The sequence below is a fragment of the Gorilla gorilla genome, chromosome 6 (genome assembly GCF_029281585.2).
Source record: "Gorilla gorilla gorilla isolate KB3781 chromosome 6, NHGRI_mGorGor1-v2.1_pri, whole genome shotgun sequence".
Taxonomy (NCBI): Eukaryota; Metazoa; Chordata; class Mammalia; order Primates; family Hominidae; genus Gorilla; species Gorilla gorilla.
Window position 1 is genome coordinate 18,353,512 of NC_073230.2, and position 1,153,433 is coordinate 19,506,944.

At 35.7% G+C, this 1,153,433-nt stretch overlaps 3 protein-coding genes and 1 non-coding gene across 9 annotated transcripts; 1 reads left to right on the top strand and 3 right to left on the bottom strand.

Annotated features, from left to right (window-relative positions):
- Positions 1-3,845: 3,845 nt before the first annotated feature.
- On the bottom strand, positions 3,846-14,966 carry NDUFA4 (NDUFA4 mitochondrial complex associated). The gene is made up of 4 exons (XM_004045108.5): positions 12,657-14,966; positions 11,448-11,536; positions 10,730-10,787; positions 3,846-4,082 (listed from the first exon to the last, which is right to left on the bottom strand). Exons 1-4 carry the CDS (start codon positions 12,696-12,698, stop codon positions 4,026-4,028), a joined length of 246 nt encoding a protein of 81 aa, XP_004045156.1. The 5' UTR covers positions 12,699-14,966; the 3' UTR covers positions 3,846-4,025.
- On the top strand, positions 13,141-245,722 carry PHF14 (PHD finger protein 14). 6 transcript variants are annotated; one of them, XM_055347355.1, is made up of 19 exons: positions 13,141-13,259; positions 31,542-31,609; positions 47,482-47,592; positions 55,021-55,808; positions 63,317-63,461; positions 86,284-86,443; positions 95,521-95,632; positions 101,313-101,450; positions 108,287-108,433; positions 109,065-109,335; positions 109,632-109,738; positions 111,399-111,494; positions 113,311-113,414; positions 115,317-115,448; positions 124,268-124,436; positions 134,466-134,516; positions 134,639-134,760; positions 187,595-187,712; positions 245,526-245,722. In XM_055347355.1, exons 4-19 carry the CDS (start codon positions 55,203-55,205, stop codon positions 245,592-245,594), a joined length of 2,547 nt encoding a protein of 848 aa, XP_055203330.1. In that variant the 5' UTR covers positions 13,141-13,259; positions 31,542-31,609; positions 47,482-47,592; positions 55,021-55,202; the 3' UTR covers positions 245,595-245,722. The 6 variants fall into 6 exon arrangements, with proteins under 6 accessions (XP_055203330.1, XP_018887148.2, XP_055203328.1 ...); XM_055347353.1 differs by lacking the exons at positions 13,141-13,259; positions 31,542-31,609 and adding exons at positions 46,486-46,969; positions 186,770-186,799; XM_055347354.1 differs by lacking the exons at positions 13,141-13,259; positions 31,542-31,609 and adding exons at positions 46,486-46,969; positions 186,773-186,799.
- Positions 245,723-447,710: 201,988 nt separating this feature from the next.
- On the bottom strand, positions 447,711-916,484 carry THSD7A (thrombospondin type 1 domain containing 7A). The gene is made up of 28 exons (XM_004045112.4): positions 915,990-916,484; positions 718,988-719,819; positions 673,630-673,878; positions 670,841-671,022; positions 623,086-623,241; positions 621,546-621,758; positions 562,397-562,591; positions 551,429-551,663; positions 546,983-547,098; positions 539,106-539,238; positions 537,757-537,860; positions 524,323-524,517; positions 523,152-523,415; positions 506,088-506,266; positions 503,804-503,809; positions 501,984-502,117; positions 494,733-494,886; positions 489,955-490,099; positions 488,509-488,624; positions 484,608-484,725; positions 484,212-484,357; positions 483,602-483,776; positions 479,105-479,278; positions 459,793-459,888; positions 456,893-456,975; positions 456,333-456,543; positions 453,835-453,922; positions 447,711-453,148 (listed from the first exon to the last, which is right to left on the bottom strand). The coding sequence occupies exons 1-28, from the start codon at positions 916,171-916,173 to the stop codon at positions 453,064-453,066; spliced, it is 4,968 nt and encodes a 1,655-aa protein (XP_004045160.3). The 5' UTR covers positions 916,174-916,484; the 3' UTR covers positions 447,711-453,063.
- Positions 788,229-788,335, bottom strand: LOC115935547 (U6 spliceosomal RNA). The gene has a single exon (XR_004071155.2). It is a non-coding gene; the product is annotated as a U6 spliceosomal RNA (small nuclear RNA).
- Positions 916,485-1,153,433: the final 236,949 nt, after the last annotated feature.

The window sequence follows — 1,153,433 nt, forward strand, 5'->3', positions numbered from 1 at the left end:
CCTGTAATCCCAGTACTTCAGGAGGGCAAGGCAGGAAGATCACAAGGTGAAGAGATTGAGACCATCCTGGCCATGGTGAAAACTCGTCTCTAACAAAAATACAAAAAATTAGCCCAGTGTGGTGGCATGCGCCTGTAGTCCCAGCTACTCGGGAGGCTGAGGCAGGAGAATTGCTTGAACCCGGGAGACAGAGGTTGCAGTGAGCAGAGATGCTGCCACTGCACTCCAGCCTGGCAACAGCGTGAGACTCCATCTCAAAAAAAAAAAAAAAAAAAAAAAATTCCCATTAAAGTTTCTAAAGGAAAAGAATAAATGAATTCCAATGTTTATAATAACTAAGTAACATGTATTCTGCCATGATATATACTAATCCCCTTACCTTAAAAAGCTCATTTAGCCAGATGTGGTGGCTCACACCTGTAATCCCAACACTTTGGGAGGCCAAGGCAGGAGGATTGCTTGAGGCTGAGAGTTCCAGACCAACTTGGGCAACATAGTGAGATGCTGCCTCTACAAAAAAATTAACAACTAGCTGGGTGTGGTGGCACACACCTGTAGTCCCAGCTACCTGGGAGGCTGAAGTGGGAGGATGACTTGAGCCGGGGAGGTGGAGGCTGCAGTGAGCCATGAATGTGCCACTGCACTGCAGCCCGGGTGAGAGAGAGAGACCCTTTCTAAATAAATAAATGGAACAGAAAACAGCTCAGGAAACAAAGGGGCATGGGCAAGAGACTGACTAGAAAAGCCAGTGATGTAGGTTAACAAAAACAGTATGGTGTTCTAGGGACCCGGGAAGAGTGTTTCAAGGAGCTGTATCAACTGTTAGGTCAAAGTGATACTGATGATCAACTTGAATTTACAAACAGAGGTCACTGATAAAACCTTAACAGAAGCGTTTTTAGTGGAGTGGTAAGGATAAAATCTGACCAGAGTTGGGTAATAAACTTGAAAGAAGTAAAATTTAGTATAATTATTTTTAGCTTTTTTGGGGGGGGAACTGCTCTAGTTTGAATGTATGTCCCCCGCAAACCTCATGAAATTGAATCCCCACTGGGCACAGAGGCATGTGTCTGTAATCCCAGCTACTAGGAAGGCTCAATGGGGAGGATTACTTGAGGCCAGGAGGCTGCAGTGTACTGTTTGTGCCTTTGAATAGCCACTGCATTCCAGCCTGGGCAACATAGCAGGACTCAGTGTCTAAAAGCGGATTAAAATAAAAGGAAAAAGAAATCTGATCCCTAATGTTGGAGGTGGTGCTTAATGGGAGGTGTTTGGGTAATAAAACAGATCCCTCATGAATGGTTTCATGTAGTCCTCTCAGTAATGAGTGAGTTCTCACTCTATTTGCTCCCAGAAGAGCTGGTCATTAAAAAGAACCTACCACTTCCCCGTTCTCTCTTGCTTCTTGTCTATGTGATCTCTGCACACACCAGCTACCCTTCGCCTTCTATCATGAGTGGAAGCAGCCTGAAGCTTTCACCAGATGTCCAATCTTCCAGCCAACAGACTCACGAGCAAAATAACCCTTTTTTTATGTATAAATTACCCAGTTTCAGGTATTCATTTATAGCAACAGAGTAAGACAAGTACCTACTCGGAAGCATATATAAATTCTGAAAACTGCAAATTTTCAAATACATGTAAATACTACCCAAGGATATCTGTATTTAAATGCAGCTTTGCCTGCAGACTTCATTAACATGAGAAACAAACGCAACAGTCTGTTTTCTGAATGAAGCATAGTAGGGCCAGGAGTAGTGACTCTTGCCTGTAATCCCAACACTTGGAGAGGCCAAGGCAGGTGGATCGCCCGTGGTCGGGAGTTTGAGACCGGCCCGGCCAAAGTGGCGAAACTGTCTACCAAAAATACAAAAATTAGCTAGGCATTGTGGTGGGCACCTGTAATTCCAGCTATTCAGGAGGCTGAGGCAGAATAGCTTGAACTCAGGAGGCAGAGGTTGCAGTGAGCAGTGAGCCAAGATCACGCCACTGCACTCCAGCCTGGGTGACAGAACAAGACTCAGTCTCAAAAAAAAAAAAAAAAAAAAAAAAAGCACAAGCACAATTCTAAACATTCAAAGAAAAAAAGTGTGTTATCTTTCGTGGCAGCATTGGTATCTGATGCATTTGTAGATGACAATTTCTTTAGATTGCCATTGAAGTTTCTTAAATAGCAGTAATACAGTTTCTTCATTAAGACATATCCTATTTCATGCCAAACTTCATATGTATTCTCACATTGCAAAGTCCAAGGATAGACACAAAGTAGAAAGATACTACTCAAAGAATTTTTAAGGATGCATAAAATGATCCTCAATTCTAGAAAATGTTATTACTAATTTCTTAATGTAGCATTTATTTGGAGTTGCTTAATGTTTTTCAATTACATGACACACTGTTTGTTTACACAATTTTAAACTTTGAGGTAATTTGTGCCCAAGGATCTAGAGTAATTCTCAACAGAGGTAGCAATGGAGCAATTTTGCCCACCAATGGACATTTGGTAATGTCTCCATTTTTTTCATAGCCTGTGGGAATTGGAAGGAAAGAGTGCTTTCTGTCTGTAGTGGCAGAGCCCAGGTTAGCTACTAAACAGGCTAAAGCCCATGGGATGGTCTGCTAAACCAAACTGTCTTTCAGAAATAGTGAACAGTGGCAAGGTTGAGAAACCCTGTTCTTAGAGGTTCAAATTATGCCTGACACACAGGAGGTAAAAGCATGGAGTCTGGTAACTGAAAACACTCTACATACTCTAAATTCAAAACGACATGGGTTTAAATATCCACCGTTCGACTAACACAATGAATTCAAGTAATTCAACTCGTTTAACAATTTCAAAATTTTTGAGATAATCCACGTAATTCAAATACTTAGTTCAGTTCCTAACATTTAAAATGTGCTTCTACTACCCTGTAAACATTTAATTGTATACTTACATATGAAAATCCAAAATTCATGTCACTGAATTCCTCAAGTTTCTGTGATGTGATGACTTACACACACCTATGTGAAAACTTGCTATATTCCCCATCTTAAAATTATGAATATACTTCCTGGCCTTTGAAAACCTGCACCATGGCTGAGCGCAATGGCTCACGCCTGTAATCCCAGCACCCTGGGAGGCTGAGGAGAATGGATCGCTTGAGCTCAAGAGTTTCAGACCAGCCTGGGCAACATGGCAAAACCCTGTCTCTAAAAAAAATTACAAAAATTAACTGGGCATGGTGGCACATACCTGTAGTCCCGGCTACTTAGGGGCTGAAGCAGGAGGATCACTTAAGCCCGGGAGGTTGAGGCTGCAGTGATCCATGTTTGTACCACTGCACTCCAGCCTGGGTGACAGAGACTATCTCAAAAAAAAAAAGAAGAAGAAAGAAAAGAAAACCTGCACCCTGCACCAAGACTCAGCAGCCAAAATTCTCAAGATCTCTTGACTACTAGCACCATGGTTAGCACTGATAAACTCAGATTTCAACTTCGATCCTAGGACCAAAGCAACTTATAACCTTGAAAATCACAACAAAGAGATGCCAAGTAAAAACCATTGTTAAAAACTGCACACACTTCAACAGCCAGTAAGAGAAACTCAAAGGTTTCCATTTTGCCAATGTCAGATGCTTGAGTATCCTTCCCAATTTACTTTTGTATAATTTCCAGTTCCAGTTGTTATGTATGCTCTAGTGAAGTTACCAACGGTCTATACACAAAATGGAAGTGTTTTATTAAAGCAGCTTAAAGTCGTATTTTCAAACTATAGAAATTCAAGAAATTCTTTAAATTTTAATAGTTAATTTCCTATACTCTAAAGTTCAGAGCATACTTTCAGCATAAAAAAGTGACACATATCAAGTTTCAGTTATTTATTGATTTTATCAGTGTAATCTCCAATAGAGATTACAATAGAGATCTCCAACATGGTTTCATGCATTTAGAGGAGAAACATTTCCTGGTTAAGTGGAAAATTGTGCGGATGTGGCTTCTGGAAGACCTTCATTCTAAAGCAGCGTTATAGTGAAACATTTCATTTAGAAATCTGGACGTTCCTTCTTCAGCTTGCTGTAGTCCACATTCACTGAGTAGAACTTGGAACAGAAAAAAAGATATTTTAAGTAATCTCAAATACACAGAGATGGTACAAAGGTTTTAGAATTCTTTGTATTTCGTTTTCTACAGTAACAATTACAGATATGAATTTTTAAAAGAATATTTAACAACATAAAATCATTCACAGAAAAATACTGTACCTAAAATTCCAGCCTTCAATGATAGTTTTGGCAAGGTAAAAATATTCAATTTATTTCAGAAGAGCAGTGTTATAGTACAGTCTACTACTTGGAACCTATAAACAAAATTCTTCTATTTCAAAGTGAATAATTAAGAATTCCTTCTGACACATACTTCCAATTCGGTTAAGTTTTTGCCTTAACTCTACTAAGTACATGGAAGAATCGCCAACAGAATAGAGGATTAACAAGAATTACCTTCCCTACTTGCTGAATGAACTGCTGTAATTTAGAGGGAGAGATTCTGCAACAAAAAGAGGCTAGTAATATAAGGTACTGCTTTGTTTTGTGGTTTACATAACTTCTAAGATATTTTCTCTCTCTCACTAATTTCCTAATCCAGACTATATTCAATATCAAACTGACACTTCAACTCTGGTAATGGCTTTTAAATAATACGGTATTTTTGCTGTTTACATTTCCAACATTTCTTTATAATCAATTAAAATTAATTTTTAGAAATAAATCTTACTGTGATTGCTTTAAAAAAAAAAAAAACACTCCCTCTCTCAGTAACTTAAAAAAAAACGACATATTTGAAACTGGTCCAGAGTTTCTACTAAGGACATATTAATAATGCTTGTACACAAGCCCAAATAAGGCTAAAATCTTGGGTTTACTCATTCTTGTGCCAAAGAATGCTAAAGAGGTTGTGCTATAATTACTTGAAGACTATGTTATTTATCTCCAAAAGAACCACAATTTCAGAATGATAAACATTTTCTTCAGGGTTTTTAAGCATGAAGTTCACAAATCTATATTCATTCTTTCTTCAAACCCCTTTTATTTCTTAAAATATACCCGAACTTATTTATTTCTGAAAAACTCTTATGTATTTTACTGACAAAAAAAATTCTCAGGTTGTAAAGCTTATTACCAAGTTATCGTTGAGATACAGACAGACACAGACTTTTATGGACAGAAAATTATAAATAATCCATAAAGCAGTATTCTTTGTTCTGACAGTGTTCTGTTAAGAAACAATTAACCTAGACAATAAGGTTAAAAAAAAAAAAAAGAAACTACTTGTGCTATCCTCTAACATATTAACAAAATATCAGAAATAATTTACAGAAGGGTCTGCAGGTATATATTAAGGAAAGGAAAATAAACACTTGTTGGGCTCCTGCCCAGGCACTGGGCTAGATGCTTTATGTATATCTTAGTTAATCATCACAATAACCCTTCTCATTCTTAATTTATAAAAGAGGTAATTGAGATCAAGTTCTACGATTTGCAGGATCAAGGCCCTACACCCACGCAGAGTCAAAAGCACATTCATGGCGTTTTTGCCAATTTTCTTAAAACTAAGCAGGCTTCTGATTTACTTGCTTCATATCCAAAATTCTCTCTAGAATTTTAAAACCTGCTTTCAACTTCCCTACCTCTATTCTTTTTCTCAGTTTAATGCTGGCTACTTTTAGAGTCTCTGAAACAATAGTTGGGAAGGCACAACATATTCTGATCTTAGCTTTGGGGAGCTTCAACTGTTATTCAGTTGAGAAGTATTGCTGGGCCTTTAATGCTCAAATCTTATTTTGGTCCTGTCTCTTGCTGTTTTATTCATAGCTTTTGCTAGATTATAGCATGGCAACAAATAATCCTCTGCTATGGACTGAATGTTTATGTCCTCCCAAAATTCATGTTGTAACCTCAAACGCCAATGGTGATGGTATTTGGAGGCTGGGCCTTTGAGAGGTAATTAGGTCATGAGGGTGGAACACTCTAGCGCCTTTACAGAAGGGCTCACTCCTCTCCTTCCATCTTGTGAGGACACAACTGGATTGGGCCCTCATGAGGAACAGAATTGGTTGGCACCTTGATCTGGACTTCCCAGCCTCCGGACTGAGGAATAAATTTGTTGTTTAAGCCACCTGGTCTACAGTATCTTGTTACGGCAGCCCAAATTAACACACTCAAATCTTAGCGGCTTACAACGATAAAAGTTCACTTTTCACTCACATTATATGCCATCTGTATGTTGATTGCTCTATATTTTTTTCATTCCAATTCTAAGGTGAATAAGTAGCCCTTACTTGTCAATTTTGGCCTCATGAGTGAAGCAAAAGAACGGAGGGACCACATAATGGTTCAAGAGTGGCAGGTATCATTTCCTCCAACTCATAATTTCCCACAGCAAGTCACAAATCAAATCTGATGTCAGTGGGCCAGAAAAACATATTCTCTTAGGTGAGAGATTGTGAATGATGGAGATAATAATCTAGTCTACCTGAATGGGTTTAGAAAAAGTATTAAGTAGGTTTCATTTACTCCAGGTTCTCAAGCTTCAGGATTTGGTTCTTTTTATTTCTGTCATTTCATAACATGACACTCTTCATCTTTCCAGACTCTGCTATCAGTGTCATAGCTATTAACAGCTATGTTGTTGCAGCAACATTTCATTTTCGGTTCCCAAGGCCTCATATTGGCATGTGTTGTGATATTTCAGAACATTAGTAAACTGGCTGCATTATCGGAATCATCTGTTACACTTTTTGAACTACACATACCCATAGATTCCAATACGCTCTTTGGTGGAAGAACCAAAGCCTGCTAGTTTTTGTTTGTTTGTTTGTTTACTTTTTAAAAGTTTCTTGTACGTGGAATTATTTTCTCTGGAATGGATTTAGTTTAAACAAATTCATAAGACATAAAAACAAATCAGGAGCCCTCTCCCTCTCCCCACGGTCTCCCTCTCCCTCCCTTTCCACAGTCTCCCTCTGATGCCGAGCCGAAGCTGGACGGTACTGCTGCCATCTCAGCTCACTGCAACCTCCCTGCCTGATTCTCCTGCCTCAGCCTGCCGAGTGCCTGCGATTGCAGGCGCGCGCCGCCACGCCTGACTGGTTTTCATATTTTTTTGGTGGAGACGGGGTTTCGCTGTGTCGGCCGGGCTGGTCTCCAGCTCCTAACCGCGAGTGATCGGCCAGCCTCGGCCTCCCGAGGTGCCGGGATTGCAGACGGAGTCTCGTTCACTCAGTGCTCAATGGTGCCCAGGCTGGAGTGCAGTGGCGTGATCTCGGCTCGCTACAACCTCCACCTCCCAGCCGCCTGCCTTGGCCTCCCAAAGTGCCGAGATTGCAGCCTCTGCCCGGCTGCCACCCCGTCTGGGAAGTGAGGAGCGTCTCCGCCTGGCCGCCCATCGTCTGGGATGTGAGGAGCCCCTTGCCTGGCTGCCCAGTCTGGAAAGTGAGGAGCGTCTCTGCCCGGCCGCCATCCCATCTAGGAAGCCAGGAGCACCTCCGCCTGGCCGCCCATCGTCTGGGATGTGAGGAGCCCCTCTGCCTGGCTGCCCAGTCTGGAAAGTGAGGAGCGTCTCTGCCTGGCCGCCATCTCATCTAGGAAGCCAGGAGCGCCTCTTCCCGGCTGCCATCACATCTGGGAAGTGAGGAGCGTCTCTGCCCGCCCATCGTCTGAGATGTGGGGAGCACCTCTGCCCTGCCGCCCCGTCCGGGATGTGAGGAGCGTCTCTGCCCGGCCGCCCCGTCTGAGAAGTGAGGAGACCCTCTGCCTGGCAAACGCCCCCTCTGAGAAGTGAGGAGCCCCTCCGCCTGGCAGCCGCCCCGTCCGAGAAGTGAGGAGCCCCTCCGCCCAGCAGCCACCCCGTCTGGGAAGTGAGGAGCGTCTCCGCCCAGCAGCCACCTCGTCCGGGAGGGAGGTGGGGGGGTCAGCCCCACCCCCCCCGGCCAGCCGCCCCGTCCGGGAGGGAGGTGGGGGGGTTAGCGCCCCGCCTGGCCAGCCGCCCTGTCCGGGAGGTGAGGGGCGCCTCTGCCCAGCCGCCCCTACTGAGAAGTGAAGAGCCCCTCTGCCCGGCCAGCCGCCCCGTCCAGGAGGGAGGTGGGGGGGTCAGCCCACCGCCCAGCCAGCCGCCCTGTCCGGGAGGGAGGTGGGGGGTCAGCCCCCCGCCCGGCCAGCTGCCCCGTCGGGGAGGGAGGTGGGGGTGTCAGCCCCCCGCCTGGCCAGCCGCCCCATCCGGGAGGGAGGTGGGGAGGTCAGCCCCCCGCCTGGCCAGCCGCCCCGTCCGGGAGGTGAGGGGCGCCTCTGCCCGGCCGCCCCTACTGGGAAGTGAGGAGCCCCTCAGCCCGGCCAGCCGCCCCGTCTGGGAGGGAGGTGGGGGGGTCAGCCCACCGCCCAGCCTGCCGCCCTGTCCGGGAGGGAGGTGGGGGGTCAGCCCCCCGCCTGGCCAGCCGCCCCGTCCGGGAGGGAGGTGGGGGGGTCAGCCCCCCGCCGGCCAGCCGCCCCGTCCGGGAGGGAGGTGGGGGTTCAGCCCCCCACCTGGCCAGCCGCCCCATCCCGGAGGTGAGGGGCGCCTCTGCCCGGCCGCCCCTACTGGGAAGTGAGGAGCCCCTCTGCCCGGCCACCACCCCGTCTGGGAGGTGTACCCAACAGCTCATTGAGAACGGGCCATGATGACAATGGCGGTTTTGTGGAATAGAAAGGGGGGAAAGGTGGGGAAAAGATTGAGAAATCGGATGGTTGCCGTGTCTGTGTAGAAAGAGGTAGACATGGGAGACTTTTCATTTTGTTCTGTACTAAGAAAAAATTCTTCTGCCTTGGGATCCTGTTGATCTGTGACCTTACCCCCAACCCTGTGCTCTCTGAAACATGTGCTGCATCCACTCAGGGTTGAATGGATTAAGGGCGGTGCAAGATGTGCTTTGTTAAACAGATGCTTGAAGGCAGCATGCTCGTTAAGAGCCATCACCACTCCCTAATCTCAAGTACCCAGGGACACAAACACTGCGGAAGGCCGCAGGGTCCTCTGCCTAGGAAAACCAGAGAACTTTGTTCACTTGTTTATCTGCTGACCTTCCCTCCACTATTGTCCTGTAACCCTAACAAATCCCCCTCTGCGAGAAACACCCAAGAATGATCAATAAAAAATAAAAAATAAAAAAAAAATAAAAAAAAAAAAAAAACAAATCAGGATGCCCGTTTATCTTTTTAGAGGCAAAATATAACACAGATGAGATCGATGTTTCAGCTTAGCCATTGCATTTTTATTTTCTTCTTGTAAGGAGATCTCCTGAAGGATTTAGAAGCCAAATTATAATCAGGTTAAGGGGAAAACGTAAAATCCACAAAGGGTGATGTTAAAAGTTGCTATCAGGCTGCGGGCACAGTGGCTCACGTCTGTAATACCAGCACTGGGGGGTTGAAACAGACGGATCAACTTGAAGCCAGGGGTTCAAGACCAGCCTGGCCAACATGGCAAAACCCCATCTCTACTAAAAATACAAAAAATCAGCTGGGTGTGGTAGTGCGTGCCATAGTCCCAGCTACTCAGGAGAGTGAGGCAAGAGAATCGCTTGAGCCTGGGAAGTGGAGGCTGCAGTGAGCCAAGATAATGCCACTGCACTCCAGCCTGGGCGACAGAGTGAGACTCTGTCTCCAACAACAACAACAAAAAATCGTTGCTATGAGTAATAATCCATCATAGATGTACACCTGTCAAGGAGTGCTGGACACACACTGATCGGGGACCCTGTTCTTCAGAGTGATAAATCAAACAGCCAGTTACTCTCTTTTGATGAAGTGGCTTGATATTATGGAAAGTGCATTGAGTGAGTTATAAACTTTAAACACGTAAACTGTATGGTATGTGAATGGTATGGTATCTTAATGAAGCTGCCCTTGGTTTTTTGGGTTTTTTTTTTTAGACAGAGTCTGGTTCTGTTCCCCAGGTTGGAGTGCAGTGGCGTGATCTTGGCTCACTGCAACCTCCACCTCCCAGGTTCAAGCGATTCTCCTGCCTCAGCCTCCCGAGCAGCTGTGATTACAGGCACCTACTACCATGCCCAGCTAATTTTTTTATTTTTAGTAGAGATGGGGTTTCACCATATTGGCCAGGCTGATTTCCAGCTTCTGATCTCAAGTGATCTGCCCGCCTCAGCCTCCCAAAGTGCTGGGATTACAGGCATAAGCCACCGTGCCTGGCCTGCCCTTGGTTTTGATGCTGTGCAAGGTCTTTGTATGCAAAACTTTTTACACATAAGGAAGGTTATGTTTGGGGAATGAATAAATGGTCTCAGTCCATGAAATCATTCTCTGGAAGAGTAGTTCCATAGACCACTCTAAATTCTCATGCCCCACAAAAGACCAGCTGAATCAGAACCTCTGGGGATAAGGCTGAAGAATCTGTGTTTCAACAAGCTCTATGTATAATGAAGTTTGAGAACACTGTGTTAGACTACCTAAGAACTAAGAAAATGGTAAATGACAGCTATACTATTTTTCCTTCTTTTCTTATACTAGCAATAAAATACGTAGCAAAAAATATTTATTAGAGCAATATACCATTTTCATTTCACAGAACTACCTAACAGCTCTTTAAAGTTCAATATAATGGAATTTTACTCATATATCCAGTTTCAAGAAAACCCACCCCATGACAAAACTTATTACAACACAATTTCTAACAACTTTAAAACAATTTTGTAGTTTACCTTGTATTGATCATTGGGACCCAGTTTGTTCCAGGGCTCTGGTTTACTTTTGTCCCAACTAAAAGAAATAAAACATTACGACTGTTATAATAATAAAGCACTATTTAGTGTTTTGTACTAAGAATACATTTTTGAACAGATCAATCTTATTTTCTATTAGATGAAGTATGGTGTTATTTCATTATGAAGTTGAAACAGGTAGAGGATCTATAATAAGCAATCTCATGTAATCAATTAGAAAAAAGGTAGAACACAGAATCCGTATCACAAGATACTTTTTATCTGGCTTTCACAAAACCTTTCCATTTAATTAATAAAGTGATATACAGAAAAGTGCATAGAATAATGATGAATCAATCTTTTGATTGTCTATTGTTTTTCAACTGCAAATGTGCAAGTGAAGGCAAAAAACATTTACATGTGCCGAGAACCATGATTATTTTATAAAAACAATTATTTTTATGTCAATCCTTAAAACATTACAAGATTTGGTATTAGCAGTTCTACTTTACCAAAGAGAAAACGAGACTCAGAGAAATTAGATAATTTCATGAACCAAAAAAAGTAAATGAAAACAGCAGATTTGAGATGTGAACTTATTGTATGACTGTAAATGTAACATTCTTTCTACTACCCTGATGTTATCGCCCTACAAAGACTGTGGCTCCTAAACTGCCTTGATCAGCTATCAAAGTTTTAAACATTTTTAAGTACTTACCAAACATCTGGATTGAACAATGCCAGACGCAAGAGATACAGTGTTGCTCCAGTAGCTCCAGTTCCAATAAATACAAAGAGGGGGATCAACTAGAACCAAACACAAAAATGAATAACCATCTTCAAATACTTAAAACACTGGCCAACGAGAGATTACAGTAGTTTCTGCACATTGATTTCCAAGTCTTAAACTGTTTTTGGACTGTTTTGTCTTAAAATTTAAATAAAGTAGATCTTACATTGAGGTAACATTTCTTATAACTGTGTTCTAAAGAAAGAAATGGAATTTGGAAAGGATGTTAAGATGACTCTGGTTTAAGTGTCTTACTTTTTAATGTGGAGCAAATTATAGGTACATTTTTAAATTTCCAAGAAAATGTATCGAGTCTTCTTCACCTCTCTAATATTTACATGTCATGCCCATTAAATTTTCTGGCTTCCTTTATCCTGGGGCTTGAAAAACAAATTCTTTGCAAATTATTTAAGGGTGCCTCTATAAAGATGTATGAAAAATAGAGTCTGAATAAGTAAACGTATCTATTACAAATACTGGCTTTAAGCATTATCTCTGAAAACGTAATGCTACCAATGCTTGCTGCGTATTTAGGGAACCGGATTTAAGACAGATTAAAGATTGCATAGACTTTTAGCTCTACAGCACGTTGATGTGCTGAGGAAAAATGAGATGCCAAAGAACTTAACTGCAATTTCCGCACTACGAAATTTTCCCAAAAGCAACGACGTCCAGACAAAGTGAGGATTCCAAGATCACGGACCCCTCTTATTTACCAAAAGGCCTGGTGGTGCAATGCGGCGAATACAAGATCCTCCAGAGATGGTATAACACATAGGGAACCTGACCTATGCTAGTCTCTGACCCACACAGCGCTCATCTATCCCTCCTGGACCGCACAACCTGCAAAAGAGAGCGGCCACCAGACTGTTCCAATATTCACTAACTAGGAAAAACTAGGTTTTTTTTGCTAGCAGAGTCCGTCTCCTTCCTCCTGTCAGACAAAACCCCACAATGCATGGCGTAGAGGGTCACAGAGGCCTGGGACAACTAAAATGACAAACACTAGGAGAGGCAGGGTCTGGTCTGACGGACGGTAAGTGGCTGTAAATGAGGACGTTCCCAGGGAACAGAAAGAGGTGCACCCCGACGCAAGAAGGACAAGGGAAAACATTAGGAGAGAGGTCACGAACTTACGCTCGGATGCTTCTTGGCCTGACCGATGATCTGGCGGAGCATGTTTGCGGCAGAGGTCTCCGATTGGAAAGGAGAGAACCGACCCAGCCACCAGGCCCTAAGCTAAAAATTATCTGCAATGAGACACTGCGGACTTCCAAAGTCACCCAGGACCTCCTACCTGAAGGACCCTTGGCTGGGAGGGCAGCTTGCGGCAGGAGGGCCCGGCTGCGACTGTCTTTAACAGTGCCTGCTTAGATCTAACCCCTCATATGTTCGTCCTGACCTGGTCGGACCATCATCATTCCACTTCGTAGTGAAAATTCCTTCATTGCCGTGCTATGCATATTTCTGAGGGGAATTTTTTTGGTCGAAACGAGGACTCTTCGATTGACCAGACAGGCACTTTCCAAGGGTGCCACGTACTGAGGGACGCGGTCGGCGCGGGGGCGCACGGGCCGCGCGCTCCGTGAGTAGGGGCCTCTCCCGCGGCGCCTGAGAGCCGGGTCCGCGCGCAGAGGCCCTGGGGGCGCGCGTGCCGGGTGCGCGCTGGCCAGCTGTGACTGCCGCTGAGGGAGCTGCGCGGCGCCTCTGGGAGCCGAGCGCCGGGCGCCTGGAGGGCAGGTCGGGTCTCTTGCCGCTAAGGTCAGCGGCTGCGGTTTGAGAAGACTGCAGCTGCTTCCTGTGTTAGGCTGTCGCAGACAAGCAGAAGTTGAAAACGAGTAAATGACTTAAAGGTGATAATAGTCCTGGCAGTGTATTTGTAAACCCTCAGATCCTGGCCCTCGGTTGAAAGTTCGTCGCCACAAAGACCTTTCCAACACGCCACTATCCCCCCTCCCTGGTCCCAAATTGCATCCTTAAAATGTGTTTTCAATGGTCGTGTAGCTACAGATAATCTTTCCCACTACCCCAATCGAATTTTCATTTGTCTTTTGTTTTGTTTTCTTCGATTTTTTTTTTTACCCGAAGGTCTTCCGTAGGACAGGCTTTGCGGGGGGGGGGGGGGGGGGTGGGGGGGAGGGGGGTTGGGATAAAATGTACACTCTGAACCCTCTCCAATCTCATACGTAGCTTAAAGCATTAATCAAATGATCAAGCAAGTATTAATAGTTGGGACTAGAAATCATAGGAGAAGGCTCCACCGGAAGTTACACTAGCTCTGAAGGAGGAGCGGACATTAACCAGGTGAAAACGGAGGATGCAGGTGTACAGGGCGGAGGTAATAACACGTGAAGGTCTGAAGCTAGTGAAAACCCAAGGAGCTGTATGAGGTCTAGTGTGGCTGGAAAGTAAAAGGGAGAGCAAGGTGGGGATCAGATCTGCTGGGCCAATAACCGCTTAAACATCATGGGTTTTATGTTGAGAGCTTGGGAAGGTTGTGTTTTTAAATGATTGCTTTGTGAATAATTGATTAGAAGGGATAAGCGTGAAAGGGGAAGGACCTATCAAGGGGCCATTGCAATAGTCCATGATCTTTGTGACAGATAATGGTAGCTTGAACTAGTGTAGAGAATGTAATGATGAGAAAAAAAGATTCCAGAGATGTTTAGAAGGTGGCACCAACAGGACTTGGTGGTTGGCTATCCAGGAGTGAGGAGAGAGAAGTTAAGAATAATTTCAGAGGTTCAGTTTTGAGCGGCTCTGTGGTTGTTGATGCCAGTTATTGAAATAAGCCGTAGAGAATGATGTATAAGTGCCTATGTAAAATACAAGTGGATCTCTATGGGGCGGAAGAGAACGACACTATAAGTATAAATTTAGGACTCAGTTTATTGATAAGAAATGAACCCATGTGACTGAATGAGATTACTTAGGGAGAGAAAGTTGACTGAGAATTTAGAGAGAGGACACAGAGCCGAGGAATTCCAACATGCAATGCTTAGAAGAGGAGGTATGGCCAGTAGGTAGGAAAAAAAAAATAGATGGTAACTGTTAAGGTGATATGTCATGAAGCTTATCAAGACTGGTGTCTTTTTTCATTCATTCAGCAAATCTTTCTTAAGTACCTACTCTCCACTAGGCACTGTTCTAGCCACTAGAGTTATAGCAGTGAACAAGAAGATTACTCTGCGTTGCTAATAGAGCTTACATACTAATTGAGGAAGACAAACAATAAACAAATGAGATAATTTTTAGATAGTGACAAGCCAATAAAATAGAATAATGAGACAGACAATGACATGGAAAAGGTGGAGGAGAGAAGGTTACTTTAAGTAGACAGGACAGGGAAGGTCCGTCTGAGGATTTCTGAGTTGAAACCTAAATGAAACGAAGGAAGTAACCTGGTAAAGATGTGGGAAGAACACTAAATTGGTAAGAGAAATGGCTTTGAGATTTAAAAAAAGAAGAAGAAGAAGAGTGCTTAAAAAAGTATCAGTGTGGTTGATCCATAACTAAGGAGAAAAAGAGGAAAATGAGAGCAAACAGTGGAGTCTGTAAAGTCTATGGCCAATTCTCTGACATGGACCTTATAGGCTATGGTAAGGAGCATGGCTGTGTTAAAAGATCAGCACAAAAACATGGAAAATACTTAGAAGTGAACAAAGAAACCTTAGTGAGTGTAGATAGGCTTTCAGCAAATAAATTAGAAGAAGGGAGACCTCTTCTTCCAATATTTTATTTTGAATAATAACAGTTGATAATAAGTAGGTATGTAGAAATGCCATTATTAATAAGAAAGTAAAATCCAGTGACTTAACTTTTTTTTTTTTTGAGACGGAGTCTCACTCTGTCGCCCAGGCTGGAATGCAGTGGCGCGAGACTTAACTTTTTTTTGTCATTGACCTAGCTTCTAGAGACAACAATAATATAGATAGCTAAGTGATGCCTTTATTTATTTGTTTTTGTTTGTTTATTTTTTTGAGACGGAGTATCGCTCTGTGGCCCAGCCTGGAGTGTGGTGGCACGATCTCGGCTCACTGCAACCTCTGCCTCCCAGGTTCAAGCGATTCTCCTGCCTCAGCCTCCGCAATAGCTGGGACTACAGGCACATGCCACCACACCTGGTTAATTTTTTGTATTTTTAGTAGAGATGGGGTTTCACCGTGTTAGCCAGGATGGTCTCGATCTCTGGACCTCGTGATCTGCCCACCTCGGCCTCCCAAAGTGCTGGGATTACAGGTGTGAGCCACCGCACCTGGCCTAAGTGATGCCTTTAGAGATGTTAACAAAGCAAGGTTACAAATATAAATTTCATTAAATATTAACCAAAATGTCAAATTGTGAAAGTTTAAATTTTGTACATTGAAGTTAGTGGAAAGAGTATGTCACCTATATTTTAAGTAGGGACAGGTAGAGGTGACAGTCTGGAAAAAGAAGCCATGGTAGAAGAAACAATGCAAAATTCCTGAGCTGCAGAAGTGGAATTGGTATGTGTTGTAGATTAAATTGTATGCAGATAGCTTCAGCCTCTACCTAGAAGGAGATATCACTTGCCTCATTAGGGTCAAGCTTAATAAGAAGACTTGCCTTATTAGCAAATGAGAAGTGAGAAGTAGCACATGCCATGCACAAGCAAAAACTTTAAGAGGGAACATGTGCCATGTTGTCACTTTTCCCTCTGCCACAAGACTAGCAATATTCTAGATACAGCCTGCTTATCAGCTTAGGTGTCAGGGTAAGAACTACTTGGAACAGAGCCACTACTGAACAGCAGTGTACATGTATTAAGAATGAGAAATAGGCTGGGCCTGGTGGCTCATGCCCATAATCCCAGCACTTTGGGAGGCTGAGGCAGGTGGATCACCTGAGGTCAGGAGTTCAAGACCAGCCTGGCCAACATGGTGAAACTCTGTCTCAACTAAAAATACAGAAAAATTAGCTGGGCGTGGTGGCGGGTGTCTGTAATCCTAGCTACTTCGGGAGGCTGAGGCAGGAGGATCGCTTGAACCCGGGAGGCGGAGGTTGCAGTGAGCCGAGATCATGCCATTGCACTCCATCCTGGGCAACAAGAGTGAAACTCTGTCTTAAAAAAAAAAAAAAAATAGAGAAATAAACCTCTATTGTAAGTGACTGAATTTGGGAGTAGTTTGTTAATGTGGCATAACCTAGCCTACCCTGACAAGTAAATAATTTGACACTGAAAGTGTGGTGACATGTTACCATAATAAAAATCCTAAAATATGTGGCATAGGATTTAGGTCCTGGCAGTAGGTGGCAAAGTAACTGTTACCAGGGACTAGAAGGATGGCTATCTATATGTAATGCAGTATTGCAACATTTGGTGAAACACTTATTTCAATTAATTGGAAGGCAGTTAATGTTCCCAGTGAGCTGGTAGCTTTCAGTGAAACAGCAGGCAAAGAGTATATTAGCATGTATCAGTTACTATTGGCTACAGTTGACAAGGTAGTACAATAAAGATATGGACTCAAAATAATTGGTCAGTTTGCAAACTGTAATGACAGGGAGTAAAACATCCAGAAATTTAGAGACATGCAGAGTTGGAAGATCTGATTGATTCTTATATCTAGCTGTCTAAAATAAAGATGGGAAGGCATTTGGGCTACAAAGATGAATTGATAGGAAGATAATGGCCCAATCAAGAATGTGGCCATCATACCTTTGTTAAAACATTTCAGTAAATTAAGATGCCTTCAGTAAATCCTTTCAGCTGAACAATTTTAAAGTCTGGACAAACAGGTAAGGATGTAGCTCTCCAACCAAAGCGTGATAGGATTAAGGTGACTGACATTAAGTCTAAAGAAAGACAGAGGTATGTCTCAAAAAGAATTGTGGCTGTGGCATTGGCACATGGAGTTGACTGAAATCAAATAGAAGTAGAGTAAGTACTGTGAAAAGAATGATCAGTATTGGATTAAAGAAACTTCATGGTTTGAAATGTGAAAAGACACTTGAGCTCCTCCATCTTTTGCAGGTAGGAAGCCGGTAGAGAGACATACTCATTTTCCGAGGAGGGTCTGTTCTCTAATGGCTTTCTTAAACAGCTCTAAGACAAGACTTCCCACAGTGTGAGGCAAGAGCCACAGAGAAAATTCGACTAGAACTAATCCCAAAAAAATCCCAAATTGGCAAAATCAGGGCCTAAACAAGGACTGTTCCCCACTTTAAGTTAGCAGCAACTTCAAGACAGTGAAATTTCAGGACCATTCTTTACTTTCTGAGTAGTATCATTCATTGTAGTTATCCAGTTCCCGTTTCACCATTGTATTTTGGGTGTTGTGGGCAAATAACTTGTCTTTGTTCTTCATAGATCTCCAGATCAAGAGGAGATATATCAAGAACAGACATAAAGACTATAGCATTATTCATAGATTGTCGACTTTGAGCAGGAAATAATGACAGTATAGGGCTTTTAAGTTATCTCCAACTTGGTGAGTGTATTTTGAGGGAGGAAAAAGACCTGAATGATTGTAATCAGAAGGACAGACTATGGTAGATTTTCTTTTGCTTGCAAATATTTAATATTTTTACTGGTAAAAGATTATATTTTCTCTCTCTTTTGACACCAGGCTTAACCAAAGTGATTTGATTTGAGTAACAAAGAATACAAAAGTAAAAATATTGATAATACAGAGGCCGGGTGCTGTGGCTCCTGCCTGTAATCCCAGCACTTAGGGAGGACAAAGTGGGTGGATCACCTGAGGTCAAGGGTTCAAGACCAGCCTGGCCAACATAGTGAAATCCCATCTCTACTAAAAATACAAAAATTAGCCAAGCATGGTGGTGCATGCCTATAGTCCCAGCTACTTGGGAGGCTGAGGCAGAAGAATCACTTGAACCTGGGAGGGGGAGGTTGCAGTGAGCCGAGATCATACCACTGCACTCCAGCCTAGGCAACAGACCAAGACTTTGCCTCAAACAACAACAACAACAACAAAAATTGATAATACAGAAAGAAGTAAGACTGTGGGGCCTGTGAAGAGTTTAATGAAGACTGTGACATTGTACTGGGCTGTGCAGAGTGATCAGGCCAAAAAAGAAGGAGAATTGAATTTCATACAGATGAAACAGTCTGAACAAGGCAGAGAAATGAAAGTTCATAATATAAGTGCATAGTGTGTGGAAGAAATTGAGATGAGTTCAGTGTGATGGGGGTGTGGATTGCATAGGAAGTAGTTGTAAGAAATGAAACTGAAGCCAGGCACAATGGCTCACACCTGTAATCCCAGCACTTTGGGAGGCTGAGGCAGGTGGATCACTTGAGGTCAGGAGTTTGAGGCCAGCCTGGCCAACATAGTGAATCCCTGTCTCTACTAAAAATACAAAAGTTAGCCAGGTGTGGTGGCATGCAACTGTAGTACCAGCTACTCAGGAGGCTGAGGCAGGAGAGTCGCTTGAACTCGGGAGGCAGAGGTTGCGGTGAGCCAAGATCGTGCCACTGCACCCTAGCTCTGAGCAACAGAGCAAGACTCGGTCTCAAAAAAAAATAGATTTGGGGCTTTATCCATTAGGCAGCAAAGACTTATAAAACATTTTGCATCTAAGCACAGAATAAAACAACTGCAGGACATAAATTGGAGATATCTTTGCCCCATCTCCTCTGAGACTTGGACTTGTGCTCTCTGGATTTCTTCTTCTTGTGTTTCATTTAATTTTGTGAATAATTTTAAAATACAAAAAATATATAAATATTAGTTGTCCAAATTAAATGTAAGACATGGCAAATAGCTCTAAAAATCCTATGCAGTATGTCAGTAGCACCCAAGGTAAAGTATTTGTCTTGCATACTTTTCCTTATGTTTCAGGCCTAGAAAATTCTACAAGATATGGTGATTATGTGTTATTATCAGTGTGTGACAGTAAAGAATTAGTTTCTGTAGAGAGAAGTCATTTGATAAGTGAGTCATGGAGTATAATTATATTAATGCAAATTGAAGACAGTATCTTATATTTTTTATTCTGTTTGCATTTAAGCACTTAATTATTTTTCTAGTAGATAAATTGACAACTGGTTGTTTTACTGTTAACACAAATACAAATTATACCTTCATTTGTTAATAAAGATTCTACAGCTATCCTTAATCTAAAAACAAATATGTTCTTCCACTAGTATTGTGGTTATTTAGCATAAACTGTATTTAATTATAAAATTTCTATTAGAAAAATGAAAACATTTTTTGGTCTGTGGAAGTTTACTTCCACCATCATAAATCTCAAAGCTTCACACATTGTCATGAATTTAAATTAAATACCTGAAGCACTTTATGTACAAAATTCAATGAATACTAAAAAGCATAGAGACTCTAGCAATTTTAAGTAGTGGTACTTCTTTTCACTGAAACCTTCTGGTTAAATAGTATTTTAGGAAAACTGTGTCTATGAATTTTGGAATATTATACCAAAGACCTAGGTCTTCAGTTTATAGGCTTTTTAGATTACCTATGTTCTATTCCTCTTCTATGATGCCACTTATTATTTCTCTGCAATTTGTATCTTTTTTAAAAAAATCCATCCATTCATTCAGTCATTTGTTCACTTATCTTATTCACTTATTAAACATATATTGAGTGCCTACTATATACTGTTCATTATGTTGAGTGCTCAGGATAAGGAGATTAACTCACTGGTGTCTTCCTTCAACACTTTTAGTCTAGTGGGGAGGTACATAAATATTACCAAGGTTTAGGATAAGCCCTGCAATAGGCACTTGTATATGACTTAGGTTATGGGTATATAGTGGTGCTACTTACCAAGATCAGGAATATGAAGTCATTTTTGGAAATGTTGAGTCTAGGATAGCTGTGGAATATCCTCAATTAGAGATACTCTGAAGGCAGGCAGAAACATCACTCGAGCTCATGAGAGAAGTTTAGGCTGAGGTTACAATTTAAACATAAATAGCATGTAAATGAGAGTTAATACAATGGAAATTCATGAGCATGTTTGTAAAGAATGTGTAAAATGGAAAGTGTAAGAAGAGAAGAGGCTGAATGCTCAAACCCTAGAGAGAACATGAACAAATGAGGACCAGGCTAGGAAGAGTAAGTAAAGAAAAGTTAGAACAAGTCAGAAATGTAAGCACTTATATTAGTCAGGGCTCAACCAGAGAAGCAGAGCTCCTAGGATGTATACATATATAATAAGAGATTTATTATAAAGAATTGACATTATGCAATTGTGGGAGATATGTTTCCTTTACAGCCTGCAGTCATTAGGGGACACAGTCAAAAAGGGAAGCAGCACATAAAACAGAGGAGCAAAAACACATCAGAACCTGTGGGGATAGTGGAATCCATGAGGACACAAAGACCCCATTGGTGTCTTGTTACTTTCAAACTCCCAACCTCAATGATGTGGGTGTCCTTCAGGAGAAGCTACAGCTCCTTGTTACAGAACTAAATACAAAACAAGTCCAGAAGTATAGAAATTAAAAGAAGAATTTGGCAAGAACAGGAGTCCTAAGAGGTGTCAAAGGATTTCATGCATTCTAGACATACTCTTTTGAAACCCCATTAAGTTTTATACCCCAAATTCTCCTTAATAATCAGGATCAGTCACCCAAGTTAATGGAATAACCTCTTATTTGCCTATTGATTGACTGACTTGAGGACCCCAAAGTGACCAGTCTCAACTTCTACTGTAATGGAATCATTGCCATATCTCCTAATAAAAGGATTTCTTCCTTAAAACTAAGATTTCTAGACCAGCAAAGCCCAAAGTTGCTAGGTTGGGAATTTCACCAGTGAATCACTAGAAGTAATAGTAAGAAGTGCACTGCCATATATACTCCTTGATTCTCCTGCTATTTTCATTGAAAATAGCAGCATATATTGCTCATGAATTTAGAGTATACACCATATACTAGAGGATATTATTGCAGCTCTCCAAGGTGTTGCTCTCAACTGGCCCTGTAACTGAGCCTAATAATTCTATTAGGTCAATTGTTCCAGAGCGATGGAGCATGTAATAAGACCAGTGAATGACTATAAGTCCATCACCATATTACATTTGCTAGAAATTGAGTTTGTTAGAAGCAATACTATGTAGAATATTATTATAGTAAAGCATTTTATAAGTCCATGGATGCATTGCAGGCAAGGAAGGCAAATTCATGCCCACAGTGTCTATGCCAGTGACAACAAAACATTTTCCCTTCCATGATTATTCATATCCTCCTCTACTGCAACAGCTCTTTGATTAGCATCCATTTGGAATACAAATATCTTCACATGCTGTGCCAACTCAGAAACATCTATCCATATATCTCTTTCTGAGATCTTGTTACCAATTTTCCAATTATATTCCTTCCAAATCCCTGGTCATCCAATGGAAATATTAGCCACACCCACAAGTAAATGTAGAGCCATACCTCTGGCCATCCTTCCTTCCAAACAAACTGAATATCAAGGAGAACTGCTGAAAGTTCCACCTTCTGGGATGATTATCTTTTACTACTGTCTTTCAGGGCCAATCCAGAGTGGGACTATAGTGCTACAACTCTCTACTTTGGGGTATTGATAACATTTCATATAAAACCATCTGTAAACCAACTTCACATATTGGTTCTTCAATTAAATGGGAATGGAGAACACTCCATGGAATCATACATGCATGTTGAGAGGGGAGGAGGCACTATTGCCGGAATCTGGACCATAGGCATTTGTGACACTTACTCCTGCAACTTACTTATGCCTTCAGGACCTGCTCAAATCCTAGTTTCTGCTATTTCCAATTGGTGATGTAATGTGGCTGTTCACGTACAATCTTATGGCTTTGTTTGTCAGAAAAGACCCAGTTCATGATGAACTTGCTTCAAGCACCAACAGATATGCTGTGTTATGTATCAGCTGAAGAGCCACTTGCATGGCAGCCTAGACTTGTTGCAGATCTTTGTTTTGTTCTGGGTCCCACCCAAAACTAGCAGCTTTTCAGGTTGCTCAGTAAATGGGTAAGAGTAGCACACTCAATGAAGTAAATGTTGCCTCCCAAATCCAAAGAGGCCTAAATGGTATTATGCCCCTTCATGGTTCAGAGAAGCCAGATGCAGTAACTTGTCCTTCACTTTAAAAAGGACATATTGGGCCAGGCACAGTGGCTCATGCCTGCAATCCCAGCACTTTGGGAGACCAAGGCAGGCAAATCACTTGAGGTCAGGAGTTAAAGACCAGCCTGGCCAACATGGTGAAACCCTGTCTCTACTAAAAACACAAAAATTAGTCGGGCGTGGTGGCACATACCTTTAATCCCAGTTACTCAGGAGGCTGAAACAGGAAAATCACTTGAACCTCGGAGGTGGAGGTTGCAGTGAGCCAAGATCATGCCACTGCACTCCAGCCTGGGTGACAGAGTGAGACTCTGTCTCCAAAATAAATAAATAAAAATAAAAAGGACATACTGACATGTCCCAGTGAAACAGGTCAGCGTCACTGGTCTCGTCTAAGGTGTTATCTGAGCTGGTCATTACATGACCAAGAGAATTAAGGAGCATGGACACAAACGGTGAGGCTGGAGGAAAAGTTTAATAAGCAAAAGAAGAAAGCTCTCCACAGCAGAGAGGGGAGCCCAAGTGGGTTGCTGTTTTTACAGTCAAATTCAAAAGCTTTTAAAAGAAACTCCTCTTCTCTCTGTAGCTGTCTGAGTAACTTCTCTTATCTGAAAAGCTATCTGCACAACTCCTCCTCATCTATATAGTTGTGCATATGACTCTAGGCAAGCACAAAGTGCTGCTTCACTTGTTTGTATAACTGCTGGTTTGTTTTAGGTAAGTGCCCCCGATCCCTGTGCAAGTTCCCATTGGAGCCCATGGTGTATATGCCTGAGAAGGGGAGGAAGATTTTCCTGGGAACCTGCTAATCACACAAGGAACAAAAGGCCTCTGTGTTGGAACTCGTCTGCCTTGCCTGCTTATCTGTGCAGGTGCATTCTGAGTTTTCCTCAGGCTGCTCTATTTTTGCCTGTAGCTGTGATTTTTCAGGCAGGCTGCTTCTCCAAGGACCAGCCTTAACTGATGTTTCCTTTTCTTCTCCCTCATCAGACCAATGGGACCCTGGACATTTCACTGAGATGGCAGAAACCTGATTATTTGTCAGATTTGCTTCCCACCACCTGTCCTACATATATCTTACCAACATGTCTAGAGTAGTTGTTAACTTCCTTCTTACTAGGTCCAATTAACATCGTAAAGGCATACCCAAGAGTGGGCAATTTACAAAACAAAGAGGTTTAGTGGACTTACAGTTCCAGATGGCTGGGGAGGCCTCACAATCATGGTGGAAGGCAAGGAGGAGCAAGTCATGTCTTACATGGATGGCAGCAGGCAAAGAGAGAGAACTTGTGCAGGGAAACTCCCTCGTATAAAACCATCAGATCTCGTAAGACTTATTTACTATCATGAGAACACCATGGGAAAGACCTGCCCCCATGGTTCAATTACCTTCCACCGGGTCCCTTCCACAACACATGGAAATTCAAGATGAGATTTGGGTGGAGACACAGCCAAACCATATCAATGACATCATCCATGTAACCGACCAGCATGATTTTCTGTGGAATAAAGACACAGTGAAGGCTCTGCAAAAGAGCCTGACTGGCATAGTCCTGAGGCTAGACAGTCAAGGTGTGTTACTAACTAACAGAAAGCAAACTACTTTTGATGGTCTGTAATGACAGCTATAGATAAAAGCCTTTGCCAGTGCAATTATTAAACACCAGAAGCCAGGGTATGTGTTGATTTTCTCCAGCAATGAAACCACATCTAGAATTGCAGCTGCAGGGCTGGGTGCAGTGGCTCATGCCTGTAATCCCAACATTTTGGGAGGCCAAGGCGGGTAGATCACCTGAAGTCAGGAGTTTGAGACCAGCCTGACCAAGACGGTGAAACCCCGTCTCTATTAAAAATACAAAAATTAGCTGGGCTTGGTGGCAGGTGCCTGTAATCCCGGTTACTTGGGAAGCTGAGGCAGGAGAATTGTTTGAACCTGGGAGGTGGAGGTTGCAGTGAGCTGAGATTGCACCATTGCACTCCAGTCTGGATGACAGAGCGAGATGTTGTCTCAAAATTAAAAAAAAAAGAATTGCAGCTGCAATGAAAATTGTCACCTGATTAAGTTTACAGTAATTCACCGTCGTTCTCCAAGATCCATGTTTCTTTTTCACAGCCCCAGTAAGAAAGTTAAATGTGGTCGACCTAAGAATTGCTACCCTGTGTCTTTTAAATTCATGATGACAGCATTAATCCTTCCAGTCTTCCAGTCCTAAAACTTTCTGCTTATACATCAAGATTTTAGTAGGTTTACCATCTATTTTGGTTCTAGAAACTCCACAATCAACTAGCCAATGCTGTACATTTTGCAGCTACTATTCTTTTAACTGCTTTGGCTCTGTGGCCTAATACAATAACCATGCCTACCTTGTATTTAATAATTTCTGTGTCACCACATGGTCCCTACCACCATCTGATCTCATCGACAGGAGTGATTCCTCCACTGAATTCAGAGAGCCTAGTCCAGGGCTTCTCTCACAAATCATATTTCTTAAAACTTTGAGTGCCCTCTGGACCCTCACAGGGGAAATATTCAGTGAATGGGCAAGCAAGTCTTACATGTCTTACATGATAAATCCACTTTATCATTCTAATGTTCCTGAGTCTTTTGGTTGCTTTGTTTGTTCTTGAAGATTGAAGGGGTACAAGTGCAGTTTTGTTATGTAATAGCAAAGTTTGGGCTTCTAGTGTACCCATCACCCAAATAGTGAACATTGTACTCAATAGGTAATTTTTTAACCTTCATGCCCCCCCCAACTTTACCTTCCCATCCTTCTGAGTCTCCAGAGTCTATTATTTCACTCTCCATGTCCATGTATACACTTATTTAGCTCCCACTTATAAGTGAAAGCATGTGATATTTGGCTTTCTGTTTCTGAGTTATTTACTTAAGATAGTGGCCTCTAGTTCCATCCATGTTGCTGCAAAATATTAATACCTGTGCTCATTTTGTTTAGGGCTGTGTGGAATTCCATGGAGATATATATATAATCTCACATTTTCTTTATCCAAGTATCTTTTGATGGACACTTAGGTTGATTCTATATCTTTGCTATTATAAATAGTGCTGCAATAAACATGTAAGTGCAGGTATCTTTTTTTTTCCTTTTGAGACAGAGTTTCACTCTCGTCTCCCAGGCTGGAGTGCAATAGCACAATCTCAGCTAACTGCAAGCTCCACCTCTTGGGTTCCAGTGATTCTCCTGCCTCAGCCTCCTGAGGAGCTGGGATTACAGGCACCTGCCACCATGCCTGGCTAATTTTTGTATTTTTAGTACAGAAGGGGTTTCACTATATTGGCCAGGTTGGTCTCAAACTCCTGACCTCAGGTGATTGCCTGCCTTGGCCTCTCATGAGCCACCATGCCCGGCTGCAGGTATCATTTTCATGTAATGATTTCTTTTCCTTTGGATAAATACCCCATAGTGAGACTACTAGATTGAATTGTAATTCTATGTTTAGTTCTTTGAGAAATCTCCATACTGTTTTCCATAGAGGTTATACTGATTTATATTCCCACTAACAGTGTATAAGTGTTCCCTTTTCTCCTCTTTGCCAATGTATGTTATTTTTTTACTTTCTAATAATAGCCATTCTGACTGGTGTAAGATGATATCTCATTGTGGTTTTAATTAACATTTCTTTGATGATCAGTGGTGTTGAGTATTTTTTCCTATGCTTGTTAGCCATTTGTATGTCTTCTTTTGAAAAATGTCTGTTCATGTTTATTGCCCACTTTTTTTTTTTTTTTGAGACAGAATCTCGCTCTGTCGCCCAGGCTGGAATGCAGTAGTGTGATCTCTGCTCACTGCAAGCTCCACCTCCCGGGTCCATGCCATTCTCCTGCCTCCTGAGTAGCCTCCCGAGTAGCTGGGACTACAGGCGCCCGCCACCATGCCTGGCTAATTTTTTTGTATTTTTAGTAGAGACGGGGTTTCACTGTGTTAGCCAGGGTGGTCTCGATCTCCTGACCTTGTGATTCGCCTGCCTCGGCCTCCCAAAGTGCTGGGATTACAGGCATGAGCCACCACACCTGGCCTATTGCCCACTTTTTAATGGGGCTGTTTGTTTCTTTTGTTGTTGAGTTGTTGAGTTCCTTGTAGATTCTAGGTAATATTCCTGAGTCATTTGATACCATCCTTTCTGTGGCACCAGGAAAGTTTTGGCAATTTGACTCCCTTAAGTGTAGGCTACCTTTTAGCCCAGGTTTTAGTTAATCAACAAATAAACTGTTAGAGTCACTCCCAACCCCTCAGACAAGCACACTAAATCTGGAATCTCTGCTAGTGAAGCCATGTTAATAAACTGAGTTTAATGCAAGTTTATATTCCCTCCACCCTGATACCACACTCTTTTTTTTTTTTTTTTTTGAGACAGGTTCTCACTCTGTCACCCAGGCTGGAGTGCAGTGGCACGATCTCGGCTCACTGCGAGCTCCACCTCCCGGGTGCCTCAGCCTCCTGAGTAGCTGGGATTACAGGTGCCCGCCACCTCGCCTGGCTAATTTTTTGTATTTTTAGTAGAGACAGGGTTTCACTATGTTAGCCAGGATGGTCTCGATCTCCTGACCTCGTGATCCACCCCCCTCGGCCTCCCAAAGTGCTGGGATTACAGGCGTGAGCCACTGCGCCCAGCTGATATCACAATCTTAAGATCCATCCCCATACAGTTTCACCAGTATCTGTGAAAATTGACAAAATCAGCCAATTCTTTTGGTGTGTATTGTTCGTCCTAAGTTTGTGTCTCACACATTGGAGTCTACTTTCACCTGAGTCTGATTACAGATTTAGAAGCAATGAGAGGTGGTAAAGGTAGATTGTCAGAAGGAACAGTAGTCCCTTGTAAAGCAACTACCTCAGGGGAGGCTATTACAGTTCTTCAGGCAGGGGTAGACTGACAACTTGCCCAGAATTTCAGGCTCAAAATTATCGCCTCCATCAGAATTTACTTATATGTCCCCATCCCAATTTTCAGGGATGTCTTAATTTTATTAGGTTGGTGCAAAAGTAATGGCAGTTTTTGCCATTAAAAGTAAACTCTAGGCCAGGTGTGGTGGCTTGTGCCTGTAATCCCAGCACTTTGGGAGGCCAAGGCAGGTGGATCACCTGAGGTCGGGAGTTTGAGACCAGCCTGGTGAACAGGGTGAAACCCCGTCTCTACTAAAAATACAAAAAAAATTTGCTGGGCGTAGTGGTGGGTGCCTGTAATCCCAGCTACTCAGGAGGCCAAGTCAGGAGAATCGCTTGAACCTAGGAGGCAGAGGTTGCAGTGAGCTGAGATCATGCCATTGCACTCCAGCCTGGGTGACAAGAGTGAAACTCCGTCTTAAAAAAAAAAAGTAAACTCTACAAGGCTGGAAATTTAATTTGCAATGTTTCAGCCATCCATAGAGGTTAGATTTTGGTTTGGTTAGATTTTGAGTTTGGTTTTCTATAATACAATTTCTATGGCTATAAGATATAAAGATTTCTTTTAGAAAAGTCTAAGAAGATTTCAGGTCACTTATAGGGCCTTTGAGCCCATTCTTTCTTACTTCTGAGTGCTGGAGAACACTTATAAGCAACTCCATTATAGCCTTTTATCCACTAAAATGTTCTGTGACAGCAAATAGTCATTCAATTAAGGCTAAGGAAGACAAGTTACAATAAGGTAAAGGTAATAAAAAATAAAGCTACAGATAAATCTTAATAAAAACTGAGTGTCTGGGCATGGTGGCACATGCCTGTAGCCCAGTTACTGAGGAGGCTGAGGTGGAATGGTTGCCTAAGCCCAGGAATTCGAATCCAGCCTGGGCAACATAGCAAGACCCCATCTTAAAAAAACAAACAAATAAATAAGTAAATGAGTCTAATTAACTCATCTATTAAAAAAAAACTAAGGGTGGTATAATAAAAGGCACAGAAGAAATTTTTAAAAGTTATGATGCATCTAATGACGTTTTTATAAAATAACACTTTTATAAGAAGATACACATAAACATAGTTGGCCCATGGTGAGGTTAAATAAATTAAATCAATAATGGAAGAAATTGAGAACACTCAAATAATGTTTAAGAGTATTTGTCAAAATGGTTTCATAAGCAAAATGCTGTATCTTCAAGATATAGATAATTCCTATGCTATTAAATCTATCTCAAAACATTGAAAAAGTAACTTTCCAAATTCACATTACAAAGGTCATAACAAAACTTGACAAGAATAGACAAACTATGCTTTCTTTAATCTCAACCAGATTAGTTGCAGCAGTTTTATCAAATAAATATCAGATCTCTCAAAATGTGAGGCCCTATGAAATACTGTGAGTTAAAATTACTTGATTTTCCATCTGGGAAGTGGGGAGCGCCTCGGCCCAGCTGCTGGCTGCCATGCAACCCTCTAGGTGTGAAGTGGCAGCTCTGTGTGGGATCTTTCTGCCCTCCCTAAGTTTGCATTTTCGACAGTAAAGTTTACTTTTAAATTAAAAGATTTAATTTGAGGAAGATTTAAAAAAATTACTTGATTTTAAAACTGTGCACGGACTTTCACTTTCAGAATTGACAGGCTAGGTTATTCAAAGGGTTCAGACCATGGTTTTTTGTTCAAAGACATTGGGAAAGTGTAATGAGTTGAATAGTGTCCTTCCAAAATTCATGAACACCTAGAACCTCAGAATGTGAACTTATTTGGAAATAGGGTCTTTGCATACGTAATTAATCTGGTGAGTTCATGCTGGACTGGGGTGGGCCCTGAATCAAATGACTTGGTATCCTTATAAGAAGAGGGAGCGACACACAGACACAGACACACACAGAGAAAGCCAAGTGAAGACAGAGGCCGAGACTGGAGTTATGATACCACAAGCCCAGGAACACCAGAAGCCACTAGGAACTGGAAGATAGAAAGAAGAATTCCCCTCTAGAGCCTTTGGAGGGAGTGTGGTCCTGTTCACGCCTTTGTTTCAGATTTCTGACTTCCAAAACTGTGGGAAAATAAATTCCTGTTGTTTTAAGCTACCCAGTTTGTAATGATTTTTACAGCAGTCCTAGAAAACAAATGTAGATTTCGGTATCAGAAGTGAATTGCTGCTGTTAACAGATACCTAAACATGAGTTGGTAGAAATACAAATGTTAACGTGCATCTGGGAAGGTCTCAGAAATAAATGAACATGTTGTTGGACGCAAATTTGAAAATAGGCTTAGATTCAAGATAATGACTACCTTTAGGTAAGCAAGAGGGGCTCAAGAGAGGCTTCTTGGGTGTTGATGTGGATGGTGTTTATAAGGGTGTTTACTTCATGATGATTATTTGATCTATACATTTACTTATTTTTCATTTTTTTCTGTTATATTTTCCAATAAATTTTTAAAAACTGTTGTATAGATTTAGAACAATGTTAAGGAGTTTGTTTATGATTTGTCACTTAGAGATCTGATTGATTTAAAAGAGCAGAAGGTATCACTGTGCATTTTTGTTTGTTTGAAAGCTTCTCCACCTTTTGAGTTGATGACATGAAACCTCCTGTTCCTAACTAACCTTATTTGTCTGTCTAATATATAATATTGTATGCTTTACGACGTTGCTCTACTGATGCTGTCTTTGCCCATCTGTTTTGCTTTCTTGGGACTTGCCCCTTGTGAAAAACGTCTCCAAAGCCTGCCATTCATATGCACTGAAACATGAGTAAATACCTCAGCTTGTCTAAGAGATCTGTCTAATAAACTGCTATTGTAGCAAAAATTGAAGTACTCACTTCCCACTTTTGTCTTTTCTCCATGCAGAACTAATACTGATGCCATCTCACAGTATTGTGTTTATTTAAAAACAAGTTGTATTACAACATGGATGAGCTATGGAAACATTATGCTAAGTGAAAAAAAACAGACGCATAAGACCACTTATTTTTTATTCCATTAAATGAAATATCTACAATATGAAAATTCCTCAAGACAGAACATAGATTAGTGATTATCAAGGTCTATGTGTAGGGGAAATGAGGAGTAACTGCGAATGGATATGGGGTTTCTTTTGAGGTTGATGTCAGTGTTCTGGAATTAGATAGTGGTGATGGTTGTACATTTTTTATATACTAAAAATCACTGAATTGTAAACCATGAAAGGGTAAATTTTATGGTATGTGAATTATATCTCAATAAAGCTGTTATAAAAACTCAGCCCTGAGCCAATCACTTTAAAAAAAAAAAAGCTCATCTTGTTGCTATGTCTAGAGAGATGACTGACTGGCTAGGGCACAAAGGTAGAATGAAAATTTCGCTTTCATGGTACTCTTTTGTGCATTTAAACATTTTATACCATGTGTACATATTATCTATAAAAATTAATCAAAACAATTTTTAATATTATCCATTTGCTAAATATGGAAAGTTTTTACTCATGTAATACCGAAGTCAATCCATGCTACCTAAATATTGAAGAAAATTCTGTAGTCAGTATTTTAACATAATTTGAAAACAGATTATCAATGAACTCTTTATTAGAAAATATTGAAATGATTTTAGAAGTTGCCAGCCATCCAGAGTTGTAGTTGAGAATTCTGATTCCTTTTCCTTTGTAAATATCCTGACTTTTCTTTCTGGGAGTACTTATGATTTTCCTGAAGTTCAGAAATTTCAGCACAATGTTTTCTTGCTTTATCAATACTGTTTTCTCTTGGATATCTCTGAAAATATGAACTACAGCAAGATAAAAAGAGCCATTCTCCATAACAAAGGATTTATGATCACTTTAAGTGATCATAAATGATAGCTGTTTGGCCAACTGCTTACTTCTGTAGTTTTGTTTAATTTTTAGAGACAGGGTCTCATTTTGTCACCCAGGCTGGAGTACAGTGGTACCATTGCAGCTCACTGTGGCCTCAAACTCCTGGGCTCGAGTGACCTTCTCACCTCAGTCTCCCTAGTAGCTGGGACTTCAGGTGAGCATCACCATGCCCTGCTAACTGATTTTTTTTTCTTTTTTTGTAGAGATGGGGTCTCACTATGTTGCCCAGGGTTACTGCCATACTTGTGGATTGCCAGGTTAGCTCTGCAAGGTAAGAAGGAATTCCTCTGGACAATGTAGGAGTCTTTTTAAAATGCATATCAGTCAAAGTACAGTATAGTAGAAACCAAAACCACTCTTTTTTTGAGCAGAAAAAATTTAGTAGATGGAGTTAGATATAAACTCAATATCTAACCTGGAGAAGAAGTTAGGGAGCTGCTTCCTGAATTTTGGCTCTGAGGCTACACAAGTGTATTTGCAACCCAGATGTCAGAAAGCTGATGCTGTTAATGTTTTTGTGGCTGCCCAAACCATAACCACCTAACAGCCACAACACTCATATCTAGACACTGGAACAAGTCAGCTAGTCATTCCATGTTGGAACTCATGCCTATTGGAGTTTGTTTGTCCACATCTACACCTGCAGAAAGTTTGCTATTACCTCCCTCCTATTTTCTAAATATCACAGGATCCCTTGGGTGTTGCCTCACCAGCTGGAAACCTCTATGGCCAGCGGCGATGCAACTCTGCTTGAGTTTTGTTCATGCCTGCTGGGCTCATTCTGCCCATTCAGCCTGGCAGGCTGCACTCAGCTCATGCTACTGGCTCAGATCCCATGCCCACTGAGGATGAGCCAAGCAGAGTGGTGAGAGGTATGTGAGTGAGTGAGTGTGGGGTCTGGCCACTGCGCATAGCCAGGCGCACCAACTGCTGCATGTGGGGTGGGCAGTTCCAGGTGCCAGCACAGGCACCGGCTCTCTGCGAGGCTGTAGCTGGACCAGGCGTACTGCAAGTGGTTTATGCTGTGGGTACCGGCATCTGGATGAGGGGAATGCGATGGTGCCCCAAAACTTGGAGATGCCAGCAATGGCAGAGCCCCAAGAGTTGGGGAGGGGATGTTATAGATCTCTCGTTCCTGCCATCCATGGCACAGCGAGCCAGCCAGGAAAGTGGTGTTTCAGCCATTTAGTGAGTCTTGAGTTCTTGTCCCACATCCAGGAAGAATGAGGTTATGTGGACAACTGGAAGGTGAGCAAGGCAGAGAAGAGCTTTATTTATTTTTTTTAATTTTTATTTTTTAATATACATAGAAAGTTTATTTGGGCCAAGCTTGCAGATTGCAATGCAGGAGCACAGATTCAAGTTGCCCTGAATATACTCCAACAAGCAGTAGTTACAAGTGGATTTTTAAAAAATTATTATTATACTTAAAGTTCTAGGGTACATGTACACAATGTGAAGGTTTGTTACATAGGTATACATGTGCCATGTTGGTTTGCTGCACCCATCAACTCATCATTTACATTAGGTATTTCTCCCAACGCTATCCCTTCCCCAGCACCCCACCCCCCTACAGGCCTCAGTGTGAGATGTTCCCCATCCTGTGTCCATGTGTTCTCCTTGTTCAACTCCCACTTATGACTGAGAACATGTGGTGTTTGGTTTTCTGTCCTTGTGATAGTTTGCTGAGAATGATGGTTCCAGCTTCATCCATGTCCCTGCAAAGGACATGAACTCATCCTTTTTTATGACTGCATAGTATTCCACGGTATATATGTGCCACATTTTCTTTATCCAGTCTATTATTGATGGACATTTGGGTTGGCTCCAAGTCTTTGCTATTGTGAATAGTGCCGCAATAAACATATATGTGCATGTGTCTTTATAGAATGATTTATAATCCTTTGGGTATATACCCAGTAATGGGATTGCTGTGTCAAATGGTATTTCTAGTTCTAGATCCTTGAGGAATGGCCACACTGTCTTCCACAATGGTTGAACTGGTTTACAGTCTCACCAACAGTATAAAAGCGTTCCTATTTCTCCACATCCTCTCCAGCATCTGTTGTTTCCTGACTTTTTTAATGATTGCCACTGTAACTGGCATGAGGTGGTATCTCCTTGTGGTTTTGATTTTCATTTCTCTGATGACCAGTGATGATGAGCATTTTTTCATGTGTCTGTTGGCTGCATGAATGTCTTCTTTTGAGAAGTGTCTGTTATATCCTTTGCCCACTTTTTGATGGGGTTTTTTTTTTCTTGTAAATTTAAGTTCTTTGTAGATTCTGGATATTTGCCCATTGTCAGATGGAAAGATTGAAAAATTTTCTCCCATTTTGTAGGTTGCCTGTTCACTCTGATGATAGTTTCTTTTTCTGTGCAGAAGTTCTTTAGTTTAATTATATCCCATTTGTCAATTTTGGCTTTTGTTGCCATTGCTTTTGGTGTTTCAGTCATGAAGTCTTTGCCCATGCCTGGGTCCTGAATGGTATTGCCCATGTTTTCTTCTAAGGTTTTTATGGTTTTAGGTGTTACATTTAAGTCTTTAATCCATCTTGAGTTAATTTTTGTGTAAGTGTAAGGACAGGGTCCAGTATCAGCTTTCTACATATGGCTAGCCAGTTTTCCCAACAACATTTATTAAATAGGGAATCCTTTTCCCATTGCTTGTTTTTGTCAGGTTTGTCAAAGATCAGATGGTTGTAGATGTATGGTGTTATTTCTGAGGCTTCTGTTCTGTTCCATTGGTCTATTTATCTGTTTTGGTACCAGTACCAAGCTGTTTTGGTTACTGTAGGCTTGTGGTATAGTCTGAAGTCAGGTATGCCTCCATCTTTGTTCTTTTTGCTTAGGATTATCTTGGCTATGCGGGCTCTTTTTGGTTCCATATGAAATTTAAAGTAGTTTTTTCCAATTCTGTGAAAAAAATCAGTGGTAGCTTTATGGGGATAGCATTGAATCTATAAATTACTTTGGGCAGTATGGCCATTTTCACAATATTGATTCTTCCTATCCATGAGCATGGCATGTTCTTCCATTTGTTTGTGTCCTCTTTTATTTTGTTGAGCAGTGGTTTGTAGTTCTCCATGAAGAGGTCCTTCACATCCCTTGTAAGTTGCATTCCTAGGTATTTTATTCTCTTTGTAGTAATTGTGAGTGAGAGTTCACTTGTGATTTGGATCTCTGTTTTTCTCTTCTTGGTGTATAGGAATGCTTGTGATTTTTGCACCTTGATTTTGTATCCTGAGACTTTGCTGAAGTTGCTTGTCAGCAAACTTCAGCCCAAAAGGAGATTTTGGGCTGAGATGATGGGGTTTTCTAAATATACAATCATGTCATCTGCAAACAGGGACAATTTGACTTCCTCTTTTCCTAATTGAATACCCTTTGTTGCTTTCTCTTGCCTGATTGCCCTGGCCAGAACTTTCAATACTATGCTGAATAGGAGAGGTGAGAGAGGGCATCCTTGTCTTGTGCAGATTTTCAAAGGGAATGCTTCCAGTTTTTGCCTATTCAGTATGATATTGGGTGTGAGTTTGTCATAAATGGCTTTTATTATTTTGAGATATGTTCCATCAATACCTAGTTTACTGAGAATTTTTAGCATGAAAGGCTGTTGAATTTTGTCAGCCTTTTCTGCATCTACTGAGATAATCATGTGGTTTTTGTCATTGGTTCTGTTTATGTGATGGATTATGTTTATTGATTTGTGTATGTTGAACCAGCCTTGCTTCCCAGGGATGAAGCCAACTTGATCATGGTGGATAAGCTTTTCAGTGTGCTGCTGGATTCAGTTTGCCAGTATATTATTGAGGATTTTTGCATCAATGTTCATTGGGGATATTGGCCTGAAATTCTTTTTGTTGTATCTCTGCCAGGCTTTGGTATCAGGATGATGCTGGCCTCATAAAATGAGTTAGGGAGGATTCCCTCTTTTTCTATTGATTGGAATAGTTTCAGAAGGAATGGTACCAGCTCCTCTTTGTACCTCTGGTAGAATTTGGCTGTGAATCTGTCTGGTCCTGGACTTTTTTTTTGGTTGGTAGCTTATTAATTATTGTGTCAATTTCAGAACCTGTTATTGATCTATTCAGAGATTCAACTTCTTCCTGGTTTAGTCTTGGGAGGGGGTATGTGTCCAGGAATTTATCCATTTCTTCTAGATTTTCTAATTTTTTTGCACAGAGGTTTTTGTAGTATTCTCTGATGGTAGTTTATATTTCTGTGGGATCAGTGGTGATATCCCCTTTATAATTTTTTATTGCATCTATTTGATTCTTCCCTCTTTTCTTCTTTATTAATCTTGCTAGCAGTCTATCTATTTTGTTGATCTTTTAGAAAAACCAGCTCCTGGATTCATTGATTTTTTTCTTGAAGAGTTTTTTGTGTCTCTATCTCCTTCATTTCTGCTCTGATCTTAGTTATTTCTTGTCTTCTGCTAGCTTTTGAGTTTGTTTGCTCTTGCTTCTCTAGTTCTTTTAATTGTGATGTTAGGGTGTCGATATTAGATCTTTTCTGCTTTCTCCTGTGGGCATTTAGGGTTACAAATTTCCCTCTACACACTGCTTTGAATGTGTCCCAGAGATTCTGGTACATTGTGTCTTTGTTCTTATTGGTTTCAAAGAACATCTTTATCTCTGCCTTCATTTTGTTATTTACCCAGTGTTCAGTCTCCATGTAGTTGTTTTGAGTGAGTTTCTTAATCCTGAGTTCTAATTTGATTGCAGTGTGGTCTGAGAGACAGTTTGTTGTGATTTCTATTCTTTTACATTTGCTGAGGAGTGTTTTACTTGCAATTATGTGGTCAATTTAGAATAAGTGCAATGTGGTGCTGAGAAGAATGTATATTCTGTTGATTTGGGGTGGAGAGTTCTGTAGATGTGTTTTAGGTTTGCTTGGTCCAGAGCTGAGTCCAAGTCCTGGTTATCCTTGTTAATTTTCTGTCTCCTTGATCTGTTTAATATTGACAGTGGGGTGTTAAAGTCTTCCATTATTATTGTGTAGGACTCTAAGTCTCTTTGTAGGTCTCTAAGGACTTGCTTTATGAATCTGGGTGCTCCTGTATTGTGTGCATATATATTTAGGATAGTTAGCTCTTCTTGTTGAATTGATCCCTTTACCGTTACGTAATGGCCTTCTTTGTCTCTTTTGATCTTTGTTGGTTTAAAGTCTGTCTTATCAGAGACAAGGATTGCAACCCCTGCTTTTTTTTTTTCTTTCCATTTTCTTGGTAGATCTTCCTCCATCCCTTTATTTTGAGCCTATGTGTGTCTTTGCAAATGAGATGGGTCTCCTGAATACAGCACACTGATAGGTCTTGACTCTTTATCCAATTTTCCAGTCTGTGTTTTTTAATTGGGGCATTTAGCCCATTTACATGTTGGCTAATATTGTTATGTGTGAATGTGATCCTGTCATTATGATGCTAGCTGGTTATTTCACCTGTTAGTTGATGCAGTTTCTTCATACTGTCGATGGTGTTTACCATTTGGCATGTTTTTGCAGTGGCTTGGATCAGTTATTCCTTTCCATGTTTAGTGCTTCCTTCAGGAGCTCTGGTAATGCAGGCCTGGTGGTGACAAAATCTCTCAGCATTTGCTTGTCTGTAAATAATTTTATTTCTCATTCACTTATGAAGCTTAGTTTGGCTGGATATGAAATTCTGGGTTGAAAATTCTTTTCTTTAAGAATGTTGACTATTGGCCCCCACTCTCTTTTGGCTTGTAGTGTTTCTGTTGAGAGATCCACTCTTGGTCTGATGGGCTTCCCTTTGTGGGTAACCAGACCTTTCTCTCTGGCTGCCCTTAACATTTTTTTCCTTTATTTCAACCTTGATGAATCTGACAATTATGTGTCTTGGGGTTGCTCTTCTCAAGGAGTATCTTTGTGGTGTTCTCTGTATTTCCTGAATTTGAATGTTGGCCTGCCTTGCTAGGTTGGGGAAGATCTCCTGAATATTCTGAAGAGTGTTTTCTAACTTGGTTCCATTCTCCCCATCACTCTCAAATACACCAATCAAACATAGATTTGGTCTTTTCACATAGTTTTTGGAGGCTTTGTTCATTTCTTTTCACTCTTTTTTCTCTAATCTTGTCTTCTCTCTTTATTTTAACCATTTGATCTACAGTCGCTGATATCCTTCCTTCTGCTTGATCGAATTGGTTATTGAAGCTTGTGTATGCTTCACGCAGTTCTTGTGCTGTGGTTTTCAGCTCTATTAGGTCATTTAAGCTCTTGTCTACACTGGTTATTCTAGTTAGCCATTCGTCTAACCTTTTTTCTAGGTTTTTACCTTCTTTGCGATGGGTTAGAACATGCTCCTTTAGCTTGGAGAAGTTTGTTATTACCGACCTTCTGAAGCCTTTTTCTGTCAGCTCTCAAACTCATTCTCCATCCAGTTTTATACCCTTGCTGGAGAGGAGCTGTGTTCCTTTGGAGGAGAAGAGGTGTTCAGGTTTTTGGAATTTTCAGCCTTTTTGCTGTGGTTTCTCCTCATCTTAGTGGTTTTATCTTCCTTTGTCTTTGATGTTGGTGACCTATGGATGGGGTTTTGGTGTGGATGTCCTTTTTGTTGATGTTGATGCTATTCCTTTCTGTTCTTTAGTTTACCTTCTAACAGACAGGCCCCTCAGCTGCAGGTCTGCTGGAGTTTGCTGGAGGTCCTCTCCAGACCTTGTTTGCCTGGGTATGACCAGCGGTGGCTGCAGAACAGCAAATATTGCTGACTGATCCTTCCTCTAGAAGCTTTGTTCCAGAGGGGCACCCACCTGTATGAGGTGTCTATCGGCCCCTACTGGGAGATGTCTCCCAGTCAGGCTACTGGGGGGTCAGGGACCCACTTGAGGAGGCCGTCTGTCTGTTAATGGATCTCAAACACCATGCTGGGGGAACCACTGCTCTCTTCAGAGCTGTCAGGCAGGATGTTTAAGTCTGTAGAAGTTGTCCGCTGCTGCCTTTTGTTGAGATATGCCCTGCCCTAAGAGGTGGAATCTAGAGAGGTAGTAGGCATTGTTGAGCTGTGGTGGGCTCTGCCTAATTCAAGCTTCCCTGCCTCTTTGTTTACACTGTGAGCATAGAACTGCCTACTCAAGTCTCAGCAATGGTGGATGCCCTTCCCCCCACCATGCTCCAGCGTCCCAGGTTGATCTCAGACTGCTGCACTAGCAACGAGCAAGGCTCCATGTGTGTTGGCCTTGCCGAGCCAGGCATGGGAGGGAATCTCCTGGTCTGCCTGCTGTGAAGACTGTGGGAAAAGCGCAGTATTTGGGCAGGAGTGTACAGTTCCTCCAGATACAGTCATTCACAGATTCCCTTGTTTAGAAAAGGGAAATCCTCTGACCCCTTGAGCTTTCCGGGTGAGGTGACACCCCATCCTGCTTTGGCTTGTCCTCCATGGGCTGCACCCACTGTCCAACCAGTTCCAATGGGATGAACCAGGTACCTCAGTTGGAAATGCAGAAATCACCCATCTTCTGCATCGATCTTGCAGGGAGCTGTAGACCGGAGCTGTTTCTATTGGGCCATCTTGGAAGTGCCCCCCAAAGAGCTTTATTGAGAGACAGTACAGCTCTCAGTGAAGAGGAGACCCAAAATACGTAGCTCCCATCCTTAGGCAGGTAGTCCTGAAATGTGTCTGAGTTTGGCTGAGTCTGAGGTTTTTATGGGCTCAGAATGTAGAAAGTGCATGCTGATTGGTCTATGGGTGGGCCCAGAAAAAGCACCATCTGATTGGCCGAAAGGCATCAAAGAACTTCTCACTCCTGGTCATGGACTCTACCCAGAACTGGTAGCCTGGCCCACAGGCTTCAGGCCATCCCTGGCTTGAAGGTTGGTCCTCACTGGGGACCTACCCTTTCCCACGTAGGAACCTGTCTGCCTCCCACCACCATCAAAACCTTGAAAGCCCATCTGATTGGTGGAATCTAAATCATATCTATAATCCTAGTTTTAAGTGAGTCTGAGAAACGTAGTTTTTATTCTAACATTATCTGTAATACAGAGGAAGAGGTGAGAATGAAAGTCACCTGCCAGTGAACAATATCTAGCCCAATTTTATGCTTTGTCTACTCAGCAGCCAGATACACCCTTCTATCCATAAACCTCCCCACAATAACAATAGCAATAAAACCACTACCACCTAACATAAGGTAACTCTTTCTAATATAGATGAAAACACTGTCTCCTTCAGGGTCAGAATTTGTCCTTGCCCCTTGGAACATACTGGGATCTGATTCCATTTATAGGGATGCAGTGACAGAGATGGGCATGAGGAGAATCAGCATCCCTTTGCAAAGTAATGAACTCAGTTGAGTCCATTCATTACAGTGTCTTCAACAAGGCAGGTAGCTTCACTAAGAAAGAAAGGTCTAATTCTACTAAGAAAATGAGGCTCTGAGATTTTGAGGCTTGGTTTTCAATTCTCAAGGTACCATTCTATCCCAATAAATATCCTAAATTCTTACAAAGTTGCCTAAAACGTGCAACTTGTGTATTCAGATTTATCGATTGTTAATGATATCAGTCCTATGATGACATGGGATAAAATTAATTTAGAATAGTAGTTTTCATTGGAGGGCTGAGTGATGGTGGTGCCACTGTTGTTGGTAGTGATTTGGCTCCCCAGTGGATATTTGGCAATGTATGTCCATTTTGGGTTGTCACAATTTGGGTTAGGGAGAGCTGTTAGTGGCATCTTAGTGGATAGAGTCCAGAGGTACTGAGATATCCTACAATGCATAGGACAGCCTTCCTCAGCCTTTTGCCACAGGGCCAAAGAATTATCTGGCCCATCAATAATGACAAAGATAAGAAATCACAGAAGCTCTCTGTGTGTTGGAACAAGTTTTGAGTCAAGCAGTTAACGTCAGCTGGATGTAGTCACTCACACCTGTACCCCCAGCACTTTGAGAGGCTGAGGCAGGAGGATCAGTTGAGCTCAGGAGTTCAAGCCCAGCCTTGGCAACGTAGCGAGGTCCCATGTCACATTTAGAAATTTTTTTAAAAAGTTAAAACCCTGGGCTTGTCATCATTGTTCTCTAATTTTTCAAAGGCTGTCAGAACTGCCACCTCAGCCCATCCCAGTCCATTTATTTCTTATTTCCATTTTAGTGTTCTATCATAACAAACAATTGCCAACAGATCTTGTGTTCAACAGGCACCTTATTTCAGGTGATGACATATGATAATTTAAGTAAATGTATTACCACTGCATGTCTTGGACTACCAATATCTTATTTTCCACTGGTAATCAAGATATCATTGCCTTTAAATCCAAACTGGGTCAAATAATAAATACCAAATTCCCAGTGCTGAAGTTTTATTTCTTTATTTTTTGAACATCTTTATATACCAACTGTTGTATCAGACAAAATTAGTATAGCAAATAGAAAACACTACATATATTTCATGTAGAAAAATATTTTGGTATGTATAAAATCATTTAAAAGACTGAAGGAGTGAAAGTCAGAGATTCAAGGAAATTTTCAGTTTCAAGATCATATAACTGTAGCTATGATCTAGAGGTCAGAAAACTAGTGCAGCTGTTGCTGCTAACCCTCTCCACAACTGCTCCTCCATCTTGCCCTGATACCTTTGAATGAAGCTAGTGAATATGGATTCTATTCTTATAGATGATTGAGCTTGTTTTCTGCTGTTACAGCTACACGAACATGGCCTCTGCCTCCCTTACATTTTCTACATATCAAGATGCCCGTGGGATACCTAATACATCTGAATTAAGTAATTGTTTAAAGTTTTTAAAAATTTGGTTTCTCCAATGTTGTTAGTTTTATTTAAATATTTAATGATTCTTGGTTGTCTATATATATTTGTGTTCATAGTATATAATATGTAGTGTTGGTGGCCAGAATTGATGTACTTTGTCCAAATAGGAAGCCCTGTTCACCTGGCAGAGAATAAATGCAAGTTTTCATTATAGGTATACTGGTTCTGATGGTTGTGTGTTTGCTTGTAGGGTTGAGGAAGTTGGTGGTATAGGGAGGTTATATGTGAGTAGGCTCTTCTTTATGATTTATGAGTAGTTTCTATGCTGGATCTTCCTATTTCAGCTATTAAGACAACTGAAAGTCAGTGAGGTTACTATCAGTCTCCTTCCTATAAACCTGTTTTCCATTCTGGTAATCTCTGAAGTTAGACTTCCCCTTAGTAGAGCTGTATTTGAAGTTTTATTCAGGAGAGAAATACTATTTTCAGCTCCTCTGACAACAGAATTACTATGTGGCTCTTTTCCTTCTAATGAATTATCCAGTCTACTGTCCAAGTCTCAGCCCTTCTCACAACCCTCATTGTCTCTTACCTAAGCGTTATGCAGAGAATTTATCGGAAAAACTCACTTTAGTGATTCTTCTCTTTGATGATTCATCACCTGAATGAATTTATTAGCTCCTTAGTCTGTTGGATTTTGTTGGCAATGTGGACCTACTTCCAGAACTGTCAAAATTCCTCCATAGCCCTCAAAAGTCTGCTGGTGACATTACTCTCAGGTTTATAGCAATGCTATGATTTTATGGATTTATTTCTATTTGTATATTTCTTCTGTGATTTCTGTGTATTTTGGGGAGGGTAGTGAGGTAATTCACATGTTCAATTAGTTCAATTAGTTTAATTAGTTGTGAACCGGCACTATTATCCTTAGATTTACAGCAAACTAATTTTACTTTCTTGGCTTCTTAAAAAATTAATCAGGATCTGCAGTTTCTCTCTCAACAAAATAAGACAATTCATTTTTTTCTTCATTTATCTTATTTTACTTTCCCTAAGCACTCCATCTCTTTACCCCCTACATCTTGGATTTGGTTACAATAATTCAGAATTATGACCCCTCTAGTTTGCATATCCTTGCTTAATAAAACTTTATTAAATCCCACAATCTCAGTGTTGACAGTTATTCACAATTAATTCTAACTGTTATTTTCTTTTTCTCTTACATCATTTTTTCATTGCATGTCCTCTAATTTCTTGGATTTAAAAGACTTTTTTCTTAGAGTAACTTTGGAAATAGGGTACACTGTTATCTGCTTCTCAAAACTTCAAAAACCAGACAGGTTATTAATATTATTTCCAGATTCTGGGTGATGAATCAGAGGCTCAATGTTGACTTTTTTTAAGGTAACACAAATTCAGTGGCAAAGCCTAGACCCAAATTCGGATCTCCAGACTTTTAAGTTTGCTGTCTTTTGTATACATATTTGTTTCTTTTTCTTATAGTAGGTGTCCACAACAAGCTGTTTATTTTACTATCTTTTGTTGGAGTAGTTTGAAAGACCATTTCTGAATATAGATCTCTGCTTTTCATAATTATTGCTGATGCTTGTGCAGTCATATTCAGTTTGCTTAATTAGAATTGTGGACATTAAGAATATTATTTGGCAAAATCCTACATTGAGGCAGTTTGTGGTTGCTGTTTTTTGGAAATAATAATTATTATATAATTCTTCTTCTTCTTTGTGTAGTCATGCATAAATATCTTGAATTTGAATACCTGGCAACTAGAATAAAATAGAAACATAATGGATTACATAACATAAATATTCTACCAAGAAGATGGCAGAGCATTAGGAGACTCAAAATTTTCTGAGTTAAGGCTGGGTGCGGTGGCTCACGCTTGTAATCCCAGTACTTTGAGAGGCTGAGGTGGGCGATCAGTTGAGGTCAGGAGTTGAAGGCCAGCCTGGCCAACATGGTGAAACCCTGTCTCTACTAAAAATATAAAAATTAGCCAGGGATGGTAGCAGGCATCTGTAATCCCAGTTACCAGGGAGGCTGAGGCAGGAGAATCACTTGAACCTGGGAGGTGGAGGTTGCAGTGAGCTGAGATTGCTGCCACTACACACTCCAGCCGGGGCAACAAAGCAAGACTCCATCCCCCTACAGCACCCCCCAAAAATTCCGAGTTAAGAATGCCAAGAGTAATTTATCACGTATGCCTTAAAGATGTTCAGCAGAATATTATTGGAGATGCTATTATAGCCAGTTTACAACCAATAAAGACAAATTCTTTATATGACATCAAAATGTAATTTCCTGTATAAATATGGGTGCAAAAATCAACAAAATACTAGCAAACTGAATCTAGCATCTATAAAAAGATTTATACAACATGACTAAGTAGAATTTATAACAGAAATGCAAGGTTGATTAAACAAATAAAAATCAAGCAATATAATAATATACCATATTGAAAAAATAAAGTACAAAAATCACATGATCATCTCAATAGACAGAGAAAGAGTATTTAATAAAATTCGAAGCTCTTTCATGATAAAAACAGTTGGCAAACTAGGAACAGGAAAGTTCCTCCACCAGAAAAAGGGCATCTATGAAAAACTATAGATAACATAAGACTAAGTGGAAGACTGAAAGTTTTCTTCCTAAAGTCAGAAACAAGACAAAGAAGTCTTTCCCTCACCACATTTATTCAACAATGTTCTGCAGGTTCTAGGCAGAGCAATTAAGCAAGAAAAAGAAATAACAAGCATTCACGAAAGGGAGGGAAAAGTTCAAGCCCCTTCATTTAATATCATTTCCTGGAAGTTGCACTGTTTCTGCTGACATGCAACTGGCCAGAACTTAACTGCATAACTCCAAGCAACATCAAGAAAGTTGGTATATTATGTCTTTATTCTTTGAAAACTTATGCCCAGTTAAAATTTGGAGCTTCTATTTTTGAAGAAAAAGGAGATAATGGGTATTGGGAAACAACCAGCAGTTCTTTCCATGTTTATTGAATGCAGGTCAAAAAAAGGAATTAGGTAATTTTTTTCTTTTCTTTTTACTTTACTTTTCTTCTTCCTTTTTCCCTCCCTCTCTTCCTTCCCTCCTTTTCTCCTTCTTTCCTTCTCTTACTTTCTTTCAATACATGAATTGCAAAAGATTAGTAACCTAAATGCAATATTGTCTTCTGGCTTGGATCTTGGAACAGAAAAAAGGACATTAGTAGGAAAATTAGTGAAATATAAATAAAGTGTTTAGTCAACAAAACTGTACTCATGTCAGTTTCTTAGTTTTGATAAATGTATTATGGTTATATAAGATACTGATATTAGTGGTAGCTAGGTGAAGGATGTACAAAAACTCAGTATTATTATTGCACTTTTTGGTAAATCTGAAATTACTTCAAAATTAAAAGTTAAAAAGAAATGATTGCTGATATCCAATGGCCACAGGTTTGGAAAACTAGAAAGAATTCTTATCCACTCTTGGTGGTGTATATATTAGTACAGACTTTTTTTTTTTTTTGAGACGGAGTTTCACTCTTGTCACCCAGGCTGGAATGCAGTGGTGTGATCTCTGCTCACTGCAACCTCTGCCTCCCAGGTTCAAGTGATTCTCCTGCCTCAGCCTCCCAAGTAGCTGGAATTACAGGTATGTGCCACCACGCCCAGCTAATTTTTGTATTTTTAGTAGACACGGGGTTTCATCATGTTGGGCAGGCTGGTCTCGAACTCCCAACCTCAAGTGATCCACCCGCCTCAGCCTCCCAAAGTGTTGGGATTACAGGCGTGAGCCACCGCACCCGGCAGTACAGTTTTTCTAGAGCAACTAGGTGTTATTTATTAAAGTATATGAATTAATACATTTTGATTCTGAAAATCTCCTTCTAGAAATTAGTTTTACATGAACACGAATGCCAGATTTTGAATTTCTCTTTTAGATAATTCAGCATAACTGTTCCAAATAAATCTAAAAGGCTATTGTCAAACAGTGGAATATTTGGATTTATAATTTCATAGGTAAAACTATCAGTCCATGATATGGTTGGTGTTTAAAGTAGAATGGAAGTGAAATTCCCAGAGTGGAGTTTTTAAAATAACCAAGTTCCTAGGATTTTAACTGGAAGAATAAATATCTGAAAGGCAATGAGGAGTATTAAGGATGGGATGCCACTTTTGCACCTTGAGAAAATGAAGTATGGAAGGATGAGTGGTTTTCATTTGAGAGGGCTGCAGGGTAACTGTTTCTATTTCAGATGAGGAGGTAAAAAGAATGGTCATTGAAAAGGAAAAATGTTTACTAAGTAGGTTATACATTTTGGAATAGAAGTTTCTATAGCACAATAGAAAAGTTTGAGAGGTCACATGGCAATGATAGTTTGGGTGAGAGTGAGGCAGGAGAATAGGGTGTGGAGGCAGGGAACCTAAGGATGTGTCACTCCGACTTCCTAGAACTAAATTGAAAGGAAACCCCTAACTTTCCATGCCTAAGTAACAAAAGGACCAGAGGCTACTCCCTTTGCAAACCCCCACTTTTTCTGCAGGGCAGATGGGAAATTGGCTGTCGGCAGCAAATCAGACTGATTGCAGGCGAGTCTTCCTTTGCATAGAAGTATCACTTTGTAACTTCACCATCCACAAGAAATCAAACTGATTGCAGGGGAAATCTTCCTTTGCATAGAAGTATATCACTTTGTAACTTCACCCTAGCCTCTGATTGATTGCTTTTTGCACCAATGTTTGCACAGGAGCGTGACCTTTGTAACTTCACTTCAGCCTCTGGTTGGCTGCTTTCTGCAACCAATCAGACTGATTGCGCGTTACTTCATTTACATGAGGTGAGCATTAGGTGGCCAATAGGAAGCTTCTAGAGGGTATTTGGACTCAAGATTTTGTATCCGGGCCTTTGAGCCGCTGCTCAGGTCGCTTCCGTACAGAGCATGCTTTAATTTTCAATAAGTCCCTGCTTTTGTTCTTTTGTTGCTTCATTCTTTCTTTGCTTTGCTGGGCGTTTTGTCCAATTCTTTGTTAAAAACGCCAAGAACCTGGACAACTTGCAGTCACGACCCTCTACCGGTGACAATATCATTTAAATATTGGTAGTGGCTTAAGGTAGCAAACATCCCTTTGTGGAAAGTTTACTCAGTAAATCCTTAAAAAACAGATCAGAAACAAAAACTGGCCTCCCAGAGATTTGGACTCAGGAGGTGAATTAGGCGCGGAGAGGGCGGAGCCTTTGGGGTTTATGGGCGGAATTGCACAGGGTTTGGCGGGGACCTCTGCTCCCGCTTGGCACTACTCGGCTCCGCTCGCCTCCGCGCGGCTCCCTGGGATTTCACTCGGCTCTGTTCGGCTCCTGCTCGGGAAGGGTGCGCGGGGGCGAGTCCTGCGCATGCGCCCTCAATTCCTGCTGCTCTCAGGGCTGCGCTCAGCCTCGTGTTTTCACTTCCTTCTTTTCAGAGCTGTATCCGGGTCGCTGCTTTCCCTATTGTCTGAGGCAGCCGCTCTCGCGCTGTGCAATTTCTGGTCATTCGTTGCTTCTGGTCCAGGCTAATAAAGTTTTTCTTTCTTTAATTTTTTTTCTTCTAGTTTTAACGGGAGAAATTAACTCCCCAGGGCCGCCGGGTTGACTGCGCTGCCTAGGCCGGAGGTCTTCTCCGGCCAGGGAGCGCTGTGGGAAGGGGCTCGAGCGGCCAGGTCCAGGCGAGGCCGGGGGGGCGGGGGGTTAGGGGACCGCGGGGCTACTCTTGGGAGCGCCCCTGTCCGGCTGGCTGCGCGCCGGTTTTAAATAGCATCTTTCGGACTTGTCTTCGCGGCCCCAGTCCCCGACCTCGGCGCTGCCTGGGCTCCTGCAGCCTCTCCCTAAGTCTTCTCCAAACGACCACCTCACGGATTCCTTAGTAAGTGTATCCGAGGCCTCTGCGGCGAGAGGTCCATTTCAGCCATTCTAGAAGTCAGGGCCGGTGGGAGCAGGGCAGGGGTGGGAGAGCCCTGCGGGAAAGCTGGATTGGTGGACCCTCGCCCTCCTCCATGGTCCGCGGGAATGAAGCCCGCTTGTTTTATTCCCTGATTTTTGCCGTTTTTATTGACTGTTACGATGCCTAAGTGGGGGATTACGAGGAAGGTGCAGAAACATCTCGAAAAGATGAGCAAGAGGGTCAGCTTCGATTTTAGCTGGTCTGAGTTGGCGTTGGCAGCATCAGGGGCTGGAGCTGCCTTTGAAACTGCCCGTGGAGCTGTCCAGCCCTCCCCACCCCGCTTCTGCACCCCAACCTTCTCCTGACCCCTTTTGCTGAGAACTCAATTAGACAAAAATACCCCGTGCGAGGTCATCTTTATGTTCTCTTAGCACCACAACTCTCCTGTGTTTGGTGTGATTATGAATGACAATGTAATTTTTTTCTCTTCACAGTGGATCGCAGCTCCAAGAGGAGGCAGGTGAAGCCTTTGGCAGCTTCTCTGCTGGAAGCTCTTGATTATGATAGTTCAGATGACAGTGATTTTAAAGTTGGAGATGCCTCAGGTAAATATTTCCTTCTCTCTTCCCCTTTCCCAGCTTTCTGGAGTTAGGCTTATTTTTAGACTTTTTAAATCGGTTTTGATTAAAATGCCAATTTTAAGTGAAAGCACGTAAACTTCATTTATTTTGTCCATTTGATTTCCCATTTTGCCTTTAGATCCCGTCACTAGACCTATAATTGCTTCTGTTTTCCTCAGAGATAATTAGCAGTCAGGGGAAGGACTTTTTCCAAAGATGCAAAAGGATTTCTCTGTTTTACACCTTAAAATATATTTATGCTTATATTATAGAGGAAAAAACTGGAAGATATCCCGAAGTAGAAAAGTATCCTGAGAGGTGTGTGGACCATTAATAGTCCCTGAGCAGAGTTCTTTTTTCAGATCACTTGACAATCTCTTAGGGGAGTTTTGCTTTTTTTGTGTATTAGCTCTTTTACTAGAATAAAATTGACCAGAGTAAGAGTTGCACTTCAAGTTATAGTAGGTGCTGGACCTTGTGGATTGGGCCTTTCAGATGTCTCTGAAGTATAAGTCATGCATGCTTGCTCACTATATTTAGTAATTTTAAAAACTTTTTTTAAAGGTCGTGTATTCACATTGTACTAAACGGGAAAACAGAAACGTATGATTTTCCTTTGTATTTTCTGTTCAATGTACCTTATGTATATATACAGTTTCAACTGAAGGAATCTGAGAAACAAAAATTATGTTTAATTTAAATGTTTTATGGGAAAAATACTGATAAACATGAACAATAAAAATTATGTGTAATTCCACCTGTTTTGAAAATTTTAATAAAGTGAGATGAAAATTTAAATAAAATGAGAAGTAAAAGCCTTTCCAGTTTCATCTCTTCAACAGTTTTTAAACATCCTTCCAGAGAGTTTGCTGTGGTTAGTCACATCTCTCCTTCTTCTGGTTTTCCCTTGTCTTTTTTCCTGCTAGGGATAGTAGGAAGGGATGAATGAAATTATATTACTGTTGCTACTTTTAGTAGCATCAACAGCAGAATTTGCATTGTGGTTTACTGATAACTTTTTGTTTGCATAATCTCATTTAATTTTCACAGTAACTCAGTGAAGGAGATACTATTTTACAGGTAACAGGGGTATTGAGTTTAAAGAACTGGCATGAGGTCACTCAGGCAGTAACGGATCCAATGGATTTGACTTCAGAATTTAGTCTGTTTATCTGCTTGGATCCCAAGAGTTGATGGACGGAATCTTAAACAGAAACTGACTATTTGGTTACTAATTGAATTCATCCGCAGCAATCAAAAATTGATAAGTTTATCTTGATTAACTGTTTTTTTATCCTTTGCTTCTCAGCTCTTTATCTCCCATTTAGTTGGTTTGCTGATGTTTGGTATTTCCAAAGAAGGGAAGGGGAAGGGAAAGGAGGTAAAATTTAAATCTTAGTTCTCTTGGTAAAGACCTTGGCAGATAAGAATATTCCTGGCTAGGATGTAGTTTTGGTTTGTTATGGTTGTGGTTGTAAACTTTGACAAACATAGTTGGGTCGTGGAAGTTACGAATTCTTTGAATATGGGAACAATTCTAAAACTTACATTAAGTATTACATAATTATGTGACAATAAATCTTGACTTTATGGACAATTTGTTTCCAAGGTTTGTTCATTGAGATGGAATATTCACAGGTATCACTTCTTTTTCAAGTGGTAAAACAATCTGATACAAACATAAAGTACTTTCTCAAAATATTTTATGATATCGAGCTAAGTAGAGATTTCTGACCTTGTTAAATCCTAATTATAGTTGAAGAGAACTGTTATTTGTGAAAAATGATAGGATGAGTTTTGTTAGGTTGATATATCTATATATCGCTTAAACACACTAAAAATATTTACTTTCTGTTCCCTCTTGTAATATAATATCTAGTATGCTGCACTCATAATTTACCTTCCTGGCCCCCTGGGGAGCTTAAATTTGCGACCTATGGTCTCAGGTCACAAATTTATATGTATAGTTCTTGGTATTTATTGTAAAAGGGAATTTAGAAGAAAATGATTGTATTTAAAATGATTAGTAGTCAACAGAAATTGAATCGTATTTTTGACTCTTGTTTTAGGTGCATTGATGCTCTGCATAGCTGAGATATTGGCTTACTCTAGATTACCATTGTTTTCCATTTGAATCTTTTCTGTGCCTGAGATAGCATATATTTAGTTGGAGTCTTGTAGAGAATAAGACATTAGTCCTATCACTGGTTTCCAAACATGTTGAAGTTGTGGATTCCCAGCGCTACTTATGAATAGGAGATTAAATTGGAAGTAGAGAAATGGTAGCTAAACATCTGTCTGATCATATCTTCTTTCAAAACAACTTCTAGAAATGACTCATTGAATGAACTACGGACTTCCTTAGAACTTAATATTAAAGTGGTTAGATTGGTTGGCCTTAATTTTGGCTAACTGGATTCCGTGGATCAATTTCTTCTTACCTTCATCTTGAAATCTGAAATTCTGACTATAAAACTTTTTATATTTGTTTGGTTTTAAGAATAAATATAGAAAACATTTGCAGATAAACATAATTTAACTCTATCATAAAATAGAAACAAATCAACATTGGTAAAGAATGACCCACCCATAAGATTGGCAAGTGATTATGAGCCTGTACCTTTAGAAAATTATGAAACTGAAGATAGTTTATATTTTATTTTTAATGCAAAAGCAAAAGTAAGTTTCTCATTTTTGATTGAAAGCAGTCAATAAAGTTTGAAATGAGTAAGTCCTAAAATAGGATATATATGCATTAGAATTATGGTGATAACCACCAGAAGAACCATATGTAGAAATGTTAGGTTGAACCATATGGAATTACCAGTTTTGTAGGTCCAAAACACACAGTCAAATATTAGCAATTTCATGGTTTTACCTAGTTAAAGTGTTGATATTTGAGACTTGGGCATAGGATTGGGTGTATGATAGGAGACTTATTTACATTTAGTTATCTGCTACATTAATTGAATGTTTTAAAGAATGTTTACATCTTTTTAAAGATGCAGACATGTATTACTTTTATTAACCAGACAGATTAGCCATGCTGTCTACCCCTATCCCCACCAGGCAAAGTAAAATGGGGTTAACTTTAGATCTTGATCAAAAGTTAGTTTAGTTAGGCCATATTGCCAGGAAATAATTTAATGAGAAGTGTCAGCCTGAGACTTTGGTGGTATTTTGTGCTTAATCTGACTTTGAATAAGTGGACCAAGATGTGTTCATTGATTGTCCGTAGTTTAGCCCTTTGCTAGATGTTATGGTGAATTTACAAAACAGTAGTAATAATATTAGAATAAGTAAGTAAAATAACATGTAAGTAAAATAAAAATTAGAATAAATAAAATAATTGATACAAAGGATGGTTGATCACTTGTGTAGTTCAAGTCTTTCATAGGAAATGAGATTACTTTAGATTGATGTAGAACAATTTCATTGAGGAGAGGAGGTAAGAGTGGAACTATGAACAGAAGGATTTAGATAAACAGCAATCTTGGTGAGGAAAAAATTAAAAGTGTTGAGACTTGGAATTTTTTTTATATTTGGGGATCAGTGTTGAGTAAAAGTAGAAGAGATAAGCCTGGAAAAATAGAATAAGGTCAAATTGTGGCTGTATATACGAGTTAACGGTTTTTCAACCTTGGTGCTATTGGCATTTTGTGTTGGATAATTTTTTGTTGTGGAGGCTTGTCCTGTACCCAGTAGGATGTTTAGCAACAACAGCCTTTTCCTCTACTAGATGCCGGTAGCATCTTTCCTACCTGCCCCAGCCTCACCTCCACCCCCACTTCCACTGTTGTGGCAACTGTTGTGGCAACTGTTGTTTCCAGACATTGCCAGTTGTCCTCTGGGGGAAAAAAATGTTCCCATTTGAGTACCACTGGCTCATACAAACCAAGATGACATAGCTGGAGCTAGAATCGGAAGTGGAGGATGAGTTGTGTTGACTGATTGGCTGTCTTCAAGACATACACAGCTTTGGTCAAACATAGCCCTGGGATAGCTGTAAATAACTAGTAGAATAGTGATTGATCTGTTATCTATTGTGTATATTTATAGTACTAACACTGTTGTACCAGATCAATGAACAGAATTAGATTGATGAAATTGATGAACAAATTTATATTGCATATATTGTATATTAACATAAAACTAAATTAAATCATTGATTTTGTTGTGGGGAGAACATTGGATATAATGGTATTGATGGTTGATATTAATTAAATTAATTTTTATTTTATTATTTGATATTGTAAAGGGATTCTTGAAGGTTGGTGTTTTAAATTCTAATTTTAAAATTTATTTTATTTTTTTGTCTGGCCATTACCACTCAGAGGAGTTTTTAAAAATTCTGTAATGGTAAAAAATTTCTTAACTGTCTGTTAGTTGAAATAGCTATTGTTCGGAGAGATTCTGATATATTGTATGTTTGAGAAAGGTTATCTTTTATTTAACCAAATGGGAAGTAGGATTTCAATTTTAAAGATATATTGTTTTCAAACATAAGAAAGGTTTATTGTAGACTTGAAATAACTCTTTCTGCCTAAGATAATTTCTCCAGTATATTTCTTTTTTTCTTTTCCTTTCTCTCTTTTTTTTTTTTTTTTTTTGGAACATAGCACAGAGTCATTCTTTGATGACTAGGAAATTTTGTCTTTGCAGTCTATGGAAAAAATAGACAGCCAAGGACCTTGATTTTTCTCATTGTCATTATTACCCAGCTATGCTTGTAAATAAATATGGTTTATCTCCATTCCTCCAGTGCATATGTACAAAAAAGAAATAGTGACTAATCAGATGAAGAAGTTATTTTTCAGATATCAGAGAAAGATAAGATTTGATATATTGCTGATCCCTATAGAAAGATAAAATTTGATATATTGCTGATCCCTGTAGTTGGAGTCTGACTAATGTACTATATTTGGAAAATGAGGGGTTGTGTAAGCTATTAGGAGTTGGTTTTGTGGAAAAATGTCCATTCTTCTAATAATAGTTAACAAACATAAAACATTGAAAATTTTTTAAAAAATTGCTTTCTATTCAGGCATGGTTATAAATCAAAAACAGAATCAAGGAGTCTCAATTTACCTCTCATTTGAAAAAATAATTAATTAATTGGCATTGGCAACTACCAAAACAAAATCACAAAAATCTCTGACATTTTGTAAAATTTACCAAGTAATAGCAAAGTTGGATTGGTCTCGATTTTGATCAGCTACCCACACTTCTGCCCCAGTTAATCTTACTTTTGCGTCTGTCGTGAAGTTTTGATTGGTAAAATGCCTTCTAGAAGGTTGATCCAGAAGAAAAGTACCTTTTCTTTCATCTTCATCTCCTAGCTCTCTTAATTACGGCATTGCTTCCATTCTAGAGCCTAAGGTGTTTCAGTTTTCTTTAGTCAGTGTGCATAAAAAATCTTTCTGTGTCTTAGAAGTGTGTAGTCAACTCTGGTTATTATTTATTAAATCATAATTTTAAAATGTCAAGAGATTACTATTATTGTTATTTTTACCAGATGTGATTTTTCTTGGTAGGTTGGGTTTAATTGCTGTGAGTGGTTTACAAAATCATAATTTTCTTAATGCTTTAGAGACTGAAAAGAAGTCACTTGTTTGTGAGTAATATTGGGTCCAAACTCTTGAAATCCAAGAAGCTTAAAAATCCAAGTGTTTTGTAAGGTTGACACAAACTTACTTGATGGCAAAGCCTAACGGAACTGGTAGGAGTTTATTTGTAGTATTTATTTCTCATACTCTGTAAATATTTATACTTTTCTCTGCAGAAATAATGTTTGATTATAGGATAATACCATAGACTTCACTGGGGGTATTAGTGTAATATATGGTGCATGTTCCATGTTACCCTTGAAAATCTGAGAAATTATGAATTCTGAAACACATCTGGTTCTTAAAGTTTCAGATAGGGAATTGCTGACCCGTATGATATTGCTCTTGTATCTTATGCAAGGTTGTTTAGGATAAGAGTGTTTTTTTCAGAACAGTCCCAAGGAAGCTATGGATACCGACATGACAGTTGTGAGATTGATAATGATTTCATAGGGTCAGTCAGTATCTGTTAAATGTTAGTGTTTATTTTTTATGCAATTTTGCTTGCACAGGATGTTTTTGTTAGCAGTCATTTGTATGTGACTTGTGGGGTTCACTAGATACCAGATACTAATTACAGACAGCTTCCTTCAATTTTAGTGCTTAGTTAATTACAGAGGTTAAGCCTAGTTGAGTTAATAGAAATTAAAATGATGTGGAAACACTTTACTTTTTCCACCATTTTATCATTACCTTTTTCTTGGCTATAGGTGCAAAAAAATTCATCATCCTATGGATTTTACTGGCTAAGACTTGACTGGTTTCTTCCCCATCTCCTACTGCTCCCTGTCCTCTTTCCCTCCTCCCATTTATTTCTCGCTTCAAATATTTTAGATTGTTATTTACTTAATTGGGTACAAAAAGAATGATTACTGAGTAATTACTGAGTAATGATTACTGAGTTACTAAGTAGTGTTGGGTTGAGAGGGACTGGGCTGCCCTAGGCAGAAGTGGAAGAAACCTGCTAGAAAGCTTATAGTCCTGTGAGCTCTTTAATGTCTTCAGCCTAACTTTTTAGTAACCTCTGTGACTGCTCATTTTCAGGATGGACTGCTTTATTCATCAGTTTCTTCCATTCTAGAGCATATAGTAGTTACTGCATAGAAGTTTTGAAAGTGTAGTGACTCTTCTTTTATTGATATGAACAGTATCCTAATAAACAGGAAGATTGATAATTTCTCTTGCAACTTCATTTTTCTGTGCCATTGCTATTGTCTCTTTTCACCTGTGTTCTTGGTATTCCTAAAATTTGTTTGGTATATTAGAGTTGTAGTATAAGTTGACTGTCATAAATATTTATGCTTATTTTACTGGGTAAAGAGTAAAATAAATGAAGCAGTTTTATGGGTTAGATTTATCTTGTTTTGGTTTTGACTCAATACTTACAAGTCCATATAGTTTATAAAAGATGTTTAAGGGAGGAAGAATTTTGTCTGTATTATCAGTAAAATTAAAATCAAGTGCCCAATCTTAAAAGAAGCACATTTACTTTAAAAAATAATTGCCTTTTCAGTACCAAATATTGCCATATGACACAAAATAGTGCTTCTCTTTTTAAAGCATATTTTAATTTAGGGTTATATATATTCATCTTCATTAGCGCTATACTGAACTAAAACCATTGTATCAACTTCATTGATTTATTATTTGATCAGGTTGGGAATGTCTACCATTCTTTGACAAATTTGTTTATATTGTTTTGCAAATTATTCACAAATTTTGGTGGTTTCATTTGTGTCAGCGTTGTGTGTGTGTGTGTGTATGTATATACATATGTGTGGTTTTTTTTTTCTCATATTTTCAACAGATTCTGAAGGGAGTGGTAATGGAAGTGAAGATGCTTCAAAGGACAGTGGAGAAGGTTCCTGTAGTGATTCTGAAGAAAATATTTTAGAAGAAGAACTGAATGAAGATATTAAAGTAAAAGAAGAACAACTTAAAAATTCTGCAGAGGAAGAAGTACTATCATCAGAAAAACAATTAATTAAAATGGAAAAGAAGGAGGAAGAAGAAAATGGAGAAAGACCTAGAAAGAAAAAGGAGAAAGAGAAGGAAAAAGAAAAGGAAAAGGAGAAAGAGAAGGAAAGAGAGAAGGAAAAAGAAAAAGCAACAGTATCTGAGAATGTGGCTGCTTCTGCTGCTGCCACCACACCAGCCACAAGTCCTCCTGCTGTTAACACATCCCCTTCTGTTCCCACTACGACAACCGCTACAGAGGAACAAGTCAGCGAGCCAAAAAAATGGAACCTTCGACGAAACCGACCACTTCTGGATTTTGTGTCCATGGAAGAGCTGAATGACATGGATGACTATGACAGTGAGGATGACAATGATTGGCGACCTACTGTAGTAAAGAGAAAAGGGAGATCTGCATCTCAGAAAGAGGGAAGTGATGGAGACAATGAGGATGATGAAGATGAGGGAAGCGGGAGTGATGAAGACGAGAATGATGAAGGCAATGATGAAGATCATAGTAGCCCTGCCAGTGAAGGGGGTTGCAAGAAGAAGAAGAGTAAAGTTCTTAGCAGAAACAGTGCTGATGATGAGGAACTGACCAATGATAGCCTGACCCTATCTCAAAGCAAGAGTAATGAGGTAGATCAACCCAATTTTTATATCTGTCTGTCTGGGGAAAAGGGAATTCTTCTCTAAATCACTCTACACATTGTATTAAGTGGCTTCCTTGAAATCCTATTTATAGACGGCTGTGGGATGAATGAGCACCCTAACTGTAACATTTTTTCATTTGGCCAACAGACTTTTATTAAATATCTACTATTTGTCACCGTTCTCAAGGAGCTCACAATCTCTGTCCTCAAGGAGAAATATTTAGAGAAATATTTTTATATCCATAGACTTGGGAAATGACAAAGTTTTCCATTCTCCTTTTTATCCCTTTACTCCTTTGTTCACAGGACTGCTGAATGGTGCTGAGTGGATTATGAAAACGAAGGTCACCTTTCTTTCAACTTAGTTATGTCCATATCCATATTAAAATATAGGCCTTTAGAATGCCTTAGAGCAGGGCAACAGTCTAATGATTTTCTGAAACCTTTAGAGATTCGTTTTAAATATTAATTCCTTTACCAGTTGTAGCACTCATCATCTTTTTAGTCACCAAATCTTTGCTTTATGTGTATGGGACATACACATAAGTATGAACTATTTTTACATATATTTAGTAAATAAATTCTCTCTACAAAGAAATGGAATAAAAACCCAAACATTTCCATCATAAAACAGACATTTTTGTCATAAAACTGCAGTAATGGCTCAGTGCTTCTACTTGAAGTTCTACTACTGAAAGTTAGGTTTATCCATTGATCTCAGAGATGCATCATTCAAGACTCTTCAGTCAAACACATTTGTGTCTCTTTGTCTGTGTGTTTTTGTATATGTTTTTCTTCAAAAGAAAGATTGAGTTGTTGTCTTACATGTAGATGTATCTGTTACATCACATGTAGAACTGTAATAATTCTGTCATTTCTGTTAATGTGTTTATATTCACCAAAATTTATTTCTTTACCAAACACTTATTTTTTTCCATATCACTGAAGTAAGTTAAACTGGTAGAAAGATTTTTCCTCTTATGCTTTATTTGTTCTTTCACATTTTTCTGCCTACAAGTTTTACATAGCAGTGATTATCTATTTTAATTGCTTTGCTTAAAAATTTGGTGATTTCATTACCAAAATAATCTATAGCAGGCTGTGAGGTTATCAGTGGAGATGAGACAGCAGTTTATATTTGGATTATAAACGTTGGTTAACTTCTGAAACCAATATTTTATATGAAAAAATATTGCCTGCCTTCAATGTCATTCTAATTCTTATCTTTAAAGGAAAGTTGTCATTTGGGAAATAGTGTAATATTTTTAATGATATAGCACAGGCAGTTCCATATTATCAATGCTATCTTAAACAGGCATGGAAAAATCTAATTGTTTGTATTTAATTTAGGCATGCATGCAGTTTATGTTATAGCAGTTAATACTCTATATCTAATGAGTAAGTTTACTTTTGACCACATCACTTTCTTCATTTTTATTAGGTTGATATTCTTAGAAGTAGTCTAGCTAATGATAGAGGCAGTGTGGATTAGATTTATGCTAAAATGTGGGGGACACCTGCATGTGTTTAGGAATTTGCCACGTAAAATGTGTGTAGTATCTGTTTATTAAACCTGTACTTCATAAATACTGCCTAAGAGGTTGTAGACTAACATTTATGATGCATTTAAAGTCCATGTGTTGGTTGTTCAGTTTTTTTTCCCCACTAGAAGACACTTTAGTAAATAAAGGGACCTTTTATGTTTAGGTTAATAGTCCCAAACACAAACACATTCCAGGAATGAGATTCCAAAGTGCTTCTTCGAAAAGTGCCCATGTAGAAGAGATTATAAAAAGTTACTTTTTCTCCAGAATAATTCTACTTAAAAGCTTGAGTCATTTTCCCCTCAACTCTATTATTCAAGCTCTACAGTAATTTTTTGATGATTTTAGTTTATTTAAATTATGTCCCTCAAATTAGATAATTACATTTTAATTAAAAAACTAATCAATTGTGATTATTAGTTATATTTCTAGTTTTCTTATTTGTATGATCTTAATTTTGTGAAAAGATGATTAAAGCTAGTCCTTGTTGCCTGTGGCCAATGTTTGGGTCTTAATCTTCCTGGTTATTTTAGCTAGTGATAATTTCTGTGTCCAATACATAGTTAAGTATATATTTGATTATATTTGAAGTTTGATTTTCCCTGCTTTTACTTTGTTTTCAGAAACTACTTTGTAGTAGAGATAGGTGAAAATGTAGCTTTAGAAATACATAATAGAAATATATAATTATACCATATTTAGTTTATAAGCAGGCAGACATTTTTCTTAGCTGCTAAGTTCATTTGTAGCAAAATCATGACCTGAAACTTTCATAATTTTGAAGTTTCTTATGGGAACTTGATATTTATTTTAGCAGGGCCCTTTTATAATTACTGCTCTTAATGGCCTTAACATATGCTTAATGGCCTTAACAACATGCTGCAGATCCTGAAATACTCTCTAGCAGCGATTCTCAAACTGTTTTTTTTTTTTTTTTGAGACAGGGTCTCACTCTGTTGCCCAGGCTGGAGTACAGTGGCATGATCTCGGCTCACTGCAACCTCCGCCTCATGGGTTCAAGCAATTCTTCTGCCTCAGTCTCCTGAGTAGCTGGGACTACAGGTGCATGCCACCATGCCCAGCACATTTTTGTATTTTTAGTAGAGATGGGGTTTCACCATGTTGGCCAGGCTGTTCTCCAACTCCTGACCTCAAGTGATCCACCTGCCTTGGCCTCCCAAAGTGCTGGGATTACAGGCATGAGCCACCACACCTGGTCTCATTTTAAAATTTTTTAAATGTTTATTTTTTTTGAGACAGAGTCTCGCTTTGTTGCCTGGACTGGGGTGCAGTGGTGTGATCATGGCTAACTGCAGCTTTGATCTCCCAGGCTCAGGCAATTCTCCCACCTCAGCCTTTGGAGTAGCTGAGACTACAGGTGTACGACAATGACTGGCTAATGCTTTTATTTTTGATTATTATTTTTTTTTGGTAGAGATGGTATATCACTATGTTGCCCAGGTTGGTGTCAAATTCTTGACCACAAGCAGTCCTCCTGCTTCTGCCTTCCAAAGTGTTGGGATTACAGGTGTGAGCCACCACACATAGCCCCTTTACAGTTTTAAAAATTATTGAGGACAACCATTAATATTTGTGTAGATTATATCTGTTGATATTTACCATTTCAAATTAAAACTGAGGAAGCACACAAGTTATCAGATCCCATTTCATGTAGTGTCTGGAAAACTTCATGGTACTCCCATGAGAGAAAGAGTGAAAAAGACAAATAATGTCTTAGTATCATTATGAAAACTGCCTTTACCTTTTATACCTGCTGAAAGAGAGTTCACTGGACCACACCTTGAGAACTGCTGCTCTAGAACTGGGCGTTAGATAAACTGCATTTTCCGTAAACGGACACCTGTTTTTGTCAATAACCTTATGGCATTTTTTTAATTTAGTGCAGTCTGAAGAATCCCCTTGAAATGTGGTTGTATGTCTTTTTCAGCCGTTAATCTTGCAGCTTTGAGATTCCTTAAGATTATCTTGCCCTTTAGTTTTCTGAGGTAAGTTTTTTGGGGAAGGCAGTGTACTATTTTCAGAAATGGTTTCCATTTTCAAGATTTTGAAACTAAAGTTTTGCATGAGAATTAATCCATGACCGTAAATTATATCAATAGAATTGGCATTTTTGTTTTGTAAAAGAAAGGAGAGCTCTGTTCTCACAGAAAATATTTAAAATTAGAGACAGTTTGGATTTTGGATTACTGCTTTATAAATGTAACTTTATGTTCTTTGCTGAGTAGAATTTTTTTCCATAAAAGGCTCTGTTAAATATATTAGATGTCATGTTGAGAAATGGCAATTGTCACCTGATTTTTGTGGATTAAAATGTAAATATTTTGCCAAAATTTATAAATATCCACTTCTATTTGGGACTTCTAACTTATTAATCAGTTGCCTTTTTACACATTGCAAAATGAAACAAATTGCTCTGAGTCCTAAAAAAAGGTCAGTTCTGTAACATTTATAAATATTGAGATTCATGAGAATTTAACCTTTTCTAAAAACGTAGAGGAAGTATGATTGGTCAAGCTTTTTCTTACAATAATTTTTTCTTATCTTCAGGGCAGTAGGATTCTTTTAATTCTAATTTTACAGGAAATGTGCTGGAATTTCCATGTATTAAACACATGTGATTTAGATAAAATTTAGCCTATTGTATATATCATTTACAATCATATGTGGAATATATATATATCAATGAACAGTAAGTATATTTTAGAGCCTGTGGAGAACATTGATCAGTATTATCATTTTGGGGGTAAGTTTTAAATCCTGATGGAAAGAATGAAATAATTTACTATAAGTAGTGAGTGATTTATTCATATATTGTCATTTATTCTTCCTATAATTACATTGGATTCCGTTAAATTATTCCATGATAATAAAGTTATTTTCTAGGTGGTACTTTTTTGCCATTCAAAACCTATTTTCCTGATGTCTATTTTTATGTAAAACCATATTTTAGAAATTTTATGTTAAAAGCTTCAGCTTAACTACTTTCTCTGAAACCTTGAAAGATGATATACATCTTCAGAAATATACTAACAGTTGATAATAAATCAGGTTTTGTATTGATCTAATCATAAGTGTGCTTAAACTTGTGTTTGATCTGTTAAAACAGATCTAGCTGGGCGTGGTAGTACATACCTGTAATCACAGCTACTCGGGAGGCTGAGGCAGGAGAATCGCTTGAACCCGGGAGGTGGAGGTTGCGGTGAGCCAAGATCCCACCATTGCACTCCAGCCTGGGCAACAAGAGCGAAACTCCTTCTCCAAAAAAAAAAAAAAAGAAAAAGAAGAAAACTGAGATCCTAATTTTTTTTAAGGAGGATGTGTTACTTAGATTTTCCAGTTGAAACATTGTCTGCTAGCCATTTGGTTAGGGAAATATTTTATCTCTAGTTTTCCCTATTTCCCTCTTTGCCTTACATTTCTATTAAGAGCCTCAAGTCATGAGGATCAGAGGGCCAGAAACATTAGTTAATCTTGTTTTCTCTGCCTCTAAATGATAATAGATGTGGAGAGAAATTGGTGTAGAGATATGATTTAGGCATTTATGGTTTTTCTGAGCAAAATGGAAAAATAGGAAAATAGAGGAATTAGAACTGCATTTTGGTACAACTTTTTTTGACCCTTAGAAATTTACTTGTTTCCCATATGGGTAAACCTTTTTTCCAGGGCTGGTTAATTTTAATTCCACCAGAGAAATTACCACACAGTCCATAAAGACATGTAGTATCCTAATTTTCAAACTGTGATTTTTTGCTAAATTAGTTTCTAGTCTGTATTTTTTTTTTTTTTTTTAACCTAGATGTGGTATTCTAAGGAAAGTCTTTTTTGGACTTACCGTGGGGATGATATTTAAAGTAGTAGTGCTCATTGGAACTTGCAACTTTTCTTCTGGGGGTACAAGGAAGATCCTCAGTGTAATAAATTATCAGTTCATGTTCCTCTTTTTGAACCACCTTAACAAGAGATACAACGGAAAGGAAAAGGCATTGACCATTTATTGAGTGTCTAGTTTGTGCCAGGAACATTCTTGCCATAATATTGTTAATTCTTATAACCTCCTGAGGTAGATATTATTTTTATCGCCATTTTCCAGATAAAGAAATTACAGCTTCGAGGTTCAGTAGGGAATAAGCGAGAGGTGAGAAAGAAACTTACGAATGTTTGATTTCAAGTCAACTTTGAAGCATGGCTAGTAGTATGAAAATCTGGGCAGATTTTTGTTTGCTTACTCTGGTACTGTAAAACCAGATGAGTTTTCTTTAGGATGTTTTCAGTTTTATTTGCCAGCCATTTGTCAGCCCCAGACCTATTTTGTTTGGTTTTATAACACAGAGAAGAAGCAAAATACAGAACTTAGAAATACTAGAATTCTTAAGAGAAATGATAGTATATTCTTGATGATGTTTGCATTCTTTTCTGATTGTTTTACAAATCTGCCGCAATTTTAGATGTTATACACAAAGTATATTGGAAGAATTATTAATTGTGACCTTCAAGTGTATTCAAGTGTCACTTACAAATTGCTGTTGAAATGATGACTCCAAATGTTACTTTTGGATATTGGTTGAGTTTAAAAGAATATAAAAATATAAAAAATAATAAAATATATTTATGAAAAATATATATTGTGTATTGTATGAAACTAATGTATTAAATTTATTTCTGAATATTGTTAGGTTCATAAATAAAAATGTATGGACCCAAGTGCCATCTTTTATTATATGTAATGTTAAGCACAATCTATTAAATATGCAAGAATCATTTTCTTATTTAAAGTTTAAATCTATAATGCAGAAGGTTTAAATGAAAACAAGCAGACCCTCTTCTGAAATTTTATCTTTTAAATATTAGTTTATTAATACCTCTTCCTGTACTTTTTCTTTTTGAGACAGGGTCTTGCGCTGCCCCCCAGGCTGAAGTGCAGTGGCGAGATAATAGCTTGCTGCAGCATTGAATTCCTGGGCTCAAGTGATCTTCCCGCCTCAGCCACCTGAGTACCTGGGACTAAGGGCATGCATCACCATGGCCAGCTAATTTTAAAATATTTTGTAGAGACAGGATCTCACTGTGTTGCCCAGGCTGGTCTCAAACTCCTGGCCTCAAGTGATCCTCCTGCTTCAGCCTCCCACTGTATTTGGGATTACCGGCGTGAGCCACTGTGCCCATCCTCTCTTTTTATAGTATCACTAGCTAGATGTCTTTATTACCAGTTTACACTGGATATTTCTTGATAGAGACCTAATTAATAGAGTTCTCTGACCCTTCTAGCAGTTAGTCAGTCTGGATCCTTTTTTAGATTATTTTCTGTATCTCTGTGTATTCATATACCTACGCAGGCTCTCATGGATCTGTCTTACAGTAGTTTGATAATGCTGGAATTTCTGAATTTCCCAGTACTTAAGGAGTATAGAGTCCTTAAGTGTGCCATCACATACATACTTGCTTATATGTTATTTTGAATTGATTTTTTCCTATTTTGTATATGTGCGTCTTGTCTTCTCTAGGTAGGATTATAAGCTCCTAAAGTGTAAGAATCATGTCTTGTGCTTTTAAAACACATGTATAGGATCAATGATTACTTTGATTACTTGTGGATTCATTTTTCGTTTTTCCTAGTTTAAGGGGCAAAGCAGAATAGCAAAGCAGATCAAGAGTTGTTAGTTGCATGCGTGCTTTTTCATATCCTAGAGGAGAGAGAATACGAAGCTTGCAGAGAAGTGAAAAATTAAATAAGAGGGTGCTTATAGGGTTCTTTGATAAAGAGGTCAAGTATATATTTCTCAAATATAATGTACTTTGAAGTTAATGAAAGAATGGAAAATGGGGCATACATTTGGAAATGCGTATAATGTTTAAGTAATAAAGAATTTTAGTGATTTTTTTTTTTACTTTAAACGTGATTTTCTGATATATGTTAATATTTTACTATTAGGACTCGCTGATTCTTGAGAAGAGTCAAAACTGGAGCTCTCAAAAAATGGACCATATTCTGATTTGCTGTGTTTGTCTGGGAGATAATAGTGAGGACGCTGATGAAATAATTCAGTGTGACAATTGTGGCATTACAGTCCATGAAGGTAATGTTGCTTTCTTTTCTCTCTTTTTAGAAATGGCTGACTGTGGCTCTTTTACATTTGTACTAAGGTGGTTCTACAATATTTCATGGTGTTTCGGTTGAAATAATGCTAAATCATCAAAGTATGGATGCTATTTTTCAGGTTATCTTTTCTTTTATTTTGAGATGGAGTCTCACTGTGTCGCCCAGGCTGGAGTGCAGTGGCACAATCTCGGTTCACTGCAACCTCCACCTCCCAGGTTCAAGCGATTCTGCTGCCTCAGCCTCCTGGGTAGCTGGGACTACAGGCACCCACCACCACACCTAACTAATTTTTGTGTTCTTTTTTATTTTATTTTTATTTATTTATTATTTTTGAGATGATGTCTCGCACTGTTGCCCAGGCTGGAGTGCAGTGGTACTATCTCAGCTCACTTCAACCTGCGCCTCCTGGGTTCAAACTATTCTGCCTCAGCCTTTTAAGTAGCTGGGATTACAGGCACGAGCCACCACGCCTAGCTAGTTTTTGTATTTTTAGTAGAGATGGAGTTTCACCATATTGGTCAGTCTGGTCTTGAACTCCTGACTTCGTGATCCACCTGCCTTGGCCACCCAAGGTGTTGGATTACAGGCGTGAACTACCGCGCCCGGCCAATTTTTGTGTTCTTAGTATAGATGGGGTTTCACCATATTGGCCAGGCTGGTCTCAAACTCCTGACTTTAAGTGCTCCGCCTGCCTCAGCGTCCCAAAGTGCTGGGATTACAGGCGTGAGCCACTGCACCTGGTCCCCTGGTCATCTTAATTAAAAAAAAATTTTTAAATAATGAAAATATAAATGCTATATGAAAATCAGTATTTCTTTAAAGGTCAGTATTCTGGTATTGTATTTTATGGTACTATTTCTTGTTTTTTTTTTTAAATTTTTAAATTTTTAAATTTTTTTTTTTTTTTTTTTGGTAGAGACAGGGTTTTGCTATGTTGCCCAGGCTGATCTTGAACTCCTGGCCTCAAGCAATCTGCCTGCCTCGGCCTCTCAAAGTGCTGAGATTACAGGCATGAACCAGTGTGCCAGGCCTTATTTCCAGTTTTTTTTTTTTTTAATTTTAAATTTTTAAAAATTATTTCTAGTTTTTAAATAAAATTCAGAAGTAGGAAAAAGTTGACTATTTTAGTCTGATAGAAAGCATTCTTAAAAAACTTATATTCTATCAATTTTTTGTAGCTTCTTCTTTCATAGTTGTATTTTTATTTTTGAGACAGAGTCTTGCTCTTGTCCAGGCTGGAGTGCAGCGACGCAATCTCAGGTCGCTGCAACCTCTGCCTCCCAGGTTCAAGCAATTCTCCTGCCTCAGCCTCCCAAGTAGCTGGGATTACAGGTGCCTGCCACCATGCCTGGCTAATTTTTGTATTTTTAGTAGAGATGGGGTTTCACCATGTTGGCCAGGCTGGTCTGGAATTCCTGGCCTCAAGTGATCCACCCGACTCAGCTTCCCAAAGTGCTGGGATTACAGGCATGAGCCACCGTGCCTGGCTGACAGTATGTATTAAGAGCAAAGGGCTGAGTGCAGTGGCTCACGCCTGTAATCCCAGCACTTTGGGAGGCCGAGGCGGGCGGATCACCTGAGGTCAGGAGTTTGAGACCAGCCTGGCCAACATGGCGAAACCCCATCTCTACTAAAAATACAAAAATTAGCCAGGCGTGGTGGCTTATACCTGTAATCCCAGTTACTCGAGAGGCTGAGGCAGGAGAATCACTGGAACCCAGGAGGCGGAGGTTGCAGTGAGCCGAGATGGTGCCACTGTACTCCAGCCTGGGCGACAGAGGAAGACTCTGTCTCAAAATTTAAACAAACAAACAAAAAAAGGCATTCTCTTACATAACCACATAATTATCAAAGTCAGGAAGTTAGCACTGATGAAATACTGTTTTATCTAATTTATATAGATTGTATTCAGATGTTGCCAATTGTCCCAACAATGTCATTTCTAACAAAATCAAAGCCAGGATCATGTATTGCATTTAATTGTCATGTCTGTTTAGTCACCTTTAATGTGGAACAGTCCTTGAGTTTCTGTCTCATAGACATTTTTAAATATATAGACCAGTTTTTTTTATTTTGGTTTGTTTTTACAGAATGTTCCTAATATGATTAGATTTGGGTTATATGCTTTTGGCCGGAATACCACGGAAGTTATATAGTGTTCTTAGTGCATCGTATTAGGAAGCATATGATATTTATTTGTGCAGTTACTGGTGATATTACTATTACTTTTTTTCTCAGTTTTATTGCATAAGCCTACCAATTTAGAATACTGGTGATATTTTGATCACTTGGTTGAGAGGGTGTCTTTCTGGTTTATCTGTGGTAAAGTTATTTTTTCTTACCAATTAATTATTATTATTATTATTATTATTATTTAATCAGGGCTGTGACTACCACAAAACGGTATTTCTATGGCCTTTCTCTTACCTGCTTTTCTGGTATTACAGCCCTTGTCCCAAGTAATTCTGGGAGTCTGCTGGACTTGTGGGACTTTGCATGATCTGTGATTCTCTAGCTAATGCTCTTGTCTTCATGTGGAGCTGCCCTTTTTTGCTGCTAACACTCACTGTGGGAATATCTCCAGTTACTGTTATTCATTTATATTTTTAGTAATGTTTGTTGAGTGCCTTCTATGTGCTTGGTATTCTGTAAATTTTAGGCATATGAAATAGAATGTGCACATTGTTGACCTGGTGGAACTTAATGTCTGGAGAGACAGGCAGTAAACAAACCAATAAATATCTCTTAGTTGGTGGCCCAGATTCTGAAGAAAAATGAAGTAGGACAAGGAGTATAGGAATGCTATGTGTGAGGGTGGTTGGGTGAGTTGCAGAAGTTTGTATTTGTAAAAGTTGATAAGGGGCTGGGTACAGTGGCTCACGCCTGTAAATCCCAGCACTTTGGGAGGCCAAGGCAAGCAGATCACCTGAGGTCAGGAGTTTGATATCAGCCTGGCCAACATGGTGAAACCACGTCTCTGCTAAAAATACAAAAATTAATCCGGCATGGTGGCACGTGCCTGTAATCCCAGCTACTCTGGAGGCTAAGGCAGGAGATTTGCTGGAACCTAGGAGGTGGAGGCTGCAGTGATCCAAGATTGCGCCAGTGCACTTTGGCTTGGGTGACAGAGGGAGACTCTGTCTCAAAAAAAAAAAAAAGTTGTTAAGGGAAATCCACTCTGATAAGGGGATATTTGAGCAGTGACCTGAAGGAAGTAAAGGAGCAAGTCATGTAAATATATTAGGAAAGAGCACTGCAAGCGGAGGGAGTAGTGAATGTAAAGATCTCAGCCAAGCACAATGGCCCACGCCTGTAATCCCAGCACTTTGGGAGGCTGAGGCGGTGAATCACTTGAGGTCAGAAGCTCAAGGCCAGCCTGTCCAACATGGTGAAACCCCATCTCTACTAAAAATACAAAAAATTGGCTGAGCATGGTGGCATGTGCCTGTAGTTGTAGTTACTCAGGAGTCTGAGGCAGGAGAATGGCTTGAACCCAGGAGGCAGAGGTTGCAGTGAGCTGAGGTCGAGCCACTGCACTCCAGTCTGGGCAACAGAGTGAGACTCCATCTCAAACAAAAAGATCTTGAAGTGGTAGCATGCTTAAGAGTGTTTGTATAATGGCACAGAAGTTTGTATGGCTAGAACTGGGTGAGCAAGCTGGTTAGTGGTGGGAGTAGAGATGGGAGTAATCCAGCTGGGGTCTTGCAGATTCTGGTACTGATTTTAGATTTTATTATTGTGTCCGGAATTGGTGGGTTCTTGGTCTCACTAACTTCCAGAATGAAGCCGTGGATCCTCGCGGTGAGTGTTAACAGTTCTTAAAGGCGGTGTGTCCAGAGTTTGTTCCTTCTGATGTTCGGATGTGTTCGGAGTTTCTTCTTTCTGGTGGGTTCGTGGTCTCGCTGGCTCAGGAGTGAAGCTGCAGACCTTCGCGGTGAGTGTTACAGCTCATAAAGGCAGCGCGTACCCGAAGAGTGAGCAGCAGCAAGATTTATTGCAAAGAGCGAAAGAACAAGGCTTCCACAGTGTGGAAGGGGACCTGAGCAGGTTGCCACTGCTGGCTGGGGCAGCCTGCTTTTATCCCCTTCTCTGGCCCCACCCACATCCTGCTGATTGGTCCATTTTACAGAGAGCTGATTGGTCCGTTTTGACAGGGTGCTGATTGGTGTGTTTACAATCCCTGAGATAGACACAAAAGTTCTCCAAGTCTGCACAGAGCACTGATTGGTGCATTTACAAACCTTGAGCTGGACACAGGGTGCTGATTGGTGTGTTACAAACCTTGAGCTAGACACAGAGTGCTGATTGGTGTATTTACGATCCCTTAGCTAGACATAAAGGTTCTCCAAGTCCCCAGCAGATTAGCTAGATACAGAGTGCTGATTGGTGCATTTACAAGCCTTGCGTTAGACACAGAGTGCTGATTGGTGTATTTACAAACCTTGAGCTAGACACAGAGTGCTGATTGGTGTATTTACAATCCCTTAGCTAGACATAAACGTTCTCCAAGTCCCCACTAGACTCAGGAGCCTAGCTGGCTTCACCCAGTGGATCCCGCACCAGGGCCACAGGTGGAGCTGCCCGCCAGTCCCATGCCATGCGCCCGCATTCCTCAGCCCTTGGGTGGTCGATGGGACTGCGCCACAGAGCAGGGGGCAGCACTTATCAGGGAGGCTCAGGCCGTGCAGGAGCCCACGGCAGGACGGGTAAGGCTCAGGCATGGTGGGCTGCAGGTCCCGAGCCCTGCCCCGCAGGGAGGCAGCTGAGGCCCGGCGAGAATTTGAGAGCAGCACCGGCGGGCCAGCACTGCTGGGGGACCCGGTGCACCCTCCACAGCTGCTGGCCCAGGTGCTAAGCCCCTCACTGCCCGGGGCTTACAGTGCCCGCCAAGCCCATGCCCACCCGGAACTCGCGCTGGCCCGCAAGTGCCTTGCACAGCCCCGGTTCCCGCCCGTGCCTCTCCCTCCACACCTCCCCGCAAGCTGAGGGAGCTGGCTCCACCCTCGGCCAGCCCAGAGAGGGGCTCCTACAGTGCAGCTGCAGGCTGAAGGGCTCCTCAAGTGCGGCCAGAGTGGGTGCCAAGGCCGAGGAGGTGCCAAGAGTGAGCGAGGGCTGTGAGGGCTGCCAGCACGCTGTCACGTATCATTATGATGGATGTGGGAAGCCATAACATGGCTTTTGAGCAGAGGATTAATATGGTTTGATTCATGTTTTGGAAGGATCACTCAGACTGCTGGGTTGGGAGTAGACTGAAGTGAATCTAAGGTGGGAAACTAGGAAAATATTTAGGAGACCATTGCAATTATCTAAGAGAGGAATTGGTTTTGAGGTAGATAGTAAAAGTTTGGTTTTAAACTCTGTTTATGTAAGATGTTAGGACTAGAAGTTTAAATTTGGGACTTATCAGCCTGAAGATGTTATGCAAAGACGTAAGACTAAATGCTTGTAACAAAGTCATCCTAGTACTTTAGAGGAGATGGGGAACACATGGCCAGTGAGATATGAGAACCATGGGTGATGACCCAGAGAAAACTGTTTCAAAAATAGAGTCAGTAAATGTGTCAAATAATGTTTTTAAGAGTGGGAAATCATCCTAATTCAATGCTGGACTTTAAGTACACCACCAGGCAAGCTATCCCAGAGGTTATTGAAAAAAAAAAAACTAATTGATAAAATGTTTATGTCACATGATTCATTAAATAAATATAAAATACACAGAAGCAAGGGGAAAGATAGAGGATAAGTTAACACATTTAGGCTGGGGTTTAAGTAGGATAGAAGGACCACACTACCTAAATAAATCCTGGGGTACATAGTGTCGATATGTTTTGGCTTATCAACCTTCTTTGCTAATGCTGCGGTTGTGAGAACCAGAGCCCACAAGATAGGTGCCCGGGGCCAAAGATAGGCACACTCTCAGGAAGATACAGGAACAAGTATGCCTGGTCATGGCGTTAGCTCTCCAGTTAATCTACTCAACAGCCATAGGTTTTATTTGTATTTGTTAGTGGACAGAGTAGGTATCACCAATGGGTGGCCAAATTAAGGCCTCAGGAATATTGAGTTCTAAGTGTCGCATATATATTTAATGTATTCTGACTCTTTGGTGCCTTTTGCATATTTGCCTCAAGAATATTAGATACATCTTGGTCCTTCTGTCCCTTTCTGTCTGTATTTAATGCATACGTGCTTTACTTACTTTTTATCTATACATACACATATAAGTTTTATTGATCTCATTTTGTTTCTGTATAGTAGAGTTTAATATCCTCAAGCAGAGCAAAAACACATTATAACTGAGAATATATCACTGAATTTAGTAACATGAGGGTCATTGGCCATCTTGACCTGAGAGAGTTCAAAGTGAGAATAAAAGAAGGGAAAGTGCAAAAAGTGACCAAATGCAATTCCTGTGATGAGTTTTTATATAGAGAAGCCAGGAGATGGGACAAGGGCTGTGAAATTGAGGGAGGGTTTTTTTCTTTCTTATTTTAGATGCTGTATTAATTATCTGCTGCAGTGGAACAAATTATCCCAAAACATAGCAGCTTAAAACAACAAATATTTATTATTTCACATGATTTCTAAGGGGTAAGAATCTGGGAGCAGTTGGTTGGGTTGTTCTGGCTTAGAATCTCTCATGAAGTTGCAGGTCAAAGCCATAGCCTGGGCTGTAGTCATTTTAAGGTTTGGCTGGACCTGGAGGATTTGCTTCTAAGCTAAGTCAGATAGTTGTTGGTAGGCTTCAGTTCTTTGATGGCTGTTGGCCAGAGACCTCAGTTTCCTACTGCATGGACCTCCCTCATAAGCTGCGTGAATGTCTTCATGAAGGGCAGCTGGCTTCAGAGTAAGTGATCAGAGAGAAAGAGACGGAAGCAGTTGTATCAGAGTGCTAGTATATTTTATAATCTAATATTGGTAGTTCATACAACTATTTCTGCCATATTCTGCTGTTCACACAAGCCAACCCTAGTCAGATGTAGGTGGGGGCATTCTAAGAGTGTAAATACCAGGAGGCACTGATTATTAAGGGCTATCTTAGAGGCTGCCTACCACATGTGCAGAGATTATATAGCATGTTGTGTGCTGATGGAAGTGACCCAGTGGAAAGGGAGAATTGGTGATATAAGGAAAATAGTGAGGAAAGAAGGGGAAACAATTGCTGGAACAAAGGTTTTGAGTGCAAGATTAGAGGGGATGAGATCCAGTACCAAGTAGAGAGATTGAGTAGATAAGAGTAACCATAGTAATTAGGGAAAAAAGGATATATGGGTTCAGATGTAGCTAGGTTGTTAGATGTGGTAGTTGGAGCATGTGTAAGTTATTTTTAAAATGTTTCTTGTTTTCTCAGTGAAATAGGAAGCAAAGCCATTAGCAGAGAGTGGGGACAGTGGGGAGTTAGAGATTTGGGGAGGCAGAGTTGTATAAATTTATTTGGGAGAATAAACTGAATAAGGAAATATATACCTAAAATATATATGTATACACACACACACACATATATATATATACACACACATACACAGCAATAAGACCACTTGATATTAGTGGTAATGAATATAAAGGGCTCATTAATATAAATATCATATTTATATGAATATGATATTAGTGGTAATGAATACTGTTACTGAGAAAAGTAAACATGGTTGAATATATGTGTATTTTTCTTCTCCAGGTGTGGTTCAGATTCCTGGGAGTAGGTAAAGAATATGTTAACTCAGGAGTAGCAGCTACTTTGGCAGTGTTTGTTACATTGATCACTGATGATCACAAACATGTTACTGCTGCTTATATCCATGAATGTCATTGCTGATGTGTGATACAGTCATGATGAGTTCTGTCAGTTCTGGTGATTCTCTTATGATGCTGAGGGCACTATCTCTGTTTTTCTCTGCTTGATTATAATGCTGAGTACCATCTCTACTTCTTAAGTCATTCTTAGGTCTACTTCTTAGATTGTGGTCATTGACTATGGATGTATTTTTTTAGGCCAGCACAGTAGTTTTGAGTAATTGAATTGGTTGCTAACATTTAGACATTGGGAAATCTTACACATTTAGGATTTCAAGCTGCTTTTGCAAAGTTCTGGTGGCACTAGGGTTTTTTGCTGTTGTTGTTGTTGTTAAGTGATGGGGTGCCCCAGGCTTGCCTCAAACTCCTGGGCTCAAACAATCTTCTTGTTTCAGCTTCCTGAGTAGCTGTGACTAAAGGCATTAAAGGCATATGCCTGCCCTTGCAGTAGTTTTCACTTTCTTCTAGCACAATCTGCTGGAGCTGAATAAGGCTGCCCCCTGCTAGTAAGGCCTGTGGTCTCCAGTTCACTACAGTCCTCTCTCAAACCACTTACTCATTTTTGTTAGTTGCCTAGTCCCTGGAGATATTTGAATATATAGTTCCTTATCTGCTTTGAGGGTACTGTCTCTTGTTGCTGATATTTGGGCTGCTGATGCCTTGTGGTCTCAGTGTCTCACATCTATAATAGTAAAGCAACTCTTTTACTATAGCTTTTACTTTAGGACACAAGCTTGAGTCCACTGGGGACTAGTTCCATGTACATTTCAAAATGAACCTCGCTCTCTATTTTGTTGTTTTTGAGTCATGTTTTGCTCCTTGGACTCTTAACTTAGGATGAGTTCTTTCCCAGTAGATTCATTGTTCAGATAAACATAGATTTCTGTAAGGGCACAACATTAGTTCCACTGACGTGCTTACAGCTATTAAAAGTTCATAATACGACCCCTGCTTCAGATGAATAGCCTCGGTACTGGAAAATCTACCTTCTTTCCAAAGTAGCTTTGATTTTCAGAAACATTTAAAAAGTCTGAATCAAGGCAGACAAATGAGATGATCAAGCTGAGTGGTAATGCCAATTAAGTCAACAGGATGTTGTGTCTATATAAAGTCATGTAACAACTCTTCTTGTGTAATTGATTTAACTGACTTTGATGGCAGTCCAAGTTATAAATATTTTTGAGACTTTGCTAATGATAACTCATTTAATTCCTAAAACTAATTCATTAGAATTGGAGACCTATTTTTGTTACAGAGAAGGAAGAAAGTAGAGAAGGAGAGGGAAATTGATGCATAAATAGGGAAGCTGAATAGTCTTTGACCACTTTAGGTGAATCTTTATTTTGTATAATTAATTTGTTGATAGTAGTTTGAATTCTGTGAACTTTATATATGTTCCAAGTAAAGATGCAAAAGATGCAAAAAGGTCAAAAATACGTTTTGACTTAAAAAATTACGCTACTACTTTCATCCTCTAGTTTAAATAATTTCCCATTTCCCTTTTTAATTTTGGAGTTTCTGTTGTATGATTGATTTTGTATGTTGTATGATTGGACTTTCTGTTGTATGATGTGGAGTATCTTTTCATATGCTTATTTGCCTTTTTTTTTTTTTTGAGATGGAGTCTTGCTCTGTTGTTCTGGCTGGAGTGCAGTGGTGGGATCTTGGCTCACTGCAACCTCTGTCTCCCAGGTTCCTGCGATTCTCGTGCCTCAGCTTCCTGTGTAGCTGGGATTACAGGCACACACCACTACACCTGACTAATTTTTTATTTTTAGTAGAGATGGGGTTTTGCCATGTTGGCCAGGCTGGTCTCAAACTCCAGACCTCAAGTGATCCACCTGCCTTGGCCTCCCAAAGTGCTGGGATTACAGGCGTGAGCCACTACACCCACCCTTATTTGCCTTTTGTGTATCTTCTTGGATGAGGTGTCTATTCAGATCTTTTGCCCATTTTTAAAAATTGGTTTGTTTTCTTATTGTTAAGTTTTAAGAGTTCCTTGTATATTTTGGATAACAGTTCTTTATCAGATAGGTCTTTTGCAAATACTTTCTCCCAGTCTGTAGCTTGTCTTTTTATTCTCTTGAAGGTATCTCTCACAGAGCAGAAGTTTTACATTTTAATGGAGTCCAACTTATAAATTATTTCTCTTGTTTATTACGCTTTTGGTCTTGTATCTAAAAAGTCGTTACTATGCCTGAGGTTATCTAGATTTTCTCCCCTGTTATTTTCTAGTTTTATAATTTTTTAATTATAAATTTTCTTAATTAAAAATTTAAAGATTTTTATAATTTTGCATTTCACATTTGGGTCTGAATTAATTTTTGTTACGAGTATACGGTCTGTCTTGGAATTCATTATTTTGCGTGTGTGTGTGCAGTTTTTCTATCACCATTTGTTAAAAAAGCTGTCTGTGCTCCCTTATATTGCCTATGCTCCTTTGTCAAAGATCAGTTGACTATATTTCTTTGGGTCTTTTTCTGGGCTTAGTTTGTTCATCAACTGACCTATATATCTATTCTTTGATTAATACCACACTTTCTTGATTACTGCAGCTTCATAGTAAGTCTTGAAGTTGAGTAGTGTTACTCCTTTGACTTGTTTTTTTTCCTTCAATATTATGTTAGCTCTTCTGGGTTTTTTGCCTCTCCATGTAAACTTTAGAGTCAGTTTGCAGTATCTACAAAATTACATCCTGGAATTTTGATTGGGATTTATTGAATCTATAGATCAAGTTGGGAAGAAATGACATCTTGACAATATTGAGCTTTTTTATTCATGAACATAATAAACATTTATTTATTTAGTTCTTTGATTTCTTTCATTAGAGTTTTGTAGCTTTCTTCATAGAGATCTTGGCAATATTTTGTTAGATTTATATCTAAGTATTTTATTTTTTGGGGGGTGCTAATGTAAATGGAATTTTGTTTTTAATTTCAATTCTACTTGTTCATTGCTTTCATAAGAAAGCAACTGGCTTTTGTATATTACGTTTGTATGCTGCAGTCTTGCTATAATTGCTTTTTAGTTCCAGGAAATTTTTGGCTACTCTTCCAGATTTTCTACTTAGACAGTCATGTCATCTGAAATTTTTATTTTCTTTCCAGTGTGTATATTTTTATTTCCCTTTCTTGTCTTATTACCTGATGTTGAAAGCAGTACTGACAGAGAACATCCTTGCCTCATACCTCATCTTTGTGGGCAAGCTTCTAGTTTCTCATCGTTAAGTATGATGTTAGCTATAGGTTTTTTTTGTAGGGTTTCTTTATGCTCTAGTTGAGGAAATTACTCCTTATTTCTGTTTGTGTTTTTTTTTACTTGTTTGTTTTGAGACAGAGTCTCACTCTGTTGCCCAGGCTGGAGTGCAGTGGCTCAATTTCGGCTCACTGCAACCTCTACCTCCTGAGTTCAAGGGATTCTCCTGCCTCAGCCTCCCCTAATGTGTATAATTTTAAAAGGTGCCTCGAGATTCCTCATGCAGGAGATGGGAAGGATCATCCTTTGAGAGACATTGGTTTAGAAGAAAGTAAAAATGGGGGGATAAAAGGAACTCTACAATGTGGACGATGTCATGCTGGAGCTTAGACAGCCACAGGTATAGGTCAAGGGGGGAGCCAGAGCAATGTAGAATGAAGTATGGTTCCTGGTATAAGGCAAGTATCAGGTTGACAGTGAGGTTTCTAAAAATTAAGACTTTTTATTTTATTTATTTATTTTTGAGACAGTTTTGCTCTTGTTGTCCAGGCTGGAGTGCAATGGAGCAATCTTGACTCACTGCAACCTCCACCTCCTGGGTTCAAGCAATTCTCCTGTCTCAGCCTCCCAGAGTAGCTGGGACTACAGGCATGCGCCACCACGCCCAGCTAATTTTTTGTATTTTTATTAGAGACGGGATTTGTCCATGTTGGTCAGGCTGGTCTTGAACTCCCTCGCCTCTGGTGATCCACTCGCCTCTGCCTCCCAAAGTGCTGGGATTACAGGCTTGAGCCACCGCTCCCGGCCAAAAATTAAGACTTTTTAATCCTCTTAATAATGGTTAGGGCAAACACAGGAAAGAAGAGGGAAAAATGAAATGCTGATGACAAAAATTAATGGTGTGAGCACCAATAGAAGGTTGAGGGTCAATGCAGATGGAAGCTTGGGTAGTATCTGCTAAAGAGATGTGCTGCCTCTTGCTCCAGCTCTTCTACTGTCTTCAGGGTGATTTTTCTTTCTTTTTTTTTTGAGACGGAGTGTCGCTCTGTCACCAGGCTGGAGTGCAGTGGCATGATCTCCGCTCACTGTAATCTTCGCCTCCCAGGTTCAAGCGATTCTCCTGCCTCAGCCTCCCAAGTAGCTGGGATTACAGGCGTGTGCCACCACACCCAGCTAATTTCTGTATTTTTAGTAGAGATGGGGTTTCACCATGTTGGCCAGGATGGTCTTGATCTCCTGACCTCGTGATCCGCCCGCCTTGGCCTCCCAAAGTGCTGGTGCATATCTGTTCATATTATTTTCTGCTTAAAATCAGTCCCTTAAAAATAAAGTTCACACTAATAGCAGGACTCTCTGAGATCCCATACCCTGACCATTTGAATGACTTGTGTTTTTCTCCAGTGTTTGGGGGCTTTCATATATGCTTTTCCTTTTACCCAGATTCCTCTTGTTCCACAAATATAACCTAAATACATAGGTGTTAAGCCAGTGTTTACCATTTGTCTTCCTGTTATTTGGAGATTTGAAAAATCTTATTTTTAATTTTATTTTTAAAGATTTTATTGTGTATATTTAAGGTATACAATGTGTTGTTATGGGATACATATAGATAGTAAAAAGGTTACTGTAGTGAAGGAAATGAACATATCCATCATCTCACATAATTACCCAATTTTTAAAAAGTTTACCAAGTCCATCCTTCTGCAGAAATTACCCATTTTTTTGTTTTTGTGACAAGAACAGCTAAAATTTACATTTAGCATGAATCCCATACACAGTACAAGTTTATTACCTTGAAAAATCTTAATTCATTAAAATATTCTTAATTATAAGTGACATATGAGTAGATATGTAAAAATAGTTATGCTGTCTGTCTCAACTCGACTTCTCTTTGCATAGGGAATCACTGTTAACAATTTGGTATGTATCTACCCCATCTGTTGTACCTTGTGTACCAGGGGTTTTTTAACTTTATTTTATTATGTAGATATATGTCCATTGTGGAAAACATCAGTAGAAATAAGCTAAGAAAACATCTCCCAGTTGGGCTTGGTGGCTCACGCTTGTAATCCCAGCACTCTGGGAGGTTGAGGTGGGTGGATCGCTTGACCTCAGGAGTTTGAGACCAGCCTGGGCAATGTGGTGAAACCCTGTCTCTACAAAATACAGAAAAATCAGCCAGGTGTGGTGGCTTGCGCCTGTAGTCCCAACTACTTGAGGGGCTGAGGCAGAGGATCGCTTGAGCCAGGGAGTTCAAGGCTGCAGTGAACCAAGATCGCACCACTGCATTCCAGTATGGGCTACAGAGGAAGACTTTGTCTCAAAAAAAAAAAAAAAAAAAAGAAAAGAAAAAGAAAACATCTCTCATAATCATACCACCTAGAGATAAATATGCTTAAAACTTTAGTGTTTGTTCTTCCAGGCTTTTTTTTTTTTTGGTTGCTTGCTCATACATATACACAAATAGATATTTTTAATTTAATAGCCAATAATATGCACACTCTTCTTATCATCTGTATACCTCTATTGTCACTATGGTTTCTCCACACCCCACGGGATCCATTCAGGTACCATGAGTTGCACTTGTGTTATATCTCTTTAGTCTCCATTAATCTAGAACAATTTTTCTGCCATTTTGTGGTATTCATGATGTTGACATATTGAAGAATCTTAGTTTTTATGATGTCATATTGAATATCTCTCAGTCTGGATATATCTGATTGTTTTCTTGTGATTAGATTCAGTTTAAATTTTTTTTTTTTTTTGTAAGAGTATTTTGCTGGTGTTTAGTTCCCATTATATCACATCAAAAGACGTATAATATGGCTGGGTGCGGTGGCTCATGCCTGTAATCCCAGCACTTTGGGAGGCCGAGGTGGGTGGATCACTTGAAGTCAGGAGTTCGAGACCAGCCTGGTCAACATGGTGAAATCCCGTCTCTACTAAAAATACAAAAATTAGCCTGTAATCCCAGCTGGTTGGGAGGCTGAGGCACAAGAATAGCTTGAACCTGGGAGGCGGAGGTTACAGTAAGCCAAGATTCTGTCACTGCACTCCAGCCTGGGCAATAGAGCGAGATTCTGTCTCAAAAAAAAAAATGTATAATGTCAATTTATTGCATTATTGGTGATAGTTTAGGTGGTATCAACCACAGACCTCTTAATTTTAAAGGTTTTTTTTTTCTATTTGTAGTTAATGATAAATCTGTGGGGTAATAACTTTGAGACTTTGTTAATATGCCATTCTCTAGCAACTTTCCACTTAAGACTTTTAGCATCCTTGTCAAAGTCACTGATTACAATTACACTGATTACATATGTAGGCTGCAAGATGGAAATTTGCTGATTCCAATTCTAATTCCTCCTACATTTATTAGGAAGCATTTACTGTGTAAAGAAATTCTCTTCCCCTTTTTTTCCTTTTCAGTATTACTGTGAGCTCATATGTTATAATCTATTAACTGATTGCTGTTTCTGATACTTATTACATTGTCCAAATTTGACCAGTGAGAGTCCTTTAAGCAAGCCCTTGTGTATACACAAACACTTCTCTCTCTCTCTCACTCTTTCTCTGTTTTGTCCACCACTTTTCTGTCTCTACCTCTAAATAAATTGGATAAATCCCAAGGATATTTTTCTACAACTTGCTTTGTTTCACTCATCTGTTAATTCTGTAATTCTTCTCTCATGTCAGTGTATATGGGATATTTCATTCTTTTTAATGATACATAGAATGGCTCAACCATAATGTACTTATTTTTTTGTTTCAAGTTTTTCACTTATATATAGTGCTGACAAACATGTGCCATGTATATATATGTAATAATTTCTGTGGGATAGATACCTAGAAGTAAAAATTCTTTCTTTTTTTTTTTTTGAGATGGAGTCTCGTTCTGTCGCCAGGCTAGAGTGCAAAGGCGAGATCTCGGCTCACTGCAACCTCTGCCTCCTGGGTTCAAGCGATTCTCCCGCCTCAGCCTCCTGAGTAGCTGGGACTACAGGCATGCGCCACCTCACCCGGCTAATTTTTGTATTTTGAGTAGAGACGGGGTTTCACCATGTTGGCCAGGATGGTCTCGATCTCCAGACCTCGTGATCTGCCCACCTCGGCCTCCCAAAGTGCTGGGATTACAGGGAAGTAAAAATTTCTTAGTCAAAAGATAAGTGTATTTAAACTTCTAAAAACCATTTCCAGATTGACTACCAAAAAGACTGTACTAATTACCAACAATGCACAAACTACTTGATAACATTGCATATTTGTAAATTTTCTTTTATCCTTTTGGATATAATCTCTTTATTACAGTGTGCATTCACCTTATTAAGAATGAAGTTTGGCATCTTGTGGCCATTTGCCACATTTTGTTTTCTGTTACTTGCGTGTCATTTTCTTAGTCATTTCTTTTCTTTTTTTTTCTGGTGAAAACATACACATATATTTAGAATTAGCCAGCTGGACTCAGTTTAGATGATCCCAATTTTGTTGGCAACATTCAAAGCATTGTAATGAGGAGCCAGTCAAACATATGCCTTCTTTGCTCCATCAGGCCGAATTAGGGTGTTGACACCTTGGCCACATCAATGTCACAGAGCTCCTTCACAGCCTGTTTGATCTGGTGCTTGCTGGCTTTAACTTCCTCAGTGAACACAAGCATATTGTCTTTTATCTTCTTCATGGCAGACTCAGTGGTCAGCAGAAACTTGATGATGGTATAGTAGTCAAGCTTGTTTCTCCTGGGGGCGCTCTTCCGAGGATATCTGGGTTGCCTCCAGAGTCTCAGTGTCTTGGGCTGCTGGAAGGTGGGTGACGTGCGGATCTTTTTTTTGGTGCCTGTGGACACCTTTCAACACTGCCTTCTTGGCCTTCAAAGCCTTCGGTTTGGCTTCAGCTTTAGGAGGGACAGGAGCTTCCTTCACTTTCGGCACCGTCTTGTGAAAAGCATAGTCATTTCTTGTCCTGGCGCGGTGGCTCACACCTATAATCCCAGCACGTTGGGAGGCCAAGGCATGTGGATCACCTGAGGTCAGGAGTTTGATACCAGCCTGGTTAATGTGGTGAAACTCCCTTCTCTACTAAAAATACAAAAAATTTGCCAGGTGTGGTAGTGGGCATCTGTAATCCCAGCTACTTGGGAGGCTGAGGCAGGAGAATCGCTTGAACCCAGGAGGGCTTGAACCCAGGAGGCGGAGATTGCAGTGAGCCGAGATCGCGCCATTGCACTCCAGCCCGGGTAACAAGAGCGAAACTCCGTCTCACAAAAAAAAAAAGAAAGAAAAGAAAAGCTTAGTTATTAGGTTCTCTTTTTTTCTCATTGACTTATTGGAATTCTTTTTTTAATGGTCTTTGTCTGTTACATGTGTTGCAAATATTTTCCATCCTTGCAAATGTTTTTTATGTTTTCCATCCTGTTCTGTATCCTTTAACTTTGTGATTTTTTTTATTGTTTACAATTTTCTGTACAGTTAACACCTGTAGATTTTTTTTTTTCCCCTTAACTCTTTTGGGACTAGTTTTTAAGTTTCAAAATGAATTTTTATCTAAAACTCAATCCAAAGAAAGGGACATTTTTAAAAGTGTAATAAGTAGCTAGTGTTGCTAGAGTCTTTTGTTTTTAAATACGGGTGCTTACAGTGACAGACTTCCATATTGTAATTCAGCCATGCAATTTTTAAAAAACATCTCATGGTTAAATATGAACTTCATGAATACTTTATTTAGAGAAAACTATTTGCCTATCATAATACATGAATATTAAATAAAATGTGGAAAATATAGAACAGAGAGAAGAAAAAAACATTTCTAATTGTCCTAATATCCAGACAGCCATAGTATTTTGTTGCATTTCTTTTATCTTCTTTTTTTGAGAAATATGCTTATTCTCAAGTAATTGCATAAAGATTTTTAAGTTGAGATTTTGCTAAAAGATAATATGCCAAATTTCGCTTATTGAATTTATAATTTTTTGCTGTAATTACTTTTCAGAGTGCTCACTTCATCTAAATCTCTTTTCTTTTTGAAATTTGAGGGCTGCAGTGTGTCACTTAGTATAAATATCTTTGTGGGAAGATCTTCTAATATTAGGGTACCTCTGACCGTGATGTCACTTATCCTGATATCCCGATTGTAGTGTGTCTGAAGGAAAATGTCAGGTATATGTTAGTACTTGACAGAAGTTAGGTAGTGTACTTACCAGCAGTTGCCCTCAGGTTTAGTTGCTATTCATTAAATGAGATAAAGCTTACTAAGAGATGTTTCCCTCTGTTTATTTTTCAGTTTACTGTTAGCCTAGCCCAAGGCCATTTTTGTTTTTTAGTGTATGCAAAAAGATATCCTTAGGAGTGTTTACTGGATAGTAGAATATGTTCAAGTTATAACCATTTGGTACTTTACTTCTTTTGTGCTTTAGGACAGGGGTCCCCAACCAGGTGGTACTGGTCCTTGGCCTGTTAGGAACTGGGCCTCACAGCAGGGGGTGAGCGGCTGGTGAGCGAGCATTACTGCCTGAGCTCCACCTCCTGTCGGATCAGTGGCAGCATTGGATTCTCCTGGAAGTGCGAACACTATTGTGAACTGCACATATGAGGGATCTAGGTTTCATACTTCTTATGAGAATGTGATGCCTGATGATCTGACGTGGAACAGTTTCATCCAAAATAATCCCCCTGTGCCATCCATGGAAAAATTGTTTTCCACGAAACCAGCCCCTGGTGCCAAAAAGGTTGGGGACCAATGCTTTAGGATATATTTCTGACAAGTATTATGCATGTTGTAGGTACCGTCTTTCTCGTAAACAATATTACTCATTTTAAAATCTTTTTTGGCCAGGCGCGGTGGCTCACGCCTGTAATCCCAGCACTTTGGGTGGATCACGAGTTCAGGAGATCGAGACCATCCTGACTAACATGGTGAAACCCCGTCTCTACTAAAAATACAAAAAAATTAGCCGGGCATGGTGGTGGGCGCCTGTAGTCCCAGCTACTTGGGAGGCTGAGGCAGGAGAATGGCTTGAACCTGGGAGGTGGAGCTTGCAGTGAGCTGAGATCACGCCACGTACTCCAGCCTGGGCGACAGAGTGAGACTCTGTCTCAAAAAAAAAAAAAAAAAAAATCTTTTTTATTGATGAGTTTCATAGTCAAAAGTCTAATGGTATATTAAGTACAGAAAAAGTGTTTTAAGTTTTTAAATGGCAACTTTTATATACCTGTTTTATATATACTGAAATATAATTAGGATAGATATTCTTAAACACATACTGCAGATGAAATAACTAAGCTTCAGAGATTTGATTTGTTCAAAGTTACACAGCTAGAAGATGGAAGACTGAAAGTCCACTGGCCCCTGTGTGAAAAGCTGAATGGGGAACATTTCCACTGATTTGAATTATCCATACCTTTGTACAACTCAAAACAATTGTAAACACATATTTTTATTTTCTTAAATATGAGTTGTGTACATTGCATATATTAGTCAAAGATTGATCCTAATTAAATGGCCATAAAAACATGTCTTCTGTATTACCCATTGGAAACACATTGAGCACATATGAAATGAGTTTTATGTGTTTATACATTGTTTATTTTGTTTACCCATATGAAAAAGAAAATATTTTTCCCATACTCATGTTTTATATGGAAGAGAGAAAGATTTTAGAACGTATTTAGTCACTAATTAAAATGAATTGGAGCAGATATACAGTGCTAGAACTTTGGTCTAGAGCTCAGTAAACCCAACAGGTATGACAGAGAAATATGGGATAAGTGGCAGGTAAAAGTGGCAAGTAAAGAACTCTATAAAGATAATGACACAGTATGGATCATTTTTCAGGGACAGTGAAGCTGAAGAAAAAATACATACACACTTGCTGGTTGTTCTTTGAGCTTGCACAACACCATTCTTCCAGATTACAAAGGAAGAATTTCCTAGGAATGGATTTCAGAATCATTCCTAAGATTGTTTGTAGGAGGTTTAAAACTCTGTGCAAATGTGCACGTTTGCTATGTGTGTGGAATATTCTTTAAAAATATAATTGAAAATTTTCTTTATTCTGAAAAGGTGAACTGCTGTGATTTACCTTGATTTGGCTGAATGAAGTTAATAAATTGGATAGCTCCTTAAGGGCTTTATTCTCTTGGTAATTGCCTACTTATGTGAATGCAGATTTTATCTAGTTTGAATTTGTTTCAAAGGAACATTATTTTGTAAAGAAAATATATATTTTTTCCCATGTGGTATTGCATAGCACATTGAGAAAATAGATTGATGATATCGTTTCATTTTATGATTTTTCTTTGAATATAATGTTTTGTTCTTTCATTGGAAATAAAACTGATCCCAAGAATAAAATTATATTTCCTTTTAATTTTATGATAGTGCATTTAAAGTAATGTATATCCACACAAGGTGATGAAGATGATGATTGCCAACCACAATTTAATGACATTAAAGAAATTAATGAGTTTTGATTCCTTTGCTTATCTTGTGTGTTATAGTCTAACTCCTTTTAAATCTCTTCTTTGACATTTTATATGACTTTCAGATTGTGTGCTTATATATGATACATATAATTATGTATTAAAGTATATTAGTTAAAAAAATTAAATGAAATTAATTATATAGTTTAATTTATAACTATTAATATTAACTATATTTAGCATAACTATTAACATAGTATATATGAAATCCATATATACATATATATACACACACACATGCATAATCTGAAAAAATATATATACTTTTTTGATACTAGATTTTGCTCTGTTGCCCAGGCTGGTTCACTGGCACCCTCCACATCCCAGGCTCAAGTGATTCTCCCACCTCAGCCTTTCTAGCACCTGAGACTACCGTGTGTGCCACCATGCTTGGCTAAACTCTTTTTTGTATTTTTTGTAGAGACAGGGCCTTACTATGTTGCCCAGGCTGATCTGAAACCCCTGGGCTCAAGCGATCATCCTGCCTCAGCCTCCCAAAGCATTGGGATTGCAGGCATGAACTACACGCCTTGGCTGACTTTCAGATTTTATTAAAATTCACTGTTATAAAACCTTTGAATAGCATAAGGATAACAATTAAACAGTTGCTTGAAGCAGCTTGTGTAAGTCATAGCTGCAAACCAACTTTTTAGTTTTTTGCTTACTATTAGGCTATTTTAATTATGATCTATATTTGGTAAGTAGTGTTTTAATGAAATACTTACATGTAAACACTGACATATAATGACGTCTAGTTAATTAATGTTGGTAATTTAAAATTATTTACTAATTGTATATGGCTCTTTTCCTTTCTCGTGGGTGATTTGTTTAACTCAGTATTCATTCATTTATATACTGTAGTTACTTATTTATTTTAGTTTGAATTTCTTTGATGGTTGTGAGAGGTCACGCTCCAATTTAGGCTCCTGATTGTCTGGTTAGTGTTTACCAGTTCAAATAATCACATGATCTTATATTGGATATATATAAACTTACCCATATGGTGAAGTCTTTTAGGAGACGATCATGTTAAATGTTTCTCGTTGTGGCTTATTTAATGTCATCAGTTTATTGGGGGTTACTTTGGGTGCCCCTTAGAACTTGGCACCAAGACCTACCCTCTTAGAATAAACCTGGTCAAAAGGATGTTGGGATGGTTGCTATTTTATCTTTAGAAATGACCTATTTTGAGACGTAATAAATGTGTCTCAGGAGACTGGAGAAATGCCCAAACCTAAAGGTGATATTTCAGGACAAGAATTAAGTTGCAATGTATTCATTATTATATATGCTTTAAATTGTTTCTTTGAAGGATGTTTTACATTAGGGCAGTGCCTTGCTTTTTAGAGGAAGGGAAATTTGATAATAAGTTAGTGTATGTCCATTACCATTTGGGAAAAAGAAATCTATTTAGGAGTCATGACTGTCCTCAGTAGAGAAGTGTACTTCATTGTTGGTTATCAGTAAGTAGTTCAGCATGGTTTTTTATAGTCCGAATGAAATACTCTCTCAGAACTTTTCAATTTCCATTTATCAGATTCCATGTTTATTATACTTTGGTGGTAGTAATACAAACTTTTAGGCATCTTGATGCTGAGAAAGTTATTTATGATTATGGATGTGACGTTGCTTACTAGCAGATTTTGTTGGTTTCTAAGGTACTGACAGCCTCATCAATACTGACTGAGTTCACAGACAAAATTGAGTTGTAGGAATTTTAATCATCAAAACCTGATTTACCAAGGTATTGTCAATGAAGTCCTGCCTGAATTTCTTATTGCAGCTTTGATAAATAATCTACTCTTTTAAACTCAAAATCAGAGAAAATACTTTGACTTTATAAAAATTTTAGGCAGATCTGGAAGCCTAAATAGTAACTTTAAATATACAGTCACCCCTCAGTATACCTAGGGAATTGGTTCCAGGACCCCTGCAGATACCAAAATTAGCACATATTCAAGTCCCACAGTCGGACCTGGGGAACTTGGGTTTATGAAAAGTTGATGCTTTGTTTATGTGAGTTTTGTATCCCACAAGTGTATTTTCACTCTGTGTTGTGTTGAAAGAAATCTGCATATAAGTGCACCTGACCAGTTCAAACCTGTGTTGTTCCATTGTCAACTGTAACTTGTAATTCCAGAGATGTATCTAAGGAAACTTTGCTTTTGATAATTGGAGGGCAATTGAATTGAAGTATGACATGTCCTACTCTAAAATGTAAAGAGCATTGCCAAGTTATCTTGTTTGTTGGGTGTGTTCATGAGAATCTTTAAGGATTTTTATTACATTAGCTGCCTAAATAATATGATGAACTCCTCTCAGAATGTTGAGTTTTGTGAGTGATAAGAGGAAAAAAGAGAATGACATATTGTTTTCATCCATTTCAGTTATAGACAAATTTTCACAGAAGACAGAATAATTTAAAATTTTTGAACAGATTAAATACATCATAGAGTTAGAGATTGGCTCAGTTGTGCATGGAACTCAGTCTGTCTAATGTTACAACTCTGAACTTTTCAAACTGTTCTGTAGCTTTAGGTGCATAACTTTGCTTTGACAATTGTATTATGCCTGTTTGTATTATAATCTGCCACTTCCAAAATTAGATCAAAGACTTTTTGGTTTGTATCTTTGTTTTGCATGAGTTTGATCTTTTATATATATATTTTAGTACCTGGTACAAAGGGACCTCAATAAGTGTTTGCCAACCAATAATTAATCTAAATTCTTTAATGACAACTTGTATTTTTTATATTTTATATTTTTATTTTTTATGAGATGGAATTTTGCTCTTGGCATCCAGGCTGGAGTGCAGTGGCGCAATCTTGGCTCACTGCAACCTTTGCCTCCAGGGTTCAAGTGATTCTCCTGCCTCAACTTCTCGAGTAGCTGGTATTCTGGGCGCCTGTCACCACGCCTGGATAATTTTGTGTTTTTAGTAGAGATGAGGTTTCACCGTGTTGGCCAGGCTGGTCTCGAACTCCTGACCTCAGGTGATCTGCCCACCTCGGCCTCCCAAAGTGCTGGGAATACAGGCATAAGCCACTGCACCCAGCCTAATTTTTATATCTTTTAAATTAAAAATTTATTGTTTTCCCACCTTTAATGCTTTTACAGTAGGACTAAAACTATTTTTAAAATGTCATTTATTTCATTGTGTATACTACATTAGGTGAAAAAGTATATAAAATGAGTTTATTTCTGTATTTTAATACATTTCTTATAAATCACTGATGTTTCATATCTTTTTCCTCATCTCTTTGCTATTCTTTTTCTTTTGTGATTTTATGTGAATTTAAGAAAATAAACCCTATTTAATCATAGTGTTTTTGTTTTTTTTAGGTTGTTATGGAGTTGATGGAGAGAGTGACTCTATTATGAGTTCGGCTTCTGAAAACTCCACTGAACCTTGGTTTTGTGATGCCTGTAAATGTGGTGTTTCTCCTAGCTGTGAACTGTGTCCTAATCAGGATGGAATTTTCAAGGAGACAGATGCTGGAAGGTTAATGTCCTAATTATGTTGGTTCATATGTTTGCTTTATAATGTGTCTGCCTTTGACTTCCCTGTTCTTCTGTTTATGATTATCCAGGTTACACACTTTCATTTGATTGCTTCTTTGTATCTTCTTGGCATAGAATAAATGACTAGTGGGATACAGATGGAGAAGGGTGAGAGGAAAGACCATTTATTGAGTACCTGCATTTGCCTTTACATCCATAATCTTATTTAATCTTAATAATTGACCCTATGATGAGGCAGGTGGTAAAGTTTCTCATTTTATAGGTGTATAGTACCCAGGGCTCAGATTATTTAAATAACTTATTAGTTCAAGACCACAAACTGGTGAATGGTCAATTTTGAACCTAGATCTGTATAACTTTATATCAGGAGATAGAACTTAATACAGTGATTTAAAAAGAAGTTTAGTATAAAGAATTATTAAGCTGTGATAAAAGAGTCACTATAAGGTATAAAAAAACTCTAAAGGATGCTCTGGGCCTGAGGGAGATTATCCAAGGAATGACAAAATTGGAATGATGACCTCCTACCCTAGGTTGGGGTTCAGGCTTTGTTGGAGAAATTATAGCTAAACCCTACTGGATGGAGAGAAGTATGCTGGTTATAGCCTAGGCCAAATTTTGTCTTCAGTTCGTGGCAAGTAGGTGGCTGGGTACAGTCTGCAGGGAGAACTGGGACACTGGTTTGAAACCTGGAGAGTATGCTATCTGTGTTGAGAGGGCCATGGAAAAATGATCTTCATGTTGGGCCAGGGCTGTGAGGTCACTGAGGGACTGTGTATATAGCTGGGGCAGAGCACAGGAGGAAGTACTCCACCCATACCTGCTGAAAAGCCCCTCCGTTCTACGAGACCTCCTGCCATTGAGTTTATAGCTCCCTCTACCATTGAGCTTAGTGTTATGCTCACTCTGAGAAGAAATGCTGAAGGAATTCTGTCCATTTTTGCAGAGTAGGTATCGAAGCATGCGTGAGAGGCAATTTAAATCAATAAGTGGCACAAAGACCTGTGTTCTTTTTACTACATTCACACTCATGTTTGTTAACACATTGAGCACTTGTCATCCTAACGGTGTTGCCATCTTCCATGTTTTTTTTTTTACAGGAGACTACCATCTAGGGTTGGTGACTAAAATTAAGAGTAATTTTCAACCTTTTGTATTTTGTGGAGATCACACTCTGCCTCTTCCTCTCCGATATAAGGGGGGGGTACTTAAATTTGTATTTTGTCACATAAGGATGTTTTAGTATTTTATTAAACATGCTTTATATTAAAAACAAGATTAACAGCAAAGCAACCTATATAAATTATCACCATCATTTCCCATATTTTAACATAAAAAAACTAGGGTACATTATGTCCTAAAATAAAGGATAGGCTTTTAAATTTAATAAATTTTACTTTAGTAAAGTAAAACAAATTTTCTCTTATTTTTATCATTTTTGCCTCAATTGGTGGACTGATCCTTGAGAAATGTTGCCATACAAGATTGCTGGGATAGCGTAGAATCTACCATTGAATCTTGGAGAATCCCATGTATTGATGTTCAGGACAAATGACTAAAGAATCTTACCTCTCCTTCCTTATTGTCTATCCAAAAATAAAATATATAACAAATGATTTGATGTATTGACATGAATCTGTGGTCTGTATCATAGGCATAGGCATTACTCTTAAGTTGGGCCTGACAGTGGCCTAGTATTAGGGAGTTTAGTAAGCATTGAGTGTGTACCTTCAAGTTGGACTGTCTATTTTTGGATTCTAGTCTTTTTTTTTTTTTAATAGCTATAATTTTAGGCAAGTGATGTAACCTTTTTATGCCTCAGTTTCCTTAGCAGTGTTGAGAAGACTAAATGAGATGATCCATGAGAAACCTAGCAGTTTCTGTAACATAATAAGTGGTCAGTAAATGTCTCCTCTTACTACAGCCATTACTGCTGCTATTAGTGCTTTCTTATTACCATTATTGCTCTACTTATTTTAGATAATCATGGAGTATTAGCTCATGCATAGATTTTTTTTTTTTTTTTGGTAACTCTTCCAGTCCTGAGAATTGAAATTTTTGGTGATAAATTGTGGTGAGTAAGTAAGGCAGTTTTGGAAAGACAGAACTTCCTTCTAGGGAAGAGAATTTATTTTACTGTTTTTCTTGTTGATAATTTAAAAGTTCTGTTAGGACACTGTCAAGTAGTGGTTACTTCATGCTATCATAATAGACAAAACAACTGGCAAAGTTGTTTCTGAATGAAGAAAACTGAGGCCTCTTTACCATTTAGCTTTACTGAGGGATTTTTTTTGGATACTGTGGACGTTACATAAGTAGACACCTCCTGTGATGGTGCAATCTGGCAAAAATTCTTTTATATACTATTTGAACACTTTACTTGTGCTAATGTCTACACTCACCTGTAGGCTGTACGGGAAATTATAGGCCTTCACAATATTTCCAAGGACGTAATACTAGTTTGATTAAAGGTATAAAAAGCCAAGAAAATTCGACAAGCCTTTTAGTATATGAGCTTCAAATGGAAAACAGGGAAAAAGAAAGAATATTGTATATAAAGAATAAAAAAGGTTTTGAAGTTCACTATCACATGAGATTAATTAGACTTTTTCCTTCTATTCTTGATGGGAGCCACAAGTTCTACATAGAAAATGATGTGATTTAATGTAAGAAACCAGTACATTCTTGTCATTAAATTTTTATTTTATATCTTATGGAGAGTAAGACTTATAAACCTGACTGTGGGAAATTTTTTGGCATGCTCTCCTTTTTTATTTTTTATTTATAGTTTTACTATTTGTGGGTACATAGTAGATATGTATATTCATGGGGTACATGAGATGTTTTGATACAGGCATGCAATGTGAAATAAGCACATCATGGAGAATGGGGTATCCATTTCTCAAACACTTGTCTTTTGAGTTACAAACAATCCAGTTACCCTCTTTAAGTTATTTTTAAGTGTACAATTTAGTTTTTCTTGACTGTAGTCACCCTGTTGTGCTATTAAACAGTAGGTCTTAGTCTTTCCACTTTTTCAACTCATTAACAATCTCCCACCCCCCCCCCCCCCCCCCCCCCGCCATTTCACCCTTTCCCTGCACTATCCTTCCCAACGTCTAGTAACCATCCTTCTCCTGTCTGTGTCCATGAGTTCAATTGTTTGGTTTTTAGATCCCACAAATAAGTGAGAACATGTGATGTTTGTCTTGCTGTGCCTGGCTTATTTCACCTAACATAATGATCTCTAGTTCCACCCAAGTCGTTGCAAATGACCGGCTCTCATTCTTTTTTATGGCTTAGTACTCCATTGTGTATTGCGTACCACAATTTCTTTATCGGATTCATCTGTTGGTGGAAACTTCCAAATCTTAGCTATTGTAAACAGTGCTGCGACAAATATAGGAGTGCAGATACCTCTTTAATGTACTGATTTCCTTTCTTTCGGATGTATACCCAACAGTGCAATTGCTGGATTATATGGCAGCTCAATTTTTAGGAACCTCCAAAGTTTTCTTCATCATGGTTGTACTAATTTACATTTCATGCAACAGTGTACAAGGGTTCCCTTTTCTCCACATTCTTGCCAACATTTGTTATTGCCTGTCTTTTGGATATAAGCTATTTTAACTGGGGTGAGATGATATTTCATGATAGTTTTGATTTGCATTTCTCTGACGATCAAGGATTTTGAGTACCTTTTCATATGCCTGTTTTAGCAAATGAGCTTCTTTTTATATGTCTTCTTTTGAGAAATGTCTATTCAAATCTTTTGTCTATTTTTAATCAGATTCTTAGATTTTTTCCTGTGGAGTTATTTGAACTCCTTATATATTCTGGTTATTTATCCCTTGTTAGTTGGGTAATTTGCAAATATTTTCTCCCATTCTGTGGGTTGTCTCTTCAGTTTGATGATGTATCCTTTGCCCAGCTTGTTGTGATCCTGCTTTTTAAAAAACCTGATATGATATCTTTTGTCTATTTTTGCTTTGGTTGCTTGTGCTTGTGGAGTTTCGCTCAAGAAATTTTACCCAGAGCAATGTCCTGGAGTCCCCAATGTTTTCTTATAGTATTTTCATAGTTTGAGGTCTTAGATTTAAGTCTTTAATCCATTTTGGTTTGATTTTTGTATATGGCAAGAGATGGGGTCTAGTTTCCTTCTTCTGCACATGGATATGCAGTTTTTCCAGCACCATTTGTTGAAGAAACTGTCTTTTCCCATATATATGTTCCTGGCACCTTTGTTAGGCACTAAGTTCACTTAGCTGCGTGGATTTGTTTCTGAATTCTGTATTCTGTTCCTTTGTTCTGTGTATTTGTTTTATGACAGTACCATGCTGTTTTGGTTACTGTAGGTTTGTGGTATAATTTGAAGTCAGGTAGTATGATTCTTTTTTGCTTAGGATAGCTTTGGCTCTTCTGGGTCTTTTGTGGTTCCGTATACATTTTAGGATTATTTTTTCTATTTCTGTGAAGAATGTCATTGGTATTTTGATAGGGATTGCATTGAATCTGTAGATTGCTTTGGGTAGTATGGGCATTTTAACAATATTGATTCTTCCAGTTTGTGAACATGGAATATTTTTCCATTTTTTGGTGTCTTCTTCAATTCTTTCATCAGTGTTTTATAGTTGTTATTATAGAAATCTTTTACTTTAAGTTAATTCCTAGGTATTTAATCTTATGTATGGCTATTGTAAATGCCATTACTTTTAAAATTTCTTCTTTAGATTATTCACTGTTGTCACATAGACATGCTCCTGATTTTTGTATGTTGCTTTTGTCTTTTGCAACTTTACTGAATTTATCAGTTCTAATAGTTTTCTTATGGAGTCTTTAGGTTTTTCCAAATACAACATTATATTACCTGCAAACAAGAATAATTTGACTTCTTTCTTTCCAATTTGGATGCCCTTTTTATCTTTCTGTTGTCTGACTGCTGGAAGCTAGGGCTTCCAGTACTATGTTGAATAACAGTGGTGACAGTGGGCATGCTTGTCGTGTTCCAGATCTTAGAGGAAAAGCTTACAGTTTTTCCCATTCAGTATGATACTAGCTGTGGGTCTGTCATATATCGCTTTTATTATGTTGAGGTATGTCTTTCTATCCCGTTTTTGGGGAGTTTTTATGATGAAGGGATGTTGAATTTTATTAAATGCTTTTTCAGCATCAGTTGAAATGATCATATGGTTTTTATCCTTCATCCTGTTGATGTGATGTATCGTGTTGATTGATGTGCTTATGTTGAACCATCCTTGCAACTCAGGGATAAATCCTACTTGGTCATAATGATCTTTCTAATGTATTGTTAAATTCGGTTTGCTGGTATTTTGTTGAGGATCTTTGCGTCAATGTTCATCAGAGATACTGGCCTGTAGTTTTCTTTTTTTGATGTGCCTTTGGCTGGTTTTGGTATCAGAGTAACACTGGCCTCGTAGAATGAGTTTGGAAATATTCCCTCTTCCTCTATTTTTTGGAATAGTTTGAGTAAGATTGGTATTAGTTCTTCTTTAAGTGTTTGGTAAAATTCAGCAGCGAAGCCATCAGGTCAAGCAGTCCCAGGCTTTTCTTTACTGGGAGACTTTATTATGGCTTCAATCTCATTACTTGTTATTGGTCTGTACAGGCTTTGGATTTCTTCATGGTTCAATCTTGGTAGGTTGTATGTGTCTAGAGGTTCATCCATTTCTTTTAGATTTTCTAATTTATTGGCATATAGTTGCTCATAGTAGCTGCTAATGATCCTTTGAATTTCTGCAGTATCAGTTATAATGTCTCCTTTTTTATTTCTAATTTTATTTACTTGTATCTTCTCTCTTTTTTCCTCAGCCTGGCTAAAGGTTTGTCAGTGTTGTTTACCTTTTCAAGATACTAACATTTTGTTTCATTGATCTTTTGTATATGTTTTTTATTTCAATTTTATTTATTTCTGCTCTGATCTTTATTAATCTACTAATTTTGGGTTTGGTTTGCTCTTGCTTTCCTAGTTCTTTAAGATACATCATTGGATTGTTTATTTGAAATTTTTTCTCTTTTGATGTAGGTACTTATAGCTATAAACCTCCCTCTTAGTAGGGCTTTTGCTGTATCCCATAGATTTTGGTATGTTGTGTTTCCATTACTGTTCGTCATACTCTTCTTCTTTATGTCCTTTGTTGGGTGTCCTCCCAGCTGTTCTGAAATGAAATATGGCTTTGAACTAAATTCCTTAATTTTTAAAAATAAGCTTTATGTTGCAATGAAAGGCAGCATTGAAATCTTTATGTCTCAGTTCTTTCTTTTTTTTTTTCCGATCAGACAGGGTCTGGCTCTGTTCCCCAGGCTAAAGTGCAGTGGCACGACATTGGCTCACTGCAACCTCTGCCTCCTGGGCTCAGGTGATCCTCCCACTGAAGCTTCCTGAGTAGTGCAGGTTATAGGTGTGCGCCACCACACCAGGCTAATGTTTGTATTTTTCTGTAGAGATGAGGTTTCAACCTGTTGCCCAGGCTGGTCTTGAACTCCTGGGCTCAAGCAGTCCTCCCACCTCAGCCTTCCAAACTGTTAGGATTACTGTACCTGGCCAATTTTTTCTTTTTTTCTGGAGAGAACGTCTGGCTTTGTCACCCTGACTGGAGTGCAGTGGCATGATCTTGGCTCATTGTAAAACCCCGCCTCCTAGGCTCAAGCAGTCCTCCTACCTCAGCCTCCCAAGTAGCTGGGACTACAGGGGCATGCCACGACACCTGGCTAAATTTTGTATTTTTTGTAGCGATGGGGTTTCACCATGTTGCGCAGGCTGGTCTCAAACTCCTGAGCTTAAGTGATCCTCCTACCTCTGCCTCCCAAAGTGCTGGGATTACAGGCATGAGCCACTGTGCCTGACCACTTCTTTCTTTTTTTTTTCTTTAAAATTCTAGACTTAGTAAGTCTTAGTTTTGTCCCTTGCTAGACTTGTTATATTTGAAAATCAGTTAATCTTTCTGAAACCAATTCTTCATATGTAAATGAACAACCTCCTACTCAACAGAAGCTTTTAGGCTTTTTTTTCCTTGTAGTTAACATTTCTTGAGTGAAGACAGTGAGCCACACTCTGCTGTAAGCAGTTCACATACATCTTTATAACTTCCAAACTACCTTTATGGTGCTCTGTGCCTAGTAGACACTTATAATTGATTACTGAATGAAGGAATGAAAATAACGTACTTGACGTGAATTTGTTTTACATGCTGTAAAGGCATTACTGATACAGAGCGCTTCAAACTCCAATTTTATTGATTAATATAGTTTTCATTCTTAAATGAGTCTTTTGAGAAGTATCACTGTACTTAGTCTGCTTTATTAAAATATATGAATTTACAATAATCTGTTAATAGTTTGTGCTAGGATGACAATTCTTACTCTGTTTTTTGGTGGTTTTATGTGATGCTTATTTCCTGTTCCTTTCCCCAGTCAACATCTGTCATAATAGCTCCAAGCAAAATTAATGGTAAAGTAACAAGGAAGATTTTTTTTAAATTGTAGATTTTTCTTAATTACAAAGTTATAAATAATGTGCATCTAAACAGATGAACAAGAAACTATTTACAGCTGGTATTAAAAGGGACCATAGTTGTCTCGGCCATGATTTTCATTGACTTTGATAGGTATTTTAATGAGGACTCAAGTTGGTATCCTCACATGAGTGGTTGGGAGAATGATATACTTGTATGCCAGTCACATTGAAATGGCAGTTTAAATCTGTAGTACTTGTGTACTACATTTTAAGAAGGTCAGTATGAAGCAAGCAGCCAGCTGTTAGGTTTATCAAAGATAAACTCCTACAGAGTATAGCGACATTTAATACATCAGTGGAGCATGAAAAAACTGAACAAATTAAATTGAGAAAGCAGCTGCTTGTTGAAGATGTGTATCTTTATATTGAACTCCATAGGATGTATTTGGGAGGTTGGATTAAAACATTCTATCAAGAAAATCTCAAAACCTTGGCTTTTTTCCCCAATGAAAAAGATAATTTTTAAAAAAGATTTAGAACTATTTTTCCCAGTGCCTCTAGAGAATAATTTTTGGTCTTAGTCCTTTAAAACTCATAATGCACCACAAAAACCGGAACCATGTAGCATGCATAGCCTCTTAAGTTGTGGTAAAGCAGAATTTGTTGTTAATATATTCACAGGGTTAATAGAGATTTGCTGCTGTGACCCTCTTTCTTACAAAAGTGCTAAGATCTACTGTTTAAATTTCAAAGTCAGTGATCCCACATTTTGTTTTGTTGTAAGCAAGCAGAAAGAGTGCCTAATATATTAAAAAAGGTTCAGAGCAGTTTTTAAAAAATGAAATTAGAAACAACTGCAATTTTTTTCAGTGTACTGAAACTCTGAGCATTCTTTGTTTTAGTCTTATAGCATCATTCAAACTTTAATAAATATTTATATTTGGGGCATATACATTTTAGTATATAGATTGTATGGTAAACAGATAAGATGAATAAAAATGTGAATTGCTTATTCTGTACCTTTTCCCAGCAGTTTTAATCTGGAAAGGAAGTTAAAACTGTATACAAAAATTGTAAAATATGTCCTTAAAGATTATTACCCCAGCAGCTTTTGGAAAAGAGTAATAAGAGAAATTTTACCTAATTACTGCAGAGTAAATTCACAGTTATTAAATTAGTATCCTTAATTCTCAAAGGGCTTGAAATAATGAATGTGACTACCTTTCCTTGCATATGAAAATGATGTTTTGTTTCATTTGAATAGTAGTTTTATGCAAATATTTAAGAATAGATAAGTGCAAAGTGCAGTGAGTGAATTTTAAGTGAAAGGCAATTATAGTTGTTAGCTCTCAGTTTTGGCTAAGCTGCTGGAAAAGTAATTTCAGTCCCCTTTTTTGTAACTAAGTGTTATTCTGTAGGTGTTTCTCATTTTTTAATGATGTGCCTGAGATTGGGAGATTTTAACATTTGATTACAGAATTCTCTTGGTAGTATTTTGAGATGGCAAGTGTTTTATATGTTTGTTTTGTGTGTGGGAATTTTATTAAAAGATTTGATAGCAAAATCATATCTTCTCTTCTTAGATGGGTTCATATTGTTTGTGCCCTGTATGTTCCTGGAGTAGCCTTTGGAGATATTGACAAATTACGACCAGTAACACTAACGGAAATGAACTATTCCAAATATGGTGCCAAGGTGAGACACAAAGCATTTTTGATTGCTTGAAAGAGAAAGGTTTTACTTGTTAGTTTACCTGGCTTTTTATTTGTATTATGTTGACTGCAGAAATGCTTACTAGGAATCATTCTATTTAGCACTAAATCATTTATTATTGATAGTAGTTTTCCTAGAAAGCCAATAATGTATAAATTCTTCTATACATTCTTAATTTAGAATAACATATGAGGTAAAATGATAATTGGCACTGTTCACAATGCCTAATACATAGACCAAAACCTTATTTGCAACTAGTTGGATCAAATATAAGCCTAAATTCTGACTTTACTTTTGAAGTGGAATTTGTGAAAATTATGAAAAAGAATATTAGAAGTGATCTTTGATGCTGTTATTGTAATTGTTTTGGGGCGTGCCGTTAACATACCCTTAATAGATGGTGAACTTAATTGATATATGTTATGTGTGTTCTGACTGCTTCACCAACCTGGTGTTCCCCTATCTTTCTCCCTGGCTTGGTTGGGGCCTCTCTGTTTGCTGAGACACAGTGAAATTGAAATTTGGCCAATTAGGGCTGGGTGCGGTGGCTCACGCCTGTTATCCCAGCACTTCGGGAGGCCAAGGTGGGCAGATCACCTGAGGTTACGAGTTCGAGACCAGCCTGGCCAACATGGCGAAACCTTGTCTCTACTAAAAATACAAAAAATTAGCTGGGCGTGGTGGTGCGTGCCTGTAATCCCAGCCACTCAGGAGGCTGAGGCAGGAGAATCGCTTGAACCCAGGAGGTGGAGGTTGCAGTGAGCTGAGATTGCGCCACGGCACTCCAGCCTGGGCGACAGAGTGAGACTCCATCTCAAAAAAAAAGAAAAAGAAATTTGGCCAATTAATAATTCTACAGTGGCCTCTAAGTGTTCAAGTGAAAGGAAGAGTCATACATCTGTCACTTTAAATTAAAAGCTAGAAATGATTAAGCTTAGTGAGGAAGGCATGTCGAAAGCCTACGTGGGCCAAAAGCTGGGCCTCTTCTGCCAAATAGCCAGTATGTCAGTGCAAAGGAAAAGCTCTTGAAGGAAATTAAAAGTGCTACTCCAGCAAACACATGAATGATAAGAAAGTGAAGCTGCCTTATTGCTGATAATGGAGAAAATTTTAATATTAGGGATAGATCATAGCAGCCACAACATTCCCTTAAGCCAAAACCTCATCCAGAGCATGACCCTAACTGTTCAATATTGTGAAGGCTGAGAGAGGTGAGGAAGCTGCAGAAGAAAGATTGAAAGGTAGCAGAAGTTGGTTCATGAGGTTTAAGGAAAGAAGCCATCTCTGTAATATAAAAGATGAAGATGCAGCAGGTACTGATGGAGAAGCTGCAGCAAGTTATTCAGAAGATTTAGCTAAGACAAATGATGAAGATTCGTACATTCAACAAAGATTTTCAATGTAGGTGAAACAGTCTTCTATTGGAAGAAGATGCCATCTAGGACTTAACCATAGCTAGAGAGGAGAAGTCACTATCTGGCTTCTAAGGGCAGGCTGTCTCTCTTGTTTAGAGGTGAATGCAGCTGGTGACTTTAAGTTGAAGCCAGTGCTCCTTTAGTATTGTGAAAATCCTAGAGCCCTTAAGAATTATGTTAAATCTACTCTGCCTGTGCTCTGTAAATGGAACAACAAAGCCTGTACACAGCACATCTGTGTACAGCATGGTTTACTGGATATTTTAAGCCCCTTGTTGAGACTTACTGCTCAGAAAAAAGATTCCTTTCAAAAGATTACTGCTTATCGACAGTGCACCTCGTCACCCAAGAGCTCTGATGAAGTACAAGGAGATTAATGTGTTTTCCTGCCTGCTGTTACAATAGCCATTCTGAAGCCCATGGATCAAGGAGTCATTTTGACTTTGAAGTCTGATTATTTAAGAAATACATTTCATAAGGCTATAGCTGCCATACATAGTGATTCCTCTGATGGATCTGGGCAAAGTAAATTGAAAACCTTCTAGAAAGGAGTCACTTTTTTAGATGTCATTAAGAATATTTATGATTCATGGGAGGAGGTCAAAATATCCATATTAACAGGAGTTTGGAAGAAGTTGATTGCAGCCTTCATGGATAACTTTGAAGGGGTTGAAGAATTCAGTGGAGGAAGTCACTGCAGATGTGGCAGAAATAACAAGATAACTAGAATTCGAAGTGTAGCCAAAGGTGACTGAACTGCTGCGATCTCATGATAAAAATTTGAACAGATGAGGAGTTACTTCTCATGGATGAGTGAAGAAAGTGGTTTCTCGAGTTGGAATCTACTCCTGGTGAAGATGCTATGAACATTGTTAAAATTACAACAAAAGACTTAGGATATTACATAAACTTGATTGATTAAGCAGCAAGAGGGTTTGAGAGGATTGACTCCAATTTTGAAGGAAGTTCTGCCATGGGTAAAATGCTGTCAAATAGCATCACGTGCCACAGAGAAATCTTTCATAAAAGGAAGGATGAATCTATGCAGCAAACTTCATTGTTTTATTTTAAGAACTTGCCAGCCGGGCACGGTGGCTCACACCTGTAATCCCAGCACTTTGGGAGGCCGAGGTGGGCGGATCACGAGGCCAGGAGATCAAGACCATCCCGGCCAACACGGTGAAACCCCGTCTCTACTAAAAAAATACAAAAAATTAGCCGGGCATGGTAGCAGGTGCCCGTAGTCTCAGCTACTTGGGAGGCTGAGGCAGGAGAATGGCGTGAACCCGGGAGGCAGAGCTTGCAGTGAGCCGAGATTGTGCCATTGCCCTCCAGCCTAGGTGACAGAGCGAGACTCCGTCTCAAAAAAAAAGAAAAAGAAAAAGAAAGAAATTGCCAGACTGGGTGTGGTGGCTCACGCCTGTAATCCCGACACTTTGGGAGGCCGAGTTGGGTGGGTCACCTGAGGTCAGGAGTTCGAGACCAGCCTGGCCAACGTGGCAAAACCCTGTATCTACTAAAAATACAAAAATTAGCTGGGCGTGGTGGCACGTGCCTGTAACCCCAGCTACTCAGGAAGCTGAGGCAGGAGAATCACTTGAACCGAGGAGGTGGAGGTTGCAGTGAGCCGAGATTGCACCACTGCACTCCAGCCTGGGTGACAGTGTGAGACTCCATCAAAAAAAAAAAAAAAAAAAAGAAATTGCCACAGCCACTCCAACTTTCAGCAACCACCACCACCCCCATCCGTCAGTGGCCATCCACATCAAAGCAACATCTTTCACCAGCAAAAAGATTATGACTTGCTGAAGGCTCAAGTGATCATTAACATTTTTTAGCAATAAAGTATTTTTAAATTAATGTACTTAACATTTTAAAAATACATAATGTTATTATACATTTAATAGACTACAGATAGTGTAAACCTAACTTGAAAATACATGGAGAAGCTAAAAAATTCTCGTGATTTGTTTTATTGTGATACTTTATTGAAGTGGTCTGGAGCTGAACTTGGGTTATCTCTGATGTATGCTTGTAAATTTAACAGAGGTTATTTGAGCATTAACAGATGTATTTATTGGGCAGCACTTACAACTAGAAAAGGCTCAGAGATGCCCACTTCAATAGTGTGAGCAGTGGGCTTCTGTTGGCTGAATGTGCAACCAAAGTAAGGAAATTACTTAATTGACTACAGCTGTGTTGTTTTTCTGTATGGGTATGATTTAGTAGAAAGTGTCCAGTTACATTATCTGATGTCTAGTTGGCTGTTGTGGTTAGTTGAAGCTTGTTTTTGTTTTTTTTTTTAAATTTAATTTATTACAAGGAATTTTTCTAAATTAAATTTCACCTTGTGTAAAGTTCCATGTACAGAAACAGGTCCAGGCTAATTTCCTCTTGCTTATTTTGCTTTAAGAAAACATCACTGGGAAACTGAGTTGAAAATTAGGTACTCTGGCTTCTCTGCAAAATCAGATACAATGTTGTAAATCATGACTGGGACAGCCTTCTAGACCACATTGTCTACTCATTTTCCAATCTGAATTATGTTCTCCTGTGTTCTCAGTTGCTTAGTTCACTAGCATTTTAAATGATTCAGGCGATTGAGGAAGATTCTGTTTTCTTTGATAGATTGTTTTATAGTCTAAAAAGGCTGTCAGGAATATTTTGCTTATATTCACTCTGAAATCCCTTGCTCAATTTCAACATATTACATGAAATTATCCAGATAATTATTCTAAACAATATGTCTCTGTTCACAGTGTGGACATCCTTTAAATAATTTAATTTCTCTTTATCTCTCTCGCTCAATCTCATGTTTAGATTGCTATTTGCCAGTATATTATACCATTTATGTTCTACTGTTATTAGAGAAATTATATTAACTAGGCAGTAGGATGTCAGGATTTGACTATTGAAATTTTTAAATTTTCCTTGTATTTGTTTCCTTCTTATGTAGTTCTCTTTGAATACTTATATTAAACAATTCTTTAATTGTCCATTGTCAGTCTTTCATAATTTAACATCTTTTTCTTTTATGAAGATTTCTGTTACCAGAGTAGTTTAAACTTTTAGACTAGCTAATTCCCCCTTTTTCTTTTAAGAGATAGTTAAAGGAATAAAAAAAAAATAAATCTGAGAGGATTTGGGGTAATTTCAACAGTTCGTACCTTGGTTTTATAAATTTTCTCTTTTTATACAGAAAGAATGTACATAATTGACTGTGTTATATATTACTACCAATTTCACCTGATTATTTACCTAAAATTACTTTTAGTTGTCTTAAAGATATTTAAAACATGCATGATTTCTAGGTTGTAATGCCTAGATTTTTTGTTGGATTTTCTCTGGTCTCTTGTTTCCTTTTCCAAGCAATTTTATATTGTTTAAGAATTAGTATAGCTTGATGGTGGGCTTTAAAGTAAGATTGTCCTGGTTTGAAGCCTTACATTTACTTTCTTTGTTATTTTTGGCAGGCAGATTTCTTAACTTGTCTTTACTTTAATTTCCTCATGTGTAAAATGGGAATAGTTATAGTACCTCTTCTTCATGGTAGTTGTGTTTAATGATTACATATATTTATACATATAGTCCTTGACTTATGATGGGTTTACATCCTGATAAATCCATTGTAAGTTTAAAATATTTTAAGTTGAAATTAATTTAATACACCTAACTTACTGAGCACAGCTTAGTGTTGCCTACCTTTAATATGCTTGGAACACTTACATTAGCCTACACTTGAACACAATCATCTGACACAAAACTTTATTTTATAATAAAATGTTAACTATCTCATGTAATTTATTGAATACTCTACTGAAAATGGAAAACAGAATGGTCGTATGGGTACTGAAAGTGTAGATTCTGCTGAGCGTGTATTGTTTTTGCAACATTGTAAAGTTAAAAAATTAGAAGTGGAACTATTGTAAACTGGGGACTGTCTGTATATGTAAAGTGCTTAGAATAGTGACTGGCACATAGTAAGTCCTCAAATAATTTTAATTATGGTTGTATTATTATTTATTATCATTAAATTAGTTGAATTTTGATTTATTTGAACCATATAGGTAATTACGTTTTTTCATGTAAACTCTTGGCTCGCCTATGATTATTGTTTGTATTGGTACATAATTGGTTCATTATTTGTATTTAGCATTTTAAATATTTAGTGGACACTTTGTATGAGAATGCAGTCTTTAGTCTGGAAATAAGTTTGCTTTGAGAATTTTTCTGTTACTTTGTTGTAGGAGTGTAGCTTTTGTGAAGACCCTCGCTTTGCTAGAACTGGGGTTTGCATTAGCTGTGATGCAGGGATGTGCAGAGCCTATTTCCATGTGACCTGTGCTCAAAAGGAAGGTCTGCTTTCAGAGGCAGCAGCGGAAGAGGTAGGTTTATTTAAACCCATAGTTGGTGAACATGTTCACAAGATATCTTTTGACTCTACGTCCTATAATAAGTGTAAATAATAAAAGAAATTTTAACATTTATTCTTAAAGTTCTTGCCAAGATCACTGTTCTAAAACTTTAAGAGTAAATGTCTATGAGTTTTGTCAGTTTTAAAGCTAGTCAGACGTTTGGAAAACATAATTTTTATAGTGAGATCAGACAGATAAAATGAAAGATAATCCAAGTTGTCTTAAAGCATTAAAATGTCGGCATTTCAGCCCCATGAATTATAGTTAAAAAAAATAGCATATTTTATACGAGAATCTGAAACTGTATTTGGGTAACCTTGCTCTATTTTTCTTTAAATAAAATCATTATTGTGTCTTTAGTATCTCTGTTACTATCTCTTTACTGTTACTTTTAATTCCATCATATTCCTTTCAGATTTATTGGCTTTACGTTAAAAAATCAGTTGTTTTCAGTGTTTGGGGACTGGTTAAGATTCGTTCAAGTATTCTGAGTTTAAAACTATTTTATTACACTATAAAAATGTTACTTACTTTTCTGAACTCTGTTCTTTCATGAGTATTAGTGGAGACTTCCAGAGATTACATACAGTATAATAGAACCCACCGAATATAGAAACAATTTTGAGAATCCAGCTACCTTTTTTTATGTCAGTTATCTAGACATTAGTATGTAAAATGTAAAACAGTGCCACTCTCCTCACTCAATTTTTGTGTGTATGTGAATTGTATTTAGTAAAAGTGTATACTTCGGTAATGGACCCATTATTTAAAATAAATTAATGAATATTGCAAAAAATTTTCAGTTTTAATTTTTAATACGGTAACTGTCTGAAATATAACTCACATAAACTCTTTAGAGTCCTCAGTAATTTTTAACAATGTTAACAAATTGTGAGCAGGTTCAGTTCATTCCTTAAGCTTCCATAGTAATGAACGTTTATTTAGTAATTTTTATTGCATGTTCATGATGGCTTTATGGTAATAGTCTAAGCCTCTCCTTGTTATGTTTTTTTCTTTTATTGGGTAAATTTTGTTTATTGTGCTGAGATTTTACCTTAGTACATTTATTTCATTTCCAGAAAGTGAGCAAAGATACTCTGATGAAGAAAATTTGTAGAAAAAAATTTGAAGGATATATTTTATGAATAAACAGATCTTATAGGAATTGTATTTTTGATACATGTAGCTGTTTTTGATACATATAGCTGTTCCAATCTCTTCATTTATATAGCTGTCCAGTCTCTTGATTTTAAGGAGTTGTACTTTGATGAAGGCTACTAGATGAACAGTGAGCATCTTCTCAGCTACTAGGTAGACATAGAGTTATAATTATACGGTAAAGGTAGTCTGGATTCCTCATAGCTACAGCTCAGGATGGTGGACAAAAGTACGAGAGGGCAATACAGGTAAGAGTTAGAGGAGCAGATAAATACTACGTAAATACTTGGATCAGGGAATCTATAGGATAAGGTTAGTTGTCTACTTCTGGAAAACTTTGAGCTTTGCAGTTAGTGGGGTTCTTTTGGAGCCAGTGGAGAGCTTTCTTTTTTACTATGGTAGTTTGGATTCCTTTGCACAGCATCGTATGTCATCATTTTTGGCAAGATGGCAGCTAATTAACAAAAATGTGTGAAGCAGCCATGTTTGGGACAGTGGGGTGTAATGGAGTTATGGGATTTGGAGAGTGCATCTCCTTCTAAAGGCATGCAAATTAAATGAAACTAAACATAATATTAAGCTACATAGTTTACATTCTGTGGTCTGTGTATCTTACCTATAAGCTAATTTGAGGAAATTTACAGGGAAACAGATACATTAGGATGTGAGAATTAGCCCTGAGGCATCTTCCTTGCCTTGCTGTGTCCCTTGATTAATTAGGTGGGAGCCCTGGATGCTGGAATAATAAAATGCAACTTTTCTCCCTATTCACTACCTTACTCAGTGTGCTGTTGTTTTGGGGGGAAATGATTTAAAGCATATTTACATATATATGTTACTGGTTTCTTGTTATAAACAGAGAATTAGAAAATTCTAAATGTTTTCTGAACGATATTTCAAAATCCAGGATAGTGCATGAATCAATATTAATGAAGTTTGCGTTTGACAGTAATCATTCTGTTAAAATGAAGGTCTTGTCTATTTCTAGATGGTTGTACTTATGTACATAAGGATTTATATAATGTAATAGCATTTAAAATTAAGAAACATTTTAAACTAAAATAGATCTATGTTTGTGAGCATATCTTGCCTTCTATTTCCATTTTATACTCTTCAGACATTCTAGGGAACTTTTCAAAAGACTATATCAAGTTGGATTTACTACTTTTTCATGGTGGTTTTATATAGGCTGTTAAAAAAAAAAGGTTGAAAAATAGAATAAACATATCAGTTTCATCTAATGACATTGTATACCTTTCTGTATTTTTTATGACTTTGTATAGCCTTCTGACATACTCCTTTATCTCATTGGTGAGAATCCATATGACATTTCTATTCTTTTTCATCTACTTTGTGAATATTCCAGATTTATTAAGAATAGTCAAAGCATGTTATGACACAACATGCTTTATTAGAAGGATATTTAAAACCATGTTATGACACAACATCTTATTTTTAAAACTGAACTATAGGGCTGGGTGCAGTGGCTCATGCCTGTAATCTCAACACTTTGGGAGGCCAAGGCCAGAGGATTGCTTGAGGCCAGGAGTTTGAGGCCAGTTTGGACAACATAGCAGGACCCCATCTCTACCAAAAAAAAAAAAAAAAAAATTAGCTGGGTGTGATGGTGCCTGTAGTCTGAGCTACTAGAGAGGCCGAGGTGAGAGGATCACATATACCCGGGAGTTTGAGGCTGCATTGAACTATGTTCTCACCACTGCACTCAGCCTGGAGAACAGAGTGAGACCCTACCTCTACAAATTTTAAATAAATAAGTAAAAAAATACTGAGCTATTGTGCAGGCTCAGTTATGCTGACTACAACTTATGTTACTATGTTTTACATTATATAGTCTAAAGTTACTTATAGTCCAAGTAAGCCATATGGTAGTTTCTTCTGTAATTAAAGTATAATTTGGTGCTATTGAACATTGCTGTACTCTGTTCTGTAGAAAACTATATTTGAAACAATATGAAACCGGGTGTGGTGGCACACACCTGTAATCCCAGTACTTTGGGAGGCCAAGCCAAGGAGGATCTCTTGAGGCTGGCCTCAAGAGGATTTTGAGATGAGCCTGGGCAACATAGCAAGACCTAATCTCTACACAAAATGTAAAAATTAGCCAGGTGTGGTGGTGTGTGCCTATAGTCCTAACTGCTCAGGAGGCTGAGGTGGGAGGATTGCTGAGCCCAGAAGTTCAAGATTTCATTCTGTTAGAGCATATGTGGCTGAGGTGGGGTGGACAAGAATATTGATAGTGCATAATTAAGAAGATAAGTTTGATATGCCATTAGGTTATTATTGTATTTAAATGTTTCTGGTTTTAGTAAACACATCAATTTTACTATTAAGATACCAATAAAGCGTATGTACGTTCTTCAAATACACTGTTTTTACAAGTGCCAGGTAAGGTTCTCCATGTACAAGACTGAAGTTGTGTCTTCTTTCAGTTTATATAACTTTGATCTGCTATGTCAGTTTTACCCAGGGAGCTTTGTTTAAAAGAAGAAAAAAAGATTTTAAGATTCTAGACCAAATCATGCCATCTAGAGGACCACAAGCTAAACTTAATCCATAGATGGATTTTGTTTGTTATGAGTAGAGTTAAAAAAGAAAACCTTGAATTTAAATGACTTTAGATGGGGCATTCCAGTTTGCCACAGGCTCTAAGTTCTCACAGGCCCCAGCATTTACTAACTGCCTCTCATCATTCATTTTTGTCTTATATTTTTCTGGCATCTTTTAGGTCTCCTTCACCCATTTATGTTGACTGTTACTGCTTCTCAAGGCATTTGCATTTAAGGCCCTTGCCTCAGCTCTGCTAAGTCAGAATTTGCAGAGATGGGCTCTAGTAACCTCTATTTAGAACTCTCCTTAAATGAATCTGATGACAGGTAATGGTTAAGGAAGATGGATCTTACATACTGGACATAGGTCTTGGTTTAGCAACTTAACCTCTCTGGCTTTCAGTTTTCTATCCATAAAATTGATACTAAAATGGTAGAACCCACTTCATGTGGTAGTGGTGAAGGTTAAAGAGATAGTATATACAAAAGCACATGTGCTTATTTCATGGTAGATATTCAGAAACATGTTTTTCCCTTTCTGTCTTCCACTGGGAGTAGGATCTTGAAAGCTCCATTTCTCTAAGCAGGTTGAAGGGATATTCCATGTCAACCAATGCATTAATTAGGACACTATTTTGACTGGTTTAACAAAACCAAGTAACGAGTTGCTTAAACAAAGAAGTTGAATTCACTCTAATATACAATTCCAGGCTGATTGGATACTGAGGGGAGTTTGGTTCCAGGGATCAGTTCCCTTCTTTCTTCTTGCTTCACCTTCCTTTAGTCTATTGCACTCTCCTACACAGTCAAAGATGGTTTATCACCATCTTGACTGGATTCTTCCTCATTGGAAGTAGCAAAGAGGAGGTTAAGAGTAGGCAGCTTCCTTTCAAGGGCATGGTCTGGGCATTTCATACAACTTACTGGCCAGAACTTAATCACATGGCCACATCTAGCTGTGGGGAGGCTGGATCAGATAGTTTCTAGCAGGGTAGCCGTATGCCCAGTAAAAACTCATAGGGTTCTAGTACTAATGGGAAGAATGGATATTGTAAGACAGTTAGTAGTTTCTGCCATAGTAAGTATTGGTGTTTTTCTTAAGTCAGAGTCTTGGTCCAAATGTTTAACTTACCTATGCAAGCATGAATCCTATCTCTAATGACTCAATTTCAACCTCATTTACTTTGAAACATTAGAATAATTATCTAGATCTGGGTATTTGGGCTGAGGTTCGGTATAATCTTTATTTCCATTTAACATCTCTGTCACCAAGATTTAGAGCATGTCATGAGAAAGCAGCTGTTTGTATGTGTTAATGTAGTCTCCTAACTAAATTTTTGTATTTAATTTTTAAAGCTATATGAAGTAATTGTAAGTAAACCCTTTTTTACTAATGTGGTAACTGAGGCCCAGAGATGTTAAGCAATTTTTTGAAGTCCCATAGCCAGTAAATGATAGAGCCAAGATTTGTATCCAGGTTTTTATGTCTTCAAATTCTGTGATACACATAACTGTACTGTGTACTGTGACATCTATAGATATCACACTACAGAATTGCCTCATATGCTTTTTTTTTTTAATATTAAGGACACATTAGATTTTTTTTTCTTTCTGTTCTTATATGTCTCTCCTCGGCAGTGTTGTCATTTCTCTTTGGGTTGTAAAACTCTACTTAGAGACACTTTTGACATAACTTAGAGAAAAACTAATAGCTTATGTTTACTGTTCCTTTTTGGGACAGACATAAAGAATGAACAGCCTGTTGTTTTGTTAGCAATTACATTGTAAATTACTTTTTTGTACTACATCTTTACAAGTTGTTTTCGATAGAATAAATATTCTTTTTTGTACACTACTTTTTATGAATGAAAATGTACTGTTAGGCTATGAGAGAGCTGTAATTCCACTTGAGTTTTTAGGGAAAGAGTTAAGGGCATAACTTAAATTTTTTTATTGACAGGGCTTAGAATTTCTTAATCATATTTTTTTTTTTTTTTTTTTTTTGAGACAGACTGTCACTCTGTCACCCAGGCTGGAGTGCAGTGGCGCGATCTCGGTTAATTACAACATCTCCCTCCTGTATTCAAGCAATTCTCCTACCTCAGCCTCCTGAGTAGCTGGGATTACAGGCACATGCCACTGTGCCTGGCTAATTTTTGTATTTTTAGTAGAGACAGGGTTTTGCCATGTTGGCCAGGCTAGTCTTGAACTCCCAACCTCAAGTGATCTGCTTGCCTCGGTCTCCCAAAGTGCTGGGATTACAGGCATGTGCCACCGCGCCTGGCCCTTAATTCTATTTTTATCCTCAGTAGAATCTGTCCATTGTTAGCCAGTTAGAAATGCCACACTTATCTTGTTGGCTAGTCGAATATTGTTGTTTTGCAATATTAGTTTATGTATGCATAACTTTAATATTTAATGATTATTTCTACTTAAGATTATTAAAATCCTATTTGTTTTAAACAGTGACTTTTTAAACAAATACAGCCGGCCCTCCGTGTCTGTGGATTACACATTCTTAGATTCAACCAACTGCAGATGGAAAATGTTTGAAAAAAAAAAAGCGTAATAAAAAAGAATACAAATATAAAACCAATACAGTGTAACAACTATTTGCACATTTACATTTGTGTATTAGGTATTATAAGTAATGTAGAGATTGCTTAAAATATGTGGGAGAATGCATGTAAACTAGATGCAAATACCACACCATTTAACATAAGACACTTGAGCATCCACAGGTTTTGGTATCCTTGGGGGGTCCTGGAACCAGTCCCCCATGGATATTAAAGGGCTACTATACAAGTACACCCAGATAATACATTATATTTGATTTCAATATCTTTAAACCCGCAGGCCCTTTAAAGAAAAAAGTTGTTGATAATTTGAAGTTGACATACAAGATCAAGTTTCTAAAGAAGTAATTTTTATCATTATGTACAAAAATTATTTTTGTAATTTATTAGATGTAACTAGCACTAGTAGATTCTTTGAAAAGGAAGTAATATTCTTTTGTGTTAGGTCTTTTATGACTCTTTGGAGTACAAATGTTCACTATTTTTCTGTGCTTTTTTTGTATAGGATATAGCAGATCCATTCTTTGCTTATTGTAAGCAACATGCAGATAGATTAGACAGAAAGTGGAAGAGAAAAAACTACTTGGCTCTACAGTCCTATTGTAAAATGTCTTTGCAAGAGAGAGAGAAGCAACTATCACCAGAAGCACAGGTATGGGATTCATGTCAAAACCCGTATGTTTTTGTTTTAAGGTTATGTAAGGATTTTACGTCTCGTGTGGTTTCCAGTGACATGTGACGTATAATAGGAAGTTTGGTTAGTTACCTAGGAAATGGATTGTGATTAAGGTAAATAGTGAGTATAATTTTTGGCTGAATACAGTACTCCTCATTTAGTCAAACAGAGCAGTCCTTTATAAAGTAAATTTTCACATTGAAAAATGTGACTGTGAGGAAATTACTCTATCAGTGCAATATATTTATTACATCTTGTTTCAGTCTGTTCAAAGGATTTAGTCAGTTTGCCTATATTTAAAATATAATTTTATATACATTAAACCTATGGAGACAATAGCAGTTATTAAGAAGAGAAACTTCAGCTTAATTAGTTTCTCAAAACTCTGATTATAAGTTAGGACAGTTGTTACTAGGGGCAGATATAGTTTATTGTAACTCAAAAATTATACAGTATACCTTAAGGATCATTCATACCTATAATTTGCTTTGGTGTGAGAAGTTCTGATTATCTTTCTGCGAACATGGGAATAAAAATCAATGTAAAAATCTTAAGGAACATGTTTCATTTTATTATCTTTTAAAATTTGAATACATTTCTTTTATAGGCAAGGATCAATGCCCGGCTTCAGCAGTATCGTGCCAAAGCAGAACTAGCTCGATCTACCAGACCCCAGGCCTGGGTTCCAAGGGAAAAATTGCCCAGACCACTCACCAGCAGTGCTTCAGCTATTCGTAAACTTATGCGGAAAGCAGAACTCATGGGGATCAGTACAGATATCTTTCCAGTGGACAATTCAGATACTAGTTCTAGTGTGGATGGAAGGAGAAAACATAAGCAACCAGCTCTCACTGCAGATTTTGTGAATTATTATTTTGGTCAGTATAGGCACTGATACATGCACATTTTCACTGAGAACAATTTGTTAATGAAAATGTTTGATATACTGTTAATTTTTAGAAATTTATTAGCCATGCTGCATATATCATAGAGGGATGTTTATTTTCCTAATATGTTGTGGGTTTTTACAAAATGCTAGGTTCATTTATTTGTAAATATACTTAAAAGTTTTAAACTATGTAGGTTTATCAATGTGATCATCTTTATAGCTAGTTTCTTCCTATGTCAGTTTTTACTTCCTACTAAAGTAAAATTCGATATTTCATTTAAATAGAGAGAAATATGCGCATGATTCAAATTCAGGAAAATATGGCTGAACAAAAGAATATAAAAGATAAATTAGAGAATGAACAAGAAAAGCTTCATGTAGAATATAATAAGGTAAGTTAGCTACAAAATATGCAACATAATGTGATAGATCTTACTGATGATTTCTTTTGTGAATGTATGGCATTTCTTTTATGTTTTGTTTTTAATTTCTTCTGGAGCTCTTTGGCTCTTCCCTATAACTCCTACTCCTCATTAGCTTCATTATCATCACTGTCTCTTACTGAGCACTTTGTGTGCCAGGCATAATTTTGATCTCTTTACATGTGTTATTTAATTCCCAGCTTAACTTTATAGTGTAGGTTATAATCATTGCTTCCATTTTCAGGGAGAAAACTGAATCCTGAAGAAGTTAAATAATTTGCCCAGGTTCACACAAGTGGTCAAGTCACAGACTTGACAAATGAAGTCAGTTGCTGTGAGGCCAACTCATCTTACTCTGTTCTCTATTTCTAACCAATAAACTTTGCTATAGAACTTCACTTTCTAAGTTTGTAGAAAATTTAGAAACTTTTCTTTAAATTATTATTTATCTTGAATTATATTATAATGTTTAGAATAAAAATTTCCAAATTTGAATTTTCATGTACCTCTTCATCCTAATGAGAAGATTCAAAAAGAAATATCTTATAAAAGCAAAATGTGGTTAAAATGTCATACCAAGTATAACTTGACATATAAAACGGGTATTGACTTATTGTTAGAAAACATTTTAAGTCATAAAAAAATAGTAGGAAGTACGTTTCCAATAATCAGCTACACTGTGTAGTAAAAAGAGTACCTGGAATTAGATTCAGAGGACCTGGGGATTCTTGCTAGTTCTGTGATCTTGGCCAACTCACAAAAACTCTATGATCCTTAGTTTTTTTCATTGGGAAAATAGTGGAAATACATCTTGAGAGAGTCACAAGGATTAGTTAGCAGAACATGATGTTATATAAGAAACTGTAAAAGAAGGTATAAACGTAGTTACCATTATTAGTAAAAATGCCAGCAGAAAACAAAATGCTTACAGCAACAAATACTGCTAAATAATTGGATAGCCTTGTCTCTCAGTGGTATTGTGGCTTGAATATATTAAAAATATATGGAGGCCGAGCGCAGTGGCTCATGCCTGTAATCCCAGCACTTTGGGAGGCCAAGGCAGGTGGATCACGAGGTCAAGAGATCGAGACCATCCTAGGAGTTTGAGACCAGCCTGGCCAACGTGGCAAAACCCCGCCTCTACTAAAAATACAAAAGTTACCTGGGCATGGTGGAGGGTGCCTGTAATCCCAGCTACTCGAGAGGCTGAGGCAGAAGAATTGCTTGAACCCAGGAGGTGGTGGTTGCAGTGACACAAGATCATGCTACTGCACTCTAGCCTGGGCGACAGAGTGAGACTCCATCTCAAAAAAAAAAAAAAAAAAGATCGAGACCATCCTGGCCAACATGGTGAAACCCTGTCTCTACTAAAAATACAAAAATTAGCTGGGTGTGGTGGTGCACACCTGTAGTCCCACCTACTCGGGAAACTGCAGCAGGAGAATCGCTTGAACCCCAGAGGTGGAGGTTGTAGTGAGCCGAAATCGTGTCACCGCACTCCAGCCTGGTGACAGAGTGAGACTGTCTCAAAAATAAAAAAATTATATATATATATGTGGAATAGAAATGTAGATATTTCTTAAATTGTCAGATATTTTAATGAAGTTTACTAATTTGACTTACTTTGTAGCTATGTGAATCTTTAGAAGAACTACAAAACCTGAATGGAAAACTTCGAAGTGAAGGACAAGGAATATGGGCTTTACTAGGCAGAATCACAGGGCAGGTTAGTTTCTTTCCAATTGCTGTCTCCTTCAGTTCTTGCTCCCTGTATGATTTTCAAAGAACAGATTTTTGATACAACTGTCATTTGTCTAACTGAAGAATTCTGTTTGATCAGGGCCTAATCCTTTGGAATAATGATTTCTGCTTGAAGTACACCTAGAGCATTGGAAGCTGCCTACTGAGAACCTCTAGTTTAATTTGGTTGTTTCAACAGCTATCTTGTGTGCAAAATTTTTTCATTTGCTCTAACTGATTGACCTGTCATTTGTGATGAAGCTTAAGACTTGAAGCATGAGTTTTTCCTGCTACATTCTTCTTTCCTTTAATTTAGCAGTTTTAGATTCCTTGCCACATTTTTTTCTTTCCTGTCCTTATGCTGTATTTTTTTTTCTATTCTTTGGATGTATAATTTAAAATTAAAAAAGGCAAACTAGAGATATTCATTTTTATGTTAATTTGGTTTTCAGCTGTATAAGAGATGGTTTTTTAAACTTTAATGTTAAAATGTATTTCTTCCCCTTTAACAGTAGCTGTGATTGTAGTTATTAAAAAAACTTTATTCATGAACATCTTTAGTCTGTTAAAGTTTTTGGTGTTGAATAATTATTGTTAGATGGATTTCTTTGAATGCCTTTTTAGTACTGTGTATATAACTGATAAATTACATTTTTCACAAATATTTTTTATTTTTTAAGGATGATGGAGACCCACTGTTTGTGGTCCTTTCACTAAAAAGTAGTTTTATTTGTGAAGGAGCTTTTCGAACAGATATTTTTCATTGTACTTGTTTTAGAGGTTTATGGAGAGTCAAATTCATCACACAGCTTATTTAGATATTTTAAGAAGTGATACATACTGATTTGTACTGTGCTACACCAGCTTTGAAGATGCTTTATGTGAAAAGAATGTGTGTGGCTTGTATCCTAAAGAATGTTTTAAAAGGTGAGAATTAGTAGTTGCCTCTGGGAGGATCAGCCTTTGTTCCTGTTAATAGGTTGGTTGATGGATTTTTGGAAGATTATGTTTTATACTTAATATTTAGAGGAGTTAATGTTGAGTATAAGGCTTTAGTTTATTTGCCAAGCTAGCGTTATCTTTTGCCTTGATTTGCAAGTTTTTCTCATAAGAATCTCCTGTTTAAAATACTATCTACCATAAAAGACATTTTCATTTATTAAAAGACTTTTAACAGAGGTTTGCAAATTTCCTTTTGCAAATGTAAAATACACAGCAGAAGTAGAATTCATTTATACTGCTTGCATGACACTTTTTTTTTTCACTTGGTTGAACAGATGTGGGCCCACCAGGCCACTGAGAAATGACTTTGATAGATGGTTGCTGTCTGAGAAGCCAGCATACTACAGATTAGTAGAAACCCAAAGAGAATCTCACTTGCTTTGTTGGAGAGTTTGGTCCAATAAGATAATTTTTCTAATTAACCTATGGAACACCAATATAGCTGGGGTGCTGAAGAAAATAAACGGCCTCAATATTCTTTTTGTCAAGTGTACTGTGTTTTGTTTTTTTTAAACCTCCTACGTATGTGTCTTTGTCTTTGAAAGCTGAAATAGAAGTTTAATTTTTATGTTTTAGTGTACCACTGAAAATTGATGAAAGTCTGTAATTATAGATTTCAAATGGAAATAACTATTAGAAAAAAGCTCATTTTAATCCTTTTTGCCAATGTAAAATCTGATAAAGCAGATTTCCCCCTAACAATCCTACTATATTTACTTGGCTTGAGTGGCAATTAGAGGAAAATGTTGCTTTTATTTCTTTCTTAAAACAATGTATACTACATTTGTTCAAATCAATAGAAGTTGAATATACCGGCAATTTTGCGAGCACCCAAGGAGAGAAAACCAAGTAAAAAAGAAGGAGGCACACAAAAGACATCTACTCTTCCTGCAGTACTTTATAGGCAAGTAATGAAATTAATAATGATAGAATAATGTTGTGTATTTTTTTAAACTGATACTTATTAGAAAGAAGATCCTGCAAATATTTGAGAATGAATTATGTCCATACCAGAATTTAATTTAAGTGCATTTGAAGTTCATTTTGTCAAAAGACACATTCCAGTTTGAATGATAGAGGAGATTTTTGTTGCTGTTTTAACCTAAACTCTATGGAAATGAGCAGTACTCTTTGGGGAACTGGAAAATTACTTTAGATAACATTATAGTTATTGTCTTAAATAATTAAAACAATATAACAGATGAGCATTTATATTTTATTTTACTTGAATGAATTGTAGAGTTTGTTTTTTAGATAGTGATGGGTATCATATATGTATTTATATAGAATGAATCTATTGCCTTTGTAGACAGTGGATAATGAAGATAAGTTTTAGTTTTGAGTTTCTACACTTTTTTTCTCTTGATGCTCAGTTGCAATCGCTTTGTTCGCATAAGTATTTTTGTTTTTTACTTTCTTTGCTCAATATTTTCAGTGTTCACCATTATAGTAATTTTATTGTAGTCAAGACTTCTTTCCATAAATAAATAGGTTGCGATCTCACTTTTTCCCAAATAATTTATATTAAGTGAGAGAAGTTTAGAAGATGCTGGTGTTTTTGTGTGTGTGTATGTGTATGTATGTGTGTGTATATTTGTCTATGTATATGCATACATATATGTTATGCATGTGTAAATACATAAATATTCTCAAAATTTCTTTCTCAGAAATAGTAGCAATAACAACAATATCAATCTCCATAACTACCTTGTATTTTTTTGTTGGAGGCTCCCTCTACAAGTAATAGCAAATAACTTCCTTGAAGTGTGGGAAAAGCCTACATTGTCTTAGTGTACAATGTGAACATAAGCACATTCTCAGGCCAGCTTTTTCAAACATGGTTGGTTCATTTGGAACCATCAGGCAATATCACTATGCTTCTGACTTTTATGACTACAATTCATTTTTGTTTCAGAATATATTTTAAGTGATTTTTCTGTTTTACTGAGACCAGGTACTGGTTATTTATTTATTTATTTTGGCTTTTTAAGTGTGTGTGTGTGTGTGACTTTTTTCTAGGAGTATTTAAAAAAAAAAACTAACCATCATTGCTTTCTGTACTTTCCAAATATAAATATACTTTAGATTTTCAGGTGATGGTGGTTGTGTACGCAGGTGTAGTTAAATTGCCTTTTTGCATAAGAGAAGTTAGATTTCTGAGAAACCAAAAAATCCTAAAATAATAGTAGCAATCACAAAATTCCACAATCTTTGCAATAAATATCAATTGATGTGTGCGTTTTTAATTTTTTTACTTTTGAATTTAATTAGTATATTTTTAAAACGCAAAATTCAGTATTGAAAAGAGACTCATGTATACTTGTAGTATATCTACATGTTGAAGACTGTTTGAAAGGTTTACAACTAATGGTAGGAAATAAACTACATTCTGTTTGTGAAGTAATTTTTTTATAGTTTTAGAAAATAGGAAAATTACTTTGTTCTATAATTTATGTGTCTAGAGAAAAAGTGAACTAATGTGAAATGGGTTTTAAGTAATAATTAAAATGAATATGATGTTGAGGATAAATACCTTATATATGTAATTCTTTAGAAGGTTCGACTCTAGTAATATTTAAATTTATGCCAGATCCAAGCTATTTTTAACATTCTCAAAAGTATTTAGAACTAACAGTTACTGACATTGTAAAAAGATGTGTTAATGAAAGAAATTGTCTATCTCAACAGAAGAAATAGTAAGTTAAATCAAGATGAAATTTTATAATTTAAAAAATATGCTATAAGTAAACTGTGTTTCACTATGATAATTATTATTGAAATCTTTACTTGCTGCCTTTATTAAAAGTTGTGGGATTTGTAAGAAGAACCATGATCAGCATCTTCTTTTATTGTGTGATACCTGTAAACTACATTACCATCTTGGATGTCTGGATCCTCCTCTTACAAGGATGCCAAGAAAGACCAAAAACAGTTATTGGTGAGTAAAATAGAGGAGATTTAGATGTTTGAATTGATTTACTCTTAGTTTCAGCAGTATACGATGAAATACTGTATTTGTTCATAATAAAGTATTTGGCACATTTTAAAATTGACTGTCATCAGTATTTATTATAGCATTATGTGACTAAATCTATAACAGCTTTTTTGAGAAATGAGCTTTTCATTAATTGTGGCTATTATCTTAGCAATAGATTCTTCTTTAAGGCATGAATTCTGTCCATTGCTTATAATTCTCTTGTTTTATTGTTAAGAATTTCTCAAATGCTTTATTGTTATTTTGAAATTGAATTTATCTAAAATTTGCATCATATTATGCTTTTACTTGCAATTTAATATTTTATTTTTGGATTAGTGTCAAAGGCTTTACTTCTGGTATTTGGTATTTGTGCTAGTCATTTAAATTCAACCATTCTTTGACATCTAGAAACATTTGATAAACATTTCTGAATTTTTTTTATTAACTTAGGCATATCGAATCACTACATTTGATAAAGGTTATAGTATCTATAATGAGTTTTATCCTTTTCTTAATTTTACTCCAGGAAAGGGACAGATGTTCAGATTTTAATAGAATGATTTCTCATAGGAAGGAGAATATAGGAAAAGGAAAACTTTGGAATGAACATGAATATTCTTTTTATACAAGTTACCTTTCCAGTTTTAGAAAAGAGTGAACCCCAAATTTTTAAATGGTAATCTCTACAAGAGGTTGTGTGTGTTCCTCAAATACATTAGGCATATTTTTTGACCTCATTGTTTTATCACTTAAGGCTACCTCTGTTCATTTGATTAGGAAGCTGAAATTTTTTCACTATTTTCACATGATTGCTTTTTTATAGTGTTCTTTGTATCAGTTTGTTTTGAGATATTCATACTGGCCTGTTCTTTTGAAATGCAGTGGAATGTATTTATTATGGTTTTTATGTGCTTCAGAAACTGCTATAGCATATTCAAATCCCAACAATGTTAATAAGCATCCTGGGTGAGTTTTTAAATTGAAAGCTAGTTTGATAGTCTCCAGAGCCAGGATGTTTTGCCATGAACTTATATAGAGATATGCAGTTCTCTCCTTAAATGAAGTTATGGACCGTCCTGATACTGCTCAGCCTGCAGAGCTCTGGTTTCCAGCGTGTGAGAGTTTCTGCAGCTAAAAAAAAACACACACCAAAAAAGGGAAATCATGTTCTTTGTAGCAACAAGGAGGCAGCTGGAGGCCATTATACTCAGTGAATTAACCCAGGAAAAGAAAACCAAATACTGCATGTTCTCACTTATAGGTGGAAGCTAAACACTGGATATTCATGGACATAAAGATGGGGCCTACTAGAATGGGGAGGGAGGGGAGCAAGGCTTGAAAAACTGTTGGGTACTATACTCACTACCTGGGTGATAGGGATCATTCATATTCCAAACCTCAGTATCGTGCAGTATACCCGTGTAACAAACCTGTGCATGTACCCCCTAATCTAAAATAAAAGTTGAAATTTTAAAAAAAAGAAAAGAAAAGAAATAATGTACATAGCCTGAGGTGTTTTAGTGAGAGCACTTCTAAAAGGGCCTAAACAACTTAGAGCCTTTTCATTGGTGTTAGTGGTTTTTAAGTAAAAGTAGAAGTTAATGTTGTAGCACAGTGAAGCCTTTAATTTCTCCTTGTTTCTAGTGATAACATTTCCTTTGGCCTCTAAGATCAACTTAGCTTTGGTTAGCAGTTAACTGGGTGTATTAATTTTGGAGTGTGCAAGATTCAGAGAATTGTTTTTTCTTTAGTGTACCTCAAATGTGGGAGGCAGTTTTTACTTTTTGCTTTTTAACATTTTCAGTTTATTTTTGAAGTTATACTAAAGATAAGAAATACTCAAAACTTAACACTTTCTAAATATTTTGTCACATTTTACTATTATCTATGCTCTAGAGGTTATTTAAGTCTATTGCATCTGGATGGTAGAAAAAAAATGATAAACGCAGGTTGAGTATCCCTTATCCAAAGTGCTGGGGACCAGAAGTGATTTGGATTTTGTTTTTGTTTTTATTTTGGAATATTTGCATTGTACCTACTGGTCGAGTATCCCAAATCTGAAAATCTGAAATCTGCAGTGCTCCAATGAACATTTTCTTTGACTGTAATGTCAGTGCTCAAAAAATATTTGGATTTTGGAGCACTTCAGATTTTGGATTTTTGGATTTGGGATGCTCAACCTATGATAGTTGCTACTACACACCCTTTTCCCCATCCTACTTTCTGTGATGCCATGTTGATAATTTGAAGTTGAAATTGCCATAGTTAGGAGTATTTGTACTGTAGAAATTACTAAATACTACATAACAGGGCTTTCCCCTAGAGGGTCAAGTGTTAGACATTTACTAGCATATCACTGACTGACGTCTGCTTTAGACTCTACCTTGTTCTTACTAGTCCTTTCATTAGGGAAAGGGTCCTTTAATTTCTCCTTGTTTCTAGTGATCAAATTTCCTTTGATCACTAGGGTCCTGTTACTGGACTCTTATTTGATGACTGTGCCTTAGTCTGCAGCTTAAACTTCCACAGGTCCCTCTGGTATAATGTTTCTGAATGGCCGGTTTATTTTTGCTGTCTTTATGTTTTGCAAGCCTGTGGTAACACCCTTACTACTAAATACCCTGTAAGCAAACTGTACCTAGAATTAATTACTATACAATCTGTTGCCTTCTCAGATATCATATTCTACTCTAATAACTATTTTAAGCACTTGCTATCCAGCCTTTTCTTCCAGTACCAGCACTGTTTTCAAGGAGACACTAGTTAGATTTGGATGCTTTCTTCAGTCCATCCCAGAGTTCAGTGGACTGTGCTGGGCAGGTTAAGACATGTGACATCAAAGAAAAGATGGATACAGATACAGAAGTAATTATTGGTGGAAGGTAGGGAAGTTGAGTGAATTCACCTTGGACAGGCTCAGATATTTCAGTGATATAGGAGTCTATTGAGAGGGAAGAGACCTGGGATGATGATGGGCTCTTGAGAAGACAGCAGATGGTTGGTAACAACTTACTGTGGAAAAATCAAACTGACTTGCTGAGGCTGGGTAGCAAGAATGTTTAGTGCATAAGTAAATGTGATTATTTGATTTTTCTTGAATTATGCTCTGCTGCCCAGGAGAAGGAGAGGGGAAAACCTAGGGGCTTCTTAAGTTGTGCCAGGGATGTGAAAAGCTAGTAAAGAATATTATTAATAGGTGGGTGAAGAATTCCACAGAGAGTAGAGAGGCTAGTGATGGTGTGATCTAGGTTCTATTTTGTTTGTACTTCTTTCTAGTATTTAAAATGCATTTTGTCTCATTTTTAGTTTATGTTATTTTGGTTTTTGTTGTTGTTTTTAAAAATGTACAATCTCCACACTGCCTTAAAATCTAAGACACATTTGGTAGGATACAAATGGTAAGGGCTTGATTTATTAGAGTAGTTCAAATAGTTAATCATCTCTTAATTTTAGAAGACTAATGTTATATTTCTGCCTCCACTCATCTGATTGGAACTTGTGTTGCCTTTTCCAATTGTTGGAAGAATATTCTGAAACACATTATTTAACAGAGAATTGAGTAATATTATATCCTTTTATTCCTTGGATATGTCTTTGTTTATTTTATGATTAAAAGAAAACACAAACCCTTCTAGGAATAGTTTACAGAGGGTTTTTTCCTTTGTTTTTCTTGATAATTTGTTCATTTACAATTTTTTATTGCCTCTTCTTCCCATTAACCGCTAGTAGGAATTCCAGCATTAGAATGGGACATTTACTGCATATGAAATAACAGGTGTATATCTGCTATTAAAGTTTTATACAGGTATTATAACTACAAAAAGAATAAAATTTACAAGTTGAGTTAAATGTTGTTTTCTGCCCTGCAAAGAGATACCCATAATGCAGAAGTAGGAGGGACTGAGGTATTACTTGTCTGAGAAGAATGATATTTGAGCCACCTCTTAAAGTTTTGTGTAGGCACCTGTCAAGACTTTCCTCTAAATACAGGAGAAAACATGGCTAACGGCTTAGACATAAGAAAAAAAATAAACTCTGGTGTGGGATCCTGAGTTCTTGATGACTGAAAAAGATAAATTGTGGAGGAGAAAAAAGTAAATCATGAATTATTTGGAATATGGAATGTTACTGGATTTATTTATTGCATTATTGCATGTAAAGATTCATAAAATCCTTTTTTTTTTTAACTTACATGAATAAAATTCTCTAAATTAGTACAATTTCTTTTTTTTTTTCTATTTTTGAGATGGAGTCTCGCTCTGTCACCCAGGCTGGGGTGCAGTGGCACGATCGTGACTCACCGCAACTTCCGCCTCCTGGGTGCAAGCAGTTCTCCTGCCTCAGCCTCCCGAGTAGCTGGGACTACAGGCGCATGCCACCCCGCCCAGCTAATTTTTTGTATTTTTAGTAGAAACGGGGTTTCACCATGTTAGCCAGAATGGTCTCAATCTCCTGACCTCATGATCCGCCTGCCTTGGCCTCCCAAAGTGCTGGATTACAGGCGTGAGCTACTGTGCCTGGCTTAAATTAGTACACTTTCTTGTCTAAGCACTATTAAACATTTTTCTTTAGTAACTAAGATTCTGAAATCCCATTGGGTCATCATTCTGATTATAGGTTGTAGTTGTCTGGTGCTAGAAACATATAGAAGGTATAGAAAAATGAGAAAAGGCCAGACGCAGTGGCTCATGTCTGTAATCCCAGCACTTTGGGAGGCTGAGGCGGGCGGATCACTTGAGGTCAGGAGTTCAAGACCAACATGATGAAACCCTGTCTCTACTAAAAATACAAAAATTAGCTAGGAATGGTGGTGGGGATTCGTAATCCCTGCTACTCAGGAGGCTGAGGTAGAGAATTGCTTAAACCTGGGAGGCTGAGGCTACAATCCACTGAGACTGCGCCAGTGCTCTCCAGTCTGGGTGACAGGGTGAGACTCTGTCTCACAAAAAGACAGAAAAAGAGGAGGGAGGGCAGGAGGGAGGGAAAGAAGGAAGGAAAGAAGGGAGGGAGGGAGGGCGGGAAAAAGAGAGGAAGGAAGGGAGGAAAGAAGGGAGGGAGGAAGGAAGGAAAGGAAGGGAAGGGAGAGGGAGGGGGAGGGAGAGGGAGGGAGGGGGAGGGAGAGGGAGGGAGGGGAAGGGAGGAAGGGAAAAGAGAAAAACCTCTTGGTATTTCAACATGAAAGTTATTCTGTTGCATAAATTCCTGACATGGATTTTTATTATACTTTAAATTTTTAATTGGCTTGGATCAATTAAAAGGTTAAGATTATCTTCAGTATTGTCCATGGGAATTATAAATTTTAGGACTCTATTCTCATACAGTGTGCTAAGTAAAAATATATAGAATTAAGGTGAGTTTAGCTAAATTAATAGATAATAGCAGTTTAGTGGATTATTGAAAGAAGCCAGGTATGTATTTGACTTTAGGAAAGATAATCGTGATTTTCCTTAAAATATTATTTGATTTCAGCTGGGCGTGGTGGCTCACGCCTGAAATCTCAGCACTTTGGGAGGGCGGGGCAGGTGGATCACGAGGTCAGGAGTTCAAGACCAGCCTGGCCAACATGGTGAAACCCCATCTGTACTAAAAATACAAAAATTAGCCGGGCATGGTGGCAGGCACCTGTAATCCCAGCTACTCGGGAGGCTGAGGCAGAGAATTGCTTGAACCCGGGAGATGGAGGTTACAGTGAGCCTTAGATCATGCCACTGCACTCCAGCCTTGGCAACAGAGCAAGACTCTGTCTCAAAACAAAGAAAAAATAATTATTTGATTTCATTGAATTAGACAGGCCATGGCTTTATTCTAGGTTATTATTTCTTAGCATCTTGTGTACCAATTAATGTAGCAGAAACATTTTTTACATATCTTAAAGGATATTTATAAGATGAAGACTATAGTGTTTAATAGATTGTTGAAGAATGGCTAAGAAGTATTATGTCCATAATACTCTTGTAGTCTACTCAGTGTGGACTCTATCTACTGCAACAATCATGTGGCGGTTGTCTTGAAATAGGAATGGATATATTCTGCATTGGCAGTTACATTTGTTTTGATTTTTTGAGTTGTTCTGTGTTTTGTGGTGTTCAGGGTGTAACATTTCTATTTTCTGGGAATTAGAGAGCCAAATTTCTTTGTCACCTAACTATTATTTATAGTGGGGATGGAAGTGAACATAAGAATAAAGAATCTCCTGACAAGGGTAAATGCTACCAAAATAGAAGCAAAGGGGAAATATTTCAGTTTTTTAAAAAAAACAAAACAATGATTTATCTGAAAAGGTACCTGCTTCTATACCTAGGGGATTTAGATAACATTATGTTTGCCTGTTATTTAAATAGACAAACAACATATTTTAAAAGTAAATTAGAGCCTGGCACGGTGGCCCACACCTGTAATCCCAGCACTTTGGAAGGCTGAGGCAGGAGGATCACCTGAGGTCAGGAGTTTGAGACCAGCTTGGCCAACATATAGTGAAACCCTGTCTCTACTAAAAAATCCAAAATTAACTGTGCATGGTGGCACACACCTGTAGTCCCAGCTACTTAGGAAGCTGAGGCAGGAGAATCGCTTGAATGGGGAAGGTGGAGGTTGCAGTGAGCCGAGATCATGCCAGTGGACTCCAGCCTAGGCGACGTAGCAAGACTGTCTCTCAAAAAAAAAAAAAAAAGAATGTAAATTAGAACTGTTTGAGAAACTGACTACATTTCATTCAACTGATAGAAATGATCAGTTAGCATTAAGATTACAATTTAATGCTGAAAAGTGAAGCAGTGTGCCTTTTTGTAATATAATTTGATAATTTCTCTAGTCATCTGTTTTGAAGGCTGTTGCGTTTATTATTAGTTAACTAACAATATCTAACATTTCTGGGGTTTTCACAGTTCTGCTAATAAAGTCAGAATATACTTATCATTTCAATTCTGAGATTCTGTAAGGTGTGTATTTTCTTTTGCCAGTCCTTGGTGTTTTCATATGGGACAAATGCAGGAGCAATTTAGTATATTCGTTTAGTTGTGTCTTTGTTAATGATGGTAATCTGACAATCTAGGGGATAACCTGCTAGCTATATTTACATGAAGTGTAGCAACAGATACATAAAAGTTTTCTGAGTAATGCATGATTATGTACATTTTTGTTTTGCTTTCACTGATCAGTATTTCTAGTGCTAAAAGTTTTGCTAACCTATTCTTAAATAATTGGAAATTTTAAGATATTTAAGTTAATACATTAAGGATTAATTTGTATTTTAGGAATAATATCTTTGCATTAACAAAACAAATGGTACTTGGTATTTAACTCTTGTTGGAGTTCAAAATTTAAAGCTGTCACCTTGACAATTAAATATTAGTTTAATAAGTTCACAGTATTAGTGAAAGGTGAATTTTGATGGAACGAAATCAAATCATAAATCTTTGAAAATACTTGCTATGAGAATTATAAGCTACATTCAAAGATACTGATATAAACATATAAACTAAATATCAAATACAGTTTTACAGATTATAATCATTTTTATTAAGAGAATACTGTCAAACTTTTGGATAATTTGCTTTTGATCATTCTTTTACATTGAAGAAAATATGAGTAAAAATTTACTTTTAACAACTGGTTTTAACTTTTTGAAATGGTCCTTTATGATTGACAATATAAAGATTTCCAGCAGTTGTTGTTTAGATTTCTGCTGTCTAAATGTAAGCCACTAGCCACATATGGCTATTTAAATTTAAATCAATTAATATTAAAATGAGAAATTTTCTCAGTGGTATTTGCCACATTTCAAGTGCTCAGTAACCATCTATGGCTAGTGGCCACTGTTCTGGACAGCACAGATATGTAGATAATCCTAATATTATAAAAAGTTCTGTTGGATACCACTTGTCTAAAGTTTTAGTTTCAATTAATTTTTAATATTACCCATATTAAAATTCTTTATAAATGCTACTTTAACAAATTCCTTTGATAAATAAATGTATATTTCTTCTTTTAGAAGTAGTAGGGGCCACCATATGACCTTTTTTTCCCCCAGCACTTCTTGGAGTCTGTTTCTATAGTTTCTTTAAGTAGTATATTCAGCACAAGTTGTCATTGACTACAATTAAAAGATATGATAACTGTGACAAGGAGTAGTGTTAGGGTCCTTGAAGGACTTCGATTTTCAGGTATCACAGTATATGTCATTTAAAGAAAAGTCATGCTTTCCAAAGGTAAATTATTATTATTATTTAAGACAGGGTCTTGCTCATGTTACCCAGGCTGGAGTGCAGTGTTGCGATCATGGCTCACTGCAGCCTCCACCTCCTGGGCTCAAGTGACTCTTTCACTTCAGCTTCCTGAGTAGCCGGGATTATAGGCGTGTGCCACCAAGCCTAGTTAATTTTCTGTTTTTTTTGTGAAGACAGTCTCTCACTATGTTGTGAGCAATCATCCTGCCTCAGTCTCCTGAAGTGCTGGGATTATGGGTGTGAGCCACTGCAGCTGGCAAAACCACCTTTTTAATCAGTGTTGAATCTCATGTTGGTTCACTTAAACATATAGCATTGTTAAATGTGTTCTTATACTTACAGGATACATTAAATTGCCTTAAATATTATATTCATAGTAGTCACTCTTAGAGGAGTATTTCTGAATGTTTTTTCATTATGTACCCTGTAATCACATTACCTGTGTATATTTTTATATATTATTCTTATATACCTGGATTTTGTATTTATAAAAACTATAGCTAAAGCCAGAAGATAATAATAAATGCATGACTTAAATTTTTCCCCTTTATGTAGGCAGTGCTCGGAATGTGACCAGGCAGGGAGCAGTGACATGGAAGCAGACATGGCCATGGAAACCCTACCAGATGGAACCAAACGATCAAGGAGGCAGATTAAGGAACCAGTGAAATTTGTTCCACAGGATGTGCCACCAGAACCGAAGAAGATTCCGATAAGAAACACGGTAGTTTATTTTTTATTTATCATAAGCATCATACAATTCTGAGGCCAAAATTTAAGAGAGTGAGAAAGACACAGGGCAAACATATACTCAGAAGTCAAAGAAAAAGACATCTATTGGTTATTCTTAACAATTTTTTTCTATATTATGAAATATACCACATGCTTACCTGAGTGTTTGTAGTTTATATTTTGTTGGAGGCATAATATAAGGAACACACCAGAGCATCCATCACCCACCTTAAAAGATAGACCATTCCCAAAGCTTTAGAAGTTTCCTGTAAACCCCTCGACAATCTCATCTTTATCTGTCTAGCCCAGAGGCCACCTCTTTACTCAGCTTTACTTTTCTCATTCACTTCTTTTTCTTTATAGAAGAGATTTACACTCTAAATCTCTGTACTTATAAATAATACATGGTTTATTTTTGTAGGTTTTGAATTTCATATGAATGGAATCAAATGCTTTTCTCTGGTAATTTGATATTTTGACCAAAATTATGTTGATTTGATTCAGACATGCTGATCCATGTAGTTGTAGTTTATTTATTGTCACTAATGTATAGTTTTCTATGGAAAGAATAGATTATTACCTAGTTTTTCTTTTGCTTTGTTGATGGGCAGTTAGGTTTTTTTCATGTTTTTCTATTCTATACAGCTTTGTTTAAAATATTCCTATAAATATCTCCTGCAGCATGGTAACAAGGAGTTTGTGTATGTATTAAGGTGTAGATTTGCTAAGTTACAGACTATCTGCATCTTCAGTTTTGCTAGATAACTGCAATTGTTTTCCAAAGCAGTTCACACTCATACCAGCAATGGATAATGTTTCTGTTGCTTCACAAAGTTTTGTCCAGTGTTTTAATGCTTTCCAGTGTGGTACAGGGAAAATAGTATCTTGACATTTTATGTTGCATTTCTCTCAGTACTAATGATTTTGTTCATCTATTTACATATTTTTGGTAAATTGTATTTCCTTTTCTGGGAAATGTGTATGCAAGCCTTTCACCAGTTTTTCTGTTGGGGTGTTTACCTTTTTCTCATTGCAAATTCTTTGAGGCCAGGTTTTAAAGAGTTTCTTCTGGGGAAATCATTTATGTTCATGTTTACCAGGTACCTTGGAGGGGCCTCTACCAACTTGAGAATATTTTAAATAAAAGTTTGGTGTGTATGTTTTCTTTTACATCAGGAGTGTAAATTTCAAACGTTTAAGTGCTGGCTTACAGTTATGAATTCTTAGGGCATACTTTCCTTGCTTGAGCCGAGGCAGGCACTTTTCAAAAATCTTCCTTTCCACAAGGGAGATACAAAGATATTTTTAGGGTTAGTTGTCATCATTTGTTTTGTTACCTGTTTCATTTTAAAGAGTCTTTAATTTTTTCCTTAAAGTAACAGTTTTTCTTAAAAAATTTTTTTTTAATCTGTATTAACCTCCTATATTATAATCACTTAAAAGATCTTATTTAGGAGAATTCAGCTTGATTTTTTAAATCGGTTTTGTGTTATGGGGTCATATAAAATTGATGAGGCAAATCTGAGAATTGTTATCTCTTAGATAATTGAAACAGTTTATTTTGGGTGCTCTAAGTAGATCAACTTGAAATAGTTTTTATTTGTAGTTTCAACTGTTTATAACTCTTTTTTTAGGCTTCAAAAATATATTTTACTTATAAGGGAACTAGAGAGACTTTTCCTTTGTTAAATAAGCCTGCTAGTTTCTATTTCTAAAATATTTTCTATAATTGTTTGAAAATGGTAACTACAGTTATTCTTAAGATCTTAGAGAAGAGTTATTACTTCATATGTCTGTCTACAAAGATTATCCTCTGAGGAAACATTATTTTTCCAGTTTCTTTATTGTTTCAAGAAAGCCTTTTGACTAGTATTATCATCCTTAACTTTGGAGTTATCATATAGAGGGAAATTATGTATATTACAGTGATATTTTTGTGCCCACAGTTCAGTGTTACTTGAGATAAAAGAGAACTCTTTAACATTAAAGGATCCTTCTATTTTTTTCTCACCTTTACTGGTCTGCTTTTTTTATCCTAGAATTATAAGGAAGCTTTAAAATTTGCTAATATAATCCCATTCCTTTCATCTTGTTCTTTGTCTCTAGTTTTCTTGTTTAAAAGTTTTAGACTTATTACAGATTTTGGTCAGTGAAACACCAGGGAAAGAGTCCATGACCAGTAATTTCAGGAAATGCGTGTGATTATTTTCTTACTTGTAGAAATTCCAATGCATGTTGAAGCTCCAAAAAAAAAAAAAAAAAATCGTAATATTTAGAAACAGGATTACTTTTATCTATTCTTTTTCTTAACTTGTTTTTATCAAAAAAGCATTTTTTAAGACACTTTTCTTTTTTTGGTAGCATGGAGTACTGTGTGGTGCTAAGTTTGGAAATGATGCTCCGGAGACCATGGATTACTTGCATTAGAACCATCTTGGGTATTTGTTGAAATGTAGACTTTGGACCCACCCTAGAGCTAGTACAGACTTTGGACCCATTCTGGAATTAATCAATTAGAATTTATGGGGTTTGACTAAGCAGATTTCTTAGGTGCTACGCTTATACTAAATAAAAGTTGAAAATGACTACTAATGGTGATTACCTTTCCTTTTTCCCTGTCATCTTTTCTGCCTGCCTTCCAACAATCCATTCAGAAAACCAGACAATTGGTGCGAGGTATCATACTAAACTGTTCAAGGAATGTAGGAATGAGAGATACAGAAGAGAGTGATCAGTCATTTTGGTCTTGATCTTACCAATTATGCTGAGTTCCTGTTGTTACCTTAAGTTTTTACTTATTTCTATTTGAGTTGTATTTATCTTTTTTAATCAATAGGTAGTATGATGAAAAATGAGGTGTTCTAGTTGTGTTTCTTAGAACAGTGTTAATTATGAGAGACCAGGCATACAACAGCTTACTAACTTGTATAAATACCTTTTGCAATATATAACTAATTTTTCTCTCCCATTGTTACATTTTTAAACTATTGCTCCCAATATCCTCCTACTTACACTTTTATTTCAGCACATGTATTACAATTGGGAACATTCTGTCTTGAAATACATTATTATAGTATTTTTATTTTTGTCAGTTTTTCATTTTTCCTGCCATAAATTGATCAAAGTATAATTTGTTTTCATGTTAGTCTTATTGTTCTATCATGATTTTGAAGAAAAGTTTACCTTCATGACATACATAGGGCAATCGTGACATACCCCAAGCTCATGGACCTGAACTCCTGGCAGACAGCAACTGCCCTGTTTACCACAGAAGAATGGGTCCCATTCTTCTTATGTTTCATCAGTGAAACTATAGAATTATTGTAAAGACAGCCTAAGATAGTTCTGTTTAAGTACTTTGTTATTTAGACATTTTCTCTGCATTATTTTCTATGTGGAAACTTTTACTTACTTTTAGGCAAGGAAATTAGTTTTGAAGAAAATATAAATTAGCTTACCCATATCCCTTTTGAAGTTACTTTAAAATTGGTGTTTATACTTGTGAACATATTTTCTAATACTCTAATGTAACTTGAAAGCTTTCAGATTTTCTTTTTGCTTTCTTTGCACTCTAAGTCATGTAGTGACTTTTCATCTTTTGTAGAAGTGCCAAAGGACTTGTTGGGACCTCTCTTTCCATTGTTCTTACACACACGCATGCATCATCTACTCTCTTTGAAGTTCTGAGATCTTCCTGACTTACAAATTCTGGTTGTGTTTTATATATTTTCTTTTTTGCAAAATAAATGCAATAAATAGGCAAAATACTTTTTAGCAGCTTTGACTGAAAACCATATTGTTTTTCAGGATGCATTATTTCTTTTAGATCATTATTTTAGAAGGGGATTTAAACACATCTAATCGTTTTTCCATCGCACTTAACAATGTGAGCTACTAGCCAGTTCTAAGTGGCAGTCTTTATTTGAGAGATAATCAAATATCCTAGAGCCTACTTTTATTACATTTATGTTTTAACTAATTTTACGCATATGCAAAGTACCTATTTAATAATGTTTAAGCTTAAGTCTTGAGAATCTGAAAATATGAAATATGTTTCATATAAATATTTTTTAGATGCTAGTTTAGGAAAAATGTTGAAGCATTTGGATTCAGTTCTATTGAAGTGACTAAAGGTTACTGTACATTATGTTCATATTTATTTTACTTATTCTTATACTAACTGTTTGAATTACTACAGTTCTGGGAAAGAAGAGTTATTTGTGGGGGCTTTACATACTGGAGTTTTCTATTATCAGACTCAAGGTGACCTCTGAGGTACGAGTCAGATTATAAAACCTCTATCTGTCATAGATTCTTAGAAGAAACCCTGGCAAACAGTTTTTGTAGTGAACTAGAACTCACTTTGGCTACTTGGAAGAGATCTACTCTGTGGGTGTCCTTAGCTCAAGTAATCTTATTCAGAACCCTGAGACTCCTGTTTTGCTTTTTGCCTCTTGGAAATCCATCACTTTTATTTATTCCCAGGAGTATGAAATAAAGATAAGAATAGGTGGAGCTTTCAAGACTTTCCTTATTTTGTATATACCATTATCTCTGAGAAGGTTTTTATAGCAGCACTTACTTGTCATGTAGAATACATATTTTATTATATATCGTTAGACCCATAGTTATTTCAGTTTATAATAGTTAAGACAAATTGGTCATGATTTTCTTTTTATTCTCCCATATATTTTCATAACCCTGTTAACATAAGCTAAATTAGATAAAAAGAAACTCTACAGTCAATTGACCAAAAGGAAAGCACTCACTTTTGGTGACTGCCATTCCATTGGTTGTTTATTGGTAGCCAACAGAAACAGATGACACCTTGTTCATAATTTGTTTTTTGTATATAGCAATTTTCTTTGAATATTTCATGAACTTTAACTTGTTTTCAATGTAGTTTCATAATTGAAAGACAAATATTTTTAGGAATTATGTATATGTATAATTTTATATTTTTTAGAAATTATATTTTTATTATATATTGCTACATATAATATATGCTATACATATAATTTTATATTCTTAGGAATTAAATATATATTATATTTATATATATTAGAATAAATTTTATATTGAAGCATTTTTGAATAGCTGCCAGAAAGCTACTGGCATTTATTCCCCAGCATAAATCTAATGCTATTTAGCCTAACAGAGGTTTTCAAAGTTTGGCTTAATTGTCCTAATTAATATTGATTTTGGAATTTTGCCCATGAATAAGCATGTTCTATTTTTACATGTAAGTTACAGAGGGAAGCATTTCTTATGATTCATCTAACCATATGTGACTTACTTTAATTATTAATTTGTATAAATATTGATATGTCAACAAAAACACAAGTGTTAAATTTAGTGACCTGGTCACAAGTGAATATGTGAAGCCTAGTTTACTGATATCAAAGATGTTAAGGTACTGACTCTTTTAGTTTTAAGTTTAGTTCATTTGCCAAATGAATCATGCATTTGACTTGATTGCAAATTAAAATAACCTCAGCTGTAAAAAATTAATTAAAATACATTACATGTTTTTTAGTCCAAATGATAGAAAAGTTAGAGAAATGTTTAATTATTTGTTTTAGATGAATAAACTATTTATTTACTTATTTTTATTTTTATTTTTTTGAGATGGAGTCTTGCTCTGTCGCCCAGGCTGGAGTGCAGTGGTGTGATCTTGGCTCACTGCAACCTCCGCCTCCCAGGATCGAGCGATTCTCATGCCTCAGCCTCCTGGGTAGCTGGGATTACAGGTGTGCACCACCACATCCGGCTGAGTTTTGTATTTTAGTAGAGATGAGATTTCGCCATGTTGGCCAGGCTGGTTTTGAACTCGTTACCTCAGGTGATCCACCCGCATTGGCCTCCCAAAGTACTAAGATCAAAGGCCTGAGCCACTGTGCCCGGCCTGAATAAACTATTTAAAAGTTGCCTGCTAGATAAGATAATTTTACACCTTTTCAGTTTAAATTCATTGTCTCTAATACCATGCCAATCTCTTCTATGGATTTTTTAATCACCTCTTTTCAAGTAAGTTGATCACGGACAGATTACGAGCAAGGTGATTTAAGCAGCTCAGGTTGTAATTGTTCCCTAGCTAAATCAAGTTCTTAAAAAAAAACAAAAAACAAAAAATTGGAATGTGTCACGATTTGGAATGAGTTTTAAACTTTCATTTACTTTTAATAGCTTAACTAATTACTGTCAAAATTAATCCGTTTAGAATTGCACCCTTGCTTGATTAATCATGTGGAATTTCCAGGTAACGTATCTGTGTTACATTCTAAAGCACATTCTTGAAAAGTAAAATTCTTCCTTCTTCCACATATTATTTTCATCCTACAGTTTTATTGTTGCTAAAGTAGTTTCAGCCTCAAAATGTATCAGAAAAGGACCACCCAGTTATATATACTTCTATTCATCTGAGATGGGACAAGCTCTTTGGTAACTGAAATTTGTCAGATAGGCCCAACTTATTTTCGTTTTTCTTGCTTTTTTGTACCATTTCTCCCTCTTTTAAATTCTACTTATGTTTTGGGATTCATTCAAGTACACTACTTTCAAGATAACTTGTCTGTTGTGATCTTAAGCAGTTATGAATTTTCATAGTTATAGTTGCTGCCACTTCATTAAAACTAGAAAAAAAAAATCCCATAGCTTTCAACATTTTCTTGGTTGGAGGACTTGGTATTTTGTATAGTTATATTTGGATCAAATTCTCTTTTATTTTTTTCTTTGGAAGTATTAGTAATGTGATAAATGCTAAATAAGAGTGCTGTAATTACTTTGGTAATGAATCAAGTTAGTATGTACTGTGGAGCTACCAAATTATGTAGACTATAGTGCCAGTTTGAATTTACTCTTTATTGGGTATAATTCTCTAACTTCATTTGAAATGTAAGAAATCTTCATTGGGCATCACAATGTTACAGTTTAGTTTAAGTATTTAAGTGCAATAAGAGATTTGCATTCTGAATGATTTAGCTCATTTCTATTTGGGATTAAAGTATTAATCTTGGATTAGCCATGCAAGAAAAGTCACTGAAGTGACAGTTGAGATAACTGAGTTTCAGGTTTACCTCAGAAACTTACCAGCTGTGTGACATCAGCAAGTCATTTCTCTGGATTGCTTTTTCAGAGCTCTAAGATAATATTATTTTATATTTTTATAATAAGTTTATTTTTGTAGATGGAAATTGTTTATGTGTCTTGTGTTATTTTAAATTATTACATGAATATATCAGTGATTACCATTTGGTAATAAATGTACTTAAAGTGACTATTTTAGATAATTACAAATACACCTAATATATGAGAAGAAATTTATAAATATAGAGAGAAATGGAGCTATACCATTGTGTGATTGAATCACTAATTGGCATTATACCATATGATGCTAATTGCAATCTGGTATGAAGAGAGTTTCAATTGATGGAGTCATACCAGATATTTGAAGATTTAAGTTATTATCAAAATGGTAAATAAATATCCTTAAAAGAATTGAAAACATGAACTTGCAGCATTAAAATACATACTTGAAAAATTCAAAACTAGATGATACATTTGCTAGTTCATTACCTAAAAGATGAGTTGGATGAAGAAAAATGTGAAAATGTATGGAAGTCTTTTGCACATTCTGTTTAGAAGTTTGTAGAGCTCAAATGAGTAATTTGAATATTTTCCACTTGATATTTGTTACTAATTTGGAGCATCTTATTGAAATGCCCTGTAGGCCAGGTGCAGTGGTTCACGCCTGTAATCTGAGTACTTTGGGAGGCCAAGGCAGGTGGATCACTTTAGGTCAGGAGTTCGAGACCAGCCTGGCCAACATGGCAGCCCGTTCTCTAGTACAAATGAAAAGATTAGCCAGGTGTGGTGGTGCACACCTGTAAACCCAGCTACTTGCAAGGCCGAGGTGTGAGAATCGCTTGAACCTGGGAGGCGGAAGCTACAGTGAGCTGAGATTGCTGCCACTGCACTCCAGTCTGAGCAACAGAGGGAGAGTCTGTCTAAAAAAAGAAAAAAGGCCTGTAAATATACATTATGCAAATTAGATAATAGAGTACCAAATTAGGGAAAAATAATTTAAACTTTTTGTCAAATTTTTATTTTATTTTATTTTTTTGAGACAAAGTCTCGTCCTGTTGCTCAGGCTTGGAATGCAGTGACTCGATCATGTCTCACTGCAGCCTAGATCTCCTGGGCTCAAGTTATCTTCCCACCACAGCCTCCTGAGTAGCTGGGACTACCAGCACTCACAACCATGCCTAGCTGATTTTTTCATTTTTATTGTTAGTAGAGATAAGGTCTCTCTGTGTTGCCCAGGCTGGTCTTGAACTTTTAAGCTCAAGCAGTCTTCCCCGCTTAGCCTCTCAAAGTGTTGAGATTATGGCCATGAGCCATGGTGCCTGGCCTGTCAGTCAGATCTTTTAGTTTGTGTTATATAGTATCATCATTCATTAGTTTTGATTTAACCACTTATAAATTTATTTTATTAAAACAAGTTAATTGAGTCTTTATGTCATAAGCATTGTGTTAAGTTTAATTGAGTGTAGAAAGATGAATATGATATGGTCCTTACCAATTTGGGAATGAATTTTGTAAGGGGACAGAAAATAAAGCATTAAAGGGCAAGAGTGGCACAGAAGGAAAGGAGATGAATGTAGAAGTTACTAGCCATAAGTTTTCAGTTAGAACTTGAATAAGTGTTGTTAAGGACCTTTCTACGCTGGTGTCCTTAAACTTATGTGTATTTGACCTACTTAGGATTCTTGTTAAAAGATAGCTTCTAATTCAGTGTGTCGGAGTAAGCCTGATATTCTGCATTTCTAATAGATACTCAGGTGATGCCAGTGCTTATGGGTCATGATTGATACCTTGAGAAGCAAGTCTCAGTATTGTTCTTTGGAAGTCAGAATTGTAGATGCAGGGTCTGCATTTAAAGGCCTTTCCTGGATATAGTCTTCATTTTTCTGCCTAATTACTTCCATAATATAATTAAAACAGACTGATTGGCAATATAAATGTAAACAGATTCATAGTTTATAAGTTTACTTTTTTTGAATGACTAATTTAGTTGACTCTTGGTTATCTAGGAACAGATTAAATGGTAAGTAGTTAGCCATGGTATTAAATAACAGTGTACTTGATATCATGAAGAATTGAAATTAATGTAAGAAAATATTAATATATTTATACTATAATGTAATTCTGTTTAGAATTATTTGGTACCTACTCTAGCTTGGGAATGTTCCTTGATCTCAGCTGTCAAGTAATTTTTGGAAGCAGTGCCTGCATTCTCTTCCAGTCTCTAAGGAACAGTGGTCTGCATATGGGGCTGTGCTGTGATTGGTGGAGATTTCTAACATATTGGCTGCAAATACTAATGTAGTTACAGTTCTTTTAAACATTTGTATGCGTTCTTTCAAATGGTAAATGTATTCTGAAATATAGGATGTGAATTTTAGCTAAATTAGTTTAAAATGTCATTTTATGTGGCATTTTAATTAGTTTTATGTTAACTAGGATTTTGGATATGTGAGAACTTTTCCTTCTACTTTTTTTGGCTGCTTAAGAATTATTTCTTTACATAAACATGTATGCACATGCATATATGTAGGCAATGTGTGTAGTATGATCCCAGGTTTAGCATTTCAGCTATATAAGTCATGTGATAAGTTATGAAAATTTAAATGCTCTGAGTAAATCATAATTATGGACAATTATGAAATGTGGAGAAAATCCTTTAAAATAATTTTGGAGAATTCATTTTTTTCTATCAGATACATGTTTATTTAAAAGTAAAGTACTATAAAGTATATTTAATTTGTTACTTTTTATTTCCTATGGCATAAATGGTAACAAAATGCAGTAGTCCAATATAGTATTAATTAGAAATAACTAATTTTGCAAGTGCCTAACCTAAGCAATAACATTTAACAGAGGAAATTTATTTTTATTATTAATTAAACATTAGATATACTGTGGATTTTTGTTTTTTGTGTTTTTTTTTGTTTTTTTCCAGAGAACCAGAGGACGAAAACGAAGCTTCGTTCCTGAGGAAGAAAAACATGAGGTTGGAATAAGTTAAGCACTTTTACACAGTCTTAACTTTGAGAAATTTTCTGGCTTAAAATTGTTTCCCTCATATCCTTATTTTGTTTGTTATGTTTTATTTTATTATCCCTTGTATGGCAGGAAAGAGTTCCTAGAGAGAGAAGACAAAGACAGTCTGTGTTGCAAAAGAAGCCCAAGGCTGAAGATTTAAGAACTGAATGTGCAACTTGCAAGGGAACTGGAGACAATGAAAATCTTGTCAGGTAAGTTGGATGCTAAAACCTTGTCTTTAGGGGATGAAAGTTCTATATTTATTTTCTCATCACAGAAAAAATGAAAAAACAATCGCAGGATAAGACCTTTCTTAAAATATTATATAGTGGAAACAGTACTTTAGAAACAGATTTCATGCGCTTAACCTCTCACACATGGTTATACTCTGGATTTAAATGTAAATAAGAGTGATAATCTGCATTTTTAACACAGGGAATTATTTTTCTCTTGACAAGAGAAATTGACAGTGCTCTCTATTTAGAGGCCATGAAAGTAATTTGATCTAAACACTGTATACTAAGATTATTATGTTTTATGTCAGAAAACAAGTTACTAAGCTCTGTTAGCATATTCTAAATGTTTGAAATTTAGAAGCAATGGTGAGAACACAGATTTTTTATTGACAAGAACTTAATTAGCACTTTCTTATTGCTTATCAAAACAAATGTGTTAAATGCTTCTCCCTTACGAAATAAAGAAAGGTGAAAAGATGGCCTAGGTTGATTTTATTTTTTGTTTTGTCTTTGTTTCTTTGTTTCGTTTTGGTACTTTATTTTTTTTTAATCAGACATAATGCTAATCAGAAATCTTAGCTGATGCTGCACATTGGCTTTTCCCAACGGTCCAGAGGCTGCTAATTTTAGCGGAAATGAAGAAATTGATCAAAGCTCTGGTGAGATGGGGGAGTGAGTGGGTGAACAAAAAGAGAGCTAATTTAAAAGAGACATCAGACTTTCAACGGACAGTGTCACAAAAGTTCTTACAGTTCTTACAGGGACTTTGTAAGGGAATCCATTCTTATTTCTTTAAAAAATTGTCTTCTGGTAAAGCCCTGTTAAATTAACTGAGGACACAGAAATCAAACATTTCAAAAAGAATAAACATATTGATAAAACAAATATATTAGTGTTGTTGTATGTTTTTAAATACTTACTTCCAAATGATTTAATCTATTTTGGTCATTAAAATATGTCTTAATTTCTCAAAGAAAGGCATGAAGTCTTAAATTTTATGAGTTTTTTATGCTATCAATGAGAAAGATAAAGTAAAAATTACAGTAGAAAAAGACAAAGTCCTTCAACAAAGTTAAGAAAGTTTATAATAATTGGCCAATTTTTTTGAGGTAGTTCATGTAGAGTGTGTTGGGAGCTATCCTGAAGGTTAAGTTTATTAAAATTTAGGGTAAAGTAGTAAGTAGTTCCAAGTTCAGGAGATACACCTGAATAATTCTGACCACAGTATAAATTTTGCAATATGTCGAAAATGAAATCCCAAGCATAGGCGTAACATAATGGAGTAAATGAAACAAAAATAAAGAAAAAAAATAACAATCTTATACAATGAACAAAAATTTAATTCAGGAAAATTCCCTTGGGGTTGAGGATGGAGTTGAGGACTATGATTAATTTGAAACAGTAGTTAAAAACTTATAGAGCTGGTGATCCTTTTATTAATTATTTGAACCTGTATGAGTATCTACTGTGTCTTACTAATTTTTTTTTTTTAATATGAGATTGATTGAGGCCTTTTTGCTGTAGGACTTAGAGGTTTTTATTAGATTTTTTGTTTTGCTTTTGTCATATATTGGAAATTAGGAACCTGAGAAATACAATTTTTATTTTAAAAATCAGTTTATGATAGATTTCCAACCCATCATATTTTAGTCGTTTAATAAAAAAAGTGCCATCTTCTAATTTTGATAAGATTTTTGAATAGTATTACTCTATGTTATTTATTTCTTTAGTTTCTGTTATGAAATTTTTATTTCTAATTGTATTATTACAATATGCCAATGTCTGGAATTTTGTGAAAGTCTTCTGGAAGGTAAAGATATTTTTATTACTCTACAATAATGGATATGCAAAGTCCCCTTCCTTCGTTTTGCCTTATTAAGAAGATAATATCGTAAATTGTCTGCAAAGTTTTAAAGAGGTAATGTAGAGGAAATTAAATGTTTTATTGATACTATATTTTAATATTTCTTAGGACAAGATAAGCTGGATATAAAGCAATGCCATAAAATATTTTTGGTTATAATATGATCTTTAAAAAAAAATACATTGTTTATGCACTATTCTTCTTGGGTTAAAGAATTTTTATATAAAATTCCATATGTTTAATAAAAGTAATCTCATAAGCTAATATCTGCCATTTTCCCTGGCATCTCATATTTTGGAATTGGCACTGTTATTGTTTGAAAATCACCCCCCAAAAGTCTACACTTTTTTATTACATTGCATCTTAAATACTATCTTTACATGCTATTTTTTTAACTTTCAAATAAGATATTTTAAATAAGGATTTATTTTCTCTACAGATATATTTCAGCGCTTACTCAGACATATGTGTATGTCTGTTAGGTTCTCTTTTAAAATTAAACTTCATGGGTCACAATTAGTCTTTTATTTAATATACTGTGTTTACTTTCTCAAGTTCTTTTAAACTGATGTTTATATCTCACTAGAATCTGCTCTTCAGCAGTTTTGATTTTTTAAACCACACTTCTCTATGTAATTCAGGCTATATAGAAAATTCCTTCTTAATTGTCCTTTTTTTAGTTATTTGTATGTGTTTACTTGTGAATTTATATGTATAATTTTTTATATCATTGAACAATTGCATGCAATTTGTCAGTACATTGTAATTAGTAAGTTTCAACTGTTATTTTCTGCTTTGCCTGTTTTTCTTGGGACTTGGCAAGTAATTTAGCATTTCTGTGTCTTGGTTTTCCCCCCGTTGTACATGATCACAATCATACTTGCTTCATTAGGTACCTTATGAATAATTGCTGAGTGATAGTAAGGTTCTTTCCATATAAAATGTTAGAACAGTAGTATTATTTAGTAACACAAAGAATACATGTATGTGTGTATTGAAATAAAGGTCACAATTGGTAAATATGTTTCCAGTTATAATAAATACTTATTTGTTATGTCAGAAAATGTACATGTCCTGTTGTATATAATTTTGTCTAGAATCTAGGAGACAAAAGGAAATTTGTCATTACGTGTTTTCTAAAATGATTAGATTGAAGGTTTACAGCATCTCAGGCAATTTTATTTTTTTAAGTGCTAGTTTTTTGCCATCTACTTTTAAAATTTAATTAGAAATTATCTGAGAAGTTCACAACTAAATATATATTTCTTTATGCTATTTAATGCAATCTATATGCTAAAGGTCAAGTTGAAACTATTTCATGGAATTGGGAAGTCTTAAAGGCTTTGTCTGTGATAGGTCATTCTTTGTTGGAAGTAGTTATGGAACTACTTAGTGATACCTTATTTATTTTTGTTTCCACAGTTCATGGCACATTTAATGATCAGAAAATGCTTGGTAAATGAACTCTACATAAGTAATGACTGAGTATTCTTTTGCTGAATTAATAAAAACTGTCACTATTATAATTTAATTCTAGAGCAAATTGAGTCACAAAATATAATGTTTGATGAAGATATTTAAGGGGCTTGATAAAGGACAATTGATTTTTTGTCACTAAAATGTAGTGGATAGTTTTTCCTCCGCTGTATTTTAAGTAAGGAAATAGATTTGAGAATAATTGATTAATCTATGAAAAGTAGAGATGAAGTGATTCCTCTCCTTGAACCTATATGAAAAGGAAGTGGGCCTGTCTTTCAGTCTTTATCGAACTACCAAATTAGGAATAACACCAAACTTCTAAACCTCAAATTTTATCTTAACTTTATAGACTCAATGTGGCACATTTTATTACTTAATCAGAGATAGGAGAGAGAGAAGAAAGGTTTCCTAAAGCTAAGAACCCTGGAATCCGTGAGCCCTCTTAAATAGCATCTTTAATTTTATTTTGTATTGTGGCCATTTTTCAGAAGCATTGAGGGTAGGAAATGATCTATTAAGCTATTTCACTTTTATAGCTGATTCTACACTATTAAATGCTTGCCAGATTCTCCCCTTTATTTGAGTATATGGCAAATTATATAGGTATTGAACCATTTTGATTACAAGGGTAGGGTGTCAATTTGGTCTCTAAACGTTGTTCGCACTTTTATTTATTTTACATTTAAAAATCTGGCTTGTCAGTGCATCCTCCCCACCTAAATTTGTTTGTATCATAAATTATTAGGAAAACCAGCAAGAATTCATATGTATTACATTTTAATTTCAAATATTAGTCTCTCGTTATTCTGATTGTAATTTTTTTGTTGTTTGTTTTCGTTGTCGCTCAGGCTAGAGTGCAGTGGCACTTTCTTGACGCAGTATAGCCTCTGCCTCCCGGGCTCAAGCAATCCTCTCACCTCAGCCTCCCGAGTAGCTGAGACTTGATTTTTTATTTTTAATTAACTTTTCTGTTCTAACTAGTATGGAGGCTTATAGACTTCCTGGGTCATAATTGAAGGGGTTTTTCCCTCTGAGATTTGATTAGACTGAGAGTAAAGCTAAAATTGCTTATAAGTTTAGTTACTATTTTTCATGAAACGTTAGGTCACTAAAAATGGATTATTTTAAATTTAACAAAATGAAAGCAGTCTTGTCCCTCTTAAGATTAGTTAGGATTGCATTTGTTCAATTTCTTTCTTTCTTTCTTTCTTTTTTTGAGATAGAGTCTTGCTTTGTTGCCCAGGCTGGAGTGCAGTGGTACAATCTTTGCTCTCTGCAACCTCCACCTTTTGAGTTCAAATGATTCTCCTGCCTCAGCCTCCCGAGTAGCTGGGATTACAGGCATGCGCCACCATGCCCGGGTAATTTTTTGTATTTTTAATAGAGACAGTGTTTCAACATGTTGGCCGGGCTGGTCTCGAGCTCCTAACTCCAGATGATCTGCCCACCTCGGCCTCTCAAAGTGCTGGGATTACAAGGATGAGCCACCGTGCCAAGCCTGGTCGATTTCTTAAAACAAATTTAGTTATTTTAATTTGATTATAGACTTGCTAAATTAGTGTTTCTTGTGTAGTTTATCATATAGTAATCACTCTTAATAGTGATAAAATGTGCATTTTCATGTAGGAATAGCATGATTTTGAAGTGACGATGCAAATGTATGTTATTTATAATACTTAAAAACTAAAACTAAGAAACAAATATAGGTTCTTAAAATGATTTGTGTCTTCTAATAAATTTTAAATGCATTAAAAACGTATTTCCTGCATAAGGACATTTTTAGATAAACTTCCATTTCTCTTCTTGGAAAAGTTTTTTGTTGTTGTTGTTTTTTATTTCTAAGTCATTGATTAGTATTATGCAATAATTATTTTTAAAGGATTGTTTCCAGAGCTTGGATTTCTAGTATTTTTTTCAATTAAGTATGGCAAAGTGTATTCATTCATGTCACCCTGACAACTTGTGTGATATACCTTTTTCTTCCAATTCGACTACTGTTATTTCTGGGATAGATTGTTTAAGTTGGCTTTCCTCCTTCAAGTATCTTAAAAGAATAATTATTGTTTTACTAATCTTTGTGTAGCTCTATCTTTGCCCCAAGTCACTAAACAAAAAGCACTTCCACAGTCGTTAGTCACATTAAGGAATCTTTGGCAAGATAGTCAATCTTTTTAATTTTCATGTTAGATTTAATATAAAGGGCAGAGATAAAGTAGTATAGCAAGATGTCTCTGAAGACATATGGGCTTTCTAAAATTCTTAGCCTAAAGAATTTGCCACTTAACTCTTTTAACAGGATTTACATGAAAAGGGAAGACAAGCCTGGCATTCTAAGTCCAAATTGATGAAGCATTGGGAATTATTTGAAAATTTTAAACAAAGGAATATAATTATGACCTTTTTAAAACTTTATTTTCGTAGCTTTTTAACTGTCCTTTTGATTTTTACATTTATTTTTAAAATAACTGTTATCGAAGCAGTTGCTTTTCAGGGAAATTCTGATATGATTACCAAATAATAGTGTCATCTAATAGGTAAGTAAAATTGAAACTCAATAAAATTAGTAACATCTATTTCTGCTACATTCTGTAGTGTTTAACATAATTACCTTACTATTCTGAGAAAATATTCACAAATGTCTATTTTGTTCAGTGAACAGTTTTTTTTTTTTCTTTTCTTTTTTTTTTTTTTGAGACGGAGTTTCACTCCTGTCACCCAGGCTGGAGTGCAGTGGTGTGATATCGGCTCACTGCAACCTCCGCCTCTCAGGTTCAAGTGATTCTTCTGCCTCAGCCTCCCAAGTAGCAAGGATTACAGGTGCACGCCACCACGCCTGGCAAATTTTTGTATTTTTAGTAGACACAGGGTTTCACCATATTGGTCAGGCTGGTCTCGAACTCCTGACCTCAGGTGATCTGCCTGCCTTGGCCTCCCAAAGTTCTGGAATTACAGGCATGAGCCACTGTGCTTGTCCCATGAACAGTTATTTTTTAAGCTTTTTTATATCGTTAAAAAAAGAGATTACTTTATTGTGGTATCCTTAAGTTTTGAAAGTTTTATTTTATTATTGTTTTTGAAAACCTTTTTATTTCAATGATATTAGCTTTTAAAAAGCTACACTTTTTAGTTGAATCAGCTTAATAATAGAAGTAGAGCTCTTTAAAAATGTCAATATTTAATATATGAATAGTGCTAGAATGTATAAAGAAAGCAGCCTGAGCAGTGATTAACAAAGATATTTTTCTTTCCTTTTTAAATTAAAGTTAAGTAGACAAAAAGAGCAAATGTTACCACTATTTAAACTTTTATAATACATCATCTTTGCTGATATATATTTTTTTGAATATACATTTCAATGAACCACAGTCTTAGTAATTTAGATGTAGGCAACAAAAAATTAAAAGGCTGAAAAAATGACTGTAAGTATGTAGAAACCTCATTATAAATGCCTTATTTTACAGATCTTAAATCTAGACTATGTAAACTAGATAAACAATAAACTTCCCTAAAGTTGAAAATTTTCTAATGATGAAATGATGAAACAAACATAAACAGAAACACTATTTCTTAGAAATAGTGTTTATAAATTGTTTCATCCAATGGTTTGCTAACTTTTAGGCCTCAGCTTAAAATCAAGCTTAAAATATGCAGAAAGTAGTTTCAGAATTGCCAGCCCAAACCACTGTAAAACAAGGTAAATCTAACCAAGTTTAGCAGTTGTTTGGCCTGTGTGTGTGGGTTGGGGGTGGTAAAAGTTACATACAATGAAATGCATATGTATTATGTGAATAAATTGGTGAATTTTGACAGAAGCATACAATCATGTAATCCCCATTTCTATCAAGATACAGAACATTTTCATTGCTCCAGAAAGGTCAAAGATGACGACTCTTCTATGTTTTTTTCACCATAGATTAGTTTTGTCTCTTCTAGAGTTTTATACAAATGGCATTTTTCTCTTTTATTTGATTTTAGCCATTATAATGAATGTGTAGAGGTATCCCATTGTTGTTTCAGTTCTCATTACTCTGATAAGTAATGATATTGAGCATATTTTCTTTTCTTTTCTTTTTTTTTTTTTGAGACAGGGTCTCACTCTGTTGCACAGGATGGAGTGCAGTGGCACAACATGACACACTACAGCTTCAACCTCCCAGTCTCAAGTGATCTTCCCACCTTAGCCTCCCAGGTAGCTGGGACTACAGGTGCCGCCATCAGACCCAGCTAGTTTTTTATTTTTTTTTTCAGAGACAGGCATTCGCCATGTTGCCCATGCTGGTCTTGAACTCCTGGGCTCAAGCAGTCGTCCCACTTTGGCTTTCCAAAGTGCTGAGATTATAGGTGTGAGCCACCACACCTGGCTTACTGAGCACATTTTTATTTGCTCACTGGTAGTATGTCGTTCTTTGTGAACTAATTCTTTTGCCTATTTTTTAAGAAATTGAGTTGTTTAGTATTGAGTGGTAGGAATTACTAATATAATTGGGATGTAATTTCTTTTTCAAATACATATTTTGCATACATACTCTTTTTTATTTGTGGCTTGCCTATTCATTTTCTTTAATGGTATTATTTAAGGAGTAGAAGTTGCTAATTTTGCAGATATCCAGCATAGCAATGTTTTGTTTTATGGTTATTGTTATTTCCTATCTAATAATTCTTTGCTTAGGTCCAGGTGACAAAAACTTTCTTCTTCATTTTCTTCTAGAAGCTTTGTAGTTTTGGCTTTTATATTTTATATGAGCTATCTGAAATTAATTTTTGTATATGGTTTCAGGTAGAGTTAAGGAAGGTTTATTTATTATCTGCCCCATGTTGATTTCCAGTATCATTTGTTGAAAATACTTGCTTTTCCACATTAAATTACTTTGGTGCCACTTTTAAATGCCAGTTGGCTTTTTCAATGTGGGCTTATTTCTAAACTTTCTATTATATTCCATTGAGTTATGTATTTATTCCTGTGCCAAGACCAACTCTTGATTACTTAGGCTGTGGAGTAAGCTGTTTCGTTTTTCTGGATCCTTTGCATTTTCATGTAAATGTTAGAAACAGCTTGTCCATTTTCATTTTAAAAAGGAAAGCCTGGACATAACACCAAAAGCATAGGTAATAACAGCAACAAAAAATTAGCTAAGTTGGACTAAATTCAAAGTTAAAAACTTTTGTGTGTGAAAGGACACCATCACCAGATGGTGAAAAGGTTAACCCATAGGATAGGGGGAAATATTTGCAAGTCATGTATCTGTTAAGGGATTGAGAATATATAAAGAACTTGGACATCTCAGCAATAAGAAACAACCCCATTAAAAATGGGCATAGGACTTGAAAATATTTCTCCAAAGAAGATATACAATAGCCAACAAGCATATGAAAAGATGCTCAACATCACGAATCACTCAGGAAAAGTAAATCAAAACCACAGTGAGATACCACCTCACACCCATTGGGCTAGTTATCATTAAATAAATAAACAGAAAATAACAGGTGTTGGCAAGGATGTGGAGAAACTGGAGTTCTTGTACAGTTGCCCTTGGGAATGTAAAATTGTGCAGCTACTATGGAAAACAGTATTTTAATTCCTCAAAAAATTAAAGACAGAATTACCATTTGATCTGTTAATACTGCTTCTAGCTGTACACCCAAAGCAGAAACTCAAACAGATAATTGAACACCTGTTTTCATAGCAACATTATTCACAATAGCCAAAAGGTGGAAGCAACCCAAGTTCCACTGATAGATTAAAGGATAAACAAAATGTAGTGTATATATGTATATTCTCTTAGTCCATTTTATGTTGCTAAGAAGAAATACCTGAGGCTGGATAATTGATAAAGAAGGAAATGTTTATTTGGCTCACAATTCTCGTTGTTGGGAAGCTCAAGATTGGGCATCTGCATCTGGTGAGGACCTCAAGGTGCTTTCACTCATGGTGGAAGGTAAAGGAGAACTGGTATGATCAGGGATCACATGACAAGAGAGGAATCGAGAGAGGGAGATGCCAGGCTCTTTTTAATATCCAACTATCAAAGGAACTAAGAGAGTTAGAACACACCCCTGAGGAGGTCATTAATCTCTTCATGAAGGATTCATCTTCATGATGTAAACACCTCCCATTAGGACCCCCCTAAATTGGGATCACATTTCAACATTAGGTTTGTAGGTGACAGGTATCCAAACCATAGCATACATACAGTAGAATATTATCCAGCCTTAAAAAGGAATGAAATTCTGGGCCGGGTGCGGTGGCTCATGCCTGTAATCCCAGCACTTCGGAAGGCCAAGGCAGGTGAATCACGAGGTCAGGAGATCGAGACCATCCTGGCTAACACAGTGAAACCCCGTCTCTACTAAAAAATACAAAAAATTAGTCTGGCGTGGTGGCGGGCACCAGTAGTCCCAGCTACTTGGGAGGCTGAGGCAGGAGAATGGCATGAACCCAGGAGGCGGAGCTTGCAGTGAGCCAAGATCGCGCCACTGCACTCCAGCTTGGGTGACAGAGCGAGACTCTGTCTCAAAAAAAAAAAAAAAAAAAATCTGATACTGCAATGTAGATGAACCTTGAGAACATTATGCTAAGTAAAATAAACCAGTTACAGAAGGGGACAAATACTGTATGATTCCACTTACATGAGATTCCTAGAGTAGTCAGATTTATAGAGACATAAGTAAAAATGGTGGTTTCCAGGGGGAAGGAGGAATGGGCAGTTAGTGTTTAAGGGGTACAGAGTTTCAGCTGGGAAAGATGAAAAAGTTCTGGAGGTGGATGGTGGGGATGGTTGCACAACAGTGTGAATGTGAATGCCACAGAGCTGTACACTTAAAAATGGTTAAGATGGTCAATGCTATGTATATTTTACCACAATTGATTTTTAAAAAGAACCCGAAGAACAAAAGTCTACAGGGATTATAATAGGCTTTGTGTTGAATACATGGGATTTAGTGGCAGGGAAAGGGGCTGGGGCAGGGGGACATTAACATTTTAACCATGTTGCATCTTTCTATTTATGATCATGGTATATCTCTCCATTTATTCAGATACTCAGATAGTCTTTATTTTTTTCTCACTGATGTAGTTTCGAGTTTCGGAATCTTGCATATCTTTTATTACATGCATTTTTAAGAATGTAATGTTTTAGATGCTATTGTATAGGTTATCTTTAAAGTTTTCTGTTTTCTGTTAGAGTTTAGAGCTGCCAGGTGGTCAGTTAGGAAAACAAGCAAAGTTCAAAGTAACAAAACTTTATTTTCTTATTCTGGTAGCATCAGGAAGAAGACAGTCAGGAAAGGTTGCTGGCTCCTGAGTATTACATTGTTTCCCACTGAACAGCAGTGGGCAAGAGTCAGGAAGATAAGTGCAGACACACCCCCCACCCCAACCAGCACCCCTCACCACACATACCCTTGTACTTAGAGGAGAAATTTAGTCTTACTGCTAAAGGATTCCCAAACAAAGGTTCCTGCTGTTTTATGGACCCAGGGGCTTCTGGAAGGGAGATGGGGAAGGGGTAGGAGGTAGAAAAGTACTGAGTCCGCATGGAGAAGTGCCTTCAAGTCTCCTTAATAAGGAGGACGATAAGGCACAGGTATTTGCACCGTGTTTGCTGGGCTCTTCCATCCCCTCTCTCCCAGGGAGGCTTCAAAATCAACCTTGCAAATCTGGGATAAACCCTTCTGGTCTGATGTATTGCCTCTTTTATGTATTTTTTAGATTTTATTTGCTAATATTTTGATAAGGGTTATACATTCTCTATGAACGTATTCCCTCCCTCCCTCCCTTCCTCCCTTCTTTCCTTCCCCTCCCCTCCCCGCCTCTCCCCTCCCTTTCCGTCCCCTAACTTTCCCTTCCTTCCTGCCTTCTTTCTTGTCTTTCCTTTTTTTTTGATTGGTTGGTTGTTGCCCAGGCTTGGTCTCAAACTCCTGGGCTTAAGTGATCCTCCTGAGTAGCTGGAATTACCACCATGGCTTGGTATTACTACCACACCACCATGCCCAGCTGTTCTATTATTTATTTATTTATTTATGTATTTATTTTTCTGGTAGAAGTATCACATTTTATTAGATAATACTGGTCTTCTGAATGGAGTTGGAAAAAGTGTTCCCTTATTCTTTGTTTTTAAAGCATTTGTTTAAGATACTGTTTGTTCATTAAATTTTGATAGAATTCTCCGGTGATACCATCTGAACCTAGAGTTTTCATTGTGGAAATGTTTTTGATAATAAATTCAGTTTTTAGAACAAATACTTCCTTTCATCTTGTGTCATTTTTGGTAAGCTGTGTTTTTCTTTTTGTTTGAGACAAGGTCTCATGATCACAGCTCACTGCAGCCTGAACTCTTAGGCTCAGGTGATCTTCCCACCTCAGCCTCCTTAGTAGCTGTGACTACAAGTGCGCGCCACCATGCCCAGCTAATTTTTTAATCTTTTGTAGAAATGGGGTCTGACTATTTTGCCCAAGCTGGTGTAGAACTTGTGAACTCAAACAATCCTCTATCCTCAGCCTCCCAAAGTGGTGGGATTACAGGCATGAGCCGCTGTACCAGCTAAGCTGTGTTTTTCAAGGAATGTATTGATTTCATCTCATTTGCTAGTTGCTTCTTTCTTATGTGTCAGCACCATGGTATTTTCTTTAGTCATGCTGGCCTTTTCAGTGTTCACTGTAACTATTTGCATAGGACTTTCCTGCTTTCTGTAATGTATTTGGGCATATTTTCTTCTTCCTTCTAAGCCTACATCAGTATTTACTTCTTTCATGTATTCTTCCTAACTTATGTGGCCCCATATTGATCATCTTACATTGATTGTCCTTGGAACCCTCATAAAATCCCATGTCATGCTGTGATCCATTTTGCTTGTAAGTTGTGTCATTATTGTCTGTCAATTAATTTACTTTGTCCACGAGGTGAGTATAGCATCTGGGCCTTCCATTTATTTCTAATGACCGTGATAGTCTAATGCAATATGGCTCAGGCAGTTAATTCAGAATAAATGCTTGTTAATTTATTGATACACTGCCATATCTGTATATTTTTGCAACTCTATACAATTAAATAGTTTATAATTTGTTTTTGGTCAGGGACATTTCTTTACATAGTTCCTGATTTGTTTTATTTTTGAAAATATAAAAACTTTTAAAATTACTGAGTACCAACTTAAAAATCGTGTATGCTTATTGAAGCTAAAATAATAGATGACAAATAGTGGTTTTTGATTAACTGATAATCTTTATTTTTGTGATAGTTGTTTACTGCACTGAGAGTTAGGAGATCTCAACTAGTTTAAGCTTGTCGCTTGCCAGCTTTGTAATTTTAAGCAAGTCACTTAATCTCTTTCAATCTCAGTTTTCTTATTTTAGGAGAATACCTTAGGCTGTAACCTCTCTGAAGCCTAGTACACTAGCTCTGATATTCAAAGATTATATATTCCATGTTCCCAAGTCCATGTTACTTGTTTATTTACATTTGATCACAAGCTCCTGTGTAACATACTCAGTAGCATCTTCTTCCAAGCTACTCTGTGATTATGTAGACTATGATTATTTTTCTTGCTTAAATATCTTAGAATGGAAGCCAGTTTTCCAGTTGCATTTTCTCTCATTTACCTAGAGGAGCAGAAAATAAGTCAGTTTAAAACACCCACTTCCTTTGATAAATAGCAGATATTTCCTTTTTTGAAAACAACTCTAGTGGTATCTAATTTTCGTCCCATTAAATTTTACCCATTATAAGTATAGAGCTTAATGATTTTTAGTACATTTGTCATTGTTCAACGATCATTACAGTCCAGTTTTTAAAGTATTTCCATCACCTCAAAAATTACTATGCCTGTTTATAGTCATTCATAGCCCCCATTTCCAGCGTCAGGCAACCACTGCAAATGTTCTTTTGTCACTGGTTTCTCATAGCCCTGAGACATGTTTCTGATTATGTATAAATTAGATTTTGTTTCCACAACTAATTTAATGCAATAAGAGAACTTCTAATTAAAGAAATGTTAAAGTGACTCTCATATGAAAAAGTTACACCATTTTATTCATTCTTCAACTCAGTACTTTTAATTTTGGATATTAAAAAAGTAAGCCTGCTAAATTTATATTAAGAGCCTAGATTCTATTACATTTCAAAGTGTCTATTATTTTGAGAGGCAGTACTGTAAAATGAATGATTAAGTATGAGGATTTATAACCATTCTGCTGAGTTGTATTAGTCCATTCTTGCATAGCTGTAAAGAAATACCCAAGACTGGTAATTTACTAAGAAAAGATATTTAATTGACTTACGGCTCTGCAGGCTGTAAGGGAAGCATAGCGGTTTCTGCTTCTGGGGAGGCCTCAGGAAACTTCTAATCATGGCAGAAGGCATAGGGGGTAAAGGCATCTTATGTGGCAGGGGCCAGGGGCAAAGAGAGAGATGTGAGAGATGCTGTATACTTTTAAACAGCCAGATCTTTTGAGAACTCACCATCATGAGAACAGCACCAAGAGGATGGTATAAACCATTCATGAGAAATCTACCCCTGTGATCCAGTCACCTCCCATCAGGTCCCATTTCCAACATTGGGGACTATAATTCAACATGAGATTTGAGTGGGACACGTATCCAAACTATATCAAGGTTTTAAACCTTCTTTTGTTATTTGTGAACTCTGCTTTTATCTTGCCTGTGTTTTACCTTCCTTATCTATAAAATAGCAATAAACAATAATACCTACTCCATAGATTGTCTGGATGATTAAGTAATACCGTACAAGTAAAGGGCTTGGCACAGTGGACAAAAAATAGTAAAGGCTATATATATGCAAATAACAGCAACTCTGATATAACATATATAGTGCTTATTGTGTTCGTCAGTCTGTTTACATTGCTATAAAGAAATACCTGAGGCTAGCTAATTTATAAAGAAAGTAAGTTTATTTGGCTCATAGTTCTGCAGGCTGTTCAAGCAGCATGGCACTGACATCTGCTTCTGGTGAGGTCTCAGGAAACTTACAATCATGGTGGAAGGCAAAGGGTGAGCCAGTATATCACATAGAGTGAACAACAGAGAAAAGAGGAGGTGTCAGGCTCCTTTAAACAACCATCTTTCATGTGAACTAACAGCAAGAATTTGCTTATTCCCATGGGTTTAGTGCCAAGCATTCATGAGGGATCTGCCCCTGTGGTCCAAACACCTCCCACCAGGCCCACCTCCAATATTGGAGATCACATTTCAGCATGTTATTTGAATGGGAGACACATCCAAACTATATACTTTCACTCCTTGGCCCCCCTCCCCAGTTTTATGTTCTCCACATTGCAAAATACAATTGTCCTTTATTAATAGTCCTCCAAAGTCTTTACTCCCTCCATCGTTGATTCAAAAGTCCAAAATCCAGTGTCTTACTGGGGACTCAAGGCAAGTTCCTTCCATCTATGAGCCTGTAAAATCAAAAACAAGCTATTTACTTCCAAGATACAATGGTGGTACAGACATTGGGTAAACATTCTCATGTCAAAAATGAGAAATTAACCAAAAGAAACAGGCAGTAGGCCCCCACATATTTCTAAAACCCAGCCAGGCAGACATTAAACCTTAAAAGCTTCAAAACAATGTCCTTCGATACCATATCCTGCATCCTGGGCACACTAGTACAGTGGGTGGGCTCCAAATGCTTTGGGCAGCTCTGCTGCTGTGTCTTTCCAGGGTTCAGCCCCCTTGGCTGCTTTCATGGGTTGGAGTTAAATGCCTGTGGCTTTTCCAGGCTCCGGGTGCAAGCTGCTGGTGGCTCTACCATTCTAAGGTCTGGAAGGCAACAGCGCCCTTCCCACAGCTCCACCAGGTAGTTCCCTGGTAGGGATTCTGTGTGAGGGTTCCAACTCCACATTTCCCTTCCGCACTGCACTAGTAGAGGCTTTCTGTGAAGGCTCTGTCTCTGTGACAGGCTTTTCTGCCTGGACACTTAGGTTCCTCTGAAACCTAGGTGGAGGCTGCCAAGATTTTTTCACTCTCGCATTCTGTGCACCTGGAGGCTTAACAGCATGTGGAAAATACCAAGGCCAGATTGGTGGCCCGAGCTAGCTGTACCTGGTGATGTGAGCTGTACCTGGGGCTCTTTGTGCATCAGCTGGAGCTGGAGCAGCCGGGATTCTGGGAGCAGTGTCCTGAGGCTGAGCAAGGAAGCAGAGCCCCAGGCATGGCCTCTGAAAATGTTATTTTCTCTTTGACCTCTGGGCCTGTGATGGGCTGCACTGCCTGGAAGATCTCCAAAATGCATTCAATGCCTTTCCCCCATGTCTTGGCTATTATCATTTTTCTCTTTTTTAGTCATGCTAATCACTTTAGCAAATGGTTGCTCCACAACCACCTTGAATTCCTCTCCTGAAAATGCCTTTCCTTTTTTTTTTTTTTCTTTTTTCTTTTGAGATAGAGTCTTGCTCTGTTGCCCAGGCTGGAGTGCAGTGGCACGATCTCAGCTCACTGCAAGTTCTGCCTCCCGGGTTCATACCATTCTCCTGCCTCAGCCTCCTGAGTAGCTGGGACTACAGGCGCCTGCCACCACGCCCAGCTAATTTTTTGTATTTTTAGTAGAGGCAGGGTTTTGCCATGTTAGCCAGGATGGTCTCGATCTCCTGACCTCGTGATCCGCCTGCTTCAGCCTCCCAAAGTGCTGGGATTACAGGCATGAGCCACCGTGCCTGGCCCCATTAGTTCCAACTTTAAGTCATTTCCTTGCTCCTGTATCGATTCATAGGCTGTTATAAGCAGCCAGGCCACATCTTAACTGCTTCACTGCTTAGAAATTTCTTCTACCAGAAACCTGTGTTATCACTCTTAAGTTCAAACTTCCATAGATCCCAAGAGCATGGACAAAATATAGCCAAGTTCTTTGCTAGGGCATAATATGGGTGACCTTTACTCCAGTTCCCAATAAGTTCTTCATTTCCATCTGAGGCCTCATCAGTCTGGCCTTTGGTGTCAATTTCTGTCAGCATTCGGCCTCAACTACTTAACAATACTCTAAGGAGTTCCAAATTTTCCCTTGTCTTCCTGTCTTCTTCTCAGCCCTCTAAACTCTTCCAACCTCTGCCCATTACCCAGTTCCCAAGCTGCTTCCATATTTTCAGATATCTTTTTTTTTTTTTTTAGATGGAGTCTTGCTCTGTCACCCATGCTGGAGTGCAGTGGCATGATCTTGGTTTACTGCAACCCCCATCTCCCAGGTTCAAGCAATTGTCCTGCCTCAGCCTCCTGAGTAGCTGGGACTACAGGCACATGCCATCACACCTGGCTAATTTTTTGTATTTTTAGAAGACACGGAGTTTCACCGTGTTGCCCAGGCTGGTCTCAAACTCCTGAGCTCAGGCAATCCTTCTGCCTCAGCCTCCCAAAGTGCTGGGATTACAGGTGTGGGCCACTGCACCTGGCCTTTCAGACATCTTTATAGCAACACTACACTTCTTGGTACCAATTTTCTGTGTTAGTTGATGTTGCCATAAAGAAGTACCAAAGGCTTGCTAATTTATAAAGAAAAGAGGTTTATTTGGCCCACAGATCTGCCAGCTGTACAAGCAGCATGGCACTAGCATCTGCTTCTGGCAAGGCCTCGGTAAACTTACAATCATGGCAGAAGGCAAAGGGGGAGCTGGCATATCACATAGTGAGAGCAAGCAAGAGAAAGAGGAGGAAGCACCAGATTCTTAACTAGCTTTTGTGTGAATTAACAAGAACTCACTCATTCCCATGGGAAGGAAAGAGGTTTTTTTTTTTTTATTATTATGATGCCATTCATGAGGGTTCTGTTCCCATGACCCAAACACCTCCCACCAGGCCCACCTCCAACACTGGAAGTCACATTTCAACCTGAGATTCGGAGGAGACATATATCCAAACTATATCAATATGTATCAGGCATCTTATATACATGCATTAAGTCATTTAGATACCCTGTGAAATAAGTATTAATATCTCCTTTGAATTGATGAGGAAACTGAAGAATAGAGCTTAAGTAACTGCTTAAAAGTTGCATAGCTAGGCCGGGCGCGGTGACTCACGCCTGTAATCCTAGCACTTTGGGAGGCTGAGGCGGGTGGATCACGAGGTCAGGAGATCGAGAGCATCCTGGCTAATATGATGAAACCCCGTCTCTACCAAAAAAAATAAAAAAGTAAAAATTAGCTGGGCATGGTGGCGGGCGCATGTAGTTCCAGCTACTCAGGAGGCTGAGGCAGAAGAATGGTGTGAACCCGGGAGGTGGAGCTTACAGTGAGCCAAGATCGTGCCGCTGCACTCCAGCCTGGGCAACAGAGCGAGAAAGCTGCGTAACTAGAAAGTGTTGGAACTGAGATTCAGAGTTAGGCAGTCTGGCTACGGAGTCCATGGTTTTAACCTCTATAGTCTCAGCATAATTTACATTTGAACAGTGTGGTTGGTAAAACTTTCTTTGATAAATGTAATTTGTTAAAGGCTAAATGGTGGCATCCCTTTCGTGATCATACCTGCTGTTTTATTTTCTTTATTTTATGGTTTTCAATGATATATTTGTTGTTCTTTGAGGCTTCAGTGCTATAACCTCTATTCTTATAAGTATGCTGTTTAGTTGTATTTAATATTATTTTTTTTAAATGTACTGTCTGCTTTTTAACTTTAGATGTCATTGGATTTTTTATATTTTATTTTGAATGAAGACCATCGCACAGATTGGGAACTGAATCTTCTTTAGAGATGCTTATCTTGGATATGTTTTTTCTTTTTTTCTTTTTTCTTTTTTTTTTTTTTTTTTTTTGAGGCAGAGTCTCACTCTGTAGCCCAGGCTGGAGTGCAGTGGCGTGATCTCAGCTCACTGCAACCTCTACCTCCGGGGTTCAAGCAATTCTCCTGCCTCAGCCTCCTGAGTAGCGGAGATTACAGGTGCACACCACCACACCCGACTAATTTTTGTATTTTTGGTATAGATGGGGTTTTGCAATATTGTCCAGGCTCGTCTCTAACTCCTGTTCTCAAGCAATCCACCTGCCTTGGCCTCCCAAAGTGCTGGGATTACAGGCATGAGTCACTGTGCCTAGCCTTCAAATATGGTTTTTTTTTTTTTTGGCAAGATTACACCTTTTTCAGATAATTCTAAGATATGTTAGTTTCTCAATGGTATATTAATATAATACTAATATATATGTTGTACTTATGTTGTATGTGCACATATTAAAATGCCATGTGTCATTTAATTCATATATACTACATTTAATACTATCCATATTTATGAAAGTTGCTTCTTAGGAAATTCATAGTATGTTACCATCTACACTTTTACTATTTTGGTCGTTAGTAATGTTCATTATGGTCGTCTATTTACTTAATGCTTTTGTAGTCCCTTTGTCTTGTCTTAAAGATCAACACATATTATTGCTCTAATTATAAATTGAAGAAACCTCTGAATATATAGGCATAATTATGTAAAAATGTTAGAAACGTAAGCATTTGAATTAACCAGTAGTGCAAAGAAAAAAAAAAAGCCAGATTCAGCCGGGCGCAGTGGGGCTCATGCCTGAATCTCAGCACTTTGGGAGGCTGAGGTGGGCAGATCACAAGGTCAAGAGATGAAGACCATCCTGGCCAACATGGTAAAACCCCGTCTCTACTACAAATACAAAAATTAGCCGGGTGTGGTGGCATGTGCCTGTAGTCCCAGCTACTCAGGAGGCTGAGGCAGGAGAATCACTTGAACCCAGGAGGCAAAGGTTGTAGTGAGCCCAGATCGCGCCACTGCACTCCGGCCTGGCAACAGAGCGAGACTCTGTCTTAAAAAAAAAAAAGACAGATTCAAGCACACTGTATTTGCATTTTGTGAGTATGATTTGGAGAACAGATATACCTCGTACATAGTCTCTTGTTTGTCTGTGAGCTTAGAGGTTGTTTTTACTATCATTATTACTATTACTATATTTTGAGAGGAAGGATCAGTTAAATGAGTGGAGCAATACAAGGTAATAGACAAAGAATTGCAGTCCCTTGAAATTTAGTAAGCTTAGCAAGTAAGAACATTATCTATTTCAGAATCTTCATAAAATAAATGTCAGTTTGTTCCTCAGTTGAGAAGTTTTGCACCATTAAGTTGCTTCTCTCTTCAGCGTGCATGAAACTGAGGCTTAAATTTCAGGAAGATATAACCTCAGAATTACATAACCTTAGAGTGATCTTTTTCAAGTATTGAAATGCCTGAGTATATGTGGCATGTGGGTATTTTAGTTAACATTGTGATATTTGAATAGAAATGCTTTCACCTTTTTGTTTTGTGATGAAAGAGAAGAAAAGCTATCTAACCTCATTTTTTCCCCTTATTTATCCTTATTCACTTATTCTCTAGGTGGCATGTGTGTCATTAGCTTAACCCTTATTTTCCCCTTAATATTGTTGACATACATGGAGAGGTTTGTTAACTAGGAAAACCAGGATGATTATCCTGCCTCTTTTCTGGGCAGTGATAGTGCATTTAATATTTATCTTAGTGAATAACAGAAGATGAACCTCACTTGAAAATTCGGTCAATAACTAACTAGGAAAAATGGTGGGGAGAGGGCATAGAGCTAAAATTAAGAGGTTGAAATTTTGGTTAAGTCTCTGCCAGGGAGAGGCTGTATAACCATGAGAAATGCAAATAACCTCTCTGCGAGCCAGTTATCTCATTCATAGAATGCGCAATGCATTAGATTGATTTAAAAATCCCTTTTAATTTTCAAATTTCATGATTTTGTGGTGCTTCAGAAGTTAAGAAGAGAAAGAAATTCAGAAATGCAAAGTATTATTCAGGTGTAAGGAATCTGAGTCATTTATAGAATAAGCCTCTCACCCAACAGTGCTATTTTTGTTTGTATTATTGACCCATCGTATTTTTAAAGTTTTGATCTTATTTATATATTTTTTAGACTATAGCTATGAAAAACATGGGAATTAATTATAAGGCAGTCACTTTTCATTTATTACTAATTGAGATAAGTTTGTAAGAAACATTCTGTAGTAGAAAATGTTTTAATCTGAAAAATTTGTCTTTTCCTTTCTGTAAAACAAAGTAAATTGAGCTTTTAAATAGACTAAAATATGTAGATTAATATGAATTATATTATCTACGTAAGTATTTTTAGTATTTCTCATATTTATTATCTATGTAGCTACTAATGTATGATATATGGTTGCTTTTTATTTTAATTCTTAAGTGCCTAAATTCCTTCTGTGAAAGTTTCAAGGAGCAATTACATTTATCCTAAACTAAGATGAATTAAGGTTATCAGTTTTTGAATGAGCTCTAACTATTACAATGAACTTAAAAGGATTTAATCTAAACATACCTATATATATAGTATGTGCCCTTTCAAAAGGAGCTTCTTCTAATTCTGCTCTCTGTCTCTAGACTGACCTCATGTATTATTAATAAAATATCAAGAATTAGGTTGTCTTTGTGAGATGGCTCGGTAGCTGGCTTTTGCCATGGCATATAAGCCGAGCGGTTATTCTAAATCACATCATTGCTTTCAGCCAGATAACTGCTAAAATCACCACATTGTGGTTTCCTGAAAATGCCATAATCTTTCAAATGCCACATTAAACCTAGAGGAAAAAGCCATTCCTAGTGCCTGCACAGTTATGTAGAAGAATGAACCATGAACCAAGTGAAAAGATGTTCTGGAAGAATAGTAAGATTTCCCTTGATGTGTGTATTTCCTATTACTTTTTTTGACATAAAATTTTGCAAAATGATTTAATGTTGGCATTTTGTTTTGCTGACTTTCTTTTTCTTCATTAAAAAGAAACCGAAGTTAGGTTAGAAGTGTAGGGGAAGAGTGACCAAGCACTAAATTCTATAATATGACTCTCTGTTTTCAAAATAAATTAATTAAATATGTTGGGAACATGGCTTTTCCCCTTTTACATTGTATGCTAACTGTGATATACAAAATCATTTAGCTGTATTATCAAAAATGATTTTGTTTGTTCTTTACAGTTAATTTTTTTTCTCCATTGTCGTCATCCTGTTTTTTCTTCTTAGTAACCTTTGATCATAAATGACATGTCAATAATCAGGAAAGCTTTATGACATAGAAATTACCAATTGCATGTAACTCAAAAAGTGCCATACTTTTGATTGTCACTTTTGTTGCATATTACTAGAGCTGATTATACAAGAAAACAAAATATGAATAGACTCAGTGGTCTAAAAGATGAATTCTTGTCAACTTTAAGAGGATACATTTTTACTACGAATGAATGTCATAAAGTTATTCCACGTAAAATGAGTTCAAAGTTTATTTGCACCTGTGAGAACATACCAAGTGTAGTTGGATTGAGGAAGTAACTTGCCAAAATAGACTTTGTAAGAATTTTGTAGCATTAGATTTTCAGTTTTAGCTTTGATGTGGAGTCCTAGGTGTACGCCCTGTCACATCGTTATTTAAAAAACAATAAAATTAAAAAAAAACTTGATAACTTATATTACACATGCATACTTGTTAACATCTCACTTTAAAAAATGTATTGGGTAGTGATTGACTAAACACTACTTGGTGTTTTTTTCCACCCTCAGAATTATAGAATTTTTCATAAAAGTTGCAATTTCAATTAAGGGAATGGAAATTGGGTTGAAGTTTCTCAGTCAGTATGGCATCAGTAGTTCCTTTTCACTCAACTAAGTAACTTTTTCAGTAGATTTTATTGCTCTTTATGGAACTCTGCAGGTATAGATTAGATTCAGTTTTTTAATAAACATTAACTCTGCTGGTTTTTCTCCCTGATGTCTCCAAATAGAAGGGTTTACATTTAGTCAGCAATTCTTTGTCTTCATTTTATCTTATGTAATTTTTTGCAAACAACTCTTTTCTAGATCAAAAGTACTATTCAGGACATTCTGCAGTGCGGATATATATCCTAATGGTTTCAACCAAAAATGACTGAAGGACTTTGTTACTGATGTGATTAAAGCATGCCCTCATGAGCAAATGCATTAGAGGGCCATCAAGCACAAAGTCTTGAATTTTGAATATAGCAGAAACAGCTAGTTAATATTGCTAATCCATGTGTTAATTGTGCTACAACAGTAATGAAGATAATGTCTAAGACACTGTTGTCATTCCTAGAGTGTTGCTGGTGATTTGGCCTAAGGTGATAGACTAAAATCAAAGCCTTCACCATTATACAATTCATTTATGTAACCAAAAGCCACTTATACCACAAAAGCTATTGAAATTAAATATATATGTATATATGTGTGTGTGTATTTATATGTATATATGTGAGTGTGTGTATATAAATATATGTATGAAACTATAAAAGAAGTACTTGCAAGAAATGTGTCATTCTAGTTTGGAAAATGAGATAAGCACAGAGAAAGTTAAAATCCCTTTTACCCTGGTAGTAGAAAATCAAAGTAGTAAAACTTTTCTGGGGAATAATTTAGCAATGTGAATCAAAGGCATTAAGCATGACAATACTATTTGTAAAGTAACAGCACTTGGGGGACTCTTTCCAGAGGAATATTCTGAAATTAGCTCAATTTTTATATAAGAATATTCTTTATGGTGCTCATTATAATAGTGAAAAATATTTGGAACCAACACAAATGCCTGGTATTACAAGAATGGTTAAATAAATTAATAATATACCATAAGTTTTTTTCCTCTTATTTGACCCCTTATTCAGCCATTTTTTAAAAAGAGTATTTCCTGTGTGGGAAAACATTTAAGTTTAAGTTAGAATCGTCCCATATTTGTTTAAGATTTATCGTGGTGACCCACAACTGTAATCCCAGCACTTTGGGAGGCCGAGGTGGGCGGATCATGAAGTCAGGAGATCGAGACCATCCCGGCTAACAGGATGAAACCCTGTCTCTAGTAAAAATACAAAAAATTAGCCGGGTGTGGTGGCACGTGCCTGTAGTCCCAGCTACTTGGGAGGCTGAGGCAGGAGAATGACTTGAACCCCGGAGGCAGAGGTTGCAGTGAGCTGAGATTGCGCCACCACACTCCAGCCTGGGTGACAGAGTGAGACTCCGTCTCAGAAAAAAAAAAAAGAAATTTATGATCTTAATTTTTTATAAATATTTTTATTTCATTTTAAAGCTTTTCTCTATCTTCATAGGTTTTTGATAGTGAAAGTATCTTACTTTTATACCAGAAAACTGGCTTTTAAAAGCTAATAGTGTACGTAGAATTCTAATAGAAGACTCTGGATATTGGATATCTCTTGACTGCCTTAGAAAATCAATTTGAGTGCAGTGGCTCATGCTTGTAATCCCAGCACTTTGGGAGGCTGAGGTGGGAGGATTGCTTGAGCTCAAGAGTTAAAGAGTAGCTTAGGCAATGTATCGAGACCTTGTCTCTACTAAAATTTTTAAAAAATCAGCTGGGCATAGTGACACGTGCCTATAGTCCCAGCTACTTAGGAGGCTGAGGTGGGAGGATTGATTGAGCTTGGGACATATTGAGGCTGCAGTGAGCCATGATCACGTCACTGTACTCCAGCCTGGGCAACAGAGCAAGACCCTGTCTCAAAAAACAAAGCAAACAAAAACATCAATTTAATAAAACCATTATGGAAAGGCATGAAACAAAGTGAATTCTCTTTTTGTTTGTCTATCCTAAATTAGCATAACAAATTTATAAATTTTCTTCCCTCACAGTTTCAGTGTTTATTTTGCATTATTTGCAGATAAGCTGAATTTTCCCTTGTTATTCAATCATTTATGCTTTCTGATTTATAAATTCAGCGTTCAGTGCCTTTCTGATTTAATGATAATGAATTGTTGACTTGTACTTCCCAGTCTTCCTTATATCACAATTACTAGAAGATAAAGAGTTGGGGATAACTAAACATACTCAGTTTATCCTGACCAAATAGATATTTCTCCATTTCCTTCTTTATCACAAAATAGTACTTCCACTCAGCTATGTCAGGAGCCTCTCTTTAGTCTCAGCCTTAACACTCAGTAGAATTTTGGTTTCATTTTTTTCTTCCGTGTGGGATATGACAAGATTTCTCTTCAAATAGCCTATTAATCCTTTATTCTTTAATCCACAGTACCCCTCCCCTTCCCTTTTCTTCTCTTTTTCTTTCTTTCTGCCTTTACTACATGCCCAGGCATGCCACAGCACCAATGGCTTATCAGTACCAGCTCACATTCCTTTCCTTATTTGGGAAGAAAACTAGCTCTCTAGCTTATCACAGATGACTTCTACCCCCTCTCCCCTCTCTCCCTTATGTGCCCACCTTATCTAAGAAAAAGTTCAAATGTTCAGAGAATCAGGTCTAGCTTAGATTGTGCGGTCCAACCCCAGCCAATGGGGAAAGGGCACAGGGGCAGGATTTGCGTCAGGGATAAAAACTTTAACTCTCCTTTTGGCGACTGGCCAAAGAGAAGCACCCCTCTGTGCAGAAGTAAATTTGCTTTGCTGAGAAATCCTTTGTCTGAGTGCTTGTTTTCCTTAAGACTCCAAGCTTTATTTCCGACATTCTGGAATTATAGTTTGGAGTCTTATTCCTCACTTATATTCTGCTTTACCTTCTAGGTGTGTGCACACTGTCTCTCTTTCTCCCCGCACTCCCACCGCGTATCATCGTGACTGGAAAGCCACAGGAAGTTGCTACATAGAAATATTCTGCTTTCCCTATTTTTTTTTTTTTTTTTTTTTGATACAGAGCCCTTGCTCTGTCGCCCAGGCTGCAGTGCAGTCTCGGCTCACTGGAACCTCCGCCTCCCAGGTTCAAGCAGTTCTCCTGCCTCAGCCTCCCGAGTAGCAGGGATTACAGGTGCCCGCCACCACGCCCGGCTAACTTCTTTGTATTTTTAGTAGAGACAGGGTTTCACCGTCTTGGCCAGGCTGGTCTCAAACTCCTGACCTGGTGATCCACCCCCTTGGCCTCCCAAAGTGCTAGGATTACAGGTGTGAGTCAACACACCTGGCCTGGTTTCCCTAATTTTACCTAATGAGAATTCTTATTTGGGATAGAATCACTTAGTAAGATAATTGTAAAAATGAGTGGTTGCCAGTAAAACCAGTGGGGCTGTACAAAAACTGGCTAGATTTAAACTAGGAGAAAATAAATAATGGAGGAAGGCATTCTAGAGGAGAAGATGGGATGCCCGTCTGGGGCAATAGGTAGATTCAAGCAAAGTTTATGGAGAACTTTATCTGAAACAGCACAATTTGTGGTTGTTTTTATTGGAGTATAACATTACATAAGGATATGAGAAGATACGTTAAAGACACTATTTTTACAAGCATTACTATCTGTTTAAAATATAGTAAAAATAATTACAGAACTTAAACTTCAAAGTATTTACAACCATTACTATTTGTTTAAAATAGAGTAAAAATAATTACAGAACTTAAACTTCAAAATATGTACACACACACAATCTGAAAAAATGTTAGAAAAGCAAATGTTTCAGCATACACAGATAGCCATTTATTTTGAAGATAATAGCAATTAGAACATAAGTATTAATTTATTGGATTTATTTTTAAAGGAGCAAGTGTTATTTTCTTCTTACATCCTCTAAACCTGTCCCTTTGAGGGCACAGAATTAGTATATCATCATCCATACTTCTTTCCTCTAAGTACAAACAAAATATTCAGGGCCTACTGGTGGCCTCCTCTTTTCATTCCCATTCTAGCTATTATAGGGTTTACTCTTGTGTTTTTTTTTTTTTAACTTCACAATGCATAATGGACTTTTTCTCAGTAAATATAGAACTAAGCCAGTTTTTAAGTAGCTACAAAATATAATTTGGATGTATCATAATTTACTGTGATATTTCCTTATTGAAAATTTATTTTTTCCTGTTTAATTTCTATCCCAAAGTAAGTGTGCTAGGCCAAAATTATATGCATATTTTACATGTTAATGGATAATATTATCTTGTTACCCACTGGACATGAATGTGTAATGATGTCATAGCAGAGATTTTTGTCAATTTGATGGATGAAAATTGGCATTTTGATTGTATTTTGTAACAATCAGTTTCAGTGTTTATTCACTCATATATTGATGAACCATTTGGATTTTCATATCTGTGAATTGCCTTTCCATATCCTTTGCCACTTTATCTTTGGAGATTTTTTTTTCTTTTTTAAAAATGAGTTTATTACATATCTTTGTATAAGTTGCAAATATTTTCTTTAAGGTTGTTGGGTTTTTTGTTTGTTTTTGCTTTATTGCTAATGGTATGTTTTGCTGAATTGAAATTTACATTTTTCTGTGTTGTGATATTTATGTCTGAAAAACTAAAACCTAATTTGATATGTTATGAAATAGACAACAGATACATATTATTTAGGCAGGAAATGCAAATTATCTGTCTTTGCCCTTTAGATGATCTATGTACAGCTTTGCTTGACATGTTTTAAAGATTTACTGAGATACTCTGTCATCTATAAATAATTTTTTAATTACACATTGCGACATTAGCTTAATATAAAAATACTGTTTTGCTTTACCAGAATGTCATATTCTTCTGTTGATTTAAAACAATTTATTAGTTTTCAGAGGCTCTATTTTGTTAATTTTTGAATATCAGGACTGCTGATTTTAAAACATGTTGAAGCTATCATTGATGTAACCTTTTGTGTAATGTATTGGATCTTAATGGTGTTGGATACATGCTTGGTGATTAATTCTAAAGGCAAAAATTATTGTTTCTATTGTAGAGGTCAGTGGTGAACAATGAATTGCTAGATTTAATCGTTTTTTAATTTTCTAAATACTCATCCTATTTGGCCTCATTTCAACATTTAACATTGGTGACCAACCTTCCTCCTTAAAACACTATCTTTTGTTGGTTTTGTTTTTTTCCTTTTTTTTGAGACAGTGTCTCACTGTGTTACCCAGGCTGGAGTGCGGGAACTGCAGGTGTGTGCCTGGCTAATTTTTGTGTTTTTTTAAGAGACAGGGTCTCACTATATTGTCCAGGCTAGTCTTCAACTCCTAGGTTCAGTCCTTCCACCTTGGCCTCCCAAAGTGCTGGGATTTGCTACTGATAAGTACAGTTTTTTTTAACCCTAGTTTTTATCAGTAGCAAAACATAATAGTTTAAAAAAAAAACTGTGGTTAAATGCTTGAATTCTGGAGCCTAGTTATTTGGGTTCAGATTTTCACCCAGCGTTTATTAGTTGTAACTTGTCTAGTTACATAATCTTTGTGCTTTAGTTTCCTCATCTGTAAACTGAGGATAATAATCCTTTTTACCTCTAGAATTGCTGTGAGGATTAAATGAATAAAAATATGTAGTGCTTATTCTCCTTCATCAGCTCTCTCCTGGACCATTGCAATAACCATTACCTTCTCTAGTTTGAGTACCTCTAGTCTGTATCCAGTTGTCTTACTAAAACATGAATTTGTTACTATTGTACTCAAATTTGTCCACAGGCTTCCCATTTCTTGCAAGGTAAATCTAGACTGTATAGCATGGCTTATAAGGCCCTCCAAACCCAGCCTCAGTCTGTCTTTTTGTTTTCATTTCCAGCTGTTCACAGCTCCAGGTGACCTAAATTTAGATCGTCGCAGGTCATTTTTTCTTTCTAAAACTAACCTGTTGCTTTTATGCCATCTTGCTTTTATTATACTTTATGTTATACCTTCTCTCTGAAATAACCTCGTCTTTTCCTCTGGGATGAGGGCTTCTCAATCACTTATACATAGTCCATATGTCTTGGTCAGTCTATGATTCTTAGTGTATAAGCACCATTTTTTAATAATTAAATTAATTTTAATATTCCAGGTCTGAAGCCAATGCTTATCACATAGTATGCCCCCAGTACATAACCAAATTGAAAAAACAATCTGTGGATTTTAATTAGTGGTACTTATTTAATATTTTAAAAGTTATAATTATCAGATATTAATGGGATCTTGGCTTAGTTATGTTATTTTTATATACAAAACATTGAAATTTTGGTTAGATTGGAATGGTAGTTTTTGTCATCCTTCATTTTAATATAATTTGTATAGTAATGTAATTCATTGTTTTCATGGCTTTTATTGTTCTGTGTGTATGATACCTATTAAATTCTTACTTGAGTTTTATTACCCTTAGTCCTCTTGGGTTTCTATGCATAATACCTATTTCACTGAAATCTCTGCGTTATCTTTAATCTAAAAATATGTATGTACTATTAGTTTTTGCTAATTTTTACGTGGGGTAGTATCAAGTCAGTTAAATTAGATCTCACTACATCTTAATCCAGTTTTGGGTAGCATAAAATAAATAAGGGTATACTTTGTTTTGTAAAGTCCCTGGGTTCCCTTTTCATTCTATTCTGAAAGAAATTTGTTAACAAATTGAGAACTCCTAATTTAGCTTCCTGGAGTGATTTTATGGTAATAGAAAGCACTGCCCTTCTTTCTTTTTTTTTTTTTTAAGATGGAGTCTCGCTCTGTCATCCAGGCTGGAGTGCAATGGCACCATCTTGGCTCACTGCAACCTCTGCCTTCTGGGTTCAAGCGATTTTTCTGCCTCAGCCTCCCGAGTAGCTGGGACTAGAGGCGCACACCACCATGCCCAGCTAATTTTTATATTTTTAGTAGAGACGGGGTATCACCATGTTGGCCAGACTGGTCTCGAACTCCTGACCTTGTGATCCACCTGCCTCGGCCTCCCAAAGTGCTGGGGTTACAGGCATGAGCCACTGCGCCTGGCCAGCACTGTTCTTCTTTCTTGACCTGGTTTTTTTGTTGTTGTTTTAGATATAGGTACTATGATATTGGGCCATAATCTTTGGCTTTGCTCCAATGATTGACTTCTAAGGAATCTTTACTCACGCAATTATTCCTTTTACTGACTATTGCTAATTATATTGTGGATTATAACCACAACTATATTTGACTCCCAGTGGTCTTCTCACTTAATAATCTCTGTGTGTTTTCATTTGGCCCATGCTTCATCTGTGTGTGTGGTGTGTGTGTGATACATATGGACACATGTATGAGACTCTGTCACTCTTTTCTGGCATTGGATAAACATTTTGAAATATGCAATAAGAAATAATTTAGGAACATTATGATTATTTTAAGAAGTCGAATGGGGGCAAAAAGATTTTTAAAGTGTATAACTTGAAACTAACATAACAATTACAAGTTACCCAGGGCAATTATTTATAAAACATAATTTTACAAGTTCTAATTTATAGAATAGTCCACTTTGTTTAATTCAGTATAAAATATAACTTTGCAGAGTTATCATTATTACAGTCATCCCTCCATATCCGTGGGGCATTGATTCCAGGACCGCTCTCGGATATCAAAATCTGAAGATGCTCAAGTCCCTTATGTAAAATGCCATCATGTTTGCATATAACCTATGCATATGTTCCTGTATGCTTTCAGTTATCTCTAGATACTTATTATAATACCTAATACAATGTAAATGCTATGTAAATAGTTGTTATACCATACTTTTTTTATTGTTGTATTGCTATTTTTTATTGGGTTTATTTTTCCCAAATATTTTCCATCCATGGTTGGTTGAATCCATTGATGCAGAACCTGCAGATATGGAGGGCAGACTGTATTAACTTCAGAAGGTAATGTGTGTTGTTCACATACACACACACACACACACACACACACACACACACACAGTCCTATTTCCCAACATGAGAAATTGTCAAATTTTTATGCATTAATAACTAATGAAAATAACAGTATTTTTGATTTTCATCCATTTTTAAATGTCTTTTATAAATGTATTTCATTTATAATCCTGCTTTTTCATTTTAATGAAGAATTTCATTTTCTTACTGTTTTGGTTTTGTTAGTCATGAAATTTTTTTTAATCATAATAAGCCTCCTGGGAATTTATCATAAGGAAATAGTCAAAGAAAGAAATGCTAATATAAAAAGACATTTATAGCTATAGTTATAGTAGGAAAATTATTCCCACCGTAAATATATAACTCCCCAAATTAAAACAACTGAAAACATTGTATAGGAGGGGAGTGATAAACTATAACAAATCAGTATTAAAAAATTATGTATCTCCTATAGATTTATAGATTATATTTACATAGGAATGAAGAAACCTGTTTTATGTCATAAGTATATGCTACTAAATTGTTACATATAAGTGGCTAAAGATTAGAAGGGAACAAAAAATGAGCATGGTATCATTTTAGAATGGTAGGAGTCTGAGTAAAATAAAATCTTCAACAACATTTTAAGGACATTAATCTCATGAATGTAACATTTAAGTAGAACCTCATTTTGAGCACAGACAGACACAAAGATTAATTAGATATAAAAAAAAACCCGTAGCCCTGATCAGTTAACCGCAGCAAATAAAAACCTGAGACAAACCTTTTATCAGGAGCAACCATTGAGTAGGGCAGCTCATATTCAAATGAAATAAACATCAAATCTCTTCCTCAAAACAACATTAAAGTTATCAGCTTTTTGCGTATGTAATTTCAGTTAGTTATGCAGTATACTAAATAAGGTGTAAGGATATGTTCATTGAGGCACAAACAATTCATTGACTTTTATATATGTATATCTTTTAAAGCTTGGATCGTATTTGAACACACCATGGTTTCTCTAAAAGGTGGAATTCAGCTGGGCATGGTGGCTCATACCTGTAATCCCAGCACCTAGGGAGGCAGAGGTGGGAGGATGGCTTGAGCCCAGGAGTTCAAGACCTGACTGGGCAATAAAGTGAGACTCCATTCTCCACAAAAAGGAAAAAAAGGACAAAAAAGGTGTAATAAGTAAAATTCAGAACTCTGGAAATATTTTTTAATGAGATACTTAACATATGTCTATATTCTTAAAATACTCAGGCAAGTTTGAGCAAAGTATTATGAGTAGAAGAGGAGAAAGTTAGAGTGGTTGATTATTGCCTCATGAATATACTATTAAAAGTGTGACTTTATGATGTGACTTTAGTGTAGAATTGTTCATGCATTCTTTTTTTTTTTTTTTTTTTTTTTTTTTGAGACTGAGTTTCACCCTTCTTGCCCAGGCTGGAGTGCATTGGCGTGATCTTGGCTCACCACAAACTCCACCTCCTGGGTTCAAGCGATTCTCCTGCCTCAGCCTCCCGAGTAAACTGGGATTACAGGCACGTGCCGTCACGTCCGGCTAATTTTGTATTTTTAGTAAAGACGGGGTTTCTCCATGTTGGTCAGGCTGGTCTCGAACTCCTGACCTCAGGTGATTCGCCCGCCTTAGCCTCCCAAAGTGCTGGGATTACAGGCGTGAGCCACCTCACTTGGCCTGTTCATGCCTTCTTTATGTGTGTACGTGTGTCTTTTTTTATACTTAAGATTATGCATGAAGCCTCAAGTGTGATTTAGTTCATAAATAGGCAACCAGTTGAGCTCTGTGAGAAGTGATTGGTCAAAGTACATGAAAGTAATTCTTTACGTATATTCTCTATGAATTGTAGCAAGAGGAGGAGAAGTTCTGCTTTGAATGAAACTGGTAGGCACTCCCTGTAATTGCCCAGTGAATCAGGTTGACAAAGATAGCTACACAAGGAAGACAGGCCTACAAAGGACTAAATCAATGGGATTCAGTCACAAGCAAGTGAAATTATATCAGTCAATAACTTTCCTTATAAGTGACTGAAATCTTCCAGACCCGTATTTTCCTTTTCAGGTTACTCATTTATGTCAATTGTTAAAGAACTGCAAAATTGCCTGATTATATCAAGGACCTTGTTGTGACATGGTCTGTAAATGTAGATCTTTTTTTAAAAGAAAGTTGAGTTTCATGTAGAGCATTGAGCACGTTGACTGAAGATTTGACTTTTTCCAAAGCTTGTAACTGTAAAGAAATTGTGGAATCTTGTTTTTCCCTTTAAAAATAAGATTCCTGTGTTTGTTTCTTCTCACCAGATTTACTTTTGAATCTGTTTCATATTAAAGATACTGAAAGGCATTCACTTATTTATACATTAGATTTTTATGTAGAGGGTTTATAAGAGACAGAAGAATTCATAGGATAATGGGATCATTCCTAAAAGGATAAAGAAGTCTTCATATAAACCAAGGTGACAGGTGAATTGAATCTTGAAGTATGAGTAGGTTTTAGGAGATTGGGTCAGGAGGTAGCAGTCATTCAAGGGAATAAACAGACATGAATAAAGACAAAATGGGACCATATGAGTCATGTGTGATGTAGGTTTAAGAGAATAGGTAGATTGGGGCCTTGAGTGCAAGCTAATGATGTTAAGGGGTCTAATGGGGATTTATTGAAGATAAGGGATGATACAAAGGAGAGGATTGTAAAAGGATATTGTGGTGACATACCTGATGAACACATGGGCAGCTGGAGGAAGACCAGTTTGAGGGCTGTGAACCTAGTCTGATGGAAGTAGAAATGCAAAGGATTAGAAAGATCTCGGAAACATAACATCACACTAGGGTTGTAGCAGATAATTAATGAAAAATGGAAAGGCAAGGAAGAAAGGGAAGTGTTTAAGGCAAACTGGATGACTTTAGGCTGAATAATGGGAGAGAATGGTGAGAGTAGAAACAGAAAAAAGATGAGTTGGCTATATTTATTTTTTGGAGAAAAATACAATAGGTGAATAGAGGGTTTTTTTTAAAAGGTCTATTGAATTAGACATTTTCAGAAAGCATTTAAAGTTATGGGATTATAAATATAAAGAGGAGCTGCTTGCCGTTGCTCACGCCTGTAACCCCAGCACTTTGGGCGGCCAAGGTAGGCAGATCAGTTGAGCCCAGGAGTTCAAGACCAGCCTGGGCAAAATGGTGAAACCTGTCTCTACTAAAAATACAAGAATTAGCCGAGTGTGGTGGTGGTGCATGCCTGTAGTTCCAGCTACTCCGGAGGCTGAGGTGGAAGAATCACCTGAACCCAGGAGGCAGAGGTTGCAGTGAGCTGAGATCATGCCACTGCACTCCAGCCTGGGTGGCGGAGCGAGACCCTTTCTCGAAAATAAAATAAAAGTGAATATAAAGAGAATTAGAACTCTGGAAATAAATTTGGTAACTGTTAAACACTTATTCTTTACCCCTTAAGTATTCAATTCTAATTTTCCGACCTTTGCTTTAAGTAAATGACTGTGTCTTTCAGTGGATATTGAAGGTACAGCAGGAAATCATGCTCTAAGAATGGAACACCTGAAAGAATTAGGTAGGTGTCCTTGGTTTAGTTGAGTCACAGGCTAACTCCAGAGAAATTTAATTACCATGTAGCAGAGCCTCAAGATGAGATTTTAATACTCTGCCGTTTTTAAGCTTTGTTTTGCTGACTGAAATACCTCTGTGTATAAATAATACTTATCTCTGCTTAGTTGTATGTCAGCTGATTCACTTTAAAGTTGTGGAATATTTATAACTTGTCTTTTACCCGCTTTATCTGTTTTGTATTTGCTTCTATTCCTTTTTCTTTGTGGTTACCTTCATCCCAGCTGAATTTGCTCTATTTTAAGATAGTGGTCCTTAAACATTAGGGTGCATTTGAAGCACCTGAAAGGCTTGTTAAAAGGGTTTCTGTTTTAAAATTCTGAAGTGGTGACCAAGAATTTGTATTTCTAACAGGTTCCCAAGTGATACAGATATTAGTGGTCTGGAGACTATACTGTGGCAATCACTGCTTTATGCATAAAGCCCTTATGCTAAAGTCCTAAGATAGTGGTTCTCAATTGGCTAGAGATACAAAAATATCACCTATAGAAGGAATTACAGAAAAATAAGCAAAAACAGGCCTGGATCTCACTCTTGAAGATTCCAAATCAGTAGGTGAACAATTTAGCAATGGTACCTCAGAGTTTAAGAAGTTTAAGAGTTTAAGGGCATATGCCTTTTTTGCATATGCCCATATATCACTCATCTAAACCCAGTGAATTGCCTTTTTGAAGTCTCTTTTTTTTTTGTTCTAATGTGAAGATGTCATGAGACCAAGAGCTCCATTCTTTACTCGCTGAACCTGATCATTGACTCTTAGGGCTTTTAGGGAGGAGATACAGTTGTCTTGGCCAAAATGGTATTATAAAATGTTGAAGCCAGGTGCTGATAAACTCAGAATTATTAAAAGCTCTTTTTGTAAAGTAACAGACCAGTTAAAGGGTGTTTTTTTCCCCCTAATAGTGACCCTTGAATCAGATTGGCATGGCAACATTCTAGATTGCTCTGAAATAGCACTCTATCTGTTGTCTCCCTGAGACAGTGATCTGTTTTCACTATAGTCAGAAAGTGTGATACAGCCCTGCCAAGCAAAACTAGCTTTCAGGCTTCAGATTCTAAACTTCGAATTTCCCTTAGGACTTTCTCTTTAACTCATGGGTTATTTAGAAGTGTATTTTATTTCCAAATATTCGGAGGATTTTCCATATATATTTCTGCTAATGATTTCTAGTTTAATTGCATCTCTAATATCTCCATCATCCCAGAGTTCGTTCTACTGATTGCTTTGTTTCTTGACAGTGGATTTTCTTTTTCATTTTATGTGCCTCATAACTTTTGATTGAATGTTGGACATCATGAGTTGAACAGTAGAATACTTAATGCCTGAAAAGGGCACACCTGTTCTTTTTCAAGGCTGTTAGTGTGGGGGAGTTGAGTCAGTTTAATCTGGAGTTGAGTTGGGCTTATATTTTCTTGTTGCTCTGCTTACCTCAGTGTACCACAAGGCTTCAGATTTCTTTGGATTTCTTTACTATTTCCTGTGTTTCTGGTTGAGGTTGTAATGCCAGAGTGCTTTTTGTCATTTGTACTCCCCTGTTAAATTTCACCTTTCTCTCTATGCCTGTGCTACTGAAGAAGCCCCATTGCACTGTCTTTCCTCTTACTTAGCAGTAGACTGTTGTCACATATTACTCAGTGCTTGCTGGTCTGGTGGTATTAGCCAAAGGAGTTCTTAATTTTCCTCATTCAAACTCAGCCTTCAGCCTCCAAAGAACCACAAGCTTGGTTCTTGAGTGTAGGCCTTTTTCATTGTTCTCTGCCCTTTTTCCTATGGCAGCCTTATTCTGGCTTGTGTCTTTGGCACATCTTGTGAAGGAGTTTCCTTCTGACTTTCAGGGGTAGGAGACCTTTAAAAGTACAAGGGTAGTATACTGGGCCCAGAAATGTTTCCTGTCACTCCTGTAGGAGTAGAGGATTTTTTTTTCCTCTTATATTTTTTTCTCTTCACAGTGAGATTACTCTGTTCCCTGTGTGGCAGCAGGGTTTACAGCCTTTCTTTTAATGACATTATGGCTTTTATTCCTTAAAGGAGAAGGTTCTGGGTGAGACTTTGGGTCTTTCCCACTGTGGTGGCTGCTCCCCTTCTCCAGGTCTACACTGCCAACCAGTGAATGGTCTTTCTAATGGCCCAAATTGTCTGAATCTTTTTCTTGAGTACCTGGTGGAGGTGTTTGTTAGTTTTCTCTGGCTGTTAGAACAAATTACTACAAATTTGGTAGCTTAAAACAACACAAAATTTTTTCATAATTTTGGAAGACATAAGTCCAAAACCAGTTTCATTTGGTCAAGGTGTTCAGCAAGGCTGGTTTCTTCTAGAGTGTTTGGGGCTAGAACCCATTTTCTTGCCTTTTCTAGCACTAGAGTTGTTCTGCACTCCTTGGTTCATGACCCCCAACTTCTTGCAGCTATAGTCACATCTATTTATCTCTCTGATTCTGACTCCTCCTACTTCTCTCTTATAAGAACTCTTTCCTGTGATTATATCAGGCCCCTCTTCTCAAAATTCTTAATCATATTTGCAAAATCCCTTTTACCATACAAGGTAACATATTCACAGATTCAGGGCATTAGAACATGGACTCTTTTGTATTGTTATTCAGCCTACCACAGGGTTCCTGGAAAAAAGTTTGTGAATGAAGGTAACCGTCCCTGGGGCTGTGGCTCCCAAGGCTTCTGTACTCTGATATTAGCCAACATTTCACCTTTAGCAAACCTTTAAAATTTATAACTGAATTCTTACTCGTGTAGTGTTGAGCAGCTCTTCCTCTCATGCTCTGCCACAGGTGATCCAGAGCTTGGATCCCATGCTTCTTTTATGGGGTCTTTCTTGTATTTCAGGCCACTTGGTTGCCCTCTGACATCAGCTCTCTGATGGCTTGAAAAGTTATAATTTTGTAGTTTATCTTGTTTTTCCTTGCTAGGATAGAAGGAGTGTTATTTCCAGTTGTTGTTGTTGTTATTGTTTTTCCATTCTAGCCAGAGGCAGTTCAAAGAAACTTCAGAAACTTTACTGAGCCTGAGGGAACACAAGTCAACTGCCAGTAATCACTATCTTCAGCTTTATAGTAATAGCAGTAGTAGTAAACTAGAACAAATTGTGATAGTAAGAGTGGTTGAGTTGAACTCATGGTGAAGGTAAGTAAGCACTTACCACAACCATATGCCAAGCATTATTTTAATTATTGTATACACTTATTTAATCCTTAAACTCTATAAGGTGGTTACTGTTTTTATTTACATTTATAAGTGAGAAAACTGAGGCAAGTGGATTAAGTCATTTTGTCAAGGTGTCAGGCTGATACTGACAGAGCTGGGATTTTAGTCCAGGAACTACTTCTCCAGAATCTGTACTTTTAAGCATGAGGCTGTGCTGCTTCTCAAAAAATAATTTGCTCTGAGGATATGATGGGTCTTTATTCTGTAATTAACTCAATTTCCTCTGTGAACTTTTTGCTGAACTCAATTTTTTTGAGAGTCAGGGGCATTTCATTTAATCCTATATCCCTAGAAGTAAATGGAAATAAGATCAGGTTTTCTCAACCTGGGTTTCCTGGGAGAATTAATTCTTAATACTCTCAGGCATCCATTAAATGTAGAGAATAAATGTTTTTTCAGTGGATTTTAAATTGTATTCGTTATCTACTAAATTGGGAGAAGTGAAAAAAAGTCAAATAATTTTCTATTTTCTGTGTTTCAAATGAGAAGCTCCTATAATCACCTACAAAATGATAATCCCTGCATGATGTAAGTATCAAGCATCATCACGGACATCTCAGCTAGAGTATGAGATAAAACCTCAACTGGATTCTGTAGATTTTTTTTTTTTACCCTACTCTCATCACCTTTGAAATTGGAGACTGATCTTTTTTTAGTTGTTCTCTAGTCAGGGGATATATCTCTACCTGTATATAGAAGGTCAGCTTTGGGGCTATACTCTGAATTCATAACTAGTAATTCTATTTCAAGGTGCTGTGAGGTTTAGTCCACTGAGAATCCCAGGAGATTTATATCTTTGTCAGAATGCTAACTTTTAAAGGTTTATTTTAAATAAGGAATAAAGAGGTCTTCCTTAATCACATGGTATTCCCAGTCGTGCAAAGTTCATTTTGGTTCTTTTATTCTTTTTCGGTGTCTGAGTATATGCATGCATGGATATTTGCATGTAAACTTCAACTGGGATTAAAACCATTTAGGGCCATCCATGTATTTTGTAAAGAAGATCATCCTGCATAATTACTCTTTATCAGTAACTATCATCAAAAAAAATTTCACTGTAGGATATTCTTATCCTAAAGTTTTTGAATGCTCATACAGACCTGACAATTTCACTTATAGGAGAAAGGGAATTTTGTAAAGAAGATCATCCTCCACAATTATTCCTCATCAGTAACTAGCATCAAATATATTTTTACTTTAGGATGTTCTTATCCTAAAGTTTTTGAATGCTAATACAGACCTGACAGTTCCACTTACAGGAGAAAGGGAACTGGATGCCATTTTCCAGTTCATTTACAGGTATTTCATATCGTATGTTGCTTTAGCCTGGGACAGAACCCGGCAGCCTTTTAACACTTTATTAAAAGCTCTATTTGGTTGTTGCCAATTATAAAGCAGATGTGAAAAGAAAAAGAAAAAGATAAAGCAGATTTGAAAAGTAGACCTTTAAGAACTGTTTGGATATATCGAGTTTTTATAGCCATTCAAAAAGAACTCAAGATAATCTTCCCACAGGACAGTCATGGTGATTAATAAGGAACTACATAGGAAGTAAAGTTGTTTCTTGAGTTTACCAATTTCTGTTGGTGTTTTTCTGGAGTTTTGACTTATCACTATATACTGGAAAAAAAAACTCATCTTCAAATGATTTCAGCCAATTCAGTACATTTAATATTAGTACCTATTTACTTCATTGATAGTATTTTGCCCCAATGATAGTAGACTAGAACTTTTTTTTTTTTTTTTTTGAGACGGAGTTTTGCTCTTGTTGCACCGGCTGGAGTGCAATGGTGCGATCTCGGCTCACTGCAACCTCCGCCTCCCAGGTTCAGGTGATTCTCGTGCCTCAGCCTCCCGAGTAGCTGGGATTACAGGCATGCACCACCATGCCCGGCTAATTTTATATTTGTAGTAGAGATGGGGTTTCACCATGTTGGTCTGGCTGGTCTCGAACTCCCGATCTCAGGTGATCCGCCTGCCTCAGCCTCCCGAAGTGCTGGGATTACAGGCGCGAGCCACCGTGCCCAGCCAGGACTAGAACTTTTTAACGTATTTTATTCATACTGCCACAATGGAGAATTATTATGACACCTAAAATAGATAATATTTTATCAATAAAAGCCAATGTTGATAGATTTAAGGTGACTAATCTATCATAGGTATTGATATCAGAGTCTCCTCAGTTTTCTAAATTATGACTAGGGATTACCATTAGGCATAGTAGTAGGCCTTTATCATTTGAAATCACAATTTAATTTCTTGGTGAATTAGGATTCAAGGGTAGGAGGAATTTGAGATATTGAGCTCTTCAAAAATTTACCTGACTTTTGAACTTCATGAGCAGTATCCCCACCATGTTGTTATGCAGCTATTGTTTGAATACTTTCCCTTACCACAGTTAATGCTAGAGGCAGAGTTCAGGCTAGTTCATTCCTCATCTGAAAGTTTGCCTTCCCTTCACGTTCTCAAAGTTCATTGTTGATACCCATTTATCTAACTCAGCATCTTGTTTAATATCATTGTACTACATAAGAATCAATAAAGTGCACACTCTTCCAAATCTTGTTTGTCCCTTCCTCTATTCTATCTTCTCCTTCATCTTTTCTCTAGCTCTGAACTGTCAAACAGCCCATGGTGGGAAAATGAAGACTTTAACATTTAAATTTAAAGGAAGGGGTGTGTGTATGTGTGTGTGTAGATAGGAGGGAGTGTATTTGAATCTATATATTACCTGATTTTTCTGTAAATCTATCATATTCCTTTAAAAAAGTCTTTTTTAAAAAGTTAAAGGACTGTGAGTAGAAAAATTAATATTTTTCTTTTAAAAGCTTTTGTTAATTTTAAAAATTTATATACAAAAATATAAAAAGTAATTTTAAATCACCTATAATCTTACACTATCTCAATGTATTTACTTGTATTCAGACATTTTAATGATTCTGTTCAAAACATTTTAAAAACTTTAGCAATGTATATAATTTGAAAGCTGAAAATATCAGAATATTTTGGGAACAGTTTTCTATTAAAACATTTCTTGATCCATTCTTTTCCTTTCCTATTCCTATGGCTTCCTTGAGACCTTTCACAGTGTTTAGCCTCTGTTTTCTGCCATGTTATTCTGTTCACCTTAGCTTCTTTGCTGTTTTCTCTTGCCTTCTTTCTCTGTTCCTCACTTCTGATTATCTCTCCCTTGGATCCCTCTCTGTCTGCCTTGCCTCTCCTCATTTTTATTGCTAGTGTATAATTGGGTTCTGCAGCTCTACTATGTCTCACTTCCCCCAACCTTCTGGCTCATTTCCTCACCTGATAAAATGGCCAGAACTTGAACTCCAGTTCTTGTGGAAAGTGCACCATTGTCCTCACTAATATCCAGAGCAAGGCATATGTTGTCTTCCTTCTTTAATCCCCACTGCACCCTGCTGTTCTTTACTTCTTTCTCTAAATACCATTATTCCAAGGCTGTCTTGGACATTTACTGAACAATTTAGGGTAACAGAGGCCTTACACACAGAACAGTGTAAGATTTAAAATTAAATGCTTTGTATTCTTGTTCATAAAAGTTACTTGGCCATCCTTGCCACTAAGAATGTTTCCTTTTTGCCTTAGACCAGGTTTTATAAAAAGCAGTGATCAGTGACTTAAGATAAATGTCTTTAGACTTAAAATGATGCTTCATTGTATGTCACGAAGAGATTAGATTCTAAGGAAGGAATTAGAAAATTAAGTAAATTTTGTGCTATAATTTTTAAAAGTTCTTTTCAAAAATGCTTTTCTGTTAGTAAAAATCAGGGAAGAGAGGTTTAATTTTAAAAATATTCATATTTGGATAATGATTGTAGCTCAGCTGCCACTGAATTTTTCTTATTAAGGTGGTATTCTGATGAAATTTAAATTAAAAAATGTTTACTTGGTATATTTTTTCTATAATTAAGTTGATTTGCTGATCTTGTTAGACACATGGAATGGCTAACCTGTCTAACACATTTAGTATTTATTGTATCACATTCTTTGACTTAAAATCTGTATTATAACATCAGACCTTTAAGTGTCTTTGTATTATTCATAAATATTTTTTGTTTATGTTATAAATGTTTGGATTTTAAAATTTTTAACAAATTTTTAATAGATGCAGTATAGTCAGGTAATTTGTATTTAAAGAAAACAGAAGCCTGAACATGGTGTATATTACATAGTGAAGTGTGGTATTTCTGGGGTACATAATTTTAGAGTAATAAACATTATAATTTCAAGCACCTACAGCAGTGAAATAGTTCTCATTTTACACATTTATATTTCTGTAAGATTTGTTTTTGCAGTTTTAATTTATCCTCCATTGCAGCGTGTTAATATTGTTAAATTATACAAGGGAAGGATTATATATTATATACTTAATCATTTGGAAAGACTGAGACTCTTACCACAGTTCTGCTGTTGACTAGATGAATGACCTTGAATCAAGTTACCTCTAAGGTCATTGTCTTATCTTTAAAATGAAGACATTAACTTCATTTTTTCTTAAGTTATGTAACTTTTATAACTGAGAGATTTCAAAACAAATATAGTTTCAAAAATATCCTAAAGTCTGTAATCTCACCATTCATCTGACACTTGATTTATCTGCCTAGCATCACTACTAAACAGCAGGGAATGAGCTTTGTCAAGGATAGAGCTGTGAGCCCCTTCCTCCCTCTTGGCAGGAGCTATTGACAATTGACTACTGACAATTTCACTAAGTGAGCTGATGATATGTCTTTACTAAAAATTTAAACACTTGGAGTCATACAAAACAAGTATAATCCAACTTCTAGTTGAAAAGCCAACTATATTGTTTTTGATTTTTCTTTCATTTTTAAATTAAGCATTCTGTTTCATCTGTTACTCCTGTATCAAGGTTTTCATTTGTATTGATTTTATATTTCTTTGGACATATGAAATAGACATTTGAAATAGACATAGTAATGAAACGAGGTGAAATGAATTTGAAAATAGGACTGGACACAAATTTTGAAATTTGATTGATTTCCCCAGCAAAATGTTATTTTAAAGTCATTTTGGCCTGGGAATTATAGTAATGATAATGTTAGATGCTTACTGTATCCCAGACTATGTTTTCTGGTCTTTGACTCTACTATCACATTCAGTTCTTACAACAGTCCTATGAGGTATATATATCTCCATTTTAGAAGAGAGGTAACTGGGGTACATAGACACTAAGCAGTGTGAAATAGAAATTATTCCAGTTATATATTTAAATGATATTATGTAAATTAAGTTATATATTAGAATATAATTTCTTCCCTTCCAGAAAAATACTACCATAGTGTATGATAAAATCTACTGACCTTCACATTAGTTGCCAAGATTTATTGAGGGCTTATATGCCAGTCAGTGTGCTAGTGCCTTCCACATTTGATCTCATTTAATCCTCATAACAACTGCATGAGATAGATACTGATTTCATTACTATTTTATGGGTGAGGAAAATGAGAAGAATTACTTGCCCAAGATTATACAACTGGAAAATGGTGGAATTATAATTTGAGTCTAGGCAGTCTTAACCATACAGTTCATGCACTAATCAGGCATACTGCCTCACCGCACTACACTGCTTTAGCATATTTGACTTTGTTGGGACAAAAAAAGTGGATACTTCCTCTTAACAGGCAATTCTAACTATATAAGATACAGAATATATTGATAGTTACTGGTATGTGCATCAGTGAAGCCCTTTGAAAACAATTTTTTCTATATTAATTTGTTTACTAGTTGCATATGAAATAAATACAAAGCGCAAACTTGATCTTTGATTTAAAATACTGCACAGTTTTTTGTCCTGGGAAGATAGGAGCCAAGAGAAGTCACATTGCTTATTCTAGCTTATTTTAGTGAAATTTAGGATGTAGGGATATTAGCAATAGCTTTTTAGTTTTTATCAAACTTATCAACTTGAATTTAATTGGGGGTTAAAGCAGATTTCCATATCTAATGTGTCTATATTCGGATGCATTTCAAAATGAAATACAAATACATATTTTCAGTTGTCTTCTCATCTCTATTATTTGTGCATGTAATTAAGAGTTAATTGTATTTCTATTATAAATGATTTGGTTGCTTCCTCTTGCATTATACTTTTCCAGTAGTAAACTACAGACAAAGTAGTTCTCAGAGTATCAGATTCAGAATGTGCTCAAAAGCTCTTCACTTAGAGACTGAAGCACTGAAAAAAGGTAGCACGTGTGATCTTACTATTTAACAAGCGAATTGACCTCTATTATTTCTTATATGTTGATAAATACAACATGTCTTTGAAAATTATGTTTCACATTGTATTCTTTTGGGGGGGTGTTTACAATTTTGTTTTTACTTTCTTTGGAGGTTATTCAGTTTGGCATGATAGCTCTCCTCAGTAACTCTTTATTTGTCTGTGTGCCACTTTTCACTTTCTTTTTCTCAATGGAACCTAGAAGCATTAAACACATCTCTTAATTGTTAATATAAAAAAGTGAACTTTTTCTGCGATGTGTGATGACTTGGCATTTTTACCTCATCTTCACAGATCTAAATGTTTGAAGGAAATGGTAACTTTTTATGTTTACCCCAGTCAAAAAATTTTACTTCTAATCACTAAAATTTCTCCACTGAAAATAAAGACAAAAAGGTAACAAATAATTGTAACCAAACATATTTCTAATATAGTCTTTTTAAAAGAAAGTCAGCTTAGGCACAGGATAAGAATCATTTGAAAATTTCTTCCCCGAGTCTCTGTATTTGATCATAACCAGCACTGTAACATACTGATCAGATGTGCTTGTTTTCAGCACAGTTGCATGTTTTCTCAAGCAATGTTAAATTGCCATATTTGATGAAAAAATAGCAAATTGAAATTTTTCAAAATATTTATTGATTAAATATTTCCTTTTATAAATATAAGCCCTTCATCATTTTAATATTATTTTCTTTTTTGCTTTAGAAAGATAGGTTTATTTTGACAACCAAAAGTAATAATAATAATACAAGAGGAGGCAACTCAATGTTTCAAATGATAAAATAGTTCAATTTTAACCATTAAGAACCTACACAAGATCATGGCATTTAGGTTTAGAGTATCTATCTCTTTGGACCAGATCATATGTTATTTGAATCTACTGTGGTTTGTTAGTATGTTTCATAAGACATAGTGCAGAGCTGCTATGATCTTTAAATGTTAATGTTCTTTTCTTATCACTTTACTGTGTAGATACCCTTCATGAGACCCAACTCTGCCACAGCTCATCCTCGGAGGCAATCCCGGAAACCTCTTTTATAAGTGTGATTTAAAAAATGTGGATTAAACTCTCGATAGAGTACATAAAGTAAAGGAGAACAGCTATATTGTCCTTTCTATAAGCTTGTCACTGCAAAAAGTTGCCTTTTGCTTGTCAGGTTTGGATAGAATATAATTGATTGGTTTGTTACTTGGACTAACAAGGCAGTAGATTTGCCTGTGTGGAATTTTTTTTCCTATTTTTCTTCTTTTTGCTTTTTTTGCACTAATCAGAAATATTTGATGTGTGCATTGTTGAAAAATACTGGATACATGTCTTGTCAGAATTGTCGTATTAAGTAATGTCTTTCCCTCTTGCTTCTTTGGCAAATGTTGATACACAGTGTTTGGACTTACTGAAGAGTTACTGAAGCCTGTGGGACTTAATAAATACAATATGCTACTCCCTGTTGTGATTGAACAATACAAATAACAAACAAGAAAGACATTGCATTCCATTAGTCTGCTATTCTGTTTCCTTCAACTTCATACATAGATTCATATATGAAGTACTGCATTGTAAAACAACTATAGACTCTTATATTAAATGTTATTTCTATTTATAATATTCAGCAAAAGTGAAAGACTTGTGAAGCATATGACATTCTATTTTTGACTTATTAGTCCTAGTGTGAAAGCATTAATATTATTAGCATGAAATTTTTACTTCAGATTTTAAGCTCATGAATAAAGATATATCTGTGTTGATCTCTAGATATTTTTAGTAATACCCAAATATATTCAGTCCTTATTGTTTTAATATAAACTTTCTGTGTTCAGTATAATTTTATTTTTCTCAACCTTAAATATGAACTTAGGAAATAAGGAGGGAAGTACAAAGATTATTGACTATACAACCTACCAGCTGAAAGAAAGATCTTCATCAACATCTGTATCTTTCCAGAGGTATACAGAATTAAAATTTGATCTTCAAGCTTTAATGATCCAGTTTTAAGTCAACGGCAGAAATATGTTGAATATTTCATCACTCAATCTTGAACTGATTTAGAAGAGACTCTTTGCTGAAATTGAATTGCACTTATACATGTAAATTGTCAACATGTAATTTGGAATTTTCTGATTAATACATGTGGTTTTGGACATCTTTTCGGGTATAGTGACAATGGAAAATAGTTTAAATTTTAGGAATAGAGTAGGTAATGTTATAGATAATCAAAAGCAATTGTAATTGTAAAGCTGCTGTAATCTAGTGATCTCTAGTTATAGTGAGGAACGCTATGATTGGATGAGATGTTTGATAAAAGTAAAATGTGTATGAAATTACATATAAACAGATTATTAGCTTATTGAAAGATCTCATAACATTGGAGGAAAAATATTCATAATCTTTAGCAAAACTAGTAGACTTTTGTTTAAAAGAATAAGATAGGACTAGTTGTCACTATATTAGCTTAAGGAAATGTTGGTAATTATTACTGTTGCTGAACTCTGGCTGCTTTTAAGCAAAATGACAGATTGCCATTTTCTAAGTGGAATATACTAATCCGTTAGACCATGGTCCTCTTTTAATATTTAGTGAGAAATTACTTGCAGTTGCTTTATTTTAGGTTTTTTGAGAAACTCTTAGGCCTTGTTTTGGTATCACTGTTAATCAAAATCCTTTTCACTTTGATTCCAATTACAATACTATATTATCATCATTTTCCATCTTGCATTTTCAGTGGTGGTGGATATTCTATTCCACATTTGGTGCTAGTCCTAAGAATCTTTGTCACATGTTATACATATAGACTGCAAAATTCATAAGATATAGGTCCTGCAAAAAGTATAGTTGAAGAAAACTTGAAGTAACTAGAATAGAATACTTTCTCCTAATAATCTCTTAAATGCTCTCATATCCACAGTATAAAATTATTCCGTGTCCATAATCGGTCCAACTACTATAAGGAGAAAATTGATGTGTGCTTAAGAAAATATGTACTAAATGATTCATATTTCACAGACCTACATAAGAAAAAAATGGCACATCAGGTAAATGATAGTTGTTTATCACACAATAGGGAAAGGAAGAAACATTAAAATATCAGGAAGGAGATGAAATGTCTCTGAAATACAAGAAGAATGACGTAATAGCAAGTAGTGGTTCTCAAACGTTGTGCATTGGAATCACAGGAAGGATTTGTAAAAACACAGGTGACTACCCTCTTCCTCTCCTCATCTGCCCTCTGCCCGCTTTACTCCCTCCACCTTCACCCTGGAGTTTCTGATTTAGTAGAAAATTTGCATCTCTAACAAGTTCCCAGGTGATGCTGACGCTACTGGCCTGGAACACCACATTAAGAACCATTCATAGGTAGTATTTTTTTTAAAACATCATTGTGTTGTGCTTAACATTGATTGATAAAGGAATGTGCTTTTAACATCTCCTTAAAAGGGCCCTTAGATTTCCTCTAGATAAAAGAATTAGTAATTTCATCTGCAACACATACAATTTTTTTAATTTTATAAAATTTAGTTAAATGTTTGTTTTACACTGACTATGGAAACATCACTATTTTAGATACAGAAAGAAATCAATAAACATAGCCTGTGTTCACAATTCACTCATCCTTTTGTTATAAAAAGACTTGAAATTAGGGTTATGTTTTAACATGAAAACAAAATTTAGCCTTAGCTTTTATCCATCTTAACTTTAGAAATTATATTTATGCATTGTTTATAGATCATTGTCATTCGTTGTTGCTTGAGTGTTCATCTGATTTTATATTTATGATGTTAAAAATAGACTGCTGACCAATAAATAATAAAATATTTACACTCCATTCTATTTCCCTGTATTCACATCCTATTAATGAAAACCACTGGTTTTAAACAAAGTTACTTATTTCATAAAACTCACCACTATTTTACTTGATTCTCAATATGAGAATATTTCATGAATATTTCACCAAAATTTATTCAAGGAATTCAGAAGGACTCTCCAGAGCAGAATATTTACATCATTAAATTTTTTAAAAAATTTAAAAATGGCAATTGAAACTTGTTTAAGAGACTCAACTTGGAGTTTCCTGACATACGAAGGCAGAATCATTTTTTCTACCTGTCTGAATCAGCACTTTGTAAGTTTACAGAAAATTAAGGATTGTGATTTCTAAGATAGGCATGCTTTGCAAATATTTCTCTATAAAAGTGGAAGCCTCTTTCCCATAGTGCTCACTTTAAGGCTTTCTGTAGGCCTGCCGATAAGATTCACTGCTGTTCAGGTACATAAGATGTAATGTAATTGGATGCACATGCTGGGCTTTGTAAATAAAATGAGATTGACACCCAGCAATTATCTCATTTATCTGATTTGCATTGTAAAATCTGGATCTACACTATTGATTAGAGCATAATTAGTTAATTATGAACAGGGAAATACGAAGTTACATGGAGCTTGAGCTCAGCAGGTTATACTGCTGAAAAATTTCCAAGGGCATGAGCAGATGGAAATCAGTTTATTAAAGAACAAAGCAGACATGTTTCAGGTATGGAAATGTCTAATTCTTCTCTCATGCTGTGAAGAGTTGCTTGACCTTATTGTGTATTTTTATATGAATTGTTTTGTCTCATCTTTCATTTTCTTGTTTCACATTTAATCTTGTAATCTGGCTGCCACAGATATAGCTAACTGAATTGATCCCACTCTTTAAGTGACTATTAAATACAGATTTGGATTTGGATATCTTTCTAATTTTTTAAAATTAATTTTTATGTGTAAAAAATTTTTTTGTCTTTCTTACTACCCATTCATTCATTATTGGCTGATACAGAAGTCTGTAGTGGTATTAATGAAATAGGTTCAAGTCCTCCACATTAGTCTTATATTTGTGAAATGATTAAAAAACATTTTCTAATTATTTTGTATAGAAACTGCTCATGTAGGTAATTTGCACTAAAATTGCTGTAAATTACAAGGAGTAAAATATTGTACTTATTGATACTAAATGTTATTCAGTATTGGTAGAATGCAGAATTTTGTGCAAGCTTGTATTATTTGTAAAGTGATTTAACTCATTGACCACAATTTGTGTTTTCTCCATCTGTTAAGATGTTTAATCGAAATAATTGGCCACTATTCAATGAAAGAACTCATCACTACCTGTTAATAGATTTGCATAGATGTTTGAGCTGCTAGTGAGATTTTTATTTAAGTAATGACAGTATTCAAGACTAATTTTTTTGAACATTCTTGTGATGGAATTTTTACACAGAAATGAAAAAGTTGGAAAATCCAACCCATCAGTTCTCTGGATATTTAGTTTTTTTTAAGTGGACAGACATAATAGTCTATATTTTCAGAGTCCAGTTTTTGTTTTGCTTTATATAAACTTATAGGGGCTACAAGTAAAATGTTCCATTGGCATAAAAGATAATGTGATTATCACAATCAACTTGATCATAAAAATGTACATCCTTGTTCAAGTCTATGTTATGGATTTTGCTTCCTTCTAAAGTTTAGCTTACAAATGGCTATAAATTATTTGCATAGGAGGTGCACTTAATTGTTTCAGTTAGGTTTTAAAAAGTAGTTTTAGTTTACTCCTCTAATGAAATTATCCCTTAGAAATTAGAGATGTTAAACCCTTTGGAACACTGACTTTTGGCCTCTTAGGCATTCGATGAAATAAATCAGCTGCTTCTTTTTACTTGTTTGCATATTCTCCGTAGTCAGGTAAACACCTGACTAATTGCTTGTCATATGGATCATAGCACATATGAAGGTAAATCATTTTTTTCCCTCTTCTTTGTTTAGGGTGCTATTCTTAATCATATACTAAGTAAGTATTTTACATACATATAGACTGTGTTTATTTGGTCACTACATTTTGTTAATGGGTAAAAGACCATATATTAAGCTACTTTGTTATTGACATCTATATCTGTTATTAATCTGATAGCTAGGAAGTTGTATTTAGTAAGAATCTAATTAGGTTTGCTTTTATCTTATAATTGGGATTCCTTTATGCTCTATAGTGTTAATGTGTACAGTGTTTATTAGAGGCTTAAATGATACTTCTTTAAGCATCCAGTTTTTATTTTATTAAAAAATCTTAGTGTTTCTTTACAGGTTAGTTTTGTATTCTTTTTTGATATTTTAAGACATTGCCTTCCTATTTAATAATGTGCTATTTGTATAATAATCTGTTTTTATTACATAGACATTTGTGTTATTTAATAAAGTATGTTGTGTTATATCCCTATAGTTTTGTGGGTCAATGACTGCTTTTGAAAAAGTTTTTTAAAACATTTTATTCACTATTTATTTTGGTAAATTTTGTCCTATATTATGTGCTGCACGTGTTTCCAAGTTTATGTAAGAAATAAAGGTAGAAACCATAAACAGGTCAATAACTACTTTAACTCCATTGCAGCTTTTAGGTAGCAGATGATTATAGACCCTTACGAGTTTTTTAAATGGTCTAAATTTGCAACATAGCTCAGGGTTTGTTGGGTGACAGGATTTGATAAAGATTACAAAGTGGTATTTGTGTGTAAAATTAATAAGCCACTATTTTGGCCATCCACATTGTCCTTTGATTTCTTGGGTTCTTAATGGTATCTCTTATATTTGTCCACAGTTTATTAATTCTTGCAAGTTCTGCTAGAGTTCACTTGTGTCCAGTAAGATGTTTCCGTGATTAGCACATAAAGCTATGGATTTTTTCAATTCAATATTCTAAGATAGAAACAACAGATTTTTTTCACATTGAAATAATTTGGGACATCTTTACAAAGATCTTATATTTGTATATTTATTTATCACCAAAACTATTGACTTCAAGATTGGATTCTTTTCTTTTTTTCCCCTTCTGTTTTTTGGATTTTGGCAGTTGCTAAGGGTACTACTACTTTTTGCTACTTAGTCTTGAAGCTGAAGCTTTTATTTACTTTTGAGTGAGCTAGAACTTCAGAGAACTTCCCTATCACCCCTAATTCTGACAAGCAAATTCTTTTTCCTTTGGAATGCATCACAAATACATGAGAGATCTACATGTCGACTAAGTAATTCTGAAAGGTATCACTAATGAAGGAATCAGTTAGCAAGGATTAGGTCATTTTTAGATGGCATGTATTTGTTATCTTCTGATAAGCTAGCATATAAAATCTTTTCCTCTTTTCATTAGTTCTTGAGCTGAAAGATAATTTGATTGTACGAGTAGTTGAAATCAGCAACAGATTGGAACTGTATTAGTGTAGCAAACTTGTTCTTGGTTTATTAGCTGGAATTTCATAGCTATATCAACAAGAATTATTTATGTACATTAAGGTGATAAATAATGAATTATGATACACATGCATCATGATAGTTGCCTCAAGTTATACACTAGAAATCATAATTTGAAAATTATTATGACAGTTATAAAGTAAATATGCAGTAATTAGGTAGTAAATTGATGTGAGCTAGGAAAATGTTAATACTTCATCAAGAACTTTGATTATTAGCAATCTGAACTCTGGCGCACTACCCAAAAACCTAGAGTTAAGGAAAAAAGACTATAGTTAACAAACAAAATTGAGCCCATTTACTTAACTCAGTAGAAATTATCATTTTCATGTATTTTTACTGTCAGTTTACATAGCCTCAGTAAGTTTTAGTGGTCTGGTTTCTGAATCCATAACAGATTGTTGTTGGGGAATTTATGCTTAAGCAAACACACTGACAATATCAGGAAGCAGTGGCTGATAGTTTTCAGGCAAGTGAGGACCCTGAAAATCTACAAAAATTGAATACAAGAATTCAAATAGAACAGCTGACTCCTGGTCCTCATTGCAGGGACAAAAGGCTGACACACTGCTAGACCTGTAGCAGCATATGTTATTCTTACTGATGACCTGAGATGACAAATATAAATTATATTTAATATGTTTATTTGATGAAACAAGCAATGTGATTTTTAAATTTCGCATCAAAGATGATTAAAACTCTAGTTTTCATGTATGAAGGAGTATGCTCTCAGTTATTTAGAAATCTCAGCCTTCTCATAAACTCAGAAGTACTTACACTTTGAAGGTTTCTCTATCCATAGGTTTAATCAAAATTTTGGCTAATGAAAGGTAAATATATTGTATTGAGAAAGAGCATAAAATTATGTGGGCTTGCCAGTTAGTCTCTTTATGTCACATTTGAACTTAGCTTATATTATTTATTATTCTTTCTTAATGCCAGAACAACAGGTATTTGAACATTTTAACTGCTTTTAAATATATTTTTAGATGTGTGGTATTGTCATAGTAAGTAAAGTACTGTTGGTCCTATTGGTCCTGTTTGATTTTATCTGTTCCTGTAGCTAGAACTGTCATAGTAAGCATTTTTTAAAGTCTTGAATCTACAAGGTTTTTGGAAAAGTACATAAGCTTATTTTATTCATAAGGAGAAAGTTGTAGAGGAAGAAATGCATAAACTTAGGACATTCAATTGTGTTTTAAACTTCTTTATATCTGAGTAACTTAATTAAGTTGCTTAACTTTTCTGCAACTCTTGATTCCCCAAATGAGTTTTTGGAAGATTGGATTTTTGTATCATAATATGAAATTTCTACTAAAAATGTAGATTTACAGTCCCTTTTATTATGGTTTCTTAAAGTCAATTGTTTTTCTTTGTGTGTTGTTTATGTAAGAAGAGCTTCTTCCCCCTTTTTTCCTAAAAGGTTACTGAATAGTAGTTTTTAACTTTAATCAAGTAATATATGTTCTATAAATTTTCCCCTTGGTTTCTTAATTGCAGATTTCTTGACATTTGAAGTTTTAAATCAGTGAAAGATAAACAATAAAATCTGACAGATTGGTTGAGAAAGTATTATTGTTTAATTTTTTTTAAACTATGAAATGAGGAATGCAATCCCTTCTATAAGATGTATACTCTGTTATTTGTTGTTAAATTTTGGTCTTGTTATTCCAACTGATGCAACATTCTTTTTACAAAGCACTGAAATAATACAGATTTTTCTTCATTGTCAGCAGGATGAGATTGTCTGAAACGAAGAATAGGTATGATAGTTTTCTTAGATTTTGTACATCATAGGTGGCAAAGACACTATCAAAACATAAGTTTTTAAATGTACTAGGAAGTACTTTGTAAAACCAAATGGTTTGAAGAAAGTGACAGGTAAATTTGAGAGAATAAAACTAAATTATTGGGATAGTGTCTTACCTCTTTGTATATTTAAATATTCTGTTTTTTAACATGTAAAGGTTATTTTTATTTGCTGTAGATTGTGTTAGCATGCTATAAATGTTAGAAAGTTCACTTACAATCTACTTTAACTTGAAGAAAGAAATCGGGTCCAAATTGTATAGCATTGATTGCAACCTAGTGTAGCCTAGTAGAATTTCTGAGTTTTAAAATTTTTAAAATAATCAAAATGTATTTTATTGAATTCATATCCTTGAATTATATATGTATCTTATTAAATACTTTAAAATGATTTAATGGGCAAATGATTAATTCTTTAAGTTCACAATTGAAATTGTTGTGGTTGTTTTGAACACATGATTATACATATACGTTCATTCATATGCTGTTAATATTTCTACTGTCAGTGTTCTAAATATTTGTTTTGTTTGTTGATTTTATTGCTGTTGTATTTTGTTTTTGCTAAAACATTTATTTCAGGTTTAGTTTGCCTTTATCATCATCATTAATTTAATGATCTTGTGAGCCAAGGATAAAATTAACAGTGTTGAAGTTGAAATATACAATAGTTTGTCTTTTTGTCTTTTCATGAAGTAGATGGTTTTTATATTATTTAGATACACCTACGTATAAATCTGTTTACCCTGCAGGTGTGATGAATGCAGACTCTGCTACCATTTTGGCTGTTTGGATCCTCCTTTGAAAAAGTCTCCTAAACAGACAGGCTACGGATGGATATGTCAGGAATGTGATTCTTCATCTTCCAAGGTAAGGGGAGAAGTCTATAAGAAAAGGGATTGGTGTCCTTCCGTTTGATAGCTTTCCCATGTCACACAATTAGCTTCTTTAAAGATAATTGGAATATGAAGAACCAACATTTTAACCAGTACACCTTAAGAATATATTGCTATGGTTATTTTCTTGCTCTTAAATTAAGGAAAAAACAACTCTACTAAATTATGTGCATTTTCTCTATGGAATATTTAGTTGTTTTACGTATTCTCTATTATTGTAACATATTAAATAGTGCTCCAAAAGCCCAAACAGATCACTCTCTGCTAACTTAACACACTTGAGAATGGCAGGAAAATTCCACCCTGAGTCATAATAAATTATGTTAGCTAACAGAATAACCAATTAAATAGAATTTTATAGATGTTTTATTTTAAAATATAATATATTGTAATATCTTATAGAATCTGTTCCTTTAAAAAAAAAACAAAATAGTTTTCATATCCTAAATCTTATTTCTGATATTTATTTTAGCTGAGTAGAATGAAATTTCTAATAAGGTTGTTTAATAGATTATACCCCCAAATCAATTTGAAAATTACATCTTTTTAGTATTAACATTCTAAACTTACATTGTAGTAATCCATAGTTTATTTTGTGGTTCGTTAAAGTGAGTAAGTAAATAGCCAGACTCCTAATGTTTTGACTTATTTGGCAGAAATACTGAATACATTTGAATGAAGACATTCTGGTCAACTGTAGATTAATCCGATTTTTCTTTCTCAAAAAAGATGACGAAAATTAACTGTCTGTTGTATTATGGACATCCAGCCATCTTTCTTCAATGCTACTTAAATGATTTTTTTGGTCCTAGAGTGAATTAAAATTGATCATGTAATCAAAAACATTCTTTTATCATTAACTAAAATGATTTGCTTCAGCTTACCACAGAGGCCTTCTGCAAAAGTTTATTTATTAAAAACTGCAAAAAGACATTTCGTTATAGAAAGAAACTAAACTTTTTTTAAATATCAGAATTTATTTAAAATTATACATATTTTTTGCCGGGTGGCTCACACCTGTAATCCCAGCACTTTGGGAGGTTGAGGGAGGTGGATCATGAGGTCAGGAGTTCGAGACCAGCCTGGCCAACATGGTGAAACCCCATCTCTACTAAAGATACAAAAAATTAGCCAGACATGGTGGCGAGTGCCTGTAATCCCAGCTACTTGGGAGGCTGAGGCAGGAGAATCACTTGAACCCGGGAGGCAGAGGTTGCAGTGAACCGAGATCACGCCATTGCATGCCAACCTGGGCGACAGGGTGAGACTCCATCTCAAAAAAAAAAAAAATTATAAATATTTGTATGAGGATTATTAAGATATAATATTTGCATATATTTTATTTAATAATCAAGCATTTTAACCTAAAATTGTAAACTATATAGTAGCAAGAATTATTTTCCAGGCATTTAATTAAGGCCTAGATTTAAGAGAGAACATATTTAATTTTAAAGATTTTATTGCATAGTTCAAAAATGTATTCCCAAAATTTTATTTAAATGTAAAAATAATGAAACACTATGGAGTTTAAATAGTTGTCTTATGAGTCTCTTTAATAAGTTTTTTTAAGTGCATTTTTTGTTTGGGATTTTCTCCTACTCCCAGCAAACAAGTTAGGAAAGCAATTTTTGAAATAGGATTTCCCACCTTTTTTAAATATACCTTTTTGCATATATTCTTTTGAGGAGGCTCAATAATACTATAAATATGTAGTATTATGTTAAATGTTAAGTTATACAGTAATGTTGTTAATGAACATTGAAAAGGCAAGGGGGCATATTTTAGATTTGTTTGAAACATTGCATACATTTTGTACCTGCCATAGGTGCCAGTAGCCATTGGATAAGGTTTTAGTTTTGTTTTCTTCTCTACCACAGAATGGGTCTTTGGACTCTGAGTGGAAATGCGTTAGGAAGGCACATTGTTAGAAAACTTGCTTTATATTTGCTGTACTCTGTTTGACCTGTGGTTGAATACCAATATAAACAACTAACATTTTCAAAATTTTATAAAATATGGTTTCTAATATTGGAATGTCACAGCAGTTTACTGTAAGGAATGAAACAACAGTGAAATGGATTTGTATTTTCGTTATACTTATGACTATTAATATACTACTATTTTCCAATGAAAAATGAAATTTAATATAATATTTAAGCTGAAACTTACAGAGACTTAATTGATTCCCTTGAATATTTGTGCTGCATCAGTGGTTTTTCTTACTTTGGAAGACTTCCATTCATGACCAGTGGGTAGTAAATTTCTGTTGGCATTTTCTTCTGAAAGATGTTTGCTAGTATTACAGCCTAAGAAGAAAGCATTGATAGATAATGTCATGCTTTATAATTCAGTGAATGCTGCAGAAGCTTTTACATTTGGAAGCTGTATATTATTAACATCCAAGTCAAGAAAATTAGTGACATCTTAGGGCTTAAAAGAAACCCAGAATGAAAGTTCATATGCTTTGCTTTATCCTTTATTCTCCTACATTTGCTTAGGTGGAATATTATTTGCTAGGTAGCACTGGGTATATTTGCCATGTTCATATATTTTAATGAAATGAAAAGCTAAAGGAGAAATACTTATTGCCATTAAGAAAGGAAGTAATCAATTGCAAATAAATTTAGATGGTAAAATGTCTCCAACTTCTTTCTCTGTGGTAGTCATGTTGTTAAGTCCAACAAGTCTTCACTTTTATTTGAAATTTTGACTCCCTATTTGTTTTGCCTAGAAGTTTAGATAATACAAAGCAAGGGTGTATAGTTGAATATTTGCTGGAAAAATGAATTGCACTTTAAGATTTTGTCTAAATTCTGTGGACCAGGGGAAACTAAAATATTGCTATTTATACTGTCAGCAGCTATTTATATATTACTTTGTCTTTCAAGTAGCAAGTTTTTGATATGGGGTTGTATGAGGGCAAAAATTTCTATCTTTACCTCTGTCTATTACTTTTATAGAAATTCCGTAAGTCTAATAAGATTTATCGTATCTGAATTCATAATTTTTTGTTTTAGCACATGAAAGCTGAAATACACCTAAATATTTAGTTTTAATAATATTGATTTAATAACAATTTACCTAAAAGTAGAAGAATGACTATTTATTCTACCCATACTATAGCATGATAAGACTTTCTCTGTCTCATCAGCTCTTCATAAACCTAAGTAGTCATTTTGAGTTTCATAAAAAATAGCCAGTTACATGGACACAAACATATCCACATGTATTTACATACATGGAGGCACAAATATACACACATACAAATACACAGAGACACATACACTCGTACACAAAACATACCTTCTCGCATAGGCTATGCTTCAAAGCCATTGATTAAGACAGCAGCCACCCAGACAGTGCACTATGCTTATATTCAGTGGAGCTAGTTCATTGCTACCTGTCACCCTGCATTAGGGCTTTTTTTTCTTGCTCTTTACTGTGTTGTGAAAATCCTATTGTTAATAAATGCCACATGCCTGGAAAAGAAATGTGTTTTCTTGTTTCTTAACCTCAACTTTTCTCTTATTTTTCCCTCATTTCTTCTTCCATCCATTCACCCAAGTCACATATCTGGAATCATCCTCAAGCCTTCCCCATCCTTATCTCGCATAGCAAATCACTTCCTGAGTCCTATAAAAGTTTTCTTCTTTAAATATTTCTCCAGTCTGCTCTTTGCTCCTTTTTTCCACTACTACTGTCTTGATTTAGTGCCTCACTTCTTCTCATTCTGTTATGGTTCTTCCTGTTTGAGAAGCTGTCTGAATAGATAGGCCAGACTTATCCCCTTTTTAACCATTCTGCTTACTAGAGCCCTCTAAATGAAGTGTTTGCCCCACAGTAGATATACAAAATGACTCATTAAATTAATTCTATATAACATCTTTTTAAATTTTCATGTCTGAGTCTATTTTCATGATTTAAATAAGCTAGTACTATCGAACAGGTACATAAAACGTCACACATACATATTTATGTTGAGGTGCATACTTAAGTTGTTTTTTCTATTGATATGCATCATCAAAAATAGCTTTCTGAAAATGTAGTTATCATACCTCTGCTTGAAATCTGTCAGTGTTTTTTCATTCTTCTTCATATCCAAAATAAAATCAGCCAGATCAGGAAATTAACATTGCTATATTATTACTGTCTGATCCTCAGATTTCATTCAGGTTTGGCTATTAATCCCAGTAAGGTCATTTATGGCAGAAGGATTCGGTATAGAATCACAGGTTACATTTAGTTTTCATATTTCTTTTGTCTTGAATCTGGACAGTTCCTTAGTCTTTCCTTAACTTTCATTAGCTTGTGACTTTTGAAAATTACAGAGCAGTTATTTTGTAGAATGTATTTCACTGTGCATTTTTCAAATATTTTCTTGTGGTTTAGATTCATTATGCATCTTTGATAAGAATACCACAGATGTGATGCTGTATGCATTCTACACAAAATTTTGATTTGAATTATAGATAATGATGTTATATCTTAGAAGTTGTCTGCCAGTTTTCTAATTAATTAGTGATTTCTGGGGAAGAACCTTGAGACTATGTAAAAATATCCTATTCCTCATCAAACCTTGATTTTCTGTTTTATTCAGTGGGGTTATATTGAATGTTATTATGTATTTTTATTTTCAAATTACTACAAATTCAGCTAATGAAAGCCACTTCAAGTTGCCTTCTATATCCTTTTGACATGATTCCACCAATCTTCAGGTACTTTCTTGCCGAAGGTCTTCCAGGCTCAGCTTATACTGTCTCTATCTCCATTCCTGGAATCAGCTGTTTCTCCAAGGAGCCCAGGTTCCTTTTAGTGGAAAATGATATTTAGAAACCAAGATCTGGTGTGGTCATTGTTACTGGGATATTGCTTTTCCTGGTTCTTCTCAGTAGAAAAAGCCAAGGACTGGATGTAGGTATACGTATTCATACACAGCCACACTTATATCTATATTTTTGCTTTCATAGACATTGAAAACTAATTTTCTTCCTTTTCATCTTTGTAAATAACTCTTTTGTAAATAACTCTCTGACAGAAAACTGGCTCCCATTTTCCTTAATGTATACTCTTGTATCATTACTCTCCTGATATGAAACCAATCTGTTATCACCCTCTCTACTCCTGCCCACATGGATACCTACTTTGCTTGTCATCTGATAACTTTTAAACTGAATTGTTCAGGAAGAGGAGAGAAGGGATGAGGACTGACATTTGTATTTTTTACAAGTTCCACAGGTGATTTTATGAGATTTTATGAGCAGTTAGGAATAAGAACTACTGTTATACCTAGTTTTTAAAAACTTCAGTTTTTACAAAGTTTTGAAGCTAAAAATTAACTTTTTGGAATTTTAAAACAAATACACAATGTGTATAACCCAAGTCAAATGTCAACAAATTGACATTTTAATATTATATTGTATATTGCTATATAAGATATAAAGTAGACTTAGTATTGTAATTTAAAAAATAGGACATAGTTCATGCTTCAGTCTTTTCCAGGATATTCTTGATAAAGATCTCAACAACTTGTATCTGCTGAAACACTTAAAATGATGATAACTTGTCTTAATATGGTTAAATGAACATGTATAAATATTTCTTTTAAAAGTGCTTCCTCCAGGTCGTATGTATTCACAGACGCCACTGAGGATTTAAATATCCATCATGTACTTTATCGTGACTATGTCAGTTACTATTGTAGCTTTTCATCTTTGTTTAAAGCTATGTTTTGTGAGAAGCCATGGAGTATACATGACAGGTCATTATCTGACTACTACAAGGTGAGCTGTCTTAGCGTGGAGACTTCTATTTGGTTCAGTCTTATTTGATCTTTCTAGTATGCTACATTTTTTGAGTAGTAATAATTTGTGAATTCATATGCATAGGAATTTCATTCAAGTCCTTATAGGAGATTTTCTAGAACTACAAATGCGTGACAGACTAGCTAAGGCAAGTGATATTTCTCAATAATCATTTGTATTAAAAATCTTTAAGTAGAGGACATACGATATTTTTTTGTTTTTATTTTTTATCTTTTCTGCATTGAAATAAATTCTATAACTATGTCAAAACAATATATATAAATATGTATAAATATGTATTTATATGTATAAATACAAATATGTATTTGTATGTATAAATATGTATTTATATGTATAAATACAAATATGTATTTATGTATAAATATGTATAAATATATATTTTCAAGTAAAACAGTCATTGAGAGTTTTGTCTCTTTAAGAATGGAACAATCTCTTCAGGAGTATCTTGCCACAATACATTAAACAAGCACATTTAATTGAACTTGGTAATATTGGAAATTGAATGTCTGAATTTTATGCATTGAGAAGATTTATGAAAAATATAAAATTAAAATGAATTATCCTTTAAAGTTCTTTAAAATTTTAAGCATATAACTGACGCATAAAAAAGAGACTTTTAAATATTTTAACTATTCATTTGATCTCTGGGATTTTATCTGACATTAGATTGAATTTTAAGTTTCTGGATTTTATATGGCTGACAGAGACATCATTTTTAGGTAAGATGTATACCACTCAGCTGTCTAAATTCAGTACTCTTCTAGTGTTTGTGGGACAGGCTTACAAAAGCTTACAAAAATGTGCTTCATCGAGCTTTACTGAGTTTTGGTTTGCCTTTTTACTAATATAGATATGTAAAAAGCCTGGAAAAAAAAGTTGTTTCTATTGTGTCCTATATTAGAATTAAATAGAACAAATCTGCGGTGTTTTGTAGACTTACTAAAAGTCTGAGAATTAAAACTGTGGTATGTGGTTATCCTCAAAGATGGTTTTAGTTTTGTATTAAACTTTAGATTTCCTCTTTCCTGGTGGGTGGGATAAAGCCCACAGATTTCCAGTTGATCCTCTACTGTAGAACAAGGTCCTCAACTAAGTTCAGGCAGTTGCTAATTGCTTCTAGCATATTCCTTGGCAAGTGAAATTGTTTCTATAAATGTCTTTTAATCCCTTAGTTTCTAATTGAGTGCTGTACTTTGGGACTATTAATAATTATTTGCTTAACAATACCACTAATTATAGTTGGTACTTTGCTTTAAAAAAAAAATTAGAGTGTTTTATTGTTCATACTGAACATTTATGTCCTGAATTGAACTTATTAGTCATCATTATTGCCTGGTCAAGTAGGTGGTTTTATTAATACTTTATTGTCCTAGACGTGTTTTCTGACACCTATTTCTAGACAATGTTTTTATCAAGTAATCATTTTCAGTAAAACATAGATTGTTTATTAGTCATTCTTAATAGTATTAATAGAATTGGAATCAGTATTGATCTGTTTGGTTCTTTAACCTAAGGTAGTTTTCATGGGAATCAGATAATATATATTAAACGTATATACTTCAGTAAATTATTCCTTAAGAATCATTTTGAAAATATGACTTATTAAGATAAGTTTGTCAGTGTTTATGATACACATATTTTGATATATTTAAATATCAAATTCACAGAGAAAGGAAAATGGTTAGAACATCTAAAAATAGACCATCTTTCGCTATATTAATAATTTACAAAATTGAAAAACTAAGCCACTTTCTAAATTACGCTTACTACAAACTTGAAAAACTAAGCCATTTTCTAAGTGGCATGTGGCCTGGTGCATTTACATAGCATGCTGTGGAATACCATATGTGATGAGAAACTAAATCATAACTGAGACAATTAATCAAAGTACGGTAGGTTGCCATACATATAAATGTCTTTTAAAAGTCGCAAACCTCATACTGTCCTTTAGTTTAAAATTTTTTTGTGTGTTTTTATTTTTTGTTATTTTGTTATTTCAGCTACTAAAATGCTGAGAGTTAAGATAAAGGACATTTTATTACGGCTTTACAAAAGTTAATAGAAGTATTTTTACCTTATTAACCCAGCATTTGAAATACTAAAATTAGGTTATATAATCAACCAATATATCATAGATCATACTGTTATAAAATTCAGAAGTGGTGTGGAATATATTATGTAAATTTTTATTCCAGTTTTTATTTGTAGTGTGAGTGTGAGAGACATGTTCATTGTGAAAAGATACTCCTAGTGGAATTAAACTAGTCTATTCTCACAATTGTGAAAATATTGCCTAAATAATAGAAAAGGCTTAAATCCTGGCTTCAAAAAAACAAAGTGAGATTGCATGCATTGTAGATGTAGATATAGTGAGAGTAATTTGGTTCCTCTAATTTATTAAACATTTTAATTAGTTCATAATTTTATAAAATTATCTGTTAAAAAACATTGTTTCCAACCTACATATTGTGGTTTAAGAAGTGCTCTTTTGCTTATGACTAAGAGACTTCTTCAAGAAAACTTTCAAATCTAAGCCAAGAAAATTCGAAAAATGAACTCTGGTAGTTAATGGAATTGAGTTCTTTGAAATCAAATATTGTTAAGCATTCTAATTTTGATTTTCTGATGGAATCTTTCCTAGGTGTGATAAGTTGTAAATTAGAGGTTAGAAACATAAAGTGCATCATGCCATGTTAATTGCCTTTTAATATATTCATTTTTGACATTTCTGAAATTAGATTGTGTATCTATAAGCAGTTTTTATCTTTAAGTGATAATAGTTATTTTTCCCAAAAAATTGCCATTAAATTGGCGGAGTTCTTATAATTGGATGCGTCATATAGTAGGAAGATAGAGTAATTTAAATTATATAGAAAGTTAAGTATGCAATTTGGTGTAGATGAAAGCGTTTTTCTGAGCTTTGAAAAGAAACAAACTGGGCTCAAGTCTTAACTATTTATAGTACTTGTGAACTTCAGCAAGTTGTTTCACCTAACCTTTAGGTTGCTCATTTGTAGAAGGTTGAATGGCAATACTGGGAAGTATAGAGGTGCTCAGTAAGTGACAAGCATTTTAGGCACAGAGAGAAAAGTTCAAAATTAGTGATAATATTCTGATTTTCAAATGTTAAGAAATGTTTTTTAAAAGTAACCTGAAGAGTAATTTTCTGTTTCATTTTCTGCCTTCACACATCAAATGAAAATCTTTCCTGTCTCAGAGTTTCACACTAAACAGGGGAAGGTCATGTCTAACTTTTTCATGCAGAAAAATGTCCATTTGTTATAATTTCTTGGTAGCAATGAAAGCTATCTTTATAATTAATGTATTTTTAAACCATGGCATTCATGGCTCCCTAAATTTTTTAAAGTATATGCTATCCTATCAGATTTTCTAAATGTACTGTAGTTAGTACTTTTAATATTGATGGTAATTCATATTTCACTTTAAATATAGGATTATGGTCCTCTGTGAATCATGCACTAATATATTTATTTTATAAGTAGAGAGAATAATATTTAGAAACAAAAGGTTTGTTTTGTTTAAGCCATATTTAAGCCACTGACTCTGCCTGGTATGAATAATAGGAAAAGATCTAACTCATATGGAAAGTTGTTTTTTACTGAAGACATATTTTAGTAACAAGTGAAGAAATATCCAAGAAATTTTTCTTAGACTATAAAGGCATATTTTTTCTTTGTCAATGTCATTAAAACTGTAAACTTGAAACTGAAATGAAAATACAAAGTAAATAAAATGTAAACGTAACAAACCACTGAAGACAGTTGTAAGACAATTTATAAGTCCACTTTGTCAAGGTGTATGCAGTTTCTGATGACAAAAGTTTCATCAACCCTAAGGAATGACTTTTTAACAGGTAAATATCAGCAACACACCCTTTTTATTATATACATGTGGGATCTTTTAAGGATGGATATGTTGGAAAATCTGGGCTAGCACTTTCACATTCCTTGTTGAGTCTGGAAGTTAAGGTTTTTAACTTTTAGAGCATATTGTATAAACACATTTAGAATTTCAGAGCATGATTATGTGCCATCAATATGCCTTACAGCATTTATGCAAAAGAAAACCTTACACTTAAGTAAGGAAACGTGTACTAATTCTCCGATGCTACTAATTCTTTTCTTTTAGAAAGGTAGACTCTCAGTACAGTAGCCTCCCCCCACTGCCTACTTAATTGCAGGGGATATGTTCCAAGACCCCTAGAAGATGCCTTAAACCAGTTATTTTTTCCTAGACATGTCTTTTCAGTGAAAGGAAATATCTTATGGCTTCTCTTTGGCATATCAAAATTGTTAACATCACTACTCTTGCATTTCGGGGTTGTTACTAAGTAAAATAAGGGTTACTTGGACACAAGCCCTGCAATACTGTGATGGTCGATCTAGTCACTGAGACAGCTAAGTGACTAACGAGCAGGTAGCACATACAGTGTGGACATATTCTGGGCAAAGGGATGATTCATGTCCCAAGTGGGAACAAGTGGGACAACATGAGATTTCATCATGCTCTTCAGAATGGTATGCAATTTAAAACTTCCAAACTGTTTATTTCTGGAATTTTTTTTTTCTGTAAGTTCTGGGGTACATGTCCAGAACGTACAGGTTTGTTCCGTAGGTATACATGTGCCATGGTGGTTTGCTGCACCTGTCAACCCGTCAGGCATTTTAAGCCCTGCATGCATTAGGTATTTGTCCTAATGCACTTCCTCCCCTTGCCCCACCCCGCGACAGGCCTCTGGTGTGTGTTGCTTCTCTCCCTGTGTCCATGTGTTCTCATTATTCCACTCTCACTTATGAGTGAGAACATGGAGTGTTTGCTCTTCTGTTTCTGTGTTAGTTTGCTGAGAATGATGGCTTCCAGCTTCATCCATGTCCCTGCAAAGGACATGAACTCATTCTTTTTTATGGCTGCATAGTGTTCCATGGTATTTCTGGAACTTTTTATTTACTATTTCCAGATCACAGTTTACCATGGGTAACTGAAACCTGGGAAAGCAAAACCACAGTTAAGGGGAGATTACTGTTTGTACTTTATATATATATATATAAAGTACATTCATAAAGTAGTGATTCATACATATAAATTCTTCAGAACCCTATCTTTATGCCCTACAATTATTTCCCTTTCTACCCCCTGCTGTCCTGATTCCCAGTAGAGGTAACCATTAATGATATACTTCCTTAATCATAGCATATGTTTCTTTATTTGTTTCCCTTCATGTTACTTTAAAAATTGAATTATCTTTTTCTGAGAATATCAGATATGCTGTTGTTAACACGTTTCTCGTTGGCAAAATGCCATTAACAAATAAGGCAAATTATAAGAGTATGGTCCACATTGTCCTTCCACTGCCCTATAGTTCCAGCTTAGTCCAGTCCTGCTGTATATTAAATTAGTAGTCGCTTCAGTAGTGTTTTCTTGGTCACCAATAAAACATATTCCGTTTCTCTTTTCCAAGTTCTGAAATTGCCCAGCTGCATGTCCAGGAACTTCTCTGAGCTGTAAATTCAGTTTGTCAAAATCAAGAATCTTCCTCTATTATTCTGTGTCATGTTTCATCCACCTTGTTGGTAATTTCCTCCTTTTAAAATTACTTCTTTCTTGCCTTCAGTGAACTTCTCTCCTGTGTTTGCCTTTTCTTAGCGGACCATTTCTTTGGTTTTTTTGATAGGCTTCTCTAGGTTGGTTTCACAGTCTTTTTTTCTCGCTGCAGTTGATAGCATCTATACCCAAAGCTCAATACCACACCCATTTTGCAACAGGAAATCTTGGGATTTAGGATTTAAGTGATCCATCTGCTTTCTCTGAGTTAATGTCCCTCAAGAGAGACTTTTTTGCCTTTTAAAATATCCTTTTGTCTAGTGATTAAGACAGTATAGCAATAAATTTACATATATGGTTTAATTGGCCGTTTCCTCTTATAGTCTCCTTTTACTAAGTAGTTTAACTGACATTTACTTAAGTAGGCGAATGTATATTAATTTGATCTTCAAATTAAATATTCTGAAGATATGATTAAATATGCTATAATTAAAGTGTTGGACTCTTGAATTTTGATTAACTTTAAAGCTAGAAAGTTGGCTGGGCGCAGTGGCTCACACCTGTATTCCCGGTGCTTTGGGAGGCCGAGACAGGCGGATCACGAGGTCAGGAGTTCGAGACCAGCCTAGTCAATATGGTGAAACCCCATCTCTACTAAAAATACAAAAATTAGCTGGGTGCAGTGGTGCGCACCTTTAGTCCTACCTACTCGGGAGGCTGAGACAGGAGAATCACTTGAACCCAAAGGCAGAGGCTGCAGTGAACCGAGATCACACCACTACACTCCAGCCTGGGTGAATCGCTTGAACCCAGGAGGCGGAAGTTGCAGTGAGCCGAGATCGTGCCGCTACACTCCCCCCTGGGTGACAGAGCGAGACTCCATCTCAAAAAAAAAAAAAAAATCTAGAAAGTAATAATTCAAAATAGGAATTTTGTTTAATATAGTAAAATTGATATCCTTTATTTAAAATATTGCTTTTAAAAAATACATGCCTCTCACTGTTTTTCTCCTTTTTCCTTTTCTTTTTTCTAACTCCACTTTTCTGAAGAAAGTTGGTATCAGGAAAAAAAAATACACTTTGGGGTTTTAAACATATTGTAAAAGTAGTAAATGGTCATTGTTGAATATTGGAAAAAAATTTTAAACATAAAGAAGAGAAGTATTTTAAATTATCTGCAATTTAGCACCTAAAGATACTACATTTCTGCTCATGTTCTGGTAGTATGTCCTACTACAACCTACTTTAAAAAAAATTACAGTTAGATCATACTTTCTGTTATATAATGGTATTTTTAAAAATATAATTGCATGTATGGCAGTTTACCATGTTGTTAAATACTCTTACATAATCTATTTTTAAGTGCTGTACAATTTTTTATACAAATATACTTTTAATGTAATGACTAGATCAAACAATATAAACATTTTTAAAATAAGAAAGTATCATACTAATAATAATAATAGAAGTTAACATTTTATTGAGCACCACTATGTGCCTGGCATTATCTGAGCATTTAAAATGTATAATTCTATTTAATCCTCACCACAACCTTTAAGGTGGTTATTGTTTCTTTTATCTCCTTTCTGCAGATGAAAGAAAGAAATGAGATTCAGAGAAGTTAAGGATTACACAGCTAATAAGTGATATAACAGTAATTCAAGCCCAGATCTCCCTGACTCTAGAGCCTGTGTTTTAGAAACTAGATTTTATATATTAAAATAGGTATTTTCTATTTCTTATTGTAAGAGATTCTCAAATTAGATTTTGTCCTAAAGCCATTTTAGATTTTCATCATGTAAAACTCAGATAATTTTTCTATTATAAATAAACATGACTTCTAATCGGAAAGGGAAAAATATTGTTAAGTGGGATCTGCTTTTGTCTTTCTAATGGATAGGGGAATAAAACACAAAGATATTTTAAAACAAGTTGATTAAAGAAGGTGCTATGGTATGGTGTGGGAAGATGAATGTGGAAGATGAGATAACTCAACTCCTCGGGGCCCTTTCTTCATGAAATTCAATTAAATAAGATCTGTGTTAGGGGAGGTAACATTTGACAATATGGATGATTTATGTAGACACAGCAGAAACTAATCTATTGAACTTGGAGGGAGGTAAAGGAAAGGGATCTAAAGGTGATTTTTTTTATTAGACACTAAGCACTGTATTTTAGCTGAGTCAAATCTTAGTTTTTAATGTTTGTCATGAGTTGTGAAGTTTGAAAACCAGTACTGTGAAAAGTAACTACAGCCAGCCACACTCAATCCCTTTGCAAAGATAGTTTAAGAATATTCTCATTTGTGTAGTGTCAGCTATTATACTTTGTGTACACTGGCAGTTTTTGTATGTTTTTATCCTAGTATCAGCATTCTTTTGCAGTACAAGTTTCTCTTTTTCAAAAGAATACTTGCTTCTAAGTGTTTTAAGTATAAATACAATTCAGTTTACACTCATTTGTGTTAATTCTTTTGCTGACAATTCTTTTGTTAATTCTTTTGATTATTAAACAAGGAGTACAAAATTATTACCTCACCTATAAAAGGTTTAGAAATGGTTCCTGCCTCATTGACAGATAAAGGTCTGTATGTAACTGTTTTTATTCTACTATATTTCCACCTGTGACCTAGCTCTGCCACCTGTTTTTGTGATTTCAGACTTTTACAAGTTGTTTTATGTTTAATATATTGTTCTCTTTTTTTCCTCTGGACTATATTCGTATGTTAAATCTAATCTCTGGTCACCTAAGATACAACCTATTTTAATATTTTCTCTGAAGGTTTCTTAAAGGTTTATGTTGTAGTGTTATACCTTCATTGAAGTTAAGTCGGTTTTTTGTTAAGGGTACCTTCAATAATGGCTGCAAATGATTATGTGCTTCACTGGTTTGAAAACTCTTTAAAGTATGCTTATAGAGGTTAACATTTTAAGAATCACTTTGAAAAGTTGAAGCTGTATCAAAGCACTTGTCAGCAATGTGTTCACTTTCGTGTTCTTGAGGGCTGGGCCATTCTCTCAATTTTTAAAGACCAATAGTATTCTTTATATTCTGTTTCTAAAATCAGAGTTCAAAATTTAGATGATTAGTTATTTGTAAATCATTTTTCCAAAGCACAGATGTATTGGTAGCTTAATGCAGGTAATAAGTATAAGGTATTTCAGCATTATTTCTTTATTTTAATGCAGCAATTTCAACAACCAACAGCAAATCATCTTAATGACTCAATTTAAAATTTACCCTAGTATCCAGTCATTTGCTTAATTATTAATTTTTACCACTTAAAACAATTTTCAGAGTGTGAATGAAGTACATATTTTTAGGATACATTATTTACTCTTTTATAAGCAGGCTAAGTGCTGTAAAGGATAGATATTTCTTTACCTTTCCTTGTGACAATGTTGAAGCTTTAACCTGTTTACAGCATAAAGACTCTGTTAAGTACAATCTTAATCTTTATTTTTTAGTATTCTCAAATCTACTACATATGAATCTAATTTTTGCAGTGAAATAAACTTTCTTTCTTCGTTATTTAGCTGTTTCAAAATCCCTAACTTTTCTCTTCCTGTCTACTCCTTCCTTTCTCCTTCACATTTCCAAGCAGTATTTGGAAACATGATAATATATTTGTCAAGTATGTTTATGTTCCTTTATCAGTAAAAAGCTTCCCTAAGATAGCAATGTCCCTAATAGGGTAAAATACAGTTAGCTGTATTTTTTTAACCTCCTCATAGCAATAGGATGAAAAAAAAAAAACATACAGTCTGAATTTGACATCATTAAACAAAAACTCTTCAAATTAAACAGTATAAAAAGAGACAAAAAAGTGGTTTTATTTGTTCTTCATATTAAATGCCTTAAGGATTCTCAAGTGAGCTATTTTTAACAGACTAATCTTCCGTTTTTATTGTGTTTAAGTAAATTTTGCTCTTAATTCCAAAACAAGGTATAAACAGAAATGAGCTCGATTCCTTCCATCCCAGTGCCTTTAAACATGCTCTGTTGGAGCTTCCTTTTTCCCCCAGTTACTCTCAGACAAATCTTACAGCTTTTCCAGTTACCTTTAGGTATTAATAGTCTTTTTTTAAAATATCAAAGTCCAGTCCAGTTTAATGTCAAAGCTTCAATTCTCAAGCAGCTCAGACCTCCTTTAAACTGGGAAACCTGTAGTTTGGAAGTGGGGCATTCTAGATTTTGATTCTTGCCCCTCCTTTTTTTTTTTTTTTTTTTTTTTTGACTCATTGCTAGAGCTTTTCTATGTAGAGGTGCCTTGATATGAGAGATGCCTTCTGTGGGTTACTTGTGACTTCCTTTTCAGAACTTAGTTCGGTTTATCTCTTTTTTGATTGGCATTATCCCCATCCCACCAACGCTGTCCTCTTTGGCTAGATTCCTTTCTAGAGTCTTGCTCTCTGACGGGCCCACATTTTGTCCTAGGGGAAACACACAACCCCTTGCCTTAACAAGCTCAGAAAGAACAGCCATTCCCACTGCAGCCATGCGTCTTTGCTTTGCTACTACAGACAGACAGGCGTGTATCATCACCTAGTCCTTGTCCTCCAGACTCCCAGGGGACAAACTCTCTGAGTAATTTTTAGAAAATTCCTCTTCTGAGAGGGACTTCCATTAAAGTACCTCTTCTAAAGAAATCCTTACTCTCCAGTTTCACCTTTCCTCATTCTTCAGACTTCTCCTTTAATGAGTTACCATACCAAATTTTGTGTAAGACTTTGAAGAAAATATTTTCTGAAGTATTTTATCAGTGCATATCTTTAAAAATGAATAGCTTAGACCATTTATGAGAGATTGAGAGAAAATTTCACTCACCCATGAGTCCTAAATCAAATATCCTATCACCATGACTTAAATCATGATTTTTTTTTCATGATTATCACTTCTTTCACTTCTTCAAACACTTTATACCAGTTCCTGAACCCCTTTCAAGACCTCCAGGCCACCATTTACTCTCCTCCACCTTTTTAAAGTTGTAACTTGACATTTTAATGTGCACTTTTTAAAACCATTAGAGTCCTCCATTGTAACTGCCCAACTTCTCTAGATCCACTGTATTGGTTTATCTCAACTGTTTCTTTTTTGGCCAGAAATAACATAAAATTTATGTACTTGAGTTCACTACAAATTCATGCCTTCTAATTTAAACCAGACCTCATTGCTATCTTTTGTGATCTCCTTATCAGATTTCTTATAGCAATTATTTCAAATCTTTGACACATACATCAAGTCTTCAGTTTTATTCCCAGCAGACTTACTTTTTCAAGACGATCTTGTCTCTTATTTTCACTGAGGAAAGGGGGGTGATATTTTTATCTTTCTCCTCTCAGCCTTAAAAAAAGTCTTTGTTACTTTCCCTACTTCATTCTATTTCCTGTCTCAGAAAATAAAAGTGCCACTACCTCCTCTGTTCTTTATTCCAAACATCTCCTTTCTCTTCAGTACTTGTTTCTGTTCTCATTAAGCCATTCTACACACTTTTTCCTAGTCACTCTTTTGGAAAGATCACTTTTCAAATTTCCAGGTCAGAAAATCCAAGAAAAAAGTAAGGCGCTTTCCATTGTCTATACTATAGGATAGACATCAGGGTTTTATCCCTGACATTCAAGGCCGTATATAATCTAGACTCATGCTAGTATTTTAGATGTAAATCAGTCTCTCTCTCTCTCCCCCCGCCCCCACTGCTTTCCTCCCGTTCTCCTTCCGTCTCTCCCATTCTCCCTCCTCTCTCCCTCTCTTTTTCTCTCCCCCTCCTTCTTTCTCACTACTCTTTTGCAAAAAGCCTCATATATCATCAGGTTTTTTTTTCTTCTTAATTAAATGTCCAGTTTAAATTCTAGTTTTCTAGTTTCCCTACAATCCTTAGGCCTAGATTCAATTTCTTTTGCACTTTTTTTGCTAGACTGTTCATTTGACATTTGGTAGACGTTTTTTGTCATGCTATTGATCTTTTTATAGTTGGGTTATTTTTACCAGCTAGAATACAAACTCTCTTACAACAGGATATTTCTGTCATACTTTCTTAAAGCAAGGAACCTGGATGTTGCATATTTTTTCTAAGATAGATTTAAGATTGTTCCTGGTAGTTCTCCACTGCTAGCCTATTTTCTATTAGTTGTTACTGAAATTATTTTTAAAACTTTTATTTTGCCAAATGGCAGTAGAGGTGGTACAGGTTCTAGTTTTTGCCTTAGAGGCCCAAGGCTGTTTATTGAAACAACAAATGATGTTTGGAACATAAATTTCTGGCAGCCATGACCCAAATATGCAAAAAAGACCAAGAAGATACCTGTTCAGCAAGTTTAAAATCATATTCTTTCTTAGATTATTTTCTTATCTAGTTCACTCAGCATTTCTGTTAACATTTAATAGTACCTGTTAACAGATTTCTTTGGAATAGACACAGTTTTAAATTAAAAGGAAAGTAAGTTGTCTCCTTCAGAATAAAGAACACTAGCATTGTCTAAGGGTATAAAACTAATCCAAATGAAAATGCCTATTTTGTGTGTGTGTGTTTCTTTTTTTTTGCCGTTACATAAAATTTAAGAGACAGTAAACCTTTTATTTACCAAGATATTTTCTTTCTCTTGATGGACCTACCAATATATTAGCAAAAGGAGTCTCATTTTTATTGGATAAAAATCTGTATAGTATTCAGAAGGTGTGCCACATACTTCACTAGGTGCTTCAGATGTAGTAAGATGAGACATAAATCTTGCCCTTAAAAAACTTAGTTGCTAGTAGGATAGATAAAGCATGTATGCATTTAATTATGATATCAAATTTAAAGTGTTAAATGCCATTAAGAAGTATAGGTAAGGTACAGTGGGAATTTTGAGAGTAGGATGATTGCTTTCAGCACCAAGCAAAAAGAGATTGGCAAAAAATACAACATTTCAATAGAATTATAAAGGCTAGTAGGATTTGACAGAAGTATTAATTAGGATATGCTAAGTTATGCAGCAAAAGAAAGAATCCCAAATTTTTAGTTGATTAATATAAGTTGATTTCTCATTCATGTAACGTATCAGTACAGGTTGACAGAGCAGCTCTGCTCATTATAGTCACTTGGGGACCCGAGCTGATGGAGGTTTTATTTCAACATATGTGGTCCACAGCATAGTAGCAGGAAATACCACAAATGTCACACTGGCTTTTAAAATCATATCTGGAATTTTAAAATCATATCACTCCAGGCCACATTCCTCAGATGATGCAGTCAAACCTAACTTTAAGAAGCCAGTAAGTGTAATACTACCACTATATGCTACCATACTTCCAAGACCTTTCTGGGATTCATTCCAGGATTCAAGGAAATCCTTGGAGAGAGAGAGAACGTATATACAATTTATATGAGGGAAACTGCATAATAGTGTGAAATAATGTGGTAATGGTAGTAGTAATAGCTGCTAATATGTTCTCTTGATTTTTTTTCTTTGCTTCTTTTTAAATAGCCTTTTGGTAGTATTTTTGATTTTTTTGTTTCTTTTTGAGCAGTTTTAGGTTTATAGAAAAATGGAGTTAAAACTACAGATTTCCCATATGCTCCCTCATCCCTTCCTCCTTCCCCTAGTTTCCTCTGTTACCATCTTGCATTCATGTGGTACATTTGTTAAAAATTGATGAGCCAGTATTGATACATTATTATTAACTAAAGTTTGTAGTTTACATTATAACTTATTTTTTGTGTGGTACATTCTGTGGGTTTTGACAGTTGTAATAATGACACACGTCCACCATTACAGTGTCATACAGAATAGTTCACTGCCCTAAAGATCTCCTGTGCTCTGCCTATTCACCACTCCCTCTCTACCATCAAACCACTGGCAACCACAGATCCTTTTGCTGTCTCCATAGTTTTGCCTTTTCTGAATGTCATATAGTATGTAGCCTGTTCAATTTGGCTTCTTTCCGTAAGCAATACGCATTTAGGGGTTTGTCATGTCTTTTCATGGCTTGAGAGCTTTTTTTTTTAATCACTGAGTAGTGTTCTATTGTATGGATATGCTCCTATTAAAGGTAAGAGAGAGTACGTGTAAAATTTGTTTGTTTTATACACAACAGTCTTGTTTGTTTCCAACTTTTGGCAGTTATGAATAAAGCTACTATAAACATTCAGGTACAAGTTTTTAAGTGGGCACCAGTCAACTTAGTCAGGAAATACCAAGGAGTTCCATTATGGGATCATGGTAAGAGTGTGTTTGGCTGCCAAACTGTCTTCCAAAATGGCAGTACCATTTTGCATGTCATCCCACAACAAATGAGAGTTGTTGTTCCATATCTTTGCCAGCATTGATGCTGTCATTGTTTTAGATTTTAGCCATTCTAGCATGTGGGAAGTAGTTTTCATTTGCAGTTTCATCAGGACATGTAGTGTTGAGCATCTTTTCATATGCTTATTTGCCGTATATATATCTTTTATGAGATATCTATTCAGATCTTTGGCCTGTTTTTGAAATTGGGTTGTAAAATTATTGTTTAATTTTAAATAGTTATTTGTATATTTTGAATGCCAGTCCTTTATCAGATATGTGGTTTGCAAATATTTTCTCCAATTTGCAAAATATTATCACTGTTTTTTGCAGAGTAGAAGTTTTTAATGTTAATGAAGTCCAGCTTAATTTTTTTCTCTTATGGATTATATTTTTGGTATTGTATCATCAAATTTGTGGTCACCTAGATTTTCTACTATGTTATCTTCTGGGAGTTTTATAGTTTTGCATTTTACATTTATCTCTGTGATTCATTGTGAGTTAATTTTTGTGAAAGGTGTTAGACCTGTGCCTACGTTCTCTCTCTGTCTCTCTCTCTCATTCTTTCTTTTTGACATTTGGAGGTCCATATGGTCCAGCACTGTTAATATTCAAAAGCCAACTGCTTTCTTATGTTACAGCAGTGGACTACTGGAATAATTTTTCCTTGTTGGGTTTTTTGGGTTCTTTTTTAAAATTTTTTATTGTGTATATTTAAGGTATACAACATGGTGTTCTGGGATACAGATATATGGTAAAAAGTTACTATAGTTCAAGTTAGCATATCCATCATGTCACATAATTACCATTTTTTTAGGAGGGAAGGTTTTGGCAAGAATAGCTAAAATCTACTCATTTTGCATGAATTCCAAATACAGTACAATTGCATACCTGTAGCCCTCATGTTGTATATTTTATCTCTAGACCTTTTTCATCTTATATATCTGCTGCTTTACATCCTCTGACCTCCACTTGCCCATTTTCTTCCCACTGATAACCAGGGTTTTGTTCTCTCTGTATAATTGAGATTTTTTTTTTTAGATTCCACATAAAAGTGAGACCATTTAATATTTTTCTTTTTGTGCCTGGCTTGTTTCACTTAGCCTTGTGTCCTCCAGGTCCATCCATGTTGTGGCAGATGGCAAGATCTCATTCTTTTTTAGGGATAAATAACATCTCATTTATATACCATGATTTCTTTACCCATTTGTCTGTTAATGGGCGGTTAGGTTGTTTTTGTATCTTGGCTGTTGTGAATAATGCTGCAGTGAACATGAGAGTGCAAGTATCTTTATGACGTGGTGATTTCATTTCCTTTGAGTATATTCCTAGAAGAGGGATTCTGGGTCATATGGTCTTTCTATTTTTAATTTATTTAGAAACATTTATAGTGTTTTTTTATAATGGTATAATGGTCATACCAACTTACATTCCTACTAACAGTGTACATGAGTTCCCCTTTTCTCCACCCCCTCACCAACATTTGTTATCTTTTGACTTTTTGATAATTAGCCATCCTAATGAGTATGAGATGGTATCTCATAGTGGTTTGCATTTGCATCTCCCTGATGATTAGTGATGTTGAGCACCTTTTCATATACCTATTGATGATGTTTATCTGTTCTTTGGAGAAATGTCTATTCAAGTCTGAAATTTAAAACATAATACCATTTGATTTAGCACCAGAAAACCCATGAAATTCTTAGGTATGAATCTAACAAAATATACACAAAACCTGTATGAGAGAAACTACAAAATTCTAATAAAAGAAATAAAGAACTAAATAAATAGAAAGCTATTCCATGTTCATTGACAGGAGAAATCAATATTCTCAAGATGTCAGTTCTTTTCAACTTAAACTATAGATTCAGTGCAATCCCAATCAAACTCTCAGCAAGTTATTTTGTGGATTTTGACAAACTGATTCTCAAGTTTATATGGAAAGGTAGAAAACCCAGAATAGCCAACATAATATTAAAGGAGAACAAAGTCAGAGGACTGACACTACCCAACTTTAAAACTTACTATAAAGCTACAGTAATCAAGACAGTGTTGTATTTGTAAAAGACAAATAGGTCAATGAAACAGAATAGAGAGCCCAGAGATAGACCCACATAAGTATAGTTTACTGATGTTTGACAATGCAGCAAAGGCAATTCAGTAAAGAAAATATAGTCTTTTCAGTTAATATATTTTTAATGGAAAATGGTTGGGCATTAGATTGAGACCATATCATAAAGGGTGGTAAATATTATGTCATGAGTTTATAGCCACTGAAGATCTATCTGGAGCCCATTAGAGGAAGTTAGGGATCAGAAGAGGACAGGAAAAGCTAATCTCCAGAGTACTTCCCCTAGCAAGACACTCCTTTTTCAAAATAGAACATGCAATATGGAGTTTAGGGCAGTGTCCTTACTGAACTTTTCATCTGCTCACAGTTCTGCTAATTATACATTTGGATTATCCTCAACCACAAACACATCTTTATATTATATTGCACATATTACATCTTAAAGCGATTCCTCCTGGATGCTTATCTACTAAACACAACAATTGCAGTATGCACTGATAGAAAAGGAAGTTTTAGTTTATAGAAGAGTTTGTGGGAAATAATTTTGGAGTTTGAACTTTTATTAAGGTAAGGACTAACCTGGATCAGGTGACCCAAGTGAGGAATTTAAGGATATTAATCACTTAAGTAGAAAGCTACTAAGTAGTAAGAGGAGTTGACAAATTAGCCTTCCCACTTTAATCGTTTATCAAAGACTATCCAGTGCCTGGGAAATTTTTCTTGTCAGGAGTCAGAATTTGAAATAGGCCTTGTGGTGGGGCTGTAACCCATTTAAAAGGTTTTTTTGTTCAGTGTTCTAAGTTTAAAATGATGAACTTTCCAGTAGGCTTGTAGAATCTAACTTGTTTAGAAACTGAGTACTGCCTGTATTTTCAATTCAAAAAAGACCTTAAAATCTAAAGTTTATGAGTGAACATTTTGCCGCTTTTAGAAGATATATCTTTAAATATATTAGAATTATAGAATTTAATAGCTAATATGGACCTGAAATATCACTTAGAGAGACTTGCAAACTTTTTAAACAAAAGATTCATTTTATATTGTTTGCTATATAATTTAAAGATTTCATGGAGTAAAGCATGCTGATAATTTTTGCTCTTTTATTTTTAGATTTAAAAAGTTAATCAGTATCCACTAAATTGATTTTACTGCCACTTGTATGGTTAAATAATTTGAAAAATATTGATCTCGTCCAAGTGTTTTATTTTACAGATGAGGAAAGTGAGACTTGGAGAGGTAACCTCAGAGTAGCCACAGGGTCACACAACTTTTTGACAGCTAGTTAATGACAGAGCTATGACCAGGTCAGTTCTGGTCAGTGTTCTTTCTGCCATCATTTATTGGTTCAGTCTATCATTAAGCACTTCAGAAATTATCGTAATCTTGTCATTAAATCTGTTCAGTAATTAAACACAAGTTTAGTGCTGAAAAGTAATATGTAAAATAATTTTGCAAAAAAACATGAGTAAACTCAAACTATAGAAGGATACACAATGAATAATTCGGTAGAGCAACATATAGACCACCAAGTAAATTTTTGTCAAAAGACTGAATGCATTCTTATGTGTGTGTAATATGAATACTTGCACATAAACATGCTGATATCTTTGTCCTCTGGCAATGAAACCCACCTTTTTCTTCACTTGACAGACCCTTCTAAGGTCTCTAACTTCCTCTCAGCAATATCCCTCATTGCATCTGTTACAAAATGTTTCCTGAGAAGTTAGTTTCTTAGATGTACTCAATGTCCCTGTACTTTTAGTCAAATAGTCTCCTTCAAGAATGCAGACTTGGAATCAAATTATTTAGGTAACTGTGTAAACTTGGGCAAGTGGCATAATTGCTCTGTGCCTCAGTTTCCTCATGTTAAAATGGAGATAATACCTACTTATCAGGGCTTTTGAGGGGGGGTTCTTTTGTCACTTTCTTAGAATCTAGTGATGATGACAGTGAACCTGACCGATACCTAATTCACTCTTCTGTTTAGTTGCACATGTCCACAGGGAAAAGAAATGGTTTTCATTAAGATAAAGGTGAAAAATATATTTGTAAATAGATTAATACTTCTGAAGCACTGGAAATAGCACATCTATTGTGTTTTTCATTTCTTTATTTGAAGACCATTTAAAATTATTTTGATACTATGTTGGCTGAACTATAATTTTTGGAAATGCTCTTTAAATTTAATTTTAATCAGTGTTAATTTTTGTGTATTTCTTTACAGTAAAGAAATGTTCTTTTTTTCCCACTGAAACTCCATCTTCGTTAAGAAGCAACAATTTCCTGCACTGGCAATGTTAAATGTAACTATAGCTTTCAATTCATTGCCATGGTTATATTTCCACAGCCTGCTGTAAGAGATAAACCCATTGCAAATGAAGACAGCCTTCATTTTCCTTCTACCTCAGGCCACACAGAATTGATTGGGGTAATAAAATGACAGCACCTTGTAATATACGGAAGGCTCTTTAATTTGAAAACCAGTTCTAACCTGATTCAAAGCTTGTTTAAAGCTAATTTATAGCTTACATAATTTTCAGCTGGCTGACCAAGGTAAAGGATGATGTATGAAAACTGATAAAGAATTAATATTCAGACGTTCCTCGTTAAAGTTAACTGGTATTCAAAAAAGAAAGAGAAGAAAATGTAGGAAAAAATTGGTAAGCTTTTGGTATACATAAGTAACATTGTTGAAAATAGTTTGCACTTCTGTCATCTTTCAAACCTAGCTTCTTGTCCTTTCTTCTATTTGCATTTCTTACATGGTAAAATCCTTCATTTCTCATCACATATTAAGGTCAGTGTAAGCCTGTAAGGTCAATGTGGTCACTGTTGTGACTTCCACAGTGCCAAATCTATTGTATGCCATGGTAGGATGCTGTTAAATAGTTCTGGTCTGTCAGAATTTTAATTATAATTTTTTTTCAAGATGCAAACTGAAGGAATTTAGAACTTTTCATTTTTATTTGAGCTGAAAAATCAGTTTAGGCCTTTTGCCTCTGGCTGTTTTTATCTCTTTATTTTAGCATATTTGATCATTTAACCCACAAATAATATAATTACCAGAGTAAAGTATTCTGTACTATGAATGAATCCAGATTTTCAGAAATTTCATTTCAGCATTCACAAGTAAAAACTGAATTACATTTTCCTTTTTTATGTTTAAGTCTTTTGCATAGTTATTACTTTTTATCTTAAAAAAGTGGAGGATGAGCATGTCTTTTGCCATATTCTATTCTAACATCCTAGAAAGTATCAAAATTTTAAGAAATGCATTTATAATTCTTAATCATGTGTAGTTCACTTTGTACACTACAAATGTTTTGAATATGTAGGGTAAAGAAAAAGGTGAATAAACAAATGTATATAAACATAAGGTTAGATATATGAGACCAAGAAATTCTGTAGTTTCAAAAAGACTTGTCTAGATATTTAGTTAGACATTAAGACCAAACATTTGTGATCTAATTATGATGTCTATGGTCAACATGGTCATAATTATTTTAATTACTTAAAAAAAATTATGAACTAGCACATGCTTATTATAGAAAACTTGGAGAACAATTAATATGTAAAGATAAAAAATATTCAAGAAATAACCACTACTAACATTTCGTTAGGACCTTAATATATAAGACATATGCTACGCATTTTCAGTGGGGACAAACATTGGTTCTTAGGGGGGCAAAAATGCAAAATTAAAGTGGTTTGTGACTCCACAGCTAAACCCTTCCCAAGAAAATTTTATTCTTAATATTTAATCTCTCAGGTTTTCTTGGGTATCATGAACAAGCATTACTGACATTGAGTTCATGGAAAATACAGAAAATATATACAAAATTAATGCCACAAAACATGACAAATGGCTGTGAGGGGAGGACTTTTGATCAATTGCTTGATCTTAAACTTACTTTAGAAGAGGTGGCCAGTGCCTGCCAATTGGCTGCCATGTGGATACTTCTTATGCTTGATCTTAAGTGCTTTTGTGTGTGACAACTCTACACATTTCCCTAGTTAAGAGTTGCTTCTCACCAACCAAAGGTTTAAAAAGTTAAAGTTCACCAAGAATGATTTTTAAGACATTTATTTAATTTTTTTCATTTACTTTAGCTGGAACTACAGTTTTAATAGTTTTTAATGGTTTTTTTAAAACTTGATTTAACTTTATTATTAATACAATTCTAAAGTTAAACATTAATCACTTTTACATTTTAACTTAAAAATTCTTTTTTTTTTTTTTTTGAGACGGAGTTTTGCTCTTGTTGCCCAGGCTAGAGTGCAATGGCACAGTCTCGGCTCCCTGTACCCAGGTTCAAGCGATTCTCCTGCCTCAGCCTCCCAAGTAGGTGGGATTACAGGCACCTGCCACCACGCCTGGCTAATCTTTGTATTTTTAGTAGAGACGGGGTTTTGCCATGTTGTCCAGGCTGGTCTCGAACTCCTGACCTCAGGTGATCTGCCCACCTCGGCCTCCCAAAGTGTTGGGATTACAGGCATGAGCCACTGCCCAGCCCTGTTGAGTCATTCTTAATCTTGTATTAAATAAGAAGGTAACCTTTATACCTAGCTCTTTCCTTGTATAAAGTACAGCTATGCATATAAACATAAACAGACCAGCAGTATATCTGTGGCATTAAAATTTCATGAGGAAACAGGGAAAAATACTTTTTTTTTTTTTTTTTTGAGACAGAGTCTTTGCTATGTCACCCTGGCTGGAGTGCAGTGGCACGATCTCGGCTCACTGCAGGCTCTGCCTCCTGGATTCACGCCATTCTCCTGCCTCAGCCTCCCGAGTAGCTGGGACTACAGGCGCTCGCCACCACACCTGGCTAATTTTTTGTATTTTTTAGTAGAGGCAGGGTTTCACCGCGTTAGCCAGGATGGTCTCGATCTCCTGACCTCGTGACACACCCGCCTCGGCCCCCTAAAGTGCTGGGATTACAGGCGTGAGCCACTGCGCCTGGCCGGAAAAATATTTCTAAAGAGACTCCTTAGAAGGTGATAATGAAAAAAAAACACAGTTGAGAAACACTGGCATAATCAACTTTTACCCACTTTATCCCTTATTATTACATAGTAAACATTAAAAATTATTTTTAAGCAAAGCCAGTTTTGTGCCCTGCACACAATTACCATACTACTAAATTAGGAACTAAACAGTAGATTCACTTGTGTTAACAGCATCAATTGTGATAATTAAGCTAAACAAGGAAATATTTGGCAGAATAAAATAAAACAATAACATATAAATCATATACTTAACAAATATTTTAATTTCTGATATTTATCTCACTTGCATATCATTTGTGCAAGTTCTTTAAAGAGAAAAGAGATCGTGAGAGATAAGTGCTCAAAAGTCTTAACATGAGGAGTGGGAATAATGTATTTTTAATTGTATTTTCCTTGTTTTTACAATTTGAAGACTTCTGTTATTTTATACTCAATTTCAGTGTCATTTGCCTCTCTGTCGTTTGCTTCATTGTGTTACTTGGAACTCAAGTAACCTATCTGAATACCAGCAGATGGTTGTTACATTTTTTTCCTATGTTGGTAGCTTGGGGAAGATGATATTTCTAAAACAAATATTTTCTTTTTTCCCCTGAATGAGTTTTAAAATATCTAATACAAGCTAAGGCCGTGGAGATGTTATAAAAATCTAAGGGAGCAAGGAGGTCTGCAAATGGTATTATTGTTGTTTTCATATTCACAATGTTTATATACATATGAAAAATTTTGTTATATTCTGGTTTCACTGAAATTGACAGTAGAAGGCAATTTTGAGTAATTTAACACAAAATTTGCCACTATCATAGAAGTGAATTATTTATAATTTGTTTTAAAATTTACAGATTTATTAAAAAACATTGAGAGAAAATGTTTAAATAGTTTTGTTTGTTGTTTCTAAAAATTAGGCATTCATCTATCTTTCACCATCCAGAATCACTGTATTTATTTTGATTGTATTCTCACCTGTTTCTTCTGCTATTTGGAGAGTGTTTGATACATGACTTAGTGTCTTTTGCATTATATAAGAAGATTAATTTTACAAGTTCTGTTCTCAATTTGAATAACTTTACATATTGACCTATGCAGGAACATAATCAAGTTAGCCTAATGGAGTTAACTAATTGTCACACTTTGATGAATTTTATATTGTGAGAAATTAAAGACAAACAGAAATCATCAGCCTTTGCTTTGAAATCAAATTTAAAGGATTTTACCAAGTTGTATTATATTTAAATGAAGAATGTATCTATTTCACACTAACCCTAAAGTACTGGAGGTTTAAAAGGGAAGTCAAGTGTGTATTGTGTGTCAGTCATTTACCTTGGTTTCTGAAATATGTGAAAAGTAAATTACAAAAACTAGAAAATATAAGACAGATAACTTTTGGTACTCTCTAAGGTACAAAAAGTAAAAAGGTAAATGTTTATAGAATTGATGAAAATTGAGTAAAATTTTCCATAGGGTATGACTTAGTGTACTATTCCTAATAATATACTAATGCATCATTGTGACCAGCAAGTCCATATAATAATGATATTGACTTTGAGATTCTTGTTAGACTAGTGGGAATGACCCAGCCTAACAGGCTGGTTTGTTGGAGCAGTAACTTCCAGAGGTCTTTGACTAGAACTCACAGTAAGAAATACATGTTACCCTGTAACATCTTACACGTTCCTACACACTATTCTGTACACATCCCTACATACACCTCTATACACATTTCTATACATGACTACACATCCTTCTATACATAAACCTTCTCATACCCCTGCACACACCTGTACATACATCTCTACAAACAACTCTACACATACCCATAGACACAGCCCTACATAGCCCATTATACGACCCTACCGTATATACACATGCATACACCCCCACACGGAAATAAAACTTTTTTTATCCTTACTATGTGCGATATACCCTATTTTATTCTACCTATTCAGTTTCATCTTTAAAACAAATGTTGTTCACAGCTCAGTAAATCTACATTTTGTTTAAACTAGTGTGCACTGGCCATTATAGTACGTTAGGGCTGATATGTAGGTCTATATGTTGTTTGCTAGGTATCTAGATATATGAATGCAGTTATAGAAGCAAATATATACAGTATAGGAGAAAGTAATATTTTGCCTATACTGCTAATTTTGTGTAGGGTTTTTTCAGGCTTTTGTGATAAGATCTTTCATTGTTCAGCAATAATGAGCTATGGATTTATAAATTTTTTGTTTTTCTTATACAAAGAAATAATATAATCCATAACTGCAAGAATATACTATACAGAAATATTTAAAGAGACTACCATTTCAAGCAAGGAAGTTGAAATAATAGGATTTTAAACATGGTCAAATAATAGGATTGAAATTTCTATACTATTTATGATAAAATAAAGAGCTTTGTGTCAGTAGAATGGCAGTAGAATGCAAATGCTGGCATTATCTGAAATTGTTCCCAAGTGCTTACTGACACTGAGAAATGTTTAATTCCTGGGAAGCGTCTTTGATATATGATCAGTTTCTTCATGTAAATGTCCAAAAACCAATACTGTTTCCTGTTTATTACATTTATTATGTTTTAGGTAACTTCCTTTTTCATGTCTGCTTCCATAAAATTGAAATTAAGTAAAATATGTTCTGAGGAACATAAGACAGACCTGGATTTGAATATCTACTTCTCCACTTAGCTGTGCCACTCTGGGAAAATTCCTTAACCCTCCTGAGTTTACATTTCCTCATCAGGGAATGAATTGGTTCTCCAAGGTTGTTTTAGGAAAATACCAATCCAGTTACACCTTAAGTTTTACTTGTATTTCTCATTCATTTAGCATAGTTGAGATTGTATAATTTAAATTTAGAGCAACTGGCCAAATTCTTTTAGGTCTTGTTTCTGTCAGGGTTATCTCTGTAATTAAGAAATCCAGAGTTCAGAAGGATTGTTAATGAATTGTCTGAAGATATGTAATAAGTAGGAGCAGGCCCAGATGAGGACTTTGACTTTCTGTCTCCAAGTCTAATGGTCTTTCCCCTGTATAGTATAGAATCTGGTGCTCATTTTGTGATTAAATCTCTTACAGTGCCTACACAATTCCCAAAAAGTATACATATCTCACAGTATGATTATGCTAGTTGGGTTTATTGTTTGTTATATGCAGAAAAAGTAAAAATATTTTCTCATTGTTTTGATATAAATTATTTTAAAATGTTCCTGGCATTGTGTTACATAATAGCCTAAGTTGCATCAAGAGTATAATTTGGTAGCTGTTTCCCACAGGGAAGTTTTATCTTATTTACAGATTTCATTCCTTGAAATTATTAATAGTTTCGTGTTGCCTCAGTGACAGTATGTAAATCTCTACGTGATTATTGGTATTTTTGGGTTTCACTTTTTAAAGCTAGTCTGAACGTGTGTCTAACAGCTGTAAGTTTTTCATACTTATATAACTTTATTATTGATATAGATTTTTTTATTCCTACTTGATACTGCCTTTTTCTTACTGTCTTATCTGTCACAATTGAAAATTAATACTGCTTCTGTGAGAGAAAAATACTAGCATATCTTCCTCAAATTATCAAAATATGAGAAGTATTTACCTAGAAAATTTCAAATGGCCATATTTTGAATATCTAGAAATCAGAACAATAAGCAAATAGCTTCAATGCTTATTTTTAGATTGGGATTTTTTAAATTTCTTAAGGGTTTTTTGTTGTTGTTAGTTTTGCTGCTGCATATGCTTCTCAGTAAAAGCAAATAGTTTTATTGAGCTTTCTCCAAAATGTAGACAACAATGTTAAATTTATTATCAATGAAAAATTATGAACCACAAACACATATTATCCCAACATATAAAATTACAGATTTTTTATTTTCTCAGTAAACTCAGGTATCTTCACGTTTAAAGCTGGTAGAAATACATGATGCCCTTTTCTGTTCTTATAGTGATACACATAGCAATTATTCACTGCACCATAATGTATCATTTTTATCTGCATCATGTGCCTGTTCTGTTTATATAGAATAAATATTTATGTTTTATCATTTTCCTGGACTAGGAAATACAAATAGAATAAGTTTGAAGTATCAGCTATAATTCATTGCTTGAAAAGAAATGCCTTATTCTGATATCATGTAGAAAACGATCTAAATCATTTCAGCGGCAAGCTTATAACCAAGATAACATCAGCATTTTCCTTCTTGAAAATGTGTCTTCCATATATTAAAGTAAAAAAGCAATATTTTATTAAAAATGCTTGTGACAACTTTAACCTATCATCATCATAAACTTTAGTATAAAGAAGATCCTGTTAGGTTTCATAGGGGAAAAAATGATGGTAAGATTTTGCTTTAGTCACTTGTTCACTATCCAAGATTTTCACAAAACTCCTAAGATGCAATAAAATACAAATGAAATAGTTCCTGTGTTACTAGATTACAGTTTTCTACTGTAAGTTTTCAGAAACAAATTGTTATTCTAAGTATACATTGATAAAACTCCGTTAATGACTTAATGGTTAATTGGCTAATATACAACCTCTCAGTTTAAAAAATCTAGAATTTTCTTCCCACACAGAAATTGTAGCCCTATAATTTACTACTGCTTATATCTTGTTGTACAGTGAAATGTTTGCATAGAATAGGAAAAAGTTATCTATTTGATCCACATCACTTAGAAATTAGGAATATAAAGCATTTTAGTTTTGTCAGAAATATTTGCCTTACTTTGGGTATCTATATTTCTTGAATTTGGCTTGATAATTGGCTTTTTCAACAATGGAAAAACAAAATTGTATTGAACTATGGTTTATAGTACTAAAATGTGTACCTAAATAATTTTTTGAAGATAATATGCTATAATAATTTGTAAATAAAATATATAAACTTCATTTAGCATAAATGTTTTCTATCAATAACCATGAAACATTATTTTTATTTTTTGTAGTGACTAGGTCTCATTATGTTGTCCAGGCTGATCTCAAGCCCCTGGGGTCAAGTGATTCTTCTGCCTCTGCCTCCGAAAATGCTAGGATTATAGGCATGAGCCACCAGGCCCAGCCAATTTTTTTTTATATTGTTCCTTATCTATGATTTATTTAATAAGGAATTAAGTGACAGATCACTTCAAGAAATAATACATTTTTGACTGTATTATTTTGTTTTCATTATGGAAATAATACATGTTTATTACAGATTATTTGGAAAATGCAGAAAAATAAAGATAAAGAAAATAAAAGTCGTGACCTACCTTCGAGAGATTACTGCTGCTTGCATATTGGTGTATGTTTTTCTAGCTTTTCTTTGTACCATTATTTAACAAATATCTACTAAGCATCTTGTAAGTGTAACACCCACTAATAGTACAGGGGAATACTCTGGTATTCTTGCAGGTCATAACCTTTATCCTCTTGATGTTTATGGCCTATAAAATGTATCTAGACAAGTGACATGAAAACTGGAAGAAAAACCCAAGGTGCTCTTAAAACAGGTACCAAAACCAAAAATTGACAAATGGAACTATATCAAACTAAAAAGCTTCTGTACAGCAAAGGAAACAATCAACAGAGTAAAGAGACAACCTATAAAATGGGAAAAAAAAGTAATTGCAAAGTATTCACCCAGTAAGTGCTCTGTAGAACATACCTGGAACTCTAACAACTCAACAGCAAAAAAACCCCAAATAGTCCGATTTTAAAAAGGATCTGAGTAGAAATTTCTGAAGAGTCATACAAGCAGTCAATAAGTATATGAAAAAATGCTCAAAATCACTAATCATCAGGGAATTGCAAATCAAACCATGATGAGATTTCTCATCCCAGTTAGAATGGCCATAATCAAAAAGACAAAAAATAGCAAATGGTAGCAAGCATGCAAAGGAAAGGGAAATCTTGTATACTGTTGGTGGTAATGTAAGTTTATGCAGCCATTATGGAAAACAGTATGGATGTTTCTCAAAAAGCTAAAAGTAGAACTAACTTATAACCCAGCAATCACACTACTCGGTATTTATCTAAAGGAAAATAAATTAGTATATTGAAGAGATACCTGCACCCCCATGTTTATTGCAGTACTATAATATGTAATTATAAATTATGTACCTATACCCCATGTTTATTGCAGAGATACCTACACCCCCATGCTTATTGCAGCATTATAATTAATAAACTATGTACCTGCACCCCATGTTTATTGTAGCACTATAATTTATAATATTATATAAAATATAATTAAATGTAGTGTAATATATTTATATAATAATATATAATTATATTTACTAATGTTCCTAATGTTTTTATATCACTGTAGGTTGAATATGGTTAACAGTAATTTAGTGTATATTCTTAAAAAGTTAGAGGAGAGGATTTTGAATGTTCGTAACACAAATGATAAATGTTTGTGGTGATGTGGGGGAAAAAAAGGGAAGGAAAATCTGAGATGTACTACAACATATATGAACCTTAAGAACATTTTGCCGAGTAAAATAGCCAGTCACAAAAAGACAGATACTGTGATTACACTTGTAAGAAGTAGTAAGAGTAGTAAAAAATCATAGAGACAGGGAGTAGAATAATGGTTGCTAGGAGGTAAGGAAAGGAGAGAATGAGGTATTTTGTGTGGTATAAATGGGAACAGAGTTTTAGTTTTATAAGATAGAGTTATGGAGATGAATGATGGTGATGGTTTCACAACAATATAAATATTTAATACCACTGAACTGTATACTTAAAATGGTTAAGATGGTAATTTTTATGTCTATTTTATACCACAATTATAAAAATGACTAAAAAAAAACCCTCAGGGGAGGGGTTCAGGTGGCAGGGGAACTCACCTGGTTTGAAAGGTCCCAGCAAAATATTCCTGATATTTTTAAAATGTGGTAGAAGTTTTTCCTTCATTTCAGTACTATTATAGGTGTATGTCCTCACTTGCTCTCTTTTTCTCTCTTATTTTTTAAAATTCCATTGGCCATTTCAGTGAGGCTCTAGGAGGAAAAACAGTTCTTCCTAGAATGTGCATATATCCTTCATATCTGAAAAATTCACATTTTTTAAAAAAGTCACTGTGCTATAATTATTGTTGCTAAAACTTATATAGACTGAAAATGAGCAAATCTCCAAATTCATTAGGCAGTTACTTCACTATAAGCAGAAAAGAATTGAGCATTTTCAAATTCTTATAATAATATAAAGGTGCTGATTCACTTTTTATAATTATGAAAGCATTTTTCCAGTTTTAACACTACCATTGCCCTAAAGCAGCAATTCAATAGCAACTTTATTTAAAAATTATATTAATATACTTCATCAAACTATTTAAAGAACTACTTTTCTGATCAAATAACTATGCTTTGTTTGTACCACAAGGAAATATACTAATGAGCATAAAAAGTAACATGCATTATAGATACATGGAATATTATTCTTATTTTATTAAAACAGTAAATTAACATCATAGATGCCTAAACCTTTTAACTTTTTGCTCTTTTACTTCTATCGTATACATTATACATTACCATATGTAATACTTTTTGGATTAGCATCAGAAAGTAAACTGAGGAAAATGTAAAAGCATAATTTATATTCTCATTAATTTTTTTAAAGCAATGGCAGATAACTCTTGAATATGTTGAGCCTAAATTTATCACAAACTATTAATTAAATTACATTATTATATTTAAATGTCTTATTGGAAAATCTGTGGTCAAGACATTCTATTTTTTGACAGTTTCTAGTGCTTTACAGTGAAAATGTCAGAATTCCTTCAATAGAATATTTCACATATATTGATATACATTACAAATATATTCACATTACTTACAAATGAAAAAACTGTATTTTGAAATACAATTTTTATATGATTTAAGACTTTACTTTTGAAAATATGCCACAGGAATATCAGATGGGAAATATCTTTGTTCCTTCAAGAGGAATTTCTTTTTCAATATTTTCATTGACAAATGTTTTAACAGCTTCTGTTCTTCAGAGACTCTAACCTTATCCTCATCCCTTCTCCAGCTGTTGCCCCATTTCTGGACTATGGCAAAATTTCTAAATAGTTGTCTAGACTCAGGACCTCCATTTCTTCACCTCCATGTCTCTCTTTTTCACTAGAGTTGGAAATGTTTTAAGAAATAAGTGAAAGACTACAAAATATTATATACCCCCGACTACAATCATGTAGAGATAATTCTCAGGACACTAAATTGAAATTGAGAGATTTGAATTTGAGTATCTGTCTATGGTTGGGGGTATAGGGCAACATATATGTACATTTTTACAAAAGCATTTAGAGAACTCTACTATGTTTGAGATTTTCCTTTCATACATACATTCAGCTCCACATGGTCATTTCCAGCAGAACTAGGACATGTAAATATAAAATAAGATGATGAAACATGTTCTGTTTACAATAAATGCAATTGACTCACTTTTGTGCAAATCAACGATGCAGCTTTTTTGGTTTTTATTTACTTACGTATTTATTTAGAGACAGAGTCTCACTCTGATACCCAGGCTGGAGTCCTGTGGTGCGATCACAGCTCACTGCAGCCTCAACTTCCTGGGCTCAAGCAATTCTCCCTTCTCAGCCTTCTGAGTAGCTGGGAATACAGGTGTGTGCCACGACACCTGGCTAATTTTGTATTTTTTAGTAGAGACTGGGTTTTGCAATGTTGCCCAGGCTGGTCTCGAACTCCTTGAGCTCAAGAGATCTGCCCACCTCGGCTTCCCAAAGTGCTGGGATTACGGGCATAAGCCACCACACCCAGCCTATTTTTTATTCAAACTGAAAGCTGAGAAACTAGGATACAGAGCCATATGTGTTGTTTGATTGTACAGGATATATTTTTATGCTGCAAGAAAGGTTTCATTAAATATAGGACATATAAAATATAACACTTAAGAAGTCCAGAGATAGCAGCTCAAGGCCGTCAGGAGTGATTTTTACTATGATTCTTTTGGTCTTTCCATTATGATTCGAAGATGGCTGCTACAACTCCAGTTATTATCCATGTTCCTGAAATTAAGAGTAAGGGTGAAGTGCAAAATAGCATCTCTCATTCCCTCTTTAAGCTATTTTGAACAGTCTTTGGTCCCCATTACTCCACTACAATGACTCTTGTTAATGTCACTTACAATCTCTTTCTTGTCAGACCCAATAGTTATGCCGCTGTCTGAATCTTACTTGACCTCTCAATGTTATTTAACAATGTCAACCATTCTGTCTTTCTTGAAACATTTTCTTTTCTAGGTTTCATGACTTCTAATTTTCTTTGTTTGTAACTGGCAGACCCTTCTCAGTCTTCTTAACTGAATTCTCCATTTGTGCTCAAGTTGTATTACTAAGGCTTGGTCATTGTGTCCCTTCTCTATTTGTATGTCCCTGAGTGATTGCATGCAGTTTTACCTGTATTTGGGGAACTTTTAAATGTGTAATACCATCCACAAACTCTTCTTCGAAGATCTAAATTCATATATTCGAATGTTTGCCTGACATTCCCACTAGATAACTAAAGATTGGCTCAAACTTAATGTTACCAAAATAGAATTATTGGTTTCTTGATTCTCTATTCCCATTACAATTTACTTCTCCCACAGTCTTTCCTACCTCAGTCTCATCATTTTTGACAACCAGCAGCAGTGTAATCATTCCTAATTACTTTCTTTTGTTTAATTCCAAAGCATGTCATACTTCTTTCCATTCTGACTACATTACAGTACTCCAAGTTACCATCATTCCTGATCTGTTTGCAATAGACTGCTTCCTTATCTCTGTATTTGTGTTCTTTCCTAATTTCTACCCATCTTTCTCTGTACTACAACCAGAATAAGCTTAAAACCCAAAAGCAAATCATGTTATTTAAATTCTTAAACCCTCCAGTGGCTTCTCACTGCAAATCAAATAATGTTATGGGCTATGTAGTCAACTTAACTTTTCATCTTATGCTAGATTTCCTGTCCTTTCTGCTGCTAATACATGCTGTGCTCATTTCTACTTTAGGACCCTTGCCCTTGTTCCCTGTGCCTGTACATTCTCTTCTCACAGATCAGTACATGACTGTTTCCTTCAAATCATTCAGGTCTCTGATCAAATGTCAGCTCTTTTGTAGAGGGGCTTCCTTGACTACCGTGCCTAAGAGAACATGTGCTCCCATACTTTCTGTCCCTTTACCCTGTTTCTTTCACTGTATCAAAATATGAAATTATTTATCTGTTAACAGTTTGTTGCCTGTCTCTGTTGAAATTGAAGGCCATGAGGACGATACGCTGTTGTTCACCACTATTACCCCATCTCCTAGAACAGAACCTGACACATAATAGACACACATTTGTAGGTTAATAGACAAACATTTATATAAGTTTAATTCTTAAAATATAACAACTTTTAGAAAAGGAAGCAAAAATGTTTATTTCAATTCTAGTTAGAAGAAAAAGCGCTTTCACCAACTGTGCATCTGAGCTCAACTTTGAACCACAATTTTTGGAAATATATTTTAAACTTTATAATAACTGTAGCTAACATTGTTTTGAATATCTACTTTCATTGTGTTATAAACATTTTACTAGCATAATTTGCATACATAATCATTTTTGTTTATTTAAACCCAAAGTCATTCCTTGAAATAGGGTTTTTGTTTTGTTTTGTTTTGTTTTGTTTTGTTTTCATTTTACAGGTAAGAAAACTGAGAATGAGGGCTCATATGCCTTTCACAGAGTCAAACCAATAGTAAGTGCCAAAGCAGGATTCAAAATAAGATTTGTCTGACACCAAAGCCTGTGCATTTTCTGCTGTGCTCATGTAGATGTTTTAGGTAAGGCCATCACAATTGTTTTAAAAAGATGTATTCATAGGATGCACACACACAAATTTTTTTAACATGCTTGATTTGCCATCATTTAATCTAAAGTCATATTGACTCATTATGGTCAGTACTGACTCATCATGGCAAACAATTCCTGACTACAAGTTAGGAGACATAAATTCAGATTCTGACTCTACCAATTGGCTATGGGAGTCTGGGGAAGTTCATTATGTATTCTGGGAATGTCTTTTCTATCTACAGACTAAAAAAAATGGATGAAATGATTTTTAAATAAGATACCTTCTAGCTCTCAAATCTTATGGCCCTTTAAAGAAAAATAATCTGGAAATCTGTTGACAATCTATTGCAACTTGCCTTGGCATCTGATTTATCTTTTGAATGCAAATTACTTATTTAATATATCAGTTTGCTCTTCCTAGAACTACACTTGGTGGGCAATATTCCTTTTAATCAGTCTTGAAATTTAGGGAGATAAATAAAAGAATGCTGATACAGAATTTAAAAGTTGTCTTGAATAATCTGTAGTTTTATTTTTTGTTATCTACTGATGATTTTCCTCATGTATGAATAGAGATTCTCACTGAATTATCTTGTTTATAATAGTGTTTCAGTTGATTTTTTTTTTATATTTCTAAGTATACAGCAGGTAAGGATAGTTTCACCTCTTTTACAATTTTTATACTTCATATCTTTCTCTTTTCTGCTTGTGTTGGCTAACATCTCTAAAACAAGATTAAATAATAGTGATATAATTATTTTTACTTTAACTTGAATGTTTCTAGTGTGTGAGGCTAGCTTTTGAGATGAAAAACATATTAAGTATAACATGGATAAATATATACATGTTGAAATGTAATGTTGAAATGAAATGTAATGTTGAAAATACATTGCAAGTCACGGAAGATTTACATAGCATCATACATTCATATGAAATGTTGAGGTATAACAATATGCCAGGGAGTGATTAATATTCAATTCACTGTATTGGTCACATCTGGTAAGAAGGAAGGGAGGAGAATGGGATGGGGAAAGAACATCCAAGAGAGCTACAATAAGCATTAGAATGCTTATGGTTATTGTTACTGGTTATAGTTATGGTTATTGTTGTGCAGGAAACATTTTATAACAAAATAATTTGATATGCTAAAGAAACATGAAGGTTTCTGTGTTTGCTGGTTATAAAGAAGAACAGAGGCATAAATTGAACACAGGTTTGCCTTTCAAGTGTATAATTTTCTTGAGAATGGAAATCACCTCTATTCTCCTCCCTGTCCTGAACATATGGCACATTGTAAGAATTCATGGCGTAACTACTGAATGAGTAAAAGAAGAAGGAAGGAAAGGAAAGAGCGAGGAAGTGGGAATTTTTATTTCTTTCTTCTCTTTCTTTCATTTGCATCATTAAATTTTTAAGTAAAGCTTACTTTAAATAATGCATAGAGATTTATTTGTATATTAGAATCCTCTATTTTTTCCAGAAAGCAGAATGTTACCAAGTTTTCTATACAGCTTTCTAGAAATCAGCATACTATTAGATATTTATTGTGCTGTTTGTGGTGTGTGTGAAATATGTAACAAATTAATTATGGGGTATATCATTTCTGTGACAATGATTCAGGCTACTTAGATTCTAAGAGTTCAAACTGGTATCAAAGTCTCAAATGTCTACTGTGGTTCACTTGTATTCCTGCTTTAATCAGTCTTTTGAAATTCAGTATGTTAATAAGGTTTCAAACAATCCTGAAAGTTTGAAATGTACAAACATTCAAGTACAGTTTATTTTCTACTTTAAAAGAAAACTAAAAGAACTACACTGTCTTAATGAGTTTTCTGTTTACAATAAAATATATATCAATGATTTTAAAAATAAGAAAAGCAAAATAGAATCTTAGACCAAAAAAACCTGTCATAATGCAATGGTGAAATGTAAATTTAAATTTTCTGAGTAATTGTTGAACATGTATATTATGAGAAATAGCACTTTGTAAACATTTAAAATATTTTTATTGAACAATGTGGTTGCCACATAATGTCACTATGAAGTCACTGACTTCTACGTATTTTCTCATTTTTATATATTTAAATTTATAACTTCAGGCCAGGCACAGTGTTTCTCACCTGTAATCCGAACACTTTGGGAAGCCGAGGTGGGAGGGTCGCTTGAGGCCAGGAGTTTGAGACCAGCCTAGGCAACATAGTGAGACCACCATCTCTATAAAAAATAAAAACAAATTAGCTGGTTGTGGTGGTGCACACCTATAGTTCCAACTACTTGGGAGGCTGAGGCCAGAGGATCATTTGAGCCCAGGAGGTTGAGACTGAAGTGAGCCATGATCACACCACTGCCCTCCAGCCTGGGCGACAGCAAGACCCTGTCTCAAAATAAATAAATTTATAACTTCATTTTTTTTGTTGTTGTCCTTAACTGTAGCATTGTGTCAGAGTTTTGTGGTCAGTTTAATAGTATTCTGAGATTTTCCTTTAAGACTCTTGAGTTTGAGCTATCAATGTTCCCAAGAGCCCCAAGAGTCCTGCATGGCCCTGGCTCTGTAGAGGCTTGTGATTCTTCTTTTTACAAATAAAGGCCATTTTTTTCTTGCTTGGAAAATAACTTATTTTGTAAGTAGCTGTTAAAGTATTGAGAAAGCCACTATATGAGTGTATTTTAAGACATAAGAACAGTCATTCCAAGGTAATGACAGAATTTTATGTTCCTCAGAAGCTGATCCTTGTACATTTTTTCAATATACATTTTTCCTCTTCTATTTCTGTATCCTCATGAGATTTAAGAAGTATACCACAATAAATCCTAAATATTTTCAGAATAGTAGAAAAACTAGAAGGTGAGTTAATATGTTTACCAAAATTTTCATAAATAATCTTCAGATAGCAGAACTGTCAGGCTGTTTTGGATTTGAAAATTGCTTTTGATCAGTACTGCAAGATAGACTTAGGACCTTTTAAAATAACTGAATAATAATCTGGTCAGTATCCATTGAGCAAAAATTGGATTGTTTTGGAAAAGTATGTGAAGCTTTTAAAATTTATTGATCATGAGCAATTCTAACTACATATGGTATATTGAAAACGGAATACTTTTTATAGTCAGAGCTGAGTTTGGAATCCTAGCTCCTCTAATATTTTTGGATATGTGACCAAGGGCAGTTCCTGAGTGTCACCAATCTTCAATTTCCTCATTGGAACATAGGAACAATAATATTTATCTTGCCTGGCTTTTGTGAGGATTATAAATAACGAATGTAAATACAAGCCTTTAATAATATACAATAATATATTCGTAATATATTTTGTATATAGGAAGTACTCAAAAAGTCAAAATTATTATTTACTTGATTCCCATGCTTCTATATAGTAAGGAATTCATTCATATATCCAATAACTATTCATAAGAACTATTCATTGAAAGGCTACAATATGATAGGAATAAGACTAACTTATAAGGATATCGTAGTAAGAAAAACAGAAAATCTGCTGTCGTGGAGCATGCACTCTAGTAAGGAAGACACAATCTGTAAATAACCAAGTGGATGATCATTTTATTGTAATAAATGTTATGGAAAACAATCTGAGTGATGGAGGAAGGGCAGATTTTGTGCATAAAGTCAAAGAACTCCTCACTTACTGATACCTGCATGACAAGAAAAATGAGCTATACAAAATAAAAGTCAGAGGAAACACCTACTGCACTTTGTTCGGGAATCAGAGGGAAGAGCAGCATGTTTGGAGCCAGGTGAGGAAACTGAACTTGTGAGCAGATCGGAGAACTCATTGAGGCCAGAAAGGTCAGAAGGGCCTGATGATGTACTTTCTAGGTCATGGCAGTAGTTTGGATTTTACCCTAAATACAAAGCTACTAGAGAGTTCCAAGCATGGGTGGATTGTGATGTGATGTGTGTCTTACAAAGATTACTGTCTCCTATATAAAGAATAGGTATACAATTATAAAACCAAAGCAAGGAGGCTGATTAGGAAGCTGTTGGATTAATCCACAGGCAAGAAACATGATAGCTTGAACTAAGATGGTAACAGTGGAGATAGAAAGCCCTAGACAGATTTTAGATACCCTTGGGTGATAAAGATAACAGGAGTTGGCTATAGAGTATAAGAGAAAGGAAGGAATTAAGGAATGACCCCTAGAGTTTGTGTTTGAACAACTGAGTCTTATAGACCAAGTGAGGTATAAGTCTTTTTTAGTGGGGGTAGGGGAAGTTTAGGGTTGGGAATCAAGAATTTGGCTTTGTACATGGTATGTTTGAGGTCCTTATTAAAAGTTTAGTGGAGACAAGTAGCAGTTGAAATATGAGTTTAAAGCATGGTATAGATGTGAGGGCTGAAGATATAAATGGGAAAGTCATCATAAAGTAGTTGGCATTTGTGGCCATTTAGAGTCATCTCCAGATAACTATTATCAAAGGATAGCAGTGTTCTAAGGACAGCATTAAACAGAGGGAAAAACTCACAGAACTAGAAGAAATTTAAGAGGCCAATATTGTCATTGGTAAGGATTCTTTAACAGAAAACCCACCTACTTTTAATATTTCATACCCTGTATGTTAAAAATTGAGAAAATTGGGTGGTTATAGGATTAATTAAAGAAGACTTTGTTTTCTCACATTATCAGTGTGTTGACTTTCAACCTTAGACTTACTCCCATGGCCACAAGATGGCTACAGAATCTCGAAGTATTGTGTCCTCACATTATAATACATAGAGGCAAGCCTATGGAAGTGGTCCCTGCCTGTGTGTGTGTGTGTGTCAGTGTGTGTGTGTGTCTGTGTGTGTCTGTGTGTGTGTGTGTGTGTGTGTGTGTGTGTGTTTTAAGAATAAGGAATACTTTCCCAGAAGCTCCCCTGTAGGCTTCCATACATGTCTTATCCAGAATCAGTTCATGTCTCCGGTAGGGTCTACCGTGATAATGATAGACAAACACATTTGAAAGAAACTAATGGATTTAACCAGGTTATTTATATGGAATTTACATTGCAGTGAAACTTCATTGCTATGACTTGGACTATTTACTAAATAATTACTATTGTGTTTATATTAAGGAATACTGATATTTACCATTTATGTATACAGAGTTCCTCAATTTAAAATCACATCCACTTGAGTATGTGTGTGTCTGTACATTTGCATGTATAAAAGAAAAACAAAATGTAAACATCATTTCAAGAAGGTGAATTAAATTACTTTTAATTTCTCTTCCCATTCCAATAGTCAGTATTTCTAAAAATCAAAGATACAAATATAAAAATGCTTTGTATTTGTAAGAATATGGCCTGCTTTCGTTTAAGCAACTATATGCCTAAAAAGGTCTTAAGTCAATTTAATAAACTATATTTGTCTAATTTCTGTACCAAATCATTATTTAGTCTTCTAAATAATAGTCCTACCTAGACCTATATTGGTCCTACCTAGATTCCCAATATTGTTTTCATATCAGTTGGACTATTATGCTAACATTATTGCTTTATTCAGAGAGAAAGAGCATTAATTTACATTCTCTACAATGACAACATCATGCAGACTATAGAGTAACTCTGGGAAGAACTTCAGTTAAAAATGCTAATCAAATGCCCGTGGTGTGACTTGGAGGAATTATTTAATTAATAGCCTTTTCCTAATTACTACTTAGGAACAAATGTCTTTAAATGTAATCACTCACCCACTTTATTTATTTATTCTTGCTGTCTATGAATAATACAATTATATTGTAATACAAACAGTTGAAATTGCAAGATCAAGAAATTAGAGTGACATAGGTAGAATTGGCTTCTATTTAATAACATAATGATGGTTATTTAGCTAGAAAAAAAAAGCACTGTTTTTGAAGATCCTTAACTATCTATCTGTAGGTACCTATCTTCACTACAGCAGTATGTCATTAATGATTAAAAACTGTCATAAAGTTAAGCCTAGAAAGAGGAAAGAATAGACTTTATTGTGCTTTCTGTGGGCCAGGATTTGTGCTAGGCTCCTCATATTTTATTTTATTTAATAATTTTAGTCATCAAAAATAGTTACTGCCATTTTGTAGATGAGAAAACGAAGTTCTAAAAGTTTAAGTGATTTCTTCAAAGTATTTTTGGGTAGTGTAGGTATCAAAGTTAGGATTTGAATCTGGGTTTGCCAGTCACTGACAACAAAGCCCAAATTTCCTCCACTACACAATTGCATAGAAGAAACAGAACAAATATGAAGTATGTCAGAAGTAACCAACCATGAGCACTGTGTAATGCTAGAACCAGAAAAGCAGAATTCACAACCTTTCTGTGTTATTTTCCACTACTTTGCTCTTTCTCACTGGGCTTTGGCTGACTTACCCTTCCCACTGTTCCCTTTACTTAGAATATTCTTCCCTCCATTGTTTGCTTGGCCAACTCTTTCTTATCCTTCATGTCTCATTGCATTAGTCATTTTTTGGAGAGTAGGGGACTTTGCTGAAATTTTTAGATCCTTCTACTAAAAGTCACATAGCACTATGTTTTTCTTTCATTGAATGTGTCATAATTGCAATGATACAGTTTCTTGAGTGATCAGTTGTTTTAGTCAGATTGTAAACTCCATAAGGCAGGGACAGTGTCTGTCTTATATACAATGTTTTTTTTTTTGTTTGTTTTTTGTTTTTAAGCAACTAGCACAGTGCCTGACACATAGCTAGCTAGTTGATGTTCAATCAGGGAGGAATGAATAGATGGCTTATATAGCTTGCTGCAGATCTGTTTTCAAGTAAGATATTTTAAAATTTTATTTTATAAAATAATTTCGTCCTTATGTTTTATAGCCTATATTATGAAATATTGGGGAAAACTTTATACTTATATAGTATCTAATAGGTAATAGAAACCATTGGCTAAATGAATGCATTTTCAGACAAGCTTTATAAGTGATTTGATACTTGCCAAGTGGCCTGTTTTGTGAATCATTTAAGTACATACCAGTGGTGGTTTTCATTATGGTAACAGTTCAAAACAGTTTTAAACATTTAATCATTCTTTAATAAAAGCGAAGTAGTAGCTAAGACATAACCAGTAAATCCAAGATGTGGAAATAATGAAAATAGGGACGTTATTTTTGACACTGATAATAAAGTGCCACTACTGAGGAATTTTTTTGTGTGAAATTTTCTAAAATAGTATTTTAAATTTTTCTTGAAGCAAATTCAATTTCTTTTTAATCCATGAAAAATTAATGTGCCATGGGAGAAGTGTTACTTAGATATCTAATGAGCTATTACGTTCCAATAAAACTGAAGATTAATGGGTTCACTCTGGGGAAAATAACATTCCATTTGAAATAAGGATATTTGAGGCAACTTAATCTGTTCACTTGGTAGTAAAGTTTTAGAAATTCACTTTCTGGCCGGGCCTGGTGGCTCATGCCTGTAATCTCAGCACTGTGGGAGGCCGAGGCGGTGGATCACCTAAGGTCGGGAGTTCGAGACCAGCCTGACCAACATGGTGAAACCCTATCTCTACTAAAAAATACAAAAATTAGCCGGGTGTAGTGGCAGGCGCCTGTAATCCCAGCTACTCGGGAGGCTGAGGCAGGAGAATCGCTGAATCCAGGAGGCAGAGGTTGCCGTGAGCAGAAGTCGTGCCATTGCATTCCAGCCTGGGCATAGAGCGAGACTGTCTCAGAAAAAAAAAGAAAAAAGAAAAGAAATTCACTTTCTACACTTAAGTTTATTTCCAAAGCATATAATCCTTGATGTTGAGTTTACGTTAAAAGAGCAGTATAAGTTACATTGAGAAGTATTTGTTTTAAAGATTCACAATACTCACCTTTGGGCATGAGGAAGGGTATATTATTTTGATATCATAACTGAACTCTGTAGCATAGTAATCATAAAAATAGTGTCCTTATATGTTGTCATGGTTCAGTTATCTTTATCACCTCCGTGTATACCTGATGCACTTTATTATATACTTTCTCCATTGCATTGTGATTATTTGCATGCCTCTCTACCACACTGGAGCATGAGATCCTCTAGGCAATAAAACATCTCATTCATATTTTTCTGCAACACCTTGCTTAGTATCTGGCACACAATCATTGTTCAATAAATTTTTGAGGGAGGAAGAAAGGAAGGATTCTAGGAATAGACGTGACTTCAAGAGTTAATATCATCTTAAAAAGACAAAATGTCTAATATGAGTCAAAGGACTAAATGTATTCCAAACTCTTCTAAAATGAGAACATTATTTGATCAATACAATAAAGTCTGTTAATGGGTTACCAAAAAATAAAAAATAGGTGTTGATTGCCAAATATTTTTACTTTGTTTTGACATTTTATTCTTAATTCAGTCTGTCCTAGATCAAACGATGCTTCTATGGAGAAATTTCTTAAGTACCTCTTTTTCCCTATATAGTAGACATTGTTTTGAAACCCTTGATTAAATGTACTGAGATAAAATGTCAGTATTAATAAGGACATCTACCTCCCAAAGAAACTACTGTTGAAGAAATAAAAATGGATCATATTACATTTTTACCATATTACAGTTGAATAATTTTCTAATGGTTCTTAAACTGCAAGCGTTTAAAAACATGACAATGAATTTCATGTGTTAGACATCACTCAGTGTTACTGAATGACTGTATGATTCTACTAGCTGGCAGTAAATACTCATTTATAGTGCGGAGTCTGTAATGAGCTGAAATCATAGAAATACTGAAACCCCGTTTTCCATAACTCTGATTGCCTCTGCACATTATTTTGGCAGGTAACTTTATAGTACTTGAAATCAAGTGTACTTCTAAATCATCTAACAAAAATTAGATGTTTGGTTTTATTTTTTGTTGAGATAACTTTAGATTTAAAAGAGTTGTGAAAATAGGATGGAGTGTTCTGATATACCCTTTACCCAACTTCTCTGTAGGTTAACATCTTATATAAGCATAGAACAATTCTCAAACCTAAGAAATTAATCTTAATACAATACTGTTAAACTGTAGAATTTATTTGTATTTTACCGGTTTTGCCACTAGTGTTCTTTCTCTGGACCAAGATTCAATCCAGGATCTCCTGTTTCATTTTGTCATTATGTCTCCTCAATCTCTTCCAGTCTGTGGCAATTCTTTACTTTTTCCATGCCTTTCATGACCTTGACACTTTTGAAGAGTACTCTTCAGTTATTTTGTAGAATGTCCCACAAGTTGGGTTTGCTTAATATTTTCTCATGATTAGATTGAGTTTGTGCCTTAATGGGAAGGCTACCATAGATCATAGGTGATGTCGCTTCTCTGTGCATCAGAGCAGGGGAACATGATGTCAGTATACATACTATACATTACTAGTGATGTTAGCCTTGGTCCATCAGTCAAGGTAGTATTTGTCAGCTTTCTCCACTATGAAGTTACTTTTTTTATTTTGCTTTAACAAAGTAGTTTTAAATCATTTGAGTTTGGAAGACAGCTTGGGGAGCTGTTTTATTTTTAAGTCACTAAGCAGTTTTAAAATCTGGTGAAGAAATTGATTTCATATTTTTGTCAATCTAGTATTTTCATACAAATAATGGGGATTTAAATAAGATATCTTAGGACTCTTTCGCCTTTAATATTCTATGACTTGATGTCTCTAAGGAGAAATATAAGAGAATAAGAGAGATGTTCCATGTATGTCATAGTTGCTTACAGATTAGCCTGAAGTCCATCTAAGAATTTGACTGGCTTTTGAAATGAATACCTTGACATCATTCTGCTTAACAAGGGTGTTGTACACTGAAGACGTCTTTTACAGTTTCTAAATTTCCTAACTGAAAATCTATTATCTAGATATTTTGTTATTTAGATACTGAGTTGTTTCTTAGTCTCAAAATTGTCAGTTTAAACTATTTACAGTTTATCTGGCCTCAGAAGTAATAATATTAAAAGATTTTAAGTATTGAAATATTTAAATCAGGCTATTTTATGTCAATGCAAATTATAGTTTTCACTCTGAATCTTATAAACTTGAGTCAGTGAAATCAAGTTCTTATGTAGGTAATATTATTTTCCTTAAGAAAATTTGTTACCTTTCATTTTTTGAATATCTGTTATTTATTCTAAAGTGATGTTAAGATTGTTACAATGCCATTTATATAAATTCTATTTGTTTTTGGTTTTTGACATGATGTGATCTATAACTTTTTAAGTTCTGGGGTGCAGAATGTGCAGGTTTGTTACATAGGTAAACGTGTGCCATGGTTTGCCTAGAACATCAAGACTCAGCAAAGGAAATATAAAATTATATTTTTAGTATTTCTGCTACTTTTTATTGTGATGTCAATTAAATGGCCAAAGATGATGATTGTTATTTTTCTGTTTTTTTCTGAGAGAAAAATATATATTTAATACATATGAAATGATTTTCTTAATTTTCAAAGAAAATATTCAAGCCAATCATAATAAAGATGATTACCACAATAGAAAAGTGGGCAAAAATTAGGAAAACTACATTCGTGACTTTATCAATGTGGGTATCTTGGTTATAAGATTACACTACAGCTTTGCAAGATGTTACCATTGAGGGAAACAGAGTAAAAGGTACAAGGGATCTCTGTATTATTTCTTTCAACTGCATGTGAACTACAATGATCTTAAAATTAAAAGTTCGACTTCATTTTTGAAAGTACAGAAAATTTAGGAAAGGCAATTTATAGAAAGAAAAAATTCTAATAATAGATGAAAAGATATTCCTTTTTATTCAAAATGCAAATAAAAAGGGAATGAGAAGCAATTTTCCTCTTCTATCAACTTAATAAAAAGGTTTTCAACTTTTATTTTAGGTTCAAGAGGTACATGGGCAGGTTTGTTACATAGGTATATTGTGTGATGCTGAGTTTTGGGGTGTGATTCATCCCAACACCCAGGTAATGAGCCTAGTACCCAGTAGTTAGTTTTTCAACCCTTATTCCCTCCTTCCCTCCCCATTCTAGTAGTCTCCAGTGTCTATTATTGCCATCTTTATGTCCCTGTGTACCCAATGTGCTCCCACTTATGAGTAAGAACATGTGGCATTTGATTTTCTGTTCCTGAGTTAATACACTTAGGCCTCCAGCTGCATCCATGTTGCTGCAAAGGACATGATTTCATTCTTCTTAAGGGTTGCATAGTATTTCATGGTATATATGTACATTTTCTTTATCCAGTCCACCATTAACGGGCACCTAGGTTGATTCCATGTCTTCGCTATTATGAACAGTGCTGCAGTGAACATACAAATGTGTGTGTCTTTTTGGTAGAATAATTTATTTTCTTCTGGCTATATACCCAGTAATGGGATTGATGGATCTAATAGTAGTTCTGTTCTTAGATAAATCTCCAAACTACTTTTCACAGTGGCTGAAAAAATTTACATTCCCACCAATAGTGTATAAGCATTCCTTTTTCTCTGCAGCCTTCCCAGCATCGTTGTTTTTTGACTTTTTAATAATAGCCATTCTGACTGGTATTGAATGGTATCAATGAGATACCATCACAAAAGAGATAATATCTTTTTGATTTGCATTTCGCTGACAATTAGTGATGTTGAGCATTTTTTCATATGTTTGTTGGCTGTTTGTATGTCTTCTGAGAAGTGTCTGTTCATGTCTTTTGCCCACTTTTTAATTGAGTCATTTGTTTTTTGCTTTTTGAGTTAAGTTTCTTGTAGATTCTGGATGTTAGATCTTTGTCAGATGCATAGTTTGTGAATACCTTCTCCCATTCTGTAGGTTGTCTGTTTACTCTGTTTATAGTTTCTTTTGCTGTACAGATGCTCTTGAGTTTAATTAGGTTCCATTTGTCAATTTTTGGTTTTGTCGCAATTGCTTTTGAGGACATAGTCATAAATTCTTTCCACAGGCAGATGTCCAGAATGGTGTTTCCTAGGTTTTGCTCTAAGATTCTTATAGTTTGAGGTCTTACATTTAAATCTTTAATACAACTTGAGTTAATTTTTGCATATGGTGAAATGTAGGGCTCCAGTTTCGTTCTTCTGCATATGGCTAGCCAATTGCCAGCACCATTTATTGAATAGAGATATTATGACTTTTTTTTAATGGCAGTATAGAAGTTTGGTAAAACTTAATTTTAGGGCCTGAGCAAAAAAAATATTTTTCTCTCAATACAAGTTTTAAGTTTGATACAATGAGCTGAGTGTTGTATTAAAATTTTCGTTGTCCAGTGAGAAGGATAACAAAATGCTGTCATATTCTATTAAAGAAGGCATTGTTTCTACAGTGGCCAATCCTAAACAATTCATGATTCTTGCTTATATTAATGAATAAGTAATATACTTGTTTTTTTGTGTGTGTATGACAAACTTAGTTATTGCTGAGTAATTTTTAGTCATTTATGTCTCTGAAAATTTTAATGGGCCAATCACTGATTTTTATTCAATCTGAAAAATCTGAGTATGGAACTGTAATTTGACTAGTGATCTTGACTATCTTGAACATTTTTAGATATTATTTTTAGATTTTAGATAACATTTTTAGATATTATTTTTGCCTAAATATTTCAAAAGCAGGTAAAAACTTTAAATGAAAATATTATATTTTATTTAAATAAAAATATTATATTTTATTTAAATAAAAATATTTAGATTTTAGATAACATTTTTAGATATTATTTTTGCCTAAATATTTCAAAAGCAGGTAATAACTTTTAAATAAAAATATTATAAATGAAGGAGAGTTACCAATGTAGGAGCCTCTTAATATAGATTTCTAGCATACACTTCATGCGTATTTCCCAGATATTAGTAGTTTACTACCTGAAGGAAAATTTTCTATTGTCAAGACCGTAAGTTCGTCAGGGTTATCAAACATACTCACCATAAAAGAATTCACCTGTCAGAAAAGGCTGTTTACAGTATTCTTAGTCCCTTCAGATTAGCACCATATCTTAAAAATGTCTTTTTTTTTTTTTTTTTTTTTGAGACAGAGCCTTGCTCTGTCTCCCAGGCTGAAGTGCAGTGATGCAATCCTGGCTCACTGCAACCTCCACCTCCCAGGTTCAAGCGATTCTTGTGCCTCAGCCTCCCAAGTAGCTGGGACTACAGGCCCACGCCACCATACCCGGCTAATTTTTTGTATTTTTAGTGGAGACGGGGTTTCTCCTTGCTGGCCAGGCTGGTCTCAAACTCCTGGCCTCAGATGATCCACCCACCTCGGCCTCCCAAAGTGCCGGGATTACAGGTGTGAGCCATGACGCCTGGCCAGATGTCTTAAACACCTACAAATATTCATTATAAAAGTTGTAGCTTTTCAAGTTTATGGAAATATATAAATTTATAGAATTGGGATTGTGCCCATTAAGGGTCTACCCTAACTCATACTTATCATCCATCATTGATTTCCTTTCCTTTCTTTATCCTAGTTTGCCACTGTCACTTGTCACTCACTGATCTTTGTTGCCTTTAGTGTAAATATGCCCTCTTCAGATGGCTGTGCCAATCCTTAGGGCCTTTTTTACCCCAGATCAGAGGGAGTCCCTCTTGATCCCAGGTCATACGTGGGAAATCCAAAGTCTTTTTTTTTTTTTTTTTTTTTTTGAGATGGAGTTTCGGTCTTGTCGCCCAGGCTGGAGTGCATTGGCGCAACCTCCGCTTCCTGGGTTCAAGTGATTCTCCTGCCTCAGCCTCCCGAGTGGCCGGGATTATAGGCACACACCACCACTGCCCTATTTCTTTGCTACGAAAAGCTGCCACAAAGAAGTAAAAAGTTACAGGAGGAGCTAAAAACTTACTCTACTCAATCTGCTCCAGAATCATGAATTGGAGAGAGAAGTGATTGCTCAAGAAAAGAAATATTTATGTATTCCCATACATGAAATTAGAAATTTGTTACTGCCCTTTTTCTATCTTGCTCTTTAAAAAATATTTGCTATTAATAAATAATGAATGAAATGTTGCAGTATTAAATAAAGGGAGATCTCTTTGATTATCTTTTGTTTGCATCACTAAATAGAGAAAAAAGGTAAGGTTTTTAAAAAGAGCTCTATTCTACTTAATGATATATGTGTTTGAGCTGAGTTTACTAAGAACATCCCAAGATACTTTAATTTCGTAATATAGCCTTAGAATTTCTAATTAAATATGCAACTTGTATCATACAAAAAATTCTTGTGCTTTTTACAGTAAATTAAATTAAGCATTTCTTGTAAGTTCATTTCAGTATCTGTCATGGCTCACTAAAGTTGGAATTCAGTTGTAAAATGGTATATTAATTGCCTTTTGTATTAAATGAAATAAGAATCTCAAATATGCAAAGTCAGGAAATTTAATTGTGGTCTTCAATTGCCCATTCAATGCATTGGAAAACTGAATGCAGAAGTATAGAAAAAAAAAGGCCAAAGGTTGTTAAATGTAGCATATCACACACATTTCGCACTTTACTTAATGATCCAAGTGTTTATTACTATGAGGTAAATGCACCATTTAAAGAATTATGGTGGAATTGTAAAACGTTAAAAACTCTATAATTAATTTCAGTCTGAAGCATGCAGTGTGCTCATTTTGCCTAAAACATTTTCATTATCGTCAGTATTTTTCCAGTTATTAAGATAAATTCTTTCTTCATTGTGCAGCACTAGCATATTTTCTGTATTAAAAACACAGTTTTAAATGCTGTTGAGAGTTATATATCTAGCATATGTTTTTAAATGAATAAAACAATATAGTTTTTTGACCACAGATGGAAGCGATGTAGTGTATCTGTTTTTCTACACTTGTTCCGTAGCTACCAACAGTTAGAACAGGTTGAGTGTCTACATGTTTTTTCCCTAAAAGCTATATATGTATTCTTACACTTTTAAAATAAACATTATTAAAGTATAGTGATAATTCTGACTCTTAATTTGGATCCAGTTATAATAACTGTTCCTTCTCTGGTCAGTAAAAGGAATATTTAAAATCTAAAGAAAATATCATAAGAATATAGAAACATTTTAAGTTAGTGCCTGTCTGCACCGTCTCACTTCATTTTACTGTTGTACCGCCATGTATGTTTGCCTGCTATGAAGAACATATTTGGTAAAATAAAAAGAAGTGACATCTTCTCTTTGTATTCATAGAGTCTTGTAACTCTTACTTATTTCTGGAAATAGTTTGTTCATATGGCCAAATTATAAAAGGACTTAGTAAAAGAAAGCTATGTTTTCTGATTACAAAGGAAATCTATGCTCACAGTGGGAAAGCAAGAAAATGTGGCAAAGCACAGATAAGAAAATAAAAATCAATAATATCAACATTATGAACATTTTAGGTACTTAGGAATTTGGGGTAGAATGATGGAAAGCAAACTATTAATTATAGCTGTATATTTCGGTGTAGAGGCTACTACAGGTGCCTTGCATTTGTTTTCTCATAAAATCTATGCCCATACATTTTACTTACTTTATTTGAATTTAGGAAACTTTCATTAGGTAGCCATTTTTATTTTCTGTTTCTTTAATCATTTTACTTTGAAATAATTTTAAATTTACAGAAAATTTGCAAAAATAGTGTAGAAATTTCCCATTTGCCTTTTATCCAGCTTCCTGTAGTGTTGCCATTTTATGTAACCATAGTACAATTATTGAAACCAAGACATTAACTTTGAGAGGCTGCTACTACTCTAAGAACCATTTTTAAATTTTACCAGTTTTCTCACTAATGTCCTTTTTATGTAGTCCAGGATTCCTCACTGCATTCAGTCATCATGTCCCCATAGTCTCCTGTGATAGTTCCAAGTCTTGTCATTCATAACCTTGACATTTTTTTTTTTGAGACGGAGTCTCGCTCAATTGCCCAGGCTGGAGTGCAGTGGCATGATCTCCGCTCACTGCAGCCTGCACCTCCTGGGTTCAAGTGATTCTCCCGCCTCAGCCTCCCGAGTAGCTGGGACTATAGGCGCCCGCCACCACACCCAGCGAATAATTGTATTTTTAGTAGAGACGGGGTTTCACCATGTTGGCCAGGATAGTCTTGGTCTCTTGACCTTGTGATCCGCCTGCCTCGGCCTCCCAAAGTGCTGGGATTACAGGCGTGTGAGCCACTGTAGCCGGCCACCTTGACATTTTGAAGACTACTGTTTAATTATATTGTAGAGGGTTTATCTGATGTTTTCTCAGATTAGAATTAGGTTATACCCTGTTGGGAAGGATACCACAAACCAGAGGTGATGTGCCGTTTTTAATACATCGTGTCAGGGTGTTAATATATATTATTGGTGATATTAACCTTGACCATTTGGTTAAGGTGGTGTTTGCCATGTTTCTCCATTATAAAGGTACTTACATCAACATCTATAAAGATATAAAGAAGTAATAGGGAGAGTTGCCCCTTTGTATAATCCTTTTATATAAAGGATTACAAGAGTTTAAGAAATCTTTTAAACTTGGCAGTCTACAAGGTAAACATAAAGTTATCTGAACTCATAGAGTGTAATTTGTATCCAGGTATTACCTGAGTGATATAAATTCCAGATGCTAAAATAGTTGGCCATTGTTAGGAGTTGGTTACGTCCTAAGAGGAAGGAAAAGAATGGATAGGTTTTATTAATTGGCATCAATTATTTGAACTATCATGAGAACTAAATCACATTTATAAATAAAGAAAAACCGAGGGTCTCCTCTATCACAAATTGATAGTGCAAGCTGACTAACATTTAAACAAAATCTTGCAAGTTTTATTTAGTGATAAGATAAACATGGCAGTGTGTTTACTTAATTTCTCTGTTAGAATAACTCAGTCTCATATTGCCACCTGGAGTATCAGCCCATTATTACATGGTCCATCTGTGCCTAGAAATGACCATTCTCACTACAATTCTGTCAGTGTAAAAAGAGCAAGGCTAAGGAACCAAATTTTGTCATTTGATATTACAGGTGTTACTGTTAATTGAGTGCACATTCTTGAAATTTCACGTATAACTAGCAGATCTGCAAAGTTGTTATAGTCAGTGTATTTTTTTAGAGTATGAATTAACAAGTTTAAACATTAAGAGGTAAGCCTGTCTACTTTCCAGTAGCCTCAAAGGGTACATTTTCTTTACGATTGTTTCAGAACACTTCATGAAACAAATGTTAAACTTGTCAGGGCTGTCACTAAGAAAATGATCCATGTAGCCAGGGTCTTCTTTCATTGGGAAACAAACAGATGTCTTATCTCAGCAGAGAGAAAAAAAAAAACCCTGCTGTATATCAGAAGAAATTTTTGCTTACCTATAATATCCAGTAGTAAAGAAATGCTTTGGTAAAAAGCTTCCTTTGCAATTTTATTTATTATGCAGTCATTTGTCAATTATATTTTATTTGCTGTCTGAGTTACTTTAATGATTTTTATTAATCTGGAACTGCATATAAATTCTTACAAAAATTGACCTGCAATGTGAAAAACATAAATTAGCTCTTCCAAAAAGACTTCCCTAGAGCTTTATTAGATCAAATTTTAATGTTATTTATGATAAAATCTATTACTATTATTTTGATAATGTTATAGCAATTTTAATATTATACTCTAGCAATTAGAGTGGAATGCCTTTTTCACCCCTTCATAATCCTTTTCTGCACCTAGGTTACAGCTCTCCTTCTAAAAGGAAGAAAGAGATTGGCTCTTATTTGTTATATAAGTGACTTAACAGCATAAAAGGCAAGATGTTTTAAGACAAATCCTCAGCACAAAGAAAGGTGTGAAACAGTTATGTACCTGTCCTGAACAGCAGGCAGTGTTAGAAGGCATGCATTTATGAACTGTACTTTATTACTAAGAAAAATTCAACAACAAAAAGACAAACATTATATTAAGAATGTTACTTAACTGGCATATCTATATATATATTATCCATATATTTAAAACATATTCAAATTAATGGAAGTTGCAAATTTTTATTTCATTTAACCATGTTCCAATAGCTTATATCCATAGTTAAATATGAAAGCAAAGTATATAAGTACCTCCTAGTCCTTGGGGTTATTATTAAGTCTTTACATTTGTGTTTTGACTTAGGGCAGCAAGGTTGCTAGAGAAAACTAGATAGCCAAGCATGTTAAACCGGGAAGTCATACGGTGCAGAAACTTAGTAGACTGTCCGTGTGATAAAGGCTCCATCTTTCTTTTATAAATTAAAGGGTATGAGCTTGATAATGGCTGTTTTGGCTCATGTTGCTTCAAACATTTTTGCTTATTTTTATTTTCAGTGTTGTTATATAGTAAGTTAAGATTGCTAGAAGTGTGAGTACTAGCAATCTTAATTTACAATAGTTAAGAACAATATTGTGCTTTTCCAAATTATGTGTTAATTCAGGCATACCTTTTATTCATTCATTATTCCACTGTTTCACATAGTTCAGAAAATATTGATTGGACTACAACTATATACTAAGTATGTCCTGTTAGATGGTAGGAATGTATAAGATACAGAAGATAAAACCTTCCTTTGAGGAACAGATGGACAAATTCAGTGCTACATATCAAAAATTTCTTGCCATCCGTACCTGCTGATTTAACACTTTCTAACAGTGTCTCTCCTGAAGAAAACAGGGGAAAGTGTAGAGGAAGATTTACTTTTTATTATAATGTAGTTAAAATGTAATCTCTAGGCTGGGCGCAGTGGCTCACGCCTGTAATCCCGGCACTTTGGGAGGCTGAGGCGGGGCAGATCACGAGGTCAGGAGATTGAGACCATCCTGTCTAACACGGTGAAACCCCGTCTCTACTAAAAATACAAAAAAATAGCCGGGCGTGGTGGCGGGCGCCTATAGTCCCAGCTACTCGGGAGGCTGAGGCAGGAGAATGGGGTGAACCTGGGAGGCGGAGCTTGCAGTGAGCAGAGATCGCGCCACTGCACTCCAGCCTGGGCGACAGAGTCCGTCTCAAAAAAAAAAAAAAAAAAAAAAAAGAAATGTCACCTGTAGGAACTTTTGTCTAAAACTGGAAACCACATGTTCATTAATAAATTTTCGAGAATCAAACAATGTATCTATTCACTGGAGATAAAATAGGGAAAAAATGAAATGACAAACAGTGGCTATCATACTTGGAAAAATATATCAAAGTTACATTGCCAAAATGATATTCAAAACCCCATTCCTGGTGGTCTACATATCTATAATGATTCAGATCGGTTGATAATATTGATAATTTCTCTACTTTCCCAGTGTTAACAAAGTCTAAATCACAGATTCTGTTGAGTTTAGAGAAACAAAGTATATAAAAAAGCTTTTTTCACCCGCCTTAATCATTACTGGCAAGTGTGTAGTTTGTCACAGAAAACAAATATGCATACCTTGGTTTGCTTTTACTTAATAAAGTCAATTCACAAAGTAGAGTTCAACAATTATTTAATTCAATGATTTAATTTGGTTTCATCAGATACAGAGATAGAGTGGTATGTTTGATGATATTGATGATTATTACTGTTGTCTAGAAATACTTAAATTGATGTTTATGCTTTAATTAACTCAGAAGAGTACCTTTATGTCAGTTAATAAAAATAAATAATCTTAAATGATAAATCAGAAATGTTAGGAAAGCAAGACTGTTTTGTACTTGGGTGTTGTTGAAGGAACATGTATGATGAGATGGGTTACAAATTGTAAGATGAAATATTTTTCCAGACTCTCATTACTTATACTTTGAAGGTTACCATTTAATACTGAACACAAGATGCACTTCATTTCTATGAAAGCAGACATTATGATGTCATTTCATCTATTCACCATGTTCCACAGGAACCTGCTTTGAATTATGAGGCCACCACTTAGAATTGAAACTGTAGAAGATTGTAAGCATTCTAAGCCTGACATGCACATGCTTCCTATTTTAGACCTCACTGATCTTCAGATAACATATGGTGGTACAAGTAATTGGAAAATTGGCACACCTGTCAAGAAAGTATACTAGATGGGACAAAAAAATGCCATGCTGGAGCACATGAAGTGTCTTAGAAATTAAATTTATTGTTTTTTATCAAGCAGTGAAGTAAAAATATCTAGCTCATCCCCTGCAAAGAACACTTTTCAGTGGCAGGTGTTTCCAAAGTGATTTTTAGGGCATTGTTAAAATTGGTTGCTTTTAAAAACATACAGAAAATTTTAATGTGTTCTATAAAACAGCACCTATTGCAAATATTTAAATGTTACATAATTTTACCATTTGTGTTTAGGATTATTAGAATCACAGTAGTTCATAGTTCTACAGGTGCAGTTAAAATGTGTCAAGTATAGCTGATAAATGCCCTAAAGTTTATATTTTAATGTTTTCTAAAATTTATTTCACAGGAAGATGAAGCTGAAAGAAAAAATATATCTCAGGAGCTCAACATGGAACAGAAAAATCCAAAGAAATAAAAGATTTTCTGTAGTGTTTTTGAAAAGTTTGCAGCTTATGTAATAGCAGATAAAATTTCTAATTGTAAAATGTTAAATTGTAAAATCTAATTTGCAAAATGTTCTCAATAAAGTCATTCAAAATGAAATAGGAGCTTGTATTTGGAATTCGTATATTTTAGAGTAATTTCGACTTTTTTATTCAAAAGCTGGACCTTTAAAAGTTTTTAAAAGGAGAAAAATTCTTAACTCAAATTTGAGAACAGAGACAGAATGTTATTTTTTTGTAACCTAACTGTTAACACATTTAAATGACCTAAAAAAAAAACTCTGAAAGTCTTTTTTCTTCTTACTAGACTCTGTGTTCTTCTTTAAGGGCCTTAACATAATTCTGATTATCAATATAAAGAAAAACCAACGTAGTTCAAAAATGAACAGGGAATGCTTGCACATGAAAATGGTTAAAACCAGTCAATGCCACAAGGAGAAATACTGTTTCCTGATTTCATCTATTTATGTATTACACGATACTCTAGAACTGCAGGGAAAGACTAAAAAGAAATGATAATTTGACGGTCTCTGGCAGAAGTAATGCCATGATTTATAATTTATAAAACATTTACTAAGGACCTGCTGTGTGCAAGGTCCCACACACTATTCCTGGACATTTCAAGAATAGTTCTTTTATGTATTTCTTTGGCTTAGAAATTTTTCAAAATTCATCTGTCCTCTATCTTTTATCAGAGTTCTCAGTAACCAGCCTCTTTACTCTCCCCGGTTCTAATTTCCAAGCTGCCATTTGCCAACGACAGGAAGAGCAATGAATCTGCTTGCTATTTGCAGAGCCAAGTGTTTTTGGCAGATGTCTTTGTTTGATTATTTAAGGCAGAGTTTCTTAAAATGAGAGGCAGAGCTTTGGGAGGCTTGCAAGAGAATGTGAGAATGGGATCAGTGTATTTGCCTTGAAGCCATATTATATGCATTCAACAAGCCCAATAAATGTGTGACAGCAGGACACGGTGGCAGCTATGATACATTGGGCTGAGATGGAGGAAACTGCAAGTAGTTAAGACAGAAAAATCAAAAGGATGGTCTCAAATAATCCCAGTACGCATGTCAGGAAAACAGCTAGAGCCCACAGATGGGATCCCTGGACTAATGAATTCCCCGGATGAATTTTGGAACAAAGACTTTAAGCCAAAGAAAAGGTTGAGATGGCAGTTCAGAGTCTGCAGGGAGCCTTTGCAATAAGCAAATATAAAAATTAATTTGACATTTTTCCCACATCAGTTTATTTCAAAATACCCACATTCACATAGATTTGGGTCATATCAGTAGTTTTACTTTTAAAAAGAAGAAATAATACATGATTCACATAAAAGCTAACATGTTGCAGGTACTTTGCTAAATGTTTAACGTGTCATGCCACTTAATTATGAACTTACAGGTTAGGTACTATTGCTTTTACCATTTTACCAAAGATCAATCCAAGGCTTAGACAGGGGAAATAGATTAACAAAGGTTATGTAACTTGTAATTGGCAGAGTAAGAGTTCAGACTCAAGAGTGTTACCACAGAATATGACACTTAATCATTGTGTAATACTAATACCATATGTCATTTGTTCCACTGTCTTTCCTAAAAATGTAGAGTCTTATTAGCACTTCATTCATCACCTGCTTCTTCTTTAGTTATTTCTCTTCTCCAATCTCTTAGTTGCGCTTTAGTTTATTTTGAAGACTTTGATATAAGTAAAATAAGTGAAAGCATTGTAACCACTATTCTGTGTGCTCCGTAACATGCTAATCCTGCTTTATGTTTTTTTTTTTTAACATCAAGTTATGATGGAACAAGGATGGAAGCACCTATTTCTTCTCTAAGATTTTTCAAGAAATTTTTGGCCATATTTTTCAGCAGATTGTTCAGTTATTAGTATGCTGTTATCTCATCATTTCACACTTGCATTTATGAAATGAAACTGTTAGTGTGAGTCACAGTGACACTTAGCCACCTTGCAGGCATTTTAAATATTAAATTTAAATGGTATCTTTGATCATTTAAAACCCAGTTTTCCTTTTCAGAAAGTTTTTCGAAAATATATACCCCTTGGTTTAGGGTGGTCAGTAATAAAGTAAAATCAATTTACATTTCCTTTAGGAAAAATTTCTGTATGAATCACTCAGATTTTTAGGGCTCATACCATTATGTTGTGTATATACACATGTAAGTCTTAGAATGCTACAAGATTATGTGACTGTGATTAAGCCAGTCGCTTTGAGTCAAATGTTGTATATTTTATATAGAATGTTTTACATATTAATCGGCTCAGGCTGCCATAACAAAATGCCTGAGTGGGTGGCTTCAACAACAGATATTTTTTTTCTCACAGTTCTGGAAGGTGGAAGTTCCAGATCAAAATCCAGCAGGGTTCAGTTTCTGTTGAGGACTGTCTTCTGGCTTGCAGATGGCCTGCATCCTACACGGCCTTTCCTTTGTGCACGCACAGAGAGAGGGAGGAAGTGAGTGAGCCTCTGGCATCTTCCTGTAGGGACATTAATCCTATCAGATCAGGATTATGATCTCTTAACCTTAATTCCATCCTTACTGCAAATACAGCTACCCTGGGAGTTAGGGCTTCAACATAGGAATTTCGATGGGGTGGGGGAGGAGGGACACATTCAGTTCATAACAGATTTAAATAAAGTCCAAGTACCTCTGTTATAATAATTCTGAGCTATGTTAAGGAGCACTGGCGCAAAATCCCAGTGAAATGTCTATGGCAATATAGATTAGATGTATTTAGGGAGAGTCCTTATAAACGTTGATAACTGGGATATCTATAAGTCGATTTCTAAAGAAGACAAACCACTAAAAAAAATGTAGCTGTTTTGTTTACCTCTTTATCCCTATTAGCTAGCTCATTTTTTGGCCTATACTAGGTGTAACACTGCGACTGTAAGTCAGCCTGTAACTTGCACTGTAGAATACCCTAAGAACAAGAATTTTATGATACCTGTATGATTTTTACTTACTGAACCGAACTATCTTCTCTTCATGCTAGTTATTTGAGTTGTATTTCTTCATACCTTCCAAGAATTTAAAAATAAAAGAACTTTAAATGAGTATTTGTTTCCATCATATTTAGGAAACGCATGTTTTTTTAAATTGTATCCGGTATCATACTCTTTCCTCCAGTCTAGGGAACAAATAGCAGAAGCGGGAAGGGATATTATGCTACTCTTGAATGGAAATTGCTGGGCACTAAGATGCTCAAGTTTTTTAAATCATTCAACAAAGCTTTAGTAGGACTTACTATAAGATGTACTGTTCTGCTTATCACTGGGGATTCAATGACAGACAAGCTTACTGTGCGGTTATGGTCTTGAAATTCTTAGCTTTTGAAAAAGAGACTCCATGGTTTTATTTTTCACTGACCTCACAGATTACATAGTAGATACCACTAATGTTTATACTCTTTAAGTCAATTTTATTGGAGTATATTTTACATAAAATTCACTCATTTTGTATGTGCAATTGAGTAAGTTTCAACAAATACATATATTCATGTAACCACCTCTCCAAGATATAAAGCATTTCCATCACCCGAAAAAGTTATGTCCTTCAGTTTTGCAATCATTTACACACCCCCACTATAGCCACCGATCTACTTTCTTTATTTGTTTTCCCTTTTCTAAGACTTTATACAAATGGAATTATATCATACACGTCTTTTGTGTCTGGCTTTCTTCACTCAGCATAAAGTTTTGACATTCATCCAAGTTATTGCATGACTTCATTTCTTTTTATTGCTGAGTACTTTTCATTGTGTGAATATACTACAATTATACTGTATGAATACTACTACAATGGAATATATACAAATGGCCAAAAAACACATGAAAATATACTCAACATCATTAGTTATCAGGAAAATGCAAATTAAAACCGCAATGAGTTACCACTGTATACCCGCTGAAATGTCTATAGCTCTGTTATCAAGTATATAAACAGCAGCTATTAAAAATGTGTAGCTATTGAATACTTGAAATATGACTAGTCCCAATTGAGATGTGTTGTAAACATATACATCAGATTTTGGAGCTAGAGTGCAAAAAAAAAAATCCATAATTTTTATTCTGATTACATGTTAAAATGATAATATTTTGAATAGATTTGATTAAAATTTTAAAATAAATTTCAACTATTCTTTTTAAATTGTGGCTACTAGAAAATTTGAATTTATATATTATAGTTTCCATTGTTTTCCCACTGGACGGGCCTCCTGGGCTATAATTTGAAGGCCAATGATGAAATGTTGGTAAGGTTATGAAGCAACTGGAACTCTTATACATTGTTGGTAGAAGTGTAAAATGATACATTATTTTGGCAAAGAGTTTGGAAATTTCTTATGAAGTTAAACATACCCTTAATATACGACCCAGTGATTCCACTAATAGATATTACAAAAAGAAATGAAAGCATGTGCCCTCACAAAGATTTGTACATGAATTTTTTTTAAGATCTTGCTATGTTGCCCAGGCTGGATTTCAACTCCTGATCCTCCTACCTTGGCCTCCCAAAATGCTGAGAGTACAGGCGTGAGCCCCACTGTACTCAGCCTTGTACATGAATATTTTTAACAGCTTTATTTATAGTAGCCCAAAACTGGAGCTAATTTCTTTTTCTTTTCAAGTAAAAGTCACACTTCATACTGGTTATTCTTTTCAGAAACCATTTGTCACACTAAGCTGTGTGGTGTAGTTCACAAAATTAGGGTTTGACCCTTGATATTTTAGGGGGGAAATTTGATGTGTAATATTTATAGCAACAGTGTAAATGTTAGAAAGAATCACTGTCTATAAAACATGTTAATGAAGACCTAAAAAAACTAAACAATATACAAAATTTTTTACAAAGCCAACATTCAAAAACTAGTCAGTTCATATCTAGAGGCAAAAAATAAAAATAGTGTATATCTTATTTGAAAACATTTAATGTAGTTAGAGTCTTTAAATGATTTCACATTGTTTTAGTGGTTTTTGAATGACCCTTCCAGTTAGAAATACATTTAAACTCAATTTTAAAATTATAAAATTATAGCTATATCTTCTGATAAATTGCATCTACTTTCCTGGGGATTAGAAAGCTTGAATGAGGGGAAAAGCAGAGGTGTGTGCCCAGTTGCTCCAATTTTAAGTCTATGAACAATTTTGAGTCTATGAACTGCTTTAGGTTTCATTTTTATACATACCATACCAAATAGGACATACTCTTCTCAGGATATAGTCATTTTTCATTTGTGACTTTCTAATCATCCAGATAGAATGGGGTGAGTCTGAGTAGTTTTGTTCCTCTAATAATTTTTGAGAGGAGATAATAATATTCTTATTGCTCACTTTATATATGTATATTCTTTCTGTAAAATGTTCTTAAGATTTTATACAAATGAAATTATGTTATACATACCTTTTGTGTCTGGCTTTCTTCACTCAGCATAAAGTTTTGAGATTCATCCAAGTTATTGCATGACTGTAATTATTCCTTACACTAATGATTTTCCTCTAAGCTTAAACAGTTGGAGGCATTTGATATGTCTGTACTCTCCTACATTCATTATAAATTTGTCTACTTTTTCCCAGATGCAATAAACTATTCCTCTTTAAATTGAATGTATACCAAACAAAAAAGGGGAATCTTTCCTACAACTGCTTCTTTCACATGGCTACATCAGATTTATTTTGAAGCCCGTTGAGAAAGAAGAAGTAAGTTCATTTCATTGCTTCGGCATTTCCCCAGTGCCTGGAGTCCTTGAGGCCTGCACGTATTTCTACTGGTTGTGTGCTAACACTGCTTGGGACTGAAACAACGTACTTCTGACATTAGGCTCAACAAGATTCACTTTGAATAGTGAAAGTTGATTAGAAAACTACTCCATTTCTCATTACCTCAAGAAAACAATTTTTACATAGCCATGAATGAGCAAATTTCACCCCCATCCAAGACTATCCTGAGCATTTATAGCAGGTAATAAATGTCTTCCCATGGTGAATTCAATGTGAAGTCCAAGGCTTTGTTATCTAGAGAGGAAGTTAAGTGCTAACAGCAACAGCATGAAAACGCATGCAGCTATGGTATAATTCTGATTTGTTTTAGAAAAACTATTAATTTCCTTGTTACAAAGCCAAGTAAGAATAACCCTTTAAAACTCTTGAACCATGAAAGCCATTTTCCTTAAGGGTTTTAAATTTGGGAACAGACTCATGAAATTTATAGCTTTGATGAGATATTCTTTGCCTGCAGTCAAGATGAGAGCTAGATCATTGGTTTCCCAGCATGACACCTATGTGTTCTTGTGTGCACTAGATATCATTAAGCTCATAATAATACAGCCAGCATCACATTTAACGTTTGAAAGGTTCACTTTTGTCTCGTAGTTTACATCTTTCATTTGCACCTATTGCATGCTAAATATCCCACTCTAGAAAATGAGATACACTCTACCTATATTGATACTGTCGATGGAGTAAAAAAAAATTACTATTTTCATATCCATGACTTTCAAGCTGCAAAGAGTCAATAGATAATGACTTCTAGAAACAATAGATAATTGAATCAGATATTACATGTGTAAGTCTGAATATGAAAACCTTCTCTGACATATAAGGAGCAGAAAATGTGAATCTCCATGATGCATGTCAGTTCCAACTGTTATCATTTTTAATATTATGTTTAATTCTAAAGGTAATGCAAGATTATTATTTCTTTTAAAGATAGATGAGCTTTTTCAGGATATTCTGATTTTAAGGCAATGAGAAAGGCAGCTTATTAGGTAGTACCTAATGATCAGAAACAGATAATAAACACTGCAGGAATCCGTCATTGTATGTTACATGATGAAATAACATGAAAAAACTCTGAAGAAAAGAAAACTATTGTTTTCAAAATTCATTATTTTCTGACATTAGGTAATGAAATTGTGATTAAGGAACATATTTCTGCAAGCTGTTTCCTTAAATTTGTGCAAATGTTTGAAGGTATTTTATCTGTAAGTTTACAATTCCTTTACCATTTATTATTATCAACAATATCAAACATATACAAGACTTGAGAGAAGAGTACAGTGAATCCCCAGGTACTCAGGACCCAGATGAACAACTATTAAGATTTTTGCCATGCCTGCCTTCTGTCCCTTCTTTCCCTTTCTACCAAATTGTCTTAAAGCAGATCCCAGATAGCCATGCTTTTTAACATGCATGTTTTTCTCCTCTCAACAATTCTTTTATTATTAAATATGTTTAATATATACATATTTTTCCATGGCAGATGCATATTTTGTTTTTGAATAATGTAAGATGGTCAATAGATTAATATATAATGGAAGATTGGATGACAGTACATTCTGCCTAATGCACTTCAGACTATGTTTTTAGTGAGATTCAAAAGAAGATTTTTGTTTTGATCTTTTTAATGGTGATGATGTAAGAAGCAGAAATTATACAGACTCTTAGTTCACATTGGCATTTTTTGCACCTTAGGCAGAAAAACAGAACTAATCAGAGCTACAAATCATAAAGGAGAACACATTTCAACCTCCAGAGCATTGTGGAACTGAGATATCTTACTGATGATACTAACAAGAGACAAAGCTAGCACATTCAGCAATGCCTTCAAAAATGTTACCTTGTTAGTAAAAATCAAATTAACAAATAGACCATCTGTTCGGGGTTATGATTATTTCTCCTAGGGAATGCTTTTTTTGAGACTATATATTTTTGGCAAGTATTGATTTGGGATTTATGTATTTGATTATATCTAACTCTAGAAGTCAGGAATAGTCTTACAGAAAATGTTTTAGTAGATTTCCTTCATTGTCCCTAGACACATCACATTTGGGAGTTTCTTATTCCCTCATCCTAGTTCTAGTCTACCTTTCCTGGGGAACAATTTCTGCTCAAGACCTTTCCTCCACAGCTGCATCTTTCCTAGACCCCTCTAAAATCAACCTCTTTTTCCTTCTCCCCTCAAAACCCAGAATCTCTTTCCCACGGATTCCACATCCTCCTTTCAGTTATAACACAAGAAAATAGTTGAAAAATATGGTGAGTAAATTCTTCATGAGTATATTAGTCAGGCTAGACTAGGATATGCTATGAAAACAATCCCTGACATCTCGGTGGCTTAAACAAACAAAAGTTCACTTCTCACTCACACCACTACCTGATGTGAATCAGGTGGCTCTTCTTGGAGAACTGCCTCATTGATTCATGTGTTCATATTGCAACTTCACCATTTGAGTGTTCTTCGTGGAGAGCAGTAGGGTGGGGGCTGGGGTGAGATTGAGAGAATGAAGAATCAACTCATACTTCATTCCTTCAGACTCTGCTGCATCACTTCCATCCACATATCTAGTGGCAAGAACTGAGTGCCATGGTTCCAACCTAAGGATAAGGGAAGCTGAGAGAGGTAAGGTGGTCTTGGATGTGTGCCCGATAAGAGGCAACACTGCTAACTAAACACAGAGCATTGAATATATCTCAATTCCTTTTCTTGTCATTTGAAAACTGTCTTAACATATTTCCCCCTCTACCCAGAAGCACTGTAATATATGGCATGACTCTTAAGAGCATTGGGTTTTTATTTTGTTTTATTTTTATTTTTATTTTTATTTTTTGAGACAGAGTCTCACTCTGTTGCCCAGGCTGGAGTGCAATGGCGCGATCTCGGCTCACTGCAAGCCCTGCCTCCCGGGTTCAAGCGATTCTCCCACCTCAGCCTCTCGAGTAGCTGAGATTACAAGCACCCGCCATCACACCCAACTAATTTTTGTATTTTCAGTTCAGACGGGGTTTCACCATGTTGGCCAGGCTGGTCTTGAACTCCTGACCTCAGGTGATCCACCTGCCTTGGCCTCCCAAAGTGCCGGGATTACAGGTGTGAGTCGCTGCGCCCAGCCTAGGGCATAGGTTTTGAATTAGACCAGCCTGATTTCCAATCCCAACTTCAACACTTCTTGTGTTACCCTGTGCAAGTAACTTAACCTGTCTAAGCCTTAGTTTTCTAGGCTGTGAAATAGAGATAATATCCAGGTTTCATGCTTTTCTACTTATATTGTGGTAAAAAACACATAACATTTACCATCTTTACCATTTTTAAGTGTTCAGTACTGTCATGTTAAGTATATGCATATTATTATACAACAGATCTCTATAACTTTTCATCCTGCAAAACTGAAACTCTGTGGCCACTGAACAAAAGTCTTCTTTCTTCTCGCCCGTCAGTCCCTGGCTACCACCATTCTCCTTTCTGTTTCTAAAAAGTTTGACTACTTTAAATACCTCGTATAAATGAAATCGCACAATGTTTGCCTTTTGTGACTGGCTTATTTCACTTAGTGTAATGTCTTCAAGGTTGATCCATGTTATAGCATATGATAATATTCTCTTTTTAAGGCTGAAAAATATTCCATTTTCACACAAACACACACTGTTTTTTTTTATTCGTTCGTCAATGGACATTTAGTTTGCTTCTACATTTTGGCTATTGCAAATTGTGAATAATGCTGCAATGAATATGAATGTATTCAATTATTTCATCTACAGACCCAGAAGTGACATTGCTGGATTATATAGTAATTTTATTTTTAATTTTCTGATGAACCTACATGGTGTTTTTCATAGCAGCTGCACCATTTACATTCCCATCAACAGTGCATAAGGGTTTCAATTTTTCCACATCCTTGTCAACACTTATTATTCTCTGTTTTTTGGGGTAGAGGCCATCCTAACAGGTGTAAGATGATGTCTCATCATGGTTTTGATTTGCGTTTCCCAATGATTAGGGATGCTGAGCACATTTTCATATGTTTTTGGCCATTTCTTCTTTTGAGGAATATCTATGCAAGTCCTTGGCCCATCTTTTAATTAGATTGTTTTTTATTGTTGTTGAGTTGTAGGAGTTCTTTATATACTCAAGATATTAGTCTGTTATCAGATATGTGGTTTGAAAACATATAATATATAATGTCATGTTATATAATATGTATTATATATTATATGTACGTTATATATGTATATTATATATGTCATATTATATATTATATAATATATTATATAAACATAAATATATAAGCATATACACATATATTACATAATATATATTATGTATAATATATTATATATGACATATTATATATTATGTACTATACATAATATATAATATATAATGATATATATTTATATATCATTATATATAATATATATAATGATATATATGATATATATAATGATATATATTTATATATCATTATATATTGTATATTATATTATATATTATATATATTATATATTATATTATATATTATATATATTATATATTATATTATATATTATATATTATATATTATATATTATATTATATATTATATTATATATTATATATTATATTATATATTATATATTATATATTATATTATATATTATATATTATATATTATATTATATATTATATTATATATTATATATTATATTATATATTATATATTATATTATATATTATATATTATATATTATATATTTTATATATTATATTATATATTATATATTTTATATATTATATTATATATTATATATTATATTATATATAATGTATATATTATATATTATATTATATATTATATATATTATATTATATATTATATATTATATTATATATTATATTATATATTATATATAATATATATTATATATATTATATATGTATATGTATATATTATATATTATACATTATAATATATTATATTATATATACATAATATATATTATGTATAATATATTATATATGACATATTATATATTATGTACTATACATAATATAGAATATATAATGATATATATTTATATATCATTATATATGATATATATATAATGATATATATGATATATATAATGATATATATTTATATATCATTATATATTGTATATTATATATTATTATTATATATAATATATATTATATTATATATTATATATAATATATATTATATATAATGTATATTATATATTATATTATATATTATATATTATTTATTATATATATTATATATATGATATATATATGATATATATAATATATATATAATATATATTATATATGTATATGTATATATGTATATATGTATATGTATATATGTATATATTATATATTATACATTATAATATATTATATTATATTATATTATATAATATATAATATAATATAATATAATATAATATATTATATTATATAATATTATATTATATATTATATAATATTATATAATATATTATATATTATATAATATTATATATTATAATATTATATATTATAATATAATATATTATATTATATATATATTATATATATAATATAATATATTATAATGTATAATATATATTATATAATATTATATAATATATAATATAATATATAATATAATGTATAATATAATATATAATATGACATATATTATATAATATATTATATAATATATATGACATATTATATATTATCTTCCATTCTGTAGGTTGCCTTTCACTCTGTTGATTGTTTCCTTTGATGTGAAGAAGTTCCTAAGTTTGATGTAGTCCCGTTTATCTCTTTTTGCTTTTGTTGCCTGTGCTTTTGGTATCATATCCAGAAAATCATAGCCAAATTCAATAGCATAAAGTTTTTCTCCTATGTTACTTCTGGGAGTTTTATAGTTTCAGGTTTTGTGTTTGAATCTTTGGTTCATTTTTACTTGATTTTATATATGTTGTAAGGTAACATTTTTGCATGTAGATATTCAGATTCATAGCACCATTTGTTTAAAGCATGCTTTTCTTCTTTACCCTGTTTTTCTGTCTTGGTTCATGAAACAGGAACTTCTTTAAATTCTTTTAAACTCTCACCCTCTCGGGCAGTAATTGAGGAAAGGACTTCCACCTTTCTCTTTGCCTATTCCTAGCTGCATTCCATTGTAGGAGAGACTTTTTGGATTACTGTTTATGTTTCACATCCCTTGCTTCACTCCTCGGCCATGTGATAGCCTCATATCAGAAACCAGGTGAGTGAGTCAGTACAATTTAGTGGCAAAATTGTATATAGCCTATTTTCAAGTACAATCCAGCTTTACCAAAAATAGGCTGATGTCATATTTTAAATTTCCACTTGGCTTCTTTGTATGCTTCTCAACTGGTTCAGAATCCAGGGAGAATAAGCAGTGACGTAGTAACCAGGCTTGCTCAGAACCTCAAACCTAATTTTTAATAAAGATTAAAAGAGATGATATATATAAAGCACTTAGCACGGCCTGTTCCATCATGCATATTCAGTAAGAGTACTGACTATTTGGGGTCTGTCAACTGCACTTCTTCTTTCACTGACACATTCTCCAGAGACTGGATCACTACTTTAGTTTTATTACTGCTCCCCAAATTATACCATCCATTGTGACCATTCTTCTGCTTTAATATTGATGATTGTTTCTTAACTCATTCATCAAACAGTCTCTATTATAAGACACACACTGTGTGGAGCACTGTCTCCGCCCACAAACAGCTCATGGTCTGGTAGGAGCGACATACAGACATGGAAAGTTGTCATGAGTAAGCGCTCGACAGAGCTTGATAAAGGGTGCCCTAGAACGCAGAGGTGAGGAAGCTACATAAACCTAGGGGTGGGAAAAACTTTCCGTAAAAAGGATACTTGAGTCTACCTTTGAAGGCAAGGGATTTCATCAGATGTAAATAGTGGGAATACTGTTTCAAAGGGACAAAATAGCAACGTGCAATGTTAAAGGGTTTTCAAAGGTTAAAGATGCTTCTGTGTGTCTGGATCCAAGAAAATGCCAGGCAGAAAGTGCTAGGCGCAGAGTCTGGGAATATAGGATGAGACTTTCCTGTGAAAGGCTTTGAGGGTTTGCTTGAAGCACTTGGATTTAGTTCTGCAGAATTGGATACACATTAAAATCACATGGGGCTAAGGAAATAGCTATGATGGCTACATAACTTTGTAAATGTAACTAATGCCACAGAACTGTACACATAAAATGATTAAAATGGCAAGTTTTATGTTGTATATATTTTACTACAACTTTAAAAATTAATAATGGAATATGCCAAAAAACATTGAATTGTATACTTTAAATGGGTGAATTATGTGGTATGTGAATCACATCTCAATAATTCTGTTTGAAAAAAACATTTATAACCTAGGCCATATAGCGACACCTCATCTCTACAAAAAGTAATTTTTAAAAAATTTGCTGGGCGTGGTGGTGCATGCCTGTTGTTCCAACTACTTGAGAGGCTGAGACAAGACGATCCCTTGAGCTCAGGAGTTCGAGGCTTCTGTGAGTTGTGATTGCGCCACTGCACTCCAGCCTAGGTGACAGAAAAGGATTCTGTCTCGGAAAAATAATTAAAAAAGAAAAGATTTAAGCTTTAAAATAATAAAATCACATGAGGAGCTACAAAAACAAACGAACGAACGAACAAACAGAAAAACCTGACCCTTGACCAATTGGAGGTGGGCCGAGCATCTGGCACCTTGAAAAGTACTCCAGGTGATTCTAATGTGCAGTCTTGGTGCAGAATCACTGCTATAGACAATGGAGAACCAGTGACAAATTTTAATCTGGAGAACAAGGTGATCAGGCTTGCATTTTAGGCAATCTGGTCTGTCAATTGTGTGAATCATAGATCCCTGGCCTTTCTGCTCAGATCTTTCAGGAGCCACAGGAATGCTCACAGAGATGTTATGCATAGCAGCCAGAACATGGAAACAACTCGAATGCTCAACTGGCAACTAGACAAATAGACTCTGGTATATTCATATAATGGAAAGCAACTCATCAATAAAAAGCTCCCACTACCTTGGCCATATTAACCCTATGTATTTCTAGTGCCTCAAACTATTTGCCAAGGCAGAATCTGCATTGTTTTTTTGGCTGCCCTGCCAAGCCTATCTCTATTATTATTATTTGAGATGGGAACTTGCTTTGTTGCCTAGGCTGGAGTGCAGTGGTGTGGTCATAGCTCACTGCAGCCTTAAACTCCTGTGCTCAAGCAATCCTCCCACCTCAGCCTCCTGAGTAGCTGGGACTACAGGCACACATCACCAAACCTGGCTGATGTTGTATTCTTTTGTAGAGATGAGGTCTCACTATGTTGTCAGGGATGGTCTCAAACTCCTGGCCTCAAGTGATCCTCCCTGCTTGGCATCCCAAAATGCAAGGGTTAGAGGCATGAGCCACAGCTTCTGGCCCCAAGCTTTTCTATTCACCTTAGCAATATCACTCTCCAATTGTCACCCAAGCCAGAATCCTCATTCCTTTTTCCTTAATTTATAAAAGTTATTATTTACATATAATAAAATTTACACTTCTAATTGCAGTTCTGTTTGTTTTCACAAAATGCACAGTTGTGTAACCATTACCACAATTAAGAGAGAGAAGAATTCCATCACACTCAAAAATTCCCTTGTGCCCCTGTGTAGTCAACTGTCAATGCCTCCTCCGTGCCCCAACCACAGACAACAACTAGTCCATTTTCTGTCTCATACTATTGCCTTTTTCAAAATAGGGTATAAATGAAATCATACAATATGTAGCCTTTTGAGTGGGCTTCTTTCACTTAAACTAAATCATTCATGTTGTTACATCAGACGCTCATTCCTTTTTATTGCTGAGTGATGTTCCGTTGTATGGAGGTACCACAGTTTGTTTACCCATTCACCAGCTGAGAGACATTTGAATGGTTTCCGGTTTTTAGTGATTATGAATAAAATTGCTGTAAATATTTGTGTAAGGATCTTTGTAATGGCATAGTTTTTATTTCTCTTGTAAGAAGTATACATTCAAATTCATAAGATTCTGTAACAGCTTACATTCCCACCAGCAATGAAAATTGTTACAGTTGCTTCATATCTCTACATCTCACTAGCACTTGGGATTGCCAGTTTTTTGTTTTTGATTTGCTTTCCTTTGTCTTGTTTTTATCCATTCAAATGAGTCTGTGGTGGTATTTCATTGTGGTTTTAATTTGTATTTCCCTAATGACTAATGATGTTGAATAGTTTTTATGTGCCTATTTGCCATCTATATATAATCTCTGCTGAAATGTTTGTTCCAATATTTTGTCCCTTTTTCTATTGGGTCGTTTGCTTTCAAAGTCATTTTTTAATGTCCCTGAGTGCTTTTCTCTATGACTGAGGCAGTCAGTTGCTCTTTCATGGTAATAATCTAATTTTCTTTTTCCCTCATGTTTTCTAGAACTAGTAGCATCCTTTTGTTATATTCATTTGCCTTTCTTTCTTTCTTTGAGACTATTCTCTCATAAAGTCAATGTCTTCAAACACCCCTCTTCATCTAATGAAGCTTTGAACTCTGGCCTTTAACTTCTTCCTCTAGATAATTCAGACTTCCTCATTAATACACATGGCTCCAACCCTACATTTAACTGAGGTTATCTTGCAATGTCTTCTCTCCTCTATTCTCCCAAATATACTTTCCTCCCTCTTTCTCTCCCTTTGAAGGGCTTTAGTAGGGAGTAATGGTGTGTTACTCAACTCCAGCTACTTCTCTCTTCCAGTAAGGCTGAGACTTTTTTTCTGCTAACGTGCCTAAAGGTAACCTCATTTCACCACCAAAGGAATTCATGTCTACCACCTTAACCACCTAGGCTAGTCTATGCGACAGGGCCAGACCCACAACCTGGACTATGCTTCCTTGCCTGTAGTTCTCCACCTGTAGTTCTTTTCAATAGCAGAGTCCCCTGGGGCTTTACTCTTTATTAATTTATTTTAAAATACCTATGACTTTCAGGAGTATGTCTATTATGAGAGAGAAATCCCAAACCACTTTATAAACACATAATCCACAAATGCTCATTGAGGCTTTAGTTTTGCTACACTACTTGTGTCGGAATGGAGAGCAAAATGATACCGAAAGCTCTACGTGAGTCAGAGAAACTCTTAAGGTTGCCCCTGTCAAAAAGAAAGAGAGGAAGACATTTGTCAGAGGTGGCAAGATAGATTTTATTTAAGGTAGTACAACAGTGGAGAGAGACTCCACCATGCTAAGACGGAAAGCAGGAGGCCTTTTTAACTCTGGAATGTGCTAAAGAAAACATACTGAAGGACGTTATGAGGCAAGGTCTGTCAATATGATTAAGCCATCCAGTCTGCCAACTGCTGCTATTTAAATTAGGTTCCTACCCTCCTACAGAGACTGGGAGCTAGGGACCCTATCTGTCTTGATGGTTACATTTCAAAGGGATGACTCCTAGGTCCTTGAGAAAGACATTTCTGGTTGTAGAATATTTACATCTCAAAGGAGCTGAGAAAGAATTTACAATTGCAAGTTTTCTGAAGTAAATGCTCTAAGAGAAGGGAGGTCAGGGGCCAGGTTCTAGTTGGAAGAAGCAGTAAATTCTTCTGGCAGTGTTGAGGTTTCTCAGACAAACATTATAGGGGGCCTGATATCATCATCCTACGGACATAGCCTTCAGTGGACAGAAGCCATGCTAGAATTTGTTCAAGTCTCCTACTCTGGGTGATAGCAAAGTCATCTGTGTCAAGAGTTTTACAGTCCTCACCCCCACGTTCCCTACCTCCTGATATTTATATCTTTGTTTAATCTTCTCTCTCTGAGTGCAGCTGAGACTTATGACTTGCTTCCATCTAAGTGATTATGATAAATATGACAGGATGAACATGAATCACATACGTAATTATGTTACATAAAATGGTAATGCCTGGCTAGGCATGGCGGCTCATGCCTATAATTCCAGCACTTTGGGAGGCTGAGGCAGGCAGATCACTTGAGGTCGGGAGTTCAAGACCAGCCTGGCCAACATGGTGAAACCCCATCTCCACTAAAATCACCAAAAAATTAGCCGGGTGTAGTGGTGCATGCCTATAGTCCCAGCTACTTGGGAGGCTGAGGCATGAGAATTATTTGAACCCAGGAGCCAGAGGTTGCAGTGAGCCGAGATCGCGCCACTGCACTCCAGCCTGGGTGACAGAGTAAGACGCTGTCTCAAAACAAAACAAAACAAAACAGATAGTAATGCCTGTCTTGTGAAGACACTTGTTATGGTCTGAATATTTGTGTCCTCCCAAAATTCATAGGTTGAAATCCTAACCCCCAAGGTGATGGTAGGTGGGGACTCTGGGAGATGATTAGGTCATGAGAATGGAGCCCTCGTGAACAGGATTAGTGTCCTTATAAAACAGTCCCAGAAAGCTGCATGATTCCTTCTACCTTGTGAGGACACAGCAAGAAGGCACCATCCATGAACCAGAAAGCAGGCTCTCACCAGACACTGAGTCTGCAGGCACCTTGATCCTCATCTTCCCAGCTTCCAGAACTGTGAGAAAAAATTTACCATTGTTTATAAGACACCAATTTATGGTATTTTGTTATAACAGCTTGAACAAACTAAGCCAAGATTCTCTGCTCATTTGCTGACTTTAATGAAAGGACACACAAGTGGCAAGAACTGAAGGAGGCTTGTAGGAATTGGGGATGGCCTCCAGCCAGCAACCTGCAAGATCATGAGGCTGTCAGTCCTACAACTGTAAGGAAGTAAATCCTGCTGACAACCTGAGTGAGTTTGGAATGCATCCTTTCCCAGTGGAACAGTTGGATGAGATGCATCCTTGGACAACACTTTGATTACAGTCTTGTAGATGACCAAGCTAAGTTGTGCTCAGACTCCTGACCCACAGAAACCATGAGATAATAAATGTGTGTTGTGTTTAGCTAAGTTTGTGGTAATTTGTTATACAGCAACATATAGCTAAAACAGTTGATGTTTCCAAAAGCAGTTTCAGTTGAACATATTCCCACATCACCATGTACCATGAGAGAAAAAAAAAAGTTTTCACATCTTTCCACATCAGTTTGGGAAATGTTGCATTCTGTATCCTCTACCCCCTTAGAAAGGCACAGTGTATTCTGAGAAGTACAAAGAAGAAAACTTGTTACGTTGGAGTTGTTCCAATATTTTTCCATTATGAAGCACTATTCAGTTTTTTTTTTAACTTCTAGTAACATCCTATAAAACTGCTTTTCAAATTATCTCACCACAAAGTGGTGGTTGGAAAAAGCAAGTCTTCAAGCTGGGGAATGCATTTCTCTGAGGTAAATTAAGACCTGCAAAACACACTTGCCCATTGTAGTTTTAAGGTAATCAATTTCCAGATTCTCAACTTCCTTATATTTTCTTTTCCAAACTGACCTGCCAAGAATACTCCAGAGGAGTCTTCAAATCAGTTTTCCATTCCTACTTTACAAAAAATCATCCCTCCCATCCATCCCCAATAAATCTATAAATGACAATCAAAAGGACAATTTGAAACATTGGTTCCATATTGAGAAAGTGAATGACTTGAAGCTTGGGTATTGAATTTTTTCACAAACCAGATTCTCTCTCTCTCTTTTTTTTTTAAATCCATTTTTATTTTAGATCCAGTGGGTACATGTGCAGGTTTGTTACAAGGGTAACAAACTGTAATGCTGAGGTTTGGGCTTGTACTTATCCTGTCACTCAGATAGTGAACGTAGTAACTTTTAGTGTCCCCCGTGTCTACTGTTCCCATCTTTATGTCCGTGTGTACCCAAGATTTAGCTCCCCCTTATAAGACAATGCAATATTTGGTTTTCTGTTCCTGTGTTAATTCACTTTGGATAGTGGCCTCCAGCTGCATCCATATTGCTGCAAAAACATTTTTTCATTCTTTTTCATGGCTTCATAGTATTCCATGGCATATATGTATTACATTTTCTTTATCCAATCCACCACTGATGGGCACCTACTTGATTCTATGTGAATAGTGTTGCAATGAACATGTGAGTGCATGTGTCTTTTTGGAAGGACATTTATTATAATTTCCCTTTAGTATATATCCAGTAATGAGACTGTTGTGTCAAATGGTAGTTTTCTTTTAAGTTCTTTGATGAATCTCCAACTGCTTTCCACAGTGGCTGAATGAATCCCATCAACAGTGTATAAGCATTTATTTCATTTTTTGCAGCCTTGCCAAAATCTGTTATTTTTTGACTTTGTAATAATATCCATTTTGACTGGTGTGAGAGGGTAGCTTATGGTGGTTTAGATTTTCATTTTTCTGACAGTTAGTGATGTTGAGCATTTCTTCATGTTTTTGGGCTGCTTGTATGTCTTCTTTTGAGAAGTGTCTGTTCATGTCCTTTGCCCACTTTTTAATGGGTTTCTTTTTCTTATTTGTTTAAATTCCTTATAAATTCTGTATATTACTTCTTTTTTGGATGCATAGACAAACCAGATTTCCTATTCTTTACTTTCACTTTGCAGAAGAGCTTATAGCATGGGAGGAGTTGATGTGGATCATTGGAAAATACAGTCTGCCACAAATGGACATAAACGAAAGTCTCCTCATAGATAGTTAAGGTAAAATGAACTGTGTCCAAGGATATGTCTAGGCACATCACTCATGACAGAGTAAAACCGAAAGCTCTGAGCTTCTCTTGCTAAAGGCTGCCTGAGTGTGGGCATCAGTCATGAGGAAAGAAAGAAGCTGAGTAAGTGCTGGTGTTCATGTATACCCTGAGTTAACTCTTACTGCAAAGCAGGGAGGGAGCAGGTAATGAGGGAACCTAGCTCCATGCCAAACCTCTTGACATTGAATCCTCACAGCCACTCTAAAGGTTAGGCGGATTATTATACATGTTTTATAAGTGTAGGAAATTACATTTTGATGATTTGCAAAACCAGAACTTGAACCCAGATTTGGGGCTTCATATCCAGTGTACTTTTAATACCGTCACGTGAGCTTTCCCCACTTCAGCAGGAAGGCAGCAAACCAACCCCTTTCCTTTTCCTTTGTAAGGCAACTCCTTAGGTTCCTTTTAGGGAGGTTTTCCTTCTCCAAGGGATCTGGAGGGCACTGGGCTCCCGGCGTGATTTAGGTGCAACTTAAGCCCCTGAGCTGTAAACCTGTTCAATTACATACTTAACTTGTAAGCATAACGGCAGGCCATTTTTTTTTTAACCCCATGAGAAGTTTATAGAAAGACTGATGGGATTCTGGTGATCAGAAAGTACTTTTCTCTTTCTTTCTCTTTCTCCCTGTCTCCTTCATTCCTTCCTTCTTTCTTTCTTTTTCTTTCTTGACAGAGTCTCACTTTCTCACCCAGGCTGGAGTGCAGTGGCGTGATCTTGGCTCACTGAAACCTCTGCCTCCCGGGTTCAAGCGATTCTCCTGCCTCAGCCTCCCGAGTAGCTGGGACTACAGGTGCATGCCACCACATCCAGCTAATTTTTTGTATTTTTTTTTTTTTTTGAGACGGAGTCTTGCTGTGTTGCCCAGGCTGGAGTGCGGTAGCACAATCTCCGCTCACTGCAAGCTCTGCCTCCTGGGGGTTCAAGCAATTCTCCTGCCTCAGCCTCCTGAGTAGCTGGGACTACAGGCACCCGCTGACACCCCTGGCTAATTTTTTTTTTTTTTTTTGTATTTTTTAGTAGAGACGGGGTATCACAGTGTTGTCCAGGCTGGTTTTGAACTCCTGAGCACAGGCAATCCTCCCGCCTCGGCCTCCCAAAGTGCTAGAATTACAAGCGTGAGCCACCGCACCCAGCCTAATTTTTTGTATTTTTAGCAGAGATGGGGTTTCACCATATTGGCCAGGCTGGTCTCGAACCCTGACGTCGTGATTTGCTCGCTTGGCCTCCCAAAGTGCTGGGATTACAGGCATGAGCCACCGCGCCTGGCCAGGAAATACTTTTCTTTTTTTTTTTTTTTTTGAGACGGAGTCTCGCTCTGTCGCCCAGGCTGGAGTGCAGTGGCACGATCTCGGCTCACTGCAAGCTCCGCCTCCCGGGTTCACGCCATTCTCCTGCCTCAGCCTCCCACGTAGCTGGGACTACAGGCGCCCGCCACCACGCCCGGCTAATTTTTTGTATTTTTAGTAGAGACGGGGTTTCACCGTGTTAGCCAGGATGGTCTCGATCTCCTGACCTCGTGATCTGCCCGCCTCGGCCTCCCAAAGTGCTGGGATTACAGGCGTGAGCCGCCGCGCCCGGCCCAGGAAGTACTTTTCTAATAAATGAAGGTATGGCTGAGAAATATTTACAGAAACTGAAAAATACAACATTATTTAAATGATGTAAGTCACTGTAAGAACTGAAACACACCAGCTTAATTTACCATGACTTTGTTTATCCATTCCTAAAGTATATTCAGTAGTTACATAGCACATGAACAAGTTAAATAAGATACCCAAGTGCACGTGCTTCATTGTCTCCGAATGAAATATACCAGGAAAAAACAACGACAAAAGACATTGTGATTTTCTCTGGAATTTCTCATGTAAGATGAAATACAGAGGCATATATGATCTACTTGTATAAATTTATTTCTCTATAGCTGGCCTATTCCCCAAAGAAGGATACATGGCTTATAAAATGCACAAAATACAATAGAAGAAAATAAACATAAGTAAGTAAAATCAGGAACAGGTAAAATATAAATTTGAATCCAAGGTTAAGACTGGAGAAAAGTAGAATGCAGACAGGTATGTCCTACTGAGTTATTAAAGTCAAGTTGCAAATTTGGCTCTGGGCTTCCTGGAGGCTAAACAGCTAGAAATTAATGGATAGACTAACAGATTTTGATATGTTATCAGTGGGAAAAATGTATTTTCCATTAGCCGTCTAATTCTTTAATACTTCACACTAAATATCCTTTGCAGATAAAGTTTAAATATGGAAATTTTGTGCAAAATAAAGGGTTTGCTAATTAGAAGGAAATGTATAAAGAAGCATGTTTACAAAAGTGTTTCTTATTATGAAAACCGATGGCTTCAAAAAACATGTTATGATAAGGAAGAGAGTTTCAAAGTGTTCCCAGGTTAATCTGGGGAAAAGTAACCAAAAGCCTGCTGCTTTGAAGGTTTAATCCAAGATGCTTATCCAACCTCTTTGTTGAACAAATCTTGCAAATAAGTCCTTCTCAGAAGATTCACAGCATATTCTGCGGGAGCTTGAAATGTCATCAGAACAGGCTTTCTGATGATATTATGCAGGCATAACATCCTAACAGTTGGGGTGAGGGTGGAAGAGGAAGATAGCAAGATTGTTTCATTGCCTGGTTCTTCTGCTGTGCTGCATAACAGCTTTTCTGGCAATGACGATAGGCATAACTTAAAGAGAAAACAAAACAAATAAACAAAAGAAAGAAAACAAGAAAGCTTGACAAGAGCCCTCCACACAAATACTTAACAGAAATTCTTGACAATTATGGGTGTTAACAAAGCATTTCAAAAGACGATAGAATTATGACTCTCATACAGATAAAAAACAAATGCATGTTAAAGATTTTATTTAACTCCTTGTTAAGGAAAGAACCAGAGAAATGTTACCATCAGTTCAAAGGAGAATCCAAAGAGCAGATACATTTATAGATCAGTAATACCGAAATGAATTTTAAAATGGACCTCTAAGTGGCTTTTCCGTGGAGGAGGAGGGCTGTTCCTCCACCAGACAATTCAGCTATATGTCCACAGACACTATGATTTGCTTTGTCATCAATTATACAATAGCTCAAAGATAATGAAAGGCTAGAATTAGGTAACCCTGGAAAGGTATCTCTAAATGAGGCACCGTTTTCCATTGGAAATACCTAGTAATCTTATTTGTTTGCTCTGAATTTCCTTATTCTGGTAAGTAAATCTGACCTCCATCCTGGACACCCCACTGGTACTAGAGAGACAGCCAGGTGGGAGGGGGTCCCTGGAGAAACTCCAACTAGCCTGCCCACTGGGGTGGAACCTCGGGAAGTTCCCTGTTTGCAGCAGGGAGGAGCCTGGCCCCTCCTCTTTCTGTGTGGAATTTGGGATTCAAACTGCTGGGCGGGAAGAATTCTAGCAGAGGGACTCTGGCCTTATGAGAGTTCCTGTTTACCCCTTTTTTCCCTTTTCACCCAATAAAATCCTGCTTTACTTGCCCTTTAAACCATCTGCAAGCCTAAATTTTCATGCCCGTGGGACAGACAAGAACCCCGACTTTGGCTGAACTAAGGAAAAGTTCTGCAACATTTTTCTTTTGAACATTTAAAAGCAAGTTTTTATTTGTTTATTTACTTATTTTTAGAGACAGGATCTCACTATGTTGCCAAGGCTGGCCTCAAACTCCTGGGCTCAAGGATCCTCCTCATCCTCTCGAGTACTGAGACTGTAGATGCCCACCACTGTGTTGGGCCTTTTTAAATTGAAAATTTTAAGGGAAGCACAAAGTTTATTAGTTTCAGAGAAAGTCAAATGATGTACATGGGGGATAGTCATGAGTTATCCCATGAACATACAAAAATAAATGCCATTTTACCTCCTTTTTAAACTTAAACAGCTATAGGGACTTGCATTCTTGGTTTTTTTCAAACGTACAGTTAAGTTATTATTGACTGTAGTCACCCTGTTGTGCTATCAAATAGCAAGTCTTATTCATTCTTTCTATGACGGAACGCTTTACTGTCTGCTATCCCACAATGATAGTCGCCCTTTTGTAACTCATCTTTTCCAAACCAGGCTTTCTCAATTTCACCATCCTCACCTCCCCACAGCACATCTGAGGCCCATCTGAAGAATGGTTACCAGAGGCTGGGAAGGGTAGCGGGGGTTGAGGGGAGGTGGGGATGGTTGAACTCTCATGAGTTCAATTGTTTTCATTTTTAGAGCCCACAAATAACTAAGAACATGCAATGTTTGTCTTTCTGTTCCTGGCTTATTTCGCTTAACATAATGATCTTCAGCTTCATCCGTGAAGTCCTGCAACATCTTTGGTGCCCAGTGTGGGGCTCAAAAAGCGGTGAGTGAAATGGGGAATCAAAACTGCCGCTTCTAAGCCTTTTCATCCTGGGACTTCTGAGGGTGGGGAAACCATGCCCTCATACCCCGTCGCTCCCAGGTCTTTTCAAGGCCTTTTCCTTCCTTTTTAAAGGCCTTTTTCCTTCCTTTTTCAGGACCCACTGGTGAGCAGCATCTCCCCACTCCCAGCCGGGGCTGGAACACATAGCGCAAGGGTCCCGCACAGCAGGCTGGCTGGTTTCCAGCCACGCGCGGCTGCGCAGTCTTCCCCTTCCCTCGCCAAGGGGTTTAACTCTATTAGACAGTAATTAAGCTTAAACTTTTCTCCCTGGTGGAGGAACCACTTGCATGAGAATAAGAGGTTGTTCCCCAGGTATGTTTACACCTTTTTTTCCCCCCTCTTCTCCGCCCCATTAGCAGCAAAACCTTTAAAGTTTTTTTCTCCCCTTTACTAGGTTAGGCTCCCCAGCTGTCACCGTTTATATTTTCTGTAAAGCTTTAATTGTGAGAAAGGATTTGTGGGGCTAGTCTTGGGCTGTGGCCAGTCTGGTGTGCTTTGCATCTTTTTGTTTGCACTGCAAGCCTCCAGCATGTTTTACATCCTGGGGTCATGGCCAGTAACCACTTGGCAAGGCTTTGTTTAGCAACCGTGCCTTAGGGAGTGAGCCCTCTCTGGATCAGTAGTATCAGCATGTTTTCCTAGCCCTGTCTCCTAAAGGGCCCCGCACAGCGACTGGGTTTTCTCTTGTCTGTGTGTATGTTGTAATGTCTGTAAAAAGAGCTCTAATTAATTTGGCTTAAAGAAAGACAAGTGCTTGGATCATGTATTTTTTAAGGGAAGTTAAAATCTGTGGTACCTTTCAGTTCACATGACTTTAATCTTTGAGAAATAAAAACAGCCCTAAAGACTACTGGTAAAATGCAGGTCAGATAAAAGGTTTGCTAAGTGTTTTGAGGTTACAAACTGCTGCTCTTTGGGTTTTGGGAGCTATTTGACTTGCTGGCTTCCCAACTGCTAAGGGCTGGGGACACGTGGAACTAAACACGCTCTTAAGAAGGCAAACCTTGGCTGCGGTTAGCACACAGTTAAAGCAATTTACCAAGTTTTACCTCAAAGTTAAAAATTGCAAGGTGTTACCATTATAACATGTAATTGAGACTACTGGAAATAGATTTACAATCAACGTGTGTAAAAACAGCAAAATTTTTACTGTGTTTGTGTGTGTGTGTGTGTGTGTTGGTAAAAGGTTATAAGGAGGCATGGAAATGTAAACTTTGGCCTAGGGTTAAAGGATTGTTTTGGGTTAGATAGGAAAAGCTGAAGGTTCAAAGAAGCGGTGGAAGAATTGTGGAAATTAATCTTGCAGAAGAGGTTCCCTGTGTGAACATATTGACTAAATTCAAACAAGGATATTATTACATTGTTTTTCTGTAAGTTGAGCATTGAAACAAAAGGAGGACAAGGTTTTCCTAAGGCGCTAGTCTGCTCTTTGGCAAAATTTGTAAAGGGTTATAAAAGGTTTTTGCTTCTTTAAAATTTCTGAGTAATCATTTTGGCACAATAAATAACTCATGGTAATCTGGAATTCTATTTCATAATATCAAGTGTTTTGAACCTTGAACATATAACAGCCTTCCCCAAATCAAACTTTAGTTTCAAAATTGTCTTCCTTGGCACCTGGCTTTTTGAATGCTTCAGAGGGCCTCTGAAGTGTCCAGGAAAGAGAGGTAAACAGGATTATTTGACATGTTTAGGTACATGGGAATGCCAAAATGATGCTCAGTCTTCTTTAAGTTATATCTCGGTGAATAATTCTAATATATGTTCCAAAATTGTATGGGATTTCTAAATTTCTAATGTCTGAGTATATGCTGTCAATCGTAATTAAGGTAGTTATGTTAAGTTATTGAAACCATGGAGATAACCAAACTTCTTTGTCAATTGTGTTTCTAACTGTAGCTAAACTGGACATTTTGCATTCACAGACAATTGTCTTGTTTTAATCATTTTCAAAGATGGTCTATAATGAGCTGTAGAACTTTAAAATGTGCTCTCAAATATAGGCTTCTGATAACTTTAGAGATTATAACATTGGAATAAAGGAAAATGTACAGGACTCATAAAGAGCTGAAATGTTTATGAATATCAAGCAAAACAAGAGTTAACTAAATGGACTGAACTCAGGAAGCTGAAGCAATCTTTTTAACCTTTGCTTGGAATATTGCAGATCCTTGTTTTGTTTTTCAGAGTTAAGGAAAGTTATTTGGAGCTATTTATGGCTTTTAATTATTAGGCAAGATATACTCCTATGATCAAAATTTGGAGCATGTTTGTTTCTCTCTGCCTGGTTCCTCTAAGAATTTGGAAACTATCTGTGAGCATTCTTAACTTACGGCAATATAGGTGTTTGCATCAGTGCAGTAAGAATCCATTTTGCTTTTGCAACAGGACATGATTGGAGAAAATGGTTATTTTACCAAGGCTTTGATTGGAAGGGTATGTTTCCTTTTAAGGAGTCAATCTTAACTTGCAGAGCCAATAAAAGCCCCATGGGGAAACTGGCCTCATACCCTTGTCTTTGCAGTCCCTGTACAGGGTTCCTGGCTTGTGGTCAGTAAAGAATGTCACTTTCTAACAGGTCTAGGAGCTCCAAGTTTATCTTGGGACCTTAAGAGGAAAGGATTACCCAACTCACAGGTGCCTGAGAATACAAACTCATGGTTGGGCTTGGCTTTAAAAGGTCTTATCGGAGATTCCTTGTGGAACAAACTTCCATCAAAGCCAATCCAAAAGGCCTATGTAGAAACAATTATTCTTGCTGCACTTTATGCAAATAATCAGGCCAAGAATAAGACTATAAAGCCTGTTTTGCAAACCATTAAGTCCTATGATGATTTTTTTTTTTTTTAACAAAAATGAGGACTGGAGAGAGATCATGTTTTAAAACTTACACATTTGTCATTAAATTCTAAACTCATTAGTTTTTAAGTTTTTGCCTACATTTTAGAGTAACCCTTCTTGTTCCTGTGAACCAACCAGCAATCTTCAGCTGCAGCTCAGAAAGAACAAGAGGGGTGGGTAATGTAGAAATCTGGATCAATATTCTAGTTCCGAGCAATTATCCTGCAAATCCTGCCAGGTGAGGGAATAAATAGGGTGCCCATCACCTGGCAGTTTTCTTTTTGGGAAAGTAAAACCAAGGGAGCTAATTGAAGCCAAGCATCATGCACCCAAATCCTGGCAAGCATAACTATAGCCGCCAGTTATATGGGTATGTCACGAGACATCCTTTCTCTTTCTTGCTGGAGGTGGACTCTGTTCCACAGTTTCACTTAAGCATTCAGCTTATAATAAGGAGTCCATGCAACCCCCTGAGACACACTTTTGTCCCTGACTCAATTCCAAGCTTCAGATCAGAGCCCTAGAAAAGAAAACTGGATCTGAGGGATCCAGAGGCAGACGATAACGGAAGTTAAAAAGCACAGAGCAGGTGAGCATGGCCAATTCCTGCTGATTAAGCCAAGCCCAAGCTTCCTGTTTCATGGGTAAAGGCCACGTTAATATCCATGGCATAAATGGGGTATAGGGAACTCCCAGGCTACTGAAAGTAGGTTGGAAAGAGCCATAGGTGACAGCAGATAATTCCTATTCTCTAGGACCTCCCTGCTTCATGGGTGCAAGTTGCTTTGACACCCATGGCGGCACCTGCCAAGGTCACCGGGACTCAGGGATGCAAGGATGGAAGAGGGAATGAGGATGCTGTTCCTTCTCTCCCTCACATACCCCGAGTATCTGCGAGGAAGAGAAGGGAACCAGGGATGCCTGCTCCCCTCTTTCTAGATGGGTAGCCATTCATCTTCAGTCTGCACTCCTTTTGAATGCATCTTGAACCCTTGGGACTCTTTTAAAAAAAAGTCTTCTATTTTCTTTCTTCTCCTTGGTTCTCTCTTCACTAATAGGTAATTGTGACTCCATACTATGGGACACCCCCCTCAGCTGCATCCTCCAAACTAGAAAGAGTTAATTTCCCAAACTTTAAACTACTTGGCTTGGGATTGGATTCAGAGGAAGGGAGCTCAGAAGCCCAACATGCCTGCAAAAGGGTAAAGTATTTTTGCCAGCCAGGCTTGTCGCCTCCCCTTCCCTGTGCAAACTGGTAAAAGGCCTTATAATTTTTTGAGCTGTCCTTACCCCTCCCCTTATTTTGTTTTGACACATGTTTTCTAATAACCTGGTTTGTCTGTTCTTGTCTTCAGGCCATCAGACTCCAAACAGTCATGCAACTGGAGCCTCTGAGGATGGCCCCTTCTGCCGGGGACCCTTAGATCAGCCTCTAGAGAAGCTTTGACTGCTGTTTCCCCAAAACAGCGCCCCCTGCCATCAGGAAGCAGTTAAGATTGGCCTTCATCCTTATCCTTAATCTACTTCTTTAGAGAGGGGAATGAGACAGCCAGGTGGGAGGGGGTCCCTGGAGAAACCCAACCAGCTGCCCACTGAGGTGGAGCCTTGGGAGTTCATGCTGTTTGCAGCAGGGAGGAGCCTGGCACCTCCTTTTCCTATGTGGAGCTTGGGATTCAAACTGCCAGGTAGGAAGTGCTCCAGCGGAGGGACTGTGACCTAGTAAGAGTCCCTGTTTTGCCCTTTTTTCCCTTTTCACCCCATAAAACTCTGCTTTATTCACCCTTTAAACCATCTGCGAGCCTAAATTTTTGTGGCTGTGGGATAGACAAGAACCCCGTCTTTAGCGGAACTAAGGAAAATCCTGGAACACTAGCAGTGCCGACCTTTGGGGCATTTTGAAGACTATTGTATTCTTGTTTGTTTTTGAAATGGAGTCTTGCTCCATCTCCCAGGCTGGAGTGCAGTGCACTGCTACCTCTACCTCCCAGGTTCAAGCAATTCTCCTGCCTCAGCCTCCCAGGTAGGTGGAATTACAGGCATGTGCTACCATGCCCAGCTAATTTTTGTATTTTTAGTAGAGATGGGGTTTCGCCATGTTGGCCAGGCTGGTCTTGAACTCCTGACCTCAGGTGATCTACTCGCCTTGGCCTCCCAAAGTCCTAGGATTACAGGCGTGAGCTGCCAATTGTGTTCTTTATCATACTTCCTGGGATTCATAAATGAAGCAGTAGTCTTCAATCTTGAAGGAAACAAAATAGGGGGTCCTGGTCAGAGTCCTGATGTCCGTGAAACCTCATGATCTGCCCTAATAACACATCTTTTGATGTGTTTCTGGCTTTAACCTAAGATTTAGGCGTTTGATGAAGGGATGGGATTCGAGAATGTGCAGATCTCATCAACGTCAATAAGTCTGTCTTGTTTTAAGCCCTGTTGTATAAGTGTCAGTTTGCCCCACAAGAACAGTTACTGAATGCCACAGTTTCAAAACAATGCTCTAGTCATAACTTTAAGAACTCAGCAAACATAATTAATCAGACCTTTTTTCTTTCCCTCCCTCCCTCCCTCCCTTCGTTCGTTCGTTCGTTCCTTCCTTCCTTCCTTCCTTCCTTCCTTCCTTCCTTCCTTCCTTCCCTCCTTCTTTCTTTCCTTCCCTCCCTCCTTCCCTCCTTCCCTCCTTCCCTCCTTCCCTCCTTCCCTCTTCCCCTCTTCCCCTTTCCCTGTCTTCTGATGTCAGAGACTGGCTACCTGTCTTCCTGGCTTCCTTTGTAGTGAGGGGTAGCCATGTGGCTGAATTCTGGCCAAAGCCTTCCAGGCCCATTTCTCCTCCCCGCTCCCTGCCAGCTGGATGCAGAGGGCTCCAAGACACATGGGAGGATGGAGACCTATTTTGATAGAGCTTGGGTCCCTGAATGATTATGGGCTTTTGGCCTGAGTGAGAAGTGAACATATATTATATTAAGCCTTTGATTTTTGTGATTTATTTTCAATAGCATCTAGCATTGACTTAATGAATAAACATCCTCAATTTCTGTTGAATTTAAAATTTGAAAAATAGGCAATGTAGTTGCATTGTTCAAAAATCAAAACAGTATAAAAGCCACACATTGACACTCTCACTTCCACTCTATTCTGTCCACCGTGCTCCATGCTCTCGTTTCCCAGCCCTATGGTGAACTACTTTAACAGTTTCTTGGATCTCTTTCCAATGTTTGTTTATGCATATAATACAAAAAGTACATGTCAATGATGTGTATGAATATATTCTTTTCTTCCCTTCATAGCTCAAAGGTAGCATACTCTTCAGACTGTTTTGTACTTTGCTTCTTTTGCATGACAAAATCTCCTGATGACCTTTCCATTGTGGTGTATAAAAGACTTCTCACTCTTTCATAGTTGCATAGTATTTCATTGGGTAAAGCATAGATTATTTACTAGTCATCTATTGATGGACATTTGTCAACCCATCTCCTTGAAAGTAGTTATGTAATTGGAATAAATCAGTTTCAGTTTAGGATTTAAGCCCAGGCCTAGTTGACTGCAGATCCTAGGCACTACCCCACCTTCTTTAGGAAGAGACAGGCACTTGGAAGAGTCTTTTCCTTATTCACAAAAGGCAACAATATAAGGCATGAAGTGGGAGTCAGCTAACCAAAATAAAGTGAGGGTGAGGTTAAGTGGACTTGCCCTTATCACACCAGATGGCAGGAGAAAGACACGGCCACCTCTTTCAGCTGTCTCCACATAGTATCTGTGTCAACAGAGCACTACAATTGTATTTGTACTCCAAGGCCCTGTTTATCCTGTCTCTAGTGAAACACCACTTTTGAGACCATCACTAATTTACATGTCAGAACCAACTCTTTTGGCCTCTATCCCTCACTGGTGAAGAAACAAACAGTATACTGATTTTATTGCCAATTTAAGAATTTACGCTGCACGCAGTGGCTCACACCTGTAATCCCAGCACTTTGGGAGACCGAGGTGGGCGGATCATGAGGTCAGGAGTTCAATACCAGCCTGGCCAACATGGTGAAACTCTGTCTCTACTAAAAATACAAAAAATTAGCTGGGTGTGGTGGCACACACCTGTAGTCCCAGCTCTTCAGGAGGCTGAGGCAGGAGAATCGCTTGAATCCAGGAGATGGAGCTTGCAGTGAGCCGAGATCATGCCACTGCACTCCAGCCTGGGTGACAAAGCAAGACTCTGTCTCAAAAAAAAAAACCAAAAAAAGAATGTATAGCTCAGGGCCTCCACTCTGTCTTCTCTCTCTGCCTCTTCCACATTTTCTCTAGGGTGTCTAAAACTAGACTCTGCATCCTCATCTTCCTATATCTTCCAGAATCAAAGTCAAGGAGCCACTGTTGAGTGTCCTAAACCCTAAAGGCCAGAAACAAGTCTTACAGCTTCTTTCTTCACAATGTTCCTCACATGGCGGAGGAGGAGGCATGATTTGAACATAGCTTTGTGTGATTCCAAGGGCTGAGTGCTGAATGCTCTTTTATGCTGTATAAATTAGTTATTGCAGATGGTTTAGCACATAGACACTGTTCCCACACCAGTGTTCCCACCATTCTCACAAATAACAAAACACACTGAGAACACATTAAGGCATCCATCCTGGAAAAGGTTAGGAATTGTGTAGTCTGGTGGAATCCTAGATCTTTCAACAATAAAAGATCCCTAGAGATGAACTTGTCTCACAGGCTGCTTTCACAAATGAAGAGACAGTATCAAAGAGGCTGGGCCTTGGTCAAGAGTGACACAGATGAGCAATGGGATTTTAGTCTTCTGATGTCCCTTGCATTTTTGATTATGTTTCAAGCCTCACTTTCAAAAGTTTGTATTATTAGCCATGCTTTTAACTGCTCTTAATTTAAAACTTTATTAATAGGCTGTTGTTGACCTTCATCAGTAGTCCTTAGTTTAATTTAGGCTAAAAGAAATCATTCATCATTGTAAAACCATTGACCTTTGCAGCTGTGAGTACTGCAGGTTCCTGTGTTGTTTTGAAAGCAGTGCTGAGCTTCGTGAGTAGGGGTAAGGGAAGGCCGGCTCCCTAGGCTGAGATGTGGAGAATGACTGTGTATTAGGCCATTCTCAAATTGCTACAAAGAAATGCCTAAGACTGGGTAATTTATAAGAAAAGAGGTTTAATTGGCTCACAGTTCTACAGGCTGTACAAGAAGCATAGTGCCAGAATCTACTTCTGGGAAGGCCTCAGGAAGCTTTAACTCATGGAGGAAAGTGAAGCAGGAGCAGGCACTTCACATGGCAAAAGCAGGAGTGAGAGAGTGTGGGCCGGAGGTGCTACACACCTTCAAATGACCAGATCTCATGTGAACTCAGATTGAGAGATCACTTATCACTGAGGGGATGGCCCAAGCCATTCATGAGGGATCTGCCCCCAGGATCCAAACACCTCCCGCCAGGCCCATCTCCAGCTTTGGGAGATTACATTTCAACATGAGATTTGGGTGGGGACAAGTATCTAAACTCTATCAGACTGCATATGCTTTGAGCATGCCAGTCCTCTTCCTACTGTTTCCCCTGAGCGTCTAGAATATTGCTGATCCCAAAGCTTCTTTGTCAATGTTGCAGGGCACATGAGTGCATCCCCAAGAAAACAACGTAGTTTATAAAGACACCCATTTTTTTGTTAACCTTTGATGCTCAGCCAGATTTTTCCACCCCGGTGTAAATTTAATACCCTACTCACAGGGTTGACTATACAGACTTAATCCATGACCTGTCAGAAAGCTTGTTCAACTTGTATTGTCACAAATTATGACTTAAAGAAATTCAGTGCCAGAGTAAAAATTGTTGGGCTGCTCCATCCTTAGGAGAAGAGGGGAGTGGGGAAGGCAGATCCCATGTGTAGTCCCCTACTTTGTAGGTTCAGACTCAGTCTCACCCATTATCCTTGGGACCACTGGGCATTAAGCATAATTGGTTCAAGATAAACAAAGGTGGTGATGCTGATTTTCTCTGTTGAAGGATGTACCCCCATCCTCCCAAACTTTGAAACAGGATTCTTACCCATCTCTGACCACCTGAGCCCACACTAGACTAATCATTGTATTTCATCCCCTTGGCATTTCTCACAAATGAGCATATAATCCAAATCTGAACAATAGGAAGTGTTCTTTAAGATTTCCTTTGTTGGAATGAGCAAAATCACTTTTTTTCCATCTTTCTTGTGAGCTATAAACTATGACCTCAGAGCTGCCAGCATCTTTCCACACATAGAAAAGCCCCAAACAATGACAAGAACAGAATGTGGAGTGCTAGGTTCCCTAGCCTGCAGGCCTCAAAGCAGCCCTGGTTCCTGATATTCCTCCTTTGCAAGCCAAACTGATCATTTTCCAGACAACCTCTTTGCTTAGCGTAGGTTGGGTTCATGTAAAATAAAGAGTGCTGGCTATGCACTGTATTCCCAAGAGTTTGTTTTATAAACTAGGCTGTCAATTTTAAAAATGTATGCTAAGAAATAACTGCCAAGAAGATTGGGGTATTACTGTAGGCTGGGTAGCTCATTCTCTTCCCTAGAGGACAGCCTATGTGGGAAACCAAATAATGATGAAAAGGTTGCTTCGCAAGTGCAATGTCGGGATAAAAGGAGTCGGACAATCTCAAGGGGGCACTTTTGACAATCTGTGGCGCTTTGGGGACATAATGCCTGCTAAGTAGGGCAGAACAATTCTGCCAACTAAACAAGGCCCTGCTCCCTTGCGTAGTTCTTAGAGGCACACTGACAGTTCTTCTTTCCAACTTTCCTCTTTAATATTTCTTATCAATCACCAAATGATGTATACCTCTGGGACTTTGCCCATTGCCATCACCATCCTCCCCCAACCCAAAGCCTCTCACTGCCACCGACCGCTTTTCTCTTCTCTGATTGTAGAAATTCGTCTTCTTGAACCTGACAGCCCACACCAACTCCTCTGCGAGGCATTCCTGTTTCTGCCCAAATCAGACTTTAATCCCATCCTCTCCTGTGCTTCCCTTTCGGAGCAAATTGTGCCCATTTTGCAGTGTTGCAAGCTGTGGATGTGTTATGTCTTCTAGAATATGAGTTCTTTGAGGACAGGGATGATGAGTTCAATCTTACCCATTCTTTGTGACCCCCAGTTTCTAATGTAATTCATTGCAAATAGTAGATGCACAAAATACATGTTGGGTGTTGCATATGGTCACATAAATTAGTGAAGTTTATTATTTGTTTCATTCATTACAGAGAATTGGGTTGCCCAGGACTTTTTGAGTAACAAGGGACAGAAAATCAAACTAACTTGAAAGAGTTTGGGGTGAAGACCTCAGAAGCAGGCTTGAGCAACCCAATGACAGGAAGGGCAGGGACATGGTTGAGGCTGGAGAACAGCTGGTCCCAGGATTGTGGACATGCTGAGACTTTGTCTTTTGTCTCTGTATCGCTCTCCAGTACCAAGGCAGACTGTCTTCCTCCTCACACGGGGGAATGTGGATACTGACAGGCTTAGAGCTTCACATCTCATAATGTTTGCTACCCACAGGAACTGAAAAATTCCTGTAGGATTAGAGGGGATATGAGGTAGATTGTGGCATTGGCCCCAAATCTTTATTTCTCCCTGAATCTTTAGTCTTTGATTTTCACTGTGAAAGTTCTCCCCAGAAGATAGGCTACATTTCCCACCTCTTGACTTCATGTTTGGATGAAGTGGAGATAGCAGAGTGTCCGGCCTCAAAGGCCTCTTCTGCTTCTGCCTTGCTTTTGTTCTTTGGCTATTTCATGAGAAGGACATGCCCAGGCCAGCTCTCAGGTCCCAGGATGGGATAAGAGGCATGTGGAGCAGAGCCACCCAGCTTGGTCCAGGCTGCAGATGCTGACCCCCAGCTCACCCTAATTGCATGAGCAAGCTCAGCCAAGATCATCAGAGCTGCACAGCTGAGCCCAGCTGCCACTCATGTGACACCCAGACCAGGGAAAATAAATGATTGTTGTTTTTAGCCACTGAGTTGTGAACCTAGAATTTTTGAGGCAATAGTTAATTGGTACAAACTAAGTCTCAGGTTTGTGACTTCCTAGCTACCTGACCTTGGGGGAGGTACCTACCCATCTGTATTTCCCTCTCTACCTCTGTAAAATGGGGACAGTAACAGCATAGAATTGTTGTGAGAATAAAAGTTGTTAAATATACAATGTCTGGCACATAAAGACACGAATATATTTTAGTTATGATGGTGATGATGATGATTACTCTTTCACATGCCCACTCACAAACAGTTGTTGCTAGGGAGGTGGGAGGGGTCCTAGGAAGTGACCTTGCTCGGGGAGGTGTTCCTCCCTGGACGAATCCAGTGAGGACAGCGGAGTGGAGGGTCTGTAGAAACATTGCGGCTGGTTGGATGTGGTGGAAGAAATATTCCCCAGAAGACATGAATGCTGATGCTAAATTAAGATGAGAGGAAGTTTGGGCAGACAAAACAAAAAAAGGTACACTTTGAACATTTTAGTTATTTCTAAAATCATAGTTTCATTGGAAACTCTGGATCGCAACAAATGACTTCAGACACATAACATAGAGCAAGGAGCATGAGTGCATCCCATCTCCTCTGTTTACTAGGCATTTAATCTTAGGGAAGCTTGAATGAAAATAATAATTCCCATCTCCCAATGTGGTGTTAGGAATTAAATGAGATAATGTATGTAAAACAAGTGGGCTAGTCCATGACGTATAGCAGGCACTCAGTAAGTGGTAGCTGTTGTTGTGGCTGGTATCCTTGGCCCCTCTTGTGATGGGCTATTTCTCATTAGCTTCCACTGAAGGAGGGGAGCCTTCATGACCTTGCCTCTTGCATTTCTGGAGTTCCCTCCACTGACTGCAGCCTAAAGCACATGCTGTTAAAGTCATGTTTGTGAAGTCTGAACATGAGCAAGGTGCATCAATTCTAGCGCAATTAATGTTGAACATGTCCATGCCTCTAGTTTTTCAAAGGTGACAGCCTCAGAAGAAACCCTGTGATATCTGACCTGGAAATCCTTTTTGGTGCAGAATCTGAATTGCAAAGCTGTTATTAAAACCTGCAAATGATCAGCAATGGTAAATGGGAGACGTTAACTGCCTGTAACTCTCTTTGTCTCTCCTTGGCTGACACTCCTGACTGATGCTGGGAAAATGGCGAGCAGCTCGCTATGCTGGGCTGTAATTAGTGTATGCCTGGAAGTGCAGACCTTTTCTTAAATAGAACTTTGTGGGGAATTGCTCATTATTCCCGTGATTTTAGGAAATAAAGAAAGACCCCAATTAGTTTTCAATCTCAAGAAAGAAAAAGAAGCAACAAGCAGTTTTCCTCTGGCAACAAAGAGAGAGAGAGAGAACCTGGTCATACCCAGGGTTATGTCTACAGGAATCACAATCTGATGGAGTGGATTTTTCCCCTCTCATCCCCATGCATGGCAGCAAATAGACACAATCTCTATCTTGCCCAGAGGAAGATGAAGATGTGTCTTAATAGGCTGGCATTTCTGAGCACTAAAAGCAATCACCCTTTGTCATAACATGTGCTGCCATCAGGAAACTGGGGAGAACAGTTGATAGTGTTTGAATGAAAAGCTTTACCTTGAAGAGGAGATGATCAAAGAAAATGTATGATGTCACTATGTGGAGTTAAACTGCCATTCATAATTGTAAATATATTGTTTGGATGAATTAAAAAGTTTTCATCATGGTAAGTGTATGTTTGAACATGGGGTGTGTAGTAGTACTGGCAGAGAGGTGGGAGGGTTGTTAAGTGGAGCTCAGTGGGCTAGAATGTTCTAATACATTGCTGAATTTCAGGAAAGTGGAATTGTGCACGATGGGTTGTTCTGGTGCTTGGCCACTAGTTCATCAGAGGCGACAGAAAGACATTAGCAGGCTCAGGCATCTCAGCATATCCACAGAAATGTCACTGCACTTGCTGTCCTTCAGAATAATTGGTTAATTCTCAGCCTGGGAAGGGGCTTCAGTGAACTATGGAGATGCTGTGATCACACAGCACCAGTGGTCCCGACACACAGGGGTTTATTCCAGTGGCTTTGCAGGGAGTACATGATCAATGGCTGTTTTTGAAAGATCTTGATTTGGGGTAAATTTACTTTCCCATCATGAATGCCATGCTATCAGAAAGACAAATTAATTTAACATGAGTGACTTAGTGCTCCCTTATGAATTACTTTCCAATTGTTTTTAATAGCATCTCTTTATCTCTAGCACAAGAAAACACAGTTGACCTTTAACAGCCTCTTTTATAAATGAACCCAATTGCAGTTCAGCTTTCCCACTTTCAGATCTTTATCTCCTGGCACCTTGAATCCAAACTCATCTGGATGCAGGTCCAGCTGTCTCTCTAATGGTATCTATCCATTAATTAAACATTCTGTGCTTAACAGCTTGCACACCAGCAGCGTAAAGGATGAGAAGGCAGTTCTCCTTTAATCTACAAATATTTATTTTCTTTTGGGAGGATTGGTTGGGAGAAGATTAAGTGTATAGAAGGATGACCAGCTTATGGAGAATATGTATGTTTTGGTGGAAGTTTCCTGCCGAGTCACATCAGGTGCAGTTCGTAAACAGGAAGGCTGGCTCCTATTCCCTGCAATCATAAATTATGAAATACCAGTTAAAACAAGCATCTGGGCTGAGGAATGTGTCTTTGTCCTCTCAGTATTTTAATGAATGCATGTGAATGAGTTTACAGGGAAGAGTGAATATAACTCAAATGCAATTGGACTCTGATATTTATGGGCTCCTGTCTGCACAGGAGCCGGGTCATGGCTTGTATATTCTTATCTTGCCACAGTGCATTATGGGGGAATCCTTAGTCCATTTACCTTTTTCTGTGTTTCTCAGATTCATTCATCACTGAATTGTATAAAAACTTCCCTGGAATAGCAAAATAACAAGTTGAAAGTTAGGCACAGCGTTAGCTTTTTAAAAATATAATTTTTAAATACAGAAGGGATATACGAGTGTGGTAGAATATTAGAAAACACAGAAAAGTAAAACTAGCAGAATAAATAGACTATATTGCAAATGCCTAAAGACTGAACAGTAGATACATCTTCCCAGATAACTTTTTATATCTTTGGGATATATATATGTATATAATGTTGGGGGTAATCTGCTTCTTTAGTTAATAATGTCTATTTTTCAATTCAGTATTATTTTATCTCATCAAATACCAGAGTATATTCACATTTTTATAATTGTCTCAAAAATGTTCCTTATTGCATTTAATTGTTATACCTCTAAGATCTCTTTCAGTCTGGTGTGGTACACTGTTTCATGCACTAACGTGTCAGAAAGAATGGACCAGTCATCCAGGAGGATGACTAAATTAAACTAAGCTCCATGGCTTAGTTTAGTTTCCCTGGTTAGCAGAGCCTGAGATAAGGACTTGGCACCAAGTAGTTTTGGGAATGTGATCCCATGAAGCAGAAGTTAAGGAGCAGGAAAACAAACAGGAAGAAGGAAATGTTAATGGAGAGATAGACGTGTTATTAAAGTTGCCATTGTAAGCAATGGGGTTCAATTCCGCCAGGATCTCTGAGAAAGATCCAGAATGCCCCTGGAATTGCCCACCTGGAAGACAGGAGTCTGAGGTATTTCGCTATCTCCTTTGGGAAGGAAGACATTAACTCCTGTCTGCTTTGAGCTGTGCTTGTACAGGCCTGGAGCTTATCGGGTATCAGAGAACATCTTGAGCAAGAACATGGAAACACTCACCCAGCATCTCTCTCTCTAGCTGCAATCAGAGGTAGGCCAAGGGCATGTGATGTGGGCACTGGAGCCCGTGTTATAGATTTGTCTGATTTTTTCCCCTCATTTTTCTCGATTTATTGCAGTATTCATCTTATTTCTCTATGGAGGAATTATCTACAAACAAAAAAGTTACCTAAGGCTTGATATAGCTAAATTAACCATTTTTGAAAAAAGAATGAATCGATTACTATTATCTACATATCCCTGCGAAGATGTGCTGATACCTTTGATTTTATTTTCAAGAGACGAATTCATCAAATAAACTTTTACTGAATACCACTGTTACAGTTTGGCTGTGTCCCCACCCAAATCTCATCTTGAATTGTAGCTCCCGTATTTCCCACGTGTTGTGGGAGAGAGCCAGTGGGAGGTAAAAGAAGCATGAGGGCAGTTTCCCCCATACTGTTCTTGTAGTAGTGAATAAGTCTCACAAGAACTGATGGTTTTATAAGGGGAAATCCCTTTTCTTGGTTCTCATTCTTTTCTTACCTGCCACCATGTAAGACGTGTCTGTCATCTTCTGCCATGATTGTGAGGCCTCCCCAACCATGTGGAACTGTGAGTCCATTAAACGTCTTTTTCTTATAAATTACCCAGTCTTGGGTATGTCTTTATCAGCAGAGTGAAAACAGACTAATACAACCATATTTTGAGGTTTGAGGTAGGTGCTGATGAAATAACCCCACCTTTAAGTTTAGCAAGTTTTGTAATATAAACTGTGATGGTGATGTAATAGAAGTACCTGTGGGGTGTGGGGCTGGGTCAGTGGAGGAAGTGACCGATTCTTTCAGGATAGCAAGGGAGCGAGGAAAGTCTGCATTGTTGCAGTGATGCTTGCCTGGGTTTTGAACTGTGGTTAGATAGGGAGAAATGTCTTCTAGGCTGAGTTACATAAAGGCAGGGTTATAAGCATGAAAAACAGAAACATATTCGGGGAACTGAAAGTCATTCATTGTGACTGGCCAGTGAGTAGGAAGAGGTGGAGCTGGAACTGGAAAAAGAGGGAGGGACAGATCATGAAGCTCTTGTACCTCAGACTAGATATTGTCTTCATTGCTGAATTCACAGGGAAGATTCCTGTTAGGAACACAGCATGCTCAACTGTGTTCAAATTTGTGAATTTTAGAATACACAAAACTGCTATTAAAAACAACTCTGTCTAGAAGGCAACTCCAGAAGGTTGTTACTATTTAGTAAAGACTTACTGCATAAGCCTATCTTTCACATGATTTACAGAATGCAGCTATGCATGTAACTTCTTTATGGCGTCATGGAATTGCATTAGACATCAAATGAGTGATATAGAAGCAACTTAGGAGGAGGACTGTTGAGTCAGTAGGGTTGGAGCCCCCTCAGCCTCTGTTTGCAAGAGTTGATGGGCCTGAGTGGAAGTAAACTTCAGGAAAGCCAGAAACAGGGGCGGAGAAGTCCAAGCCAGGTTTGCTGCTTCTGCTTATGTCGAGTTCTGTAAAGAGGGACTAGAGGCTGAGACTGGTGGAGCTGTTTCTGGGAGGGAATGTGGGGCGAGGGGCATGGACAAAGTTGCCCTTGTACCCGGTGCTGCATGGAGAGGAGCATGCTTCTGCTTCCTCAAGGGACACAGGGCCACACTAGCTCCTTAAAAGTTAGGAAAAATCAGGAAATTGATCCTGGAAACAGACCTTCAAGTTCTCATAGACAACATGGCTAGGAGGGCATCATCTGCAAGTGCCTTTGCAGGTAGCAGTTACAAAGGAGCAGACCGAAGAGAACATGGCGGGTGCTGCAGTGTAACTCTGGAGTGATCTGACAACTGGCTACGGGAGCACATTAGGGTGACCCCCTGCAGACTCCCCAAAATAATTGAATCAGACTTTACAGGGTATCGCATAAGTAGATGGAATCAATGCCATTGAAATTAGTGTTCATGTAGATACTGTGAATGTCATTTCTTTCCACGTAAGAGTAAGGCCTAGGAGATATGGGTTACAAATAAATCATGATAGAACCAGAAGCACACCTCATTGGGCCTGGTGGCTCAGGGCCCTTAACCTGTACCGTAAAGCCTCTCTGGCATGTGTTTATAACACTATCACAATAGTGTCTAGCTTGTGATCATATCCTCCTAAAATGTGGAGTATTATTACGGATTACACTGTGGAGGTTAGAAACCCCTCAAATGTGACGCATAATTATGGAAAGAGCCAGTCCTATTGCTCTCACCCACCCTTTGTTGGCTGGCTTATCTCTGTGTGGGTATTGATCACTGCTGGGAGAAAGGTTGTATATTCAACCCCTCTGCCAAAGCAAGGAGATTTATCTGAGTACAAGTAATGGAAGGTGACAAGAAGAGGGAAAATATGGCCAGGAATCAGCTACATTTGATGAGACAGTGATGTCTGGAGGAGTCGGTGACAAAAAAAAGAGGAAAATCAGAGCACTGTCACTCTGCAGAGCACGGCCAGCGGCACCTGCAGGTGATGTATGATGATACAGGCCCCCGTGTGCTACCTTCCTAAACTGGGCTATGTCAGCCTCTCATGAACAAGCAGATTTATTGTATTGTCACTGCTGCATCAACGAGCAAGGAAGTTGTAAGGATTGTGGGTAATAGAGTTTTATTTTTTTCTGGTTAAAGCCAACAGCCTACCTCCTTTGTCTCAGCAAGCAGGGGACTCACAGACAGAACAAATTGGAGTTTATACGTACACTGATTATATTCCTATCCTTCCGTGTTTTGTTATCATATGTTTTTGATTTTTGCTGTTACAAAAATAATGAAAATAACACAAATTATAGTAATATATAATATGTGAAGAATAAGCTTTATCTTCTGTTTCCTGCTGTTCCTATATTTTTACAAATTATCTATGATTATTTATATTTTTAGTTATTGTGAGCTAATAATAAAATACACCTGGGGAGAGAGTTTGTCAAGGTGCAGAGGGGAGTGTTTGTATACTCTTGGTGGCAAAGTCATTTGGTGCATTGTTTTAGGAGACAGTTTGGAAATATGTAGTTGAATTTAAAATGTGAACTCCCTTTGATCATGCAATTTCACTACTAGGAAAACTCTCCTACTGATATGCTTGTTTAAACATGCAAAGGTAGATAGAAGGATGATCACAAAAGTGCCCTTTAGAAATGAGAAATTGAAAACAAACTAAACATTGGTCAGTAAAAGAATTGATTAAATAAATTATAGTGCAACTTCATGATGAAATATTACTCAGTATTAAAACAAGTAGTGTGCATTGGAAAAAGCAAGCCCTAGAACAGTTTGTGGTGTATAATTCCATTTTAAAATATATATACATGTGTCTAGCCCAGTAGTGAGCACCTGCAGTCCCAGCTACTTGGGAGGCTGAGACGAGAGGATCCCTTGAGCCCAGACATTCGAATCCAGCCTTGTCAACATAGTAAGGCCCTGTCTCTAAAGAAGAACAAAACATTACACCCACACACACACACACACACACACACACGTATGTATGTGTATATTATTATATATACCTGTGACATTTCTGGAAAGGAATAAAAAGTTGGAACTATCACTCTGGAAAATGTAACTGAGGGGTGGTTGTAGAGGTGAAAATTAGATACTATTGTACAAGGTGAAAACATAGTACCAGCATCTTTTACTTATGTAAATTTTAAACACTCAAAAATAAAAAGCGAAAGGGACTATAATTATCTTTCAGGATTTGTTTTGAACACAGACTGCCTCAAGATAGGTAGGTGACCCAAATGACTAACTGAGGAACATCCTTTCATGTGATCTTATCCCCACTGAGTAGGTGTTTCCTCTCCTCTTTTTACATTCAGTATAATTTTCAGCAACTGCAAAATATGTCAAGAAGGGGGAGAAGTAAATTGAGTAAAAATGGTTGTATGGAATTAGAAGAAAACACCTATACATGGTAGGGAAAAAAGCCTTGTTGACAGTCATCAACCAAGAGGAGCGTACCATCTACTTTGAAATTTTTTCATTTTATTTTAAATTAAAAAAAATTTTTTGAATGGCTGGAGTTCTAGCAGCCAACTCTCTACTCTTGACTGCCTTTTCTGACTATTTTTGTCTGAAGCTACTGACAATGCTATTTTGACTGAACTCATGGTCATTTCAACCACATTTAATTCTCAAGAAGTAGAAGTTCTTGTTAATATTCTTTCCCATGTATAGCTGTTGCTGATGTTCTTGCAGGTGAGGGGGAGCCAAATTGTTTAGAAAGAGCAGTATCTCCAGTTCTTGGAAGGATTTTGAGCTGAGAGACCACCAGAGATGTCACCACTGTTTGATGTTACTTGCAAAAAAAAAAAAAAAAAAATTCTTTTCAAGAAGCCTATACATAACTGGTTAAAGTGAACTTTTTGATTGAATGAACATTTTATTAAATTGACTACTTCACTGGTATTGTGAAGTATTTTCTATGTGTTAGGTCGTGCTAGACACTGGGGGTATAAAGATAAAAGTACGTATTCTTATGAACTTTACAATATAGTTGGAGAAGTAAAGACATGATCCACAAATTACAATATAACATGTTAATTGCAAGGAAGTGAGTGGGTACAAGCTATAGTCAGCAGGAAACACACAGGCTGATATTTATAACTGAAAAACACATGGTCACTTTAGCTTATTAATTAGGCTGGAAAGAATCTACTATGTAGAAACCATCCTAAGCATTTTCTAAGAGGAGCTATACGTTGTTGTAAAATCAAAACCTAACGGTGGGGATGGTGATCCTGGAGGGGAAAAAAAAAACATAGAATGTCATGACTGTCCATTTATGACACTCATCCTGTTTTCATTCTTGGAAGGTCCTCTTTTTCTCCAGATAATGTTGCTATTAAAAACTCAGTGTCCTTTTGTGTAGTTTTACAACTTAGGTAATTGAGAAATATTTTCCTTCTGAATTTTGTACAAGAAAAAGACAATTAGATTTGCATTGCTTGCAAAAACTTAGGAAATTTTGAGGCAAAAGTAGTAGTTATTAATGAATAAACAAGAGAGCTTTTGACATCATTAAAGACCACTAGATTCCTCCTTCCTATTTTAAAGCCTTCCACACTTCTCAGTTCCATTTACTTTTAATTATATGATTATGAATGAATCACATAAAAAATAATAGATCTGGGTACATTAATTATGTATCGAAAGACAAGTAGATCCAACAGATTAAACAGAATAGAATAAGTGTGTGTATTTACTGATTTCTGTTTGGCTGTCTGCTCTAACAAGCACCACCCAAATTTACTGTTGTGTGCAGAAAAAAGAGAGAAAAAGGAATGTGATAGGTAATTCTAGGACTGTGTTGAACCGAAAAAAATTATATAATTAAATAGCTCCAAGGTGTACTGTATAACAGTTCTTGTTAGTTCTCTAGTTTGATATTTGGGGCCCTTCAGAATGAATGCGTTCTAGCTTTCTAGAAGGCTTTGGAGTTAGCCTTGCGCCATCTGCTGGATCATGTTAGTATTTGCATCTGCACTAGAATGGGGTGTTGGAAAGACATTCAGATTCACATTTTAATGTCTTTTGCTACTAGCCATGGCAGAGGATCCCCCACCATTTTTTTTCCAGCTTATAGCATTTTCCTCTGAATGTGCTTTATCTTCTCTCTGTCTTTGCTGCCAGAAAGATGCACCTAATTAAGCAAATTCCATTTGTTTTTCAGATACGGTGTGTCTAAAATATGGCCTCTGCAAACAAATGAGATGTAGAGGACAGTAGGCGGGTGCACAGATCTGAGCCTCCTCCCATGTACTTGCTTGGATGCTTATGTCTGTAGGCAGGGGACAAAAAGCATAGTCAGATAAGCTGAACTACTAATGTCTTATTTTATTCTTTCTGTTTTTATAAAACATCTTGTACATAAAGGTGTCCTCATTAGGTTTTATTAGGTATATGAACTTTGTCTGATATAAGAAACAGGGAAATGTTCTGGTAAAGAAAAAAGGAATTGCTAAAACAATGAACATTTGAATTATTAGGTTTACAGAAAGATCAACCCTTGAAATTATGACTGATAATTTCTTATTATTCTCTGATAACTAGACTGCTTTTGAAAACAAATCATTGCCTAAACATTTCGTGAAATTCTCTCACGGACTGGGATGAATTCCAAGATGGCTTCATTGTTATATGTAAACAAAGGCAAATAAGCAAAGCTGCAGAAAAATGCCCAAAGGACATTTTCTCGTTGGATAAACACATGAGGTCTTACTGGTCATGGGTTAACTACTTCACATATTTTAGATTTTTAAATTGCTGGAGCACTCATATGGGAAACAAGTATAGCCACTGTTTTTATGATGAAGATTTTGCCATAATTTCTTTCTTTATCCTTTTGTCATTTTGTGTGCGTTGTGGTACTTGTGGATGAGTGTTATTGGTATTTCTAACTGCACTGTAAGCCTAAAAAACTGCAGTATTCCCCATTTGACTCACCAGTCCCCATTTAACAAGTTAGGAAAAGAAATGAATTTGAGACACTGAGTTCCTGTCTTACAAATTGTGGGATCTCATGGAAAATACTAAGTCAGACAGCAAGTTAGCATTTTATGCTTTTAGGATAATAGGTCAGCAGGAATGCAGCACAGGAGAAGGTGCAAAGGTCCAGAGACTAGGGACATAAGGATCTGACAGCTTGCTGCAGTCTTGTTACGCAAGATCAGCTGTTCAAGAGCAAATCTGTTAAATCTCACATTTACTTCTTGTCTGTCACTGGGGTTGGCCACTCAGCAGATGCAGATGACAAGAGGAAGGCAACTGTAACAAAACAGAGCCTTGCATGTCAGGGAAACTTCTGTCATGGCCCGTTTTCATTTAACCTCAGCCCTGAGTCCCATTAGAGGAGCCCACTAAACACCTCTCTGAGCTGCTTTGATCTGAAAAGATTGAGTTTCATGAAACTTGGGGAAGAAAAAGAAAATATGTATATGAATAACTATGGGTGAAAAGTCTTGGATGAGGCCACTTTCAGAAGACATTTGTTTTTCCAAGAGTGTTTGACTTATATAGGAGAGTAATAGAATAGAATAATAGCGACGTAAGTATATAGGAAGTAAACTCCATCATTACTAAGTAAACAGCTGCCATCAGCAACTTTTCTATATAGTCACAGCACCTTTGAGGGCTCTCTTTGCAGCAACAAATGATAGGAATGGAAATTGGTCCCTTCCTTCACCACATATATACAGGTGATCCTTATTATTTGCGGATTCTGTGAATGTTATGTATTTGCGACTGTTGGGGAACATGGAAATCTACAGTTTAAACGAAGTTCCTAGGTGATTCCTACATTATAACATTTGCAAACATAATTGTAGGCTCCAAAAACAGAAGCTTAGTCATTGACAAGCTGTGGTCACATGGGCAGCTCAGTACAGCCTTCTTTGTCTTCCCCTACCCCTCACTCCAATGGTAGATACTTATAATGTCTGGAACTTGGTGGGTTTATGGACCTTTGAGGCAAAAAGCAGACAAAACACTGGTGAGTTCTCTCCTTAGGAGTTGTTATGGATGTCCTAGATCTTGTCTTTGGGAAGGCCTAGAAAGTCAGAGATCTGAAGCAGGCAGAGTAAAGTCACTGAGAGCTCCAGTCCCCTCTACCCGATTTGAGATCACGGTCTTTATGCCTCCACAGCTCTGCTTCATGAAGACAGATGGGGAACAACCCCAGTGCATTCAGTTCAACCATCACCCTGTGCCTGGCCCTTCCAGATGTACCCTCAATCCTTTACCTCTAGCCTTCTCTTCCACCACTCTCCTCTCACTTACTTTGCTCCAGCTGGACAGGCCTGCTAATTGGTCCATGAACACAGCACACTCATTCCTGCCACAGGGCCTTTGCACTTAAACTTCCCTGGGCCTTCACATGCCTGGTGAGACTCTCACTTGGTTTAGCTCTGTGCTCATATGTTACCACTCAAGAGGCCTTTCCTGAATGCTCTGTCACTCTTCCTGTTACACTGTTTTATGCTTTTTTTTCCTATCTCTCACTAATATTACATGGTTATTTTAAAATGTCTTTCTGCCCCACCACCCTTCTCTTCAGAATGTAAACTTCATGAGGAAACTGTCTTGTTCAACTCTTTATTCTTTACCTGCTCCCAAAAATGCTTGGCATATGGTAAATCCTTAATAAAATAACAGACTGACCGAATAAATATTTGTCCATAAAGTGTTCTTTGGAAATCCCTTGGCCCATTATCATTCCTGTTCACCTAGTTAAAGGAATCCGGAATTTAATTAAACAAATCAGTTTATGTTGCACTAACACATGTTCACGTTTAGAACACATTATATTTAAAATTAATAGAAAGATACTAACACAAAATAAGGACAGTGCAGGGCACATCTGTGAATGCCTCCAGGGAAAACATCCTGTTACAGAGCGTCTTGTAGAATGTAGAGTAACTCCATATATACATTTGGGGGTTCTGTAAATGGTCACAGGGCACCAGGAAGCAGGAACAACATGAACAAAAGCAGTATGTTTTAGGAAACTGGGAGTAACTTCAGGTGATGAGAGATAAGGACACATTGGGAGAAGTGACAAGAGATGAAGGTCCAAAGATAGAGGAAAGTCAAGAATAGTTTTGCCTAGTGTGCAAAGTACTCTACTCAATTTAATTTTGAAGAAATGAAAAAAAATCAAAAGTTTTTAAATGCAATCATGACTGTGTTTTAGAATGATAGTGCCGGCAGTGGGTGGTAATGGATCAGAACAATTATGTTAGAATTAGCGAGGAGAGTTAGGAAGCATCACGGAAATACACACAGAGTACGGGGCTGGTAGCAATGAAGGAGGAGAGGGAGAAATCATGCTGAAGCAGAATCAGTAGGATTTGGAGATAGTTTGGATGTGAAAAAGAATGGTCGTAAGCATCCCATTCAGTAGTTGTTCTTTCCTTTGGGTATGAGATGAGTGGAGTGCCCTACCAAACAAGGAAATGCTTCAGAATCACCGAAGAAGGAGGAAACCACAGTTTTTAGTCTTGAAGAGTAAATAGTGGAACTAAAGAAAACCAATTGTTAACATATCAGGGCCAAAGATATAGAAAATATGATTATTCAGGTACCTGATAGTTTCTCTGGAACAGATCCATGATAACATGTGTATTGAGCAGAGATTTATAGGAAAATGTCAGATGATAATTAATTTGAATGCAATAAGAAAGATTTGAAACCAATAACAGCTAACAGGAAAAGCTGATTTAAAATATGCATTTAAAATGAGCTGGGCATGGTGGCGCACACCACTTGCACTCCGGCCTAACGACAGAGTGAGACTCCGTCTCAAAAAAAAAAAAAATGCATTTATGTTATAACAAAAGTACCTTAGAGAAAGAAATATGCATTTATACCAATTAACAATATACTCCCATTCCACTTTCATTAAGTTAATTATTGTTAGGAGTACCTCTGCTGATCTAGCCAGAGTTTTATAGCTTCTTCCTTACGCACTCAGGTGTAGCAATAGAATTGAGCATTCAATTCTAGGCACTTAAAAAATAAAAAAGGAATAGAGACTTATTTGGTAAATAGTGGCAGCCACTGCCTGCCTTCACTCCCTGTCCCATGGCCAGACACTCTGCATTCAAGGCAGTTTCCACTGGAATGAATGAGGCTGGCAAAGGATGCAGGCTTAAAAGTACCTCCTTGACTGAGACTCAACAGCAGTAGGTGCCAAGGATCCTGTTCATGAGGGAAAGGGCGGGGCATAGAGGAGCAGAGCTGGGTTTCTGGACACATGTGTATAGCATGTTAATTGCAATAAATTCAGTCTTCAATCTTCTAAAATGCTTACCTTCTCAGCTTCTGAATATCAGACATGTGGGTTTATCTCTCAACAGTTTATTCATTCTTAAGAGCTACTCAGAGAAAAGAAGATTCAACTGATTTATCTTGTTGAGGAGGACAAAGAGTTAGGTACCTTGTGCTCACCATTTTTTTATGGCTAGGTTGTGCTCATTGTTCCAAACTATCTGAGGTTCACCATACATTTTTAAACAAAAATAAACTCAATATCCAGAACAAAATCCGTTTAATATGACCTTCCCGTGCCTTTTGTATCTTTCATGGTGAGGTAATTGCATCAATTCTTTTAGAAAATTCTTCTCCATAATTAGGCTGATTCCAACTTTCCTTTTCTCACTTTCCCAGTGGAGATCACCAACAATAAAATCTCGAGCACTTCCCTGTACAATTATTAACTATTACTTGCATCTTTGAGAGGCCAAATACAATATTTGGAGTGGTGAACTGGAGCTTTCAACTTCAGTTTTTACACCAAAGTTTTCTCAGAAAACTTGTTTGTTCATATCACCTGACCTTTACAAAGTACATGCATACTCAATTAACTCTTAGGTTCAGTGATTTCCAAGCCAGTCTCATTCATCTTTGGCTTCATAAAAAATATGCTCAAGTTGCCAGATAGCAATCAAATAAATCTTCAGGAATTGCTCTTCTTTATTTGATTGTTTCCGTAATTGGGTTTTAAGCTTCTTCTCTGAAACGTTAGTTTATAAATGTTGAAAAACCTTCTTCCTGCGTGCATATGAGCATATCTGTAGTTCCTCATTTTTATAATGATCTAGTGCATACGTTAGAGTCAGTACAATTACGATTGCTAACAGAATTCCAAATGTATGAACATAAATTTGGCTTCAAATTATATAGGAAGTTTGTTTTGAAGGGCTTGGGGAGCGTTAGATTGCCTGTAGAACTATAACTTAGAAAAATAAAGGATTGAGTTAGGTCAATAGTATGATAGCTTATGTTTGTCTAATTGGAGTCTGATCATATCGGTAAATCAAAATCATTTTATAAATGATTCATTTGCTAGAAGTCTTGAACTATACAGAATTTAGAACAATGAATACCATGTGCAAGAGGCAAAGTGGGATAAGGCCCATTTGCTACCTTGTGAATCTTACTATCCAGAGGGGCAATAGACTTAGACATAGCAGACTCTAGTAAGGATTGGGGGATTATTATTATTCCCAAAGGAGGGATAAACAAAGGGCTATGAAAAGGTAGTAACAATTCTGAGCAGGGTCATTAGGAAAGGCTTTATGGAGAAAGTGGCATTGGAACAAGGCTTTGAAAGACAAGGAAGTAAGAACTAAGGATGATGGCGCAGCACAGCTATCATATTCAAGTCAGAGATAATGAAGGGCTATAAGAGGCCACAAGGAATTGAGAAATCATCAAAAGTGTACTCAGGAAATATTCGTAGTTGTATGGGGTTGGTGTATGTGGTATTTATGACTGGACATTTTATCTTTTTTGAGAGGAAATTAGAAGCCACTTCTGGGTGCCAAGAATGGCAAAGACAGGATAAAAAGCATGACTTTATGTAATTCTATTTAGCTTTATATTTTACAGTTTCGTGTGTCAAGACAGGAAGTTCTGCTTGATGACACTGAATAATTTTCTGGCCCCCAGTGATTCTGTAAGAAAGTATTGTTTCACATAATTGTGTGGCATTCATTATGAATCATTACGAACATTCATTTCCTTCATTTTTTTTAATTGAGTGGCTGTTAATTGCTCTCTTCACACCAAGGTCCCAGGTATAACCATTAAGGCTTGTTCTCAGTCATCAATAATGCTCACTGTGTTGCAGTGAATTAGTCCACGAACATTTTCTGAAGCTCTTTATTAGGTTACTCTTATTGTGTTGGGAAGACCAAAGCCAAGAATAGGTGTTTTGCCTAAAATGCAATCATTAATTTTCTCTTATTGCTGGATTTCTGACTCTTACTTTGTAAATTCCCTACATGTTTCCTTCGATCTAACCATGTCTGAGAAGACATTCAAAAATCAGTATCTACAATTTGGAGGGATCCATACGCTCTCAGCGTTATTCTTTGTAAGAATGATAGACAAGATGGTCATCCCTTACTATCAGAAATCAGGGTCTGTTTAATAAATATGTTGAAATTATTCATGGCAGTGGGAGTAGAAACAGAAAATAAAACTGTTCCTCACCAAAGCCATGTGGCCACTGTGATATAGTGTCAGAGAAAAGAACAAATTTAGGGTATCGCTAAAAAAGACACTCAGGTCAAGACTAAGGGTGAGGCTAAAGACTAAGTCAAAACTGGTTGAAAGGCCTTTAAGCCAAGGCTTTTGAAACAATTAAGGTGCCTACTAGATCCTTTTATGTGCACAAAAGGATTTCTAAAAATATTAAAATCTTGATTTTATAGAACCTGGAAACCTCCAAAGTATCTGTGATTGAGTATCTAGAGACAGACATCTCTAAGTATGAGTATGGCTTTTGGGGCCTACCATGTTTGGAACTTACAATGCTTTGGAAAAAGCTGTATTAGAGGAAGCATTGCCAGGCTGTTCTAAAAGCCTGAAATCATTTGAGATATGAAAAAATCTCAGGACTCCCAGCTTTCCTCAGGCAGGGATCAAGCTGGGAAAACTGCTCAATATCCAAAAATGGTGTATTCTCCAATGCTATCTCCTGAGGTGGCCAAGGAGAATGATAGAAAAGGAAGACAATTCCAGAAGGCAGAGCTGTGGAAACTAACCAAATCACTTCCAGGAGCAGAAGCAGGGCCGCATCAAGAAACATTTCCTACCCTCAGAGGAGGGTGATCTGGCAACATTTGAGCAGCAGGATTTCACCTTATCTACAAGGCAGCCACTGTCGTGTGACTCCCATACTTCCCCTTTTTCTAATGGGAGTATTTATTACTTTTATCCTATTCCTGTTCCACTTTTGTATGTTCAGTTTGTGTTGGGCAGATAACTTGTCCTTTAATTAAGAGGTCTCTGGATTAAGACGAATTACATTCGGACCTGATGTAAATCACAAGATCGTAAAACATGAGGCGATGATTAGATGAGACTTTGGTGGGTCTTTAAGTGGGGATGAATGAGTTTTGCATATGAGGAGGATATGAATAAATAGAAACAAGATTATAGTTTGTAGTAGTTCGCATGATCGTTTAGCAGATCCTCCTTTCCCCCTCCCACTTCTTTGTCCCATTGATGCCGGACTTGGTCATGTGATTTGCTTGAGCCAATAGGGTGGTAGTGGACATAAAAAGAAAATACTTGAAAGGTACTTGTGTGGTGGTGCTTGTGTCATTGCTCTGAGAAGAACACACCCCAGAGACCCTGCTGGTCCCAGGATAAAAAGATATGTGGGTCACCCCGTCTCTACTAAAAATACAAAAAAAAAATAGCTGGGCATGGTGGTGGATGCCTGTAGTCCCAACTACTCGGGAGGCTGAGGCAGGAGAATGGCATGAACCTGGGAGGCGGAGCTTGCAGCGAGCCAAGATCGCGCCACTGCACTCCAGCCTGGGCGACAGAGCGAGACTCCGTCTCAAAAAAAAAAAAAAAAAAAGACGTGTGTCAGAGCCTCCTCAGCTTCCCTACACACCTGCAACTTGATGTTTTCACCCTAGGCAGCTCTAGACCTATAAGTATGAGAATAAAAGCTTATTGCTGTCATGCCAGTGAATTTTGGAGTTGTTTGTTATATACCTCAATAGCTGTCTGATAGAATGCTATATCCTAAGCACTATGCTATGCACTTAATTATTCCATCATTATGCTCTGGATCCTAGTGTCTTAGTCCATTTAGGCTGCTATAACAAAATACCAGAAATGGGTGGCTTATAAACTACAAATACTTATTTCTCACAGTTCTGGAAGCTAGGAAGTCTCACAGCAAGGCACCAGCAAGTTCAATGTCTGTTTCCTCACTGATGGCCATCTCCTCACAGTTTCCTCACGTGGCAGAAAGGGCAAGGAATCTCTCTGGGGTTTCTTTCATAAGGACACTAATCCCATCCGTGAGGGCTCTGTCCCCATGATCTAATCACCCACCAAAGGCCCTAGTTCCAAATACCCTCATAATTGGGGATATGGTTTCAACATGTGAATTTGGGGCACACAAACATTAATACCACAGCATCTAGTTACTTGCATTTTAATCTTCAAATATGGAATTTTGGCCAGGTGCAGTGGCTCAATTACAAGTGCTGCAATCCCAGCACTCTTGGAGGCCAAGGCAGGAGGATTGCTTGAGCCCAGGGGTTTGAAACCAGCCTGGGCAACGTGGTGAAACCCCGTCTCTACAAAAAATATGAAAATTAGCTAGGCATGGTGGTGTGTGCCTGTAGTCCCAGTTACTGGGGAGGCTGAGGTGGGAGGATTGATTGAGCATGGCAGGTTGAGGCTGCAGTGAGCTGAGATCACACCACTGCACTCCAGCCTGGGTGACAGAATGGAAAAAAACCTGTGGAATTTTCGGGTTTGTATTCTTTTAAATACCTTTGAGAATGATGAGAGCAGGTTGGGAAGACTGTAGGACCCCGGAGAGAACCTCTAGATTCCTGAAATACTGTCATAAATAAGTCTAGCTCTAATGGGCAGGAAGGAAAGATAAGAAAGAGGGAAGGTAAATAAAACAAAAGAAAGAACAAAATGTGGATATCAGCTCACACTAAGTGACAGACACTTCACATGTGTTCTGGTGTAGCGTGTAGCCCACCCACACAGAAAACATCCCGCTCAAGGACTTCAAGAGGTGGCACATACCATTTCATCTACTCTGGAAAGTTGAATTTTGGCTGAAATAGACAGGGGTCTCTCTCATGAAACCCCCTCTAAGAGGGGAAAATGGCTTGCAGCCATTCTTGAATAGTCTTTTAATTTGTTACAAAGCAAATTATGCCTTATATTGAATGGGTTTTAAATTTCTGGGTTTTTCTTCATTAAGGAAATGTAAAAATCTTTAACCAAGGAAAAAATTTCACCAAACTTTGTTTGGGACAGAATCTTTTTGTGCAAATATAATCCATGACTCCCTTCTGGGAAGATATTTGCAGAGCTAAAAAATGCTAAGCATTTTTCAAGTAAACTTCATGGAAATTAATGGGACTAAAATTTGTTCTTGGAAAATCTGTTATCCATTCTTTCAGGACTCTAGTTTTTTTTGCATTTTTTTCTTCTTTTTGTATTTGGTTTAACAAGGGTTATTCAACCTTTCTCTGTTTCTAAAAATGTCATTACCAAGACTAAAATTTTCAGTTGGCCTCTAAACGATGAAATAGTGAAATAGTAACCAAACATTTTCTTGTATGTGTCAACAGCAAGATTATAACCAAAAATATACATATAACTAAATTTCTAGTATCAGAAGAAGATTTTAACATTCGTCTGGACCAATTCCTCCTCCCGTTGTGCTGTGGAAGCCTCTTCCCCTCTTTAGCAGTTCACACTCTTTTTGCAGGCTGGCAACTTGGGGTGTGGTGTGCTCAGTTCAGCCTTAATGGACTCAGTGTTACACGATGATATTTGCAAAATGCCTGGCATGAAGAGTTACTCAACTGATGTTTTTCCTTCCTTATTTTCTCTTCCTTTTATTTCTTCCTTTTTCACTCCCACCATTCAGAGCAAACATGTCAAACGGTTTCAGGTCAAGAAACTTTCCCTCCAAACATCAGGCATGTCCTAATTCTCTGCTCGTGACTTTCCATGATTTCTACTTTAATAATTGCCTTTACAAATTATTTCTTAACAGAAATTCACTCTTTCAATATATACATTAATCACAGAATGACTTAGTTTCTCTCTGTCCATGTGGCTGACACTGCAGGTTGTTCTTTATTGAAATGGAGCATGCTTTTTCCCATTCTATGTGTGGAGTGTGTGTCTGTGTGGGGATGAGACAGGTGTGGGTGTTTTGTTCTAATGCCTTCAACTCAAAGAACTTCATGGCTGAGGTCAAAGCTGAGAATAGAGCCCTTCCCACTGGGCAGAGATGTGGGTGCCAGGACACTTCCTGTCCCACATCTTTAAAGCTTATCCCTGACAGCAGAAGCCCAGGGTTGTCCTTTCTGTTCCATGCCTCCTATGGTCTGTGCAGGCTAGAAATCACACTAATAACTACAGGAAATCAGAAGCATGGGGACTAAGATCTCTATTTTGTTGAAAGAAAAGCTGGTTCTCAAAGAGATTAGGTCAGTTTTCCCAAGGTCATCTGGCCAGTGAGTGGTGGAGGAAGACTCCCACATTGTCTGGCTGTGGAGAGCATGTGCCCGTCACTATTCATCTCTGTACCTCCATGCCTAACGTGCTACCTAGGACCTTGATCTGCAAAGGTCTACAGACCAGCAGCATTGGCATTTCTTGGAAACTTGTTAGCAATGTGGAGCTCAGGCCCCACCCCATGATATTGAATCAGAATCTTCATTTTTAATAAGATGGTCAGGTGATTTGTATGCACATTAAAGTTTGAGAAGCACAGAGATAGGACATACACCGTAGTTAATAGATAAAGGCATGGAGAATATAAAAGAAAATTAAAAATATATGTAATACGTCTGGAAGTTCCAATATCAGTCAATTAGGAGATCTAGAAAAGACCGGAGAGAACAGAGGGATGGCAGCATGCAAAGAATAAGAGAACAATTTCTTGGCATTAAATGTCAGATTGAAAGAGCTCATTGAGTACTAAGCAGGGTAAAGGGAACAATAACAGCAACTCATACCTAGATAAATGGCAGACACATTTCAGAATACTTGGAATAAGGAAAAAACCTGTTAAGACTTCTAGAGAGGAGGAATAGATTAACTTTGCAATGAGAAACAGATATACAAGTGCAAGAAGAAAATGGAATAATATGAAAGTCCTGAAGGAAAATGTATCTGAACCTCTTATTTCATACCCAGTGAATCTATTATTCAAAGACAAGGGCAATGTAAACACATTTTCAAACATAAAAGTTGATTCAGTCAGGATTCTTAGTGACAGAGCATAGATAACCTTGTATCTATCAAGGTTAAGCAGAAAGGGATTTATAAAAGGACTTTAGAAAGCTCATAGAACCTCTCGGAGGGCCAGAGAATGAGGTTAACAGGCTGTACAGCAGGAACAACACAGTCAGAGGCAGGGGCACTTACACAAATCACTGCACAGGGCCATGAAGGCCCTACAATTGTATCCCTTGCTGCTTATCACCTATGATGCTAAGAACTACATACACTGAATTCTGCCACAGCCCCCGGAGGAATTTTGTACACCTTTCATTGTGCTTGCCCAAACATCACCTCTTTGCACTTGGCCTTCCCTTGTGATTGCGCATTGCTGTCCTGAGCCTCATGTGGGAGCATCTGCTTGGTAGAGCTAAGGTCCCATGTAAATATCCAGCTTCTGGGAGGTTGGGAACACAGTTTCCAGGGTGACAAACTGTATAGAACAGGAAGGCAAGCTAGAGGAGGGATGGAATCAGAGTTCAGTGAGCCAGACTACAGTATCTAGAGCAATCCAACAAAAGATAGACAATTAAAAAGAATCATGGAAAATTGGATGCACAAAATCAGAGAGGAATAAATCTAAACATATTAGTAATTGCAATACATGATGGTATATTAAGTTTATTAAACAACAGATTTGCAGACTTAAAAATTTAGCCTCAGAAGTTTCCAGAAAAGTAGGTATTTATGTATGAGGCAACTGTTTATAAAAAGAAAGCATGTATAGTAATTGAGATGATAGATACAATAAATTCAAGATGAAAATCACTAAAAGTGCAAAAAAGGACAGCTCATATTGATAACAGAAATAATATATCAAAAGTATCTGAGCCTTTATATTCAATATTGTTAACTAATTACTTAACTAGCTAGTTCTTAAACTAGGAAGACTTTATAGAAAATTATAGCACTGAGGGCTCAAATGAGAAAATGGAACTTACGTCTAGCATTGCAGAATTTTTTTTTCTGTTTAGGGGAATATGTAATTATTGGGTAGACATGCAGAGCATTAAGGCAGGAAGAAAAAGGCATAAAGCAAACAGAACAAGATCATATGTAGAAACTGACTGTGGACTCTTACAAAAAAGTTCAAACTGCAGCTGACCTGACCCAAGCAAACTGAATTTCCCAGAAGAGATCAACATAACTTGAGCAGAAAAAGAAGAAGCAGGATTATTCAGTGAGGAGAACAAGAAGTTTATACAAAAACTTTGTTGTATGGGATTTATGCCATACTATCTCTATTTATGCTTCAAGCTACTGTATAGAAAATATATTTAGTTTATATTCCAGAATGTAACTTTGTTTTTCTCAATCAGTAAATAAAGCTATCCTTAAAATTGAACAGTGTTTTTTTAACCCATCCAAATATTAATTACCAATTACATGATTGAATAAGTTTTTTTTTCTACAAAAAAGGCTGTAGTGTAGTCAGACTTAATTTTCTTTTTATTTGAAACTTCTTGCTTCACAAACGTAGCTAAACACCCTAGGGTCAAGCTGGAATTTACAATCATTTTAGCAGTTTAATATTTTGGTAGGAAAAAATAATATTTCTCCAAAAATTGTCATGTTATACTTAGGAAGTTCAGAGACTGTTTCTGTGCCCCCAGTTCTCAGAGCATCCTTGTCACCTGGTGGAATGCTCTCCTGCTTGCTGTTGATAAACTGCAGGGCGTCAGTTGAGCCTCTTCCCTTTAGGTTACTGTTTGAAGGTCCGCCTTGTAGGGAGTCACTGTGATCAAGGGACACAATTTAGCATCTGATAAAAATCAGAGCATGGTAAAAGTTCAAATTTCCGTTCCCTTCGTTTGAAGGCATCTGTGTTTTACAAGTCCCTTGTCAAATGTGGCAGGTAGCAGTTGAAAGGATGTCTTCCCTTCCCGCTGCCAGTTTTATTAAGGTAGAGTTGACAAATAAATATTGCATATATTTACAGCATACAATGTGATATTTTGATATATGTTTACATTGAGAAACAATTGAATCAAGCTAAAGAACATATCCATCACCTCACATACTTATTTTTGTAAGATCTAGTCTGCTAGCAAATTTCAAGTATACAGTCCATTGCCATTAATGATAGTCACCACGCTAAACAATAGGTCTCCAGAATTTTTCATCAAGAGGATGGGTTTTAAAATAACATATACTAGCATTTTAATCTAGGCTCTGCTACTTTGTGGCTATATAAATTTAAGCAAGTCATTTACTCTCTCTGAGCCTCAGCTCCTAGTCTGTAAAGTAGACATAATAACAACATTCAGTTGTCAGGATCAGATAATGAGATAATGAGTGTAGAGTACTTGATGCAGTAGCTATTAAAACGAAATAGCTATAGAAGTCCTTGAAAATAATTTCTTAAACAGTTAGCTGGGAGACCTCCTAAATATCTTTATAGTTGTTTATCTGTTGATGGTGAGTGGAGCCTCAGGGACCCAATGAGAGAAAAAATAAAATTGAGGATTAGAGAAGTAAATTGGAGCCATTCACCTACAAGGACCTTACCACTGATTTCAGGTCTCATTTTGAGTATTTTGACAATATGAATTTAAGCATTAAAGCTGAGCCTTTAGGGGTAGCAATTCCCCTTCCAAGAACTTTTTCAAATGAGTTAATTCTTTGCTATGAACCAGGTACCCTCTATACTCTTGGGACATACCAATATATAAATTAAGCCAGCTAAATTGCAAAGATGTATTACAGTCATCCTTGTAGTATAATTTTTGTTATGAGTCCAGCCTGAAGTACAAATAAAACACAGCTCTTATTTTTCAAATACAGTCTGATTTGATCACTTCTATGATTAAATTAGCAGCAAATGCAGTGCATCTTTGGTGGGGATGAGGCTGGTGGGAGAGTCCCTCTTTCTTCTAAAATGTTTATGAAAGTTATAGGTTTAGTCAGTCCAAAAGGGCTTTTATAACTTCCAAAAACTTTGTAGAGAAAGAACCAGAAAACACGTTCTGTTTGCAGACATTTTTAAGCTGCTATTGTTACTCTTTGTTTCCTGTGGTTATTCCAAAATCTTCTCCTGAAAGGCATAGTATCAGTCCGCACAGCTGTGATGATGATGATGACATCGGTGGTGTCAGTTCAAATCTCTGTGTATGCCTGATGGATCTTCAAACAGGGCATCAGTTCACACAGCATTATTCACGGTGAATAGCACTCCATGTCAAAGCATTAGTAACGATTTATCTCTAGGCCTTGGGATTATGGATAGTTTCATTTTTTTCTCTTTGCTTATCTGAAATTTCTAATTTTTCTATAACAGCATGGATTACTTTGTATTAATATTTTAAGTCAAGAAAAGCCTATTTTAAAGTGAACTTTATCAGTTACATTTAATGTGAAATTCGTCTTCTAGAGCTGATCAAGGAAAGAAGATTAGGCATGGATATTCAGTTTAAAATGGTGAGATTAAACTTTTCCTTTATGTGCTAGTCTTTTATTCAATAAGTAATTTGGAGCACAGCTTTTGTCATGGGGAAAATAGCTGATGGGGAGACATGGATAGAAAAGGGACATGACCCTATCCTCATAGATTTACAGACTGGTCACTGGATGCTGGTGACACATGGGGATGTTTTCATTTGCTAAAGTAAGGTGGATTGATGACTTTATACTCTGCATGTGGTGGCTCTGCCATTATACAGTAAGTTTCAAATGGCACTAAGTCAGGCATAGAGGAATCCCTCAACATTCATGGGTGTTAGGGAGAGGGGGAGAGTCTTGGTGGATAGATGCAAGATGAGGGTCAGACCTTCCTGGGCTCTGATTCTCTGCTCCTTCTGTCAGTTCATTGACAAGTGGCCTTGGATTAGTTACTTAATTCTCTCTTCATGGCTCTGTTTTCTCATCCCCAGGTAGAGAACCATAATAAAACCTACCTTGAAGTGATGATATAAACTACGTGACACAGAGTACTTGCTTCACACAGTGTTGGAACACACAGAGCTGCCACCTGGAAATCCCTGCTCATCTAAGGGTTGCATCTAGACTCTGGTAGATTTGGGGAGGGTGGCATTTGAGTTATGTCCTTTCCTGAGCTGTCCCATGCCACAGCTTGCTGCTCTGTTATCTCCTGACAATTGGTCTCCTTGCTGCTATTTCCACAAAGCTTCACACAGGATACTTCTCTCACTCCTCAGACCATCTTTCACATAATACTGCTGTGTCTAACAGACACGTATGCATGATGGGAGTAACATACCGGGAACCCAGCAATACAGCAGAATTTCAATACGTGACAACACTTTTCGTAAAAATTCCCAGGTCTCACTGGTAGCAGGGATTTGTCTCTGTCACCTTTTTCTATGGTCTTTTTTGCCTCCATGTTCCTAGGCTTCTTTTCAGCCATTACCTTTTTCCTGTTTCCCCAGCTGCCTTGGAGCAAATTTGGTTTCTTTATTATACAAAACAATTTGGTCTTAATTGAGATTAAACTCCTGGTCTATCTTCACACATCTAAAAAACCCTAATGACTTTTACTCAACAAAGTAGTCAATCCTTAAGTCAATTCTTCATTTCTCCCAGAATGTGAAAGTGGAGGCAGAAATTCTTTTCTTTTTTTAATCTAATTTCTCTCGTCCGTTAAACTAGCTATTGCTGTTGTTAGTTCTGACACACTGAAACTGGATTCTCAGAGCAGGCGACTTGAAAACAAGTCAGTAGACTGGCTGCATTCCTCCTAAGCCATTTCTCTAACTATGCTTACACTTTGAGGTGAAACTGTAAACTGCTTAATTTAATTGAGCTTAAACGTTTGTTTCCCCGTTATTATTTCTCCATTGATTTTTGTCCAATGGCTTGCACTGCTTCCACAAAAGAACTTCATAAATTTGGTTTGATTGATAACTTCTATAGGCCTCATAGGCACCAAGGCTGGAAGACAAATAAACCTCAACGCAGAACGGAAGCTGTGTTTCAAAGGACAGTGGTGGTGGGGAAAACGAGGGAGAGATTACTGTGAATGGTATTGCCAAGTTTATTTCAACAGCTTGAAAACAGCCGATAAACACTGTAAAAAAAAAAAAAAAAAGAAATTGAAGTCCTTCGTTTAGTGAGACCTGCTTGTCCAGATAGGGTTGGGTGGCTGCCAGCTGGTGAATCAAATGTCAATTGGGTTTACACCACAGGAGACAATCTGTTCTAGCAGTGCTTGGACTGGAAAAAGGGAATGAATTGGTAAAGAGCTGTTCTACAGGATGCCAGTCTTTTAAGGAGCTGAGGAAAGCCCGCAGAACACCAAATTATTACAGGGTCAGGACTGTGTCATTTATCTATTTGCAGGCACAAGAGTAATTATTTTCTCAGCATTAGGCATAAGCTTTTCAGAAGAATACTGCCAGGATGAAAAAATGCATGAAACAGATATATGTGTTGAAAACTCAGTGACAAGATTTGTGTAAAATTCATTGCTTCTGGGTTTCTGGTATGAACCTAGGGGAATATTGGAAAATAACCAGTAGATTCCTTAGCTTACTTATTTCAGGTTACCTTTTAAGCCTTAAAGATTCTGATTTCTTTGTGAATGAGACTTTCCAATTGTAATAACTTCAAAAAATAAACATAACTTTATATTTTGTAAATATCCAAATAAATGCTCATATTTGAAAAAAGTTTTCACAAGAAAAAATCTTAAAGTAGAAAAATTACTCATAACCCATCATCCAATAAAATTACTTTCAGTTTTACTTTATAATGTATATCTTTCCAAGTGTGTGTGTGTGTCTGTATAGAGAGGGAGGTGTTTGTGTGTGCATTTTTCTGTACTTACAAAATGAGATCCCATCATACATGTTGCTTTGAAACATGTCTGTTTTTCTCTCACTGTATCATGTCATCTTTTGATGTTAACAAATACACATGCAAGTACTTTTATTTAATGGCTGAATAGCATTCCATGTGCAAATATACAGTAATGCAATTAATTTCCTATTGGCAAATATTTGGGTTATTTCTAATTTTTGCCCATTATAAACAAGGTAAAGACATTTTGTTGTGGAAATATTTATACCTTTGGGTGATGATTTCATAAGGATAAATCCCATAAACATAAGATAAATACACATTAAAACTTTTTTAAAAAAATTGTAGTCAAATACTTATAACATAAAATTTAAAACTTAATAATTTTTAACTGTATAGTTCAGTGGCCCTAAATAAATTTTTGTGCTACCATCACCACCATCCATCCATAGGATTCTTCATCTTGCAATACTGAACCTGTCTCCATTAAACACTAGCTGCCCCTTCCCCGCTCTCCAACCCCCGACAACCATCATTCTACTTTCTGCCTCTATGACTTCGTTGACTATTCTAGGTACCTCATATAAGTGGAATCATACCATTTGTGTCGTTTTGTGACTGGCTTATTTCTCCTAGCATCATGTCCTCAAGGTTCATCCATGTTGCAGCATATGTTAGAATTTCTTGTCTTCTAAAAGCTGAAATAATATTCTGTTTGATGTATATGCTATATTTTGTTTATCTATCAGTGGACAGTTGGGTTGCTTCCACCTTTGGGCTATTGCCAGTTCTGCCACTATAAATGTAGATGGACAACATTGCTTCCAGTCTCTTCTCATAATTCTTTTGGATATATCCAGAAATAAAATCACTGGATCATATGATGATTCTATTTTTGATTTTTTGAAGAACCACCACACTGTTTTCCACAGTGGCTCTGCATTCTCAACAACATTGTACAAGTTTTCTAATTTCTCTACATCCTCACCAATACTTGCTATTTTCTGCTTCTTTTTTTAATGGTAGCCATCCTAATGAATGTGTGGTGGTATCACATTGTGGTTTTGATTAGCATTTTCTTAATTGTTAATGATATTGAGCATCTAATATGCAGATTTTTAAAGTTTGTGATTTACATTGCCAAATTGTTCTCTAGAAATATTCTACCAATGTAATCTCAGTAAATAGTGCTCATTTACCTTCTCTGACATCCACTGGTAATGTTTATCCTGTAACTTTTAAACAACAGTGCTCATAGACATAGAAAATGTTGCTGTAAGCTCTTTGATTTAAGTTAGAAGGTGCTATATTTCTTCAAGGTTACTCACGGCGTTAGCAGGCTAGGCAGTAAAAATACATTTACTGACTTGAAAGCTATATTTTTAAACATATAATTGATCTTTAGGAAGATTACATAAGGTTAAATAACTGTTTTGATTCTTTTATATCTCTATTCTCTCCCACTCCTTAGCAGGACTCCTATGCTAAGTCCTGCCACCTCTAATTGCAGCCTTCCATTTCCCTAAGGATTCCTTGATGATACTGAAGTTTACTTACCTAATCTATGGTTCATTTTACTATCCTTCTGTTATCATAATCAATAAACAGCAGTTATCCTTTTATGAAAAAGAAAAGAAAGGAGAATAGGAAAGTGCATTCTTCTTAATTGAGTAAGCTCACATTTCTTGAACCGTCGCCCAAGAATTAATCGACACAGCACCCTTTCGTCATATTTAACATTTCCCTTTCTCTAGCCATTAACTCTGAGGGTGTCAAATCTGCTTATAAAAGTGTTTCCCTACTAATATACCCTTCAGTTACTGGGGAGATGCAGCTGAGCCTCTTGCTTGTGTATTGCCTCCTCAATGTCAGATTTTAGTGACTGTTTTGCTATTTCTGTGGCTTGTTGATAAACACAATTGATAGAAGAGGAAAACATCCAGATATAGACCTTATCTGAGAAAATGTCTTGGTTTGTGTGGAAAATGCTTGGAAATTTCCTTCTCACTGAACCCTATGTCCCACCCTGACTTTTTGTGCTTTTCTAATCAAAACAAGGAAGACTCATTTAGTTTCTTCCTTTTTCAGGAATATAAAATAAATTAAAAGTACACATGTTCTACTGGGACAAACAGGAGGCCATAAAATTGCTTAGCCTGCAGTCAAACATAAAAACATAAAAAATACAACAGCAAACAAACAAAAGCTAACCTTAGAGAGGGCATTTAGACAATAATCCCTGGCCACTTTCCCACAGGAAAGAAAAGGAAAACTTTCAGAAAGAAGCTTGGAGAGTATTTTTTTTTTTTTTTTGCAAAGAGTATATAGTACCTGTTGATACTACATCTATGTGCTAAATACAATATAATTTCAGTTATTAATATTAATATATTAATATATATTATTACTAGTACAATATATATGCAGCATCAATGAACATATATTGATATTGCAACCGGGGCAAATAAAACACATTTCTTGTCAGTAAAGAACTGATTTAGTAACGGAAACAGGCATATAAAGAGATCAGTTTAATATAATGTCAGAAGTGCAGACAGAAGGCTGTACTGGCTGTTATTAGGAGGGGCTTTGCTGAGAAGTTTATCAAAGGATGGAGGGTGTCAGGCAGAGGCCCAGTAGGAGCAAAAAGCACAGGGGACTACAGCATTGTGTGTGGAGGGGCAACCACAAACGACAGTTGGATGTAGTTTGTTGGTTACATGAAAGCAGACAAGGAGTAAGTTAGCAGAAGCTAGATCACCTTCAGTGTGTGTAGGCACTTCTGAACCACATGATGGAGTTTGGCTTTTGTAATGTAGGGATGGATGCTCCCTAAAGCCATTTAATCTGTGCAGTGCCACAATCATTTCTGGTATCACACGTATCACTTGGTGGGATTTGAGGGAATGGATTTGCAGGGGTGGGGTGGGATGGGAGCTGGAGGTAGATATCCTGCCAGGAGTCCATGGGAATGGTCCAGGGGAGAGAATGTGAGGGCATGAGCAGAGACCATGGAAGAAAGGATGGAGAGAAGATACAGCTGAGAAATTTTTAGGAAAAATTGCATATGAAAGAGAAGGTGGAGGAGGGGAGTCTCCTGGCTTTTGTTTTTGCAACTAATTCCTATATCCTTCTGAAGGACACTGAAAAATGTAGGTGTTTTCTCATGCAACTCTGGGGAAGCTTAGTGGTAGGGCTACTTCTAAGTTCAATCTGCTTCTGAAATCCTAGGCAGTCATCTCTAGACTATACCCATGCCAGGATGACTCACACCTAGAAGACGTCTATCTCCAGGGATCCAGACAAGAAGTACGGCACAGATCTCATTGCTCTTGTATTTAACTTTGTTGTATCATTCTCCCTCTCCCCTACTGAGGAGGCTGGGGTACCTGGCTTCATAACAAGCCACACTACCATAGAGGTCCCAGGAGCCATGGGCAACACTTACGATTGGCAACTTTCAGAGGCACTCTAGCCTGGGCGACAGAGCAAGACTCTGTCTCAAAAAAAAAAAAAAAAAAAAAAGAAAGCAATATGATCACACTTGTAGATTCTCTGAGCCTTCCTTCTCTAGGGTTTCTTCCACAGACTGATGACAAGAGACAGGCCTGGGAGGCACCATGGGACTATTGAAAACTTGGTTCTACCTAAGATTTGATAGATTAAATTTGTGGGAAAGTTGATAGGCAAGTACCAAACAGATACTCTTGAGTTCATGGGCTCAGTGTTTCTTAAAATGTATATAGAATAAACCCTTTCCTTTCCTGTATGATCTCATTGTCCTTTCCAGAAATTACGCCTTAACTACAAGTCCCTTGCTGACCCAAACATTGCTTGCTTTCTGAATCATATTTATCTAGTAATATTTATTCAACATGATAATGCTCAGGACATGCTACCCCACAATGTGGTACCTTGGCATTTGAGAAAAGAGTAGAAGCAACAAAGTCTCTCTGACTCCCCATCCTCTCTCCCCTGGTGTAGACCATAGAAGACTTCTCTGACCTTCCTCTAAAGTAGGTCATTCCAGAGATACTCTCCCTATACATTCTTATCTCTGAAGACACTGGGACACAGAAACGAATCTGAACACACAGGCCTCACTAAGTTCCTCCAAGTTTATTACAATTAGATCTTATTCTGGTTGTCTAATTATACTTCTGCACTACTGTCCACTTCATCAGACTAGCATAAAAATATACAGGTTGTACTGATTCTTTGGGTCTGTATTTTTGAAAGCTCTTGTGTCAAGTTTATTATTGTCGACAAAAAGAGTCAAACTCTGTAAACTATTTGACTGTTCAGTCAAATATTCATTCTGAGCCAAATACGAGTGACCCTGGCCCATGACACAGCCCCAGGGGATCCTGACAACATGTGCCTGAGGTGGTCAGGCTACAATTCGTTTTTATGTATTATTGGGAGACATAAGACATCAATCGAAACATGTAAGATGTACATTGGTTTGGTCAAAAGCTAAAAGCCCCACACGAAGTGGGGGCTTCGAGGTCATAGGTGGATTCAAAGATTTTTCTGATTGGTAATTGGTTGAAAGAGTTTATCTAAAGACCTGGAATCAATAGAAGGCAGTGTCTGGGTGAAGATAAGGAGTTGTGGAGACCAAGATCCTTATTATGCAGATGAAGCCTCCAGTTAGCAGGCTTTAGAGCGAATAGATTGTAAAGGTTTCTTATCAGACTTTAAAAGGCACCAGACTCAGTCAATTCTCTCCTGGATCAGGAAAAGACCTGGAAAGGGAAGGAATTCTCTAAAGAATGTAGATTTTTCCCACAACAGACAGCTTTGCAGGGCCATTTCAAAACATGTAAAAGAAATATATTTTGGGTTAAAATACTTTGATTTCTTTTAGGGCCTGCTATCCATCATGTTGGTATCCTATTGCTACAAAGAGTCTGTTTTGTTAGTCTGAAGGTCTCTGTTTTAATGTTAATGCTAGTCAGCTGTGCTGAATTCTGGAGGGAGGAAGGTATAATGAGGCATGTCTGACCACCCTTCTCCATCATGGCCTGAACTAGGGTTTCCGGTTTACTTTGGAATTCCCTTGCCAGAAAGGAGGGGTTCATTCAGTTGGCTGGGGGGCTTAGAATTCTATTTTTGGTTTATATTCATAAATATCTCAGTCATGAATCCAGCAGTGAGAAAACGAGTTTTTTTCCTTCTGAATTCACCTGCTTTTACCATAGAGCAGAAGTTCCGACAACATATTACTCATTCTGTTAGCAGTGGTGAATCTGTACAGGTCTGCAGCAACCTGAATTCTTGGGCATAAGGCAGAAGGAGAGACTGAGGCAAGTTTTAGAGCAGGAGTAAACATTTATTCAAAAGCTTTAGAGCAGGAACGAAAGGAAGTAAAGTACACTTGGAAGAGGGCCAAGCAGGTGACTTGAGAGATCAAGTGCATAGTTTGACCTTTGACTTGGGGGTTTCATATGTTGGCATGCTTTCAGGGTCTTGCATCCCTTCTCCCCTGATTCTTCCCTTAGGGTGGGCTGTTCGCATGAGCACTGGCCTGCTAGCATGGGGGAGGGAACATGCACAGTGTGTTTACTGGAGTTGTATGCATGCTCACTTGAGGCATTCTTCCCCTACCAGCCAAATAGTTCCTAGAAGGTCATACACCAGTTAAACTACACCATTTTGTCTCTTAATGTGCATACTTGAGTTCACTTGCCCAACTCCTGAGACCTTATCCAGAAGTGCTGATCACCAGTTTCAGGTTTTTTCTATCTGTTGGGAGGCTGACTTTCCTTGGCGCTGGCTGAGACCAATTACTATTTGAGAGAGATAGTTACTAACTGCCTGACCCATCACCTGATGGTTGCCTGACATTCCTGGTGTGTGCGTAAATGAGGTAAATGCGGGCATTGGAGGAGGGGGACTGGGGGGCTGGGGGGAGGGTAATCTCCTGCCTTGCTCATGTCTGGCTAGCTACCATTTCTTCCTTGTATAAAAAATTTTCCTCCTGATAGTACCACCCATCCCCTCCTCAACATGTGTTACATGTGTCTTTTTACAATGTTATCTCACTATACATGGAGCTAACATGTGAATCTTTCTATATCCTTCTCTCCTGACTAGTAGTATTCATGAACACCAACATGCACATACCGTTACCACTGTAAACTCAACTGAAATCCTGACAGTCTATTGCATGGATTGCGAGTTGATAAGATTTGGCTGTGCTCTCCGACCCAAAATCTTCTATTGAATTGTAATCCCCATAATCTCCATAGTCCCCACCTGTCAAGGGAGAGACCAGGTGGAAGTAATTGAATCAAGGGGCAGTTTCCCGCATGCTGTTCTCGTGATAGCGACTGAGCTCTCACTAGGGCTGATGGTTTTACCAGTGTTAGGCAGTTACTCCAGCATTCACTTCTCCTTCCCGCTGCCTTGTGAAGAAAGTGCCTTGCTTCCTCTTCACCTTCTGCCGTAAGTTTCTTGAGGCCTCCCCAGCCATGTTGAACCATTAGTCAATTAAACCTCTTTCCTTTATAAATTACCCTGTCTCAAGAAGTTCTTTATAGCAGTATGAAAACAGACTAATACATAGTTACTCTTCCTTATAGTCAATATCATTGACAGTTTTTACTAAGTTAAAGTTTCCCCGTGAGGTGTCTCTTTGAGAAATTAAGAAGAAAAAAAATGGAAAAAAAAATTGGGGCAGTGAACTGTGGGAGAACAGTAGAAAGGGTCAGAGAGTTTAAACTTGTTTGATACAACAGACCTAACAAACAAAACATCAAATTCAAAAATGGCATGAATGTGTATTAGAGGGTGTTGAGGAGAAGAAAGAGGCCAAGAAAACAAATCTATAGGAAAAAATATGTTTCTGAGGGACTCAGGTGAGTTAGGACAATAAGCAAAGCTTAGTTGCAACATTGGCAGGTGGGTAGATATAAAAGGGCAGTCTATAGATTAAAAAAAAAGATGAATACTTCAGGTACTTTATGCTATTGTGTACAGTTTCTTATAGTACTAATCTATTTTAATGGTCAAATTTTATAAAATATTAACAAAATTAAGATGTTTGAACTAAAAAAATTCTCTATGCAACAGATTTATAGAGTGTCAAGCCATAATTATTTGCAAGGAGATATATTTAGCTGTATTATTGGAAACAATATCATCATTGGATTATTGGTTGCTATATGAGAATGTTCATAATGAGCTGAAGCTGCTGGCAGCATTTAATGAGGTTTCCTATTTTTCTTTCGTTTGTTCAACTTTTAGTAATACCAGTAAGGCTCATTGCTTATTTCAGGGGGCTGGCAACAAACGGTTGTTAGAAAAGAAGAATGCTGCCAGGCTGCTCCAGTCCTAAAGTGCTGCTACAAATTGTCATAAGCATTTTAGGATCATTTGTTTATTCACTCTGATTCTTGTATCATGGTGTGTGCTTGGTCATAAATGATAACATTGAATTTCTTTTTGTTTGCTGACAACTTGCCAGCTAAGCACTGTGGAGTGTTCCAGGGAAAACATGTAGTTTCTTTGAAGTATTTGCTTCACAGTTTTTCAAAGCTTAATCTTGTTGCTGGCTGCCTCTTTTACCTCTCAGCTTTGTATATATAGAGTCTCGGATTAGAGAATTAAAAAAAAAAAACAACGATTACCATCTGGGCACCAATTGAGTTCCATATATCCATCTATCCTGGTAAGACAATAAACTAAGTTTATAACACATTTTCATTATCCTTTAAGATTTCTGAGCCATTTGTGCGTGAGCATGTATAGGTTCTCAGTTATTGACTACATTAAGTATAAGGTAAAGAAAATGGTGTTTATTTTTGAAGTCCAAGAGTTTAATGTTTCATGGAAACTATAAGCTAAGCCTAATGAATTTAAAGCAACATTCTGAGTAAAATGTGTAATTATTGCAAATAAACTCTGAGAACCCTGTGATTGTTTGCTGTGGTTAACACCATAAAGCAAATTACCCTATCTTTTGTTGTACACAGTTTGCATCACAAATTATAAGGTAATTGCATGCTATAGTCTCTCTCTAGAACAATTAATATTACCACTAATAGTAGTAGTTTACATTGCTGTAATTGTCTCCATCTTTTATACAGTTTTTCTTATTAAGTATTTTGATCGTGACTTCACCGATTTTAGGCTTCTGTTGAAGATGAGAGGAAAATTAAGTTGTCTCCTTTGGCATTCCTTAGAGCCTTTGGGGATTTGATTTCTCAGCTATGTTAAAGATAGTTCATTTGTTTTAAATTCCATGATTTGCATGTAAAAGTTTTCCCTCGGCCCCTTTTGAAATTTGCATTAGATTTTCAAGGAGAAAATTGAGGTAAATGCTGTCAGTAGAATGATAGTTTTAAGTACTTTTCTCCCATGCTGTAAATCTGTCTTTTTTGAGATGGACTCCTGCTCTGTTGCCCTGGCTGGAGTGCAGTGGCACAGTCTCGGCTCACTGCAACGTCCGCCTCCTGGGATTCAAGCGATTTTCCTGCCTCAGCCTCCAGAGTAGCTGGGACTACAGGTGCGTGCTGCCACGCCTATCTAATGTAAATCTGTCCTGAAGCCAACTCAGCCTGTCTGTCTTGCCACACTGCATCTGCCAATGCACTAGCAGATGTTTCTTCCAGAGCCGTGACTACAGCCTCCTACCTGGTGTTGCTCCCTAAGTTTCACTTTCAGTTATCTGTTCAAATGTCACCTCTTCATAGAGGAATTCCCTAGTCTCCCAATGGAAAGCAGCACCCCATGACTTTTCCCCATTACCTTGCCTTATTTTCCTTCAAAACATGTATCTGTCAATATTTGAAAATATGTTTATTGACTCTCTCCCCGTTAGAATATAAATTACATTGCTTCATGGGTTTTGTTTTTGCTGTATCTATAGCATCTAGAAAAGTCCCTGGCATATAATAGTTGATTAACAGACATTTGTAGTTAAAAAAAAAAAAAATACTGGTAGGTACCAATGGCTTAACACATTTTTATTTTTAAGTGAAAATTTATATTGTGTATAGTTCTAATAACACACAAAACAAGAAAACTTTTGTTAGATAGTTGATTTATCTGTGTTATCAAATGACAGAGGCCCATATAGTGAAAGGCATATTTACAGTACAGGTAATAATTTTCATTCTAGTAAACATTTTTATTAGTCCAGATAAGAGTGTTTTATGTGTAGGTTTATGCCTGTAGTTCTATATTAATTTTCTTGGTACTGAAATATTGATTGAGCTTGCTAATTCATATAGTGCTCTGCTAAGTATATGGCACAGTCATCTTATGTTGTTTACAAATTTCATTGTCATGAATAAGGGGAGATGTCTTTTCTTTCTTTCTTTTTTTTTTTTTTTTGAGACAGGGTCTTGCTCTGTTGCTCAGGTTGGAGCTCACTGCAGCTTTGAACTGCTGAGCTTGCAGGACCCTCCTTCAGCCTCCCAAAGATCTGTGATTACAGGCACACATCACCATGCCCAGCGAATTTCTGTTTTTTATTCCTAGAATTTAATTTTTTTTTTTTACTGTTTAAGATATTTATTAAAATAATGCTTTAAAGCTATCACAATTTTGCTGAGTCCCTACATATTGTTTCAGTTCACTTCTCTACTAAATTATATGGCCTTTTACCATAACAATAATTTCTTTATCTTTTACATAAATTTTCCCGTCCATAGGCCTCTTTATGTTTTATGATTAGATCTATGAGATTTCTCACAAAGATCATTAGGCATTATGACTTAGTTTTTTGTAGCATCCTTTACTGATAATTCAGACATATTTTGGTGAAAAACTTATGTTTTAAGAAAAATTACTCCTTTTGTTATTCATATAAGTTTACTCTTTATTTTCTAGTTACAATTTATTGCAGTTTTTAACTTCTAGCTGCCCTTAGAATTCCTGACAACTTTTTTTTTAAAAGGATGTCTATCCAAATAAGATGTTTTTGAAAACTGAATCTATCTAACTCAGTGTAAAAGATTACTTAGAACAATATAAATGTAAGCACTTTCCATTAGGAATTTCACCCAAAACTTTTTTCCAATGAATAAAAGCTAGTGAAGAGATACTGTAAGGAAGAAACTGGTAATGCAATACATTCTTCCCATGCATGATGTCATTACTTGTTTAGTCATAAATGTATTTCTCAGTCTTTAAATACTTTATTTGCAGTGTTATCTTGCCAAATGAAAGTTGGTTTTTTTTTTTTTTTTTTTTTTTTTTTTTGAGATGCAGCTTCATTCATTCTTGTTGCTCAGGCTGGAGTGCAATGGCGTGATCCTGGCTCACGGCCACTTCCAGCTCCGGGGTTCAGGCAATTCTTCTGCCTCAGCCTCCCAAGTAGCTGGGATTATAGGTGTCCGCCACCACACCCACCTAATTTTTGTATTTTTAGTAGAGATGGGGTTTCTGCATGTGGGCCAGGCTGGTCTCGAACTCCTGACCTCAGGTGATCTACCCACTTTGGTCTTCTAAAGTGCTGAGATTACAGGTGTGAGCCACCACGCCCAGCTCCAAATTAAAGTTTTAGTGAGGTATGATGTGATTATTTCTGTACTTAGGGCTGTTATTTGCCCTGTCATTCCTGTCCTTCATTTCATTGTGAGTCAAATCATGATTCCCACTTGTATCCAAAGTAATGCAAATTGAGTTACTGGAAAAAATGCCACACTACATGAATATCTTCTAATATTGCAACCGTGGCTGACAGAGAGCTTTCTTGGGCATTTACCCATAATTCTAAATTCAAAGTTAGCATCATAAGAGTTAGGTACTCTGAATTAAATAGTTTTGTGTTAATCAAGTTTTAGCTAGATATTTAACAATAAAATCAAATCCTAAATCATTTTGTGTTTATTCAATAAAGCAAAGGCAGCACTAATGTGAATTCATGGATGCTTATTTTACAGTTCAATTTTCTTCCTAATTTGTCAACTCCTGGCCTGCTTTGTCCCCAGTTATTCTGCTTTGTCCTGCAAAAATCAATGAGAATGTTTTCTGCTTACAATTCAATTGACTTTTGGGATGACAGCAATGCTTTTCTGAGAAAAGTGATCTGATGACAGTTTTACTAGCCTGGTTTTATTTGTGAAACAGAAAAATAGCAAGTTTCCATCCTCCTTTAATTTTTCGTTGGATAGGTGAGAATGCTAAATGATAGCTGTATGGATTAGGTTCAACTTTTCACATTGGGAAAAATGACTGATGGGCCCTCAGATGAGAGTGTTGCTACCATGTCAACATCACAATAGTTTCCCTCCTCCAAAAAGCACCAAAACAAGCATGAGCCACAAAAAACTGGGAACAAAAGGAATCTTTGTTATTTTATTCAACAGGTAAATTAACTTCAAATTTTAAAATATTTAACAACTGAAATAAAAAAGGAAAGTATCAGAATCTAAAAGTTAGACTTGAAAATAGAGTTTATAAACAACTGTAGCTATAATCTAAGGTACTGTTTATATCCTCACAGTCATAATTTTTCTCAATATATCCCGTTATCAATGATGACTAGTAATAATAAATAGTAATAATTCTTAAATAACTACGTCATACCAGGTATACTTCAGAATACTTTTAACATGGTTACATGAAACTTATAACATGCAATAGATATTATCCCTTTTTACTAATGAATGTGCTGGGTCTTGCAGAAGTTAAGAAACTGCTTCTGATCACACAGCTAGTAAAGTGTGGAGCTGATGACTCAACTATAGTCAATCTGAGTTATCTTAACAATTATATATATCAATATAATATTTATCTTGTACTAAAGAGCTGTCTGAAACTTAAAATCTATAAAATCAGGTTGGAATTTTCTTTTATTTGATAATATATTTATTTTTACCTCCATTAAGTTTTGTTGTATCTGTTTCAATGATAATACTTGAAGATTCAAGGGAATGAAATAAAGGAGATGTACAAGTCGAATGTGCAAGTGAAAAATCCTGTTTTTTGTAGAGATCTTGGCAAACATTAAAAAACAAAAAACCTGATATTCTTCATGAGACCAGGCGCGGTGGCTCATGCCTGTAATCCCAGCACTTTGGGAGGCTGAGGTGGGCGGGTCACGAGGTCAGGAGTTTGAGACCAGCCTGGCCAATATGGTGAAACCTCATCTCTACTAAAAATACAAAAATTAGCTGGGCATGGTGGCATGTGCCTGTAGTCCCAGCTACTCGGGAGGCTGAGGCAGGAGAATCACTTCAACCCGGGAGGTGGAGGTTGCAGTGAGCGGAGATCACACCACTTCACTCCAGCCTGGGTGACAGAGCAAGACTCCATCTCAAAAAAACCAAAAACAAAACAAAAAAAACCCCGATATTCTTCATGAAAAACAAAGGCAAGATATATTATTGAGTCCATCGAGTGAAAGTCCATTCCTGTACCTGGGATGTGTGCTAGTGCTGGAGATGGGTGCTCCAGTGGAGCATACAAGGATCCTTTGTCCACTGCTAGAGCCAATCTATGAAGTGGTTAAAAGAGTACTAATCATTCTGTGTCCATCTCCAAAATCTCAATTGTCTTTCTTAGAGATGCCCAATTGCCTTCTAGAACATATATGCCAGTTGTCTCTTTCTAGTAGGGTAGAGGAACAATGCCAAAAACAATCACCAAAATAAATCTAAATATGTTACATTAACCATACTTTTACTGTTTGTTTTAAAGTTGTGATCAAATGACTGTGATTCTAGGACAGTAAACTAAAAAGACTGAGATCCACAGATCTTGCTCTAATCACACGAAAGCTTACAACAGAAGCACTCCAACACATATTTAGGGGTGTACGTGAGTATTTTTCGGCCCATGGTAATTAGGCATAAATGTAAGACGGTTCGCAGAAATAAGTCTTGTGCTTCTTTCATGTAACCAAATCAAAATTTCTCAGTATGTGAGGCCAAACTTTCAGTATATGTATTTAAAGCTTTCAGTGTTGATGCATATCTTTATACTAGTTATCATTATGCATATAGTTTCTTTGCTTATCGTTATACTAGTTAACAATCTCTGACCACCTAGGACACTTGTTCACTTTAGAACGCTAGAGGTCAGCTTCCAAGAGTGAGAATTTCTTTCCCCTAACTTTGAAGTTCTTTGTGGTTTACTGTTGAATATTTCAACTCCACCACTTGTATTTTTCCCTAGCTCGGAGTTCCAAAAGCTCACATTCTGAAGTGATATATCCACAGGTTCTGCATTAGCATCAGTGTCACCTGAGGTATTGTGTATTCACATGTAGGCTTGGGTCCCACTCCTGAACTACAGAATTAAAATCTCTATGTATGGGGGAAATGTTAAACCAGCTCTCAGGTGTTTCTGATGCAGACCAGAGTTTCTGAATCAACTGTGTTGTGTTGGAGGTCTTGAATGCACAGACAAATTAAAACGTGATCCTGAGATTTTGAATATATTATAAGATATTGTAGGAAGAGGGATACCCAGACCAATGAGGAAGACAGTGAAAAACCTCAGAATTTAATGTTCTCTAAATCACACATTCCTAAATTTATAATAAATATGAGGGCTGTTGGGTATGAAGTTAATGGGTATTAAATGTGGTAGTGGACACAAAGCACATAACATGTGGTATTACCAATAGGAAGTGCTCATTAGTTGTTGCCTTGTGTATTCATTTATTCAACTAATTTTAAGTGCCTACAATGGTCAAGCCCTATGTTAAGCACTAGAAATGCCAAGATGAGCAAAAACAGCCATGGCTTTCCTTCAAGGGGAATACAGAGCCATGGTAAAGACAGACATTAATCATATCAATATAAAATTAATATAAAAGAACATCGAAGATAAACACTGCAAGGAAAGGGGAGAGAGGTGGTGTTATGGGAACATACATACAAGGGAAATTGGACCTAAGCAAAGAAAAGGAACAGAAAATGTTTTCCACGGAAATCTGAAGGAAGAGTAGAAGGGTTGGAGAATTGAAGTATTTTAGGCAAAGAGAACACCATGTGCTTTAGAACCCTGTGGTTACTATGAGTGCCTACTGTGTTCGGTGACTTTTACCTCGTAAGTCTGTAGATAAGTATCAATCATCCTTTCATAGAGGAAAAAACTGAAGCTTAGAGAAATTAAGTAATGTGGGCAAAGTCTCACAAGATTCAGGAAGCGATAGGTTTACAATTAGAAATTCTGTTTGTTATATTTGAAGCTTATGATCTTTCTTTTTTATTTGGACATTAATATGTTTCAGAGGGCAAATGATAGAACTCAGGATTTGCTTATAGAAAGGTGTAAGAAATCAGGCATTAAGACTATAAAGTTTGGAGTAAGGCGCAGAAGGGAAAGAAAAAAGAACTATAAGGATATTTTATTGCATCGCAATTTTGCTGTAGGTTGAAGACCACTGGGTGTAAATCCCATTATGGTAGGAATGCTAAAATGGAAGCCTTTGGAATTTCCTTTCTCTTCCATAGAGTAAGTCAAAGTCAGCTCTGTATCCTTGCAGAAACTGTAGATATTAATACTGCCATGAAAGGCTTGAAAGATGAAGATTAATGATTCTTATCACATCCCTAGTTAGATTAATGCAGAAGACAGATGTATTTTGGAGAATGATGGTGGATTATTAGAAGCTTAATCAGGTGGCGAATTCAATTATATTTGATTTTCTTGATAAGGTCTCCTTACTAGAGAAAATCATTACAGCCCTTTGAATCTGTTATGTAGCAATTTAACAGGTGAATATTTCCATCCTTTATTCTGTAAATAAAAAATAGCGAAGGTGGTTTGTTCTTACCTGGAAGGGAAAATAGTACACCCTTACTGTTCTGCCTCAGGATCCAATCAGTTGTCCGACTCTGTGTCATTTTGTCTAAAGGAAATTTGTCCATGTCACTGTTTCACAGAAAGCCATGTTGGTTCACCACATGTATCGCATCCTGATAATGTGAAGTGAAAAAGTAGAGCCTGAAAGCCCTTGTAAGATGACTGTGCCAGAGGAGGAAGATAAATATCTCGATGCTATGGAGGCCTGTCATCTCTTTGAAGTATCTGGGCAATATCAAGATTTCTACTTCAGATGAAAAAACAAATAGTTATTCATTGACCCTGTTGCCACCAAGAAAGAGGTACAATCCTTTGGAATGTTCTTTTTTTTTTTGGTATATGTCTGTTTTAGAGTTGACATATTTCATATCCGTGTGTGTTCCATGACCCAAAAGGTTTCCAGAATGAGAGGAGAGCTCTTTAGCTGGCCAGGCAAGCAGCTGTGCCACTCTGCTTTAATGACCTAACACATCTAGTGATGATGAAAGTATCTGTGGCAGACTGGGAGGCTGACAAAACCTAAATCAAGCTACAAGAGGAGAATCTGCAGCAGAAGGCCCTGAATGTTAGAAAAATAATTCTCCCTTTGGCAAGTAACTGTACCATTTTGAAAAGCAGCTTTTACTTGTAACTGGCTCAGTAGAGACCATAGGACTGTGGGATGAAGTGAGCTGAGTCACCCCTCAAAAACTGTGCTATCTTATCTGTCTAGCAATTCAATTGAGGAAAGTAATGAGGTGATATTTTAGATATTGTTTAGGGAATCTGACAACAATACAGGGTGAATGCATTGCAGACAATTTGGAATAGATGGCAGAAACATGCTTGTTCTGTTCAAGAAGCAGCAGGGAAGGAAATTTGACAGCAATCAGGGGAACAATTGGAAGAGGCAGATGCCCAGTCATATAGGGTCTTATAGACTGTGGTAAAGACTGGATTTCATTCTCAGCGAAATGGGAAGTAAGTTTTGTTGGAAGAGTAACATGATAGAATTTATGTCTTAAAAGGGTCATTTGGAATGCTGTAGGGGAACAGACCATAGGGAGTGAGTGGGAAAGAAGAAAACAGGCTAGGAAACCATTAATCGCTTCAGGAAAAGAAATGATGGATGAGACTGTAGTGGTTGTGGGGAAGGTGGTAAGAAGTGGTTGAATTCTGGATATGCTTTGCAGGTAGAGCTGACAAAATTTGCTAATGGATTGGATATGGATATGAGAAAAAGAATGGTGTCAAGGATAGCTCCAAAGATTTTGGTCTGAGCAGTGGGAAGGATAAAGTGGGTGTTTACCAAGATGAGGAGTACTTTATGAGAAGCAGACTGTGGGATAAGAAGAAATAATTTTTTGGATATATTAGTTTTGAGAGTCCTATTAGATAAATGGAGATATTGAGTAGGTAGTTATATGGGTGTGGAATCTAGGGAGGAGGTCTGGAGTGGTAACATGAAGGTGAGGATCCCTAGCATATAGAGGACATTTAAAGGCAAGAGATTGGATGATATCATCTCTAAAGGGAGTGCAGGTAGGGAAGAAATATCTAAGGACAGAGCCCTAGGGAACTTCAGTGATTAGAAGCTGGAAGAGGAGAAAGATCTAACAAAGGTGACAGGAGGAGTGAAGTAGGGAGAAATTGGAGAAAGGAGGGGTCCCAGAGGCTAAAATAAGAAAAGTTTCAAGGAAGGAGTTGAAGAGGGTTGACCAGGATGTGGATTGATTACTGACCATTGGATTTGGCCAAATGGAGGTTTTTAATCACCTTAAAAAGGGCTCTTTAAGACCAGTGGTGAGTATGAATGCCAGACTGGATCAGAGTAAATTGGAGGCAAAGAAGTGAAAATAACTAATACTGAAAGCTCTTTTGAAAAGACTAAACAGGCTAACGGAGAAAGTGATGATGATGTGAGGGTTGGGGACTAGGCACGAGCCCAACAACGTGTACATTTTCTTACTGTAACTGGGAACCTGACTACCAAAATCATTTAGTGCCCTCCTGTGATTAGAGGGTCCAACACTAAGTCCCTGATTTGATACTGAGCAAGGAGGGACCTGGCATTTACCTTGTAACAGTCTGATTTTATTGGAAGCCTTCCATCTTGGAGAAGGCACCAGTTTGCCCTCATTGGGATAGATATATACCCCGGGTTCAGGTGGGTTTTTCTCCTGCATCAAGCTCTTGCCAGCACCACACCCACGACACCTCCTTCTCCCCACGAACTCTTCTAAGGAATTACCGAATATAGTTTAGAGCATCACATTCTATACAACGTTGTTTCTTCCTAAGGAACTCAGGTTAGAGTGAAAGAAGTAAGGAGCTGGGATGCTGCCATGGGATTTGCTGGTATTATTACATACTCTATCACCCAAAAGCAACTGGAGTACTCAAAACAGTAGGATGCCATGTAGGATAAAATCCTTTCTTACACTGTACAACATACATTCTGAATCAACTACCGACATATGGTGCTGCTTCTTACATAACTGAAATTCATGGATCTAATATCAAAGACATAGCTGCTTTCACATTTTAACTGACTCACAAAATTTTTACTTTTATACTGGTTTCTGAGTTTAGCTTGAAGTGGGGCAATGCTTCTAGAGATACCAATTGATTTATTTAATTAGAAGTAGATGCTGTCACCTGCCCATTTAATGCTACTCGGGTAACGAGGAGAGGGATTACAATATTTGGCTAGGGTGACTGATTCTGACCAGGAAGAGGAAAGAAGGTTGCTCCTACTCAGTGTGGAAATCCTAGGGGGTACTCCTAGTATGAGCAATGTCAGTGGTAAAATTAACATGATGACTAGAACAACCCGATATAGGCGGAATTACAAGCTTCCTCTGGAATAAATATTTAGATTATGACACTGGGTAAATCCCAAAGTGGAAATAATTTTTTTCTCTCAGGCATGTTTTCATTAAAAATCCCAATTCTAAAGATTTTAAAGCATTGCATATTGCCTAAATTTGTTGAAAACAATATATTTTTTACTGCTTAAGAAGGGAGAATATTAATTATTTTTTAAATTATAATTTAGGGAGCAATGATACTTTTTAAAAAGAAAATTGTTTTTCTAATGGAGAATGAAACAGGGTTTTCTGAAGTTGTACTTGTAATATATCAAAAAGCAAGGGGGAAATTATAAAGAAATCTATGATTTATTTTTCTATGTTGGAGTTAGAGAAATGTCTGATTTGTTGAGTTGAAGCAGATGGGCCAGAATTTTAATCCTGATTCAGATTTTTTTTAGATATTGGGACATAGCCTGAATGAGATCTCAAAACTGAAGCATGAACTTTTTTTGTGCTTTCATTTTCCATAATTAAAACAAGGATAAAGCTTTATCTTCCTTATTTATCATGCCCACAATTACATGCATTAGCTTAAATAGTTTATTTAATCCAAATTTCACAATTGAAAGAAAGTTTTAATATTATGACAAGGAATATCTAAAACAAAATCCATCAGCTACAGGTTTTCTTTGAGACAGTGATAAACACATAAGTCAACAAAATTAAACGTTATCTTTTCAAATTTCACATTAAAAGTCTTTTTATAGGCTTTTCTGCAACACTTTCAGTGGTAGAAATGTTGCATCTTTTGTTATGACTGGAAGGATTAGAATAGAGATGACTGGATAAGTATACCCAACCATAGCATGATTGTATCATTGGTTTTCCCTTCTAATTTCACTGCCTCTTAAGAGAGCTTCACTATACCGGTTAGATGGACAATTTAGAAATTGATTTAGAATACAAAGTATGCTTTGGAATATTTTATTTTATTTTTACTAAAATATTTAGAGATATTAGATGGTGAGGTAGAAGGGAGGTGAGGATGAAGTGGTAGAATAAAGGGAAGTAGCATCTGTGGAGTCCTTCCTGTTAATGAGTTGTACTAGTTCTGTATTACAAATGTTCTCATTTAATCTCAGGAGTACTGTGCAAGAGAAATATTACTACTCTCAGTTTGTAGGTAAGGAAATGGGGACTAACAAAGGTTAAATAAGTTGCACAACTTACGAAGTAAGTGGTAACTATAGAAGTTGAATTTAGTTCTCTGTCTCAAATAATCAAAGGGAAAGAGAGATGCTGAAAGACAGCATGAGTTTTAAGCACACTGTGGAATCTTACAGAGCCAATTGTCCAGTTAGTAATTCTTCGTGCATTAATTAGGTAAAAGGTGAACCCCCAACCCATGGAAAGATCCAGCCAAGTAAGGAACTGCAAAATATTGAATGACTAATTCTCCAAACAAGGTAAAGTTTACTGATCTCTGTGTGTGTGTGTGTGTGTGTGTGTGTGTGTGTGTGTACACAGTGTGTTCTTCGGACTGAGTTAAAATGCCATGCTTATTTGACATGTGGGTCCTCAACTATAAGGGCTTTGGGAACATTTAAGTCATCGGCCACGGATTTGAAAGAAAGACTTTACTTGTCAAATATGATTCTACAAAGATACATTTTCTATAGAAGTATAGATGTTCAAAAGCATAGGCTATTTCATCATGGTGGTGCACAAAGATGGGAAAATATAATGAACAGACCTTAGAGGTTTCTATTTATACAATTGTGTGCATTGAAAAGTATCTGAGCAGTCTGAACAAAGAAACTGATGTAATTATCCTGGATCCATTTTTTTTCTAGTCTATTTGATCAAAGAACCCATTTAACATCAAGGATATATAGGCATTTCAGGAAAAGCAAATCAATGGAGTGCAGTTCAAGGAAGACTCTCCTAGGCCTGTGGCTTATTTCAGATGCTTTAAGAACATCCTATTAGTATGTAAAGCAAAGTTCATATAGGAAACTAGGTACTTAATATAACAGCCAGAGAGGCAATCATGAGACGGTCTCTTTTCCAATATGGACTACAGTCTTTAGTATAGTAGTCTATTTTGCAGTCTCTTTTTTTCTCCATTACTATCTCCTTATGTCTCAGTCAGTGATCAATACATCAAAGGAAAAAAGAATTTTCAGTGTAGATTTCTACATAAAATGATGAGTTTTTTGAATCTTATGCTTGGTATCAGATTTCTCTGACCTGTTATCTATTATCTCCAAGTCTGGATTCTGGACAGTGAGGAAGACACGAGGGGTGGTGGGGAATTTGTGTATAATAGGCAACTGAATTTCTTCCTGTGCACTCAGGGCCTTCTGCTCAGGATGCTGTAGGGTGCTCATGCAGGCTACAGGACATAGTACCAAATGGTTAAACAGCATGGGGGAGATCAGAAGAATATTTGTGCAATTGATACCAACAAGCTATTTCTTGGGCAACATACATGGCCAGAATTTTGAGAGTACGTTGACAGAAATTAACAATTGATAATGACTATGTTTGAATTTTGCAGACCAGGAACTCAAAGGTTTTTAAAATATGCATTAACATTAAGAAATTAATAAAAGCACTTTCTAGTTTAGATGTTATGAGTCAGATTGATAAGTCAGAAGAAATGGAAAACTTGAATTTTATTCATTTGCTCCACAAATATTTATTAAGCATTAATTATGTTGCTGTCATGTTGCTGGATGTTAGTGTGATCTCTGCCCCACAGGAACTTACCAAGAATAACAGACAAAACAGAAAAGACCAGATAGGCCAGGAACATTTTCTTCAAGGCACACATTACTGAAAGAACTGGAAATTAAAACTAGACAAGAATTGTGTAATTGTAGATTATTGTGTATATTTATTCATACTGAAATTTAACCAACAAAGTCTTCACATGTATTGCAATGGTTTGGATTGCCAGAGGTTAAGTGTACAGAAGTTGTAGCCAGAATGTCTATTTCCAGTCTCTTGTTTACTACTTAACAGCTGTGTGCCCTTGGGCAATTTATTCAACCTCTTGGTTCCTCAGTTACCTTGTCAGTCAAATGGAGATAGTATTCGTACCTACCTTAAAAGGCTGTCCTGAGGATGAGCCTAGTACCTGTTAAACGTCAGAGTGATACCTTGTACATAGAAAACGTGTGATACGTTTTGCTACCATTGCAATTTTAATATATTGTATTTGCTATTGGACAGTCCAGTTACTTTAATTCTTTGTTGTCATTTTAAGAGCTTTATTTAAAGAACTTCCTAGGTTCCATTATATGCTCAATTTTTTGAGTGATTTTTGAGGTTTGAAGGGATTTTTGAAATGCTGTGTGTCTTTTTTAGGCAGAAGCCTTTGCAAACCAGTGTACTAGTTGTCATTGTCACATCCTTTCTCCTGACTTGGGAATTGTGGAATCAAGGGTTGACATGGTGCTCTGTCAGCCCCAGCTGGCCCCCAATGGCCATATAACATGAGGCAGAAAAAAGTCTTTGCTGTTTGATTGAAGTGTCTGAGATTTCAGGGCTGTATTTGTAGCATTAACTCACATAACCTGACTAATATATGTGGTATAGCCCAGCACAGAAGCAATGTATATAACATGATGATGATAATATATGGTGCATTGTAAATGCCTAAAATTGTATTATTTTATGGTTATTATCATGATTCTGTTATTTGATCTGAAGAATTTCTCATGAAGATAAAATGGCTCAAATTTTCTTGTACAGTTATTGAGTAAGATATTATGTATGGTCTCTTTCTCTCTCTCTCCCCGCAGAATTGTTCAGTCAGTGTCTATCAGGCCCTGTGCCTGTGTTGTAAAAAGTTTGTGAACTACAATATCTTTGCTCTTGATCTGCTGAAAATTGTTATAATTAGTTCAGTCAAAAAGCTATTGATTGAGCACATGTTATGTCCAGGGACTAAGTTAGGTGACAATTAGAAAAACCTTCTGGTATTAACGAAATCCTTCTTAGGAAGCTTGTGATGAGGTACATTTTTTTGGACTCAGAAGAATAATGTGCAAAATGCTTGATGTTTACCCCATACCATGGAATTATTAATCATGGGGTGTGACTACACCCTGGAAGTCTGGGATAGAGGACTGGAGAGGAGGCACAGAGACCTGGAGAATCCACTTGCGGTAAGCTGTGGAGTATCAGCAACAAAAGAGGAGCTTGGGGTTGAGAGTTTGCCTGAGGTTGGGAATGAAGCGAGCAAGATAAAACTTTGCTGATTTTCAGTTGCAGGCCTTGTTGAAGGGAAGAGAAAAAAAATCCCTGTAGAATACATATTTTATAAACCGTTATTTTAATCACCTTTTATATTTCAGTTATAAGTTTTAAGATGAAGGGCTTAAGGATATAGGAAAAGTATCATGATACAATGCTTTTCTTTTCTGCCATTTCTGGTCCCATTTGGAAGTCATGATAGTCCTTTTCTAAAAGCTGATAAGTCCTTTAAAAATGTTTAAATTGCAGTTGATTGCACTGATCTAGGAATCTCCTAATATCTAATTCTTGCATGAAAATATAACTAGCAAGATGACTCCTGCTGGCTTATAATATGCTTATTACAAAAAAGCCCACTTGTCAGACACAGATATTTGAACATTATGAAAATGAATTCATAAGCCAAATCTGTCTGTCTGATGTCTTTAATTTAAATGTTCTGATGGGTGATGAGACTCAGCATGATGACATCCAAAATTGTCGTGTGAAATTTAAAAAAAATGTCGGGGAAGAAGAAGGCTAGAAAAAAAATTTGACATTTAGTTCAAATTAGTTCACTTGACATTTGGAATTTAAAGTTTCTGGTCAAGAACAGTTTTGATTTGTCAAATTTGGACTTTACCACTTATGAATCAAGTGTCATTCCATTGGTGTTTTCTCTTAAATGACTGAGGTTATGTATTTTACCGCAGATCACCTGTGGAATGCTGGCGAGGTTAATTCAGTAACTATAGAAATACTCTTTCCAGAGCTTCTGGGGTGAACAGTGCTACAGATTTCACTTTCTGAATAAAGACAGGTAGTTAGAGGTCATTCTAACTGGGATATTAAACAATTTTTTTTTTCCGGTGAATGTTGAACTTCTTGTGTGGCACAATGCTCTAGTGTGCGACCTTCTACTTGACAGCTGTGCTTTACCCTAGCTCCTGCATAGACTCATTATGCAGGCTTCTTGCTCATGCCCGAGTGGTCCACAGCTGTTTGGAGGCCCATAGCCAGATGACTGTTAACTCTGGCCCACCTGCCTCAGTTCAAGGCTTAGAGAAGCTCTGTGTTGCTGCTTTTCTAATTCCTGAAGTTCAACTGTGCTGTCACCATGACAGTTACATCCTTCTTAAGACCAAGTAGGCACACTAGAGAAGTAAGTAATTTGTTGGAGGTGGTGAGGATGATAATGATGCAGGCTGCTTTCAGATTAGGCAGTATCAGTGTGCAGCACAGATTCAGAAATCAGATCTAGAGATGGGTTCTCAGTGATTGTTTCATTTTGGATCTTTCTCTAGCCCTCTGAGTTTAGCCTTATTCTTAACTTTCAGACATTACCCAATTTCTCAAGAAGCCTTTCCTTGATCATAGGCTTTCATAAACATGAGAGATAACCTCTTTCCTTTTTTTTGTTTTGTTTCTCAAAATATGTTGAAGTATTATTCAATGAGATTTTTATAGAGCTGTCACTCTGCAAAACTAGGCACTGAATGAACTGTAGGATTAATGACGCATAATCTAGTTGGGGCTATTAGATTTACATGTTTGAAACATTGAAGTAGCACGGCAGTGTCAAGAACTGTGAAGGGTTTTATATTTTACCTTATTTGTAAACTTACAAGTAGGCTTGTCACAGTTTCTCATACCCTTGCAGAAGACACAAGACAGCTCAGATTTTCTTACTTACAGAACAGCACGCTAAATGAGTGTTAGCATATTTAAGTCACTTCCCCTTTCCTCTGAGTTCCACAGAAGTGATTCAGGAGGCCAGATAAATGCCAGTTCACTTTCTGGATTTTGCTACAGAAGGGAACACCATGTGTAGGGAACCTGAATTTTTTGTAATAGGCAGTAAGCATGCCTGCCCTTTGGCCTGGAAAGAGACACTATATCTTCCAGGGCTGTTTGCTGTGTAAACATCCTTGAAAAGACAGCCTTGAACAAAGGGCAGTCAATAGTTCTACTCATAAGACATGGAGAAATGCAAAAGACCCATGGAGATTTGTCTTCTAATAGGCAGCATCTTGCAAGGTAAGTTACATAGGCAGTACTAGCTAGAGAAATTCAGTTAAAGGAACTATAAACTTGATCTTCAATTCCAAACACCCTAATTTAGTTATTTAAGAAAGGTTTTTATAGAGAAAATTAAAATTAAGAAGCCTTTGGAAGATGGGAAATATCTGAAGAGATAAAGGAGAGGATAATGGGCATTCCTTTTGTGGAAGGTAGTATGAGTTGGGATGTACTCATAGCTGTAATGTTATGAGGATGCATTGGTTCAGCCTCTCACTTGTTGACCATCTTCATCCACCCTGATTGTTCAGTATCCTTGCTGTACTGATTGTTTAGGATTTTGAATAGTAATTATGGCATTTGTATGGTTTGGAAGTAGTATGGTTTTACTGTGGCAGTTGGTTACTCTTCAATCAAGGTTGCCAGATAAAGTCCTCTGTTTTTATTTGCTAAGTCTGGCAACCCTATCTTTGGTACAGTAGGGCTAAATCTCTACAGCGAAGGAGCTCAAATCTGAACTGGCATCTATTCTTGTAGGTAAGGGAAGCCATTAAAGGCAGTTGACCAAAGGGTTATGTAAAAAGAATTGTGTTTTAGCAGAACAAAAATGATAATGGTGTGCTAGGATAGATGATGAATCAGATCTTCCTGATCATCAGGATAATTCCCATATCTCTGGCTTTGAGAAGCAGTGGAGAAAATTTAGAAGATAAGCTTACATTTAGAAGACAAGCAACTTGGTCGGTGCGGTGGCTCACGCCTGTAATCCCGGCACTTTGGGAGGCTGAGGCGGGTGGATCACAAGGTCAGGAGTTTGAAACCAGCCTGGCCACCATAGTGAAACCTCGTCTCTACTACCAAAAAAAAAACAAAAAACAAAAAACAAAAATTAGCTGGGCATGGGGCGGGCACCTGTAGTCCCAGCTACTCAGGAAGCTGAGGCAGGAGAATTGCTTGAATCTGGGAGGCAGAGGTTGCAGTGAGCCAAGATCATGCCACTGCACTCCAGCCTGGGCGACACTAGACTAGTGACTCGGTCTCAAAAAAAAAAAAAGAAAAAGCAACTTAAGATTGGGCTTCATGAAGACAGAGACTAGGTTCTGTGGATATAGGATAAATAACACATGGGCAGCTGTGACTCAGAGCATGGGTATGACATGAGTGACCTGTAATTGTTCTATGTGGAATGGGTGCACTAGTCACCCAATTAAGCCGTGGAGAAGGACAGATGCTTGTCTCTCACTCACTAGTCTCTGAGTCAAAAGGGGCAGAGGAAGGGAAACTTTATTAGGCCAGTAAGGAATAAATGATGTGAATGCATAGTTTAATGTATGTTACTATGTGAACAAAAAATTGGGGTAGAGAAGAGTTTTCACACATTAGGATGCAGATTAGGATGAGATTTCATTTATAGAAGAGTAGAGGGTTTTGGCACCATGGGATTGATCAGGACAAGTACGATGGATAAAGCAGTGTGTTGGCAGCTCGGCAGGGGGATACATTAACAGAGGGGGTATTAGGGTTGGGAGAGGAGTGTTGAGAAATTAGGATGGGATGTCTGACCTGGTGGGAGTAATTTACAGAGTAGTAGGTCAGGAATACTGAGGGATGAGGAATCAGAAGGCAAGTGGGCAGGTCCTCCTTGGTAATCTAAAAGGAAAGTTGATGGGGCTTCATTGAAACAAAATTGTCTTCCCTGGGTTTCAACGAGGACCCTTCAGATGGAATTTAGGCTCTTTGTTGACACCATTTGGAGAAAGTAGATGATTCTTTGTGGTAAGTAGAAGATAAATACTAAGTCAATGTTGTTTTTCTGATTTGGTTTTTCACTTGACAGAGAGAGCAGGTGCTATAAATTATACTAATGACTAACATTGGGGAATTCTAGTGGACCCTCTGAAGGTTATGGGCATAAGAAGAGGAAGGGAAACATTTGAAAAGGACGTTGTCATGGAAGCTTTAGTTGAAGTGCTGAGAAAATTGATAACATATTTCAAAGTGAGATACAAAATCACGATACAAAAGTTTGAAAGGAGATATCTGTTCTAAATTTAATGCAAGACTGAATTTTGACCATTGCACAGGGCTAAATAATTACTGAGACTGTCATGAGACTTGAATGAATTATGGGTATTTTTATTACCCTAGAAGTACCAGAAACATCAAGGATATCAAGAAAGATCTAGCCTATTAGAGTGGATTTTAAGATATAGAAATAAATTTTATTTATGATTGTATTATGCAAGTCATGATTGTTAAACATAATGTTTACACAAAATAAAAACGGCAGGCTGAGAAGTAGAATCTATGGAAGAGAGTTGGAAGGGTTTTGGAATTTGGCAGATGAAACGTGGGATAGGAATAACATTTGTGGAGACAAGTTCATCTAAAAGCAGATTAAAAGGAAAGCAGCAATTTCCTAGCACTGCAATATTCTCTGCGATGGACTGAATGTTTATGTACCCTCCCCCTCCAAATTTACAGGCTGAAATCTTAACTCCTAATGTGAAGGTATTAGGAGGCAGAAACTTTGGGGGTAATTAGGTAATAAAGAGACTCTAGAGAGCTCTCTCACCCTCTTTCTGCCATACAATTAAAGACAGCAGTCTGCCCCTTGGAAGGTGACCCTCACCAGTACCCAAGCATGCTGGCACCCTGATCCTGGACTGGTAGCCTCCAGAAATATGAGAAATAAATTTGTATTGTTCATAAGCCACCCAGCGTATGATACTTTGGCATAGCAGCCTGAAGTGACTGAGACATTCTCCAAAGGTATCAATAGGTGAAGCTTAATTTTTATAAAGAAAAATAATTTATAAAATTGGCTATTTTGTATGACCTTGGCATTCAGGGTTTAAAATATGTTAGAGTGAACTCAAAAATACGTGTTAAACAAAATGAAAAATATAAAAATATTAGTGGCCATCATTTATTCCAGGCATATAAGGTATAAACTTAAGGTAAAATTGTTCCTTTTTCTCTATGCATAATACATACTGAGGACTTCTACCAAATATAGGGCATGGAGAACTCTTTAGAAAGAATTCATTGAACAGAATGGAAAATGTATTCTGACTATTTTCTTCTTAAAAATGTTCTGTATGTGTAGCTTTTCTAAAATGTATTACTTTTAAAATAAACATGAAAACATTCTAGGTGTCTTCTCTAGCATGAGGAATGAGGAAGTTTATGGGGAGCTAGGAGCATGGATTGACACGATAGCTGGTCACTTTTGAGGCTGTGACTAATCCCACAGAGGCAAAGGACTCTCTGTGCATGGTCAGTGCTTTCTTTGTCTGAAGGATACCTTGTTTGGCTTCTAGAGAAAGGAATGCAGGAAAAATTATCTGGTATGGATCCCCTTTCTCCTGTGTGTCTTGACGGGTGGTGACAAATAAGACTGTGCTTTAGCTACAGGGAAAGAAGGAGAAGACCAGCAGAAGGAACGGCAAGCTGGGGAAATCAGAAAACTAGGCTAAGTCACAGTGGTTTGCCCAAACAGGTGGCAAGCAAGCCACCCACCAAGTAATGAGGCCTCTGCTACGGTGGAATCTTTAGAGTAGAACACCAGCATCATGCCCAGAACACAGAGGCTTTTTCAGTTGGAGTCCAAATGCAGAGCATCTGTCACTGAGTCGCTTATAATTAATTCTGCCTTTAAATTAGCAGCTGTCTTAGGACACTTTGCTGGTGGGTGGGTTGGGGACGAAGATACATTTACAGTGTAATAGATTTGAGCTTGTCAGTTTTAGGGTGGCCACAGCATCCAAGGTTGCTCCCTTCTGAGGGCTGTTCATGTTGATAGCAGTGGTAATGATCCACTTTTGACATCTTTAATATTTCATTGGCAAAGATGAGAGAGATAGCTATTTTATTTCAGAATTTGCCCCATCGAATTCTCCTAATTCCTCCTTCCTTTTCTCCTGCAGCTTGTATTAATGTAATTTGATGGAAATCTGATTTGATTTACAAAAGTTGTTGTCCAATAATTCCACCAATTTTTGAAGTAATAGATGCTTATTTTCTTTTCCACATACACCATTTGATCCACCGTAAAGCAGAGATAGCAGAGCACTATTTAATGCAGGGGTTTGCAGCTGCAGAGTGGAAGAATCTGGTGGTCATGGTGAGAAAGGGCAACTTCTTAGTTTTTATTTATTTATGTTGTTAAAATTCTGAGTTTATTTCACATGTATATTTTTGTCTCCCCATCATTTCCGTGTCTGACCACCGCTGCTACTATGTCCTATCATAACATTCCATATATGCTTAAACCCATGCAAAGGCTGGAGTTCCATCTTTAAAAACCGATATTTTGGACAACACATTTTTGGCAGTGGAAGCTAGACAACATTTATCAACACAGTAGGGAAAGTTCTCACTCTGCATTATGAAAAGGACAGCCAGATATCAACTGTTACAGAAATGAAATAAGATAAAATTTTTAACAAACCGTTTAAACTATCTTCCTTAAAGAGACTTCATCTACTGCCAGAGACCTTGAACAGCTTCCTGGTCGGTCATCCAGAAGCAGTCCTTCACATGATTGATAAATTTGGCTTCCACTTTGGGAAGAGAAGTCCCTTTTTCTACAGTTGCTTGCATTTTTGCTCTAATGTCTTCTTCCACAGAACAAGGTCCTTTTGGTGTTTTAGTTTTTTTTTCCCTGTTTTTTTTTTTTTTGAATGATTCTCGACCTTCTGATGTTGGTGCTGATGGTGTTGAGTCTTTTTCCTTCTGGTTTGATGTTTGAGCATTTTTGGCTGGAGTATCTCATATAGACTTCTTAACTGGAGGTATTTTTTCAGTTTCATCATAATTAAAATCATCATCTTCATCTTCATCATCTCTATTATTATCATCTTCATCAGCAGCATGTTTTCCTTTTTTTCTTGGAACCTCACTACCATTTCTAGGGGCGGATTGCTTTCCAGGTATACTTAAGAGCTTCATATTCTCCTCCTCTTCATCTTCTCACTCTGCCTCTTCCTCCACAGCTACTAAGTGCTGTCCACTAATATGCCCTGGCCCTGAACCACGCTTCAACCATAAGACCACGGGTGGTGGTATTTCAAAGCCCCTAAGGGAAACCACTGGCTGTACAGACATTTTCAAAGTGCCAGTGTCATTTCAATTGGACCACCTTTGTAATTCATTGCCTCTGCTTCAGCAGTGTGCGATTCATCCTATGTATCAGCCCCTAAACTGACTATTCTTAAAGATAACTGTAGTTTTTTCGTCATTATTCACATTAAAGTGAGAAACTTTGTCAGTGTTTAGCTCATAACCAAAAAGATAGTTCTGGGGCTTTAGGGGGTTCATGTCAAATCTTCCACTGGGGTGGTGGCAAGGACTTAGGTGGGAGAAAAGGTGGACAGAGATAATGACTACTGCTCCAGAGAACAGTCATGCAGGATGGAATCACACCAGCACGAGGGGGCCACTTTTGCAAACCTTCCTAGTAAGGAGGTGATGCTAATGGTCTCCATTGCCCTTTGCTTCTGACTGTCCCTCCTTTCCCAATACAAATTATTTCTAATATTGTATGTTTAGATATAATTTGCTGGATTAATATTTGGTGGCTTGAGTTTCATCATTGGGTATTTCTCATTTTATTTATTCTTTAGAACATGATTTGAAACTTTAGCACAGTAATACCTCATTTATTCAGTGACAATAAATAGTTGTTTTGTGAATTTTCCAAATGATAATAGTTATAGGGGCTAGCATATATTGAGCCCTTATGTGCTGGCACTTTGCTACCTACAATTGTAGTCAGCATCCTTTAAGATGGCCCCCACGACCTCCACCTTGTGTAATTCATGCCTTGTGTAGTTCTACCCCTTGGAGTGTTGGCTGGATTTAGTAACTCTGAGATGATAAATGTTTGCTTTTTTCAACCACTAACTTGTGGGGCAATTTGTTACACAGCAATCAACAATGAATACAACTTCAGATACATCATTTAATCCTTACAACAGTCCAATGAAGAAGGTGTTACTGTATTCTCATGGGGTTCCATGGCATTGCCTCAACTCTCAGGTCCTCTGCTTCTCTCTCTGGCCCCTCCCAAGGCTACACACTTATGTGGCCCTTCCTATTTCTGGCTGTCCTTTGGAATACTTAGCCGCCTTCTCTCTGTATCTATCCTGCTGCCGTCTTGTAAATTAGCCCCTTCTTGCTGTTGACTCTCCCTAGCACTCAGAAATTTAGCAGAAATCATTTTCTCCCTCTTGTTGAGTTGTAAAATAACCAACTCATCTTTATGATGATGCCAGCTTAAGATGTTCCCTGGAGGTATCTCTATACTTCAACATATATTTTCCCCACAACACAGGCATTAGACTATTGCTTTTAGAATAGTTTACTGCTTTCATGTGTTTTTAAAAAATTCTCCTTCTTCTTGAACCATTTGTCTTACAACCTGGGATGGATTGCATGATTTGTATGCAAAATGGAAATCGATAGACTCTAAGTAAGGGCTGAGGGCCACTTTCTGTGTCTGTGCATTGTGGCCATTTTTTCCTAGCACAGACTCCCAGCTTTGTTTTGGGTAATTAGGGCTGATAAAAGTTCATTTCTACCTAAATTAGGTATTATTCTATTTTTTTATTTCATTTCTTATTTGTAAAACTGGACATATCCTTATTTTATTCCTGGTTAACTTCAGTAACCTTATAACTTATGCATTCCGCTAACATTCCATTCCTCTCCAGTCTGGCCCCTCCTTGGCTGGCTGACAAGTATTTCTGAAACCCCACTTACATTGGGGTGTGACCTGATGATCGCCTCCTCGCCTCCAGCATATCTGCATTAAACAATCTGGGAACTCTTTCTGGGATTAAATATTGATTGTTTCAAAGGATGAAAATTGAATGTTTAGAGTGAGAAACTGGCTAATTAAAGCTGGACTTTGTCTATTAAAAATTATCAAATAAGTTTATGATGATTAAACCAGTAATCCTGATTTATATTAAATTAAATTCAAGTATGAATATGGGTAGGAAAAAAAGCACGATTTCTAATTGAATGGTAACCTCTAATATAATGAAAGTCATTTAATTGCAACTTAGATACTTCTGATTAATATATTGCTTGAGATATATTAGTAGTGATGGAAGTAACACTGGTAGTGGTGATAGTAGGTAGCATGTTAGGAAAGGTGTTGGAATACCTACAGTGCGACATAGATGCTGACAAGCACCTCATATACGTTGTCTCTTTTAATCCTCCGAAACCCCTGTGCTGTAGGTACTAATATCATCCCACAATTTATAGCCTTATCTTCATTTCCCAAATTAGCTTGCTCCCTTTTTTCCCCCCAAATCCTAACTATCAGTCCTGTTTTTATCAGTCAATAAAATTTCATGTTTCTTGTTCTTCTCTTATAGGCATGTGCAATACAGCAGTTTAGGAAAATGAAATATTTTCTATCATGAAATATTATATTTCTCCAAATCAAAATTTATTATAGCTCTTTGAAGCTTCCACCTGGGGGAATTTTCTGTCATACAAGTCAAATAGGTTCTATTTGTTCTGCCCAGTTTAGTTTTTCTCTCTACTTTGTTGGATAAAATAAAAAGATGTGACAAAAGGAGACATAATATCCACAAATCCATCTCCTTACAAGTTAAAATTGGTAGCTTTTATAATTTCTTTGGCAAGGAAATCCTTTTAGAAGGGGATAGTAATTATAAATAATACTAATAGCTGCTAGCTGTAGTAATAGTAGTCCATTTGTCTTAGAACTCTTTTATGTACTTGTATTTTTCCAAGTGAATCAAGCTAGAATAAAGTTTGTAGCATCTCTATTATACTTGTGGTCTAGAGATGTGTTAGAAAAAAAAAGTAAGTAATTTTCATGTCTATTATAATGTACTATAAGGAGTTATCAAGCATTAATCCAGTTATGATGCTCTTAAAATTCCCAAATCTCTATGTTCAAACTTGTTTAATTTAGAGGAATGACTTTGGTGGGCAGGGTGGCTCATGCCAGCTACTTGGGAGGTTGAGGTGGGAGGATCACTTGAGGCCAGGAGTTCGAGACCAGCCTGGGGAATATAGTGATATTTCATCTCTAAAAAAAATGAAAATAAAAAGAACAATGAACTTAGTAGACAATTTTAGATAGCAAACAGCAAAACAGAAAAAAAAGATAAATATACTTCAATCTGTTATAAGTGATTACTTTTGAGTATGTGGTCAAATAAAAGCCAGTCCTCCCAAATGCATTCTTAAAAATCAAGTCCTTATGTATTTTTTATTGGAGGATTATATGTTTAAAATAATTTGGAGAGAACTCAACAATTGTAGTGTGACAGGTCTCCCACCAGGTTACTTAATGAAGACTGGGCAGTGAGCCAAGGCCATGGTGCCCAGTCAAAGAGTGGATGTCCCTGAGAACCCAAACATCCTGGGGTATAGCTGGGAACATGCCAAGGAAAACAGCCTCATTACACATACGCAGCAGGCAAAGAGCCACAAAATTAGCTTAAAGGTAGCTTAGAGAAAAGATGGATCTCTAGAGCTGTCCTGCTGCCATCAGCAGCCTATACGTTAAGTCCTGATAAACTCATCTGGTCAAGCTGGAATTGTCTGAGTCATTCTTTGGTCTCTTGGCTCTTTCCCAGCTTGTGGGGGTAGGGGGATTTTATAGTCCCAGGTTTTTCTTTTTCTTTTTTCTTTTTTTTTGAGATGTAGTTTCGTTCTTGTTGCCCAGGCTAGAGTACAGTGGTGTGATCTCGGCTCACTGCTACCTCTGCCTCCCCAGTTTAAGCGATTCTCCTGCCTCAGCCTCCTGAGTAGCTGGGATTACAGGTGCCTGCCACCAAGCCGGACAAATTTTTGTGTTTGTATTAGAGACGGGGTTTTGCCATGCTGGCCAGGCTGGTCTCAAACTCCTGATCTCTGGTGATCCACCCGCCTCAACCTCTGAAAGTGCTGGGATTACAGGTGTGAGCCACTGTACCTGGCCCAGGTTTTTCTCATAACAATAATTTTGGTTAAATGTATAAATTATTTTAAAGGAACCAACAAATTCTGCACCAGTCAATGTGCTGTTGGTTCACTCAGTTTCTATGTTTGGGTACACCATATAAAAATAACATGGAATAAGAATGGAGTTTTGGAGAACTGCTGATTACATTTTTAAAAAGTCAAGATCAAGGCGAATCGTACCTATCAAAAGAAATTATGTCTAATCAAAGGATGCATTCCAATAAATGAGAACAAAATAAAACAACTAGTTCAGGTGTTTTATTATAAAAATAAAAATGCATATCTGCTAAGGATAAATGCCTTTAGTAGTAGTTTCTTTGCTTTGGCATATTTTCATTTGCCCAATTACTTGGAATATTTGTGATCACCTCTGAATAATCACTTCATAGTAAGTTATTTAAGCTAAAATCAGGCAGTGATTCAAGGTAATAAATAGTTCCAATAAATAATAAGCAACTTTTCAATGATTTTGACTGTCCATACTGCTCTAATGCCTTAATACGTGTGGTAAAGTTAGCAAATCAGAAAACTCAAACTCCACAACCCTTTACACAGTCTTGATGTCTTGTTAATACTATTATCAACTTAGCAATGGCATTTAGCATTTGATTCTTTCAAATTGGTTTTCTCTTGCAATATCCATATTCATTGTATTTTTGTTCATACTGAAGTCCTTCTAAATTTCCAGGCCTGGTATCTTCATTCCAATTTAGATTCAACCCTCATCCTTAATCCTCAACTAGAGCCACCATTTTGCTAGTGCTTGCTTTATTGTGTATTTTATATCCTCTTTCCTCCCTTTGATTTCATTAGCTCAGAATCTTATCAAACCAGTATAGTCTCATCATTTTGCATAAAATTATTGAATATTACCTCATAGCAGATAGGATAATATCCAGAGTCTTCAGCTTGGCATTCAAGATATTTCACAACATAAACTAAGGCACAGATATTTGATCTGATTTTCCTTTCATTTGTTTTACATTGTACTCCAACCAACTTTAGCTGTCTTGCAAAATGCTATTCTCTTCCTTGCCTCTAATTTTCACTTCTGAGCTTCACTTCTCAATGCCTATCCCTGTCGAAGGCCTCTTAACCTCCTCAGATCATTTCAGTTCATGGTAATCTTTCCTGCACTTCAAGTCAGAGTGTCTCTTATTCTCAACCTCACTGTCTGCACACTTCTTTAGGATATATGTTTCTTATGTCTCTCCTTTGAGCATATTTTAGAGCCCTTTAGATAGCATCTAGTTTATTTTTTAAAGTACTCAAATGAAGCTACTTAGAAGAATTGAATACACTCAATTTTATTATGACAAAAGATGTGCTGTGACACCACTTCTACCTTTCTCAGGCCCTAGTTCTCCCAGCTTCCTGGGATATATGGGTTATGGCAGTCAGGTTGTGAAGATTTTTGTTAAAAGAACATTTCAACAAAGACCTTGATTCTACAGGTCTCTCTCACTATTGCTTCTATAGTCACCACAGAATGAATAACAAGGTTAATACTGTTTGGATAAATATGTATATGGAACAGATTAATCTGAATTTGGCAAAAGTTCAGAGGCTATGAAGAACAAGATTTGGGGAGAAAATCTGTTATGAAAGCTAAATTAACAAACCTATTTTGTTTATTTTGCAACTATAAATAGTAGTATTAATTTTTTTCCTGGACTTTTATGGTTTTATTTGCTCTGGATATTTTATTTACTAAAAAGAAATCTTTCCAGATGGTTTCAGAAATTATCAATATGTTCCAGAAATTTCAACATATCAGAAATTAAAAATATATCTCCTAAGTATAAATTAGTTCAACCATTGTGAAAGACAGTGTGGCAATTCGTTAAAGACCAAGAGGCAGAAATACCATTTGACCCAGCAATCCCATCACTGGGTATATAGTCAAAAGATTATAAATCCTTCTTTTATAAAGATACATACATGCATATGTTCACTGCAGCATTATTTGCAATAGCAAAGACATGGAATCAACCCAAATACCCATCAATGATGGACTGGATAAAGAAAATGTTCCACAGTATGTGTGTATGCATACACACACACACACACACACACACACACACTGTGGAATACTATGCAGCCGTAAAAAGGAATGAGATCATGTCCTTTCCCCGGGCATGCATGAAGCTGGAAGCTGTTATTCTCAGCAAACTAACACAGGAACAGAAAACTAAATACTGTATATTCTCATTTATAAATGGAAGCTGAACAATGAGAACACATGGACACATAGGGATAGCTACGCATATTGTGGCCTGTTGGTGAGGGTTGGGGGAGGGAGAGCATGGGGAAGAATACCTAATTGCTGCTGGGTTGAATACCTAGGTGATGGGATAATCTGTGCAGCAAACCACCATAGCACACATTTAACTATGTAACATACTGCACTTCCTGCACATATACCACTGAACTTAAAAAGTAGAAGAAAAAAATATATATCTCTTACACTACCACTTACATATGGAAAATTATTAGACCACTGGCATATATTCTTGAAATAAAAAATAAAGTCATTGTCTATACTGGTTCAAAGGGTCCCAAATGGACCAGTTAATCGGTTGATTAAAATACAGAGTGAAAAATATCTATGTTTTAAAATAGGTCTAAGTTCACTTGGAGCTGAGGAGCTAGACCTCAAATGAAGACGTAATAGAGAGTTGCTTTCAGTTCAGAAATTGTATTGGCTAAGAATATCTCATTCCAGTAAGTTTAAGTTCCCATTAGTTATGGAATTGGGACAGTCCGAAACAGTAAACCATAAAATAATTTATGGAAAAGGCCATAATTTTCTGAAAGAAAAATAGGGGAATGTGATACACAGATTAAAACAAAGAGTTTTTGTTGCTCCATGGGCTGTCAATTTATTTTGGAAGCTTTCCTCTGAATGGCTAATGGGTTGAGGGCCAGAGCGAAAGAGGTGTCACCACACAGGGTAATGGGAAACGAGTTCTTGGAAGATAAACTAATCTATGTTCCTGGCCTGGTCTTGCCATGTAATAGATATATTACCTTGGGAAAGCTACCTAACTTCTTAGTATATCTCCTCATTTACGTCTCCTCATTTTAATATTTCCTTAAGTGAGATAATGAGGATTAGGTGAATTACCTAGCATGGTGCCTGGCACCTATGCACTTAATAGCCATTAGCTCCTTTCCCTTCCATTGGTAATAAAAAATGATCTAGGTATAAAATTATATTGTGGAAAATAAGAATTTTTTTTTTAAGAACTAGGTATTTGGATTATTAACAGAATAATAATGTAATATAATATATAAATGTATGACCACATGTTCCCTCATGTTTTTCCAATAGAAGTATAATATAAGCCATATGTGTAATTTTTAATTTTCTAGTAGCTGCATTAAAGTAAAAAGAAAAGGGAAATTAATTTTAATTTTTGTTTAACCCATTATTTCCAAAATGTCATTTCAACATGTAATTAATATAAAACATGATTAAGGAGATTTCCACATTCTTTTTTTTTTCCTTACTAAATCTTTGAAATTCAGCATGCATTTCACACTTACAGCACATCTCAATTCAGAATAGCCACATTTCGAATGCTCAATAGCCACTTAGGATTAGTAGCTGTTCTGTTGGACTATGGAGAGCTAGATATATTTTGTGGAAGTAAATAAAGGAGGGCAGAACTATGAACGACTGAGGACTTACCTAAAAAGCCTTGTTTTTCTTTTTTAGTTTTTATTTTAGAATCAGGGTATATATGCAGGTTTGTTTTAAGGATGTATTATGTGATGCCGAGGTTGGGGGTATGAATGGACCTGTCACTCAAGTAGTGAGCATATTATCCAATAGGTAGTTGTTCAGCCCTCTCTCCCACCTCTATTAGTCCATAGTGTCTATCATTTCCATCTTTACATCCATGTTTACCTACCATTTACCTCACACTTATAAGTGAGAACTTGCAGTATTTGGTTTTCTGTTCCTGTGTTGTTTGCTTAGGATAATGGCCTCCAGCTGTGTCCATGTTGCAGCTAAGGACTTGATTTTGTTCTTTTTCATGGCTGTGTAGTATTCTGTGGTGTCTATGAACTACATTTTCTTTAAACCATTGATGGACACCTGGGTTGATTCCATGTCATTGCTATTTTGAATAGTGCTGTGGTGAACATACGAGTGCCTGTATCTTTTTCATAGAATGATTTATTCTCCTTTAAGTATATACCCAGTAATGGAATTGCTGGGTAAATCTCCAAACTGCTCTCCACAGTGGTTGGTCTAATTTACATCCTCACCAGCAGTGTGTAAGTGTCCCTTTTTCTCTGTAGCCTTGCTGACATCTGTTATTTTTTGACATTTTAATAAAAACTGTTCTGACCAGTGTGAGATGGTATCTCACTGTGATTTTGATTTGTATTTCTGTGCATCTTCTTTTGAGAAGTCTCTGTTCATATCCTTTGCCCACATTTTAACAGAGTTATTTGCTTTTTGCTTGCTGATTTGTTTAAATTGCTTATAGATTCTGGATATTAGACCTCTGTCAGATGGATAGTTTGCAAATATTTTCCCCTTTTCTGTAGGTTGTTTATTTATTCTTCAGATAGTTTCTTTTGCTGTGCAGATGCTCTTTAACTTAACCTCTGTTTTTGTTGCAATTGCTTTTGAGGACTTAGTCATAAATTATTTGTTAAGGCGGATATTCAGAAGTCTATTACCTCAGTTTTCTTCTAGAATTTTTATAGTTTGAAGACTTACATTTAAATCTTTAGTCCATCTTGAGTTAATTTTTTGTAGATAGCAATAGGAGTGATAGATAGGGATCCAATTTCATTCTGCTGCATATGGTTAGCCAGTTATCCCAGCATCATTTATTGAATAGGGAGCCTTTTCCCCATTGCTTGTTTTTGTTGAGTTTGTTGAAGATCAGATGGCTGTAGATTTGTGGGCTTTATTAGTGTTGTGTTAAACTGATAGGAGGGTATTCATACTGGCAGAAGCTGAGATAGTGTTATTGAACAAGGTATTCATCAAGATTCTTACCTTCAAGCAATAGAACGTTTGGTTAATTTAAGCAGAAATGAGATTTTAAAAGGGTATTTCATGGTTCACAATCTCTGGGACTGCTGGAAAACTGGACTTGGAGGCTATATAGGCAGAGAAAAAGTACAAATCATTCTGCAGAACTTGTCCATTAAGGCAGCGCTACTGAGAATGTGTATTGCCCTTGGAGGTGCCCCAGAGCTCAACTCTGGACAATAGAGACAATGCTAGAACTCCTTCAGTTGTTGCCACCTTTGAAAAATGGATGCAACCACTGCCCTTATGGCCAATGTTGACAGAGTGGATTCTGCACACCCCCTGCTTCTTTGCATCCCAGCTTCCAAGCCCAGGCTAGTGTGGGTGCATCCTATTAGAAGAATCTAGGTCATGTGATGCAGCTGCAAAAAAAAAAATTTGGAAAAAAATTTTACTTCCCAGAGGGGGAAGTAATGAGAGGCTCTGCCTCTCATCAAGATTCATGGAGTAGGGAATTCCCCACATATGGAATTCCCATATGTGGGGTAGGGTGGTTGTGACAGTCCAAAAAGAAGACAATGTTCAACTAACAAGGCTGGGTTTTCTAACTATCCAGTGGGATGGGATGGGCCTCCTGATGATTTAAAAATCTAAAAAGAATTTAAATTAATTAAAAACTTTAATTTATATATGTAATGTTTCCTTCCCAACATAAGTATAATAATCATGAAATAGTGACTTAGTTTCATGCCAGATATATAACAAGGGAATTTTATAAAAGCTCTGAAAGTATGTTTAGTTGACCTTCATTTTTTCTGGAAAGATAAAGTTCTAAAATAGCATTTAGAAACCAAAGGATATTCCAAGAGCAAATACATAAGTGTGAATGTTCCCATTTTGATATTTAAAATAATTTAAGTACCAGGACAATTACGATGTATAGGAATTTGAGTAGGCTAATAAATAACACCCTTATTCTCTGCTTCAGTATAGAACTATTTGAGAAATAGTTACATAAGTCAAGCAGATGAAGATGAAAATATCATTTCTTTTATTGATGGTTTGAAGAATATGGCTTAAATAAGAGGAACAAATGAGGTTGCTAATGTTTCCCTGCTATCTAGTATCACTGCCTTCCACTTACTGGTTTGGATGGCTAGGGAAGACTAAGTCCTCATTGTTTAAGAGACCTATAAGGAAACTCCGCCTGGTTTGGAAATCTGATCTAATAATTTCCCCCACCAAATAGTGGGTGAGTAGGGGGTGGTGAGCAGTGATGAAGTGGTGATGCAAAAGTGATACGGTTTGGCTCTGTATCCCTACCCAAATCTCATCTCTAACTATAATCCCCACGTGTTGTGGGAGGGAGGTGATTGGATCATGAGGGTGGTTTACCCCATGCTGTTCTTGTGATTGTGAGTGAGTTCTCATGAGATCTGATGATTTTATAAAGCAATTTTCCTGCTCTTGTTAACTCGCTCGCTCTCTCCTGCCGGCATGTAATATGTACCTGCTTCCCCTTCCACCATGATTGTGCATTTCCTGAGGCATCCCCAGCCATGTGAAACTGTGAGTCAATTACACCTCTTTCCTTTATAAATTTCCCAGTCTCAGGTATTTCTTTATAGCAGTGTGAGAATGGACTAATACAAAATGCCTTGCTCTACTTGGAACCTCTCCACAGGGAATCATGCAGAGTTCCTCATCACATACCCAACTTTTTGTGTCTATAAATTGTTTGGCTTAACAACTGGTCTACAGCTCTGCAGGTCTGTAGGTATAGGTCCCACTTATCATGATAGTACTCTTACCCTCATGGCACCATTCTCTGAATTCCAACAAGGCACTACTATGGAGCATTCAGGGTCTGCTGGTGAACTGTGTAGGCTTTGATACAGAAGGCTCTAAAAATGAGTGAGAATGATATGTTATCTAAATTAATTCCAAGATTTTGCTTAGAGGTCACTTTATTTCTCCTCTCACATTATATTGAGACATATGGTCTACTAGAGCTCACCAGAGGATATGCAGTGAGATTAGATAACAACAGAAAGCTATTCCAATAACAAAGTGCCACCAATATAGAGGTGCCCCACATTCGAATATCTGTACCTTAACAAATTGTCAGGGACTGACTAAAGTTCAAAAATTAAAATCACAAAGAAATTAAATTCCAGAAATCTTAAGTTAAACGCCAAGACATTTAAAGTCCCAAATCAAATTATCTTATCCCTGTGAGTTATAAAACTAAATAATTAAATTTTGTGTTTTTTTTTCTCAACCAGTTTGTATACAATAGAATTATTTTAAAAAACATTACCTTACGGCCCACTTGGTGGATATCTGTTTATACCTCTGTTCCAGGTCCAGAAACACTGGCCCAACACAAAGTCATGAACTTCTTTCAGGAGAGAATGTATGGTCAGTGACATGATGAACAGTAAGTGAGATCAAACAACTCAGCTCCTTATGAATAAGTCTTGTAGGTGGCACATTGTTACATTTTTCTGAGGAACTGGGAATCTCTTCCCAGTTGAAGTGAGAAGTCAATCTCTCATCTAAAACAATGGCAATGCCACCTTTCTAGGGTAGAGTCTGCAGCCTCATGCTCCAGAGTTTGCCTCACATATCCAAGGGTGCTTGAATCACTCGCAGTACCCCTGGTGCAGCAAACATCAGCTGCTGGACTGAAATTCCAGCCTGAGCTTTCTTAAGCAATGGTTATGTTACAGGCAATATCACACACAAAAACGGTACAAACCCAGTAAAATTTCCCAGGCTCCGTGTATCTGGAGGGTGTTTGGTAAATTGCTCTCCTCAAATTCTAGGTCTTCTTTTATATATCCTAATATCTACCATTGAATTTAAGGGATTATTCAAATCAACTCTTCCTCAATGCAGTGATCTTGACCCTTTGAATCAAATTCTTACATGGCATTGTTTAAGAGCATCCCATTGCACCTCTGTGCAGGTTCACACACCTAAAGGAAACCAAAAATATTTACCCTAAAATATACCTCTTTGACATCTTTTGAGGCAGCTATTCAAAGGGCCTGCAGACCAGACTAGTGCTGCCAAGCTGCCTTCTGTGGAGGAGATTTGCATCTATAGAGGAAAATCCAAGTTAGGGAAATAAAAAGGCTTTATTTGAGGCCCCTTGCTTGTCCGGATGTAGGAAAGATTAACTCAACCACAGGCTACCATCTATTCCTTCTAAAAGCTACCAACGAGATTTTATCTATATAATAAGACTGCCCTTGCTAGCCATGCCTTTCCTCTTCTCTCCGTCCCATAAACTGTCTTGCCACACTCCAAGCCCCCATTCTTTCTGTAATCTCAAGATGGTATAAAATAGTCAACCATCTGTCCCTTCCTTTGAGTTTTCACATTTTGTATGACTCCTGTGCACACATGTGGATATTAACAAATTTGTATGCCTTTTCTCCTATGAAACTGCCTTTTGTCAGTTGATTTTCGGCAAACCTTCAGAGGGGGAAGGGGAAGGTTTCCATTTCCCTTGGCCTCTACATGCCCCAAGCCACTTGTAAATCTCATGGAGTGCTTTGATGTAAGACACATACTGGATCATTTGAGTGGCTCCCATACTTTGTATAATTGTACATTGTTTTGTAGTCCAATACATTTTCATGGCTGCAGTTCAATATATGATCAAACTGTTTTTGAAAAACACAGTTCATAATATTTAGATATTCCCTTTTTCCTTTTAGTAGTGGTAGAGATCAAATTCTGCAATACTTGAAATATTAATTTGATGATAACCAAACTAATGAACATTACAGAACTCATTCCCCACTGAGTTGTGGTTCTCGTTCTAAAGACAGAAAGAAATGTCAGTTACCATTTCCCCCCATATATTTGATACAAAAACAGCTGATGAGCTCACAGTACACATACTATCAAAAAGTGTACCTATCTCCAGAGGAGACCAAGTTTAAGGCCCTGAAGATTTGAATCTCTTCTCTGAACAGGTGTCAACCAATCTGGGGGTACATTTACAAATGGCATCCTGCTGTCAGCTCATGATGCCTGGTTGTTTTCTCTAATCTTCATGGGAAAGGTTTCATCCATTGGGATAATTGTAGCTTTTTAACACATTTCACTATAATTAGTGAATCTGCATGTCAGTATTTTCTAGCATATTCCCTGATTGAATCGGAGACCGTTTTAGTTCTCCCCATGATCCGTCAAAGATAAAGAATTTGTTTACTGTAAATTGCACACCACTCACTCCTATATGCCATCTGCCACACTTAACTGCACACTGCTACAATTTCCTAATAGCTCTTTGAACTTAAGAAAAATAGTCAGAGGTGTTAATCATACATGCTAGGGGAATATTTACCTCTCTATACCAACCTTTTTCTTCTTGATGGGATTTTCATTTTAGTGTATTAAGATGATATTGTACTGCTATCAAATAATGTACAGCAAAGCAGGGTTTAGAGATTTCCCCTAGTGGCTGTCATCTAACATATTTGTGAGCGGTGCACTTGCAAGAAATGGTAGAAAGTTGTATTATACTTCAGAGGAATTGAGATTTTTAACATGGCTCTTTATGGTCAGGTCACAGGTTATTTCTGTGCAGTTTACCTCTAGAGCCATCTCACCTCCTTGTTTACTGTTTTCTCCTCTTTCCTTCCTCTTTTATAAAAACTTTGGGTAAAGAGAAAGTCTGTATGCCATATTCTTGACTTATTCCTCACACCGTTTGTTATTCCAAATGGTAGTTCCTAGCTGCCATTTTGGAAAGGGTAATAAAGTTACTTTAATGCACTATTAACCAGTAGACCTTGAATGTTAATTGAATGTTCATATAGAACAAGGCCTTCCTTCACAGAAAAGAATTGCTGAAATTTACCCACCAGTGGTGACTCTGGATAAGTGGTAGATGGCCTCATTGGTTAGAAGTGCTCAGTGGCCCTAATACTGTAATAGCTGCCTTCAAATGAGGTATCTGTTCTTGTGGAGTCAGAACGATTCATTTTTTCTTTATAAAATAAAACAATAACAATAAAACCACTACCCTTCAACAAAGTACTGCACTCCATTGCTCCTTGAGAGTTTTGTTTTTTTCATTAGGATAATCTTAGAGGACACTGCATGATGGAGGAAAGCCAGCTGGCTAGACTTGAAGGACAGGTTGAATCTCTTTTTCATCATTGAATATTTATGTTCTCACATATATACCCAAACATTTGAGGATATCAATGTTACAACTTTCGGTTGTTATCTCTGAGTCATTGCACTGCCAGAGCCCTCATTTAACTAACTGTGATGAAAGAGCATCATAGATCGTCTGCCCTGCAGAGGACAAGCTGTAAACTTTTCTTCTGAAATTTATCTTTTGTACTTTGATATTTTTGTTACCAAATGTCCCCTGTGTTTTATAAGCTTGTGGATATAATGGAATTGCATTTGTATTTATGACCAAATTTCAATGACTTTAAAACCTCACCCAGTTTACTTGCAAGGTTCCTTTTCCCAATTTTTTTCTGAGACTCACTGGGACCTGCTTACACATAACCGTGAGTCAGTTATTTTAGAAGAAACAGAAATTCAGACCTTTGGTGTGGATGCTACTGAAGCTGATACCCAGATAACTTTATCTGTCAGGTACATCCAGTCAGGTGCTTACCAGTTCATTGAAGCCCAATCTCCGTAAGTCACTGTGAGCAGCCTCAAGTGCCCCAGGAGATTCACAGAGATAAGGCTTACTTAAAATTTGTTTCTCCCAGTCCTTTTGCTTCCCTTGCTGATTTCATCACTATCACCACTATCTTTTGCACTAGTTTTGTCCACCCATGAGGTTTCATCTCAGTGACAAGGAGAACATGTCTTTCCTCAGTGTAACACTCAGGAGGGAGAGACCTAGGATAAAACTACCTGGGCCCTAATTTTTAATCAGTTACAATAGTTTAACTCTCTGGATACTATTGTAGTCAGTTCAGGATGCTATAACAAAGTACCATAGACTGATGGCTTATAAACAACAGAAATTGATTTCTTACACTCCTGGAGGCTGGAATTTCAAGTTCAGGGTTCCAGCGTGGTTGAGTTCTGTTGAGGGTCCTCTTCAGGTCTGCAAGCTGCAGACTTCCAACTTCTTGATCCATCCTCATGTGGTGGAAAGAGGACTAGAGAGCTCTCTGGGGTCCCTTTTATCACTAATCCTATTCATGAGGGCTCTACCCTCGTAACCAAATTACCTCTCAAAGGCCCCACCTCCTAATACCATCACCTTGGTGGCTAGGACTTCAACATATGAATTTTGGGGGAACACAAACATTTAGTCTATTGCAAATGCAAGTACATAGAGCCATTTCTCCAGACATACAGTGCAAGAGTGATTTAATAAGGATAAGTTTCAAGTCTGACCAAATATGAGATCCGGAAGCAACATGCCTATCTGCAACACAGGTGAAAACTCTTTCTTTATTACGGCACACTTTCGGCTGGAAGCCCTCATTGTCCTTTTTGGTAAAAAGACATATATATATATATATATATATATATATATATTTTTTTTTTTTTTTTGAGACGGAGTCTTGTTCTGTCACCCATGCTGGAGTGCAATGGTGTGATCTTGGTTTACTGCAACCTCTGCCTCCCGGGGTTCAAGTGATTCTCCTGCCTCAGCCTCCTGAGTATCTGGGATTACAGGTGCCTGCCATCACACCTGGCTAATTTTTGCATTTTTAGTAGAGAAGGGGTTTCATCATTTTGGCCAGGCTGGTCTCGAACTCCTGACCTCAAGTGATCCACCCACCTCAGCCTTCCAAAGTGCTGGGATTACAGGCATGAGCCACTGCACCCGGCTGGACATAGTTTTATATTTTGAACTTTAATGTTGTTGGTGGTTTGGTAAGTGGAGAAGAAGAGTCATAGTTCATGTTCTTTATCTTCCACAAGACTCCTGTTTCCCTATGTAAGCATGTGGCATTAAACATATATATGTTGAAAGAGGGTTTTTTTCCCCACTTCCTCTTGAGCCACGCCAAGCCATTGGGGGAAGGAATTGCATCTCATTTCTATCACTGATTACATATAAGCTCAGATTTTTACTCAAGCAAAACCCTGTGTAAATTTTTATGTTATCTGTGATAAAACATTGGAGATATTGAGAATTAATGCATTCATTTTGCTGATGTATGTCAAATGAAATTTCTGATATGAAAATAGAATGACAATATGAAAGTTGGGGTTGAGATAGTACTTGTCATGTGAAGAATATGTATGGACAATGGTTTTTTTCAAACTTGAAACAATAGCATTAATTCACCTTAATGAAAAGGTGCATGAATTTGAGTAATAAAAAGATCTGAAAATTATGCTGTGGTGTTCCCTGGCTCCTTTTCCTCTTCTTTAACTACCTATGTTCTCATATTTTTATTCAGCTAACATCTATTTTAATTAGGTTGGGTATTGAATATACCCGGATGAATTAGATACAATCCTTCCTCTTGAGAAGGTCATGGTCAGAAGAAACCAGATATGTTAAACACACACAGACACCCATGCCCCATACAAACACAACATACTGCACCTTATCAAAACCTCTAAAGTGCCTGAGATTTCACCCTATTTGAATGCTTAAAAAGTGAGCCTGCTATAGTTTCATGGATGCTGGCAGAAGACATGAGATTCCTGGGTCAGAGAAAAGAACTCTATTACTTATGGCACAGCAGACAACATAAGCTTCAATGTTACCATAGGTTTCTTTTCAAACCCCACCAAGTTCCATGGAGGCTATATAAAGAGGACCAGGTGGATATGCACACCATAGGTTTGTATTCCTGTTGAGAGGCCCCAAGCTTAAGAAGTTTCTGGTATTATAAAGGAGGCTGTTAGCAATTTTGCTTAAGGTTCCCCTTGGAGGGAAACATTATCTTTATTAAGATAGGTTAGGAAAAAACTTGCTTTCTCCTTTCTCAGATAGATACAGTATCTCTCTCTTCTAAGGTAGTTTTCCATACAAACATCCTTAAAAAAATTGTTGAAGACAAAGGCTGCCAATGTCCTCATTCAAATAATAAAAAATAAGAGAGACTCATGGAGAATTGTTTCCCAGCATTTATATGATGAAATTAATAACATTAGACTATGATACATTCTGTAGATGAAATATAGGTATGCCACAGAGGAGGACACAACCACATCTGCTTTGGGGAGTCTAGGAATAAAGGAAGATACATTTTAACTTGCTGTGGAGGAAAGCGAAATCCAGACAAGGGAAGCTTCAAATCAGGAGAACACTCCCTGCTGCTCTAGGACTGCCCTCTAGTTGGTGGAAAGCCTTCATATCTTGGGCATTCAACTCCGGCGACTTTTTGCAGAATGGGAGGGTGATCTGTGATCCAAGCTTCCTTGGGCACTGTTGCCTTGGACCCAAATTCCAGGTACAGCATCAGGGGATCTATTTCTCTTGGTAATCCTAAACATTTATACTACTACAAGTTTTCCTCATTTTAAAGCTTCCTTGATGCCTTTATTTGATGGGTTTCAGGGAACACTTTCTCTTGGGGTTGAGGAACAGAAGAATAGCTGTTGGTTTTGACAATTTACACCTCACTCCCTGTAGATTGCGTGTTTATGACATGGAAGCCTGGCCTGAATAAATGGAATCATGGAAACAGAAATTTAGAACTAAAAAGTTCCTAGAGTCAACTAATAGGTTCTGTCTTTTAAAAATTTTCCTATTTGCCTTCTTTCTCAAACATTTGGATTGCTTACTGTGTGTGTTTCAAGCAGGGCATGCAAAAATGTAGAACAGCCTGTTTGCTTCAGTTGTTCACAGAATGGTGGAGATGAAGAGAAATATTCAGTCAATTACAACTTACAAGGATAAGTTCTAAGACAGAATAAACTGCAAAGTGCTGTGGTTAGCAAATCTGATTCAGATAAGGTTATTGTTAGTGAATTTTCAGAGGAGATAATTCTTAAATTGGGTCTTGAAGGGTGAACATGGGGTATTTAGGAAAAGAATTGGTAGGAAGGAGGTGGTGTAAGTCAGACCATTCAAGAGCTTTATATGCATGCTAAAGAGTCTGGATTTTATTCCAGTTGGTAACAGAGAACTTCTGCAGGAAGTTTATCAAGGAATGATATGACTAGATTTGCATTTTGGAATGATTACCTTGGCAGCAACTTGGAGAACAGGTTGAAAGGAGAAAAGCTGGAGACATAGAGGTCACTGAAGACATTGTTACTGTGACCTTAGCAGGAGATTGATGAGGCTCTGCCTTGTATCATTAGCATATGGACAAAAGAAGTGCCTGGAGAACATCAGGGAAATCAGTAGTATTGGTGAAAGATGGGGAAAAGTGGGAGCGAGCATGGATGCAAAAGAGAGTTTCAGATTTGTGGGTGGGCAACTGGGTAGATGTGCTGTCATAAAATCAGATGTGGAGAAAGAAAATTTGGTAACAGAGTTGGGATTAATTCAAGTCTTGACATGCTGTAACTTAATTATCTCTGGATCACCTATGCAGACATGATATCTGGATTTGGACATATAGAGATGGGAACTCTATTTTATTCAGCCTTTTCATTGCTAGATCAGCATTTATTCCAATTTTCCATTTCCTTCTGTGGCTTCTTTTGAAGTCATCATGCTCTAGTGATGGACAGAATACTTCAAAGCATTTTAGGCTCTCTACTTCACTGAGCACATCTTTCTCATCTGAATGCTCATACACCTAATGTTAGTTCTATCATGTAAATCTTTGCTTTATATTGAATGTGGCTTGAAATTATTGTAAGGTTCACATCTTTATTTGAAAATCATTTAATTCAATGGTTCTGTATCATGAAAATGTTTTTCATACATCTGCTTTTCTTTTCTCCTCTCTGTTGGAAGTGGTTTGATTGGCAAATGTGCATAGCATTCTCAGAACTCTATTCAGTTTGCTCAATCTGTTATACCCGGAAATTGTAGATTCATATGATGACAAAAAAATAGTTTCAATCTTTGTTACTACTTGCTGTTTGCAGAATTTGGTTCCACATTATTTTTATTCAGCATGAATTATTTAAGAATAAGACATATCAATGAAAACATTTTACACACTTACAAAAAGGAATGATTTTTGCTTTTCATTTCATATCCACCCTTTGCTCCATGCTGTACAATTCAGCTTTTTAACAATTGTACCTTAATGTTACTGGTAACTTAGGGTCTACTTCATCCCTTGTATTATGCTGATTAGTGAGTACAGATTTATTTATTTACTACTTTCATCTTTTTGCAAACAGAGTGACTCTATATAGACATAGAAAAAGGATTTATTTCCATCAGAGAAATGAAACTTGATGCCTCAGTTTTGATTTTGAATCAAATAAAACGTAAGTCACAATTCATAGAAAGTCAGGCTAACAGGGATTATTAAATCAAATTACCTCCATTTACAGAAGAAAGATTTAGGAAATTTAAGCCTCCTCCTCAAGACCCCAGGATTAACTGTTTTACCTTATTTTATCATCGAATTTGGGTAAAGTATCTCCTTTGTATCCGTTTCTGTGCCTTTTTGCAAATCGCACTAAATATAGATCAAGTGGCCAATACATATGATGCCCAATTCTCACAAAGCACCAGTCATTAATACCTTTTATATTTGCCTTGGGCATAAATCTAGCCACCATCTTCCCTCCTATTTCTCCCAAGTCTTAAAAAGCTTGAAAAGCTCCACTTATTTTCTGAAGGTTGGGAAATACTTGTTCTACACAGTTAAACAAGTCATCTCTAAGATAGAATTTTCTCATCTGGAAACATGAAACATCTCTCCATTTATTTAGTTTTTTATGTTTTAAATTTTTCTTCATCTAGGTCCTACACTTCTTGTTGTGTTTTCCCTAGGTTATTTATAATTATTATTATAAATGGAATAATTTGGGAGTCACATTTCAAATTGGTTTTGCTAATATATGAGAAAACAATTGAGTTTTGTATTTTGATCTACCCCTCTTAAAACCTTATTTTATTACTTATTAAAATTGATACTCTTGAATTTCGGAGGTAGAAAGTAGTGTTGTTTTGACTAGGTGTATTAATTCGTTTTCATGCTGCTAATACAGACATACCCAAGACTGCGTAATTATAAAGAAAAAGAGGTTTAATGGACTCAGTTCCACATGGCTGGCGAGGCCTCACAATCATGGCTGAAGGCAAAGGAGGAGCAAAGGCACGACTTACATGATGGTAGGTGAGAGAGCATGTGCAGGGGAACTGCCCTTTATAAAACCATCGGATCTTGTGAGACTTACTCACTATCACCAGAACAGCAAGGGAAAAACCTGCCCACATGATTCAATTATCTCCTACGAGGTCCCTCCCATGACATGTGGGGATTATTACAATTCAAGGTGAGATTTGGGTGAGGAATAGCACCAAACCATATCACGAGGAAAGTTTGAGTTTTTCTTTACATTTTAAATTTCTAGTCCAATGTTGTAGGGCAGCAATGCTGGTGGGCATATTTGCCTTTTCCCTGATGTTAGTAGAAATGTTTCTGATGTTTCATATATAGTATGTATGATATCTTCTCTGGGATTCTGACTGATACTTATTATCATGTAAAGGAAGATTTTTTTTCTGAGATTACCAGAGAGGAATTTTATTAAAAATTGAAGCAAGTGTTGGATTTCATTGTATCATTTTGAGACAGTTATTGAGTCATAGAATAATTATTCTGATTTTCTTTTTAAACCAATAATTATTTATATAATTTAAAATTTTCTCATGTGTTTAAATTTTTGTGGCTATTTTATTGTTTTGTGTTTATTTTTGCTGCTCTGTACTACAGCATTTAGCCTGTATGATTTCTACTTTTTGATTTTGTTAACATAACTATGTGGTCAATGTTTGTCAGTGTGAGCTTTTTGTTTGAAAGGAATAGGTATCCTCTGTTAGGTAGAGGGTTCTTTATATATATGTTGATTAGATTAAGACAGTTAAATGCATTATTCAAAACTATTCTATCCTTATTTAGTGTCTGCTTAACCTCTTGATTAGTTAGAGGTAGTTTCCCACTGTGTTTGTAGATTTTATATTTTTCTCCATGTTTCTATTAAGTTTTAATTTTATATTTTGAAGCCAATTACCAGGTTTACAAAATGCTTCTTAGTAAAAGCATACGTTTTGTCAGTGTGAAACACTTCTCTTCATTTACATAATCAGTTTTATTTTAAATTATTCTTTGTTTGGTGTTAATATTGCTGTATTTATTTTTATGGGAGAATTGACATTTTGAAATGGTAAAACCTCTTATCTAACAATGAACTATGCCTTTCCCTTTTTTTCAAATTTTGCCTTATGTTATTTAAAATAATTGCATAATTTTAAAATTTATATACGTGCCCATATATTACTTACTGATTTTTATTAAATGTTTGTTAAATATTACTTGATACAAACTTTTGTCATTTAGAAACTACTGTTGCTAAAACTAAGTATTTCTCCACATTTTTATTTCTAGTTTGCTAGACTCAGGAAAGATTGATTTTTGTTTATATATCTAGAATCTAACCAATTTATCAGATTATCTTGATTCTTGAATTATTTTTGTTTTTTAACTAAAATGTCTCTGGATTTCTAGGTATAAAATCATATAATCAAATGCAAGAGATAGCTTTATGTATTCTGTGTTTATGAGTATTAATTTTCATGTCTTATTGATTTTTTTAGAACCTTACAGAAAATGATGAATAATTATAATTTTAAGACATTTTTATCCAGTTCCTAATTTTAGTTGATTTTGTTATTTTATCATTTAGATTTTAGTAAATAGTTTTAATTATATTTCAACTTTTCTATTCCTTTTATTATGAGTGGTTGTTTACTTTTTTAACGTAATGCTGAAATAATTTTATTAACAGACTCACTGATTTTGAAATGTCCCTTGCATTTCTGGAATAACTTAACTTGGTCTTAATGTATTGTTTTTGTGACATGTGGCTAGATTCTTTTTGCTAATATTTTATTTAAAATGTTTATTTCTGTATCATGAGTTTATATTAAAATGTTTATTTCTATATCTAAAAAATTATAAGTATCTTTTAATATCTTTTTTACGTATTAATTCGTTTACTATATTTAACAACTTTTGGTTGTTAAAGTATCCTGAGTTCATAAAATAAATTTAGAAGTTTTTTTTTTTATTATACTTTAAGTTCTGGGATACATGTGCAGAACGTGCAGGTTTGTTTCATAGGTATACACGTGCCATGGTTTGCTGCACCCATCAACCCGTCATCTACATTAGGTATTTCTCCTAATGCTATCCCTCCCCTAGCCCCCCGCCCCACAACAGGTCCTGATGTGTGATGTTCCCCTCCCTGTGTCCATGTGTTCTCATTGTTCAACTCCCACCTATGAGTGAGAACATGCAGTGTTTGGTTTTCTGTTCTTGTGTTAGTTTGCTGCGAATGATGGTTTCCAGCTTCATCCATGTCCCTACAAAGGACATGAACTTGTACTTTTTTATGGCTGCATAGTATTCCATGGTGTTTATGTGCCACATTTTCTTTATCCAGTCTATCATTGATGGGCATTTGGGTTGGTTCCAAGTCTTTGCTATTGTGAATGGTGCCACAGTAAACATACATGTGCATGTGTCTTTATAGTAGAATGATTTATAATCCTTTGGGTACATACCCAGTAATGGGATTGCTGGGTCAAATGGTATTTCTGGTTCTAGATCCTTGAGGAATCGACACACTGTCTTCCACAATGGTTGAACTAATTTACACTCCCACCGACAGTGTAAAAGCATTTCTATTTCTCCACATCCTTTCCAGCATCTGTTGTTTCCTGACTTTTTAATGATCACCATTCTAACTGGTGTGAGATGCTATATCTCTGTGGTTTTGATTTGCATTTCTTTAATGACCAGTGATGCATTTTTTTCATATGTTTGTTGGCTGCATAAATGTCTTCTTTTGAGAAGTGTCTGTTCATATCCTTTGCCCACTTTTTGATGGGGTTGTTTTTTTCTTGTAAATTTGTTTAAGTTCTTTGTAGATTCTGGATATTTTAAAAAATCTTTTTCTATGGTCTAGATCTAGAACAATTTTTTTTAAAGTTTAGTAAAACTAAGAATCAACATATAGCAAAGTTGAAAGATGTTTACTGAGAACTTCATATAACTAAAATTGAATCCTACCATTCACATTTTACCATAATTGCTTTGTCATATATCAATCTATACCTCTCTTCACCCACCAATCTTTATGTTGTCACTTGATGCATTTGAAAATAAATTTCAATTTCTTGTCACTTTCCCTAAATAGTTTGTTATGCCTTTCACTAACTATAGTTCAATTTTGTTTATGGTTTTATCCTTTTGGAATTTATGATGAAATTTATGATGAAATGCATAACTTCTAAGTATACATTCCTTCACTTTTGGATGTATACACTGATATATCTCACACCCCTATGAAGATTAAAATAGATGATCATAACTCAGGAAGTTTCCCTCAGTTTATCCCTGTTTCCAACCTATGCAATTAGCCACTATTCTGATTTTGTCCCCCCACAGATTAATTTGGCAGTTCTAGAACTTAATATAAATGGAATCATCAGCATATACTGTTTATGTAAAGTTTTTTTCAGTGAACACAATTTTTTTTCAGATGCGTCTGTTTTGTTGTATCAGTTTTTATTCATGAGTGGTATACCATTGCGTGAATATACCACAGCTTGCTTATCCATTCTCCTATTAATGAACACCTAGACTGTTTCCAGTCTTTGGCTATTATGAGTAAAATGGCTATGAATTTACTTGTACTAGTCTTTGGATATATGTTTTCATTCCTTTTAGGTCAATATCTAGGAGTGGAATTGCTGAATCATGGGTATGGTTTATGCTTAGTTAGATAAGAAACTGTCATGCTTTTGCCCAGTGTGGTTGTATGGTTTTACATTCAACAACAACAAAAAATAGAATGTTGGTTTTTCCCATTTTTCCATGGCTAACCTTTCTTCATTGGTTTATTTTAAAATGTTTTATCTAAAAAGCAGAGAGATGAAAATCTTTTAATGAGAGAACTCAGTCAATATATAGTTGGTGAAATCACTTCTATACCAGATTTTATTCTTTTTGGATTTATGCCTTATATAATTTTTAAATTCTCAACGATTTTCTCTTTTCCTTATTTTTACTGACATTTGCAAATGGCTTTTTATTTCCTTCTCATTTTAAATCGGAAATTTGATTTTACATTTTAAATTCATTAATAGTTAATTTTCCCCTCCCAGAACTCACTCAAATTTATTTTGATTTATTTGAAAACAAATCAAATTTAACAAATTTTTTTTCCACCATGGTGCTCTATTTCTCCCTGGCTCTATCCCCACAATTAAAATCTTCAAAATGCTTTTATTCTCTCATTTTTAACTCCCATTGCCTCCTCCATCAACTTCCAAATTTTGAGGATTTAATTTAGTAAACAACTGTTTTTTGCTCCTGATAATTATTAGGATTTACCTTGAAATGTATAACTCATGTTTCATAAAACACTTTTCTATTCAGTCTTTATACTTTTAGATCTCTCTCTCTCTGTCTCTTTCTCTCACACACACTTGAAATTTCATTGTTTCTTATGCTTTAATTTTCTTTCCCTTTTTAAAAAAATATTTATTTCTCATTTTGGTCCATGTGTTGTTTGGTAAGAGTTTTTTTCTTGAGTGTTTCTTCAGATGTAGAAGATATAATCTCTGTATTTTTGCATGTTTTCAAATCTTCCTTTTTTTTCTGGCAGGTGAATGATATTCTGGTACAGTGTTAACTTTTTGGATAGGAGTCCTTTTCTCTTAGAGTTTATAGATGTTTTTCTACTCTCTTCTAGCTTTCTGGTGTGAATGAGAAGTTTATTGCAGTCTTGAGATTGTAAGATTTCTCTTTATCCTTTGAAATTAGAAATTTTTGAAATTTACCCAGTTCACATATTTTTTTATTAATCTCACTGGTAATTGTTGCAGTTTATCAATCTGTAGGATTTACCATCATTGGGAAATTTCTTCTATTTGTTTAATTAATGCCTCTCTTCCATCTGTTCCCATGTCCACAGTGCCCAAGGTTTTACTCTACTTCATTCACAGTGGAACTTGCAGATTGGCTATAAAGAGGCCAAGAGGCCAGAGCTTGCTTGCTTGCTTGCTTTCTTTCTTTCTTTCTTTCTTTCTTTCTTTTTCTTTCTTTCTTTCTTTCTTTCTTTCTTTCTTTCTTTCTTTCTTTCTTTCTTTCTTTCTTTCTTTTTATTTTATACTTTAAGTTCTGGGGTACATGTGCAGAACGTGCAGGTTTGTTACATAGGTATACATATACCATGGTGGTTTGCTGCACCCATCAACCCGTCATCTACATTAGGTATTTCTCCCAATGCTATCCCTCCCCTAGCCTCCCACCCCACAAAGGCCCTGATGTGTGATGTTCCCCTCCATGTGTCCATGTGTTCTCATTGTTCAACTCCCATTTATGAGTGAGAACATGCAGTGTTTGGTTGTCTGTTCTTGTGTTAGTTTGCTGCGAATGATGGTTTCCAGCTTCATCCATGTCCCTGCAAAGGGCATGAACTCGTACTTTTTTATGGCTGCATAGTATTCCATGATGTATATGTGCCACATTTTCTTTATCCAGTCTATCATTGATGAGCATTTGGGTTGGTTCCAAGTCTTTGCTATTGTGAAGAGTGCCACAGTAAACATACATGTGCATGTGTCTTTATAGTAGAATGATTTATAATCCTTTGGGTATATACCCAGTAATGGGATTGCTGCATCAAATGGTATTTCTGGTTCTAGATCCTTGAGGAATCACCACACTGTCTTCCACAGTGGTTGAACTAATTTACACCCCCACCAACAATGTAGAAGTGTTCCTATTTCTCCACATCCTCTCCAGCATCTGTTGTTTCCTGACTTTTTAATGATCACCATCACCATTCTAACTGGTGTGAGATGGTATCTCATTGTGGTTTGATTTGATTTGCATTTCTCTAAAGACCAGTAATGATGATCTGTTTTTCATGTTTGTTGGCTTCATAAATGTCTTCTTTTGAGAAGTGTCTGTTCCTATCCTTCACTCATTTTTTGATGGAGTCATTTTTTCTTGTAAATTTAAGTTCTTTGTAAATTCTGGATATTAGTCCTTTGTCAGATGGATAGATTGCAAACATTTTCTCCCATTCTGTAGGTTGCCTTTTCACTCTGATCATAGTTTCTTTTGCTGTGCAGAAGCTCTTTAGTTTAATTAGATCCCATTTGTCAATTTTGGCTTTTGTTGCCATGAGCTTTTGGTGTTTTAGTCATGAAGTCTTTGCCCATGCCTATGTCCTGAATGGTATTGCCTAGGTTTTCTTCAAGAGTTTTTATGGTTTTAGGTCTGACGTTTAAGCCTTTAAACCATCTTGAGTTCATTTTTGTATAAGGTGTAAGGAAGGGGTCCAGTTTTAGGTTTTTGCATATGGCTAGCCAGTTTTCCCAACACCATTTATTAAATAGGGAATTCTTTCCTCATTTCTTGTTTTTGTCAGGTTTGTCAAGGATCAGATGGTTGTAAATGTGTAGTGTTTTTTCTGAGGTCTCTGTTCTGTTCCATTGGTCTATATATCTGTTTTGGTACCAGTACCATGCTGTTTTGGTTACTGTAGCCTTGTAGTGTAGTTTGAAGTCAGGGAGCGTGATGCCTCCAGCTTTCTTCTTTTGGCTTAGGATTGTCTTGGCTATGCAGGCTCTTTTTTGGTTCCATATGAAGTTTAAAGTAGTTTTTCTAATTCTGTGAAGAAAGTCTATGGTAGCTTGATGGGGATAGCACTGAGTCTATAAATTACTTTGGGCAGTATGGACATTTTTATGATATTGATTCTTCCTATCCATGAGCACGGAATGTTTTTCCATTTGTTCATGTCCTCTCTGATTTCCTTGAGCAGTGGTTTGTAGTTCTCCTTGAAGAGGTCCTTCATATGCCTTGTAAGTTGTATTCCTAGGTATTTTATTCTGTTTCTAGCAATTGTGAATGGGAGTTGACTCATGATTTGGCTCTCTGTCTATTATTAGTGAGTAGAGGAGGAACAAGCCACAGTGGAGTTACCATGTTTCCCACATAGCCTGTCTTCCTTCCACCTATATTAATTATATTTCTTTTAAAGTTTTATTTTTAATGTGGTACTATTTATGTTCCCAAGATTTTTCTTTTTCTGTTGAATTGAGCATCTCTTTTTCTTGGTGTTGGTTCTCTCACATGTCGGGTGATGTAGGGTTTTAGGCTCCTTTTTGTATTTGAGATTCCTTGTTCACTTAAGTTTGCTGTAGCCTGTCTTCCAGTGTAGGACAGAGGAGCTATGTGTATCAGGTGGGCTTGTCAGAAAGTTGGTTTCTAAATTTTGGGCTTCTCTATCCTGCATTGGGGTAAGTGACTGTGTGGGGCAATGGCTTGTTTTCTTGGTCATGGAGCACTTCTTTGCTGCAATAGTGGGATAGAGCTGACAGTACTTACTCCCTAGAGCTGATTATTAAAAATTCAGGAATTTTTCAAGCACATCTGTTTGTTGTTTAAAATTGAAATATTAGAAATATTACACCATGGAAATAATCAAACACTACAAATCAAGGCTTTTTTTCCTTCCCTCCCTCTTTCTCTATTCCCTTCCCTTCTCTTCCCTTCCCTTCCCTCCCCTCCCCGTACCCCCCTCCCCTCTCCTCCTTCCCCTTTCCCTTCCCCCTCCCTCCCTCTCTTTCCTCTTTCCTTCCCTCTCTCCTTCCCTTCCTTCTTTCCTTTTTCTGGAGAGTCACTTTACCAGCACACCACTGAAAAAGCTGCTAGAATGTGTTCTGTGGCACACATGAGGTTGGGGGGAGGGATCACTTGGCCCCGCGGCTGGCACTAAAGTCCTCTGATTAGTCTTCTTCACAATGCCCCAAAGCCACTTGCCATTGCTACTTTATTGATTTTGAGAATTATTTTAAGTGGAAGTGCTTGCATCCTGGGGTCACAGTTACTTAAAAATTTTGGATCTCACTCTTCCTTTGCATAAGCTTTTCAGGTATGTCCCCTTACTGCTGATACCTGTCCTGCCTAAGCACAGAATCGCTTTCTTCTACTGTCAGCCCATACTTGAACTGTTCGTTGCTGTCCTGCATCATCAGTTTCTCATTACTGACTAGGCTGTATTGATGAGTATATATACTACTCCAGGGCCTTCCTTTTGATAAATAAGAAGTACAGAACTACTCCTGTCTTGATCCATCATCTCTGGCTACCATCCAATTTCTGCTCCTTGTCTCTATTTTCATACCTCCTACTTATGCTTAATCCCACTCTGTCACTTCAGTGAAACTGTTCTTGTCAGTCACCAATGATCTTCATTTTTCTGAATCCCATGGAGTGCTAAATGTTGGATTGCTTTAGAGCTGGTTCCTAATGTATCTTATTCTATTTCATTCTTCTAGACCTATTTTAAAAATACAACATATATACTAATGATTCTCAAATGAATTTATGTAAATCTGACCTCTTCTCTGGGTATCTCATATAGACAAATATTTAATTGATGCCTTCATTTAGAAGTCTAATAAGCTTTTCAAACTCTGCACATTCAAAATGGAACTCTAGATTTCCTTCCCAAACCTATTCCTTTCTTAGGCTGTCTCAGATTAATCATCTTCCTAGTGGCTCAAATAAAAAATTAAGGAGTTGTTATTATTTCCCTTTTTCTTTTGTTACCCATTTGCAAATCATAAGGAACCAGTCTCCATTCCTGTAAAACATATTTCAAATCCATATACATCTATTCTTTTCACTGCCACCATGTTCTTCACAGCCTCTACTATTTCTTACCTGGAGTGCTGCAATAGTATCCTAATAGGCCCCTCTGTAATTCCTTCTTTACAAACCAGTCTTTACAGAACACTATTAAATCACACCACTTTCATGCCCAGAGCCTTCAGTGGCTTCCCAGTGTACTTAGAATAAGGTCCCATCTCTTGAGTATGGCCTAGCCGTTGGTACCTACTGTTTACTTCTCAAACTTCATTGCGTATTGCCCTCTTCCTTCTCTCTAATCATGTCTTTTTCTGACTCAGGACCTTGGGACTTACTTTTTTTCTTCCTGAAATTTTCTCATATTACTGTCCCTTTTATATCCCTTAGTTCTCAGTTCAAAAGTCATTGAGCATCCTGTCACCCCTTATAAATACTTGTGCTTTAATAAGGAGTGCTTTAAATGCTTTTAGTAACTTACCGCTATCTGAAATAATCTGCCTTGATCATGTATTTACTTAAAAAAATCGTCTTCGGAATTGAATACAATTTCTTCGAAGTCAAGAACTTTGTCTTTTTCACTGCTTTATCTCTAGCTCTAGAATGATAGATAGTATTGGCCTTTAAGGTGAAGTAAAAATAGTCCAAGGGGGACATAAACATTGACAGTTTTAAGAGATATTCACTTCCAGTTCACCTTCCATTATGTACTCTTTTCTAAAATTGATCCGCTTGAGAATCCATCATTCAGATTATTTCCCAATTCCCCTTTAACAATAGTTTCTATACCTTTTTTTTTAAAGCAAACCCTATTTCCTGATTATCTTAATATTATGCATTTCTCTAAGGTATCAAAACTTCTGGTGGACCAAAAAATGGATCAACTGGAAATATTAGTAATGAAATTGAGAAAGTGAAACACTCTGTTGTCTGGGTAACAAGTAGTCTTGTGATTCAGTTGGTTTCCAATTAAAAGCTTTCATTGTAAGGAAAGACTGATTGCAATTTAAAAATTATGAATCCATATACATTTTTTTTTGCCATATAACTCAGACACCGTTCAAAGAATTGAGTGGCTTTGTTATAACAAATTCTTTTTATTCACCTGTACTCTTTGACTTTGGGATTATTCGTTAGTTTTACCATTATTTTAGAAACAAGACTGAATCAATTTTAAAAATCCCTAAAATTGAAAACAAATGGAAACCAGTGGATTTAAAAGTAGATCTTGTTTGTGAGAAGTGTGTATCTAGCTAATTTACTTAGCTAATGACTTTGGGCAATGCCGTTTGCTGGATGCATGTGGCAGCCCAGACATCTAGTTAGATGGGAAGTGGGTCTCAATTTCCGGAGTCTGAGGGTAGCATGTGTCAAAAACACAGGACAAGTAGGAGAGGGAAAGGAAGTTAGTTTAGAAAGCAGAACTGGAGAAGTAAAACAGTTTGTATAAAAGTGAATTTTCACAAACTCAGATATACAAAAATGCCTTACTTAATTGTATCTTAGTATCTGTCTTGAACCCACCATGCCTAAAAACAGGAAATTTTACCTGCCATTCTCAAGTAAACTGAATAAAGCTCAGAGATTTTACATCACTTCTGATAGTAAGGATGTATTTTGAGGTTCAGCCTCCCTTCTCTTGAGTTATAGTCATATTTCAGGGTGCTTAGATTTATTTTACATCTTGGGGTTGGAGTTTGGAGAGGAATACCTGGTTTCCACTGTCCTCTGTCCATTCGGACCTGTTTGTTTTATGGAACCTGGCATCTGTCCCACCACCATCTACTGCTGCTGTTTGCAGTCCCAGCATGGTCCCTGTCACTACCTACATCACCTTTGCTGACAGTACACCTTTGTCGAAACCATGGGACCCCTTTATGTTTTTCTGTCTTCTCTGAGTCATTGTTGTGTTCATCTTGGGTAACCAGGAAATAGTAGATGCTCTCATACCCTCTGTGGCCACAGCTAATTGGGAAGCTGCCTCAGTTATTTTCTTCTGCCATCATTTCTGTTTCTGGCTGCAGCACTATGTTGGGGCAGGAAAGAATTGAGAATACCTTGTGTTCTGTGTTCAGGTCACTCAAAATTTAAATAGAATTTCTATGTATGCTGGGCTTCCAATGCATTGAGATGAGTTCGTGTGTATGCTGATTCTTCCTGATCATTAGAAAATAAAGTTACATTGGTTAAGGGATTGAACAGCAGATGGAGAAGAGAGCGATAAAATAAACTGCCAGTGGGAACCTCAGCACAGGGAACTTACACACACACATGCACCTGCGATTGAAAGCCCTGACTTTAAAATAATTCTATCTGTGGCTTTCAAGATCCAAGAATGTGATTCTTTATTCTTGTCTGTATCATTCCGGAGTGAGAGAGGGTCTCTAGAATTCTGCACCCTGATTGATGGAAAAAGATAAAGAGTCCAAGGAAATTAGTAGAGAGTGTCCATTAATTATCAACAAGAGGGCAGATGACTGGCCAGTCTCTGAGAGGCAAGAGTAGTTTCCAAATGAAATTGCTAGTTTTAGTTACAAGAAATGTAGACCAGGTAGAAAAGGTCAGGTACAAAGAAGAGTGACCTAAGTTTTCAAAAGAAGGCTGACAGGTCTGGGATGCATTTCAGAAGAATAAGGTATAGAATGGAAGCTGTACAGGGCAGAGAGTCCTAGAACAGCACCATTGGGTTTTGAGTGTTGACACCATAGTAGGCATGAATTGTCCTCAGCCCTGCTTTGATCCCTCTTCTCCTCAGGGCAGGTGGGAAGAGGTTTGAAGAAATGGGATGCTTCTCAGAGTAGATCCCATAGGTGCCTATGGCTGGGAATTGCAGTCTAGGCAGAGAACTAGGGTCTAACAAAGTTCTTGTTTTCAATTTCCTTGTTTCAAGAGAATTTGAATTCCCTGAACACATGGAGCAAAATGGGTTCCTAAATGAACTCTCTGCTACAGTTCACTCCTCTTATCTGAGTTGTTATTTTTTGTACTAACTCAGAGCCCTGGCATACCCACTGAGAGTTCAACTACACTAAGGACTTATCACATACATCCTAAAGATTACATGATACGATTTGGGACTGGTAACCAATAGGTAATACACTTCTTTTTACCCTGTTGTTAAGGATATATACGGTTATATGTATAGGATTGTATAGCTGCATATTGGGTGTGTACATTAGCAGGAAAATCCAGATCTATCGTCTTTCCCTACTTTTTGACCTTCTCTTTTATCATCTGACTCCCCAAATATTTTTAAAGATTTATCTTCTGCTTTCATCTCTGTGGCTTGCAAGAGACAAGAAGAATTAAGAGTTGGCACAGCATGTTGGAAAAGCTGTACCCAGCCCCTGGCCCTCTTAATGGTGGGTTATAAGTTTTCGTCTATTGTATCCATATCTCTTGTCTATATCCTTAAATAGTGCCTGGCTTATTTTTCTACACTGAAATTAAGCATTCTGTTGTTCACAGTTACATTCTATAATTTTTTTCATGTGATGTGAGTTGTCTGCTCTTGGATGACTGAAATTTTAAAAAACCAAGAAGGAAAAAATATAGGTGCGTATGTTATATCAAATGTTTTTTTTTTAGTAGTAACTGAAAATAAATATTGGATAATTTTAGTTATTGACAGTCTAAGTAGATGTTTATATCCCCAAAGTAGGGCCATGATTGCTGAATATTTCGTAAATATCTATACACATGCTTAAACCTTTAAGATAAATCATAATCTCTGTGTTGCAGAAGTGGGGACACAGCAGATATACTACTTTTATTCTATCTTACTACGAAGTATTTCCTTCTTCTCTCAGCCCCTATGTTTATGTGACATGACATCCTCTGACTACTTTCCCTACCACCCACAATCAATCTGTTATATTTAATTTTTCTAGGCACCTTAAGCACTATTCATTTTCCCTAATTTCTTCCACTCACCGGGAATTATTCATTGTTCTCCTTCACTCCCTTGTTCAGGCATGTGTCCCATGTCACCCCAGGGCAGGCTGTCATGTCACAAGACGTTGTTACTGATGATCTTGGAATTATTTCCCTGCCCCCAGCCTGGGACTAATGTAATTATTATTTCAATGTGCTTTTTCTTAAGCCATAGCAATGCAATTTATCTTCAACATTATCATTTTTAAACATCTGTTAATTATTAACAATTTACTGCTCCTCTTGCACAAAATGCTATTCAGTAACATTTAGTAATTAGTTATGTACACATACCAAAGATTTTACAGGCTTGTAAAATAGCAGGCCATTTCAAGGATTTCTCTCTTGGTAGAGATATTTGTAGGGAAAAGAGTTATATAATCACTAAATTACATTCATATCAAGAACACTTTTCCTGAGTGAAATTAGTCTAGGTTTGCTTAAGTGTCTCTTTTTTATTTAACTAAGAAAATATCATGCCATGTCTGTCTTATATTGCTATTATCTCTCCCTTCCGAGGACCACATCTTCTGTTACAAGAGGGAGACTGTGCTTCAAGGGAGTAGAAGAGATGGTTTCAGTATATTTAAAAACTGCTCAGTTTTAGTATTCTGAATTTGAGGACTTGGAGAAGAGCAACAATGAAATGGTTTTGGATAAAATCACAGAAGCTCGAGAACAAGAAATAGCCAAAGTATCAGCTATGTTATTAACCAGAATGATAGTATCTTATAACTACTATAGGAATGTTACTTTTATAGAAGTGAGAAATTTCCTATTTTTTTGTTTGCTTGCTATAATTGTTTACAGCTATGAAATAGACAAAAGAAGCTCTAAAGTCAATAAATCTTTTTAACAGTACACATATGCAGCAGTTAGGCAAAACCCTGTGCCATCTGGGTAGACCATGAAGAAAACAAAAATATTTTTGTACAGCCTTAATATTGAAGACAGTCTGTATACTTAATGGCCATTTTTCTTTGTGAACTACCAGTGCTCATTTTTCTATTGTACAGAGTTTCTTTTCAAATTTAATCTTAATACCTTTAAGTATTTTATTTCAAATATACAGACTTATACTACACAATAATAATCTGACATTACTTAGGCTTACACATTAGTATTGAGATGTAATTATTCTTATCAAGCATGTTTTAAGGCAACATTTTACTCTATTAATTTCATCCGTTTAAAATGAACATTAAGAAAAACAAATGTGTTTATAAGTAAACAAGAGTATGTAAAAAAATAATTGTATTGAAACTATTGGTAGTATCCTTGCTTTCCAAGTGTTACATCCTCTGTTGCAAGGACAGGTTTCTATTTAATTACTTAAACATTTCCAAACCTCAGGTCTTAAGGTTAATTAAGTCTGAAGTCTTAAAGTTAATTAAGAGTCTTAAAATACAATTTAAGTTGACACTAAAAAACAATAAATCTACTTGGTATTAAATACTTATCCCCAAAATTTTACTCACATAAAGATAATTATATTGGTTTAGTAATTTGTAGCACTGCTTGAAGTTTACAATAATGTTTAAAGATGTTCATTATTTTAACTCAATATAGTTCTATATTTATATCTCTGCAATCTTAAAATTTCAGTGTAATTAATGATCACTTATCTATAAGACAAATGTAAGTTGTCTCCAATTAGTTAGGCTCCTTGTCAGAACATAAATTAAAGTCATACATGAACTAAAATGTTTTTGTTTTCTCCTACACTGTGAAAATGTTTAATTTGTTCAAGTATTTACTATAATTAGGAGTGTTAAATATTGTAGCTTTATATAAAATATTTATAAATTATTTCCTTATCAATGATTAAAATATTTATATACTAGGGTTAAAAATTTTCTTTTAATAAAATGGTAAAATCTCAGTAAAGAAAGGTTTTTAAAGGATGGCTTGTCATCAATATTTTTAAATCTTTTTTTATGATGCTAATCACCAAGACTCAATCCATTAACCGAAATTCAATTCTTTCCTCTTTGGAGACTTTCCTTTTTTCTGTGAGGAAAACATAATTATTTTTAGAGCCAACTGTGGAAAACTTCCCTGAAATACAATTGATGTAGAAATTATTGTTTATATATAAGCATTTATTTTTTCAGTGATCTATTTCTTTGCAAATATTAAGGTGAATGTAAAGGGTCTGAAATGTATTGGGGATTTTGAAATGAATTTGGATCAATTCAGGCATCTCTGAGATCTCTGTATTTGTATGGGTTATCTTAACTGCTACATTTATCAATCCATTTATTTTTGTAGATTTCTTATTGTCTTTAAGAGGTTATGTTGGCGATGTTCTGATGTAGCCTGAATCCCCTCCAAAATGGCTCCAATTAACTTCAGCTTTTCACTAAGCTTCCGATTTCAGAATTCAGTCCATTAAAAAGTAGCAGATAAATGCGCCTATCATTTTATTAGGATCTCTGAAACCACTATGTTATATAAATAACTGATACAGCCAGACTAGGTAATTTGCTACTGACTCTCCAGAGTTTTGTGTACAATTTTATATTTTGGTTCATGGTAAGATAACTTAGAGTCAGTAACAGTAACAGTGATTTACAGAACAGTAAGTTGTAACAGTAATTTACAAAATTAATCTTTTTATTTTAAAATTATTTCAGACTTACAGAAAAGCTGTAAAAATTATATGAAGGTATAATTTTCATATACCTTTAACACAGATGCTGCAAATGTTAACATTTCAATCACATTTGCATTATTATTCTTTCTATATATAAACATATAACTAAGTATTATTATTTTTTGAAGCATTTGAGAACAAGTTGAGGACTTGTTGCTTGATTGCCCATAAATACTTCAGTGTATATTTCCTATAAATGAGGGCATTCATTTATATAACCAAAGAACGAATATCAAAATCAAGAAATTAACACCAATACAACATTATTAACTAATCTACAGACCTTATTCAAATTTCACTAGTTGTCCTGCTGTCCTTCAGAATGCACAAGAAAATAGCACTTTTGTTTTTTTCTAGTACAGAATCCAATCCAGGAACACACAAGTTGTGTTTAGTTGTCATGTCTTTTTAGTCTCCTTTAATCTGAAAAAGTTCCTCAGTCATTTCTTTTTCTTTTGTGCCCTTGATATTTTTGACGTGATATTCAGTCATGTGGCAGAATCTTCCTCAATTTAGGATTGTCTGAAGTTTCATCTTGGTTAGATTTGGGCTATGCAATTTGTCAAGAATGCCAAGGAAGTGATGTTGTGTTCTCCCAGTGCATCCTGTCAGGAGCCACATGATATTTAGTTTTCCTTTTACTGGTAAAGTTTATTTTGATCACTTGGTTAAACGAGTTTAACCAGGTTTACTTGTAAACATGTTGGCCAGGTTTCTTCCCTGAAAACTTTCAGTTTCCTTTCTGTAGTTAAAAAAGTCTTTGAGGGGGATTTACTCTGAGATGACATAAATATCTTTTTTTTTTCCATCAAGCTTACACTCACTAGTTTTAGGACATATTGATGATTTTTGCCTGAAGGAATTACTAATAGAGCACAGCCAAATGATGATTTTTCTAATTCTAGTGTTTCTTCTATTTTTATTACTTGGCATTCTATTGTAAGGAAGAGCAATCTTCCCCTCACCTGCATTTGTTTATTTATTCATAGCAGTATGAACTCATGTATTCTTATTTAATGGTTCATAATCCATTACTATCATTATTTATTTTGATGCTCAAATTGTCCCTTCTTTGGCCAGTGAGAACTCTTATGCTCTTTTGCTATGTCTCCATTCATCTTTCGGCACTTCCTTATAATACAGTTGAATTAAAGTATTTTAAACAGACTTCACAAGAGACTTGTGCCATCTTTTGAGGAATACCTTATCCCCATCTTATAGAGCAGGCACGATGAGAAATTTTGTCGCTGTTTGAATTAAGGACTTCTCTAAGATGATTTGTTTTGGTCATATTAAAAAAGACTTTCAGTGGCCATTTGTGATGGATTACATATGGCCATAGAGTCTTTGCAGGCCCTTCCATCAAGCTTTGTGACTTACTTTGATTGGCAGAATGTGCAACCTCTACTTTCACCTTCTTGGAATTTGGCCCTGAGATTGTCACGTAAAGAAGCCAGGCTAGCCTTTGAAGGATGAAATTCTACCTGGAGGAATACCAATGTACACAGTGACAACAAGTTCCAACTGTTAGACATGAGAGTAAAGCCATTCTGCATCTTCGAACACAGCTGCCCTCCAACTGAATGGGCTGCATGAGTGAGCTCAGGCAAAATCAGCAGAAGAACCATTTGGTAAACACACTGCACTGTGAAAAAGAATAATTAATCTTTTAAAAAAATCCTTTAAATTTTGGGATCATTTGTTACCCAGCAATAGTTAACTAATGTACCATTGCAAATTCAAATTATTTCTAGTTTAATAGTACCATTTTCTTAAGTTATTGAGAGCTTTTCTCGATAATGCATAAATAGGTAGAATATTCTCTCGAGTCTCCTTATCTGGTCAATCTGTTTGTTTTGAGTTAGATAGCCTTACGGTCACAAAAACGATAAACCCTGAAGTGTTACTCTTGATTTTTGGAGATGTTCTGGGCTAAGTGATTTCAATGTGGGCCGTACACCTCTGGAGTTCTATCTAAAAGGGCAAAACTATTTTTAAAATAATATTAAACTATTTGCCTTTTTCACTGAGTTGGCATGAGGCAAAAGCAATGGAGGATAAAATTGCTCCACCAAACTGTTCCAGTGCTTGTGTTGCTGGATTTTATTCATAGTAAAACAAAAAATGTGTTTTACTTAAGAATATTCTTAATGAGGCAGTACAAATGATTACTATTATTAAATATCGACCTTGAATATTCATCTTTTTAATACTATATGTGACAAAGTGGGAAATATATGTATAGCACTTCTGCTGCATATGAAAATATGATGGCTGTCTTAGCAAAATGCACATTAGAAATAGTTTGAAAGGTAAGCTCAGCTAGTGGTGTTTTTTATGGACCAGTATTTTTACTTGAAATAACAAGATTATTTAGAGTTGGGCAATTGGCCAACACTCTTTGAAAATAATGAAACATATCTTTCACTTCAAGAAAAACATCTGCTGGTATTTGTTGCCAGTAATATATTTGAAGTTTCAAGTAAAAGATTAGAATTTTGGAAAACTTGTATCTGCCAATAGGAGGTTCATAGGTTCATAACACTCATTTGGTGAGATCAGTGATGATATTGGGTAACGTTTTTTTGTTGTTATTATTTTATAAATGAAATTTGTCAGCATTTGGAATGTCTTCATAACTCAATAAATCAGTATTTTCCAAGTGATAAATGCATGATGTTACAAAATCAGGTGTCTAAAAAATCTATTCAAGCAAATTAGAACAATGGATTTTAATGTACATACGGTATTAGATTCCACATGCCAACTAACCTCTTAAAAACTACCACTTGTTGAATTTTGGTGTGAAAAAAGAATATTCACAATGATCTGAAATAATATTTTTAAAATCTCTGTGTTTCAACTATATATCTTTGTGAGGCCAGATTTTCTTCATTTCTTAAACCAAACAACATGTTCAACAGATTGAATGCAGAGGCAGGTATGAGAGTATAGCTATCTACCATTAAGGCATACACTGAAGAGTTTTGTAAAAAAGTAAAACAATGCTATTCTTTTTACTAAATATAATTTTGTTCAGAAAATTTTAGTTCTTTTCTGATGAACTATTTATGTTAATATGACTTTATTAGTTTTAAAATGATACAATTTTTCTTAGTTTTAATTTGCAATATGTTAAATATCAATGGAGATACTCCCATAAAAATGCCATTTGGGGTCCTCAATTATTTTTAAGACTCATAAAGGAATCCTAAGACCAAAAGCTTGAAAACTGCTGCTCTCAGTAAATAGGCAGCTGTGTATATCCGGGGTTCTAATAGACTCTCACTATGTATAAACACAAAGGCCCACAACTAGATTTTTAAACATTTTTTTTCTAAATTTTGTTTTTTGTATTTTTTATAGAGGCGGGAGTCTCTCTATGTTGCCTAGGCTGTTCTTGAACTCCTGGCCTCAAGCAATCCTCCCTCATTTGCCTCCCAAAGTGCTGCATTTACAGGTATGAGCCACTGTGCCTGGCCAGCAACTTCTTAAATTTATACACACACAGAAAATCCTGAATGAAATATTATATTCTAGGCAATGTGACAAATGTGTCCCAAAATAAATGCTTCGGGCAGAAGACAATATATAGTCATGATTCCTCAAACATTCCTAGAATTCCTTAACATCAAGCATTGACCAGATCCATATGGTACCATTTCTAGTTCTGACACCGCCTACATATCAAATCACCGTTGCAGGCGCTTTCTTTGAAGGAGGTCACTGAGGACCCAAACTGCAGACCGGAACTTCCTCTCTAAGCTTTTACCTCGGATGGAGAGATGTCTCAAAAGCAATCATCTTTTAAAATGGCTGATGCACAATCATCTTTTAAAATGGCCAAATAGTAGCCCCTGAAAGATGCCTACTCCGTAATACCTGGAATCTGTGAATATGTAATGTTACATGGCAAAAGGAACTTTGCAGATGTAATTAAGATTATAGCCCTTAAAATGAAGATTATTCTGGCTTTCCTGGATGACAAAATCATATGAACTCTTAAAGGTAGAAAGTTTTCTCTGACTGGAGATGGAAGAGATGTGGCTGAAAGGGAACCCAGAGAGATTAAAGCCTAGGAAGGACTTGATACACTGTTGCTGTTTTCAAGATACAGAGAGCAATAGAATGGAAGAGGTTCAAGCAGAATTAAAGAGCTGAGAGAAGCCTCCAGCTGACAGCTAGCCTAGAAAGCCAGTTCCATAACCACAAAGAACTGAATCTGGCCAACAAACTAAATGAGCTGAGAAGGAGATTCATCCCTAAAGCCTCCCTCCAGGAAAGAATGTGGCCTGGCTGGCACTTTGATTTTGGCCTTGTGAGCTGAGGAACCAGCTGAGCCACACTGTGATACAGGAGGTAAGAAGAAATTACTTAGGCAGATGGAAGGGTATGGGAGTCCTCAGTAAGGGTTTTCTTTTTAATGAGAAGCAGCCCCAAATCATTTTCTAACAAAGAGCGGCCTGTAAAAGTCGAGCTGCAGACATAAACAAGCAAGCTGGGAGCTTGCGCAGGTGAATGCCCGCAGGAACTAAGGACTAGACATGTTCAAGATGGTGGCTCCATCTCCCCTTCTCTTTGTGGGTCACTTGTACAGTAAGAAGCAGATAAGATGGCACCGATCAACTGGAAAGCTCATTTGCATAAGATCAGGGTGGGGCTACCAGCCTTCCCACGCACACTGTAAATGTTATACCTAATTGTACCAATCTGTGAGCCCTATGTAAATCAGACGCGCCTCCTCAAACCTGACTCTAAAATTCGTAGCATCTGCCACCTGCCAGTCTTTTCCACTCAGAGGCCTCTTTCTCTATAGAGACAGCTGTTTCTCTTTCTCTTCTCTTCAGTCTATTAAACCTCAGTTCCTAAACTCCTCATGTGTGTCCGTGTCCTAAATTTAACTGGTGTACGATGACGAGCCCCAGGGTATATACCCCAGACAACGTAGCCGCCTCAGTTGTACCTGGACTTCTGATCTAAAGAATCCTGAAATAATAAGTTTGTGTTGTTTTAAGAGGTGAATTTATGATCATTTGTGACAGTAGCAGTAGAAAACGAATACATTGGCCATTGGCATTTGACATAAGAACACTCTGAGGATGAAACCCATTTTTCACACGTCATTGAAGACTTCCACTAGAAGCTCAGGTACTGGAAGACTGAGGCAACACAAAGGGTCTTAGCGTGTTACTGTGCTGTTCTTTGATCCCCTCCACTCTGGTAGATCCTTGTGAAAAAAACTAATCCTGATGAGTCCTCCAAAACTGCAAGGTAAACTTTCCTGACAATAATTGTGAGTTCATGTCAACATTTTCATGTAATTTTGTTACAATTGAAAAGCCTCTCGCAGGCAATTCAGAGATTTCTCTCAGTAAGTGGTATTTATAGAAAAAAAAACCCAGGTGATTCAATAATCATGGATGGACAACAGGGAAAGAGAAATGAACATCTGGTTAAAGGTCAACTGACAGTCATCTGGCTTACAAGTTTCCCAAAGAACCCTAAAACCAAATAAAATCTATCAGAATATTGGGTGTTTTATCAGGCATGCTATTCCTTCCCAGATATAAATTGTAAATTACATTACACTAAAAGTTCTGTGCAAGCCAATCATGTATGGGACTTTTTATTTTCAATGTTTCCCCCTTTAATGAGTTAACTCCTATTCACACTTTATATCTCATATGATGTACTGCCTCCCTACAGACACCTTACATGACCTTTACAGTAATTCCTTGCCCTCTATTATGTACCTACAATGTACTTAAATCCCCCTTATCTCTCAATAACTCTTATTACACTTGCAGTGTTACATTTGTTTCATTGGTTACTTAAATAATGTGTCTCTAACTTACTAGACTTTAAGCTCCCTATGGACAAGGACCATGACTATTTTTGTTGATTATTAGCTTCTCAGAGTTTAGTAGTCCTGGCAATACAGTAAGTGTTTGGTAAATATTTTTAAATGAATAGATAAGTACTATATCATTTAAATGAGGTAAAATAGATGAATATTCTTAATAGAAAAATTGTAGAGCTTCCTTCTTACACAATGGTTTACAGCCATATAGGAGGACTGGTGAGATGTATAGTGTCAATGTTTGAGAACAATTGCTCTAGTCATAGTATTAAAATGAAATTTTGGCCTGATTTAGAGAAACTTTGTTCTGGTTAGAAACTGGCTCATTTTACAGTTGAAGAAAATTTGGACTTCAGCAAGTTTACTAAAATCAGATAGAAAATCAAAGGTGAGAGAATATTCTTAGGTTTCTTGTCTATTATTTAAATGAATAGAAAAGCATCCCTAGGAAAAGACAGAACTTTTTACAGAAAGTAGCAACTGCACGATGGTAATAGCAATGGGAGTATGTCTGTAAACTGAAAATCTAGTTTCTGTGACCGCAAATAAGGTAACATACATAGCTGTTCTACAAAACTCATATATGCAGGGAGATTTTCTGAAGTTCTTTGTTTCAGTGGGTTTCTATTCAGGATATAAAATATTCATCAAGCCCACCATGGCTTCTTTCTTTCTTCTCCCCACTTCATTCTCCTGGACACCTACTTAGTGTCTTTTAGTGAATAGCTGTAAAATATCATGGCGCTTAGAAAAATCTGTAAATGTTTTTCTTTGCTTCTTTAGCCAGAAGCCAAAAATATCATGTGCTTCTGTTTTCAGAGTGTAACAAAAAGAGCTGAAAATACGGTTGGCATTGCTGAGACAGGATGGCGGTATTTTTTAGAAACACGTTTTTATAGTACCAGATGGTCTAGTATATTCTCAAACAAATATGTCACCTATAATTTGATGAATACCTTCCAAGGTAAAATAATTTTTTTTTCAGTAGATAACAGATGGCATCAGTCAAAAGCATATCAAGACACTTTAAGAAAAAGTTGATAGCTCAGGCGCTTTAACCAGCAAGATTTTCTCCAATGTACCGTGCATGTTTCAGGGTCTAAAATTTGTCATCTGTGAATACTTCAGCCTCATTTTCATACTTCACTCCATAGAGAATTGAATGCAACATGTTTTATATGCTGCCTCTAAAAATAATAAGAATTCCAAAGTTGTTTTCTGGCTCTTTTTTTTTTCAAGTATCTTTTATATTATGCTTGAAGAAAAGTACATTTCTAAATGTCTTAAAACAATAAGCCATTTATGTTAAAATGTAAAAATATTTGGATGGACTTAAACCAAATTTTACCTATGTTGGTGTAAGGTTATATCAATAGTGAACTTTTGTTAGTGCTTTTCTTAAAGCTGTAAACAGATGAACATAATAGAAAAAAAAGAATTCTAAAGCTGCAGTGTGAGTTATTAAGGAATATTTAAAATATGAGTCATTATTTTTGCTCTTGTTTTTGGAAAATGATATTGTAACAGGGCCATGGTTTAGAAACCCCAACATACTGTTATATTGATAGTAAGATCTAATGATATAAACAAGCATGAGTGGTGAGAAGTTATAACGAAAATAAAAAGGTTTTCTTCCTGCATGCATTCATATTCATTTATAAACTGAGGTGGAACCCCATAATTTGCCATTTAACCTGCGATATGTTTGTAAAAGGGGCACTGCTTATAGCTATGGAATAATTGTAGATATAGACTGAGAGTGTCCTGGGAAAATTGGAATAAACGTTCACCCCAGGTATACACAACTAGTGCCATGATAAATGCATATAATGCTTTCTCAATGGCATGTTTTGGAGAGTGGCGACATCTTGGTCACTTTGGACGTGAGTGGGTAGGTAATGCCAATGATTTTGTGTTTTCTAGAGTATCACTATTATTTTCAGACTTTAGTTCCAACATTATAGGCCAAAGACTTGTTTTAAAGATTATTTACAATTCTCCTTCTTAACACAGACCTCAAATAATTAAATATATGTTTGTTTAAATGTAATGGGATTAAAATTCTGCCTGCAAGTATGATGTAATAGATCATGGGAAGGCAACGAGTCCACAACCCCCCTGTAACAAATTAAAAAAACAAGATAAATTGAAAAATTGTTTTAAAAGATGTTGGAGAACTTCGTAAATAAGAAAAGATGAAATAAAATTCCAGAGACCAAGGAGCCTTTCTTGGATGAGTTCATGTTTGCCAGCTATATTCTTCTCAGGCAGCATTTGCCTGCATAGTCTGGAAAAAGATGGGCCTTAGTCTAAAGACAGAATCCTACTGAAAACATGTTGGAGCTTTTGATAATTGTACAGGCCAGTATGATTGATTGATCCAGAGGAAACTCAAAAGTATAGTTCATTTTTCTTATGGGACATAAGGTTGGGGACCGGTCCAAACTTTAAAAGGTAAGGTGAAGTTACTTTGTTTCCTTCTGCCTAGAGATAAGGTCCTGCTACAGGGATGAGGATTGACATGCCCAATTTCCCCACTAAAGTATTTGATACATCAATATATTTGTATTTAAAGCAGGAAACTCAAAATCTTAAAGAACTAAAAGAGCTAAACTCAAACTCTATAAAGATCAGAAATGAATCACCCATAGCTTTTAAGAAACAAAGAGAGATCTTTCAGGGTCTAAAGCAAAAGTCCAAGGTTCCCATGCCCAAGAAACATTTGAACAAATGGTGAGCTACCTTTTACTAAAACTGCTATCTAGAGCTGACTCAGCTAAATCTATGATTGGATTTAAGTAACCATCTTTTCTCTTTAACTGCCTAGGGGGAAAAAGAATAACCTTCATTTGGGGAAAATAACACCACAAGCAGGTGTTAAAATTATTTTTCGCACAATGTCTAACATGTAATACAAATTATGGGAATATGAAATATAGGATAATATGAATAATAGCAAAAACAGCCAATAAAAGCAGACCTCCAAATAATCTAGGTATTGGACATAACAAAGACTTTAAATATTTAAAATATATTAAAACATTTAAAAAAAATGTTAAAAATTTTCACTAGTGTTTTTTTAAATTTTAAAATTAAAAATTTAAATTAAAAAATTTAAAAATACTAGTGAAAAGACTCAGTATTTTGACATAGGAATGGAATCCATTAAAGAGAATAAAATAGACATTTATAAGTAAACATATAAAATCTGACCTTCAGAACACTTTGGGAGGCTTATCAGCAAGCTGGATGAAATGGAAGACAGTATTAGTGAACTTGAAGATGGGCCAACAAAAGCTATTAAGATTGAAGTGAAGAGAGAAAAAAATGGAAAGAACAAATCAGAGCACAAGAAACACAAGACAAAAGAAAACCTCTCACATACATATGCTTGGTGTATCAGAAGCGGGGTATAGAGAAAATTGGGCAGAAGCAACATTTGTAGACATAGTATTTGGGGATTTTCCAAAATTGAAGGGAGATATTCACCCATAGGCACAAGAAACTCAGTGAACTCCAATCAAAATATGTGTAAAGAAAACTAGGCACATGATATTAAAACAGCTCAAAACCACAGTAAAAGAAAAAAAATCTTAAAAATCAATCAGAAGTAGAAAACACACATTATCTTTAAAGGAGCAGCAAGCAATAAGGCTGATGGCTAAATCTGCAGGAGGAACTACGGAATCCTGAAGATAATAGAGTGATATCTTTAAAGGGCTGAAAGGAAAACAATTACCAATAGAGAATTTTATACACAGCAAAAATATCTTTCAAAAATGAAGAAGCTAGATGCAGTGCATTATCTCAGATTGGATCCTGGGACAGAAAAGAAAATCGGTAGAAAATACAGTAAAATATGAGCAAACTCTAGTTCAGACAATCAATAGCAGTGTTCATGTTTTGGTTTTGAAGTTTACCATGGGTATATAAAGGGTTAACATTAGGGGACTCTGGGTGAAGCTGTACAGAAACTCTCAGTACTGTCTTTGTAAGTGTGATATAAATATAAAATTTTTCAAAAAAAGGTTTGTTTAAAAAAGGTGAAGTAAAGAAGTTATATTTGTTACCAGTAGAAGCAGATTATAGAGTATGATAAAGGAAATTCTTCATATGCAAGAAAAATGATCCAGACAAAAGCTTAGAATTACAGAAAGAAATAAAAGGCAATGGAAAGTGTAAATATATGAGTAAATATGAAAGGATATTGGTGTTTTAAACAACAATAGAAATATCTTTGGGGTTTATACACAGGTAGATGTAAAATATGTGACTAAAATGGCACAAATGTCAAGAGATCTGTAAATGGAATTAAATCGTTGTAAGATTTTTGTGCTGTTTGAAAGTGATAAAATAACTTAATTTTAGGAGGATTGTATGATGGCATAAATGCATATGATAATCTTCAGGGTAATCACTAAAATTAATACAAAAATGAAAAACAAGTTAAAATAAGAAATAAAAGGGAGTAAATTTTAAAAATTGATTAATTCTAAAGAAGGCAGGGAAGGATGAAAATAGGAACAGGCCAAATATGGTGGCTCATGCCTGTAATCCCAGCACTTTGGGAGGCCGAGGTGGGTGGATCATCTAAGGCCAGGAGTTCGAGACCAGTCTGATGAACATGGTGAAACCCCGTCTCTACTAAAAATACAAAAATTAGGCATGGTGGTGGCCTCCAGTAATCCCAGCTACTCTGGAGGCTGAGGCAGGAGAATTACCTGAACCCAGAAGACAGAGGTTGCAGCGAGCCGAGGTTGTGCCACTGCACTCCAGCCTGGGAGACACAGTAAGACTGTTGCCAAAAAAAAAAAAAAAAAGACCAGATGGTAAAAAGAGAAACAATTATTGAGAAGTTCTTAAATGCAACTACATTAGCTATTACATAAAAATGGATAAAACATGATTTAAAAGACAAATGGATTTTAGAAAATAAAATATATGCTCTTGAAAGAGACAAACTTTATAGATACAGATTGCAAATAAAAAGATTAAAGAAGACATACTATACAAATACTAACACAAAGAAATTCAGGGAGGGCAGGGTGGCCCAGGCCTGTAATCTCAGCACTTTGGGAGGCTGAGGCAGGTGGATCGCTTGAGTCCAGGAGTTTGAGATCAGTCCTGGCAATGTAGTAAAACCCCATCTCTTAAAAAAAAATACAAAAATTATCCGGGTGTTGTGACACACATCTGTGGGCCCAGCTACTCAGGAGGCTGAGGTGGGAAGATCATCTGAGCCTGAGGAGGTCAAGGCTGCAGTCAGCTGTGGTTGTGGCACTGCACTCCAGCCAGGGCAACAGAATGAAACCCTGTCTAAAAAAAGGAGAGAAATGTGGCTATAAAAATATAAGGCAAAGAAGAATTTACTGCAAGAAATATTGCTAGATATAAAAAAGATATTTTACAATGAAAAAGAGGAGTCCATTTAATAAGAAGCCAAGGCAATCCTAACTTTGCACTTAATAACATCATTTAAAAATATATATATAAATTGACAAGATTAAAATGAGAAATAGACAAATCCATAATCACAGTTAAAGATTTTAACATCATCTAAATAGTTGATGAAACAAGCAGACAAAAATTAGGAAAGATACAAGGGATGTGAACAACATAGAATATCATTAACTTCTGGTTGGGAGCATTGTCCTGAAGGGAAATGAGAGAGACTTCTAGGATGCTGGAAATATTCTAGATCTTGATCTGGGTGGTGATTGCATTTAACACCTGTGTGCATAAATATGTTACACCTCAGTAAAAAAGCATATAAAATCTGCTATTGGCCAAATACTTAGGTAAAAATGTTTAATACAGTATATTTCTTTTATATTTTACCAAATCCTTGAGACTGAGTAATAAATTATCCTATATTCGAGGTTGTTAGCATGTTTAAATGATATTTGATGGAGAGGAAATGTCACAAAACTCATCATAGTTACAAAGACATTGTGACACTCAGTAGAGGTAAAGGTTCCAGTATTTTAAAAATGTGAGAAATATGGGTTAAACTGTGTTATAAGATACGCATCAGGAAATACATTGTCTTTTTAATAAAAATTATGAAAACAGGATATTATTGTAAATATTGCTAGATCTAGGAAGACCAATAAGTAGTCGCTAAACTTTGAGGATCTTTCAAAAGTACATTCTGAAATTACTATTTATTTATTTTCTGGAGCTGTGTTAGACAATGCTACCAGGATAGGATATTCTAGTATACATTATGTTCTTTAAGACCCCTCAATTTCATTCAATTCTCTTACCAACTTTCTAACTTATTAATGATCCATATTTTTCAGGTGAAGCAGACTCACATTTCTGCTAGTTAATAGCAACCGCATGCTTTTTTGTGGTTGTTGCTAGTGATAATAGCTATTATTTAGACAAGAATTTGGAAAACCACTATAGAGAAATGTTTGCAATATGGACTTTGTTCTAAGAGCTCTATATAGTGATTTTAAGCATTAGACACTTCAAAATCAACAGATAATTTTTGTTTAATGTATTTTGCAACAATTATTACATATTCAGGAAGCAACTAAGATACACATTAGTGCTGTCATAGTTGAGGCATTTGCAGGATTAGAGCTGGACTGAAAGGGTAGATAGGCTTTGTAGGAAGAGAATGAGAAAGTTACCTATTACTACAGGGTGTGTTGCTGACAGACAACTCAGCTGTCAGCTGATTTTGGGATTGTTTCATCTCAAGAGAATTGTCAAGCCCAAAGTCATGTCCCCTTCTGGGGTAACCTATATCAAATGAATTGATGAATTTATATAAAGGCTTGGCCTCCTTGTCCGAGATTTGGACTTTGAGAGGTCATCCCAGCTCTAGAACACACTATGGGATGAATGACATCTTCACTGAGACTGCTTTACATCTAAATTTCTCTTTCTGTCTAGTCCTTCTTTCTTTCCTTTTCCCCAAGAATGTTGCTTCCAAGAGCAAAGCTAATGTCAGTCTCGGAAATTTTTCTGCCTGAATATAGAACTAGAAGAAGGCTGTTTATTGCTTGGGACAGAGAAGAAAACTGGAGAATTGTATCTCTACCTGGAGGTGAGAGTAGCTGCTACTGGAGGCCATTGGGGCCATTAAAAGTCACTGGAGGCCATTCACAGCAGGGCAAGGGACACCAAAGCTTAAAAAGAAGGACAGAAAAAAGAGGAACAAGGGAGCTGCTTTGCACATGTACATCTGTAATTCTTAGAAGACATTGGTAGATGCTTTGAGTTCCTGTGGGAGTCTGGGGTGTACTGTAACCTTATGTTCACAGAATAGTGAGGCCTGGGATTCAAGTTCATGGAATTCTTCACAGGGACATAGGTTTAGAAGATAAGAGGAAGTGAAGAATAATAAACATTATGTTAAAAGTTTCATGAAACATATGGAAAAGATCCACAGTGTTAATTTTTTCATTCCTTAAATAGTTGCTTTTTGGCAGTGGACTGAGAAGGGAGATATACAGACAACATCACACACCAGCATCACAAGGGAGGCAAGAGTGAGGAGAAAGAGTGGTCTGGATCTCTGGATGAGGTCCCCTCTCCAACACTGATGGTGGGAGGAGGGATGGGCTAGGAGTGTTGAGGTGCATGAAGGGAATACATTTTTTGAATAATCTTAAAAAAGAATTATAGTAACTAGAGGTAGGAGATGACTTGAGAAAATAAAAGGAGAAGGTTGGGAGCCTCATAATAAAAATGAACCATGCCCCACAGATTAATTGTGGCTTTTTAAACAAAAATTTTGTGATTCAAACATGATATGGAGCATCTTGGGGCTGACCACAAACTTTAATAAGAGTCCAGTTAGTGTTTCTTATAGAGAGGAAGTATAAGCCATAGTCTTTGTCTTTGAGAGTAGACGCAATTTTCTTTTACAGAAAGAGTTATAGAAAAACACAACCGAAGGCAATGCACTTATTGAAAGATAAACAGAATGGTGATGTGTCCTTGTAAGTTCCCAGACACTGAAATTGGAGATTAAATGGTGGCATATCATTGCTCATAAATTTGTATGCTTATTTCTGTCTAGAATTCAGAAGAGCTGTAAGATTGGCATTAGTAGTTTGAGCCCTTTGTCAAAATATCTGAAAATCCAATATCTGGTTGTAATCTTATTTTTCTGCAAGTATGCCATGGGAAATTATTCTTTCTCAAGAAAAATACGGAGATGCAGAGTTGATATCTTCTCATTTTGAAGAGACATGTTAAGGCCATGTGATTCCTGAAGGCCATTTCTTAGGAAGTTTTCCTTGGTCTTTACCAACTTCCCTGGTGCTGCGTCACACTTTGAGATTTGCAAATCAATGGCTTTGGTCTAGCGTCCTACAGAGCTTGGTGTTCCTGTTCTCCATCTTCTCCTCTAAGATGCTGATTCCTACTCTTGAAATCTGTTTCCTTTTTATTGTTTTGTCTTTAAAGGGTTATCCCTCTAGTAGCAGTAGAATTAAACATTTTCTATACATTTATTTTTATAAGAATCTACCGAGCTGTCTTCAATTCTCTAGAGAAACAAGGTTCTATATGTCCCACTGTGTTGTGAACATTGGGCACTGTATCAAAACTCTGGACTACTTTCCATAGCTCCGGATGCCTCTCTAGGGTTTAAAGGCTATGCTATACTATTATTTTCTAGAAGTCTTCCAGGTTTGTATCTTGTTGGCTTGACAGCCATCACCTAATAGTTTTCTGTTGATACTCATTGATTGGAGGAGTACATGTGTATTGGGATCTAGAAATAAGCCTAAGCAACTCATCTCTTTCTAGGTGGAGTGTGCAACCTGAAATACAGGATAAAAAGGAAACCTACCTTACTGATTATAATAAAAATAACTTGGAAACTTAAAACAGCTCAGGGCTGAACGCGGTGGCTTACGCCTGTAATCCCAGCACTTTGCAAGGCCGAAACAGGCAGATCACCTGTGGTCAGGAGTTCGAGACCAGCCTGGCAAACATGGTGAAACCCCATCTCTACTAAAAATACAAAAAATTAGCCAGGCGTGGTAGCACATGCCTGTAGTCGCAGCTACTTGGGAGGCTGAGGCAGGAGAATTGCTTGAACCCGGGAAGGGAAGGTTGCAGTAAGCCTAGATGGTGCCACTGCACTCCAACCTGGGCAGCAGAGCAAGACTGTATCTCAAAAACAAACAAACAAAAAAACCCAGCTCAGGATGGCGTTGTAAGCCTATTTGCTTTTTCCCATTACTTCATATAATATCTTAAATTTTTTGTAGTTTCTTGTCCATGATTCCTAGTGTAGGATCATTCTCCTGGTAGTCAATAATTTCCACATTGCCTTGAGGAGAGTTAAAATTGTTATAATTAGAATGCAAAAAGAATCAATAGCTGTTCAGTTTTTGACTTTCAAAATAGACTCTTGAAATTCACATCAAAATCAGTATTTTAAAAAGCCAAAGATTTTGCTTTTTCAGAACAAATTTGATTGGCGGGGAAGGGGAGAAAAAAACCTGGAAAGAAGCAGGCGCATAATAGAATAGAAAGAGAACAGAAAGATCCAACTATTTTCTTTCTGTCCCCTCCCTCTAGGACATTAGATGAGCCACAGTTGGTATATTAGTTAGGAATTACATTTGCGTGTAATGGAAACTGGCCATACGTTCCTTAACCAAGCACAGGTTAATTTTAAAAGCCTAGGAAAAGTCATTCTAGACTGGCATAGCAGTTCCATGATGGCAATATTCTGGACTTGGTCTTTCTGCTCAGTTATCCAGTTACCTCTCTTTGGTTCTCATTGGCATGGTGATTGCATGATGGCAAGATGGGTGCTCCAGCCCCATGTCTGTGTTCCGACTAGACAGAAAAGAGGAGGCAAGCAATAAGGAGGATGGGGGAAAGTAAAACACACTGAGAAGTATGCTAAGTTTTTATAAGTCAAAGTTGGCTCTGCCACACCTAGTTACAAAGGAGTCTGGGAAATGTTTTATTTTGTTTATTTTATTTTAGTGTAGCTTTCCCAAGGAAAGAAAGAGCAACATCAGCTTGGGGGTGGAGGGACAGAGGGTTAGAGGGATTGCTATTCAGCCTTTTGGCTAAGATCAAGTGTGAAGGTTAGATGGAAAATAAGAGGAGGTTGGTGAGACTTGAGACATGTGGTACCCTCTCCCTGAGGGTATGGAGAGAAGCTCACTGAATATCATTGTGCTAGTGCCATGAGCTTCATGAAGTCTTTGCAAGGAATCCTCATGAATTGCTCTTTTTAGGCCAAGGGAGGGCCTTCCACTGACACCTGCCTGAAGCTTTTATGGAATGTATTTGAATTGTCCCCTCTTTTTTATTTCTTCTACTTTTACTTTAGGTTCTAGGGGTACATGTGCAGGTTTTTTTTACATAGGTAAATTGCATGTCACTGAGGCTTGGTGTATGAATGATCCCATTACCCAGATAGTGAGCATACTACCCAACAGGTAGACTTCCATCCCACGCCTCCCACCCCCTCAAGCAGTCCCCAGAGTCTGTTGTTCCCATCTTTGTGTAAATGTGTATTCAATGTTCAGCTGCCACTTATAAGTGAGAAAATGAAGTATTTGGTTTTCTGTTCCTGTGTTAGTTTGCTTAGAATAATGGCCTCTAGCTCCATCCCTGTTGCTGCAAAGGACATGATTTCATTCTTTTTTATGGAGTGTAGAATTCCGTGGTGTATATGTACCATATTTTCTTTATCCAATCCACTATGGTTAGGCATCTTGGTTGATCACATACATTTGCTGTTATGAATAGTGCTGCTATGAACATATGCATGCGTGTGTCTTTTTGGTAGAATGCTTTATTTTCTTTTGGGTATGTACCCAGTAGTAGGATCGCAGGGTCGAATGGTAATTCTGTTTTAAGTTCTTTGAGAAATCTCCACAATGTTTTTCATAGTGGCTGAACTAATTCGCTTTCCCATTAGCAGTGTGTAAGTGTTCCTTTTTCTCCACAGCATCACCGGCATCTTTTTTTTGTTTGTTTGTTTGTTTGTTTGTTTTTTGAGATGGAGTCTCGCTCTGTCACTCAGGCTGGAGTGCAGTGGCACGATCTCGGCTCACTGCAAGCTCCGCCTCCCGGGTTCACGCCATACTCCTGCCTCAGCCTCCCGTGTAGCTGGGACTACAGGCGCCCACCACCACACCCGGCTATTTTTTTGTATTTTTATTGGAGACGGGGTTTCACCGTGTTAGCCAGGATGGTGTCGATCTCCTGACCGCATGATCCGCCTGCCTCGGCCTCCCAAAGTGTTGGAATTACAGGCGTGAGCCACTGCACCCGGCCCATCTGTTGTTTTTTGACTTTTTAATAATAGCCATTCTGACTGGTGTGAGGTGGTATCTCATTGTGGTTTTGATTTTGAATTGTCCCCTTTGGAATTGGCCTTTCAAGGGTCAAAAACTCATAGTCGGTGGGTTTTATAGCACGTAAAGATGCAGGAAGAGTAGAAAGGAGAACTCTTACCCTTGAGGAAGTGTTACGGGGTAAAAATTTCTCCCATTCACCTCTCTGCTAATAACCTATGCACAAATGTTAAAGGCTATCTCTACTGTGATGAAATATGTTTTCTTAAATTCTTTATATCTTCAATTTCAGTTTTAAGAAATTTCAAAGATGAAACAATTTGGGGAAGAAATGAGGAAGAAAAACACACATTTTTAAATAAAGCTGTGCTTGAGGTAAATACGGCAGTACATTCAAGAGACTTCCACCAACTTCTGTCACTGTAAAAGCACTTAGAAATATTTTTGGACAACTTTCAGGAATGACCTTCATCATTGCTTTTAACCTTTGTGTCTGTGTGTGTGTTTCCCATTACCCTTGTTTGATTTGTATTGTTACCAAAGTTGTTGCACTTTTGTTGTGGGGGCATGCGATAATTGATGTTTATGTGCTCACCATTTCTTTGACTGTTGGGCAAGCAAGATGTTGCCTGTCCCAGACTTTCCTAGGGAGAGCACATTGTAAATGAGTAAGGCCTCTACAAAAAGAAGGGACGAAAAGAAGTGCACATTTGTATAAATAAAACCCCTTTTTATTTTACATGCATAGTTTCAGAAGAGAGAGACTAGATATTCTTTCTCCCCCTAAAATGCATTAGATGGACACTTCCAGAGGTGTGCGCTTTTATTATGCTATTCATTTGATTCATGATTCATAAAGCACCTTTGTAATGAAAGCTTTCCAGTGTCTAAGCCAACACACTGACTTTAAAGATAGGCTTCGGCCATAATTCTTTGTGCTCTGGCTAGAGCAGCAGGGAACACCAACAGAATTTAAACTCATAGTCTTTCAAAGTAAAATTTGATAAAGAGAAACTTACCTAAAATATTGTTGGTAAAAATAAAAGGAAGGCAGTAACTTGGAAAAAAAAGGAAACAGAATTGTTCCCTTTGGAGCTATATTTTCAAAGAAAAACTGTTAGTCTTTTCATTCATGCCATTGAAGTTTTTCCTCCACCTTCAGAAAAAATAGCATTATTACTACAGAAGAAAGGAGTAGTCAGATGTTTTATTTTTAGGTGAAACCAAATAGCGTGACTCTGATTAGTTGTTGCAAGTTTCAAATTCTGATAACCTCATTCGAACCAGGGACTCATGTGGGCTTTTGGTGGATGGGGAATCTGGCTGTTTATATTCTTCTTGACACAATCCACGAGTGCTGGATTCCAACAATCACAGACAATTCTGCTCTCCATTTATTTTGATAAGTAGAGCAGTTTATACAATGCCAATACATTCTATAAATGGTTTTTCTTATATAATAGGCTTTTACTCTTTTTGGTGACATAATCAGATAGGTAAATAATAGCAGTTAGAGCAGAATGAAATGGTGTAGCCAAGGGCAGAACTTACTATTACTCTTAGCATTCTATCCCACTAGAGTTAAAAAGCTTTAAAACAAATGGTTTTTTGTTTTTGTTTTTCTTTTTGCACTTATTTAAAATTCTTCTAGTAACAAAAAAAGTCATCTTAAGGTGCATAAGTTTATGTTTTGCATATATTCAAGAGCCTTAAATATATACTAAGAGGCGAATGAGGGAGGGAATATTTTGTGTTCAGTATAAGCAAAATTCTTAGTGTTCTATATCTGGAGTCTTAGTTGACATTTCTGATGAAGGACAGGAAATTGGAATCTAATAGATCTACTCTACTTTGCTACAACTTGTTAGGAAATGTTGCCTCAGCCTATCTGTCATCTGCTTTTTCTCTCCTTAACTTGGGCATTAGTTATACGTAAATCATAGTCTCAGGCCCTTCTTAATAATGTGGCAATGGCTTTTTTCTTTATTCGTGTTTTTCTTCAAAAATAACAACCACTTTGCTTTTTCTTTTCTTTTTTTTTTTTGAGACAGTCTCACTTTGTCATCCAGGCTGGAGTGTAGCGGCACGATATCAGCTCACTGCAACCTCCACCTCCCAGGTTCAAGTGATTCTCCCACCTCAACCTCCTGAGTAGCTCGCATTACAGGTGTGCACCACCATGCCCAGCTGATTTTTATATTTTTAGTAGAGACGGGGTTTCACTGTGTTGGCCAGGCTGGTCTTGAACTCCTGACCTCAAGTGATCCACTCACCTTGACCTCCCAAAGTGCTGTGATTACAGTCGTGAGCTATGGCGCCTGGCTTGCTTTTCAGTATGTAACACTTTTGTCCTTTAATTGTCACAACAGTAGCTTATGGTGATCATTGTATGTGGTACAGTTGTCCCCCCTTATCCACAGGGGATGTGTTCTGAATCTCCCAGTGGAGTGGATACCTGAAACTGCCAATAATGCCAAACCCTTTTGTCTTCACAATTTCACAGATAGAAGGCTGGTTCTTACCATAAATCTTAGCCACCTCAGCATGCGATTTTTGTCTTTCCTTATTAAGTCGAGAACTTTCACCTTTTACCTTAAAGGAAACACTTTATGGCTTCTCTTTGACAGATCTAAATAGCCAGCATCACTACTCCTGTGCTTTGGGACCATTATGAAGTAAAGCACTGCAGTACTGAGACAGTCGATCTGATCATCAATAGGGCTACTAAGTAACTCACAGCTGGGTAGCATACACAGTGAGGAGACGCTGCACACAGCAATGATTCCCATCCCCAGTGGGATGGGGTGGGATCCAGCATGCTACTCAGAATGGCAGGCAAAGTACAACTTAGACATTATCTCTGAAATTTTCCATTTAGTATTTTCGGGCCAGGAATATTGTCCACAAAAATTAACCATAAGTAACTGAAACCACAGAAAGGGAAACCATAGATAAGGAGAGCCCGCTGTATTATTGCCATTTTTCAGAGGTTTAGGAACTTTTAAGATTTGAAGCCTAGAATGTCCAACACTAGAGTGCCCTAAAATCTGTAAGCTCTTTTTGCTGTTGTTAATATTGCATGGATCTCTGTGCCAGCCAGATTGAATGACCTCCAGAAATTAAGTGAGCCAATGCCCAAGATGCCAGACCAATTGGCTTGGTTTCCAGACTTGGTTGAGCCCAGCTGCTCACCCTCCACCCTGGGGGTGGCGGACAATAACTAAAAGAGAAACATCTGATTCCTGTCTGGAGCTCTCTCCCTCTTTCCTATAGCATTGGCTGTTTAGGAATAGGGATTCTATCTTCTGGTGTAGTTTTATGTCTGGCACAGTGTTCTGGTAACTATTGAATGCAATATTTGTAGAAAAAGAGGAAGAACAATTTACCTATCTGTAGTGCTCAGATCATTCAGCCAAGAGTAAGTAATGCCTAACTGCATGAAGACTGCCACAAGGAAGAACTAAATCACATACACACATGATGCCAAAGAGTAAAGATAGTAGCAACACATAATATTCAATTAAATGCACCATTCAGTGTTTTTGCCAGCCCTGCCCTAAAGTTTATGTGTTGATAAAAATGACTTTCTGATATTGGGAGTTCGTTTCAGAAAATACTCTATATTTTGAGAATATTTTCTATTTGGTTAATGAGGTGCTAATCCATGTAAAAGAAATTAAGAAAACCTCATTAAGGGATCCAAAAGAGTAATATTTTACAAAGAGTAATACCATCAAATAGTATCATCTCAGCGTTGAACATCTCAGATGTTTCAGTGTCCTCCCCTATGTGTGAATTCCCTCTACAACATCCTGAATGCACTATCTCCAGCCTCTACCTTGATCCAAACATGGACAAAAACAATTTTTTTTACAATCACAAATTAAAGTCTTGGACAGCTGTAATTCTTACACCCTTTTCTAATACTGAATTGAAATATGCTTTCTCTAGTTTTCACCATGCTGGTAGTCCTCTTTTTTCTTTTCTCTACTTTTCTCACTCTCGCTCTCTCTCTGTCTCTCTCTCTCTTGTAAAACTGCTCTAAATTTGCTGGGTTGGAATCTAAAGTTGAATTGAAAAATTGATATGTAGTGTAAGACATAGCATTTAAACATACTCTATGAGTGGTCGTTTAAATTGGACCTTTTAAAAAATGCAAAAGGGGTAAAGAATAAAAACACTTACTTTTCTCTCATTTGTTTTATTTTTAAGCATCTCCATCGCACTATTTCACTCATCTACATGAAATCAAGATCTTGGTTCTGGACTAAACTGGAATTCAAATGTGTATGATCATCTTCGTTATTTAGTTGCGTGGGTTCATGAGGAGTTTATTTTGATTTTTAAAAAATTGAGGGGCTCTGGATTTTTTCTGTGTACCTGAAACAAGAATTGAGATGAAGAGAGCAGCGTGTGTCTGCCCACCACACTGTCTCTGCTTGAGGCTATAGACTTGCAGCCAGAAAGCAGAGGAACACTTCACAAAGAACTCCGTGAGATATGAGAAAAGTGAGTCCTCTGGCTTTACTGCAGGTTATAAGCTGTAACCTGAGTCAGGGAGAGAGACATTCTCCCAGGAGTCTCTGTGAGTCTCTAAGGGTTTGTTGTCCCGGGAAGATTTTGGCAGTGAGGCTTTTGATGTGAAAAATTTGCACTGAAGGGAGGGAAACAGGCAAAGAAGACTTCATTTAAGACTCTTGCAATAGGGAAGAGAAATAGAATACAATTCTGCTGAAACAAGAGGTGGGAAGACTTTTAAATGCCAGGCTGGGCTAGTAGAAAAGTTCTTAAAAAGTTATTAGGGGAGAGGCTGGTCATGTGATTAGGCCATCTGTTTTGGCTAATTGCCCCTTATGGAAGTTAGGTTTCTACCCTCCCACAGAGACTGGGAGAAAAGCGTGCTATCTTTCTTGATGATTGCATTTCAAAGAGATGGCTCTCAGGTCCTTGAGACAGACATCACTGGACTGTGAAGCAAGAGACTAGGAGATTGACATCTCAAAGGGAAAGAGTAAAAATTTGCATCTGTAAGCTTTGTAAAGTAAATGTTCTAAAAAAGGGGAGGTCAGGGGCTTATACATTCAGGAAGAAGCCTGTCAAAAGTTTAGTCAAGCTGAAGGGAACCTTAAGAAGGTCTTGATCAAATAAGGGTATTCTCCTGTGGCTGTAGCAGTGGCACTGAGAGGCACAGTCTTCGAGTGTTTTTGAAGCAGTGGGTGTCACTGAAAAGCTAAGACACTGTGAGAAAATAACTCACGAGATACTTCTGGATCTCCTGGAAGCTCTTGGAGAGGTTTGCAAAAGTCTGAAAGTGTGTGCAATATAGGTAGGGGCAAGACCAGTGAAATTTGGGTCATCACCACTAATGTGATCCCACAGCCAGCCAGTGACTGGCAAGACCGAAGAAATACAGAGTACGGAGGTGAAATATTTCAACCTGACTTTGAACATGTTATACCCTTCAGTCCACGGGTGCACGTACTGTGACATTTTGCTGCTTTGTCCTTCATAAAAACAAGTGCTGTGGTAGCATGAAAATAACACTAGACAGACAGCTAAAAGACCTGAGTTTGTTTTTCTTTCTACCGGTTACTAGCTAAACTGACTTGGATGAGGCACCATCCCTCCTGGACTTCCTTATGGGGAACTGGGATAATACATCTACTTCACAGGGTTGTTATCAGGATTAAATCAATATACATGCCATCCTTTGCAAAGCACTATGAATGACAGATTAGAGGCTTTTCTTTTGATTTTTACCCATTACTTAACCAGTAGCCTTAATGTGACCTCAATTGTGTCTCTTTAGGACGGTGGTAACTTTTCATATTCAGATTATTCCTTCTGTGTACTTTTTGGGAAACTTTATTCCAGTTCCCATTCATTTAAATGGTATATAATGTTTTAAATTGAACTTTTATCTCTATTTCATCTGTTTTTTTTTTTTTTTTTTTTTTTTGTCTTGGACTTGGACTTCCTTTCTACAACTCTATCTCTTGGAGAACTTTTGTCATAAAATGGAGGTCAGTAGGAACCTTGACCCCACGCTTCTGTCTGAATACACATGTAACTGCTGCATTTGCTCACCACCACCAAAATGCTTCAGTGTTTGGTCAGTGGTTTTTAAGTTCGAAATGTATGCATCTGTTCAAATCTGTGTAAATTGTACTCTCTAGCCGTAAGTTGCTTGATATCAGTATCTATCTATATATAATAAACCAATTATGTTTGTAGAATATCTAAAGAAGATGCCAGAAAAATTTTGTACTCTTTGATAGAAAGTGTGGGTGTTGATTAAAAAAAGAAGAAGAAATAAATCCACATTTAATGGGATAGTTAAACATCTGTTTACCAGAAAAAAATTAATTTCTAACTATAAAGGAATTGCTTATTTTTCCATTAAATCCTCAGAACAAAAAAATAACAATTTTGAGACGGCAATCTAAAGATGCAGTCGTGGTTACTTTGGTATTTGGCCCTTTTTCTGTAGTAATTTAGTCTGAACAAGACCGAAGTGTGTGCTATTCTTTGGCTTTATAGCCCTCTAACCATAGGCGCTGATGGCATTCACGATTATGGATTAAATAGGGCCAACCCTTGTCAGTAATTTGTTAAAAAATTCCCACAGAGATACCTATGGTGCTGCTGAACAATGATGTTGGTAGTGTGTTATTTTGCTTTTGGAAAAGCGACTGCATTCCAACATGGTTCTATGGCCGGTCCTGGAAACCTCTTCTCTGTTTGATATAAATTAAACCTTGAGTACACTCTGCCTGGTACTGAAATTAACATCTGGGTCCTGACCAAATTCTAACTTGTGAAATTGCAGATTACTTTATGACTGGAGAACTTACTGTATGCAAGACTCCTGGAAAAAAAGATCGAGCTCCAAAATCTTATTAAATGTCAATATAACATGTTCAGTTTTTAGCTAGAAAAAAAAAAAAAAAAAAAAAAAGAAATGTACTCCATCATATCTTAGCTTTGTTATTTAATTTTGCCTGGGGTTGTTAAATCACTGTAGCATTTTGCCACTGTGTGCAACTGGTGGGCTTTTAGAAATTTTAGCATGGAAGGCTCTCAAGAAAACATGAAAATCTTTTAACATAAGGTTATCTCCAGGAGGCTACTTTTTGGTTTAGTTATGTGATTGTATTTGAACAAATACATTTTCTTTAGTTCTACTTAGTGTTCTTTTTTAAACTGATGGACTTTCACAATAGGTTTTCAGGTCTTGGCTTTTCAATTTCATTTTTGGGGGTGTGGAAGTTTCAGAGTGAGATATAAAGTGATTTGTGAGATGAAAAATATTAAAGATATGATCATTTGACAGTAATTTGGTGATCTGATTTTTTTCTGGAAATAACAAAGCTAATATTCTTAAGTGAGAGAAAAAATTTTTGAAGACAGCTACTGGATAGTTGAATATTTTATTTATTAATGAAATCGTTCACATTTTGAAGAGATTATTAACTGTGGTGCAATTGGATTCTTTGTGAAGTGGCAGCAAAAGGCTTCTTGGTTTATACCAGGATCAGCAAACTACACCTTGCAGGCCAAATCAGGTCTACCACTTGTTTTGTAAATAAAGTTTTACCGGGGCATAGTCATGCCCATTTGTTTATGTGTTTTCTGTGTCTGCTTTTGTAAGAGACTATGTGGACTTTAAAGCCTAAAATATTTAGTATCTGTCCCGTTCTAGAAAAAGTTTGCTTACCTCTCCTTTACATCATTAACTTGATCCTGTGGAGTCAGAGCTGGCTGTGCACATCCTCTAAACCAAGGGAGAAACAAACTACCTATTTGAGAAACAATCCTAAGATTTTCCCATCCCTTGGACTCTGGCTAGACATTTGTGGCAACCACAAGCTTCACCTTCTCTTTTCTCCCTTTCTCAAGGTGCTTTTATCTGTGACTGCGGCACCAGCAGTTTGGGTTTGGTAGACTATAATATTGGATTGATGGTGTGTATTTTTACGTAAAGCCTTGGAGTTATTTTATTTTTTGGCAGCGATGGCTTCACATTTTAGACTACAAGTTTATAACTGCCCTTGTGCTATAGTTGCTCTTATGCTGTAAAGCATGACAGCATACTTTTATCTTTTAACATTGGCCAAAACTGGTCACACAACCATTACTAAACCATTATTGTAGATTAATAAGAATCTGTATCTAGATTTAAAAATTTACATTTTTGAGATGGGATGTCTCTGTGTTCCCTGGGCTGCTGTTGAACTCCTGGGCTCCTGCAATCCTCTTGCCTAAGCCTTCCAAGTAGTTGGGATTACAGGTCTTCACCACCATGCCTAGTTTACACCTGAATTTTGGAATGGAGTTATTTACTCTTGCATTGCTTGGGAGAAGGATGGACACCTGGATTGGTTACTTTCTTTTTGCTACTCTAGAGCTACCCATTCTCTGCCTATTTTATCATGGGTCTCCCCAAAAAGAAGAGCCGGAGAAAAGGGATGGATGCAGATAGATAGCTTATTTGAGGGAGTGATCTCAGGGAACAGGAGTCAGAGGATTCAACGGTGATGTTGGTAGTGTGTTATTTTGCTTCGGGGAAAGCTGCGGCATTCTGTCTTGGGGTTCAATGGCCAGTATTGGAAGCCTCTTCTCTATTTGATACAAATTAAACCTTGAGTACTAGGACTAGTGAAATGGAGAAAATATAAAGATAATCCAAGAGTCGAGTTATTAAGACTGAATGTTAGTTATTACTATGGGCAACTGGGGTTCAATTTTGTTGAAAACCCTCTGAAGAATGGTATAGGTCCTTCCTCAGACTTGTTTACTCAAGACATGGAAAAGGGTATATTTATCTACTTGCTTCCAACTCCAGTTGGTCAAGGCTTGCCCTTGGGGCTGCTAACTTCCTTGGATGTACAGTCAGAGTATGATGCAGAATGAGGAAGCAGGCTAGTCTTGTGTAGGTATCTCATGCTGTGGAGACAAAGAATTCCTGAAGCACAAGAAACATTTGTGCAGCTAAGTTAAGGTTCTATTGCTTCAGCTGGTTGCTAAAGCAATAGTCAGAACAAAATGCTGAGCAAAGAGGATGTGAGACAGGGCATTGAAAATGTATGTCTCCCTGTCCTTCTCAACCTGCTTCATACCTCAGGGAGCTGACCTCTGTAGCATAGATCACCTGAACTCCCTTTCCATCTGGCTTCTCATTGAGTCTTGGTACCAGAAGAAATGGTAGGAAATCTGAAAGCAGGAGAATAGAATGGTTGAGAGTATTTGTTTCCCCAATCTTCTGTCCTTCCTGCATTGCCACAGTTTGTTCCTCTTGGCTGCCACTCCTATTGGGTGAACCTGCTTCCATGACTCCACCCCTCTTTGGGTTTGGTAATATCATTCTCTCTCTACCAAAGGCCACAGCTCCTGCTAGGAGGCCTTTTCCTGTAGTTATAGCTCTGCCATAGATTGAATAACTGCTTATCTCTCTTTTCTTTCAGACCTGGAGTAGGTTTTAGTTTTCTGTTGTTGCTGATCTTTGGACCCAGCTCAAATCTTTTGCGGAGCTTTTACCTATGAAATCTTTTGATTGTGGCTTAATTTACTGCCCAAACAAAATTGGGGTTTTGTTAGCAGTGAATAAGGGAGAACTTTTATGGGTTGACATATAAAGGTGTCTGCTATTCCTGTTACGGGGCCAGGACCAAGTGAAAGCTTGCCACCAGTGGAATGGCTTCAACACACTTAGAAAAATGGCATAGAGATGAAGTTCCTCTTTTGAATAACTTTCAACTTTAGTGGCCTACTACTCCCATATTTTGGGTTGTTAAACTGGTAATGCTATATTTTAAATTTCTATTGCATTTTTTTCTTAGACATTAAAACCTTTTCAGTTACAGGATTTAAGCAATATAAAAGGCATCAGCATAAAAGTGAAAATCTCCCTTGATTCAGTTACTCATAGATAAATATTGTTAACATTTTGAATTTCTTCAGACTTTATCGGTTGTCTGTAAAGGCGATCAGCACCTCGGTTTTGTTTGGAAGGAAGACACTAACTGTAAAAATGTGGATGGGATGAGAGGAAACAAGGATAATTAAGTCATTCTATTGTAAGGTCAGCACAACGTCTGGATATATCTCCTGTTATTCAAAGATGATACTCAAACAAGATTAAAAGGAAAAGTAAATGGAAGAAACATAGAAAACAAAAAAGAAATGTCTACAACCCACCCACTCACCCTTAAACATAACTAAAGAATAAAAGAACACCATGCTTTTCAAAAATTCCCAGTGGTTAAGTACTTGTAACAACTTAAGTGTCTATCATGAGGTAGTAGAAAAATGTATTATTGTGAATTCATTTAGCAGAATTCTATGTTGTTAGTAGAATGTATAGAATATTATATGCTACTATAAAATTATCTTCAAGATATTTTTAAAAAATCAAGGCTGCTATGATATGATTTATATTAAAAACAGCACAGATGAATATACATTTACATGCTCAAGTATAAATAAAATGTTTCTGAAAGGAAATAAGTAACTATTAACAATGTTTTATTACCGAAAATGGTTGCATATTTGGGAGTAAAAGGGAGATTTGCTTTCATTACATTTATTTTTGTCATATTTAATTGTTTTTCCATCCACATATTATTCAATCGGAAAAGATTTACTACAGGGAAGGTAATTACATCTTAATTATTCACTCAACTTCAAAACAACATCAGAATCCCTGAAATAGGGGAAGAAAGGTGACATTAAAAAAGTCAAAAGTGGTTTTCTACATAGTTGTAAGTACAAAGTGAATTGGCAAGAAAAATTTACATTGTAAAGGATTTAAAAATGTAATTAGGAAATTAAAGTCTGCGTTGGAAGCAGTTATTGATAAGAATCATCTCTTTAGAGATGTAACCAATAACTTCGAAGATATTTTCAACAATTCTCCCAGAATTCATAGCATAACAAATAGAAGAAATTAACAAAAAGAAGAGGATAGAAACAAAAGGCAAAGAACAGAAGTTCAGCCTACAGAAAATTGGTAAAGAGGAGAGAACAAATTGAACAGAGCAAGCATCATGAACTAATAGTAGAAAACTTTCCTGAGATGAACAATATCCTAAGGCAGCACATGAGACAAACTGGTCAACAGGAAAACAACACCTAAACGTATCCTAGAGAAATTTTTGAATTTCAATAGTAAACAAAGAATCCTCTGAGCATCTAGAAAGACAAGGTAGAGAGATCAGGCTGGTCTCAATCTTTTTCTCCATAATGTTGAACATTAGATGCTAATGGTGGAGCAACATTTATAGAATTTTGAAGTAAGTAAAAATAATTTGAGATTAACCAGAAATTCTCTGTTTAATCATATGTTATCATTCTTATGTAAAGGAATCAGAGAAGCTTTGCATTTACTATCTATTGATAGATTTATATGAGCTATAAAATTTATATACTCCACATATTACTCTTTATAAAAAATTACACTTTAACTTTTTTTTATTTTTGTTTTTAAAGAAACTCAGGAATTCTGCTCTTGGGAAGATGGATTAGATGTACTATTCTTTACTCTTCCCACTAACTACAACTAAAACCTCAGACTTACATATAAAACAAGCATAAGGAGACTCTGAAAGGTGAAGAGAAGAAGGTGGACTTACTGGAGATCTTAAGACCCAAGAAATAATGGAGAAGTAAGTTCCTTGGATTTTCTTTTTTGCCTAATATACCCCAGACTTGGAGCTGAAGAAGTTGGCAGCCCAGAAAAACCAAAAGGCACACATTTTCAGAAGTCTCAATAAAAGCCTCCTTCCTCTAGCCAAAGGACCAAGAAATGGACAGCCCAGAAAGACAAAACAACAACAACAATAAAACCCTAAAAACCCTCTTAGATGAAAAAAACAGCACCGTAGCCAAACACCACAGAAATTTTGTGATCCCAACCCTCATCCACAATAACAAGGATTAAATGTGAATCTAGACTTCTATCCTCACCAGAATGTGACAAGGTGCATTATCTCCGCTCTCAGGGTCATCTTAGGGAAAGGTAAGTAGGGAGCCAAGACTTTCATAACTACCAGGCAGTCATGAGGACCCACCCACTCTATGGTATCAGTGGATACCACATGGGGATCTTGAACTCTCAATCTCACCTGGCAGTAATCAGGCACCTCTTTCTCTCCTGGATGGAGGCCTAGAGGAGTGTTGGGACTTTCCTGACTTCCCTTTTGTGGAAAGACCGCTCACTCTCCCCATATGTTAGCAGAGGCCACAAGAAATGATTTCACACATAAATTTGACACCTTAGATGAATGGGCCAAATCCTCAAAAAAACACAAATTACTACAACTCACCCAATATAAAACAGATAATTCAAATAGCCCTGTAACTATTAAAAAAATTGATCTTATTACTTAAAAACTCCCAAGATAGTAATATCCAAGCCCAGATGGTTTTCCTTGAGAATTCTAGCAAACATGTAAAAAAGAATTAACATCAACTGTACATCAAGTCATCCAGAAATTAGAAGAGAAGAAAATGCTTCTCAATTCATTTTATGCTATTATTCATTTATGCTAAAGTTTGAGGGCCACTGCTGTAGAATTTTGCTAGGCTATGTGTGATTTCAGGATCAGCAGCCTCAGAACACGAGAGCTGTTAGGATTGCAGTAGCTCAGACCCCACCCAGACCCAGGTGCAGCGTCACCTGGAACTTTTTATGAATGCAAATTATTTCTAACTGATTTTATGTAAATCATGAACACTGAGATTTAACAAGCCCTCCAGGTGATGTGAATGCAGCTTAAATTTCAACCATGGCTACTAACTGAAAAAAGCTAACTATAGACCAATATCCCTCATAAACATAGATGTAAAAATCCTCAATAAAACACTATCAAATATAATTCAGCTAAAAAGAATTAGACACCATGAACAAATGGGATTTATTCAGAGAAGGCAAGTCTAGCTCAGTATTTGAAAATAAATTAATGCAACCTACCATTTTAGCATGGTAGAGAAAAAAGTCTTACACTTATAGCAAGCAATGCAGAAAAAAGCACTGGACATTCACCCATTCATCACAAAGACTTTCAGAACAAATAGAAATAAAGGGGAATGTTCTCAATCTGTTAAAGATCATCTACAAAAACTCCACAGTTAATATTTTACTTAGTAGTGAAAGATTAAATATTTTCCCCTAGGACTGGCAACAAGATAAGGGTATCTGCTCTTATTATTCAACATAGTACTAGAAGTTCTAGTCAGTAGAGTAAGACAAGAAAGGGAACTAAAAGGCATATTGGTTGGAAAGGAAGAATAAAACCTGTTCCTACCTTAAGATGGTATAATTGTTCATGTATAAATTCCAAGGAATCTATACAAAAATTCCTGGAATGAATTAAGTAAGTTCAGCAAAGTTGCAAGATTCAAGATAGGCCTACAAAAATCTATTTTATTTCTATACATCAGCAATAAACATGTAGAAAAGCCATAATTAAAAATAAAACACCATTTAAATTTGCTCCAAAAAAGAGAAAGAAATACTGAGGTGTAAATATATCAAAACATAAATAGGACTTGGAGACAGAAACTACAAACACTGATGAAAGAAATCAAAGAAGATCTAAATAACTGGCGAGACATACCATGTTCATAGATTGGAAGAATCAACATAGTAAAGATGTCAATTCTCCAAAAATTGATACGCAGGCTGAGTGCAACTCCTATAGTTCCAGAAATATTTTTTGTGTATATATATGTAAAGATTATTCTAATATTTAAATGGAAAGTCAAAGAAACTAGAGCAGCTAAAACTATTTGAAAAAGAATAAATTGGGAGGAACCAGTCTACCTAATTTCTACAGTAATTGAGACTGTGTTATTGGCGGAGGGATAGACACATAGATCAGCGGACAGGATAGAAAACCCAGAAGCAGGTCCTCAAAATTATGCCTGATAGATTTTTTTTCAAAGATGCAAAAGCAATTTGATGGATGAAAGCTAGCATTTTCAACAAACTATATTGGAGCAAATGGGCATCCATAGACAAACACTGATGCAAGTCTCATACTTCGTATAAAAATTAATTCAAATTGGACCATGGACTTAAATGTAAAACTATAAAATTTTGGAAAAAAAATAGGAGAAAATCTTTGAGATCTAGGGTTAAACTTGACACCAAAAGTATGATCCAGAAAAGGAAAATTGATAAATTGAGCTTTATAAAATTAAAAAAAAAAAAACCCTTTTCTCTGTGAAAAACCCTTTTAAATGGATGACAAGGTAAGATACTGACTAGGAGAAAATATTTGCTAACTACATGTCTGATGAAGGATTAGTGTCTAGAATATGCAAAAAACTCTCAAAACTTAACAGTAAAACAAAAACAAGAAAATGGGCAAATGTCAAGAAGAGATACTTTACTGAATGAGAAAAGCGGATGTGAAAAGATTTCCAACATCGTAAGCATTAGGAAAATCAAATTAAAATATCAGTATACACCTATCAGAATGGCTAAAATAAGAAACAATGGCCAACACCAAAGTAACTGTGAATTTGTATCTCATTACAGCTTGAATAATATGCCATTAATTTTCTTAATATTTTCCTTGCTGTTGTTTTTCTTAATAACTGACTTGAATATCTCTTTTACTTAATAGTTTATGAGAAGCTGGCTTGTGTTGGTATTTAATATAAAATGGTTAGGGATATTTTGCTTCTTCAAAAACAATGAATTAGCTCAAGAAATGATTAAAAGTATAATCAAATAACATGAAGCTAAGCAGATAATTAAATTTATATATGAGAACATAAACCTTGTGTGCTGTTTTCAGAGCTGTGAGCCCAGGGCTGTGTCATTAGGCTAGGACAGGCAATCAGTAAACTTCTGTTAAATGGGTATGTGAAAGATCAAATAAGGGGATGAATAAAAACTGAACTGGTGGAATAAGAAGAATATTAATAGAACTGAAAACTGTAAGACTTCCTAAGGATGCTCAGGGCTAATTTTTTTTTTTTTTTTTTTTTTTTTTTTTTTTTTTAGGCGGAGTTTCATTCTTTGTTGCCCAGGCTGGAGTGCAATGGGGCGATCTTGGCTCACTGCAACCTCTGCCTCCCGGGTTCAAGTGATTTTCCTGTCTCAGCCTCCTGAGTAGCTGGGATTACAGGCACCCGCCACCACACCTGGCTAACTTTTTTGTATTTTTAGTAGAGACGGGGTTTCTCCATGTTGGCCAGGCTAGTCTTGAACTCCTGGCCTCAGGTGATGCGCCCACCTCGGCCTCCCAAAGCGCTGGGATTACAGGTGTGAGCCACTGCGCCTGGCCAGGGCTACATTCTTAAAGAGAATTGTACCCTTTGTCACCCAGAGCTGTGAAAATGGACAGACCAGTGCAAGTACATGTTTCCAGGGAAACCTATGAGCTGAACCAAGTATGGTCTTAGAATGCACTGGTAGAGACAGACGGATCTGCTTAATTGTTCATTTCTGGGACATTGGGCACTTTCTGGGAGCAAAATTCATCATAGGAAGGAAGCTTGCCTCTGTGACAAGTTAGTAGCATTGCAAAAACAGAAACAACAACAAAAAACAACTTACTGTTTATCCTTGAAATCCTTTTAACACGTGCCATAGCCTTCCATTTCAACCCCAAAATAAAACCTTTGCAGTAAAAAGTGATGTAGGTTTATTTCGAGGTGTGTTACAGGTAGCAAAACCTTTCCTGAATGCACAATTTTATATAGGAAAGGATTGCTGTGCTGTTGGGCACTGAGAAACTGAGGAGAGGGAGGGTTTCACTGCTACAGGGAAGAATGTGGGATTGTTAAAGAGTCATTTTGGTGACTTCATACATTTTCCCAATATTAATTTCCTGGAAAAGAAAGAGTAACAAATAGAATCTCAAGCTAGGGACACAGTGTTGGATAGATTGACTGTAGAGAAAGTGACTTTTTGTGAGTCCTTTTTCAGGTGGCTCTGACTGGCTTCCTTCACTTCTATGTGTGCTACAATCTGAATGTTTGTTCCTCTCCAAAATTCATGTGTTGTAACCTAATCAGCAATGAGATGGTATTAGGAGGTGGGGTTTTGGAAGGTGATTAGGTCATTAGAACGGGACTAGTGTCTTTATAATAGAGGCTCCAGGGACCTGTCTTGTCCCTTCGACAATGTGAGGACACAGTGAGAAGGCACCATCTATGAACCAAAAGTGAGCGCTCACTAGACACCAAATCTACTGAGGCCTTGATCTTGGACTTTCCAGCTTCCAGAACTGTGAGAAATGAATTTCTGTTGTTTATAAACCATCCAGTTTCTATTATTTGGTTATAGCAGCCCAAACAGACTAAGACAATGTGCAACATCCCCAAGTCTTCTAAAGCTGAAATGAAATGAAATGATATTTCTTTCTCCATTGTCAGTCTTCAGTCCTCACAATATTCCCATTTTTTTATGACCTGTGAAGAGATTAGCAGAATTGAAATAGAAGCCTTCAAATTTATATATTGAATACAGATAATTAATATTTCCTGTCATGGCTTAGGCTAAAGTCCCACACACTCTGGCCTTCTGTTTAAAACAATCCAACATGCTCCTTTTTAATCAGATAGCAATTCCCAAGATCCTGTTAAGAATCTCAGCCAAACCTCCTAACCATTCAGGTGCCTCACACGAAAGACTGGTTTGCTTTTTTGCTTTTGTTTGGAAGGTCACCTTTGTCAGGGCTGTAATTAATTCTTGCCAGGTTAATAGTGTTCCCTGTCAATCACACAGGTCTTGGGGGGAGAAAATTGATAATGTAATAACCATGGCAAAGTGAGACATCGTCACCTTCCAGACCAGGTATCTGGCTTTTTTTTTTTTTTTCCTTTTTGGCGGACACAGATTGGTCTGTACTTATGTTTGCCGCTAACTATAGAGAAAATTCAAAAATGAAACCCAGTTTCTTTGACTTTCTTTGGGGTAGCTGTATCTTCTGCCCCTGGTTTCAAGTACAAAGGCAGATTCTGAGTCAGCCCATTCCCTCACCTGGAAGCAGACTTTTCATGCAATAAGATACAACAGCTTAGCTTGCATGAGGTTTTGGGAAAAGGCCAAATATTCAAAAAACCATCTGCTTGCACTGCTCATAAATCACAGAAATGATTGCCCTTGATCTGCAGCCATTCTCCATTATAGAGGATATTGGTTTCCAAAAGATGTCACAGCGTATTGAAATGAGATGGTCTCTTCCAAGCAGAAAATTCCTCTTCACCATTACATTATTATAGTTGAGTAGAATTATGTCATGTTAGTCCTCAAAGGCAGATAGGATCTCAGAGAAGATGCAAGTGGAGGGGTGGTTGTAAATTTTGCAACTAGCATAAAGGACAAGCCACTAAAACTTTTTTATGCTTTGCTCCAGTCAAATACCGTGAGAGTTTGACATGATTGGGAGCAAGGAGTTCTATTTCTGAAGATGTCTTTTAACCAGATGTCCATCTTATCACCCATAACACTTTTTCTCACCAAGAGCAGAGACAATGGCAGCTAATAGAATGAATATAAAGAATGACTGTACAGCAAATAGCCCATGAAAGTTAGCCACTGTTATTATTTAGCACTTGTGGAACTATCTGCAGTATACTTGGCATTGTACAAAGTACAGGGCATGACAGGACGTCTGGCCAATGGCTTTGATGATCTAAGTGAGACACAACCTTCTGAGGAGCTAGCCTGGAAAATACAGACTCTGCTCACTTAGCCTCTGTTGTAAGAGCCAGTGAAGTGTCAGGTCTGAAATCCACAAAGCACTGGGAAATTCCCAGAACATTCTTTGACACCCAGGGTTCATTCCAGCTGGGCTGATCTGACAGCACGTTGCCGGCTGACCTACAGGGAGTTGGTTGCAGTTACAGGCTCATATGCGGTGTCTTTGTTCAGAAAATGATTACAGTGAGGGCTCTTTCATTCTGAGTTTACTTTACCATCTGTTTGAAATCACAAAAGGGCAAACTTGGTGAGGGGTGGACAGGAATTGTCTGTACTGTGTTAGCAAATGTTCTACAAATCTAAAACTCTTCTAAAACAAAAACACTTATTAAAAACACATTTACTGACAACCTGCTATCGGCCAGGTTCTGCCGTAGGTGTGTGGGTAAAATTTGCACTTATGAAGTTATATTTTAGCTAACATGTAGCCTAGAAATGTGCATCAAATGATGAAAGTCTTGCACCACTGTTACTAGGTGGATGGATGGTGGGATGATGGCAGGGAGGGTAGGGTATAAAGGAGAATATGGTGATTAAGTAAAAGATTTTGGTGTTTTACAGACCTGGGTTTGTATTCCAGTTCTACTTTCAAAATATATTATTTTGGGCACATTATCTAACTTCATTAAGACTAATTTTCTTTGTTGATAATAATACTACTATCTCATAGAATCTTGTTAGAACTAAAAAAAAATATATATTTCGTATATATGCATACAAACATGTTTGTATACATGTATATATGTGTGTATATTTGTATATATGTGTGTATATATGTATATATGTTTGTATATGTGTATATCTGTATCTACAAATTTTGGATACTTGTTCAGGACAAAGCCTGAAAGAGTGCTCAATAAAAGATAGCTATTATTACTTCTACTCAATAAAGTAACAATTCCAAAACACTTTGGTAGAATAAAGAAGTTAGTGCTGATACAGTATTGAACAACTAAAATGAAGGGCGATCCCATAAGACTGGGCAGGCCATTTCCCTTAGCCTCAGCTGGCTGTGCGTTTCACCAGATCCTGGGAGGGACAGATGGAAAGTACATATTGAACCAATACCAAGCATTGTGTGTATGTGTGTGCCTGCGTGTGTGTGTGTGTGTGTGTGTGTGTGTGTGTGTGTGCATACTTTGGTTTGCAAGAAAAAGAAATAGGCTCAGCTACCTCAGGGATGATGATTTATTTCAAGGAACATAAGAAGTATAGAAATACAAGGAACTCTTTGCAGCTGCATTAGGCTTCAAAGCCTAGAGTGAAGTTCTCAGCTGCTTAGGTTATAGCAGCAGCTCCAGTGACTGCTGCATATAAGAAGACTCAAACGTCTTTTTACCCCTCAGAAAGAGATGCCCATTACTCACTACCATCCCTACTCTAGTGAACACAGTGGTCTCAGCTAAAGTTAGATTTTCCCTGCTTCTCTTAACTTTTGAAATATCTTGTTTTCTGCCTTCTATTGCGTCTCTCCAAAGGCTGCATCTCCAGTGTGTATGGCAAGGTCTTGCCTCCCTGGTATAGCTGGTTGATCCAGGGGTGGATATGTAACCTTAGAGGGAGCAGTATTATTCTTTTTCACAGGAATTATAAAATCAGGACAGATAGCTAGGGAGGAGCAACTGGGCTTTGCTAATGGCCACGCTCTAGAGCAGGGTTTCTCACCCTTGGCACTATTGACATGTTTGGGTGGATAATTCCTTGTTGTGGAAGGCTGTCCAGTGCCTTATAGAAGGTTTAGCTGTATCCCTGGCCTCTACGTGCTAGGTGCCAGTAGCACTCTCCATCTGCCCTCCTCTCTCATTCGCCCCAGTGTGACAATAAAAAATGTATCCAGATCTTTCCAAGTGTCCCCTCAGGGGAAAAATCTTTTCTGGTTTAGATTCAGCGCTCTAGAGCAGTGCTATAAAAAGTCTGGTTTACGGACTGGCAGCATCAGCATCATCTGAGAGCTGCTTGAATCAGAATCTGGTGATGGAGTTCAGGAATCTGTGTTTTCACAAAGTTTGCAATGACTGCTATGCATGCATGCTAAAGTTTGAGGGCCACTGCTGTAGAATTTTGCTAGGCTATGTGTGATTTCAGGATCAGCAGCCTCAGAACATGAGAGCTGTTAGGATTGCAGTAGCTCAGACCCCACCCAGACCCAGGTGCAGCGTCACCTGGAACTTTTTATGAATGCAAATTTTTTCTGATTTTATGTAAATCACGAACACTGAGATTTAACAAGCCCTCCAGGTGATGCGAATGCAGCTTAAATTTCAACCATGGCTACTAACCGAAATCACCTCTGAGATATTAAAGGCTATTGAGGCCTGGGTCCCATTCCAAAACATTTTTATTTTAGATTATCTAGGGTAAGAACTGTGCATTAGCAACAAAACTTTCATAATGCCCATGTGATTCCAATGTGCAGCCAAACTCCAGAAACTGCCAGAGTGTTAGTCTCGAATCTCTGCTGCAAATGTCCCTGGAGGTTTTGTGGTTTCTTCACATTTCAAATCTTCACTGTTCAACTCTTATTTTAATTTGCAAGCCACTCCTATAATCTTACAATAATGTTTTAAATTAGGCTAACTAGAGTTCATTTCTGTTGCTCACAACCCTAATAACCTAAACAAATACAGTCATATTGGGAAGAGATTGCAGACAGCAGACTCTCAGGAAACGTGGGAAGCTAGGTATTTGAAATTGGTCTTTGGGGTGCGTGTTTGTGTGTGTGCAGGTGAGGGGCATCCCTCTATATTAAAGGATGGAAAACTATCAGCCTGTTGGTCCCTAAATTGGCCATTAGGAACCCTGCTCAAAAAGTCTCTTCCTCATGTAGCCCTGAGCAAAAGGCTATAGCTATGAGTCATTAACAAACAACACTTAAAGCTTCTGGAGTCTGGTGCATAGTTTGAGCAAACCCGAGTCTGTATTATACGGGTTTTATTGTACTATTGATGATGTCAAGATGATGGACATGGAAAAACAGGAAATGGGAGTTACCCTAGACATTTTGTTTCGAGGGGTCGCACATAACTTCTAAAATAATTGAGGTTTGATACTATGAAGTTTCCAAGATTTTAATGGTTTAGAGTATGTTGAGATATTATTTCCAAATTAAAAGATAAGTTTCTATATCTGGTGTCCCTTATGAAAAAGGAGACATAACACATGGCAAAGTGGTCCTATTCAGATTGCAAAGACAGTTTATAACACACTGTGAAGAAGCATGTTACGCAATGTCTCTGACCTGTTTACTCTGACATATGTGTGTACTTCCATTAGGTTTTGCTGTAACAACCTCAAGAGTCTCAGTAGCTTACAAAAACAAGCATTTATTTCTCCTTCACTTGCATTGTACATTGCCACTGGAGCTCTAATTCAGGCTGCAGGTAGGGTTCAAGTCTGCTTCAGATGTCTTCTCTTTCTAGAGTCTAAGTTGAAGGAGCGCCACCTACTTGAGATATGAGTTTCTCTCCATGGAAGGCAGGGATGCAAGAGGGCAGCTAGAAACACACATCACCTCTCAAAGTCTCTTTCAGGAAGAGGAATACTGATATATATCCTCCAACACTTCATTGATAAAAGCAAGCCATATGGTGGTGAAGCCCAAAGTCTATGGGACAGGGAAATAGGCTCTATCCACAGTGAACCATGCCAAGAGAGAGGAGGGAAAGAATTATGAACCTATCACCTCTGGGTATCCGAAAATCTACCAGAGCAAGAGAAGCATCTTTAGCTCTTCTGTAAGAAAATTTACATTACTCTTTACTCAGCCATTATGACCAGCAGTTCGAAAGATGCTGTATGGAGAATAGGAAGTACTGTGTAGTTTGTGAGAAGCTCTCATAGGACAATTGAGTGTAAGTCTGAGTTTGAGAGCAGAGCCATCCTCTTTTTCCGTGTAACTCTCCTTCACCTCAGAATGAGTCTCAGCTTTCTAACTGACTCTGTTAAAGACAGAACATCTGGTCTTGGACAGCTACAGGCTTTGAGCTACTCAAAAGCAACTTATGCTATATGTTATTTTTAAAGCTGCATATAACTAGTAATATTCTCTCATCAAACTAGATCATGAACATACAAATTATTTGCATAATCAGGTCACATTCGCTTCCATGGTTTACATTGCAATAAATTCCTCAATTAATACCTAGGATGGCCTCATGGGTAGTTTCCCATGGCCACTTAACTAAAGATAAATTACTCATGCCTGGTTCTCTGTAAAATGCTGACATGAACTGGAAATGGTCTGCGGTGTTACGGTTCCAGTTACGAGTGGCCCTGAAAGACAGTAGAGAAGGTTAAGTCTCTTTGTGACCAGAACACAAAGCATAACAATTTACTGTTTATTTTGCTAAAAGGAAATGTGGCCTGAAATCATGATCTATACTAATTTCTAGGCAACAGTTATTGTCTAGTTCTAGTTGGGGAAGATCAAAATTGGAATATTGGTGACAAGAAGGTTAAGAGATGTGTTGGTGTGGATGGATCTCTCAGAACGCATTTAGAGGATGAAAAGAGTTGTATCTTATGTACGCTTTTCAGAAGACTTTCACTATAGAAGAGGCCCTTAGTGAATCAGGTAGACAAAATGACCCATAGTTGTCAGTCATTTCCCTTTATTAGACAGTAAGGTATTTAATCAGTGGGCTCATGAACAAGGCAGACATGGTACAAAGATAGATGTTAGGCTTGTTGTAGGCTCAACTGCATGAATGTCTCCTCACTGGGCCTGACTTGCCTACTATCATTGCTAAGTGCATGATTTTTCAAGCAAAAGAACCCAATTCTGAACACCAATCTAACATCACACCTCAAGGGTGCTTTTTAGGTACCAGGTAATTAAATTAACTAAATTGGGTAATTCTCGTCAGTGAAAAAATCAGAATTTTTTTTCCATATTAGAATATTTATGCATAGTCTGGATTTGGATTTTCTTTATCTTACATTTATTCCTCTGTATCACCATGTGTGAGTTTACTGAAGGTTGTATACACTGTCGGAATAAACTTATTACCTCCAAATTCACTTCACAGCAAAAGTGGCAAGGCAATGGCATCATACCCAAGGGATTAATGCAAACAATCATATACCCCATCATTCAGAAAATGCTGGCCTTATAGGATGATTCAGGGACCTAATAAAAATCCAGCTGTGACATGAGCTGGCAGTTATCACCTTGCAATTTTAGAGAGTTATTTTATAAAATGTACTGTGTAGTCTGTACCTGTTATTGACAGATTGGTAGAGAAAAAATCCACAATGTCTCTGGAGCAGCCCTACTTTCTTTTCTTTCTGAGAGTAGTTATTCAAACTTTTCTTCATTTTATAAAATTCTTTGGTATATGTCCAAGAATCTCCCCCTTTTCTGTTGGAGTTTGTCAGTTGGTTGAGTTGCTGCAACCAAAAGAATCTGAATTTATGTTCTTTGTCTGCTTTTTAATGTGGTTGTTTGTTTTTTCTTATAAATTTGCTTAAGTTCCTTATAGATATTGAATATTAGACTTCTGTCAGATACATAGTTTGCAAAAATTTTCTCCCATTCTGTAGGTTGTCTCTATACTCTGTCGATAGTTTCTTTTGCTGTGTACAAGCTCTTTAATTAGATTGCATTGGTCAATTTTTCCTTTTATTGCAATTGCTTTTGGCATCTTCCTTATGAAATATTTGCCCGTACCTATGACCTGAGTGCTATTGCATATGTTGTCTTCCAGGTTTTTTATAGTTTTAGGTTTTACATTTAAATATTTAATCCATTTTCAGTTAATTTTTGTATATGGTATAAGGAAGGGGTCCAGTTTCAATATTCTGCTTATGGCTAGTTAGTTATCTCAGCACCATTTATTAAATAGGGTATCCTTTCCCCATTGCTTGTTTTTGTCAGGTTTGTTGAAGATCAGATACTTGTAGTTGTATAGTCATATTTCTGGGTTCTGTATCCTGTTCCATTGGTCTATGTGCCTGTTCTTGTACTAGGTCCATGCTGTTTTGGTTACTGTAGCCCTGTAGTATAGCTTGAAGTCAGGTAGCACGATGTCTCCAGCTTTGTTCTTTTTGCTTAGGATTGCTTTCACAATTTGGGCTCTTTTTTGGTTGTACACGAATTTTTAAAATAGGTTTTTTTTTTTCTAATTCTGTGAAGAATGTCATTGGCAGGTTAATGGGAATAGCATTGAATGTATAAATTGCTTTGGGCAGTATGGCCATTTTAAAGATATTGATTCTTCCTATCCATGAGCAATGAAAGTCTTTCCATTTATTTGTGTCAATTCTGATTTTTTTTTGAGCAGTGTTTTGTAGTTCCTCTTGTAGAGATCTTTTCATTTACCATGTTATCTATATTCCTAGGTATTTTCTTTTTTGGCAATTGTGAAAGGGAGACATGCATGAGGCCAACAAGCATATGAAAAAAAGCTCAACATCATTGATCATTAGAGAAATGCAAATCCAAACGACAATGAAATACCATCTCACACCAGTGAGAATGGCCATTATAAAAAAGTCAAAAAATAACATGCTGGTGAGGTTATGGAGAAAAAGGAACAGTTACACACTGTTGGTAGAAGTGTAAATTAGTTCAACCATTGTGGAAAACAGTGTGATGATTCCTCAAGGCAGAAATAACATTCAACCAAACAATCCTATTACTAGGTGTATACATATATATATATATACCTAAAGGATTACAAATCATTCTGTTATAAAGATACATGCACGCATGTGTTCATTGCAGCACTGTTGACAATAGCAAAGACATGGAATCAATCCAAATGCCCATCAATGATAGACTGGATAAAGAAAATGTGGTACATATACACCATGGAATACTATGCAGCCATAAAAAAGAATGAGGTTATGTGCTTTGCAGGGACATGAATGGAACTGGAGGCCATTATCCTTAGCGAACTAACGCAAAAACAGAAAACCAAATATCACATGTTCTCACTTACAGGTGGGAACTAAACGATGAGAACACATAGACACATAGAGTGGAACAACACACACTGGGGCCTACCAGAGAGTGGAGAGTGGGAGGAGGGAAAGGATCAGGAAAAATAAATAATGGATACCAGGTTTAATACCTTGGTGATGAAATAAGCTGTATAGCAACCCCCCACGACACACATTCATGTATGTAACCTGCGCATCCTGCACATGTCCCCCTGAACTTAAAATAAAAGTTAAATAATCTTAAAGTCTAAAGTTTTCTTTAAAAGTCTTCTTTAAAAAAAGATTATAAGAGAAGCCCTAATGATCACTTCATTGAGTCAAATAAAATGATTGACGATTTTTCAAGAATTTGACAGACATTTTAGTTGTCTACCTAATATTCATTATCCTGTGCTTTGTTTCTAAAACAAATTCTGACATTTTTAAGAAAGCAAGTACTCAACTTTTTTTTTTTTTAGATTACTTTGGCCAGCCTCTTTTGCAACTGGGGGTGTGTAAAGAGGGACATAGTTCTAGCAATGTAATGTGCGTAGATGTTGCTCTGAGGAAAGCTCTTGAAAGGGATTAATAAACCTTTTGCCTTTTGCATTCATCTCTTTTTCCTGCTTGGAATGCAGAGAGAGTTGAAGCTGGAGCAGCTATCTTGTGCTATGGATCAGTAATGTAAAGCAAATCCATTTGTGAGGATGACAGCAGAAGAACAGGAGTTGAGACTTATGTCATTGTGAAATCCTTGGACTAACCCTGGATTGCCTACATTTGGACTTATTTTAATCAAAGAAGAGTTTACCCACTTTCATTAAACAATTACAGCTTGAGTTCTGTTACACTCAGCTGAATGCAGTACTGAACGGACACATAGCTTGTCTTCTTTTTATTATGGTTTCAAGACAGAACAAACATCTTTGCATTTCCATATGATGACAGAACTATGCAAATGATTTGAAGATTTTTAAAACACAATTTATGGCCATACTTATAAGGATTCAAATATCTAGTAACTTTTGTTAGAATTGCTATGATTTTAGCCAACAAAAGGAACACAGATGAGGAATTTAGGGCAAAATAAATTCTGATGTACCAATTGTAGGCACATTTGTTTATCTTTAAATTATTTCCCCAAACGTAAACATTACCTTATTATTTTAAAGTGCTATTTGTTCTATACCAACAAATTCTGTCATCACCAGGGAATGTGTTTTTCCCTCCAGTGGTGCTGATAGATTTGTGTTTTACTTTCAACTCTGCAGAGCTGTCTCCAGATTTCCTTGAGGAATATTCACATATGCTTTCACAAGCCGTTGTTAGTCCACTGTGAAAATTTTTTCCAGAGCTGACTCAAGGGTCTTGCCTTTAGTTTCCCTTGTTCTCCTTCTTATTAAATAATCTCAGAGATTTTGTACATGCCCATCTGGGGGTTTTCCATTCTAGTTGTATTGGATTTTGTGTCAATATATCTACCATGTCAAAACCAGAAATGTAAACTTCAAGAGCCCCCAGGTGCTAACACTGCAAAATCTAGGCCAAAATCTAGACAGTGGTTTAGCATCGTGGAATCTTAAAGCGGCAGGGACTGTTGGGATTATGTCACTTAAACCCTCATGTCAAGGTGCATAGACAAAGGCTAACAAGGTAGAGGGCCTATTCTGCACTATAATCTGAGTCAGGGAGCTGGGAACAGAACCTTAATTTCCAGTTTAGTGCCCTTTCTAGCCTTTATATTTATCTTTCTTTCCTCTATTTAGGTCTTCCCGCCTGATACTTGGTTTTTCTTTGAACTTCCTTCCAAGTGACCATTTATAGTCTTTTGTATTGAGGTCTCAGAGTCTTACTAAGAATTCCCTTCCTGGCATTGCTACCCCTTCTTGTATTTTATTTTATTTTATTTTATTTTATTTATTTTATTATTATTATTTTTGAAATGGACTCTCACTCTGTCGCCCAGGCTGGAGTGCAGTGGAACAATCTCGGCTCACAGCAACCTCCGCCTCCTGGGTTCAAACAATTCTCCTGTCTCAGCCTCCCAAGTAGCTGGGATTACAGGAACCCACCACCACACCCAGCTAATTTTTATATTTTTAGAAGAGACGGGGTTTCACCATGTTGGCCAGGCTGGTCTTGAACTCCTGACCTCAGGCGATCCGCCCACCTTGGCCTACCAAAGCGCTGGGATTACAGGTGTGAGCCACCACTCCTGGCCCCATTCTTGTATTTTAAAGAATTACTAAATTAGGTTCCTATGTCTGCTCTAATAAAATACCACAAACTTGATAGCCTAAAACACACATTTATTCTTTTACAGTAATGGAGAACAGGAGTCAGAAATGGCTTTCACATGAAAAAATCAACAACAAAAAAGCCTCACAAAAAACAAACAAAAAGAAATGGCTTTCGCTAAGCTGAAATCAAGGTATCAGTAGGTCTGTGCACTCTCCAGGAATATATGTTTCCTTGCATGTTTTAGACTCCAGTATTGCTTGGCTTGTTGTTTCTTCCTCCACCTTCAAAGAACGTCCTTCCAATTTCTGCTTTCATCTCTGCTAAAACTGAATCTCACTCTGCCTGTCTCTTATAAGGACACTGTGATTACCTTTAGGGCACAGTGGATAATCCAGGATAATCTTCCCACCTCAAGAGCCTTAACCTAATCACACCTGCAAAGTTACTTTTGCCAAATAAGGTAACAACATTTTTGGTGATTATTATTCAGCTGATCACAAGTACTCATTCCGTTTTTTGACCTTTTTTGGCCACCATGTTCCAGTGTGCACTAACGGGAGTACATCTTTGGAACACAATTTATATCCCCAAATTAAGATATTTGTATAGGCCAAAGCATTTGTCTGCATTTTAAAACTTGTTCTGAGGATGATTCTGTCTTTGTCATGATGACAGACCTATACCGTATAAAATTTAGACCACTTAGTTATTGTATTTTTCTGCCATAAGGAATAGAGAAAACAATGCCAGTTGAGAGAGAAGCAGGGGTGGGGGAGAGGGGTGGGGAGGAGAGAGGGAGAGAGAGAGAATGAGTATGATTGAAGAACATATACAGCAGAGACGGGGGTGGGAGACCTACCATGATCCTAATGCCATTCTTGAGGCCCATCTACCGTCTGAGTTTCTGCCCTTACCTTGGTCTGCTGGTCAAGTGTTCCTTAGTTTCTGCAAGACACTTTCACATCTTAACAAAAATTTTATTTTCTTCTATTAAGCCTGATTTTGTTGCTCTCAATTAAGAGCCTTAGCAAATGTAAGAATATAAATATTGAGAGAGAACATGGCTGTTATCAGGTTAGGAAGGCCAAGACTTGTAGATAAGAATCAAACTTTGCGTCCCTTGACATTGGATATTGGGCAGTCTCCAGGCTGACAACCGGGAGGTGAGACGCAGCTTCCAAGACACTTTGTTAATGTGTCTTGTAAATGGTTTAGAAAAGTCTAGGTGTTATCTAGTAAGAGCAGGTGATTTTGACAACCAAAAAGTTGGGAGGGGAATATTTGTGGCATTAACAGAATGGTTTTTTCTATTTCTTGAAGCACTGTTACTTAATCTCTTAATATTAATATCTTAGTTCAAGGTATTTTAGCAAAAGGACAGGTATTTCATTAGGAAAAGTCTGTTAAAGTAAAGAAAGAGGACAACATGGAGAAGCTCCTAACCTCCTTGAAAGTCCCTAATTACAAACAACATCCTTGAAGTTGTTTTGGAGATTTTATTTAGAACTCAGGTAAGCAGACTTCCAAAGGCAATATGGAAGAACTTTCTTGATTCTCACTTTTCAGTTGCAAACCTGTCTGAAAATGTTTCCAATTTAAAATAATGTTAATAATCCCTTAACTGGCAACAGATAGCCAGCCAGAGGAAGAATGTGGAAGAAAAGGTGCCTCGGGAGAGGGGGCTGACAAAGGTAATTGTGGCGGAGGGGGCGATGACAGGATTCCCATTCCTATGGTTTTGTCTAGGGTTGGCTGCCCCACTCATAACCATTTCATATGTCTAATGCCCAAGGGTGGAAACCTATATTCTTTCAAACTTGATGGATAGCAATCAAGTTTTGTTGTTAATGCATATAGTCTACCACTTTAGTGGGATTTGAGAGACTTTCAAATTGAAGAGGAAAATTTAGCTGGCATACCTAGTATCAAGTCTGGCAGCATGTATGACACCCTTCTTAACCCAAGAACTACCTGATTTATCAATGTCTAACTTTTCAGACTTCTCGGGAGTCAATCAGTAATCCCCACCTAATGCAGAATGAATTATAGCATCTAGGACACTGGAAAAAGAAAAGAAATTCTTATGAAATAAAAGGGATGAAGGAGATTGCCAAAGGGGTTGGGGGCCATGCCCGTGCTTTGGGGATGCTGGTGGGGCAGGGTCAGGGGAGAGACGATGACAAGGAGTTCAAGGCAGCGAGAAGAAGGGGAAATCCTTTGAACAAAATGGCATGACAGCACATTACATTTTCCCCAGGAGGAGGCTAATCCTCCTTGCAGCATAGAGCAATTTAAGAGTTCTGCTTTTTTCCTTGTTTCCTGTGAGGGATGGAGACTCCTCATTGCTGGAGTTTCATTATAAATGTTACCTCAACTGACGTGGCATCTCTTAATAAGGGGCAAGTCCTCCATGTATTTTTGATAGTGCACCAGTGACAAAATCCCTCCCAGTTTAGCAGAAAAATACCGCAAGAGTAAATTGTCAATGACAATATCAGTATACTCACTGGGCTTCAGGGATTAAGTGAATAGCAGCCATGGCCAGACCCTGACATGGCTTCAGGCACTTAAAAAAAAAAAAAAAAAAAAGCGGTCAAATTAAAGCCACATATATGAGGGGAGGGAAGCCTTCCTACCCCAGCAGGGAGATACCTTGATTAAAGCTCAGTCTGACCTTCCTGCTTCATCTCCACAGAAATTGAGACACATTTCCTAAATGGCAGGACTTTACAGAATCATAATGAGCAAGGACCAGGATGCTTTGCGTTAAATTTCCATCTTCATTCCTGGAGCAGGCAAAGGAGAAAATAAGAGAAGATCTCTATTATTTGTTATCAAAAGAACAATGCAGCCCTCCCCTGTTTCTTTTGTGCAGAGACAGAATTATCTATGAAACAAGTAATTCATTCCTGGCCCCTTTAGATAGCTTTTTTTGCACAGCTGATTTCTTAGGTTATTATTACTTAGTGGCTGCCAATAGTTTGATGGGAAATCTCCTTTTTTGAGTGTAATAGGTATTAGTAAATAATTCACCCTGGAAAACAACCCAAGCTTCAGGGAATTTAAAACAAAAACAAAACCCAACAAAACAAATCTGTTTTATAGATAATAAGGGTAAAAAACAGAGGATTTTACTTTTAGGTTCTTTGATGTTTCATTAAATCAAAATTACTTAAATTACAAAATGCTTGAGTAGTCTATGTAGACAGTAAGATTTGAGATTAAAATAACTTTTACCAATTTGGATATATATTTACTGCAAAATTCAATTTTTCTTTTTGTGTGTTAAAATTAAAGACAATAAAAACTGAATTCTTATATTATTAATACCCTCCTAACTTTATTTCCATGTGAACTATAGAATCTGGCACCTTTTTGGTACTCAGTCAAGATGAAAACATTGTAATTTAATTGCCTTGGAAGCAAGGTTCTAAATTGTATAAATATATATATTTTTAAGTTGAAAACAGTACCTCTATCCATCGTATGTTTACATAAGCAGTACATGTTGCTGTGAGTTTTTGGTGAATATATACTCACCCAAGAGAGGAAGATAAATTTTCTGAGGGTAAACAATGCTTAGTAAAGAGAAAAATTCTACCAGCTTGTGCAGAATGAGATTACATAATCTCAAACAGCTCTCCACTGTCCCCATTGTCATTTAACACATTCTTTATGCTGGGTCAGGCCTGTGTTCTTGCAAATGATAAGCATGTGTCCAGTAGAATCTCACCTGTGCCTGCATAGAGGAGGAATGTATTATGTTCACAGCAGTGTTCCCAGATGAAGCCAAACATGTTTGTATTTAGCAGCCGTTGGTATGAAAGGAAAAAAAAATCTAGAGGGGAGAATGGAAGCAAAACACACCAATGTACTTTTCAAAACTGAGGACATGCTGCTCTCTTGTGGAAATCTGTAGTGCCAACTTGTAAAGCCTGGGCTGAGTTGCTTATGATTTTCCTAGACAAGACCTGGTTTAAAGTGGTCCACTTTGTCAGAATTTCAGAACAATATCTGAAATTTGAGTGTCATCCATACACAGGATTTCATTCATCATCTTGATGCAGAATCACATCTACACCTAAAGGCTAGACTTGACCATTGTTCTTTTAAAAATGTTCGTTACATCTTTGTATACAATAGAGTGTCTGTTCTTTTTCTTCAACCACCTCCTCTTCTACCTGGCATTGGTGTCTTTGAGTTATTGTGAATAGAGCTTAAGGCTTTCTTGATACAATAAACTAGGGAAATCTGGACTTTTTTTTTTAAAAAAACATAGTTAATTCATGTACAAAAGTTGAAATAAATGGTAGGCAAGTAAAAGTTTAAAAAAATTGTAGCCAACAGCTGAGGAGATGCAAAGACAATGAAATTATCTTCTTTCTTCCCTCCATTCCCACCTCTGCCTTCAACTGTCCTTTTTTTACTTTAGCCTTTCCCTTGGCTCACAGAAGAGTTGGGATCATATTTATATACTTTGTCCTAACCTGAGATTTGCTGGGTATATTTGCCAATTTGTTTTTGTTGGGTAATTTGTATTCTTTATATATATTCTGGGTTCTAATCCTTTGTCTTGGAGGCACAATGGAAATAACTTCACTCAATCTCTTATATTTTAATTTTGTTATGCCTTTTGCAACAAAGTTTTAAATTTTAATATTGCCAAAATGATTAATATTTTCCTTTATGCCTTTTAAGAAGACCTACCAAGTCCCCAGGAAAAATATATCCATTGTCTTATATTTTCCATATCAAACTTCTTAATTCAATATTTTCATTCATTCCATTCATATTATCCCAATGTGTGCTTGTATGAGCATCTCTGTTCAGGTACGTATTTATTTTATAGATTTACAGTGGATTTATTGTACACTGAATTTCAAAACATAATACATACAGATTCTTGAACAGGAAATTTCCAGGTACACATTTAGTGCAATATAGAAGGACAATTTGGATGATAAAGAAAGTATTTACTTTCCTTTGAAACGAATAAAAATGTTTGATTAGGTAGAAATATATAGTCACTAAGTTTTTGTACTAGCATATGTGATGATGCTTGTATTCTATTCCAGATTATTCCTAATCATGTGCTATTCAATGACTTCTTTTTTCTTTTTTTTTTTTTTTTTTTAGCATTTTGGCATTTGAGGATTATCTAAATTTTTATCATCCTGATTGACCATTTGTTAAAATTAGAAATTCATATCCTAAACTTCAGTCTGACATTCATAATGAGGCAGTCACCTGACACCATTCTCCTACATCTATGGAGTTGCCCTGGTTTACTAATAAGAATTACAGACAAATATTGTGCTAGATGAGTTCTTGAAAGGGGAGACTAAAGAATTCACAGTGTTTTGTAAGAATAAAAGAAACAGCCTTCTTGACCCAGTAAATGAATGCCATTAGGTGATTTCTACTCAGTCTTCGTCCCAGCAATTCAATCTCAAATAGTGATGATTTTAGTGGAAGGATAAGGACCAATTATCAGAGACTCAGCGATAGTTCTTTGTCCTTGGGTTCTCAGGTGGTTTAGTGCTGCTGAGTTCATCTGTGGCATTCCTGAAATAACTGAAGCCTGAATTCCATTTCATAACCAGTACTGAAAAAAGTAAGGGTCCAAAGAGGAAAAGCATAGAAAGCCACATTAAGCAGTTACCTGCAATGCTACAGCCTGATGAGAGGCATGAGGTACTGTTACACGTCCTCTCTATTCTGGGCAAAAAGTGTTTTTCAGTTTCAAGTCTTTGTAAGGCTACACTTCCAGCTTTTACTTCAGTCAGAAAGAATCAGTGATGTGGTCTCAAACTGCTGGGATTCTGAAATGGCCTAATTTTAATTCAAAGTAGTTTTCTTTAGCATAAAAAGATGAATCATTCAGTTAGCATAAAGTGGTATCTTGGGAGGTATAGGAACATGATCCATCTTCCATCTTGCATTGCTAACTGGTGTCTGTTTATCTTCCCTTCCCCTTCCATTTCAGAGGGCAAAGCAGTTCTGTGCATTTTTAGATCCCCACTTTTGCTTGCCATGCATGTGAGCCATAAGCCAGAGAAGATGATCATCACAAGGCCACACTGAATCTGGTCCACTCACTGGTGGGGACTGGCTCCATGAGGACTTGATTAATGAAAGCCAAGCAAGAAAGGGAGTGAGCTATACATCTGAAAATGCATGCTTAATAAAGATAGGAGAGTCTAGTCATTTTTTGTTTCCCCTTATCAGTCTCAGCTGTGATTCCTAAATCTTTCCCCGTTGCTTGTTTATATTTCCTTATTGTAGCATTTTAAACCTCATTTTACCTTCCCATGGCCTTGCTTTTTCCTAGTCTTTTGGTTAATGTTCAGAAATTACACAATTTCGTTAAGTGTAGCATTCCAAGACTGCCATCTAGTGGAATAAATTGGTCAAGACAACTTTTTATACTGATTGTTCCCAAAGTTTAAATTGGGCACGGTGTCTTGAAATAGAAATTCCTCCTTTCATCACAGTTCAAAGCAATGTCTGGGCTCCAACTTATCAAATTCGTGTAGAGAAACTGAAAACTGCACTTAATTGTCTGAAATGACTGCTGGATATATAACTATGTTTGCTGTTTTATTAAGTTCTACAGAGCTTCTGAAGAGTTGTAATATTTGCTGTGAAAAGTGAGATGGTGAAACTAATGGAAGAAATGGTTTTAGAAGAAAGGGTGAAATTAAGTGCAGGTGTCTTTCCTGGGAAGGATTAAAAATCACAAAGGCATTTTGTCCTAGGAAAAAATCTTTTCAAAAATACGTCGTCAACCTTCTCATTAACTGTATCATGTGGAGTATTTTCACTGTGACAGATGCTCTTGCAAAGACTAAAGGAACGCATAGCTATTCCTATGGTATAATATAGTATCAGATGGTTTTATTTATATAATTCACTCATTTATATAATTCACTCATTTATATAATTCACTCATTGTTTGCATAGATGAATATATGTAATTATACAAGGGCATATTATTTGGCTTTCTTTGATCATCAATTAGTGATTTTTCTGGAAGAAATTCGTCCTGATTGAATTCTGTGATTTTAAAATATAATTCTTGATTATAAAAGTAGCGCAAGTTATTACAGATAACTTGGAAAAATTCAGAAATAATTAAAGAATAAACAAGACACCTATAATTTGTTCTCCAGGAAAACCCTCTTTTTTATTAGTTTTATGTATTTTCCTTCTTCAGACTTTAACCTCTTCATAGATGTAATATATTTTACAATTTTTCTTTGACAAAATTTTAATCAGTTTGGTTCTACTTTTTAAAACTGATATTTCAAGATAAACATTTTTTCCACATGATTCAAGAACTAAATTTTTAATGACTATAAAATAGTTTTCATAGTTTTATATGAGATTTATTAACCAATTCTAATTACTAAAAGTAGAGGTTATTTCCAAATGTTTTTCTCTTATAAATAATGCCACCTTGAACTGATGTGTATTTTGTTGAGAATTTGATTATTTTCTAATGCCAAGTTCTCTTGAAATTTAAGGCTGTGGAGACACAATTCACCTCTCCGAAAAAGTGGAGCAGAGAAATACATTACTCTCCTTTGGGATTCATCAGCATTAAGAACAATGGACAGAAACAGAATTCACAACATTATGTGATGAATGTTTTTCTTAACAGTTTATGAAATCTCCTGCTAGCCTTACTTTGCATTTACCTGTTAGACAAGCTTAGCTTTATGTTGTTGGATCACGAATTCCCTAAGAACTGTGCGTAGAACAGGCTCCTTAATTTCTAGATGTACATGATATATCTGTGGCTTCTCAAACATCAACTAACAAAGGCCCCTTGGCAGTTTTATTATGAAAAGCCCAAATGGATCCTCTTGTTTTTTATTTAAGTCAATTGCCCATTTTTCTGTCAGAGCTGCTAGGCAAAACAGGCTTGGCAAGTTTATCCTCAAAACCATTTAGAGTAATTTGTGAGGGAGATTGGAGACACTTCAGTTGCCCATCAGCTGCTTTGGAGTCAATCACCATGGTGGAGGTAAATTAATCTCATGGCTTTCTCTCTGGAGAAACCTTTGTGCAAACAGTCTTGTCAAAGAGAAATGTGATGGCTCTCAGTAATATTAAATAGAAGTTGAAGCAGGTTTTCTTTAAGCTAGACAAAGCTACTGTTGATTCTTACAGTTGATTGCCAGCCTTGCCTTGAGAAGATCTGGAAATACTGAATCATCTAGCTCTTAAAGGCTTGGAATTTGGAATATGTCCACGCAAAATATTTGAGGTGTGGTATTGCCAATTATAATGCTGCGGTTTGCTAAAGAAATTCTTGATGTTTTATGTGCAAAAACATAATTTTTGGAAACTCAGGCAACTAAGAGAAGCTTAAAATTGTTTAAGCCAATTGACTCTATCATATGAATAAGCATATTTTACAATGCAGCGGTTTTATCCCAGGAAACAGGATGGAGCTCAAATTATACAGTTCAGGCCATCCCAACCTGAAATATATATTCTTTTTGGTGGTTTTCCATTGTTCTTTGAAAGCTTGACAGAACTTTTTGAAAGTGGAAGAAATAAAGCTGGAGTAGGCCAATTTTGCTCACAAATTCACTGAGCTATACTCACTAGATAAGTCATCATTAAGTCTGTACATGGCACAGACATCTTTGTTTCTTAAAGAACACTTTTTACTTTTAAAATGATCCTTCTTTTTCCCCTTGGAAGGCTTTATGTGAAGACAAGAAATTTTGGATTCAATGTACCCTGCTCTGTATTCGAGGTAAATAGCTCAGACTGGAAGTGTTTTTCCTTGTGATCTTAATGACAAGTAGGACATGAGCAGTTTAAATGCCTCACCCTGCAGGATGATGATAATAGCCTGAGTTGGTATGTATCTCATTTGATCCTTGCCCCAGCTGGTAAGAAAGGCAAGGCAGAAAGTAATCGGCCCAGTTTTATATAGGAGGATAGATAAGGTGACTTGTTTAGTCATATGACTGATAAGTGACACAAGGAGAACTCTCACTTAGACTTTAGTGTTTTGCTTCTCCTAAACTGCAGTTTGTCTTTTCTTCTCTTTCTTTTCTCATTTCCCTCCTCTCTTCTCTTCTTCACCTCCCCTCCCCTCCTATCCTCTCCGTTCCTTTCCCGCACTACCCATTCCCTTTCCTTCTAGGAAAAGAACAGTTGCAAAGGTTCACTGGAGAGACTATAGAATCTCTGGACTAAGTGTTTCTATAAAGGCATGATTAGGAATGACTACGTTTTCAAAAAGTGATCATAATCATATTTACAACTATTCTTCTATGTCTATACATGAAAAGACTTAGAGGTTAACCAGTTTCTAATCTGAGGTTATTTTTTAAAATAATTCAAGATATAAAATAAAAAAATTGTGTAAGCCTTTAAAATAAACAATTACTGCAGAGTTTTCCAATTTGGAATTTGTAGGTATATTGGCAACATCTGTGTAGCTACTTAGTAAGAGCATAAATATAAATGGATGTGATAGGCTGAGTATGTCCCTCCCCAAAAAAGATCCCTAGAATCACCAAAGATACTATCTTACATGGTAAAAGGGACTTTGCAAGTGTGATTAAGTGAAGGATCTTAAGATGGGGAAGTTGTTCTGAATTTTCAGAGTTGGCCCAAAGAAATCACAAAGGAGGAAGGAAGATCAGAGATAATAGTAGGAAATGTGACAAGGGAAGCAAGAAGCTAAAGTGATGAAATGAAGGGGCCAAGGAGGGAATGCAGGAAGCCTCTAGAAGGTGAAAAAGGCAAAGAAAAAAATTCTTCCCATGAACCTCCAGAAAGAGTCCAGCCCTGATGTTCCCTTAATTTTAGACTTTTGTTCTCCAGTGTTTGTGTTGTTTTAAGCCACTAAATTTGTGGCTTAAATAATTTTAAAAATAAATCATTAAAATTTATTAAAATAAGATAATTTGTTATAGTAGTGTTAGAAAAGTAAAACAGTGAGAATTTATCTTAGTTTTTTTTGAAAATCCAGAGCACCTTAGTCAAGCATATGAGTATCTAGTTTATTAAAGACAACACTCTCCTTCACTACATTGTTTTACATAGATTTATGACATCTTAATTACTTGCTGAGGTTCAGTTTTTGTTTATTTGAAATAATCCTTTTTATTATACTTTAAGATTTAGGGTACATGTGCAGAACGTGCAGGTTTGTTACATAGGTATACTTGTGTCGTGGTGGTTTGCTGCACCCATCGACCGGTTATCTACATTAGGTATTTCTACTAATCCTATCCCTCCTCAGCACCCCCACCCCTGACAGGCCCCAGTGTGTGATGTTTCCCTCCCTGTGTCCATGTGTTCTCATTGTTCAACTCCCACTTATGAGTGAGAACATGTGGCATTTGGTTTTCTGTTTTTGTGTTAGTTTGCTGAGAATGATGATTTCCAGCTTCATCCATGTCCCTGCAAAGGACATGAACTCATCCTTTTTTATGGCTGCATAAAATATAGTATTCCATGGTGTATATGTGCCACATTTTCTTTATCCAGTCTATCACTGATGGACATTTGGGTTGGTTCCAAGTCTTTGCTATTGTGAACAGTGCCACAATAAACATACATGTGCATGTGGCTTTATAGTAGAATGATTTATAATCCTTTGCATATATATCCAGTAATGGGATTCCTGGGTCAGATTTCTGGTTCTAGATCCTTGAGGAATCGCCACACTGTCTTCCACAATGGTTGAACTAATTTATAGTCCCACCAACAATGTAAAAGCATTCCTATTTCTTCACATCCTCTCCAGCATCTGTTGTTTCCTGACTTTTTAATGATGGCCATTCTAACTGGTGTGAGATGGTATCTCACTGTGGTTTTGATTTGCATTTCTCTAATGGCCAGTGATGATGAGCTTTTTTTCATATGTTTGTTGGCTGCATAAATGTCTTCTTGTGAGAAGTGTCTGTTCACATCCTTAGCCCACTTTTGGATGGTTTATTTTTTTTTTTGTAAATTTGTTTAAGTTCTTTATAGATTCTGAATATTAGCTCTTCCTCAGATGCATAGATTGCAAAAATTTTTTCCCATTTTATAGGTTGCCTATTCACTCTGATGATAGTTTCTTTTGCTGTGTAGAAGCTCTTCATTTTAATTAGATCCCATTTGTCAATTTTAGCTTTTGTGGCCATTGCTTTTGCTGTTTTAGTCATGAAGTCTTTGCCCATGCCTATGTCCTGAATGGTATTGCCTAAGTTTTCTTCCAGGGTTTTTATGGTTTTAGGTCCTATGTTTAAGTCTTTAGTCCATCTTGAGTTAATTTTTGTATAAGGCGTAAGGAAGGGGTCCAGTTTCAGCTTTCTGCATACAGCTAGCCAGTTTTCCCAACACCATTTATTAAATAGGGAATCCTTTCACTATTGCTGTTTTTGTCAGGTTTGTCAAAGATCAGATGGTTGTAGATATGTGGTGTTATTTTTGTGGCCTTAGTTCTGTTCCATTGGTATATATATCTGTTTTGGTACCAGTACCATGCTGTTTTGGTTACTGTAGCCTTGTAGTATAGTTTGAAGTCAGGTAGCATGATGCCTCCAGCTTTGTTCTTTTTGCTTAGGATTGTCTTGGCTACGTGGGCTCTTTTTTGGTTCCACACGAAATTTAAAGTAGTTTTTTCTAATTCTGTGAAGAAAGTCAATGGTAGCTTGATGGGTATAGCATTGTATCTATAAATTACTTTGGGCAGTATGGCCATTTTCACAACATTGATTCTTTCTATCCATGAGCATGGAATTTTTTTCTATTTGATTGTGTCCTCTCTTTTTCCTTGAGCAGTGGTTTGTAGTTCTCCTTGAAGAGGTCCTTCACATCCCCTATAAGTTGTATTCCTAGGTATTTCATTCTCTTTGTAGCAATTGTGAATGAGAGTTCACTCATGATTTGGCTCTCTGTTTGTCTATTATTGGTGTATAGCAATGCTTATGATTTTTGCACATTGATTTTGTATGCTGAGACGTTGCTGAAGTTGCTTATCAGCTTAAGGAGATTTGGGGCTGAGACGATGGGGTTTTCTAAATATACAATTCATGTCATCTCCAAACAGTGACAATTTGACTTCCTCTCTTCCTGTTTGAATACCCTTCATTTCTTACTCTTGCCTGATTGCCATGGCCAGAACTTCCAATATTATGTTGAATAGGAGTGGTGAGAGAGGGCATCCTTGTGCCGGTTTTCAAAGGGAATGCTTCCAGTTATTGCCCATTTCGTATGATATTGGCTGTGGGTTTGTCATAAATAGCTCTTAATATTTTGAGATACGTTACATCAATACCTAGTTTATTGAGAGTTTTTAGCATGAAGGGGTGTTGAATTTTGTCAAAGGCCTTTTCTGCATCTATTGAGATAATCGTGTGGTTTTTGTCACTGGTTCTCTTTATGTGATGGATTACATTTATTGATTTACATATGTTGAACCAGCCTTGCATCCTAGGGATGAAGCCGACTCGATCGTGGTGGAGAAGCTTTTTGATGTGTTGCTGGATTCAGTTTGCCAGTGTATTATTGAGGATTTTTGCATTGATGTTCATCAGGGATATTGGCCTGAAATTTTCTTTTTTTGTTGTGTCTTGGTATCAGGATGATGCTGGCCTCATAAAATGAGTTAGGGAGGATTCCCTCTTTTTCTATTGTTTGGAATAGTTTCAGAAGGAATGGTACCAGCTCCTCTTTGTACCTGTGGTAGAACTGGGCTGTGAATCCATCTGGTCCTGGACTTTTTTTGGTTGGTAGGCTATTAATTACTGCCTCAATTTTAGAACTTGCTATTTGTCTATTCAGGGATTTTACTTCTTCCTGGTTTAGACTTGGGAGGGTGTATGTGTCTAGGAATTTATCAATTTCTTCTAGATTTTCTATTTTATTTGCGCAGAGGTGTTTATAGTATTCTCAGATGGTAGTTTGTATTTCTGTGGGATCAGTGGTTACAACTCCTTTATCACTTTTTATTGCATCTATTTGATTTTTCTCTCTTTTCTTCTTTATTCAGTCTGGCTAGCAGTCTATCAATGTTTCAAAAAAACAGCTCCTGATTTCATTGATTTTTTGAAGGGTTTTTCATGTCTCTATCTCCTTCAGTTCTGCTCTGATCTTAGTTATTTCTTGTCTTCTGCTAGCTTTTGAATTTGTTTGCTCTTGCTTCTCTAGTTCTTTTGTGATATTAGGGTGCCGATTTTAGATCTTTCCTGCTTTCTCTTGTGGGCATTTAGTGCTATAAATTTCCCTCTAAACACCACTTTAGCTGTGTCCTAGAGATTCTGGTACATTGTGTCTTTGTTCTCATTCGTTTCAAATAACTTATTTATTTCTGCCTTAATTTTGTTATTTACCTTAATTTCGTTACTTATCCAGTAGTCATTCAGGAGCAAGTTGTTCAATTTCCATGTAGTTGTGTGGTTTTGAGTGAGTTTCTTAATCCTGAGTTCTAATTTGATTGTAGTGTGGTCTGAGAGACTGTTCATTATGATTTCCATCCTTTTGCATTTGCTGAGGAGTGTTTTACTTCCAATTATGTGGTCAATTTTAGGGTAAGTGAGATGAGGTACTGAGAAGAAGGTATATTCTGTTCATTTGGGGTGGAGAGTTCTGTAGATGTCTATTAGGTCCATTTGGTCCAGAGCTGAGTCCAAGTCCTTAACATTCTTGTTAATTTTCTGTCTAAAATTTTCTGTCTGAATCTGGATGCTCCTGTATCAGATGCATGTGTATTTAGGATAGTTGGCTCTTCTTGTTGCACTGATTCCTTTACCATTATGTAACGCCTTTCTTTGTCTCTTTTGATCTTTGTTGGTTTAAAGTCTGCTTTATCAGAGACTAGGATTGCAACCCCTGCTTTTCTTCTATTTTTTTTTATTTTTTATTTTTTTGCTTTCCATTTGCTTGGTAAGTCTTCCTCTATCCATTTATTTTGAGTCTATGTGTGTCTTTGCATGTGAGATGGGTCTCCTGAATACAGCACACTGATGGGTCTTGACTCTTTATCCAATTTGCCTGTCATTTAGTCCATTTACATTTAAGGTTAATATTGTTATGTGTGAATTTGATACTGTCCTTATGATCCTAGCTGGTTATATTGCCTGTTAGTTGATGCAGTTTCTTCGTAGTGTCGATGTTCTTTACAATTTGGAATGTTTTTGCAGTGGCTGGCACCAGTTTTTCCTTTCCATGTTTAGTACTTCCTTCGGGAGCTCTTGTAAAGCAGGCCTGGTGGTGACAAAATCTCTCAGCATTTGCTTGTCCGTAAAGGATTTTATTTCTCCTTTGCTTGTGAAGCTTAGTTTGGCTGAATATGAAATTCTTGGTTGAAAATTCTTTTCTTTAGGAATGTTGAATATTGGCCCCCACTCTCTTCTGGCTTGTAGGGTTTCTTCCGAGAGATCCACTGTTAGTCTGATGGGCTTCCCTTTGTGGGTAACCCGACTTTTCTCTCTGGCTGCCCTTAATATTTTTTCCTTCATTTCAACCTTGGTGAATCTGATGATTATGTGTCTTGGGGTTGCTCTTCTCTAGGAGTATCTTTGTGGTGTTCTTTGTATTTCCTGAATCAGAATGTTGGCCTGTCTTGCTAGGTTGGAGATGTTTTCCTGGATAACATCCTGGAAAGTGTGTTTTCCAACTTGTTTCCATTCTCCCCATCACTTTCAGGTACACCAGTAAAACGTAGGTTTGGTCTTTTCACATAGTTCCATATTTCTTGGAGGCTGTGTTAATTCCTTTTTCTCTAGTCTTGTCTTCAAGCTTTATCTCATTAAGTTGATCTTCAATCTCTGATATCCTTTATTCTGCTTGATTGATTTGGCTATTGATACTTGTGTATGCTTCACGAAATTAATCTTTACAAAGGAAAATTTCATTTTTTTCCAGAAAAGTATCCTCCACCACAACAAACATTACTCAGAAATGAGTTTATTATTTTTTGAATGAAAATGTTAAATTTTGTTATGAAAATAATATTTACCTTCTATATACATTCTAGTAAATAAAAAGGCATAAATAAGAAAGTGAAAGTTGTCTGTAATCCTCTCATAACTGGGAAATGCTGTGATGTCAAACACAATGTGATTATCTTGTTGGGGTATGTACTTCCCCAGCTGCTCAGAGAATGAAGCCTGTGGAAGTAGGCTTTGCACTAGAAGGTGAGCTTGGGGATTCAGGGAAGTAAGACTAACAAATATCAAGGGTCTGGGTGGAATTGCTCTAAACTGTCCTGGTGAGCAATGAACCAGGAAAGGGGACTCTGACAAGGAACCCTGAAGATACAGCTGAGCTTATGCCTGCTATGTGTAGCCATAAATAATGCTGCTTGTAAATATGCTCTTTCCTTCCTTTGTCTCAGATCCTTCTGTAAAGTCTTGGTGAAACCAGTGGACTGGTTTCTGTTGTGCTCTGGATAATTAATTGAAAATCTGCCTCTGGGCTGAAGTCACAGAGGTGAGGGTACTCTCCATCCCCTGGAAGCCTGGGTGTTACTTGCAGCTGAAGGAGGAGACACTTAGTGTTAAGTGGCTCCTCCTAACACTGGGAAATGCTCCTGCTGCTGCCGAAGCACCAAGATGCTCTGCCAATCAGCCATTCAGCACCAGCTCTGAAGCCTCTCTTCTACATAGTCACTTATCTTCCAGGGTGCAGTCTCCAGAGTCCTCGGAGATGGATTGTAGGGACCTCCCAGCACTGGAAAGGCTTCATGCTTGTTGTTATGTAGATAGTACAGAGGTAAATGCAATGGGAGAGCAGCTGGGATGCTATGTGGACCCCAACACCCCAATTAGAGAGTCAAATCGTATTCTTTTTTGAGTTTCCTGTTGTGAGATTACATGACTGTCTTCAGTCCTTTCCAGGAAACAGAGGCAGAAGGAAGCCTGCATGGATATGAGTCCCATGGCATTTACCTTATCTTGTATCTCATCAGTGGAGAAATGAATGGGCAGTAGGCAGTTCAGAGGTACTTGCCGGCCCCAGGTTTCTGTTGTCTAACCCAAACTCACAATGGTGACCAGCTGAGGAGGCAGCAGCAAGGTGGCATGGTGGAGAAGCTGGAGCTAAAGCATGTGAGGCACTTGTGTCTAAACCATCTGTGATAGTGTCCTGGAGATTTAGAAGTAGCTAGTGTTCATGGCAAGGAGGGATTAATTTCCGACAGGCAATGGAAGCTCAACTATGTTCACTTGGGCATCAAATGTAAAGTGATGCCATTTGGAAGTTGGGGGTCTGCCTTTTATACCGGCAAGTTGTCATCCACAAGGGCAGCAGTGGAAAATCCCTATGTCATGTATAGCTGTAAGTTTTGAGGGAGCAAGGAAAAACCTGCGCGGCTGCCTTGTATGGCTGTTTAGGTTTTGCTCTGCACAATTTCTGTGATATACATAATATTCTCTGGAGTTTTACAGTGCAGCTGCCCTGCCACCTCACTTCTCTGTATAAATTTCAGTGTTGTATAATAATTAATTTGCTTAGGCTGACATTATATATCACACACTTCAGTACTGAAACCCTCAGGGGTTTGCCATTGTCTTAAAAGAAATTTGATGTCAATCTGTTTAAAGATGACACATCTATGAAATGTGTGTGTTTATACATGTGTGACTCTCTCTCTCTCTCTCTGTGTGTGTGTGTGTGTGTGTGACATAACCAGCTTTTTTTTTAAGGAGCTTTCCTGGGAATCAAACCAAGATATAATAGTAAACGCATGTATAATCAGTTGGGTTCCCTCCTATTGTTTTTGATAAGGGCCAGGCACAGAAATTAACAATTAGGAGGTGCTAGATATGGCTCTTTTGGAGATGGTTGGGGTGAGATAAGTGGTTATATGGCCCTAGTTTTTCTTTTCAAAATTTAAGGCATTTCATTATGTGTTTTGGGAAATACACATTGAATTTCCATGGCTGTTAAAATTTCTGGATGTAGATAACATCTTGCATTACATATTGTGTACTCAACCATTGACTTAGAAAGGAATGGTAGTAAAATTAATCCAAAACATAAAATAATCCCAAACAGGCTTTATTTAATGATGGAATGTAAAGTAGCAGCTTGGTGTAGTGGCTCTCAGATAGAAAGGTAACTCATTCAGAAGCTGGGCTGTGAAGACCTCTTGCAGGTGTTGGACATGACCAGGTTAGCTTCATCTCTTTCACTGAATGCCTCCTGTAATTTCACTCCAAGTTGAGAATGGGTAATGCTGACTCTGAAGTGGATAGAGAGCATTGTGCAGGTGAGAGAGGCCAGGTTACCAAGGCCTGCTCATGGCTTCAAGAATGCCATTTTTTTTCTTGGCTTATGTGATGTCTCAGGTTCTACCCCAAGCAGTGCAAATAACTAGGTAAGGAAAAAAGAAAGTAGACATAGCTCCCAGTTGCTTCTCTTGTTCTTCAACAAAATCCACCTAAAATTTGGTCAATGCGGTCTATGTGGAACTGAGAATCCTCTGGGTCACAGGAGCTTAGAGCAGGAACACCCTGCTTTTTTATTATTAGGCTGAGTGGACATGTGATAATGTTGGCATTTATGGGCCCACCTACTACCATGTGAAGGATTCCCAGCTGAGCACTAGTCCTGTGTTCTCATTCCCACAACTATGCCTACCGAAAAGGTAAATCTACTATTCAACTTTCTGGGGGATCAAGATTTATCAGAGTCTCAACTGCCTTTGTTTTTGACTCTCCAGTTAACACCAGTGAGCACTATTCCCATATAGCCTGCAAAGCAAATAGAAGCTGAGTTTAGTGTTGCTTGCTATTGCCACAAACTCTTTGTTCCAGACTCTTGTTGTTCCCCTAAATATATTTTTTACTTCATCCAGAGACATGGCTGATCAATCAGAGACTATATTCCTCAGCCTGCCTTGTGGCTGGGTATAGTCACATGAATGAATTCTCACTGATAACATGTGAGCAGTACCAAGAGGTACCAAGAAGCTGGATCCGTGATGATGTAAGTGAGCCAGGGAGCCTGTCAGTCCTGCAGTGGTCTTGGTTTCCCTGCTAGGCACAATAATATATGGCTTCACTGCTTAAGCAATTTGAGTTAGGATTACTTGCAGCTGAAAGCACACAAATGAAAACCGAGGTCAACTAGTTTGTCTGTGAACATTTTGTCAGGATTTCCCCCAGAGCAACTGTGACAGATTTATGCTACCTTCTCGGAACTTACAAGTTTAAGTCTATTGCCAAGTGTGTTTTAAATTTATCCTGTCTCATTCCTGCTGCTATTTAAGCACGAGTTTTATTGTCCTGTCAGAGGAGAAAAACTCTGGGTGATTTAGAGTTATTTGGCAAATCTCAGCCACTTCTATTTCAATGTTAATTAATCTCTAGAACTTTAAGACTTTCTTGACAGATCCCATTTTATAACCCTTTAAATTGGACCCAAAGCAGCTGATTATATTCTAGTGTAATTGATCTCTTTTCCTCTTCCTTAAACTATTTTTACTTAGGGCTTCTATGTTTCAAAAATGTGGGGGTAAATTGTGGTCCTAACATGACTTCCAATGTCCACAATTATCTGAAGTTAGGAAAAGTCCACTTTAGCTTTCATGAGCAAATCTCCCAAGACCCTGCGAGCTTCCACCTGCTGCCTGGTGCCAAAGTTAGTGCCACATGTTTTAGGCATTTGTAAATTCTAGGTACCAAATTTTGTTTTGGTTCTCTATTGCTGAATAGCAAACTGTATAAACCTTTGTGGCTTAAAACAACAATAGTTTATTTGGCTCACAAACCTGTGATATAGGCATAGTTTGGTGGGGTCAGCTCATCTCTGTTTGAAGTGAAGACAGGTAAGGTGTCTCAGCTTTTAAGACAACTCACTCATCTTGTCTGTTCCGTTAGTATTGGCTATTGGCTGGTAGCTCAGCCACTGTCTGTGATTGGAGACTTGGTGCTTTTCCATATGGTGCCTCCATGGAGCTACTTGAGACCTTACAGCATGGTGGCTGGATTCCAAGAATAAATGCTCTCAGAGGGTTAAAGTGGAAGCTATCAGTCTCCTAAACACAGAATCCTTTCTACCATATGCCATTGATCAAGCAGTCACATATTCTGCCCACCTTAAAAGGGTAGGATATAGCAGGAGTAGAAAGACTTTACAAAAGAAAAGATATTAATTTTATCCAGATTTTAAAACCAAGAAAATGGAAACACAAAGATTAATTTCCCCAAGTTTACACAGCTTGTAAGTGGCAGAACTCAACATTTAATCCAGGGAGTGAGGTCACAGACTCCTTGTTCTTAACAAGTACACTTTTATGAGAAGATTTCACAAAGAGAAGCCTTTTACAATTGACTACTATGGTTTAATTTTAAGTCTGCCAATCAAAGCCTCAAGGGAACTGGATCTTAATATGTAAATATAGGAAACACTCCCACTGGTCAGTGAAGACTGGCTTTTATTTCAGTGTGTTGATGTAACCAATTCTAACAGATTTATAAATTTTAAACTGCAACAAATTTTAAATCCTCATTATTTTTATTTTGCTTACAGCTCATCTCACCTCTGAGAAAAATTAACTTTTTATACTATCTGATTTCAAATATAATCTGATCTAATAATTTTAATTGTTCCTTAAGCATTGTTCACTTTTTCTGGGGTAAAAAAATGCAGTCTTTAAGATCATCTATTTTCTTCCTAGTTGTTTCTGTACCATGATGACATCTGAGTATATGGGCATGCTGAATCTATTCTCTTGGAGGTCTCCCCAAGACTACACATGAGCCTTTTTGACATTTTGAGCACCCAGGGAGAGTGGTGCATCAGATAGCTTATGCTTTTCACTGTGGTCTTCCCCTACCCATCCCCGCTATCCATTCCTTTTGGTTTGGCATGCCATAAGCCTTTTAAGGTTGTTTTACAGCTACACAGAACCTAGCAGACACTCTGAAATAACTCCATGAAATTGAAGTGATCTAATTAATGTGTGAAATGTCATAATCTTCTCTTCTATAGACTCTGTTTGGGTGTCTGGAATGGGGTGAGGGGTTGAAGTCTTATTTCCTTATTCTTCTTGCTTTGGGATTGCTGGCATGTGCTGGGGCATCCTTCGGAGCAGTCCTGACTAAAGGTGAGGAGTGGTTGGAGTTCTTGGGAAACAACCCAAGGAAGAGGACTACTTTTATTTTCTCAGGTTGTAGAAACAGGTAACCTGATCGGTACATGGAAGATGTTGTGACATTTTCTTCACTTTGGGAAAATATCAATCAAATATCAATTTTAGTTTATTTAACTTCATAAATTAATGCTTTTTATAAAGTTTATTACTTTTCCCACTATCTTCTTGAACCAAAAACACATTTTAAGTTTATAACTCTTTTGATATTCCCAATTGATTTTACAGAAATGAATATTTCATCAATTTTCTTTATTTTTAACATTAAGTGTCAACATTTAATCAGAGAATGATTCTTTTATTCTGTCTCAAGTGATCATTCTTCTGACAAAGTTCTCAATGGATCTTGGGTCCCATTAAGAGAGGGATCGTGAGTTCCTAAGTCCATTGTATCATTCTTACGCCTTTGCATCTGCATAGCTTAGCTCCCACCTTGGGGACGCAGGTGAAAGGGTGAGAGGAGGGTTAAGGGATAAAAGACTACAAATTGGGTTCAGTGTATCCTGCTCGGGTGATGGGTTCACCAAAATCTCACAAATTGCCAATAAAGAACTTATGTAACCAAATTCCACCTGTTACTCAAAAACCTACAGGAATAAAAATTCTTTTAAAAAAGGGATCATGATTTTTCATTGCTGGTATCTCCAGAGTCTAGCACATGGCCTGGCATATACTTTATACACAATAAATATCTGTTAATGACTCCATGAGTAAAGAAATGTACCCTCTGTGGTTGTAAAGCCAGATTTTTGAATTAACATTTCTGCTAGGAATCAATTTATTTGACTATAACATTTCTTTTTTTAGAAAAGTTTTTTTAAGTATGAGGAAATGTGTGCTTTCAAATTAATCAGTAAGGGAAACAAAAAATAAGCAAATGACAATGTCATTGAAATACTTGTTTACATCAGAATAAGCAAAACTATGTTGCGACATTGCAATCTTAGAGGCAAAAATTTCTGCCATTTGCAGACTAGAAACCACAAGCTGATAAAGGACAAATAAACACTAAAATAAAACTGTAAAAATAAACCTTAAAATTATTCAGGGTTTTCAAATGCCCATCAACGATAGACTGGATAAAGAAAATGTGGCACATATACACCTTGGAATACTATGCAGCCATAAAAAAGGATGAGTTCATGTCCTTTGCAGGGACATGGATGAAGCTGGCAACTATCATTCTCAGCAAACTAACACAAGAACAGAAAAGCAAATACTGTGTGTTCTCTCTCATAAGTGGGAGCTGAACAATGAGAGCACATGGATACAGGGAGGGGAACATCACACACTGGGACCTGTCAGGGGGTGGTGGGCTTGGGGAGGGATAGCAGTAGGAGAAATACCTAATGTAGATGATGGGTGCAGCAAACCATCATGGCATGTGTATACCTATGTAACAAACCTGCATGTTCTGCACATGTACCCCAGAACTTCAAGTATAATTTAAAAAATTATTCAGGGTTTTTTCCTCCAGATGATTATTAGTTGTATCTATACTACTACTTATTAAATAATTACTCTTTTCCTTACTTATTTCAATTAACACCTTTATTATAAACTAAATGTACCTGGATTTTTGAACTCTATTCTGTTCTGTTGCACAAATTATACATATTTAGCTCAATGCATTATCCTAATGTGAACCTCATATTTAAGCACCAGTAATGAAACAGAAAATTACCAATACCCTAGAAGCCTCTTTTTCTTTTCTTTTTTGTAGAAATGAGGTCTCACTATGTTGTCCAGGCTGGTCTCAAACTCCTGGCCTCAAGTGATCCTCCCGCCTCGGCCTCCCAAAGTGCTGGGATTACAGGCATGAGCCACTGTGCCTGGCCTAGAAGGCTTTTCTTAATAAATATTTACTGAATGAATGACAGTCTCTGAGAGGTATTCAGGATCTGTTTTATACTTTCAAATAGTATGGATGTATTGGATGAAGACAGAAAGATGCTCGTTAAATCCACAAAGGGCACAAAGATGGAGACAATACACTGGATTATAGACAGTCTCCAAAATTTCTTAAAAGTCAGAGACTGGAAAATAAAAGTAAAGTCATGTAATAGATAAATGCAAATGATGGTATATCAGTGAAAAATAATGAACTCTGTAATATTGTAGTAATAGAATGTAATATTGAAAATAATTTATAACTTTCCTTCATGAGAATAGGAAAATTTAGGGGTCTTAGTTGTTTGAAAGAAGACTTTGTACCACAAAGTGTGAATATAATCTTAGTGTGCTTTTATTGGTATTTCGTGTCTAGAACAAGGATGATTTGACTTCATCTAGTGTGTCATTTTTAGTTCTGGGCATTTTATCCGAAGAAGAGTGATACAATGGAGAATGTCTGCAGTGGGATGACTGGAATTATAAGAAGTCTGTGAACCTCAAATCTTTGTGTATTAAAAGCAAGCTTAGATAGAAATCAAAGTTATCTGAAGAACTATGATGGAATCAGGGATATTTTGCTTGAAAAGGAGGTGTGGGATATCATGGGAACTTTTCTTTAAACACTTAAAGATGAATAAAGATTGAGTATCCCTTATCTGAAATGTCAGGGACTAGAAATGTTTTGGATTTTGGATTTTTTTAAATTTTGGAATATTGATATTATATAATTACTAGTTGAGCATACCGAATTTGAAATGTTCCAATATGCATTTGCTTTAAGCATCACATAGACACTCAAAAAATCTTGGATTTTTGAACATTCCAAATTTCAGGTTTTCAGATTCGGGATGCTCAACCTGTAATAAGGAAAAAGATATGAATATTCTCTGTAGTTCTAGAAGAGAAACTGAGACTCATTTAACACTTTTAGGCTGCAGGCTTCAGCTCAATAAACTTATAATTGGCACAGTCCAGTGGTTAAGAGGACAGGCCCTGGAGGCTGACAGGCATGCCTGCTTTGTCATCCAAGTCTCAATATTATCATTTTACAATATTATATTGTGTTACCTCATTGAAGCATTGTGAGATAATCTTATATTACCTCATAGAAGCATTGTGAAAATGAGACAATGATGCATGCTAAGCTCTTAGTTCAGTTAATGGAGTAAACTTAAATAATTGTATCTTTAATGACAACTGTCTCTTTTTACCTTCTATATTAAATCACATATATTTTTATTGCTCTCTCATGTTTTTCATTTATTTAGGGAGATGTTCCGTCTGTCCCACTAGCCAACACTCTCAAAAGGACTATTTATAAAGTGTCTTCACTTCCTGACCTACAACTTGCCCTTCCACAGACTTCTGTATCCACCACTCCACTCACCCAGCTCTGGCAAAAGTCAACAACGACCCAAGTGCCAAATATAACAAATTCTAGTCTTCATCTTATTTTGCCTTCTCTACAATATTTTGACAAGTTCTTTTCTTATCCTTGGCCTTTATATCACTCTCTCCTTGTTCTCTTTCATTTCTACATTAATGTTATCCTTTGCAGATTCATCTCTGTATTTTCATCCACTAAATATTGGTGTTTCTCAGGCTTGTCTCTCTACACAGCACTCTGACTGATCTTATTTAGCTGAGAGCTGACGACTTACAAATTCTGAATCTATAATTTTGAACTTCTCTATTAAGTTTATGTTTTTTATTATTTTTTTGAGGCAGGGTCCCACGCTTTCACCCAGGCTGGAGTGCAGTTGTGCAGTCTCGGCTCACTGCAACCTCCGCCTCCCGGGTTCAAGCGATTCTCGTGCCTCAGCCTCCTGAGTAGCTGGGATTACAGGCGGGCACCACCGTGCCTGGCTCATTTTTTTGTATTTTTAGTAGAGACAGGGTTTCACCATGTTGGTCAGGCTGGTCTTGAACTCCTGACCTCAAATTATCTGCCTGCCTTGGCCTCCCAATTGTGTTGGGATTACAGGTGTGAGCCACGGCGCCCGGCCTTCTATTGAGTTTAGACTCCAGTGTATAGTATCCTCCTTGCATGGGTCCACTTGGATGTCCTACAGTCACCTGAAACTTAACAATTGCTCCCAAATGCAATCTTTATTCTACACTCTCAGTCTTAGTAAATGGATAATTAAGCTGGTACCTGGGAATTACCTTTTTATCATTCTCTTCATCCAAAAGGTTATCAAGTGCTACCAATTCAAACTCATTAACATATCTTGCTGAAATCCTACTCTAATATCTATTACTCCTTCCTTTTTCTTCACTCTCATTTTATTTTTTCTGGACCAATGCAGTAGTCTTCTAATTAGTTTCCAACCTTGCCCTGATGGCTGCCAGAGTGATTTCTCTATGTAATTTTCAGCTTAAAATGCCTTAAGTTCAAACTCTATGGTATAATATTAAAACTCTCTAAAAATGTTTAAAGGAAGATTACACCAATCATAATAGCATTTATAAAACATATTAAATGTATTCATATTATTTTGTTTGTATTTATCATTTTATAAGAAAGGCAGAAGTGGTGGTGTTCTCTTCCCTTATACAGAAGAGAAAACCAAAGTGTAGGGAGGCTCAGTGACTTGCTCTCAGACATCAAGCTGATAAGTGATGAGCACGAGCTGGAACCCAGGCCTTCTCTTTCCAAGTTCCCATTTACATTGCATTATGGCACGGGGCCATGCTGAAGTATATTTTTACCATATGCAATGTTTTGTATCCTGCTTATTTTCAGTGAACATTATAAACTTTTTCCATGTCAAAATTCTTCACTAACATAAAACTGAAAATCAGCATAGAATTTAGAATGTTCATTGTTCAATATGAATGTAACATATTTCCTCTAACATCCCCTAAGATTGAACACACACACACATTTCACAGTTCTGTTTTTAATTCAAAGTGAACTATCCAAATAACAGGCAGAAATAGTCACAAAGGATAAAGTACAAGAAATGATAATAATTCATCTGAGACTATACACTAAAGTTTACATATTTATAATTTGATACTAATTCTATTAGGAAAGAATATAGAATAAAATTCTTTGTGACAAAGAAGAATAGTTTGTCTAATAAAAAATGTGGAGCATATATAATGGATGAGGGATAACCAAAACTTGCTATATACACTTAGTAAGAAAATCCCAACAATCAATACTCATTTAATCACATAACAATGAAAAAGTTATATAAAATCCACCTTACCTATATGTTAGAAATTGGTTTCAGTTCACCCATGGATCCAACACCTTTTTAGATAAATGAAAAAAAAATTTTATTAACTGACTTAAGAACAAAAAACTACCTATTAAATGTATGTACTGTTGCTTAAAGAATATGGAATTCTTACCTGTTTCCTTGCAAAAGAAGTAGAAATCTATAGACTAGAGACCCTCTCTAAGAATGAGTCACTGATAAGCACAATATATTTATAACTTACATAACATTTCATCCATGTGCATTTTTTGAGCATTATGCAATATTTAATTTGCATCAGCTTTCCAAATCGCTTACATTTACGAGGTTTCTTTCCAATGCATGTTTCCGTATGACTTTAAAAATAATCATTAAAATTAAAACTTTCCTATGTTTTGCAAACTACTAGGTTTTCAATCAAGAGTACATTCTTGTATTTGACACCCACCTTCAGTGGGCATTATCATGTCTTTTAGTGTATTTGAGAGAAATGGATGCATTACCACATTTTGTACATTTATAGATTTTATTCTCAGAAATATATTCTTTGATGTATTCAACTAGAACTAAAAACACTGAGGCTATTACCCCATTTTTTTACACTCATAGGGTTTTCCCTCCAGTATGAATTCTTTCATATTTTCAGAAAGAACTGGGAAGATTGCATACTTTCCCATATACCTTAAATTCATAGATTTCTCTTAAGTATGATTTTTTTCATGTGTATGATTGAACATATATTTTCAACCAATATCTGTGATGTTGCAATGAAGTGCATAAAAGTTTATCAATATTGAATAATTAGGATTGCTAAAGTGGAATTACATGGTCAAAGGGCATTAACATTTTAAGATCGATATATATTGCTGAATTTCTTGTGAGTATGTCAATATCTTTTCCTTATTAACAAACCTGAATACTATAATTAAAAATATTTCTCGAAGTCTTTATTGCCTATGATTTCTAAGAGGATAGATACCAATTTTTTCTTTTAACATTTACAGCATTTTCCCAAACATACTAAGAACATTTTGATATATTTAGAAGAGATGCAGAGATGTTTCATTATGGTAATAGAAAGTTGGGGTGGTTCTGACTCTGGAATCTCAGTTTTCTCAGTGTAATCTGTCTTTTTTTCCATGAAGTTTCTAACTGAAGCATCAACATATTGCATAATATCTAAGGAGATGATGGAGAATGTTTCCCTGTTGAGCAACCCACTATTATTCTTAGGCAGAATTTTCTCATCCACATAGGATTTGTTGTATAACTCTATAATGAGCAAATCATGATCCCCTTTCAGGGGCTTTGCACACAGGCTAACTGCCTGGGACCCCTGTTTCTCTCAATGGTCACATCCTTTACATTTCCCCCTCTTAATGCGCCCAGATCAGGGGGCTGGCTTCCATGTTCTAGCACTTCTTATCATTTTTACCCTACTTAATTTTTCTCAATGGCATTTTCCCACCAACCAGTATATTGTAGTTCCTTGTTTCTTTATTGTCTCTTTCCCCTCATTAGAATGTATGCTCCATAAACACAAGTTTTGTCATGTTTCTTTTCAACTATGCCTTCAAAGCCTAGGATGGTGTCTGGCACATAATAGATTCTCAATAATTATTATGAAATGAATGAATGGGTAGAGATGCACACCACATGCCACTGCCTGTATTCAGTGAATACTTACACTACATCTTCTCATTTGTTTGAGAGAAGATGGTTTTCTCAGACTCTCAGCTTTGTCTGCAATTCCCTCTATACTATAGGATAAATATAGTTTGCCAGCAGTTATCACATTAGTGAAGCAATTGAGGAATGTTAGAACTGAATCTTTTCATGTGGTAAATAATATTCTCATTACACCTGTCCTTGGATTGACCATTGATATTAAGTTTCCCATATTTTTCAACTTCCTCCAACTATCCCTGGATGAAAGACAAAAGCTTCTGATGTGTTTGTTGTTCTTGTTCTTCATAGCCAGGTTCTAACAGGATGTTTTGGGAGATATATAGCAGTAATCCAATTAGGCAAGCGTTTGTTCCATTTTTTCCCCCAGAGGTCTTTGATGTACATTTTCACTCTACCTACTTATTAGCCTCAAAAATTGAGGCTGGATATCTAATCAGAAAGACAATCAGTTCTCTGAACTTCCCAGTTGATGTTTTATGGTTTTCTAAGTCCACATGAGCTGCAAAAGTTTTGCTCATTATTTGGTAAGCACTGACCACTACAGACAGCAAAGGGCCTTTTTTTTTTTTTAAGCTGTTCTCGCTAATGTTGCAGAAACATTTTTTTCAGTTCATTAAATTTAACTTCAGGCAATTGCTAAAATGTAAGATAATTCCTTTTCGTTATTCCTTTGGCACATCTGAAGTACAGTTTCACAGTAGCAACAGTGAGCCAGAGGGTGAAAAAGATTAAAATTATTTTGGAAGATAGGGACTTAGGCAGAAAAAAAGGTCCATTCCAAAATGACAAATATTTAGCATCATTTTTACTTTTATTTATACAGAAGGACCCTCATTTATGATTGCTTTTTAAATTGGCTTTATAAATGCATGATTAGGAGTAAACATTTTTGAGTTTTATACTAAATCAAAGACCTTGACTCTCAACTTCCAATCAATATTTTGTATCAGGCTGGGTGCGGTTGCTCATGCCTGTGATCCCAGAACTTTGGGGGACCAAGGTGGGTGGATGGCTTGAGCCCAGGAGTTCAACACCAGTCTTGGCAACATAGCAAGACCCTGTCTCTTCCAATAACAACAACAAAAAATTAACCAGGTGTGGTGGCATGTGTTTATAGTTCCAGTTACTTGGGAGGCTGAGGTAGGAGGATTACTTGAACCTAGGAGGTCAAGGCTGTAGTGAGCTTATTTTGCCATTGCACTGGGCACATGTGAGACCCTGTCTCAAAAAAAAAATAGTTTGAGGCATTAAAAATAAACAGCTTGAGGGCCATTTCAAAAAGATAACTAAGAAATATTTTGTGAATATGTATATGTGCTGAGATTTCTTACTAATTTTACCAGTCCCCAATTCTGACAAATTAAAGACAGAAATAAGATCTTATAGACAAGATCTTGTGTTATTTAAACTTTTCATCCATAAAACACAGTGAGCAGTGTTTCTGTCTACTTATGTTGTTTCCATACTTTAGTGAATACCAACATGATACAACACATATCCTTGTATTATATTATTGTGCATGTTTTATATTATATATCTGTCACTTCTCTATTCACACATGAACACATGTATATATAATACACAAATCATTATCTGTCAATCATCTATTTCTAGACATTGGGGTCAGTTTTTAGAAGTGGAATTACTAGGTTAAAGGATATGTTTATTTATAATTAAAAATGGTATTTACATTGCCCTTTATTGACTTGATAATTAATACTACCTCTACTAGAAATAGAAAAGAACGATACTTTTGTTTTTCTTATATACTTGATCGGATAGTGGATTGTCAAATTTCATTTTCCCCATCTATTGCGTCATTGTTTTAAATAACATTTCTTTAATTATAAATGCTCATGAGAATCTTTTTGGTAAGTTCAAAAGCTACTTATTATATTTTCTTCTTTGTTCTTCGGGCCCTCTTCCCATATCCTGACAAAACTTTCAATACAGGTATTTAGTCTTTTCTTGGTTTCCTTTTCTTAAACTTTGTAAAATATGCAGGATCTGACCATTGTCAGTGGTAGGTATTGCTCTTACTTAATACTTCCATACGAATGGACTGTCTCTACACTTGGCATTATCATGTAAGTAAGATAATGTACCAATTTATTGCTACATCTGCTTTCATTATAAACCCATAATTACATTTAAATCTTTCTGGCTAGGAATTGTTGATTTCTGAAAGCCAATATGATGCCTATTCTGAAGAGAATTGTATCAAAGGCCTCTTTAGTTTTTATCACTGAACAAATGTTGCCGTAATGCTTTTGTAACATGCATTTATATCATGATCACTACCAGACATAGCCTCAGTCTATCATTGTAGGAGACATTTTAATTTGATTTTCCTATGGATTATTCCGTATAAAGATTAGAATTCATAAACATACCAACATTAATTTTTAAGGGTCATTTATATAAGTCTCTGATTATAATCCTTTCCACTATACCTCCTTCTACAGCCAGGATACTTTTCTACTCGACTTATTTTATAAAGCATTTTTTTCCCCATAGATATCAAGGTAGTGCCATCAGAAGAAAAGACCTATACCCTTTGGCAAACAAATTGTACAAAGTGATAAACATTAAGAATAACCCCCTGCCAGCAGACAAATATTGTAAACACGCGAACCTTTTATAAAGATAAATTGTGAAAGGGTACAGTTATACTTCAGCTGTCAGCATAGCCGCTGGAGGGTGACTAGGGATGTGGTGTGACAGGATTCTCGCTAAACTCACTGTGTTTATAAAAGACTGGGACACAGGTCCACGCTATCCACTAAGATGCTGGCTTTCCCTCTGTAGTACTTTCTGGCTGATTCTGATTTTGAAATTCTTTTTACTTCTCAAGGAAATCAAGACATTGTTTTTGAAAAGGAATGGATTTTAAATGGTCTATTAAAGTAGTTACATGGTTGCTGAATGTCCTCCTCTATTGTTTCAAAGCAAATTATGGGAATTTGGAAGCACTTTGAATTGTTACTCTATTCTGTTTTTTTCTATTTTATTTCTGCTCTGAAGCAAATAGTATATAATTTGATTATTACTGATATCATAAAGTCAATTTTATTTAAGACTGAAAAGTATAATCAGACTGCTTTTATATCCTGGATCAAAGGCTTTTTAGGAATTTGAAATTGTCCTTTGCTTAATTTTCCAGTATTCCAAGCTCTCTTGCCTACTTCCCCTGGAACAATTTCCTATTAATTTAAGTTAATTCACTTAAATTACAATTGAGTGAAAGCTACAATAGAATTATGTATTTTGCAGACCCTGTTTTCAATATAGTTTTATAAATCCCATAGCCCACATCTTACTGGAGTATCCTTAGCTATTTAATATCACTCCTCTATGATGCCAGTCTCAGTTACTGTTTTTCTTTCTTCAACTGCTCTGTTACTGTTCTGTTCTTGTCAGCATTGTGCATTCTAAGTGTTTAGAGTAACATATATCTGGCAAGTGAAATGAATGTAAGATATATTTATGAGAGTAGAGTACCGACAGCTTTAAGCTATGGATGAGTTAGTTGGTTTTTTAACTCTAGTGGCCTCTTCATAATTAATCTGCTATTTATTATTATCTACTCTTTAGTCATAAAACTTGTACTTCACTAATTCTTTTGTTAATTTATTCACCCAAAAAGAAATCATAATTCTTACTATGTGTTGGGTATTATTCCACGCGAGGAACAAAACAAAGACCTGGCCTCTCTCATTGTGTGGGAGAGAGAAAAAAACAAACGACAGGAAGATATGTAATGTCAGGTGCCATGAAGAAAACAAAAGAAGGGCAGGAGAATAGAGAGTGATGGGATAGTCAAGGAAGGCGTCTCAGAAGGGGGCCATTTGAGCAGACACCTGCATGAAGTGGGGGAGCAGCCATGCCTATATATCAAGGGGAAGTTTCTAGGTAGAGGTAGGAAAAATGTCAAAGCTCTGAAGAGAATGTATAGCTTAATAGAAAGTTGGGCTCCAGCTTCATCACTTCCAGTAACACTGTGCTCAAGGGTGAGCATGAGTGGGAATGAGCATGCATAGGGGCTAGCTAGGATAGAGAGAGAATATCCAGCCTCACAACAGGCAGGGGGACAGTGAGGTGGCCACATGGTGGGGGAACCTCTGCCTGAGATGACAACAAAAAAGATTGTGGGGAAATAGAATCCCCAAATTTATTTTTCCTTCTTTACAAAAACGTTAAAATTTAGGGCCAGGTGCAGTGGGTCATGCCTGGCCAAGGTGGGCAGATCATGAGGTCAGGAGATGGAGAATATCCTGGCTAACACAGTGAAACCTCCTCTCTACTAAAAATACAAAATATTAGCCAGGCGTGGTGGCACACGCCTATAGTCCCAGCTACTTGGGAGGGTGAGGCAGGAGAATCGCTTGGACCCAGGAGGCAGAGTTGCAGTGAGCCGAGATTGCATGACTGTATTCCAGCCTGGGCAACAGAATGAGACTGTCTCAAAAAATAATAAAATAAAAATTAGTTGATGGCCTAAAATTAACAACATATTGGCATCATCAGAATTGCCATTTGAAAATTATATGCAATAGAAGGTCAAGTCCAAATATCCAGACGTATATGAAAAGATGAAAAAGCTGCTCAAATTTGCTACTAGTCAAGGAGATGAAAGCAATGAGAGGGATTGATGTTTTGATTAGCCTGGATTGGAACTTTGATAACTCTGATACTTTGATAACTCTTATTGTTATCAAAAAGCTATGGGATTTACCTTAGGTGTTACCAAAGACAGGATGAAGGACATTTTATAATGTTTGAAAACAGTAATAGGAAAAAAAAAATGAAGCTGTTTCCTAATTGTATCTACTAACTTCACCCATTTCTCTCTTCCTCTCTGTCTCACTCTCTCTCTTCCTTCTCACTCCCCACTATCATATTTATAATGTCATATGATCAGGGAGAAAAATATGACAGGATACATATCAGATTGTTAACTTGAGTTAACTTGGCTGGGAGATGCTATGGAAGAAGATGAAAGGGGGAGGGGAAGTCACATAAAAGTACTGCAATACCAGAAACCCTGACTACATTTATGCATTTTCGTGTATGTACAATATCTTTTCAGAGTAACTGACACTGATGGGAGGTATAAATTGAAGTGTGTTGTGGAATATATACAGACTTTAATGAAAGAATCACTAGGGACACAGAAGTAGCAAAAATAAAATGTAGACCAGAAATATTCATATTTTTGTTTGTAGGGCATAAATTGGAATGGCAAAATAAAAAATGAAGTTAGCTATTTGACTATGAAAGTCCAGATTTCTAGAAAAAAATCTGTGTGATACATGGAAAATTTTTTTCACCTAGTTTCACTTGTAATGAGTAATACAGAAAAGAAAAAGACTGGAAATTCCCATTTTTTCATCAAGCATGTAGGCTAGCTACATGTTCTGAGTGGTTCACAGATTGAGGACTTAAATGGTTCCCTACTTACTTATATTTTAGCAAATAGCTGTTTCAGAAAATGTTTTAACTGCAAACTACCCCGGAAGTAACTTGTCTTAAGTTGTGTGTCCCTTCCTGAATTTGTTAAGGCATGAGTTTCTGCTTTGACTTTTAGGTTTGGTTTTTTGTGGGTAGACACAGGGATAAGAGACAGTGAGGGATGTGCCTTGTGACTGATTGGGTGGGAAAAGCTGTACTCTGTTGTAGAGAGTTTCCCCATCCTCTGCTGCTGCCATTTTTGAATTGACTGGAAACCAGGAGGTCCCTTGTCCATGATTCACCTGGTGGCCTCAGCCAACTTTCAAAGTAAAAGTTTGCATTTCTTGAACTTTCTAAATTGGAGTTGTTATACAACCCAGGAAAGGGCAATACAGTAGGTAAAAGGATTTAGGTATTCACTGGAAAAGAATTTTAATCCATATTTAAGAAGCAATTGGTGCAAATCAAAACACAGATACACATGATTAGAATGAAAATGATTTCCGTATTTATGTTTGTCAGCAATATAGTTATTTACAAATAACCCATATGAAAATGTAAAAAAGCATATTACATCTTCACATGCCATCTGTATTGACTGAATAAAGCTTAGTGACATTATTTGCAAATCTGTAGTTAATTGTACATAGACATTTTGTGCGTTAAAAAGGAAATGTACATAATGTAAAATAAATTACATTACGCAATTTACAAAGTAATATTAACAAAAATTCTTAGACAGCTGCCTCCTTATTTAAACAAAATAAATATTCAGGTAGTTAAATTAACATAAAATACACATTTAGGGAATAATAATTTATAGAAAGACAGATTGCAAATTTTAATAAAGTTATATTTTACAATGATAGATACTGATCTCTTCAAATCTGTGTGATAGAAATGGAGAAAAAAAGTACCAGAAAAGGAATCTAAATGTTTACTTTCTAAAAATAAACACAAACAGATTTCTGAAAAATAGGGAAAAGTTTACTTGAGGGTTAAAAGTAGGTAATCTAGAAACTATGGCTTAAAAACAATAAATCTACAAAACACAACAAGACTGACAATTATATTCTAAATGATATAGAGATTTTTGATCACTGAAAACATGACTCCCACAAACTAAAGCTCTTCATATACTGCCCATTTTTAAGGTCTGACTTGGTAGAAACACAGAAAAATAAAAATGCAAAATTAACTGTTTAGCATTAGTTTCATTCATTTAATAATGTAGACATAACCATTTTTCATTGTCCCTGCTAGATATAAGATTATTATAACACACTGCAAACCATCCTTTTTATAAATGGATAACTATTTGCTTGGCTCACACACCAGTTTCTGATACCTGAAATCCTGTCCTGCAGCCAGGGCCACCTGAGGGCAGGACCTGGGGAGACCCTTATTCCCAGAACAGGCAGATGTAGTTCTCACAACTAAACTAGTCCCAGGAAAGATCGCATTCCGACAAGATTCCTCACAGATTTGCTCAAGGACTACTGTTTTTTCAACAAACACCCTCAATCTTAGAGTGGAAATAGAAGAAGAACCCACACTTGAATTTGGTAATATATTTATAAACAGGAGATCCCAGATCATTTGGGAATTGTGCTTCTCATGTACTATTCAGACCCACGTCAGCTTTAGAACAGGCTCTCCCTTCTGTATGGTACTGAAAAGTACAGTCCTCCCTCACTGTCTTGTGGTGTGGAATGTGAACAAAGACTCGAGATGGAGGCAGGAGGATATGGGGTGGTGTAAAGCAAGTGTAGGCATGGACATTTTTACAGAAAAGGGCTTTTTTTTTTTTCCTGCATGCCTTCCACATTTTTCCTTTTCCCTTTATTCATTTCTTTGACCAGTGGATTTGGTGTAAATCAGGATGTTCACACTCTGAGTGACACTTTGATTCTAATAGGGAAGGAAATATAGGAATTCTTTTTTTTAAATTAAAAAATTGGGCATGTTTAGTGGGAAGTAGGTAAGAATAGCTGTTGAGAGTAGAAAGAGACCAAGCAGAGAAAATCAGAAAGGGCCAAGGATACAGGTTGTTGGGGGAGGTAAATAGTAAGTGTGTGTGAGGTCTATTCAATTTCTGTGAGAAGGAAGACGTGAATTTACCTTGAAATGCCCAGGAACTTAACAGGGATCTGATTAAGCTACAATGACCACTGCCACCTACCTGAGGGTGGGGCAGGGAAAAATCAAACTCCTAATACTATGGCCTAAAGACATGTACATTACGTAGGGGAAAATACTAACCCCATCTAAAAACAAACCTAGAGTAAAAGTCAACATGTTTCAGTGCTATCTTCACTCATTAAGCATTTTTCCCTTCTTTTGGATGTCTGTCTTAAGTACCTATGTATACAAAAGCCACTACTGTTTTTTTACAGCGCCTAGCAGAATGTCTTATATGTCAATAAATATGTGCCTTGTTAGAAGTAATTTGTGCTTTGTTATAAGTAATTAAAAACAAGCTTTTATGCACTCTTTTAAAATTCACTTAAGCTACACCATAGTGTCCTCAAAAAAGGCTTTGAAATTAAGATTACTGTCCACATATTGGATTAGGTATTGATGAATAAGCAAATCAGCCCCTTTCAAAAGAGATCAGTTAGTCCTATTCTACGTGGTTTCTAGTGAAATAGTCCAGCAAAATCATATAATACTGTGTCAAACTTTTTCTGCTCTTCTTTTTTTAAAAACCAAACAGATCTTCATTCTAGGGAACAGCAGTTCTACATCTTTTACCCCCTCGGTAAGGTAAAAGTGTCAATAGAGAAGTTACTACTATATTCCCCTCCCAAATTTTTAGAAGGAACAGGAAAAATAAGGTTTTGATGAAATTCCAATAAAATATTTAACTCATTATTGTCTCATGCCAGAAACAAAAATAAGGCCATTTTCATGTTATAAACATGAATATAATAACCTTCCATTTGTCCAAAATAGCCAGATTGCTACGTTCTCCTCTTTCCACCTTTCTAACAAGGTTATCCAGTATTTATTTATCCTAACAGTGACCTTCCAATATGTTCTCTAATATTAGGTCATGTTGAACCTAATTTCCTCTCTCTCATATATATATATATATATATATATATATATATATATATATATATATATATATATATGCGTGCATATATGCTGTAAAATCTAATCAATTTATGAATAAAATGTATTTTTCATAACATTCTATAATTTTGATTTTCTAATTAATTTAATTCTTATAGGTAGGATGATACTAATCTTTTCTGAATTAATGACATTTTACAATATCTTAAGTATAGCTTTAGTAGGTATTCTATCCCACATTTCAAAATTAATAGGTGTTGCACACATTTCATAAGAGGGTTAGCTGAATTTTTCAAGTAACCACAATAGAGTCTTTCTTAACTATTTTGGACAAATGGAGTTTATTTTATTCAAAGAGATCAACTTTAGGATTATCTGGAAGACCCCTGAGTATATATATTGACAATCACAGTTTTAAAGTAACAATATTATTTTTTCTTCCTCTTTAATAAAACAGATAAAATGGACTTTGTTTTTATGGTTTTCTTTGTTTAAATCCTTGCTTTAAAGTAAAATTTTCATCTTCCTGACTACCTGTTCTCTTTGAAATGATTTACATTTCCTGATATAGTGAATATTGAATGAGGAATTAGTGCTTACTGCATTTAGTTCTTATTGAAATACATACAAATATTTTCATTTTGGGGACAATGACATCCTAACCTGATGTCTTTTGTAATCTTTGCAAATACTCTGATGAACAGCAGGGGGAGTTCATACTCCAGTATGAAGGTAAAATACCTTCTAGTCCAAAACACTTTTACAGGAACACAGCTGTTTAAGATAAAATAGCATGTTATATTATTTTTCAAATATCCTGAAAAGCTAGTGTCCTCTCTCACAAAGGTTGTTGCAATAATGTTGCCTGAAAATGGTATTGCTTTTTAATGGCACCTTTTGAGTTTTCATTTGCAAGAAGTCTGCTGAGTTAGTTAAATATTGTTCCACTGTGCCATTCCCAGGGCCACATCTGTAGAAAATATAGCTACTTCTGATACAGTGGGAAATGTAATGACTGTAAATTCTCACCTTTGAAAAATGAATGAAAACGAAAGATGACACCATGGAGAGTTAGCATTAAAAAACATCCAGTCCAGGGGTCAGCAAAATATGACCTGCAAAGGTGGCCTACTGGCTGTTTTTGTAAGGGAAGTTATATAGGAAAACAGTTATGTTCTTTCTTTTATTTACTAAGATTGCATTAGCAGAATGGCAAAGTTGAGAAGTTGCAACATAGACCTTGTGGAAAATATTTTCTATATAGTCCTTTACAGAAAAAGTTTGCCACTCTTGCTCTAGATATGCAATGAAGTCTTGGATAAGATATTTATTCTTCTCTTTTAAAATTTTAGTTTTGAAATCATACATTGAAGAGATTGCTTCAAATTTTGCCAGTGAGAAAGGCAAAAGACTATGGATTTTGAAATACTGCCTGCAAGACAGACATTCAATCTGAAACTGGGAAATCAGAGAGAAAGAAAAATCAACATATAATTTTGATTTCCTTTAGTTACAAAAGTCATTGATACATTATTTATTTTCTCCATCTGCTCAAAATTAAAAAGACATCCAGTTCCTTTTTTTTCTTTTTTTTCTTAACAAAGATAACAAATATAAAAATCTAGTCATAAACAGCCTTCAAAGAACAATTACAAACCAACTAGAGGAATCCACCTTTTAGAGGGTTAAGGGGTTAGGGACTTCAACACTTAAATTCCCGCCATGTTGTTGTCAATTTCACAATGGCTGCAGTGATGAGGAAGTGTGTGTACAGCAGGTGTAATAGCTGATTTCATCTTGCTGCCATCCAAACTGAACTTTACTCTCTTCAGGATACAAGAACTTGCAAATGTCTTCAAGCCACTCTTGGCACAGATGTCTTCATCCCACATGAAAAGAGGCAGTTTCTATGGCAATACTGGTTAAGCGCCTATCATGCTGCACTAATATAGTGCAAAAATGTGCCTTCCATATAGCAAAAAAGATGCAGGCAACCAGTTTGAAAATCAGGGAAAGTAGAAACGTATTGTATTAACACAAGTAAATTAGTTTTCCAGACAATTACCACTATAAAATACTGAACTTGAGGACTCGTTCTTCTAAGACACTAGTACTTGTCCAGCATTCTTACTTTGGAGAGAGACAAGAAGTCTTAAAAAAGAGGCTTTGTCTCCGAAATGCAGGTCAATCAAATCTACCATCGACCACCAAGATGCTGAATTTATTCAATGGATTTTCTGCTTAGCTTAGAGTTTATTTGTTATGCATTGTTAAAACTGCTTATTAGCAAGTACATAATCTGACATAATGTGTATCATTCAACTGAGTACACATGTTAATTTGACTATAGTATTGTGGAGATCTTGGTAGAAACTCTTCATGCTAGGAAGTTTTATGGATTAACACTGCAGACAGTCTTGTATCAGGCATCCTAACTGGCCAATTCCACCATTATTTTTTAGAGATGAAAGTGGTTTTTCAGTCGGTAGATTTCAGAAAAGATGACATAAAACTTACAGAATGCAGCATGTATTCAGCTAAATCTCCTATAATTCTCACGGTTGATGGTCTGTATATAAGTAAGTGGTACTGTCTTAAATATCTCCAGTGGCAGTATGATTTTCACTCTTGTCTTTATGATGCCATTTTTAAAAATTAAAATATATTTTAATCCACACAGTTTGGATACATTTGTTGTGGCCTCTGGACATCTATGAAGTCAGAAAGCCAAAACTGGTTGTTGCCAGGAAAAGTTATATGTTACATGTCGGCATCTCCATCATAGGCTAAGGTTAAAGGTTTCAGTCGGTTGTTTTGCCTTCTTTGGGGTTTCTTTGGCTTTTTGCTGTAAAAAAATTCGGAATTAGGAGAAAGAAAATCAGTTTCTAATTGTAAATTTGATTGCTTTAAGCGAAAAAAAGTAAAAGCAAATTGATAAACTGAAATTGCCTCATTTCCTGCATTGCCTAAAGTCTACCTTAGAATTTGATTTTCTGATCTTGAATTTCAGTTTTATGCTTTGAATAAACTCTAAGTTAACTTCAAGTGTTTTACTACCCTACAAAAGATAAATTATCCAAGTGGGATTCTTTTAGTATTAACAACAGAAATAAAATCATAGTAGGGTCATTTTCATTTGGCCAGAAACCTTTATAAATAATGCATAATTTATAAATTATACATGTTTTAGAAGATACTTGAATATGATTAGGTATTACTGTAATATCTTCCTCCATTAGTAATTCAATATAAAAATCTACAGTTCACCATATTAAGTACAAAGCAATATTTTCTTGAAAGTATGCAAGAGAACATACTTGAGAAGATGACCTGCAGCAAGTTCTTGCTCATCTTTAGAAAGGAAATGGCTCAGATTTGGTAGCTTTTAGCCCATCTAGGACTAAAGCCATGTTTATTTAGAAATTCATGTGAACACCAGATAAATGTAGACTACTTATTTGAGACATTAGTTCGCTGTTTCTTTGTTACGATTAAGTATCTGTTTGGATTTTTAATTATTTAAACACTCACCAAGCTAGATAAATCATGGAGACAATAAAGATGAGTAACACAAATGCCCCAGCTGCTACACCGTAAACCCAGGTCTTTAGTCTCCCATCTAAGAAGAATGGATATTAGTTATTAATTTACATTAGTCTGGTATACATGAGGCAGTCTTTAACTATGACCAATGATCAGTCATATATGACCAATTTCTTTCAAAACCCGAAAAGAATTATTGCTTCAGCACAGTTAATGATTAATGCAAAGCTGCTATTATGAGTTAGATTCTGCTTCATTAAAGATAAGCTATCAAGGAAAATTGAACTGAAAAATTATAAATGTTTGACTTCAGATTTCAAGTTTCTTTGGCTAAACTTCAGCTGCCTTTCATCTCAATTTTACTTCAAACTCAATACATGTGTAATGCTATATAAACATTTTCTTCTGATTTTCAGTGTATTTTGAGAATTGCAATGATAAGAAAAGATGAAAAATGCAATTTTAAGAAAGTTTCTACAAACTCGAGTTAATGCATATAGGTATTTAAACAAAAACTTTGTCATTTTTGTTCCAGGTAAAATGAAAGTGAATATATTTAACATTTTATGGAATTAATAATCTTTTATCTAGTCTGCACTTACAATGTGTTTTAAAATTGGCTGACAATGTCATTTTCAAAAACAACTGGTTTGGTTAACATATAAAAGGATCTATAAATAATTTTTTTCTACCTTTTCTATTATATGGAATCAGACATAACAGGAACTTTTGTAATTTGGGTTTCTGGTCTCATCTTTGAACTCCTCAGTTTTATGCTCCGAATAAACTTCAAGCACAAGATGTTATTAATGATATTGGCTAATTTAATTTGATTCTCACATCAACATATATTTTCTGTTGCAATTAAATATTTGATCTTAGTGTTAAAATTATAGATTGGGCAAAATTGACCTCACATAGACTCTGGTTTATTCAATATTTGAAAGGCATCAAATGGAAATTGGTACTGTGGAATTTTTTCGCCTGGAGTTAGATCAAGTTAGAGGTTCATTTGCTGGGAATAAACTCAATTAATATTCTAAATATCCTTTCTTTCTAATCCTAAAGATTTTTTTTTTTAATTTGAGCCCAGTTTAGAATCCAAAAGAGCTGTTCCATGATTGAGGTTCTCTGTTGAGGGTTTCTTCAACAAATATTTTTTGGGGTTTTTCAAAATCAAAGAATATCTAAGTTTTCAGAACATGCACCTTTTAAATATATTAAAATTTTAACTTTGGGGAAACTATATATAAAATTTAAAATAATGACAATAATATTCTTTTTTTTTCAAAAGGACTGGTTTTGATCTGAGGAGATCTGCTTCAATTCTTAGTAAACGTCAAAATTGCTACTGGTTGTCTGCTAGTCCATTGTCTTAAACACTGAGGGAAGAGTTTCCCATGCTTACACAGATAAGTCAGTTTTGCAAAATAAATCATACTATCAGCTAAATAAGCCAATTAAAGCAGGAATAATGTGATTAAAAGCAAATCACCCAAACACTTAAAATATCTTAAAAATCCAATATTTATTCTCCAATAAGGGAAAGTATTCAGACTTCATGCATAGAAATGGAGATGTGCTAGCTATGCAGATTCCTTCCATCTTTTCTCATGTTTCTAATGGCATTTTAAAGTAGACTATGCCTGGCTCTGCCTGAAGATTACTTCATGGACTAGTAGTTCCTCCAGGATGTGAGAAAAAGTGGCATATTAGCTGCTTTATAATCCATGTAGCACATTTTCAAGCACCAGGTTAGTTCTAGGGATGAGCATATGATGAAATCCAACTGAGGAGGGAAAGTGTGCAGAGTAGAGAATAGCATATCATGAGGTATTCAAGCATTTGCCTGTATTGGCTTTGCATTTATTACCAGATACATTAAGCGCTGTCTGTGAATGTGAAAACAAATTTGGATCATCCTATCCAGAAGGGAAGGCTCCATTGTCTCCCTGTTTATCTGGCACTAGTACAGATTCCAAGTATTTGAGTATGCTGACTTTTAGGGCTAATACAAACTGGTCTAGCTACCACGTGTGCCCTGGCACAGAACTGCATTACTGATGTTTTTATTTAAGGGTCAAACTATTACTGTTCCTATGATCAAATGAAAAATTCTGGAATGTCTTTATAGTCTCCTTTATCCTAGTTCTGAATGACAACACATTTTTTAAAATTCATGTTTCTAACTTTGTTCAATTTGAAATTAATTATACTTGTAATTTTTGGACTGGAATTGAATTGAATTATATTGATCCAAAATTTTTTCTCAGAAGAATGTAATTTCATTTCTCTGAACTTCAAGCATGAATTATTTTCCATAATGATAGTAAAAAATTGAAGAATAGATGGCACTATCAGAATAAATGCATGTAGATAAAATAATCAATAGCTCATATAAAAATGCTTTGCTCACTTTTTTAATCCTTTGGCATTGCCTAAAATAACTAAAGGTTTCTATTTCAACACTAGTCTAGTCAGTTCACCTGGCCCAAATGGCTGTAGAAACCAGGTCCTTCCCCGTCCTGCTGGGTTACTGGAGGGTTGGGTTGGATGTACAGCCCGACTGGTTTTCACATCTCCTCTTTTGTCCTCCATGGTGGGTAATACCACCACAGGGATAAGTGTGCATTGCTCAAGGGTGCTGTTAGAAGACATGACTTCAGTGTACCCTTCTTCACAATGGCATGTTTTTGTCTGCAGGAGAACAAGAAGATTTACACTAGCCATGCAAGGAATCTTTGAAAGTCTAACAGACCTGACTTGAAGAGAAGGCTTTAAACAAGGTTTGTTTTGGGAATTACTATACATAATTCCTGTACTATTTTTAACTACACAGAAACATACTTTTGGCATTATATGAAAATGTATTCTAAAGGTGAAAGCAAGTGAATTCAGTACTTTTTAGATTGATAAAAGGAGATGTCTAAAATGGGATTTTTATGCCTCAAGACATGCTTTCTTTGGAGGAAGATAAACTGCATAAGAGACAGTGGGGTGACAAATGATGGAGCTGGCTTGTCTGCCCTGATGAATTTACACATACCTCGCTACAGTACGAGTGGGGTTGACTACACGGTGGGTTACAAGACCTGTCGGCATCAGGCTGGCTCATCACCAAGCAGCCCCCTGCAGAACAGAAAATCATGTTTTGACAAATAATATATCTTGCTATGATGAAAATACACTGTTGTTAGTGACTTGTCTTTGAATCTTGAACCACCTTGGGAATCCCAGGAATTTTTCTGTCAGTGGTTGACTGTGAAATATTTGGTTAACCTTGACCACCTTATTTAGTGACTCCAGGCCCTTTTTACCCAGGGGAGTTAGCTCAGTGCCTGGTACTCAGCAGGTATTCAACAAGCATTTGTTGAAAGAATGATTTTATAGCTGCTATTTTGAAAATACTAATTGCACACAAGCTTTTTCTGTCAGGAGCACATGAATCCAAGTCCAGCAATTGAAAAGCTGATTTCATTTCAAGTTAAAATTATTTCTTGGAGATTCAAAACAATAGTTTTCATGTCCTTTGAAATAACTCTTCAGCTCTTTATGATAAATAAATGTTTTCTTTAAATAATGCATATTTCTTTTTTAGAAAAGTCACAATTTCTGCTAATTCATGGTGTTTTTTGGATATAGAGAAGAAAACAAATGTATCTACGAAATCATTTGTTATGCACTATGGTTTTAACTTGATATTACAGCTGTTTATCTCTCGTTTATTTTCAAGTGTAGTACCAACTGTGCCTAATTTGTCTCAAGTGAGGTTTTAAGATGGAAATAGATGTCATAAAAAACATTGGTGACGTGAAGGAAGCTCATATTTTCAAACTATACTTGTTCAGTTTAACAGAATTTTAGCAAAACAAAATTTTTTCTTTATTTATGGAACTGATGATTCTCTGGAATTTAATCACAGGCACCTATTGCTAATTCTTTGTGTTTCTCTCAATATTATAATCACAAAATACTCATAGAAAAATTGTCACAGAAAAGCAGTTAGTCATTGCAAGGCAATCGCAGTTAATTGGCCACACTGAAGTTATTATTAAACACACACACAAAAAGCAGTATTTTGAGTTTCTTACAAGGACAATTCATAAATTAAAGCAATTGATCAAGATAGGTAATATACTTTACATGCTTATCTATTTGTCATAAAGAATCTCATCTCTCCTAAAAGATGAAAGAAGAATGCATATAGAGCTTAACACAAATCATTTACACATTGGCCTTTTGGTACTGAATAGCATTAGAAATAATCCATTGTACACTTTGCTGAATTGAAAAGAAATTAAAAATATGATTTTATAGATAAGTCTTTTAAAATTCCACTTACCTTTGCATTGGGGGAATAGCCCCAATTGCAGTGGAAAAAGAGTTTTTAATATGTAGAAGAAAAGTCAGGTAAATATTATTTGCATCCATTATTGAAAAAAAACTGCAAACTTACAGGATCATCTAGAGAAGCTGTTAAATTTTCTTTGAATAGTTTAAAAAAGAATGGAGACATTCGTTTCCAATCTCTGAGCTCAATGGATGACTTCTGTAACACCTCCTCATTCAGAAAGCCTGTCTATCCCTCTCAGGACTCTTCTCACTCCATACCTCTTAGAGTGGGGTAGATGGAGCAGATTTTTCTCCCAAAAAATAATACAGTGAGAGAGCAAAGGGTTTCTACTAGATGTTTTTTCTTTGTTCCGTATGTGACCACAGGGAGTTGTTATTATTAAGGGTTTCTTGAGAGAGCTTTCTCATGTATAAAATCATATCTTCGCAAGAAAAAAATTGACATCCTGATCCAGCTCCCATATGGAGGAAATAAGTAATTGGGTTTCAATAAATCCAGGTAATTTAAAATTCAATATAAAGATGGATAGTTTTCAAAAACCATATTGATCCTTGCTTCTGTTTCTTACTGTATATATTAAAGTTAAATTTCTAAACAAACATCACTCAGAGGCATCCAAATGCACACTGTTTTTTCCCCCACAGCAGGGTCAAAACAGCAGCAAGTAAGCAGGCCTGCCTGAGCAGTTAACTGTTAAGACTCCTGCTGTTGCTATGCTATAGCAATTCCTATAAGTTAGATTTATAAAAAGAAATTGCTTATGGAAAGGCTTAGATTTCTGGGTCCATGTGCCTGAAATTAAGGTTCTGGTTCTGACTTGCATTTCTTTCTAGGAAATTTCCTTGGTGGTTCACTACCTATCTTGAGCCAAAGTCTCTTCCTCCTTCAAGGGGTCCTTAGGATCCCTCATGCTTACAGGCTTCAGATAGATAGGCTTTTAGTAATTCCACACTAGAGTAGTTCTTTGGAGGTATATGTTGGTCGAAGTACAATCAAATAAAGTTCTTCCTTTGGATTTCTTCTTTGGATATATAATAATTTGGGGATGAGGGCACAGCAGGTGAGCTGCTCAGATGGTCTGGGTTTGAAATTTACCAGTAGGTCTTCCCTATTAATTAATTTAAAAATCTCTAAATCATAGACTTCTGAATTTAAGCAAGGTATTTGGATTTGTATAATCATATTCCCTTGCTGGTATTTTTGGTCTGCATTTATATTGCCTTCAAGGCACAGAAGCAGAAAGACAATAAAATTGATTTTTAAACATATAGTAAGTTATTCATATATAAAATTTCTAGAAAAGATCTGAAAATTATTTATAACAATTATTTATTAAAATTAGATAGTATTTTAATTAAATAAGTTTCAGCAGCAATACCTAAAAAGGCTACGTGAGAAATAATTTGAACCACTATAAAATAAAATAATTTGTCATTGGTCACCAGATGGGTATATACAGCTTAGGCATCCTGAATCCCAAACAGGCTTTGAATACTGAAAGAGTAACTTTGTTTCCTTAATTATTTTCTTCAACCAATCACATGTGTGTTACAGGAAGATTTTCAAAGAACAAAGAGAAACTGGAGGTTTACCTGTTACATTAATACCATCTGACCTTTGACACCACACTGTTCGGGAAGAGCCCTTCCAAGCACTGGCCATCCATTTATATTCATAGCACTGTCCATCTGCAGGGAAATAATAAACATTAGCAGAAGCATTCTGTTACCCAGAAGGACAATCATGGGGATAGAGTATTAATAACATATTACTGAAAAGTAATAAGCTCATCTCTGATGATTCAAATGTCAATTTATTGTCCTGAAGTTGCCATGCATATGTTTAAAATTGCAGCTATATACCTCAATCCCAACTAATTTTCCATGTCTGCTGTCACACTACCTGGTGGGAACCTAGGTTTTTAATTTAATTTTTTAAAAATATTATGAAATAAATATGCAGCCAGGTATAGAGAATAACTGTATATATATATAGTTACATATATATATATCTCCCATCATGCAATTTTAATAAATATTATTTATCCATATTTGCTTCAGTTTTCATTAGCTTGTTGATGAATAAAACATGAGATATATAATTATATTCTTTTCTGTTCTGATCACCCTCTCTGTCTGTCCAGCAATACATACTATTCTGAAGATGTGTGACTTTCTTTGCCATGCTTTTAATTTTTTCACTATACACACACACACACACACACATAATACTATATACAGAAATGATATATGGTATTACTTTCATAGAGTCATAAATTTTAAAAATGTATCCTATTCTGTGTAGCATTCTGAAACTTAGTCAATGTTACAGGTGAAATACTTCTAAGTGATTTTAAAAAACGTAGTACAGTCAGTTTATTTTAATGGCTACATAGAATTCCATTGTACTACATAACACAGTTTATTTAGCTATTTTTCTATTAGATTATTTTTAATTTTGTTACTCAAACAATGACCTGAAGGTCAACCTTGTGCAAATGGCCTGGTGCTTCTTTAAATTACATATCTAGAAGGGAAATTTCTTGGTATCACTGTATGGCTAGCTGAAACTTTATTAAATATTGCTCATTTTTTTCCTGCAAAAGGTGACAATTTACAAATCCATCAGCAGTGCATAAAGACTGCCATTGCTCTAAACACTCATGAAAATTTATAATTGCCAGATTTTAATTTTTTTTGGTTAGTCTTTTGGGTATGGAAAGTTATCTTGTCATTTTAAATTAAAGTTCCTTGATTACTAAAGTTATTGAACAGTAACAAAAATGTTTCAGGACATTTGGATCTCCTGGTATGCAAGCTGCTTATTTAAACATTTGGCCTTCTATGTTTTTTCTCATTGAATTGTAGAAATTCTTCATTCTGGAACAGTGATTCTTAAAGTGCGGTTCAGAGACCCTGGGAGACATTGACATTCTTTCAGAGTGTGAGTGAGGATTTCCTCTTTGCAACTACAATCTGTGTAAGGTTGGATTTTCTTTACATACGTAAACTAAAATAAGATTGCAATAAGATGAATGCAGAAGCAGATAAGAGAGTCCAGCTGTCTTAAGTTAGACTTCACAGAGATTTGCAAAAATCCAAACAAGACCACTCTTGTCATTAAAGTTATTTTCCATTTGTTATGGTGAACTTATTTTGCAGGAAATTTGTTATTTATAGTAACATACAATTTTGTTTTTTGACCATTTTAAATAAATTAATAAATATTATAAGTTTTCTATTTTTAAAATTATACATGTCAGAAAAGAACAGTTCTTTCAGGTCCTCAACAATTTTAAGACTATTAACTTGTTTTGGATCAAAAAGTTCTAGATTTGCTATTCTAGACATGAATCCTTTGAAATTAATTGGCTTCATAAGTATATTTTTCAAGTTTGTGGCTTGTCCTGTAACCTTCTACTGTGTAGAAGTTTTAAATTTTAATTTAAAGAAATTTAAATTTTTTTCCATTTTTGTTTGTGCTTTTGGTGTCATATTTAGGAAATCCTTCTCTACCTTGAGTTCATGAAAATATCCTCTTATATTTAGTATTTACAGTTTGTTCTTCATCTTTAGGTCTATAATTTATCGAAAATATAGTTTTGTATGTGATGTAAGCTAAAGATATTTTTTAAAACTTGATATGGATAACACATTTTGGCAATATTATTCATCCACTCATTCTCCCACTGACTTTCCCTCTGCCACTTACTTACCTATATAAGAATTTGTCCTGGAGATTCTCTTTTCTATTCTTTTAGTCTAATGGCTTAATTGTTGATCAATTACCCTTTTTAACTATTGATGCTTTAGAGTAAGTCTTGATATAAAGCCATGTAAGTCCCTTGCATTATTCTCCCACTTTTCCTTCTTAAAAACATTCTGGGATCTTCTTGGCCTTTAACTCCTCTGACTTAATTTTAGGATCAATTTCTCAGATTACATTAACAACCTGTTCAAATTGCATAGATTTTATAGGTAAATCTGTATAAAATTTACATAATATTGAGGCTTTTTATCCATAAACATTTTCACCAATGTTTTAGTTTTATATCTTCCAATAAGATTTTATAATTTTTCATACCTATCTTAGATGATTTTGGTTGCATTTATTTTTTATAGTTTTAGTTTTATTGTCAATGCAGTTTTTTCCAATTCAATTTTATAACAGTTTTGCTAGTAAAAAAAAAAAGACTATTTATTTTGTGTATTGGTTTTTAAATTGCACAATGTTTCTGAATTTTCTTACTTCCAAACAAACAGTCATCTGTAAATTATCTTGATTGTCTAAAATGTGAAATTCATATACTATGAGAATGATAATTGTATTTTTTCATTTTCAATTCTTAAACTTCTGATTACACTTGGCTGGAACCTCCTTCACTAGGTTGAAAATAAGTGGCAATAGTGGTATCCTTGTTCTGTTATTGATTCCAAGAGCCTGCCTCTAATGTTTCCCCATGTATTATGATGTTTGTGTAAATTTTGATAGGCCTTATTTATTAAGTAAAAAGATTCTCTTCTAGTTCAAGTTTGGTCTACAAGTTTTTATTGTGAAAGTGCACTGAATTTTAGAAATACCTTTTGATGTGTATTAAAAATTATATCTTTATTTCTGTTAATGTGATAAATTATATTAATAGATTTTACTAATATTTGGTTATCTTTGTATTTCAACAATTATTTGGTTATCTTTGTATTTCAATAATTATAGTCATGATATTATTAAATATTAATTTGGTTAGCTAATATTTTATTTTTATGATTTTGACATCTACTTTCATAAGTAACTTTATTTTTAACTGGTTTTACTGCCAAGGTTATACTCTTATAGTAACTGGGGGTTTGTTACATAGGTATACACGTGACATGCTGGTTTGCTGCACCCATCAACCTGTCATCTACATTAGGTATTTCTCCTAGTGCTATCCCTCCCCCTTACCTCCACCCCCTCACAGGAACCGGTGTGTGATGTTCCATTCCCTGTGTCCATATGTTCTCGTTGTTCAACTCCCACTTATGAGAACATGTGTGGTGTTTGGTTTTCTGTTCTTGTGATAGTTTGCTAAGAATGATGGTTTCCAGCTTCATCCATGTCCCTGCAAAGGACATGAACTCATCCTTTTTTATGGCTGCATAATATTCCATGGTGTATATGTGCCACATTTTCTTTACCTAGTCTATCATTGATGGGCATTTGGGTTGGTTCCAAGTCTTTGCTATGGTGAACAGCGCTGCAATAAACATACGTGTGCATGTGTCTTTATAATAAAATGGTTCATAATCCTTTACGTATATACCCAGTAATGGGATTGCTGAGTCCAATGGTATTTCTGGTTCTAGATCCTTGAGGAACCACCACACTGTCTTCCACAATGGTTGAACTAATTTATACTTCCACCAACAGTGTAAAAGCGTTCCTGTTTCTCCACATCCTCTCTAGCATCCATTGTATCCTGACTTAACTGATCACCATTCTAACTGGTGTGAGATGGTATCTCATTGTGGTTTTGATTTGTGTTTCTCTAATGACCAGTGATGATGAGCTTTTCTTCATGTTTGTTGGCTGCATAATGTCTTCTTTTGAGAAGTGCCCATTCATATTCTTTGCTCACTTTTTGATGGCATTGTTTTTTTCTTGCAAATTTGTTTAAGTTCTTTGTAGTTTCTGGATATTAGCCCTTTGTCAGATGGATAGATTGCAAAATTTTTCTCCCAATCAGCAGGTTGCCTGTTCACTCTGATGATAGTTTCTTCTGCTGTGCAGAAGTTCTTTAGTTTAATTAGATCCCATTTGTCAATTTTGGCTTTTGTGCCCATTGCTTTTGGTGTTTTAGTCATGAAGTCTTTGCCCATGCCTATGTCCTGAATAGTATTGCCTAGGTTTTCTTCTATGGTTTTTACGTTTTTAGGTCTGAGGTTTAAGTCTTTAATCCATCTTGAGTGAATTTTTGTATAAGGTTTAAGGAAGGGATCCAGTTTCAGCTTTCTACATATGGCTAGCTGGTTTTCCCAGCACCATTTATTAAATAGGGAATCCTTTCCCCATTTCTTGTTTTTGTCAGGTTTGTCAAAGATCAGATAGTTGTAGATATGCAGCATTATTTCTGAGGGCTCTGTTCTGTTCCATTGATCTATATCTCTGTTTTGGTACCAGTACCATGCTGTTTTGGTTACTGTAGCCTTGTAGTATAGTTTGAAGTCAGGTAGCATGATGCCTCCAGCTTTGTTCTTTTGGCTTAGGATTGACTTGGCTATGTGGGCTCTTTTTTTGTTCCAGATGAAACTAAAAGTAGTTTTTTTCTAATTCTGTGAAGAAAGTCAATGGTAACTTGATGGGGATAGCACTGAATCTGTAAATTACTTTGGGCAGTATGGCCATTTTCACAATATTGATTCTTCCTATCCACGATCATGGGATGTTTTTCCATTTGTTTGTGTCCTCTCTGATTTCCTTGAGCAGTGGTTTGTAGTTCTCCTTGAAGAGGTCCTTCACATCCCTCGTAGGTTGTATTCCTAGGTATTTTATTCTCTTTGTAGCAATTGTGAATGGAAGTACACTCATAATTTGGCTGTTTTTCTGTTATTGGTGTATAGGAATGCTTGTGATTTTTGCACATTGATTTTGTATCCTGAGACTTTGCTGAAGTTGCTTATCAGCTTAAGGAGATTTTGGGCTGAGATGATGGGGTTTTCTAAATATACAATCATGTCATCTGCAAACAGAGACAACTTGACTTCCTCTTTTACTATTTGAATACCCTTTATTTCTTTCTCTTGCCTGAATGCCCTGGCCAGAACTTCCAATACTATGTTGAATAGGAGTGGTAAGAGAGGGCATCCTTGTCTTGTGCCAGTTTTCAAAGGGAATGGTTCCAGTTATTGCCCATTCAGTATGGTATTGGCTGTGGGTTTGTCATAAATAGCTCTTATTATTTTGAGATATGTTTCATCAATACCTAGCTTATTGAGAATTTTTAGCATGAAGGGGTGTTGAATTTTGACAAAGGTCTTTTCTGCATCTATTGAGATAATCATGTGGTTTTTGTCATTGATTCTGTTTATGTGATGGATTATGTTTATTGATTTACGTGTGTTGAACCAGCCTTGCATCCCAGGGATGAAGCTGACTTGATTGTGGTAGATAAGCTTTTTGATGTGCTACTGGATTCAGTTTGCCAGTATTTTGTTGAGGATTTTCACACCAATGTTCATCAGGGATATTGGCCTGAAATTTTCTTTTTTTGTTGTTGTTGTGTCTTGGTATTAGGATGATGATGGCCTCATAAAATGAGTTAGGGAGGATTCCCTTTTTCTATTGTTTGGAATCGTTTCTGAAGGAATGGTACCAGCTTCTCTTTGTACCTCTGGTAGAATTTGACTGTGAATCCATCTGGTCCTGGACTTTTTGTGGTTGGTAGGCTATTAATTAGTGCCTCAATTTTAGAACTTGTTGTCTATTCAGGGATTCGACTTCTTCCTGGTTTAGACTTGGGAGGATGTATGTGTCCAGGAATTTATCCATTTCTTCTAGATTTTCTATTTTATTTGTATAGAGGTGTTTATAGTATTCTCAGATGGTAGTTTGAATTCCTGTGGGATCACTGGTGATATCCCCTTTATCATTTTTTATTGCATCTATTTGATTGTTCTCTCTTTTCTTCTTTCTTCGTCTGGCTAGCAGTGTATCTATTTTGTTGATCTTTTCAAAAAACCAGCTGATGGATTCATTGATTTTTTAAAAGAGTTTTTTGTGTCTCTATTTATTTCCTTCAGTTCTGCTAGCTTTTGAATTTGTTTGCTCTTACTTCTCTAGTACTTTTAATTGTGATGTTAGAGTGTAAATTTTAGATCATTCCTGCTTTCTATTGTGTGCATTTAGTGCTATAAACTTCCCTCTGGTACTTTGAGTCTGTGTTCTCATTGCTTTCAGAGAATATCTTTGTTTACCCAGTAAGTCGTTCAGGAGCAGGTTGTTCAGTTTCCATGTAGTTGTGCAGTTTTGAGTGAGTTTCTTAATCCTGAGTTCTAATTGGATTGCACTGTGATCTCAGAGACTGTTTATGATTTCTGTTCTTTTGCATTTGCTGAGGAGTGTTTTACTTCCAATTATGTGGTCACTATTAGAATAAGTGTGATGTGGTGCTGAGAAGAATGTATATTCTGTTGATTTGGGGTGGAGAGTTCTGTAGAAGTCTATTAGGTCTGCTTGTTCCAGAGCTGAGTTCAAGTCCTGAATATCCTTGTTAATTTTCTGTCATGTTGATCAGTCTATTATTGGCAGTGGTGTGTTAAATTGTGTGGGAGTCTAAGTCTCTTTGTAGGTCTCTAAGAACTTGTTTTATGAATCTGGGTGCTCCTGCATTGGGTGCATCTATATTTAAGACAGTTAGCTCTTCTTGTTACATTGATCCCTTTACCATATTTAATGCCCTTCTTCGTCTCTTTTGATCTTTGTTGGTTTAAAGTCTGTTTTATCAGAGACTAGGATTGCAACTCCTGCTTTTTTTTTTTTTTTGCTATTTGCTTGGTAAATATCCCTCCATCCCTTTATTTGGAGCGTATGTGTGTCTTTGCACGTGAGATGGGTCTCCTGAACACAGCACACTGATAGGTCTTGACTCTTTATCCAATTTGCCAGTCTGTGTCTTTTAACTGGGGGCATTTAGCCCATTTACATTTAACGTTAATATTGTTATGTATGAATTTGATCCTGTTTTACATTTATTGTTATGTATGAATTTGATCCTGTCATTGTGATGCTAGCTGGTTATTTTGCCTGTTAGTTGATGCAGTTTCTTCATAGTGTTGATGGTCTTTACAATTTGTTATGTTTGTGGTACCAGTTGTTCTTTTCCATGTTTAGTGCTTCCTTCAGGAGCTCTGGTAAGGCAGGCCTGGTGGTGACAAAATCTCTCAGCATTTGCTTGTCTGTAAAGAATTTTATTTCTCTTTCACTTACGAAGCTTAGTTTGGCTGGATATGAAATTCTGGCTTGAAAATTCTTTCTTTTAAGAATGTTGAATATGGGCCCCCACTCTCTTCTGGCTTGCAGGGTTTCTGCAGAGAGATCCACTGTTAGTCTGATGGGCTTCCCTTTGTGGGTAACCTGACCTTTCTATCTGGCTGCCCACATTTTTTCCTTCATTTCAACCTTTGTGAATCTGATGATTATGTGTCTTGGGGTTGCTCTTCTCAAGGAGTATCTTTGTGGTGTTCTCTGTAGTTCCTGAATTTGAATGTTGGCCTGTCTTGCTAGGTTGGGGAAGTTCTCCTGGATAATATCCTGAAGAGTGTTTTCCATTCTTCCCATCACTTTCAGGTACACCAATCAAAGGCAGATTTAGTCTTTTCACATAGTCCCATATTTCTTGGAGGCTTTGTTTGTTCCTTTTTATTCTTTTCTCTCTAATCTTGTCTTCTCACTTTATTTCATTAAGTTGATCTTCAATCTCTGATATTGTTTCTTCTGCTTTATTGATTTGGCTATTGATACTTGTGTATGCTTCACGAAATTTTTGAGCTGTGTTTTTCAGCTCCATCAGGTCATTTATGTTGTTATCTAAACTGGTTATTCACGTTAGCAATTCTTCTAACCTTTTTTCAAGGTTCTTAGCTTCCTTGCATTTGGTTAGAACATGCTCTTTTAGCTCAGAGGAGTTCGTTATTACCCACCTTCTGAAGCCACCTTCTGTCAATTCGTCAAACTTATTCTCTGTCCAGTTTTGTTCCCTTGCTGGTGAGGAGTTGTGATCCTTTGGAGGGGAAGAGGCATTCTGGTTTTTGAAATTTTCAGCCCTTTCGAGCTGGTTTCTCCCCATCTTCGTGGATTTATCTACCTTTGGTGTTTGATTTTGGTGACCTTCGGATGGGGTCTCTGAGTGGACGTCCTTTTTTATTGATGTTAATGCTATTCCTTTCTGTTTGTTAATTTTTCTTCTAACAGTCAGGACCCTCTGCTGCAGGTCTGCTGGAGTTTTCTGGAAGTCCACTCCAGACCCTATTTGCCTGGATATCACCAGCAGAGGCTGCAGAACAGCAAAGATTGCTGCCTGTTCCTTCCTCTGAAAACTTCATCCCAGAGGGGCACCTGCCAGATGCCAGCCAGAGCTCTCCTTTATGAAGTGTCTTTTGTCCCCTACTGGGAGGTGTCTCCCAGTCAGGAGACAGTCTGTTCCTTAGCAGAGATCAAATGCTGTGCTGGGAGATCTGCTGCTCTCTTCAGAACCATCAGGCAGGGATGTTTAAGTCTGCCTAAGCTGCACTCACAGTGCCCCTTGCCCCAGGTGCTCTGTCCCAGGAAGATAGATAGGAATTTTATCTATTAGCCCCTGACTGGGGCTCCTGCCTTTTTTTTCACAAATGCCCTGCCCAGAAAGGAGGAATCTAGAAAGGCGGTCTGGCCACAGCAGACTTGCTGAGCTGCAGTGGGCTCTGCCCAGTTTGAACTTCCCGGTGACTTTATTTACACTGTGAAGGTAAAACAGCCTACTCAAGCCTCAGTAATGGCAGACGCCCCTCCCCAGCTCGAGCATCTCAGGTCAACCTCAGACTGCTGTGCTGGCAGCGAGAATTTCAAGCCAGTGGATCTTAGCTTGCTGGGTTCTGTGAGTGTGGCACCTGCCCAGCCTGACCACTTGGCCCCCTGGCCTCAGCCCCCTTTCCAGGGCAGTGAATTGTTCTGTCCTGCTGGCATTCCAGATGCCATTGGGGTATGAAAAAAAGCTCCTGCAGCTAGCTAGGTGTCTTCCCAAATTGCCACCCAGTTTTGTGGTTGAAACCCAGGGCCCTGGTGGCGTAGGCACCAGAGGGAATCTCTTGGTCTGCGGGTTGCAAAGACTGCGATGTATCTGGGCTGGAGTACACCGTTCAGTCTTTCACAGCTTCCCTTGGCTAGGGCAGGGAATCCCTGACCCCTTGCGCTCCCCAGGTGAGGCAATGCCCCACTTTGCTTCAGCTTGCCCTCCGTGGGCTGCACCCACTGTCCAATGAGTCCCAATGAAATGAATTGGGTACCTCAGTTGGAAATGCAAAAATCACCCATCTTCTGCATTGATTTTGCTGGGATCTGCAGACCGGAGCTGTTCCTATTTGGCCATCTTGCCCAGAATCTCAACATTTTTTTTTAAGATTTCACATAGGGAGATCCCACATAGGGAGATCCTGGATCCAAGATGGCCAAATAGGAACAGTGCCAGTCTGCAGCTTCCAGTGAAATTGATGCAGAAGGTGGGTGATTTCTGCATTTCCAACTGAGGTACCTGGCTCATCTCATTGGGACTGGCTGGACAGTAAGTGCAGCTCATGGAGGGTGAGCTGAAGCAGGGTTGGGTGTTGCCTCACCTGGGAAGTGCAAGGGGTTGGGGAACTCTCTCACCTAGCCAAGGGAAGCCATGAGGAATGGTGCATTCCGGCCCAGATACTATGCTTTTCTCATGGTCTTTGCAACCCACAGACCAGGAGATTCCCTCGGGTGCCTACACCACCAGGGCCTTGGGTTTCAAGCACAAAACTGGGTGGCTGTTTGGGCAGGCACTGAGCTAGCTGCAAGAGTTTTTTTTCATACCCAAGTGGGGCCTGGAGCACCAGCAGGACCGAACTGTTCACTGCCCTGGAAAGGGGGCTGAAGCCAGGGAGCTGAGTGGTCTAACTCAGTGGATCCCACCCCCACAGAGCTCAGCAAGCTAAGATCCACTGGCTTGACATTCTCACTGCCAGCACAGCAGTCTGAAGACAACCTGTGACTCTCAAGCTTGGTGGGAGGAGGGGTGTATACCATTATTGAGACTTGAGTAGGCAGTTTTCTCCTCACAGTGTAAACAAAGCTGCTGGGAAGTTTGAACTGGGCAGAGCCCACCACAGCTATGCAAAGCCCTTGTAGCCAGACTGCCTCTCTAGATTCCTTCTCCCTGAGCAGGGCATCTCTGAAAGAAAGGCAGCAGCCCCAGTCAGGGGCTTATAGATCAAACTCCCATCTCCCTGGGATAGAGCACCTGGGGGAAGGGGCAGCTGTGGGTGCAGCTTCAGCAGAATTGATCAGCAGAATTAAACATCCCTGCCTGATGGCTCTGAAGAGAGCAGTAGATCTCACAGCACAGTGTTTGACCTCTGCTAAGGGTCATACTCTCTCCCGAAGTGGGTCCCTGACCCCTGTGTCTTTGACTGGGAGATACCTCTCAGCAGGGGTTGACAGATGCCTCATACAGGAGAGATCTGGCTGGCATCTGGCAGGTGCCCCTCTGGGATGAAGTTTTCAGAGGAAGTAACTGGCAGCAATCTTCGCTGTTGTGCAGCCTCCGTTGGTGATATCCAGGCAAACAGGGTCTGGAGTGGACCTCCAGCAGAGGGTCCTGACTGTTAGAAGAAAAACTATCAAACATAAAGGAATAGCATTAACATCAATAAAAAAGGATGTCCACTCAGAGACCACCAACTGAAGGTAACCAACATCAAAGGTAGATAAATCCATGAAGACGAGGAAAAACCAGCACAAAAAGTCTGAAAATCCAAAAACCCAAATGCTTCCTCTCCTCCAAAGTATCACAACTCTTCGCCAGCAGGGGAACAAAACTGGACAGAGAATAAGTTTGACAAATGGACAGAAGTAGCCTTCAGAAGGTGAGTAATAACAAACTCCTCTGAGCTAAAGGAGCATGTTCTAACAGAATGCAGGGAAGCTAAGAACCTTGAAAAAAGTTAGATGAATTGCTAACAAGAATAACCAGTTTAGATAACAGCATAAATGACCTGATGGAGCTGAAAAACACAGCTCAAAAATTTCGTGAAGCATACACAAGTATCAATAGCCAAATCGATAAAGCAGAAGAAACAATATCAGAGATTGAAGATCAACTTAATGAAATAAAGTGAGAAGACAAGATTAGAGAGAAAGAACAAAAAGGAACAAACAAAGCCTCCAAGAAATATGGGACTATGTGAAAAGACTAAATCTGCCTTTGATTGATGTACCTGAAAGTGATGGGGAGAATGGAACCAAGTTGGAAAACACTCTTCAGGATATTATCCAGGAGAACTTCCCCAACCTAGCAAGACAGGCCAACATTCAAATTCAGGAACTACAGAGAACACCACAAAGATACTCCTTGAGAAGAGCAACCCCAAGACACATAATCATCAGATTCACAAAGGTTGAAATGAAGGAAAAAATGTGGGCAGCCAGATAGAAAGGTCAGGTTACCCACAAAGGGAAGCCCATCAGACTAACAGTGGATCCCTCTGCAGAAATCCTACAAGCCAGAAGAGATTGGGATCCAATATTCAACATTCTTAAAGAATATTCAACATTCTTAAAGAATTTTCAATCCATAATTTCACATCCAGCCAAACTAAGCTTCATAAGCAAAGGAGAAATAAAATTCTTTACAGACAAGCAAATGCTGAGAGATTTTGTCACCAGCAGGCCTGCAAGAGCTCCTAAAGGGCACACTCAATATTGAAAGAAAAAACTGGTACCAGCCACTGCAAACATGTAGATCGGTCAGAGTGGTGGGAGAAACTATAGGGAAAGGAGCAGGCCTTCCGAAAGGTGCGAAGGCTCTGCCTGGCTTTGCGGGAGAATAGCCAAAGGCAGCTGTTCTCTGACCCTGAGGCAGAGGGCAAGGAGTAGGTACAAGGGAGTGTAGGGGAATTTATCTTAAACAGGCTTGTTTACTTGTGTTGACCAAGAACCAATCTTTGATCATCCACACACGTGATGTTCCTTGAAAGGGGAACAAGAAATGTTAGTTACCCACAGATTGTGTTTGCTCCAGGCTTTAGGCTTTTGGAATCACGCCTACACTGAATAAAAGCATGCAGCTCCAGCTTCTCGGGGCTGCGCTTTGGCAACTAGAGCCAGGCAGACCCCTAGCTGCTCTTACACTGCATACCTGTGTCCAAGTACTCACTTCATTCATCGGTCGGCCAGGGTCTGTGGGACAGACCCAGCACAAACACATACCAAATTGTAAAGACTATCAACACTATGAAGAAACTGCATCAACTAATGGTCAAAATAACCAGCTAGGATCACAATGACAGGATCAAATTCACATATAACAATATTAACCTTAAATGTAAATGGGCTAAATGCCCCAATTAAAAGACACAGACTGGCAAATTGAATAACAAGTCAAGACCCATTGGTGGGCTATATTCAGGTGACCCATCTCACATGCAAACATACACATAAGCTTAAAATAAAGGGATGGAGGAATATTTACCAAGCAAATGGAAAGCAAAAAAAAAAGCGGGGGTTACAATCCTAGTCTCTGATAAAACAGACTTTAAACCAACAAAGATCAAAAGAGACAAAGAAGTGCATTACATATGGTAAAGGGATCAATGTAACAAGAAGAGCTAACTATCCCAAATATAGACACACCCAATGCAGGAGCACCCAGATTCATAAAGCAAGTCCTTAGAGACCTACAAAGAGAGTTAGACTCCCATACAATAATAGTGGGAGACTTTAACACCCCATTGTCAATATTAGGCAAATCAATGAGACAGATAATTAATAAGGATATTCAGGACTTGAACTAAGCTGTGGACCAAGGAGACCTAATAGACTTCTACAAAACTCTCCACCCCAAATCAACAGAATATGCATTCTTTTTTTTTTTTTTCTTTTTTGAGACAGACAGAATCTTGCTCTGTCACCCAGGCTGTAGTGCAGTGGAACTATCTCAGCTTACTGCAACCTCCACCTCCCAGGTTAAAGTGATTCTCCTGCCTCAGCCTCCCGAGTAGCTGGGACTACAGGCACCCGCCACCATGTCCAGCTGATTATTGTATTTTTAGTAGAGATGGGGTTTCACCATATTGGCCAGGCTGTTCTCAAACTACTGACCTTGTAATCCGCCCGCCTCGGCCTCCCAAAGTGCTGGGATTACAGGCATGAGCCACCGTGCCCGGCCCAGAATATACACTCTTCTCAGCACCACATTGCATTTTTTCTAAAATTGACCACACAGTTGGAGGTAAAACACTCCTTAGCAAATGCAAAAGAACAGAAATCATAACAAACAGTCTCTCAGACACAGTACAATCAAATTAGAACTCAGGATTAAGAAACCCACTCAAAACCACTCAACTACATGGAAACTGAACAACCTGCTCCTGAATGACTACTGGGTAAATAACAAAACTAAAGCAGAAATAAGTAAGTTATTTGAAACCAATGAGTTCAAAGACACAACATACCAGAATCTCTGGCACACAGCTAAAACCGTGTTTACAGGGAAATTTATAGCACTAAATGCTCACAGGAGAAAGCAGGAAAGATCTAAAATCAACACCTTAACATCAAAATTAAAAGAACTAGAGAAGCAAGAGTAAATTCAAAAGCTAGCAGAACTCAAGAAATAACTAAGAGCAGAGCTGAAGGTGATACAGACATGAAACACCCTTGAAAAAATCAATCAAGGAGCTGCTTTTTTGAAAAGATCAACAATTTAGATAGATGGCTAGCCAGACTAAGAAAGAAGAAAAGAGAGAAGAATCAAATAGATTCAATAAAAAATGATAAAGGGGATATCATCACTGATCCCACAGAAATACAAACCACTGTCAGAGCATACTATAAACACCTCTACACAAATAAGCTAGAAAATTTAGAAGAGAGAAATTCCTGGAAACATACTCCCTCCCATGACTAAACCAGGAGGAAGTTGAATCCCTGAAGAGACCAATAACAAATTCTAAAATTGAGGCAGTAATTAGTAGCCTACCAACCACAAAAAGCCCAGGAACAGACAGATCCACAGCCAAATTCTACCAGAGGTACAAAGAGGAGCTGGTACCATTCTTTCTGAAACTACTCCAAACAATATAAAAAGAGGGACTCCTCCCTAACTCATTTTATGAGGCCACCATCATCCCGATACCAAAAACTGGCAGAGACACAATAAAGAAAAACAAATTTCAGGCCAATATCCCTGATGAACATTGATGTGAAAATCCACAATCACATACTGGCACATCGAATCCAGCAGCACATCAAAAAGCTTATCCACCATGATCAAGTCGGCTTCATCCCTGGGATGCAAGGCGGGTTCAACATATGTGAATCAATAAACGTAATCCATCACATAAATAGAATCAATGACAAAAACCACATGATTATCTCAATAGATGCAGAAAAGGCCTTTGACAAAATTCAACACCCCTTCATGCTAAAAACTCTCAATAAACTAGGTATTGATGGAACATATCTCAAAATAATAAGAGCTATTTATGTCAAACCCACAGCCACAGGGCTACAGTAACCAAAACAGCATGGTACTGGTACCAAAACAGATATATAAACCAATGGAACACAACCGAGGCCTCAGAAATAATAACACACATCTACAACCATCTGATCTTTGACAAGCCTAACAAAAGCAATGGGAAAAGGATTCCCTATTTAATAAATGGTGTCAGGAAAACTGGCTAGCCATATACAGAAAACTGAAACCGGACCCTTCCTTACACCTTATACAGATATTCACTCAAGATGGATTAAAGACGTAAACCCAAGACCTAAAACCGTAAAAACCATAGAAGAAAACCTAGGCAATACTATTCAGGACATAGGCATGGGCAAAGACTTCATGACTAAAACAAACACCAAAAGCAATGGCCACAAAAGCCAAAATTGACAAACGGGATCTAATTAAAGAGCTTCTGCACAGCAAAAGAAACTATCATCAGAGTGAACAGGCAACCTGCTGATTGGGAGAAAAATTTTGCAATCTATCCATCTGACAAAAGGCTAATATCCAGAATCTACAAAGAACTTAAATAAATTTACAAGAAAACAACAACCCCATGAAAAAGTGGGCGAAGAATATGAACAGACACTTCTGAAAAGAAGACATTATGCAGCCAACAAACATGAAAAAAAGCTCATCAACACTGGTCATTAGAGAAATGCAAATCAAAACCACAATGAGATACCATCTCACACCAATTAGAATGGTTATCATTTAAAAGTCAGGAAACAATGGATGCTAGAGAGGATGTGGAGAAACAGGAATGCTTTTACGCTGCTGGTGGGACTGTAAATTAGGTCAACCATTGTGGAACACAGCATGGTGATTCCTCAAGGATCTAGAACCAGAAATATCACTGGACCCAGCAATCCCATTACTGGGTATATACACAAAGGATTATAAATCATTCTATTATAAAGGCACATGCACACTTATATTTATTGCAGCACTGTTCACAATAGCAAAGACTTGGAACCAACCCAAATGCTCATCAATGATAGACTGGATGAAGAAAATGTGGCATGTATACACCATGGAATAGTATGCAGCCATAAAAAAGGATGAGTTCATGTCCTTTGCAGGGACACGGATGAACCTGGAAACTATCATTCTCAGCAAACTAACACAGAAACAGAAAACCAAACACTGCATGTTCTCATTCATAATTGGGAGTTGAACAATGAGAATACATGGACACAGGGAGGGGAACATCACACACTGGGGCCTGTCGAGGGGTAGGGGCTAGGGGAGGGATAGCATTAGGAGAAATACCTAAAGTAGATGAAGTAGATGATGGATTGATGGGTGCAGCAAATCACCATGGCATGTGTATACCTGTGTAACAAACCTGCACGTTCTGCACATGTATCCCAGAACTTAAAGTATAATTAAAAAAAGAAACTAAATGTAATTCAAATTAAAAAAAGAATATGTTCTTATAAAAAAACAGATTTCACATAAGTAGGAGTTGAGGTATTGCTCCTCACAAGAGGGCATTAGCTACGGGGGTCTGCCTGCAGACCCTGACCCCAGCGATGGATGAATAAAACGTACACTGACACACAGATATTATCTTTTGCCAGTCCTGCTGAGTGTCTGACCATCTACACACCAGAGAGGTTTGTCACTGCGGCCAGCCCTGATCAGTGAGGGAGACTCACATTTATTAGTTAACAAAAGCTTGAGTCAGTGCCATTAGAGGGTAACTGACATTGTGGACTTAAAGAGTAAAAAGCATGTATCAAAGGCTCATCTTGAGACCACGTGGGTAAACAAGCTAACTAGATAACTTCCTCACATCCCGTTGTTTACTACTCTAATCTGTTTAACTAAAGGTAATGGGACTAGGCCGCCTTCCACCAGGTCTATTACCAAAGTCATGTAAAAACCCTCAGGACTTCCAAAAGCGTTTTGTGGCTATCATAACTGGTATTTTTCCCACCAGCCTGATCAAATCTCAACAAGGAGTTGTCTGTTTCTTTAAATTTTGGGAAAACTCATAATTAAAGCCATTTAAATTTTAGTTTGTGTGCATATGTGAGTATGTATTTCATAGGTTTGAAAATAGTTATATAATCTATGGTGTAGGTTTTTCATTACTCTTGATAAAATATAACCTAAATTATCTTGACATTTTTACTTTTGTTAGAAAAAGCTATTCACTGAATTATATTCTATTTTTCTAAACTTTATTTTATTTATGGTAATGACAACTTTGCTTTTTTTTCTTCTTCACTGAATTTGCCATGAGCTGGTCTATTTTGTCAGTTTGCTCCAAAAACAATCTAATCTATTGGTTTTGTTGATTATTTATTTTCTATCTCACTGAATTTATACTCATCCATGTTGGTTGCATTCCATTTCCTTTTTACTTTTCTTAAAAATTTATTCAGTTGAGACACATGAAAAAATGCTCGTTATCACTGGCCATCAGAGAAATGCAAATCAAAACCACAATGAGATACCATCTCACACCAGTTAGAATGGCAGTCATTAAAAAGTCAGGAAACAACAGGTGCTGGAGAGGATGTGGAGAAATAGGAACACTTTTACACTGTTGGTGGGACTGTAAACTAGTTCAACTATTGTGGAAGACAGTGTGGCGATTCCTCAAGGATCTGGAACTAGAAATACCATTTGACCCAGCCATCCCATATACTATGGGCATATACCCAAAGGATTATAAATCATGCTGCTATAAAGACACATGCACACATACGTTTATTGCGGCATTATTCACAATAGCAAAGACTTGGAACCAACCCAAATGTCCAACAGTGATAGACTGGATTAAGAAAATGTGGCACATATACACCATGGAATACTATGCAGCCATAAAAAATGATGAGTTCATGTCCTTTGTAGGGACATGGATGAAGCTGGAAACCATCATTCTGAGCAAACTATCGCAAGGACAAAAAACCAAACACCACATGTTCTCACTCATAGGTGGGAATTGAACAATGAAAACACTTGGACACAGGAAGGGGAACATCATACACTGTGGCCTGTTGTGGGGTTGGGGGAGGGGGGAGGGATAGCATTAGGAGATATACCTAATGTAAATGACGAGTTAATGGGTGCAGCACACCAACATGGCACATGTATACATATGTAACAAACCTGCATGTTGTGCACATGTACCTTAGAACTTAAAGTATAATTAAAAAAAATTAAAAAAGAATTTATTCAGTTGAATGCTTAGTTCATTTTTAACTTTTCTCCCTTCTGTAGAAGCGTTTAAAGCTTCAAGATCTCCTCTAGGTACTTCTTTGCTGCATCCCATATAACATTTGCTGGATAATGCTTTAGAAGTATGATTTTACACTCTAAGGTGTGCGTGTGGAGATCTCTTTTGTCATTGTTCTATTGATTCCTAATTTTATTTCCTTGTCATTTTGGAGTGAATACTTTTCTTTCTTGCCTTGGGAATTATTTTATTTATTGTAACTTTTGACCTTTCTTTACTCTTTACTTATCCTGTGCTGGCATATGGAGTGTTTTACCTAGTTGATAAATTTAGGAAGATCAAATTGACAGAGCAGGTAATTCTATCTAATTCTTGGGCTAAGTCATCTAGCCCATTTGGTTTTTACTGCAAGTATTCTTTTCCAACACTTTAAGCTTTTGTCTCCTACTTTTCAGTAAGAAAGGTGATATTTTGTCTCCTACTTGCTACTATGTCATATTACTTATTTCAGAACATAAGCAGCATTAAGGGTTGTTTGTTGAGCCCCACAGCCTCTACCAAATAGCAATTCTTTTGTTTTCGAGTCTTCGGGTGTTGTTTCCCAAACTACGACATTTAATGCTGTGATTCTTGAAGATGTGTTGCTTACATTGAGTGAATGATTCTATGTGTGTATACGTTCACACAGACATATAAACATAGATGTTTATATATATTCTAAGTAAAATTTAGATTAAAATCAATTTTTACCAATAATTTGATTTATCCATTTGAAAAAATATAGTAAAATCTCACACTTTGCTGTGGATTTGTAATTTTTATTTAATTCTGTCATTTGATTTAAATAAATTGAAGATTGTTAGACTCCTACCTGATCATAATTGTTATAAGCGTACAAATAATGTGCTCCTAATTATCTCAGCCTTCTTGAGCTCTTAAAACTGGGAAACATCTTTGCAAAACTCACACCTTATTTATGAAGGGTGGCAGGATGTTCCATCTTTCCAATCTTTAGAATTCAGAATCTTCCCCTTACTTTCGTCCTCAGCCTCAAGTGACATCTGAGTAAATTTTTAAATTATTTATTTATTTATTTTTGAGATGGAATTTCACTCTTGTTGCCCAGGCTGGAGTGCAGTGGTGCAATCTCGGCTCACTGCAGCCTCTGGCCTCCCGGGATCAAGTGATTCTCCTGCCTCAGCCTCCTGAGTAGCTTGGATTACAGGAGCCTGACACCATGCATAATTTTTTTTTTGGTAGAGTTTGGGTTTTGCCATGTTGGCCAGGCTGGTCTCACAACTCCTGGCCTCAGGTGATCCACCCACCTAGGCCTCCCAAAGCGTTGGGATTACAGGTGTGAGCCACCGCACATGGCCAACTTTGTTTATTTTTAACAGACTATTTTTTTTTTAATCTTATGCTTTTGCTTAAGATAGAGTATATGAATGGTAGCACTCACCATAACATGATTTTGTTTCTAACATCTGCTCTGGGCACAGATGCTGATTCTCTAGTTCTTGTATAATCACCGGTCTGGATCTGACCTGTATTCCACCAAAGCCTAGATCCTCACCATTCACACAGGTCAGCTGACACAGGCTCCAGGAAGACCAGTCCTTCAAATAACAGTCACCTGTAAAACAAAGATTTGTAATTTACACCCATATCCACAGAGAAAAGCCAGCCCGATAATCATTTTAATTCCAACCCCAGTGGGCAATGTTTCTGGTATCCCAGTCACACATAATATTTATAAGATTTAAATAAGCATTTAATATTTGTAAATTTGTAATTGTATAACTTTGTATATATATTGTTATTTTCCGTATGGCTATTACTGGTCTATGTGTTGCTTAATGATATCAAAGGTAAACTGTGGCTGACAGGAGCTCATCCACCGTAATTCATCTCTTCTTAGGATACAACAAATATTTGATCAAAACCTACTATCATTCTTGTCATTATCATAGTAAAGTGGTTTATTACACATGAGTTACACTCAAAGAAAGCCTAAATATAAACATAATTAGTCTTCTAGGTATTCACAATTTTGAAAAGTTTGAAGTCCAAGGCTGACAGAGCTGGTTTTATGTTTTCATTCCTATTTCTTCCCAGAAGAGTGGAGGTGAGAGAGACAACTGAGCAGTTGCAGTACTGGAAATAATGCTCACTATTTCCTCTGATCTACATCCTCAATCAACTTTTTACATGTTGATTGAAGGATAACAAACATGTAAAATGATCACATATCATAGATGCACAGATGATAGCTGAATTTCGATAATCTGATTATATAACCATGTGATCAACACCCAAATCAAGGAACAAAACATTCCCAGGATCTCAAAACCCTCCCTTGTGTGATATATGAAATCATACCATATGTACTTTTTTGTGTCTGGCTTCTTTCTCTCATTTATGTTTGTGAAATCCATCATACATTTATGAAGTTCTAATTTCTTCATTCGTACAACTTTCCATTGTATGAATATATCATAATTTAGATATCCATTCTACTATTGATGGGCATGTGGGGAGTTGTAAATTTTTCCCATCATGTTATTGTAAACATTTCAGTACAAGTCTTTTGATGAACTTATATATGCATTTCTGTTGGATATGTACCTAGGAGTGCAATTGCTGGGCCATAGTGCATCCATGCTTCCAAAATCTTTAGCCATTTTAAGAACAGAAAAGATTTTATGAAATACACCCTTTCCATTAACCCATCCATTCTTCAGAGTGACTGCTTAGTGATACTCTTCAGAGTACACAGTCAATTATGATAGACACAAATTCACAAGGGTTTCTTATCACTTATTTATTCTAGCCAGGTCATATGAATAATTCATATTGCCTTATATTATGCTGAAGGTGACTGGTATTAGCAGAAAGTTGCCTGGAGATCTGATTAATGGAAAAACTTCTTGTGTCATTCCTAAGAAGTCCTGGTAAGACATGAATTATTGACTAACATATATATACGTAATAGCAAAATGGAGTGATTTTTGTAGGCCTTTATTAAAGAATGTAATTGGTACTCCTGAAGTACAGAAAGTTCTAGTAAATTTTGGAAATGCAAAGGAAAAAGAAACTAGAAAGAATTTCTAAATAGTCTGAGAAAGTTTTAGAAACACTTTTATTTCCTAGGAAACGTCACTTTGGAGTTACTCAGTTTTTAATTATGTAGGAAAACTGCTAAAGTTAAAAAAACTTCCTGTCAATATGAATGTAATAAAATTTCACCTCAGTGATTGAAAATTACATGGAAAGAAAACATACCTTTTCACCAGTAGGCTTTATCTTTGTGGCAATCCACATTTAGCATCATTTATTTTGCAACAAAACGTAATAAATCTTTTAATGATAGTCTGTGAGTTATGTAATTTTCACCCCTAATTAATACATGTCAGACTTCAAAGATTTAATAACAGCAAATGAGAGTGAGATACTCCCTTGTTCTAAACACACTTTTCTATTTTGATCATGCAAACCATTGTAATAACAATAAAATTACCCTATGCCTGCCAAAGATATGACAATTAAACACATGAAATGTATTTCCTAATTTAGTATTCTACTCTTTAAAGCTTATTAGTTCACATATTGCCAGCTTTCAAAACCCATCATTAGAGAAAACTAGCAAGAGAGGAACTGAAATGAATAGATTGTAATTTAGAAGAGAAGAGCAGCCTCCTAGATTTGCAATTACTTTAATTAAAACAATGTGTTTGCTCTATGTTATCATGGGATCCTGTAATTTTCCTTCACATCATTTACCACAGGTTATAATCTTATATATTATATATTATTGTCACTATTAGATTAGCAATTGTTCTTTCCATTAGAAAGTAAGCTGTACAAGGACAGGGTCTCTTGGTCTGCACTGTATCTCTGGCCTCAAGTCCAGGGCCTGACCTGTAATTACATTTGATAAATAACAGTCAAATGAGTGAGTGAGTGTGCTGCAGGAAGTATAATGAAATCATGTGGGGAGTGTCCATAGTAAGGCATATACCACAGTCTGACAAGGATGCCCGTTCTGCTCAATGGTGTGAATGTCACAACAATCCTATTACTGGTGCTGGAGATTTGGTTTTGGAAAAGTAGGCCTTACAACTTTTAGCCAAGGGTCACTTTTTGTTGCCTCTATGGCCATTCAGTACATCAAGGTCCAAAGGTTCAGTCCTTGGCCCTGCCTGGAGCTGTCACCTGCTGCCACAGCCTTAGGCTGGGTCTGCAGTGAAGCGAAATGATTTTATTGAATTGTGTGTGAGATCTTAAATGATATCAGACTAGTTTCAGCAGCAGGAAATGAAAGGGGAATTGCTGGCTCAGCAAAAGGTTGTTGGCAGCAACACTTTGCCTGGCTTTAGAAAGTCAGATTTTCTTTTCTTTTACTTTATTTTTAAATTTTATTTTATTCTACTTTATTTTTTATTGTGATAAGACCATTTAACATGAGATCTACCCACTTAACACATTTTTAGGTATACAATACAGTATTGTTAACTACAGGCACTATGTCTTACAACGGATCTCTAGAACTTATTCACCTAGCATAGCTGAACCTTTACACTCATTGAGAAGGAGCTGCTATTTAGATTTTTGGTTTTTAAAAACAGTTTAGTTCTTGACCTGAAGTAGATGAAAATATCCATGTGTGCAAAGATCAATACAATAGTTGGATATTTTCAGAGTCTAGGGGGCTTGTCCTCAAAATAACCCCTATCAGGGTTATTTTATTTACTGTTCAATTTCATTCAGTTCATCTTAAACTATACCCTACCATTTTTATCATCTCAAATGATTTTTTTTTTTTTTACGAAGGAATAAGTAACTCGATGAGTGAATAAATAGCTAGCCCATGTCAGTTTTTCCAGGTTTTAGGGACTCAATCCCATTTACAAATTTTTGTTGATATATGTTATCCACTTTTAAAATTTTCTTAAATCACATCCTTTTATATAGAAAATGTGTTTTATGCCCCATTATTTTTGCCAAATCCTTAATTTTTAATATTTTGAGGTCATATTCAAAAGAAAATATTGTGAAAGAGATGCAATTTTTAAATCATAATTACAAGCAAATTGGGAGAATACAAATTTTCCACTTGGGGACAAAATACAGGTAATTCATTTTCAATCTGTTCATTTCCAGTCCACTAATAAATTGTTGCCCCTATCTATATCTTTTCCAAGGATGGGTTTTCTGGCATATTTTGACATTAAATTTCCTCTACAATTCTCTGCATCAAGCCCAAATTCATAAATATTAGCTTATCACTGTCTACCATTTTTTCCATACTATTTGATATACAAAATTTTCTTTCTACTTTTACTGCATGCACTCATTGTGTCTAACATTGAATCTGAATAATATCTTTCAATAGTTTCCTCCATACTGCTATTTTGTCTTCCAGTTGTAGATAATCTGTTTTTTTCTTACTGAAGACTTTACTAATTATTTTTCTATATTTTATGTTTTAACTACATTTATCTAGGTATGAGTTTGTTGTTCATTCTACCCTGGACCCAGGGTAAGCTGTTATTATGAGGACTTAATCTGTTTTTAGCCATTATGTATTTAAACATTGGCCTCTCTTTCTCTCTTCTGAAAATCCCAAATAGGTTATGTTTTGTCCTTATTTTCTCATCTTTTATTTCATACCTTTTCTGTGGAGCATGGGCTTAAGGCCTTAAATACCATCTCCTGCAGATGTTAAAACTCCAGAGGGTGTTGAGAGGCCACATGGGAGATCTGGACTTCACCCCTACCTGGCAGTAATGAGACAGCGTCCCGTTCCCCACAGGCATAGTGTTGAGCTGTTGGCATAGATATTACTGAATAAGAAGACTGTTGACATCCTGTAACTTATACTTTATATGCAACCCCTTCATGGCCCTTGTCCTAGGAAAAAATAATCAGAATATGAATTCTCCTTTGCCATTGTTACCTGGGCAAGGCTGGGTGCAGGTTTCCTCCAGAACCATATTTTTATTACCATCTATAATGAGTTCAATGTCAGCACAGAATTCCTCATCCACCACTTTGCTGAAATCATCAGCTGACCCATCACTTACTACACAAGAAATGTTCCTTGTTCTGGTCCCTTCTCCACACTGGGCCTCCTGGAATGGAGGAAGAAATAACTAATTAGAAAAAGAGAAATACTTCATTAGAGAGCTCATCACTTAGTTATCTCTGCATCACTGACTTTGATTTATGAACATTTAGAGAAGGATTTGAAACCCTAGGGAAGAAGCCCTATAGGGCACTAGCAATAAAGCATACATTGAACAATTTGTTTCCTAGCTAAAGACAGGAAAATAAATTTTCATTAAAATGAATCAGTCTCCAAATGATTTAAAAAATATAGGGCATGGAGTTTTTGTTATCAAAACTAATTAAATGGTTATAAAATGGCAAGTACATACAAATTTTAAGAAGCTTGTCATCTGTGAGCTCTGAAACATATTTCTAACATTATTTTTATCTGTTTTTCTGCAGATGAAGTCTCTGCAGATAGAGTACACACTTCCTGACAACTTCTTGAGATTTGATACCTGCACTTGGCATGGAGACCACTGGCCATATTGCCACCGATAACAAGGCTTCACTGGGCAGGGTTTGGACTGGTCCATCAGGGAAGGGCATGGTCTTCCATCACCTTGAAAGGGCTGGGTCACTGTTCGTCTTCGGATCATTTTTCCTTTAAGAGATACAAAGTGATGCAACTTTAATATATGTTATGGTTTTGCAAGCATATATCTCATTGGGAGAAGGCATCACAGCGATATCTCCTGAGGCAATCCAGGAACAAGTAAGGCTTAGATGTTTTGGAAAGAAAGACAACCAGTCCAACCTTTCTGAAGATTATTTGATATGGGTTAAAGCAAGAGGGATATTTTATTTCATATTCCTTGGCCATTAGCCTAATATAAGTTATGGTACAAACAAACCTGTGAGGCCACATGTTTGAGAACATTCTGACCAAGGAGACCAGTCAGAAAGCTGACAGTTCACAGGGCATTCCACCATGCAGGACGTGTTCATCTGCCAGTTCTTCTCCAAGCCAAGCTGAAAGAACAGAGGTAGATCAGGATGTATATTGTAAATTGGGGGAGGGAGCCAGAGAATGAGGTGACAAGAGAGAAGAGAAGGAGGGAGAAAAAGCAAGCCACATAACAGAATAAAATGTTACCTGGAGGACAAACATCCAAACTATCGAAAGTATAAAGTGGTTTGACCTAGGAGAGTGGAAGTTAGGGGCACAGGATGAAAGAAGGGGCCCATTGAATCTATACTTATGTATTGTTTCAGTGTTTTCAATAAGCAATGTAGAAAAGTAGATTTAACCTCCAAATTGGTTGAATTTCCCTAAATGAGGAACAAGTAAATATAAGCATAAATACTTTCCATTAGGTAAAAACTAGTATCATCAATATTTTGATCTACAACTGTATTTTAGGGATATTATTTATTTTTACATATCTTAAACTGAAAAGCAAAAGGAAAAGGTTCTAAACAGAAATTCATACTCAAAACTAATGATATCATGTATTGAAATAATATAAAATATCAGCTATCTTTTAAAAAAAGAAATATGGGTCGCCAAAGTTTTTTTTTGATTATGAATATTTTATGTGCATTTTTTAAAAGAAAGATTTTCACTTCTAAAACTTAACTGTGGTATAATTCAGTTATGTTGGTGTCAAACCTTCTCATCAGATAATAATGTTGTGCCATTTTATTGGCATTTGGGTTCCATTACTTAAATATTCTGCTTTAAAAATAAAAGATGAGGTTTCAAATTCTTCTACTGTATATTCCAACATTTAAAATCTCTATGGTACAAAGTAGTATTGAAATAGGAAAATGTTGGCCGGGTGTGGTGGCTCATGCCTGTAATTCCAGCACTTTGGGAGACCGAGGTGGGCGGATCACCTGAAAGCATGATGGCCAACATTGCGAAACCTCACCTCTACTAAAAAAAATATAAAAATTAGCTGGGATTGGTGGTGCATGACTGTAGTCCCAGCTACTTGGGAGGCTGAGGCAGGAGAATTGCTTGAACCCAGGACGTGGAGGTTGCAGTGAGCTGAGATGGCACCACTGCACTCCAGGCTGGGCAATAGAGCAAGACTCTGTCTCCAAAATAAAAAAAAAAAAAAAAAGGAAAAGAAAGAAAAAGAAATAGGAAAATGTAAGAGCTTGTTAGGAGAATATAAGTTTTTAAAACTAGTAATTCTTGGAATTTCCAAGACCTTTTTTATTTCTGCATGAAAGAAAAGTTTATATTTTCTAATTTATACAGCAGATAATGGCAAAAATTTATTTTGAAACATGACGTTGTGTTTCAAGTATAGCTCTTAGCTCTAAGTTATCCACTGAGAGAGGATCAGATCAAAACTTTGTGTAATACATCTCTCTGCAGGCACTCCCATTATATTCTACACCAGTAATACTTGACAGAGCTGACTATTTGGTATGAAAACTTTTACCATATCACTCAATTGAAGCCTCATAAAGCCTCTTAAAAGTCATGGGAGGTTGGACATAGGAATCTTGAGGTGATATGATAAAAATAAGTGTTACATTTAAGGTAAATAATAGTTTCATGGGGAGAGTTTGAATCACAGGATTCAATTATTACTGACTTACATATCCACCACTTACACATTTCAGTCCTGTACTACTTTTTTCCTTACATTGATCATATCTCTTAATTCGCTCTCTCATTTACCTAAATGTGTGTGTAAATAAATTAAAAAGAAATCTATTCAAAAATCTAAGAAATAGGAAAGAAAAAACCAATTACTAGGTATCCAGTGAGTAAATGTCTGAAAAACACTGAAGATAAAAATACTACATAAATGCTAGTTAGGTTTAACTCTAATTTTCCTCTTGGTTGGATAATAATGCCATCTTTCTTTGTGGCTGTTAGGGAAGCAGCCAGTGTTACCTACCGATGTGGCACTGAATGCAGGGTTGCACAGTCGAATTTTAAGTCCTTGAAGACAGTGTTTGCTAGAATGTTAAAACTAGGAGTCCCTAATTGCCATGCAACATTCAAATATTGTAATATTTATTTGCATGTAAGCTTAAAGTCATCTAGGCTCCCATATAATTAAAATTAGTTATTTCCCAGGTTTTTACTCATATTCGATGTAAGAAATCAAGAATTCGGTTTCCAGCTTTGTCCTTTAATCATATGAAATGGTTTAAAATTGGTCATGTATGCTTAGGTTTCAGCTTTCCCAAAGCTCTCATTTATTTTATATTTCATTCCAACCAAGGAGTACATTTATGTTTGCAGAAAAAAGGACATACTAATCAACCAGAAGAAGATCACAGCAAGCTCTCCAGCCAGTATATGACCATTATCTTCATTAATACTGATGTTCTTTTTTTTTGAGATGGAGTTTTGCTCTTGTTGCCCAGGCTGGAGTGCAATGGTGTGATCTTGACTCATGGCACCCTCTGCCTCCTGGGTTCAAGCGATTCTCCTGCCTTAGCCTCCTGAGTAGCTGGGATTACAGGCATGTGCCACCACGCCCGGCTAATTTTGTATTTTTAGTAGAGATGGGGTTTCTCTATGTTGGTCAGGCTGGTCCTCAACTCCCAACCGCAGGTGATCCGCCCGACTGAGCCTCCCAAAGTGCTGGGATTAGAGGCTTGAGCCACCCTACCCGGCTCAATACTGACATTATTCTTATAATGGTTATATTGCTTCAATGTTATTGGTTACGAAACTAAAATGATTCAAGTGTGAAATTTCCAATTATTCAAGTTTACGTAATGAATACATTAGGTAACGTTACAAGGTTATTGCAGGAGGCATTTATTAACTAAACAAATTTGTGTTTTCAACACATGTGGGTGCTCTGCTCTCATGAACGGAGATGTAAGAAAGTTAAGTTAGGTCCACATGATAAACATATCAAATGAATTAAAATATTTCTGTTTAGAGTTTTCCCCTAGGTATAGGAACAATTTACTGTGGGCTATAATAACCCCAGGATGTGTAGACAGAAGACACATGGTGACTGTATATACTAAACTCTAATGAGGTTACAAACCACTTCTAGTCTATTCCAGATCTATTGAGGCTCCTACTTATCTTGGTTGGTATTTGACCCAGTGGACCTCAGATGCATGGAGAGTCAACATTTGTCACGTTTTTGGTATGGAAATTAGATAAAATTATTACAACATAAAGTGTAGCTTCTTTAAAACTAAGAAAGGACAAATATGTTTCTTCACATTTCAGAAGCTCACATCTAGGTGTGACATTACTTTAATCAATTAGATAATACCAGTTACAATTCTCTGTACCTAGAAGATAGTAATGGCTGACTTCATTCCTCTGTTTGAATTTGAGGCTTTCTCTTAATCAGACCTGAGTACTTAGATGGTCACAGCGGGGTATTAGATCCTAATATCAAAATCTGCTATGAAACCACATGTGATCAATGTTTAGCAACAAAGAGAATAAATGATGGACCTTGGCAGGTGTCCCAGGCACTACACAAAATTCACATCAAATTACAAAGATGATAAGTAGTCTGATTAAAATTTATTGCTTTTATTCACCTTACGTGTTGTTCCCCAAGCATTTCTTTCAGAATAGGCTAATTAGCATACCTTTGGGCTCCAAGCAGAAGAAAATACAGGAAATTATATGTAGGAATCAGTAGTGTTGGACATTGTGTCTTTTCAAGAACATACTTAGCCTATGAATAGTGCAGAAAAACATCTGCTGGCAATGAGCTGCATGGAGCATGGGTCACTTGGCTCAGCATGAATTGAAATTATTAGGGAAGAATTTACTCGCGAAGATATAACACAGCATCCACCTACCGCTTCACAATATTTCAGGTCAACTGACTTGCCATCACTTCGAACACAATCCAACATCCTTGTTTTTATTCCATTTCCACAAACTGCTTTCTCACTCAGCTGACATGTACTCCAGTCTGAAAAAAAGGGAAGCCCATCAGAACAGAAGGCTAAGTATGAAACAGATTTCAAATGAAACTCTGATGACCTGAATCCCATATTTAATTCACAACTGCTTCCTAAGCCCCATAATCAATCATCCCCCATGCAGAGCATATGGGTCCCAGCTTTGAACGTATCAGGAGTCAAATGGAATTGCTGGGGTTGCACATAGCTACAGGGATTATTCTTAAAGGCAGATGTCTACTCGAAAATCTTGATAGCTAGCCGTTTGGTGACACTGTAAAAATGGCTTTGGCCTACAGATCAATGTCACTTAAAAACTTTCTTTCCCAATAAAAATATAATTTAAAATCTTAGCATTACTTTTAGCCAAATAATCATAATTGTGACAGATGGTATTTTAACTGTGTAGTTATATTCAAATAAAACATACATTTTGTTTCCTATCCATATTTAGAATGCAAGAAAATGCATACGTTTATTAAAGTGATAAAAATCACTTTGGCCATATTTATTAATTCTCTTATGTCTTTCGCAAGAAGACATAAAAGACACCTCTTTCCCTGGGTAACATAGCACATCCCAGATAACTTTGATTTTTTTTATATCATCAAAGGAAACTGAAGAGAAAAACCAAAAGAAACAAAGCCAATATGACTGTTATGTGTCATTGTACAGTTTCTTGAGTTTGTTTCAGAGTGAAAATTACTTGGGAAAAATTCCAAAGTAAGCTTTCGTGTCGTCCCAATTCATATAAACCAATAAAAGATTTTGTCTCCTAGAGTATGCACCTTGATGGTATTAAATGAGTTTTAGGGGAAAAATGCAACTTATAATAAATCTGTTTTTCTGAAAATACTCATCAATTTTTACCTGCACCTTTTATAGCATTGATTTATAATCTTTGGCAAGTTTAAGATTGCTGACTAATCATGTTTATAAACTGCTCACACCTCATGAATTGTTGCCCCAGTATGTTTTAGCAATTAAGCATCTTCTGAAAAAGAAAGACATTTTTGAATAAATCTGATACCTGTGCCGAAAATATTTTAGATTCACCTTCCCAAAGTGAGAGGTTGTCTTATGTAGGAACATTTAGCATATTCACAACCTACTTTAAGGGCTAGTGTCTGTGTGACATTTTTATTTCCTCTATCTTAGTGTTTACTAAAAAAAAAACCCAGATAAGTATTTCTGTCATTTAATATGTAATTATTTCTGGGAAAGTAAGCAGCATATCCAAAAGGCACACAGATAGAGATGAACTATACTGACAGGAATGCTTCAGAGCTGACAGACACAGGATTTGGACTTAACTCTGTGATCAGATGATGATCCATGTACCTGTTACATTATAATCATAGTGGTAGCAGTTTTTGTTCAGGTTACAGGGTTCTTTCTCAACAGCATTAGGGCAAGATCTTCCTTCATCAGCTGGTTGTCTGATGGGATCAGCTGACCTTTGCCGGAAACTGCTTTGATTGCAAGGCTTAAAAAGAAGAGTACAAATTCTCAGAAAGGTGAATACTCAGCTACACAACTGGTATATTAGAGACAGCACTGGAGCAGGAGTTAGAACATTTGGGCCACTGGCTAACTCAGAAAAGTCAGTCAACCTCATTATGCCTCAGTTGTTCAATGTATAAAATGAAGGTGTTGAATGAGATTTTGATGTACCATCTAGCTATGAGATGCCATGTGTCAAATGTTAATACACACATCACCTCACACCTATACACAGCCACACATATGGTGGTCATATTAATTATTATGCTATTATATATATAAAGTTATATGTGTATTATATATATATAATTATATGTTTGTGGATTATGTATAGTCTTTTGGGCCTTAAAAGACATTTTAAGAATAACTTTAAATGACTAGGTGTTAGTGACTTTCCTTTTCCTGATGCACACATATACATGCATATAAACAATTCTAATTCTAAATTCTAATTTTAATTCCTAATTTAGAGTTGAGAAAAAAAAATAAAGTTCTAAGACCTGCAACTGACCAAATGGACCCCTTGTTGGCCATAGGGACCACAGAGAAACCTTGAAAACTGAGTTCTCAGCCTTTAGGCTTTCTTCCCTAAGGGTTATACAGAAACAAGCCCTTTGGAAAAACTCACTCTGCACCTGATCAACCAATTGTCTTGAAACTGCCTTTGCAAAAATTATAACAGAAAATTATGGCAGTAAAAGAGATCTGATCTAACCCACCTTCATCTCGCTTTTCTCTTAGTTATTCCTGGGTTTTCGGGGTGAGCTAACTTCAAGAAACATTTACTTTATAGTTTAAATAACAGGCTTTTCCCCAAACTCAAGTGCCTTTGTAAAGCTAATGAAAGTCCATCAGGCTGGGAGAGGAGAGGAACCTGAATTCTGCTAAGGTGTAGACATAAATGATTGCTAGCTACTCCTGCAGATGACACCACTAAAGTAGATTGGCCTTTTGAGATATCTTTTCCATTTTTTTGCATGTCTAACACCCAGGGCTCTACCTGGACCTGCCAACCCAGTTCCTGTGCGCCCCCCGGAAGAATTCAGCCCGCAGGAGGACAGCTTTGACCCCTGTGATTTCATCTCTGCCCCAACCAATCAGCAGCAAGCACCCATTCCCTGGCAGCCCCACCCCTTCCCCCAAACTGCCTTTGAAAAACCCCTACCTAGGAGCCTTAGACAATATTGATTTGAGTACTAACTCCATCTTCCATGTGGCATGGCTGGCCTTATGTCTATTAAACTCTTTCTTTACTGCAATACCCTGGTCTTTATTTGTGCAGCAGGCAGGAAGAACCCCATGGGTGGTTACAGCCTGACACTGCCTCTCCCTTTTATGGTTGCAACAAAACAACCAACCAGCATTTCTTCCTAATAAGAAACCACTGACCAAGGAGTGGTTCTGGGTAGTCCATGGAGGATGTACAGTAAGGGTTTCTGTGACCTCTGTTTCACCTTTTGACATTAGAGCACTGAAAATCCCACCCTTGGATCATGCTAATGCCACCATTTTTGGTACGTGGGACATGAGGGGGCATAAAGCTCAATTGCACATGCATACTCTTTGCTTTTTATAAATATTCATGACTCCTCATATAGCTTATTAAATATGTATATTTGGTCACCCTGCTCAACACAAATTACTGTTCCCTTTCCATTCCCTAGAAGTGTCTATTTCTGGCTTCTGGCTGGCAGCTATGATTCCCAGCCTGTCAGGATGGCCACCCGCAGGCTGCAACCCTTTATGAGATGTAAAGCTCTCCTTTCTAAATGTATGAACCTTGTCATTCTTCAGTTGACAACATCTAAAAAGACTGGCTTGCCATTCATCTACTGGTACAGTCTTCTGAAACAGTTGGTTTCTAAGAACAGTAAGAAACCAGGAACAAGCCTCCATGGACTTTTTAAGGCCTAAAATAATTGCTTCCTCCTCCCCTGCTTCCGTTGCACTTTGGTCACACTGGAATAACACTATCTATCTGTTTTGACATAATGTGTATTATATAAAGGTCTTGTTCGTTTCTGCAGTGCACTAGGAGAGGACTTATGTTTTAGATAGCTGTATATTCTCCCTACCTAACACCGTTACTGATAGACAATAAAAGCTTAATTGGTATCTGTTTAATGAAGGCCTGAGTGAAGAAACAATGTGAGTTAAAGGTAAAACATGTCAAATTAAATTTAGGCTAACACTGTCTCCTTACATTCAAGTTCATCCTAAAGGTTTCTTCACACATAGTGAACTACACCCTATTTGGATGTGTAAACATACTGTAACCTACTCTTGTGCAATCACTGAGTTTCAAATGTGGCCAATTGTTCAAATCATGTTCAAATATGACAAATGTAAAGGAAAGTTTTTAAAAAATCTCAGGATCTCATACTCCCTATGCAAAAGGGAAGGGTAAGCTTGGAGGCCATCTTGCAACATTCTCTTCCAAATGAATAGCTATTGCTAGCATTATGCCAGATTCCCATGGAAAGATAAACGGCCTCGGGCATCATGAATAACTTGCTCCCATAGATGATTCATAGGTAAATTCTTTCATGGCCTCCCACAAACAAGGACATACCAATTGTAACTTTAGGTCTACAGTCTAAGTCTAACTCCCAAAACTAAAGTCTGATTCCACACTGATGCTATCAATCACAAGCTTATTTTCCCAGGTTCAGAACAAAAACAAGAGGAGATCAGTCATTCTTCCACCTACCCAGAGATGCCTGCATAATTGATTCTTCCTCTATTACCTTTTTCTCTTCGAACATTCACCTTACCTTATGTAAAATGTAGATTACGGGGTACTAACTAAAGCCTCACAGGAATATAACTATTTGCCTTAATGCCTGTCTCTCTTCCTACGTGCCTCGCCCCATTTAAGGGAAAGTATAAACATAAAACCTCCTGAACACCTCTTCAGAAAACCTCCTTGCTTTTTCCCAGATGTGTCCTAAAGCTGGCTTATTAAACTTCGATTGATTGGGACTTTTGCCTTAGTTACTCATTTTGTTTGTCACAAACGTCAAGGTGTAACCAATCTAGCTGTTTCTGAGCCTCGCTTCTGTACATCATTTTCTGTATGTCACTTATCTTCTCCTGCCCAAAAATCTTTTCCAACCACGTGGCAGTGCTGGAGTCTCTCTGAACCTGTTCTGGTTTGGGAGGCTGCTCGATTCTTGAATGGTTCTTTGCTCAATTAAACTGTTAAATTTAATTTTTCTGAGGTTTTTCTTTAAAGAAATATAAAGCCCAGGAAGCACAGTTTATTCACCTCATTGAATTTTATTCCTATCCAAACATTCCTATTGGCAAACTCTCAGAAACACAAAAGATGCTTCACCCACTCTCTTTTATAAATAATAGAGCCTCAATAATTCTTCTAAGATGATTATCCTTGATCATTTAATACAGAAACCTACTGGACAAAGTTCCAGTTTAGTGGTTCCTTTTATTAAAATCCCTATTAATAAGTTTAAGAAGGGGCCTGGGTTCAATATTTCCTATTTTTATAAAAATGGAATCTCTTCATAATATAATATCTGACAAAAAAACTCACTGTTATAAACACAGACAGTGTAGCATGTAGCCCAATTATTTGATGTAACTTCAAATCTGATGCTTTGAAATTAGAACAGAAAATCAATTGTATATCCTTGTGAAACAGCTGATTCTTTATTACAGTGTAACTTGCATTCCAATCAACTGCCATCTTTGTTTTATTCCTGCTATATCAGTTGTCTGCTAATCAGTATGTTTAACACTGAAATGGAATATCAATTTCTCCTTGGAAAATATGCACCATAAAATCCTCTTTGAAATGGTTTTATATTGTATTTCAACAAAATAATTCCATATTAGTTATTTTTCTCATGCTTTTGATGCTGTTTTTGAAATGCACAGTTTTACAAAGGTGCCCATGGGTAAGCCAAATGTCTTACATAAGCAGCCAGTTCTGTTTCAAATGACTCTCTTCCCAGAGTCTCGTGGATGAGCCCCTACTGGCTGTTGAAACACAGAAGCTTTGTGTGATTTGAAACTCTCAGCTGGCTTTCCAGGCCCAAAGAGACACAGAGTCAGTGTGTAAAGAGAGATTCATTGGTGCACAGCTTTCTTCTTCTACTTAGTTTCTTACCCAGTATCTTTTGCTTTTTAATGTTAATACCCCTGCTGCTGTATTCCCACTGTGTGAGAGATTATTCCTACCATTTAAATAAAAGGTACTGGGCAAAAAGCAATGGATGAGAATAACCTGACACCATTAAAGTACCTTTACTTCATTCATTTTCCCTTTTACCTGGAGGGAATCATTATCACCACTGCAGTTTTTAACATGCTGTGTATTTATAAGGCAAACTGAAGGCCTTTTGTGCTAGATTAGGATGATGGGTTAGTAAAGCTTGCAAGAGGTGGAGCTGTTCTAGTGTGAGAGGAAACATTAAAGACTTTAAATAGCACAGTCATAGAATGATGTGGCAGAGAAGACACACCTTGCTTTGCTAAATATGGCAAACAAACAGATTTTACATTGAAGTTATTATATTTAAAAACTAATGTCTTTAAAGCTTCAGTGGCAAATAATTAAATAAACTCTACATTAATAAAAAGGTTAATCATCTCACCAAAACACATCGGGTCCATGGACCCCATTCAGATATCACACAGTCCTCAGGGCATGGTAATTTGCACACTCTAGAGCCCAGGGGCATCTCTTCTGGGTCACAGAGGTAATCCTCTACATGTTCAGAAGGGCCATCTGCTGTATTCTGCATGCATCTAGAAAAGAACATAAACATATTCTAGAAAATATACATACATTCTAGAAGTAAAGAAAACAGGACAATTAGAATGACCAACCCACAGGACAGATGGTTCTCCTGAAGACATCGTTATGGGGGTGGGGAGTAGGAAGCTTTGTTATCTAATAAAATTCTCCACAAATGAAGACTTAAAAGGATCTTTGCCTCCTAAATATCTGTAGTGCTTCTGCATGATCCAAAAATGTGCGTTTGCATTCATGACTCTTTGACTATAAGAGCCACTATGCATATGTAAACTCTGCACGTTATGCAAGCTTCCTCTGAAAGAAGAGGGTCATTTAGACACATATGAGGGAGAAACTAATGAGGAATTGTCCAAAGAGCTTCGTAGAGGGCTTACAATTTGGCATATAATGCATTTATTCTTCTCAAGAAAATGATGGATTTCATAGAGAAGGTAGAGTTAGTTGATTTATATGTGATGAGAGACCAGGCACACTGAAATCTCTAAGTGGGAGATTTCATTGAGTGTTTTTGAAAACAACTAGAGGCATTTATCGATTCATTTTGTCATTTTAAAAGTAATTTTAGCCTCCCTTCTGCTGTGAATCTTAAAAGAAAGTGAGAAGTGAAAAGACAATTATAATTGGTATAGCATAGTTTCTCTAAATATGGTTATTTGGATTTTCCTACTACTTGACTTAAAAAAATTGTTAGTTTGTGTTCCATTTTATTCTCCTGTAAGCAGTCATGAAGGGCTCCTTATTCATCTTTTGGGAGTCTAATTAACATGGCTACTATCAGACTTCACTTTTACCATAGTAAATAATCTCTCTGGGCACTTAAGTATTACAGCAGGAGAGAAAACCTTTATCTCTCATGTATAACTTGGAAAAGGTCAGCCAACTTAATGGATTTAGGAACAGAACTGCATTTCAGGAGTTGAAAAGGAAGGCTTGAACTCTCAAGTCTCTCAAACCTAGTGTCATGTTTTAAAATATCACTTGAATTATATTGCCAGTGATAGCTGGAATCCCAGCTTTTATCAGGGATTTACAATCAGCAGGGACATTCACAAATCTCCTCTGCAGAGTCACCTTGCTATGCAGTGCTGCTGAACTTAGGAATGTCCTTTCCCTGTGGGATACATTCAAACACTGGAAAACTGTGTTGTTGGTCATGTCTTAATGAGCCTGTAGCCTGAAAAAAATACTCAAACAAATACCTACCTATGCATTTTTTTTTTGTATACTGGATACATACATAAAAAGCAATCACAAAAATATGCAAATTAGATATTGATATGATTTCCTTGTTGAAAAAAATAAATCAAATTGTGAATATTTTTGGGAGAATCTGAGTTTCCCAGGAAAAATTTCTACCTTCAATATCATTTAAAAAATATTATGTTGACAGCAGCTTAGAGACATGTTGCAGACAGGACATTTCAGTGCTCAAAAGTTGGATTTGCTCCTAAGAATATATTACATTTGAGTAGGTGCTGTCACTATATGCAAGGATTAACTTGTAGAATTACCTATTGATCCAGAGTTAAGAACAGATATCCAACACTCTATTAAGCAGTTATGTCCATAAATCTTTATTTTCAAAGATTTCTCTTGATATGATTTGGCTGTGTGTCCCCACCCAAATCTCATGTTGAATTGGAATTCTCAGTGTTGCAGGAGGGACCTGGTGGGAGGTCACTGGATCATGGGGGCAGATGTTCCCCTTGCTGTTCATGATAGTGAGTTCTCATGAGATACAACGGTTTAAAAGTGTGCGGCACTCCCCCCTTTGCTTTTTCTCTCTCTTGCCACCATGTGAAAATGTGCTTGCTTCCTGTTCACCCTTATGCCATGATTGTAAGTCTCCTCATGCCTCCCCAGAAACAGAAGCCTATACAATCCACAGAACCATGAGCTGATTAAACCTCTTTCTTTATAAATTACCCCATCTCAGGTAGTTCTTTATAGCAGTGTGAAAACAGACTAATACAGAAAATTGGTACAAGAGAAGTGTAGCATTGCTATAAAGATACCTGAAAAAGTGGAAGCAGCTATGGAACTGGGTAATGGGCAGAGGTTGGAACAGTTTGGAGGGATCAGAAGAAGACAGGAAGATGACAGAACGTTTGGAACTTCCTAAAGACTTGTTGAATTGTTGTGACAAAAATGCTGATAGAAATATGGATGGTGAAATCCAGGCTGAGGTGTTCTCAGATGGAGATGATGAGCTTATTGGGAAGTGGAGTAAAGCCCACTTTTGCTATACTTTAGCAAAGAGATGGGTGGCATTGTGCCCCTGCTCTAGAGATTTGTGAAACTTTGAACTTGAGAGAGATGACTTAGGGTATTTGGTGGGAGAAATTTCTAAGCAGCAAAACATTCAAGATGTGGCCTGGCTGCTTCTAAAAGCCTAGCTTATTTGGATAAACAAGTAAATGACCCCAAACTGGAACGTATATTTAAAAAGTAAGAAGAGCATAAAAGTTTAGAAAATTTGCAGCCCAGCCATGTGGTAGAAAAGAAAAACCCATTTTCTGGGAAGGAATTCAAGCCAGATGCAGGAATTTGCATAAGTAAAGAGGAGCCAAATGTTAGTAGCCAAGACATGGGGAAAATGCCTCCAAGACATTTCAGACAACTTCATGACAGCCACTCCCATCACAGGCCCAGAGGCCTAGGAGGGAAATTTGGTTTTGTGGGCCAGGCTCATGGCTCCACTGCTCTGTGCAGCCTCAGGACATGGCACCTTGCAACCCAGTCTCTCCAGCTCCAGCCATGGCTAAAAGGGGCCAAGGTACAGCTCAGGCTATTGCATTAGAGGGTGCAGGTCCCAAACCTTTGTGGCTTCCACATGGTGTTGGGCCTGCGGGTGCACAAAAGGTAAGAGTTCAGGCTTGGGAGCCTCCACCTGGATTTCAGAGGATGTATGGAAATGCCTGGATGTCCTGGCAGAAGTCTGTTACACGGGTGGAGCTTTCAGTACTAGGGCAGTGTGAAGCAGAAATTGGGGTTGGGCCCCCCCACAGAGAGTCCCCACTGGGGCACTGTCTAGTGGAGCTGTGGAAGTAGGGCCACAGTTCTCCAGACCCCAGGATGACAGATCCACTGACAGCTTGCACTGTGCACCTGGAAAAGCTACAGACACTCAATGCCAGCTCACGAAAGCAGCCTTGGGGGCTGTACCCTGCAGAGCCACAGGGGTCGAGCTGCCCAAGGCCTTGGGAACCCACCCCTGTGTCATTGTGGCCTGGATGTGAGATACAGAGTCAAAGGAGATTATTTTGAAGCTTTAAAATTTAATGACTGAACTGCTGGGTTTTGGACTTGCATGGGGCCTGTAGCCACTTTGTTTTGGCCAATATCTCCCATTTGGAAAGGGAGAATTGTATCTTGTAAGTAACTAACTTGTTTTAGATTTTACAGGTTCACAGGCAGAGGGGACTTGCCTTGTCTCAAATGAGATTTTGGATTTGAACTTTTGAGTTAATGCTAGAATGAGTTAAGGCTTTGGGGGACTGTTGGGAAGGTATGGTTGTGTTTTGAAATATGAGAAGTACATGAGATTTGGGAAGTGCCAGGGTGGAATGATATGGTTTGGCTCTATGTCCCCACCCAAATCTCATGTTGGGGGAGGGACCTGGTAGGAGGTGATTGGATCATAGGGCAGATTTTCCCCTTGCTGTTCTCATGATAGTGAGTGAGTTCTCATGAGATCTGGTTGTTGTAAAGTGTGTGGCACTTCCCCCTTCGCTCTTTCTCTCTCCTGCTGCCATGTGAAGATAAGCTTGCTTCTGCTTCACCCTTTTGTCATGATTGTAAGTTTCCTGAAGGCTCCCTAGCCATGTCTCCTGTACTGCCTGTGGAACTGTGAGTCAAATTAAACCTCTTTTCTTTATAAATTAGTCTCAGGAAGTTCTGTATAGCACTATGAGAACAGATTAATACATCTCTCTTCCTTTTTTTGTTTTACAAGTAATATACTCATTTTAAGAAAATCAGAAGAAATAAAAATTTCCACAATTTCATCGGAGATAACCACTCATAACAGACTATATTTATTAATAGACTATTACTTTAAATATATCTTTTCATTTTACAAAATGGAAGCAAACTTTACCTATTTGTACCATTTTAAAAATCTACAATATATTATGAACATCTTCCTGTCATTAACTATTTTTCTAAGACATATTTTAAGGTCTACATCTGAATTCCATTGCTTAAATGTGCCACAATTGCTAAAATGTCCCTGCTGTGGCATTTATACTTACAGGCTTTATTTTTGTTATTTTATATTAAACATTTTTATAATCACCCTAGAATACAGAATATTTGGATCAAGTCTTAAGCCCAAAGGAAGGCACTTTAAATTCCTTTGTTTTCTCCAAATTCTTGGCCTTTCTCCTTTCTAAGGAGCAAGAATTATACTTTGAGAAAACTGAACTATATTAGAGATACACGGTGTAGAACCAAGTTGTAGGCAAAGGGTTGAGTCAGAAGCCCATCACAGGTGTGGTAATAAGACAGTGTATTTTCTGCATAGATTTAAAAAGCAACAATAACTAAATCTGTCTGTTTTTTATTACTACTGTGTGCTGGCAATTCTAGAAAAAGTCAGTGAAAAAAATATCCTTCCCTACCAAGGTAAACCACTTCTACCACCACTCCTTGATAGGCCATATCATCCTTAAAGAGGAAGAGTGTAATTGAATACATTTAAACCTCCTCTTTTATAGACCCATCTATCCTGAAATGTTACCCAACACTTGCATTCAAGCAGGACATTTTGACCTTCATTAGCAGAGGATAATTTAAGGGAAGTGTACTACTCAATCAGTAACAAACAGAAACATCATTACATGATTAGAGATCGCAATCAATACTGACCTCTCTATTTGCATTGAAGTTGTTTACTGAAAAAATAAATTGATCTGAAAAGTTACTTTGTTTAGAATGTGTTTGGAAATGTTAAGACTATCTATTTACAAAGCAAAAAAAAAAAAAAAAAAAAAAAAAAGTAACATGTACACAGATAGTTGAAGGGACAGCTGAAAAAACAACCCAGTGGTTTGAGATGGAGTCTCGCTATGTGGCCAGGCTGGAGGGCAGTAGCACCGTCTCAGCTCACTGCAACCTCCACCTCCTGGGTTCAAGCGATTCTCCTGCCTCAGCCTCCTGAGTAGCTGGGACTACAGGTGCATGCCACCATGTGCAGCTAATTTTTGTATTTTTAGTAGAGACAGGGTTTCACCATGTTGGCCAGGATGGTCTTGATTTCTTGACCTTGTGATCTGTCTTCCTCGGCCTCCCAAAGTGCTGGGATTACAGGTATGAACCACTGTGCCCGGCCTATAATTTTTTTTACTAATGAAACAACCAACCTGATCAAATTCTTAATGTAATATTTTTTATTTTGACGAAAAAAAATAATTTGAAAGGAGAATAGTGGAAAACAGAATCTCTTTTTCTGTGTCCCTATCTACTTATTACCTCTCTACCTCCTCCCCATTCCCAGTACACCTATATTAAGGTCCTCAGAGAAAAAACAAATTGAGAGTTCAGATGGGCTTTTGAAAAAAGAAATATAAAACATTTTATTAGACATAAAATTATATATAGGTCCATATGCAAAGGTTTTATATGGTAAAACAAATATTAACTTGTTCTGCTTTCCTACTGAAGTAGATTAAAACATCAATCTTAAATGCATGAAAGGTTGGGTTATGGGTAAGAATGAACTTCTTCATAAAATGGGTTGCCGACTGCTGGATTTTTTTTTTTTTTTTTTTTTTTTTTGAGATGGAGTCTGGCTCTGTCCCCCAGGCTGGAGTGCAGTGGCGCCATCTCGGCTCACTGCAAGCTCCGCCTCCCGGGTTCACGCCATTCTCCTGCCTCAGCCTCCTGAGTAGCTGGGACTACAAGTGCCCGCCACCACGCCCAGCTAATTTTTTGTATTTTTTAGTAGAGATGGGGTTTCACCATGTTAGCCAGGATGGTCTCAATCTCCTGACCTCGTGATCCACCCGCCTCGGCCTCCCAAAGTGGTTGGATGTTTTTATATTTGTCTTTCCTGGGTGCCACTGAGAAGGGTGAAAAGAAACCAGTGTATTTAAAAAGAGTGATGGGAGACTTGGGTTTGAATTCCAAGGCTGCCACTTTACTAGATGGGTATTCTTGGTACATTATTTAGCACTTGGGAATCTAATCTACAAAATGGAGGTGATAAAACCTCATGCATTTGTTTCATAGAGTTCTAGAGCCCTTAAGGATCATGTGATAGATGCTGTATGGAAAATTTAACGAGTATAAATCTAGTGTTAGGCAGTAGGGAATTCCTATGAATATGTGGGGTCTCTGTTTTAAGAAATTTTATAAAGTTTTATTAAGGGGATAGACATGAAGAGGGGTCTTTTCAACACAGTGAGGGGTATATGGAGTGTAATAGAACAACCCTGTCCAATGGAACTTTCTACCATTACAAAAAATACTGTATGTCTGTGCTCTCCAACAGATAGCTGCCAGCCACATGTGGCCATGGAGCACTGAAGCATGGCTAGTGTGACTGGGGAGATGCATTTTTAATTTAATTTAACCTTAATTTGTTTAAATTTAAATTGAGTTAGTGTGGCTAGTGGCTATCCTATTGGACAGTGTAGCTACAGAAGAACAAGTGACACGCAGGAACCAGCTGGGGGCTTCAGAGAAAGCTCCCTGGACAACAGGATAGTATTCAGTTAGCCATTTTGATACAAAAGAGCAAGAGTTTAAAACAGATTATTTTAAAAATGAACTTGGAAACATATTTGCCCTTTAAGCAAAAAAGTTATTGGGGTTGAAAATCTGCATTAGTTCAGATTGAATATGCTATTCCTTCTCTTTAAGGGTATTTGAAGTGATGCTTCCTAAATCAGAAGGCCAGAATATAATAAACTGCTGCTTGAAGCAGATTCTCTCATAGTTTTCTATGAGCACAGATTCCCTAAAAGCAAAACTGCAGACAATTTTATCCAGAAGACTGGGGAGGAGTGAACAGTCATGTTGGCACATGTGCAATTGGGAGATAGTTTTGTGTCTTGCTTCTCTGTGTAATTAGGCTTTGTCTTACCTCACTTTTCGGGTTTGCACGCCCTCTCCACAGTTCTCCCGCATATTCACAAAGGTCACCTTGCAGATGCTCCAGGGCTCTGTGACCCATAGGTACTGGTTGCAGTCACTGTGGCATGGGACAACCTCATACACCTGAAACACACATGGTTCTCAGCAATCTCAGGGAATCTGGTAAGAGTGAGGAGGAAGACTTCCACACCATAACAGCAATCATTTCACTGTTAAGCTACTTTCATTCCCCTCCTTTACTGCTTATTATTCTAACATTGCAATAGTGAGAACTCAAGAGTTCTAGCAGTAAAGGATAGGGCTAATCATATTGTACTCTGTTGCTCTGCTATTACATTGCAGGTGTAAATCTGATCCACTGGATCACATTAGATAGGTTACATATTTTCCTATGCTGACCCTTAACACACCGTATTGTAACTTTCTGGACCATCTGTGTCATTTACAGTTTTGTGTGACTTCAGTACTAGCCCAGGGTGCTCACATGTTAGGTACTCAATAGGGATTTGCAGAATGATTGAATGAAGGATGAATTGATGAATCAAATAAGTATAAAACATAGCTGTTTTCCAAATAAATATAATTTGGCCTATTTTCCAGATAACTATAAATAATGACGAGAATCTACATTTTTGGTGTGTATCATATGGGAAACTAAATTAAAAAGATAAACAATATGAAATAAAGCCATCTTAAAACTAATCCTCAATCATTTAAGGCTTGGAAGCAAAGTCTGATATTGGTCTACAAGCCCAAGCAGTGAGGGCCACATGAAACAAAGCAAATTGTCTCTGCTCCAGGGTCCATAAAGCCTTTCAGTCCCACATTTGGGGTGGTATGCTTGGTTTCAGGTTTTTTTTTAGTACAATGAACCAATTATGTTCTTTTTTCAATGAGAAGAATGACTAAATAAAGGAAATAAATGGCACTTAATCCATTGCAACCAAGCTGACTCAAGCAATAAATAAAATTCTTTGAAAGTATTTTTCTAATCTATGATAGTCCAACTCTATCCCTTATTTTACACACACACACACACACACACACACACACTGAGAAACAGAGAGAGAGAGAGAAAGGGAAGAGAGAAACTATAGCTTTTTATGTAATGAATTCTAGAAAAGATAGATTTAAATAGCCCTTTGCAGCCATTCTTTTGTGCCAATTTTAGTGAACTAAAAACCTAAGTAAAATGAATAAAGTGGACCTGTCTCAAAGAGGAATAAAAAAATGCACTGTTGGAGTCAAATTCTGCAATTATTGCCATAAGTGATTATATTCACATTTAGTTGCTATATTAAAAATAGAACTAAATAGCACAGTATAAAACATTACCCTACAACTTGCAGTGAAAAGAAAAACTGAAGGAGAAATGCTCTTCTTCTTAATCCTTTGATGGCTTTTATTTTAAACTCCTGTACTGAAGTGAATACCAATCAGTTCAGAACAATCTCCAACCCACCCATTTTCAGTCCACTTGCACCTTTTCCTTCTCCCTGTGAAAAGCACAAGACCATTAATAATGGGTGTTACTGCCTGTCGAGATTAGCGAAGTGAAACTTGTTCTCCCCAACTCTTGTTCACCTCAGTCCTTGATATTACAATGAGGGATATGAAATGTAGGAACACAGGTAACTATGATAGAAAAGAAAAATAAAAGTTATAGAAAAAATTCTTTAATGGAAAATGTGACATTTTCTCCCTGTAAAACATAAAAGACAAAGCAAGAAGAGAAATGTATTCTCAGAAATCAGGAAATTTAAGAAAAGAAGGATTCTATCAAAAAGCATGAGGTTTAAGAGTTCTTACCTGTGCCTGGAGTGGTGTTCAACAGGAATGATGAAGAGAGAGAGGAATAAGATAGGTGAAAATGTCAGTATGCTGTGAGAAGAACTCGTGGTAAGTTTCAACTATTATTACTTACATGTAAAAACCTACTTTTTTGGTAAAATATTAGAACATTTTTCTTAGGTCTCAGGAGATAATACACAACTACTTATTAATGTTAAAAAGTAAGATACACAAATGGGTATTGTAAATAGCAGAGCCAATGAGAAAATTAGATGGGCAGGATGGAGAAATCTTAGAAAATGGAGTTGACCTCACAATATATAGCATGGGAAATTGATATATGATGCAAATAACTTGTGATCCAACTTGTCAATGGACTGTTGTCTATCAGTATATTTATAGATTGATCTATCCATTGATTTACCTTAATCAGTTCATCTGTTTTGTAGAAAATGAGGATTTGAGTACTTCCTTCCTCAGCTAGAAAAATAGAAACTCAGAGACCGTTTTCAAGCCAATGCTTCTGATTATTTTACTGAGGAACATATAATTGTAGTAAACACCTATGTGATTTACAATTTTCAACATTAACACAAAACTTTACATTTTTATTTTCCCTAAATATCTTAATACACAAATTCATAGAAGTTTCTATTTTTATGCAGAACATTTATGCTCAAATGTTCAAAAATTTATTATTTGTTTTAGCTTTGATTTTTCAGTTGTTAATGTCTCAGTAAGCCTTCAGTCAACCGATACCAAGTCACAATACCCTTATCAAACTGCATCAGAATATATTAGAGTTGGAAAGTGACAAATGGTTTAGGCTAAACACTAGGAATAGCAAAGACAACTTGGCCTGAGGTTTTGAACCTTTGGATATTCACTTAAGGAAAATCTGAGGAAAACACAGATTTTAATTGCATATCTGACTGGGTGTACACATACACGCTAAAGTGAAATAGGTATGAGTATGTGTAGAATTTCTCTTTATTAGGATTGGGAATCATATATAATTTATTTAAATTTGCTACTGAAAATTCAAGGTTTCAAAATTTGTAGAGAAATATTCTTTTGTATCATAAACATTTTAGTTCAGTTTTTCTGTTTTGCAGTTATAAAATTATAGTTGCTGAACTAAATTTTCTTTGGAAATTTCCTTAGCATCTTAGAAATGCAAAATGCTCTGTGACATGGAAGCTAAACTACCAGTAGATGGCAGCAAGGCAGTGTTATTTACCCTCCATTGCACATAAAGATAAAATCAGCAACTTCACTTGGGGAACAATCAAGACTCTTTAGAGTACTTTTTATAGAATTTAATTCTTCACGATCTTCATCTTAATTTACTTAATTCGAAGGTTCTTTCTGTTTTCTCTACAATGTACTTTTATTATGAACAAAGTTATGTTAATCTGGGAAGGAAAGTATGTATACAGGTAAGCAGTGTGTTTAGAGATTAAAATGAGTCTATGTATGTATGAAACAATTCTACATATTTAAGGACTTGATTCATTTGATTGTGATTTAAATTCAAATATACAACTTAACACCCACACATAATATATGAAATTATTCTTTGCTAATTCACTTGTAGGCCAAACATGGTAATAATTGTCTGATTATGTTACATTCCATTTAAATCAGTCACAATTCCTCCATTAGGCTTTTTCTTTTTATCTCTAATAGAACAGAACGACAACTATTAACCGCAGGTAAGAAAGAATGCATCAAAAGTCAGAGTTCCAAATAAAATTGAAAATGGTCAATAACTAAATTGATAGCATACTTATAGTGATTTTGAGGCCATCTTTGTATTTCTTTTTCTCAGTTGGTTTTATATCAAACACATTTAAATAAACAGTATATATTTTTCCTAATTTTAGACCCAAACCAATATTATTTCTTTGATTTTAATTTCAGCATTTGGTAATTGAGATGTCTTTTCTGACAGTTTGGGGAAACTATAAGAATGAGATAATCTCAGCCTACATGTTAGATACAATCTTATGACAGATTAAATACCTTGACATTATTTCAAAGATAGGTGTCATTTTTCTCTCCATTGAATTACATACATATTCATATATACTTGCAAGGTATGGAATCTCCAGAGAATACAGATATAATATGTCTAATTTGAAATTTTAATAACATGTATGTATTTATTCAGGCATTCTAATGGTAAAAATGGGTCAATTTTTTATTCAATAGCTATTATTTACTCTTCTCCATTTTGGAGAAAAAATCAGATCATTGTGAATCTCAACAATATCTTAACACTGTCAATGATAGAAAATACCTGGTTGACATGGTCCAGTTTGGGGCAAGGCCTTCCTCCATTATATGGTTTTTCACGCAGCCATTTAGAACGAACCTTCACACCACTGCCACAGGACTTGCTGCAGCGCGACCAGTTGGACCACTCACTGAGCTTGCAGTCTGAGGGGCAGGGGATGATGCAGGCCTCCTCAATGTAACCTGAGTAGAGGAAAATGAGACAAGAATTGTCTCCTCCACCTGTCACTCTCCCATTACCACCCACTATTCTAGGTCATTTAGAAGGTCCAAGACTGACTTGACAGCAGCATGCAAATGCAGAGGTGTCTCTGTTGTTAGGGACTTGAATTAAATTCTGCAGGGAAATGTCACATACATACAGTGACTCTGTTAAAATAACAGTTGAGCAGCTGCCATGTGATCTGCTTAGGATTCATGCTCACCATATTTCAACATTTCTGACTGACAGCTCGTGTTTAATTGACAATAACCTGTCTGCTGCCATATCATTCTCATGCTGACAGAATGATACATTAAGAAATTATAAGTTTTCTATAAAACCCTATCTGTTAATGTCACACAAGTTCAGGGTTCTGAGTCCATGCAACGTTCTTTCTTAAGAAATCCCAGTCCCTTTCACTCAATACCCAAAAGGAACCATTTAACTTAGCATCTTGCATTTCTCCTTCTTTGAAAATCAAGTCTGGAGAAAAATGCAGGATGTTAAGTAATGTCTCATATTTTACATGCTGTCACTTTCAAAGCATCTTCACATCTTATATCCATTTGATTCTCTTGAAAATCTTATGTATGAATTGTGCAAGTATTGATATTCTAACAGGCCGATAAGAAAACAAATGCAGAGCAATGACTGACTGAGTCCAAGGTTACACAGTAAGAGACAGGGAAAAGTTTTCTGAGGTCTAATCCAGTACTCATTCCATCAAATCATCCAACCAATTCAATTAATAGTGCACAGATTTGTTTTGGGAAATGGGATTATTTTCTTTGAATAGTTCTTAACTACAAACTTGCCATTTCACAATATCAATTAAACACTATTATTCTCAAGGCAAACATGTGAAAACAGCAAAATTCCTCTAGTCAAGAATGAAACGCACGGTTGTCCTCTGTAATAGTCTGAATGTGGAGAGAGGGTGTTCTTGGTACAAGAAAACACTCTGCCTTGCCATTTTATCTCAACAGCAGAGATTCGATTTTGACGATGATTATAATGTAAACAATTGATACTAGGCAACTCTAGGTAGATTTTTAAAAATTTATGGGGATATAATTCATATTCCATAAAAATAACCCCACGTTTTGGTTTTCAGTATGTTTGCTGTGTTGTGCAACCATCGTCACCATCTAATTTTAGAACATTTGTTTTACTCCAAAAATAAACCCTATGGTTACTGGCAGCCACTTCCTACTTTCCCCTTCCTCATCCCCTGACAACCATGAATCTACTTTCTATCTCTATGAATTTGCCTAATCTAGACATTTCATATAAATGAAGTAAAACATTATGTGATCTTATTTCTTTTTTGTTTTAGAGATGATGTCTCACTCTGTCACCCAGGCTGGAGTACAGTGGTGTCATCATAGCTCACTGCAGCCTTGACCTCTTGCACTCAAGAGATCCTCCTACCTCAGCCTCTTAAGTAGCTGAGCTGGGACTAAGGGTGCCCACCACCATGCCAGGCGAATTTTCATATATATATATTTTTTTATAGAGATGAGGTGTTACGGTGTTGCTCAGGTTGGTCTGGAACTTCTGGCCTCAAGTGATCCTTGGCCTCCCAAAATATTGGGATTACAGGTGTGAACCACCATGCCTGGCTTGGCTTCTTTCACTTAGTATAATGTTTTCAAGGTTCATTTATGTTATAGCATGTATCAGTTCTTCAGTCCTTTCTATGATTGAATAATATTTCATTGTATGGACATTTCACATTGTTTATCCACTCATCAGTTAATGGACATTTGAGTTTTCACTTTTTGTCTATCATGAATAATGCTGCTATGAACATTTGTTTACAAGCTTCTGTGTGGGCATACATTTTCAATTCCCTTGAATATATACATTACAGTGAAATTGCTCAGTTATGTGGTAACTCACTTAGCTTTTTCAGCAAGTGTCAAACTGTTTTCCAAAATGACTGCAGCACTTTATACTCCACCAGATATGTACGCATGTTCCAATTTCTATGAATTCTTGTCAAACTTGTTATTGTCTCTTTAAAATTTTGGTGTTGTTTGAAGAACAAAAGTTTTAAATGTCAATGAAGTCCAGTTTATCTTTTTTCCTTGGTTGTTAGTGCTTTGGTATTATATCTAGGAATCCACTACCGAAGTCAAGGTCATCTAGGTTTATAGTTGTTTTCTCAAGAGAATTTTATAGTTTTAGCTCTTATATTTAGGTGTATGTTTCATTTTGAGTTAATTTTTGTTTATGATAAAAGGTAGGGGTCCAACTTCATTCTTTTGCATGTGGTTATTGAGTTATCCTGTCTTCAGTTGTTGAAAAAAACTGTTCTTTCCTAATTGTTTTGGCACCCTTGTTGAAAATCAGTTGACCACAGTGTAACGATTTATTTTTGAACTGTAAATTCTGTTCCATTTATCTCCATGTCTAGTTTCATGATAGTACCACATAGTCTTGACTACTGTAACTTTGTAGCAAGTATTGAAATCCAGAAGTGTGAGTCTTCCTATTTCGTTTTTCCTTTTAAAGATAGGTTTGGCTATTTTGAATCAAACTTCTGTATGCATTTTAGAATTAGATTGTCAATTTCTGCAAAAAAATTGCAGCTAGGATTTTCATAGGAATTGTGTCAAATTTGTTGATCAACTTGGAAGTACTGCCATCTTAATTCAGACGCATGGAATTTATTTCCATTTATATAGATCTTTAATTTCTTTCAATGATGTTTTGTAGTTTTCAGTGTACAGGTCTTGAACTTATTTTGTTATATTTATTCCTAAGTATTTTATTTTTTTATTGTAGGTAGATTTTAAAAAGAACCTACCAACATTAATTTCTTTAATTACAGGAAAGTCAGACCACCTTTAAACCAAAATGGCAAATTTAATCTATAAGATTGTGCCCAAACTGTCCTGTATTGAAAGTGTTAAAATACTAATTTACTATATAGTATTTCCTAGCCTTGCCTAATCATAAATTATCTGAGACACATGTTAAAAACATAAGCTTCTACCACCCTCAAGTTATTGACATTAATACAATCCATAGCACTTACTCAGGTTTCACAAGCTTTACTTTTAATCATTTGTGTGTGTGATTGTGTAGGTCTTAAGTTAGGAAGTGCTACTATAAGATACAGGCAGAACCAAAAAAATGGAAGATAAATAGATTTCTGGCATATCTTTTTATGTAGTATCTCCTATACATTTGTCAAAGATATTTGTTTTAAACTTCGTATTGTAGTCTTCATACGCAAAAGTGCATTTTCCATAGATGTAAATTTCACTGAACACACCCATGAAATCAATAGTCCAGAACTCTCCTCTGTATTCCCTTGCAGCCACTGCCCCTTCTTACAAGAGCAACAACTATCCTGACTACTCACAGTGTAGAATAGTTTTACTTTTTAAAAATTTCATGTAAATCGAATCATATAGTTTATATCCATTTGTGCTAGCCTTTTCACTCTACATTGTGATATGCATTTTATCTACGTTAGTGCATATTGCTGAATATTGTTTATTCTGGTTGATGTGTAGCATTCTATTGTGTGAATATACTATGGCTTATTTGTTCATTCTATTGTTGGTGGGCATTTAGGTAGTTTCCAATATGGGGCCATTATTAACAGTGCTGCTATGAATATTCTAGAATGTGTCTTTTGATGGACATATGTATGTATTTCTGTTTGGTGTACTCCTAGGAGACAAATGGATAAATTGGATGGTATGTATATTATATCATCCATTGTAAATGAAGTATAAAATAAATTTTAAAAAATGGGATCACAAATTTGGCATGAAGATTAGGATACAATGAAAAGTTCTGAAAGTGGGCATTAATCCCAGACAATCTTCTGGAGGGCAGATGTGGCAGAGTTGGGATTTTGTTTGTTGTGAGACATAGAAGAAAGAAAGAAGATGCCAGTGCTAAGTTTCTAATGTACTTCTCATATATTCAAGATGACTTTTGGAGTATCGATAATGATCCAGAGGAAAGTCCAACAAAGAACTAAAGGAATATTTCACAGTAGTGTTACTGAAATTTTAAAATAGATTGCAGTGATCTACTTAAATCTTACATTTTGACTTTAATTGTGCTTTGGGGTGGAGAAATAAGCCCCTTCATGATTCTGAGTTGAAATATACTTCAAATGCCTTTTTTCCTACAGCTGAGGCAGCAAATTAATTGACCTAAAATAGTATGAGATGCGCAAAAAATAACTCCTCTTATTTTAGGGCCAGTAATCACTTATTTTCTTTAAATAAGTTATAGTTTAATAAATACAATCAAACTTTAAAAGTATTTAAAGTCATTTCCAAATCAATGGCATTATGACCAAATCATTTAATGATATTTGTAAGACTACAATGAATTAAGAACCATCCAAATCATTTCCAAATATTATCAATGGCTTTGGCAAAAGAGCACTAGTATTTCAAAGGTAATAAGTTATTGAAATATTTTTAGAAGAACTGCATTTTCCCACCTTGATAAACTGCAAATCTCTCTCAAAAGTAAACCTCTAGGCTTTTTTAGCTCAGTAATTATAAGTGAAAATAGAATCACATGGTGGCCTTACATGTCACTACCCCACAGAGTAATAAATGGAAAATTGTTTTTGATTGAAATATTATGGTTTTAGTAAGATTTAACATGTACGACTTCAGACTGATTCACGTTGTATTATTAAGGAAGGAGATATAAAACTTTTATGTCTGATTTTCCAATAGCATATTCCAGAAAATATCTCTCAAATAAAATGCAGCCTATTAAACTGTTAAAAGATAGATACAAATTAGAAACTGAGATAAAGATAAAACTGCAAAAGCATATATTGCCTAGCATATCAATTTTATTTTCCAATGTCTGACAACATTCAATAATTGCCTGTCATGTTTATCTAGCACCATTAAAATCCTTAATGCTACTAGTGAACTGCTAGAAAAGCATTCCCCTGCCTTCTCTGCTCAGATCATTTTTTAGGGCAATTAACACCAAACAATCATGGGGGATGGAAAGAAAGAAAAACATTTAGAATGTTTTAAGGCTAAACAAACTGCTGGCATCTTATAGCAATGTATGGTTTCTGAGGATGCTAGAATAAATGACTTCACAATTAGGATATTAAAACTTTCAGCAGTTGAACACAGAATTTGACGCTTGGAAAAATTAAACTCCAGACTTCTGATTATATTTTTGACTGCTGCTTTCAGGTTGAAATAAATACAAAAGCCTAGCAGGCTTAAAGTGGCAACTGGAGGACATATTGCCTTTGAGATACACACAATCACTCATTCATTTGAATTATGAATGTGGAGATAAAGTAGATTTCAACAACCTCCACAATTACTAAATTGTGCTGTTGAAAGGAATACTGTTGATGGATCAAAGAATTCATTTTGAAAGCACATAGAAAATACTGGTTGGTTCTGATTTATAGCTGTGTGAATGAGTAACTCTGGCATTCTCTCTGAAACATCTGGATTAATTTCAAAAGCAACCTCAAAAAATCTCTTCTACTTAATTGTGTATTATATTCACTTGATTGCAACTGGGAATGAGAAAATGTAGCTAGACTTTTATCTATTGTGGTCCTCACAGGCTGGAAAAAGTTGAAAAAAAATCATTTTGCAAAAACTTTCCAAATGGACAATATTCTTGAGCAATTATATATTAAAAACTGGTGATCTGATACCTGGGGCAACCAAATTACTATGTATATATCCAAACTCCTATATTCCAATGTTCTACCCATTGTATATTTGATGGATGAAAAGTTATAAATCAATATTAGGCAATTAATTATCATAGTAAAGTACCCAGGCAAATTTATAGAAGTATAATACAATATTATTTTAATTATATTTATTCATTTTATATACATTTGAAAGCATATGTATTCATATCTGCTAAGTATTTATAAATTTTCAAAGAAAATTTCAATATCAGTATGAATGGCTGTGAGGTTTTGTTATTGTTATTTTAATACTGGGCATTTACTCAATGACCATGCTTTTTCAGATTCATTGAGTGATATCTATGTACAAGTTCATTACCAAGGGCGTTTCTTACAGCAAACTCTAAAGGCTTCTCTTGTATAATAAAGAATTTGCCTGGCCCTTGTCCCTGATTCCTGAAAGGCAGGTCTCTCGGCCCTGAAATTTCACTAGTGATAGAACTATCTATGTTATTCATGGTGGGCTCCTCAGACTACTTATGATTTTATGCTGTAAGGATATCTCAGGAAGGGGCTGGTCACACCGGAGAGACCAATCATCTGATTAGAGAGTTGGAGCTTTGAGCTACATGTTATCTGACCACTTCTAGGACGGGAGAGATTGCATTTAATCACATGGCCAATGATTCTTCAGTCATGCCTATATAATGAAACCTGAATAAAAACTCTGGATACCAAAGCTCAGATGAGCTTTCTGTTTGGAAATGCACATCAGTGTGCTAAGAGAAAGATGCCTCCTGCCTCCACTAAAGAGAGATTATGGATGCCTCATGTTTCAGATGCCCCCTCACCTCAGCTACCTGTCTTTTCGAGCTGGTTCTGATTTGTATCCTTTTGCTATTATAAAACTGCAGTGGTAAATATATTGCTTTTCCAAGTTCTGTCAGCTGTTCTAGTGAATTACTGAGCCTGGGGCAGTACTGGGAAGTCAGAAATTTGCAGCCAGCTTGTGAGAAGTAAGGTTGGCTTGGAGACTCCCAAATTTGCAGCTGATATCTGAAGTGAGAGGAGTCTTGTGGAGTACTGGGCCCTTAACCTGTGAAGTTTGGCCTAACTCCAGGTAGTTAGTGTAAGAATTATATTGCACTTTCAAATATATATTTTGTTAAAAAAGAAAATAAACTTATATATGTAAGAACCTGTGTTTATATTTTACTTATTCAACCATAATAACAAACCTTGGGAATCATTACACATACTAAGGCATTTATTGACTTTCTCCTCATATTTAACATTTATAATTTTAACTAACATGATGTTGAAAATCAGATGCAGAGTCTAAAAACCTCACATTAGTAATCGGGCTTTGTCAGGAATACAAACATATTTGATAGAGTGTTCAAATTGTGAAGATGAAGTAATGGAAGATGTATTAATTTTGAAGCTTATTAAAATGATTTATTTTTAACTTGATCCAGTGCAATGCACTGTTCTTTCAATCAATCAATTAAAATCTAATATTGCCATGAAAGTATTTGCAAAGGATGATCTTTAAACACTAGTTTATTGGATTCTAATAAGTATTAAACATAATTTTAACAAAAAGCAGTCTGTGGTAAATTGAAAAACTGCTGCATGAAACTAGGTTATACAGGTCTATTTACCCTGGACTTTTCCCTTTTGGGTAATACAAACTATGACTCGCTGAGAGAATGACTCAGATACTGCATTCCCATAATTACTGACTTTTTCACAAAGCATCTCACTGGACTAGAGAAATAGATCTAAATAGATTATAATTGGAATGCTTTAAAATTGAATTCATGTTTTGAACCATTCAGAATTTAAGATTTTTTAAAGTAGTTTTTTTTTTAAATTTCCATTTCCAGATATAGAAGAAAATGCAAAACCAAGCAACCAAACAAAAATGCCAAAAGCTTAAGATAGTTTCTTCTTCCTACATTATTTTATATTTTACAGGTCAAAAGTCAAACATGGATAAACTAGCAATAAATTAATTTCAACAAAGGGAGGGGAAAGTGTTATTTGGATAAATTTCCTGTTTTTTAAAATGTCTATTTAAAAGATCAAAGGAGAGTCAATTTTGTTTTATATCCAGATTACCTAAATTTCCTATAGTGGCAGAAATTGCTGATAAAGGCAAATTTCTAATTTTTCTTTTTTGGTTGTTGCAAATAATGAATTGTTCTTGGCAGTTAAATTTATTTTAAGCAATGGAACACTTTATTCCTAAAAAACTGAAGGAAAGCCAAATAAGGACACAGGATCTATTGGAGGCTATGTTTGACAGCCTGGCCTGAGGGGCTCTGGGAAACCCAGTTTGAAAACCATGCTATGAAGTAGTAGATGAGGTGTCGGAACATGAACAGACAGAACTAAATGATAATGGCAGATGCTCTTCCATCACACCTGACATGAATGGCAGCTGCAGGAAAATCTCCAGCCCTTCTCTCCCTCATCACCTCCTCTGTGCTCCCTCAGGGAGCCTGTGTGAGCTTAGTGCTGATCTCCACACCTTATTTAAATTCGACCCTAGGCAATTGCTTTCTCTTTGTGCCCAAGTATCCTTAGATGCTCTTTCCTCCTTTCCTTGGCTCTTTAAACTTGCAACTAGTTACCTCAGGAAAAGTCTGTCCCTCACCCCCTGCCTCTCTTTTACATTTGAAAGGAAAAAAAGATTCCAGTTGTGAATGATAACTGCAAAAGCAATACTCGCTCTACCTATGCTATCAAATGAGACACTGAAAATCTGAAATGAATTAAACATTAAATAAATTCTACCAAGTGGAAAAGCTCTTTGGAGAAATTAGGACTCCATTTCAGCTTGTTTACAAGACTCTATTTATTGCTTTTTCTGCCTGGTTTAATTAAACATGTTCTTTCTCAAATACGAGTATCCACTATGATAAGGAACAATTTCTCATTCAATTTTGTTTCTAATTAACCTCTAATAATGAACCTATATAATCTTTGGTGGACTCCTATTACAAAAAGTAATACATTTCAGTTACTTTATGGTTGAGTGGTCAGGTGGGTTATTCTCTACCCATATTCATGATTACATTTATCAGTTTTATCTTGAGTTCCATATTACAACTTAAAAGCACAAACTCTTAAACTAAAGTCTATTTGTAAATTGGGTATTATAATTTTTAAAATTCATCCACGATGTATTCCTTTTCCAAGTTTTTTTTCTGATGATTCTTTCCTGTTCCTACAAATGTTAGTAGAAAAGAATCCCACAGCTGAGACATGTATACTGGAGCCCTGAGTGATACAACAGTGTTTCATATTTACACTTACTTCTTTGCAGTAGCTAGCAATGGTCATTGAAACATGACACCTGCTTTGGAATCATCTGTGTCAGAACTGTGAGAGGCTGGTGGAATAAGCAGTAGACTGCTTAGGCTATTAGGCAATAAGGTTAAATGTTTCCATACAAGGATATAAATACTCCACACACATATTTATAATGTAAAGATATTCTATTAAAAGGTTTTTCCTCATTTGTAGAGCCTTCTTTTTATTTTAATAATTAGTGCTATAGTGCAAGCTGGTATGAAAGCAAATTTTTAAAGAGAAACTTTGGGTGCTAGCAAAGCACACTTTGAATCCTACAGATGCTTGCAAAAAAGCAATTGCTTAAGCTATTCATTAATGTCCAGAAAGTCCTCTGTAATATCATTCACAAGCATACTAGGCAAAGAGAGAAAACATGGAAAAGTCAATACAAATCACTATATTTAAAAATTAATGTTAAAGAGATATTATATTAATAAGGCATTAGACAAACTATTCTGAACTATTTAATTGTTACTACAATTGGAAGACAAATGAACATAATTAAAGTGGCCTACAAAAACTGTATGTTAGCTTTCTGAATGCCAGTATGATGTCCACATGGCAGTACCAAGGCCTGGTAATTTTAGAGCCATTGGATCATGATTCTTAGAGCACAAAGAAAAGTGTGCCCGGCACTTAAACATAATATTGTATTTTGTTTGACAATCTGGTAGTAAATAAACATAGAACCCTCTTATTTCTCTAGATGAACTGAAAAAGACTTTTTTCTTCCTCAATACTTTGACAGATATATTTTAATATTTTGGCTGATATATTATGTTCTCTTTGCAATTTTAATAATTTTTTTCTTCAAGCACAAAAAGTCTTAGAGTAAAATAATACAAACTATTGAGCTGTAAAATGTGGAATCATTTTGTTCATTAAAGTTCAATTAATATGGAATTCCTTCAGCAAAAATATGACTATTTTCAAAGGACAAATCTGAATTGGGCTTTGATTTTTTAATAGTGTTCAGCACCAATTTTCCATTAAGACTTAATACCCAATGCATTACATAGAGTAATAAAACTTGATAAAGAAACAATGTAAGTATATTAGAATGTTTTACAGGTATACCTTATTTTATTGGGCTTTGCTTTATTTTGCTTTGCAGATCGTGCATTTTTTACAAATTGAAGGTTTATGACAATCTTGCATTGAGCAAATCTATCGGTGCCATTTTTTCCAACAGCATGTGTTCACTTTGTGTCTCTGTGTCACATTTTGGTAATTCTTGCAATATTTCAAACTTTTTCATTATTATTATATCTGTTATGATCTGTAATCAGTGATCTTTGCTGTTACTATTGTAATTGTTTGGGGGTGCCAAGTTGTGAATGCAAAGAAAAACTTCTTGAAGGAAATTGAAAGTAGTACTCCAGTGAACACACAAATAATAAGAAAGTACTAGAGTGTTATTGCTGATGTGCAGAAAGTTTTAGCGGTCTAGAAAGAATACCAAACCACTCAGAACATTCCCTTAAACCAAAGCCTAATTGAGCAAGATCCTATCTTCAGCTCTATGCAGGCTGAGCAAGGTGAGGAAGCTACATAAAGAACATTGCAAGCTAGCAGAGGTTGGTTTGGATTTAAGGAAAGAAGCTGTCTATAACATAAAAGTGCAAAGTAAAGCAGCAAGTGCTGATATAGAAGCTGCAGCAGGTTATCTCAAATATCTAGCTAAGGTAATAGATTAAGATGACTACACTAAGCAACAGATTTTTCAATGTAGATGAAACAGCCTTCTGTTGGAAGAAAACAACATCTAGGACTTTCATAGCTAGAGAGGAAAAGTCAATGGCTGGCTTCAAAGTTTCAAGGGACAGATTGACTCTTTTGTTAGGGGTTAATGCAGTTGGTGACTTTAAGTTGAAGCCAATGCCCATTTACCATTCTGAAAATACTAGAGCCCTAAAGAATCAAGCTAAATCTACTCTGCTTGTGCTCAATAATGAAACAACAAAGCCTGGATGATACTGCATCTGTTTATAACATGGTTTACTGAATATTTTAAGCCCACTGCTGAGACCTACTGCTCAGAAAAAAAGATTTATTTCAAAACATTAGTTCTTATTGACAATGCATGTAGTCATCTAAGAGCTCTGATGGAGATGTACAAGGATATGAATGTTGTTTGCATGCCTGCTAACACAATATCTATTCTGCAGCACATGGGCCAAAGAGTAATTTTGACTTACAAGTCTTATTATTTAAGAAATGCATTTTGTAAGACTATACTTGCCACAGTTATTCCTCCAATGGATCCAGGCAAAGTATATTGAAAACCTCTGGAAAGGATTCACCAACCTAGATGCCATTAAGAACATTTATGATTCATGGGAGGAGGTCATAATATCTACCTTAACAGGAGTTTGAATGAAGTTGGTTCTCATGGATGACTTTGAGGGGGTTCAAGACTTCAGTGGAGAAAGTAATTGCAGATGTGGTAGAAACAGCAAGAGAACTAGAATTAGAAGAGGAGTCTGAAGATGTGACTGGATTGCTGCAATCTCATGATAAAACTTGAAGAGATGAGGAATTGCTTCTCATGGGTGAGCAAAGAAAGTGTTTCTTAAGATGGAATCTGCTCCGGGTGAAGATGCTGTGACAATTGTTGAAATGACAACAAAGGATTTAGAATATTACATAAATGTAGTTGATAAAGCAGTAGTAGGGTTTGAGAGGATATACTCCAGTTTTGAAAGAAGTTCCACAGTGGGTAAAATGCTATCAAACAACATTGCATGCAACAGAGAACTCTTTAGTGAATGAAAAAGTCAATGGATGCAGCAAAATTCATTACTGTCTTATTTTAAGAAATTGTCACAGTCACCCCAAAGTATAGAAACCACTGCAACTCCAGTAGGTTGTAACTCTTTATCTGGAAAAAAATCATTCTCTCCAGCTTTTTATTCATCCATTTATTCTACAAATTTTGTGGAGCACCTACTGTTCTGGGTACTTAGGATACATCAGTGAATAAAATAGTCTAAGATATCCTCATCAATCTCTATTCTTGAATGAAAGATAAAGAATAAACAAGAAACATAAAAGTAAGTAAATTATATGGGTATGTTATAAGATGATACACCCTTTAGAAATGTAAAATGTAAAGCCGGATAAAGGGATTTGGGAGCACTGGATCAAGCTGAGGGGTGGCACAATACCATTCTATCCTTTCCATTTAAATAGAAATCTTGTATACATGTACCTTGCATAAGCTGGGCTACCTCTAAGATTGTTTAAAATATGAAGATTAAATGATATAATAAAAAAGTTCCAGATATTCTGCCCTTTGTTTTCTAACATTTTGAAGATGATTAACTTGAGAAGTACCTAGTACTGTGTGGTTAGGCTCTCAATAAATTTCTAATAAATTAATCATCAAGTTGTTGCTACCCTCTCTTATTTCCTTGAGAGGATAGCAACAATTTTAAATCACTCAAAAATCAAATTACACATTTTTTATTCATCACAAGATTCCTCTAAGATGATATTGGTTGATGAAAGCATCATCCTCAGCAAACTAACACAGAAACAGAAAACCAAACACCGCATGTACTCACTCATCAGTGGGAGTTGAACAATGAGAACACATGGACAGAATGGAGAGGATCATCACACGCTGGGGCCTGTTGGCAGGGGTGGGGGGCTACGGGAGGGATAGCATTAGGAGAAATACCTAATGTAGACGATAGGTTGATGGGTGCAGCAAACCACCATGGCATACGTATACCTATGTAACAAACCTGCAGGTTCTGCACATGTTTCCCAGAACTTAAAGTATAATTTAAAAAAAAGCATTAAAAACTGCTAAAAAAATTGTTGCTATAGGGACACCTTCCAAGATTTCATACCAAGAGTAAATATACAAAATTTGTATTATGTTTTTACTGCAGATATGCCATAAATGTGTTTATATATCATCATTTGTGCAGTTACTATATTTAATACCATGCATCAGGATGGATGAACTTTTATGTGGCTCCCAAAGTATACTGTAATATCTGATTTTGGCAATGCAGTTATATCACATTTCAGCACAGAGCCTATTATTACACGCAAGTTCAAAAATAACAGAATTCTGCCTCAAGTTTAAGAAACTTAAAAAAAAGTGACCTAGTGGGAAACAGTCTAAAATAATATAATTAAGCTGGTGAAAGTCAAACTGGTTTATGAATATAATAACTGGTAATATGATCCACAGATAGACAACAATGATTAAACAGAAATACCCCAAGGATACTATTGAATAGGGGATTATTGTCATTGCACTGCACACACATGGGGATCAATTTTGTCTTTAAATTGAAAGCAGGAAGATACTTTTTTCTCCAGAGCCACTTAATAACCATCCATCTAGGAAGCTGATTTGGCTGGAAGAAAGCGGTTGTCATAGAGATTATAATTAGGGGATGACTGGGATAGAGTGGCAAAGTCATAACATTCCACAAACACCAGAATTTGCAGAACATATTTAAGGAAAGCAGGAATTCCCAAAGAAATCAGGCATTGGAGACTCAATTTCTCAAGACTTTACTTTGAGTAATTATGTTAGTAAACACTAAAATATCAATTGGACATTCCATCAGATACCAGATTGAGAAAGGAATGATGCAGGACATGCAGAAGAACCAAACTAGAACCATTCACTTCCTTAAGGATCTTTCTGAGATCCTTTCGGAATCCCCATGAAGTCAATGTCATCATGGATTCATCATTTTTCTATAAGTGCCTTTCTCTAGAATACAGTACTGCATTCTTCATGCTGTGAGTTGACAATACTAAAATAAAAAATGTATACTGCCTTTGGCCAATTTCAATTATTTTTGTTCTTTTACTTTTTTGAAGTGATCAAACATTTCTGTGAGTCACAGAATATTTTAAAAGATTTTTCTAAATATAAGATTGACTGAAGTGGCTTGCTGATGCTCTCATGCATCTAATTAACAAATCAAGGCAAGAGTGAGAAAATATAAATGTTATTCTGGAAGCTCACAGGTAATGTTAAACAATTATTTTAGTGATTCACTATGCATAACAAGCTAAAATGTGAGCAAACACTTATGTGCTGCATTCCAAAATAAACACATTTTTAAAGTGATCTTCAATTTTATATTTTAATGGCTAATTACGGTTTTCTACATTATCACCTCAAAGTAGAAAGGGAATTTATATTTTTCTTGGTATCTAATTTATAACACTTATGTTATTTGATATGAGAATAAAATATTCAATTACTCTTTGAGATGTTTCTCAAAGTACATGGATTATAAACATTAAGTTCCCTTTACTTTTATAGTTATTGTTCTCAAGGCATGTAATAATCTTCAACTCAGCAATGCATGTATATTAACCTGAAACATACTTATATGTAGAGCTTCAATATTGTGGAGTCTTTGGAGTTCACATCATTAGACTTTTTTTTTGTTTTTACCTTAAATATACACAATAAAATTTATTTTTTAATAAAAAGGATCTGGAGATTGATTGCCCAACAACGTGAATGTACTTAACACTACTGAACACACTTGAAGATAGTTAAGATGGTAATATTATACATATTTACGGGGTACCTGTGATATTACAGAGTACATACATACTCCTGTAATGATCAAATCAGGATAACTGAGATGACCCATCACCTCAAACATTTATCATTTCTTTGCATATCACTAGACTTCAATACAATAGAATCTATGTGACAAGGTAACAACAAAAGGACAAGAGTTTTAGAAACTTCTTTGTGGGAAGAACTTAAACAAATTTACAAGAAAAAACCCCATCCAAAAGTGGGCAAAGGATATGAACAGGCAGTTCTCAAAAGACGACATTTATGTGGCTAACAAACATATGAAAAAAAGCTCATCATCACTGGTCATTAGAGAAATGCAAATCAAAACCACAGTGAGATACCACCTCACACCAGTTAGAATGGCGATCATTAAAAAGTCAGGAAACAACAGATGCTGGCGAGGATGTGGAGAAATAGGAACACTTTTACACTGTTGGTGGGAGTGTAAATTAGTTCAACCATTGTGGAAGACAGTGTGGCGATTCCGCAAGGATCTAGAACTAGAAATACCATTGGACCCAGCAATCCCATTACTGGGTATATACCCGAAAGATTATAAATCATTCTACTATAAAGACACATGCACACGTATGTTTACTGTGGCACTGTTCACAATAGCAAAGACTCGGAACCAACCCAAATGCTCATCAATGATATACTGGATAAAGAAAATGTGGCACATATACATCATAAAATGGATGAAGCTGGAAACCATCATGCCCAGCAAACTAACACAAGAACAGAAAACCAAACTCTGCATGTTCTCACTCAAAAGTGAAAGTTGAACAATAAGAACACATGGGCACAGGGAGGGGAACATCACACACCGGGGTCTGTCAGGGGATGGGGGGCAGTGGAGGGATAGCATTAGGAGAAATACCTAATGTAGATGACGGGTTGATGGGTGCAGCAAACCACCATGGTACGTGTATACCTATGTTGCAAACCTGCACATTCTGTACATGTATCCCAGAACTTAAAGTATAACAAAAAAAAAGAGAGGGGGCACAGTTGTCTGCTGTGTGTGTGTGTGTGTGTATGTAAACTATATATATAATTAAACTATATATATAAAACTATCATTATATATAACTATTTTATATATATAAAATGCTGTATATATATAATGAAACTATATATGTATATATAGAATGAAACTATATATATGTATATATATATTAAATGAAACTTCTTTGTAGGGAGATGTTTAAGAGATTTCAATAAATATGTCACCATGACACCTTGATAGTTTATAAATATGAGATGGTTTTTATTAGCGTTGTTTTCTGAACCATATAATAAAACTGGAGCAGCACCATTCCAATAGCAGGATTTATTAATATTTCAGCAAGGTTGGAGGATAACTGCCATGTATCCTGCTCCTAGCAATTTAACTCATCCTTTCTTGGCCACTTCTATCAAGTAAGTAAGAGATCATCATCTGGTGTTGCAAGTATGTGGTATCTGTGTTTCAGGCTGCCCCACTGTAACCTTCTTTCATTCCATTATAAAAAGACAGATGTATTAAAATAAAAGAAGACCAGAGAAAATTGCTTAATACTGCCTATATTAAGATTGAATATATTCTGGTCAAAGATGGCACCATTCACAATCTTTTGGCAACACAATTATAATTGCTGCATTTTTCCTTTCTTTTTTGGTTTAGAAAATAAAAGTGGGCACAGTTTCCTAGGAGTATGCACATTTTTCTTTTTGTTTGTTCGTTTTATGTGTGTGTATGTGTCAATCTAAATTCAATAGAGAATAAACGTTTGAGTTTTCACCAGTTACTAGTTGCCATCTTCTCTGCTGCTTAATGACATTTGGTGCATATTGCAAATCTTGCCAGTTTAGCTGTTAAAAGTCTGTTTAAATCTCAAACTGATTCAAATCTTATTTCCTCCTTACTCCCTTCCTGTGCACAGACTTGTTAGGGATTATTGGGTGTGTTTAATGTACAGGCTCTTGATAAGCTCTGGGGGACCGTTCTGGCACCAGTTTTGCCTACCCTTTGCAAGATTTGGGCCCCATCAGGCTTCCTGTCATTATCTTTGGGACTTAATTTGCCAACTTCTGGACAATGAGGCAATGCCATTGAACGTCCTGTTACATATAAATGATATATGTATAGTGTGGCGCTTCAGAGTTTAATTTAGAATATACTTCTGTAAACCTTCACTTCCATTCCACTATGATGCATGTGCATTCTCCCTCCACACTCCCGAAGATAGCAAATATATAACAATAAAGATTGAATTACCATGGCTGTTACATCTAGATGTTTCCACAAGCCTGCCATTTTGATCGTAGCATGCCATTGCTTGGTAACGATATCCTTGTCCGCATTCCTTGATGTCTCCTTGTACTTTCATTCCCAGCAACACTTCCACTTTTCCCTCTGGTAAAATACAGTCTGACCAGTTCCCCACAGGTTGTGCATTATATTTGTCACAAGGACAATACTGAGTCTCAATCAGGGGATACAAGTGGGAATTTTTACATTTTTCCTTCTTTTTACTTTTTCCTGTGGAAGAGAAACAATCAGGCAATTTAAGTTGGAAAATACCATCATTAATTTCACACATCCCTAAATTTTCTGCTTTCCTAATTTCTTTTTCTTCATTTTTAACCATATTTAACAGTAGCCTATAAATCAATGCTATTTTCTCATTCCATAGTGTTTTCTACATAGGCTCTTGTTGGTATTGGGTGCTTTGCATAGTAAAATTTGTATTATTTTTTCAGAACACTATTTTTCACATACTTTTTAATTATACTACAGATAAGTACATATATTTATCTCTCACCTTCATAGGCTGTGTTATATAGTTTCGACAGTCTTCATTACATAGGTGGTTCATTTTTTAACTTAAATTCTGAGTAGTCTACTAGCACCAATATTTTTAGGTTGCTTTTGCCATTGGCAATATTTCAAATGCACCAAGCTTTAGTTCAGAGTGATGGCTCCTAATCCTGCTCATTATATTCATGCTGTTAGTCATTACTATGGTTTAAAATACAATTTTCAGATACAGAATTAATGCTATATTCCCCCTTCTAGGTGAGAAAGGATAATCTGAGGCTCTGACAGTGAGAATGGGTTAACAAAGTAGCAACTTTTTCTCTTGTTCCCCAAAAACTTTGCTCCAAGCACTTTACAGTCTGCAGGCAGTCCACTAAAAGATAATGTCTACACCAGAAAATAATCCACTGCATATTATATAGGGAGTCAGAGTTCAATTTTCAAGGCTTCCTTTTCTTTTTACTAAAAGTACATAATGCTTTTATCACTGCCAGCTAAATTTAAAATATACATCTAAATCCATTGGCGTATTATTTTTCAAATACATTGTCAGAATTCTCTCAGTCTGACTTCTATTATGTTCCTCTACTTTGACGTGTACTGGCTTTGGCATCCCAATTATTCTTACCAACAAGAGTGCGCTTTCTGGTCCTAACTGCACCACAGTCTCCATTGCATGAAGAAAACTTGGACCAGCTGGTCAATTGACAGTCATCCTGGCAGGGGATCTGGCAGGCCTGGGTAAGGGCTGGCACAGGGCCTGCATACTGTAGGCACTCATGGATTCCAGCCTGTCCTCCATCTTGCTTGCGACAAGTAATGGCTAAAAGAAAAGCATAAAGCTGTTATAACAAATTCAAACGTCTAATTACTCTATAATTTAGAAGCTAACCTAACATTTGGTTAAGCAGTCAGAGAAAGCCTCTTGTAATTCCTTACTTACAGTAGAAATCTTATAGGAGTGTTTCTAATAATCCCAGTAGCCATTAAATTGGTTATTTTTAAAAATAACACACAACCCTGAGTGATTTTTGTGGCACAGAAAAGTGGACACATATGCACACTTAGCATTTACCAGTTTTAATTATATGTATTCAGGGTTTCAATTCATGTCACATGTAGGGTATATTTAGAAATAAATTTGTAAGAATGTAAGACAAACCATACATGGGTTCTGATAATAGCTTATGTTGAGCATAGGGTGTTTGCAGAGGGACTGGAAGATACTAGGTATATCTAATATTGTTTTATATCATTGGACACCCTAGAATTCCTATATAGAACTGTTTTAGTGGCAGAAAGCTGGTTGGTAGGTTGGAGTTTGGGGTCAGGAAGGTGTGCTTATAGAACTTCTCTTGAAACTGCATTGGCATGGGAAGTATGTTCACTGTATTACATTTCAAGTTTATTAGGAAGGGTTGGAATCGTTAATGGATAGGCAATGTCAAAGTCCTCCATTTCCTCTTTCTACAAGTTCTTCACATGCACAAACATCAACCTGGCACTTAAAAATGTTCAATAATATTCACTTATTATGTTAAAATTTGTAGTTCTAAAATTACATATAAATTTAAAAAAATCAAAGTTTAAATTCATAGAAATTATTTCTCCTATGATATTGTTCTGCTGACTTAAAATAAGAAATAATATTTTTACCTATTGAACATATATATATGAGTGCTTTATGGTAACAAGTCTTAAAGAAAAAGAGCAAGCATGTTTAAAGCCCACTTTCTCCCTATGCCATTTCCTTTCCATTGGTTTTAAAAACAACTCACTTATTGAGGAAGCAGATGAAACATTAAACCTTGGTCCTAAAGTTGGCTTCATTGAATTATCTTAAATGGCCTCATTCAGATTGATTTACATGGCTTTTTCAGGTTTATGGTCTAGGCTGAAACTGCCGCTGATCTCTGCCCTGTTCAGGATTCCATCACCATGAAATCAAGGTGAAGGAGCCTGACGTTTTTGACCTTAAGTTACAGTGAGGGCATAGAGGGCCTCAGGTTAGACAACACCGACTGGATCTACGTACTAAAACCTATTGCCTAGGAGTGCAGGGCTTTGTAATAGTGTGTAAATTGACATAACTAGCAATTTTAGCAAGGCAAGATTTTCTCTGTGTAGTTGAACACAACTTAATGCAACTGCTTCAGGCCTAACATAAAAGGCCCTTCTAAATTGTTCAATTGTGGATGTACTTCCCTATTTCTTAGCTTTAGATGTACTTTTCATTTAGTACACATGACTTGACTTTGGAAGGGCCAGTTTGTAAGAAAAGAACAGGGGCCCCTAAATTTTTAAAAATATGAAAATCCTGGTAGGGTGAACAGTGTTGGCCTTGATGAAGGTTAGATGACAGAAACAAATAAAAAACATTAAGTGTCTCAAAGAGAATCTACCTCCTTGAGGGAGGACACATCTGGTACTCTGTTTAATCATAGCAGTCTAAGATGGTGGTTCTCATGTCTGGCTGCAGATTATAATTCCCTGGATAACCTTTGGAAAATACCTATGCCCTTACTAAACTCTAATGCTCTGATTTCCCTGGTTGAGGTTGGGGTCCTGGGATTTAGGACACTTTTTAAGCTTTCTGATGACTTAATTATCCAAGCTATATGAAACTACTGCTCTAGTAGGTAATATATTTTCACTTGCATCAGAAACACCTAGAATGCTATTAAACATGAAGATCCCTGGACCCAAAAAGAGTTCCATAATCTGGACCAATCCAGATAATGAGATATCTGCTATGGGGTCAGGAATATGCATTTTTTTCAAGATGCTCAGTTGATCCTTATGCAGATTCAAGTTTGAGACCCACCAGCTTGAGTATTCAAGGTACAGGAAGGGTTCTGGCAAACACATATGGCTAAGACAGAAAATCCTTTGGTACCTAATCAGCCTGGTACCATGCCAAGCTTTGGGAAACAATGGCTGAACATTGTATGAACCAAAAGAGCTCTAAGCTTGGAGTTCAAAGGAAGGGCATGATAGAAATTTGTACAGGGAATAGATAAAAAAGAACATCCATATAGTTTAGAAGAACATCATCTGTAACACAGTGTAGGAGAAATCCTCGAGATGCAGGATATAAACGAGCTGCTATGATTTTGAAGTACTTTCTACACCTGCCATTTGGAAGCAGGATTGACCCTTTTAGACACTCTAAACTTAGTAAGTGCCGATGGTTCACGGACAAAGTTGTCCCAAGGATGCTAAAAAAAAATTGATAAAGAGAAAGATATTAAACTTTTCACTAATCAGGACATGCAAGAGCCTCAAGAATGATATATTTGGAAAATAAGACATCTGATCATATGAGAATCGTAAGCTGTGAAGAGCGTTTCACTGTTTGTAAATAAAAGAAAATTAAAAATTACCAAACTAAATTTGGGTTCTTTGAAATGAGACGACTTTTACCTACTCATTCCATTTAGCTCTTTGAAACAGACTTCAATATAAATCTTTTGAGAAATTAGATGAAACTGACTTAGGTTCTCTCTTAAGGGTCTTTCTTACAAATTTTGTTTCAGAATTGCTCCAACTATTATCCTGTTATGTGACACCAAAAAGAAAAACAAAATAAAATAACACTACCAGCAATACAATTCCAGAAACAATTTATTTTGTGCAGATCTATACTATTCACATAAACTGGAATCCCTTTTCCCCATATACCTGCACTACATAAAATCTTAAGTACTCTAGCTAGTTGAAAAGAAAAAAAATTGTGTAAAATTCCCATAGCTATTCTCACTCTGCACTTTACACCCCTTATCTGAGGTTTTAGACAGTGTACTTTTGGAATAAATTACTCATACAATGTTATCCAAACAAGCAGCAACAGCACAATCTGTACAATACACTGAAAATTTATCCTACCTCTCAACTTGTTTGTATTCTGACTTAGAGGAAACACAATTCAAACACAGAAATGCAATCTGAAATGAACTTCCTGATACTAGGGCGAGGAAAATATAAATGTTTGGAAAGGAAACCATCTGGTCTCTCAACTTTATAGATCTTACAAATCATTTCTAAAACACTGAAAACAGGGTGATTTGAACAGTAGAAAAGATGGATCATACTAAGAGCACAGTTTCTTAGCACACCAGAAAACTACATATACCCAGACAATTTGTATCTGTATTTACAGGTGAAGCATGTATATGTCATATCTAATGATTACACAAGTTCTCCTTTGAGCTGAAGCATTGTTAGCAAGATGGGAAAAAGTCATGTTACCCTACAGGTAATTCACCATGAAAGCTTCTCAGTGAGATCAGCAAAAATCAAAATGATTATTTTAAAGTAAAATTCCGTATTTAACTCTGTTGATTATATCCATTTACTTCATTTATTTATTGTATTTATATAAAGCACAGCAATTTTTATTTAAGTGATATAGGACAGGCAGACTGAAAGCATGGGAAGAATCAATATGACTGATTTGTGGGTTACATATGAATCAAGTTAAACAAGCTTAGCCCATCAATATTGGGAAAATGCTGTAAAGATAAATAAGAGAAGTTTCTTCAACGAATACATGCTATGAAAAAGGGAGCTATAAATGTTGTCAGATTAAAAGTGACCTAAGAAATACACGAACCAAATGCAGCGTGGAGACCTTTTGGAACCTCAGTTTGAACAAACTATGCATAAACATTTTTGAGACAATGGAGAAAAATTATTAGATAAAAATATTAGATAGTTTGAAAGAATTGCTAATTTTGTTTTATGTAATAATAATGCTGTTGTTATGTTAAAAATGCTCAAGTATTTATGGATGATATATATCTTACTCGGAAGTTGCTTTAAAATACTCCAGCAAAATTCTTTTTAAGTGTGTGGACAGATGACCAAGAATAGCAACATGTTAAAAACTGCTGAAGCTGAGTAAATGATGACTACATTGCTAGTACTCATTATATTAGTCCCTCTACTTTTGTGTATCTTTGAAACTTCGCATAAGTTTAAATTAAAAAGATCAGTAAGTTGAATAAGTAAAGTTAATTCTAGAATGTTTTCATGTAAATTGAGTTTCAAGCTATGTTTTAAAGAGAAAAATAATAAAGGTTCATGGACTAAAAGGGAATAGATAACACTGGCAGAGCTAAGAGGACATGGATATCTGTGTTATGCATACATGAATGCGTAAATGGAAGGCTACTGATGCAGCTCTGAAGCAGATCAAATGGAATTCTGAGTGTAATTGCTCATCTTCATTTTTGAAGAGGAATGAAATTTCCTTATTATTCAGGTTTCACAAGAAGGTGTTCTATTGCTCAGTGAATTACCCTTCAGCGTGTAAGGCCATGCACTCATTTTGTTTGAATAATCAGAATGAAATAAATTGCCTGATCCAAAATGGGCACATAGAAGTTCATTACAGGAAACAGAATAGGATCAGTGCCTTAGTGCAGTGAAAGCTGTTGGATTATATGTAGCAAATGGTCAAAGAGCTCTGTGACCTTATTTATTAAACTGAACAATATTAACATGGTTTATACCACTACACTAGTGTCTGGGTAGCATTAGAGACAGAACATGATCAGCTCATTGAGTAATTAGATGAGTGATTTTTTCCTATGGTTTTATGAAAAAAATGGCAATAGCGAGAATGAATCATGTAGAAATGAAGAAGAAAAAGCTTAATGTGAGTGTGAGCTAGTTACCAAGAGACCTAATTGTGCTTAGAAATAAGATCAAATCTATAAATAATCCAAGAGGGCTCCAGTTGTTTACTAGGTAGATATAATGATCCTGGTCTTTCTCTGTGTAAAAGAGATTTTCATTGACAAGTTTGCCAAATTATAGTTCCTAATTACAATTTGTTGAGTGTAGCCCTGGCACAATGGAAAGAAATGTACCTTCATTTTTGATTGATCCTAAATAGTTACCAATGATCCCCAGTCTCACTGATGCTTATAATATATGTGAGAATACTAGGATGAGAACTTTCTAGGAAATAATAATCAGTTCCCAGTGGAGTAGCTGAGACTGAGGTTGGCTAAGATCCCCAGTTGGGATCTGGGAAGGGTTAACTGCATCAGAACACATGGAGCATCCAAGAACAATCACAGACCCAGCACGGTGCCAAGCTTATTTTATGAGCTACTATTTAAAAAATGGCAAATGTTAATAAGCATTTTATGACAGATCTCCCAGAGAGATACAAAACGAAACCCAAAACCCCAAATTAACGAGGATGCTAATATTCATAGGAAGTTAAACATTTTAAAATATAAATAATTCTAGAAGTTTTAAATAATGGTATATATAAGTGCAGACTATAAAACCTGGGTAATAACTAATAAATATATCAGCCAAAAAAGAGATTAAAAATTATGTCTGTATAAAATTTCCTTAAAGCAAGCTCCTTCTCTTTTTCCTACCTAGTTCTTTTTCCACTTCTTTTTCTTTCTATTGAAGAACTCTCTTTTCATAATTAACAGATAATGTGCCCTGCCGGGATAAATTGGCCCAGATATTATGAGCCTAACCTCAATAATGCCTCTAAAATGTAACCTTTAAAAAAAGAGCAAAGTGCGTCAGAGTTTTCAGCAAAGGGTGAAGCAAGGCCCATCAACATAGATTAAACCATGTAACTTAAGCATATTTGTTCACAAAAAATAAGAGCATAAAATATAGTTAAATTACTGTATTGCACATTCCACATTTAGATTTAAGTTTAATAGGGGAGAATTAGAATTTTTCTTTTACCTTTTTTTTTTTTAAGGACCCTCCTTTTGTAATCTTTTTTTAACCAATAAATGACACAGGGTGAGGACTCCTAGGGCCAGGAGGACCTCTCCTATGCAAGGTATATTATTGAAGTATTTTTCTTTTTTGTGGTCTAGATTCGAGAATGCATCCAAATTATGTTGGCTTCCATCTAAAGAGACGAATGTCAGATTTTAGTGACCAGTGACATTACAACAGATGTTCCTTGGCAGGCAAGAAAACAGAGGGGCTGTTAGATTAGGCTAGACGGGGTAGACCCTAGAAAATATTAACTCTAGTTCCATCTAATCTACAGCAAGTACACTTGGCATGATTATCAACATGAAGATTGAGCAACAGCAAATTTGCTGTCATTTATGTGATATGTCTACCTTGAATCTTTGCAACTTTTAAAAATTCTACTCTTCGTAGAAACATGTCACAAACTAATAAACACTGGAATGATACACATTGAAGAAGTAGTTATTGACATTGCTTCTTAGGGCAGTTGTAAAGAAAAGAATAAACAAAGCATCCAAAATTGACATTATGGTCATATATTTCTAATGCAAATTTAATGGCAATTCTATCCATAGTTATTATGGCTAGGTTTCAATTACATAGCCACTGACCAATAATTTAGCCTTCTAAATACCATCTGAACTGTATAAATATGAACAGAGAGAAAAGACAGTGGAGGTTATAGTTCTATTCAAAGTTTATACACTAGTGACTTGAATAGTATGAAGGAAATATAAGCTGTCTATTCACACTTAAAAGTTAAAATGAAATATGGCCATACTTCATGTTATTTGCATTTCTCTTTTATTGACAATTTTATAGGGAAGATGCCTATTTCAAAGATCCTCTAAAATTTCCATAAGAGATTTAAGAATGATTCAAGATTTAAAGTTGCCAAATCGTGTCAATGTCTTCTTTAAAAATTTCTCTTTTTCCTCTCTCTTTTTAGTTCTTATGCCATTATACAAAATTTCCTGGAATATAACATTCTCAATACCCAAAGCCTTGTAAAAATCCTTCACTACTTCTCATTTTTTTAATGAGAAAAAGAAAAACAAAACTATCCTTGCCCCTTGCCTCTAACTCACTCACAGGAACCCTAGGCAAACTGGTCAATGAGCTGTTCCTAAACATAAAGATTTTACTTCTTGCCTTTTTGCTTGAGTCATCCTATATTTAAATGCTGTTTCTCTTTCACTATGCCCTATCAGTGGTTATCTCTTTTTTTTTCAATTCTTCAGTGATTATTGTGTATATACACTACTAATGTATTATTATGACTTGTAACCCAAGTCATGTATACCTATAGTATATTTTCTACCATACTAAGTTAACTGAATCTATTTGTTGTACATTTTTAATATCTCAAGAGGCTGGGCCTACTACCATGAAGGCAATGTGAAATATGTAGCATGCATTCAATAAATATTTATGAGAGAATGTATTATATTGAATTATATTCAGAAAGTTTGGATAGGTTTTTAGAAATTTGAGTTACTTGTTTTCACAGCTTTCTGAAAGAACATAATATTAACAAACATACAGCTCTGTACACTAAGATGATAGGAATTTTATTTAAAAGTACGGATCCTGCACTATTGCTATATACTGAGTTGTATCTCCCTCAAATCCACATGTTGAAATCACCAATGTGATGGTGGTATTTGAAGGTGAGGTCATGAGTGTGAGGTTCCTATGACGGGATTAATGCCCTTCTCAGATGAGACCTGAGTGCACTTTCTCTCTCCCTCTCCCTCTCCCTCCCTCTCTCTCTCTCTCTCTCTCTCTCTCTCACTCCCCTTGCTTTCTCTCTCTGCCTTGTTTTTTCTCTGTCATGTAACGGCACAGCGAGAAGATGGCTGTCTGCAAGTCAGGAAATAGGCCTTCGTCAAGAACCAAATTGGCTGGCACCTTGACCTGCACATGCACCAGAACTGTGAGAAATAAATTTTTGTTTAAGCTACTTGATCTATAGTGTTTTGTTATAGAAGCCCAAGAATCCTGATAAAACTATCAACACAACATTTTAAGCATTTGTTTTAGAAAAGATTTCTAATGTTTCTACAGAAACACTTGATGAACTTAAAGAAAATACCCATTATGTAGCAGAGTAGCTAATTCAATTTAGAGAAGATTGGGCAAAAATTACTGGTGATTCTGGGGATAATTGATATAAAATTCTGCTTCAGCATTATGCCACTTTTCCTTTTAAATGTAAAGGAATTGGGTCATAAATAAAAAATTCCTATGTGCTTTTCAAACTTTCAGGAATATATAAATTTTCTTTTAAAGTACTTTGTGTTCTAATATAATAGATCAGAAAAACTTTTCATATAGTTTTGACATATATAAAATATAGATTTTATCAAGACTGCATTTACTTGATTAGAAGAGACTCCACCTATATTCTTATTCCTGTGTTGCTTTAACTCATTTCTGAATAAGGATGATTCTCACAAATTTGCTTTAGAGTGAATGTCAGTGCTGAGATCACAAGTAAACAGTTTACAATTTTTAAAGAGGCTCTGGGAACACAATTGCTTCCCAAATCTTTTGAAATATGTCATCACAGATAGTTCCTCCAATCTGAAAAATTATGCTATTAATAGTATTAAGAGTAAAAATGAAAGTATGTCTATAAAGGCCACTTTATTTTATTGTTAACAGGTGGTTAAAAGTAGGTGCAGGCCTAGGAGGCATGGCTAGTAAGGTGATAAGAAGGAATTTCTGTTATATTTTTCTGTCAATATGGAAGGGTCCAGACATTGGAGAAGAACTGAATCATAATAGGTGACCTTTTAAGTGTTGGGCTGAATGGCACATATTATATGAGACACACACATTCTCTCTTTTCTATGTGTACTTAGTAAATTAACTCTGAATGTCCAGCTTTTAAGTATAATTTATCATGTTCTAGACAAGGGAATTTTGAAGGCTGGAATATTTTTCTCTCTTGTCTTCCATAGCCCATGTATTTTCTGGTTTCACCTTTAGCCCCTTTTTGATTTTAATTTTTACTACTAAAGTTCTTAGAGTCAACATTTTATTCCTAACCTCCCCCAAAAAGAATGCTGCAATTTCATCCTTAAAGGCAGATATTTTACTATTGTCCCAGTCTTTAAAATCTACTACTTTCATAACTATAAAATAGTTCTTTTATTGCTGAATTGAATTTGTATACATCTTCCCAAGTGACAAGATAAATTCCAGGGATTTTCTGATCCTATTGGGGTAATGACTATTCAGTATTATTAGAAGTTCTGACTACAACATTGGTTACATGGCTTTTGGGTTTAGATCAAGGGTCAGCAATTTTTTTCTGTAAAAGACTACATGGTAAATATTTTTGGCTTTGTAGGCCATATGGGTCTGTCATAACTACTCAATTGTGCCTTGTATCATGAAAGCAGCCCTAGGCAATATGTAAAAAAATGGCTGTGGCTGTGTTCTGATAAATCTAATTACAAAAAACAGGCTGCGGACTGGATTTAGCTCACAGGCCATATAGTTTACTGACTCCTGGTATGGACAAATAGATTGATAAAAGTCATGAAGTAAACATTTCTATCTCTAGAATCATACAATGGTAAAGTTAGCTATCTCATATCTTAGTTACATGATATTATTCAAGTGGGAGTACAAGGACACAATAATTTAAAGTTAATAACATTTAAGTTAAATTCTTTAAAAGAAATGCTTAAAGAATCTACAAGTGCAAACTTGTTAGAGAAAAAAGAAATCTATTAATGATAAGGTATAATCGCTGTTATTCATATATATAATACAAGTTGCATTTTAGAGTTCTTAGCTTTTTTATAATTTCAGCAATTCACTCTATGGAAATGTTACCCGAATTTCCATCTGCCATCTTATGGTATCCTACAGCTACATTTCTACATTTCAAGTGCATACCTGAATATTTCCACTTGGCTAACCCTGCCATGGCCTCAAATATAAAATGTATAAAATATACTTTCCAAAATTAGCTCTACTGTTAGACCTAGAATTTTCACCAATATAACTATTCTTAAATTAAAAATGTTGGAGTTAAAGAATCATATGATCAACTTTGACTCTTTTATTTTTATCTCTCTTCTATTGTCTGCTACTAAGTCCCAAAAATATTTCCCTCTACCGTATGTCCACAATTTATTTATTTTTGCCTATTTCATATTACTGTTGTTTCTATGACTTCAACCTTGCATTGCTACAGCAGCATACTAGCTGGCATTCAGGCCCATGTATCTTATCTTTCTAATTTATTCTGTACACGCTGACAGATAAAACACTGCTTTCATCAGGTCCTTGCTCATACCACTTATCGAACAAGGTCTAAAATACTGATCTTGACATTTATAGCCTTCCACGAAATCACCCCAGGCTCCAGATCACATCTTCAGAGCTCAATCCACCCACTTTTCTGTGAACACATTTAATGTTTTTGTTTTTCTTACCTCAAACACTTAGCTTATAGAATTGATCTTATCTTGTATTCTTTTAGCCTCTCTACTTCTTCTAATATTATGGTACAAGTCAAGTCCCAACCCATATTTTAAGTCTTTCCTCAGCTCTTCAGCTTCAAATGATTGGCTTTGCAATTGATAAGTTTCAGTCTTTAATTCTTGTTAGCTGACATTAACAGTGATCTAATTTCCCTAAAAAATATAAGCTCTCTGGTTTAAAGATCTTCATTCTTTCCTAACATTTATAGCTTTTTCTACAGTCTTCCAAATGCAAAAACAGTGGAATGAGTAATTGAAATGAGAAATTCTGATGTGCTAGGGGGGACAGAGAGCAGCTTCTCTATAGTCTTTGTTGATTGATTTAATGTTTACTATATAATTATTTTTGTCATAAAAATAGCACAAGTTCATTTTTTTATTTAAGTCTCTGACCACACAAGTAAGGATAAAGACGAAAATAGCAAGAACTTGGCGAATTAATAATGTGGAGTTCTGAAAACAGCCATGACCATCAAAGGAAGAAAATTTTGTCTTCTTGCAATTAGTAAAAGATACTTCTACATTCTTAAGATTCTACACTTCATGTTTCTATAGAAATATAAGCTGTACGAAAAAGCAGTCTTTCATCTACTCAGGAAACAAAGAAAAAGACTGTCTTCACATGGAAGTTAAAGTGATTGTTCTAAATATATTTATGAATATATCACTTGTTATAATGCAACTTTCACTTCCCAGATATCCTGAAAATGGGTAAGTTTGCTGAGGTACAACAAGTTGTTTGACAAATATGCCAAGATTAGGAAGCACTATGTAAGTACAGGCAGAGAAAGAGACACCAGTAATAGGAAATCAAAAATGGAACAATCAGAAAGATAGGAGAAAGTCACACACTGAAGATGCTAAAGACCCTTTTATCACAGGGGGAGTGAGTAACAAGTATTCACTACTACAGGGTGGCCACCCAGGATGAAGAATGAACAGTTTTCCGATTTGGAAATGCAAAGGTTGCTGGTAATCACAGAAAGAATAGTTTTTGTACAGACTGTGTGTCAAAACCCAAAAGGCCCATATACATAAATTCACTTGGGTTATGAACAAACAGGAAGAGGGAAGAAATTAACATTTAATGAAGACAACATGTGCCAACTACTCTAAGGCTTTTGTGTTCTTAGCCTTAAAGGGAGGAAATGAATCATCCAAGGTTGTGCAGCTTATACGTCATTATTTGGAAGTGAGGCTGTTTTCACACTTGTGCTGCTTCTACTGATCTTGTATTTCCTCCAGTGGTGTTTTATAAAGATATGGCTTTCATCTGCTTTACCTAATTTTTTTTCACATTTTGATCTCTGGGTATTGTTTGTGCATCTATTATGAAAATTTGAATAATCCTAAAATATCATTTGGTCCAAACCCCTCTTTTTTTTTAATCTAAATAAATTGAGGTCCAGAAGGTGAAGGGATGAGTAAGACACACTGTATTAGTAAAAGAATGGAGACTAAAACTTATGTTTCCTGATTCCCAAACTCATGCTCATTTTCATTATAACCTCTATATAGAACCCAAAATATATGCAAATCAATGCCTGATTCAAGAAGGAGTTAGCAGGGCATGACAAGAAGATCTCATATCACTCAATTTCTTAAAGAATGATTTGAAATGGAGGAGAACAACTTTCAGTTCTATATACTTAAGTCTCTATAACTGTAAAGGGAGTCACAGTTATGTTTTACCCAAAGTTGATGGTGGGAGATACATAATGAAAATTATGCAAATAAAATAAAATCCTATAAACTACTGCAACTAGGAATTTAAAATTATTTGGAAACTTAAGTTTTATGTTCCAGAAGAAGACTTCTAAAAGGAAGATTATAAAAATAGGGGATTTTTTTTTTTTTACAAAGCAGAAGCATTTTTTTCTTAAAAAGGCAGTTTTTTCCACTGTACAGAAAATGAAGTCCCAGATCAAATCAGCAAAAACTGGAATTCTGCTCTATATCTTCAAATTTTTGTATCAACATGAAATACGTAACTACACATGGGAGAGCAAAATATGTTTTTTATAAATTAAAGTTGCTTGCATATTCAATTATGTATTATGCTACATTTTAAATACACAGCAGGAGCTGTATGCTATAAGTCAATATGAGTAAAAATAATCATGTGCTCTTTAAAGACTGAATTTGCTATGTCTGGAAGAAAGAACATATTCCAAATCTTGAGTTTCTATATTCTCTATAATATCTAGTAAATAATTATGGCAAGGTTGAACATTCTCATTACCCATTTCTGCAAGATTCCATGTTATTTAGTGGTGCAGATTGTAATTAAGTAAATAAGTCTGCCATTTAAAAATCAGTACTAAATATGAACAGAATTGTGGATAGCCATGAAAATGAAAGAGATGTCATTCTGAGAACTTCTGAAGAAGTTAACTAATTCTATTACATTGTATGTATGCACATATATAATGCATATAGGCAAGGAGGTAAGAATCTTATTGCTTATTAAGGTGGCAAGCAAAATGCTGTGGAATACTGTAATCTAAAAACAAACAAACAAACAAACAAAAAAGCTTCAGTGTACCATTTATGTCATAACTGAAAGCTTGGCCTGACTTTCTTTCAGACGTAAATGAGAGAAAAATTCAAGAATTATGAGCTAATGCCAAAGAACAATGGGAACAATTTAAAAAGACATGTTTCTATGTCCTGATGTTTTGTGGAATGGCTCATAGCAGATTTATATCTGCTTTGCTCTGTTTGCTAAGCATGGTGTCCAAGTGGCAAATGCATCAAAACAGTAGTTAAACTAGCGATGCTGGAGAAATGAACTGTGGAATGGGGCCTCCCACCTCTTGCCTGTCGCCCAGGCCCACAGCCTTCCTGTGCTCCAGGGCTGTCTTGTTGCACGCTCCAAGGGACTAATTGGCATCTGCGCCATTTGTGAGTCTTCCACCTACAAGACAGGAACAGAAGCCCAGTGGAGAAGAAGCAAAAATGCCAGCAAATCACAGAGACACAGCAGCATGGAAACACGACTTTGACCACTGCAAACACAGTTATTTAGCAATGCTCAGTTCTATCTAAATTTAATTTAGATCTCCATCTAGGCTTTAGAAGAAGTAACATTAAATATAAAAGTACTTTCTCTGGCAGTGAAGACAAGAGTACATCATTGTCAAGTTCTATAGGACTCTACAGAGAACATTTAGACTTTTTAATGATTAGGACTGCCAACAAATGCACCAGATGGCCCCAGAAGTGATGCATGCCATTTAAATAATGTATATTTATTTTATTCAAGTTATGAAACTGTATTCAAGTCATGAGTCTTTTGTATAGTGCTCTTTTGGTTAGCATTGTAGGAGTATCTCAGCAACTGTAATTATAATATGCTTTACAAAAACAAATTCCAAAAATAAATAAGTTTGAACCAGTAGTTGTCAATGTTCATGGTGTAAGTATACAATGATAGTATTTGTCATCTCAGAATTAAAGACTGATATATTAAGATGCCAAATTTGACAATGTCATCTTAAATATTTATTCTGTGATTACACTTTTCATTAATTGATGCCATAATACTTCATTTGCTGTCAGGACTGCAAATGTATACGTCAGATTTCTATTAGATAATTTCTGTCTTCATCATGAGGAGGTAAAATTTCTCTAACAAATTATCAAGATGATATATAGCTTCGAGAACTATAATTTTATTTGAGGTGATCACAAATGAACAGAACAGCCATCTTACTAGCATCATTGAGATACAGATGTCATTTCCTGAGCCAGAATGCAAGCATTTATGATTACAAACAGGTGCTCTTTGGAGCAGGGGAGTAATGCTTAGGCTAGTCTTCTAAGTGAAAAAGAATTTCTTCCTAAAGTGTACATGTTTCATAATTATTAATCACTTTTCAGCATTTCTTGTACATTATATCAACATAAGACATTTCCCCAAACTACTGGAGCTAACACCACACCTTGGAAATTTATACAAATATTTGCCTCCTTGTACATCATTTCAGTAGCACAGCAGCTCTGCTGAAGAGACAAGAATGGCAGCTACAGCCATAAACATCCCAACTCCATTGAGCCTGTGGAAGGAACAGTGTTGACTTCCTTTCCTTATCCTAGGAAAGGATGTGGAGTTGACGTATTTGTTCAGCTCCTCCCTCACGACGCATTTCTCTAACCCTACCTGTAGCTTTGGCACGCTTGAGGTGCCTCACAGGCCTTCTCTTCATAGAGGGGATCTGTGCAGTCTCGGCCCCCGTTGGCTGGCAGCTGAATGATGACCCGATGCCTAGACTGCTTCCTGATACTGGAGTCCCCTGCAATGAAGCAGTTTTTTTAACCTCTGTACTTTACACTGATGAGATAATCTCTAAATACCAGTCTGTGTGAAGAAATTACATTGCCTCCAGCTACATGTGCTTTGACATCCCTGAGAGGCTTCACCTGGTCTAGACATTCACTAAATTCTCCCAAAGACCATTTATATCAAAAACCCAATCAATTCATATTTAAAAATAGAGAAAATGTGAAGAATGGAGAAAACAGTTCTGTAGCCAATTAGCCTTCCTAAGGTGCAGTTACAAAGTAATTGCTCTTTTGTATAATTCTTTCCCTTAAGGAATGTGACAGATCTAATTAATTTATTTTCCTCTACCTTAAATTTATTGTCATGCTATTTTGCCTAGCCCTGTTTATCACATGGGACTCATATACATGTAATGAATCTTCTTTAGGAGAATATATTCAGTGCTATAATGTGAAATTTTATTTCTTTGTTATTCATTTAATTTGAAATGCATAACTTGTAAATTATTCCGGTCATTTATTATTCATGTTAGACAGTCTAAGATCTTCAATTCAGGTCACATTCTAAACATCAGGGATCTAAGTAGTAAAATGAAAGTGGTTTCTTAGAGGCAGACACAGACTTTTTAGAGAAGCAGTCAAAATAGCAATAATTACTATAAATAAGTAACTCTAAAGTATGTTAAAAATGGAAAAAATTAAGATATACTTTCAATAAAGACATCAACTTGACAGTATGACTGATGTAAGGATTCAAAAATCTTTTAGTATACAGATCATATAGCGTATAAAACTTGCCAACTTTAATAAAATATATTTCAACTAAGATTACATACACTTTAACGATGAATAGCTGCATGGCACAGGGCTTTACTTACAAAATAATTCTCTAAAGAATTATGTTAATAGAATCCTCCTGATGCATTTTCATTATTTTGCAAGATCTTCAAATATTTCATACATAGACTACAGGAACAGAAATATTTTAAAGGATTAGCAGCTCCTAACAATTAATGTTTAATCAGAAATCAAATGAAACCTTTTTAAAAGATACTGTGGTGGTGGAGAAAGTATGATTTGATGATTAGAACATTCCCATAATGGAATATCCTTTCACATTAAGTCAAAGATCTTCTTCAACACGGTCTGGGCAACTGCCTCACTGCCATGTTTAGAGAGGATTTCTGTATTGGATGGGAGAATGGATCAGTACATGGCTGACTTCATAGGAGAATCTCTTTAACAACAACAACAAATTTCTGGGCCTATATCCAGGACTACTAAATCAGAATCTGGAAGCTGTGTTTGGGTATAGGATATTTAAAAATCTTGCCAGGTATTTGGGATGAAGGACCAGGTTTGAAATCTACTGTAATACATGACCTTGTACGACCTATCCCAATGTAAGATTCTGGGCTTACATGTAACTTTTTAGAATTATTATTCCCGTTGTGGGGTGTAATCTGTACTATTAATGATGGCATAACTATTTTAATGAACAAGCGGGATACTACAGGTAATGGAGTAGGGAATTGGGGGCTAGAAGTATTGGGCAGCAGAGAATTAAAGTATTTGAAAATATTGTCATGGACTTTTAATTGTAGCAGTAGTTTGAATGCCAGCTGCAACTTTTACACGTTAAATATAATTTATCTAGGGAAGATCTAAGAAATGTCAACAGGACTTTTAATAAATTGCTAATGCAGTCTCCATCTATTATATTGTGAAAATGACCTGTATTTTAAGGCCCAGGTGATAAATTCCTTTAATAATTCAGAGCTAGGGAAAATTTTGTTTCCCTGGACAATCTGTTAAGAATTCAGTGTACTTCTATTTTTTGTTTTGGTCACCAGAATCTCAGAGCTAATTTTCTTCTCAATTGAAGGAGCTTGCCTCAGCTTTGATTTTCTAGCATAATTTTTCTCTCCCTCTTCCTTTTACCCCCTCCCTACTCACTACCTGGCTTTGCCCTTCTTTCACAATTTCTATTTTTTTCTTTTGTTTTATGTTTATGATCTGTCCATAATCTTTTTTTTTTTTTTTTAAAGTATACAAACTAATTAGACTCATCATTTGTTTAACATTGGGGGAAGCAGGGAGGTTTCTGTTTGTTTTTTAATGGGGAGGTAAGACGTAAAGGGCTCAAATGGGTTTTTGTTTCCCAGTTGGTCAAAAGTCTTGGAGGCAATTACTCTCCAATCTGCAGATAGAGGACAGACACAGGATTAAGACCAGGGGATTTGGGGGCTGGTGGAGACAATGAGTTCTGCATTAGTGGCACCTCATAGACTAAAGCTCCTACTTATTAACTACCTAGATGGCACCTGGTGCATAGCCAGGGCTGTTCTACTTGAGGAAGCAGCTACCAAACATTAATGTTTCAATTCTATTTTGTTTGTTGATTTGAAAGAAAAAATGTCACTTAGAATACATTTCTGAAACATTCTCCTAATGCCTTCTCATCACAAACTCCACAAATTAGTACTAGATATATAAGACTATGATGACTCTCTTCACGTCCTTAATGGATTCCAGAGTGGCAATCCATTTATTCTTATAAAAAGTTCAAATTCCTTAACCTGGTACAGCCTACAGGATAGAGATTGTTACCTGATTAAAGTGGAACTCTTCAAAGATATGACACCCATAGAAGAAGTTTAATGGGGTTACACAGGAAGTGTCATGACATCTATGTTTTTACCCATTGGGAGGTCTGTTTCTTCTCATATTGCAGTTAAGAAATCGCTTGTGTACTCAAAGTTACAGCGCTGTAGAGCTTTGCCGGGTTATAGAGTCCTCAGATCAGAGAGCAGAAAAAAAGGAAGCTATACAGCACACATTAAAAACAAAAAATGAAAGTTTCCTCATCAATAACTTGAGCTGGCAAACTGGGAATTTTATACCTTTCATCATCCCCTGCTTGTATTTATGCTCATTTTATTATATGTGGTTGATATATTTGTAGTGTTTCTATTCATCTGTGTGTTTTATACCTAAGACAAGAATCACATACAGTGAGTGCTTAATAAATATTTGCTGAATGCACAAACACATTTATTTCACATCTTCTCAACTGGATTATTAGTTAGCACCTTCTATTTCTTTCCACTTATTCCTTTATAGTGGTAAGTGCACAGGTACCAATGTTGTGCATTAAGGATTAATAAAAATAAGCTATCACTTTGTTTTCATTGGAAATAACAAGTACAGGAAAAATAAGGGCACCTGCCTGTGACGTTTGTGCTTAAAAATGCCTATCCAGGATAGGAATGGAAAAAACAGATCGTACATCTAGCAAATAATCATGTGATGATGGGGTACACAGATTCAGAAGATATGGAATCTCTCACACAGTTATAGCATTTTTCAGATATCTTAAGACATTCAAAAGAAATTTCACCGAGAAATTACTTGATGAAAAGGATTTAAAAGGCAGGCAAAACTGATTCATTAAACTGGATATGGGATGGATTGCAGGTTGAAGCAGCACAGTAATAGGAAATTGAAAGGGAAATGTTTCATGCAAGAAGCAAAATGTAAAGGTAGTATTCAGATCTTTGGTGGTAATTCTAGTGTTCTAGTGATTTAGGACTAGAGGAAGAAGCCTCTGCAATATTCCTTCTATTTCTCAACACAATAAATGCAGCAAGAAAAAAAAGGAGCAAACAGAATTTGAGCAACCAAATATATTATTTGATCAAAAGTACTGATTTTTTAAAATTAGAGGTACAAATAATTTATGTGCATAAGGTACTTCTATTTTTTTAAATGCCCTCTGTCAAAATTTACAAAAATTTGAAAAACACGTTAGCAAGTGCACTGGTCTCAGGATTAAACTACACTCCACTTAATACTGATCTTTATCAGCATTGATTTTTCAAGGGATATTTTAGAAGAAGGCTGAATAACATTTCAAACAACTCTTTTAGTTCTTCCTGGAATCCTACTATTCTGTTTTATTTTGTGCAATAGTATTGTGTATTTGACTTCTTTAAAGTGATTTTAAAAAGAAGGATACTCCTGCACTTTAATAAGCCCAACATCCTTGTAAAATTTAGACTTTACTCACAGAACTAAGTAAAAAGAACCACCCCAACTTTGAATTAATTTTCTGTTGCTATTACCTCTCTTTGAACATTCAACTTTGCTTAGCATTTTTAAATGGTGTGTGTAAATTGGTGTAATTTCAAAATGATACTTGGATTATTTCCATTTCTTATGAAATAATGAAAAAAACTAACCTCATGCCATTGCTTTATTTTCTTCACAACAAAAGGCTAGCTTTCTATAACACCATTGTCTCCTTATTCTCAGTTACAGCAGTCTACAGGCAAAACAGAAAAAACTGCTTCTAGAGCACAAAGCATCTTGGCACTGTTATCCAACAATGACCCTTCTATCACTCTCCAGTCTTTAAAAAATTTTTATTTCCTCAAATACCCAACTGAGGTGATTTTTTAAAAATCGGAGTGCCTAGGTTTAGGGTTTCTGAAAACCTTTTGTTCTAGGAGAAACAACATGAGCTGCCAAATAAAACAGTCAGCACTCATTCCTTGCTCCGGATGACATGACCCGTGTTCAGGGAAACACTGCTCTGCCTCTTAGAGAGTCTCTTGCTTCCAAGAGAGCCGATTCCCGAGTTGGCATTTTTGCACTCTCTTGCCACCACCATCTCAGGAACACCAGGAGAGAATAGTATCCTAGTGGTACCATGCATTTTTACTTACAGAGGTTTCCTACCTTCCCCCAAGAGACCAACCCAACTAAACCCATTATGCCTCACATGCCTGTCACTCACCACAAGAAATGAGCCCTCCCCAGCTCCAGGTCATTCATCATCACCCGGACCCACAGCACTATCTACCCGCATAACACGATTCAGTTTCTCATTCCTTTACATCCTCTAGCGCTTCTACCGCTGCGCCCACTGGAACACATGATCTCTCATCTTCAGTCTCTTCTGGGAAAGTTTCCTTCACATCTTGGGCTCCAGTGGGCTGGTCGTTCCAAAATCACATCTTTCTCACAGTCATTTAAGGCTTTCCTGATGTCTCTAATCCTCACTTGGAATTCTTTCATGTGGTTCATCTTTCAAGAAGATCTCTTGTACCTCCTTTTCAATATGATTTTTCTTAATATATTTGCTCTGACATGATTATTCCATTCCCTTCCTTAGAGCTCTTTGTGTTTTACCATTACATTTTGTTATTGAACCATGTAAGTCTTACATTATCTGGGCTGTGCAGAAGAGTTCTATATGTTAAATGCAATTAAAAGCTTCCTTGATGTCTGGGACTGTGATTTCTCTATACGACCATTAGTGTGCTAGTTATATACAGAAATCAATAAATAAGTAATTAAATAGGTATTTATACATATATACACAAATAAGTACTGACTCAATTAAGACCTATGTAGCATTCACAATCTATTCATTCTCATCTATTTGCTAAGAAGTTTTTTAAAGTGCTATATGTGAGTTATCACAGTGTTTTAGATTTTTTATTTTATAAATGATCAAACAGCAAAGAGCAAATCAGTTTCTTCATACTGTAAAAATCACAAATTTAAAAATCATGTTATTTTCTTTTCAAGTATGGTTTTTTTACTCCTAAAAAACCTCTATTTTTTCTTTCCTTTCCAGATGTATATAATACATAACAAAATCACAAATGTATTTTCAAGAACTTAAGAAAAAACTTACAGGCTATTAAAATGGTTCCTAATTCCTGGATACATTCCAATATCCAAAATTATTTTCAAATAAAGGTCTAAAGAAATGAGAAAAATTCTGATTCTTCACTTTTATTAGTGACTACTCTGGAATCAATTTAATAAAATATTTTCTGTTCTTTTTTAAACTTTACTTCCTTGAAATACTTTAGATCAAATCAACTTTTTTAAAAGAGTAATTTACACAATACAAGAAAATATCCAAAATAAGGGAAAGGCAAAGTCTTTCCACTTTCAAAATTTTCACTTAAAATTTGTTTTAGACTATTAACAATTTGGTTATAAATGTAACTGCACATGCTTGGAATTATTAGTAAATGAACATATTCCATATAAACAGAAAAGATCAAGTATAAAGGCATCAAGAACAAAATTTGTAAGTGTATTAATTCTATGTAATTAATGCTTTTTAATTGAATTAATTAATAACCAACAATTACCACCTATAAGTGCCATCATAGGTAAAATATTAATCTATAAGAAAGTACAATTCTATTGCCAACTGTGACCAGTGTTATTCAGCTTAAAAAAAAGAAAAGGAATAAGAGAGGAAAATCTGGATTAAAATGTCAGGCAATGACACTGCACAGCAAGTTCATGCCATTAACATGTTTATAAAAGTTAATGCTTATAACTCCTTTTAATTTGCCAAAAGCTATTTAAATGTCTTAAAAGACTCCTAAATAAAAATATTTTGCAGTGGCTCGTGCCTGTAATCTCAGCACTTTGGGAGGCTGCGATGGGTGGATCACTTGAGGCCAGGAGTTCTAGACCAGCCTGGCCAAAATGGCAAAAACCCATCTCTACTAAAAATACAAAAATTAGCCAGGCGTGGTGGCATGTGCCTATAGTCTCAGTGACTTGGGAGGCTGAGGCACGAGAATTGCTTGAACCCAGGAGGCTGAGGTTGCAATGGGCCAAAATTGAGCCACTGTACTCCAGCCTGGATGACAGAGTGAGAGACTCTGTCTTAAAAATAAAATAAAATAAAATGAAGAATAATAATAATTTTCTATCACTTCTAAGTTTGCGGTTTAATTTTATTTGATATTTCAAGGGTATTAAATAGAAAACCATCAAAAGGAAAATCATGTTTCAACTATATAAAAATATAGTAACACAGTAAAAGTATCCATTATTAAATTTATAATACCTAAAGGATTTGATTAAATTTTGACAACTTAAAATAGTTTGTTAAGCTAGAAGTTGACTCTTAATTGAATGTCTCTAGTAAGTGTTAAGAAACATGAAAAAAATAAAAGCATACAGGAAATTTAGAAAAAATTATCTGTATTTGTTACGTAAGATAAGAAATAGGAGACAGCGTCATTTGTAACACTGCAGGAAAATTTGCTCAGTTATTGCATAAGTCACCTGGAGGATGTTGATATCTTTCTCATCAGCAATGAGAAAAGACCCTGTCCTAGAGGGTAAAGAAAGACTTATCAAAGTATTTGGCTTGATACTAACGAGTCTTTGTCTGTAAGTAATAAAAGCAAAACTAAGCCAAACTGGGAATAAATATTCATAAATTCCTCATGACACATTACATGCTGGCAGAGAAACAATTTGGCCATTTTTCTCTTTCTTTTATTCCTATTCTTGGGGCTGCATAATTGAATCTGTAGCAAATCTGGTCCCATGTTATTTTTTGCCATTAAGTAGGATGAAAGCCATGTGTACTGATAAAAGCACTGTATATCATTTTAAAATACATAAACCACGATATATTCCTTCAGAACTAGTGTGAAAGTAAACACTATTAATACAATAAGATTTAGAATCCTTCACTTTAATCTATATCATAAAATTTCAAGCCAGGTTTTGGCATAAACCTCACTTGTCTGGTATTCTAAAGCTATGTTATTTCCTAGAGGGAAACTAACATTTTATGGCATGCATGTCAAATCAGGTTTACATAGCCCTGTGCAAAACTCACAAACATTGCTAGGCCAGAAGACCTCAGAAGTCTACTGAGGAGGTTTTCTAGGTGAACAGCCTTCCTAACTCTGCAGACCATACCTTCTTTACACGAAGAGGGGCATGATGTCCAGTCACTATATGGGGTCACGATACAGTCCTTCTTACAAGGAAGCAGACAAGGCCTTACAGTTTCAGGTCGAAGGCTTTCAGGACATCTAGAAAGGCAAAGGGAAATTATTAGGCTTCAATAGTAAAGCAGAAAATCAGATAATTTAATTTCTCTAGAATTTTCACTGGTAAAATTGCAAAACAAGTCACTCATCTGTATTATTTAACTTCCAGGAGTCTTTCTTTCTGCTACAGGCAAGAACTATACAACTAAATTGATTGTTTCAAACTGGACCTCAATAAAGCTTCTCAAGGAAAGATGTGCAGATTTACTAATAGCAATAATGCTATTTAGAAACAAATATAACACTTATACCTTATCTTCTTATAATCTCTCCATTAATAAGTATTTATATCCTAATATGTTTTAACAAAAATTTTGTGAAAATTTAAATTATGAATTTAAGGATCTAATTCTATGATACATATTGGTATGACTAGGCCTTTTGCCTATTATAAGTTTCCAGGTTATTCCACACTTTATTTTTACAACATATGTATTGTATAAAATAAATTTATAGTGGAGTATGTTCCTTACACAGTACATGCTCAAAACACAATACTGTATTAAGAACTATATATTTAATAATAATTAAGATAATAAAACTGTATAAATCAATCTGATAAGCAGTTGTTGCTTTATTCCTGCTTTTATTTAGTGCATCTATTTGTGTTTTCTTTTCTATTAGTCCCTAGTCTTAAATGATGGGATTTAATCTTTTTTATGTTTTTATAAACTACAATATCTTTTTTGGAAAAAAAACAGTGAAGATAAAGATAGTAAATCAGTAAAGAAAAATAAAATACTGTATTTTTGACATAAATTATAGTAAAATTAACTACTATTTTCAAAATAACAGCAAAAATATATTATTTATTGGGAACACAAGAGAAAGATAAGGATGAAGAACACTGAAATGTCAAACTTCATATAAGCTTTCACTTCTTAAGAGATAATAGGAAGCTGATGTATAGGTTTTAAATATACTGTCTTATTCAAAATATACTTAGCATATAATTTTTTACACTTGAGCTTAGCCAAAAGGCTGAGAAGTAATAATTTTTATATTTCCCAATTCTTCTCTGCATTTTCACAATCTGATGCTACTATTGCTAGAGGTCAAATGCTGATAATGAGCCTTAACACTAGAAAAAGATGTAGCTTAGAAAAGTAAAATATATCATTCATATAATTAAAAGTAACAAATAACTTATTCTGATTCCTAAGCAATTCTCTTTTGAAGTCATATAAATCCCTGCCATGTAAGCTAACAGGCAATGAAAACATAATCTAAACAACTAGTATAGTTCTTGCTAAATAAAATACATTGGCAAATCAGTGGGAAATAGGATTTTAAAATACTCTATATAAGAGAATTCAAATATTTTGTAGCTCAAGTTTGTCTTTTGTCAAGTAAGTTAATCAGGTTTTCAGAAGTGAACTACGAGTGAAAAAAGTCAACATCATTAATCTATTTCCCATAATTTCTTTATAGTATTTTGCTGATACTTCATTTTTGACATATCTTGTATTATAAGTATTTATGTAAATTTTCTTCTTCATACATAAATACTATGCTTTATTCAATTATATAGATCCATGCTCTCCTCTCTTACTTTAAAACCCCAGTGTTTATTTGGAAGTGAATTTTAAAATATTTAAGGATTCAACATTTCAAAAATAATCTTTTTGATTTATCTTGCGCTGGAATTTTCCTAATTTCTATGACTATTCAAAGTCATGGACAACAAATAAATTTAGATTTGAATCATAGAAGCAAATTTATTATTACATGTTAGATTATAAATCAGTAGAACTACAATTTAACCTGCATTCTTAACCAGGAAACATTATATGGCAAAACTCCACATATAATTCAGTTAATTCTTTTGGAACTATGAAATTATTGGTAATTATTATTGTCAGCACTTTTGTTCAATAAGGCAATTTTATAAATTTAACAATGAGAGAGCATTACTCAGTTGCATGCTCCTCAGATATTAGCCCTGAATAAATCAATGAAATTTACAATGTTATCATTGACAACCTCCAAATATTCTGTTTTAGTTGAGAAATAGTCACAGCAAGATACTTGGCTAACTGTGGAGAACAAAATTACAAACAACAAAGTTGTTAAATGAACACACAAAGATAAATTATACAGCCTAAATTACATCCAATAAAATGAATTTGGACTTCCTTTGGCAAGGCAATTGGTTCAGTCAACATGCTTCTTTTATCCTTTGTACTGTTTGTATTTAGTGTTTGTGGTTTAAATCAATAAATTGATTTCCCCCCAAATCTTATTCAAGGTCAAATTAAACAGATGTTATAGGAACTGAAGTTTGTTACCAGGAGGACAGATAAGATCAATAACATTGATTTTACCATTGCAAAGTAATCTGTTTTATTAAGAGAAGTTTAAAACAAATTTTCAATTTGCATTTTTTGGTTCATATACCTAGTATTGGAAACAATTCACTGAATTTAACCTAGCATGTAGGGAGAAAGGCAATAATATTTTCTTTTGAATTCACAGTATTTGCTTGATTTTCTAGAATTTTAGAGGTAAAGTACATCCATTTGATTTAACAAGTCTATAGATGCACATAAGTCATTGAATGAAGGCTGCAAGGGTGAAGCAAATTTTTAACGAATTATTGTGGTAGTATGACATGGGGCTTCAGGATACCCTTCCTACTGATTTAATGCTGTTAATCCAGCAGGCTCTTTCACATATAGGCGTGTACATATGTACATCCATTACTCAGGAAAAATATTTTGTAGCTTACGTAAGTGAGGAAAATGTCAAAACGGCAACATTTGAAAGGTGATTAACCGTGGGACAGGAACAGAATGAGCTCACTGGTAGAAGCTCAGCACAATAACCCTCATCCTGCACCACAACAGGTTGGTCCTGTGCCTGCGTAGTGAATATTTCTACCTTTGTTCTTGATCCAGCAAGAGTGAGAATCCTCCAGGACTTGGGACATCTGCTCTTGCTGTTACCACTTTTGAATTTTAATACACTGTACATTAATTTCCTGAGTTAGATTCATCACAGCTTTAGCAAAATTTCTATTAAAATATTGGTTTGAGGTTACCTATTAAACATGTGAAATAGTCTTTCAATTTATTTAAATCTCACTGGCATGTCTTCTGTGTTTCCTAATTTCAAGCAATATAAAAAAATTAAATGTGGGGCAAAATATCCCTAATGTCTGGAACCCTGGCCAGATACAAACATCTCATAATGGGATTCATATTTGTTTCCCTGGAGTTTTTCATGCATCAGAGACATTATTTTCACTTTCTTGGAACACCAAGGAGTAGCTGAAATTCTTAAGAAAAAGACCAATTTCTAACATTTATTGAGTGCTTAGAGTACTATTATATGTTTCTTTAAATCCTTTCAACAGAGTGCAAAAACTGTTGGCCAGAATAAGTTAGGTAGCACGCTGAAGATTACACACAATATTTAACCACTTGGCTGAGTATTTAGTAAATATGAGGCCACTTTTAAACCCATGCAAAAAATCGACTCATTTATCATTTCATATCTTACATGGCTAAGGCGATTTGAATTTTTAAAAAGTATGTTGAGTTTTGAAAAATAAAGCTTTTTCCTCTCAATTTTTTAGAGTTGATTTATTAATTTTCTCTATGAATTGATTAGCTCAGTTATGCCATTATTTTTGTTTATACTTCTCACAAGGCACATATAATATGTCAACTCTCTGGTTCTTTGTTCTCTCCTCCAGCAAAGTGTTTGCCTTGTTATTATAGTACTCATAAGCACCCTGAGAAACTGATAGTTTTTCTACTTACAATAACACTCATCCTATCCCAAGGCTCTCTCTTGGAAGTAAATGGTTTTTACTCTAACCATTGAAAGACGCAGTAAGTATGCTTCGGTATTTTTGATATAGTGTTTTCTAGGGGAAATGAAAGGCAGATCATACAAGGCTTCTACCCAATTAAACTAGATTGGGCAGCCTCCATAGCCTACGGGTATATAGGAGGTCATGGATGACCTACACTGCCAGGACTTAGTACACTGTCATTATTGATCAGCCAGGCTTACAGCAAGCACTTCTTTCATTGCCTCACTAGCTTAATAAAAGCAGAAAGTGCTACTATAAAACAGAGAGTAGGCACCAGATAGAAAGATTTCTACAGAATTTATGGTTCCCCAGTACAAAACTCAAAGTTGTTATAGCTTTATCAGTGGCTGACTTTCAAAACAAACAAATCTTACTCTTGAGGACAAGTATGACAAGCATCAAAATGTTCCATTTCATGAAGCCAGTGAAGCCTGAGCCAATCCTCTGCACAGGTGGCTACACTATTTACTGTTGTCATTCTAAAGCTCTTACTTTTTGGGTCCCACTTGGCCCACATTGACTCGCACACAGATGACTTTTCTTGTCTGCATGCCGACAGAGCAGGAGGCCTCCCCATTCCAAGTCGTAGTTGTGTTGAAGGACGATACTGAGGTGTCCTCAATGCACTGGCCCCAGGGACCAGTTTGCCAGTGGTACACTGTGCAAGGATGCTCATTACAGCTTCGTACCTCTTGCAAAGCACTGCTATTTGGACAGCGAATTCCACCTAAAAACATGGACAATGATAGCAGATTAGATACGGTGCCAACAGGAACCTTACCATACTCTGTTCTTTGGAATTAACATGGCTGACAACAACAATATCTGCCACTTATTTAGCACACAGCTGCACTGCTAGGGAAGCAAATTACATGTTATTCTTACCTCAGTTGGCATGGTCTGGCTTAAAATATAAACTCTGTAGTTACATGATACTTGCTTCAGGGGTCTATGGAAGACCTTAAAGAAAGAGGCTGTTGCCCTCCAGAGAAAGTGAAAATGACGTACAAACAAGGCCCATGTCATTGCTGACCAGGAGAAACTTGGGTAATGAGACTTTGTGGATGGAGAAAATGAAGTGTATTTTCAAACGTTATTGCCCAAGTTGCAAGTCTTAGTTACAGGTTTTGAAATGCTGCTTTATTTAATGAATTAGGTTTTAGGGTGATTAGAAACAGGGATATTAACATTGAATGATATTTTATGATGCTCCAGAGTATTACTGGGAAGGTCACTGAATAACAATAATATCACATTTCTTCAAGTTGTATTGACTGTGCAATGCACCATCATTTTACATGTCCCAAAGAAAAAGAAATGGCTGCAAATTAAACTATGATATAATGCTTTCTGATCAACTCTAATTTATATTGTATGCTTATTGAAATAGCTTTTTATGAGTTAGTTTTAAATATTGCTCTTTTACATAAAGGGAAAGGTATTTCTAAAACTTATTTACGTTCAGAATCCAAATCTTTCAAGTCAAGTTTTAATTCACACCCATTGAAGCCTGCGTTGTCCTCCTATCGAGTATCAGCTTCTGTGATGTCAAAAGTGCCGATGATGCAGGGTTTCTCAAAAAAGCGTTCTCCCCTTTTGTCTCCAGAATTTTCTTCCAGGATGCTGATACTCATCTCTAAGTTTTGATGTTGTAGCATTTTTAATTGCCCCAGAAGGTGTCAATGAAAGTTTTAAGCAAGCAACTGGGATTTATTTTCTTTCCTCAAATAGTCCTAGCAGTTTTTGTTTGTCTGTTTTTTTGCAGAAGCATCATGGAATTGCTCCACCAGGAATAACAACAAAGTTCACATGTACAAGCAATGACGACTATGCCATAACTGTTGCTTGGCCACAGAGGTTTTAAAATGCATCCAATGTGAGAAGCAATTATTTCAGAGATGTTAAAGGGTAAAACAGATGCATCTTGTAATCAATAGCATATGGTATAAGAGTTATTCTGCACTTTTAAAAAATGTGGTAGCCCCGCTATAAGTACTTTGTAGGTGGCATTTTATTTCACATTCACAACTGTTCTATGGGCTAAAAGTTATTAAATGGATGAACCCAAGCAGCTTAAACGATGTGACCATAGTAACAATGAGGAATTTATGGAGGCCAATTGGTTGACTCTGTGCTATTTCTGATGACAATTATGAAAACAAAAATTCTTATGTTGTTAAAAGCAGGGTATTAGAAGAATTTATTGCTCACTTTACTGACAGTTTGGTCTATTGGAACTTAAGCAGCCTCTGGACTTCATCTTAGAATATAAAAGAACTGGTTGGAAATGCAGAATGGTGGGAACCCAGAGTGCTCATCATAAATATTTGCAATAGAGTAAATAGAGGAAATGTTGAATATAATAAGAGGTGGGCTTTAGATTTTAGAAAAGCAGGGTTCGAAAAGTTAAAAGTGAATAAGAAAAGGCAATTCAGTAGCTAGCGACCCTAACATGGAAGATGGCTCAAGATGTGAGATTTGGATAAAAATCAAACGTAAAGCCACGGGCCGCACCCTGAGCTGATCTTCCAGTATCACTTCCCTTATGATTAAAGACATCCCTTTATTCAGCAAATAAGTCAGTAGAAAGTTTATGTGAGAACTCAACTGCAATTTAGAATCATTTATGCAGTGTTGAACATAGACTCAACATCAGAATAACCTGCATTAAACAGCATTTCATTAATGTTCTCTGCTTCATGATGGTGGAAACTCTGTCACAGTTCATATCCTATCTTCCGTCATACAGCTCTGTGACCCTGGAAGCCTCCACAAAGAAGTTTAGGATTTGAATAGAAATGAATCGGCTGGGCGCGGTGGCTCAAGCCTGTAATCCCAGCACTTTGGGAGGCCGAGGCGGGTAGATCACGAGGTCAGGAGTTCGAGACCATTCTGGCCAACATGGTGAAACCCCGTCTCTACTAAAAATACAAAAAAATTAGCCGGGCATGGTGGCGGGCACCTGTAGTCCCAGCTACTCAGGAGGCTGAGGCAGGAGAATGGCGTGAACCCGGGAGGCGGAGCTTGCAGTGAGCCGAGATCACACCACTGCACTCCAGCCTGGGTGACAGAGCGAGACTCCGTCTCAAAAAAAAAAAAAAAAAAAAAAAAAAAAAAAAAAAGAAATGAATTGTAAAACATACTAATTGGGCTGGGGAGAATAAATAAGCCTCCTATTACCCATTCTTCAAAGTGCTAGATTTATCCAATCTTAACTCTTAGACAAGCTAATTACAGACATAATATATATGTATATTTAAATATAGTTATTTTAATAATTTCTTTATATTTAATAGTAAAAGTACTGATCTTGCACAAAGAATATGCTTCTTGATTTACCTTATTTTCTCTGTGATTATTAAGTATGCTGTTTAAAATGTGATCTTAAAACTTCAAATTGTTTTTGACATTGGAATTGACTGGTTGGCTTTGAAATAAAATGCTAAGAAAAAAACTTCTACAACATCAGCATAAAGTGTTGAGGAACTGCGAGATAGTGGTTAAGCTTACAGACATAAAGGTTATTTATTTTCTTGCCCCAATACACATTAAAGATACATCAGCAGTTTTGGTCTGATGTCAGGATACTTGCACAGATAAGCCCCCAAGGTGGTCTTAATTATAAAAAGAAGATGGCAATTTTGAAAGTATGGTTTGTAGTAATTAGTCATTGCAGCAGCGTCATGTTGTTTGGGGGATAATTTTATAGCAGAAAAATTGATAGGTATAATATTGAATTTATCTATTTGCAGAAAGATGTAATTCCAGACTTCTGGGGATATTTCCATAGTATTGGGGAAATTATAAAATGTGACCTATGACAAAATTAGTCATAATTTAAAAAATCCTCTTACATCAAAAATATGTTTCATACTAATACCACTATTTAGATTTTCTATTATTCCATCAAACGGAATAATGTTATAAGACTTTGATAAAATTCTGCTATATAAATAAACTCCTGTGGTTATATAAAAATACCAGCTATTATGTGAAACTTCTTAGAAATAAAAAGTGACTTTTCTTCCCCACATCAAGTTCATAAAAGCTTTGTTAGGAGGCATTTGAATAGAGCTATGATGTTTCTGGTTCTGGCATTTATGTCCTCACAATTTAGATGATAAATTTTTAAAAAAGAATCTTGTTTAAAAAAATAATTAAATACATGCAATATTTATGTGAGATGCTTCAAGGGATACCTACACGGGTTAAAAATAATTTCTGCTACACTCAAGGATCTCATAATGTAGTGGGGAAAAGTAGTAGGGGAGATAAGGATACAAATGAGTATAATTCTAGATAGAATGAAATAATTATATTGTGCGGTATTTAGTATAACTGGGATTCAAGGAGTATAATTTCACTACTTTTTGGAGTCTGAAGAATGCCTCAGATTGAAAGAGGCACTGAGAAAAATTTTGAAGGAGTAGGATTTCAACAAGCAGAATTCTGGGAAGGGACAGAAGGAAAAGAGAATAGTATCTAAGTAGAAAAATAAATAAACAGAAGCAAAGGCATGCAGGCAGGTGTGACCTTGGCAATTAACAATATTGACATAGTCAACTGGAGTGTAGAGTTCACATCAGAAAGTAATTGGCAACAAGAATAAGAAAGTAGACTGGGCTTATGTTATAAAGAAGCTATTAGTGTGAAGAGTACTATTATCATAATACTATAAATTATACTTTTAAGGTGCTTCTAACTTTTCCTGCTATTGTAGCCTGAATTCTTTGACAGCAGACCACTGCTGGGTGAAAAGTGCATTGGCAAGGATATGCTTTGGGGGTATTGAATTGGAACAGCATTAGCTGTGGGGTACTTCAGGAGATTCTGCGGCAGCACAGCCCCACCTCCCAGTTTTTCTTTGCAGAAACAGGCAGAAGACTGTCCACCGTGAAGCCTGCATAAGTCCTGTGTGGTGGTCAAGTAGTGACAGATTGAAGCAGAACTCTCTTTTCAAGGTCAATAGTGGGAGAATGGGGAAGTGATGGTATTTACTTAGAAATCAGGGTTATAAGTATATATATAACATATATGTATATATACATATATAACATATAAACATATATAACATATATACACATATATAACATGTATATATACACATATAACATATATAACATATATGTATATACACATATAACATATATAACATATATGTATATATAACACATATAACATATATGTATATACACATATAACATATATAACATATATGTATATACAACATATATATGTATATATAACATATATAACATATATGTTATATATACATGTAATGAATCCTGCGTTCTTCAAATTTTTCTAGGGAATATGGGTACTACCTGGTTACTGTAATTAAAATCATTTAGCTGTAAAAATTGAACAAGTTAAATAAAAATATTCTTCTCAATGTTTTGCATTGTAAAATATGACTTCTGAAGATAATTAATTATTTGAGAAAAATGACAATTTATTTCCATCTGCATCTATTCTCTGCTTGTATAAGACAGGTGCAAAGACATTAATATTTGGTTGATGAAGTTCTATCAGGTCACATTGAACATAACAAAAATAAATACTTTCCTTTTTTTTCTTTTTTGCTCTGTAAGAATAATTAACTATATCATGAGAATTAACAAATTGTTATACCCAGTGGGAAACATTTAAAAAATAACCTTTTCCTTTTTAAATGAAGTTTGTTAGGATCTACAATACAGGTTCAAAAAATTGATAAAGCTAAAAGTCTAACATTAATTTTTAACTTTTTGTTCAAATTCAACTATTTATATTAAAAATATGCCAGGCTTAAGTATTAAAAGGTTGCCTCCCTTTAGAATTTCCTAACATAACTTTAAAATATTTTTTGAGACAACTCCTACAGTTTATACAATATTTATATGTTAAGGCAAGAATATTAAAAAGTGAATCACTTTTATTTAACCAGAAGTCAAGCCTCTGGAAGATACACACACACACACACACACACACACACACACACACCATTTTTTTAAGTGTAAAGAACTAATTTTACCTCCTCCAGTACATTAACTATCACCAGTTGCCAGTACTTGTGATTTGGTTTCCAAATGACATTTCAATAATTAGCATTTTATGACAATTTTTGTGTATTGATAATAGGTTATACAATGTTACTCAAGATTGTGTAGAAAGCACCAGGTACAGTGGCTCGTGCCTGTACTTCCAGCACTTTAGGGGGCCAAGGTGGACAGATTGCCTGAGCTCAGGAGTTTGGGACCACTCTGGGCAGCACGGTGAAACCTTGTCTCTACTAAAATACAAAAAATTAGTCAGGCATGGTGGTGCTCCTGTAATCCCAGCTATTCAGGAGGCTGAGGCAGGAGAATCGCTTGAGCCTGGGAGGTGGAGGTTGCAGTGAGCCAAGATCGGGCCACTGCACTCCAGCCTGGTCAACAGAGAAAGACTCCGTCTCAGAGAGAGAGAGAGAGAAAAAAAAGATAGTGTAGAAAGCGATTATATACAAATTCATTTTCATGTTTAATTTTGAACCAATTTCAAAATTACAGTGAAATTAAAAGTATGATATAAATACTTTTCTTTTCCTGGACCACTTGGAAAAAGATGAAACGATGTCCACCACCCTAAGTATGTTAGTGTGTACTTCCTATGATCAAGAGCATTCTCCTATACATAAGCAATTAAATATTCAAAATCCAAAAATCAGAATATAAACAGATAAGTTATTACCATTGAATCCTCAGACCTCATTCAAGTTTGCCAACTGTCCCAAAATGTCCTTTACAGCAAGATGATTTAGTTCAGAATCAAGCATTACATTTAGATGTCACACTTTGTTAGTCTCCTTAAATCTTGAACAGTTTTTCAATTGTTTCTTCATTTTCATGGCTTAGACACTTTGGAAGATTAAAGATTATTTTGTACAATGTCTTCCAATTAGAGTTTATCTGATGTTTCCTCATGACTAGATTCTATATATGCATCTTTGATAGAGTTATTGCAGAAATGATATCGTATTCTCATTATATCATACTGAGGACACAAGATTTTGGTTTGCTTCATTATTGATAATGCTAACTTTGGTCACCAGATTAAGGGGGTGTCTGTCAGACTTCTCTATTAGGGAAATATTTGAGACTATATAACTACAATGCTTTTAATGAGATTGAATTTATTCCTTTATTTGTTTATATAATATGTGGATCCATGGTTTCTTATTTAATGGTCTGTTGGTATTATTATTTTGTAATTAAAATTGTTTGCAAATGTGGTCAGTGGGAGAACATTCAAGTGGCCTTTTGACAATTCTCTTTACTTTCTACCACAAGATCCTCCTGGCCCATCTTGTACTTCTTCTATTGCAGCTGTGGAATCAGCCATTTCTCAAAGTTTCCCTTGTTCCTTTTGTTAGACAATAGTATTAGAAACCAAGATCTGACTGCTGCAGCTACTTACTTCTGTTGAGGTCTTGCTGCTCTCAGGTCTTTTCAGTGAATGAGACTAATATATGTATATATGTATATAATATGTACATATTTATATTTGCACACTTATATTGATGTTTATTCTGTATTTATCTTTACAAATTGAACACCATGAATTCAAATAAATTAATAACATCCAATTCCAATGCTGTACCACAGAGTGTACTAGTTTTCTTTCCTAACATATTTGCAACTCTCTTCTCCAGCAATAAAAAAAACCCAACTCTATGTTAAACACATGTACTTATTTTGTCAATTCCCTCTCACTTCACACTCCGTTACCCATTGTCATCTCCATTGCTATACCCACAAGATATCTTCATTACTCTGCTCATGATCTGACACCCTACATGAGGCCACCCACATGACAGAAACACTCCTCATCTGTGTCTGGCTGTGACACCCCACACTGGGCTGGCCACCTTGATGCTGGAATTCTCTCTTGACCCAGCTATGCTCTGACATCCAGTGTGGAGTCACTCTTCTATCCTCTCATACAGCCCATGTGCCCCCTGTCCTTCACCCTGCTCAGTGGCTCTGAAAATGCATGCCAGGCCACCTCTTTTCCCACTTTGGTTGCTCCTCACCCAGTTGGGCTCTGACAATCCACTCTAGATCACAAACAGACCTCCTATCTGCTAGCACAGACGCCCAGCTGCTTGGCTTTACCAAATGGCTTTTTGGATAGAATTGTTCAGGAAAGGAGAAAAAGAGCCTAGCAAAAAAAGGAAGTGAAGGAAAGGAAAAGGAAAAGGAAAAGCAAAAGGAAAAGAAAGAAGTGCAGTATGAGGAAGAGAAAGTGCCATTCTATCATTCTGTCATTCATTTAAGAGGAACAAAAATAATTAATCCTAACTTTTTCACAATGGAGAGCCCTGTTTTATCTACTGGATTGGGGCCATGTGGAATAGTTATTTATGATCTATCTATCGATAGATATATCTGTCGATAGATATATCGATAGATAGATAGATAGATACATACATACATATATACACACTGATACACAATAAGAACACCAAGTAAATCAGGGCTAAGAGTACTAGTCAATACTCCTCTCATTTTAGCACACAATAGGATTATATTTCCCTCAATCTCCTTGAAGTTAGGCATAGTTGTACAACTTACATTAACAATGAAATGTGAGAAATGACATAAATCACTCTTAGATGGGAGAATTTACTTGCTGATGCTTAAAATCGACAGATAGATTCTCCAAGTATTTTCTTCCTCTGGCACATGAAGATTGTGGAACCAGGTCTTCATATGGTGATGCAATATTGTGACATTTCATGAAGGACAAATTGCCCTGGAGAGTTACCCAAAACTGTAGCTAAATTTCCATGAGGAAGAAGTAAATAAAGCTTTGTTCTTTTAAGCTCCTGAATGTCTGGGCCATCCATTACTGAAGCACAACCTAGTCTATCCTTATTAATTACAAGGAGTTATCTAGCCTTCAGTATTGTTTAATGGTGGCATTCTGATTAAGGTAAATGAAAGTATAGGTTGGAGCATTTATTTCATAAATCCAGATCTACTTTTCACATGGACTTGTCCTATATGTTATTTCCCTAGAAAATCATATAATTTCTTCTCTAAACACTTCATATATCATTTCTCAAATGTGGCACTTTCCTTTAAAGTTATCACAATCAGTGTCTGATCCACAGAAATTTAAGAACATTTATGACACAAAGCGCTAATTCTTGAAGAATAATGGAAAGACCTACTTTTGTGTAGAATTACAAAGGATTATCTAAGTGGCAGAGAAACATATTTTAAAACTTCCTGCAGATGCTGTTCCTAAATCATTAAAAATAGTTCAGAATCAGGAAAGATTTTGAGTAAGAGAAAATGTGTTTCAGCGTCCAACAAATAATAGGTACTAAGTAGGCTTTGAAGTACAAATTTCTCATAAAACATGTTTTAGTGTCCAACAAATAATAGGTACTAAATAAATAGGCTTTGAAGTATAAATTTCATATAATTATACCAGCTTTTATAAATGTTATTAACAGAGGTAAATAGCAGCAGAGACAAATAGCATTGACAGAGTTTCTTTTATGGCTTCCATTTAAAATTATGTTTTACAATAATGTATTATATATTTCAAAATAGCTGGAAGAGAGGATTCTCTATGCCCTTGCTAAAAGAAATGATAAATGTCTGAGGTGATAGATATGCTAATTACCTTGATTTGATTATTACACAATTTATCCATATATTGATACATCACACTGCACCCTATATATACAATTATTACATGTCAATTAAAACAAAACTATATTGTTTTGAATTAATGCCCTTATGATTTACTATATAAACATCTATAACTTTCCAGCATGACTTGCTTATAATGCAACCACTAAACTTAATTAAAAATGATTGAAGCCCTACCCTTTCAAACTCAGTGGATGATACATATCAAAGAGCAATCACAAATTTCTGCCTTTAAAACATTTCATGACCTTTCCGTGTGAAGCATCATGTCTACAGGAATAATGATCTGGTGAGTTCTGCAAGCATGGCAAAATCCTTGCCATGTGACTCGGGGGGGTGAAAAGTCATTCATTAATAGTCACACAGCAAGTGTCTGCAGAGTATAATGAATTTACAGGAAGCAGGGTGACCACAGATCTAATTTTAATGAAGCCCAAGGCATAATCTGAGCTGATAGAGTTTAAAGCCTGCATACAATCTTCACCAGGTTAGAGTCATTGTATGACAACACAAGAAATATAATTTTCTTTGTAAAAGGTTCTATTTTTCAATAGATACACTTTTTTTGGAGCAAAGAGTTAAATATATATTAAGGTGGTAGGAAAAAGTTTTTGAACACTATAAAGAAAATTCTAAAATTTCACACAGGTTGGCTTTTTTGTGTGTAAAATGTTTTACTCATGTAACACTCATGTGCAAAGGCCAAGGTAATTATAGGTGTGCATAGTTGTTACACAAACAGATAGCAAATTTGACTAGGAACACTATGTTTCTATCACTAAAATACTTCATAAACAGAAAAATAGAAAAAGTATAGGCAACACAAAACTCCCCCCAAATCGATAATTTGGGGAAAACATAAAATGTTATGCTTATTACAAATAGAAATAATTATTTATCAGTGCTAAATGTGAACAAAGAGTCATTTAGCTTGATAATGTTTAAATAACATACACTTATATTCTTGAGAAAGAACATGCCTTAATGTGAACAAACTTGATTTACTTTTATGCTTTTCTCACTCTTGTGTTATTTTTCAGAAAGACAAGATTAAGTATGACATTATATTACCCAGTCACACAGAAGCCAAATTAGCATTTGGATATCATCTTGAGAGACAATTACCAAGAGCCTTGTATTTCTTGGCAATAAAGCTTGCAAGTGAGGTCTGAATATGTGACAAACATGCTTTATTCACCCTATAGGGTGAAGAGATTTAGGAGCAACATATTTTAAAAGTGAACAAAATTTACATATGAGATTTCTGGATCTCAGAGCCTATGTTCAAGAAACTCAAAGAAACTGAAAATTGCAATTTTTGGTCGAACAGTAGCTATTCTTGTGATTTTAAATAAACTTTATTATTGGATATATACACTTATTTATGAGAAGGTAGAATATGATTTTCAAAGGATAAAACTGACTTCTGAAATTCAGAAAAAAACAATGAAACATCTGAAATTTTGGGAGCCATTTTCAGACCTTTTTAAAGGCCTAACACTTTGGTTTACAAAGAACTCTAATGACTGGAAGGATGGGAAAAAGCAAAACGAGTTCACTTTTAAAAAGTCTTTCCTCCTTTGTTAGAGATCCATTTTCAAGATTAATTTTGGGGAACAGAATCAAATTGCTCAACACATCAACAGATATTAAATCTTGGATGGCTGAATTTCTGGCTGTTGATTTTCATAGAATATCATCTTTTCCAGGCTACACAAAAAAGATGCACACTAACTTTTGAAACGAACCTAGATGGCGTCTGAAGCTGGCGACTCACCTTCTTCACCCGCATAGGCCAGAATGGATCGTGCTCGTATCTGTTTCCCTTCTGTCGTTTTCCCTGAGCAGGTGTGTGAGCAGGAGGACCAGGTAGACCACGTGCTGAGCACACAGTCTTTGGGGCACGGGGCATCACAGGCCACAGGGATGGGGAAGATGGCATCTCTGCACAGCTGTCTGTCAACTTCTTCTCCTGGGGAAAACATGACCACCAACAGCTATTATTGTTAAATTAATGTAAAATGAGCAATTTAAACCAGATGGGCACCCAGATAAGTTACATTATCTTTCTTTTGATCTTACTTAAAAAAATGTAGCCAAAAGAGGGATTGCCTACTATAGCCAGATGTTAATAGAACACCAGGAACAAGCATATATACACACATACACACTCATGACCCTAAATGAGGCTTCTTTCATTATCAGGGTATATCAAGCACATTGCTGAGACGATTCTTATGCCACAGATACCTGCCCATTAAGTATTAATTTTTATACTTGTACTATTAAGTTGTAATAAGGAGCATCAACAAAGCATGTCCTCTCTTTCTTTTTTGGAGATGAGCTATGATTTACAAATAATGACTCTATCCATAGCATCTATCATATGTTTTCATGAACCAACTAATAGGTGTCTATTTACAAACTCTCTTCTGTCTCTCAGAGTAGTTATTTTCATACAATTGGCAACCTTCTGCTTTCATAAAAAAATGTTTGTTAGTTGGAAATAGACAGGAAATGTAAATGATGGGATAACATTATAAAGTCACTGCTTAAGGTGATCCCAGTTGGAGAGGGAGGGAAACAATACAAAACAAACAAATGGCAGAAGTAATGTGGTGTCACTCCAGTGCTTAATATTTTTCATTAGTTCCCTGTTGCTCTTAAGGCCAGATTTTTCAAGTTTACAAGACCTCGACCTCAAATGACCTCGCTGTGTTTCTCTTCCTAGCCTCATCTCACTCCACTCCCTCACTTTGCCCTTGACGCTCTAGAGATTGGCCCAAAAATTGACACTCATTTAACATTTGCTGAATGCGTGAAATGAGATATATAAAAGGCCAATGAGAAACAAAACATTGTTGCTGTTAATAAATGCCAAAAACAACCAACAGAATAACCAAAACAGGGTAGGAGAAAAAGTCTGAACTCTATGGTTTAGTTGATTAATATAGGTGGTTAACGAGGTCAATGGAACAGAACAGAATGAAATCACACACAATCAAACAAAAATTAACCTGCTATTTTGCCACAGAATATAATCATAATTCTGGGTGAATATATAAAAAGTGTGCCTCGCATTAGGCATTCAGGTGAGAAAGGGTGACTCACCTTGCCATTCCTTACAGAGGCTACTGAACAAAATAGTCCCAGCTGTTTCTCACTTGGGGAGTTAGGAGCATCATTTTAATGTACACTCCTTTATTCATATGTTTTAAAAACAAGACAGAAATCAGAGTAAATTGGAAATGCTCTAATATGTTAATAGCTACTAGCTTGCAGAGCCTTTAATCATGAGACAAAAATCAGAAGTCAATTGGAATGCACCTACGTGTTAATAGCCATTACATTGCAAGGCCTTAAATCATTAGACTTACTCACTAGTAAGTAAAGAAGGCTCATTAAAATTGCAATTGAGTAAACATTTTATTATTCATTCTTATTTAGCTACTCTAATCTGTGGGAGCTCTAAAAATTTGTTTTTATTGGTGTTGGGGTTTGGCATGTATCCCAATTAAAAAAATGTACTAAACAGATAGTAGATATAGAGGTAGGTAGGTAGAGTATGAAAATCATTATTGTATAAGGCATTTAATATTTTACACTTGACATAATAATGATGAGTCTTTTTTCTACTAGGCTTTTTCTTAGTGCAAGGGGTGCTCTCTTATATCTTATTTTCTTCACTGCTGTCTTTTATTGTACCATCTACCTTCTCTCACTTTTGTTTCCAATATTCTGTGGAAAGCAAGAAAAGTTTGGGGCTATAGTCTATAGCTAACAAAAGTTATATTTTTATTTATCCTCTAATAGTTACCTAATCTTTTCTATTCAGAAAAATATTTATTCTGTGGCAATGCAGACGTTGCTACAAGGGTGCCATTAGATTAGCTTGCCTGGCGTAAGTAATGCATTTTTGTTTGTTGTCATGTAAACCAAAGAAATGTGCAATTTTGACCTTTCTTCTAAGTTATGCTTTTTTCCGCACTCCCCCCGCCCCCATCCACCCAGTTTGTGTCCCATATCTTATTTTAGCTCTTTTTCAATCATCTTGTTCTGCTTGGCCAGGTGTACTTTCCTGTAGGATCATTCCTTCTACCACCCTTAATCATCTGTGGAGCTATTAAGACCCATCTAAGATCCAACATCTGAGATTTCCCTGATGGTTTTAAAATGATTTCTGTACCATCCCCAACCCTTCCAGGTATGATCTTGTCCCTTTTTACTGTTCTGATCACTGTCTCACATTTAGGTTGAAGCTTTATGTTCTGGCCATAATGACTTTTTTCCCTTTTCTCCTGCAAATGAAGCCCATTGTTGTCTCAGCAGTTTTGCACTTTCTCTTCACTTTGTATGAAAATTTCAGGTCTTACACAGAATCCTGTTTTTCAACATTCAGGTTTCAGTTCAATTTTCTCCTTCCTAGAGGAGATTTCATTGACCATACACACTCTCCCAGTCCCTTCAGTTTATTTTCATTATGCTTTTAATCACCACTAGAACCTATTTTAATTAATTGGTTAATATGTTTATTGTCTGACTACCACTAGACTAAATGAGGGTGTTATCCGTATCTGTCTTGGTTGCTACTTTATACTTAGAACCTAGAATAGTGCCCGACACGTAGGAAGCACTAAATTATTTTTTGTTAAATAAATACATAAATTTTAAGTTGTGCTAGGAAATAGAATGTTGGTCTAGACAAATAGAGATCTAAGCACAGTATTTCTTGTCACGCATTCAAGTGCTCTAGGTTCTCCCAAAAGTGTATTTAGTGGATAGCAGCACATGCATCCCCTGGAGTTTGCTGGAAATGCAGCCTCTCAGACTCAACCCACTGAATCACAACCTTAATTTTTTTTTTTTTTTTTTTTTTGTGGAGACGGAGTCTCACTCTGTTGCCCAGGCTGCAACGCAGTGGTGAGATCTTGGCTCACTGCAACCTCCACCTCCCAGGGTCAAGCGATTCTCCTGCCTCAGCCTCCCATGTAGCTGGGACTACAGGCATGCACCACCATGCCCGGCTCATTTTTGTATTTTTAGCAGAGAAGGGGTTTCACCATACTGGCCAGGCTGGTCTCGAACTCCTGACCTCATGATCTGCCTGCCTCAGCCTCCCAAAGTGCTGGGATTACAGGCATGAGCCACCACACCCAGACTCAACCTTCATTCTTAAAAGATCCCCAGGTAATTTCTATACATATAAAATCTAAGAAACAATGCTCTAGAATTTTTCTCCATTTATTGTCTTCTGGTTTGATTAGAACCAGATTGTCTCTTGACAGGCAGGTATGTAAGACAAATTCATCTGGACTTCATACCTAATAGCATTTGCTTCTCTGTGGAGATTCTCTTTATACTTCTCTTCATACAGAGTATCCATGGCTGAAAACATTTATTCAATGAATAGTTGCTGAACGCACATCTTCTGTCAGGCACTACGCTAAGAATGTATGAATGTTGTGTACATCACCTCAGCTAATTCTCACAATAACCTTTTGACATCAGTATTACTATCTATTTTTTACTTTAAAAGAAATTGAGACTCAAAAAGGTTATCTTTCTCAAATAGCAGAAGTTTGACTAAAGGAACAGAGAATTGAAATGAGTTGTCACCAATACCCCAATCTGCTTTTGAACTAGATTGGGGTTCTTCTTGGTGGAGAACTGAGGATGCCAAGGCAGTAAATAATAGATAAGCCTTTGCCTCCAAAGAAGTCAAGAAACAGGCACTCTCAAGTTGTTTGTCAACACAGTGACGCATGTTGCCAGCCACACAGTGCTTCAAATACAAAGACATGCATTGTTGATGAGTCCAGTGTGACATGTTTTGGCTCACAGCCATTGAACAAACAGCAATTGATCTATGAGAATATGGAATCATTAAATTTTTGATTTTGCTTTCAATGAATGCTTTAATCAACTCAGCTAATTGGAACCCTTAGGAGCTGCCTTCTTTTTAAGCTAAATCTTCAGCATTCCAGGCATAAGTCATCTGGGAAACCATAGGCAAATAAAATAAAATAAAAAGTTGGGTCAATGGCTATCACAGGCAACTTCATAACTTGTCAATTCCAGCCACTTTTTGAGGCTATTAACTTTATCTTACTTATAAGGTTAATTGAATCTTACTTATAAGAACTTACTCTACTCTTAAGGTCTTACAAGAGTAGCAGAAAATAATTTCATCCCTCTTCCTCACAATAAATTTTGTTTTGGATTGATACACTTTATTTTGATTGGATAAGAACGGTTTTGCATAACATTACTTCAGAGTATATATAGGAGTACATTAAACACGCACATATCTAAATATCAGGTTAATTTATACTCATCTATATGGAGAAATGGAAGTTTTGCTGCCTAGCACTATGGGAATTCCACTTTTTCATATCAGCAGCCCCACAGTTAGGACATCTTCATCCACCAGATGTCCCCACTATAGAACTATTTGAGACTTTGATTATCCAAGTGTGCATCCCATTAAATCTGGACAGACACATCTGATTATCACTACTGTGATTTGTGTAGTTCTATCACTGGTGTAGGTATGAACCAACGCAACTTGTTTTTCTTCTTTAGTCTCTCTGAGGACAATTTCTTAGCTAGATTTTGATTGTGATGTCACAAACATTTAGAATCCTCCTTATGCTTGTCTTTGTGTATTAATATTAAATATACTATCTTTTTTGGCATACATTTACAAACATAAATGGTTTCAAAGGATTGCTTTGCATTTATATAACTTTGTTTTTCTCACCCACAAAGGTCTAGGCATTATAAACAAACCTGCCAAAATACAGAAAATTTATAAAACAGACTAAATGAACCATTGTCTACATTTTACAATTTACACCTTACTTTGAGGCCTTAACTGAAGCATATACTATTTAAACTTATTTGGAATACCCTACGAAAGAGGTTGAGATATAAAATGAAAATGCTTTGGTTTATTTTTGTAAACTCAAAATGAGATTTAAATGTTTATATTTGTATTCCTCCATTTATCTTTCTTCAAAAATGTAATTTTAAGAAAATGTTTTCATAATTCACTATTCTAATAAACTTAAACATGTATTTTGACATTTTAAAGTCACCCCTAAATGTTCCCTTGTTTGGTCTATTTTCATGAATGCCACCACACTCTCATGAGCTCTCCCAAACTATTCCTTTTTATTCGACTGTATCTCTTATTATCAGGATAAGAGACTAAAACATCTGCTCAAGATAATTACTATAAAAATTCATGAAGACTACCATAGAAACACAAAATGAGAATTGAGATCAGTGGATAGTCTTTTTCCTTGGTAAAAGTACATACTGAAAGTTTATTGCATTTATTGTGTTAGAGCCTAAATAAAACATAAAAGATAAACCATGGTTTATCAAGGTTTTTATAGTTTCAATGTTTCTTTGGTTTAGCAATTGAGCAAGAATGCAAAAATTAATACATTAAACATACAATCAATTGTATTTTAATGCAAAATATACGCATATTTGTATTAGTCCATTTTCATGCTGCTAATCAAGATATGCCCAAGACTGGGTAATTTATAAAGAAAAAGAGGTTTAATGGACTTACAGTTCCACATGGCTGGAAAGGCCTCACAATCATGGTAGAAGACAGAGAAGAAGGAAAGGCATGCCTTACATGGTGGCAGGCAAGAGAGCTTGTGCAGGGGAACTCCCATTGAAAAAAACTACCAGATCTCATGAGAATTATTCACTACCATGAGAACATTATAGGGGAGACCGACACCATTATTTAATTATCTCCACCTGGCCCCACCCTTGACACGTGGGGATTATTACAATTCAAGGTGAGATTTGGGTGGGGACACAGCAAAACTATGTCAATGTTCTGCCTATTCTCTAAACGCCTCTTGAATTATCCTGATTTTTTTTAAATCATAGAAATGTGCAACTTTTATGGTTGATTTTAAAAGTCACAATAGTGCTATGTGCAAAGCACCTCCCCTGTAAAATTGCAACTCACAACAAAACGGAATTGTAAGCAGAAAGGAGAAATTGAAGCAGAGAGGGACCAGACACAGAGCCAAGATTAAAAAGCACATTATTTAGAGAGATCCTAGGATTGTAATTTTGAGATTAGATTTCTTTTGCCAGATCTATACAAAATCCGGAGTAACTCCGATAATTATTACTGAGTTTTTGATATGTTTTGTGTTCTTCAGAAATTATCTTAAAAATTCACATTGACTTTTGATAGTGATAGTCTTTTATATTTATTTATTGATAACCAATAAAAGTTTACAAAAGAATTAAAGAGGGAAAAAATGGAGTCTCATATTTGCATGGACCTTTCTAGAAAACATTTTCATATAACCATCTTATCTGAACTCTCTAACAACCATAAGGTATGTAGGTCCAGAACCACCCTCAGCTTACTGAAGAAGACCCATGAACTGAGACTTATGCCTCATTCTTCACTCCCCTTCTCAAAATGAAGCTACATATTGCTTCATTTTAAATAGAAAGTTTCCAAGTCAATTTTAATCCCTGCATTATTTTTGCTACCATATCCAGGTAGTGAGCCTGATTTTACAAATCTCGAATCCATTTTCTCTTCCAAATCTTTGCACACTTTCCCCTGGGATTCTGTTGTATCTCATTTCCCTTGTATCCCAAGGGTCTGTTTCTAAAATCTAAGTCTGAATACTATAGTCTCTCCAATATATATTAGCTGAAAACCAACTTCCTTACTAGAACAAAGAAAATAGAAATCTTCTGTCATTGCCTCACGTTTTCTCTACACTCTATCCACAGAAAGCTTTCATTTTTCCATGAACTGACATGCTGCTTTTTCACTCCTCTGACATTTTGCAAACACTGTTCTTCATGCCTGGTGTCCCCATCTCTCGCTGTCTTCCTTAAGGACTCGGTTTTCTTCCTCTGTGAACATTATTTGACTTTCTCAAATTCCCCAGATGGAGTTGTGCTCTGCCCTGTCTGCTCCCATAGCATTGCAGATATATCACTTTTAAAACTTTTTCTCATTCCCTGTTCACTCACCTTTACTTCCATTAGCCTATGAGAACCTTCTGGCCAGAGAGTTTGTCTTATTCAATATCTTTTAGTCCTTGGTGTAGTCACTGTTATTTTAGAGTTTCACAGTAAATATTTGTTGAATGAGGGGAAAAAGTGAACCTAAAATGCCAGAACCTATATTGCTTTTCTGCAAAAGAAAAAAGCACTGGTGTTTATACATTTCTAATTGTTAGCTTACTAGAACCTAACCAAGAAGGCCTTGAAATTCACTTCAGCTTGATTAAGCATTAGGCAGATTTCTTCCTGGCTATAGGCCCCTGACCTCTTTTTTCTTAAAGGACTTATTTTAGGAAACTTGCAATTGTAATTCTTTCTCTGCCCCTTTGTAATGTATGTAAATCTTCTCCCAGCCTCTTGCCAGTTTTGCAAACCAGGAATTATCTTTCTCAAGGAAATAGGAACTGGGTCTTTGAAATTTTAACATTGAAGGAAATAGTGCTCTGAGCTCCCAATCTCTGTAGGAGGGTAGGCACCTAACTTCTATAGGCATTAATTGGCAAATACAGATGGCCTAATCATAGAGAAAAGCATTTGCAAACTCAGGAATAACCCAATGTGCTTGGCATATCCCACTGTTCACCCCACCCCCTAACGTCCTCTAGCACTTTTTCCACTAGGTCACTCCAGTATTTAAAAATATTCCTGCAAGAGTTGAGTTCAATCTTCTCCTATTTTAATAATCTCAAATACACTTTTCTTTGCTAGTTTAGCTTTGTCTGGTACAACTTTAACTTTGACAAACCCTTGATATTCAATTTATAATGATATATTATCTTTAGGTTTCTCTTTTTTTTCCCACATATATATTTACCTATTGATTTTTAAATATCTTTAAGAAACCTGGGAGTCTTCACAGTATGATACAATTATTTTCAGGGATTTCATTTTCAAAACCCTTTTTATTCACAATAAGTTTGCCTATGTTTCCACTATGCTCTCTTCCCTGTCACTTTTTAAAATCTCAAGTTTCTGTTCATATATTTATGTTCATATTTTTCCTTCATGACCCTAGCAAAATGAATAGGTGATGCTGGGGTAAAAGGCTGTCTTCCTTCTTCTGATAGCATCCACTTTCCAGCCCAGGCTTTGTTGTAATCAATAATATCACATTTGACTTCATTCCGGAGATAGAACCCATTTTAACAAAGTGCAGTAAATAACATGACTTTTAAATACATGATGAAAATTTAGGGCTAAATCCAATCATAACTTTGCATTTTCTTATTTCATTGAATTTAACCCACCCATGATATAAGTTGCCCACTTAGTGAGCAGGGCATTAGGCAAACAAATTTTATTAAAACATCTATGACTTCCCTTCCTAATAACTCTGGTTAAGGATTTCACTTGAGGTTAGACAGAAAAAAAGGATATGTGTGTACTCTGTAAGCTTTGACATGAGACTCATGACTTCTGCTCCTGTTTAATGCCAACTATCATGGTACGTATGCATGTTCTCTGAGTGTACAATATGGGTATAACCAAATGCACATGTATTTTAAATAAAGGTGTGATAAATGTTTTATTCCTTTTTTCCCCAGTTATTCATTTTATATCTTCATTCTTGAATAGTTCCTTCTTGTGATTTCATTCCTCTCAGTTGTTTTTAAGCTTGAAATGACCTAAAATGTTAATTTTCATGTACTCCACATTTAGTTTTTAGTAACTAGTTCAAATTCTGGCTTCCCACTTACCACTAATGTGCCCTTGAGCAGATAATTTAACTATTCTAAAACTTACTTAATCTTAATGGAAGCTAATAATAGTACTTATGGTATTCCCATTCATATTAACTGAGAAAAATTTTATTGGCACATAAAGTTTGTTCAATATGACAGCACCGTGAGGCTATTTTCATCACTCATCTGTGGAGGAGCTGACCATCCCTCCCATACTACTATGGAAATGGATCTGCTCCATTCTAAACCCCACTGTGTTCCAATTCACTTGATTTGATGTACTTAATCATTTTTTCCAAATTTTGCTTATGTGTGGACTTGTGGAAAGTTACAGGTATATACATTGTACTAGACTCAGAGTATGATCTTCATCATTCAGTAATTTTGCATTTTTCCTTTTGTTAAAGTGCTAAGGTTGCGAGGAAATTCAGAAATCCTAGGAAAAGCTAACTTATGTAATTTTTTGATTGTTAAATTTTACAGTCCATATTTTATAAATTATTTAGAGTTGGGTTGTAAGTATCTTTGGGCTTCAATTAAAAATTTGGACTGAAAGTTGTACTACACAATATTTATCTCACAGTGATCAGTAGGAGTACTAAGACACATGGCATTCTATAAAGTTCCTTTAGTCCTCTTTCTCTGGACTACGTAATTAACATGAAATTTTCAAAACTGTAATTTAAACAGCTATACACAGCTAGGTTTGGTCATCAAATCTTCTCAGGCATCTTCTAGCAGGAAGAAAAACAAATGTTTTCTGGAAGTGCTATGATACAGTTACACTGAGCTACATTACAGTACTTAATGAGAGGAATTGTGCTACTAAATAAGATAAATTATATATCATAGTCATTTGAAGAGTTAATCAATACAATCACCTAAATAGTCACATTCATCAGAATTTATTGGCTTAATTAATTTAAGAGCTTACATAAATAGATGGTTCCACATCAAGTGCTTCAACAGAATTCCATTTACTCTGGGATGAAATACAGCTCCTGTGTTGATCTCTCCAGCTTTGCCCTCCATCACACTAAGGCAGCTTATCAGTTCTAATCTCAAGTTAGTCCCTCGTGGAGCCTTGCAACGCTCTTTTTGGGTGAGCCCTTTGAGTGGCTTTTTCTTTCTTTCTTTCTATTCTTAAGTCTTGGTTATCTCACACTTTTTTCTCTGAGGGGTCTTCACACTTCCAATCTGTCCTGCAAATTATCAGCCAAATAGCTTGCCAGCCACACTGCTGTGACTACATTACACCCTCTAATGATTCCCTGTGGTTCTCCTGATCAAGCATGCATTCACGTCTGTTGTGTTTTAGAGACATTCCGCCATCTGCCCCCACTTGACACACCTTGTCTAGCAAGTCCATTTTCTATCCTCTATTTGCAACCAGAAAAGGTGGAAAAGACCCCATGGCCTGGAAGAGGATGACTCTGTGCCTTTATCAACTCTTAAGGACTAGGCTAAAAACCAACTTCAATTTGTAAATGTTCTTGCTTAAAACAATGATTACTGCCTCTCTTTCTGTACTCCTACTGCTTGGGATTTCTTTCAGATTCATAAAAATAAAAAGAAAGTATAGTTATACCATATATTCCACAGACAGTTATTACAAGATCACAGTGTGCAAACAAGTCTACTGGGTAATGGGGAAATTATGAAATAGTTTAAATATAACCATATTTGACTTTGGAATCTTGCCAGGATGAGTAAGACCAAATGACTTAGACATTCTATATTTATCACATGAAAACAAGCACCAGTAAACACAGCGTAAAATTTTGACCCACTGATGGAGATTGTGGATTGATGAAGTGACTAGAGATGGCACAGTTCATAAAGGAAAACATTTCTAAGGCAGTGAAATCTGAACAATATTTGGAGAGAATTGAAGCTAAGTGCTTGGAAATGAGGAAGAGCAATATAAATGTAGGAGACTGGTCTATGTGGGAAGGCTTTGAAGCAGAATCTAATCCAAAGAATTAATCATCACCATTAAACTTTTCCAAGACCTCCCACTCTATCTTCTATGAACCCCATGTAAAAACACAGAAAGTTTGAACCGTAAAGACTAGCCTAAGGCCTACAGCTGAGTAAATCACAGTCTGACCCTTTAATCTTCATAGTTGTCTGCTAGGAGATCACAGGAAAAGAATCCTAGGGAGAATGAAATTTCAGCAATGGAGGAAGTGCTCTATAAGTTGGTCAGAAGTGGTTCTCTTCCACCTTGGGAACCACACATGTATTAGGAACTCCCAGCCCATTGCATCAACAGTTAGCATTTATGAAAAGTTGCTCAGGGCTGTCTCAGCATTATTAACATTTGTAAGAATTTGTAATAAAATGTATACAGCTGATACAGAAAGCATCATTAGCTTGGTGATTGACAAAGAAAGTGTCTATTAATGAAACCAAATCAAATCATGGTTAATGAATATTTGCAGAAAACAAGGCAGAGAGTTCTATAAAATATTCATATCTGACCTGATAAAAAGTTGGTGAGTTTGGGATGGGCCAAGATGGACCTCTGGAACCAGTCAACATATGTTGAAATTAAAGAACAACGAGAACAAAGATCTTGAAAAAGATAGAAGAATTAGTCTAGCTCACACGTTTCAAACCTGATGGGGAGTTTCTAAAAATGCTATCTTCAGTTCCATCAGAAAACTACTCAATTGGATGGACAGGGGAAGATATTAGGGTTATTCATTTTTAAAGGTCCCTAATGCTCTGATGCATTAGTGTGTGGGAACTACTATGTCTGCTCATTCCTGTTTAAACTCCAATATGTAAGAAGAAAGAGTTGATGGTTCAAACCAAATTCTCCTAGTCATATTTGTAACTTGAATTTACACATAGTTATTTAATTGAAGGTAAATAATATTGGCCCATTGTACCATTTTAATTTGTTTCAAAGAGTTCTTTTTTGTTGTTCATCTCATGCTCTGAGTTGAAGCAATTATTTAAGTATTTTAAAGAGCCATAAGTAAACCAGACTGGACTCTTTTTTGTTTCATGGTCATCTATGAACAGAGAAGGTAATGAAGTTTTATGGTAGTAGTTGCCTAATAGAAACCTTTGGGGGTAATATCATCTAGTTTATAAGGTATTTTGACAAGTGTTAGGAGGACCATTTAATTATGATTCAATAAAATACAATTACTGCTCTGAAGAAACACACACACACATACACACAGATTTATACCAATACACCTTAGTATAATTTTACCTAAAATCTAAAAGCAGGTACAGATAAACATTAGTGGGAATTTTGCTCCTATAGAAGGAAGAAAATAGTCTCTAAAATTGAAACACAATTACATTAGGCTACAGATATTATATACAATTTTCTGATGCCAATGTGGCGCAAATAGTCAGTTGATGTGGGCTGGTCTGCATGGATAAAGACATATTGAGTTTTAAAAACAAAACCAATTGGTCATGGCCTCTCTTCTGATTGGTCAGTGCCTGTTCCTTTGTCACTAAATACTTTGTTAAATACTATAAATAAAACCTCTGGGTGTAATCAACCATTTCTTTATAAGTCCTCCACTCTTAATTCGCACTGTTTCTATTATAATTTCAAAACAAAACAAGGACCACAAAAATCCCCAAATGACAGGATTGAACTAAAGAGACTCAGACCTCTCCCCAATCTAAATCAGCCTATGACAGAAGTTCCAGGTAAAATAATCTAACATTCTTTTACAATGTTGCTTTACTGTTTAAAAATCTATTAGTTATACACTGATTATTACATCCAGGGATGAAAGGAAAGAAAATAATACTTACGAATAGCTACTGTGTTCAAGCATGATAATATGGCAATTCAAGTGGGAAGTAAAATCACATTTTATGGCATTTGAAATACAGAATCAAAAAGAATTCTTTTCTCCTTGCCCGAAGTTACCAGCTATTTAGTGACACAGGCAGGATTTCTAGTCCATATTCCCAGACTCCAAAGTCTATGTTCTCTACATCATATGATAGCTTCCAGGCATGAGCATTCTTACGGGCACTTCATAAAAGCTGGTAAAATAAATAAGCTTATGTTTTACCTAAATCTTTATAATACAGCATTTTCTAAAATATACTTTTCTTTTTCTTTCAGAGATAATCTATGCTTAAAATATATTAATTCTATGTAGCATATTAAAATTAGGAAATAATCAAAAAGTATGAGTTTGGGAGATGAAATTGCAGTATGAAGAAGACTTTTCATAAATGGATGTTTAATATCTTTGGGGGTTTATTCTTCTGTGCAGTGTAATTGTTTTTGACATTTCAGTAATGCTTTTATGGGCAACTTGACCTTTGATGCATTTCTTTTTTCAAACTTGTAGCTTGCTAAATTGCCAGAAACATTATATTCACTAGAAAAGTTTAAAAAGTCTAGCTTACAAATCCTTGCTCATTGAGATTAAATTTCATCTGATTTATAATTTAACCTTTATTTAAAAATACGTAACATCCTGTATGTATGTGCTGTTTTATATCATATTTTTATAATATGTGGCTCAGAACAAATGCAGTAAGTAGGTAAACTTTAGAAGACGCTTGGCCGTAGGTGCTTATGAGAAAAATGTTAAAAATATGATGGATAAGCAAATAAAGAAAGAAGAGAAATAAACAGCACTTATACATGAATGCTTTTGCCAAAGATCAGCTAGGATACTAAGGAAATCATTACCACATTCACTTACAAACTGACACCTTTATCTCCCAATTCTGTAGTAGTTGGTGAACAGTTTCAACGAAGATAACATAAAATCAATTTGAAGATTTTCTATTGCAAAACTCTATCTTCTAGCATTGTATGCCAAGATACTGCTCTCTAGAAGCCATTACAAAATCAAAACCACTATTGAACTAGAAAAATCTTAAAAAGGGTTTGGCTTATGTGCACATATTAAAGACGGAATAGAGGCTGCCTATGTGATCAAACAAGGAGAGAAGATGCAGGCAGAATGAGTTTCATAGATAATGTGCTGAGACTTTTGAAGTCTTTACCCTGAGGGTAAGAATAATAAGCTACTTTGCTTGGGTTTGGATGGACTTACAAAGCCGGGGGAAAATGGATGAGATGAAATACACAGAATCGAAATAACAGGGGATTTGGAGAGTTAAGATTTTTAGACAAGTTAAGTTACTGGGAAGTCAATGGAAAGAATACTAATAGAGACCCAAATGGGAGAATCTTGTCAGCTAGTCTTCTAGTATCATGAATTTTTAAAGTGATATATTCTACAGAATCAGAAGTATGCAGAAATGCTATGCTTATACGTGACTATAATGTTCCTGAATTCTAGTCTGAAAGTCATGAACATAAAATTATAACATGGAACTAAAAATTGCTGACTTTTATTGTGCAATGTTATGTGCCAGGCATTAAGTGTTTTAGAGGATTTAGCGGATATAATTTTCCAACAACTCTATGAAGTAGACATGATTATTATACCCATATTACAGAGAAATAAAACCACGGAAGTTGATTAATGTCCCCAACTTTATACTATGCTGTCCCCTCTTAGTGTGAGAGACTAGCTTAATTTATTTGTCTTCTCTTGTGATTTTTCAATAGTACACTATTGTATGTGGCAAGAAAATATGCGAGAGGTGATCTAGTTTAAGGATTAGGAAATGAGGCCCATAGTATGGAAAACACTTGCCCAAGGTTACACAAGTTGATGATGGAGTTGGATATTCAGTGACCATATGACCTGGGGTTTAGGGCTGGGACATTTGTAATTTTTTTCATGTATGAGGCCAAATTATTGTTATAGAGATGACAGATATTCCTCCACAGCACTGTGCTCAACTATCTAATGCACTAAGGAACACAAATAAATTACACTTCTTCCAAGGGCCAGGAGCCTGTGGCTATGTAAGCTGCTTACACTAATTTTTAGAAGCAGGAGATATTATCTCACTTCTACAAGTGAGGAAACTATACAGATAAAATATAAAAGTGGCAAATTTCACTCAAACATGCAAAACATACAATGAAATGTTCCTGAAACAAAATAAACAAATGAAAACATTTAGCCAACCAAGGGTAGAACCAAAGTCAACAATCATTGAATCTAGGTAAATAAAGACACTGAGGCTAAAAAGTTGTGAGACTTTATTAGAGCAGACAATATAGATGTCATGAGTCCAGAAATTAAGCTATCCAACGTAAATCAATATATTAGTCCATTCTCACATTACTATAAGGAGATACCCGAGATGGGGTAATTTATAAAGGAAAGAGGTTTAATTCACTTACAGTTCAGAATGGCTGGAGAGGCCTCAGGAAACTTACAATCATGGTGGAAGGGGAAGCAAACACATCCTTCTTCACATGGTGGCAGGAAGGAGAAGAACGAGAGCTGAGTGAAGGGGGAAGACCTTATAAAACCATCAGATCATATGAGAACTTACTCACTATAATGAGAATAGGATGAGGGAAACTGCCCCCATGATTCAATTACCTCTCACCAGGTCCCTTTCACAATGTGTGGGGATTATGGGAACTACAATTTAAAATGAGATTTGGTTGAGGACACAGCTAAAACATATCAATCAATAAGATAATAGACATATGTTTGTTGAGATACCCCAGATATTTTGGTGCATCTGTCAAATATAAAACTAATGGTATTGATAAAAATGTACCTCATTACATTTCTTTAGGGGACATTAGGAATAAGGTAACTCCTGAGAAAGTAGTTCAAACAAAGCTAATTACCAATCCAATGTTGTTTCAAAGATATGGAAAACACTGGTCATTTTTTTGGTAAATACATTTTTTGGAGTATAATGTACTCTCAATAATCTTTAATACATAATAGAACTTTCCACTTGGAAAATGTTTATCTTAAGAATAACTGTTTACTAGTAGCCAAGATAGCCGACTAGAAGCAGCTAGTATGCTAAGAGCTGTGGCTCTCAGGGAGAGGAACAGAAGGGCAAGTAAATATAACACCTTGCACTGAAACATCCAGGTACTTGCATTGGGATTAATCAAGGAAACAACTTGACCCACAGAGAGGGAAGAAAAACAAGACAAGACAATGGCTCACCTGGGAGCAACATGGAGCCAGGGGACCATCCCCTGCCCAGGGAAGTGATGAGTGAATAAGCGATCCCGGGAAACCATACTTCCCCCACAGATCTTTGCAACCCTTGGGTCAGGAGATCTCTTTGAGAACCCACTCCACCTTCAGTCTTCAGTCTGATATAGCTATGTGGAGTCTTGGCAGAGCAGCCGCTCAGGCATGTGTGAAGACCGTGGAGCCTTAGATACTTGGGCCTTCTGGCAAAAGTAGCTGCAGCTCCATCAAAGTGGGACGTTAGACTCCTGTACATACCCCTAGATAAGAGGCTGAAGCCATGGGGCTGATCCATAACAGCCCACAGACCCCACTTTCATGGCACCTCATATGATAAGACCCACTGGCTTGGAATCCCTAAGAAGGAGCTCTCAGAGAGAGGGGCGGGCTGCCATCTTTGCTGTTTGGGTGCCTTGGCCATTCTAGCCTTTAGGCTTTGGAGATGTGAAAGGGATCCACCAGCACAGTATAGCTGTGCTACCAAAATGTGGCCAGACTGCTGCTTTAAGCAGGAGCTCAATCCTCTTCCTCCTCACTGGGTGGAACCTCCCAACTGGGACCTCCAGCCTCTCCTGCTTGAGCTCTCCAGTTGACAGAGATCTGAATTCCCCCTGGGACTGTACTCCCAGAGGGAAGGGTGGGCCACCATCTTTGCTGTTGGTGACTTAGCTGTTCCAGCCTTTGGCTATCTGAAGTGACTGGGGGCTGAAGTGGACTGGACCCCCAGCACAGCACAGCTGCTTTATCAAAACATGTCCAGACTGCTTTTTAAAGCAGGTCCTCATCCTATTCCTCCTCACTGGACAGGACCTCCCAACTAGGGTCTCCAGCCACTTCACGCAAATGCCTTTGGGTGGCAAAAAGGTCCCTACTTCCCTGGGACAAAGCTCCTAGAGGGAGAGAGAGGATGCCATCTTTGCTGTTTCACAGTCTTCACTGGTGATACCTCCAGGTTCTGGAAAATCCGAGGTGACTAGGGACTGCTGCAGGCCCCAAGCATACAGCAGCAGCCCTATGGAAAAGTGGCCAGACTGTTAAATGGGTTCCCGTTCTCATATCTCCTCACTGGGCAGGTCCTCCAAGCCTGGATCTCCAGCCACCTTGCACTGGAGTTATCAAGCCAGTACCAACTCAGCAACTCCTTTGACAGAGCCTCCAGGGGCAAATGAAAGCCTCTCTGCCACTGCCTCTGTAGTGGAACAGCCCTTGCCATCCTCAGACTAATGAAGGAGCAAAGACCCTAAGGGCCTTATCCACACCTCCAACAAGCTGCAGTTGACCCAAGGAGAGGTGGTCAGTCCAACTCCTGTGGGATCCACACACCCTCCATGGCTTGTCACCAGACAGGGAACTCCTGGCTTGGGCCCTCAGCACAAACCTTCCATCTTGGGCTGACTACACTGGGCATGACCTGCTGACTGCACTGAGTTGACATGCATCTCTCTGACTCTCAGGAGTCAAGCAAATGACTTGACCACAACCACTAATAAGATGTCTTCCTCTGTTGCCCCTAAGCTGAAGAAGAAATATAAACACCAAGATTTCCCTAGAGCTTCAGTGGGCAGCCTAGGAGTGCCAAGTTGTTCTTAACCAGACTCAACTGGCTTGAATGACAGAAATAGAATTCATAATATGGATAGGAACAAAGATACTGAGATTCAGGAGGATGGCAAACCCCAATTCAAGGAAAATGAGAATCACAGTAAAGCAATACAGGAGCTGAAGGACAGCATAGCCAGTACAAAAAAGAACCTAAGGGGTCTGACAGAGCTGAATCACACAAGAATGTCACAATGCAATCACAAGTATTAACAGCAGAATAAAACAAGCTGAGAAAAGAATCTCAGAACTTGAAGACTGGTTCTGTGAAATAAGACAGTCAGACAAAAATAAAGAACAACTAATAAAAAGGGATAATCAAAACATCTGAGGAGTATGGGATTATGTGAAGAGTCCAAATCTATGAATCAGTGGGGGAGGGGGAGAAAACAAACAACTTGGAAAATATATTTCAGGATATTGTCAATGAAAATTTCCCCAACCTTGCTAGAGAGGCCAATAGTCAAATTCAGGAAATTAAGAGAACTCCTGCAAGATTCTTCACAAGAAGATCATCCATCCCCTAGACACATAATCATCAGATTTTCCAAGGTTGAAATGAAAGAATGTTAAAGGCAACTAAAGAGTAAGAGAAGGTCACCTACAAAGGAATCTCAATCAGGCTAAGAATGGACCTCTCAGCTGAAACTCTATAAGCCAGAAGAGATTGGGAGCCTATATTCAACATTCTTAAAGAGAAGAAAAAAAAATCTTCAACTAACACTTTCAAATCTAGCCAAACTAAGCTTCCTAAGTGAAAGAGAAATAAGATGCTTTTCAGATAAGCAAATGTCGAGGGACTTCATTACCACACAAGAGATCTTGAAAGGAGCACTAAATATAGACAGGAAAGACCACTACCAGCTAATACAAAAACATACTTAAACACACAGACCAGGGTTACTATAAAGCAACCACACAAACAAGCCAACATAATAACCAGCTAACAGCACAATGATAGGGTCAAATCCATACATATTAATACTAACCTTGAATGTAAATGGGCTAAATAACCCCACTTACAAGGCACAGAGTGGCAAGTTGGATAAAAAAGCAAGACCCAAAGATATGCTGTCTTCAAGAGGCCCATTTCAGATATAATGACACTTGTAGGCTCAAAATAAAGGGATGGAAAAAAATCTACCAAGCAAATGGAAAAAAGAAAAAAAGAAGGGGCCAGGTGCAGTGGCTCACATCTGTAATCCCAGCACTTTAGGGTGCCAAGGCGGGTGGATCACGAGGTAAGTTCAAGATCAGCCTGGCCAAGATGGTGAAAACCCATCTCTACTAAAAATACAACAAATTAGCCAGGCGTGGTGGTGGGTACCTGTAATCCCAGCTACTTGGGAGGCTGAGGCAGAGAATCGCTTGAATCTGGGAGGCAGAGGTCGCAGTGAGCTGAGATCGCACCACTGCACTCCAGCCTGGGTGACAGAGTGAAACTCTGTCTCAAAAAAGAAAGAAAAAAAAAAAAGGAAAAAAGGAGTTGCAATCCTAATTTCAGACAAAACAGATTCCAAACCAACAAAGATAAAAAAAAAAAAGACAAGGAAGGGCATTATATAATGGTAAAGGTTTCAATTCAATGAGAAGACTTAGCTATCCTAAATATATATGCACTCAACACAGAAACACCCAGATTCATAAAGCAAGTTCCTAGAGACCTACGAAGAGACAGAGACTCCCCACACAATAATAGTGGGAGACTTCAACACTCCACTGACAGTATTAGACAGATCATTGAGGCAGAATATCAACAAAGATATTCAGGACCTAAACTCAGCATTGGACCAAATGGACCTGATAAGACTATACAGAAATCTCCACCCAAAAGCAACAGAATATACATTCTTCTCATTGCCACATGGCACATACTCTAAAATTGACCACATAATTGGACATAAAACAGTCCTCAACAAATGTAAAGGAACCAAAATCACACCAAACACACTCTTGGACCACAGCACAATAAAAATAGAAGTCAACACAATGAAAATTGCTGAAACCCAGACAATTACACAGAAATTAAACAACATGCTCCTGAATGGCCTTTGGGTAAATACTGAAATTAAGGCATAAATCAAGAAGTTATTTGAAAATAATGAGAACAAAGATACAACATGCCAGAATCTCTGGGAAATAGCTAAGGCAGTGTTAAGAGGAAAATTCATAGCACTAAAATGCCCACATCCAAAAGTTAGGAAGAACTTAAATTAGCAATGTAACTTTACAACTGAAAGAATTAGAGAAGCAATAGCAAATAAACCCTAAAGCTAGGAGAAGATGAGAAATAACAAAAAATCAGAGCTGAACTGGAGGAAATTAAGACACAAAAAAAATTCAAAAGGTCAATGAATCCAGGAGTTTGTTTTTTTGAAAAAAGTAATAAAATAGTTTAGCGACTATCTAGACTAATAGAAAGAGAGAAAAGCCAAATAAACCCAATTAGAAATGATGAAGGGAATGTTACCACTGACCCCACAGAAATATAAATATGACCATCAGAAATGACTGCAAACAACTCTATGCACACAAACTCTAAAACCTAGAAGAGATGGATAAATTCCTGGACATATACACCCTCCTAAAACTGAACCAGGAAAAAAATTGATTCCTTGAGAAGATCAATAATGAGCTCTGAAATTAAATCAGTAATAAAGAGCCTACAAAAAACAACAACAAAAAAGCCCAGGAGGACCTAATAGATTCATAGGTGAAATCTACCAGATGTATAAAGAGCTGGTATCATTCCTACAGAAACTCTTCCAAAAGGATTAGGAGGAGGGACTTCTCCCTAACTCATTCTATGAGTCCAGCATCATCTTGACACCCAAACATGGCAGAGACACAACAACAACAAAAACTTCAGGCCAATATCCTTGATGAACATTGATGCAACTAACCTTAGCAAAATACTTGCAAACCAAATCCAGCAGCACATCAAAAACTAAATCACCATTATCAAGTAGGCTTCATCCCCAGGATACAAGACTGGTTCAACATATGCAAATCAATAAATGTGATTCATCATATAAACAGAACTAAAGAAAAAAACCCACGATTATCTCAATAGATTCAGAAAAGTCTTTTGATAAAATTCAACATCTCTTCATCTTAAAAACTCTCAATAATCTAGGTACAAAACCAATGTACAAAAATCACCAACATTCCTATACACCAACAACAAACAAACTAAGAACCAAATCAGAAAGGGAATCCCATTCACAATAGCCACACACAAAAAAAATACCTAGGAATACAGCCAACTAGAATGGCGGAAGATCTCTACAATAATTACAAAACACTGCTCAAAGAAATCAGAGAAGACACAAACAAATGGAAAAACATGCCATGCTGATGGATAGAAAGAATCAGTATCATTAAAATGGCTATACTGCCCAAAGCAATTTACAGATTCAATGTTATTCCTATCAATCCATCAATAACATTGACATTCTTCATTCTTCTAGAAAAAATTATTTTAAAATTTATATGAAACCAAAAGAGAGTCCAAATAGCCAAGGAAATCATAAGCAAAAAGAAGAAAGCTGAGGGCATCACATTCCCCTCTTCAAACTATACTACAAGGCTTCAGTGACCAAAACAGCATGGTACTGATTCCAAAACAGGCACATAGACCAATGGAACAGAATACAGAGCCCAGAAATAAGGTTGCACATCTACAACCATCTGATCTTTGACAAAGCTGACAAAAACAAGCAATGGGGAAAAGACTTCCTGTTCAATAAATGGTGCTGGAATGACTGGCTAGCCATATGCAGAAGATTGAAGCTGGACCCCTTTCTTATGCCATATACAAAAATCAACTCAACATGGATAAAGACTTAAATGTAAAACCCAAAACTATAAAAACCCTGGAAGACAACCTAGGCAATACCATCTTAGACATAGGAATGGGCAAAGATTTCATGACAATGATGTCAATTTTCACAACAAAAGCAAACATTGACAAATGGGATCTAATTAAACTTAAGAGCTTCTGCAAAGAAGAAGAAACTATCAGCAGAGTAAACAAAAAACCTACAGAACAGGAGAAAGTATTTGCAAACTATGCATCTGACAAAGATCTAAAATCCAGCATCTATAACGAACTTAAACAAATTTACAAAAGAAAAACAAACGACTCCATTAAAAAGTGGGCAAAGGACATGAACAGACACTTCTCAAAAGAAGACATACATGTGTCCAACAAGCATATGAAAAAAAGCTCAATATCACTGATCATTAGAGAAATGCAAATCAAAGCCACAGCGAGGTACCATCTTACACCAGTCAGAATGACTATTATTAAAAAGTTAAAAAATAACAGATGCTGGCAAGGTTGCAGAGAAAAGGAAATGCTTATACATTGTTGGTAGAAGTGTAAATTAGTTCAACCATTGTGGAAAAGAGTGTGGCGGTTCCTCAAAGAGCTAAAAGCAAAAGTTCCATTTGGTCCAGCAATCCCATTACTGAGTATAAACACAGAGGGATATAAAGCATTCTGCCACAGAGATACATGCATGCAAATGTTCACTGCAGCACTTTTCACAATAGCAAAGCCATGGAATCAACATAAATTCTCATAAATGACAGACTGGATAAAGAAAATGTGATACATATATACCATGGAATATTATGCAGCCATAAAAAAGAACGAGATCATGTCTCTTGTGGGAACATGGATGGAGCTGGAGGATATCATCCTCAGAAAGCTAATGCAGGAACAGAAAATCAAATACCACATGCTTTCACCTATAAGTGGGAGCTAAATTCTGAGAACTTATGAAAACAAAGAAGGAAACAAGAGACACTGGTGTCCACTTGATGGGGAGGGTGGGAGGAAGGAGAGGAGCAGAAAAGTTAACTATGGGGTACTGAGCTTAATACCTGGGAAATGTAATATTATACTTTTGCACCAACCTAATAATGTGTACAACAAAAGTCTGTGATGTGTTTGTCTATATAACAAATCATCACATGTAGGCCCAAACCTAAAATAAAAAAAATTTAAAAAAGAGTAACTGTCCACTATTATTCCTTTTTTAAAAAATGACACAAACACACCCTAGATATAATCTGGCCTACAAAGTGGGGTTTTCCCTGGAGCTATCTATATGAAGTAGTCCAGGATGTGGCAGGTAAGATAATAATCTACATGTATTGTAACAAAATTGAATATGTTTGAGAGTTAAACATTCATCTTGGGCCAAATTTTTCATAATTGTGATAATCATTTAGCAAAATTTGAGATTCAACTCAGTAAATCAATTCCACCATCCATTTGCCTGATATATTTGCATGAACCATTTTCTTCTGGATGGTTTAAAAAGAAAGGACAACTAACTCCTTTTTTTTGCATTTATTTGTAAATTTTAGTTGTATGTATTATTAAACTGGCAAAATTAAAAGGAGATTTGGAAATATATTTAAGGTAAACAATCCAAAATACTTTAATAAAAATAATAACTGCTAAGGTATGTAATATCTTCGTTGTAGGCATAAGGCAACTAGTTAGAGATGCAGGCATGTTTCAGAACTGATGGTCAAACTTAACTTCAGCCATCATATTCTCATTTGGTTCAGTAGGAAGTTAAGCAGATTTAAATAAAAATATCATTGCTTAGAAAAAGTCTTGAATTCATGAAGCTTTAGAGGATGAAAAAACTAAATTATGTTTTGAAAGGAAAATCTGGATATTCTAAATACTAGAAGACTAAAATTCTTTGATAAAAGAAAATAATAGTTTAAGTTTTGTAGCTAATTTCATTAATCATCCAAATTCTTCTCTCAAAATGTTTTACAAGGGCTACTAACCTCAAATATCCATTTCAAATATTTGATATGAGAGTCTAATTTCCTTTTCCTTTTCAACTTAAAATATTGATGATTTCAGTACTTAAAAGAACCCTCAGCTACAACTTAGGTTTCCGAAAACTAACAGTACCAGTGTAAAGTTTTTTTTTTTTTTTTTTAAATTTAAAAGATTTGAACAGAAGACAAAAGAAAGAAGGCAAGGTAATTCTCATACTTGAATTGGGAATAGAAACCCTGCCAAAGATAGAAACATCTAAATTAAAAGGAGGCATTTTGAATATAACTTAAGGCAAACAATTAAAATACACTAAAGAATTCACATAATAAAAGGCTTGGATGGGTTCAGGAAGAATAATCCTTTCCATTAGAATGAAAAATAAGAATGCATATAACATTGGGTGTTCAGTCAATAGGGTTATGGCAAATTTTACATGCTGAGAAGTGAGGTTAGGATTCAGAATAACTGGGATATGAAGCATGCCAAACGACTGCCATCTGTGCAGTTACCATATTACTAGGACAAGCACTGTGGCTTAAGATTTATATAACTATGGGGCTCATTATCTAGTTTCTTCTTCTTGTAGTGACTTGACATGAGAAGAATCTGGACTTGCGGGATGGGGAATCTAAGAGTGCTTTGCAAAGAGCACCTGTTTTTGAAAGTACTTCTGAAGCAAATTAAATATAATTTTATGAGAACAAGATAGACAAAAAGAGGTAAAGAGATTGTCCAGAGGTGGCACAGTCCCTGAAGCAGGAATGAAGCAGCATCCTCAGTACATGCAGATAATTTAACTTCAAAAGGGGGCCCTCCCCAGTAGCTGGGACCACAGGCATGTGACACCACGCCCGGCTAATTTTTTGTATTTTTAGCAGAGATGGGGTTTCGCTGTGTTAGCCATGATGGTCTCGATCTCCTGACCTTGTAATCCACCTGCCTCGACCTCCCAAAATGCTGGGATTACAGGAGTGAGCCGCGCTGGGCCTGATGTTTTGATTTTTAAAGTTTTTTCTGTTAATTACATATTTTCTTCACCAAAGAGAATGCATTTCACCACTAATTATAAGAACTTAACTTGCTTTCTGTGGCCATTATTAGTATTACATTCATTTACATCCTGATGGTTCCATGACTGATGTGGTCACTTTCTAGATTCTGCCTTCTATTTTTGCTCTCTCACAGTATGTTCTCCACTCAGCAGTCAGAATAAGCCTTTTAAAACATAGTTCAGATCACAACATTCTCTGTGGAAACCTTCCAGTGGCTTTCATTAACATGGAATTATTTCCCAACTTCTAAAAGGCCCTGTATGATCTGCTTCTTGGCTCCCTCTACTCTTCTCATTCTCCCTTATTCCATTTCAGCTTTACTGGCCTTTCAATGTTCCTGGAACACTTTAAGCATTCTACTGTCTCCGTTCTCCCCTCCAGTTCTAACACTTTCCTCTCTGATATTTGCTTATTCTGGGAATTCTGATGTTCAGCCTGCTCCCTGATATCAAGTATCCATTTAACTGCTATCTCCCTAGAGAGTCTTTGCATGACCCACCTGTCACTCTCCATCACCGTACCCCTCTTTGTTTTTTTCCCCAATACTTTTCACAGTTTTGATATGTTGATCATGCACTGTACCTTTTTGTGTGTTTATTTTCTGTCTCTTCTCCCTAAAATGTAAGTTCTACCAGGTCAGGGATACTGTCTGTTCATCTCTCATTGCTGTAGGCCTAGTGATTTTTAAAAGTTCCTGACACATAGAACATTCTTATTAAATGTTTTCTGAGTAAATAAGTGAGCATGATACCTAAAGACATTAAGCAGTCACAGTGAGGTACTACGGGCCTTGAAGCAAGCCAGGATTTCTAAAGAGCAATTTAGAAGAGCTTGAAAGTAATATGAAGAACAAGTCAAAGACTGCATTGTATTAGGGATACTCACTCTACATTTTAATTTTTTAACTTAAATTTTTTTCTGGGGTGAGTTCATGTTAAATTTCTAATATAAAGCCTTATATTATGTAGATATCACTGCAATTCTCACCAATATGAAGATAATTCAAAGAAAGTGCTTTAGTGACTTTATATATTGTTATAACAATATCTAAAATGGCAATTTGGGAAATTTGCATGCACGAATACTATGCTGAATCCATAAGTTCATGATTCTGCTTTATTCTTCAAGTGTTTATACTGACTTGTGTATGAAATAAGTAACAAAAATATTATCCTTATTTAGGATTATTTAATCCAGGTATGATTTTTATTGCTCTACAAGTTCACTGACTCTTCCATGAAATAATGTGTGTGTGTTTTTTTTTAATTTTTAACTGCTGGAGTTGTTACATACAAATAGATAATACCGCTAATAATACTAATTTGGCATATTTATACAATGAGTAAATATTCTGAAAGTATTCATGTTTTCTGTTTATATATACAGCAGAAGAAATATTTGGTTTTTATTGTAAGGCTTTAATGTATTATTCAGACAACTTATGGATGGGAAAAATATTTTAAAACCATACATCTGATAAAAGCTTAACATGTAAAATATAAGGAACTCTTATGTATTAATCTGTGCTCACACTGCTATAAAGGTACTACCTGAGACTGGGTAATTTACAAAGGAAAGAGGTTTAATTGACTCACAGTTCTTCATGGCTGGGGAGGCCTCAGGAAACTTAAAATCATGGCAGAAGGTAAAGTGTAAGCAAGGCATGTGTTACATGGTGGCAGGAGAGAGAGAGAGAGCAGGAAAAACTGCCATTTATAAAACCATCAGATCTTGTGAGGATTCACTCATTGTCATGAGAACTGAATGGGGTAAACCACCCTCATGATCCAGTCACTTCCCACCAGGTCCCTCCCTGGACCCCTGGAGATTACAATTTGGATTACAATTCAAGAGGAGATTTGGGTGGAGACAAAGAGCCAAAAAGAATAACTGCATTACAAAGTAGATTAAGGACTAGATAGACATTTCTTCAAAGAAGAAATACAGTGAGCCAACAAGTATTTGAAAAAATGTTCAATGTCACTAATCATTAGGTAAATGCATATAAAACCACAATGAGATACCACTTCATACCTGTCAGAATAGCTATGATCAAAGGCAAAGGCAAAGCAAAAACAAAAGGTGAAAAAAAGACAACTCTTGGCGAGAATATGAAGAAATTAGAATCCTTGTACATTATTGGTGAGAATATAAAATGGTGTAGCTCCTCTGAGAAATGATATGGTGGCTCACCAGAAAATTAAAAATACAACTACCACATGATGCTGTAACCCCATTTCTGGGTAATTATCCCAAAAAGCAGAAATCAGGATGTCAAAGAGATATTAGCACTACCATGTTCATTGAAGCATTATTCACAATTGTCAACATGTGGTAACAACCTAAGTGTCTATGAATGGACAAAGAAAATGTGGTATATACTTATAGTGGAATAACATTCAGCCTTAAAAAAGAAGGAAATTCTGCAATATGCAATAACATGGATTAATCTTGAAGACATTATGCTAAGTGAAATAAGCCAGTCACAGCAATATGAATACTGCACGATTCCACTTATATGAGATATATAAAATAGTTAAATTCATAGAATCAAAGAGTAGAATGGTAGTTGCCAGGGGCTGTAGGAGAGGGAAATGAAGACTTACCAACAAATTGTTCAGTGAAGCCAGATTAATAAACTCTAGAGGTCTTCTATATAACACTATACCAATAGCCAACAATAATGTATTATATGCTTAAAAATATGAGGGTATATCTCATCATGTTAAGTATTCTTACCACAAAACAAAACTTTAAAAATATACACTTTAGATATAATTTTTAAATCTTTAAATATTAACTTTTAAATTTAACTTTAAAGTTTAATGTTTTTAGCTTTCTATATTCCACTGGCAACCAAACAGTTTTCTTTGGGGCTTTGATATGGACATGTTTTGGTTTATGGCATGCACAGCAATTGGCAAGTACTAGAGCAGTGATGAACTGCAATCATTTCAAGACACAGTAACTGACTTATATAATATAAAGTCAAAAATTAGACATTTCCTTTACACATTCTCATCCAACAAAATTGTTCCAGATTTAGCTACTACACAATCTGATTTCAAAGGTTAGAAATGTATTGAACCCAAATAACTTTTCAATGCTGCTTTTTCTATGTATGTAAATTAATATTTACAATTTACAGATGATCCATGTTAACAGCGCAGTTACAAATTTTAAAATTAAAAGATAACATCTGAAGAATCAAAAATAAGTTAAATGATGTATTTAGAATGTGAACACTGGAAGAAAATCAGCATTACTGTTCTCACCACAAATAAATGAAAAGTGTTTGAGGTAATGGCTATGCTAATTACTCTGACTTGATCTTTACACAATGTATACGTGTACCAAAATATCACACCATACCCATAAATATATACAATCCCACTACTGGGTATCTACCCAGAGGAAAAGAAGTCATTATTTGAAAAAGATACTTGCACATGCATGTTTACAGCAGCACAATTCACAATTGCAAAATAGTGGAACCAACCCAAATGCCGATCAGTCAACGACTGGATAAAGAAACTGTTTTAAATTCCTGGACACAAACACCCTCCCAAGACTAAACCAGGAAGAAGCTGAATCCCTGAATAGACCAACAACAGGCTCTGAAGTTGAGTCAATAATTAATAGCCTACCAACCAAAAAAAGTCCTGGACCAGACGGATTCACAGCCGAATTCTACCAGACGTACAAAGAGGAGCTGGTACTATTCCTTCTGAAACTATTCCAATCAACAGAAAAAGAGGGAATCCTCCCTAACTCATTTTATGAGACCAGCATCATCCTGATACCAAAGCCTGGCAAACAAACAGCAACAAAAGAGAATTTTAGACCAATATCACTGAGGAACATCGATGCAAAAATCCTCAATAAAATACTGGCAAACCGAATCCAGCAGCACATCAAAAAGCTTATCCACCACAATGAAGTTGGCTTCATCCCTGGGATGCAAGGCTGGTTCAACATACACAAATCAATAAATGTAATCCATCATATAAAAAGAACTAAAGACAAAAACCACATGATTATCTCAATAGATGCAAAAAAGGCCTTCGAAAAAATTCAACAGCCCTTCATGCTAAAAACTCTCAATAAACTAGGTATTGATGGAATGTATCTCAAAATCATAAGAGCTATTTATGACAGACCCACAGCCAATATGGGTCTGTCATAAATGAATGGGCAATAACTGGAAGTATTTCCTTTGAAAACTGGCACAAGATAGGGATGCCCTCTCTCACCTCTCCTGTTCAACACAGTGTTGGAAGTTCTGGCCAGGGCAATCAGGCAGGAGAAAGAAATAAAGGGTATTCGATTAGGAAAAGAGGAAGTCAAATTGTCCCTGTTTGCAGATGACATGATTGTATATTTAGAAAACCCCATCGTCTCAGCCCAAAATCTCCTTAAGTTGATAAGCAACTTCAGCAAAGTCTCAGGATACAAAATCAGTGTGCCAAAATCACAGGCATTCCTATATGCCAATAACAGACAAGGAGAGAGCCAAACTGTGAGTGAACTCCCATTCACAATTGCTTCAAAGAGAATAAAATACCTAGGAATCCAACTTACAAGGGATGTGAAGGACCTCTTCAAGGAGAACTACAAACCACTGCTCAACGAAATAAAAGAGGACACAAACAAATGCAAGAACATTCCATGCTCATGGATAGGAAGAATCCATATTGTGAAAATGGCCATATTGCCCCAAGTAATTTATAGATTCAATGCCATCCCCATCAAACTACCAATGACCTTCTTCACAGAATTGGAAAAAACTACTTTAAAGTTCATATGGAACCAAAAAAGAGCCCGCATTGCTAAGTCAATCCTAAGCCAAAAGAACAAAGCTGGAGGCATCACACTACCTGACTTCAAACTGTACTGCAAGGCTACAGTAACCAAAACAGCATGGTACTGGTACCAAAACAGAGATATAGACCAATGCAACAGAACAGAGCCCTCAGAAATAATACCACACATCTACAACTATCTGATCTTTGACAAACCTGAGAAAAACAAGCAATGGGGAAAGGATTCCCTATTTAATAAATGGTGCTGGGAAAACTGGCTAGCCATATGTAGAAAGCTGAAACTGGATCCCTTCCTTACACCTTATACAAAAATTAATTCAAGATGCATTAAAGACTTAAATGTTAGACCTAAAACCATAAAAACCCTAGAAGAAAACCTAGGCAATACCATTCAGGACATAGGCATGGGCAAGGACTTCATGACTAAAACACCAAAAGCAATGGCAACAAAAGCCAAAATTGACAAATGGGATCTAATTAAACTAAAGAGCTTCTGCACAGCAAAAGCAATTATCATCAGACTGAACAGGCAACCTACAGAATGGGAGAACATTTTTACCATCTACCCATCTGACAAAGGGCTAATATCCAGAATCTACAAAGAACTTGAACAAATTTAGAAGAAAAAATCAAACAACCCCATCAAAAAGTGGGCGAGGGATATGAACAGACACTTCCCAAAAGAAGACATTTATGCAGCCAAAAGACACAGGAAAAAATGCTCATCATCACTGGCCATCAGAGAAATGAAAATCAAAACCAAAATGAGATACCATCTCACACCAGTTAGAATGGCGATCATTAAAAAGTCAGGAAGCAACAGGTGCTGGAGAGGATGTGGGGAAATAGGAACAATTTTACCCTGTTGGTGGGAATGTAAACTAGTTCAACCATTGTGGAAGTCAGTGTGGCGATTCCTCAAGGATCTAGAACTAGAAATACAATTTGACTCAGCCATTCCATTACTGAGTATATACCCAAAGGATTATAAATCATGCTGCTATAAAGACACACGCACACATATGTTTATTGTGGCACTATTCACAAGAGCAGACTTGGAACCAACCCAAATGTTCATCAATAATAGACTGGATTAAGAAACTGTGGCACATATACACCACAGAATACTACGCAGCTATAAAAAAAGATGAGTTCACGTCCTTTTTAGGGACATGGATGAAGCTGGAAACCTCTGAGCAATCTATCACAAGGACAGAAAACCAAACACCACATGTTCTCACTCATAGGTGGGAACTGAACAATGAGAACACTTGGTCACAGGGTGGGGAACATCACACACCCAGGCCTGTCATGGGGCGGGGGGAGCGGGGAGGGATAGCATTAGGAGATATACCTAATGTAAATGACGAGTTAAGGGGTGCAACATACCAACATGGCACATGTATACATACGTAACGAACCTGCACATTGTGCACATATACCCTAGAACTTAAAGTATAATAAAAAAGAAACTGTGATATATATACATATATATAATACTACTCAGCCATAAAAAGAATGAATTAACAGCATTTGCCATGACCTGGATGAGATTGGAGACTATTATTCTGAGTGAAGTAACTCAGGCATGGAAAACCAAATGTTGTGTATTCTCACTAATAGGTGGGAGCTAAGCTATGAGGATGCAAAGCCATAAGAATGATACAATGGACTTTGGGGACTTGGGGGGAAGAGTGGGAGGGGTGCCAGGGATAAAAGACAACAAATGTGGTGCAGCGTATACTGCTCGGGTGATGGTTGCAGCAGGATCTCACAAATCTCCACTAAAGAACTTACTCATGTAACCAAACACCACCTGTATCCCAATCACTTATGGAAAAATAGAATAAAATAATAATAAATAAAAAATGGCAAACTTTTCAAGAATTAAATAAAAAAACCCAAAAAACAAATTAGTCAAATGGAAACATCCCAAATGTCCATCAACAAATGAATGAATAAACAAAGTGAGGAACACAAAATATGATTCAACCATAAAAAGGAATGAAGTACTGACTGGCACATGCCATAATATGGATGGACCTTGAAAACGTTATGGTAACTTAAAGAAGCCAGACACAACAGGTCACATATTTTATCATTCTATTTATAGAAATACCCAGAACTGGTAAATCCATAAAAATAGGAAACAGAGCAGTGATTGCCATGGGATGAGAGGACAGGGAAATAGAGAGTGAAATAGAATGTTTTCTCTTGAGGTGATGAAAATATTTTGGAACTAGATCAATGTAGTGGTTGCACAACATTATGGATATACTAAGTGCCACTGTATTGTGCACTTTAAAATGGTTACTTTTATGTTACATAAATTTCACCTTAATTTAAAAAACAATTTGATGTGTTGATTACAGTTTATAAGGCTATTAGGATATGACAACCTGATACATTTTTACTCTCCTTCATCCCCCTCCCCCCTTACACTTTCCCTACACACAAGCACACACGCATAGGTGCACACACACACACACACACACAAATGTACACATACCCTCTTGGCCCCAGACATCCTGCCTCCTGCCATTTCTCAAACATGCTACGTGTGCACCATCTCAGTGTCTTTGCACTTGTTCTTGCCTCCATTTGGCACGCAATCCCCACAGTTGCCTTTAAGAGTTATTCACTCCTTTTCTTCTGTCCCTGCTTAAATATTCCACCTCAGAGAGGCTGTCCTTGATCACTCAGAATAAAATAATACACTCTCATCTCTTTCAGCCTGTGCTATTTTTCTTCATAACACTTATCATTGTTTTGACACATTATATTTTACTTGTTTACTCATTTATTGCCTATTTCTCTTCTAGAATGTAAGGTCCATGAAGACAGATACATTATTTAAATCCTGTTATACCCTCTACATCTAAAACAGTGCCTGGCACAGAGTAGCCAATCAGTTAATATTTGTTGAATAAATGAGTATTTTGTATATAAAGTTCCAAAACAAGTAAACATGATATGTTTAGACACACGTATATATGTGGCAAAGCCATCATGATAAACACAAAATTCATTTAGAGATTCACTCTGGAGAGGGCTTGAGGAGAAAAGAGAAGGAGGAGATCATGAGGGGTCTAGGAGTTTCAATTTTATGAGTAAATTTCTATATATTTTCTATTTATTTAAATGGATAACATTTTAAATAAGTGTTTTTTGTCTTTATCATTTATGATATATAATATTGCATGCAATCTTTAACATGCATCAAATATTTCACAAAATTTTTCAACAGGTTAGCAGTATAATTATTCAGTAATATTAAACAATACTAAATGTGCTTACTTTATTAGTTGCTTAATTAAAAATAAATGACTGTACTTGCTTTCTCCTTTCAAGATTATTACTCTATTCTTTGGAAGAACATAGAAACATTTTACTATGACTGCACGAAAGCTCCAAAACTAAGAATCACTAATATTTGTAGGGGTGCTCCACCTTCAGTGACAGTGCCTTCTGTTACTCCATTTCTAACCTAAGAAGATGGATCTTTCTGTTCAGAAGATCACTTGTTGTTTCAAATTTATACTCATTTGAATCCGTCTTCTTTTGCTTTGAGTGGCATAAGTGATAAATGATTTTATGTAAATATTAACTTTAGAAATAAATTTTACATGTAACTAATGGGAAATCACATCTGAGCCCATCCTATCAAAAACAATTAAAATACATGCTTTCATCTAAAAATGGAAACATTTCACTATGATTTTAGTTTCTGTTCAAACAATAAAATTTATTCATTAGACTCTGTATCAACCTTTATTAGCCTCTCAGAATATTAATGTTACTTGCTAGGTCTGTGATACTTTAACTGAATATTCACAGCTTCAACAAGTTTGCTATGGAACAACTGTAAGAGATGATGATGGTGAATTTATCCCATTTTTCTACTTGTTATTTAACTCTGACTTTTGACAATTTTCAACTTGACTTCAGACAGCAAACCTACCTTTTGGCTGAAAGAAGACTCTGTAAATGCACAAGGCAGATAATTTAATAATCCATAGTGCCATAAATAAGCACAATATCAATAATTAATTATGATCTGTTTATATAATATAAAAATTTAACTCATCATCTACTGATTATGAAAATAACTCATTGCATCTAGCTAGATTTATTACCAAACACACAGCTATTGTCATAGAAAATTAAAGCTACAGAGATATTTTATATATATATTTTTAGAGATAAATAAACCAAGCTTGTGATGGGGAGAAAAGACAGCCCATGTTTTATTGTAAGTGGCAGAACAAGACCTAGACTTCACATTTCATATTTTAGTAGTCTTTTTAGTACATCTATGGCAATGATTTACATATATAATATCTTGGTTGTATCTTACTATCCAGGGATATAAGCTCACAAGTTACTGAGAAGAAACAAAGAGTACTGCTTTGGCTAAGTGAGTTGTGACTTCATAATTGTGACTGCCCAAACTCAGTTAAGAGCCTGTCAAAATATTTCAAGTAGCACTATCAATCATGATTTAAAGTATACTGTGAATAAGTAGTGAATGAAACATGTTTAAACTATATAAATATGAGAACTTTTGGTTGTGATCATTTTTAAAAGTGATTTTTCCATTTTCCTTTCTAAATTTGAGATTTCTAGGAGCTATTATTTGTGTGCATCTTTATTTTAAGTTGTATTCTGGCTGTAATAAATAAAACCTGTAATAAAGTATAATACTTATGTAGTTAATTTACTGAACTTACTGCAAATAGGTTCAAACCCAAAAGCTAAACTGTACTCATAAAATATATACATAAATACTTAAAACGCACTTATAAAATCAGAAATTTTAAACTAATGCATTGACCCATTTTTGAAACAAGAAAAGGCAGAATAAAAGTATGGTTATTGATTAAGCTAATGTCTGTGTACCCAAGGAATGATTTGGTGAGAACTCATTCACGATTCTAGATGACCTACTACTGATCAGCTAGCTCTGCCAGAAGAAAAATTACTGAAGTGTACTTCGTGGCTATATTATAGTGCCTCATCCCCATCTTCCTATAAAAGGAAGCTTCCAAAAGCCCATTGACCTTGCCTGTGTGCAGAGATGACCTTGTTTGTACAGCAGTCAATGCCAACGTCCATCTTCAGTGTGAAATTCTGTCAATAACATTTTGACTTTAAATTCTTATCTGTAAAGCTTTCTCTTTAAGAAAAAATTTGCTATTTGCTAACAATATAAATCTCCATAAAACTATCCTTTACAGAAAAGCTGAATTTAAATTGCATTTTAAAGGATTAAATATAAAATGTTATTTGAAAATAAGGATATATTTAATAATTTCGCAGGAGGCACCAGGTGTATTAAATAATGAGCTTGAATTCAGGGATATGGCACCAATTGTCATGTAATGCTATTAGTATTTTTGGAAAGAAAAGGACATATACATCACTATATTGCCATCGCCTACCAGAATTACAGTCATGGTCATGCAGACAGAGCCTTTACATGATGCAATGAAATAAAAGAGAAAATAATAGTATTTTTCCTATCAAAATAATTGTATATGTAATATGCATTGCCATCTGTCACATTCACAGGTCCAATTGTTTAAGCAAGAGAACATATAAATACTTCCATATCATTATTTTATTTTATTTTAGAGATCAAGTCTCTCACCTTTGCCTGGGCTAGAGTTCAGTGGCACAATCTTGGCTCACTGCATCCTCCACCTCCCGGGTTCATGCCATTCTCCTGCCTCAGCCTCCAGAGTAGTTGGGATTACAGGTGCCCACCACCATGCCCAGCTAAATTTTTGTATTTTTAGTAGAGACGGGGTTTCACTATGTTGGCCAGGCTGGTCTTGAACTCCTGACCTTGTGATCCGCCCGCCTCGGCCTCCCAAAGTGCTGGGATTACAGGCGTGAGCCACCATGCCCGGCCCCCATATCATTATTTTAAAAAAAATCACAAAACTACATTTTTTAAAGAGTTAAAAAAAAAGGTTTGCCCTCCTGAAACAGGGAATGTCATTAAAAATAGATACACCAAGTATAACAAAGTAAGGCTATGAAGTAAAAAATAAGCACAAGAGAATCAGATAAAAGAAGAAAAGCCCAGCATATCATAATATTTCGACATCAGCTTTTGATTGCCATTTTACCTCAAGTCTTTTTTAGTTTCTTCTCTTGATCTGAGCAGTTGGTAGAAAACTACACCATTTTCAACACAACTTAATAGAAGTCTTTATAGAAAGCATATTTTAAAGCTGCATGCAATGAGATACATAGAAGAGAATTTCATAGTAGGTTTATTTTTCTGATCCCTTATGAAAACTGACAGACATATCATCTCTATATGCTAATTTGCATTCTTCCCATCTAGAATCAGGTGCCTTTGAGAAAAATTTAACATTTATAACTGAAGAACCAACAGAGTATTCAAATTTACAAATCTTTCTGGACCGCCCATGTGGAGAACACTGGGCAAGGAGTTGTGAGTGCCACAGATAGGTAAGACAGACATATTGTCTGCTCAGGAGATAGCATGGAGAGATGAAAAGGGAACTGCCTGCAGAGACAGAAGGACCTGGATACAAAGAGAGCTTCACTGCTTGCTGGATGGGTGACCCTGCCCACCTTATTTAACTTCTGAGAGCTGAGACAACCCCCTGCTTAGAGTCTAGGGCATAGTAGGTATTTAAAAAATGTTAGTGCTTGTTTGTTAACCCCTTGCTTTCCCCACATTATGTACTATCTTACAGTTTAAATTGGAGACACAGGCATGTACACAATTAAGTATAACAAGAGGAAAGCACCAGAGATGCTACAATAGGAATACAAAGAAATTGCTTCTGATATGCAAGGGGAAAGCTTTTGATTGGGACTAGGAAGCGTGAGAGACTGTGGAGAAGATTGTTCAATTTGGCTTTAAAGGAATGGGTAGAATTTCAGTAGAGAGAAGGGTAGGAGAGTGTACTCTAAGTTTGTGGAAAAGCAAAACTGGGGCATATATGAATGAATGCTTTGGTAAGTGCCAGGCTTCATTCATTACATGCTGGCATTGTTCTAGGTGCAGTGGATACATGTAGTAAACGAGGTAAGACAAGAATTCTTTTCCTGAAAAAGTACAACAGATCATCCCTGTAGCTGGAAATAAAATAGAAACACACACACACACACGCACGCACACACAGGCACGCACACATAGATTTCTTCTCCCTGAAATTGTATTACCCAAAAAGTATTTGCTATGCATGTGCTATGTGCTTGAACTTGGTGCTCTGGAAAATTAAAAACCAATTAAATATGGCTAGTGGTTTCCAGAAATGTACAATCAAGTCCACTGGACAAAATGAACACATGTGAAATAATAAATTATCAAATGTTATGGCATGGACTATAAATGAAATCAGAGTTAAGAATAGAGGATCATATAGAAACATATTTCATTCATGGACCTTTATTGATACTTTCATTTTCACTATTTATTAATATAGACTACCTGACATATTTGTTTACCAAATTTGAATATGAACCAAGAATTCATTACTTGCATCTGTTCTCCTGAATGAGGATAAATAACTTATGGGCTTTGGAGTTCGGCAGATCTGAATTTGAATCCTTCATTTCCATTTTCTAGATAAATGACTTGTTTCCTGTTTTTAATCTTTTGGTTTATATATAATATCTTTACTGAAGTAAAAGTTATAGACAGTAATGTTCTAAAAACAATGTGCCATTCAGTTATTATCACAAAGCAAACACCTGGGTAATCGCCCTGCAGATCACAAAAGAGAGCACTGCCAGCAGCCCTGAACTGTACCGCGCCATCACAGCCCTTCTATTTCCCCTTCTCTTCTTCCTACAGGCAACCACTATTTTGACTTTTAACTCAGTTGTTTAGTTTTGTCTAGTTTTGAAATTCATGTGAATAAATTTTTAGCTTCCTTTACATGTATTTAATGCACTTACACACACATTTCTCTTTGTATATGTTCAGCGGCAGGATTCCTAAGCCATTGGTCAGGACTATGTTCACTTTGCTAGGTACTGGCCCACTGTCACTTTCACTCTAGCAGGTCTGGAAAGTTCTCTTGCTCCATATGCTTGCTAACTCTTGGAATTGTTTAGCTTTTTACACTTTTAGCCATTTTGGTGTGTAGAGGTGTATCATTTTGGTTTTAACTGGCATTTCTCAGTTAAAATAAGGATGAGAATGCTTAATATATTTATCGACTTAGGATGTCTCTTTGGAAAAATATCGTTCAAACATTCGATTATCCTGCACTTCTGACAGACTAATACCGATATTAATAGTGTTCTTGATATAGTTGTTGATAATATTGTACTTTTCCCCAAAAAGCTTTCAAGTAAATCTAGTCTATTCAAGAGCAGATTCTAAACCATCAGATAGCATGCAAATCCTTCTATACTCTTAAGCTATTGGCTCTTCAAATTTATTTTCAAACTACTTTCAGATGGCACTTCTGCTCTGGACATACCAGTATATTCAATTTTTCAGAATGCATGTGCTCCTCTTCTCTTTGTCTTTACACACCAACTTGTGTCTTTCCTTTCCAAATTAGAACCTTGTCTTCCTTCTCTCAACTTATTAGAACCCTTTGTATCCTGAGAAACCGAATTAATCTGCACCCTCTCTGTCAAAGCTTCCTGATCATCACAGCTGGAAACAATCTCTAACTTTTGAAAATCTGTAACAACTACTGAGATGCAATATGGTGCTTGGAGAAACTGCAGGCATATGAGTCAAATAGAGGTGAGTTCTAAACTGTTTGCAAGCTGCACAATCTAAGTTTCTTAATCTCATGATGCTAGTTCTTTGTCTGCAAAATGGAGTTAATTATAAATCCTTTGGAGGGCTGTTACAAAAATTAGATATGATTGACATCATAGCTGAACATAGCGTAACAAGCCTGACACACAATATTGGCTAAAATAAATAGAAGCTATTACTTCTATAATTTTTGATAGTATGACTTATTTACAATTAATTATATACCTTTTTCTCGACAATTATCTCTTATGCATATACTGTACATATGCCACCAGGATATAAAATCCTTTAGACTAAGAATCATGTATATATCTTTGCATATGCCACAGTATCATGCAAATATCAAGTGGTTGAAAATGTTGATTGATGTCATATTTACTTATGAGTACATAATATTTTTAGAAACAGGCTTGCTGAATATTAAGTTGACAAAAGAGTTTACAATTGTAAAACATCTTCAAGTCTTGGTATAATTTCACTAGAATTTAAATCACTCCAGCTTTCATTTATGAAGGTAGTCACTGTAAGGTCTATAAAATCAGTGAAGACAAGCATATTGATTGTGCTCAACCACAGAAGCCTTCTTCTGTTAGATAATCCAATCAAATGTCATTTTGGCATAAGAGAAAAAGTAAGTTTGATGACAGGCAAAGGTCTCAGAGGTGGTGAAATCAATTTTAGCCATGGCAACAAGAGGGATCAATATGCAGACCACCAGTCTACAAATATACTGAAAGGTCTTATAGGAAATCAGAATGCTGACTGTGCTATTCAAAAAATGCACAAATATTGCTCTTCAAAATGTAATCATTTAAAATGTATGTGCTTTTATTGAAGAATTTTAAAAACATCACCAATCAACCTGATTTAAGGAACATAGTGATCATAAATGTAATACACAGACATTTCATATTTCTGAACATATTCACACACACATATATATATGAATACATACATACTAAGACAAACACAGAAGAGTCCTTAACCTGAGTTGCTCCATTAGAAGTACTTCTTTCTGATTACAAAATGTCATCTAGGTTACCTTTCATTCTCTTAGAACTTTTAAGAGTTAAACATGCCCAACTACATTCATTTAGCTGTATATTTACAAAGAACTTTGTGACCACTAATTTTAAAGAAAAACTGCTAATTGGCCACTGTGATTTCTAATATAGAACTCTCTAGAGACACTGAGGTCACAGGCTTAGGGCACTGAGACAGGGCCACATTCTTAAAAGTACTTTTCCTAACGCGGATGCATTCATTGTATGACGTTTCCTTCAAATGGCGGACTAGGGGCAGGCAGAAAAGAGGACTGCCAAATAGCAGGTATTCACTACCTTTGGAAGTTACCTCAACTTCAATGTACCCTTTCTGATAGTGCCTTCAATACAGGCACCATTCAGTAAAACAATTCAGTGTAAAAACAATTGTATAGAGCATCTTAGAATATGTTTTTCTATGAAAATAAATTATAACTGATCATTATTATCTAAAAGGGTTTTATAAACTGTTCCTGATATAGGATTGAGCTACATTTCTAATATTAAAATTAAGAGTTTCTAAGCTCTTTATGTCCTAAATCCAGGCAAGCTGTGACCAAAATTAGGAAAAGTAGAATTAGGGCCTGATAAAAATTTTGATAGCATCATTTATGACTGTGTGAGGGAAACTGAAAGTGAGTGGTAAAGAGCAGAGCTATTTGCCAGAGTGAGGGCATTCATAATAACATATTCCTTTCTCTTCTTATTCCTTGGACAGAATTCCTACTTAGAAGCCTAAGAATCAGAGCCTGCTTCCCCTATTTCCCTGTAAAAAGTACATGTTTCCCCAAGGCCATGGGCAAACATGCAATTGAAGTAGGTAACTTTCACCTAATTAGGAAATAGTGGAAATCAATATAACTTAAAATGTTCTTTGGGTAAATATTTCATTGCATTGATTTATACAAGTTTTCTTTCACATACTTTCATGTTTATAAATGAGATTCAACATAAACATACTGTTTTTAAGTACTTTGCTTATTTTTCTATGGGTTTTATCTTTTCATTTGACTGCTTTTTATTTTCGGTTGCTACCGTATTAGACAATCTGACATAAAATCTGTGGTTGACAGCTAAAGAGTAATTTTATTCTTATTAGATAATTTTGTATCACTAATTATAAAATAAAAGGTAAAATAAGAATCAGTTTAATGCTAATTATTGAAAATAAGAAGTAGATTATATCAAGGCTGTGGAAATAGTGATATAATAGCTCTTTTAAAATTCCTATCAGCCCATTGCTTTCACTTTTGTTATGGGAAAATATTTATTGTGGCAATGTTTCTTTTGTTTTCACTATAATACGAAAGTACGTGGAAAATAAAAATATCAATTCATAGCACACATTTAATAAAAATCAACAGGTACATATGATATTTTTCTTTCGTTATACTTTTGTAGTCCCTTTCAAAATAATCTGTACCAGGTCTCTTAAGACATTTTATAAGTGTCTGTAGAATTTGAATCCAAAGGAACTAAAATGATTATTATGGTAAACAAACTCAGATGAACTATCTCAGGTATGTCTACACTACAAAGTTACAGAAAATGGTGTTTTATTAGTCACACATATTTCAATATAAAAATACTTTCTGAAGACCTAATGAAACATAACACATAATTTTCAGTTCTATATTGCTTTTGTACTTTGGTGAATAAAGAATTCAAAACGTTCAAAGCATTATATAAAAACGATTCAACAGCAGAGTCATAAAAAAAAATCTGGCTTCCTGATTCTTGATCTCTAAAAATAAAAAGTCTTTATAGTAATATGAAGACTTGTGCTTTTCGAGAAATGATTACTAAATGAGAGACACAGGCACTAGAAATACAAGTAATGGCAAAAACCATACAACCCCATTTCTTTGAGAATTTCTTTGTTCCATCTGACAAAATTTTCATATCACCACTAAGAAAAATTAAGAAAAACTTGACAAATAATGGAGGTGGGGGATACACTGAACTCTGGATGTAGAGATTATGTGTGATTAAAGATGTTAATTTTCCTAAATGTATTTAAAATTTCCATAATCCCTGACAAAAAATTACAAAAAACATGAGTCTGCAGCTAGGAAAAACTATTAATCAATGAATTTTTGAAAGTTAATAATAGAGAAGGAAGAATGGCTTTACTAAATAGTAAAGTAAATGATCAAACAATAGAAAAGTTGTCTGGATCTGGCGAAAGAACAGAAGAATTGACAGGAATAATTGACAGGAATATTAAAGAAACCAGAATATACTGGTCTGTTGTACATAGTAATTACTAGAATAATAGATTTTAACTATACAAAGACATTTTTATTGTTCTCTGCTTGTCATTCTTTCAGGTCTTATTTTTAAGTTACTTCATTCTTCTTCCTTTAGTACATATTGTACACAATTTTTTAAAATAAGAATCCACATTTGGGATATGATTCCTTAGAATAAATTACTAGACATGGTATAGATTATTATATTTGAGGTTTATAACATATGTGGTTAAACAACATTTCATAGTTTCTGCTTTTCTATGTAAAAGTTTCTATTTCAAAACACTGGGTGCTTTTAGGTTCTTTTTATTTATTTTAGTATGCAGATGTGGAAAAAGATATATTGTCCCATCAATTTGTATTTCTTTGTTGCAATGTTCTTATATGTTTAGTAACCACCTGTATTTCTTCTTACATGAATTGTACCCTGGCTCTGTGGTGGTACTCAGAATCCAGCCCTAAATGAAGGCTTGAATGCCAGTGTATTGGACAGGTCTAGGGTGCCCTTAGTATTGGCATACATTCTACATGTATGACAATCTTGGCGCACAACTTCCCAGAATGGCAATGGGCCTCCTGGGCTCTGTCATGTTGTCTATTGCTAGTACAACAGAGCTTGGTATCTTCTTGACTGCTTCAGCTGGAGCAGGTTTAAGACATGTACAGTTTTTAGAAAAAGCATAAACCCCCAATCATTCAGAATAACACTTGGGTGTATTTCAATGAATCTTTAAGTTGAAACTAATTCCCTTCGGATGAATAATATTTTCTGGATGGTTCGACTTTAAAAGACCGATGAACATTTAAGGTAGGTAGAGAGGTCATTTAGCTGTGAAAATGTTTACAGTCTTTATATGTGGCTAGCCAGCCGGAAACAGAGCTCCACAGGGTCTGAGCTTTCCAGGGTGCTTTGAATAGTCCCAGAACTTGATTTTCCTCCTCTTATACACATGGGCAGTCAAACCAGAATAATGGGAACCATTCTACATCAAAAGAATTTCTGCCATTCTCTTCTCTGAGGAAGGGTAAAAGTGGAAAGAAATCAACACACACTTAATTCAGGATATATGGTTAATGTATACTCCAAATCAACATGAAACACTATTTTGTAAAGGAAGAGTTCAAAAAAAGAAAGGCTTTTTGTTCTTTTTCCTGAATTTGGCTATATAATTATGGGATCATTTTCAAAAGAAACAGCAGGGAACCTGCCTTGCCTTTCTTAATTTTAGCAGCAGATAAACACTTTCACTTTCTGTGGATGAAAGGCACATTCTTCATACACATTATCATGTTTTTCACATTTAATATTAACCTTTCTATTGACCAAAGCTACATTTTAAGCCATCAGCAAATCCATTTTAAATGCTTTTATCAAATTAGAATAAGAGGATATTACACTGAGAACAAAGGTGAAGCCTTGCTTTATGACTCAGATGCAACTTCTGTTTGTCATTTTCCCCTAACTGCAATCAATAGATCATGCCTGAGTACAGTTCATCCAAAGAGCACTGAAGTTATTTAATTTAAATTCACCCTGCCAAGAAATATTATAAATGAACATATTAAAAATACCATAAAATATATAAATACCATAATGTTCTTCATGTCAAATTGAAAATAAATGAAGATCAGTTTTTTAAATTAAGAAGGTAAGAACAATTAGGAATTCATCACTGTCAATAAAGCCATAGATCAATTTCCAAAACATGAAGCTTAAACAACTTACTACTTATAAGTAATGGAAGTAATACAACTATACAACTATTTCTGGCACATAAAATATATTTAAAAGTTACAGCTTTTCCAAATACTATTATGATATATCAATTGTTTTTACCTTTCTGTAGTTGTCAGAAGTGTATATGTATAATGCTTGGGTATAAATTTTCCCAATAATTATAAAAGATATTCTTACCTACATGATTCTACATTTCAGAGATGCTATAAAATAAAGACAAAGTGTACAATATGACTTCTATTCTTATTTATTTGCTAGATTATACTCATTTGGAACAGTTATTTTCATTAGTATATAAACCCATAAAAGGTCTTTCACATAAAACAAAGACTCTAAAACATATGGATATACATGTCCACATTCTAAATGTAACGTGTCACTGGAAAGCAAGAGAACATCAGCAGCACTGGGTGAAAACAGATTTCACTGCAATAAAGTTATCTGCAATATTCCTAGACCAAATTTGTTTTATAGCCAGAGTTCATGGTTTAGTCTAAAGAAAGAGAGCAAGAGTGTGTCTCAACTTCCCTTCCTTACAGCTGTGGTTGGAGTTCTATGTTAAAGGATCTGATTATACCATTTCCCTACCAGAATATTTTCAATTTCAATTGTGTGAAACAGTCTCTTGAACCTGGCTTACCAATTCTCTCATGATCTGGTTTTATCCGCAAAGATTCATCTCCTCCAGCTTTTCAAACACCAACTGTTCAGTAACATGCCCAACTATTTGCAGCTTCCCAAATATCCCAAGTTCTTCTATACTTCTGTGCTTTGCATAATCATGCTTTTAACCTAAAATATACTGACCTTCTTAATTTTTATTTATTCCTTGAGTTAACATGAGTCATCTTCTTTTTAAAAACTTCAGTGATCCTATGAGGCAGAGAGTATACTCTATCCACTGTGCCCCTTGGCACACTGAGCATGTCTCTAGTCCTTGCTGCACTATATTAGAATCATTTGATTACGTATTTTCCCATCTCCAACTAAATAGTGCATACTTGATGGGCAGGGGCTGCTATCATTAATGCAGGTGTAATGCCTGCAACATAGCAGGCATAACCATGTGCCTGTGACATACCAAGCACAATAAATGTGCATATAATGCCAGTAACATAGCATGTAATGCCTAGTATACAGCAGTTCTGATGAGAGCTGATGGTTTTAAAAGTGTTTGGCAGTTCCCCCTTTCCCCTCTCTTTCTCCTGCTGCCATGTAAGACATGCCTTGCTTCCCCTTTGCCTTCCACCATGATTGTAAATTTTCTGAGTGAGGCCTCTTCAGGTATGTGGAACTACGAGCCAGTCTCAGATAGTATCTTTACAGCAGTGTGAGGATGGACTACTATAGTAAGCAATAAAATTCTTATCTGTAACCAAATTAAAAAAAAAATGAAATTTCTGTGCTCAGCTAACTTTCTCTCTATTGCACTCACCTTATACAGCAAGCACAATAAATGTGAAATGAAAGAATGAATGAGCCTAGGCAGCAGACTGAGAAGTCTAACCAATGATTAAACCAGTTTGTTTATAATGTTTTAATGTTGTTTCTAAGGTCAGAATTTTTCTCCAGTGTTCTAGCTCTCTAATGGAATGCATACCATAGCCATTTCCTGGGTTGTGTATCCTAGAGAAGCCAAGACTAAATATCCAGAAGGCTCTCCATATAGATTTCTTATTTAAAATTATTGTATATAGTTCTGAATCAAAGTTAACATTTTGGAATCTTAATGAAAATATAAGCCAAATATTTTGTGACAACATGTCATTTCTATCATGATCTCAGCAGCTATGATTTCTAGCAATTCAGTGTTCTGTCCAAAGGGAGATGAGAATCAGGAAAAATAAAAAAAAGGAATCTCGGAACAAAATTGTCCAAAAAAAAAAATATATATATGTTGAGGCACTTTAGCCAATCCCACTCCACTGTCTCTCTGTTGGGCTACCTCTGCTTTTGTAAGGACAGTTGATGTTTTCTTATCTAACATCACATGCTCTACAAAGATGAAACCAGTTCTAGAAGAATCCTCTTCCAACTAGATTTTACTTTGCACTCTTTCTATCAAGAAATCTTCTATAGACAATTAACTTGTTTTGAAAAGCCACGTTAGATCCTTCCTTTAGTATAATCTAGGGGTTTTGCAAATGTTTTCATTGACATATTCTAAAGAAAAATGTAGAATAAATAGTTGGTTAGGGGTAAATTTTGGATACATCTGTGAGTCTAAGCCTAGTAGCCACTTATTCAAAGCAGGAACTTTCCCTCTCCTCTCTTTCTATATCACTTAGACCTCTTTTGGGATAAAAACAATGAAGAGACTTTACTGGTTTAAATAATGGCTTTAGGTAAGAATTAAACATGGCTTCAGGCTCGGCATGGTGGCTCATGCCTCTAATTCCAGCACTGTAGGAGGCCAAGTGGGAGGATTGGTTGATCCCAGGAGTTAGAGACCATCTCGGGCCATAGAGTAAGACTTTGTCCCTACAAAAAAATAAAAACTTAAATTAAAACAACTAGCTGGGCCTAGTGGTGCACACCTGTTGTCCCAGCTACTTGGAAGGCTGAGGCAGGAGGATCATTTGAGCCCAGGAGTTTGAGGGCTGCAGTGAGCTATGGTCATGCCATTGCACTCCAGCCTGGGTGACAGAGTGAGACCCATTCTCTAAAATAAAATAAAATGTAGAAAACAACACGTGGCTTCATGTGAGGATAGCTCTAAAGGCTCAAGTAATACCAATGAATATCTTCTCTGCTCTCTGCCTTTCATATTATCAAATTTATATAGTGACTGCAAAGAGCTCCAATGTCTCTTTTAATTATTTCTGTACAAGCTCTTGGATATATTCTCTCTGTTAGCTTGTACTGGGTCACACGTTCATCCTTAAAGCGATTATTACAGCCAAGTAGATGGGATATACTGCTTGCCTCGACTGGGAGGTAAGATCTATCCCAGCAAGCCTCGATAATTTAGGGGATTTCTTTTCCTCAAAGAAAAATCAGGGCAGTTTATGATAGAAGAGAATGAAAGAATGTTGAGGAGGCAAGCAGCACAATGTATATTAATCTTCTATAATTTTATATCAATTCAGCAATTTCAATATAAGATCAACAATTCTAACATTTTAATGAGCTAATTTACTTAAATTCCTTACCCCTTTTTAGCCTACTAGCAAAACTGGAAGTCAAGAAAGTCAAGAAAATGCACTGTATTAATCTTGTAGCAAGCTATAGCATGTTCCCTGTTTCAACCATAGGTGCTCCTGAGATAAGAAATCTCATATTGAGAATCAAAGGTAAACAGCATCTCTTTTTTTACTTCCTAATGTGGGTTCCTGGTGACTTTTTTTTGAAGATATATTTTCCTCAGCTTCGACTTAACACAAGGCTAAGTACCAGCTGTCTTAAAGTTTAAAGATTACTACAGCTTTCTTTTTTAAATTATATTTAATTGCCTTTCTACAGCAATATTCCCTGATCACACATAAGTCAAGTCCAAGTTCTGCCCATAGTCAGTAGCTTGTTATCTTCTAAAAACAGAAAACTACAATTCTAGTGACACATTCAGTATAGTTCTTACGTTATACAAATAAAAAACGTGCATTTCTAATCTACTCTAAAATTAGTAACATTGCTACAATACTTTTTATAAGTTTGGTCAAACTCACATAATCTTGTTCTATTCAAAAGATATTAGCTCAATGTCAATTCAGAGATATGTTTCTCTGTAAAACAGGTGAAATGATTTTTTTATTATGGAATTTTATTATATATTCATTTTCTGATAGTGAATAAATAGACATTTATTTAAGGCCATATATATGTGCTTTGAAAATGAGGTCACTTATCTGATGAGTGTGTTATGAAAATAAATGAGCTAGGCTGCAAATCATGTAATCAAGTTATTGGTAAGTGATATGGTTTGCGTGTGTCCCCATCCAAATCTCATCTTGAATTGTAATCTGAATTGTAAACCTCACCAGGCAGGGACCAGGTGGGAGGTATTTACATCATGGGGATGGTTTCCCCCATGCTGCTCTTGTGATAGTGAGGGAATTTTGACAAGAGCTGATGGTTTTAAAAGTGTTTGGCAGTTCCCCCTTTGCTCTCCCTCTCTCTCTTGCTGCCATGTAAGACATGCCTTGCTTGCCCTTTGCCTTCCACCATGATTGTAAGTTTTCTGAGTGAGGCCTCTTCAGCCATGTAGAACTGTGTGAGCCAATTAAACCTCTTTCCTTTATAAATTAGCCAGTCTCAGATAGTATCTTTATAACAATGTGAGGATACACTAATACAGTAAGCAATAAAATTCTTATCTGTAACCAAATTAAAAACAAGGAAGTCTCTATGCTCAGCTAACTTTCTCTCTATTGAACCCACCTTAGAGGAATAATAGTAACAACAAACACTTAAATAGAACACACTAGGAACAATTCCTAGCATTTCGCATATATTAACTCATTTGCACTACAGAACAGCATTATAAACAGGTCTCATTTCACAGAAAAGGAAACTTAGTCACTGTGGATTTAAAGAACTTGCCAAATAAAGTGGCAAAGTTAGCATGTGAACCTAGGGTCAGTGCTGCAAGGACCGGTCTCCAGAAAGTTAAAGCTCAATAAAACATGGTTTAATGACAAAATGCTGTGAGAGGAATCCTTCAAATTTCAAGTTTTTCTGTATATTTATTTTTTTCTTCCTATGAAGGCACATGTACCCTAAAACTTAAAGTATAATAAAAAAAAAATACAGGAGCTATTTTGCTCCATTGTACTGGGACTTGAGTGTAATGGAATTTGAAGGCATACTGAGATGTTAATAGGGTGTGCAATTTGGTGTCATGCTTTATTCGACATCTGGTAGGCAAAGTTTGAATTTGCAGTGAGGGCAATAATAAAAGTTTACTTAAGGAGAAATTAAGAGTCATTTCTTGAAAATATGCGATGTTTAGGGATAAAAGAAAGAAATTAGTTATGGTTCAGAGATTTATTGACAATCTGTTAAGTGGAACACAGTGCTAGGAAACAGTCACACAAAAATAATTACGACATGATACCTACCCCCTAGTAAGCAACCATATAGAAGGAACAGTGGGGAATAGTAAACTGTAAATGATTATATTCCAAATTCTATAAAATGTACAATGGTGTAATGAAGGGAGGGGTAGAAAAGCCAACTGGTAAAACGGACAAGACAGATGGTGGAGGGCATTCTGCGATTCCCAAATGGACTTCACGCAGAAGGCAAAAGGAAGCCGGTAAAAAACTTCTGCCCAGGCGCGGTGGCTCATGCCTGTAAATCCCAACTCTTTGGGAGGCCGAGGTGGGCAGATCACTTGAGGTCAGGAGTTTGAGACCAGCCTGGTCAATACAGTGAAGCCCGGTCTCTACTAAAAATACAAAAATTAGCCATGCATGGTCGCGGGAGTCTGTAATCCCAGCTACTTGGGAGGCTGAGGCAGGAGAATTGCTTGAACCTCGGAGGTGGAGGTTGCAGTGAGCTGAGATCGTGCCACTGCACTCCAGCCTGGGTGACAGACCAAGACTCTGTCACAAAAACAAACAAACAAGATTTCAAGCAGCTGAATGATGTGATCAAGAGAGGATTTATGGTGGATAATACCATAATACTAGTATAAAGAAAATAATACCAGTATAAGGAAAACCTGATTCAAGGATTCCAACATCTCCACTTGCTGCTCTAGTTTTCCTCAATTAGCGTAATTCTTTTAAATTAGCACTGTCCCCTCCACTGTTGCAATCCTTATCTAAGCCACACTGTCATCTCTCATTGGAATTATAGCTGAAGCTATAGTCTCCTCACTGCTGCTTCTCTGCTCCCCTGAAGTTCGTTCTCAACAAAGCAACATCAGTGATTCTTTAAAAACATGCCAGTTCTGGTCATTTGTTTCAAACCCTTCAATAGATTCCCATCTTAGTCAGAATAAAAGCCAAAGCCCCTGAATGATCTCAAGCCTCTGCAGCCTCTTTAAATTCATCACCTAATAACCTCTCCCTAACTCATTCTACTCCAACCACACTGGCCACGTTGTTGTTCCTCAAATAGTCCAAGCATTTTCTACCTCTGGGTCTTGCATTTAATGTTCCTTCTGCCCTAAATGTTCTCTTCTCAAATTCGCATAGGGCTTACTTTCTCATCTCCTTTGTGTCTCTTCACAGATGTCACTCCATCAGCAGGACTGGGGATTGAATAAATTGTAGTGTTGTGAACTAGGTTGGAAAAATTGGAAGAGAAACTGACTTTGGAGAAAAGATGATGAATTTGACTTTGGTACAAAGTAAGGTTAAAATGCCACTAGGGTTTGGCTGGCACTTCCGGGTATAGCTCTATAGCAGAGAGTTGAAATGAAATATTAACTTTTAAGAAAGGATCAGAGAAAGAATATAGCATATAGGAAACAGAGGAAGTAGCATGTGCCAGATTCAGTATGTCCACAAATTCTGGCAAGTACCTCTCATCAAAAGGTATAATCAATTCCACTATTCCTTGAGCCTTGTTAGATTTCAGACTTGCTTTGACCCATAGAATGTGGCAGAAGTGGTCTTACAAGAGTTCAGAACCTAGGCAATAAGTGGCCATTCAGCTGTTTTTCTCTCCTAGAACATTATCTTGAGACCACCTAGAAAAGATGCCAGTCTAGTCTACTGGAACATGAGAGGACACCTGGAGATAAAATGAGGCACCTTCATTGACATCAGTGGGGCCAACTTAGGCCATTCCACCCATGCCAGCTCTTCAGCTAAATGCAGCTGCATCAGTGAGACCAGGCAAAACCAACACAGAAACTGCCCACCCAACCAATAGAATTGTGAAAAAATGAAACAAACACAAAAAATTAAGTTTGGGGTAATTTGTTATGAAGTATACATAGCTGGTATAGAATTTAATATGTAGCAATGAGATGCTGCTTTAAGAAATCTAAAACAAGTAGAATTGGCTTTGAGACTTGGGATTGGTAAAGGCTGAAAAGTAGGCAAGAAGACTGTTAGTGAAGGATAGAGACAGATATTAAATAATAAATCATTTGCCATAATTCTCCCATCAAGAGGCAGAGTCTGCCATAATTCTCCCACGAAGAGGCAGAGTCTATTTTCCTACCCATTGAATCTAGATCGGCAAAAGTAGGTAAGAAGATTGTTAGTGAAAAATTAGTTCTATAATGTACATATTATATCATGCAGTGATGAAAAAATTGGCAAAACTGTTTCTTGTGGAAACTTGCAAGATAGAAAATGTAAGTATTTCAAGAAATTCCCAGGAAAAATGTTAAAAATGTCCATTTAATGTTTTCTTTTTCTTCTGAGAATGATATGCTATTGGAAGAGAAATAGAGAAGAAATAAATCAATGTGCAATTGGAATTTAGAAGATGCCACAAGAGCTGTTATAAAATGAAAAAATAAAGCTATTTCTCATCCTTACTTCTCTGGGAAAAAGTAAGAAGTAACCTAAGGTAAAAATTAATCTGGGATCTAGCTAATAATTCTTTGATAACACCAGAGAAAGACTTAGGTGATTCACAGAAGACCCTCTCAGCTAGACAGGGCTTTTAAGAATCTTAGAAGCATTTCCCTCAGCAGACTCACATGTAGCCCAAAATAAAAAGAAGGTTGTGTGAAAAACAGTGATGGATATGGCTTTTGGGGCATAAAGTGATATCCAATGAGATATATATAGAAAACTCAAAACGTTTTAAGGGTGTTGCATTGATAAAACTTTGCCAATTTAGACTTGGAGAAATTCAGACAGTTCAGAGTGAAAAAAATGTCCTCTGGCCTAATTTCTATGGTCCGGAGGCCAACTGAGAAAGTTCCTCGGCTACAAATATAAGCCATTTCTTATGGAAAAGGAAAGATATTTTAGGGGAAAATTCAAGAGCTCAGAATGAAAGAATCAAGAAACCAGCGGACTAGGAAACGATTCCCAGAGAACAAAAGTAGAGCCTAATCAAGGAACTTACTCTGTTCCTGTTTTATGGTGAGCAGCTGGATACATATATTTATTGCAGCACTATTTACAATAGCAAAGACATGGAACCAACCCAAATGTCCATCAAAGATAGACTGGATAAAGAAAATGCGGGACACAAACACCATGGGATACTGCAGCCATAAAAAGGAGTGAGATCATGTTGTTTGCAGGGACATGGATGAAGCTGGAAGCTATCATCCTTGGCAAATAAACACAGGAACAGAAAACCAAATACCACAAGTTCTCACTCATAAGTTGGAGGTGAACAATGAGAACACAGGGACATAGGAAACAATACACACCAGGGCCTGTCGGGTGTGGGGAGGAGGGAGAGCATCAGGACAAATAGCTAATCCATGCAGGACTTAAAACCTAGGTGACAGGTTGACAAGTGCAGCAAACCACCATGGCACATGTATACTTATGTAACAAACCTACAGGTTCTGCACTTGTATCTTGGGACTTAAAGTGATTTAAAAAACTGTTATAGGGCAGAAATGGCTGAATGCTTCCTGTTTTTCTCATTTTTGAATGGGAGAGTGCTTTTCCACTCTCTTTCACAATATTGTATGTTGTATATTTGAAGGGAATTAGTGGAGGATACCTTGTTCTTTTCATTCACAGACCTCTGATTCAAGAGTAGCTACATTCATATTTGAAACAGATGCAAATCATGACATAGTAAACTTTAAGCCTGATAATATAATTGCATGAGAATTTTTGTGGTCTTGGATGGGGAGGGTGTATATTTTGCATGTGAGAGGATTGAAAATAATTGTAACCAGAGAGTAGACCATAGTAAATTATTTGCCATAATTCTTTGCAATATATTCCATCAAAAGGCAAAGTCTATTTTCCTACTCATTAAATCTGGATTGTCACTTGTGACTTGCTTTGACTAGCAGAACGTGGACGAAGTGATACTGTGTGAGTTCAAGAGGACTTTCAGCTTTTGCTTGGTCCTCTTGAAGTTATGCCAAAAGCCACCATATAAAAAGAAGCTGATCTAGCTTATTGGAGGATGAGAGTCCATGTACCAATGGGGTACCAATGTACCCCAGCTGACAGCACCAATGCCAGATACGTGAGGGAGGACACTTGGACCTTTCAGCCACAGTCAAACTTCCACAAGAGAGCTCAGGTGAAACCTGAGCAAGCACTTCTGCATTCTCATGATTGCAGCCACTAAGTTTTGAGGTGGGTTGTTACCTAGCAATAGTTAAATGATATATGGTCTGAGAGGTGGAAAGAGAATAGGGAATACAGAATCAATGAAGTCATGGGAAGACAATATTTTACAGAGAAGGTGGATATAAAGGGAATCAAAGAAGCAAGCAAGAGGTTCACTAATGTAAGGAATGCATCTGTTGGGTTTAATAACTAAACTCCTGCCTAATTTAACTGAAAGTTATGCTTTCTGTCCAATGTCCATACTGGCTTTGGCCAGGCACAGTGTCACGTGACTGTTGCCCCAGCTACTTGGGATGCTAAGGCAGGAGGATTGCTTGCACCCAGGAATTCAAGACCAACTTGGGCAACACAGTGAGACCACATCTCTAAAAGGAAATAAAGAGAAAATTGGTTGCTCTGTGTTGTGTTAAGGTACCCACCACCTATGACAAAGTAAATGGCTATTTTATATCTGCCATTTGAAGTTGTAGCTAACATTCAGTGGGGAATTTGTATCACTAAGTGGTAAATAATTATTTACTCAATTTTTATCTGATGTCTCGCGGAATCTACCCTACTTTAAAAAATAAAATAAATAAAATTATATAGAAAATCCTACTCTTTGCTACAACATTGCCATTCAAAAGAACAAAGAACATTGGTTCAACTCTGATGGTTTTTTCTAAAAAAGTATTTTTTACTAACATATCCAAGTGTATTGTAATACATACACAGACACATATACTAACAGATAGCAGACAAATCAGAGTATCTGATGCCCAAAATAAAATGGTGATGACTACACACCAACACTGAAGGAAAACCTATTGCTTGAAATTTTCTAAAAGGTTATAATGACTTTTATCTTTACAACAAATTGAATAAAGAGTCTCAACCCAATTACGGGAAACAAACTCCTACCAATAGTGTTAGACGATCCTAATTGTAAGTGAGAGACCTTAGATTTAACATAATATCCAACCTAATTATATTTCAAACACATTAGAAGACATAACATTCTACAGGAAGGAAACTTAGTTGACTTATTGCTTAAATTATGGAAAAACGATTCAGTTATAGGATGGATTCTTGCATTTAAAAGAAGTTTTTTCTACATAATGGCCTTGTAATTTGTGTTAAGAAGTAGATTCCAGTTCCAAAGAATGATCATGCATTTGAAGTTGTGCTCTCATCTAGTTCCATAGATATTTGAATTGATCTGAACTCAAGGTTCTCACCAAGGTTTCAGAAGCAAATCTTATTAGGCGAGGTTCCATTCTATAAACATATTTTAACTTTTTGTCTACCACTCTCCCTTGTACATTACAATGTCCTTGTTTATCACTGATAAATGATAAAATACGGCACAAAAGGTACTCCCCTGATAGAAAGGCACAAAAATATTTATAAATGTGCTCTTCCATTTTAAGTTATTGAAAAGATATTCTAACATTTTCCAATATTAAACAATCTTAATGTCTGCTACTTCGGAGTCTTCAGGTTTTCCAGCCTTCTGAAGCTCCTTTTTGCATTAAAATTCAAATAGAATTATTTCAATTTCATTGGGAATCCAGGAACCTCCTAAGTGGCAGTGGACTGGAAAACTGCATATTCTCGTGGGCCCAGAAGACACTGTTTAATCGGGTCTTTGGTTCCTTTTAGTTTATACAACATTTATATTCCTTACCACATAATTGGATTTCCTTTTGTAATGGGCAGTGTTGCTGGCCAGTTTGGATCCCATGTGATCCCTTTCACTGGATCTCTGCACCGATCTTTCAGATTCTGCAGCTTCAGCCTCATTCCTGACTTTAGGCTGATTGCCCTTTGACACTAGGTTTTTCTGGCCAATATGGAGAATTGGAAGTTTCTGGGACTCATCTTCTTTTCTCTGGAATTTGCCTCAAGTACACTTTCCTTTTGCTGATTTTGTTTCGCATACTATTGTTTTAATAAGTCATGGTTATAGGTACAACTGTATGGTGAATCCTCCTAGTGAATCACTAAACCTGGGAATGGTTTTAGGAGCCCAAGACCCTTTTTCTTTTCTGTATTTTGCTTCTTCATTCCCCCTTTCTTACTGGTTTCTTCTGGGAGCACATCCTTAATAAGCTCAATGCATCTTAATCCTTGACCTGGCCTATGCTTCTGGAACAATCTATGAATATTCTGAATCAGTCAAAATATTAGTCTCAACTAATATTTTGAGAATATTAGTCTCAACTAATATAAAGAGAAGTTCTATAACTTCTCTTTTTCTATTCCTGGCATGCTTTGCTCCCAATCTTCTACCGATTGTCCCACTTACCTCTGTCCCCCTTCACACTGTTACTTTTTAATAATATATGTCTGAAAAAAAATTCAGTATTCATACAGTTTACATATTGCATACAAATTGTACTATAAGACTTAAAATAGGGCATTATCTTTCCCTATCTCTTTCCACAATGAGTCCTATTCTCCGGTGGTATAAATTTTCAAAATTCTTACATTTTCTTGAAGATACTGAAATGATATGCCCCCATATTCCTCCTAGTGCTAACTACATGGAAACAAAGAAGTATGACAAGAACTACTTGGGAAAGAAATAGTACTCAAGTTTTCCCCTTCCTCATCTTATAGGCAGAAAGATATGTTATTACAGAAGGAAGAAATTGGTGGTAAAAAATTGAGAAAGATTAAGCAGTCATATGGCAAGCCAGTGCCCTGGATACTAAAGTCAATGATATAGTTTGGATATGTGTCCCCACTAAATCTTATATTGAAATGTAATCCCCACTGTTGGAGGTGGCGTCTGGTGGGACGTGATTGGATCACAGGGGTAGATTCCTTATGAATGCTTTAGCACCATCTCCTTGGTGCTGACCTTATGATAGTGAGTGAGTTCTCATGAGATCTGGTTGTTCAAAAATGTGTGGCATCTCTCTCTTCTCTCCCTCTGTTGCTCCACTCTGTCATGTGAGATGCCTGCTCCCACTTAGCCTTCCACCATCAGTAAAAGCTTCCTGAGGCCTTACCAGAGGCTGAACACCTAACAGTGCCATGCTTCCTGTACAGCCTGCAGGACTGTGAGCCAATTAAACCTTTTTTCCTCTTGCATAAATTACTCAGCCTCAGGTATTTCTTTATAAGCAATGCACAAATAGCCGAACACAGTCAACTTCCCCCAAGTGTTTTCAAAGCCAGTTCTTTTGATACTTTTGATGATATGTAGAAATGTTCCCAAAAGAGGCAGAAAAACTTGCTTTTAGGGCTTACCTCAGTGCTCATCTCCACATGTGCTTAGACATAGGCCTTCTTCAGCATTACTAGAAGCCAGCCGGTTTGACATGGTGCTAAGAGTCTTTGGATAGCAGAGTTACTCCCATTCAAGAATGGCACAATACACAAGGATGGCCCTAGCCGGTGACCTTCATTACTCTTATACTGTATCATTAATAGCTGGGTAATGCTGAGTTGCAATGATTTACTTCCATAAAAGTATGTTTGGGTTTCTTAACAATCTGGGTCAAGGAGGAAAGTGAGTTGCCTATGCCCATGTCATTGGTTAACTTTGCTAATGTGGGGAAAAGAAATGGAAGATAGCACAGAAGTTCAAGCGTTTGAAACCACTGAGGTTTACTGCTTTAAAAAATAATGCAAAAACAAACAAAAAAATAACATAACTGACTTTTTTTTTGAAAGTCACATGGAAAAGTGTCAATATTCGATATCTGAAATAGCACACATGATATGGAAATATAGACAGCATCATTTTTTTTTGGCAGAGGAGAAGGAAATATGGAAACAGTATTTGATTTACACTCTCAAGTAAGGAATAATACTTTTTCCCCTTGCTCCAGTCCAATAGCCTGGTTTGTTCAGCCTCTAACAAGCCAATTTAGGAAACAAAATACACTTGCTTTGCCAGATTTACACCTTTAAATGAAACATATTCAAATATCAGAAAAATTAAAATAGGGCGGGTTTTGGGTTTTTCACAGGTATAACATCCTCTGATTCCCCAGACCACATATCTTTGGAGTAGGTTCCTGCATTTGTGTTCAGAGACCTGGAATTGTGTATCCGATGATCATTAAGTAATGAGCAATATTTGTTCTATTACAGTGAAATGTTTATCTCTTTTTGGAGAGTCTAATAGTCTTTTGTGCTCTCTTTTGTCTTGCGACTCTCTTACATCCCTCTGTCTTCTTCTCTGACAGAGAAGCTATGCAAAATTCCTCCTGGGGTCTCTTACAACCCTCCCCAAGCCTCCTCCTTAGAAGGCAAATGGAAAAATGAACAACAGCAGTAGCAAATCTTAATGATCAATGGGAGTCTGGACAAAGAATATTTCAGAAAACAAATAGATTTTAAGTGTTTTGAGGTCATTAACAAAGCTGTGAAATTTGTGAGGAATGCGGGAGCAAAAAAGTCTTTTTATTATTTCTTCAGTTCACAGGCTCTAATGCTTCATGCCCCTAGTCAAGCTTTAACTTAATTATAAAACAAAGTGTATAGCTGCAGCCCAGGCCTAGAGGTAGAGTCTACAACTAATCAACTTTAATTCCCTGGGCCCAATTTAATTACAAAACAACATTTGGTGCAGCTGCTAAACACTTACCAGGTGACCACATGATAATATCGGAGCAGTATTTACAAGTCTCCAGCTTTTTGTTTCATTCTATCAGCCCAATTATGTCTCAGTTTATATACAAATTTGAGTGAGTTCTAGGATTCATAATAAAAAAATAATTTTCTTGATTTTATACATCCATGTAGATGAAACAGCTAATGTATTAAGTTGTACTACAACTAATTAATGTCAGGAGATAAAATTTAATGGTGGAAAAGATGTCCTGTAAAGGACAATAACAAGTTTAGTAGCAGTTGCATACTTACCTTTTTAAAATTCATTCCGTTTGTGATGTACAGAGAGTAAAACCAGCTCATTTGTATTGTGAGTTATCAATTTGCTTTTTAGGTTATAACATACATTGCCAGTACAACTACACACATCTAACTCATACCTCTGCTTGTTTTTTAGTGTTTTTTCACAAGACAAGCTAGGAGATAATTATTTGTGTTGCAAAATAAGTTTTACTTAACAAAATGAAAATAAGCCACTGATATTTTTTAAATAGCTGGCTCCTTCAGTCTATATAAAATATATTCCATTAGCACAAATACCAGGAAGATCATTGCACCAAGTGGACTAAATCTGATTTTTTCATTGAATAACACCGAGGCGGAAGTGCCATGCAAAATTAACTTTTTAGCTTTTTGTTTCACTCAAAAATACTTTTCACAATACCTGAGACCCTAATTCCTCTATAGGACTATGGAAGGACAAGCAAAATTATTTGAAATGAGAAAAACGATCAAGTACTATTACTGAGGGAATTCAATATGACCCTTACTGTTTTTACAGCAATTCAGAAGGTAACAGTATTGTGTAATCCAAACTAGGATTTAAAGTGTGAGTAAAAGAGAAACAGAACATGCTTCTTTTGCTTTCTTGCCAATCTCTGAGTGTTATTTCCTCCTTTTTTTCTCTCTTTATTACAGAATAAGTAAGAGCTAAAGAGAGGACATATCACAGCAGATTATGCTTATCATAGCAAAAAGCAGAATATATAAAATTCATCTTAAAAGATCTGGAGCAATGATCTCCTTCTTCCCATTTCAAACTCAAGCACTGGTTCAGATTTTACCTAATACTGTCTTGCATGACTGTATTAGACCCTGGACAAAGACAAAAGGCTAATTTATCAGTAATAGCAGTGTCTGTCAGTCTCCCACCCCAGAAAGTGCCTTTCTTTACGACTCAACAGTGACTGAGTCACAGGAGGAAACAATTCTGCTTACTGGAAGAAAATAGGATGGAAAGAATTATGACGGTTACCAGATGTTGCAGTACCCCCAAGGGGGCACCAGGATGTTTCTGCACATGCTGTAAACAGCATAAACTGTCAACCATTGGACCCTGGGGTTTAGCACTCATGCTTCTCTGATATGCAGAGTCATAGGATTCAAGAGATAGAGCAACCTTAGAGATGATATTGTCCAGAGGTTTTAAAGTATGTCTGGGGGAGTCTTGTGGTTTTTAAGTGTGACTCAGGGATGACTTAGAGGTAAAGGGTTCTCCCCAAAACAGTAGCAGTACTCTTTGGAAGGAATGTAAAAATCTTATATCAGAGCTAACATCAAGACAGTATATTTTATCAAACAAATATTAGTTGTAAAAGTCCAAGGTAATTCCTGAGGTTGGGGAAAAGAATCTCGCGGAAAGCCACTATCCAGTGGCTCTAGGACATTCCTAAATAGTGGAGTCCTAGAGAGCAAAAGGTCGGCTGTGGTGGGCCTCGTGGATTGGGAGCCTGGAAATTAAATGATAACACTAAGACACGATATCAGGGAGGTTAAAGGAAAACACTTTTAGAGTCAAATCAAACAATGCTTACAACCCTTTTTTGTTTACATTTCATTTTCTATAACATTGGAGCTATAGACTTTTTTTAAAAAGTCACTTAAAAAAGTTACCTTTCCTTGTTATTGTTAAATTTGGCAATTTAATTATTGCCCTAATGATAATTCAGTTCTTACGTTATATGATCTGTTCTGTTTTCACATTTAACATTATTTTGTTACTATTCGTGGATCCTTCCCACAGCCACCATTTCATTAGAACAAAAGAGAAAGAGACAGGGAAAGAGAGGGAGGGAGAGAGAAGCAGCTATTTCTACGTTTGTAAATAGAACCAGTTATAATGCGAGAAGACACAGGATTTTAACAGAAAGTAAAAACATATATGCAGGGTTGGACATCCATAAAAATTGATAGATACGTCCGTCTTACCATCACTGTTGATGCACACAACCTCTTGAACTTGCGTGCCTGGACCACACTCCTTTCCGTTATCTGGCTCGCAGTCCCCCAGTCTCACTGCTTTCCAGTCATAACAGGCAGGCTCTTCACAGGGAATGGCTTCCAGTAAGTGAGGGCAGTTTCCGGTTACCCCAGAGCCTCCAGTGGGCTCATTGGTAATGTGCCGCTTCCTCAGTTTGAAGCCTGAATTATGGGGGAAGGAAAAATCTACTGTTACTATCAAAGATTTAGTATTTCAGGAAGTTGAATAAAACCTCAGGGTAAAAGTTGGATAAGAGTGGAGGTAGAAGTCATTTCTGTTTTGAATCACTGGTGTATCCCCAAACTGTAGCTAATGTGAGGTCATGAACCATCCATTAAATGAGTGAGTGGATTAACGAATGGAATGAAAAAAAATGAGAACCTTTGGTTTTAGCTTACTACTGCAAAGGTAAGGCTAGAAATGTCATATAGTACCCATCTCCCTTGTAGGGCGTAGAGGAGTAAGGTGGGAACAGAGAGAGAGATAAATTTTGGTCGACTTAGAAAGTCTGTAGCTATAGAATATTCAAAGAAGGAGTGAAATTTCAAGCTATTAAGAAATACTGATGACCAGACAAAAGTGCTATTATTCTTAAATCTTCAGCAATGTCACATGATTAAATTTGGAAAATGAACCTCTAAGAAGTTGGATGGTTCCAGAGAAACAATCTCTTTGAGGTTCAGTTGATTTTAGACCCTCTGGAAATTTGAATTAGGGACATTAGCCATGTGGGCTTCAGTGTGAAATATTCAAAGTCCTGCTTTGTGCTTTAGTAGCACCTAAATGCTGCCCTTCCTGAGAGTGTGTAACAAAATTAAGTCTGTTTATTGCTATGTAAACATACTAGAATCACTAGAAGACTGGTCTTTGAAACAAAATAGAAAAATGTTTTCAATCATGAGATTATGTGAAAATTAGCTCACCAAGTCTACCATAAGAAAACCATTGCATTTATTCTATTCCTCTATCATTTGCATATGAAAGTAATACAGTTTTTACATTTTTTTCTTCAAAGTAATAAGCAGCCTTATTATTGGGCACTAGGTATGGGTCAGGCACTGAACTAAGTGCTTTATGTTTATCTGATTGACTCCTTAGAGACAATCTGGATGGCAGATATTGTTACATCCCTTTTACAGATAAGGGGACAAAGGTTTAGATATGTTAGTTAACTTATCTAAACAGTAAGGGACACAGTAGATTTTCCAATCCAGGCCTGACCCCACAGCTCATCTTAACCATTGCATTAAACTGTCTCAGATCCTCTCCATCATGTTGTCTAAATTAACAAGCATTTATGCCTATGTTCTTCTGTTTTAATCTTCTGGTACTATCACTGGAGAAGGTTAATTCATCTTTTGAAATTAATAGTCTTTAGCCATTCTGGAAAATACCACAAACAAGGAACACAGAAGAGCATTTTAAAAATAATTCATGATTTGACACAATTGGTGGGTATAAAAGGCATGTCATGGTCACGTTACCTACCTTTTTTCCCTTGCTGATCATTACAGTTTTCATAAGTACAAGGTCCCCAAGCTGACCAAGGTGAAACTTCACATTCAGTTGGACAAGGAATGTGGCACAGCTGTGTAGTATTAGGGATAGGTCCAGTGCATAATTTTAAGTCCGTTGGCTTTGAGGCTAGAGAAAAATACAGACACATATTAAAAAATTAACAAAAGGAACATATATGGCCAACAATATGATTTTTCTGTATGTATGGAAAAGGAAAATCCTTAAAGAAGTGCTACCAAGACATTATTCCAATGCTTCTCAGCCACATCCTGAGAATAAAAAGAGAACGAATGGAAATAAAAGAGGCAATAAAGTGTAGTCAAAGGAAACTGGAGATGTCTTGCAAATTGTTTGATTACCAGTTTTACCATTAATTGGTCATGCAATTAATAATGCTGAATATAACTTTCCTAGTCTGCAAAATATTCCTTAAGGTTAGATCTAAAATTCTATAGCAATATTCTAAGAAAGTAAAAGAAAACTTCAGAGGACTGAACAAAAATAGGAGGGGGACTATAGCTTTAACATATATGAAAAAAATGTCCACTGAGTAGTTCCTGGTGGAGAACTCTCCCATCTCTTTTGGTTCACCGGGATTGAGAGGTACCAGGTGAGATGAAGAAGGATCTCAAATGGGGGCTACTCTCTGTACCCCCCAGCTACAGTGCTCAATGAATTATTTCCAAAATGTCTAAATAATAATACATTATCTGCATATGTGACACAAATCTAGTAATCACTAAGGATGCTAATTTATAATTATCTACACTTGTTCATAATTTGACCAATAAACTGTGGATAAATGTTGCTTGTCCTTGCTTTTTTGTTTTTTTATGCCTGCAGTTTGGCTCTTTTGTATATACTTGACAGTTAAGATCAATATATATCCATAGTTCTGGACATAGAACTAACTAAAAATGACTAAGTGATGAAGATATGTAAAACTATATGGACAGAGGAAGAGAATCAAGTTTAGCTGTATAATATCTGTCTATATATCTATATAATATCTGTCTATCTCCTGATGCCCTATTTGCTTTTGTTTTTAAAAAAAATCTAATACATGGCCAGGCACGGTGGCTCATGCCTGTAATCCCAGCATTTTGGGAGGCCGAGGTGGGCAGATCACGAGGTCAAGAGCTAGAGACCATCCAGGCCAGCATGGTGAAACCCCGTCTCTACTAAAAATACAAAAATTAGCTGGGCGTGGTGGTGCACACCTGTAGTCCCAGCTACTTGGGAGGCTGAGGCAAGAGAATCATTTGAACCTGGGAGGCAGAGGTTGCAGGGAGCTGAAATCATGCCACTGCACTCCAGCCTGGCAACAGAGCGAGACACAGTCAGAAAAAAAAAAAAAAGTCATTTTCTTGGTCACACATTTCCTGAATAATAGCTAGCTCCAGTTCCTTTGTCACTCTCATAATTGGGTGAGCCCACACTTGTAGAAAAAATGACTTAAACAATGGATGCTTAGCTATTTCTCATTCTCCTATGTGAAAGGACTATCAAATTCCAATTGCATAGGATTGCATGCAGAAGCTCACAGAGAAATTAAAAAATTTTAAACTACATTTTCCTAACTTTTAAATGAAAGTACTATGTCTGTTTGTAATTTAAACTTGAAGACAAATTGTAAGCACTTTTACATCCTATAAGTTTTCACACGCACGAGCACACAGTCATAAAACTATCTAAAGCCTATGACATTGATTCCTCTTACTACCACAGTTTTTGTTCTGAAAAATATTCTGCCAATTTTATGTCTGCTTTTCTCTACTAGTAGTGCTTATCTCTTTCTCCACATCTCCCCCGCCTCCCCACCCCCACCACTCCCACACTCGCCACTACAGTGAAAATAAATAACTGGGCACTAATTGGCTTAATATGAGCACAGTGAGCATTCTCACTCGAGTTCATCAGGATTGCTGTTTATGTGCATCACAACAGCAGCCGAAGCCAAAAATGATTAATTTCATTGCTTTCCAGTAGCAGAAGTGTTTGGCACACTAATGACATAAAATATAGAAATTGAAAGCTTCACTCTCTGAATATAAAAAACGACACCAATGATACACATTTCATATAAAAATGGATTCTTTTAAAGACATGTATAGGCAGAACAGTCTATCCTATGTAGCAAATTAGCTGCAAATTAACATAAGTAATGATTTTTACTTATGGAAACTTTCAGAGTATCTAATTTAAAATGAGAGGTTTTGGGTAGAAGACCTTAAAATCTCCATTTTTTCCTTCAATTGATGAAAAGTCATTTTAAATCTTGGTGCTACTATATTGTTTTTGAAATAATAATTTATATAAAATAAAATTTACTGGGTATGAAATTGTGAGGAATATTATTACAGTCCGAATTTATTTTATATATAAGGTTGAAAACTTTAGGAAGCAAACATTGTTTTATTAAGAAAACAGGTTAAGCAAGATGGCTGAGAGGAAGAGCTTCTCCCACCAAGTGACCAGACCATTAAGAAGACCTGCAGCCTCCAAGCAGATCTTCAGAAGGATGGCATTGAAGGTGGACAGAGGGAGAACATAGAACCTGGGCTAAAAGAAGGGGAAGCTGGGAACTCTGCACTGGGCTACTGAGCATCAAGATCCATTCCTGGCCCTGAGGGGCTCCTGGGAAAGGGGTGAATTAAACAGGCATGGAATGGCCCACTCTTGCCATGGACCCCAGAATCCTAGCTGCAGGGGAACCCACTCCTCAACAGACATTTGAGTTTGCAGAGACAGCTTATTGGAGAGTTATCAGGGGCAGGTCTCTAATATGTGCAGAATCCAGAGCGTTTGGCATAGAAATAGCTGCAGCAGAGCATGGCCAGAGATGTCCTTCTCCCAAGGCTCACCACACTCTTCAAGATGGCTTTGGCCTTTGTTGACTGTAGGATATGAACAGAGCACAGCTTTCTTCCCCATGGCACAAGCCCAGTCTGATCTCAGCACCCCCTATCTTCCAGCCCGTCCCAGGGTAACTGCCTGGCCTTGTCCACTTGCAGTACAATCTCAGATGCCCAATGGGGGTGCTTTCCAGCAGCTGCTACTGTAGCTCCTTCATTGGTAGGTACCACCATTAGAGAGCTTCTGCAGATGGACCCTCCCCAGCATGCTCCTGCCTGCAGCCTTCTCCAACCATTGTGCCAGGGCCCACCACCCTGTTGCTGCTCTGTTGTTGCTGGTGCGGGCGCGCGCATGCACACACACACACACACAGACACACACACACACACACACACGTGGACCCTGCCACACTGCTGCCCTGTAGTTGATGGCATGCATGCCCAAGTGTGGACCCCATTGTCACCACGCCAATGTAGTGCTTTTGCCAGCACCCTCCATCAGAGTGTTGCTGCTAGCTGACTAGGAACACCTCAGCCCTTGCAGTACAGCAGGTGCTTAACCTTGAGGGGCCAGAGAACAAAGCCATGGGCCTGGTCCCAGGTCCCCAGTGTACTGAGCTGAGCCTGGGCCACCTGAAATCACCCGGAAATGAAGCCAGTTGACTGAACCCAATTTATACCACTGTCAAACCCTCAAGGACATCAAAGAATATAAAAGCAATAAGCCCCATTCAACAGACAGCAGTTTCAAAGATTTAAGGAACATCAGCCCATACAGATGAGAGAAAAACCAGCACAAGAACTCTGAGAACTTAAAAAGCCACAGTGTCCTATTACATTCAAATGACTGCACTAGTTCCCCAGCACTGGTTTTAAACCAGGCTGAAATGGATAAAATGACAGAGATGGAATTCAGAGTCTGGATGGCAATGAAGATCACTGAGATTCAGGAGAAAGTTGAAACCCGATCCAAGAAATCTAAGGAATCCAGTAAAATGGTAGAAGAGCTAAAGATGAAATAGCTATTTTAAGAAAAAAAATACTGATCTAATAGATCTGAAAAACTCACTATAAGAATTTCATAACACAATTGAAAGTATTAACAGCAGAATAGACCAAGCTAATGAAGAAATTTCAGAGCTTGAAGAGTGGTTCTTCAAATCAAATCAGACAGACAAAAATAATGAAAACAAATTAAAAAAATGAAATAAGGAATTATGTGAAATATGGGATTATGTGAAGAGACTAAACCTATGACTCACTGGCATCTCTGAAAGGGAGTAAGGAAATTCATTACTACCAGACCTGCCTTACAAGAGGTCCTTAAGGGAGTGCTAAACATGGAAATGAAAGACTGTTACTGACCACCACAAAAACACACTTAAGTACACAGATTATTGACACTATAAAGCAACTACAAAAACAAATCTAGACAACAACTAGCTAATATAATGACAGAATAAAACCTTCACATATCAATATTAACCTTGAATATAAATAGGCTAAACACTCCATTTAAAAGGCACAGAGTGATAACTTGAATAAAGAAACAAAACCCAACTGTATGCTGTCTTAAGAGACCGTATCACATGCAATGACACTCATAAGCTCAAAGTAAAGGGATGGAGAAAACTAACAGATATCTGGGACCTAAACTTCACGCTTGATCAAATGAAACTAACAGACCTCTACAGAACATTCCATCTAACAACAACAGAATATACATTCTTCTCATCTGTGCACAGCACATACTCTAAAATTGACCATATGCTTGAACATAAAGCAATTCTTAACAAATTCAAAAAAATAAAAATAAAAAACCAAATCATATCAACCACCCTCTCAGACCACAGCACAATAAATACAGAAGTTAATACTAAGATGATCTCTCAAAAGCATACGATTACATGGAAATTAAAGCAACCTTCTTCTGAATGACTTTTGGGTAATCAACGAGATTTAGGCACGAATAAAGAAATTCTTTGAAATTAATGAAAACAAACATACAACATACCAGACTTTCTGGGACACAGCTAAAGCAGTGTTAAGAAAGTTTACAATACTAAATGCTCACATCAAAAAATTAGAAAATTCTCAAATTAACAACATGAAATCACACTCAGAGGAACTAGAAAAACAAGAGGAAAGTGACACCAAAGCCAGCAGTAGACAAGAAATAACCAAAAACAAAGCTGTGCTTTACAAAATAGTGTAATAAAAACCCACACGCAAAACAATGACCAAACTAAAAGCTGGCTTGACAGAATAAATAAGATTGATAGATTGCTAGCTAGACAAAGAAAAAAGAGAGAAGATCCTATTAAACACAGTAAGAAATGACAAAGGTGACATAACCAGTGACCCCACAGAAATACAAAATACCCTCAGAGACTATTATGATACCTCTATGCACACAACCTAGAAAACTTATAAGAAATGGATAAATTCCTAAAAATATACAACCTCCAAAAATTGAACCAGGAAAAAACTGAAACCCTGAACAGACACATAACAAGTACTAAAGTTGAAACAGTAATAAAAAACCCGTACCAACCACAAAAGGGCTTGGAGTAGACAGACTCACAGCTGAATTCTACCATATATATAAAGAAGAGCTAGTACTGATCCTACTAAAACTATTCCAAAAAATTAAGAAAGAAACCCTCCTTAATTCATTCCATGAGGCTAGCATCATTCCGATACCAAAACCTGGCAGAGACACAACAACAAAAAAGAAAACTTTAGGCCAATATCCCTGATGAACATAGATGCAAAAATCCTCAAAAATTACAAGCTAACCAAATCCAGTAACACATCAGAAAGCTGAACCACCACAATCAAGTTGGCTTTATTCCTGGGACAAAAGGTTGGTTCAATATACACAAATAAATATGATTCATCATATAAACAACTAAAAACAAAAATCACATGATTATCTCAATAGACGCAGAAAATTCTTTTGACTCAGCATCACTTCATGTTAAAAACCATCAACAAACTATGTATCAGAGGAAAATACCTAAAAAAAAAAAAGCCATCTATGACAAACACACAACCAATATTATACCAAATGGACAAAAGCTGTAAGTATTCACCTTGAGAACTGGAACAAGACAAGAATACCCACTTGAGTGAACAGACAACCTACACAATAGGAGAAAAGTTTTGCAATCTATCCATCTGACAAAGGTCTAATATCCAGAATCTACAAAGCACGTAAATTTAAAAGAAAAAAAACCCCATTAAAAAGTGGGAAAGGGCATGAAAAGACACTTCTCAAAAGAAGACATTCATGAAGCCAACAAACATAAGAAAAGTTTAACATCACTGATCATTAGAGAAATGCAAATTAAAACCACAATGAGATATCATCTCATGTCAGTCAGAATGGCTATTACTAAAAAGTCAAGAAACAATAGATGCTGGCAAGGTTGTGGAGAAATAGGAATGCTTTTACACTGTTTGTGTAATGTAAATTACACAAATTACATTTCACTGTGAAAAGTAAATTAGTTCAGCCATTGTGGAAGACAGTGTGGTGATTCCTCAAAGATTTAGAACTAGAAATACCATTTGACCCAACAATCCCTTTACTGGGGATATACCCAGATGAATATAAATCATCCTGTTATAAAGATATATGCATGCTTATGTTCATTGCAGCACTATTCACAATAGCAAAGACATGGAATCAACCCAAATGCCCATCAATGATAGACTGGATAAAGAAAATCTCATACATATACATTATGGAATACTATGTAGCCATTAAAAGGAATGAGATGTCTTTGAAGGGACATGGATGGAGCTGGAAGCCATTATCCTCAGCAAACTAACACAGGAAAAGAAAACCAAATACTTCATGTTTTCACTTATAAGTAGAAGCTGAACAATGAGGACACAGGGAGGGGAACAACATACACTAGGGCCTGTTGGGGGAGTGTGGTTGGTGGGGAGCATCAGGAAAAATATCTAACGTATGTTGGGCTTGATACCTAGGTGATGGGTTGACAGGTGCAGCAAATCACCATGGCACACATTTGCCTATGTAATGAACCTGCACATCCTACACATGTACCCCAGAACTTAAAACAAACAAATGAATGCCCACTCTCACCACTCCTATTCAAAATAGTACTGGAAGTTCTAGCCAGTGAAATCAGGCAAGAGAAAGAAATAAAAGGCATCCAAATAGGAAGAGATAAGGTAAAACTATCTCTCTTCACAGATGATATGCTTTTATATCTAGAAAACCCCGTAATCTCTGCCCAAAGGCTCCCAGACCTGATAAGACACTTCAGCAAACTATCAGGATACAAAATCAATGTATGAAATTCAGCAGAATATCCATACACCAATAACATCCAAGATGAAAACCAAATCAGGAATGCAATCCCATTCACAATAGCCACCAAGAGAATAAAATACCTGGGAACACAGCTAACCAGGGAGTGAAAGATCTCTAGAATGAGAGTTACAAAACACTGCTCAAAGAAACCAGAAGTGACACAAATAAATGGAAAAACATTCTATGCTCTTGAATAGTGACATGGTTTGTTTCTGTGTCCCCACCCAAATCTCATCTCAAATTGTAATCCCACATGTCAAGGGAGGGACCTGGCAGGAGGCGACTGGATCATGGGGGCACTTCCCCCATGCTATTCTCATGATAGTGAGTTCTCACAATATCTGGTGGTTTCGAAGTGACACTTTTCCCTTTGCTCTCTCTTTCCTGCCATCTTGTGAAGAAGGTGCTTGCTTCTCCTTTGCCTTCTGCCATGATTGTAAGTTTCTCGAGGCCTTCCCAGCGATGTGGAACTGTGAGTCTATTAAACCTCATTTCTTTAAAAATTACCCAGTCCCAAGTAGTTCTTTATATCAATGTGAAAATGAACTAATTCAGATAGGAAGAAGCAATATTATTGAAGTGGCCATTCTGCCCAAAACAATTTACAGATCCAGTTCTATTCCTATCAAACCACCAATGACATTTTTCACAGAATTAGAATAACTCTTCTAAAATTAATATGGAACTGAAAAGTAGCCTGAATAGCCAAAGCAATCCTAAGCAAAAAGAACAAAGCCAGAGGCATCACACTCCCCACTTCAAACTGTACTACAAGGCTGTAGTAACCAAAACAGCATGGTACTGATTCAAAAACAGACACATAAATCAATGGAACAGATTAGTGATTCCAGAAACAAAGTCACACACTTATAGCCATCTGATCTTCAACAAGGTCAGCAAAAACCAGTACGGAAAGGACTCCTGATTCAATAAGTTATCCTAGAATAACCGGCTAGTCATATGCTGAAAACTGAAACTCTACCCCTTCCTTTCACCATATATGAAAATCAACTGAAGATGGAGTAAAGACTTAAATGTAAAATCCAATACTATAAAACTCTAGAAGAAAACCTAGGAAATACCATTCTGGACATAGGCCCCGGCAAAGATTTCATGATGAAGACCCCAAAATCATTTGCCACAAAAAGAAAAATTGACAAATGAGACCTAATTAAACTAAAGAGCTACTTCCGCACAGCAAAAGAAACTATCCACTGAGTAAACAGATAACTTACAAAATGAGAGAAAATATTGCAAAGTATGCATCTGACAAAGGTCTAATATCCTGAATCTATAAGGAACTTAAACAAATTAACAAAAAGTAAACAACCCCATTACAGAATGGGCAAACTATAATACACGAACAGACATTTTTCAAAAGAAGACATACACATGGCCAACAAACATATGAAAAATTGCTCAACATCACTATTCATCAGAGACAATCAAATCAAAACCATGAGATAACCATCTCACACCAGTCAGAATGGCTACTATTAAAAAGTCAAACAATAACAGAAGCTGGCAAGGTTCCTAAGAAAAGGGAACACTTATACACTGCTAGTGGGAATGTAAATTAGTTCAGCCACTGTGGAAAGCATTCTGGAGATTTCTCAAAGAACTTAAAACAACTACCATTTGACCCAGCCATCCTACTACTGGGTATATACCCAAAGGAAAATACATCAGTTTACCATAAAGACATATGCATGCATATGTTCATCACAGAACTATTCAAAATAGCAAAAACATGGAATCAACCTAGATGCCCATCAACAGTGAACTGGATAAAGAAAATGTGGTACAAAAAAAGAAAGAAATCATGTCCTTTGCAGCAACATGGATGGACCTGGAGGCCATTATCCTTATTCAAATTACTGCAGGAACAGAAAACCAAATACTGCATGTTCTCACTTTCAAGTGGAAGCTGATAAACATGAACACAAAGTAGGGAAAAACAGACATCAGGGCCTACCTGAGGGTGTAAGGTGGGAAGAGGGTGAGGATTGAGGATTGAAAAACGACCTACTGAGTACTATGCTCATTACCTGGGTGATGAAATCTATACACTAACCCCCATGACTCCCCATTTACTCATGTAACAAACCTGTACATATATCCCCGAACTTAAAAGTTAGAAAAAAAATACACACACACTCCCAACCCCTAATTTAAACAAGTAAAAAAAGGAAACAGGTTAAAACATTGTGCTTTTACTTCGTGGCCATTTTTTAAAAAATAAGTTTTATTTTAGCTTTTGGTGTATTTTCAATAAATTAAATAGAATAATCAGCCACAAAATTTTGAGCTACAAAAAGAGAAATGTGATAAATAAAGGCTCAAGGAAGTATTGATACAGGAGTTAAGAAAAAATTACTTAGGCAGATAGTCAGGGTACAGAAGTCCTTGGTAAGGTTTCCATTTTAATGAAAAGCAGCCCCACCTCATTTTCCTTTTTAACAAAGAACAGCCTGTAAAATTGAGCTGCAGCCATAGAAGCTGGTAGTTGTGTCAATCATGTTTAAAATGGCAACCCCACCTTCCCTTGTCTTTATGAGCCACATACGTGTACAGTAAGGAACAGACAAGATGGTACCGATCAACAGGAGAGTTCATTTGCATAATAAGATTAGGGCTGAGCAGCCAGCCTTCCCATAAGCTATGTAAACATCATACCTAATCAAACCAATCTGTGAGTCCTATGTAAATCAGACACCGCCTCCTCAAACCTGACTATAAAATCCAGCACATCCCCCTCCCTCGGGTCTTTTCTGCTCAGACACCCTTCTCTCTCTCTAGAGAGGGAGATGTTTCTCTTTCTCTTCTCTTCTGCCTATTGAATCTCCACTCCAAAACTCTGCATGTGTGTCTGTGTCCTAAATTTTCCTGGCACGAGACAAATCCCAGGGTATATACCCCAGACAACATAGCTGCTTCAGTATTGCTGAAACAAAGCCTTCTTGAGGTTTGCTCAGCTGCTAAGCGCACCAAATCAACACTGGCATAATTGTCAAAGAATGATTTCTACTTAACAGTTGTCCCTATGTATACATAAGCTTTTTTTCATTAATCAAGGAAACATAGGGAAGAATACCTGCTATGTATAATTCTATTCCTTTGGTGATTTTCATTATAGGTTTTCTTGAAATAGAGTACATATTGATTAATTGTAAATCACAGATCCTACCTGAGTTCCTCAAAAACTGTAAGACGATTACATTTCTGCAATTGCCCAAGAATTATTTGGAATCAGTGTAATTCAGTGAATGAAGTAAAGGACAGACCTAGGAAAAATTACTGGATTTCAGTTTATACTGAGATTTCTATTTTCTAGAATGGCCCAGTTCTTACTCTTGTATAATTTACTATTTAAGAAATGGTTCTTCAGCCAATACAAACTCCAGAGAAATACATATTAAACTTTAAGAAGACTTCTTTTTGATTTCTCAAAATAATGGAGAAATTTTATTGTTCTTAATTTAAAGAGGATTCAAATGAATGTATATTCCATGCTTCACAAGGTCACAAAAGAATGTCTAAACTTTCTGAAGTTTCCAAAACAAATTTAAAAAATGAGGCTGATGCATTTCTGTGGTTCTGAAATATTCTTGTTTTGAATGTTTATGGTTCTGAAATATTCTTGTGTTTTGAATGTTTAAGCTCTACAAATGGAAAAAAATAAAAATAATCTTAACACTTTTTTCTATCAAGATGGCCAATGAAGTATTCTGAAGATACACATACTATATAACCTCTAAAGATAGTTTATATATCTTATAAATTATATCTATAATTTTTAAATTAAATGTTTTGAGGTAATTGTAGATTGATATGAAATTGTAATTTGACAGCTTCTACATATACTTTATCCAGTTTCTCCCATAGGCAAGATTGTATAAACATAGTACAATATTACAGCCAGAATATTGACATTATTACAATCAATGTACTTTGGTTGTATAGTGTTCCTGCAAACTTAATGTCTACCAGAATCTCAGAATATATCCTTATTCAGAAATAAGGCCTTTGCAAACGTAATTAGTTGATGAGGTCTTACTGGATCAAGGTGAGCCCTAAATCCAATGGGTGGTGTCCTTATAAGAAGGCCATGTGAAGGCATACAGAGAAGTACCCTGCTTAACGAAGACAGAGTTTGGAATGATGCAGCTACAAGCCAAGGAACACCAAGGATTGCCAGTAGACCATTTGTTCCAGTGTTAGGGAAAAAGCATCCAGTCTTTTACCATTAAGTATAATGTTAGCTATAGGTTTTCCTAGGTGTTATTAAGATGAGGATGTTCTTCTCTATTCCTATTTTTTTCTGAGAGTTTATTATGAATGGATGCTAAATTTTGTTAAATAGCTTTTGCTGTATTGATTATGTTTTTAGTCTGTTAAATTGGTGAATTACATTGACTAACTTTTTAATATTGAAGTAGGCTTGCATCCTTGAATAAACTGCATTTGGTCTTATATTTTAATTATTTTTATATATTGCTGCATTCTATTTGCTAATATCTGTTAGGGATTTTTGTCTACGTATGAGGCATTTTGGTCTGTATTTTTCTTTTTGGTGAACTGTCGGTGCCTTTGTTGCCTCTTTTTTTCTGTGTAGAAATGCTCTATTTCATATTACATGAGTTGTGGTAGGTTGCATTTTATTTTGATTTTTTTATTCTTCCCATTTAGTCTAAGTTGTCAAATTTATGTGTATCAGGTTGTCTGAGGTATTCCATGGCTAACCTTCTGATGTCTGTAAAGTGTGTAGTGACATTCCCTATTTCATTCCTGGTGTTGGTGATTTGTGTTTTTTCTTTTTTCTTTGATCACCCTTGCTAGAGATTTAATGATCTATTGAATGAACCAGCTGTTTGTTTTTATTGGTTTTTCTCTATTTTTTATTTTCAATTTCATTGATTTCTGTTCTTATGTTTATTATTTACTTCTTCTTGCTTTCAACTCATTTCACTCCCATTTTTCTTGGTTCTCTAGATGGGAGCTTAGATTATTGATTTGTGTCTTACCCTCTTTTCCAATGTAAGCATTTGGTGTTACAAATGTCTATCTCAGCACTGCTTTAGCTATGCCTCACAGATTTTGATATATTATATTTTCTTTTCATCCAGTATTTTGATTTGCCTTGAGAATTCCTCTTTCACACATTGATTATTTAGAAGTGTGTTGTTTTCCAAGTGTTTGGAGATTTTACTTTTATCTTTTTTGATTGAATTCTAATTTGATTCCATTGTGCTCAGAGAACACACTCCATAAATTATTTTACATTTGTTGAACTATGTTTTATGGATGATGACATGGTCTATTTTGGTATATGTTTCACTTGAAAGAAGGTGAATTCTGCTGTTGTTGGATGGAGTAATTATAATAATCCCTTTTAGATTTTGTTGGTTGATGGTACTGAGTTCTTTCGTATTTTTGCTGATTTTCTTCCTAATTATTCTATGAAGTGTTGGGAGTAAGGTATTGTCATTTCCAACTACAATTATCTATTTGTCAATTACAGTTTTTGTCTATTTCTCCTTTCAGTTCTATCAGTTTTTGTTCATATATTTTGCAGTCTGTTGTTTGGCACAAACACATAGAATTCCTTCCCCTTCTTGGTGGATTGACTCTTTTGTCATTATATAATTATATAATTATCTTTCTCTGTCTCTGGTAATTTTCTTTGCTTTGATGCCTAATTTATTCAATGTTATCATAGCCACTCCTGCTTCCATTGAATAACATTTTCATGACACACTGTTTCTCATTATTTTACTTTAAACCTGCATATAACATTATATTTGAAGTGAGTTTCTTGTAGAATGTGAATAGTTGGGTCCTGCTTCTTAAATCTGCTCTACCAATCTGTGTTTTAATTAGTATACTTAGACTATTTACATTTAATGTAGTTATTTATATGTTATGGACTAAGTCTTCTATTTATTTTTATTTATTCATTTCTGTTTCATTTTCCCTGTCTTCCTGTCAGTTAACACATTTTAGAATACCATTTTGATTTATCTACAGTGTTTTTGAGTGCATGTCCTTCTATAGCTCTTTTAGTGTTTGCTCTAGATATTACATTACATATATATGTCATATATATGGGTGTGTATGTGTATATGTGTATATATGTACATATATATACAAGATATACATATATACAAGATATACTATATATATATATCTTATCACAGCCTACTGATATTTTCATTTTGCTAGTTCAACTGAAGTATAGAAATCTTACCCTCCCTCATTTGTAATAAATTGTTTTAAATATATCTTCTATGTATTTTTAGAATCATATCAGGTAGCAGTGTTATAATTTTTGTTTCAACTATCAAACATAATTTAAAAAACTCAAGTGAAGAAAAGCCTGCTGTATTTAGCTATACTTTGTTTACCCCCTCTTTCTCCTTTCCTGATATTCCAAGGTTTCTTCCTTTAATCTTTCCTTTTTATTTAGTGAACTTTCTTTAGCTATTCTTTTAGGGTAAGTCTACTGGTAACAACTTCTCTTAGTTTTCCTTCATTAAGAATGTAATTATTTTTCCTTCATTCTTGAAAGATATTTTCTCTGAGTATTGAATTGCAAGTTGACAGTTCTTTTCCTTTAGCACTTGAAAAATATGATAGTACTTTATTCTGACCTATATGGTTTCTGGTTCACTGTGATTCAAATTTCTTTTTCTTGTAGTAAGGGTATCAATTTTCTCTGGGTGCTTTCAAATATTTTTATCTTTTGTTTTCAGATTTTTATTATAATATGTCTTGGAATGTATTTCTTCAGGTTTAACTTATTTGGAATTCATTCAGCTTCTTGAATCTGTAGGTTTATGCTTCTTACAACATATGAGAAGTGTTGAGCCATTATTTCTCCGAATACATTTTTTTTCTTTTAAGCTCTGCCCTCTTTCTCCTCTTCTTCTGGAATTCCAATGACATGAATGTTAGATCTTTTGTTACAGTCCCACAGGTCTCTGAAATACTTTTAGTTTTCTTCCCTCATATTTTTTTTCTGTGTTGTTCGGATTAGGTAATTTTGATTATTCTGTATTTTAGTTCTTTGATTCTTTCCTCTCTCCCCTCCATTATGCTGTTAGACCCATATACAGAGTTTTTATATCTGTTATTGCATTTTTCAGCTCTGCAATTTCTACTTGGTTCTTTTTTACATCTTCAATTAATTTGCTGAAGATTTCTATTTGTTTCAAACATACTCATAACTGTTGAAAGATTTTTCATCATGGCTTCCTTATATCTTGTTGGATAATTCTAACATCTTCATCATCTCAGTGTTGGCTGCTATTTACTTATTTTTTTCATTGAATCTGGTAACTCCCTGGTTCTTGGCATAAGGAGTGACTGATTGAAACCCAGACATTTTTGCCTCATGTCACAAGACTCTAGATCTTTTAAAATCCTTTTTTTCTTTCAAACTGGCTTTTTATGACCCTGCTCCAGAATGGGAAAAGGGTGTGTCTATGCCACATTATTACTGCAAGGTGAAGGCAGAAGTCCAGGTTTCTTATTTAACCTACATTGATAACAAAGAGGAACTTCTAGTTACTTTTATGTGGCTGTGTGTACTGGTTGCCCAATTGTCTTCACTAACATTGTGGGGGTTGGGGGTGCTTTACCAGATAGCAACTAGCAGTGATAGAAGTGTCAGTTCCCTACTTGGCCTTCTCTGACACCACCTAGTGGGAGTGTTGAGCGACTCATTACAGTATCACAAGGGTGAAAACTGAGGTTCCCATCACGACTTTGCTGATATGGGTGAGGGTATGGCCATGTTATTTTTGTGTGTTTTTGGCTGGGTAGAGTGGTTATTGTCTAAAATTTTGTGTCTTGCTAAGTTGGTCTTTTATTTGTCCTTTGGCTAGAAAGAGCAGGAATTTGTTAGGGTTTTTACAAATCTGTGTCCACTGATGTTTCTGTGTTGTTGGCTTCTTTAGCTCCAACCTTGAGATGTTGGAGGCAAAAAGAAAACCAAGGGAACTAATCACCTTGTCATTTTGGGCCTTGACATATCTAGCTTATCTGCCTTCCTCTCTCCAACTTTCAAAGTCTTTTCATGGTTTGTTTTCTATACAACTTTCAGGGAATATTTTTTAATTTAGTGGCAACTGTAGGAAAAAGTACATCTCCTTTATCTTTTTGAAAGTAAAAGTCTGTGTCTTATTTTAAAAATAAAGCCTTTTATTATACAACTGGGATAATAAGAAAAATCCTCAGAGGATCCCCAAAATCTACAACATAAATCTGATCTACTATAGTACCACAGTCCTAAATCTGGCCTCTCTCCTGGTGAACTACTAATCCCGAGTCACAGAACTTTCTGTTTTAATGGGCTACTGGGAAACCTAGAATTGCATATCCAGGGATCTTTAATTATTAGGGGCAAAGGAAACCATTTTCAGACAGAAAATGAAAGTATTACTATACTAGACCATAATTAAAGAAATTTCTAAAGAACTTATTTCTCATAAAAAAGAAAGTGATCACAAAACTAGGGTCTAAAATTTCAGAGAGAATAGCGGTCAGAGAAAATATCAAATAGGAGTAAAATTAAGCATTGATTGTAAAATAATAATTGGAAAAGTGTGAAAGGCAGAATGGTCACTCAAAGATTCTGTGCCTTAATCCTTGGAACCTTGAATGTGTTATCTTACTTAGCAAAAGGGACTCCACAGATGTGATTAAAGGTTTAAAACTTGAGATGGGGAAAGTAACCTAGAATATCCAGGTGGACCCAGTCTAGTTACATTATTACTTAAAAGGAGAGAAGCTTCTGGAGTGCGTTAGAAAGATGAGATGGAAGAAAAAGGAGTGGAGAGATATCCAAGCATAAAAGGTACTTGATATGCCATTGCTGGCTTTGGGGAAAGAGGCCAGGAGCCAAGGAATGTGGGTGATTCCTAGAAACTGGGAACAGTCTCCAGCTCACAATCAGGAAGGAGATGAAGATCTCAGTCTTTGAACTCGAAGGAACTGAATTCTGCCAACACTCTGAATGAGCAAGCACACAGCTCCTCCCCTAGAGCCTCCAGAAAGAAATGGAACCCTGTCAGCTCCTTGATTTTAGCTTGGAGAGATGCATTCCAGACCTCTGACTTACAGAACTGTATGATAAGGTGTGAAGTTAGTGGAAATTTGTTATGGAAGCAGTAGAAAACTAATACACACAGCTATAAATAATTGCAAGATAGAAGACCTAAAATACAAGACTACGTAATATGTAAGTTGGTGGAGGGTTATAAGAGTAAAATATTCTTAGGAAGGTAAATACATTAATTACAAACTATATTCATTTGCAACTCCACCTTAAAATTTTAAGGTAATCCATACATATACATATATATAAATCCACATATATATATAAATCCATATATGTATAGGATAAGGATGTATGACTTGTGAAACATGGGAAATAGTGTAATAACAAAACTGTTGCAATAAATTTTAAGTAAGGCAAGAAAGGAGAAGTGAAGAAAGTAGAAGAAAGAATAAAAGAAGATGGAAGAAATGATTGCAAAAGGCTAAAATTAACCACTAACAGTCACATCATCAACTGAATAGGAAACTAAAAACTAAAATGGCACATCCACTAGTTTGTCAAAACATTTTAAAGTTTGATAATACTAAGTGCTGGAGAAGACATAAAGCAGCTAAAACAGACACTGCTGGTGGGAATTTAAGTTGTTTTGATCAAAATGTAAAATAATTTGGAATGTTCTAGTATGATTGAAAAGATGTGCATACTTCTAGGCATATCCCATGGAAAACTATCAGACATTTATCTGAGAGATATTTATAAGAATTGTTATTGTATAATAGTATTGTTTATAATAGCAAGTATCTAGAAACAACTCATGTCCAATTAAAAGAGAAGAGGTATTGAATAACATTATGTCAAAACTATACAGAGGTGGAAATAAGCTAGAGCATAATCACCAACATAAAATCCACATACATGTCATCAGAAAGTGAAAAAGCAAGCCGAAGAATATATTTTTTAATGATACCATTCATATAAAGCTTTATTTTTTTAAAAATGCAGTATCATAAGGTTTTGGGATAAATGCATAAGTCTGAGAAAGAGGAAAGCAGTCATGAATATCAGGGACCTGGCCTGACACTTTCAGCTAGGCCTGATGCTTTTAGGGGCTGGCCTGGCACTCACACCTATGACATGGTATTCTCCTGTTTAACATGAACAACTTCATAGGGCAGCACATCACATATTCTGTGACTACGATGGAGTGAGACAAAAAATAAGACTATATAATTTGTCTAAGCAAAAACAAGGTCACTGTGAGAGCCCTGAAATATCAAATCTTTCCTTCTACCAGCTAATATAAATGAGTTCTGCTTCTTTACCAATTATAGCTTTAGTCTCCTTCCAGTTTTTTCGCCTTCCAGATAAGGTTTATTTAGATACCCAGTCGTAGAATTATTCTTGCTCCCTTATAGCATTCAATCCATGCAAAGCCCATTTATTGAAACTCCTTAAAAATAATCTAACACATTATTTTTAATGTCCTTTCTGATATCCTTACTGAGATGCCCATTGTTGCATTCTCCCCAGCTCCACTGAGTAAGAAACCCAACTTGCTCAACTACGGGTGTGTTCCTGGTGGTTTGTGGCTGAAAAGCATTGACAAGTCAAATATATAAAGAAAAACAAGGAATTACAAACAAAAGTTTAGAAGAGGGTTTCCACTTGTGAATGGAGATGTAATTTATTTAATAACAAATGGATGATGGTGTTTACTACATGCCAGGAAATGTTACACTGTTCCAAGTACTTAACAGATATTAACTTATTTAATTCTTATAAAACCCATGAGGTAGGTATTCCAGTTATCCCCATATAGGGCAACTGAGTATGAAGTTGCCCTCAATTACATAGCTGAGAAAGTATAGATTTCAGATTCACATCCAAGCAGTCTGGTTCCATAGTCTTCAGTGTGTATGTACCTCTAATTACTACTCCATGTAATCTTGGAAGGGTACATGACAGGGTTTCAATAATATATGTCTAGCTAAATACACAGGCACACACATATGCATATTTATTTAATATAGGTCATAATTAAAAATACATTTAATGAGGGTTGTTAATATAGTGTCATATAGTAACATAATATGATTGACGCTATTAAGATAATCACATATCAAACCTAGTGGTCAATCAATGAAAATTATTCTGACTTTTGTGCCGCAGTGAGAAATGGAAACTAAATTTTCCTTCTGCTAGATACCAATAACTACCTGTCTAATTAAATTATTATTAAAATGAGATATTCTGCACTTATACTGATAACAGTAAGCACTTACATGGCATTTACTAAAGAAATTATTTTAGTCCTCACAGAAATCTCATGAAGTAGGCACAACTGTAATCCACATTTAAGAATTAAGAAACTGAGGCCAGATGTGTTGGCTCAGACCTGTAATCCCAACAACTTGTGAGGCCAAGGCGGGTGGATTACTTGAGGCTAGGAGTTCAAGGCCAGCCTGGCCAAATGGCAAAACCCCATCTCTACTAAAAACACAAAAATTAGCCAGGCGTGGTGGCACACTTGGGAGGCTGAGGCACAAGAATTGCTTGAACCCGGGAGGCAGAGGTTGCAGTGAGGGAGGTCACAGCACTGCATTCCAGCCTGGGCAACAGAGCAACTCTGTGTCAAAAAATAAAATAAAATAAATAAGAAACTGATGCTCAAAAAGATTAAGTAATTTTCCCAGGGTCACACAGTTAATTAGCAACAGTTCAAAGCTGACTTACCCACTATGCTACACTTTAATATGGCAGTTAGTCGAAGACATGTTCTTCCCCCAGTTCCCACCCAACTCCTGGAAGTCTAGTACAGGGAATAGTTTGACTAGAATGATATAAGTTTTCAAAACAGACTATTTGGTTATTTTATGTGGACCAGTGCAGAATCTGGTAGAGATATTCATCTGAAAATCAATCCCCAGTATTTTACTTAAAAAGCAATTTATATTCTCATCCATTTTAAATATCTAATCTTTCAAAGCTAAATCATTTTTGTTCTAAGGCTCTCAAATGTACAAATGTACATTTTTAAAATTTTTCTAAATCATAAAAATATATCTTTGGATTCTCAGACTATTTTGAGTCAGAGATCTCACACAGTCTACTTCAGACTAATTTGAATAATGATATACCTTTTCTGTAGTCATTCAAAAGATATACTGGTGCTCAAAGTTGAGAAAAATGCAATAAATTTAATAATTCATTCATCTATTTAGCAAAACAGCTGAGCATTTCAGGCACTCAAAACCTCCTGATACGTATTTTTTTTTCCATTGTCATCCCTGTAAATCTACCTTTCTCTTAAATTAGCATTTTATTTCCTTAAACGAACTTATTTGATTGCTAATTCACAATTACAAGGAAATTCTCTTGGATTTAAACCTTCATTTCTGTATAGGAACTGACAAAACTTTATTACTAAATATAAGGATGCTTGATAACAAGAGATTCCAAAGGCCGACAAATAAAATTAGTTACAAATGGCTTTCTGTTCCCTTTTTATTTTTTTTTTAATTTTTTTCAGTAAGTTAAAATAAATATTAAGTGCTTACTCTTTGCAAGTCCCTGCCATTATGTTAGGCATTATATGCCAAAGGGTGTTTTGGTGCCAATGGCACTAGTGGTGCGTTTTTGATATTTTGTTTTTACTGTTTTGTCTTTCTTAGTTACTACAAGTGTGTGGTAGTAATTTCAGGTATATTTTACCAAAGCAGTTTTAATTTCAAGAAGGTTCTATGGATGATTTGCTCAAAGCTTACTTAGACCTTAGCTAGAGTCACTAAAAATTCACTCAGTAATTGGTGTCAAGCAAATAAAGAAAGCTTTTATCCTGAAAATTAATCAAATTCAATGTTACCAGTGATTGCTCAAAGCTTTTTGGAGATGTTCCTGTACTAAACTTGAATCATAGAAATTTATTTCCTCTTGTCTTTCTCAGCCTGGTTAATATAATGGTGACATAAACCCCATCATACTTAAAAAAAAATTTATAACACATTGTTTTCAAAGCTCATACATTTATTCCTCAATCAATTTTGAGCCATATTTAAAACAATGCTTGAGAATTATCTTTTGGTATTTGATGTGCTTCAAAGCTCCCTGCCAGTCCTTTTTAGCTACGATAACTCATTATTAAGTTTATTTTATTTTTGAGACGGGGTGTCCCTCTGTCTCCCAGGTTGGAGTGCAGTGGCGTGATCTCAGCTCACTGCAACCTCCGCCTCTTGGGTTCAAGAGATTCTCCTGCCTCATCCTCCTGAGTAGCTGGGATTACAGGTATGCATCACCATGTCTGGCTGATTTTTGTATTTTTTTAGTAGAGACAGGGTTTCACCATGTTGGCCAGGCTGGTTTCAAACTCTTGACCTCAGGTGATCCGCCCTCCTCAGCCTTCCAAAGTGCTGGGACAAGAGGCATGAGCCATGATGCCCAGCCACTGAGTTATGGTTTTTGATTAGTCTTTTGTTCTTTTAAACCAAGACATTACATAATTTAGGAAGCATACATGAATTGTACTTGAGTTCATTTTCTATATCATAATCAATATCTTCAGTATCCAATCAACTACTCTGTGCAGTTCATGAATTGATAGCCATTATTTTCATCCCTGGCCATCCTGCTTGATCATAGATTGCATCCTCTTTGCACGTGTTCATGCTTGCTGCTTGGATAATCTCTTGAATTGTGGTGAGGTCACAAATCATATTTTTAAAAAGTGTTTTTTCTTACACTAGACTATTTCAGAGCTAAGCTGTTCATTGGAGTGGTCACTGTCTTTGGAATTAGAACATTTTTACATAAACCTGTTGACTTTTCTGTTTATTCTTTTGGAGTTAGAGAAGATCTAGGCTTGGTCTATTTTGGTTTACAATCGAGTGAAAGATACACTATATACATTATATAAATTTAGATAAGGTTCTTTCCAAATATTCGAAAAAAGGATGTTTTAGGTCCAGACTGAAACCTGAAGAGCATTCCTTTTTCTTTTCTCCTCAGCTTTATATTCTAGTTTTAACTTCCCAATTATGGGTGTGGAAGACACTGCTGGTGGGGAGGGAGTTATCACGTGGACACTGACAGTGTTGTAACAGATAGGGACAGATCTCCAAGAAAGCCTTCTCCTCTACATAAAGGACTGAGCCCACCTTGCAGCTGGTCTGCTGCCTGAATGCTGCGTGTCAGCAAGTTAGGAGGATATTTGAGCGATGGGTCCTGACTGCCCTTGCCTTCAGCCTTCACTCTGCCAAGCTAGGATACCAGTGAGCCTTGCCAGGGTCCCTTCCTAATTCTCTTACAAATATTACTCAGTCTCACAGGGGTTGCTGCTTTGCCTTGGTGTCTGTTCCTCCAGTCTTATATAAATACTATCTTAGCAGACAGAAACTCCTCCCAGGGTCTAGAGTCTAGATGGGCTGTCTCCTGATTTCAAGGACAGGTATAGGGTTTTCCCTATTTGTATATTCACTGGCCATTTTAGGGAATTATAGAGAAAGGTCCATATGTCTATGCCCACAATGCCATATTTCCTAGAAAATAACTCCTCATGTCATGACTCACATAAAATAGAACTGTGCTATTTTTAAATTATTTATAGAAATAAACATATGTCAGATAATTTCTCTCACTGACCTTGTTTCGTGTAAGATGAGAACACTTAAAAATAGTGGGATTGTTCAAAATGTACATTTTTCTAACAATGCCATCATTGTTAGAATTTAAATTTCACAAATTGTATCAACAGCTTGTTGGGGATATGACTCTTCTACTATGGGGATGTACCATCTGTTGCAACACTGCAAATATGGAGAGTCTGTCTTTCCATTTTTTCTAAATAGGACATGTTGTAGAATAGTGTACATAGAACTCATACTGAACTCTTCCAGCATACCATTATTGACTCAAATTCTCACAATGTCCCTAACAACAAAAACAGCATTAACTGATACTGTAAATTAAAATAAGCAGTTTGGAATATGTATGTTATCCAAAATATAATAACAAAACTGTAGCATTTAGAATTTGTGAAATTATAATCCTTGTTTCAAAGTAAGTACTGAAGAAGAATTTGAGTATCTAATCAAAAAAGTTCTGCAAACAGCTCCACACATTTGCTGAGCAACTCCAAATATAATTATTTATCACAAAAAAATCCACAGACTGTGGCTTAAACAAAAGAGTGACAGCCAGACTTCAGATTTAAAAGGATGCTCTGTTGTCATGTGAAGAATTGATTGTGCAGGGCAAGGAACACAAAGATACCTGTTAGGAGACTATTCCAATAATACAGGCAAGAAACAGTGGCTTGGACTAAAAGATGATAGTGGAAGTGAAGGGGTCAGATAAATATTGAAAGTAGAGTCAGGAAAATTTTCTAACGAAATGGTTGTGGGGGTTAGAGAGAGAAGAATCAAGTATGGCTCCAAAGATTTTGGTCTAAGCAAGCAATATCTGGCTCTTGGTTGTCATCACATCGTTTCCCCTTGTTCTAGAACCCCTAGACCATGACAAGTCTATTTTCTCACACTGCTTTTTAGTTGATCAGAGTCCTTTGCTACATACAAAATTGCAAGTGACAGCAATCACCCCAATTCCTCCTCCTTGTACCTCCATTCCTGCCTTGCTTCACTCCACCTACAACGAATCCACCTATTCCTGCAGTTGCCAACTGAATTGGCAGGTCTGAATTAAACTTCTGGGTTTGACATCTAAAAAATGGAGTTTTCAGTACTTCTGGGTTCTCCTTTTATTAGGCTAAGCATGAAGGCTGCTAATATTCACCCCACTCATCGCAAGACACATGATATCTATGACAAGCCTCCTTAAAAAAATAGCAGTAAGGCTTCTGGGATTACTTAAACTACTGCATGTGTTTCTTAAAAACAAATATGAAAGGTCAAATGTTGCTGAGTGTCAACATTGCCCACTGAAAAAATACCATTATGCAGCTTTTTGGAATGTGGCAAAGTTACTGGTGTCCCAGTCTGTGATGCATAATCATAATTTTCATGACCTATGCTCAACCTTACAACAGTAATTTTTCAGTTTTCAGTACATGTCTCCATTACTGGGGTTTAGGGAGAGAGGTAGGAGAGAGATAAAGGGATGTTTTAACCCTGCTCAGTGCACAGAACACACGGTGCACAGGAGAACACACAGTGCACAGAACACACGGTGCACAGGAGAACACACAGCGCACAGAACACACGGTGCACAGGAGAACACACAGCGCACAGAACACACGATGCACAGGAGAACACACAGCGCACAGAACACACGGTGCACAGGAGAACACACAGTGCACAGAACACACGGTGCACAGGAGAACACACAGGGCACAGAACACACGGCGCACAGGAGAACACACAGTGCACAGAACACACAGTGCACAGTACACAGATTCCTGGGTTCTATTCTCAGAAATTCCGATTCACTACATTTGGGTTGAAATCCAGAAATATAAACTAGGGATATGGATTTTTAACACGTACTTTATGTGAATCTGATGCAGTAATGTTTAGATCACCCTTTGAGGAACACAGCTATGAAGGAGTACAGCAAAAGTTAACCACAAGGTGCTCCAAAGTACCATGGTACTACATGCATACCTATTAGAGATGCCATGTACATTCCAGAACAGAGCTGCATGCACTCTGATAAACAATTGCTTGCTATTATTGTCTTTGACCATAAGAATATGCAGAATAATTTTTTCAATGGTATTTTATTTTCTCTACTCGTGATATATTCCTGGATATTTCAGAAAGTCTATGTCCCCATTTTTACTTATGCCAACATATAAGCTGACTTGGAATACTTTTCTCAAGTTTACACTGTCTATATTCTTTTAAATAAAACTGCTTAGAAGAGTGACACCAGAAATTCAAAAATATCTGTCACTGAAAATCTCAAATCTTGCTAGGAAATCCTTCTAAATGTTTGATATTAGTGATCATCTTAACTCTTTTGTGAGCTGATAAAACTGCATCTCAGGCAAAGTGGATCCAGCTGTGGGAGAGCGGGGCGGGGGGGACTGACCAACAAAGTTTCCTAAAGTTGTTGTTCCTGTTTATCTCTAAGGACCAGCTCTAGGTTTGTTTTTAAGTATCTCCCTCCAGTCCTAACTTACTAAGTAAAAGCTAATAATCCTTTAGGACCCGATATCCCATGTATTATTCCTTTTCCATACTGCTATAAAGTACTGCCCGAGACTGGGTAATTTATAAAGGAAGAGGTTTAACTGACTCACAGTTCAGCATGGCTGTGGAGGCCTCTGGAAACTTAAAAATCATGGTGGAAAGTGAAGAGGAAGCAAGACACCTTCCCTACCAGGCAGCAGAAAAGACAAGTGCAGAGTAAAGGGGGAAGAGCCCCTTATAAAACCATCAAATCTCGTGAGAACTCAGTCACTGTCACGAGAACAGCACAGAAAAAAACCGCCGTCACGATTCAATTACCTCCACCTGGTTGCTTCGTTCATATATGGAGATTAGGGGGATTACAATTCAAGACGACATTTAGGTGGGGACACAAAGCCTAACCATATCATTCCACTTACTCCAGGAATAAATTTTATTGCTTTCTGCATTATTGATGTTCATTCCACATAGAGCAATAATTCTCACCCTTGGCCATAATTGGAATCACCTGGAGAGGGTTTAAAACTACCGATGCCTGGATTTTTCACCCTGACATCTGATTTAGGGTAACTGTTTTCAGGTAAGGCCTGAGCTGCAGGATATTTAAGAGCTCCTTGGGTAATTCCAGCGAACAGATAAGATTGCAAACCACAGCTGTATATGGACCCTGTTACCTCAACTTGGGATTCACCGCAAGTCAGACCAGTTTTGCATATTTTGACCCTAGCTCACTCCACGTCTCCCAGTCTCGTTCTCTTCTTTTCCTTTTCTCTCCCTCAAATCTTTAAGCTCTTCCTTTACTTAAAAAATGTTCTCCTTATAGATTTTAAACTATTTCACCTAATTTTTTTGGTAATTACTATTGAGTCCTTACATTTTATCTCACCGATTTGAACTCTAATCTCAGCACTATGCTTTTTACATTTATGTTTTTGTTGACTTCTAATCTACTATAGTCACTCAAAATCTTGTTATTTTCCTATCGTTATTCTTTTGTGAATGTAAATAGTATTTTAAGTATCATACTAATTACTTAATTACTTTTCGTTAAAACTTTATTTGCAATTCAACAACTTTAGTCCTTATCTGTTGTATTATTATTAAGTTCACTGTTCTCAGACATTTCAGATTGTTTTCTCCTCTGGACAGAAACAATGAGAGAACCCACAGCAACGTATGTGGGATGGGGAGTTCTTCACTCTGCTGACCTTCTGCATATCTCTGTAGTGTCACTGAGTATTTTCAAATATCACTTAAAATGGAATGAGTTTCTTTTCCTTAAAAACTGGAACAAGACTCTGGGAGGCCGAGGCAGGCGGATCACGAGGTCAGGAGATCAAGACCATCCTGGCTAACATGGTGAAACCCCGTCTCTACTAAAAATACAAAAAATTGGCCAGGTGTGGTGGCAGGCGCCTGTAGTCCCAGCTATTTGGGAGGCTGAGGCAGGAGAATGGCGTGAACCTGGGAGGCAGAGCTTGCAGTGAGCCGAGATCACGCCACTGCACTCCAACTTGAGTGACAGAGCGAGACTCCGTCTCAAAAAAAAAAAAAAAACAAAAAAAAAAACAAAAAAACAAAAAACCAAAACCTGGAACAAGATAAAGATGACTACCGTCACCATTCTTATTCCATAGAGTATTGGAAATAGCCAGAGCAATCAGGCAAGAGGAAAAATAAAAGGTATCCATATTGGGAAAGAGGAAGTCAAACTGTCCCTCTTTTCAGATGGCATGATTGTATATATAGAAAAGCCTGAAGTTTCCACCAATAAAACTCTTAGAACTGATAAAAATAAAATTTCAGTAAAGTTGCAAGATACAAAATTAATATACAAAAATTGATGGCTTTTCCATACATCAAAATGTACTTATTGAAAAAGAAATCAAGAAAGCAATCCCGTTTACAATAGCTACAAAAAAAAAAACCCTACACTCCTATCTCTCACCACACACAAAAATCAACACAAAATGAATTAAGAACTTAAACATAAGACCTGAAACTATAAAATGACTAGAAGAAAGCAAGGAAATGCTTCAGGACATTGGTCTAGGCAAAGATTTTATGGTTAAGACTTCAAAAGCAGAGGTGACAGAAACAAAAACTAATGGGACATTAGAATAAAATGTTTCTGCACAGTAAGGGAAATAATCAACAGAGTGAAGAGACAACCTCTGAAATGGGAGAAAATATTTGCAAACTATTCATCCAACAAGGCACTAACATCTAGAATATACAAGGAACTCAACTGCAATAATAATAATAATAATACCACTAAAAAGTGGGCAAAGGGCCTGAATAGACATTTCTTAAAAGAATACATACAAATGGCCAACAGATACATGAAAAAAATGCTTGACATCACTACTCATCAGGGTAACGCAAATCAAAATCACAATGAGAGATCATCTAATCCAGTTAGAATGGCTACTATTAAATTGAGAAAACATAAGAAGTGCTGATAAGAATGAAGAGAAAAGTGAACAAGAGTTCCCTGTTGGTAGGAATGTAAATTAGTGACTTTGGACAACAGTGTTGTGGTTTCTCAAAAAATTACAAACAACTACGATACAATCCAGCAATCCTACTATTGAGCATTTATCTAAAGGAAAGAAAATCAGTATATCAAAGGGATACCTGCATCTCCATGTTTATGGCAGCACTATTCACTATTTATAGCCAAGATTTGGAATTAACCTAGGTGTCCGTCAACAAATGAATGGATAAATAGTATTTGGTACATGTACACAATGGTATACTATTCATCCATACAAAGAAATGAAATTATGTCATTTGCAGCAACATGGATGAAACTACGCTGGGCACAGTGACTCACACTGTAATCCCAGCACTTTGGGAGGCTGAGGTGGGTAGATCACTTGAGCCTAGGAGTTGGAGACCAGCCTGGGAAACATGGCAAAACTCCCTCTCTAAAAAAGTACAAAAATTAGCTAGGCATGGTAGTGTATGCCTGTAGTCCCAGCTACTCAGGAGACTGAGTTGGGAGGATTGCTTCACCCAGGAGGTTGAGGCTACAGTGAGCTGTGACCCTGCCACCACACTCCAGCCTAGGTGGCAGAGCAAGATCTTGAAAAAAGAAAAAAAGAAAGAAAAGAAAAGAAAAAAGAAACTGGAGGTCATTATGTTAAGTGAAATAAGCCAGGCACAGAAGGACAAATAACAGATGTTCTCGCTCATATGGTGGGAGCTAAAAAGAGTTGATCTCATGGAGGTAGAAAGTAGAATGATAGTTACCAGAGACAGAGAAGGGTAGTGGAAAGAGGGGGATGAGAAGAGGATGGTTAATGGGACAAATACACAGGAGTAAGTTCAAGTTTTCAATAGCACAGCTGGGTGACTTTAGTTAATAATTGGTGGTATATTTCAAAATAGCTGGAAGAGAAGATCTGAAATGTTCCCAACACAAAGAAATGATAAATGTCTGAGATGACAAATATCCTAAATACCCTGTTTTGATCATTATACATTGTATGCATGTATCAAAACATCACAGCACCACATAAATACATTCAATTATTATGTGTCAATAATAAAAATGGCCTTGCTTTTTAATATTTTACATCATTCAAAGTTTACATAAAGAACTACCTGTTTTAAAATCCTTTTAATTGGACACAAAGAACCATTGAACATGCAGGAAAAATGTCAGCATTGCTACCCAGCCAGGAGGGACTGTAGGGAGACAGCAGTGGGTCGGGGTGGAGAGGGATTTAAGCCTCTATTTTCCCCTTGATGGGGGACCAGTTGGCATGAAATGTGAAAAGAACTCTTGAGAGGATATTTAGAGGTAGATCCAAAACAAGGTATCTGGTATCATATGTATTCCACTTAATTCTTGTATTCTTATTTTGGGGTTATTTCTGTCTCCATTCTTGATGGAGTCCTCAGAGGACTCCCAGCACTTCTTGGCTGGACCTTCTTGGCTGTGATTTTCTTGCTCCTTTCTCTAGTTAGGAGAATGGTTTTCAGTGGGCTCAGCTGCATTTTAGTTGGGAGGACACATCAGTTGGTCAGGACTGGTATTAGATTAGCTGGCACCAAACAGATATGGGAAGGCACAAATATGAGAAGGGAAGCTGATTTCTCTTCCAGACCATGAGTTTTGGTTCCACTATATGAGGCTCTCTGGAACTGAGGAGATGGTGGAGGTTCCACAGATCCTTGATTTATTTTCTGAAAGGAAATTACGATGGTATTCTGAGGAACACGATGTTCTCATTTACTAACTCATTCCCCAAGTTCTAAGCTGTAATTGTGGGCATGTTTTCCCCTGTTGAGCTACTGCTGAATTTCATCTCATACTTCTTGCTAAATCACTGGCCGTGCCTTATATTTTAGATCAGATTGTTGAGAGCTTAGTATGTGCCTGGCCTGGTTCTAAGTGCAGTATATGGACTATTTTAAATTTTTAAAAATTCTATTATTACCATTTTTCTAAAGAAGTTAAGTAACCTGTCCAAGATCACATGGCTCAGGTAATCTATCTCCATAGTCTATGTTCACAACTGCTCAGTAACCACTTCTCTCAGTTACCATTTCTCTGAAGATGTCCGTTTGTCATGCTCACTTTTGAAGAATATTTTCACCAAATGTAGTCGTTCAGTTTTTCTCAGCAAACACTATTTCATTGTCTTGCAGACTTCATTGTCTGAGATTTCAACCCTCGTTCGTTATCTTTATTCACAAGAATGTATTGTATCTTTTTTTTTTCTCCTCTGGCTGCTTTAACATTTTCTCTTTATCTTTCAGAAATTTGAGAATAGGGTATTTTTGCTGTTGTTCTCTTTGTATTTATTCTGCTGGTGGTCTGCTGAGCTTTGTAGATCTTTAAGTTGATGTTTTTTTAACTGAATTTGAGATTTTTTTTTTGGCCATTATTTCTTCAGATATGTTTTCTGTCGGATCATTCCCTTCTTTCTCTGGAATATCATTAATACATTTATTAGACACCATGACAGTATTCCATTAATCACTGAATCTCTGTTCACTTTTACTTTTAATAGAAATGGCATCTCACTATGTTGCCCAGGCTGGTATCAAACTCCTGGGCTCAAGCAGTGTTCCCACCTCAACCTCCCAAAGTGTTGGGATTACAGGCATGAGTCCCACCTTGTGTTTACGTTGTTTTCCCTCCAATCTTCTCTCTTTAGATCTATTTCTATTGATTTGTCTTCAAGATCAATAATGCTTTATTCTACTCAGATCCAATAATTTCTATTGACTTGTCTTCAATATCACTTAGCCTTCCTTTTGCAATCCTCAATTATTAAGCCCACTCAGTGAGTTTTTACTGCAGAGTTTGTACATTCTTGAATTTCCACATTCTTATAATGTCTGTTTTTCTCTTCATACTCCCATATGTTCACTCCCCAAGACACTCTTTTCCTTTATGTCTTTGAACATATGTTTAGTAGTTTCTTTTTGCAGGGGAGGGGTTTGGGGGGACAGGGTCTCACTTGCTGCCCAGGCTGCAGTGCAGTGGCTCAATCATAGCTCACTGAAGACTCAACCTCCCAGGCTCAGTGATCCTCCCACCTCAGCCTCCTGAATACCTGGGACTACAGGCACCAGCCACCATGCCCAGCAAATTAATTTTTTTTTGGAGGCGGGGTCTCATTATGTTGCTCAGGCTGGTCTCAAATTCCTGGGCTCAAGTGATCCTCCTGCCTCAGCCTCCCAGAGTGTTGGGATTAAAGTCCTTGTCTGCTGATTCTTATATCTAGGCCATCTCATGATACGTTTCTTCTGACTGCCTTTTTCCCTCCGTCAATAATGGGTCTTTTTCTTCTCCTTTTTTCATGTGTAGTAACTTTTTATTATATTTTGAACTTTGTGAACAGTATATTGTAGAGAGCGTCGATTATGTCATCTTCCTTTATAAGGTGTTAAGTTTTGTTCTGTCAAACAGTTTAATTATTGGCAGATCCTACTGATCTTTTCAGGTTTGATTTTATTTGCATTAGAGCTAGTTCTTTTTAAGTTTGAACTGCACTGTGACAGTGTGGACCTTCTGGGACCATAGTCTTTCTGAGACCTGAGGTGCTCAACAAGTATTCTTCACTCTCACAGGGCTGGAGCTCAGCATCTCTCAGCACTGTGCTACCTATACTATCACCTTTCAGTCCTCAAACTCACACCACAGGACCTCTGCTAGACTCCAGGGTATCACCCCACATGTATTCAGCCAAACTCTGGCCAAGGGTTCATGGTGCATCCACACTGAGACTCTTGGACTCTGTCCTTTCCCTCCAATGTAGATTCCCCTTCTCTGTACCTTGTCCTAAAATTTCCAGCCAATTCCTAGCCCAGCACTTAGATTTCTGTCTCCTTTGCTCAGCTACACCTGACACTATGCTTGTCTTCACCTCCCTCTGTGGCAAGAAAGAGCTCCCAGTAGCAGATGGAGGCAATTTTGAAGCTCAGTTCACAACTGTAATCACGGTCTTCTGTGGCTTGTTGTCCAATGCCTAAAAACAGCTGCTTTATATAATTTGTTAAATTTTATAGTTGTTCTTATGGAAGGGTTCCATTTATTCTCTTATGGATAGAAGCAGAAGCCTAACAATATGTTTGCTCTCTGATTATTTTAATTATTTACTTGCTAGGCTTTGTGATATATTCCTAAATATACAAGTTTTAGGTCTTTCATCTCTCTGGCTATCAGAGAAAGGCATTTTGCTAGAGTACAGATTAGTCTGTAATCGTATTTATTGACCCTTGGGTTTATTACTGAGTCAGTTTATTTACTTATTCAATAAACATTTACTGAACACATTATGTGTCACCTCGTCTGTTAATATCTTTCCCCTAAGTAGCTTTAGGAAATTTATATGAACACATCTATTCAATCAATTCGAGATCATGGAGCTCCTGCTATTCAGAGACGTGTACTCTGATGTTATAAAAACATGTATTTTGCCATTTTAAGAGCATATGAAGGAAAAACAAGCATACCTGAGTGTTATGATTAGAGACGTCACGTAGAAAGATCAATGCAAATTTGTTTCTCAGGGGAAAATTTTGGGCTAGATATATAAATCTGTGAATTCAAACAAAACCTGGCCATCTAAATAACATTATTACCCAGTTATTCTCTTTCACATAACCCTGTTTTAATTCTCTGCATAGTGCTTATTGCTATTTGATATTTTCTTATTTATTTTATTTCTTGGTATATAATTTTTCTCCTTCCATTAAAGTGTAAACTTTGTGACAGCAGGAATAGTGTTTGTGCTGTTCATTTCTCTATTTTCAGCATTTAGAATAGTGCCTAAGACATAGAAGACACTCAGTAAACATTGGTTCAATGAATAAATGTATGGATACCTTCCTGTCACAGAAAAGGGAAACAAAAACTTTTTTTTTTTTTTTTTTTTTTTTTTTTGAGACAGAGTTTCGCTCTGTCGCCCAGGCTGGAGTGCAGTGGCACGATCTCGGCTCACTGCAAGCTCCACCTCCCGGGTTCACACCATTCTGCTGCCTCAGCCTCCCGAGTAGTGGGGACTACAGCTGCCCACCACCACGCCCGGCTAATTTTTTTTTTTTTTTTAGTAGAGACGGGATTTCACCATGTTAGCCAGGATGGTCTCGACCTCCTGACCTCGTGATCCGCCCGCCTTGGCCTCCCAAAGTGCTGGGATTACAGGCATGAGACACCGCGCCCGGCCAACAAAAACATTATCATACATGTGAAGTGCAGTTTTATTGTCATTAAATATGAGTAACCTTAATAGACCATTAGCTATAAGACTGAATCACTATTTAAAAGAGAGGCACATTTTCTAAAAGCAATAATCGTTTAGAGGTGAGATAGCTTTTCTCTAGCATAAAACTGGCTTACAAGTAGTCACCCTATACTGTATAGCACAGTGGTTAAGATCACTGGTTCTGGAGCCAGACTGATTCACAATCCTGATTATGACGTTTACTAGCTACATTCCTTAAGAAAATTATTTAAGCTCTTTGTATGTCCATATTATATAATAATAGTGCTTACCTCATAGGATTATAGTGAGGGTCTCATAAGTAAATAAATGTAAAACACTTAGAATAGTGTCTCACATATACTAATCATCTATCATCCTCCTCATCCTCTGCATCATTATTATTACTACTTCAAATTAACGCATTTTGATCTATAGACAGAAACTTGGTAATTATTTTTTTCTTGAAGGAAATACTAGAAAGCAAAATTGCTTTTTTAAAGAGATGGCGTTATTGTTAACACTGGGTCTTTCTTACATCTGTTTCAGATTTTTGCTGTGGGTTACAAGCCAGCAAACAGATTTAAAGACTTTTGATTTTCCTTTATCAGTGCCTAGATAAACTTTTTCTTTGCCCTGCATCTAGTTAGGCCTGGATCCCCTGTAGAAGTGGGATAATATTTTATTCAAGATTATGTCTTGTCAAGCCTTTCAATTTCCGTTTGAGGATGCTTATCCTATCCTCACCGCAATGATGGTTGGAAATTGTGTCTCTGCATTGAACTGCACCTAAGTAGCAAGCAGAAGAGCTGTACTCCAGATACTTGTGTCAGGGGATATAACGGAACTCTCTGCCTCTATCAAAGCTCAGAGGAGGATTGCCTGAGGGAATAGCTGTACCTCCATTCATTTAGTACATCCATTTCGAAGTCTATCCTTGGGTTATCCAGCTTAGCGAGACCTATAAATCTGTGCCATATCATATCAACCCCCACTTATTACCCTTTACTGAATTACACTTTGATATTTCTACCAGTGGCCTACGTATAAGAAAATTGCTTAAAGAAAAAGCTTCCTTATAAAATTCATTATGGTGTTTGTTGTAAAGATGTTAATAAGGTTGTAATTCAACACAGTTACAGTGTCTTTTTTATGAAGTCCCACTGGTGAATTTTCTTTCTGGCTCTAGAACCAGAAATCATGGTGCTTCTCATTTACAACTGGTTTCTGTTGCCTAATGGGCACTGCAAATTTCATAATTAATGCAGTGTTCCTTTCTACATTGGCTATTACAAGCTTAGAGCCCGAAGTTGTGGCCTACTTCAAGAAATTCACAGAATCTTATAATACACATTTTGTGCCTCATCGTTATTATATTCATTATTGGTTTGATATCCTCTTTCTACTAGCATTTTTCATTTGCCCCACACTCCTCATCCATTTATTCTTAAAATTACTTTATCTCCCTTTATTGTTGGTATTTATAGACAATAAAGTGGGACATAATATTAAAAATCACATCATTGAATGCAAGCGATTTCTTTTCTAACTGCGCATAAACAATGCTTGATGAATTCCAGTCACTCTGAAGCCATCAATTTGAGCTATTTTCCCACAAAGAATATCTACTATGGGGAAATCTACATATTTTTACAGAAGACAATCATTGCCCTATCTAGAGGACACTGCATACAGCACGAATGCATATTGTTCACATGGAAAGAGTCACTGCTATTCACAGCTAGCCAGTCTGGGCTAGATTCTGATAATGTCAAGTGTGGGATAGAGAGTAATTCATACCAGGTGACTTGATACAATACATCAAAGGTACCTTTTCAGTTGAACTGTATGAAATTGCCACTAATTGACAGATCTTGACCTACAAAAATAGCAATATCATATGGTTCAACATAATACTGGTTCAAATAACTGTGAGCAAGACTCCACATTGACCTTATAGAATCATGTCACAGAATGAACTTAATTGCGTTGGCTCCTATAAAGGGCTTACATTATGCTTTTCCCTTCAATTTTCTCTTATAAGAAGTAGATCTCTAGGCCATTTTTGTTTATTTTTGCAACAGAAACATTATCAGCTAATACGATGCACTTCTGATGATTTTGAAAAACTTGTAGACAGCTATTATACCCAGGGCATTTATTCTGAAGCAAACGCATAGGGGAAGCGAGTATGCTTGGAATGAGTTTACACTTTAGAGTCAAAAACAAGGCATTGAGTCCATGTTTTGTCACTGACTGTTTCAGTATGTCTGAGAAAATTATTCTCTAATTATCAGGTTAGTTATGTATTAATGGGAAAACACTATCTACCACAATATGTTGGGGACTTTTCTTACCCCCTTGTTATAGATTTGTAGAAGGCTTTGATAAATAAGTCAATAGCTTTCCTAGTTAAAAACATAACTGTATTTTCACAGTAATTCTGGGATTCTCAATGAACTAGAAACTTAATTGATCCCAGACTTTCTAAACAGATCTAGCTGAGCACATATAAAACAATAAAAGTGTTTTCTAAACTCTATTTTATTTACTTTTTATTTTTTTGAGACAGAGTCTGCTCTGTCACCCAGGCTGGAGTGCAGTGGTGTGATCTTGGCTCATTGCAACCTCTGCCTCCCAGGTTCAAGCAATTCTTGTGCCTCAGTGTCCTGAGTATCTGGGACTACAGGTATGTGCCACCATACCCAGCTAATTTTTGTATTTTTAGTAGAGATGGATTTTCGCCATGTTGACCAGACTGATCTTGAACTCCTGGCCTCAAGTGATCTGCCCGCCTCAGCCTCCCAAAGGCCTGGGATTACAGGCGTGAGCCACCATGGCTGGCCTCTAAACCGTATGTTTTTATGTATCTAGTTGCTATAATTATTATTTTAACAACAAGGGCTAAGTTTTCCCAGGCATAAAGCTCCCTATCTGGGCATTTTAGATCCCCAGAAATCCTGTGGGATATAAGGGGCAGATGGATCAGTGTGGCATTCCAAGTTTGAGCAATGGTGAAAGTGCTGTTTTAGAATAACCTAACAATCCGAGGGTTACTACAAGCATCTTCGTCAGAATTCTTCAGCAATGGAGTACTACTTAAAATTCGCAAGGCTTCTGAATCACAAAGGAAAGGAAGCTGTAATTATTCTGACTACCATAACTATAGAAGTAAAATTAACTGTATTTATTCTTATTCTAAAATAATACAATGAAAGCTTTAGAAAAGATCTATTTTTTTCCCAAGAAAGGGACAATTTTGTATATAATGTTAGCCCATGGCAGGATTTTAACACATACTGTAAAGAGACAGTATTATTTGCTCTCCATTATGTTTCTCAACTAGCAAGCTAGTATACAATTAGCCTTTATTGCATGCTAAAGATATGGAGTGAAACTGTTATTTAAAAAATTCCCTTTTCTCAATTCAACCAGAAAAGTAAACACGTAAACAAAAGCAATTAATATTCATTTGGCATATAATAAATGCAAGGCCTTATGCTAGGAAATGATTTACATATGTTACATATGTCATCTCATTAAGCCTTTAAAAAGGAAAGAAAAGCATAAGAGATATAGAATGAATTAGTGCAAAAGATAGGTTAATTCAAAATGAAACCTTATAAATTAAATGTCCAGGAAGTCAACATCCTCTGACTGAAGGCATTTCTCTGTCTTTTTAAAAGATATTTCCAAAGAATACAATTGGTAAATGTACCCAGACCTCTGCTAAGAATGATAGGTTGTACTACAGAAGTTTAGGGAAGGATAAAACACTATGCCCTCTCTCAGAAGCTTAAAATCTTGGGAAGTTGGCATGAATAGAATATAATCATATGAAATCAAATGGCAAATCAAGAAATATAGCAGAAAAGGGCTATACAGGCTTTCGATAAAGGAAGATGATTAAGGTCTTGTAATTTGAAAAAGATTCTTTAAAAGAGGAGATATTTGGACAATTGGGACAATGGTTGAAGGCATTTCAAGGCAGAAAATAGAGGAGTAGCAAAATAAAAGGAACTGAAATAGCACTGGTTTTGCTTCAATGGATAGGTGATGCTTAGCTTAGAGAGAGTTTTTGTGCATCCACAAATACAAAACAGCTTCTGACACCGAGGACATGTAGCTTTGTCAAGTACAGAAAATGTAAAATTGTAAAGAGGTACAACCAGTGCATATAATTACAAGAATATAGATTACTACTTTGAGTTCTTGAATTGCATTCAATGTGCATTCTTTTTCTTAAATTAGTTTCCCCAATAAGAGGCATTTTTAGTGGATTTCAAACTTAGAACATGAGCTGTATCCTTGTATTTTGAGCATATTTTTGTGTGCAATAAATGATGAGACCTTTCCAAGATGAATCTGTTGTTACGGTTTTCTTTTCCCATTGCTATTCTCCTTGGTTTATTTCCCTTTTTATTGCCCATTGCTTTTAGAAGGAATAAATATTAATGAGTTCTACAATGTAGTTTGCACTCCTCTGTTAACACTGGAGAGAGTAGCTACTCCCTATTGAGCAATCATCAGCAAGGCAGGGAACAACCAGCCCTAGCCACAAACCATTTCTTTTACATCTTTAGATAGCAGGAGTGTGCCTCTGAAAAAATGCTACTCATTCACCAGTGCACATCCAGGAGTGCTCATTTCAAAATTCCTTCTGGCGCTATCATTCATCTACAACGAACTCGATGAAATAAGTGCTTAAGGGTTACAAAAAGCACGGATACTAAGTCACTTGATAGTGTCAGGTTAGATGACATTTTATCCACCATCTTTCTTTCATTAATGGAAGGTCTGTATTAACTGCTATGTCTTCTTTCCATCTCAGGTTACAGGTATGAAGTAAGATGAAACAGTATCTATCCTTCCCTAATTTCCCAGCTTAAATACTAGCAAAGTATTGTGAGTTTCTAAAGATTTAGAGCTCAGGGATCTAAAACTGGGGGGGTCAAAGAATGTAGAAAAGACTAATATCATTACTGAAAGGTCCAGTTCACTTTGGAAAATATATAGTGACTTTTTCTAGCCATTCCATTCTTCCCAGTCGTACCTCTAGAACTATGGGGGAAAACAAGGCTTTTCAAGGCACAATGCATGTGTTTCTGTTTCTCATCTTAAAGTAGTCATTCTCACTGGCTGCAATAGAGGACAAAAATCTATGTTAGAATTAGGGGTAGATTTATTGAGAAGCCCATGAAGCTTAAGGTTTGGGCCCTTCTAAGGCCCTGGCAGAGATGTTAGTGAGTGATTTTGAATTTGGAATTTTGAAATCTGGCTGTTTTTTTAAAAATAACATTTAGGGTTCTCTAAATCGCATAAGCTTTGGGTCCCAAAAGACTGTCATTAGCTGCAAGGTAAAATCAACTCTTGATTATAATCAATGACAATCCTTATAAAAAACAGATTCCTGCCTCATTCAGGACCTAGAGAATTACAACCCCAGTGGGTAATATCTAGGAATGTCTGCATTTTCTTAAAGCATCCAGGTGATTCTTAAACTATATTTTGAGGATATATGCTTTAGAGAAAAAAAATTCACCTGAGGAATAAGGGTACAGGTTCGTTATTAAGGACGGACCATGGTGTAGTGCACTCTCAGGGATTAGACAGCCCCAAACTGACAGATCCATACAAGTCACCCTATGTCAGCCCTGTGAAAGGTCAGTCTAAACTCCAAGTACACAAAGCTATAACTTCAAGGCTGTTATCAAAGAATGAAATCATATCCTTTGCAGGGACATGGATGGAGCTGGAGACCATTAGCCTTAGCAAACTAAGACAGGAACAGAAAACCAAATACTGCATGTTCTTACTTATAGGTGGAAGCTAAATGATGAGAACACATGGACACATAGAGAGGAACAACACACACTGGGGTGTTTTGGAAGATGGAAGGTGGAAGGAGGAAGAGGATCAGGAAAAATAACTAACTAATGGATACTAGGCTTAATATCTGGGTGATGAAACAATCTGTACAACAAACCCCCATGACACAAGTTTACCTATGTAAATGAACCTGCACTTGTATCCCTGAACTTAAAATACAAATTAAAATAAAATAAAAACATAAAAAATTATATCTTCAACATCTAAATCAGTGGTGTAACCTAATAATTGTTCAATAAGTATTTGTTGAGTGAATGAAAGAATAATAAGTGAGATACCTAAATTTGCAATCCTTCCTCTACTGTAATTGATGGTCAGAAAAATAACACTTGGGAGAATGAACATAGAATGAGTTTAATATTAAATCCTTGCAAGTGTGTGTTCCTGACATACACATTTAATCTTTGAAGCAACCAAATAATTAATATAATGTCTTAATAAATGTAATTAATATTGTTATCATTATCATCATTGTTATTACTTTTTAATAGTGGGCATTTGGGACTTAACTGGGTATTTATACGTACTCATTATTCTTCATATTGTTAGAGATATTCTATTGTTTGTAGTCTATTAAAATATTTCTGTCACAAGATTATTATCCAATATTTTATTATTAGCTTAATATTACTCATATACTTTATTAGTACATCATCCATGACTTTGTACCAGACACCAATATACACCATGAATTTTATAATCTTGTCTGGGTAATAATTTCTTTGCCAATGTCATTTTTGTCTTTTCCATTAGCAAACTGGGAAAAACTAGAATGATAAAAAGAGAGATAGGTTTGAAATACTCATGAATTTTCAGATGTTTCTATCCTTCAATTTTAGAAGTTGGCAATTGCTTTCATGCTTCATTGAACAATATCAATTTGGTAACATGACTGCTTCTGAATTTTACATTTGTAAAGATCATCCTTCACTCTAAAAATATTGGAGAAAATTCTGAGCATTTTTTTATTATCTAAGAAAATGTTCTATCAAATGCCATTTAATTGATCCAACCTCTTATTCTCCTGAATAGTTTTGACACTGTACACATATATGGCAAATTAATATGGTTATTTCCTTGAAAAAATATGATTTTTACCATGCTTTGTATATAAAGGTGGCATTACTGACTAGAAAATATTAATACACAGTGTGATCTGTTAGTCTGCTTACATATTTTCCAGAGGTGGTGACTGTTTGGACTCAATAGTCCACACTCTTAGTTTGGTCACTGTAAACATTTGTAATACAGCTGATTTGTCTCTCAGATGCAGTTTATAGTTAAAACAAAATAATTTTCTGTAATAATCTTTTACTCCGACATTTTAAAGCTCCAATTCTAGTCTTTATTTGGTATTAGATAATCCGTGTAAAAAAATCGGTATTTTTTTCTTATTTAGTACTTCTATTAAATTGATTAAATTTTATCCAGCCTCTTTCATTTTTTCTATTGGATTGGAACAATATATATGCACATTACTTAATTATTAATACTTGATTATATTAGTGTATAATAAGACATAATTATACAATAATATATTAATAGTTATTAAACCAAAATATGTATTATTACTTAATAATTATGCTTAAATGTTTAACATGCATAATGTTAGTAAAATAGAAGCGTGCTCAATATTTCCACCTTTTTCCTAAACAATACTCTCCTTATCGTTTCCTATCCTATATTATTTTTGTTCATCAACTAAATGCACATTATAATATTAGTATTGCTTCATACATATCTCTGCTTAATTAGACTATCCATGTGTTTACCAAATTCTTTTCTCATCTTTAATCAATCTTTCTTGGTTTGATTTCCTTCTTCTTAAATATCATTTGGCAATCTTTCAGTGAGGGTTTATTGAAGGCAATCCCTTTCACCTTTGTCTAAATTTTGCCCATACTTTTGAAAGTTAGGTAGCTGGGTAAATAATTCTACATTGCCAGTTACTTTCCTCTCAGAACTCTGAATATATAATTAGTGTTGTTTTGCTTCTCTGTAGCTGCTGAAAATTTCAATATTAATTTGCTAATTCCTTTGTAAATAATGTTTTTCTTGTCTCTATTCCTTTTAACATATCTTTGTAGTTGTTGAGCTGAAATTTCACTACATTGTCCCTAGTGCGGGTATTTTATTATCCTGCTTGAAAATTCTTGTTTTTCCTAATTCTGTATATCTGTGTTTTTTTACCACTTCTGGAGCATTTTCTCTCTCTTTCTTTTGATTCTTATATTCTGAACCTCCTTGTCAACTCTGTATGACTATTATCCTCATTTTTATTTTCAACTTCTATTCTCAGTGTTAAATATTCAATTATTTCCTTATTTTTGTCTTCAGTTTGCTAATAACTCTTTAGCTCAATCTGTCCAAACTACCCATTTATTTATTTCCAGTGAATGTGTTTTTCAGTTCTAAAACTACTATTTTAAAAAATTGGTCTTTTTAAATCTGACTCATCATTTTTAATCTTGTAAAGTTTTTCCTTTAAATCTTTAATAAGTTTTTAGCACTTTATGGTCTCTATCTGATTTTTTGTTTGTTTTGAGACAGGGTCTTTCTCTGTCACCGAGGCTGAAGTGCAGTGGCACAATCTTGGCTAACTGCAATCTCCACCTCCTGGGCTCAAGAGATCCTCTTACCTCAGCCTCCCATGTAGATGGGACTACAGGTGCATGCCATCATGCCTGGCAGTTTTTATATTTTTTTGGTAGAGACAAAGTTTCACCATGTTGCACAGTCTGGTCTCGAACTCCCAGACTCAAGTTATCCACCCGCCTCAGCCTCACAAAGTGGTGGGATTACAGGCATGAGTCACCATGCCTGGCCTCTATCTGCTATTTCTAATACAGTATTTTCAATCTTGGGAGTCTAATCTTACTGTTTGTTAGGCATTTGAAATCCTGTTTATGATGGATTATTTTTCCTTGCATAATTCATAATTTTGGATGGTGCAGTTTACAGGGGTAAATCCTCTGCCTTAGGTTAAGGTATTTTCATCTAGAGAGTTTTTGCATTTGTTTATTTCAGGCATTCTAGTAGTACCAGTGGAATGATATAATTTCTTATATTAATTTCTCAGCTTTGCAGTTTTTGGACTCTTGGAAGTAAGCATAAGTTTGAAACTAAAACCAATATGAATACAGGCCCATAATTGGAATTCTTAGTGAGTCTTATTTTTCTCCTAAGTTAAGACTGAGGCTGACCTATTTAATTGTCATCTCCCTCTACAGGTAAGTTGAGTTTCTCTACTTACTTGATTATCCTTTGAGATTAATGAAGTAATGCAGTATTTTTGCCTGTATTCTCTTTCTCTGGCTAAAGTTTCTGTGTCATGCTCCTTATTGGCTTCACTCCTCCTAGGTTTCCAAAATGTGTAACACTTTTCATGTACCATCCCCACCCAAGGGCAACCACAGAAAGCATCAGCAGCTCAGCCTTGCTGGTTTGTTCTGGGGAATCATTTAGTTAGTCAAGACCTCAGTTCTGCCCTTAAGATCATTTAAAACAACATTGGAAAAAATATATATGCAATTATTAATAATTGATTATATTACTGTATAATACATAATTATACAAATATATTAGTAATTATTAAACCAAAATATGTATTTTTACTTCATAATTACTCTTAAATTTTTAACATGCATAATGAGTTAATAAAATATAAGAGTATTTAATGTTTCTACCTTTTTCGCCAAACAATATATTCCAATTGTGTGAATCTTGACTAGGTGTTATATAAAGGCTGTTTTTTCATGTAAGCTAGTCTGTCACATAGCTTGAATAGGAACAGAAGAGTAATTTATAAATAGGTATCTTCAGGCAAATAAAGTTAAGTAATGTGCCTAAGAATACATGCCAAGCAGAAATGAAAACCAGGTTTCCTGATTTCTATCTGGGGTTCTATTGAAAATAGCCTTAAGATGAGAAGTTAAAAGACTTTTACAGTATATACTATAATTAGAAAAGATAAAAGAAATAAAAACTGTTCTCTTAAATTAGTGTCCAAACTGAAAACAAGGTGTGTGAATCTTGACTCATGTCATTTGATTTAAGGACTAGATCATGTGTCCTCTATTCAAATTCAGAGGTGTAAACAGTTCTATATTCAGAGATAAAAGGCAGTGTGAGTGTGAATATAGCCTTTTTGTGAAACAGAATTTAAGGAAGTGGGGGTGGATATTGAAATATTCAAGAGATAATTTTCAGACAAATTAAAAGAGATTGTACCATTTTATAAAGGGAACAGTAAATATATCAAACAGCAAATGTTTACTAAAAACCTACCAAGTCAAAGGTATACAGCACAGTGCTCATGTTTATCTGACTTCTGAGCTGCCTCATGATATGTTTCTCTGCCTTTTGGGTTGAATACTTCCTGAAGTCTCATCAGTAAGCTGTTTCTCCAATAAAAACTCTTACATTACCTCTGGGTAGACAACTAACTACCGTAATCTAATTCCCAGCATGAGTTTTTATTACCTTTTACCCCAATAGCTGAACCTCTTGACATCTCACTTTCCATTTTGTAGTCCACTGATCACAGAGTAATTTCATAGGGTAAAAGCTGTTCTCTCCCACAAGATATACAGAGGACTGGCTAACAAGGAGGCTCTGATTCCTTTGGGGATTCCTATGTTTTAATTATTATATACAGTAAGTCCTCATTTAACGTCACCAATAGGTTCTTGGAAGCCTTGACTAATGATCGTTAGAAGAGAACTCATTTCTCCATAGGCTAATTGATATAAACTAGAGAGTTAAGTTCCCACCGCATATGTCTGGTCACAAAAACATCACTAAACTTCTAAATAAAGACCGAAACACTTTTAATAGTAAACATTGAAATAAATCCAAGCTGTACATACACTTAAGAAAGATTAAAAACCAGTAAGATCATTCATTACCTAATTATTCCAGTTTGGGGTCATGGGTGGCCAGAGCCTATACTGTCAGTTTAGGGAGCAAGGTGGGAACTGTGGCTGGACAACACACCATCCCATCTCAGGGTGCACTCACACACACACCCACACTCACTCAGACAGGGACTCCATAGACATGCCAATTCACCTGATGTGAACATCTCTGAGGCATGTGAGCAAACCAAAATACCTAGAGAAAACCCATGCAGACATGGGAGGAACATGCAGACTCCACATTCCTCAGCTGGGAATCAATTTTTTTTTTCTCGTCAATGTTATGACAAAATGTTCATGGACAAAACAGCATTATTTGAGGACCTGCCGTATTATTTTCCAGTGCTTTTTACATCCCACTGTATTTACAGTGCATTGTGTTTCCAAGCTGTAGCCATCATGGGTTCTAGTCCTTTTTCATTTACCATATTAAGATGAGCAGAAAGTGGTATGCTTAGAAATACAATAAATTATGGAGTGTTTATACTTATATTATTCTCAAAAAGTGTTCATAGCCAAACTTTATATGCCTGTTTGTATAATTATAGTATACTAGTGAAAGTTTTAGAAGTCAGTAAATTTAAAAATCTTGTTTTCCTGTAATTTACATCTACATAATGGTGTTATAGAAAGTCAAAAAACATGAAATCATTTTTCTTCATGGGACAGGTTTGATATATTTTTAGCAAAATAGAAAGTAAAAATAAACCACTCCCTTTCCTAAACGACTTAAGGATTGCATCTGAGAATCTATGGAGACTCTCTTAGGTATCAGCGACACATGGTTCCCTTATACACACTTCAGGTGGAACTATCATGTAAAATGTTCTTACCTACCTTTTATTTCAAAAGTGAGGAACAGGAAAGACAGAGCACAAGACTTCAACACACTCTGATATTTACTTTCTAAAATAACAGGAAAATAGCACCGTAATGCATAGCCTTTCTTTTCTTTTCTCTTTTTCCAAAAAGCTTTTTCTAAAGTGGGTTTATGGGTGGAAACCATAGACAAAATACAGTGATAAATAATTTACTTTCCATTTAGCAATGGTGTGACTATTTTATTTTCTTATTTCTTTGTTGAGCATGAGGAAATGCGAGTTTTTTACTTACCTTTCCATCTATCCATTCACAGTTCAATCATCCATCCCTCCGCCTACCTTCCCATTGATCCTCCAATCCTTTCTGTTGGTATATCTCATTCTATGTCATCATACAGGCTTATTATCTAGGCTGTCTTTCTTAATAACCCTCAATCCCACAGACAATATCCAGATTTTAGTGTGGATTTTTAATATGTTTTCTACAGAGAAATGCTCTTCAGTTTCCTATAAGTCACTGTAAACTTAATGTTGTCTTATAACCAATACTTTCAGCTTCCCTCACTTAAAAACATGTTCAATCTGTACTAAATGGAAGAATTTCTTGAGTTACTGTAGGTAAAATCTACTTTCATTTTACTTTGACCTCTAAAAAAATCAATTTACTTCCATGCATCCAATGATCAGCAACATGTTCATCAACTTTCTAGGACTCATACAGATAACCTCCCCACAGGCAAGGCCTCTTCCTGTCATATTCTGATAAGGGTAGATTTCACGCCAGCATAAGCTGGACATTCTTCACAGATCAGCTGGCTGAACAAAAACTGTCAAGGGTTTTACTACTGACACTGTCAGTAGGGAACTTGTCAAGCCTTTCTTCTACGGAAATGATATAATAGAAATTCTGCTCACCTGAATATTGTGGGGGAACAGTTGTCAGGATTGGGAGGGTTACCTACAGCTAAGAGCAGTGCAATAATAAAATATAGACATTCTCCAATATTGATTAGATATATTTCTTCCTACTGTTTACAGGTGCTATCTCCAACTTAGGATATGTTCTGATGATATAATTCCACTGACACAAATAGCATACTAAATTGTGAATATTTTACTAAAGACCTTGTGAGTACTTAAATAAGATACATTTTATTATTTTGGAAATTAAATGTATTAACTCCAAGGATAAGAATTTTTCTGTCCCTTATGGTGTGTGTCACTTAGTACAGAATATACCAATGAGTAAAAAAGTCATTAATGCTTCCTGCCTTTATGCTAAGGTAGTCAGTACCATTCCCCTGTGTAACACAATGCACCAAGTTAATAAAGGAAGTTTACATAAATTTCATATCACTTGCTTTCAGTATTTTTTTGTACTAATAAATTTTATTTTTGAGTTAAAGTATTTTGTTTTGTGTTAGGGTCTTTTTCACATCTTGGTTATATGTGAAAACAAGTCATCTAGAGAACACATGGTGTGAATCTGCAAAGAGAACAGTGTAGATAGTTCTTTAAGTAAAACTGAGTTGTTCATAGTACAGGTTGTTCACGGTTACACAGTCATGGATTCTTGAAATGAGTGTCTTCTTATTAGCTGGGGGAGTTGTTTTGAGGGATTTCTCTCTTTTATAAGATAAGCTTTACATTCTTTCATATGAACATGACTGAACATCGAGTGTGAATAATCTTCAAACCCACAGCCTAATTGTTCTCCATTCACACATATTTATAGACTTCGCATGTCACCCCTGGGATGCTGGTATACTGAATATGTTTCCTATTGGGAAATGTTAAGTGCTCCCGGGGAGAAACTAACATAGTCTAAATTTGGTGGAATAAATGCTACATTTTTAGGGAGAATCAACTGTTTTTGCAAAGACTTTAAGAAGTTCATTAGTATTCTTGGTATTTGATATGAAAGGACACACACTCCTAAATTATTCATGTTACATATTTACATGATAAATATTAATTTTAGGTGAATTACTTACCTCCATATCTATTGACCTTTGCTTTGGCATTTGCTTTAGTCTAACAACTACACCTTAATAATGATATTCTTTCAATATTCCTTCTTTTTCTGTGACTGTTTTTGGTGTCTGCAGTGATTTAGCAGTGGTTGGGGGGAGCTCTAAAAGAAAATGCTTTAAAAAAAATACCCAGTTGCAATTCAGAATTCTGAAGGATCTTTGGAAAGTAATAACCTATGGGACATAATTGACATTCCAAAACTAAAATCTGATCTACCTCTAGCAATGAAATTATACTACCCTGGAAAGTCTGCTGCAATAAATCTATTTAAAGAGTGTTAAAATGCAGCCATTAAAGTGGCCAAGAAAATATTAATGTACTAACATTACATGTTTTATGTTTCTTCCTTATAACCTCAAGATACATTAGTAGTAAAATGTATCCCTAGGCTAGACTCCTAAATGAGTTGACATGCTGTGTTAAGTTAGTGGATACAGAACAATTAAATTTTGAAAGTTGCAACTGCAAAACTTCAGTTTTTATCTTCCATGAATTACTGGTCACTGGTGTCAGTCCTTTTTGGGAGGGGCAGAGAAGCCATCTCTTCTTTGGTTTTAAAAACATTCATTTCTCTTGGTTCTTTACCTTATTTTCTGATCATTTTTGCTCATATTCCTTCCCAAAATATTCTCCTTTTTTGGTATTTCATTTGGTGGTATCAAATAGGGCCTTTATCCTTGTTCTTTTTCTACCAAGGTATTTTCTAGGAAATCCAATCCTTTCCTCTCATCTCCTTTCCTCCCCTCCCCTCTCTACAACCTGCCAAATACAACACGCTCATCTTTATTGGTGAGATTTGCCCTTGGTTTATGCTTTTCTTTAGCATTGTGCATTCATACATATTGTTCCCTTGCCTGAAATGAACTCCCTCTTGCACTCTTGCTATGCTTCCCTGTAAGTAGTGTCTCTGTCCTCATTCAGCTCAAGTGCCACTCCCTCCATAAAGGGCTCTGTTTCTACTACTCCCTTACGCTCATTCTGAAACTTGGTTGTATGGCATGGCATATTGCATTTTAATTACTGGTTTGTCTACATGCTCTCCTGATGACTTTGAGGACTTCCATGACATGCAATCTGTATTGGTATTTCTATCCTCACTCTCTTAAACAAATTGTATATGTTAATATACGTTCAATGGGTCAGTGAAAGAAGTCCTGCTATTCCTCAGACAGAAGGAGGATAAAGACTGCTTACAGTACTGCTTAAAGATGTTCATATTTGTGTGTGAACTTAAGATGTACTAATTCAATATACACTTAATCAAATAATTATGATAATTTTAGAGTCATATTAATATCTAAAATATATAGTTTTAGCTTGGGCCATTTTGTATTCACTTATTCTTTTGTACACTTACTATATCTGGTCCTGAAACAGATTTAATTAAAAAAAGATTTATCTGCCAAACAATTGAAGAGTTTTAAAAAATGCCTTTGGGTTAAAGGTTTCTTTTACTGTAGTTTCTATTCTGTACTTATTTAAATTGAAATTGACAATTTTATTCAATATCATAATTAACTTATTTTAACCACATTTTATCCAAATAAGATTTTTTTTGACAAGCAGGTTTTACTTCTTATATAATTTTGGAATTTAGGATATATATTTGCATGATATGTGTATATTTACAGATAAATTTTTGTCTAGTTTTTACATTATTCCTGCTAAACTTTGATGAAGAGGTTGAGTCAAGAAGGCCTTTAAGTCAACATTTTAAAGAAACTTGTCAGTAAACCAGAACTGACCAAAGATGGAATTGTATTAAATATTTTCACAACCATAATGTGGATTACTGTTTACCATAGTGAATACCAACCACAATGTGAACAGAAATGCAGCCCTCATAACCTGGATGGCTGTGTATATATCCCTTCAGAGCAATCACATGCTCAGTCAGTCTTCATAAGTGAATCCTTGAGAAGAGAGCAAAGGTTACCTTCTTTGTTCTTGTGGGTACTTAATTGTGAGAGGAGGTTTTCATTGGCCTGCACGCAGTACACCTCTCTGGTCTGGATGCCCCCTCCACAGAGGGCCGTCTGGTTGCCGCGCCTCTTGTCCTGCTGACTGAGCAAAGGGTCCACACGGCACTCAGTCCACTCTGTAGTTCTCCAGCCATACCTAAATAAAGAAAACACCACAAGCGGCAACCATAATTATTGAATGACATGTTTCTCTACTCCTGTCATACTTTGTTTTAACGAAAATTAGTCTCAAAAGCATTTTCCTAGAGAATCCATCATAGACTACATCTATGGTGCATATTTGGTTTCAACTCCTTCTTTATGCTCTGCAGTGCTCCATTTAATGAGAGGTTAAATTTAGGGTGATCCTGTTTCAATTGCAATTACTGGAAGTTACTTATAAATATTTTATGAAAAGGGAGCATAACGCTGAAAACATGAAAATTTATGTTCAATTAAGCTGAACCCAGGCTTGCCCTTTCTTGTTGCCTATAAGCAAAGGTGGATTGAATATGAAAATGGGAAACATTCTGAGTGATGATGAACCAAAACATTTGCTTTGCCTTTTACAAAATAAATGAAAACTGCACAGTGTAGCAAGATTATAATCGTATATTAGGGTTAAAAATTATAAGACAATAAATCAGAGTTTTCTCTTTATTGTCAATAATAAGATTTTTTTTTTTTTTGGTAGCACTGAGCATTCCTAATGAGTGCTGACGCATGATGCAAAAAGCTGGCACTTCTCATCACTGGAGCACAGGAAAGAAGATCTATGATGCTCAATTAAAGCTCCAATCAAGATTATGATGTGAGAAAAATGTCAGGGGATTGTCAGTCCAACACACGATTGAAGGAGATAGCTAGGGAAATATTTCCCGATGCCACCAAAGATAGGAAGTGATGGCATTTCTCCACCTCAAGGAAAATGGATATTCTAAAAGCACAAAGAACATGACTCATGTAGCACTTTGTGTCACTTTAACCAAGATGCTTCCTTAGTAATCAGATGAACAGCCAACATAGGTGCAAATGGATGTGCTAATATTCATCTGAATTAGGCAGAAGGTTAAACGGCCCTCAGATGTCTAATCTAGATGCTTCACTCTGTCAGTGGTAAGGTTTTGTGACAGTAAAGATGAACTTCATGCCTGTTTTTAAATTTTATAAGTGGGGATTTGTTGCTTAACGAATTGTGGGACTGGATCATGAAGAAACAACACCTGACATTAATTTATAAAGGAAGTGCAGCACTCAGGTCAATTACAGAAACACGAATAATTGATGCCTGGTTTGGGGATTGAAGGGGAAGGAAGCGAAACCAAATAGATCATTTGTTAAGGGAGTTGCAATAATTGTTTTAAATAAATGGAAGTTCTGATTTAGGTCACGCCAAAAAGTCCAATGAGAGGAATAGTTTGTCAATAATTTAAACTGGTTACACATTCTATGAAAAATGCTACCCCCAAAAAACGGCATGGAGAAAGATACTCAAGGATATATGTTTATTTTGTTAATTGTGTTCAAATATCTGAGAAGGAAAAGAATAAAGCACCTAGCTTGCAACAAAAATAGAGGAAACTCATAGGAGACAAAATACAGGAAATCCTGGCAACTTCCTTGAGCCTATCATGTGGAGAGGAACCAGAACAATCAGTGGGATAGGCAGAGACATTGGGGAGGAAATTCTCTGTGGAGGTTTCAGTCACTTTTTACATTAGAGCACAATGGATGAGTCCAAAGTGCTGCAGAATTATATATCTGGTATAAAACATTACTATTTTTTTGTTGTTGTTATAAGAATAGTAGTAGTAGTAATTTGCCTCCCCACTGGTTCATAAAGATCTAGCTATATGCATGTTCTTTAAATGTTTGGAATAATCCAGAGATGCTCTCAATGAAGTTCACACATCTCTATTGAAAAACTAATATAAGTTGCTTTATAAATATCCTATATACAGATTAAGCTGAAATATTGCTATTACCAAAATAATTCACAATGATAACTTGGAAATTATATTTTAATACTGTCATACTGCCAGATGTTTCAGAATGAGTCTTATTTAATCTGAATTCAATGAATATTTATTGAACACTTATTTTGTACCAGGTATTGTGATATATGCTAGTAATTAAACAAAAAGCAAACAAACAAAAAACCCAACCATTTTCCCAATATTAGTAAGCACAATCTTTGTCCTCATGGAACTTAAAGTCTCGTTATTTTGATGTAGTATCTTACTCTAGTGAATAGGATTTGTTATACAAAGTACTGAATTTTAATAGTTAACGATAATCTATATTTGGAAAGTTTATTTTACCTTGTGGAATGGAGGTTGACAAACTGTGGCCCAAGATCAAATCAACCTGCCACCTTTTTTTTATATAAATAAAATTTTATTGGAACACAGCCACACTCAGTTGTTTACATATTACCTCTAGCTCCAACAGCTGTGTTGAGTCATTGCAATAGAGACACGTATGGCCTGCAAAGCTTAATGTTTTAACTATCTACCCCTTTACAGAAAAATTTTGGCAACTCCTATTATAGAAAATACATAAACATAGAATTGGTGCTAAAAATTTCATGGAGATTTAGTTTGTCAGGACACTTTTATTCTGTAAAGTTTTTTTTAAGGATACTGTTTGTAAAGATATTTTTTATGTGTAAAAATTACTGTTGCTTAGAATACTGTTCAGTCAAAATCAAATAGCTGAGCAAATGTAGTTTGGGCAGACACTATACCCTTCTTTATTTACTCACGTGGCACAGGGGACAACTCCGTCTCCTTGAGACAAACAGGGTTCTTTTTCTTCAAATTCTGGACACTCCTTTTCACTGCCAATGGGAAACTGCCTGATGGTTCGTGTTCTTACACGAGTGCCTGCAGGGGACACCATGTCATGGCATGTTTTTGAGCAGGGGCTCCACTCTGACCACTCGGAAACCTGGCACTCTTTGGTGATCACACACGACTGGAAGGTCATTGGAAGCTTCTCTTGCTGGCAAAAGCTGTAAAAGAGCATTGATATTCTCATTACAGACTCACAGGCAGTTATGAACTTTGTCTTCTACACTCAAGACTGAATCAGCTTGGGCATTTTTATTTCTACTTGGAGGTGTGATTCCAATTTCATTGAAAATACATCAACATTTATGATGTGGAAAAGCAGTTAGACTCAAAGCTAACATTTGCATATTCTTCTGTTTTCTAAGAGTTGTTAAACCATTCATAGGAAATAGAAAATAAAGAGAATTAAGTAAAATTAGCTAAAGCTAAGTTTACCATACTGTTCATTTTACTCATTCCAGACTTGTTTTAACTTTGAAAATGAGAAACCAAGAACTGTTAACATATGCTAATTTCCATTCTGTTTAGGGAATCAAGTAAATATGGCTGCGTAAGTGTGATGGTTAATACTGAGTGTCAAATTGATTGGATTGAAGCATGCAAAGTATTGGTCCTGGGCATGTCTGTGAGGGTGTTGCCGAAGGAGATTAACATTTGAGTCACTGGCTGGGAAAGGCAGACCCACCCTTAATCTGAGTGGACACCATCTAATCAGCTGCCAATGCGGCTAGAATATAAAGCAATCAGGAAAACATGAAAAGAGTAGACTGGCCTAACCTCTCAACCTGCATCTTTCTCCCGTGCTAGATGCTTCCTGCCCTGGAACATCAGACTCCAAGTTCTTCAGTTGTGGAACTCAGACTGGCTCTCCTTGCTCCTCAGCTTGCAGACGGCCTATTGTGGGACCTTGTGATCATGTGAGATAATACTTAATAACTACACTTTATACATATATCTATCCTATCAGTTCTGTCCCTCTAGAGAACCCTGACTAAGATTTTGGTACCAGGAGTGGCTCTAGAGGAGCAGAATATTAAGGATGGAATTCTTTCATTGGTTTTGGGATTTCTGGAGTTGGCTGCTTAATATTAGACCCCAAAATGCTAAGGACTCTACTTCTAATAGTATGGAAAACACTCATAGTCCTTGGTGTGAACTGTTTAGGGAGTTATGCAAAATAAATGCATTTGACGCTCCTGATTCATTGCTCGTGAAGGCAAGGAGTTTAGTGACTCTACATATAATACCTTTGACCATATATGGAGAACCAAGAAACATAATGAAGCTAGTTCATTGCTCCTAAGTTCAGTGGAAAAGTGATGAAAGAAAATGATAAATTCAGGGATTCTAACTCCTAGCTTCAGAAGCAGATACTGAGCCTCAAATCTGCTAAGATTGTCCTGAGTGAAAGACTTACCTTCTGTTGAGAAGGAGCTGAAATTGTGGCAAAACAGACACAAGCTCTTATCATGTGAGTGGCTGACCTGTAATGAAAGGTGCATGCACAGCCTCACCAGGTGTCTACTGTTAAAGTGAGGGCATTGACTGGAAAAGAATGGGACCCTGCAACTTGGAATGCGGACGTGTGGGGGGACCCTGATGAAGCTGGGGACACTGAGTTTGTAAACTCTGATGAATCTTTTTGCCAGAAGAAAAAGCTTCCCTGTCCCCAGTAGTGACAACATCCACCCCCCAACCCATGCTGCCATCAGCCTTTCCACCTTTGTCTGAGGAGATAAACCCTGCACTGCCTGAGGCAACAGTGATGGCCTCCCCTGAGGCAGGTGCCAGGCAAGATAATGTTGATTCTCCTCAGGAGCCACCCCCAACACCCCTGTTTGCTTCTAGACCTACAACTAGACTAAAGTCCTGGCAGGCCCCTAGAGGTGGGGTTGACAGTGTGACCCATGAGGAGGTGTGCTACACTTGAGAACCGCTTGAATTCTCTAATTAATATAAACAGAAATCTGCAGAACAGGCATGGGAATGGATATTAAGAGTGTGGGGTAATGGTGGAAGGAAGATAGAGTCGGGTCAGGCTGAATTTATTGATTTGGGCCCACTAAGTAGGGACTCTGCATTTAATGTTCCAGCTTGGGGAGTTAAAAAAGGTTCTAATGGTTTATTTGCTTGGTTAGCTAAAATATGGATAAAAGATGGCCCATTGTGAGCGAGCTGGAAATGCCTGATCTCCCCTGGTTTAATGTAGAGGAAGGGATCCAAAGGCTTAGGGAGATTGGGATGGTGAAGTGGATTAGTCGTTTTATACCTACTCATCCCAGCTAGGAGGTCCAGAAGATATACCCTTGACCAATGCCTTGCAAAATAGATTTGTGAGGGCAGCACCTGCATCTTTGAAAAGTCCAGTAATTGCTCTTCTCTGTATGTCAGATCTAACAGTGGAAACCAAAGTCACTCAACTACAAAACTTATATACAATGAGAATAATTGGATCCTGAGGTGGCAAGGGCCAAGTGGCGGCACTCAACCATCAAAGGCAAGGCGGGCATAGCTATCGTAATGGACAGCAGAGGCAAAGCAGCAATCAGAATAGTCTGACTCATGTAGAGCTCTGGCATTGGTTAATTAATCATAGTGTTCCTAGAAGTGAAATTGATAGGAAGCCTACTGTATTCCTACTTAATTTATATAGGCAGAAAACTTCTAGGTCATACGGACAAAAGACATTTGAATTATAAAAACAGAGAATCATGGTCCCTCAATCAATTTCCAGGCTTGAGCCAGTTTACAGACCCAGAACCTCTTGAATGAAAGGGAGGCTGGGTCCCCTTGGGGAAGAACACCACTACATTATGGACAATTTATGCTGTTAATCTTTCTTCCATCCTTCCCCAAGGGAACCTCTGGCCTTTTACCTGGGTAACTGTGCATTGGGAAAGGGAAATGATCAGACATTTTGGGGATTACTGGACACTTGCTCGGAGCTGACATTGATTCCAGGGGACCCAAAACATCATTGTGGTCCTCCAGTTAAAGTAGGGGCATATTGAGGTCAGGTAACTAATGGAGTTTTAGCTGAGGTCCAACTTACAATTACAGTCCAATCCAGTGGTTCCCGGGATTCATCCTGTGGTCGTTTCCCCAGTGCCAGAATGCATAATTGGCATAGACACACTTAGCAGCGGACAGAACCCCCACATTGGCTCCCTGACTGGTAGGGTGAGGGCTATTATGGTGGGAAAGGCCAAATGGAAGCCATTAGAGCTGCCTCTACCTAGAAAAATATTAAATCAAAAACAATATCGCATAGCAGGAGGGATTGAGGAGATTAGTGCCACCATCAAGGACCTGAAAGACGCAGGGTTGGTGATTCCTACCATATCCCTGTTCGACTCTCCCATTTGGCCTGTGCAGAAGACAGATGGATCTTGGAGAATGACAGTGGATTATCATAAGATTAATCAAGTGGCAACTCCCATTGCAGCTGCTATACCAGATGTGGCTTCATTGCTTGAGCAAATTAACACATCTCCTGATACCTGGTATGCAGCCATTGACATGGCAAGTGCCTTTTCTCCATTCCTGTCCATAAGGCCCATCAGAAGCAATTTGCCTTCAGCTGGCAAGGCCAGCAGTATACCTTTACTGTCCTACCTCAGGGGTATATCAACTCTCCAGCTTTGTGTCATCATCTTATTCAGAAAGACCTTGATTGCTTTTCACTTCCACAAAGTATCACACTGGTCCATTACATTGATGACATTATGCTGATTAGATCCAGTGAGATCTAGGTCTAGAAGTAGCAAACACACTAGACTTATTGATGAGACATTTGCATGCTAGAGGATGGGAAATAAATCCGACTAAAATTCAGGGAACTTCTACCTCAGTAAAATTTCTAGGGGTCCAGTGGTGTGGGGCCTGTCAAGATATTCCTTCTAAGGTGAAGGATAAGTTGCTGCATTTGGCTCCTCCTACAACCAAGAAAGAGGCACAATGGCTAGTGGGCTTATTTGGATTTTGGAGGGAACACATTCCTCAACTGGTGTGTTAGTCTGGCCCATATACCGAGTGACCTGAAATACTGCCAGTTTTGAGTGGGGTCCAGAACAGGAGAAGGCTCTGCAACGGGTCCAGGCTGCTGTGCAAGCTGCTCTGCCACTTAGGCCATATAACCCCCCATATCCAATGGTGATTGAGGTGTCAGTGGCAGATACGCATGCTGTTTGGAGCCTTTTGCAGGCCCCCATAGGTGAATCACATCAGAGGCCTCCAGGATTTTGGAGCAAGGCCCTGCCATCTTCTGCAGATAACTACTCTCCTTTTGAGAGACAGCTCTTGGCCTGTTACTGGGCTTTGGTGGAAACTGAACGTTTGATTATACGTCATCAAGTCTCCATGTGACCTGAACTGCCTATCATGTACTGGGTGCTTTCTGACCCATCTAGCCATAAAGTGGATCATGCACAGCAGCATTCCATCATCAAATGGACGTGGCATAAATGTGATCAGGCTAGAGCAGGTCCTGAAGGCACAAGTAAGCTACATGAGGAAGTGGCTCAAATGCCCATGGTCTCCACTCCTGCCACCCTGCCTTCTCTTCCCCAGCCTGTACCGATGGCCTCATGGGGAGTTCCCTATGATCAGTTGACAGAGGAAGAGAAGACTAGGGTCTGCTTCAAAGATGGTTCTGCATGGTATGCAGGCGCCACCTGAAAGTGGACAGCTGCAGCACTAAGCCCCTTTCTAGGACTTCCCTCAAGGACAGCAGTGAAGGGCAATCTTACCAGTGAGCAGAACTTCGAGCAGTGCACCTAGTGGTGCACTTTGCATGGGAGGAGAAATGGCCTGATGTGTGATTATATACTGATTCATTGGCTGTAGCCAATGGTTTGGCTGGATGGTCAGGGACTTGGAAGAAGCATGACTGGAAAATTGGTGACAAAGAAATTTGGGGAAGAGGTGTATGGATGAAACTCTCTGAGTGGTCAACAACTGTGAAGATATTTGTATCCCATGTGAGTGCTCACCAATGGGTGACCTCAGCAGGGGAGGATTTTAATAATCAAGTGGATAGGATGACCTGTTCTGTGGACACCATTCAGCCTCTTTCCCCAGCCACCCCTGTCATCACCCAGTGGGCCCATGAACAAAGTGGCCATAGTGGCACAGATGGAGGTTATGGATGGGCTCAGCAACATGGACTTCCCCTCACCAAGGCTGACCTGGCTATGGCCACTGCTAAGTGCCCAATTTGCCAGCAGCAGAGACCAACACTGAGCCTTTCATATGGTACTATTCCTCAAGGTGATCAGCCAGCTTCCTGGTGGCAGGTTGATTACATTGGACCTCTTCCATCATGGAAAAGGCAGAGGTTTGTCCTCACTGGAATAGACACTTACTCCTGATATGGGTTTGCCTATCCTGCACGCAATGCTTCTGCCAAGACTACCATCAGTGGACTCATGGAATGTCTTATTCACCATCATGGTATTCCACACAGCATTGCCTCTGACCAAGGCACTCACTTCACAGCTAAAGAAGTGTAACAGTGGGCTCATGCTCATGAAATTCACTGGTCTTATCATGTTCCCCATCATCCTGAAGCAGCTGGATTGATAGAATGGGGGAATGGCCTTTTGAAGTCACAATTACAACGTAAACAAGGTAACAATAGTTTGCAGGGCTGGGGCAAAGTTCTCCAGATGGCCGTGAATGCTCTGAATCAGCATGAAATATATGGTACTGTTTCTCCCATAGCCAGAACTCATGGGTCCAGGAATCAAGGGATGGATGTAGAAGTGGCTCCACTCACCATCATCCCTAGTGATCCACTAGCAAAATTTTTCCTTCCCGTTCCTGCAACATTACATTCTGTTGACCTAGAGGTCTTAGTTCCAGAGACAGGAATGCTGCCACCAGGAGACACATCAATGATTCCATTAAACTGGAAGTTAAGGTTGCTACCTGGACACTTTGGGCTCCTTCTACCTTTAACTCAACAGGCTAAGAAGGGAGTTACAGTATTGGCTGGGGTGATTGACCCAGACTAACAAGATGAAATCAGTTTACTACTCCATAACAGAGGTAAGGAAAAGTATGCATGGAATACAGGAGATCCATTAGGGCGTCCCTTAGTATTGTCATGCCCTGTGATTAAGGTCAGTAGGAAGGAAAGTGGATAGGATAAGGAAAAGTATGCATGGAATACAGGAGATCAATTAGGGCGTCTCTTAGTATTACCATGCCCTGTGATTAAGGTCAATGGGAAACTGCAACAGCCAAATCCAGGCAGGACTACAACTGGCCCAGACTCTTCAGAAATGAAAGTTTGGGTCACTCCACCAGGAAAAATACCACAGACTGCTGAGGTGCTTGCTGAAGGCAAAGGGAATACAGAATGAGTAGCAGAAGAAGGTAGTCATCAATACCAGCTACGACCACGTGGCCAGCTGCAGAAAAGAAGACCGTAATTGTCATCAGTATTTCCTCCTTCTTTTGTTAAAAACATGTTTGTTTATGTATACACTTCTACTAAGAAAATGTCTTCATTTTATTTCCTTTTTCCTTTATCATGTGACATAAGATTTACTGACTTCATATCAGTATTTAAGTATGGTTAACTTTATGTAATAGTATTTGGTTTGGGGATTGGTGCATTTCTGGTTGTACGAAGGATAGTTGTATTATGTTAGGCATAATTATGATCTTACTATTGTCTTTATTTTAAGATTATGTATCATCTCCGGAGATGTGTATGGGTTCAAGTTGACAAGGGGTAGATCTGTGATGGTTAATACGGAGTGTCAACTTGATTGGATGGAAGGATGCAAAGTATTCATGCTGGGTGTGTCTGTGAGGGTGTTGCCAAAGGAGATTAACATTTGAGTCAATGGGCTGGGAAAGGCAGAAACACCTTTCATCTGGGTGGGCACCATCTAATCAGCTGCCAGTGAATCTAGAATATAAAGCAGTCAGAAAAACATGAAAAGACTAGAGTGGCCTAACCTCTCAGCCTACATCTTTCTCCTGTGATGGATGCTTCCTACCCTCAAACATTGGACTCCAAGTTTTTCAGTTTTGGGACTCGGACTGGCTCTCCTAGCTCCTCAGCTTGCAGATGGCCTATTCTGGGATCTTGTGATTGTGTGAGTTAATAATAAACTCATATATATGGCCTATTAGTTCTGTCCCTCTAGAGAATCTTGACTAATATAATAACTTAATACCATATTGTTTAGAATAGAAAAAAAATTAGTATGTGCCTTAACATTATTTTTAATATCACTTGAAACTTTAGAGGCAATTATAATTATAATGGATGCTTATTCAAGTACATCCACTTTTCTATTCAAACTTTGACACATAGGATACATGTGGGTTTCCTAATTAAATATAACATAAGTATTAATAATATACATCTATTTACCTAAAAACTGTAGAGATATCCACTAAATATACCTTTAATATTTATTTTATCAGTATTTATGTTCAAACTTTTATCTATCTACTTGTACTTCAATTAAAGGGATGGTGGATTCTAAATTATAATGCCTACATATGAAGATGAAGATGATGGTATGGATGTCATCAATTGGTGGTACATATACTTTGAAGAGTTTTCGTGAAATTGGATGGACTTGTGTTGATTTGTAGTTTAACTCTTGCGCATTCTCAATAATCAATAGTGTATATTTACAAGACACAGGGAGCTCTCGCTATGAAGAGCCATCTTGTCCAATGGGAAAATGCACTGATTCTTCTGCCTCATCATTCAGTTGCTATATTTAACTGTGGTAATCAACCATAGAGATGCTGGTCCATTTTAATGCAACAACTCATGTTCAGTCTTCTTAATCCTACTGGCATATGTATGAAAATTGCATTCCCAGGAGACAATTACAGCTCAAAGCATCACAGTCAATTTGTCTGAGTTGAGAGGACTGGGAAGAAGATCATCTGAGAGTGGTGGTAAAAGGGCTGTGTGAGTCAGCTCTGTTTTCCCTACAACAACGGAGAGGACCAAAATCCCATTGCTACTCAGTGTCATGTATTGATGCTAACCATGAAGCAAGACTTTCTCTTTGATGAGGAAGATTTCACTCTTATACTTATGAGTTTATCAGTGAAAGACTTGCAAAATAATGACTGACATCTTCTGTAATTCCTCTCTTACAAAACTACATATTTCATTTCCTTTAGATACATTTCTTATTCTTCCTAATATTTTTTTCATATTCATATGTATACATCATCCTCTTTTTAATACTTATTAAGCTCATATTGTATGTGCAGAGAAAGGATTAACAATCTCAGCTTTTTGTAGAGACTATGACTATTGGTTAACTGCTTCCAGTTAGTTACTCTGGTAACCTGATAAAAGAAGAATGACAACTTGTTACTAGATTATATTGTTAATGATAAAATATCTCCTGAGATAAATTGCACCTGCACTGGGGACACTGTGAACACCTGGTAAGCAGTCGCAGCTTTGGGCTTCTCTGCATGTGGCAACTCTTAGAACAGAGCTTGTCTCTTGTGGCAACCTTGGAGACTATGACTGTAGGATCACTTCAAGAGATGCAGCTTTTGTGGGAAATAAAGCTTTTAAGCCAGGAGAGCTCCTGGACCTACCTGATATGCAACTCATCTTGCATCTGAACTGTGCTGCATGGACATCTAGGAGAATTCCAACCAGACGAGCAATGTGTGATACTACAATAATGACAAATTCCAGTTCCTGTTCTGTGTCCTTCTAAGCAGACTGATGCCGGTGTGACTTATGGTAGACTTCTGAATCTTAAGAATTTGAATGTTTGGTAGAACCCCAAATGTAAAACTACTCACATTGCCTTGTTTAATACTCTCAATAATCTTCTTATCTGGATATCACTATTAGTCCCATTTCATAGGGTAGCAGCCTTCAAGAGGTTAGAAAACTTGGCAAAGTTCACACAGAGTAAACAGTTGACTGGAATTCAAACTTGGATTTCCTAAAAGCAAGGCCCATTTTCTTAACCTTACTTCTCACAGTTTAAACTGGCTATAAATCTATTTGTTAGAGCAACTGCTTTTTTAGCCAATGCCAAAGTTACTGATATATTGTGATCAACTAGTATCACTGTCTCAAAGACACAGGATTTCTACTATCTATGCACTTTGCAAATGTGCTGCTTGCCCAAAGGAGAACTTAGGAATTATGGAAAAGCCAAACCAGATATATTTTTCTAATAAATGTTAACAATTTTCAACACAGGTATTAAATATGAGAAATTAATTGCATAAAGAAAAATATGATATTATATGATTATGTAGTTTACATATATAATATACATGTATGTGTGTGCATATATGTGTGTGTGTATGTGTATATATGTAGTTTATCTTTTCTATAATTTTTCAATACCCCAAACCTTTCAACAAATATGTATTAAGTAACTCTACTTAATACTGGGCTTCAGAAGCACAAAGACAAGATTACAGCAATTAAGTTGGAAGCATGTAATTTTGCTAGGGGAGGTACAGAAAGTTACATAAAGTAGTAAGTTACTATGGTGAATTTCAAATTACATATTAGAATTTGTCATGTTGAGATGAAGGTAATTAATGGAAATATCAGATAAATAGCCTTTTTTTGTTTGCGTATTTATTGGTGGATGGGAGAAAATGGATTTTTCCTTGGTCTCAACTTAGGACAGTTTTGGGTGAGCAGTGAAAATAAGAATGGAAATTGAAGGCCTCGGTCTGATTCCAGGCTGTTATGTAAGTGTAGAATAAGACCTCCTGTGGGTGATAATGCCATCGAAACATGTGGCACAAAAAGAAGTTGATATTTGTATTTTACGTAGATTCTGGTGGTGGGGTGGGAGAATGAATTATTACAATATGAGATTGAAGATAAGAAGATTCTCAAGATGATGATAACATTAGTATTTACAATAAACATATATTAGTGCTTACTATGTGCCAGACACTGTTCTAATCTTTATGTATATAAAATGTATTGAATTATTAATCTGAGACTTCAGAACAATTTCATGAAGTAGATATTATTATTATTGCAACTTAGTACTGATGAAGAAACTGAGTACAAGGAGGTTAAAGAGTTTTCCCAAGGTCTTGCTTACGAAGCAATCAAGCTGAGTGAGGTATTATGATGAATACAGGCAATCCATCATTGAAGGTCTACAAAGAACCGGGTACCATGTTGAGTTTTACCTAGAATATCTCAGATAACCCTCAAAACTGCTTTGTAAAGCAGAGGTCCACTCTATCTATCCATGTATTTGTTTTTAATAGTTACTGCCAGGAAGTATTCTCTAAATGCATCACTTAAAAAAAAACATATTTTTAATAATTAAAGCTTTCTTTAACATCACAATTTTTAAAAAATATGTTTCTTTTTTCCCAGATTTAATGAGATATGATTTATTTTTACAGACAAGGAAATGAAATTTAAATGTTTTCTCCAAGTCATATAACTAGAAATTAGCAGGCCTGGAATTCAAACTATATTTTTCTGCTTATGAGGGTTTCAACAAAGGCAACAGTAGTAGAAACTAAAAGCAGTTGTAAACTACAAGAGAAGAGGAATTAGGGACTATAAGACCTGGTGTATAGTTGAAGGAATTAAAAGAGAACAAGCAGCCACTGAATAATTCAGATGTTTCTAACTTTGGCAATCTTGTGAATGACAATGCAATTCTCTGAAATGCAGAACACAGAATGAGAAGCAAATTTCTGGCAGTTTATAAATGAGTTTAACATTAATTTCTTGACTTGATGTGGATATATCCAGCATATATCCAGTAGGCAGAAATGTTGAGTAGACAGATGCAGAAGTAAAGGCTGGAATTTATTTGAAAGCTCAGGATGGCACATATGCTTCTTAGAAATCACAAGCATATCAGAGTTCAAAGCCAAGGCCACAGGAGTAGATGAGCGCTCACACACTGGGACTCATGTTACTGCTGCATCATACACACATGGCCTTAAAGTGGACCTCGGTGGGACCATGAGGACTGTAATGTTCATTTCTTTCATTTTGAAAATGGGTAGGTTGTATGTCTTCACTGTAGTGGCAAAACCTGAACTGTCACCTGTAAATCATGTTTGAAAATGCTTTGCTTAGAATTGACATATTTAACCTCTCTCCTTTATCCCTCCTCTCTCTATATGTACATGTATATATGTATATATGTATATATGTATCTATCTATAGATATAGACACAGATATATGAAAAAACATTTTTTAAACTTTTCTTCCTAATATGGAAAAAAAACAAATGATGGTTGCATGTTGGATGTCACCATAGGTCCACTGCTTCTAATGCAGGGAAAGTCATGAAAATGAGCCCAATAATTTCTCATCATTTTGCTGAAGTTTAACATCTGCAGTCTAGGGCACTGGAGTGGAAGTTGTTCCTACTGGCTTAGTCTAATCTAAAGTTTTGCTAATCAGAGCTGGGGCTGTGGACCAACACCATCAGCATTAACTGGGAGCTTGTCAGACCCCCGCTCCACGCTACAAATCAGAATCTGATTTTAACAGCATTCCCAGAAGATCCATATGCACAGTAAAGTTTGAAAAACACTCAAACACTCAAAAATACAAGCCAGCTAACATTTACACTTAATCTTCATCAATGTAGCCCTACTTGTAACAGACAACAGAAATTCAGTATATCACACAGATAGAATTTCTTATCACATATTAGGCAGTTTACCAATAATTGGATAGGCTGGAGGAAAAAAGCCCTAAGCCAAGTTTCCAGAGCAACTTCCAGCCCTCAGAATTGCACTGCTGTTTCTCTAAAGCTTTTTCATAAAGCTCTTTTCTGTGGCTACAGGAAGCTATGTTGCTGCTGGCACACACTGCCCCATGAAATGGGTACTCTGCCTCTCCCTATTGACCTCAGTTCAGAATCTAAGCCCAGCTCCAGAACATGTAATTGTTGGAATCTAAATCACATCCAGGCACCTGGCTGCAAGCAACTTTGGGAAACATCAATTTTAGTTTCCTGCCTTTGTAGTTCAGGAAGTCCCACTAGTGCAGTGCTAGTCAAAATGTGATCCATGAATGAGGGCAACTGTTTGTTGGGGTGTGCAATGAGCTAAGCACAGGAATTCAGAATAAATACTGAGGCAATTTTACAGCAATTTGAAATTTCTGTGACATCCACGTGCATGATCAGTGGACTCAACTCGATGAACAGGGTATAGGCCAGTTTTGTTACTCTTGAATTCTACTTTGAGAGGCATGTGGCATGAGCTACACAATAGACATGCACAGTAAGACCGTGTCACTGGAAGAGTAGGAAATCAAATGAAAACAAGCAACCAAAAATGTGACCCTTTGCCCCAGATAGCTTCAGAAGCTCTGCACTGGTGGAGTTGGATGATTGATGAGCGCAATCTATGAATGGGACCCTCCTAAACCCAGTTCAATTCCTAGCCCCTTTACGAGGCTTATTGTACTGTGATAAGCTTGTATGACTTTTCATAAATATAAAGCATTTTAGCACTTAACAATATATTATCTGTAAACAAAAGCCATAGCAATATTTCATTTTTAGCCTCTGTAGAATTAGTCTCTAATAAGCACTTATAATATTCTTATTGAGTTACAAAAATGTTTTCTTCCTGTAAAGATACAAATAAATTTAATAATACTTTTTTATATTAATGATATTACCTGACATCACTTGACAATATTAACAAATTTCCCCAATATTTGTAATGTGAACAAACAATTTAGTGTTCAGAGTAGAGTAAAATATTCATTTTGTGTAAAGCAAAATATATTTGTAGGCTTGTATACTTTGTAATGACAGCATGGCCACAGATTTATTTAATTAGATAATTTGTCCCAAGAATGAAAATGGCTGTTCAAATACTGGCCTTCAAAATATAAGAGTAATGGGACTTAAACCACATGCAAACTGTTACTGTAACTCTTTTGACATATGTAACAAACCTGCATGTTGTGCACATGTACCCTAGAACTTAAAGTATAATAATAAAAAAATATATATATATAAAAGAAAAAGGAAATGAGAAGCTTTTCAAGGTAGATGCATTTTTCACATATGCTAAGACAGCCATCAGCCGATTGACAGGTCTGTAGTCCCAACTCTTATGCTTTCATGTAAAAAGATTATATTTAAAATTATACTCAGATTTAGTACTGGAATATAACGCTAGTAGGAAATATATATGTTTTCCGACAAATCTATTGTTTGCTTTTTCAATACTAATGAATGGGGTAGGAGGATTTCTCAGTGTTTCTGAGACCGTTACTTATAGCAAGACAGAGGACGATGACTGCTGTGCTCATAGTCAAGAGATTTAAGATATTCCTAAACTGCCGCCCTTGAATTACATGACCCTGAGTAGATAGTGATCATTCTGTCCCACAGTTTTTCCATATGGTGAAATGATATTTTACTAAAAGATCAGTAATGTCCTTTCTTCAATAAAATTGTTCAACATTTTAAGTTTTTATAACTTAACCTAAGTTCTGATTGTCTTGTGTTTTCAGATTGAATCTTTAAAAAAATAGACTTTTCCACCTTTAACTATGTTCAAGTCACACTCCTTTTTTGAACACAAAATTAAATTTCTTATAATTATTTATTTATTTATTTATCAATTCAAAGGAGTGTTTTACAAATTCCCTTAATGAATTTTACTCTCTAAGTGTGCCCATTCCTTCATGGAATTCAGCAAGTTAGAAGCAGTAATTCTTTTGGAGGCAAAATGCACTCATGTTAAAGCCATTTTCCTTGTAAAAACAGAGGTCTTTTCCCTTGCTTTGATATTTGAAAATCTTTTGTTGAGCTGCTGGGGAACATTGCCAAACGGTGTCACCTGCCAGCTGGAGTGATCATATGCTCCCTATGAAAGCTGAGGGCCATGTTGCTGGTCAGCAGCTGAATGTGAGGATATCAGCACGGCGCAGATTTAGTAATGGGATAAACTGCTACGGTAATGAGGCCTCCCTGAAAGAGCCAGTACATTGATTTTCTATCCTTTCACACAGCGAATGCTTGCATGCAGCTGCTTACTTATCACCCATGCGGTTCCAGGCAGTGAACCATGGTGAAAATTCAGGACACAAACCCAAACCCACCTCAAGTGAAAACTCTAGGTGGGTTTATGAGACTGAGTAAATACTACCTACCACACTTCAAAAATGATGCTAAGTGGCATGATTGATTTTCGTAATTTGTTTCATCAAAGCCATTTTTTTAGAATTATGGAATTTTTGCCTGTTAAGAGGCCTGTTTTTAAAACTTAAACAAGAAGATTAGGAAAGGTAACCAAAAGATCTTTTAGATATCAATAATTTAAAAGGAGAATTACCAAGTACCAATTTAAAAATTGATTAACTGTTACATACTCCTATGAAAAATGAGAGGGAGAGAAAAACTAAGTCTAACATATCTGCAATTAAAGGATAGAGGTTAAAGGCAAGAACCTCTTGCCAAGCATTCCTGTTGACTAGAACATTGGGTTACATTAACGTTCACCTGACCTGACCAATTCCCCATTGCTTGGACAACCTGGAGGTCCCAGTGATTACTCTGTAAAAATTCATATAGAACCTAATCATAAAATGTAATTTATAATTCATAAAAATATAAGAAAAAGCAATGCAGTTATCATAAAATAATGCCATTCTTTCCTGCTCCTGTTATTCAAATTCTAGGCTATTTCTCTGGTCTCCTCTTTTTTTCTAAACTTTCATTCCCTTAGATGAACATCCATAACCATGACTTCCACTAAAATAACTACAGAAGTGATTCCTATTTTTATTTTAAATCCAATATAATGGTTCCCAAACAGAATTCGCCATCTTCCCCTCAAAATGTCTTGCTGCACATCTTTCCTATTTCTCCCGATTCTTCACTGTCAATTCTCCTCTATGTAATTTGCAACAAGTTCTTACAAATCCCTATACAGAACATTTTCAAATCATCTGGTGATCTCCATTTCCAATTTTATAGCTCCAAACCAAGTATTCTATGTCTCATCACAGGTTTATGAGGATAAACTGCCGTTGTTCTCCAATTTGCCCTTGAATATCCCGTCTCACATTGCTCTGCCAGAATGAAGTTTCTGACAAATTTATATTAATCCCTGCTCAAGAACCTACACTGTCTGGCTCAGAGTCAACTTCACCCAGTGGGAGCCCTTCCTTCTGAATTTCAGGGTTCTTTACAGCTTCCCCAGCTTCTCACAAAGAATAAAACATGGCATGCTGAGAACATCATTATCTTTACAGCTCCTGGATCCCTCCCTTTCCCTTTCACTATATAAATCTTTAAAAAGCCTGCCCCGGCCCATGAAACCTTCATGGGACACAGTGTAATAAAAGAAAATCTAAAATATTAAATTTGAATTAGCAAATGAGACACCCAGAACTGGGAGGACCCAATGTAACAGTAATCTGTTTGACAAGAGGCAGAGCTCTTCCATGGGAACAGAGGATTACTGAGGCTGACAAAGAGTAGTGAACTGGTTTATTTCAGATAGAACTGGGGGCAATTCTGCTTCACATGAAAGAATTCCTAAATATTATTGTTGCCCGACATAAGAAGAGCTGCCTAAAAAGAAATGAGATACGGAAGAACTGAAGCAGGGTCTAGGTGAATATTCATTAGGATCCTGTATTGCGACCACAGGCAGGGAGGTGGAAGGGACTTTAGTAAGCAGTACTCCTAGATACTCATCATAGGTCATGCAGAGAAGCTTATTCAATCTGTTTAAAAACATATTGGTGTGTGTGGGGTTATTAATGTTCAGTTTTATTGAATCAAATGTTATGCTGCTAAAATCATTTTTTTTAATCATTGGAAGAAAAAGAAATAATTGGCCTGGAGAGAGTAAAAAGACCTGCATATCTGTCCTTTGTTAAATGATCTTGAGAAAATCACTGACCATCTCTACATCTCTAAATTAGGGAGAGAAGCATTTCAATTTTCCATTTTATAACATGGTTGTGAAAATTATGTGACATAAAACAACTAACATAAAAACAACTCGAAAATGGTTAATGCCTACAAATGGTTGATATGAAGATGATAGCAAGATTGAGATAAGAAAATATAAATATTTTAAGATATTAATAACTTTTTTAGTAGTAACTTTCCTCTCTGGAAGCCACCTAAAACTGTGAACCTAAAACTGTTATTTCCCCTGACATAGAAAACGACACTTGATTATATACTGACTCTTGTTCCTCTGTAATTTTTGCATGTGTAATGCTATTTAGTCCCCTATCAGACTTTCACTCCTCCAAATTGGAGCTTTGTCTTACTTATTCACTTGTTTATTTTGCCTCAATACTGGGCAAGAAAGATACAATGTACATTCATTTGATAAGCATGATGTAGATAACCAAACAGGAAGAAAATACCAATGTTGTAGGTAAAGTTAGTAAAGAGTATTTTATGTGTAATAAAACGAGAGAAGCAGCTTACAGTTGATGAGATACAGTTCCTGAGAACTAGTATTTTAAAAGATCCTACCCACTACTCAATAACCCCTTAATAAATGCTTGAATTATGTAGAATGTAGGATGAACACAATTTGCCCAGTTCTTTCTGCACTCAGAGAAATGGGAATGCTAAATCATTTAAAAGAAGATAATTCTATTTACTATTCTATAATGTATTCTCAAGGGCTTCAAAGGCTCAAGGAAGAAACAAAGAAACTCAGAAATAGGTCTTAAAAAATCAACATCTTTAGATAAATTGCAACAAATAGGAAAAATGAAAACTCATTACAACTATATGGAATTTCTGCTAGAATATTTGTTCAACTTAATGGAAAAGTGCCCATTGTTGGCTATATTTTTATCTCATTACACTTTTCACTATGTTCCAAGACGTGTACTTCACAAACTCAAAGCTATTTCTCTTTAATGGTAGAAATCTCTTTTGTTGAATTTACAAGGAAGAGGATGCCGAAGGGATATTAATACAAAGAACAGCCAGATTCTCTATTTAACTGCCTGTTTGACACGCTATAAGACAAGCATGAGTTCAAGTTATAAATTAAAGTATAAATGGGAAATAACCACAGATGTTAAGGGACCTTGCTTCAACCTCTATTTTACATATTTGTCAATACTATGATAATCTGGAAATTTTTTTTTAAGTTAAGATACAGTTTTCTTTTATTGCAAATATATCTCAAGTGTTAGAGAAGATCTAACTTAATATTTAATGTGCAATAAAATAAATGAATCCAATTATTTTAGAAGAGGGAAGCAATGTATTAAGTATATGCAGATGACACTTTTACATATATGGATTTTCATTTTGGGAAGGGAAGATCTGTTACAATGTATTTTTAAATCATTATTAAATCAGCTACATATTTTATGATAACTGCTTAATAAGGCTATTCTTCAGAGTGTACTAATTCTAATATTAATGGATAATTGTGTACTAAGGCAAGAGATCTAGTATATTACTTGTGAAAATAATTATATTAAATGTTTACAAAGTAATAAATATTAATGGTCAATTTTGTTAATATTAATAATACCTATCATCATTGATTTAATGGTTTGTTAGGCATTAAACATCATTATTTGTCCAGAAAAACTACTATGAATACTGTATTTATACTCAGGCATTCATATTTTAAATTTATAAATTTAATAATATTATAATTTACTAGGCTTTAAACTTTTTATAAAACTAAGTAATATATGAAAACACAGGAGTGTTTTGAAGGTTGTAGGTTAATCCAGAATGCATTGCTACAACTGGCCACAAAGTACCATAAAACACACACACACACACTATCATCTGTCTGTCTGCCTATCTATCTATCTATCTATCTATCTATCTATCTATCTATCTATCTATCTTTCCTGCTCCCCTGAAAGATATGGTAACTGAGACCCAGAAATATCAAGTAATAGTCCAAACTCATAGAATTGCTGCTACTGGCCCTCTAGCTTTCTAATTGCTGCCATATGGAGCTCTCTGAGAAGGCTTGAGCCCTTCATGACATTGCCCCCAACTCCAAACTATTATATCCTGAATTACATAAGGAAAAGAGTCCAGATTCTGGTTTCTGGGATTCTGTGTCCCTCCAAAGGTTCTACTGAATAGCACCCATGATGACCCCATGCTGTTCTCCCTCTCCATAGCACGGCCTAACTGATTCTGACAGTCATGACTGACCCTGACAGTGTAGGGCCCATGCTGCAGGCATCCCAGGGCACAGCAAGCTCGACTGACCACCACCACCAAAGTAATCATCCCAACTCTCACTCTCTAGGTTCCCAGAACTCAGGAGATGAAGAGTTCTCACGGAAAGTCTCCTCATTAGGTACAAGTAAAGAATGCAGAAACAGTTCTCGTCAAAGAAGTCATGTCACACATCCTTTCTCAGTGTTTTGCCTCCTTTTTATATTCTTGAAGTAGGTATGACATCAAAATCTGTCACACATGTGACCAGATACTTACTTGTGAATATATATGTGTTTCCTTGAGACACATTGCAAATCTTCAAAAGTAAACATTCTTAGACATTAATATTTATTTAAATTCATGTATACAAATTACTGAGAAAGTATCAGAAGTGATGTTATTGAGTCAGACATCTTAATATAGTATATTTTAACAGTATTACCAGATCATCTTCCAATATGACAATCGTAATTTATATTCTGATAAGCAGTGTATGAGTCTCATTTCATCATATCCTAACCAAAACCTAATGCTATCAAACTTTTATATTTTTAAAACTGGAAGGATGATAAGTGGTTAACTCTTAGTTGCCTTACTTTGCATTTCTCTGATTATTAGTGAGGATGAACATCTTATTATAAACCTGTTGACCTTTTGTATTTTCTCTTTGGTTTCATGTGGTAAGGAGGGCAGGACCGTTTCACTATCTTACCTTTGGGCTACATCAACTCTCTTTGTCACAGTTTCATCTACAGGGATTTTGTTGATGTCATTATCCCATAGGACATCTATATAGATGTCATTATGTCAATAAAATCTCAAAACCAGAAAGTAGTAAGTTCCCTAGAATCTTTGGTAAAATATTTGAGTGTTAGAGGTGGGAAATAGATATAATAAAAATTCAGGGGATTCCCACCACATTGAGGTTTCTGGGTATCCCACAATCTTGGACTTATTACATTCAAAGTAAAAGACAAATTGCAATACCTTGCTTTTCCTAACACTAAGAAAAAGACAAAACATTTGATGGAACTCTCTGGATTTTAGAGAAGCATACACAACATTTAAGTGTTTTGATTTGATCCATTTACAAAGTAAACTAATTGGCAGCCCTGGGTGAATCTCAGAGCAAAACATACAAAGTAGTTTCAGCTCATTTAGGGTTTAATACCAGCAGCTCTGAACCTGGCTGTTACGGCTCAGTGGAACTCATAGTCATGTGATAATAACATATGGGGCTTTCAGGTTGTTGTGCAGAGTCATATCTTTCCTTTATTTCTGAAATATACCTCTCACTCCTATGAACGTCAGTCAGTTTCTTTCTACAGTCATTTCAGTGTTCATTCATGGAAAAAGTAGTCAGACTAGTAAGAATGAAGATTTGTATGGGCCCCAAAATACACACTTCTTTTTACCAAAGTTAACTGGATACAATCACTTCAAGTGTTTTTCCCATCAGCAATGAAGGATAACCCTAAACTCTGGCACAGCACCACACTCTGGGTGAACAATTCTACGATAAGCAGTAAATTGAGCACTGAACTCTTTTGTCCTAGAAGGGGTAGTAGTTTGATCTCACCTGAATTAACAATTATTTTGCTTATGGATTTGCCTATTATGTCTCCCATGCTTCTGTCAGTGCCACCCTTATTCAAGGCCTTTTCTCAGTCATGATGTCCTATTTCTTCTGAATAGAGAACTTATTTGCAAATGAACAAAAGCAATACGATGACCATAATGGAATTCTCTGGTCTTAACACATAACTCATCATCCAGGAATAACTGACCCTGTGGAAAGACAAAATGGTCAAAAGAATTTTCAGTTAAGGTGCCAACTGGGAAATAATTAGTGAAGTTGAGATGTTTTAACTGAACCATCAGCAAATATATGGTTTTATTTTTCTCAGAGCCAGAAGATATATTTCCAGGAATCAAAGGGTAGGATAGGGAGTTACACCTAATAATCCACTGGAAAATTCTTGGTTGCCTTTAACTATAACTCTGGACATCCTGCCTTAGAGATTTTACTTCATAAATGGTGAATGCTTCCACTAGGAGACAATACTTCCCGTAACTTGAAAGCTGAGGCAGCCAACAAGCTGTCTGTGGTTCTTTGTGCCTCTACATCAAATGGCAACAAAAAGGGGAGATTTACTTATTTGGATGTGGTGATTACTTATTTGGACGTGGTGATTGGTGCTGATCATCACAGGCAAATTGAGTGGCTGATCCAGAATGTATGTGTCTCCCAGTACTGCTGTAGCTGGTGTTAGGAAGGCGGATCTATAAGCTCAAATCAAGAGCATTAAAGTTTGGGGTCACTTCCCAAGATAAAGAACACTGAATAGCTGATATTCTAGCTGAAAGCTAAAGAAAAATTGAATACACACAGAAAGAATTATGTTTTATCACAACTATAGCCTTGTTATCAATGACAGAAATTGGGACTGTGCTAGCTTGTCTTGTTCTAGTATTTCTTTTTATTAATTACATTATTTTTTACTCACTATTTCCTATTATAATTTATATAGAGCATGTTGGTGGTGAATAACATAATGCACATTAAGATAAATTTTGGATTATAGCCAAGTTAGAGGAAAAATAAACATCAAGAAGAGATGAAGTGCAGTGACTAGTGAGACTTTGGGGAGAAGGTGAATATATTTTCCTTTGTAAAAAAGAAAGTGAAATTTCAATAATATGTTGATGATGTTATTGATATTTGAAATATTGGACTGGAACCAATGTTTTATAAATATCGAATATCCAAAGGAGGGAACTGATTATGGCAAATTTCATAGACTGTCTAATTCCATTCTATTTCAATCTCCTTGGAGCATGTCTTCTTATGAATCACAGGCTGGAAAGATGAAGACTACATATCTCTGGCTCCCTTGCAGCTTGAGTTCCACATGTGGCCTAAGCTTCATAAGGTGTATGCAACTGTGTGCATCTTGGAAGGGATGTAAACACAACTGTATGCAACCAAGGAACATGATCACCCTGACTTGAAGACAAGCAGCCACAGAGGTACATGGCTATTCTTCACCAGATAGAGTGCAGCTTCTGGTTCTAAAGATATTGAACAGTCAGTGGTGAGCAGAGGCATATGACCTCTGCTGGAGCTGTCTCCTCGTGGAGCTGGGCAATTATCCCAGTTGTATTTCTTCTGGCTATGTGGCACCCACACTTGTTTCCCTGACTCCCCCAGGAATTCTGCACTCTGCCTATCCTCAGTAATAAACCCCTTTCTACTTTAAACTAGCTGTTGTGCATTCTATTGCTTGCAGCTAAGAAAACTAACCAATATACTAGTTTTCTAATGAATTCACCTATGTCTATAATTACTGCTTTGGCTAAATTCTACACTATATATTTGGATATATAGTGTACTCATTTTATATTATTTATAAGTGGTAGTCAGCTTTTTTGCTCAATCCCTGCTATAGTACAAGAGTACAACATTTTCTTTTAATTGCCAATTTCCAATGACAATGTGCAATTTGTAGTCAATGTGATCTGTCTGAAATAAGTGGAGGAACATTGATTTAATCCAGATTTTCCTGGTCTCACACTGTGTATTTTATCTGACATTATGTGATTTTGCCTTCTGTAATTTCCTCTATTGTCTTGTTTTAATGAAGGAAACACACTCAGATTTAGATAATATTTATTTATGTCTTCTATTTTCTTCCATTATTTAACATTTAAAAAATATCTCACTGGTATTCATTTTGTTTTATTGTGTACAGAGTAAGATTCTAAAGTAATTTTTAAAAACAATTGTGTCACCAAATTTTTATATATTACTAATGTCATAGTGCTATTTATTGAATAATTTTTCCTTTATTTACTGGTTTGTGATATTTCCTTTGTTATATACTAAAGTTTTAAATAGATAATATTTTCTAATCCCTTAATTTTTATATACTCCTCTATACCAGTGTAGGCAAATTTTCAACATTATTAATGTCTCTGTGATATTTGACTCATTTGCTACTCCTTTCTTCATAAAGTTGTTATGGTTCTCAATCTCTCTGCTTCCAGGAGGAAGACACATTATCACAAAATGCACCTAAAATTTCATTCAGACTGTGGTGCTGACTTCATCTTTGACCTCTTCCTGTGTTGGACATACAACACAATCAAGTTAAGAGGACACAGGTTTGAACACCAATAACAGATTAAAGTACATATCCTGTAACAGCAATAAGGTCTGACAATTTTGATCCAAAACTATTTAGAGTGGCAGAAAGAAATTTTTTGCAGTGTATTGCTTTACCCAGTCCAAGAATAATTTAACATATAAAAGCATAGCTAAAACTGAAAATTTGCTTCCTAGCAGCACTGACTAAATTGCTAGTTTTCTCTTACTCACTTAAGTGCCAGGAAGCAGTTCCCTTTCTTCTCGGTTCCTTGTGTTCTCTTGTTCTCACTTTGCCCAGCCGTTCCTTAACTCTCCCCAGTGTCTTCTTTTACCATAACCCAGTGACTTTTGAGAAGTCTAGCTCTTTTGTTGCTTTAATTGTTTTTCTTGAAAGGGCACATCCTGTAGCTTTTCCCCTTATTCTACTCAGAAAAAAAGTGATAAATAGCAAAAAGAGCAGGGAAAATTACTAAATCATAATTGTGAGGCTGTTAATCCTCACAAGTTTTTGATTTTATTGTGTACAGAATCATTCATTTAAATGTTTTTATTTTAAAAATGTAATTATCATCTTATTATTTAAGGATAAACAAGAAAACTTGTGAATAAAGAGTATAAGCAATATTTAAAAACATATCACAGTGATGCTATATTTGTGCATTGCAAAATAACTGTAAGTTGTATACACAAATATATCTGAGCATAATAGTCTAGGAACTAAGACTTCCTCAAACCAAAAGTAACATTTTATTTGGTTGGTCCATAATACTTTGGCCCCTCTTGAATTGTTTTACCAGAACTATTATATAAGCTTATGTTCTCAACATTCATCAGAAACTGACAGGAAAAATAAAATACATGCATAACATACACACACGCATATGCATTTTAAAGACAAATAGTCTTTCATATTTTCTATTTGCTGCTCAGGTATATCAATCTAACTTTTGTTTTCAATTACTATAGCCCTCTTCCAAAAGTGCTCCTAAAACTTCATATATCTTCCTTCCTCTCATCTTACTAATTGCATGTATATTTGTATGTATGTATGTATGATTCATTCATTCACTCTTTCATTCATTCAGCTTTATTGTTGTAAACTACCTACAAATTCTTATTGGAAGTACAGAAATTTTAACTATATTACATGAATGCCAGCAGAGACCTAGAATAGATAAATATATTTCTAATATTTTATTGTTGGCAAATAACACTAATACTTCACAGTCTTTAGCATTCTACTTACACAGATTATCAACAATCATCTATTCCTTTGTTGTCACGTTAGATTTACCTTTTATTAGATGTTAATATCTAGTCTAATTAGGACATGGACTAGGATAAAGGAAGAGTAGTCACAATGATTTGATTAAATGCTTAACTTACTCTTCTTTAAGCAATAGGCTATTTAAGAGATCTAGAGTTAACTGAAAACTGCTACTATCAACGAGTCTCTCTTAAATTAGCAATGACAGAGGAAGAATATGTATTGTTGTATTTGAAAACCAGTAGGACTCATTGCCAGATATGGGTTCCAGTGGGAATTAATGGAGCACAAAGTCTAAACTATTAATGCTTTGAACTTTCTTAAACAGGATTCAATTTGTGTAGATTCTATAACAAAGTCAATGTTATAAAGTTCCTTATCTTTCATTATTTTTAATAATAGATTAATCTCAGTCTAAAACAGAGTAAATTTGAAGTTTCCTAATCATTTGCAAGCTTCTGAAGATAAAAGAGAACTCAAATACTATATTACTATTAAAAATAATTATTTCATTGACCTTAAATGTATCACTCAGGGAGAAAAATTTTTATTGATTGCCATTATTATTGAAACTGCTTTGTTCATCCAAGTAAAAATATGATAGAAATGAAACAATTGATATAAACATTGATCAGTACAAAGGTGAGGTAGAAACTTCTTTTGTTAGCACTGTCATTATACATTCTGAAAACTCAAGAGACTCTAATAAACATTTGTGGAATTAAGAGAACTGGCGATGTGAATGGATATAAGTTAAATATAAAAATCAATAGCTTTACTCTAAGAATAAGCACCTACACTTGAACATGTTAAAATTTTTCTTTTTATATCAGCAAGGAAAAATTACCCATAAAATATTTAGAAATAAATGCAGTAAGAAATATCCAGGATCTATGTAAAAGCTTTAATATATTATTTAATAACACAACACACATTACAAGAGCAGAAAAAAATAGAAAACTGTAATACATTCTTGATGAGAATTCAGTTATATTAAATATAAATTATTCCAGTTAGAATCAAAACACAGTTTTCCTTAGAATTAAATATAAAGATTTGTGTTATACCAGCCAGAAAACTGTAACAAAGAAGACCATAAAGGGGAGCACTTGTCATGCAAATATACTATATAGTCACTATAAAAAAAAGTGGTATTGTATAGGAAAAGACAAATTGGTTAGTCATATAGTATAGAGAATTCAGAATTAGATTCTGAAAAATCTGAGAAATTGATACTGTAAATAAATGGAGAAAATGGGATCTATTTAAAATGGTGTCAGTGCAGCCAGATACACACACACACAAAATTAAAAATGAAGCCCTGTCTTACATTTGCACAAAATAAAGTCCAGATAGATTAAAGATATAAATTTAAAATAAAAAAAAACACAATATAAATCTTTCAAGAAAAAACTGGGAGGCTAAATATATAATTTATGCCTAGGAAGACCACCACAATCTCAATTGAAAATGCAGGCACCATGGTAGAAAAGAAAAAAATATCTGATGTTTAAAAAATGTTAAACTTGTGTCAGTAGATTAATGATAAATTTGATAAATTTTTAATGAATATTACAAACATTTAATTCTAAAAATGACAAGAACTATTAGAAATTGATAAAAAACACAAAATAAAATATTTATATATCTTTTGTTCATCATATATTCAGATGTTTAAAAGAAAAAATCCAAAAGACCATATACAAATGTGGTAAAATTCTCAGATTCACTCTCAAACAAATGGAAATTCAAATAAAAATACAACATCACTTGACATGCCTGAGGCTGGTAATAATGAAAAGCTCTTGTTTAGAGGAATGAGAGGAAAAGGTACTCAAATGTTGGTAATGAAAATGTCAAGTCCAACTTACAAGGGATGTGAAGGACCTCTTCAAGGAGAACTACAAACCACTGCTCAAAGAAATAAAAGAGGATACAAACAAATGGAAAAATATTCCATGCTCATGGGTAGGAAGAATCAATATCATGAAAATGGCCATACTGCCCAAGGTAATTTATAGCTTCAATGCCATCCCCATCAAGCTACCAATGACTTTCTTCACAGAATTGGAAAAAACTACATTAAAGTTCATATGGAACTAAAAAGAGCCTACATTGCTAAGTCAATCCTAAGCCAAAAGAACAAAGCTTGAGGCATCACGCTACCTGACTTCAAACTATACTACAAGACTATAGTAACCAAAACAGCATGGTACTGGTACCAAAACAGCGGTATAGACCAATGCAACAGAACACAGCCCTCAGCAATAATACCACACATCTACAACTATCTGATTTTTGACAAATCTGACAAAAACAAGAAATGGGGAAAGGATTCCCTATTTAATAAATGGTGCTGAGAAAACTGGCTAGCCGTATGTAGAAAGCAGAAACTGGATCCCTTCCTTACACCTTATACAAAAATTAATTCACGATGGATCAAAGACTTAAATGTTAGACCTAAAACCATAAAAACCCTAGAAGAAAACCTAGGCAATACCATTCAGGACATAGGCATGGGCAAAGACTTCATGTCTAAAACACCAAAAGCAATGGCAACAAAAGCCAAAATTGACAAATGGGATCTAATTAAACTAAAGAGCTTCTGCACAGAAAAAGAAACTATCATCAGAGTGAACAGGCAACCTACAGAATGGGAGAAAATTTTTGCAATCTACCCATCTGACAAAGGGCTAATATCCAGAATCTACAAAGAACTCAAACAAATTTACAAGAAAAAAACAAACAACCCCATCAAAAGGTGGGCAAAGGATATGAACAGACACTTCTCAAAAGAAGACATTTATGCAGCCAAAAGACACATGAAAAAATGCTCATCATCACTGGCCATCAGAGAAATGCAAATCAAAACCACAATGAGATACCATCTCACACCAGTTAGAATGGCAATCATTAAAAAGTCAGGAAACAACAGGTGCTGGAGAGGATGTTGGAGAAATAGGAACACTGTTGGTGGGACTGTAAACTAGTTCAACCATTGTGGAAGACAGTGTGGCGATTCCTCAAGGATCTAGAACTAGAAATACCATTTGACCCAGCCATCCCATTACTGGGTATATACCCAAAGGATTATAAATCATGCTGCTATAAAGACACATGCACACGTATGTTTATTGCAGCACTATTCACAATAGCAAAGAGTTGGAACCAACCCAAATGTCCATCAATGATAGACTGGATTAAGAAAATGTGGCACATATACACCATAGAATACTATGCAGCCATAAAAAAGGATGAGTTCATGTCCTTTGTAGGGACATGGATGAAGCTGGAAACCATCATTCTGAGCAAACTATCACGAGGACTATAGGCGGGAATTGAACAATGAGAACACTTGGACACAGGAAGGGGAATATCGCACACTGGGGCCTGTCGTGGGGTAGGGGGAGTGGGGAGGGATAGCATTAGGATATATACCTAATGTAAATGACAAGTTAATGGGTGCAGCACACCAACATGGCACATGTATACATATGTAACAAACCTGCACGTTGTGCACATGTACCCTAGAACTTAAAGTATAACAATAAAAAAAAGAAAATGTCAAGTGTTACCACCTTTTGTGAAAGCATCTAGAAATATCTTTTAAAAATAAATTTGACCCCGTAATTCCCACACCTAGGAATATGTCCTACAGAAATTAAAATGCCAATTCATATGGACACTTATATGTGGCTATTTATTGTGGGCTTGTTCATGGTAATCATAAAACAGAAATAAAATTAATGTCCAACAATAAAGAATTCAAGAAGAATGGATTAGAGCTATTCTGTATTATTTGGAGGGGTTTCTACAGGGTTTTATTTAGTCAAAAATAAGATGCAGATGTATATTGTATACACATGTATATTGTATACACACATATTGTATATACACGTAAGATGTATATTTTATATAACAGAAATCATTTTCTAAAAATGAGCAAGATAAGTTGTGTGTATGTGTAAAATCAGTATGTGTAGGTTGATATGAATACACCTTATTAACATAACTTACACTCCATTGGGGAATGAGGATGTGCTTGATGTTTTAATATGATGTAAGAAGGAGAAGAATAGGGTGGGGCGCGGTGGCTCATGACTGTAATCCCAGCACCTTGGGAGGCCGAGGCGGGCGGATCACGAGGTCAGGAGACCAAGACACTGGCTAACACAGATGAAACCCCGTCTCTACTAAAAATACAAAAAAATTAGCCGGGCGCCTGTAGTCCCAGCTACTTGGGAGGCTGAGGCAGCAGAATGGCGTGAACCCGGGAGGCGGAGCTTGCAGTGAGCAGAGATCGCGCCAACACTGCACAGGAGCCTGGGCGACAGAGCGAGACTCTGTCTCAAAAAAAAAAAAAAAAAAAAAGAAGGAGAAGAATAAATTTAGTATTAATATACAATCCAATTTATGCACACATATGAATTTAGATATATAATGTAATGCGTAATCATCTAAATGTTAATAGGGTTCAGAGTGGTAGGATTTTAGGTGGCTTTTATTTTTTCTTTATATTTTAATGAATCGTTCTCAATCCAAAGATAATAAAGATAGTAATATATAAAATTTAAATAATTAAAAAAGTCTATTTCCATTGTGTATAAAGAGTACGCAATGTTTAAAAACATTTTTAAACATCATATTAGGCAATATTTATATCTAACCTAGAGGGCACAAAGATAAAGAATTACCAGCAAATAAGAAATATAAAGAAACTGGTTACATTTGTTACTAAAATACACTGGATTTTCAAAGCTTTCAGATATAAATGTTAATGTGATTTTGTATATCAATGACTACAAGGAATGCCCAGATGTGATTTAACTATGATCTTTGTCTTTATCTAAGCATGAACAACTAGGTTTCCAAGATAAATCTTGATATGATTTATATATTTTATCTAAACTTTTACATTAAAATAGCCACATGAATAAACAGTAATTTCTTTTCTTACTGTACTTTTTTTTTTCCTTTAAGAGACTGCATCCTGCTCTGTTCCCCAGGCTGGACTCCTGTGGTGAATCATAGTTCACTGCAGCCTCCAAATCCCAGGCTCAAGAAATCCTCCTGCCAAAGCCTCTGGAGTAGCTAGGACTACAGACATGTGCTCCTATGCCCAAATACTTTTTTAAATTTTATTATTATTTTCTGTAGAGATAGAGGCCTCAGTATCTTGTCCAGGCTGGTCTTCAACTCTTGGTGTCAAGCGATTCTACTGCCTCAGCCTCCCAAACTGCTGGGATTACAAGCATAAACCACTGCAACCCGCCCAATTTACATACTTTTAAAATGATAGACAATATGAAGAAAGGTAGAAAGAAATATAAATATCAAGTATTCCTGCTATCTAAATCAGTTTAAATATTTATAATTTTATCTTTATAATTGGTATTTAACTCTGCTGCCTCTCTAGAATAATACGTCAATTTTATAATTATTTTATTGTCCTTTCTTAAAAATTCCTGATAAAACATGTCTCTATAAGGTGCTGTTCATCTTTAACATAGAGGAAGACTCTAGTTTGGTCTGGAATTTCCTTAGCATCTAGTCTACTTCTCTCAGATAAAAAGAGTAAGTTGGCAATGATAAACCATGGGGTTGACAAACGTGATCAATAATGTGATGAACTTTCTCAATAAAACTAGTTAAGTAATTAATAATTTTATTCTTACTTCACACCTTTCCTCCTCTACAAATGCCCTGAATTGTAATTTCCTTGAATGTTCAACAATTATTTTATTTCATTGAAGTAAATTTGTCTCTTAATATTTTTAAAGCATTTTTTGTAAGTCTAAAGTATTTTCTTTAAATTTATCTTGCATTTAAAAACATTTCTAGAAAAATTTCACAAACACTTTAAAAATTACTGATACACCTGTGGCATTGCAGTTACTGTTGTAGATACATTTATTTAATTACATGTAGAAGAACTATCATTCATTTTTCACTAATGAAATAATAAATACAAAGCCTGTGAGGGGATTACAAGTATAAAGACATAACTGAAATTCCAACTTTAAAAAAAGACATTACCAACATGATCATTTATAATAGAGAAGACCAAGGCAGAACAATGGGTATGGTTTCACAGGCTGTATTTTCTGGATATTGAATGACAACACCCTTCTCATCCTTTGGTAACCTCCAATGGCTGAGCAGCTCCTCACAGTCCTCTCAACAGAGACAGAGGAGGAAAGGGCATGGGAATCAGAAAGACAGTCTCAAGTAGTTCATGGTCTAGTTAACAAAATACTACACATGAATGATATGAAAAAACACATGCTTATTATCACAATCAAATTAATCTAGCACAACCGAAGCACTTCATTTGCCCCCTACAGGGTAGAACTAGCCTGTTTTCATTCAATCTGTACTTTTCCATCAGGCACTCTCAGTAAATGTCCCCGACAGACAATAAAAGCTCACTATGGACTATTCAGCTCTATCCCTAGCAACAATATAGGACAACTGCCCTCACTCCCAATTTATTCTCAGCTTCACGTGTTCCTCTGGCTCCCTCGGCTCTAGACTACCAGCCTCATAATGAAATGGGAGGTAAAATGAAACTCTGCATAGATATGTCACCAGTGCACTCTTACCAAGAAACCTCACAACTCACATTAGGCAATGTTTTCTTTTCAAATTGATCTATTTCACAACACATTGCTTTGGTTGTTCAAATGCAGTTTCAGAAATCAAATTTGCAAGTCTAAAATTAAGATGACACAGCAGAGAACATGCATCATTCATGATGATTTCACAGTGTTTCCTAGTCTGATTTACAGTTGTCAAAATTAACCTTACATGACATAATCCATTATACATTTCACTCAATACTGCATTTCCAAATCATGACACTGTATCCCAGTCATGACATATCATCAGTTTAAACTAGTTTCTATTGATTTTAATTTCTTTTAGTTACTTTCTACCTTTTGCTTTCTTTCTGGCAAGATATAAACTTCATATGACTTTATGATGACATCCCTTTAATAACTATTTCTCCAGAATTTCCAACACAATCCTCATTTTCATATTTTATTTTAAATTGTAGATTTGGTTTACCTTACTTTTTTTCTCTGATTTATCTTTTTTATTATATAGAAAACCTCACATTATTCTGAACTAAGTCACAGAGTTTAGTCTTTATCATAGAGTTCCTATAGACACAAATAGACATAAATCCTTGGCACTTAAAGAAAGAAAAGCATAAACAAAGTATCTTCCTATCTACTGTAATTTTGAATGCCGTGTCTTACTAGTTAGGATATTAATTATTAATAATTAAGGATAAAAATAATTATAAAATTCTACATCCATAAATTGTTTTGTAATGGAAACCAGTGATGCAGTAATTTTTTCTCCAAGGAAAGCTCCATGATTTATTTGAAGATCAAAATACTCAATGGCCTGGCTGTTGCAGATTTGTATCAGATTTGTTGAATGTCACAAATCATACAAAACTAATTTTCAAATATGTTTGTCATAATGACATGGCTTCTACATAAGGACAGTCTTATTTCGTGCTTAGTAGGATGTATTAAAGATAACATCATATAAGTGATATTTGGATGCTTCCAGAATTTAAAGCAGTTTTTCTGGCTAGTGTGAGTAGGAAAAGATTTTGCAATGTTAGTGGAGAGACATATTAAAGTAAAATGTATATATTTACAAAGTAAACATTTATCTTTTTATTATTGGTCTTGTCTTAACATTTTAAAGGTACATATACCTAAAAATGGTGTTTATTTTAATTTTCCAAATTGTACATACATCACATATAGATTTTTCCTCATTATTCAATATAACCCCGCCTTTTTTGAAAGAGATTTAAAAAACTTAAGAAGGTAAGAACTTTGTTTTCTCTTTTGTTTTCAATTATCTTTACCATCTAATTATTTTAAGGCCATTATTTCTTATTATTAATAAAATTCACGTTTTCCTCAGCCATTATCAATTTACATGGCAATTTTACATTCATGATTTTTTTGTATCTTTACAATAATCCTGACACATAGGTAAAGCAGGGATTTTATACCTACTTTAAAATTAAGAAATAAGTTGTAAAGTTCTGACTTTAATCCAGGCCATCTGAATCTGATGCTGGTGTTATGTCATATCAGTTGTGTAAAACGATTCTTCTAGTGTCAAATATGACTTAGTTTCTAAGCTCCCGGCAGATAGGTACACTACCTCTCCAGACTACCCAAAAGCTCTATCTTAAACAGGACCACCAGGGTTTCACTTGCCTTATTCTCTCTTATTAACCTGGCTGAATATCTAAAATTGTCCCATTCAATATTAATTTCTAAAATAACATAGTGAAGGGCCATGTATTAATGTCATGAATAGATTATATGATTTTTTTTAAATAACCAGTAAGCATAGAGGAACAAAATAAGAGCCAAGTTAAGTTTTGGCTAAATAAAATCTCCAAAATGTTATAACATAGGTATCCCTTAGAAAGGCTTTAGAGATATCTTCATAGTTGTGGGAGAATATAAAGGCAGAGAGTTGAAGGCTTAAATATTTTCCCACAAGGGGAGATGTTTACACTCAAAGAAAAAGTAATTCATGATTTTGTACCTGGTCAAAATTTATCCTTCAGTGCTTTATACTTGCCTAAAATATTGCTACATTCATGGACTATCTAAATTAGAAGGTAGCGATCATCCAGGTCAGTGCTATTAGGACTCAGGAAAGAAAAATTAAGCACCTGATAGATGATCACTAAATATTTGCTGAATAAATATACAGAAACAGACGATGAAGTCTTTGTAGGGAGAGAACATGAGATTCCCCAGTCCATGAGTCAGCTCACTCCTCTTCCCACTTAGGGTGGAACTAGGAAAAGCAAGGAAGTACCTAGGAACAAAATTTAAGAAGGCACTTGCATGACCCTGGGGGTGAGTGCCTCATTAAATTTTGTGTCTCAGTAGCATCTCTTGCGTCTTACCCTGTTCCCACCCCCACTAATCCATATTATTCCTTGATTAGAAGTCCTCCTTCCTTATTCATCATCTAAAAGAAAAAATTGCCATGCCACACTCTCAGGGCAGACTTCCTGATTCATCATCTATTATAAAAGAAAAGAATGCTATGCCACACCCCATGGCTGACTTCATCTTCTATTGCAGTTCAGGATTAGAGAAAGTAAGTAAATGTGGGGGTGGGGGTGAGTAGAGTGAAGTGATTATTTAAAAATATCCTTTCTCACTCATCTCTCCCTCTTCAGCAGGGTCAAACCTAGAACATGTAGAGTTTGGCTAGCACATACAAGGATAAACAGTGAAAACATGTGTCTAGGTTGAACAAGGAATAGAAGAAAACCCCAGTAGTGTTCTGGCCACTTGAAATCATCTCAGAGTTTCCCTGACTTTCGTCTATTGAGGACGTGGGACTCCAAATAAAATGACCAATTATTTGATACATATTATTTGAGAAAGATGAAATAACATAGAAACAAAATAGGGCAGGCAACTTCTTTTCCTTCTGTTTCTAGTATTTGCCAGCACTATCCAAATCATCCTAGCATTTTGCCATTTATTTATCACAACTCCAAAGGTTGGAGGCTGGTTATAGGCAGACATCAGAAGATACAATCAAACTTTTAAATGAAAACTGCCAATATTGAATTTCCACTTGAGTTGATCCTGTATTGTCTATGTGGCCTCAATGCCTCCATTGCTGCTACTTTGATCCAGGGCTTCCTCATCCCATTCTTGGATTATAACCATGACCTTACTTGTGGCTGTCCAAACTCTAGAATTTGACCCCTTCAATCCATTCTGCATATCATTCCTGTTTATGAACATAATTTTGCCTCAGTTTACTGAAGAAAAGGCCAAATTTTTCTGCCTTACCATCAAGGTCATTGGGCTTCTTTTCAAAAGTTATTTACTGCTCTTTTGCCACCTGCTCCTTTAATTCAAGTCATACCAGCATCTTGACTGCCCCTTACAGATAACCTGCTCATTCGACTTCTCAGATTTTTTAAAAATGAGGTTTGACTTGGAATGCTCAGTCTTTCCACCATACCCCACTTAGGTAAGTTCTATCCATTTTTGGGGAGGAACTGGTCAAATTCTACTGCCTTATCAAATTACCTTAATAAATATAGGTACAGTTCTTCTCTCAAAAACTTTAGTTGTTTTTATGTAAGATTTATCCTTTCATCAACGATTTATTTTTTACCAAGTATGAACTCTACATTATGCAACCCATAAAAGATACAAAATCTCTGGGCCCACCCAGAATTACAGTAATTTAAAGTAATTGTATTTATTTGTTTTTCTCTTGTCTTTCCTAAACAGAATTAAAGACATCAAAGTTAGGGATAAGGCTTTATATAGAATTGGATCTAGGTAGTGACTGCTATGTTCTCCTTCACCTATTTTGTATTTAATTTTATTATATGGGATCCTTGATAGATTAGAATGCCAGAGAAGTGTATTTTTGATAAAAGCATTTGAACACCATTTTACAAACCAAAATGTATCAGTATATGGTATATTGTATAAAATTCAAATGTATTCCAATTTTATACCACTGAAAATAATTTCTGACAAATTCATAGTTATTATTCCAGAGTTAGGATGTACATCTCTGTTTCAGTATCTGTCTCCATTCTTACCCATCTGTTAATGGGAATATATGTATATTCTTATTTATGTAGGTTAGTTTGTGATCTGTTATATGTAGTCTTTTGAAATCTTAAAATGATTTTGTTGTTGTTATTGTTGCATAATTTCAACCTTAGTCATAATTAATTTTTATTTTTCAAAAACTTGTTTCACTTATTCCAGTATGTTACATTGTAAGTGCTTGTGTCAATATTCCAAGATGTTTACTGTACAATGGCTTCTTGTATTAAGCACAGCAGTATTTTGTCCACTTACAATTCAATTACTATACTGGTAAATACTACTCAAACAAATTTTTCACCATCACATCTTTTATCTAATATCAGTGACCACATAGTTGTACTAAGTAGAGAAGAAAGCATCTCTCAATGAAACTTTTGGGAAAAAGCTAGATAATCCCTTTATAATACAATGATATGAGATTAAAAAAAAATAAAGAACATAGCAAGGTGAAAGTGTGAGTAGAGGCCTAAAAAGAAGAAAATAAGATAAAACACATGGAATTACTAATATAATGTGTTAGCAGACTCTAAAAGAGTGAGCATATTCTTAATTAGGTTATACAAACAATGCATTAATGATTTATTAAATTCCCTCTTTTATGGGAATTTGTATTTTCTTTCTAAAGTATTTCCTCCTATTTAAAACTATTCTTGTTTGAGTCAGAGCGAAACTCAATACTACCCACATGAAGCCAGTAGAATTCCAGCAAATAAATGAAAACAATGGGTAAGATCACAGTTGCTGCCAAGGAAATGCAAGGTCACTGCCCCGATCAGCAGCAAGGCTCCCATAGGAAACTTGCTCTCACATTGTCTCAAGCAAGAGAGCTAAATAGAACAACTAAATGGGAGATATTACTAAAACTCCCAGGAAAAGTGATGAAAGTGATATAAACCTTATTTCAAGTTCATGTGGAGGATGACTAGGCAGTGACATATATTATCTGACTTAAGGTTAGTCCCTTCCCCAAATCCATCAAAGGTTTAAAATACTACCTAGGACCCTCTTTTTATTTAATTTTCCTCACTTAAAACAAAAATAACCAACAGTGCATTGTCTACCTCAATTTTCCTAAGATGGTAGGTCTTATGTTAGGTGTTCTTATAACACAAAATAATAAAATTAATAGTAATTATGCAATAATAATAAAAGGAGCAGAAAGAAATCTTTGCAGGTGATGAATATGTTTATGACCTTGATCATTTCATCAAGGTCATATTCCCAAACTCCTTGAGTTGTATGCCTTTAATATGTACAACTTTTCATATATCAAGCATACCCCAATAATGTGACTTTAAAAATACTCCTGAAAAGTAAAAGGAGAGGTGAAGACATCCTGTCCATGATGAGATAATCATACGCTGGGATGTAAGAAGTGACCCTGGTGGTCACTTTAATGTTTTTGAATTTGTTAGAAGTTTACAGGTAGACATTGACAATTTTAGCCCTTAATTTGCCATCACTGACACCAACTAATTGATAGTGATGAGCTTTGTGGCTTGAAGATATAAAAACAGGAGTCACTGATATAAGTAAGGACACTTATAAATGGACAAAAGATGACACTAAATTTAGAAATTCTCAGAGACTATTGGAATACATTTATGATATTAATAATGGTATATTTTCTCATTTATAAAGAAAATATAGCAACAGCAATTATTTAGTGTTAACCAGGAACAATAATATTGAAATGATATTCGCAATGTTGTATCCTAAATGGAATCAGTATAAATGTATATTATCTTAATTGAATAAAACATATCTTTTGAGGATATTCTTTGACATGTTCTGGTTATCTTTTGTCATGACCTTAGAAGGTTCCATTTTCTCACTGGCTTCAGTTGAATTCCTGTTAGTTACTAAAAGACTCAGTTTTTAAAACTAAAAGATTTTCTTAAATTTTAATACTGTAACAAACATTTACTGGGAGCTGATTATGTTCTAGGCATTGTCTTAGCCTAATGTAAGTGATTAAGGTTAACGTTGCATCTTTCTTAGACGGGTTGATAGGTGCAGCAAACCACCATGGCACATGTATACCTGTGTAACAAACCTGCATGCTCTGCACATGTATCCCAGAACTTAAAGTAAAATAAAAAAAATTAAATAAAAATCATATTTACTTAAAAAAAGAAAGTTTGTCTAGTCATTCACCTATTGTTATTACATAGATTATAAATTCATACACATAAATATATATGTGTTGGTATATAGCCTTACATAATATACATACATATAAATATATACATACAAAATGTATACATATAAATATATATGTGTCGGTATATAGCCTTTCATAATATAACACAAATTTCCTGAGAAAACCTTCAATATTTAACAATTTTTCATGAAATCTTGGACCTGACATAATATAAATGCAAAGTACTTTTTTAAGGAATGAAATTAAGTTGAGGAAAAGAGCAGAAGTAAATAGAAACAAATTTGGATAATAACAGGTGAACAGATCGGAAGGGGAGATGTACATAAACTGAAGCAGAAGTTTGAAGATAAAGATGTCATAGTTAATGAGGAATGTTCAATGGGAATTTAACAAAACAGAAGTCAAGTTATTTTTGAATTATAATTTTGGCCAGACCAGCTGTCTTGGGTCTCAATGCTGGTTTAGTGAAGAATATGTTCTGACTGTCTAGTTGCTCTATCATTTTGAAATAAATATAAATACCTTTGGTAGGAGTAAGAAAATGTGTGCGCTCCCCTTTAACTGATTGGAAAAAGATAGTTTATTTTTTATATAAAAAATAAAATACTGTATATAAAATAAGCTAAAATCACTATCATTAATAATGCACCTCCTCACGAATAATTTGCCTTACAATCCTAGCTAAAGATAACATAAAGCCATAGTGATTAGCAAAATATTATTTCCTTATTTATTTATGTTAAAGTTTTAATTATTGTGATTTTAAAATGTATGCAATATACTTTTATAATAGCAAATGTATATAACTTATAAATAAATAAACATACATTGGGATGTGTTAAAAACCCTGTTACTAATAAATGTGGAAATGTTTAGACCTGCAGGATATAAAGTCTAAACATTTAAACTTGACCTCCAAGATCTTTATAGGTTTCCAAGACCTTTATAGGTTTTCTCCATTTCTCTTCTAGGCTAGTTCCTCTTCCGTTTGTAATCTAACCTCCAGAGGTGAAACAACCTACAGAAACAGTATTTTTCCACAGGGAACCATTACTGCTGCAATTCTCAGTGCCTTTGCTCTTTTTGTTCCCATATTCTTTGGCCATCTCCATCATAGACCTGGTGCATGCCTTCTAATCCTTAACTCTAGCAGCATTTTCTCTAGGAGGCCATTCTTGATCCTGCCAACCTCCTTCCAGGAAGAACTCATTATCTCTGTTGTTATCTGCACGCACTTTCTCTCTCTCTCTGTAGACAAAACATAGCACCTCTAATATTTTATTGTTTCTTTTGTGACATTATTTCTATAATAAAATGCAGATCCTTGAGATTATGATCTTTGTTTTGTCTTTTTGTCTGAATATTCTAGTGCCCAGAATGTCCTGATGCCTTTAGTTTTGTTGAATGAAAAGGTAAATAAGTAAATAAATGTATAGTGAATTAATTAGTTGATGAGTAAACTAACAATGACATAGAAGCAGTTCTCTGGTTCTGACACTGTACTTTAACATAGCTATTATTTATCAATCAGGGCCAGCAGAAAACAATGTAAACTCACAGGGGTTAATTCAGAAAAGTTCGTAAAAGGATTATTAACAAAATTGTAGGCATCGAGGAGTGGTACAGCATCTTGCAGCTATTAACTATAGGAAGATTATTACCGTATGGCGATAAAGGAATCAAGGGAAAGGATTTTACTAGAATCTGAGGTAGACCTAGAGCTGGGGAGAGGACTGCTGGACAGAGGCAGGAGCCTTTGCTAGAGAAATTCAACCAGGAACAGACAGGAATAGTCTCTCTTCCCACCATCTGATATACTGCTGCTTTCTCCCATTGGTAGAATCCAATGAGAAAGAAGGCTCAGAAGCCTATGAATACACTGCTCAGAGGTCAGCATCCGGACACACGAGCAGGATGGGGAAGAGGTGATAGTGGACCTCTAAGGTCAAACATAATATACTGCCTGGTCAGCTCGACATTTTGAGAAAACTAAAATGTCCTTTTTAGCCATCTACCATCTACCAAAGAATATGGGCATACTGACTCTGTTTAGTCAGGTGTGGCCAACAGGCAGCCGAGGCAAGCTTGCGAGACGTGATGATGAGTATCTGGCGGGCAACTCGACGCTTTGGATATAACAGAAAGTTTTAAGATCTAAAAGCCTGCTATTTAGAAGTAGTAATTTTATAAATGGATTCTGAACAACCTAAAAGGAGTGTTACTTTAAATAGTGGGCAATTTTCTCCTTTCTCTTTGGTAAGGTTAGGATTAGATTTGCAATGTTACTGATTCACAAAGTCGTAGCGTGGGGATGGGCCCTCAGGAACCATATAGCTCATCAACTGAGTGATAACCTTGCAGTTACTCCCAAGACTGCGGAGAGCTGCCTTAGTCTATAGGCACTGCATAGAAATTCACCCTGATGTTTCAGTATGAACTGATCTGTAGGCCATGTTGAAAATTAATTAACTCTCTGCCAAGAAAGATATATAGGATTTTATGTCTTCAATTTTAGGTATGGTGTTTGTTTGGGGTTCATTAGAATCACAAAAGTTGAAAGGCTTTTAGAGATTTATTTTTAGGGTTTCATTAGAATCACAAAAGTTGAAAGGCTTTTAGAGATTTATTTTTAGGCTCTCTCCCTCTCTACCTCATCATTGCCTATCCCAGAACACGTATGGTTTACAGATGAGAAAGCTGGGTCCCAGAAAGTGTAAATGACTTGTTCAATACTCTGTAGCCATGAATGCATAGGTTTACTATTCTTATTTATTATTTATTTATCCCAATTATCCATTACTGAAATTCCATTCTTGTTGATTCAGCCAGCTTCACAACTGTTATAAAGCAAATGCTTTATATTCAAGTTTGATATCACCATTCTGGAAAGCAATCCTGAAACAGAAGTTTGGAGTAATTAACAACTAGTATTCTAAGGTAAAATAAGAACCAGGCAAAAAGAGATAAGCTGTGTTGAGAAAAAATACAATTTTCTGCTCAACAGTTTTAAATTTGAAGATGAGAGGGGATGCCAGAAAGTCTGGGCCTGGAAAACAAAAATCGGAAATCCACTTTAAGAAGTATTATTCATTACTATCTGAAATGCTAAGGCTGAATTTATATAAAGACTTAAAATGAAAAATGAATTTGGTAACAGAAATGAGATAAAAATACTCCAAGATGTTAATATTTCTAGAGGTTATTATATTATTCACCCCTTCATGTTTTACCCAGTTATGGTTATCCCATGTATTTGTGCCTGAAGTATCTGCTTTATGGAGTTATCTAGAAGCTGGATAGTTCTACTTTTCTTGGCTTTGCCAACAGAAATCTGTTTTAAATCCTAAATCTGTCTTATTCCCTCAGGAATTCACTGGGCTGAATTTCCCACACTTTTTGGAAATGCTTCTCCTGGAATTATAATTACCATTAATTGCCCTTGTCAGACAATTCAACAAAACAAGATAGGTTCAAATGGAAGATATTTTCAAAAGTAGGCACTACATCCATTAAATGTTTCTAGTATTACTTAGAGCAGATTTCATCCTTGTTCCTTGCTCTTCAATACGCAGATTTGGTTCTTCATTTGAGGAGAAGGTGAGCTGCATCAGGTAGAGCATTCCAGAGGTGAGGATGCAATGGCAATCACAGGCTATGCTTGTTGCAGTCTGGAGATGGCTGCCTCCTCTCCCTACTCCTCCTCCATTCTACCTTTGACAGCTTACCTCAGCCAGAAGACCCGAAAATAACATTTCTGCTTAATTTCTCCAACAGCTACACTTCTGTGATTCTGGGGTGGGGAACTGGCTCTTAAGGGACCTTCCCCAGATTCCCTGTGTCTTGCCCTTCCCCCCACCAGATTGGGATAATCCAATAAAAAGAGCCTTGGATAAACCTTTGTGGATTGTGCCACTGGGTGCTTTAGAGGAGTCTCCTTCATGCTTCAGGTTCTAGCTTCCTCCGTCTCTGAGGCACAGATTTATCATATAGACACTTCGTTTTTTCAGTTTTCCATTTTCCTTTTTTTGTTTTTAAACTGTAGATTATTTCCTTGATTGGGGTTACTGGGTGATTTCAAGGCAGGGGAGTGGAGTAAAATTGCCTTTACTTCCTCATATTTAATTCCAAATCACATACCTTATGTGGTAATAACTGCATGATTTTGTCTATGTCAAGCGAAAAAAATCATAACAAATTTAAATATGTTAATAGGTTTTATCTGCAATTCTGGAATTTGGCAACACTTCATTCCACAAGTTGGAATAAATATTCCCATGAGCTGAGAGCAGAGGAGGTTGATTTTATAGATAGTAAAGGGCTGAGGAAAGCAAAACAGAAAACAAAACGTGGATTGGTCATTTCAAAGTTACCTTTCTGTAAAGGTTACAGCAGAAAACAAAACAAAAACAAAAACAAACAAACAAAAAGTCCTTATCGTGTCTGCTAGGATTGGCCTGTTTGGGGATTTGGCTATTACCTCTCTCTCCCCTGATTTCTCAGAAGGCAGATAAAGAACTTATTTTCAGTTTGGTGACTGGAACTTTTAGATAAGCAACACCATTTTGGTTTGGTCTGTTGGGCCTGGTGCAGGAGGAGGAGGCTCAATCCTGACCAATGGCCTCCTATAAATTTCATTTAACACTCATTAGAGTTAGTACAGCAGGCTGAGACTTCTATCCTTAGAAAGGCCTGCTTGGAGGGTTTGCCCTTGGCTGGGATCTGGGAACTTAAGTGGTAAACAGTTCCTTACATTGATATAAAATTTCTGTAAATGATAAGAGTGGCTGTGCCTAATCTGTTTGTATAAATATAATTTATTATATTACTTGTTATCGTTATTACCATAGAGTATAATGCACTTAATTATCTTGTGAAGTTAGCCTTTCCTCTCTCTTTATTTTTCAGTATTTTCCTGTCTAATACATCTATTTTTCCCTTATAAATTTCACAGTAACAATGTACAGTTGGTATATTTACTAAATATTCTAGACAAGCACAACTACATCCTTTTCTATTTTTCCAAGTCTAGTGTTAAGTGCAGAACTTTTATAGTTAAGCGTATTTACAGATTTGTTTTAAGTTTTCCTTTTGCAAATGAGATATTTTAATCTTTTTCCCCATTATAATATTTAATTTTTTAAGCATCTAGGGAATATATTGATTTTTGGATATTATATTTGTGTACATCAACCTTATTGATTTTTTTATTGTTTATAATATATTTTCAATTGATTAGCTGGAGTATTCCAGAATTATCATAACATCTGAGGGAAAAGGTCTTATTTTTACCACTTGGTTTCTAATTTTCATTTCCTTCTCTTTTCAGGTACATTGACTGGTACTTAGAATGAAAAGGTCTTATCATTACAGATAATCTGCTGTCCTGTCTTATTTTTTACTTTAAAGAGAATGCTTCTAATGTTTCACAATTGAGCACCGTCCCAGCTTTCAGTCTGATGTCTCTTCACCTATCTCTTTCCATAAAAGTTGATCTATATTAGTTCTCCCATTAGGTCATTATTTCAACTTCTTCTTGCAGAATATTAGTCTTGTACAATTTCGACGTGTGAATCAAGGTCTTCTTTTAATTTCAGGAAAGTCTTATCCTTGTATTTTGTTGTGTTTTCTGTTTTAATTTTTCTGGTTCTATCTTTAGGAACATCAGCATTTCATATAGTAATGTCCTTTGTTTGCATATCCATTATCTCTTTTAAAAATTAGTTTATTTGATGTTCTCAAACTGTTCTCTATGTCACTGACTCTTTTTACCACCAAATATTTTTCCATTTTTTATTGCTTCTAATGTGAATTGCATTTCTGTTCTTATTTTATAATTCTCCTCCATTTCTTTTTTGAGCTCTAACAGATCACTTTTAAACTCATTCTGTTTTTAAATTCTTTCTGTTTTGGATTCAGAAAACCATATTTCCTTTAACATCTTTGGTTTCTTGGAGAAACACTTGGTATACTTTCATACCATCTCTTGGTCCTGCTAAGATTTCACCCAGCCTGGCTGGAAGTCACTGGTTTACGGGGAAGCTTCCTGTGTCCTAGTGTATGTGTAGTGATTTAGAATTCTCTTCCACTAGTTGTCAAAACTTTAATCCCTCAGTCTGTCAAACTGATAGTCTTTTGTTGGCAATAATAGCATAGAGGGCTTCCTGCCTATTATGCTATTCTGATTTCAAGCAGAACTCAAGTATGCTTCAGCAGCCCTTTTCATTGACACAGACCATGTCATACTAAGGAAGTGTCATTGGCTTGTCCCCTCAAAAAGCTCAGGCTACTCTTAGAGATTCTGAGTGTTCATGAAAGCTGTAACACATAATGCCCTTCTAAGTGTCTTCCCTAAGTTGTGTCTAATTTTACCACATTAGCCAAATTTCTGTATCAATTGTGGTTTGGGACTGTAACCGTTTCCTGCTGTCAGAATAGAGTTTCATTTGTGTTTTTCATTCTTATTGATTTCGGTCTATTGGAAAGTGGAAAGCAGGGCAGATCCATCATTGTTAACTTAAACATTTGAGCAGTAATTCTAAAATTATTTTTTTCTATGATCTGCCTCCCCAGATTCTTGGTTTTATTTAGTTAAACTTATGCAGTTACTATAATGTAATTTTTAGCCATATTAAATTATTTTTATTCTCCTACATGGTAAAATTGTTTCTGGATTTAATAGAAGCTAAAACATTTTAAATTTGATCACTAAGTTCTTAATTTGTGGCCCTGTGCTTTGGTGATGTCATTGATTCACTCTTCACTTTATTGGCTTCACTGATATCATGGTATAATATCTGAGCAAAACATAGGTCAAAATATTTGATTTTTGTCTCTTCTTCTCTAGGACTTTCTTGATCACACATGATAATTCATATATAATAGAAATATTCACAGCCAATATATTTAACATAAAGTTTAACCTATACTGTAATAAGTCAGAAAATATATGTAACTATCAATTTATTGGAAGTTATATATGGTATTTCTAATGGGATACAAGTTCCTGACAAATAACCTCTGCAGTTTTAAATATGTTTGTTTAATTCAAACAACTGGATGAGGATATTAGGCTCTATGCAATGGTAGCTACTAACCTAATTACACTTTTAATTGAGTAGTCAACGTTAAATTAAACGTCTACAGCATGCTAACCCAGTGATAGCAGGAAACAACTCAACTTGCCTTGGAGACTCATTCAATTATTTGATGTCAGCCAAGTAACTAATATAACTGTAATATACTTCAGGAAAAGAGATAAGAAAATCACCAGAATAAGGATAGTCAGAAAAGAACAAAATAGGAATTGAGTTGAAAATATACATAATACAGAATCAGAGGTACACACACACACACACACACACACATTTAAGGAGTTGTAGGAAACCTGGAGAATGAAGGCAGAACAACAGCCTTCATTCAAGGCCACAGGACCAGAACTAGAATGGAAAAAGGGCAAATTACTGTACAGCTGAAATAAAATGCAATCATATCAATACAAAGAGGGGAGAGAGTAGCAAAAATTCCAAAAAACAGTAAGCAGAACTCTATGATGAGAGAAAGTTATTGTCTTAGACAGACCAATCAATTGTTGTCTACCTAATTAAACTATATCCTTTTCCAAAAACACTTTAAACCAGATTTCAAAATCTATGCATAGCAAAATCAGTAGACAAGAATAGATTGAAAAAAAAAATCAGGTGAGAAAAAAAATAAAGCTAAATAAAGCTAAAGATATGTTAATAAACAACATGCATGCCACACAGTCCTATTTAGGTTCTTAACAGAAGAAGTTAACATGCAAATGTGGTCTGTTACAAGATTTCCAGAGGCCATAAGAAAAACAATCCAGCTGTTCACCAGAAGCACAGAGGTCAAAACTTCAGGGAAATTTGTCTTATATGTTTTTTTAATCAAGAGAATAGACTGTGTGATAGAGTTGATGACACTTTCAATACCATTTCTACAGTAAATCTGATATACAATTCTTACTGATGTTACTATATTTTTTTCAGTTCAATCCAAATCATAACTGCATAAATATTTCTGAAAAAGCAATTATGCAAATATCCAGATAAGCCACTCCCAGATGGTCTGGTTTATCCAAGAGCAAAATTCAAAATACCCAGAGAACATCATGTCTTTCAGATAATCCTCAATGAAAATTATTTTCACAATAAGTAAATCATACATGAGATAGTTTTTCATAATATAGTCATTATGGACCCAAAGATAATTTGTTAAATAATTTCTGTCTAGAAAATGAAGCTAATTAGTTACATGTTTCCTGAATGAGGCTACTCATGATTTAATACCCTCTACTTACCTTATTTTTGGCTGGTTGCTGTTTCCTTCTCTGGAGGGAGTTATTCCATTATATACAATGTGCAAGAAAATTATTCTTAGGTATAGCTCCCTGGGTTGTTGTTTAGAGCAGATTTTGTTTATAGGGTAATTCTGAAAATGCTGTCTTGGAGAGATTACAACTATGCCTTTTTCTGTTAGCTCACTAAAATAAGTATCTGAATTTAAAATCCCAATATTTCAGCACCTAAGCAATTTTTTCTCTATTATAGGGAAACGACACTGTCTACACATAGAGAAGAAGCAGTATCTTTTCATGAAGAATTGCTCATGCTCCAGACTTTGAAAGGAAAATCAACATAACTCAAGTAATACAGGGCCTAAATGTGGGCACAATAGAAACAACACTGAGAAACTCACACAAGCTCAGAACCCTTAAATTTGGGGGTAGCTCATCCTAGGTTGTGCCCCTATGTAATCCGGAAGTTATTAGATAGTACAGGATATCTTAGGTACTCATGATTCTTGACAGACAGGCCTGTGTAGTTAACAGTAATTAAAATGTTACCTTAAATCAGCAGCTTTCCCCGTCTTGTTAATGCACATAACCTCTCTGGTCTGATATCCAATCTGGATGTCCCAATATTTGTTCTCTTGTCTGTTCTGTCTGTTTCTGTTTCTCTTTTTCTTAATAAGCTCGCGGGCTTCTGGATCCTTTACTCCTTTGCTGCGGTCCTTTTCCCGTTCTTTATTCTTCCCGCGTCTCCTTGCTTGTCTGACTTGTCGGGAGTGGGGCATTGAGCAGGTGCTCCAGGGCCCCACATGCAGGCTGTACATGAGCTCCTCGGCCTCGCATGGACTGGACTGGCACACCTGGAACTCCGTCAGGTTTGGACAGCCAGAGCCTCCGAACTGCGGGGGCGCCACCACATGACGCGTCCGGTGCTGGAGCCCGCTGCCGCAGGTCTTGGAGCATTCGGACCAGGCAGAAAATTCAGACACAATGCAATCTTGCTGGCAAGGAATGAGGCAAGCCTGCTCCAGGAGGGGCTTGGGCTCAAAGTACTCACAGATGATATCCTCCGCAGGAATATCTTTGTCTTTCTGGATGCACGCTATCTCCCTCACCTGAATACCTTCTTCCCCCTTAATGCACTCAAGAGGTTTCTCTAGGCTTTTTGAAATCACAGGCTGACACTGATTCCAAGGTCCCAGTCTCCAGTCGTACAACTCTTTGTGCCAATCGCAAACTTTGAAACAATTCTGCTGGTTATTGGGTCTCTCGGCCTGCTTACAGTTAGTATGCAGTGTAGTCCATCCCTCCACATGAGCACACCACACAGCCCTCGTTTGGATGCCTCCTGGACCACATTCATCTCCCATACATCGGCCCCATGGACCTACAAAAATTATAACACAAAAATTAGCAGTGCTACTAGAAGAAAACTACAAGTTACTGCACATTCCAGAAAGACCTTTCAAGACCTAGTACATTAACTTCCCTGAGATGTTACAAAGTAGGTCTCTGGACACGACTGTTGGAAAGTAATGATCCTCACTAAGTATTTTTGCAAAAGGGGAACTGTGTCACAGAGTCTATATAAGGTAACTTCTGGGACAATTTCACTTTGGGTCCTTTAGGGATTACTAAAAGTTTGGTTTTGCTCATTTCCTTTGTTTTAGGTAGTTAGAAATCCTTGCTGATAAAGGACATCAGAAATTAGTCACAGTGAAAACTCATTACTCCGGCCTCACAATCATCAAATCCATTTCAGTAACTGGCAAAGAAAACGGCCCCGTGTGAAGAACTTCTCCTGCAGGCATTTCTCTTCCTGGACAGTTAACTATTTTGTGGAACTTGCTCTCTTCTTCAACATATTTTATTTTCATAGACTACGACTGCAAGGGTCTAATAGTTGTATATTATGTGTGCCACTAGAGCTTAAAGTGTTCACTCTCTGGTTTTCAAAGCTAAGAAGCAAAAATCTTCATTTACACACATTCTGCCTTTAAATTTACCAAATTTCCCCCCCCATTTCCCAAGTGAAGTATAGAGCTGGGTAAGGGAATTTAAATGTAACTAAAAGACTTTTGCAATTTTCTAATCATTGAGAGGTTATTTGGGGTCTTATTTATTTATTCATTTCTTAAACATGAACTATTTGGTATTACAGAGCTGTTTGATGTGATACTTAAATCATGGCTTTAATATGAAATATGGGTTTTTATTCTGTGAAATCCTTCTTAGAATAAACTTTATATTCACATATATTATTTTTTTCTAAGGTAGATGATATGATTTTCAGTACTTTAATAGACAGATCCCAATTTATGAAATTGAGAATTGTATTATTTTGGAATCATAAAGAAACTTAAAGTTCATATAATTACATGATTTTCAAAAAGTATTCCATGAATTTGAGAAATTGTTTGATGTGCCTTAAAGCCATTTTCCATCTGTTGTGTGGGAAGGTGAGAGCCAACATGTGGGGTGGGCTCTAGTGCCCCTCACACCCTTACGCTACTGTCGTCCTCCCTGATTAATGCTTTTATAAGAAAAACTCTATTTGTATTATTAGTTTTATTCACATGGGGATTATGCATAAGATTATGTCTGCAAGAGGTTTCTACTGTGGCAATGTGAAACCTGCTAAAGTAGGTCAATGGATTCGCTCTACGGATGAGAAAAACAGGAAACAAGAAGGGAAAGTGATTTGCTGAGTTCAAATATTTAATGAATAACAAAACCATTCTGGATTTTAGATTCCAGTTCCAACTTTTAGTTGTATGATTTCTCTTGGACATTAGAGCTTTAGCCTCAGTTAGTTTCTTCTGTACATAACAATTGTTAGTATATGAATAAAGAAATATAAAGAATGTGCCTATCATATTTAATCTAAACATTTAATTTTGCTTAATGAGAAAGATGTTTAAAGTTTGTTGAGAATTTCCTTACAAATGGCATTATGGAGTTGTAAATAGAATAGAGACTTGCTGTAAATATCGTGCTAACTAATCATTATTGCATGAAAGTAAATATTGGATAGTTGGCATACCCCTATCATTCCTTTATGAAGTCTGCATGTAAAAAATTATAAGGGATGTAAAATACTCATGCTTATTAGTGATGTAACATTCTTATAAGGGACATAAAATACTCAAGGAGACTGGGAAACAGTCTCCTTGAAGTATGAATATTGAAACTTTATGGGAGAAGGCCAGTGGGTTTGTTGCATCTGTCAAAATGCAATCCACCTAATAATATTTTAATCTTATTTTTAACTTGCCAAAGAAAAAATATATATTCACAAATCTGGTGATACTTTCTTAAAGATTTTTCTAAATACTCACTTTGGGAACCACAGAACCTAGGAAACTTCTCAAAATGAGAACCCAGTAATATGTATAAAATTTTCTAATTAATTCCACACGTCCTTGGCATTTATTCCCCATCCCCACTGTGCTTGAACAAAACAGTGGTCCTTATTTTCCATCTGAACACAACATATAAAGACATATTTATATCAGACTCTCAAATTACGAGTAAACTATATGCCATTAAGTCTGAATTTGAAAATATAAGTGTTTTATACTAAGTCAGACTCTAAATCCCAGATGTAATTTAGTTGAAATTCCTGATATATTATTTTTTTCCAGTTTTTAAAATTAATTATGAAATTCGACTGACTAATCAGATTGAGGCTACTAGTCTTTTATCCTCAGAGTGTAAACAAATGATTTTTTATAGCAAACTTATAAGGGTGTCACTTAAAAAACATAACTGTACATTTTTAGGTAGGCAGCACTATTATTAATAGTTGTGATTGGGCCGGGCGCTGTGGCTCACACCTGTAATCCCAGCACTTTGGGAGGCCGAGGCGGGCGGATCACAAGGTCAGGAGATCGAGACCATCCTGGCTAACACGGTGAAACCCTGTCTCTACTAAAAATACAAAAAATTAGCCAAGTGTGGTGGCGGGCGCTGTAGTCCTAGCTACTCGGGAAGCTGAGGCAGGAGAATGGTGTGAACCCGGGAGGTGGAGGTTGCACTGAGCCGAGATCGCACCACTGCACTCCAGCCTGGGCAACAGAGTGAGACTCCGTCTCAAAAAAAAAAATAAATAAATAAATAATAAATAAAATAAAATAGATGTGATTTACTAATTAACATAAATTAATGTTTTATTACAGAAATCTGAGTACACAAAATGTGAATTGACTTCAAGTCTATATGTTATTGCTAAGGAAAACATACATACTGAAAATAACTTTTTTTCCCTAAAACAACTATGAAACAGAATTATGCTACGCTAGTCAACTCTTAAGAGTGAAAATTACCTTGGACAAGATAAGGACTGGTGAAGATATTAAACTCTTACAAACCAAATTTTAGCAAAAAATCTTGGCTTACTTCTAAGTTCATTCTAAAATAAAAGTAGAAGATGGTTGCTTTGAAAAGATTCATTATTTACTGACATCGAATTATGGAGAGCTCCCTTTTTACACACTTCCAGAGCACCATATATGTTTCTCACATAATGTTTAAATGTTAGTCACACTTTCGGTTAGTAGAATCAGTAATTTTTTCAAATATTTAATATCTGTTTATCACATTAGACTGACTCTATAGCCCCTTGAGGACAGGCCCTTGTCTGCCGCCTGCAACAGTTTTAGACAGTACACATAGAACAAGTTCAGTAATATTTATTGAATGAATGAATAAAATCAGAAACCAAATCAAGAAAATACTTCCAATCAATTTATGATTCAACAGATGCCATTTGCATAATTAATTGTGGATAAAGAAAAAATGTGCTTTTCCTTTAAGCCATTGCAGTATATCATTGATTATCTAGAGATTTTTGATTTTTATCTAGTTATTGAAAACACAAGCAGATACTAGTGACATAACTTAAAAATACAAATCTATATTTAATTACAATCAGAACCACAGTGTAATCTTGAGAACCTCTAATTTTTCCATGTTACCTGTTGTAGTAATATTACATATATTTTGGATAACTAAATATGCACAATGTTTTTCCGAAATTAGCATTGTCTTGGAGGCAGATTTCAGATGATTACGGGTGTCAACTATAGTATTTCTTACTAGAATATTCTCTTGTCTTCAGAGCTAGTTAAAAGCATATATTTCTGCAATGATTTTCAGCTACATATAAAAATATAATATTTTATTTCTACTCAAGATGTACAAATGCCTTAAGAAATAAAAGAAAACAGCCCATATAAAAGTTTAACAATACTGGCATCTTATTTATAACACCATGAATCAAATGTTCTTTTCCCACTTTATAAAAAATAAAAATGCACTCCCTAAAGGGGTTGAGGAGTATATCTTCATTCTTTAGTTTTGAGAAACTAAATTTTCTCAACCAAGAACATTTCTAATCACCTAGTTCTTTACTGATTTTTCACAATGTTGATCCCACTACAGAGGCTGGTTAGTCAATGAAAATAGTTTTTTGATCACTTAATTTAAAATTACCATTTGACATATAGAAATATTGACAAGTGTTATTTCAAATTCAGAATTCATTATATAAATAAGATAGTTCTTACTTTGATGTTCCTCATTGAATACTAGGAACATCACATACGTGTGTGTGTATACCTTTTACATATGCTTAATTAGCTAATTATATTTGTAAAAGCTTTGCACTTCTGCTAATTTAATGGAATAACCTGTTACATTCCATGGTTTGAACATGTCTTTTAATTTCCATGGCTTACTTTTGGATAAATTGCTTCGATAATTTTGTTTAGAAAGGAGAGAAGTTAGTTTATAGATCTTAATATCCCAGGCATTATATTTTTGATGTCAGTGCCGGCGGGAATAAAGAGATTGAATTCAAGAATACTATTATACACAGATAAGGCACAAGAGTTTCTAAAGTTTGCTTAGATAACTAATAAAAGCATATTTTATAAATATAAATATATTCCAATTCCCATTTCAAAAATATTCCCACAGATTTTTATTAACCAGCTACTCACAGATAACATTGTGGGATTTATCTTATTCCAAGTATATTTACATTGAGAACCAGCAGATAACATATCCTGAGAAAACTTCATGGAGATATATAAAAAGATCTACTGAGGCTAAAGGAAAACAATAAAATGCATGAAGGCACCAGTGAAAGCAGAGGTGGAAGTATAGTCATGATTGAACCTAAAATAAAATAAAATAAAATAAAATAAATAAACCCATCATCCACCTTGTAAGCTTTAACTGCCCTTATCTTTTCATTGCACCTTGGGTATCGCATGTGTGTCCAATTAACCAACCTCTTGAAAGATCAGATCTTCCCCACAGTACACACGATGAAGGGCTGTCTACTTCTTCCCTCCAAGCAGTCTTGACACAAGTACACATTGAAAAGAGACCAAATTGAATAGAAAAAGGACCACATTCAATAGACAAGGGACCACATCTAAAAATCCTCTTGAAAACTGAGAATTGTTAACCCAATTAACTACCATGTTTCAAGGGGTGCAAATGTTTTAAAGTACAATTTGAAAACACAATATGCAAACTCTATCAAGGAAAATATGAAATCCTCTACCAATTACAATGTGACAGTGTGCAGCAAATGTCTCTGTGTAAATGTTAAAATTCAGCTCTGCATCCTACATTACTAAGAGTGGGAGGTAGGGGTAGTAGAAAATCTGGGGGAGTGGTGTTTGGTTTTTGAAAAGAACAGTAAGAATTATCATTGGTTCAAAAATTGCTTCTTTTATTGTTTTGTTCATGATTATTTAGAAGGAATTTGGAATCTGATTGAGCAAAATAAAGGACAGGCAGCTTTCCATTTAAGGCTATGGATAATATCCCCCTGTGAATGAAAATGTATTCCTGCATACAGATTTGTAGGATGGTGTTTACTCAGTATCATACAAAGCACTTCTACAATGTCGGTCAATAAATATATGCAGAACACTTAGCTTGACAGATTTTATGTAAATCCAGAAAGAAACACTGGATGTCTTATTTCACCAAAAGGAAATTAAAGCAACTGTTTTATATGCCCAAAACTTGTGTGTAATTGATAGACTCACAATACAAATATTTTCACTTGGAATCAATGTAAAATTATGCAAAATTGCAATAAAAACTTTAAATGAATGCTACTTGGCTTAGTTTTCCTTAGGCTAGTGCTTTAAGTATAATTCTGCACTAACTTTAACAAAATGTTGATAAAATAATGAATTTATTTTTATTCCTGCTAAAGAGGATTTTATAATGTGCCTATTCTCTTGATGTCGTTCAAAACTGTCTCTTTATTTCAGTCTACAAAAGACAGCCGTCTAAATTTAAAATTACTCTTTCCCCACCATATTCAACACTGACTTCTCTAAGACTACTTTTTATATGTCAAGGGCGTGAGAACAATAAAAGGTTGAGTCTATAAAAGGCCACATTATTGACAGGTGGCCAGCAACTGTTCCAAAGAGCCTTATAAAAGATAAACACCATAAAAGGAGCATGAGAAATTATGCAAACTACTTTTTGTGCTTGTTTGCTATAAAACTCCCAAATGAGCCAGTTTCTTGTTTGACTAAATATGTTTGCATCCTTCAAATGAGATAGTGTGTTTTCCCCTTCTGGATTTGGTTATGGAACAGCATGTCCTACTTTACTAAGATCAAGGAGTACATGAACAGTTTAGTAATATACTAAATTCTGTCTCTTGAATGCTACAGAACATCTTATTTTAAAATTTTCAATTAACAAAATTAAAACAAAATTTCTATTTGTTTTTACCCAACCAAATCCGTGTAAAAAGATTAGAAATTACTGTTAAATAATAGGAAAGAAAAATTCCTTATAAATTGCATAAACTAAAGATAACTAATCCTAGTCATCATATTTTGCTGTCCTTCTACTAGGCAATTAAAATATAAATTTATTTAAAACTAAATTTTGGATTGTGCTACCTATTAATTGTTCTATAATTTGCTTTTTTACTTCATAATGTGCTATAATTCCATTTCAACAGATACACCACACGCACGCGCGCGCACACACACACACACACACACACACACACACAGATTGAACCTTCTATACTGTTATTTAATCTCCTTTGTTCTTCATATTTTCACATTTAGATGTATACTATGTTTGCGTAGTGCTTTGTTCTATCGATTTACCATGATTTTTCTAACTGATGTTCTATCGGTGGATGTTTAGGTCTTTCCTGATTATTTCCAATATTATAAAGAATGCTATAATGAACCTCCATTGCTATACATCAGTCAGATAATTTGGTGAAAGGCTTTTGCACACTTTCAAGCTTTTGATACATGTAGTATTGCAAAAGTGCCCACCAAAATGTACCAGTTTGGCCTTCCACCAGCAATTCCTGAGCACATTTCCCTCAGCCTCTAATATTTGCAGATTGCTGTTCCTCCAAGTCTGAGCTCCTATTGGAGAAATCCTGTGTGCTTATTTTCTTGGAGAGTTCATCCTTTGACTAAAAAAAAAAAATCTTAATTCCTTTACCTTCATTCTTTTGTGTATTGTGGTTTCCAGAAAGACATCAAAGCTTATGAAGAATTCACAATATCCTTCCCTGTTTTTCAGCATCGAAACATCTTTTTGCTTATTTTGTACTCGTTTGGTCATTTCAAAGGATTTTATTGCCATAGGTAGAAGCAAACATGTGGTCTTAAATGTCCATCTTAAAATAGTCCCATAGACTGGTATCTGAATGCCTAGAATACTGCCCCATTCAAAATTATACTAATTGAATTGATTTAATTATAAATATATGCTCTGCCTGGTAGATCCCTTTGTATAGATTTTTGAATATACAAAAATAAATTTTGAATGTTTTTCATCTAAACTAGATTTAAATTTCTTACAAAGGAAAAATAAGAGGAGAGTTTGTAGCTTCTTTGACTTGAGTTTTAATTTAATTTTAATTTAAAACATAACTCTCAAATGACAAATCAGTTTGGTGGATAAGGAGAGATCACTGTAGATGTCAAGCTGAGCTTTCACCTTCAATAAGTAATTAAACTTTAATAAGAAATTATATAAGAATGTCAAATTACATGTACAAAATTAGAACAGGCTGTTTAAATCTGATGAGAAAACGAATGAGGAATCAGTGACTAGTATAGCTGATTTTACAATGCTAAACACAATAATCTATTTTTAGGATCTATTATACTAAATATTCCTTTAAAATTACTTAACCTCTTTGCGTTCTGGTTTCCTCATTTTAAAAATACGATATGAACCCTGTCATTAGCTCCTATCCTCTCATAACACTACCTGACCCATAAGCTAAGTACCAATAGCATGAGGAATGTTTGTGATAAAGTTGTGAATTGCCTTTCTTTTACACAAAAAGATTCACATTTTCATGTGACAGTATTTTAAAGTCTTCATGTATCAGTGACAACTTCCTTAGGTTACATTCCATTAAAGTGAAAGCCTGAGTCAAAGCATTTGACAATTTTAAGGTTTTAAAATACATGTTGCCCAATTGATTTTTCAAAGAAACGTGTAGAAATCTACATTCTATCACTACACCTTGATCAGCATTGGTTATTATAATATTTTCTTTTGTTAATTTGATGAATATGCCCAAATCCACTGTTATTTTAGTTAAATCTTCATTTCATATGACTTTTAACATAATAATTTCCTCTCCTGTAAATTATTTATTTAATTGGTTTCTATATTTTCCAGCATTCTCATGGATGTTTTTTCTCAATATATTTCTTTGAGATACTAACATTTTCTCTGACCATTAAAATGTATTTCCCATTCAGTGTTTTGTGTTATTTTGTGTATATTTTCTGTTTTTGATATGCAGACTTTCACTAACACAATAGTATATTTCTTTCATTGAGTTTTAAGGCTGAAATATATTTTTAAATACAGAGATTAATAAGTACACATATATTAAAAGTTTAATCTTCTTATAGATTTATTTTATTTAAATACGTTAAATGCATCAGAAGTTTATTTCAAGTTTGTTGTAAGGCAAACTTCTGACTATTTTTTCTACACAGTTAGACAATTTTACCAGGAATGCACATACTTATGATTTAAAGGCACCTTTCAAACAGCCTCAAAACATGTCAATAAGAGGTGTATTAAATACCACATCCCTAGATTACATTGCTATATTATATTTTATTGCTATGTTTTATTTCATATTTGTATAGTACAGTGTGTTTTCACCTATATGATCTCATTTGATCTTTACATCAAGCAGTAGATACAAAAAATAAACAAGATTAATTTTGTTACTCTGTCCAGTAGTTCAATCTCTATAAATCTGAAGAAAATATAAAGCCATCAACCACTCAAATATTTCTGTGGTTTCTTTGGATGTAGTTAAACACCCCAAAAAAAGTAGTTATATAAACTGTATTTGAGCAATTCAGTTAGAGAGTTTATGGTGCTATAATGAAAAGTTCCCAATTTTTGAGTAAAGTCTCATGCAAATAAGGGGATGCAAAAACAATTTCTTAGAGAAAATTCTTCTTCAAGTTAACAGATTCCTAAGTCAATGTTTCCCTTTCAAGCTCATAAACTCAGAAGAATTTGAGAGTGTTAGAATCTTGATTTCAAAATAACAAAATGTGGTACTAATAGCCTCAATATCTATTAAAATTTTAAAAAGATCTATTTGAACAGTTGCACTGCCAATCTACAAAACAACATAAACTTCCTTCTTACCCCACTTCCCAAATAATTACAACCAAAAAACAGAAAGCAAACTTGAGAGTTATATAGGATTTCAGTATAAATGTGATTGGCAGCAGAGTATTTATGAAATAAGAATAGAAATTGTTGATCATAACAAACATATAATCTCAATGGATTTGAAGACATGACAAGTCTTCAGAGGCTGCTTTAGAGAATGGATTGAAGGTAGCAACTAGCAAATCTAGTAAATGCATATGTTTGTGAGTGTTTAAAATAGGTTGTCTTAAAATTGGTGTCAAAGAAAAGCACTAAGAACTGCATAACATTTCACTCAAAAATGTGAAATGCACAAAACTTTTTACCCATTTCAGGCTACCGATCTTCCATTATAATTGTCCAAAAGTGAGCTACCTTTGGAGAATTCATGTTCAACAGTCCGACTTGATGCTAAGGGAGTCAAATAAAAAAGGTATTGGAGGTAAAGGAGTCCTATCACAATTTTCACTCTGTCTCAGGGAACTTTGATAAAAAATAGTAAGTGACATCTTAATAAATTTAAAAGCATGCTATGTTGTCCTGGATTACCCCAAAAGTAGAACTTGAGACAAAGGTTTATATGCAATAGTTTATTTTAGAAGTAATTCCATGGAGCAGGGCTAAGGCACAAAAGAATAAGAGAAGGAGAAATCAAGGGAAAGCCAGTGCAAGCATATGTAATAAAATTGTCCACTGCTATAGGTGCCTGGTTATGACTTTGTGGGACCTTCTGAGGAGATTTATGAAATGCGTCTCAGAAATGTCAGTCCAGAGAATAGAATGATTAAACATTTCTTCTTTGACTCCTGTTCCTCACTGCATAAAATTGCTTGAAGTAGCACATAGGCGGTTCCTGATATAATTTATCCCTTGCACCACTAAGATTTTCTTATTCTACCATTCTACCATTAAATCCAATAAATCACAGACTCTCTCCCTCAATATTATGGCTAGTTCAATGTCTGCAAGTATAGGTTTTTCCCTCTAGAACTACATCCTCCAATTCAGCAGAGTTTAAGATTGTAGGTATGGACAGCACAAATTCCTGAAGTGACTCAGGGGAACGATGGAGAGAAGGCCAATCCTACTTCGCCTGAGAGTTTTAACCCGTATGTCTTGGCTCTTATGGCACAGCACCATATTTTGCTTACTGGCTTGGCTCATCCTGGAAAACATTTCTCCAATCATGCAATCTGTTATTTTTCAACTTAAGCCTCTAATAGGCAATACTACTACTCAAATTAGAAGAGCTGCTTTTGGGTAATGAGTATGTAGAAAGTCCAGTGGATTTCATTGTCATTGCTGCTTGTCATGTCCCTTTACTATAAGATATATTCTTTTGAATAAAGCAATATTATTCATACGTAGAATACAAGACCAAGAAACCAGGCATCTGCAAGTCCTCTGATTATGATGCTGGTGAAGACACTATAGCTATAGAAGACAAATGCATATGCAGGTAAGTGTCAATTTTGCTAAGAATGAATTGCTGTTCTATTTGTGTTAGAAAGTGTGTGATATTGGCTGACTGCTTCCTACAGGTTGGTCCTTAGCAATTGTAGTAGTTTGATCAGCCTCAGTGAGAAGAAGCCTATACTAACAACTGTGTCCATACATAGCACCCATCCCTGATACAATGGCCAATCTGAAACAAGAGGTTAGCTGATATCCACAGGTCAAAATTTCTTCCCTATCTAGATACTCAATTCTGCCTCTAATGCAGATGCTGCCTGATGGGCATTAACACAGTCCACAAAGATCTGCCCTTTGGATCCACTTTCATTGAACACTCATATGCAATTTATCTAGACTTCTGTATTTCTAATCAACTAGATAAGCCATTTGCCATTGCTTAGAGGTCCATGTAAGTCTGTATTTTAGGCTACTTGTCCCTTGGTAAACAGTGAAAAACTCAATATAAGCTCACAGCTCTGTCCCGTGGGAGGATTCCCCTCCACCATTATCCTTTAGAGCCATAACAAGTGGGGCTGCTGTGTTGCAGCTGTCCATTTGCAAGTAGCGCCAAAATATTATGCTAAGCCTATTAAGCCTGAAGTTTTTATTTTTTTAGCTGGTATTAAGAAATCCCTTATGAGCCATGAGTCAAGGGAAGGTCCTCTCTGTAAAAGAAGTAGGTGCCTTGGGAGTCTGGGCAATGTGTTTATGTAATTTACTTTTTTTGTTGTTGTTCTCTGTGGGCGTGATCCCCAATGCTCCGTTTCTGTTGTACGTTGGATTTTAGCTATGTCTTACCAAATACTTTATTTGGTGGGCTTCATTATATCTAGCTTAGAATAGACAACTCCAGCCAAAAAGTTAGTTAGTGTCCAACATACAGTATCTACTAGGACCCAATAGCTTTTCAGGATCTATTTTGTGGCGTGTGTGTGTGTGTGTGTGTGTGTGTGTATCATGCTTTTCTTTTCTTCTCCTAGATGTGAGTAATTCTCTTTTGCAAAAAGCATGGCCTTACTCCCAAATCCTAAGTGTCTGTGCTGCCACTTTTCTATTAGGGGTAGCCAGAGATTCCTCATAGCCATTTTATCTATCTGAAATATATCTTACGACATCAAATCTTCTGGCCCACTGTGATCTCAGTGACTGAGCAGCTTGCTTCAACCAATAAATAGACTGTGGCAATATTTCCAAGTGCCATGTATGATGCTGTCAGGATGCAGAGAGGCTGTGGTATGTAGCCAGTCTCCAAGATGATTTCAATGCTCCCTGCTTTCGGCTGTTCATGCCTTTTTATAGTGCTCTCTGATATTGCCTGGAGATGACCTGTGTAACCACTGAGATATTGCCAAAATATTTGTGTATAACTTAAAAGTTTAGATTATGAAAGATATGTGGCTTTTGACTTGCCCTCTCTTGGTTCATTCACTCTGGGGGAAGCCATCTATGATGTCATGGAAATACTCAAGCAGTGTTTTGAAAAGGAAATGAGACCTCCTGCCAGCAACCATGTGAGTGACCCATGATCTTCTTGGAAGCAGATCTTTCGGCACCAGTTAATTCTTAAGAGGACTGCAGGTCTGGCCAATATTTTGACCATAAACTCATGATAGACCCTGAGTCAGAACCACCTGGCTAAACTGTACCTGAATTTCTGATGCAAAGCAACTATGGGATAATGAATATTTATTGGTTATAAGCTGCTAAATTTTGAGGTAATATTTTATGCAGCAATAGATAACTGATACAGATTATGGTGGCTGGAATAGGTATGTTGCCATACCCAAAAATCTAAAACATGGGAATGGCATATTGAAAGTGTGCAGGGGCCAGCAGTTGGAAGGACGATGATGAGTGTGTTGGTAAAAGCCAAAGGTACTTTGAGAGGCTGCTTGAAGCAGACTGAAGGCCCTAAAAGTGACTGCCAGTAAAGACTTAAAATAAGTGAGGAGGATGTTATTGGAAACTTGAGGAATGGGGACTTTTGTTATAACACAGCAGGAAGTTGAGCAATACTGTCACCTATAATAATGTGGAAGTCGAAATTATATCCAATTAACTGGGTAATCTAGCTAAGATTTCCACACAGACTGTTAAGGGTGCCACCTTTCTTATCAGGGTATCTCTAATACTTGCCACTTTCTAGTCACCAAATCCAACTAGTATAATATCATTCATATAGTGGACCAGGGTCATGTTCTGAGGAATGTCAAGACAATCAAGATCTCTGCCAACTATATTTTGACAAATGGCAGAAGTGTTAATTTGGCCCTGGGGTGAGGCAGTAAATGTGTACTGCTGTATATTCGCTATTAAAAGCAAACAGCTTTTGATACTTCTTACTAATGAGAATTGAGGAAAAAAGCGTATTTGCTAGATTAGTATCTGCATATCAAGTGTCAAAGGCTGTGTTGATTTCTTCTAGTTTAGATACAACTCATTCATAATAGCTGCAATTGGGGCCAACATATGGTTACGTTTATAATAGCTCGCTGTCATCTTCCATGACTCATCCAGTTTTGTTCTACTTTTTTCAGGGAAAATACAAGTTGGTTGAACAGGAATATAATGTGGACAACATCTCCTGCATCTTCTGAATCTTTGATGCAACAATAATTTCTGGAATTCTTCCAAATATGTTATGCTAGAGCACAATACAATGTGTTTCATTCCCCATCTACAATGCATCCCAAGATACCAAAAAATGAGAGTCTTAGTAACTATAAACAGGAAGCTACTATATTTCCACCCAGCAGATGAGAGAGCAAAACACTATCCACTTGCTTCTATTACCCATTGATCAATAACGAGCCCAGGATCATTAACATTAATTCCCTCACAACTTCAAGTTGTGCACAAGTGAGTGCTGAGTGGGTTTCTGCAGGTATCTTGCACTACCATGTCAGAGAAGGCCTGGAAAAGTAGGTTGCTCGGCCTGTGGTAAGTGGCAGTCAGTTTGCATCTGTGTGAATCTGGTGAAACCTGTGCAAAACTGGAAGCCACAAGAGTGAGCGAAGGCAGAGGTGGAGCCAAGAGGATGTAAAATAGCACAGAAGTAGCATCACACAATGAACTTGTGGTAGATGTATTTGTTTTGTTTTGTTTTGTTTTCTAAAAATGCTTTCTTCTGAAAGGCATTTGTTTTTCTATGACCTAATAAATGTTAGGGACAAAACTGCAAAAGGCTAAAGATGTCTGCATTTTTATCACATTTACTTACTCAAAAGATAGTGAGGGCCTACAATGTGCTAGGTGCTGTGATAGGTAAGCAAAATTGACACGTGTTAAGATAAGCAAACACTACCAAAAGTGGAAACAATCCAAATGTCTAATAGTAATAGACAAAATGTGATATACACACAATGGGATATTATTTAGCCTTAAAACGAAATTCTGATGCTACAACATGGATGAGCCTGGAAAGATTATGCTAAGTGATGTAAGCAAGACACAAAAGGACAAATACTGTATGATCCCATTTATATGAAATACCTAGAATGGTCAAATTCATAGAGACAGAAGATAGAGTGGTGGTTATGAGGGGATAGGTGAAGAAGGATATGGGAAAGTATTGGTTGATGAGGGCAGAGTTCCAGTTTCAGAAAATAAAGAATTCTAGAAATGGATAGTGGTGATGGTGGCACAACAGTGTGAATGCATTTAGTGCCACTGAATTTTTCACTTAGAAATGGTCAAAATAGTAAATTTTATGTTTTCTCTACCACTGTATCTATCTATTATCTGTCTATCTATCTATCTATCTATCTATCTATCTATCTAGCACTACAATGAACTATAGCCCACCCTTTTTTAGTCATGTATATAATATTCTGAAACTTAGAGAATACTTCTATATATAGCAACATTACCTCAAGGTTCTAAGGAGTTAATGCCAAGTTCAAAGCCTTGGGGAACTTTTAAACTCCTTAGACCTAAAGGCAATTTATTTGAGACCGTCAAGCAAAAAGTGAAGGGCCAATTATAGATCTGATAGCTTTTCTTTGTCTTATTAAACACTGAAAAAAGGAAATAATAGCTCAGAAATGCCCATTATCATCTTAGTTTTAGTGCTTAGTATATTAAATTGGTGGTTGTTACTAGAAATAATATATTCTAAGTTCATCATCTGATGACATTATATTATCAATTGTATACCTCAAGAACCACAATATAGTTTTAGCCAATACATAATAAATTGTAGAAATCATCTTCTCAGAATGGAACATAAAATAAAGTGAAGTTAATGTTTTGATTTCTAGAATGATTTTATTACGCATCTAGAAGCATATTTTATTCCTTAATTCTTTAGGACACTTTTGCCCATACTCTGGTTAACAAATGTGTCCATGGCTGTTACATTTCCTTTTTTATCAAAATTATTTATAGATACATATTAAATTTTAGTATTCCCCATGCATATCATAAACCACTCCAGTAAACCAGGGCCAAAGTAAATCTTTATCCTAAAGTTGTACAGCAATTAATCAGGCTAAAGAAAAAAAAAGAGAGGAAAAAATGTCAATTGTTTGCTTTCTGGCACTGGAGCAGGACTGGCATCACTACAAATAATTATTTAGGATAAGAATAAATTTGGTTTTTGAAAAGACTACTGTGATACACTTAGAACACTAAAACGCATGACTTATTTACAAGACGCTGTAGACACTGTAAAGCCTGCCTTAATGCAATGGCATTGATTATGCATTGCCATGTATATTATAATTTCCATAATAATTTCTGTCCTACTAAGTGCCATCATCATTATAAAGGATTAGAAGAGTAATTCAGGCACCTGAAACTAAATTTCCAACATGCAAATTGGTATGTATATGTCTGTAAATATACTTCTACATATTTATTCTTTAATGTATCAAAATTGGTTCATTTATGATAACAAATATACCATATTATGTAAAATTTTTTATTAAGTTGAAATTATAAATATACTTTTAAAATAAAAATGGTTTTGCTTCCAAAATGCATCATCTGAGGGTGAGGCAAACTCCATGTGTCTAAAGAAACTGAATTTATGGTTTAGGGTAATAATTTGCATCATTAGTGACTTGGAAATGTTTATTAGAACTTACATTGATTATTCCTATAATTGATAAAAGTCAACTGAATTTTGTTAGGTTAAACATGAACTCAAAGCTATAGGATTCTAGGAAAAATAATCAGTAGATGATCAGTTAACAATCTGGATGCAAATGTTTAATTTCCAAAAAAAGTGAATTGAGGAATATCTTAAATTTTTAGTAACATCTTCTCAACTTACTTACTATAAGCAAGAGATTTATGTGGCATTTATTATTTACTTATTCTATAGAAGACACTGTATTGAGTGTTTTTGCAAATTTTTCACCATCTGCATCTTTCAACAACCCTACCATACAGGTTTTAACTACCATTATTTCAATAGTTATTTTACTGACTATTTTTATAGTTATTGTATTTTTGTTTAGTTATTTTATTTTTTATTATTTTGCTGATTCAAAATTTGAGAATTTAAGAGGCCCTGCTTATTATGAACACATAAATAGTCCCCATGTCACACCACTATTTAGTAGTAGAGGGAGATTTTCTAGCTCAAGTTGCTTAACTTCAGGGTTTTGTCCCCAAGCCAATTTGCTCATAACCATTTCCTCTAAGAAACACTCTTCTAAAGCTTCCAAGCCCAGAGAGGAACACCGAGATCCACTCCCAGATGTGTGTGTGTGTGTGTGTGTGTGTGTGTGTGTGTGTGTGTGTTTTCCCCAGAGACAGAGTCTTGCTATGTTGCCCAGGCTGTAGTGCAGTGAGTATTCACAGGTGCAATCATAGCACGTTACATCCTGGATGTCTTAAGCTCAATCAATCCTCCTGCCTCAGTCTCCTGAGTAGCTGGAACTACAGGCATGTGTCATTGCACCTAGCTTCAGTTACGTTTTTGAGTAGGCCAGCCAGCAATCAGTTTTGTACACACAATGAGAAAAGTAACCTCTTCAACAAGCGCAATAGCAGGAATTGGCTGAAGTCTAGTTTATACCAGTATTTTGCCAAGAAAACCCATCGTAGTCATGTGCACTAAAATAAGTATCGAACATTCTCAATGCATTTACCTCACTGTTTGCTTCTCATAATGTTACTATAAAAATACAATGAAATTGATTTTCTTTTCTGCATTCACTTGAATTAATAGTTTATTGATTATTATTGAGTAAAAATATTCACAAATATGTAATATTATAGTTAGATTGTCTTCTATGTTCTTACTAAATCACTGAACATTGAGGAGAAGAAGAAGCACAATCCAAGTATTCTGTGTAGGAACTCAAGGTTGAGAGATATTTTTTTCTAAAAGAAGAATCTCTGATAATTTATAATCTGAATTCTAGGGTTGAGGATTGTATAGTTTCTGGGACCTTGATAATTAAATATAATCTATACACTTTCAAGTTTCTTAAGAATTAGATTCTTTGATCAGTGTTTTTCACACACAATTTTGGCTTAGAAACTATGGCAAATATTTTTAAAAGTCCTACATTAACTTTAAAATACAATGCCATAACTAGATTTGATCAATGTTGAGTATTTCTAATTCTGATGAAAAGATGTGCTATTAATAAAATCAGATAATCGGTTTTAACTTCAAAGGAATGTCACCCAATAAAGCAGTGTTGAAGATGCATATAATTGTGTTAGTTGTTCTTTAATAACTGTGGACACGACATTTTATCTTTAACTAGAAAAATCTTCTTTTAGCCTGAAGCAATAGATCTTATTCAAAATTAGGGAGTCAGTAATTAACATCCATTTTCTTAGTTTTGTTTCTATACGTACTTGTTTGTGTATGGATATAAATTTCTCCTTTGATATTAAATTTGTATGCGTGGGAACTAAGTGTAAGCTGACAAATTCCACAAGTATTAAATAGCCATAATTTAAAAATTATATTCGTATTGGTTTATGTGGCCAATCTATATTTCAAGACACATCATTAGTCTTTTTGAAGACACATGCAGATGAATAATATAAGTCTTTCGCTTGATTGAAAAATCACAGTAAGGATGCATTTTAAAATATAACATATATCAACTGAAATCGAACTCTGGCATTAATACACATGGTTTACTGAGTACTTGGTTCCAAGAATATAATAGAGAATAAACTAAGGCAAATGTTCGATAAGGAATATGAAAGCTGACAGTTGCATATTGATAGAAATTGTAAAATTTAAACCTGAAGGATGTCTTGATGATGAATAGTGCAACGTTTTATAGTCAAGATCTTCCAACCATCAGAAGTTAAATACAGGTAATACAGTCATTATCTAAGCCAGAGTCAGAACCCTGGTGTTCTGACTTCTCAGCTTAGCAGTCTTTCATTCAACATTAGGAGCCTATAATTCAGATGAATAGCTCACAGTGGGATTGTATTTCTTAAACTGTTTTTTGTAAATTATCAAAGTGCTTCTGGGTTCCATAAATAAGTAAATTATGATAAAAAATATTATTTATTTTAGTATCTGTGATTTGTTAGGATCCACAAGTATGCTGTAACACAGTCTTTCTGTGTATCACTGAAAGATGTTCTTTCAGGCTGGAACACTTCTGGCGACAGAGCTCATTGTTTAGCAAAGTTGCTGACTCTGTTGTTGGACAGCTACACCTACTAGAGATTTCTTTCTCATATGCCTATAAAATCTTCTTCTCTAAGAATTGTAATCTAACCCCATTCCTAACAGCTTTTCAACTCCTAAAAACCTCCAAACTAAATACTCTTGTTTTTGTTCCTTCTTCCTAATAAGACTCTTGTCTTAACATTAGACATGTAGCTTTTCTGGGGTACTGCTAGATTTTACAATAATGTCATAGAACAATTCGAAAACTAGTAAAGAAAATAAAACAAAGTAGACAAACAGTAAATACATAAAATACCTGACCACCTCCATATATCTTTTACTCTTTTTGTAATGAAAAAGACAAATGACCTCATATCCATTTAAGTATGGTAAGTCTCACTCCAAATATCTCTAAATACTCTGCTAAGTCATCTCACACACATTCTATTGAGGTTCACAATTCCTTGATTTACACTGTGCTGTGTAGTAAATTTACTTGCCATGGTCATTCTTTGCATAACTGCTTGGGCAACTCAGCTGCCTAAGGACAAAAACACATATTGAAAACCCTGTGCCTGAGTACTTATTCCTTCAACAAATCCTATCCAGAGGCTGACTTGAGGAACTAGATCTTCATTTCACCTCTGAATTCTCCCCAATTTCTTAATCAGCAGCCTTCATTGATACAGGTTCTTGAGGTGTCACGTATTCAGTTATCACACCCACAAAGTTTTCCCCTCAGGAGGCTATAATAATCCATTTTACAGTTCAAAATTGACAGCATTTGGGTTGCATTTGAAGATAAATGCCCATTATATGTTTTTATGCTTAGACAAGGTGTTGTGTGCAATGTTATTAAGGAATTAAGAGTGAATGCATGACAAATGCTTTACATATTGATCTGCATCAGTCAGCACTCTCTTGGTGGAAACAAATGAAAATTATTTAAATCAAAATTGCACTCACAACAAATTAAATTATTTTTACAGGAATCAATTCCAGTGCTAAAAATGTTGTGGGCATTCAGTACCAAATGCTCATTGTCTGCTAAGGTACAAAGGTCACAGGGGCTCACAGTTCACAGATGGTCTCCAGGCTAACTAGGACACACCAGAGGGATAGAGAAAGCTTGCATTTGGATTATCTACATCTCGTTCTCTACCGGAATTTATTTTTAATGATTATCTTTTGGATAAATACACCTTGACTCTAGGCGTTAGTTTAGATCATGTGTGTTTTTAAAAACCAGGCTTTAAATAAAAAGAATTAGTACCTACGGCCCATTCATAACAATATCTGGTTAACTTAACCATTCCATTCCATTTGATTTAAAAAATATTATGTGTGTCTAGAATTTTAAACATCAACATATCATTGCCCATCCAGCAAATCAGTCAGAATTACTTCTCTCTTCATTTACTCATTAACTTCCTGAGTTGAGAAATACCTGAAGTTGGAAGGCGGGTTTGTAGAGGAATTTTCTTTCATGTATGTTATTGTAAGAAAAATCAAATTCTTTTTAATATAGAAAAACAAAGGACAAACATTTGTTATTTTCCTTTTTTAAAAAATATGATGAAGAGAAAAAGATTAACTTTGATTGTTCACAGCAAATTCTGAAGTAAATTCCATGTTACTCAATTGTTAAGACTGCCATGTATTAAATTTTACATTGTGTCCTACAGCCATGATCTTGAAGAGTGAGGACAAGCAGACATATGACATATGCCTTAGCAATGTAGCCTTAAAAATGTGCTTTAAATTATAGCTCTTTGCCATGTATCCTATTAATATTGAACATGTATACATAGCAGTGTGAGCTTTGTGATTCCAGTCAGAATGGGGGAAAATAAGTACGCTGAGAACCTAAAGAAGACATTAAATCCTTAGTGGAACTCACAAGTTGGTGGAAATCATGAGATTTGAGTTGGATAGGTAGGAATGCAAATCATGGGACTTGAGGTTGTTTAGGTACAATTGTGAAGGTAGAGAATTCCAGGAATAGGGAAGGATATAAACAAAAACAGGAAGTACAGGCTGTGTAAATAGGCAGTGGAGCATAGATATGGGAAAGAAACAGGGACCCTGGAATCAGGTTGTAGAAGGTGTGGAACCATTACTATGGGTAAATCCTTGACTAATATAGTCTTCAATGCCTAACTATAGGTATATCCTGCTCTCCTTCAATAACCTGCTTTAATTGTGCTCACCTACACTCTTATGTTATGTAGGTTCAAGAGGACTTCTCACATTATCTGTCCCAAATGTTTTCACACATAGTTATATTGTGTCCTCTATTGTTCACCAAGTATTTAACATATGCAAATCTATTTCTCTATGAGTTTAAACCATTCACAGATAAGAACTTTGTCACGTTCCTTTTGTAGTTACCACTATAGTGCTAGACTGACAGTAAATATAGTTATGAAAGCACTTTTTCAAGCATATTTAAGATATAATTGGTATTGCTCCTTAATAAATTCTTGGTGAACTGCAAGAATGAGCAGAAGGTAGCTGTTTCTAGAAGTACTCAAAGGAAAAGATTCTGAATTAAAAATAATATTTTTACATTCCTTTATGAGTTATCAAGAGGCTAGGAAATAGAGTACCTGAGCTATGGAGGTCAAGGTTATAGAACACTCAGAAAGTGACAGTAATGAAAGTCAAGTACTAGATGGTATGCCACCCTGCTAGCTTCAACAAGGGACCAGCAGTCAGTGAGGCGAACATAAAAAATGCATCCAACACAGGGCTAATTAGTGAGAAAAATGAACACATAGGTTAAAGAAATTTGTGCCTGAAAACTAATTCAAAACTCAAGCAGCTGCTGAAAGGCATTAGGCAATTCAAATATAATGTGTGACTATTTCTTTTTAAGAGAGAGTCACTTATTACTGTTGAAAATGAAGACATAACAGCAAGCTTTAACATGATTTTCCTACTGGTTTATTTTCTTTTTCCAGACATTGTCATCAGAAGGATGTGTGTCTATCATGTGTATTTTATTTTAGATGTGTTTGTCACTTGCTAATACACTTGCAAAGATGACTGCAAGAAGTGATGGAATACAAATTATTTCCTCCAGATAGGCCTTTTTTTCACTCAGATGGTGTTAATCGTTGACTTATTATTTCAATGGCATTTTCTTCAGTGTCACAATGTCTCTCTGAGGGTGTGTTACATTTTCATAGTTTCTATCCTCCTAAAGCATCCTGTTTTCTCCATGTGATAAACACTGCCCCTAAGATTTGAAATTTACAGCTCTCGCAAGAAATCTCAGTCTCCTAGGGGACTCTTTACTTATATTTCCAAAGGCTGAATATTTATCTGTAGATAAGCAGAGTTTCAGAATTTTATACCCTAAAAATTCCAGTCTTATGTTATTTGATTTCTTGCGGTTTTCATGACATAAGGAATTCTAAAGCAGAGGCTACTAGTGTGGGAATTCCTTTGTCTCTGACATATCTGTAGCTTCTGGAATACAAGTTTTGTTTCTCTTGAAAAGAAAATAAGCACATGTAAGATGTACTGTATCTTAAGATTCAGAGCAGAACTCAGAATAAATATAGTATATGCCTAAAAGGATGAGTGAAAAGAAAGGAGGGAATTATCAACTGTGGGTATATTTCTTTGACTTAAACTGCACTTTTAGAGGTATTTCTGAAAGAAAAATACATGACACATTTCAGGTTTTGAACTCACTTAAACACACACACAGACACACAGACACTCCTATCTTTAATTAATCTCCAGTTCTTCCAGTTATTACTCATTTGTCACTGATTTCCTTATTATGTAAATGCTTAGCCATGAGTGGCTTAGATCCCAGTTACACATTTGGTTATAGTAGTTTATGAATGTGCTAAAAGGCACTGGAGCAAACTATATTCACATCTAGACTTCTAAAATTGCAAATCACCTATTCACTTTTGTTCACTTCTCATCTGTTCTCTGCACTGAACGGTCAGAGAAATCTTTTCAACATGCAAATTTGTTCATGTCACTTTCTTGCTTAGAACTCTGATGCCCTCTCATTGCTCTTAGGTTTAAGGAAATCTTGTTAGCATGACCTATAAATTCTACGATGTTCTGACCTGTACTTCACTCTGTAAACTTATATTGTATTTCATTCTCTCTTGATATCGTGTTTTGGCACAATTGCCTTCTATACCATTTTCTCTCAAATAGATCTCTTTCCTATTATTATTTTATTTTATTTTTTTTTGGGATGCATATAAATTGCTTAATTAGTAGACATTTATTCCACAAATATTTGTTAGGTGCCAATTATTTGCCAGACTACATCACAAGAGGGTAAAATCCGTGTCACAGCAGACAGCTACAAATGGTGCTTTTTGCACTTTGCCCATACCCTTGCCACAGGAACTCTCACCCCTGGGTCTTGCTGTGTTTGTGAGCTAGTCCTTCCAGCTGCCAAGGGCTCAGAGATGTTGCTTCTTTTGCTGTTTCATCTTCTGGGTGATCAAGCTTGCTGCTCAGGCCACTGTGCCCTTGACCTTTTTAGGCTCTAGAAGTTACCTCAAGGGGGAATGTTTAGTTCACCCAAAATTTAAGCCATTTAGAAAGCCATGTGGACGTGTGCTCTGAATGCCTAACCAAAGTGTGAGTGAACGTCATTTCTCCTTCTTTTTATTTTTATTTTTATTTTTTTATTTTTATTTATTTTTTTTTATTATACTTTAAGTTTTAGGGTACATGTGCACATTGTGCAGGTTAGTTACATATGTATACATGTGCCATGCTGGTGCGCTGCACTCACTAACTCGTCATCTAGCATTAGGTATATCTCCCAATGCTATCCCTCCCCCCTCCCCCCACCCCACAACAGTCCCCAGAGTGTGATATTCCCCTTCCTGTGTCCATGTGATCTCATTGTTCAATTCCCACCTATGAGTGAGAATATGCGGTGTTTGGTTTTTTGTTCTTGCGATAGTTTACTGAGAATGATGGTTTCCAATTTCATCCATGTCCCTACAAAGGACACGAACTCATCATTATTTATGGCTGCATAGTATTCCATGGTGTATATGTGCCACATTTTCTTAATCCAGTCTATCATTGTTGGACATTTGGGTTGGTTCCAAGTCTTTGCTATTGTGAATAGTGCCGCAATAAACATACGTGTGCATGTGTCTTTAGAGCAGCATGATTTATAGTCCTTTGGGTATATACCCAGTAATGGGATGGCTGGGTCAAATGGTATTTCTAGTTCTAGATCCCTAAGGAATTGCCACACTGACTTCCACAATGGTTGAACTAGTTTACAGTCCCACCAACAGTGTAAAAGTGTTCCTATTTCTCTACATCCTCTCCAGCACCTGTTGTTTCCTGACTTTTTAATGATTGCCATTCTAACTGGTGTGAGATGATATCTCATAGTGGTTTTGATTTGCATTTCTCTGATGGCCAGTGATGATGAGCATTTTTTCATGTGTTTTTTGGCTGCATAAATGTCTTCTTTTGAGAAGTGTCTGTTCATGTCCTTTGCCCACTTTTTGATGGGGTTGTTTGTTTTTTGCTTGTAAATTTGTTTGAGTTCTTTGTAGATTCTGGATATTAGCCCTTTGTCAGATGAGTAGGTTGCGAAAATTTTCTCCCATGTTGTAGGTTGCCTGTTCACTCTGATGGTAGTTTCTTTTGCTGTGCAGAAGCTCTTTAGTTTAATTAGATCCCATTTGTCAATTTTGTCTTTTGTTGCCATTGCTTTTGGTGTTTTGGACATGAAGTCCTTGCCCACGCCTATGTCCTGAATGGTAATGCCTAGGTTTTCTTCTAGGGTTTTTATGGTTTTAGGTCTAACGTTTAAATCTTTAATCCATCTTGAATTGATTTTTGTATAAGGTGTAAGGAAGGGATCCAGTTTCAACTTTCTACATATGGCTAGCCAGTTTTCCCGGCACCATTTATTAAATATAATAATAGATATTATTTTATTGTAGCACTTAGTGTGTTGTAATTATCTGTCTCTTATTAATTAGATTACTAGTGCCTTGAAGGTGGGTACATTCTTGTTATTTTTCTATTTCCAGTGATTAGGATAGTACAGATCACATATTAATTGGTATTCCATAAATACTGTTAATGAATGAGTTAAATGAATAAAATGTCCAACTGCTTAATTAGAAAAATGTGTCACTGTTAATACATTAGTGAGGTGAAATCTCTTCCAATGAGCACACTACCTTAATTCAATTATAATATAAATTTTGCTAGATGTTCTGTCTAAGAATCTAGACCCTTCTATTCAAAGTATGATCCAGTAACCAGGACATTGGCAATGCTCAGGAATGTATTAAAAACGCAGAATCGCAGGCCTGACCTCAGACCTAATGATTAAGAATCTATATTTCTTACAGGCCTCCAAGGTAATTTACATGTGTATTAAAAATTTAAGAAGCACAGATAATTAATGTACACAGATTTATAAAAAAGATATTTATGTCAAGATGAATGGAAACACATATGCTTCTAGATGTAAAGAATTAATATAGCAAGAAAGCCAATTTCTCCTAGAAAAATTTACAAATTCATTTCTGTTTTCAACAGATAGAGAGTAACAACTATGTCAAGCACTGTGCTAAGCACTGGATAGTCTATGATGTTCAAAAGAGATATGGTTACTGCCCTTTTGCAGCATTCCACCTATTTGGAAAATTAGCTTAAGTAAAGAATACAAAAGTTATTATGCAATAACAAAGCAAAGACTTGCAGAAAATTCAGGTTGATATAAATTAAATAAAAATGTTATAAAACAATTCTGGAATATCTAAGATAAACATTCCAAACAAAGTAATAATATAGGGCCCTACATGATTTTATGTTATGCCATTATGCCATATTTTGATGTCATGTGAAATAAAAGTGTAACACCCAAGAAAAAATAGAAAAACAGTTCAAGAGAAGAACATAATAAAATATACAGAAACACATACATATGTATATATGATAAAAGTGATACATTACATTAACAATGAAATGAAACTGAATAGAAATTAAATAACAATACTGAAATTCCTGATAAATTTTTGTTTGAAAGAAGTTAAGTCTCTACCTGGTCCCATATACCACAAAAAATTACATATGGATTAAGTAGGTAAATACAAAAATGCAAACTTGTCATAATCAGAAGACATTAGAATATGAGCGAATGTGTTTTTAAAACAAAGAAGTCTTTTACTTCTAACTGTGGCATACTAGTGTGAGACCAACCATCCCAAGGAGAACAATTAGAAAAGCTGGAGAAATTTTTAAAAATCTATTTTAAAACAACAGAGACATATTAATGCAGCAAGGACTTGAAGAGCCAAGATCTCGGACAAAAATGAAGTGCAGGATAGTGATTTGTCTCAACTTTTACCCTGGAGGTATTTCCCAATTATTAAACTATGGCCAAGAAGTGAAGAAGATGAACAAAACTTTTAGCAGGAGAATGGACCTTAACAGGAAATATGATGTAATTGTTTCAGGAAGAAGTAACCATGGTAAGTAACCCAGGCTATCAGTTATAGGTTTCAAAAGGCTATACCTGTGGATAAAGAAATCATCTTTAATAAAGACTAAAATTCAGCTTATAATCAGTTGAATTTCAGATTAGGTTAAGGTGATCTCTCTCTAACCTAGCTAAACACCAAACACAAATATAAATTTTATCTGGAAGATTATATAAATTATACACAACTCACTTTTATTTATCAAAATGGCTGAAATTCAGGCAAAATTGCTAAGAATACAAAGATATAGGACAGCTAGATAGCAGCAGCTATCAGATCTGTACTTTAAAACAACTGTGACTATTGTTTTCCAGAAAAATGGTAAACATGATGGAGAATTTAAGCAGAGAAGAGTAATTGATTTTAAAAATAGAAAAACGCAAAATCAGTTTTTATGCAAAAAAAGCAAAAAAAGTGTAAAACACTGTAACTGAATTAAAAACTTAACAAATAGGTTAAGCACCAAAAGAATTGGAGGAATAGGAGAAAATCCAATTCAAAAATATACAGAATGATACAAAGATTGAAAAAAAGAACATATAGGACACGGTAAAAATCTTTAAGATACAATTGAATTAAGAAGAGAAAAGAGAGAAAAATGTCCAAGAAGATGGTATTCAGAAAGAAATAAAAACTGAACAGGTAAATCCCAGTGAATATTGAATGCATAAAGCAATGATAGTATGACTCATGAGGTTTAAATGTGTATAGAATTAAAACACACAACACTACGAGTGTTATCAATGGAAGACAAGATAAACAGAGGCAGAGTTTTAAGGTCCTTGCATTTTCTAGGATGTGATAGAATTATTAATTTTGAGTTGACTGTAAGAAGGAAAGCTAAATACAAATCATTGAAAGAATAACCAAAGGATTAGCTAGTACATGAGAAATAGTGGCTAATAAAAATAATCAGAGAAAGAAAGGAGAGAAAAAGATACATAGAAGAGTTGGAAAAAATAAAAAATAAATAATAGTATGTATATTGAAACCAAAACACATGAATTTACATCAAATGTAAGTTGAATGAATATCCCAGGTGGTCAGATAAAGGTGATCAGACTGGATATAAAACCAAAACCTAAATCTATATTGCTTATAAGAATAAAGAAGCTTGTGCAGATATATTAATATCAAAGTATATTTTAAGCAAAAAGCATTAAAGACAGACATTTAATACAAATTGGTAACTTTTAATAAAAATTGATAAAAGTATCAGTTCACCAGAAGGATGAATCACTTCTAAATTTGTATGTGCCTAATAACATGTGATCTCAAACGTATGTTAAAATGGACAGATTTAGGAGAAATACAGAGAGGTATACAGTAATTATGACAAGATACTGTAAGACCTCTTTCATTAACTAATAGAAGTAAAGAAATATCAGTAGCAATTTAGAAGATTAGAACAACATGATTAACAAAATAACTTAATTGGCATACACACACATATAAATACAAAACTGCATTCAGTACTGCATAATGAAAACCATTTCTTTTGAATGCGCATAAAACATTGACCAAGATTGGTCATCTGCTGGCTTTAAAGTAAATCTCAACAAATCTCAAAGGATTGAAATTAGAAAGAGTATAATCTCTGACCACATTGGAATCAAGCTATAAATGATTAACAAAGAGACAAGTGGAAATGTTTTGAGTGACTAAACTTAACAGCACACATCTTAACACACATGGATCAAAGAAGGAGTCACAATTGATATAAAAATATTTATGGCATATGAAAATAAAAATGTGCCACATTAAAATTTGTGACATAAAGCTAGAATAAGAAAATTTATAATTTAAATGGTTAAGTTATAAGTAAGAAAGAAGGCTGTAAAAACTACAAACTACAATCTAAGTGTTCATATAAAGAAATTAGAAGAGAATAGTAACATGAAGCCAAAGAAAATAGAGAGAAATAATAAGAGTAAAAACTTAATTAATGAAATGCAAATCAAATATACAACAAAGTTGCTATTTTAAAAGACTGATATTGATAAATCTAATTGATAACTACTAATATAAATGACTAATATTAGAAACAAAAGAGGAGATTCTTCTTTAATTTATTCTTCAGACATAAAAAAATAAGAGGGCATTATGATAAAACTTATGCCACATAAGTTTGAAAAATAAATGGAATAAATTCCTAGACAAATATGACTTATCAAAAATGACATTAGGAGATGTAGAAAACTTTAATGTTCCTCCGTCTATTCAATCTGTAATGAAAACATGTCTGCAAGGAAAATGTTTGGCCCTGATAACTTAATTGGTTAATTCATCCAAACATCCAAAGGGTGAAAAAAGCAGAAAACAAAAACAAAAACAAAAGAAGCCCATCATGATAATTTAACTTCAAAAATATTCCAGAACATAGAGGAAAAGGGAATCTTTATGAGCTTATGTTGTAGAGTCAGAAATAACCTTGTCCCATATCTGAGAAGAACGTATTTCAAGGAGAGGAAAATTAGAGGCCAGTCTCTCCGACAAACATGGATGCAAATTTTTTTTAATGCAGTCATAAAGCCAATACAACAATACATCAAAAGGATAAAATATCACAACCAACTGGAGCTTTCTCAAAGAATGCAAGGTTGGTTTTAATGTTTAAAAAGTCAATTGATGTAATAAAATAAGAACTACTCAACATATATTGTTGGGTAAAAGTACAGGATATAAGACTATATATATAAGAATCTCAATTTTGTTGGTCAAAAACATAACTGGAATGACATTTTGAAAAGTGCTAATGGTAAATTTTTTGGCCTTGTAAGATACTGGATTTTAATTTTATTTTCAATTTTGATATTTTTCCCTTAATTTAAAATAATAAATAAGGATAAATTTATTTTAAAAAATATAGCATGTTAGAGTGAAAATAGAAGTGCTCCAACTTGCTGGGATCTTTTACTTCTGAGTAACATTATGTCTAGAATCTGAATCTCCCCTTCTTTGCCTTTTTATCTACTCTTTTTATTATATTGATATTCCTCAGTCCCTGCCACCCACATCCTTTTATGAAGCATTCAATAAGTTTTTCTAATAGAAGACATTTCAGGAAGGCCAAGAAATTATGTGTTAGAAGAATAAATAGAGTTCTTGAAGTACCTCAAAACATATGTATGTTGTCCCTGCTTACAACAAAATAAAATCTACAGCAGTGCGAATAACAGACGGCTGGGAGTAGACTTGGTACTAGATAGATTTGGGTTTGTGTTTTACTTACTATACTTCTTTGGTTTGCTTACTTATCTCCCATAAGCACCAATTTCCTTACTTTTATGAAGAAGAAAAGAGAACATACCTCATAGGGATGTTGTGTGTATTAGAATAAATACATCACATGCTTAGTAACATTATTACTAAAAGAGAAAATTCTAGAGATAAGAAATCCCACTTGACATTTTAGTCAGTCAGTAAAGAGCAGCAAATAGCCATTGAAACTGATGCAAGCTTGTATATGGCCATCAACCATAATATCATTGTAATCAGCTTTGCACATAGGAACATAAAAGACGACAGATACATACTTTCCAAAGCACTTAAATAACTACCAAGAAAAGAGTAGCAGAACAGATTCTCAAGTACATGATGGTAAGCTTAAGATGCTTTTTCTAACCTCTGAATGCTGTCCCTTAACACCATTTACTGAGACCCCAGACAATCCTTTCCTTTAAACACCATCCATGGATAACCTTGAGAGCCTCTTATCTCTGTCACATTTTCGTTTTTCCTTATCTTCTCTTTCAAAGGTTGAATGGAATCAATAAGACGGTGTCACTTTCTAATAAGATGGATGCAAATCAAAGTAAAGGGAAAGGGTGACTTAGGTATTAAATTGACTGGCCTGTTACTTGTTATAGAATTTCACAATACAGGAGCTATCGATACCAATTCACAGGTAACACAGCATCAAAGGCTTTGTCTGTGATGTCAAGCAGGGTTTACTTGGCTGCTTCTTGATGGCATAGGCATGTTTACATCCAAATAAAGAAAGAGAAAAATTATCAGTTCTTTCTGCATAAATAAGATCATGGGACAAAGCATATTTCCAAGGAGAAAATGTGAATGTTGGAAGAGCCAACTGTCTGATCTAGTTATTATGCTATGACGCCAAAGGATTTTTTAATTTCCACTGAAAATGTTCCTGCCCATTAATGTTAATTGCCAATAATTTTCAGACCCTGCCAGCTGTAGAACAGCTTTTCAGGCATATAAATTCAATAAATATGGTACGAGTAGAACTAATAAGTGGTAAGGTTGAGACCTAAAACCCCAGAGGAAAATAAGGCAAATGTGACTTGGGTTTTTATTGTGTCCTTAATTGAACCTCACTCCATCTGCCTGCCACATACATTCCACACTCAAAAGCTGTTCTCATCCATTTTCAAAGAAGGTTTCTATAGTGTGACAGTTACTATCCTTCCACAATATTGTGAAATAAGGGGTTTGGAACACTTATCTCCTTTTGTAACCTTTAGTTGTTTACACATAAAATACCCTTTACTAGCGTGAGCTCTCTAAAATTGTGAGGCACAGTGGATAAAAGCACGGTCTTGGACAAAGATTGGAGTCTGGCTCAGTCACCTTTTAGCTGCAAAAACAGATCCAGGTTGTGTGGGACCAAAAGCTTGTACAATTTGGGGGCCCCCTCTGAGAAAAAAGAACATAAAGTTACTAATACAAAATATGGAACAAGAATGAATTTGTATATAGAATGATAAAAAATAGACACAAATTACAAGTTTTTAAAAAGACAACATATAGTAATGTATGCAATACAGAGTCCTCCCCTGCTCAGGGCTTTAGAAGGTGTCTGTGGAAATGAGGGGCTTTAGTGTCTTTAAGGTAAACTCTCCTCTAATTAGCTGGATAACGGTGACAGGTAATTTTACTACACTGATTCCCAATTAATTGTTTGTATCTCAAAATTTTGTAAGAAATAAATTAAAATAGAATATATTTATAAATTGTCCGGGGCAGTGCCCGTAGGTGTTCAAGTGTCAGGTATTAATATTAGAGATTGAGTATTCCTTATATAAAATGCTTGGAGCCAGAGGTGTTTTGAACTTCAGATATTGTTGGATTTTGGCAAATTTGCATACGTATAGTGAGATATCTTGGTGGTAGAACCCATGTCTAAACATGAAATACATTAATGTTTCATATACACCTTATACATATAGACTGAAGGTAATTTTAAACAACATTTTGAATAATTTTGTGCATAAAATTACATTTGTGGTCACTGAACCATCAGAAAGCAAAGGTGTTAGATGTGGAATTTTCCACTTGTGGCATTATGTCAGCACTCAAAATGTTTTGGATTTTGGAGCATTTTGGATTAGGGACGCTCCACCTGTATTATAATTTAACTTGTTGTTAACTTATGCTTGTTTATTTTTGTTTTACTGCCTAATACAGTGATGGGTATTGGAGACCACCAACATTTAATTTAATAAAATTTTACTGTGAATTTATCAGAATAATAAATTATAATTATCTTGATCATATAATATATAGTATACTGCATCAGTGATGATACAACTGTTTTTTTGATTCCTTAAGAAATTATGCTAATATATAGTATAAATTTTATTTAAAATATATTTATATATGTTATAAAACATATCTAAAAGCATATAAAGACTTTTTTAAACATGGAGGCTGATATTCCATTTTAGAGCAGTAATCAGATCATAATTTAGCTAAAGCAGACATTAAAGCATTTGAAATTTTATTACCAATTGCTGCATTTAAAAATATTTTTCTGATTTAATGCAAGCTTATTAAAATAAGTCAAAAAAAACTAAAATGTATACTGTTATCCAATGGAATCTGAATAGCACTCTTTAGTTTTTTTAAAAAAACAGATATTAATTTGTTTAGGTTTATTCACTGAACTTAAAACATCCTTAGCTTTGTTCACAAATTTTTTTATTTCAATAGTTTTGGGGGTACAGGTGGTTTTTGATTACATGGATAAGTTCTTTAGTGGTGATGATTTCTGACATTTAATGCCCCCCTCACCTGAGCAGTGTACACTATACGCAATATATACTCTTTTAGCCCTCAGCCCTCACCCAAGCTTCCCCCAGAGTCCTCAAAGTCCATTACATTACCCTTAAGCCTTTGTATCGTCATAGCTTAGCTCCCACTTATAAGTGAGAACATGTGATATTTGGTTTTCCATTCCATTGTTTACAACCATACCACTTCTCGTCTGTTCACAATTCTTTTAGATTTTCTTGTGAAATCAGTATTGCCTCAACCTACAACACAAGCATTTGTACTTTATCTTTTATAAACTCCCCATTTATTTCACAGTCATTTTTTTATCACATACTCTTTTCTAGCAAAAATTTAGCCTTGAAATACTGGTGATTATAATACATATTAAATTACTATTAAAAAGTAGGGCAAGGTGGAAAGAAGAAAAACATCTGTGCTCCGTAAAGCAATTGCAGTGCTTATAGACTATGACCACATTACAAAAATAGACTTCTGATGAAGGAGAGGTTCTTTTTGGGCCCACAGTTAAAATGCCGATACATGTTAATGGCTAGACAAATAAGTAACGCATCTATATATAAATGTATGAAATTGAGAGTTACGTATGATTATCATGATTCTTTCAGAATCCCCTGTAAATTTATTTTTAACAAAGTTGTATAAAGGAATCTTGAAAAAAATCTGAAAGGAATTGCTCATCTGCTTTATTCAAAGGATTTGGAAAAAAGTTCTCAAGCCATGAAAGTATATGAATTAGCATAAAACAACATGCATATTAACGTTAATGTAACAGCAAAGTGTACTCTTTTAGAATAAGAAAAGGCTTTAGAGACCATTGAACTCAATGCATCATTTTGTGTACACAGGAACCAGAAAGCTGAAGTGGTATTTCCAAGGTTAGGCTATGAGTCCTGATAACAAACTGTGCCAGGAAGTACCTGTCTTTTAAGCCTAGTGGAGTGCTCTTTTTACTCTGGATGTGAAATCTATTATTTTTTTCCTCAAAAGAAATGGAAGGCCGGGCATGGTGGCTAACAGCTGTAATTGGGAGGCCTACGAGGGTGGATCACCTGAGGCCGAGACCTTCCTGGCCAACGTGATGAAACCCCGTCTCTAGTAAAAATACAAAAAATTAGCCTGGTCTAGTGGCAGAAGCCTGTAATCCCAGCTTCTCGGGAGACTGAGGCAGGACAATCACTGGAAACCGGGAGGCGGAGGTTGCAGTGAGCCAAGATCGTGCCATTGCACTCTGCCCCGGGCAACAAGAGTGAAACTCCATCTCAAAAAAAGAAAGAAAGAGAGAGAGAGAGAAAGAAAGAAAAAAAGAAAGAAAGAAAGAAAGAAAGAGAAAGAAAGAAAGAGAAGAAAGAAAAGGAAGCAGTATGTTTTTTAAGCTCCACAATAAATCAGCACAATTAAACAAAAATAAATGAATCAAACAAACAAACAGTGAACATGTATAAGACACAACTAGGGGTAAATGGGTCTGCCCTAGAGAGACTCATAATTTTTTGGTGACAGTAAATGTAAGTCCTAAAACAGAAGTATGAATAAGGAATGGCGGGAGCACAGAATAAATCTCACGTAATCCAGCCTTCTGTCCTGAAAGCTGTGAAGTTATTTCATTAAGAACAACTGATTCCTTTAAAGCCAAAGAATGAGGTTGGGCGCTACTGGTTGCTATATATAGGGTGTAGATACGTAGTCTTTCCACACTCTACTGAATTCTGTACCTAATTAACACAAGACTATCAGTTTCAAAACAGCAGACTGGAATAGTGTTTCTAGTCGAGTGTGCTGTTGGCTATTACATGGTATGGCTCTCAGCATTTTTGCCTACAGAGTCAGTTTCTCAGTTCAAACTATTTATTACTTAGTATTTCTATTTCCCTAACCCACGTACCATTATATATGCAGAGGGTCTCTGCTATAGAAATGCCCCACAAGGAATGTGAAAGAGCAGAATAAAAATATGAATTCATTCATTTATAATGGAAATCATTATTTCTGCAGGTAATATCACAGAAAACTTACCTCACTAGAGGAGAGAAAAAGATCTTTATCTCTAGCCACTCCCAACAGGAAATGTTTCTTAGTGTTATAGAGACATATTGTATTTAAAAATACTTTTTTTCAGACATCAATATTTAAATCATTAATTTAATATATATATTTTTCTTTCTTGTATTACACCATGTGCTAGAGAAACAAAGAATAAGACGCTTGGCTTGTTTTTTTAAGTAATTCACCAACTGATGGGTGTAAGAGCTGTTCCAGATACTCTGCAGGGTGAAGATCGCTGTTATTTAAGAGTGCATAAAGTGTGAAGAGAATTCCAATAAACGAATGACCAACATTGTTTGGGGAATTAGAGAAAATTCAGACCACTCTATTTTTTGGTTATGGTTTCCTTGTAATTTAAAATTTTTTATTGGTTTTTAAAAACATCAAATTTTTGCTTTAAAAAGTTATAACTGGAGATTATATGAATATAAATTATTAATAAATTAATAATTTACATAAATGAGTCATAACTAGAATCCAATGATCTTGCTTCAAAGATGCAATATTTCTAAATTTATTTCTTATCAATATAATTCCACAGAAATTAGGAAAAAGACATGCTCCCAGCCTACATATATAATCCTTCATCTAAGAGTACGAACTCTTGAGATGGAGTTTCATCTTGGACTTCCAGAGCTTTGTTGCCTCACTGAAGCCATGTGAACCATTTTCATCCCTAATAACAACTCTCCCAAAGTTTTCAAGTTTAAGTACTGTTGCATTCATGTGTGTGTGTGTGTGTGTGTTTATGTGCAAGCTTGTGCTTGTAAATATGTGTGTGCTACAAATAAAAACAATATAAGTTGCAATGTGTGACATTTAACAGGCATGCAAAAAATTTCAGAAGAAAGGACCCTAAACAAAGAAAACAGCACAAAGACAGGCAAAAAGCAGATCTTTGTGTCAACATATGGCTGAATAGTCCAATTTGGTTATCATGGAGGGTATAGAGAGTGGGATAAAAGATTGGAAACCTAGTTTTACACCAGATTCTGGAGAGCCTGGAAGGCTGGGCTAAGGAGTTTAACCTTTAGGTTCTGTGGTGTAGTCAATGGAGATCCATTACCACAGAGGAATCTTCTATGTCCAAGCAAAGGCCAAAGGTTTAAGGGCCTGAGTCTTTGTAATGGAAGAATGATCCAGGCGTTTGGCATCACACAATCTGGTTGGAGCCCGAGTTCTGAATTTTCATATACATAAAGCAGTAGAATATTTGTATTCAAGAGTTTGCCTTAGGGCTCACCTAGGCAGCTAAATAATCTGAAGAACGAATACAACCCAATGTTGATGAGTAATAATAAGTTGATATTTCACTCTGTCTGCTACTGTATTAACTTAGCCCTGCTGGAAACAAACAGACTTTTACCAAAGACATGATGGCTAATGAGCACATTTCCAGAATTCTGATGCTTTAATAAAGTGATCCATTAGGATCACAGCACTGTAGATGGTATTAACTTATTCTGCACAAGCACATACTTCAAAGTCTCTATTATAAATCTATTCAAAGATATTTCACCCCATGTTTTTGAGGATGCTTTCAGAGTAAATTAATCTCATAAAAAAACAGGTTTCAATCCTGAAATTATCCCCAAATATTTCTGCCTCTTTACTGATACGATGTTAAGCTAACACCTTTGGCTAAATGCTTACATTTTCTTGACAGATCAGCAACCAGCACAGCAACTGGTCTTAAATGGTGAGTCTCCTTGACTTCTCTAAAGAATACTATTTTCCATAAGATTTCACAAGTTTGGTAATATTTCCAAGTTTGATGAGAAGTTTTATTGTGAGCAGTTCTGGAGGCTAATAGTAGATAATGAAGAGCTCTCCTGCCATGTCCATGGAATACCTGAAGGCTACAAGAGAACATTAATAGATCTTCAAGGGTAAACAGTGGAAATGGAAAGTAGAAAATGCTTTTAGCTGCTTTTCTGATGCTCCTAGCACTAGTGAAATCAATCTTCAAAGTGAGATGGAAACCTAACGGCCAGCTCCTTTGATAGCTTCTGGTTGTGCCTCTGGCTCTGTGTGGCTTTATTTTTTAAAACATTACAAACTCCTGGGATAAAACAGTTTATTTTTCAGTCCCAGGCACAATTCGGAACTATAAACTGCTTATTAGTAATAATCAAACACCTCATTATTTAAATGGTGGGCATAGCAGTTAAATGATTTTATGGGCATGTGTATTTTGAAATATGTAAGACATTCCTCTTGCTGAGAAACATTCTGTTCATCTGGCCTTGTGTTCATTTATTATTTATTGTAATTTGCAGTTTGCTGAATTGTCGTGAAGTCCATTTAGAGTTTTATACCCCTTTAAAAGATGGTTACATAAAATCATCTTTGTTGTTGTTTTTGTTTTCTAATTTGAGATGTTAGCTTTATTTATAGGCAGACAGCTAAAAAATATAAAATATAATGTATTAAAAACATATACAGAAGTTTCAATTAAGAATGTATTTCTGGTTATCATGAAATCTTTCTAGGGCAATGAAACACAATATATACATTTCCTCTTACAAATGGAAACATGTAATCCAAACTAGGATGCTTAAAATTTTCCACAGCAATTCACATTTTTTCATTCTGTGGTTGTCTAATTAGTAGATTTCCAAAGGGAATAGGTGAGTTTATAATAAATAATACATTGATATTCTGATAAGTAATATTAAGAAAGAACATTTATTTCTTTCTCTTTTTGTTCTCTTAGCTTCATTCTTCATTTCTCTCACTTTTTAAAATAAAACATTGTTAACTATTATGAGAATGGCATTCAGTACAACTTGGGGTAATTTAAATGTTAACTTTCATAAACTTAACTCTTGTTATAGTTGATAAAATATTCCAAAACTTCTGGCATAGTTGACATCACAACTTTGAAGCTGTGCTCATTTTCTGGCTGTGGGCATTTCTAATTAGATAATTACTACTCTTACTCCATTCTTTCAGATATTCTAACAGAGAAGCATTAACCTCCTTATAAGATTTTTTGTTGTTGTTGCTGACTCAGGATGTAATTTCTCATTTTACTTTTTGGTTGATATATTATTTGTTTTTATTATTTGCTATCAGAGAATAGTTTGTACAATTGCTGCTATTTAAAATTTACTGCATTAAAAAATTGTCTAATTTGATATCTAGCCATTAAATTATACCTCTCACTCTATATTTAAAACTATCTCAGTGGATTATGTTCTATCATACACTAATATAAAGATGTTAATCTTATAATTATTATTCTATTATTCTTGCATTTTAAACAAGTTTTGCATATTTATGTTGGTAGTATATTGTGTGACATTTAAAAGCACATAAATGTCACATCTTTATTATCAATATAATACAATCATCTTGATGTTACTTTTAACTTTTGCCTAGAATTTTAATTTGATTTCATAGTATCACACACTCACTCTTTGGGAGCATTTAAATCATTTAATAAAAAAAGTTCTTATATACCTCACAGTGCTTTATGGAGCCAGGCTGGAACTGGAGGCATAAGGAAATATGTGGACTCTAGCTTTTACAGAAGCAAATTTGTCAATCTTCTTTTCAAAATCTATTTCCATGCTTCTCTCATTTTGAATTGAGAAAACAGACACGTTTGACAATTTCTCCTGATTAAGAGACAGTCTGAAATAATTTTAATTAGCTTCAGCTGAAGTAAAATTATGATTAAATTCTGTTTTGTGACAAATTAAATATTTAACATAAGGTTTCTGGGGGCAAGATGGCCAACTAGAAGCAGCTGGAGGATGCCTCTTCCACAGAGAGGCACCAAAATATTGAGAAAACCTTTGCAATTCAAACAGATCATTTGAGAGAAAACACAGAGGATTAATAGTTAGGTGACACAGACACTATGCTTGAAGAGGGAGGAAGCATGGCAGCCTGCCTGGAGTCACTGAGCACCTGGACTGGCCCCTGCACCCAGACTGGATGTAAGCAAGAGGTGAGTAAAAGAACTCCAGAACACCATATTGCTGTTGTGGACACCTGAGATCCTAGCTACAGGAGTTCCCATCACCCTATGGACATTTAGATTGGCAGGGAGAGACACCTGGAGAACAAGCAGAGGTGTAGTTTGAACCCTCATGGACTCCAGAGACTTCCCTGTGCTGTGCAACTATAGCAAAACACAACCCATAGGCACCCTTCTCCCAAGGCTCTCCATCTTGCACAGAGTGGTTGCAGCGCCTGCTGTCTGCCAGGCTTGGAAATTGCAGGGACTGGACATGTTCTTGTGCCCATCACCAAGGCCCCATCACCATTGCCATGGGACCAAGGTGCATCTGATCCACATGCCCACTTACCTCATGGCCCCTCCTAAGACTGCCTGCCTGGCCACTCCTGCAAGAAGATGCCCACAGCACAGCCTCCACTGCCCCACACAGAACACAGTGCAGTGCAGTTTCTTACGCTGGCATGGGAGCAGGATGCTCCTTCCTTCACAAAACTGGACTGGGAAGGGCATGGCTTGATAGTCAAGGCTTCTCCCCCAGGAGTCCCACCCTTGGAACATCTGGAATAGCTCAGCAATCTGAGTGCAGGCTTGGGAAAAGCCTAGCCAGTCAGGCCTGCTGCAGGGTGGATATTGGAAAGAGATGCACCAGGTCAGGGGAGCATGAGCTGAGCAGCCTCCATGGATACCTGCTAGGCTGAAAACCCCAGGCTGGAGAAGTCATACTGGTTGCATACACGTGGCCACTGCCCTGTCCAGGGATCTTCGAACTCTGAGCCACTGAATCACCAGACCACCTGCAGACATACCCAACACACACCGACTCTACAAGCACAAGACACTGGCAGGTCACTCAGGAGTTGCAGGTTCCCTGGTGTTCTAACCCTGAGGTAGGGGAGAGTGAGGCCCTAAGGTAGGGTAGAGCAAGGCCCACTAAATCCCCCCTTGGGACAAAGGAAGCCTGGGTACAGCTCTAGTCACTGAAGTAGGCACCACCAAAGCCTGGAAATGGATTTAGAAAGGGGGTCATCTCTCATGCCCTGCCTCCCCTACCCAGTGCAATGTCATGGTTAGGCAGCAGCTCTTCTAGTTGGGGTAAGTAAGCTGCAGTGGAAGTGGCCACTTCTTGCAGTTCTCCAGACACTCCACCCTGGCTGAAGATGAGCATAAGCTTGGGGAGGGCACTTTTCACCCTTCTCTGTAGCCTCAGAGGGTGAACACAGCAGTGTCTATCTGCTGGCTCTTAGTTTTAAGCGCCACCTAGTAGAATTCATCCTGAATTACACCACATAACAAAAACATTGCTGCAAAAAGCACGAACTGTGAAACTCCCCAAAGGAGCCCATCTGCAACAAAGGAACCTGTACAGAGCCTTAGCCCTCTGAAGACACAAAGACACAAAGCCAATTGATTATACACAACATACGCCATAATCATACTCACAAGGGAGACAAGAATAAAAAATCAAAAAGCAAGAAGCATTAGCTCTCTCAGGTGAGAAGGAATCAGTGCAAGAAATCCAGCTATACAAAAATCCAGAGTGTTTAATCACCTCCAAAGGATTGCACTAGATCCCTAGCAATGGATTCTAACCAGATTGAAATGTCTGAAATAACAGATACAGAATTGAGAATATGAATAATAAGGAAACTCAGTGAGATCCAAGAGAAAGTTGAAACCTAATCCAATGAAGCCATAAAACCCATCCACAATTTGAAAGATGACATAGCTATATTAAGAAAGAACCAGATTCCTGGACAAGATGGCCGAATAGGAACAGCTCCAGTCTGCTGCTCCCAGAGAGACCAACACGGAAGGCAGGTGATTTCTGCATTTCCAACTAAGACACTCAATTCATTTTATTGGGACTGATTAGAAAGTGGGTGCAGCCCATGGAGGGCAAGCAGAAGCAGGTGGGGTGTTGCCTCACCCAGGAAGTGCAAGGGGTCAGGGAACTCCCTCCCCTAGCCAAGGGAAGCCATGTGGGACCCTGCTGTGAGGGACAGTGCTATTCGGCACAGATACTATGCTTTTACCATGGTCTTCACAACCCACAGACCAGCGGTTTCCCTTGGATGCCTATACCACAAGGGCCCTAGGTTTCAAGCACAAAACTGGGGGGCCATCTGGGCAGACACTGAGCTAGTTGCAGGAGTTTTTCATACCCCAGTGGCACCTGGAATGCTAGCGAGACAGAACGGTTCACTCCCCTGGAAAGAGGGCTGAAGCCAGGAAGCCAAGCAGTCTTGCTTAGTGGAACCCACCCCCATGGAGGCAAGCAAGCTAAGATCCACTGGCTTGAAATTCTTGCTGCCAGCACAGCAGTCTGAAGTTGACCTGGGATGCTCCAGCTTGGTGGGGGAAGGGGCATCCACCTTTACTGAAGCTTGAGTAGAAAGTTTTCCTCTCACAGTGTAAAAAAAGCAGCCAGGAAGTTCACACTGGGCATAGCCCACTTCAGCGCTGTAAAGCCATGGTAGACAGACTGCCTCTCTAGAATCCTCCTCTCTGGGCAGGGCATCTCTGAAAGGAAGGCAGCAACCCCAGTAAGGGGCTTATAGATAAAACTCCCATCTCCCTGGGACAGAGCAACTGAGGTAAGGGGCGGCTGTGGGTGGAGCTTCAGCTGACTTAAACGTTCCTGCCTGCCAGCTCTGAAGAGAAAATGGATCTCCCAGCACAGCGCTGGAGCTCTGCTAATGGATAGACTAACTCCTCAAGTGGGTTCCTGACCCATGAGCCTCCTGATAGGGAGACATCTCCCAAGAGGGGTTGACAGACACCTCATACAAGAGAGCTCTGGCTGGCATCTGGCAGGTGCCACTCTAGGACGAAGCTTCCAAAAGAAGGAGCAAGCAGCAATCTTTGCTGTTCTGTAGCCTCTGCTGGTGATAACCAGGAAAACAGGGTCTGGAGTGGACCTCCAGCAAACTCCAGCAGACCTGCAGAAGAGAGGCCTGACTGTTGGAAAGAAAACTGACAAACAGAAAGCAATAGCATCAACATCTAAAAAAGGACAAAGAAGCAAAAACTCCATCTGAAGGTCACCAACAGCAGAAACCAAAGGTAGATAAATCCATGAAGATGAGGAAAAACCAGCACAAAAAGGCTGAAAATGCCAACAACAAGAATGCCTCTTCTCCTCCAAAGGATCACAGTTCCTCACCAGCAAGAGAACAAAACTGGATGGCAAATGAGTTTGACTAATAGATAGAATTAGGCTTCAGGAGGTGTGTTATAACAAACTCCTCTGAACTAAAGGAGCAATTTCTAACCCCAATGCAAGGAAGCTAAGAACCTTGATAAAAGATGAGAGGAATCGCTAACTAGAATAACCAGTTTAGAGAAGAACATAAATGACCTAAGAGAGCTGAAAAACATAGCATGAGAACTTCATGGAGCACACAGAAGTATCAATAGCTGATTCAATCAAGTGGAAGAAAGGATATCAGAGATAGAACATCAACTTAATGAAATAAAGCATGAAGACAAGATTGGAGAGAAAAGAATGAAAAGGAACAAACAAAGCCTCCAAGAAATATTGGACTATGTGAAAAGACCAAACCTAAGTTTGATTGGTGTACTTGAAAGTGATGGGGAGAATGGAACCAAGTTGGAAAACACACTGCAGTGTATTATACAGGAGAATTTTTTCAACCTAGCAAGACAGGCCAACATTCAAATTCAGGAAATACAGAGAACACCACAAAGATACTCCTCGAGAAAAACAACCCCAAGACATAATCGTCAGATTCACCAAGGTTGAAATGAAAGAAAAAATGTTAAGGGCAGTGAGAGAAAAACGTTGGGTTACCCACAAAAGGAAGCCCATCAGACTAACATTGGATCTCTCTGCAGAAATCCTACAAACTAGAAGAGAGTGGAGGCTAACATTCAACATTTTTAAAGAAAAGAATTTTCAACCCAGAATTTTATATCCAGCCAAACTAAGCTTCATGAGTGAAGGAGAAATAAAATCTATTACAGACAAGAAAATGCTGAGGGATTTTGTCATGACCAGGCCTGCCTTACAAGAGCTCCTGAAGGAAACACGAAATATGGAAAGGAAAAACTGGTACCAGCCACTGCAAAAACATACAAAAATGTAAAGACCATCAAAACTATGAAGAAACTGCATCAACTAATGGGCAAACTAACCAGCTAACATCATAATGACAGAATCAAATTCACACATAACAATATTAACCTTAAATGTAAACAGACTAAATGGACTAAATGACAGGCAAATTGGGTAAAGAGTCAAGACCCATCAGTATGCTGTATTCAGGAGACCCATCTTACATGCAAAGACACACATAGGCTCTAAATAAAGGGATGGAAGAAGATTGACCAAGCAAATGGAAAGCAAAAAAAAAAAAAAAAAAAAAAAAAGCAGGGGTTGCAATCCTAGTCTCTGATAAAAAAGACTTTAAACCAACAAAGATCAAAAAAGACAAAGGGCATTACATAATGGTAAAGGGATCAATGCAACAAGAAGGCTTAGGCTCCCACACAATAATAGTGGGAGACTTTAACACCACACTGTCAGTATTAGACAGATCAATGGGACAGAAAATTAATAAGGATATCCAGGAGTTGAACTCAGCTCTGGACCAAGCAGACCTAATAGACGTCTACAAAACTCTCCACCCCAAATTGACAGAATATACATTCTTCTTGGCACCACATAGCACTTATTCTAAAATCAACCACATAATTGGAAGTAAAACACTCCTCAGCAAATGCAAAAGAATGGAAATCATAACAAAAAGTCTCTCAGACCACAGTGCAATCAAATTAGAACTCAGGGTAAGAAACTCACTCAAAAAAGCAAAACTACATGGAAACTGAACAACCTGCTCCTGAATGACTACTTGGTAAATAACAAAATTAAGGCAGAAATAAACATGTTCTTTGAAACCAATGAGAACAAGGGCATAACATACTAGAATATCTGGGACACAGCTAAAGCAGTGTCTAGAGGAAAATTTATAGCACTAAATGCCCATAGGAGAAAGTGGGAAAGATGTAAAATTGACACCCTAACATCACAATTAAAAGAACTAGAGAATCAAGAGCAAACAAATCCAAAAGGTAGCAGAAGACAAGAAATAACTAAGATCAGAGCAGAACTGAAGGAGACAGAGACACAAAAAAACCCTTCAAAAAAATCAATGAATACAGGAGCTGGTTTTTTGAAAAGATTAACAAAATAGATAGACCGCTAGCCTGAGAAATAAAGAAGAAAAGAGAGAAGAATCAAATAGACCCAATAAAAAATGATAAAGGGGATATCACCACTGATCCCACAGAAATACAAACTACCATCAGAGAATACTACTAACACCTCTATGCAAATGAATTAGAAAATCTAGAAGACATGGATAAATTCTTAGACACATACACCCTCCCAAGACTAAACCAGGAAAAAGTTGAATCCCTGAGTATACCAGTAACAAGTTCTGAAATGGATGTAGTAATTAATAGCCTACCAACCAAAAAAATGCCTAGGACAAGACAGATTCACAGCTGAATTCTACCAGAGGTACAAAGAGGAGCTGGTACCATTCCTCCTGAAACTATTCCAAACAATAGTAAAAGAGAGACTCCCCATTAACTCATTTTATGAGGCCAGCATCATCCTGATACCAAAACCTGGCAGAGTCATAACAGGAAAAGAAAATTTCAGGCCAATATCCCTAATGAACATCAGTGCAAAACTCCTCAATAAAATTCTGGCAAACCAAATCCAGAAGCACATTAAAAAGCTTATCCACCACTTTCAAGTCAGCTTCATCCCTGGGATGCAAGGCTGGTTCATCATATGCAAATCAATAAATGTAATCCATCACATAAACAGAACCAATGATAAAAACCACATGATTATCTTAATAGATGCAGAAAAGGCCTTTGATAAAATTCAACACCGCTTCATTCTAAAAACACTCAACAAACAAGGTGTTGATGTAACATATCTCAAAGTAATAAGAGCTATTTATGACAAACCCACAGCCAGTATCATACTGAATGAGCAAAAGCTAGAAGAATTCCCTTTGAAAACCAGCACAAGACAAGGATGCCCTCGCTCACCACTCCTATTCAACATATTATTGATAATTCTGGCCAGGGCAGCCAGGCAAGGGAAAGAAATAAAAAGCATTCAAATAGGAAAATCAGAAGTCAAATTATCTCTGTTTGCAGGTGACTTGATTGTATATTTAGAAAACCCCATTGTCTCAGCCTAAAATCTTTTTAAGCTGATAAGCAACTTCAGCAAAGTCTCAGGACACAAAATCAATATGTATAAATCACAAACAGCCCTATACACTAATAATAGACAGAGAGCCAAATCATAAGCAAACTCCCATTCACAATTGCTACAAAGAGAATAAAATATCTAGGAATACAACTTACAAGGGATCTGAAGGACCTCTTCAAGGAGAACTACAAACCACTGGTCAAGGAAATAAGAGAGAACACAAACAAATGGAAAAGCATTCCATGCTCATGGATAGGAAGAATCAATATTGTGAAAATGGCCATACTGCCCAAAGGAATTTATAGATTTAATGCTATCCTGATCAAGTTGCCACTGACTTTCTTCATAGAATTGGAAAAAACTACTTTAAATTTCATATGGAACCAAAAAAGAGCTTGCAAAGCCAAGACAATCAGAAGCAAAAAGAAGAAAGCTGGAGGGATCATACTACCTGACTTCAAACTATACTACAAGGCTACAGTAACCAAAACAGCATGGTACTGGTACCAAAACAGATATATAGACCAATGGAACATAACAGAGGCCTCAGAAATAACATCACACATCTACAACCATCTTATCTTTGACAAAATTGACAAAAAAAAAAAGTAATGGGGAAAGGATTCCCTATTTAATAAATGGTGTTGGGAAAACTGGCTAGCCATATGCAGAAAACTGAAAGTGGACTCCTTCCTTACACCTTATACAAAAATTAACTCAAGATGGATTAAGGACTTAAACATAAGACTTAAAACCATAAAATCCCTAGAAGAAAAACTAGGCAATACCATTCAGTACATAGGCATGGGCAAAAACTTCATGACTAAAACACCAAAAGCAATGGCAACAAAAGCCAAAATTGACAAATGGGATCTAATTAAACTAAAGAGCTTCTGCACAGAAAAAGAAACTATCATCAGAGTGAACAGGCAACCTACAGAATGGGAGAAAATTTTTGCAATGTATCCATCTGACAAAGGGCTAATTTCCAGAATCTACAAGCAACTTAAACAAATTTACAAGAAAAAACAAATAACCCCATCAAAAAGTGGGCAAATGATATGAACAGACACTTCTCAAAAGAAGATATTTATGTGGCCAACAAACATATGACAACAAGCTCATCATCACTGGTCATTAGAGAAATGCAAATCAAAATCACAATGAGATACCATCTCACAGCAGTTAGAATAGCGATCATTCAAAATTCAGGAATAACAGGTGCTGGAGAGGATGTGGAGAAATAAGAATGCTTTTACAGTGTCAGTGGGTGTGTAAATTAGCTCAACCATTGCGGAAGACAGTGTGGCGATTCCTCAAGGATCTAGAACCAGAAATACCATTTGACCCAGCAATCCCATCACCGAGTGCATACCTAAAGAATTATATATTATTCTACTGTAAAGACACATGCACACATATGTTTATTGCAGCACTTTTCACAACAACAAAGACTTGGAACCAACCCAAATGCCCATGAATGATAGAGTGCATAAAGAAAATGTGGCACATATACACCATAGAATACTATGCAGCCATAAAAAAGAATGAGTTCATGTCCTTTGCAGGGACATGGATGAAGCTGGAAACCATCATTCTCAGCAAACTAACATGGGAACAGAAACCCAAATGCTGCATCTTCTCACTTATAAGTGGGAGTTGAACAATGAGAACATATGGGCACGGGGAGGGGAACATCACACACTGGGGTCAGTCAGGGGGTGGGGAGCAAGTGGAGGGATAGCATTAGGAGAAATACCTAATGTAGCTGATGGGTTGATGGGTGCAGCAAACCACCATGTACATTCTAGGCAATACCATTCAGGACATAGGCATGGGCAATGTATACCTACGTAACAAACCTGCACATTCTGCATATGTATCCCAGAACTTAAAGTATAATAAAAAAGAACAAAAAAGAAAGAACCAAACAGAACTTACAGAAGTGAAAAATTTACTGTGGAGCTTTCAGAATACAGCTGGAAGCCCCAATAATAAATTAAGCCAAGTAGAAGAAAGAATTTCAGAGCCTGAAGATCAGTCCTATGAATCATCCTAGTCAGAGAAAAATGAAGACAAAATAATTTTTTTTAAGAAGACAAAAGTTTCTGAGAACTATGGGATGATGCAAAGAGAACAAACCTATGACTCACTGACATTCCCAAGGGAGAAGAAGAGAAAGTATACAATTTAGAAAACATCGTTCAGGATATAATCCATGAAAAATTTCCCAACCTCACTAGAAATGTTGACATGCGAGTACAAGAAATCCAAAGTCCTGTGAGATACTAAGCAAGACAACCATCCCCAAGACACAAAGTGAGCAGAATTTCCAATTTCAACATGAAAAAAAAAAACCTGAAAGGCAGCTAGAGAAAGGGTTCATATTACCTATAAAGGGAATCACATCAGAATAACAGCAGACTTCTCAGCAGTAACCTTACAAGCCAGAAGCGATTGGGGCCTATTTTTAGCAGTCTTAAAAAAAGAAATTCCAACAAAGAATTTCATAACCCACCAAAGTAAGCATCATAAATATGGAGAAATAAAGTCTTTTCTCGATAAGCAATCACTAAGGGAGTTTGTCACCATCAGACCAACCCTATAAGAGATGCTTAAGGGAGTTCTAAACATGGAAACAAAAGAATCATACTTGCTGCCCCAAAAGTACATGTAAGTACATATCCCACAGATCCTATAAAGAAATTACATAATCAAGAGTACAAAGAAACTGGCTAATAACACCACGACACAACTAACACTTTTAATATCAATATTAACCACGAACGTAAACAGCCTCAATGCTCTACTTAGAAGACGTAGAATGGCAAATTGTATTTTTAAAAAGTTAACCTTCTGCTATCTTTAAGAGATCTATCTCAAGTGTAATGATGCCCATAGGCTCAAAGTAAAGGGATGGAGAAAGATCTACCACGGAAATTGAAAACAAAAAAGAGCAGAGGTCACTATTCCTGTATCAGATAAAACAGTCTTAAACCATCAACAATAAAAAGTAAACAAACAACAATAATAACAAAACAAAGAAAGACATTACATAATGATAAAAGGATTTAATTATCTTAAGTATATAGAAACACAAAACATTAGCACATTCAATTTTATAAAACTATTACTACTAAACCTAAGAATAGACATAGACATTCACACAGTAATACTGGGGGACTTCAACATCCTATTGACAGCGTTAGACATATCATCAAGGTATAAAACTAACCAAGATATCCTTGTCTTAAATTTGACACTTGACCAACTTGATCTAATAGACATCTACAGAATACTCCACTTACAACCACAGAATATACATTTTTCTCATCTGCACATAGAACATATTCTATAATGGATCACATGTTTGGTCACAAAGCAAGTCTCAACAAATAAAAAAAAAAATCACTGAGGCTGCTGGATCATGAGGTCAGGAGTTGAAGGCCAGCCTGGCCAAGATAGTGAAATCCCATCTCTACTAAAAATACAAATATTAGTTGGCACGGTGGCAGGTGTCCATAATCCCAGCTACTAGGAGGCTGAGGCAGGAGAATCACTTGAACCCAGGGGGCGGAATTTGCAGTGAGCCGAGATCATGCTACTGCACTCCAGCCTGAGTGACAGAGTGAGACTCCACCTCAAAAAAAAAAAAAAAAAAAAAAATCAAAATCATGCCAAGCATATTCTTGGAAGACAGTGGAATAAGAATAGAAATCAATATCACCAGGAGCTCTTAAAAACCACACAAATACATGGAAATGAAACAACTTGCTCCTAAATGACTTTTAGGTGAACAATGAAACATAATTAATCACAAATTAACAATCTAATGTCATACCTAAAGGAACTAAAAAACAAGAACAAACTAAACCCAAAGCTAGCAGAAAAGAAATAACTACAATCAGAGCAGAACTAAATAAAATTGAGACCAAAAAATCTATACAAAAATCAGTGAAACGAAAAGTTATTTTTCTGAAAAGATAAACAAGATCAATAGAATGTTAACACATTAACAAAAGAAAAAAGAAGATACAAATAAATACAATCAGAAATGACAAAAATGACATTACAACCAATCCCAAAGAAACAAAAAAGATCCTCAGATTCTACTATGAACATCTCTCTGCATACAAGCTAGAAAATCTAGAAGAAATGAATAAATTCCTGGATACACACAGCCTCCCAAAATTGAACAAGGAAGAAATAGGAACCCTGAGTAGGTCAATAATGACTTACGAAATTGAATGAGTAATAAAAAAACTACCAACCCAAAAAAGCCCTGTACCAGATGAATTCATAGGCAAATTCTGCCAGATGTACAAACAAGAGCCAGTATCAATCCTACTGAAATGATTCCAAAAAATTGAGAAGGAGGAATTCCTCTGTAACTCATTGTACAAATCGATATCATCCTGATAATAAAATCTAGCAAAGACACAATAACAACAACAACAACAAAAAAAAACTACAGGCCAATATTCCTGATCAACATAGATGCAAATATCCTCTACAAAATATTAGCAAACTGAATCTGGCAACACAACAACAAAAAATATCCAGCACAATCAAGTGGCTTTATTCTTGGGATGCAAGGATGATCCAATACACACAAATCGATAAATGTGATTCACTACATAAACAGAGTTAAAAACAAAAAAACTCCATGATAATCTCAAAAGACATAGAAAATAAATTCAATAAAACCCAACCTCCCTTCATGTTAAAAATCCTCAACAAACCAGGCACCAAAGAAATATATCTCAAAATAATAAGACCCATCCGTGACAAACTCACAGCAAACACCATACCGAACAGGCAAAAGTTGGAAGCATTCCCCATAAGAAATCGAACAAGACAAGGATGTTTGTTCTCATGACTGCTATTCAATGTTGTACTAGAAATCCTAGCCAGAGCAATGAGGCATGAAAAAAAAAGACATTGAAATAGAAAAAAAAAAAGGAAGTAGAATCATCTCTCTTTGCAGACAATATGATTCTATAATTAGAAAGCCCTAAAGATTCCACTGTAAGACTCCTAGATTTGATAAATGGCTGCAGTAAAGTTTCAGGATACAAAATCAATGTACAAAATTAGTAACATTTCTATACACCGATAATGTTCAAGCTGGAAACCAAATTAAGAATGCAATCCCATTTACATTAGTCCATACAAAAAATATCTAAAAATACATGTAACCAAGCAGGTGAACGATCTCTACAAGGGGAACTACCAAACACTGCTGAAACAAATAGATGACATAAATGGAAAAACATTCTATGCTCATGGATTGGAAGAATCAATATTGTTAAAATATCTATACTGTTCAAAGCAATCTACAGATTCTAAGCAATTCCTATCAAATTATCAATGCCATTCTTCCTAGACTTAGAAAAGCTATTCTAAAATTCCTATGAAACCATAAAAAAGCCAAAACAACCAAAGCAATCCTAAAGAAAATGAACAAAGCTGGAGGCATAACATTACTTAACTTCAAATTACACTGCAAGGCTATAAGTAACCAAAACTGCATGGTACTGGTAGAAAAGCAAACACATAGATCATTGGAACAGAATAGAGGACCCAGAAATAAATTTGCACACCTCCAACTAACAGATTCTTGACAAAGTCAGCAAAAGTAAATAATGGGGAAAGAACACTCTATTTAATAAATGTTGCTAGAAAAACTGATTAACTATATGCAGCAGAATGAAACTTGACCTATACCTCTCATCATATACAAAAATTAATTTAAGATGGATTAAAGACTCAAATGTAAGACCTCAAACTATAAAAATCCTACAAAAAAAAAAAACTAGGAAGTACTCTTCTGGAATTTGGCCTAGGTAAAAAATTTATGACCAAGTCCTCAAAAGGAAATGCAGCAAAAACACAAATTTACAATTGAGACCTACTTAAACTAAGGAGCTTTTGCACAGCAAAAAAACTGTCAACAGAGAAAACAGACAACATACAGAAAGAGTGACAGTAATTGCAAACTATGCATCTGACAAAGGCCTAATATCCAGAGTCTGCAAGGAACTTAAACAAATCAAGAGGAAATAAACAACTCTATCATAAAGTAGGCAAAAACCATAAATGGACACTTCCTAAAAGAAGATACACAAGCAGCCAACAAACATATGAAAAAGAGCTCATCATCACTAATCAACAGAGAGATGCAAATCAAAACCACAATGATATACCATCTCATACCAGTCAGGATGGCTATTATTAGAAAGTCAGAATAACTGATGTTGATGAGGTTATAGAGAAAAGGGAATGCATACACTGTTGGTGGTAATGTAAACTAAATTAGCCCCTGTGCAAAGAAATTTGAAGATTTCTCAAAGAACTAAAAATAGAATTACCATTTGACCAGCAGTCCCATTACTGGATATTACACAAAGGAAAATAAATTGTTCTTCCAAAAAGACACTTGTTTATTGCATGTTTATCACAGAAGTATTCACAATAGCAAATACATGGAACCAAACTTGGCGCCCATTAATGGTGGACTGGATAAATAAAATGTACATATACACCATGGAATACTATACAACCAAAAAAGCGGAATCATGTCCTTTTCAGTGTTAGCAAACTAACACAGAAACAGAAACCCAAATACCATATGTTCTTATTTATAAAAGTGGGAGCTAAACATTGGGTACATTTCGACATAAAGATGGGAACAATAGACACTGGGGATTCCCAAAGGTGGGGAGAAAGAGTAACGGCTAAGGGCTGAAAAACTAACTGTTAGGTACTATATTCACTATTTGGGTGATAAGATCAATAGAAGCCCAAACCTCTGCACCATATAATATACCCCTGTAATAAACCCACACACGTACCCCGAATCTAAAATTTTAATAAAAGGAGCTACTAAAAATTTTAACATAAAATAATGCTATTTAGCATTCTTTTCACCAACTATAATGTTCTGGAGAAGATTGCTCATGAAAAGATACATAACAACATGTACATAGGGAACATATCTTACTTTTTGCTTCAGACTTTCATATGGCTCAACCTGCCAATGGTCTTTAAGACACGTGCACTTGCATGTTAATAACAGCACAATTCACAGTAGTAAAGACATGAAATCAACCTAGGTGTCCACCAATGGTGGGATGCATGAGGAAAATGTGGTACATACACACTGTGGCATACTACACAGTCATAAAAAGAGTGAATCATCTTCTTTGCAGCAACATGAATGCAGCTGGAGGCCATAATCCTAAGCAAATCAGTGCAGGAACAGAAAACAAAATACTGCACGTTCTCATTTATAAGTGGGAGCTAAACGTTGGGTACTTATAGACATAAAGATGGCAACAATAAAAACTGAAGACCACTAGATGGGGGAAAGGGTTGGAAATGTAACAATTGGGTACCACGTTTAGTACCTGGGTGACAGCATCATTCATAACCAAAACTTCAGCATTATACAATGTATCCAGGTAACAAACCTGCACATGTACCCTCTGAATCTAACATGAAAATTGGGGAAAATAAACAAACCCAAATACCTCTCAATGAATAAAAAAATAATATGTGGGAAAAAGAAATTTTGATATTTTATTCATAATTTTTTACATTAATTTTGATTTCTAAACATATTACATCAAACATTATAGCTTTGACTACTGAGTTTTTGGTGACCCCAATTACATTTGCACTGAGATGAATGCCTTACTTGCCTCACCTTAGTTCTGGCCCTTGTATACGACAGAATCACCAGTCTGGAGAAATAAAAATGTACACTAAAATAAAATAGTAAATAAATAAAATGTATTTCGCTAATCACTAAGAAGAAGAAATTTATACGTTCAATTTAAAATCATTCATTTTAGTTGTAACAAGTCAGAATGACTGTCCTATGATAGAGATACTGTTTTATGTCATTAGTCTTCTATGGATTGATTCTGATAGGTAAGAAAAATGAAACATACACACACACACGCTCACACGTGGCTTATTGTCACACACGGCTTCTGTGAATATGAGCTCAGACAACCTTAAAATATCAAAACATTCTTCTCAGTAGAAGACTGAAGAAAAACATCTTGCTTTTATCACTGGGAAGGGAAATCAGGCTAATATTTTATTATTAAATTCAGAAGAGTTATTAGGCTTGAAAGCACTCTTTTCACTTCAACTTTTAGTGTTGTTACTTGAGAATACTTCTGTCATCTCCAAGAAGTATTTTGACAAACAAAGAAAACTAGAATGCCAGTGTCAAATATTCATATCCTATAGCTGGTCATGCAGGCCAGGCTATGTGCCAGTCACTGATCACACACAGTGGCTAATGAAGCCAACTAGAACCATTATGTAGCTCAGCGGGAGAGCTTCTCAACTCTGCTGTCAGTGAAATCATCTGGGTGTTTCTTTTTTTTTAATTTAATTTTATTTTTTAAGGTGAATTTTATTTTATTTATTTATTTATTTTATTATACTTTAAGTTTTAGGGTACATGTGCACAATGTGCATGTTAGTTACATATGTGTACATGTGCACAATGTGCATGTTAGTTACATATGTATACATGTGCCATGTTGGTGTGCTGCACCCTGTAACTCCTCATTTAACATTAGGTATATCTCCAAATGCTATCCCTCCCCCCTCCCCCCACCCCACAACAGGCCCTGGTGTGTGATGTTCCCCTTCCTGTGTCCATGTGTTCTCATTGTTCAATTCCCACCTATGAGTGAGAACATGTGGTGGTTTTTTGTCCTTGCGATAGTTTGCTGAGAATGACGGTTTCCAGCTTCATCCACGTCCCTACAAAGGACATCAACTCATCATTTTTTATGGCTGCATAGTATTCCATGGTGTATATATGTGCCACATTCTAAACAGTACTAATGCCTGGGCGTCACCCAAGACCAGTTACTGAGAATTTCTAGCTAATGGGGCCCAACAATCAATACTATTTTAAAGCTCCCCAGATATTGTAAAGAGGAGCCTGGATTAAAACTCAATCGCTTATAGCCTAATGGAGAGAACACCAAGAGTGCATATAACCATTCATCCACACATTCAAAATGAGATCATGCCATGGGGGAACAAAAGGATGTTGTCTTAGAAAAGAAGCGAGACTTCCCTCACAGAACACACAGAGTGACCTTTCTGACAGAGAGATTTAAATAGAGACTGAAATGAACAGCCGGCAGCTTTGTAGGGAACAAGAAGAGAAGATTTGAGATAAAGAGGTAACATAAGCAAATGTTCTGAATAGGAGAAGGAAGTGTGTGTACAGGTGCGTGGAGCAAGGAGAGAGTAACAAGAGGTGTAGTTAGGCAGATCCGAAATGAGAGGTAGTGGAGGAGGAAGGAAACAAGGAAATTGTTGGGCTGCATTTCATCAAGTTCACTATTCTGCACTCATCTTGCATTATCTCAGTTAATTCACAGAGTAACCATTTGGGATTTGTAGTAAAGTAAGTAAACTTTAAAAGTTTAAGCTATAAAGAAGTATATAATAAAAATAGACTTCATTGGGATTCGTACAGATAGAATGTAAAGAAAAATAGAAAAAAAAGTTTCTGTTTCTCTTCCCTATTTGTTTTCTCAAATGGGAAAAAAACATTTGCAAGTTTTCCTTTTTTTAGGATTAAAATATGGATAAGAATTTCTGCACAATATAGAAAAAATATTTAAGATTTGACAATGACAACGTAAGCTTTAGACAGGATAGACCTAAGTCATAAAAGTCTTAGAGTCTGAGCCACGGAATTCTTTATTTGAAAAAGCATCTGCCCAGCAATTATGACCAAATTGGTTAAAGCTGCTAAAATGGTAACTATTATGTAAGGTCAAAGCACTTGCCGGTTCATCGACTGCCTTAGACATCACAGTGTGCAATAAACTGCTTTTTTCTTAACTGTCATTTCCTCTAATTTGATTGAAATAGAGAAGTAATTTTTACTGGAACAGAATTTTGACTTTGAACAACTGACAGTACAGAGAGTAGAAACGACTTCTGTGACCTTGGCCTTGTCATATTCTACAGAGGAAAGGTTTTGAGAAGCTGTTTGAAAGAAAGAGTCCATACTCCTCACTTTTCCTTTTTTGTCAATTGAAAAGAAGCCCATGTTTTTTTCTTTTATCAAACCAAGTAAATGATGTTATCCCCTTGAGAGTCACAGGTTAATGTCAGGGGCCATTTTCGTCCTACTTCTTTGGTCATATTTCTTTAGAAAATGGAAATGCCCAGGTGCAATTCTCCTTCAGGCAAGAAAGTTAACCTATGATTTCAAAAAATATAAGAGTTCAGATCTTTAGCTATCCATAGTAAATGGGGTGAATATAGCTTTTTATGTATGGTGCCTACTCCAATTAAGAAAATTCTCACCCATTTGGAATTAGTTAAAAAAAAAAAAAAAGGCGAGCTTTGGACAAAGACCACAAAGCATTTCTGCCAAGCCAGGCTCCAGAGATTTGTATCTGCCCATGTTAAATTCAAATCTTTAGTTGTTACTACAAGGCTGCCAAATTATAATTTTCATTTTATTTCAAGGAGAATATTATGAAACTTTAGCTTCCAACAAAGAATTCGTATTAAATAGCAAATGTGAACCTAAGTACTCAATATGACCATACAATCTTAGAATGGAGAAAACAACACTTCAAATTCCCCTGTAAGTATATTTTTATCCATTGATTTAAAGGATAAATTGCTTGTCTATTGTAACAGACTACTATATATCTTTCTACTTGACTTTTCAGGATCCAAAAAGTAACCAGACTTGGTAAATATACAGAAGCAAAGGACATATTCACCTTGGTTCAAGAGGGTGTCAGGTAGTCACGTATTTTGGAAGCGTTTTTCTCAAAATTAAATTTGTATGGTAGATTGATATTACAGGGGAATTATAACACAAACATTAATATAAGTATAAATTAGGATTAAGGCATAAAGTAGGTTCTCAATTTGACAAAGGCTGCTCTGTTATCTCTCTTTTTCTCAAGCTCTATTTCCTGAAACCTAAGTCTGAATGGTAGTGACAATTTATTCCACTGGTTCTCTGGTATTTTATCTCCTGTCTTGAAACCTGTGCTGAGGCTGCTGTGTGTCTTTTCCTCCTCAGCTCTTCTAGTGAAGAAAGTTGTCTCGGTATTTTGGAAGGTGTAAGTTAGAGACAAACTTGCTTTGTGGAGGACTCTTGCTCCACGGAAGCTATCTCGATTCACCTTGAGCCCTTTGGCGGGGAGATTAGCACCATGAAGGCAATTATGCCACTCGCAAAACAACCCATACTTTCTCAAATTTCCTCCTTGAGAAAACTGAGTCAATTTCTGTACAAGAATCTTTTTATATAGACTAAAATTAAACATTTATTTATGCTAATAATATGATTGTGTTGAAGTGGTAGGATATTTGGATCATGCTTCCTTCAACAATTTTTAGTTTTCTTTGAAGTGATATTTTCTAAATGTTAAAATGTTCACCAAAGTACATAGGTGTTAATGGTAAATTCAAAGAAAAATGTTGAGGTGGTAAAGTCACAGAATTTTAAAGCAATTCCTCACCGTTTTTAAAAAAGGCAGCTGACATTTTCATCATATTTTTGTAAGAAATATACGAAGGAACATGATTTACATATGAATGAAAATGTCCATAATATGTTAGCTTTTTGTATCCTTTAAAACATGGTCTTAAGGTAACTCCAAATGAGGGAAATAACTCACATTCATGCATTTTTTAAATTTATTAAACATTTATTTCTTGAACTTGGTAGGTCTAGTGTTAAGATACTAAGGATACAATGATGAACAAAAAGATTCTCTTGTCATTCTAGAACTCACAGTCAACTAGGGAGACAGACATTAATCAAATGTTCACAAAAAAGTGCATGGGAAATTGCAATTGTAACAGGTATTATCAAAGAGTAGTATATGATATCAAAACAGAGTACAATAGAGGTATTTAACCTGGTTCAGGGTGTTAGTGGAGACTTCTTGCTGAAATAAGAGTATAAACTAATAGAAAGTCTGAGTAGATGTTAACTTGGAAAAAAGAGGGCTACCTTCCAATCAGGTAATACTTGCCCTGGAAATTCTTCCAAATTTGATATTCTATAATTCCTTTTACAAGAGTCATACACAAAAATTATAATTCTCTATCTTATAATATCTATATATAATCCATAACATCTATATCTATACATAATAACATCTACAATGTTATGATTTTCTATCTATAATATTCTATATAAAATTCAGAGTTAGTACTGTATTTTGGATGAGTAAATGTTTATTCAATCATATTATTTAATTACATTGAATTATTAAGACAACTTTAGTAGCTAATAAACTCCATATATGAGTAAAACTTTTGGTATAAAAATGATATTGAAATAGAAAAATTTATGTTTCTCCTATCATAGGAGATATGATAGGCATATCATAAATTATAGGAAATACCATTCTCAGGAAATAATATATAACATTCAGATACCAAATAGTAATTCAAAAATAACATTTAAAAATCACATCCTATCTGTTAGTAAGCAGAGATACAAAAGTAAATTCTATATTAACAAACTCCAATCATAAAGACTGTGTGAGTTATAAAGTCACAAGTGTCAAGGCAAACACCATGTTAGTGTAAGAGAGGCTACTTGTGTAGGGTGAGATGGATCCAAAGGTTCCAGCTCAATACAAGTGGTCCAGAATGACAACCAAAATCTGTGAGAGTAATACAGAAGGTGGGAGTAGAAATATTGTCTACAAAATTTGCAGCCTGAAAACATTCAGGTATTTGGATTGGGCATAATTACAGTCCTAACAGAATGGCTTCACGTACTTCCTATGGAAGCATGCATTTACAGTGTTCCGATTCATTAAATAAGAAGCTAATCATTTATGTAAATAAAATAGATACCTCAGTCTCTACAGTTAAAGGAAGGGTGCATTACTTCAAGAGCAATTCTCTGTCATTTCCCACTGAAAAATAGGACAGCTTTATTTCAGGCTGGTGATTTTAAAATACTGTTGTTTTGGTCTTAACAACCGAATTTTAAAAAATAAAAGAGAACTAAAATAAAGTATGGGGCAGATGCGTAATGTACACAACAAATTGTACACAACAAATAAGAACAAAGCTACTCTGGTGTGAAGAAGTTAGGACTCGAGTTCAGCTTGCACCTTCACAGTTATTTTCTTCCTAAATCTTCCACCAAGTAACCTCAAGTAGTCTTTGCAAATTAGTTTAAAAATAATTGCTGTGAATTAGTTTAAAGGACAACAAGATTTCCTAATGCTAACTATAAACTCTGGAATTAATTTTTCAATACAAAATTCTAGATATAAACACTGACCTGTGTAAAGGGTCCTGTGAAGTGTCTAAAACCTTACTAAAAATAATAATTATAATTGAAACAATAATTTAAGCCAAATAGCTGAAATTCTTCAGGAGAAGATTCTATGATCAAGTCTATGGCTTCACAGATGGCCCTTAAGCCTTCGTTTAAGTCACTTATCTGGATACTAACTTGTATCTTGCAACTAAAGGGTATCTCATGCTATAAGGTTTTTTTTTTTGTTTTTTTTTAGAATACACTGTTGAAATAATAAATATATTCCTCAGAGTTATTGACCTCTGCTTAAACTTAAATGAATGAAATGAATGAACTTCTCAAGAATATAAACTTGTCCCTAAACTTTTTAGGAAACACCTTAAAGAGAATTTAAAGTAGGAAAAAAATAGAATTGTGTTTTGATTATATAGATGTATATTTAAATTTACCACATAAGAAACATTTCTAACAAAGGACATACACATTACTGTGAAATGTTGTCATCTTCAAGATATGTGAATATTATAATCTAGTAAATTTACACATCTAAGGTACTCTAAAACCAAGTATATCATTTTATACTTCACAGAATACATCTATTAGTAACTAGATTAATTCTTATAATCTAGTAAAGCTAGTAATAACATACGCTGTCTACAAATTGTAATTTAAAATAAAGCTCAGGAAGTTTAAGTGACTTACTCAGTTCATCAGCCAGAAAATGGTAGAGGTGAGATTAACATCTAGTCTTTGTTTTAGATCAGTTGTTGAGGTATCCAGTCAGAAGAGTAAAGTTAGGGTTAACCGTAAGTAGACACCATCATGTTTTGTTACTATAATAGAAAAGTAGTGGGCTTCGTGTCAGATAATTCTAGGTTAGGATTCTTCCTTTGCCACTGACTAGCTTTAGTCTCTGTTTTCCTCATCTAGAAATCAAGGTTAGCAATAATCATAGTGTCACTGCTGGAACAAATGAGAAAATATTTGTGCACAGGACCTGGCATGCAGCAGGTTCATGTACCATGACATATGGTAGCTGTTCCGATGATCTAGAGCATGATTATCATTACATAAATACTTTAATAAGGGTTTATAATATATGATACTTACAACTAATTAGGATATCTCTATTTTGCTTATTCCATGACAATTCAATAAACATTTTTGTAGCAATTTATTTCATAAAACTCACAGGAATGATTTCGTTTCCTGGTCTATTTTTCCCAACAACTCAATAATTAGGTTTCTAACGGTAGTCAGAAAAGTTTTCAGTTTGAGATTTAAAAATGTGCAGCTATATAAAAGTATGAATGAAGGTAGTAAAGGAGTTTGGTCACTCTTAACTACCTACTGTTACCTACTGTTTCCCAGAGTCTCATTTTGTTGCATCTCTTGGCTATCTTCTAAGCTTGACTCCAGTTTATCAGTGATTTCATTTTGGACTTTTTTACAATGTTATTCCTTTGGAATGTCATTTCCAATAATTGGTGTTTGCCTCCATACATTAGAAGCAAGCGTGAAAAGTAGCCCAACTGTATGTTTTTCCCAGGCCACCAGAAGCCACAGTTGGGCCTGCGGGACCACCACTTTCTATGGGAAATGAACATGATTCAGATATAGTACCATTCATTTTTATTCCTGTTACATGTCAGCCACTAAAATTCAAGTGCTATTCTATCTCCATTGTAGAGTTTCCAACTTAAACAGATGACCGAGATTATTCAGACACAGGTTAGAATACCAATGAAAGTGCTTAAACAAGTGATGCTACCTTGCAGAGAGAGTAGCTGACTGTGATCTCGCCAAATCAATATAAGGTAGTGGTGAAGCCTTTATAATTTTGAAGGATTGTTCATCACACTGCTCACAAGGTTTGTTAAATAAAATTCATAGCAATCAGAAAAGACAGCTGGGTTTCTGGTTCACCTCTTGGATGAACAATGTAATTCTGAATATAGCCATGATACTTGAATTAAAATATGCAATATGCTTCCTATTCCAACATTTTTAACCTAAATGTAATAGCATATTATACTCCATCTACTACAAATATAAATTCATTTATATGTCTATCAAGAGAGCAGGAGTTCAAAATATGATTTGGAAGACAATTCCACATAAACGTAGCATATCTCTTTCATATTGTAATGATGTGATGAGTCTAGAAGAGAAGCCTGAGGTAAAGAATTGAATATTAACTTGCTACATGGCAGAATTCTTACCTAGACTGTCTCATTTAATCTCAGCAATAATCCTGCAGCCAGATATTATTCTTCATGTTTTACAATGAGAAAACCAAGACCCAGTAAAGTGAGTAAATTTCTCATAATCTCATAGGTAACATTTGAATGAAATGAGATATTAAACCAGCTATATCTGACTTCAAGTTTCATAGATCTTTCATCACAGAATTATGTCTCCTGTTCATCTCTTGCTGACCATAATATACTTTAACTAAAGGACAGTATTGGCAAAAACATAGTATACCAAGAATAGTCAGGATAACGAGAGTCTAGAATGTATTAAAACCTGAGAGTGTTTAACCTAAAACTGGTTATTGATTCATTTATCCAATTTTCATTTAATGAGCACCAAACATGCATCAGTCTCTATGCCAGATCCTAGGCTTCAAAAAATTATCAAGATATAATCTGGATCCTCAATAGCCTACTTAGTATTGAGAAAGAAAAACAAGCAAATATTGACTTCCATATAGTGTTAGTTTTATGCAATAAGGTGCTGTGAAAAGACAAAATTGAGTATCTAATCTGTCTTGATTGGGGTGAAACAGAATGGCCTGACCAATGAAGTATTAATTGAACTCATATTATAGGACCTGAGGAAATTAAACTGTCAAATGAGAAAAGATGAAGGGAGAGTAATTTATTGACAGATAATATGGAAAACTAAACAGAGTAAATGGTCCAAAGATAGTAGGTTAGGACATTGTGGTAAGTGATACTGAAAAGTAGGTGGAAACAGATTCTGAAAGACAAGCTAAATAGTTTGGGCTTCATCTTGAATATGGTGATAAACCAATGACATTTTTCAATTTGGTGAGGTAACACGAAGAAATTCACATTTTAGGAAAAACCACTAGAAGCAATATAAATAAAAGATTGAAGCGGACGTGACTTAGGGTGGCCTAGGGAGATAGATAGGAGGCTATTGCAGCGGCCCATGGTAAATGATAATGAAGGACTGAAATGAGTTTAAGTGTAGTTTTGGTATTTGCTAAATGGGTAAAGAGTGTGATATAATATGAGGAGTTTAGGAAGACTTCTAGATTTCTACACTGAGTTATTTGGGGAATGCTGAGATGAGATTCTAGGCTAAGAAACACAGTAAAACCTGGTTTGGTGAGGAGGATGTTGAGTCTAGTCACAAAATAGATACATTGTATTGGGATTACTGTGTAGGACAAAGCTCTATAAATGTTCTGCAGGCAATGGGAAATAATGGATTGGCAACATGGTTGGAAATTAAACCCATAAATGAGAGTAAAATTGCCAATGGATAATATGTGGTTTTAAAGGTTTACTATAGAAAAAAATAGTACACTTCTTGTGTGACTTCATTAAGCATATTTAGGACAAAAATATAGCTGGAAGATATAAGGAAGTCAATTCTAATTCATTACAAAGAACTCTTAAAATTTTTGTTTGTTTGTTTTATTTTACTTTAAGTTCTGGGATACATGTGCAGAAAGTGCAGGTTTGTTGCATAGGTATACATGTGCCATGGTGGTTTGCTGCACCTATCAACCCATCATCTAGGTTTTAAGCCCTGCATGGATTAGGTATTTGTCATAATGCTCTCCCTCGCCTATCCCCCTCCCCCCGACAGGCCCCGCCAAATCATGAGTGAACTCCCATTCACAGTTGCTACAGAGAGAACAAAATACCTAGAAATACAACTTACAAGGGACATAAAACATGTTTTAAAACATGATGGGGCTACCTGGGAAAGTAAAATTTTAATTTACGGATGTCAAACCAGGGTGTTCCTGTATCTTACAGGGCAGGGTTTTCAAACCCGTATACTTATAGGCATGCAGCATAAATGACTGAATAGAGTAAGTACTAACGTAATATAGAAAGAACATACCTATAATGAAACATGAGTTCAGTTCTAACTGATTATGGCCACGAGAGAATATGGATCCACTATTATAGTTTCAATTAGAAGCTCAAGAAAACTGGAAATAGGAATTCTGTGGAGAATATCAAACCTTTAAATAGTGGCAATGGATTCAATATCTTTGAATTTGGCCAGGCCAAATTGATTGCTATCTCCTTGAATTTAATAACGGATTTTGATGACTTTCCCTAATGTAAGATTTATGGTTCTTTCAACATATGAGCTCCAAGTAAATATTATAATTCTCATTGTTTTAATATATAACTTAATGTTTTCCCATGTTTATATTTAATTGATTATTTGCCATTGGCCAACCTGTCTTTGGCCTAAAATCCTTCAAAACCTCATTGCATTACATTTTCCATACCTGGAATAACCTCTCCATTTTACTCAGACTGTCAACTACCCATTAACTCTGTAAGGCTTAATTCATGCCCAGACGTCTTCACAAAACAATTCTTATTTATTTTTAACTCTGTAATAATTTTTCATGCTTTTTTATGGTTTCATATTTTACAACTAAAAACTTCCTCAGGCTACTGATGACTTACATACACAATTTTATGTGCTACATAGTATTTTGTATAATATTTAATATGGAGTAAATATTCCTTGAATGAGTATCAAGACAAATATGAGAGATTATATTGATAAACATTTTATATCAAGACCCAAGCAGGAGGCATCTAGAATTCTTGTTCTTGAGCTGTTTATTAGACTCCGAAAGATAATAATAATCATTGATATTTTATAGTTTATAAATTGTTTTCAAATGTCTTCTCATTTATCCTCAGAAAAACTCTTCATGATGAGAGAAGCAAGTGTTATTATTAACATCCTACCTAGTTAAAGATCTACGTGCAGAAAATGCAAGAACCTGTCCAACAAGAAGAACCTGTCCATATTGAATGTCACGCAGTTTCCATCCTTAGGCACCTTCCTAGAAACTGAACAAATTTCCTCCATTAAAAACAATACCAATTAAATACAAGTTAAATTAAATAGGCACTGTTCATTGCCATCTTTTAATAAACTGCTCAAGTGTCTGATACTTGGTTCTTCAACTATATGTTAGTTATACAAATGCCCCAGTTGATCTGGAAGCTGTTGACTGTTTTTACTGTATAATTATAATCATTATATTAGCTTTCTATAGACTCTGACACTTAATATTGTGGATCTGCTGGCGTGTCTGATTCTGTACAATTTCACTCTTTCCAAAATGGCAATTTGTTGAATGTATGTATGTATCTAAATATGATATGATTATTTCTTTGTAAAATGGTTTCATAAAAATTTACAGATCAGAAAAGAATACAACCTGCCACAGATAACACAGGTCTGATTTTTGGATCAGAAAATATGATCGTGGTAGATAGGAGCTTGTTGGTTGTGGAGAATTTAAATAGTGAATCTAAGCAGTGAAGTTTTTTTTTCATTCTTTCAAATTGCATGAGTTGGCAAATACAATACGGTATTTCATTTCAGCTTTCATATAATTTATTCACTGCTGCAAGGAGACAAGACCCTCTAGGGAATGTCCCAAATCTATGTAATGTTACCTCTTACTATATTTTCCATTTAGCTACAGCTGACAGATGTGACAAAATTGCAAGTAGCCAGGCAACTTCCCCAACTGGGCCTACAGAAGCAATTCCCACAGCTGCACAGAAGAAAGACTGCAAATTATTCCACACTCAGGTTAAATTATTTCAAGTTAATTTGCACTTGAAGTTCTCTCTCCAAAGACACCTTTTTTCCTCAACGTATCACAGAGCTGTTCTGGGCTGATTCTATTTAGGTTAAAAACAACACTTCAAATTGGAAATCATCCAACATTGAAAGGAAGTACAGAGATTAGGGAATTTGCTGATTTCAGAAATGGTAATGTGAAAGGAGAGCAATGTTAATTATAGAAACTAACAGTTCTCATCATTTTAAATAGTTACGTAGAAGTGGAGAATCAGATCAGGTTTTGGATCAGCTGTGTAGCACAACTTTATTTCTTATTCTTTATAAAAATGATTTAAAATATAAGCATATTTGTATGTAGGTGCCTTGAAATGTCACTGATTTTTTTTTTTTTGCATTCACAATGCCAAGGTACTTTAACATTGCCAAGAGGCCAATAACTAATTAAGAGCCAGAATAGTCCAAATACAGCACTTTTTTTGTAAGAAAATAAATGAACCACCCTCATACAAATAAGACAGTGTGACTTCTATGTTCAGTTTAGTTAGATGTTGACCTTGAGGCACGGAATTTCAGCTTCAGTTTAAATACTACAGACTCATTCTTTGAAAAGCAGTGTCTTTTCTTCATTTTTAAAAAAACTATGACCCAGGGCCACAAAGAAGAGAAAATGAAGTATATAAATATATTTAAAGTAAAATTTAAGACCCTATTGTCCTAGAATTGCTCCAATTTATATGATACTTTTTATCTCTTCTCCTTCATAAAACTAGGAAAATCTTAATAGAAAATGCCTTTATAGTAAAAAGTACTAATTTAAGCTTTGTATCTTTCAGGGTATCCAGCTATTTATTAGCATTGATTATTAATTTTCTTATCAGTTTGTTTGGGGTTTTCTGATTTTATGACAACTAAATGCTTAGTTCTATACACTCAAAATATAACATAAATCATAAGTAAAACAAGCATAATGCAGAAATCATTCTTTAAAATTGAGCACGAGTTACCCCGAAAGTTAATTATGGTGATGAAAATGTGTCCTAAATAAATAAATAAATGTTGCATATACATTTTTTAAGTTGTCTTCAAACTCACACAATTATAGAACATGCCAATTTTGCTGTTTAATAGCAGCACTTCTCCAGGGTGAAATCTTCGGCTTTCCACCTACATAACTGAAGTGTGACAGCTATCACATATCCGACTTCTTGAATCTCATGTAAGTAGAGTGTGCTATAAAGCGACTATAATTTGCATGGATGGAAATGTCAGGGCAAGGAACTGAAAGTGTACACATAGATGGTTTCTCTGTCCCAATACGTCTTGTCTTACCCTGGACGAAATCTAAAATGAAATCTTTTCACTTACTTAAAAGCAGAGTCAGAATCAGAATAGTGTGTAAGAAGAATATTCTTAAAGTTATTTGGTAATAGTATTAGCTTAAAATTGTATATACAGTTATAATTTATTTTCATTGTTTGTAATTATTAAAGATTTACTATTTTCATAAAGTGATTACTCTCTGAAAACGACAAAGCATACAACATGCTAAAGCTACGGGACTTTATCTGCAGGTGGACTTTTATGGCTGAAGATCAGGTTAAATAGATACCTCTTGTTAGATAAATTCCTAGCAGGCTTCCAACTCAGGGGATAAAAGGAGGAAAATTAACTAAATAATGTACACTCTTATTCTACAATAATAGTACAATAATGTAGTTAAGGGCACTCATCTCAAATACATCCCACCATATGATACTTGAAAGGTTATAACTTTTGAAAAGTTGTTGACTTTTATGTAATTCTATTTTTCCCTCCTAAAAATATCCATTTAATAAGAAAAAAGATATTCAAGTCTAATGCAAAAATTATTAACTCACATGAACAATTAATAAATATATTGACTCCAGTGAAAAAAATACTTAATATATAACAAAATGACAGGATCTTTACATGTAAAATCTTCATTGAAAATTATGGATAAAATTGTAGTTGGAGTGTTTTCATGTTTTGTTCATTTACATATAGTCCCTTCTGAAAGTAGATGAAGAACTAAATCATCCCTCACAATCATGTCTAAAAATTGTAACAATTTGTTTTGATCTTAATTAAAATCATATGTCAGGATTGTTGAGTTCTGGAATTTATTGCTCTTGCTCTTATTGCCTTATCTATCTAATAAATTATTCCTGTATTCATGATTGCTCCATAGCCCAATAAAAGATAATAACTTTCATCTCCATGTAATTCCAGCTTCATATTGCAAAAAAATTGTTAATTTTAAAGAACTATCTGTATTTAAATGTATATATTTGAATAGGTAATTTGGGAAGTCCTCTTTAAAGCAATGAGATATTTAATTTTATTAATTTTATTTTACAAGAAAACAAAAACTATCCTCCTTCTTTGTATACTAGTTTAAAAGAAAATGCCATTTGTAATTCCGACTACTTTTAAAAATAAGTTTTCATGATTTAAAATACTGAGATTTGCTTTAAAATTTCAACATGTAATATAATTTTTTTAGAGCTCTAGATGCATCTTTCAAGATATGCACAATATTCAAACAACTAAAAAACACAAGTGTGTCTGTGTGTGTGTGTTTTATGAGGGATGTTGCACACCAAGGCAGATCAGACTATGCAGCATATAGTAAATACATTATCAGAGCTTTTATATACGATTCATTTGAAACAACACACATATTTCCAATATGTAGATCTTTCTTTAACGATGTGAAAACCATTTGAAGATTGAAGCTCTTTGTAAATATGATTTTCCTTCTTAGTTCTGCAATCCACTTGTGCCATCCTTGAATTTTTGTGTACCTTTTCCAAGCCATATACTTCACTATAATTTATTAAAAGAATATTCAAAAATAGAAAATAAATAAACATATTTAAAATTCTGAGATCTTTTTGCCTTAGCTACATTCTGCTTGGAAACTGATCGTTATGCAAAAATTGTGTTTTTTTCTAGCTTAGTGCTTTTCAAAATTTAGTGTTCAAATAAATAACCTGGGGTCTTGTTAAAATGCAGATTCTAATTTATAAGGTCTAGGACAGAAACTGACATTTAGCATTTCTAACAACTGCCCAGGAGATGTAGATGTTGATCCTTAAGCCACATTTTAAGTTACAAAGCCCTAGCTGACATTAAATCTACTTCTCAAATGACTGTAAACCTTCCCTAAAGTTGCCTCATGTGATGAAAAATGGGCTATCACAAAATCCAGCTTCTCAATCAGTCTCTCTACCTCTCTAACTCTCTTTCCTCCCCTCTTTCCTAGGACAGGAATATGCCTGAGAACACTTTTTCCCCTGTAGATGATTTCTCATGTCAAGCAATTGGGTGTACCTTGTTGCCAGGCCTCAAATCCGACCACAGTCCCAGTGTATTTCATGGGTGTGAGGTCTGTTTCCAGTGTTTTAGTCTATCTTCTGCTTCCATAGAGCTTAGCAGTTAGGAGCATGTGCACTCAGAAAGTTTATGACTGTATTTAGTTTTCTATTGCTGTTTAACAAATCACTAGAAAAAAGGGTTAAAACAGCACCCATTTATTAGTTCATACTTCTAAAACCAGAGTCTGGTATGATGTGGCTGGGTTCTCTGTGCTCAGGGTGTCACAGGGTTGAAATCAAAGCATTGGTTGGATTGAGTAGTTGTCTGAAGGGTCTGGCAAAAAATCCATGACCAAGCTCATTCAAATTGTTGACAGCATCAAGGTCCTTGTTACAGCAGGACTGTGGTTTCTGTATTCTTGCTGTTTATCAGTAGGGGGTAACCCTCTGGTCTTTTCCAGTGATTTCCTCCATGTCAGGCCAGGAATAACACCTCAAATCCTTCTCATGGTTTAAATTTCTGATATCCTTTTCTGCCACCAGCCTGAGAAAAGTTTCTTGCTTTAAAGAGCTCATATGATGTTTTTGGACAGGCGGATCTGGATAATCTTAAGATCTTAGGTCAATTGAATTGCAATTTTAATTGTTTCTATGAAAGTCCACTCACAGCAGCAGCTACATTACTGTTTGGTTGAATGAGAGCTGGGAATCTTGGGGAGTCATTTTAGAATTCTACCTGAGCAAATTAAATAATTATTTGTGTGTCAGTTCTTTAATCCTTAAATGAGGATAATATGAGTACCTATCTTTGTGAGTATCAAAGTATTGTATGTAAAGTATTTCGAACACTACCTGACTCCTGCTAAGTACTCAATAGATATTAACTATGATTATTTGTAGTAATATTATGGTTGCTGACATCACTTACTTCCTTAGACTTCTTCCTGCTTCTTGTGCTAGACTAGCTTAGTATAATTATTTTAGCTTTCTAAGACAGAAACTTATAATCATGTCTTTGCTCAGTCTTCTGGAAACTCTCTGAAGAAGAAACTCTTAAACAACTCTCTGAGGCAACATGCTCAAAGCTAAGTGGCTCTTCTTTGAGAAAATACACACTCAGCTAGTCATTTTCTCTAGGCAAGATCAAGTTCTCTAAATGGCTCTTGCTTCAGTTTCAGCCTTCTTGAGTGAGCCAGCACGTGTGTTGTTGCACACAACCATTCAAACTTCCTGGCAGTGTTCAAACTCTGGTGTTGAAGAGGCTAGAAAATTTTTTTTTCCCAAACTGTCTTAATTTGCCTAATAACAGACATAGGAACACATCTGCAAAGTATCAAGAATGGCCTAAAATGAACACGCACACACAAACTGTGCTTGTTATTTATTATTTCTTCTTTGCAGTTTGGGAAACTGAGGATCAGAGATTTTATTTCAGATCCTACCCAATAAGTGGCAGCATCAGAATTAAAACTTGAGTCAGTATAGATCCAATGTCATAGCTTTGTCATTGTATTTCCTCTCTCATTAATCACAATTCAGAAATTGCTATTCTTCTGGAATTAATATTTGTCTTTATCTTAAGACATTTGCATTTCTTAAACTTTTACAAAATCTACTGCTATATAGTAGTGTAATGCCTGGCACAATATCTTAATGTAGTTGGCATTTAATACATTTTTGTTGAGAGAGTATTAAAATTAAAATGTACAATGTGGTGTCTGACTGTACTTTGACCTTCTCTTTTCACGAATTTGTGTGTCATCCTTGCGCAGGGGCCATGCTAATCTTCTCTGTATTGTTCCAATTTTAGTATATGTGCTGCCGAAGCGAGCACTGACCTTCTCTTTTCTTTTAACATAAACCCATTATATATTTCTAATGCCCTGATCAAATAGACTTGGATGGACAATAGAACCTATTGAAATTCACTGAGCAAATTAACATGCTTCATATAGCTTATCATTTTTGAAACAGGAGCAAAGCTAGAAGATCAGAGAAGCTTCAGTTAAAGACATCCCCTCTATCTAGTAGAGTGAAGAAGGAAAAAGAATTTCTCACACTGAAACTGGAATTAATTGGGGTATAATTGGCAACAGACACAGACTTGAGTTGAAAACAAAATAGGTTTCAGAATACATTAGATTATCACTTAATTAGTGGTATCTTTGAAGCATACACCAATCTTTATACTAATACTATACACAGAGTAAGTATTTAATTGAAAGGAACAAAGCATTGAAAGTTCTCATTAGAGCTCTTTAATACAAGTGGGAAAAAGATAGTTTCTACCTACAACAAGTTATTTGAAATTTCAATCAAACTTTAAAGCAAAACTACAAGCAATGAATCACGGCACACCATTACTCCTATTACAAGGCTGCCTGAAATCCAAAATCATCAGCATTTGCATATTGAATAGGGAGATGAAAAAGATTTAAAATACTGTTAAAACATAATAGATAATAATATACTTTGGTATATATACTGAAATATTTCTTACTTTGATGGAATTATAATGTTTTCTTCCTGAGTCAAGTAGAAGGTATAATTTAAGTGACATAACCCTGTGGGGAAAAGGGATACAGGTGGAATACTGTCTTAAAACAATATCTCTCCTATTGAATTCCTCTGGTGGGCAATGAGAAGAAGCAGGAAAGAGCCAGAGACTCTTTGGAGTCTGCATGAATATGTTCAGTGCTGGGCAGTAGCTATAGAAGTGTTTCATAAAGGAGCATTTTTGCCAAGGGACCTTTGGAGAATATTTCTATTGATCTTATTCATCTTATTCACTAGAGTGAAGTTCATAACCTGAGGCTAACTTGGGGTGCATGAATTCCATGTGAATGTATAGATTTGCTTCTTCTCCCCAAAAACTACCCATAGCTTACAGTCTATTTATGGACTGTGACAGAGAAAAAGTTAAGAAACTATTCCTCTATGGCTTCTGAGACATTTTAGGGCATAATTTGCCAAGTTGTGTGGTGGTTTGAGAATCGTATCATGTGGCACCATAAAAAATCAAATAATTTAACACACATCATTTAAACTAGGTCTCCAAAAATAAGTGTACCATCAGTGGTTGCTTCACCTAATCCATGTTTAATGGCTGCACCATATTTGAAATGATAATCATCAGTTGACACGTCAGAACTAAGTGTCTTTTAAAAATATATATTCCAAATACTATTACTGATATTAGTAAGTGATCAATTACTTACATAGGGAGAGGAAGAATAAAAGTGCTGTTGGATTATGGCATATAATTTGAAAGTATCTGTCATTGCTAAACTAACAATTTGAGAACATTGTTTCAAATATCAGGAATTTGACTTTTAAACCTCAAGATGCAATGCACTAAATTTAATAAAAAGCCTCATTATAATTGTATTTGCTTAAAGAGAGTCCCAGAAACAGTTAAATAACTTAAAAGCAAGAGTAAGTTACCTAGGTAAGGAAATATAATATACAAAACTCAAAAATTGCCTATTATAAATTGCAATAATTTAATGTAAATGCATTATCCCATTTAAATAAGCAAGGCCTAGTTGCATCTTCTACTTCTGGAAGTTGACTCAGTAATAGCCACTTTCATTGGGTGTCAGAGTGACTCTAGGAATCATATTTCTCTGTGTCTTCTATTTGCTCTTCACTCTCCTTTCTGTCAGCCTATTGCAGCCTATACCTCATTTCACACCTGCCACACAAAAGGACAGGGGAGTTCTCAAGTTGGAGGTGGAGGGAAGTAGGATTATTTTTACCAAAGAGCAGTTTTTAGGTGTTACAATAAAATTTGTACTATATTTTAGCTATACTTCACCTAACTTGGTTTAGTGGGCAAATGATTCTTTATCAGGGGAAAATGGTTTTAGAGTATCACAACCCGTTGCAAATCAATGTTTGTAAATTAGCTCATAGGTGTATTAGAGATTGCCAAAATCTTTCATGTTTCAAAAATTCTATTTTCCATATTGTTCCAATATTGATGTTATTCAGTGTCTCAACACCTATCACAAAGAAGGCTTCCAGTTAGCCCTTAATGTAGGTTGTTTGAATAAAATCAGTGAGCATATGTTACAACAATAATAAATTCATATAATTATCAATAATAGCATTTCTATTATAGTCTCTATGCTACACAAATGATTTGGATTATACTTTTGCTAATATACTGTGAAGCCACATTTGTCTGGTTCTTATAAAACGTTTCAGAATTACAATAATTTTACATTTGAAAATTTATTCCAGAAAGTTTGCTATTCCATGTAGATAATATCTCAATGTTGTAATGTCAGACATCATATTTACATTAATATGTGCTGCTACAAAGGCACCATTTTGTAGTTTGTACACATATCTCTTATTGATACAGCTAGAGCCGCATGTGTATTGTCCCATGTCAACCCAAGTGCTGTGGTCTTGTCTGTGAGTGCACACTACACATTTATAAAACTAAGTACTATTTTCATTCACATGCAAATGACTATTTCAAGGAAATACACATTGAATTTGCAAGTGGCAAAAAAACATGATGAGTCTTAAGAAACTCAGAAAGTAAAGAAAAATAAGTGTTCATTTTCAAAAATATCATTTATGGTTTGGCAGCTACACAATCTACTTTTGTTCACAAGGCTAGTCTATTAAGGCAAGACACGTGTGTTTGCGGTCTCTAGTAACATCTGTACTTACAATCTGTTAGTCTAGATTACTCTTTATATAATTTGCCACCACTTAGGTTTTTAAAACAGACTAAAAATTTTAACAAGGTGCTTTTTTTTTTCTTTTTTTTTTTTTTTAGAAATTATCAACTGCCTAGCAAGAACACATTTGCATCTTAAATCATGGTATATCCACAAACCAGTTGAACTAATAGAAAATAGAGGAAATGTGTTCTAATCACTTTCAAAGGTTAAGCCCATGCTTAACAGAAAATCATTAAAGTACATTTATCAGAGTCTAAAGAATGAATGACTTATCGGCAAATGAGTCATTAGTCATCTTGTTGTCATTATCTGAACTCCGCAGGTACCAAACAATCCACTCAGCTCTGATTCAGGGTTTTTCAGCTTGTTATTTGTATTATCACTCATGTAATTTTTCCTTCTTTCTTTTTAAAAACATGAACTGAAGAGGGAAACTAAGGAGTAGTCTAGAGAAAACTTTTTCCACAAAATATTCAACTGGCTTAAATATAAAAAGGAATGAGTTTCCAAAATGATTTCACCATTAAACTAAGGGGTCATACTGAATTTAGAAAATGAGATATTCCTTTCTGTCCCTGAGTGCAAAGCAACCACTTTCAAGTAGGCCTCTGAATTCTCTTCTTTAGCCATAATACCAGTAATATCTCTTATTCCTTCCATTGCTCTTCTTTAAATTTAATCCCAAGTAGCTGTAAATCACAGCAGTCACAGTGGGAAGGTAATCACAGTATTCGTCTTTGCAAGATATTTTTGCCCTTCTGGTTCGATTGCTGCCTCTCAGTTATGGAGCTATTAATTTTTTACAGAGCTTCTGTTTACCACGGCATCCTGCCTAGTATGCTAAGTGTGTTGGTTGCTTGCTGAACCTGTATATATAACTCTATTGGATTTAGGAATCATGGAAAACCCTGAGCGTTTATTGTTAAGGGGAGCCCCAACTGACTTTTGTTTTGCCATTTGTTAGCTAAAATCAATAAATTCTATCATTACAATCTCTGCAAAACCTTGGATGTGTGTGCCTGGCAGGCAAAACCATCAGAGAGACTAAGATCCTCCCCAGACAGGGGAGAAAACTTATTTTTATTTTTAATTAATATAAAATGCACATCCAAACCAGCAGCTTCAAGACCCAAAGGAATGTGTTCTAAAGCCTTCAGCAGTGTGCAGTACACTCTCGTTTCCATATCTGCATCCTTCAGTGCTTATTTGATATTCCTTTGAAATTCATTCAGCTTGAGCCAAAATAACTCTGGAAAGTGAAAGAAGCTTATACAAACAAACGATTTTATTCAAGGATCTCTATCTTTTCTACTTTTTTTGTTTGTTTGTTTAACACACTGTCAAAAGTTTGAATATGCATCTCTTATCTCTTTGCTGTCCATTTCTTAAACCTTACAAAATATGCCGATGAGTCAGCTGAGGAACACTAACGTGTCAAACCAAATATTCCTTGCACTTTTGTCCCTTAATAGTCTTTTGCACTCAACTTCTCTAACCTGAAGAGCATTCTGGCTTCTCTCCCTAGTCATGCCTTATTAATCTTCAAAATACCCAGCTTAAAGCCTAGAGTTAAAGCTAGCTAAGCAAATATTTTATGTATTGCAGATAAAATGTAGAGAGAAGCTTTATATTTTATTAATGTTAAACTTTTATAATTATTCCTTTAATTCATGTAGGATTACTTGTTATAAATCAGTAACAACTTTATAATTATAGGTATTTAAAAATATAATTAGTTTTTTTAAAAAAAATGGATTTTGTTCATGTTTTTCATAGGTTTGAGAAAGTTTCCATATGTTTGTAAAACAAAATAACCATCAATGAGTAGAAAGCATAATTATTTATTGCTTCCTTTTTAATATATTTGCCAAAAGAACAACATCTCTGCACAAAGAACTTCTAATGAAATCAATAGAAAATTAGCAACTTGAGAGAACAAAGTACAAGTCAACATAAAATTGTATGACCTTGAAAATAAATCACTTAATCTTTCAGGAATTAGGTTTTCTCTGCTGTAACATGTAAATTTTTGAGGAGATTATCTTTAAATTCCATCCTAGCTCTGAATTGCTGTGACATTATTTTCTCCACTCACTCTAGCTCAAGGGTGTCTGCCTTCTCTTAATTCAAAAGTTTTGGACCATTCAGCTGATAATGCTCTGCTATGTCTCATTTCTTGTATTATGATCCAATATGCCAAATTCTAGTATGCTATTTTCACTATTATTATCAAATAGTTATTATAGACCAATATTAAGTCCTTAAAGAATTTAGATGTAAAGAGTAAAATTTAATGTGACTACCAAATGTTTAGACACTGTATATGGGCAAATAAGGCATATCAACATAGGAAATATAATACACATTATAGGACTATATGGTCAATGCCACAGGAGTGGTTTAGAAAATAATTATAAGGAAAATTTAGAAAAGGGAAGACATTGAATAACCTTGATTTATTTTGAAACATGACACACTGGAAACTGAAAAAATAAAAATGAATAAAATATAATCCTGCTCTTATGGAAATCACTAGTATAATCTGAGCTAAGCTATGAACAAGACAAGGCTATCGAGTTTCTTAACAGTTTTTTCTGAATATTTAGGGTCTGGCTTTGTTGTGAGCTCTCTGCTCATGCTGCATACATTCAATACAACATTTATCTTGATATTCCCCATAGCGCCTTCTAACTAGTAGGTACCCAATGGATATCCCTTAAGTGATTAATTCTCTTAAGCACGTGAATTTATACCAAGAAATACCCTACTATACTCAGATCAGCCTGAGATAATAAAAATCTACTGGCATGATTTACACACCACTGAGTGTCAGGGCTGCTATGCTTTCTAACTTAGCAGTCTCATAATTTGGCCTGGTAAATGAGTTATGGTGAGTTGAATCACTTATGAACCAGGTTTGCTTCTGTGGCCATAACTCATGGAGATAATGGAAGGAACCAGGAGTCCCTTCCCTACCCATCTCCAACTGCTGTCTCTTTTGGTGTATAGTTCAGTCAATACCTGATACACTATTTTAAAAAATACAGTAAGGCCTTAACAGACACATATGTAGTGGTTTAACTTAACTTTGATTATGGCATATGAAACACCTAGAAGAAGCCAGTGCTTGAAAATTAGAGAAAATGGTCTCTTTATCAACAGAAAAATAAATACTTATATTTAGAAGATAAATCATGACTAGGAAGCCATAGAGAATACAGCAAGTTTGTTTGTCAAGAAATGTAGAAGTTCCTGCTAGTTAAAGCCTGCTATCTTTCCATTTGAGATAAAAGCACAAAGTAATCTGGCTTCCAAATGGGATCAATGCAAACATGCATTCCTGCGTGCACACAACTTCATGTATGCAGACTTGCGGACTGCTAACTCTTAAAAGGTTGGATCAAATATATGGCTACTACCTACTTCTTTAATGTCATTATCTCAAGAATCTTGTGAATTTTTAATACTGATTTTTACAATCTGATTTTATTGGAAACACACACGATAGAATAAATGCTATTTTTTTAAAAAATGAGGATTCTGTTATATGCATTAAAGCAGTGGTTTCAGTAAGTATAGGGTGAAGCCTAAGAATCTGCATTTTTAACAAGTTCTTAAATGGTACTGGTGCTTGTGGGCCAGGGAAAAAGCGTTGAGAATCAGTGCATCAAGGATAAATTAAACACACTTTACAAGAAAAAGAGAAGAAAAGAAAAGAAAATTAGAGCTATTGCTCAGTGACTTCTCTAAACACATGTACTTCCTGTAACTCACATTTGTTTCAGACCCCTTGGGGAACCTGAGTTAGATCCCCAATAACTCTGATTTTGTTCAATCCACCATCAAAGCTAAGTCTCAGAAATAAAATGTAGCAAGAAATAATATAAATCTTCCTTTGCAAAAACATGCTGCAAAATTTGTAACCTGAAAGTCCCAAGGAAGTAGAGGCCAGAATTATTTGAGAGCAGCCATAAAAGCCAGGGTACATATCCCCTGCTGGATTCTTGCATGCAGAATTAACAAGCACTTCTTGAGTTCTAACGCAGAGGGACTCTGCATGCTGACCTACTTCTCGGGAAAGCATGATTGACTGAAGTTTGCAAAATGCTCTGAGGAAGACAAGTTCTTTATTATTTTATCCAAGAAACCAAAAAAAATTTTGAATTTTTAACATTCTGTTTGTTACATGCCCCTATTTACAGACTATATGTACTTTAGATCAGCAGCAGCTTACATCAAAAATGTAAGAAGAGGATAATATAGAGTTGAATTTGAGTAAGTTCAAGGATCTAATTACTCCTGCTTCCTTTTCAAATGATAATTGTATTTGCTACCCTATTTGATAAAATAATATATACAATAAAAGGTCTGAAGAGAGCCAACAAAATATATGCATTAAATGATTTTAAGGTGCATCTATTAAATAATGTGTCTATTAAATAGTTTTGAGTGAGCAAAGAAGGAAAATGCATATTATGTCCTTTGTAGGTATAGCTTAGGGATATTCCTGATAGTGTCTTCTTTTATTTTCCAAGGACCACTAAAAAGTACTGGGAAAGTTGAAGTAATATAAATTAATCAGAAATGAAAATGTGCTTTATACATTTAGTTAAACACACAGGCAAGGAACTGATACTTTTGTGCCACAGTCATTTCAAGTCATAGGTTTTTGTCCTTTATTATATATTCCATGTGCTAGGAATGAAGGAGCTTGTTGGAGAGCAGGAAATGTCCTTTCTTGGGGTCACAGAGGCCCAGGTTAAAATCTAGGCTCTGCCGATTATTTGTTGTGGCAATGCCCCCAAGTTAACATGGCATTCCTATCCCCCAAGTTAAGTTTCTGAAATGCTGTTTTAACCTTAATCTGATATTGATCTGCTGACGAATTAAATTTCTCTATTCCTACATTTATTTTTCTTTATGTATAAATCCACGCTTGCAATTTTATGTATTTAACATCCTCAATTTCCTCATCAGGAAACTGGCATCAGCTATCAGATAAAATTGTTATAGGGATTACATGAGATGATGAAGGTGAACCTATAACACTTGGTACAATGTAGGTACTAAGCATGGCAATGTTTTCTCTAGGGGAAAAATTTCAACTGGTGACTTCCCAGTGAGAACTGGCAGAAGTATGTAACTTCATAGACAACACACACCTCAGTTGTACTTCAGTTTCATCTATGGGTAACCATGCTGCACAAGAGAAGTATGGCCAAAGGCCAGTTAGTCTGTAAACATCACAGTTGAGATAAGAACTGGTTACTTACCGTCTTTGCATCCATATAAATAAAAGCCTCACAAGCATGTTTTAGGGGATCACTTATTTAATTCAGATTTCTCCTATTTGGATTTCTCTATTTTGTCACCAGAAATAGCCTATGGGTATAGTCCTCTAGGTGGTACAGAACAAAAAGAAACAAAAACACTCAGCTGAAACCTTCCTCCCAGCTAAGAAGTCATAAGTGAAAAGAAATGTTCAAAAGAAGCCCTCAGGAAAGAGACTATGCAAATATGAATAGGAAAAAACTAGACTTCTGTCTATGGTATATGTTTCCAAGTTATCCTCCAGCTGATTACTTGGGCTAGTACAAACCATAAATTTACCCAAAGAGAATGATGACAGCATGATGCAAAATTACAGGTCCACTGACTATACCCTACTTTTCTGGGTGATGGGCTGACCCTGTGTAATAAACACTCATATTACATTCCACAGTCGAGTACTATAGGTAGAGATTATTCACCATTGGTTTGAGTTTAGGCTTGAAGGAATAAATATGTAATCATATGGCAGGGAAAGGAACATGTAACTTTTCCTCTCTTATCACAGAAACTGCCATTTTGCTTTGGAGTTTACAGATTACACAGAAGTCACCTAATCTTTACTGAAAACATTTACCTCTGGAAAAGGTCGACATTTTGATATAGGACAAACACTGTCACTAACCTTGGCACTAGACTTTAAATATTTTCCACCAAATATCAATAATATCAGTAATAAGTTTCATTTCTCATGAGGCCAGCTATTGACCATCTTAGGTATGCTTGACCCAAATGAACTTGATGTAAGCAGAATCCCAGATTTGTTGCCTCAACCTTAGATTCTGCATTTATTTACTTAGAAGTGTTTTCTACTTAATCCTAACATCAAATCTCACCTTCAAGTAACAGTTGATAAATTACGTATGTGGCCTATTGTATGTTATTTTAGTAATGAAACTGTTCTGTTCTCCATGTAGAAATCATCAATTTTCTGACAAGTTTTCTTAAAATGTAAGTCAAAGAAAAGGGTATAATTCATTCCCAAAGCAGAAAATAATACTAGATCCTAGATGAACTTAAGTATCTTCCAATTAAACATTCTAAGCCTAGGAATAAGCATCAAATTTCTCCGTCTTTTTTACTTCCATGGTACCACATCTCTACATGACTCTGATGAATTTTGCATCTTCACGTGACCATGCATATACAAAGAATGATTGAGTGGACAGATAATTTTCTCAACTCTTCCAAACACAGGATGCCTTGATCTATAGTTCCAAAGCCATGGCTCATTAATTAGCACAGTTCTGCATGGCACGTTGCTGCTGAACCAGTTAGCAGCCAGATAAAGAGATGCAAAGCTCAACTTCTGTGGCATTTTGTGTTTCCCTCCCATTCCTCAAAAAAAGATAAGGACTAGAAGTAATGAATAAATAGGTTAAAAAGACAAATAAAAGCTAATTTCACTTTACAAGGTTTATGTTTATGATCTTTTCTTCTCCCAGTGGTTTTCTTAGCTTGGCTAGGATATGCCATGTTACATTGGTAACTATCAGTTAAAAAAAAATAAATTGACTCCTAATCTGTCTGTCATAAATAAGACTCCCTGCTCATGCATGCTCTGAGAATGAGAACTGAATTTACTGTTGTCTTGCCCTTTCAGCAGGTTACTCATGGAGGCATAAGTAGGTATACACAGAATACAAGGAAATGTCCTATTCAGAGTAAAAGTCTGAACTTTATTGCGTATATCAGGAAGCAATTTTATATGTACCTGATGCCTGTGGAATCCTAACTTTTGTTTAGGATTAAGGAAAGAAGCGGACCTCAATCTTTATTAAAGAAGTCAGATGATCATGGCAGTTGGATTGTAGAGGCCAGTGTGTCTCAGTCTTCTGGCAAACTTCTGTAAATAAACAGGTACACAGAGCTAGATGTTCTCTTGTCACTTAAACTGCAATTCCTATCAGTGGGTGCTGAAGTCTTAAAATGACTTATATTTTATTAAATAGAATACTGGTAACACAGTCTTTTTTCAATTGGTGATAAAAAGCAATAGGTGATAATAAGCAATAGGTGAATCAAAGACAGTTCTTTAAAAATAACAGCAAATATATTAGAATAGAAAGGTAAAGAAAGGAAAAAACATCAGAGTGCGTCATATATAATAATGCTTTTCTTTGTTGAAAATTTAAGTTAAATATGTGTCTGTACATTGGGTCACAAATTTTAAAAGTATTTCTTAATGAAGGTCACAGTCAAAAAATGTTTGCAGGAAAAGGATGTTTTCAAGGCACTTGTAGTAAGTGATGTAATAATCTTGCAGCATTTAAACCTCTAAATGTGTTAATAAAATAATAGTATAATAATTTAATTATAAAAGTGTTTAAAAGTATGTGCAATGTGCTAGGCAATATTCATAGTGAATTATATGTATTTTATCATTAGTCCTCACATTAACCCTATGAGATGTGTATTTTTAAATTTTATGCTCTGTGTTTTAAATTTTAAAGTGTGTGCTCTGTGCCAGGCAACAGTCATTATGAATCATATGTATTTTGCCAATTAATCTTCACCTTAACCCTATGACACATGAATTTTTACTTTCCATTTTGTATAGATTGAGCTACTGAGACATTTCTCAGGAGCTCTTGTAATAATATTTTGATTGAGTTAGTGTAAAATAAAGCATGATTTCATAAGTGAATAAATGATTCTGACTCTTCATCTATTAGAACACAGCTAGTAGTGTTAGAATTAGCCACCTTTCTCACCCTTGTTTTCTTAAGGAAACACAGAAAGCATCTTCTTAATTAAAAAGTACCATAGGAAAAAAAGCAGTTTTCCAAAATTATAGTCAAACTATGGGAATATTTTCAGTTAATAGAAGCATTTGACTAAATTTTCCAGAAAACACAGCATACACAAAATACTCTTTCTCCTTATTCTCTCTATTGATGTTTCTCTTCCCATTTAGCTCTTTTCTACCAAATTTAAGGAATTCCAAGATTGCAAACCACAATAGATTGTTCAGTGTGGCCATTGGAAAAGGCATGTCAAGGATAGCTGAGTAAATCCAGGAATAATCAAATAAAAAAGAAGGCACAGGAGAACAAACATTTATTTTCTCTCACACTGGGCTGCACATATTTGGCCAAGTGGCTTCCATGGTTCTCTCCTTCTTTATAGCGAAGGGTTATTTGTGTTGAATAACAACTCTTCCAGGTCAGTAAAAGTTGGATCAGGAATTGAACATACTCATTGTTCAAGAAACAAACAAACAGAAAGAACAACTAGGTGTGAAAGAAGTGGATAATTATACTGAAGTTTACCAATTAAATTCCATGCAGAAAAATCATATTGTTTTCCTCTGAAAGCTGAGAAACACATTACTACATTACAATGAAGTTTCATTTGTGAGGAAATGAAGATTCAAAGATCTCCTTGGAAATGGAGATTCCAAGTTTATACATGGAAGACTATTCTACAAGGATACTCCAAAACTTAGTATTTGTAAATTAAACAGTACAATAGCAATTCCAAAATATGCAGGAAAAAAACGAAGAATGCCTAAAAATAATTTTAATGCCTCTCTTTCTAAATGGTTTTACTTAACTTAATTAACTGCTAACAAGTGTTTAAACTAGTTAGAAATAGATATATATGAAACATAACTCATATGCACACAACCTGCTGTTAAGATTTTTTCTTTCCTTCTTTCTGTCTCTCAAAGCAATAGAATTTTGATTTGAGAATTATATATTTTATATAGACTCTTGTTTAAAATGGAATTCTATTTTTGCTTAAAAAATGTCTAACTTTTGCTGCTTACCTAAGCTACAGTGTTATTTGAATTAGAGATATTTGGATTTAATATTTTTGCAGAAGCCCAGACCCCGATCCTTATTTCACTGGAAATAACAAACCACAAGGGTCTATTTTCCCTCCTTAATCCTCATCCCTGAACTTTCCAGAGGGATGAAAAATAGTAAATGATGGACGCTTTATTACATGAAAGCCAGTTTGTAAATATCAAAAGGCAAATCAAATTTCTCTTTGTTCTGCAACCATAGAAAGACAGCAACATTTTCATTAAGGTACGAAATAAAAATCTGGGAGAAACCCATATACCTTAGAGTGATCTAAATTGAAATACTAAGATTCTAGAAAGAGGAGAACCCATCAGGACTTGATAACGATGTCAGTGAGAGAGCAGAGAGGAACATTCCTGACAGACCTCTCAATTAGAACACTAAGCTAACATCAATACTACTTACCTTTCTTTCTAGCCATACCTCCTGCCTTTTCCATTTTTTCCCTAAAATTCTTGCTGTCTTACAATATGTCACATGCTTCCACACACAAGGATTTGCACATGGCATTCCTTCTGCCTGGAATATTCTTCCTCCAACTCTCTCCACCCATCTTGAATGCCCCTGTGACTGTTCTAGTCCCCAGGTGCCATGTCTAATTCATATCTGGTGAGCATGTAGCAGGTGATAATAATGAAGTAGAGATTAATAGGTAAACAGGAAATTACAATGTAGGGATTCAAGGACGATGATGGGAACACACAGAATGTCATGGGCATCCTGCCCAACCCTGCTCTGTGGTCCTGGCAGACATCCACATTCCTTTAAGCCACAGATTCCTGCTTCCCTACTTTATTTTTCCAGTTTCTTGGTTCTGGGCTTTGGTAACTTGGAACTCAGCTCTGACCCTGGAAAACTTTTCTCACTAAATTCTTCAGTGAAATAATCAGACAATCCAATAGACTATACAGTAGGTTTTTTTTTAACTCTTTATATGCCTCATGTTATTCAATTCTTCTTATTGCCATTCATCTATATCACCACTGCTTGCCTATGGCATTCTCTATACTGGTTCCTGTTCCTCTATTTCTTCCTTACTCCAATGCACCTTATGTATATGGCTGTCCTATTTGTTTTTCTGAAGAAAAAATCTTATTACATTGCTTTTATACTACTACTACTAAGAAAAACAGAAAAAGTGTATATAATACAAACGTAAGACAATTACAAAAACACAGAACCCAGAAAACAAAAGCACAAAAATACCCTAAGTGGTAATGAATACCCTTTATGAAATAGAACCACCTTTCTCACCTTACATTCTATTATTCCTATCATAAACTCCTCAAATCTCTTCCTTCTGAAAACAGCTCACTTCCCCACGAGTTCCATTTGCTAATTCTTTTTCGTAGAAATGTGATAAGAGAGAAAGCTAACATTCATTAACACTGATCGTTTGCAAATATAGTGCTAATTGACTTTATGTACTGAGATGCACACTTGACTGATTCAAAGGTCTGACTGCAGGAACCCTATGAAAGCAATAAAGGTGATAGTCTCAGGCAGAGGTGGGTGTGTGAAGGACAGCCTCCTCGCAGAGGCTAGACTCTAGCCCGTCCTTTGAATAACCACATGCACTGGGATTCTCCCTTAAGTGATCTGTGCTTTTCCTCTTCTTGAGGAACTTCCTCTGCTCCTGTTACAGCACATTTTGTTTCTCTATCCTTCTATTTCTACATGGTGGGACTTCCATTATAAGTGCATTCCTACCTCTCCTCACCACTCCTACCACCACCTCACCCTCCATTTTCTGCTTTCCATGAAGAAAGGAGTAAATTTAAGACAAGGAGTGGCACAGTGCCAGAAAGGCCCTTTTTCTTTTTCTTTATTGGAACCAACCTTTCAGCAAGATGGAGGATTCTGATCTGTCCTGTGACATCTGGCCTGCCTCTGTGGAGATTTCTATCCACTACTAGGAGAATATATCTGTCTAATTCCACTGCAAAGTATGAGGGAGCCCATTTTGCCTGTTCTACCCTTCATCCATAAAACAACTGCTTCTACACCTACCTGTTTGATTCTTGTCTCTTGTTTGGTTCCAAACTAAGAAGTAGATATGAAGTATTATTTTTTGGTCCTTTCCCTGCTCTAAACTTCCGTGTCTTTAACTAACACTTTCATATCAATGATCCAAGATATATCTCATGGGGATATGGTTTCTATGATATTTTTTGTAAAGGGCTTTCAGAGTACCTTCTAGATAATCCATTCTAGGATCTTTGTTTAGTCTACAATTTCCAAAATTCAAAATTTCATCGCCTGAAATTCAAGTGAATGACCCTTCTCAAAACTAATCTCTATGCACAAAGATTATCACAAATATATATGCAATCATTATGGAAGTAATTTGCATAAGAGGGAATGTAATTTCTCTGGACCAGACCCTAAACACCAGTTTGTAGAGAGCATGCTGCATCCTCTCTTGAGAACAAGTTAACTTTATTTGATATATAGTATAGCATATGCAAAATTTATGAAAGAACTGAAAACCTCTTGTTTCTGCAGCACAATTTGTATGCGATCTGAGGACATTTATTTAATAAAGGGAAGCTCTAAACAAACTTGAGTACATTTAAATTTTGTTCCCCCACCCAAATTGCCTAACCTGTCTACATAGATACATACACATAAAGTTTGATCTACGGTTATTTCATTCCTTGTGTTAAATCTGATAATGTGACACATATTATCAGATGTGTCACAGGCTACATTATTGCCCTATTAAAATATTTGCAGCTTGAATACTGGTATATTCTATAGTTTTTACAAATCATTTAAAAGTTGCATTCCACGGAACTAGCAGGTAGTGCATTCAAGCTAGTGTCTACCATTAAACAGTGTACAATTGTCATAATTATCTACATTATTTTCCTTTAAATCATCAATCTCTGACTAAATTGCTTTAATCCATAGGTCCTGATACAGAATTCCTCTACTGAGTACAACTTTTTTAGTATAAGAAACTGACCAAATTATTCATTGATAAGACATAATTACATAATCCACAGTCCCTTTAAAGTGGAACTTACAGAGCTCTAAAACATGTTTTTAAAAAACAAAACAATATAGTCCTAGTGGCACATTTGGTCATGATTTTGTCCAAATAAGATAAAAAGTTTGGGCACGCAGAACTTTGAATTTTATTACAGTATTTTTCTTTCCCAACATGTTTTAAACATATTATGGATACTGTCGAAATAGGGACAATTATGAAAAACAAAAAGGAAATCAAAAAAAGCATCAGACAGATTTATTACTTTATACAAATTGAGGAATTTTATAGCTGCCATTGAAAAAAGAAGAGCAGGACTATGTATTTTCTGTATAAGCAATATCGTGTGTGTGTGTGTGTGTGTGTGTGTATGCACTCATGTGTGTTTTTCTTAAGTCCACAGAAGGCCAAGTGTCTCATTTTTCATCCCCCAGAAAAGGTAAGCCTTTTGATTACCAATTTAAAACATAGATTAGCAAATTTCTCTACTTCTTTATTCTCTTCTCTGGGTTCCTTCTATTTTCCCACCTTAACTAAAAACTAGACTGTCTCATATGGTCTCTGTTTCCTCCCACCCTACTCCCTTGGAGTTATCTCAGGTGACTTCTTTCTCCTATACTAAATGAGACTCAGTATCTGGAGACTGTTCTGATAGATTTTCTGTATTGTCTGTAGGTCATTACTTTTCTACTCACTTTCATAAACTCCTTTGAAGCTCATTATATGTGGTCTTTGTTTGTGATCATTTTTTCAATTTCATAATTATACTCACTCTCATTAATTGACAATTTGCAAAACTTAATTTTTTCACTGACATCCTGTCATTATCTAAGGTACTTCCATGTCCACATGCAACACATGGATCGCTCGGTCCTTTTGCTTCTGCATCATGCCCAGTGATCCCCTCAATGAGTCATTTTTCTCCTCCTCAACTCCACTCCAGTCATTAGAACTGTGGCCACAAACCAGGTCTACTCCACATTTCACACAATAAAATCTTTAACTTCAAAACTCTAGTCTTCTAGAAATCTCACTCAGTGATTTCCAATGCACTAGTTCTTCCATATTAACAGGGCCTTATAGATCAATGGGGAAGAGGCCATATCTGTTAAGTCTACTAAAATAGCCCTGAACCCTATACATAAACCTAAAAAATAATAGTTGCTCAATAAATATTTATTGAATGAAAGAATGAACCGTTCTACTTTCTCCTTAACTATAACTCTGTATTATCTGTCCTGAATGAGATTATATTTCATGCTCAAAGATAAGTATTGGTTTATCTCAGAACTAAACTTCCTTGCTCAGCCCTCCTTCTGTCACACCTGTATGGCATGACTCCAAATAAGCATGGCTTAGTGCTGTGTAAGAACACATTCCAACACATTGACAGGGGCTACGATATAAATACATTTTGAACGTCCATAGATCTTTCACCACTGCCCCTAGGAATCCTATTTTGTCTTCTTACTCACCTCACACAGCCATTCTCTACCAGAAAACTGTCAAACCATTTCCACAAATCATTCCACCTCCTGAACTTTATCCTCAGTATCTAGCTTCATCTCACAACACAAAAAGTAAATAGAACCCATCAGATGGGAATCTCTCAACTTTCAATTGTCAAACCTACTTTCTACAATGTACATTCCATATGGGAACGACCTTCCCCCCAATATGTTGGATTCCATCTCTGTTTTCTCAGGAATATGAATTTATAGATGATCACCATTCCCCCATGCTTAATCTCTTTCTACTGGCTCCTTTCCATCAGCCTTTAAATATACTGAAGATTCTCTCCTCTTAATGAAGCAAAACAAAACAAGCAATAATCTCCCTAATTGCATGTTGTGTTTCAGTTTTGCCCTAACAGATTCCTTGCAGTTTAACTCTTCCAAAGTTGCTTTTTTCATTTTCTTTTTCCTCTATCTATAAGGAACCTACCGTCAACTGGTTCTTATCTCCATCACTCTCCTGAAACTGCTTGCACCATGGCTACTATAGACATCTACATTAATAAGCAAAGTGGATCCTTCTCAGGCCTTATTTGCTTGAATATTCAGCAGTGTTAGACATCTTCACAACTGTCTCTCCTCTAAACATCATTTTCCCTTGTGTTTCAGATTTTCATAGTTTTGACTTTTACCACTCGGACTGCTCCTTCTCTCTTCCCTTTGCTGGTTCCTTCTACTCTACCCACCCCTTAACTGATGGTATTCTTTAGGGCTCTGTTTAGTCCTCTTCTATTTCTGTTCTGTATACTCTCCACTTGAGTGATTTCATATAATCTTGTGCCTTTGATTACAGTGCATTTGTTTATTAATTACACATATGCCTCTCAGGTTTCTGATTTAATCTCTAACTTGATTTGATTAATATATTAAACTGTTAGAAAACTCCACTTTCTACTTATAATTGACAAGCACAAAATTAAACTTATTTTATCCTAATAATCTAGTCCTAAGGAATCCTGAATTGGGTCATGGCCCTGCATTCCCACTACACTACCTGATATGGTTTGAATTTGTGTCTCCGCTCAAATCTCCTGTCAAATTTTAATCCCCGATGTTGGAGGAGGTGGCTGGTGGAAGGTGATTGGATCATGGGAACATATTTTCCCCTTGCTAATCTTATGATAGTGAGTGAGTTCTCATGAAATCTAGCTGTTTAAAGGTGTGTAGCATCTCCACTTTTGGTCTCTTTCCTCCTTCTCTAGCCATGTAAGACATGCCTGCTTCCCCTTTGCCTTCTGCCATGATTGTAAGTTTCCTGAGGCCTCCCCAACCATGTTTCCTATACAGCCTATGGAACTGTGAGTCAATAAAACCTCTTTTCTTCATAAGTTACCAAGTCTCAGGTAGTTCTTTATAGCAATGTGAGAACGGACTAATACACTAACCTAAAGCAGCCACTGATGCCTCTCATCTGGATTACTACTGATAGAAGCTGTTAACTCTTTCTTACACCTAGTATTTCTCCCCTTTAATTCATTCATCCTTGCCTCTCTTTAATTGTTGCCATAGTGATATTTCAAAACTGGAAAACTGATTTTTACATTTGTATTTTAAACACTGCAATGATTTCCCAATGATTTTAGGTAAGATCTAAAATTCATATACTATTCCAGGCCTTCCAAAATCCAGCCCCACTTATATCTCTTCAACTTCATTTGGAATCTTCCTCTTGCTCTCTATGTTCCATATATATTGAACTCTTCTTATATTTTATGCACCCCTTCCCAATTCCTTTAATATGCTCTTTCCCTTGCTTCAAAACTTTCTCATCCTCTTGGTCTGGTTAGTTTCTACTCATCTTTTCACTCATTGTGAAACCACCTTTGCAAAATTATAATAACAAGAGGACTCTAGCATGGCTGACTCCATGTTGTTTCTAGCCTCACAGTCTGGCTGTCCTTGTTAATACCTGGGCATAGGCCTAGCTAACCATAGGAGGAATTTAGTTTATAGGTTAACTTTAAAGCAAGAATGAAAACGGTCCCTCTCTAAAATTAAGCCCCTCCTTGCTCAGGAACTGAAGTCCCCTTTGTAAGACTAATGAAAGTCTACAAGATTAGGATTATGGGAAGGGGGTGAATACTGCTAAGATGTAGGTGCAGTTTGCCTTTCTATAATCATTTACTGTGCCAGATGTCACACGATTTGTTACTTTTCCAATTGCTCCTATGGATAACATCAGTATTGTGGAACGTAAAATTGGTCTTTTGAGATGTTTCTTAGACTTTCGCATTCTGGCAACCAAGTGACTCTGCCTGAACACATGACTCATGACTCAGCTGGTCCTGTGGCCCCCACCCAGAGGCTGACTTAGCACATGCAGACCATCTCCAAACCACTGTGATTTTAGCCACAACTGATCAGCAGCATCCATTCCCTAGCCTCCTGCCCACCAAATTTTTTGTAAAAACCCTAGCCTCTAAGCTCAACAAATGGGCGAAGGATATGAACAGAAACTTCTCAAAAGAAGACATTTATGCAGCCAACAGACACATGAAAAAATGCTCATCATCACTGGCCATCAGAGAAATGCAAATCAAAACCACAATGAGATACCATCTCACACCAGTTAGAATGGCAATCATTAAAAAGTCAGGAAGGGGAATATCACACTCTGGGGACTGTTGTGGGGTGGGGGGAGGGGGGAGGGATAGCACTGGGAGATATACCTAATGCTAGATGACGAGTTAGTGGGTGCAGCGTACCAGCATGGCACATGTATACATATGTAACTATCCTGCACAATGTGCACATGTACCCTAAAACTTGAAGAACAATAAAAAAATAAAATAAAATAAAAAATAAAAAGTCAGGAAACAACAGGTGCTGGAGAGGATGTGGAGAAATAGGAACACTTTTACACTGCTGGTGGGACTGTAAACTAATTCAACCATTGTGGAAGTCAGTGTGGCGATTCCTCAGGGATCTAGAACTAGAAATACCATTTGACCCAGCCATCCCATTACTGGGTATATACCCAAAGGATTATAAATCATGCTGCTATAAAGACACATGCACACGTATGTTTATTGCGGCACTATTCACAATAGCAAAGACATGGAACCAACCCAAATGTCCAACAATGATAGACTGGATTAAGAAATGTGGCACATATACACCATGGAATACTATGCAGCCATAAAAAAGGATGAGTTCATGCCCTTTGTAGGGACATGGATGAAGCTGGAAACCATCATTCTCAGCAAACTATCGCAAGGACAAAAAACCAAACACCGCATGTTCTCAATCATAGGTGGGAATTGAACAATGAGAACACATTGACACAGGAAGGGGAACATCACACACTGGGGCCTGTTGTGGGGTGGGGGGAGGGGGGAGAGATAGCATTAGGTGGTATACCTAATGTTAAATGACGAGTTAATGAGTGCAGCACACAAACATGGCACATGTATACATATGTAACAAACCTGCACACTGTGCACATGTACCCTAAAACTTAAAGTATAATAAAAAAATAAAAAAATAAACTGGATACATAAATAAATTAAATAGTATGTTAAATAGTAATAAGTACTAAGAAAAACAAGCAGATATACCAGGCAAATTCAAAATGTTCATATTATGTATTTGTTGGTTAGTTGATTGTTTTTGCAATTTTACTTGGAGCTATGTCCAGTTGGTTCTCCTTTGCTTGAATATATTTAGGAGATCAGGAGGCTAGCCACTTATCTACATCAGGGAAGAGCATTTCAATAGAGGAAATAGCAAGTTCAAAGGTTCTGAAAAATAACCGTAAGTAGTGTGTTTCTATCATAACAGGGTCAGTAGGGCCAAAGCAGAATGAGCAAGAAGATTGGTAGAAAATAAATTCAGATAGTAAGTAACTGCGCCAGACCATATAGACATTAACAGACATTGGAAGGATGTTGGATCTTACTCTGAATGAAGTGGGAAGCTACTGGATGGTTTCATGCACTCTAGATGCTGAATTGAGAATAGACCCAAAAGCAGTAAGGATGGAATCAAGGAAGTCTGTTAAAAGGCAATTGCAACAACTCAGGCAAGAACCTAAATAAAAATAATAGGAGTGAAGATGGTGATTAGTTGTGGGATTGGGGATATATTTCAAAAATTGAGCTCATATGATTTGTTAAAAGAATATATGTGGGATATTGGAGTAAGAGTGAGGTCAAGAATGTCATCAATATTTTTTGCCTAAGTACATAAAACAATGGAGCTGCTACTTAATGAAATGTGACATGATTCAGAAAGTTAGATTGAATATAGTTCTGGAGCTAAACTATATCAATTTCTAGTATAGGATTCAATGTAGTGCAAAGTCTTCCTGCAGCCAAGCCAGGGTAGCTCCATTTTGGCATATGTTGCATCACTGTTAGACATATCCCTTTATTAAACACTTCTAAGTAATTCCCCTTTGTGCTGACTCTGCAGTATTGACAGCAGAGAGCTCTGTACTGATTTTATTGCTTATAATCAGTCATACAGAATGTTACTGTGGATCAAGACCTAGGCAAAAATTTAATGAAAAGAAAATAATATGTGAATATCTGTGTATATATACACGCACACATACTCCCACACCTACAAAACGTATTTTACCTAAACAATGTATTATCTAAGTATCTAAATTTTGATACTTTGATACTGGGAAGACAAAAAAACAGTTTTGAACTTATTGCAGACATTTAAGAAAATAATTTTAAAATGGAAAAAGTCATTTTTAGATTTAAGAAAAATTGCCATTTTTCTTTGAAAACCACCATTACACATACCAGAATACACAAATCAGTGCATAAATTCAAGGAGAAACATATGTATAAGTAGATGTAACAGCTTAAAGCCATGGATGAAATGCCTGCTGTGGAGGCTAAGTGTGGTAATCAAAAGTAAATGCTGCTGAGGAGTTTCTCCCAAATCAAACCAGGGAGCTAACCTCGTCTCTTCTTCTTCTTCGTTTTTTTTTATTCTTATAGATAACTCTGATTCAAGACTTAAGCAACGCCTCAAAATTAAGAGCAAAGAAATAGAAGAGAAGATCCATGTAATTCTTCATTTGTTTGTGAAAGTTAAAATCCTACTCAAACACAGCTAAATAAGATTCATTCAAAAAAATATACATTTACATTTGAGTTTTAATAGCATTTCTCTGCTCTTTTATAAAAAAATGCTGAAGTTTTAACAACCAAAACAATTAATTAAAAATAAATCCTACTCTTTAATTCTCAGGGATGCCTGATACCATTTGTTTAACACGGAATGAAATAGGATAAATGGGATGTACTTTTATACCCTGATTTGAGATGTCTTTAGTAGAAACGTACATTGTGACTGAGCTTGCTTATGCTTTGATCACGGTTCCTATGGTGAAGACCCGTATCACACATTTTCAGAAATAGTTTTCTGGAATCTTTTTGTTGTTAGGGTTATAAAAGACATACCTATCTTGTTTGGCTTTGAATGGTAGTGAATCTGCTAAGATTCACTGCTTTCTCACGCTATAGAGTAATTTGCCATTAACGTAGATCCAGATGAAAAAGCGAAATGTCAATAGGACCATATAAAAACAGAAAATGATTTGCAACTTTTATGATGGATCTTTATTTGGTTAATTAGTTTTTAAAATAAACTGTCATGTATTTTAAATAGACTTATATTGGTATATGTTAAGATGTTAATGGTATCTTCCATGTTTATACATGGCCATGAAATAGAGATGCTTGTATATATTGTATTGATTTAAACATACGCAGTTGTGTAAATGTGGGTGCAAATCTCTAGCTTTCCCTGAACCAAATTGTAGATTCAGTGTTTCTTTACTGGGACTCCTAAAGGGAACTATTAATTCTCAGTGGATCTGTTTTTAATCTATAAAATTGGGATAATAATAACTAATATTGTTGCAACATTAAATTTTACAATATGCCTCTATTACAAATATATTGAAAATAACTTGGAAAATGAATCTTATTAATTAGTATTACAAGAAACAAAGCTCACTAATTTGAATTGTTCTTTCATTGTGTTATCAAACAGTTTTATCACATTTTAACTATTTAAAAAAGAATTTACTTTTGCTTTATAGAGAAACAAGATGATGTAAAATAGTTTCCATAAAAGCTAAATTTAAAAGGAGTTTGATGTATGCACTGCCAAATATCCTACACATTTTAGCAAAGTTATGCAGCATTGAATGATATAGTCGATTTTGGAAGCTGGAACCAGAGTTGAAAAGGGAGCTCTGAATAAAATATTTTACTTTATATTTCTAATAGAAAATGAACCTTTCTATTAATAATTTGACAATGACAATCCATCACGCCTCACCTCATCTACAGCTTCTACCACACATCATCATTTTAAGTCGCAGAAACAATGATTAGGTGCAGCTGTAAAACACACTGATTCAAAATGAAAGATTCATTAGTCAGCTAACAGGAGCAGCATCAAAAAATTGCACAATGAAATCCGGGATTTCCCTTTTGCCCACTTTTTGGTACTCAATCTGTTTTGGCCTGAGGTCTGCATGCAGACAGATGCCCAGAATTGATTTTTTTGCACCCTAATGATTCCCTTTCCCCTTTTGCATTAACTTGATTGAGGTGGACAATGATTGTGCTGATATTCTAAATGGATTGTGACCCCCCCATGGAATACCTGAATCAAGGAGAAATGCAATTTGGGCCGACATTTTTTCCACATTGGCTGTTTTATCTGCAAATACCATGTGAATCCTGAGCAGGGTAAGAGTAGTGCTGAAATTAACTGTTTCCCACTTACATTGTCTTCAGTAGTCTGAAGAAAATAGCACTGACTTGGGAATCATAAAACATAAATACCGCATCCCTAGTGGGTCTCATGTTTTCTAGATTACCCTTTCAGTCATCTAAGAATAATTCCTCAGGTCCTGGCCCAGTCTCTCTCGTAATGAAAACCAGAGGTTTGGCACACAGCTCTAGACAAGGCTGCTGGAGCTCTGACAAGAGCGACGTGATACATGCACCACGAACAGGCAGCAAGAGTTCTCAGGCTCACTTCACAGGCATCCAAATTATTTTTGCATTTAATCTTACACCCCTGGTGCTGATATTATTTTACATTATAAGTATTGTCTTTCCAGTGAAAATGTAGGCTGTCACGGAGAAGAATATTCTTATTTTACCAGGAATGAAGCAGGCAGGGCAAACATATTTGCAAATGTTGGGCCTTTGAGATTCTTGCCAGTATCACCAGGTATTCATTTTCGACTCTCTTGAACCTCTCATTCATTCCTTTCCCAGCATCTCTATGCCTTTCCTCCTCTTGTTTGCTCTCTTGTTCTTTTCTAGGCCATTTTATTTTTCATTCTAGAAACAGCAATCCCCCTTCTTGATCCCTTTTACCCTACAAAGAGTTTGAAATCACAAAATGATAACACTCATAATAGGAGAAGGAAGAGTTCAAAACAATGATCCAGTGGGGGAATAAGTTAATAAATAAATCACCTATAGAAATACTTATTATAAGGTAGACATTCATTTACTACTCTTTCTCAAAATTCATTTGGGGCCCAAAATGTTAAAATAATTGATAAAAACTCTTACCAACTTTGGACAATGAGTAGATGTGAAATACTATATAAGAGTTTCCTGTTTCAAGAAAGTGAAAAACATAAAATTGTTCAAGAAAATATACTTAAAAGTACATTTGATATTTCTAATATTTTTAATAAATGACAGAGAAACATCTCAAAACAATAATTATAGGTATTCCCGTATCAATACAAATTGTTCATTCATAATAAGATTAATATTTCTCTGAGGATACACCCATTGTTTTTTATTTCCATTAACAGTCTAACCCTCTTTACCTCATTACTGTAAGAGCTTAGTTATCGGTATCTCATTCTTTGGTCCTTAAAATAAACTTGATGTTTATTTTGTCTTTTAGAAAACTTTTAAATGACACTCCATGTCTACAGCTGTCTTCAAACTGAAAGCAAGCTTCCTAAGGTGTTTGTAAGAAGTTCTGAAGTGTTGTAAGAACTTGTTACTCCAAGTATGGTCAAGGGACCAGCAGTCTCAGAATCATCTGGTAGCTTGTAAAATGCAAGCTCTCAAGTTTTAACCTAGGCCTATTGCATCAGAATCTGCAAAATGTTTTCCAGCTGTTTCATGTGCACATCAATTTTTACTCATATATTTTTATCTAGAAAATAAGAACTACATTAAGCAGTATTAATTTTTAGTGCAACAATTGATAGTGGAAATCTCACTCAGTTCATTTGGTATATATACTATTCTGTAGGCAGGTCAAGATTAACCAATGCAAAGCCATGTTCAACCTTTTCATATACTGGAGTTTAATATATTGGAGTTTTCCTATACACTGATAAAGAGAAGGCAGGAGCATATAATCTAGAGTGGCACAAGCCAATTTTTCCCAAACAAATATATGACTTGAAAAGTATATAGAAAACATGAATTGAAGGCTGGACAAAGGGTGCAAACTCAAATGAACAAGAAACTGACAAAGCTGATTCATTTTTTCCTGGTAAAAACTCTCTTTATGCCATATTATGGGGTAGAAGACAATGACAATCTAGCCATAGCTAATGAGAAATCGATAAAAAATTAAATTAGAGAATATTATTTGAATTATGATTTGCATCAACTATTACTATATAAATGCATTTTGTACTTTGAGGTTTGCATTGATCAAATCCTAATATTCCCTGAAAATATTATATATACCAAGTAGACTGAGAGAGGCTGCCAGTATCAACTTGTATACTAAATATTAGTAACACGTAATGTGTTTATTTTCTAATAGTTTCAGGCTTCTCAGTGAGCAAGACAGTTTAAAACTAAAAATTTTATTAGTAAAGACCAATTGCTTCCACTTTTCTAATAATATTAAACAGCATAATAAACCATCACTTATCACTTTACAGAAATTTCCTAAAGTAAATAATATTTTGAAGTGTATTTTGTAATTTCTACCTTAAAAATGAAATAAATAAAAGATGAAACCATATCATTAAAGAAACATGTCTTCTGCCCTGGTCAAAAAAATGACTGAAATGATATCTAGACAACACTATCATAAAAACTTAAATAGATTTGTGAGTAAACTTTATGTGGAGGAAGTTACACAGACAACGTTGCTGAAGAGACAGAAGAACCAGCATATCAAATTACATAATTTGGGAAGGTTGTTCATTGTGGGATGCAAAAACAAAGATTTATATTGTTTTAGCTTATGAAAAACATCATTTGAGCTAGTATAAAGATGTATGGAGGAAGTTATGTCCTTAATCGTGTATGACACTTAACTAAAGTGGTGTTTTGTGGTGAAAAATTACTGTTACTGTAGCCACTGATGAAGTAGATTCTGGAGTAAGGTTACCGATATACAGCACCGCAAATAACATTCTCTCGTTGTATTCCTGGACAATAAATGCAGGAGAGAAACTGAAGCAAGAAAGGCCCCAACTGCTACAGGCTATTTTAGAAATACTTAAAAATAAACAAGCAAGCAAACAAAAAACACGATCTATACTAAATTCTTAATTATACTCTGTAATAATAGTGGCAGTGAACACTAGCATCATTTATACTACAGGTTGTTTTGTTGGTTTTCTCATGTAAATAACTTAAAAGAAGCAGATTTAAAGGTAGCAGATTTAAAGATCTAAAGATTGAACTGTTGCCTTTTATAAAGAAAGAAATCCATTTATGGCCTTCTAATAGAATGTTACTTAGCAGATGATACGGAAATACTGTAAACACACTTAATCTGTTATTCCAAGGCAATATTTTTAAGCAACTGAAGTACCCATGGATACCATGTACACTTATGTTTGGAAACAAATTTTTTTCACTTGTTTAAAAATATTTTAGATAAAGTTTAGTAGGTTTTAGATGCATTTGTTTAAAGTTCAGAAAAAAAAGTCTTCCAATCCTTTTGCCAAACAACTGATTGACATTAGCAAAGATAAAACATAACTAGCTTAGGAAATGCTGAAATTTTCAACATCAACAACATCACTTTCTACAATTGGTGAGTGAATCTGAAATGACTATAATGATTTAACAAGAATGGAGAATGATAAACTTTTTCCATTTAGATTTATCTGTTTTGTTGTGAAATTATTTTGCACATAAGACAGATTGCACCAAAGTTTAACTGAACTCAGAACCAGAACTTTGAAATATTGTATTACAAAATGTTTAATCAGAATTAAAATTTAAAAATGAAGCATATTTTTAGAAATCATAATTGATATTTAAATTAATGATTAACAAAATTGAGTAATATTCTTGTAATTTACATTTTTGTATTTCTCTTCTATAAAGCAAAGAAAAGTAAATGGAGTTCCTGGGGAATACCGAATGCACTCTAAACTTCACAATCTTCCTTTTTTCTTTTTAATTTATATTTATATTATTGTCTTATAAAAGTTCATGTTTGAAAATACAGTTAAAGCATTATTTACGTAATGTATTATAATAAATTTAATTGTGATACAAATATTCTAAAATTAGTGTTTGACTATCATTATGTTTTTATTTTCTCATTGCTTTATCTTTGGTTGAAAATACGAATACGAACTGTTTTCTTCTGCATCTTACTCTCTTCACCCAAACATTTTAGCTAAGTAAATAGTTATCCACCTGTATACTGATCGGCAGCCATAACTCATGTTCAGTTCTTTTATCGTTGAATCAATGCTCTATTCATCACCGGCAGCCTTCTAGGAGTCACCCATTTTTGAGCACTATTTTCTGTTGAATATCCCCTTTATATTTTCTTTTCTGTCTCCTGAGATTCACTTCATCCACTGATTGTTCCTCAGATTTATCTTGTAACACACCAATTTGTCCTCAACAAGGTGATGGCAGTTGACCTTTTTATTCATATCTCTTTCTGTCCCCTATGACAACTTTCAATTTCAGTTAGCTACTCTACTGCAGCTTCCTCAACATATACCATACATAGTCTTATTTTGCAGTTTGCTCTATTTCATCCTTAAAAAATGTTTTTTCTTGGCCTCTCTGCATATATAAATTGTTTATTTCCTTTAAGTTTATATTTAATTTTGTCTCTTTTCAATATACTGAACTTATTTCCTTTCCTTAAATCCTGTAGTATTTATTCCCTATATTGATAATTTGACAGTAAATCCCTTATTTCCTTATGCTATGTAGTGTCATATTTTACTGTTGCCCTATTACAGACATTGATTATTTTACTCTTTATTTTCTTAACTTTCATAATCATAAGCTTTTTCTCTATGAGGGTTCAACTTCCTTGAATGTAGGTAACTCCCCTGATTATTGTGCATTCCCAAAAGTACCTACCATGCTGTTGGCAGAAAATAGATTCTTCTTAATAAGGTCTTATTAACTCGGAAGAGATGTGTCAAGTAAATATAATAGATATGCTTATTTATAAGTCATAAAATTAAGGGCTTTAACTACTTCCATAATGTCTCAGAGTTACTAATAGAAGTTACATATTTATGATAGATTGTTAAAGTCAATTGCTTGAGTTCAAAAATTGATCTTATTTCCAATATCTCAAGACAATTTTTTACTGTTTTATCCTGCAGTGTATTTTATATCATGTGTGGAGTTTGAATAGGTTCTAATTGCCTGATCTAAATAAATAATGCAAGCAATAAGCCAGGCAGCAATCAATGCACCTATAAATCAGAAACATACTGTAGTTGAAATGATGGAGGAAATCAAGGTATAGACTAAATCTCACACAGCCTTTGCAAAAGAATCTAATTTGTGTTTGTGGGAACAGAGAAATCTTGTTGATGAAAGAAGAATTATGAGACATGGCATTCCATCCCTCTGCTTTAGAAACGTTATTTAAAATCATTGTATATTTGCTGATTTTAATTGTTATCAAATTACAGAACCCCAAGTCCAGCTTATTTTAGCATCAGAATCCTTAGTACACTAGTGTTTATGACATGTTGCTATGTGTTCCAGGCATTTTAGCAAAATTAATAAACGAATATTCACACATTTATGCATATATTAAGAACAATGCTACTTATTACTTAAGGATTTTAAAAAATGTTTCTCTAAAAAAGTTCCTTACTGTGTAGATATAATATTAGCTGAAAAAAGAGATAATGTTGTTTATTGAGCATCAGATGCATGAGTACATGTTTGTTCTTTTGAAAAATGAATACGTATTTTTATTTTAATAGAAGATCCACACAACACCCTTTGGTTATGCTACTGGAGTGAGATTTTGAAAAATTTACCATGCATTACTTCAAGTATGAAAATGCCTAATCTTAAAATGTAAGTAGATGAACTGCAATTCAGAAATGTAAAATACAATGATGAAAACCAAGTTCAGTCAGCCATGTGGCATACTGCTGGACGCATAGTGCAAAGTGAGTGAAATCATGTTAAATATGAAAATAATTCTTATTCATAGGCTTAACCCTAAAGGGATTACTCTTCCAAGCTTGTATATCAGTGTCCTTTTACTTTCAAAATATTCCAGCACATTTTAGAATGAATTGTATTTTACGCTGTGCCGGTATTATATAGTTTTTGTATAAAACACAAAATAAAACATTTACACAAACAGTGAAGAGTTTTCAATTATTTATAAAACCACCACTTCCACCATCACCACCACAATAGCAAATTTGTTTTCAATTCTATCTTATCCAGAGTTAATTATCTTTACAGCTTTGAAAGTAGATGTAAGGGTTGTGGCAGCAGCCTTTGTAAGATTATCAAATAGAGGTTAGGGCGTATGAACCATGGCTGAAAGCTTATTTCTTTAGATGATTCATTTTCAAAGTTTGTAACCTGTATTCCTCATACAGATTCTTTTAAAAATGCTTTCAAACAATGCAATTTCAAAGAAACACGTGCATTGGGATGACCCTGGACCACTTATTAGCATTGAACTGCCATATACCATAATAAACTTTTCATAAACATAGTTTATGGAACATAAATATCTAAGTAGTATTTGGTAATGTTACCCGGAAATGTAACTAACATACTAGTATGAGAATATATTGACAGTCTCTGGAGATATTTCTATTATTTAGTCACCAACTAACAAGTCAACCCCATCTCACGTTTTCAACAATACGGTGATTTCTTTCCTCTGCTGGGTCCTGTCCTGTAATAAAAATCAATCAGTGAATTGGTGTTTCCTATAGAAGAAACTGAATGACAGGAATGAGTCTTACATACTCATGGACTGTAAGTGTAAGCTATTCCACTTTATATTATGTCAGTATCAGCCCTGTTGTTATCCCCATGAATTTTCATTTGATAGAAATTACATCTTGATTTATATACAGTGGTCAATACATCATTATGTTGATGTTGGGGGTTCTTAAATGACATTTAATGTTAAAAATCCAGAAAATATCTATGCATAAGATATGTAAAAAAGATAAGATATATGGGTTCAAAAATAATGGAATTTCAAGAGTTTTGGATAACTTTATCTGATCCTTTATATCTTCCATTTAGGTGTTTTGAGGTAGAGAAAAGTGGCAATGGGATTGATCTGGCTGATACAATGACTGTGACTGTGTAGAAAAATGCACCCTGTGGTAGACAAGAGGCAGCGTCTAAACAGAAGGCAGGAAGTGAAGATCTGAAGCATTGGGTCCTTTACTAAATCAGTGCTGAGAGCTCCACAATGTTGACAAAAATGTGGGATCTGAATAAGAACAATTAAGAATAGATAGCTCCATAGAAGGCAGAAATTAAGGTCACAAACATCTCAAGCAGTGTGGTTTCTTCTCATAGTAACACTGCTCATGATCTAGTTGATATACACAGATATTTTTCAGTTCATATTTAGAAAAAAATTATACATTGTTAATGACACTATGGATTGCAACCTTCTCTCCCTCTACACTCCTATGTCTGGCTACTATATTACCTTCCTTCTTTTGTTATATTTCCCTTCACAGACCCTTTTCCTCTTCACCTTCTTAAAGGCATATTTCTCGGGGCTCTATTCTTTGTCTTCCATTCTAACCTCTTTCTAGGATCTCTCCCTTGAAGACTCCCTTGAGTGATCTCTTCAACCCCTTCCTGTTGATTAGATGTCATGTCCAATTAGCCCCCATATCCAAGGAAATTCAACTATAAAATGTTTTGAGAAAACAGCTTTCTTTCTAGTGTTATTTCTGTAGTTAAAACATTACTTAATTGTTGCTCTCTTTTAATGGCCTCTAACTTAAAATTTTGCCTCGCCCCAAACCATGCACACACCACAGGCAGGTGAATTATTCCCGTTGCACAACCTCTAATCATTGGAACAAAAATTTCCTGGATCTCTATTACCTTAAAAACAAAGTGCAAATTACTGGTACAAAATTAAATATGTCCATAACCTCAATTCAAACTATTTAATTTAAAGGCTTTTCATCCTCTACACTCCAGAAAAATAAGAACCAATGTCTCACATATGTGGTCAATCTTTTTCCATATCACTCCTCCAAAATATCTGCCTTATGTTTTCTTGATAATTTTTAACTATCCAATAAAATTAGCGCCTCCATAATTAATTCTTTGCTATTTTCCAACCTGACATGTCGTATCTCGCTCTCTCAAACACCTGTAGTATTCTTTTGTTTTCTGTCTTGGAACATTGTCAATGACCTTATTTTGCTTCTATTATTTGTATAAACATTATTTTCTTATTCAGAATGTAAACATCCTAAAGAAAATTTTTTTCCCCATATTCAGGGATTTCAACTTTTCATTTCATACAAGGCATAACACAGTGCTTCACCATATTTCCTGAAAAGTATGAAAGCTCAGAAAAAGGGAGAAAATAATTGAATAAACCCATTTTTTCAACAATGCATTTTCCAAATGATTTTATAGTCATTTTTTTAGGATTTTATTTTGGTCAACGAATTTATTGTTTAGAGGACCAGATTTGATTATATTATTTTTACTGAAGACTGTACTTATGGGACTTGCCCACCTATATAAGTTGTAACATTTTTCTGTAAGAACCCTCTGCTTCTTCAAATAAGTCTTCCTACATGTTCAAATTCCATTTCTGAAATGCCTTCTAACTTCTAGTTGATTATATCACATATAGTTCCAGCTCAAATTCTTAGTCCTCTTGGAGTGTCACCAAATCATTCTGGGCAGGATTTTTCTTCTCTTCTATAGTCACAACACTTTGTCACTTATTTGGCACTTAAGAATATATTAGTTGGTGGTATTTTTGGTGTTCTATGGTGTTATAGTAATATAACATTTTACCTGTATATTAAAGAGAGGAGGGAACAATATAATTACAGGTTGAGCATCCCTAATACAAAACATCTAAAATCTGAAATGCTCCAAAATAGAAAACTTTTTGAGTGCCAACACGATGCCACAAGTGGAAAATTCCATACATAAGTACTTAAACAAACTTTGCTTCATGCACAAAATTAATTAAAATCTTGCATAAAATTACCTTCAGGCTATGTGTGTAAGGTGTATATGAAACATAAATAATTTTTATGTTTAGACTTGATACTATTCCCCAAGAAATCTCATTATGTATATGTAAGTATTTCAAAATCTGAAAAAAATCTGAAATTCGAAACATTTCTAGTGATAAATATTTTGGATAAAATATACACAACTTGTGGTATCCTCTCAAGCACAAGTTTTATGAACTAGAGCCTCAAAACTACTTTCTGTTTCATCTAAATGTGTAAGAAACAAAAGTTGAAACAGTCTAATATAATGCTAAAATTGTTAGCGTTCATAATTGGGTAGATAATGGCAAGTTTGATTTATGGGAAAACATTACGAGGAATGCTTTATTATAATATAAATTGACATACTTAGTAGACATGGAAAATTGACATACACATGAAAATATTCTTCATTATGTGAAAAATATATGACCAGAAAAATGAAATCAATACTACTGGATGTACTGTACTTAAATGGCAGTGTATTTACTTCTAGTGTTATATTAAACATATTTAAATATGTTGTTTTAAATACCCACATATTAAATACTTACATAGTTCTAAAAGTTCAACAATGCATTTCTAATATTCCTAATGTATACTAGATTTTCATATTAATATCAAGGCAAAGAACCACAAAATACAGTGTTTATAGATATTAAGTGAATATTTTTCTAAAGATGCATATGTAGAGAGAGAAAATAATGCTTATTTGGCTAAATTTATAGAAGTATCTATGACATTTTGAAAAATAATAATTAGCTATAAAAATAAACTAGGTCCACATGATAGGAGTAAGAGCAAATATTTTCTATTTAGTAATATTTAATATATTTGATGGCCAGGCATGGTGACTCACACATGGTAGTCCCAGCTACTCAGGAGGCTGAGGCAGGTGGATCACTTGAGATCAGGAGTTTGAGGCTACAGTGAGCCATGGTGGTGCCACTGCTCTCCAGCCTGGGTGACACAGCAGACTCTGTGTGTGTGTGTGTGTGTGTGTGTGTGTGTGTGTGTGTGTGTGTATAAAATAAATAATATTTTCAAGACAGGTAAACATGTTAAATATAGAACTCAATTAGGCTTTTATTTATAGGACTATTTAAAGCTATTGTAAGGCTATAATAAGAAAGTTCTGAACAATGTTTTTATCTTTTCTGTACCCAAATCATAAGGAAAACCATCATTTATGTTGAAATGTAAAATAAAGGGCTAAGCATACCCTTGTATCCTCCTGTATATAAGTGGAAAACTTAGAAGTCCCAAATGATGAAGAAAAACACATTCTGGCTTTCAAAGAAAGTGAAAAACTGACTCTTTGAAAGTACTTGATATGGTTTGACCATGGCCCCACCCAAATCTCATCTTAAATTGCAGTTCCCACAATCCCCACCTGTCATAGGAAGGATCTGGTAGGAGATAATTGAATCATGGGGGCAGTTTCCCCCATCCTATTCTTGTGAAAATGAGTAAATTCTCACGAGATATGATTTTTTATAAAAGACTTCCTCCTTCTCTGGGCTCTCATTCTTCTCTTTTCTGCTGCCATGTGAAGAAGGACACGTTTGCTTTCCCTTCTGCCATGATTGTAGGTTTCCTGAGGCCTCCCCAACCATGTGAAACTGTGAGTCAATTAAACCCCCTTCCTTTATAAATTACCCAGTCTTGGGTATGTCATTATTAGCAGCATGAGAACAAATGAATACAGTACTTTAGTATTTATTTCATTTTGCTGACATAAGAAGGAGAACATTTTATACACCTGAATACAAGAGGACTGGGAAGGTCAGATCAGACTGAGAGAACTGGCTGCTTCTGAAGACAGAAGCTGTTTTATGTGTGGTGGTGGTGAGGGATGAAACTGGTGACACTTCTTTTGGGCTTTACATCAGCATAGGGCACGGTGAGGCTCTTAGCCAGGCTTGGTGTGTGAAAGGTCACCAGGCAGAATGGATGGAGTAAGGAAGAAGACAGAGGACTATGCAAGACCATTCTGATCCCATGCCTGTGCCCTGTTCTAGAACTAAATTTACTACACTCACACAGTTCCTGGAATCAGTAGATATTTTACAGAAAATCTGTGCAAAGGTGCCATTTTATGTTCAGGTGCTCAGGGAAACCTGAAACAGTAGCAAACAAGTCATAAACTAAGGACAGGGATCCAAACTTTCATAGGCCATAACTTTGTGTCAAATTTGTCATATTCTCCAATGAGCAAGTTCCAGAAATTTTGGGGCTATATATTATAGTTTCATCATTTTCTATGTATAAATTAAAACAAGTTTAAAAATGAAAGATATTTCAAAAGATACCCACAGATCTAAGAACAGAGGGTGACTCCAAACATTTCAAGTTCTATAAAGTAGAAAATGATAATTTTCAAAAATATTGTACTAATTAGGGCAGCCAGTATGATCAGTGAGTATCACTATTTAGTCATAAATGAACAAATAAATATAAGCCATGACTCATCAAGGAACCTCAGTGGAGTTGGGAAAATGGTAAACTGCATGACTCTCTCATTATTCTAGATGCTTACATCACTTAATGTATTTCATTTATGGTATTTATATATCTATATCTATCTATCTAATAGTTTAATTTGATATGGTTTATCTTTTCTGTTGGAATCTAAGTTTATTGAGTGCTAGATCTATGTTCAATTAATCATTACACAGACTGAGTATCCCTTATACAAAATGCCTGGGATAAGAAGTGTTTCAGATTTTGGATTTTGGAATATTTGCACTATATTGATTGAGCATCCCAAATCTGAAAATCCAAAATCTAAAATGCTCCAGTGAGTATTTCCTTTGAGCATAATGTTGGTGCTCAATAAGTTTTGTTTCTCCAAGCGTTTCAGATTTCAGAGTTTTCTGATTTTGGAGGCTCAACTTTTATTCATAATAGTTCTTAGAGTATTATTTTATGATATATGTAACACAATAGCATCTCAGCAAACACTGGTTAACCCAATATGAATCAAAAGAATATAAGTAAGATAGTGCTAGCAATACTTTACTCTCCTTTTGAAGTGGCAGTATGATGTAGTTATTAATCATGTAAGTTTTGGAATTCTCCACTTACTAGCTTAAAGTTAAGTTTCTTAAATTCTTTGTGCCTCAGAGTCCTCGCTCTAAACTGGTGACACTTGTGATAGGCAGAATAATGTCTCCTCCCCGCAATATGTCAGTGTGCCAATCCCTATGATCTGTGATCACAAAGGTCATTTAAATTGGAAGGGGCAGAAGAGGTCAGACAGGGAGATTTGAAGATGCTATGCCACTGGCCTTGAGTTGGAAGAAAAGGCCACTAAACAAGGTATGTAGGTGGCCTCTGGATGCTAGAAAAGGCAAGAAAATGTCTTTTCCTCTAGAGCTTTAAGAGTAACCAAAGTCCTGCCATTAACTTGATTGTTACACAGTGAGACCCACTTCGGACTTCTGACCTCCAAAGCTGTAAGATACCACATTTGGTTTCTTTTAAGCCACTAAATTCATGTTAATTTGTTACAGCAGCATGGGAAACTAATACAATACTAATGGATGCATCATAGTGACGTTTAGAGGAATCATAAATGTGAAGCATGTAGATCAGTGTTGGCCTTATTAGTGTAATTATTTGTATTCAGTGGCCCAAGTTACAAATGTTATATTCTTCATGAAGAAAACAAACCTTGAAAGACATACATAATTTGACTATGGAGAAAGTAATAGCATAAGGAAAAGTGAAATCCTAGGGATAAGAACATACTTTAAGAAGTAAGGAAATTATAGTGTTTTAAGAAACATGACATAAATTTGGATAGCTTTAATAAGGCCAGTTAATAAGAGCCTTGAAATATAGACAACGGAACTAAAATTTAAGATAGTGTTAACTTCAAGGTCCTTAAACACTTCTAAGCATGGAATAACGGTTATAAGTATTTTAAAAAGTGGGAATAGACTAAAATAAAGAAAACTATTTATGAGAGCATTTCTGTCTTACAGGCTAAAATATGCATGTAATATACGGATGAAGAAAGTGGAAATGGAGAAAGAATATATTTAAATTAATTATTGATAGCCAGATGAGTACCATTCACTATCAGCCATTACATTCTAAACCATCATCATCTCTTTCTTTTAAATTTTTTTTTAAATTTGTATTTTTTTTTTTATAGAAAGAGGGTCTCACTATGTTCCCAGGCTCGTCTTGAACGCCTGGTCTCAAGCAATCCTCTCACCCTGGCCCCCAAAGTGATGAGATTATAGGCATGAACCACAGCACCCAGCCTCATCATCATCTCTTGCCTGGTCAACTTCCTAACTGGTGTTTCTACTTTTCTTCTTACACCTGTCGTACCCTGGTTTCCCCAGAAAGCAGAGGTAGGACCAAAGCTTATGTGCGTCTCTTGTATCAGAAGTGCAATGCCAAGGATGCAGGAGTAAGGGAAAAGGTAGGTGAGGCAGAGAAGGTGGAAGAGCTAATAAGAGGGTGTGTTAACATGCTAGCTTGGTATCAGAACAATGGATTGCTTATTCTTCTAAGGTGACATTTTAAGAGACCACAAGAACTCTACCATCTCCTGACAGTCTGTCATGAGGGAGGAAGAAAGAAACTTTTATTCACTGGCTCCCTTCTAATGATCAAAGATTCAACTTGGACACGTAACTCTCCTACAACTCCAGATTATGCTTACAGGGACACTAGTAAGATCCCACACATCTCACTCCTCAGTGGCTTCAAGGTAGTCCTAGGACAGTCATAAGGCACTGGCAAGAGGAAGGCAATGCTGGGCTATACCCATATTAATTTGGAAGCCATGATGGCCGGGACAAAATGAGTGGTCAATGATCCCAGAGACGGGGACAGCTGAGCATATCTGACGAGGTACATGAGAGAAATTGTATACACCTCCCTGCACTCCTCTATCTACATTGCACAGTGATCATTGTAGAAGCTAAATGAAGATTGTGTCAATCTCCAATAGCTCCCTTACATCTGTAACACAATTCGGATCTCTACCTTGACACCAGATTCTTCAGCTACATCTCCTTTTTGCTTAATATTCTCCAGCTGTGGTGGTCTTTTTGCTGTTTCCCAAACATGCTGAGCTTCTTTTCCCCCTCAGCAGCTGGACACAGGTGTTCCCCTTGCTGGATATAGCCTGACCTAACATACTTAAATCTTAGCATGTCTCCCTTGGGTCATTCTGGTCTTTTCTCAAAAGCCACCTTTTGAGAAATGCTCTCCCTGTTTAGTGTTTATATACCTTCTCCCAAACATTTTATTTTCCATTACCTGTCTTTAGATTATGCTATAATATGTCAGTACCAGAAAGTATATTGTGTGTGCATTTGTTTCCTTCAGCATCTGCTTCTCTCCCTAGAACACAAACTACATCACTTCTGGAAATTTACTTGTCTTGTTCCATAGCATATTAGTCCTAGAACATAGTAAGCACTACATAAATACTTGCAGTATTTGCTGAATTACTGAACCTGTGAATTACATAACACTGTTTATGTGAAAAATACACCTCGGTAGAAGAAAAGGTCTTTTATATATTAAATGGTGACCATATAAATTATTTTTCAAACTGAGACACTGAAGAGAATGCCAATATTTTGCTAGGTACCTGTTAAATCGATGATATAATTAATTGTCCAAACTGGAAAAGTGTAAGGGGGAACTCTTAATAATTACACTAATACACTAATAATTACACATTGTATCCTAGGTACTCTGCCAGCTGTTTAAACATGTCATAGCTTTTCCTCCCGAAGGTAAAAAATGTTTGTTTTCACTATATTAGAGTACTTTGCTTTGTGGTTTTGACTCAGGAAAAAACTGTTTTCAATAACCTCTGGCAGGAAATTTACTCCGTTTAAGAGATCCAAAGGGGAAAACATTTCTCTTAATCTAAAAGATTCACGCCATGCCAAATTCCAAGTGCATATTTATTCATTATCCTTCCTGCACTCTGCCCTCTCTTCCATTGGTCAAGTATTAAGACATAATTTATGGTTAATTTTGTGGGAATATATATGCTATATATGCACTGAAAAAATAAGTATTGGAAATAAACTCACGAGTGGTTTTTTAGTCAAATTCTCTAATGTTGCATTATTTTTATAATAGATGAAATATCAGGGAATATTAGATAAGTGAAACTTAAGCATTGTTTTCATTAGATTTATAACTGTGAGCATTCCTTGGTTGAAAGAAATCAGAAGTAATAAATATTTTTAAATTATAAGGTTAAAACTTTAGGAGGGGAAAAGTGTAAAGTAAGATAAGTCAATTTTTGAATAACTATGTTGATGACCTAAACAAAGAATATAGTTAATAAAGTTCCCATATTATCCACAAACTATTTGTATCCATAATTTTGCTCTTTCATAGGCGATAGCATTTATAAAACTACCTTAAGTTTGTATACCATTTAACTGCTTCCAAAGCTCATGTATATACACTGTTTCATATGGTCCTCACAAAACATCCTCACATTAGGTAGTGCTGACATGGTCACTTTTATTATATAGATGTGGGTACTGATCCTCATGGATAATTGACTTGTACAAGGTTACACAAGGCTTAATTTAGGACTGAAACAAAGGCTTCCTAAATTCACACTCCTTTTATTCCTTGAAGCAAAGTCTTTAACTTTTAATTTTAGGAATTCTAAAGAAGTGTTGTAAAACCAAAGCTGAATCTTACTACTTCTTGCTTATCATCTGGTTGTGATTTTCAGTGGAAGTTGTCATATTCAGAGGCAGTATAAGAACAGATATAAATGGAAAAAAATATGATCATATTCAACAGTCTTTGATTGTGACAATTAGGGTGAGAGAAAGGAAAATCATTAAATTCAGGTTTTGTCTAGTCATTTAAAACTTAATTCCCCTTTCAAGTATTCAATTAGTAAAAACAAACAACAACAACAAAAAATAGGTCCTTTGCCTATCGCCTCAATTTTCTTTCCATTTAGAGTACAATAACTTGACACTAAAGTGATTTTTTGTTGTTTTAAGAATATAGCTACTAGATGTAAAATCCTCAGTCTAAATCATTATGATAACAGCTGGATGTGGTGATATAGCATGTTCCAAGAACCTTTATGTTGTCTAATTGATGAAGTGCCCAGATGCATGACTCAGAAATGCTATATCCATTTCTAAGAAATTCTCATAAAAAATTCACGTCCTTTCAGCTAAGAAGGAAAACCTTTGTGCATGTCACTTGCACTTGCAGTGATTGCCAAGAGACTGGGAGGTTGCCGTTAATAAGGATCCCTGCTGTTGCTGCACCTTCACATCTCTAAATGGGAGGAGGTCAGATCAGACAGAGGAAGCCATTCATTCAAAGGTGGCATTTCCCTTTCCACTGCCAGTGCTTTAAAATACAGTAATTCATACTTAATTAATGGCTGTCTTTTGTGGCATTATGGTTCTGTTCATTGAGGTTTACAATACAAACTGCTACTTTCTAATATAATTATTCAATGATATTGCCATCAATGTTAGAAGTGTACCACTGCCATCAAGAGCCCTGGCTCCTCTCCCTTATTGAAGAAATCTGCTACTACATCAAGGTTCATTCAGTGGATAAAGATTGAGGAATCTTATAATTTAAAATGCTATACTACTTATTATTGGCTTTCTAAACTCTAATTTATAGTCAGTGACATTTGTTTACCTATTCTTTCTCATTAACATTTACGAACACATATAATTATTTTATGGCCCTAATAGATGAGACACTTAGCAATGCGTTATTGACTTTCGTTATCTTTACAAGGCAGCTCAATAATAAATAGTTGAGGTCCTTAGAATGTAACATCAAACCTGATTTACCAGTACTGGATTTTCTTATCTCTTAAAACTGAAATGTATAGCAACTGAAAATAAATTTATCATCCACTGAGAATATTCATCTTGACCTGAAACATCAAATTTACATGTTTTTCTTAGGTATCCCATCAATTTTTGGATAAGGCCAATGGATAGCAATGTTTCTTTGAAGAATATCTGATAATTAAGAAAAAATATTCCCCTCTTTTTTGTAGTCTAATACTATGCATTCTGGTTTCAGATCTTCTTTTCAGTTACTTCATTTTAATATATCCTTCTTAGTACATTTTAATATATCCTTCTTGGAAATATTATCATTTCATTTTAGAGGCAAATTATCACCAGGTCACATGGGGACTGAGTGGAGGAAAGTGATGTGAACACATTAACTCCAGGACAATACTCCAAGTTGTGTTAGTAAATAGAGGTCTGTCCAATTCTATGCTATGGTAATAAATCAGTGTCTGAAAGGCACTTAGGAAAATTATCAAGAAAGCCCCTTTTGCCTATTCTGTGTGATATTCCAGCTGTTCATAAAGAATTACAGGAGTCTTGACTTCTGAAAAAGTTTTGGATACAAATAATGAATCACAGCAACGTACTTGAACATTAAGTGGGCTTTGCGCATATTGCTAACTTTTAATTAGCACTTACCACGTTCTTCCCAATAACATCACTTCAAATATAGACCAGTGGTTAGACACTTAATACAGACTAGACTGACAGTCTTCTGATGCCATATAGCAATTTCGTGGTTCTTAGGTTATTTTCTTCTAGAGATGCCCTGATTTTTAAGGAACCCAAAATGAATCTACAGGCCTTTTATGATTTTTCATACCATGATGGATACCTGCATGTAAATGTTTTCAATGCAAAACTGTCCTGCTAATGACAGTCTAGAAGGAGATCTCTTTTTTGATCTTCATGTCATTGACTTGTTGGATTAAAATCAAACCCTACATTTCTCCTGAGAAACATATTGACTGATGTACCAAATCAGGTGGTGGCAATAAACTTCAAGAGAAAGCTTTACCATTACATTAAAAGATGAAATAACAGATTTATTTGTTTTCACTTAAAATAAGTAGATTATCATGTGCCTGTATAAATTTTTATGATACCAGGTTTTTTTATTATTTTTTATTTTTATTTTTTTATTTTTTATTATATGTTAAGTTTTAGGGTACATGTGCACAATGTGCAGGTTTGTGACATATGTATACATGTGCCATGTTGGTGTGCTGCACCTATTAACTCGTCATTTAACATTAGGTATACCTCCTAATGCTATCCTTCCCCCCTCCCCCCACCCCACAACAGGCCCCAGTGTGTGATGTTCCCATTCCTGTGTCCATGTGTTCTCATTGTTCAATTCCCACCTATGAGTGAGAACATGCGGTGTTTGGTTTTGGTCCTTGTGATAGTTTGCTGAGAATGATGGTTTCCAGCTTCATCCATGTCCCTACAAAGGACATGAACTCATCCTTTTTTATGTCTGCATAGTATTCCATGGTGTATATGTGCCATATTTTCTTAATCCAGTCTATCATTTTTGGACATTTGGCTTGGTTCCAAGTCTTTGCTGTTGTGAGTAGTGCCACAATAAACACACATGTGCATGTGTCTTTATAGCAGCATGTTTTATAATCCTTTGGGTATATACCCAGTAATGGGATGGCTGGGTCAAATGGTATTTCTAGTTCTAGATCCCTGAGGAATTGCCACACTGACTTCCACAATGGTTGAACTAGTTTACAGTCCCACCAACAGTGTCAAAGTGTTCCTATTTCTCCACATCCTCTCCAGCACCTGTTGTTTCCTGACTTTTTAATAATCGCCACTCTAACTGGTGTGAGATGGTATCTCATTGTGGTTTTGATTTGCATTTCTCTGATGACCAGTGATGGTGAGCATTTTTTCATGTGTTTTTTGGCTGCATAAATGTCTTCCTCTGAGAAGTGTCTATTCATGTCCTTCACCCACTTTTTGATGGGGTTGTTTGTTTTTTTCTTGTAAATTTGTTTGAGTTCATTGTGGATTCTGGATATTAGCCCTTTGTCAGATGAGTAGATTGCAAAAATTTTTTCCCATTTTGTAGGTTGCTTGTTCACTCTGATGATACTTTCTTTTGCTGTGCAGAAGCTCTTTAGTTTATTTAGATCCCATTCGTCAATTTTGGCTTTTGTTGCCATTGCTTTTTGTGTTTTAGACATGAAGTCCTTGCCCATGCCTATTTCCTGAATGGTACTGCCTAGGTTTTCTTCTGGGGTTTTTATGGTTTTAGGTCTAAAATTTAAGTCTTTAATCCATCTTGAATTAATTTTTGTACAAGGTGTAAGGAAGGGATCCAGTTTCAGCTTTCTACATATGGCTAGCCAGTTTTCCCAGCACCATTTATTAAATAGGGAATCCTTTCCCCATTGCTTGTTTTTCTCAGGTTTGTCAAAGATCAGATAGTTGTAGATATGTGGCATTATTTCTGAGGGCTGTGTTCTGTTCCATTGGTCTATATCTCTGTTTTGGTACCAGTACCATGCTGTTTTGGTTACTGTAGCCTTGTAGTATAGTTTGAAGTCAGCAGCATGATGCCTGCAGCTTTGTTCTTTTGGCTTAGGATTGACTTGGCAATGCAGGCTTTTTTTGGTTGCATATGAACTTTAAAGTAGTTTTTTTCAATTCTGTGAAGAAAGTCATTGGTAGCTTGATGGGGATGGCATTGAATCTATAAATTACCTTGGGCAGTATGGCCATTTTTACGATATTGATTCTTCCTACCCATGAGCATGGAATGTTCTTCCATTTGTTTGGATACCAGGTTTAATCAACCTTTTAATTAATTGAAGACTATATTCTCTTGGAATTTTTAATTGTTGCATTTGCCCTGATATTTTGTATTTAAACATTTATTTTGGAATAATTACAGAAAAGTTGCCAAGATTGCATATATCTTATATAGCCCTCACACAGTTTTTCCTAAAGTTAACATTTTAGCAAAACTAAGAAATTGGCAAAACTAAGAAACCAACACTGGTATATTACTATTAACTGAATTCCAGATTTTATTTGGATTTCACCAGTTTTTCCACTGATGTCCTTTTTCTGTTCCAGGATCTAATCCATAATCCCCCAATGCATTTTGTTGTCATATTTCTTTAGGATAATCTAAAAACTGTGACAGTTTCTCAGACTTTCCTTGTTTTTGATGACCTCGACATGTTTTGAGGAGTAGTGGTCACATATTTCATAGAGTTTCCCTCAATTTGGGTTTGTCTAATATTTTATCATGATTAACCTGTGGTTACTGGTTTTGTGAACAAGTACCCCAGAGATGGAGTGGTGTTCTCATCACCATATACAGAGTATATTAGATTAACATGACACTACTAGTGATCTTAACCTTAATCATCTGGTAAAGGTAATATTTGCCAGGATATTCCACTATAAAGTTATTATTTCCTCTTTCCATACTCCCTTATTTGGAAGTGAGTCATTAAATACAGTTTATACTCTAGAGGGTGCGTTAAACTCTACCTCCTGGAGGGGCAGGAGTATCTAAAAGATTATTTTAAATCTTCTATAAGGAAGATTGGTCCTTTCTCTCATTTTTTGAAAGATAATATTGACAATAGAACCACTATCCCATGACTTTTACCCTGAAGTGGATATCATTCACTCACATGTGAGCATATCCACATTACAAAGTAATTTGGAATAAAAGTTATTCTGATAGTCTCATCAATTACTGACCTCTTTAGCTTTCTATAATAGAAAAGACATGTATTTTCACCTTTGGAAATTACTAGTTTTCATATTTTAATGAAAAGAGGTTGCACTTAAAAGTGAGAATTTAAATACTATTAGGAGACATGATTATTTGAAATGAGAAAGTCACATTAAACCTGTTAAATATTTTTATAATGCTTTGTATCTTTAGCATTTCTTACAATCACTTTTATTAATGGTTCTTCCTTCAAAGATGCCCTGTGAAGTAGCCCTATGGATGAGAACAAAGAGGTGCACTTGGCCTGCTTCTCTAAACCTAGCTGAGTTTACTTACAATTCTAAGAATTAAAATTACTCTCCGTTAAGTGAGTTTAAATTGAAAATAAAGTGAATTTGAGAATACCAAAATACAGAAAAATTCAATCAAATTTTAAAATTGGTACTAATTATACTTGTTATTGGAATGTAATTTAGTTTTCTTAATTTGGTTTCTAATGGTTTATTCATTTATTCTTTTATACCATAACTCTTATGTCTAGTACAGTACATGTCAAGCTCTGTGCTGGATGCTTATAAATAGATATAGAAAAGACAGTCTCTACCTGTAAAAAAATGACTATCTAGCATGGATAGAAAGACATATGGCTGAATCAACAATAAATTGACAGTGCATATGTGCTGCTGTAGGGATGGAAAAGGGGTGTTTGTGTGGCTCGAAACCTGGAGAGTTTAATTTCCTTGGAAGGCCATGGATAAAGTCTCAGAGGAAGTAATATTTACTTTGAGCCTTAAGGAGTATATTTACCGAAAGGACAATGGACAAGTAGAGATTCTTGGCAGAGAGCAAAGTGTATAAAAAGGCACAATGATATTAACATAATAGGCCTCTTTCAGGGAAATGGAAACAATTTTTGAATGACAGAATGTGTATGCAGGTTGCTGATAAGAAGGCAGGAGAAGAGAGCAGTGAGGAAGAGAAAGGGTTTATGCCACGTTGATGAAATTGTACTTTAACCTAAAGACTAAGGAATTCTAAATAGGGAAGTTATATTATATTTCTTGTATTTTTAAAGAGCAGTCCAGCACAGTGTCAAAACAAAGAGGCCAGATAGAATGCAACTGCAGGAGAGAATGTGTGAGGGCCTGAATATCACAACGGGAGTGGAGATGGGTGGGTCATTTGGAAAATTGTTTCAGAAGACAAAAATGATGGAGTTACTGACATGATTAAATTTGAACAGTAACAAACAGGTTTCTCTTTGGGCAAAGCTTGGGTAACAGGAGAGTGAGATGAGGTTTGTTGTAAATAAAGAAGGTGACTCAAACTTACTCATGAAAATAATTAGTAGGCGATTGGAGATAAAACCATTCCCCGATTATCAAAGTTTGTTCTTGAAAACTCTTCTTAGGGAAAAGTATTAAAGCAGTCTAAAAAGTATTTGTCACAAAAATTGTTAGTATTTAAATAATGGAATATTTTAAAGATACATGTATATATTCTCAATATTTCTGTAATTTAAACCTTATTCACCCTTCCCCTAAAAAACCCTCAGAACAAAGTCAAGAGAACATCATGAAAAGTCATATAAATGGTGTACAAGATTATTAAAGCTATAAACTTCCAAACTATGTACAAACTATCATCAGAGTCAACCTCATAATTCACAGGACTTCTTTTTCAGAAACCAAGACGTGCTATTAAAGGTACTAAAATATAAATCTTTTACTTTTAAAAATATTTTCTTATAAAATGAAATAGGGCAATAGTGATATATGAATAACAATACAAACTTATAAATTATTTTAAAAAGTCTCTTTGGAGTCGCACGTTGATATAGTAAAATAAATCATAATACTTTGTTAATGTGATATATTTATTGATCATAAGATTTTTTGCAGTTTATAGCTGCAGCGAACACCGGGAATGAAGTATACAGACAATTCCAGCTGAGCAGGGAGGGGAGCAGCTCCTCTGAGAGAGTGTCACCCCAAGATCCGTCCACCAAATATTTATTGAGAGAGCTTGTTTAAACTACAATTCAAACAAACAAGAGACATCCACCAGGTGGCGATTTGCGGTCCGGTCATGAGGCACATATGGCCCATATGGCCTTGTTTATTACATCTAAAAGCACTTAGATCATATGCTCCTGAGGCTGTTTTCAGTGCTCCTTATCACACATTGTGCTCCTTGCCCTGTTTTCAGGGTCAAGGAGTTTCATTCTCATGTACAAACAACATGCACACAGTGCCTCAGTATTTTTCCATGCCCCAACCTCAAATGCCTTGTACATAAGCTTGAATATATTGCTGTGCACCCCCCACATATTTCTTAGATCCCCTTAATTCTTAGATCATGTTGGTTATCTAATGCAAGGTAAGCTTCTATCATTCTTCCCTAGTCATAAATGTGTTGGGTGGCAGCACAGAGCTATTTGTAGATGTCTAGCAAACAGATATAAAAAAAGAATAAGTACAGCGGCCATCACCTAAATGTGTATGTTTGACTCAGACAACCAAGTATTTGGGTTTAACAATTAAAAGTCTTCTTGTAATTGCTGAAGGGTATTTGTTTGTAATTACTGTGACCATTCTTCATGTTGTTTCTTTAACTTGCACTCAAGAGTGGAAACTTGAGAAGATAGGTGGTCGTGATAAGCCCCTTGTAGGTATGCTTTCACTCTCTTCCAAGCATACTGGGAGCTATCATATGGCAAAGGTGTAACACAGATAGAATTATATTGCCAATCACAGTGTAAATTTTGATGAGTAATGAATGCCTGTTGTTGATCTCCTAGCCATTCAACGGTGCTTCAAGGGCCTCTAGGTGAGATAAAATACTCTTATCAATGTTTACTTGCTCTTGAAATTCATGGGTTACATTGTATAGCATGCGGTTCACCACTGAGGCTGTATGAACAGATTCTGTCAAACAGATAGCAGTAGTAGTGGCAGTTGTTAATATAATAATAGCTGAGACTAAAAAGGCAATTAAAGTGGCCAGAATTTTTTTTTTTTTTTTTTTTTTGAGTATGAGACAGTGCTTTTCTAAATAACTGCAGGGTGGAATCCCTTCCCAGTTCCTGGTAAAATTTACAGGGAGCCACAATTCTGTATGCCATTTTAAGATTATGACATAGGTTATATTTAACTGTATAATATTTCGATGAGACAAGCATGTAGCATACCAACGACTGGAAGAGACTATAAAAGGATTATTAATTATTAATTATTATTAATACTATAAAAGATTGATTCTGCTGTATGTTAGGAACACCTTGCCCAAACAGAAGTATATAGGGGTGCGTAGTACAAATCAGGACGGTATCAGTAACATCATTGTGCAAGCAGAGGGTATAGTTGTCACTGCTATTAGTGTAATCATCATGTGAAAGAATTCGTTCAAAAAAAGGAAGTCCTAGTCTCCAAATTTGGGTATGAGCAGGGCTTAAAGCTTGTTTCCTTTTTAATTGTAACATTGGTCCTGAAAGCCCATATTCTGACCAAGTGATGGCAATATTGGAGGGACTGCCAAACTCAATAGTCTGATTTGTGGACACGAGATTACCATGGGGACCCCAATCAAGTAAGGTGCCATTATCAAACAGAGGCCCCTGACGTGGCGCAGGTTGTCTGCACGGGGACTACTGGATGGCCTCAAACTTATATGGCCAGTCTCTACTCAGACAGCATATAGGAAGATCCGGCACTTGTACAACTTCATTAGAGACTTCAGTAAGACTAGTCTAACGGCAGAAATAAAGGACAAATTTGCAAGCTTAGCATCCCTTTTGGGCTGATAGTAAAGATACTCCTGAGGAATGACAGTAATACACTTTTTGTGAGTAATTGTGGAAAAACAAGTCAGAGGATTACTAGACAATAGAGTCAAAGAGTCACTGAGTTTAATCTATCCTAAATTTCAGTTAAGGCGTAAGACAAGGGCATCCATTGACCTCCTGTCCAAGAAGTATCATTAGATGACAAAGGCGGGTCTGCATCTCACCACGTAATCACATTAAAAACAGGGGGATTCAGAACATGACTCCAATAAACATGTTCTTGAGCTGAGTCCACTGGCAAAGAACAAGAAATACCAGCCACCCCAACACCCACGTCTTTCTTGCTTTCTCAGAAGCTTCCCCAATTACCGCCAGATACATAAGAAACTGGTTCTGTACAGCTGCAGGGGCTCCCCTGGCCGTAAGCCGGATAGTTGTCTGTTGGTCCAACAGATGCGGGTCTTCTTAAGGGTGGAGGAAAAGAGGGCAATGGCTTTTCTATTAGGGGAGGAAAAGAGGGCAATGGCTTTTCTATTAGGGGAGGAAAAGAGGGCAATGGTTTTTCTATTAGGGGAGGAAAAGGCTGCACTCTGTCCTCATCATCACTAGAAAAAGTGTCTTCTTTATGCCCTACTGAAGGGAATGAACTGGGGGGAGGAGCCCCTCCCTGTTGTTCTGGTTTCTGCATTCTCTTCCCCTTTAAATTTTCTGAATTACCTTCAGGTGAAGAAAATGGGCGCTCTGACTCACCATGATCTGGCACATAAAGAGAGTACAACGCAGAGTGTACCAGAGTCCAGGTGGTCAAAATGGTAACATTAGTAAAATGACCCTGCTCAAATCCTCTTTGCAGGCAGTGACCCACCTGATCCCATAACTCCTAGTCTAATCTTGATCAGAGAAACAAGGGCATTCCTGTCAAATTAAAAAAGTAAGATTATGCAAAGTTTTAGACTTTACGGTACACTGGATAGCCTTAAGTAATTGTTGCACCGTTTAAAAAAAAAAAAACTTTCTGCTCTTTGGTCAATTTCTGACCCAGGATAACCCAACCCCTGGTATTATATGAATTGGTCCCATCCTCCTGAAATGGGTCGGGAGTGTCCCTTACTGATACTCCCCGAAGACTGATGAGTTTACTTACTCCACACATAATTTTAAGGCAATCATGTCAAGGTAACCACTTGCAGCTTATAGCTGCAGCGAACGCTGAGAATGAAGTACTCAAACAATTTCAGCTGAGCAGGGTGGGGAGCAGCTCCTCTGAGAGAGTGTCGCCCCAAGATCTGTCCATCAAATATTTATTGAGAGAGCTTGTTTAAACTACAATTCAGACAAACAAGAGACATCCACCAGCTGGCGATTTGTGGTCAGATCATGAGGCACCTATGGCCTTGTTTACTACGTATAAAAGCACTCAGACCACATTCTCATGAGGCTGTTTTCAAGGCTGCTTATCACACATTCCGTTCCTTGCCCTGTTTTCAGGGTCGAGGAGTTTCAGTCTCATGCACAAACAACATGCACACAGTGCCTCAGTATTTTTCCATGCCTCGACATCAAATGCCTTGCACATAAGCTTGAATATGTTGCTGTGCACCCCCACATTTTTCTTCTCATTTTTCTACAATTTATACTTTTCTACTTCTTCATTCCAATTAAACTGAAAGCAGTATCAGTCCTTTTTGGGCAATGCAAGATCATTTTTAGTACATAATTTTTGATAATTGTTCATTTAGGGAAGAATCCACTGATGCAACTGTTACTAGAGATAAGATTATTTCATAGAGTGTGATATTAAGATCAATTTTGATTATTTTATAACATAAATTTTAGTACATCTAGGGCTAATGATTCAACGTTTAGAAGTTTCTAAAGACCCATCTCAGTGGCTCACACCTTTAATCCCAACACTTTGAGAGGCCAAGGTGGGAGGACTGCTTGAGCCCACAAATTCAAGACCACAGTGGGCAATATAATGATACCTCAGCTCTCCAAAAAATAAATTAAAAAAATTCTATTAGCCAGGTGTGGTGGCATATGCCTGTAGTCCCAGCTACTCAAGAGGCTGAGTTGAGAGGATTGCTTGAGGCCGAGAGGTCAAGGCTGCAGTGATCCATGATGACACCACTGCATTCCAGCCTGGCCAACAAGAGTGAGAGACCCTGTCTCAGTCAATCAATCAATCAATCAATCAATCATTTCTAAAAATATTTAACTCTTTACATAGTTCAATTTTGTGTAAATCTGAATTTAATTAAAGTGTTAGTTTATAAAATAAAATTTTAATGTTTCCTCTGAAGGCTCCTGTAACTATGGAGGTTATATAAGAAACCAAACATGGCTCTACAGCATGTGTATAATTCAAAATATATATTTATATATCACTGCATCTTCAATTACAGAAAAAATTAATTTTAAAATTGTCTCTTTAATCAATTTGTTTGTTTGAAGCTTATATGAAAATTATTGTTTTCCACTGAATGTGATGATCTTTAAAGTTAATTTGCATTTCTAAACTTGTAGATATACGTTTTGCAGTGTTGTAGTTTTCAAAATTAGAGATTCTGAAGTCAAATTGTAATAACTCACTGGTATGCATTATTGCAATGTCTACTTGTACACTATTATTTTTTAATAACTTATAACAAAGCTACCTGACAGCCTCTCCCAGCACTCAGGCCACAGTGTTAAAATTTGCTATAGCTTAAACTTAGGGGGTGGAAAGTCAAACTGGCTTCCCACTATGGGTCCCAACACTGCTTATATATGCAGTCCTTTCTCTCTCTCTCTCTCTCTCTCTCTCTCTCTCTCTCTGCAGTGGCTGTAACTACTGCCCCTACCATTGTTTCTGCTACAGCTGTCACTGTCACTACCGTTAATCTGGGCCCAGTTCCCAGTCTGGCTGGCCTGCCCTAAGACCTGAGACCATACATATGAAAAACACTTAAGAAAGTTGCTATTTGGAAAAGATTAATGCACTTGATAAATTCCTAGCACAAATAATGCAATGGAGAGAGAGAGACAGACAGAGAGAGAGAGAGAGAGACAGAGAGAAACATAAATTACCAATATTAAGAAAAAGAATTATCATCAGTAATTTAAAAAGAATTAGATCCAGATTTTACAGAATTCACTTATGAATACCACAAAACAGAGGCATAGAAACTCAACAAAAACAACAGCAACAACAACAAACAGACACACTATGGAAAGGACAAAATCTAATTTCCAGAATTGCCACTTTATATTAAATGTCTATTTTTAACAAAAAGAAGATACATAAAGAAACTAGAAAGTTTGGCCTCAATATAAGGAAAAAAGCATTCAATAGAAACCATCTCCCAGGAAGCCCATATTTCAGATTTACTAGAAAAATATTTTCAATAATCTATTACAAATATATTCAAAGAAATCAAAGAAACCATGTCTAAAGAAGTAAAAGTATGAAAATGGTGTCTCTGAAAAATAGAGAATATCAATAAAGAGACTGAAATGATAAAAATAGAGAGTAACGGAAGTGAGGACTCGAGGTAAGAGGATGTTATGATTGTATAAAGGTCTTGGGTTTAACAGCCTGCACCACAATGGAGAGGAAAATTCACTGAAGAGACATCATGGAGCCATACATGGGACTTAGTAATTGGTAGATTAAAGGGAAGGGAGCAGAGAAAATACATCCTTTTAAGCCTTAGAAAATATTATAATTGAAGAAATTACATGTTTCCTACCTGACCACTTTTAGTATGAATCTTTCTTCTGCTTCTTGTCAAGATGGTCCCCTTGGAAAGCGCTTTTCTTAATGTACTTTTATTTCTGCTTTTATGATTTAGGTCATGCAATTATTCTTGCCTCACAGTTTTTCTATTTAAACAAATTCTTGTTATTCTTCAAAATCTGTACCAGTGCAATCTTTTAAAAAACTTTCTATTTCAATTGTAAAGGCCATATAATGTATTTCCTAGGACATGGTTGATTTTAACATACAATGTAGTTCCTTTTTTGCCATCTTTGATGTTTTCTAAATGTATTATATAGTTTATGTTGAGTAAAAAATGTTTTATTCCTTAGGCATAAGAATATAATAATAGAACAATATATTGACAATACGCAGACACTGATACCAACAACACAAATTATATACATGATCAGTGGTTCTCTAACTGTATTATATAGTTTATGTTGAGTAAAAAAAATTTTATTCCTTAGGCATAAGAATATAATAATAGAACTATATATTGACAATACGCAGAAACTAACAACACAGATTATATACATGATCAGTGGTTCTTAACCAGGGGTCACTTTGCCTCTGAGAAGCCACTGGGCAATTTCTGGAGACAGGAGTGCAGTGCTACTGGTCTCTAGGGGGCGGAGGATTGAGGGCTGCTTCTGAAAGTCATACAGTGCATAAGATGGCCCTCCAAAACAAAGAATTATCTAGTCAAAAATTTCAACAGTGCCAAAATTGAGAAGCCCTCATTTAGGGACATGGTATATGATAGGAAGACATTTCCTACAAATCCTGACAAAATTATTTCTCAAAATAGCAAATACCTATATTAAGTTATTACAATACCAATTAAAAGCATGAATATGCAAACTATATGGTCATAAGCAAAAATCCTAAATCCAAGAACCCCATTATGTAGTTGTCCTAGTTAAAGTCCTCCATGATTGGACACTACAAGATAGTAAATGGGGAGAAATGCTTATGAAAGCTAAAAGGGAAGGCTTGGAAAGTCAGAGAAGGCCTTCAGACCCTGAGGCATCTCTGTCACCTATGATAGAGATAGGGAAGGAAAGATCGGGTAGAAAGAGCCTCGGACTGCGGCACAGGTCGAGGAAGTCTCCGTCAAGATGATGGGAAGTCTTTGGACCAAAAATGCCAGCTGGAAGTACCCCACGTTGAGCAGAAAGTCTTGGCTCTAGTGTTCCTGCTGTGCACAGTCACTGGCTCAGAGCAGACCAGGGGAAGTGTTGTTCGTTTCGCTTGTTTTAGTATGAAGTTAGACATAATTTTTGATAAGTTTAAATTTCAAAGAAATACTGCTTAGAAACAGATCTAGATGTATTCACTTAAATAGTTTAGAATAAAGCCAAAAGGAATTAATGTGTAATTTTGTGTCAATAACAGCTTTTAGAGAAAGGCAAGGAAAAATAACGCCGTATACATTCTAAAAGTAGTTCTGAAAAGATTGCCACTTTGAAAATACAATTTTCATGTGCACTTATATTTCTAAGTTTCAGCTAAAAATCTACTTAATGATAATAAAAGACACTTATCTCATAGCAACATTATCATTGCATCTGCTTTTAAATGTCACTATATTCCAGTTTCTTTATTTGCAGAATGTACCAGGTTATTCATCCTGGGTCCTTTTATACTTTCTCTTTCTGTCCCTTCCACATCTATTATGTTACTAAAAGCCTGGAAATCCCATCTTCTTAATTACTCATAAATCCATTAATTTAAACATTTTGAGGAGAGCAACGAGGTAATAAATGTTGTGCATACAAAGATGACCAAACATTTTGGAAGGTGACTTCTAGGGTCAAGACTGGATGCGTATAGAAAAGTCAGGCGCAATAAGCAGTAGTCCAAGTCTAAGGTGCTGAGAGTCGAGAAGAGGAGGAGAGAAAGAATGTGGGAAATACTTGGGGAGTAACTGAAATATCTTGGGGAAGTGGGGAGAGAAATTCTCTGAGAAGTGTCTAATACACTTTTTTCTGAGAAGTGTCTAATGCACTTGTTTGGTAATTAACAGGTCCTCAGTGACCTGAACAAGAAAGGCTTTAGTAAAATCACGGGGACAGAAAGCAAATCACGGGACAAGAAAAAAAAAATGTTCATTCAGTAAACCTGATCATAAAGAAAAAGGAGAGAGATGTGATTAGATAGGGCAAGTAGGTTGCATGGATTTGCTTGTTTCTATCGGTTTATTAAGCTCTGCAGTAAGCTGAGAATATTTATATACTGGAGGAAAGCAGCCTCCAGAACTACAGAGTTGAAAATACAGAAAGGAAAGGCAATAATCAAAGAAGTACAGTAGGCAACAGCAAGTGAGAAATTAAATCAAAACAGTGTTTTGTTTTCAAGAGGACATTTTTAGCCTGAAGTTGTTTCTAGGGTTTTGAGATTATTTTTAAGGAAATAACATGTTCTTTAGGTATTGCATGATGAATTCTGGCATCAAGTGAGTTTCGATTTTATTTATCTCTGGTGTGCAAGCAGAGCACATAAGTTTATCAAGGCCGTAGTGTGTCTAATTAAATAGATTTTCTTTTTAACTTCTGGCATAATGTTTTACATCTAGTGTGTGCTCAGTAAACATTTATTGATCTCTATATATGTATTTTTAAATATAAAGCCACAGCAAATATGAAGGTTACTGTTTCACAAAAGTACTGAAAAGATACTAAAAGCACAATGGTAGAACAGCATTGTAATTAGAGTTTGGAAATACTTTTTAGACAAAACTTGGTATTTATCAGATCTATTTTCATGTTTAACCACATTGGTTGGCACATATTTAATGACTGTAACCAGAATGAGATCTATGATATGGATGCATGACGCTCAGCTTTTCCAAAACACCAATAACAACAAATGTTAAGGCATTTAGCAATGCTACATACTTTCAGAATACCTTTGTATACTTTCACAACACAATAAGAAAGGAAGTATTACTGATCGCATCTTATCAGCGAAAAAAACAGAAGCAGTGAGGAACTGCCTCACCCAAGTTACAGATCTAGCCCTGTAAATCCTGGGACTTAAATTCAGATCTTCTGGATACTTACTCATTATTCAAGTAATACTAACTCATATTTAATCCTCTAAATAACTACCATATAAAACTCCCCAAAATGAGTAAGTTGATTGATATTAGAGGTATTTAAGAAAAGTAACTGACAGATTATAAGTTCTGTTTTTTGATTCTCCAGAATGTTATATTTGTATTCCCCTTGTCCATTGCAACATTACTTATGATTTAGAGTAAATATCTTTAATGGGCTTTTATAAAGTGTCTGTAATACATGAATATTTGATAATTATTCTCTTACCCTCAAAGGCTAGTCAAGTGTTAATTACTAATGTTCAGATTCTAGAATAAATGACTGGAACATAGGCTTAATTAAAAATGGAATAGGCCAATTTAGTAATAATAATAATAATGACTATAAAATTTTTGATTGACCACTTACTGTTGTTGAGCACTGTGCTAACATTATATATACATATGCATTCATATATATATAATATATATGTTTCACTTTAATCATCACAAAGCCCCTAATAAATAAGTGCATTATCTTTAATTGGGGAAATAGGGACCTAATAGTGATTAAGTAAAAGCCAAAAGTCACATATAGAGAAAATGGTGGAACCTGAACTGTTTGCAGCAGGCTGAATTCAAAACCAGCAGACTTAAACTACACTATCTTGAGGGAAGAAGTGTAGTTTGAGATAATCCCTAAAATAGGTTATGCTCTATATTTGGTAATATGGTGGAACTGATGTCTAGAGAAATCTTCTTAGCGTAGAAAACCTTTAAATGCTAGATAAAATATAACATGTTTATTTTCTTAATGCATCACCGAGCTGATATCAGAGGAACTCAGATGCAGAAAAAAATAAGAAAGCATGAATGCAGTGAGAAAAGTAAATGCTGAAGTCTGCATTTGCCAGAGGTATATTTTTGTTCATCTTGGCTGGTGCAGGGTTTGGCTGTAAAAGTTACGAGTGTACTGAACATATGACAAAACCCCAAAGCAGCTCAAAATGGGGAGTAAAATTAAGGACTTCTATAGGATGCCAGGACTCCCACAACGTGAATGTATCCGTAACTACAGACAGAGGGCAAAGATAATTTTCTGTCTTATCATTGTTTCTATTTGGAAGGGAATAAGCAAAAAGTATCCTATGAGAGTTCAAAGCCACAATCCTATCTTTAAAGGAATGGATGATATGGCTTAAACTAGTGGTTGTCAAAGTTTTTCTGTAGATGACCAGATAGTAAATATTTTAGGCTCTGTGAGCCACATGGCCTCTGTTGCAACCACTCGATTCTGCCATTGTAATGGGAAAGCAGCCAAGGACAAAACATATATGTAGCTGTGTGCCAGTAAAACTCTATTCATGAAAGCAGGCAGCAGGCTGAAATTGTTCTGCAGGCTGTAGTTTGCTAAGCCTGGTCAAAAATATCTTAAGTAAAAAAATTAGCTTTAAATTGCCCCTTCTGGTAAGGATCCAGGGACCTGGAAAAAGTAAACACAAATTATCTCTGGAGAAAATAAGCCGAAAGACGTCAAAGAATTCCAATAGCTAATGTTCCAAGAAACATGAATTCAACAGGAAAGGAGCAACCATGAGTGAAAGTCAGTAAAAAAAAACACATTACAGTTGAAGCGGGCAAAAACAGCAGAATTATACAACATTAAACATAGCCTAAGAAGATTTATTTGTTTAAAAGAATATCAATATGTAGTGAAAGTATGCTAAAGGAAGAGGCAAAAATGACCATGTAATTTGAAAAAGAACCAATGAAATGATCACAGCTACAAGGTATGGTTGTTTAGAAATTCATTGAGAATATTAAACAGCAGATTAGATACAGGAGAAGAGATAATAAGTTGAAAGATATTGATCTGTAGAAATCATTCACAGTGTGGCACACAGACATATGAATATGTGACAAGGACAGAAAGAGGGAGAAGATCTAACATATCTAATCAGTGTTCTGTGCAGAGAATATAGAAAGAATAAGGGAAGGCAATAGAAGAAATAATAACTAAATTTTTCAGAATTCATGAAAGATATCAGTTCTCATATTCAGAAAGCCAAGTGAATTTCTAGAGAGGTGTATACACATACACACACACGATTACCTAATCACACCTAGAGAGCAGAATGCCAGATACAAGAAATTTATTAAAGTTTCTCAAAATGCTATGAGAAAAATACCTGTCAACCTAGAATTTTATGCTGGGCAAAGCATTCTTTCATAACAATAGTGAACTAAAGACATTTCAAATATCAACAAATTGAGATAGTTTACAAACTGCATACTCTCATTAATAGAACTTCTAAAGAATATGTTGCATAGAGAAGTTAGTGACCTAAAGAAGTCTGGAGAAACAGTACATATATGTGAGTGGATCTAAGTCACCATTGACTGTATAAGGAATTGATAAGAATATCTAATATTAAGTGATATAAATATACACAAACAAAATATGAGAAGCAATATTACACAAATTGGGAGGGGTGGTTAGATTTAAAGCATCTCAAGGTACTTATATTATTGGGAAAGAAGAGAAAGATGATGATAGACACTTTAGGATTTGTTCTGATAAATATTTCCAATAAAATGCCCATTATATCCACTGAAAGAATTGAAATAAAATGAACTTCCAAACTGGAAGATTCAAAAATTAATGAAATGATATTTGGGAGATTTAGATGGATACAAGTAAAGTTAAGTACATTTGCACTGAGGCAGGAATAAATATAATGTTTGTTGTAAAAAAGAACATTCAGTAATGTTTAATAGATAGTGCTTCAAAAATATTAAAGAAAACAAATCTGTAGTGGGCAAAAAAAAGAAATAGGATGTATTTTTGCATTTGATTATAAAGAACAGTATGGCAAGTAAGAATGGCTGTTCCTCATTATGTGAATATTGCTAACGCAAAGTAACAGCCAACAAATGTAAACACTGTGAAATCCAATCTTCTTGTTCGCTGAGCTTCCAAGAACAATTGCAGAACACCAGCCTCACAGGACGCCAATTACAGCAACATAGCCTCTAGGCTCACATAATCACAACATCTGTAAAAGTGCCCTTCATGGATGGTTTACAGTAAATTTTATTACAGCTTTCATGTTGTACCAGAGGCTTTAGCACATACTATGTTAACAATATCAGCAAACAACCAGTTTAAAACCATATAATCAAAATAATTACTTTTAACTGAAAATAATTTGTGAGGTTTAAATTTGTTATGATAGAAAATAAAAATAAAATCTTAAAATTTGCTTTTAAGAACATTTCAAAAATCAATAATCATACCATATGGCATAATAATTATCTACTAATATTACGTATTTTAAAACACAAATAAAAATTACTGGCTATAATATTTATAAATTATAAATTATAATTTAAATATTTATATATAATTATAATTTTTATAAATCGAATACAAACATATTGCTAAGATGGTGATAAGCTATAAATATGTCAAACCCAAAAGTATAAATATGTAAAACAAACAAAAAATTTTTAGAACAGCCCGAAGATTAACTGCTGTTTCTAAAACTTGAAGACAACTTTGATTACATCAAACATCTTTTTAGATCTTTATATTCAATTTTTAAAAAAGCAAATTCATTTTGAAATACAGAATTTGCCCTGGGTTTTCATTAACACATATTCATTAGTGGTTAGATATAAAAATCAATACTTCTTTTGTGGGAAAGGGAAATCCAACATCTGTTAACTGAAGGTTGAAATACATATCATGTCATCCACCACCAAAATTCTGGTCAATATATAACATCTTTGCAAATAGAATCACTTATACAGTAACATACTTTCTTAGAGCTTTATTTCATAAAGATGTTTTCATCATGCATATCTTTTTTCATAAAGGGCATCATTTCATTATATGTATGTATGTCTATGTGTATATTATACACATACATACAATGTATATATATATGTAATGCATACATTGTGTGTGTATATCTACATGTATAGTGTTTTCAAGAGGAGGCTGTGTTAACATGTGAATGACAGTTTGTAGTACTTCTTATCATTTACCATCTATGGTTGCAAATACCTTCCAAGTGACTTGCAAATGTCAATTTCTAACAACCCTTTTAATCTAGTCACAAACTCTCTTTTAAACTGCTATTTTGATATCAGAATTGCATTCCTTTCTTTCTTTATTTAAGGTTTTATTTTAGATTTGGGGGTACACGTGCAGGTTTGTTACATGAGTATGTTGGGTGATGCTGGGGTGTGGGCTCCTAGAGAACCTATCACCCAAATAGTGGACATAGTACCCAATAAGTAGTCTCTTCAACACTTGCCTGCCTCCCCCCTTCCCCCCTTTTGGAGTCCTCACTGTCTATTATTTCCATCTTTGTGTTCATCTGTACCCACTGTATACCACTTATAACTGAGAACATGTAGAATTTTATTTTCTTTTTCTGCATTAATTCACTTTGGATGACGGCCTCCAGCTTCAATCATGTTGCTGCAAAGGCCATAATTCCACGCTTTTTATCGCTGCATAGTATTCCATGGTGTATACCTACCACATTTTCTTTATCCAAGCCACTGTTCATAGACACTTAGGTTCCCTGACTTAGGATTGTAAATAGTGCTGTGATAAACATACAAGTACATGTGTCTTTTTGATAAAATGGTTTATTTGGGCAGGTATCCATTAGTGGGATTGCTAGTTTGAATGGTAATGATATTGTTAGTTATCTGAGAAACCCCCATACTGATTTTCATAGGTGTTGAATTAATTTACATTTCCACCAGCAATGTCTAGGCGGTTCCTTTCTTATTCATCCTAGCTACGATTTATTATTTTTGACTTTAGTAATAGCCATTCTGACTGGTATGAGATGGTATCTTATGGCTTTAATTTGCATTTATCTGCTGATTAGTGATATGGAGCATTTTTATATGTTTGCTGGCCGCTCAGGTGTCTTCTTCTGAGAAATGTCTGTTCGTGTCCTTTGCCCACTTTTCAATAATTCAGGTTATTTGTTTTATTCTTGTTGATTTATTTAAGTTCCTTATAAGTTCTGGATATTAATCCTTTGTTAGATACATAGTTTGCAAATATTTTCTCCCATTCTGGAAGTTGTCTGCTTACTCTGTTGATTGTTTCTTTTGCTGTGCAGAAACTCTTTAGTTTATTTAAGTCTCATATGAAGGTGAAAGATCTCTACAAACTAAAAAATATTGATGAAAAAAATTATAGATGACACAAACAAATGGAAAAACCTTCCATTCTCATGAATTAGACAATCAACATCATTATAATGACCATATTGACCAAAGAAATCTACAGATTCAACACAGTTACTTTCACGTTACCTGTGTCATTTTTCACAGAATTAAAAAAATTGTAAAATTCATATGGAACCAATAAAAGAGCCCCAATAGCCAAAACAATCCTAAGCAAACATAATTGTATTTCTAATGTATGAACTAAAAAGTCATTTCATTGCTTAAAATTCTTTACTGGGTCCCTATCACTGACCAGAAAAAGACAAAAACTAACAACCCCCCACACTTTGCCATAGCACAAAAGGCCATTCCAAATTGTTTTTCTTTCTTCTTTTCCAAGTATTCCCTTAATATAAACTGTACTTCCACCCCACTGGTAACCAGATCATCCTGCAGCCTGACATATTCAAATGCTGCTTCCTCCACCTGGGATGCCTTCTGTCATCTCTGTCCTCATCCACCTTACCAACTCTTTTCAATTTTCAGGTCTTAGCTAAAATATCACTTCTCAGGGTAATACTTTGCTGTCCATATCTTGACTGAACTAAGTTAGATGCTCTCTTCATTGTGTTTACATACATCAAAATATTTTTACATTGTTTTATCTGTGCATGTATATCTAAATGTATATGCATATATATCCATGTACACATATATACACATCTATATACACATACACATAAATACATATAGATATATCTGTGTATATGTATTTTACATATACCTAAATCTTAGCATAATGCCTTAAAACAATCAACTCAAAAAATGAAGTAGATGAATTAATAAGACTTCTTAGTGTTTCTAACTTAAACAGTAAGAAATTAGGTTAGTTTTTTTAATCACAATAACTCATTCTTTGAATGTCATTTCCCTTAATGATTATAGCAATATTTGTAGCTGGTTATTAAATATGGTTCCTGCCTTTCTAGGAAAATGATATTTAGATTCCTGCTCTAGCTTTTCTCAAAGCTCTTATTTATTGCTCATTTCCTCAGGATTTAAAGGTGATATGTTATATAAAAACTTATTAGTTGGAGCTATAATCTAAAATTCCTCTGTGGAGTAGTTAAAGTAAGACTATGATTATTAAGTGGGGATAAGTAAGTCATATTTTGTAAAACTCTTAAAAGAACTCAAACTGTTTGATCAGCTATCCATTATATTATTAAGTTGCATCATCCTTTCTCTGTTTTTCCTTTCTTCCAATCAAAAATCAGAAAAAGAGTGTAAATAAATCCTGCAAATCTTCATAATTACCAATGTATTGTTTTAAGAAATCAAATTTTATATAGCCCAATTATTCAATCCTACCTTAAATTAAATGACTCACACTAAGGTAGAAAGAGTATGAACTTGACAGGGTCAGTGCTTGACAACACAGCTGTCATAAAATACCAACTGAAATTAAATTAATGGTATTTACAAATAGTCTATAGTATAAAAATAGATAAATACAAAAGTAAAGACCGGGCACGGTGGCTCATGCCTGTGATCCCAGCACTTTGGGAGGCTGAGGCGGGTGGATCACGAGGTCAGGAGATCGAGACCATCCTGGCTAACACGGTGAAACCCCGTCTCTACCAAAAATACAAAAAATTAGCCGGGCGTGGTGGCGGGCGCCCGTTGTCCCAGTTATTCGGGAGGCTGAGGCAGGAGAATAATGTGAACCCAGGAGGCGGAGCCGAGATAGCGCCACTGCAGTCCGGCCTGGGTGAAAGAACGAGACTCCGTCTCAAAAAAAAAAAAAAAAAGTAAAGGGATGAGAATGAAACTATAATTACCTTAGTTTCTCATGAAAGCATAATCAGATCAATAATTTAAAATATTTTTAAAATCTAAATTCTGGTTTTATCATAATTTTTAGTAATTATGGAATGAGCCAATTTAGTAAACTAATGTATTATATTACTTGGAAGACTTCAATAAGTCAATTTATTCAATTTCAGCCCTTGGAAAATACAGTAATTTGAATAAAACAATATTTTAAAATTGAAGTGAATTTTATAATTCATTAAATTATAAGGAAAAACTATGAAAAATTAGGATATGGATTTTAAGAGGCTAATCTGTCAAACTCTAATGTAAGTAGAAATGGTTTAAAATCTGTAACAGTATAGAAACTCTTAATGACAAACCTGAGAGATAAGGAAGATATAGTAGACACTGATTAAATACTTAAAAATATGTGGCATAAGAAATGTATAAATCTTTTTATTAAAAGTGATAATTCAAAAAATCTACCAAAAATGAAAATTCATTTTTGAGAGAAACTGATACTCGAAAATGTGTAAATAAGGTATAGAAAAATATAGATTCATTCACAGAAAGTAGTTCAGGGACTTATTTAAAAGTTCACTATAAAGGAGAAAAATAAACTTTATTTCATCATGCTGTTGCTCATACATACATGAACTTGTGATGCGAATATTTAAGTTTGCTATCTTAGGATACTTTCTCATAGAATTATGAATATGCTTTAAAATTTTAAAAATCTAGAAAAGACTTGTCCAGCTTTGGCATGTGTTAATGAGATATACTAGGTGATATCAAGCTGAATAGTATTTCTTACCAGTACAATAGGTTACCAGGTGCCTATGAAGAATAACAAATTGTACAGGTCAAAAGCAACAAATGTTTCATTCCTTGGAAGTTGCTTAGACTAGTTGAAATAAATATGAATAGCTAAAATATATATGGTTTGTATAATAATTTGTAGAGAAAAAACTTTGACTATCGCCAACTTAAATTTTATTTTTGAATTACATTTTCTTCATTCATTTTAGTCACACATTCTCTCACTAAGTGAGATTACTATGCATTTCACCTGCTTGGATTTCCTGGCAAACAAGCTGGTTCCCTTGAGTAGTTTTATGTAAGTATATAGTAGTGGTATTCCATCTTCTTTCCAAACTGGTTATGGCCCTCTAGTTCTGTCCATTGCAGCCTGTACATACCCTGAACATGTACAGCACTATCAGAAAATAAATCCAATTTTCCTTAAAAATAGGTCAGAACCTGAGCAACTTAGCATAAAAATAATTATCTGAGTCTGAATTCCCATCTCAAAGAATATACAAAAATTATTTTTTATCCTGTACACAAATCTAAACAGTTTGACTTTATAATTATTTGGCAAAACATATTCTCACCTTTGAGTATACACAGTGTCAATTCAGTGACAGTGGACTCTAAGTAAATAGCTAAAAGTGAAAAAAATACAACTACATGTGTGTGGAAGGGCAGTGAATTTTAAAAGGTTTTTGAAGTCTCATGCCCCTTGACCTTCTCTCATTATTATTGCCTGGTGAACCTTTTCAAGATGAATGGTGTATATCTTTAACTATGACAGTCCATTTAGCAATCACAATATTTCCTATAAGTTAGATAAATTGACCAGTCACTTAACAAGAAGAAAGGCCAGCATCAATTGCAGCAAAGGTCACTCAATCTAGTTTTGTTCTATATTAAATTGTCATCAGATCTGAACAGCAATTTCATCAATAATACATCTAACTAGAATGTTGCAAAATTTAGAAATCAACTGCCTTCCCTATGGGATAAATGAAGTAGGTAAATAAGACACAACTCTCCACGACAAACTCACAGGGTATTGAACCAAAAATTATACTCTCCCAATATTCTCATCTATCACTTAAACTAAAGATGACTTTCAGAAATAACTCTATTGGTTCAAATGTTTATCCTTATAGAGATTAAACAAGTGAATGTCATGTGGACTTGGTAAATATGTTTGACTTTTCTGCCTAGCCAAGCAATAAATATATGAAACAAGCAAAATATATTCTGATATTATGAACTGAATATAATAATCAAGAGGCTATCACTCAAATCCAGAATAAGGAGTGATCTACAGGACAATTGACCTGAATTCAAGATTAAATGCCATTGAGAACAGAGGCAGGCAGAGGACTCAGATTGGTGGAGAACAGGGAGAAACAGTTTAGCCAATGCAACAAGTGGGGTTTGGTTTACACAGGATTAAAGAACAACCACAAAGCTAAAAAGGACATTTTGAAGAAAATCTGGGAAATTTGAAAATGGGGGAAATTTCAAAACTGCCACTGCATTAATGTTTATTGTCTTAGGTATGGTAATGATGATGTGGCAGAGTAAGAGAAGGTCTTTGTTTCTAGAAAATGCAAATTGAAATGGTTAAGGAGGAGTGCCATGATATTTATAGAAAACTTTTAATGATTTGGGAAAGTGTGTGGGTGTGTGTACATGCATGTGCATGTATGTTTCTGTGTATAAACAGCAATTGTGGGAAGAAATCAATAGTTCATGAACATAAGGAGAAGTAAACAGGGGTATACTGTACATTCAATGTTTTTTGGGGTTTCCGAAAATTCAATTTAAAAATATCAGAACATATTATTCCTCTGCCCCAAACCTTGTACCAGAATCCCATTTTATTCGGAACCAAAGCTAGTCATTATGATGATCTACATTATCTGGTTCTTCATAACGTCTCTAACCACTGTGTGTGCCATTCTTCCCTTGTGGTTACTTTCCTCCAGTCACATCAGCTTTTTTACTGTTTCTCAAACATACCAAGCATGTATCTGCACTGCCTGTTCCCTTAGCCAGGACCATTAATCAGTCTAGATGTATTAATTCTTTACTTAAATACACATTAACGAAATCTACTTTAACCACCTTATTTAAAACTGTAAACCTGCTACAACACATGTTAACTTTCCATATGATTTTTAATATAACTTTCAAAATTATTGTATATTTTATTATATAGTATTTTCATTTTATTATCAGTATCACCCCAAAGTAAGTTCCAACAGGAATAGATCTTTGGGTTTTCTGTTCACAGAAAAACCTAGAAGAGTTGCTGGCATATAATTGGTTCTTAATTAATTCTTGTTGAAAGTTTAATGAATAAAGAACACCTCTCCTTGTAGCCAGAAAATGAAAGATCTGAGTGCAGTTTTGTTGTAGAAAACAATGGGTTGAGGACAACAGAAGCTCAAACAAGGAAACAGCTCAGCATAAAAGAGTATCAGTTTGGGAGAACATTCAAGGAATAAGGACTTAGAAGGAGAGATGACTTTAAGATATCATAGATATTTTCTTACTTTAACAATATGAATGAGGAGCTGAAAAGGGATCAAAATAAATATATTAGCTATTCTTTAAATATCCTGTAATCTAGGAATGATCATTTACAATAAAAGGATTTAGAATAAATGTAAACCAGTGAGATGTGTGTGAAATATCTGATAAGTAATGTGCAAGAAACATGTAACCTGAGTTTAAATAAGAAGACCATACTTGGCAGGACTATTCAGTATCTTAATCAAATGATGGTTCTTATGTTAATATTGAGGTTGTTATTTTCCTTCTAAACTCATTTGCAAAAGACAGACCTTGGGCCATTATAAATGCTAGTTGTCCAATAATATATCAGGATATATTGGCAAATGGAATCATATGTTTGTCATAAGGCAAAACCACCTAATAAGTTCTCCATGTTTCAAGAGCTAACATCATAGAGGCAATCACAAACTGGCTTGACACCATAGGATATATATAACAATTGGCATGCAATCTTTGTGGCAACATGGAGTCATTTAGACTGTCTAGGAGTTGACAGAGATAGGAATCTTGAGGTTGAAAGTCATGAGACTGAAAGCCTCTTTACAGGTTTTTCACCTGCCCCTTTCTAGGTACTATTGGCGTATTTAGGTAATTAGTGATGGGTATGGTCAAAAGTGATCTCCAACTCTAGTCCATATGATTGTGAACTCAGGGATAGACCTCTTGAACTAAGGACAGTGAGTTCACAGTTTCATTTAAAAGGGGTGGGGAGACCTCCCATGTGTAATATTTTATACCTTAGTTTGAAAAGAAAAGATATCATTAAGGACAATCTATTCTATGTTGTTAATTTGTTACATAAAATGCATTGTTTTTGAAGCCTTATCTAAGAATATGATATTTAAATTTAAAAGTACTTTTATTTCAATCAGTTGACTTACAAACAAATTTTCTAGAATATAAGCAACCTCAGCATCCCAAGCATGCCACTCCTTTATGCTTTCAAACACATAGCTTATCATAATCCATTTAATGGTTTTGTTTTGTTTTGTTTTGTTTTTGTTTTGATTTTTTTGAGATGGACTCTCATTCTGTTGCCCAGGCTGGAGTGCAATGGTGCGATCTCGGCTCACTGCAACCTCTGCCTCCTGGATTCAAGTGATTCTCCTGCCTCAGCCTCCTGAGTAGCTGCGATTACAGGCACGCGCCATAATTCCCGGCCATATATATATATATATATATTTTGTATTTTTGTAGAGATGGGGTTTCACTATGTTAGCCAGGCCGGTCTCAAACTCCTGACCTCAGGTGATCTGCCTGCCTCGGCCTCCCAAAGTGCTGGGATTACAGGCATGAGCCACTGCGCCCGGCCCATTTAATGGATTTAAAAGCAATCACCTGTAGAGCAGCTTACTCTGGAAAATTAATTTCAAAGATATTTGTAACCAAAGAATAGTTAATTATTAAATCATCAATTGTGTTGATCCCTTGGCTGGGACTTAAGGCAGTGAGTCTGTAAGGTCACCACTGGGCTGCCATTTCATAATAACTTGTGATGATAAATGAGTTTAACTAGATATTTATCTTTTTTGTTCAAGAAGCTATGTCTCAAGAAAGGGTCCTTAGGGAAACACTTTTCTAAGCAAAATTCTGATTATGTTTATCTAGAAATATCTCTGGTATTCACACCCATTCACTTTTCCCCTTGTAATTTTGTCTCACCTGATTTATTAATGTTGGCTAATAGCTCCTACTATCTAGAACTACTACCTGAAGCTTTTCCTTCTATTTATTTATATCCAGTTTATTTTCAGTAAATGTTTGCATTTTCAGTTTTATTTGTTAAATTAAACAAATTAAATTAATTAATTTAATTTAATTTAAATTCTAAATAAGAAATATTTCAGTGAGTCCTCTTCTTAACTTTAAAGTATCTGTATGATTACTTGCAATATCTATAGCAGTGATTAATTTCAAGTATCTTGAAAATTAAATAACGTAAATAAGCAACATTTTTGAAAACTGACATATAATTTATATTATTTTAATCTTAAATTTCACTTTCTTGTCACTATTGCACTTGTCAAAGACAAATATTAGAAGCTGGCTTTGAATAGTGGTGAGTCATACCACTATTCCACATGTTCATTATTTTACCTATTGCATTGACACTTAATTCTGTGATCTTTATGTAACCAGAGCGTAAAAACTTGAAAAAATAACCAACTTTTTATCATAAAATTTTTAATAAAACTATTTTGTTTTCAATTCTTAGTTGAATCACACTCTATTATATTTAAAGATCTATTTAATAAATAAAAGAATCATAGTTAAATCATAATTTTAAGTAGAGTTTAAATAATGTTGCACTCAGAAGCCAAACCGAATATTTAGTTTGCTAATAGAAAATAATAAAATTTCAAGAATTATATTTCAATTGCAATTGCCATCATCTGGTTTAATCCTAGGTTTGCTCAAAATGTGATCTTAATGAAACCATTTAGTACATGAAATTACAGAATTTATTTTCTGTTTATCTAAAGTCAAGAGTATACTTTAAAGAGCAAGGTTAATTCTGACAGTGAAGCCACATTTACCAGTGTTTCCGAGGCAAAGGGCTAATGTGATCAATTGGAAACTGACAAATGATTGTTTCAGTCTAACTTTTGAGCTTTATCATTACCCACATCTTCTTTGAAATCTCTCTTCCACTTCAAGGACTACACATAGCATGAAAATTGAATCTTTGGTAGGATTCACAACCAATTCTAGATTGTGTGATTTAAATTATTTGTTCTAAACTTCCATCACTTTGAGAAAACTATGCAAAAAAATTAATGCTAAAGTAAGGTCAATATTTGTGGAATCACATTCTTTAACTCCAAATCTACTGACTATACTGAAATATATCAAGATTTTTTGGCTACATAGAAGTATTTATGGTAAGTAAAAAGAGAATTCTTTTCAATGTATTTTACTTTTTAAAAAGTCAAAAATAATAGTTATATGTGAAATGAAGAAATCCATTAATATATAATAAATTTGCCTAATAAATATATAAAATTTTAATATTCATGAATTTTTTGAGATATAGCAGACTAGAAAAAGATAATTTCAACATAAAAGTATCTCATACATTCTTTCTTTAAAAATTTTTTTCTCATAGATCAATTTTTCAACTTAGAAAAATATATATAGAAACATTGACTATTAAGAGATTTTTCATCATAATTAATATAAAATATGTTTATGATTTATAATAAAGAATCCCATAGATATATTTATAACAATTTCTCCTCAATTATAAAAAATTTACATTGGAATTTTTTAACTTGGTAAATATTGAATACTAACTATCATGTAGGCACATCTAATAATAAAGATGAATAAGTGATCACAACGATCAATAATCTTTAACACTTATTAGAAAAATATAAAAACAGTGGAATATGAAGCCATTGATATTATAAATACAGAGAGAAAAGTTTGACATGTGAACACTAGGTATACATTTATAATTAAATAAATAGAAAATAAATAGAGCCAAAGCAAAATATCTAATTTTAAAACATTGAGGAATGAAGTGGTAACCATCAGATATCAATCTCTAAGTTATGAGATTTGGAAGTTTGATATAAGAAAGATATCAGCTATTGCTAAATTACTTTATGCAATTTCAATATATACATACCAGGTATTTTTTTTTCCTGGAGTAAATAGTAATTCTAAAGTTCATCTTTCTCAAAAGAAGTCATACATGTGGCCAAAAAGCATATGAAAAAATACTCAACATTGCTAATTGATAAGGTTTGGATCTATCTCCTCACCCAAATCTCATGTGGAATTGGAATCTCCAATGCTGGAGTTGGGGCCTAGTGGGAGGTGATTGGATCATGGGGGTAGATCCTTCATGAATGGTTTAGCACCATCCCCTTGCTGCTGTTCTTGTGACGGTGAGTGAATTCTCAGATCTGGTTGTTTGAAAGTGTGTTGCACCTTTTCTGTCTCTCTCTTGCTCCTACTCTGGCCGTGTGATGTGTGTGCTCTCCTTTCACCTTCTGCCATGGTTGGAAGTTTCCTGAGGCCTCTCAGAAGTGAAGCAGGTGCCAGCATTCACGCTTCTTGTACAGCCTGCAGAACTGTGAGCCAACTAAACCTCTTTTCTTTATAAATTAGCCAGTCTTCAGTATTTCTTTAAGCAATGTGAGAACAGACTAATACTCTAATCATTAGAGAAGTGCAAATTCAAACCACAATGAGATACTATCTCACACCAGTCAGAATTATTATTATTAAAAAGTTAAAACAAAAACAAAACAAAACAGATGCTGGCAATGGGGCTCTGGAGGAAAGGGAATGCTGGTGGTGAGAATGTAAATTAGTTCAGCCACTGTGGAAAGCAGTATGGAGATCTCTCAAAGAACTTAAAACAGAACTACCATTTGACCCAAGAATCCCATTAGTGGGTATACATGCAAAGGAATATAAATTATTCTTCTAAAAAGACACATGCACCCACATGTTCATCGCAGCACTATTCACAATAACAAAGACATGGAATCAATCTAGATGCCCATCAACACTGGCTTGGATAAAGAAAATGTGGTACATATACACCATGAAATACTATGTACCCACAAAAAAAGAAATCGTGTCCTTTACATGGATGTAGCTGGAGGCCATTATCCTAAGCAATTAATGCAGAAACGGAAAACTACATTCTGTGCATTCTTACTTAAAAATGGGAGCTAAATGTTGAGTATACATGGACACAAACATGGGAATAATAGATACTAGGGCCTACTTGCCGGGGGGAGGGTAGAAGGAGGGTGAGTCAAAAAATTACCTATAGTGTACTATGCTCACTACCAGGGTGATGAAATCATTTCTAAACCAACTCCGGTGACATGCAACTTACCTATGTACCAAACCTGTACATGCAACCCCTCAATCTAAAATAAAATATGACAAAAAAATTTCATTTTGATAAATAAAATCCAACAACAGTCAAGATAATTTCAAACATGGGCAGCAATGGTGACAAAATGTGTTTTTAAAAAATACTAGAAGAAAAGAAGCTACAGTGATTAACACTGATACTCATACAGAAATCAACAATAATATTAATGAAATAGAATGAAGAGACTAAGAAACCTCTGTGTACCTAAGAATTTGGTATATAATAAAGGCCCCATCATATGTTTGTTTGGAATGAAAAGATGAATATTTTTTAACACTGAAAGATGCTTCCTTAGAGACTATGGTAACAAAAAATGCATATTTATGGAATTTTACACATCAATTTAGTAGTTAAATGTAAAGTCAATACCTAAAGAATAACAGAAGTGGCTGGGCACAGTGGCTCACGCCTGTAATCTCAGCACTTTGGGAGGCCGAAGCGGGCAGATCATCTAGGTCGGGAGTTCGTGACCAGCCTGATCAAAATGGAGAAACCCTGTCTCTACTAAAATACGAAATTAGCCAGGCATGGTGGTCATGCCTGTGACCCCAGCTACTCGGGAGGCTGAGGCAGGAGAATTGCTTGAACCCGGGAGGCAGAGAATGTGGTGAGCTGAAATCGAGCCATTGCACTCCAGCCTGAGCAATAAGAGCGAGATTCCATCTCAAAAAAGAAAAAAAGAATAATAGAATTAGGACAAATATTAATAATTATGGTGGACAGTGAGAAATGACCCAAAGGGGAAAACATCAAACATATTTGAATACATAAGACTTTGAATTTCTTTTTTAAAAAAATTTTTAATTATTATGGATTCATAATAATACATATTTGTGGGGTACTTTTTTTTTGATACAAGCCTACAATGTGGAGAGTGATTAGGAGAGTGATTACTCAAATCAGGGTAATTGGGAATTTCTACATGGTAAACTCATTTTAAAAATTAAAAATAAAAAATTGCATATAAAGTGATTAATAAAAAGTCCGTTATTAACAATAAGAAAAAACAATCTAACCCACAGAAAACAATGAACAAATGGCATGAAGAGACAATTTACAGAAATACACACACAGACACAGATAAATGGCCAGAAGTTATAAATAACCCAAGTTTACCTAATAATAATCGGCAAATTAAAATAGCATAGTTCTTCAACAATAGAATTACCCAAACAGTAATAATCAATATTGGCAGCATTTGGTGATAGTGGCTTTTTCACAATGCTAGTAGGAGTATAAATTAGAGTAATAACTTTGTAAAATAATATGCCAAGACTTATTATTCAGCCTTAAGAAAATGAGGAAAGTCTAACATTTGTAACAACATAGATGAACCTGGAAAACATTAGGCTAAATGAAACAGTCCAGTTTCCGAAAGACAAAAACTGTATGATTCCATTTATATAAGGTATTAACAATAGTCAAACTAATAGCAGCAGGCAATAGAATGATGGTTGCCAGGGGCTGGGGGAAGGAATAAATGGGGAGCTGGTATAAAGTTTAAGTTAGGCAAGATAAATCAGTTCTAGAGATGTGCTGTACAACATACTGCCCACAGTTAACAATGTGATATTGTGCACTTAAAAATACGTTAAGGGGTTAGGTCTCATGTTAAGCATTCTTATACACACACACACACACACACACACACACACACACACTGACACGAGAAAAGTTTTGGAGGTAATGGATATTTTTATTACCTTAATTGTAGTCTTGGTATAACAATCAAGCACATGTATGCCTATGTTCAAACTATCAATTTGTATATATTATGCATGTGCAGTTTTTTATGTCAATTATAACTCAATAAAGTTGTTAAAAAATAAAAATCATACAATTAGCTTTGCCTTTATGCTAGTATATTTCTATCTGAATATGTAGCCTAAGAAACTAAAGACATAAGGCCAGGTGCTATGGCTCACACCTGTAATCCCGGCACTTTGGGAAGACGAGGTGGGCAAATCACTTGAGGTCGGGAGTTCGAGACCAGCCTGGCCAACATGGCGAAATCTTGTCTCTACTGAAAATACAAAAATTAGCTGTGCGTGGTGGCATGTGCCTGTAATTCCAGCTACTCGGGAGGCTGAGGCACGATAATCTCTTGAACCCAGGAGGCAGGGGTTGCAGTGAGCCGTTGCACTCCAGCCTGGGTGACAGAGTGAGATTTGTCTCAAAAGCAAACAAAAAACAAAACAAACAAAAAACAAAAACCTAAAGACATAAAATTTAAGTAAAAGATTATTTACTGCACTATAATTTGTAGTAAAAAGAAAAAAGAAATCAACACCCTCAGTTTGATGGCTTTAAAAAAGGGCACAGAAAATAACAAGTGTTAATAAGGATGTGAGGAAATTGGAACCCTTGTGCTTTACTGGTGGGAAGGTAAAATGGAGCAGCCTCTATGAACAACAGTATGGTGTTTCCTCAAACCCATTAAACATATAATTACCATATTACCCAGCAATTCCATCTTGGGTATAAACCCAAAATAATTGAAGGCAGTCTGAGCTATTTGTACACCCGCGTTCATAGCAATATTATTCGCAATAGTCAAAAAGTGGAAGCACCCCATGTGTTCATTGATGAATAAATATGGATAAACAAAACGTGGTATGTACATACAATGAAAAATTATTCAGCCTTAAAAGTAAGGAAATTGTGATGCATGCTACAACATGGACATTACGCTAAGTGAAATAAACCATCCACCAAAAGGATAAAAGCTGACTGCATGATTTCACTTATATGAAGTACCTAGAATAGTCAAATTACTAGAGACAAAAACTAGAATGATGGTTGCCAGGGACTGAGGTGATGAAGGGATGGGAAATTATAGTTTAACTGGTACAGTTTCAGTTTTGCAAGATGAAAAAGCTCTGAAGATGGATGGTGTTGCCCAACAATGTTAATGTACCTAATGTCACAGAATTGTACAATAAAAAATGGTTAAAGTAGTAAATTTAGTGTTATGAATATTTTACTGTAATTTTAAAAATTCAAAAAGAAATCAAACTAAATATTCCATAAATTAATTACTAACTGTGAACATTTAAATAATGAAATACCTATTTTCTAAAAGTTCATGAAAATGCCCTCGCTATTATAATTATAAAGATACATTTTGTAAGTAAAATAAATGAGATTTGATATTCTTTTAAAATGTAAGTTAATAGCAGAGTAGGTTTCCTTTGTGGACCTCTTCTGATGTCGAAGCAGATGTTTCCGAAGCCCTGATTGGCCCAAGGGAGATGTACTTTCAATGAAGCAAACTAAAAATGATTTCCTGGATAGCCCCTTTTGGAGGGGAAATGCCTCTTTCCAGATCACCAAAGATCTGAAACACGAAAGTTAGGACATATGTTTCATTTTCTCCTGCAGGGTGGTGAACAAATTTGTAGAAGTAGCTATTCTTATCTCACATAAGAAATTTTGCCCCAGAGACTGCATCTGCATATGAAATCAGTCCCAGTAATGGAGCACATCAAGCTGCTGTGACTACAATGCCTGCAAGGAAAATGTTGAAGGCTTTATAATTTCTCAGAATTCTCTAGAGAGAAAAAGCAAATAAAAAAAGCCCTACCCTTATTATCTAGTCTCTATTCACAACCTTATTTGCTAATAGAGAGGGTGGCCCATTATAAAGGTTTCATTTTCTATTTTATGACTTTATTCATATTATGGTGCTTGAAGCACTGTATAAGGTTTGTCTTTGGGGATTCTTCTATTTTGATGTTTGCTGTGTTTTACAAAACTTGAACTTTTGTCATTAATTCTTTATACCAGAATTACGAAATTTGCAAAAATTAAGCTTCTGAAAATATAGACATCATATCTACTGGATAAACTGATAAAACATGGAAGTATTCTGGGAGCTAAAGACGCATCTTGACAACTAGTAAAATAGTTTTTATATGAAAAACCTAACATTGAAGAGTTTGAAGGCATTCTATAGGTAATTAAAATTATGATACACTAGTTATTAGTGATTCTTTCTCATCAGGCCTAGTATAAATTTAAGGCATTTCAGCCATCAGTGGAAACTGCTATTAGCTTTTGAAACATCGCTGTAGATTTTGCAGTTGATTTAACATCAACTGTAACCATTGTACATTTGTTCATTTACTCGTTTGTTCTGTGTATAGTCTCAGTTGTCATAAAAGCATTAAAAGATATAATTTATCATTTTCAAGAACAAAATAGAAAGTGATGTTTATTTTGCAAGACAGCAAATGACCAGAGATAATGTGCGAGCGAAAAATGCAAAAAGTATATAAATTGCTCAGCTCAATTTCTAAAAAGCCAATTTCCTTTACAGGATGTGAACTCATATTTGTCTCCACCGGCATAAGGGGACATTTGGTGCCATTTGACAACATTTTCAAGAGATTAACTACTTTTTTCCCAAGGAGACCAAAATTCAATAAAGAGATAATGCTCACATATTAAACAACACAGAAAATGCTAGAGCCAACAGACCCAATAAACTGACAGGAAAGGCCATGATTTTGCCATAATAGTGTAAAAAAAACTATGTTTCAAATGTAAATTAAGTACACACACACACACACACACTCTTTAACTTGCAGCCCTGAATCAATTATAAACCAGCATCTGTAACAAGTGCATTTTAATATAAATCAGAGTCTCTACCCATATGGACATATCATCTCCCTTACTGGGGTCCCAGAATAGGGAAAGGAGATTATTCCTACATTTTACCTATTTCTGTGACTTCTGAATTCCTATTGTTTGTCTAAGATAGTCTAATTCTAGAATTCCCTACGACTTATAGCAATGGATGAGAGGAAGGCGTTGGAGAAATCAGATTCAGCAACTCCATATTAAATTAATATTTAACAGGGATGAAATAAATGCTTTGGCTCACTTTTGAACCTGATGATTGTTTAAATTATAACCCTGAATGTATCACACCATGGAGGCAGGCAAAATTGTACCTGCTCCTACAGCAAGAAAGCCCTTTCCTATGTACTAGACACATGAACAGATTTGGGGTGTCAGGTTCTATGTTGGGCTTTGGAAGACATATTTCACTAAGTGGATTCCTATTTCTAAATGATAAAAAAACTTCCTTCTCACACAATTTAACACTTTCTTCAAAAATAAAGCCATTAATTGTTTCTCACCATATAAAGCTTAGTTATGATTAACCAAGTCATTATGCTTCTTTAGTGGTTATCTATATTTTCATATATATTTTTAATGAATTGTACTGGGTTAATAGTGCCAACAGAAATAAAGCTCTATGTATTTAGTCTCTAGTTTTTGAAATCAAACTAAATGGAAACTAAGAATGGAAGATGGCAGAGTCGAGGAAGAAGAGAAGAATAAATTTCTTTTAGAAATTCGTCAGCTTAGAAATATAATTATTTCTTATAAACAAATAAAACACTTTTAGAAGTATTAAGATTAATATTTACATTCAGAGATCACAGTTCAACTTAGGACAATTAAAAGGAAATAAAGACTATAATTTTCAGAAACTATTCTCATATTAACTGAATCATATGAATATGAAGTTCATATTCTCATGTGAATAGAAATTGTCACATTGACAATATATTCTGAGAAATATACCAATGTTTCTATAAATCTATGCACAAATAAATGTATAACATCCTTATTAATTTTCAACACTGTGAACACTCTAAATTAAGAGCAATTTATAAAGCACTTTTACATACTTTATTTTATTTTATTCTTATATCAATACTATGAATGAAAATAGTAATATTCACATACAAAAAATATAAACATAATTGGTATCATTAACTTTTTCACCTAGAAGTTCTGTGGTGATTTCCTAGGTTAAGTCTCTAATGGGTTTGAAAAATTAGAATAAGTGAAATTAAATGATATGCCAAAGATCAGTCTGCTAGCTAGTACCAGAGATAGCTTTGACACCTAATGTAATGTCATTTTCAATATATCAAGCTGTTTTAATTAGAAAAGAGTATTTACTTCATCAATTCTATAATGTGCCACCAGGAAGTAGTTCATCCACCTTTCAGAAAAGTCCACTTTGTTCAATGTTAATATTACCTCATCTTTCTCTCTCCTATTTCTCTCCCTCACTCTTCCTTTCATTCACCTTAATGGCCCCTATTAGCAGTTAATTCCCAAACAAGGTCTCTAATTAGGTGCCCTTTCCCTTATTACACATCCAAGTTTCCAACTCCTTTCTGGATATTTTTATCCAAATCTCTTTGTCTGACATATCAAGGTCATAGGATAAAAACTAGATTCATTATTTAAAAATACTCTTCACCCATATGTTTTGCTGTCTTACTCAAGGGCATGTTCTTTCTTTGAGCAGAGGCAAAAATCCTTGGAATCACCTTTAGTTAATATTTCTAACTTACATCCAAAGTGTATTTATTCAATCTTAAGTCTCCTCATTCTTCACCCACCACTCAATGTCTATTTTTGTTTTCATAGGCCTAGTCCTCATCCTCCTTTGAATGCATCATTGTATTAATTTCCTCATTGATTTCTCTACTTCTAGTATCTTTCCTTTTCAAGTCATCAGTCATTGGGTTGAAGAATTATTATAAAACACAACTAAATAATTTATGAATGTATTCTGTGATATATAGAAGGAAGTACAAATGTTGGCTAATTGTAGTAAAATATTTCATCAAGTCTATCAGAATATGAGTGTGGGAACCCGAATCACAAATGCTCTCAACAATGTATGTCTTTGGGTTTCTGTGTCTGTCTCAATTAAGGCTGCTATAACAAATTGCCATCAACTGAGTGACTTAAACAGCCAACACTTGTTTTTCATAGTCTGGGTCTGGGGAAGTTCAAGATCAAGGAGCCTGCAGATCTGATGTCTGGTGAGGGCCTGCTTCCTGGTTTACAGATGTATATCTTTTCATTGTATCCTCACATGGCAGAGAACAGAGAGAGAAATCAAGTTACCATGTCTCTTCTTGTAAGAAAACTAATCGTATTCATGAGGGCTCCATCTCATGATCTGATTTCCTCCCAATGGCCCCACCTTTTAATACCATCACATTATGATGGTATATTTAGTCTATAACACTGTCTTCATATAGTTTCTTCCCACACTGAATAAGGCTGACCTATATAACCAATAGAATACTGCAGAAATGAAAATGCATGACTTTCGTGGCAAGATCATAAGCTCTACTCTCGCTTTTGCCTTTCTCTCTCTTTGATCACTATCTCTGGTAGACGCCAGCTGTGACATTTTGAGTTTACTCAAGCAGCCCTATACAGAGATCCATGTGACAATGAATTAAGGTCTTCAGCCGACAGCCAGCTCTAGCATGCTAAGCATGCGAGTGAGCCACATGGAAGTGAATTCTCTAGCTCCAGTCAATCCTTCAGATGACTATAGCCCCACCTAGCCTCTTGACCCTCATGAAAAACTGTGAGCCAGAATCACCCAGGGAATCCATTTCCTATATTCCTGACCCACAGAAACAATGTGAAAAAATAAATGTTTATTGTTTTCAGCCACTGAGTTTAGAGTATGTTTTTTAGACAGCAATGGATAACTAATACAATGAGAGCTTTAATTTTATAGGGAGAATTATGAAGCAATGAAATATCATAGAGGATCAAAAGTTAGATGCTGGGTATGAGCCAATAGAAGTACATGCTGTGCAAAACACTTCACAAAGTCAGGAGATAAAGGGAGGCCAGGTGCAGTGGCTCATGCCTGTAATCTCAACACTTTGGAAGGCTGGGTGGGATTGCTTGAAGCCGGGTGTTCAAGCCAGGTGTTCAAGACCTGGGCGACAAATTCAGACCCTGTCTCTGCACAATTTTTTTTTTCAAAAATTAGCCAGGCATGGTGGCGTGTGCCCATAGTCCCAGTTACCCGAGAGGCTGAGCCAAGAGGATGGCTTGAGCCCAGGAGTTTGAGGCTTCAAATAGCACCACTGTACTCTTGCCTGGGTGGCAGAACAAGACCCTGTCTCAAAAACAAACAAACACACAAACAAAAAAGAAGACGAAAAGAAAGGGAAGGAAAGGTTATTCTGAAACCCCTACTTCGATGTAAAAATCCTATTTAATGACTTGTCCCCAGAAGTCCATTTTATTTCATACATGGTTCATGTGTTTGCTACAAATAAAGTAGATATTATCAAAACCTGGGTTGGTCCTAAATTAGAAAGATCTGCCAAGCCACATGTCTTTCTTGCTTGTATGTTCGTAGAACATCTGTTTGAGAACTCAAAGTAAACAAAGATAATTTAGTATTTGGCTTTATATTGATAACGACCTAATTTCTCCTATTTTGAAAAATAGTTGTTAAAGATTTCTGGCTTCAAAAGTTTCCTGCAAAAAGTATATCTGAATATTTTAATAACTTTAAAAGAAAAAAGTGCATTTTTTCTAATATGTAGACCAGGGTTTCCTGACCTACAGTCGATACATTTTGAGTCAGATAATTCTTTATTTCAAGAGTCTTTCCTCTGTGTTGTAGGATGCTTAGCAGCATCCCTAGCCTCTATTCTCCAGATCTAATTGTACCCCTCCCCCTAAGTCATAATAATAGAAAATGTTTGCAGACATTAACAAATGTGCCCTGGGAAGACACAGTCACCTTTGGTTAAAAACCACTATTACAGGTATGAAGTTGTAATGTAATTTTTTTAAAAAAGAAACTAAAACCATATTTATTCAACAAGTAGGTATGTTCCCATCTGTTCTGCAGCACTTCATACCTAAGAATGGAATATAAAGAAAATCCAGAACCTTCAGTTTGGATTTTCTGATTAAAAAGTCTGAGGCCATCTGCCATAGTTATAATAATCTGACAGATTGTCACAAATGATCAGCCCGATGTTAGGAATCAATGGGAAATAATATTTTTACAGATGGGCCTATGATGTCCCTATTGCAAAAGATAAAGAAAGCTTTTAATTAACACACACATACACATACACACATGACACACACACAGAAAAAGCAGCCATTCTTTCTCAGTAATTCTAGTATTTACCGAAATGAATTGCAAATTATTTAGGAAGGAAGAAAAGTAATCTTTTAGCCCTAGGAATGACAGAAATTGTAATCCAAAGCCTCTGTTTCATGGTATCTTTCAAAGTCCAGTGAATAGTGATCATCACCGAAATTAACCAAAGGTCTTAAATAAATTGAGGCCAGAAACTGTTTTAATATTACCTTAAAAGCAGAATATAATTATAAAATAAAACCAATTACATTGGTTACTCTCTCCTACTTCTTAAAGATATTTTGCTGTGAAATGCATTTCACTGTGGCACCATTGGCTATAGAAAGTTAAATGAATTTTTTTTTAGCATTAGGGACTTTGCAATTTTTCAAATTATTTTGGAATACTTTGTTATAGCATTTGCTGAAAGTATATAAATTTTCTATTTTACTTGAATGATTGTTGACTGTCTGTTTTACTTGAATCTTAATTATGAAAATACAAACTGTGTTTTTTGTTTGTTTGTTTGTTTTGGTGAGTAATCCTGAAGAAGCTGACTCTGATACAATGATTTGAGTGTGCAAACCATATTTTCTGGTGAAGAAAACATTGGTAGAAAGGTGGGGGAATAAGACACAGAAGGAGAGGCATACTCAAAGCAACAGAAGCTTAATCCCATCAGCAATAACACTGATAACCACTATGGAATACAGATGCCCTTCTACTTACAATGGGGTTATGTCTCAATAAACCCATCTTAAGTTACACATATCACAAGTGGAAAATGCATTTAATACACCTAACCTGCCAAAAATCATAGCGTAGCTAACCTATACATGCTCAGAACACTTACATTAGCCTACTGGTGGGCAAAATCATCTAACAGAAACCTATTCTATAATAAAGTGTTGCATATCTCATATAATTTACTGAAAGTGAAAAACAGAATGGTTGTGTAGATACTCAAAGTATGGTGCCTGCTGAACGTGTATCACTCTCTCACCATTGTAAAGTCAAACAATCTTAAGTCTAACCATAGTAAATCAGAACCATATGTATACCATTTGGTCATCCCATTAAAGAGCAAGAGAGTCGAAGTATAATTTTATAGATCAGACTTCACTGGCCATTGTTTAACAACTGTTGGCAGTAACATTAATTCTATGACAATTTTGGCCTCGTGCCTAGGCAGGCAAAACCTTCTTCAGTGGCCAGAAAAGGTACTCAGGTAAATATAGATTTGGGCAATTGGCAATCAACTAGTTAGTGAGCTAGAAGGGATATAGATGGAGCACTGACAATGTTTGTTACATTATAATTTATAGAAACAATACTCCCTAAATAGTCCAAAAATACACAATAGTCTAGAAATAGGAAGGAAATACTGCCTTCTTAATTAATATACTCTTTTTAGTTGCAAAGAGGAAATATTTGTCTCTCCATATCAAAATTGTCTTTTACAAGAATACAAATGAAATTAATAATACAAAAGAAAATCCCCTTTTGTCACTTCATTAATTACCAATACATAGGCTCACTTATTACCTGTTAACTTTTTACTATACTTATTAGTTTTTTAAATGTAAAAAGTTTTTAAAAATTCCTTTTGACTATAATATTAGAGTTAGCAAGTTCACATCGCACAGAAAGTTACAAAATAAAAGTAAACATATCCTCCTTTGAAACTAGGGTGTCTCCTTAATTTCTCTATAAGCTATTAATACTGCTTGTGATTTCTTCCAGAAAACCATATACATGTATGTTTGTGCATATATATACGTGTGTGTGTGTATACATATATATACACATATATATACACACATATATACACACATATATACACATATATATACACATATATATACACACATATATATATGTATGTGTGTGTGTATATATATATATATCCTTTTTATTCTGCTTGGCATTTTTTTATACTTCCTGAATTTTGGGATGCATGTCTTTCATCAATTTTTGATACTGATGAACAATTTTGCATTTTTGAAAATTCCCAACAAATTTTTTTTTCAAATATTGCCATCTGAAATCCCAATTAGATATATGTTAGTCTGTCATTTTAATCCTCAGTGTCTCTTCTTTCATAATTTCCAAGTGTCTCTTTTTGCTGCATTAAACTTAATTTCTTCATCTTCTTCCAGTTAACTAATTCTCCATTCACCTTTCATCTGCTATTAATTTATCCATTGGATTCATAATTTGAATTATTACTATTTTTTTCTAGATTTATTTATTTTCCTTTCAAATGTACTTGGTCTTCTTGAATAGTATGTTTTCTGTTCTCATATTTAATTTCTTAATATTTTAAATATACTTATTCTACAGCTTGGAGCCAATAATTTTATGCATAGAGGTCCTGGTACTCGAATAATGCTGGTTGTAGTTCCTCTTGCATCTTAGTCATGGGAAATTTTTGAATATATACTGTTGCAATTTTAGAGTGAGCAAATGTTAAGACTACCAAAATGCCATAAATTCCGAGTGTGTGTTTTGTGTTTGCTTTTGCCAAGTACCCTAAGGGATCTACCAGTGTGGGACAACTGTAAATTAATTTATCACCTTAGATAGGTAGTAAACCTTGCACTTAAAGCATCTGAGATGGAGGCCTATGATTATACTACTCATCATTACACAAGGGCATAGCTTTCAAATGTCTGAACTTTATGCAGGAGGTCTTAATTCCTGCTGCCTACCTCTGCCAGTCCCATAGCATTGTTTCCTGTCCTTGGATTCCTGCAAAAGTTCAAGACCCTGATTACTAAATTTCTAAACACACCCAGCCACTCTTAGCTTCACTGTAGAGTAAATGACTGACTTTCAGGTCTTTTTAATTTAGTTATTTAATTAATTAATTAACTCATTTTTTCAGAGACGAGGTTTTGCTATATTGCCCAAGTTGGAGTGCAGTGCTATTATTCATAGGCGCATTCATTATACACTACAGCCTGGGACTCCTGGCCTCAAGTGAACCCCCGACCTCAGCCTCCTGAGTAACTGGACTTCAGATGCACCCTGCCCTATTTTATTGTTGATCCTTCAAATTTCCTTTCCATTTTTGTGAACTCAATCCTACTTTTCATGTTGAACTACCTTTTATTCAGCATTTCCATTTTGTAAAGGGAGGTTTCTCATAATATGTGGTGTTTTACAGTGTGTGAAATATTTCAGTTCATCTGCTTTTTCCCATTTTTTGCCTGCTCTTAATCCTTATTGTTAATCCTGTCCCTTAAATATCTCCTGTACTCTTAGTATACTATGTGCCCTTGTATGCCTTTCTTTCCTCCATATTCAAGAAATCCATGATAGAGTATTAAAATAATGTTCTAATAAACTCCCTGAATTCATTCACATGTATTGTATTCACTTTTATACCACATCTGCTTTTACAGTCACAAACATTGAAAATATCCTACCCTCAATTGAGCTTCGCATGCTGTTGCTATCAGTTTGCTAAGACTTAATGAATAAAATAATAGGCTAATTCTTTAAAACCTCAAATGTGCTCTTAGGGTTAATTTGTAATCTTTAATTCATCTTTCACTAAATTTTTAAGATATTTCTTTTCTCCCCCTATAGATCTCATTTCTTATTTCAATCTGAAATGATTTTCTTTAAACTGGTTTATCCGTTATGGAATATCTCTGCATAATTAACCCATTTCTTCCTCCCTTCTCTTATAAAATAATAATTTGTTTTATGAATCATTCCCTTTTATTTTAAATCTTCAATTGCTCTTTCTCCAACAGATCCTTCATCCCACTCTCTAATAGTTTGGTTAATTCTTTATAGTAACTGCTCTCCCAGCACTGTGGCAGACACTGGACCTACTATACGAAAACCATCACTAACCCCTTCTTCCTTACCTTCCTCCACAATAAAGACTAGCAAGCCAATAACTCAACTGTACATTCTCCCTTGGAGTCAGAAATAGCCATCCTACATGGTTGTGACCACTGTAACATTGCTAGAAACCCCTGCGGAGAGATTCTGTCATTAAACAAACAGGAAAGCTTGCCAGGAGAAATAACTTGTCTCCACCACTTCCACATTTTCTGCCTGGAATGTGGTTAAGCCTGGTGGAGCAGCACTGTCTTGCAACAGTAAGTTGTTACCTTAAGAGAAAGGTGTAATGCTACAAAAGGTATGAAAGCATTAGAGACTTTGATATACAGAAAAGATATTAGAAAAAGCACTTGAGACTTTGATATATATATTTTAGCCACAGAACTTCCTAGATGCCTCGCTCTAACTTCTTAATGGAATAATAAACCACCATTTAAAAACAATCCATTTGAAAACTAGCAAACAAAAAACTACTGTAGTATGGGTTTTGTTACTTGAAAAACCAATGTAATGCTAATAAATACTTTTCTTTGGTCTGTCTCTTCCCCTACACCGAACTGACAAAAACTAAAACATCAAACAAATTATACATGCTTGCTGTCCCTATTCCTTCACCAACCATTCACACAAAGCAGTAGTCACAAACTGGTGGCCCTTAGGCATTTTAGTGACATGAGTGCTTGGCTCTAAAGAGTTCATATAAATTTTAAATTAGTTACCAACATTTAAGCATTAAGAAAATGTTAGCTTTCTGGATTTCTGGTTTCATAAAAAAATAAAAAGATAACATTGAACTGACTTATACTTCCTGAGAGCAACACTCAGATTGAATTGTTTAATGGATCCTTTTGAAATCACAGTGAGCAATATAATAGAGAAAAGGCAATTTCAACAAATCATGTTGGAACAACTGGACTTTCACTGCAAAAAAATATATAATCTAGACACAGATCTGACATTCTTCACAAAAATTAACTCAAAATGGACCACAGACCTAAGCATAAAATGCAAAACTATAAAACTCTAGAAAATAACATCGGAGAAAATCTAAATGACTTCGGATATAGAATTTTTTTTAGATGTAACACCAAAGGCACAATCCAAAAAAGAAATAATTGATAAACTGGATTTCATTAAAATTAAAATGTATTCTCTGGGAAGACACTGCTAAAAGAATGAGAAGACAAGCCACACATTGGGAGAAAATTTTCAAAAGATACAACTGATAAATGACTGTTATCCAAAATATACGAAGAACTCTTAAAGCTCAACAATAAGAAAACAAACAACAATATTAGAAATAGGCAAAAGACCTTAACAGCCACTACACCAAAGAAAATATACAGATGGCAAATAAGCATATGAAAGATGTTTCACATCCTATGTCACTAGGGAACTGTAAATTAGAACAATGAGATACCACTAGACACTGTTTAGAATAACTAGAATTCAAAACCATGACAACATCTAAAGCTGGTAAGGATATAAAACAAGGGGAATTTTCCTTTGCTGGTGGGAATGCAAAACGGTACAGGCACTTTGGAAGATAGATGGACACTTTCTTACAAAACTAAACATACCCTTAACTCCAATTCTCACTGCCCTAGAAATGGCTCACCAATTTCTCCAAACTGACCACTCTCAGGCATTAGTTCCATGTTACCAATGCCTGCTGGAATTCCAACTGAATGTTCTACAGTCTGCAAAGTTCACATCTCCAAAACCCAGCTCACCATCTTGGCTACAAGGTTGGTCTTTTTTGTGTGTTTTCCTTCTTCCTCTTAATGACACCACCATCCTACAAGTACCCATTCACCCTGTAACTGATCTTTTGCATCTAATCCTTCCCAACCATTTCTATGAACCCACCATATTTGTGTCATTAATATCTCTTGCCTATATTACAGCAGTAATGATGTAGTCATTTTTAGTATCTTCCTTCCACAGTTCTTTCTTGATGCTTCTGCCACATTATTCTTAAAGTAGAAATTTGATAGTTACTCTCCCACTTAAATATAATACTTTGACTGTTTTGCCACTGTCTAATCTTAGCTCGTATATGTTCTCCTATAGTCTTGCCCAAATATATCCTCCCAGGTTTATATTTCTGAGGTATTCTCTGAGCATTTCCCCCAAATCCTCATGCCCATTTTGTTTCCTGAGAGCCTCTTGTTATTATTCACTGTCTTGAAAATGTCTTCCTTTCAGCTGCTACACAAACTGCTTATGCCCATATATGTTATTCAGGACCGAGAGTATCTTTTAAAATTTTAAACAGTTATTTAAATGCAGACAGTGAGACATGCCCTTTTCTATACATCAACAAAGTCATTCAATGTAGAGACGCTTCGGAGTGTAGCATAGAGTTGTGGATAAACTCACAGGCTCTGGATCAGATTGCTTTTATTCAAATTTCATTTTTACTACTCGCTTGGGTTTTTAAATCTGTGACTCAATTTTATTATCTGTAAAATGGGGACAATAATATAATCAAACATTCAGTGTTTTTCTGAGGTTTAAATGAATTAATACATGGCTATAGTCAGCACTAAGTACAGACTCAGTACCAGAAAGGAATAGGTAATCAATAAATGTAGCTGTTATTATTATTATATTCTAGTGAGGGAAATCAGACAGGAAACAAGCAGTTACATAAACAAGTGGGTGTCAAACAGCAACAAATGTAATGAGGGAATACTAAACCAAGTGAAGTGATTGACAGGAATTCTGGGTAAGAAGGCAATTAGATTGGATGGTCAGGGAAGACATCTCTGAACAGATAACATTGGAACACTGAGCTAAATTACCAAATATACCCAGTCCCCCAAAGATCCAAAGTCATGGTCTTCCAAGCAGAAGGAATTGCAAAGTGGTGTCATTGAACAACATGAAGGCCAGTGTGCCTGCAACTTTGCTGAGAAATGGGAACAGAGTCAAGAAATTAGATCAGAAAGATGTGCAATCAACCTGTCATGCAGGCCGTTGCTGGTAACTGTTATGCTTTTATTATGCTTTTATTCTAAGGAGAAATGAAAGCCATCAGAATATTTTAAGAAAGGGTGTGGCACGATCATACTGACTGCTGTGCAGAGGGCAAGAATGGAAGAAGGAAAACCAGCCAGGAGGCCACTGCAGTCAGCCAGGCTAGAGAAAATGACACTCGTCCTCTTTTGTAAGCTGGCAACATGTCTTTTTTATTTTAGAAGTACAGTTATTTGATTATGAATAAGGTTGAATATGTTTTTGCCCATTTATTTGTCTTTTTTTTTTCTTTTCTGGTAAGAACACTCAACATGAGATCTACTGTCTTAATACATTTTTAAGTACACAGTACTATATTGTTAACTATAGACATGTTACATGGCAGATCTATAGAACTTACTCATCTTGCATAACTGAAACTTTACATCCATTGGACAACAACTTCATTGCCTTTTACAAACCAACTCAAAAAAATACCTTTTTTGTTTTAGAGGCTCTCTTGATGCTCCTTTAAATCATCATGTATCTGTACTTTCCTTTTGGCATTGGATGCATAATAACTCCTTTGGGTGCACTTCTTCCTAAGTATCCTGTAAGCTCCTTGTAGGCAGGATTTATATGATATGGACTTTCGTGTCTCCAATTTTGTGTTCTAACTGTCTTCTGGAGAAAGTAATTTTGTGTACTTGTTTAGAATCAGGTACCAAAAAGTTATAAAAAATTTACAGTAAAATATTTGCACTGCATTGATATATTTCTTTCAATATTTATTTCAAAATTAAATGTTGTGGAGATAAAGACCTACTTTTTGAGGTTAAAAAAGAACAAAATTAAGTATTAATTTCAAAAATCCGAGTTAAAAGCACACATTATTGAAGCTGAAAGTGTTGAAAATCAAATTAAGTAGCTCAGCTAATGCTATATTGTTCAGAAAATAAGGTAGAGAAAATTTAGGTTTCTACATTTCTCTACCAATAAGGTAGAGAAAATAAAATAAATATATGCTCTATTTAAAAGAGTGAGTTGTAAACCAATATACTCTATTTTGCAACATTTATGCAAAATGAATATGAGCAATTGTAGAGAGATTTGCTGTGGCTTCAGAAAAAAGCAACCAGTTCCTTACTTTACAATAGAATGGTTTCATATGCAAGCTCTTTAAAATTTATATGTTGGTTGATTAAATGTTTTAGCACAACAGGAAGGATTCATGTCTATAAAGTAAGATCTTCTTAATGAGAGATAAAAGTGCATTTTTGCATGAAGAAATTGAAAACTACATTAAAAAGATGATATTTTTTTCTATTTAAAAATGTTTCTTAAATTTTTTGCTGAAGAACATCAGCCTAATTTTGGTACCCACATGATGTGTTTAGCAGTCTAGAAAAGTTTTTTATGAAATGATTTTATTTGAGAAATTTTTAGACTCAGTTATATATATATAGGTACATCTATGTAAATGCCACACATAAATATAATTACAAGTTTATAAAAATAAAAGATGTACAAAGACTGGCAGGCAATTCTGATAAGATAGCGAGGCAACAGGTTATTTTTCTTAATTCTCTAATTTTTATACAAAAAATAAAATTTAAAATAAACATTTTTTCACTTGGTTGACTACTTACATCTCTAAGTCCCTTCATTATTCTTTAAAGAACAAAATCCATTATAGAGATCCCTCTATATTCTACTGTAATCTGCAATCATATTCATGGTATTGTGAAGAATAAAAAACATAGTGAGAAAGGTTGGAAGTCAAGCCTTGTATAATGTTCTTATCCACTATAACTTAACAAGAGCAAGTATAAAGGAAAACTACATTTAAAACTTCTATTTCTGTGGAGAAGACACTTGACAACTTTAATAATATGTACTTAATTGGCCTGCTAGGACACAGGATAGTCAATACATAAATGTAATTTGAGATTACAGTCTAAAATCCTGAAGACAACACATTTCAGCTGCTTGTTCTGCAGTGAGTTCTCTGATTATTACCAAAAGCCCTTCATCCAATTTACTTGGCAATTGGCACTTGCTATCTCCTATTATGGGTATGGAAATTTTATTGGACTGCTTCCCTCTCATACTGATAAATGTTATTCTCCCTACCCCATTACCTTCTTTTTCTGGAAAATTTCTGGAGCATAAGCAGTAAGATCAAATATATTTATCCTTTGTTGAGGGTTGAAGGAAAGTTGTAGTTTCCTAAAGTTTAGTTGATCATCATATTTGAAGTTTTCTATAAAGTGTATTACATGGTGAGGCCTTATCTTGCTGATAGGAAGAAAAGTTTTGTAGAGGAAATTCCTTAATAAATTATAACAACCTTGGTATTTTCTGTGGACTTCCTTTTAAGAATTTCCTTAGACGAAAAGAGAGCATAACCTATCTAGTGTAGTTCTTTAAATGTTAAATTTTGGTCCCAATGGCCATTTCTTCTTTCATAGAAGAAAATAAAAAATATTTTCTACCTGCTAAAGTCACAGAGGAACTGCATGAAATGAGTGTGTATACCGTAACGGTGCGTTGCTCCATTTCCTTTCTTTGGATTCATCATCCTGTTCCTTTTTGCTGCCGCCTCTTTCTTGCCTACCATTTGCTTTAGAAATTTTTGGGGGCTATCCACAGGGGCTTTTTTTACTAATTTGATTCTTACTTTCTGGTGATCTATTCATTCCATAATTTCACCAAGAAGCGCTAAAGACACTTTCAATTCAATATGCCTAAACTGTGAACTATGATTTTCTACTAGTTATTCTCTGTATAGTTCCCACTATGAATGCAGTCATCCAGACCAGAATCCTTGGAACTGTCTCTTCCTCTCCCTCCATTTCACGCTCTCCTCTTACTCGTCATTATATTTATTCTCTAAATATCACTCTTTCATCTCTCCATCATTATTGAGTTACTGAGGTCGCTTGCCCTTTCTGGCTTGACTATTTTGAATCATAACTGATCAGTCTGCTGGTAATAGAAGAACTTTTCAATTCTACAAAGAGCTTTTCCACAGTCAGCAAAGTGATCTGTCTGCCTAAAGCATAAATCTAAATGTCATTTTCCTGCTGAAAAGTCCTTGATGGCTGCCCGTTGCAAACTGCTTTTCATGGTACATGAGTCCTTAATAATCTGACTCCTAACGCCAAGCTCTACCTTCCTGAGTTTATTACCAACTTTCCTCCCCCAATATATCTTGCACCAAGCCTTATAGTGGGGACAATCTAATCACAGCTCCACCACACAGGGCAATCTACTCAAATACAAATTCCAGGAGCACATTTGAATAGCCTAGCTCTGATCATTTGTTCAGCCTGCAGAGTGAATGTAATGTCTTCTAACTGAATCAAATGATGAAGATGTAATTCCAGTAAAGGGTACTGGAAGCTCTTACAGAGAAAAAATGGATAGGCAATCCAAAGCAAACGAAACAAATAAAAATTTAAAAATATATATATGTCCACTATACCATAGGCCATTAAATATTTTCTGTAAATAGTTTAGGCTTTTTGATCCATACAATCTTTGTTTCAGTCATTCAACTTTCCATTGCAGCACAGAAGGAGCCATACATAATACATAAAGAAATGGATGAAGTTATGTGTCAGTAAAATTTCATTTGCACAAACAGGTGATGGGTGAGGTTTGCCCTGTGAGTTGTAGCTTTACAATTCTTGCAATATCCCATAGCATTATGACTTCAAAGCATTATACCTATGGATAAATTAAAATATTGTTATATGTTTAATAAGTTATGATGGGAAACAGAAAAAGTTATATAAAACTGTTTGATATCTTTCAAATGAATATAGGAATTAGATGGTCTCTATGAACAGAAAGGGACAACTAGAAGGAGAAATTAAGCTGAAAAAAATGAGATGAAAAGACAATTAAAAGGGGTAAAAAAATAAAGATGGGGTAAGAAGTATTTCAAGATGCCGAAATTTTAATGATAGACTTATTGTCTACTTTTTAAACAAAACAACAAAACATAACAATGGCCAAATCTTCAGCCACAGAAGAAAATCTGCAAATAATTCTTCTAGTAGGTAATAGAAAAATATAAAGGAAAGCTACAACATACAGGAACTAGAGAGTGAACTTGAAAACATTTCTGCCTCTGAGAAAGAAATCAGAATAATTTTCTTAGAAATAACATTTAGACCTTAAAAATAAATAAGCAAAAACTGAAGAATCTGAAAATCATGGGAAGAAAATGCACTGTAATGTTTTTAGTTTCAGAAATACAATCTTAGAAAATAGTTTAAAATGAAAAAAGTCAAAGAAGATATACTGTTTTAAAATCAAACAAATGAAGAAACATATGGCAAAAAGTACAAGAATAATTATAAAGGGAATATTATGTAGTCATGAAATAAGATGATACTTTTTAAAAGTCATGTGGAAATGGTATACTATATTTTTCAATTAAGAATCCCCAAATATAAAAATTTTGTATGTTAAATGTCAACTACTTAAAAATTTACCAAACGAAATAGAACAAAAAGATTTATGCTTAATGTTGGCATGCTGCCTTGGACTTCCAGTGTGGGTGTTTTATTTCTGATTTCTTTCTTTTTTTGAATTTTTAAGGAAACACAAGTAAAAAACAGAAATCAAAACTAACAATATACATATGTATTTTCAATCGGGTAATCAAATAATTGAGTGTAAAATGATCTAAAGGTTTGGAAACTAGGGAAAAAATGAATTTTAGATTCCATTTTCAAAAACGAATGTGAAATAATGAGGGAAAGTGAAAGATAATTGGAAGAAACAGGAATTTTCAGATGATTAAAGATTTTCTTAAGTTCTATATTCCTTTACTTAATTATATTCTAACATATGTAATTTCCATTATAATAAGTAAACATACAGGGCAGGAGATAAGAGAAGTCTGTGAGGTGAAAATACATGTTATACCTCCTACCACTCTTTTTGTCTTCAATATAATACTAAAGGATATACTACAAAGTTGCATAAAAAACAATTTTACTCAGAACGTGAAAAATTTGAGTCAGCACTTCAAAGCTTTGACAGTGTTTCCTTGCATAATTTAATTGAGAATTTCATATTGAGTCCAACTGAATAGCATCTTCTTGGCCTAGAATTATATCCGTATCTAACTTCTGCTCAGGAATTAATGATCATTAGTGATGTCTTTCAGACCAGATGTAAAGGCAAATGAAAAATCTCTTCTTTTCTACACATCGACTTCCTTCTCTACCCCCTGCCTCTTTTGTATCAGGCAACATGATATAAGGATTTAATTCAGGTCAATCTCTTACTAATCCACAGCGTGAAGCAGAAAGCAGTATTGCTAAGGGGCCTGTACCAGTATTTAAGCTTGCTTAATTTTCCAGTAAGCTTTAATATCATCGCCTAAGACCTAAGAATCAATAATGAGGGGCTCATCTTCATAAAGTCACTTGAAGAATAAGTCTTTTTGCCAGTGAGGCATTTTTCAGCAGCCCTCCCACCCACTCTACTATCCTACAAAAGCATATGTGCCATGTCTGCCTTCTTTGAAATAGAAGCAAATTCTTTATGTCAGAGCATTGTGCATGAGAAGTTCACTTTTTTCCAACTGAGCTATATTTAGGGACAAAAACACACAAATGGAATAGAAACAGGATTTCATTTTTCTAAGTATGGAGAACAATGAAATAAATTATATACTTTATAAATACTATCATTGGCTTTTGGAGTTTTTGTCCTCTAGAACAATCTGAAGTATGCATAACATAGGCTGAATGCTATTCTATCTAGAAGTTAGAGGACTTAGAGGTGAGTTGTTTTTTAAATATATTATATTTTAACAGAATGTCACAGGGGTTTTTGTTTGTTTGTCTTTAACCGAGTTTTGTAAAACATTTGAGAGAGATCTTTCTGTTTCAAAAAATTACAGCATTCTAAATGAAATTAGCATCCCAAAATTAAAAACATACATTTGTACACATATACAAACATGTGTGCACACATACACACACAAGCATGCACATAATGCTTGTCATTTTAGAGAGAAAAAATAATATTAAAATACAAAGAGTTACAGTAATATTCTTATAACCCCGAGCTCTACCCCTACTGGTATCAGCAAGCCATTTATGATTTATGATAGGATAGTCTCAAAAGATGATGGTATCCTATATGTAGGAAATCACACAATTAAATTGATGTTTTACAAATAACAGATGGCCTTTAGTCACTTTCCTGGGAATGACATGACGAAAACAAACTTCAAAATCTAGTACAATTTGTAGGTCGCATTCATTATGTTGTATTAGTCCCTAGTTTTATGTTTTACAATGTATGATTGAAATAAAGATATTTACTTATAATTCAAACATATATTATATTACAGAATAACTTGCATATATAATTTACAAATAAATATACATATGTCAGAGGGTTCTCTGCTCCCTTACACTTCTGCTTCCTGACAATGATAGAAAGCAAAAAAACTGAAAATAAGAGGCGAGTGTTCAATGAGCTGCTGGAGGAAGAGGCCCTGGGAAATGTGATATTTGGGAAAAGACAGGAGCAAAAATATGGGATCAAGGAAGATCCAAGAGAGGAGTCAGCAAACAACTAAGCAAAAATTCATCAACCTCAAAATTTTATATAAAGTCAACAAATCAATTATTTTAAAATGAAGTTTTAATCATCATAAATTGTAATGCTCCCAATTATGCTTAAGCTGTTTCCTGTAGCTGTGCTAAAACATGTATTTTTGGTACTTCTTTGAAATTAAATTAGCCATATGTATATATATATATATTTGGATCAGTAATGATCTATACTACAAAGGTGTAACGATGTAGACACTTACTTAGGAAGCATTGATTAATCTTCATCGTCTCGTGTGTTCTAGGCTTTGAATCATATGAGTTTCATGTGTATATTGCTTTAATATATATTTGTATATAATTCTAGACCCTTTCTACTGATATATATTTCTATATTTCTATTCTTGTGACAAAATTTACTGTTTTACCTAAAATCATATCCATTAAATTTTAATATCTGGTAAGAAATGTCCATCCACTTTAAAAAAAAAGGATATTGGCATTTCTTTTGTATGTACTCTGCACATAAACTTCAAAATAATTTTGTACAGCTCTCGACAGAAATCCATTGCTATTGTAACTGCAATTGCATCACACTTTCATATTAATTTGAAAAGAATTTTTATTTTTCTAATATTAAAATTTCCATCCAGAATACAGCATATTTTGCTATTTACTTTATGCAGTCTTTGTTTGATGTTTTCAATAAAATGTATGTTTTTTTTTCATTTAGGTCTTCCTTTTCTCTTGTAAGATTATCTCTAAGTATTTCACATGTTTATTACTATTGTTATTTTATAGATAATGGGAAAGGTAATTTTTCTTTTCTATGTTTACACAGTTACTTCAAAATAACAACTATTAATTTGTATATTTATCTTACACCCAGGTACTTATCAAACTTTCCCATTAATGTTAATGTTTTTTATACTATGTTAGGTTTTGTACAGTCATTTATCTGTACTGTTAGTCATTTACTATCCTATGTTAGGTCTTGTACAATCATTATATCTGTAATAAGGTTTAAAGTGTATACCAAAATAGCACTGTGGAATTTCCACTATAGTATTTAAATGTGAATAACAATTTTAATGTGTGGCAGGTAATTTTTTTTAATTTCTGATTTGACTTGAATGTCTGAAAAATCCGTAAAAGCAGACAACTAATACATAACATTATTTGGGGAAACACTATGGTTAAACTCCCCAGACAACCTGGGAATTCTCATATTTGAAACTTTATGCCAATCAAAACAATTCATTGACTACTGAAATATATATGTATATATCCCCCAAATATGTATTTTATGTTTATTTTCTTACCTTCTGTCCTCTAACAGAAATACAAAAGTTTGCTTTCAAATTTATCTGGTATCATATTTCATAATGCTGTTGTTAATTATGGATAACACATTTAAGCCATGAGTTATTTATGACAATCTAATTTCCACATTACTCATTTTGCTTTCTTAATTTTAATTTTCTTTCCTTCCCTCCCTCCCTCTTTCCTTCTTTCCTTCCTGCCTTCTTTGCTTTCTTTCTGCCTCTCTCTTTTTTTTTTTTTTTTTTGAGACAGGGTCGTGTTCTGTAACCCACGCTGGAGTGCAGTGGCACAATCTTGGCTCACTGTAGCCTTGACCTCCTAGGTTTAAGTAATCCTCCCACCTCAGCCTCCTGAATAACTGGGACTACAGATGCACATCACCATGTCTGACTAATTTTTTAATATTTTTGTAGAGACAGAACCTCACTATGTTGTCCAGGATGGTCTCAAACTTCTGGGCTTATGCAATCCTCCTACCTCGGCCTCCTAAAGTATTGGGATTACAGGCTTGTGCCACTGTGCCCAGTCTTGATTTTCATTTTCTAATAAGAGATGCTTGTGGAATTTCATACTCATTAGCACGCTAAATTAATTTCTAAATAAAAATCTGACATCATTCTCAGCCAGACATCACTCCCATTAATGGCCTTGGAAAATAACTATTTTAGTCTTATTTAATGTTTGACTTAATTAATACAGAGTCATCTAGTTGCATTTAATTTAGGATATCTCTTAAGAGATTAATAATATTTTAAATAACTTGTCAGAGAAAATTTCTCAGCCATCTAGAATTTCACTTTAAAAAAATCTGAAATATAGACATTGTGAGCAACATGAAGATAGAAAGTCAAGGCAGGGCAAAGGCACTGATCAGAATTAATGCACAGTAGGACTGCAAGTTGTATAGGATTCACCTAACCATCTTTGTTCCATTAAGACAGAAGAGAGCATGATTATTAGCACTAATTTTATCTTCTTACTACTATCGTAGATTTATCTGGTACTTATTAACTTTTGATAGAAATAAATATGCAATTTGGGAGGCCGAGCTGGGAGGATCACTTGAGGTCAAGAGTTCAAGACCAGCCTGGCCAACATGGTGAAACCCCATCTCCACTAAGAATACAAAAAAATACCCGGGCATGGTGGTACGTGTCTGTAATCCTAGATACTCGGGAGGCTAAGGCAGGAGAATCGCTTGAACATGGGGAGCGTAGGTTGCAGTGAGCTGAGATTACATCATTGCACTCTAGCCTGGGCGACAGAGTGAGACGCTATCTCCAAAAAACAAAACAAAAAAAAGAAAAAACAAAAAAAAAAAGAGAAAAATATGCAAACAAAAATTGTACAAAACATGTTTTTGAAGAATGCTCACAAATTGAGGACACCTGTGTCACTATTATTTAGGTGATTTGAACAATATTGTCATTTTTTAATGAAATACTTTTAACACACATGAGATTAGAACTGAAAAATATGAACATACTTTTATGCTGTTAATTGGTAAAGTCAATATCTGATGATTCAGATGATCTTTTTAAATTATTTATTTTTGCAAATCAAAAATGACACCCTGCAGATATATTAGATACATTCATATTTTTTAGAAAACAGTACTCTCTATAAAGGTGGGCTATTAAACATTTTAGCAAGTAATTTAAAAATCATTTTTTTCCTGCCTATATATCTATTTAGTATATGTATTTTGGTTTAAAGTTGAGAATTTAGTTGAACAACTTTTTTTTTTTTTTTGAGACAGAGTCTCACTCTGTCACCAGGCTGGAGTTCAGTGGCCCAATCTTGGCTCACTACAACCTCTGCCTCCCGGGTTCAAGTGATTCTCCTGCTTCAGACTCCTGATTAGCTGGGACTACGGGCTCACGCCACCACGCCCAGATAATTTTTGTATTTTTGGTAGAGATGGGGTTTCACCATGTTGGCCAGGATGGTCTCGATCTCTTGACCTCGTGATCCACCCGCCTTGGCCTCTCAAAGTGCTGGGATTAGAGGCATGAGCCACCGCGCCCGGCCTTACCAACTTTTATGATTAAAATCACCAAGAAAGAATCACTGTTTTAGCTGCAAGAATACTTAGTATAAGCATACGGATTGGCACAAATAAGTTCTTTATCTTCCAATGGAGAAACTTCTTTAGCACTGATGTTCTTTTTATTTGTAATGACTTAGTATGTAAATCACAAGGATTTTGATTTATAATGATTTTTAGACTACATCATACTCTAAATCATATTACTTCAAAACCACATTAGTAAAACATTAATGCTTATTTAATAAACCTATTAAATTGTGTATAACAAGAATAAAAATGTATCTTATTAGAAAGTAATTTTTTTATTCTCAGAGTTTTCATCAATCTTCTTAAATAAATATGCCTATGGTATAAATACACTTATTCCTTAGATCACATTCCTCAGTGTCATCCTAAAGCAGTCAACTGTATTGTTTATTGACAGCAAAAGAAATAAGCATATTTTGGTTTTTTTCTCTCATACTAATAGTTCCTATGCATATTGATACAATTTGTTTTTTGCTTAATGATGATCATACACAAAGCTACACAAAGCTAGATCAAATTGGCACAATATAGGAAGAATTTTGTTATATGAGAAGACATTACAGAGTGAGAGAGTTTAGGTCTGTATGTGATTAGACAGAAAAATCCAGTTCACTTGTTTTGATTATTGAAGCTCAAGATTACACAATTAATTAGCAACCAAATTGTAGATTTTGCTACTATAGCGCACACATTTAAAAATAACATAGAACAAGGCTCTTCTGTTCTTTCTTTGAGATAGGAAAGCCCTTAAAAGGTGGTTAACTGAACCAGGAGAGTGTAAGGCGCTGGCTTCACTATGTGCACTGAGATCACAGGAAGAAGGTGCAGAAATCCAGGAGGAGAGGAGTGGAGCACTTGAGACCAGCCTAGAGTGAAGGACTGCAGGAGTCTAGAGAAGCCCCTTGTCCTACAACAGTTGAAAAAGTTATGCTGCTGTCCATGGACATTTGGGTTGTGAAACATAACGAAACACTATTCAGTCTTTAAAAACATCCTATTTGAGCCAGGCGCGGTGGCTCACACCTGTAATCCCAGCACTTTTGGAGGCCGAGGTGAGCAGATCGCCTGAGGTCAGGAGTTTGAGACCAGACTGGCCAACATGGTGAAACCCTGTCTCCACTAAAAATACAAAAATTAGCCAGGTGTGGTGATGGGCGCCTGTAGTCCCAGCTATTCGGGAGGCTGAGGCAGGAGAATCGCTCGAACCCGGGAGGCGGAGGTTGCAGCCAGCCAAGATTGTGCTATTGCACTCTAGCCTGGGCAACAAGAACGAAACCCCATCTCAAAAAAGAAAAAAAAATATCGTATTTGTAATAACATGGATGTACATATTGGACATTATGCTAAGTGAAATAAGCCAGCCTTAGAGGGCATTTACTGTATGATTCCATTTATACAAGGTATCTAAAGTAGTCAAATTCATAGAAGCAGAGAATAGAATTTTCTTTGCCAGGGGCTGAGGGGAGAGGGAAATGGAGAATTGTTTTTCAATAAGTATAAAGTTTCTATTATGCAAGATGAATAAGTCCTAGAGCTCTTCTCTACAACATAGTACCTATAGTTAACAATGCAGTGTTGTGCACGTTAATAAAAGAGGATAGATCTCATGTTAAGAGTTCTTACAACACACACATACACACACACACACACAAGAACACAAAGAAATTTCTGGAGGTGCTGAATATATTTTGCATCTTGGTCAAGGTGATGGTATCAAGGGTAAACATATATGTCCAAACTCATTAAGACATATGTATTGGCCAGATGTGATGGCTCACGCCTGTAATCCCAGCACTTTGGGAGGCTGAGGTGGGAGGATCTCTTGGGCCCAGGAATTCAAGACCAGCCTCGGCAACAAGGAGACCCCATTTCAAAAAAAAAATGTTTTTTAATGAAAACAAGATGTGTGTATTAAACGTGTGCCATTTGCATATTAATTATAACACAGTAAAGCTAAAAAATAAAAAGAAGTGATGTTGCTGGATGTGATACTAGGTGTTTATACTGCCTCATAATTTCCTTCCTTCCTTCCTCTCTTCCTGTCTTTCCCTCTCTCTCTGTCTTTCTTTCTTCCCTTTTTTGTTAACTGAGAACTACTCTTTTCTAAGGACCAAAGTAAGTCTTTTACATACATTACTTAATCTAATGCTGACAAAGCATGTGCGAAGTGGATAAGTGAATTGAAGCATAGAGAGCCTAAGAAACTTGTCCAAGGTAACAATGTTAGAAAGTGCCAGAAACAAAACTTTAACCCTGGTGCATATGAGTTCAAAAGTTCCAGAACCCCTCAAAATATCGTGGATTCTATAGTGCTGTAGTCTATATTATTAAGTTAAAATTTTAAATTAGCATATAAAATATTAACACATATAACTTCAAATTTATAAAAGGTTTTCCAAAAGAACTGGAAAAAAAAGAATACATTTTGTTTAGATGTGGAAAATGAGTAGCTTGAAAGTAAAGCCAAATAACAACAAAAACAGTGACAAAAAATCTGTATGTTGTAATCATGTTTTTCTAATTTGTTCAAGAGTAATACATTTTAAAACTCTATGTACTGTTCCAGTTAGGCAAAGCTTACCACAAAATTAAAGTAACACATATTTAAGAACATTTAGGCATATTCTCACACTGCACAGTTATCAGGAATAACATTAAATCAGTTGACATAAATTATTTTACTATTATTTTTTACAACATGAATATATTTCATTTCAGGGTAAGTATTTCAATATGATGTTAAAGGTTATTTATATTGACAGCTTTTCTGCCTATTGTGTAGGATGTAACAATTTCTAACCACAAAACTTCTGTCACAAGGCTGACAATTTTCTCAAGGCTGAAATTTCCTGGTTTTAGGGTATGAGAAATTTTCAACTTAATTACTCCCTTGCTCCATACTTAGGAAATCATTCAAAATCCATTTCCTTTCCAAATCAAGGTTCCTAGGGTTTAAATTCCTCCAGCATTGATGTAGGCTTGACCCCTGCATTATCACTTGTGAATTTCATATACATGCATATACCTGGCCCACCCTACTATACTATTTAATTAAAATCTTTTGGTGTAAGGAAAGGAGATATGCATTTTTATTATTTTCTCATGTGATTCTGATGCAGACAAAAGTTTGAGAAACAACATCTGTGTGTTGAAGGCCTTGAGACTGCAGACCTGAGATTTTGAATGTGTGATCACTAAACTGTAGGGAAGCCAAGGAGAGACATGGTAAGAAAGGTCTCTGGATCCTGGGGAATCAGCTCATTTAGATTTAAAAATAATCAGAATAAATAACAGAAGGATAGAGAGACAGAGGTTGAGTTAAGAGTGGGCCAGAAAATAAGTTATATATTCTGGTTCTGCTCTTTCTAATCTGTGTGTTTTTAAGCAAGTTAGTTAACATTTTTATGATTAAAGTGAGGATATGGAAGTAACTAATTTATAAAATTCTGTGTCTGTATGTTTTCAATTCCTTGATGTATAACATTAACACTTACTAAATGTTCGTTAAATATTTCCGCTAATATATATTCAGTCTTCCGTCCTTCAATCCATCCATGCAGATTGAACTAGTATCTGCATCCTAAAATGTGTGAAGTTCCGTGCTATGTTATCAAAAAACAATAATGAGAAAATCTAGACATAACATTTCTTCCTTTAGAGATCTTAGACTCTTGGAAAGAATATAGATACTAGTCAAATAACCATACATATATTAAATAACATCTGTGATCATACATATATGAAATAACATCTGTGATAAATCTAGAAAAGGAGAGGTGGATGGAGCCAAGGGCATATGTAATAAGATAATTTGATAGGGAGAGGACAGTAAATGTTTTCCTGAGAAATCTAAAGGAAAAAGAGGAGTTAAGAGGGTGAAGGTGGGACCTTTTCAACAGGCAGCAGCACGTTCATGGGCCTTGGGGTTACTATAAATGCCTGTTTTGTTTGGGTGACCAGACTGGCTGAGTATTTTATCTTTAATTGTCTCTATATTTTACATTAGGACTTTTGATCAATATTTTATAGTGGAGAAAAGTGAGGCTTAGAAAAATTAACAATGTAAGCAAAGTCACATGTGATGTATCAAGTAATAGACCCAAAAGTGGAAATTCCATCAGTTCTGCTTCAAAATTTATGCTTATTTTCTCCATTTGGGCATAAATGGGTTTTAGAGTAGAAATGAAGCTAAAAGACTCTCCACAATTAGTAGAAGGAGAGTTAGACATCAAGGAAGAGTAAGAGCTATGAGATTGAGAGAGAGGAGAAAAGGAGAAAGAAATACTAGATTATGTCTGCTTAAATATCAGCATTTTGCTTTGGGCACAGATATACTCATTTATGGTGACGGATAAATAGATGTTATTGAGGCTCCTTATTTCCTACTTGGCTATGCTAGATAAGAATCCATGTTAACATAAACTATGATAACAGCGGAATCTTTAATTCTATGTATTGTTTCTCAACTGCCGCTATATTGTAGAATCACCTGATGAGCTTTCAGAAAAATATATCAATGTCAGGTCCATTCCAAGACAATCTAACTGTTCTAGGTGAGGTGGGGTCTGGATATCAGTACTTTCTAGAACTTCCTCAGTAAATCTAATGTGTAGCCAAGGATAAAAACCAGTGTTCTATCACACATCACACAGTACACATTACAATATATTAGATTAATTAATCTAGTTATGTACTGAAAGATGACAAATACAGTTTTGTATGTATTTGTATTTTGAATTATCATAAGATAATTAAATTATGTTGTCCAGGAGGCAATTAGAAGTAATGGATGTTATTAAAATTATTTTGGTTTATATTTTATATTTCAGAAATCTAAATGAATATTTAGATTTAGTGATTTTTACAACATGTCTTTTGCCTTGCCATTAAAGACTACCTATCATTAATAGACTTTTTTGTCATTATCACTCATTTTTATTCCAATTGATAAAATGAGGATTTAAAATAAATGTTTATGTATTCCTTCCTTTTAAGTAAAATCTTTAGACATAGCATTACATTAGTAATTAGAGTTCTCTTACTGTGAGTTCTCTGATTAAAATATTTAATGCTAAGTATTAAGAGAAAGATAGTGAATTTATTTCCTATTTTCCAGAAAACACATGATTTGCATTTTCTAGATTTGTGATGAGTTTCGAAGTTATCAGTTTTCTATAAACAACAACAAAAAGAACACACTTCTTGATACAAATAGATGTTAAAAAATAACCTAAATTTCAATTCAACATAACTGAAATTTCAGTTGCTTGAAATGTTTTTGGAGATTTGTTAAAAGTGATACACAAAGTGCTATATACAGTGTTCCAATCTGCATGGGTTACATTGACCAACATGTTTATGGCTGATAAATCATATTCTTATGAAATCATGTGACTTTCTATTCCTAGCTAATGATTAAGGCATTACATTCCTCTCTTCCTCAAAGGAAATGTAAACCAGGCTTATGCCACCTTTAATGCTTTAAATATTGTGACTGATTTTTAAACACTTCCATTGTTTGCTTAATGAGTTGCTTGGTACTGTTCAGTCCTCACATCTGCGGCCTCTCGGTCCCCATGTGCAGGCCGAGCCCCGCTTGGTTCTAAGACCATTTGACTGGTATGTTGGAAAAGTAATAGAGGATCTACAAACGCTTGGTGACTCTATAAAGCATCAGCATTAATCCTGGTAATGGATATTTTTCCTCGTTCATCATTCATGAACCCTCATATTTTCTACCAATTCTGAGAATTTGGTAAAGAGCTGAAACCTTGCATTGGTTCCCTATGGAAGCTTACAATTAATCTAGGGGCGATATTGTAGTCATTATGTCTAGAGTTGTCACCATATATCCACCTGCCTGAGCCTCTGCTGTGTCCCTGAGTACCCAGCTTTTGGTCCATACATCCAAACTTCCTCCTCTTGTTTACTACTGAAGCCTTCTTGAAGCATTCATGTTCCCACTGCAATAATATATTTATACTTCTTCTCATTCCAAAGGAGAGTTGAAGGAAATGGGACTATCTCTTTTCTGTATCCTACTGACCGATCCCATGGCTGTCAAAATACTAATAGAAACATTATACATTAATTATTGTTTACCCAATAAAAGTATATCTACTTGATATTTTTGTTGTGGCTGTAATTCTATATCTTGTTAATGTAATGTTTTCAGACAAAAACTCATATACACAAAAATCTACACAGATTTTAGTGGTCTCTATATTATGAATAATATTCAAATTGCTCTTTAAAATAAAGAATGACAGAGAAAAACAGAGAATAATTCTTCTATAACATTCTTTCACACTTCTCTAAAGCTTCTTAAAAGAATATAATTTCCTTATATCTTGCACAGATGAAGGGATTTATTGATAATTTTTATTCATTCACATATCATTATATGGTTTTAAAATGTCAACTAGTATCTTTTAATGTAAAAGAAATACGTGATTTCAACTTTAAGACAAATTTACAAATACATGCAATTTTAAACATTTTTTAAACATCAAAAACTACAACATTTCTATTCAGAAGTGTTTTTATAGTTACTTACATTCAACATTTAAAATGCCAAAATATTTTTAAAATATGGCTCAGTTATTTTATATACATATATATAACTCAATATTTCACTTGTTTTGACTGTAACTAATGGATAACTTGTTTTGAGAAAAGGATATTGTAAATTATACTTGCCTTACTAAAGGATCTCAGATGTTTGCAAGTACAAAATGGAAAACTATTCAGTGACGGATTCTTTATTTTTATTTTGACCTTCATTAACAAAAGTAGTTCTAATTGTCACAATTTTTTGACCTACAATGCTTAACTTTTCAGGTTTTCTCTTTGATTGCTAAAGCACATTTAATTTTTGTAAACAAATTAGAATCTACTTAACACCCTATGATCAGCTGAATAATTCACGTAAGTCTTCCTCTGAGTGTTAACAAGCACCATGCAGGTCAGGAACTGTAGCTCCACTCCATGTTTTTAAAACATTGATTTTTCATTGTGCTCAAACCTCAATTTATGCAATTAAATTCCACATATACATTTTCTTTATTTTCAGGAAGAATAAAAATATTTAAATAAAGATAACTCCCTAAATTGATTTCAATGTACAAAATAAAGAACTTTTAGAACTGGGACTATAGAGTTCATCTTCCCAGAAAGATGGTAAAAAGGGAATACATTAAGGGTTATAAGCAGGGACTTCAGCTTTAGTCTACAGAGCTTAAAAGTGGTTGTGGGGATACAATATATATTTTTAGATAAATAAAAAGGCAGGAGTATTTCAGGCAATGCTGCAGGTGACATCTACACATTTACACTGCCTGAGCTAAGGGATGTTTCTAAATGAAACTTGAATGAAAAATATCCTTTATTAAAATAGATCAATGTTTTGTCCAGCAGTTCTTAGATGATCTACTTGTTACTGGTAATTTCAGAAAAACAGAGCATTGTTCAGAACCTGAGGGAAAGCAGGTAGAAAAGGTTCACGGACACTGGGTAGTGAGCCAAAGCTGGAGGAAAGGTGCCCAGTACACAGTTAAGAATAAGCAATGCTAGCCGCAAGCATTCCCCTCTGCTGCTAAAGTGTGCCTTTTAGGCCTTCTGAGTTCCTCATCTTAGATCTTTAGGTCTTTCTCTCCACTGCCAACCTCAGACCTCAAGTATAATTTCTCATTTGCACAAAATACTGAATGCAGCACTTTTACTTTTGTAGACTGAAATCAATCTCTCTCTCTCTCAATATATATATATATATATCTTTCTTCTTCTTTCTCTCTCACTTGTCTTATTTAATATTTGGTGTTGACATTATGACATGGACCCAAGTGATCACTACTAAGTACTTTTTTACTCTGAAGTGTTTTAAACAAACAGGGCATTTCCTAAGGAAGTTGTGTAGAATCTGTGTATTCCTTAGCCCTTCTCCACTGCACGTGGTAATTGGGGGCAGCCATATGGGTAGATGCCGTAGGAATCACATGATACAAACCTAGTACTAAAACCTGTGAGGAACCGGGTGTGAAAATGATCAAGGTGGAAATTTATTTGCGTCAATATTTCAAACTGGCTGTTAGCTACTGGTAGCAATAACACCCTGAAGTAAGTGTTTGAGAAAGGAAAGTATTCCCAAATATACTACTTATTTGGGGTATTAAGAGGGACTATAATTATTTTTGTAGTATTAATCAAGTAAAACCCTGCTTTCTTACAGATGATATGGAAAAAATATATAAAATAAAATAAAGTAAAATTATAAAACAAATTATTGATTTTATCAACTTTTTCATTTGAAGATTTATATAACAGTAAACCAAATTAGAATAACATTAAATAATGTAATTTTTAGTCTACCCAAGTCCCAAACTTATTTTGAATAAACCATTTTAGAAGTGACTTGAATTATTAATAGCACTAATTAATGGCTGAAATTAACGCAGTATACTTTTTATTTTTCATGAAAAGATTTATAACACCTAAAGCTTAGTCTCATATACTCTGTAAAAGATCACCTGACGTAAGTTTTAAATCAATAATATTTTGCTACAACTAAAATACATTAGCTTAAATTCACTTGTTTTTGCCAAAAATGTTGGTCTCCTGAAAAGCTAACTTTCTAAGACTATTTTCTCAGACCTCAGTAAGAACCAATAATTCTAAATTAAGTAATACCAAAATAGATGACACCCAACAAACAAAACACTGTCAGAGCAATACTGAAACTCACTCCCGTATCTGTCTTCTATGCTCCCCATTGTTTCCTGGTCCCAAGTACCCCAGAGGGTCTCTCACTGCACCACCCATCTATACATTTTTCCATACACAACTCTGTGGAAGTCTCCTCCATCCTAAGCTGTTCTGATTATGCCAGGGTGCTAACTTCTGCAGGGTGGTTTAGAAAGAGATCACACACACACACACACACACACACACACACACACACACACACTGCTACGGTTTGAATGTGTCCCTTCCAAAATTAAGTTGTTGCCAGTGTGACAATATTAAAATGTGGGGCCTTTAAGAGGTGATTAGGCTCATGAGGACTTCTCCCTGGTGAATGGGATTAAGGCCCTCATAAAAGAGGTCCACAGAGAGGTCTGCTCTTTCTTGTCCTTTCACCTTCCACTGTGTGAGGACACAGAATCCCTCACCTTCATAGAGTGCAGCCCTCACCAGACAAACGAACCTGCCAACACCTTGGTCTTTGACTTCCCAGCCTCCAGAATTGTGAGAAATAAATTGTCTGCTCTTTATAAATTACCCAGTATTGGGTATTCTGTTATAGTAGCACAAAATGAATTAAGGCACAACTATATACCAAAATGAAAAAATATAGGTGTTTCTATCATATTTAAAAGACACCGCTTTTTAAAAATTAATAATACTGAGATAGATGGCTTGAGATTTGTTGTGTTAGCAAAGGTTTTAAAACTGTTATGCCCAGTTTGGTCATGTAAACTAGGCTCTTTATTCTTTACTAGTACATGTATAAACTATAATAATTTGACAATCTGTATCAACAATCTTAAAAATATTCATCCTTTTAACTAAAGAACTGAATTTTAAGGAATGCACCATAAGGAATAACTCAGAGATGGGCAAAAAAGATATAACTACAAGAATATCATTTACAGTATCATTTCATAATAAAAAAGGTAATGACCTAAATAGCCAGTATTAAATGAATATTAAATACTTAAACCATACATATAATAGAAATACATACCATTAAAATATATCAAAATTTCTGGGAATATTTTGTAAAATAAGAAAATCATCATGAGTATTATGAAGTGAAAAACATGATATAAAATTATTTAAGCTAAATTAAGTTTAAGTAATTTATTCATTCATCAACCATGTACTGATACCTAGTATATAATACATGTTGAGTTAACAAAGATGACTAAGACAGCTTTTGCCTCAAGAAGTCCACATTTAAATGATAAGGGTAAGAGAGATACCTAAACAATAAAGTACCCAAAATCATTACCAGTAATTTGGTGGAGGCACACACTGAATGCACAGGTGAAAATGAAAATAGAGGATTGTTGTTAAAGTGCTGACATAAGTCAGGGAGGAGGATCACAAGAGCTTCACAGAGCAAGTGGTATTTGAACTGATTCTTGACAGGAGAGTAATTTTTGGATTCTGTAATCTTCTACTATTATAGTTGTGGCTGTCTGTTGCTTATCTATCAGGCACTTCAAAGATGATATTACATTTTACTCCTCACAAGGATCTTTCTTTTTTTGTGTGGTTTCCCATGAGTGTATACAAAAGCATAGTTCACTTATTGCAGGAAGATTTCCATAGCCTTATGATCACAGGCTTTGGAATGTATGAAATTTTATTTTTTTGTGAAGAGGAGCAATAAGAATTAACTATGGTAAATATTTCAGTAAGCATTATTGTATCTTAGGCAAGCCAGAGCTAAAGCACTTTCTAAACTCAAAGGAATTATTTTCAGTAATTTTGGAACTAGCTTACTTGCTTAATTTCTAGGCCTAACGTATATACTAACAACATATTTCTTACATACAAATGTTCATTGGTTTTCCTGCTAAGGCCCACAGTTGAGTCTTATATGTACCAAAGCATAAATGGTGTGATACGTGGCTCAAGATAAATAGAGCTGAGAATTGTATCTAATATTTGATTTTATTCTATATTTTGGGGCTCAAGTTGAAGGTAGTGGTTCTAGAACAATGGGCTGTATAAGAAAGTTAAACAAACCAACCATTTGGTCAAATGGCATGAAACTGAGGAACATGAAAAAGTATGGGATAGGAACAAATCAACATTTGGAACTCAAGCAGACAATCCTATGGAGACATTATAAGAGACTGATCAAGGAAATCAAGACCAGGTAGAAACTAGCTCTTAGCATACAGCTGGCAGATTTAGAAAGAACAAGAGGTAAAACTGGTAAGAATCCCTGATGTTGTTGAGAGCACCAGCAGGGAGCTGTCCTACGGTTTCATGGGTAGAGAGCGAGCTACTCAGAGTGTAAGCCTTTCAGATAGCTGTCTCTGTGCCTTCGCCATGTGATGTCGCTTCATCTCTCATCTCTCAGAGTTTTGCACATCCTTTGGAGGCCAGTACAAATGTAAATATCAGGCTTTTCTTGGCCCTTCCTTGCCCATCTCCAGCTCAGATAAGCTGGTCACTCCCCTTCACTGATAGCCCCGATTACACTGATTACAATGGCTATGTCTACATCTCCTTGAAAGATTATGAGCTCATACATGTCTATACTTCCCCATAGCTAAAGTTCAGTAAAATGTTTGTGCAGTAAATAAAGGGGCTTAGAGGGCACCACCCCAATGCTGCTGTTACTGTTATATATGTAATAGATCAAAATGTGGAAATGGGGAGAATAACTTTGCTAGAAAGAAGAAATAGCCAACACTTTGTCTTCACCTCAGATTTAACTTTCCATTCCAGATGCCTTAATATGATGCAACAAATAATAAGAGAAACACCATACACATGGACATGTAGGCAAAATTATTGATGATATTAGCTCAGCCCTAGGGTGGTTTAATTTCAACTTTCAGAAATGTGGATGTGAATAGAATGGTAAGAGTCTCCATACATTTTTGAATGTAGAAAACCATTCGGAAAAATTTCGAAACATTTAAATATCCCTTAAAAGCACACAATTAAATTAGGAAGACTAAAGACTCCTCAAATCAGGTTTAATTCAGCCTCCTGCCAACTAAAATTTTTCCCAGAATTTCCTCATTGTTCTATTACAGCAATACATTTCTATTCAAAATGAAGATGCTGAACTTCAAACTTCTGAAGACATTTCTGCAACACAATAAGCTGCAGATTAAATTATGTGGCATATGATGTTAATGTTAAGGATATTTTATTAGTTTACAATATTTTAAAACTTGGTGATTTGTGTGTAATGTCTCTTTTGTCCATTAACCAGACTTTGATTAAGAAAACAAATTTCCTATGCACATTAACCAACAGAATTATCAAGCACACACACACACACGAAACAATGCCATGCACTGTACACAAGTTATGTAAAGACCTTCAACATAGAAAGAATATTTCAAGTTTTCCTCTGGGTTGAAATTGCTATTTTTATACTTAAGGAGTAAAATGCTTTGTGTGCTCGTGATGCATTTAGGAGTAGCTAGTTTTCTTCCTCCTCAAGAGACTTTTTTACATTGGCCCGAGATTTAGGAAGAACCAAACATATATATGAATTCAAGTTAAAAATCCTATTGCACTAGTGGTAAGAGAAACCTACTATATAAATCGCTGAATACTGACAGTCCTAATTTTCATCTCCTTCATCACATGCCCTAAGATATATAGTGTCTTCAGAAAAGTCATTTTTAAAGTACACGAGACAGAATGAGAACGTTTCCAAAGCGTATTTACTGTAATGCTTGCAAAGGATTTCATTTGAATACATTTATACTAGTTCTTTTACCTGCAATAATAAATTTTAGCTCATTTCACAGCTGTATCCCATACAGCAGTGCACACTAAATATATCAGCTTAGCTGCCTGCGGACAAATATAATGATGCTTGCAGGTTTTCACTCGGATTCTTTCTGGGAAGAAAAGAAAAGGAAAACTACAGCTGGAATGCAATTCTCCCTTTAAAGGACACAGTGAAAGTCAGCATTTTCTATTGTTGATAATATGCCTATTCATGAAATTACATCAGTTTATATACTTGAAAAAGCTTTCCTGAAATTAAAGGTATACTGCAATATTGTATCAAAACACAACACAGGTGGTCAGACAAGGGAGGTGGGAGAGAAGAGAAAAGAACCACTGAGCATAACGAGAGACATTTGTAGAGACAGTGAGAGAAATCTGAGACTATAAAGGAGAAGAAAAGAAAATTGTGTGTGTGTGTGTGTGTGTGTGTGTGTGTGTGTGTCAGGGAGACAGAGAGAGAGATATGGGGACAGGGAGAGAGAGTGCCCTGTCAGGTTTTTTAGGAGACACACAGATGAAGAAGATTTAGAATGTTTTGTTGTGTGGTGTTCAATTTAAACTCCTGTGTTATTTACTTTCAAGAAAATTCACAGTAAAAATCTATATAACCCTTTACAAAATGAATTTTAAAATGTAAATATACTGAAACTGAATATTTAGTTATAGCTTGAAGCAGCACTTTATACTTTTAAATAAGATGCATTGCATCATGAAACAATATGGGAATATACTTATATTTAATTATAGGGCAACGGATTGTATAGATAAAATATGTTATCATTTACGTTACAAAAGTGAAGGAAACTATAAGAGAAAATGGTAAAATCTCAAGAACATGGTAAAGTGATCAGTCAACATATCACATAGACAAAATACTTTTCAAAACACGTCTGTAATCATTTACTCTATCTCCCTATGCTTGTGTGAAAATATTAAATCCAAATTTCTGTTATCACCTATTATTTATACCATATAATGCTAATTTAAGTCTTGGAGACTTATTCTTCACATAACTGGAGAGTATTTTCCCTGACCTTGGCTTCTTCAATCAAAATATTGAAGCATACTTTAAAGGACTTTATAGAAAATTTCATTTTTATGTATATCATAGCATCAACAGACACCATGATATATGTCCTGGCTGCTGGTTTTATACTAACCGTGTGGTTTGGGTTAAATCACTTAACTTCAGGTACCTGAGTTTATTCTTTCATGAAAGGAGAATTTATTATTAATGAAGAAATCATGAGAATTTAGTAAAAGAACATGTATGCATGAGTGCTTGGGGAATTATAGAGTACCATAAGAATACAAGGAAGTATTGTTATTCCATCCACTAAGCTGTAAAAAGGATGTAGGCAACTTCCAAAACAGGTTAGCATTGAAAGTTTTTATTGGTATAATTTAGATTTCTCTGCAACTTTAAAAAACAAGTGATAAGTCATGAGAGCTCTGCCATCCCAACTACTTTATTTTTTTCTTCATTGAAGACTTCACTACGCGATCAGATTAAAAACTTGTTGGCATCCTACTAAGTGTGTTCCTGATTATTTCAGCAGGTTTTCTTCCTAAATGCACTTTTATTCTTATGAATTAGTTCCCCTAAAACACTTTCCTATATTTTTAATTACTTATCTTCTAATTACGTGTTCTTAAATGACAATTATATCATAACCGAAATTCATAAAAAACATAGTAGGTATTATGCAGTGCTGGGTTTAAAAAACATGGCTCAGCTGGGAGTGGTGGCTCACACCTGTAATCCCAGCACTTTCTGAGGCCAAGGCAGGCGGATCACGAGGTCAGGAGATCCAGACCATCCTGGCCAACACGGTGAGACGCTGTCTCTACTAAAATTACAAAAAATTAGCTGGGCATGGTGGCACACGCCTGTAGTCCCAGCTACTTGGGAAGCTGAGGCAGGGGAATCACTTGAACCCAGGAGGCAGAGGTTGCAGTGAGCCGAGATAGCGCCACTGCACTCTAGCCTGGGTGACAGAGCAAGACTCCATCTCAAAGTAATAATAATAATAATAAGGCTCAGTTTGGCAGTTTCTCAAGCAATTAAAAATACAGTTACCATAAGATCCAGTAATTTAACTCCTAAGTATATATTCAAGAAATGAAAATACATATCCACACTAAAACTTGTACATGAATGTTCATAGTAGCATGATTCATAATAGACAAAAGGTAGGAACAACCGAAATGTCTATCAGCTGAGGAATAAACAAAGGCAGTGTATTTATCCAGTGGAATTCTGATACTTGTAAAACATGGATGGACTTTGAAAACATGATGCGAAATAAAAGGTGCTAGTCACAAAGGATCATGCAAGTTATGATGCCATTCATATGAAATGTCCAGACTAGGCGAATAGAGAGAAAAAGTAGATTGGTATTTTCCCAGGACCTGGGCTGATGGCTCAGGGATACAGGATTTCTTCTTGGGGTAATGAAAATGTTCTTGAATTGATTGTGGTAATGGATGCACAACTCTGTGAATATGCTAAAAGCCATTGAATTGTATGCTTTAAATGGGTGATTACATGCTACGTGAATTCTATCAAATAAAGCTGTTAAAAGAATGGCTCTGTGATGGCAATCCCAAGTACTCAGCATATGACTAACAAAGGAGATTCATCTCATTTATAATAACATGGCACAAAAGTAATTTTCACTCTAATTTCTACATTTTTCATAAAATACTCAAAATAATTTAGCTTTTAGACGATGCTATCAAGGTAGAAAATTACCTCAAGAAGAATGATCTTGAAAGCTCTGAAAACTTTCATCATGATTCGGGAAATCATGACTTTCATGATTCTGCAGTGCTTGATCAACCAAGGTTGAAGGACCACCTTGTCTGCTTCATAATATTTATTCTCTTCTTGTGGAACTTGCACAGCTGAAGCAGTTCAAAACCAGTTCTCTTATAAAACAAGCCAAGAGAACTAAAGAAATTACATTAAATCTTGCAGTAAGAGACAGGAAGAGAAATGTATCTTAGCAGCAGTCAAAGCTCCCTTATGTATTATTTGATTTCATAAATCCAAATCCATTTTGATGACTCTCCCATTAGAGGTATGCAGTCACCACAGCAAACTCTCAAAAGAAGCTGTTTGATAGAGTGATTGGATCTTCTGATCTTTGCTGCATTTCTGTGATTATCTGTGCCAGCTCATGAGCGGTAGATGCCTTAATCCTGATTACTCCTCTCTCCACAGGGCCCATGAACTAATGAGAACAAATGAAGCACAGTGCATAGAGAAATGTTGATGTTGGCTGGAAACATGGTTGCTCAGACACTTTAATTTGAATTTGTTGTTACATATACTTTCACGTAGCCATTCTCTAAAACTCAAAAAAAAAAGAATCTTTTAAAAATCTTTTCTACCCTCCATTTTTAAGCTTCATGTTTTTGAAGACCTCATATGATTGTCAAAGGCAAAGGTTGTCAATCAATGCCCCATAGTCCAATTTTGGCCCACTAGATGTTGCATTCAGCCAACGGTATTATCCTTTATGAGATTTTTTTGTTTTTAGTTGAACCTCGTCTCTGATTGCAAGTGATGGACCTGCAGCAGGGTAAGGGAGTGGTATTACTTCTCTTAACCAGGTAGTCCACAGCAGAGAAGAGTTCAGTATAGCCAGCCTTTATATCATGCCTCATCTACTCCCCTCATTTGTATTCCTTTTCAGGGAACTCATCAGGGATGAGTTCTATACCTGTACATATAAATATATGTACATATATGTAAGCTTTACTTATTTTAATATTACTTTAGTCAAAACTGCAGAGGAAAAAATAAAATATTACATCATTCTTATTAATAAACCTGAAAGGACGCTACACTATTGAAGTTACTGCATTTAATTAGCACTACCTAAGATAGCATTTCTCTCGGAAAGTTTGCAAGGAGAATTATAATAGTTCATTTAGATGAACAATCATATAAAGCTCACATATTCACATCTGGCTTAACATTTACAAATATATTCTTTCACTCCTGGCAATATTTTATAAACCCAAATGACTTGATCTCCTAGATTCTATGAATCAGAAAACAGCAAATAAACTTATTATTATGAAAAGACTGTGTCATCCATCCATTCCCTTCTTCTCCAAACTCATACCCATCCTTCTTCCCACCCCAAATTATTCCCTACTTTTTGTTACTCCAAACTTCTTTCTATCCCTGGACACATGCCATTTAATTTCTTCACAACTGTTCCTTCTCTGCCTGGGATTCTGTCTCTCTATAGCCTTTCTCCATTTTGTAAACTGTTTATCTTTCAAACTTGTGTCTTATGAAAGTTTTCCTTCCCTGTCTCATTTTGCAAGAGAATTACTCCCTCCTCCATTTTACATCCATATATGTTTCTATTTTTGTAATAAGTTCACTAGCCTCAAATAATTTATTTACACAGGATAGAGAACTCCATGCTATTCATGTTTGTTCCCCTGCACCTGACACACAGACCTTGCCATAAAATAGGTATTAAGTGCCTGCCAATTTTCCTCAGTTGAATTTGATTAACACAAACTGGGGAATAAAAGGTCACTTAATTCAGACTGTGAATGGAGTCCCCTGAAATAGTTATGCAATGCAATATATGTTTCTATATAGATACATGTAATCCACATTATTCCATCTGGGTCTGTTACCATTCCTGCCTCAATGATGTCATAATCAATGGAAACTATTTACAAGTAATGTTTTAGAGAAATAGTGTTCATGGATATGCTGGCAGGTAGATGCTACTAGAAAAGTACTTCTTGGAAATTTGTGCAAGCAGTGCAGTTTGAAAACACTGTACAGGCACCAGAGCGGCAAACACAGGAAGATGGTTAGACATAAAAAGGGTCTTAAGATAAAAGCAATAACTTAGTGGAAGGTAATGCAAGGACTTTTATAATAGCTTTTATGAGTGGGTTATTGAGGAACATAAGCTTGGCACAAAACTTTGTAAAATAAAATCTTAATATAAATTTTGTATAATATTTTAGTAAAAAAGTGTATAATTGCACACATTTTTAAAAGTCACTACTATAAATACCACATAAAAACATATTTTAGGAGGTATAATTTTCATAATATCAGGTAAAATTATGAAGTTCTGTGTGACAATTAAGCCATATATTATTGCATTATTTGCATGTGCCTGTATATATATTCATGCATCTAGATATGCAGACATGTATACATGTGTGATTATGCTTATAATGGTGCATCAAATTATTATTGTGATTCTGTCACAAGTTTACAAGTGCTACACAAATTTTAAAGAATGTACAAATAAATGGGTTGTAATGGACATGAAATAGTTGAATAGCTGTCTCTCTTTCAAGCTGGGAGACAACATTTTCATTTCCTTCAGAAGATTTTGAACCACGTATATTGACATGTGAAAGTAGGATATTCATATCACACACACACACACACACATAATGCATTTTAGGGGAGGAGTTTAAGAAAGGAAGTCTCATCACTCATCGTACACTTCCAACATCCTTTCATTCACAGCATCACCGAGCAGGAAAGTCTTGCCAAGAATAATCTCGGGTTTTACAAGCAAAGGAACTTTGGAACCCACAGTCCCACTTAGAGACTCCAACCTCCAGCATTGCCTACATGGCTAAGATATGCACAATCACAAGTAAAAACAAAACACTGGGGCAGAATGTCTCTGCATTTAAAAATCATACTTTGAACAACCTTACAGTGAGGCTGAGCTTTGTAATTACACTGTTGACTCTGACCAGAGGTAGAGAACAGAGCACTGTCAGATGCAGAGAAGCTTGACATTCATATGCAGATCCAAGGAGGAAGAGGAATCAAAGTAAAAAAGGAAAGGACACAGATAGATTCAGGAGACAAATTCTGTACCAGTGAGCAGTTCACACTAGGATTATAGCCAAGTAAGGGATAACATTTACTGAGCAGTTACTTGTGCCAGGCACCATCTAAGTACAGTGTAGGTTTATCTCAAGCTATCTTTAAATAATCTGTAGAGGTAGTTACTAATATCATATCACATGGTATAGCTACAAAATAAAAGTCAGAGATTAGAAATCATATTCCTAATAAATAACAAAATTAGGTCAAAATTCATGCACTTCTGGCTCAGAAGTCTGTTCTTAAACATCTTTTTACTGACTACACACACACACAGGCAAATGCACACAAACATATATTTATTTAACTAGTTATTGATTAGGTGCTTCTTTCATTCCAAGCTATGCATTTAATTCTTTGCAACTAATCTGGAAATCCCTGAATACAGTGGAACTCTGTAACATTTATAGTCACACTCTGATTTTTGTAGAGAAAATAAAAATAACTTTTAAATAGTGCAAATCAAATAGTCACTATTTGTGTTCTGATACCACTTCTTCTCTGGTACAATAGAGAACATACCTACAAACACATCCGTCTACAATACTCAGAATGTCCTGTTATTTGCTAGCGCTATAATAGCCCAAGGGAAAACATTTTATACAGACTACACAGAACAATTAGAAAGCCCTGTATTGGCCACATACCATAAGTTAAACTATTTTAGCTACATAATCAATGTCTGTGTCCAATACATTTGCCTGGGAAATTTAATTTTCCATCAAGCAGTATTGTTCTACGTTAGGCTGTTAATAGTGTACTATATTTCTATTCTTACGCACACCAACTATCCACTTCTGGGTCATTGTTTACCTATCTCCTTTCTGAGGGCGCTCAACAATATGTGTCAACGGGAAGGTCATGGGAGCAACCTAAGTAGCAGGCTGACTTAACAACTTGGTTTCCAGGTCAACTTACTAGGGCTTCAGCACAGTGGACCTTCACTGTTTCCCAGAAGTTCAGAAAAATGTTGCGTCTCCCACTTTTTCCCAGACAATGGCTGCCTCAGTGCAAAGCAAGGAAAAGTAGATATGCAGCTACATGATTTATTAACCATACCAGAGTCCACTAGGGATACAGGAGGTATGTATTATACTTGAAAATCTCACCAGCTTGTAGGCTTAACTTAATCTTTATTATATTTGCCCATTTCCTTCTACTTCGGGATATCATTCATCATGCCCAAGATATTCCTCTCAAGGGGGAACAAAGTGTAGGACCATCTACATTTATTCCTTACTTAATTCCCATGTGGTTTTTTTTCATTATTGAACAATTATCTTCAGTATGTGTCATTCTATCAGAACAATAAAAAGTGGAATATGTGCAGCACACTCTGGACTGAGACTTTGAACTCCGCCAGCTAAGAGTTAGCTACCTACTCTTGCTACTATTACTCCTACAATTAAAAGAATGCAGATCTATCACCAAAGAATATCTGCAGATGACAAGCAGATGAAAAGATGACAAGCAGATGAAACATCATGTTAGTAGGGAACTGCAAATTGAAACAAGATATGCATCCATTAGAATGGCTAAAACAAAAAATACTAAAAGCACCAAAAGTTGGTGAGGAGTGGAGAAATAGGAACTCTCATTCACTGCTGGTGGAAATGCAAAATGGTACAGCCACTTCGGAAGGCAGTTTGGCAGTTTCTTATAAAGCTAAATATATTCTTGCCATATGATCCAGCAGCATGCTCCATGGTATTTACGCAAATGAACTAAAAACTTACATCCACACAAAAATATGCACATGAATATTCATAACTGCCCAAACTTGGAAGCAACCAAGATGCCTTTAAATAGGTAAGTGAATAAACAAACTGTAGTATAGCCAAAGGATGGAATATTGTTCAGCGCTCAAAAGAAATGAGCTGTCAAGCCACGAAAAGGCATGTAGAAAACTTAAACACTTACTGCTAGTGAAAGATGCCCAACTGAAAAGGCTACATACGGTATAATTCCAACTATATAACATTCTCCAAAAAGCACAAATATGGAGACAGTAAAAAGATATGTCTTTGCTAGGGATTTGGGAGGAGGAAGGGAGAAATAGAAGGAGCACAGGGAATTTTCAGGGTAGTAAACCTATTCTATATAATATGGTAATGGTGGATAAATCTCTCTACATATCTGTTAAAAATCCTTAGAATGTGCAATCCAAAGAGTGAATCCTAATGTAAACCATGGACGTTGGTTAATAATAATGTAGTAATATTGGTTCATCAGTCGTAACAAATGTACCACACTAGCGCAAGATTCTGATAGTAGAAGAAAATAGTGGGAGAATGGGAACATAAGGCAACTCTGTACTTTCTGCTTAACTTTCTGTAAGTCTAACACTGCACCAAAAAGTCTATTAAAAATAAAATCATTTTAATCCAAGCATCGCTCTCCCACCCTACCTCTGCCCCCACCCCACACACCAGTAACAGATGAGAAAAACAGCTAAAGCCCAATGCGTTGTGTTCCGCTCAAGAGCTGGGCCTGACCCCCGGGCTCCACCGCCAGCCTCCTCTGTCCAGTGGAAGGCAGCGCCAGGGATGCCTCCCGCGGTAGTACAATCTGCATGGCTGGTGAGGGGTGGGGGTAGGATTTTTCAGAATCTTCTTGAGGTTCCTCTGCTTAGCTCCTCGCCAGCCATCTTCCCAGCGCCTCTCTCCCCTGGGCTAGGAATTCCGTAAAGAGTGGACCCTACTCGGTTGTGGGCTGTAAACTGTCCTTCTCTTCTCTGTTCTCTGTCCCACTCTTGTCGTCTTCAGTCTCCCCTTCCTCCCCACTGAACTTCTCATGGGCCCACTTGGGGCTGGTGCTTGATTTCCAGAACATGAACCGGCCCTGACCCGGAGGTCATCATGCAAGTAATACTTCTTGCTTTTGGGTGTGTAATCTAGGTCCCACTCCTCTTACCGGTTTCTTTTTTGAAAATCATTGTTACTGTTGTTATTGTTCCCAGAGTAGTTGCCTCTGTCCTGGCCTCTTCCTCTGGCTTGAAATTGAAAGTTTCCTCGAGCTCTGCCACCTCCTCTTTCACTTGGACCCACAAAGACTTTGGTCCCCAGTCTCGGTGTCTCAAAGCCCGTGGTGTTCTCCTCTCTTTTCTCTGTCTCTTCAGTGTACTCTTCTGCTTTGTAGGAGTGAGATGACCGGGAGGAAGAGGAGGAGGATCTGGACGTGCCTCTCGCTCTCCGGTGCTTCTTCTGCTTCTTTGATCCTTTATAAGTTTTCTGTTTTCTCAGCTGACCTTTCCCTTGAGTGGCTGGACTCTTGGGAATTCACTGATTCTCTAGATTTACCTCGTTGAAGATCTCTCCTTATGTTTTTTATGACGTTCAATATCAAGGCGGAGATCAACAGGATCATCTTTGTATTTTCCCTCAGCCTTGTAGCCAGGTTTTCTGGGACTTTTCATTTCATCACGAGCCAAACCATGTTTTATGAAAGTACTGCGGGAAATGTCTATTCTCCTGTATCTTGTTTTTGGCTGCCTCTTGCTCAGTTCCTCTCTTTAGGTATTTAGTAAAGTGTTTATGTAATGTCATTCCTGAGGACCCAAAGTGATGCTCTTTAACATGGTGAACAATGGTCACTATATGTTGGGCTAACAGTTCTGAGGGTCTTCGCTGAGACTGAGCTGACTGTATGTGCTGGAAAATGGAACGAAACTCCTATTGGAAACCAACAGTTTTGTTCTTAATTTCATTTCATTTGGAGCTAAGAGGACTAATTTGATGACTTTTTATCTCTTCTCCCTTGCCCTGATTTTAAAAGCCCTTTTTTTTTCTTTTATTTTTTTAGGCATATATAGTAACATTAGAAACATTTAATTTGGGAAACTTGGATTCTTAAAAGAGAAAACAGAACATGTAAATAAACTTTGAAGTGTTCACCTCAAAAGAAAAAAAATAATAATTTTAAAAGAATGCAGATAATTTGCTTGATTTCTCTTTTCTCTGTGCTGTTTTTCTCTCTTAAAATATCTCACTTTTTCCCCAAGTTTTATCACTCTTGCATAGCTTTTCCTGAATTTACTAATGTGACTCCTTCTATGTGGACCATCTCTCTCTGACGTCCCCTGTGACTTGGAACCTCCTACAAAATTACCCTACTGCATGTGACATTTGAAAATTATTGTTCATATAAGGGAACACATTTGTGCTTCTTCTCCATCTGCCTTTATTTCATTTCCTTTCCCATAGCATAACTTTGATATAATAATATGGGCATAATAGAAACAATACCCCAAAGGTTATGATTTCACATACTAAACTGTAAAATAACAACTAGCTCAACAGCTTTTCTGGAGGATGCAATGGCATCTTTTTGGCTAGGTCCAATTATGCATCAGAAACAATAGAGAGGTTACTTTTTGGTATCATTGCTCCAAGTATTACCTAGTTTCCCTCACCCTTTCCCAATATGCCATTATTTGTACAAATTTATAGGGTACATGCGCAATTTTGTTACATGCATAGGTTGCATAGTGATCAAGTTAGGACTTCTAGGATATCCAACATCCAAATAACGCACATTGCACCCATTAGGTAATTTCTCATCATCCATCCTCCTCTCCCCTCCTAGCCTTCCCAAATCTCCTTTGTCTATCATTCCGTTCTCTACATCTATGTGTACAAATTTTTTTTACCACCACTTATGAATCAGAACATGTGATATTTGACTTTCTGTGCCTAGCTGGTTTCACTTAAGTTAAAGACCTCTAGTTCTATCTACATTGCTGCCAAACACATAATTTTATTCTTTTTATGGCTGAATAGTATTATATTGTATACATATACACCACACATTTTCATTGTCCATTCTTCTGTTGATGGACACTTAGGTTGATTCCACATCTTTGCTATTGTGAATAGTACTATGATTAAGATGAGTATAGGTGTCTTTTGATATATGGACTTTTTTTTCCTTTGGGTAGATACCCAGCAGTTGGACTGATGGATTGAATGGCAGTTCTATTTTTAGCTCTTTGAGAAATTTCCATAGTGTTTTCCATAGAGATTGTAATAATTTACATTCCCACCAATCATGTAGTGGATATTGAGCACTTTTCCATATACCTGTTAATCATTTGTATGTCTTCTTTTAAAAATGCCTATTCATGTCCATTGCCCAATTTTTAGTGGGATTTTTAAAAACTGAGTTATTCAAGTTCTTCCAGTATATTCTCATAAACAGTATATTACAATATCTAGTATACTCTAGATATTAGTCTCCTGATGGATGAATAGTTAGCAAATATTTTCTCCCATTCTGCAGGTTGTCTGTTCACTCTGTTGATTATTTCTTTTGGTGTGCAGAAGGTTTTCAGTTTAATCAAGTTTCATTTGTCTACTTTAGTTTTTGTTACCTGTGACTTTGAGGTCTCAGTCATAAACTGATTGCCTAGACCAATGTCCAGAAGAGTTTTCCATAGGTTTTCTTCTAGTATTCTTATAGTTAGGGTTCTTATGCTTAAGACGTTAATCCCTCTTGGGTAGATTTTTGTATGTAATGAGAGATAGGGGTCTAGTTTCATTCTTCTGCATATGGAAATTCAATTTTCCCAGCACCATTTATTGAAAGGAGAGTTCTTTCTCCAATGTATGTTCTTGTTGGCTTTGTCAAAGATCAGTTGGTTTAAAATATGTGACCTTATTTCTGGGTAATCCATTCTATTCCATTGATCTATGCCTCTACTTCTATACTAGTACTATGCTGTTTTGGTTACTATAGCCTCATAATATAATTTGAAATTGGGTAATGTGATCTCTCCAGGTTTGTTCTTTTTGCTTAGGATTGCTTTGGCTATTTGGGTTCTTTTTTATGGCTCCATATGAATTTTAGGATTCTTTTTTCTAATTCTGTGAAACATGGCATTGGTATTTTGATAGAGATTGCATTGAATCTGTAGATTTCTTTGGGCAGAACGGTCATTGCAACAATATTAATTCTTCTCATTCATGAGCATGGGATGTTTTTCCATTTGTTTGTGTCAATGACAATTTCTTTCATCAGTGTTTTGTAGTTTTCCTTGAAGAGATTATACATGTCTTTAGTTAAATTCATTTATAAGTATTTTATTTTTGCAGCTATTGTAAATTGGATTATTTTCTTGATTTCTTTCTCAGCTAGATCATTATTGGTATATATGAATGCTTTTAATTGTTTTATCACTTCCCATTAATATAAACTTTTTTACTGTTTGGGTACATAGGAACTACATGCATGGAAACCACCTGGGTATTTCATTTTTTGATCTAAGTAACCAATGAATTCTGAGAACCTAATTGTGCGACGTACACCAAGAAAGACAGACAAGATATAAACAGTAGTGTTTTTTAAAAATAATTCAAATGATCGCCTATGAAGTAAAAATGAAACAATGCACAAAACAGAAACAATTCTACTGTGACAACATTTAATGCTGTCATCACTTGAATGCATTTTAAACTATCAATGTAAAGTTCTGATGAAAAAAATTAGAAAAGATATCTACCTTATGACTCACTGGCACCTCTACTTCACAGTCTGCACTGTCTCTTGTATTAGGAAAGATATATTTTCTCAAGTGCCACATGCTCAGTGCCTCCTTCATTAAGGGCCAGTCTAATGTGCCTTTATATTAATTCTAAGGGATCCTGTCCTATATATTCACTACACTGAGGGACTTCCAACACTCTCTTCACAAAGAAACTCCACTATCCAGTATTCTCATTCTAACTCTTATCAGAGGTCAAGAAACTTGTATTCCTCCTAAAAGGACCCAAACTACAATCACACTTCACCAATAACCTACTCAGAATCTCTTCCTCCCACCATCAGGCCTGTCCTCTATACAGTAATAATGGGCAGAAGAAAATCTAGATTACGTGCCATCCTATTGTACTCTTAATCTCAGCTATGATTGAGGGCTGCCATCATTTTACAAACCAGATAGTTGTGTGTAATTTTCAGAAGGAGTAATCTAAGTTACTCCAGTTTCACTGAAACAGTTAAAGCCTCATACAATTCCCTGAGAATTTGACTTTTTGATCCAACCAACCAATATACTTTTAATGAATTCTGAGCACTGATGGTGTTATATAAATTACAAAAGAAAAAAAGACAAGACACAAACTGCAGTGGTTTTTAAAATGTATTTAAATGATCACTTACCAAGTAAAAACAAAGCAATGTATAAAATACAAGCAACTATCCTGTGACAGCATTTAATTTAGAAGTGATAGGTGACAATGTTAATTTCAAGAATGTAAAATATCAAATTTTTGAGAAATCCCCTGAGATACAATAATAAAATGAAGTATAAAAAGTTCTATTTACATAATTAACCCTAAATTTGGTGCTCAAAACATTTTTATAGTCTTTGGTAACTGCTGTCTACACATAAGTGCCAAACTAATAAAAAATATGTCTATAATAAAATAATTTCTTTCTATATTTGTTTTTTTTTTTTGTCTTTCATGCTGTCCTTTAGTTGGAGAAAACACATAAGTATGTTAGACCAGTAAAATTTCTGCAACTTATGTCATTTTTAGGGGAATAACTGGTAAAGAATGGTAAGAGAACTAACAGTTTTTGAATGTCTGCAGCATTTAGGTCACGGTAGTACATACTTTCTATTTATTACCTGTTGAAAAACTTCATAAATGCCTTCTTACATCAGAACTTGTGTCATTGTTCTAAGGTGAAAAACAGAGCCAGAGAATTGGTCTAACTTAGCCAGTCAGGTAGAGGTAAGATGTAAACAGTGGTTTGTCTGATCTCAAAGTCCGTGTTCTTTCCATTCTATAATGGTGTCTCCCTTATAACTTGGAGTATCTACTGGTCTGGTTAACTGTATCAATTTGTATCTTCTAGTGCATTTACTGGAAAAGAAAAGATGCTTAAGAGAAGGCTAATGCACATTATTGGGCTTGCTCCAGGTCATAAACTTAAATAGTTTTTGTACCATCTGACAGAACAATAGCAACAATAAAAACTATCATTTACTGAACTTTTAATATGTGTCAGGCACTCTCCTAGTACGTTACATGCATTACCACATTTAAACCTCAGAAAACCCCTATAGAATGCATCCCATTAATCCATATTGGAGATGAAAGAAAAAGATTCAGAGAGATAAAATAACTTTTTAGGTAACATGAATAGAATATTTTCCATCCATGTTGCCCCAGATTGATTAACGCTGACGCTCATGCTCTGTCTATCCTATTCCATCCTTCTCATTCTTGAAATTCAGAAAAATGACATTCTGAATAAAAGTAAATTGTAAGAACAATTGAAGTTTAAAACACTTGTATTGGGATAATGCCACCTCATTTTATGACTACCTGGAATGATATCCCTCTCTCCTTTGTTACTTAAAGATTGGTAGAATTAAAATAGATATATTTCCATATACATTGGAGAATATTTTATATGCAGAGTAATAAGTACTATTAGCATAAGTACACAAAAGTAAAAAAAGATAACATTGTTTTTATTAAAGTTGAAGAACAAAGGCATAATTTTAATGCAATTACTATGTAAAGGACACAGTGACTGTCAGTAATAGTAATGTCCTGCATTAGATAAATCCAGTTCGAAAGTGTTTAATGTGAGTATTCTCCTTGAGAGAAAATACATACCTGTAAATACTCTATCACCTCAATTCTAAATATTGGCTATTATGTACGTGTTTCTTGGATTCAGTGTAATTTCATCATGATAAAAATAAATTCAGTTACTTCATTAAGATACTTTTGAAAATATATCTATGACAGAAGTTGATAAAAGTTTATGTATTCAACATTTTTTGTCTGATTAATGCTAAGTCAGTCGCGTTTTGCTCAATTCATTGACACTCTTAATTTGGAATTGCCAAGTGAATATAACTAACAATAATTATTATAGAAACAATCTCATATGCTAGAATAATAAAAAGTGCAAATGTCCCTGTAATCCCAGAACTTTGGGAGACCAAGGTGGGTGGATCACCTGAGGTCAGGAGTTCGAGACCAGCCTGCCCAACATGGTGAAACCCAGTCTGTACTAAAAATACCAAAATTAGCCGGGTATGGTGGTGGGCCCCTGTAACCCTAGCTACTCGGGAGGCTGATGCAGGAGAATCGCTTGAATCCAGGAGGCAATGATTGCAGTGAGCCAAGATCATGCCACTGTACTGCAGCCTGGGCAAAAAGAGTGAGCCTCTGTCCCAAAAAAAAAAAAAAATGCAAATGCCATTAACACTTATTAGTAACAGTAGTTATTCATCTTTCAGTAATATAAATGCTATGCCTCTTGTGTGTATGAAATGTTTCCCAATTATTCACACAAAGATAAGTTAACTTTGAAATGACTGTGATACAAAAGTGCTGAAAATTTTAACTTTTATGTTTTATTTATTTAATTAATTTTTAGAGACAGGATCTTGCTCTGTCGCCCAGGCTGGGGTACAATGGTGTAATCATGGTTGACTGTAAACTTGAACTCCTAGGTTCAAGCAATCCTTCCACCCTGGCCTCTAAAAAGCCGTGGGATTACAGGTATGAGCCACCATGCCCAACAGACTTTTATATTTTAATAAATAATTTTTAATACCTGAAATTCTGGGGTTTCCTCCTTATAAAACAACATTGTAGTAGAGAGACTTACATACCACTTAGTTATTCAACTTTATTGATACTGTATCTTTTCTACCATCTTGTTTTTTATTCAATCAAGTTTATATCTCTACCTCTATACCTAAAATGTCGTTTCCCAAAACACTGTGAATTATCTTACCAAGTCCTCATACTTGATATTTTCTAAAATATTTTAGAATTCCTTTCCTAGCCTTTCTAAACTTTTTAAATACTTTTTGCCACAATCTCCTTTATAAAATACCGTCTTCGTCTAGTGTATCTTGTCATTTGCCTTGTACCTTTTCTGGCCATACTTTCTTAGACTGTTTCTCTAGATCTTCTCCCACTGTGGCCCTTTATATCTCAATATTCTCTGTGAAATATCCTGGCTCTTCTTTTCAATATTTTCTTTGCTTTAATGATCCCTCCCACTCCCATGGCTTGAAATATACATTTATTGAGTTCCACGCTTACACCTTCAGCCTAACTCCTTCTCCTAAACTGAGTCACCCATTCACTAATTTTCCCATGAGATATATTAGTCTAAATATGTCATTGCTACCTCAAGCTCAGTATATCTGAATTAAATTGATATTCTTCTTCACAACACTAAGAAATCTGTTCTTCCTTTTTTCATACCCTGTACCTCCATTACTGACTACAGGCATGAAGAAAACCTTGATGGCATTTTCCTACTTTCCCTGGAAGGCACTGTGTCTTCTGCACCCTAAATCTAAGCTAACATTGCTTCAGTGTGACCTCAAGCCCTCTTCTACTCACTCTTCACTATAACTTCTATTGTCCGAGTTCTGTTTCCCTTTGTCTCTCAGTCAACGACTCATGTCACTGGCCTTCCAGCTTCTAAACTCATCTCTCTTCATTCTAGACAAACAAAAAAATATCACTCTTCTGCTCAAAGTTTACAGTGGCTACCACCTACTTATAAGTTAAGGTCCAATACCTTACCATTGTTTGAAAGTTTATTGATAATCTGGTCCTAACTCACTGGATTGGCATGAAATCTTTTCATTGCTATCCAACATCCTGGGCTTGAGGTGCTGTGTACTACCGGGACTTTCAAGATCTAGGAAAGCTGCTGTGCCTTTTCATTTTTATTTTTTTTCTTCTCTCTGCTTAGAATGGCCTTCTACTCCTTCCTCAGTCAAAAGCCACCTCATCCTTCAAGACCCAGATCATATATTAAATTATCTTTGCGACCCTTCACACCTCCTTTATCAGCCAAATAACCTCTTTGTTCTTATAATGCTCTGTTCATGTGTATGGTATGCCATGCTGTAATTGTGTACTTATAGTGTTGTTTAATTGTGAGTTTCTCCTAAAGCCTGTAATCAGTTGAATGAGAATTTTTTTAAAAAAGTCAATTGTGAGTTTCTCAATGGCAGGGATGGCAGTATCCCATTCAGCTTTCACCACAGTGGTTACATATTTTAGCTCCTCAAAAACTCTTTGTTGTGAGTTGACTTAATAAAGCACGTATATAGATAGATGGATAGATATTTAACATTACATATAATGTATAAGTAATAAGTAACATGTATATAGTATATGTATACACACATGTGTACAGTTGGCTCTTGAACAACATGATTTGATTTGGGCAGTTCAACTTACATGCATTTTCTTCCACCTCTGCCACTCCTCAAACAACAAAACCAACCCCTTATCTATCTTCCTCTTCCTCCTCAGCCTATTCAATGTGAAGACGATGAAGATAAAGACCTTTATGATGATCCAGTTCCATTTAATGAATAGTAAATATATTGTCTCTTCCTCATGATTTTCCAAATGTCATTTCCTTGTCTCTAGCTTACTTGATTGTAAGAATATAGTATATAATACATATATAAAATATGTATTAATTGACTGTTCATGTTATCTGTAAGGCTTCTGATCAATAGTTGGCTATTAGTAGTTAAGTTTTGGAGAGGTCAAAAGTTATACATAAAATTTCCACTGTGCATGTAGGTCAGGACCCCTAATCTGTGCATTGTTCAAGGGTCAACTTTATATACCCTTATTTGTTGTATATATATATATTTATGTGTGTATTTATAATATATGTATCTGACATATGCATTCATATCTATGAAGCACTTTAGGGGTTAAAAAGGCCCTTAGATATCATTTTATCTATTTAATGAGTATTACAAAATAGGAAGCCAAGAACCAAAGTCATTAATGTCTTTACCAAAGTTCTACAGCATGTTAGTAACATACACAGTTAGAGTTCCTGTCCCAGATTTTCATCCAGTGTAACAACTTTCACTACATCACTTTAATTCAATAATCTCACCATTAATATGATTCTCTATAATCCTCTGTACCAAGACCAAGCTTACCCTATTGGAATAGATATTCTGGAGTATCTCACCTCTTTTCTCTTCCAATTCCCTTCTTGACTCTTTATTTTCATCAAGTGATACACACATAGTGATTCTGTAACTTCTAAATTTTCATTTATGGTATATCTTTTTCCTTTAAATATTCTCTACTTCTTTTGAGAACTACGTTCAACTCCTTTACAGATATATTAAAGTCTCCTTTCCCTTTGGTAAAAAAAAAATAAAGAAGTCATTATTTTGCTTTCCAATTGAATGAACTATTTTTTTTTTTTTACCAAACCAAGGATCACCATTCAATAAATATCTTTAACATCCTCATCATACTAGCTTACATTTGCATACAGCTTTGAAGTTTACCAATCACTTTCTCATAACTCATGTGATTTTCACACACTGCAGATAGGCAGAAGAAGGTGTCATTACATTTACATGCAGTTGAGAAAACTAAGAGTCAAAAGTTAAGTGAACTGCCAAAATTCCTGTAGCTAGCAAGAGCTAGGACTGGCACTGGAATCAAGGTCTCCATATCATTGTTTCTGAGAGCTTCCCACTATTTTAAACTGTTTATTGGCTTGTGCTCCTACCATGACATTTATGATGACATATATTGACACCTCAGATGCTGTACAGTGAATGTTGGCTGGGCTCTTTTCCATCTGAATTATTGCTTGGCTCTTGTTACTTTGCTAGTATAAATTTCAACTAGGCAATTACTATTTCATCCTACACTGACTTACCTAAGAAGCTCTCCCCAAGCATCCATATGATACCATTTAATGGTAAATTATAATTTGATTAATGTTTGTCATTATGAATGTGCTTTTAACAAGTAAAACCCTAGCTTACGCTAAACTAGAGATCTTCAAATCTTTGTTTCAAATTGAAATAAATTAATTTTATTTCATTTGAATTCATTACTCAACTGATCTTCAAACTTAAGGTGTTAGCAAGAATAATCTTGCTTTTTAAAATGTGTATATGTTTCATGTAATATTCTAAGACAAATTGTGTACTTTGACTTTAAATAAATTTCTGTTTAATCTCCTTACTAAATTTCTGGATAGCTGCAACTTCTTTAAAAATTCCAGATATCGACAGTGATGCAATTGTAGAGTACATTGAGCTGTCTCTTCAGCAGTGGTGCAGAGATGGGCTGAAGCAGGAAAAGACACCCACTCCCTGAAACTTGTTTGCAACCCCATGACGAATACATACTTTCCCTTTCAACTACAACATTCTCTTAATGTTTGGCCTGACCAAGTTATTCTTAAATTACCCCCTAGCTCTAAGCGACAGGAATAATCTTTCCCCATTTTATTCCTATGAACATGTGAAGTTTCAGGTCCGCTAAGGAATTCTCAATGTTTTTTTAATGCAGAGAGAAAGCGAGCCCGCAGAAAAGGGGTTGGTAATTCCTCACTCCGTATTGTTTTCCTGCCTGTCACGGCCCCCGCCAGAAACTCCAAGCATTTTGCCAGGGGGTAATGATGGGCAGTTAGTAGCTGCTTTTGTTGAATGGTTGAAAAACAGAGCAAAACAATTCTCAAGGAAGGAAGAGAAAGTTTGAACCCAGACATCCTAAAAGTTGTACACTTTAAAAATCCTCCGACTCACTAGTTAATAATTGAGTTTTCAGTCTTTCCTGAAGGCTCACTGGAGCCCCATTTGCCTTTAATCGTTGGAACCGCCCTCACTTGGCTTGTTTCTGAGGTGTCCCACATATCACAAAGCTTAAGTTAACAAATTCAACTCTATATCCACAAATGTCATGACAGTGAGCATATTGCTTTGCCTAAAGAATAAAGACTGAGACTAAACTCTTTGCTTGTTCTTTGCTAGAAATCTGTTTGAGAAACTCCTAGTAGAATGAAAATCCAGGGGTTAAAAATAATGCACTTCATTATGGAAGTGCGCGTTGCCCTCATTACAGAGCTGCGAGAGAAATATTCCAGCTACTCACTGTTGCCTCTTAGTCGTTATGCTTTTCTTCCCTAATTGCATCGGACATGACCTATTTGCTTCCTAAGAAATCACACTTTTTACCTTAGGATACCAGCATAACCAAGCCATCCAAAAGCACCGGGGTCCCTACAGAAGCCCACCAGCTCCTTAATGTGGCCCCAGATGTGAAGATGGGGAAAGGGTAACTCCGTCCCACTTACCAGTCTTCCACAGATAGAGGGTGGGCGCCTCCGCCTCGCCCTGCGCCCCAGCCCTGCCGGCGCCCGGGCGTAGCAGCAGCAGCAGGAGCAGCGGCAGCGGCAGCGGCAGCAGCTGCAGGACGCCCCGGCGCGGCCCCGCAGCGCCCCGGCTCCCGGACGCCCAGCGCCTGGCTTGCAGCCCCATGCCGCCTGCAGCCACTCCAGGGTCCAGAGCCGTAGCACGCTCGGCAGGGAATTTTTCTCCGCTCTCGTAACGTCTTTTCAAAGATTACAGAAAGCAAAGCTCTTTCCTGCTATTGTTCGCTTCAGATGAGAAGGAGGGAGAGCGCGTCTAACACCAGGGAACAATAGCGTCCGCGGTGGTGGCCGTGGCCGCTGCCGCCGCCGCCGCCGCCTCTGGCGGGGATGCTGCTGCCGCTGCCATTCCTCGCAGAATGGCAGGTCCCCGCGGCTCCGGAGGCAACTGTCCTCAGGGGGCCCCAGCTGACTGAGCAGGTCTGCTAGGTCTGGGAGGCAGCGCAGCCCCCGCCAGCTGGAGGGGGAGGAGGGGGGCGTGAGCCCAAAGGAGCAGAGGGGGCTGGAGGCAGAGGGAGGCGAGAGCGCGAGGGCGAGAAAGGGGGCGAGCAAAGGGGAGAGGGGCCAGCCAGGCGACACCCAGCTCCGACATACCCGCCTAAAGAACTCCGGTGCACATGGTGCGATGAAATATGTTTGGAAGGATGCACCAATAAAAAGAATCATCACCCAGCAGATTTCAGAATGACAAATAACAGGCATTGATATTCACTGTCATCCAAGGAGTCAAATGCTAGATCTAGTGGCATGCTATTCTTAGTACGTATTTACACAAAGCATCAGTGTTTATTATCTATTTTTAAGCCATGGCTTCTGAATTACTTTGTGTGGGGAGCAGTATTTGAGATCAGGTGTGAAAACACGAGAGCAGAAATGTTTACTTGTCAAAATGCACTTAAACACTTCTTTAAATGTTGTTTTTAACTTAATCTATTATCAATAAAAATATGAGCAATATTAATGCTCTGTGACAAATCAAATTGTCTTTTAATAGCCTTTAAAACTGAATTAGTATTAACGAGTATTTGCAATGCTACTTAATTACATAAATACAAATTGTACAAAAAAAACCCTTAAAATTAAAATTATATTTCAGGTATAGAGTTCTGTCCCTTCATCTACTTCTTTCTCTCAAAAATATGCTACTTCTAAGTATTCATATAGTTGTGAGTCAAATTAAAGGCCAAACTGAGTCAGTAATGCTGTCTGGATATCTTGGAATTAGTAAATTCTTCATTTAAAATTTCCCTGACACCAATTTTTCTTAACTCTTACTGTAGCAAAATGCCTGTCACAATCTAAATAAGGAACCACATGTGTTTGCATCTTTTGTCCTTTGTGTTTTCACTTTCTTCTACCAGTAGTAATAGAAGAATGTGTGTGAAGTCAGATAATGCTTTCCCCTTTCTCCTTCTCCCTTTAGCTAATAATAATATCTTTTATTATTAATTCATTTCACAGTAAAGCTAAAATAGTAGGCATTTAACCATTAAAAATTCAGCAAACGGAAAGCCAAAGAAAACTATTATCCCATCAGCAATTTTCAGCCAAATAAAATAAAATTTTAAACGCAGGAAAACTACTTTTTATGAATTTACTCCAACATAGCTACCCTAGAGTTTAAAATGAGGAAGCTACTCTTTCTGAAAGAGGAAACCTTCCATAAGGCTCCCTTGGGACCCTTGTCATTTTTGCAAAGCCTTCCAGACACAGCCCTTCTGCATGCATTAGATTAAAAGCGGGTTTGATCAAATAATTCCCAGGTCCTGCCTGTTTAAGTATTCTGACATCAGAGGAAATTAGCTACGTTGAAGGTTGCAAATTTGGTCTTTGTTTACTTTCCACTCTGTTAGGCCTCTAAGAAGGAATTAAAAGCTCAGAGAGCCCTAGCGCTGTGAGTCTGTGATTAGGAGAGATAAGCTAGTGTGGCTTACTATTTCTTCACTCGTGAAAAACAGGCAACAATCAAAAGATTATAGGTTGATAAGGAATAAAAAGGAAGCCTGATCTTAACTAATGTATGGTTCCCCGAAGGATCACTTCTTTTGACAGTTACACCACAGAAGGAAATGGGACCTGCTATTGCTTCCTGGGTTCTGTCGTTTCAGGAAAATTTCCATGTCCACTCCACAAGGAATCATTTTCCCATCCTTTCTGCTTGTATTTCTCAGCTACTGTTAGTGCCCTAAACCTTGAAATCCTCTAACTCTGGCACAGGAAGGATTTCAAACTGGACATACTCTGCTAACAGCAGCCATTCTATGCATTCGTGGGAAGCGCCAATCAATTCACCAAGTGGGAATTCATTATATAACAGAGGACAGAGAATCTGAGGAATTAAGTTAATGTGCAAGGTAATTTACCTAGCCCTTCAAAAGGCCATCCGACACTATACTTAATAGCTTATTGTCAAAAGAAATTTTAAGATTCTGACCTTTATATTTACCCATGGTGGTATAATAATAACTCAACTTGTCAAGAGTGTAAACATCATAGCTACAAATTCAATCATTATACGGGGTCAATTTCTAGGTTCCAATTTGCTGCCATTTACAATACACAATTATAGTGATATGTTCTGCAGTAGTGTTTCAAAATAGCCAACAATTGGTTTCCTTCTTTCAATTTCAACGTACACAAGGCCTAGGAGTCACACGCACACATGCACATACACAAACACACACAATCATCAGCAAAGATATCTCTGAACAAGGTTAGAGAATCCAAGTCATATAAACATTTGTCTCCACACCTGCCACACATTTGTTCATAACAATGTCATTATTGCACTTGAGGACAAAAATGTATGGGTCTCTGAGGAGACAAAAGTGATGTATATATCCTGATACATGTTCCTTTGTGAAAGGTATAGTGTCTAGGTAGATAAATCCTATCAATAAAACTGATAGATGGCAAGAGATAGCAAGACATAGCAATATTTGTTTCCTAGAATATGACATAAATAATAATACACAAATGTTTAATGACATGATGTCAAAATTTAGTCATGAGAAGTCTCAAGGATGCAGATTAAATTGACCATCTGTACAGCCTGCCATGAAGTAAATTGTTCGTCATTTTTCATGGAGAACTGTTCAAATATTAATGAGCCAGTGCGATAAAAGTTCTCCAAACCAATGAATGACAAATGCAAAGCATATTTTTTTAATATTTAGAAATGAAAAAATTCTAAACTTATCACCTCTCATGTGACAGGTGTCTTTATTCTGCCTGTATTAATTTTGCTATCATTTCTAAACTCCAGAGGTAAGGATGTGAACATACCTATACACATCTGTTTTCTCTTTTATTAGAACATAAACATATAAATATATATTACAACCCATGAGACTCATGACAATGACTTTTAGTCATTAGTACCAATATTTTTAAACAATTATGAAATATTCAGTTCCTTGATGGAAAGGGAAACAACTTTTAACATCATCAGTTTTATAATTATAAAAAAGTGAAGAAATATAGTTATTTATTGATAGTATTACTTATGGAAATATCTAAAGATGTCCATTTTGAAATAAAAACTTAAAAATAATTCTCCACATAAATGCATTTTGCATCCTAAAAAATAAAAAATACCCAAAGGAATTCTATTTGTGCAACCTCTAGGTGTCACACTTGACCAAGATTTGGATGAGACAAAATTTATTTTGGGCTTCTTTCTATCCTCCCCTTCCCTGACACCCACCCACCAAATTTATAGGTACACCTCATTTTACTGTGCTTTACACATATTTTTGTTTGTTTGTTTCTTTAACAAATTTAAGGCTTGTGACAACTTGGCATTGAGCAAGTCTATCAACATAATTTTTCCCACATGAAGTGCTCACTTCATGTCTCTTATCACATTTTGGTAATTTCCATAATTTTTCAAATGTTGTCACTATTATTCTATCTGTTATGGTGATCTGTGATCTGTGAACTTTGATGTTACTGTTATAATTATTTTGGGGGACCACATACTGTGCCCATATAAAATAGCAAACTAAATTAATGAATGTTGTTGTGTATCCTGACTTCTCCACCAACAGGCTGTTTCCCTATCTCTCTCTCTCGTTGGGCCTCCCTGTTCCCTGAGACATATGAATATTGAAATTAGGCTAATTAATAACACTACAATGGCTTCTAAGTGTTCAAGTGAAAAGAAGAATTATAAGTCTCTCATTTTCAATCAAAAGCCTAAAATTATTAAGCTTATTGGGGAAGGCATGTTAAAACCCAAGATAGGCCAAAAGCTAGGCCTCTTGCACCAGTTAGCCAAGTTGTGAATGCAAAGGAAAGTTCTTGAAGAAAATTAAAAGTACTACTTTAGCAAATACACATATGAAAGGAAGCAAAACAGCCTTATTGCTGATATGGAGAAAGCTTTAGTGATCTAGATAGAAGATCAAATCAGCCACAACATTCCTTTAAGCCAAAGCCTAATCCAGACAAAGGCCCCAATTCTATTTAAACCTGTAAAGAGCAAATGACATGAGGAAGCTGCAGAAAAGCGTGAAGCTGTCAGAGATTGTTTCATAACGTTTAAGGAAAGAAGCCATGTTCATAACAAAATTGCAAGGTGAAGCAGCTGTAGCAAGCTACTCAGAAGATGTAGCTAAGATCACTGATGAAAGTAGCCGCATTAAACAATTTTCAACATAAACAGATGAAAGTACCTACATTAAACAATCAATTTTCAACATAAATGGAAAAAGCCTTCTATTAGAGGAATATGCCATCTAAAATTTTAATAGCTAGAGAGGAGAAGTCAATGCTTGGCTTTAAAATTTCAAAGGACAGGTTGACTCTCTTGTTAGGGTCTAATTCAGCTGGTGATTTTAAGTTGAAGCCAATGCTTACTTACCATTCTGAAAATCCTAGGGCCCTCCAGAATGTACTAAATCTACTCTGCCTGTGCTCTATAAAGGGAACAATAAAGGTGAATAACTGCACATCTCTTTAGAGCATGGTTTACTGAATATTTTAAGCCCATTGTTGAGATCTACTGATCAGAAAATAAGATCTCTAATGGAGATACACAGGATATTAATATTTTCATACCTGATAATACAACATCAACTCTGCAGCCCGTGGTTCAAGGAGTAATTTTGACTTTCAAGTCATTATTTAAGGAATATATTTTGTAAGGTTTAAGCTTCCTTAGATTATAATTTGTCTAATGGATCTGGGCAAAGTCACTTGAAAACTTTCTAGAAAGGGTTCACCATTCTAGATACCTTTAAGAGCATTAACGTTTTATGGGAAGAAGTCAAAATACAAATATTAACAGGTTTGAAAGAAGTTGATTTCAACCCTCATGAATGACTTCTAGGGGTTCAAGACTTCTCTGGAGGAAGTCAATACAGATGCAGTTAAAAAAGCAAGAACACTAGAATTGAAAGTGGAGTCTAAAGATGTGATTCAATTGTTTCAGTCTCCTGATAAAACATGATCACATGAGGAGTTGCTTCTTAGGAATGAGCAAATAAAGTAGTTTCTTGAAATGGAATTTACTTCAGGTGAAGATACTATGAAGAGTGTTGAAATGACAACAAAGGATTTAGAATGTTACATAAATTTAGTTAATAAAGCAATGGCAGGATTTGAGATGATTGACTCCAATTTTGAAAGCAGTTCTACTGTGGTTAAAATGCTATCAAACAGCATCACATATTACACAGAAAGCTTTCATGAAAGGAAGAGTCCATCAATGCAGCAAACTTCATTGCTGTCTTATTTAAGAAATTGCCATAACCACCTTAACCTTCAGCAACTACCACCCTGATTAGATAGCAGCCACTGACATCAAGGCAACACCTGCTACCAGCAAGAAGACTACAATTTGCTGAAGGCTCAGATGATCATAGGCATTTTTTAGCAATATTTTAAAATTATGTACATTTTTAAATATAATGCATACTGAATAGACTATAGTATGGTTTAACAATAAATTTTATATGCCTGCGGAAACCGAAATATTAGCATAACTTGCTTTATTGTATTTGCTTTATTTCAATAGTCTGAAACCGATTTCTCTATAACTCTGAGGTATTCCTATATTAAAAGATAGAAATTTTCACCTTTTATCTTTACAAGTAGCTATATATTTTACTTTTTTGTTTTTTCAAATTCCGGCTTTAGTATTTCTTCTCTCTTTTCTTTCCCATTTCTTTCCTTTTTTTTTTTTTTTTCTTAATAGACACTGTTTTGTTGTTGGTTTGTTGGTTGTTTGGTTGTTTTGGTGGTTTGTAAGTTTATGTATGAGGGACGGGCAGATTTTAAATTTCAGATTGTTTTATATAAAATTAATCTCATTGTTTCTCCATTTTATTCATTAAAAAACCTGTTTGAAAACAAAATCTGCTGCAAATGATTGGACCCCTTGATTTTAACATCAGGTGAAAAAATACAGTATTCTGTTTCAGAACCTTTCAGAGTTTGGGGAATGGATTGCTCACTGCAGGACTTACAATGAGGAAGAACCTCATCCCAGATGGAACGTAAGGAATCAAAAGACCCTGGCACTAGGTAGCAGCAATATTGTTAAACATTTTTTACTAGTGGTATTCTTGCCAAACTCTTTCAAAAAATTGAAGATGAAAACATTCTTCCTAACTCATTCTATGAGTATAGCATTATCTTAATACCCAAACTATACAATGACACAACAATGAAAGAAAACTACAGGCCAATATTGCTGATAAACAGAGATTCAAATATTCTTGACAAAATAATACCAAGTTAATTCCAACCACATATCAAAAATAATATACCACAATCAAGTGGGTTTTACCTCAGAGATGAAAGGATGGCTCAATATGTATAAATCAATAAAGCGATATATCACCTCAATAAGATGAAGGTCAAAATATATTATCACCTAAAAAGATATAGAAAACAGCATTTGATAAAATCAACATCCTGTCATGATAAAAACTGTCAACAAATTAGGTATAGAAGGAACATATCTCAACGAAATAAACACATATATGTTATATATATGACAAACCCATAGCTAACATTATACTCAACTATAAACTTCCCTCTTAGGACTACTTTTGCCAAATCCTATGAGATTTAGTATGTTCCATTTCCATTTTCATTTGTCTCAAGTTTCTTTAATTTCCCTTCTAATGTCTTCATTGACTCAATTGCTCAGGAATGTGTTGTTTAATTTCCATGTATTTAAAAATTTTAAATGTTCTTTATATTATTGTTTTCTCTTTATTCCACTGTAGTCAGAAAAGACACTTGATATTATTTAAATCTTCTTAAGTTTGTTAAGACTCATTTTCTGGCATAACATGATCTGTCTTGGAGAGTACTCCATGTGCACTTGAGAAGACTATGTATTCTACAGCTACTGGGTGGAATGTTTTGTTTATGTCTGTTAGGTCCATTCAGGCTAGAGTATAGTTTAAGTCCAGTGTTTTCTTATTGATTTTCTGTCTGGATAATGTGTCCATTGCTGAAAGTGGGGTGCTGAAGGCCCCTACTTTCATTGTATTGTAGTCTCTCTCGGCTATATTAATATTTGATTTACATATTTAGGTGCTCCAATGTTGAGTGCATATATATTTACAATTATTATATCCTCTTGCTGAACTGAGGTTTTTATCATTATGTAATAACCTTCATTTTCTCTTTGTTTCTTTTTACAGTTTTGACTTAACGTCTATTTTATCTGATACAGGTATAGTTACTCCTGCTCTTTTTTTGTTTTTATTTGCAAGAAATATCTTTTCCATCTCTTTACTCAACCTATATGTATCCTTAAGACTCATATAGTTGGGATTTGTTATATTACGCACTCAAACATTCTATGCCCTTTGATTGGAAAGTTTAATCGATTTACATTCAAGGTAATTTTTGATAGGTAAGAACTTACTACTGCCAAAATTGTTTTCTAGGTGTTTCATAGATCATTAATTCTCTTCTTCCTCTCTTGCTGTCTCCCATTATGGTTAAATTGTTTTCATTAGTGATATTCCTTGATGCCTTACTTTTTATTTTTAGTGCATCTACTATAAATTGTTGGTTTCTGGTAACTACCAGGCTTACAAAAAAGTTTTTCAAGCTGAGAACAACTTTGATTGCAAACCAAACCAAACCAAACAAAAAAGTATACTTTTAATCTACCTCCAATTTTGATTTTTTAAACTGTCACAATTTATATATGTATATACGCTTTCTATGTATATACGTGTGTGTGTATGTGTATATATATATATATTTTTTTTTTTTTTTGAGACGGAGTCTCGGTCTGTCACCAGGCTGGAATGCAGTGGCGTGATCTCAGCTCACTGCAACCTCCACCTCCTGGGTTCAAGCGATTCTCCTGCCTCAGCCTCCCAAGTAGCTGGGACTACAGGCAAGTGTCACCGTGCCCAGCTAATTTTTGTATTTTTAGTAGAGACAGGTTTTCACTATGTTGGCCAGAACAGTCTCCATCTCTTGACTTCATGATCTGCCAGCTTCAGCCTCCCAAAGTGCAGGGATTACAGGTGTGAGCTACCACACCCGACCTATAATTTATGTATTTTTAAAATGCATATGTCCTAAAATTTATTGATACTATTACTACTTTCTAATACTTTTGTCTTTTAACTGTCATACTAAAGATATAAATGATTTACACACAACTGTTACAATATCAGAGTATTCTGAATTTGACTATGTATTTTACTAGAAAGTTTTGTACTTTTAGATGTTTTCATGTTACTCATTAGTGTTCTGTTCTTTCACTTATATAACTCTCTTTGGCATTTCTTATAGGACAAGTATGGCTCTGATGAACTCCCTCAGCTTTGGTTTGTCTGTTAAATTATTTACCTATACTTCACATCTGAAGATAAATTTTCTAATCACAGTATTCTTGATTAGCAGTTTTTTCCTTAATACTTTCAATATATTATCCCACTTCCTCCTGGCCTATAAGCTATCTGCTTATAAATCTCTTGCTAGTTATATTGGAACTCTGATATAAGTTTTGTTTTCTTTTCTTTTGCAGCTTTCAGGATGCTTTATCTTTGATTTTTGACAGTTTGATTATAATATGTTTTGGGAGTCGTCCTGTTTATATTTAACCTGATAGGAGACCTTTGACCTACCTGTACCATATTCTTGTATCTGGGTATTTGTAAGTTTCTCTAGGTTTAAAGATTTTCTGCTTTTGTTTCTTTAAATATGCTTTCTACTCCTGGATTTTTACCTTCTCTCTCTTGAACAACACAGATTAATAAGGTTATTATTTGATATTGTCTCAAAAATCCCATAGGCATTCTTCATTTCTTTTTTCTTTTTTCACCTGTGACTGTACATTTTCAAATAGACTGTCTTTCACTGTATAGGTTCTTTCTTCTGTTTCAACAGTTTTGCTGTTGATGCTTTCTATGGCACTTTTAATTTTATTCATTGTAATTTTTAGCCAGAATTTATATTTTTAAAAATGATTATTTCAATCTTTCTGCTGAATTTATCATTCTGGCCATTTATTTAATTTTTCATTTCATTGAATTGTTTCTCTGTATTTTCTTGAATTTCACCGAGGTTACTTAAAAGAGTTATTTTGAATTTCTGTCAGGCAGTTCATAGATCTCCATTTCCTTAAGGTCAGCCACTGGTTTGTCCCTTTGGTGATGTCATGTTTCTCTGATTGTTCTTGGTCTTTGTGGTCAGTTGTTGGTGTCTGATCATTTGAAGAAGCAGGTACATATTCCAACTTTTGCAGACTGGCTTTGTCCAGAAAAGCCCTTCAACAGCTCATTCATAGAGTCTAGTCAGATTGTGTGATGTGGCCCATGAAAAGGCTTCTTGCTGGAGTCAGGGCTAGCTGGACTGGTGCCTAGGCCAGCAGGCAGGCAGATCTGGAGCCTGGATCCATGTGGGCCTAAGCTTTTATCCCTTGGAATTGGCCTGAAGCCCATGCCCACTGGAACTGTCAAGGTGCTGACGCAGGCCCAGAGCCTGGAGCCACTGGGGAGTTCTGACACTGTGAGACATGTGAAACCAGGGGTAGCCGAAGTCAGTTCAGCAGTGATGCAAACTGGAGATAAAGTTCTCTGTGCAGGCCTGAAGTCTGGGGCTGTGGGGTCTTATCTGGTGTTGGGGTGGATGTGGAAACTCAGTTTGCAGGTATTGGCCTGGAGTCTGGAACCATGGGAGCCTGCCAAATGCTAAGCTTTATTCTGGTGGCTCAGGTATTGTGGTCCAAGGCAAAGTCCTGGGCTCATTTTCCTCTCTTTCTCCAAAGTGCACAATGCTCCTCTCTACACAATGCTGCCTGGGGTTGTGAAGGGGTACTGTAAGTAATGTAAAACTATCCTTCCTGCCCTCTGCAATATGTCTTTTCTTATTTCTATGCTTCATCCAGGTGTTGTAACCCTTCCCCTGTATTTTTTTTGCACTTGTGGAGGTATTTTCATTTATGGATAGTGTTTCAAATTGATGTTTTTGTGGAAACACAATTGTTGGAGGATCCCACCTTCCCCATAGTTCGTTCACATTTAATGTGATTATTTATATGGTTAGACGTACATCTATCATTTTGTTCTTTACTCTCTATTTGTTTTATATAATTTTTAAATAACAGCTTGACTTAGATATAATTTTGTTTAGGGTATACAATTTACTGTCTTATTCACAGAGTTGCATAATCATCACCATCATATAATTTTCATACTTTTCCATTAAAACAAAAAGAAATTCCAAACTTATTATCAGTTACTCCCATTCTCCCTTTGCCCCAGACTGCAACAACCGTTAATCCAATTTCTATCTCTGTGGATTTACCTGGACATTTTATATAGATTGAATTATATAATATGTGGCCTTTGTGAATGGCTTCTTTCATGTAGCATAAGTTTTTAAGTTTCATTAATAGTGTAACAAAAATCAGTACTGCATTGCTTTTTAAGGCTGACTAATATTTTATTGTATGGGTAAACCAAATTTTCTTTATCCATTTGTCAGTTGATGTGCATTTGGGTTGTTTCTACTGTTTGGTTATTATGAATAGTGCTGCTATGAATATCTATTTACATATCATAACTGTTTTGTTCCTCTTTTCCTCTTTTATACCTTATTTTGTACTTTTTAGCATACCATTTTTACCCTTTGGAAATAAAAAAATTTAATTATATTTAAATAGCCATGAACTTCTTAATGGTTACTCTATGGACTACAGTATCTACGTCATCCTTTCACAGCCATTTCCGAATATTATTAACTTATTCCTATAAGATAGAGAATTATTGCCCACTATCTCTCCTTTTCCTCCTCTCTGTAATGTGATCTGTATGCTATAACCTTAACAAAAAAAGTGTTATAAATATTGCTGCATAAAATCTTATATCTTTTAGAGATGTTAAGAGAAAATATAAATTTATAAAATATTTTATGTGTACTAAACATACCATTTCTGACGCTCTATATTTATCTCTGTGGATACAGTTACTGTCTGGTTTCACTTCCTTCCAGACCTATAGGTTTCCATTTAGTATTTCATGTAAGTAGGTCTGCTGGGAATGAATTTTCTCAGACATTGCTTATCTGGCAATTTCTTTATTTCCTCGTCATTTTTGAAGGATTGTCTTGTTAGATAAATATTTCTTGGTTGACAACTTTTTTGTCTCTCAGTATTTTGAGTATGAGCTTCCACTGTCTTCTGACATCTACTGTTCCTGATCATAAGTTAGCTATTTATATTAATGTGGTTGCCCTGCACTTGATGAGTCATTTTTCCCTTGATGCCTTATACTATTTTCTTATTCTAGGTGATGGGAATCTATTCTACTCTGGGTTTTTTTTTTATGTTTAAGTGATTACATTCATATTTCTCACCAAATTTGTGAGATTTTTGAACACTATTTGTTAAAATATGTTTTTTCCTGCCCCCTTCTCTCTTTTCCATTTTTGGGACTTCTATGACCTGCTTGTTCAAATGCTTGATGTTGACTCACACATCATTGAGGCTCATTTTATCTTTTTTCCCCTCTAAATTCATCAGATTAAATATTTTCTATTGATATATGTTCAAATTTACTTAGTCATCTGTTCTACCCTCCAAGGAGTCACAGCTACTTTCACCTTTTGGCTTCATATCTCAATATGTGGCCTACGTGGTTGCCACTGAAAAGAAGAATAGAGCAAGAGAGCTATATCAGATGTTTATATTATCTTTCTATATATACCTTTGGCAAAATGATATTATATGGCCCCAATCTAATTACAAAGGAAATTGGTAAACTTATCTCCTTATGTACCTATTATGAAGAAAATAGAATGGATTTGATAAAACATTAGCATTAACTCTTCCATAAATTTCTATATTCAGGTAATTGTGTCACCTAAGAGGCTTATGGGGTTTTGGGGTTTTGTCTGTTTTTGTGTGCTTACCTGAATATCATAATATCACAACCCTCCACATGTTTTCTTTATCTTTTTTTTTCTTTTTTTTTTGGAGACAGAGTCTTGCTCCATTGCCCAGGCTGGAGTGCAGTGGTGCAATCTTGGCTCACTGCAACCTCCGCCTCCTGGGTTCAAGCAATTCTCCTGCCTCAGCCTCCTGAGTAGCTGGGACTATAGGCGCCCGCCACCACGCTCAGCTAAGTTTTGTATTTTTACTAGAGACAGGGTTTCACCATATTGGCCAGGCTGGTCTCAAACTCCTGACCTTTTGTTCTGCCCATCTCGGCCTCCCAAAGTGCTGGGATTACAGGCGTGAGCCACCACGCCAGGCCTAACCCTCCTCATGTTTTCAAGTCAAATTGTTAGGCCTTTAGGTAGACAAAAGTGGATTAGAAATCACTGAATATAAAAATTGGATTTAATTATCCAGAGAGCTAGCAGGAATTAAGTCAATAATGATGGACCTTTATTAGGGCTCAACTCCAATCAAATAAGAAAACAAATTCATAATGGAGGGAGGGTAGAGCAATCAGATCATAGAAAGGGGAAAATATGTGCCCTTAATGAAAGAGGTAAACAGAAGTTTCATGTTGCATTACCCTTTTAAAACTCTATATTCAGACTCAGGTTTGAATAAAAGGTTATCACACTTAACTTCATAAGCCCTTAGCTATTATTCGCAAAATGAATAGCTTTCCTTGGATTGTTCAGCTTGATAGCCTTGCTTTATACCTCACCTTCAGAGTATAAAATGCCTCTGAATTTAGGCCTTCTGGATGAAAATTTTTGCTATACTCTTTGATGCATTTATGGTCTCAACTTCCTCCATTTTGCTGAGTTATTTAAAACAGTTTTCTCTTGATTGGATTTTTAATTGTTTAAATAAACTTTTTTGATACCACTTATTGTATTAGAGCCTCTCTTGTTCTATTTGGCTTTATGCATTTATACATTTTAAATTCCCCTGTTGATGTTTAGCTGGGGCTTCGAACTAAAGCAGAGATAATTCTTATGTTCAACTTATTTAATTGAGAGTTTATGTTTTATTTTCTATTTTCTTGTATTTTTTAAAATCAAATATAAAAGCAAAATGTTTAACATTTAGTTGACTGGTGTTCATTACTTTCACACATAAATTATCAGTTAAACCTATAATAATCAGATGAAATAAGTGGGGAAGATACTATTATGTGACAAATGAAAAAAATTAAGATACACAAGTTTAACAACTTTTCCATGTAGTTAATGATGAGTCTGGAAGTAGTGGAACACCATGAGTTCTCTGTACATAGAGTTGTCTTAACTGGGGACAGCTTCTGAAAATCAGTGATTCTGTAAAGAACGTCTTTATTGAAAAAAATAATAAACATAATATTTGCCTAATTTAAATTTGCTTAAAGGAGTACAAAGTCCACAATAGGTAAAAGACAAATACTTGTGAAAAGAGGAAAATAATTTGAATCAACAATTCACATGCCTAAAATTTTAAAAGAACTGGTTTTCTATTTACTAATCAGAGAGGAAGAGAAACAACTGTGCCCCGTTATTCCAGACATGATAAATATGATGAATTCAAGGACAATAGTTTCCTAGGAGAGTAATGCATCTTGGCATATATAATTACCCATAAATGAACTAAAAAAGTAAAGGTTTCCTTTGGCATATAATTTAATATATAAAAGTTATATTTATTCTAGAAAAATTGACAAATAATTTTGGCAGGCTTGCTACTAATATTTTAAATTGATTCTTCTTTGCCTTTTAAGAGACTGGCCTTCCTTATATTTCTGCATATGGGGTGGTGAAAAGAGACCAGCTGTGCAATATATCTTATCATTTACAAGTATAAGATGTATTCACTCTTGTGGACTAAGATACGCTTACAGCTCACACTCTATGCTTTATAATTCAATTAAAAATCTGTATTTATGCTGACTTCACCATTTGGCAATGAAAACCAACCTCATTATAAGATAAAGATATGAAAATTTGAGAAGAAAAGCAAATGTTAGTAAATTAACTCCATCCATTGTGCTAATCCTATGTTGACAGCACCCATTGCTAGCAATTTTCTCAAGCTGCTAATACATGACTGTTACTGAAAATAACATGAAAAGCTTTCTAATTAATTGCTACTGGTAGATCTGCTACTTCCAAAAGTTTTTCCCCTTGAGATACAGATGCAGACTTGTCTTGGCACATGACAATATACTGTTTTGCAATTTACAAAGAAAATAGTTTTTCTTTCATTTGCTAATAAGGCACAGAACATGTTGCAATAGATTTCAGAAGTTGATAAAAAGGGGTAAAAGGTATTTAAAACAACTTTTTTCTTTCTAAGTTGAATATCGGGTTAAAAGATGCCAAGTTGGCTGAACAATAGCTCACCATCTAAGTTTACTTGACTCAACTAAGAAGAGATGAACATAAGCAGCTAAGTAGGGATGTGAATAAAAGCAGTTCTTCAAAACTGTTGGCAGGCAGTACTATTTAATCCATAACGTATTTCACTTCCAAATCGTTGTGAGTGCTCAATGTAAATGAGTTGAGACTGCTGTCAAAATTCCTTATAAACACGTGTGTTTCTAAGGGAAAAGTGAGAGAAACCACATCTTGCAACTGTCTGAATATTCTAAAATTGTTAAATTTTTAGTCCAAACTAAAAATAGGAATCTAACACTAACTTAAGAGTAACACCATCAAAATTGTGCATTTTTAAAATCTAGATCTGAGCTCTTCCCAGTGTTTACTGAGTTCTGACCCAATGGTTGTGGAAAAGTTTATAATATCCATTTATTTTATCATAGTTCTTATATGATCCTTATTATGTCTCCCCTATCAAGCCTTCAGTGAAAATTTGCTCATTTATTCAACCAATGGAAAACACTTTTACAGTATCTATTATGTGCCAAACACTGTGTCAAATTCTGGAGACAGAGAGACTTTTATATAACATGCATCATTCACTGAGCCTTCATGAATGCATGACACTGAGCTTGAAAACATTACATGCTAGCCAAACATATTCTTCCACTCTAGGACAATGCAATATATATGACTGACATTTGTAAACAAAGATAAAATGTAATATGAAGAAAGAAGACAGAATCAAGAGAAAAGCCCATTAATGTTTTAATACCCAGGATATCACATTGGCATGTAAATAAACTAACAGTAAGCATTATCCTCGATCAATACTTTGCAGAGTAAACTCCTCCAGATAGGCAGCCCCCACAGTGTGTAACGAGCAGAAACTTCATGCTCTCTGTGTTGTCATTGCTGATGTTTGCATCCTGCTGTTTTCACATTCTGGGCTGCTGAGATGACTGTATATTTTTGGCAGCTGAAAGGGAAGCTTGCTATGGTTTCTTCCATAACAAGCAAAAGACAAAACCTATAATCCATCTTAATTTCACCCCATGTAACTGGAGAGACGGTATTGGTGTAGATAATAGGAAGCATCACTGATAATGGCTAGTATGGAAGAAAACAAAAACCAAAAGCAAACAATAAAAAAAATTAACTCAATGGGTTTAAATTACAAGAAATTTATCTTCAGTAAAATGGAACATAGAACCAGATCCAATTATATTTCACCAGCTTATGCAATCATGGGGGCTACTAATGGATTATTTCTCCTTAGGTAAAACAAAACATGTTTCACAGAAAAAAAAGTAAGTAGAGATTTTTTAAATGGATGATAAGTTGTGGCAGACATTAGCAAAGAATTTTTGTAATGAGTAAGAGCACTGATGTATTTCATTCTTCTAGATTATACAAGTACAGAAGAGTACCAATGCTGGTTCATTTTAACCATTTACTTAATATATTCTCAAGAAATTCCTGTTACGTGTATATGTTTATCCCTGATATAATATAGTCTATTTCCTTAGTTTACCATGAATTTTTTTAAAAACCTGCTTTATATTAATCTTCATATTGGACTGTTAGCACCATATTCTTCAGTCATTAAAATGAAGTATCTTAACCACATAATAAATAAACCTAATGCTTACCTCTAAGCAGTAAGTACTTAAATAGTAAACATTTGTTTACAGCATGTTTTCTCTGTGTAAATTATGATGTTTTGCAACATTTATTTAAATCGCTTTCACTTTTATTGCATTGCGAAAGTGAGATCATATTCTTTGTATGCACTTCATTATCTCATTTGATTGGGTTTTAATTCCTGCAACATACAGCAAAGGCTGATGTGCCTTTTGCAATTTGAAACAGTGGTTGCATGCTGAGAATAATTAGCTTCACTAAGGCAGAACAAATGATTTCTTTGCAAAACACCAAGTCTGTGTTTCAACAAAGATAATCACAGAATACCCAAGTTATCTCAGGTCTTCGGGTATAGTGGTTACTTTGTGTTTAATTAACATTTTTGTAATCTTAATTCTCTAACAACGATAGTGACCTGGAGATTATCTCAAAGAATGTTATTTTTGAAATCTAAGGATGGAAGACTTACTTACTTTAATTGATTAATTTAATTTGTCGGTTTCCATTAAAATATGTATTTATGTGGATAATTTATCAAATATTTGTTTCTAATCATAATTTGGGCAAAATAATGTAATTGTTGGCTTTGGCTACCAGAATGATAGTGGTCTATCCTTCCTGCCCAATACATCCTGAACTTTTGAAGATCTTTTGTTAGTCTAATAGAAGAACATTTATTAGAAAACTAATTAGCAGATTTTTCTATACTTCTTTTAGTGAGATAATACGAATATGGTAATTAAATCCCACAAATCAAATTGTATTGAAGTCATTTGGTAATAGCAACAACATAGAAACTATTATAATTTCTTCCAATTAGGAGGCTGATCTTTAAAACCAGCAAAATCTGCATTAAGAAGTTCATTCAATTGTCTATATTTTAGTTAAGATTCTGATTGAGTTAATGATTATTTTAGTACCTTGGGTGAAAGCGTTAATCAGAGTTCACTGTGCAACAAAAAGGTCATGAGTGCATACTGCTCCGAAATTAGACTCTTAACTTTCATATCTCTACAAGGCTGCAGGAAACTTAAGTTGTCATCTTCGCTAAATTACACAGACCCATTTAGCCTCTTACCATTCCGGATACCAATGGTTTGACAAATCTACTTCCCTGCAGGATTCCCTCAACTGCTTTGACCCTGATGCTATAGATAAATTATTCCTCTAAAATGTCTCTGGACACGGTGAAACCCCACCTCTACTAAAAATACAAAAAATTAGCCGGGCATGGTGGCGGGCGCCTGTAGTCCCAGCTACTCAGGAGGCTGAGGCAGGAGAAAACTGTGAATCCGAGAGACGGAGCTTGAAGTGAGCCCAGATTGCGCCACTGCACTCCAGCCCGGGCAACAGAGTGAGACTCAGTCCCAAAATAAATAAATAAATAAATAAATAAATAAATAAATAAATAAATAAATAAATAAAGTCTCTGGAATAATTAGGTAAACACAAAGTTTAAAAGGTTTAAACTTGTAGTCTGTATTTAAATCTACGGCATTACTGGAAAACAGATGATGGAACCATAATCATCAAATTGTTTCATTCTATAACGCCAATTTTAACCCTGTATGTTAACGGATTTCTGTTATCCTATTATTTGCTTGTGACATGAGGAATGCTTTAAAGACCTAAGAAATTATTCTCACGTGGAGACTAAGTCATCAAGATGTTTAGCACTTTTTGGAATGTGAGTTTTATCTTCAGAATTGTCAACTCTGAGCACAATTTTGAAATGTAAACTCACCTTGTAGAATAGGAGCTCTACTAAGCTGCATTTGGTTAATCTAGATGCCAGCCCAGTTAGCAAATGCAATGAAAGTATTGAAAATTCCCTGAAGATTACTGAAAAAACAATAAAAGAGAACTTAACAAAAACAGAGTTGAATTCAAAGAGTATGAAATTCAAAGAGTAAAACAGTTTGTCAAAGAACATTGCTTAATTTTACTCAACTTTTTATAAAAAGTATTTATCTAATTACGTGTGTTCTTTACACCCCTGAGTATTCAGGGAGGTGTCTAAATTATTTTGCTCAGTAAATAACTTAGATTAGGTTCAAGATGTTATACTTTGTACTATTTAAAATATTAATTGATATTTCACAGTGAGATAGAGACATAGAACTCATTTTCTCCTACTAGTACCTTTCAAGTAAACCCTCTCTCCTTTTTGTTTGTCAAGTATTCAACTTTAACATTGTAGATTTTTTCCTTTTTAATGAAATCCCATTACTGCCTGTGTTGGTTATATTAGGTTCAAAGGTGTATTTATTTCCTTTAGCAAATTTGAATTCAAAGGAGGTTTAAAAAAACGGAAGTGTTCATTGAAATATCCTGTTGCAGTGAGAGTTCATTTTTGTTGCAAATCACATTTAGTTGCCTTAGCAACACTTTTATTTGAAAAGTTCAAAGTGGATCAAACCCTTTTAAGAGAACATAATTAGGAAACGACAGCAATTACTAAGAATATCATGGTGTTGAAATAGTTTAATAACTAGCTTAGAATTGGCGATACCAGTGACAAATTATTGAGGTTTCATATAAAAGGATGATGGCTTTTGTGCAGAAGCAGTTAAGTGACAATAAAAGAGGGATTGCCTTTTTTTATATGTGGTGACAGAAGATTAATCTCATTGTGCACAAGTGAAAGGATAAAGCATAGCAAGATATAAGTATCATTTTATCCTCTATAAAATAATAAATATCACCAAACTCATTTTTTTATATATTAGTGAAGTAGCCTATCTCTCTACTATTTGAAATTAAACAAATCAACATACAACTTTATGAAGCATACTGTCCCAACACATTATGCTTTACTCATGGAAATAAATTTGTTTTAAATAAAGCAATACAGACAAATCATCCTGACTGAGGAGAATATCCTGGTGTGATGCTGGATGAGGAGGGGGAGGGGATAGCAAAGAGCTATGTTGATGTTTGCCAAAGTCATCTTGCCTTTAATTTTCCCAAGCCTGGCATCAACAGGGTCTCTGAAAAAATGGTGTTGGCATGCCATGTCCCCAAATGCCATCATTTTTAATGAGAATGTTTTATTCAGTTTTATAAGAACTGTGCTATTTAATTTTTTTCAATGTTGTGCTCTGTTCGAAGTCTTTAGATAATGCATATTATTTTTCTTCTTTGATACGTTTATTTAAAATTTAATAATTCACATATAGAGTTATTAAAATGTGATTGGAAGTTGTAGGGGTTTATCTTGTCTCATTGAAGCTAGCACAATACTAAGATATACAATAATAACTGAAATATAACCACAAAATAAAATCGCAAGTTAATTTCACTAATAAATATTAATGCAAAATTTTGACATAAAATATTGGCTAATTCAGATATGTAATAGAGAAATAGAATAAACAATATTATTTAGAATCATGCCCAGAATGCAAGGATGGTTAGATATTAGGATTTATACTATATATTTCCCCATATTCACAGGAAAAGAAGATACTTTGTAACTATCATAAGACACTAAAAATAAATTTGATAACATTTCTTATGAAAAAAATTAAAATAAGGATAGATCAATATTTTTATAAATGATAAGAGTCATGATTCCTATCATGATCATGTCAAAGTAGTTATATTTTTCTTATATAAAACATTCAAATGTATTCTTACTAAATTATTGAACAAGACAGAAATGCCACTATTGCCATGAAATTTAACATTATTCTATTAGTATGAGTACATGTAGTTAGACAAGAGAAAGAAATAAGATAGACAAATATTAGAAAAGGGAGTAAAAATAACTGCTAATTGAAAATTACAACATCACATATCTATGAAACTCAAAGATATCAATAGAAAAATATTTTATGTAAATTAAAAAATTCAGAAAATATCATGTTTAAAACAGAAATCAACCACTTTTCTGAAAATTAAGAATAATAGGTTAGGATTTCCATTTATAATTGATAAATGAGACAGGCTAAACATACTTAGGAATTAATAAGTGTATATAAGAACTATATAAAATTTTTGAATTCTCCAAAGGGAGATAACTAAATAAAATATTTACCTATTTAAATGTAAACAGCTCATTTTCTGTAAATTATTTCATATGTTCATTAATCCATTTTATATACATAAAATTTTTTACATTAATCCTTGTTATTAAGTGGTAGTAAAATACACAGAAGGATATTTCTAAACCAAACAAATGGATTCTAACATTTCTATGGAAATATAGACTTGTGAAAACAGTCAATGTGATAAAGAAGGAATCTAAATCTACTTGATAAACACCATTTCAATTACAACATGATAATGGCACAACTGGAGCTATGTAAAGCTGTGGAGCTGTAGACAAGTTATTGAATAGAAGTCTTGAAACAAACCAAAGTTTATGGAATAGTTGAGAACATGAAAATAGGGGCATTTCAAATTAGTAAAGAAAAAATAAAGAAAACAGGGAATGTTTGGACAAATTGTGATCCATTGCAAAACAAGAACAATGAATTTCTCCTCACAATTTAATAAAAATTACAGATGCATCAAAGAGACAATTGTGAAAGAAATGAAATTGTACAAATATCAAAATAAAATGTGGGAGAATATGTTTACAAATCTGGGGTGAAAAAGCCTGTCTAAGAAAGTCAAACAAATATTCAGAAGACATGAAGAAGGCAGATGGTTTCTTCATAATTATTTGTCCCATATAGTTAATAAAATAACTCAACAAAAGTAATATCATATGACAAAAAATTGGAAAATGCTTTTGCTATACTTTCCTTAATTGTTAACATATAAAACCTATAATATATTAAGAGAAAAATTTAAAAAATATTATTAGAAAGTAAAAGTTTATGGATAGGCAATTCACTGAAAATGATATATGATTGGCCAAGAGACATGAAAAAATGTTTAATCTTAATCATAACTTTTAAAAAATAACATTTAAAATAGTAATGAGCAGCCAATTTTTAATGTATTATATTAGCCCAAATTAATATGTTGAATAATATCTAATAGAGTACCTACATGTTTGTCTGTCCAGCAATCCTCCTGGTGAAGAAGCACCATTCTCAGATTCTACAGTAACTTATCTTATTCCATCTCTTGCATAAATGGTTAGCCCCGCCATTATCCCCCAGTTTCAGGAGTAGCCACATGCTACTATACACAATGCTATTGATAAGTCTGCATCTCACACTCTATACATGAAATCCTAGCAAGGTAGAAACTTTTTTTCAGGTTGACAATAGTCATCAAGACTAAAAGGGCAATATAGCCTTAATTCTGTGAAATCCTTCAGAGGTTTCTCCTGAATATTTAATATGCAAGATATAAAAGACATTTCTTTTTAATTTTTTATCCTGAAATGATATTTGAATTTTGTCCTCAAATAGGCAAATACCATTTGTATGATGGGGAAATAAAGCTATTTAAAAACGAAAAAAACTGTAAAATTAAATAATAGCATAATTAAAAATTCATATTGGAACAGTAAGTAGAATTAACGATGCACAAACAAAATGTGTGGTCCAGAGGACAAATGAAAGAATCATATGGAAAATGCTATGAGAAAGGTCCTAACTGAAATTCAGTGACCAAAGTGATGATAAAAATGGGAGCTAAATGGTATGGAGCCAAAGTAGGTATAATCGGCATTCCAGAGGAGAAAACACAAATAACTGGAGCAGAAGAAGTAATCACTTTTAGAAAAGTTAGAAAAAAACTCCCCAAATTAGAAAAGGAGTCTTCATTTTAAAAAGTCTTCTGATAATTTCTGCAAAACAATTAGTGAAATGAGGTCCACTCATACAAATAATAAACATAACATGGGATAAGGAAAACAATACCCTCAGTCTTTGACCATTGAATTAAAGTTTACTTGTATGTTTATTTGAATAATGTAATTTAAAATATTGACTTGTTAGACATGCATTGAACTTGCTATGCTATGTATAGAAAATGTTTCATATTTTCAGAACTCTATTTATAGTTTAAAAAGTCAGAAACATATTACTACTACTCTTCCTCCCCTCTGTAGGAAACTTGAAGTTACTCTCAGAAGTTAAGGCAGAGAGATATGGAGACACCACACAAAGCTGAGTGTAGAGGTGAGGAACTCTTCTGAAATGGGTAGACAGAATGGATAGTTGCATACTGAATTAGAAACCCTCTATTCTTTCCTTTCATATAGCTCTCAGAATGCTGGAAGCAGGGGATATATTTTTCAAGAGGAAAACTCCACAATACTTGATTGAGAAATCCCACCAGCCCCAAAGAAAAGAAGAGAGAGATTTTCAACGAACAACATTTGCCTATGCTTATTGAGTATCCAATTTGATTTTTAGTACTTCCTTCTCAAATCTCAACACATAATTCGTTGAAAAGCCTCTAAAACTAAAGACAGATGCCAAGACATATACTTACACGTTTTTAAAAAATGAAGGGATCAGATAAAATAATGAAATAAAAAATATCAATAATATGCTCAGAAAAAAATGAAATCAGGAAACAGAAACAAGGATGCTATAAAAACAAAGAATCAGAACACATGAAATAACACTCGAAACTTAGGAGTTTGGCAATTGAAATTAAAAATTACACAAGAGTTTTATTAAAGTTGAGAAAAAAGAAAACTTCTCCAAAGTAGAAGTAAGCTGAAGCTTAAAAAACAAACAAACAAATACACAAAAACAAAAACAAAACCTGTAGTTTCTAATTGGCACTTTAGTAAGTAGTCCTTTAAATCCAAGAAACTGTTAATAGTTTTATCAAGTACAAAAGTCCTCAAAAGCTCTCAAAATGATAAAGAATTGATGAAAAGAAGATGTCTAAAAAGAGAGAGAGAATAAAACTTATTAGATTTAAAACGCAGGCAGGCATCAGTTTTGATAGACATTGTTTTCTTCTTAAAGGAAAATAATAAATGTTTTGAATATTGAACTCATTTTTGATGGAAAATTTTACTGAGGGGTCATAAAATTTCTTCTCAATAAACTCCTAAAAAACAATTTAGCTTTTCATTTGACAAGATTCTGTGACTCTTTGTCTGTTGTTTGTTGTTGAATAATAGCAGCCAAGACTGTCTTCTCTTCTAAAATTTCTTCTTTGAGGAATGGGTGTTATTAGGCTCTAAAACTGTATGAGATATACTCCACACTGTATAATAGGTACTCCCACTTATAACCCATGCAAGTACACACAAGAAAATTACGAAGTCTGAGTATCTACATTGTAGAGATTTTCTGTTTATACTTTCTAGTGCTTTGATAGCTTTAAATCGTGTGCTGCAAATATACCAAAAATGGGGAGAAATGAAGTAAGCACTGATCGGTTGACAAACATAAATCATCCCTGATCATTATTTCCACACTAAAAGACTGAGGCAAAGGAGTACATGATAAACACTGCGATGTTTGTTTCAGAATTCCTCACGGTTATTAATTAGGTAAAGCTCACACAATAGGCAATTGGAGAATGTTGATATTGAGACATCACATTTCAGAAGCAGAATCTGAAACACGCTGCCATTACATGCCGCTTAAAACAAAAGTCGATGAGTAGTAAGTCTGGGGTTGGTATTTGGTCCTTTACTTTTGCAAGAGTGTCTTGTTGTCTAGGATCTAAACAAATCAACGAATGACGTTTTAGACCTGCAAATTGTATATGACAAAAAGTGCTATATGATCTGTAGATTTTTGAAATTTTATTTTGCCATACTTTATTTTTGGACAGTATCTTGAAATGCACATTTTTACAAGTCTAAAATTACTCCTGTTGCTGTTATCACAAAGCTATTTCTATTCTAAAAAAAGAATAGCTACAATTCTTCACATTATAATTACATAAAGAAGAGAAAACAACATTTAACCAACATTTCTTGTTTTTAGTTCAAACTATATTTTCTGTGAAGTATAGTTATCTACATAATTTTAAGTATTAGTATTTTCTATCTTTTCACTTTGGTGTTATTGGCTCTTATTCCCTTCAAAAGAACAAAGGAACCCCATATTTTATTACTCACAAAATATTGTTTTCGTTTTTGGTAAATGGAAGATTATCTATCTGTAAGGTTGATAAAATTCAGTTCGTGATACATGAAACAGCATGAACTGGTTTGTCTGCAGCAGGATTTTGCCTAAGAGTTACTTTAAAGTTGTTTGACAGGTTGCTGGGACATTTCCTGGTTATGCTTCGGAATGCATTTGCCCAATGGCTCATACATATCCCAGTGTGTTTCCTAATATTCAGAGGGAATGTGTGGCAGCACCGTTACCTTTGTAATAGTAAAAATAAAGGTGATGAAGACACATATCCATATTGTTGTTTAGCAATTCTGTACAAGGATTGAGATTATAGTCTTTACAATCACATTTAAGATGATTTTCTCAGAGTAATAAATGAAAGAAAACCTCATCTTTACAGATGTACTGTTCTTTCTCTAAACGCTGTCAACCTTAAATAAAAACAAAGACAAACCTCCAAGTAAAGTGTTTCTTTGGGAATAATATGTGGGAATTAGAACGGCAATTCGGGGGACACAAGTCAGGGTAGCCCTTACATGCATCCAAAGAACAAAGAGAAAGGCTGAGACTTTATGGGGTTAAAGAGGAAAGTTTTGCAATTTGTTTGAAAAAAAGTTTCAGCAGAAAAATTTCACCTGCAGAGTCATGCAGGACCTGATCCATTTTGATTGGTGAGTGGCAGCAGTTACTAGGTAAAATGTAACATTTAAGTTGTAGTTAGGATTTTCAATTGAATTGCAAAAAGAGTTCTTGGAATAGGAACTGGTTGCCCTTCACCATGGCCTTCTGACTCCATTTCAGCTGGGCATGACATGATTGACTCCAGTTGGCATAATCAGCTTTCACAACACCTATCAAGACTCTTCAATAGCTGACCTCCTAAATTTTCTGCAACTTTGTCATTCACATGTACTGGAGGATAACTGTGATCATCCAAAACCTTACTTTTTTAAATGCCAGTATTAGATAATTAAGGTCAATTAAGAATGAACAGTAAATTTCCCACCCAGTCAATATCAAAGTGCATTAGAGAAATTAGACACAATTACACTGATGGTAGCTAAAGCCAAAAAGCATGACTCATAGCTGGTCTAGAATATCTATCCAGAAATGGCCTTGTCAACTAGAATCCATAATTTATTCATTCATTTTATAAACTTCCACCAAAATTCTCTGTAAGCTTCCTAGTAAACAAAATGGCATGATATCTTATCTCCAGGAGCTCAAATCTGTATCTCTACTCTCAGCCTTTCAGTGCATGCCAAATAATAAAAAGTCCAGCAGTGCCAGACCAGTGCTTATTCCACTTAAAAAAAAATTTTTTTTTTGAAATTTAGGAAAGTGCTTTTTGTTGTTGTTGTTGTTGTTGTTGTTGTTGTTGTTTTTGAGATGGAGTCTCACTGTGTCGCCCAGGCTGGAGTCCAGTGGCGTGATCTGGGCTCACTGCAACCTCTGCCTCCTGGGTTCAAGAGATTCTCCTGCCTCAGCCTCCCGAGTAGCTGGGACTACAGGCGTGCACCACCACACCCAGCTATTTTTTTGTATTTTTAGTGGAGACGGGGTTTCACCATGTTAACCAGGATGGTCTCAATCTCCTGACCTCGTGATCCACCCACCTCGGCCTCCCAAAGAGCTGGGATTACAGGCGTAAGCCACCGTGCCTGGCCAGTAAAGTGTTTTTTAAGTGCCATCATAAACACCTATGCACCTGCAACAAGAACTGAAAATCATTAAGATTTTGTCATATTTACATCAAATATTTTTATTAAGTAAAAATTAAAGAAAATCATATAGCTTGAATTTGTTTTGCAGGCCTGCCTAGTTTCATTCCTTTCCCATCTACTAGCCCCTAGCAGCAAGTGCAATCATTAATTTAGTAGGTATTATGGTCTTCCCATATCCCCACTGACCACAGCTCTGACTCACAGCTGCCAGCACCTGTGTCTCTTTGCCTGGGTCTCTTTAACCACTACAGTCCACCAACTCCACGTGCAACACCAAAATCTCAAGCAATAAGTCACTCTTCCTCACCCACAGCAGCTCTTAACTAGTGACTGATCAAAGCTGGTGCCTCTGGTCCCTTAAGTGAGATCTCAAAAGCATGTGTTTCACACAGTCTTCCAGAGTTCTCCAGCAACATAGTACTTATTCTAGTTGCTCATCATTGTGATACACTTGGTAACGCATGCTTTATTGGCTTTTTCCCTTTTTCTTTTTATTTCCCTATTCCCCTACTGTTGTTCCTTAAAACCACCTCCTAAATAAACCACCTGCACTTAAAGCCTTGTCTAAGGGTATGCTTCTGCAAAACCCTAAGTACTATAATTTCCAATCCATATGTTATATTTTTATATACAGACGTGAGTACCTCTCAGTGATATGAAGTATTTTGGGGTTTTCAAATTAATATAAATTATGTCAGAGTATATACGTAATTTGATAGCTTGCTTTTTCACTCAAGGTCACATTTTAAGACACGGCAGTGTTAACATAGATAACAAATAATGTTTATTCACTTTAAAACCTACCGAATAAACACGACACATGTTGCTTAACGCATTTTTTGGCAAGCCGTTTGGATTCATTCCAGTATTTTGCTATTAAAAACAACCCTGACTTTAACATCTTTGTAAATACTTCCTGTGCATACATGCAATAATTTCTCTCTATTAAATACTTCTATATGGTACTACTAGGTAGTCATGAGCATGCACATCTTTATCAGATATTGCCAAATTATTTTCCAAATTATTTACAAAATTTTACTCCAGCAAGAGTTGATTTCATAAGATTTTAAATTTTGTCAATTTCATTTTGTTCCTACATAGTTCTTCAAAAAAAATCAATGAATCAGCAGTATTGACCATTCGTTTATTACTTAGAACTGAGCTGAAGAAAGTGGAAGAATTTGAGAACTCCATGTGCCCAAAAAGCTACAATCCAGTTAATAGTTAATATGTGAATTAAATAATCTGAAACAACTTAATATATATCAATATACTTACAAATGTGAAAACATATAAAGACATATGTATCTTTAAAATCACATATGCTTATTTTATATAAAATTAAGTAGTATATGCTATATAATTAGGCAATATATAAATATGAATATGTATCTATCTAAAAACTAATCTATCTATATAAATTATATGTCTTTGTTATTAATAATATACAACAAATATGTCCCGGCCAAGATTATTATTGCCCTTAGGTGGAATATAAAACTATAAAATATGATGTCAAAGTTCCATTTGTCTAGAATATTTTCCTTTTAAAGGATTAATATCTTCAAGTATTGACTCATTTGTTTATACAAAGACTCCTATAAAGTCCTTTCATTACATGGAAGAGAGGTATAAGTAGAAACTAAAGCTAGGAGACTTGAGGATACATAGGTAGTAGTGGGAACTACTGCAAAACCAAAAATGACAGAAGCTATGGTACAAAAACATTGGTGAGGGCAATTGAGAAATAAAATGTTGTTTGTCCAGTTTCAATTATGTCCTAAACAAGAACAATAGTTCTGTTACTCTATTCTTGCATTTCATGTTTTTATTTTCTGAAAGATTTTTTAAAATTATAAAATTATTGCTTTACTGGAAACCAAAACATTATTTTAGGAATAATTTTTATTAACTTACCCTTTGTATATTAAAACAAGACTATTTAAAATGAAATATATTTATACTCTATCCACTCTTAATCAGTGATATTTTAAATAAAAATACCAATAAAATTATAAATAATAAATTTGACAAAAGACAAATTGAAATAAAATGAGAAATTTACTAAATGGATTTTCTACCAACTGGATGCTTTATCTATGAATAATCAGGCATGAACATCATAGGAATAATTCTATGACATTTGAATGAAACATATAGTCTTCCGTATATAAATATAATAGATGCACATCTTTTATAAGAAAATAGAAACATTTCCAATTTTTTTAAAATACTCAATGGCATGAGACTACTCTTGGCTTATTAAAACCTTGGACTTATTTTTATTCTCACAATTATCTAGTGCTGATTTTTATTAAAAGCATCTAGAGTCAGGTGGTTTGATTTGGAATGCTTGTTTAGGTGCAGATAATAATGTGATAATAATGTGATTATCCAATACAACTAAAACCTTCCATATTATATCCATTTATCTAAATTTTCAGAAATTTAAAGGTAATCAATAATAACAAGATTCAAGTTCTTGAAACTATAATTTTATTTCATTGAAAATAATTTAAATAAACCAACTATATATGTAAATTTTAAGAACATATGTAAAAATTTAAGTACATTCCATTGTGGATTATTTGCATATTTTAATTGCATGAATAAAGAGACTAAAATTATAAATATTTTGAATAAAAATTTGAACTTAAAAATAATATGTAGGATACTTTTGGATAACAGGTATCTGAGTAAAATATAATTTATTCTTCCTTATTAAATATTTCAGATATTTTCTTAAAGGTGAATGAAAGAGAGAACGTATCTCACTAATACATAAAGATAATTTGAAACTCAAAGTTTCAAATGTTTATGACACTCTGAAAAATCAACCAGCAATGTGGACACTAGATAGAAAGAATATTTTGAAAGATCTAGGAAAATGAAAAACATGTATGGAAAATAATTATGAAAAGAACATAGAAAATTTTATCAGTCTCTAAGGAATTAAATCAGATATAAGTAAGTTTATGCCTATGTATCTATACATGCATATATGTAAACCTACACACATATACTCACACATACATGAAGATTCTTGAATATGGGCTTTAAAAACTCACTATTGGGATTGCCTACAGTCTTTTTCAGGCTGATTGCTGTTCAGGGAAGAGAGACCAGGGAAACCTATTCAGTCTGATCCAATTTAGATATGCAAATTTTATCTTATGTGCTTGAAAGGAACATTATGGCACAGCATAATTTGCATTTTCAGTTGTAAGATATAATATTTCTAATCTAATAAAAACATCCCTCCATCGTCCATTTTAACCCTCACACCATTTATCCTATCCATGGTTCCCTTTCACTTTTAAAGTATACTTTCATATTTTAAACTATGAAATAGGTTTATTAGTAAAAGATGAATATATTATAAAAGGCTTTCTCCCCACCAAAGAGAAATAATCTTAAGTAGTAATTAACTAGTAACATATATTTTATAAGGAACAGACAAAAAGAGTCCTTGGAAGAAAAGAAACAATCACATTAGTCTATGTCAAATATATTTTTATTGATGTGTCCGATGTAAAGTTAAAGTTTGAAATGAGAACCAGGTTTTTTAATTATTGATATATCTTTACAGAACAGCTTTTATTAAATTAGGTAATGAGCTTTGAAAAATCATTTTAGAAAGAAACTATTGCACTGAGATCTATCTTTAAGCCACATTTTCACAGAAACCTTTTTGTCATTATCAAGACAAGTTAGTAAATGTCTACATTATACTAATGATGGTTTGTAGTATTTATAGATACCAACCTTTAGGTAGGAGAAATAAATTGTATATCTGCTCCCACCTCAACGTTCTTATCTCCATTTCTACTAATATTTCTGTCAATATCATATCTACATGAAAACAATTTAAATAAAGCCAAGTCTCATTCAGTATATAAGACACCACAGGTACTTGATATCTATTCTTAAAACGGTATGACTTCTACTACTGAATATCAATCACACTCACTTCCCTCTATGTCATCAAAGATAGGTGATACAGGAGAAAGATCAGTTTGGAGAGAAAGAATATACATTCCATTTTGGTCATGTATAAATAAGATGTGAGAGAATAACATAAATGAGCAACTGGCTATATAGCTTTGGTACTCAGTATAGACACTAAAACGAAAGACTCTGGAATTAGAAACAATTGCATTTCCAAGAAGTTTATGTTTATATTTCCCCTGTGCAGTAAATTAGGATAGGAACTCCCAATACTCTATTTCTTACGTTTGCCCTTTCTTACCCAAGTCAACTTCCATTAACTTGGCTTTGGGCCCACTAACCATAGAAATGGTCTTTTTGCCTTTAGAACACTTCTCTGCAATAGTGGTACATGCTTCTATTAAATCCATTTTATTGATTGATTGATTGATTGATTTTATTTATTTTTTGAGACGGAGTCTCTCTCTGTCGCCCAGGCTGGAGTGCAGTGTTGTGATCTCGGCTCACTGCAAGCTCCGCCTCCCGTGTTCATGCCATTCTCCTGCCTCTGCCTCCTGAGTAGCTGGGACTACAGGCACCCGCCACCAAGCTCGGCTAATTTTTTGTATTTTTAGTAGAGACGGGGTTTCACCCTGTTAGCCAGGATGGTCTGGATTTCCTGACTTCGTGATCCGCTTGCCTTGGCCTCCCAGAGTGCTGGGATTACAGGTGTGAGCCACCGCACCCGGCCTAAAACCATATTTTTAAGACAAACATTTGATCTCAGGTAAACCATGTCTCACCGTTCTCTTTTATGTTCAGAAAAACATCTCAACATTTTCATAGGGTGTCTAAAACCTTCCACATGTTATCCTCATTGACTGCAAGAGCACCATTTCCCACCTCTCCCACTCACTCATAACCGTGCACTTAAGACACTGTGTTCCTCCAAGTGCTATGTTTAATCTCAGAGCACCTGCTTGTCTTTGCTGATGATATCTTCTCTTTCTGGAAGCAACCTTACCACCTTTGTAATCTAGCTTATCTCTACTTATCCTATACAATCCATATTAATTTTTCTTCTTTAGAAGCTTTAGGAGTCCTTTCCTAATCTTTAGACTGAGTTATACGACCCATAACACTATATAAATGGCTCATGCTCTGTCTAGCTTCTGAACTCTTTAATTTTAGTTATCTGTTTCCACAGCTAAACTGTGAATTCAGAAAGTGGGAGTTCTTTTTATTATTCTGTATCACAGCTCCCAGGAGACACATAATAAGTACTCTGGGTATTTGCTGAAGTGACTTGAATTTAGAAATTCATGTTGAGTGTTCAACTGACAAGTGAACAATCAGGAAATAAACACTGTGGATAAGGAAAAGAATTCAGTTTGTTACTGCATTTGTAATTTATTTTTGATTGCCTTCTACTTTGCTTTCCTCATACTACTCTGTTATATCTGTCAATTCTCTGTCTCTTTACTCCTCTGAAATCCATAAACTAGCAATGCCCATTACTTCAATATTATCAAACCTCATTTACTAAACTATCAGCAAAGAAAGACATTGCAATTAGTCGTTAAGTGTTTGTTATCTGGTGTCACTACACGGTTAGCATCTTTGCTTCAACACTCACTAGCTGGAATGTTGGCCATCTGGTGTCACTACACGGTTAGCATCTTTGCTTCAACACTCACTAGCTGGAATGTTGGCCAATTACTTAAGTGGTTTAAGCCTCTGTTTTCTTATCTCTAGTAGGCATTGAGTACTACCTCAGAAAATAACAGTATTAATTATATTTCCAGATTAAATGAGACCATGCATTTTCTGTTCATCTAAAGGAGTAGGGATAAAAATATGATGCTATATTTACATATTAATATACCTCAATTAATTTAAACTAGGTTGACAAACATGATTACATCTCAAATACATAATATTGGATGAACTCACAAATAAACAGAATTGTTCAACTTACGTCAGGAAGGGGAACATCACACTCTGGGGACTGTTGTGGGGTGGGGGGACGGGGGAGGGATAGCATTAGGAGATATACCTAATGCTAAATGACGAGTTAATGGGTGTAGCACACCAGCATGGCACATGTATACATATGTAACTAACCTGCACATTGTGCACATGTACCCTAAAACTTAAAGTATAATAATAATAAAAAATAAAAAATAAAAAACACACAAAAGTATTTACTTGATTAATGGTATGTAAAGTTACATACATACTTACAAAAATAATTAAAAATTGGGCAAGCATGATACACATCAACCTCAAGCTATTTTCATATTTCTGAATGCAGGGGGCTAGAAAATAAACATTTTTAAGTGTACCTGTGGAATATTTTTAAGTTTTTAAAAAATATGGTAAAATTTAACATTATTATACTAGACATTTAGGTAGAGAGTAATTGCTAATTTTTATGTGCGTGTGTGTGTAAATATATTTGAAAGAGTTTATACCTCTGGTTACAAATTAATTAAGGAAAGGCAAAATAATTTATCTCTATTACCTGAAAACACATCTTTCTAGATTCAAATAATCTAAAAATACACTCAAAATATTAGAGAAACTATTGTAAATATTTAATATTAGTTTGGATTTTTACTGACAGCACAGAGAAATATTTTATTTGTATTGGTCTTTAATGATGAGTTAGCCTTCAAATAAAGTGAACACTTAGCAGCAATTTGAAGATCATTAACAAAAATGATTTTCAATGACTCTACACATGCTAATTACTAAATCTGGAATTGTTGATTGATTATAGAAATCTGAATTGTACTTGTTGGTGTATCAAAAGTGGCTTAAATTAAATTGAAACACAATTATTTTAAACAATATTACTTGAAATACAAGTCATGACACACCACAATTAAAATCCAAATTTATTTCTAAATTTTTGCAAAATATAACAATGTACTTTAAAAAAAGTTAACATTCTTGCCAGCTGATATGGTTTGCCTGTGTCCCCATCCAAATCTCATCTTGAATTGTAATCCCCATAATCCCCAAATATTGTGGGAGGGACCCAGTGGGAAGTCATTGAATCATGGGGTCAGCTACCCCCATGCTGTTTGCATGATAGTGAGTGAGTTCTCATCAGATCTGATGGTTTTATTAAGGGCTTTTCTGTCTTTTGCTCAGCACTTCTTCTCCTTCCTGCCACCATGTGAAGAAGGATGTGTTTGTTTCCCCTTCCACCATGATTGTAAGTTTCCTGAGGCCTCCCTAGCCCTGCAGAACTGTGAGTCAATTAAACCTCTTTCCTTTATAAATTACCCAGTCTCAGGTATTTCTTCATAGCAGTGTGAGAACACAATAAATTGATACTGGTCGAGTCAGATACTGTTATAGGGATGCCCGAAAATGTGGAAGTGCTTTTGGAACTGGGTAACAGGCAGAGGATAGAACACTTCGGAGGACTGAGAAGAACACAGGAAAATGTGGGAAAGTTTAGAATTTCCTAGAGATTTGGAGGGCTCAGTAGAAAGGAAGATGTGGGAAACTTTGAAACTTCCTAAAGACTTGTTGAATGGTTTTGACAAAAATGCTAATAGTGATACGAACAACAAAGTCCAGGCCAAATCGGTCTGAGACAAAGATGAGGAACTGGAGTAAAAGTCACTCTTGCTATGCTTTAGTAAACAAACTGGCAGCATTTTCCGCCTGCCCTAGACATCTGTGGAACTTTGAAGTTGAGAGAGATGATTTAGGGTACGTGGAAGAAGAAATTTCTAAGTGGCAAAGTGTTCAAAAGGAAGCAGAGCATAAAAGTTTGGAAAATTTGATTTGTAGCCTACCAATGTGATAGAAAAGAAAACCCCATTTTCTGGGGAGAAACTCAAGCTGGCTGTAGAAATTTGCATAAGTAACAAGGAGCAAAATGTTTATCACCAAGACAATGGGGAAAATGTCTCCAAGCTGTGTCAGAGACCTTCAAGGCAGTTCCTCCCATCAAAGGCCCAGAGGCCTAGGAGGGAAAAATGACTTCCTGGATGTGGTCCAAGACACCCCTGCTGTGTGCAGCCTCAAGACTGTGTCCCAGCCATGCCAGTCATGTCACAAAGGAGCCAAGGTACAGCTCAGGCTGTTGCTTCACAGGGTGCAAGCCCCAGCCTTGGAGCTTCCATGTGGTGTTGGCATGGGTACACAGAAGATAAGAATTGAGGGTTGGGAACCTTTGCCTAGAATTCAGAAGATGTATGGAAACACCTGAATGCCTGGGAAGATGTTTGTTGCAGGGGTGGAGACCTCATGGCCTCTGCTAGGGCAATGCAGAAGGAAAATGTAGGGTGAGAGGCCCCACATGGAGTCCCCACTGGGGCACTGCCTAGTGGAGCTGTGAGAAGAAGGCCACCGTCCTCCAGACCACAGAATGGTAGATCCACCAACAGCTTGCACCATGCACCTGGAAAAGCCACAGACACTCAATGCCAGCACCAACCATGAAAGTAGTGGTGACAGGGGGCTATACCCTGCAAAGCCACAGAGGCAGAGCTTTCCAAGGCCATGGGAGGCCACCTCCTGCATCCGCTTGACTTGGATATGAGAAATGGAGTCAAAGGAGATCATTTTGAAATTGTAAGGTTTAGTGAATATCCTATTAAATTTCAGACTTGCATAGAGCCTGTAGTCCCTTTATTTTGGCCAATTTCTCCCATTTGGAACAGGTGTATTTACCTGATGCCTGTACCCCCATTGTATGTAGAAAGTAACTAACTTGCTTTTGATATTACAGGTTCATAGGCAGAAAGGACTTGGTTTGTCTCAGATAAGACTTTGAACTCGGACTTCTGGGTTAATACTGGAATGAATTAAGACTTTGGGGGACTGCTGAAAGGGCATGGCTGGTTTTGAAATGTGAGGACATGAGATGTGGGAGGGTCTAGGAGCAGAATGATAAGGTTTGACTGTGTACCCACCAAAATCTCATCTTAAAGAGTAGTTCTCATTATCCCCACATGCCATGGGAGGGACCCGGTGGGAGGTAATTAAATCATGGGGTGGTTACCCTCATGCTTTTCTCATGATAGTGAGTGAGTTCTCACAAGATCTGATTGTTTGGGAAGAAGTTTTTCCACCTTTTTCTTGGCACTTCTTCTCTTTCCTACCACTATGTGAAGAAGGACATGTTTGCGTCCTCTTCCTCCATGATTGTGAGTTTCCCAAGGCCTCTCCAGCCATGTAGAACTGTGAGTCAATTTCCTTTATAAATTACCAAGTCTCAGACATTTCTTCATAGCAGCATGAGAATGGACTAATACACCAGTCATCCACATCAAATAAAGAAAATGTAGGCCGGGCACGCTGGTTCACGCCTGTAATCCCAGCACTTTAGGAGGCTGAGGTGGGCAGATCATGAGGTCAAGAGATTGAGAACATCCTGGCCAACATGGTGAAACCCCGTCTCTACTAAAAATACAAAAATTAGCTGGACATGGTGGCGGGTGCCTGTAGTCCCACCTACTCGGGAGACTGAGGCAGGAGAATCACTTGAACCCGGGAAGAGGAGTTTGCAGTGAGCTGAGATCATGCCACAGCACTCCAGCCTGGCAACAAAGCGAGACTCCATCTAAAAAAAAAACAAAAAAAGTAATACCAGCCACATACAAACTGATGCTCCAGGATCAAGATTATACGAGAGCACAAACCAGGAGAAAATAATATCACTTCTGGCCAGGCACAGGGGCTCACATCTGTATGTAATCCCCAGCACTTTGGGAGGCCAAGGTAGGTGTATCACTTGATGTCGGGAGTTCAAGACCAGCCTGGCCAACATGGTGAAACCCCGTCTCTACTAAAAATACAATAAAATTAGACAGGTGTGGTGGTGCACACCTGTAATCCCAGCTACTCAGGAGGCTGAGGCATGAGAATTGCTTGAACCCGGGAGGCAGAGGTTGCAATGAGCCAAGGTCATGCCACTCTACTCCAGCCTGGATGACAGAGTGAGACTCTGTTTCAAAAAAAAAAAAAAAAAAAAAGTCTGTTATTTGTCAAGCCATCATTTAAAAAAATGATATCTTGTATGATAATTGGAATTATACTATACAAATGTGGTAATCCTTTTTCCCCACTACAATAGCTCATGTACTTCTATTTTGTTTTAATATTAACCTATAACATACTTTTTGATTACTGCACAATAAAATTGCGCTATAATCTATTAAATTACTATCTTATTTTAGTTATTTATTTTGTATCCAGTCTTTTGAAATCAACATTTCTATGTACATTCATGTAAATTTAAGGTAAATTCCTACAAATGAACCACTGGTTTAATGTCTGTACATTTTTAGACTATATTTTCTAGAACAGTTTTTAGATTTGCAGAAAAACTGAGTAGAAAATACAGAGCATTCTTATATAGTCCACACCCATTTTTCCCTAATATTAACATCTTACATTAGCATGTGATATGGTTTGGATTTGTGGTCCTAGCCAAATCTCATGTGAAATTGTAATACCCACATCTTAAAGGAGGGGCCTGGTGGTAGGTGATTGAATCATGGGGGCAAATTTCCCCCATGTTGTCTTCATGGTAGTGAATGAGTTCTCATGAGACCTAATGGTTTCAAAGTGTGTGGCACTTCCTTGCTTGCTCTGTCTTTCTCTCCTGCCACCATATGAAGAAGGTCCTTTCTTCCCTTTTGCCTTCTGCCATGATTGTAATTTTCCAGAGGCTTTCCAGTCATGCTTCCTGTTAAGCCAGAAGAACTGTGAGTCCATTAAAATTCTTTTCTTCATAAATTATTTAGTCCCAGGTAGCTCTTTATAGCAGTGTGAGAATGGACTAATACAGAAAATTGGTACCAGAAGTGGGGTACTGCTATAAAGATACCCAAAAATGTGGAAGTTACTTGGAAGTGGGTAATAAGCAGAGTCTGGAACAGTTCAGAGGACTCAGAAGAAGAGAGTAAAATGTGGAAGAGTTTGAAACTTCTGAGAGATTTTGGGAGCCCAGAAGATAGAAAGATGTGGGAAAGTTTGGAACTTCCTAGAGACTTGTTGAATGGCTTTGACCAAAATGCTGATTAGTGATCTAGACAATGAAGTCCAAGCTGAGGTGGTCTCAGAGATGAGGATCTGGAGTAAAGGTCACTCTTGCTATGCTTTTAGCAAAGAAACTGGCAGCATTTCCCCCCTCTAGGGATCTGTGGAACTTTGAAGTTGAGAGAGATGATATAGGGTACCTGGTGGAAAAAATTTCTTAGCAGCAAAGCATTCAAGATGTGACCTGTTTCTAAAAGTTTACGCTCATATGTAAAAACAAAGAGGTGATATGAAACTGGAACTTATATTTAAAAGGGAAGCAGAGAATAAAAGTTTGGAAAATTTGTAGTCTAGTCATCTGGTAGAAAAGAAGAACCCATTTTCTGGGGAAAAATTCAAGCCTGCTGCAGAAATGTGGGTAAGTAAAGAGGAGCCAAATGTCAACAGCCAAGGCAATGGGGAAAGTGTCTCCAGGGCATTTCAGAGACATTCACAGCAGTCCCTCCCATCACGAGCCCAGAGGTCTAACAGGGAAAAATGGTTTCCTGGGCCAGGCCCAGGGGGCTGCTGCTCTGTGCAGCCTCAGGACATGGTGCCTTGCATCCCAGCTGCTTCAGCTCCAGCCATGGCTAAAATAGAACAAGGTACAGCTCCAGTTGTTGCTTTAGGGGGTGCATCTCCAAGCCTGTGTATTTGTCCATTTTCATGCTGCTGAAAAAGACATACCCTACATTGGACAATTTACAAAAGAAAGAGGTTTAATGGACTACAGTTCCATGTGGCTGGGGAGGCCTCACAATCATGTCAGGAGGCAAGGAGGAACAAGTCACATTTTACCAGGATGGTGGCAGGCAAAAAGAGAGTTTGTACAGGGAAACTTCCCGTTATAGAACCATCAGATCTCCTGAGACTTATTCACTACCACAAGAACAGCTCAGGAAAGACCAGCCTCCATGATTCAATTATCTCCCACTGGGTCCCTCCCAAAACACGTGGGAATTATGGGAGTACAATTCAAGATGAGATTTCGGTGAGGACACAGAGCCAAACCATATTACCTTGGCAGCTTCCATGTGGTGTTGGGCCTGCTTGTGTGTAGAAGGCAATAGCTGAAGTTTGGTAACTTCTGCCCAGATTTCAGAGGACGTATGAAAATGCCTGGATTTCCAGGCAGAAGTCTGCTGCAGGGCCAGAGCCCTCAGGGAGAACATCAACTAGGCCCGTAAGAAAGGGAATGTGTGGTTGGATCCCTACACAGAGTCCCCACTGGGGCACTTCCTAGTGGAACTGTGAGAAGAGGGCCACCATCCTCCAGACCCCAGAATGGTAGATCCGTTGACAGCTTGCACTATGCATCTAGAGAAACCACAGGAACTCAATGCCAACTTACAAAACCAGCTGTGTGGGCTGTACCCTGGACAGTCACAACGGCAGAGCTGCCCATGGCCCTGGAAGCCCAGTCCTTGCATCAGCAAGCCCTGGATGTGACACATGGAATTAAAGAAGGTTGTTTTTGAGCTTTAAGTTTTAATGACTTCCCTGCTGGCTTTTGTACTTCCATAGGACCTGTAGCCCATTTGTTTTAGCCAATTTCTCCCTTTTGGAATGGGAGTATTTATCAAAGCCTGTACCCCCATTGCATCTTTGAAGTAACTAACTTGTTTTTGATTTTACAGGTTTATAGGTGGAAGGGAATAGCCTCGTCTCAGATGAGACTTTGGGCTTGGACATTTGTGTTAATGCTGGAATGAATTAAAACTTTGAGGGACTGCTAGGAAGGCATGATTGTGTTGTAAAATGTGAGAAGGATGTGAGATTTGGGAGGGGTCAGGGGCAGAATGATATGATTTGGATTTGTGGCCCCAGACAAATCTCATATGGAATTGTAATCCCCATGTGTTAAAGGAGAGGCCTCATGGGAGGTGACTGGATTATGGGACTGATTTCCCCTATGCTGTTCTCATGAGAGCTGATGGTTTAAAAGTGTGTGGCACTTCTTCCTTGCTCTCTTTCTCTCCTACCACCATGCGAAGAAGGTCTTTGCTTCTCCTCCAGCTTTCACTATGATTGTCAGTTTTCTGAGGCCTCCCAGTCATGCTTCCTTTTAAGCCTGCAGAACTGTGAGTCAGTTAAACCTCTTTTCTTCCTAAATTACCAAGTCTCAGGTAGTTCTTTATAGTAGTGTGAGAAAAGACTAATACAGTATGGTACATATGTTATAATTAATGAACCAATATTAATATATTATTAATGAAAGTTCCTAATTTTTTCAGATTTCCTTAGTTTTTCCCTAATGTACTTTTTCTGGTCCAGTGTAGTTTTTCTCTATTTGGCATACCACATTTACATTTTGGGTTCATGTCTCCTTATACTTCTCTTGGCTGTGGCAGTTTCTCAGTTTTTGTTTTTGATGGTCTTCACAGTTTTGAGGATTGCTGTTCAGGTGTTTTTTAGGCTGCCCCATCACTGGAACTTGTCTGATGTTTTTCTCATGATACCAGTGTGGTTATGATTTCTTGGCAGGAAGACCACAGAGGTCAAGGGCCATTTTTATTACATAATATCAAGGGTACATGTCATCAACATGATTTATAATTGTTGATTTGACCTTGGTCACCTGTCTAAAGCAGTGTTTATCAGGTTCCTTGGAAAAGTTTCTCTGTATTTTTCCCCCTTGCATACTATATCCTTTGGAAGGAGGTCACTAGGTACAGCTCCTACGTAAAAAGTGGGGAGTTATGCCTCCCTCCTTGGGGGGCAGACTATCTGCATACAATATTTGTAATTCTTCTGAATGGATTATTTGTACCCGCCTAGTTATTAAATTATCCAAACATTTATTTATATCAATGTAAATACAAATAACTTCATGATATTTATTTTATACTTTGGATTATAATCAATATTACTTTCTTTATTTTGCTTCTCAAATTTTTCTAGCTTTGGCCATTGAGACCACTTTCAGTTGGCTCCTGTGTCCCTCTGCAAAGTCTGTAGATTTCATTCCATTTTTTATTATAAAAACTTTAATTACACAGAAAAGTCGAACAAATTACAATGATCATTTATATAATCATCACCTAGAATCAATTCAATAATTTTTAACATTTTACCATGTCTGCTCATTTCTCTCAATATATATATTTGTTTTTTTATTCTTGTTGGATTATTTTACGGTAAGGTGCAGACACTTCATCCCTGAATACTTAAAGCATTCAACACCTATAAATAAAGATATTCTTCTACGTATAACATTTCACATTTTAGGAAATAATAATTCTCTGATATAATCTAATTAGTTGTATTACTTTATTTTCATGCTGCTAATAAAGGCATACTTGAGACTGGGTAATTTGTAGAGGAAAAAGGTTTAATGGACTCACATTTCCACATGGCTGGGAAGGCCTTGCAATCATGGCAGAAGGTGAAGGAAGAGCAAAAGACATCTTACATGATGGCACGCAAGACAGTGTGTGCAGGGGAACTCCCCTTTATAAAACCACCAGCTCTTGTAAGACTTATTCACTGTCACGAGAACAGCATGGGAAAAACCGCCTTTATGACTCAATTACCTCCCACCAGGTCCCTGCTACAACATGTGGGGCTTATGGGTGCTACAATTCAAGATAAGATTTGTGTGGGGACATGGCCAAACCATATCACCAATCCATACCCAAATATCATAAATTATACCAAAAAAGACACTCCAGTGGTTTTGGTTTTGTTTGTTGAGCCTGGATCCAACAAAAATTCATTCCCCTTTAGCCTCTAGAACATTATCCTAACCATCCTACCCTTTTAGGGTGGTTCCCTTCAAACCTGACATATCTTTTTTTTTTTTTTTTTTTTTTTTTTTTTTTGTACAAAGTCTCACTGTTGTTGATGGGGCTGGAGTGCAATGGTGCAATCTCGGCTCACTGCAACCTCTGCCTCCCGGGTTCCAACAATTCTTCTGCCTCAGCCTCCTGAGTAGCTGAGATTACAGGTGCCCGCCACCATGCCCAGCTAATTTTTGTATTTTTAGTAGAGATGGGGTTTCACCTATGTTGGCCAGGCTGGTCTCAAACACCTGACCTCAGGTGATCCACCGGCCTTGGCCTCCCAAAGTGCTGGGATTACAGGCATGAGTCACTGTGGCTGGCCATCTTTTTTTTTTATAGGTAAAGATTTTTCTTTTTTTCTCTCATTTACTCATTGAAAAAGAATCCTAGCTACCAGTTGTCCAGTCCAGCAAGAAAGCCAACTGTCTTTCATTGTCTTTATTTGATATGTTTATTTTCCAATGCCTCATCAATATGACTTCCCATTAATCCTCAGAAAAGCTCACAGGAATTGCAAGTCAGTGGTATTTTTATCTGTATTCTATCTAGCAATACTCCCTACAGTCACTGATAGTTGAAAGGTAATGTTCATATTATCTAATGCTCTTTAAGATTTTGTCCTTTTTCTTATTCTTGAGAATAAAAATGTAGTGTAACTGAATACCAATGATTGCACCCCTGACTATACTTAGTCAAGATTATTTTAGTTCCTTTTTTTAACAGTCTACTCAGCATTACAAACTAACACAGGATTTAATTCAAAGGCAATCAATAGACTACACACACGCACACTCACACAGACACACACAAAGTTCTCATGAGCTTAAATAGAAGAAGGAAAGATTTGACACGGTTCTTAATTATTTTGGTGTTAAAATGTAGTTTTTCCCACTTATTCCTATTTAAAAATTTAATATTAATTTAGCAGAGGCAATGTCAAGTGTAGTTAAAACTGCTAACAAAAAAGTTACAATGTTCCAAATATCCATCTTAAATAGTCTTTACCCTATTTAAATATATATGGATAAGTTAGATCGGCATTAAAACTTTGGAATTAAAGCAATGATCAGAGGGCAAACAAAAATATAAGTTTACTTTCCTTACCAATAACTATGCTAACATACATTCCCAGCTGAATAATTGGACACATGATCTGAGGACTCTAATGAAAACACAGACAAGTGCAAGATAATATGTGCAATCGTGATTCTCCAAAAGAATTTAGGATTCATGGTTGAAACAGTAATATCATGTTAGAATAAAGATTGCTTTACAAGGTCATGGAAATAAATTTATACAATCTAAAAATGGTTTCACTCGCATTATACAGTATTTGAAAATATTCTACCCTTCCCCAAGTGTTTATTTGTTTGTTCACATTTTGAGGCTTTACTCATTTTTTTCATAGACTAACCTTTAAAATAAATTCTGGTTTTAAACTGCTTTGAGTTTATATCTATTTATTTTTTAATTCCATGTTTATTCTAAACAGTAGTGCATATAATTTACTTGCATGTAGTACTGCAATTTAGGTAGGTAGGTAGGGCAAGTAAATTTATAAGTGATAAAATTAAGCTTGGTATGAATGTATAGGAATATTAACGAAGCATCCAATAGCCCCTCATATAGTTTCCCACTCCTCCCCAAAAATGTCCTGGGGGCTTCATTTTGTAGGCAACGCCAGTGATCCCATGGGTTTACTACACCACAGGCTGGCACATGAAAGAAGTGACATAAAAGCTTCGCTACTCCCATGATTATCTCATTGCTTACAGCCTTAACAGAGTGTCCCTGGGCCAAAATTACACAGTCTCTTTTTTCTTTCCATGTGAAGAACCTTTGTAATATAGCTATTATACCTCTATTCCTCTGCAGTATACTTTAAATAAATGGCTAGAATGTAAGAACAGATAATTAGCTCAAATTAACCTGAATTTTTCTTATCGATTTGGCACATTTATTGCTGTATGTGCTACCAAGTTGTGGTAATTGGTTTTTACATTTTATTCAAGATATGCCCATTATATGGACCTTTTACTTGGTGCCTAGGTCCCTCTACAGATAGAGAAATAGTCATTAAATATTTAGCCTATGTCTCATAAGGCTGCTATAGCAGTTTGTATGCTTTTACATTTATTTTCCCTTAATATTTGAACCTACACTGACACTGTCTAGTTCCCAACCATTTAGCTTTTCATCATAAAAGTCACGTGGATTTTTTTCTTTCCAAGTACAAAGTTTCTTTGCCTTTGTAAAGGGATTAGAGTTTATTCTAACAACTGTTTTCCGAACACTGATTTTATCTTAATGAGTTTTCATGAAAATAATCTTCTCCCTACAGAACTAATTTTAATCATCACCACCAGTAAATGTTTTTACCTGTGACTTATTGTTAGTGCCTTTTGTTTCCTGATCAGGGATTTCCTGCAGGATTCACTTTCACAGCTGGTTTGTGTTTGAGGCTATGTGTTTTCAAAACAGATAATGACTGAATAAAGAAGCAAACTTGTTAAAATACAAATAAGCACAATATCAGTTGCCTAAATATCTTCTTATAAAGATTCTCATCAGGCCATTTAAAAATATTAAATAAAACAATATACATTTGGGAAGAAGGAGCTTATCTGTGAGACTAGTTTTTATTAGTTTAATATGGTACATGTTATGTGCATTTGAAATGAATACTTCGTTCATCAGCCAAGTAAAATATCATCAACGAAACTATGACATTAATTTCCATAAAATTTGTATTCATTTTATTCTACTTTTCTTTCCTCCAAATAGAATTGTCAATTTTCTGCTTTCACATGGAAAAAGTTTCCATGAACATTTATGTAGACATGTACTTTTTCTTTAAATCTAAGCATGCAATTGAATGTGGTTAATGGATAACATTAAGTCTGTTTTTATGGTTTTCACCTGTTATGTCATAAATGGAAACCCTTGTATTTAACGGCCAAGAATCAAAACCACTGTAATGCAAAATACTTTTCTGCTTTATTTTTCCTTATTTAAATTCAGAATTCCCAATCTCTTCGGGATAAATTGCCTTGCAAACCTTGATTAAATTATCTAGGCACAGCTGTATATAGAAGTGCAAGCCTAGTAAATATTTGTAATCCATTATATTCTCTGCTTTGGTGATTAACAGTCCATAAAGAGATTTTAAGCAAAGCTATGAGTTTAATCTATTCAGGCTTTACATCTAGGATGCCACACTGAACCAGGCTGTTATAGGAGAAAGTCAACGGTGCAGCCACAATTTCTAAACTACAACAGTGAATTTTTTAAAACCCCGAGGAATTGCAGGCCCATTTACTCCATCTGTGGTACATGTGAGGTAAATAGGAGCAAGGGTGTGTGAGACTTCAGTTTCTGAATATAATGACTCTTGCGGGCATCCAGGGCTAACAAAACACACGTTAGCATACACTAGAGGGTTTAGTGTCTTCCACAATGTGAGGGAGAAAGACTTGTTACAGTAAAACCAAACTGCCCAAAGAACTGATCACTATCTTTATTTCCAAGCAGCTAATATAATATGACACTTTACAAAAATAGTTAAAATTAATTGATATTTTAAAAATCTATTTTTTCCATAATTAGGAGACTTAGTTCCATTATTTCCAAAAATGTCTTTACAAAAATACAATACACTTAATGTAGTGAGAGTATAATCTGTCAAAACGCATCTTTGTAACATCCAACAATTAAAACTGAGAAATAACAGAAAAGAGAAAATAAAACAGTCAAAGGAAACTGTGTCATTTTCACATATTCCTTTCGAGACACTAATTTGTTCAAGCAGTACAATAATTAAGTGACAGTCATTTGATTGAGGATCCATAACTAAGACCCAGATGGTGTTCAGGTTTAGCTTATTTAGCAGGTTTATCTTGAGCAGGGCATTTAAAATGTTAAAAAACAAACAAATCGGGAAGCTCTTGAGTAACAAAACATTCTGATAGCTATCATTATTAAAACAGAAACAGAGAAGTGTTAAAGAATCAGATTTGAGGCATATTGGAAATTCTACCTGCTATTAATTCCACTTAGTCATCTCCTTATTTGAGAGTGGCATGCCTATGGAAATAAAATAAAATAAATGGCTAAATCAAATACAATTCCACAATTCTTGTACTGACACCATGTCAATACATGAATATGCCACAAAGCTGTGGTAATTGGTTTTTACATTTTATTCAAGATATGCCTATTATTCAGACCTTCAACTTGGTGCCTAAATCCTAGACCTTCTTTCTCTGTCCTTTCATTTTATTTCCCCTTTCCAAGCCATGGACCTGTAGGTGCTTGTATCTTCACTTGGCTTTTTCTGTATACATGGAGACTTTACTAAGTGGTCTTAGAAGCTAACAAAAATAATTCTATGTATGTATCTATTTATCTATCCATCCATTTCTTCTCTACTTCAATAATTTGAGGTAGATTAAAGTAGTATACTAAGTAAAATAGGATTTAAAAAAGGAATGATTACAGAAATTGAGTCAAAATAAAAATGAGAATAGCCGGGTGTGGTGGCTCACGCCTGTAATCCCTGCACTTTGGGAGGCCAAGGCAGGTGGATCACAGGGTCAGGAGTTTGAGACCAGCCTGGCCAACATAAGGAAACCCTGTCTCTATTAAAAAATATCAATATTAGCTGAGCGTGGTGGCATGCGTCTGTAGTCCCAGCTACTCGGGAGGCTGAGGCAGGAGAATTGCTTGAACCTGGGAGGTGGAGGTTGCAGTGAGCCGAGATTGCACCACTGCACTCCAGCCTGGGCGATGGAGTGAGACTTTGTCTCAAAAAAATAAAAAGAAAATGAAAATAAACAATTTAGATCAATTAAAGCATCATTTTCCGCACAAAGTTTGTGAAATAAAGCCATGTATATTGTTAATAAATATTCCAGACTAGCTATAAGATTCTGCAGTGTTTGTAAGACTTTATAAAAGAAACATTTCCCAACAAAGCTCATATTTTCCTGTTGGTGTGAATTGAGGGAGAATGCATTGGTAAGGGACAATATTATTACCAAATTGCAACAATAAGTATGATAAACAATCATGTAAGGCTTTTCTTTATAATATCCATAATGTAAGAGCACAATGCAATGTAAGCGCTATTGAAAGCCTATAATTTTCAAGTACATAGCATCCTAATGGTGCCATAGACTAAAAAAGATATATTTGAAAATTGAAAAAAAATAGAAAGTACATCCTTCAAACAATTTTCCATGAGTGCTATTAATCACACTTCAAATTTTATCATTAAAAATTAAGCAATTCTAGATTATAAAAAGCAAAAATTATTAACACAAAATTCTGATAAAATGAAGTAAGTCTACATCCACAAAATATTAAAAATTGTAGATTTAGCTTAAAATCTTTGTTGAACTTGGATATATTTCTACAATATACAATATGTGCTGAAAACATAATTGTATTTCAGCTTTCATGTTCCAAAATCCAGCTTTCAAAGAATATCTAAAATATATGAGGCTGATATTATTTACATTTTACAGATCATAATTAAAGTTCCTTTTTTTCATGTAAAATTTAATATAAGCAATTGGGTATATTTTCCTAAAAGAAGATAAATTAATTGTGAACACTCCAGAAGGGTGAGCCTAATGTCGATCAGGGTCAAAAGCTACAATTAATTTCTAAGGAGATATTTGGGAGGTAAGTAAAAATGTGATCACTAGAAACCAGCATGAATTCACCAATAATATCCAGACTACCATCATTTTCCTTTTGAAACCTTTTAGTCTTACAAACTAAGGAAAGGTGGATATATAATATATTCGAACATAAGCAAAGTATATTACACTGTTCCTCAATCTGTTCTTGAGAACAATATGACCAATTATTAATTAAGAATCTTTACAATTAAGGAGATTTGGAATCATATTAAAGGAATTGAGAATCTAAAGTAGGGACTCTAAAGATAAACTTCTGTCTATTCTTTTTAACATTTTTAAAAATTTAGGTGAATCAATATTATTAAAATGTCTATACTTCCCAAAGCAATCTACAGATTCAATGAAATTCCTAATAAAATATCAATGACATTCTTCAAAGAAATAGAAAAGGCAACCCTAAAATTTTATGTGGAACCATAAGAGATCCAGAATAGTCAAAGTTATCCTGAACAAAAAGAACAAAACTGGAAGCATCATATTACCTGACTTCAAATTATACTATAGAGTTATACTAACCAAAACAGCATGGTACTGGCATAAAAACAGAAACATAGATCAGTGGAACAGAATACAGGACCTAGAGATAAATCTATACATCTACGGTGAATTCATTTTTGACAAAGGTGCCAAGAACACACATTGGGGAAAGGACAGTCTCTTTAATCAATGGTGCTGGGAAAATTGGATATTAATATGCCAAAGAATAAAACTAAACCTTTATCTCTCACCATATACAAAAATCAAATCAAAATAGATTAAAGTCTTTAAGATCTCAAAATATAAATCTACGAAAGGAAAACTTTGGGAAAACTCCCTTGGGCACTGGACTGGGCAAAGATTTCTTAAGTAATGCCCCATAAGCACAGGAAACCAAAGCAAAAATGGACAAATGGGATCACATTAAGTTAAAAAGCTTCTGTACAGCAAAGGGAGCAATCAACAAAGTGAAGAGATGACCCACAGAATGGGAGAATATATTTGCAAACAATCCTTCTGTCAAGGGATTAATAACCAGAATATAGAAGGAGCTCAAATAACTCTGTAAAAAAAATCTAATAATCTGATTAAAAGATGGGCAAAGGATCTTAATAGACATTTATCAAAAGAAGAAATCCAAATTGCAAACAGGTATATGAAAAGGTGCTTAACAGCATGGATTATCAGATAAATGCAAATCAAAACTACAATAAAATATCATCTTGCCCCAATTAAGATGGTTCTTATCCAAAAGATAGCCAATAGCAAATGCTTGTGGGGATGTGGAGAAAAGGGAACTCTTGTACAATGTTCATGGGAATGTAAATCAGTACAACCACTATGGAGATCAGTTTGGAAGTTCCTCAAAACTTAAAAATAGAACTACCATATGATCCAGCAATCCCCCTAGTAGGTATGTATCTGTGCTTGTGGTGTGTCACTCAAGAAATCTTTGCCCAGTCTAACATCCTATGAGTTTTCCTAATGTTTTCCTTTAGCAGCTTCATAGTAAATATGGCACATATATACAATGGAGTACTATTCAGCCATTAAAAAGAATGAGATCCTGTCATTTGCAACATAGATGGAACTGTAAGTTACTAAGTGAAATAAGCCAGGCACAGAAAGACAAATTTTGCATGTTCTCACTTATTGGTGAAAGCCAAAAATTAAAACAACTGAACTCATGGAGATACAGAGTAGAATAATGGTTACCAAAGGCTGGGAAGGGTAATGGTGGGGAGAGAAGTTGGAATGATTAGTTGGTACAGGAATATAATGATAGAATGAATAAAATCTAGTATCTGATAGCAAAACAGCATGACGACAGTCAACAATAATTTATTGTACATTTTAAAATAACTAAAAGTTTAACTGGATTGTTTGTAACACAAAGTAAGGATAAATGTTTGAGGTGATGGATATTCCATTTACCCTGATATGATTATTACATACTGTATGCTTATGTCAAAATATTTCATATACCTCACAAATATATATACCTACCATGTACCTACAAAACTTAAAAATGGAGATAAAAGCATACAGATGGAAATGCAATGTAAAATATGTTATATTGTTATGAGAAAAAAAGTGAATGGGTTAAACTTCTTTAACAAGTGTCAAAGACTCTCAGAAACCAAAACTCTTCCAGACTGAGAAGAAAATATACATATATACAGTCACATATATATACACATATATATTCACATATATATATATACACACATATATTCACATACATATACACATATATATATTCATTCATGTTGTTTTCAAAACATTTAAAATTTGGCAGGGGTGATTAAAGGGTCTTTATCTTGGTTGTGCTGATGGTTTCATAAGTGTATACGTGTGGTAAGATTTAAAAAATTATCACCTTTATATATGTGACAGTTAATGCCTGTTAATTATATCACAACGAAGCTTTTAAAACAAAAAAAGTTAAAGCCAACTGCAGAAATTAGTTAAACATGAAGGAATGATGAACATGAAAAACTCAAAGTAACTCTATCAATAAGAAAAATAAGTATTACACGTGACAAGACTTTTTACATTTCTAAAAGTCACAGTCCACAGTGCAGATGCAGAACACAGAAAAATGTATGAAAATAAAGCTGTGGCAAATATAAGGACTTTGCTGAAGATTTATTTCCTTTTTGAGATTTATGGAATCAAAACAGCAATTTGTATGATTAAATTACTGAGTAACAAAAATGTTACGTACAAAAGTTACAGAATATTTAACGTGGAGATTGCAAATATAAGAGGAAAAGAAAGCAAAACATTTCCTTCAAATACTTCATTGGTTTGAAAAGGATATAATATTCAGCTGCATCACTATGTCTAATTAAAGATAACCTCAGAAGCAGTAGGAGAATGGGGAAGCCACTGTACGTGTGTGTGTATGCATGCATGTGTGTACATATGCACGTGCATATGTGTGCATACAAGCACTAAAGCTGACATTTTGAATTGACGGAGAAAGAATGACAATAATTATGCTGGCATAATTGTTCTTTTCTCTCACAAGTATCCCAGATTATCAAAAAAGCAAACACTAAATGAAGCCATAAACATACTGGGAAAAAACACAGATCAATTATTGTGAATATCTTTTCATGAAAATGGCCTTTGTAAGCATAATACAAGAGGCAAGTACTAAAGAAAAAAACTAATAAATTTGACTATGTAAAATTTTTAACATTTTTTACAAGAAAACCACCATAAGCAAAATTGAAAAGCAAATGACAAAATAGAGAAAATACGGTGCAACACATATCACAGAACAATGTTTAACATTTTTAAAAGAACATTACAAGTGAGAAAAACTTCACTGGTAATAAATGAACCAAGGAATAGGTCACAAGCCATAAATATTAATTAAGACCGACAAAAGTGTTTCTATTCTTTGATTAACATTCTAGCTTTTAGGGATATAGGCTTAAGTGAAAAGCTACACCATTTAAAAAAAAATGCTTCCTATGCAATTTTGTTAACAACGTAACTGAAAATTTAAAACAACAAAAATGGGTAATGATAGTAATGACAGTAAAAATACGATATATGCATGCAATTGGATCTTATTTCTTTTAAAAATTATGTTATGGAGTTTTAATTATGTTGTACAATTTCTAATTCAGCATGTCTGCCCTTGCCAAATTATTGTACTCAGTGATTAATTCAGAGATAATTCACAAGGATTGATTCAGACATAGTAATTGATTCAGGGATGGGCTCATGAAGAAAGCCCATGACAGAGAGACCCAGAGCTAGAAATACTGTTGAAACTCTGAAAAAGAAGCATTTTATTTCCACTGACATTGGTAATTGTAAAAATCATACAAGTTTGAAGCTTAAATGAGACTGTAGGAACAAACTCGACCCAGAAGGTACGTAGCAAGGTAAAGTGATGGATGCAAAGGCAAAGTTCCATTAGAACCTGTATCTAGCCATGCTGGAAATCTGGGGATGGTCCCATAAACCAATTCCTTCTTTGTTTCCTTTCTTCTTTCCTTCTTTTCTTCTTCCCTCCATCCCTCCCCTTCTCCTTCTCTCCATCCTTGGTTTCTTCCCTCCTCCTTTCCCTCCTTCCTTGCTTTCTGCCCTCCTTTCTTTCCCTCCTTCCTTCCCTTCTTCCTTTCTCTGCTTCCCTTCCTCTTTTTTCCCTTCCTTCCTATCTTCTTTTCTCCTTCCTTCCTTTCTTTCTCTTTCCTTTTCTCTCTCTTTCTCTCCCTCTTCCCCACATATTCTCTTTCCTTTTTTTGCCCACAAGTTGCATCCCTGAGACTTGATATGAAAACATTCTTGATGAATAAAAAGGGCTAAAATGTATTGTCCTGAAGCTGGAAGCATTCCCCCTGAACATCAGCACAAAACAAGAATGCCTTCTCTCACCAATCCTATTCTTGGAAGTTCTGGCCAGAGCAATTTGGCAAGAGAAAGAAAGAAAGGGCATCCAAATAGGAAGAGAGGAAGTAAAACTATCCCTGTTTACAGATGACATAATCCTATATCTGTCCATATCTGATCCATAGTTTCAGCCCCAAAGCTTCTTAAGCTGATAAACAACTTCAGCAGTCTCAGGATACAAAATCAGTGTGCAAAAATCACTAGCATTTCTATACATCAACAAAAGTCAAGCCGAAACCAAATCAGAAATGTAATCCTATTCACAACTGCCACAAAAAGAATAAAACACCTAGGAATACAGTTAACTAGAGAGAAAGATCTCTATGAGGAGAACCAAAAAACACTGCTCAAAGAAATCAGAGATGACACAAACAAATGGAAAAAACATTCTACGCTCATGAATAGGTAGAATTAATACCATTAAAACGGCATACTGCCCAAAGCAATTTATAGATTTAATGCTATTTCTATGAAACTATTATTAAATTTCTTCACAAAACTAGAAAAACACTATTTTAAAACTCATATGGAACCAAAAAGAGCCCGAATAGCCAAGGCAATACTAAGCAAAAAGAACAAAGCTGGATGTGTCACGCTACCTGACTTCAAACTATACTACAAGACTACAGTAACCAAAACAGCATTGTACAGGTACAAAAGCAGTCATACAGACCAATGGAACGGAACAGAAGATCCCCGAAATAAGGCCACACATCTACAACTATCTGATACTTAGCAAATCTGCCAAAAACAAGCAATGGGGAAAGGATTCCCTATTCAATAAATGGTGCTGGCATAACTAGCTAGCCATATGCAGAAGACTGAAACTGGACTTCTTCCTTACACCATATTCAAAAGCCAACACAAGATGGATCAAAGACTTAAATGTAAACCCCCAAACAATAAAAACCCTGGAAGACGACCTAGGCAATACCATTTAGGACACAGGAATGGGCAAAGATTTTATGACAAAGACACCAAAAACAGTTGCAACAAAAGCAAAACTTGACAAATGGGATCTAAAGCACTTCTGCACAACAAAGGAAACTATTAACAGAGTAAGCAGACAACCTACAGAATGGGAGACAGTTTTGCGAACTATGCATCTAATGAAGATCTAATATGCAGCATCTATAAATAACTTAAACAAATGTACAAGAAAAAAATAGCTTCATTAAAACATTTGCAAAGGACATGAACAGACAGTTTTCGAAAGAAGAAATACATGTGGTCAACAATCATATGGCAAAAAGCTCAATATCACTGATCAGTAGAGAAATGCTAATCAAAACCACAACGAGATATCATCTCATAGCAGTCAGAATGGCTATTGTTAAAAAGTCAAAAAATAACAGATGCTGATAACGTAATGGAGAAAAAGAACACTTACTTATACGCTGTTGGTGGGAGTATCAATTAGTTTAGCCATTGTGGAAGAGAGTGTGGCATTTCCTCAGAGACATATAAACAGAAATACCATTTGACCCAGAAATGCCCTTACTGGGGGTATACATTCAAAAAAATATAAATTGCACTATTATAAAGACATATGCACATGTATGTTCATCGCAGCATTATTTACAATAGCAAAGACATGAATCAACCCAAATGCCTATCAATTGACTGGATAAAGAAAATATGCTATATATATACCACGGAATACTATACAGCCATAAAAAATAAAAATGAGATCACATCCTTTCCAGGGACATGAATGGAGCTGGAGGACATTATCCTTAGCGAATTAACACAGTAACAGAAGACTAAGCACTACATATTCTCACTTATAAGTAGAAGCTAAATGATGAGAACACATGCATACATGGAGGGGAATAACACACACTGGGACTTATCATAGGGTACAGGGTGGGAGGAGGGAGAGGATCAGGAAAAATACCTCATAGGTACTAGACTTAATGCTTGGGTGATGAAATAATCTGTGTAACAACCCCCCATGAAACAAGTTTACCTATATAACAAACCTGCACATGTACGCCTGAACTTAAAAGTTTAAAAAATTTTAAAAATAATAATAATGTATTGTCCTTGTCCTAGTTTATCCCCTCCTTTCAGACCATCACAATCACTTTGCTTTCTAGTTCTTTCAAGCATGGCATCAGTCACATTACCAACACTGTGTCCTTTGTGAATTTCTAAAGCACCTCTATATTGGTTGGGGATTTTCAAATGTAATCAAATGCTTTTCAATCATATGGTAGACCTAGACATTTTGGGCTTATAAAGGCATAGTAAGAATTACTAATAGTCAATATTTGTTGACCATTAGTTAATAATTAATAGTTAATATTTATGTGATTTCTGAAAGTATTCTAAGAGCTTTGCGTAGATTATTTCAGTCTTTAGCTAAACCCCTTGAGGAAGCAAAAATTAGGTCACTTTTACATGAGGAAACTGAGGCATGGAAAGTTTAAATAGCTTGCTTGCTGTCACACATCTCAGAAATAGCATAACCGGGACTGTAACTCATGGTAGCTGCCTATGAGGTGCTTACAATATCATTGGGATATATAATATATTGTGAACAAGGCACAGAGATGTGTATATTTCAGACTAAGAAGTAGTTAATGAAGCTAAAAAAGGAAATTAGAGGTATATAAAACATCATGGAAAAACAGGAAAATTACAGGCATTATAGGGCACATTTGTGAATTATAATTTGCTCCTCGTAGCTAGAATGTGATATTAGTGAGGAAGTGGCAAATGAGGAGGCTACATAAATGAGCTGGGGATGAGGGGTGGGGATACAGGCAGAAATCAAGTGACTGCTATGAAGACTGATACTGCAGTATGATCATGGCTTGCCTACCTGGCTATAAAACTACAATCTGCTTTTGGAAAGTGGTCATAGTGCTGGTGTCCTTCCTTCAACAGTGCAAAGCCTGAAACTGGAGCAGCTACTTTTTTCACTGTGTAGGAAGCCATGTGTATGACAAAAAAGGTAGAGCCTCTATTCCATTCAAGCTTGGGCCCCTGGATAGCTCAGGCAACTAAAACACAATTTGTCTACCCAAAGCTGTTAAATGGAAAAGAAATAGCCTTTTTTCTTACGTAAGCTACAGTGTTTGCAGCTTTTTTGGTAGCAGCTTCTTAGCCTATACTCTAATTTATACAAGGACTAATCATATTTCTATTAATAGTGTCATTTGGGATCTTCATTTGTTAGACTAAGATTCAATTAAGAATGTCAATACAAAAGCTTTGGTATCAGTTATTAAATATATAAACAAACACTTGATTATTATAATTTTAAGAATGATAAATATGTGGAAAGTGTTGAGAATGCTTTTAAGAGAAAAATTAAATGGAATGTTTTGTAAATACATATGATTATCATGAGTAACCTATTTTTTATATATGTTTTTTCCACTTTCAAGAGCAACTTAATGAGAATAGAAGTTCAGGAGCAATGCAAAATAAATTGATACGTAGATAAGTCCAATCATAGACTATCTAAGTAAGTAAAAGGGGATATCTAGGGGGACTTCAAAAATTTGTGAAAAAAATGGAATTAAAAGATGAAAATAAAAAATATAAACTTTACTTCTCAACACATGCTCCATCAAGGTCAAGACACTTTTGTAAAAAATAATATCAGCCAGTTAGTCTATCCTTAAAAAAACTGCAATTTTTTTCTAGGAATTTAACCTTGATAAGGCAATCTTTTTTACCTTATTAACTGAATAAACAGGGGTGCCTTTAAAGATTTTTTTAAGATTACGAAACAAAAAGAAGCTGGAAGGAGCCAAATCACGGCTTTAAGGTGGATGCAAATGATATACAATCAATAAAATTGCCCTTGTTTGATGAGAGGAATGAGCAGGAACACTGTCATGATAGAGAAGGACACTCTGGTAAAACTTTTCTAGGAATTTTTCTTCTAAAGCTTTGGTTTTCTCATAATATGACCACATTATTGTCCTTTAGCCCTCCAGAAAGTCAACAAGCAAAATGCCTTGAGCATCCCAAAAAACTGTTGCTATGGCCTTTGCTTTTGACTGACCCACTTTTGCTTTGATTGAACAACTTTCACCTCTTGGTAGCCATTGTTTTGATTGTGCTTTGTCTTCAGGATTATACTGATAAATCCATGTTTCTTCTTCTGTTACAATTCTTCAAAGAAATGCTTCAGGATATTTATCTCACTTGTTTAAATTTTCTAATGAAAACTCTGCTTTTTTCTGCTGCCGACTTGGGTGCAAGAGTTTTGACACTCATCTAGTGGAATGTTTGCTCAACTTTAATGTGTTAGTTAGAATCATGTAAGCTGAACCAGTTGATATGTCTATGATGTTGGCTACTGTTTGTGCTGTTAATTGTTGGTCCTCTTCAATCAGGGCATGAATAAGATGAATTTTTCCTTGCAAATTGATATGGTTGACCTACTGCTGTGGGCTTCACCTTCAACATTGTGTTGTCCCTTCTTAAAAGGAGTCATCAATTTGTAAACTGATTATTTATTTGTGGCATTGTACCCATAAACTTCCATCCAAGTTTCAATATAAATTTAATGTTTTCTTCTTGCTTCAATTTTAGCAGAATTCATATTGCTCTAATAGAAGCTGTTATCAAACTAATGTCTTATCATTCTTAGTGCCTTAGTGAGAAATTTAACCCAGCTGCAGAAATTTGCATAAATAATGAAGAACTGAATGTTAATCACCAAGACAATAGGGAAAATGTCTCCAGGGCATGTCAGTTGTGGCAGCCCCTTCCATCACAGACCCGGAGGCTGAGGAGGAAAAAGTGGTTTTGTGTGCCAGGCCCATGGTCCCCATTGCTGTGTGCAGCCTAGGGACTTGGTGCCCTACATTCCAGCTGCTCCAGCTGTAATGAAAGGGGCCAAAATAGAGCTCGGGCTGTGTTTTCAGAGGCTGCAAGCCTCAAGCCTTGGCAACTTCCAGGTCGTGTTAAGCCTGCAAGTGCATAGAAATAAAGAACCGAGATTTGGGAACCTCTGCCTAGATTTCAGAAGATGTATGGAAAGACCTGGATGCCCAGGCAGAAGTTTGCTGAACCAATACTGTAAATTGGTACCAGTAGAGTGGGGTGCTGCTGAAAATATACCTGAAAATGTGAAAGGAACTTTGGAACTGGGTAACAGGCTGAGGTTAGAACAGTTTGGAGGGCTCAGAAGAAGAGAGGAATATGTGGGAAAGTTTGGAACTTCCTAGAGACTGGTTGAATGGCTTTGCACAAAATGCTGATAATGATATGGACAATGAAATCCAGGCTGAGGTCGTCTCAGATGGAGATGAGATCGTCATGGAGAACCTCTGCTAGGGCAGTACAGAAGGAAAATGTGGGGTGGAAGTCCCCACACAGAGTCTCTACTGGGGCACTGCCTAGTGTAGCTGTGAGAAGAGGGCCACTGTCCTCCTGGCCCCAGAATGACAGATCCACTGACAGAATGACAGATCCACCCTGTGCCTGGAAAAGCCACAGACACTAAACACCAGCCCATAAGAGCACTGGGAAGGAGACTGTACCCTGCAAAGCCACAGGGGCGGAGCTGACCAAGACCATGGGAACCCACCTCTTGCATCAGTGTGACCCGGATATGAGACATGGATTCAAAAGAGATCATTTTGGAGCTTTAAGATTTGACTGACCTGCTAGATTTTACACTTGCATGGAGCCTGTGGCCCCTCCACTTTGGCCAATTTCTCCCATTCAGGATGGCTGTATTTACCCAATTCCTGTACCCCCATTGTATCTAGGAAGTAATTAACTTGCTTTGGATTTTACAGGCTCATAGGTAGAAGGGACTTGTCATGTCTTGGATGAGACTTTTGACTGTAGACTTTGAGTTAATGCTGAAATGAGTTAAGACGTTGGGGGACTATTAGGAAGGCATGATTGGTTTTGAAATGTGAAGACATGAGATTTGGGAGGGTCCAGGGGCAGAATGATATGGTTTGGCTATGTGCCCCCATTCAAATCTCATCTTGTAGCTCCCATGATTCTCATGTGTTGTTGAAGTAACCCAGAGGGTGGTAATTGAATCATGGGGGCATGTCTTTCCGGTGCTGTTCTCATGATAGTGAATAAGTCTCATGAGATCTGATGGTTTTATAAAGGGGAGTTTCCCTGCACAAGTTCTCTTCTCTTATATGCCCCCAAGTGAGACGTGCCTTTCACCTGTTGCCATTACTGTGAGTGAGGTCTCCCCAGCCATGTAGAACTGTAAGTCCAATAAACCTCTTTCTTTCGTAAATTGCCCCGTCTTGGGTATGTCTTTATCAGAAGTGTGAAAATGGACTAATAGAGAGGCTAACAAGTAAAAACTAACCAGTATTACTCAAACTTTTTTTCATGTTGAGAACCATCTTTTCAACGTAGCAATTTACTTTTTTTTCAAAGACATTTTTTAGTAGTTAATTTTTTTCCCATCTAATATCAAGAGGTCTTGAAGCTTAAAGTTAATATTTTATGGTTTAAAAAAAAGCCCAAAAAATCAGAAAGGATGATCCCAGATAATGAGATGGGTCAATTCCACTAGAAAGACACTAAATTTAAACAGTGTCATGAAAAGTACCCACACGTAAAAAGCACCCTTCAGTTTCAGTAAGAAATTAAGTTACACTGATGACTGTTCTTCCAGTAAATTTCCAAAATAGAATTTTTTTTTCAATGTTTTGGAATTACCTACACAGTTCTATAATAGCTTGGTCATTTTAAAACCAATCTGGCAATTGTACTAACATACATAGGTGCATGAGACACATGCAACACAGTCCTATGACCCAACACTAAATATATTCTTCTCTAAAAGCACAGGAATAACTATTCACAAGCATAGCCTTTACAAGAATTTTTGTTTTACTCTAGAAAATCATAAAACATGCGGATCATTTAACTTACAAAATTGCATGTATCCCTTTGCTTTTCATTTCAGGATATATCTTAAATAAAAACATAAAAATTATGGGGATTCAGAGCAGCACAATGAGTGAATAAACAAAGAATTAACATATGAGTAATTTTAATGGAATTAAAACAAGTATACTTTATTGAGTAATGACAAGGACAGAATTAAAGTGTGACAATTGTCTGCAAATATCGGGATGGTTCCCAAGGAAGGATAAGTTCTTTTGCCTACCTTTAGCAAACCTATCTTTGGACAACATCACCAAAATATAATAGAAGATTATTCTAAAAGGTACTACATTTTTTAAATGTGAAATAGTAATAATTTGAAAAGACAGGGAAATCTGGTTAAGAATTAAAATTATACTAGGTGGAGGGTTAAATAATAAATGTATTCATTTTCCTATGACTATAGTTTTAACTCTCATAGTAACAATTTAAACTCTAAACTCTCATTATCTGAATATGAATCTATCACCAGGATCTTTTTATAGTAAAGAAATTTCTGTGAATTTAAAAGAATTTTGTTGCATGAAATTTAGAGATAAACTAAAGAATTTTAAATGGAAATATTCTACAGAAAAAATAAGAATTTTATTTTTGAAAGTGGAACCCATTTTTGGCACTATAGCTCATTACTGATGACAAATGAATCATAATTAAATTAGTGATAAATCACCAACTGACTTCTATTTGAGTCATCTAGAATATGTCAATTTTTTTTAAATCTTCAACAAAATTGAAACTTTGAAAGAGTATGCAGGAGTCTACGCTTTTGAATAACTACATTTTAAGACATGTTGCAATAAAGTATTTACATGTGTGGGAGAATAAAAATGGTGAACATCACCTACCATATACTAGCCTCTGATCTTGAGCACTTCACAGAGGTAACGCATTTTGTGCTCCCAGCAACCTTAAGAGACAGCTGCTTATTATTATAATTTTATATATAAGCACATTGAGGCAAAGGAAAGTTGAGTAACTTTCTAAAAGATATAGGAAGAGTCACAGTTAGGATTTATATCTTGCAGCTGGGTTCTGGTTCCTTAATGCTCAACCCACTATATCAAACTATAACTTAACAGAATAACTAGAGCCGAATTTACTTTGGACTACCATCAAAATTGAATTCCCATTTAAGTAATTAGACTAAAAACTTTCTGTGAGAAAGTGATGGTATTAGATTGACATTACCTTTTGTCTTTCTGAATATCATCCGTAGCCAATGAGAAAAATTATACACAGAAAAACTAGCCTTGATAAATTCAAGCCCTAGACGCAAACCAGACTGTGGCTTTTGTGACACAAAACCAAAATTCCATATATGTGGTGGCAGTAATTGAATACTGATTTATTTTGGATGTTTGTCCCCTCCAAAACTCATGTTTAAATGTAATCTCTAATGTTAGAAATGGAGTCTGTTAGGAGGTGATTCGGTCATGGGGCTGGATCCCTTATGAATGGCTTAGTGCTGTCTTAATGACAGTGAGTGAGTTCTGTCTTTGAGTTTATGTGAGATCTGGTCACTTGCAAGTGTGTGGCACCTCCCCCCTTGCTCTCTTACTCCTGCTCTCACCATATGATGTGCCTGATCCTGCTTTGCTTTCCACTATGAGTAAAAGCTCTCTGAGGCCTCCCCAGAAGCAGAGCAGAGCAGATGTTGGCACCATGCTTGTACAGCCTGTAGAATGGTCAGCCAATTAAACCTCTTTATAAATTACCCAGTCTCAGGTATTTCTTTATAATAATTAAAGAAAATTGGTAGTGAAGAGTGGGACATTGCTATAAAGCTACTTGAAAATGAGAAAACAGCTTTGGAACTGGATAATGGGCAGAGGTTGGAAGAGTTTGGAGGGCTCAGAAGAAGACGGGAAGATGATGGAAAGTTTAGAATTTCTTAGAGACTGGTTAAATGGTTATGACCAAAATGCTGATAGAGATGTGGATAGTGAAAGCCAGGCTGATGAGGTTTCAGATGGAAGTGTAAACTTTATAGGGAACTAGAGCAAAGGTCACTCTTGTTATACCCTAACAAAGAACTTAACTGAATTGTGTCCATGTTCTAGGGATCTGTGGAAGTTTGAAGTTAAGAGTGATGACTTAGGGTACCTGGCAGAAGAAACTTCTAAGCAGCAAAGCTTAGATGTGGCCTCGTTGCTTCTAACAGCCTATGATTCAATGCAAGAGCAAAGAAATTACTTAAAGTTGGAACTTATATTTAAAAGGGAAGCACAGATTAAAGTTTAGAATATCTGCAGCCTAGCTGTGCAGTAGAAAAGAAAAGCCAATTTTCAAGGGAAGAATTCAAGCATGCTGCAGAGCAACCAATTGCTAGAGAGATTTGCATGACTAAAAGGGAGCCAAATGCTAATATCAAAGACAAGGGGGAAAAGGCCTTAAAGGCACTTCAGAGATCTTTGAGGCAGCCCCCTCCCATCATAGGCCCAGAGACCTAGGAGGAAAGAATGGTTTCAGGAACCAGGCCCAAGGTCCCGCTGCCCTGAACAGCCTCAAGACACTGCTCCCCATATCTAGGCTTCTCTAGCTCCAGCCTTAGCTCAAAGGGAACCATATATAGCTTGGGCTGCCCTTCTGGAAGGTGTAAGCCACAAGACTTGGTGGTTTCCACATGGTCTTAAACCTGCAGGTGTACCAAATGAAAGCATAAAGGAAGCTTAGCAGCTTCCCCCTAGATTTCAAACAATGTTATGAGAATGCTTGGATGCCCAGGTAGAACCCTGCCACAGAAATGTATCTCCAGAGAGAAGCTCTACTAGGGCAATACCAAGGGGAAATGCAGTGTTGGAGCCCCCACAAATTGACCCCACTGGGGCACTGCCTAGTGAAGCTGTGGAAATGGGCCTGCCTCCCTCCAGACACCAGAATAGTAGACCCACCAGCAGTTTGCAGATTGTGCCTAGGGTCCTTGGGTGCTCACCCCTTGTACCAGTGTGTCCTGGATGCACAATATAAAGTCAAAGGTGATTATTTGGGAGCTATAAGATTTAATGATCACTCTGTTGGATTTCAGGCTTGTGTGTGGTCTGTTGCCTCTTTCTTTGGACCAATGTCTCCCTTTTAAGATGGGAATATATACCCAGTGTCTATATTCCCATTGTATCTTGGAAGTAAATAACAGGCTCATAGGTGAAAGGAATTCATTCTCAGATGAGGCTTGGGACTTTGAACTTTCAATTGTGTTGATGCTAGAACTAGTTAGAACTTTGGGAAACTATTGAAAATGGATGATTATATTTTGCAATGTGAGAAGGACATGTGTCTTGAGGAGCCAGGGGTGAAATAATGTCATTTGGATGTTTGTTCCCTCCAAATCTCATATTTAAGTGTAATCTGCAATGTTAGAGGGGAGACCTGGTATGAGGTGTTTGAGTCATGGGATTGGATCTCTCATGAATGGCTTAGTGCTGTCCTCCTGACAGTGAGTGAGTTCTCTCTCTGAGTTCACATGAGATCTGATTATTTAAGAGTGTGTGACATCTCTCCCCTTACTTTTTTGCTCTAATTCTCACCAAGTGACACACCTGCTCCCACTTTGTCTTCTGCCATGAATAAAAGGTCCCTGAGGCCTCCCCAGAAGTGGAACAGAGGCTGTTGCCATGCCTGTACAACCTGGAGAACAATGAGCCAATTAAATTTATTTTCTGTATAAATTACCCAGCCTTAGATATTTCTTAAGGTGTAGTAACACAAAAATGTTTTAATATAGATGCATAGGCTGGGGATGGCTTCAAACATAAGCCATATTTGAAACCACTATTCTAGCCCCATGATATCAGTGCAGAAAGACTTTTAATGTGTGTAAAACTATAATTGCATATCTCCATTGGTTTATGATATGGCTAAATATCATAAATAAATATTTATGTACACACACATACACACACACACACATACACACACACATATATATATCCATCCCTAGATCATTCACATAAATTTCAGTTAGTCTCAAATATTCCCTTCGCCCTCTAGGATTAAAAAGAAAAAAGCCACTTCTTTAACAGACAGATCTCGTTGTGGAAGATGAAGAACACTCACTACAAAACATTATCAAGTAAACTAGCTTCCAGGAGCTGCCATAACACATCTCCAGAAAGTGATTGACTTAAGAAAGAAAAAATGTATTCTCTCACAGATCTGGAGGCTAAAAGTTCAAAATCAAGGTGTTGGCAGGTCCATGCACCATTGGAAGTTTCTTCAGGGTGCAGTATCTTTCTGGAAAAAGATATTCCCTTATTTCTTCCTAGCTTCTGGTGATTGCAGTCAGTTCTTCACATTTCTTGGCTTGCAGCTGTATCACTCCAACTTCTGCCTTGATTGGCATGTGGATTTTCTTGATGTGTCCATGTATTCACATAGCCTTCTTATAAGGATACTGGTCATTGCATGTAGAGGCCACCTTAATTCTGTATTATCTCATTTTAATATAACTTATTACATGTACAAAGACCCTGTTTCCCAATAAACTCATATTCTGAGGTTCTGAGTGGACATGAATTTTTCAGGGACACTATTCAATCCAGGATACCAAGGAATAGATGAAAATTTTGGCCAAAAATTTCAGGAAGTTATAAAATTGAATAAATATATTACTTCCAAGAGCATCAAGCAAAGATACAAAAAATTGGGGAAGAGATGACAAGAAAACAGGAGATAAATATAAATTGAAAGAGATCAGGGAAGATGTGACATTAAAATTAAAACATAACAGAAATTTAGGCAAACTTAGGATGATTCTGACAGAAATAAATAGGAAGTTCTGAAAAGTGGAACATAATATTTACAGGTGTATAAATAAATAGAGTGTTAAAATACAAGTCTATTTCCATATTTAGGTAGACAAATTTGATTTTAGAGAAAAAAATTGGCTAGAATGGACAGCATGGAAATATATCCTACCTACTAAAGTTATCAGTAGAGAAACTATCATTTGTGCTTCTAGACAGAAGACTAAATAACTTGCAAGGAGAACGTTTTTTAATAGTCTCAGATACTTTCACAATGTCCAAAGACAGTGGAGAAATTTCCACAAATTCCTGACTGAAACAAAGTATGAGCCAAGAATTTGCACACAGGCAACATGGAAGAGTTTTAAATATGTAACAGTGTTGGGAAGACAAAACATTTCCATTTGATCCTCAAGTAATAATTAGGCGCTAACTCATTTTTATCTGTTTTCCAACCATTTTCTAGCCATTTTCACATCTAGAAAATATTGAGAGTATATTACCAATAAGTAACACTTTATCTATCACCCAAGAGACAATAGATGGATGTGGAATTAAAAGTTCACTGAAATGATTCCATTCATTGCTTGATTTGCCCAGGCAAACATGATTATACCCGCTGTGAAAACAACTATAATTTAGTGTATATCTACAGTAGCTATTTGTTTACATACTTATGCTTCCTTCCTACTTTATTATAACCTTCTTGAGAGCAGGGACTATATTACAGTAGTTGTTTTTCCTTTATCATGGAGAGTATACATCTATATATAATAGATATTTATGAATATTTTTTGAGTTCAATTATTTTTACCAATAGGCAAAGATATTTGCTGGAAGAAGAAACATTTGCTATTTCACTCAAAACAGATTTAAAATAATTTGACGTAAGGAAAATAGAAAGGAGAAGTAAAGTACTCAATTTTGGCCTAGACAAACTGCCCAATTCTAATTAGGCCATGGGCATGTGGGCGTCCCTTTATTTTCATATTTCCTTTAAAGCCCTGGAGATAACAGAACAGTGATCATGGCAGCCAAGCAAACCATATGGGAACCAGTAGACCACAACTTAATTAGCACTGCAAATTTATGCCAATAGTGTCAGCTTCTATTTTTATATTACTTCATCTTCAGAATCTTTAAGTTTCAGTTAAATTTATCATTTTGCCTTTGCATTTATCTTTCCTTAAAAATATGTGTTAAATAAAATTACAATGATATTTATCAAACAAATGTATTTAAAGTAGAAGCTTAATTTATTATCTATTTAAAGCTTACTTACAAAAAAGCTATCTGGCTGGATAACAATAATGATAATAATTATCTCTAAATCTATTTACTTCACAAGATGCATACCTAAAACAAAATAACCCAACATGGTAAATATTTCAGAAAGAAGAATGTATATAATGAATGACAACAAATATTAAATGCAGATGTGCTTCCGGTAAGGAGGGAACTTGGTGATCTTGAGCTTTGAATTGGGAAACCAAAGAATGTATTTTTGTATAGAGCCTTAAAATAGATAATAACAAAGAAAATTTTTTAAATCTCGCCTTCTAAAACTTACTTCATCATTAATATATTTTAAACTTTATTTACTATCAAAATTTAATTTCATATTTAAACAGACCACAGGGGCTTATTGAAACAAGGCATCTGTAATATAATCTTATAATAAATATCAAAATTAGAAAGCTAAATAAAGCCTTGACTCTTTAATTTTTATATCATAGTGTATCAACTTTACAGCATTTTAGGGAGATTTAATATATCTTGTTGAATAATTTTACCATTTACTTGACAGATAGGTGATTGATTCAGTGGTAGATTTAGGAGCAAAATTGTAGTCAACTGAGTCTCAGTTCAGTGCTCTCTTCCTAGACTACAAGGCAAGTGAAATGTCAAAGAACTAGATTCCTTCTAATTCATGCCATTATTTACATCTACATTTCATTAGATAAAAACACCAGAATAAAGCACTGAGACAAAATTCCTAAAACTTATTTAAAATCCATATTAATAAACATTACCTTAATATGTCCATAGGTGACAATTTAATTTATACAAGAAAAGAAAGGTAATCATTAATACTTTCATTTTTCCTAACTTTACTACTATGTTGTAATGAAAAAAAAAATTTGGCACTCCACAGAGAGCAGATAAATTCAATCAGTTGTTAATAGTTTGGAATTTGTAGCCTTCTACTTAAGTTAAAAAATATAAATGAAATGATAAGATTTTGTCTTTGCTTTTTTTTCCCCTCAATTCTTTGTTGTACCATCTGGCCTGAAATGCTCACAAACATTGCTGTCTGGACAGAGATATGACTAATTATGCAGAGACAAAATCCCAAACATTAACAGTCTTCAATAATTTATTGTTACTACCCGACTCTGCCATTGTTATGTTTTACTTTTAATGAGCTACTTATCTCATTAATCATCTTGACTGCTCTAAACCTAGTTTTAAATATTTTATGCATTTTTATATAAAGACTATTTTAAAAAGGTATTATAAATGGTCTTCAGGAAAAAACACAAAAAATGCCATAAAATTAGTGAATGTGGTAAAAAGAAACTGGACATTGGTAGCACTGAAACAATGCTGTTAGATTTATATAATAAATTTTGTTATTACAAAATAAATTATTTTAAACAAATTGGTAAGGATAGAATTGATTTAATATCACAAAATTCTTTTCTCCTTTGTTTTTACTTAGCGTATCTTTAAAATCCCCCATGAGATCATAATAATGACTATGAATACCTAATAAGCAAGCAATTAGTATTATAATAGAATGTTATAATAGAATTCATCAACTTTGATGTTTTGAAATGAAATAATATTAAATGAAATGCAAATTAAGCTATTGCAATATCTGCAGAAAATAGTCCTTCAGTTTTAAATTTAGGGCCTCTGGAACCTAAGTATATAAAACTCTGGACTTGTCCATTTCAAATGAATTTTTTAAAAATTATATAACAGCATGCTGTGATTTCTATTGATCAGGTACTACTAGAGTTCACCACATGTTTATTCTGTGTCTTAATTTCACTTTTGACACTTCATTCTTCAACTCACAAATCTCTGGAGTGAATGATACCAGCAACAGCTTCCTTTGCTCAAAGAAGAAACCTTTGCAAATGGGCCCCAATGGCCCATACAATATTTTCTCACAGACAATGAAAAGCATTAAAGAGAATCAGAATGACAAATTTTGTTCCCAACAGATCCCTAGGTACTTAGACAGAAGTTTTAATGACCAAATAACAAACATAAAGTCCACAATTGCTTCAACAAGCGGGCCCTAGTGGGTAATGTACTTCTAAATATAAACTGATAGCGTGATATAGAATGAGTATTTTGAATTATATTTTGTACTCTTCTTTCATTTATTTGACTTAACTGCTTTGGTATCACTTTTTTAAAATCAAATAGGGCACATTATCAATGCAAAGTTTACTAGAAGTGAGTAGGAAAGGCAAAATTAATAGATTTTCAGTTTACACACATAAAACACAATTAATGTAAACCTGTTAAAGGTGGCACTAATGTAGCAGTTTATCATTTCTAAAGTTCAAAATAAGCTATTTGAAATCTAGAAAATAAGAAAATAGCTGTCATATTTTGTAAAGCAATATGCAATTTCAAAAAAATAGATGTGCTTCTCAGCAGTGACTAACAGGGAATTAACTTGAAAATTAAAATCTTTTCATTAAGAAATCGATTTATTTTCTGGCCACTCTCTTGCAGATGTGGGATGAATTGTTTAACACAGATAATAAGTTAAATTAGCAAACTGGCTTTGATGGTTATTTTAAAAAAGATTATTTAGCTTCACCCTCTAGTCAATCTAGAAATTAGATTTGTTACTCAAGAAGGAATTTGTTCTTTGATTGGGAGAGACATTACCCAACCCTTTTCTTACTTTGCATTCTGTCTGTGGAACAGCATGCTCATTTTCAAGTTTTCCATTACCTCTGGATGCTGATAGCACCCAGTTCTACATCCCCCCACCTCTTTCCTCCAGGGCTCATCACATGGGCTATGATGGTAAATAAAATCAATAATTGATTTTAATTTAATTGTTTAATAAATATAAAATTAATAAATGCTTGCTGTTCATGATTATATTCACCAACATCTACTAGAACCAAATATATAATAAATGAATGAATGAATGAATATAAGAAGGGGGAATGGACACTGGTAAATATAAGTAAAAATTATCTCAATACAAATGGCTCATGCCTGTTATAACATTTTGGGAGGCTGAAGCAGCAGGATCACTAGAGCCCAGGAGTTTGAGAGCAGCCTGAGAAACACAGTGAGACCCTGTCTCCAACAAAAATTAATTAATTAATTAAAAGTATACAAAAAATTTTAAAATTTAAATTTGTTACTGCCAGGGATTTAGGAGACCAAGTCATCTTAATTCAATCAGAGATTAAAAAGACTGTACCTGAGCTTCTCTCTTACTGATGGATAGTTTATTTGTTGTTACTATTATTTCTGAGGTGTAATCCCTTGGTTTCTCAATTCAAAACTCAAAATCACAAGGCCCTTCCTTCGAGGAAGTATTTGCATTTGGCATTTTTAAAAAACCTGTTATATACATTAATTCTTTTTTGAATATTTGCTATGTTATGTCATTTTGTTTCAGGTATGGATCTTGTGAGTTGAATAAATTTAGAAGTTATTCTCATTATTACTATCTAGTCAGAGAAATTTTTCATATGGAAGTTTAATCCATTTCTATATATTTCTTCTATTTTATATATATACTTGAATGTTTTGCTTTGTATTGTTTTAGCTCTCCTGCTATATATGATTAATGTTTTTTAAAAATTGAGAGGGTATAGTCTCTTTTAAATTATATCACTGTTATCTTTTTAAGTGTCTGAAAATGATTCATTGCTTAAAATATTTACTTTAACTTCAGAGTCAAGGATTAAGTGGTATGTTTTGTTTTTCATTATTAATCAAGAAAATTGGGCAACGTTTCATTCCTTCCATGCCTATTTACTGCATTTTAGGATTCTAAGGCCAAATTATTATTATTATAGTATGATTTACACAACATATGTCTTTTTTACAAAAGTAGCTTTTGATAACTGCATGAAATTTTAGGACTTATTCATAATTCTTGTTTCCATTATTTCCCCTTTTTAGAGTAAATTTGTTTTTCTTATATCTCAGTTTTAAAAACAGGGCTTGCATATTTGAAAATGTCTCTGTTGTCTTCATTCTTTTCTAACAGGTTAAAACTTTTTATTTAAAAAACATATGTATTACTTTATTATTTCCAGGCATTACCTGTAAGTCTTTTATTTCCTGTTATTTTCTGAGAGTGGAAGTGTCTGCCCAGATACAGAAAGACGGTATCTGGGGAAGCAGGAAAGAAATCAAGGATTCTCTTTACCTCAGGAAGTAACTCCAACAGTTATAGAGGAAATAAGTGCCAAGTTCTCCATTTTGTTCATTCTCTAAGTTTCTGAAACAAGGTACAGATTCTGGCAAGAAGGAATGAAAAATCATATCATTGCTTTTTATCAGGTATTTTGCTTTATAAAGCAAAACTAAAATAAATCATATGCCAAATGTGGCTAAATTACACTTAACACCCTTCCATTTATTCATAATAATAGTCGAGTTTTACCAGAACCTGGCATTAGGTTTTCTGTTCAGTCTTTTCTATCAGATTATCAGTTCGCTTACCCCATATCTTCAAGAGTACTTCAATGAGATATTGAGAAAAACTGCAACCAGGTCAGCTAGCTAAAAACTGCTTTGTTTGGATGATTTAGGTAACATTATTTCCAATTAGTTTTTACTATTAATATAAAATGCCAAGAACTTCTACATAGTTAGAAGCCAATTAAAGTATGCCACTTAAAGATGTGGTAAGTTCTTATCACAAGATCTTGATTTAATAACTAGTCAAATCCATATATTTGGCTTTAAATAATTTGTACTAAAAGAACAAGTATTTAAATGTAGTATTATTTTTCATTCATGAACTTGCATCATTAGTCTACTCTTTGAGGTTACATCAAAAGAAAAGCAAATGGGACAGGAAGAATGACCAAAGCATAAGAGCACAGCTAGAGTTGTAAACAAAGATATCTCACTCATGATGTATTTCAACATTTTTCGTAGTAAAAGAAGAGAATATAATATTGAAGTGCACCTCTAAATTCTCCTTCATAGTTGTCAATATTGGAATTGAAATATTTAATTCAAAACTACCTTGGATAGTAATAAATTGCAGTAATGTATTTCTTTATGGGTGTTTAAATACATTTACTTTTTAACAATATAGATATAAAATAATGTATAAGATTTAATGATTAATCTATGAAATAGAGCAATAATTAGTCATTAAATAGAAATATAAAATAATTTCTAAGATTTAATGATGAATTATAAGATATGTCAAAGCACTTAAGTTGTCCACAGACCTGTTTATCATTTAATTTACTTGTCAGGGAAACTGTTCAGATAGACAAAATATTTTTGAATCCAGAAGCTATACTGTGCCCACTAAAGAACTATATCATAGTATTATTTTTAGTTTTCAAATTGCATAACAATGAATTTACACCTAGAATCTAGTAATTCACTAAAAACTTTTGTGTGGATATTGATGACAAATCTTTGCTTTAGGACAGGCTATTTTCTTTTAACAATGCATTGAAAATCTGCAGTCAATTCTTAAACTAATTGAAGTATTCATGTGACGTTAAATGCATGGAAAACAAGCAGTTCTAAGAGAGAAGTTTAAAGAAACAGACTTCTTGAAATGATATCTCTGATATCTTTTGAAGCTAACACTTTCAAGGAATATTAGTTTCAATATACACATTAAGCCAGCTTTTGTTACAGCTAAAAGTTTGTTCAATTTAATTACATTTTCAGAATTCTGTAAACCTCATTTCCAAGAGCCTACATCAAAAAAATACAAAGATCTCACATAAGCAGCCTAACATTATACCTTAAAGGACTAGATAAACAGGAACAATCAAAACCTGAATAATTAGAAAAAAAGAAATAATAAACATCAAAGCAAAAATAAACAAAATAGAGACAAAACATAAAAAATCAACAAAACAATGAGCTATTGTTTTTTCGAAAAGATAAAGAATGCTGACAAACTTTTAGCTAGACTAAGAAAAAAAGAGAGAACAAACAAGTAAATAAAATCAGAGATATAAAAGGAGACACTGCAATAGATACCACAGAAATACAAAGGATAATAAGTGACTACCACAAACAAGTATATCCCAACAAATCAGAAAACCTAGAAGAGATGGATAAATTCCTGGACACAAAAACTTACCAAGATTGAATCATGAAGAAATAAAAAACTTGAGAAGGCCAATGAGTAATGAGAATGAAGAAATAATAAAAAGAGTCCCATCAAAGAAAGCCCAAGACTTGATGGCTTCACTGATGAATTCTACTAGCCATTTAAAGAAGAATAGCAATTCTACTCAAACTATTTCAAAAAATTGAAACGAGGGAATACTTCTAAACTTATTCTACAAAGCCACTATTACTCTGATACCAAAACCAGACAAAGATACAACAAAAAAGGAAACTAATGTCCAGTATTCATGATGAACATAGATGAAAAAAATCCTCAACAAAATACTAGCAAACTCAATTCAACAGCACATTAAAAATAATCACTCACTGTGATCAAGTAGGATTCATCTCAGAGATGCAGAAAATATTCAACATATGCAAATTAATAAACACAATCACATTACCAAAATCAAGGACAAAAACTACATGATCATTTTAATAGATGCTGGAAGAGCATTTGGTAAAATTAAATATACCTTCATGAAAACACTGTCAACAAATTGAGTATAGAAGGAACATACCTCAACATAATAAAGGCCCTATATGAGAAACCCACAGCTAAATCAAATTGAATGGAGAAAAGTTAAAAGCTTTTCCTCTAATATCTAGAACAAAACAAGAATGTCCACTCGTCCCATGTTTATTCAACATAACACTGGAAGTTCTAGCAAGAACAATTAGGCAGGAGAAATAAATAAAAGGCATTCAAATTGAATGGAGGAGGTTAAATTGTTCCTGTGTGCAGATAACATTTTCACATATATTAATGTATAGAAAACCCTAAACACTCCACCAAAAAAAATTATTAGAAACAACACAAATTTCTATTCAAAATCAACATAGAAAAATCAGTAGCACTTGAATCTGTCAACAGTAAACTATCTGAAAAAGAAATCCAAAAAGCAATTTTATTTACAATAGCTACAAAAAATACCTAGGAATAAACTTAACTAAGGAGGTGAAAGAGCTCTACAATGAAAACAATAAAACATCGATGAAAGAAATGGAAAAGAACAAAAAAAAAAGGAAGATATCCTATGTTCATGGATTGGAAGAATTAATATTGTCAAAATAGTCATATTACAAAAACAGTCTATAGATTCAATGCAATGTTTATCAAAATGCCAATGACATTCTTCACAGAAATAGAAAAAATATTTCAAAATTTATCTAGAAATGCAAAAGACTCCAGTGAGCCAAAGCAACGTTGAACAAAGAGAGCAAAGCCGAAGACATTACATTACCTAACTCCAAAATATACAGAAAAGCTATAGTAAGTAACACAACATAGTACTGGCATAAAAAGAGACATATAGACTAACAGAACAAAAAAGAAAACCCAGAAATCATCCATTTACAGGAAACCGATTTTCAGCAAAGGTGCCAAGGATCCACACTGAGGGAATGGCAGTCTTTTCAATAAATAGTACTGGGAAAACTGAGTATTGACTTATAGAAAAAATAAAACTATATACCTATCTCTCACCCTATGCAAAAATCAACCCTAAATGGATTAAAGACTTCAATGTAAGACCAGAAACTATGAAACTAGTAAAAGAAAACATAGGGGAATTGCTTCATGAAATTGGACAGCAACAATATTTTGAGTAAGGCCTTGAAAGCACAGGCAACAAAATAAAAAATATACAGATGGGATTACACAAAACTAAAATCTTCTGCACAGCAAAGAAAAAAATCAATAGAGTGAAAAGACAACCTCCAGAATGGGGGGAAGTATTTGCAAATTATGCATCCAACAAACAATTAATATCCAGAATATATAAGGAACTCTTAGCAGCGAAAGAAATCCTAATTTTAAAGTGGGCAAAAGAACTGAATAGACATTTCTCAAACGAAGGCATGCAAATGGCCAAAAGTTACATGAAAAAAATTACACATCACTAATCATTAGGGAAATGGAAATCAAAGCCAAAATGTGGTATAACCTCACCCCAGTTAGAATGATTATCATAAAAAAACACAAACAAAACAAAACAAAAAATTACAAAAGCTGGCAAAGATGTGGAGAAAGGGGACCCCATCTTATGCACTGTTGTGTAATCCCATCTTATGCACTGTTGCTGGGATAGAAATCAGTGCCACCATTATGTGAAACAGTATAGAATTTCCTCATAAAGCTAAAAATGCAACTACCATATAACTCAGCAATCCCATTACTGGGTATATATCCAAAGGAATTGAAATCAGTGTTTCAAATTGATATCTGCACTCCAATGTTTATTGGAGCACTATACACAACAGACAAGAAAAATATCAACCTAAATGCCCATCTACTAATGACTGAATGAGGAAAATATAATATACATACACAGTGAAATACTATTCAGTCATAAAACAGAATAAAATCTTGTCACTGCAGGCAACATGAATGAACTTGGAGGACATTATGTAAAGTGAAATAAGTCAGACACAGAAAGATAAACACTGCATGATCTCATGCATTTGTGGAATCTAAAAAAGTTGATTTCATAAAAGAGTATTATATTGATTACCAGAGAATTGGGAGGGGTAGCAGTTAGGGAGGATTGAGAGAGGATGGTCAATAGGTTCAAAGTTAGAGCTTGACAGGAAGAATAAGTTCTAGTGTTCTATTATACAGTAAGATAACTATAGCACATGATAATGTAGCGTATATTTGAACATAGCTAGAGGAGAAGGTTTTGATTATCACCACAAAGAAATTATAAATATTTAAAGTAATGAATATAGTAATTAGTCTTATTTGATCATTGTACATTGAAACATCATATTGTACCCAACAAATATGTGCAATGATTATGTCACTTACAAATAAAAATTGATTAAAAAAGAAAATAATGCAAATTAAAACTACAAAATAATTTTACATAAAATAATTAGGACTAATAAGGCCCATATTTCAAAGATTTCATATTTAGATTATAATCCTTTTCCAAATGTAGGGTGTCATTTAAGTTAATCAAATTCTTTCACTAAAAACTTTGCAAACTATCTGTTCTGAAAGACCAATCTTTTACTTGTCTATCCATTATAGGCCTATAAAAAGTTGATTTCATAGAAGAGTATTATATTGATTACCAGTGAATTGGGAGGGGTAGCAGTGAGGGAGGATGATGAGAGTGAGAGAGAGAAAGAGAGAGAGAGATTGTATCAGCTTGGTTTTAAATAGGAATGCAAATACAGTGATTAAAAATGATCATATGAAACCAAATTCAATGACTAGAACTTTCCTATAAACTATAAGATAGATATGATAAGCCTAGACAAAGATAATAACATTATAAATCCTTTTTGAACCATGTTTATAATGAGAGGACTAGCAAAGGAATAGGTCTGCATTTGGGCCAATAGTATAATGCAGGTTGGAAACACTGGCAGCTTCTGCCCAAATCTCTGTCAGATATTGTTAATTTGCCATTTTTAAATCACTTAGCTACTAACTAGAGATGTGGTTTCTCAGTCTTTGCCCATACAGCCTTCCAGACAGCCACTTCTAATTTATTGGTATTAACATAAAACCAGTTTGCCAAGGAGAGAAATGAAAAACTATGACAAGAATAAGGAGACTAATCTGACTTCTGCTTTGTTTCTGTCTTTACAATTAAATATGTGAACATGAAAGCATATAACATTCTTGTTTAAGTGAAAAGATATACTGGACTAACTAAACTAATATGGATGAACACATAGTTTCTAGCCATATAAGTAATATAAGGGGACACTGTGATCATACAGAAGTGTGATTATAGAAATACAAGACCAACTTTAGACAGGAACAGTCAGGGAAGGTTAAACATAGCATAAACCTGGAAGCACTACTTAAAGAAATTGAAAAGAGCTGGTAAAGAGATTCCAAAGAGCTGGACTCCGTGTATGTCACAATGCAGTTAAAACCATGTGAAAAAAGAAAAACTTTATTACAGATTTTTGAATTAGCCAGTATGTACCAAAAGATTTTAAAAGAGAAATCCTTGGGACAAAAGGCAAAAACGTGGTTTATGGCCAGGTTCTGAGCAGCATATCTTCATTGTTTCCTAATTCCTTTTGGGCCCAAATCCTACAATGAACTAATTTTACTCATATCTTTCCTCCTTTTTACAAATCTTTTCCTCACTGCCATGATGAAGCTTAATGATTTTTTTTTTCAGTTGTGAAATGTCAAAGCTATGGGAAGGTAGCATGCCAATTTGCTTTTTGTTTAATTTTCTCTTCAATTTTCTTAGATGGAAGTTATATTACAAATTCTCTCCACATTGATCTGTAGATTCAACAAAAAATGCAGTAAGCTTTTTTGAAAAAGAAATAGAGCAGCTAATTCTAAAATATATATGGAAATATAAAGAATCTAAAAGAGATAAACCAATTCTTACAAAAGAAAAAGACTAAGAGATGTTATTCTTTACATTTCAAGAATTATTATATATTTACAGTAGTCTACATTGTCTGGTATTGGCCAAAAATAAAGAGTTTAATGGAATGAAGTAGATTCCAGAAATACAGCCACATACACATCACCATTTTATTTTCAACATAGGTACAAAGCAATTCGATGATGAAATGCTAGCCCTTCAATGCACTGGAACAATTGGTTGACTTATAAGGAAAAACAATAAAAATAAATACTGACTCTTCCTTTAATTGCACCAGTTACAAAATTAACTCAAAGTTTATCATAGACTTTTTAATGACCATAACACTTTTTTAAAGTAGTTACTTTTTAGAATGTTTTGCAACTTAGAGTGTCTGATGTTTTCTCACGAATAGACTCAGGCTATGCATTGTTAAGAAGGATCATGCAAAGGTGATGTCTTCTCACATCACATTAGGAAATATATGAGGTTGATACTTGCTTAAACTGTTACATGCCTCGATTGTCCACTCTATAGTTATTATTTTTTCCTATTTAATTGTTAAACAATTTTGGGGGAGGGAAGGACACTTAGAAACTATGGGCATATTTTGTACCTATTTAAATTTATATCCACTAGTTTTAGCATGCATCAGATGTTGCCTGTGGTAATTATTAATGTAATGTTCTAATTGTGTGATTCTGTTTCCCTCTTCCCAATTCCCTGACAATACCATGGCAGAGCTAGAAAGAGGTACCTTATTACTTCCTGAGGAAGATGAAAGTCTAAAGTTTTTAAGTGGTCCCCAGTAACACTATGGGGTCTTAGTTACTGAATGGTAAAGATCAAAGTCCGAACTTCTTATTTAACATTGTGTCATACCAAGGCAGTCAGAATTGGAGGCACCTTGTTACAACTTGATGAGAGTGTAATCTATGAACTCTACTCAACTTTACTGGCATGGATCAGGGAGGGGACCAAAGTTAATTTTCTGTGGCATTTGGCTTGTGTAGAGAAGTTGTCTACAAGTTCTCTATTTGGTGAGGCTGTCTCTTTTCTGATCCTTTGGCTAGAGAGGGCTTTTCTTCTTTTGTCTGTGCCCATTGGTATTTCTAGGTTTCCAACTTCTGTTCCTATTTTAGAATATGTAAGGCAAAATGAAAACCCAAGAAATTCACCACCACATAATTTCTTGGGTCAGAGGTACCCTAGTGTGTCTGTGTTCTCTCCACCATTTAGAGTTATTTTATATTTGCATTATATATAATGTCCAGAGTTTTTAATTATACTTCATAAGAAGAATAGGGACATTTATGAGTACTTCACCTTTCTGAAATATAAATTCTCTTTTATCTCGTTTTGTTTGGTTGTTTTCTTATTGTTGAGTTTAGGAACTTCTTCATATGTCTGGACACAAATTTATTTGGTCAGAAATGTGATTTGCAAATATTTTCTTACAGTCTATGACATATATTTTAATCTTCTGACAGCATTTTTCACAGAGCAAAAGGTTTAAAGTTTGATTAAGTCCAATTTACCAATGTTTTATTTTATAGATTATGCTTTCGTATCTAAAAACCTTTTGCCTAGCAAATAATTGTGTAGATTTTCTCCCACGATTTTTTCTCGGAGTTTTATAATTTTTGCATTTTACGTTAAACTCTATTATTTATTTTTTGTTAATTATATATTAGCTTTCAGTATAAGTCATGAATTTCTTGCTCATTGTATATATAAATGTTCAGTTGTTCTAACATCATTTGTTGACAGGCTTTTATCCATTGAACTGCCTCTGCACCTCTGTCAAAATCAGTTAACTGTATTTATGTGGGCTTATTTCTGAGCTCTCTATTTTGTTCAATTAATGTATATGTAATCATTACTTACACTGGATTGCCTTGATTACTGTAGTTTTATATTAAATTTTGATATCGGGTAGCAAGTAGTCAAACTTTGTTTTTCTTCAAAATTAATTTTGAAACTCTACTTCTTTCATCTTTGCACATAAATTTTAGAATAAGCTTACTGACATCTATAAGAAAAAAATTAAGGCTTAAGGCAGGAGGATCACCTGAACCCTGGAAGTCGGGTCTGCAGTGAATTATGTTTGGGTCATGTACTCCAGCCTGGGCAATAGAGCCAGACTCTGTCTCAAAAAAGAAAAAGAAGAAAAAAGTCTGCTGGGGTTTTGATTTGGATTGCATTGAAACTATTTTCAAAGACTTTATTCTTACTTAAAAATCATCGTATCTTCCAATCCATGAGCACTCCATGTATTACCATTTATGTAGATCTCTGATTTTTATAATCAATGATTTCTAGATTTTGGCATATACATTCTGCACGTATTTTGTTAATTTATAAGTACTTTACTTTTTTGACATTATAATTTTTGTCTAAATTTAGAAAGCTTTAATAAGCTTTCTTTGTCACTCCAATCTCCTATAGAGATAACTTGTGCCTAGAGTGGGAATGGCTACCAGAGCAAACATTAGCAATTTTGAATTTTGGTCTTCTCTTTGCCCTGTGCTTAGAGAGGGTCTATATGTTCGCTCTAGTTCTGTCATCCTCTAGCAGTATTCTGAATATGTTAGGTTGGCAGTGGGGAGTGATGTGCCTTGAGAGAAGGGGGACATATTAGTCCCTGTTCTTCTGATTAAGCCTCATCTTAGATATGCAGCATGTCTCTGGGGTATATCTTTTACAAGTTATCTTGCTCCTCACCCTAGTTTTGGGTTCACTAGGTAGTCCTTCCTCTCCAAAAGTTAATTTTTTTCTTCTACTTCCTTCCCTGAGTGGCAACTGATGTTCTAATTGCAGCAGCACTTGTTCTTAAACCATAGATTAAAACTTTCATTCTGAAGGGGAGAAGGCTCCAGGAGATTCTTGCATCTAACTGCACAGCTGTTGCTTTTCCTTAAGGTTAGATCACAGTCAATATCTCTTAGAGTTCTTTCCAATTTTTCTGAGTATCCAGTGAAGTTTTCAAGTAAAAGCCTACAAGACGGGACAGATTTCCCCAATTTCTAAAGCCCCCATGAGTTTGCTATTGCCCCACCAACCCTTGCTACATCTTTACCATTTGAATGTTTTGGGAGGCATTTTAAACTATTCTCACTCTTCTTACTGTAATTCAACTGCTTCTACTGCAGGCAAACAAGTTCTCAACTCCTCTCTCCCTGCAGGCTTCATTATTCATTAGATTTGGGGCTCGTTGTTTGTAATTGCAAGCTTAGTAAACCAATGGGTTAAAAAAAATCATGAATTTGAAGTTAGCCTGGCTAAACATTTGTAATGGCACAGGTTATGTGCCACTTTGGATTATGGGATGTCCAAACAGTTGGTCAAACAGTCTTAGTATGTCTGTGAGGGTGATTCTGGATAAGAGTACCATTGAATGGATGGATTCAGTAGAGTAGACTGCCTGCCTTAATAGGGGTGGGCCCTATCCAATCAGTCAAAGGCCTGAATAGAACAAAATGGCTGGCTCTCCCAAGAGTAAGAGTGAACTCCTCATGCCTGATAATTTAAAGCTGGGACATCTTTTCTTTCCTGCCTTTGTATTTGAATTCAAACATTGGCTCCTCCTGGATCTTCAGTCTGCAGGCATTCAAACTGGAACTATACCATTGGCTTTTCCTGGGTCTCCAGCTTTCCAACTACAGATCTTGGGACATGTCAGATTCCATAATTGTATAAGACAATTCCTTAAAATAAATCTCTTAAGATATAGATATAGGTATGTAAATATATAGATATATAGATATTGATTCTATTACCCTGACTAATAGTAAGACAACCTTCCATAAGTTGTCTTCCTCTTTTTCATTATTCTACTCATGTAAACCCATATGGATGCTTCATTACAAAAGCAATTTGTCCTAGTTACAAGATACAACCAGAAATCTGCTCTTCCAGCCAAGAAGCCTCATTCTTTTCTGCAGTTAATTCCACAGAGTGTTTGTATCAAAATCCTCACTTATGCCCATCAATTCCCATGTAATATTTATTGAACTAGGCAAGAATGGCTAAAATGTCTGGTGAATTAGTCGCCTAGAAAAGCCTTGTTAAATCCGCTGCAAAGGTGCTTCCTGAAAAGAAGCCAAGAAGTTTTCAAAGGCAACAAATATGTGTAATCAAGAGCTCCAATTACCTTTTTCTACATAATTCCAGTCTATTCAAACATATTAGGCTTACACTCACACAGGCTATATCTTAAAGTGCCACGGTGACTTGAAAATTACTCATAATGACTGAATAGACCTAATTCTCAAAGTCTGCACCCTGGCCCTAAGATTAGAGGAAAGCCCTTTCTCCATGATTCAGAAAGCCTTCCTCTATTCCTCGCCTCAGGGTAAATAAAGGGATAAGCCTCATTTTCTAATGTAAGCATAATGGAATTGGCTGTCTAACAGATTGTCACTGTACTTATAGCATTATCTTTTGGCTACAAAATGAAGTATAAAATAAAGAATGTTTTGGGGGGCATTTTTTTTTAATCTACACACAGCTGGGCCTTGAAAATCACTAAAATTCTATAGGATTATGGCTTAAACACACAGCAATGAACCACTACTCTCTTTAGACTTGCTTCAGGATGAATCAGCCTTCTTGATAAACTTTAGTGTGTTTTCTTAGTGGGAAAAAGCATAAGCCTGAACCTTATCGATATGAATGTTTCTTAGGCCAGAAAAATCTGTAAAATTACCAAAATTTATTATGCTTTTCATGTGTGCCCCAATCTTTAATCAAAAGTCCTATTGCCCAAATCCCCTTCTACAGAAGAAAAGTCTAATGCAATAATTTATATTATGCTATGAGTTACTAATAACATCCTAATAGTATCCTTTTGAGCAATATTTACTTCTTCAAAAACAAGGTCAGATGTTATCAAGTTTTAAGGAAATGAATAAGAATGAGGCATATTTATTGGGAAGAATTTTTTTTAGTAGGTGAGATTTCTTGGCCCCTTTTAAAACATGCTGTCAAGAAAACTGCTCGCTGTGCACCTCTTTAATATCAGCCTTGCCTTGGTTAAATTCAATCCCACTTCAGGCAAATTCCCAATTTTTATAGCTTCAAATGAATTTTGCAAGAAAACCAGGTACTTAGCTTTTGCTATGGAACTTCAGAAAATCAGTTTAGAATGACTGACCTCTGTAGAATTTTATCTACTACCAATTTTATCTCCGTGGAATATTATCTACCAAGGACCAACTTTGATAAGCATGTTTTCTTCCTTATCACTAATTAATTTGGAAAATTAAATGAGGTCCTGGCATAAAAGGGATGCTAAGATTTGTTTAACATCTTCCCTGTACTGCATATATTAGATGTATTATCTAATTTAATTATTGCAATAACTTTACTAAAAACATACTATTATTTTCACTTATACAAGGTGAAACCAAGACGGTAGTTATATACGAAATAACTTTTGCAGTCACAGAGTAAGGAATGAGCTCAATTTTAAGCTCAGATATGTCTTCCCCAAAGGCTGAGCTTTTCAATTGCACGTGTCTTCTAAAGAAGAAATCTGACCATGAACACAAATAGTTAAAAGAAAAAAAGGACAAATGTAAAGTGGAAAACATCATAACCACATAGGACCACAAAATCTGCTGCAATGCATACCTGAAAGTACACTGTACTCTATAAGTAACACAGTAAAGATAAATCATGCTCTATAAGTAACACAGTGAAGATAAATCATGCTTATTTGAGGCACCATAACAATAGGTACCACATAAACGAAAAATAGAAGTGAGTGCAAAAACACACTCCGGCTCATGAATTCATCATGTCCATGATAACAGTTCTCTCAAATGCCAAATAAAGGATTCCCAGTGTGTAAATGCAACATTTATGCCAAAACAGCAGGAGACCATCAGTGCCAGAACAGTAGCAGCAGAGGCATTTGCAGCAACTGTATCCTTCCTGGCTGGAAATGCAACTGAGCTAGCTGGAAGGAAATAAGCCTCAGTGATGGAAGGAAGCTAGGCTAGGAACAGAAGCCAAGGAACAAGCTACCAGAAGAGTAAGAATCCCACACAATCTGGGCAGGATTGATACAAACGGGCAGGATGGACAATAAATCATGGTTTTCTGATTTATTTATATTGATTCACAGGAAAAGATATGAGATATTATGTGAAAATTATCTATTAGTACTTTTTTTTCAAATTAGGGCTTATAAGCCAGTAGGGAGTTTTAATACACCAGATGGTACAAAAATCAGGTAAAAGATGACTGTTACATAGAAAAATACTAATTAAAATGAAAAAATAATTTTATTCTCTTTTTGTGGTTTGTCTATTTAAAAATTTTAGTTGTTTGTATCCCTCACCTGAAAAAGTGCTTTGCATTTTTTTTTGCATATTTCTTAATAAAATTTGGGTATAGAAAACATGTAAAATCTAGCACTTAATAAAATTGATAGTTATACTTTAGCAACACAGATAAAATATATCTTAGTACTTCAACTTTTTCTCATGTGATGTGAGCCCTATCAATAGCTGAGTAATCAATTATATATTATCATATGACAAACCGTTTTTGGAATACCACTTAATTCCTTTCCACATACATTACTCATTTAACGGAATTAAAGACAGAGAACACTTACAGAAATAATCTAGAATGTTTAATTTACCTAAACATTCCTAGACCCAAGTAAGATCTTAGTCCTGAAGACTTAAAGATGAAATTGTGAGAACCTTATGACTATATAAAGGCAGAAAGGCCTGGGAGAGAGGGGATTGGGGAAGCATATGACTGAAACTCACAGTATCTTCTGCTATTTTTAATATCCTCCCCTTTTAAATTCTTTATTTTACAGAATACTCAATGATAAACTGTTTTATCCAGTTGGCAAACATATAATGCCAATAAAAGAGAAATATGGAAGACATTTACTAGGTACTCAAAAGTGGCTAAACGTGGCCAGGCGCGGTGGCTTACGCCTGTTATCCCAGCACTTTGGGAGGCCGAGACAAGGAGGTCAGGAGATTGAGACCATCCTGGCTAACACGGTGAAACTGCGTCTCTGCTAAAAATACAAAAAAAAAAATTAGCCGGGCGTGGTGGCGGGCGCCTGTAGTCCCAGCTACTCGGGAGGCTGAGGCAGGAGAATGGCGTGAACCCAGTAGGCGGAGCTTGCAGTGAGCCGAGATCGTGCCACTGCACTCCAGCCTAGGCGACAGAGCAAGACTCCGTCTCAAAAAAAAAAGTGGCTAAACGTTAGTTTCTTGGTAGCCCCTGTTGCTGTCAATCTATCAATTTACATTTATCAGTAGTAAGAGCAGTTCAAATGGACAATAGGGGATTCCCAGAGAATGAGCAAGAGTACATATCTGCTAGCCTTTTCAACCTATTCGGCCAAAATATGGGATTTTTATAAAAGAAATATATACTAAGACTGCCAAGCTTGAAGTGTAATATGGTTTCTGATCCTTGCCTTGGAAGATACTCAGGAATAGTCTGGTTTATGAAATGATATTTGTGTTAGGTAACTTTTAGGAAAACAGTTAATACGTGATCAAAGTATTTAGTGTTAAAGGACAATATAAAACTTTCAAAATACAAAAATAATTCAAAATTTGTGTTTGTATTTTTTCTTAAGAAAAATTATACTAGGAAAAAATAAAATTTTATGAAAGGGTAAAAGTCTCAAGACCTTTGATATTCACTTCTATTTTGTACTTTATTCAGGAATATTTAAAATATATGACAGAAATACAGACTTCTTAAATGGAATGATCTGAGATTATAGTATCAATTAAAATGTCAATTATATTGCAATAAATAATCTTTTGGAATGAGTAGAAATAAAAAACAAATGACAGTAATAAAATCTAGTGTCTGGAAATGGAAGCATTTATAGTACCAAGAGATTTCACCAAACTATTTTGTGATAAACAACATTGTTCCCATTTAAAAATGAAGACTCTACAAGAAAAATGTTTCAGGATTTTATTGATAAAGTTTGCTAAGTTTGAGAGTGCTAAGAAAAGCTAGTAAGGATCATTCTAAATTTGCCAAATGGCATCAAGACTAAAGTTACTATTCAAACACAGAAATGTCCAATGTCAAGCTCTACCTCAAACGCTGAATAATTATTTTTCTATTCATTCATGTACATTATACAACTTTAACTTGCTGCTGACAGATCCTTTATTATTGAATGTATAAAATATAACATTAGCCATCTGTTAAGATCATTTTTCTACCTTTTAATGAAAATATTTTATTAGCTAGTAGAATTTCTCCATTTCCCCGGAATAAAGGACATAAGAAACTTCCACTGTTCTAGCTGACTAGGCTGCCAGATAGAAACCTCATCAGTCACTGAATTGCCCTTGAGCAACACAGTTTTATGATATTTCTAAAGAGTCCGCTTGCACCTGAAAATGTTCTTCCATTTAAGAAATGCAGTCTTGAAGTAGACGCATTTTCTCTCTTCTATTCTCAATATATAAAAAAAGGGTATTTTTATTTACGGCCTTTGTCTTCCACAAGCACATTCAATAAACTGTTCTGTGAAGAGAAAGAGCAAAGGGCTCAATTCAATAAAAAATTGCAGTGATTATGCTATGCAATTGTGCTCCTGCTACTTTATCACAATTTGCCATTCAAGTGGACACTGATGTGCTTCTAGCTCTAGAGGGGCAAAAAGCCCCATCAACTACTGCAAGGTCATTTTAGACGAGAAAGACACCAGTCCAATTTGATAGCAAGTCTCATGTCAGATTGCCAGCAGTCTTTGTATCATAAACCAAAGTCATACTTCATGCAACACAAAGCAACCAAAACAATCATTACCAAATAATATTTATTTACCTAGATAATTTCAGGATCTGAGATAATCCCTTGCTCTTATATAAGAAGCTGCAGTTCTTTTAAGCCTAAAAGGTATATCTAATTGGTTACTGCTCTTCTTTGTCACTGCTCCACCTCAAGGCCATTCTAAGAGGTGGGAAAAGCTAGGAAGGATCTCAGGCTTGGAAAAATACTTCAGTAAGCTTGTTGTGTACATAGACTCGAAAGAAACAAAAGTAAAAATGATAGTCTCTATCCTTCAGGATGATGTAGGTCTACTTACACTTTGGCTGTTTTGCTGAAAACTATGTACCCACAGAACTTATTCAATATTAATCAACATATGTAGTAATGATTTCTACAAATTTTTTTTGTATGTGTTACAAGTTGCAGCATACGTCTAGCTCTGTGGGTCACTATGCTTAAGAAGTGTAAATAAAAACTTGAAGGTGGAAAAGTAGAGTATATATGACAAAGAGAACGGGTTACAGTATGCCTGAAGGTGACTTTAAGAGGACAGTAATATGGGAACCAGTATGAAGGCTTTTATTTCTTAGTAAGTGAAATATAATGATGGACTAAACAGCAATGATGGCACGGAAAGAAAAGTGAGTACTAAAAACAAAAAGATATTGAAGATACAGAATTAGTAAGTCTTTGGAGTACAAGCAAAAGTTTAATACCAAAGAAATTCTGATATTTTGACCCTGTGAATAGAGAAAAATAGGGTCACCATAAAACACATGGGAAATGGTAGAAAATGAAAATCATTAAAGTAGAGCAAAAATAAGAGAATTAGAGTTTGGGTATCTTAAAGTTGAGAAATAGCAAAATAAATAAGTTAATGGAGATATTTGACAAGACTCTGAAGGGGTAGAATTGAAGCTCACAGTATATATTACGGCTGGATTACAGAACTGGGAATTCTGAGAAAGAGGTAGCTATTGAAACTATGAAAATTGATAGATTCCATACATGAGCAATAATATGTTGAGAAATAAAAATAATATAATTTTGAAGAATAACATATCCAAAAGCCTGGAAGAAGATTAGAAGAGAAGAGAGAAAAGACAAGAGAGAAAATAAAATAAGTATGCTATTTACTTTAGTAGCTCCACTACTAAATATGATACCTCAGAAATTACTAACAAAATCTTAGTTTGAGGACTTCCAAGAAATATGATGAAGTAATTAGCTATGCTCTCCATTGCTACACATCACCACACCATCATGAAAATGTTCAATGAAATATAAAAAGAAATGCAAGAAAATATATGAAAAGGCATTTCACACATACATTTTTGAATCGTTTTATATTGTTCAAAATATATAGAAAAATAAAACGTGGAAGAATATCATTTATTTGCCTGAAATACGTTGAACCAGATATGCAAATAATTCTGGTAGAACTCTAGAAATTTTCACTTTACATGTATTAACTGATATTTTATACCTGGCAAAAATGCACAGATTGGGGCTGGTGAGTGAAGGATAAAAAATATGATTTTAGTTTAAAAGATATATACATAAGAAAACTTTATTTCAATCCAGAACATGATTGAGAGCTGTGCAAATTAATTTGGTCCTTTCTGTATAGCTGAGATTTGACCTTCACAAAAGTAGGGGATGCTGACAATTATTAATAATTAACCGTCTTTTCTGAGAAACAGAGTCTGCACAGTTCTTACCTCATGGATGATGATAAAGGAACAACAAAAAAAGGAAATTATGTGAAAAAACTACAACACTTGCAGAATAAAGGAAACAAAAACCATATCTGGAAGATTCACAGTATATACATATTTGAGTTGGAAATTTTAGAAATAACTAAAACTAATGTTGGGGATACAAGAAGAACAGTAAGCTGAGAAATTGGTAAATGTGTGCATAAATAGTCAATTTTTGTTACATGGAACAGTGGCAATAAAATACTGGGAAAGAACGTTTGTGTCAAGAGAGGGATAATAATTGTTATCACACTCTATAATATTTGCCTTCTTTGGAAAAACAGTAAATATATAGATTTAATTTAGGTTCAGGTTAAAATACATTTTTCTATAATAATCTTTAAAAGGAAAAAGATACGGTGTAATTTCAAAGTTTGTAAAGGAAAAAATTAAATGGAAAAATATGTTCAATTTATAATTTAAAAAAAGATTGGGCAAAAAACAAACAGAAAATCTCCAAGTTAGGTTGGGAAGAAATAATACAATCTTATAATTCTTGTGGGGACATTAATTGTTAACAATTTTCTTGTTTATACAGTCAAGTAGTGAGATTGGGAGAGTTCTGATTTTTTTGTTATATTTGGGTAATATTTCTATTGAAGACATTTAAGATTTTTTCTACAGTTAACATATATTTGCTAAAGGAATCATAAAAGTATACAGCAATTTATAGCAATCAATAGATAGAAAACTGGTGGAAAATTTTGGGTGAGCAAATCAACTGTAAGTATTAACATCTTAGAAAGGGTGTTCCCTTTGTCCTTTACAACAATATACAATAAGGTTTTTATCATGAAATGTAAAAAATATATATTTTTTAAATGTTCTCTTCTGACTTATTTATTATAGCAAATATCTATAAACAAACAATCAAATATAGAGATCTCATTATATAAACTATAGTTCATCTTTATGATTAAATAGCATGCATGCATAAAAATAATATATCACAGGAGGTTATAAGTTGCATGGGAAAGTGTTTAATATATGTTAACTGAAAAAAATTTTCAATAGCATATGTACTGCATGATCACATTATTAAAGATATGTGTACTACAGAGTGACATCAGCAAGGGAGTAGGAGATACAAACCTTCTTCTCCCCGCACCCCCGACAATAAAAATATTTATCCATGAATGATAATAGTCTTGGAAGGGCTCAAGGATCCATTTAAGAACTTGCGGCAACACAGTAAGGAGAAAAAAAAAAAGAATATTCACATAGAAAGGATTGCTGGGGAGACCAGCATACTTGAGATGTGGAAATGGTTAGGAAGGAGGAAGTGCAAGATATATCAGTATCAGTTATGTGGTGAATACAGCTGACATGCACAGTAGCCTTCTCAGCAAAGGACACTAGCATCTTTCAGTACTGAGACAACAAACCTCACCATTGACCCTAGGAGAGGGAGATGCTACTGCCCTCTCCACCAGATGGAGTTAATGTTATGCTGCCCCAGGGACCAGATCACTCAACCCTCTCGACCATGTGCAAACACTTGACCCTAGAGCATCAGCCACGTTGTATGTACCCACCTCACCACAAGCACACCTGGAAGCTGGGCCAGCAGCAAAGAGGGATGCCCTTGGCCATGGCTTCACTGGTTGGAGAAAAATAGATTAAGAGGACTGAGCAGCATTTGTCACTGAACAACCCAACAGCCCTTGCCACCACTAAGGATATCCACAGCCTTGGCCTCCTCGGAGGATCTCTGCAATCTTTGCCAACACCAACCTTAGCTGACAGAGCTAAACAGAGACTACATTGCTGCACCCTCACCTCAAGCCAGAACTACCACATTCCACCCAGTTGGAGCCCTCTCATCTGACGTTAGGGGAATGTCTTTTCCCACTGAAAACAAATCTTAAAGTACAGAAGAGATTATTACTCCATCACGTTTGCAGACATCAATGCAAGGCAACAAAAAATCACGAAAAACCAAAGAAACATAACACCACCAAAATAACAGTAACTTTCCAGTAACTGACACACACACAAAAATGGAGATCTATACATTTTCTGAGAAGTAATTCAAAATAATTATTTAAAGAAACCTCAGCAAATCATAAGGACACACAGAGAGAGAACTCAACGAAATTGAGAAAATAATACATGAACAAAATTTAACTTAGAAACTGAAATCATACAAAGGAACCACACAGAAATTCTGCAGATGAAGAATATAATGAATACGATGAAAAATGCAAATAGGAATTGTCAGTAGCAGAATTGATCAAGCAGAGGAAAGAACCTATAAACCTGAAGACAGGTAATTGGAAAATATTTAATCAGAGGGGAAAAAAAAGAAAAGAGACTAAAAAGGAATTAAGAAATCTTACAAAATTTATGGGACAACATCAAGACAGCTAACATTTGTATTATAGGATTCAAGAAGAAAAAGAGTGCAAGAAGAGGACAGAAAGTTTATTTAAGGAAATAATTGTTTAAAGCTTTCCAAATCTATAAAATGATATAAAGATCTAGGTATAAGAAGTTCACAGGTATCCAATCGGATTCGACCTAAAAAGTCTAACTTTATCAAGACATAAAATCAAACTGTTAAAAACCAGAGATGAAGAGAGAATCTTGAAAGCCGCAAGAGAAAAAGTATTCTCACACACAAGGGGATGTGACAAGGCTATCTGTGGAGTTCTTAGCAAAAATTTTGCAGGCCAGAGAGAGAGTTGATGATATAGCCAAAGTTGTGTAAGAAAACCAAAAAACAAACAAAAAACTGCCCCATAAGCATAGTTTACTAGGCATAATTGCCATTCAAAAAGGAAGAAAAGACTTTACTAGACAGAAAAGCCAAGGGAGTTTATCACCACTAGACCTGCCTTATAAGAAATGCCAAAGGAAATTCTTCAAGTTGAAACAAAAGGATGCTAATTAGTAACATAAAAACATATGAAAATATAATACTCACTGAGAAATGGAAGTACATAGTCAAATTAAGACTACCATAATACTGTAATGGTGGTGTATAAATTAGTAACATTTCAAGTATAAAGGTTAAAAATTATTAAAAATAACCATAACTATAATAATTTAAGACACAATAAAAAAAGATATGAGTTGTGACATCAGAAACATCAAATATGGTGGTGGAAGTAAAAGTGTAGTGTTTTTTATACAATCCAAGTTAAGCTGTTATCAGCTTAAAATAGCCTATTATAACTATAAGATGTTTAATGTAAGCCTTATAATAATCACAAAGCAAAACCTTATAGCAGATACAAAAAAAAGATGAAGAAAATACCATTATAGAAACTCATTAAACCACAGAGAAAGATAACAGAGAAAAAGAAAAGTTCTACAAAACAACCAAGAAAAACTAACAAAATGGCACGAATAAATCCTTACTTAGCAATAATTATACTGAATGTAAATGAATTAAAATCTCCAATCAAAAACAGAGTGGCCAAATGAATTAAAAAAAAAAACAAGACTCAAATATATGCTGTCTACAAAAGTCTCAGTTCATCTGTAAGGACACACATGGACTAAGAGTGAGGGGATGGCAAAAGACATTCCATACCAATGGAAATCAAGTGAGAGTAGAGAGAGCTGTATTTCTATTAGCTGTCACTAATAGAGGTAATAGAAATAGTGAAAAAACTAAAAAAAAGAAGGTTATTATATACTGACAAAGGGGTCAATTAATTTAGAAGAAATAATAATTATAAATAGACATGTATTCAACATTGGAGCACCTAAATATATAAAGCAAATATTAATAAATCTGAAGGGAGAGATAGATAGTAATACCACAGTAGTAGGAGACTTCAAAATCCTACTTTGAATAACACACAGGTAATACAAACAGAAAGTCAATGAGGAAACAGCAGACTTGAGCTATACTTTAGATCAAACGGACCTAACAGATCAGACATACAATGCCTTGCATCCAACAGCAGTGTAATAAAGATTCTTCTCAGGTGCATACAAAACATTTTCCAGGACAGATCATATGTTAAGCCACAAAATGAATCTTAACACATGAAGAAGATAGAAATCATATCATGTATCTTTTCTGAACACTATGGTATAAAACTAGAAATAAATAACACAAGGCATTTTGGACAATTCACAAGTATGTGGAAACTAAACAACATGATCCTGAACAACAAATGGGTCAAGAAGAAATCAAAAAGGAAGTTTTAAAAACTATGTAGAGATAAATGAACATGAAAACGCAACAACCCAAAACTTACAGGGTACAGCAAAGGCAGTTCTACGAGGGTAGTTTATAGCAATAAATGACTACATTCAAAAAGAAGAAAGCTCTCAAATAAAAAAAATTTACACCCAAGGAACTAGAAGAAAACCAAACTAAGCCCACAGTTAGCAAGGAAAGAAAATAACAGAGATGAGAGCAAAAATAAATAAAATACAGACTGGAAAAATAATAGAACAGATCAATGAAACTAAAAGTTGCTTTTTGAACACATAAACAAAACTGATCAACCTGTAACTAGACTAAGAGAAAGAAAACAAGACTCATATAAACAAAATCAGAAATGACAGAAGAGACCTATAAATGATCGTGTCTACTATGAACAGAAATACAAAGGATTATCAGAGATTACCATGAACAATTATATACCAATAAATTGGATAGCCTAGAAGAATGGATAAATTCCTAGAACATGTAACCTACCAAGACTGAATTATGAAGAAATAGAAAATATGAGCAGACCAATAATGAGTAAGGGGATTGAATAAGTAGCAAAATACATCCTATCAAATTAAAGCCCAGTAGCATACTGGCTTTCACTTCACAGGTGAATTCTACCAAACATTTAAAGAAGAATGAATACAACTGGTGCTCAAACTTTAACAAAACAGTTAAAGATCAGAGACTACTTCCAAATTCATTTTATGAGTCCAGCATTAAACTGATACTAACACCAGATAAGGACACTACAAGGAAAGAAAATTGCAGGGCAATATTCCTGATGATCATAAATGTAAAATTCTCAACAAAATACTACCAAACCGAATTTAATAGCATATTTAAAGGAATAATCATCATGATCAAGTGGGATCTATTTATGGAATGCAAGAATGTTTCAACATATGCATATTAAAAATGTGATACATCACATTAACAGAATGAAGGACAAAAACTATCATTTCAACTGATGCAGAAAAAGCATTTGATGAAATCCAACATTCTTTCATCATAAAAACTGTCAACATTTTAGATACAAAAGGAATGTCCCTCAACATAGTAAAAGCCATATATGTACCACAGTTAACATTGTACTCAATAGTTAAAGGTTGAAAGTTTTTCTTCTAAGATCAGGAACAAGGCAACGATGCACACACTTACCACTCCTATTCAACATAGTATTAGAAGTCTTAGCCAGAGCAATTAAGCAAGAGAAAGAAATAAAAGGCATCCAAATAGGAAAGGAAGAAGTTAAATTGTGTCTAATTGCAGATGACATAATCTTGTATACAGAAATCATTTAAGATTTCACCAAAAAAAAACTGTTAGAATAACAGTAAAGGTGCAGATTATGAAATCAACCTACAAAAATCACTTGCTAAGGAAAGAGAACAAGGAATGAGGAGATACTGGTCAAACGGTACAAAGTTCCAGACAGAAAGAGTAGGTTCTGGAGATCCATTGTACAACATGGTGACTATAATCAATAATAATATATCATATACTTCAAAATTGCTAAGAGCATAGATCCTAAATGTTTGCATTTAAAAAAGAGAAGTACCTGAGGTGATGGATATGTTAATCATCTTGATTTAATTATTAAACATGTATACATATATGAAAACTTCACATTTTTCACCATAAATATATACAATTTTTATTTGTCAATTAAACCTTCATGAAGCTAGGAAAAAGTATGTAAATGCTATTTGGGAAAAATGTGACTCTTTTTGTGTTCTCCTTGATGGAGGCTCTATTTTCTAAATCTTTTATAATGATCATGTATTATTTTCATAATGAGATAAAAATGAATCCCTAATTTGACTATACAGTATTGTAGCATTGTTTAAACGGTGTTAATGTTAATAAATATCATTCTTTACAAATAATTGGAAATTCATGGTTTAAAATACGTGGTACTCATTCTAGTAAAATAACCAGAAATATGCTGTGCGCCATCCACACAAATCAACCATCGAAGAGATTATTTCAGAACATAACCTTTAGCTAATTAACAAAAGTGACTGTGTTAGAAATAAGTAGGCATTTATATGACAACACACTATTCTAAAAGATTTCTTTAGTGCTTTTTCATTTTTATTGTGTGTGTGAAGTTTTAGATAAAATTCTCAGATGTCTTTTTTTTTAGCCCGTGTTGAACATTCTGAAAAATTATGAGGAATATATATAATCCACTTTGAACATCAATTTATTTTTCATTTGTACCTCATTAATGGCAACCAAAAAACCCCATCATGACCATTTTAGGAAAGAAAAGAATATATTCAGTTTCAAAAATATTTTTGGATTTAATTCTTAAAATTTTAACATTTAAAATATCTAGGATTTTAAAATAATTTCATTTTTGTAATGAAATTTGTAGGAACCAATTAGAAAATAACAAATTGTCAAAATTTACCTGTCAAAATTTTGCTTGCCACTTGGTCATGCATATTCTGTATGCATCAATTATACTAACTGACATACTAATGAGTACTTGTGGAAGTAAAAATATTTAGGGGTTTTTCATCTTTAAGGTGGATACTTTAATAAGTATTTTGCAGAGCACAAAACAATACTATCTTTTCACTTTATCCAATTTATATATGACTATAGGGTGGATGACATTGTGTCAGAGATTTCTTCCTGTTAGCTTAATTACTCAGACCCTGTTCATATAAACTTCTATATGTCCAAAAAAGGAAAATATAAAAGAAAATAAAATCTCACATTGGTGCTTAGCAGGAGAATTTTTAAAGACTTACAAATCAACAAGCTGTTCAAATAAATAATGAATGCTGCAGCTGGCTCTTACATGGGCCTGAGTGTCCAATAGTAGCAGATGTCCCAGTTCTATAAATGTGCTAGCAGAGGAAGGTCCTAAATTGAGATTGAAACAAATTGGGATGCAGGCTTACAAGTGAACATTTGATTATAGAATTAATTGAATGCATTTTTTTCTAAAAATTTATATAGGTATGAGAGTAAAATGCCTTTTAGATAAAAGATTAAAATCTCCTTTAGCTTCCAAAAGAATTAGTTGATCTCTACGTGAAATTTTGTTTTAGATAAGCTCTTTCTCTGCTGTACTTGAAATAGAAAGTGATTGTTTCAATTTAGAAATGTATTTAGAATTTAGAGGGACAGCATTTCAGAAAATTGACATGGATCTATCTGCAGCAACAGTTATTTAGTAGTTATTTGATGAAGACCTGGTTTGAGCTTAGAACTGCTGGTAAAGTCAATGCCAAGATGGACACACTCAAACTGAATATTTTATGAAAACATTAAAGTGTGAAATGAAACTTGTCTTCAAGAATGTCTACCTAATGAGGAAAGGAAATTTGAACCAATAATAATATTTTAACTCCAACAAGTGAAGGTCATATTTCAAGACAAAAAGACAAAAGAATATGCGTGAGCATAGATGAATAATACCATGGAGGTCAGGGAAGTTCTTGAAGTTTTGACAGCCACTCATTAAGTAAGCAACATCATGGTGAGGAAAAGTATTCTAGACAAAAGAAATAACAAGTACAAATGTTAGTGTAGAAAGTAGAAGCAATATCTGGGAAAGAAGGCAGGAAAGATCATAAATGATCTTGTACTCAATGCTTCGGAGTTTAGATTTTATCTGGTAAGAAATAAAACCCAGTTAAATTTTTTTTTTAGAGCTGGAGAAAAATGTATTGGAATTTTTGCATTAGGAGGTAAATCTCCATTTCACAGGACCATTTCAGTGGATCATGAGTTCTGATCCTGCCCATCTGGGTGTCTCTTAAACTCAGCCACTTGTCTTTATCTAGCAAAATTAATCATAGTCCTTTTTTGATGCCTTTCAGATCACTTCAGTTTTATTTTCTGTAATTCCTAGAACAGTATGTTCCACATGGTAGAGGGTCAATAAATGTCTGGTGAATTCAATTGACTGTCTTGTCTCAGTATATGAGGAAACTGAAGCTCAGGATAGTTCACCTGTTTCTTCAAGATCAAACAGCTAGTCCATGGCAAAGGAAAGGGTAGAAATAACCCAAGTCTCTAAATTCCCAGACTGATTCATCCTTGACTGTACTATGAGATTCTTATTTGTAACAGTCAAATTGCTTTCACCTAGATTTTTCTCCAGGATTATAAACTCAATAAGTCATATCCAAATTAACTGACTGCTGCGTATTTCTTATGACCCAAGCTTTTCCCTGTATTTGTTAATTAACAATGACATATCATCTATATTTAAAACCTCAAAGTCAGGCTTGAATTCATCCACCCCTACCTACAACTTCAGTTACTTTCAAAATTCTGTCAATTTTACCTTTGTGGTGCTTCTTGAAATATAGTTTTTTTCCAGTTTACTCTGCCCTTGACTTTGGAAATAAGTTCCTAACCGTTCTTCCTACTGCCATTAAATCCTCTCTTCTTCCAAAGTATCCTACATGATTATATAATTTTCCAAGTACTCTTTATGTCTTGAATTTCTCTTTTTTGCCAGAGGCCAGAGAAAACTCTCAGCTTTCAATGAGCTCATGTGACAAGGCTATGTCCATCTGGAATAATCTCCCTTTCTTAAAGTCAAGTATACTGTATAAGATACCATAACCATGGAGTAATATCTCTTTATCTTCACATGTTTCATACAATTTAAATGGAGGGAAATATACAAGGGCAAGAGTCAATGCCCTTGATCATCTTAGAATGGCTGTCTTCCAAACCAGAAACTGTGAATCTATTGCAAAATCAAAATAGGATAGTGACTTAGAAACAGGAAAAGAAGAAAGGCCTAGAAACAGATATAAGTATGGAGAGGAAATTAATATATTAAAACAGAACAGTTAAACTGAGTGGAAACAGAGTGTCTTGTTTAATAATGATGATTGACAGGCAATCTAATTTGAAAAATATGGACTATCAAAGGTACGAAGTGCTTCTTAGATATTCAAGTGAACATATCAATTAGCCAGTTAAATATAATGAAGTTCAGGTGAGAGGTTAAGCCTAGAAATATAAATTTGAGAGCAATATACAGTTATATTGTATATTAAAACATCAAATTGAATGATGTCATGTAGGAAATACTGCAGCTAGAGAAGAGAAGCCTCTCTGGCATTTCCAAGTAGGTTGGAGAAAGAAGAGTTGCCCGAAAAGACATTATCTGGCATTCTTTTATAAACCAAAAAATGCTATTATTAAGCATTAATCATAATATTCATATTATCAAATGGTAGATGCACTAAAGTAACTTGGCTTTATCATAGTGTGCGAGGTTGAAGATAAATTAAATATTAATTTCCTTTCAAAGAATAAAAGCAAACAGACTATCAGCCTTTCAATAAATTCACACTATCTAAATAAAAAAGTGCCAGGTCCTTCCATATCTGGCCCCTCACCTTTCTGGCCAATTGCAATTGAAGTGGAGAGCAAGGTCTATAATGAAGTTCTGAGCCTCAGGTTCTTCAACTGTACAATTTCCATAATTATTAGTATATAATATTGTGGTGAGCATTAAATGATCTAATATCTATAGAAAGTCTTGGCACATACCATTGCATATAGCAAATAATAACTTATAGAAATTATCTATTATCTGTTAGATATATAGTTCTTGTCAACCTGCCAGATTTTCAGCCAGATTCATTTATTGTCTAATCATTCCCTGTTCTTTTCCAATTCTTTACCACTGTTCATGTGATTCAATTCATCAGGAATATGCTTCCCCCATTTTATGACATCTCTCAAGGGCCATGTTCTATCCCTCTTTCAAGGTCCTGTTTAAATATGTACATGTATTTTATATTATGTATACATTTTTTGTTTTGATTAAGGAACAGATGTGGGGTTGTCCACTTTTATTTTTCTTGATAAGAATAAAATAAAAGCAGTAAAATCATCCACCATCTTCTTATCACCATCACTGCACACATGCAAACAAATATAACCTGAAGAAAAGTAGGACATGATCTTAGAATTTAAAAAAAGCTATGTATAAGATTTTATTAAAATCCTTAGCTTATAAGAATACCTGGGTCTCAAGGCAGTTAGGCTAATATCTTAGGTTTTTGAGTATACACTCCCATGGCCCCAAAGGACTGGGATATATATTTTCTACCTTTGTGTTTTCAGCACCTAGTACACAATATGTTGGGGGAATGGTTACTATATATTTCCTTTCATTATGGTTGCTTAGGACTTGTGGTATTTTGGACTACAAAAGTCATGAAAACGAGACTTTTCTACTTGATTCTATCACACTTTTCTACTTGAGTCTATCACAGTACTTGGCAAATTAGCTGACAAACAAATACATGCTAGCCAAATTAAACTGAGACACAGTGACAATTTATGTGGCTGCAATTTAGGACTAGAATTTTATAATCCACATTAAAAATGTAAAAGACAAAGAAAAATGATAATGCTTCTTCTATCTGGGCTGTATATGAATATCTGTGACCAAGGGCTGGTTTGTCCAAATCTGTGACTAGAATGCTTATTTTGAAAAATATAAAGAGAAAGAACAGACTCACACACACACAAAAAGTTTCTGTCTTAATAAAAAATCTTACAAAATGCTAGGAAATAGAAAGATTCTAGAGTATAGCAAATATTCTGCATCTTCCCTTTGCCTCCTTTACCACCCAACTAAGCATGTAGCTGCTCACATTTGTCCTTAAACCATAAGATACTTCTTTATCCCTATTTATCAAGAGCATCAATATACTTCCCCAAGGCATGCAGTCCCAATGTATACTCAAATTAGGATAAGACAAGGAGAGATTTGAGAGGGGGTAGTGTCAACCAAACCATGTAGTCATTCTCAGGCCCATTTCTTGATCTCCAGATTTGCATTGAGGGGTGATGGTGCCGGAAATAAGTTTCAGGTCTGCTACGTTTTCTCACCGGGAAATACTTCACCTTGGCTCTTAATGAGGCTAGATATGGTACTGGATAAGTAGCACAAGCAGAGGTAAAATCTAGCATGGGAAGCATGTTTGGAGCAGAGCCCAGGCCACTGGATGGTGGAAAGGCAAGAATCAAAGGACTAGCCATGTCACTACTTTATCTAAGTTTCACACCCATGCGTTAACCCTCAAAATATTTTTATAGTTTTAACAAACTTCAAGTCACTTTGTTCAGTACAAAAATATTAAAATGTTTCTCCTCTGGGGAATATTCACAGAGAAAGAGGCTGCTACCTCTGCAGTGCCCTCATTTTGAAAACACCATTGGGCTTAGAATATATTATTCTAAACATATATTTTATATGATATTCTTTTTATGTAGTCCAAGGTGTTTTCTCAGAAAGTGCTATTTGCGTAACCATGTTTTAGGTAGTACCTGTATTTTCCTCTAAGAGGAAGAATATAACATGCATTTAATTACAGATAGCTTTTAAATTGAATGCATTTATGCTTACACAATATTATGATCCAAAAAATGTGAATCTAATGGACAGCAACATTTTTAAAAGCAACTTTAATACTATGGCTCTAGATTTAAAAAGCAATTGTTATTTTTAAGAACAAGAGCGCTGTTAAAATAAAGGTAAACCATTATTGCGGCTATATGTCTATAAGATAAATAATCAATTGGCAATTATAATCTATACATTATGCCATCCAATAAGTTGTTCATTGAGAAATTACTAACTGATGCTATCCCTAATCATGTTCAGTCAAGGATTGGTTCTCTCATCCAAAAATGGTCAAATCCTTTGAAGAGGAACTTTGAGGATATGGAGATTCCTTTGCAAATCTGATTCTATTTAAAGAAAATTTATCCACCCCATGAATGCATTTATGCTGCACGGTATTTCTGTGTAATCCTTTCTTTCTTCTAATTCATGTCCTATGAATTAAAATGAGAAGCTTTTGTACTTTAATGAATGCACAAATACAGTATCAATGTTTACTCAACAATTTTGTTTAAATTTCCCAGTGCAAAAGAAAATGGCCAAACTCATTTCCATTGATAATTACTCAGCATGGACTCAATTAGCTCCCTCCAGTGCTTTCCCATCCTTAGTAAATGCAATAGGTTGGATATTTCCATGTCTCTGCATATCCATATTTTGTTTCTAATGCTCAGATAAGGAATAATGTGTTAAATTTGTTATTAAGAAATCAGCTAGTCTGAAACCAGGAAATTATTAACACAAGAAGAACAAAATCCACAATATTTTAAGAGAGATCTTCCCTCAATAGATGAGGCAAAATAGTTTTTTGAATATCACAGGTAAAAAGAAAGGATTTATCCTCACTTAAAATGACAGATGGGCATTTACATACATTTTTGTGACTGGCATTATTAAGGATTTTATTAAATAAAAATTTAATACAATTTGTCTTTTTCTTTAGCATGGCTAGAAAATGTACAAAATTTAGTAGACTTTTCTTTTTCCTTTTGGTTTTCTTTCTTTCTTTCCTTTGTATAGTTTCTGGGTATTTTTTGTTTGCTTTAAAAATAGCCCAGTTCTTCCCTCTCTGTTCTTCACAATATTATTCTAGTCTAATATATTTAAAACATCACATTAAATCTTCTAGTCTCTCTATAGAGACCATACCGCTAATGTCTTTTAATTTTAAAAAGATAAGCAAAATGAAGAAGGTGATACAAGAATTTAGGGTTTTGGGGTGTTGTAATGCAAAACATCGAAGAGTCTTTATAATAAGCAAATATCTGATATTTCTTGTCTATTTTCCTGGATGAAGGAGCCTTTTTGTATAATGAAGAGTAAAGAGAAATATATCTAAAGGCCAAAGCCAAACAAGGTATCTTCAAGCTCTAGTTAGCTAATTACTCGCTTAACTTAATATTCAAAGTCTTAATACCTATCTATGGAGGCAAAACGAGAATTTGTAGTTCATATCTAAGAAGTCTGAAATAAAATCAGAAATTTATTCACTAAAGTAACGTTTTGGGGTTTGGAGATAACTAGCTCTGTCTTAAGTAAATCTACCCTACCTCTGGGTTTTAATCCAAGATAAGGAGGTTACACCCTTTGTTCTCTTACAACAGAAACATTGCAGAAATATAGAACATTTACTGAGCTACTGATCACAAGTATTTAATACATCTCTATTAAATTAGTGGTTGAAATGATATATCAATGATTTAATTATTTTATTAAATTAAATGTTGATACTTCCAGTGTTTTCCATGATCCCCCCATTTTGACCCCCACCTGGAGCATTTTCAGCAGATTCACACTGGGGAAGGCGAGGTTACTGGTCAGCTTCTAGCATGGCACTTCAGCCAGACCCACAAAAGTGTAGAACATCTGCAGATGGGGTTTCTAGCTCTATTTTTATAAGTTCTCAAGGTTATTATTCTGTGGAAACATTAGAGATTTGCCCTTTAAAGTATAAATATTAATCCCAGAAAATACTGTCATCATCTTTATTGTCTGAGTCATAGCAGCCAAAGATAACATAAATAAATTGGGCATTTGGCAATAACTTATAAAATAAAAAGCACAATAACTAATTACTGTAACTGGAGTTTTATGTTATTTTTAATTAATTCTTTCTATGTATTTGAAAGAGAAATCTGTATAGTTGATATCAGCTCTTCATTAACTAAACATGAAATACATTTATTAATATTAATATAAAACTGTTTTCAGTGTCTGTCTATGTATATATATTTACTATGTATGTATAGGAAGTTACAATCACTGAAAACTGAGTTTTTAGTTTCTGTCTATATGTGTGTGTATTTATATATGTGCATATATATACTCTATACATGTAGTAAATAACAATAAAAGTCACTCATCATTTATCTGTTGTCATCTGGGAAAGTGTTAAATAGTCTATGTAACATTTGGAAAAATGGATTCCCCATGGGTATAGCTCAATGCCCTTGATGCTGATAACTGCTGGTTAATGTTGTCATCACTCAGGTTATTATTAAGTTTCCTGTGGCTTTAACCTGCCTAATTGTGTGAGTGGCTTGAATTTTCTAAAATCCAGTTGTTAAGGACAGTTGGTAAATAGAAGAAAGAAATTATACAACAGAGTTCATATTTATTTCGAACTAATGACTTAAAGAAAAAAATACTGTGGTAACGTGCATCACAGTAGCTTATAAAAATTAGGCAAAATACCTTAATTAATTAAATGTCCAAATATTTACAACCTACATTTACAAGGGATCAAGTCTATTCTATAAATGTGACTTTACGTCACTGAATAGAATAACTGTATTTAGTGCAAATCATGGCTCTTTGGTTAATAGCTTTCTAAGGTTTAAATTGTATTTTATATTAAAAGACAGCTGCTGGACATGTATCAATCACAAATGGCTTGTATAACTAAAAAATATATCATGCTGTCTAAACTCCATACTTTCTCTTTGTTCTGATATATGTTTGTCCTACAAACTTAATGGCAAAAATATAGCTTAGAATTTGGGGTTATATATTATTTAGGGTCATCAGCTACTGGCACTGGGAGAAACCATGAGTCTGTTACCAGGGATTACATCCAGCAAAGCATAAACCCTCTATGGAATGCCATGGATGTGGCAAACATTTACAGAAACTCTAGGGCAATTGAGGGGCATAGTTCTTTAAAAGTCAGAGTTTTTCCAGTGTAGCTAATTACAACTAAAATATACATGTTCTTAACCCCAAAACCACATTTTCTTCGTGGATTATCTGAGTTACAAGTATCTTCAAAACAAATTAAACTCTATGGCATTCCCTCCTGTTTTCAAAGTACCTCTCAATGACTAAGCTATGAGTTTGTTTATTTGTATTTCATGATGCCGTTTATTAGAAACAAATATAAATTGTAGTTACAGTCAGATTTTGTTTTGCAAATGGCACGTCTGTGTCCTGATCCCAGGGTTTTCTGAGGTATATGTTGAAGTCCGTGGGCAGTGTCTCTACAACAACAATAATCATCTTTTTTCCATTAACAAAAATACCGTAAAGAAAAAAATACAACACTGGAATTCACATGAATATTGCTTTCTTGGTTTTCATCATATTGTCTTTCCAACTATCAAATAAAACCTACCTCAAATAACTAGAGGGAAAAACACTGTATCCCTGTCTCCTTTTGTTGTTTTCTTTCCTTCCTTTCACCTTCCTTCTTTCCTTTTCTTCTTTTTGGTTCTTAGAGTTAAAATAACCCTTATAATTCATATAGTCCAACTTCTTAACCTCACAGTTTGAGAAAGCGAGGCATACTTTTGAAATAATGCTGTATCTAACTGATTTAGTTATACATTATCAAAATAATTTTTCCAGTGAGAAAATTCCTTACCATATAGAATATACCCATATTTATATATTTCTAAGTTTTATTATTATAGCATACACTGATTTAACATCTAGTTTGGAGTTTAAAATAGCAACGGAAAATGGTTATTTTAACTGGAATGCTCATTTGTGAATATGAAATATTTAAAATTGCTAGCAGCATGGATCAGTTGGCTTCAATTCATATTGAACTAATGGAACCAACAAAACTATGATGTTAAAGAATTTGGAACTCAAAGTCAAATAGAATAGGGAATTATATTATGTTTGAATGATAAATAATATCTTTGAAGCATTCTGTTTGCTATCTGTAATAATTCTGATTATTCTATTGCATCAGATTTGGATAAATTGTTGATGTTGAACAAAGTTGTCATAAGACTTAAATAACCATAAAGATTTTTTAATTTCATTTATCTCCAATAATTCAATGAATAAAGATTTTAAAACTGTGAATATATCTCATTTGGCCTGAATCTTTCCTGTATTTATCAGTGAATTGAATTATCGTGCAGAGTAGTCTAGGAAAGTCAGGTTAGATGTTATATTCATAACTAATGGTGAGTTATTACACACAGTGACTGGTCATCATACCCTCCCTTGGCTAAAAATGCTGGACTGGAGATTGTCATCAGGCCATTGAGATGGTCTGATTTTAAAAAGTAATTAAACTTTAATAAAATACAAATGTTTCACCCACTATGATGACTTCTCTACCAACAGAATCTTCTCTTTTTGGTAAATTGAATTTGAGACATACAGGAAGGATTAGCAATCATTAGCAAGGTTTAATACCAAGCAGCAGTGATTGAAACAAATCCCAAACACATACACATATCCCCAAATGTTCAATTATCATTCTGAATGCCTAGAATAACAAGTGTACCTTGCCTTTTGCTTTTGATGGTAATTTTTTAAATGATGTATAATTCTGAATCTAAAGGTAACGGTGGTAAAAGAAAAAAATAATAATTCTAGGGAAATCTATGAGCGTCTTTTAAGCCCCAAAACCAGACCTAGTTTTCCCTTGGTAGGAACAATATTCAAGTCATAAAATGCCCTTTCAGTTTGAAATAATGACTGTCATCGTATTTAAATGACAGTGATTCAGGTCGTAAACTTTGACAATCCAACACACATGGTCTGGAGAGGAGGGATTAGGTCAAACATTCAAACCAGACCCGAAAGGAGGAAGATATGTTTGGTTTCAACTTTTCTTTTGTAATTCAGTAGGTTGCCAGTATTTTAAAAATCAGGGAGACTTTGAGTATTAGTTTGCTACAACTGCTGCAAAGAAGTACCACAAGCTGTATAACTTAAACAACAGAAATTTATTGCTTCACAGTTTTGGAAACTAGACAGTCAAAAGAAAGAAGTTTAGAGACCAGTCATATTGGATGAGAGCCCACTTTAATAAATTTATTTTAATTTGATTTCCTCCGTAAAGATCTTGTCTCCAAATAAGGTCACAGTCTGAGGTAATGGGGACAAAGACTTCAATAGGTAAACTGGGGGTAGTAGGTAAACAAAATATATTTCATATCATTTTGTATTAACTCTGGATTTTTAGCTAAAATTGACAAAAGTCAAATGACTTGAAAACTGTGGGCTACCATTCCTTCAAAATCTCCATCACCTTGAGCTAAATTGTGACTGCTTTCTCCTGTTTGCAGTAATTTCTATTATCTCTACATTTTGCTTAATCTTCTAATTCCTTAATTTTTGGTGTCACCTATAAATTTAAGAATATGCAACAATCATTTAATGTCCTTCTGTTCTTTAAATAATATAAGAAAACTTAGACTGGCTGTGGTGGCTCACACCTGTACTCCCAGCACTTGGGGAGGCTGAGGTGGGCGGATTATGAGGTCAGGAGTTTGAGACTAGCCTGGCCAACATTGTAAAACCCCGTCTCTACTAAAAGTACAAAAAATTAACTGAGCGTGGTGGTATGTGCCTGTAATCCCAGCTACTCGGGTAGCTGAGGCAGGAGAATTGCGTGAACCTGGGAGACAGAGGTTGCAGTGAGCCAAGATCCAAGATTGCGCCATTGTACTGTATCCCAGCCAGGCAACAGTGCAAGACTACATTTTAAAAAAATAAATAAATAAAATAAAATAAAATAAAATAAAATTTACCTTCCTATTCCAATAGGTGAACAGTGCTATACTGACAACAGCTAAAACAGCTAAATTTAGTTTTTTTACACCCGCCTTGAGTCCAGCCATCTTCCCGTTATGTCCAAGGGACTATTGGACCGACTATGTGATATGCTTGAACTGATCTATTATTAAATGGACAAAAGCCATGTTTAATAGTCACTCAAAAAAATAAAATGGATCTAATAAAATTGTGGAATTCACAGATTCAGGAATTATGGGCCAACCCTCTATGTTTGTTTGGTTTTTGACTAAATAGTAGACATGCAACAATCAAACAGTGGTAAAAGAAAAAAAAAATTCTAGGGAAACCTATGAGCGTCTTTTAAGCCCCAAAACCAGACCTAGTTTTCCCTTGGTAGTAACAATATTCAAGTCATAATATGTCCTTTCAGTTTGAAATAATGACTATCATGGTATTTAAATGACAGTGATTCAGGTCGTAAACTTTGACAATGCAACACACATGTTCTGGAAAGGAGGGATTAGGTCAAACATTCAAACCAGACCCGAAGTCCTTAGCATCTGGAAAGAAAATCTATCTTCTTGATTAGAGATCACTTGTGAGTTTCCCAGGTTAGAAATTAAAACAAAACAAAACAAATGCCATGCACACATTCACCAAAAAGAAGGTAGGCAAAGTCTCTGAGGTGTGAAGTTGCAACACTGATCAGAGTACAGAGAGAAAAGCAGAGTAGGAAGAAGCAGGCAGGACAGGTGGAAAGAAGACAAAAACGAGCCATATCAGGGCAGAACTCAAATCCCCACTGGGTCACCAGAACTGTTGATAGAATGCAAGAGCTATTGACTTATTCTCAACCACAATAAGCAAAGGTTCAACTCTTCCTGAGTCCTGCGTGCACTGCTGATGAGACAACTTTCAGTCTCCTTTGCTCCTCAAGGTATCCTTACAATAGAGACCCATTAACTCTAGAAAATTAAGCAAGTCTGATTTCTTTGCAGCTAGAAATAAATTAACAGATGACTTATATCTCTTCTGCATGACATTCACATCATAAATAAGTGCAGATTATGTGATAAGTGCAACTATTAACATTTTTCTAGCATCTACCAGTTAGATTAATATTACCTTCTCTTCATGACAGGAAATGAATATGATTCATCTCATTTCCATCTAATTATTGCCACATGCAATTGCAATAAAAATGCAATTAAATAATTTACTTAATCCTTTAGCAATTACATCTACCAAGAAATTATGCCATTGAGAAGAATAAAAATTAGGCCCAAGATATTAAAATTACTATGTCTAAGGAAAAAAACTCTAAACACATACACGCACACACACACACACACAGGGTTACATAGCATATGATTTGGGGATTATTTTTTTTTAAGTTTTAGGCTTATTACAACATGAATATGAAACTTTCTTTTATAATATGTTACAGAGCACAGGTTTGCAAACTATGGCCTGCAAGTCAAATTTGGCTCCTCTCTCTTTTTATATGACCGGTGGGATTTAAATGTTTAACATTTTTATATAACTGTATCTGAAATTATTATATAAGGACCTAAGTAATATCCTCAGTTTTGCCTTTTGGCCCTCAAAGTATAAAATACTTATCATCTGGTTATTTACAGAAAATGTTTACCCTAGTATGGAATACACTGCATCCATTAATAAACTATTTTTTTTTTGGAGACGGAGTCTTGCTTTGTCGCCCAGGCTGGAGTGCAGTGGCGCGATCTCGGCTCACTGCAAGTTCCACCTCCCGGGTTCACGCCATTCTCCTGCCTCAGCCTCTCGAGTAGCTGGGATTACAGACATGCACCACCACGACTGTCTAATTTTTATATTTTTAGTAGAGAGGGGGTTTCACCATGTTGGCCAGGCAGGTCTTGAACTCCTGACTGCAGGTGATCTGCCTGTGATCCACCTGCCTTGACCTCCCAAAGTGCTGAGATTATAGGCATGAGCCACCATGCCCGGCCCAACAAAATATTTTTTAAAAGTGAGTGTTCATTAAGAGAAAATCTGTAATCTTAGTAGAAGAAGATAAGGACTAGTATTTGGAAATAAAACAGTTTACATTGTATCAAAGCAAAAATTGTAATAGACAAAGTTAAATAGGCAAAGAGGACTTTATTCAAAGCTACTGCAATAGGAAAGAAAGGCCATACTCAGCCTGAGCTCAACTCCACTAACACAAAGGACTAGAAAGTTTTTAAGAGCTGAGGTGTGGGGATCTTAGACAATCTATGTTTACTGATTTGCTTTACCCAAAGAAAATGTAATTTTTTTCTCATCTTCATAATAGGGAGTAATTTAATATCTTAAAGCAAGGACTCACTGAAATTAGGCTCCTACTCCCCTACAGAAACTGAGAAACAGGTCCCCTATTTTAGATGGCTCCAAGTACCTGAGACAGATATTCTTGGACTTTAAAACTGGCAAGAAGCTTTTTAAAAGATTTATACCTTAGAGGAGCAGAGAAAGAATGGACATTTACAAATTTTCTAAAGTAAATGCTTTAAGAAAAAGGGGAACAGGGACCTAGAATAAAGAAGTTTCTCTTCCACTGAAACTTAAAGACAAAGGGCTGAACAAACATTTTTGCAACACAGGTAAGCAGAATAAAAATATATAAAATTCAATTAAAATTAACTCCCATCCCCAAAAATAGAAGCCTGGTATCAGTGGTAAACTGCTTTTTTACAACTTTATACTAAGGTTTCTTAAATTATATATTTGTTAATATTGTCATTCTGTTGACAACCCACATTTTACTACTTTATTTTCAGGCACTCAGGAAAAAGACTCACAATTGATGACCACAGAAATTATATAATCTCTCTCATTGGCATTTTTGGCAGAATGGGACAAGCTGTTAAGAATCATTAGCTGTTTAAAATGAATGATTTTAAATGAAAAGCTAAATACAATCTTCTTTCTTGTCTGCAAGAAAAATAATGTTATAATTTTGAGTTTTTATATGGATGACTAAATTCTGAAAAAGTTCATATGACAAAATGAAATTCTATCTAAATACAGCTGGACTCTGGTAAGTAGGTAAATGCCTAAATCATACCTAAAATTCTATTTGCCCTCGAGACTAGGGGCTTTTCAATTTTGTAGAGTCATTATAGTCTTTGACAGGCTGATGAATCTGTGGACCCATAAATTTGCTCTAGTGTAGATAGACTTCATTGCCTTTGCTCTCAATCGGAAATGTTATTCTGGGATAAAGAACAGAGATAAAACAGATAGAGCACACCATATTTGAGAAGCAATAGAAAGAATATTAAAATGACATAGTCTTATAAATCAGAATGGAGGTTTGGGGAAAAATGAAACTTCCGTCAGTTATCTATATTTTATTATTATATAATTCCATTTGTTTACTTCAGTAAAATATCCATGATAAATAGCATATTAAATTTAGATCTACTCTTGAATCTGCAAGAATACTTTTTTAATATCCTCATGTATAAAATTATATTTTTCAACTATGCCACAAAATGAACCCCTGTGGAAAGTATTTGATATCTCAAATATTTCTTGGTAAATTAAAAAGTTTTAAAATAAAAATGCATTACTAGTTACTAGTGTAAAGAGATTCACATAGAAAATATTACTCTTAGAAAAATCATGTGAGAATTATAGATATCATAACATTCAATAAAAGGCTAACAGTTAAAGAAATACACAATTTACATTTAAAATTATAAAGAATATAAAAAGTTATTTTATATGATGATGGCTATTACTTTAATTTTGAACCAATATAATTAGAATAAAACTATGTAACTAAGTTACCAAAAGTGACCTTACTCTAGGTTTTCCAGAAAACTGAAGAAACAAAAGGTACATAGTATAATAGTAGAAAGCTAACCAAAATTTGAAACTGATTTTATTTGTTTTAAAATTTTCAAGTTAACTAACAGCATCTTTGATATTGTTAAGATGTCTAGAAAATAAAATGTTTGTTACTCTAATGAGGCAATTGAAAGAAACATTAAGGCAAAAAAGGCATGGCGCACAAAATGAGATGCATGATATGCTAACATACGCCACATAAAAAGCAGAGTGAATACTCAGAAGTGATTTTCTGTATGCAGTGAGAGGTAAGGGGATCTACCCATAATTGAGACCAATGGTTTATTACAGAAGAGGACTACTTTCAACTTTCATTCAGCTCCCAGCTTCTGTAAATGAGGATATATTATAAAGATTTAATATTTATTGCTTTTAGACCATAATAGAGAAGTCCAGTGATAGATCCCCAGAAATAGAACCTGTATCTCTAGAGAAGCACAGAGCTATAGGAACACTGGATGGCAATAATTACTGACATGGTCTCCAGGCTAATTATTTCAAACATAAATAGCAATGTTTATTATCTATCTATAAGCAGCCAAGTTATTAGTTCACCATGAAAATGAAATGTGCTTGCAGTGGAATATATCTAGTAAATTTAATAGAAATGGAATCTCACTGCTTCATTAAATTATACAATATCATCAATATCACATTCTGCTTTCATGGTCAGCTACAATAATGCTGCCCGCTAGTTTCACAGAAAGATATGTAGACAAGCAACAATGCTAAAAATAAAAATCACCCATTATTGATAGCTATGGAAGGAGAAGTGCCCTCCACAGTACAAGATTCTGTTCTCTGTTGACGTACAATGAAAATATACAGCAGCTGTATGCCCAACTGGCTTTAATGTAGTAAACTGAAAAGTATCAACTGCACATAGAAAGGCAAGAATAATAGATAAATACAGATAGCTATATACACACATATATATTTAGATACATAAATCTATATTCATTTAGATATATGAGTAAATAAGTCAAAATATAAGGCAGTCCAAAAAGTCATAGTGCATATTTAAGTTTTAAATGTTCTGAAAATTAATTCCAAATATTGAGGCAATATTTTAGCCTGTTAGGAAACAATGGCAACCAATGGCCATCTGTCCTTCTTTACTTCTCTTTCTTTCTCTGTCCTTCCTTTCTCCTTTCCCTTCCCTTCATCTTCTCTTCCTCTCCCTCCCTTCTATTCTTCCATTTATTCCCTCCCTTTTTTCCTCCCTCCCTCCCTCCATTTTTCTTTCTTTTTTTCTTGCTTTCCTCTAATGCTTATGGTGCATCTTTTGTGTCATACACTGTTCAGCATTGTGAAATACACTGGAAAAGGATATTTAATTATCTACCTCCTAAAAACTCTTCCGGTATAAAGAAGATTTTAAAAAGCCAAAAGAAAAGTCAATAAAAACAAATAAATATGTGTAATGTCAGGCAATGATAAGTGCTGTGAGAAAGATAAAGGACAGGCAGAGGATAGACAGTAATGTGCGTAGAATGAGGGAGGAAAATTTTGATTGAATGACAATAGAAGACTTCTCCAAAGGGGTGGCACATCGGTAGAGAGGTAAGTAAGGGAAGAGTAAGCCAAATAACAATCCGGCAGAGCATTCCCAGATAAGGAATTCCCAACTAAAAGCCCTTCCGGAAGTGGAATAAACCTGTTGTGAACAGGAAGGCCAGAGTGGCTTACGTGGAGTTGTTAACAAGGAGACTGACAGGAAATGAATATGGAGTCATGGGCCTACAGCTTCTGACCCATAGGACAAAATGAAGACTTTCTTTATTCAGTACGGCTATTATTCAGAGGATCGTATAATGGGAGGCTGATTTTCGTCAAACTAGAAGTCCAAACGCAGGTTTCAAATACAAACAGGCTCCTCATTTCATAAATTACATTTGGATGCAGACTTTAAAAATTAGAGTATACTGAAGTCCTTTCAGCTATACATGGATATGTAATACTATAACCTAGCATATGTATGATGCCTCTCTCAGCTTATAAAATACTTGTATTACATTATTTGATTTCATAATCACATTCTTTTATAGTACACAGAGAAAGTATTTTAAACTTCATCTTAGATATGAAAATGTTAAGGCTTAAAAGGTTAAACGAATAGCCCATGGCCACAATACTAATAAAAAAGTCTTGAGTTTAGAATCAACAAATATACAAATGCCAAGAAAGTAGTCATTAGTCGTAAAAATCATTCTTTACATGAATAAGAGAATAGGATATATATATATGTATATATATATATGTGTGTGTGTACACATATATATACACATACCTGAGTGATGAAATAATATGTATATATACATATATATACATATATGCATAAATGTGTGTATAGGTTGACTTTTTAGCTTTGTGTCAGTTAATATCCTCCATGGTCCCTTTTGCACTATCTGCTGGGAAAGAGCAGACTTTTCACTGTTCATATAAAAGCACTTTCTTTAGAGTTGAAAGTATGTATTTAACCCCCATGGGCTTTTTCTCATGACAGTGTCTAAATCCCTTTGGTTTGTTAGGCACTAATGTGATACATTATTGCAGTAACTGCTATTTTTTCAATGAAAACACAGCAATCCTAATGACTAACTTAGACAAATAATGATTGCCACACTTTGAAAAGAAAGCAAAGATATTTAATTCTCCCTGCTTCATTATTTTACTATGCCTGAGAAACCAGTTTGAAGATTCATTAATAATGTTAGAAATAACACGATTTCATGACAACATTCTGCAAGTTGCTTTTAACTCCTTCCAGTTTCACAGTTCTGGCCCACAAAAAGGCCAAATTAAAACATGACACAGAGAAATTATGTTTATAAACTATGGAAAAGTAGAAATCAAGAAGAGTACTCAGACCCAGTCATATCCATGTTAGAATGACTTTGAAGGAATTATATGTGTATACTATATAGGTACTTTTAGAACATGTTCAATTCTTGATCTCATTAGCAAGTGCACTGTGGCTTGTAAGAACAAGCAAGCCTTTTTTGACTCAATCTCTCTCTCTCTCCCTCCCCCGCCCCGCCGTCTCTCTCCCTCCCTCCCTCCCTTATTCCCTTCCTCCCTTTCCCATCCCCTCCTTTTGAAATGAGGACACCAGAAGTCTATTTTTCATACGAGGTCTTTCTATGTCATTGAAAAGAATGTATTTTGTTTTCTCTGGAATACTATAAGAGAATGAACTTCATCATTAACTGATAGATGTGTTAGGTCTAAAGTACAGTCAGGCAACAAATAATGACATTATGGTCAACAACAGACTTCATAAATGATGGTGGTCTCATAATAATACCATAATTTTACTGTACCTTTTATGTTTTTTAAGTTCAGGGGTACATGTGCAGGTTTGTTATATAGATAAACTAATGACATGGGGTTTGTTGTACAGATTATTTCATCACTCAGGTATTAAGCATAGTACCCATTAGTTATTTTTCCTAATCCTCTCTCTCCTCCCACCCCTCTACCCTCCACCATGCCCCAATGTCTGTTGTTCTTCTTTATGTGTTCATGTGTTCTCCTCTTTTAGTTCTCACTTAAAAGTGCTAACATGCGGTATCTGATTTTCCATTCCTGTGTTAGTTCACTTAGGATAATGGCTTCTGGCTCCATCCATGTTTCTCCAGAGGATACAATCTCATTCTTTCAAATGGCTGCATAGTGTTATAGGGTGTATATGTACCAATCTACTATTGATGGGCACTTAGGTTGATTCCATGCCTTTGTTATTGTGAATAGTGCTGCTGTGAACATATGCGTGCATGTGTCTTTATGGTAGAACAATTTATATTCCTTTGGGTATACACCCAATAATGGGATTGCTAGGTTGAATGGTAGTTCTATTTTCAGGTCTTTCAGAAATTGCCACACTGCTTTCCACAATGGTTAAACTAATTCACACTCCCAACAACGATGTATAAGCATTTCTTTTTCTCTGTGACTTTGCCAGCACGTTATTTTTTGACTTTTTAATAATAGCTATTCTGCTAGTGTGAAATGGTATCTCATTATGGTTTTGATTTGCATTTCTCTAATGATCAGTGATACTGAGCTTTTTTTCACATAATTGTTGGCTGCATGTATATCTTCTTTTGAAAAGTGTCTCTTCATGTCCTTTGCCCACTTTTTGATGGTGTCATTTTTTTCTTATAAATTTGTGTATGTTCTTTATAGATTCTGGATATTAGACCTTTGTCAGAAACATAGTTTGCAAATATTTCCTCCTATTACGTAGGTTGTCTGTTTACTTTGATGACAGTTTCTTGTACTATGTGAAAGCTCTTTAGTTTAATTAGAGTCCATTTGTTAATTTTTTCCTTTTGTTGCAATTGCTTTTAGTGTGTTCATCATGAAATCTTTGCCCATGCCTAAGTCCAGAATGGTATTGTATAGGTTGTCTTCCAGCATTTTCATAGTTTTGTTTTTTACATTTAAGTGTTTAATCCATGTTGATTTTTATATATGGTATAAGGAAGGGGTCCAATTTCAATCTTCTGCATATAGCTAGCCAGTTATCCCAGCCCCATTTATTGAATAGGGAGTCCTTTACCCATTGCTAGTTTTTGTTACTTTTCTCAAAGATCAAATGGTCATAAGTGTGAGGCCTTATTTCTGGGCTCTCTTTTTCTGTTTCATTGGTCTATGTGTCTGTTTTAGTACCAGTGCCATGCTGTTTTGATTACTGTAGCCCTGTAGTATAGTTTGAAGTCAGGTAACATGATGCCTCTGGCTTCGTTCTTTTTGCTTTGGATTGCCTTGACTATTCAGGCACTTTTTGGTTCCATGTGGATTTTAAAGTAGTGTTTTTCTCTCTGTGAAGAATATCATTGAAGTTTGAAAGGGATAGCACTGAATGTGAAAAATGGTTTGGGAAGTACGGCCAATTTTAACTATATTGATTCTTCCTATCTACGAGCATGAAATGTTTTTCCATTTGCTTGTATCATCTCTGATTTCATTGAGCAATGTTTTGTAATTCTTATTATAGAGATCTTTCAACTCCCTAGTTAGAAATCTTTCAACTCCCTGTATTCCTAGGTATTTTAGTATTTTTGTGGCTACTGTGAATGGGATTGCATTCTTGATTTGGTTCTCAGTTTGACTGATGTTGGTGTATAGGAATACTAGTGGTTTTTGTACATTGATTTTGTATCCTGAAACCTCACTGAAATTGTTTAAAAGCTTAAGGAGCTTTAGGGCTAAGACTATGGGGTCTTCTAGACATAGAATCATGTTATGGGCAAATACGGAAAGTTTGATTTCCTATCTTCCTATTCGGATGCACTTTATTTCTTTCTCTTGCCTGATTGCTCTGGCCAGGACTTCCAATACCATGTGGAATAGGAATGGTAAGAGAGGGCATCCTTGTCTTGTGCCAGTATTCAAGGGAAGGTGAATGCTTCCAATTTTTGCCCATTCAATATAATGTTGGCTGTGAGTTTGTCATAGATGGCTGTTATTATTTTGAGGTATGTACCTTCAGTACCTAGTTTATTGATAGTTTTTTTCAAGAAGAGATTTGGAATTTTATCAAAGCCTTTTCTGCATCTATTGAGATAGTTATGTGGGTTTTGTCTTTAGTTTTGTTTATGTGATGAATAACATTTATTGATTTGCATAAGTTGGACCAACCTTGCATCCCAGAGATAAGTCTACTTGATTGTGGTGGATGAGCTTTTTGACGTGCTGCTGCATTCAGTTTGCCAGTATTTTGTTGAGGATTTTTGCATCAGTGTTCATTAAGGATATTGACCTAAACTTTTGTTGTTGTTTTTGTGTCTCCACCAGGCTTGGGTATCAGAATAATTCTGGCCACACAGAATGAGTTAGGGAGGAGTCCCTCCTTCTCACTTTTGTTGGAAGAGTTTCAGTAGGAATAGTACCAGTAGGAATAGTACCAGCTCTTCATTGTACATCTCATAGAATTTAGCTGTGAATCCATCTGGTCCTGGACTGATTTTTGTTGGTAGGCTATTGATTACTGATTTAATTTGGAGCTTGTTATTGGTCTGTCCAGGGATTCCATTTTTCCCTAGTTCAGTCTTGAAAATTCCTGGACAGATATTATCTGTCCAGGAATTTATTCATTTCTTCTAGATGTTCTAGATGTTCTAGTTTGTGTGCATAGAACTGTTCATAATATTACCTGTTATTTGTATTTCTGCAGGGTCGGTGGTAATATCTGCTTTGTCATTTCTAATTGTGTTTATTTGGATCTTCTCTTTTCTTCTTTATTAGTCTAGCTACTAGTCTATTTTATTTATTTATTTATTTATTTATTTATTTATTTATTTATTTATTTATTTTTTGAGATACAGTTTCACTCTTATTGCCCAGGCTGGTGTACAATGGCATGATCTTGGCTCATTGCAACCTCCATCTCCCGGGTTCAAGTGATTGTCCTGCCTTATTAAAAATAAAAAAAAATCCTGGATTTACTGATCCTTTGAATGCTTTTTCATGTCTCAATCTCCTTCAATTCAGCTCTGATTTTGGTTATTTCTTGTCTTCTGCAAGCTGTGAGGTTGATTTGCTCTTGGTTCTCCAGTTCTTTTAGTGTGATATTAGGTTGATAATTTGATATCTTTCTAACTTTCTGATATGGGCATTCAGTGCACTAAATTTCCCTCTTAACACTCCCTCAGCTGTGTCCCAGAGATTCTGGTATGTTGTATCTTTGTTCTCATTAGTTTCAAAGAACTTGTTGATTTCTCCCTTAATTTCATTATTCATCCAAGGTCACTCAGGAGCAGGTTATTTAATTTCCATGTAATTGTATGATTTTGAGTAATTTTCTTAGTCTTGATTTCTAATTTTCTTGTGCTATAGCCTGAGAGAGTGGTTATGATTTCAGTTCTTTTGCATTTGCTGAGGATTGCTTTATGTTCAATTGTGTGGTTGATATTAGAGAATGTGTCATGTGGCAATGAGAAGAATGTATATTCTGTTTTGGGGTGGTGGAGAGTTCTGTAGATGTCTGTAAGGTCCATTTGTTCCAGTGATGAATTCAGGTCCTAAATATCTTTATTAATTTTCTGTCTCAATGGTCTGTTTAATACTGTCAGTGGAGTGTGGAAGTTGCCCACTATCATTTGGGGGAAGTCTGAGTCTCTTTGAAAGTCTCCAATAACTTGCTTTATAAATCTGGGTTCTTCTGTGTTGCACGCATATATATTTAGGATAATCAGATCTTATTGAATTGAATCCTTTAACTTTATGCAGTGGCCTTCTTTGTCATTTTTGGTCTTTGTTAGCTTAAAGTCTATTGTCTGAAATTAGAATTGCAACCCCTGCTTTTTTCTGTTCTCATTTGCTTGGTAGATTTTTCTCCATCCCTTTATTTTGAGCCTGTGGGTTTCACTGCCTGTGAGATTGGTCTCTTGAAGATAGCATACCACTGGCTCTTGGTTCTTTATCTAGTTTGCCACTGTGTGCATTTTAATTGGGGGCATTTATCCTATTTACTTTCAAGGTTAGTATTGAGATATGTGAATTTGCTCCTGTCATCATGATGTTAGCTGGTTGTTATGCAGAGTTGTGTGGTTGCTTTATAGTGTCACTGGTCTGCATACTTAAGTGTGTTTTTGTAGTGGCTAGTAATGGTCTTTCCTTTCCATATTTAGTGGTTCCTTCAGGAGCTTTGTAAGGCAGGTCTGGTGGTAACCTCAGAATTCCCTCAGTATTTCCGTTTCTGAAAAGGATCTTATTTCTCCTTTGCTTATGAAGCTTAGTTTGTCCAAATATGAAATTCTGGGTTAGATTTCTTTTCTTTAAGAATATTGAGTATTGGCCTCCAATCTCTTGTGGCTTGTAGGGTTAATGCTGAGAGGTCTGCTGTCAGTCTGATGGTCTTTTCTTTGTGGGTGACCTAGCTTTTCTCTCTAGCTGCCTGTAACACTTTTTCTTTCATTTTGACCTTGGGGAATATGATGATTGTGTGTCACTTCACATGAAGTTCCTTGCTGGTATTCTCTGCATTTCCTGAATTTTAAGGCTGGCCTCTCTAGCTAGCTTAGGGAAGGTCTCATGGATGGTATTCTGAAACATGTTTTCAAAGTTGCTTTCATTCTCCGCATCTTTTTCAGGAACACCAATGAGTCATAGATTTGGTCTCTTTATTTAATCCCACATTTCTTGGAGATTTTCATTTTTTTCTCTATTTTTGTCTGACTGTTATTTCAGAAAATCAGTCTTCAAGCTCTGAAATTCATTCCTCCACTTGGTCTATTCTGCTATTAACATTTGCAATTACATTATGAAATTCTTGTAGTGTGTTTTTCAGCTCTCTCAGGTCAATGATGTTCTTTTTTATACTGGCTATTTTGTCTGTAAGTTCCTATACCATTTTATTGTGATTATTAGCTTCTTTGGATTGAGTTTCAATGTATTCTTGCATCTCAATTATCTTCATTCCTATCCATATTCTGAATTCTATTTCTGTCATTTCAGTCATATGAGCCAAGTTTAGAACACTTGCTAGAGAGCTAGTGTGATAGTTTGGAGGAAAGAAGATACTCTGGCTTTTTGAGTTGAATTGAGGTGGAAGGTATTTAAAAATGTCCTTTGGGAACTATTGGCTCCCTCATATTTTTCCCAATTGGCTGATATACAAAGATTTGAGAAGGGTACTGAGCCAAAGCAAAGACTAATATCTTGAGCTGATTCTTTCTCATCTTGGCAGGCTGATATTCCTTCAATCTTTGAAGTTGCTGTCCTTTGATGGTTTCATTGTGTTTTTTCTCTTATCCTATTTGATGACTTTGAGAGTTTTATTGTGGTATAAGGTGGGTTCAGTCGACTGCCTTCATTTCTGGAATATATTGGGGGGCAAAGCTCAGCTCACAACTCCTGGACTGCATGCCCTAACACTAGGGGACTGATATTGAGCCTTGACTCTTCTCTCTGGCTCCTCAAGGTTAGGAACCCACTGTGCTGGTGGGGATCGAGATACTACCAGACCACTAGTCACCACACTTTGATGGATGGTGTCAGCCGAAGTGTTTTGTAGGCCAGTGGTAGCAGATCAATCCTCATTCTCATTTGCCAGCTGCAGCAGAAGCATGGCAGGGTGCATGCTCATCAGCTGCAACAGAGTGCTACCAGGTGTTGGGGTGTCAGCTTTCATGCAGGTATTCACAGCAGTGATGGAGGCGGCATGTCTCAGAGGAAGAGGTGCCCCCATTGGTGACTCTGTGCATGGTCACACTGGTGGTGGTATTAGCATGAGGGCAGGGCACTGGTGGGTGCAGGTGTGTGTCTACCCTCTGTGTGCATTCATGCAGGTAAAGGTGGCTGCTCAGGGTGGGGGAAGGTTTGTTGCTCTCTGTGCCTAGTTTCACTCTGGCAACAATGTTGGTACACGGGTAGGGTTCTGTGACTGCCAAGGCCCTAACTGTAACAGTGATATGGCAAGGGTATGGGGGGCGGAGAGCACTCATGATGGCAGGAGTGGCAGAGCAGGGTTCATGCACACAAACATGCTGGTGTGGTAGGGAAGAAAAGATTTGCCTGCACACACACATGTTGGTAAAGTGATTGGGGGTTGGCCATGGGCCCAGGGGACGCTGCAGTGAAGGGAGGGACTGGGTGGGTGCTGCTCTGCTGGAGCTCTCTGCTGGTCAGGTACCATCTGCCACAGCAGGAGCTATGATGCAGGCCCCCAGGGCACCTGAGGCTGTACCGCAAGCAGGCACAGCCAGGCTGGGGCCCTGAGACAGGCTAGTACACCAACTCATGCTCAAGTCAAACTGGTCTCATCAGATGGTCAAGACTGCCCAGCAGAGGTCAGGTCTGACAGTTTCCCTAGGGCTAAAGTCTCCCGTGAGAAGAAGTTGAAATTAGGGGGATGGGCATCCCTGGCCATACTCTGGTACAGATGTTCCCACACCAAACCCACAGGGCTCCATACTGACTGCAGTGCTGCCTCTACCACTTCTCTAAGCAGCTCTCTCTGCCACTCAAGTGGCCCTGGCAGTTGAGGGGTCTCCTCCTGCTAGGATTCCAAAGGTCCATGGCAAGAGCAGGTCACTCCTTGCCATTTTAACTCTCCCCATTCCCTGGCATTGCTGGGGGCCAGGAATGAGTCCCAGTGTGTAGCAGCCTCATGTAGGGCTCCCAGCTTCTTCCCACTTCAGCCCAGCTTCTGTGTCTTCCTCAGTCTACTCTCAGTGCCTTCCCTCTGAAAATCTGTTAGGACTGTGCCAGTCATCTCGGTCCCTTGGTGGCAGCTGTTCCACCTGGCTGCATCTAGTTGGCCATCTTGCCCTGAATTCATTTTATATTTAGATATGTTTAAACACACAAATACTTACCATTGCATTACAGTCGCCTATGGTATTCAGCAAAGTAACATGTCGTGCAGATTTGTAGCCTAGGAGCAATAGGCTATACTTTATAGCCAAAGCATGTAGCACTGACCACTCTTCATCAAACCTAAGTGTAAAAGAACACAGGTTCTCTATTTCTTTGGGTCTTCATTTTCTGAAGGCTCCTGTGTCACATAAAATTTATGTTAAATAAATGTGTATAATTTTCTCTTGTTAATCTGTTGTCTGTCATAGGTACCTCAGCCATGAACCTAGCAATGGGTGAGAAAATACATCTTTTCTTCCATACTGTTGGAATCTCTTCTAAAAACTTTTGTTATATTACACAACACAGTTTTAAGGGCAGTAAGAGAAGAGTTATTATTTTACAGACTGTCATGGTCACGCTTTACAGAAAAACACTACTTGTACAAACTCTATATTGTACCTTTTTGGCAAAGAAATTGTTCCAAAGGAGAGGTGACTTTAGGCACGACAGAGAACTGAGGTGGAAAGTATTTAAAAATGTCCTTTGGGAAGTACTGGTTCCCTCATATTTTTCCCAATTGGCTCATATACAAAGATTTGAGCTGGGTAGTGAGCCAAAGCAAAGACTAATATCAGACCTGGGAAATAGAAGTATACTCTAAATGCAGATAAAATCAATGGGATGACCAAAAATAATTTCAGAAGAAGATAACCTCAACAGATAAAAAATGGAAAAATAAATGAAGGGAAAAAATAGAAGTTATAAAAGAATTAATTTCAAAAGGTTTCCCAGAATAGGTATTTGAGCTTCCTCAAATAGAGTCAGTTTTTCCATAACACTTGTTTTAAATAGTAAATTTGCTCAAACACAACTGGTATATTAGAAAACAATTTTAACATAATGCATATTTTTATTTTGCTTATATGTGATTTCATTGGCGAGAAACACTAGTGACTTCAGAAAACTGTGTGTAGCTAAACCAAGCATTGGAAGACAATAACACACACACGTACGCACTCCTACCAGCCACCTCAGTTCACAGTATGTGCTATGAGTCACCCCTACCCACATACAGTGTTACAACTTTCTCTCTACTTCATTGAACCCTCCTTCCACTGCTGCAAAACAATTCATAGTTGCAACCCTTCCGACTCTCACTCTACAAGCAAATTTTAGGCCTTTTTAAATGTAAAATGCCATATTTATTGTGGTATGTCTATATATTTTTAACCATTTACCACATGCAAAACTATACTACCATTTTTTATTAGGTTTTAGTTTTTGTATTGTCACTGACAAAGTTTTTGAGGGCTGTGCTCCTAACCCTATTTTTCCCATAAGCCCTTCTGATTGATTTATTGTATAATTTTCAGTAAATTTCAAAAACTCTTACTTAGAAAATAAAAATAGAACAGAATCACCTAAAAATATTTATATAATTAATAAATTTGCTAAATGACTGGGGTTTTCAGGTATCACAGCAGTGAATTATTTAATGATGAAGGGAACCATTAAAAATAATAACCAAAGACAAGCAAAGTATGTAATGGCTGGTTTGGAATATGCTTTTTAAAAAGGTAACAAACTATACATCTTTATAGAAATGCATGTAGAATACCCAAATAAATGAAGAAAAAAATACCATGTTACACAATGGGAACAAATTATTTGTAATAACCTCTATTCTTCCCAAAATAATACTCACATATAAACATAAATGGAAAACAAGATATAACTTCAAAATAGACATTTTTGAAATATAACATTTCATATGTGGTAAATAAAGCACCAGCCAAATAAGAAATTGTGTTGCTTGGTAAACACTAATAGGAAAATAAAGAGTTGTCAGAAAAAGAATCGATATATGTCTTCATATTTCATAGTATAACAGAATAAATTCTAGATGGATTAAAGTGCTGAACAACTTTTAGAAATCATAAAAATACTACAAGACAGGTTTCTAAGCATAAAATAAATAAAAAATATCCTGTGTTTTAAAAAATAACAAAATAGACAAACTGAGAAATCACTGAGTCCTTAAATACAACAGGCCACTCAAATAGATTTTTCTAAAGACTAATTTTTATGATTTATTGCTATTCATTTATTTTTTTGAGATGGGGGATCTCACTATTTTGCTCAAGTTAGACTCAAACTCTGGACTTAGTAATCCTCCTGCTTCAGACTCCTAAAAAGCTGTGGCTACAGGCACATGCCGTTGTGTCCCATTCTAATAGATTTTTTAAAACAACATTAAGGTCACAATGGGAAAATGGGTCAGATGTTGATAAATTCTAAAAGCGTAAATACAATGGATGAATAAATACATGAAATATAAATCTTTACTACTATTTACTATAAGTAGAAATTAAAACAATCAAAAATAGCTCTTTACTAAATTGGCAAATACTTTATAATTTTTAATACTGAATATTGGTGATATTGAAATAAGACAGGTCTCTCGTCCTACCAGTAGGGTGTTGTGTAAGTTTACTAGGCCTGCCTTAACAAAGTACCACAGAATGGGCAGATTAAACAACAGAAACTTTATCTTCTCACAGTTATGGAAAATAGAAGTTCAAGACCAAGGTGTCAACCAAGTTGGTTTCTTCAAAGGCCCTTCTCCATGGCTGTAGATGGCCATCATCTCCCTGTGTCTTTGCATGGTCCTCTCTGTGTGTGTCCTCATCTCCTCTTCTTGTATGGACACGAGTTGATCATATTGGATAGGGCCCACCCATATGACCTCATTTTATCTTAGAAATCTCCTTAAACGCCCTCTCTCCAAGTACAGTCACATTCTACAGGCGATGGGGGATTAAAATCTGAACATATGAATTTTGAGGGGACAAAATTCGACCCTTAATACACGCCAAAGCAAAAATTGCAACTGCCAAGGGAAGGCTTTGCTTATAAGTCTATTACCATACTGTAGAAAGATCAGAGTTCAGTCTGAGCTCAACTGCTCTGATACAAATGGCTGGAGAGTTTTAAGAGTTGGAGTAGGGTATTTTAGGCCATCTGTGTTTGCTAACTGGCTTTACACATGAAAAGTAAACTCCTGTCTTCAGGATGGGAGGTAATTTTGCAACTTGAAGCAAGAGGCCACTGAAGGAATGTCAAGTTGTTTGAGTGAATTGACAATGGTGGAATTATTTACACCATGAATAGGGCCCCTCCGTCCAAAATAAAACCACTTATCCACATGCTCTGCTTTTGGTATGATAATATTTCAAAGCCATGCCATAAAAAGCCATCAGTTATGTTTAGAAATAAATAAATATGTCTTCTAAATGCTATCAAGTCAGTGATGACTTCAGGAAACCAAGAATTGCAGACATGAATTCAAAAGATAGCTGTATGAAACAGAATTATCTTGAAGAAACCCAGAGTCACCATCAGGTTAAAGCCTGGTAAAGAATTAGGAAAAAAAGGAGAGAGGGAGACCAACGAGGTAATTCCAAGGTACCTCTGCAAGGAAATTCAGGGTTCATTGAAAAACAATTGGAAGGGACCAATAGATAAGCGGCTACACAATCTTCTGAATCGAAAAATAGGGTTATTGGTCTTCCTCAGAACTGTACCACTCCCACAACAGGAAGAGCCCTGGAATGGTCTCAAGGAATTTTATAGATAATTATCAAACCATCTATGGCCATACCACTCTGAATGTGCCAGATATCGTCCGATAATTGTTAAACAGAAATGAACAACATCAAATTTCTCCTTATCTTTTTTGCAATATCTTATAAGCCTTTATTGACAAAGGACTATGTCAACAATTAGAGGAAATAAATCCTGCCTGAAAAGAATCCTAGCTAACAAATCAATTTGAATAATCATATTTCTAAAATGCAAATTGACTCATTTCTCTCTCCATTAAAACCATTTGATGGTTTTCCATTGTCCATTGAATGAATTTCAAAATTCTTAGCATAGTTTATCAGGCAATTTGTACTCTGATTCTTCCAACTCTTCATACTTTGCAAGTTGTAGCCACATATCTTTTCCTTAGCCTCCAACATATGCCCTCATTCCCCACACTAGACTAGATTAGCGGATCCTACAAGTGTTCACAGAGCACAGTAAATGTTCCTATCACACAGCCCAAATCGCCCTGAATCAAAAATCTACATCCCTTACAGGATCATAAACTGAGAGATACAAGACAGTGTTAATTTTATTCAACATTTACCCCATGCATTGTGCACAGTAGATGTACAGAAAATATTTTAAATAAATAAATTGATGAATATTTAAGGAGAATTTATTGTCTCCAGGAGAAGAAAAACTAGTACTTAGTAACAGAAGGATTATAATTTCCTCTAACATTTGTTCTGTATAGGTTATGAAGAAAATGTTGTATATGTCACTTAGAAGGTTCGCAGAGATCCCTGCATAGCTAATACAGTTTAAGGCCCACTTTGCTTTTCTCTGGAAACTCTGCCATTCAAATTAAAATCTCTCTATGCTTAGGTCAAAATCAATTGCTGCCATCTCAGATTAGCGTTCCAATTATTTCCTTTCTTCTTATTCAAAGAAACCCTGAGCAAAGGATCAGTTAAGTTTAATGAAAATATCACTAAATTAGATACAGTGTTTATCATTTAACTCTCTTATGAAAAATATGTGTATGTATAAATTCATATATACATGTATGTCTATATGCATACATATATTACATATGAATTATATATATGTATGCATGTAGACATACATGTATGCATGTATACATATATACATATATACACACATATATGAATTCACAACACAAATGAAAAGCAACATAAAACAAATAAAAAAGATTTTAAATTAAAAACAAGATGAAACGCAGCCTTTTCTCATTTTTCAGTGTGCTGATTTACCCAGTCAATTCCCTTCATCACCTACCTCTCCCCACCAAATCACAAAACACACCATTCTGCCTAGCCTGACCAAGCAATATTCTTTATTGATATATAAAAAGAAAAAAACCCTGTGGCTAAATCTACGCACTTCAATCAAGGCTCATTTTTCTTGAGAATGACCCAACACTTGGTTCTGCATACATTTGCCTAGCAGGCAGTTCCCTATATAGTTTTTAATGGTGTAAATGTCTATTACCAGACATCTGTTTTAAACCTATTTTCTTTATTGTACTTACTCCATCTAATTACATTATTTTGGTAAACAGAAGAAAAAAAGTAATTTAAAATGACATCTATCTGAATCAGTCCCAAGCTAATTAGTTTTCTTTTCTCTCCCAAAGATGTAAAAACAGATGTTTTTGTTTCTGTGCCCCGATACTGCATATCGTTTTATTATGGAATCAATTTGTTTACTCTTTTCCATTTTCTGCTTTTAACTGATATTACCATTTGCAATCTTATACAGAAGTGGTCTTAAAACATTTTCTCTTGCAATTTTAGTTACTTACTTTCAGATCTGATATCTTTTAATGCGGAAATAAGAAGATGCAGAAATGCCTCCCATTCAATAGACCTAGCATTTGCAGTCAAAGGACTTGAGACTGTGTAGTGAAGTCTCTGACAAAATTAACCTTATGGCATCAGATTACTTCTGAAACTTTGTTTTGTTATCTATAAGATAAAAAAAAAAGTGATTTCTCAATTCTCCAAGTTCAAGTTTAAGACCCTGGCTTTTACACATTATTGTGAGTGTTAAAAGACAATGAAGCCTGAAAAAGAAGAAGGACATTTAGAAAAGCTGGTAGAAAGCAAGAAGAGATGACTGTCACAAAGCCATAAGAAAAGAGTTAAATAATAATAATAATAAAAAGGTTGTCAAGAACGTCAAGTGATAATCGTAATTTTTTTTCACTTACATAGTGTTTTTAAGTTGCCAAATACTTTTTCATAGATTATAATGTATTGCCAATGTCAATTCTGTGATGGAAGTAAGACAGAGATCGGTTTTCGTTTTTAATGAATCTCTTAGTCTGTTGCATTGCTATAAAGGAATACCTGAGGCTGGGAAATTTGTAAAGAAAAGAGGTTTATTTGGCTCAAGATTCTGCAAGCTGTACAAGAAGCATGATGCCAGTGTCTGCTTCTGATGAGAGCTCCAGGAAGCTTCCAAAAATGGCAGAAGGCAAAGAGAGGCTGGCATATCACATGGCAGGGGAAAAACGGAGAGGGAGAGCAGGTGCCAGGCTCTTTTTAACAACCAGGTCTTGCAAGAATTAAGAGTGAGAACTCAATCGCATGAGAAGAACACCAAGCCATTCATGAGGGACCCACCCCCATGACTCAGACACCTCCCAGTAGGCCCTGCCTCCAACACAAGGATCAAATTTCAACACGAAATTTGGAGGGGACAAATATTCAAATTCTATCAATGGATTAAAAAACTGAGGTTAAGGAATATTAGAAAAGTCAAAGAGAAAAACATGAAAACAGGAAAATCTAAATCATAGAAATACTTTAGATCTGCAGTCATGATTTGTTATATACACAGATTCTGATCTGGACTGCTGGGGTTCAAATCTCAGACCACTAGGTACTTTTTGACCTTTTGACTGCCCTGTACCTCAGGATGCTCACCTATAAAGTCCAAATCCTGACACAATTTACCTTAATGATTTGCAGTAAGAACTAGTTAGATACATATAAAGCACTATGACAATTTCCTCGCATTCAATAAATGTTAGCTGCCCTTATTACAGTCACTAAGGTGAAAATCCAGCCACAGCTTCACTGCCTCAGGTTACCTTCTCTCTGTGGGGCTCTGGAGGAGCGGAGAAGCAAGGGGCATGTGTCAAGGGAACCCTCAATGAGGAGTGGCCAAGCAGCCACCTAAGGAAGCAGATTACGTCAAGGTCTAGGGCCTCACTCCCTTCCACAAATGCTGAGCATGCTTAACTCCTGGCCTAAGCAGTCTCCTCAAAGATGGAATATAAGGATATTCCTACTTACAAAGACTTTATATTACTCTATTAGGGACTTTTGTTAGAAGACAGTGTTATGGAAAGTCATAACATGTGAATTTAACTCTAGTCTAAGAAATTGTACAAGTGTAAGCATGTAAGTTAATTACCTTTTATGTTGAAGACACAATTAACTTGTGTAGTAACATCTGGTGGGCCTATTTGCTTTTTCAAATTAAGATAATTAGAACTGACAAAGTACCTTCATTCCAATTTCTCTGTTTCATCACCACCCGCCCCTTAGATTATTTGCAAGTTTGCTTTTTGTTGTGACAGGTTTTTTCTGTCATTTTTAGTCAATATCATTCAATTTGTTTTATTTTAAACTTTAGGAGCTGTAATTACTACTATGAAACTGTTCATAATACAAATTTATATTATGTTGAAAAAAGTCATAAAATGAAAGTATACATAATTTAAGCAGTCAGTACTTATCATAATTAACATTATTATATAGTATTCATGAAATTTGATGAAAGACAAGCTTCTCTAAGACTTTTTAACACTCACTCTAGTATTCTCAATTCTTAAAAAAGGACCTAATATATAGCAGCCACTCAGTGAATATTTGTATCATGAAAGAATGAATGAATGAGTCAACTATATGGAATTTTATAATGCCATATATTTACTAGAGCATAATTATGATGCCTTGATTTTAGAAATTCTATTTACTACTATTTTAGTTCATGAAACTATGTTAAATCTATTCAAACATACATTTATCTTCTTTACATCATGTGCTTTTCATCCTGCACATCCTAAATTTAATAGTAGACAAAATATTTGCACATATAAAACTCTATTATTTTATTTTTTATTATAAGGATTACTCATACTAAAATTTTATAATGATTTTTTAAACCAACCCTTTGTATATAATACCAAGGGCATTAGTATTCAGAATACATGAATACGCATTCCAGCCCTTAATAAAAAGTCACTTAATCCTTCTGTGCCTAAATCTCTTAATCTACACAGTGTAAATAATCATAAACTTACTTTTCTTAGCTCAGGGTGTTGTTCTGAAGATCAAATTGTTTCTTAATAAAAAGCTAATTAAAATAATCAAATTAGAATGGACTCTAATGTATTTAAGAACTTTATTCTATTTTTTCAGGATGTAGGAGACAGAAGGTACCACCCCCAAATATGACTGCAGAAGACCAGAATATAATGCCCCAAAATATGCTTCTTTAGTATAACGATTATTTTGAGCTGATTATTTTGAGAAAGAGAAGCTCTGAAAACAGAGAAGTTACTCTTTGAAAGGAAAATTTACATTTATAAAGGAAATCTCCAACTTAAATCTGCATAACAAACCTTATTCATATTTACCATACTTTTCCTACTTGCCTTTCCTTAACTCATGTCTCACACCCTTTTTGCTTATTTGTTTTTAGCTGAAGATTATATTTAAGCCTGAATTCTAAGCTTCTTTTAGTTACTCATTTCCCTGCGTATTTTCTATGTATATATGAGATATACATGATAATAAATGTCTATTTTTCTCTTGTAATCTGTCTTTTGTCATAGGGTCCCCATTCAAGAACATAGAAGGATAGAGGAAAAATTATTTTTCTTCTACTACAAAATAAAAGGACAAAATATTTTAATTATAATATTTAAAAATCTATAGTGAGGTACAATTTTTCTTTAGGCACTGGAAAACTTATGTGGTAAGTATATGGTATTGTTAACCCAAAGGAAACAAGCTGAGACAAGGTTAATGTAATTAGAGAGTTTATTGGGCCAAGCTTGAGGATTCCAACCCAAGAGCACAGATTCAAATTTCCCTGAGTATACACTCCAATTAGTAGCAGTTACGAGTAAATTTTTAAAGGCAAAAAAGAGGCAACAGGCAGTGAGTTGATACAAAGTTGTTTGTCAGGACTTTTCACTGGTTGACAAAAATCACATTGATTAGTGATTGGCTAGATATTGTTAAGCTATAGAACGTGAGTAACAGTATCCTGTGTGGATTAGGTTAATTTATAGCTACCTGTGACAATAGCAAGTGGTTTCAGGAAATGAATACAGAGCTCAAATCAGGGAGCAGGATGTGATCACTGTCTCACTTTAATATCTCTCTGGGCCTGATATTTTAAAAGATTTGCATTCATCAGACGAAAGTTATGTTCTTTACTAATTTCCCCTTTTTGATCAAAAATCTTTTTGATTAAAAACACTAGTGATCAAAATTGGACTGTCAAGTGTCCCTTATTGCCAGTAAATCTCATTCCCAGGTAGTCCTGTCAAAGTCATTGATCTATGGTTGCTGTCATTTGCTAAATCTTACCTGGTCTTCAAAGTACCATGAATTTAGTTTTTTTAGAAGTAAAACAATGAGACATAAATAGCATTAATAAGTTAAATAGCAGAAATATAATGCAAACAATGATTACAATCAAAAGAGACTTTGTATGTCAGAATAGGGAAAAAAATACTCCGTTGGGGAGTCAACTAAAAACATCATGAAGAAAATTAAATCCATATTCTTCTTTAGAGATGTCTCGTAGCCCTGAAGTAAGTCAGGATTAAGTCCAAATGTAGGTAAATAATAAAGCTCAAAAACAATGGAAAAGACTAGACTCTAACAACAGGTGTACTAGTTTTCTTCTGAAATACAATGTTTTCTTCCTTGAGCTCTCTATTTTTTCCAAAGATAAATCTTAGTAGGACGGATTTATTTGCAATGTAAGGTTTAGTCCTCTTATACTTGGCCTCATTATTTGCATTAAGTGCAACAAGAATAGTGAATGCCATATAATCCCTTTTAAATTGGCTTTGCTAGGATTTTTACATAAGGAACATCCAATTTGACTTTTAAAAGCCTTGAGGCTATTCAAACCAAAGATTTGTCATGAGACTGTCTACAATAATCATAAAAATTGGGAGAATTCTTCTCTAGGTCCCAAAATAACTTGAGGTTCCTAGGCCTGTCAGAAAGTGACATTCTTTACTTACCACAAGGATAGAAACCTTGTAAAAGAACTATGTATTATTACACAAGGTACGAGCCCAGTGTTTCCAAGGGGCTTTTTGTCAGCTCTGCAAAGTCAATTTTAATTCATCAAAGCATTCTGGTCACATCCAAAATTATGCCATCCCAGTCAAAACCTTGGTTAAAATAACCAGTTATCTAACTGTGGCCTGTGACAAAAGAAAACAGATTTTTATTGAACTTATGCAAATGACCATATTGCCATAAATTAAGAATATACACGAATAGTTTTCAAATCATGAAGAATCTGGTAGAGAAGGGCAAATGTTTCAGTTTTACTCACAAAAGTATACTTTACTTAATTGCTATAAGCTATAAATGGCTCAAAAAGAAAAAAAAAATGTTTTCTTGACCCTGGAAAACAAAACATAAAAAGAACCAACAGTATTTCAACCAAAAGTCATACAGAAGTATTTAAGTCCAAAATTATTAGTTTAGTCCCATGTAATTAATTCCTGTTCTGCCTGATGTTAAGAATCCTTTTGAACATATCAGCTGTTTTTTATTAGAGTCCTACAGTTTTTCTACCTACTTCATTGGTATGATCTCCAAAATTATCAGAAACCTCTACTGAAGAGCATTTGCTAGAGTCTTTTCCATAAATGTTTTTACATAAGAAGCAAATTTTAAACTGTAGCAGATTATAAATCATTTTTGCCAAAAATCAAAGTAAACTAATAATTGTGGATGACAATAGTGTTAGAATAGCCATGGTTAAAGACACAATTGACAAGAAAAATTGGTTGTTTCTGTTACCTACAACAATTTAACATCATAATCATAAAAATTTTCAAAATCTCATATAATTTTGGAACATATATTAGTAACACATTTATACAAATATAACCCCAAAATAGTTAAAAATAACTTCATGTTTTACAATATTTCGTATCAAATAAGCCTAATATGTCTCTCTTGGACTTCCAGGGGCCCTAAATGTCCAAAAAGTTAGCTTGCAGTCAAAAGGACAAAATTTAGAATTGAAATTTGACTTTAGAAAATTTACCAAATATCAAAGGTTTAAAATACTTGCTGAAAATATGATCACAGGTCACTGTAAAATACTGATGATTCATTTAGCCAAAGTGATAATTCAAAAATTTTTAAAAGCAAAAACCTTTACTATTTGAGAAAGGGAAGATGCGCTTTCTCCAATTATCATAATACCTAATATTGACACCCTAAGGCAAACAAAATCTTTTACTCCTTTCTCTTTTTTATGCAATTTACTCAAAAGGAAATAAAAAATCTTTTATTATCTCATGAATATTATGTGGAAAACCAAGTTACATTTGTGTCACTATATTATCAATGCTAAAGCTAATTTTAATAAAATCTTACAAACAAATCTATCCAATCTCAATCAGCTTTGACCATACTGATAAGATTTCCATAAACCTTCTATAAACTCTTGCAATTTCTATTAAAAAGCAGATCCTTTTTATTCTGACACAGAGGCCCAGGCTCTGGCCCTGCATCAGTGTATTTTTGATGTTAATGCTCAGTTTTTAGAAAATCTAAATAACCCCCTTTTAATTTTAGCCAACTTGATCACACACAAAATTCCATTCAAAAAAATCAGTCTTACACAAACCTTCCACAACTTCCTTAAACCTTCAGTTTTCATCTATCACTTTAACTTAGAACAAAAATTTCCTTTCCTTTTCCCCTTATTTTGAATACATAAAGTTCTCTCCCACATAAAGGAAAAATTTCTCTTTTAAACTTTCTCTACTTCTTAACTTTATATGCTCTGTATATAGACATGTTTCTCATATCCAACAGTTTTAATTGCATATACTAATTATAATTTTAACTCTTAGTAGCTCTTATTTTTAGTGAAAAATTTAGGAAGTAAGCAATTTTAAATTTTAATCATGTACCAGATGCAGTATCCAACACAAAGAACAGAGCTGTAAAGACAATGCCTGAAAGATCTAATATCATCTAGCATGGCCAAGAAGCATAGCTGGGCCAGGAAGGATGGGGCCCAGGTGTTGTTCCCAGTCCTCACCATGTTTACTTGTCTAGACCCCAGAATTTGGGGCTTAAAACTGAAGACAAGCTTATAGTAAGATGTGTATAACGCTTTGGAGGACCCCAAAAGTCAGCATTTACAGGTTTAAGTCACAGCTTAAGCAAATATCAAAAGTACTACAGAAGCAATAGTTTTATGACTTTAAAATAGTTTAGAAACAGCCTAAATGTGTCTGACCAGCAGACTTAGGCAAAAATGTCTAAAAATTTGAAGATGTCTTTATTTTACCAACTATTTTAAAACTATTTTTTTATTTACCAAAAATTACTAAAGTTACAAGAATTTGAAAAGTATTTGGGCTAGTTATGTAATTTATGAGGATTCACCTTTAAGTTAATTTGCTAACGTGTAGACAATATATATTGTCTACATATAAACATGTACAGACATATATATATGTAGACACAACATATAACATATACATGTACTTGTGTATGTATCTAAAAGCCAAATGCAAAAGAGCTTAATGCAAAAGAGAATATAACCTTAGACTTGAGGAATCTGCCCAGTTAACAATTCTTGGGGTTTTATGAGGAAAAATAGAGGTTTCTCCCAAAAAGTGGAGTCTCTGGAACCTTTTCTGATTTCCTTAAGGAATCCCAGGCTGTTAGAAATTTTTTTAGGTTCCCTTACGTGGCATCAAGGGTGGTAAGAGGAAGGAGGGACTGACAGAAGTAAATGAAGAAACAGACAGAAGGGGCATATATGGTTAACATGGGTTTAAGAACAGATAAATTCAGTAGACTGATAAGTTTTTACAGAAGGAGAACAGAGCCCTTAAAAATATATGTATGAATACATATGGTTATATATGTGTGTTTATATGTATAGGTGTTTATATATGTATGTATACATATATATCCTAAATATCAGTTTTAATTAAGTTCACATTTGAGTATAGAGCTCTTAAAAACATCCTTTTAAATTTCTTATTATCAGATTTTAGCTGGGACAGTCGATATTTCAGGATTTTGAATCTTTTTTAGCTGAAGTACATTCCCAAGTGGAACTAATAAGACTTAACCAAGGTTACAACTTAACCAAGAATATACGTGGTATCTTCAAAGAGGTGGAAAGCAGTGCACACGGAATCCAGAACTATCTCAAAGACAGCACAAAGAAAGGAATGTTTTGCTAGCCACAGATGAAGCATAATCCACATCTCTGTCTGGCCATATTTTTTAGGGTCTCAGCTTTTGAGCTGACCATCTACACATAAAAGACCAAAAGCCTCATGTGCCCCCGATGAATGAAAGGAGACAGGAAATCAAAAGCTGTCCATGGAAGGGAAAAGGATCAAAAACAAATGAGCACCCCTAAAAGTCGAAAGTGGTGTAAATGTCAAATCAAGAGAGACTGATTCCCTGACCAGGAACTGAACCCGGGTCATGGTGATGAAAGCACAGAATTTTAACTACTCAACTACAATGTGGAGGCAGCCTTCATTGTTAATCCCACAGGAAAGCTAAAGCAGGTAGTTTGAGCTTACAAAGGATTTTAAGTTTTTTCAGATCCGATCTCAGCTGGAATGCTGCTTAGCTAATTCCCTGGATGTTGGCATTTGAAGATCAGTATCAGTCATTAGTCCTGATTGGAAAAAAAGTTGTTGGATATGCATTTTTATAATCTCAGTGGCTTTATTTTTACTCATTTCCCCATTTTGACTATTAATCTTTTAATTACCTGTTTTATTGCCCTAAGCAATTGTCAGCTAGGAACAAAGGTATATTTTGGAGTTTCGTCTTATTCATTGAGTGGTCTTTTTAATTGAGCAAAGAACAGTTTGAGAATCAGGTGGCCCCCAGAACCAGAAGAATTCACAGTGTCTCTAGGAATGCCACAATAGGAATTTCAGGGAGAGGGGTCAAAGACCTGGGGAATTTCCTCAGGTGGTGGTGATAGATATCTTTAAATCCTGAATGGAGGCAAATTTCTCAGAATTTCTTCTAGAAGCATTTTAGGTACCATTGGAAGTAAGTCTCCTATTTGTCTGGTTCTAAAACTAGCTTTTTCTAATTGTGCATGCAAATAAGTTATTTTAGGTATTTTTTAAATTTCCATTTTTTGTCATTGTGTTTATGACCATCCCAGGTTAGATGTGTTCACACTCTGAGGTATATATAAGAGCTGCCATAAGTGTTATACATAAAACCAGCTGGTGTTTAACTAATAGGAGTTGGTCACAAATGAAAAATCAAGCCTTAATTTCAAAAATACAAAAGCAGACGCATTTTTTAAAGTATCCTATGTAAAATGAGACCACCAGTGCCTAACTGTCAATTCTGTGACCCAAGCCTCCACTGAGAGACAACAGTGGAAAAAACTTTGACCTGAACCCCACCCCGAGACAGAGGTAGAAAAAAGGCAGCTCTCTGCAGAGCTCTTTACCCTGTTCTACCCAAAGACAGAGACTACAGCACTCACTCTTAAAGGAAAGAGTGGGTCTGAAAAACAGCCAAATAAATTCTACAACTTCAACCAAAAAGTGGCAGGAGAATTCACCCAGCATGCCAGATGGGAATTCCAAATACGAAATGTTTGTGCTGCTACCAAGCACCACTTTCAGAAACACTGGGTGGTCAGACAGAGTCACTCTTAATCCTGCTGACTTATGCCAGATATGTCAGCCTAAAAGGAAGAAACTGAGGCAAAATTAATATAAGTAGAGTTCATTTGGGCCAAGCTTGGGGATTCCAACCCAGAAGGATAGATTCAAGTTCCCCTGAATATACACTCCAATTAACAGCAGTTACAGGTGTATTTTTAAAGGCGAAAACAAACAAACAAAAACAAAAACAAAAAAGAGGGGCGGGGAGACAGGGAGTGGGATGATACAAAGTTGTTAGAAATTCTTGCTGATTTACAGAAATAACATTTATTGGTGATTTGCTATGTGTTGTCAATCTACAGGTGGTGGGTTGCAGTGCCCCATATGGCATTATTAGGTTAATTTATAGCTATGTGTGGTAATAACAAGCAGTTTCAAGAAATGATACATAGCTGAAAGTGGAGCATAGGATGTGATTGTGGTCTCATGTTAGTATCTCTCTGGGTCTGTCAATTAAAAGGACTTGCATTCCTCAGAAAATAATTCATTTCTTTTCTCCTGATTGTACTTGAGTAAAATAAAATAAACACAAGAGAATCTACATTATAATTTTCAAAGTCCTCTGAATCTATAAATACCCACAAACTTACTAGGTCAATAAGGCATTCAATATTTTTATCAACATATAGCCTAAATAAATCAATTCAAGTAATAAATATTCTATAATATCTTTCATTTTTTTCTATCTTTGTCCAGAACTGAGGTTACATTTTCATTAGAATACTATCAGCATGTCTGAAATTGCTACGCAATAATTTTAATGTTTTTTCCTAAATACTAACCTGCAGCAAATATTAAAGAAGAGAGCTATCATCAAGCAATATTAAACCTAAAACATATTTATCACATGTTAGTAATAAAATTTCACAAATTTATTATCAATGCCATTTTGTGGGATTAAGTCTGAATGCAAAAAGAAAGTCAGAACTTCATATCTCCTAATTTCTTGTAAACATTTGTTTTCTTGTATTATGCTTAGTTATAATAACACTAATAATTCTATTAAGCAATTTTTTAATCTGCTGTGCATAATGATTCTAAAATGTCTATTATATCATATACATGTAGGGATGAAGAAAATTTTCCTTCCCCACTGAAAGTTTGAATTTAAATCTGTTGAAATGAGTTGATAGATTAACAGAGAAATAAGTTACACAAGTGTTATTGACATGCATAAAAACAGGAGAATTGCAGGAGAATAACTACCAAATAACCCAGCAAGGTACAGATGCTTATGTACCCTTTTTATATAAGGAAAGAAGAGATGGGGTGAAATGTAGTCATTTTGAAGGGTAGTAAGTAGTTTTTAAAGGGCATAAATAGGCCCAGTGCTCAGATAAAGGTCAGTAAATAATTCTCTTTGGGAACTGAGTGGGACTGGAGAACAGAATATGGTGTGGGACAAAGTTCACCTGGGCTCTAAGTGTGGTGTTTAATTTTCAACGTCTTCTGCTAATGTATGAGTTTTAATTTTTTTAAAGTGTATTTTTATAATCTCAGTAATTTTAATTTTTTCTGGTTAATGAAATTTCAAGGGAGGGATCAACAGTAACTGTGCTCCTTTTTGGCAGGTCTGCTTTCTAGGTAGATAAGGAAACTTCAGAGAACGGCCTCATCCTGTGCTTTGAGAGAGACAGAGGATTGAGAGATGAAGGTGGGTGAGTGGAGGGATTTGAGAAGAGACCTTGAGTTTGCTCTTTAGTTGACCACGTCAACGCATATTTTGGGGCATCACATTCTGATCCCCAACAACGCTAAAAAATAATTAAAATGAGTACAATGATTAAAACCTTCTAAACTGAGAAAATAGTTTCTATAGTATCCTAAGTATGAATATGTACATCACAGAGTCTTGTTGAAGGAGTATAGAATGTACCAAATATAAATGCACAAAAAGTACAAATGGTAGCATTTCAGTAATAATTTTATTCAGATTAAAGTTGAAATTTACTCTGCCTTAGGTAACCTAACAACTGCAGAATAAAAAAAAACCCCAACTTCTAAAGTATTAATGAAGCAATTAGCATAGAGATGAATGCAAATTGCAACGGTGATAGGGCAATGAAAAATCAAGAAGGAAAATTCAAGTCATTGAATACATGACTGTGTTTCCTATTCAATACCTTTGAGGATAACCTGACTTGCCCATTAAAAATGAGTGTCTGTCAAAATTGGTGTATATAAGATGCACTCCTGTTGTAAACGCTTGTAACAGATGGCAGAACTCACCATAGAGCTTTACTTCTAGACTGTAGGCAATTTTTACACAAAGCCTTCAGTGCTGCAAAATATCTCTTATTCAAGGACCCTAAAGAATATTACAGTAAAAAAAGAAGAGGGGAGAGAATTTATTTTTCCTTAGCATCTTTCAATGCCATGAAGTAAATCAGGATTAACAATGACTAGAAATTAGAGGATAAGGTAAAAAATATTCTCAAGTCACACACAAAAAAATTAATGACTTCCCTTGGCAAATTACCATTATCAAAGAGAAGTTCCTCTAAAAAATTTGGTTGCATTCATTCTCACAGGCCTTTAATGTTAGCTAGAAAGAAAACTCACTGGGCCGGGTGCTGTGGCTCACGCCTGTAATCCCAGCACTTTGGGAGGCCGAGACTGGTGGGCTGCCTGAAGTCAGGTGTTCAAGACCAACTTGGTCAACATAGTGAAACCCCATCTCTACTAAAAATACAAAAAATTAGCTGGGCGTGGTAGCAGGTGCCTGTAATCCCAGCTACTCAGGTGGCTGAGGCAGGAGAATTGCTTGAACCAAGGAGGTGGAGGTTGCAGTGAGCCGAGATCACGCCATTGCACTCCAGCCTGGGCGACAAGAGTGAAACTCTGTCTCAAAGGAAAAAAAAAAAAGGAAGAAAGAAAGAAAATTCATTTATATCTGCAATAGAATTAAGACCAAATTTTATAAATGTATTCTTTAAAGCAACCAATTAAGTAAGTTGAGTTCATTACAAAAATACTGGCAGTTTTTTGGATGCTTCTTCTTTTGTAAATGACCAGAAAAAAGAACAAAAGGTATCTGATGAAACTAACTTTCTAGTGCACTATTTATTAGTATTGATGCAATTCTAGATTTGACCACACTGAGTTTAAATAAAGATAAAGTTGGCTTCTGCATCTGGTAATGTTAAACTAAGTAATTCAGATAATGTTTCTAACCAAGGCAATTAGAAAATCTGGGAAACATCAAAATTATCTGCTTGAAGGAATCAGGGAGATAATAAAACAGTGAAGAATGATCAGGCCAGAATCTGAGGGAAGGCAAAGGCCCAGAAAGGTGAGCCTAGTTTTGATGTGGATTTCAGAAGGGGTAGATGAGACTCTGAGAAGTGCTCTTAACAGTCTTGTCGAGGTAAGGGGCATGGATTAAAGTACAGTGCCCACATAAGAGTCCCTGCTGAAACCTCTGGCTTTGACTAGAACTGAAAAATAAAGAGGGGAAGAGAAAGAGAGAGAGAGGATGCAATGGACCTTTGAATCATTTCAATCCCCGTAATTGAAATAATGTGACATGAGATTGTAGTGACAAACACTTTACAGAATAAAGTTTAAGCGCTCTCTGGAGAGACATAATAATTTCATCCAACAGCTCAACATATCTTATTTGTAGAAATGATTCAGCAAAGACAACACTGGCAGCAAAACAAAACACAACAAAATGGGCCAATGAGGAAGTAACAAACAAAACAGATCATAGGCACTCGAGATAATAGTTTCAAATCCAAGCTTTAAAACTGCTATAACTACCATTTGCATATAGTTTAAAAGTATTGGAAATTTTCGTGGAGAAAAAATATATTACTAAAAAATTGAATAGGAGGGATGCACTTCTAAAACAGCAGAATAAGAACCTAAAAGAAAATCAGTCTTCCATAAAACCGACAAGTGCACTGGCCAAAAATGTCAAAATTAAGTTTTTGTGAACCCTAGGAATTATCTAAACTTTTGGAAAAATCCAAAGAGTGTTTATTCAAGAAAAGTGGCTGGATCTCATTAAGAACAACATGCTTTGTGATGTTTTAATTTAAACATTCCTTTCTCCCCTGTTCTTTGGTAACCTGGAAAACCAGTAGCCTTGCAATTACAGCAGCTGTGAAAACCAGCAACCTGGCAACCACTGGAGGGGGCACAATAAGTCTGAAGCTCTGCAAATGCCCCATCTCCAGACTGTCACTATTTGTCCTATCTGACAGTTCCCTGAAAAAGCTCTATTCTCAGGGCTTGTCTTAAATTGATCTGATGTAGATTTTACTCTGTGTGAATAGTCCTATCTCTAGGACATTAGTCAAAAAACAAATGATAGCAACTATTTAATTTTGCAGTTGACCGACCTGGGAAGAGGGGGTTTGAGCAGATGGCAATTAAGGTAACAAGACTTTAAAAGTGTTAAAAGGAAAATCAGGGGAATGAGATGTTCAGACAGCACTTTGAAAACCTCTGACCTATTCCTAGAAATCTAGAAGGGCATGCACATGTGTAGAACTCTGGACATGACCTAATGAGACATGAGGAAAAGGGCCTCCTCTTTTATGTCTAGCTGACCTTGAGGATATATACAAGCAGGAAGTAAATGCTATGCCAGAGTTGTAAACTCCTTGATGAAAGATGGAAGGGACGCCACACACGAACATAATCTCTGGCAAAGTCTGGAAGACTTTTTGGCCCAAGGCCTTTATGTAAATCTCTGTCCAAACATTAGCTTACCACTAAACTAATCTAGCAGAGACTTTAGTGGCCACACATAATAAAGGATACAGACTTTGTACAATTATTATGGGAATATCACCAAACAAACAGAGGCAGCAGCCAGCAGCAACAACCACCAGCAATAATAAAAAGACTGGAGAGAGGGAGACACACAAAGAAATAAGAAAATATGACCCATACACAGGATGAAAAGCAGGCAAGGGAAACTGGCCCTGATAAAGTCCAGTTGTTGAATTTATAACGCACTTATTATAAACATGTTGAAAGAACTAAAGGAAACTATGTCTAAAGAATTAAAGTATGAGAACAATGTCTCACCAAAGAATATTAGAAACAATAGATAAATTATTAAAAAACAACCAAATTTGAGGAGTACAATAACTGAAATAAAAGATATCATAGAGAAGCCCAACAACAGATTTGAACTGACAAATGAATCAATGAACTTCAAGACAGGTCAATTTAGGGTTATCCAGTCTGATGAATAGAAAGAGAAAAATAAACACATCCTTAAAAATATGATGGAAATCACAGAAAGAGAAAGTATATTTGAAGAAATTACAATATCAACAAATTCTTCCAATTTTATGAGAAACATTAATCTACACGTGCAATAAGCTCAATACATCCAATTAGGATACTTCTAAAGAGATTTATATTTTAGGACATCACAGTTAAACTGTTGAAACATAAAGACAAAGAATCTTAAATGCAGTGAGGAACAACTCATCACACACAAGGGATTCTTAATCAAATTAACAGCTAACTTCCAAACAGAAACCACAGTGGTTGGAAGGCAGTGTGATAACATACTCAAAGTACTGAAAGAAAAAGACTGTCAACCAAAGATATTATATCCTTCAAAATTATTATTAAAAGCAAAGGAGAAATTAAGATTAAAAACTGAAAAACTTTATTACTAATCGATCTTCTATATAAAAAATACTAAAGGAGATCCTTCAACTGAAATAAAAGGACACTGAAGAGTAACTCAGACCACCACAAAAAATGATAAACATTGGTAAAGGTAACTATATAGATAAATAGAAAAAATAATATAAATGTATTTTTTGGTAATTCTTTTTCTTCTGTAATTTAAAAGCAACTTTATAAAGTAATATTTATAAAACTATTGATACCTTATAATGAAAAAAGATATAATTTGGATGGCAATTACGCAAGAGAGAGGGAGGAACACTATATATATTGAAGATGAGTGTCTGTATACTTTTAAATTAATTTGCTATTAAATTAATATTGCAGACCATGATTTTTTTTTTTTGAGACAGAGTAAAGTTCACTGTTGTTGCCCAGGCTAGAGTGCAATGGCATGACCTCAGCTCACTGCAACCTCTGCCTCCCGGGTTCAACCGATTCTCCTGCCTCAGCCTCTCAAGTAGCTGGGATTACGGGCATCCACCACCATGCCTAATTTTGTATTTTTAATAGAAATGGGGCTTCGCCACATTCGCCAGACTGGTCTCGAGATTATTCTTAATTATAATTCCTGAAGTAACCCTTAAAAATTAACCTTAAGGCTGGGTGCGGTGGTTCATGTCTGTAATCCCAGCATATTGGGAGGCAGAGACGGGAGGATTACCTGAGGTCAGGAGTTCAAGACCAGTCTGGCCAAAATGGCGAAACCCCATCTCTACTGAAAATATAAAAATTAGCCAGGTGTGGTGGCGTCTGCCTATAATCGCAGCTACTCAGGAGGCTGAGGCAGGAAAATTGCTTGAAGTGGGGAGGCAGATGTTGCAGTGAGCTGAGATCGCACCACTGCACTCCAGCATGGAAAATAAGAGCAAGACTCTGTCTCAAAAAAAAAAAAAAACCTTAAAATAGTAAAAAGAAACAACAAAGAATAAAAGTTGTATACTAGAAAATATCTACTTAACACAAAAAAGGTGGTAATATAGGAATATGAGAACAGAAAACAACGTAAGACATATAGAAAACAAATAGCAAAATGGCAGACATTAATCCAAACTTATTAGGACAGGTTGAGCATCCTTAATGCAAAAAAAACAAAATCTGAAGTGTTCCAAAATCTGAAACTTTTTGAGAGCTGACATGGCAATAAAGATGACATTGCTAACACTGCAGAAAAAGTGCTTGTACATAACATTGAAACCACCTTTGTAAAATTTATAAAAGTGAGAAAATTATGACAGTGAGAGATTTGACCTAACCAACTCCATCTTCCCTTTAACCTTCAAACTGCTCTTGGTCATTCCTGGGTGTGGGCCAAGCTAACTGTGGGAGAAATTTAGTTTATAATTTAAATGATAATAGCCCTTCTCAAAAATAAACCACCTTTATAAAGCTAATAAAAGGCCACAATATTAAGTTTATAAGAGGGGCCTGAATTCTGCTAAGACATAGGTATAGCTAAACAATTACTAGACATTGTCTCAAAGGTCACAAGATTTGTAACTTCCACAACTACTCCTGTAAACAACATCACTATTGTAGAACCTAAGATTGGCTGTTTTAGATGTCTTTTCAGACTTTTGGATTTCTGACAACTGATGACTCCACCTGGACCTGGGACTCAATACTCAACCAATCCTGTAGCACCTATGCAGAAGAGGACTCAGAGCAGAAGGGCCATTTTCCATACTGCTCCAATTGCCTCCCCAACCAATCAGCAGCACCCATTCTTTAGCCACCCACCTAAAGAAATTTCTTTAAAAAGTCCTAGCCTCCAAATATTTGAAGAAGTTGATTTCTCAGTCTTCTGTTTAGCCAACCCTTTAAACTCTCTTGTCTTCTGTTTAACCAGCTTTATTAAACTCTTTCTCTATTGTAATTCCCTGTCTTGTAAGTTGACCCTATTTGGACAGCAAGATGAATCTGTCAGGCAGTTACAACATAGTAAGAATGTTTGATGGGCTTACTGAAGGATAGCATGCATTCATAACAGTACAGGAAATCATGTAAGTATACAAAATCAAAGACACTTCTAAGACAAAAGCCATTGTTAATGAGGCAGATAAATCTAGAGGAAATGTTTAAAAATCCAGAAGAATGCCTCCTCGATCTTAGAGGACCCACTTCCTGGTCCCTCAACTACTTCTGATATTTCTTCTCACCAAAAAACGATATAATCAAAACACAGCATTGTAGATGGAGCTGAAGACTGCAATTGTTTGTTGTCGCTGTTGTTTAACGGCTGATACAGGTTTTATTAGCCCATTCTCACACCATGAAGAAATACCCAAGACTGGGTAGTTTGTAAAGAAAAGAGGTTTAATTGACTCACAGTTCTACATGGCTGGGGAGGCCTCAGGAAACTTACAAGCATGGCGGAAGGCACCTCTTCTCAGGGAGGCAGGAGAGAGAATAAGTGCCAGCAGGGGAAATGCCAGATGATTATAAAATGACCAGATCTTATGAGAACTTACTCACTATCATGAGAACAGCATGGGGAAACTGCCCCCATGATTCAATTATTTCCCACCAAATCCCTCCCACAACATGTGGGGATTATGGGGATTACAATTCAAGATGAGATTTGGTAGGGGACAAAGCCAAACCATATCATAGGTATTTTGATGATGCTACTGTGCTGCTTAGTTACCATGTACACATTGTTTTTTACTATATTAATGGTAGTCATATTTTTTACTGTCAAATACTTACACGTGCATACATGCAAGACAATGATTACTTATCAGTAGCATATAAATTCAGATTCAGGAATGATACTAATGACCAACAATTATAGATTGTCTACATGGATGGCTGACATACTGACACATTTGCTCTCTGATAATGCAACGTAGACAAACTATTTCATGTACACAATTATAAAAAATATAGGAACTTACCTCCAGCATATGCGTATAAGGTGTATATAAAATATAAATAAATTTTCTGTTTAAACTTGGGTCCCATTCCCAAGATATCTCATTATGTATACGCAAATATTTCAAAATTGTAAAAAATTCAAAATCCAAAATACTTCTGCTTCCAAGCATTTTGAAAAAGAGTTGCTCAACCTGTAATTACATTAAGTATTAAATGACTAAACACTCTAATCAAAATCAAAGTCTATCTGCATGGATAACAACAAAATCAAAGAAACAAAAATTAAACTATATGTTAGATACAAGAAATATTTTAGATTCAAAAATACAAATTGAATATACAAGGATGGAAAAAGAAAAACCATGCAAAGAATCAGCACGGGAGAGTTGGCATGGCTACAGTTATATCAGAAAAAAATAGACTTCACAAATATTGTTACTGGTGCCTAAAAACAGTTTATAACAAAAGTCTCATCCATTAGGAAGACATAAGAATTGTAAAAATATATGAATTAAACAATGGAGTCCCAAAATACAGGAAACAAAAAGAGAAGTAGAAAATTTAACATTAATAGTTTCACATTTCAATATCTCATTTTCAATATTGAATAGAACAACTAGGCAGAAGATCAACAAGAAAAGAGAACACTTGAATGACTCTATAAACCATAGAACACTGCATCTCAAAAGAGTAGAATACAGATAGATCATGCCATACGTTTCTTTAAGCCTCAAAGAATATTGAAGGATTTGAGTCACACAAAGTATTATGGCCTAAATTGTACCCCCTTTGCTCCACAAATTCATATGTTGAAGCTTTAGCTCCCTGTATCTCAAAATGTGACTGTATTTGCCTACGAATACAGCTAACAAGGGAGGTGAAAGAGCTCCACAGTGAGAATTACAAAGCACTGCTCAAATAAATTAGAGATGACACAAACAAATGGAAAAGCATTCCATGTTCATGGATAGGAAGAATCAATACTCTTAAAATGGCCATACCACCCAAAGCAATTTATAGATCAGTGCTATTCCAATCAAATTACAAATGACATTCTTCACAAAAGCAGAAAAAAATATTTAAAAATTCATATGAAACCAAAAAAGTGACTGAATAGCCAACTTGATTCTAAGCAAAAAGAACAAAGCTAGAAGCATCAATTTACTCCATTTCATACTATACTACAAAGCTACCATAACCAAAATAGTGTGGTTCTGGTACAAAAACAGACACACAGACCAAATGGCACAGAACAGAAAGCCCCAAAATAAAGGCACACACCTATAACCATTTGATCTTTGACCAAAGCTGACAAAAACAAGCAATGGGAAAATGACTCTTTATTCAATAAATGGTGCTTGGATAACTGGCTAGTCATATGTTAAAGACTGAAACTAGATCCCTTCCTTATACCACATAAAAATAAATTTAAGATAGATTAAAGATTTAAATGTAAAAACTAAAACTATAAAAACTCTGAAAGATAACTGAGGAAATACCATTCTGGACATAAGAATGTGCAAAGATTTCATGATGAAGATGCCAGAAACAATTCCAACAACAACAAAAATGGACAAATGGGACCTAGTTAAACCAAAGAGCTTCTACACAGCAAAATACACTACCAACAGAGTAAACAGACAATCTACAGAATGAGAGAAAAAAAATTTGTAAACTATGCATTTGACAAAGGCCTAATATCCAGAATCTATAAGGAACTTAAACAAATTAACAAGCAAGAAACAAACAACCCCATTAAAAACTGGGCAAAGAACATGAACAGATACATTTCAAAAGATGACATTCAGATGGCCACCAAGCATATGAAAAAAAAGCTCAACATCACTACTCATTAGACAAATGCAAGTCAAAACCATAATGAGATACCATCTCACACCAGCCAGAAGAGAATGTGAATTCTCACACCAGGTGGGAAGGTGAATTAGTTCAGCCATTGTGGAAAACAGTTTAGAGATTTATTAAAGAACTTAAAACAGAATTACCATTTGACTCAGTAATCCCATTACTGGGTATATACCCAAAGGAATATAAATCTTTCTACTACAAGCAGAAGAAAGGAAATTAGAAATACTTTGAAATTAACTAAAATAAAATAAAACATGCAAAAACCTTTGGGATGCAGCTTACATAGTGCTTAAATTCCTTCTGTACTGCCACTTTGGTTTCAATTTTGTTAATCTTTTCAAAGAACCACCTTTTGTTTTTGTTGATATTTTCTATGGTTTGCCCCTGATCGATTTCAGTTGTTTTCACTTTGCAATCAAATAACTATCCTGCTTGTGCAGGGACTTGCTGGGTGATTCACACCCATATGAGCCAATGACACACACCCACCTTCCTCCTCCCCATAGTAGATGCCAAGGCACCCCAGGATCAACTCCAGCCCCTTTAACTTCTGTCAGGGGCTATCCCATCTGTGCAGAGAAGTCTGCTGGGAAACCAGCCCATCTGGGCCACCAGGACAGCCTTGTGGATACAGGTTCCTGGCCAATATTCACATGTAGCCCCAATAATCTCCTTGGATATTCTCCATGACAATCTGGCTCAGAGAGGTATGTTAAACACAGAGTTATCATGAGACTTACCACAAGCCTGGGCTTGGAGTCTCCTCTCATGCTGAGAAAGCTGCAGTGGTCACAGGTTCAAAGAATTCAATGGTCAGTCTGCTTAGAATTTCTGGAAGTCCCTCTATAGAAAGACAGGCACCATAAAAGCCAAATTGTTAAGACTGAACTATATACCTAATCCCTCAATGTACAGACATTGTCACATGTACAAACACATCAAGAACATTCAGAGAAATATTACCTCACCAAACAAAATAAGGTGCTAGAAACTGACCCTAAATTGATAGAGATTTATAGTCTATCAGAAAAAGAACTCAAAATAGCCGTCTTAAGGAAGCTCAACAAACCTCAAGAAAACACTAAGAATCAATTGAGAAACTTATCATAGAAATGTAACAGAGATTGAAGTATTTTAAAATACACACACACACACACACACACACACACACAGAGAGAGAAAACCTGGAGATGAAAAAAGAATAAATGAAATGAAAAAGATGTAATGAAGAGCACAACAGCAGAATTAGTCATAGAAGGGAGAATTAGCACAAAAGCAGACTATTTGAAAATACATAATCAAGGCCAGTTGTGGTGGCACATGCCTGTAATCCCAACATTTTAGGAAGTCAAGGCAGGAGGATTGCTTGAGCCTAGGAGTTCAACACCACCAGCCTGAGCAACACTGTGAGAACAACTTATCATCCATTTCTAATAAATGGATGAATAAATTTGAAAATACACAGTCAGATGAGAAAAAAAATCAAAAGGAATGAACAAAGCTTACAGGATCTATGGAACAATATCAAAAGATATTGTTCAGATATTAGAATTAAATATCAGATATTGGAGTTAAAAAGGAAACTGAGAAAGAATAAGAGAGTAGAAAGCTTATTTAAAGAAGTAATGACACAAAACTTTCTAAACATAAATAAAGATATAAATATCCATGGACAGGAAGTGAAAAGGTCATTAATCAGGTTCATCCCACATAAGGGTAACCAAGATAATAGCATAATCAAATTATCAAAGTTTAAAGACAAAGAGAAGATCTTGAAAACAGTAAAACAAAGGAAGCAAATAACGTATAAAGGGAATTCAATATGAATGGCAGCAGATTTCTCAGCAGAAATTTTATAGGCTTCTAGGAATTTAGAAAATATATTCAGAGGGCTGAAGAAGAAAAAAATAAAAACAAAAACCCTGCTGACCAAGAATACTGTATCCAGCAAAGCCATCCTTCAGAAATAAACGAGAGAAAAAGACGTTCCCAGACAAGTAAAAGCCAAAGGAATTTGTCAATACCAGACCTGTCCTACAAAAAATGCTAAAGGAAGTTCTTCCAATCAAAAAGAACAAAAGGACACTATTGTAATTTTTTCAATTATACTGTAATTGTGGTACGTAAACCACTTATATTTTTACCAAAGCAACTAAAAGACAAATCTATTAAAAATAGTAATAATGACAATTTGTTAAGAGATAGAAAACATAAAAAGTACAAATTGTGACATTGAAAATTCAAAATTTTGGAGGAGAAGGGAGTTAATGTGTACAGGTTTTTTGTTTCTTTTCTTTTTTGCAAAGTTAAGTTGGTATCAGTTTCAAATAATTTGTAATAACTACACCAGGTTTTTTGTAAGGATCATATTAGCCACAAAGCAAAAACCTATAATAGACACACAAAAGCAATACATTAAAATATTCTATTTGAAAAAAAATCACTTCATCAAAAAGGAACATAGTAAGAAAGAAAAAAAGAAACAAAAAAAGAGAAAGGCATTAAAAAACAACTGTGAATAAGCAACAAAATGGCAGCAATAAGTCCCTACCTACCAAGAATAACATTGAATGTAAATAAACTAAATTTTCTAATTAAAAGACATAGTATGGCAGAATGGATTGAAAGACGAGTCTTGGCTCTATGCTCCTTACAAGAAACTCACTTTGCCTATAAAGACACATATAGATTAAAAGTGAAGGAATGGAAAAACATACTCCATAGAAATGTAAACCCAGTGAAAATCAAAACAGAGCAGGAGTACAAGAGATACAATAGCTTAAATTTAAAAACTAAATAGACAAAGGGTTCATTACATAAATACTGAAGGTTTCAGTCCAGCCAGATAATATAATAATAGAAAAATATATGCACCCAACACCAGAGCACCCAGATATATAAAGCAAATATTAATAGACATAAAGGGAGAAATAGACTGCAATAGATTAAGAATAAGAGACTGTAATACCCTACTTTCAGCAATAGACAGATTATCCAGGCAGAAAGTCAACAAAGAAACATCAGAGTTAAACTGTACTCTACAGCAAATAGACCTAACATATATTTGCAGTACATTTCACCCAACTATTGCAGAATATTCATTTTCCTCATCAGCAAATTCTCCAGGATAGACCACATGCTAAGTCACAATACAAATCTCAAAAAATTCAAAAATGTCAAAACATATCAAGTACCATTTTTGACCACAGCAGAACAAAAACAGAAATTAATAACAAGAGGAATTTTGGAGACTGTACAAATACACAGAAATTGAACAATATGCTCTTGAATGACCAACAGGTCAGTGAATAATTTTGTTTTAATTTCTTAAAACAAATAAAAATGGAAACACAACATACTAGAACCTACACGATACAGCAAAAGCAGTACCAAAAGAGTTTATAGCAACAAATGCCCATGTTAAAAACAATAATAATAATAATAATAATAGAAAGACTTTAAATAAATAACCTAATGATGAAGCTTAAGGAAATGGAAAAGCAAGAACAATTCAAGTCAAAATTAATAGAAAAAAATAATAAAAATTATAGTGGAAATAAAATTAAGACTAAAAATAATTAAAAAGATGAACAAAATGAAAAGTTTTTTGCAAAGATAAACAAAATCAACAAACCTTTATCTAGGCTAAGAAAAAAAAGAGAAGACTCAAATAAATAAAATCAGAGATTAGAAAGAAAACATTATTACTAATACCATGGAAATACAAAAGATAATTACAGACTACTATGAACAACTATATACCAACAAATTAGAAAATCTAGAAAAATTAGATAAACTCCTAAACACACACAACCAATCAAGATTGAATCATGAAGAAATTGAAAACCTGAACAGACCAATAATGAGTAATGAGATTGATATAGTAATAAAAAAGTCTTCCACCCAAGAAAAGTCCAGGACTTGACAGTATCAAGCTGAATTATACCCAACATTTAAAGAACTAATCTCAGTTCTACTCAAACTCTTCAAAAAATTGAAGAGGAGGAAATACTTCCAAACTCATTCTACAAGGCCAGCATTGCTGTGATACCAAAACCAGACAAGGACACAACAAATAAATAAAACTACAGGTCAATATCCCTGATGAATATAAATGCAAATATCCTCAAAAAAATACAAGCAAATCAAACACAAGTCATTAAAAATACCAGTTACAATGCTCAAGTGGGATTCATTCCAGGGATGTAAACGTTGTTCAATATATGCAAATCAATAAATGTGATATATCGTATCAAGAAAATCAATGACAAAATCCATATGATTATTTCAATAAATGCTGAAGAAGCATTTGATTAAATGTAACATCTTTTCCTGATAGAAGTCTCAAAAAATTGGGTATAGATGGAACATTCTTTAACATGTTAAAGGCATGAATGAGAAGAAACTGAAAGCCTTTCCATGAAGATCTGAAGCAAAACAAATATTCCCATTTTCACCAATTCTATTCAACATAGTACTGTGAATCCTAGCCAGAGCAACTGGGAAAAAGAAAGAAATAAAGGGCATTCAAATTGGAAAGGAAGAAATCAAATTAGCCTTGCTTACAGACATGATTTCATATTTTCAAAAGCCTAAAGACTACCAAAATAGTTTTAGAACTGACAGACTCTGTATAGTTGCAGAATTCAAAATCAATACAAAAATATTAGTAGCACTATATACACTATCGGTAATCAATCTGAAAAAGAAATCAAGAAAGCAATCCGATTTATAATAGCTTCAACAAATTTTGCCTAGTAATAAACTTAACCAAAGTAGTGAATGATTCTATATAAGAAAAACTATGAAACACTGATTAAAGAAATAGAAGAGGACAGAAAAAAAAGGAAAGATATCTCATGCTCATGGATTGAAATAATCAACATTGTTAAAATGTCTGTATTACTCAAAGTTATCTATAGATTCAATATAATCTATACCAAAATACCAATGACCTTCTTCACAAAAACAGAAAAAAATCCTAAAATTTGTATGGAACCCAAAAAGAGCCACAATAGCCAAAGCAATCCTAATCAAAAAGAATAAAGCTGAAGGCATCACACTACCTGATTTCAAATTATAGCATAAAGTTATAGTAACCCAAGCTGCATGGTGCTGGCATAAAAACAGGCATATAGACCAATGGAAAAAATAAAGAACTCAGAAGTAAATCTATGCACTTACAACCAAGTAATTTTTGACAAAGTTTCCAAGAGCATACATTGGGGAAAGGACAGTATTTAATAAATGGTTCTGGAAAAAGTGGATATCCATATGCAGAAGAATGAAACCAGATTCCTATCTTTCAACATATATAAAATGAATGCCAAAATGGATTAAAGACTTAAATGTAAAACTGAAAGCTATGAAACTTCTAGAAGAAAATATTGAGGAAATGCTACAGAATATTGGTCTCGGCAAAAAATTTTGAGTAAGACTCCCAAAAAGCTTAGGCAACCAGAGCAAAAATAAATGGGATTACATCAAGCTAACAAGCTTTTGCACAGCAAAAGACAATCAACAAAGTGAAAAGGCATCCTAAAAAAAACGGGAGAAACTATTTGCAATCTATCCATCCAACAAGCAATTAATAATCAGAATATTATTAATATATCAGAATAAGAAACTTTATATCACATTTTAAAATCTGATTAAAAAGTGGGCAAAAGACTCAATAGACATTTCTTAAAAGAAAACATACAAATGGACAATGAGTATATGAAAAAAATGCTCAACATCACTAATCATCAGGGAAATGCAAATCAAAACTGCAATGAGATATCACCTAGTTCCAGTTAAAATGGCTATTATCAAATAGACAAAAATAACAAATGCTGGCAAAGATGAGAAGAAAGATGAACACTTGTACACTGTTGGTGAGAATGTAAAGTAATACAGCTCTTATGGAATACAGTATGAAGGTTGCTCAAAAAACTAAAAATAGAACTACCATATGATCCAGTATTCCCACTACTGGATATATATTCAATAGAAAGCATATGAATATATCAAAGAGATAGCTGCACTCCCACATTTTTTGCAACACTATGCACAATAGCTAAAACAAGAAATCAACCTAAGTGCCCATCAATAGGTGAATGGATAAAGAAAATGTGGTGTATATTCACAGCAGAATATTGTTCATCCATAGAAAAGAATGAAATCCTGTCTTTTGCAGCAACATGGATGGAACTGGAGGTCATTAGGTTAAGTAAAATAAGTCAGGCACAGAAGGACAAATATTGCATGATCTCACTCATATGTCAGAGCCAAAAAAGCGGATCTCATGGAAGTAGATCTCATGGAATGCTGGTTACTAGAGACTGAAAAGAAAAGATGGGGAATTAGGAGGAATTGGTTAAGGGGTATAAAAGTAGTTTAAAAAATAAGTTATAATATTTAATAGCAAAGTAGAGGAATTATAGTCAACAATAATTTATTATATATTTCAAAACAGCTAGAAGAAAACAGTTATAATATTCCCAACCCAAAAGTAAGATAAATGTTTCAGATCATGAATATCCAACCCAATTATCCACATTTGGTCATATTGTATAAAGGTACTAAATATCACATATACAATATGGTCACATATTGTATATAGGTACTAAAATGTCACATGTAGCTCCCAAATAGTTACAACTATTATATATCGATTTAAAAATACCTGAAAAAAAATTTAAAATCTTTTTATATAGACTGATGAAAAAAAGAGAAAAGTCTCAAATTACTCAAATGAAGAAAGAAAGAAGATATATCTAAAAAGGAATACAAGATTTTGAGATTGGAAGGGAACATTAAAACTATATTCATAGATGATATGATATATAGAAAATCATAAATGATTCACATACACTATAAGTATCATTAGAACTAATAAATGAGCTCAGCTAAGTGGCAGGGTACAAGATCAATATATAAAAATTAATTGTATTTTGATATACTAGCAATGAACTATCTCAATGATAAATTCCATTTATCATAGCACCAAAAACAATAAAAAAAAGATTGATTTAATAAAACAAGTGCAAATTTTATATATTGAAAACTAGATAATATCTTTGAAAGATGTTAAAGAATATCTAAATAAATGGAGAGACACCCTTGTTCACGTATTGTAAGATTAAATATTAAGATGGTAATAGTTATTAATTGATCTACTGTTTCAGTGCAATTCCAATCAAATCCTTCCTGTCTCCTTCCCTGTAGAAATTGACAAGTTGATCCCAAAATTCATCTGAAAAATCAAGGAATCAAGAGTAGTCAAAACAATACTGAAAAGTAAAACAAAGTCAGAGAAGTCACACTTCCAGTTTCAATATTTACTACAAAGCTATAGTATCGGGGGAAATTCACCCCTGATATTTCACGTAGGTTCTTTTCTATTTTCCCTAAGTGTTGGCTGGTCTGAGAAATAAAGGGAAAGAGTACAAAAGAGAGAAATTTTAAAGCTGGGTGTCCAGGGGAGACATCACAAATTGGCAGGTTCCGTGATGCCTCCCAAGCCACAAAACCAGCAAGTTTTTATTAGTGATTTTCAAAAGGGGAGGGAGTGTATAAATAGGATGTGGGTCACAGAGATCACATGTTTCACAAGGTAATAAAATATCACAAGGCAAGTGGAGGCAGGGCGAGATCACAGGACTGGGGCAAAGTTAAAATGGCTAATGAAGTTTCAGGCATGCATTGTCATTGATAACATCTTATCAGGAGACAGGGTTTGAGAGCAGACAACTGGTCTGACCAAAATTTATTAGGTGGGAATTTCCTCATCCTAATAAGCCTGGTAGCGCTTGGGAGACCGGGGCGTATTTCATCCCTTATTTACAACCGTAAAAGGCAGGCATCCCCAAAGTGGCCATTTTAGAGGCCTACCCCTAGGCACACATTCTCTTTCTCAGGGCTGTTCCTTGCTGATAAAAAGAATTCAGCAATATTTCTCCTATTTGATTTTGAAAGAAGAGAAATATGGCTCTGTCCCACCAGGCCCACAGGCAGCCAGCCTTTAAGGTTATCTCCCTTGTTCCCTGAACATCACTGTTATCCTGTTCTTAAGGTGCTCAGATTTGATACTGTTCAAACACACACGCTCTACAAACAATTTGTGCAGTTAACGCAATCATCACAGGGTCCTGAGGCGACATACATCCTCCTCAGTTTACGAAGATGACAGGATTAAGAGACTAAAGTAAAGACAGGCATAGGAAATCACAAGAGTATTGATTAGGGAAGTGATAAGTGTCCATGAAATCATCACAATTTATGTTCAGAGATTGCAGTAAAGACAGGTGTAAGAAATTATAAAAGTATTAATTTGGGGAACTAATAAATGTCCATGAAATCTTCACACTTTATGTTCTTCTGCCATGGCTTCAGCCGGTCGCACCGTTCAGGGTCCCTGAGTTCCCACAACACTACAGTAATCAAAACAGTGTGGTACAGTATAGAAAAAGCTATACAAAACAATGGGCAAAACTGAGAGTACAGAAATAAGCTGTTATACTAAAGGTCAATTAATTTTCAAAAATGGGTCTAAGATATTTAATGGGGGGAGATAAAGCTTTTTAAGAAATGGTACTAAGACAATAATATCTTCATCCAAAAGAATGAAATTAGAATCCTTCATACTATAAAGGAAAATTAACTCCATATGAATCATAGACCTAAATGTGAAAGGTAAAACTATAAAAATTCTTAGAAGCCACAGAGGAGTACATTTTATCCTTTAATTAGTAATGGTCTGTTAGGTAGGATGTTAAAAGCACAAGTCACAAAAGAAAAAAGTGAATTGGACATTATCAAAATTAAAAAGAAAAAACTTTTTGTACTTCAAAGGATACCATCAAGAAAGTGAAGACAACCCAAAAGAATGGGAGAAAATATTTGTGATCATATATTTAATAAGGGACTTGTATCTAGAATTAATAAAGAACTGTCAACTTCAACAAAAAGAAAAATAGCCCAGTTTAAAAATAGGCAAAAGATTTCTCAAAGAATATCTATTAATGATCAATAGACACACAGAAAGATACTTAATATATCATTTGGGAAATATAAATCAAAATCACAGCGAGATATCATACCACTTCATATTCACTAGGGTGGCTAAAATCAAAAGGCAGACAATAAGAAGTGTTGACGAGCATGTGGAGAAGCTGAAATCCTATATATTGCTGATGAGGTTCTAAAATGGTACAGACACTTAGAAATTTGGCAGTTCACCAAAATATTAAACATGTAGAAACCATATAACCCAGCTATTCAACTACTAGTTATATAACCATATGTGAAAATCTAACTTATTAGAAGCAACTTGTGCATGAATGTGCACAGCAATATTATTTCAGTAGCCAAAGAGTAGAAATAACTCAAATATCCATCAACTGATAGATGGATAATCAATGTGTTTTATAGTCATACAGTGGAATGTATGGCCATTAATTATGACCCCAAAAATGCTTAGTTTTGTTTTTCAGCCTGAGGAATTTCTGCCTTTCTACTGACAGAGACACTTGTTTTTCCAGCATTCTTGTTAAGGAATGCTGAAAAGCAGGTTTTGTCTTTTACCAAGAAATTTCACCATCTTTTTTTATCAAGAGTCCTGAAGAAGAATTAAGGGAACTATGGCATTATAAAACTAAAATTATGAAAGTTCTTAGGAACCCTCAAACTTCCATGGCCTAAAGTATTATTGTTAGCTTTAATGTTTCTATGGGCCAAGCCATCTGGGACACCTATATCATCTCTCCTGATTGATTAATAACAGGCTACCTTAGGCATTTGGAAATTTCATTACCAGTCTTAAATTCCACTCAATTACAAACAGATATGACTAGTACTACAATGACTCAGGATATCTCTAGCTCTAGATCAACGGATAAGAACATTTCTAAAACACCCACCTCTAAAAGATCTATAATCTGAAAATGTAATCTTCTGGAATAGACACCAAAAAACCTGCACTTGAACCTCAATGAAAAGGATCTTATCGGGTACTGTTAACAACTGACACAACAGTAAGACTCCAAAGTAGTGATCCTCAGATTCATGTTTCCTACCTCAAAAGATGTTTATTACTTCCTGTATTAGTCTGTTACCATAGACTGGGTGGCTCACACAACAGAAATCTATTTTCTTACAGCCTGGAGACTGAGACGCCCGAGATCAGGGTGCCAGCATGGTTGGACTCTGGTGAGGCGTCCTTCCTCACTTGCAAACAGCCACCATTTGCTGTGTTCTCACTTCGTTTTTCCCCAGTGTGTACACATGCAGACACAGAAATCTCTCTCTTTCTCTTCCTGTAAGGCCACCAATTCCATAGAATTATGCCCCTACTCTTTTTTTTTTTTCTGAGAGAGAGTCTTGCTCTGTCACCCAGGCTGGAGTGCAGTGGCATGATCTCGGCTCACTGAAACCTCTGCCTTCTGGGTTCAAGCAGTTCTCCTGTCTCTGCCTCCCACGTAGCTGGGACTACAGGCGTGCGTCACCACGCCCAGCTAATTTTTGTATTTTAGTAGAGACAGAGTTTCACCTTATTGGTCAGCTGGTCTGGAACTCCTGACCTCAGGTGATCCACCAGCCTCTGCCTCCCAAAATGCTGAGATTACAGGTGTGAGCCACTGCACCCACTGCTCCTACTCTTTTGACCTCATTTAACTTTAATTGCCTCCTAAAACCCCTGTCTTTAAATACAGTCACATTGTGAATTAGAGCTTTAACATGTAAATTTTGGATGAAACACAATTCAGTCCATAGCACTTTCTCTTCACTAGTGGGCATTCATTCCATTTACAAATCTTAAAAAAAGGCCGGGGGTGGGGGATTAGGAATCATTTAGAAGCTGTTTACTTCTTCGGAAGGGTAGAAGGCCCCTTTCAGTCCTTCTTCTCTGCTAGTAAGCTTGCCTATTATTCCAATATGATCTCTGCTAAAACACTGATATGCTCCCTTTTCTATTCATCTTATTTTTGTGACCCCATGTGTTCACCTTTTACCACTTAAGGAAAAGCAAAACTCTTACACATTTTTTTCCAGAGTATAGCTACTACTCTAAATCTAATGGATTTCTGGCTCTGTCACTTGTTCCTTAACCTTGCTGATAAAATTTAATAGCTATTCTCTGAAATACTTCAAAAGACAAATTCTCTTTAACAGGACATTCTTGGCACTTTAGCTCCCCTCACCTTCAATTGTGCAAATTGAACCTTGACCTCGTAACAGCAAAATGCTTCTGCCAAGGTCATTACAATCCTATCAACAAGGCCTAGTCAATCAAGAATAGGCACTAATATTGGGTCTAAGCTATGACAGTTTCTTTCTTCAGAGATAATCTGGCCTACTTTACAGAAACTGTCTAATTTCACTTAAGGAATTTGTCTAACTCAAAGCACATAAATTGACATTTCTATTGCAATAAATGATACTTATCCTCCTCATACAATGTACGCTTCACTGGGATACTGTTTCTTATATGAAGATCAGCCTTATATCTGTTGAGCACACTCTTACTTATCCTGGGTATTTGGAGTAATCGTTAGAAATTTCCAGATGTTGAAAACTACCATTGATGGGGTTTGAATGTTTACCCCAAATTTCATGTGTTGGAAACCTAATCCCCAATGCAGCAGTATTAAAAAGTGGGTCCTTTAAGAGGTGATTCAATTATGAAAGTTTGCTCTCATTAATGGATTAATTCATTTATAAATTAATGGGTCAATAAACTGAATTATGGGAGTGGAAGTGTTGTCTTTATAAGAAGAGGAAGAGAGACCTGAGCAAGTACATTAGCGTGCTCAGCCCCCTCACCATGGATACCCTGTGCCTCCTTGGGACTCTGCACAGAGATTTCACCAGCAAAAACGTCCTCTCCAAATGTGGTCCCTTGACTTTGGACTTCCAGTTTCTGTAACTATATAAAGTAAATTCATTTTATTTATAAATTACCCAGTTTCAGGTATTTTGTGAAAGTAACAGAAAATAATACAACCATCCCATTAGTGAATTATATTTTCTTAAATATAATACCTAGAAGGCTACAAAATAAAATAAACTCAAGTATTTAAAATTAATTTTAAAACTTCCAGAAGAGATATTGTCTTTTCATGTATATTCTTCAAGCTATAATTTTCATAAAAATAAAACTAGAAAAGCTGTTTCAAAATATATTTTTAGCCTTAAAGTAATAAATGATAGCACTTCTGCTCAGAAAGCAAAAAAAAAAAAAAAATCGCCTAAATAGATTTACTAAAGTTGTCATAGACAATTGTATAGTCTTTAATGTCCTCTTAGCCAGTCAGAGTAGCGTTTATCTCAAAGCAAATACTTCTGGTTACCCTTATACAAATACACAGGGCAAATAGAACAGTCTGTGACTATGTTTTCTAAAAAGCCTATCTCACTCTCTAAAGCAGAAACAACTGGATTCTGGGACCTATTACCATTGCCTTGGTTTAATAACGTAAGTGGTTGTGTTCAAAACCTATTTTAAAAAGATTTTTTAAAGTGTCTTTTAAAAACTAAAAAATGAGACAAAAAGGGATACAGAATAAATAGAATATACATTAAGAATATAGGTAAGTAGAAAGTTGATGAATTAAAACCAAAATAAATTATTACTTTCATTGAATGTAAAGGTAATACATGTTCCAATCAACAGAAAAAAGAATTAGATTGTATTAAAAACAAAACAAAATCTTAGAAATAAGCATATTTCATAATAACAAATATATAACAATTCCCAATTTATGTTCCCTCGGTGTTATATTTATGCAGCGAACATTAACAGAAATACATGGATTAATGAACAAATTCACAACTATCTCAGAAGTTTTTTAACACACTTCTCCGACACCAATAAAACAAGAAGATAAAACATAACAAATATACAGAAGATTGAACTACACTTTTAGCAACCTTGGCCTTGTTGATGTGTGTGTGTGTGTGTGTGTGTGTGTGTGTATAATTATATGCATAGCAACTGCAGAATTGTCAAAATAAATGTACCTTATTTTCAAGGGAAATAGAAAATTTCTAGATCTCCGCCATATGTTGAACACAAAATAAGACTCAGTGAATTTCAGTGCATTAAAGTCATGCATAATCTAATCTCTGATCACAAAGAAGTAAATCCATAACCAAATTTTTTTTTTTTTTTTTTTTTTGAGATGGAGTCTTGCTCTGTCACCGAGGCTGGAGTGCAGTGGTGCAATCCTGGCTCACTGCAAGCTCCAAGCTCCACCTCCTGGGTTCACGCCATTCTCCTGCCTCAGCCTCCCAAGTAGCTGGGACTACAGGTGCCTGCCACCATGCCTGGGTAATTTTTTATATTTTTTAGTAGAGACAGAGTTTCACCATGTTAGCCAGGATGGTCTTGATCTCCTGACCTTGTGATCCGACTGCCTCGACCTCCCAAAGTTGTGGGATTACAGGCCACCATGCCTGGCCAAAAATTTTTGAATTAACGTATATTTGGGAATTAAGAAATGAATTATAAACAACCTATTGATCAAAGGAGAAATTACAAAGAAAAATTTTTGAGATATATATTTTTCAAACTGTAAGTGAAAAAAATATGAATTTTTAAAACAGTGAAATATATATATTCAAAAAATTTTAATAGTTTAATAGCACAGGAGTGTTACTACAGTTAAGAATTTATTGTATATTTTAAAACAGCTAGAAGATTTAAAATGTTCCCAATACAAATAAATGACAAATGGTTAAGGAGATGGACATACTCAATACCCTGATTTGATCATTACACATTGTATGTATATATCAAAATATCATATCTACACATAAATATATATGGTTATTACATATCAATAAAAATGTAAAAATCTTGGCCGAGTACAGTGGCTCACTCCTGTAATTATAGCACTTCAAGAGGCTGAGGTGGGAGGATCACTTGAGGCAGGAGTTCAAGACCAGCCTGGCCAACATGGTGAAACCTCGTCTCCATTAAAAATACAAAAATTAGCTGGGTGTGGTGGTGTGTGCCTGTAGTCCCAGCTATGTGGGAGGCTGAGACATGAGAATCACTTGAACCCAAGAGGCAGAATCCAAAATGTTGTGATTACAGGCATGAGCCACCTTGCCTGGCCACCCCTACTCTTTTGACCTCATTTAACTTTAACTGCCTCCTGAAAGCCCTATATTTAAATGCAGTCACATTGTGAATTAGGGCTTCAACATGTAAATTTTCGATGAAACACAATTCAGTCCATAGCACTTTCTCTTCACTAGTGGGCATTCATTTCATTTACAAATCTTAAAAAAAAAATGTGGGGGATTTTATTGCTGATGAAAGTGGCTCTCAGTGGAAAGGGGAGCTGAAAAGCGGGCAGAGTAGGAAGATAATCCCTGGCGGGACTCCTCTCTGAAACTACACCATCAAGACATCCCTCTGAAGTCAAGCTGCTTCTCTCCAACATCCAACCATAGTCTCCCATGTCCCACTGCTTCTCCTTTTCTCCCTCTTCTGCCTGCAGAGCCTGGGGTTTTTAAGGGCACAGGATTTGGCACGGGGGTGGGCCATGAGTGGTTTTGGAAAAGGCAACAGTCAACCAGGAAAACAGGAATGTATGTTCTCTTTTTGGGCCGTGGTTCCAGGCTTCTGGGTGGGCCACTCACCGGGCCCCACCCTCTTCTGCCCAGAATTTCCCTGCCTCCCGTCCCTATCAGTCACTCACACACACGCACACACACAAAGTAAGAACATTTTAATGATGGCAAAGTTATACTTAAAGAGAGACCCATAGCTTTAAAATTCATATATTACGAAATGAAGCTAAAAATTACTGAAACCAAATATTGAATGAAAAACTTGAATAAATTTTGGTTGAACTTCAAGAAGTAGACTGAAGAAAATATTAATAATGAGACTAGGAAAAAAACATAGAAAACAACACATTTCTGTACAAATTAACAAAGCCGAAATAGTTCTTTGAAAAAAAAAACTAATAAAATTGATTAGTTCAGACTAGAATTATTAAGAAATAAAAGGAGATACAGCACAAATAAACAGCAGCAGAAATGAAATCAGATTATCATTACAGAGTTCATTATCAAGATAATTTTTGTGGTTATTATAAATGAGTTTTCAGTATATTTCCAAAAATGTATATTAAAAAATGATGACACCTAAGGAAATCTTGAATAGGACCCCATGGGAAAATGTCTTCTATCATTACAATGTTATAGTTATTAATAAAAAACAATATTGTTACAAAATAAACAAATAGACCAATGCAATAGATTTCAGAAACAGACCCACAGGTATAGACACTTGATTTATCACCAAGATGGAACTGCAAAGCATTAGGTCAAGGACAGTCTTCAAATAATTAGTGCTGGGTCAATTTAATCCACATATGTAAAAAACATGAAACAACTCCTATCTTATACCATTCACAGAACAATATTTTCCATTTGGATTGTACATTTCAAAGTCAAAAACAAAGCACTTAAGCTTTGAGAACATTTTTATGATTTCAGAACTAGGAAAACTTGTTAAGTAGGGGAAAAAAGAGACACTGATCATAAAGTCTGTTCATCAAGAGACATTAACAAATAAGGAGTGGGAAAGATATGTGGCTATCTGTAGCATATATTAATAGTACCAACAAGGTGCTCAATGAGGAAAAGACCACAGAAAGTTGAAACTCAGACAACATATTTGAAAGGCACTTCACAAAAGAGGATATCCAAATGCCAATAAACATGTGAATAGATTTTCTACTGATTAATCATTAGGGAAATAAAAGTTAAAGCTACACAAAATACAAGTCCACCAAGGAAACTCAGTTTGAAATGATGAAAATTGCAAGATGTTCAAATCTGAAAAATGTACCTTGGACTTTATGATAATGGAAATTCACAAGAACAAAGTCCGTTTGCTTAAAGTGTGGTCTGAATCAGTAATTTACTTGCTGCCAGCGGAAGAACTCAGAGAGCACTATGTTAATGACCACTCATCTTAATGTCACAGAAATAAAAACTGCATTTTAGGGAGGGTAGCAGTGGTGTGTTGGACGTACACATCTTTTCCCCTGCTTTCAGTGAAATCATGTTGGTAAGTTGAAATAGGCCACATGGGAAGAAATTGACAAACACTGCAAATCAGGGCTATTTTTTTCTTCTGGAGAACTGACTGTTGAACACGTACCAGTACGCCACAGTAAGAAATAAATCCTGGCTGGGCGCAGTGGCTCACGTTTGTTATCCCAGCAGTTTGGGGGGTCAAGGTGGGCAGATCATGACGTCAGGAGTTTGAGACCAGCCTGGCCAACGTAGTGAAACCCCGTCACTACTAAAAATACAAAAAATTAGCCTGGCATGGTGGCAGGCACCTGTAATTCCAGCTACTCGGGAGGCTGAGGCAGGACAATAGCTTGAACCTACGAGGCGGAGGTTGCCCTGAGCCGAGATCGCGCCATTGCATTCCAGCCTGGGCGAGGGTACAAGACTCTGTCTCAAAAAAAAAAAAAAAAAAAAGGAAGAAATCCTGCCTTCTACAGCTTTACAGAAACAGAAAAGCTGATTCGATGAGAGGTTAGGTGCTCTCACATCCAATTTGTGAGCCAAACCTCTCCATTGTAGGGAGAGAACTTCAGAGTATTTGAGAATATTTAACAAACCATAGGAAATTTCCCTTTTTTCAGGATAAGGGCACATTTTCATTTAGAGCACAAATTTAAATTTTAATGTGGTAATGTGGCATATTTGCTACACCAAAATCATTTCAATTCAAAATTTGGAGTGTTTTTTTCCACTACAAGTTAAATAACTTCATTGTTCAGTTTCCAAATGTAATCTTCCAAATTAGACAAATGTGAACTACTGTGAAGGAGACATAAAGTTCACATGAAGCTTTCATGATGTTAATCTTCATTACATGTTTTCATCTTGTTCAAAGTTGTTCCTCCGATATACACAGCTATGGCTGATTGTAAATAAACAGATGGCTGATGGACAGAATGTTGTATTTCCCTCATTTCTAATTATACAGTATAAAAATCACACGTCTTTTAATAATAGCATGTCAGAAATTTACATTTATTTTGTTGAAGAAATGGGGATCATTGGACCACTGATTTTCTGTCTATTCATCCCACTGGGATGAATCATTTGTTTTGCTCTATTAACTGCACATTCCCTTGGATGGTATTTTTTCCTCTTGCATTTAAAGGAAGAAACACTATTTTCAAGCATTGTTAATGTCAATGTAGTTTATGTCTTAAACTTTTAATGTTTACTTTTAATTAGAACAGAATCTAATATTTTTGCTTAATGTAATTGCTTCATATAATTCCAAAGTTAATTGATAGAAACACAGTAATTCCGGATCTTACCTGTGACACATCCCTATTTAAAAAGCAATGGAGAAAATCAATAAAAATAAAAACATAATTTGCTCTAGATAGATAACTACTCTCAGTTTCAATATCCTCTTTTTCTCCCAACTTTGTAATAGGCTAGGAATTATATAATATTTTGACTAACATTGAGACCATCCATGGAGCTCCTTCATAGGATAGCTCAGGTGTATATATTGAGCATATAATGTAATATTTTTATTTACATAGCCAATAAATTTGAGGTTAAAAAATGAGTAAGCAGGAGAAGCAAGAGCAGAACTGAGGCTTTAGAATACTTAAAATCCCCCATGTTATGCATTAAAGCAAAATGGGCACTGGCACCGCTTGCTATCTATGGATTAATTCTAGATTCTCTCTCTCACCTTAACCCATTAAATCACCTTTATGAATTTGTGCCTGCACTGTCAATACAACGACCAGTAGCCACAGGTGCTATTGAGCACTTGAATTGTGGCTACTCTGAAATAAGATGTTCTGTAAGTGAAAAATTCACACTGGATTTTGAAGTCTTAGAACGGAACTAAATAACATAAAATACCTCATTTAAAATTTCTATATTGATTATGTGTTGGAATATTAATACTTGGATACATACAGGGAAATAAAATGCTTATTACAATTGATTTTACCTGTTGCTTTTTACATTTTAAATTAGGATAACAGAAAACTAAAAATCAGGTATGTGGCTCACATTAGAGGCTTGCTTTATACATCAGATTGACCACACTGCTCTGGATTTTTCTCATTCACATTTCTGTGCTTGGCTTATCCTTTTTATTTATGCAAGCTATGATTTTCCTGCCTGCAACACTGGCTTCTTATCACAATGATTATTATTCTTTACTTTGTTCTCCTTTGGATATGTCCATCCTGCATTTCCTGATTGAGTTTTGACCACGGTGGTGTGCCCATAGCACTCTGCTTCAGCCAACCCTGAAACTCCACCAAAGTTGGGAGTGCTGATTCCCTTAGGATCCCTATGAAGTGCAGCTTGCTTATAGGCTGGAAGTGCATTCAAGATGCTGTCAGCTAAGAACGAAATACTCCATAGCATCAAGGTCCTTTCTCCTATAGTTAAAATAACCAGTCACTTTTGTGCTAGAACAAAATCTACTCAGTAAGCACCTTTAAAAAGGAAAATTACAAGAGATTATTTAAATACATATATAATATATATTTTAATATTAATATAGATATATTTTATATATTTTTTTATTTCACCTTACCCAAAGTTAAAAATTAACCTGGAAATTCATACACTTAAAAGGACACAAGCAGGAGCTGGTCATTATTATAACTCATCAAATGTTAGTAAAAATGAACTTCCAGTTTTGTTTTTGAAAGTTACCTAAAACATTTTATTTTGTTTAGAAACATTAAAAATAAAGTAGAGAATCCATCATATCAAAATAATAGGAGAAATCTTTTTTTAAAGTTTGCTTTTCCTTTTGATTTACAATTAGCTGTTAGGATAACAGAAACTAGTTATATACAATCTCAGGGAATAACCACCATAAAAAAATATATTTAAAGGAGGATCTGCAGGGTCTTAGTAAATTATTGTGTCCAGTAGCAAAATAAATTTTTCATTTTTAAAACCCCAGTCAAATATGATTAACTAGGGTCTGTGACACCCACTTACTATTTAAGGTCGACAAATGCAATGTTATTTCTATGATGATAGTGCTATACCATACTATATGGCCACATGGCGTTGTAGCACAAATGAAATATTTCATCCTTACCTTTCAGATACTGATAACCATAATTATTGTGTATGTAAATTTAATTTTCCCATTTTGTATCACATAATCTTTTAGATTTTTTAACTGAGTCATTTTGTGCTAGAAAACATCTACGTAGTGAGTCATCTTAAGAAAAAGTAAAATCAGGAGAGAATCTAAATTTTTTGGCATCAGGAAATTCTAATTAGAATATATTATATACAGTTGAGAGAACACAAAGTTGCAAACATTAAAACGGGAGAAAGAGGAAAACCCAGATTTAAATGTTCTTATTTGGTAGCTAAAATCATCTTATTAAGACCAATAAAATATACAATTAGGTGTTTTTTTCATATTTAAGGTTACATGGTTACCTTTAGGACAAAAAATGTCAAATGACTAAACAATTGATTCCAAATTGAATCACTATTATATTAGTTACAAATTACCTACCTACAATTCACTAAAATTATTGTTCACATAAACACTAACAGTACTCAACAAAAAGTAACATTTTTCATATTAATAAATACAAAATACGTTTTACAACATGGAAGTCTGCTCTTCATGTATAAATCTTTTTCTTTTCAACTTTTATTTTAGAATCAGGGGGCACATATGCAGACTTGTGACATAAGTATATTGCATAATTGAGGTTAGGAGTAAGAATGAATCTATCACCCAGGTAGTGAGCATAGTACCCAATAGGTAGTTTTTTTTCAACGCTTACCCATCCTGCTTCCTCCCTCCCTCCTCTTGTATTGCCCAGTGTCCACTGTTTTTATTTTTATGATCATGCGCACCCAATGTTTAGTTTCCACTTAAAAGTGAGAACACGCAATATATGACTATTTCTGCATTATTTTGCTTAAGATAATGGTTTTCAGCTGCATCCATGTTGCTGCAAAGGACATGACTCTTTTCTTTTTTATAGCTGTGTAGTATTCCATGGTGTATATGTGCCACATTTTATTTATCCAATCCACTGTTGATGGGCACCTGAGTTGACTGCATGTCTTTGCCATTGTGAACAGCACTGCAATGAACATCAAGGTGCATGTGTCTTTTTGGTGAAAGATTTATTTTCCTTTGGGTATATACCCAAGTAGTGTGATTGCTGAGTCCAGTGGTAGTTCAACTCTCAGTTCTTTGAGAGATCTCCAAACTGCTCTCCACAGTGGTTGAACTAATTTATTAATACATTCTCACCAACAGTGTATGAATGTTCCCTTTTCTCCATAGCCTCACCAGCATCTGTTGTTTTTTGACTTTGTATTAATAGCCATTTTGACTGGAGTGAGATGGTATCTCATTATAGTTTTCATTTGTATTTCTCTGATAATTAGTCATAATGAGTATTTTTTTTCATATGTTTGTTGGTCAATTGTATGTCTTCTTTTGAGAAATGTGTTTTCATGTCCTTTATCAACATTTTGTTTTTTTGCTTGTTAAGTTTCTTATAGATTCTTAATATTAGACCTTTGTCAAATGCATAGTTTGTGAACATTTTCTCCCATTCTATAGGGTGTCTCTTTACTCTGTTGGTCACTTATCTTGCTGTGAAGAAGCTCTTTATTAGGTCTCATTTGTAAATTTTTATTTTTGTTGTAATTGCTTTTGAGGACTTAGCCATAAATTATTTGCCAATGCCAGTATCAAGAAGGATATTTCCTAGGTTTTTTTCTAAGAATGTTATAGTCTGATGTCTTATACTTAAGTCTTTAATTCATCTTGAGTGAATTTTTGTATATGGTGAGAGGTAGGGGTCCAGTTTCATTATTCTGCATATAGATAGCCAGTTAGCCCAGCACCATTTATTAAATAGGGAATCTTTTCCCCATCTCTTTTTTTTTGTTGACTTTGTCAAAGATAAGATAGTTGTAGGTGCTCAGCTTTATTTCTGGGCTCTCTATTCTGTCCCATTGGTCTATGGGTCTGTTTTCGTACCGGTACCATGCTGTTTTGGTTACTGTAGCTTTGTAGTATAGTTTGAAGTTGGGTAATCGATGTGTATTAGTCCACTCTCATGCTGCAATAAAGACATACTTGAGACTGGGTAATTTATAAAGAAAGAAAGATTTAATGGACTCACAGTTCCACATTGCTGGGGAAGCCTCACAATCAAGGTGGAAGAAAAAGGCATGTCTTACAGGGTGGCAGGCAAGAGAGTGTGTGCTGGGGAACTGCTCTTTATAAAAGCAACAGATCTCTTGAGACTTATTCACTATCATGAAAACAGCATGAGAAAAACCCACCCCCATGATTCAATTACCTCCCACTGGGTCCCTCCCGTGACATGTGGGGATTATGGGGGCAACAATTCAAGATGAGATTTGAGTGGAGACACAGCCAAACCCTATCAGATGCCTCCAGCTTTTTGGTTGTTGTTGTTGTTGTTTTGTTTGTTTTTTTGTTTTGCTTAGAATTGCTTTGGCTATTCAGGCTATTTTTTGCTTCCAAATGAATTTTAGAATAATTTTTCCTAATTCTGTGAAAAATGACATTGGTAGTTTGATAGGAATAACATTGAATATGTAAATTGCTTTAAGCAGTATGACCATTTTAATGATTTTGATTCTTCTAATCCATGAGCTGGAGATGTTTTTCCATTTATTTGTTTTTGTTTTGTTTTGTTTTGTATCTCAAACGTCTTTCAGCAGTGTTTTATAATTCTCCTCACAATGATATTTCACCTCCTTGGTTAGCTGTATTCCCAGGTATTTTATTCTTTCTGTGGCTATTGCAAACGAGATTGCATTATTGGTTTGGCTCTCAGCTTCAGCATTATTGGTGTATATATTGCTACTTATTTTTCTATATTGGTTTTGCATCCTGAAACTTTACTGAAGTCATTTATTAGCTTCGGGGACCTTATTAATAGTCTTTAGGGTTTTCTTGGTAAAAAAATCATATCATCAATGAAGAGATAGCTTTACTTCCTTTTTTCCTATTTGGATGCCTTTTATTTATCCCTTTTGCCCAATTGCTCTGGCTAGAACTTCCAGTACTATGTCGAATAGGATTGGTAAGAATGGCACCAGTTTTCAAAGAGACTGCTTCCGTCTTTTGTCTATTAAGTATGATGTTGGCTGTAGGTTTCTCATAAGATAGAATCTAAATTTTCTTAAAAGTTCATCATAAACTAGGAAATTCCTAACAAACAGAAATGACTCAGTAGAAGCAGGTAGTCTACCATATTGTAATGGTTATTGCATAAAATAATTGAACCGCAGCTTTCAACTCATTAAAGATTTAGTAATAATTTGGCATAAATGAGTATAAATTCAGTATAAATAATATTAATGGGATTTAACCATTTCACTTCTGTTTTGATATTCTCAAACTGTCACAAAAATATGTAATCCATAATTTCACTTGCTAACACTGTTATAAAGAAAATTGTGATTTGTTGTGATTTGTTTGTGACAATAAAAGTGCCTAAAAGAGAAATGGTCAACATGATTCCCCAGTGAAGAAGGGACAAAGTAAATCTCAACAGAAATAGATATACCATTTAGCCAATAAAGCCTCCCTTTAAGGGTTCTCATTTCTACATCCCTTCCAAGATCCCAAATGTAATATTTATTAGTAATCCTGCACTGCCTTTCTTTTTTTTATTCTCTAAAATATCTATTTATTTATTCTTTCCAGAACTAGAAAAGTGAGAGCACAATTTATAATATCCTAAAATCATTTCATCCCCAGGCACTGCAAAACCCAGTCACGCCAGATCCGAAGCTAATTTCTTAGTTAATATTTTTTTCTAGAAAACATAAAGCAATTAAATGCCTATATTTAAGTACAGACTAATAATTATCAAATTTCATTTACATCAATGAAAGAGAAAAATCTTAAAAATCAGTACTTCACAATATTTTCACTACCAGTAACCCCTTGAGTTGCATTTTCCTTCATTAACTGATGTTCAATATGTTTTAGATAATAGGGTTTCACAGAAAAACAACATGAGATTGGGGTAAACATGACTGATTTAAATTATTAGTCTCTCTTACATAGCCTGTATAATTTGAAGTAAGCTATAGTTCCTTTTTCTCTATTCTTATATATATCTACATGATCATTCTAATATATATTCACATATAAAGGGAATTTTGGTTTTATTACAAAAATGATATGCTATATATTATTATAAATATATATTTTTACTTTAGATGATATAACTCTCCAGGCTGAAATTCACACTCACATTTTTAATAAATGCATAGCAAGAATTTACCACAATTTTTGGGGCGATTTTTCCACGATGGCAAAGATGAACAACGTTGCCACAAACATCTCTCTATAGATAGAGAGACAGAAGGACAGAGGTGGGGGGAGAAAGGAAGAATTGAGATTGAGAGTTAGAATGTGTGAAAAACAATATTACTAATATTATCACTACTTTGATTTTCAGTCAAAAACGATGTGTCTCTTGATTATCTAATTGCTTTAATTATCATTTCAATAAGTGTTCAGTTTTTATGCCCATACCATTCTATTGTTTTAATATTTCAGATTTGAACTCTTCGCTCATTTAATTCATATTTAGCACTTTTTTTTATAGCTAGAAGTACTTTTGGAAAATATTGTTCTATTTTGGGAGCTATGTTTCCTGGATTTCAGTTTGTAGCTATTCATGGTTATCATATGGTAAGTTTATTTCATTTCGTTGTTTGATTTGTGCTACATCTGAAGTAAGAATGCTTCTTTACTAACATGTCATTTAAGATAAAAGAACTTGATTTTTTTTTTTTTCTACTCATTTTTCTGTGTCTCAAGAGAATGAGTGGTGAGAGGCTGGGACAACGGAGAATCAAAAAGGTTAAATTTTTGTAAGATGTTTTAAGTCAGTTCTCCATTCAAAAAACTTTTTAAAATGTCCTATACCAGGACACACTTGGTGGTCATGGGAGAAACCTCCCCAACTCAGACGGTTTCCCCCAAATTCAGGGTGTGGTCTTAGAGCCTTCTCAGTTGTTGATTTCCCCAAGTCTATTGTTTTCAATTCTCTTTAGGAAGCAGAGTTTCTTTAAGATTGAGAATATTTTATTTCATTACAATGTAATTTCCAACGTTGTTTCTTACCCTTCTCTCATTCTATAACATATGTATTTTAGCTATTGTTTTTAATTGCAAGAACGAAAACCTATTCCAGCTACTTAGAGAAAAAAGAAAATAAGCATAAGGATAATAGTCTTTCAGAAGATCCAATAAGTAGTTGAAAATAAGTCCTCAGAAAGAAAAGAACCAGATTAGCTCTGTAGAAGTTTGTGAATCTTCAGTGCTGCTAACATTATTGAGACCCAAATTTGAAATTTTCAAATTCTACAGTTGACGAGGCTTTAGTCTGGCACCCAGTCTTGCACTAATCAATGTGGCTGGAGGGTTTGGTCATATCCTACAGACACAGCTACTCGGCAGGTCTGCTACATAATTTTGTATAGCCAAGTGCAATGTGAAAATGTGGGTTACCTTGTTCAAAACTTATTAAGAATTTTCAACGAGCCATGGCAGAGAATTAAAACATGTGTAGGGCCCTTCGAAACCGCATAGGTCAGATATCCATGAAGTCAGCATGGAGATCATGGAATCTGCATAGATGTGCTAGAGGGAGGGGAAGAAGTTCCCAGAAGCGCAGCAACTGGACAGAGGAAACTTTTTTTTAATGTTTAGTACACTGTACATGGCTTACTATTTTAAATGGAGGCCAGGCACTTCTAATACTGATCTTTTTATAACTTTATATTGTCTCTGACAGCTGGGGTCTACAGCAGCCTCAAAAATGTCATAGGTTTTACATTTCTCCCTCCATGCCATTCTTTCTACTACCCTACAATTTTTTTTTAGACCCTAGTGCAGTGTTTATCAAGCTGTGTGACATGACAACCCAGTTTTTGTTTATTGTCAAATAGTTCAGACTAATATGTATACAAAATAAGAACATAGATTATTTGAAGAATAATATAATGCATCTCAATTTCTATTATTAGAGTCAATATTATAATCTATTAAATATAAGCAGAATAAATGTACATAGAATAAGACAAGATTTTAGAAGATAAGCCATAAATATTTGTTGAAAGTGTTGATATGGGTGACTAATACAGAAAAACACAGTGACTCTTGCAACTTTTTTTGTTTGGCAATCATAAGAAAAAAGTAGGAGCAAAATTGTAATTTCCCATACTACACAAACAGTTTGAATACCTACACAAACAGCTTGAACAAACACCATATATAAGATTATTTAAAATTTTTGATGTGACAAATATGCTTCTCTACTTAATAACGATCATTGTTACAGTTTTCTCCTGATACCTCTGATTTTCTTAATGATGTAAATACAAAGTAAAAGGGAACATAGGAAGAACATTTAGAAGAAACATAAGTGCTCTTAAACAGAGATTTTAAATGGTTTCTCCACACAGATGTATTTATCTAGTCTAAGTCTCTTCAGGGACACCTCAGTCCATCACAGCCCTGAGGCACCTTCAGGAAAGAAAGAGAAATCCCAGGCCTCAGGGGGCTGCTTATAACGTCAGCTGCCCCAGCTGCAGTAGTAACATAAGTGAAGAATAGCCCCATTTTAGTTGGAGTTTAAGCGCAAAATGTACAGTAGATATTAATGTATAAGAAATACAGCATCTAGAAGTAGTGATGCATACTCAGAGTCCAAATTATTAATTTTGTAATAATGAATTGATATAATACTGTATTATCTTCAAATCAGCAACCAATAAAATTAAAACAATAACTGTGAGTATATTGCAACTGGAAAATTTCTTTAAGGGATCTGATGAGGATTAATGTATAATTTCATATTCCATTTACAGTGTTCAAATACAAGCTTTTTGGCATACTAAAAAATAAACTGTGCATCAGAATTACTAATACTCCAATTCTCAAATGTGATGGAACTGGAAAAAAATCCTTTGTAAAGCTACTTCTCTAAGAGAAAACCATTGTCATAAATGCTTATCACTTGTGTTTTTAATATATGTAATTAGCTTAGGACATATAATGAGTAAGGTCTCGCTCTAAGTATCTGTTCCATGGCTGGGTCCACTTGCCTGCTTTTTTTTTTTCTCCTCTACCCATACTTAGCTTACACTACTGAGCAATGTCATCTCTTAAACTGCTATTTATTTATTATTAGTATTGAATATTGAAAATTAGCTATATATTTTCCTGATTTTAAAATAAGTAAATGCACATTGTGAGAATTTTGTAAAACAGAAAAAGATATTTTAAAAATCTCTAATAACTTGACCACTCAGAGAAAAAGTTGCCTATATTCCATTATAGTTTCTTACATAGTTAAGATCAACATTATACTTTGTATTTTTATCTCTGATTCCAACTTCCAGTTCTCTTTCCAACATAAGCAGATTCCATACCTTTTGCACTATATGTAATACTGAACATTTTGCTAGGTCATCACATATTCCTTATAAACATAAATTTTCCCAGTAAAATTACGATCTCTCTCCATCCTCCATATTCTTCTAATTTAAAAACAAAATATTTGATAGGATGTGACAAGCATATACTTCCATTTAATCATTTGACTTTATTAATTTATCAGAATGTGGTACGATCTTTGAGTTGAATAATGTTAATTCAAATTTTTCCCTACTCCTGCATTGTATTATTGCTTCTGTACCAGTTGTTTTGGTTTCTGCTTCAGGAATTCTGTCCTCTGTATCTATTCTGAGATTCCTCACTGTTTTTCTTGTACTGTTTTACTCTTCATTCTGGAAGGGCATCTTAACATTACTGATCAAATTATAGTAATGTCAACTGGCTTTTAATGATAGTTTCACTTTTTCTCATTTATTTGCCAGCACGTTTTAGATTATCCCTCTTTTTGAGATATTTTTTGTTGATTTTTTGTTTTGAATTTCCAAAGCGGATAATTGAATGAGTCATATTTCTTAGTCTACGCTATGTCATATAATAAATCAGTATGATAACTGTCACATTTTTCCCCTTAAATTTCCAATTCTGAATCCCATTCCATCCACCATAGCAGTGACTTTAATGTTTTGTTATGGGTGTTTTGACAAGTATGTGTCTTTAACAAACATGCTATTTGATGCATATACATATTTTTGGCTTATAAAAATGAGATAGTGTTATAGGTTCTTATGTTTTCCCCCCTTTAGTCAAGACTGAGTTTTTAAATGAATTCATATAACTTAGGTACATCAAATTCTTTACAACTACCATCTACACAGTTATTTCTATCACTTGATACACACTCATTTTCTTAGTTTTGGGTATCTATTTGTCTAACAGTTCCTGATAGCACAAGCACTGCTGCAATGAATGAATTTATATAGGTTTCCCTCGTGAACTTATTAAGAAGCTCTCTATCCTCTGAACATATAAGATCGCTGGACAATAGGATTTTGCCATGCTTAATTTCACTAAATGCTGTCAGCTACTTTCCAGAGAGCCAATTCTAGTTTCCATACCAATTAGAAGTACGTAAAGACTTGTGTTCCCTATTTCCAAATAGTCCAATTTGTTTATTTAAAAAATCTATTAAGCATAAGGCAGTGTATCAGTTATTTTAATTAGGAATTACTTCATTACTGATGAGTTTGCATTAGCATATCTTCATATATTTGTTGTCATTTCCCATTTTTTGTATTTTTATATTTCATTCATTTTTAAGTTTGGTTTATTTTTTCTTGCTTATATTAGTTAATAATTTTTGACACATGTCTCATTGATTTGGATGCTTCATATACCTTCTCTCAATCTGTTAACTTTTGTGTGCTTGAATAATTATCCATGACTTGGCGTGGTCATATATATTGACTTTTTTTCTCATTACAGTTTCTGCTTCTATAGTCCTTGGGAGGAAGAACTTCCCTTCTCCAAAGTCACAATCTTCTATACATTCTTCATTTTGAGGTATAATTTTCACATTTAGTTCCTTAAATCCTCCTGGAGATTACCTTCATATAGTGTAGAGTCCCCTTGTAACATTTTCTTTAGTGTGAGCCTGGTTTTCAAATACATCTACTAAACTATCCATCTGTAGCCTGTGGATTTTGGAGTCATTACGGTTGTATATCAAACCCCTGTCTATACCTGGATGGTTTTTTGAGCTCTATTTTCTCAACCATTTGACTGTTCACGGACAATAACCATATGGTTTATCCTATTAAAGCTTTGTAGTATGTCTTAATATCTGGTAGGATAAGTGCCCCATTTTGTTCATCTTTTTCAGAATCTGAGTTTTCATATGCATTTTAGAATAAGTTTCTCAGATTATTCAATAAAGCCTGCAAAAAATTGTCATTTGAATTGCATTTAACCCACAAATTAATCTGGAACTAAGATTATCTTCACTATTGGGAAACACTTTTCCCACATTCCTGACTATTGTGTGTAGATAACACCTCTGCTGTGACTCTGCTGGCATTACTTTAGCCCTACTTAAGATCTACTTTAATTACTTCAGAATAGAAGGGGCGGCTTTATCTGACGAAGGACTTTGGCAATAATAAACTGGATATCGTTGGCACAGTTCTTCCCTTTTTCTTCTAGGGAGGAAGGTACCTGCAGCGAGCAGGGAAGTCTGCTTCTCCAGGCAATAACATTAATCTGGACTGGCTGTGTCATTACAACAATGGATGCCTGCAAGGATGTTGGCCTCCATCCACTGACTTTTATTTCTCAGACCTTGCTTTTAAAAAGAGCGCTATTTATTGAGTTCCTTTCAAAAGCAGTAATTTTTTGTACATTGTCAGACAACACTGAGAACAAAATAGGGTGTGGAATTTCACAGAGAAGTAACCCAAGAGAGTTTTCTAGTCAAATCAGATTGTGTGAACCTTTAACATTTTGCCAAGGTAACTTTGCTTTGGTGATCTTTAGAGGCCTGTGTTATCCAGGCAGAATTTTGGTGTTCTGTGGTAGGTTTTTAGCTATGAAACTGGTCACAGAATATTCTGAACATGGTGAATGACTAGACTTTATGGTGTCTTTGTATATAGCTAATGTATATTTCTATACGTCCACTTTAGTCCTAGGCAAAAACATTTGAGTTGTTTCATATAACAGCTGCCCAATCCTTTGGCCATTAGCAAGCTGAGTCAGCTCAAGGGTTACCGTCACCACCAGTTCCCTTAGACATTTGTCTCAGCAGGATGGGCTGAGGCAAAGATTGACTTGTAAGAAAAAAAATCTTCAAAGACCTATTTGACATAAGAGGGAGCAGAAAAATATAGGTAATTGCACTGGATTTTTTTTTCAGCAAGAATCTGGAAGTGGGGATTTAAATTTGTGATGTAGCTGAATTCTGCAGGTTTTAATAAAACTTTAGGCTTTATTTCAATAGCTGACATGTAGCTTAGTAATAAAGTACAATCTTACATACCCAAAGCTAAAATATATATTATTAACTTAGAGATCTTTTAAGGAACAGACAAGAAATTCATATTGGAGGCTAAAATGAGAGAAATTCAAGTTATACTAAACACAGACAGACACACACACACAAACACACACAGACACACACACACACCCCTCCAGTTAGACTGCAATATAGGAGAACTTAGAAAAACAGTGCATGAAGTGGCAATACTGTTAGCATTTCTCTTCAGCTCTTAGCAAAGTAATATGAGAAAGAAATATCAAGTAAGAATCAAAGAGGTTGAAGACAAACAAAGGGGAACAAAGAGAATGAAGAAAATTGGGTCCTTGTAGAGTTTGATAGATCAACTATCTCTGCTAACTAAAATGTAAAAAACAAGACTGAGAAAAGCTTTTGGTAGCAATGTCCTATACAGATTTTTGTGTAAAACAAAAAATGTCAGGATGAGGGGAGCCTGGCTCCATTTTCTTTCATCTTTATGTTCCCACAAAAGAAACTGGCTCAGGCTAGATCCTGAAGTTACCCATCACTCCACTGCCTGCAGCAGATACTGGCTTGGCAGTGCAGTAGTCTCTTGTGATGGTGAAGGAGGAGATGATACATTTTTCTGTTTGATGTGTGAGAGAAAAAAATCACAGTTAACAACCTCCCTCCCCAACATACTGCTAGACTATGTGGGGGCTAACAGCTTGGCCATCTTCTACTCTTGGGGACTGTTTTCCCTCTACCAGGACCCAGCAAGATTTTATCTCTCTGTAGGTTTCTGAGAGATTTTATGTTTCTGTGATGCATCAACTTTTTATTACTTCTCAGGCTTCTTCAGGATTTGGCTGGGAAAAGGTACAGAATTGTTGGTGTGCCATCTTGGAAGGCTTGTCAGGGAATGGCTGTCTCTTTCCTTTTAAACTGAATGGTGTTCAATTTTCATGTCTTTTGGGTTCAAAAAGGCTTTTGTCTATACAAATGCTATTAAGAAAATAAAAAACATCTCTAGATTTTATCTAGATTCTTGTAGAAAATAGCTTAAATGCTGAACTTTTAAGCTCTTTATTCGAAAGTTGTCTGTGATTGAAGTTTTTTATTTTTCATCATATGAGGAGAGCTCTATGTGTACCCAGCTGTAGGGTATGTGCATTGCCCTTGGTCCTACATTTTTTTCTGTTTAAGTAATTGGATCCACTTTCCTGGACCAAATCTGAGTGTCCAGAGATCTTGGAGTATGTCTTTGTTAGCCTCAGATTGGGCTGTTGCAAGAATATATATATATAAACCACAAGCCTGTATATAAACTGCTACTATTCTCTCTACTCCTGCTTTACCTAAGACTATGGTAGAGCCATGTAAGTTCCACCCCATTCCCTGCCTACTGGTAACTGCTTTCTAAAACTTTAATTACAGATGAGTATAAAAGATGATATGGGGGCAGGAGCAGAATGACAAGAATAGAACTCTGGCTGTCTCCAAAAGTAGTAACAATGAAGCAGAGAGATGATTTTCCATCATTCTCTTCAGTCAAAACTTTCATTTCTGAACCTACAGATAGAAGGTGGGGAAAATTCCATATGCCCTTCTTTCGTACTAAGTGGTATGTTCTGTTTCCAGCAGCATAGTATGAGGCTTGGATTATGTTCTAAATCCAGTTATAATCTAGTTTTCTAGTTAGATTTTCCTCTAGACTCCATTAATAGCTATGCATTTTCATCACTTTTTCTCTTTTTGTTACTCTTTTGGTCTCCATAGATCTTTTACTGAGAAGTCAGAAAAGGCTAAGAAATGATTGCTTGTCATAGCCCCGTTTTAATTTCAATATCTAACATTTTGTGCTTTATTCATTCTTCTCCAACTAGACTGCAAATTCTTTAGACCACAAGCTGGTGTGAAATAATTTGTATTCCCTAAAGCAATTAGTATTGTTATGTATATTATAGACAAGTACTAATTAGAATGCGTACAATTTATATGTAAAATATAAAAAGAGAAATACCAGAAATAAAATGTCTAGGGTCAAATTATTGAATATAGAAGACTATGTTCAAAGTTACTGAGGTTACTTTTAACTTGTCAGGCTCTTACAGACACTGCTGTTTTATTAGACTGAGGCAGTGTGGTTTATAAATGGGGCTATGATTTTTATGCCTCTTCTCTTGAGAGCCAGAAAGTCATTATTTTAATCAAATATTTATATAATAACTCGTTGAGCAGCTTGGGGTCTAAATGAATGGTTGTCTATGTGGAGGAAAAGAAATTAACTTTGCTCCACCAGAAAATGTATAACCTGCCAAAGTAAACACTAAAGAACAAAAAGTGTATAATAAGATGATGGGGAAGAAATGTCAGTGGTAAACAAAGCATCAGCAAAAAACCTCCCATGCTGTGGTCTCAGAAAACTTTTATTTCCTAAAGAGTTCTAACTCTGGAATGAAGATATGACTTTATATATTTCAGATTGTTTGAAATGACCCCAAAGTCTATTTGTTGCTAAGAAATACTCTAGGTCATAGATCACCTGGTAATGGCTCCAGCTTTTGTGAAAACCCTTTAAACACAGCTCACCTTAAAATGCAATATTGAGATAAACAAGGATTAAGAGCAGGTCAAAAACACCAAAGCAAAGTGCAATTGAAAAATAATTATTGGTTATTTGTCAAATCTGAGAAAATTACCACAGATGCAACAAAGATGTGGTAACCACTTTACAGCTATCAAAGAATCAGTACTCAAACTGCTCATTTTATCATAGCCATGCTTAAGTTGCATAAAATGTAAAGAACAATGATATTTTCTCCTTTATTGCTGTGTAAATTTCTCTGTTTACCCTTAATCTTTTATAAGGGAAGGCAGAAATTCAATTTTCCTGGCTTTCCCTAACATTCAGCACATACCATTTTTCAAGTTGCAACATATGTAATATAAAATAAAGAGCACTACTAGTTTCAATCTGACAAACTTGTTTCACTAGTAAACCTTTAAAAAGGCAGGTAATGAAACAATTTATATTAAGCACAAAATGAATGGCATGTCCAATTAAAATAATTCTGCGGGTAAATAGAAGGGAGCATGGGGAAAATGAAAGGAAACTGACATTGGTAAAAAGCCATTTGTAAGGTGTTTTATTACTAAAACAATTCTGTGAGTTAAATTTTATTATTCTAATTTTAGAAATAACAATAAAAAGGTTCAAAGAGGTCAACCAAATTGCTTCAAGTCACATACGTTGCCTTGAGCTGTCTGCTTTGGAGAGTATATCATTCATGTGGGGGATGCATCAATGCTGATGTGGAAGGAGAAGCAACTTGCTTACTGAATAAGAGGCCAGTCTTATAGGGCCTTAAACATGGAACAATAAAAGCCTGGTGTAAATCACAAAGAAAGGAGAGACCCAGCAATTAGGGCAAATGATACAATCAATCAGTGTTCTACAAAAGGGAAATAAAGCCAAACCTTGAATTAGCGAATTAGTATGGTGGAAGGACAGAGGGAAACCAATCAGGAAATTATTTTACTACTTAGACGGTATGTAATAAGGATTGGAGTGAAAATGAAAGAAAGAACACCATATTTATCATAAAGCAAAGCCAATAAATATATATTTCCTATTTGCTTGCAAAATCAGTTTCATTGCCCCAATCATTTTGATAGGAAAAGAAGTGCTCTGCCCACAGCATTAGACTTCTGAAGAACTAAAGCCCAAATCTTTCTCTCCTCCTCCCACCAGTGGTGCTGACGGGAGAAGCAGTTGAAGTGGAGCTGGGTCTTTGCCGGTAGAGATGCCCACACTTCTAGCACAGTGGGAGATTGCACTCATGATTACTTTATTTCCTGGAATAACAAGTCCTTGCAGTTGGGAGGGACTTTAAAAACAACCAATATATAAAGTCTTTCTGCAACACCTCTGAAAAGTGCTTGCCAACCTCTGTTCGAGCTGTGAGGCAACTGTCATTGTTGGAACGCTCTCTCATACTTAGGCAGAGTCCCACTCCAGTTCCTGTGGTTATCACCCTTAATTACTTACATCAACTGGAATTGCCCCTCTATTCAAATATTTGTAGATTGCTATTATGTCCTTAACTCTTTTTTTTCTGTTTAACTTTCCCTGGGGTTAGGGGAAGGAAGTTTTGCTGAGGAAAACACAGGAATGTTCTGCAATAGGAGTAAAACAACTCAACTTCTAGTCCAAGCTTAGGTTCTGCCCTACCCAAAGCAATTGATAGGTTTTCCTCATCTGAGCAATATCAGTTCAGGCCTCAGTCACTAATCCACATACTTATTATTCTTTGATCTTTAAAAAGATATTTATCAAAGTCGGTAATATGTCAAGCACTTTCTTATCCCCTGTTCAAAGGAGTTTAAAGTCTAGGAAATCAGATGATCCAGTATTAAACATAATTTTAATATGAATGTCAAATATCACTTAACTATATTTCATATGAGATAGTTTCTTGCCCACTCCCATCCAAGTCACCTTCTCTGTGCAGGCTTTTCAATATTAGTCTTCTTTATTCCAATGTGGTATCCACGACTGGAGACAGTTTTTCATATGTGGCCTAACAAGTGCCAGAGGTTGAGAGCTTAGACTGTCATATGGGATATAGTTAAAACTGAATATTAAATATTTAGGCTGATATAAAATGGTACAGAAAAAGAGCCAGCTGCTTCAAGTGTGAGAGAAAAAACAAGAATGCACATAGAGAATAATAATCCTTAATATCTGCATAATGCTTTTCTACATTTATATGCTCTTTGATACCCTCCTCCTCCCACTGGAGTTGTAGAAGATATTATATGCACCAAGAAACTTAAGCTTTGAAAGTCTAGAGTCACACACAGATCTCATTCGAAATCCAATGTTCATTCTACCATACCACAGTGTCCTAACTATAGAAGTATAACAAAAAGTGATAAAAACTATTGATTGGAACACAGAGGGACCAACGGTTCTGATTGGCCCTGAATGAGAGATTTCATGGACTGCAAGACTTTCAGTGCTAAAAAAGAGAGACTCATCAGCAAGCCAGGCAATTTGGCCACATTTATAAGGAAAAATGGTGTCCTGAACTACATATAAACATTTGTATTCAATGACTAAAAACACGATAGGCATGGAATATAAGTCACCCTTATTAAACTCTGATGAAATAATGAATCTAGGCAACTAGTGGTGAGTAAAACTATCAGGATAAAAGGTTGACAGGAAACAATGTTATAATAGCTAGGCCATTAACACTGGACCCACTGATAAATCTTAACATCACAAAAAGTGGTATTTTCAGAGATTATTGAATCCTGATACAATTCAACAGTTTTGTTGCCAAAAAATTGTACAGCAATCAATCAAGCCTTAAGATATCATTAACAGTTAACAGGTAAATACAGAAGGAGTCATAGGAGATTTTGCTAGATGCCACCATAAAGATTCAACGGGCCAAATCTGACATGTGAAATATAGTATTCTTTATTTTTTTGCCTGTTTACTCAACACACATATAACAAGAAGAAAAAGGAGAATCACACCAACCAAATGTCTTGTTTAGACCCTGGATTCTGACTAGAAACCAACTGCAAATAGACATTTTTGAGATGACCAGGGAAAAACAGAGTATAATATTAAGACATTATTATTAATTTTACCACTAATGATAGTTATGAGGGTATATTTCTAAAAGTCACCCTCTGGTAGAGACATATATTGAGGTATTAATATTTATGAATACAAACATTTAATGTCTGAAGTTTTCTTTAAAATACTCACATATGCACACATAAATATATCATAGGCGATGATTCCCTTCTCTCCATTTATTTTGAATGTTTGAAAAATTCCAGATGTTAAGAAAAAGTCACATAAGCAATCAATATAGTAGATATATAAAGACAAAGGAAAAGGAAAATAAAGACAGTATCTCAAGAACGTCAGCCCAGGAGACCTCAATATTGCTAGTGGTATGAGAAAATGGAAAAGTAAAGAGTGTGAAGGGTCAAGACCAGGGTTCATAGATGAATCTCAGTTATACAGATGGATGCAAAGTGTGTATTTGTGTGAGTGTGTATATGTGTTTATGTAGACTTGGAAGGCAGATCTCCAATATATTTACAATGATTATCCCATGTCCTGCAACTCAAATTGACTTTTAACTTTTTCCTGTATATGTCTCTACATTTTATTGCATTTCAACAACTTGCATGTTTTTATTCTACAATCACAAGTGACACAAAATCAAATGTATATACAAAACATTGAGTTAATTTGTATTGTATTTTATTTTATTTTTTTGAGATGGAGTCTTGCTCTTTTGCCCAGGCTGGAGTGCAGTGGTGCGATCTTGGCTCACTGCAAGTTCCACCTCCCAGGTTCATGCCATTCTCCTGCCTCAGCCTCCCGAGTAGCTGGGACTACAGGCGCCAACCACCACGCCTGGCTAATTTTTTTGTATTTTTATTAGAGACAGGGTTTCACCCTGTTAGCCAGTATGGTCTCGATCTCCTGACCTCGTCATCCGCAAGTCTCGACCTCCCAAAGTGCTGTGATTACAGGCGTGAGCCACCACGCCTGGCCAAGAGTTAGTTTTTAGATACCATAACTTAATGCCATATTTGCCATAGTTGGCTATGGCACATTCATTCTGAAATAAACTTCCAATGGTAAGAGATCATCTGAAAAGACAATCTCTTCAAATTAACAGATGCAATAGAAGATACAGAAGTCAGGAAAGGATTATCAACTACATCTTTCATATAATCTAATTCACTACCTGATTACTGCTGTTTTCTAGTGATTGCTTACAAATGCCTACTGGTGCTAAGTTTAGACAGAGAGAGAAAATATGCACCATTGCAATAAAGTTAGTTATTTCATTCATCATAAAGAAATGTAACAAGCTACTCTCTGCATAGAAATAAAAAAGATGAGTAAGTCTCCCAAACTATCATTTAGGAAGAATGTCCTTGGAAACATTGTTTACAGGCAAGGAAAATTGCATTGGCCTTTGGTCTGTGCTTAAATATTCTTTTGGAATTCTGCTCTAGCTTCACTTTAACAATTCTTTTTCAGTTTCCCTTTCTCCTCAGTGTCTGGCCATACTGAACACTTTGAAACTTAGGTAGTGTTATCTTTTCAAAAGTGGGAATAATACATTTCCTTCTCTCTGAGAACAATATCCCTGCAATCATCCTTCCTGGCTTTTCTGTCCTTCCTACCTTTTTCTTTGCCAATATATGAGGAGTGAATATTTCCACTTGTTCTCCATTTTCTGTCAGTACATTTTACTTTGTTGTTAATGATGATAAAGAAACTGGGTTTATCTTGGCAAAGAGCTATATCTCTAACACGTAGTACAACACTGAGAACACATTAGGGTTTAATAATAAATGCTGAATTACTAAATAAAATGCATAATCTTATGCTTATCCAATCACTACATAAAAATAGCAAATCCAGCACTCATCATTTAAAATATTCAGAAATCTCTTTGATAAAATCTTATCTCCCTAACTTCAGAAGCCATTGTTATATTTCTGAAGACAGAGATCTTGTTTTCTTATTAGTCTGCCAGGTAATTTAAGCTATTGATGATCTTCACCTAGAAACATAAGAGCACTAAAGTAAATCATAAGTGTTGGGCAGCAGAATGGGGTACTAAATTTTGTATGATAAATAGAGCCTGCTCTCCTCCCAGCACCCAAATATGCTAATTCATAGCGGGAGAACTGAAAGATGTTTTTCTCAGCAGGGCTGCTGGACTTGAGCTGATGTATTCTGACTCTCTACTCAGATGCTAGGTCCTTACATTTTTGAGGTGGTTAAAGGGAGGGTGAGGGGGATGAAAATAGTTCAGAAAAGTCAAATCTACCTGACTATGACGAATCTTAAATCGATGATGCTGAGTTCATTGGTAACATGTACTAATCACGCAACCAAGCTTGCCCCAGGCTTTTATAATTCAAATATTGCATTTGAGTGCAAAACACTATAATATTGTGGACATTTTATTTTACTTCTTCAAAAGTTATGCCAGCCTAATTATTGCTTGCTTTTTTTGAGACTGAGTATATCATATGACATATGTTGTTTCTGTAAGAATTTCAACATTTCTATATAGTAAAGAAAAAGAAGGCATTCTGGGGCAAAAGAGAATTGCAGAACTGAATATCTTAAGAAGTGACACAGAAGAGGACATATTATCTATTTTCCTCTTTTTACATCATTTTTGTCCTTTGTAGAATACCGTGAACCAAAAAGCTGTGAGTGCTTCTATATTAAAGAAAAATAAAACATCAATGAATACAAATGTATTAATATATAGAATTATTCACAAGGCTTATTCACTTTTTCAGTATAGTCTTATGCCACTTAATAACAGGAATATGACCTGAGAAATATTTCCTTAGGCCATTTTGTCATTGTGTGAACATCATACAGTGTTTTTACACAAACCTAGATGGGACAGCTTACTACACACCTAGGCTATATGCTATAGCCTATTGCTTCTAGGCTACTAACCTGCACAGTATGTTACTCTATTGAATACTATAGGCAATTCTAAACATGTCTAAACATAGAAAAGGTAAGGTAAAAGTACAGTGTAAAAGATAAAAAATGGTACACCTGTATAGGGCACGTACCATGGAGCTTATAGGACTGGAAGTTGCTCTAGGTGAGTCAGTGAGTGATGAGTGACTGAAGCCCTAGGACATTACTGTACACTATGTAGAATTTATAAACACTCTACACTTAGGCTACACTAAATGTATAAAAATAGTTTCATTTCTTCAGTAAAAATCTTAGCTTACTATAACTTTTTACTTTATAAACTTAATTTTTTAACCTTTCCATATTTATAATACAGCTTAAAACACACATACATTGTATAGCTGCACAAAAATAATGTCTTTATATCTTTATTCTATAATCTTTTTTCTATTTTAATTTTTTTAAATTTTTTAAACTTATTTTGTGAAAGACTAAGACACACAGATATACATAAGCATAGGCCTGCAGAAGCTCAGGAGCATCATTATCACCGCCTTCCACCTCCACACTCTGTCCCACTGGAAGGTCTTCAGGGGCAATAACACAAATGGAGCTGTCATTTCCTATGATAACAATGTCTTCTGGAATACTTCCTAAAGGACCTGCCTGTGGCTGTTTTACAGTTAGTTGTTTTTTGGGTTTTTTTTTGTAATAAGTAGAAGGAGTACAATCTAAAATAACAATAAAAAGTATAGGATAGTAAATACATATACTGGTAATATAGTCATTTATTATCAAGTATTATATACTGTACATAACTGAATATGCTATACTTTTATATGAGTGGCAGTGCAGTAGGTTTGTTTACACTGGAATCATCACAAATACATGTGTGATACATCATGCTATGACATTACAATGGCTAAGATATCACTAGCCAATAGGAATTTTTCCAGCTTCATTATAATGAGACTGCTATTGTATATGCAGTCCATCATTAACCAGAACACCATCATGCAGCATATGACTGTACATGCTTTTGTCACCCAGTGGTAAAGCATTGAATGTGGGAACAGTGGATATCAAGTACATAAACTAGAAACATCTCAGCAACAAAATTTCAAGAAATGTTACAAAGTTTCTACATACTTTTTCATATATTCCAGTTTTCAATTTTAATGCAACATAATTCTCAATTTACCTTTTCCTGTCACTAGCATAATGCAGACGAGAATTCCTATTGGGACGACACTTCAATGAGACAATTGTATATCACAGAATATGAATTTAGGTTGTAGCACAAGTAAATTTCTAACTCAAAGATCATTTTGTACCATCATGTGCATTTTCTTCTTACACATATAAAGAAAAGTTGATCTTACAACTAATAAACATATAATCATTCTTGTTATGATTTCTGGCTTGATGTTTTCCTTGGAAGATCCAAAAGAAAAAGGTACAATATCATTATTTGTATGTAAGTTTATAAATGGAATACTCTCCCATGTAAATATGCCTATTTTTTTTTTGAATTCTCTAAATGAATTCACATTTTCGGAATTGTGGGTATTTCTTGGCCCGCGATAAATGTCAGGGAAAAAAAATTTCTTTGATATGAAAATTGTAAAGACAGATAATTAATTTCTTATTTAACAAACAGAATTCTAGTCCTGCACCCAGATTTATAATTATAGCTAGTTCAGAATCACTATACAATTTTCCCACCATGAATGTAGTTTGTAGAGCTCTCTTCTTAAAAACATGAGTTGAAATTTTTAGTAATCAAAATGAAAAACATTTGCAAATTTTTCTAAGATGCCTTCTCTGATGTTCCAAATTAATACCAATAATTTGTTTTGAGATGAAACGCAGAAAACACTGAAGTAAAAGAAAAAAACTTTATAACAATAAAAAAAGAAAGCAAGGAAAGTTTGCTTTTTCCTTTCTTTCTTTCTTTTACCCTGTTTTAGTTTGGGACAAAATCATTTCCATTATAATGTATATAGCCAACTCTAACTAAGGTTTAAAGTGTTAGATATAAACTGCCAGTAAAAATAACTTTCTAAAATGGAATTTAATATGTAACTTTGCCATTGCTTTTTCATCTAAATTTTCTATGGCTTTGACATTTTCCCTAACTGAACCATTCACACTCTTTGCATTAGCAAATACTAAAATAAAAAATAAGCTGTCTTTCCATTAGTATGAAAGAATAAAATGACTCAAACATGCTCTAATAGAGTATCTTATATGATAATTTAAAAATATTTCTACTAATTTAGCTACCGTGAATTATGATCAGTGAGAAACAGTACAATTTTTTACCTTTCACTTGAGCCAAACTTTCTACCAACATTTGTAAAAAGATATTAACAAGTTTCTTGCTTCAACACTTCATTGTATATTCTTGACATGGAACAAATGTAAGATTTAGAAAATAAGCAGAATGTATTCCATTAGGAACATATGGATCCGTTAGGAACAAAATAGTAACACAGAATAGTTACTATTTTGGATAAAGAAACATCTCATAATTAAATAACGTCTGGACAACTCTAAAAGCAGTATATGTTAATAATTAACTCTCTGTATGGAGACACAGCCCATAGAGAGTTTGTCTACTTAAAATCAGGGAAAGAGATAACCAGAAAAGGTCCTTTGCTAGATACAGAGTAAGCACTAAATAAATTAATTCCTTGCTCCCTAGAACTCTTAAAAAACAAATATGACAACAAGCAAACAAAAACAATCAACAGTAATACTGTTTCTAGCATCTGTTTAAGTTTTACTGTACTCAATAGTATTAAAATTATGACATATCCATAAAACACTCATTTCCTCTCTTTTGCCTATTTCAGCTTTATTTTATTTATTTTCCTAAGTGTTTGTTGCAGAAAGATGCCTTCAGGCACTACAATTACTAAATTAAGTTATTTTCAACTATCATAAACTAAAATGTGAAAATATCGACATATTTGAAAAAAGCCTTAACTACACATTATACCTGAAATCATATTTACCATTCCCAAGATATTAGAAATGTTTTATTCTGTCCAAAACTCAGTCATACACCGAGAAATGAGAGAAGCATTTGGGCAAATCTGGCTTATGACTCTCTCATGAATCTCTTTCCACTGTATAAATATAAATTGCATTAAAGTCAGCCTTTGTTTCAGAAGAATGCTTACATAGTTTCAAAATATCTAGGTTTTAGCTGTCCTAATTTTGCTGACAATGGGGAATTCATATTACAAATGTTGTGGAATAAAACCATAAAGGATTTAAAGATTGTAATAGTGTCAATGAACAATTTAATTTAGAAGAAAAATGCTGTGTGGGAGAGCATGGCAGAGGAAAGGAGGATGGCAGAGGACAGCTGAGGTCAGGGCCTGTCTTTAATATGTGCCTCCTCCTAATCAAGAGTCATAAAAAAGAAAATAATGTATTCTCGGGATTAGAGTCTCTCCTCTAGACCTTATTAAATGCTTCATACCCAAATGTTAAAAAGCCAAGAAACATTAATACAGAGAAATACATGAGAAGATTAAACTATATGGGGCATATGTTTCAATTTAGTTGATAGAATTTGAAAAACATGGCAACACAGATATTGCCAGCAAGGTCATAATTAAGCTATTAAATTATCAAAATAAGCTTCGTGTTTAGGTAAGACAGGGCTAGAAAAACAAACTGAAATGAAACTCTGACTAGAATGGCATGAATGAAATTTTTAATGAGTAGAGGCATAGCTCGTTTGATTACACTTTGCTTTACTGCACTTTGCAGATACTGTATTTTTCACAATTTGAAGGTTTGCAGCAACCCTGCATCAAGCAAGACTGTCGGCACAGTTCTCCAGCAGTGTGTGCTCACTTTGTGACCCTTTCCAATTTTGTAGAGTGGATAATTGCAAACATCTTGCAATATTCTGGTTTTTTTTTTTTTTTTTTTTTTTTGAGACGGAGCTTCGCTCTTGTTGCCCAGGCCGGAGTGCAATGGTGTGATCTTGGCTCACTGCAACCTCCACCTCACAGGTTCAAGTGATTCTCCTGCCTCAGCCTCCCCAGTAGCTGGGATTACAGGCGCCCGCCACCGCACCCAGCTAATGTTCTGTATTTTTAGTAGAGATGGGGTTTCACCATGTTGGCCAGGCTGGTCTTGAACTCCTGACCTCAGGTGATCTGCCTGCCTCGGCCTCCCAACGTGCTGGGATTACAGGTGTGAGCCACCGTGCCTGGCTGCAATATTTCAAACTTATTTATTATTTTATATCTGTTATGGTAATCTGTGATCAGTGATCTTTGATGTTACTATTATAACTGCAGATGTGGTAGAAATAGCAAAAGAACTAGAATTAGAAGTGGGGCCAGAAGATGTGACTGAATTGCTGCAATCTCACGATAAAATTTAAATGGATAAGGAGTTGCTTCTTATGGATAAGCAAAGAATGTGGATTCTTGAGATGCAGTCTACTCCTGGTAAAGATGCTGAGAATATTGTTGAAATGACCATTAATAATTTACAAAATATTACATAAACTGTCAATAAAGCAGGAGCAGGGTTGGAGAGGATTGACTCCAATTTTGAAAGAAATTCTACTGTGAGTCGAATGCTATGAAATAGCATCGCGTGCTACAGAGAAACCTTTAGTGAAAGGAAGAATCCACTGATGCAGCAAACTTTGTTGTCTTATTTTAAGAAATTGCTACAGCTGCGCCAACCTTCAGCAACCACCACCCTCGTCAGCAGCTATCAACCTGAAGTCAAGACTCTCCACCAGCAAAAAAGATTACTATTTACTGGAGGTGCAAATGAATATTAGCATTTTTAGCAATATTTTTAAATTAAGGTATGTACATTTTTAGGACATAGTGCTACAACATACTTAATAAACTATAGTGTAGTGTAAATATGGGAAACCAATAAATTTGTGTGACTCACTTTATTGCAATATTTGCTTTATGCAGTGGTCTGAGGCATGCCTGTATATTTTCAAGGAAGAATATTTACGGTTTCTCATTACTGAGATTGTCTATAGAATCATTTACTTTAAATACATTTGAACTCCATTTTACAATTATTAAATAATAAAACCACTTAATCACATTTCTCTTATAATTTAAATAAAACATTGCCTAAAGAAAAGAAACAAAGTTTATTTTTTATTTTTTAGTTAAAGGAAATCAATGAACAAAATTCTTATTTTAGCCTTTAGCAAATGGATGTCTTAAACTAAAAATAATTTTGGAGTATTTAGATGAAAACAGGAATATATAAAAATAGCTATCTTCATAATTCTTCAAAATTTAGTAACACAAGCCATTTTATTAAGGGGAGTTTATCCACACATAACTATAGTCATCCCTTGGTGTATGTAGGGATTGGTTGTAGGATCTCCACGTATACCAAAATCTGACATACTCAATTCCTGCAGTTTACCTGGCAGAACCCACATACAAAAAGTTGTTATATATACACACACACACACACACATATATATACATATATTAATTAATACCTTGAAATTTCTAAATTAAGAATTCTGTGACTTGGGTCTTTTTAAATAGGACAAAATTCCCTTTGTCTACAATGTTTTGAAAAACATAGTAGCAAAAACACTGTCTCAAATTCATTTATGAAGCAGTACTTATGGTTTATTTATCAGAATCGTAGAAAAGTAAAGAATAAAAGTTACATCTTCCTAACTTCTTTCTTTCCTCTCTATAGTAATTTAAAGGGACCTTTATTACATACAGCACCATCCCTGATTACAGTAAGGAGGCATAGATTCCAGTTCTAGCTTTGTTACTAACTTATTACACGACCTTGGGCAAGTCATATCACCTTTCTGTACAATTAGGTGATTGCATTTTTCCCTCAGTATGGCTTATTCTCACCATCTCTAGGGCCTTTTTTGACCTAACAACAGAGAGTGGTTTACAAAGATCACAGACAACCCACTTTTTTACTACATTTTAATCAGTTAATCTGGCAATCAAATAGATAATTCTGTTGATGGAATTGTCATAGCTTCTGTGATGATTAACAGTGCTAATACCTCGAGTGGGTGGTATAGGTTAATTTACTCTTTCGGGATCCTTATAATGCTGTTTCAAATGATCATAAGGAATTACAGATAATTTCAGCTTGATTGCAGAATTCTTCTGCAACCAACATTACACAATGTTCAATATGACAGCTTAACTCCAAATTAAGTAAAATCAAACTAGCAACTTTTTTACTTTTAAATACTATGGATTTATTCTTTTCTTAGGACAAATTTTAATTGTTTGGTTTTATACACACAGACACACAGTGCTATTTTTATCAACAGTGTGGAAACAAATGCTAACCAATTATAACTTACTGTTAGGTCTTAGATATTTTAAGGTAGATTAGCTATTTGTTTTGAAATTTCCCTCCCTAACTTTTTAGAAAATATTAAATTAGCAGAATCACAAAAACATATTATATTCACTAAAATACCCTTTTCCCATAATTTAGAAATGTCAAAGATTTTAGTATAATGCCCCAAGAGGAGGATTTAATGTTTGAGAATGGGTATTTTTTCCCCAGAGGAAATAAGAATTATTCTAGATCATCATAATAGTATACTATAGAGGGTTTTGTTTTGTGCTGTTTAGGGAAGAAAAAACACATTCAGTTAGTGAGCTGGCATCCTCAAGGGCCTAAGGAATCAGGCTTGGGAAAAACAATGTTGTAAGTGTAATACTATAATTGAACTGCATTAAACTTTAATGAACTTGAATTGATAGCAGAGGAAAAAAATGATCTAATGTGTATTTCTGAAAATTCTTTCTCATTACCTTGAAATCCTACAAGACAATCTAAAGCATGTTTTATAAGAAGTTGGTGAGAATGGAGTGGGGAAAGAGGAAACTATAGTTCTCTTATGTATGTATTAGAAGACATTTAATTACTGAATTTTAGAATTTACTGGCCAAAAGATTAGCAGAGAGGAGCTGTCTATAGGTATTTTTTCAAGAAAGGCAAATTCACATTGACAAGCCCCTAATTTCTGTCAAGTGCTATACCGGATAGACTCATTGACACTTAGTAACTCATTTTTCCCTCATCTTAACCTTATCAGAAACACTTTTGGGGTGAAATGTAAACTCCAGGAAAGGTTTACAGCAGCTTCATTTTGTTTCTATGGTGCCAAGCTCTCATGTAATGATATCACAGGAAACAAAGAGATTGAGAGAATAAGGAGCCAAACTTTTAGTAGAAAAAATAGGCTTAAGTGTTGCCCTCTCTGTAATTTGCTCTCTTGAAACCTTCTGTTGGTCTTTTCCTTTCTGAGAGTTCTCCTTTCCTCTTGGACTACTTCTTTCTTTCCCATAAGTCAACAATTTTTGAAGCTGCATTCTATATTGCAGAACTCCAAACACCAACCAAGGTTAGGCTCAGGGGACAAATGGGATCTAATTAAACTAAAGAGATTCTGCACATCAAAAGAAACTATGAACAGAATAAACAGACAACCTACAGAATGAGAGAAAATATTTCTAATTATGCATTTGACCAAGGTCTAATATCCAGAATCTATGAGGAACTTAAACAAATTAACAAGAAAAAAACAAATAGCCCCATTAAAAAGTGGGCAAAGGACATGAACAGACTCTTTTCAAAAGAAGATAAACATGTGACCAACATGCATATGAAAAAATCCTCAACATAACTAATCATTAGAGAAATGCAAATCAAAACCACAACGAGATACCATCTCATACCAGTTAGAATGGCTATCATAAAAATTCAAAAATAAGAGATGCTGGCAATGTTGTGGAGAAAAGGAAACACTTATGCACTGGTGGGTAGGAATGTGAATTAGTTCAGCCATTGTGGAAAGCAGTTTGGAGATTTCTCAAAGAACTTAAAACAGAACTACCATTTGACCCAGCGATTCCATTATTGGGTATATACCCAAAGGAAATAAATTATTATATCATAAAGACACATGTACATGTATGTTCATCACAGCATTATTCATAATAGTAAAGACATGGAATCAACATAAATGCCTATCAATGGTAGACTGGTTAAACAAAAAGTGGTACACACATGCCATGGAATACTAGACAGCCGTAAAAATAATGAGATCATGTCCTTTTTCAGCAATATGGATGAAGCTGGAGGCCATTATCCTAAGTGCACTAACATAGGAACACAAAACCAAATATCGCATGTTCTCACTTATAAGTGGGAGCTTTGAGTACACGTGGACACGAAGAAAAGAACAACAGATACTAGGGCTTATTTGAGGGTGGAGAATGGGAGGAGGGTGAGATTCAAAAAGCTACCTATCAGGCACTGTGCTACTGTGCTTATTACCTGGGTGATGAAATAATCTGTACACTAAACCCCCATGACACACAAATTACTTATATAACAAACCTGCACCTGCACCCCTGAAACTAAAATAAAAGTTATAAAAAGACTACTAGATCTATCTCTAATCACTTCTAATATTTTTGGTTACAGTGAACTATACCGTATTTTTCAGGTTTGGCCAGAGAAACATAACAAATAAGAGATCTATATCTATAGATAAACACACACATTTTGTGAGAAATTGGCTCATGCAATTTTGGATGCTGAGAAGTCCCATGATCTGCAGTTTGCAATTGGAAACTCGAGAAATCTGACAATGTAATTCTAGTTCAAGTCTGAAGCCTAAGAAGCAGGGGAGCTGATGGTGTATATCCTGGGAGAAGGCAGGAGAAGACAGGTTCAGCTCAAGCAGGGAGGTAGTAAAATTAAAAATAAAAATAAGGTAATTTCTCCTTCTTTTACCATTTTGTTCTATTCAGGCCATCAACAAATTGGATAGTACCACCCACATTGGAGAAGATAATCTAATTTACTGAGTAAATTCAAATGCTAATCTCATCCAGAAACACCCTTATAAACACACCTTGAAATAATGTTTAATCTGAGCTCGCTGGGTTGTAGTCAAGTTGACATATAAAATTGACTATCACATATGCCACATGTTAGTACAGGTGTGATGTTCATGGACAGTTGCAAGATCTCAAATGTGCTGAAAACTACAATAGTCATTTAACTATATACTGAAAGTTTCCAAAGCCTAGAATATACACATACACATTCATTACTTACATATACTAATTAAAGCTACAAGTGACATCAACCAGAGAGAGGCTTAAAACAATAAGTACTAGACTTGGCTGAACATTAGAATCACTTAATGATTTTTTTAAAAAAATGTAGATGCCCAGATTACACCTAAAACAATTAAATCAGAATCTCTGAGGGAGATTGATATGGTTTGGCTCTGTGTCCCCACCCAAATCTTATTTTGAATTGTAACCTCACATGTCAAGAGAGGGACCTGGATGGAGGTGACTGGATCATGGGGGCTGTTTCCTCCGTGCTGTTCTTGTGATAGTGAGTGAGTTCTCATGAGGTCTGATGGTTTAAAAGTGACACTTCCTATTTTGCTCTCTCTCCCAACACCAAATAAGATGTGCCTCCTTTCCCCTTTAACTTCTGGCAGGACTGTAAGTTTCCTGAGGCATTCCCAGCCATGTGGAACTGTGAGTTAATTAAACCTCTTTTGTTTGTAAATTACCCAGTTTCAGGGAGTTCTTTATAGCAGTGTGAAAACAAACTAATACAGAAAATTTTTACTAGGAGTGTTGTACTGCTATAAAGATAACCTGAAAATGTGGAACTAACTTTGGAACTGGGTAACAGGCAGATGCTGAAACAGTTTGGAGGGCTCAGAAGAAGGTAGGAAATTATGGAAAAGTTTGAAATTTTCTAAAGACTTGTTGGATGGCTTTGGCCAAAATGCTGATAGTGATATGGACAATGAAATTTAAGCTGAGGTGGTCTCAGATGGAGATGAGGAACTTGTTGGGAACTGAAATAAAGGTGACTCTTGTCATGCTTTAACAAAGAGACTGGTGGCATTTTGCCCCTGCCCTACCTAGATATCTGTGGAACTTTGCAATTGAAAGAGATGATTTAAAAAGATATCTGGCAGAAGAAATTTCTAAGGAACAAGGCATTCAAGATGTGACCTGGCTTTTTCTAAAAGTGTACAGTAATATGCATTCATAAAGAAATGGTTTGAAATTGGAATTTATGTTTAAAAGGGAAGCAGAGCATAAAGGTTTGGAAAATTTGCAGTCTGACCATGTGGTAGTAAAGAAAAACCCGTTTTCTGGGGAAAAATTCATGTGCAAGCCAGCTGCAGAAATTTGCATAAGTAACAAGGAGTTGAATGTTAATAGCCAAGACAATGGAGAAAATGTCTCCAAGCCATTTCAGAGATCTTCATGGCCGTCCTTCCCATCACAGGCCCAGAGGCCTAGGAGGAAAAAATGATTTCATGGGCCAGGCCCAGGGTCCTGCTGCTGTGTGCAGCCTCAAGACATGATGCCCTGTGTCCCAGCCACTCCAGTTCCAACCATGACTAAAAGGGGCCGAGGTACAGCTTGGGCCATGGCTTCTGAAGGTGCAATCCCCAAGCCTTGCTGGATTCCATTTGGTCTTGGGCTCGAGGGTGCACAGAAGACAAGAGTTGAGCTTTGAGAGTCTCCACCTAGATTTCAGAGGATGTATGGAAATGACTGGATGTCCAGGCAGAAGTCTGCTGCAGGGGCAGAGCCATCATAGAGGACCCATACTAGCGCAATGCAGAGGTAAGTGTGGGGTTAGGGTCCCCATACAGAGTCTCTGCTGGAGCACTGCCTAATGTTCGAAGAGGGCTACCATCCTCCAGACCCCAGAATGGTAGGTCCACCACAGTTTCCACTGTACACCTGGAAAAGCTGCAGGCACTCAGCCCACAAAAGCAGCTTTGGGGGCTGTACCCTGCAGAGCCACAGGGGCAGCTGTCCAAGGCCTTGGGCACCCACCCCTTGCATCGGCATGCCCTAGACATGAGACATGGCGTCAAAGGAGATTATTTTGGAGCTTTAAGATTTAATGAATGCCCTGCAAGGTTTAGAACTTGCATGGAGCCTATGGCCCCTTTGCTTTGGCCAATTTCTCCCATTTCGAATGGGAACATTTACCCAATGCCTATACCCCCATCGTATCTCAGAAGTAACTAACTTGTTTTTTATTTTACAGGCTCATATGCAGAAGGGACTTGCCTTGTCTGAGATGAAACATTGGACTTGGACTTCTGAGTTAATGCTGAAATGAGTTAAGACTTTGGCGGACTGTGGGAAGGTATTATTGATTTTGCAGTGTGAGAAGGACATGAGATTTGGGTGAGGTCAGGGCAGAATGATATGATTTGGCTTTGTGTCTCCACCTAAATCTTATCTTGAATTGTAATCCCCACATGTCAGTGGAGGGACCTGGTAGAAGGTGATTGGATTATGGGAGGAGTTTCCCCCATCCTGTTCCTGTGATAGTGAGTTCTCATGAGATCTGATGGTTTAAATGTGGTACTTTCCCCTTCACTCTCTCCTGCCACCATGTAAGATGTGCCTTGCTTCTCCTTTATCTTCAACCATGATTGCAAGTTTCCTGAAGCCTTTCCAGCCATGTGAAACTGTGAGTCTATTAAATCTCTTTTGTTTATAAATTACCCAGTCTCAGAGAGTTCTTTATAGCAGCGTGAAAATGGACTTATGCAGAGATGTTTGACTGCTGTTAATTTTTTTAAAGCTTTACTATTCAGCAATGGTAGGGGCCAATGTACAGCTTTATTATTCAGCAAAAGGGGCCAAGGTACAGCTTGGGCCATGGCTTTTGAAGGTGCAATCCAAGGTTTGAGAGCCACAAACCTTGGCTTTCTGATTTCATTCAGATTTCACATGAAAATCAGAATTCTCTTCTGATTATTTATCCTTTGGGAACTCCACCATTTAAATACTATATTGAAGATGATAAACAGGCAAAAGAGAAATGTAAATCAAGGGATAAGATGGTTTAAATCCAAAATTAGAAAATTGTGACTGAAAGGATAATGAATATTTTTGAGTCTGTTAGTACTGGTAGCTTAATAAGGATATGGATTTGGGAGGAGTATTTAAAGATGAGGGACATTTGAACATTTGTAAATGCTCATAGGAAACATCCAGCAGAAAGGGAGAAATTGGAGGTATGATAGCGAAAACAGATAACTCATCCTTAAGGTCTCAGAGACTGGAAGAAGACTTAGATCTAGACTACAGGAAAGAAAAAAAAAGAGAATGTCTCCCTTCCTTCCTATAACAGGAGAAAAATGAAAAACATAGACCCCAAGGCAAAGTATACAAGATTTAAAGAAGGTGAAGATGTTCTAAGAGGGTGGCTTGTCTTTTTTCTCTAAAGTAGGATCTGATGCTGTATGTGGACAGAAAACGAACCCACTTTATTTGTAATGAACATTTTCTAAGAATTAAGTAATTTAATTATTAAAATAACTCAATGAAGAGGTACTACTCTGTTCAGTTATAGATGAGGAAACAGAGACAGAGAGATGTTAGGTAACTTGCCCGTAGTCAAAAGGAAAGAGTTTCTTTGCTAAGGAAGCTTGACTCAGGAACATGGGCTCTTAGCTACCACACTACCACCTTGTCTCTCAGCCAAGTAGTTCACCTCTGTAGATACTAGCATGAAGTGCTCCTCTTTGACATCAGACAGACGTCATTCTAACTCTATGCCATAATTTATTCACCTTAAGAAAGTGACTTAACCTTTTTCAAACTCAATTATGTTACTGGAAAATTGAGACAATAATAGAGCCTTCCCCAGAGAGTCATTGGGCAGAAAAATATTTCATTGCACAATACGCAAATATTTATAGACTTCTATTATGTGCAAGGCACAGTTCTAAGTATTGAGAGCTACAGCAATCAATGGAATAGGCAAGGTGTTGTCATAGGGTTTATATCCCAGAGGAAGAGAATAATACATTAGTTTACAAATTTCCTATACTAAGGAAGTTTTCTCTGCAATTTTAAACACTTGCAACTTCAGAAACACATCGTTCTGCAAGCTAATCTCATCCTCAAGTGATGCTTCCATTTCACATTGAGGTATCTCTTTTATAAAACAGCCCCACTTTATCATTTTCATCACAGCAACCAAAATAAGCATTCCTAGTGTTGGAAAAAGTGGCCTCTTCTCAATATCTGAAGTAAAACTCTGAATTTGGTACTTTTTAAAGCAAGGGAGAACTTCTGTACTTCCATCTTTTAAATCAAAACAGAGAGACCATCTTGGATTTTGGTAAAGACATGATAGGGTTTTGGTAAAGGGACTGACCATAACCAAAAGATGTTTGATGTAGCTATATTAATATTCAAAAAAGTAGACTTTAAGGAAAGAATCATTACTGGGAATAAAGAATAATAATTCATAAAGATAAAGGAATTGACTATAATCTTAAATTTGTTTGCAACTAATAACATAGCTCCAAAATTTATAAAGCAAAAATTGACAGACCTAAGGAGAAATAGACAAATCCATAACTATAGAAGACTTAGACATACTTTTATCAGTATTTGATAATCAGTAAGAATGTGGAAGCATAGGGAAATTCAGTAGGTATGGAAAATATAAACAAAAGAATATATTAGACAGAATTGACATATTTAGGACATCACATCCAACAATGAGGAATATACATTTAATTGCAAAATGCATATTTAACAAAATTGCCAATATGATATGTCATAATGCAAACCGCAACAAGCTCACAGAAAATATTTTCTAACCACATTTAAATAAAGTTAGGAATTGACTGAAATAGAGACAGAGATAACAAGAACTAGAAACCAGAAAATTCCTGGTTTCCTGGAATCAAAAAAATCTTTTCTAAATGATGCATGGTATAAGACAGATATTGAAATAAATTTTAAAATACTTTAGAACAATGAAATTAAACATAAAACATTCCAAAATTTGTGCAATGCAGCTACAACATTTAGAGAAATGTTATGGTTTTAACTTTCAACTTCTCTATAAAAAAAAATAGAAAGTTTGAAAATAAATTTCTTTATGCTCTTCTTTTAGCAAATCAAACCTAAAGATACAGAAGAAAGGAAATAATAAGGATGACAAATCGGTAAAATATAACACAAACATCCAAGAGAAGCAAACTTTAACCTTTTAAAAATATTAACAAAATTGATTAACTCCCTATCAAGATAGAGCAAGGGAAAAAGGAAGAGCTAACACAAATCAGGATATCAGAAATAACAAATGGTAGCATTACCACTATTCCTACCTGTATCAAAAAGATAACAAAAGAATTTTTAAAAACTTTTTAGCAATAAATAAGAAAATTTAAATGAAATATCCAAATCTTTCAAAATAAAACTGTAGGAAGAGAGATGAAAGCATATAGAAAATCTGAATTATTTGGTATCAAGTAAAGAAACTGAACTTACCATTTAAAAAACATCCGTACAAAGACCCTAGGTCTAGATATCTTAATGAGTGAATTATGTGAAATGTTCAAGAAATAAATAATATCAATCCCACAACATTATTTCCGCTAATAGGAAAAGAAGAAATATTTCCCAATTCATTTTAGGAGGCCAGTATCACCTTGATATCCACACCCAATGAAGACATTATAGGAAAATAAAATTACCAAGGAATTTTTATGAAAAGCATAGAGGCAAAAATCCTAAATAAAATATAAGCCAATCAAATTCAGTGATATTTAGCGGGGGGAAGATAATACATTATGACCAACACAGACCTATTCTATGAATTAAAGCCTGTTTTAGCAATCAAAATAAACCTGATGTATCACATTAACAGAAAAATAAGGAGAAAAATCATATAAACATTTTGATAGAATAAAATAAATAAAATAATTTCACAAAAGTCACTACCTACTTTAATGATAACAATAAAATCTCTTGGCAAACTATAAATGGAAGGAATTTACTTTATCTTTTAAATAATACTGATATACTCTAAACACGTGAATGGCAAAGCAAAAAACCCGAGTCACAGAAGAGTACACAGTGTCTGTTTCCATTTATATAAATATAAAAACAGGTAAAACTGATCTATGCTATTAAAAGTCAAGAGATTAATCAATCTCTTGATTTGCAAAATGTGGGCTTCTGAGCGGTCAATCATGTTAAGTTTATTGGGTGGGTATGTTCAGTTTGTGAAAATCAATCAAGGTGTCCACTTTATGATGCATACACTTTCCTGTAAGTATATTTATTAGACCTCAATAATCAGGTATGGGAATGAGACAATGATGCCTTTTATAATCACTTCTAGTAAATATTTACTAGAAATTACAGGTCATCCAATGAGGTAAGAATGAAAACATCATTAAGAATTGAAAAGAAAAATGTAAAAGTGTTATTTTTAATAAGGGACATGATTGTGCATAAAGATTATCTAAATAATGTTCAGAAAAACAACTTAGAATAAGCAAATTAAGAAATTTTACTAGATACAAAGTCAATGTACAAAAATAAATTGTATTTCTTATAGCAGCAATAATAAAAAATAAAATTTTAAAATAATTTATAATAGCACAAAATCAAATATTTAGAAATATATCTTTAAAAAGATATATATCTTTAAAAATATATCTTTAAAAAGATATCTTTAAAAAGATATATATCTTTAAAAAGATATCTTTAAAAATATATCTTTAAAAAGATCTGAAAACTAAATGGTATCATTGAGAAATATTAAATAATAACTAAATAAACATAACAATACACTGTTTGGGGATTTCATTATTAAATGACATTCAGATATCAATTATGTTAAAATTTGTCTATGGATTTAATGAAACCATGTGATAGCCAGTCTCTAAAATGTTTCCATTGACCCTGACCTCCTGACACTCACACACCATTTGGTGTGCTCTCCCACATTATACTAGAGTTGGTCTGTGTGACCAATAAATTTCTATAGAAGTGATTGTACCTGACTCCAGAGATTAGATTTTCAAGGACTCCGCAGTTTCCATCTTGGTTGCTTTCTCTCCTTTTCTTTCTCTTGGATCACTCACTTTGAGAGAAGCAAGCCACCACATTTTGAGGGCACCCACCCAGACATCCCCATAGAGAGCCCAGCCAACAGTCAGTGGGGAACTAAGTGAGTTAACAGTGAACCTTATTGGAGGTGGATAGTCCAGCCTCAGTTAAGCTTTTATATAAATGCAGCATCAGCTGACAGCTTGACTACAACCTCATGAGAGATGCTATGCCAGAACAACCAGATGTTTGAATATTTGAGATAATAATTATTTGTTGTTTTGAGCTCCTAAATTTTGGGGTGATTCACCATACCACAACAGATAAGTAGTATAAATTCCAATCAAAATCTCAGAAGTTTTTGGTGAAAACTAAGAAGCTAATTCTACAATTAGTACAGAAATACAAGGGACAGAGAATAGCCAAAGCAATCTTAAGAACAAACTTCAAGTACTGACATGACCAGGTATCGAGACTCATCAAAAATTATAGTAATTAAGACAACAGGTGCAATGACAGACAAACTGTTCAAAGGGACAAAATGGAGAGGTCACAAGCAGACCCACACATTACAGCCACCTACTTTATGACAAAGGTGACCTTCCAGTGAAATGGAGAAAGAATGGTCTTTCCAACAAATGTTACTGGGTGAATCTGATGTCCTTACCAGAAAAAAAAGTGTATCTGGACCTCTATATCATTCACACACACACACACAAAAACCAATTTCACATGGAATGCAGATCTAAATGTAAAATATAAAACAATATGTATTTTAGAACAAAATATAGAACATCTTTATGGCCTTGGAGTTGGAAAATATTATATTTTTAAACAATTTTTAAAAATTACAGTTCATCAGGGGGAAAAATTAACTGAACCACATTAAAATCAAGTATGTTTGTCCCACAAAAAACAAAGAGTAAAACTTGAAACTGTGGAGTCTGATATTTGTATTGTATATGTCCAACAAAGGACTGATATTGATTCTATAAAAAGCTCTCCTACATATCAACCCAATTGAAAATTTGGGCCAAATACTTGACACTTCACAAATGAGGGTATCTAAATGTCCAGTACACAGATACAAAATTCTCTCCAGCTATTTTTTATAAGAAAATGAACATTAATTCCACAATTTTTAAATCATTACACCTCCACTAAAAAGACTAAAAGCAATAAAGAATACAATAGGAAAACTTCAAAATTCCTGTTGAGAGTATAAATTGGTACAATCATATTGGAAAAATTTAGCAGTAGCTACTGAAACTGAGCATATGCATGCCATGTGATGCAGCGATTCTAACTATATAATCAATAGAAATCTATACACACATATATTCACAAAAAGCATGTATGAAATAATATATAAACAGTGCTCATAGTAGCACTTTTTATGGTAGCCAAAAACTAGAAAATCTTCAATCCCATAACAATACTATAATGAGTAAAGACATTGTGATATTTTATACCATCAAAATCTATAGAGCAACAAGAATGAACATTCTACAAATACCACAAAACATGGTTGATTCTCACTAATACAATATTGAGCAAAAGAAGACACAAAAGTGTACATACTGCATATGTACACTTACATAAAATATGAAAAAAGGCAAACTATATGTTAAAGTCAGAAGAATGGTGACCCATGCATGATGGGCTTCTCAGGTAGTGTTAATGTTAGGTTTAATTGAGAATATTCATTTTGTAAAAATTAATTGAACTATATGCTCACAATATGTGCATTTTTCTACATGTACACTTTACCTCAATAACAATTTTTAGAAATTGGAAAATTGCCTGCAATTTCCTTCAGTTCTGTTCAGAAAAATAAAAAAGACATCATGGTTTCTCACTAACTGAAAATGCGGGCCCATACCTCATCTTGCCTAAATATTTTTGCCTTATTTTTAGCCATTTCTATAAAAGTAATGTGTCTTTATTAATAAACTAGCCTTAAGAATACAGTAAAGCTTTAAGTGTTTTTTCAATTCAAAGGATTTCAAAGTAATCATTTTTTATTAATTAAACCTTTCACCATCTATAAAATGATATGTGATTAGTGTTAAAAAATGTTTAGACTGAAAAAACAGACAAAAAAATATGACGAGTCTGACAAAAAGCTTATCATGTCTCATGTAGGAATCTCAATTCCACTACCTACAGAGAATAGCTTATTTTCTTTGGTATTTCTTAAAAAAAAAAAAAACACTCAAAATGACCTTTATCTGTGTTTCCAGAATCAACTCACTTTATTCTCTATTTCATTTATTAAGAAACTGCCAACTGAGTGCCTATTATGTTCCAGGCACTATTTTGTATTATATATCTAGAGGTAAAAAGAGATGAAAGGTCCTTCATCCAGTGGGATTACGATCTAATGGAAATGACCTATCACGAACAAAAACTACACATACAGGTGTTACATTCCCATTCCCCACCCCAACCCCTGATTCACGGCTAGAAGAAATTCAGAGGATGCTGTTGGCTTTCTTTTGTTATATGCAGCTGAAACTGATCCTAATACATGTAGTAAATATGACAAATATAAGAAGGGATGATGGAGAAAAAAAAAGAGGGAAAGTGTTACAAGGTAGCCAAAACAGTCAAAGTAATTACGGAACAGATATGAAATATTCAGTCCTACCAAAATGAAGATATTTGAGAAGGACTGACTGTATTTCTGCTGATGCTGGTGATAGCTATGGCCAAAAACTTATGGTTAGCTGACTTTGTTGTTATTCTGAATGCATTCCCTGGTATAAGGTGGTATAAACAAATGTATATTATCTAATAAATACAAGCCAAATCTTTTGAGAAAATGGATTCATTCACTGAAAATCCAGATTAATCCTACTATAAAGAAAAGTCGTGATGGACTTGAAGATATCAGATAAGTAATTCTCAAGCCTAAGCCTCTGAAGATATCATATTTGTGTTATTTTGAGGTAAACTATTTTCATTATTATACTAGTCAGCTCAGACAGCTCTAAAAAATATCATACACTGGGTGGCTTAAACAACAAAAATTTATTTCTCATACTTATGAAAACTGGTAAGTCTGAGATCAGGGTGCCAGCATGGTCCAGATCTGGTGAGTACTCTATTCCTGGCTTGCAGACAGCTAACTTCTAACTGTGTCCTCATGTAGCAGAGACTGAGGGAGAGAACTCTGTGTGTTCCTTTTCATATAAGGCCACTAATCTTATCAGATTAGGACCACATTCTCATGACCTCATTTAACCTTAGTTGCCTCCTAAAAGCCCTAGCTCCAAATGTAATCAACTTTGGGGATTAGAGCTTCAATATATGAATTTTGGGGGGACACAATTACATCCTTAACAATTATGCTTTGTAAGTTTAAAATATAGAGGTAAACCCACAAGTGATGATAGCAGTATAACTATATTCATGTTTTAAATGCCGATGAGCCTAAGTGTTAGTTAGCTCTAACATCCACTTGGAAATAAAATAACCATTTGTAAAAATAATATTTTACTAGGTGACCTCAGGAGACATGGCCAATGAATTGATCCTGGCTTTAGTTTTGACCAAAAATGTTCTCAGTTTGACTAAACTAGAGACAGGCTTCTTCCCAATCTCCTTTTTCACAGAGCATTTACTTTAGAAAACGTGCAACTTTTCTCTCCTGTGAGATGAAATCTTCTCCCAAATTTTTGCCAGTTTTATAACCCCGGGAATGTCTTTTTCAAGGACCTGGGAGTCATACCTTTGAAATGCAATCATCAAGAAAAATAGTGCTCCAGTTTCTGTGAGAAGTTATGAATCTAACTTCATATTTGGCAATTAGCAAACACAGATGGCCTAATCCCAGTGATTAACCTCCCTCATTTACTCTCCCAGTACTTTTCCACTAGCTCAAGCAGCACCTAAAAATTCCCGAGCCTTTTATTTCAGTGGTTGAGTTCAATCTCTATCCCCTATTACAATAGTCTTGGATAAAGTCTTACTTGCCTGCTTAACTTTCGAGTGCAATTTTTCTTTGACAGTTCAAAATAAAGGCATGAGAATAATCTATAATGTATAAGCAAACCATGGCAAATCCTGTGTTATTATCTTGCTGAGCAGGACATTTGATAGCTGTCAGAGGTATAAAAACTTTTAATTTATTTTTAAATCCCAAGAGAAAAGTGATGCTAGAAGAATGAGAATGGGATGGATGAGAGAAAGGATACCATGGAACTGAAATTTTCTCCTTCACTTTCAGGAGTACACTGAGTAATAATCAATTATGCCAGAAAGGGAAACTAGGTAACTTTACTCAGGGATCAGAAGGAAAAGTCACAAACATATAAGAATTGTTTTTCACAACATGGTTTTTTATATGGTCTATTATGACATAACAATGCTTATTATCTTTAACATTAAATGATTTTTAAAACGAAATTACTTGTAAATGAAAATCTTCTAAACTTTTCTATAAAAGATATTAATAAAAAAGACTTCATGCTCTTGCTTGTTTCTTATATCAAAAAGTAAGACTAGTTTGACCTTCATATGACTATAACATTATTTGTTTAAAAGGGCTTTATTGAATGAGAGGAGTATCCCTTTTGCTGCTTCTTTTTTCCTGCTGTATATTTTGTCCCCACACCACAAACATGCATTTATTTATCCAAAAGGGAAAAAAATGAAAGTAATAAAATAGAGATAAGATGAAAACTATATTTGATCACTTAATTTTCTTGTTATTCAAGATAAAATACAACAGGCAAACAAGCTTCAAGTTAAATATTAAAAATGCGACAAACCAATAACTTATCATTCTTTTAAGAGACAGAAATTGCTGAGGAGCTTTTGATATTTTAATGGAAAAAATGAATCTAACATGAGCATGATTTAGAAAATATTTCCACAAAATAGTATTCAGTAAATGATTCTACATAACCTCACATTCGTCATAAGGCATGGCTATTTTCTTAGGCATAATTAAATGCCACCTCAGCAAACAATCTTATTTCCTAAACTGCCTTTTTTGGGTCAGGTTTCATTTTAGCAGTGAGGTACATCCCAATTTCTCCCTTATAGGAAGCTGTATTTTCGCTTTTCCATTTATCTACGAGCCTTGTGGATGAATAAGTGAATTATCTTCCCTGCTTCTAATTTTTAAATTGTCATTTCCGTTTCCCAACTAAATTATCAAAAATTATTACATGTCTCCCCAAAGTCCTTCAATGTGTATCTCACATTTGGTCAAATAAACATGTGAGGAAAATTCTCATGAAAGTACATGATTTTTCGTTCCTTTAAATCATGTTTTTAAAAGTTAACTGCTTGATGTAAAGACCAATTTCAATTTTTTAATCTTTATTCCCATTTTGCTTGGCACAAAAATAAAAATAAAAGGGTACCCAGTCTATGTTAGAGTAAATTAACTTTGTTCTGTTCCATTCTCCAATTCCTTTCTCAGTGTTAAACTCTCAACACTTAAACTGGTAATTAATTGGTTTTCCTATAGGAATGTTGCTGTTGAAGAAATTACTTTCAGAAGAAATTATAAGCAGTGAATGTGCTAACAGAAACTATTCAGAAATATTTAACAACTATCATTTGATCAGAAAAGTTCCTAAAGTGGGTTTATTAGTGTTACTAGTATTTCAGCATTGAGGTTAGTGGCTGACATTAATAAAGAGATGCCCGAGAATGATTATGAACCTAGCTGGAGGCAAGTTTGCTGTTGGGACAACAGTAATCTCAGCACTACATTGTTGGCTAGGGAAGTAGGACAGTAACATTCAAGAGGTTGAAGTAGGTCTCTTTTTTATTTGTGCTTAATGAAGCCATCAGCTATAATCTAGTAGCACAGGACTGCCTTTTGTATGTTGTCTTCCATTGTATAAAGTGGCACTCATTGAGGAAAGGGTTTAAAGTGAATTCCTTAATAGGAGACAAAACTAATGCAAATAGAATTTGTTTACTTGTACAGGATTTTTTTTCCTATTCAATAAGACTCCAAAACAGGGTATCTGTATTCTACTTTAAACTGAATTACATTGGCATATCTTAGAGAAATGACCTAATCAGACTTTTCAAAGTGGTGATATATAAACTACACAAATTCACTGTAGTACCACATATTAGACATCATAGGACAGGACTTGAAATTTTTATACAACCCAAGGAATACTGCACCATAAATTAGGTTCACTCTCTTTGTCATAGATGTGATGTGGAAATATACTATTAGGCATTGGCCTCAGAAATAGAATATAGTCACAACACATGAGAAACAAGGGCGTGGAGAAATGACCCTTTTAGAATACATAAGAAAAATGTGAGTGGTAACTCCGGAGAAAATTTACACGTAAGTTTGTAGCATATCCACTTAGAGTAAGCTCAATGTCACAAGACATTTGATACTATTATAATTAATCACAGTTATTAGTAACCAGAATGCCAGATGGATTTCCCAGAGAATTTCAACCCTCATTCCAGGCCTTAGGAAGCCCGAAGTATTTCTTATTCTTCTGAAAATCCACTTGGAGCTTATTCTATAGTTTTATTCATTGGCATAGCTGGCAATATAATAATATTGCTTATCACATCAACTGAATTATGACCCATTCTCCCTGTCACCCAAAATGTTCCATTTCTTTCATGCACCAAGCTCTCTACCACATCATCGTTTGTGCACATGCTAGTCCTTCTGCCTAGTGTGACGACTTGAATTCTCCACCTATCAGTCCCCTAGATATGCCCATGCCCTAACCCTTAGGACCAGCAAAGTGTCCCTTCTTTTTAAAGGAGGTTTAGCAGATATAATTCAGAATCTCAAAACAATTCACCTTGGATTTAGGATGGGTCCTAAAAATGACAGGTTTCTTAAAAGTGAAAGGTAGAGGGAGACTTGAAACACAGAGATACTCAGGGCAGAAGACTCTGTGAAGATGGAGGCTGAGACTGGAGTGATATATCCACAAACCAAGGAACATCAGGCTGCCCGAACTGCAGGCTGCTACTGGTGAGGCATGGACCCCATTCTCCCTCACAGACTCCAAAGAGAACCAACACTGCTTACACATTCCTGTGGGATGTCTAACCTCCAGAATTGTGAAAGAATGCATTTCTGTTGTTTCAAGCCATCAGGTTTGTAGTCGTTACAGCAATGCTAAGAAACTAATAGAGTGGGACACTTTCTCTCTCTTCATGGATAGTCTTTGCTTCAGGTCTCTGTGGAAAAGCTTCCTTCTCAGAGTGGCTTTCCTTAACCATACCATTAAAATAGATCACTTACTTGATTATTCACTATCACTGACTCTGTTCATTTTTACAGCATTCATTACAGTTATAACTACATATTTACCTATTATTTCCTGACTTCCACACTCTATGACCTCAACAAAACTCTACAAAATCTCTTTTTGTTTTCTTTCTTTCACTGAACATAGTTTATCCAGCAACTCGTACATGCTTAACACATAATTGGGCTCAACAATTGTTGTTGAATACATAAATGTACTAATAAATGAATGTTACTTATGAAATTCAGCCCATTTCTGCTTTAAAAGTTAACAATAAAAATAAAGCACACCTAGAGCATTCACAAGCATAGTGGAATTTCCATCAATAAAGAGTGATGGAAGGCAAGAGAGATGGATTACGTCATCTACTACGCAGCACCAAAAAATCTTAAATCTTAGATATTTGTGCTTCTAAAAATCAAATTATGCCATTTTAAAATTAGATAAAATACAGAGTGCCATCCTGCTAGGTGTATACAGACCAGAAGGAAATTTAGTTGGGAAAATACTTGTTGTTCCAAATTCTGGTGTTTTATTACAATCAAAGAAGAAGAAAGCAAGATCTTCTTTGCCTTCAGACTCTATTTTAGATTTGTTTCTGTTTTATGAATTTAATTCAACACTTCCACATAGATGTTTTTATATTACATGAATTTAATAATACACTAAACTTATTTTTGTCTCCTATTATTGAAAAGTACCAAAGCTCCTTTCTGTTTTGTTTGATTTTACCGTAGAGTTTTGCTTTTTCTAGAGATACTTTTCATTTAACGGCTTTTGTTAAGTGTCAGGCTCCACTTTGTTCCATGTAATTATTGTTTTCAGATTTCAATTTGTATGTTTGTCTCTTAAGGCATTGGTGAAATCTCAGATTTTATATTAATTATAAAGGAGAATAAATTCTAGAAGACACATATTCCGAAAATGGAGTGTTTGTTCCCTACCATTTTTCACAACTCTCTGAATTTTAGTCCTGTTTAGTTGGGAGGCTGTGATTTTACTTTCATCTGTGAACCTCATGCATGAAAGTGGCACATTAAATTGTAAAAATACAAACAGATCGTGTGATCATTCCAGGAGCCAGGCATGAGGTCCTGCATGAAAGTGTTGGGAGGTCACCACAGATTCATCTCAGAGAGTGATCAGTATCAAGGATGGAGTTAAATCACTCAGCCCCTGGGTTGGGTGAGGTGATTCAAATGGATGACTGTGTGGTCTCCTGAGTACAGTGAAGTGACAGGCTGGTGGCTATGTTCCCCAAATTGGATGCAGAAAACAAGGGCAGAGTGGCTTCGACCCCTATTACCTTTGAAGCAGCCATGTCAGAAAGCAGAAGAAAACAACATTTCTGAAGGCATTGTCCAAGGTTGATCTCATCACTGAACGATTTCAAGCCTTAAGCACCAGGACAGGAGGGTGGAGGAAGGGATCAGAGGGAACAGGCTGTAGGTTTGCAAAAATGTGTGAAACCATGAAATCAAAAAAGCAAAATGACTACTGCGTACTTGTGACTCAAATCTTCAGTTTTCCTAGTTCTTCTAGAAATTCAAGTCAGGTTAGTTTGTTTATCCTTTCTGTCAGCATGGATCAAGCCCCTAAAATGTGGTAAGTATTGCCAGAGCAGGACAATATCTTACTCTCAAGTGTGAGGGGAACGGAAACAAAGCAGCAGTTTTAGCCAGGGGTCAATGATAGACTGGAGGTAAATTAATAGCCTCCAGGCTGTGATTCACCATTTGGAACATTATACGTAATGTTTTTTGTTATTACGTTATATGTAATTTTTTCTTATAAGCTGTTTGAATTTTTCAAAATTTCATACATGCAATGGAATATAGATATATACACATATAATATAGATGCTAAAGTATAAAGAGTAATAATAATAATAATAAACAAACCCCTGTGTGCCTACCACCCACCTTATTGTCTTTCCTTTGAGGTACCATGTGCTCTTTCCTGAACCTGTCTCTATCCCTGTTTGACAGAGGGAACCCCTTTACTGAACTTTGTGTTGATCATAGCCTTCTTGTCCTTCATCACTTTATCTCCATGTATGTATCCTTAAAGAATAATAAATGGAATCAAACTGAATGTATTCTTCTGTCACCTTTTTTTACATTCATTGCCATAGGAGTTTTTTCACTACTAAATATTATTCCATTATGAGTATATCACCAATGTTCTCTTCTCCAGCTGGCACTTATTGAGTTGCATCTTTGTTTGAAATAGAAAAATGCAATGTTGCTGTGAACATTCTTTTAGGTGACTTCTGGTGGTACATACCCGAGAATGGATGTATACCTTGAACAGAATTGCTGGTTTGTACAACAAAAGCACATCATCAGCTTTAATAGATATGGCCAAATTGCTTTCCCAAGTACTAATTTATGCTCCCCACCAGTATACTAGAATTTCCAGGGCTCTAGATCTTTGCCAATGTTTGAGATTGTCAGAGATGCATTTTTGCCAAGCTGGGGAGTATAAAATGTTACCTCATTGTGGTTTCATTTTGTAAATTTTTTATGATTAGTAAGTTGAACATGTTTTATTATGGGAAACCTTATTTCTTCTTCTTGGCAATCGCTCTTCATGTCTTTTGTCTTTCTTCCTATTGAGTTGTGTTTTAATTATTAACTTTTAAAGTTTCTTTATGTTTAATCTTTTATTGGTCAACATTTATTTAATCATTAAAGTGAAGGGAAACCAGATTTAGAGTAGAAAAATCTTCTGAGGCCATTTTGAGAAACATGCTAAGCATGTGAATCTTTATTTGGAGAAAATAAAGTTAAATACATTTTTAAAAAACTTAGCTATTTCTTTTCTCAAAATTCCTTCTGGTCATGTGGCAACTATAGGTTTCTCTTGACCCTTCCCCCATGCAGTGCTTGGTCTCATACTTTCTCCCTGACTCATTTCCTTTCCAGCCCTTTCACTATTATGACTCCCCCTTCCTTCTTGGGTAGAGAAAGGAGTTCTCTAATCTTAACCCTAAACACAGGTACCCAGTGTGTCACCTCCTAAGACATTTTCACCTTGTTTTAAAACATTTAAAGAGTGCTTTTTTACACATCAGTGACTGTTCTGTTAAGGAAAAATACATATATTTAAAACTTAGAAATAAGGCAAAGCAAAAGCAGAATATCCTGTCAGTTCTATGGTAGAGCATTGTTACTCTATTTGATTATTTAATTATATAAAAAATGTACCTATGATTATTTATAATTAATTTTAAAATTATTATTAATCAAAAGGAGGTAAGTTGCAACTTAACTTGTAGCTTTTTGTATGACTGAGATGCAAGTACTTTCTGTTCAGTAGCAAAGACAATCCCAAACTGTTACAGGCCATTGCCCTGGAAGGCATTAAACAGTCACATACCTAACCTAGCCATCATTCCCCAGCAATCTTTCTCTAGTGCCTATATAGCTTTCTGCCTATAATTCTCCTTAGCACCAGCTTGATCATTCTGCCAGCTCCGTCATTAATTAGTTGAATAAATTCTTGGCATATGTTCTTCCTATGTTTTTATGAGAGTCATACAATGAGCTTTTTAAAATGAAAGTCTAGCTTTAGAAACACTAACTAACCAAATTCTTATCAAGGTACTTTTTTAAGAACTAACATTTTCCTTCTCTAACCTGAATTACACTGCCAGCTTTTGGGATATTACCTTAATAGCTTCTACCCCCCCACACCACTTAACACATGGCATAAAAGATTTTAAAACAATACAAAAAATACATACTACATAGGGTTTGCCTTTGCTTTACTTCTAAGCAGTAGATAAAAATTTCTGAACATTCTGTCATTTTTTTCTAACTAAAGTCGAAGTTATTGTTTTTGAAAAAGCAATCATATGAAGTCCAGAAAACTGTTCTCTCATTCACACTAAAACTGTATTACTAAAGAAAACCATAAGAAAGACAAAGGGAGATAGTGAAAATGCCTACATTCCTCATGATGCTGCTTCTCATTTCTGTAGTACCCACAATTAAGGTTATCTTTGGCCAGTAGGTCTCTGTGGCAATGGTACTAGGCCAGGAAAAAAAATGTATGGCATAGCACCTTCTTTATCTACTTTTGGGAACATCACTAGAGCATCAGGCCAAAATAATGTCAAGGAAAGCCATTCATAGGTTTATGACAATCTGCTTTAACAATCATGGATATCATTTTAATTGGAATGGTCATAAGCAAAACCTAAGCTCTCCAGGTTATATGCACATGTACTACACATCTGTATATAAACACATATCAACACACATGCATACATTTATATTATAGCAGTCATTTTAATTTATAGTTATATCAATCTACCATATACTGTGAATTTTACTTTTAATTAGATTTGGTTGCAGAAAAGGTACTTAAAATAATCTTACCAATGCGTTAGAATTTTCAATGTATGCATCAAGGTGACACACATCAAAATATCTATTATCCCTCACTTAGCAGTGTTCTTAAGATCATGGGGACATCTATAAAATGTGATATTATAGTAATATAGTATTAGGATATCAGATAAAGAGATGGCATTATTACCAAATGATTGTGTGTGTGTGTGTGTGTGTGTGTGTGTGTGTACTCTGTCACACAGATTACTAAGGATAAAATTTTAAAATTGGCTATAAAATATATTTTGTAGTTTTCTTGAAACATGCTTACATTCACGCATTACTTAATATGTAAAATAAATTTATTTTACCTTTCACAGTTTCACATATAATTGTAGGTTATTCACTGAACAGAAAGCATATAAAATATGGCAGATATAGAATATATGATATTTTACTCTTTACTAAAGAGGTTGTGTAGGCAGAAAAAACAGAAGGCAAAGTTTGGGGGTTTTTTTTCATTTTATGTTTTTATTTGCTTTAGTGACATTTTGCCTGAACAGTAGTATCATGGAATATTTTGTGTATTTACTCAGAGACCCATTTAAAACTATGCTTTTCAGCCAATAAACATATGACAAAATGATGAACATCACAAATGATCAGAGAAATGCAAATTAAAACCACAATGAGATATCATCTTATACCAGTCAGAATGGCTATTACTAAAAAGTCCACAAACAACAGACGTTGGCGAGGATGCAGAGAAAGGAAACGCTTATACACTGTTGGTGGAAATGAAAATTAGTACAATCTTTATAGAAATCAGTATGGAGATTTCTCAAATAACTAAAACTAGAACTACCATTTGATCCAGAAATCTCACCACTGGCTATATACACAAAAGGGAAAGAAATCATACCAAAATGATACCTAGCTGTACTCATATGTTTATCACAGCACTATTCACAATAGCAAAAATATGAAATCAACCTAAGTGCTCATCAACAGATGATTGGATTAAAAAAGTGGTATGTACACACACACACACGTGTACACCATGGATTACTACTCCACTATAGGAAATAATAAAATAATGTCTTTTGCAGAACTGGAGGCCATTATTCTAAGTGAAACAACTCAGAAACAGAAAGTCAAATACTGTGTGTTCTTACACGTAAGTGGGAGCTAAACAATGTGTACACATGGATATACAGATTGGAAAAATAGACATTGTGGACTCCAAAATTTGTGAGGGGAATAAAGGTTGAAAAATTACCTTTTGATTACAATGTTCACTATTTGGGTGATGTTTTCAGAATTTACTACTACATAATATATACATGTAACAAAATTGCGCTTGTACCCCCTAAATCTATACAAATAAATGGAAGACATAAAGATAAAGTATGCTTTTTGAAGAAAATTCTTCAAATTTAGAAGACTAAAAATCCATGTACATGAGATTTGTTTTCTAAGTTATAGACTTGCAGCTGCGTAAGTGTTCAAATAAGGAACGAATACATTAGCACAATAGAGACAATTCACCAGAAATGCCAAAAACTAAAAAGAACTCTAAAGAGTAATTATGCACACAAGATACCTGCCAGTAGTTCCAACCTGGTTTCAATCAACTATATGTTGTTCTATTCCTCATCAACCCCGAAGGTCACCAGTGGCTAAGCAAGACCCACAGGATGCTGCCAACAGGTCTGAAGGCTGGGTACACAGTAGGAGAAAACAGAGAAGGTGAAAGGAAGATGGGCAAAAAGAAGAGTGTTAAGAGAGAAAGAAGAAGTATTTGAGATCCTGCCACTGCACTCCAGTCTGGGCAACAGAACAAGATGCTGCCAAAAGAAAAAAAGAAAAAGAAGAAGAAGAAAAAAAAAGAAATAACAAATCAAGAAAGGATAAGAAATTTAACTGTGCCAGAAGAATGACCTTCCAATGTCAACCTGACATTATTTAGTAAGAATATTTATGCCTGGTTGTTATATAAACTAGAACTACAAGATCTTCATCTTCCCATTCTTTATTCAAAAGAAAATAAAATACTGCAAGTCTGTTTGGACTATTTATCTGTTACATATGAAGAAAGAATATTTTGTATTTAGCTGAATAATGCTAGAAAAGCCACGAGAAAATATGGGTACAATAACTGACATAAATTAACTTTCCATTTCTCCTTAAACCTTCAATTAACCATCAAATTTTATAGATATCAGCAAACTTGCACATGTGCAAGTAACCAATAATAAAAATTGGTTATATTTTATCTATTTCCCTTCATTACTCAATAATATTATACAGCTGATCTACAGTCGGGCTTTCTGCTAGATACTATGATACATAATGAATAAAATCCTGTACTGATGAAGCATACAGCTTATATAAGTAGACATTAAACTAATAAGAACATCAGTTATATACATATATATAATATTGATAACTGCTGTAAAATTAGAGCATTAGGATAGTGGCTACCATGATGGGGCACTTTTCTATGTGTACATTTTACTTCACATTCAAATGTTAAATATATTTTGATATGAGAGATCTAAGTGAAGATGACAATTAGGCAACTGGATGTATAAGCCTGGTCTTTTAAAAATGTTTTGGGCTAGAGCATAAATTATCAGTTTCAAGCATGTAGGTGGTCTTTACAATTACAGAAATGAATGAAAAAAAAACTAAAGAAAGGTTATTGCTATCCTCCAATACAATAAAAAACACTTAAATGTCTAAAACAAATGTTAATAAGTTATGTAACTCCTAAATTTTGTCTTTTGGAAAAGATGCTATTCAAAGAACAGTCATATCTAGTTATTTGTACCTCTGTCACCAAGTGGCATCAATGGAGCTAAAGAAAAAAAATTAAAGCTATTTCCTTGTTATTTGAAAGGAGAAAGGACTGATGGGGTCACTTTTCAATCTAGTCACTTCTGGTTTTTTGACTTTGAATCACTGCAAGGAAAATTAAATAATCAAAGTAAGTTTAATGATTGAGGTTTCAACAAAAACAACGAAACTCCACTGTACATTAGTTTCTCTTATTTAAACAAATATTAAAGAATGGGAATGATAAGAATAAATAGGGCTAAGGATGGCGAGTCCCAAAATTATGGGCAGTTAAGTTATAAAATTAGTAATGAATAGTGTATTGAGCATAGGATTCGGATGGCGAACAGGAGTAGATTCAAATTCTGGCACCTGCGGGTTCCTAGTAGATCACACAGGTTATGTAGTATCTCAAAGCTTGAATTTTTTCATTTGTGAAATACTGCTATCATTTTTATAGAATTAGTATAAAGATTGTGATAATGTTCATAAAATATAGAGATTTGGTAGAATCCATAGAATAATCAATTCCAATTTTCATGTTTTACAACTCCACTCACAAAAACACAAGGACCTTGAGATACTCCAAGTGACTTGGCTAAAATCAAGAACATACCTAAATCCTCCCAGTTTTCAATGAGGTGATTCTTCTAAAATGTTATGTCATTTCTAATAACCTACCATTTAGAATAAGCCTTGATCTTAATTACCTCCACTATAAAGAAAAAATGACATACATAATTAAGATACTTGTGGTTACGGAAACTGTTCTTTTGACTTAAGAACAACTAATGCTTTTTCAGTTCTTATATAGAACATCTAACTAACTGTGTACACTACCCTGAGAAATCCAGAATAAAGAAGAAACAGCACAAAAACTGAATCTGAAATTGGAAAATGAATAACATTTACGTTATTCTTTTTTATCATCCATGACTCTCTAAATTGTCTCAGCAGTCTTTAGAAAGAGCCACTATACTGATCCAGACACTTTGCTTACCTCTACATTTCCTGACCCCTGAAGTGTAAAAGATTGACACTTCCAAGATAGATTTTAATTGAATATCTACAGTGCTTTATAGATATGGCAGGTCAAGATGATCAAAACAAGTCAGATACTAAATCTCAAATACAATGTATCCATTTTCCCTAAAAAATACACTCAACAAACATTTCTCCAGGATTCCAAAAACCTTTGAACACAAATACACATATACCTTCAGAGATAAGATTTCTAGTTACATTACATATATCATATCCTGAAAATCATTGAAAATGGCACTATATGTTGTTATATGTGTATTTATATATGTATTTATATGTCATATATGTATATATACATATACACATACACATACTCCTATATATTTCACTTGTCAATGTGTTTCTAAATGATGAAGACATAGGAGAGACAAAATATCATTTTCTTCTACCCATTCTAGGTTCATGACTGAGGCCCTTATAACAAAAGACAGATTAACAACAGAAAATCATACACAGTTATTTGGTATAACTTTTATGTGACATGGGAGTCTTCATAAAAAAATGAAGATCTAAAATAAGTAAACTTGAGTTTTTTTAATAGTAGGTTTGATGAAGAGTAGATAGTCATAGAGAAATATGATAAGGCAAAAAGATGTGATCTAATAGTAATAAGCTGGTGGAAATAGCAAAGTCTGCCTGTTCAGATTCTTTTCCGACTCTTCATCTTCAGAGTTAAGGTTGTTCCTTTACTCCAGGTATAGAAAAGCATCTTTCACAAGAAGGTCCTATGATCTGCCCCAGGGAGGTCAGAAAACCCTTTCTAAGTTTCATGACCTGATTTAGGGGAGAAGGGCAGGGGAAAGTCAGAGAGATCTTTCTGCTTCTGCCGTTTTCTCAGATTCCTTTAGCTTAAAATATCCAGTATGCCAAGGTGTCTTATTCTGGGGTAGCATGTTCTAAACCCCAACAAAGACATCCAACTAAGATTATTGAATATGTCAGCATATGCAAAATGATTCAACAGTATACATTCATGTGCATATGTTCTATCATTATGACAGTCTTCTTGACAACAGAGCCACTATATTTATCAAGAAAGTGGATCAAAAAACAGCAATAAGAGAAAACTTTAATTTATGCAAAAGCTATATATTATTTATTTATCTTACATGCACTAATTATACTGTATTTGTTATTTATGAAGGGCACAATATTAAAAGACAATATAAAAACATGTATCCCTTACATGAAATATCAACATCAAAATACATAAGATAATTAAAATATACAGTTGATAGAATCCAGGAGAAGTTGAAAAACACAATACCAATGGAAGACAAATATATTTTTTATAGTTCTAGAGAGATCAGGAACACTCAAATAAATTAACAAACAAGTATTCTACAGAGAGTTAGCATTTGTTTCCCACCACTCATAGGACCCTTGGAACAATGGAAGAGTTCAATACCCTGCAATATGCAGCCCTTGTAGAGGATACATTCTCTGACTGTAATGTAGTACAAGATGAAAATAACAACAAAATAAAATGAACAATACTCAGTAATTTGACCATACCCTAAGTTTTGCAGAATTGTACTATGACTCTCTATTTTTATTCCAATATTGTTTTTCAGATTTTCAACTTATTAACCTTGTGTTAGTCTGTTCTCATGCTGCTATAAAGACATATCTGAGACTGGGTAATTTATAAAAGAAAGAGGTTTAATCGACTCACCATTCCACATGGGTGGGGAGGCCTCACAATCATGGCTGAAGGAGAATGAGGAGCAAAGTCACGTCTTACATGGCAGCAGTCAAGAGAGCATGTGCAGGGGAACTCCCCTTTATATAACAATAAGATCTCATGAGACTTATTCACTATCAGGAGAACAGCAGGGTAAAGACCCACCCCCATGATTCAATTACCTCCCACCAGGTCCCTCCTACATGGGGATTATGGGAGCTCCAATTTAAAATGAGATTAGGGTGGGGACACAGGCAAACCATATCAAATCTAAAACCATTCTGTGTGGCTATCACACTGCATAATAACATTCCATATTTTTATAATTGTGATTCTTAACCCCTATATTGTGATTACTTTGGCCACTATATATCTATATATCTATAGTTGTGACAGCACAAGACAATGGGCCATCCTCCTGAGACTGTCATTCTTGGCACTGAATGACTTGTGTCATGCCAGTATTAAAATGTCCCTTAATCGTGTTCCTTTAATTATTCTTATCCAAGTTCCTATTTTCAAAGCTTTTCTTCACTTTTTAACATTTAAAAATGAGACTAAATTGGCTGGGCACGGTGGCTCATGCCTGTAATCCCAGCACTTTGGGAGGCCGAGGTGGGCGGATCACAAGGTCAAGAGATTGAGACCATCCTGGCCAAAGTGGTGAAATCCCTCTCTACTAAAAATACAAAAATTAGCCAGGCATGGTGGCGCATGCCTGTAGTCCCAGCTACTTGGGAGACGGAGGCAGGATAATCGCTTGAACCCACGAGGCGGAGCTTGTAGTGAGTCGAGATCACGCCACTGCACTCCAGCCTGGGGACAGAGCGAGACTCCGTCTCAAAAAAAAAAAAAAAAAAAGAGAGAGAGAGAGAGAGACTAAATTGGCTGGGCGACGTGGCTCACGCTGTAATCCCAACACTTTGGGAGGCCGAGGAGAGCAGATCCTAAGGTCAGGAGATCGAGATCATCCTGGCTAACATGGTGAAACCCCGTCTCTACTAAAAATACAAAAAATTAGCCAGGCGTGGTGGCGGGTGCCTGTAGTCCCAGCTAATCAGGAGGCTGAGGCAGGAGAATGGTGTCAACCTGGGAGGCGGAGCTTGCAGTGAGCCAAGATCACACCACTGTACTCCAGCCTGGGTGACAGAGCGAGACTCCATCTCAAAAAAAAAAAAAAAGAGAGACTAAATTATATAATATGTAGAGAAGTGTCAATGGTAAGAATAATATATCAAAATTGATCAGAAATTTCCAAAGGTGGAGTCAGAAAAATAAATGTCTCTATATGCTTTTGGTACTGCTATAACAAAATAACTGAGACTGGGTAATTTGTGTTTTTATTTCTCATAGTTCTAGAGTCTGGGAAGACCAAGATCAAGACTCTAGCGTGGTCTAGTTATTTTAGTCCAACAGATTTCTAGGATTTATGTTTGGCTGGTTCAAATACATAGTATTATTTTAGATAAAATTCTTTTACTTGTTTGATAATTTTACCTTCTGGCTTGGTTTAAACCAACTCTTATCTTACCAGGGTTTACTGACTAGATTAAACCATAGTGGCCAAGTTTACTACACTTCACAGATGAAATTAATATGAAAATGCAACTTGCAGCTAGGTTTCATGCTCAGTCACTAACATCAACTGATAAACACAAACTTAACAGTGGAAAAAAAAAGCTTAAAGGAGAAAGTATAGAAACTACTATCTGAAAGGTACAGAAATTACTGAGGAATTTAAAATTTGTTTCCTGTGGTAGTTTTTATGGCAGCTATTTGAAAATTGTCATTTGAAAAACTTCTATATGGATTGAGCTCAGCAGAATTGCTACAAATATTAAATGGTAGCCCACAAATCCAAACTGAATCAGGACTTCAAACACAATCAGTTGGGTCATCAAATTGATTTGTATTAATAGATTAATTTCAGCAAAATAAGTCAATCCAAAGCCACTTAATTTTAAATTCTGATTTCAGTTCTAATAGCTAATATCCCTTAAATGCCTCTCATTAGTTGAATATAACTTAGAACCATTAGGAGAGAGATCCTGGAAAATTTATTGCTGAGACTGACCTGAAAGAATACAGAGGGAATGTAGAAAGGGGTAGCAATGATGTGGGTTTACAACAGAAACCCAGCAGACCAATCAAGTGCTGGGCCACATATTGGATGACAGATCTGACTTATGAGAAAAATTGCTCCACTTTATTCATAATCAGAGAATGACAAATATTAGCAAGGATTTAGGGGCTCAATACAATTCAGTGTTATATTTCACCACTGTTTAAGAAATTGAAAAGCGAGAAAAAGCCCCAAATACATCTACCACGATATGATCGATCCAGGCAGTGGAATGCTATACAGTCAGTGAAAATGAAAAGGCTGTAATTCATAGGATTAAAGCATATTGAAATGTTTAAAGTATTCAATATAATTTTGAGTAAAAAATACAGACCACGAAGTTCAGTGTGAGCCAGTATGATCTCATTTATGTAAAATGTAGCTACTATATACTTATAAGCTATCTGGAAGGGTATAAACTAAATTCATAGCAGCACTATTATGGGGGATAATATTTAGTGGGGAGAGACCTTTACTTCACTATATATATACTTTTAGGGTTAAGTTATTATTAACTAATATGTCTTTCTTTTATAATAAAAATAGAGGTTTTTTAATTGAAGTCATTACAGAAATTTTATCTAGCAGCTGAGCAATATTATCAGGATAAAGTTGTTATTATTAGCAAGTAACAAAATAACTGTAAAACTTCCTGGGTGTGGAAGATAGCTACTAGATGTGTATTATTTAATACTATACCCTTAACACATTACCTAGAACATGATGTGTTCAATAAATATTAAGTGCATGAGTAGTTAAAACCTCTTTCATGATTGACTGATAGATAGATACAAAGGAAAGGTAGAAAATAGATCACATTAGAAACAGAATAGGGTTAACTTATTAAGGAAAATGAGTTGTATACACTAGTGGTAATGACTAAAATTCTCAGAGAATTACTTAAGTTGTGTCTATTATTATTTTTAAAATATTTCTTTATATTGAATTATTAAGTAGGTATCAGTATTAGTAATCAGGACACAGTTTATATATTTAGCTTAATAAAGTTAATAAAAATTATATAAAATGACTACCTAATGTATTTAACTAGAATTAGTAAAGCTATGCTGGCAGGGGGCTGACATCACCTTCTTCTCCAGTGACATGTCTTACGATATATTATTTGGGATTCTGTTCCTTGGTATGTTATCATCACTCATATGTACTAATTTAAAAAAATGGTTAAGCAATTACTTCCCTAGGAAAATCTCCCTTTTAATAAGATTTGCTTGAAACCTCCAAAGCCTTTAAGAAATAGTAATTTTCTAATGGTGAACACACAAGCATCATAGTAAATAGCATGACATATATTTTGGAAGGAGAACCTGATAATTACTTTCAAACACCACGACCCAGCCAGTTGTCTCCTGAAGTACCATACTTCTGAAGTAGGAAATAACATTACCATTTCTTGGGCCCCTGAAAGTAAGACTGTGCCTATTTCACATTGGTGAATTCAAGGTTAGAGGCAAGGGATCCAGTAGGGCAACAGCAAGAGGAAGTGAATGGAGTAAAGGATAAGTTATGTCTTTTCAAGAACTTAGGGGGAAACAATAATTTTTAAATAAGGTATGTAGAGCGCATCTTAGTTTACTGGTTCTTTATTATCCTCTTCTGGATGTGACAGGAACTGGATTATCTACTTTCGTATGCATCTATTTTCATGCTGCTAATAAAGACCTACCCAAGACTGAGTAATTTATACAGGATAGAGGTTTAATGGACTCACAGTTCCACATGGCTGAGGAGGCCTCACAATCATGGCAGAAGGCAAGGAGAAGCAAGTCATGTCTTATGTGGATGGTAGCAGGCAAAGAGAGAGAGCTTGTGCAGGGAAACTCCCCCTTATGAAACCATCAGATCTTGTGAGACTTATTCACTATTATGAGAGCAGCACAGGAAAGGCTTGCCCCCATGATTCAATTACCTCCCATCAGGTCCCTCCCACAATAAGGGGGAATTATAGGAGTTACAATTCAAGATGAGATTTAGGTGGGGACACAGCCAAACCATATCAGCTTTATATTCTTTGGTGTAGGAATTGGACTAGTTTTTACTCAGGGTATCTTTCTTGGTCCACTATAGAAGTAAACATATTTTTACAGATTTTTTTTCCCTACGATCTTTTCCCTAAATTAAAATATCTTCCTGATGTTTTCTAAGATTGGTTACCGCCAACAGAAATGCCATTCCATTCACTTTCTACCTTATTTGCAATTAAAAGGAAAATATATTCACACATACCATGAATCATGAAGGATATTTGATTACATATAGGATTGAAATGAATTTAAACTTTATTTTGGAACCCCTCCTCTCAGCAGGCTCTCAAGCAGACTGAGAGGAGAACAAGGACTTTAAGGTATAGAGAAGCAACGGCAGAGGGACAGGGTCTGAGGAAAATAACCAATCAGGAAATAGACGTGCTCTCCTCCTCTTTGTGAATTCTTATGATTTGTAGGCCTAGACTACATACTTCACCTGGCACTCACATTGGAAAAGAGTGAAAATGGGAAACAGAGTTTGGGAAACAAGGTTTTGCTAAAGTAGAAAAGGACTAGAAAGGGATATTATACATTGCAGCATCTGAAAGAGAAAGAAAACTTGAGGAGACACTTCTCTGAATCAGTTATTCCTAAAGGAAACTGTATTAGGGTTCTCTAGAGAGACAGAACTAATAGGATAAATGTATACACAAAGTGGAGTTTATTAAGGAGTATTGACTCATAGGATCACAAGGTGAAGTCTCACAATAGGCTGCCTGCAAGCTGAGGAACAAGGAAGCCAGTCCAAGTCCCAAAACCTCAAAAGTAGTGAAGCTGACAGTGCAGCCTTCAGTCTGTGGCTGAAGGCCCAAGAGCCCCTGGAAAACCACTGGTGTAAGTCCAAGTGTCCAAAAGCTGAAGAACTTGGAGTCCAATGTTCAAGGGCAGGGAGTATCACAGGAGAAAGATGAAGGCGGGAAGACTCAGCAAGCTTGCCGTTCCATCTTCTCCTGCCTGCTTTATTCTAGCCACGCTGGCAAATGATTAGATGGTACCCACCCAGATTGAGGGTGGGTCTGCCTCTCCCAGCCCACTGACTCAAATGTTAATCTCTGTTGGCAACACCCTCACCAGACACACCCAGGAACAATACTTTGCCTCCTTCAACACAATCAAGTTGACACTCAATATTAACCATCACAGAAACTTTACTTTTAAGATATGTGCATAAATTAATCACAAAGAAAAGACTAACTATGCATAAACACATAGATAAAAATCACAAATTTTAATTGCTGTTAGCTATTTCCAACATTTTAAATAACATCATATGGCATATATTAGAACTAGCTAGTATTTGACTTCAAAGCAATAGCTCAGCTGAGATGCTGTATAAGTTAACACACATATGAGGTGGAGTAACTGTCACATAGGAGGCAATTAATCAATGTCAACCAAGTGTTTTTCTGGCAATGGAAAAAAATACTATTAATTGCATTTCCCAAATAAAAACAATTTGAAAAATGCAAACATTTTTCACTCTATATTTCACATAAAAATGAATAACTTTGGTCACCATTTTGTATTGTTATTGTATAATTTTTTATCATTATAATCCCATTCCCTTTTATTTCCCAGATACTAGACCAAATCTTAGGCTAAATCATTCACATCTCAGAAGGGAGATGTATATTATGATTTCCATTAAAAAAAATCTTTAAAATAAGTGAAGAATCCGAAATTTCTTAACTATTTAGAAACATTAACTTTTCAGACTACTTTTACTCTCTAACAATGTCAAACGAGTGGTTGGCATATATGATTCAAATGTCACCAACAGCTCACAAATGGATATAAAGAACTATAATTTGTCACTATAAGAGATTCAAGGCTATCAATTATCTGCCATCACAAACTAAGCAATTACACGGATCTGACATTTATCTAGAGCTTAGTTTATAAGGTTTTTTACCTCAGGAAGTAGAATTTGTCTATCTTTGTATCCTAGGACCTCTTCTAGTACAGTGGCTAGCATGTGACACTGTAGGTGATCAATAAACTCATAAAATGGTTAATGGGACTTCATTTGAAATAGTAGAGGGATAAGACGCAATTGCTATTACCCCCATACAATATTATTATCACTCTCCTCCCCACTCTAAGACCCCTGGAAAGACAACAAAATCATATAACAAGATGATGCAGATACAGTTACATCAGATAATCTTAGAAGAGAAACAGCAGTTAGTAAAGAGAAGTATATTTGGGCAATGATAGTTCCCGTGCAACAGACAAAGAGGAAAAGAAAAAAAGCAGCAAGAAATATAGAGAAAGATGAAAGGAAAGGGAGATATACAGATCGTAGCTATGAGGAAGGAGTGATTGTTCCTAAATGTTGCAAGTGTGGATAATACAGATTGGTGGATGACTCATGGCTAAAATTCAAGCTTCAGGTAAATCAGAGGAAGAAGCAAGGACCAGAATACAGCCGAAAGGAAAAGTATAAGAACATTGAGCAATTAAGGTTCTGATACATATTATTTCCCAAAATACTGCAAGTAGCCTAAACAGCCTGAGCATCTTTTTTCTTAATAAGAGTTGAGTATGTAAAATTCCCTTTTATAAAACTATAACAAGATGTAGCATTTGGCAGCTATTTCTAAAAAATACGTAACCATATCCATTTGCGAAAACATTCATTCCTTCCAGACAGCAGCCATGAGTGCTTTTATATTATTCCTTTTCAGCATTAACCAGAAATGGTCCCCAAAAGATTGAGAAATTAATGACTACAAAGATAACCTTCGTTATTCTCAAAGAATACACAGCACAGATGTTCTGAGCTCAATTTTGCACATTATCCTGTATATGTCCTTCCTTCATAAATAACAGCATCTATAATTTTAGTTCTGATTTACCTTGAGAGTTTGAAAAAAATAAAATGAATGTTTCATAAAGATATTGGAAACATTCCTATTTGACAGAGAATACAAAACCTACACTGATTAGAATAGGAATGAGGAAAGCTAGGCTCTCTTACAGGCTATATGTCTTCTAACTTACTAATTTCAGGACACTCCTGGACAAATTATTGTGTAAGAAGTGATTTTGTGAATTGAATTTCTTTCCCATCGCTCCTGTTGTTCAGACAGAAATCTAGGAATCATAGAGAAGCAAATAGGCATAGCATCTTTCATTGCCTGTTAATAAAAGACAATTTTTAACATAGCCCAGGGCAGGGAAAGGCGGATACCCTTGTGTTACAATAAAGCCAGAGTTATTAGTTATTTATTTGTTACAAATAAGGTCAAAGTTATGTTAATAGAAAGAATATGAATTTCTCACAGAGGCCAGATGGGGACGTTTAGAAATAAATGAATCATCACAGTGGGAAGGGTGTTTGCTTTCAGAATACTTTGGGTGAAAATAAGCTATTGCCTACAGTAAAAGCACCTACCCAACCCTATCAACTAGTTATTTTCTCTAAATGGGAAACACAATTGTCATTATATTCCCCTAACACTTCCAGAAGATAGAAAAACTCTGGCATATCCCTTCATCTCTCTGAGAAACCAGTGGAAAACCATCAAGTCAATGAGAAAAAGTTGAGTGCCTTTAGCAGATGCTTTCTGCTACAAAATTGGAAAGACATGGGATGATTAGCAACAGAGAGGCTGGGAAATCATGTGTATTTGTGTGGATGGTTAGTGAGGAAAGAGATTAAAGAGAAAGGACTGAAGGAAAGGGGCACAGAATGGAGAGACTGAAGCATAAGATATTCATGTGTGACACCCACCTATTCCACATCCAAGACCTACTCCTAGTCATCAATCCTGATGTGACAAGAAGCAGTCAGGTAGCTAAGCTATCTTGCCTACATCTATGCAAATCTTGTATATATAGATTTAGGACAACTACCTGAAGCCTACGATGAATTTCTTAAGTTTCCCTTAATATTCTGTGTATTCACTTTAGGAACAGGAGCTTAAAGTAAAATCCAGAGTGGAGAAAGCTGTAGCCCCATTGCTTCGCCATAGTCATCAGCAGACTGACAGCATCCTCGAGGCAGTGTATTTTCAATGAGTGGGATCTATCCACAACTATGGTTAAGTTAGGTGCTTGAGAGCTCTTCATTCTCATCCTCTTCCTAAAAAAATGGCTTAAGGCAACAGAGGGGGTATAGATTGGCAAGAAAAGAAACTTCATACAGATTACAAAGAATGCTATTTCTCTTGAAATACGCTATCACCAACTTCAGATTTCTAAAATGTAAAACAGAAATTCCTAGGAGCATTTCTTTCCTAACTAAGGCTCTCAGTATAATGACAATTTTGCCCACAGGAAAATGATCTACATTGAGATAAATACTATTACAAAACCCAAGTAAGAAAGAGTCTTTAGATTTAAGAGCCAAAAAATAAATATAAGTGTTCATACTAGAAAAAGAAAGACAAAAGGGAAACACAACTGTAATATCCTCCATCTTTTTAGGAGGCTACAGTAGATTTCAAAACTACTTCAATGTTGCTTCTCTGTATTTTTAATATGCCATGAGGAATTATGCCCAGAGTCAGTTACCCCAAAGAAAAAACCTTCAGTGACATATTTTAGCACAGTGCATACTTTTTAACATCCAATTAATATAAAAAACTCAGAAAAAAGTATGAAAGAGACATAAAAGAGGCTCACAAATTTTAAAATACTGGCAATTTTATAAAACACTCAAATTGACAGAGGTGTAAATGCATATCAGAGAGATATAAAGGTTTATAATTTCTAGGCAAAATAATGAAATACTAATAAAACATGGAGTTACTCTTTATGCCCTAGATACAATATATAAAATATTAATATAAAATATGTAGCCTATATATGCACACATGTATGTGTATGTACATAAATAAATATAATTTGGAATTGTATTTCAATAACTCAGCACAGAAATAATTATAAGCAAAAGCTCAGTGTTAAGGTTTCTCTTAAGTTAATCATGAGATCAAGCAGTTAGGTTTAATGAATAGCATGCCTATGGCTGTAACTTTATATGAAAGTTATTTTCTCTGAAGAAAACCTATGAGGGAAATGAAAAGTAAGTTGCAAGGTATTTTAAGGCTTATAGGTTTAAAAAAATCTAAAATTAAGCTTTATTTTTAGATTTTCTGTTGTCACAGAAACACAGTTTGAAAATAAGAAATTTTGACCAAAAATGTTTTAAAATATAGATAACAAAAGAAACAAGGAAGCAGTACACAGTGATCAATTTAGCACTGTACTCCACTATTCTAAAATAAAATTTTACTATCTCAGGAAAGGTGATTATTTTCAGGACTATGACAGACAGTCTCTTCTGAACTGTGCTTGTATTCCTCACTAGTGAAGGGCAAGGTTTATAAGGCAGAACAAGGCAGGAGTAGTAATAGCAAAAATAGCAGAAAGAGAACTGTGGGACACTCTCGTAACCTGATGCTTCCCTTCTTTTTCCCATATGCAAGCTTATTCTTGTGAAATAAGAATCAAATGCTGTTACCATACAATTAAGGTAGAGACAAAAAATGACCTGAAAATCTGAGATTTTTTCCTTTGAAAGAAAGCTTCGTTATTTTTTCCATCTTTTTTCTCCCAAAACATTCATCATGGAAACATTGTTACTTCACTTATCCTAATATTTCCTTTCTCTTTCTCCATCCTTAAAAAGTGACCTCCACACTTTCTTCCTGGTTCCTTTTTTAGGTACCTTCTTAATCAGATTTTCAGACAAAAAGAGAAAGGAATGGGTGAATATTATTTCTACCAAGTGAGACACCCTTTATCCTCTTCAAAATAGGAGAACAGGAAACAAAAACCACCTTTTTAAACAAATACTCTATTTACTAAGTAATCAATGGAAATCTGGCCATAAAATACAAAGTCAGGAAAAGTTAATTCATTTTTTAAATAGATTTTCCATTAATAATATTTATCGAAGATTTATCTCAATTAGTCCACATCCTGGTGAAATTTAAGTGTTTATCTCAATTAGTCCACATGCCAATGAAATTTAAATTTAACAGCATGGGGAAAACGGCCCCCATGATCCAATCACCTACCACCAGATCCCTCCCTCAACACGTAGGCATTACAATTTGAGATGAAATCTGGGTGGGGACACAGAGCCAAACCATATCGGACCATAAAACAATTAATATCCTCCCAAAAATGCATCATAACTTTCCACAAACGTATCAATTGTGAAAAATGAGAAACCTAAAGAAAATATCTTACAAATATTATTGCAGTTAGAATATTCTACATCTTTCAACATTTTTCAATTTTTTTCCTCACCATTAATGCAAAGCATCTGCAATGTGCCTGCTATTTTGTCATTTTCACTCATTTCTAGAAAATCTTTTCTAAATTGATCATTCACTGAAACTAAATATGGAAAGCAGAATGTCCCAGGAGTTGTGCATTAGTATTTGGCATTTCATTCAAGATTCATAATTTCTGTCTACAAACCTTACACAGAGACATTCCTTTACTAGATTACAATGTCTCCCATATGTAAAGTAAAAAATAACAAGTACATTTGCTTTGCAAACCATTACTTTTTTTCTAAAGTGGGAGAACCTTATTATCAATAAGGTCCCTTTTTATGGGATGTGATGAGTGTGAGGATTCGTGAAAGCTGCTCAGTTACCCCAGATGTTATTGGGAGAAATGTTGGGAGAGCTGATTGAGAAATCCTGGAAGCACAAAAAGCTAGAGGTGGGGGAATGGCAGACTTTAATAAAATAATGTAATATGTAATCACATATCAAATTTTTCTGAAAAAGAAGCACATTGGATAAATGAAGCAACTTCTGAAACTGCATGAATACCAGTTTTCTTTAGAAAGTTAACTCAAGCATGTGCACACATGCATAAACCATTATACACATGATAGACATCATTATTTTTGTAGCTCAAGAGCCATTTACACTTCTTTTCCTTTTTTGACTCCTTTTTCTCTTTGCTTTTCAGCTTTCTTTTAACATATTTTTAAGTTCACAGATTCTTTAAGCTCACTAATTCTTTCCACTGATGAGCACATTCAAGACATCCTTCATTTCTGTTAAAGTGTCTTTGATGTCTAGTATTTCCTTTTCATTTTCAGAATTTCCATCTAGTGTCCTTGTTTTGGCCTCCCCTGGTTGTCTTTAGGTTTACCCAGAGATTTACTTATAAATAAGGTCTGAGGTTGGCAGTTCTTTCAACTGTAATCCCCTATTATTTTTAACGGGAGTCTTGTTCATGTGGTGATAGGTGGGAAGTTTTCTATATTTCTATGATTAGGTTTCAGTCTTTTTTAAGCCTGTGTTCCTCAGCTTCAACCTTCATAAGTGCTTCTCAGTGTTTTCCTTTCCTTTTCCTACTCCATTAGGTGAGACGGGAAGCCTAAAGAAAGCTAGAGTTAGGTATTTTCCTTCTTCCAGATCAATTAGATTTTGATAAAACTCAAGATGGTTGGAGTCTGGTAAAATTATTTCCCTGGAGTACAGATCTTTTGCCAATGAGAAGAGAGTGCTCTGAGCTTATTTTGAAATTGTTAAATTATCCTTCCCCCTGCTTGAAGCACGGAAAGGATTCTTCTCCAATTTTATCTCCCTGAGAACCCGGTGGAGCTCCTGAACGTAAAACTCAGAAAAATGTGTAGCCCTCATTAGCCTGGATCCCTGAGAGTTTTTTTCTCTCAAGCTAGTCTGTGTTCAATCCCTAACAATTAGTTGGTTCCTCTTTAGGATCTAGCAATTGTTTCTGTGCCCAATAAGGTATAATTTTCCCTTTTCCTGGCTCCCTAGTTTTGAGGGGAGGAGTTTTCCCTTTGACTTCAATGCTCTGACTAATTTACCAATAGCTGTTAATTTTCAGTTTGTTCAGGGTCTTTCTTGCTGCAAGTATGGCAGTGATAACTTCCTAGCTCTTTATATTTTAGGCCAGCTACCTGGCTTTATAAATGCTACATTAAGGAATCATTCATTGTAAATTTCCATAAAAACTTATACTATTATTTAACCAACCAAATGTTGATTTTAATAGACATAATTCAATCAGACATCCAATTTGTTTATCCTATGTCACCTCGCCTGCACACTTACAGATTTTATTGTCCTGTCCTGCTGAGAAATCGAGCTGGTTCTGCTTGACTTCACAACACATATCTCAAGTCCTAGTTCAAGTCTTGATTCAAAAAAATTCCTACTTATGGCTTGAGACATAAATGGTGTTCACTAACATATGAATACCATGATTGGCAAGAACTGATGACAGATCATTATGAATAATTCGCAGATCTGTTTTTACTGTATTTGGTGAAAGGCAGAATACTCACTGCTGATTGAAATGTTGCCTTTGCCTTTGAAAACTTATAAAAGAAACAGCCAATTTTTAGCAGCTGGAAAGAAGGCTTACTTTTAGTTTGTACGCTGTTCTCTGAAAATACCTTTTACCTAATTCAGCAAAAACTGTGGTGGAAATTTCCAAATCACTGCATACCAAAAATTAAATATATGACCATGTATTAGTCCGTTTTCACACCGCTGTAAAGAACTACCTGAGACTGTATAATTTATGAAAAAAAGAGGTTTCATTGAATTCATGGTTCTACATGTCTGGGAAGGCCTTGAGAAAATCAGCAATCATTGCGGAAGGCAAAGGAGGAGCAAGGAACATCTTACATAGTGGCAGGAGAGAGAGAAAGTGAGGGGCAAACTGCAAAACATGTTTAAACCATCAGATCTTGTGAGAACTCACTCAGTGTCAGAGAACAGCATGGGAAAAACTCCCGCCATGATCCAATCACCTACCACCAGGTCCCTCCTTCAACACGTGGGGATCACAATTTGAGATGAGATTTGGGTGGGGACACAGAGCCAAACCATATCAGACCATAAAACAATTAACGAATGGAGGATTATAAGTAAATACTTTTATAATAAACTCAACCTTAAAAACTGATCCTGCTGAAAAGAGTTTGTTGTGATGTAATTATGGTGAATCAAGAGAGTCAAACTAAAAAAAATTTTGGTGGTAGTTGTTTTAAATTACATATTACACAGTAAATGTGACACCATTCACATGGTCAAAACACATTATTTGTACTTTTAAAATATTTTTATCAAAGTCACCACATTTTCCCATAGCCCTTTAACTATTTTTTAAACAAAATTACACAAGAGAATTACACTAATCTGCATGAGATCTCACTCAATATGTTTCCTTAGTGGACAAAAAAATGTCTTTGTGGGGAAAATGGAAAAGAAAAAATATAAGCTAAAACTTCAAGGGAGGTAGGGACTAATGATGTGTAAAATTTAATAGGGCTCAGTACGCCTACTATGCTATATTCCATTTGTTAAAGAATGGTAGAAGAAGCAGTTCTCTGGATAATGTGAGCAAGGGTTATTAGCAATAATAATGGTTTGCTAGCCAATAAATTTGCAGATTAAGCAACCTCTGCCATGGAGGTTAGTAATATTTCAAAGATATTGCTCAAGAGAGTGGAGTAGGCATTTTATTTTTGTACCAAGAAAACTGGACTCTTTACCAAAGTGGGTGGCAGCAGAAGTCTTGCTTCTCTCATTTTTCAATTTAATGGGTAGTAAGAATTCTACCTAGTACTGAAAATTGTATGGCATTTCACTCATTCAATCATTCAGTGTCCTACAGTTATGCTCAAATCGTCTGCTACTCTGCTCTTGTTAAAAATCACATCAGAAAATGCAATAATCTGTTTTATACCCAGGTCAGTTTTAAAATAAAAATAACGAATAATGTATGTAAGTTTCTTCATTAAAACCGCATTTTTGCCATTTTTGTAATGAATAAATAACTAGAGCTAAATTGTCAAAATGACCATTAGGTTTCCTATATTTGAATTTCCATTTATCAGACAAATGGTTTTAGGCAAAGGCCTTTGAATGTCTCATAAAGAAACCTTAGAATGCCAAGTGTTCTGGTTAGCCAGTCTAATGGCTAGAAATCAGGTGTGGACTAGCCACACAGTTGTTATATATTACATATATATAAAATGTTGATAATTCAAGAAGGTCCCTGAGAAAAGAACAGCATTCCAAAGTTGAATCCACTGTGCTTGTGGTTTAACAAAAACTGTATAACTTTGAGGGTTGTCTATCACAATTCCTTGAATCATGACACCTTTTAATGAGAGCCAGAACCACTCAAATGGTATAATTAATTACATTCCTTTTCAATCACAATACTATTTAATCTAAGCTCACCCAATGGCAGCTACTGTCAGAAGTTCCATTAATATATAGCCTTAGTAACACCTTTCAGTATTAATCAACTTGGCTAAAATAACAACATTTCAACTAAGACTTTCACACAGATCATACTTAGAAAATATGGGGGGTGGCATTTTCCAGACACTATTCCAAAAGTCAGAAGCAAAACTGTTTGGGGGAGAGGAAGGTTTATAATGTGGCAATAGCTTAACTAAGGTGTGATCCAGAGCACCAAGTAGGATCTAACCCAGAATGGCTGACAGTATCTGAGCCAGAACCACTGTGAATTAGGATCAACTTCCAACTTAAGACGTACTATGGTCTGAATATGTGCCCCAAAATTCGTAGGTTGAAACCTAACTCCTAAGGTGATGGTATTAAAACATGCTGCCTTTCAGAGGTTACTAGCTCATGAGGGCAGAACCCTTACAATGGGATTAGTGTCCTTACAAAAGAGGCTGAGAGATCTTGTTTATCCTTTCTACCACATGAGAAGTCAATGAGAAGTCAGCAGTCTGCAACCTGGAAGATAGCCCTCATCAGAACCCAACCATGCTGGTGCCCTGATCTTAGACTTCCTAGTCTTCTGAACTGTGAGATATAAATTTCTGTTATTTATAAGCTACCTAATTTATGGTATGTTATTACAGCAGTCTAGACAAACAAATATAGCAAAACGCCAATAACAAAGACTCGCAGAGACACAACTCTAGTCAGTTTGAAGGATTGCTCATGAAGATCATCACCATGGTTCATGATACAGCCCTGGAGGGACAAACACAAAAATCACACTTAGGCTTTAAAGTCGAAGATGCTGATGGTGAAAATGAATATTCCTGTACCACAGAGAATTCCTAGTACATTTGTTCTCAATGTTTGTTACACACTTGAATCACGTATTATTGTCTTCATAAAATTGATGGAAAAATTATTTGAGGAAGAGATGTCAATAAGTTTCTTTTAGTATAAAGTGCTAAGGTTCTCCAAATAGGTCTTAGATAAGCTGATATTAAACCCTCTTTTCTTTGCTCTTTCATTTTTTCTACCTAAAAAGAGAGTCTGGCAGGCATAAATGTTTCTTTTCCTCTTCCCTTCCATGTCTGGCCTTACATCTAGGATAGTAAGCGTGTTTCAAACTGAAAAGGGAAAGGAGAAGAGTAGCCTGAAAGATAGGTCAATCAAGAGCATCTGGTTTCCATCCTTAAAATATCTATTTGTATATAAAAATTAAAGGCTTTTATTATTTGTTCTTAAAGTGTGGTCCTCAACTAGGAGCTTCAGGATCACCTGAGACTATTTTAGAAATGCAAACCTAAATAATTCCAGAGGGAGGGCATGGGAATTTGCATTTTAACAAACCTTCCAGATAATTCTGATGCATGCCAAAGTTTGAAAACCATTACTCATTCTTTTGATTAAGAGTTCATGTGAAGTTGTGATACATGGATATATTATGTAGTGGTGAATTCTGGGCTTTTAGTGCACCCATCACCTGAATTATGTACACTGTACTCAAAAGTATTTCATCCCACACCTCATTTTTACCTTCTGGAGTCTTCAGTGTCTGTTATTCCATTCTATGTGTCCATGTATACTCATTGTTTAGCTTCTACTTATAAGTGAGAACATGAAAGAAACATTAGTATTTACAATCATTTATGTAAACTATTCATCATCTTTTCCTGAATTGGTAGGCAGCCCTATAATAACATATAGATGGTTAAAATTTCCAGATTCACTTGTTAGGTCAAAGCTTTTATTTGAATAGTAACTCTGCCCATGCTTGTCTGCATATTTTATTTATAGTTTTAAAGTCAGAGGGAAGTGAATCATATAAGCAAGATGGAATACTAGTAAGTCACAACACCCATCCCTCCCACAAAAACAATAAATAAACAACTATATAATGACAAATATAGCTCTGTGATGACTTGGAATATGGTAAAGAAACTGCTGAAGCCCTTTGGAGCACAAAAACTGAAGGTGACTGCATAGAAAAGTCTACAAAACACTTTTATCTGTGCCACCTCATAGCTCCATCCAGCACAGCTCAGCACCAAGGGGGATTCCTTTGGTTTGTCTTCCCCTCAACCCCCCACCACAGATGAAAAGTAGAGCAGGAGAGCCACAGAACCCTTGAAACTGTCATGGAGTCCCACAGATTTTGCCACTGGGGATTACCAGTCTTCACTGACAAACTGAGCCTAGCTGATGACCTGTCTGTGCTGCTGCACCCCACTGGGGCTGAAGCCTGCTGAATACTGCTTCCCGCTTCAGGAACAGAGTCTCTGCTGTACATTGCCCTCCCATCAGAGTCAGAGCCGCCACTGTAATCCACCCCAACTCTCTAAAGATAGAGCTACCAACCTCTTCCCCAAAACTACATGCATGTCCCAGACCCCAGCTCTATGCCCACTCTATGTACACCCACACCTTGGACAGAAATGTTACTAACTCAGTGAATGTACCCATAAGCCAGACCCAGCACCTTGGGAAATCTACTTGGCCATGACATCCCACCCTGGGGAACAAAGAAATCAGGAGGACCACAGCAGTCTTTGCCACTGAGGACCCCAGGAGCTCTCACCACCACCATGGACACCTGCAGACTTGGCCACCAAGGACCCCTACAGTTCTTACCAATGCTGACCTCAGGTGATGGAGCTCCACAGAGACATTGTATCCACAGAGACAATGACTCAGCACTGTCTCTACAGCCAGAGCTACCATTGTGCCCCCATTTGCTGCCATAACCCATCCAGCTGGCATGTGTAGGTAAAGGTCTTTCCATAATGACACCAGTGTATAAATAAAGTCTGGAAGAGGTGAATGTTCTTTCAAATGTACAGATATCATTGGAAGGCTAAAATAAAAATTTTTTTAATCAAAAAAAATGACACCTATGGAACACACAATTTTCAACTAAATGATCCCCCAAAAATGGAGACCTAAGAATCTCCTGATAAAGAATTCAAAATAATTATTTTAAGGTTTCTCAGTGAGCTACAAGAGAACACAGATAGCTCAATGAAATTAGAAAAATAATATATAAACAAAACAGAAGCCTCAATAAAGACTTGAAAATTACAAAAAAGAACCAATCAGAAATTCTGGAGCTGAAGTTTACAACAAATAATATGAAAAAGTGCCATAGACAGCTTCAACAGTAGACTTAATCAAGCAGAAGAAAACAATCTGCAAACTCAAAGACAAGTCATATGAAATCACCCAGTCAGAGGAGAACAAAGAGAAAAGAATGAAAGAGTGAAAAAAGCCTATGGGACTTAGGGACACTATCAAGTGAATAAATATATTCATTATGGGAGTCTAAAAAGTAACAGAGAAAGATAAAGGGCCAGACAGCTTATGTAAAAGAAATAACTAGGCCAACCATGGTGACTCATGCCTGTAATCCCAGCACTTTGGAAGGCTGAGGTGGGCAGATCACCTGAGGTCAGGAGTTCAAGAGCAGCCTGGCCAACATAGTGAAAACCCATCTCTACTAAAAATGCAAAAATTAGACAGGCCTAGTGGTACACACTTGTAATCCCAGCTACTCAGCAGGCTGAGGCATGAGAATCACTTGAAACTGGGAGGCAGAGGTTGCAGTGAACTAGGATCACACCGCTGCACTACAGCCTGGGCAACAGAGTAAGACTCCATCTCAAAAAAAAAAAAAAATGAAAAAAGAAAAGAAAAGAAAAAGAAATGATTATGGAAAACTTCCCAAATCTGGTGAGGGAAATGAACATTCATATTCATGATGCCCAAGGAACCCCAAACAGGCTGAGTATCATGAGGTCTTCACCCAAATATCATAATCAAATTGTCTATAGTCAAGGACAAACAGAATTTTGAAAGAGGAGGAGAAAGCAATTTGACATTTATAAGGGAGCCCTCATAAGACTATCAGCAGATTTCTTAGCTGAAACCTGATAGGCCAGGAGAGAATAAGATGATACATTCAAAGTACTGAAAGAAAAAAAATAACTGCCAACCTAGAACACTATATTCAGCAATATTATCATTTACAAATTAAGAAGAGATAAACTCTTTCCCAGACAAACGAAAATTGTCACCACTAGGTCTGTCTTACAATAAATGATCAGAAGAGTTCTACAAATTTAAACAAAAATGCTCTAAAAAGTAATATGAGCATAAATCTCACAAGCAAAGGTAAATATATAAACATATATAAATTAATGTAACTCTACAAAGGTGTGTAAATTACTTTTAATCCTTATATAAAAGGTAATACAGTAGTCTCCCTTTATCTGCAGTTTTGCTATCCATGGTTTCAGTTACCCACAGTCAATCACAGTCTGAAAATACTAAATGGGAAATTCCGGAAATACACAATTCATAAATTTTAATTTGCATGCTCTTCTGTTTAGCATGATGAAATCACATACCATCCTACTCCATATTGCCCAAAATGTAAATCATCCATTCGATTAGTGTATCCATGCCATATAGGCTACCTGTCCATTAGTCATTTATTAGCTGCCTTGATAATCAGATTAATAGATCACAAGAAGAAGAAAGGTGGGTATAGTATAATAAAATATTTTGAGAAAGAGAGAAATAGACCACATTCACATAACTTTTTGTAGCATATCATTATAACTGCTGTACTTTATTATTAGTTATTGTTGTTAATCATTTACTGTGTCTAATTTATAAACTTTATTATAGTTATATATGTATAAGAAAAACATAGTATATATAGAGTTCAGAACTATTAACGGTTTCAGGCATCTACTATAGGTCTTGGAACATATCTCCAACAGATAAGGGGGTACATAGATAAAAATTTGTTAATGGATATGCAATATAAAAGAAAGCAATCCCTGCCTTTAAGAACACGAAGTGTTGGGGGTTTCGGGAGTATAAGAGGAGTGTTTTTGTGTGCAATTGAATCTGTTTTCAACTCAAAATAGAAGATTACAACTACAAGATATTTTATACAAGCCTCAAGCTAACCAAAAACCTGTAATAAGTATACAAAGGATAAAGAGAAAAGAAAAACAGTAAAACACATAAATAAATACACACACACAAACATGCGCACACACACACACACAATAACAAAGGAAGGAGACAAAAGCAGAAGAGAGGAATGAAGCAACTGCAAAAAAACAAAATCCAAAAAACAAAACCCCAAACAATTAACAAAATGGCAAATAATTACCTTAAATATAAATGGATTAAACTCACCAATCAAAAAGTATAGAATAGCTGAATGGATGGAAAAAAAAGAGGATCAAGTGACTTTCTGTCTACAAGAGTCTTACTTTAGAATCAAAGACATACAAAGGCTAAAAGTGAAAGGATTGAAAAGGTATTTCCTGTAAATGGTAACTAAAAGAAAGAAGGCATGGATAGACTTTAAGTCTAATTCTGTCTCCAGAGACAAAGAAGGTCATTATACAATAATAAAAGGATCAATCCAACAGAGAGATATAACAAATGTAAATGTACCCAGCACTTTGGGAGGCTGAGGTAGGCAGATCACAAGGTCAGCAGTTCAAGACCAGCCTAGCCAACATGGTGAAACCCTGTCTCTACTAAAACACAAAAATTAGCTGGGCATGGTGGCATGTGCCTGTAACCCCAGCTACTAGGGAAGCTGAGGCAGGAGAATTGCTTGAACTGGGACCTGGGAGGCGGAGGTTGCAGTGAGCTGAGATTGCATCACTACACTTCAGCCTGGGCTACAGAACGAAACTCCGTCTCAAAAAAAAAAAAAAAAAAAAAAAGTAAATATAAATGAACCCAATATCATCATTTAAATATATAATGCAAACACTGAGGAGAAACAAACAATAATATAATATTATTTGAGATTTCAATATCCCACTTTCGATAATGAACACAACATCCAGACAGAAAGTGAATAAATATATGACTTGAATAATAATACATACCAAATAACACAACTTCTAACCCAGCAGCAAAATACACATTCTTCTCAAGTGCACATGGAACATTCTCCAGGATAGATCACATGTTAGGTCACAAAACATGCCTCAGTACATTTAAGAAGATCAAAATCATTACAGGTGTCTTTTCTAACCATGATGGAATGAAACTAGAATTTAAAAACAGGAAGAAATGGGAAAAATTCACAAAAATGTAGGAACTAAACAACACACCATTGGGTCAAAGTGGAAACTGAAGAAAATTTAAAAGTATCTCAAAACCTGAATAATAAAACACAACTTACCAAAACTTGTGAGATACAGCAAAAGCAGTAATAACAGACTATGTTATAATGATAAACACCTACATTAAAAATAGGAAAGACCACAAATAAACAATTTTATACTTTAAATAATCAGTGGAGAAAAAGAACAAACTAAACCCTAAATTAACATAATAAAAATTAATAAAGATTAGCAGAAGCAAATCAGAGAACAAAAAAATGGGAAAAATATAGCAAAACTAAGGATTGGGTTTTTCAAAGATAAATAAAATCAATAAACCCTTAGGCTAGACTATGAAAAAAAGAGAAAAGACTCAAATAAATAAAATCAGATTTGAAAAAGGAGACATTACAATGGATACCTCAGGAATAAATAAAGATCAAAAAGAACTGTAAATGACAATTACACACTAACAAACTAAAACAACCTAAAATGAATGGATAAATCCTCAGAAACTTACAAGCTACAAAAACTGAATCAGGAAGAAACAAAGTCTGAGAGGCCAATAACAAATAAGGAGATTGAATCGGTAAAAAAATCTTCCAATAAGGAAAGCCCCAGGATCTTATGGCTTCATGTCTGAATTCTATCAAACATTCAAAAAAGAACTGAAACTAATCCTTTTTAATCTCTTCCAAAAATAATTCTTCCAAACTCATTTTATGGGGCCAGCATCACTCTGATAACATAACCATGCAAATCCTACAAGAAAAGTAGAAGTCCATATCCCTGATGTGCATAGACTTAAAACTCCTTATTTTTAAGGATTTTATATTTATATTAAGGACTTAAGGATTATATATTTATAAATATAAATATATATTATATTTACATTTATATTAAGGATTTAAGGACTTTAATAACATACTAGCAAACCAAATTAAAAGTCCATTAAAAGGATCATATGCCATGACAAGTGGGAATTTTTCTAGAGATTCAAGGATGATTCAATATAAGCAAATTAATCAGCATTATACAACAGTTTACCAAAATAAAAAGAAAAGCATTTATGGTCATCTGAACAGACTGAGAAAATGCATTTGGCAAAGTTCAACACCCATTTGTAATTGAAGCTTTCAACAAAATAGGTAGAGAAATAATGCAGCTTAATATAAGAAACATATATGAAAAGCCTGAAGCTAACATCGTAATCAATGGGGAAAACCTGAAAGATTTCCCTCTAAGATCTGGTATAAGGCAAGAATGCCCACTCTTACAACTTCTTTTCAACATAGTTCTAGAAGTCTTAGCCAGAGAAATTAGACAAGCAAAAGAAATAGAGGGCATCCAAATTGGAAATAAATAGGCAAAATTATCTCTGTTTGCAGATGGCATAATCATATATATATATATATATATATATATATATATATATATAAACTCTAAAGGCTCCAGAATAAAACTGTTAGAAATAATCATCAAATTCAGTGAAGTTTAATACATAGTGTATAGGGAAGTTTAATGTATTTAGGTAATTCATTATTAGTGTATAGATATGAAACTGATTATTGTATAATGAGATTAATATATAATAATCAGTTTCATATCTATACACTAATAATGAATTATCCAAAAAAATTAAGGAAATAATCTTATTCACAATAGAAACAAAATAATAAGATATTCAAGTGTAAATGTAGCCGACAAAGTGAAAGACTTCTAAACTGAAATTTATGAAACATTGATAAAAGAAATTGAAAAAGGCACATATAAATGGAAAGAAGTCCCTTGTTCCATGGGATTTGAAGAATTAATACTATCAACATGGCTGAACTACCCATAGTTATGGACATATTCATTACAATCCCTGTCAAAATCCTAATGGCATTCTTTATGTATAGAAATACAGAAAAACAATCCTAAAATTCATGTAGAAGTACAAAAGACACCATGTAGCCAAAACAATTGAACAGTAAGAACAATGCTAGAGGCATCACATTTTCTGATTTCCAACTGTACTACAAAGCTATAGTAATCAATATAGTATGGTATTAGCATAAAACACACATGAAGACCAGTGGAAAAGAATACAGACCAGAAATAAATCAACACATTTATGGTCAACCAATTTTCAACAGGAGTGCCAAGAACAGAAAATGGAGAAAGGATAATTTCTTCAATAAATGATGTTGGAAAATCTGGATATCCAAACACAACCAATAAAATTGGACCATTATCTCACACCATATACAAAAATAAACTCAAAATAGTAAACTTAAAAAGTAAGACCTGAAAATATAAACTATTAGAAGAAAACTTAGGAAAAAGCTTTTTTGTTTAGGCAAATCGTAAATTTGGGCAATGATATTATTTTGAAATGATTCCCAAAGTACAGAACTTTGGGTATCATTTTACAAAAGCAAAACTAGACAAATGGAATTCCTTCCAGTGAAAAGGCTTCTGCACAGCAAAAGAAACAATCAACAGCATGTAAAGGCAATCTATGGAATGGAGAAAATATTTGCAAACTGTACATATATTGGAAAGGGGTTAATATCCAATATATATCCAAAGGAAATGAGAGTAGTATGTTGAAGACATATCTCACTCCTATGTTTACTGAAACATTATTCACGATAGCCAAGACATGAAATCAATATGTCTATCATCAGATAAATGAATAAAAAATATATTATGTATATATATACATACAATAGAATACTGAATATTAGAATATTTTTCAGCCTTATGAAAAGAAGGAAAACCTGTAATTTGCAACATGAATGAACCTGAAGGACATTGTGCTAAGGGAAATAAGCCAGGCACTAAAGGACAGATGCTGCATGATCCAAAACAGTCAAACAAATAGAGACAGAGAGTAGAATTGTAGTTGCCAAGAGCTGAGGATAGGGGGCAGAATGGGGAGATGTTGGTTAAAAGGCATAGTTTCATTTACACAGGAGGAATAAGATCTGAAGATTTATTGTACAGCATGATAACTATAGTTAATAAAAATGTATTTTATACTTGAAATTTGCTCAGAGAGTAGAACTGAGATGTTCTAACCAAATACACAAAAAAAGTTAACTATGAGATGATGGAAATGTTAACTAACTTGATTGTGGCAATCATTTTGAATGTATATGAGCATCAAAATATCATTTTGTACACTGTAAAAATATATGATTTATACTTGTCAAGTACACTTCAATAAACCTGGGGTGGGGGGGGGGGGAAGTAAACAAAACGAAACCAAACTCATACAAATCAATAGCTAAAAAACAACCCTGCCAAAAAATGGGCAAGAGACCTAAATAGAGATTTCTCAAAAGAAGCATACAAATGGCAGGTACCTACAAGTATATGAGAAGGTATCACTAATTATCAGGGATAACCGATCAAAATGTCAATGAGATATCACCTCACCTCTGTTAGAGTGGCTATAATCAGAGAGATCTGGAAGAAAGGGAACCCTTGGGTAATGTTGCTGGGAATGTACAAACATTATGGAAAACAGTATGTGGGTTTCTAAAAAAATTAAAAATAGAACTACCCTATGACCCAGAAGTCTCACTTCTAGGACTATATAAAAACAAAACTAAATCAAGATTTTCAAGAGATCTGCACCCCCATGTTCATTGCAGCTCTATTCACAATAGCCAATATGTGCAAACAACCTGTGTCCATCAACAGGTGACTGAATAAAGAAAATGTAGTATAAATACATAATGGAATGTTGTACAGCTTTTATGAATTTTTTTTTCTGAATATTATTCTACATTGCAAAAAAAATAAAAACCAGTTATTTGTAACAACGTGGATAAACCATGTATAAATAATCCAGTCACAGAAAAACAAATGCTTCATGATCTCCTATGTGGGATCTAAAAGAATCAAACTCATAGAAGCAGAAAGAAGAGTGTTTGCTAGGAACTGGATAGATGGGGAAACAGCAAGATCCTGTTGAGGAGTATAAAGTTTCAGTGTAACAAGAATAAGTTATGGAGATTTAATGTATATCAATGTGACTATAATTAACAACTTACTGTATAATTGAAATTTGCTAAGAGGTTAGCTCTTAAGTGTTCTCACAACAAAAAGAAACAAAAATGATAACTCAAGAAATGGCTATGTTAATTATCTTGGCTGTTGCACTTATGTCA

Coding starts and splice junctions, on each gene's coding strand:
- PHF14 (XM_055347353.1), top strand. Junction 86,444..95,520: donor AAGGAGACAGATGCTGGAAG/GTTAATGTCCTA, acceptor TTCTCTTCTTAG/ATGGGTTCATATTGTTTGTG. Junction 186,800..187,594: donor TTGTCTGAAACGAAGAATAG/GTATGATAGTTT, acceptor TTTACCCTGCAG/GTGTGATGAATGCAGACTCT.
- THSD7A (XM_004045112.4), bottom strand. CDS start 916,173: ATGGGGCTGCAAGCCAGGCGCTGGGCGTCCGGGAGCCGGGGCGCTGCG. Junction 484,726..488,508: donor ACCTGAAATATTGTGAAGCG/GTAGGTGGATGC, acceptor CTGTTCTTTCAG/CTTGGCTTGGAGAAGAACTG. Junction 456,544..456,892: donor CCCACTCGTACTGTAGCGAG/GTATGTGTAAAT, acceptor GTTCTCCTGCAG/ACAAAAACATGCCATTGTGA.
- NDUFA4 (XM_004045108.5), bottom strand. CDS start 12,698: ATGCTCCGCCAGATCATCGGTCAGGCCAAGAAGCATCCGAGC. Junction 11,537..12,656: donor AGGCCAAGAAGCATCCGAGC/GTAAGTTCGTGA, acceptor GTTTGGTTCTAG/TTGATCCCCCTCTTTGTATT. Junction 4,083..10,729: donor GTCCCAATGATCAATACAAG/GTAAACTACAAA, acceptor TTCTGTTCCAAG/TTCTACTCAGTGAATGTGGA.